Genomic DNA, 1,131,651 nt, shown 5'->3' with positions numbered 1-1,131,651 from the left:
ATATGCAGGGCCTCATCTGGCAACCCTCTGCCACCATTATCAGGGTCCATGTGGCGCCAGATTCTGCCATGACTACCTTAAAGTGTTGCAAGAAATAAAAGACCACAGTTGCAGGGTTTAAAATTAGCTTTGGTCATTTACTGAGCCTTGCATGCAGGGAAGAAGGAGGTTGAATCCTCACCAAGTGACAGCTCCATGACTGTCACATCTCAATTCTTTAACAATTGAAGCATAGGCTTTCTTTTATCCATGCATGTAAACTAAGACCCTCTCCCAGAATTGCTGTTTGGCCAGTAGAGATGGGGGGCTTCTTACAACCCAGGAAGGGGAAGAAAGAAGACCTCATGTTTCTCAGTTGGGAAAGGGAGGGTGAACATTATGGTTGTAAGGAAAATTCAAAAAGGCTATTTGAAGAAGTGACAAACTATACATCTGTAAAAAGGGAACAGGGTTTGCCCAGTAAAGTATTAGGGATGTATCTTTTTTTCTCAATTCAAATGCTTTGAGTGTAACAAGTATACAATGAAGTGCATATGGCGGTTTCCCGTTGTGCATATAAGGGGCTTAGTTGCTACTCCATCTTAACAAGTAAAAAGCTGAATGGACTGAAAAATCAGCAATGATTCTTGGATCTGTAAGAGAGGGAAGGACACAGGACAAATGGCCGCCCCCAACACTGGCAGGAGAGAGAGAGGCGAATAAAGTGGTAAGGATCATACTCCCTGATTTCAAAAGCTATTGTGAAACAGCAATAATCAAGACAGCGCTACGTAGTGCTGGCATAAGGATAGACATAAGATCAATTAAATAGAACTGAGAGCCCATTAAAAAAAGACAACCCAAGTGTTTATGGGCAACTGATTTTTGACCAAGATGCCAAGATGATTTAATGGGGAAAACAGTGTTTTCAGCAAATGGTGCCTGGACAACTGAATATCCACATGCAAAAGAATGAAACTGGAATTTTATCTTACGTCATATATAAAAATTAACTCAAAATGGATCAAAGACTTAAATGTAAGAGCTAAAGCTGTAAACCTCTTATAAATCTTCATGACCTTGGATTTGGCAATGAATTCATAGATATGACACAAAAAGCATAAGCAGCAGAAGGAAAAATAGATAAATTTGAGTTCATCAAAATTAAAAATAACTGTGCTTTGAAGGATACTCTCAAGAAAGTAAAATGACAACCCACAGAATGGGAGAAAATATTTGCTAAACATATATCTAACAAGGAATTTGTGTCTGAAATTTATAAATATATAAATATGACTCAGAAATAAAAAGACAAATAACTCAATTTAAAAATGGGCAAAAGATCTAAATAGACACTTCTTTGAAGAAGATGTACAAATGGCCAATAAACACATAAGAAGTTCAACATGATTAGTCATTAGGAAGATGCTAATCAAATTTCACTTCACACCTACTAGGATGGCCACAATCAAAAAGTCAGGTATAACAAGTGCTTGCAGAGACCTGGGGAATTGGAACCCTCATACACTGATGGTGGGAATGTAAAATGGTACAGCCACTTTGGAAAACAGTCTGTCAGTTTCTCAAAAAGTTAGAGTTACTATATAAGCCAGAAATTCCACTCCTAGGTATATACCTAAAAGAAATAAAAACATATGTCTATATAAAAACTTGTATGTGAATGCTTGTAGCGGCAGGATTCATAATAGCCAAAGGTGAAAACAATCCAAATATGATGTTTGGATAAACAAAATGTAGTATATTCATACAATAGAATAGCAACTATAGATAGGAATGAAATATTGACACATGCTACAACATGGATAAGGACTGTGAAATGTCTTATAATGAACTAAGAAAGTGCACAAAAATGTGTGTATATATCCAGAAGAATTGAAAGAAAGATCTTGAAGAAATATTTGCACACACGTATTCACTGCAGCCTTATTCACAATAGCCAAAGGATGGGCGCAACTCAAATATCCATTAACAGATGAATGGATAAACAAAATGGGGTATATGCACACAATGGAATACCATGCAGCTTTAAAAATGAAGGAACTCCCCTCACATGCTACAACCTGGATGAAGCTTGAGGACATCATGCTAAGTGAAATAAGCCAGTCACAAAAGGACAAATACTGTATGATTCCATTTATATGAGATACCTGATGTAGTCAAACTCATAGAAGTAGGAAGTAGAATGGTAGGTACCAGGGGTGGGGGAGTAGGGGAGCTGTTGAATGGAAATAGAGTTTCCATCCAGCAACATGAAAAAGTTCTAAAGATCTGTTTCACAACAATGTATACATACTTAATACCACTGAACTGTACACTTAAAAATAGTTAAGACGGTAAATTTTACAATATATGTCTTTTACCACAATAAAAAAAGAATTATAAAAATTGACCATTTACTAGACTACAAAGCAAGATTCGAAAAATTTCAAAGCATCACTATTGCACAGACCTCATTCTCTGCCCACATTGCAATTAACTTAGAAATAAAGTACAAATCAGTAAACCCATATGGTTGGAAACTGTTTTAAGCTGTTGAACAATTTATCCATTAAAAGGAAAAAACACAAGGTTAAGTTGTGATGTGTTTATACAAATATAAATGTTTAATACAAAATAAAAGTTGTGGCGTTTTTAGCTAAAGTGGCATTTAGGGTTAAACTTATGACCTTACCCTGCTTTTAAAACAAAACAAGATAAAGTCAATGAGTAAATAAATGGTTAAATATGGCAGATTAACAAGCCTATTTCTCTCTATTCCCTCTCAAATCCTCACTAACATGGCATTTAAAAAGAGGTCTTAAGCCACAAAGGAAAATGAGACGGGAAATAACATGACAGCATATAAAGGATATCAACAAAAATTGGGGCAGCAAGGGCAGCAGGCAGTAGTCATATGATATCCCAGAACCCAGAAGAAAATCCAGATTAGAGGCCCTAGGGATCTCCAAAAGCCACGGACTGGAAGCAGGAAGATTGGCTAAAATTCTCTATGAGGAGCTGTTAGACCCACAGATCCTCCCACTCCTACAAGCAACTGTCCCACTCCCTTCCACTGCCAAGGGGAGAGGATAAACTCAGGAGGAGTTAGTGTAGGACAGTCCTGAACAGTGAGATCAGCCTACCCCAGCCTCCTTTCCATGTCATCTACTATAACTAGTACAGCAGATTATATACCCGCAGACAAGAAATCTAAGAATTCCTCTGGGCCAGCTGATTGGCCAAGGAGAAAATATCCACATTCTGATATTTAGGGGGGTCCTGCAATAATTTGGTCAGTTCGTATCCTCTTCCCAGGGCAAGACACCCCAGCCAACATGCCCCACCAATGAGTTCAGATCTTCCAGAAATCTTGTTTATGCCTTACTCTTGAAGATGAGAAAACCTCCAAAAGAAAGACGGTCCCAAACAAACATAAGAACAAATTATCTCAGAGGAAACTGAGATGATTCAAGGAGTCAACGAAAACTTACAAGATAAAGAACTCTCCCAAAGAGTATAAACTTATTTTAAAAATCAGAAAAAAAAATCAGAGTGAAAGACAAGAATATTAGATGATCAATCTAAATGCAGTTTCAGAGGTAGGAGCACAGAAAAATCAAGGAAAAGGGATTTGTTTTAAAAAATAATCAAGAAAAATTCCAAATTGTCTGAAAGACATGAGTTTCCAGACTGAAGGGACATCATCATGACATTTCTAAATAATGGAAATAATACTTGAAGAACTAGCAAGAAAAAGGCACTAGCTACGTACAAAGAATTGGAAATTGAATACCACCTGATTTGTCAACAAAATACCAGAAGATGGAAAACTATGGAGTATGTTTTCTAAATGTTGAGGGAGATTAATTTCCAACCTAGAATTATATACTCAACCAATCTGTCCCAAACAAGGATCAATGAAAAGTCATTTTTCAGACATGCAAGATTTAAAAGTTTGACCTTCCTTGTACCCTTTCTTGGGAATCCATTTGAGGGTGTGTCCCAACATATTAAGCTATAATAAAAAATAGAAAGACATGGGGTAAAGGAGATGGGAGATTCAGCACAGGTAAGAGGATAAGGAATGGTGGTAGAGGGAATCCCCTGGAGGGCAGCAGTGCAGCAGCCTAGAGGGCAATTGGTCCAGAAGGGAGCAATCCTGAGAAAATCCTGACCAGGAGGCTAGAAAAGCTCTTTGGTCCAGTATTTACTCTTTTGTTTCAATGTGTTATAAATACTTAGCTGAAAGAGGTCTGATTGTTTCAGAACAACCAAAAAGTAATGCCCTACTCATTTTTTTTAAATTGAAGTACAGTCAGTTTCAGTATGTCAATTTCCAGTGTACAGCGCAATGTCCCACTCACACATATACATACATATATTCATTTTCATATTGTTTTTCATTAAAGATTATTACAAGATATTGAATATAGTTCCCTGTGCTATACAGAAGAGATTGGTTTTTTTTAATCTGTCTTTATATATAATGGCTAACATTTGCAAATCTCAAACTCCCACATTTATCCCTTCCCAACCTCTTTCCCCCAGTAACCATAAGACTGTTTACTATGTCCATGAGTCTATTGCCCTACTCTTGATGAAAGAGAACTGAAGAAGAAAAGGTGATTTGCAAGAATGAATTGTGGGTTATCTGAGTTTGGAGATTCCTTACACACATCTAATTTAATCTCCACAGAAGTTTCAACCACGCCCCTGACAGATCATCTGGCCCAGAACCCGGGACACTTAGTCCAGTGACAGAGAAGAGCCTGAACCAGGCATACTATCCCATTCTTACTGCCTTAATTGTAACTAAATTCTGTCTCTCTGCAACTTGTGCCCATTTGCCCTAGTTCTTCCCTCTGGAGGCACACAGAACAAAGAGCCGCCTCATTCATGTAAGGACTCTTCCCATATTGCACTTTACGGTAGGCTCCACCCTGCCCACCCCACTCATGTTCCCTCTAAGCAAGTAGCTCTCCAACTCCAGCATGACATCAGAATTACCTGGAAGGCTTATTTAAATGCAGCTCACTGGGCCCCACCCCCAGAACTTCTGACTCAGTAAATCCGGTGTGGAGCCTAAGAATTTGCATTTTTATTAAGTTCTCAGGTGTGCTGAGAAGTAAACTTTGAGAACCACTGCTCTAAGCAAATATGTTGCTCCCATTCTGTCAGCTATCAGTCCATGGCATTGTTTTTGTGCCACTCATCCTCATCTTGAAATGTGGCACCAAGCCTCCAGAATGGAGGTTGTGATGCTTCTCATAAGGCAGTGGCTTCCTGGAGACGGCAAGGAACAGCTAGAGAGGCAGAGGGCCCTGGGGAAGTGAAGCCCTAAGCAATGACCGTCTTTGGAAAGTAAGTGCCTTCAGCTCCCAGGCTGTCCAGCAGCCGCTATGCACTGACTATTCCAGAAAGGTCTATCTTCCCCTGCCCCTTTCCACTGCTAGGCTGGGGTCCTCTTCTACTCTGTCTCTGCCTTGTTTGGCCTTTCTCTGCTCCCCGAAGTCCTGAGTCCATGGGATGGCCACTGGCCACAGTACTACCTATAAAAGCCTCCAGGTGGCGCCTTAAGCTCATCAGTGTCTGCTTCTTTGGCTTAAGGTGCCAAGGCTGACTTAACCTAGGTGAACTGGTAAAGCCCAAGAAAGGCAGATCTATCCAGGTTACCATGGCCTCAATCCCAGCCTCCAGAGCAGCTCCAGATCAGCCCAAGCTTGAGTGTGAGTGAGGGGCCATGGTGGCCCTTCTGCTGCTAGGAGAATCCCTGGGGAAATTGTCCCTTTCAGGGCCAATCTCAAGGTTTAGGTTAAAATTGCCAGATTTAACAAATGAAAACACAGGATTCTCAGTTAAATCTGAATTACAGATGACAATTTTTTTGTTTTTAGTGTAGATATGTCTCAAATAGTGTCTGTTACATATTTATATGAAAAAATTATTTGTTGTTTGTCCGAAATTCAAATTCAGTTAAGTATCTTGTATGTATTTGGCAACTCTAGGTTTACTTACGTGAGTTTGCCACCTTCCCTTTAATATATGCTTATAGATTACCTGCCAGGCACATGTTAGATACTACAAAAATGAACAAGTGAAACTTCTGCATTTAGAGATTAGTTTGGGGGAAATACACATTAACAATTGTAGTAAAGAAAGCGCAGGAAGCATGGGATAATGGGAATCTGGATTTTGGTATTGGCTTTAGGTTCAAACTCTGCTTCTGATGCTCATTAGCTCTGTAATCTCAGGCAAGTTAGTTAACCTCTTTGAGCCTCTGTTGTTTATTGTGAAAACGTGAATGATACCAACCTCAGGAAGTGACCAAGGTTACAGGGAATGGTATGTATTTCATGCCTGGCTATTGTAGCAGGTGAATAAATGCTAGTTTCCCCTTTATAAATATGAAATACCATGAGAGAGAGTCAAATAAAAGTGCCAGGGTAGCAAAGAGCTTTACCTGCTTTGGGAAGGTCTCTACAGAGAATGTACCATTTCACTTTTTAAATAAAAATAACAGCTGATACTGTTTATTGAATGCCCGCAACATAGCAAGCCCTGTCCTTAGCATCCATCTAACCCTTATGTTCAGTCTCTGCTGTTTTTACTATTATTTTCCCTACTTTACAGATAAAAAAAACTAAGTTAAATAGCTTGCCATAGAGTTAGTGATGGATTTAGTATTTCAACTCAAGTCCCTGTAGCTCCCAAACCGTGCCCTAACCTCTGTCTAACACTGCATTTTCGTGAATCGGCCCCTGATGTATGAGGTGGCGATTGCTGCAGAGAGAAGAAATGTTTGTGCCCACGAAGAGCAGGAACAGCAGATGCAGGAGCAAAAGCTGGGGCAGGTGAAAGAGAAGCTTCCTGGGGCCCAAGGCCACCTCAGACTCATCCGAGTTAATCCAAGCCTTTATCAAGCACCTGATCATCGTAGGGGGTGGGGGGCGTTCTCCACAAAAAGCAAGGTAACATCCTGCAGTCTAAGCTGCTGGTCTAGAGTTGCTGTTCATTCCGGATACCGCAGGTCATTAATGTTCACAGGTGTAAGACCTTGGCAAATTCTAAAATTGCATGTCTGCTCCTGTAATGTGACAGGGTACAACTGAGAGGGAAATCAAATGACCTCTTGACTAATGAGAGTTTGGTTATTACTGATAGTTATCCTTTGTCGGGTATTTATTTTGTATCAGGCACTGCTAGGCATTTTTCATACTTTATCTCACTTAACCATCACAACAACAAATGAGAAAAACCAAGGCCAAAGTCATACAAAAAAAGAAGTATTGGACCCAAGGCTTGTGCAGCTCCAACTGGGGGAAGGGTTAGATCCACTCTTCGATTAGGTCATCTGCTTCAAGTCTTGTGATTAAAATTCATTCCTCAGTAAAATGACATATGGCTTCCTTGAGTCCCCTGTAAATTTTAAAACCAGGTCAAGGATTCCCTATACGTGGGAATCAGTCCTATTTGAGTGCCTCGATCTACTTTTAGCTAGTTTCGAATGAATAATGAACACTGTTGGTAACAGTTACCAGCACCGCAGTTCCTCCTTGCCTCCACCTCACAACCAGGATGGCCCTGCAATAGCCAACCTAAAATTTAGCCCCCATCAGTCAGAGTTAACCCACTCTCTTAGACTCCCTCCATCACTTAGCTTCCCCAGTCACCCTGGGCAATGCACCAAAGGTCAGGTTGTTTTTAACTTCCTTGGCTGTTTTTAGTCCCATGTAAGGTGCTAAGAACATGAAGGTAAATAAGAGATGGTCTGAGAGTGAGGACTTCTGGTGGGGAGAGATGTGGACAAGCATCATAACACAAGATGATGGGGAACCAGGACAAAGAACGTACCTGATACCAAAGAGAATATGTCAGCTGCCAAGGGGAGGTCCCTGACAGTGTCACAGAGGAGGTGACACTAAAGCTTGTCTTGAAGAGTGAATAGGAATTTCCCTAATAAAGGGAAGGTGGACTCCCAGCTGGGAGAACCCTGAAACACTGGCTCAGCTATGAAACAGAACTGCTTGCTTGGCCAACTGCAAGTGCTTGCTCTTTGTGGCTGACATATATATGGTGAGAGGTAATGAGACTAGGGGGCATAAAAGGGTTGAAAGAAGAAGTGGAAAGTCTGGTAGGGGCCAGACTATAACAGAGATTGTCCACCATGTGAAGGAGCCTGAACTTTAATCCTTCAAGCCAGTGTTTCTCTAACTTCCCCCTAAAGTACCCCCAAAACGCAATATGGATAGTTCAGGCATGGAGGTGTCTTGAGATCAAACCCTCTTAAACATCTTGTCTTTAAAATTATGTGAAGCTTGCATTCAGTTTCGTCATATGTCTGTTTTTTAAAAAAATATTTTTAGGTTTTCCTGAATCTCTAAATAAAATTTTAACTTGAGGAAGATATAACTATTATATACCCCCTCACTCTGTTCCTTTAAATGAATCCCCCATGCCCAGAAGTTGCTTCTGCCAGTTTGAGAAGGGCAATCATTGGAATTTAAGCAGAGGAGTTATGTTGATAGATTATCTTCTAGAAAGAGCCTTGTAGCAATGGTGTTGAGGATGGGTCAGAGGTAGGAGAGGCTGGAAGCAGAGAGACTACGTGTGGGCTCTGCAATAACCCAGGCAAAGGATGGTAAAGGTGATAGACATAAAGAAGGCAAACAGATCTGAGAGATACTTAAAGTGAAATTGATAGTGCTAATTGTTCTGCTAGAGAGAGTTGGGGAGAAGAGGTGGGTTAGGATCACTTTCAGGTTTTTCTTGGATAGTTATTTCATTAACAGCAATACGGGATATAGGAAGGTTAGGTTTTGAAGGAGAATGGTAAATAAGTTTAATTTAAGTCCATTGAGTTTGAGGTACCTGTAGGACATAGGGTGGAAATATCCAGAGGGCAATTACATACACAGGACTGACAGCTGGAAGAACTGATTAGGCCGGAGATACAGAGTCAGAAGTCACAGGAATAGCTGATTATACACATATAGAGAGTATGCATAGAGGGAGGAGAGAGGGAAATGAGATGGGAATCCTGGGGATGTTTAAGGGCAGACTTAGGGAGCAAGGGAGAATTTTTAAAAGGCATGTCACAAAGTCAGGAGGAGCCATGGCTCCTGGTGAATGGCCAATTTCAGGGCTGAGGCAGGGAACATACAAGATGAGCTTGGAACATCTTGTGCTCAAAGCAAGGAAATGTTTAAAGAATGACAAGGACAAATCCAAAGGACACAGGAGCCAATCTGAAGTTTCTTCCACTGGCCAAATCTGTGACAAATTGGGCATCCAAACAAATAATAAGAAGAAAGGATTATAACCCATCGGGGGAAAAAAATCCACGTCAACACGGTTGTAAATAAATGGGAGTGGCTCCAAGCCCTACACCAGGAACTGGCAATGTGTGCCCATTAGATTTCAGAATCGCTATGAACTAGTAACTTCTGTGTGAGCCTTCTGTTTTTCTTCTTTTTGAAATAATGTCCGTAGCAATTATCCCATGCCTGTGCCACTAGGGTATGCCGAGTATGTATATGGCAAAAGATGTGTCTTTTTACCTCACAGGTCTTCATAGCGAGAGGACTGGTACTCAAGGAATTACATCTAAGGAACTGGGGCTGAAGAGCCATACCCACGCTGGGACATGAGTTAAACGACGAGATCCTGGACTCCAAGGTGCTGCTGTCACAGAACGAAACTTGGGGGTTCTTGAGGGTGGGGATGAGTGTATTTTGCATTGAGTGGGATCTGAATTGTTGTCATTAGACAGTCAAGAGTGGCAGATTGCATTTTTCAAAGATGATTCAACAATATGTCCCATCCACATGCTCTTATTATGTGACTTGGACATTGCTCCCATTAAGAGGTGGGGTCTATTTTCCCTTCCTTTGATATTAGGTAGACTTTCGTGATTTTTTTTTTCAACCAATAGGATATGGCAGAAGTGATGTCTGAAGCTAGGTTATAAAAAGGGAAGCCGTTTTTCTCTTTACTCACTATTATACTTGTCCTTGAAACCTTCATATACCATATAAGTAGTCCATCTGCCCTGAAGCCATCATGTCATGAGAAAGCAAACTTTGAGATGACATGAGGAGAGAGGGCTGTCTAGGCTGCCCCTGTAACCACATAAGAAACCTGAGCCAGAACCACGCAGCTGAGCTCTTCCTGAATTCCCACCCCTCAGAAACGGAGATAATGAAATGGTTGTTTTTTAAACCACAAAGCTGGAGTAATTGGTTTTGCAGCAACACGTAACTGACACACAGTAAAATGTTACCAGGTGAGAACCTGAGTGAAGGTTATGCAGAAACTCTTTGTAGAATGGTCCTTTATCCCACATATGATGAATGTGTAGGGCTACAAGGATCATAGTCTCTTCTCAGGTTGACTCAGGGCCATCTACACCACCCAAGTCCACACCTACAATCATGGAGATAAACTGGAAATTCAGAATGGAAAAGCAAAATAAATTGAGTCTGAAAATTTCCCCTCATCTTTGTGACACCCAGACATGCTATAGATACATTTAGGAACAGCTTCAGTTCTCCAACTCTGTGGCTTAGGAAAAGGTATAGCCTGCACTTGGTTTGTTCTGGGAATTATCCTCTACAAGAAACCCTCTCCTTTCTGAGAATTGCCTTGAATGGGAGGAGACCGTCTTGACTCAGCATATGCTGTGCCCCTTTCTTTTCTTACTCACTATGTGTGTAATCAGCTGCCATCTCCTTCTCCCCTGAGAAAATGGGCTCAGTCAGAGTGCTTTGACACCCATAGTCCTGGGGTGGAATCTTTGGGTGCTCAAAGGGAGACTCGGAAAAGAATGCCAGCCTATGAATTCTTACTTCTGAGTCATTTGAAGAGAATGCAGCATCTCTGGCATGTCAACAAGCCCAGCAGAATCCAATGATGGTCACCAAGAGGGCTCTATCCGAGCTGCGTTAGGAGGTGGTAGGATGGGACGGCATGAAGAGCTTGCACTGATTAAGGAGGGTGACAGGAGTCATGGAGGAGGTCAGTACCTTGTGAGGAAGTTTATTTAGTGGAAACATTTGGGATAGTGTAGAAAGGAGACTAGCTAGAGACGAGGAGTCAGGAAACAGAATGCCAGAGTCTCAAAATTAATAGATGACTGGAGTTTGGGCATTAAGATCGAGAGCTAAGGGAGTGAGAGAGGTATAACAGTAGCAGTAGTACTTAAAGATATAATATGTGTAAAGATCATAAGGAAAATGTTAGTGGAGACTCTGAGGTATTAGGTCAGAGAACGTGAGGAAGAACAACAGTAAAAAAATGTTTTTAACCTTTTGATTCCTTTCACTCATTTCTTGGGGTCAAAGAAAATCTTTGGAGAATCTTTGAAGAAAATCTTTCAGTTGATCCAATTACATAAACACTTACTGGAACTCTGCCTACTATGTGTCATATCCAGTGCTAGATGCTGAGGGAGCAGATGAATAAGACGGTATTCCTGCCCACAAGGGGCATGTAGTCTGATTGAGGAGACACATGTGAATCAAGAACAATACCGTCAGATGTGTGTAATTAAAGAAGGTATGTACAAGATGGGTACAGAGGTAACCTTAAGCTATCCATGGTAGTCAGGGCTGAGGGAGGGAGACCCAGAAATAATTTGTACAAAGAGAACGAAGCTGATGGAATCACAGTGGGGTGAGCATAGTGGAACCCTGGGCAGAGCACTGGAGGACAGGGACAGTAGGTGTGGACAAGAAGAGGGATCTAGGAGAACTGGGGAGATCTGTGAAAGCAGACTTGGAATCAGGAATTCGCGAACATCAATAACCACATCAAGGAGGGAGCTAGTTATGAGGGGGGAGAATTTAAACTGGCTAAGTGGGCAAGATGAAGAAACAGGAATTGATTATAAATGCATTAGGAGGGAAAATAAGGTGGATAAAAACTTGTGATATGTGTATAGACGATTTTGTAGCTCGATTTAGGGGTAAAGGTATAGACTTTCTGGTAGGAGACAAAAAGGAATGTTTAACACAGGTAGAGAAAAATTGAATTTGGGGATTAGAGTAATAGGCTGCCATTGAAAGCCATAAACCAAGAGAGGAGAGAAAACCCAGCCTTAGCTCTCTCGTGCTGCTGAAAGGAAAGAAATACTCTCTTTCTCCTTTGCAGTAGCGGTGAGACAGATAAGAACCCGTCATCTGGCTACTATTGAATCAAGTGTAAATGGTTGTTCCTTATGTGATCAGTTAGGGAGGAGGAAATGTTACCCTGTTGCTAAGGGAAAAGGAAGGGGCTGTTCCCAGTTGCCATGGTGACAAGGTAAGAGCGTTCCCTCGGTACCGCCGTAAATTTATGAGGCTGTCTCGTCTCCTCGTTGCTATGGCAACTTAGAGGGACTGTTCTCGTCGCCTCCCACCTCCCGCCGCCGTTGCTAAGACAAGGTGGAGGTAGAGGCTGTCCTTCCCTCGCCGCCCAGTTGCCTTGGAGACGGCGGGTGCCCTGGCCCCGCCCCGCTCGGACTGACAGCGGTGGCCGCATCGCGCCTGCGCAGTGCTCTCTTCCCCCGCAGTCTCTGTGCGTTGAAGCCGGAGACCGCGGCGGCCTCTGCTAGGACCCTCCGCCCCGGAGCCGCCGGCCGGAGCCGCAGCCTCAGCCGCAGCGCCCCCGCCGCCTGTCCCCTCCCCTGCCGCCTCCGCCGGAGCCACCTCGCGCACTGTGAGTCCGGGCCGAGGCGACCGACGCCGTGGGGCTGAGTCAGCGGGAGGCCCGGGCCCGGGCTGGGGGAGGGGAACCGGGCTGCCCCCCTCGCCTCCCCACCCGCGCCCCCACCCCCCAACCGCGTCTCATTCCCGCCCGCCTCCCTCCCTCTATCCCGCTCTCACGGGCTCCCTGCGGCCTCAGCCGTCAGGCCTCCCCGAGCCACTCCCCCTCCCCTTCTCTCCCTCCAGACCCACCTTGGGGGTCCTTCCCCACTAGATGCGGCGCTACCGCACCTCCACCCTAGACAGATTTTCCCCTCGAAACTGCCTCCGTTCGCCCTTGTCCCTTCTCCTTACTCCTCTTGGGCCTGACATCTTCGGCCTCTCCAGTGATATGCCAGAAAAAGAGTGGCAAGGGAAGAGAGCGAGGGGAGACTTGGGGGAGGGGGGACGTTCTGCCTGCTCAGACCCTGGGGCCTCAGGTTTCCGACCCGCACGCTCCTGCCCTGGCTGGTGTAGGGAAGCAGGTCTGGACAGTTCTAACTGGCAGCTTAGAGCTTGTGGGGCTTTCCGAATAGATTCGCTGGGAAGCATTCAGCCTCATCATGATCAGCTACTGTTTAGTGAACACCCGCTAGTGCACGGTGGCCTTGTAGTGGGCTGAGCTCCTGCCGTGGAGGGTGCTGTGGAGAGGGACTAGAGGCAGTGGAGGGAAGAGGGGGAAGGTTGCGTGTGGGAGCCGAAGTTCCTGCGCTTCCGGTGTGTTGTTGTGAATAAGCATCTTGCAGTACTCTTTAAAATGCTCTCCCCACCCCCTTCGCAGTACAATCCTGGTATAATGTGAGGTTTGGAAACAGGCCTGATATCCATAGCAAGTGCTTACTGTTTGTATGTTGAGGGGTTGTGGCAGGACTTGACCTCTGATACCTGTAAATTCCATGTGGTAACCAATTGGGTAATAGTTTTAAGGTAGCATGTGCAGAGCAGAGAAAAACTGAGATTTCTCTATGATGTGGGTCTGAGGCTTGTACCCCTGCCTCCTGCAGCTGAGTCTTTGTGGGAACTGTCACCTGATAAGGGTTCTAGCATATTTGAACAACTTCCTAGATTACGTTTGCTACCCATCCACCTGCCCATCTTGCATTGCCTGGAATAGAGGAGGTCCCCAAACTATTGTCTTTTTCTAGAAGAAATGGAGCTGAAGTCAGAGTTGGTGCCCCCAGCCAGAAGCTGTCTCTTAAACATGCCTCAACTCGAGGGCTCCTAACTACTGTGTGTGTACCTCGTTGCCAACTTCCTTTGATACTTTTTTTTTTTGACTTCCAGATTTCAGTGTACAATTAGAAAATATGCATAAATATCAGCCAGTTAAACTGTAGAAGAGGCTTTGGCTTTTTTACTTCAGGCTGCAAAAGGAGTAGATGGTTTGGTTCTGGCTTGCAAACAGTGAGAAATAACGATTTTGCTCCTTGACTTTGCTCAATCATGGCCTATTGGCAGCCTCTTCAGAGCCACTCCCCACCCCCATGCCCATCAGATTAGTTTACAGTAGCAAAGACGGCTGTCGCCCTAGTTTTAAACATAGAGATGAAGTTCAGGAAAACTACAGCCCCCATGCAGCAGTGCAGTTTCTTCTGTTTCGAATGCCAGTCTGGGGTTTGGCGGGATGCACCTGCCTGTGGGGCGATGGGAACTGTGGGGCCTGGGAGTTACATTCCTTCTGTGTGGTCCTCTCTGTGTCGCATAGCTCACCGAAATACCCGAGCAGGGCAGGAGCAGACAGCTGTGCTGGAGAGCTGCTCCTCCTGGGTTGAGTGTATTTTGGGAATCAGCGATATTACTGGGGTGGAGGGTTGTGAATTAAGAAGCAAGAAAACGTGTCAAGGCTAGATAGATCAGGAGGGTGTGAGTAAAATGTTCCCTTTCCAGTTTGCTGTGGGATAGGACATTTTCAGAGCATCACAGTGGTTTTTATATGGATTAATTTGCCTTTGAAATCCATACCAGTATTTTATGAGATAATGATGGAATGCCTTTTAAACTGCTGCTATTGAGAAACAGGACTAATACCTGTGTTGTATACATTGCCTATCCAGTAGTTACTGAGTGTAATTGTTAAATCAGGGAGAGGGACATGATTTGAACCAAATTAAACCTAAATCTATGCAATCTATGTTGTAGTTTTGTAGCACTATAGTTCCTTGATTCTAAGACACACAAGCAACTTACCAGCAGCTTTTAGATAAAATCATTTAACACTACCAGATCAAAAAAAAAATATATATATATATGTTGACTCTGAAGTGCATCCTAATTTCAGGAACAGTGCATCCTAATAGCCAGGAAGTGGCAAGACTTGGAGGAGGGATTTGTGTGTCTTAGAACTGAGAATGGTATATTTTTTTTTGAAGTGTAGTTGATTTACAATGTTGTGTTAGTTTCTGGTGTATAGCATATTGATTCAGTTATACATATATATATATATATTCTTTTTCATATTCTTTATCATTATAGGTTATTACAAGATATTGAATATATTTCCCTGTTACACAGTAGGACCTTGCTGTTTATGAGAACGATATTTATAATGTTCCTGAGTATATGATGGTTCTGAGACCTTCACATATTGTGTGGATAGATTTCCTTAAGTCCTTTCCCTAAGCCAGCCTACTTTAGGGGTTATGTATGTAAGATGATTTCCTGGAGGTAGGCATAGCAGTTGGCTATTGAACAGAGGAGCAGTTGACTATGTGGGAATCCAACCCCAAGCCTTCATATGGTACTCTCCAGAAGCTGAGCCAACTAGCTGGCTGCAAACATCTTGTAAGCTATACCTGAATTTAGCCAAGTAACATCTTTCAGAAGCTGAACAGATAATATATTTTTTCTGAACCAGAATGCATCTGATTTGTTTACAGACACATTTGTAAAGATCCTAAGACACATGTCCTCCCCCCATAGGATGTTAGAAATGGACAGGACTTCAGAGGGTTCATTGTTCTCATTTCCAGATTTTAACATGAGACACCAAGAGACTTGTACTTTCAGTAAGTACAATTATGGAACCAGAGCAAAAACTAAGTGACTTGCCTGAGGTCACACAACTAATGTAGAAAGTATGTGAAAACATTCTGTAAACTGTGTACACCATGCAAATTAATGTTGGTAGTTATTAGTGGCTGAGTCAGGATTAGAACCCAGATTGCCAGTCTAGGGCTATTCTGCAATACCACGTTGCTTCATTCCTCGTGTTTAATATTCCAGAGGGTTTTAATAAAAATAATTTGGTAGTCTGTAATTAGCCCTGTAGACAAGGGCTGGTTTTATTGTCTATGATGTTGCAAAGCCAGGTGAAATTTAGTGTCACACTGTCTAATTAAATATTTATTCTTGCCACGTTAAAAATAATAGTTTTTCCTCACACATTACAACTTCAGGAAGTTTTTCCTTTCTTAAATTTGCATCATCTAACATAAGGCAAATGTGAAGGTGAGTGTTTGAAGTCTTCTCAACTTCTTATCCATGAGGCTACCACTGTATTCCAGGAAGCAAGGTGGAGGGGGCTGAAAGGAGGCCAAAGGAGGAGCAAACTAGATTATCTTCCAGCTCCCAGAATGTAACCTTCTGTAGTTCCAGGAAGGGAGAGAAAGGGAGGCGGTCTGGCCCCTGTGAGCAGACAAACCTGAGTTCAAATCCCAGTCCTGCCACTTCCTGGCCATGTTGTGGAACCTGAGTGACAGTTTTCTCACCTGCAAGCCTCAGCCAATAACCATCTGTTTTACAGGGTGGTTGTGAGGATTAAATGAAAGGAAGTGTGTAGAGTACCTGCTTAATAAGAGATAGCAATCATTAATCTGTATTACTAAAGTATAAAATAAAAAATAATGCTTTCAAAATTTCATGATGACCCAAGTCCGTCTTGGCCCCTCAATTCAGCAACCCCCGTCTCCCAGCAGCCCTCTCAGTGTGTTTGACACGCACAGAGAGATTTATCCTGTGAAGACCTGGCACTTGCAGTGTTATTTCAACTGCCAAAATAGGAGTATATGAACTGCCCCTTTGTCTGCATGTATTCAGCTGACCTGGTTATCTGAAAGGCTGGCAGGGCAGGAGCAGTTGACTAGGAGAGCACAGACTTGGTGTGTTTTTGTGTGTCATGGGGGCGGTTAGTCCTCTGTTGGGGAGGCTGGTCTGGGGAGTGATCTTAATTTGAAATGGAAAAGCTGCTGAGCTCTCCCTCCTGAGTAAAGCTCACAATGGCCTTCATTCACTGCCTCAACTATTAGAGGTGCAGCTTTAATCAGTGGCTGCTTGGATCAGGTCTACATCTTGGAGACCTGGAGGGCCCGGGAGAGGAGCTATCCGTCTTGGGAGGGAAACCTCCTCATTGGTAAGGAGAGGCAAAGGGAGGTCATTTGGGGTGGCAACAGTTCCAGATGGGGTCAAGGCAGAGACTACCAAGTAATTAGGGAGCCAGAGCAAGCCATTCAGGTGGAATACAAATGAACTTAAATTTCTATAAAAATTTCACTTGAGAATAAAATACTCATATATAATGAAAACGAATATTTGTACGTATATGTATGACTGAAACATTATGCTGTACACCAGAAATTGATATAACATTGTAAACTATCTATACTTCAATAAAACAAGAATGCAAATTTTAAAAAATGTATATTTAAATAATATAAAATTTAAAAGCAAACAATATAATTTCAAAAATACTCATATATAGGCATCTAAAGACAGAAAGGTAAACACAATAGTTCTTACCTCTGGGGAGTAGAATTTGAATGTGAAGGAGTGAAAAGGAGACTCAAAGGGGACTTCTCCTTTATATACTTCTCCATGTGAGTTGTTATAAGAAGCATGTAAGCTTTTGTAAGTTAACGAAGACCAGTAGAGTTGGTAGTGGTTGTTTTTCAGTAAGTACATTTTGATACACAAGAAGCAGTTGCCTTTAATTGGTGCCGCCAGTGCCTGGGACAGATAGGGTTAGACTACTTCCTTCGAACTGGCCAAGACAGTTTGCACCAAACCAGGCTCGTAGGTGAGAACAGGACCCTCCAAGGTGACTGCTTCCCTGGCAGCCCAGGATACTCCCTGACCTCCTACCTCACCACTTCTTCCTAGTCTTTTCATTCCCTTCTTGGGAATAATCCCTTCTCTTAAACAGTTGAAGTAATCATTGCTATTCTAATAAGCTAATTTAATTTTCAACTGTTGATAAAAATGGCATCTGATCTGATGACCTTTATGAAAAATCCATGCCCCTTACTTAACAACAAGAGGGCTTGAAGTATAAAGGAACCCCAGCTGAAATGCTGGCGCATTCTGTTATGGTAGCTGCATTTTTAGATCAGATCTGGCTGATAGAGTACATCTTTCACACAGTGATTTACTAACTGCTTCTCTAAGGAATTACTGATAAACTGACAAAATTATTAGGTATTATTGAGCTTTACTTTTTCTCATAAGCTGGTCAGTTGTGTTCCCTAGCCAGATGGCCTGTTTATTATAGAAAGATGACACACCTATCATTGGACACGTGCTTTGACTTGCTTAACCAAGAGTAGGATGGGTTATGCTGAGTAATCCACATTCCATCACCCAATCTTCCCTTTGGCCAAGGGTACAAATTTGTGTGACAGTTGGCCAGGGCTTGGGAGGTATCCTGTCGCCAAGGATGGTTTTTCCTCTGTGTAGAGCTGACTGGCCAATACTGGCCTAAGTCCAGTATCTTGTTCCCACTAGCGTTGTGCTCTACCAACTTTGCTAAACTGGCATAACATACCATCAGTGTTTTGAGCTCCGGACACATTATTTGCCTGAAGTAAATAAAGATTTGGCCTATCTAAAGTGTTTTGACTCCGTGTAAAATGGTTTTTTTCTCCGAAACTATTTCCTATATATAGGAGTTATATACCATTTTTAAGGTATGTTTAAAATAAATGAGCAAGAAGCATTGCTTCAAATCTGCCCAGTAATTTTAATGACATGTTATCAAAAGCCTTAAAAAGAACATATGTTTAGACTCGAAATTGCTGTTCTAGGAATATCTAGAAAATCAGAGATGTATATAAAAAAAAACCTGTATGATGACTTTTATTAGTACAACATTTTTAATAATACCAAACAGTTTAAAACAACCAAAAGTGACAACAGTTAGGCATTGGTCAGGTTCACTGTGATAAAATACTACACAGGCATTAAAAATCTTGTAGAAGAATATTTATTGATGTCAGAAACATTTGATACAATCAATGAAAAAAGGATGCAAAATAGTATGACAAGAATGATACCAATTTTATTTTAAAACATATGAAAAGATACTAGAAGGACTTATGCCAAAAACCATAAGTGATTATCTTTAAGTAATGGGATTGCCTTTTTTTTTCTAGTGCTTTTCAGTGTTTTCCACACTACTGCATTAAGCAGCTACAACTTTTATCACAAAAATTTTAAACCAGTGATGAATAGATTCCATTGTAGCACAGTCTCTAAGAAAATCACAAGGTATTTAATTTTTTAATTATTTTGTTTCACTACGATCATGATGAAAGATACCCACTTCTCATAGACATTTCTTTAGATACTACTTCATTTCTTCCTTGAGAGAGAGCACGGATGGAGTATTATTGGGTGGGTGTGTGACTTAAAAACATAGCCTAGAAACTCCCAAATCCATCCATCCAAATGAGGTAACTTCTCTTGACTCAAATGAGATGTAAAAACAAATTATGAAAAGAAAATGTCTTAAGATAGTCTTCTTTGCCTCTTAGCTTTTACTGCTTAAATTTGTCAGGTTTCAGTAAAACCCCATATACTGCAGAGCTCCATTTTGGGTGGACTCTCCCCATGTCTTTGCAGATTCTCTGGTGTCTTGAGAGCCTAATTTGAGGCTTTGTCTCATGTGTTGGTGGTATCTATCTGAACTATCTGTTTTGAAAGACTGTGCCCAGACCTGCTGCAGCCTCCTCCCTCCCTTTGTCCTTGGTCATTTTCTGTTCAGCCATCAGCTCAGGAGCCCTTTTTCTTCCAGGTGTGGAGAAGGTTGGGTGCCCACCGGTGGCCACCTGATGGTGGAAGCCCTCTGCAGGGATGGGCTGGAGCTGCAGGCTGTGAAGGGAGGGGCTAGCACAGCAGCTGTCCTCTCGCTTCATTTTCCCCATCCCCACACACGTTGTATGTGATCTCAATGGCCCAGTCCAGTGGACTGATACCTGCCCTAATACCAGTGGTGGCATCTGCCCAACTCTGAGCACTGGGGGTCCAGGCCGTAGAGTTGAGGAACTATGTGACCTGTCACATAGCTCAGCCTGCACTGTGATAAATATTTTCTGAGCAGGATCTGCCTCTTCTTCCAGGTGGTACTGACTACCCGAACACCTGTCCCAGATGAGGTGGAGGCCTTCCCTGCCGCCTGGGATTAGTGAACAGGTCTTTGGGTATGGCTCACTGGAGAGTCTCTACCACTTGGAAAGAGCAATTGTGGGAGAAGCATTCATCTTCTCTTGAGGGTGTTGTTGTCCTGGTCATCTTGTAATTTAAATGGTGTTCCCTGACTGGTAAGAAATGAAATCTTAGCTGCTCTGAGTCAGCAAGATCATAGTTGAACTAATGAGGGTTGTGCCATGTGAAAGGGATGGGCCTTGGACCACTGGATGAAATTAAATATCCCTTCCCGTATGAGGAGTGTTTCACTGAAGGCTTATCTTCAGTGGTATATGTACTGCGTAGCTAGACTTTTCTGCAATACGAAACTCTTGGCAGACAGCCCTCAACCCCTACTCTGGTCTCTGCAGATTGTTGCCACTTATCAGGGACTCTGATTTAGGCTCTGATCTGTTCTGATTTTAGATGGGTAGAGTTCACAGCTGAAAGCTCCCAATTTGGGCATCCTATTAACACCTTTAAGTGACAGGACCACTGCTAAGTACAGAGATGTGTTATACTGGCCCTGAAATAGCAAGGTACAGTGTTTTGAGACTTGATAAGACTTGTATTCCCCAGAAAGTATAGTTTCCAGGTTTATAGGTTATTCATATAAATTTGGATATTGTCTTCTCAAGGCTTTATTCTAAGTATACTCTCAACAAGTACTTTCCAAGTCCTTTCTATCTTATATTCATAGTCATTATAAAAGAAATGAGATTCAACCCCTGTCCATAGAGATTGAAGACTGGTTTGGAAGATAAGATGGATGTGTGGAATGATTAGTGTGTATGACAACATTGGATGTCAGTGATGCATCTGTTTACTTTGTTGTATAAGACATGGTCTTTGCCCTTAAAGAACTCAGCTAACATTCTGGTGAGAGAATTGGGCACAAAATAATGTAAGTTGCTGTAACACAAGAGGCTGGGAACTCCAGCAGTGATGGGAAGGGGTACTTTGGTAACCCAGGAGGAAGAATGACCCTGAGCCTGTAAGAGCTGGGGAAGGCTTCAGAGAGGGCGGCATATTGGAGCTGGGTGTGCAGGGTAATGTGGGGTCCTGCCCACCAGAGGACAGATGAGTAAGAGAGTTCAGGCAAAAGAACTGAAAAGAAGAGTGTATTGTGAGTCATTAGCGCTATAGAGCCTAAATTCAAAAAGGATTCTGAGAGGAGAATAATCATTGTGAACAGGAGTAATCAGAAAAGTCATCACAACGGAAGCAGAACCTGAGTGTGTCCTGAAGATGAGCAAGCTTCGAGTAGACAGGACACCAGAGAGGCCTTTCCGCGAGGCAAGGTGCAGCATCAGCAAAGGAATGACCGGCCAAGATCACGAGCAGGTCACCCTTACCAGATTGAGGCTGTGAGAGTTTGCACAACATTGGTGATATTAACCAGAAATTAGGAAGTTGAAAAGACAGTTTGGAGGTCAGTTTTGTTTTAGACATGGAGAGCTAAGGGTTACAGTTGGAGACATCCAAGTGTAGCGATCACAAAAGCCCAGAAGCTGAGGGTGAAGCTGGATGGAGCTATGGGTGTGAGAGTCAGCAGCACAGGAGCGATGGCTTCCCTGAAGGGAGGTCTCTACAGAGGTCTTGGGTACAGAGCACAAAGAACAGAGCTGTAAGAGATAAGCTTGGCGAATTGTCCATAGTTAGGAAAAATATGAAGCGATGCGGGAAAGTTGAGAGGCTTCAGTGGCAAGGGAAGAGAGCTTCAGTGCTGCTGGTTTAACTGGACTTAAGGATTCATCCAGAAAAAAGTCAGAACAAGAGTGTCAGTCCAGTAAAACACCAAAAAAGGAAGCCCAGTTGGGTGGGGTTAAGGGAGAAATTGGGTAGAGAGGAAATAGAGGCAGTGGTTGGTCCCCAGAGAAGGCAACAGGGAAGGGGAGAAAAGTAGTAACTAGAAGAAGCAGCAGGGTCAAAGTTTTTTTGTTATAATTAGATTCTTTATCAGCAAATGTATATTAAATGTTAGTGTGTATTTGTTTATGTAATTTTTGTGTGTTAAAGTGTGCTTCATCTACAAATTTCTCTATCAATATAATCTGTATATTTGTTACTTCAAATATCCCATTCTTTCTGTAGTATTCCATTATATTTATGCCAAAATGTGCTTAACTGTCTATCTATTATTGGACAACTGGGGTATTTCCAACATTTTGCGAGTACAAATGTCTCTGCTCTGCACATCAATGTACAAATTACTTTTTTTTCTTTTGTGGGTTATTTCTTTAGGGTATATGCTATAAAGTAGAATTACAGAGGCAAAGGGTACAAACCATGTTGAGTTTTTTTATTGAGATATAATTGGCATATAACAATATATTGGTTTCAGGTGTACAACATGATTCAACATTTGTATATACTGCAAAATGATCACCACAGTAAGTCTATATGCATCACCACACATAGTTACAAATTGTTTTTGTTGTGATGAGAACTTTTAAGATCTGCTCTTTTAGCAACTTTTAAATGTATAATACAGCATAATTAACTATAGTCACCATGCTATACATTATATTCCTCAGGACTTATTTATGTTATAACTGGAAGCTTGTACCTTTTGGCTACCTTCACCCAGTTCCCCTCTGCCCCCACTCCTGGCAACCACCGATCTGTTCTCTGTATCTATGAGTTCATTGTTTTTAGATTCCACATATAAGCAAGATAATACGGTATTTATCTTTCTCTGTCCAACTTATTTCACTTAGCATAATGCCCTCAAGTTCAATCCATGTTGTAAATGGCAGGATTCCCTTCTTTTTCATGGCTCAGTAATATTCCATTGTATGTATATACAGCACATTTTCTTTATCCAGTCATTCATTGCTAAACACTTAGATTACTTCCATGCTGTTGTTATTTTCTAATATGCTTATTATACATTGTTTTTCATGGTGATCCAACCAGCTTACCATCAAGGTAAGAGTTTGGTATTGACTTAGAATGATTTCTGACAATAAGAGGATCTGAGCATGTTTGATGGTGGAAAGGAAAAGGAATTATTTGAAGGAAATGATCCAGATACAAGAGAGAAGCAGAGCAAATAGGAATGATCTTGAGGACACCAGGGAAGGGGTAACTTTACAAAGGAAGGAAGGGAGCCCTTCCTCTGAGACTGGGAGGAGGAGATAGTATGGCTCTTTCTCCCCTGACTTGCAGGATGAAGTCCAGCGGAGATGACTGGGTTCCTACTCAGAAAAGACCTTTTCCTTAGTAAAAGAGAGCCAAGGCTACTTGCTGAGGTGGGGGGTGAGGTCTTGATGGTCTGAATTAACCACTGTAAGGAATGAGCTTGGGCGTCTGAGAGATGAATGAAAGTCTTGTTGTGCCGGAGTGAGAGCTGACTTAGACCCATGAATTCCCATGTAACGGGCTAAGTCTCTGAAGTCCTGTAGCCTGGAGAAGCAGCAGTTAGTGGGGGAGCACCAGGATGGGGGTGGCTTGGTACGCTCAGGGCAAGGTTTCCAAGGAGGCAGAATTTGAGATGGCAGTGAAGCAGCTTGCCCTAAGGTCAGAGGTGGAGGGAAGTGCTGCAAATCTAAGACAGGCACTCGTTGTCAGTGGAATGAGGGGGCAGAGTAATCGCAGTCCAATGAGAACAGAAAGCAGGTTTGGAAGATGAGGGATGAATAGTAAGGAGGTTATTGACAGGAAGATTTTAATTTTAAAATTTGGAAGAGGCTGTTTTTTAAGTTATTTACCTTTATGGATGTTGTTTGTTTTTTTAAAACATGCTTAAACTAAAAATTAAAATCTCTGGAGTAGAGAGAGCTGTGCCTCCAGGGTGTGGCTGGATTGCTCTAAGGTTGAGGAAGGAGAAATGAAGATGGAGGAGGGTCAGAGTCCAGCCTGATGAGGTGTGAGAACCGTGAGGTGTCTCTGCTTGTCAGCCACTGCTTCTGTGGTCATAGTTTGTCACTACAGGGTGGCACCCAGCCACCCTCCCTTATCTACCCACCCAAGTTTTAGTGTTTAAAACCTGAGGAGGCCAAGCTTCCCTAGGCCTGGTAGTCATATTTTCAATGTCTTGTGGGCCTGGCTGTTTCTGACTCTCTGCCCAGGTCCCCTCCTGAGCCATTCCTCTCTGGCCTCTGTCCTTGAAGTTTCTTCCTCCAGCCAGATATAGCCCCTTGCCAGGAATGCAGCTTTTGGGTGGACTGTAGGTTCCATTTCAGCCTCACTCATCCCTTCCCTGGAAGCTTTGTGCAGTGTACAAACTGTGCAACTGTATATAGCAGCCTTGTTTCTCTCTTGCCTGTTTTGAAATTTGGCCTAAGGCCTTTGCCTCCTCTGACCCCTCTCCTTCTCATGTCCTCCTGGATCATTCACTTTGACCCTGACCCTGACTGACACCCTTGGTTGTGGTCAGTATTTCACTTGCCAGATTTACATTACCTTCATACTGTACAACTGAAGCCACTTACACAGCTAACCGTGCACAGTAGTCACTGAGGCCGAGCAAGAAACAGAGCAAGGTATAAACACGTGGAAAATCAGGTATCATCAACACAGGGATGTGGAGAAGCCAGGACCAGTGCTCAGCATTATTTCCAGGGCCTTCAGCTGAGTCTAAATGTTGCCCAGACATTTTGTAAAATGGTGTTGCACTAAAGCCGGGACTAAGCAGGGGTATGGCTCCCAGCCAGTCCCTCCCAGGAAGGAACAAACAGCTTGCAGTGCGGGCCTCAAGCCAGGTAGGGTAGAAGCTAAGGTGCTTTGTTTTGCTTGCAGGATTAAATGGGCTCTTTGTCAACATGGCCTCCTGCCTTGTTCTTTTCTCTTTTCTCTTGTCAGCCTAGGTCTGAATAATTAGCCCTTGGCTCATAATTAGTAAAAAGAAGAGAAGAGTACAACTGATAGGCTGCAGTACACCTAAGAACCTTGAACTTGGAGTTAGGAGACATGGGTTTGGAGTTATTGTGACCTTGAACAAAACACATCTCTTCCTTTATCTGTAAATTGAGGGATCTTTGCATATGCTGTTCCCTCTGCCTGAAACATTCTTTCCTCGCCTTTTGAGGCTAACTCTCATGTCTTGGCCTGAATGTCATTCCTTCCGGAAAGGGTTCTGTGACCTCCACCCGAGCTCCACTCCAGGTTGGGGACCACATCAATTTGGTTATGGGATCAATTTATTGGGTTGTAACCAGCATTTTCTAAATGAAAAGACCAGAAAATATCAAAGTGCATCACTCATAGTGAGACTAAGAGTTATTTAATGAACTTTTGTTTTATTGTCTATGTCTGTGTGTGTGTTTGTATATATATTGGATTGTAAAGTAAAATATATCATTTACGAAGAGGTTGAAAGCCATTGCTTTCAAAACACTCTAGTCCTGTATGTTTCTTCTGCAGCACTTAATGTGAATATAATTACATAGTTGTTTGTATGATTTTATTGGTGCTTATCCATTCACTAGATAACAAGCTCCATGAGCCGAGGATCAAGACTGACCAACTCCTCCGTATAAGACCTAGAGACTGTTGAGGCTCAACACATGTTAGCTGAGCGAATGGATTTCTGAGGGGAACTTTGTTGCTGTCAGGCCTTACTTATAGGAGGCTGTTCCTAGGAGTGAGTAGAGGGTGACTGTGGTAGTAGACGAGGAAGCCCTCATATTCGTCCCTCCTGGACGAGAGTACCAGAAAGAGCAGTTCTTTGATCCCTCAGTCACCACCTTGGGAGTGGCACCAGAAACCAAGACGGCCAAGCCAGCTCCCCTGAGAAGGAGCTGGGAAGAAGAGGCTACTGCTACCACTACCCCATCCCCCAGGAAAGCCTCACTTGGGCATAGGTAACTTCTGTATTGAGAAAACAGGACATTCAGAGACGGTACCCACCACATAACCTGTGCTTACACAATGGCAAAGTCGGCTCGCCTAGCATAACCTCGCCCCAGGACCCGCTTCCCACTCTCCTGGGTATGGGTGACTAGACCTTGGCCTAGGAGCCCACCAGGTCCCCAGGGAAGACCCCAGAACTCCTTTTTCCCCTGTAGCACCCCCCACCCTGCCCACCAACGCTTCCGGAAAACTGCTCTGCTTCTTGAGATATCTTTCCGGACCGAGCCAGTCTGCCAAGAGGCAGAGTGAACACCATGTGCCCTCCCAGAGGTAACCAGCCTCTGATTGTAGCCCAGAGGACTTCCCACGGCCTGGAAGGCTCCAGTGGCGAGACCCAGCCAGGCACTGCTGCAGCCCAGAGCTGGCCTGGCATGTGCTAAAAGTCATAGCTCAAGAGGGCTTGTGCCTCTGAGGCCCTCTTGAGGGCGCTGGCAACCCAGTAATAACACAGGTTCTGTCACAAGTATTTAAGAAGGTCTGATTTGCCACTTTATCCTCAGAGCTCATCATTTGAATTCAGATGGTTCCGGCAGCATCTAGCTGTTCCGTGGAAATTATGTTGCTTCCTGCCTGGAGCAGATGACCTCTTTGGGAGGGATGGATGAGGGAATAATAACTAGTTGTTTTAGAGCTCCCAGAGCTGTTAGCTAAAACATCTTAATTTATACATTGCTTTCAGCTTGGTTTTCTGGAATTGACCATCCCTTCTAACAATGTCTCCAAAGAGACATTGGCTTCTTTAGGAAGCCCTCTCAGGTACCGCACGTGGGTTGTTGAGGACAGAAGGTGAGCAAAGAGAAGTAACTGAGAAGCCTGTGACAACAGGTTGGCCCTGGGCTACTGGTTTTGTCCCCAGTAATACTATTTCCAAGACACTGAAATAACATGTCAGGGAACTTTGTTTTGAATTCATCCCCAGGAGACGCTTTCACTGTGCTAGTTGAGAAGGTGGAACATAGGGCCAATGGCTTGTTTAAAATCAGGATAAAACTCCACCTTAGCTAGACTTACCAACAGGTGTCTAAATGCCCAAGATTCACTGGCTGAACTGCCTAAGCCACTTGGAAAGGAGTAGAAGGGACATCCCTGGGTCCTGAATTCTTCCTTCCCCAGCCTGGTTATCAGCTGCTCAGTACCATCTAGATAGAGATGCTTTGGCCCTGAGAGAGGTTAAGATATGTGCTATTAAAACCCTTTTTCCCCTTGGGGAAGAATGTTGGCTATTCCTCAAAGTCCGTCAGAAACCCACCTGGGCCATCCTCCCAGCTCATGAGATGTTTCTAGGTTCTCTTCTGTGCACCTCGTTTCTCCATGTCCTGACAGCGTGGATCTGAGTGGGTGAAGCCATCCTCATAGAAGTAACATGGCAGAAGTAGGCTCAACAGGCCCACTCCACCACCTCAGGTCTGGCCTAGACCAGTGCCAAGGTCACAGAACAACCAGTGTAACCCACAGCAGCCTCCACAGGGTGGAGGAACAAAGAGGGACTCTTCAGCTTAGAGTCCAAGTGAGAGGGAGATAGGTCAGTCTGCGTATTAGTGTCCTCCTGTGCTGTAACAAACTACTACGAACTTAATTGCTTAGAATAACATAAATCCATCATCTTACAGTTCTGGGGGTCTGAAGTGGGTGTAGTGGGCTGAATGGTGGCTCCCCAAAATTCCTGACCCTCAGAACTTGTGTATATTATTTTATATGATCAAAGGGGTGATTAGGAATCCCAAAAGGAGGTACTTACTCTGGATTTTGGGGGTGGGCCCTAAATGCAATCACTTGTATCCTTATAAATGGGAGGTGAGGGAGTTTTGAGAGGAGGAGACAGTGTGACCGCAGAGGCAGTGATTGGAGCGATGTGGTCACAAGCCAAAGAATGCCTGCAGCCATGAGAACTAGAAAAGGCAAAGAGCAGATTCCCCCTAGAACCTTCAGAGGGATTGCAGCCCTGCTGACACCTTGATTTTGGACTTCTGGCCTCCGGAACAGTGAGAGAATAAACTTCTGTTGTTAGCTATCCAGTTTGTGATAATTTGCTACAGCAGCCATGGGAAACTAATATAGTGGGCCAAAATTAAGGTATTGACAAGGCTGTGTTACTTCTGGAGGCTCTAGGAGAAAATCCTCTCCTTGTCTTTTCCAGCTTCTAGAGGCTGCCTGCTTTCCTTGACTTGTGGCCCTGCCATCACCATGTCTTCTAAAGACCCTTGTGATTATTTTAGGCCCACCTGGATAATCCAGACTAATCTTCCCATCACAAAATCCTTAATTACATCTGCAAAGCCCCCTTTGCCATTTAAGGTCACGTTCACAGGTTCCAGGGATTAGGACAAGGACATTGGGGTGGGGGTGCTACCACAGTCTGTATAACCCTAAAGGGTGTGGATAGGAATTTACCACGTCCCTGGGTATTCAGATTAGATGCTACTCCCTGAAGTGAGAAAGGCCATATCAAAAGAAACATTTCTTTTGCAGAAGTAGTAAATGAGGGGTGCATTACCCACACAGGTTCTTCTAGGCAGACAATGATTAAAAAAAAAAAAAAGGTGGGGCATGAATGTGAGCTAGGCGAGGTGAAGTTCTCCCTTTAAGCTTTTGAGGTGATGATGTGTGGTGGGGGAGCATCTTATCAGTACTCACCTTTGGTGCTTATCAAGCAGACTAGCTGAATGGGTCCATAAGGGCATTTCACACAACCATCAGTCACAAAGCTATTGCCCTGTGGAGACACAGCCTCCTGGAGGTGAGCCAAAGGGTGCATCACAGGAAGTATACGTGGTACTGCGATTAGAGGCAATGGGCAAGTTCATTGTAATGGCTTGGGGAGGTCAATGTACAGGGCATGTGGGGGATCTTATGGCTCCCATCGTAAAAGATGGAAGTAGTTTATGGGGGTCGTTGGTCAGAAGGCAGAGTGAGAAGCTGAAGAACTACCATTTGAAACATATATCCATCTAGAGGTCAGAACTCGAGAGAGCCATCCAGGAATAGTCACTCTTGAAGGCAGATGGGATTACTTGAGGCAGTTTGAATCCACATCAAGACCATCAAAAGCAGAGTTCCCATTCTGCTCCTGCCTGTCTCTCTGACTCTGGGAAATAATTGTTTCTTCCTCAGAAGTGAATAAAACTTCCTACTTGGAAAGGATGCGAAATCATTAATTATTAATGTTTATTTTCATATTTACAGATGAAAGGCATGCTGACTTCAAAGAAGTAGAGTTAGAATGGGGGAAGAGAATTAATTCTCAACACTAAAATTATCTGCTAGAAAACACTCATGCCTATTTTGAAAAAGTTTTTCATGGTTGAATATAAAGTTGGAGAATCTTAAAAGAGGATTTGACAACCAGTAAAGGGATCAGAGAAGAGTCTCTTAGGACAGAAATGTTTGTGTTCCTAACCACTCAAACTCATTTCTAGGACAAGGCATTAGACAAAGGTGTCCTGCATGCATGTGAAACACGATGAGAAGTTATGGTGAATGCTTTGGAACCTTGCCAAATAATTAGTGGTTTAATTCAGCTTCAGCTCATCTCTTCACAACACAAAGGCCTGAGACTCCAGTTAATGAATTTCACTTTGAAAAGAAGCAGTTTATTGGATACATGCTCTAGTTTAGAGCATAAGGCTCAAGGTAGAGGACAAAAAAGAATCCGTCATCCTAGGGCCACCTCTCTGTAGACAACACTACACTCACCTCCTAGGCAGGCAGGCCTGCTGGAAGCCAAAGTCTAACTGCCAGGGCCATCGTTACACAGTGTGTCCTGGCCCACTAGTCGAAGCAGCCACAGTAACGTGGCACTGGTGTCTTTCATGGGACCAGCATCCTTACTCAGTGGAATGGGAGGCTCCTCCTGGACCATTTTTAATACAGGGACATTTCACCATCTCAGCATTTAGTGAGAGTGTGAGGTAATATCTGTCTCAGTCTTCAGCTCTTTTTTTTTTCTTTCAGTTTGTGATCACATGATCATCAAGAAAGAACACCGCATACTTTCAGCTGCTTTTTAAATGTTGGCAGAAGAAACCAATTAGCTAAGTGGTCATTAATAGCTGACCCTTCATTGAATTTTTTTTGTCAGCATCCATATAAGAAGTCAGCATATTTCTTTATGTTTGTTCCTCAAATTGCTTTACCCCATCACAATATTCTGGAATCCAACCAGAAAGAAGACTGAAGCCTTTGGAGGTGAGGGAAAACTGCAGTGTAAAAAAACCATGCTTTCCCGTGACTTGGCTTAATGCTGGTCGGGCCACTGACTAACAGTGACAGGAGCTGTGCTGCCTCTGAGCTGGTAAACGGGAAGTTTTCACATGTGATTTCTGGAGCAGGGCGGCCTCAAGTGTGGTCCTGCTACTGACTCACCAGGAAAGCCTGTGAAGAATGCAGGCTCCTGAGCCCCAGCCCACATCTGACCACTCGGGGGACAGGCTCAGGAATCTGCATTAGAATAGACCAGTCAGGTGATTCCTGCACACCCTGCATTTTAAGAACCTCTGCTCTAGAAATTGTCCTTCTTGAGATACATGGGGTCAATCTTTGCTTGAAGGGCTTCATCCAAAGCCAGAGGTGACCTTTGCCACTCCTTAGCAGGAAAGTGATTCTCCTCCTCCCTTCATAGCACATTGGGCCTAGGGAAGAGTTATGCTCTGGCTCAGCACCACTCTGTGCGGTGAGGTCCCATGTTCATTCTTGCCAGGCACACAACTTCACCACCTCAGCTTTTCCATAACCAGCACCCTGGTCTCCCAAATTGATACAGAAACAGAGCCTTAAGATGCAACTGTCTTTGCCTCTACATGGTTTGATGGCCTGTTCAAGTTTTTCTTAACTCCCTAAGAAGAAAAGACTATGTGGGATTTCTGATGGCTCTTTTGAAGCACATGAGGAAACACCCACTAAGCTCCGAGCACCTGGGCAGCCCCTGCTTTTTGTTACCAGGAGAAAAATGACCTGTCTCTGTGTGACCGGGGCACTACGCAGGTTGCTTTCTGTACGCTGCCTCGATTAATAAGAAAACTGATCCAAGGTCTGTAATTCAGGGGAAAGGGCAATAATAACATGAACAGGAGGAAAGGCAGACTTGAATTATGTTCTCAGCTTCAGTGTTGACTCACTCTGGTAAGAAAGTGAGGCTGATGCCTCTATTTATCCTTCTATAAAATAAGGTTATTACCTGTTCCCATTGCCCAATCATGAGGTCAGCATTGGGAATACTTTGAACTGCTCAGATGAAAGATGATATAAAACTACAAAGCAAAAAGTTGGTATAGAAGAGGATGCTAGAAGACAGAGTGAAATGGCCAAGTGAGAGCAAGATCTAAGGATGCCCGGATTTTCCACAATGCAATTGTGGGGACTTTCTGGGCCTCCAGTTGCCTTGTTTGTCTTAGGAAGGATGGTATGAATACACACTATCATAGAAGGAGAGGCAGCCTAGTGTAGTGATTAAGAGCAGACGCTTTGGAGTCATCAACCTACTGAGTCAGAATCTCAACGTAGGAGACAACGCAGCTGCAGTTTTAAGAAATCCCAAGGTGATTCTGAGGCACACCCCAGTTTGAGAAACACCGTGTCCTCACCAGACTTTGATGGTCCCCAAAGAGGCTGTGTGTTTCCACATCTCTTACGCATGCTCAGACTGTACCCACTCCCTTCCTGCATCGCAAGTATTATCTCTTGATTTTTCTTGCTATGAAATGAACTCCAACTCTTCTTTCAAGGCCAGATCACCTATCACCTTTTGCCTGAAACTTTCCCTAACCTTTTCAGAGAAATTAATTATTTTGGATACAAAAGACTATGCTACCATCAGAGAATGAGGTGAATCCCTATACACTGTGTAGAAAAATAACCATGTTATTTTAAAGGGAAAGAAACAGTCACAGAATATTTATATTTTGATTCTGTTTTTCTTTAAACAATGAAACAAATATGTATGTATGTATGTAGTTTGAGTATCTATATTAAAAGATCTGAAGAATACACATACCTGAAACCAAGAAACTTTACTTTTTTATTTTATACGCATGTATATTATTTGATTTCAGTACCACTTTTCTAATTTTTCAAATTCAATAACAAAATGATTACCAAGAGATTAGTTGCTCAAATAATTGCTGGGGAAGAATGGACTGGTGTTATAGCCTTTGTATATATTATTGTTCTGTCTCTCAGCTGTGTCTCGGTTCAGCTGTGAGCTCCTTGATGGCAGGGGCCTCGTCCTGGTTATCTGCCTGTCACCAGTGCCCAGCACGGTCCCTGACACATTGTGATGCATGGTGTGTACTTACTGAATTTAAGGGATCTAAAACAGAGTCTGGGAAGGCTTGGTTGATCAGCCCCTGGACAGTCAGGTCTGCCACAAAGGCACAGCCTGTCCATCAGTCACATGTCTAGTCCTAGTAGGACAGTAGCAGGAAGGAAGTGATAGTGATGATTGAACCAATACTGCCTACAACCTTGATGACAGAGTAAAGAGCTTGATGGTCATGTTAAGGAGAAGAGGGACTTCGGGTATGGCAATTGACTACTAACGGTCTGTGGGTCACTGCCATTCACTTTATTAAAAGTCACTCCTCCACAGTTGTGATCCATGTATGCCTACTCCAAAGTAGCCCCTATTCTTTTTCAAAACTGAATAAAACTCTCCACTCACTTTGTAGAGCCCTAAAGAAATAAAAGAAATGGCTTCATTTTTCACACAGTTTCCCTAGTGTCTTCTTTCTATCTCTATCCCTCCAGAATTCTGCCGTCATAAGATTGTCTAAATCATCTCTCTGGAAGTCCCTGGCAACTTCTAGGCATCCACTCCCAGTCTTACTTTTCCAGATCTGATTCTCAAACTCTAAGTTAGGCCAGATGTAAACAGGTAACAACTGTCTATGTTCTCTGTTTCACTAAAATTAATGGGCATTCTTCCTCTCTTTCCCTTATTGAAATAACTCATTGCCATAAGTCATGCTAGACTTTTCGCCTTCACCTTCTTAGGCCACACATGTGAGAACTGATTTTCTGTTCTTCACTACCACCACAACCCATGCACATCCTTCATTTGTGCCAACTTCCTATGAGAAGCCGGATGTGTATAATTGTTTAATTTCATGATTTGGGGAAATCAGAAACTTACTACTTCCATAACTAAGAGAGAAAAATAAATGAAATATGTTCATATATTTTCATCTAAAAGCTACAGCATTACTTTTTGTGAAAAAAAGTGATTTTAAAGTCATATATTATGGGAAGCAGGACATTCATTCTCATGAGTAATGTTCTCAGATTTTTTTAAAAATTCTAACCTATTCTAGAAGTTGTGGATGGATTGTTTGAAGGGGAGAGAAAACAGGTCACTCAATAAATATTAAGCACCTACTTTGGGCCATGCTTTAGAATTAAGAATACAAATACAAAAAAATGTGACAATGAGTGTGTATATGTCCATGAATGACTGAAAAATTGTGCTGAACACTGGAATTTGACACAACATTGTAAAATGATTATAAATCAATAAAAAATGTTAAAAAAATTTATAAATGAAAAAAAAAAACTAGAATACAAATACAAGACACTGCCCCTGCCCCTGAATGCATGTTGCAGTTTTAATACACTCTGCTGCAGTCACTTGGTGTGTATGGGTGTGACTCCCTGCCCAGTGAAATGGCAGGTTGAGGGCCAGCTGCTGAGCACTTGGCCTCCTTCTCAGCCCTACCAACTCTGATGTTTGCTAGATTTAGGAAATAAGGCAGTTCTGGTCCTTTATCCTACTAGCATAGGCCCAGCTTGGACTTGGCCACTGATTGGGTCCAAAAGTTCATGCTTGGCAGGAAAGCCAGAACTAAATGGACATCTTGGGAATCATACTGTCCTGAGTAGGGGACAGGTTTCTCCTACAAGACAGAGACTTTTTGAGAATACTGACTTTAAGGAAGGCTTCCAGAATGTGGCTAGAGCCCTAATCTCTGTAGGTGGGAGCTGTCCAACATTTCAGCATCTGCCCGCTTTGAAGGAAGTGTTATGACGATCTGGCTGTTTTGACTGTTTTGTTGTGTGCCATATTCTAAGAGAACTGACACAGTTCAGGATCTAGCCTCTCAGGTCTTTAGGTCAGATACTTTAATAATCGGCTCTCCTTAAGTCACTGAGCCCTGAGAAAACTAACATATTTCTTTGTTCAGGTGCATTTGTGCCAGAAAGTAAATTTAATATAGCAAGGTATATAGTTCTTCCCTTTAACGTGGTGCCTTGAAAATCAGAAAGATAATCAGCACTTGCTCTGTGAGCACAAAATGAGAGCAAATAGACGTTAAGAAATGATGTATCATCTACACTGTGGTCAAGGTTGATTACTTCTCCCCTTTCCACCAGAAGACACACTGTACTAGTGACCAAAATATCAACATCAGCTAAACTGAGTGCCACTCCTTGGACAGTGTTAAAATTGCACTAACACAGTTTCACTTTCTAGGCATCTTTTTTCCTGGATTCCACAATAACCACCCACTCTGTTTATAATTACCTTTACAACCAGATTCTGCATAATGACATGTGACAGTTTTTCTAAATTTGTAGCTTATTTTGCTGCCTTGTGACCTCTGGGGAGATAGATTAGTCTTATTTATAATATTTCCAAGTCACACTATTCCTCATGATAGGTAATCCTGTCTATAACATATAGATACTTGTTTGCAGGGATCAGTAAACATTTTCTGTAAGGGCCAGAGAGTAAGTATTTCACACTTTACAAGCCATACAGTCTCAGTGAAAACTATTCAGTTCTGCTATTTTAATATGAAAGCAGCCATAGACAATATGTAAATGAGTGAGTGTGGTTGTCCTCCAATAAAATTTTATTTACAAAAGGTGGGGAGCTTTGGCTCATAATTGATGACCCCTGCCTCTTAGTCATAATCACAGAAGGGGCTCTTTCTTGTTCTTTTCCTGACTTTGCTTCAGTCTTCTTTTATCATAAATATTAATATGATGCTTAAGTCTTCAAAAGAGGTTTTTACTCTCTCTTAAGAGGACCAGGAATCCTTAGAGAAATGGCTTGTTCCAAGACAGAGGCAGGAAAAGTGTAAGTTGAGCCTGGAGCATCTTTTTACACCAGAAAGTAAGGAATTTCTCCAAGAATGATGGGAATGTGTCAAAAAGACTCAGGAGCCAGCTGAAAGGGGCTCCCAATGGCCAAAACAGGGACAATCTGAGCATCAGAATAAATGATAGTAATGTGTTACAGCCTATTGAATAAAGTAATCTATGAGTGTGTACTGATCTAAAGAGATAAATGAAAAAATACATGGAGGAATGATGGGGTTAGTGATAGTATTAGGAGAAAAAAGTGGTTCTCATACAAGTTAGAGGACAAATAAGAATCACCTGGGAAGCTTTTCCACATACCTGAGCCTCATTCTAGAGAGGACCCTGTGTGTGTGTGTGTGTGTGTGTGTGTGTGTGTGTGTGTGTGTGTGTTGGAAAAGCTCTCTCCAGGACACATTGCTGAGTCTTCCCTATTTGGGCCATAAAGACAATGGGAAGACAACAGATGGGAATATTGTATCTTAAGTCTGCTTGGCCTATTCATGCCTGTCCATCATGTCTGTTCCTTCTGTTATCAGAGTGTTTGGTCTTGGAAGCTGGTAGGTCCAAGAGGTGGAGCTCCTGTCTCTGGGGTCCTTGGGCAGCCGTAAGAAATAGATGAGACATTAGGAGACAGGAGTTCCCTTAACTAGCAGAGACCAGCCCTTACAATATTTCCTTTTTAAGCTCTTCACCTGAGAAACAGAAAAATACCTGGTTATTGACCCCACTGGGACATCCCCAAAGAGTGTCATCCAGCTTCGAAACTTGCTGTGATGGGACCCTACCCCTTCTGGGATAGATATGCTGCCTTTAGCTCTGCTAGAAATGTTTTTCTTCAGTTGGTCAATATCTATCTTTTTTATGTACTTCCAACACTTTGGTCACAATTATACCCCTTGTGGCCACAGAGGAGCCTAATGCTTACCCTCCCCTTGGTAGCCCTTCAAGTCATTAAAGATAATTCTTAGATCAGCCTTAATTTTTCTCCCATCTGTAAGCTCAACCTTGAGTTTCTCCATCAGATCCTCGTATGACCTGGGTTTGAGTGTATTTGCTACACTCACTGTCATAGTCACTCTTCTTCAGACATGCTCCTCTTCATGAATGTTATCCTGAAAGTTTGCTTCCCAGAACTGAATTCAGTATTCCAGGTGTGGTCTGACCAGCCCAGATGGGAGCAAGATTATCACCTTTTTCATCCTAGAAGAAGGACTTTATAATCAGATGTCTAGTTTCAAACCAGTTCTGTTCTTACTATCTATGTTATCTCAAGCAAGTTACTTAAGCTCTCTGAGCCTTAGTTTAGTTCTACTAATATCTGAGAACTTACCATGTACTGGGCACCATACTAGACAATAGGGGTGCAAAGACTTAATCTCAGCCCTTGAGAGGTTCATAGTGAAGTGGGAGAAAAAGATATGGTAAATACTGTCTGGGTTAGAAGTACACCCATGTATATTACAGAAACACCTAGAAGGCCAACCTAACTCAGCCCAGTGCAAGGAGATGAGAATCGGGGAGCTGACACTTGAGATGAATCTTGAGATTAGACTGGCATTTTCCAGGTGAAGATTGGTAACAAGGAATGGAAGGTATTTCCAACAGAAGAAAAGTATGAACAAAAAATGCCGAAGGCTGACTCAGCCTGGTACAGTATCTTAAAGCAGGAACGCAGAGTGGGAAGGGGGAGTGGTGACAGGAGGTGAGGCTGGAGAGGCAGGCAGGTGCCAGTCATGGGGAGTGTGCTGGAAGGCAATGGAAGACATAGAATCAGGGGTTGCTTTAATGGTAGTCTAGTGGTGAATGTGAAGCCCATAAAATGGAGCTAGTGGTACCCTCATCCCAGCCATACCTCACCATGTTGTGAGGAGTAAGTGAATAAATAAAATGCACAGTAAGGTCAAGACCATGACGGCTTCAGTCAGTGGGGTCCTCTTCCCCAGCCTCTGTCACTGTTCCCTTTGGTCAGTCCCATCACAGAAGCAACTAACCTCACAGTCCCATCAGTTCAAAATCCTTAGGAGTTTGCACATATCTGTTGCAAATCCTTACATCCTCTGCCGCATCTCTACCTTCCAGTTTGGTTTTTATGATCCAAATGCAGACCCTCAAATGTATTTCTTTTGAATAATTTAGCCTGGCACAGCAATTTAGGATCCTAATTCTATCAGCCACTGGTCGTGGAAGTGGTGTAACATGAGCCTCCCCTTAAAAGGAAGAAGGCATTTTCAGGTACAAGTGAGGGCTGGGAGGGATTCAATATTAGGAAGACTGGCGGGAGGAGGACAGTAATCTGAAGCTGAGGGTCCAAGGGATGGAGAAGCCAAAGAAAAGAATGATGGGGGGAGGAATGGAGTAAGATTGTGAACACCAGGCCAAGAAGTTTGGTTTCTATCTTATAGAATCTGTATGGGTAAAGGGCCACTGGAGATTTGGTGGGTAGAGGGAAGGATGAAAGCAGTGTTTTTGGAAAGTTTGTCTTGCAATGAGGGGTAAGAAACTTTAAAGGAAACTAGAAGCAGGAATGCCATCAAATCACAAAGTAACAGTTTGGACAAGGATGATATCAGTGAGAATGGAAGGGATGACGTGGATGAGAAAAACAATGATTTGACAACTTGGCCAAAATGAGAGAGGTAGGATTAGATTCCGAATACATGCGCTTCTAATATGGCATTTCATGGATACTTGCAGATTTAGTTTCTCCAACCTACTAATCTTTCTGCCAATTCTCAGTATTTGGTTCTTAAAAATAAAGATTCTATAAGACCTTAATTTTTAAAATGCAAGTAACACATTCCTACTTACATGGATGACTGATTTTACACATAAGTGTGAGTATTTGTGCTTTATCCAGATAACAAAACAATTTTTTTAAAGTACTTTAGTGATATAAAGCAGACATTTGCCAGGAGTATACTGTGAGACAAGTGTTAGAAGGTTTTTCAGGTTGAAAGATGTGGTCCCAGCTCAGGGAGCTCATTGCTGAGCAAGGGCGAGTAGTCCGTGAACAGATGAGTAGAATGCAGGGTGATGTGAAATATGATGGAAATGTGGATACAAGGCTGTGCGCCCATCATGTCCTTGCTGTACCATGGCCAGATGAGGCGGGAGGAGGGATTGGGAAAAGGGACAAGGGCAGAAGAGAAAGGACAAGAGTGAAAGACTTAAAAACAGATAGGGAGAAGAGTGAAGAAAGACAGAGATAAGGAAAATAACTTACACTTTATTACATTATATAATGCATAAAGCACTTCCAGATAGATCATCTCATTTGATTCTGCCAAGATGCTTAGGAGAGAGCAAGAAATGAGAGACGGGGTGGGGAAGGTGGGTCTTGCTTCCCATCCCCCTTTTCCCCCCAGTGAGGAGGAGAGAAAGATGAGCTAAGAATTGCTCAGAGTCCCTTGTGGCCTCCTGGGCCTGGGCCATCCCAGAGGAAAGCTCCCTGCTGGTGGAGGCAGACCTCAGCGGGCCTGGTTAGGATCTAGTGAGGATCTTTCAAAACAGAGGAACCAGCAAAGAAGGGCTGGAACCACCATTCCTGTGAAGTCTGAACCACCCAGACTATACGCAATAGAAGCCTTTAAGTGGTTATTTTGGCAACTATTGTCAAAGACTTTTGCTGCCTGACCACAAGCTTTCTTCCATTACTTTTCTACCCTGTTTTTTAAAAATACATTTCATTGAGTTTTTTGCTTGTCACAAAAGTTATACATTCATTGTAAAAAAAAAAAAAATTAGAAAATCCAGATAAACCCAAAGAAGAAAATCAAAACCTCCTATAATCCCCTACTATCAGACAGAACCACAGTTATTATTTTAAAATATACCCTCACGTTTTTCTTCTATGCCTATGGGTATATTCCTGCTCTGTAACACTTTCCCCCAATTTAATGTATTGTAAACATCCTTCCATGTCTTTCAGTTGGGACTATGTTTTGGTACAAGTAACAGCAAGCCCTAATGACAACTAGCGGTGTTAGTTACCAGCACACCCTAACCCAAACCAGCAGTGGCTTAAGCAAATAATAGGGGTATTTTCCTCACATGACAGGAGTCTGAAAGCAGGAGGTACAGGCTAGCAGAACAGCTCAAGGACATCATCAAGGACACTCCAGCTCCTTCACCTGTTGGCTTATTAGCTCATGACTCAAGGTGGCTCTTAGTTGTAAGAGAGGCTGGGAAGCAAGTATTTCATTTTTCTGACCCTGTCTAGTGGAGAAAGGCAAGGGAAAGTGGTGTTGGGAGTCGGTGCTGAGTCAGTCAGCCAATGGTGCCAAAGAGTCATTACATGTTCTTCTACAATATCATTTTCTTAAGCAGCTGCACAGTTTAGATGCACCATTATTTGTTTAACAATTATTGTTGACCGCTTCACTTGTTTCCAGGTTTTCACTATTATAAATTAGTTTATATATATTAAAGTTTTATATATACCCATAATTATTGCTTTAGTATTAAATTCCTTAATTCTATAAGTAGAAGAATTAAGGTCCAAAACTATATAAAAATGTAAAGCCTTTTTTTTTCCGCCAAATTGCCCTTCAAAAAATTGTACTAGATTACACTCTCACCAACTGTGTTTAAAAGAGTATTTTTCCCTGCACCCTCAATAACAGATTTTGTTTGTTTGTTTGTCATTAAGCTATTATCCTCTAACCATTACATGGATTTAACTTTGCATTAGCCTTGACCAGACTGAAGTGCCCAGCGGCCAGTGGGAGCCCAGAGCAGGGACCCTGAGAACCTCAGCCAGCCCCTACCCTTCTCCATCCCTGCCCAGAGGTGCGGGTCTGCAGGGTGTCCTGTGCTTCCGGGTAGGTGCTGTGGGGCCTCGTCCTGACAGACATTGCAGAGGACTCGTGATGTTTCTGGTGAGCAGGTACCTCACTCATCTACCTTTATTTTGAAAGTCCTTTCTGCCACTGTGGAGTCATCATCATTTGTTCCATCTTAGTCCTAAGTCAAGGCCATCCTGGCTTGTCTGGGGTTGAGGTGCTCCTGGGGTCTGGCCTCTTTTGTAGCAGCCCTCCCCACATCTTCACATCCTGATGCACTTCAGGTGAGGCAGCCTTACAGACCCACTTCACAGTCTGTAACAGAGAGAAGGCCGAGGAGACATCAGTATTGGCAGATTCTTGGAGGGTATTTTAATCATATTAAGCTGCTTTGGGGACATGCTGCAGTTTCCTGGGGAGGTGGCCAAAAAATAAATTATGCCTACACATCTCCTTAAAATAGTTATTAACTAGTCAGCAGTTAGCCACTATGTACAGCCTTTCTCCTCAAACAAGGTGTCATCCATGGGTGAGAGAAGGATTCCTCTGGCCAGATCATCTCTGCACACATGGTAGGTGCTTAAATGCTCATACATTTAGACATGTATTTGTGTGTGGATTAATGAGTGACTGATAAATCCAAGAGAGACTGTGCTCAGTGCAGGAGCAGAGGCCAGGTCCCAGCACCACATCACCACTCCTCTAAAATAAGAAAAAGAAAACTCCAGAGTTGTGGCTCCAGGAAGGAAATGATAAGGATTCTATTTCGGTGGTCCCTTCAGGACATTACCCTGACCTCCAGAGAGATGACACACAGTGTGAGAAGCACTATCTTAAGGAAACTGAGTTCTCTGTGATCTGTCCTTATAGGGCACGTTTTGAAGCTACTGTCAGTCATTACTGCCATGAGGGAAAAGAAAAGAAGAGAATATTTATGTACATGTGAGATCTGGAAAAACCTGTGGTGTTAGGAGAGAAGAAAGCAACCCTGATTCCCCTTGAGTGGCTAAGGATTTGGTTCTTAAATGAAGCCATTTTTCTCCTTCTCGAATTATCTAACAATCTCTTTTTCCTGGAGCAGAAACCAATAGACCAAAATGACCTCATTGAGAACAGGACATCTAAAAGTAGAGTAGCAGGACATGTCATTATGCATTTGTCAAAACCCACAGAATGTACAACATCAAGAGTAAACCCCAATGTAAACTATGGACTTTGGTTGATAACAATGTGCCCGTGTTGGTTCATCAATTGTACCAAATATGCCACACTGGTGAGGGGTGTTGAGGGTAGGGGAGTATATATGTGTGGGTGGGGAGGGCTATGTGGGAACTCTGTATTTTCTGCTCAATTCTGCTGTAAACTTGAAACTGCTCTAAAAAAAATTAAGTCTATTAAAAAATAAATAAATAAAAGGAAAAAATAAAAACAAAAATCAATCAATCAATCAATCAATAAATGTAGTTAGCAGGATTCCAAGTATTATTACAATGAATAGAAATATGTGGGAGAAAAAGTAATAGGATTTCACTGGGGGTAAGCCTATACCTACTGGGAAATGTGTATATTTAGTGAGCCACAAACATTGTACGGCATGGAGGACCATCAGATTTAAAGGAGATCCTAAAACCAAATGCACAAAAGCCTCCACTAGTCTAGCTGCTGGTGCCTTTAGGGGAGCTGAGTGGGCCTTGGCACAGGTCAAGAGAGACTGCAGTAGACTTGATGTCTGATGAGTCCCACGAAGTTGAGTCGTAACACCAAAGGCTTGTCCACATCTCACATACACGAATAGAAATGTTTATGATGATTAGATGGGCCAGGAGTGGCAGTTGCTGAAGGGCTAATTTAACTCACAAAAGGCCTCTTCATATTGGGATTCTCAAGGAAGGGATTTGCATACCAAGGACATGTTAAGTTATAAGTGTGATAATTTCAGAAAAGTTGGAAAGGTTTAAATGACCTCTGATCAGTCAGAAGTAAAGGATTTACCTCCTTGGGATAAATCATGCCTGGGTAATGAACTTTAACATTGACAAAATTGTAACTTCTCTCTCAAAACCTTATGCCCTTTCTAAAAGAAAGCAATAGATAGCTAGAATCAGTCTCAGAGCTTCCCTCATCTTTAGGATACGACAGAAGGTGGTCCCTGTAAAGAATCACAGGGAAATTTAAGGTCCTTGATTTTGTGGTTGAGGACTCGTAAAAAGTAGAAATAACCTCAATAAGTCTTTAGGGCGTAACAGCCCAGGTATGTTGTTGACTTTCCCAGAAGAAGGCAAACAAATATTGACTATTTTGATCTAAAGGGACACTAAAGAAAGCAGAACATGAACCTACAACTTTAAAATATGCAACCCCAGGAGGTACTAGAGATAAGAAGAGTATTTGGTTCTGGTCAGGAAATGACTATTCTATTTATGGCCCCAAGGTCTTGAGTAAATCTATATCCCCACCCATGGGGTAAGGGTATTATGAGAACATCTTCAAGAGATGATAAGTCCTGTCTCTATTATGCTTTTGACTATTTATTTTTGGCCTTCTTTAGCTTCTGATTTAAGGGAGTTTTGTGCAAGTTTGGGTAGAAATTTAGACAGGTCATTCTGAACCTTAATGAACTCAGCCCCAGTAATCCTGCAAACAACTGGATGTTTGAAACTTAGTTCCCTTTTTATTATAAAGCTCCTCTCAATTTTGTTCCAGCTGAAGTCTGCCTGGACTGGTCACTATAGTTCTAAAATATCCTTGATGAAATTATGCCGTCTAGAAAGATAAGTTCACAAACTCGGGTTACAGTATAAATGTATGTAAACAGAAGCCTGGCCCAGAGGGGCACAGCCTTAGGTTTAAATTTAGACATATCCATAATTTTTGAAATAGGCCAAAGAGTTGCCTGTACACCTGTGTCTTCTCAGCCCCCTCGCCAACCTAGAGCCTGTGTCTTCCGACTACAAACCCCAATAAGATTTGTAGTTCCAAAGGACAGAAAAGTATGGAGAGACCTCTACCAGAGCCAGACAGTCATGGACAAAGCAAGAGAAGACTGAGGAATGTTCTCATAGGCTTTTTTTTATAATCGCCTGAAACTGGAAACAACCCAGATGTCCTTCAATGGGTGAATGGATAAACTGTGGTATATCCACACTTGTACCATTGTTTGGACTATTACTCAGCAATAAAAAAGAATTGTTAAATCCATGCAACAACTTGGATGGTACTCAAAGATGTTATGCTGGAAGAAAAAAAAAAGCCAATCTCAAAAGGTTACTGCATAATTCCATTTCTATAACATTCTTAAAATTACAAAATTATACTGATGGAAAATATATCTGTGGTTGCCAAGTTAGAGTGTGGGGAGGGCATAGCTATAAAGGAGTAGCATGAGGTTATAGAACAGTCTGTATCCTAGTAGGGTGGTGATTACATGAATCTACATGTGTGATAAAACTTCATAGACTGTACAACAACAACAAGAGTGCATGTAAAAACTGACGAAATCCATACAAGATCTGTAGCTTAGTTAATAATGTACCAACATCAATTTCCTGGCCTTAAGAATTCTTATGTAAGATATTATTGGGGAAGCTGGATGAAGATACACAGGAATTCTTTGGCCTATTTTGCAACTGTGGGTCTAAAATTGTTTCAAAGTAAAGAGTTTACAAAAATTTGAAGGGGCACTGATTCCTGCAAGCAGCACTCGGGAATCTCCTCAGTTTTTACCAGAAAAGATAATATAAACTAAAGCTTCAAGAGTTATAAATTTAATGCATTTTCTGAGCACTGTAATTTCATCTGCTGTGATTTTTATTTGGAAATTATGCTCAGCTATTTTAACTGTAGTGTTGTTACAAATATATTATATACATGGGGAAAAAAAATCCCTTGGTGAGTTCTCCCCAGGATGGAGTAACTCCTAACCGCCTTACAGAGCTCTTGGTTGTAGCTTCCGTCTACCTTTAACCATATCTCCTTCTGCTCCCAGCATGCGTTCTGGGGTGAACTGTGTGCAATTCTCTCCATCCTCCTGGTCCATTCCTCTATCCTCTTGACTTTTATTTGCTTGATGAACTTCTTCAAGACCCACCTCCAACTCTGCTTCCTCCACAAGCCTTCCCTGACCCAGAAAGCAGAGTCTCTCCAGCAGCAGCCCTTCCTGCATCTGGGGGTTGTAGCGTGATGTGTCACCCTTTGGTTATTTTGTTCACCTGTCTAGCACCCACCCTAGTCGTGAGCTCCTCAAGGGCCCAGACTGTGTCCCATTCCTTCTATAGGCCCCATGCCTAGCTCAGTGCCTGGAACACACACTCCATAAATGGTGATAAGCAAGTAAGTGAATCTGAGGTTCTGAAAAGTCCTTAGTAACACATTTTGTTTGTTCTACCCTACCTTTAAAAAATTTTTCTCAAGTGGCCGTTTCTTTTGTATTTATTTATTTACAGGGGATAATTAGACTTACTTATTTACTTATTTTAAATTTATTTTTTAATGGAGTTACTAGGGATTGAACCCAGGACCTTGTGCATGCTAAGCACATACTCTACCACTGAGCTCTACTCACTCCACTGGTCCTGCCTTAATAGAGTAATTTTCAAAAGGGGTTCTGATTAACCACAGTTAAACACAACAGTAAATTAATATTTAAAACATTTTCCAAACATTCAACTTAGTTAATACCTTATTATATTAAATTTTTTTCCATTCTTTTTATTCATTACACAGTGCTGTAAAAAGCTTTAGAAAGACCATGAGGTTGCAGTCCTGAGCCTCCTTAGACAGATAAGATCTAGAACTTAAGGACAGGACACAGATTTTCCAAATTTTACTGAAAGAAGCAACATGTTCTTCACCTTGCAAGCAGTCACTCTAGTCCACCTACAATGCTACAGCCGACACAAATGGCCTTGGTGACAAACCCCTGATTTCCCTCCTCAGCATCCTTTTGGGCAAATGATCTGGGTCCATAATTGTCTGCAGGTCTAGCTTCTGTCCTCAGACTCCAACAAAATGACTCAGAGTTTCATCATTTCTTCTTGCACAATCTAATGGCCATTTCTCCATCCAAGGTCTGGTAACTTCATTAAGCAAGGCAGGTAACCTCCTCCTTGAAACTGATCCCTCCCTTGGCTCCTGGGACACCACCTACCTCTCCCATTTCCTCTCTTGATTGCATCCTCTATCATTCCTCTAAGATTGAATCATTGGTCTCATGCTCATTTTTCAAATAAAAATAATAATAAACATGTTTCCCATGTCCCAAATTTTCTGTTTCTCTTCACTGCTTTCTGACATCCTGTCATCTTTAAAGGCCTAAATTAGGTGCCATGTTCCCCAGAAACCGTCTAACTTCTGAGCCCTGCTTGTCCTTTGTACTCTCCTGGAGCACTTAAAAGCCAAATATACTTTCACTCTTTAGTACTTCATATATTCTGTCCTGTGGGATCTCTTGTTGTTTTATAAATTACTCTTGCTTCTTCAACCAAAGACTCCTTAAGGACAAAACTCATGACTTACAATGATCCCGGGTGGGCATGGTGCCTTGTGAAGCGCTTCACACATATGGCAGTGGTCAGTAAACGCTTGGTGAGTGAGATTAGAGCAATGTTGCACTCGCTTAGAAAGGGAAATATATGGAAGAAAACCTTTGAAATTTCTTTTCCCTTCTCCTAATGCTCGGGGGCCTAAATCCTGCATTCAAGCTGTGCAAAGTCAAATTGCTCTTCCTGCCACAGTGTGGTGGAATTGGAATGGAAAGAGCATAGGGTTTGGGTGCAGATGGCCTGGGTTCATGCTCTGGCCTTGCCAGTGGTTGATCTTGAGCCTGAGCTTGAGAGCAGGTCACTTGAACCCAGAGTCTTCATTTCCTCATACTCAAAATTGAGATAATAACTAAGGCTTTTTGGAGACAAATGCTATAATCCACAAGACTGGTGTTCATGGTGGGAATTTGAGGTAGACGAGGAGGGAAGCTATTTGAAGGTAAGCAGGCTTGCTGGTACCTGTCCTAGACATGGCCCCACTGCAGGGGAGCGACCGTCTCTGGCAGGGTGGGCAGGTGGGATAGAGTCTACGGGGTGTGAAGGATGGTAGTCTGCATGAGAGGACAGAGACTCAAGCGCCGAACCTGGGCAGATTTGTTCTAGACCTCATCGAGTAGACTTTCTGGTGGAAAGGTTAGAGGATTAAATGAGCAGTCTGTCAAAAAGAGAAGGAAATAAAACTGGTGGACTGGCTGTGGTGGGTGGAGGGAGGAGCTCTAAGAGCAGAGAAGGGCTGGGCTTGGGGTCAAGGGAAAATAGGCTGAACGATTCATAGAATCCAGTCTCAGAGGAGGGGAGAACGTGTCCCTTGGCCCGACAACAGCTGTCAGCCACACAGTCTGAAGAAACATCATTTGAAAGGAAGATAAAGTGATGTGGTTTGTATGTGCCCCTCAAGACCAGACCGACTTTTGAAGCATGAAAAATCAGCAAGGAAACAGCAGGCCCACTAGGGCTGCAGACAGCAGTGTTCTTGCCAACATGTCGCTGCAGCCCCCTTCCCTCTCTATCTTCAGGCTAGCTGCGGGTGGGCCAGCAACCCCCCCCCACGCCTCCAGGAGGCCAGGGGCAGAGGGGCTCCCCTTCCCAAGAGGTGTGCATGGAACTAGACAGAGAGCCAGTCCTGACTGAGGATCCTCCCATCAGGTAGAAAGTTCCATTCTCAGGACCATCCTAAAGCCCTGCCCTGAGGAACCCAGCAGCACCATGTTATGTATATGTTTCTCTTTCTTTGTATCAGAGGAAGAGGTCTTTTAAAATCTCTTGCTGAACATCCAGAGGCTTCCCACTGCATCTGGTTGTGTGTGGCCAGCAGGTGCAGCCAGCCTTCTACTCTCCTCCCTTCTCCTCCAGGTCAGCAGACAGGAAATGTGGCCAGAAAACCATCCTCTCTGAGCCCACCCGAAACCCCACATTGCAGTTCAGCCTCTCCCATTCATTCATTCATTCATTCAGCAACATTTATTGAGCAACTGTTCTCCAGGGCCCTGAGCCCATCCTAATTAAAGAGAGAAACAGACAACATAGCTCAACACAGGAGCCACAGCCAGAAGCCACACCTGTCCCTGCTCTCTCCCTCCTCAGGACCCTGATGGGAGGGCTGTGGGGAGCTGGTCCTAGGTGCTGGGAAGAACTGAATCAAATGTGACAATCATTCTCTGCCTGCCTTAAAAGTGGCTCAGCCCCCAAAGGCAGAGTGATGATAAGTCTCTGGTTCCCACAGACGGGATCCCTCATCAACCCCACAACCACCTCATGCTCAGTAGTATCATCATTCTGATTCTTCAGACATGATAACTGAGGCTTGAGTGTGTCAAACTACTTGCTCAGTCTCACAGGCAGTAAGTGGCAGAGCCTGCAGCCAAGCCGCATCTTCTACGGTGAAACCTCCCTGAACCACACTGCACAGCTTCCAGAATTCTGCTGCTGGTAGCCTGGGTTTGATGGGAGGCTCCCAGCATGAAAGTTTGTTGACTTAAAAAGTAGATGCTGGAGGAACTTAATGATCTCCAGTGAGAACCTTTTGAAAGAAGGGTTTACCCTTCTATGCCCACGGAGAAGGACCCTACTAAAAGTGTATTAATTTTAGCAAGTGAGGAGTTCCTTTTACTCCCATCCCAGGTTTCCATTAACCCTTTGAATTATGGTCACATAGAGCAATCTGGCCAGACCTTCCCAAAGGACTTTTTCCTCTGGAAAGTAGCTACAAGGGGCATGGCAGCACTGTCCACAGCTGGCTGGGGAAAGCCTCTTTAAGAGCTCAGATCATTGTTCAGCAGGACACGTTTAAGACTCCAGTGGCCAGGAGCTCAGCAGTGTTCAGAATCTTAGGGAAGAACATCATGACCTAAAAATGTGAGAGCAGAATCCTGGAGAAGCTCCAGTCTCTACCTGAATCTATACCTTCCAGACCCTGTCCTGGATCTGCTGGAACGGGCACCTGCTGGTTGCCCACCAGCCCCGGAACTACCCTACCTGCCCCATCTCTACATTTGGCTAATTCAGCTTTGGGAGGCTGAGCCTCCCTGTGAGTCAGGGCCTTGCTCAGCCATGAGAAGAAGGTGATTGGCTGGGTCTGCCAGGGCTTTGTGACCCGCCAGCAGAGCTCCTCCAGGCCCTCAGAACCCTTCATCCCAGCCTGCACACATTGCCTCCACGCAACCCTAGAATAACCTGGATGTGTGACCCAGGGGGCAAGAGGTAGCAATTTTGCAGATTTTCCAAACAGGTGACTTCAGCCCCCCTGGGCCAGGGCAGGAAGGGGTAGCCCAGTGACAATGGGCATAGCCCCACGTCAGGAGCAGAAAACGTTTCAGCAAGCTCCTCAGCGCTCTCTCTCTCCTGATCCCACGGCATCTGTTCCAGTTTCCTTGGCCGGTAAGATGGCATCTACAGAGCAGAACATATGGGAAATCTGGAGTTGAGAAGGGATCGTGGTCAGAGGCCCAGCTTCAGGAAGCTCAGATGGCTGTCCCCAGGCAGAAGGGGCAGAGAAAAACACAGTTCTATAGTCTGCCTCCCTCCTAGACTGGCGTTCATGGTCCCAGAGGCCTGAAGCTGGATGTGTGTTGGGTGCCTGCTTCTCAAACAGGTGCCTTGGATTCTCACTCTGTGCCCCAGTAACGCTGATAACACTTACTGAATACGTACCATGTGCCAGGCCATGCTCAACACTTTATATACATGACTCACTCAGTCCTCCTAACAAGCTCTATAAAGTGGGGACTGTTACTGTCCCCATTTTATGGATGAGGAAACTGAGGCCCAAAGTCAAACAGCTAGAAAACGTTATAGCCAGGATTTGAACCTAAGTTGTCTGACTGGAGATCTAGTATTCTTAAAGCAGCACCTTTTTGGAGCCTGCTGGAGGCACACCCACCACCCACTGCAGGACAGAAAGACCTGGGTGTCCCTCACAGCTGTGGAGGACAGAGGGTAGAGACCTGGGAACTGCAGGGGGTTCTTCTACGGACCAAAGAATTAGAGAAGACTGGGGGCCCCTGAATTATCTTCAAGATATATTTGTGGAAGATAAATTTCCACTGAAAAGTTAAAAACAAAAAGCCAAAATTAAGGGAGGGTGTAGCTCAGTGGTAGAGTGTGTGATTGGCATGCATGAAGTCCTGGGTTCAATCCCCAGTATCTCCATTAAAATAAATAAGCCTAATTACTCCCCCCACCCCCCAAAAAAAAACAAACAAAAAAGAACAGGATATCTTAGGGGGAAGGTATAGCTCAGTGGTAGAGCATGTGCTTAGCATGCACAAGGTTGTGGGTTCAGTTCCCAGTACCTCTATCAACTAAAGATTTTTTTAAACAAAATTAGATTTTAGATTTAGGCCAGTGATAAGGTTATTAAATATTAGAGAGTGAGCTTTCAGAGTTATGCAGACCTATTTATGATTTAGGATATAAATGCCTGTCTCTAAGGCAGTCCTAGGTATCTGGGAAGGAGCCGGATGGTCTCTAGAAACTCTTTGCAGCCATGGGATGTTGAGATTTGGTCTTGATGACCATATTCAAGGCCTCAGGCAACAGAATGACCAGCAGCTCCACCTCTCCTGATGAGAGCTGTAACTGCCTTTCCCATTACCAAGGATGCACCGTGAATCTTACGGTCCTCGCTTAGGAAATGATTTAGCAAAATCACCAGATTAAACCTCCTCAGCTTTTCTTTCCTTTGACTCCAGACCTGATAGCAGGAGTCAAGACCCTGCAGAGTAGGCTTTTCCCAAGGCCACGTCCTCAGTCTGATCCTCATTTGGAGTTTCCAGATGACCTGGAAGGTGACATGCCACCACCAATCAGGGGCTGTTTCTCCTGACAGTCACCATGTGCCAAAGGCCATGGCAGAAACACAGGGGTGGGTTTGGAAGACCCTGCTGTTGTAGCCCTTGGAACAGAGCCTGCCCACTCTGGGTGGTTGCCTACCATTCTCTCAGGGGAGGTGAAGCAGCCCTTGGTAACAGATGTGTTAACTTCAAGAGTTTTCTCAGATATTATTTCTGCTGTAATTGGAGGCAACTGGTCCACTTAGGGCCAGATGCTTGGGCAGATGCTTTGTATTCCTCCACCCCTGGAAGCTGGTCTGGTTTGAGTCTAGGCCTGAATCAACCACCAGTACACAAGATCATCAGAAGTTGGACCCATTGATGAGTTTCACTTATGGCTTTTGGGAATTGGGAAGCTGGTTGAGTCGAGTCCAGAATCTTAGAGCAGACCCAGTGTCCTGGCCACTCCAGCTGGTCCAGCTCTTAGAGGACATCCAGATCAGGACTAAGCACTCCACTCAAGTCCCTGCCCTGACACCATCATGTTTTGACCAAACCCGGCTTCCTCTTTGGAAGACCAGATCAAAGTTAAGGACTCTCCTTTTTCAAAATTGAGCTAGGGAGAGGGGGATTTGGGAATGGGAGGAACTTTTAAAGGAGTCTTTGCTCAGGACCTAGGTGCCACCTGCTGGCCATAATTTAGTTGTATTTCTGGGGCCAAATCCGAAGAAAAATTAATACAAGGGCATCCTGCCCTCCCCATCATGAGGGATAAGGGAACTAGGAGGCTTGTTTCTTCATGACCCTCTGGAAAGCGTGAGAATCCTTGCAGAGACCCCTGAGTGCCTTGGATGAGTCCTCCTGAGCCAAAATGGACCCCAGGGGGGCCAGAGAGTAGCATCACCTGAAAGAAACCAGAGCCGGTTCTGAGGGGAGACAAGACTCTGATCCTTGTATCAGCTGCCCACCCACACCCATCTCACCCTCCCACCCAACTCCATCTGACCCCCACCCACTTCCCCAAAAGCCACACAGGTTGTAAAAAGCATGATCGGTGGTTGGGCCCTGGAAGGAGCCATTTTTTCCAACTTCCTTCTTATAGGCATTGTTCTACTTTGGGGACCCTAGATTCAGACTGATCAAAGGTGTGGACAATGCCCTTCCATCATTAGGCATGGACAGAGCCAAGAATTTCTAGCCAAGCTGGGAAGACATAGGCCTTTTTAAGGACCTGTGTAGCTCTTAGTGACTCTTAGAGCCTGATAGCAAAGTCTTTAGTTGTGTTCTAGAAGGGAAGCTGGAGATTCTTCCTATGTACCATGGAGGAAGATGGCTAACACTGTCCTCCCAGGGAGGGGCAAAACATCCCAATATTCCCAGCCTGTACCATTGCAATGCAGGCCAGGCAATCCCAGCCAAGGACATGCATCAGACGACGACTGTGGTTCTAACACCTGGCTGTGCACCAGAATCACCTGGAGTGTCTTTTAAATTATGTAGATATAAAATATATATGTGTATAACTATATATGTAATACACTACATATATTATACAGTCAGCCCTCCATATTTGCAGGTTCCACGTTCACGGATTCAACCAAACACAGATGGAAAACATTTCAAAAAAAATTCCAGAAAGTTCCAAAAAGTAAAACTTGAATTTGCCATGAACCAGCAACTACTTACATAGCATTTACATTGTATTAGGTATTATAAGTAATCTAGAAATGATTTAAAGTATACTGGAGGATGTGCATAAGTTGTATATGCAAATACTACACCATTTTACATAAGGGCCTTGAACATCTGCAGATTTTGGTATCCACAAGGGGCCTGGAACCAAACCCCCATGGATATTGAGACCTAGCTATATTGTATATTATATATAAGTATATTGGTATATAATGTATAGTATGTTATATACATTTATATATACTGTATATGTATATGTACCATATTATATATAAACATATTAGTATATATTTATATAATGTATATATATAATTGTATATACACTATAATAATGTAGTTACTTATATAGAAATAGTCACACGCATGCACGCACACACACACACACACACACGTGCACTTCTGGAAAGTCTCTGCAGGAGAATCGGACTTATTCTCCCTGTGAAGAACCATGGTGGGGCGCATGGAGCAGGCCTGAACCCTCAGCCTGTGCAGTGCTGTGGAACCCCAGGAAGGCTGCCCTCAGGCTGGAACACCCTTGAAGCTCACAGGATTTCAGTCAAAGACTGGAGGACTAGTTTGGATTATGACCAGTGCTTCTGCTTTTCTTCAATAATCAACCCTTGAAACTCATACACAGTAAACAGGAATAAAATCCCTAAAGTGGCTCAGAAACTCCCAGGACCAACCTAAGACCACCCTATACCTCCCAGAACCACCCCTGACCAGCCCAGGCTCTGTGCCCCCGGGGCCTAGGGCCAGAACAGCCCCCAAGGCTTCCTGGAGAAATGAGCCCCTAAGCCTGTGGAAGGCCAGTATCCAGAATAGCTTATCCCCTCTGCACGCAGGTCCCAGCAGGCCTATGCAGGCCCCTGAAGGCCTGGCAGAGTCTGACCATTCATGCTGGGGCCAAATCCATTCCTTGCCTGCACGTGCCCTCTCCCTCCTGGCTTCCTGTAGCACTTGATGTTTTCACCACACTTTCGGGCATCTGGTTATACTGTTCTGTATGTTGGTCTCCACAGCAGGAGAGACTCCTTGAGGAGAGGGGCAGTTCTTTTCTAGTTCTCAGAGTCCCTAACTACTCATCCAAATACAATGCAATTTCCTTAACCCTACCCATCTGCCTCCTTAATCAAGTTTGGTGTCCATCCACTCCTGCCGTGCCTGCTCAGGTTACCTTAGGTGAGTTCCCAGGAAACTGGGAAGCACCCTCCTAACTCCAGTCTCTGTGATTGTTGCTCACTGACAATTGGTCTGAAACCCAAAAGTGAATGAAACAGCCTGGCCATTGAGGAGCTCCCAGTCAGGTGGAAGAGAGACACAAAAGTGATTTCAAGAGAACGTGATCAACGCCGTGGTTGAGTTTGCTCAGGGTGCTATAGAAACACAGAGGAGGGCCGTGTCTCCCTGCACAGGGGTTCAGAGAACATTTCATGGAGGAGATGGTGCCCAAGCTGAGTCCTAAAACTGAGGAGGGGAGGGGAGGTCCAGGCCAGAAGGTGATAAAAGACAATTCAGAAAGAGGAGAGAAAGTAAGGAGGTGTCACTCACTCATTCAACAAATTTGCTGAATACCTTGCCTGTCACCAGCCTGGAAACACCACTCCTGGCTTTGAGGTGCTTGTTGACGAAGGAGGCAGGCATTTAAACGGTCCAGTGGTTAGCGCAAGGGTCAGTTACAGGGCAGTGGCTCAGAAACATTGTGTAAGAGGATACTCAAGTGCAGTGAAAATTACTCTTGGAAATCTCTAGAACTGTCAGTTCCTGAGTCCTTAGAAACTCCCAAGACAATAATTTTTGTTTCTCTTGGCTTCTTGGCCCTGTCTGGCCTCCTTTTCCCTGGACAATAAAGGACAAGGTCTATTTTTAAAAGGAGGAAGACAAGGAAAAAACAAGATTTCTCGACTTTTCTTCAAAAACTGTTTGCAATTAACTGTGCATTTGGTGAGGTTCCATTATATACACTTGGGCTGGGGCCATGGGGGAAGCACAGCCTAGCAGGTGCCAGCTGAGCCTCTGAGCAGCTATTCGGATTTGTGCCTGCAGACCCTCTTGGTCAAGGGCAGTTTCTGACACAGTAGGTCTGGGGTGAGGCTCAAGAATTGGAATTTCTAGCAAGCTGATGCCTGTAGAGCATCAGTGCTGCTCCAGAGACCACAGTTTGAGAACCTCTGGAGCAGAGAATGCGTGGACTCTGCAAGCGGGGGCTGCATTCCTGGCAAAGGGTGAGTAGGGAGCTGCCCGTGGCTGCAGACTCGGGGACCAAAGTAGGAGACAGGACTGGAGACGGAAGGCCAGTTTAGGAGTTTGATCAGTGATGGGAGGGGGCCACATTATAAGGGCAGATGCCCACAGGGGACAGAGAAGTGAGCTGGGTGTATTCTTCCTTCACAGAGACACTTTGCACATGAAACCTAGAGAAATATTGTTCACTCTAGAAATATATACTTTCACAATTCTTGACATACACAGTCCTTTTGGTCTGGTTTTCCATTTCTGACTAAGACCTAGTTACAAGAAATAGTTCCCTCTTCTCTTAACAGTGCAAGTCAGTGATGAACAGCAACTGACCCTTGACCTCTGGGGGAGAGGGGGAAGGGTAAGGAGGCGCTCATGCCTACTGGCCAGAGGGGGGCGCCTCTGCTCAGCTCCAACTGTAGGTTGCTGTGCAGGAACATAGGCCCAGGGTTGCCAGAAGAAGGCAGAAATCCCAAATTGTTTGTGTCAAACTTCCCAACTTTAAAATAGGGCACTAATTCAAAAGTGTTTCCAACACTGTGAGTGCTAAACAGTTCAAGTCTGGAAGGCAAATCCAGCCAATAGGTGTCTTGTTTTTTGACTGCTGATGGAAAGGGCTTTAAGCTGGGGAGCGGTGTGGCCAGGGCTGCTTTCACATAGATTCTGACCACAGCAGTGTCAGGGATGGATTGGGGAAAGGAGAGACTGGAGGCTGAAAGGCCTTCCAGGCGGCTTCTGCTAGCCCTGGCCTGAGAGAGTGGATGCAGAAACCCCGAGGTGGCGGGAGAGGTGGCGAAGAGCAGGGCCTGCTGGGAAGGTAGAGCGGCTGGACTTGATGAATGGCTGACTGGGAAGACACCCCCTCCAGGTTTCCATCGCAGGCGACTGGGTGACTGGTGGGAACGTTCACTGCAGTAACAAACACAGGAGCAGAAGCACGTGTGAAGGGAAGTCTCTGGATAAGTGGAATTGAGGTGCCTGTGGGTTGGCCAGAAGGCCGCAGGGATATGGGGTCTGAAGTCAGAGAAAACTCTGTTCAGGTACTGTCTGATTAAAATCCTCTAATGGCTTCCCTTTTTTAAGCAGAAAGTCCAGGCTCCTTCTCATGGTAAACAAAGCCAGTCCATTCCAACTTCACTGCACCACACCCGACACAAACACCCGCTCCCAGGCCCGCTGAACGCCCAGAGTCCAGAATGAGCCATGCCTTTGTTCTTGCTCGTCCTGGGGCTTGCGCTGCCCTTACCCCACCCCCTTGTATGTTCAGGGAATTCCTACTCCTTTCCAGCTGCTCTGAAGCCTTCGCAGACCCTGTCAAGCAGGAGAGATCACTCCCTTCTTGGTGCCATCCCTGAACTCAGCCCCTGCTGCTTTTCCTGCCCCATCAGCCCTGCAGTGGAGATTTGTCCGTCCCTAAACTCCTCGGAGGCAAAGACACATCTGGCTTCACCAGTTCTTATCACATGCCTAGCATATAGTAGACGCTCACCAAATGTGTAAAGGGTGAATAAGTACCCCTTCTCCAGGAGGTAAACTGCTGGTTGGGAGAAAGATGCTTCTCACTCTCCAAGGGACCATACAACTCTTTCTCCCCTTGCAGCTAAAGAACAGCACAAGGGCTGACCTTGCCTTTCTTCTTTCTTGGCAGCTGGGGTATGGCCGTCAATGTGTACTCCACGTCTGTGACCAGTGAGAATCTGAGTCGCCATGATATGCTTGCTTGGGTCAATGACTCTCTGCACCTCAACTATACCAAGATAGAACAGCTCTGCTCAGGTAGGAGGCTGGGATGCGGGAAATGGGCCCTGCTGGAGGGCAAGAGAGGGAAGGCAGGAGGCAGAACAGCCACAGCAGAGAATGTAGCTGGTAATTAGCATTAAGGAGGAGAGCTGCAGAGCCCTCAACTAGTCAAAGTGTTTGCAGTTGAAGTAAGGAGATAAATAGGGGTCTCCGTAGAATGAAAAGATTCAGAAGTGAAAAGCAGGAGAGTCGCAGTGAAGGGCTGCGGGAGGGGTGGGGCAGTGGGGGCAGGCGGTGAAGCTAGAGGTTATCAGCACTTGAGGTCCAGTCTAGCTACTGGGGGTCCCAACTGCAGCTCTTCTTGTAGTGCAACCCTAGGCAAGTCACTCCACCTCTCTGGGTCTCAGTTTTCCCACCCATAAATAGAGATGACATCAGCTATCTAGCCAGGGTTGCAGTTGGGATTAAATTACATACATGCAGTGTTTGAGACGGTGCTGGTACATAACTGTGTCAATATATAGTAATCACTCTCATCCTGGGAATTCTGGCCATGTCTGTCCTGCAAGTAGGACTGGCCCTGGGCCTGGGAACAAGGAGAGACAAGAGGAGACTGGGGAGTTCAGAGGCGTAGGCACCCATGGGCCTAGGGAAATGAAAGTGAGCAGCCCGGGCTTCCCCGCAGGGGCAGCCTACTGCCAGTTCATGGACATGCTCTTCCCCGGCTGCGTGCACTTGAGGAAGGTGAAGTTCCAGGCCAAGCTAGAGCACGAATACATCCACAACTTCAAGGTGCTGCAAGCAGCTTTCAAGAAGATGGGTGTTGACAAAGTAGGTGCCTGTGCTCTGAGGGGCCCCAAGAAGCGGTGTGACCCCAGGGAAGAAGACGGCCCGCCAGCTGGGGCAGGAGGGGCTGCTGGGGTCATTCCAGCTCTCACCCCTCTCCACCCCCCGACTCTCCAGGGGGAATGTTCCCCCAGGTCAAACCCCACAACATTTGACATCCCATCCTGATGACCTTCCTGTCCCTTCCTCCTCTCTGGACCCTACACCCCAGCACTTGAGGCTCGGTATACTACTCCTATAAAGTTCCTCCTCTGTAGGGCCTGAGAAAACTCTCGGCTCACTCTACTGCCTCGATGGCCCAGGACCCTGGTTCCGGCAGCCCTCACTCCACATGCAGGCAGCAGCACCAAGGGATGTCTCCCCACACATTTCCTCCTGTGCCTGGAGGAAAGGGCTGTCTCTGGACCCCGGGCCAGCCCCGGCAGCCTACTCATCTGCTCTGGTGCCACGGGAGGGGGGCCAGGTGGAGAAGGTGGAGGATGCTGCAGCCCAGGGGCTGGCTTTCCTGAGAGCAGAGGCCCTCTCACAGAGGAAGGCAGCCCTCCAGCAGCAGGAGGTTAAAGTTCTCTGCTTATGTGGTCTATTTCAGATCATTCCTGTAGAGAAATTAGTGAAAGGAAAATTCCAAGATAATTTTGAGTTTATTCAGTGGTTTAAGAAATTCTTTGACGCAAACTATGATGGAAAGGATTACAACCCTCTGCTGGCGCGGCAGGGCCAGGACGTAGCACCACCTCCTAACCCAGGTGATCAGATCTTCAACAAATCCAAGAAACTCATTGGCACAGCAGGTAACGTGCCCGAGCTGGGGGAGGGAGTATGGGGGGCCGGGCCGGCTGGGCTCTACAGCCAGGAGTGCCCCCAGGGCCACCGGCCCGGCCCTGCCAGCCTAGAGGAGACTGTTATCACGGAGTTCAGATGACGCCGTCTGCTGCCCGCTTAGACGAGGGGGAGTCACAGTAGGGAGGACAGGCCTCCAAAGATTGCTACAGGAGAGCCACCGGCACCAGCCAAGGTGGCAGCTGGTGGTGGGAGGCTCCAGGGCACTTCCTTCTGTGGCCCCAGCTAACTTGTTTGCCTCGTGGATGATGAGGCATCATTCCTCCATCCTGGTCCATCCAGGCCAAGGGCCCGGTGCCAGCACTACAGACTCTTCCTGCCCTCTGCCCACTGGACGCCTGGGATGGGAGTTTACCAAGCTTGACTGTATCTTCCACCATTCCAAAAGCCCACTGCCCAAAGTCCTCAAGAGCTGAGTCTCTAGAAACCAGGCATTGTCTGGGTTCTGGAAGAGAAGGGGAAAAAGCAACAGGGCCTTTGGGGGATACGAGGGTCGGCGAGATGAAGAGAGAGGAGCAGCCCCAGCCCGCATCTGAACCCGTCATAGCAGAGCGGCTCCTCTGTTTGCGCTGCTGCCCTGCCTGGGCCTGCCCCCACTCACCTGCTTGCTTTGCATTAGAAGCTCTGTCTTGGGAGCTGCCATAGCTAAAAAACAAGTGGCCACAGCATGCTGAGTGTGCGGGGGAGGAGCTGGGGGCCGGAGTCAGCCCAGCGGAGGGTACAGAGCCTGTCCTGAGGCGGGGGGCCCACAGGGACAGGGCCAGGCTTCTGTTGTCTCTTCCAGTCTTGAGACTCTGAGGTCACCCACAGGGAGGGTGGCTATGGGCTGGGGCTTCTGTGAGGAAGGACCCAGTGAGAGCCAGACTTGAGACCCTGTGCCGGCTGCTTTTCCTCAGGCCCCAGCTATCAGTCTAAGAGGGTCCTCAACCCTCCAGCCCCACTCCCCAAATTCACCATCCCAGTTTCCCTCACCTCCCCCTCAGGCCAGCTCTCCTCCCTCCCCACACCTTCCATCTTCTTTAGTTCCCTAGTCCCTGCTCTCCCAGGCTTGCCAGAGGGCTGCCCAGCTGCTGTGGTGTCCCGTGTGGCTGTGGCTTGGGGCCTAGATGTAGATGCCCGTCCTGAGCGGGAGAGGGGGAGGGCGAGAGTGCCTGCTTTTCGCATGGGCCTGCCCAGCAGTCACACCAGGCTGTCTCATGCCATGTGAACTATGGGCTCGTGTGGCCCCATCTGACTTTTCTCCTCTGGGCAGTTCCACAGAGGACGTCCCCCACAGGCCCCAAAAATACGCAGACCTCTGGCCGGCTGAGCAACGTGGCTCCACCCTGCATCCTCCGGAAGAATCCTCCATCAGCCCGAAATGGTGGCCATGAGACTGATGCCCAGATTCTTGAACTCAACCAGCAGGTGAGTGGGGTGAACAAGGCCAGCTGACACAGCCCTGCCACAAAAGCCAGGCCCCTGGGGCGTCAGGTGGGAAGGGAGTCTGCAGGGGGGAGGGGGGGCTCTGGTTTGAATGCCAACTTCTCCCCGAGCAGCTATTGGACTTGAAGCTGACAGTGGACGGGCTGGAGAAGGAGCGTGACTTCTACTTCAGCAAACTTCGAGATATTGAGCTCATCTGCCAGGAACACGAAAGTGAGAACAGCCCTGTCATCTCGGGCATCATTGGCATTCTCTATGCCACCGAGGTAAGATCTGCCAGCACCTGCTGGGGCTTTCCCCATCCCGCCCAGCCCCAAGACCTGAAGGGGTGGGCCCGGAAGGAGCCTTGGAGAATGTGGGCTGAGGAGGGCAGCGAGCTGAAGTCACCAGTCCGAGGTCACGTAGAGCGTGAGCAGGGGGAGCAGGACTAGAACTCAGACCCTGGCCCCCAAGCTGCCTATAGGAGTCCATACCCTCAGCCTGCAGGCCGGCTCACCACTTCTCTCCCTTCCCACCCTCCAGGAAGGATTCGCACCCCCTGAGGACGATGAGATTGAGGAACACCAACAGGAAGACCAGGACGAGTACTGAGGGCAGCTCCAGCCCTGGCTGACTGCACGGCTTTCCGTGCCTCCCCACCCCGCTCCCACCCCCACATTATAATCCTTTCCTGACAGCCAGTCGGCCGGGTGCTTTCTGTCAGTGCCGCAGCTTTCGGGAGCCTGGTGAGCAGGGCTTAGGGGGACGGGGCAGGTGAGCAGGCAGAGGCCCCTCCTCCTGTGGCACAGGCCCAGTGGGCGGGACCCCTGCCCACTCCCCACCCCTATTTATTTCCGTTGTCTTTATGCTGTGTCGGCCAACACTTCCCAGGGTGCCACTGCCACCCACCCCAGCCAGCCGCCTGCTCCCCTGACAGCCAGCAGCTGTATATTTGACAAAGTCATTGGTATATTTTTACTTACAGGATTTTCCTTGCACTTTACCTGTTCTTTTCCCAGGGCTGACAGCACGGGCTCCAGGGCAGCGTGCCTGGCTTGGCTTCCCTTCCCCGTTGCCAGGGCCATGGCAGGACTCACCGATTCTTATTTATTTTGTCTTTTGACTTCCCAGTAGTTGAGGGGAAGGCCGATGATGTCAGGAGAGGGATGGGGGACTGAGGAGGGGGTACCTTAGGCCCCGGTGGTCAGGGAGAGGGAGGGGAGCGTGCGAGGGATGAAAACGACCTCCTGGCACCAGGCTCACCCACCCTTGGCCCCTGCCCCCAGCACCGAAGCCCAGCACTGCCCCGAGGCCCCCAGCCACTCCCCCTGCAGCTTGGTTCATACCACACAGACTCTGCCTGGACCTTCCTGTATGTCTGCCTCCTCTCTGCCCGCCTCCCCAACCCCTGCCCCTCGGGCCACCCAGCCTGCATATGTGTTCACTTTTATTTAAATAAACTTGTGTGGTAAAAGTCCATGCCATGTCTCCCTCAACTGAGCCACAGCCTGGTCTCAGTGCTTTCCTCCTGAGCAGCCGCCTCTTCAGAGGTGATGGCCGTGGAGCTCAGCACCACTGCCGTCCTCCCTCTGGCCCAGAAACCACCACTGGCTTCACCTCAGAGCCAAGCTCCGACCTGGTCCCCATCTCCCAACACTGCTGCCAGGCCTCTTAGAGAAGGCACAGGGACCCCGACCCCCAGTCCCTGAAGAGGAATGAAGTTCAAGGCCATGGCCGTGATGATGGGCAGCTCTGGGGTAATGGGGGACCTGACTGAAAGGTGCTGCATTTCAGTCTCCTTTGGGCTGGTAAGACTGCATATTGTCCCCCACCCTTGTCGAAGCTCACACACCCCACAACAGTGATCCAGATGGGGGCAAGGGCTCATGTGACAGAGCTGAGTGGGTTACAAAGAGCAAGCAGCTCTAAGCACCAAAGCCCAGAAGGACAGCAATGTCCAAGGGGTTCCTTCTACAGAACAGGCTCTAATGGGAACCAGCAGCGGGGAACTCTGTCACATTCACACAGGCCTGCGTTCCTGGTGGGCGCCCTGGCCAAGCACCATCATAACCAATGTCCTGGAGGCCCAACAGGGAACGAGGGCGCTGAAATCAATGTGGTACCAGGCCCATTCAAACAGAGCCTTGGTTGCCATATAGACCAGCTCCTCATTTACTGATGAGGGGACTGAGACCTGCATGCGACATGGCTCACTCGAGGTGGTAAAAACCAGGACTAGAATTCAGTCCTCCTGATTCATCGTTCAGGGCTCATCCCCTAATACCATAGAGGTGTGACCCCCAGAATGTTCCTCTAGCTTCAGGTAGATGTTTCCTTGCCGTCCTGAGTGTGACCAAGATACCATGGGAGTTGTGTTTCTTCCGTGGCCCTGCCCCATGACCCTCCTTCCAGACTGCCACCATTTCTCCAATGACTCCAGTTATAAGCCTGAAATAAGTAAACTATGCGTGTTCATTCCTCATTCACTTCACTTTCTCCGTTTGACTCTCACCCCCACATACAGAGACTTCTGGCCTTCTTCTATTTTTCTCCTCCAAGTTCCTTGCCTGCTTTTATTTATCTTTATGATTTTTAATTCCTGTGCCTAATTTTAAAAGGTTTTTCCTCCATTACTCCAGGTAAAGTCAAAGGATAAGGTAGTTGTTCTGCGTTGCCCAATGTTCATCTTCCAGCTGAGACCTCAGAGATGTCCACATCACAATCCCTGGAACCTCTGGCTATGTTAGGTTAGCTGGCAAAGGGAAATAAAGGAGCAGATGGAATTAAGTTGCTTATCAATTGACCTGAAAATAGGGAGAGTATCCTGGATTATCCAGGTGGGCCCAACTTAACTGCAAGGGTCCATAAAATGGGGGTGGGGGTGGGGCAGGAGGTCAGAGTGATGCAGTGTGAGGAGGACTTGACCCGCTGTTGCTGGTTTTGAAGACAGAAGGGAGCTATGAGCAAAGGAATTCGGTCAGCCTCTAGATGCTGGGAAAGACAGGGAAATATTCTCCCTGAGAGCCTCCACGAAGGACCACTGCCCTGCAGATATGGTATTTTAGCCCAGTGAGACCCTGACAGACTTCTGCCTTTCAGAACTGGAAGATAATAAGTGTGTGTTGTTTTAAACCACTAAGTTTGTGGCAATTTGTTACAGCAACAACAGGAAACTAATAGAGTGGGTCAAACTGCTTCAGTATGCTCACTCTTCTTCTTGCCCCCACACTAGACACGCAGCCATCCTCCTTGATCCAGTCTTTTGACTGTTCCCTCAAACCCTGTAAGTACCTGCCCAAGCCCACTTCCATGGCTAGGCTGCTCTTCGAACACCCAGAGCTCAGGGATGTAAAGCCGCTGCCTCCTCCCCAACCTCTGGAACACTTGGGATAGTGAACTGTAATTTTCTGTTTACACATTTGTCTCCCACACAGACTTTGAGTTCCTCTCAAGCAAGTGAGGTGTGTCTTCTAGCTCCACCTAGCACTGTGCTAGGCGCTTAAGTAGAGAAAGTGCTTAGGAAATGCTGCTGGATAAGTAAGTGAATGACTTCTAGCCCCTACATGCCAAGTTCCAACAGATGAGCTACCAGACCATTCTAAGGAACGATAGAAATAAAGCCCCTCCCCACCCTTCTATATATCTCCACCATGGAATACTCTCCTTTGCATCTATGGAAAGCCTGTTCTGTTTCTCTTCCAAAAACAGTGCCTTTTCTGTAGCCATTCATGTGACACAGAGGAGGTAGAACAAAGGGGATATTGTCAGAGTAGAGCTAAATCAATGATCTGAAAAAAATGAACTGATTAATGATCAGCTCAGGTATGGTCCTTGGCAAAAGCACTCCATCTCAGAGCTACCTGAAGCAAAATCAGCTATGATCAGGTCTGAAGGAGCTGGAGGGAAGGCAGGAAGAAGCAAGAGCTATTATCTCCCACCTCCTATCTTTTCCCCACCCCAACTCATCCTTCATATATCCCCATTTACCTTTCCAAAAGTGGATCATGCCAATTTCCTACTGGCTTCCCAGGGTCTAGAGGATAAAGTTTGAAATTGGCAAGCAAGGCCCATGACATATGGGGCTCAGATCCCTTTCCAACCTCATCACCTCCAAAGTCCATTAAGCACTGTCACATTGAACTACTTCCACTCTCCCAGCCTTGCCCTGCTGGGTCCCATCTCTAGGCCTTATCTTAAACCAATAAATCCATACAACTGGCTTGTTCTCTCCACTTGTCCTGATCCCCAACCAATGAAAATTCCTCAAGACCCATCTCAGATGCCATCTCCTTCAGGAAGCCTTCTCTAATCTCCTTCCTAAGGAATTCATTACTCTCTAAGCTATTCATCCTGGGGAAATTGGACTCCTAGTTCTTACTATAAGGACTTCTCTGTCTTGTCCCCAGTATGGCAGGTATGAATCTCATATTCAAATGTAGGCGTGTGCATGAAATAGCACATTTCCTTAACTGTGATAAATCACTTCCAGTTCACCTTCCCTCATCCTCTCCTACTGGGATGCTTCAAGTTTTGAGGACTCACATGATACTACAAGCCTGGTGGAAGGCCCTCCAGAGATAGTGAATGTGTAAGCAGTAACCTGTTTGAGTGGTTCCTCAGGTCTGGGGCTGAGGATTGATCATTCCCTGTCACAGCTGGGACTTGGGACTGTCTCTTGTGGTGGCAGTCAGAGCCCTTCTTTCACCTTGCCTGGAAGGGGAAACCCAGCCCTGACTGTCCCAGGCCCCCAGACTTTTCTCTGCCTCCTATCAGAAGAACTCTCCACTCCTAGCTTCCTACTCTCCACTCCTAGCTTCCTGCCCTCCACTCATTGCATATTCCCACAAGCTCCATCCTCTTCCTTGACCCTTCACAATAGATTTTTATAGCCCATTATACCCAAAGTTAATTCCTAGCAACAGAAACACTAGCATTTTCCTAGAAGGAAGGACGTATTTACTCTTCAGACTCTCCTGGGAGGTAAGGAGAACTATTTTCATTCCATCCTCCTTGCACAACTAGAACTGAAAGAAAAACAGAAACAGTTAAATTTCCACCGAGTCACCAATGTCTTCACACAGTAGGTGCTCAATAAAAGTATTCTGAACATAATAGCCTCCCATTTCAACATCTTTGCCAGGCTGTTTTTGGCTGCGAAGGAGCCCGAACGCCCATCAGACCCTTTGCTAGGCAGAACCCTGCAAACACGGAAAGACTACAAGTCCCAGGCTGCCTTGCGGGTGGCGTCACGCGCCGAGAGGCCCTGCGAGGAGACGTGGCAGAGCGTGGCGCGTCCGAACCGGACGGGAAAGCCCAGGGAGGTGGCCGTGGCGGGAGGGTCGGAGCCATGGCGGCCAGGACGGCGGGTGGGGGGCGCTGGGAGGTAGTGAAGAAGGGGCGGCGGCCTGGGGCCGGCGGCAGTGGTAAAGGCGGCGGAGGGGACCGCCGGGCGCTCGGGGAGGCGAATGGAGTGTGGAAGTACGACTTGACCCGTGAGTACCCACCCGGCCCGCCGCCGGCCCCGGGCCTGCACCCCCCAGGTTGTAGCGAGCAGCCACCGGAGCCCAGAGGGTCACAATACCCCTGGGCTTCTCGAGGCGCGAGCTCTTCAGCCGTTTGGTACCTCCCAGTTGAGCCGGCACTACGCCGGCGTTGTCTCTCTTGAGCCTCTCAAGAGGTAGACGCCGCGAGGTAGGTCGCTGTCCTTACCTCGCAGATGAGTAACTGAGGCTCCCCGAAGTTAGATGCCTTTCCCAGGATCATATATCGGAGGGATCCGGGATTCTGGTCTTCGGACGCTCAGCTGACTGTACACACGCCCTACCAGCTGTTCCCAGGTCCTAGCCTGGCCTCTCCTTGCAGGTGTCCGAAAGCTAGGGAGAGACATCCTGGTGCATCCTACATGTTGTCCCCTCCATAAGTAACCAGCAGGTCGGGGATGGGGATGAGGACTGGGACACACTAGGCCGTGCAGCGACAGAAATGACCCACCACACACTCTCCACATTCACCAAGTATTTTTCTAAGTGGTGCCTTTTTCCTCGAAGCATCCTGAAAGAGTGGAGAAATCTTGCCACTTGTTGATTATAGAGTTGTCACATCTGAACCAAGAGGAATTGGGATAGAACCAAGACGGGAAAATCCTGATCTCCCAGACTGGTAGCCATCCAACAAAGTAGCCAGCCCTCTGTGCCCAACTCCTCCAGTTCTCACATACTCTGATTTCCTAATGAAGAAATGCCTCATCTCTGTGAAAGCCCATGAACTCAAGAGCTGTGATGATTGAAAGAATCAACCAGGAGGGCTCCCTGCCCGGCTTCTTAAGCAGAACAGCAAGAAGGGGCTTTGAGGCAGGCTCCTCAGGGGAAGGGACCACTGCTCCTCTGAGGCCCTCGTGACTCAAGGCAGGCCCCCTTTCTCTGCCTGTCATCACTCCAGCTCCAATCCAGACGACAAGCACTCTGTACGAGCGGGGCTTTGAGAAAATCATGAAGCGGCAGAATAAGGAGCAGGTTCCACCCCCTGCTGTGGAGCCTAAAAAGCCGGGGAACAAGAAACAGACTAAGAAGGTAGCGACCCTCGCCAACCAGAACCAGAAGCAAGGCCGCTTTCGCAGCCTGGAGGAGGCACTGAAAGCTGTGAGTGTGCCCTAGACTTTAGGCAGGGAAAGAATGTTAACATGAGGTGTAGAGAAAGGGAAAGAAGCGGGAGGGGGACGGGCCTGGGGAATGTGGGACACTGCTGGTTGAGAGGAGGCATTCAGGAGAGGATGGAAACCCCAAGGGATACAGTGTTTGCACTCTGGATAGAAAAGAAATAAATTCATAGAGAAACAGATTAGTGAGAGGAGAGCCTTGAAAATCCAGGGATACCAAAGAGAGTTTAAATATACCCTTGTGGTTCCTCCTACCACGGAAGGAGTGATCTTTCATTTTCCACCTTACCTCCTATTTTTCCCCTTGAAAATGTGAAGGGTCCATCAATATTAGGCCTTGAGATCAGCAGGTACACCTGTCCTAGTCTCTAAAATCTGGCATTCTACATACTTACATTTAAAAATAGAAGTCATTTGTTCTTCCTACCACCACCTAGTTCAGCCATTTTCCCGCTTCTGCCCCTTTACTGTACACCCACAATTCACCATGAGGGGCCTGTGTTCCTGGCAGCTGGACATGGCAGCTCTGCAGAGGGAACTGGACAAGAGCCAGAGCGTGTTCTCTGGGAACCCATCCGTGTGGTTGAAGGACCTGGCCAGCTATCTCAACTACAAGCTCCAAGTACCTCCAAGTGAACCCACACTAAGCCAGCATACTCACGGTCAGTTCTCCCAACTCCCTCAAGCTCAGACAAGTTCAAGAAAATTGTGAAAGGGCTGTATGTAAGCACTTCACTTAGTGACTGAGTCCAGTGTCCCCTACTGCTTTGATTTACATGGATGATTTGCCTATTGTCAAATCATCATGGCTTGAAAGTTTCTGGGCCTCATTGAAATAAGGAGGATGCCAGCCACAGTGCAATGACCTGTGCCTCCACCTACAGTTCTCAGGGAGCAAACGAGAGCTCTCAGAGCTGGCAGAGGCTCCAGGTCATGGCACTCACGGGAGGCCTATCGGCCCCAGATTATCCCTACAGCTTGGTGAGCCGGGAGCTGCGTGGGATCATCCGAGGGCTACTGGCGAAGGCAGCAGGGTGCCTGGAGCTCTTTTTTGACCACTGTCTGTTCACCATGCTACAAGAACTGGATAAGACACCAGGTGAGAGGGGCCTGTGAGGAATAGCCCAGCCCCGTCTTGGGAGCCTACTCCCTTTTTCCTGCTTCCAGAGTAGCTAGATGGTTCTGTTTCCAGTAGAGAAACATGCTAATTCCAATACTCTGGGAAAGGGAGGAGGAAGTTAGGACTTCCTGGGCCTGAGTTCTGGGCTCTCAGCTGCCAAAAGGGAGACTACAGTTTGGGATGTAGGTCTGAGAACATACATCTCTCTAGGGGAGTCACTACATGGTTACCGCATCTGTATCCAGGCCATTCTGCAAGACAAACCCAAGATTGCCACCACGAACCTGGGCAAGGTGAGCTCAGGGTTGTGGGGACATTAGGAGGCTGGGACTGAGGAAGCTGGGAAGAATCTACACTGTTAGACCCAATTAAGGGGTAGTGGGAGACCTTCTGAGACCAGTAATAACAGCTAACGCCGTTAGCGCTTATTGTATCTACTTTGTATATATATGAGGCAGGTACTGCTGTTATTCCCGTTTTATAGATGAGAAGATTGAGCCACAGAGGGGTTCAGTAACTTTCCTAGAGTTGGTCAACTAGTAAGTGGAAAATATGGGTGAAGGCCACAGCGGTGCCAGAGCCTGTGCTCTGAGTCACTCCACCACACTCCCGTACTGCTCCACTGTCCTGCCTACCCCTTCTCTCCAAGCTGGCATCTCTCTTCCTCCCTGGCTTTCGGGATGCTCCTAGTGCTTTGCCCTTTCCCATCCTGCCTCCCTCACCGGTCTCCTCAGTTCCTGGAACTGCTGAGGTCCCACCAGAGCCGACCAGCGAAGTGTCTGACCATCATGTGGGCCCTGGGTCAAGCAGGTTTTGCGAACCTCACCGAGGGACTGAAAGGTAATGAGGAAGTGGGGAAGAAAGAAGGATGGTTTGGGAACCAGAAAGCTCCTCTTTAATGTCCCCAGTGGATTCAATCCTGAGGCTTCCTCCCTGACCTTTTCAGTGTGGCTGGGGATCATGCTGCCTGTGCTGGGCATCAAGTCTCTGTCTCCTTTCGCCATTGCCTACCTAGATCGGCTGCTCCTGTGAGTGATGGCAGGGCCAGGGGCAGGGAGAAGTGCGGATCAGCAAGGGGAAGGCCCAGGGTGTTGGCAGGTGGCTATTTCAGCAAAATGGGATGCTGTGATCCTGGTTTCCTTAGATAGGAGGAAAATCAAGACCAGCTCCTTCCAACTCAGGATGTGATGGTCAAGAAGGAAAGAGAGAGAGCCCTTAAGGGGTGGGGAATGGGGTAGAGTTTATGTCCTTTTTCCTAGATGATGTTCTCAGCTGGGACCGTGGTCTGGGTAGGTGGTCCCTAGTAAACCTGTTTCTTTCTTCCTCCATAGGATGCACCCCAACCTCACCAAGGGCTTTGGCATGATTGGCCCCAAGGACTTCTTCCCACTTCTGGACTTTGCCTATATGCCCAACAACTCCCTGACTCCCAGGTAGGACTGCCCTGGGGCACAACCTGCTGTGAAGGATCCCAGCAGAGGGTTAGTAGGAGACAGTATGGTCCTGTCCCTTCTCCTCCAGCCACCCTAGGTCTGAGATTATCAGCCTGCAAGTTCAAGGGGCCAGGGAACCCCTGCAATTATATGGCCCTTAAGTGTGATTGGCATATGGGCATTTTCCTGGGGAGAGGACTCGAAGCAAATTTTCCAAGGAGTCTGTGGGTCTAGAAAGATTCAGAACTATTGCAACGTCCTTAGTGACTCCCCACCTGTCAGGCAGGGTACAGACTCTGAGGCAGGCAGAAGGGATACAGGGCACAGGTCCATTCAGAGCCTGTGCCTGACTCTGCTCTCAACCCCCCACAGCCTGCAGGAGCAGCTGTGTCAGCTCTACCCACGGCTCAAGGTGCTGGCATTCGGAGCAAAGCCGGAATCCACCCTGCATACCTACTTCCCCTCCTTCCTGTCCAGAGCCACTCCCAGCTGCCCTCCAGAGATGAAAAAAGAGGTGAGGAAATGGTGGGAGCTCCTTTTTCCTTCCCAGGAGTCTGCTGCATCAGTCCCTGTATGCTGACAAAGGCCCTGCTTCAGGGAGCCCACTTCCAGGGCATCCCCTTAGCTCACTCCTGACAGCTGCCTGCCCTGCTACCTCACTCTCTGCCCTCAGTTAGATGGAGTTGAAACAGCACATTCAGGTCTGACCAGTCTCTGACGTCCTGCCCCTTGCAGACAAGTGAACTTTGAGCTCAGGAGCCCCAGCCTCCCCCTTTATAGCCTCTTGGAGGTTTCTGGGGCCTGGGCACAATTTCTTCATCCCTTAGGGTGGACTTGTTACCAGGGTGGCCTCACTTAGAAGAGGGGGATTGCCTCCCAGTACTCTCCCCGCCACCAGCTCCATGCCCAGCAGTCTCTCCCTTCTCCTGTCCCCTGTGCAGCTCCTGAGCAGCCTGACTGAGTGCCTGATGGTGGACCCCCTCAGCACCAGCGTCTGGAGGCAGCTGTACCCCAAACATCTGTCACAGTCCAGGCAGGTGGCAGTGAGGGGGGTCGCCTGCCTCTTAGCCACACAAAGAGGCCTTAATTCACACTTCCTGGTGTGTCCCTGTCCTAGAGGAGAAGAGGAACATTTGTCACTGTTGTTCAGGCTTATGCCTCTCAAGTTTAGTGGGAACGTTGCTGGGAGGCCTCTAGGGAGCAGCTCCTCTGTGGGTGGGATGTGGAGTCTTTCAGCCTGAAGGAGTGGGGAGTCTCGTGGAGGGCAGGAGGGTGGGAGGGGCCAAGCAGGCCCCCTGATTGGAAGGGGTTGTGCTTTTCCCACAGTCTGCTGCTGGAGCACTTGCTCAGGTCCTGGGAGCAGATTCCCAAGAAGGTGAGGAGCTGGGAGGACATGGCAGGCTGAGCCTCATCTGGGTTCTGGGTTCATACCCCTCAGCCACTGGCCCCCCCCCCCTTTCTGAGAAGGTGCTCTGTTAGCACATCTGGCATGGAAAGGAAGCAGACTGGAATCTCAGGGTTTCCTCCCGGGCCAAATCTTATGTTCTCAGCCCAGACTTTTCTTGTCCTATAGACGCAGAAGTCTTTGCAAGAAACCATTCAGTCCTTCAAGCTTACCAACCAGGAGCTGCTAAGGAAGGGCAGCTGCAGCAACCAGGAGGTCACCACCTGTGACATGGCCTGCAAGGTGCCAGCGCGCAGCCCTCCCTAACACACCGTTCTGCATCTGTCTCGGCACACCCTAGGCTGGGCCGGTATCACATTCCTGCCCTGCTTGTCCCTGGAGCTCCTACTACCTCTGGGGCAATGTGAGGGCCTGATCCTTTTCCTGGAAGGCCTAGCCTGAGGCCTGTCTTAGGAGGCAGGGACCAGCCCCTCTCCCTTCTGACCGCTGCTCCCTACCCTTTCTCCTTCTAGAGGCTGTTGCAGCAGGCACGGGGCTTCCGACTGCCCTGGACACGGCTACTCCTGTTGGTGCTGGTCTTTGCCATAGGTTTCCTGTGCCACGACTTCCGGTCACACAGCTCTTTCCAAGGTGAGCAGGGATTGGCAGGCGAGGGAGACACCACAGGGCTCTCCATGGGGCCTCTGTGGGGATACAGAGCTGGGTGTAGCACTCCCCACTCCCAGCATACACCACGAGACAAACACTTTTCAGACACGTTTTTCTGTCCACAACTATGACATTACCAGTTCAGGTCTGACTAGTGCTTTGCAGTATAGAAATGCTTGCATATTCACAGTCTCATTTGAGTAGATATTATCTCCTTTTTAACCTCTGAGGAAGTTGAGACTCAGAAAGATTCACCAGTTAGCATAAGATCACCTGGTGAGTAGAATGGCTGACCCTCAAACCCGAAGCTTCCTGACACCTCAGTCCAGGGCTCCACATGGCTGTACCCTTCCTGCTCCCCTGGCTTGCATCCCTCTCTCCAGGCGTGCTCCCGAGCAGACTGGAGCCAGCTCTGTGGCCCCGTAAGCACACTAAGTTCTGCCCTATCCCTTACTTGGCCTGCTCTGGTGCCTGTAGTGTCTGTCTCCCCAGTCCCTGTTCCCCTCACCTCCCAGCTCATCTGAGACTCCCTTTGTTCAGCCTCCCTTTCTGGCTGGTTGCTTCACTCATCTGGTTTTTTGCCTGCTGGCCAACAAGCGTGTATGAGGATCTACTCCTACAGCCTGCAAGGCTACAGGTGAGCACCTCCCAGGGAGAGGAGGGGCAGGTGGGAGAGAAGGCTTGCATATTCCTGTGGTGACAGCATTGACAATCAGTGGGAAGTGATTATGGTTTTCTTTCTCAAAGCCTCCCTTGCCCCAGCTATTCTTAGGGAGCCAGGCTGCATGGGGAAACTCAAGAGACCTCCTTTCTTCTGTCTTCTCCTACAGCTGGCTAGAGGAGACATTGCCGGCCTGGGGCTCCCATCTGCTGACCATGGTGAGGCCCAGCTTACGGCTGGCCTGGACCCACACCAATGCCACAGTCAGCTTCCTTTCTGCCCACTGTGCCTCCCACCTTGCCTGGTTTGGTGACAGCCTCACCAGCCTCTCCCAGAGGGTAAGCCAGAGACAGATCAGAGAAGGGCTGGTTTCGCCAGGGGTTGAGTTCTTGGGAAGGTGCAGCCCCACATGGACTGCATTTCCCGGGCCCTCTAACCCCTTCTGTTCTCCACGGTCCAGCTACAGATCCAGTTCCCCGATGCCCTGAACCAGCTGCTCCATTCTCTGAGGGAGCTGCTCCTGTTTCTTTACCAGAATGTCCTACTGCCCATGTGGCACATGCTGCTTGAGGCCTTGTCCCGGGTGCAAGAGCACTGCCACAAGGCATGCAGGTGAGACCCCCATCCAGGGCTCCAGCCCTGTGGCCCCATGCCCTTCTCCAGGGACAAGCCTTCCCTGTTCAGTCTCTTACTCTGTCCTGCCCCCTGCTCATCCCCTGGCCACTCTGGGAGCGGGTTGTGGGTCTGCACTGCAGCCCAGTCACTTAACACAGGTGAATACGTATCACCACTTCCCAACCCCGACACATGTTCTGCTTTCCTCCCAGAGGTGAGGTGACCTGGGACTGCCTGAAGACACAGCTCAGTGAGGCTGTCCACTGGACCTGGCTTTGCTTACAGGACATTACAGTGGCTTTCTTGGACTGGGCACTTACCATGATCTCCCAGCAGTAGGCCCTGCTCCCCGTCTGGAACAGACCATCTGAGACTGCTGCAGGGTAGCAGGTGGCAGTTCTGCATGGTAGTCTTTGTTACTTGGTGCCTATAAGTTCTCTCTCCTAGGCAAGTGGCTGGCTGCCTCTGCCTCAGTTCTTCCATCTCTGGCGGCAACTGAGCCCAAAAGTAGCTCAGCCTCCTACCCACGATTCCACTGACCACTTCTCTGCCTGATTGCACATAGCTCCCAGCCTCTGACCTTGGGCTGGTGGCCTCTCTCGTCTCCTCTCTTGTCTCCTGCTCACCACTTCCCTCTCTCTTATTCCTGAAGCCTCAAACAGCTTGTTTCCAAAAATGTGAGACTCCAACAAGTGGCTTCTGCTTTCTTCTGACAAATGAGTCCTACTCCCAGACCTTAGCCACAGCAGGAAAAAGAAAAGGACCTCCAGAAGAATACAGCACCACAGTGGGCAGTAGGAGCTTCACCTCTGCCCACAGCCTGGGTGTGGCTGTCAGTGGACATGGAGGCCTGGGTGGAAAATGCTCATCTTAGGTCCTTCAAGGCCCCTCAATGCCTCTTCCATCGTATCTCTTCCACTTCCTCACTCTCCATTCCCCTTCAGTGCCGGGAGTCTCTGCCTCAGTATTCAGCCTCTCTCCGCTGCCCACCACCACTGTCTTTATGGAGAGCAGAGCCCAGGTAGTCATGTGCCTTGGGCCCAGGAAATCTTGCAACAGCCTGTTGAGACAGGATGCAGCATGTGGCTCATGGGTATGTCTACTTGGTGGAATAAAGGACACATTTGATTTCTAGCTTTCCTCTGTGCATCTTCATACAGGAATTCTCATAGTTGTGGGCGAAACAACAAAATTTGGGCACCTGCATGTTCTTTGCCCCCTGCACTTCTGGAGGTCATAGCCACTGGCTGTAGTTGAGCCTCTGGCAAGGAAAGCCCCCATCCATCATTCTAAAGTTTGGCCTATTGAGGGCTCTAGACACACTCCTCTTGCTCACGTGTTGTCTCACTTGTCCTAGTGATTCCTGTCCCAAGGTTTGCTTTGGTAGCCTGAGTATTTTATGCTTTGAAAAGCAGGGGAGAGTTTCCTAGGGGAATTCTTGGCTAGTGATCAGGGAGTGTCTTCTTTGCCAGGACCTTAATTTATTAATTGGTTTATTTTATAGGCAGTGAGTGAAAGATTTAGAATTCCAAGAGACATACGAGTCAAGGGTTTATCACCAGTCCCTTTTAATTTTTAACTTGGGACTGTAATAAGTCAGCTAAGTGCATAGGTTTTCAGTTCTCAACTCAAGTTTCCTTGACTATTTCAAAATACAAGCAGTGCCCACTCCAACTCCAGGGGCTGATTTCTGCTTCCACCATAAACCCCTAAGAGATGTCCAGCAGGGATGAGGGCCAGCCACCACTTTCCTTCTCAGAAACTGCCCTGAGATGCTACTTCAGTAAGATTATAAAGTAGCAAGTATAGAAAAATCTTGGCACAAAGCAAAGTCATGAGGACTATAGCATCTCACATTTTTGTTCCCTTTCCTTGTTAGGACATAACCACATTGCCAAGTTGGGCAGAACCCTGCTCTTCTCGTGGTAGTCAGCCATGACTATTTTTCCCAGGAAAAAACCCTGCCTGGCAAAGGACCAAGGTTCAGGACTGCTAGGCAGGACTGCCCAAGGGTCCCGAAACATGTTCCATTGCCTCAGTACTTCCTTACCAATCAGAAACAGATGCACTCAATTCCTAAGAATAGTGAATCCTTGTAACTGGCCTGCATTCAAGGCAAGCTGAAGAAAGGGGACTGATGTGGGCCTAGATTGGCACCAGCACAGACAAATAAAATGATAACACTCTGTCCTACAGTGACATTGAGTCCAACCAAGGCTGCTGGACTGAATTCTTTTAATCCAGCAACTCAAGAGAATCTCACAAGTGCTTCACTGGTTTCTAATGTGTGTACTGTTTTTCCCTTTGGGGTTCATTTAATTTCTGACATACAATCTTAGTGTGCAACATTTTTCCTTTAACTCAGATTAACTCGAGTCTCCACAGCCTCTCACAGGGACACTGACCCCTTTAATTAGCTTTATTCGATAGAGTGGTTTGATCTGATACTGGAATTGTCCTAATTTTTATTCTGTCAGTAGTCCCAACACTGTACTGGCTGGCTGTTAATAGTCAAACCAGACATCCAGATGTTTCATTGTTGCATAACTGTCAACAAACAGAAATCCAAGCTGAGCCAGTGAGTTGAACCAGTGTGGACCGGTGGAGTACACTGACAGTTGGAGTTACTGTAAGAACAGAAATAAACTGACACCTCAAGGATCGTGTCTAGACATTTTAACTTTCCTTTTCACACACAGCTGGAGTTCTACAGATAACATATCATATGTAACTGAAGGGCAGTTTGAATATGGTTATCTCTCACAACTTAGTTATTACCAGTTCTTACATGGACTCACAAATTATACCACGACTCATTAGGAACACTTCTTTACATTTCTCTAAGTCTTAAAGCATGGTTTTGGTTTCTTCTGGCTACTTGTACCCAGCACACAGCTTCAGCTTTACAGCAGGGCAGCTTTCTGGGGAGCCCGACTTAGTATGGATAGATAATGTTGCTGGACTCACCTGCGGCATTGCCCGTCCATTCTCAATGCCACCGCTCTTAGAATGGAGTGTTTCACAGAGATGGGCATGCCTGCCCTGCCCTATTCCAGAATGACTCAGTTGTTCAATTACACAGAAATTTCCATGGTTGGATGACCTCTGAGTATTTTAATATACCTTATCTCTCCTAAAGGAGTTTGGATTTAAGTGAACACTTAAAAGTGATTTCATCCTTTTTCTACATAATCTTCATGGTTCTGCTCCCAAAAGGACCTGAAGGGACAAAGGACCTTGCATTTCCCTACGTGGCATTCCGTTTTTACTTTCATTGTCCAGACTTGAGGTGTAAGAAGGAATTTGGGGGCAGGCAGGGGGAGCTTTTACCTTTCAGGGTATGAGTGAGTATTAATTGAATAGTGAATATTCTCCCTATTAATAAAAACATTGAATTCAGACACATGTCTTGCTATAATTTTTCACTGTTAGCACAGAAGTTATTGATGTTTTAATAAATTTTATTTTTTACAGCAGTTTTAAGTTCACATCAAAACTGTGCAAGAAGTACACTCCCCTTGCTCTACACTTGTACAACTTCCCCCACTGCCAACATCAGTGACCCTATGCTGACACGTCACGATCACCTGAAGTCTATAGTTAACATTAATCAGATTTTGTATGACTTCAATCTTTTAATATTTATTAAGACTTGTTACCTAACATGTGCACTATTCTGGAGAATGTTCCATGTATACACTTGGGAAGAATGTGTATTCTGCTGTTAGGCGGAATGTTCTGTGTAGGTGTGTTTGGTCTAGTTGATACGTTGATCAAGGCTCCACTTCTTTACTGAGCTTACATAAATACATTCTTAATGTTAAAGAACTCTTACAAGTCAGTAAGAAAAGCACTAAACAACAATAAAAATATGGATAAAAGACAATTCATAAAGGAAATGCAAATGAACAATAGACTTGGAAAAAGAAAAGTTCATTTCATTGATGAAGTACAAACTTAAAATAAGATGCCACTTACTGTTGCCTATCATGTTAACAAAGTTTTTTTTTTTTAAGTGATACTATGCTCAGTGAATGCTATGATAGAAATTAGTATAATGTTTCTGGGAAGTAATTTGGTAATATTTATCAAAAGCCTTAAAAGTTTCATACTGTTTAACCAAGTAATTCCACTCCTATGATTGTATTCTAGAGATAGAGAAGTAAACAGAAATAGGACAAAGATTTATATACAAGAAGATTTATTGTAGCAGTATTAATAGTGAGAATTTGGATTTAAACTGTGTCCAACAATAAGATGAATATTTCAATAAATTTTGGTATAAAGTAAAAGATGGCAAATGGCTATTCAAATTGTGATTTCAAAGAATCTTTAATGTCATAGGAAAATGCTTATTAATTGAGTTCACTTTATTGAAACATCAGCTATAATAAAAAAATACAAAAAGTGTTGGCAAGAATCTGGAGAAACTGGAACCCTCCGACATTGGTGGTGGTAATGTAAATTTGTTCAACTGCTGTGGAAAAGTTTGGTGGTTCCTCAAAGAGTGAAACATATAATTAGCATAAAACTCAGCAATTCCATTTCTAGGAATACACCCAAGAGAAGTGAAAAAGTGTATCTACACACTTTAACACAAATGTTTATAGCAGTATTATTCATTGAAGTCAAAATGTGGAAATAGGCCAAACATCTATCAACAGAAGAATGGATAAACAAAGGAATGGAATATTATGTAGCAGTAAAAAGGGATGAAGTACTGATACATGCTACAATTTGGATGAACCCTGAAAACATTATGATAAATAAAAGAAATCAGATACAAAATGTCACATATTTTATGAGTTCCTTTATATGAAGTTTCCAGAATAGGCAAATCCGTAGAGACAGAAAGCAGATTAGTTGTTGCCAGGGGCTGGGGGATGTAGGGGTGGGAGTGATTACTTAAAGGGTACAGAGTGTTCTAGGGTGATTTTTTTTTTTTTTAAGTTTCGAAACTAGAGAGACGTAATCGTTTATACAACATTGTGAATGCACTAAATGCTACTGAATTGTTCATACTTTAGTTAACTGTGTTATGTGACTTTTACTCAAAACAAACAAACAAACAAAAACAATTAAATATGTTCTTCTACCCCTGACTCCCTCAAGAAAGAGGAGTGAGATAGCGCGCGCGCTAAACGCCGCTCCAAGAAAACTATACCAAGCTAACGCTCTCGCACACATGGTAGCATTTGCAGCAGCAGAAATGAAGTTAAATCAAGAAATACATGGGAAGATGTTAACCTCCTGCTTTGTGGATGGACGCAATTGTGAATGAACCCCGTTCTGTGACAACAGAAAACTTGGATTTAAAGCTCAGCCTGAAATAACAAACAAAGCTCAGGCTGAGAAAACCCATAAAACGTTGGAGCTTCAAGGGGCTTGAATCCCCTGCCCGATCTGGATTTGCCCAGGGCGACTGTGACTCCAGGTAGCACAGGAGGTTGCCGCAGAGCTGGCAATGGAGACTAGGCGTCCCCGCACACCCACTCCGCCACACTGTGAGGCAAAGCTCCATAGACGAGTTGGGTTTTAGGCTTTTTGTTGTTGTTGTTTTAAAATCCCGGGAGATTTCGTAGGCAAAGTATTGTCGACTGGCATGCCAGGCGCCTGGAAAGAGAGATGCAGGTGTGAGGCGGGCAGAGCGGAGGCCGAGTGGATGCCAGCTGCCGGGACTCTCCGCCCGGTCCAGGGCCCCGCCCGCAGTCGCTAATCCGGGGCAACCCGCGCCCTGCGCCGCCCGGCCCGCCTCCAGGAGCTCGGTGGTTTGTATCTTTCTTGTTCATAGGAGAAAGAGATCCTGACAAAGTGTGGGTTAATTGAAGAAATGAATGTCCTTCACATCAGGAGGGCAGTAGGATTTTATTGGCGCCCCTGGAGATGCCGGAGGGAAATGTGGAGCAGAGATAGAGAATACGCCGTCCGCCTTGCAAACCGGCATGCGCTTGGCGATTGTACAGCTCGTGTGCGTACCGGCCCCGCTGGAGAAACGCGGCCCAGAGTTAGCCTTGTGGGCCGTCTCTAAGCGTCCGCCTTTCCTGTAGCCACGGCGGGTGGAGGTTGTGGGTATCGTTTTGTAAAAAGCAAGGAAACGGAAGAGAAGTTTATTGCCCGTGTTTCCCTCCACCAGGGCTGGAAAGTGGGTCTTTTGGCAACATCATTTGCTCTCACTTCTGTCTCCGGCTTCATCTGTTCTTGGTAGACTGGAGGAACTCCGCTCAGGCGAGCTCCTTTTGAAGATGGAGACCAGGATTCCCCCAAATTATTGAGACCCTGGAATAGTACGGCCTCAGTAAGTATTAGAGGACAGTCTCCGGGCCGTTGGAGAGCCGGGGCCTTCGATAGCTCAGTTGGTAGAGCGGAGGACTGTAGTGTATCAAACCTTGGCAATCCTTAGGTCGCTGGTTCGATTCCGGCTCGAAGGACTTCGCGTGAAATTTTTAACATTCCTCCCTTTCATGGGAGGAAAGCTTTACAACGAAAGTCCATTGTTCATTTGCATGAGCACCGCCAATGTTCCGTGAAACATATAATGCAGTTAAGTAGTCAAGGCATAGGTAACCTGTTGTGGGTTACATCCAAAGGAATGTTAACCTGTGCTTTTAAATAGAGCTTTATTATTGCATATATATAGTTTAAAAAATCTTGCCGACGGTAAATGAATGTACTGTATTGTGGTGAGTCCAATGGTCAGCGTACACCCCAGAAAAACCTGTAAGGCAAAGGAAACGAAGTCGACACCAGCTGGGGGATTAGCTCAAATGGTAGAGCGCTCGCTTAGCATGCGAGAGGTAGCGGGATCGATGCCCGCATCCTCCACTTTGTTTTTTTCCCGCGCATTGTAGGATCCGCAAACCTGGGGAGAGCTACTGAACCGGATGGGTGTGCTGTAGTACACAGATAAGCTTGGTAGCCAATGATTAGCTTTACACACGGTCCTTTTATTTTGCAGGTGAGTCTTTTCCAATCAATGTCCTTGCTCACTTTGTCTTCTCCTCCTCTGGGTGGGCAGGCCGTTAACCGTCTTCCGAGAAGACGCGAGTGGAGCTCACGCCAGGCCTGGGGGCCGAGCCCCCAAGCTGCCCAGGCTCAGGTACCCGCTAAACGTGCGAGGGAACCCCGGCGTGCTGACCAATGGCAGCAAGCTTTACTGGGCGGGTAGCCAGCTGTCCCCGCGGCCAATAGGCGAGAGACTTCTTGTTTCCTGGCAGAGCGGGGTCCCGGCACCGCGGCGCTCGGGTTTTGTTTGGGTCCTGGGCGGAGGGCCCGGGTGCCGGGGCCCAGGTGGCGCCTCGCTAGCGGGAGAGGGAGCGGGATCACCGGCCCGGAGAGAGGTGAGGGGCTCTGCGTGGAGTGCGGGCCCCGCCGGCCCGGCCCCGCCCCCTTCTCAGCCCCTTTCTGCCCGGAACCCCTCTGGAATCCCACCCCGCCCCACCGCCCGGCTGCCCCACCCCGCCCCTCGGCCGGGCTGTCCCCGGCCCCACCCCCACTTCGGTTGGCCCCACCTCTGACCCCTGCTCCCCGCCTTCCTACCCTCCCTCGAGTGTAGGAGGGCTGCCCCGACCCACCCCATGCCTCCAAACCGGACCCTGCCCGGGGCAAGCTCGGTCCGTGTGTGAGGGTCCTTCAGAGTTGAGGGTCGAGAAGCCACACCCCTGCCCCCAAGTGGGTCTCTATTGGCCACTTTTTTGAGGGGTGCTTAGAACACCTATTATCCACTCAACAACTACCAAGGTAGCTTTTTCAGGGGCTTCAGTGCTTACATGACGGGAGGGGATGGAAATAGACCCAGTACCCTCACTGGAATTGAGCTACAGCCTCCAGGTGAACAAGTGGCTCTGCCCAGTTTCTTTGGCTTGGCTAAGGCCAGCCTGTCTAATTTTCTTCCATAGTAGGCGTTGGGTAGTAACAAAAAGTAAGTACTAGACCTTCCAGGTCTCAGGGAAGCAACAGAAGAATGGTCAGTACTTGTGAGGATAAAGGAGTGGAGAGAGGAAGCTGCCCATTTAAAGTTAGAAACTTGGTTCTCTCCGCTCTGCTCGGCTGGAGAGTGGGAAGCCCATCTAAGAACCAGAGATCGGAATGATCCATCATTCAAGCTGGCCATGTGCTGTGGTGGGTGTATCTTGGCTAGGTTTGGGCAATCTGACCTCTCTAATTGTATTCTGTAATCTTTGGGCTGCAAAGAAGCTTAGAGCTCAGTATTTTTCAACAAACTTAAGCGACTGAGTACTTCATTTTGGAATACACAAGCTGTAGTAAAATAGGGTCCTTTTAGGTCAGTTAAAACCCTTATTGTGGGGACAGAATACTGCTTATTCTTGGCCTTTGCTGGAAGGCTACTTCTACTTTTTCTAACGGGAAAGAGCTTCTTGCTTCTTAGGGCACTCCCTGAGAGTAGCTCTTATGTACCCAGAGGTACCCAAAGAACTTGTTTTCATGTTTCTTCCCTCTCCTCCCCACCCCACCCCAATTTTTCCCCAGCTCTCAGGGCCTGAGTGGGGCAGGAGGATGCTTTCCCAGCCCCACCATGGAGCTGCGCTGTGGGGGATTGCTGTTCAGTTCTCGCTTTGATTCAGGGAACCTAGCTCACGTGGAGAAGGTGGAATCTGTGTCTAGTGATGGGGAAGGAGTGGCAGGTGGGGCATCAGCCTCCACCAGCAGCATTGCCTCTTCCCCTGACTATGAGTTCAACGTGTGGACCCGACCAGACTGTGCTGAAACAGAATTTGAGAATGGGAACAGGTAAGAGTAAAGTGATGGAGAGGGGAAGAAGAGGGGCTGTCCCCGTATCCCTGCTTCCATTAGCCCTTTGACTTAGAGTTTGTGCCAGCACACTACCCTTCCGCCCCCACCCCTCCTCCCTCTCTCCTTCCTTCCCTCCTTTCTAAGCAGCCCTTTCCCAGTCTGGCTTGCTCCACTCTCCCACATAGCCCCTCTCCCGTAACTCCATGTGTAATGACCCGTCTCTCTTACTCTGGCACTCAGGTCATGGTTCTACTTCAGTATCCGGGGAGGAACTCCAGGGAAACTCATCAAGATCAACATTATGAACATGAACAAGCAAAGCAAGCTGTATTCCCAGGGCATGGCCCCCTTTGTGCGCACACTGCCCACCCGGCCACGCTGGGAACGCATTCGAGACCGGCCCACCTTTGAGGTAAGTCCTCCATGAGGAGGAAAGACAGACTTGGATGCTAAAGGCAGAGGAGAGAAAGGAAAGAGGAGTTCCCTTTGAAACAGAGTGCTGGGCAGATGGGACGCCAGGTTTTTGTTCCTCTGGTGCCAGCTGGAGTCCAGAATAAGCCCCTGCCTTAGGAAGCCTAGAACGAGCTGGTTGTCACGTGGAAAGTCTCAGAGGGAGGGCAGCTAATAAAGGTGATGAGGGTGTGAGGTCAGTTCTCAGTGACGCCGGTAGGATCTCAGTTCTGACACCGATGGCATGTTGCCTCTCCCTCTCCCTCCTCTGCTCCTCAGATGACAGAGACGCAGTTTGTGTTATCCTTTGTTCACCGTTTCGTGGAAGGCCGAGGGGCCACCACCTTCTTCGCCTTCTGCTACCCCTTCTCCTACAGTGACTGCCAGGATTTGCTAAACCAGCTAGACCAGCGCTTTCTGGAGAACCACCCTACCCATAGCAGGTGCCAACCCCATTCTTACTCTTGTCACACAGCCCTGGGCCAGACGGCACCTCTGCTACTCCTGGAACTTGCCCTAAGGGCCCTGAACCAAAACCTCATCTGTTCTTTTCTCTGTACAGAACGTGGGACTTTGGGTACCTTTGATAAATGTCTCTGTGTGACTTTGATCTCAGCATACCACCACTCCACTCCACTCATCCACCTGCCTAGTTTAAACCTCTTAGTATCCCAGCTCCAGAATTTAGCCAGCACTGCCATTGCTCAGCGTACCTTTTATTCCTGCCCCAACAGAGACCAGTTCTCTGTGTCTCTGCAAAGTCATCTATCTTAGAGTGCCATAATCTGGGGAAAAAAAACAGTAAGTCCATTCTGTCCTATATACTGCATTCTAGTCATATGGACCCACCCAAATCCTCAGCCTCATTTAACACTCTGAGGGACAGTAAGGCCCCAGAGGTTAGGGTGCAGGACCAGATGCTACAAATCCTGGGCTCATGACAAGGCCCACCTGTTGACAGGACTTTAGGGGCTTCTCCTGGCTTCATGATTTTTATCTCAACAGCCCCCTGGATACCATCTATTACCACCGGGAGATCCTCTGCTATTCTCTGGATGGGCTTCGTGTAGATCTGCTAACAATCAGTTCCTGCCATGGGCTTCGAGAAGATCGAGAGCCCCGTTTAGAGCAGCTATTTCCTGATGTAGCCACCCCCCGACCATTCTGTTTCACAGGCAAGAGGGTGAGTAGGAAGAGCATAAAGGTAGTCCCTTGGCCTGTGCCCAGCTCCAGGCGCGGTTGGTAGCTGAAGGCCATGTTATCGCTTGGCATTGTGGACACAGCCTCAGCCTGCATTCTGAGGCGAGTGTGATAGCTCCTACTCCGTTTACAGATTCAGCCAGCTGGAAATCCAGTGGCTATTTCCACCTCATCCCACCGCCGTCCCCTCTCTGTTACCCGTGGAACATAGAGCAACTGACCTAATGACTGCTCTCCTCTCCACCTCAGATATTCTTCTTAAGCAGTAGGGTACACCCCGGGGAGACTCCATCTAGCTTTGTCTTCAATGGCTTTCTGGACTTCATCCTTCGACCTGATGACCCCCGAGCTCAAACCCTACGTCGCCTCTTTGTCTTTAAGCTGATTCCCATGTTGAACCCCGATGGTGTAGTCCGGGGCCACTACCGGTAAGAAGCCTCCCCAGCCCGTCTGGATTGTTCCCAGTCCCCTCGTGCCCTGCATCTCAATGAAACGCTGTCAGCCTCTCCTCTAACTTCTGTACTCCCAGTCCTCCTGCACCCTAACAAGGCCAGATCCATCTGATCGCCCAGTGACCTGAGAAGGCGTGTGAGCCCATCTAGCAGCAGTCTGTAGAAGGAGCAGGGCCAGAATGACCGCAGGCCCGTCTGGTAGAGGGGCCCTTCTTTTAGGTCTCTGCGAGAGAGGCGATAGCTGAGCAGAGGGCCTGTCTGCAAGTCTTTCTTTCCTAATGCAACTTCAGCCTCTCATTTTATAAGTTAGCCTCCTTTTCATCTACCGTAGTGTCCCCTTCGCTGGCTCTGCCCTCTAGACCCTGCTTCAGCCCTTGTTTCCCTACAGCACAGACTCGCGTGGAGTGAATCTGAACCGTCAGTACCTGAAGCCTGATGCAGTCCTGCACCCGGCCATCTACGGGGCTAAAGCTGTGCTTCTCTACCACCATGTGCACTCCCGTCTGAACCCCCAGAGTCCCTCCGAGCACCAGCACAGCCCCCATCTCCCTCCTGATGCTCCCTTTTCTGACCTTGAGAAAGCCAGCAATCTCCAAAATGAAGCTCCCCTTGGGCATTCCTCTGACGGGGATAACCCCGACGCCTGGACACACACTGACCCAGCAGAAGAGAAGCCTGGCAGCGTGTGGATTATGCCACACCAGTCTGCTGAGGCTGAGCAACCGGCGCCTGACACCATCCCCCCTAGAGAGAGTGGTGTGGCTTACTATGTGGACCTGCACGGACATGCTTCCAAAAGGGGCTGCTTCATGTATGGAAACAGCTTTAGTGATGAGAACACCCAGGTAGGAATCTGCAGAATGTCATGTGAGTGTGGGAAGTGTTGCAGGTTAGGAGATAAAGGTTAGGCCGTGAACAGAGGGAAGGAGGCCTGGCAGGCTGCAAGAAGGAGACAACTTCTGAGTGAGCTTCACTGGGCCAAGAAGAGACAGCAGGGGGCCCTTATATCTCAGTCATTACATCAAGCCCTTTGAAAGAGGGTCAAGCTGTCAGTATTGTAGCCTCTTCTAGAGTTTGGGAAACCAGCGGAGAAGGAGAATTTTGCATTATTGGAGACAAGAAGAGCTTAAAGAAAGGTAGAATTATACCTTTCCAATACCTTGAAATAATGTCAAATGTCCAGTGAGAATTTAAGAAACACTGACTACTACTGATGGTCCTGAAGGTATCTGCTGTGTTAAGGCGTAGGGCCCCATGCTTGCTGTTGCTTCCTTGCCCTCATCCCTTCTTTCTCTCTGTCTCTCCTTCTGAGTTGCCTTTTTCCTCTCCTAAACAGGTGGAAAATATGCTGTATCCAAAGCTCATCTCCTTGAACTCAGCCCATTTTGACTTCCAGGGCTGCAATTTCTCAGAGAAGAACATGTATGCCCGAGACCGCAGAGATGGCCAGTCTAAAGAGGGAAGCGGCCGGGTTGCAATCTACAAAGCCTCAGGGATAATCCACAGGTTGGGTGGAAACTGGGATACAGTTGGTGAAATAGCTTCCCAAAGAAAACAATTCCCAGTCTAGGGTATTTGAGGGGCAGGGGATGGCCCAAGTCTTCTCAAAAGACAGACTCACAGTTAGTGTTACTGTCTTTAGTCTGGGATACTAGCTTTTGGGGATCTTCCTAGGAATATGGCAAAGTACCAAGGTCAGTTGCTAGTTGCTGGGGATTAGCACTTTCTACTTGTGTGCACGTTTTCCAAACAATTATCTCTAAGAACACCTAGTCTGTCCCCCATGGTTCTGTCTAGATTCTGTCCAGGCAGGACATTGATAAAGGTCTCTGTGTCTTAGCTACACACTTGAATGCAACTACAACACTGGACGCTCAGTAAACAGCATCCCTGCCGCCTGCCATGACAACGGGCGTGCCAGCCCCCCTCCCCCGCCGGCTTTCCCCTCCAGATACACTGTGGAACTGTTTGAGCAGGTATGAATGCAGGGCATGAGTCGGGAAAGGGGGAACCTCAAAGTCTGGAGAGGCCATCACTCCTGCTGCCTGACTTTAAGGCCCTTTGAGGAGAGGCTCACCACTATCGCCATCTCACTGCGTGTTTATTTTCCTCAGTTAACAGGCGCAGGCCTCTGACTGTAATGGTATTGAGACGATGAATAGGCATTACTTCTGCCCCCCCCGCCCCGCCACAGAGAATTCCCTAGCACACCTGAGTCACATTCTTGCTTCTGAAATTGACTTCCTCCTTCTGTTGGGTTTGTTCACTCTTGATGACCCCGGTGTAGGAGGCACACCAGGAGAAGGAAGAGCTGTGGGTTCTAAAAGGGATCCAGATGCCTTCACCTGCTGGGAGAACAACTTCCTGGTGCCAAAAGAAGGCCCGCCTGCCCCTGCTCACGATGGACGAGGGCCCCAGATGGGCGGGTGATGGTTTAGGCAATGGCTGTAAATTCAATTGTGATAAACAACATGGGCACAAGAGTTGGGATACTCATTGAGTAAATTTGAGGCCTGGCTTCCCCTTCCCTTACACTGTGCTGTGTACCCCAAGCCAACAAAGCACCCTGGGTTGGAAGACCAAGACGCTGAGCCAAACCAGACTCCTCCCACAGGTGGGACGAGCTATGGCCATTGCAGCTCTGGACATGGCAGAATGCAATCCATGGCCCCGAATTGTGCTGTCAGAGCACAGCAGCCTCACGAACCTCCGGGCCTGGATGCTAAAACACGTGCGCAGCAGCCGAGGCCTAAGCACCACTGTGAACACGGGTGTCAACAAGAAGAGAGGCTCTCGAACTCCACCCAAAAGTAACAAGTAAGACCTGCAGGGTAGAAGGGGGAAAGGGTATGAAAGGGGAACAGGGCTTTAGAGTGAGGAGTTCCAAGGAATTTGTGTTCCCAACTTCTAAAAGGATTGGAAAAAGGGATCTTCTCCCCTTTTACCTGGAACCACATACTTGCTAGATATCTGAAAAGCAGGCTAGGGGACTCCCTGTTCCAGAGCCCTGCATGAAATCAAATATTGGGGGGTGGGGGCAGGTCTCAGCTTCCAGTGGTGGTTAATGACTGAGGGGTCCAAGGGCAGCACCAAGGCAGTAAGGGGGGATTTACTGGGAGTTAAAGCTGCTCAGGTGGCCCTTATGGCTCTCAGTATCTTGTCTGGAGCAGCGGGTGTGTGTGAACAAGGGCTCCCAGCCATCCTAAGATACCGCAGGTTAGATACCTCATCATGGACACGATTTCCTCCCTGCTCCCTTGGAATGAGTCCCTGTGCTTTTGCATCCCAGAGGTGATGCTTTACTGAGCATGGGGAAGGACTTGAGACAGCCTCCCTGGCCCGGGGTTAACTAGCATCTGCTTCTTTGCAGTGGGCTGCCTGTTTCCTGCACTGAAAATACCTTGAGCCGCATGAGAAGTTTTAGCACTGGCACAAGTGCTGGTGGTAGCAGCAGCAGCCAGCAAAATTCTCCACAGATGAAGAACTCCCCCAGCTTTCCTTTTCATGGCAGTCGGCCTGCAGGGCTGCCAGGCCTGGGCTCCAGCACCCAAAAGGTCAGCCACCGGGTGCTGGGCCCCGTCAGAGGTAAGCTAGTCTGGGAGCCCCTGCAGCAGGTGTTCAGTTGTTTGGGGCATTGCTGGGGAAAGTGAGAGCTTGAAGATGCACACTTGGCCTGGGACCAAGGGGTGAATCAATAAAATTAGTTTATAGCAGAATCTGCAGCCTCTCCTGCGACCTTGGTGTTCCCTGCGGCATGAGCTCCAGATGGTACTGTATGTGGCATAGGCGGGAGTCCGGGCTCTCTGGGTTTCAGCACATGCTGGGAGGCAAGGGAGTTTCCAACGAAGGAACACTGGCTAGAGCGGGGCCACGCCGAGACAAGGAGCCTGCGCGTCAAGGACAGGGTTGCTCTGTCTCGTTGGGAACAGTGTAGGAAGTGCCTCACCATCCAAATTGCTGCACTGTAGACAGATCGAGAGTCCTATGCAGGGTCTCTATGGGCTGAAATTGTTCCTGGCTTCAGAGCCTGTTCAGAAAGCATTATCAGAAGGATTTCAGCTCTTCCCAAGAAAAATGGAACAACTACAGACAGCTTCTGTTCCAGGCTTACAAAGCGGCAGTCTAGCCCCTTCCAGCAGTGGTCATAGCTGCTAAACTGTGCCCCTAGGTTTGGCCAAGGAGAGCCTGCTTGATAAGACAAGAGATTCTGGGTCAAAATGTATCCCAGAAACAGATGGTTCTTTAGGGGAAAAGAAGAGGAAGGGACTACAGAGCCATTCCTGGAGAGTGGCCTGACCTGGAGCAGGGAGACTATTTTGTAGTGCCACTTCTGGAAGTAACACTAAATCACAAATCAACATTGTATACGGTTTCTGAGTGACAGAAATCTTGCCTGAATATGGAGGCTTACATGCTAGAACAAGCTCTGCCCGTCTCAAGCTGCACTCATCCTTGTTAGCACTTCCCTGCTACTCAGCTCGCATCAAAGCTTTTGATGCAGAGCAGAAACATGCCTTGAGGTCAGGGGTTGTGAAATCTGGCTGCACTAGTTAGAGCAGCCACAGGAGAGAGAGCAGTGCCCTTACTAGCTTTGACCAGTAAGATATGCTGTCCATGATGGGCACCATAGTTACCTCTGCTTATGTTCCAAGCCCCACTCTTTGACAGTCCATCTTCATTGGGAAAGGACACTTTGCATTGTTTTTGATTGGAGTAGAGTATCTAAGCAATAACACTGCCTTATATTTAAATAGCAGTAAACAGTAAACAAAACAGTATCACATATATATTTCATTTAATTCTCATAAGAACCCTGTGGGATAGACGGCATTTCCACTTTCCTGATGAGGAAACTGAGGGTGTTTAATGATAACTTGTCCAGGATTGCACAGCTGTTAAGTGGCAGTTATTCAAACTTACGTCTTTTCATGCTCCAGTATACTTGAGTTTCCAATCTGAAATCTGGATAGTTATTTCTTCTTTTAATTTCTTTCCCCCTTAACTCATAGTTCCCAGGAAGGAATATCAGCACCGTAAGTTCTCTTTCCCTGACTACAAAAGGGAAATAGTAAAGAGCCTTTTCTAGCCGTCATTGGAGGATTCTAGGCAGGCTTTAATTAATATTTTATTAACATCCCTGCCCACCCACTCCCAATGCAGAGTGCTGTATTAAGCTCCTTGAGTGAGAGACATGTCTTCTGTTTCTTTATAACTTCCCCCAAATAACTGATAGAAAATAGGCCTAGACCGTATAGAGGAATTCCTGGTTGACTGATCTGAAACTTGACAGGGGACACAGGGCGGTAAACACAGCATAAAAGCACACACTCAGTACAAACAGGGAACTTGGGGAGCCACTGCCGTAGATAAACACAAGAGTAATTACCCAAAGAATGAGCAGCTGAGAAACGGTTTTGAAGAATGGGTGGTGGTATATGGTTTGACAGAACATTCCAGACATGACAGTGATAGCCAGGACCAGAGCTGCTGCGTAGAGAGGACAGGAAGCATGCACACTAGCTAGCTTGAAGGTCCAAGCCCTTCACACAGAAACGAGGGGAAGAGAGGTGGAAGAAGTTCAAATGTCCTGAAAACAAAGATTATGAGTTAACAAGACATATGGCAACAACTGAGCTTCTGAGAACGATGGGAACACAGGATTGGCTTAGGAGAGCTGTCTGTGAGCTGTATACATCAGGCAGGGAGGAGGATGGGGGACTCTTGCAGTAGTTTATACATGAGATGACTGGTGCCTGTACCAGAGTCTGGAAAGGAGTGATGAATGTGTATATTAGAAGCAGAAGTGTCAGGATTCAGTGATGGTGGAAGAGAGACGAATTAAGAGAGCTTCAAGACTATGCTAAAGGAGAAAGTCATGATGACATTAAGACATTGATAGAAGAAAAGTGCTGAGTTTATCTAGTTTAGACATGCTTAGATGTCATGCGCTATCTACATGGATACCCCCCACAATCAGAAAAAGGGCCAAACTGTAAAAAGATGACATCAGGGTTGGATCTACCAGTCATCCACATACAGGTGCAGGTGAAACCAAGTGAGAAGCTGTGTTCCCCCAGAGGAATGAGCTTAAAAGCAGAAACAGAGTTTGAGTTCAGAGATACCCTAAGGACTTGCATAAATATTTGTAAGAACTAAGAAACTGTCTCTAAAGTCAAAGGATCAAGAAGGTTCCTAATAATACCAAACAGGAATACTTTAAGGAGTTGAAAGGTCAGAGCCAGGAATCTTGACTCCTATGTTCACCTGATCCTTTGCTGGTGCTAAAATTTTTGCTGCTTCATCTCTTAAAGTTCCTGATTGTGACTCCAGGATGGGAGACTGGCCCTGCTTGGGATAGGGACCTGTGATGCATACTGTGGTATTTGAACTTGGCATCTTCAACTAACCCTTGGAAAAACTTGTTTATTTTGTTTGGTGTGATTTGTCCTGTGCTGTAGCCATTTCCTTGGTTCCACACATCTGGGTCCTTTGCCCATGCCATGTCAAGGCATACTTTTGTCTTCCAATATAGAAAGAACACAACCCTCATATCTCTAAGATCTAACCATAAAATAACTATAAATATACTTTCCAAAACCAAAGATTAGGATTGTGTTAAAGTTTTTGTTTTTCACTTGTGAACTTACTTATAAGAAAATTTCCACTAATGTATATAAATTATATCACATTTAATTAATGACTCTCCTTTATTGGCTAGAACAAAACATGAGATTGGGCTATCCAGAAAATTTCAGAGTAGAAATTTCAGAAAAGATCTAGGTAGCCCAGCCAAAAGCTTAGGGCAGAGATTCAGGGAACTAGTCTGGGAGGTTCTGTCCTCAGAGGTTGGGGGATGGCATTTTAGAAAGTCAAAAAGTAGCTAACTTGGGGTGAACAGGAATGTTGCTGGGGAAGGAGGCTGGAAGCCTGAGTAAGCTTTGCCTCCCAGCACACCCCTGACATTAGTGCCAGGATCTTCTTTACCTCATTCTTCCCCTGCTCCAAAACAGGCCAAGAACCACCTTCCCAGACTCATGGTCAAGTTCTTGTCTGCAGGTCTCAGAAGTGCAGACAAGAGACCACTGGGGAATAGCTAACATAACAGCTGAAGTCTGCAAGATACTGGTGTAAAAGCAGATGCAGACAGCTCAAAGGAGGACCTGCTGGGGAGAGGGCAGGTAGTAAACCAGCTTCTCCTGTTAACTGTGTTGATAAAAACAGGGCAGGGATTAGAGTGAGGCCAGTGAGGGGCCCAGGACACACGATTTCACTAGCTCTCAGGGTCAGGCAATGGCATCCTTAATTGTATCCTAGGTGCCTCATTCACTTCATCCTAATCCTAGCCCTGGATTCAAGCAAGTCTTAATAACTGAAACTCATTCCCTGGCCCTCTACCCTACCCAGCGGGATACTGGTGTAAAAGACCAAGGGCGTAAGTGTACAGGCGGGAGCCTTCGGCTGTCAGCCTACCATTGCCACTCCCTCCCAGCCCCGGCACTTAAAGCTGAGGTTACTAGAATTCCTCCCTGGCCTCTGTGATGCCTGGTCTCAGCTGACGGGTAGCTTTTGGTAGAGTAGCTAAAGTCCAATGGTGAGTGGAGGTTCCTTTGAGAAGTGAGTCAGAGGACATAGGAGAAGGGCCTTCTGCACCATGACCACTTTTACTTTTTCCCCTGCAAGAAAGTTTCATATTAAATAATGGATTAAAACATATTTAACGGCAGGAAACATCTCCTAATATATCTGTTTATTCCCTTAGCACCTAGCACCATACTCGGGACTTATTAAATGATCAGCAAATATTTGTTGAACAAGTAAAAGGCAAGAAGTTGGGAGCAGAATGAAGGTCTCACCTGTCCACCTGTCAGAGGGCATAAATTGGGTCTGCGATCATCCTAGGGATCCAGTGGGATCTGGGTTGCTACCTGTAGGGACAGTTCTAAAGATGTTTCAGGGGGCTGATGCAGGACCTATGCACAAGTTACATAACTGCTCCTCTGAATTGTGAGCCCTTAGAATATCCATTCTGACTTATACAATGGTGAGGTCAGTCTGGCTCTACGTCTCAGACCTCCACCCCCGGACTGTCCTGCCACTCCCAAATGGAACCTATTGCTAGTTACCACAAAACACCATCTCACAACCTCTGGACGCAGAGCTGGTCATACCATCACTTGTGCTCAGCCTTAAGCTGCCGTTTCTATAGCTTAGAACCAAAAATGAAGAGAGTTAGGGCTCCTCTCTTTAATTCTTGTCTCAATGGGGACTGAGTAGGCCTGGATTATACCAGCGCCCAAAAGTCAAAACATGAGAAACTGGGCTGTGCTTACACTGCCAAATTTACAGGAAGGCCCAGCCAGATCTTAAGACAGTCTTTTAAGTGATGATTGAAATGCTATATTTTCATGCCTTATACTTTTCAGACCTGGCCTTTCTCTGAAACCAGACCTTATCTCCTATCCTGAAACTCTTAGAGGGCAGGATTCCTGAGTTGTATCCTGTTATCTTTCCCATGATCCCCACATTTCACACTGACATTTTTTACATTATTTGCTTTGCACCTTCTTGAGCGTTACTCAGTTTCTTACTAGAACATACAAATGTCCCAGAGGCCTTCATTCACTTTCTTGCTTGCTCTCCCTCACATTCTTTCTTGGGGGTGGAGTGAGGCTTCATCCCTTAACGTGGTTTCAGCATGCTTCTGTGTGTAGGTATTTCTCACATCATCTAGAAGCCTGTTATTTCCCCTTCTGACATAAAGTTCATTATTTCTGCCTGCTGTGCACAATCACTTGACATCATCTTGACATCCCTGTTTTAACCAAAGAATCAGCCAGGTCTGGGCTCTACAGTACCTCTAAGTCATTGGTAGTGGGTAATGTTTCAAGTTTTTTGAGTGTGGCCATGAATCTGACTTCTGTTATTACTAGCCCCCCTACCGGCCCCCTAAGAGCTGGTTGTTTTTGACTCCTGGCTATGGTCTTAGACTCTAACTGGTACCTAGCACCTCAGCAAACTCAAAGCTAGAGCAGCTTCCATCCTGAGATCTTTCCCTTTCTTCTAGTCTTTATTCATTCAAGTATCAATTTTTAAAAATTTGGTTTGGGATCCTCCAGAAGTCGCCTTGTCACTGCTAGTGTAGCCAGACAAGATGAAGTTACTGTCACCTACTTCCTAGGCTGGAGGCTTTTCACATGTAACACATGTTGCTTTTAGGCATTAACTGGCATCCTGGAACTGTTGTCAAATTCAGCTCCACAAAGGTTAATAGCTCATTTGGTCTGAGAGCATTTGGTACCTGCTGTCCCTCTGTGATAAGGACCTGCCAAGCCTCAAAGCCTTCCTCCCCCGTCTAGTCACCATCTACCCGACTGGGACCCCACCCTTTGGAACCTGTAGCAGTGAGGCTATAGCCACAAATAGACCAGGACAGCTACCCCATAGAGTATAACCATATGCCCTTAGTCAGCTCATGGTCTACACTGGGTGTCTGCTATCTGGACAAACAAAACGTTTACTAAAGTCTCTGGTTTTCCAGGCAGTACTTTATAGGCACTGGGATATACGGTATTGGAGAGGACAAGGTCTCTACCCTCAAGAGACTCAAGTTCCAATAAGAATATTAGTTAACATATATTGAGCACTTCCTGTGTGCCAGGACTATTATAAGTACTTTACATGTACCAACATTTAATTAAGAAGACAAACCATAAACAATTACTAGCCAACTGAACAAAGGACAATGAAAGAAGATGGAACAATTAGTTCTACTGTTAATGGTCAAGGACACTTCACAGAGGTAACATTTGAGATGGGACATATAAGAAGTCCAGGGTTTCACCAGAAGAGGAAGCAGACAATGTAGAGGAACCACACAGCTAGTAGCCACAGAGGCTAGAGCAGAGGATGTGAAGGATCAAGTCAGCATCCTACTAAGGATGTGCAGACTGGAACCAGAGTAGGCAGGGCTTTGAATGCCGTATTAAAAGGTTTAGACTTAATCACTTAAAACACCTTCAGTATCTCCCCCTTGCCTGAGCCAAAACGATTTTTGTTCAGGTCTGCATTTTAGAGTAATAATGTCTGGCATCTGTGTGAAGGATGGATTGTAAAAGGGAAGATATTCAAGCTAAGGAAACCAGTGGGGAATTTTTTTCAAAAGCCTGGATGAGAGATAAAGACCTGTATCTAGACATGGGCAAGGGAGAGTAAAGGAGGAATTCAAGTGAAGGCAGAGGTAGAATTGAAACAAAATTTCTAGAAGATTCTTCACCAAGACGGGGAGAACAAAAGAAAGGGAGGAGAAAACGAATTTTGTTTGGGTCATGAGAGACTGCCAGTAGAAACACCCAGTAGAGGTTAGAACTGCAGTTCAGGAACGAAGGGCTAGAGGGAGACTTGGGAGTTTTGAGCATGGAGAGCAAGAGAGGCCAAGGATAAATGGTGGGGACCACTGACAGTTAAGGAGCAGGGCAAGTAGTTGAAGAGGAGCAGTTAGAGGTAAGAGGAGAACCTAGGAAAGCCAAGCTCTAACTTATATGCCAGAAGAATGAACTGTTGGGTGAGTAGTTGGTCAGCTACAGAGAGGTGAAGTAGGATGAGGGCTGGAGGAAAACTGGATAGCTGGAATAAATTATTAGCTGTCATTCTATCCAACTTAGATTTACTTCAGAAGAGGAATGCTGGTGTGATGACAAGCTTGAAAACCAGCACCTTCTGACCAAAGAGAGCCAGTGGGACAGTGGAGTGACAATGCCTATTATTTGCCCTTTTATCTGCTTATGTCCCTTCCACTCAGAGCCCCGAAGCCAGGACAGGAGACGGCGGCAGCAGCCACTGACCCATCACCCTACTTCAAGCAGCCTGGCCCCATCCCCAGCTCCTGCTAGTTCTAACCCAGCCTCTTCACACAACGTGGGCTCCTGCCTACTGCCCAATTCACTCAGCATAGCAGGTCTGTACCCACTGCCGCTGAAATCTGGGTTGGCCAACCTCCTTCCTTCCTTACCTCCCAGGGCGTAGACCAGGCTCCTGACTAGGCTTGAAGAAATCTCTGCTGCCACGTGACCTGGACCTCCTTCTTGACTTGATGTAATGCAGGCCACTCCAGACCAGGGGCATCAGTTATCCTCCTGGATTATCCTAAACCCCTAACATTGATGCCCTTGTACAGGAAGCTGGGGTTTAATGAACATCTTTGTATAATAAAATAAGAGTTACCATTTATTGAGTGTTTGCTATTTGGCAGGCACTGCTCTAAGCACATTATCTTGTTTAATCTTTACTTTTACAGTTAAGGAACCTGAGGACTTTTCCTACCTGCTCTTATTCAAGCTCCCTGACTCCAAGAGCTGGGCAACATTAGACAAAACTGAAGAATGAAAAAAAGCATAGGCCTTTCACATGTCATCACTGCAAATGTTATATGACCATATCATCCATACAGAGCCTAGGTCATCTGCTCTCCTTTTAAGTTGTATGAAGGACTGGACAGGAATGATTTCTAAGACTCCAGTCTAACATCTTCTACCTCCCTCAGAGCCTACCACTCCCAACCTGTTAACCAGTCTTGGGTACCGTTCACTTGATCCTCACATGCTTACATATATGACTGGGATAACTCTAAGGTCTATAATTTCAGAGCAGCTCAGCTTGAGTGGGTTCTGATTTAAGCTCGAAGGTGCTGGTCCACCCCTTGGACCAGATTAGAGCATGTCGTGCTTCTCAGTCAGGGGAAATTCTGCTGACTAGAGGATATTTAGTAACGTCTGGAGAGATTTTGGTCATTACAGTGGGGAGAGGGGAGGGGAGGAAATGCTATATACTGGGTAAAGGCCAGGGATGCTGCTGAATATCCTAAAACACACAAGGCAGCCGCCCACAACAAAGAATTATCCATCCCCAAATGCCAGTATTGCCAATATTGAGAACACGTCATCTAAAGGAAGTTACCTCCCTTTCTCCATGGCCCCATCCTGATATCAGTTTCCTTTGTTCCCTAGGGAGCAGCTGCTCATTCCTGTCCTCAGGGGACAAGCCAGAAGCTGTCGTGGTGATTGGGAAAGGTCTGCTAGGAGCTGGGCCTCGGATCCCCTGTATCAGGACCCGACTGCAGGTAACATTTTGGGTCTTTCCCCAGTCCCCAGCATAACAACTCTGGCAGAGCCCAGCAAGGCGCTGTTTACCTGGGTAGCAGAAGGGAAAATCCCCAGCACTGCTTTACACCCACTTCCCACAACTATAGCAGAGAGCTGCTCTGATGCCTGAGTGTCTGTCTGTCCAGTGTCCCCCGTCTCCTTCAGCCGGGACTCTTGCTTGCTTCCAACCCCAGTATCCCTGCCAGATACACCCTAACCTCAGCCTGCTAGCTTTGGCTTTGCCTGCCCCTGCCCTTAGCTTCTCCTCTCTTTCTGCCCAGACCTGCCCGAGGAGAGTTCCCGCCAGGAGGGGTCCCGGATTCCCCAGGTAACACATCTGGATGCTGCTCCTAGGAACAGCTATGCCACCAACTCCAATTCAGTCCAGATCCCCAGGCTAGGTTGGCTAAAGTTGGGTACAGGCAGAAGCTGACTGGATGGTACTCTGGCAGGGGCTGAGACACAGAAGGCTCTGAGGGAGATTTACTAATCCTCCATTTTTCCGCACAGTGCTTTACTCAGCCAGATCTTGGCCGTGGTATAGCCGTGGTGCTTAAATGCTGGGTCCTTTTGCCTCCCTTAGTTCAGTAAGGCTTGGAGTATTCATAGACTGAACCCCACAGTTTTCTAGCTATTATCCTGCCTTACCCTGTCAGCTAGGAACAGTGCCCAGGAATTCAAGGTCCCAGTACCCATGTTGACCCCAATACTACACCCATACATGTGGAAACTCTAGAAGTAAACTTTGAAGCAAAAGAGTTCATGGAAGAATCCAGCCTCTTATCCCACGCCCTGTCCACACAGGCTAGGCCCAGGTTGGGCCGGGGCTCACCGCCGACTCGCAGAGGGATGAAAGGCTCTTCTGGCCCCACATCCCCTATCCCTCAGACCGGGGAGAGCAGTGAGCCAGAGGTGGGACCCCGCTCTGCACCACGGTGAGCACCGGGGTCCAGTCCCTCACCCCACCTCTCACTTCTGGCCCCTCAACTTCATTTCTACCATTCAGAATCATTTTCTTCCTTCCCTACTCCTTTTGACCATAAAAAGACTAAATGTGCTTTCATTAAGAATCTAGTCCCTGATTTTTTTCCCCTTGTTCCCTCAGTCTTCACTCCAGTGGACAAGAAAACAACCTCTAGTTAGGGCCTACGGCCTTGGAGCTGGCTGGTTCCAGGATCAGTCCACTGTGCAATACTCAACCTGCCTGTCCTCACCCATCCTGCGTCTCTCATCTCCCAGCCCCTGGTTAACAGATCAGAAGGGCAGAGTTTTCACAACCCTGATTCCTCTCTTTTCTCTATTGCAGGCTGCCCCAGGCCAGGCCCTCACGGCCCCGCTCCGCCCCTGCCTTTTCTCCGATTTCCTGTAGTCTGTCTAACTCCCAGTCCCGGATTTGTTACAGCAGGGGGCCCTTGAGCCAAACAGAGGTTTGTTTAGTCCCTAAATCTCCCCCACTCACTGTCTCTCCCCGGGTCTGATGTCTTGACCTTCATGCCCAGGATACAGTCCCAAGATGGGGAACACACTGAGAAATGTGCTAGTCTCGTTCCTCAGCTGCTGATTCCATGTGACAACCATAACTCCTTGGGACACCAGCCACAGTGTTCTGAGGCATTGCAGAGCATCACCCTGAGACAGACAAAGCAGGGACTTGCCACCCCTTCCCTCCCTCCACAGCACAAGATTCTGGGACCACAAAGAAAACTATATTTTTATATTGGGGGGAGGGAGTAGAAAAGAAAGCAGCCCCTATACTGGGCCCTAGTCAGTGGCAGCTTCTTGTTCCATAGGGTTAAGGAAGACTTTGAGGAAATAAAAGTTGTTTGGGAAAATCCAGGTGTGGTTGCTTTGTATGTTGTGATGGGCAGAAGGGATGAAGTGAAGTGTGAAGGCCCCTCACACCCTCCATCTTGCCTCAGACTATGTCCTGGAATCCTAGAAAAGAGGGGGAAAGACCTGAGGTAAGGAAAATGCTGCAGCTTTCTTCTGGGGTAATCCTTCAAGAATCAACTCCCATCCAGCCTGTTCCCCCCTACAGTTTTACAGTTCTGACCCACACTTACGGTTGGTTTCCAAGCCTTTCACACAACTCCTCCCCCTCACACACCCCCTTCTTCTTTGACTTTGGTCAGCAGTAGCCAATCCCTAAATCAGTGCCCCCTGTCACTGAGCATGGAAATTCTCTATCTTTACAATCCCTCACAAAAGAATTATGCCTAAATAAAAACCTAAACAACTTTGGAAAAATGAGGACTACTTAAGAACCCAAATCTTCATACTTGGATGGCATCTTCAGTGTCTTTATTTCTTCGCATGTCAGTGCCTCCTTGTACCTACACTCCCAACTTGGTTATCTGGGGACTATATGAAGATGAGGACTGAGGGCGTTTAGGGAACCCACCCCTGTTGTAGCAGGGAGCAGTTTAAGACGGGGGGGTGGGCACCGCAAGACACTCCCTACTCTGTGCGGACAAAGGGGCCCATTTCTGGGCTGTTAACATGCTTGGCCCAACACTTTTCTGATTTGAAGTTTCGAACCCTGCAGGCCCTGGCGCGGCCTCGCCACTCCACTCTCCACTCTTCGGGGGCTGGGCGCTACCGCCCCGGACCGTTACCTGGGGCGGAGAAAGCGCCACTTTCATTCCTGCTTCTTGGGATTGTTGACGGCCACGTAATGATAGAGAACGACAAGCAGGAAGAGCGACACGCCCAGCATGTTGGCGAAGATGGCGAGCTGCACGTCCGTGATCATGCTGCGGAGAAGAGAAGGGAATGTGCCTTGGGCCGGCGCATTCCTCGCCCAGACCCAGACCTGTCCTCGCCCCCCTGGTTCAACCACGGCCTACGGGCCGTGGCCTGCGCCTGCGTGCCTCTCACCTGATCAGCTGGGCTCTGCTCCGACGCGGTCTGCGCGCTAGCTCAAGGTAGGAGACCTGAACCGGAAGTTTGCAGCGCCAGCCCAGTCGCAAACCAGACACTTCCGGCCGTGCGGCTCGGCCAGTATGGGCTCTCTAGCCCGGCCGTCTCGACTGCTCCCACCCGAGGGGCGGGGTCTCGGGCGGGGCTGCGGAGGGACGGGCCGTCGTAGGGGGCCGACGGGCAGCGGAAGCGCGCCCTGAACGCAGCGCGGCGCAGCTGGCTGCAGCTGGCGCGGCGGAGAACGAATGCTAGTGGTGCTGTGGCCGCCTCCCGGGAGCCAAGGAGTGTGCTACAGCAAGGGTTCGGCGGCGGGTCCTGGCGGGAGGCTCGGCATGACCCTAGACTCCAGTCCCTCTTTTTGTCCCAGCGCCCCGCGCTGCTGCCCACCCTTCGCTTCCCCTCCCGGCCCAGCCAGGTGCTTCCTTTGCGCCCGCCCCCAGGGTCCCCTCCCTGGCCGGGACGGCGGGGAAAGGAATGAGAGGCGGCGCAGAATGGGGACAGGGCTGGGGCGGCCGGGTGCCTCTCCTCGGCGCCAGCCTTTCTGCCCCACATCTGCCAAGTAGAGCGATCCTGCCTGTGATCTGACCAGTGCCTCCTTTACTCGAACTCCCTCCCTCCATCCCACCCCTAGAGGTAGGCGTAGGAAATTGGGCGGACTCTCCCGGAATCAAAACCCAAAACGTGGGACTTTGGCCAAGTGGGAAATCACCCCCGGATATGAGGGAGGGGGAAGGGGAGGAAGGGCTGGGACTGGCAAGAGGGGTTGTGTGGGTTAGAAGCAGAGTGGGCCACCGAGGAGAAAAAAGAAAGATAACTGTGGGTAGATGTCCTAGAGTCTCTGGTGAGAGGAGAGGCACTCCGGCTCTACAACCCTCTGCCCAGCCAGAACCTACTCCCCCCTCACTCCTTGCTTTCCCTCAGCTTCACCATAAAAGGGAACGGCACTGAGCCAGGCTGGGGCCGGGGGCTGGGCTGTTGCTCTGGAGCTGTCAGTGGTAATGGAAGCCAGTTGCTTTGCGGTAGAGGGGGGCCAGGGCTCAGGGGACGCCTCTGCTTCTCTGAGCCAAAGAAAACTACAGGAGCTGCTATAGGGCTGGAACAGCTGGGTAAGGGGACTGACTTACTGTCTGTGTGCACTATGAGCTAAGGGTGCACTAGCCGGGAGGGGGCTTCCCCAGCCTAGGACCATCAGCAGTTTGTTCTCCATGCTCCAGCCCAGTGACTCCTAAACTCAGTCTTTGCCTTTAGCAGTCTGTAATTCCCCTGTAACTCCACTTACTCATCCTCCAGCCCCCACCCAGTTTTTCCCCAGAGGTTTCCTATTTAGAATTTCCCAAGCCTATGTCCCCTCCACATTAACTGTGAAACCCCAGCCATGTACTCCCTCATGTGTCCCTCGGTGAGCTGTCTGTTTCCAGCTCTGCTCCAGGAGAATGAAGGTCTAGGTCTAAAGGATCACACACATTATGCTTTGGATCCCCTGGAAATTTGAAGTAGATCTAAGTGCAACCAGACGTTTAGATCTACTGTTGAAACAGAACTGGACCCTGGAAAGTAGACTTTCTAGGCTACAAATGACGTGAGGGAAGGCCTTGGAAGGTGCTTCAGCTTTCCAAGGCTGTCCTGAAACCAACTGACCCAGGTGCAAAGTAAACTAGACTGTTAGAGCTGAAGGTCACTTTATAAAGAAGGAAACTGAGGCCCAGAAGGTAATTGATTTGACCAAGTTTCTACAGATAGTTAGAGACAGTGTCACCTGATCTTTCTTCTGTTTCACATTCCGTGTCAGACTGTCAACTCAATAGGTTGTCCTAGGGTCAGGGCCAAGAGGAAAAGGATTTGTTTTGGAACCATCCATAAGTGTCCTTCCCCTCCCAGAACTTCCTGTGCCTAGGTCAGGGAGTCTTTATCAGCCTTGAATGGGTTATTTTGCCAAGTGCCTGGAGAAACATTTTAACCCAGTAAAAAATGGTCTTCAGGACTAAACTAGACTCAGCTAAGAACTAGCAATCTTGAAAAAAGCTTGGGTGGAAAAACGTGGGAGAGGAGACAGACGAAGCCTCATCTTGGGGAGAGTTAAGGGAGAGAGAGGATGTGGGGGTGCAGGAGATACATGTGGAGCTTAATCTCTGATTAGTGTGACATTTTCAAGGAGGAGACATGTGGTCAGGATTAGGCTCAGGAGTGAAAAAGCAACAAGACCTGGAAAAAGGGGACTGGGCACGAGTCCAGGGAGGCTGGCTCCTAAAGTATCTGTGGGAAGGATTGGAAGGAAAAGGAAAATGTGTACATTTGTGGATGAGTGGACTTTTGGTCAAGAGTCCCCACAATCTTGAGTTTCCATCTGGGTTTGCGTGACCCAAGGCCCAATTCATATTAGTCCCCCTTTTTCCTTCCAGTATTCAGTCTTCTGACAGAGGGCTACAGACATAGAAATGCTCCTTACTGCTTGTGCCCCTGGCTGTCCTGGCCTCCTGCACATGACCTCATTGCTCAGTCAGTGATGGTTGACAGAAGGAGTTAGTTGCCTGGTATAACCAAGATTCCCCATTGGCACTAGACCCTTGGAAATCTCCTGTCTTAGAGAGGTTATAAACTAGATCTTGTCCTAGTGCCCCAGGGACTCAGCCTTTTTTGGTTTCAAGAATTCTCTTGCCAGTTGCTTTGGAAATCTATGGCTGCCTATCATCCCCCACCACCGCCACCATGACATTCTCTCTGACCTTAGTCTCCATTGTGCCTGTTCGCCCAGCACCTCAGGCCTCCCCAGTGAACCCAGGGTCACTGATTTCTTTGAGATCTCATAAACGTCATGTCAGTCCCTAAGTCTTGGCTCCTAATCACAGGACTAAATGAAATGCAACCTACTGCAATTATATGTCAAAGCCAACATATTTCAGTTGACACACTTAAAATACAACAGATTTTTCAACTTAAGGGTTCAGGCAAAGGAATGGGTGACAACTGGGCAGTGACAAGATGGCTAGGATGACTTTTCAGGTTGCCAGAGACCCTTGAAGGGAGAGACAAAGGGGACAAGCAGAGAAAGCAAACCCACAGCAGCAGCCAGGGCAACCTGGAGGGGAAGGGGGTTGGCTCGTTGCCAGAGCCAGGGCCAGGGCCGAGAACTGATGCGGAGACCAGAGACGAAGCTGCAGCCTTCCACTGCCAGCGACTTTCAATCAGGATCTTCCAGGACCATTACCTTCAAGTCTCCCTCCATGCTGATCCCCACACCTCTAAGGGACAGCCACAAAATTCCATTTCTGTTGGTTCCAGTGTTTACTTTCACCACCCTGTCTTTTCACCAACATTTCTCCCAGTCATCAGGATCATATTCTAGGCCATAGGACCTCTGAGGCAGATCACTCAGAGTCACATTGAAGATTTGGTGGCATCTATTCTCATGGCTGCCAACTATTGTCCTGCAAATGGTTCCCAGAATCAAAAACCACATTGCTAACCATCTCCTGGACGTTTATTTCCATCAAGATATGTTACTCTCATCTTAAACTCAAGATGCCCAAACTAAAGTCATCTTTCTTTCCTTCAAACCTGCTCCTCTTCTCAACTTATCCATCCTGGCTCAAATTCTGGAATCTTCTTCTCTGGTGTCTCCCTTCTTCTGGTCCCTCACTACCCAGGCAGTCACCAAGCAGTCACAGCCTTCTCTTCCAAGTCTACATCACTTCCCAGTGTAAGATTTAGAAGGAACCTGAGATGACAGACAGCAGACCCCGACTGGAGTCAGGAGATTTGCTCAAAGTAATAACACTACTTAGAGCAGAAGCTGGAACCAGCATCCTTGTGCCCTAACACCCTGCCCATTGCTCTTGCTGAGAATACCTTCTTTCTGCATTTGTATCAACCCCCTACTCAAAAACTTGTATCCAGTTATCTGAGCCTCTCCCTAATCTTTCTGCAATTGACTTCTCTGACTTTCTGTCCCACTTCTTCCTGACCCAAAGAAGAGCTAACATTTATGGAGCATTTACCACATGCCAAGCACTATTTTAAGTGCTTTACATGGAATAACTTAATCCTCACAAACCTAAGAAGGGGGGTACTATTATTATTCCCATGCTAAGATGAGGAAACTGAGACAGACCACTTCCCCAACCTGAAGTCTCTCCCCTCCCCTGGTCTCTGTTCTTTACTCTTCCCCCAACATTGATCAGGTTCTTTTTCTTCCGACAGCCCTGCTCTGACTTCCCGCAGCAGCCAACTGTCTCCCCTCCTCTTACCCAGAGCACGTCATCCGTCTGTCTGGCCCCCTGGCATTCTGTCTGTCCTGCCTTGTGTTTGTTCTCTGTTGGGCGCGTGTGTTCCAGTCCCCAGCAGGCCCGGCTGCTCCTTACTGTATCTTACACATGCCTTTGCCGCCTGGGCGCCTCCCTCCGCAGGGCCCGCGCAGTGCCCTTGCCTCCTTTCTGTCTAGTACTTCTGCTCCCCTCTCCCAGGCGGCCCTCCACACAGGGAGACCTGTACAGAACACAACTCTGGGGGCCAGACGGTGAGGGGGGCCGGCTAACACATTCAGACATCTCACCGGGAACCTACGGGCCACGCTGATGGTTGAGTTCACTTCCTTGCCTGCCTCAGAGGCTATCAGACTTGGTTCCACACTAGAGAGTGACTTAAATCGATCTAAGTAGTTAGGACCCAGCTTTCCTCCCTCCTTCCCCTCCCACGTGGCTGACCTTCACCAAGACAAGCCTGAGACCCATATTCACTTGGCCTTTTGAGAATGAGGGTCTTTCTCCTCTTTCCCATGTCCTCTCAGCGCTTGGCAGAAGGCTGCTCTCCATTTCCAGATTCCTTTTTTCTCCTTCTGGCTTCTCTGAATTTCCTGCCTGCCTCAGTGGAGTCCTTCTCCTTTCCCTCCCTGGCCCAGTAGCCCTCTGTCCTCTCCTCTTTTTTCCTCCCACGCCACTGGCTTAGGTACTATTTAGATTCTAACCAGAGCCCTGCTCTTGACTTGCTGTGTTACCTTGGACAAGTTACTTTCCCACTCTGGGCCTCAGTGTTCACATCTATAAAAGGAGGCAGCTAGACTAGATGATGAGTGACATCCTGCTGAGTCTTGCAAGTTGACTCTCCCTTTTCCAGCTCTCCCCTCCAGCTCTCCCCTCTGGGCTTGTCCCTCAGGTCTTCTCTCCCAGGGGAGGACTGCCCTGGCCCCAGGAGAGCTGTGGCTCCAGCTCCTGTTCCCTGCCTAAGTGACCAGCCCTAAGCCTCCTCCCCAGCTCTGGCCCCGGCTCCACTCCATGTGGCCCGTCTAAGAGGCTGGCCCCAGGCCCGGCGGCAACTCCACATTTCTCTGTTTTTCCTTTTTTTTTCTCTCTTTCCCGGAGTTAACAAGAAGCAGATGTGGCGCACGATGGTTGGAGAGGTGGGGGGAGGAAGGGGGAGGCTGGACCGCCAGCCAGACAGGGGGGAAGGGAGGGGAGTGAGGGAGAGAGAGAGGCGGGAGGCCAGGGCCCGCCCCACAGCCACTCTTGCGCCTCTGAGCAGCCACAGGGGCCAAGCCCTGTCACCCCCAGGATCTAGTCATTGGGGAAAACAGATAGGGAGACCAGAGGAGGGCCAGCTGGGGCGAGGGGGTGGAGGCCCAGGAAGCAGCATCTGAGAGGACCAGGCGCTGGAGGCTGGGGGGGCACAGAGAACAAACTCCCCTCACAAGTAGAGAAGAGGAGAGCGGAAGGAATCAAGGGAGGGACAGACAGGAGTCCGAGGAGGGAAGAGGAGGGGGAGAGGGGTCAGGCCAGGCGGCCAAGGAGGAGGTGTGTGGCTAGGGGCTGCTGGCAGGAAGCTGGGGACAGGACCCGACCGGCACTACCCCTCAGAGCAGCGGCACCCCCGCTCCGGGCAGAGGCGCCAGTAGTCAGGCCAGGATGTGCCTCTGAGGGCCACCACGGAGCACCCCCACCATGGCCCCCAGCACCCTCTGGAGCTGCTACCTCTGCTGCCTGCTGACCACAGCTGTGGGGGCAGCCAGCTACCCTCCTCGCGGTTACAGCCTCTACACTGGGAGTGGCGGGGCCCTCAGCCCTGGGGGAGCCCAGGCCCAGAGTGCCCCTCGGCCTGCCAGCCGCCACAGGTAAGTCTGGGTCCCAGCCCAAGGCTGGAAGTAGGTGGGAGGGTGGGGGGTAAGGTGGGTATCCTGGCCCCTCCCTTGGTACCCTCCCTAGGCTGTCCCCCCTAATGCAGGGAAGGGGGAAGAGGAAGCCCAGCCATCAGGTGGCTTCTTGTAGGCCAACCTCCCTGCAGGGCACTTCCAGGGCCCCCTGAATGGATAGGTACCCCCAGTCTAACCTCATAACCTCAGGGGCATCAGCTTCCACGTTAGGTGCCCAAGGTGGCCAGGGAAACTACTTCGAGGGGCGAGGGGCTGGCTTTCCTGCCAGCTGCCAGCTGCACACCAGCCTGGGATTCTCAGCCGACCTCTGATCCCTTTGGAGGGCTCCCTCAGCCCTGCCCGTAATCCACGATTCTGATACCACTCCTGCCCTGCTCCTTTCGGCTCTCCAGCCGGACACGGACCAGAGGTCAGCATGAATGGGGCCCAGAGTGCAGAACTGTGAGCCCCAAGGCGGGCAGGGCTTGTCAATGGCTTATTCTCTCCTTAACCCTGAACTGGACCCCTGCCTGCCCTGTCCTCTCCCCTGAGGGGTGGGTAGAAGCCAGCATCCAGGGGAACACCAGAGGGACTGGCCAGCCGGCTCACACCAGCCATGCCAAGCTGGGGATTGAGACAGAAAGGGACAGGAATGAATGCATGGATTCAGAGGCCCCCCAGGCGCCCCCAGCCATGAGGATCAACATCTTGTAGTTGTGGTTTTCCATTCTGTGCCTCCTTCCCCCATCTTGAAAAGTCTTTATCGACTCCTGCTGCACAGGAAGGCGTGGGGGGAGCTGCCCCTGCCAAATCCCTGGTTCCCACTGGTCCCCAAGGCCCTTCATCTTTTTACCCTCCCTTAGCTCCTCTGGTAGCCCCAGGGCCTTCCTCCGGGGAGTGTGTCTCTGGCCCTTGGGCCCAGGTGGGGTTGTGCCCGCAGGAACTGGTGTGCCTTTGTGGTGACCCGGACAGTGAGCTGTGTCCTTGAGGATGGAGTGGAGACCTTCGTCAAGCCCGACTACCAGCCCTGTGGCTGGGGCCAGCCCCAGTGTTCCCGCAGCATCATGTGAGCCCCACTGCTGGGGGATGGGTACTTGGTGAGGGCTGGGCTAGGGCAGCCAACCCAGGGAATTTGTACAAAGCAGGTAGCAAGGGGCAGGACCAGGGGCTTCCATCAGAACCACTCTGAGGAGTTGCTGAGGCAACAGTTTGGCTGGTGGGATACTGAGGACTAACTTACCTCCACCACCCTGCCAGCACCCCAGGGCCTTCTCTGGGTTGGGTCATGCTCAAGGAGAGGAGTTCAAAGTTCCAGCACAGGACAAGGGGAGGAAGAACAGAGATTTGGCCCTTGGCCAAAAAGCTGACAGCTGTCAACTGAGCAAGGCCACATGCTGGTCAGTAAGGCGGACCCAGCCTGAGGGACGGCCTAGCCCACCAGGAGCCGTCCATTTCTGAGGACAGGGGTCAGGATCACTGACAGTACAGGGAGGAGTAAAGAGGCCTCCCTCTGCCTCTCCCAGGTACCGCAGCTTCCTCCGCCCTCGCTACCGCGTGGCCTACAAGACAGTGACGGACATGGAGTGGAGGTGCTGCCAGGGGTACGGGGGCGATGACTGCGCCGAGGGCCCTGCCCCTGCGCTGGGTCCCGCACCTACCACACCGCGCCCCCGGCCCCAGCCGGCCCGCCCCAACCTCTCTGGCTCCAGTGCGGGCAGCCACCTGAGTGGACTGGGTGGGGAGGGTGAGTATGGGAGCCGCTTGGGGAGAGGATTGGGTGATAGCACTGGGGAGAAAGTGTGGGGCCGGGCTGCTGAGGGAGCAGAAGAAAGGGACAGAAGGGAGTTAATGAGATCCCTGAAATTCCCACATGCAACAGAGAGAGAGAGGGAGAGAAAATGTGTGTGTGTGTGTGTGTGTGTGTGTGTGTGTGTGTGTGTGTCTGTGTCTGTGTGTCTGTCTGTGTCTGTCTGTGTGTGTCTGTGTGTCTGTGTGAGTGACAGAGACAGAGAGATCTAGTGAAACCCAGAGGAAAGGCAGGCAGAGAGACTGTGCTCACACACGCCCACATGTGGCCAAGATCCTTCCTAGTTGGGAACAGCTGTGCGAGGAAGGGGGCATTCCTTCGAGAAGCTTGGCCCAAGGGGATAGACAGCTGAGACTACAAGTCCTAGCATGCACTGCAACTGACTACAGATCCCAGGCCCCTCGGTGGCCTCTGGAGACTGCAGAACCCAGAATGCTGCAGTCCCGGTTGCCAGGCACCGCGGATGTGCTGTGTTTGCCTGCCAGGGAGATAGCCGTGCTGTAATTATGGAAACAGGAACTTCTGGCTGACTCTCCCATCATCCAGCCAGAACCCCCACAGCTTGCCTCAGAGCTGCTTTTGTCCCTGTGGTGGTATGGAGAGGTGCCACCCAGCAATAGCCACTGTTGTGGGGTGCACAGTGCCTCCCCCACACTCCCATTTCACTCACCCTGAGGGAGCGATATAGTGTCATTCCCATTTTTTCAGATAGGGAAACAGTTTTCATAAAGTTAAGAGGCATTCTGGACGGTGGAAAGGACCTGGGCTCGGTGGTCAGATCTGGGTTTGAAACTTAGCTCAGCCACTTATTAAACTTGTAATCCGTGGCCCAGTTAACTAATCTTTCTGGTCCTGTTTCCCAGTCTATGAAGTGGGAAGAGCTAATGGTATCTACTCAATGGAGGAAAGTGCCATGGTACACATTTGGCTTACAGGCATTCAGTGAATGGAGTTTCTTCGATTTTTTTCTTGCCCAAGTCACCCAGCTAAGAAGTGGCCATATGAGCTGGGACCTCTGCCATCTTGTTGGGGCTGGGGAGAGCAGGACCTAGGAGGTAGGCACTGAGCTCTGAGATCTAGTCCCTCTGCCTAATGCGTCCCCTCTCTGCCAGGTCCTGGGGAATCAGAGAAGGTGCAGCAGCTGGAGGAGCAGGTACAGAGCCTGACAAAGGAGCTGCAGGGCCTTCGGGGTGTCCTGCAGGGACTGAGTGGGCGCCTGGCAGAAGATGTCCAGAGGGCTGTGGAGACGGCTTTTAATGGGAGGCAGCAGCCAGCAGATGCAGCTGCCCGTCCTGGCGTGCATGAAACCCTCAACGAGATCCAGCAGCAGCTGCAGCTCCTGGACAACCGCGTCTCCACTCACGACCAGGAGCTGGGCCATCTCAACAACCATCACAGTGGTGGTGGTAGCAGTGGCGGCAGGGCCGTGGACCCAACCCCGGCTCCTCCTGGCCATAGTGAGGAGTTGATGCGGGAGTTGGAGCAGCGGCTGCAGGAGTCCTGCTCTGTGTGCCTGGCAGGGCTGGATGGCTTCCGCCGGCAGCAGCAGGAGGACAGGGAGCGGCTGCGAGCACTGGAGAAGCTACTGGCCTCCGTGGAGGAGCGGCAGCGGCAGCTCGCTGGGCAGGCCCTGGGCCGCTGGCCCCCTCAGGAGTGCTGCCCTCCAGAGCTGGGCCGGCGACTGGCTGAGCTGGAGCGGAGGCTGGATGTAGTGGCTGGCTCAGTGACAGTGCTGAGCGGGCGGCGAGGCGCCAACCTGGGAGGAGCAGCTGGGCAGGGAGGCCACCCCCCAGGCTACACCAGCTTAGTGTCCCGCCTCTCTCGCCTAGAGGACAGATTCAATTCCACCCTAGGCCCCTCGGAAGAGCAGGAGGAGGGCTGGCCCGGGCGTCCTGGAGGGCTGGGCCACTGGCTGCCTGCTGCCCGGGGCCGACTAGAGAAGCTGGAAGGGTTGCTGGCCAATGTGAGCGGGGAGCTGGGTGGGCGGCTGGATCTGCTGGAAGAGCAGGTGGCAGGAGCTGTGCAGGCATGTGGGCAGCTCTGCTCTGGAGCCCCAGGGGAGCAGGACTCCCAGGTCAGTGAGATCCTCAGTGCCTTGGAGCGCAGGGTGCTGGACAGTGAGGGGCAGCTGCAGCTGGTAGGCTCAGGCCTGCACAAGGTGGAAGCAGCTGGGGAGGCCCAGCAGGCCGCGCTGGAGGGACTGCAAGGGGTCGTGGGCCATCTCCAGGGTCGTGTCGATGCACTGGATGAGACAGCTGCAGAGTTCACACTGCAGCTGAATCTCACAGCTGCACGGCTGGGCCAACTGGGGGGTCTGCTGCAGGCCCGTGGGGATGAGGGCTGTGGGGCCTGTGGTGGTGTCCAGGAGGAACTGGGCCGCCTTCGGGATGGTGTGGAGCGCTGCTCCTGCCCACTGTTACCCCCACGGGGCCCGGGGGCCGGCCCGGGTGTGGGGGGACCAAGCCGTGGGCCTCTGGATGGCTTCAGTGTCTTTGGGGGCAGCTCAGGCTCAGCCCTCCAGGCCCTGCAAGGAGAGCTCTCTGAGGTTATTCTCACCTTCAGCTCCCTCAATGACTCACTGCATGAGCTCCAGACCACCGTGGAGGGCCAGGGTGCTGATCTGGCTGACCTGGGAGCCACCAAGGACCGCATCATCTCTGAGATTAACAGGCTGCAGCAGGAGGCCACAGAGCATGCTACAGAGAGTGAGGAGCGCTTCCGAGGCCTGGAAGAAGGACAGGCACAGGCTGGCCAGTGCCCTAGCCTAGAGGGGCGATTGGGCCGCCTTGAGGGAGTCTGTGAGCGGTTAGACACAGTGGCCGGGGGACTGCAAGGCCTGCGTGAAGGCCTTTCCAGACACGTGGCTGGGCTCTGGGCCAGGCTACGGGAAACCAACAGCACCAGCCAGACCCAGGCAGCCCTGCTGGAGAAGCTGCTGGAGGGGCAGGCTGGCCTGGGCAAGCGGCTTGGTGCCCTTAACAGCTCCCTACTGCTCCTGGAAGACCGACTTCACCAGCTCAGTCTGAAGGACCTCACTGGTGAGAGGGGAAGAGGGGGTGCGGAGTGAGGGGCCCCTTTCAAGTCCTTTCTTTCTCCTCCCTTGACCCTAAGACAGCCCCGCCCTAACCTCATCTGCTTTCTCCTGGCCCTGTCCTGCATGAACTGCAGACCCACCACTGTCCCAGGGCTTGGTTTGTCCACAAGAGATGATCCAAGGTCCCAGCTCCCTGCCCTCCCCTGATGGCTCAGACAGGCCTTTGGGTGGAGGCGGGGTGCTGCACTGCCAGCTAGATACCCAGCATGGGCAGTGAAGGGCCTTGTCACCTGTCCATGGAGCCACCATTTTCCTTGTCCTTTGGAAATTCCTCTTATGGCTCTTCTTCAACCTAGCTTTGTCACTGCAGGGCCTGCAGGTGAGGCTGGGCCCCCAGGGCCTCCTGGGATGCAGGGACCCCCAGGCCCTGCTGGACCTCCAGGACCTCCAGGCAAGGATGGACAAGAGGGGCCAATTGGGCCACCAGGTATGTGTGCTGAGATCCTTGCTGTGGCCAGGGTTATCACCCACCTAGGCCGACCTGGGCTTGACAATCCACTCTGCCCTTGACAGAGAAGGAGGGAAGGAGGCGAGGAACTGGGGCTCCTACATGGCTGATAATGACAAGGAAAATGACTAGGAGCTAGGATAGTCATTGTGTTGGCCAACTGGCTACGGTGGCCTCACTGCTGTGTTGAAGGCTGAGCCTACAAAGGCTGTGTAGGTGTGAAAGGCTGGGGGCTAGGGCTCATAGCCCAACAGTTGAACAGAACGGACCTTCTCTATTCCTCCTTTTCTTGATACCCCCATTCCTGCTTTGGAGTCTGCATAGCACCTAGCACAGTGCAAAAGACTCAACAGATGTTTGCTGAGTGACTTAGCAAAAGTTCCCCTACTTCTCACTGCTCCCTTTCCTCTTCCCACAGGTCCCCAAGGTGAACAGGGTAAGTTCCTCTCATTCAATGCTGGAGGGAGGGGAACTGAACTAGGGTTTGGAGGATACCTCAGGCAGCTATGGGGTTAGAGAGGGAAAGAGGGATGGACAGCTCTGCACCAAGCATCCACTCTGACACCCTCTTCACCCCCACCCAGGAGTGGAGGGGGCACCAGCACCCTCTGTGCCCCGGGTGGCCTTTTCAGCTGCCCTGAGTTTGCCCCGGTCTGAACCAGGCACAGTGCCCTTCGACAGAGTCCTACTCAACGATGGGGGCTACTACGATCCAGAGACTGGTAAGCCCGGGCACTGGGGCGAGTCAGGGAGGCTGTGCAGTGATATGTCCCCATTCCTGACTTTTCAGACAAGGTGAATCTTCATTCTTTGGTTTGGGGAGACCCGTGTTCTTGCCTTCATTTATTCATTCTCACCACAGTTTGGGCTGAATGGTGGGGTTGGGAGGGGAGGCGCTCTGGGTCCAGAGCTCTCTTCTGGGGGCCTGCTCTTGCCCAGGCAGTTTGAAGTGCTGGGGATGCGGAAATGAACAAAACCGAATGCCCTGCCTTCGTGGAGCTTACATTACAAGAGAGGAGAAAAGACCCAGCAGGTCCCTCTCTGGTCCAGGAGTTCTGGATGACCTCCCAGAGGCCTTCCCACTCCCTGCCACCTGTTCCCTCCTGACCGCCACTCTTGCCCCCAGGCGTGTTCACGGCGCCACTGGCTGGACGCTACTTGCTGAGCGCAGTGCTGACTGGGCACCGGCACGAGAAAGTGGAGGCGGTGCTGTCTCGCTCCAACCTGGGCGTGGCTCGTATAGACTCTGGCGGGTACGAGCCTGAGGGCCTGGAGAATAAGCCGGTGGCCGAAAGCCAGCCCAGCCCAGGCGCCCTGGGCGTCTTCAGCCTCATCCTGCCGCTGCAGGCTGCGGACACCGTCTGCATCGACCTGGTCATGGGGCAGCTGGCGCACTCGGAGGAGCCGCTCACCATCTTCAGCGGAGCCCTGCTCTACGGGGACCTGGAGCTAGAACAGGCGTAGACCAGGGGCTGGGCCCGACCGGCCCAAAGTGTCTACGCCGGCCAAAGAGCCAGCTGGGGCGGCGGCTCCCCGGGGTCTTGCCAGGGACGGGGCGCCGACCCTGAGCGAGCCGCTGTCTCCGTACCCGCCGCGGCACAGGCGTCCAGAGTAACCTCCTCCTCACGGTCGGAGCGTACGGGTCGAGGACTCTGGGGGTCGCCTCATTGGGGCTTTTGGTCTGATCACCGTCCCCTGCAAGACCTAGACTGCGGAGGAGCCGATCCTTGCACCCTTTCCTCCCCCAGCTGGCTTTTTGGCCGATTCCCTGGGCTCCGGGGCTCTCCCGAGGGGGCTCCGGTCCCCATTGCCATACTAAACTATTCAGGAATAAAGACACTTGGTTTTTCTAAAAAACAAAACAAAACGAAAAAAGCTGTCTGCTCCAGTATGTGTTCAGGGGTAGACAGGAATTCACAGGGTATTGGGTGAGGGAGCCCTCGGTTCTGGACCCTGCTCGCGCCCTCCTCTCTGCCTTGGGTGGCTCTGCCCGCAGTCACTTGACGCGCGGGCGGGAAGTGCGCCGAGAATGGCCCTCCTCCAGGTCGCCCTTTCCGCCGACGTCCGCCAGAGGGCGTTGGGAGTTGAGACCACAGCGCCGGCGGGCGATGTCTCCGGTCACGTGACCACTGCCGCTCACCTTGCGGGCCCCGGCTGCTTAGCGGCGGACGCTAGGCCTCGGGCTGCGATTGGCCGGACTTCAGGGGCGGGGCGGGGCAGCGGCGGCGGCGCGAGCAGCTGCGCGGGATGCAGGGGGGCCAGGCCGCAGCTGCGAGGCCCGACTCAACTCTGCCTGTCTAGGGTCTGGAGTGGGAGCCGCCGGTGCAAGAGAGGGCAGGGTAAGAGGTGCCTTTCTACCGCACTTTCTGTTGGCATTCATGAGGTTGCCTAGCTGTCCCTTGGACAGCTTTGCATTAGCTCCGAATCCGTGTGACAAGTGAGGAAATTGAGGCCGAGAAGTGGGATGCGTGGCCATATCCTGTGCCACACAACCTGCTAAGGGGAGGCCGGAAATCAAAACCTCGGGGTCTGCGCCCCCAGGCCCGCCGGGGTAGGTGAGCGTGGAGAGCAAGAGCCCGGCTCCGTCCCCGGTACCCCACTGCACCCCTCGCCGCTGCGGGAAGCTCCCTGGAGGAGGAGCTCGGGACGCGGAGGAGGAGCCAGGGCAGCCCCTGGGAGCGGGGACACGATCCTCCGGGATAAGAGGCAGAGAGCGAAAGGAACCCCGTCAGCCGGGCGTGCAGAAAGCTCCGGGAGCAGCCTCATGGAAGAGAAGCAGATCCTGTGCGTGGGGCTAGTGGTGTTGGACGTCATCAATGTGGTGGACAAGTACCCGGAGGAGGACACAGACACCAGGTAGGGGCGTCCGGGCCCCTCGGAAACCCCAGGGGCCGCTACAGCCCCGCTTTGTGCCCGGCGGCCAAGACTACAGGGCTGCTGAGCCAGGGGCCCCGCAGCGAGGCTGTGAGAGCCTGCCTCTGGAGCCGGGAGCCGGGAGCCGGTGCCCCGTGCCCTTCTGCCAGGACCTGGAGAAAGAATTGAGGCCTTTAGTAATAAGACCCAGGCTTTGGATAGCACTGTGTTCGCCAATTCCCAGTTCAACCGTGAGACCGTGTCAGACATCATTATCCCCATTTTACTAAGTAGAGTAAGCAAGTAGAGACTCTGGGGGTCGCAGTGGCTTATCCAAGGGCACGTAGCTAGAAAGGTGCAGGATCAGTTTCTTCCTTTTTAACAAGACCTATGCACTTGCTTCCCACCAGCATTTACTTCTAATTTATTTACCCATATATATCCCATCTGTTTCTTAAAAAATTTTTTTTGATGTAGCTTACAATAAGAACATATGTGAAGTTAGACTATTCAAGAACATTTTAAACCATCGTGATTGAGTTTCAGTTAGCTCAAGGCTTGCTGGCGCTGTGGGCAAATTTGGAGATGCTGAGTTATTGGTAGAGCTGGTTCATGAGCCACAACAGACTTCTCTCTGGGGCAGAATTCCAGAAGGAGTTTACCAGGAGTCTTTTTTACAATAGTCAGTGAACAGCATAGTGGGAAACATCCTTTTCAGTTGTCTGGTAGAAGTTGAAGAGTCATTTGTTGGTTCTCATATTTACTCTTGGTAAGACCCACTCCATTACACTATAATCCCAAGACACTTATTTTTTTTCCCAGGACACTTCTGTGCCCCAGAATCCATAGCCTTCTCTCAGTGCAGTCTAGTGCTTAGAATCCTGAGAAGAATTGCTTCTTGGCTATCAATTTTCTCAGCCAAGAATTGGATAAAAAGCTAGTTTGGGATTGAGCTCCGGCAAGACACAACAGCATCGGTGGCTATGAGGCTAATTGAGGGGGCGTCCTTCAGGCGTGGGTCCTCACAGCGCTATCACCACGTTATCCCGTACTTTCTTCACAGTAGCCTATGGGAAGCATGTAGGGGTCAGTTACATCCTCTATTTATAGATGAGGAAGCTAAAGATTTGGAGAAATTAAATAATTTTTAAAGGCGTGTAGTTAATGAGAGGCAGAGCAGTAGTTACAGCTCAGGTGTCCTAACCCTGAGGCTGGTGCTCCAGCCCTCTACCGTCTTTTGTGTCCTCTGCTTCCTTTGCTGCTGCCCATCTCATGGAGTTGATTCTTTGCTTCCAGCTGCTTTGTTTGCTGAAGATTAGAGCTCCTTGCCAGGGGTGCAGAGACAGAGGGGGAGGGGCACAAGACTGCTGCTGTGTGGACCTAGCCCACCCACCAAGGTCAAGCCAGCCCTAGGACTTGGTGCACAGCAAGAAGTTTGGTTTACTCTCAGGAGAACAGCGCGAATTCTAAGGCCACTGGTTCTCCAAGAACTGTGGAGGGCCTGGAGAGGACCCAGAGTGCCTGTTCCACTAGAGCCATGGCCCATTCCCTTTATGTCAGGAGGCTAAGGAGATCGTGCTAGTCCCACGCTGATGGGGGCTAGTTCTGAAGGTGGGCACTAAGCAAGGCATCTCTCTAACGAGATCCTTCCCAAGTCCTCCATGCACCCTGCCCTTCAGGGGGTACCTCCCCCTGTCCCGGACGTGGCTCTGCTTCTCTGCAGAGCGGATTGGTTGTCCACAGGGCTTCTCTCCTGTGCTCCCATCCCACCCAGCCCAGCTCCTGGACTCTGTTGTGCCTCTCAGATGAGCAAACCTGAGTGGAGACCCGGCCCTGCGCAGGCATCTCAGCCTCACCTGTCCTGGGCTCACTCCATAGGCAGCTGCAGACTCTCAGGAGCTGCCACCTGGAACTCGACTCTGAGGAATGGCCCTGCCTCCCAGAGTCCAAGCTAAGAAGACACTTCCAATAGGCATCTTCATGCTCAGCAGAGCATTTCTGTACAGGAAGTTGGGCATCCGTGTGACTGAAGGGTTTTCAGGGTAAAATTGTATCTCCTTTCTCTGAAACCTCATCCAAGCTGAGGCCCAACTGCTCTCCATTCAGAAATGCAGAGTACTTGCAGGGGTTCTGAGGTCAGGAAGCCCAGGTTCTGGTATCAGCTTTGTCATTAATGGTTGATGTGATCTTGAGCAAGTCCAGTCCCTCCAGGCTTCTTCTCTTTTCTCTGCATGAAAATTTCTCTAAAGCTCATAGCTTGAGAAATGTTTGACCCTTCACTGATTAGGATCCTTCCTTCTCATGAGATCAGGGTCCTCTTTTCCCAAGGCTGAAAAGAACTTCAGGATTAAAGTTTGTATATAAATATGCCTTACCCTAAAAATTCTGCTTCATTTGTTTCTCTTAGTGGTTCTTTGATATTTGTTCCTCTTGCTGTAAGCTGCCACAGGTATTGTTGTTGTTGTTGTTGTTATTATTATTATTATTATTATTATTATTATTATTATAACAGAAGAATAGAAATAACAGCCTGCGCTGTTTGCCTCACAGTATTTTTGGAGCACAAATGAGAAATCATTGAAGTACTTTGACTATGTATGCGTAAGTTATAATTTTTGTTGTTGATAATGACAATGAAGCCCTTCAGGTATATCTTGAGCTAATTTCCTTTTTTTAGATTTTCAGTCAGGATGGAGAAAAACAAACGAAAAAAGAAGGTAATCATGTGATGTGATGGATATGTTAACCAACCATATTGTAGTACCCATTTCATGATATATACGTATATCAAATCATCATGTTATGTATCTTAAGTTTACAGAATGCTGTATGTCAATTGTATTTCAATAAAGCTGAAAAAAAGGTGGAGGGGGTCAAACAAAGATAGAGAAAACTGGTCTCCACCCAATAATCCTAACTTTTGATATGGTAAAAGTTAGCACCTCCTCCCTCTTCTTAAATGATCATGATGTCCAGGCTTGCTTCCTGTCTTACTCATTTTAACCCGAGTTATTACTAAAGTGGGCCCTGATATGACAGGAGCAGCAGTAGATTTGCCAGCTTTGGGAAGAGGCACTTGGAGTTATCCAGCTCCCACGGAAGAGGCTTGCTGGGGAAGAGCTGGGTCACTGTAACTGAGGAGGGGGGAACCCAGAGTCAGTGGAGCCCTCAGGTTGTGATGGGCCTGAGTGAGCACTTTCCTGATGTCATAAGAATAGGTGAAAGACAGAAATTCATCACTGTGAATTTGAATTTAGCCTGGGCTGGGGAACAGACTTGGTCCTCAGCCGAGCCCCTTCTCTTCACTGAGCCTTAGCTGCCCGCCTGGAAAACGAGAAGGCTAGGTCTGGACGCTTTCTGAGGGGATCTCCTGGCTTTTACATTCTGTGGGCTCTACCCAGGGCTCGGCTGGCTTATCCCGGCACCAGCCTTCTGGAGCTGCAGGGGCCTCCTTGTGTTTTGCAGGTGCTTGTCCCAGAGGTGGCAGCGTGGAGGCAACGCATCCAACTCCTGCACTGTCCTCTCCCTGCTTGGAGCCCCCTGTGCCTTCATGGGCTCTCTGGCCCCAGGCCACGTTGCCAAGTGAGTGGAGGGCGCAGGGGAGGCCAGCCTGCAGCGTTGGGGGAGGAGAAGGAAGCCTTGGCCCTGGGTGGGCAGCCTCTGAGAAGTGGTCTGCGGCCACCAGAAATGGGTGGAGGGGGAGGAGTGGAGTACCAGCATCCCAGACACTCCCTGGTGTGGCTTATCTGCTGCTCAGTTGTTAACACTGCTCCTGTTAAAGGTTTCACTTCAAGCCTGTTTCCTTGGCCACTCCCTGGAGCCCGCTTCAGCTTCCCACCTTCTTCCTTGCTTCCAACAGACTCTCTGCGGTGGATGTGACTTTGCCCTTCTCAAGTCCCTTATCCTGGCTGTGCTGGTTGCAGAGGGCAGTTAGGGACATGCTGTACCTGCCCTCCCTCAGGGATGTCCTGCATCCATGGTCCCAGAGTCCAGGCCCGCAGTCTCTTTCCCAGCTCAGGGGGCAGGGCCTGTGCTTTTGTCCCTGTTGTTCACTGAAGCAGTGAGAGCTCCCTGCCCAAGGGCACCCCGATGCCCTGTGCTAAAACTCGGCCCGGACCCACTCCTCCCAGCTCGTTGGCTGGGAGCCCGCAGCCCGTAGTGGCCCACACACTTTCTCCATGTTGGCTGCCGCAGAGACCCGAGAGCCCTTTGACCCCGGGCACTGCTGACTCAGCAAGCGCTTATCAGGAGGTGAGGCCCACACTCTGCCCATTGTGGGCACAGGGGCAGGCTGCCAGGCTGCTGGCCTGTAAAGCACAGCCCTTTGAACTCTAGTTGGAGAGGGGCTGCTGCCAGAGCCCAGCCCCAAACCGCAGCCAAATTCCCTTCCTGAAGAACTGGCATGAAGCAAATAAGGGGGTGAGAGCCTGCGCCATGAGGTGGGACAGAGGGACCCGGAGCCAACAGCGGCTCACCTATCAACCCTCTTCAGCAGCTGCCTCCCTCAGCGCTAGAGCAAGACTGTGGCTCTTGCTTTGGGGGGTGGACCCACCTTCATGTAGCAATCACGCCATAGGTAGGCCATTCGTGATTCTCCTCTCGTGTTCAGCAAACCATGTGCCCAGTGCTGTGGGTGCAAAAAGTATTTGGCAAACCAAACCATATTTTCCATGCTGTGGGAAAGCTACTATTTAAAGGATCCTTGAGATGTAAGACAAGGAACAATGCCCCAGCATGGTACCTTTACACAAATCTGTATTGTCCAGCCTTGATGTTGCTAAAGGTGGGGTCCTGCCATAGTGAGAAAGGCCAGGATGGTGGCTGGACTACTGGGCATAGTTACCAGCTCCTGGTTACAGGACACTGTGTTTCCAGAGAGCCGGGAGGGGTGGGGTACTTTCCTTGTTCCGCTGGTGCCGTCCTCCTGAGGGGCTGCCCTCTCCCCATTCACTCTGATTGGAGGGGATTCTGAGCAAGAGTCCTGGACCCTGTCAGTCCATACTGAGGGGCCTCAGGCACTGGGAGGGCTCATCACGCTGTGAAAGGAGAGGGTGGTGAGCAGGCCTCCGAGGGAGTACCACTTCCTGGCTGGGCATCATGGAGGCAGGTGCAGAATGAGAGGAATCACGTTAGGACTGGAAAGGACTTCAGAGAGAGGAGTACCATGGGGATGAGATGCAGAGGGCAACTAGGGGACAAAGTATCACCTCAGTAATTATTAATTCTGCCTGAACCTTGCATCGTACAGGCCACAGTGCCCTCACCTGCTTGGTTCAAATAGGGTATGTGTTCTAGGTTCTAAGTCTAACCCCTCTAGCTTTATGAACTTAAGTAGATTCTTTCCAGCTTGAGTCAGACTGAAGGACAGGGTCAAGGTTGGCTTCAATCAGGACCTTAAAGAATGTCCCTTAGTGTTTTCTCACTGAGTTCCAGTGCACCCCTGCCTCTCCTGCCCCCACACAGCCTGTGACGGTGAATCCCCTCCTAGCCCCTCTGCTTGCACCCCAGGGTCCCTAGTGGCCCTGCCACCTACCCTTCAGACCCCAAACCCTCCGCCGAACTGTGCCTCCCCCACGTTACTCCGCTCCGGCAGTTTTGTCCTGGACGACCTCCGCCGCTATGCCGTGGACCTACGCTACACGGTCTTTCAGACCACGGGCTCCGTCCCCATCTCCACAGTCATCGTCAACGAGGCCAGTGGTAGCCGCACCATCCTGCATGCCTACAGGTTTGTGCACCTGTCTGTGTGCGCCTTGCCAGCTGCCATCGCCATCACTGAGCTCCCAGAGCAGGACCCTTCTCTCCGAGGCCCAGCACTGCTCCTCGCCCCACGGGAGGTCCAGGCCACCTGTAGCCTCTAACGTGTGTCTCCTTGCCCTTCCCTTGGCTCGGGCTCCACCCCAAGCTTCCTGGTGGCTGACTTCAGGCAGCGGGGCGTGGACGTGTCTCAGGTGGCCTGGCAGAGCAGGGGGGAGACCCCGTGCTCTTGCTGCATCATCAACACCTCCAGTGGCTCCCGTACCATTGTGCTCTATGACACGTAAGGCCCCCTGGTCTCCCCTGCCACAGCCCACCAATCAGTTTCCTTACTCGCCACTGAGGGCATCCTATTGCCCACCTCTGTGGCCTCTCTCTTTGTACCAGAAATTGTCCCTGTGCCAAACTGTTCAGTGATTTCTGAATTGCTTCCAATTAGGGGAGGAGTGAGGTGGGAAGGGATGGGCTTTGCTCTGCCTGGTAACTTGCCCTTGGTCAACACCAAGGATGCGCAGGCAGGCCTGTGCAAAATATAATTTATGATGTGATTCCGCCATAATTAGCCAATCAGCAGCTTGGGTATGGGTATGGGGAAATTGTTCTGAGGACAGAGGGGTGGGAGATGTGATTCAAACCACCTTGAACCCTGAAGGGGGCCCACTGGAATTTCCAGGGTCAACCCCGGAGTTGCCAGCCTACAGCATGGTACCAGGGACTGGGTTTGGACGTTTGAAAAAGATAAGCCCCTCCAAAGTCCCAGCATAATGAAGTCAGACCAGATGCCACACGCTTAGCCAGGGAAATAGGAACATTGGGTCAGCAGCTCAGGGCCATCTGATGTATTGCTAACCTTGGGGGAGGGAGACCCTTCTCATCTCTCCCAGGTTCCCTCCTGAACAAGGTTTAGTTTACTAGTGTGGATTTAGTGTGTGCCAGGTGCTCTGTTGGGGCTGAGATGGCCCAAGCCCGTCTGCCCTGGGGTTCAGACTGTTCCTGCTGCCCAGCATGACCTCTGGACCTGGGGGAGGGGCAGTCATCCTAGGACAAGCTTTATAACCAGTAGCCTTGGGCTCTGTGTTTCCCAGTGAATGAGTAGATAGCCATACATGCTAGAGGTGATCTTCCCACTGGACAACCCTAGTCATCTGCCCAGCAAGTAACAATCTGTAGCAACTTTGATGGACACAACATAGGTATTCTTGGGAAGGGAGGGAGCTCTGAGGAGAAATGTTTATGGCCCACTGGCCTCGGTCCAAGCATATCCACACACATTATCTCCAGCTGCAGCAGGCCTGTGAGGCGGGGGGTTTCAGCCCCATTTACCAATTGGGGAGCACCTCAGAAAGGCCTCGGTCACCCAGCTAGTTAAATCGAGGGAGGATTCAGCCGCAGAACATGGAGGGGAGGACACTGCTGTGTGTAGGTCTCTGGCCAAGGAAGGTCAAGGCGGACCCTTCCCAGGTCTCCACACCTAAGCTGGCCAAAAATAAACTTGCCCTCAATCACCAACCGTGATCTCAGGGTAATAGCACGGAGCTAACCAACTCAGAACAGTGGTGCTGTCATCGCTGGGGCGCCAGAAGTGAGTAGGACCAGACCTGAGCTCTGGGCAGAACAGCCATGGCCTTTGTAGTTTCCCGGGCACGGCATACTGGGAGCTGCTGGCAAGGGGAGATTCTGGGAACTGTAGTCCCTGGTGCTTTTAGAGCATTTTGGGAGATGTGGTCTCCACCGCACGTGGAACTGGCCCCTTGCTTGACACATGCTATGGCTGAGTTTGCCCTTAGATAATATCACAGCCTCAAACACAGGAAGGGGCACCCTATCACCGCTTCCAGTCCCCTGTCTGGGTGGAGCTGACTCTGGTGAGGAGGAGTGGTCCTGAGTTTTGCCTGGATCAGAGTCTGTCCTGGAGCTGAGCCTCAAAAGCCTGTGCTGTGGGTAGATCCAGCTTCCTGCCATGCTGCAGGCTGCGCCAGGTAGAGATCCTGGCCCTGGCTGGCCTCACCATGCCCCTTCTCTGTCCTTTCTGTCCTGTGACTCAGGAACCTGCCAGATGTGTCTGCCAAAGACTTTGAGCAAGTTGATCTGACCCGGTTCAAGTGGATCCACATTGAGGCAAGCCCTGCCCTACCTGTGTTTTGAGGGTCTCAACCCGCCAGCTCCTCTACATGTTGTGCCTCCGTCTCGGTTTCTTCTAAAAAGTTTTTTTTTAATTTATTATTATTTTAACATTTACTGAATCCTACTCCATTTTTTTTGAAGGGGGAGGTAATTAGGTTTGTTTATTTAGTTATTATTATTTTTAATGGAAGTACTGGGGATTGAACCTAGGACCTCGTTCATGCTAAGCATGTGCTCTGCCATTTGAGCTATACCCTCCCCCCTTCTCAGTTTCTTTGAAGCATGGAGTACCTTAGAGATAAATGAACCCAACCCCCTCGTCCCCTCTCCATCCTTTTATGTTTTCAGGTAGGAAACTAAGGCCCAGAAAGATTGGGTGACTTACTCAAGGTCACACGGCAGGATGTGGGCACCAGAAGCAGGATGCTGGCTCCAGGCAAAGTCCTGTGCCTTCTGTGTTACAGGCTGCCCCACTTCCTCCTAACCAGACCTCTGGCAGGGGCCTGCCTGTGGGAGGCGTGGCCCATTACTTCTAGGGAGGCAGGAATGAAGGTCTTACTTAGCTCCCAAAAAGGGAACTAGAATCTTCATTCCAAGAGAAAGTTTCAGAGTCTGGGTGGGAGGAGACCCCAAGAAGCCCTCAGTTCTAATCCTAGCCCTGTCATTTGAATTACTGTAGGTCTTTAGGAAAGTCTCTCTTTTATTCTTTAGTCTTCTCATCTGTGAAATGGGAGGGTTGGTCAATAAGGTCTCAGTCCATCACAGTGCTAGAATTTTGAGACTTAGGATGGGATTTCAGCCTAGCCTCCCTGGCCCCTCTCCCCCTTACCCATACTTCTAGCAGGGACAGAAGAATGAGCCAGATGGGCTGGGTAGTGCCTAGGTGGTCCTGAGCTGCCCGCCCTGCCCTGCTCTGCCCCAGGGCCGGAACGCATCGGAGCAAGTGAAGATGCTGCAGCGGATAGAACAGCACAATGCAGGGCAGCCTCCAGAACAGAAGATCCGGGTGTCCGTGGAGGTGGAGAAGCCGCGAGAGGAACTGTACCAGCTGTTTGGCTACGGAGACGTGGTGAGCATTCCCCGCAGCCTCCCCTTGCCACATCCAGCTTAATTTGGTTCCTAAAGAGAGTCCGAGCATTCCCTTGTCCTGCCTACCACACTTGGGATGGCACCTTGTGGCTTGGTGATGTTGGCAGGTAGGGGCAAAGCAAAGAGGCAGACCTCACAGAGGCCAAGGAGTAGACTTTCTCCGCCCTAGTGGTGGCATAGGTATGAGGGCAGCCGGAGGGCTTGGACAGGACCAAGCCAGCCAGCCACAGGGCCAGCCCGCGTGGACGCACCTCCTCCCTGGGCTTCCTGCCTTTTCCTCTGTCAAATGTCGGAATAGGACTGTTCTCCCAGGTGTCCTCCAACTCTGGGGTGGGAGCCACCCAGGGTGAGGGCAGATGGGAAGGCGCCTTGCACATGGTAAATTTGGAATGTAAATGGGATCTGGGTGATAATTCTAGCATCACAGCAGAAGCTGGTGGGGCCTCCATCTCTGCTGCACTTAACAGATGTGGATGCCTGAGCCCCGCCCTCTTTTTTTATTTGGTTGGTAGGAGTGGAACCTGGGCTGAAGTATTTTTTAACAAAACTTTCTGGTGATTATAATATGTAGCTGGTGTGGAAGAAGCTCTAGAACCCCTACCCCTTTGTTTTAAAGATGAAGAAATCAGGCCTAGAGGGCATAACCGTATGAGAAAAGCAAAACAATAAAAACGGCCCTGAGAGCCATGGTTTAACTTGCTATTGGTAGATTTCATCACAAGATGGCGCTGAAGACTCACTTTGGGTTTTCAATTGTGAGGAAATTCATTGATCTTAGAATAAATAGGGCTTTTTTGTTACAATTTACATGGCTGTTCTCTAGCATATCTTGAGCAAATATGACACTGTGTTCCTGAGGGACAGCGAGATGCTGTTGGGGGACTTAAGTGGCTACTTTGGAGGAGTCGCGTTACATTATCAATGCCAGGCTGCTTGGTGAGTGACAGCTGGGGCTAGAGCCGCGGTGACTGTCAGCCTCTCTTCCACTGCTCACAGGTGTTTGTCAGCAAAGATGTGGCCAAGCACTTGGGGTTCCGGTCAGCAGTGGAGGCCCTGAGGGGCCTGTACGGTCGAGTGAGGACAGGGTGAGTTGGGGGAGCCAGGCAAAAGCCCTGGGTGTGGGGAGTGAGTGCGCCTGACCTCCGGGTCTGCCCCAGAGGTGGAGGAGGTGGGGGGGGGCAGGGCTGGGCTGACACCCAGCTGAGTGGAGGGTCTCTCAGGGCTTCGCTCATCTGTGCCTGGGCTGAGGAGGGCGCGGATGCCCTGGGCCCTGACGGCCGGCTGCTGCACTCTGACGCTTTCCCGCCGCCCCGGGTTGTGGACACTCTGGGGGCAGGAGACACCTTCAACGCCTCGGTCATCTTCAGCCTGTCCCAGGGTGAGTACTCCAACAGGAAGCACGGGGCTGCTGCCTGCTCCTGCCGGAACACCAGGCTGATCCGGCTGCCTGTCCCTCCCTCCAGGGAACAGCATGCAGGAGGCGCTGACGTTTGGCTGCCAGGTGGCCGGCAAGAAGTGCGGTCTGCAGGGCTTCGATGGCATCGTGTGAGTGCCCTGTAGTTGGGGCACGGGCTCACACCCCTGACCTGCCGCAAGTCTGGCAGCACTGGCTGCCGTTGGTTTCTTCTCTCTAGCTAGCCTTGCATCAGGCTGCCCTGCTCCCTGGGCATCTGCCAGCTGTGAGAGGGCCCCCCTGTGACCTGGTGTCGCATGTGGCAGAGCCGCAGAGCAAATAAATCCTTTTCCCAGAGCCATCTCCCTTCTGGCAGTCTGTTCATCCTTGATGTCCATGCTGCTCTGGCTGGGGATTCTGGAGGCTTTCATCATGTAGGCCTTCACCCTCTTTTTCTCTGTTCCCCAAATTCACCTCCTGCCCAGGCCCCAAGGAGGCACCCGCCCAGACCAGAGCAGCAGGAAGTGCCCCAGGCTTGCCACCAGCTGTGCCCTTACTGGGGCCCAGCCCTCCCTGGTGAAGAGCAGCCACTGGGCCTGGTAGAGGCCAGACTTCCTGGTGGGGGAGGAGACAACCCCTTGCTCCCCAGGGAAACTTCTGAAAAAACACAAGCCCTGAGAAATGCTCCTCTGGGCTGTCATGAGACTCAAATCCCATGGCTGCAGGAGTGTCCACATGGCTGAGCCAAACTGACAGGCTGGGTAGGGAGCCTAGTCTGTGGTTTGGTGGAGCCTTTGCAGTTTAAAAATATCTCCCTAGTCATTGCCGCCGAGTCTGACCGCCTCACCCTTGGAGCCACCTCATAGTTAAGGTGGTACCTCAGCCACAGATGTGACCCAGGATACAGAGTATAGCTGTCCCTGGGTCTGAGGGCATATTAGAATGGTGGATTTCCACATGGGAGTTGGGACAGGGGGAGTGAGGTCATAGAGTATGATAAAGGGTGAGACAGACCTGAATTCAAATGTGCCACTTCATTAGCTGTGTCACCTTGGGTACGTTACTGAACTCACCTCCAATTTCCTCATCTATCAAATGGGACTAATTTTGCTTAGTGATAGAATTATCATAAGGATAAAATCAGACGGTAGATAAAATGCCTGCCATGCTGCCCAGTGTGTACTAGGCTCTCAACAAATGGTAGTTATTGTTAATATTTTCAGAGGTTGGGGGCAGATACAGGATGATAAGGAAGATCTGCTCTGAACAGGCCGCTGGTGGTCCGACACCAGGTGAGAGGGGACCAGGAGTGGCTGGGCTGCAGGAAGAGGCTAAGCTCTCCTGCCTGGGTTGTCTGCAGCTGGCTATGGCCTAGTGCGGTACGCTGCTGTGTCTCAGCACCATCTGGGAACACTGGAAAAGCTGGATCCCTGCCCCTCCCAGAGGCCTGTCCAGTCCCCTACCCCTGCAGCCTGAGGTCAGAGCAGGAGGGATGAGTTCATTCAGTTCTTTATTGATTGTCCGGGCCCTAAAGCTGCCCTTCAACTTAGGGTCTCCCTGGCCGCCTACTGGGGCCAGGAACAGGGCACAGAAGGGGTCATCGTCCCAACATACACACCCCACCCACCCTTCACGGTTTACGTTCTAGCACTGAGACTTACAGGGTGCAAACCTGTATCCTCAAGGTTTATATCTCTTCATTCTCCAGCTGAATAGCATGGACCTCAAACTCATTTGGGGTGTTCTCAGACTCCAGTGTTTCCCCTGGGAGCTCCTCTGCTCCCTCTCCAGTGTCCCTGGCCTCTGCCTGTCTCCCAATCTCCCCTCCTGGGCCTGGGGCTTCTTTTTCAGCCTCTGCCTGTCCCTCAGCCTCCTGTACAGGCTCCGAGGACTCCCTTCTGACCTCCATCTGTCCCCCAGCTTCTTCTCCAGGACCCAGGGCTTCATGTATTTCTTGTCTTGATGGAGTTTTAGCCAGCAGAGGCTGCGTCTCAGCTTCTTGTGGCCCCAGGGGCTCTTTGGGCTCTGCAAGCCTGGGGGCCTCTCCGGGGAAGTTGATGAGCTCTGCAGGGGTCATGAGCCCATCCCCATTCAGGTCCTGGGTCTCCAGCACCTTATCCACTACCAGGATCACCTGTGGAAGGGTCTACAGTGACTGGAGATGCTCCCAGGAGCCTTGACCCACCCAACAACACCCTCTGCATCCCTGCCATGCAGGCTTTGAGCCCTCCTTTTACAAGGGATTCACCCAAAGAATCATGATGAAAAAAACCAAAGCCACAAGGAGCTGGGTCTTCTTCTTGGGAGAAGGGGCCTCCCATCCATCAGGGCTTACCGGGTTGGTGGTGGGAGAGTCAGCAGCTCCAGGGGCCAGAGCTGCTGTCAACATGGACAACAGCTCTAGGCCATCCAGCTGTCCACTCTGGTCATAGTCATGGAGGGCAAAGAGGTAGAGGAGAACTAAGAAGGAAAGGCTGGATCAGAAGAGGCATCAGGGGATAGGTGGAGGAGGCAGGAGTCCTGGGATGGCCCGAGGTCAGTCCAAGCTCAGGCTGCCCTGAACCTCCGGTCCACTGGCCCTAACAGCCCAGCCCAGGTCCTCACCCTGTTCCCGGCTCATGTGCTCCGGCTCCTCTTCCATCTTCTCTAGTCCCTTTAGGTAGCTCTGCAGAAGTCTGGCAGGAAAGCAGAAAATCAGCCCCCAAGAAGCCAGTCTGCAGGCCCAGGCCTGACCCTCAGGTCCCCAGCCCAGCCTACTCACCGAAGCTGCTCCTGGCCTGGCTGGAAGGGGTTGGGCAGAGGCAGATGCTGCTCTTCAGGGACCAGCCTGGAGGAAGGAGGGAAGGACCAGCCTTGCAAAGAGCCTCCCTGAGGGCCCAGCCTGGCAACAGCCTTCTATCCCCAAGCTCCTGGTACAGTTCCCTCCCCAGACCCAAAGCAAGCTGCTTCTCTGGATTCCCAAAACTTTGTGGGGATGAGGCCCTTCTGGCTTCCTCAGAAGCAGAACATTACTGCCCAGACTCTGCTCTTGCAGATTCCTAACTTAAATGTTAAGTGAAAATCTCAATAAAACATCCAGTTAGGAGGAGGTCACACCTCGAAGGTACAAGTTTAAGACCCAAGAAAACAGCACAGTGGGCAGCAGGACAACATGGATCGTGGCAACTTCTACTGGGATGCTGGGAGCTCAGGGACAGGTCTCTGGCTGAGCCTAGTGGTACTGCCCAGTGTTACACAGACCCGAGTTGCTCCATGACATGAAATGGACCCTTTTTTTTCCCCAAGTTGAGGGCACATATATTGGTTTTGGAGTTTCAGTCTGCTCTGTCAGTCTTTAAAGCTCAAGATTTGCTCCCACTTCTGAACAGGGATCCCTGTTTGCCCAAGTCTATCCAGATCTCTGACGCCAGAGAGCTGGCAGGAGCTGGTGCAGCACTTTTGTCACTGCTGCCAGCCCTGTTGCTGCTCTGTATCTGTCCCCCGGCCCCACCCAGCTTTCCCACCGCATTGCATTAATACACAAAACAACGAGAAAGTATTCAAATAAAATAGAAATGATATGCTAATTATCTCTATTTCTTTGGCGTTCCTACTACAGAGTCTTGATAAGGGGACTGCAGCCCCTTCCCTGACCCATAGCTTCACACCTCACTGGAAATGAACCCCTGGTTTCCAAGCAAGTCCAGAAAACATGTGTTGAATACCCACTTTGCACAGGCACTAGGCAGACGTTGAGGTGGGTTAGGATGATACAGAAGTCAGGGAGCGTGTGCCCCAGTCTCCTGCCTCCCAGAGGGGCCCACCACCCCTCCGATTCTCCAGAGACACTCACTACTCCAGGCCCACGGCCCTGCCCTCTGAATCCCATTACCTCATGGTTCCATCCTTGGGAGCAGCCTGACTTAGGGGCAGCGGCAGCAGCAGCAAAACTAGTATTTTCATTGTCAGTGGTAACATCCTTCCTGTAACTGGAAGTAGGAACAGAGTTAGGGGGTCAGAGGGAAGGGGTGTCTGCCACAGAGGCAGGGATCGGTGGGTTGGGCCTCTCTCCCTGCCTCCACCTGCAGCCCAGGTGACAGGACCCCTGCTCAGGGAGGAGTCAGACACAGGCATCAGTAACCACCCCCTCCATGGAACTTTACTCAAAATAAATCTTATTCCCTCTCCAGCTTGTAAAGTGCATAAAGCAGATCTGCTCTGGGAGAAGCCACACTGTGGGCAGGAGCCCCTCCACACACCCCACTCCCCTTGCCTTGCCAGCCCCCCAGGTGCTCAGAGAAGTGCAGTTTAAGTATATCTGATCTAGTTTAGTCCACTCATTTTACAGATGGAAACTAGCTCAGAGAGGTTAAGAAAAAGGCCAAATTAGAAATGCAGAGAGTTACAAGAAGACCAAGCCTTAAACAGAGAGGGAAACAGATTGTTGGTTTGTATTTATGAAAAACTCACTGAAGAACAAATCAAAAGGGGCTCAGATTGCTTGAAACAGGTCTACACTCAGGTAGGGATCAAGGTTGATCAAAGATCAGCAAATCAAGGTCAATCCAACAGTGGTCCCAGGAATTGCTATTTACTAAAGGCAGTTAGGAAAACCAGATCCCAGTATGAAGAAAAAAACAGTCAATTTCCTTTAGATCTACATTGTGTAGGCCCATTGGCAGCACAATCACTTGATTATAAGAAAGCAGTCAAGCAGAGGATCCATCAAAAGCACCGAGCATGAAGCGTTCTGATTAGTCCTGAGAGTGTACGTATCATGTGAGTTTCTGAGGAAGAAGAAGCCCTCTAAAGCCGAGGCCTGAGACCTCAAACTCATCTCAAGAAAGACAAATCATCAGGTGCAGAGGATCAGGAACCCTCTGAAATGTGCACTCTGGCTGGCATTGAATTTTCCTGGCGAAAGATCCATAGCTTTCAGCAGATTCTCAAAGAGTTCCATGACCCCTGACAGGGTTCAGAACCACTGCAAGGGGGGATGTCAGCTTCCTAAGAGATGTGGGGTAGAGCAGGTGAGCATCTGGCCAACTGGCAGGTACATGTGGGGACCCAGCTGTAGCTGTGCAAATAGAGCTGTTTTGAGGAAGAAGCAGCAAAACATGGAAGTCCACGAGAAAATGAGGCTACTGAGAGTCATAGAAACTGTCTCCACTTTTCTACACATACATTGGCCCCAACAGATACATAGTTTGTTGGTGTCCATAATCCCCTGTGGCCAAATATGTGCAGAAGCCACAGCTGCCTTAAAGGTGTTTGTGAACTTCCACTGGCAACATAGATCCTTGGACTTCAGTTGTTGTAGCCAAGAGAGAAGACAGGTCTTAGACCTGTCCAAGGGAGCAGATAGAACTGAGGTCTCCATACTCCTGGGGACTCTTAGAGGTCCCACCACAGTGGACACACCTCAGTGAAAGGATGGACCAGAACAATATCCAGACTTCCACATCTGGGAGTATGAGAGTAAATGTCCCAAAGAAAGTAACTACAAAGCCGGATAAAAACAGAAAGTATCTTTTTTAATGCATTGAGTTGGCAAGAAAGTAAGAAATACCCAGGGTACAAAAGCACAGTGAAAACAGTCATTCCTGGTGAAAAACTGTGCTTGAAATCAGCTTTTGCCTGAAAAGTATCTGCCAAACCAAACCAGCTTAACTTCAACTACCAGTTGAGTACTTTGTACAATAGAGGAAACCAGAGATAAAGCCTTTACATTGGGGCCCTCCCAATGTAAAGAGACTAATAGGATATTACCCACACAAATTTTGGATTCAAACAGCTTTTCTCTCAAAATACAATTTATACAAAGTTTTTAAAAACATAGATTTTTTAAAAAAAAATGCAATGAGTGAGTTAAATAGATTAGACACAGATGGTATGAGAATTAATGAACTGGGAAATAAATCTGAATAAATTATCCAGAATGCAGTTCATTGGGTCAAAGACATAGAAAATATAAAACAAAGGTTAAGCAGCATGGAGGATGGAGGCAATAATAGAGAAAATTAGACAGAAGCGGTATTTGAAGAAATAATATCAGAGATTTTTCCACTATGTTGCAAAACACTAATATTCCCATCCAGGAAGCCCAACAATCCCAGGCAGATTAAATAATCAGAAACACACGTCTAGAGCTATTATTCTAAAACAACAGAACACTGAGAAAAAGAAAAGATGTTAAGAGCAGTCAGAAAGAAAAAACACCCACAGACCTACAATCAATTAGTATTCGACAAAGGAGGCAAGAATATACAATGGAAAAATGACAGTCTCTTCAGCAAGTGGTGTTGGGGAACTGGACAGTCGCATGTAAATCAGTGAAGTTAGAACACACCCTCACACCATACACACAAATAAACTCAAAATGGCTTAAAGACATAAACATAAGACGAGACACTACAAACCTCCTAGAAGAAAACATAGGCAAAACATTTTCTGAATAAATCTTAGCAATGTTCTCCTAGGGTAGTCTCCCAAGGCAATGAAAATAAAAGCAAAAACAAACAAATGGGACCTAGTTAAATTTCCAAGATTTTGCACAGCAAAGGAAACCATAAGCAAAACAAAACGACAACCTACAGAATGGGAGAAAATATTTGCAAATGATGTGACTGACAAAGGTTTAATTTCCAGAATATACAAACAGCTCATACAACTTAATAACAAAACAACAAACAACCCAATCTAAAAATGGGCAGAAGACCTAAACAAGCAATTCTCCAATGAAGACACAGAAATGGCCCATAGGCACATGAAAAAATGCTCAATATTGCTAATTATCAGAGAAATGCAAATCTAAACTACAATGAGGTATCACCTCACACCAGTCAGAATGCCATCATTAAAAAGTCCACAAGCGATAAATGCTGGAGAGGGTGTGGAGAAAAGAGAACCCTCCTACACTTTGGTCATAATGTAGTTTGGTCCAGACATTATGGAAAATAGTATGGAAATGCCTCAAAAAACTAAAAATAGACTTACCATATGATCCAGCAATCCCACTCCTGGCCATATATCCAGGGGGAACTCTAATTAGAAAAGATACGTGCACCTCAATGTTCATAACAGCACTATACAATATACAATAGCCAAGACATGGAAGCAACCTAAATGTCCACTGACAGATGACTGGATAAAGAAGATGTGGTATATTTACACAATGGAATACCACTCAGCCATAAAAAAGAATAAAATAATGCCATTTGCAGCAACATGAATGGACCTGGAGATCGTCATTCTAAGTGAATTAAGTCAGAAAGAGAAAGAAAAATACCATAGGATACCACTCATATATGGAATCTAAAAAAAGAAAAAAGGAGAGATTGAATCAAGATGGTGGAGTAGTAGGGCCATGAACTCGCCTCTCCTTGCAGCTACAACAAAACCACAACTGACTTCTTGACAGCCATTGAGAAAAAAGACTGGAGTCTAACAAAAAGGATCTGCTTCAAGTGGAAACATTGAGACAGAACCATAACAGGAAGGTAGGAGGGGTGCACTCACAATATAGTTGGGTCCCATACCCTCTGGGTGGGCAATCCACAAACTGAAGAACAATTAAGTCACAGAGGCACTTTCACAGGAGCGAGAGTTCTGACTCCCACATCAGTCTCTCCAGACCAGGGTTCCAGCAGTGGGAGGAGGAGACCCCAGGGCATCTGGTTTTGAAGGCCAGTGAGGCTTAACTTCAGGAGCCCCACAGGACTGGGAGAGACAGATTTAACTCTCTTGGGAGGCGCACACAGGATCTTGAGTGCACCAGGTCCAGGGGCAGAGATGGTGATTGCATAGGAACCTGGGCCAGACCAGCCTGCTAGTTTTGGAAGTTCTCCTGGGGAGTTAGGGGACTGCTGCAGCTCACACAGGGGACATAGAAGCTGGTGGTGGACACTCTGGGAGTGTTCATCTTCATGAGCTTCCCTGGAGGCTGACATCTTGATTGGATTAATAACACCAAGACCCAGCCCCACCCAACAGCCAGTAGGCTTAAGGGCTAGGAACCCTCAGGCCAAACAACATACTGGGTGGAAACACAGCCTCATTCATCAGCACACTTTCTGAGCCACAAACACCTCTAGGCAGGGCCCTACCCACCAGAGGTCCAGGCCAAGCTTCACCCAGCAGTGGGCAAGCACCAACCCTCCTGTCAGGAAACCTACATAAGCCTCTAGCCCTGCCTCATCCACCAGGGGGCAGATACCAGAAATAAGAAAACAATAGCCCCAAGCCTGTGGAAGGAATCCACAAACACAGGCCAGACTTTACACTGGGACCAGCTCGACCCTGCCCCTTGGGGGACAAGAGAGGAGTGTACTGCTGGGATGCACAGGACATCTCCCACAAAGGGCCACTTCTCCAAGGTTGAGAATCTTAACTAGCCCATCTAAAAACACAAAGAGAAAGACAGACAAAATGAGGCAGCAGAGGAATATCCTCCAGGACAAGACACAAGATAAAATCATAGAAGAAGAAATAAGTGATGAGGAAACAGGCAATTTATCTGAGAAAGAGTTTAAAATGATGATGGTGAAGATGTTTAGAGAACTCAAGAGAAGTATAACTGCAGAGTGAGGGCAAACTGTAATAATTCTATATAATAAAACTGGAAAGAAATAAAATAAAATAAATTAAAAAAGAAAAGACACTAATGAACTCATCTACAAAACAGAAACAGACTCATAGACATAGTAAACAATCTTATGGTTACTGGGGGAAAAGGGGTGGGAAGGGATAAATTTGGGAGTTTAAGATTTGCAAATATTAACTACTATATATAAAAATAGATAAAAAACAAATTTCTTCTGTATAGCACAGGAAACTATATTCAATATCTTGTAGTAACCTTTAATGAAAGAGAATATGAAAATGAATATAAGTATGTATATGTATAACTGGGACATTATGCTGTACACCAGAAACTGACACAGTGCAACTGACTATACTTCAGTTAAAAAATAGTGACACAACATTGTAAACTGATTGTAACTCAATGAAAAAATAAAAACAAAAATGAACAAACAAATAAATAAATAAAAGAGAAAGAAAGAAAAATAAATCACCTAAAAGGAAGAGTAATTAGACTGACAGCAACAGTGTTACCAGAACACAGTAGTTTAGTATTTTAATATGTTGAGAAAGGGGTGGAAACTGCCATTCTAGAATTCTATTCTCAGCAAAATTATCTTTCAAGAATGAGGTCAAACAAAAAAATATTAGATAAAATTTAGATAAACCACAAGTTAGAGAATTTACTACCAACATTCCTCTTTTAAAGGAAATTTTAAGAGATATAATTCACAAAAAAGGAAAAATGATCCCAGAAGGAAGGTTTGAAATGCAAGGGAGTGTTTGAAATGCAACGGTGAACAAAGAAATCAGAAAGTATGTGGGAAAATCTAAACAGAGACTGTTAAATAGTGATAATTATGTTAATATATTGGGCAAAAAAGGTAGCCTGAACTACAATATTGGACAACATTATGATGTATGGTGATGATGGTTGCTTGGGAAGAAAATAGACATGTTGATCAACTTTGTTAAATGTGCATGTAAATTTTTTTTAAACCACTGAAAAAATAGAAATAGAATGCTTGACCTCAAACCAGCAGAGAAAAAAGGGGATGGAATTTTTAAAAAAATCAATTCAAAGGAAGTCAGGGAAAAAGGAAAAAAAAACCTAAAATTAAATAAATTAATTAAAATGGAAAAGAAATAGAAAGCATAAAATAAGATGGTAAAAATACATCCAAGTATACTATTAATCATAATAAACATGAATTGGATATATTTAAAAATAAAAGTGAATAGTTAAAAAAACATAAATTGCATAAGCTTATCAGTTAAGAATAGAGATTATCAAAAGGTATATAAACCAACATACAGTTACATGCAATTTTCAAGAGATTAGCCTAAAAGGCAAAGACACAGAAAGGTTGAAAGCAAAATTACAGAAGTATATACAAAGAAATACTAGACCAAAAAAAGCTGGCATAGCTTTATTGACATTAGACTAAATAGGCATTAAGGTGAAAAGTATTATTATAGATAAACATTACAAAAATGCTTAAAAGCTTAATCCCCTAGAAAGATAATTCTGAACTTGTAGGTAGCTAATAACACAGCCTCAAAACATCTAAAACAAAAACTGGCATAACACTATATACCTAATAGAACGGCCAAAATCCAGAACACTGACAACACAATTATGAATTATTCCCAACATAATTGGGAAGCAATCAAGATACCCTTGTATGGATAAACAAACTGTGGTATAGCCAGACAAAGAATATTATTCGGTGCTAAAAAGGAATGAATTATTCAGCCATGAAAAGACTTGGAGGAATCTTAAATGCATGTTACTAAGTGAAAGAAAACAATTTAAAAAGGCTACACACTATGGTTCCAACTATGCAACGTTCTGGAAAAAGCAAAACTGTGGAGACAATAAAAAGATCAACGGTTGCCAAGGACTGGGGGTGAAAGGGATGAACAGGCGAAGCACTGGGGATTCTCAGGGCAGTGAAAATACTCTGTATAATGTTATAATAATGGATACATGTCATTGTACATTTGTTCAAATCCATAGAATGTACAACACCAAGAGTGAACCCTAAGATAAACTATGGACTTTGGATGATTATTATTTGTCAGTATGGGTTCATCAGTTCATCATGTACCACTCTAGTGGGGCATGTTCGTAATGGATGATGCTGTGCACATGTAGGGCAGGAGGTACATGGGAAACCTCTGTACCTTCCTCTCAATTTTGCTGTGAACCTAAAACTGCTATAAAAAAAATAAAGTCTTAAAAAAAAAACTGGCATAACCTGAATTAGAAAAATGTAATCTGCCATTATGGTGGGAGAATTGAACATACTTCATACAGCAAAACTGATACCAAAAGAAACAGCATATTTTAATAGTCCTATAAGTACAATAAAGAAATTGAATTAGTATTAACTTATATTGTTTGAGGAACTGTAAACCTTAGCTATTTCTAGAGAGCAATCTGAAAAATTGTATTAATTGCCATAAAACAATATCATACTGGGGCTTACACAAGGAATAACACAAACGGAAAAAATTATAAAGATATTCATAGCTGTGCTATTAATACTAGTCAAAGAATTGTAAACCATCTGAATGTGTAACATTTAGGCAATGGCTAAGCAAATCATATTACATGACGAAGTCACTAAAAATGATACATATTTCAAATTCATAAGTTTTAAAGGAAAAAACAGACAGATTTGAGTATATCAAAAGTTTAAACTTCTGTATTATGAAAGACACTATGAATGAAGTTCAAGAAGATAAGTGATGGAGGACTGGAGGGAATGCAACTTGGATTCAAGGCTATTTGGGTTTTCAGTAGGATGGAGTTCACCACCAGCTGGGCCTCCACAGGGGGCTAGAGACAGAAACCTCCACAGAAACCCCATGCAGACTGAGTGGAAATCCAAGAACTGCAGAATTATGTGCCTAAATTTTGAGGATTAGAGAGAAGGCCCTGCGCACAGGGTGCCTGGGTGGTTAGGAAAAGTAGATTAGGGAGGGTCTAGGTGACTGGGCAGGAGGGCCGCCTCACCCAGTTCTTTGTATCCAGAGTGCTGCTGGTTTGAAGAGAGGGGGCTGAGGGTTCCAGACTGAGGGGCACAAAATGGCTGAGAGGGCCAGCTGGCCAGAAGAGGCCAAAAGGAGAATGCCAGAGGGTATGGACCCTGGGACCAGATGCCACAGAGGATACCAGGGAAGCATCAGAAGTCAAGACCTGTGGTGACAAAGACCAGGAAGGTGAGCATCAGTCGGGAAGGCAAGTGTAAACATGTCTGTAGAATAAGGACAAATGGTCTTTATTCCTTTAATATTTATTGAGTACCTACTATCAGTGAAGCACTCTTATAAGATCATAAAGGTAAAATTACTTATCCTTTTTCTTCCATAAAGCTACAAATATATAAGTAGGAAAAGATACGAATGCTAAAACAATGACTAAGAGAAAGAAAGAGAAACACAGAATTGCTAAGAAAGAGGTGGCACAGCCCAGAGTTTCAGGGTACGGGTCCTAACTTCATGCTACCTAAGTTTAAATGCAGGATCTGCAACTCACCAGATGTGTGACTTCGGAGTATCAGAATCTCTGTCTGTAACATGAGACTGATGAGAGCCCCTCTCATGGGGTGCACTGAGAGTTAAATGAGACAAGACGTGTACAGCGCAGCACCTGGTTAAGGCATTTTCCTTCCAGAAGTTTTTCTAGACTGCTCTGCGGTAGCTTCACATATCCTGACATCCTGGTCTCCCCACCTGGATACCATCAAATTGCTTTCTCCTCCCCATCTGTTTAGTACCAGGACCTAGCCCTACAGGAGGCACCAGAGTAATTTAAATACCTCAGAACTGTCAAAACCTATCATCCAAGCTTAATGTGTTACCATCCACTAGCAGTTGCCTTTTAAAAGAGGACGTTTGTAAACTACATAGAATGATGCTGGTGGTAGCGGTTCAGGCGTAAAGGGGAAGCACCTGCCAGATCCCACTAATATACTCACTCATCATTGGTCAACTGTGCTGGTGTGAGAAACATGTCTACAAATTCTTTTTTGTGGGAAATAGCTGGAGTCAAATTTGCCTTTCCTTGTGTATGATTCGGACTTAGAGACTCACATCTACTAAATAGCTGAAATGATACTACACGACTTCCACGTCTAGATCATAAAAGGCAACATGATTTACACCTTGTTCATCTCTCTCTTTTCTCTCTCTCTCTCCCTCTCTCCATGCAGATATGCAGCTCTGAAGCCCTGAACCTCCATGCAGGAAGTGTGCCATGCTGAAAAGACAATGTAGAGAAACCACATAGAGGTAAGGATGCTTGAGCCGTCCCACTTGTGCTAGGTTCCAGCTGCTCACTTCCCTGCCTGAGGGCCAGACAGGTAAGAGAGAAAAACTCCAGATGATTTCAAGCCCCAGCCTTCAGCTGCCCCAGCCAACACTGCTGGAGCAGAACTGAGCTTGTCTCTGCAGCCCTGCCCAGACTGTACACTCACAAGCAAAGTCAATGCTATTGTTTTCAGCCACTAAGTTTTGACGTGGTTTGTCAAATTGTCATAAGGATTAGAATTGGCTTCTTGGCAGTCACACAGGGCCCTGCTCTCAGAAGGGCTCTGGGCTTAGTTGTGCTCTGCTGTCTCTGTCTTGAAATTCTTAATCTTATTTTTGCCCTGGGCCCTGAGAAGTAGGACCTGGTCCTGAAGCCTGCCCACATGAATTACTCTCACTCTCCTCCTCTTGGTCCTATATAACTGTCACATGCATGCAACTATTCAGCATGTGCAGTGGACAGAGAATAGAGCTGTGGAACATAGCCAGGCCTAGGTTCAAATCCCAGCTCCACCACAGACTGTCTCTGCAACCTTGGGTAAGTTAATTATCCTGCATCATGGAGATAATAACAATATTTACCTCACAGAGTTACAGTGAATATTAAGTAGAAAACAAATTACTCAAAAAAAAAGAAAGAAAGAAAACGGATTACTCCTTGCACAAGCTAATACAGTAGTTTCTCATTCTTGTCCCTGCCTCTGCTATCTTCTCAATTTAAAGAATCCTCCATACCCACATCAGAGTAATCTTCCTTTGCTAGCATTCCACTGCTCCAAAAACTTCAATGGTTGCCTACTTCTGTTACAATGCAGAGTCCTCACCTGGACATTCAAAGCCTTCTACAATCAGATATCAAGTTACCATTTTAGACTCACCTTCCAGTGTTGCATTATACTAACACTGTCTCAAACAAGGGGTTACTGGAGTCCCCTGAAGTACTTTTCACTTTCAATTTTCAGTGCTTTTGCCCAAGCTGTTCTATGCTCTACCTGGAATATCCTGGGCCCTCCTGACAACCTTAACATCCTAGTTCATTATAACAAATAATTGCATGTAGACTTTTAGTGTCATCTAAGTAATATTCTCTTAAGTAATGCTTCCAACTGTGACATTTTTAGTATAGGTAACTCAGCTGTATTATTTAAAGGAAGTCAGGCTAAGGCACCTCAAGCAACATGTAATGAGTTTGGTGTGATGTGATTTGTTCACACGTACACATCTCTAACTATTTACAAAAGCTTTTATATGCAACAGGATTAAAGCAGTTATTGAACCACTGCCTGTCAAATAAAAATGTTCCTAATAATTTTCAATTACTATAATGTACGTAAACATAATGACCACCACATAAATCCACCACAACTGTTAGAGTTGTGACGTAATTCAATAGAGTTATTCATATCACACACACACACTCACTCACATTCACTATGACCTTCTGGCCTCTGATTTTTTTCAAGCCTTTGCACCAGTGCACAGGAGGAAAGCCTTGGCGTTAAAACTCCGATCAAATCTGGCCTCTCACTGTGCTAATGGTATGATCTAGGCAGGTGTCAATGTCTCTGAGCCCTGGGACCTTCACTGTAAAAAACATGGATAGCAGTATCTATCTCTTAGGGGCTTGGAGAGGATGCAACGGAATAATGTAGGTTGAGTGGCTGGCAGCAAGCCGATGCTCCTTGCGTATTTCAGAGACTCTGAGATGTCGCAGGGGCCTTTTCTTTCACTTAACTTCCCATCCAGTGCAAAAATTGCTTGCACAGTATCCTTGTCAATGGCCATCAGCCTCCGCTGGATTCTCCAGGACAGAAGCCTAGCACCTCACAGGTCATCCATTCCATTTTTGGCTAATGCTAACTGTCGGAAGTTATTTTGAACTGAATCCTCTCCTTTATCTCTCTGGTGCCCCCTGTAACTCTCAGCACCGCCCCCGCCCCCAAGAGAAGAGGCAGTGGTGATACAGCCAAAGGGGTCCCACACCTGAGAGCTCCACTTCCAGCTAGTAATAACCTCGGCCCCTCTGCAGTCCCCCTTTTCCTCATGTGTCAAGAGAGAATGAAACGCCTGCCAGCCTCCCCCACCCCCACGCCACTCCCACTCCACCCCCAGCCCCCAACCCAGGACCGTCAGAGCGACGAATGAGACACCGGAGGGAAAAGCGCCTGGGGGATTATGAACCCCCTTCATCACAGCGAGGGAGCTCAGACTCGATTTCTGAGACCTCCCTTTACCTGCTCTCAGGAATAACCTCCTCCAAGAGGCGCCCAGAGGAGAGAACCACCTCTCTGGCGGCATCCGAGCCGCAGGGGATGCAGTGGGACTGCGCCTTCAGCATCCGATCCAGAGGCCCAGAGGCCGCCTTGGCCCACGGTCCCGCCCCGCGGCGCCCGCGTCCCCGGCCGCCCGTGGTGGGGTCCCTGGCCCCCACCCCACCGGCCCCGGGCCGCCCTCCGGGGCGGGGCTCGCACCCACCTGCGGCGGCGCGGCGCGGCGCGAGCCGGGTCCGGCTTGGTCGTCGCTGGAGGCTGCGCGCCGCCGCGCCTCGGCTCCCGCCGCCGCCCGGCCCTCCCCCGGGCCGCTCCACGTGGCCGCTCCACGTCGCCCTCCTGGCCGCGGCCGCCGCCCTGACCCGGGCAGAGTCCGGACAGCCAGCGGCCGCGGGCAGGGCCCCCGCCCCGCGCGGACAGGCCCGCAGAGCCGGGCCCTCCAGACTGACACCCAGCGAGAATGCGTGTGTGTGAGTGTGTGTGTGTGTGTGTGTGTGTGAGTGTGAGAGAGAGAGAGAAAGACACGGACAACTGGAGAGACAGAGAGGCAAAGAGACAGATGAAGCTGGTGTGGAGAGAAGCTCGGTGATGCTGGGGGTGCCGCTGCCTGCGGGGACCCAGATGTGTGACAAGAGAGAATGCAACTTACTGTTAGGGTGTGTGATTGTGACTGGTGCATGCTGTGTGTCTGAGGGACTTGTGACACAGTAGGGGGTATTTTGGGTGGCTGTGTATCCAGTATGACAGTACCTGAGAAGGCATGGCCAATGGGTGACTGATTGTCCGGGTGTGACAATTCAGGATGTTAGTAGTGTGTGTGTTAGGGTATCTGGGTGAACTCTTCCTGAGTTGTTTGTGATGCTCAAGTGACACCTGTGGCTGACTGCTGGTTTCCTGTGAAGGTATCATTATGTGACTGTGACTGCACATCACTGAGAAGTGGCTCTGTATGAGACATGGCAGGTGGGGTGAGAGGGGGCCTGGGAAAAGTATCATCTTAAGGGTGACAGTGGCATTTGTTTGCCAGCATAGTGTAGCAGTGTGTGGCTATAGATTTGTGGTCAAATTGCAGTGTCACCTTCTTTTGTCATAGTGGCCAGTTCCCCCACCTACACTTCAGACTACATTCTCACCCACTGGCCCAAGGACTATTTCTCTGAGCGAATGACTTATCTCTCTGGAATCTTCAACTTCTCCATCACCTCCTTCCCATCAACATCGATTAGAACAACAAACTCACTTTCATCAAGGTCACCTTATCTTCTTGCCTGTGGTGGACATGTGGACGAGTGTTGGACACTACCTCCTTGGATCATGGTATCATTGCTTTTGGCAACACCATTCCTCTCTCTAGTCATTTCTTCTTAGTTTCTTTAAGCGTTGGTGTTCCTTTGGGCTGTCTCCTCACTCTCCATCTGTTCATGTGTTCATCTATCCATGTAGCTTCTGTTATCTCTTATGGGTTGAATTATGTCCTTCAAAAATTCATGTGTTGAAGTCCTAACCCCCAGTATCTCAGAATGTGACTTTATTTGGAAATAGGGTAATTGCAGATATAATTAGTGAAGATAAGGTCACACAGGAGTAAGATGGGCCCCTAATCCAATATGATTGATGTCCATATTAAAAGGGGAAATTTGGAGACACACACACACGGAGAACAGCATGTGAAGATGCAGGCAGAGATTGGAGTGAAGCTTGTACATGCCAAGGAATGTTAAAGATTCCCAGCAAACTGCCAGAAGCTAGAAGAGAGGCATGGAACAGATTCTTCCTCACTGCTCTCAGAAAGAACCAGTCCTGCAGACACCTTGAACTTCTAGTTTCCAGAACTGTGAGACTGTTAGGCAGTTAGATAGAAATGAGCACTGGGCAGGGAGAGAGGGAGGGGAAGGGAGCAACCCAGAAAATAGCAGTATGCCTGCACTCAGCATAAGGGGCTCCAAAAACTTTCTCTAAGTGAGGGCCAGCAAAGAAGCCAGGTAGGATCCACCACTGCAGCCGCGGCAGCCGCACAATAGAGAGAGGGACCTGGCTCAACCTGACCTAATGCTCATTGTAATGTAATTAGCATTACAGTTTGAGCCCCCTCTGGTGGGTTTCTCTGTGTGCTTCAAGGGTAAGAACCTGCCCAAAAGGGGATGGGCCTGTCTGAGCGCAAGGAACCTGAGCTGTCAGTCAGCCTGAGCATTCAAAGAATCTGAGCCACAAATCACAAAAACGCCCCTGAGCCAGGATATAAACAGGAAAAAAACAAAGGAATGGCGCCATTTTCCCTCTCTTAGATTGACCCTCTCCCAATTCTCGGGAGTGTACTATCTTTTACTACCTTTTTACTTTACTAATGAAATCTTGTTTATATCACACTTTCTGTTTCTTTTAAAAATTTTTTTTTCGGGTGACTAAGAACCGAGGTAATTCTTATTTCCTTCCTCTCAGTAACAAGACAATAAATTTCTGCTGTTTAAGACAACCAGTTTGCAACACTTTGTTATGGCAACCCTGCAAACTAATGTATCATCTAAATGCTGATAACGACCATATCTCAAATTACAATCTCTGAGCCCCAGACCACTTCAAGAACTGAACAGCCTACTGATTTATGCTTGGATCTTAATTTTTAGAGGTGACTGAGTGACAACACAGAGAAGTTAATGCCATTGAAAGAAAAGTTAATGTTGCAGTTCCCTTAGAAAGAAGAGGCATAGCTTACCACATAGGACCACAGAAGGAAGCAAGGTCAAAAGGCAGAAAGGAGCAAGGGGAAGGCATAGGCCACAGCACTTATTAAGCTAGAAAAGCAAGACAGGACAGTGTAAACAGTTTAGGATTGGCTAGTTTGAATAATTTCAGAGGGCTTTAAGGCATACGGGCTGTCCCTAGGTGTCTGGTCCCTAGCCCTGGGTTCATTTAGGACAAGGGAAATATTGGTTTGGTATATGAGATTTGGATAAAGGAAGTGGTTCAGAGTATGGACTCTGGATCTCAGGGGAGATGTGAACAACTTTGGCTGTTAGATTGTGATTAATGGATGCCAAACAGAAATTTGAAACCTAAGAAAACAATTAGAATACCAACCAGAACCCCACTGTCTATGTGTCTGAGTCAGAATGCATCATCTTCCTCCTTAAAACTTCCCTTCCCCTGGTTTTCCAATTTCAGGAACAAGCACCACCATGCATCCCTGAATCTATGCAGACCCCAGAAATCTGGGGGTCATCCATGATTCCTCCTTCTTCCCCCACTTCCAACCTACTACCAAGTCCTATTAATTCTACTTCCTATCTTAAAGATCTTCACTCGTCTCCCCAGCTTCCCCCAGTCCAGACAGCCACAGTCCATGCCAAAGTTCTGTTAACAGCCTAACTGACCACTCTACTTCCATTTTCATCCCCCTCCAATTCATTCTCCAAGTAGCCTGGATAATTCTTCTAAAACATAACTCTGATCATGTTGCCCATTTCTTAAGATTCTTTGATGGCTTTCCTCTACTCTTAGGATAAACTCTAACCTCCTTTATGCAGCTGCCCACAACCTGGTTCTTGACCATCTCAGATGATCCAGCAACACCAAATTTCTTTTGATTCCTTTAAGAAGTCTCTCATATCCAGGCTTTTGCTTGTCCTGTTTCCTCTCCTGGGACGACTACTCTCTCCCTTCCTTCACCTTGCCTTGGAAACTTGTGCTTATTTATTTATTTCACCTTAAATGTATTGTCATTTAACATCTGGGTATGCTTTCTCTGATCCACGGAATCTGGGCACCCACCCCAGGGCTCCCACCGCAGGAGTACTTCCCTTATCTAGCACCACGCTATACTGCAGGGGTTCAAACCTGACTACACATTTGCAGCTTCTAGAGAGCTTTGACTTTATATTGCTACCTAGGCTCCTCTCCAGACCAACTCTATAAGGGGGTGGGGCCGGGGCACTGGGGTTTTAAAAACTTCCAGATGAGTCCAATCTTCAGTCAAGGTTGATAGTCACTGCTCTAGGAGATTACTAATTTGTTTCCACATCCCAACGAAGATAGGAACAGAATCTGTTGGGGTATCCCACGTGTCTGGTACAGAGTGGGGTGATGAGTAAATATTTGTTGTACTTGTGATAGGGATGTATGAGACAGCGTAGAGTGACACTGTACGAGTGACTTTAACCTATATGTGTGACTCCATGTGGAATGCCACTCAGTAGCTGAAATGTGACTATGTAACACTGGGGTGTCACAGTGTGAACAACGTATCCAGTGTGTGACGATCACTGTGAATGGCTGAACACTGTGGGGCTGTAGGCTTGTCACCACGTGAGCCGCTGCGTCCTTTGTGTGACTGACTGAGTGGCTGGGGGACTCTGGCCAGGATGCCTGACTCGCCGCGCCAGGGCAGAGTTTGAGGAGGAAGGAGCTGGAGCTGCCCCTCACCAAGATGGCGGCTTTGGGGGAAGCCACTAGTCCTTACAAGGGGCTGCCACCGGCCTGCGAAACGGAAGCAGAGGCGGAGCCGCGGCTGGGGAAGCCTTTCGCTGGTCACTCGCGTCAGCTCCGGGAAGGGCGGCGGGCGCAGCCGGCCACCCCAGCAACGTCCTGGCACCGCCCCTCGCCGCGCCCGCCGCGGGGAGGCGGGACGGTGGGCGGGACCCGGAGCCCCAAACCGCCGAGCAGTGGAACCGGAACCTACACAGGCCGACCAATGGCGTGTAACGGGCGGGGTCCGGCGCGCACCTGCCAGGTGACTAGTGGAAGTTCAGGCACTGGAGCCAGTCAAGAACTTGGGAGACAAAATCCCCGACCACAATATGCTGAGCTACTACCTGAGCCCCCAGAATGACACCTGGACAGGGCCCTTCAGTCTGCTTTTGGGTCTTGGCGCTGCCCTCTACTTGGGCTACTACTGGACATGGGTGCCCCAGGTGGGTGCGGATCCAGAACTCTTGGCGGCGGGTTTGGGATATGCGGGTCTAGTGGGCATCTTCCAGCAGGGGCTCGAGCCCTTTGTGGGAGCTGGCTTGCTTGGGCTTCTTGCCTAGGGTGAAATTTGACGCGCCAACCCCACCACCACTCACGCCCAGCGCTCTGGCCAGGCCCCGCAGTGCTATTACCACCTAGTGGAGGTGGTAATAGCTCAGGATTTATGGAGAACCCTAACTGTCCTTGTTCTTTCCACCTTAAGTTCTAGCTTCTCCATGTTCAGTGCAATGGGAAAATCTGAAGAGATTGATTTTGATGAACTTTTTAAATTTTTTTATTAACTTTTTTGATGAGATTTTTATTCTCACTGAAATTTAGATTTAGATTTATTTTTTGATGAGGTTTTATTCTCACTAAAATTTAGATAAAATACATAATTCACACGTACAGAAAAATGTAAATCTTTTTAATCTTCACTAAACTTGGCTCTGTGTAGCTGAGTCTAAAAAACCCACTGATTCAAGCTCTTTAAAAAGGTCTATAGGGAAATTTAATGTTACCTAAGCTTTTCTGTATTTTCACAGCTATATACATTCATATGTATTATTGATAAAATACATCTGGCTTAATGAAACAATTTTTAAAAGCCAAATTTCACAATATCCTATAAATCTCACCTTACATGTCTAATTTGGAAAGTCAGTCGTTTCAGAACAGAGCTATACTTTTGCCTGCAACTGGCCACACAGAGGTCAGAGACCTATGCCACTTTATACTCCAAACTCTTCCTTGATTTCCAAATACTGGTTAAAATGCAAGGAAAGTGCCATTCTGGATGCAGTCTGGATTGTCCAGTTTGGTCATGGGTTGATACTGATTCTTCCACAGTGACTAACGACATATTACTAGTTAATTCTCAGAGATAAGTCAAGAAAAGACTTCACTAGAGTTAAAATGAAACTAACCCAGGTAAATCAAACCTGTCATTTGTTAGTTCCTTGTTTGACACTACTGAGTTATTTGATCAAAGATTTAATAAACTGCTAACTCAAAATCTTGGCAGTTAGGAGGTAATAGAGTAAAATAACTAAGAGCACAGGCTCTAGAGTCAGACAGACTCGGGTTTGGATCCCAGCTCTGACACTAACTAGATTTGACACACTTTGACAACTCACTCAATATTCAAACCTGTTCCCACAGGTGGGTCGTAGTACCTATCTCAAAGAGCTGTTGTGAGGATCACAGGATAGAATTATCTAAAATACTTAGCACAATGCCTGGCACATGAGTACTATTACGAATACTACTTACTAATACTCAACTTACTATTAGTAGTGGTAGTATCATAATTATTAATTCCACTTTGCCTCTTGCTTGCTGTGTGACTTTGGGCAAATAACCTCTGTCATAGTTTCTTCATTTATATCTCATTACATAAGGTTGGGTTTAGCCTAGTGTCAGCAAATAGCCTACAATGAATCACAGGTGTTTTTATTTCGGGGCTGTTGTGTTGTGCTGACACAACAGTCACACTACCAACCTGGCCTCCCTAGTTCATTTACTTGGCCCCTTTTGACTGCAAGAAGAGATAGGTCTTCAGGTTCCTTCAGGCCTGCGACAGAAATGCAATTTCTATTTCTTGAGCTTGAGGCCTTCTATCTTTGTACAGCATACTCCCCTTCATAAGCCTTCTGTGTGGCTAGGCCCTCTCATTCACTTGATGTGTATCCAGAAGAACTAAGCAGAGGGGTTGATGTCGGGGCTAAGCGCCCACTGACCTCATCTGCCCTGTCATCCTATCCCTGTTACCTTTCCTCTGGCTGGCATGAAGAAGAGAAAATCTGTTCATATTGGGACTATTCCTCCTTTAGAGTATGGTCTAACAGCAGGGGCTGTTAAATAAGAAAATGGAATATTGTGGTAAAAAGCAGCACTTCTAAAGTGAGTGCACGTAGTAGGGGATGGGAATATGCAACAGCAGAATGCTAAAGTCATACTAGTATGGCAAGAGCTGGCTTTGAGATGACGGAGTATGGATAATTCAACTGCAAGGCACAAGTTGCTGACTGAATGGTGCTGCATTTCTTCAGCCTCTGTCCAGGACCCCAACCTTTGCTGCAGAGGATTAGCTGGGCAACTTGTTTTATATTATCTGATCTCTCCAAAATGGGTTTGGGTTGGATAGGCTGAGTTGGGGAGTCAGCACCCAGTCAACTGCAGCAGCTCCCAGCCCTGGTTCTGAGTTGGCTCAGGGTCAGCTCTGACTCTAGGACTGGAATTCTTTGGGACTTTAGTGGGACTGTATTACCAGAGGTGACTTGGCCATTCCAGACTGAGGTATGCTAGATTTCTCACCCCCAGATGAAGCAGTGCTCTCCAGGCTGGCCTCTGGGAAGGGGTCACACTGGTGTCCGTACCTCACTGGCTTGGTGCAAAAATCAGGGGAATGAGGCAGATTGTGTTGTGTAATTACAGAGGCCTCAACTGGTGACGGGGTCCCAGTTCCTGGCCTTCCTGGAGCAGCACTGTCCAGTCACTACGGAGACATTCTACCCTACACTCTGGTGTTTTGAGGGTCGGCTACAAACCATCTTCCGGGTCTTACTGCAGTCTCGGCCTCTAGTTCTTTACTCGAGGTAAGATGGGACAGAAGGGGTTGAACACAAAGTTTCAAGTATAGGGGAGTCCCATTCGTCTACCAAGGTAACCTCTGAGAGTGGCTATATGGGAGGACAATTTAACTGCACAACCATAAGGTAATAGTCAATCTTTTATGTCCCCATTACACTTTCTTATGGTCTTACTATTTTGGACAATGCATGCCCTCAAATGATGCTGATGAGAAGTTGTGGGGGTTGTTTGACGAGGGAGAGGGGTGCAAAACCTTTTGAAGTACATGGAGTTCCCAACATCATCTTTGTGTGCCCTTTTCTCTAAAACCACAGTGAAGTTCTCCAAACCCCAGATGGAGGACAGATCTTCCTAGACTGGGCCACTCAGCATGACAGCAGTCAATACCCTGACCCTACCACCCAGCCCATTGTATTACTGCTTCCTGGTATCACAGGCAGTAGCCAGGAGACATATATCCTGCACCTAGTTAACCAAGCTTTGAAGGATGGCTATAGGTAAGGATGGGCACAGCCCAGAAGAATTGGGTGGTGTCTGAGAACTTGTAATGGGAGGGAGGGGTCATTTCAGACCCTGATAGCTGTGGGGAGAAGGTGCCATATGAAGGGCACCCTTTGACTTGAGGTCTTTCTGAAAAACTACCAAAAGGGGAGTGGGGCTTCTAGGGAGGGTCTGGCTAATATGTACCTGTGTGCACCACAGGGCTGTCGTATTTAACAACCGGGGCTGTCGTGGGGAAGAACTGCTGGTGAGTACCCTCCTTCCTTGTAATGGCTTCACCCCACTCCCTTCAGAGATCCTGGGCCCTGCGGCTCTACCCACCTGTCCTTCCATTTCCCTTCTATTTCTTGAGCCCTTTCATTTTTCTGCCTTCTGGTCAGGGCCTCCCTCCCTACCCAATGATCTGGTTTGCCTCAGACCTACAGGACTTTCTGTGCCAGCAATACTGAAGATCTGGAGACAGTCGTGAACCACATAAAGCACCGCTACTCCCAAGCTCCACTGCTGGCCGTGGGCGTCTCTCTCGGAGGGTAAAGACTGCCTACCAAAGGCCCAGCCTTCCTTTCTCTCTTTCCCCCTCCATGTCTTCTCCCCCTCTCCTGTCCCAGCTCCCCAGTGCAAACCTTTCTTTCATGGCCCCTGGTCCAATCCTGCAGGATATTAGTGCTGAACCACCTAGCACGAATGGGGCGGGCTGCAGGGTTGGTGGCAGCATTGACTTTCTCTGCATGCTGGGATTCCTCTGAGACCACCCGCTCCCTGGAGACCCCACTGAACTCACTGCTCTTCAATCAGTGCCTCACTGCTGGGCTCTGCCAAATGGTGAACAGGTAGGGTCTTGGCAAGTGGGAGGGGGCAACAGACAGGGTGGGACGGCAGACATACCAGGTTCTCCCAGTGCTCGGAGTCAGTTCTATGTCTGAGTTTTCTCATTCATGAGATAAGACAGAGGCTGGCTCTGGGTCAGGCCCAGGAGTAGAGCCAAACCACTATGTGTTCTTTTGCAGAAATAGAAAAGTGATGGAAAAGGTGGTGAATGTAGACTTTGTGCTACAGGTATAGTCTTTCAACCATCCCCTCTCTGCCCAAAATTGTCCTCCCAATATCTTATTCCCTATCCTCAGTCCTAGCCTATCCCACCCTCCACGACCTATAGGCCCGTACAATCCGCCAGTTTGATGAGCGCTACACAGCCGTGGCCTTTGGATTTCAAGACTGTGCCTCTTACTACCGAGCAGCGAGCCCAAGAACCAAGGTAGATGCCATCGAGATCCCTGTACTCTGCCTCACTGCAGCTGACGACCCCTTCTCCTCAGTCCATGGTGAGCACCCTGAATCGGATGCTTTGGGCCCCAGAGGAAGTGGGCCATAAGGTGCAAGTGGAAAGAGCCTGGGCTCTCAGCAGAGGCAGGGTTCCTGACCTCCTCTCCAACCCCTCCCCCAGCCCTTCCCCTAGAGGCTGCCCAACATTCTCCCCATGTCGCACTGCTCATCACAGCCCGGGGTGGCCACCTAGGCTTCCTGGAAGGGCTGCTCCCCTGGCAGCACTGCTACATGAACCGCGTCTTTCATCAGTACACCAGAGCCGTCTTCCAGCACCCACAGGAGCTGCTCTGCCTCAGAGCTCCCACAACTCCTGAGGGAGGCAAGAGCTGACAAGAGTACCATTTGGGGTCTCAGTTCAGTCTTCCCTTGTTTATTAAATAACAGCTTTTCCTGCCAAATAGACTGAGGTTCATTTTCCCTTTTCTCGAGGCTAGAGTAGACTATTCAGGAACTTGCTGCATATTTAGCCTGGCTGGCTTGGAGCTACCCAGCTGAACCCGAAGATTACTGCCTGGGTCTTCCTTTTGCCCTTTCCTTCCCTAATAGCAAGTCCCAGGCCAGTGCTTGTCCCAGCAAATGCCAGAGGCTCATGTGCAGAGCAATTGCCACAAGACTGTGAGGGGAAGAGAAGAAAAGGGCAGTTTCTGCAGGAAGGACAGCAGCCTCCAAGTTCCTGGGCATCTTCACACATCTCTGGAGAAAGGACAAGCTCAACTCCAGAGCCTCTGGTAGGCAGAGGGAAGGAGGCAGGTGGTGTGGGCTGGGCTTGACACCACGGTCCTGGGCGGATCCAAAGGCGATGAATGCAAGGTTCCCAGGACTCAGGGTCACCCACGGTCACAGCCAAGCTCTAACTGGGAATGGCAGGCATTGCCCACTAGTCTCATCAGAGGCAACCTCAGCTGTGGACCCAGGTGGAGTGAGCAGTGGAGTCCAGGCCTCCATTCTGGTCTAGAAGGTGGCAGTGTCTGGGCCCCTGGTTCCCTGGGAGCAGGGAGGCTAAAGAAAACCTGGGAAGGCACTCTGGAGCAGCAGGATGCTCATCACAATAAGCCCAACACACAGTAGCAGCAGCAGCCACACAGGAACAGTCCCTGCAGGAAGGGGAAGGGATGAAGTCAGTAAGCAAAGGGGAGTCACAGCCCAAAGAACAGAACCATTCGAGGAGGGGGCAGGTGACTACAAGCAAGCAACTCACTCTGCAGGGGGCAAGTTTTTGCTACAGCTAAAGGTAGGGTGGTACCCCCTCACCCCAATGACTCACGCCGTGAGGGCAGCAGGTGCAGCTGGCAGCGACTGTCCACAGCCACAGAGAACAGGGCAGTTTCATGGGACCCAAGGAGCTCTGGACCACGACCCTTCTCAGGTAGAAAAGCCACATCTGTCACCACAATGCCATGGGCCTCCCTCACATAGTAGAGGCGCTGCGAACAGGAAAACGAGTAAGAGAAGGCCCAGTTGGGATCATTCCTTCTGGAAAATATGCCCTCTTCCCCCAGAAGCCTTTCCCTCTATAGGCTGGGCCAGACCCCTTCCCACACACTCAGTGTAGAAGCAAGCCTAGAATCCCCACCCCAGAGTCCTCAGGGCTGTGCCCACCTCCACCCATTACCTGGAGAGAGAAAGCTATGTAGATGGCAACAGAGCCAGTGACCGTGCCCAGGCCTAGGAAGGTGCCCGATTCACTGCAACAAACAATAAAGTGCTCACTGTCCTGGAGTCCCATGCAGCAACATTCATTCAGTAGCAATAGTCCTCAGGCAGGCGGGCAGGCAGCACATCTTCCCCCCAGGTGCCCCCACACCCAGCCAAGTCACCACAGTCTCACACCTGACACTAAGGCAGGAGATGACTTCATGGCCACAGGACTTGGTCTGAAGAGGCAAGAAGGTGGAGCCATCCCAGGCTGTGAGGTAGCAAGGTTGGGGCTGGCGCAGACGCTTGTGGGGAATCTGCACCGTGAAGAGTCGCAGCCCGGCAGGCTGGTCTGGAACCTGCCCAAACCTGGAGGCCGGGTGAGAGGCTGTTCAGCTCCTGGGGCCTGCCCAACCTTCCTCAGAGGTTGGTGCCTTCCTGCACCCTGGTCAGGCCCTGGGGGTAATGCCTGAAAAGGCTCCGATCCTTCCCAGCTCACCGTCTCTTCCCACTCCCCATTACAACTAGGCTATGCCTCTTTCAGCCACCCTCTGGGGTCTTCACACCTGCAGGCCTGGTAGCGGTAAGGCGTGTTAGAAAAGGTGGGTCCGTTCTCCTGCCAGTGCAGCTGTGTCACCAGTTGATCCTTCTGCCACACGGAGGCCTTAAGGTCCCAGCCCACAGTTACCAACTAGTCAGGAATCAAGATTCCAAGTATGAACAGTTAGGGGATCCACTTATGGGACAAGCAGCATAATCACCTACTTTCTCCACCCTCTCACCTCCTCACCTTGCCATCAGGCCCCAAAGCCAGGTCCTCAATCTCCCCTTCATGGGCTTTGAACTCCAGAACTTTCTCCAAAGTCGGTACCTGCAGCCAAACCACCACTGTAGTTAGCCTAGTTACCGGGCCAGAGCACAATGATCCCCACCCCTCTCTGCTAACAGCCACTCAGTGCAGTCTACTCAAGTTTCCCAGAACCCATGTTCAGTTTCTCACAACTCTGGCCTTGCAGCTACTGACCCTCATCCTCTAACCTCCCAAAACCACACCTTCCAGACACGAACGTAGCCATCCGTCCCTCCAGTGGCAAGCAAGGTATTGTCATGGTTGAAGCATACAACTTTCTGCAGTGGATCAGCGCTGAAGTCTGTCTGCACCGCCTGCAAATTCTCCACACTAAGTTCTACCCCCTCCTGGTGGGTTTCAGCTCCAGACTTCTTCTCTGCAGTGGCAGCCCCTTTCCTTTGCCGAGGCCCCTGTTCCTTGGAACCTGCAATACAAACAGCCTGCCAGGTTCCAGGCTTCTAAAGTAGTCATAACCCCTTCTCCAGTGGTGAACGTCGAGCGAATTCTCGCCTGTTACGAGAACCTCACCTTCAGCCCTACATCTTCAGAGACCAAGATGAGAGAGCTCTTACTCGTTTAACCCTTTTCACAAAGCTAGAGCAGGGGCTCTCACCTGCCTTCTCTGCTTTGTTTTTGCCCTTCTGCTGATGGGTCTTGAAGCGCAGTAGCTGACACTGGGCATCCTGCCCTGCAGCCAGGATATTACCAGCCAGCGCTAAGTTCATGGTGGCCCGAGTCTCAGTATCATGGGAGTGCAGTAGGGAGGCGCTGAGGCGCCCATTAATCTGCTCCAGCTGCAGAAAGTGCTGTGGGAGAGGGAACCAGGATGAGCAAGGTTCAGAGGGCACCTCAAGAGCAAACTTACATCCTGTAGTCTGAGGGCTTATTGCACTTTGTAGTTCACAAGGCTTTTAAAGACCTTTTTTCTTTTGAGCCTCACAAATCTGTACAGCAAGCAACGCTGGGATTATCACCTGCAGTTTACAGAATATGGTAACTCTCAGAAGAGTGAAGAAACCAAGCTTATGCTGAACTCTCGCCTCTGTTGGAGGGCAGACAGACAAGTCTATGTGGCCTCCCCGGAAAAAGCCAGGATAAGACCCCGGGGGCTGTTCCTGAAGTCGAGTTGAAGCCTTCCTGCCTTGGCAGTGCTGTGTGCAGTTTCATTTTACCTTAGGATTCTCTCAATTGACCAGTGAGTTCTCGACTAAAGTTCGCGCCAGGACTCCCGGCATGCAGGGTAGTCGCACCGGGCAGGGGCAGAGTCCGCAGCAGAAGCGCGGCCCACACATGAGACCCTCCCAGAATCGCCCTCAGCCCTGGCGTGACCCGGCCCCAGTGGCCCTGTACTCTCACCACGCCATTCTTTATGCCGGTCTTGGCGGCGCCTCCTCCGCCCGCGGCTATGAGCAGCCCCGCGCTGGGATCGACCTGCAGCGCGTACAACGGGAACGGGGCCCGGTACAGCTCTGGCGCCCGGCGCCGACCCATCCCGCTCGCCGCGCGTTTCACTGTCTGCGCCGAAGCACCCGGGACATGCCGCGCCCGGCCTGCGACGACTTCTCTGGCCGCTGCTGACCTTGGTCCCCTCGCTGCCGGGAAAACTCCCGACCCCTCTCACACCTGCGGGGTTGGGGAAATTCTCTAATCATACACGAATCCCTATCTCGGCCCAGGGCCGGCTAACCCTGTCTCGCCGACTCGCAGTGCGCAAGCGCACCGAGCACGACTCTCCTCACGCAGGCGCGAAGCAGTCATTGCGCGTCAGCACTCGCCGGCCGCGGCCTGCTGGAATCCGGGCGCTAGGATGCCGGTCTTCGCCCCCTTGTGACGTCAGACTACGCCATCTTTTAGGGGGGCAGTGGAGGCTCGCGGCCGCTTCACGGAAGCGTCCTTGGGGTTTCTGGAGGAGCTGGGGGAATCAGTAAAGGTTAAGGGAGGTTAATAAACCTTTAATAAAGAAATCCTTGGGTTAGGACTATCCACACTTCAGGAGGGATAGGCAGACTCATGGAGCGCAGACTTTATGTTTTACCCCAGAGACGAAGTGATTTGTTCGAGGTCACGCTCCAGAAACGTCTCTTTTGCCTCTTAACGGAGGCAGCGTGGACTTTAAAACAAACCTGGCTTCAAATCCCGAATCTACCGCTTCCTAGTACTAGGGAAAAAAACACTTCTTACCTTAACAATTAACACCTGTCCTCTGTAGTGCGCACAGGTGGGAGTTAGTTGGCCATTGTCAAGGCTCCGCACCTAATCCTGCGCCTCAGGGTTTGTGGGTGGGGGCTGCTCCCCTCTGATACACTCAGGGAGGCAACTGGAACCCCAAGACAGGGCAGGTCTCTGCCTGACACCCCATCCTTTTGAGGGGGTCCTTAGATTTCTGGTGTCCTATAGGAGTGATGCAGGGAAAACGGATGTGGGGCGTGAGGAGGGCTGTGTCCCAGGCTTTGGTTGAGCCCCTGAGACGTGCCCTGTCAAGTGTGGGTCCTTGGCTTCAGGCAGGAAAGAATTCAGGAGCAAGCCACGGTTGGGTAAAGGTAGATTTATTTAGAGATACATCGAAAGGCAAGAGAAAGGCCATGAGGTGTGGGTGTTGGGTGCTCAGATTAGAGTAAAAGTAGGTACACACTCCATAGAGTGCAGGCCATCTCTAAAGTGGGAGAGAGAGGGTGGTGGCCGCAAGTTGTGTTGCCCGTTTTTATGGGCTCAGTGGCCTCGTATGCTAATAAGTGGAAGGATACGTCTTAACTAGCCTGGGGAAGGGGCTGGGATTCCCAGTAAGTTGGCCATTTCCCACTCTTTGACCTCTTGTGGCTAGCCCTGGGACTATCATGGCGCCTGCTGGCATGTTATTCACCATGCTAATATATTACAATGGGCATATAATGAAGCTCAAGTTCTACTAGAAGTCAAATCTCCCACCATCTTGAGCCTCAAGGCCTACTGGAGGGTTGAATCCTCCACCATTTTGATGTTAATTGCTGTATCATTCCTTGAATGGCTGTGCCCTGCCTGCTCCTGTCTCAGAAGGACCCCATGTTTCTTTGCAAGTGAACGCTAGTCATGCCCTTCCCTCCAAGGAGACACCTCCTGCTGCTCCCCTGGCATGCATCAGCAGGCATCCTTATTAATCTAAGGTGTGGCCAGAGGAAGGGGCCCTGTGGCTTCATCTCTGGGGATGCCATTATATGTCCCATCGAATTGAATTAAATGTGTGAAGGGCCTGGCAGAGCCCTCTGCACATCTCAGGTGCTCAGGCCTTCTGAGTCCTTTGCCCTCCTCAGATACATGGCCATTCTGTTTCCTTTGACTCTCTTTGTTGGGTTCCAGTCCTCCTGAAGGTACAACCACCCACTGTGTCTGCTCAGTAAGACACAAGCACAAGTTTCACAGGATCAGGCTTTATTGGATACACTGAAGGCTAAGTGGGGCCTCAGGCGCCCTTGGTCCTCTTCAGCCAGGAGAGAGCAGACTCCACAAGGGGCTCCCAGGGTTCAGGGCTGGAGAACACACCTGACCTCCAGCCAGCCAGCCCTTCAGAGTGTCTTGGGGGCTCCCCGAGATCTGGGGTCTGGCAGGGATGGTGGGGTTTGGAGGAGGTGCTCCAGGGAGCCTTAGTGGCTCTGAAACTAGGGTAGTGACTTTCAGGGAATGGGTTCTGGAGAGTCAGACTTCTTTGGAGCAGAGGAAGGCCTGGGCTTCAGGGAGACAGTAAACTGTTTTGGTGCCTGAGTTGGAGACCCTGAACAGCCTGTGGAGTTTGGTGATTGAAGACCTACAGACCTGAGGCTCCCAGTCTTTGAGGATGTGCCTTGGTCTTGATCTACCTGGGCCTGGGCTGCTGGGGCTCGAGGTGCTGGGGCCTGAGCTGCCTGGGTTTGACACCCACGGGCCTGAGAAGCCTCGTTCTGAGGCCCTACTTCCCCCAGCCTTCTTTCTGGCAACAGATGCAAGGCCCTGGCCTGGCCCCGAGACAGGCGGAGACCAAAGCCAATGCCCATGCGGAGTGGTCCGGATTCCTGGTTCTGTGCACAGGGCAGCAGCTGGGGGAAAGCAAGCAGTTTGGGTCCAGTCCTGTACTTGGGGATGGGGCAAGAGGGGCTGCGGGGCCGGAGACACACCAGGCATACAGGATACTCCACGACTGGGGCCTGGCCGGTTCTGCCTAGCCACAGGCGCTGCAAAAGCAGTAGCTGCAGGTCGCGGGCAATGCGGCGGTGCCCCAAATGGACCACCAGGACCTGGGCCAAGGCTCCTGGGTCCCTGAACTCTGCAGGGTCCCTCTCGCTTGCCACGCATCCCCCCTCCACCCCAAGGGACCCGAGGTCCCTGTACTGATGCGAGTGCCATGTCTGGCTGTTAGAGCTGACCTCGCCAGAAGGTAGGCTGGGGCTGGGGGAGGTGAGGGTAGAGCTAGGCAGGTCTTCAGGATGGGAAGGAGACTGGCAACCGGAGACCAGGAGAGAAGAGTTCTGCGGCTGAGAGGGAGAAGAGGAGTGAGTGAGAGTGGGAGAGGGATATAGCCGGTGGGAGGGTGAGGAAGACCGTGGCAGGGAGAGAGAGAGGTAATTCTGATGAAAGAAAGTGGGGGAACTTGGGAGAGAGGAGAAGGGATGTAGGAGAAAGTCAGAATTTGAGTCAGAAGAGTAGAAATGGGAGCCAGCAGAGTGGGACCGTGAGGGAGGGGAGAAAGGGGGGTGGGTGGGATGGAATGATTGTTGGGGAGACAGAGGTCGTAGGTTGTGAGGAAGGGAGTCCACAAGTTGTGAGGGGCCCTGAGGGGGCGGCCCAGGGGGTGCTGCGTTCTGTAGCAGCACCTGATCCTTGTTTTGAGGCAACATTGCCTTGAGTCCAGAAGAGACTGGAGTGTCAAGAGCAGAGATTAGAGACCTGGCAGAGGCAGGACCAATATCTCTGAGGCCAGAAGTGGGTGACAAATCAAGGCCCTCTGTGCACAGAATGTGGCTCCAGCCTGGTGTTGGTGTGGCTGTTGGTGTGAGGCCAAGGAGACATCCAGCCCTGTAGCCTCAGGCTCTCTGGGTGTTTAGGCAGGAGCTTGGCTCTAAATTTGGCCTCTCACTCCTTTGCAGTCGGCCATTGATGAGGGATGTAGAGGATGGAGAATCAGAACTGCCTCTTGGAAGCTGAGGGACAGCAGCAATTATCTGGGTAGGCCAGGGAGGATGACACAGCCCTTAGGATCTGTGGAGAAAAAAACAGCGCTCAAGATATTGAGAGAATGGATCTGTTTCTGGCTCTGCCTAATGTACCATGCAGGCTGTTTCACCAAGAACTTAAATATCACCTCTGGGGTCAGAAGAGCTGACAAAATGCTCCTGGGAAGGTGAAAGTTAGGAGGGGAGGTATAGGGAAGAAGGGAGGGTAGGATGGGTTGGATAGAGTTAGAGGAGGGGGCTTGGGGGATGGAGGCTGAGATGGGACTAGGAATAGCGGGTGTTCTGGCACTGTGAGCTCTTACCAATGAGGGTCCCTCTGAGCTGTATTTCTGAAGGCACTTCAGTGACACGGGGACCTGGGAGAGAGAGGAACAGAGCCAACAAATGATGGATACGCTCATCCCTGCCCCCAGCATCTGTCACCCTAAACTCACTCTGACCCAGATTTCTGTCTGAGTCTTGCCCTCTGTCCTCCTTCAGCCAGGAGGAGGTCTTCTGTTATAGACTTTTGTTCTCCTAAATCTGAAACAAAGATTCTGCAAGCATCCTGGTTTCCTGGCACTCTGGTTGCCCTAATCCCTGTGGTCCCTAATGCTGATGTCCCCTGGCTTAGCCTGGCCCCAGCCAAGATGGCTTATCACGATCAGCAGCAGCAGTGGGGCCAGCTGGTGAAAGCCTAGAAGTCAAGGACTTTGTCTAAGGGGCGGCAACGCCGCCCCACTTGGGAGCTGGGAGCCCCATTTCCTGGGGTCAGTACTCCCTGGAATCCAGTGCCTATGTCACAAAGGTCAGGTGCTGACATCACATACTCTTCTCCTCAAGGCTCTGGGACCTTCTTTCAGAGATCATCCTGAGGCTGGCCCTTGACAAAACTGAAGCAAGCAAAATTCTTTGGGGCACCCAAGTCTCCCCTTCAGGGCCTAGTCCCCACCTCTGCTCTCTGCCCATATACTTTAAACCTCCCACCACCTCCTCCAGCCAGGGGTCTACCCAGCCATACAGCCTGTTTGGGCTGGACACTCCCTTCAACTGTTGGTTTTCATTTCATTTCATTTTCTGAGCACTGACTTACGCTCCACACCTTACATGCTTATATGTTTTTAATAGCTATTTTCTTTCTTTTTTTTAATTATTGAAGTACAGTCAATTACAGTGTGTCAATCTCTGGTGTACAGCACAATGTCCCAGTCATGCATATATATATGTGTTCATATTTTAATAGCTATTTTATCAATAGCTCTATTGAGATGTAATTCATGTACCATGCAATCCACCCACTTAAAGTGTGCAGTATCCTCACAGGGTTGTACAACCATCACCGCAATCTAATTTTAGAACATAGTTATACCCAGGAAAAGAAATCTCATTCCCATAGTCACTCTTCATTCCCCCCACCCTCACCAGTCCCTGGAAACTACAAATCTACTTTGTTTCTATGGATTTGCCTATTTTACACATATCATGAGTGGAATCATACAATACATGACCTTTCGTGTCTGACTTCTTTCACTTAGCATAATATATTCAAGTTTCATTCATGTAGCATTTATTGTTACTTTATTTCTTTTTATTGCCAAATAAAATTCCTTTATATAGGTGTGCCATATTTTATTTTCCCGTTTATCAATTGGTGGACTTTTTTTTTTTTTTTACTTTTTTGGCAATTACGAACAATGCTGCTGTGAACATTCTTGTACAAGTTTTGTATGGACATACGTTTTCATTGATCTTGAGTAGATACCTAGGAGTAGAATTCCTGAATCACATGGTAAGTCTATATTTAACACTTTGAAGAACTGCCAAACTGTCTTCCAAATCATCTGTACCATTTTTCAATCCCACCAGCAAGGTATGAGGGGTCCAAGTTTTCCTATCCTCACCAACACATGTTATTGTCTGTCTTTTTGATTTTCGCAAAACTAGTAGATGTGAAATAGTATAATATTGTGATTTTGATTTACATTCTTTTAATGGCTAATGATGTTGAATGTCCTTTCATGTGCATGTTGGCTGTTTGTTTATCTTCTTTGGAGAAATATCTGTTCAAATCTTTAGCCTATCTTTTAGTTAGGTCACATAGATTTGCTCTGTTTTCTTCTGAGACTTTTGTAGTTTTTACCCGTTAAATTTACATCTGTGATCCACTTTGAGTTAAATTTTGAATGTGGTTGAAGGGGTCCAACTTCATTCTTTTGCATGTAAATATCCAGTTGTCCCAACACCATTTGTTGAAGAGACTGTTTTTTCCCCACTGAATTGTCATGATATCCTTGTCAAAAATCTGTTTACCATTGTTTAAGTTTCCTATTGCCCCTGTAACAAATTACCTCATACTTAGTGGCTTGACACAATACAAATATATTATCTTACAGTTCTGTAGATTAGAAGTCCAACATGGGTCTCACTGGGCTGAAATCAAGATGTTGGCAGGGCTGTGTTCCTTTCTGAAGGCTCTAAGGGAGAATTCATTATCTTGCCTCTTCCAGCTTCTGAAGGTTGTGCACATTCCTTGGTTTGTGGTCCCTCTCCTCAATCTTCAAAGCCAGCATCATTGTATCTCCATGATCATTCTTGTGGCTCTAAACAACTCTGCCTCCCTTTTCAATTTTTTTTTTTGAGTAAAGGTAGATTTATTTAGAGAGAGACACCGAAAGGCAAGAGAAAGGCCACAAGGTATGGGGGTTGGGTGCTCAGATTAGAGTAAAAGTAGGTACACACTCCATAGACAGAGTGCGGGCTGTCTCCAAAGAAGGAGAGAGAGAGGGCAGTGAACCCTTTCAATTTTTAACTACCCTTGTGATTACATTGGGCCCAATCCAGGACAATTTATCCTAAAGCCAGCTGATTAGCAACCTTAATTTACCCTTCCCAGGTAACCTAATATTTTCACAGGTTACAGGGACTAAAACATGGACATTTAGGAGAGGTATTACTTTGCTTACCAAAACCATAAATGTCCTTCCTTTCCAATCTGAATGCTGGTTTCTTTTTCTTGCCTACTTGCCTTGATAGAATCTCCAGAACAACATTGAATAAAAGATGAGAGTGGACATCCTTGTTGTGTTCCTGATCTTAGGGAGAAAGCATTCACCAGTAAATCTAGTGTTAGCTGTGGGTTTTTCATAGATACGCTTTATCAGGTTGAGGGAATTTACTGAACGGTTAGATCATAAAAGGATGTTGGATTCTGTCAAACACTTTTTATTCATCTGTTGGGTGATCATATGGTTGTTGTCCTTTATTTTATTAATGTAGTGTGTTAAACAGCAATTCATTTTCAAGTGTTAAGCAAACTCTCCATTTCCACTGGGACATGGTGTATAATTCTTTTTACATGTTGCTGGATTCTGTTTGTATTTTGTTGAGGAATTTTCTGTCTATATTTGTAAGGGATATTGGTCTGTAGTTTTCTTGTGACGTCTAGTTTTAGTATCTCCATAAAACTGGGCATCATAGAATGAGTTGGGTTGTGTTCCCTCCTGTTCCATTTGTTGGAACAATTTATGAAGGACTGATATTCATTTTTATCTCAATATTTGGTAGAATTCACCAGTGAAGCTGTCTGAGTCTGGGCTTTTCTTGTGGGAGGTTTTTATATTACTAATTCAATCTCTTACAGTATTTTTTCTCAGATTTTCTGTATCTTCTTAAGTCCATTTTGGTAGTTTGTGTTTTTCTAGGAAATTGTCTGTTCATCTAAGTTACCTATTTTTGTTGGCATATAGTTGTTTATAGTATTCCCCTTTAATCCTTTTTCTTTGTGTATGGTCAATAAGAATGTTCCCTTTTTCATTTATTTTAGTAATTTGAGTCCTCTTTTTCTCTTGGTCAGCCTAGATAAAGTTTTCCAATTTTGTTGATCTTAGAACCAACTTTTTTTTCACTTTCTCCAATGTTTTTCTATTCTCTATTTTATTTATTTTTGCTCTAATCTTCATTATTTCTTTCCTTCTGCTTGTTCTGAGTTTAGTTTATTCTTCCCTTTCTGGTTTCCTAAGGTAAGTAGGTTTGAGATTTTTATTGTTTTTTATATATAGACATTTATAGCTATAAATTCTCCCTCTTTCTTACTGCTTTAGCTGCATCCCATAAGTTTTGCTGCATTGTTTTTCTGTTTTCATTCATCTTAAAGTATTTTCTAATTTCCCTTGCAATTTCTTCTTTGACATACTGATTATTTGGAAGTATGTTGTTTAATTTCTATACCTTTGTGAATTTCCTAGATTTATTCTTTTGTTGATTTCTAACTTAATTCCATTGTGGTTGGAGAACATACTTTGCAGGAAATTTATCTTTTTAAATCTTCAGAGGCTTTTTTTTTATGCCCTAACATATGATCTATTTTGGAAAATGTTTCATGCACGCTTCAGAATAATGTATATTCTGTTGTTGTTGAGTGTTCTTTGATGTCTGTTCAATTTAGTCAGTTTATCGCATTGGTTGAATCTTCTGTATATTTTTTGGTTTTCTGCCTAATTGTTGAATACTGTAAATTTAAGAAAGATTGATAGACCAGACATAAGCCTTTCTATAAGCTTGTTTCTTAGATGAAAGGAGTCCCTGCAGTCTTCAGTGAGGCTCTCGGGACTCTCTCCCTTCAGAAGCATGGCTTCCTTAGACAGCTGCCAAGGTATGAAGAGTCCAGGTCATTAAATTAAAATTTCTAATACCACCTCTTCTCCATTCCACAGTAAATATGAATTCAGACTATCCCAGAGAGGGACAAAATACTTTGTTTCCAATGTCAGGATTTGCCCTTAACAGAAATATATATGTATTAGTCTGGGTTCTTCAGAGAAACAAACCAATGGGATATATCTGTCTGTGTCTGTGTCTGTGTCTAGATCTATCTAGATATAGATATATGCTATTGGTATCTTCCTAAGAAATTGTTTCATCTAAGTTATCTACTTTTGTTGGTGTATGGTTGAGTATATCTATATACCATATACATATATGGTATATGTGTGTATGTATGTGTGTGTATGTGTATGTATGTATATATATATATATATACACACACACACACACACACATATATATGTGAGAGAGAGAAATTTGTTATAAGGAATTGGCTCATGCAGTGAGGGAGGCTGCAAAGTCCCAAGGTTCACAGTCAGCAAGCTAGAGACCAGGAGAGCCAATGGTATAAGTTCCAGTCCAAGTCTGAGTCCAAAGGCAAAAGACAGATGTCCTAGCTTGAAGACAGGCAGAGAGGGTAAATTCTCCTTTACTCCACCATTTTGTTCTATTCAGGCCTTCCATGAATTGGACAAGGCCCACTCACATCAGAGAGAACAATTTGCTTATTAGTCTGCTGATTCAGATGTTAATCTCATCTGGAATCATCCTCACAGGCACACCTAGAATAATGTTTAACCAAATATCTGGGCACCTCTTGGCCCAGTCAGACTGATGTAAAAAATTAACCATCACAGTATATAAGTGAAAAGTGACGTGCTTTTTCAAGAGTCTGTGATGCTTAGATTAAAGGAGGCTTTGCCCATTTCAGCATTTCTAATTGTCTCCCTTTTTTGGTGCCCTGGAGGTTTTTTTCACCCCAGGGCAAGTCATCATAATAAAATTAGGACTGAGTAAGAAGTATGGCTACTATAAAGTGATAGAGGGTTCTCATGAAAAGGTGGGTGGTGGGAAAGCAGAACCAGGCAAAATCTCAGGCATATCAGTTTTAGGAAGGAGGTAATATGGAAGTTGAGATCCAGCCTTAGGGACTGAGGGCTCCCTGAGTTGTGGGACTTTCAGTGCTAAAACCAAAACTGTTTCAGATAAACTGGGATAATTGGTCACCCTAGAACTTGAATCCTCTTGGAAAATATTCTTTTTCCCCTAAGGGTATGAGGGCCCCAGTTTGAAGATTACTGTTCAAAAAAAATTTCTATAGTAATGTCAGTTTACACTAGCCACTTTCTCCCTTGCTTTGTGTTAATTACTATGTGATTAATAAAACTTTACTGACCAAGCAAATGGAAACACTCTAAGCATTTGGCATCCAAGTTGGGAACATGATATTGTAATGCAGTTGTTTTCTGTTCTGCTAGCTGTTTCCTGTTGTAGGTGTGATCTAACATACACTTTTTCCAAGAAGTAGTGGAGAAGAACACTGGACAAGAACACTGTGTTCTGTTTCTTTCAAATGCTCTATAGCAAGCTCTTTCCAGAAATCCACAAGTGTTTGTTGAGAGGATGAATGAACGAGTAAATTGATAGTTATCTAAAAAAACCTTTACATTTGCCCTTTTCTTTTTCTTTCTTTTCTGTTTAGGTTCTACATTATAATATGGCAGGAAGGGGCTGCTTACAGAACTACTTTGAGTGTTCTTGGAGAAATCCTGATTATAAGAGAGGTGTCAGACAACAGAAATAGGTAAATATTCAAAAAGGGAAAAAAGACAAATTCTAGAATCTCGAATCAGTCAAATTTCTAGTTGCCTGCCAGGAAAATTTTACTATTATTAAGAAGAATGTATGTGAGCTCTTAGAAAGGAGCTCTTAGGAAATGAATGGTCACAATGGCCAGAGTCGGTTCAAGTAAAACAACCTGTAGAGAACAGGCAACCGTCCAGAAGTGGCATATATGCTGTGTCATCAGGGAAGGCAGTTATATCTGACCTTTCACTTTCCAGGATAAGAAACGTGCTCTTGACCATGCCAACTAAAACACACAGCCTGTAGTCAGTGCCAGAATGCTGATTTATAAATTTACTCTAAAAAAGTATTTCACACAGACAGGCAATAATTAGCATATTCTAACCATCTACAGTGTATTTGGAAAGTCAAAATGTAATCAGAATCCACATAATTGATTTACCATGAGAAATCATAGTTGTAGGGATTGACTTATCACTTTCAAAATCATCAGTAGTCTCAAATCATGTAGACAGAACTGCCTAGGAGTCAGAAGGAGGCTAGAAACATGGTTTCAGAACAAGAAAAATTGGGCAAATTAATAAATTGATTGCCTGAGAGCACCAAGCGGAGAGAGTTGGTTTCACTCATCTCAATAGAAATACTCAAAGTCTGTTGGGCCAAGCTCTATCTTTTCTGAACGGTGCTGGGATGAGTATCATCGAATTTGTCTCTGTGACTCTTCTTACTTTTCCAAAGTTGATCAACACATTCCCTCAAACCAGCTACTATGGAGACTTGCTAGATGGGTATTAAAATTTGCACACCTACACTCGAACGTACAGTGAGTTGCTTTTGCAGTTCTACAGTGCATTTTACCTTATCCCCAAGTGCTTGTTTGTACCTAAGCATAGTCTTTAAGTACTTCTCACATAAAATTTCCCACATTACTCTTATTTCCTACTTTGTAAATGGGTTTTCTAGCCTGGGAATTAAAATAATCCCTATGGATATTGATTTCATCAAGGCTTTGACAGAGTATTGTGGGGGGAAACTGTGAGCCAGCCAGTTGAACCATTACTGCTTTTTTGCCTTTTAGCACTTACTGTTCTTTGAAGTATAAAAAAATACACAAATTCCATTATATAAAATCCAAACAATGCACACGTGTACAGAGTAAAATTTTAAAATTGGCCTTGACACTCTTCCTATTTTTACTCTCTCCAGGACTATCCACTGTTTATCCTCTACTTTGGAATATATTTAATATTTAAGTGTATTAATTAGAATCTAGGGGGAGGGTATAGCTTAAGTGGTAGAGCTCATGCTTAGCATGTATGAGGTCGTGGGTTGGATCCCCAGCAGCTCCTCTAAAAATAAAGAAATAAGCCTAATTACCTCCCCCACCAAAAACAAATAAACAAACAAACAAAAAGAATCTCTGCTTATGTATCTCCGCTTAATCTATCAATTTCTGAAAGGGGTATGTTAAAATCAGCTATAATTGTTGATTTATCTATTTCTTCCTGCATTTCTGTCAGTTGATGCTTGATGTATTTTTGAGGCTATATTATTAGGTACAAAAATATGTTTATTAAAAAAAAAGTTTATGATGATTATGTCTTCTTGTTCTGTTGTTCTTTTTATCATTTAGCAAATTACAATACACTTTAAAGACAAACCAACCCAGCTTTCTTCTCCAGAAGTTGAAAAATGAATAGTAGGGCAAAACTGAAGAAATAAGAAGGAAGAAAATTAAAATGATAAGGCTTAAAAATTAGTGAAATGGAGGAGGCTTTCAAAGAATATCGATTCACACTCGTTAGGATAGCAATTATGAAACAAAAACAAAACAGACAATAACAAGTGTTGCAGAGGATGTGGAGAAATTGGAACTCCTGTACACAGCCGACGGTATGTAAAATGCTGCAGCTACAATGAAAAATAGTATGGCAGTCCCTTGAAAAATTAAAAATAGAATTATAATCCAGCAATTTCATTTCTGGGCATATACTCAAAAGAATCAAAAGCAGGGTCTCAAAGAGATATTTGTACACTCATGTTCATGGCAGCATTATTCAAAATAGTGCAAAGGTAGAAACAACCCAATGTCCTTCAAAGATGAATGGATAAACAAAATGTGATAAATAATACAATGGAATATTATTCAGCCTTAAAAAGGAAGACAGTTCTGATGTGTGCTGCAACATGGATGAACCTTGTGGACATGCTAAGTGAAATAAATCACAGTCACAAAAGGACAAATATTGCATGATTCTACTCATATGGGATACTTAGAATAGTCAACTTTTTAGAGACAGAAAGCTCAGTGGTACTGGGGGTTGGGGGAAGGGGGAGTTATTGTTTGGTGAGTACAGAATTTCAGTTTTACAATATGAAAAATATTCCTTGAATGGATGGCAGTGATGTTTGCTCAACAGTGTGAATGCCACTGAACTCTATACTGTAAAATGGCTAAAATGGTACATTTTATCATAATTTTTTAATGAATAAATAATTTTTGAAGATATAGAATATTGAAATAAAGACAAAGGCTGGTCTTTGAAAAGGTTGATAATCTAGGTATTTTTCTGGCAACATTGAACAAGAACAAAAAAGAGTTGGGTGCAAATGAAATACAGGACAAAAAAAAGGGGAAGTATCTGGAGACATAATGGAGAGTGAAAAATAATAAAAGAGGACTCCCATTTGGGGCTGGAAGTAGTGAAACTTCCAGGGCATTTCTACAGCACCTGAAGCACTAGGAGAAGAATGAGTGACTGTTCCCAAAGGAGAGCGGGCAACTGTGGCGGGCTTTCTGTCCCTTCAGCTTGCCTCTTCCTAACTAGCTGTGTGGAGGGTCCAGTGGAGCTCAGCAAATATCCTGGTCCTTGCCTTCAAAGACCTCACATCTAGCACAGGGATAGATGTGTTAAGGAATCCACCCGAGACAGAACAGCATAGAGTGAAGGGCAGCCTTCCAAGTCCAACTGACTGCCTGGACTTTCATCCACCTCCATCACTTATTAGATGTTTGACACTGAGCAAGTTATTTCACCTCCTGATACCTCAGTTTTCCCATCTGTGAAATAATGATACGAGTCTTTTTTTCTCAAAAGGTTAATTTGAGAAATAAGATAATATATAATTTGAGAAATAAGATAATAAGATAATACATATTAATACTTAGCACAGTGCCTGGCGTGTAGTGATCTAAGAACACTGAGCTTTTAGGAAGCTAGCCAGGATGTGGTTGTGCATAAATTGGGGCACCAATCAAACTGGGAGATGTGGATCCTGGACTCTGTGGGGTTTGAAGAAATCCTCACAAATCCTTTAAGCATAACCCAAAGGATGGGCAGCCTTTCCCCTGGCAGGGCTGGAGGAAGGTCTTCCAGGGGGACAGAAAGGTAAAAGTAGAAGCACTGGGTTGGAAATAGGAGGCATGGTTGGGGGATGGGGAGTAGAGCCCTGTGGCTGGAGGTCGTGTTCACTGACAGGGGGAGGAAAGTTCTTTTCAGTGATGTGCACAGGCCAGCTTCTGACACAGAGAAGGAAGCTCAGGGCCCTTCCATGGACTGTAGCCCCAGTGCTGAAGTTGCAGGTCTACCCCAGGACTACGGTCAGGGTCAGGCAGGCTCCTGGAAGGGAGCTCCCTTCCCACCATCCTCCTGCCTTCTTCAGCAGGGGCCTCCTCCCAGGGCTTGGCCACTCCCAGCATCCAGCACCCCCACCCCTTGGCCAGTTGGGAGGCAGTCAGGAGGCTTTTCGTGGGGGCTGTGCCGGGTGGGCGGTTTTCCCAGAGCAAGGAGTGGAGCAGGACTGAGCTAGCGCCAGCTCCCTCAGATATAAACGTTGCTGGCAGGATGACCAGCCTGCCCCGGCTAGTGTGAGCCCAAGGGCTCCTCAGCCACTGTGTTCCTGTCCTGGGGCTGCAGCACCACAGCGCAGGGGTGTGGCATGTCACAGAGGGAGGCTGGAGGAGCACTGGCCATGCCAGCAGTGGGGCCGAGCCCAGCCAGGGCCACGCCACAGTTGCTAGCAGGCACTGACAGGAAGAGGAGCCGCCTGAACAGGACAGGGCAGGACCTGTGGGAAGAGACCGGCTGGAGCCACCAAAGATGGAACAGAGCTGCACCTAGCCCACGAGGGGCCAGGGCCAGGAGCCTGGCTCGTGGCCGGGTAAGGAAACACCGGACCTGAAGAGGGAGCTGGGGGAGGAAGGGGTTGGAGGGGATGCGATGTCACCTCTGATGGCCAAGCCTCACTCACTGTTACTGTCCTGCCCCAGAGAGGGGACACTGGCCGCTTCCACTCCAAGTCTCTATGCTTGGGTGGTTGGTTGGGATAAATCAGAGCTGGTCTTAACCAGAGTGTGGGTCAGAGAGCTGGCCCAACTCATTCCTCTCGAGGAAACTGAAGGAGGATGTGAGTTTCCTAAGGTTCCAGAGCAGTGGTCAGCGGCAGGGCCAGAGTGTTTTGGTGCTCTTCAGCACAGCTGCCTTCTCATCTCCAGAGCTGGCTGGGTCCAGGGTCAGACCTACAGAGCAGAGTGTAGCTACATGTGCCTTGTGTCCCCAGGGCATCCTGATAAGTAGGATTCAGACTCAGGTGTGGATGGAACAAGGGCTAGGGGGAGACACAGTGGAAGATGAGAAAGAGAATAGGACTGCCAGTTATGAGCCCAGGCAAGGCCTCCTCTCCATTTCCTCTGCTGTAAAGTGGGGCTGGGCTGAGAGCAAAGAGGGGACAAAGCTCTAAGGCTCTGGGGTCCCTGCTGTCCTGCGTGCTACTACTCTGGCAGGAGACCTCGCCCTCGGATGCTCTTAGCATCCAGGGACAATGGAGATGCATCAGACCCACTCACCTGGTGTCCTCTGTGCAGAGCGAGGCCAGTCCTGAGAATGCTGCGCGGGAGCGGAGTCGGGTGAGGACGCTGCGCCAGGCCTTCCTGGCCCTGCAGGCCACTCTGCCTGCCGTGCCGCCTGACACCAAGCTGTCCAAGTTGGATGTGCTGGTGCTGGCCACCAGCTACATAGCCCACCTCACCCGCACGCTTGGCCATGAGATGCCTGGCCCTGCCTGGCCACCCTTCCTGCGTGGACTCCGTTACTTACACCCTCTCAAGGTAGGTCATAGGCCAAGGGCCTTGGGAAAAGGAGTTTGGGATGGGGGATGCTGGACTCAGGCCCCCTGCCCTGGGCAGAGCTGATGTTGGGGCCGAGTGCTTCCTGCTGTTTCAGAAGGAGGAGCTGAGGCTGGCTCTTGGGACTGCACTGACTCTGTGTTTCTCATGGGGTGCGATGCGGGTGGCTACTGAAAATGACTTCATGAGTATGCGGTTCTTCAAGAGGAGGGAAATTCTTAAAGGCCCCAAGGCTCTGGGGCACTTAGTGGTAGAGGAGAAAAGGCGGCTGTTTCCAGGGCTGGGGCCTGGGAAAGGAAAGGAAACACCTAGGAGATTCCTAGATTCCAGGGAGCATCACCCCATCATACAATACCTTGGTGTCCTCTGGACTTCTGTCTTCTGGAAGAACAAAAGTCTAAGGAAGCATCTCTCTGGAAGCAACCAAGCTGGGTAGGAAAGGGGTTGGGGCTGGGGGAGGGGGGGCTTCCTGCACCCACCACTTACCTGCCTGCAGCCTACATTTCCTGAACCTGTTTTATTATACTTGAAAAGGAAGATAATGTGAGTTTTAACTTTGCTTCCAGTGTATAAAATGAGATCACAAAGGAAAAGTATGATTAACAATAATCATCATCACAATAACAGCTAACACTACTTGAGGGCTAAAATTATGCCAGGAGCTAGACTATGTGCTTTAGTGCATTTTTATCTTTTAATCCACATAAAGACTAAATGAGGATTACTTTACAGATAAGGAAAACAAAGTTTAGGGAGGTTAAGTGGCTGAATGCAGTTTGAATCTCAGAGTATGTGACTTCAGACCCTGGGCTCATAGCCACTAAGCAGGCCCTGGGAGGAGGTGGGGGGGGGGCAGCACTGTAAGTTGCTGATTACAGAGTGTAACTATTATAAAGGGCCATCTTTGCCTTGTGAGGACAATTTTATTTTTAAGGAGGCTACTTTTCACCATCTCTCTCCCTTAAACATCATGGTTTTAAAATGTCTTGAAATTTTTTTTCCTTTCATACAAATACAACTAAAATGCAAGAATTTGAGACTAAAAGGGGCAACTCTGAAATGCCAGTGGTGGCACCTGGTGCAGGGTCCTGGAGTAGCATAGTTGTTTCCTTAGCTGTAAGATGGTGGCCAAGGTAAGGCCCTTGCATGGAGTGGGTGATGGATAAAAATGTTGAAGAATGAATAAATGAGAGCCCAGCTTGATCTAGAACTCTGGCAGCTTGGTAGGGTGGGGCACCTAACCAAGACCAGTGGCCCAGGTGGAGGGCTGTCAAGAGGAGGGTAGACCTCAGGGCAGAGTAAACCTGGAGTTTTCTGGGACTGCCCACGCTCCTGCTGGAAGGAGGAACAATCCTGGGAGGTGCCCTGCTTAGAGGGAGCAGGCAGCACTAATGTCTGGGGCCAGAGGCACTTGGGCTGGGTGCTGGGCAAGAGAAGGGGTCAGTCCTATTCAGTGTCAGGAGGAGACTCTCCCTGCCCCATCTCTGCTGCCCTCTCCACTGCCTAGCCCCTGGCTGCTGCCAGCCCTGCTGGCCACCTCCCTCCCCACCATGGGGTGCCATTGCTCTCCTCAGACAGCTCCTCCTGCGCCTCTCAGACAGGTTCAAGTGGTCAGGAGAATGTGTGAGACCTTGAGTGGTGGTGAGCCTGAGACCACTGTCACTGGAGCGGCCCTGGCAGGAGAGGGTCCCAGGAAGGGAGGCTAGGGAAGGAGGAGTTTTGGACATCAAGGACTATGAGGAGCTGCCCTACTGCACATGTCTCACGTCCCCTCCCCGTGTCTTGCAGAAGTGGCCAATGCGATCTCGTCTCTATGCCGGAGGTCTGGGATGCTCTGGCCTGGACTCCACCACAGCCGCCACCTCGGGCCAAAGAGCAAAGGAGGCAGAGGCTGGGCCCCAAGTCTCTGGAGAGGCAGATGCTCTTCTTCCCACCAGGCCTGTCTCACCAGCATCTGCTGACAAGTGATCATCACAGTTGCCCTTTTCTCCTGGACTGTGACCCGAGCTTAGGGACCTGGATTCTCTGTCAGTTCATTTTGACTCTCACCCATCGGATCACTCGAGCTCGGCTCCCAGGTTCCAGCACACAGGCCAGGCGAAGCGGTGGGCACTTCAGGAGGACTAAGGAGCCGATCCTCATCTTGTCCCCAGGGGGGTTATTCCCCAGTGCCTCTTCTGTGGCAATTACAAGGGAAGTGGGAGAGGAAAGGGTTTGATTGGGTTGGAAGTTGAGTCAGGGCACCATTCCTTGCTTTTCTCCCCTCAGGCTCCCGCAGACCCCCTGGAGATTCCAAGAGGACAGACACTGCTGCCCAGGGACGGGGGTAGGAGCTTAGGCTGGCAGCAGCCGCGGGTGCTGATGGTAAAGCCAGGGGCCAGGCAAGCTCTTGGCAGCTGTGAATGTGAACAGACCTCAGTCGGGGTCACATAGGCAGAGGGGAAACTGAAGAAGGGAATATGCTTTGTTACTGCACTGCAAGATGCTTACCTGATGTCAGAGAAACAGGGAGGAATTTAGGAATCTTGTATCTGCATTACGGTCTCTCCAGCTGTCCCCTCATCATTACATTTTCTCCTTCTCTGGGCCCTGTGCCCTTCCATTCTTTTGGTATGAGTTCTATTTACAGGTCAAGCCATCAAGCTTACATTGCTTACATTCCAGGATCCCGAGAAACTTCCACATAGTCCAAGCTGCCCTGCATGATATCTTACCCCAGAGGCAGCTCTACCTTAACTGAACCAGGGAGCACCTTAAGGCCTAGCATAGGAAGGATTCTGATAGACTCAGTTACATCCTCGAAGGACCTTAGAAGGAGAACGTGTATCTTTTCCAGGGGATAATAGTTACACTCTTCACTCTGCATTATGTTAGAAACCTAACCTCCAGGACAAACAAGATAGGCCTGGGTTCACCAGGACCCTTGTATGATTTTGGCCTAAGGCCTCACTGGCTCAGGAGTTATTTCTACACTCTGTCTACAAATGAGCTGCCTATGGCCAGCTCCTCCCTGCCGACACTGTCCTCCCAGGCTCTCCCTAAGTCCTACCGCAGGGTGCCAGAAATCTGATAGTGCTTTAATGAAATTTATCTCTGATCTTGAAGAAATAGTTTGGGGAAAAATCAGAGTCTATACATATGGAAAGTAACTTTCCAGATCAGATGTGGCTTTAGATCAGGCACCTGAAGTGCAGGCGGAGGACTCACCTTGTCACCAAACTTCAGTGTGGAAGGGCATGGGCCAGGCCAACTAGTGTCCCGGTAGGAGCAGCCCTTGGAGCCACCATTGATATTATGAGAATAAACGAGGTTCTGGGTCAGCTGGGAGCGGCCTGGGGTCTGGGTTCTCCTGTGAGGAGCTGCTATTCCTCCACAGGCCTGGCCAGGGCAGCAGGGGAAAGGGGCCGAGGGGGTGACTCAGCAAGTTGGGGTGGAGGGTGAAAGGGAGACACAGAACGTCCCAGCCGCGGCTGCAGGGGATGTGGGAGAGCAGCCGGACTGTGGCTCAGAGCCATGGGGAGAAGGCCTCAGCCAAGGCCAAACACGTAAATCTACCAAGTTTCTGCTGAGGGGCCTGGAGAGCTTGTGCAGAGCTGCTTCTGGGCAGCTGGATGGGGCCAGGCAGGGCAGAGACCAGGTGTGGGTGGCCATGAGCACAGTGTTCTTCACAAGACCATAAAAGTCCAGCTCAAGTGTTCTATTTTTAAAGCCAAATAACAGTATCTTCCTTGTTGAGTGTGAGCATCTTTGAAAAAGGAGCAGATGAATTTCCTCCTAGGCTGAGACCAGGGATGGAACTGGGAAGGCTGGCTTTGGGTATGCACTGGGGTCACCCCACAGCATGGGGCTTCTCTTGATAACTCAGGAGTCTTGGATTTGGAGCTTGCTCTACCCACCCCACCAGACGCCAGCCTTTGCCTAGTGATATCAGATCCTTTGGTGGAGGGACCACATTACCCTGGTAGAGAAGACAAGGAGGGCCAAAGAAGGAGGCAGCTGGTGGAGGGCTGGGAAGGACAAGTGCCATCATTACAAGTCTAGAGGCAGACTTAGCCTCTAGATCTTTCCAGGCAAAGCTGCTTTCCTTAGTGCTCTGGCCAGTCCCCATGGAGTCCAGAGGCCATCTCTTCCAGCCAGACAGTGCCCAGCACAGTCAGGCCAGGGATCAAAAGGGATGCAAGGGTCAGGCAGAGCCAAAGGAAGGACTAGGGGATGACTGGGAATAACCAGAGGAAATGTCAGGTTGGAGACTTGGATTCATAAATGAGCCAGAATCAGGAGTAACCCCCTTTTCCTCTGCAGCAGAGGAAGAAAAACATCCTCTCACTGGGAGACCCTGGGAACAGGGCTATGACATTCCAAAAGGAAACAGGAGCCCAGATGACAAAAGACATCAGGTAGCTGGCTCGGGAGTGAGAAAGATGGCTGGTTGACTTGGGTATCTTGTACCACCCACCCCATCCCCAGGTGCCCGTGACTCAAGGCAGACTTGAGGTGAGGGTGGAGGCAGTGATGGCGAGGACAGCTCCCCGGGGGCTGGATGTGCGTGTGCTTTCTGAGGAGCAGCAGAATCACAGGGCAGAGGCTCAAATGCCCTATGGGAGAAGCAGAGCTGGCCAAGGGATATCTAAGTATTAAGGTGGAGATTGCAGATTTCACCAAATTGGGAACCAGATTATTAGAAATAAAAAACCTAGTCTTGTCCGAGAAATTCCTTTTCTCTTCCTCCAGAAGGAGCTGGACTGGGATGAGTCAGACGGCACTGTTCTCTCCCTTTTGTGGCACAAGCCTAAACCAAGGGCCCCTGTAAGCATGGTGTTCGAGATCAGGGGTTGGCAAACTGTGGCCACTGGACCAAATCCAGCCCCTGATTTTGTAAATTAGTTTTCATTGCAGAACAGTCACACCTATTTGTTTACATACAGTCTATGGCTACTTTCCTGATACAACGGCTGGGTTGAATAGCTGCAACAGACTGTAAGGCCTAAAATAATTAGAGTTCCTGTGAAGGAGTCCTGGCCCTTTACAGAAAAAGTTTGCTGACAGATCAGAGATATGCAAAGTGTGGTCTGGGAAACTGTGCTGTAAGTGGCCAAAACTATTTTCGTAATACAAGATGCTATTTGCCTTTTTCACTCTTACTCCCTCATGAGTGTAATGGAATTTTCCTTATGCCATGTGATATTGCAGCAACAGATTGAATACACAAGCAGATAGGAGAATCCAGCTGTCAGTTACAACAGACATGAAAGATATTTGCAAAAAGGTAAAACAATGCCACTCTGCTCACTAAATATTTTCCAATATGGAAAATAATTATTTTTCATTGAAATGTTATGTATATTCAAATATAGTGGGTTAATTAATGTTACTTTTAAGTGAACATTTTTAAAGTCCCTATTTAATTTCTAATATGGTAAATATCAGTAGAAATAACCCACATAAGCAAAAGCTTTTCAGAGCTCTACTTTTCTAAGAATGTAAAGGGCCCCTGGCGGGTGGGTATAGCTCAGTGGTTAAGTGCATGCTTAGCATGTGTGAGGTCCTGGGTTTAATCCCCCTGTACCTCCATTAAAAAAAAAAAAAAGAATGTAAAGGTGTCCTGAGACCAAAAATGTTTAGAATCTCTGCTCTGGAATAGATTAACAGTGGTCAGTAAAGCTCTAACTCCATCCCTACACCCCTGTGTGTGACAGCTTTACCCTCTGCCTGGGGCAGACACAGTGAATCTGTCCTGGCCTTTGAGAGACAACGGGCTCGGGGTGAAGGGGGTGTGCCTGGCAAAGTGTGGACAGAGGCCCAAGTCCTGAGGCCTGATCACAGTGAGGTCGCCTAGAGGGTGAAGGTGGGGCTGATGCCCTGGTGGGCTGAGCCTTCCTCAGCCACTGCCATGGCCTCCTTGTCCCTGCTGCCCCTCAGCACCCCGTTACTCATCTTCTCCAGAAACGCAGTGGTGTCCACACGCAGGTCCTGTCAGAGCAAAGGAAGCAGTGGGGTGAACATGAGACAAAGGGATGGTGCGGGAGTTCATGCAGGAAAGCCGACCCTGCTTTGTCCTGACAGAAAGGAGACCAGCAAGGGGCAGTGGGGAGGAAGTGAGAAGCAATCCTGCAAACCAGGAGGTGAGCACAGGGGCGGGCAGGGAGAGGAAAGGCCAGCAGCTCTGGCCGCCCCCCCCCCCCCCGCCTCTTGGGGCCAAGACCCTCCTGCCCACCAAGCCCCTGCTCCCCTGTGGGAAGGAGCCGGGGCAGCTGCTGCGGGATGGCCCAGGCTCAGGCCAGTCATCAGAGAAAGGGGGCTGGGGAGGAGACAGAAAAGGGAGGGGAGGGAATCCCTCCCCTCAAAAGGCCCAGCAGGAGTCTGAGAGGGAAGGGAGGGGCCATCTGGACGACAGAGGTCCTACCTGGCTGCGGGTTTTGCAGTGCAATCGCTTCTGACAGGACAGGGGCAGGAGGGCAAGGAGTCTTGGCAACACTGGGTAAATGGTCTGAGGGTTCAGGGTCCGGCCCCGCATTCCCCCTGAAGACAAAGCACCCCTGAGGCTCCAACTGTGCAACCAGTGCCCACCCTGCAGCCGTTTGGTCTCAGTGCTCTGAACCCCCACCCCCATCCACCTCCTAGAGCTCAGCCAAGAAGTCTGACTGTTCCAGACGCCCAGGAGCCCAGGATTCCCTGAGCTCCAGACTCCAGACTCTAGATGCCCTGAACTCTCTCCCTCATCTAGCTGGTCCTTGTTTCTCTGGGCACCCATCCCATACCACCTCATTGGTGAACAGTTGCCTGCGCCCACACCTATCCTGCTGGGTTCCATAGTTCTCTGTGCCCTGGCCAGCATGTGGCCTCCAAAAGAACCACCACGGCTCCTGCTTTGATGATGAGAACCCCCAGGAGTGGGTATCTATCTCCCCTTTGTTGAGCCTGGGGGTTTCCTACTCCCCTACCCCCGGACTGGCTGCTGGAGACACTGGGAAAAGGAGGACAGGAACTTTCCCTCTCTGGGGGCTCTGCCTCCCCAGCCTCAGGTTGGGAGAGGAGCTCCCCCGTCCCCAGCCCCAACACAGCTAGGGCCAGCTGCTGAGCAGTGACACAAAGCACAAGGGACCACCTCAACTGCCCAGGGCAGGAGTGGCAAGAGTGCGTGTAACCGACAGGAGGAGCTGGAAAGTCAGAGGAGCTGACCACCAGCCACTGGTGAGATCGTGGGGACAGGGCGGGAACTCAGGACCAGTTGAATTAGCTGAAAAGCTATAAAAGGGCAAAGATGATTGAGTGTTTTTTAACCTGGAAAAAATGACAAATTGTCAAATTATGGGAATAAGAACACTCCTCCACATTCAGGATGCTGGGAAGAGGAAAACACATTGGTAAAATTAGGCTCATCTAAATAACAGCAGTTCTGTCAAGGTTTCAATGGGTCAGAACCTCTGGGCTGGGTCCAAGTCAGATGAAAATAGATTCTGTGTTACACATCCCAGAAACCACAGCCAACTATACGGTGGCTGGCAGAGCCCTGGGACAGGTACACTCTCTCTACAGAGGCACACTTTGACTAGGGCTTGGGGAGGGAGCCAGGTGAATGTAAAACTGTCAAGATGTGATATGCTCTGAGAAGTGCAGTCGCATAAACCAGAAATTGAAGCAAAGCTCAGCTCAAACTGCTGACGTGTGGGCATGTGCCAAGCCTGCCAAGAAGGGCTATGCCTTATCACAAGAGGCCATTGGCCCTGACACTGGGAGGGCTGCCAGACATGGGAAGTGCTGGTCAGCAAAGCTCCTCTTCCTTCACAGGCCAGGGCTGGCTTAATGTGCCTCCAACACAGTGGTAATATTCCACCAACTGGCCGAGGAGGTGAGGGTCCTTTTGACCAGTCTTCCCAGGTGCCTATTGGCAACAACATGCTGACACTACCATTTCCCTGGACATAAGGGCAGACAAGGGAGACCGGTTTTGCTTTTGGAAGGTCGTCATAAAAATATGCCTTTGACTCAGACAGTCATTATTCTTGTACATTACTAGAAAATGAACACTTGCTTGTGCCTTTGAAAGGTGGAACTCTACGTGGGGGGAAAATGGTGCTACTAAAAAATTATGAAATTCTAGGCTGTGTTTTGATGACTACAGGACCTAGGGTAAACAGGTTTTCATGGGAATCCTGTCATACATGAGCCATGGAGGCAGGGCGCTGGGGGAGAAGCCTCAATAGCCTTTTTTTGAAAGGCAGCATCTCTTTGTAGAAGAGATTTTAATATTGCAAAAAGCAGCTGCTAGAAACACTATCTGTGAAGTGATGGAGTGTTTTTAATGCCATGCTTATTTAAGACCAAGAATGGAAAGGGGCTGGTCTCCTGCATACTAAAAGAAGTGAGAGCCACCAGTACCCTCCCAGGAACAGTAAAAATCCTAAGTTGCTCCTCCAAAAGCCCTTTGAGAAGGAGAAAAGTGTTCCTTCCAGCTTAAGAAGACACAGATTGGTGGGGTTTCTTCCCACCATCTTTACTGAAGGATTTTTTTTTTCTTTAAAGCCTTTCAAGGATGATCTCTGTACAAAGTCAGAATTGAAATTGTCTAGAAGTCACCCACAAAGACCTAAATTGACAAAGCATCTTTGTTGAAATTTCCCCACTGGCTTCTCTAACAGAATCTTCAAGTAAATTTACATCCTCAGCCAGGGAGATCATCTAGTTTGAAGCAACTCCTAGGTCTTCCTAAATTGCAAAACTGTGAAAGAAGATGGCTCTGATCTTGACAGAAGTGTATCATTTGAGGGGATCTGTTCTCCCAAAGTCATTATTTTTCTCCCAGCCTAATATGGTCCTGGATGGTCATCTCACAACCAGGTGCAATAATTGCTGTCCTTATGGAACTTTCATTCTATTTGTGCCCAAGCATGCAATTTACAGGAATGTCTCCTGAGACACCCTAAACAAACAAGAAGAAACAGCAGGAAAGAGAAAACTTGGGTTTGTAAAATTTTGCTGACTGCTAAAGTAGAAATCACCTGCTCTATGGGGCTCCTGCATGACTGACATATTTTCTAAGAAAAATTATTGGACTTCCGTATCTGACAACATAGTGGACTAAATGTACAAGGAAATCTTCCTAGTATGGAACAATCAAAATGATGGATGAATTTTCTAATGTTTTATTTTTCATAATTTTTTACTGAATTATAGTCAGTTTACAATAATTGTGTTAATTTCTGGGGTTTCAGCATAATGTTTCAGTTATACATATATACATATTCCTTTTCATATTATTTTTCATTACAGGTTATTACAAGACATTGAATATAGCTCCCTATGCTATTCAGTAGAACCTTGTTTATCTATTTTATATATAGGAGTTAGTATCTGCAAATCCCAAACTCTCAATTAATCCCTCCACCCTACCATACCCTGCTGGTAACCTTAAGTGTGTTTTATGTCTGTGAGTCTGTTTCTGTTTTGTAAATAAGTTCATTTGTGTCTTCTTTTTTAGATTCCACATATAAATGATACTGTATTTTTCTTTCTCTTTCTGGCTTACTTCAGTATGACAACCTCCAGGTCCATCCATGTTGCTGCATATGTCATTATTTTATTCTTTTTTATGGCTGAAGAGTATATATATATATACCACAACTTCTTTATCCAGTCATCTGTCTGTCCATGGACATTTAGGTTGCTTCCATGTCTTGGCTATTGTAAATAGTGCTGCTATGAACGTTGGAGTGCATGTATCTTTTCGAATTAGAGTTTCCTCCAGATATATGCCCAGGAGTGGATTACTGGATCATACGGTAAGTCTATTTTTAGTTTTTAAAGGAATCTCCATACTGTTTTCCATAATAACTGCACCATAAAATGTTTTAAAATGCATTGCTGGGCTTGCAGAGAAGTAACGGAAAGGAATAAGAGAAGGGATAAGAAAGTATAAAACCAAAATTGGTAAGCCAGCACTGAAGCCAGTATGGCCTTGGTGGCATCTGCAGATTTCTGGTGCCAAAGGCCAGAGTTTTAAAAAGCCAAATATGGGGACAAGAGACAAAGCACAGGAACCGTACAAAATGGGAAGTTGAATCAAAGACTCTGTCACCCTCTGTTGGGATCCCCAAACATCCTCAGTGTACAAAGGAAAGAAAACAGTACTTGTCCCAGTAGGTCTTGGCTTGGTGCAGGAGGTGAGGGAGGGAGTCTTCTACAGATATTTAAGCCCTTAAAATTTGGGGGACCCCAAAATTCCCCAATTTTATTTAAGTAACCTCCATTTAGTAGTGTTTCTATGCAGAAGCAAGTACAATTCTTCTCTTGAAGAACATACTTTAAACCAGGCTTTGAAGGATTCCCATGGATAAAATTCCAACAGGCTTAAGCTCGCAACAAATAATTCTAAAAGTCGGAAGGAAATGTGCCACCAAAATCAGTGATAGCAGAAACACTGAACTTGCAAGTGGTAGAATACACTTGCAATGACTGTGGATATTGTAATTTTTAGGTACAGGATATACATTAAATGTGTTTAATATGTTTAAAGAAATAGAGAGTACTTTGAAAAGGTAATACAGAAGAATAAACTGTCAAACATGATCAGGTAGAATGGGGGGAAATACAGAATTTCTAGAAATTAAAAATATAGTATTTCAATTAGAAACCCAGTGGATGATTAGCAACTGCTGAAAACAGAACAAGTCGGAAAATAGATCTGAAGAAATTACTAGAATTCAGTACCTATGGACAAACAGATGAAAAATAGAAAAAGAAGAATATAAGAGATCTTCATGGCCCCGGAATAAGGAGCTATTTCTTAAAGAAGACACAAACAGCACTAACCCTAGAGGAAAAAACTGATAAATTATACTACGTAAAATTAGAAACATCTATTTATCGCAAGATGCCATTGAGAGAGTGAAAAAAGCAAGTTCACAGACTGGGAGAGAATATACATATAATCAAAAGGGTTTGTATCAAGAATATACTTAATAAACCCCACAAAGGAAAAAGGAAGACTGACCGTCTGATTGAAAGAGACTTGATCTTTCTAAAGAAGATATCCAAGTGATCAAAGATAGTCAACTTCAATAGTAATTAGAAATATGCAAATTGAAATCAAAGATACCACTACACATTAACCAGATGGTTAATATCTGTATCTATTAAATCCAGCAAGTACACACCTAGATACATGCTCCCAAAATATGAGTGCACAGAGAACATCAATAGATATGTACACAAATGCTCAAAGCAGCATTATCCTGGATGGCCCCAAACCAGAAACTTGTATTCACGCCCCATGGCTGCTAGGACTGGACTTCTGCAAACCGTATTTCTTTGCCAGCTGGCACCATGTTAGGTTCCGCCAGTAGGGAGTGCTAGAAGTCTGCAAGTTGGGAGGAGAGAGAAGGGAGTAGTTTCTTGTGATTTGTTTTCTTAACCTGAGTGAGGTGGCAAAAGATTTTTTTTTTCCGGCAGTTGCACTTGGTTTGAGTTTCCAGCTTTTTCCCTTTCTCAGAACCAGCCTTTATTATGTCTCTAAATACGCCTTAACTGCACCAACTGTCCAGTACTACTTTCTCTGAGGTCTGAGTTCCACCTCCTCCCAGCTACTGGAATCCTGTAACTCCCACCTCCTACCTTTATTAACCACCACGTGTCCAGGGGCTTCCTTCTGGTGCCACCTCTATGTTTCCTGGGCCCTTCCCTTTGGCTTTTGCAGTCTCCATAATCCATTCTCTCTGTTAAAAATAACTGGTATGGTTTTTGTGTTCCCAACTGGACCTTAAACAACACTACAGCCAAATGTCAATTCTTTTGGCATCTGACCTGCCTCCTGAACAGGAATGCATTGAACATCTCTCCCCTTTTAAATAGGAAGCTGAGAGCTGTGACACAGTTCACAGATCCTCATGGCCTTGCTTGGTTGATTGTCGATGGTGTCTTGACATGGTCACAGCAATCACCCAGAGCCAAAGAGGACAACGAAGGTCACACCAACCCTTATGAACACTATCTGGCTGGATGTTTTTTTTGCTCCTGTGAATGTATATGGGAAAATGGCATCTTTCCTAAAGTGTTCACGGCTCTGCTCATAAAAGTTGCCGAGGAAACTGAATTTGAGAGCATCAAACTCCAGAGTTGCCCTGCTGTTACTATGGCCACCGTTGTGTATTGTGTGTGTTTAATAACATCTCTGTAAGGGCTGATTTTTTAACCAGGTTGTAAACATATGTGCACAGCTTGCTCAGCAAACGAACAAGAAGGCTGTATCATTTGTGAGCAAACAACATGAGCTGAAAACCTTAATGGGCCATGATCTTTCAGCGTTCTTCCCCTAGCAGGCTTTATGAATTATTATAAAACCATTCCACCCGCTCTCCACCCCAAAATAACCTCATGGTATATAATTTTCCTAACCCACTTAAATACACATCTCCATAGTTCCCACTATTTAAATCCGTGTCTAAATAAAACAGAATACAGGCGTTTAGTCAAAAATCTATTTTAACTTATACTTTAAGCCAGAATATTCTCATGAGATTTTCCTGATATATACATTCTAGATGCCAACCTTTGGTTCTGCCCAGAGGCATTATCCAACATCTTGGGATCTCAGCTCCTGATCTTCTCAATTTATGCAATTTACTATTCCCTCGCTGTGGCCACACACTCCTACATTCATACTTTTTATCTTATCATCACCGATAACTGCACTGTCTCCAAAATCTCTTTTTCAAGCATTCTGATTTGATATTTTGATCCCTATCTGCTCTCCTCCCATCTCACTCAGGCTAGTGCTTGCAGTCCAGCATTTCTTCCACCTTACTGAGACTTCTGATTTATCTACTACCTTCTGTCTTACTAACCATCTTCCCTCGGGTCCTTCTGCTTCCTCTTCACTCATCTCAGATTCCATGTTCATTATTACAGTTGCTCCCTTGCTAACACCTTCTCCCTTGCCCCCTCCCCCTCCATTGTTTTGGCTTGACAACATCCTGACTGCGTACTGTCACAGCTGGAGGTGAAACCACAACTGTGCTCCCGGCCTCTCTTGAAATGCTCACCGTAAATCTCAAATGGGCACTCAGCACTGTGGCAACCTTCCCTCACATGTTCCCTTTCCCACATTCTAACACATTTATTTCCCATCTCTTTTTTTCAACTAGAGACTTCTCAGCTGGCCTTTGCCAGATACTTCATGAGAAAACAAGAGCACTGAGGCTGGAAGCCCTCCATCCACCACACCTACCAATTTCCCAACTGTGCCCACGCTCACAATGGATGAAGCTTGTCCTCTATGTGGGCCTGGATCCTACCCACTCACCCTTCTAAAGGGCCCCCCTCCTAAAAGTATTCCACCAGCCTCCTTCTGCATCCGTACTTTTTTTCTCACCACTGGATCATTTCTCCCATTTATATCAGACTATAAATTCTCTCTAGTATAGCATCTTCCACTAAAAAAACCTCCCTTGACCCTGTATCCCCCATCCACTACATTTCTCTGCCACACCGCATAACAAAACTTTTAAAAAATACTCTCCATTGTTTTTCCTCATTTACTCGCTCCAGCCAGGTGTCCGTGTCCACCTCTGAAATAGCCCCCTTTTGCCAAATCCAATGTTCATTTCTATGGCCTCATCTTAGTGTGGCTTTTATTTTTTAGTATCATTTGACCCTTTAGACAACCCTGTCCTTCTTGGAACACTTTTCTTTTCTAGGTTCCCTAACCAACTATTCCTTCTCAGTTTCCTTCCTGGCTTCTCCTCCGCTGCTCTACTTCTAAATGTAAAAGTAGCATGGAGAAAATTAGCAAGGCAAAAGTCACCAGAAGCAAAATCAAAAGGCAAGCGACAAACTGGACAAGAGTATTTACAGTTCAAGTTGTGGACATGGTGATATCACTAACATCCAAAGAGCTCCTAGAAATTAATAAGAAAAAGATCAACAACCCAATAGAAAGACAGGGAAAGAATATGAACAGATAGGTCTCAGGAAAGGGAATCAGATGCCCTTTAACATATAAAGAGATAGCTGCACATTAATAATAAAGAGAAATAAAGACTAAAACTACAGTGAAATTTTCAACTATCATGTTGATAAAAAATCCAAGTCTCACAGCATGCTCATGGGAAAACAGGTATCATATATTGCTGTGACATTAATATGAAAAGATCTCTGAGATAGAGAGAAATGAGCAAACATACAAAACAGCATGTATTTTATGCTCCCAGAACATATATGATTTCTATTTGTATTTACATAAGGAAACACACAAATGTAAAACAATGAAAAGCAGTTACTTGATGGAGGGGGAACTGGAGTGGATGGGTGAGTCTTTTAAGGGTACGCTTCTTAAGATTATTTGGCTTTTGAACCATATGAATGTATTACTTATTTTTTAAAAGAGAAACAAAGAACAATGGTCCAGAGTGTCTTAAATAAAACTTTTCTATGCATTGGCTTAAGGAACTCAAATGTGTTTCATCTTCAGAGGGAGATAGGGCATTATTATAAGCATGTTGTATGGATCCTGAGTTACACTTGAGTCCTGTCCCCTTCAGAGATGATCATAATGTCCTGAAATGACATTTACAATGACAGGCAAGAGTATCACTAGGTATATGTTAATCTATTTGAATGCTCTACACTGATCCATGAATTGGCTATGTACAGACTCAAAGTTTTACTAGGGCACCAGCTAAACTATCATCTGTTTCAATCACCATCTTCACCAGAAGCACTGGCATCTGTTGAATGACTTAGTTGCTAGAAAGAAAATATTCAAACCAAATACCCAAACGATAATTAACATCATTAGTCTTTGGGGAAATGCAAGTCAGTACCACGTCATACCTACATAGGATGGCCATAATTAAAAAAAAAAAAAAACAGAAAATAACAAATGCTGGTGAAGAAGTGGAGATACGAACCCTCATACATTGCTGGTGGGAATGTAAAATGATGCAACCATTGTGAAAAAAACTTGGTGGTTCTTCAAAAAGTTAAACAGAATTAGGATATAATCCAACAATTCCACTCCTTGGTATGTATCCAAAAGAACTGGAAACTAGTGTTCAAATATAAACCTGTACATGAACATTCATAGCTGCCTCATTCATAATAGCCCAAAAGTGGAAACAACCCATATGTCCACCAACTGACGGATGGATAAATAAAATGTGGTATATCTACAAAATGAAATATTATTTGACAATGAAAAGGAATGAAGTACCCATACATGCTACAACACAAATGAACCTTGAACACATTATGCTAAGTGAAAGAAGGCAGACACAAAGGTCACATGTTGTATAACCCCGTTTATGTGCTCCCAGCAGGAATCACTGTGATCCTTACAGAAAATACAGACCACTTCATCACTCTAGAAGTTATGTTATATTGTTACGTTGGTTGTATATCCAACCAAGGTGAACTGTGTAGATTGCCATTCAGGAAAGAAATTCTGTTGTGAAATTTTTATCTCTTTACCTTTTCAATATCTTCTTTTCTTCTTGTTCTTTTTCTTTAAATCATAAAAATGTATTTCAATGTTATTCATAAGAACTTTCTTGTAGACATTGGGCCTCCAAAAATTTCATATTATCCCTGATACAGAGAAGCTATCGATCTCCAAGACTTGTTCAAAAATTATCTTGAAAGTAGCAGCCAGTCTTGGATCTGAACCTCAGCTACTTAATTTTCTGGATTTTGTTGTTTGCCAAAACGGTGTGCCATTCTCTTTTGCTGGCTCCGCCTTCCTTTTGCTAAAGAATTATTAATATAATCAGTAATAGAAAATAGTCATTGTCTTACAATGATGCATTCAGAAGTTTTTCTGTCAATTCTAAGTTAAAGAGATGCATAGGGAGAATCATCCCCTTTTCCTCTTCGCTGGATGAAGTTATGTCTTCATGCATTGTCTGGAATTGCAGCAGCCATCTTGAAACCCCAAGTAGAAGCATCACCAACATGCTAAGGATGGCAAGGCAGAAGGATGGACTTATTGGTCGATCAGGATCTGTAATGACCTTATCAAGGCTCTGAGCTGACCTTGGATCACCTAGCCCCCAGATATCTTAAGTGAGATAATGACTGTCTCTATGGCTGCTAAGTAGTTTTATTTTCTAGTGATGTATTTGTTTAAATGGGACTCACAAACTCTCAACAGAGGAACACTTTCATATTTGTTCCTGTTGCCCCAGGTCACAGAAGTATGAAATTACAGGTGGTAAGAATGTGATCAAGGTACAAGAATTCTTCTTTAAAAAAAAAAGACACAAATGAACTTATTTACAAAACAGAGCCAGACTCACAGACATAGAAAACAAATCTCTGGTTACCAGGGGTGAAAGGGGATGGCAAAAAGATAAATTGGGAGTTTGGGATTTGCAGATACTAATTACTAAATATAAAAATAGATAAACAACAAGGTCCTACTGTATGGCACTGGGAACTGTATTCAATACCTTGTAATGGCCTATAATGAAAAAGAATATGAAAAGGAATATATATACACATATAAATGAATCACTATGCTGTACCGCAGAAATTAACGCAACATTGTAAAATGACTGTACTTCAATAAAAATAAATAAATAAATAAAATACTCACCAGATAGCAAAACCTTAGTATAAAAAAATAAAATGCCTCATTATTAATTTTTATATTGAATACAGGTTGAAATGATAACAGTTTGGCTATGTTAAGTTGAAGAGAGTATATTATTAAAATTAATTTTACCTGGAAAAAAAGGCACAGGGATTCTTATTTGAATGTTGGATGTGTCACCAAAGGCCAGTTTTGACATCTTAAAAGACTCTGTGCTTAATCACTGCTCAGTTTGGGAAGCTGAACCAAGCAAAGATAGTTATGAAACAGAGAAGCATTAGATATGATAAAAGGCAAATTATTGTTCATGATAAAAGGCAAATTATTTTTCTTGATAAAGGTAGAATATTGCTTTTTTTAAAAAGTGTCCAAAAGTTTTGAAATGCACCCTTATGGCTACTGAGTCCTATATGTACAATTGCAAAAACATTTTGTGTGTCTGTATCCTGGCATTACCTCCTATTTTAGAAAAAAATTAATTGGCAGGAAATTTTTTAAACATCAAAAGGGTGATTACAGAGTATCTAAAGTGCCAGAAAAAATAATATGGTGCAGTGGCTGTTTGTCAGCCCTTGTACAGGACGTTAACAACACATTTCCCAAACATTTCATCAATGGGAATCCTCCTGGCAACAGAATGACAGTGTGTTTATTTCATGCAAATGTGTGAACACGATGGTTGTGGATAACCCAAGAGGCAGAGCAGGGGGGTGGAGATTAAAGTGAAATGCGTCATCAAATATTTGTAGCACCAGAATTTGGCATCCTTCTCATCATTCACAACAAGCTATGACAAGAAGCCACGCAATCAATTGATTTGTGATGTGGAAATCTCTCAGTAGAGAGAGCTAGAGAAGGGGCTCTCTAATTTGGTCTATGAATCAACACTAGTCTCAGGCTCACCCCTAGAAGCATACAAAGCTTTAGGAATGGAGCTACAACATAAATATAAATCAACATCCATGTCCTAGACCAATCCCCAAGTAGTACATGAAGGGGCAGACCCAAACAGCACAGCAAAATATTTGAAAACTGAGCTTCTCACAGAAGGTGAGACAATATTTGTGACCTGAATCTCACTGGATTGGTTGCTTGCTAAAACAGCAGCAAAATAATCACATTATTCAGAGGATTTCATAGGACCCAGAACCTCACTTCTAGGTATTTACTCAAGTGAAATGGAATCCTATATTGACAGAAAACCTGGAAAACCACTACACAAATGTTTATGGGAGCTTTGTTTGTAATGACCAAAACCTGGAACCAATCCAACACATTGTGGCACATTTATAAAATGGATTGCTAGCAATTAGAAGGAAAAAAGCACTGATCCTACAACAACACAGATGACATTTTTTAAAATTGACATATACTCAGTTTATAATATTGTGTCAGTTTCTGGTGTACAGCATAATAGTTCAGTCAGACATCTATTTGTTTTCATATTCTTTTTCATTATAGGTTACTACAAGACATTGAATATAGTTCCCTGTGCTCTGCAGTGGAAACTTGTTGTTTATCTACTTTATATGTAGTAGTTAGTATTTGCAGATCTCCCACTCCCAATTTATCCCTTCCCACCCACTTCCACCCGACCCCAACCATAAGTTTGCTTTCTATGTCTCTGAGTCTGTTTCAACATAGATGACTTTTAAATGTATTAAGCGAGGTTCAAAAGGCCACCTACTGCATGATTCTATTTAAGTAAAACTCTGGAAAAGGCAAAAATACAGAGTTATCAGTGGTTGAGCCTTTGACTCCTGACCCTTTCTTGTGTTCTGCTGGGCCAACTGACTTTCTCTTTATTGGTGCCCTCCTCTACCCCATCTGTCTGCGGCGCCCCTCCCACAAGCTCCCTTCCATTTAAGCCTCTCCATTCGCCTAAATCAGCTATCACTCATTCTTCTGCTTTCATTTTCCAAAATCGTGTTGACATCTCTTGACTCTTGTCCTCTTTTCTCCCTTCTTTTTACTCTGAGTTTATGATCTTTTCATTTCTTTACTGTTATTACAGTGGGGATTTGGGAGGGAATAGATAAACAGTTCAATCTTTCATGTTTACCTACCTACACAAGCTCTTCTTCAATCAAGACTACAACATAGATACAGTTTGGGAAAAGGATATTATTTTTTCTTAAATATGTGTGTGTGTGTGTACACACACAGATATATACACACACAGATATGTAGATAGATAGATAGATATAGATATAGATATAGATATAGATATAGATATAGATATAGATATAGATATCTGAAGTCTATCTCTGGCCAAACTCAGAAAACATAGATGTTTACCAGACATGATCCCAGTAAGTATCTCCTTGCAAGCCATTGGATTTTTGTCTCCCAGAGGAGACACTTTAAAAAGGTTGTCACACAATTTCCAGTCTGACAGCCAGAATTTCTCAGGCTGTGGCCCAGAGTTCATGACAATCTGACAAACCAGTGGTTTTATATAGGGCTGTGGGAGTCAGGGAAGCCTGCTAATAGTGTTAAGCTGGTGACTTGCAAAGGAGTTGTGGGTCTGTGTATGTCTATGAGTAGCCCCCTGGTAGTCACGCTTTTAATCAGGACCCAGAAATGCCTTTTCTTTACTGACATCTTAATCATCCCCTTACATAAAAGCATAAAAATAGTGCTAAATTGGCACTGAGTCCCATAGGAAACATTCCTATTCTCTCTCATCATTTCTATGGCACCTTTATCTTCAGTCCCACGTGGTATTTGAAATGGCAGTAGTACTCAAATCTTCCACACAGAGAAAACCCCAGGGTCTCAGGAAGCAGCTGGGCTGGTGTTTTCTCTTCTTTAGATGCCACGGCAAAGCTGAAGAACACTGGGTGGTGGCTTTTAAAACTTTGGCTTACACAAGTGTAAATTACAGGTTGTAACGTGCCCTATACACATCTTAATTTTAATAAGTCTGTCACTGTTCATCTTTGCCAGCTGACCCTGAAATTTGGGGGTTTATTCTGTGATATTATGCAACTATGATGTTAGATCTCCTCCTTCCCACCCGACTCCCCTCACCCTCCAACACACACACACACACACACACACACACACACACAGACACACAAAAGAAAATCCTGGGCCATGTAAACCAGGACTTTCTTTTTTTGGAGGGTGAATGCAGTGTACTTTATTGATGGTACATGACAAGATAGGGCTCCCTGAGCCCCTCACTGTCTTCAGGGGGTTTGGGATGGAAACTGTCTCAAACAGGAGATTCTCATTGTGTTGGGGGATAGATCTGGGGCAAGGACTCCCAGCAGCTGGAGTCCTCTCTCTCCCTCTTGCTCTCTCACTGGGGCTGATGGTCCAGGGAGCTCTTATTCCTTGGAGGCCATGTGGACCATAAGGACCACTCCTCTGCTGCTGTAGACAAATTCATTGTCATACCAGGAAATGAGCTTGACAATTTGGTTGCTGAGGGCTATGCCAACCCCACCGTTGAAAGTGATTGTCACCGTTAAACTCATAGGAGTAAACCTGGTCCTCAGCACAACACAGGATGCCCTTTAGGGGCCCTCCAGCACCTTCTTAATGTCATCATATTTGGCAGCTCTTCCCAGGTGGCCCCATCAGACCCGTGAATAACACACTGGGGTTGAGGACATTCCCATTCAGTTCAGGGATGACCTTGCCCACAGCCTTGGCAATACTAATAGAAGCAGGAATGATGTTCTGGGCAGCCCCATGGCCATTAGACCCACGGTCTTCTGAGTGGCAGCGATGGCATGGACTGTGGTCATGAGTCCCTCCACAATGCCAGTGTTGTTATAGGTGACCTGGGCCAGGGGTCCAAGCAGTTGGTGGTGCAGGAGGCATTGCTGACAATCTTGAAGAAGCGGCCATACTTCTCATGGTTCATGCCTATCGCAAACATGGGGTCATCAGCAGAAGGGCAAAGATAGTGACCCTTTTGTATCCACCCTTCAAGTGAGCTCCAGCCTTCTTCAAGGTAGCGAAGACCCCAGTCACTCCACAACATGTTCAGCACCAAGCATCACCCTGTTTGATGCTGGTGGGACTTTACTCCTGGAAGGTGGAGATGGGCTTTCCATTGATGACAAGCTTCCTGCTCTCAGCCTGGACTGTGTCATTGCACCTGCCATGGATGGACTCATATCGAAACATATACAGCATGTAGTTGAGGTCAGTGAAGGGTCATTGACGGCAACAATATCCAGTTCATCAGAGTTAAGAGAGCCCTGGTGACCAGGCTCAATATGGTCAATCCATTTACTCTGTCTGACCTCCACCATCATGTCTCAGGGCTGTGGCCGGCACTGTACAAGACGTGTACAAGACACGGCTGTTTGTTGAAGAGGGAGGAGCAGAGAGCCAAACCAGGACTTCCTTGACTGAAGCTACAGAAAATCTTGTGAAGCAATGAGGCAGATTGTTGGTTGCTACTAATGAAATAAAATTCGTATTTTATAGTAAAACCAGAAAAATTTAAACATAAAAATTTTCTCTCCCATTTGGGCCTCTTCCCTCCCCTATAGTATGTGTTGTACATCTGCATTAACCAGACCTCCTTAGAAGATAAGCTTTTTTCTTAATCTTGTAAGGGGTCACAATGACCCACTCTCACTTTATGTGTGCAGATCTGGACTGTGTAAATATGCCATTTGATGTACAACCTCTTGTCCCCATAATTGTGCTTAGACCTCTAATGGGTGGAGTGGTCCTCAAAGTTTCTGAAAGACTGTTTCCCAGGTTATAATCCTCACTTTGGCTCCAATAGAATTTTCCATTTCTTTCTGAAATAACTATTGATTAATTTTTTTGTCCACATGCATGGTGTAGCTGGCAGGATATCAGAGATACCCACCAGAGGACACCTGGAGTCTACCCTGAAGCGGTGCTCTGTACCGGCACGGGCCTATTGAGGCCCACAGTCTTCTCAGTGCTCCTCAGGTGTTCGGGTGAGTTCTCCTGATACCTGGATCTCATTGTTTTTAAGTAACAGTCCTAAAAATTTTATTCAAGCTGTCTCTACTTAAGGCTTGGAGTCTTAAGGGGGCGCCAGTGCATTTCCGAGGTAGGGGCCTAGAGGCACCTAGGGCAGTAAGTCGGCCTAGGGAAAACTTAGGTGGCTGAGTGTTTGTTAAATTTGGCTTAAGTTGAAAAAAAAGATTGATATATGGTCTGAATAGACCATTTACTAGTGAAATAAGAGACTGAATTATCCAGCTCCTTAAGAATAAGGAACATTTGCTCCTTCTGGCCGCAAGGTGTCCTCAGGTGACTGAGAACCTGACGGGAAGCATCTGAGAACCCTCCCGACTGCAGTGGCCCTTCAGGGGAATCCCACTACAGTCATTTAGTAAATACCTGTGCATCAGTCCTCTGATACCCTTTAGGTGGCCACGCAATTCTTTGAGGAATTAGAACCAGCTGTCCTTGTTTTACAGACCTAGTCTTTACAGGACAGGTGTGGCTCCAGAAACAATTCAAAACTCAACAGTCTTTTTACCACTCCCAAACCTCCCCTATTTATCTTAAGAGGCAAGTAAATAAAAAAAAATTCTGGCCTTAAGGGAACAAACATTCCTCTTAGGAGGAACTTGCTTTTCTCCTCTGCACCTGAGATGTTCTACCTGGTCTCTAAGAACTCTTATCTAGGCCATCTTTTTAAAATGCAAATTTCAGGACTGTAATTTATTAAAAGAAAAACCAAAAGGGGGATAGGTAATTTGGAACTTGACTTGTCAAGGACAAAGGCAAATCTTAAGTGTCTTCTCCATAAATATTAGTAGAAAGGATTTAGCCATCTAAACAGGTGGCTTTAATTTCTTCCACCTGCCAGAAACTCAATTTGAATCCAATCTCTTTTGTAACTGTTGGGTTTTATATTATTGTACCTGATTCATGGCTGAACTTTTGGATTGGAAATTATGGGGTCTTTCTTTGTGTCCGTTTGTATGTTTGTATGTATGTGTGTGTGTGTGTGTGTGTGTGTGTGTGTGTGTGTGTGTCGTAGATGTGTGGTATTGCCAAAATTAATTTGTAAAAGATCTCTATTTAATTGGCTTAAAGGAAATTAAGTGCTTATATAAACACTCAGAAATATAAAAGAAGCTTCCCCAAATGAATTTCTTGTGGTCTAGGATTAATTCTTACTGAATGAAAATGAATTTAAGTTTGCTAGTTTAAGACAGATATGTCTTTAGAGTCATCAACATTAAGTTTAATACTTTTATTGTACCTAAGTTTACTAGAAGTAAAATAAGATCCTATTGTTCCTGTTACAAAATTTATCTTCAAGAAAAACAATGATATGATAAAAAATTTAAGTAAATTAAATGTAAATGAGGTAAGAGGTTTTTTTAGATGAACTCTTTAGGAATAACTATATTTTATGGTGTGTCTATACAAAAATAGTTTCTGCTGCACTGGGTAAGAAATTAGAGAATTCTAATAGAAAACATGGTGGCTTCATAAAACTGTTAACAGAAGATTAAGATCAAGAATTACTTACATAGGACTGAGTGAACTAATGAATATGGTTATAATATGGGGGGCTTTTGTCTGAACTATGACTGGTTTTTGTTTTTTTCTTGCTTTTCTAAGTTTTTTTTAATGAAAGTATAGTTCATTTGCAATGTTGTGTTAGTTTCTGGCATACAGCAAAGTGATTCAAATATATATATATTCTTTTCCATTATGTTTTATTACAAGATATTGAATATAGTTCCCTGCGCTATACAGTAGGACCTTGTTGTACATCTATTTTATATATAGTACTTTGTATCTGCTAATCCCAAACTCCTAATTTATCCCTCCATCACCCTCTTTCCCCTCTGGTAATCCTAAATTTGTTTTTTATGTCTGTAAATCTTTCTGTTTTGTAAATAAGTTCATGAAATATTACTGGTTTTTAATCATTTTCCAGATATAAAGACACCCTTCCCCTCAAGCCAATTATGATTTACAGCAATTTGGTAAATTATTCCTTTGTAAGTAGAATTGAAACATTTATCCTTTCTCTCTACCTAATCCCTCCATAAACTGGAAACTCAAGTTCCCAGCAGCCTTATCAGGTGAATAAGGAAGAATGCCTCCTAACAGGTGCAGGAATCTCAAGTATTTTGGGGACCTTGAGAAGTGAGGAGTCCACCCAAATCTATAAATATCTCAGGCAGAATCTAAGAGCAAGCACTTGGTGTGGCTTTCCTTGCCTTGAGAGGCCTTTTGAAAGTTCAATTTGAGATTCCTTATAAAGAGTTTCAGCATAGCCAATTTAAAAGAGCCAGAAGAATCAATTACACTTAAGTAAATAATCAGGCCAACTTTATTGAAATTAGACTTATTTTTCAAACAAACTGGCCTTAATTTGGCTATATTTGGTAGAAATTAGGGTAATTTTACAGAGGAAAAAATTGTGTCAGTGGATATTAAGTTCAAGTGTTGTCTTTGAGGTTTTTTGTGTTTACTGCCTCACTTTCCAGATGGCTCCTTGTTGCTAAAAGTGACATTATTGTAAAGTTTAATTGGATCATTAAAAGCACATTCTAAGTTTGTTTCTGAACAGTTACCTTATGGCCCATAACCAGATTATGCATAATGAAGAGACATCAGACAAAGGATTCTTAGCCATATTGGAAGGGCAATATTAGTCCTCCTCTCCTGACTGAGCTGCAACTCCTGTTTCTGACACCTGACTTCAAGTAAGACCAGCACTACCAGACCAGGATGAGAAGACAATATCTAAGGTAGATAGCTGACCAAGATGCAGGACTAATCCTGTATGCTAATTACTTTGATAACTGCTCACACTTTTGCTAATGAACCAAATGTATTTCTTCCTTGGGCTCAGTTGTATGCAAGTTTCAAAAGTCAATCTGATTGCTGGGTTTGTGGCCAATTACCTATGTCTGGTACTGCTTGGTGACTTTGGTGGGTTTCTCCTCTCCAAGGCTCTAATTGTATGGCCATTAGAAATTTAATTTTAGAAGAAAGAAACTCTAGTACTGTGCAAGCTACTACCAATATCAGTAAGTGGGACTCTCTTACCTGCCAATTAATGACACCTGTTCTGAACTTGGCCATAAATGCCCCCTTTGACTAGATGTTAACTATTGGGTAGTTCCTAACAGGACCCAGTGGATTTATAGAACATGTTTATGGCCTTAGCTCTCCCCAGGTTGTTTAGAAAGATGCACAACTGATTTCCCTCGGGCTCAAGCTCACTTACCGGTAGCCTTGGAAACAGCCCTTGCCTATCTGCCTTTAATGTAAGCACGCTGGGTTCCATCAGTTTTCCAATGGTATGATCATTTGGCTGTGGTATTTGTTCCTTCACTGGAAATAGAAGATACCATTACTCAAATAGAGGCTTCAGCAAAACTCACTCAGTAAGCTTTGTGTGATAGTAGTCTAGCCGTTAGCGTGCTCAGTTCAGAAGTTTCCATGATGAGAAAAGTGATCCTGCAGAATCACATGGCCTTGATTGTCTAACTGCTTCCCAAGAGGGAATCTGGGCTATAATACATACTGAATGTTGGATTTTTGTAACCATTGTGTCTTCTGATGTAACTTGTCTTGTGACACCTATGAAGAATCAAATTTCTGCTCTGAATGACCCTCTTCTCAGTTTAGGGAAAGTATTAGGAAAGTGGTTTGCTTTAGAAGGATCTTGGCTTAAAACTTTACTAATGACATTGTTACTTTGGCAACTTTGATTATAATCTGTGTAATTTATAATGTGATTGTTTCTTGCCTTCTGCACTGTGTATCACCTACTCCTACTAGATAACCTAAGCAACTTGAAACTACTGATTACATCTGTAATTCTCTCTAAATTAATGGTCATGCATGAGGTACATGCAAGGTAAAATTGGCATAAGTTCTATTGAACAACTTGGAATTGGCTGTTAGTCCTTGCCAGACATCTTACTAGAACAACACTCTAAAATTAGGAAAGAAAAAGCTGGGCTATTTAAGAACCGACATTGAGGGACACGATGGACCCAGGTAGGTAAGCAACCATCATCAAGGGATCAAATATTTGATCACCTAACACTTTCTATCAAAAGACTAATAATTAAAAGGAAGGAAAAGACTGTCTCCATGGTTATAATCCTTAGATTGACTCAAATAAGATTTTCCATTTCTTTCTTAGGTCGACTGTTGATTAAGTTTTTTGTAGGCACCGCTTTTAGGCACTAGCCTTTTCTTGCTAATGGAACTCTGATTTTGTTAAGTATGGACTGGCAACAGACTCAGGAAAGATGGGGGTGTCACCCAGTCTGGTTGCCAGATTTAGCAAATAAAAAGATAGGACATTCAATTAAAGCTAAATTTCAGACAAACAACCAATAGGAAATCCTATCCCCCCAAGTTCTAAGGATGAACTCTGGTTAAGACCAACGAGGCAATCCCTTTCTCCTTGCTAGTGGTTGGTTTGGGGATGGGCATATAACAAAGTTGGACCAATTGCATCTGAGGAGAAATCTGGGGGCCTTTGGGAAAGATTTTCCTCCCTGATTAAAAATAGAGAGAGGGAGAAAGGAGAGAAGTGTGAGAAGTCCTTCATTCTTCCTGCCATCGGTAATCTCATGTGAAGATGTGGTGCTGGGAACAGCAGCAGTCATATTGTCACTGTGGAGTAAGAGTCATGAGAAAGTCAGAAAGACTGAGCCAGAGCTCTGACATTGCTGAACTTCCAAATTAGGCAGCTCTGGAATCTTTTCTCCAGATTTTTGTTTTATAAAATAATGAATGTTCTCACTGTTTACGCCTCTTTAGTTGGGCATTCTGTTCATGCTGCTGTAAGCATCCTAAATGATTCAGCTGAAAGTGTTTTGCATCTCACTCAGCGGGTGTCAGATGTCTGTGATTCTTAGCTAGACCTAGAACTCAGCTAAAGAATTTTACCCCATGCAGATAAAGTTGTTTTTATTATGAGATCTACTGGCCTAGTAGTATTGCATGGGTCTTTCTCAACTTCTCACACTTTCAAGAATCACAGAAACCTTCCCACAGACTTTGGAAGGTGGATGGGAGACAGCGATTCTGGCCTCCCGGGATGGAATAGTTATTAACAGTTCTCTATCTCCTCAGTGTCACTGACAGCTTCGGAGAGCTCTGCTGGCTGCATGAGGAAGTGCTAGCCAGGCAGGCCAATTTCATGGGACAAACAGACATTGTTTCACAGTTTTACTTGTGAAATGGACAACCTTTAACCCAGAAGAAGTTGGGATTGGTGATACTGAGGTAGTATTAGCATCTGTGGCATCTGTGCTGTCAGTTTTGATTACAATACCCACTGTTTGTTGGTTTTATTTCTAAACATTCTATATGAAGAAAATTTATCAGATGTTTAGTGGCCATATTTTTAATATATGGCAAACATTTTTATTTTCAAAAAGTGCACGTGGCAACTATAGAATTCAGACCAGTAAGTCTCCCATCCTAGTCTCCTTTTTTCATTTTCTAGAAACAACCATTGTTATGTTTCTTGTGTATCCTTCCAGACATTTATATACATAGACAATTATATAAATATGTGCGATTATTCAAATGCAGATGGTAGAACATAATACATATTAATTATATCATAGAGATCCTCCCATGTCATTACTTTAAAAATTGCCTTATTCTGTTCATGGGCTGCATAGTATTCTCATGCATGGTTACATTAATTACCTATTAGCCAATCTCCTGTTGATAAACACTACAATGGACCTTTGTCATGTTTTCTGGTTGGCCTGCTTCTTTGGAACACTTCTCATGTTGGAGAAAATACTCACTCTCCAGTTTTCTTAGAAGTTCCCCAACCAGTAGCACCCAGGCCAGTCTCCAGATCAGAAGTGGACCCCAGAGGGGGAAATGTGCTTTGGGCAGGACATCCATTTTGCTGGCAAGGGTGTAGAACAGCCTTGTGATTTTGAGAGTAATAGGTTTTACAAAGTGAATTCCTGGTGCAGAAGAGATATTGCTGGTACTACTGTGAGTCATAGTTGCAGTTACAGTCATGTTCTGGGTTGCGGTGCAAATTGTGGCCTCTAGTTCTTGGTCACAGCACAATGTTCTGGGCCTTTTATTCATCAGGCTATTTTTATATGTGATTTGTGGCTTTATTTCTTGAGGTTTAGTATCAAGCCTATTCTCTAGCCCTCCCAACAATTATCTTTACAATAAATGACTACCTGCTGATCAGAGTCACTTCTGCTTGCAACCAAGAGCCCTGTCTGAGATATGTTGTTTTCCTTCTAATTTGTTATTTTTTTAGGAAAAAAAAAACTTCAATGACAATCTTTCATATTCATCTTTGTGCTTGTGTGGGGGTAAATCTGTGGCATAACATTCTAAAAATGGGATTGTCTGAGAGAAAATATTGCAAAAGACACATTTGATGAAGGACTGCTATGCAAAATGTACAAAGAACTATTAAAACTCAACAATAAGAAAATAAACAACCTGATTGAAAAATGGGCCAAAGACCTTAACAAACACCTCACCAAAAATGGCAAATATGCATATGAAAAGATGCTTCACATCGTGTCATCAGGAAATGAAAATGAAAACATTACACACCCATTAGAACGACCAGAATCCCAAAACACTGATAACACCAAATTCTGCCGAAGATAGGGAGCAACAGGAACTCTCATTCATTGCTGGTGGGAATGTAAAGTGGTACAGCTACTCTGGAAGACAGTTTGGCAGTTTCTTACAAAATTAAACACTCATACCATACAATCCAGCAATTACATTCCTTGGTATTTAACCAAATAGGTTGAAAACGTGTATTCACACAAAAACCTGCACATGGATGTTTCTAGCAGCTTTATTCATAATTGCCAAAACCTGGAAGCAACCAAGATGGTGGATGGAGAGGTAAAGTATGGTACATCTAGACAATGGAATACTATTCAGCATTAAAAATAAATGAACCATCAAGTCACAAAAAGATATGAAGGAACCTTCAAAGCATACTGCTAAGTGAAAGAGGCCAATCTGAAAAGGCAGCATACTGTGTGATTCCAACTATATGACACTCTAGAAAAGATATAACTACAGAAACAGCAAAAAGATCAGTGATTGCCAGTGGTTCTGGGAGAGGAAGGGATAACTAGGTGGAGCACAGGGGAGCTTTAGGGCAGCAAAACTATTCTGTACAATACAGTAATGGTAACAACAGGTCATTATACATTTGCCAAAGCCCATAGAATGTACAGTACAAAGAGTGAACCGTATCGTAAACAATGGACTTTAGTTAATAATAATGTGCCAATTTTATTCATCACTTGTATTTACACCACTAATGCAAGATGTAACCAGTAGAGGAAATTTTGTGCTCAGGAAAACAGGATACGTGGGCAATCTCTAATTTCCAATCAATTTTTTGGTAAAACTGAAACTGCTCTGGAAAAAAAAGTAAAATATTAAAAAGACCTATAATGAAGACCACTTTATACTCTAGGATAAAAAAGATGAACAATAATAAGAATTGGCAAAGATATGGAGAAATAGGAACTCTCAGGAATGAAGTACTGATAGGTGTTACAACGTGGATAAATCTTGAAAACATTATGCTGGGTGAAAGAAGTTACAGTTACAAAGGGCCACATATTGTATGGTTCATTTATTTGAAGTGTTTAGAAGAGGCAAATCCTTAAAGTCAGAAAGTAGAGCCCCACCCCCACTCCCTGGAGACCGGATGGGAGCACCTCTCCCCCTCCCAGCCAGGGTGTGCCAGCAGAGGCCTAGTGAGGAGCCCGCCCTTCCCAGGGTGTCAACAGGGGCTCTGTGGAGAACCTGGACTTCTACTCCCATTTGACAACAAGGTGATTGTATGTAATTACAATGTCAAGTACAACCAGCAAATACAGGTTTGAGAAAAAAACAGCTGATTCTTGGCAAGCGTACAATACAACCAGTGGGAGCCATGTGCATGTGATTGCTTTAGAGAGTAGTCTATTGGCTCTGGCATTTTAATGGGTTTTGGCCACTGGCCTGTTTGCAGTAATAAGTGGAGAGTATTTCTCAGTTGCTGAGGTGGTCAAGTCGAGACTAGTTAGGGTTGTGACTGCAATTCTGCATGGAAATATTGCAAATTAAGTGAGCCTTTTGCATCTAACCCTGCTTACTACTTTGAAGTTACAGTGCCTATCCAAAGACAGAGCAGAGCACACTATAAGCACCATTCATACTTTGGATATTGAGGGCCCCTTGTGGACAATTCAGAGTGATGACTCCTTGGAATTACCTGTCAGAATCAAATACAAAAATTCACAAAGGAGGCTCTGCATCTGGTACTCACATCACCCAGGAAAAGCTGTTTCTATGCTATTATTATCCAGAACAATCAAATTAATCTATAAATTTAATGCGATCCCAACCAAATCTTAACGGGACTTTTAAATTGGAATTTAAGAATTCTGATTCTCTTCTAAAAGAAAATATTCAATAGCAGTCAAAAAAATCCGAATAAAAAATATTGCATGGGAATTTGCCCTACAATATCAAAAATGTAAATATAAAAATACATAAAGCTATGTTAAAATTTTACAAATAGATTTAGCAATGTAAAACTAAAGAGACAGAAATAGACAAATGGATCTGTGGAATAAAACACAGAAACAGATCCACATGAAGCTTATAATAGAGGTGACATTTAAAAATCTATGAAGGAAGGGTGGCTTTTTCAATAAATTATGTGAGATAATTGGCTATCCACTGAAGAAAAAATAATTTTAGTTTGACCCTCCTGGCCCATCACATTGAACACAGATGGTACAAAAAGGAAAACAGGGGAAAAAAGTTAAAATATTTTAAAGGATTTAAAACTATATTTTTAATAATATTGGGGTGGAGAAAGCCTTCCTAAATAAGGTACAAAACCCAGAAGCCATTAAAAAAACAGATTTGTGCTTATAAAATTTAAAACTTCTGTTAAAAGAAATACTATAATAAAAGTCGAAAGAAAAGACAGAGTGTAGGAGAAAAAAAAATTGTTGCATTGAATGAATATCCAGAATTCTGACAACAATTTAAATCGACAGAGGATATGACTAGGAAATTCATAGAAAAATGCAAATCAGAAAAAAAGAAAGAGGAGGAGGAAGGAAAGGAGAAGAGGGAGGAGGAGGAAGCAAAGAAAAGAAAGAGAAAAGAGGAAAGGTGCTCAAACTCAATAGTAGTTAATAAAAGCATATTAAATGAGATGGGTTTTGCCCATCAGATTGTTCAGCATTTAAAAGATTGCTTAAAGACACAGTTTTTGCTATGTAATGCTCGAGTTGCAGGAGGTTTCTAAATGGTTTATAATTTCTAATACAATTTGTCTTTAATTCAGGTGTTACTTAAAAGTATATTTTAAGCTTCCAGATGGACAGGGCTTTTAAAATATTTTAGTATTGGTAATTCATGAATTGTTCAATATGTATAAAATCAAGTCAAAAACACAGTGTATAAAAAGATGCAGAAAGATGAGAGAAAAGGCTCCCCTTTCAGCCCCATCTCCTTATCATCCCACCCCTACTCACAGGCATACATTTTTGTTTCTTCGATACCCTTCCACAGATAGTTTGTGCATATTCAAAGAACCATTAATGTAGGCTTTTCCTCATCATTTTCACTACAAAGGGTGGCATAGTAATATTACATGTTTCTTCTTACGAATATATTGGAAATGAAAGCTATGTCGATGACTATCATATATTGTTTTTAATTACTGAGAAATATACCTAGAGCATATGAGATACATTTGTAATGCTTAACGTGAATTTTTATGATATTCCTACCCAGTAAGGAGCTAGAACACTGTACCTTCAAAGCTCCACCGAAATCACATCATCCACCCTTTTCCCTTGAGGTAACCATGTTCCTTTTTGCTTTTCTTTATGGTTTTACTACCTTCATATGGGTCCATAAATACAGCTTAACTTTTTTTCTGCTATGAACTTTGACAAATGGAATCACAGTGTTCGATGACTTTTTTTTTAAATAATTGAATTTATTTATTTGTTTTATTTTATGGAGGTGCTGAGGATTGAACGCAGGACCACGTGCATGCTAAGCATGCGCTCTACTGCTGAGCTACATCCTCCCCTCCTCAATGACTTGCTTTTTTTAAAAATCAACACTAGCCTGTTTATGAGTATGGCTGTGGTTAATTTTTTTCATTACTGCGTTAACATTCCTTTAAGAATGTAACACTAGCTATTACAGACTTTTGGATTGTCTCCAGTTTAGGGTTATTAAGTTGCTATGAAAGTTCTTGTACCTTCTCCTGGTTTAGAGCAACAATCCTCAAAGTGTGGTCCATGAACCCCTAGAAGTCCCAGGGATCTTATCAAGGAGTCACTAAAGTTAAAACTATTTCTTTCATGATAGTACTAAGATGTAACATGTCCTTTACACTCTGTGGACATTTGCACTGATGGTACAAAAACAGTGATGAGTAAAACTGTAGCCACCTTAGCACAAGGTGAGCAATCCAGTTACCTTACACGTCAAAAATACAAATGATATAGGGTGTACTTCTCTCCCAAGGTATAAAATCAGGTAGTACATGAAAAGTGCTTTGAAAACTCCAATAATTATCATGACAATAATTGAATTTAAGGAATGTGTAAGTCCTTTATACACAATATAATTTTGAATCCTTAACCCTGTGAAATTCACACTTAATAGATGAAGAAACGGAAGCTTAAGGCTAGATAAATGAACCAGTATTTGAACCCAGGTCTGTCCACTAGAATCCACGCTCATAATCATTAAATGGCACTTTAAAAATGCTATGTGAAGATAAAATACTGCATTAGAAAAGAAGGAATATCTTTATTTAGTTAAGAGTTTCAATTCTTCATATGGAAATGAATCTTTTCACCATTCCCCTTAAATACCATAATTCTTGAAAGTTTTGAGTCCTATAGGGCTCCCCCTCTTTTCTTATGCAAAGATAGCTAAAGTGCAGGAATTTGAGACTAAATTTGGCAACTTTGAAATACCAATGGTGGCACAATCATTTCCTTACCTGTAAAATGGCAGCCAAGGTAAGGTCCTTGCATGAAATGGGTGATGGATAAATATATTAAAGAATGAACAAATGAGAGCCGTTAGGTTTAGAACTCTGGCAGATTGGTGGGTAGGACAGCTAGCCAGGACCAGTGGCCCTCAGCCCCTAGGTGGGGGGCTGTCAAGAGGAGGGCAGACCTCAGAGCAGAGTCAACCTGGCATTTTCCGGTACTAAGTCTGCTGAGGGGCCTGGAGAGCTCATGCAGAGCTGGTTCCGGGCAGCTGGATGGGGCCAGGCAGAGGTAGAGACCAGGTGTGGGTGGCCATGAGCACAGTGTTCTTCATAAGACCATAAAAGTCCACCTCGAATGTTCTATTTTTAAAGCCAAATAGTAGCATTGTTCCTCCTGCCTCCAAGGTGAAAAATCTCAGAGCAGCAGTGATTGTTCTGGTGGAGGACAAAGTGGGCGAGCCAGGGAATAGACTGAGCCACAGGGGAAGAGAAGTGGCAGAGGGAAACGGTGCATCTTCCGCCTTCAAATCATGATGCTACTCCCTGCAGACACCCTGGCCACAGACACTGGAAACCTCCCCAAGCCATCGCTGGTCCCCCGTGCCCCTCTCTCCTCAGCAGAGAAAGACCTGTGCACGGGAAGAGGGGCTCTTTATCCTTGCCAGGGATGGGGCTCAGGTGGACAAGAGCAGCTGCAAACAGTACAGGAGCCCAGATTCTAGCCCAATGACGGTTTTTATTCCCTAGGAACAAAGATGTGGGGAAGAAATTCAAAAGCAAACAGAAGCTTGAATGACGACACTTAGGGTGATGTGGCTCAGGAGTCAGACAGACAGCATACTCCACAGTGGACTTGGTCATGCCCTGGCTTCTTGGATCAATATCTGCCCCGTCCCCAAGTGCCTATTACAGAGGTGGAGGGCGAGGGCAGCGCCTATTCTACGCGAAGGAGATGAATGTAGCGGTCTATTCTGAGAGGCCTCTCAGGGACACTAAAACCTCCCTTTCAAGAATGGAGGTAGACAGATAAGATTGAGAGGGGCCTGGGTATCACAGACTACCTGAATGTAGTGTCACAGGGGCCCTTTGTGGCTGACAGCATCTGTGTTTCAATGAGACAGCAAGGGAAGCAACAGCTGGCCAAGGCAGCTCTGAATTTTATGGGGAGATGGTCAGTCTTGCCAGAGTGGGCCCAGCACTGCTGTTTCTATACACTTCAAAGGAGCTTGGTGATGCTGAATCAGAAGCCATTATCCTTTTCCCAGAGGATTTGCCACTAGCTTCTTTTCTGGCAAAATCTTGCTCCCTGCAAGCCTCGTTCTCTAGAAAGGAGAAACCCTGTCCTACTCAAGCCTCCTGTGACATGACAGCTTCTACTGCAGCACAGACCCCCTAAGAACAAGGTGCTTTGGTGTGGGCTAGGTCATCCAGTCCTCGTCAGGGAACTCATCCCTGTACCACAAGGTGGCCTCTGGGGCTGGATCCCGAGTTCCGATCACAGTGAGGTCTCCTGGAGGATGAAGGTGGGGCTGATACCCTGGTGGGCTGAGCCTTCCTCAGCCACTGCCATGGCCTCCTTGTCCCTGCTGCCCCTTAGCACCCCGTTACTCATCTTCTCCGGAAACGCAGTGGTGTCCACAGACAGGTCCTGGGGAACACAGAGCAAAGGGAGCAGTGGGGTGAACATGAGACAAAGGGATGGTGCGGGAGTTCATGCAGGAAAGGCGACCCTGCTTTGTCCTGACAGAAAGGAGACCAGCAAGGGGCAGTGGGGAGGAAGTGAGAAGCAATCCTGCAAACCAGGAGGTGAGCACAGGGGCGGGCAGGGAGAGGAAAGGCCAGCAGCTCTGGCCGCCCCCCCCCCCCCGCCTCTTGGGGCCAAGACCCTCCTGCCCACCAAGCCCCTGCTCCCCTGTGGGAAGGAGCCGGGGCAGCTGCTGCGGGATGGCCCAGGCTCAGGCCAGTCATCAGAGAAAGGGGGCTGGGGAGGAGACAGAAAAGGGAGGGGAGGGAATCCCTCCCCTCAAAAGGCCCAGCAGGAGTCTGAGAGGGAAGGGAGGGGCCATCTGGACGACAGAGGTCCTACCTGGCTGCGGGTTTTGCAGTGCAATCGCTTCTGACAGGACAGGGGCAGGAGGGCAAGGAGTCTTGGCAACACTGGGTAAATGGTCTGAGGGTTCAGGGTCCGGCCCCGCATTCCCCCTGAAGACAAAGCACCCCTGAGGCTCCAACTGTGCAACCAGTGCCCACCCTGCAGCCGTTTGGTCTCGGTGCTCTGAACCCCCACCCCCATCCACCTCCTAGAGCTCAGCCAAGAAGTCTGACTGTTCCAGACGCCCAGGAGCCCAGGATTCCCTGAGCGCCCTCCCTCAGCCAGTCCTTTTTCCTCTGTGTCCCTATCCCACACCCCCTCACCAGTGAGCAGACTGACAGCCAGGCCCACCACAATGACCGTGGTGGAGTTGTGAGCGCTGTACCATAAATACGACAGGGAGTAGAGCCGCTGCAGCCCTGTGGGCCTGGGGAGAGCAGAGGGTGAGGGCAATTAGCAATTCACTGACAGGGCGCTCCTCAGGCACCTGCCTCCCCCAACCCCACACTGTCCCAGGGTCTTGGGATCCAACACCCAACACTTCCCTGGGACTCTGGCGGCCCACCCCTTAGCAAGACCCTGGAAAACCTCTCAAAAATGAGCTATTATCCCCAAGGAGAAAAAGAGTGACTCACTTGGAGAGGGTGGTCGAGGGCATCACTGTGGCCAAGGTGACAGTGGTCAGGTTGCTAGGCAGGGAGAAGCTGGACCCATTAAGGGGAGATGGTGCTGTGCCAGAGTTCATGCTGGTCACTATGCTCCCAATGCCGATCCAGAAGGCCATGATGAGTCCAGCCAACAGGCCTATGATGGCACCCTGCCCAGAGACATGGCACACTCTCCTGTCCCGATGCCAGTCCCTCTACATCTTCACGCCAGTTCCCAGCATCCACTGTGAGAGCCCTGCCAAGCCATTCCCCAGGTCCACCTCTGCACCTGACCATGGAGCCAGATGACTCACTCACAGGAGGGTTGGCACAAGGAAAGAACATCCCAAGGCAGAAGAGTCCGAGCAGCGGGCCCCCAACCATGCCAAAGATGCTGAGTGCTGCCTGCAGAGGACAGGGTAGAGAAAAAGAAAAGAACAGACAGGCTCAGAGACCCCCAGCCTCACCACCGCCACTCTCTCAGAGCCCTCCTCGTCAGAGGGCAGAAATGGTTAAGGGACGGGGCTTTGGATTCTCCTGACACTCCTCCTTGGATGTCTCTAAGCCAACAATGACCCTGGTGCTTTTGGCTACTTGGGAGTCTGTTCACAGCTAAAGGCAGCCCATCAAAGGGGAATGTCTGACACCTGCTCCCTATGTCATTGCTTTCACAAATACTGTCTTCTTCAACTTCCAGTTTCAATCAGCTCCTGTTTGCCCTTAAAAATTGCTTCCTTCTTTCCATAGTCATTACCTGCAGCACAGGTCCCATCTGGGAGGAAATATAGGCCATTCCCAGACAAAGCAGCCCATAGCCAAAGGCTGGGGAAAAAGAAGGGAGGAAATAAGCAGATGTGAGTTAACATGATAAAGAGGGGGAAACAGAGCAAAGCTCTGTCCCCAGCCAAACTAGGACCTCTGTGTCCCTGCAAACAAGGCTATTCCTCAGGACCCACTCCAGGTCCCCCCACCCTGACCTCACTGCTGTGTGACTCAGAGACCTCCCCAGGAAGCTCCCTGACACGTGAACAGGGTCCGTGCTTCATGGGCAGGTGCCGAGCCCAGTAAAGCTGATGCTTCAAAGCAGATGGACGACAGTGCTTAGGGTGTGATGAGGAAGCATAATCCCACCGATGATTCTGGAAAGCACGGTGGCCCGGACTTCAGAGAAATGAGGGAACCAGGGTCGAATCAGGTCTTCCAGCGTAACAGTTGCCAATGAATTAAAAGCAGAGGATATGGTGCTGAAAGGAGGAAGAGAAAGACGAGGCTGGGAGCTGAGAAGGGCAAAACTAACAAGGGACCCCATTGAGGGAAGAGTGCCCTCAAGGCAGGAGAGGACACGTGCAGCCCAAATGCCATCCTGACAGCTGGCAGCCAAGGAAGAGGCCTGGGAGGCAGGGACAGCTGGCCTTTTCTGAGTCGGGTACAGGTATGGTTCAACTAGATCGATTCCTGGTATCATAAAAAAAGAATTCTTCACCAAAAAGGGGCATCGCCAGGGAAGGGATATACTCTGTCCCACACAGGTGAGCTGTCCCTTGTCATCCACACATGAACAGGCACAACAAGAAACTCAGAGGGATCCTCTCCTCCACCCATCACCTTGGACCAAGTAGGGTTTAGCACTGCCAATCTGACGGAAAAGGTCAGAGAGTATACCTGAGGGAGCCACTGAAGAGGCAGGCAACAAAGAGCCCAGGCAGGCCAGGCAGGCCTCGCAGGAGATCCATCACAAAGTACAAGACGAACTGCAGGCGGAGTAGAAGGGCACAGCTCTCGTCAGAGAGGAGCCCTTCGTCAGGGCGAGCCGCCCTTCCCTGCATGTGCCAGCCAGTCTACAGAGACTGGGGGTGTTAGGAAGGGGGCCAGGCGCTGAGGGTGACCCCACAGTAAGTAGAGAGAAAGCGAGCTCTGGAGAGAGAAGGATGCAACCCGCACCCCAGCTCTGCCCCAGCGAGTGGCATGACTTGAGCATGCCAGCTGCCATGTCCGGCCTCTCTTCTCCTCTGGAAAATGAGGCTGTTGGGAGAGTTAGACAAGACCAGCGTGACAGCTCCCCGCAGAGCACGTGGTGCAGGGCGGTGAGTCTAAAGGTAGATCCCCACCCCAGCAGGGTGGGCACTGTGATTAGGTGGGGGCTGGGATCCTCACATGTTGGGACTGTAGAATCCCAGAGCAGGAAGGACTTTACATCCATTTTTCCCCTAGGCTGGGAGTCCTTTCTGCAGTGACCCAGACACTCCTCTTCAGGGGTCCACGACAGGGAGAGGGAGGCCTTCTCACCTGGTCAGGGGCTGCTTGAGACTGCTGGGTGCTCATGGGATATTCCTGATAGTAGGCAAACATGACCAGGCCAATGAGGCAGCCCATGCAAAGGACCACCTGCTGGCAAGGGAAGACCACGTAGCAGGACCTGCAAGAGGCCAGGGCCAAGAGGGCACGTCCCTAAGCCCCAGAAAGCAGACCCACGTCCTGCCCAATGGGTGTGCATATGCTCTGGCATCCTGCCCCCACCCCAACTGCCCTCTGTGGAACCAGGGCCCACTCCTCTCCCCCAGCCCATGCGCCCCCATCTTCCCATCCCCGCACTCACAGCACAGCAGCCTTCTCCGTGCGGGAACTGAGGTAGCGCTGAACCTGAGCCTGGTTCACTCCATACAAGGAGAGCATCATGAAGACACCCCCGAAGGCCAACGTCCAGAAAGTGTGCCTCACAAAAGGGTCCGGATCCAGCCTGCCATAAATGCCAATGTGTCAGTGTTGTCCTAGAAACTCAGCCTTCCTCGCCCCCTACAACCAGAGGCAGGAGGCAGGGCAGAGCAGAGACACTGTGAGGGCTGAGGAGCTACTCAAGGCAAGAACTGAATGGACTGGAGACAGGGAAGCAAGTTAGAGGGGGGTTTCCATTTCTCTTCCATTCCAGGAACTAAAACCGACCTGACACTCAACCATCACCTCTGCAGTGCCAGCTTCCCACTGTTCTCAGTGCTGCACCCAGGCTTCCACAATGTACCCTCTGCTTACTACAGCCCTGGGCACAGGCTCTAGGATGGGCTCAGCTCCTAGCACTACAGACCCTGGCCAGGGGAAGGGGTGTACTTACTCGATTCCAGAGATGAGGCCGTGCTGGGAAGCCACATCCCACACATGCCCCAAGCCGCCCACCTTGGCCGACCCCACAATGATAACCACCAGCTGCCCTAGGAACATGACCAGTGTCTGGAACACATCTGTCCAGATGACTGCCTTCAGTCCACCCTGCAGGAAAGACAGCATGCCTGCCACAGATGTCTATGAAACCAGACCACCAACAAGGGCACTATACTGCCGCCAGCTGTGTATAGTTGGTGAGACCCTGCTGACATCATTCCCACCCCTTCCCTTCCCTTCCTTTCCTGTCCCATTATGGTGGGACATATGGGATACTCCTGACAGCAGGCAAACATGACCAGGCCAATGAGGCAGCCCGTGCAAAGGACCACCTGCTGGCTGCCCCACCATAATCCCATCCCATTTCCTACATCCCATTTCATTCTATCATAGAATTTCATGCCAGCTCCTCACCTATATTCTTATCTCATCTAGCACCCACCTACTTATCTCATCCCTCTCTTCCTTTTCCTCCCATCTCTCCTGATTTCATCTCTTCTCCTCCCTCCCCTAAGCCTACCTGCACTCACCAGAGCAGTGTAGATGGTACAGACAATGCCTAGGGTTAGCACCGATAACCAGAGATCAAAGCCGGTCACTGCAAAACAGATAAAAGTCACATTCCAGCCTCTGAAGGAGGGTTCCCCAGCAGAGAGGCCAGGAAAGCCGTGATAAGACATGAAGCATTTGGTCATTAAAGATGAAATGAATCATTTACCACAATGGAAAAAAATGTTTGCAAAGCCCCACCAAAAGGTGTTGATTAACCAATTCAGATGGAGCCTGGTAATGTTTGATTAGCTTTCAAGCAAGGTGAACCAAGCCTGCCTCCTCCTCTAGTGGTAACCAGCCAAGGGCCCAGGCTGAAGTAACTCCCTGGCCAAGGTTAGATTCTGTTCCTCTACTTGCCCTTCCAAAAGGCTTTTCCCCAGCCTGCTATGGCTAGGAGCGCGGGGCTGTGATTCCTTACCTGCATTGAGGGCCAGTGATGGTGCATAGAGGACGACACCCATGTAGATCACCTGTTGGGTACAGAAAAGAGAATGTGAGGGTGGGCAGAGTGGGAGGGACAATGGACCCAGTGGCCTCCCTTCACCTGGCCTCACTTCTCTTTCCCCTCTTCTAACTTTGGCTTGCTGCCACCATAGTAGCTGTGCTGGAAATGGAAGAAATGGGAAACAGGATGCCTCTGGGGGGCTTCAGTGACACTGAACCCCTGGCAGGGATTTCAGTCTTGCCAGTCTGAGAGCAGGGAAGGCTCCAACTGCCTCAGCTAGCCCAAGTTCAGTCCCCCTACTATGCCTCAGGCTCAATTTCTATCCTCATTCCACTTACCATCTGAAAGATGAAGGTCACGGTCCCACAAACCCGCACAGCTGTATTGAATCGGAGCTCCAGGTACTAGGTAGGAGTAGATATATACATTAAAAAAAAAAAGTATTCCTGCCCACTCCACCCCCGACAATTCACACACAACTTCCGTCGAGAGGCCCCGGAGCAGAGGGACTATCCAGCTCATATCCACTCTGGGCCCCACTCAGCACAGCACCCTTCTTCTCTCCCTACTCCCACCTCAGCCTGACCTTGATCAGAAACAACTTGTAAACACATGATGTGTTCCCTGTCACTGTCATTAGGCAGAGATCTGGGGGCCCAGACCTCTCATATGTCCCCTGTTCCTCCTCTCCATCTCTGACCCTGGGCATCCTATGTGCTCCTTCCTTCCTCCCTGCTCACCTCATAGGCACTGGTGAGATGCAGTCGGTAGAAGACAGGGATGAAGACGTGTGCAGGGATCAGCAGTCCCAGGAAATAGGAGCAGCCCAGGAACCAATACTGGGTCCCGAATCGGTAGATCTCGGATGGCACACCCAGGATGGCCACGGCTGACTGGAAGGTGGCCAGCAAGGACAGCGCCACAGGAAGGCAGCCCATCTTGCGGTCTGCCATTAGGAGCTGGCCGATGGAATGCCGGCCCCAGCCACGATAGGCATGATACAGCCCAATGGCAAGGGAGAGAACCAGCAGCAAGACAAAGACCACATAGTCCACCACGGAGAAGGTGGATGTGATCACGTTTGTGTCTGAGGTTGGGGAGAGGGGAGTGGAGGTGGTCACCCCCACACTCATATCCTCTCTGTGTCTGTGACCTGCAGTCACTTGCTGCTCCTGGGCTCTGGGCTGCCACTTGGCAGGGCGGTGGCAGGCAAGTGGCTACAACCTGACTCCCAGCCACAGTCTCACAATCCTCTTCTAACACCAAGTGACACTGTCCGGGGTCAGCTGCAAAGAAATTAGCTCTTAGTCAGGCCTATTCTGGCCGCTCACCCTTGGGCCTGTGCACCCCACACCCATTAGACTTAGACCAGCCAGGTTGGTGGCAGCCCTTGAAAATCTGGAGGTACTGATATGGGTTTGGTAAGGTAGAGAGGGGAGGGAGGAAGCAGAAGAGTGAGACAGCTAGGAGACAACTAACTGGCCAATACCTTTTTGGGTGTACACAGCTGTGAAACATAAGAACCTCCTTAGGTCTCCACCCTACTAGCGAAAGAAAAATCAACTCTAGTCCACATTTCTTCTCAGAATTCCCTGCCCCCACTTGCAGGCACAGACCCAGTCACTACAATGCATTCAGCCAGCAGAACCTAGCCTGGCGCCACAACCCAGCAGAGAAGAAGAAGCAGAGACTAACGACAGCCTGGCCTCAGCCCCCGCCTCCTATGATCCCCTGGGTCACCTTCCTAACAGCACCCATTCTCAGCACCAATTACCAGGGAGATCACTTCCACGGCAGCCCCAAATTCCATTCCAGGCATCCCCAGTCCAACCACTCTGTTCTCCCCAACATCACTAAATAAGCCCTGCTAACCTCCTCTCAGCTCCTCTACCTTCAACACCCCAGTCGACAGCAGATCCGGGAAGAGTGGTGGGATTCAAACATGAGAGGGCAACGTGCTGGAGCCAGGGGTTCAGAGTTACAATTGTAGGGGCACTCTGGAGAGAAGCAAACCAGGCAGGGAACTGGGGGCAAAAGAAACAGTCCGGGAAAGTGGTCTTATCCCACTGGGGCAGACACCTACCTTAAGAGGCAATCTCTGTTCGTAGGCAGAGCTGCCTGAAGAAGCTGTGTGTCTGGAGCCGGGCAGAGGCTGAGGGTCTGCTCTATAAGTGGCTGAGGTGAGATGAGGAGCTGGGGGTGGAGTGAAGCTCAGAAGCTATTTGTTCTGGCCCCTTCAGGGAACCAATCACTGTGGTCCAAATGGCCCTATCACCCTAGGGCCCCCAAACTCCAGCTCAGCCCCAGAGGCTCCAGAATGGGGAGCAGGGAGCTCACACTCAACAGCATTCCTGGGTGGATTAGGCTTTCACTGCAAGTTACACTTGGCACTGTGTGCTAGGGGGAATTGCAAAGGAGGAGCTGGGAGAAGATTGGGAAGTTGCCTTTCTGAGTACCAATCCTCAAAGAATATACTATTATCCTCAGAACAAGGACCAGAATCTCAAAACTGAAAGAAATCTTAAGAGATCACTATTACAACTCCCTCATTTATCGACAGACACTGAGGCCCATGTATTTAAATAGCCTAACATGATGAGTTAACATTTTTTGAACACCTGCTACCTAATCCAGCAGTGCACTACATGCTTTATAAGCACTAGTAATAATAAATATTGAAAAAATAACCATAGCTCTCACTTTCAAAACACTATGTCTCAGGTTGTGCACTTTACATGAACACTCTCTAGTTTTCAACTGTTACACAGCGCGATACAAAACAAGGGAGAAAAAACGGTGTGGTGATTCACATGGCCCCTTCCTCCCAGAACCAGTGCAGGAGCAGAGTGTTAACTGTGGTCAGTCATTCATGGAACAAAGTTTAGATTTCAACAAATCTAGAGACAGATTAACATAAACTACATTTTCTCTTCTTGCCTACTAGGAGAAAGATCAGCCTAGCTGTCTTCCAGCTCTCCTACACTGTGCTCTTGGACAAATGTTGCCTGGCTGGTAAGATATGGCCTCACACAGACCAAACCTGATTTCTGAACCTCTTGGGGCCAGTGAAGAGAGGAAATTAGAGTTGGCAGCTCTTGGATCACATGTTCTACTGAGTCACAAATGTTACTCTCCAGAACAACGTTTCTGGCAGGCTAGTCTAGTCTAAGTGAAAGATGCCCTGGGCCTTTGTACATTGCAACATCTGGAGTTTTCTCACTTCTCTTTAGCAAGTTTTTACTGTTAGGGCAGAGATGACGGGAATTACTGGAGATTAAGAGGTGAGAAGATGTCTGCCATGTACAAATAACAATGTGTAGAGGTCAAGGGCTAATGATATGGATAGGAAGGCAGTTAGAGAAAGGAGGAATGGTCCCAGTACAGAATGGAAAACACGTGTACAGAAATGGAGACCCTCTACTCCTAGGGTAAACTGGCAGGGCTTCCTGAGAATTCTATTTGCATGAAATGCAAAGAACCCCCCTGGATGGCTCAAGAAAGAAAGAGCCAGAAAAGACAGCAAAAACTTGACCCAGTAGCAAAGCCTTCATTAAACATGATTCTAAGACAGGATAGTGGCTTTCTAAAAACTCTACACTAATCTAAACCCCATGGACTTGCATCTCTCTGAGGGGGCCAAAAGTAAGAGCTGAGTTGTTTCACTATAACTGTAACACACAGGGCACAAATAGTGGGCTGTGGGACCCTTTTTAAAAAGTCTAACATATATACATTCAAGAAAGAAAATCACTCTTCACCACTCTAACCCTATCCTCACTTTGGTTACAACTGGATTGCTCTGACTCCTACAAAAGGCAAAAGCGCCACCGCAGGACCAACCTTCCCAAAAAGATTCCTTCAAAATCTGTCCTTGTGCCTAGAATTCCTCAGGGTCTTGAAAGGCTTTAGGAACCCTCATTAAAATACTAATAACTACTAATGCCTTAGAAAATGGGCCAGCCCTCTGAAAGTAAATCATTTGAGGAGATTCCAGACACCTGGGGGTAGGTGGAAGGGAAGCCAGGCTACTAAAAATGAGCTTTGGTTAGCTTTCATGAGCTTTTGCTGGCTCTAACCGAAGCCAACCTCAGCCCCTCCCGGCGTAGGTCTCACTTTGCGCCATTCCATCAGGGCCCTGGGTCACCCAGGGCAGCCCTGGTCTTCCCCTTACCGCTGTGGCTCAGCCAAGGCTAAGAAGGTCCCGTCTTCCCGAGATCAGCATCGCTCCCTTTTTCTAGGAAGGCAAGAAGATGAGGAGTTAGGGAAGCGTCTATCCCGTCCCTACCTCCACGTGGGCTAGGGCTCCGGACGCCGCGTGGTCTCAGGACTGGGGTAAAGGGGACAGGGTATCTGGGAGTCCCCAGGCTCGTCTCCTCCCGCCGGGGTTTGCCCTTGGTCCGTCGCTCCTCCATCACCCGGTATTACCCTCTTTGTTTCCTGGCTTCTCTCCTTCCCTCCACATGCGAGGTGGCGAGACCACTACTGCTTCGCCGCTGGCGCCTCAGACCTTCCCGGGTCCCCACGCTGGGGGCCGGCTCACCGAGCCCATCCCTTCTCAGCTCCTCCCCGTCCCTCCCTGACGCCACTCTTGGAGCCTGTGCCCTGGCCCACCCCCTCGAGGCCCGCCCCCGTCCGGCCCACCTGCCGGGTCTCCGCACGTGGGTCCGGCGGCCGCGGGACAGCCAGCCCCGCCACACCAAGCCGAATGACAGTGGGGCCCCGCCCCCTGCCCGCCCCCGCCGCCATGTTTACTGAGGGCGGATGGATTGTCCGCGAACTGTTGCGGGACGCGACCCCGACGTCCGTGCGAGAGGAACGCAGGGCCGAGAGAGCGGCAGCGGGGAGGCCTTCGCTTAAGGGGGAAAAGGAGAAGGGGTTGGTTAGTCTCCCCGAACGAGGACTGGGGCGCTCGGAGAAGAGCGCTGACCTCCGCAAGCCGCAAAGCCCCTCAGCCTGCTCCGGGAGCACTGGCCTTGCGGAGTAGCGGGGCTGGAGGACTAGGCCCCGCCCGGGCGAGGGCGCTACAGGGTAGGGGCGGGGCCACACGCGCAAGTCTCGCGATCTCCTGGGAAGGACGAAGGGAAAGGAAAATGGCCCCTGGCAGGGTCTGCAGTGACTTGAGCTTGGTGCCCTGGGCTGCAGCCCTGCTCCTGGTTCTTATCGTGGAAAGGGCTTTGGCGCTACCCGAGGTACTGAAGCAAATTAGAGGTTGGGTTGAAACAGAATTGCTCGCCTGCCCTCGACTCTCCCCTCTACCCTGCCTGCCCGCAGCCCCGATTTCATCCCTGGGGCCTTGCCCGCGGTATCCCAGCCGGCTCCCACTCCCGAGTACTCACGCTGCTGTCTCCCAGCACCTTCACCCAGCTGACGTCCACAGAACTTTGAAATCTGACCCTTTTACTCCTTAATCTTTGAATAACTTTAAGTTGTTCTTTCCACAAACGAGTCCTCTGGCCATTCTGACGAATGCCATATATCGTGTGGTGGCAGGACTACTTTCTGTAATGCTTAATGAGTTCTTTGTGTACTTGCAGTTCTTTTACACCCTGCCAAATCGGGGCTGGCAGATTGAGAAGTCATTGGAGAGGTCATAATAAATATGTTCGAATAGTAATTCTCATAGATGACGTCCTTATCTGAGTGAGGTCTGGTACAGTATTTCTCAGGTGCGCTGTTTTGGCGCCTGGCTCCAGGGGGAAGAAATGCGTCTTCTAATAAACCTGACATAAAGGTAGGAGGACACTTCTCTTGTGTTAGAGGAATTCTGGAGAGTGTACTGACAGGTAGCAGTTGATCCTCATTTGTTTTTTTCTTGGTTTTTCTTTCTGAAGTCCTAATAGTTTTCTCTTTTCTGCAGGTATGCACCCAGTGTCCAGGGAGTGTGCAAAATCTGTCAGAAGTGGCCCTTTATTGTAAGCGGACACCACAGCTAATGCTGCATGCCCGCTGCTGCCTGAATCAGAAGGGCATCATTTTGGGGTGAGGGAAGAGAAGACACCCTTGCATACTGGAAAAGAGCTCCCAAACCAGATTCTTCGATCCTTGCCTGACTGAGATAAATTTTGGTGCCTGTTTTGGAGGCATTTAAACCATGAGTCTCAGGCTTTACATCTGTTATAGCATTTTTAGCTAGTAAACAACCCTGTGATTCTTCCTGGTTGGAAATGCATAAAAGTCATAATTTTTGCCTATTTTTTTTTAAAGGCTTTTACGGTTTTGTTTTTGTTTTTTGTTTTCAAAGCTTGTTTCTTTTGTTTATTATCAACTCTTTGGATTATTTCCTGTGTGTCTCCATGAAATGACTCTTAGCTTCCAGGACACTATGTAATATGGTTTTCTTCCTTTTCTGATTAATTCATATTTGTCTTTGAGGCAATTCCCCTTCTTGTCCCCTTACGTAGGTTAGTCTCTGCTTTTTTTCCCCTTTATACTCTTGAGAAGCCACCTATTACTATGGCTTCAGCTGTAACCATTACAAAGGTGTCTCCCAAAACTAGATCTCTTTTAGTATCCTTTGACCTCTCTCCAAGCTCCAGGTACTTGTGGGTACCTCTTGATTCCTATTAGACATTTCCTCTTTCAGTGCGCCCTCACTTCAGACTCAAAATGTTGTATATCTTGCTTCCATTCTCCTCTTTTCTTAATCTACCTAAATACATCTTTATATTAAACTTTATGAAAACCAATTTTTTTTCCATTATTACTCTTTGGTTTTAAAGTTAGACTTACAACTGTCTGTTGCCTTAGGATAAAGTTCAAACCAGGAACTACCACAGACTGGCCCAAACCATCTTTCCAACATTACTTCAAAATATTTGTCCACCTCAATCCCTCAATGAGTGTCTGGCTTCAGCCAGACTCAACCTACTTCCAAAAGCATTCCACCTTTGTTTCTTAGGTTAGGCCTCTCACTACCTAAAATTGTCCTCCTCCACCAAGTTATGACATATCCATCCTTTAATCCCAACCTCTCCTGTGAATGCTCCCTAATACTAAATACCAAAAGAATATCTTTTTATTTTTTTACTTCCCTTAATCCTTAGTGTCTGTACCACTCAAATTTATTTATACACTGTCCTGTGATTTCTTTCATATTGTAATTTAATGTTTATATTATTTTTATTTTTGATGATGGTCTTGTTCCCCTACTACACCGTAAGCCACTTGAAAGCTAAGATACTGAATGTTATTTTTAATTCTCCCAATTTTTGCAGTTAGCAGGCACTAAGTATTTGTAGAATCAAGGAACAAATAGTATGGTCCTTAATATCCAGTAGTTTACATCCATCCAATCTGTGGTAGAAGATGCACTTGGGGAAAACTTTCATTTATGTGACTTGAATTTTCTTTCCATATGAAAGCATTTTGTGGATCTGAGAATCATATTACAATGTAAGATTTGCTAATTTGGACAAGAAACCAATTTCTTTCAAAAAATGCATAGGCATACGGGTAAGGACAGAACTGTCCAGTGGAACTTTCTGCCATGATGGAAATGTTCTGTATCTGTACTCTCCAGTTCAGTAGCCACTGGCCAATATTAGTGGTTACTGAAACTTGAAATGTGGCTAGTGAAAATGAGGGACTGAATTTATTTTCTAATTTAAATTAAGTTAAATAGCTACATGTAGCTAGTGGTGACTGAATTGGTCAATGCAGTATTAAAACATCTATCACAGTACCTAGTTTGTGGCCCTGACACAGTTGTGTTCAGTTGATATTAGCTGAAAAGGGAGTTATATTAACTTACTGTGGATGAAGGGGAGAGACATAGCTTAGTTTTGCTGATTACTTTATTTCCTCAGGCTGGATCTCCAGAACTGTTCTCTGAAGGACCCTGGTCCAAACTTTCCTCAGGCACATACTGCTGTCATCATGTAAGTCATTAGTTATTCTCCCTCTCAAAAGGTGACTATGTCAAAGAGTTGATGGGAAAGTCTTTGAGGACAGACTCCTAAAAAGATGTTTGAATATTGTCTACACTTGGATAGCTCAGAATGAGAACTGGATTACCAATCCAGAAAGATATATGAATGGAAGTAGGGTGTTTTTCTAGAGCATGGTGCTAACAGTGTGTGCTTTGCAGAGACCTGCAGGCAAACCCCCTCAAGGATGAGTTGGCCAATGCCTTCCATGGCTTTATTCAGCTCCAGACTCTGTGAGTGAGAGTATGGGGTGGGGAAGAGAATCAAAGAGGGGCAGTGCTGTGAGCTCAGCACCTTTAGGCTGCTTATTACATCTGTTTATGTTGTGTTCAGGATACTGCCACAAGATGTCAACTGTCCTGGAGGTATTAATGCCTGGAATAATGTCACTTTTTATATAAACAACCAAACCTGCCAAGGACAAAGGAACCTTTGCAACAGCACTGGGGACCCAGGTATGTTGTCTCACCTCCACTCTTCTGCAAACTGCCCTTCCTTCCTTGTATTTTGCACCTTACTTCAGAAAGACAGTAAAATTGCCTTTTGTTCAAGTTTCTGAAGCTTTAACCCCTTGGAAAGAAAGGTCTTAAAATATATTTTGTTATGATGATGATGTTCTGATTATTTGTAGTTTTCTTTTGTCTTTGACCTAGAAATAGTTGAGAGAATCAAAGTTGAAGTAGGTATTTGAGAAATATACCTAAATGAGATCCAGTGATGTTCTCTGTTTTTCTCTGGCTCCCAGAAATGTGTCCTGAGAATGGATCTTGTGCACCTGATGGTCCAGGTCTCATGCAATGTATTTGTGCTGATGGCTTCCATGGCTACAAGTGTATGCGCCAGGTGAGAAATGAGGCCTTCTATTTAGAGGTAAGAGGAATGCATAGAACAAGGACCTCTCTGAAAGAAGAGCCATAAGACCAGAAGCTGATGCAAATCACCTAGAGAAGGAAACTAGAATTGCCCTGGGTGTAGGGGTCAGGTATACTAGGAAAGAACTGCGTGGTAGGTTGTAAGCCCTTGGTGTGACCCTGTATGAATTTTTTTTGTATGTTATTCACAGGGCTCGTTCTCACTGCTTGTGTTCTTTGGTATTCTGGGATCCACCACATTATCCATCTCCATCCTGCTTTGGGGGACCCAACGACGAAAAGCCAAGGCTTCATGAACCACACAGGTCTTACTATTGACCTAAAGATCATCCCCATCTATCTTAGCCCAGACAGGGAGATTTGCTTTCTAGACATCGTTGGTCGGCGGGTCCTCACAAGGCAGAAGCCACCTTTGGAAGGAAGATGGAAACTCGCACAACTCGGGGGTGTTGTGGACACACCAGTCCTGGAGTGGACTAGTCAGTCACCAGGTCCCATTTGTGCTGTTGACCATAATAAACATTTTTTTTCTTCTTTTTTCTCCCCCAACACCTTTTTTCGGGAGGAAAGGCGCCCAGGCTTTGGCTTTGTGTGTTTCTTGGTTGGAGTGGGGAGAAGCTACCTTGGGACGGCCGGTTTTCTCAGGGTTCCCTTCGCTTTGCTCCGCGCAGAGGAGGTGACCCCACCCTGTGCTGCCCTGGCCCCGCCCCCTTACGTTCCCGGCCCCGCCCCTCACGCCGCCAGCTGCCCGCGCCGCCGCAGTCTGCCGCCGCCCAGAGCGCCTGGGCTACTGCGCCTTCCACGCCGCCCTTGCTGCAGGCACCGGCGCGGTTAGCCACGTGGACCGACTCCGGGCGCGCTGTCCTCACGTGGTTCTAGCATCGGCTGGGGCTTACTGCGCTTCCCGCATCTCTGTACTCACCCCGCCTCTGAGCTCCGTTTCTATGGCGGCCCTGGTGTTGGAGGACGGGTCGGTCCTGCGGGGCCAGCCCTTTGGGGCCGCTGTGTCGACTGCCGGGGAAGTGGGTAAGCAAGTCCAGGCTAGCCGCCGATCTCATCCCACTCTCTCTTGCCTCTCTCTGCCCAATCTGTCCTGCCCAGACCCCGCCATTTTCCCGCCTGCACACCTTCTCCCTGGCCATTCCCCAGCCCAGACCCTTTTATCCGTCACAGTCAAGGCAGCCTCCACTGGGACGTTCTCATCGCGCGGGGCAGTGCTCCGAAGAGTGCCGTGCCTGAGCCCCAGCCCTGCCTCTTTCTTGCAGTGTTTCAAACCGGTATGGTCGGCTACCCCGAGGCTCTCACTGACCCTTCCTACAAAGCACAGATCTTAGTGCTGACATATCCTCTGATCGGTAACTACGGCATCCCCCCAGATGAAGTGGATGAGTTCGGGCTCAGCAAGGTAGCCACACCCAATGTTTTCTCTACATTCCTTTTCAAATCAGTAATTATTAACTGTTAGTGAGGTGAAGACACTGATATTGGCTAGGCATCCTGGAGAAAATAGGTAACACACTGAAATGATAGACCAGCACTATGCAGGGCTGTTAGGTACCTTGAGAAGCAGGGTGCTGGAGGCCAAGCCAAAGAGTCTGGGTTCTGGTAAGGAACCAGTGAAGATCTTTTAGCAACAGAGTAGTGTGGTAGGAGCAATGCTTTAAGAGTACATGAATTAATGGGAAAGAGACTGGAAATGAGGGTCACTCCATTCTCAGTGATGGCGGGTCACAATTCATCTACCAAACTGGTGAAGTTTATTGTCATCCTCTAAATTTGCTTTCCTTACCACGCCCCATTTTTTACTACTTTTCAGTAGAGTTCTTAACATCTAGGTAGGAAAACTTGGTTTTCTCCTCAGTGAGGTTTCTCCTATTCCTCCTCCTCTGGAATTTGGAAACTAAGTTGCCCTCTGAGAGTTCAAGTAATAAAAAAAGGGTCAGCACAAGTTAATTGTAGTCACCATAGCCTAGGTACAGTAGTCCTCAAAACTCATTTTATCCTGATTCTAGGCTTACTGAGCCTATAATTCTTAATATGCCTTCCCAGTCACCCTGACACTTGAGAGAGGAAGCTCTAGGAAAGTGACCTACCTGTAATTCCTGGAGGGACCATTCCTCATCACAAACCTGTAAATTCACTGCATTCTAGTTGATAATGCACTATCTTAGTTAGCTTAAGGCAGTCTTCAGCTTAGTCAGCTCTAGATACAATGTCAAAATTGAGTTTATACACTTGCAAAATTGAGGCCCTGACAGAACCAAGGTGATTAAGGCCTCCTAAGCCCACCAGGAATGCTTTTGTAGCACATGTGCTATAAATGCACTTGTCCATACGCAGACTAGTCCACCTGACCATAGAGGGTTCTGCCAAACTAGTCTTCAGATTTCCTAAAGAACAGTCTCAACATTCATCTTTCTTTAAACCTTCCAATGCTAAGCAGTTGTAATTTAAATATGCCACTTCCTCCCACATAAGCAACCTGCTCTCTGTTTAGTTTATTATATGCTTATCTATTGGGTAACAAATTTGTGTTACCTTTTCTTGTTTTTAACTTTTGGGGAGGGGTAGGTAATTAGGTTTGTTTGTTTATTTACTTTTTTAACAGAGGTACTGGGGATTGAACCTAGGACCTCCTGTATGCCAAGCACGCACTCCACCACCGAGCTACACCCTCCCCCAACCATCCTCCCCCAACCCCCGAATTACCTGTTTTTAATGATAATCCCCTATTGGGGGGGTATAATCACGCCTAGTATTATACCTTGAGCCTTTATTTAGTAAGGTATTGTGCCCCTACCTATTTTACACTCTGTTTTTATCACGCTGTCATTATAATCTTGTTTATCCACTTTACCTTGTTAATTTTCAGGTTCCCTAAGTAGCAAATTAACATCATGAAGATAGGGACTTTTGTCTTTTTTTCCTGCTCAAACTCCTCCGCCAGCATCTGTTATAATGCCTGGCACCAAGTGGACACTCAGTAAATGTTAACTGCAGTCATGTGTGAGGCAGCTTGCTCTTGAGTTCACAGTTCTCTGATGAAGACATATGGACACATTTATAATACAATGTAAATAGCAAAAAAAGTGAAAATAAAGTGAGCTTAGGTATAAATGCACTCTAAAGAAGCACAAGCTGCAGTGGGTGAGAATGGGGGTGACTTCACGGAAAAGGGAATAAAAGGAAAGGAACATATCATTTATTAATCAGGCACCCCAGGCCCATGTGTTCAGGGTTTCACATAGGGGACAGCATCGCTGGTAAAAGGCAGAAGCATGAGGTGCTTGGTGACAGGAATGACAGGTCATTCAGTGTGCCTGAAGTACAGGGTCCATGGCCTTAGAGTGGGAAAAGATGACACCAGGAGGTATGTGCCCCTGAGCTCCTTACAGTCTCCTCCTTCCATCGACAGTGGTTTGAATCCTCGGGGATCCATGTGGCAGGACTGGTGGTGGGAGAGTGCTGCCCTACACCCAGCCACTGGAGTACCACCTGTACCCTGCACGAGTGGCTGCAACAGCATGGCATACCTGGCCTGCAAGGTATGGTGCAAGCACAGGTGTGTCTGGGTAAAGCACAGAAGCCCAGATGGAAAGAATCAAGAGGTCTTTGTTGACTATTGGGAGTCGAGTCAAAGATTGTGATAGAAAGTACCTGATTTGAAAGGTTTAGCCTGGGGTCTGGGCTCTCACTCAGATGGAAAATTTCCAACGTACAAAAGAAGAGAATAGGAAAATGAATCCCCAGGTTCTGTAATCATCAGCTCAGCTAAGCTTGTCTCATCACCACTGCTACAACCCCCAGATCATTTTGAAGCAAATCTCAGATGTAATGTCATTTCATCCACAAATGGTTAAATATATTTGAAAAAGGAATCCTTTTTAAAACATGATCATGATTACATTACCATACATTTTAAAAAATAACAATAATTCCTGAATATCAAATATCTAGGCAATGTTTAAAATGTGCTAAATTTCAATTTTTCTAATTTTTTAAAAACTTTATTTGAATCTGGGTCTACACAAGGTCTGTACATTGCATTTGGTTGATATGTCTCTTTAATCTGTGGGCCTTGTAACCTATTGGACACAGTTTTCCTTTAGAGTATCCCACAATTTGCATTTTATTGATTATATTCCTGTATTGTCATTTAGGGTGTTCTTTTGTCCCTTAGTATTATTTTCTGTAAACAAATAGGTCTAGAGTCATGGTTCAATTCAGATGGGATATTTTGGGGCAGGAATACTTCTTGGTAGTATACTTCCAGCAGGACAGCCTGGGATTTTGATGTCCGTAGAACACCTATGTGACTGGAGGCTCGAATAGAAGTGCTCCTGGAAGCCTAACCTCATACATGACTGCTTTGAGGGGGTGATCTCTCAGAGTGTGCTGTTTTGACAGGAGTGGACACTCGGGAGCTGACTAAGAAGTTGCGAGAGCAAGGGTCTCTGCTGGGAAAGCTTGTCCAGGATGGGACAGAGCCTTCAACCCTGCCATTCTTGGACCCCAATGCCCGTCCCCTGGTGCCAGAGGTCTCCATTAAGGTACAGAGGTAGAATGGGAAGAGTATTGCAGGCTATAGCACAGTAGTTATATTCTGTCCTTACCAGGGATGAACACCTGAGGGAGGATCAGAAGAGGCCTTGAAGGTAGGGGTTGGTATGTGTATATTATACCTACTAATCACAGCTGTCAATCATTGCCCTTTATTCCTCTATTTCTCAGGTTCCGCGGGTATTCAATGCAGGGGGTACCCCTCGGATACTTGCTTTGGACTGTGGCCTCAAGTATAATCAGATCCGATGCTTGTGCCAGCGTGGGGCAGAGGTCACTGTGGTACCCTGGGACCATGCATTAGATAGCCAGGGTGAGTAGCTGGGGTCTAAACAGGACCACGGACAAGCAGCATGGGTGGGAGGTCTGTCCCTTGGTCCAGTTACTAAGAGTCAGTGTGAGTTGCGGGGAGGAAGGTGGAGATGAGGGCTTTTGCTCCAATGGTGTGTCTCTCTAGCCGAACTGCTGCTTTTGACGTTATCTTTTCTGCCCACTCCAGAGTATGAGGGTCTCTTCCTGAGTAATGGCCCTGGTGACCCCACCTCCTATCCCAATGTGGTATCCACACTGAGCCGTGTCTTAGCTGAACCTAACCCCCGACCTGTCTTCGGGATCTGTCTGGGACACCAGCTGTTGGCCTTAGCCATTGGGGCCAAGACTTACAAAATGAGGTGGGATTTGTGGGGAGAGGAAGGGCCTGTACCTCTGATGTGAGGGACAGGGAATCTTGGGAATGGGAATAGAGTTGGTGTTTATTAGTGTTGAAACAGGAGTGGGGGCTGCTGAGAATCACAAGAGCAGCAGGAGCTGGGTTTGGTACAGTGGTGAAGGGAGGGTGAAAGGGGCGTATGATTCAGTGTGTTTCCATCTCCAGATACGGGAACCGAGGCCATAACCAGCCCTGCTTGCTGGTGGGCTCTGGGCGATGCTTTCTAACATCCCAGAACCATGGATTTGCTGTGGAAACAGATTCACTGCCAGCCAGCTGGCTTCCTCTCTTCACCAATGCCAATGACCGCTCCAATGAAGGCATTGTACATGACAGCCTGCCCTTCTTCAGGTGAGCCTGGGTGCTTCTGGCACGATGACTGGATCTGTACAGCTCTGAAGCCCACTGAGACTTGAAGATCAAAACGTAAAGCACAGGAGCGGGCCCCAGTCATCTGTCCCACTACCTCCCTGCCTCCCTCCGAGGCTGCCGATGATGATGGCAGTTTTCATGATCCAATCTATTCAACAGTGTCCAGTTTCACCCGGAGCACCAAGCTGGGCCTTCCGATATGGAAGTTCTTTTTGATATTTTTCTGGAAACGGTGAAAGAATCCACAGCTGGGAACCCTGGGGGCCAGACAGGTAAGCACCTGAGTCGAGTTAGGTTGTGGAACTAAGAACAGAGTTGGCTCCAGGATAGGCATAGGTGGACATGCTTCAGGAAACTGATAGATGTTTGGGAGGTTAAGGTGGTGGGGTAGAAGGGCAACCAAGCCAAGATGGTTCATTTATGCTTCTGCTATTCAAAGGAACTCCAGTCACAAGTCCTGGCTTCTGGTCCTGCCTCTGCTACTCATTAGAGGCATGACTTATTCTGGGTTCTTCTCTAAAGTGAGGAGTTAATCTAGATGATCTCTGAGGTCTCATTCAGCTCTAAGCTATGACTTTTCTTTGCCTCCATAGTTCGAGAGCGGCTGGCTAAGCGCCTCTGTCTTCCTGGGATTCCCACCCCAGGCTCTGGCCTTCCACCACCACGAAAGGTTCTGATTCTGGGCTCAGGGGGCCTCTCCATTGGCCAAGCTGGAGAATTTGACTACTCAGGCTCTCAGGTAAAGCATGTCCATCCCTACCTCTCTGGGTGTGTAACCCTCAGGGATGGATAGGGCTGAGGCATGGACATTGGTTGTAGGGAGGAAGTGACCCAGGAGGCCTGGGGAATGTGTGGAAAGGTGAGGTGGTGAGGAACAGAAGTGAGTTACTAGGGATTAGGAGTCCAGTGAGGGGAGAAGAAGAAAAGTGCTTCTCTAAAACTGAAAATCTCACTTCTGCAATCGAGGCTGATAACGCCATTTGTGTCCTCTAGGCAATCAAGGCCCTGAAAGAGGAAAACATCCAGACATTGCTGATCAACCCCAACATTGCCACAGTGCAGACCTCCCAGGGGCTGGCCGACAAGGTCTATTTCCTGCCCATAACACCTCACTATGTGACCCAGGTATGACTGGGGTGAGTCTGGACTGAGAAGGGGACTCACGTGGGCAGGGGGATCCTGTGGTCACTCTGGGTTTCTCAGCTTTGATTCACTCCCGAACCCCAGGGTCTTAATGCCTGTTATTCCTCTCTCCTTCCTCAGGTGATCCGTAATGAGCGCCCAGATGGTGTGTTACTGACTTTTGGGGGACAAACAGCTCTGAACTGTGGTGTGGAGCTGACCAAGGCTGGGGTGCTCGCTCGGTATGGGGTCCGGGTCCTGGGCACGCCTGTGGAGACCATTGAACTGACTGAGGATCGGCGTGCGTTTGCCTCCAGGATGGCAGAGATCGGAGAGCACGTGGCCCCCAGTGAGGCGGCGAATTCTCTTGAACAGGTTCGAGGTGTGGTTGGGGTTGACAGGATTGTTTTCTTTACATCATATTTTCTCTGGGTCCAGGAACCCTCTGCACAGCACACAGTCAAGGCCTGATCTGTTTGTTTATCTCTTCTCATCGCAGGCCCAGGCAGCTGCCGAGAGACTGGGGTACCCTGTGCTGGTGCGTGCAGCCTTCGCCCTGGGTGGCCTGGGCTCTGGCTTTGCCTCTAACAAAGAGGAGCTCTCTGCTCTAGTGTCCCCAGCCTTTGCCCATACCAGCCAAGTGTTGGTAGACAAGTCCCTGAAAGGATGGAAGGAGATTGAGTATGAGGTGGTGAGAGATGCCTACGGCAACTGTGTCACGGTGAGTGACGGAGGAGAGGTGGCAGTAGTGTCAGGCTGTGTGAGCCTTGTAGGAGCAGGCTCCAGGGCTGATATCTTTGAGAGTTCAGTGTCCCCCAGACCCAGGATGGGTGCATCCCCTGAGACAAAAGGACCCTGGGATGCAACCTCCTACCTCTCCTGACTTCCTTTGGCAGTGACCTCTATGGGACCCTCCTTTTCCAGGTGTGTAACATGGAGAACCTAGATCCACTGGGCATCCACACTGGTGAGTCCATAGTGGTGGCTCCAAGCCAGACGCTGAATGACAGAGAGTACCAGCTTCTGCGGCAGACGGCCATCAAGGTGACTCAACACCTTGGAATCGTTGGGGAGTGCAATGTGCAATATGCATTGAACCCTGAGTCTGAGCAGGTGAGACTCCAGGCCATGGAGCTGATACTCTAGCTGTTGGAACTCCTTCCATAATTTGGGGGCCTCTAGACCAAGAGGCCTTTTGACCCTACAGACCCTGGAGTAGAAGCCGGGATTATCTTTGGTAGGGTTGGGCCTTGGGTTGGGAGTGCAGCTTTTTTTTCTTGCCTTTCTGAGACCTTTCCTAGGTAGGCCTTTGAGGCCAGTTACCTGGTAACTCTTGCCCTGTTTTCTCTCTTTGCAGTACTACATCATAGAGGTGAATGCCAGGCTCTCTCGCAGCTCCGCTCTGGCCAGTAAGGCCACAGGCTATCCACTGGCCTATGTGGCAGCCAAGCTGGCTTTGGGCATCCCTCTGCCTGAGCTCAGGTAAAAGGATAGGGTGCAGATCAGGGAGGTAAGGGGTTGGGGAGCTAAAGAAAATATTTCTGGGACAGGGAAAATGAAAAGGACATTGGCTTGAATGTGTGGGATGGAGAGAGCTTTCTGGAAGCTCACCATTTACATCTCCTGCTCTGTCCTTCTGGCCCCCAACCTGATGGCTCCCAGGAACTCGGTGACAGGCGGAACAGCAGCCTTTGAACCCAGTCTAGATTACTGTGTGGTGAAGATTCCTCGCTGGGACCTCAGCAAGTTCCTCCGTGTCAGCACAAAGATTGGAAGCTGCATGAAGAGCGTTGGTGAGAGACACAAATCCCAAGAGACCCCTCCCCAGATGACCTCATGGGGCCCCACACATCCCAAGAAGCTAGAATGTCAGCGAGTCAGTTCCCTGGCATGGCCTTTCGGCTCCTATGTGAGAAGCTTCTTGTGAACACAGTTTCTCAGAACTAACAGGGACATTTCCAGCTAAGATAGGAATCCTCAGGGGTGGGAATCAAAGGCATCTGGAAATCTATGTCAGAATATACATGCCACCTCCGCTCCCCAGATGGCATGTCAGAATCTTGGGATGGGGTGACAGCCATCAGACTATCTCAGCTCTCATTTTACAAATGGTAAGCAGGTGCCACAAAAGAAAAGTGATGTGGCTGAGTAGAGGGCAGAGCCAGAAACTGAAAACTGGATCTGGTTGCTAGTTGCATGTTCCTCTGTTACACTACATTGCCTGTCATGGGTGAGACCAGTTCCATTAAACTCCACCCACAGCATTTCATGGCATTTCGCCCGTGGCCTCATCGCTAGGCTGTTAATGCCAGTGACAGTTTGTTCTCCATGCTGGTTCGAATACTGATGCTTCAGGGAAACAACAACTGCTATTTTCCTGTGGCCGCTTCTAAATCCAGGTCAGCACAGTGGCAGCCATGCTGAGTGTATCTCCTTCACTGGGCTCTTCCTGCCACCGTCACTAAATGAAATGTTTTATTAGCACAATGTTTAAGGTCAGAGCAGGACATCAGAGATCTTTTCATAAAAGCAAGAAAATTTAGTAGTGAATAATGAATGAGTGTGACGGTCAGCCTCCAGGCAGTGGTGGAGTATGCTGGCGTTGAGTAAATATGCTTCCTTATAATGTCCCTTTAATTGCCTTAGTTTGTCCTCTAAAACATTTTGACCAAAACAAGAATGTACATGTGCCGAAGTGCCACCAGCTAAGAATGATGGCATTTCATTGTGCTCCAGATTTCCATTAAGAGCAATAGTAGCCTTTGAACACAGTAAGTTTAAGCTCAGATATTATTTCAGAATTTTTAGAAATCTTTTAAGACTGCCAAGTTTTTCCTTCTGGAGATGAATTTCTGTTAAATGAAAATTATAATAAACATGGGAGTGAAGCCAAGAATTGTGGCTAAAAAAAGTGGATTGAAAATAGGACAAAGATTGATTTCTAGATGAGACATTTAAGTGCTTTACATCTACTTGAATATTCTCAGAATGTGATCTTCTTTGGTAACTTTGTAACTTTTATTGTACAAGAAAAATATATGAATCATTGGGAAATTAGAGAAGGTAGTTTAACCAGAGAAGAGTAATTACCTATAATCCTGTCACATAGCTGTTAATTTGGGGATATATATGATTCCAGGATTTTTCTAGGCTTGCACATATGAGTACATTGGGTTTCTCTTTAACCCAAGATAAAAGCTTTTATAATACAACCGCATTACAAAGGCATTGAGCAAAATCACTCTCATTGCACTTCCTTAACTACTGTTACCATCTGGGTGTTTTAAATTTTTTCTTAGCAATTGGTAAGAAGTACTCGAAGAGCCTAGGGTAAATTTTCACAGGACATGAACAAAACTTTATAGAAGAGGAACTCAGTATGCAAGCCTGGTGTGTGGGGGAAGTTCCCTATGACAAGTAAGTTAGAATGAGATATCATTTTTGCTTATTAGCAAAAGTTGTTTCAAATGACTATACACACTTCTTAGAAGGCTGATTAAACTTATATTTTGTATTATAAAGCACAGATTTCTATAAAGCAACTAATAGTTATCAAGATCCAGAAAATTTGTCTCCCCTATTGCCCATGCAGTCCTGGAAATGTATCCCGAGGAGATGATCTAAAGCACAGAAAACATCATGGCCTTGCTTAGAATGAGGAATACTTCCAAGCTAAATGTCCCTCAGCAAGTGAGCAGTTACCTTGTGGTAAACCATACAGGAATTAAATTGCTGGTCATAAAGTCACATAGCAATGTGGGAACATGCTTTTAATGAGGGAGAAAGCAGGATAGAAGTTAGATGTATACTATAATCATGTATAAAACATATACTTGAAAAAAGTCCAGAAAGAGGTACTCTAAAAATGGTAGTTGTAAAGGGACTAGCTCTGGATAGATTCAAAGAGTAATGGGATCATCTTCCTGTTACTCAGACTTTTTAAAATTTTTAAAGGATGAGACAGATCCCAGACGGTGTCATCACAATATGAATAAAGCAAACCAAATAACTGGATAACCATCAGTCATTGGGCCACTATGGTAAACTGTAACATGTTCCAGTATCCACATGCTCTTTTTAGGCATTTTAGTTGCATTTCACTAATAACCACAAGACATGAAAATGATAGGGAGAAGAGCTACAAGTGTCTGGTTTCTCAGTAATGAAACACCATAAACCGCACCACCGTGGCACCTGCCTCGAGAACCTCCCAGAGGCTTGCCCGGAAACCACAGACATTGTGGGCAGCATGCCCCCACCTCCCTCTACCCCCAGCCCACACCCTTATATCCTGCTCCTCCAGGTGAAGTCATGGGCATTGGGCGCTCTTTTGAAGAGGCCTTCCAGAAGGCTCTGCGCATGGTGGATGAGAACTGTGTGGGCTTTGATCACACAGTAAAGCCTGTCAGCGATATGGTAAGCGGCTTCCCTCCCCACCGCAACGCCCCTGAAATGGGCCCTGCTTCTCTGTCCCCAGACCATGAGCTTGTTACCGGTAACACAAGCACCAGTCGCTGTTGGACATTAGCCGTGTTTTCACTTTGCTGAGAATTCTATGATTTCATGTATCATTTGTCATTATGTGAGGAAGTATCATTAGACTTATCTTCATAGATGAGGAAACTGAGGTTCATCCGTCCTCTCCCTCTTAGGAGTTGGAGACGCCAACAGACAAGCGGATCTTCGTGGTGGCAGCGGCTCTGTGGGCTGGATACTCAGTGGATCGCCTGTATGAGCTCACACGCATCGACCGCTGGTTCCTGCACCGAATGAAGCGGATCATAGCACACACCCAGCTGCTGGAGCAACACCGGGGGCAGTCTTTGCCCCCAGCCCTGCTGCAGCAGGCCAAGCGCCTTGGCTTCTCAGACAAGCAGATTGCCCTTGCGGTTCTCAGGTCAGGGATGGCGAGGGCCTCAGGCTGAGAAATGTGGGGCAGAGACCTTTGTACCAGTGAGGGGCCCTCAGAAGGGAAGGGGGGGGGGAGGGGAGCTTTGGAGGCATCTGACCTTCATCCCTGGGAATTTTCCTCTGTGATCCCTGCCCTAGAATCTCCCCGCTGTACTCCGTCCATACTCCACTCCCAGGGCCTATGTTTCTGACCCTTCTCCTCTAGCACAGAGCTGGCTGTTCGCAAGCTGCGTCAGGAACTGGGGATCTGCCCAGCGGTGAAACAGATTGACACAGTTGCAGCTGAGTGGCCAGCCCAGACAAATTACTTGTACCTGACATACTGGGGCACCACCCATGACCTCAGCTTTCGAACGCCTCATGTCCTGGTCCTTGGCTCTGGCGTCTACCGTATCGGCTCCAGCGTCGAGTTTGACTGGTGTGCTGTGGGCTGCATCCAGCAGCTCCGAAAGGTCCAAGAGCTAGTCATTTGTAACGTTTTCTCTCTACCGTTCTAATCAGCTTCAGCAGCTACCTTCTACCCACACCTAATCCTGGCACTTCCTAGTAATTGCCACACCTTACATCTGTCACAGGGCTTTGGGTTGAGGGCTCCCCTTAGGTCATCTTGTGCCCCACACATGCTTCCTCTCCAAAACTTTGTATCTACTTCTCAGATACCTACAGTGCTGGCCCTACTTCCCTCCCAAGGCAGGTGTCCTGCACAGCGATTTCAGAGGCAGCTGAGACATTGCTCTCTGAAGTAGGGGCTTTGGCTTAGTTTCTTCATGCTCTTCCTCCCACGTAATTGCAAAATATCTTTCCCTTCCCTGTCGCAGATGGGGTATAAGACCATCATGGTGAACTACAACCCAGAGACAGTCAGTACTGACTATGACATGTGTGACCGACTCTACTTTGATGAGATCTCTTTTGAGGTGAGAGGGATGAAGGCTGCCTGTTAGCCTGGGTGGCCAGTCCAGTAGGAGTGGCTGGCTGACCTAGGATTCTTTGGACCTTGTGGGGTTTGAGAGGAAGTGGGTGGAGGACAAAGAACAGTGAGCAAGAAGTCTCAGACCCCTGACCCTGTTTGTTATGCCACCTGTTTCTCCTCCTGCACCGCAGGTGGTGATGGACATCTATGAGCTGGAAAACCCGGAAGGCGTGATCCTATCCATGGGTGGGCAGCTGCCCAACAACATGGCCATGGCTTTGCATCGGCAGCAGTGCCGAGTGCTGGGCACCTCCCCTGAAGCCATTGACTCAGCTGAGAACCGTTTTAAGTTCTCCCGGCTCCTGGACACCATTGGCATCAGCCAGCCTCAGTGGAGGGAGCTCAGTGACCTAGAGGTGGGCTGGCACCTGGTTGGGAGGCCAGAGGCTGGATGATGTCATGGGTGAGTGTGACCAGTTCAGCTAAGCTCCCTGTGCCCTTAGTCTGCTCGCCAGTTCTGCCAGACCGTGGGTTACCCCTGTGTGGTGCGCCCCTCCTATGTGCTGAGTGGTGCTGCTATGAATGTGGCCTACACTGATGGGGACCTGGAGCGTTTCCTGAGCAGTGCAGCAGCTGTCTCCAAGGAGCACCCCGTGGTCATCTCCAAGTTCATCCAGGAGGCCAAGGTGTGAGACTGCAGACAAAGAAGTCTCTGAGGGCAGGCTCCCAGTCATGGAGGCAACTCCCCTCTCTGGTCCTAGAGAAATTTGTATACACAGTGAGCTGGGGAGGGTGGGTTATGCCAGGGCTTGGGAGGGAAGTATCCTGCAAGGGCAAGTGGGAGAAGAGAATGGCCCTTGCTCTCCATCACATTGCCCTACACGTTCCCATACCCCGCTCCCCCAGGAGATTGATGTGGATGCTGTGGCCTGTGATGGTGTGGTGGCGGCCATCGCCATCTCCGAGCACGTGGAGAATGCAGGTGTGCATTCAGGTGATGCCACGCTGGTGACCCCGCCACAAGATATCACTGCCAAAACCTTGGAGCGGATCAAAGCCATTGTGCACGCCGTGGGCCAGGAGCTGCAGGTCACAGGACCCTTCAATCTGCAGCTCATTGCCAAGGTAATAAGAGGGGACTAGAGGAAGAGACTGAAGGGCCATAGTGCCTCCTTGTTCTATGTTGGCCAGAGTGCCAGGGAACCCTCGTCAGAGTAGGAAAGCTGGAGAGGAAGGGTTACAGCTTCCCACTGTTGTCAGGGTTTGTAACAATCAGTTGCCCTGACCCGTGTCCCAGGTTGATTACCTACAGAATGGTGAGTGAGGGGAAGAGTCAAGGTCACGGGGTTATTGTCCAAGCTCACCTGCAGAAGGCCTGACCAAACCCTCTCTGCCCCAGGACGACCAGCTGAAAGTCATTGAATGCAACGTGCGTGTCTCTCGATCCTTCCCATTCGTCTCCAAGACACTAGGTGTGGACTTAGTAGCCTTGGCCACACGGGTCATCATGGGTGAAGAAGTGGAGCCTGTGGGGCTCATGACTGGCTCTGGAGTCGTGGGAGTAAAGGTAAGGAGGTTTGAAGCCTGAGGTTAGCAGTCAGAAGCAGGGAGGCGAGTGGTGGGAGAGAATTTACCTCCCATGCAAACAGCTTGTCAGTTGACATACAAACCGAGCACCTCCTGTGGACAAGGGCTTCCTGGGCCATCAGGGCAAGAAGGTGGGCTTTGTCCCTTAGAAGCTTCTGTTCTAGTTATGGAAGGCAAGAGAAGTGGGGCCCCCACACAGCTTATTTCTAGAACAGTCTGTGATAAATGTGCATGGTAGAGATAGAAACCAAATTCTAAAGGAAGTGCCCCTTCCAAAGGGGGTGCCCTGGGAAGACTCGCATGCAGAGGTGGTATTGGGATTGAGCCTTGGAGGATGGTCAGGATATGAGATTTGCCGAACTCATTGAGAAGTATTCCAGGGCCCAGGAATGGCCTCATGGAAGCCAAGGGCAGCCCAAGCACGTTGCGGGAGCAGCTGACTGACTGGAGGGCACACATAGAGCAGGCACAGGGAAAGCTTGCCCTGCTGTTTGGAGGAAGCCAAGGAGAGGGGACCATGGCCGCCTCTCCTGGTGTGGGGAGCTGGGTGCCTCATGCCTGGACCTCCCACATCCTGCTCCCTCAGGTGCCCCAGTTCTCGTTCTCTCGCCTGGCGGGTGCTGACGTGGTGCTGGGTGTGGAAATGACCAGTACTGGGGAAGTGGCCGGCTTTGGGGAGAGCCGTTGCGAGGCCTACCTCAAGGCCATGCTAAGCACTGGCTTTAAGATCCCCAAGAAGAACATCTTGCTGACCATTGGCAGCTATAAGGTACAGAATCCGGGGGGGTGGGGGTGGGGCAAAGAGGTGGGGACAGAAGGCCTTGGCTCTCTGGGCCAGAGCTGACCTTGAAGTGGAGGATAAGAGAAACAACCTCATCCTCCTTCTGCTTGGTTCAGAACAAAAGTGAGCTTCTCCCAACTGTGCGGCTGCTGGAGAGCCTGGGCTACAGCCTCTATGCCAGTCTGGGCACCGCTGACTTCTACACTGAGCACGGCATCAAGGTATGGGATGCCCCTGCCCTCCCCCTACTCACCCTTCCTTCAAGGATGTGAGAGCACCCAAGAATTCTCTCCCTGTTCCCCTGCTTTTATTGTCATTGTTCAAATCATATATTCCATGTAGAGCAGTAGAATATGCAGAAAAAAAGAGAAAAAAATCCCTTAGAATCTCTCCACCACTGTTAAAATTCTGGCGTATTTCCTTCCAGAATTTTATCTCTGTGTGTATGTATAGGGGCTCATACTGCAGAGTCCTTGGTAACCGTAGTGTAGATCTTTCCTGTCAAGAAATATACTTTGCTGCCAGGCTCAGGCTGGCCCCAACGTTGTCTCTGGGACACAGGTAACAGCTGTGGACTGGCACTTTGAAGAGGCAGTGGATGGTGAGTGCCCGCCACAACGAAGCATCCTGGAGCAACTGGCAGAGAAAAACTTTGAGCTAGTGATTAACCTGTCCATGCGTGGGGCTGGGGGCCGGCGTCTCTCTTCCTTTGTCACCAAGGGCTACCGCACCCGGCGCCTGGCTGCTGATTTCTCTGTGCCCCTTATCATCGACATCAAGTGCACCAAACTGTTTGTGGAGGTGACTGAGACCTGGGTGCTGAGGGGGAGGCGGCCGGCATCAATGGGGGAAAGAGGAGGAAGTGAGAGTGTCCTGGGGTTGGGAAATCTCAGCATGAAGCAGCCGTGCTACTAATCAGGCTTTGTGGCTGCAGAGAGAGAAGGTGGGAATAGAGAAGCAGAAGCCTGGTTTATAGGAAAACCCAACCCCTACCTGCAATGCCCAGGCTTCCCTGAAATCAGAGCTGGCCATGATTTCCACCTGCAGGCCCTCGGACAGATCGGGCCAGCCCCTCCTTTGAAGGTGCATGTTGACTGCATGACCTCCCAAAAGCTCGTACGGCTGCCTGGTAAGTGCGTGTCTCGGGAGAACCTGGCTTCGGGACACTGGTAGCAGCTAGCACAGTGCGGTAAAAGGTGCCTGTGGCTGTGGGGCCTACTCTCTGCCCTGGACTACAGGGTGGGGAGGCCCCAGAAGCTTTCTCACCGTGAGCTCTTTCATTTCTCCATCCATGATGCCTTGACTGAGGGATCTTACCACCCTCACTTGTATCGGTCGTTGCTTATTTTCCTGCCACCCCAGTTCACGTTTCTGATGCCCTTTACGTCTCTGAGTCTTCCTCTAATCTTGCTGCCTCCATGTTCTCCCAGGATTGATTGACATCCATGTGCACCTGCGGGAACCAGGTGGGACACACAAGGAGGACTTTGCCTCAGGCACAGCCGCTGCCCTGGCTGGGGGTGTCACCATGGTGTGTGCCATGCCTAATACTCGGCCCCCCATCATCGATGCCCCTGCTCTGGCCCTGGCCCAGAAGGTGAGCCCTTGCACTCCTGCTTTGTGGTCACCCACATGCTCCCACCAACCTGCCCTGCTCCCTCTGCCCTCCCCAAGGGCCCAGGCCGTGGGTGCCAGGCTGGCACAGAGGCTGCTGGGCCTTATCTCCAATGCATCCCCTCCAGCTGGCAGAGGCTGGCGCCCGCTGTGACTATGCCTTATTCCTCGGAGCCTCGTCGGAAAATGCAGGGACCCTGGGCACTGTGGCTGCATCTGCTGCGGGGCTGAAGCTCTACCTCAATGAGACCTTCTCTGAGCTGCGGCTGGACAGTGTGGCCCAGTGGATGGAGGTAGGGGCTGGGCAGGCGGGAGGAGGCAGCCAATGAGGACCCCACAAAGTGGACTGACAGAAGTGGGAGTTAAGAAAGCTTGGTGAGCCCTCTTGGCTCTGATAAGTATGGAGAATCCAGGGCTCTGCACAATCCTTGAACTTTCTTTCTGCCCCCAGCACTTTGAGACATGGCCATCCCACCTCCCCATTGTGGCCCACGCAGAACGACAAAGCGTCGCTGCCATCCTCATGGTGGCCCAGCTGACCCAGCGCTCAGTGCACATCTGTCACGTGGCACGGAAGGAGGAGGTGAGAGTCCAGCAGAGGTCCCAGTGCCCCTGTTGCTTTCCCAGTAACTCCCAGAGGTCAGCGTAGTCCTTAGGGGCAGGAGAGGGCCGGGGGAGCCTGGAGCCAGCACCTCAGCATGTCTGCCCCGTAACTGTCTGAGATGGACTGTTGGCCGTGGGACTTTGTAGGACAGGGCCTAAAGGGAGGCCTCTGCGAGATCTCAGTCTCATTGATCTCCTCGCAGATCCTGCTGATTAAAGCTGCAAAGGCACGGGGGCTTCCAGTGACTTGTGAGGTGGCTCCCCACCATCTGTTCCTGAGCCGTGATGACCTCAAGCGTCTGGGACCCGGGAAGGGCGAGGTTCGGCCTGAGCTTGGCTCCCGGCAGGACGTGGAAGCCCTGTGGGAGAACATGGCTGTCATCGACTGCTTTGCCTCTGACCATGGTGAGAGGGCCCAGGATGTGCCACCCCTGCCCAGCCAGGCTCGTGCCCACCTCAAGGGATCCGGGTCAGGACCTGGGCTCCATGAGGACTGGGACTTGACCTGGGTGGGACTCCAGCCTCTAATACAGTGCCTAGTCTGTAGTAGGTGCTTGATAAATATTTATTGAAGGAACGAATGAGCAAATGAGTAAAGTTGTAAAAGAGAATGTGAATAGAAGGTGTGGGCCTTAGAGGGTGGCAGCAGTGCCAGTTTCCTATCTCCCAATTCCCAGAGAAATAAAAAATTAGCATCAGGGATAGTAGTGAGGCAGTGCCGTCCTGGGGGTATGTGTGCCTTCCCAAATGTGGAGGGTGATGCTCTCTCCCCCAGCCCCCCACACCTTGGAGGAGAAGTGTGGGCCCCAGCCTCCCCCTGGCTTCCCGGGGCTGGAGACCATGCTGCCGCTGCTGCTGACAGCGGTGAGCGAGGGCCGGCTCAGCCTGGACGACCTGCTGCAGCGATTGCACCACAATCCTCGGCGCATCTTCCACCTGCCCCCCCAGGAGGACACCTACGTGGAGGTGTGGAGATGGGAGCCAGGAGGGGGTGGGGGCGGGGGCTCTCCAGCCCTGGGAGCTGTTGTACGCTGCAGCCTCTGCCCAGCATAACCTGTGACTCTGGCAGGTGGATCTGGAGCACGAATGGACAGTCCCCAGCCATATGCCTTTCTCCAAGGCCCACTGGACGCCCTTTGAAGGGCAGAAGGTGAAGGGCACCGTCCGCCGTGTGGTCCTACGAGGAGAAGTTGCCTATATTGATGGGCAGGTATGTGTGTGGCCCGTGCCCAGGCCCAGTCGTGACCTGCTTGGTGCCCTTTTCCTCCCACCCCAGCACATATATGTGGTCCCACTACCGCTGCAGCTGCCCTGGATGTGGGTGGATACAGGTCCATAGGGCATTTTTTCCACTCACTGGCTCCCACTGCTTTAGTGGAAGGAGTTGGGCTCACTTGCCTGCCCCTCTCTTCTGTCTTCAGGTGCTGGTGCCACCAGGCTATGGACAGGATGTTCGCAAGTGGCCACAGGGGGCTGTTCCCCAGCTCACACCTTCAGCCCCTGCCGCCAGTGAGATAACCACGGTATCCGCACTGCTTTGGGGCTGGGGTTGTGGGCGTTGTGGGGTGTAGCAATGCTGCAAACATTGGTGGTTCAGGAGCAGTGGAAGGCTCGTCACTTAATGATTAAAACCCTTACCACCTACCCCTCTGTCTTCTGCAAAACACAGAATGAACTCTCGGTTTAGGGGGCGTCCTACGGGAAATGCAAGCCCATTACTAACCCAACCAGAGAGATGTCTGGGGTAGAGAGATGTCATGGGGCTGCACATACCTCTAAGAGGCCAGTTGGTCTGCCCCTGTTGAGGGCAGCACTGTGGAAGTGTGAGGCTGAGGGACATGATGGAGGATGGCATCCCAGTGGACAGGGAGTGGTGTGGCTTTTCTTGAGGGATTGAATCTGATGAAGGGTCAGGTCAGTACCCGGTGTTGTCTCTCCAGACCCCAGAAAGGCCCCGCCGGGGCCTCCCAGGGCTTCCTGACGGCCGTTTCCATCTGCCGCCCCGAATCCACCGAGCCTCTGACCCAGGTTTGCCAGGTAAGAGAAAGATTCTATGACACACGGATGGTGGGTCACTTGGACTTACAGATGTGTAGGGATGGGCTCCTCTTCCCCTCAGTGTCCCAGATGGGCTGGGGTTGGGGGCTGCATGGCCTAGGAACTCTCCCAGGTCCTCCCCTCCCAGCACCTCACCTTTGTCCACTTACCCCATCCTTTCTGCTGCTCCCCATCCTCATCTGACCAGCGGTGCTCTCCCTTGCCTAAGTCAGCCCGCCCAGCGTGAGGTAGGCATCCCACAGCTTCTTCTCACAGGCCCTTTTTTGTTGTGGGCAGCTGCGTTCCTCCGCCTGGGAGCTGGGATCCCATGGGGCAGCAGAGCATGGGGTAAATCCAGGTTGTCGGTTGGTGTGAGCCTGGCCGTTCCCCTTGCCTAGGATCCCTCTGCCGACTGGGAAGGCCTGGGAGGGCACCACTGATCACACATGACAGCCCCTGTGGAAAATCACGTGTCTGTCCCCAGAGCTGCTGGTCCTCCTGCCCTCCCCTAACCCGCTATAGCTACTGTGGTGTGATTTGATTTAACAGACACTGTGATTGGAGTCTGGGGGAAACAGGGGCTCTTCACACACCTCAGCCACAGGCTTACATCTGTCTTGTCATCCTGTTTGCAGCTGAGGAGCCAAAAGAGAAGTCCCGGAAGGCAGCTGAGCCAGGTGAGAGACTGCCCGGAGCATGCACTCACCTTGGGGACCTGTCTGATCTGGCCTGAGTGTGAGGAACCCTCTGACCAGCCTCTTCTGCCCCGTCCCGCACTCTGCAGAGCTGATGGGAACCCTTGATGCCACCTGCTACCCTCCACCACCAGTACCTAGACAGGCGTCACCCCAGAACCTGGGGACCCCTGGCCTGCTGCACCCCCAGACCTCACCCCTGCTGCACTCATTAGTGGGCCAACATATCCTGTCTGTCCAGCAGTTCACCAAGGATCAGGTGCCTGGGGGAGGGTGGCTGGGGACACCCAGAGCTTTGAGGACCTGGAAAGTTGGCACTGGGACCTCTGGGGGCCCCTGCCTTTCCAGCTGACTCAGGATCTTTCTTAGATGTCTCACCTGTTCAATGTGGCACACACGCTGCGCATGATGGTGCAGAAGGAGCGAAGCCTCGACATCCTCAAGGTCAGAGTCAGGGCTGGGGGTGCAGGTCCCTGTCAGGGGGGCTGCGCAGTGGTCAGAGGGGGCTCCCTCCCTCGCCATAGGTCCCTCTGTGAGTCCACACCCTCCGCTGTAGGTAAGCCCTACTCTGGGAGGTCCTGCTGCTCTAGGCCTCCCCCGTGTTTGCCCTCCTCCAATCAGTATGCAGCTGACTTGCGAGGCCCTGAGCACCAGCACACAGGCCCGCTAATCTGGCCACTTGGTCTGTGCTAATGTATTTGTGGGAGAGGACTAGGGTATTTCCTTCTTTCTTGAAGAATGAATGTCTCATTCAGACACTTAACAATGGCTTTTTGGAGGCAGACCTTTAGCTCAGAGTGACACCATGGTGGAAACGTCAAGGCTGCAACAGGTCAGGGGGAGGTTTGGGGAAAAAGGTTTTCTTGGCACCCCTCTTGCTGGGGAGGCAAGCAGCAGCCCGGGCACTCCCCAAGATGAACACATGTGCGCACATGTGATTCTTGCCTCCCCGCAGGGGAAGGTGATGGCCTCCATGTTCTATGAGGTGAGCACACGGACCAGCAGCTCTTTTGCAGCAGCAATGGCCCGGCTAGGGGGTGCCGTGCTCAGCTTCTCGGAAGCCACATCCTCCGTCCAGAAGGGCGAATCCCTGGCTGACTCGGTGCAGACAATGAGCTGCTACGCCGACGTCGTCGTGCTGCGGCACCCCCAGCCAGGAGCAGTGGAGGTGAGGCTGGCCCGTGCGCTGGGGCGGAGTTGACTAGGCTGGACCCAGGGGTACAAGGGCCCTTCTGCTCACATTTTCTGTGACTCAGATTGAGCCAGATGGGCAAAGGGACCCAGGAGGAGCGGGACTGCATCAGGGAGTGGGGGTTACTGAGACACAGAAGACAGGATTCTCCTTCCTTGTCCCCATGTTCACAGCTGGCAGCCAAGCACTGCCGGAGGCCAGTGATCAACGCCGGGGATGGGGTTGGGGAGCATCCCACCCAGGCCTTGCTGGATATCTTCACCATCCGGGAGGAGCTCGGGACGGTCAACGGCATGACGGTGAGGGTGGTGGCAGGGGTCGGAGGCCTGCCCCGGGGTGGTCTGGAGAGAGAGGCCGTTGGGAAGCAGTTCCTGCATTTCAGGGCCTGTTGCATCAAGGAGGCCTACATCCTGGTCCTGAGGCCGAAAGCTTTGAAATGAGGGTGGGGCTGTGCTCTGTCTGGGGGCCTTCTTGGTGACTGGCTTCCTCTCCCAGATCACAATGGTGGGGGACCTGAAGCATGGACGCACGGTACATTCGCTGGCCTGCCTGCTTACCCAGTACCGCGTCAGCCTGCGCTACGTGGCGCCCCCCAGCCTGTGCATGCCCCCCAACGTGCGGGCCTTCGTGGCCTCCCGCGGCACCAAGCAGGTCAGACCCTGGGAGGCCGTGGGGGCCCTGGGTTGGGCTGTTGGTGCCGGCGTTGCATTCACCCTGGCCTGGCTTCGCCCTCCAGGAGGAATTTGAGAGCATTGAGGAGGCGCTGCCTGACACGGACGTGCTTTACATGACTCGAATCCAGAAGGAGCGCTTTGGCTCCACCCAGGAGTATGAAGCTGTGAGTCCAGGGCTGAGAAGTCAGGGCTGGGGCTGCTGAGCACCCAGACTAGCAGCCAGGAAGACCCGGCCCCAGGAGCTTGGTCAGGGCCCCTCAGTGGTGATAACTGCGTATGGAGACAGGGGGAGCCCAGCTCACGGGCTCATTACCCACCAACCTCCACCCCCACCCTCCCTGAGGTGCTGACGGGGCCCTGTCTGCCTCTTTGCAGTGCTTTGGCCAGTTCATCCTCACTCCCCACATCATGACCCGGGCCAAGAAGAAGATGGTGGTGATGCACCCAATGCCTCGTGTCAATGAGATAAGGTGACACAGTATCAAAATTGAGGATAATGCTTGGGCGGGGAGTGCTGGCTACGGAGAGCACTCAGTCCTGTTCAGGCCTTCATGGGCAGCAGAGTAACTCTTTTCCTTCCGTTGCAGTGTGGAGGTGGACTCGGACCCCCGAGCAGCCTACTTCCGCCAGGCCGAGAACGGCATGTACATCCGCATGGCTCTGTTAGCCACTGTGCTGGGTCGCTTCTAGGGCCCAGCTCCTTAGCCTCTTCTCAGGCCCCGCTGCCGGGCATGGAATCCGGTGCCCTCCTCGGAGGCAGCACACTTAGTAGACGCTCTGGGGCCAGACAGGTCATGTGCTCCTATGCACACACACAGAGACCACCTCCAGGCACTGGGCTGGACTGGAGCGGCCTAGCCACGGGGCTGGGGCCTCAGGCACTGTAGCCCAGTCAGCCCCGCCTCCCTCACCACACCTCAGATCTGTAAAGATACTTTTCACTGACGTAATAAAACAGCTGAGCTGCCTCTGCTTCCTGCTTCCTTACATGTATTCCGGCTTCAGCAGAGAATGCTAAGTGTAACAGGCAGAGCTTTCTTCTAGAAAACCAGAACAGTTTCCTGAATACAAGGGCAGCCTTATGTTCTGGCCACAGGGAGAAGCCAGGCCCCGCATTTTCAGAGTCATGGCTCTGTGGGATTCCGGGTAGGAACACGCCAGTCTGTTGGTGCTCTCTGAGGCCTACACTACAGTGATACGTGTCCAGCCCTCCTTCCTCAGTTAATTTGCATGAGTCACGGTGAAGAGGGCTGAGCATCCGGGTCCTGACTGGTGAGGTTCATTATCCTGTAGGCCTTGACGCTTCTCTCCTGTCAGGTTAGTCCTCTCCTTCAGTGGCTGAGGCGGCCATTGCATCCTCAGAACCTCACTTAGATTTCTCCAGCTGCCGTCACTGGGAGGAGCCACTCCTACCTACTATCCCTGGGAGACTGCCAGACACTGGACTTTCCAGAAGGGACTAGGATCAGTGGGGCAGATGCCATGGAGGGCTGAGGAGCGCTTCGGCTTGGAAACCCTTGGGTAGAGGACTAGGGTGGAGCAGCCCAGGTATCTTAGGGCTTCTGTGGATCTTTCAAAGTGTGTGAGCTGTTCCTTTGCATGGACTACAGTAGCATTAGAGAAATTTCATGATCCAACAGACTTTAACTTAGCTACTCTCTGGGTACAAAGCCCCATGTGCAGTGGGAGTATAAGGATGAACAAGGTAATTCTCACCCTCAACTTGGAGGCCTCTGAGGAGGTCAGGCATCCAGTGACTTCTACAAATTGAACTGCCACAGGTTGGCACACGATGGTCCACACTGCCACAACATCATTCAGGAAGAACCTGCTTTGTGGCAAAGAGCTATTAGTGTGTTACAGGGATGGGGAAAGGAGGCAGAACTTGTGATATGAAAACAGTGTAAGCCGGACTTTCCACATACTCTCATTTAATCTTACACCAATCTCCCAACCATTTACAGATGCAGAAATGCTCAGAAGAGTTACTGGGTGGCTTAATCAAAGTCACATCACTATGATTCACATTTTCAGGACCATTTGATTTCAAACCCATCTTTCTATTAAAACAAAATGGAAAAATTCATTTCAGGCTTTCAGTTCGTCCAAAACTAGTCGGAGAGACAAGCCATGCAAATCTAAACAACCAGAGAACAAATCTAAGGTGTCTGGGGAGACCTAGTTTTCAGAAGAGAGACCAGCACAGATCTAGAGTCTGAAAGGCCTACAGAGTTGGGGTTTGGGCTGGTTTGGCAGGTGAGTGGGAGGAGGATGGAGACTCTTACTTTTCAGCTTGAACATGGGAGTGGTAGTCATGTGTCTGCAGCACAGTGAAGAGACACCCCCAAGACCCTGCAAAGCCTTCCTGCTCTATATTGTTAGGTTTGAGAGTCTGATGAGCCAGACCAAGAGGTTTGGATGTAGATTCCAAAAGAAATCTGCAGGGGTTTATGAGTTTATAACCACAGGCACTGTTTGAAGAAGGGTGGAATTAGGCATAACACAGTCAGCAATCTGGTCCTGTCTCGTCAATGTTAACCCTTTCCAGGCTTTTCAAACCCTGACCCTCATGAGTTCTCCCTCAGGTACCCAGAGGACACCATTGGTTGGAGAGTATCATTTCTAGAAACCTACTCCTTTCTAGAACTTCAGTTACCCATCTTAGCCTATTCGAACAAATCAGAGATTATTTTCCCAAGTACTCAGGGATCTGTCACCCACAGATTCCCACAGAAGTCAGCCTCACCCTCTAGTAGAAGCCGTGTTTGCTGCCAAGCAGCACACACATTCCACTGAGTTGCTAAGTGGTGGGAGGTGTTCCCTCCCTGACCCTTTCTTTGGCTCTCCTAATCATAACACAGCTCTAAGTTGAATAAACTTCTTTCCCCAACAACCAGAAATGAGATGACACTGGGAAATAAAAGGCTATCAGCAAGAAACGAAAACAGACCTTTGAACAAAACACCCATGTCTGAGCCTCTTCCACACCCATTAAGAAACAATTTCATGTGCTCCATGTGATCACCATTAACCATAAACAATTTTTTAAAAAATCAAGTTTCCTGGCCTCCTTTCCTCTTGAGATACTTAAGAGATTTAATCTATTTCTTTAAAATAAAAAAGAAAAAATTAACATGGCTCTAATTATGTGCCAAGCACTGTTCTAGCACTTTATAAACATTAACATTCTTTTTTACTTATTCTTGGATGAACTCTTTAAATACATCCCCCTTTTGAAAAGAGGTCTGATATTTGCTGATTATCCTTGCAAAATCATTTGCCCCAACTCTTGTCTATCCTAGTGAAGAAGAAAATCCCTGGAAAATAGGTATTCCACTTGGAGCTTTGCCACCTTCGTCCTATTCCTGCCACTTATCACTAACAACCTGCAACCACGGCAAGTTGGTGCTCCTTAGGGCTTTAAGTTGAAAGGGGAGAGTTGGAAGCTGCCAGCGTGGCATTAGTAGGTGTCTGTAATTCTGTAACTATATCTTGTAGACTACAGGGCAACATTACTGGTGGAGGCATGGGGCTGAGAATGAGGGCCAGGAGGAGATGCATGTATAGGGAAGGCCAGTCTGACAGCAGCATCTAGAGGAGACAGGGGTAGGAGCCATTCCACCACCAGGGAAGCCAACTAGGATGCTGCTGCACTAAACTCTGGTGATGGGTGAAAAGGGCCTGAACTAAGACACAAGAATGGATGTTACAAAATACTAAAGGTAGGAAAGTGGAAAATGGCTCTGCAGTATGGGATCTTGAGATTAGGAGAGTGAAGGTGGCTGTAGACCAGGGAGCCAGCTTGGGATGGGGAAGGATGGACTCAGGACGGTACTCTTCAGCTGCTGACTTATGTGAAGATGTCCTGTAGATAATGAAGCTGGGGAACTGGAGTAAGTGCAACAGAGATAAATGTGATATGTGTGTGTGATAACATAAGGGCCATGGGAACAGAGACGTTATTCACTAATATATCCCAAGCACCAAGGAAAGTATTATTGAGCACAAAGTAGGTGCTTCATAAACCATTTGTTGACTGAATCATCAACATAAAGGTAACGGAAGCTCTTTAAATACGTGCCTCTGTATTTGTTCACCAAGAGAATGGGAGCAAGAAGTAATGAGCAGAAGGCTAAAACCTGAATCTCAGAAAGAATGGAGGGGAACTCAGAAGAAAGCCCTCAAAGACGCCTAGAATTTCAGGCATGTGAGGTACAGGGAGAGGTGTTGGCAGGATCAGATCCCACAGTGGGCCGAAGAGAATGAAGTCTGAGGCATGGACTTGGTGATAAGACTTGTTACTCTGATGCTTGGTGGTGGGAAGGTGGATACCAAGTTTATGGGCTTAGTGAGGGGCTGGTTTAGAAGCTGAGGTCATTTGCCAAGGAAAAAGAGGTGTTGGGATTAGAACCTGAAAGTCTAGAAAAGGCTGGGAAAGCTGTGACAGATCCTCAGAAGATTAATAAAAGGGTCACCACATAAATCTTAGCAATGTTCTCCTAGGGCAGTCTACCCAGACAATAGAAGTAAAAGCAAAAATAAACAAATGGGACTTAATTAAACTTATAAGCTTCTGCACAGCAAAGGAAATCATAAATAAAACAAAAAGACAACCTACAGAATGAGAGAAAATATTTGCAAATGATATGACTGACAAAGGTTTAATTTCCAGAATATACAAACAGCTCATACAACTCAATAATAAAAAAACAAACAACTCAATCCAAAAATCGGCAGAAGGCCCACACAAGCAATTCTCCAAGGAAGACATACAAATGGCCCATAGGCACATGGAAAAATGTTCAATATCGCTAAGTATCAGAGAAATGCAAATCAAAACTACAATGAGGTACCACCTCACACCAGTCAGAATGGCCATCATTAAAAAATCCACAAATGATAAATGCTGGAGAGGGTGTCAAGGAAAGGGAACCCTCCTACACTGCTGGTGGGAATGTAGTCTGGTGCAGCCATTATGGAAAACACAGATGGAGATTCCTTAAAAATCTAAAAATAGACTTACCATATGATCCAGCAATCCCACTCCTGGGTATATATCTTTTCTTTTTGCGGAAAAGATACACCCCAGTGTTCTTAGTAGCACTATTTGCAACAGCCAAGACATGGAAACAACCTAAATATCCATTGATATGACTGGATAAAGAAGATGTGGTGTATTTATACAATGGAATACTACTCACCCATAAAAAAGAATAAAATAATGCCATTTGCAGCAACATGGATGCACCTGGAGATTGTCATTCTAAGTGAAGTAAGCCAGAAAGGGAAAGAAAAATACCATATGATATCACTTGTATGTAGAATCTAAAAAAAAAAAGACACAAATGAAATTTTTTACAAAACAGAAACAGACTCACAGACAGAAAACAAACTTATGGTTACCAAAAAGGAAAGGGGGTGAGAAGGGATAAATTGAGAGTCCAAGATTTGCAGATGCTAACTACTATATATAAACTAGATAAACAACAAGTTTATACTGTAGAGCACAGGGAACTATATTCAATATCTTGTAGTAACTTATAATTAAAAAGAATATGAAAAGGAATATATGTATGTATATGTATGACTGAAACATTATCCTGTACACTAGAAATTGATGCAATACTATAAACTGACTAGACTTCAATTTAAAAAAATAATAAATAAATAAAATAAGATAAAATAAAGTTGTCACCAAGCAGGACTCAAGGGGAAGCTAGAAATGGTGAGTTTGCGGTAGAGTTGGGGAGGCAACATCCAGGGCAGGGTCTCAGCACGTCACCCACCCTGGAGGGCCCTAGAAATATCAATTACTTCCTCCTTGACAGGTACCTAACTAGTCACCACCAAATGGTGCTGCAGATTTGCCCTGGGGAGTCAGCCTATAAAGCACTGGCTTGTTGGCCCATGGGTGGGAGCCTAGGGACTAAAGGACACTTTATGGGCTTTGTATTGACCCCACATCCATTCCTTCAATGTCTTTTCATTCTTTCCATTCCTTCGCCAGCAGTCATTACTGAGAGTCACCTAAGTGCCAGGCTGTGAGCTGGTCACCGGGGAGACAAACATGAGGGAAACGGTGCCTTCCCTCAAGGGCCATGTGATCTGCAGGGCAACCTCACCCCCTCGCTACGCCTCCCAGAAGTCCTGTGTGACCGGGTCTGGTGCAGCAGGTGGGCGGATGGCAGGGAGCCAGGAGGTGATGTCTGGGCAGACTCCATGGTCAGGGAAGAGCAAGTTTGCTATTACAACATCTGAAACCTGCTTATTTTGGTAAGCTTTAGCTGTCTTTTATTTCCTTGGTTTGGTTCCCTTTTGATTCTCCCTAGGCCTTTGGCAACAGTCCTTTTTAAATTTATAGCCTATCTCAGTTGAGCCAAAGGGAACAAGAGAATGAAATCAGATGTTCAGGCTGTTCGGGTCAGAAAGAAATTTAGGCAGTAAATCCTGGGACCAGGTGCCATGAGCACAGCACCAAACATAGATGAAAACTCAGAAGGGGGGCACCTGGAGACCCACCTACTCAAAGCTTTCCTGTTCTATTCCAGGAAGATTTTGTTTTCTTTTAAGAATGGAAACTGTTCTGTACAAGGAGGCTGCAGCCTTCCCTAGGAGATAGCTCTAGGCTAGGACAGGGGAGGCTGACCTTGGCTGCACTTTCTTCCTCTCCAATTGTGAGGCATCCACTTAGGAATTGACCATAAAGTCTTCCAGAGGTGTTATAGGGAAGAACAAATCTGACTCCATATTGGTTCTGTTTCTTTTACTTTAACCTTTATATTCTATTGCTTTTGCTACAAGTTAAGAATGTTGCCTATAGCCTGAAATATACAGGATAGCCCATTCTCAAGGCTCTAACCTTTAAAGAAATTAAGACTTTTCCATTCATATAGAGACAAAAAGGTACAGAACAGAGAATAACATTTGTCTTGTTGGAGGTTTACAGGAACATTGTGACCAGACCTGAAAGAACAAAGGACTGTGGCACCAGGAGGTTTGCAACAACCAACCACAACCCCCTCCCCTTTTAGTATAAAAGAAATCTGGATCTAACTCCAGTAAGATGGTTGTTTGGAACCCGAGTCCACCATCTTCTCGATCTGCCAGCTTTCTGAATAAAATTACTATTCCTTGCCCCAACAACTTGTCTCTCAACTTATTGTCTTGTTGTGTCTCAAACAGAGCAAGCTTGGACTCGGTAACAGAGAGGGTGGGAGTTCTGGTGCAGGAGAGGCAGAAATAGCTCATGACTGGGATGAGCTGTGCCCTTCCCATGGTGGCCACAACGGCCTCTAGACTGGTGGCCAGCACAGAGGGTCATCCTAGACACAAGGAGACCTGTCCTCTGAATGAGTTTCACCCAGGCCAGGTAGGGGTTACTTCCTGGGGCTTCAGGATGCTGTAGCCAGTGAGCAGATGAGGGAGGCTGGGTCAGAAGGAGGGTGGGGAGTGGGGCTGCAGCAGAGGGACATAGGCTCTGGCAACCCTGGGCTCGCTGCCTCACCATGCTCCCCACCCACTTTCTCTGGCCAGTCCTGGCAACAGGGCCCACTTTGTGGGACCATTTGTGATCACAGCTGCATGTACAGCCTCAGGTTCTGTCCCACAGATGCCTGTAAACTGCCCAGCGCCCTTGGGAAGGTGTTGACCAGGTGCTGCTGAGACGGCCCAGGGGCTCAGAGCGGGGCAGGGAGGCCCAGGGAGCTCCCAGAGCTGGGGAGAAGGAGTCCTTCAAGCATAAAGGAAACTCCCTAGATGCAGTTCTCCACAGAGTGGGGGAATCTGTCAAGAAGAGGGACAGAGGTCTTCCCAGCCTGACTTAGGTCCTGAGAGTCTCCCACAGCCTTTCTGGCTGTCTGGGCTGCAAGCACAGCGGCGGCCTCAGGAGGTCACTGCTCCACCTCTGACGGCGTGGCTCAAGGCAGTCAGGTTGGGCCTACAGCTCACAGAAGTCGCCGAAGGAGTGGTGGCAGCATCGCTGGAGGGGGGAGGACACTGCCTTATCATTCTGAACTTGCTCTTGACCCCAGACAGGCTGATCCCCTCATCCACTGGGTCCTCAGCCCTCACAGCCCTCACAGCCCTCACAGCCCTCACAGGAAGGTGCGGGCTCCGTCCCTGGCCAGCCGGCCAGGCAGGCCCCTAGGTGAGCAGCTCTGTGAGGGGGGCAGGGCCTGCCCAGCTGCCCTATTCCCTCCCCACTTCTCCCTTCCCCCACTCCCCGCCCTGTGTCTGCAGCACGAGGCCCCTCCAATCTACAGCCTCCTCTGCTGGCTTTTCCATCCGGCTCCTCAATTTCTCTCAAACACTCCTACAGCTGCACTCTGAGCCCTTCCTCCTGTCCACCTCATCCTCCTCTGGCTCTCCCTTTTCTCTGGGCGATCCCCTCCTGGTTAACCAGCTGTGTGAAGAGCTGCCAGGGCTGGGCTGATGGATGGGTCCTTCCCCTGCTCTGCTCTTCCTCAGGCCTCCCCTTTGTCACCCCTCTCCCCGCCCACTTCCCTGCCCTTTCTCCTCACCTCTCCCTCCACCACTTATTTTATCATCAAGGAAGGACACCAGGAGGAAAGGGGCTTCTGGATAAGCAAGGGGAGAGGTGGGCTGGGGAGATAACAGAGCTGTGCAGGCAGCTCATGCAGATAAGGATTTCCTGGACTCCCTCGGGAGTGCCCCGTGAATGGAGGAGAATGCTCCTGATTCTTCTGTCCTTCCCTGTCCCTGACAGAGCAAGGCCTGGAGTCGGGTGGAAAAGCGGGGTGGGGAGGCAAAGGGCTGGGGACTTAGTGCAGCCAGAACTGAGTTTGAATCTCAACTCTGACAGTTACTAGCTGCATGATCTTGGGCAGGTAAACCTCAGTTTCTCCATCTGTAAAGCGCAGACAATACTATCTGCCTCACAGCGCCGGGCACCAAGTATAAGCTCAATAAATGTCGGCTCCGGCCCTGCTGTCAGGGTGCTGGACAACCCTGTTTCCCTGAACTCTCTTCCCCCACATCCTAGATTCCACCCAAAATGTAACCCTTCCCTACGTGCCCTCTCTACACCAGGCACATTCACACCCACAATATCATGTAGCCCCACTTTCTATAATAGAAAAGCTGGGACGCAGAGAGAGTACCAAGGACCAGAGCATTAGTAGAAGAACCAACACAGAACCAAGGAGCCTGAGCACAGAGCCCCAGGATCAGGGAGCCACTGGCTGCAAGTTGCTGGGAAGGAGGTGAGACAAGGTTTGCTGAGAAACTCAACTGGGCAAGAGCTTCCGAGGGGCCTGAGTGGGAGTGAGAGCCCAGGCTCTGCACCTGCCCCTGTCATTTGCTGGGTGACCTTGGGGGAAGTCCTTTTCCCTCTCTGAGCCTCAGCATCCTCATCCTCATCTTTCAGGGAAGGGGGCAGAGAGGGACAGCATGCTTTGTGAGATCTCTTTTTGCCCTGAACATTCTGTTCCCTCCGATGCTGCAGAGGGAGCCAGCATACAGGGCAGGGCTGCAGCTTAAGGCCATTCATGGGGTGAAAATCTAGTCTTCACTTCCCGACTCTCCATTTCCTCACTCTTCCCCACCCCCATCCTGCCACTTGGGGCCTGTAATCAATGAGTCGTAAAATGAGAAAGTATCGGGAACTAGCAAAGCATGGAGAGCAGCTGGGGCAGCCTTGGCGCTGCGTGTGACGGACTGCTAGCCCTGCGCCTGGGCCAGCCTCTCACGCCCGACTCAGGCCAGCAGGCCAGCAGTGATGCACCCAGCCTGGGCCAGCTGGAGATCAGAATGGGGAGGCCTATTTTCAACGAGTCCAAAAGCCTCACCTTAAAACAAGTAATGAAATCTATGGGTATTGACCAGGAAGGATGCATCGGGATGTACGGCTGTACCATAAAAGCAGGTTACATGATCTCGGATATAAAGTGATCTCTTTGTTATTATGTAGAAGTGTTTGTGCACACAGGAAAATACGGGCTGAGAGACTCCAAACTGTGAATAGCAGTTATCTCTAGGAATAAAATCTTTTAGAGGGGAAACATTCACTTTCTATTTTATATACTTTCCTCTGATAGGCTCTTAAAGCAAGATTTTATAATTTAAAAAAACGAAGATAATTTAATAATAAAGATATTTCCCACTGTGGTGGGAGAAGCCTTGCAGAAACATGCATGGGCTAATAAAAACACTCCATGTCTTTGCTTCAGGCTGGAATTATATCAACCTAGGGTAGGAAGGCCAGTGGACTCCTGCTAATCCAGAGCACTAGATCCAAAATAAAGCACAAAGAGTTTGATTTTTTTTTCCAAAGAGCAGATGAGAAATCCCTTTATGAGACTGGTGTGTAAGGTCAAATCTGTCAAAAGATACAATTCTTAAGGCAAAGGGGGGAGTAACTGTAAAAAGAGGACCTTGGTGTCCACAGCCTAATCCTGGACTTGCAGTTGGATGTTGTGAGCCAGGGTTGGGGCAGTCAGGATTGAGGGCCACTCCCCCCGGTGCCTCACAAAGCTTGAGAACAAAGCCAAATAAGCACTGTGGTCCAATCACTCTCCCCCGAAGGGGGAGCTTCCGTCCAACCAGCCCACGGCCACTCTGGCCTGCAGGAGCCTTTTGGAATGACTCTCCAGGATCCCTTGGCTCCCTGCCATCCAGCTTTCTCTGGCAACCAAACCCAGAACACATGGGCATCTCCCTGAGCCAAGAACCCAAGTTCAAGCACACTGTGAAATAGTGGAAGGTAGTAAAGGGACTGGAGGTTTTCAACTACATCAGGATGGATATTTGAGGGAGGAGAGGATGGAGGGACTGGGAATGGGGTAGGAGAGTCATGGAAAGTCATTCTGGCTGAGGAATTCCAACACTTCGCAGATGACCAACTCTATTTCCCCCTCCTAAGCAGTCAGCACAGAGGCTGAAAGATGCATTTAGACACAAGTTTATTGGCAGAGCTACGGCGGAGTCCTCCCTTTCTCAGGGAGAGCTGAGGACACAGCACCAACAGAGGGATGGACAGACAGACCCTCAGACGGACACATGGATGGTGCAGACTCATAGAGACCACAGCACAGCCATAGAGGCACAGAGACACACAGGCCACAGCACCAAGAAATGCACACACACAGGCACAGACACAAAACCACAGGGCTAGAACACATGGACAAAGTGCGGGCTTTGGGGCTCCTGCATAGACAGAGCGAGGGCCACACGGGGAGGGGGCCCCTGCTGACCTCCCCCAGGCACAGGCACACCAACAGCACACAGACAGGCAGATGCCCCCAGCCAGCCAGCCACAGAGACAAATGAACTGCCTGGAAAGAAGGCTGGGGGCTCCCCAGACCGTGGGGAATGGGGACCACAGGACTTCTACACATCCCCACTGCACTGATTTCCCTGTTTGGCCTGACTCCGGCCCCACTCCCCACACACACTTTGGTCTTGCCCACTGGGGCTGAGGGGTTGACAGGTGGAAGCGAGGAGAGAGGAAGGGGCATGGGCCCAACTCCATTACTTGTCCATGAGCAGGGAGGCAGGTGCTGAGAGTCCAGGGCTGAGTCTGGGCCTGGCACTGGAGTGGGGATGGGGCTGGGCCTCAGGCTTGGGGAGGCTCCCGGCAGCGCAGGCACTGGGCCATCTCGGGCTGGTACTGCTCGACCTGCAGGGTACAGCTGGAGAATCCAAACCGGGAGTGGAGCCGGGATGTGGCTTCAGCCAGGACAGCTTCAGGGTCAGCCGTGGAGTCTGCGGGGGAGTGATAAGAAGAAGCAGGTTCCCAGGGGAGTCGGGAAGCAGGCGGGGTCCAGATAAGGACGAGTGAAGGGGGACCCAGGGGTTTGCAGGGCATGAAAGCCGGATTGAACGAAGAGCTTTATTTTCTTTCTGTATTATATGAACAGTATATAACGGTCCAAGAAAAGGTTGAAGAGACTCAGCCCTAATCAGGCTAACACACTAAACTGTTCTTATTTTTCTATTCTCTTCTGCTCTTTGAGTATCAATACACAGCTGTGTGTTTCAGCAGCCATACCCCTGATTTTCCAGGACAATCCAGATGTTAAATATTCTGTCCCATTGTCCCTCTAGAGTTATCATCAAATATTCTACAAAGCATAATATTTTTGGCATCCAAATTGCATGTCTCTGATTGCTTCTTGCATCTGGAAGAAACTCAAAAATCCTTTGTCAGCTTGTGAGTCACCATATATATTTTAAATAGTTGAATCATAATGTAGCTATAATTTTATATTCAGCTTTTTTCTCTTAGCATTATACCATAAACATTTTTCCTAGTTGCCATACAGTCTTCATAATCATCATTTTTAATAGTTACAAGATGCTGCACCAAGTGGAGGAGCCATAATTTGCCTAATTTTGCCCCATCACCAGACCTGTAGGTACTAGTGACGTTTTAGAGGGTTGCTGGTTCCCTGCGCCCCTTCAGAGAGGGTGAAACCTCTCCCAGAATACCCTGTCCAGGGCTCCTTGCCTCCAACATGCATGAGAGAGAGAGATACAAGAGACAGAGACAGAGATTAAGAAAGGTGGAGAGATGAAAACAATCCCAGTAATTCAGACCATGTTACTATGTTTGAAGGGGGGAAGGGGAAGGGAAAAATGTTCCTAGGAAATCACTGGCTGGGGCCAGTGCAGACTCACCAATGGCCAGGTGTGCGGAGGCAACGTGATAAGTAAGCGTAAGGGACCACAGGTGCAGCTCATGGGTTGCCCGGACTCCTGGCACTGACAACAGGGAATCCCGCACGGACTCAAACCCCACACTTCGGGGGGTACCTGCAAGCAGCACCGCCACGACTTACTGCAAGGGCCACTCCTGCCCGGAGGCCAGGACCCCACCTGCCCCATCCTATACCGCTCTCGCTATTGATGCCCCCATCCCTGAATCCTCCTTCCAGCAACAAGCCTTCTTCTCACACTCTCTTCAGAGAAAAGAGGGGTGCCTACTGCTGGAGTGAGGTCAGAGAGGGCCCCGGGGGTGGGGAGAAGTGGTATCTGATTCACCTTCCATGAGGACACGGAGAACATCTCGGAGGGTGGGAGCCGTGGATCCAAGGGCACAGATGGAGAAAAGGAAGGTGCTGATGGGGTCAGCTGCCTTGTATTGAGGCTGTAGAGAAAGAAAGCCCTAAGCCTGGGAATCGGGGACTTTCAGAGGAAGGTCTAGGGGCATCCTGGACAAACAGGCCCTGAGAGGCCCCTGAGGACCCTGCTTGGGAATGGTAAAGGGACCATAACCCTGGGCCAGGAGTCCTGGGGAGCAGGAAGCTGGAGTGGGAGGAGGAAGGCTGGGGATCCGGGAAAGGAGGGCCGGGGTGTAGAGTTGGGGGAGAAAGGCTGGGGTAGGCTTGCACAGACGGTACCTTGAAGTAGATGAGGACGGAGGCAGCCAGCACCCCAAGGCTCTGCAGGAGGTCCCCCAGCACATGCACAAAGGCTGCCCGGACGCTGGTGTTCCCCAGGGGCAGAGTCTCCCCGGGCCCTTCCTCCAGCGGCGCATACTCTGCCCCTCTAGACCCGTGGCTGTGGGGGGGGCCAGCCTGGTGCAGCACAAAGGCCATTCTGAGGGGGAAGCAGAGCAGCTCAGCCCAGGCCGCCTGCTCACAGCCTCCTCTGCCTGTTTCCACGCCTCCTCCTCTGCCTGTTTCCACGCCTCCTCCTCTCACCTACCCAGGAGCCCTTTCTCCACCTATTTTCTCCCTATTTTCCCAGCCCTAGGAAAAAGCTAATACTGCCCAAGAGAGACAAATAGTGCAACACGGGGGCATGAATACTGGACTTGGTGCCAGAGATGTGAGTTCAGATCCTGGCCCTGCTGCTGAAATAGCTGTCTGCCCTGGGGAAGTCACCTGGTCACCTCTCAGGATCTATGTCATTAACTACGTACTAGGAGTGATAGTACCTACCTCGTGGAGTGGTTGCGAGTTTTAAATGAGACAATACTGATGACAGCCCCAGCACCATGGCCTTCAATAAAGTTCTGCTGACTCTGAATTTTAGGCCTCTACCCCAGTCCCTTCTCAGGCACCCCTCAGGGCAGACAGATGAGAACTGTGTGTGCGTGCTGCAGGTGTGTCGGGAGGGGAGAGCCAGCTCTCCCACCCTGGAGGAGGACCCCTCGCCCTGAATCCCACATGGTGCCTGCTCCACACTGGAACGTACAGCAGATTGGCACAGACTGCGATGCTGGCGGTCAGCAGCATGGCACCCCCCTCGATGTGGTAGTCGCTGTGCAGCAGGCGGATGAAGGCCAGGTACAGAAGGATGCCAGTGACCATCCAAAGGGAGACCACAGAGGCCAAAGCCCCCAAAGTCTCTGTAGGGGGAGACAAGCCATCAGAGACCTGCCCAGGACCCTGAGAGGCACCAAGACTGGAGGGTCATCAGGCCACTGGAAGATTGGAAGGGCCTTACCTGAGCGGTGCCAGCCAAAGGTCATGGTGCGGGTGGCCGGACGGGTAGAGAGCCAGAGAGAGAAGAGGCTGCCCATCATGCTGCCCACGTCTGCCAACAGGTGGGCGGCATCAGTCATGATGGCCAGGCTGTGGGCCAAATACCCACCTGCAAGGGCAAAGAGAGGTACACTCTGGTCCATTCAGCAAATATGCAGCGTGTGTAGAGGCTCGGAAAAGAGGTCGAGGGGACATATGCCAAAATGTGAACTACAACTTTTCTCCGGTAATGGAATTACATGGAGTTTCCATTGTCTTCTTTTCACTTATTCACATTTTCTAGTGTTTTTATAACATATTTTCATAACAGGAAAGTAGGGTTGTTTAAAAGACCAGTTACTACTGAGAAGCCAGCCCTGGCCCCAGACCTTGCTCTGAATCCCACTGGTACTGTCCCCTCACCCTGAGTCCTGGGCACTCAGCTCCCCCATCCCAGCCACCCCCATCTTCTCTGCACCTCTACCCAGGAACATCCCTGGGACTCTGGGTGGAAAGTGGCCTAGGCAGGAGTCTGGAGGATGAGGTTGGAGGAGCTGCTGTCCAACTTACCCACCACCTCCCCGGCCATGAAGATGCAGCACACAGCACAGGCGGCACACAGCTGCCTCTGCGCCTGCAGCCTCTCAGGGGTGAGACCCGGCTGTGGCTGGGGGTCCCTGTGGCAGTGGTGGAAGGACATCTCCACAGGTTTGGGCTCTTCAGGGAGGGCCTCTGAGGGCTCTGTGAAGAGACTGAAGCAGGCAACACATTTGAACCTGGGGCCTGGTTCACAGGCAAACCTGCTCCTCACTCCCAGGTCCTGGGTCCCCCAGACTGGCTTCATCCTATGTCCCACCTCTTGCTCCCTCCCCAGGCCTGATCAAACCCAGGAGCTATGTTGACAGAGGGCCACATGAGAGAGAGGGGCTAAATGGACAGCTCAGATCCCAGCCCTCCTTTTCCTTTCATATACAGAGCCATAGAATTTCACAGAACCCGTGGAAATCACCTTAGTCTACCGCTTATTAAAGAATTAGAAGTATAAGGCTCAGAGAGGGAGAGGACCTATAGAGGCCACACAGCTAGTTAGTGGTCGAACTGAGGTTAGACTCCAGCCAAATGAATTCATGATAGGCATCACAGGAATACAAAATGAGCAGGATACCCTTTCTGATCTCTTGGAGCCTTTGGTGAATAAGACAAACGTGAACCTAAATACCATCGGATGTAGCAGAAGTTAGCTATTGCCTGAGAGCAGTTAAAACAAAGTGCTACCAGGGCTCAGATAGAAGAATAATGCTGCCTCTAATGAGGAAATCAAGAAAACAACTGAAGGAGGCACCTGAGAAGGGCCTGGAAGGATGGGAAGGATTTTGATAAAGGGGAGGTACACATGCCAGGCGAAGGCACTATGAAGGGGAGGTGGTGTGAAAGTGTGGGGTGGGGCTCAGCACGTGGTCCTAACCTCAGTGCCCCCTCCCAGACCTATCTCCAAGTGCCTTCATTCACAGGTCCTTCACATTCCCTCTCTAGACATGCAGCTGAATGTGGCCCTTTAAGAGAAGAGTAGAATGTTGAGACCCCAAAAGTCTGAATTTCCTGGCACAGAGAACTAGTGTCCAGATTCCAATGCTGGGTTGTCATGGGGAGGAGAGAATGCAGACTGCTGTGGCTGGGGATGGTAGCAATAGGAGCACCAGATTTGGAGTCTGCCATGTGTTAGCTGGACCTTAGTCTGACCATAAGCACCCAGCAGAAGCCACCTTAACTGCAATAACATAAAACTACCTTGACAAATGAACAGGGTTAGGGGCCTCACCTGGGGATGCTAGAGGCTAAGCTCAGGCTGGCTGAGTTTTAGGTCCATTATGGCCTAATTCTCACCCCTACTACTGCCCAACCTGAACCCCAGCAAGAACAGAATCTTCTACAGCATAAAGGACCTAAATAGAAAAGTACAGTCCTAGAAATACTCACAAGGGTGTGACAAGAATACCCTTTAGAGAAAATTAAGGCTCCATATAGAAATGTGATCACAGCAGTAAAGTGGGGAGGGGTGCCTGGGGCCTTCTGGCTGAGGAAAGCTCTGCCAAGTGAATGAATTCAGGTGAAAGGTGGGCAGGGGCACATTTGGGGCTTCTGGGGAAAATTCATGTGCTAGCAGGTAGGTAAATTTCTTGGAATTCCCTTTCAAGACTTAGAATCTGGATGTGTATGATTCCAGGTGTGTTTCCAGAAGAGATGGGACATGAGGGTGGCTTTGAAACCCATCCTTATTCTTCAATGAGCTGTATCAGGCAGTGTACACATACTGAAGCTTAGTCTAGTGGGAGAGACAGATGTGTCACAAATGACTTACTCTGCAAGGAGAAGCTGGGACGAGGAGGGCTATGAACAAAGGACTTTGGAGCACAAGGGAGGAGTGACCAACTCTAAAGGGGATGAGGAGAACTTCACAGAGGGAGCGATGTTTAAGATAAGACCTAGGTGGAGAAGGGGGCTCCAGACGCATGAATGCCAATGATAAGATAAGCAGCTTGGAGTTTAAGTGTGAGAAACCAGAAGAAGGTCTGAGGGCTGAAGAGGAAAGTGATGGGCTCACATGAACATAAAGGGAGATACAATGATTCATCTTTCTTGCGCCCTGGGACAGATGACCTTGCTAATGTACTAGTCTGGGAGGAAAAGAGGAGAGGAGATGGAAGTGTTGAGAACAGACCAGGCCATAGGCTCCCTCCACAGAATTTTAGAGGAGGGGCAGGTAGGTAGGGAAGAATCTGTTCCAGAAAATACTGCAGGATTTGGTGACTAATGGTCATATGAGAATGAAGATAAGCTGGGAGTCAGAGATGCCGGTCTGAAGAGCAAACAGATGTGGGTAGCTTTGGGGCAGTGGGCAAGATGCTTTTCCAGGCCCTGTAAGACACAGTGCAGCCAGGCATCAAGGTAGCCAGCCATCAACAGGCTGCTCCCTTTTGTTCTGCATTAACTGGGCACTAAAGAAGCCTCATTGTGGATGTGTGGGTGTGTTGTGTGAATGGTGGGGGGGGGACGACTACCTGCTGTTTAGAGAGAAGGAAAGACAGTTTTCTGGCCCTCTAAAACCCCTGACAAACAAACAACAAATAATACTGAGCAGGGAAGAAGGGAGATGCAGAATGGGGAGACTGGCCAGAAGCAGAGTTTAAAAGGTATGTGAAGAGATGCCAAGGCCAGGGCTGGAGCCCCCACAGCTGCTGGCGTCTGCAGTCCTCCGCAGGAAGGAGTGAGACGGGTAGTCTTCCCTCCCTTCTGCTCACCCACTCCCCACCCACCCAGGCTTACGGCCCCCACTCAGGGAAAGCGAGAAACACATAGGCACCACATCAGAAACAAAGGGAAAGGGGTTGGGACGAAAAAGGAAAACTGGGAGAGATGAGGAAAGAGAAAAAGCTGGAGACCCTGTCAAATTCCTGAGATAAACGGACAGTGGGCCAACAGACAAAATGGCTAGAGGAGGTGGCCAGGGAGGGCCTGGCGCGGCCGCTCAGAGGGACAAGGCGGACAGAGCCGGCGGGCGCCCGGCGCGGGAGGCCGGCGGGATGCGGAGGCGGTTCTCCGGCCGCCCCCGGCCCTCTGTCCCGACTGCTCTGCGCGCCTCATTTCACACCTCGCCGCCCCCGGCCCCGTCTGTGCAGAGCCGGGAATACCCCCACCGCCCAGACCGCACCTGCTCCTTCCTTGCCGCCCCCTCGCTTCCCCGCGGCCACCTGCCCCCTAGAAGCCCGGAAGACCCGCCGCGGAGCCTGGGCCCATCCTGGGCCCGGGTGCCCACAGCTGGCCTCTGGATAGGGCCGGGGGCCTGCAGTTGGGGCCCCGAAGCCTGGGCGGTGAGGTGCTCCCATCGTCAGGGCCTCAGGGCAATGCGTACATCGGGGCACCTGGCGCAGACTTCGGCCCGACGGAGGGACAGTAGCTCGCCTGGAAGTCTGATGCGGCGGGGACAGCGGAGGGGTCGGGAAGCTTGTGGAGCCGGCCGGGGAGCTGTTTCGCGGGACCGGGAGAAATAGGGTGGCCGGGAGGAGGCAGAGCAGACTGTTGAGCGGTGGGGGTCCGGGCTGGCTGAGCTGACCGGGGGCGTCTCTGTGGGCCGAAGGGGACAGAGCCCAGCGCCACAAAGCCGAGGGGGTCGCGGGGCGCTGGGGCCGCCTGCCGGGGCCGCGCCGAAAGAGACAACGAAATGGACGGAAGACAGGAGGGTGGCGCCCCCAGGCCAAGGGCCGGCCCAGGTCTGTCCTACCTCTTCAAACGCAGGCCGCCACCGGCGCCGCCGCGGTCCCGGGGGTTCACCAGGCGAGTGGTCTCCGATCCCCCAGTGGTGGCAGAGGGTTCCATTTCCCCCAGGCCCCGACCGTCTAGACCCCACAGATGGAGGGAGAGGAGGGGCCAGCCCCGCGCCAAGTCCGAGTGGCCAGTCGACCCCTGGAATCCCCGCAGGGCCGCGGGGCCACCAGAGTGGAGGGAACTGCGGCGACTGTGGCGCGGGTAGTACGAACTGCAGATCCCGCGGCCGCTGGAGCCCCGCCCCGAGTGGGGCGAGCTCCCCAAGCCCCGCCTCCACGCTCCTCGGCCTCACCCCCCCACGCCTAAGCCCCTTCCCCGGAGCCTCGCCTTCCTGGCCAAAGCCCCATTTCCTGGTGCCAGAGTCAAGATGGGGTGGCAGGAGCCCTTAGCGCCCCGGCTGGATTCTGGAGAACTCTAGATATCCACAGCCCCACCCCTAGGCGGTCTAGCCCCGCCCATAAAAGCCCCGCCTACCGGTTCCAAGCCGAGCTCCTCAAGCCTAGGAACCTCCTGACCAATCTTCGCCAAAGGGACACCGCCCCGTGCACGTCCACACCGGAGCGTCCCCCCGCCACCTGTCACTCGTGGCCCCAGCCCCTCACACGGAGACAGAAACAGGTGTGGAGGAGAGTACCACAAAGAATGTGGGCAAGCAGTGTGACACATCCAGGAGAACCACAGGGACTCCCGCCAGAAACCCCTCTGTGAAGGATGTGGGGTCGGAATTCGCGAGCAAAATCTGCTGCCGAGTACTTTACCACTCATTATTATTTATTTATATAGAGACATGGAGTGACAAAAGGTTCCTGCTCTCCTTCGATCCATCATTATCCCTATTTTTTGGATGAGTAAACTGAGTTCCAGAAGAAGAAGGGTCCAGGGTCGTGCGGCCAGTAAGTAAAGTGCTGGAACTGGAATTGTATCCTCTCTCTCCCTCCCCGGTTCAGGGCGCCGCACTGGAGAGAGTGCGCGCCTTAGTTTTGTCACTGAGAAGCTGGGGCAGCCTGAGGGAAGAGCGGCGCCACCTCTCTGGAGTCACAAGCCCCAAGTTCATGGAGGGAGGCTGCAGTCAGCTTGTCGGCAGGTGATTCCTTACCTCCAAACCTGTAGCACCTTCCCGGGTATTACCTGATTTTGCCTTGTTCTAAGAAAGCCCCCAGGGGCAGGAGTGACTTAGAGCAAAGTCGGTGGCTGAGCCTGGAATCGAAGCTTCAAATGCTCAATGTTCTCTGCCTCTCACACCTGCCGCCAGTGTAGGATGAAAAGAGGGTGGTGATTGGATTGTGCACTTCAAGCTGTGACACTCTGTGAAGAGGAGGGTCCGTAGGAGGAGGGGAAATAGTGAGCATGGATGGGAAAGCTTGGAGGGTGGGAGTGATTAGTGAGCCAAGGCAAGAAACCCAACAGCCCCACCCTTCAGAATACCCTGAGTTTCAGAATACCCTTCAGAATGAATTTAGGGTTCTGGTGATAGACATCTACCCCCAACATTGTTTTTCCAAACAGAGACTGAGTGTGCACTTCCAAAAACAAACAAAAAAACTGGAGAACGCGCCAATTAGAGTTGTTGGAAGTGATGGGGTTAACCCGGGAGAGCTTCGCGGAGGAGGTAAGGCTTGAACGGATTAGGCAAGCTGGGCGGCGGGCTGGCTGTTCTGGCGGGGGAGAGTGCGGCTGATGCCAAGGTTTGCGGGCGGCGTGTGCTAAGGGATCGTTCTGCGCGGGGTAGCGGTGCGGAACGGAAGAACGAAAGGGTCTGCGCGCGCCCTCGGCGCCGCGCCTCCACCCACGCCCTGCTCGGAGCCGACTCCAGCCTCTTCTCCGCACGCTCCCCACAACTCCCCGCCCAAGGCCTAGCCCCAAGTCCACGTGGGGCTAGAGAGAGAGGATGAGGGGGTGGCTTTCGTCCTCCAACCTCCTCTAGTGGCTTGGGGCCTCAGCTCTTTCCTTGGGTTTTAGGGTGACAAACTGAAGCGGCGAGAGGGGAAGCCACTAGCCGGGCTAAGGTCACCTTGTTGGTCCGTCTCAGAGCCGGGGTGGAATTCATGTCCCCGCTCGCCGATGCCAGGGCCTGGGTCACGTCCTGCCTGGTGCCGTCGGTTTTCGAAGCTCCGCACCGGGCCTGAGGCTTTGCCAGTTCTGAGAGCTTTGGAGCTGGGACTCGAGGGCCACCACTCAATCCAGGGCTCGATGCGGTAGCCTCGCCCGAAGCCGCCCGGGCGGGCGACCTCGAAAATGGGCAGAAACTGCGGGGCCCTATGCGGGAAAGGAGCTTCTAGGCACGCCTCAGCCGATGACGACAACAGGGGACGTGATAATAACAACAATGGCTTCCTCCGGGATTTCCCTTCCTTGGCAGCCGGTGGCGCACGGGCGGCAGCGCCGGGTGCCCGAGAGGGGGCGCAGACGCTGGCACGTGCTGCCCCGCCACCACCCCTGGGCAGAGAGTGAGAAAGCAGGGAAGGGAAACGGGCGTCGGAGCAGGTAGATAAAAAGGGCTGCCGTTTGCCTCGGTTCCCTGGCCTTGGAACGTGCTGAGAGCACTGGCGAGAATACCAACAGTTCCTTTTGCTTGGAAATTAATGCAAGAAAAGCCTGGCAGTGAAACAGACAGACTGCACCTGTTTCTCAAAGAACCATCAAGTGGCCCTAAGAAAATCTTTGCAAAGGGTCCTCTTGAATGCCAGGTCTGAGGAAGGCATTCTGCACCTGATAGGAGCCAGGAAAATTGTGCAGATGTTAAAAGGGCAGCTTAGGGCTGGTGCTCTATATGGAACTCTAGTCTTCTAAGAACAATTCATTCAACATTTACTGAGCTCTTATTTCCTGCCACGCACCTTGCTATCCTAGCTGGGGATTCCTGGTGCATAAGATAGATGTGTTCTCTCCCCTCCTGGCTTTAACTTCATTGCAAGAAATTTCTATTCTGCAGTTTTGGGTTAATGGTTTACCCACATGCTCCTTTCTCAGATACCAATTTTCCCTAAGGTGAGTCCCTGGGCCCCTCTTAGTCCCAAAGGTGTTATGGAGGCAGGAAGCCCTGGATGTTCCTGGGAGGACAGGTCAGTGCCAGCTTCCAGAGCAGAGGGTGACAGAGCAGGTTGGAAAGGGGCTTCAGAGGGACCCAGGCTCAACAAATACATATTTGGAGAGAAGGAAAGCAAAGCCCAGTGGTGATTTAGGCTGGGCTGGAGATCTCAGGCAAGATTTGGGATCCAAGCATGTGGGCAAGGGTTAACACTTAAAAGGTCCAAGCAAGGCTGAAGGGTACATGCAGAGGTGTTAACCACAGAAAACCTTTCCTGACTTCCCCCAGGCTGAGTTACGTGCTTCTCCTCGGTGCTCTCAAGACCCGCTGTGCTTAGGTGATGGTAGCACTCACCACTCTGTAACAAAATTGTTTGCTTGTCAGTCTCCTCACTAGAGTACAAGCTCCCTGAAGACATATGTTGTCTTTCTCACCACTGTGTCACCAGTACCCTGTGGTTCCTGATACAAAGTCCTTGATAATCCTCGATAAAGCCATCCCAGAAAGGAGGAGCTGATTGTCAGAGTGGAAGCAGGATGGAGGAAGTAGTATTTTAGTCAAAGTTAGAAAGGATGAGGGAGGGCTGCAGTTTAAATGTCACCTCCCCAGGGAAGCCTTCCCTGACCCCCTAAACCAGGCTAGTGCATGATATACATTCTCATTGCACACTTCTTTATCTTCCTCAGCACTTAACATACTGTAATTGAATTGCTATTTACAATAGCCAGGACATGGAAACAACCTAAATGTCCACGGACAGGTGAATGGAAAAAGAAAATGTGGTAAATATACACAATGGAATACTACTCAGCCATAAAAAAGAATAAAATAATGCCATTTGCAGCAACATGGATGGACCTGGAGATTGTCATTCTAAGTGAAGTAAGCCAGAAAAAGAAAGAAAAATGCCATATGATATTGCTTATATGTGGAATCTTAAAAAAAGGACACAATGAACTTCTCTACAAAACAGAAACAGACTCACAGACATAGAGAACAAATTTATGGTTACCAGGGGGTAAAGGGGATGGGAAGGGATAAATTGGGAGTTTGAGATTTGCAGATACTAACTACTATATATAAAACAGATAAACAAGTTTATACTGTATAGCACAGGGAACTATATTCACTATCTTGTGGTAACCTATAATGAAAAAGAATATGAAAAGGAATATATGTATGTATATATATAACTGAAACATTATGCTGTACACCAGAAATTGACACAACATTGTAGACTGACTAGACTTCAATTAAAAAAGAATGCAAAAAAAAGGATGCAAATTTTAAAAATTGCTACTTGGGGATTCTTTGTTTCTTCACTTGGCTTCCAGGATACCATAATCTGGTTTTCCTCCTATTTCACTGACTGCTTATTTTCAGTTTCCTTTTTTGGTTCCTCCTCATCTGCCCCATGTTTTAATGCTGGCATAGTCCAGGACTCAGGCACCCTCTTCTCTCACCTTTCTACACTCACTCCCATGGAGATATCATCCAGTCTCAAGGCTCTAAGTACTATCTGGAAACGGCAGAAAGCAATGATTGTTGAAGCTGGGTGATGAGTACGTGGGGGATCATTGGACTATTCAGTTTTTGTATGTGTATGAAATTTTCTATTAAAAGGAAACTAAAAAAATTAATGGCATCTTAGATGACAGTGATTCCCAGATCTCTCACTTGAACTCCAAATTTGTATACCCAAGTATCAGTTTGACCTCTCCTCTTTAATGTCTACTAGGCATCTCAAGCTTCATCTAAAACTAAGCTCCTGATTGTCACCTCCATCCCAAAACTCCTCTTCCAGCAGTCCTCCCACGTCAGAACATGGTAACTATATCCTTCCATTTGCTCAGACTAGAGACCTCAGCATCATCCTTGACTTCTCTATTTTTACCCCACATCCAGCCTGTCAGCAAATCCTGCTCCCACCTTTGTCCAGCCCCTGTCGTCTGCCTTCTTGATTATTGCAGTAGCCTCCTAGGTTGTCTTCCTTTTTCTACACTTGCTGCACTATAGTCTATCCTCAATCCAGGCTAGGCAACTAGGCCAGATCTCATCACTCCCCATCTCAGTATCAGCCAAAGTCCTTCCACGGGCCTGCAAAGTCTAATGCAACCCAGCCCCTTCTGATCTCACTTCACACTCCTCCCACCTCAGTCCCCAGCCACTCTGGCCTTTAGGTGTCCTGCAACACACCAGGTATGCTCCCACCCCAGGGCCTTTGCATTTACTCATTTCTTCACCTATAATACACTTTGCCAGATGTCTTCACGACTCACCTGAGGACCTGCTTCAGGTCTCAACTCAAATAGCACCTTCTCTGGTGGTGGGCCCTCTCTGCTTATCCTTTTAAAAATGGCAGTCTTCTCTTAAAAATTTTCCATCTCCATCTCCTGCTTTATGTTTCTCCATAGCAATTTTTATCACCTAATGTACTGTATATTTTACTTATTTTATTTACTATCTGTGTCCTCTCACAAAAAAGCTCCATGATAGCAGAAATTTTTGTCTATTTTTTATGCTGCTATATCCCCAGCACCTAGAACAGTGCCTGGCACATGCTAGCACCTGACGATATTAATGAATGTCTGTCTTCCACATTTAAGCTATCATCTATGAGAGTCAATTGTCATTGTATCCAAGATACCAGGCATATAGCAATGCTTAATAGATATCTGTTGAATAAGTGAATAGATTAAAAGGATAATTCATGAGGGAAAATGGTGCAAGGGCAATGGTATAGAGGTGAGAAAGAACAGGAAAACTTAGAAGGGAAAAAAAAGACTGATCATTATGGAAGATTTACTGGATGGCAATAGGAGACAATGTGTTTGGAGGTATGAAGTTGTAGAGTTCATTGCCAGATTTAAAGGGTTGTTTTGCATCCTGCAGGCTATGAGCAAAGAAGTGGGAATGATGGGAACATTGCTGTATGAATACTGATCTGGCAGCAGTATCCAGGATGAGACGGGCAGTTAAGCAAGCATCATGAAAATCTTTTTAACTGAGGTGCTTCAAGGCCATGGGAGCTGAAAAGAAGGGACAAGTGAAACAGTAATTTTGAGAAAAGAAATTAATAAGACTTTCTGGCCTGAATTTGGGGGAAATAACGAGTCCAAAGCCCACTGATGTTGGGCTTTTGAGCAGCACTACCTTGGAAACAGTCATAACATTAATGTACATAGAGAAAGCAAGGGATACAACCAGTTTGCGGGCAAGGTCATGAGCCTGGTTTTGAGGTACTGGGAGACTGGCATATGGATGACACTAAACTGAGCTAAAGCAGAGTTGTGCCAGCTGAAGCCTTGCCTATAGGCTGCGTCTCTGAAGTAGAGAGGAGACAGCAGAAGCTTAAAGACCAACTCATAGAAGAATATCCACAATCAGGAAGTGAAAGGGAGAGGAGCCAGCAAGGGGCACAGGAAACTTACCAGAGATGGAGGAGGAGAATCAGAACAATGCAGAGCCACAGACTTGAAAAGATGTAAAACTGGTGGAGCTGAACAGAAAGGAGAGAAGTGATTTAAGGCCCAAAGTCTCCTCCCAAAACATAGCCTGTTATTTTCACTTCATTTAGTCATACTGCCTAAAATTCTGCCAGTTATTCCTTTTGTGTAAGAATTAAAAGGGTGAGGTATTAATAGTCATTCTCACTATAAGCTGAATTACGGTGTTTTAATCAGACTGCTTTCCACCTAACCCTTAGGGATGAGATCATTTTATGGAGGTTAATCTTTTTTATTAGAAATGTTGAAAGGAGAGGACGTGAGGAAGGTAATTTTGGAGTTCTGCTGCTCAGAGAACACTGTGGGTGGTATTATGGGTAGCCAGAGGGCAGCATGAGGGCACTGGGTAGAGGAATGAGATAATGGGGTTCTAAGAGGCTCATGAAAGGATGTAGAAAGGGGATAGAAGGATTCCAATGACAATTTCCAAATCTTCTTAGAGGGAGGATCCTGATTTACCCCTTCTTTCCAGAGACAGGATGGAAAGCAATTTTTCTCTTCACTAAATTGGGAGGAGACAGGACAGAAAGAGTGATGACAATGGTGATTATGATGACATAGCACTTATCACGTACCAAGCACTGTTCAAATTAAACATTTCATCCTCCTAACAACCCTAAGAGGCAGAGCCTATTATCTCCATTTTACAGATAAGGCAGGTGTGCCCTGTTAGGTCTGCAGAGTCTGGGGTCGCAGGGCAGAGAGGCTAGGAGTATAGAGCCGCCTCTCTAGCTGGAAGCCCGCCACCTCCCACCACGAGACGTCTGCCCTGGGGAGGACGGGCCAACAAACTGGGCCGGAGGTGTTTTTAGTCACGTGTAGTATGTATGCCTTCAACTGAGGCAAGGGAAAGCAGGACATTACCTGACATCACCAAGAAAGGAGGTGAATATCAACTACAGCTTTGGTCTGTCTCTACACCTAGATTTTAAAATGGGAAGGGAGCTGGTGTGTATAAGGAGCAGTCAGGGTATAGACACTGAACCTGGAGTCAGAAGACTTAAGTCTAGACCCTACTGGCTGACCTTGGGCAGGTTAATCCTTCTCTCTGGGTCACACTTTTCCCAATTACAAAATGAAGACACTGGATAAGAGTGAAGTCTCTGAGGTCCCTTCCAGCTCAAAAACTGTACAATTCTAGAACCTGGTAGTTGGGTATGACAAATTATGATCCCTCTCTCCCACTGCATATGTTTGAGAGCATGATATTTTGGGTATAAATATGCCAATGTCTGCTGTCTGTATGTGTATATTCCAGTTATATGACTAAAACTTTAGTTGTTTGTGGGTAAATAAGGGATGCTTCTTGGTTTTCTCTAGGAGAGACCAAATGGCTCTGTGAGGTGGTAAACACTGAGATCACTGACTTAAGGTATGGCGGGAGGGCAAATGATTCCAGAAAAGATTTTAGTCTGTAATCATTCTTTAGCATGGTTATTTTCATTTTTTCCCATTATTTTCACAACCAAATTTAATTTAATCTTGACCTCAACCCTGTGAAATGACACAGGATTTTACAGAAGAGGGAAAAGAGACTCAGAGATTAAGTGACTTGTCTAAGATCACACAGCCTGTTAAAACCCAGAGCTGAAACTAAGAACTAGGGCTTCCACCTCCTGGCTTGTGTACTCTTCCCAGTTCTGTGCTAGGTGTCAGAAGAGAACTTGTGCATAGAAAATGGAGTCAAAAGGGGTCTGTTTCTAGGTGAAGGCCAAGTGGAGGGCCTCTGCCAGAGGAAGCCAGGCCGACCTGCCTGCTCTGTTCCCATCTCCGCAACCTGCTGGCTGCCCTGCCATTTGTTTCAGAGCAGAGGCTCAGAAGACTCAAAGATAATGGCTATTTCAAGAGCCACGAACTATGATTAGAATTAATTAGAATGTCAGAGGGCAGCGATAAGAAGTAATAGCATTCTGGAGCCTCTGGCAAGATGTGAAAGATGTTTACTAACTCTTCTCAGAAACTAATTTGCCCTCTCTTCGTTTTTGGCTCACTTCTATAAAGCAGGGATGTGATCACACCACCTTCCAGGGTTGTGGTGAGGATCGAAGGAGACATTTAGGTTAAAGTGCTTCTGAAACAGTACATACACAAAAGTGTGCTTGTTGATTAAACCAACCAACATTTATTGAGTACCTACACTATTGCAGGAACTGTGTTAGGAACTGGAGGAAAACTAAGACAAACAAGACACAAGGAGCTCAGAATTGCCATTACTATCTCCCCTAGCGCCTTCTGTCTTCTTGGCCCCTTGTGTCTCTTCTTGTCTAGGACCGCATGAGGAAAGAGGGGCTCTGTAGTCCTGTCCAATGCCCCAGCGAAGTGCTTCTGTCCCAGGGAATCGTTGTTACGGCGCAAACACTGGGCCTCCATTGGACCAGCAGAGGGCTCCCTCTGCTATAGCTCACACAGCAAATCATTAATTCACTTCCTGTGAGCCAGGCATGGTTCTCCATGCTGGAGGTACAATGGCAAACAAACATACAGGGTCCCTGCCCTCATGGAGTTGACTGTCTACTGGTGAAGGCAGACCTGAAACAAATCAACATGCATATATATATATATATATATATATATATATATATATATATGTATATATATATTCACAAATCATGGTGAGGGTGTTAGGAGATGGGGAGAGAGGAGTAGAACTCAATTTAGAAAGACATTCTGACACAAAACTGAGAGCCACATAGATGAGAAGTTGGCCACGCCAGTAGCCTGGGGAGGGGTCTTCCAGGCAGAGGAGTGATAGGGAACATGGTGTCTTCAGAGAACTGACAGAGAAGCAGTGCAGCAGAGACCAGAGCAAGCAAGACAGCAGTACTCAATAAAGCTGGAGTGAGAGGACCACGCTGGGCCTGCAGACTGAGCTAAGGAGCTCACTGTACGTGTGCTACACTTCCCATGCCTTCTGCTCTCTTCCCAGGGCTAGTGAAGAAATGACTCAGGGTGTTCTGCTAGTTCTGTCATTCCACAATGGTGACAAAAGGCTGGAGGTCAGTTAGAGAAATCTGGCCTAGTACAAACCATCAAAAAATTGTCAGCTTTAGCTCCTTTAGATGACAAACCTCACAACTCATCTAACCCAGAACCTATGAACTGGATGAGTGATGCCACCGATTTTCATCCCCAACCCTATACTGATCACAGATCTACGGACATAAACCAACACAGTGGTCACTGTACCTGTTGCACATGGACTCCTCAGTTAGTTTGCTCAGATGGTTCACATCTTTGGGGTGCAGTATTGATTTACAACCAAAAACCTAGAAGGGGAGGTAAATGTGCACAAGTAACTGTAATAAAGGGAAGAGATAATAAAAGCCACAAGAGGAGTAACAGAGTGAGGACGAAACAATAAAGCTCTTTCAATTGCATGTTATAGGAGACACTGAGTGCTTCTTTGTGAAGAAAACCAACATCATGAAGTGGTAAATTGTAAGTGGTGCAAACCTCCTGTAGGAGATCACAGGGGGTGAGGCCAAGTAGAGGTAGGTGCGCTCATTCCCTGTAGGTGGCATGTAAATTGGTTAGGGAGGCCAACTGGTACTTTTGCTAACTTTTCTTTCTAGAAAGTTAGCAATATGGATTAAAAGCCTCAAAAAAATTCGCTTTGACCCTGTAATTCCATTTCCAGGAATCTACCCTAAAGGAAAAAAAAAGATTTATTTAAAGATTAATATACAAGAATTTTCATAATAAGGTCGTTACACTATCAAATGATAGAAACAACTATCCAATCTGGATTATATAATTACATTATGGTACATCCTCACAATGAAATCATATTCAAAGGAAGCTTCTGAAGAACAGTAATGACGATTGGAAACGCTCAAGAGATTTTAAGGTAACATATAAAGAAACTAATAACTACAGTATGTAATTATTAGGATAAATGCTTTTACAGAGCAAGGTGGGAACAACTGAGGGAATGAAGGAAAGATTTCTAGGAATACTGACATATGATGCAGGTCTTAAAGCATGGTTAGGAGTTTGCAGGCGGAAGGGAAAAGAGGACCAAGTGGAGACACCTAAATGCTGAAAAAGAAGACTGGGGAGAGAATATACCTCTTGAGAAAGGTTTGCAGCAACCATACCTCTTACACAGCCACGGTCTGCAAGCGCTGTTATCTTTCCGTAAGTGAGTGGATGAACCCTGACCCTAATCAGGATGAGTCCTCTCCTACCGGAGAAGGGATATCCCCGGGAGGCTACACCCCAGGGTGTAGGAACCAACGCTTCGCAGCCCTTAGCGGCTGGAGTCAGGTAGATCCCTACGCTCATGCGTGCCCCGAGTGAAATAAGTCCCAGGGCCCATGTAGCCTCACCTCCCAAACCTTCCGGCAGCGCCAAAAAGCGACCTGGAGTGGCGACACAGTGCGCAAGCGCAGCCGGCCGCTGGACCACGGGCCGTGTGAAGTTTGGCACCTTGATGGAGGTTGTCTGAGGCTTCTGAGGCTGAAGAGAACGACTTCGAGGTAGACGCCAGGCTGGGTGGAGGCTCCACACAGAGCCAGAGGGACCTGGGGAACTAGAGCATTCCCTTCTGAGCTTGTTGGCTTGATTCTCCGAGGTCACAGCCTCTCAAGCTCTCCCCAACTCTCTGGGGTCCACTCGCAGTTCCCTCTTTGGTCTGCCCCACAGCTCCCGTTTTCCACTTCCTCCTTTATCCCTTGTCTCATCCCTCTGTTCTCCCCGAGGGGCTGGGGTGGGATGGTTTGAGGGGGGACTAGGAGGAAGAAAGTCTCTGGTCTAGTGCAGGCACTGCTTTCTGGCCTGGCTTTTGGACATCTGACTTCTTTAGACGGCTCAGGATTTGGTCTGACTTGTTTCTTCCTTGGAAATTGAGGACCTCCCGAATTCTTGACCCAGTCTATAAAGAGGCTGGGGCCCTGCTGGACTTTCAAACCCAGCAAGGAACCAGAACAAGCTCTGGGCTGTTTATTCAAGGTACTAATAGCTCTGGACAAGATCAGTCTTTTCCCAGGGTTTAGACCTCCCCTTGCTTCCCTTCTGTAGAATATGGGATGTCTGGAGGTCTGTGTATCTGAAGGACACTAGGACATGTGAGGAGAAGATGTTTCCTCTTTAAAATCTGAATTTGAATGTCTTTTCTGGTCACCAGCACTCTCCTGCTAGTCACAGGTCTCACTCACTGTTGTCTTATACTTGTCCACTGTAGTCACTTATCTGCCCAGCCCCTGAAGGTGGTGAGTTTCCAGTCAGTGGAAGTTCATTTCTCTGCGGCCCCACCTGTGGAAGTTCTCACAGATGCTTCTTCTGTTCTGACCCAGATCATGACTCATGTGGACGAAGCAGCCCGCCGATTGTCCAAATCTGGGTCAACTCTCTACGCAGTGCTGGAGCTTAAGAAGGGCGCCTCACCTGAAGACGTCAAAAAGGCCTACAGGTTCAGACCCAGCCCTTTATTAAACCCTGGAATTCTCCCCCTTAAGCCCTTTTCCTTTCTCTTGCTTTCTGACCCATTTTTAAATCCCCAGGCCTTCACTTTGGGGCCAGATGGGGTCAGCATCCTCTTCAGTGTGACATGGGAAGGAATTGAGGCTTGGGCTGCTTGCCTCCATCCTTGGTACCATATCTCATGCATTCTTTTTTCACTATCTAGAGACCTATCCCTGTCATTCATCCTAACCCTCCCTCCCCAGCCATTCCCCCCATGCTCTCCTCATTCTCCTTTTGCTTGGGTAGGAGACTGGCTTTGAAGTATCATCCAGACAAGAATCCAGGGGACCCTCAAGCAGCAGAAATATTCAAAGAGATCAACACAGCCCACTCCGTACTGAGTGACCCTAAGAAGCGGAAAATTTACGATCGGCATGGCTCATTGGGAATATATATCTATGACCACTTTGGCGAAGAAGGCGTCACGTACTATTTTACGATGAATAGTTGTTGGTTCAAGGTACACAATTCCTCCTAGTCTCTTAAGAATAGGGAAGGAGGGGTGAGCCTACTCTCCTGGGACAGCTAATCCTCCTCTCCTAGGATAAATGCTTCTGTGGTCTCATATACCAGGGGCTGGAAGATTGCGGGATGAGAGTTTGAATGGAAATACGGAACTGCTGGCCAGAAGCCGTTCTTTCCTACCTTTTAGACGCTTGTCATCCTGTGTGCTCTGCTCACCTGTTGCTGCTGCTGCTGCTGCTGCTGCTTTTGCTGTGGAGCACTTAAGCCACCACCCGAGGAAGCAGCTAAGAAAAAATATGAGCCGAACGTCCAGTATCAACCTCCAAGTTCAGGTGAGAACCATAAAAAGGGACGGGGGTAAGAGCTGGATTAGGGATGGAAGAAATGGTTGGGGGTGAAACTGTGACTTCCCAAATATGGGAGTCTCAAGTCAGTATTGGGGCAAAGTGAGGAGGGAGAAGGGGATACCCTTGGTTTCTGAGGGACTTATGCCACAAACTGGCAGCTTGAGTGTAGCGTTGGCTTCTCCTGACTGTTAAGCTGGTTGAATGGAGTGGGTGTTAAGGTAAGGAATGGGGTGGGAGACTATGCCTCGAAAAGGCAGTAGTTGAAGACAAATTCATTGCATTTACTCAAGAGAAAGATAATGTCTGAGATTATCCCCTAAAGTGTCGGTTGACTGAAGTTCACACCAATGCTACCTACTGACATGAATGCATAACTTCAAGTAACTGTTTTCTCACCCGCAGGCTAAAACATTCTTACTTAAATTGTTTATATATGTTTTTCAATTCCATCATAGGACACAGATTTAGAAGAGGGGAAGATACTTCTAGTGAAGATTAAAAAAAGATGAAGAAGAGTGAGGTAAGAAAACTGAAATACTGCAATAACTAAACGGTAAGATAAGAATAGACACTAATTTCAGGTGAGGCATTAGTGGAAAAGTTTATATCCTTTTAGTATGGGTTTCAGGTGTTTATATTTTTACCTATAGGGGATTTGCTTTAAATTCTGGGTGATCATTTATTCTGGTTTAATAAGATGCCAACTTCTTTTACTCTTAGGTGCTGACCTAGTGAGGGCGTCTTCTGCTGCCCAGTCCACTGGAGCCGCTGAAGAGAGGAGCACGTAGCCCTGACCTGACGTTGACCCTGATTTTCTCCTCTTCTTGTAAGAATCCCATCTTCAGAAACATTGATGGCATCCATCCCAGTGAGGATGACATCTTTGTTCTTGATGGTATCATTGACCCTGGCCACACAGGGTCACCCAGCTACTCTTCTTTTTAGCTCCAGTCCCAACTTTAATCTGTTAGAGAACAGCCCTCCTATCCCTACCCTTGTGAGGTTTTAGGCAGTAGTGACAGTCATTTCCTGAGCATTATTTTTCCTGTGCCTTCTTTGGGATTTGAGCCACTGTCACCTGGTAGGGCCGGCCCCTTACAGTATCTCCATCAAGATCCTGATAACCAAGCATGATAGATCCTATCCCAGATGTGCTGTACCAGCTAACCCTCCTCTGTTGCCACTCTGTGTACCGAGAACTCTTAGTGTCAGCCCCATTCCTAAGCACGCACACCTTTCTGGGGCTGGTCTCAGCTTCTCCTGGTGCCCGTGCACATTGCCAGCCTCATTCCATGCCACCATGAGACAACTCAGGAAAAGTATCAATGCATCTGAGGCTTTGGGGTACTTATCCCACCTTTGGATTCTTCCCAGACTGCAGCTACCAGCACAGCACCCATTAGCATGGGGCCTGCGGGTTGACCGAAGTCCACACATCAGAGCCTGCCCACCTCCATCCTTTTTACGCAGGCTGATCACTGTATGTTTTGTTCGTAAAGCAGGGGCATGCAACATGTGATAGGGTAAAGACTGAGCTTTTATAGACCCTTTCTCCACGTGTGCCTCTTCACACTGTCTGTTTGGTATCCTCATCACACTGTTTCCCGTCTACGCAGGGTCAGAGCCTAGTACCTCCTCAACTTACCTCTCCTGACTTGGAGAAGGGCTAAGCGATGCCAGTAAATAAAAGAACTTTTGTCCAGTCCCAGTGCATATGTTGGGTGCCCCCCAAAACAAATTGTGCTGGGGTAGAGAAGAAGTCCTGTAGGAGAAAAAGAGAGAGGACTGGTGCTCGCATCTGAGACCAGGCTGCCTTGGAGAGCGGGAGTCCAGGACAACTGTGGAGCTGGGGCAGAGGCTTCCCAGAGCCTTGTGATTATGACTTTGTCACTGCTCTAAAATTTCCCTGGAGACCCAATTCCCCTGGTGCCCAAAATAGGTCCCTTAGCATTCAGGTCCTTTCTGCCCAGCTCAGCTTCTCTTGATTTCCTAACAAATTTCATGTCCTTGGAGTGGCTCCAGTGACGTGTTCATGGACCAGAGTCCCACACTTCCTCAGGGGCATGCTCATGGGGTCCTTCCAGGCCCTGGCACACCTGCCGGCTGTAGCCTCCTGGGCTTCATTTCCTAGGAGGACAGAAGGAAGGTCTGAGCAAGAACAAATATGGACTGGAAGTGTTGGACCAGAGCCTCTCTCTGTCATCTCTGGTGCCCTTGTTCTGAATCATAGGGTTCAGAAGAAGAGGGCCAAGATTACTGGCTAAGCCTCAGAGTCAGAAACTCTCACTGACTGTAGTTCTGGCAAGATCCTTCCTCCACCCCATTCAGGCTGATTCAGATTGTGTGTCACCACCCTGGACAAAGGGCCCAGGCCCACAGGAGCCCTCTGAGTGAGAGCACCTTTGCTGTTCTGACTTCCACCACAAGCAGTGAAGCTCACCCCTGCTCTTGCTCAAGGGAGTCACCCGTTCCTGAGTGAGTCAGGGTCACTCACTCAGTGACAACTGTGGCTCGCCTTACATGAGCTAAATTGGGAATTGGAATGTCCCACAGATGCCCCTTGTTCCCCACCCCCACGTTAAAATTAATCTCCTCTCTGGGGAGTGCGAGACAAACAGTGCTGCCCAGAGAGTGACCAAGAGACGTTTGGGAAACAGAAGGAGAAACTTCCAGGGACCGAGCTATTCAGGGAGGGAAGGATAGGAGAAGCTCCATGTGCCTGGCCAGGGTGCAGGACAAAGAGTAACGAGAGACAGAGAAGTGTCTGAAAACAGCCATCTAAGGACGAGGCGAACTGTTAGAGGAAGGGACAGGAGAAATAGCAGAGCTATTTCAGGAGTGAGCAACAGAAGCGAACACAAGAACCCTCAGACTGTCCGAAGTAAACGAGGAAGGGTCCAGGGGCAGTGAGAGAAGGCCAGGACCAGGGCCAAGGCCAGGGTAGGCACAATCGCTGAGGGGATGAACTTCACAGTGGGTTTCAAGCCGCTGCTAGGGGATGCACACAGCATGGACAGCCTGGAGAAGCAGCTCATCTGCCCCATCTGCCTGGAGATGTTCTCCAAACCGGTGGTGATCCTACCCTGCCAGCACAACCTGTGCCGCAAGTGTGCCAATGACGTCTTCCAGGTAGGCCGGGGCCAGGGGATGTAGTGCAGACTTGTGGGAGGCTTCTCGTCAGGTCGGCGCTGAGCCCCCAGCAGGTGATGGGTGGAGCGCTCTACGACGTGGGTGGTGGCTGTCCTGTCTGAAGGGCAGACGAGCTGGGGGTCCTAGCAGATTCCAAAGTAAGCATGAGTCAGCAGCTGCTCTGCAGGCTGGCGAGTACAGCCTGTGCATGGACAGCAGCCAGAATGCTGGCATCTACAGAGGACAGAAGACCCCCATAGACACTGGGAGGGAAGTAATCATACCCCAGGCTGTGTGACAGGCCGTGCTAGACCCTGCATTCCAGTTTGGAGTTTTAAGATTTCGAGAATGATATGGAAAGTCTGGGGAAAATAGCAATGAGATAATGAAACATTAAAAAATAAACTCTGTTGAGAAAGGTCCATAATGACAGTGAAACTATTCGTATTTAAAGCAAGGCTGGAATGCATCCATCTTTAGGGGGCAGAGTTAGGACAGTGGGCAGGAGACTGGGAATTCTCCCCCAACTGAAGTTCACACTTGCACCCCACTCCAGATTGTTCAGTAAAGGAAGCTTGCTGGTTAAGGGGACTGAGGTCACTTAATCAGGGAGAAGGCAGAGAAGAAATTTTGCTTCCCAGAAATGTAACCAGTTTTGGGTTTTGTGTGGTTGTGGGGCAAACAAAGCATAGCTCATCGAATTCACAGATATCATTTTAGCTACTGGTTTCAAAAATGAAAGCAGCACATACCAGAAGGGTTTCTGTAAATGGGCTTTCTTTCTTGCCCTATGCCATTGGTGTAGGTTCTAGTAATCTATAAAAAAGATCAGGTCAAGTGAGGGGTAACAGCACACATGCATGTGTGCACGCACACACGCACACACAAAGTCCTTCCAAATGAAGTAAAAACTTAGAATAGAACAGAGCTGGCTGCCTTGGTAGGCATGGCAGCGATAAGGAACATCATGAACACATACTCTTTATCTATATCAGAAATTATGAGATGTGTTGAATCCAGTGATTTTTAAACTAAGAAAATGCTTCCCTTTTAAGTTCTTTGGAGACAGCACATTTGGGGGAAAATACTGGGCTGGCTAATTCAGGCCATCCCACAGCTGTGCCCCACATCCCACCCTCTGTCTGCTGTCTCCCGTCTTCACTGAGCGCTGAGCCCCATGGTCTCTCCTGCCATCTTCCCATCGAGGCCCATTCCCATCTCCTTTTCCTCAGAATGTCCAAACCTGCCATTATTTGGCTCCAGAGACCCTCAGAGCCAGTGATTTTTCCTCTCTGGGGGTCTGGACTGATGGCCATGTCTGCTCATCCTGGGCATCAGGTCATGTATAAGAAGTTACACCTTGCCCACCATCTTGGTGTTTCCCTTGGTCTGAATAACCCTGAACTTTTTCTTTCAGGCTGAGATGCCTAGGAGGGAATGACAAAAAGATTTTGCCATCCCTTCTTATGAATTTGTAGTGAAACATCCTTTCATTAGAGCTGGAAGTATGTGAAAAGAAAGAGAAGTCTTGAAAGTGAAGGTATCACGTTCTATTTTTTAAAAAGGGACAGTCAGAATATTAAAGTGCACAACACACAGTATCACTGGGCAGAGGGACCCAGGGACGGGTCCTATATATGGAGACTGGAGGATGTTTAAGTGACCTCCCTTGTTCAAGTCAGTCTTCTGTATCCAGGCACATTGCTTTGGTTCCTTGAAGCTCTAGAATACTGACCTGGGCCCAGAGAGACCTGGGAATTGTTTGGGTCAAACCCTGTGCAGAATATTGGGGAGATAATACGATTCCCAGGGCTTGGAGACGGTTCTGTGGATCTGTACTGATGTGTATCTTTTAAAGTGCATGGTACCCCTGGACCTTCCAAAGAGAGAGGAGTGAACAGCTCATTTCCTTGCTGCTTTATTTGGGACGGCCTGGTGGGAGGCTGACCCAGTTCTTCAGCTGCACTTATGTATATATACATCTCAGTAGATCTCCCTCTGAAAGATGAGCAGATTTAGTTTTTTCACACATTGCCTCCACATTTTGACAACTCTAGGCATAATCAGATTGTCTGTTTTCTAAGTATGGGGACAAGAATAGGACTTGCGGTTTCTCTATCTTAAAACTACTTAGGAAGAACACCCTTAGAACATTGCCTAGAAAGTTCACAGGACTTAGAAAAGTGATACCAGTATAACACACACTCACATACACATATTTAAACTAGACTCACCCTATACCTGCCTTTGTTCACTCTCTGTGCTGTTGTTCCATACCCACACATTCAGACCCGAATCTTCCTTTTTAATGGCTACATAGTGTCCCATTATTATGACTGGGCCACAGTCTATTTAATCAGTCCTGTGAAACATTTGGATGGTGTCCAGTGTCTTGCTGTCCTGAAACCCGCTATGAGGAACAACAAACAAGAATTTGAGGGAATTGTGGTTTTAAGACATCAGGTTAACTAGGGAGCCAGGAAGCAAATTGTGAAAAGTTAAAATATTTCATTGAAAATGTTGAACAGCACTGGGGGTTTGGTAGGAAATCATCCATACTCCGACCTCCCCCAACACAATTATTTTCATGTTTGCAGACTATTTTCAAGCCCTTGTCGCCACATATATTTTTACATAGTTGCCATCACAATTTAACTAGCTCTCTTTAGAGCTGTAATACACTGCGCTCTCTCTCCCTCTGAATTTAAACAGAACAAAACACCAAAACACCACGTTAACCCCCTCTCATTTCTCTCTCTCTTTCGCACACTTGCACCCACTCAGCTACCAGGCATTTTGACTAGAGGAAAGCTGTCGGTGTGGGAATTTGACACAAACATCTTCCCATGTGTTTCCGAATCTGTAAACTCTGTTCACTCCTAAACTCCTTTAAAACAGCCTTCAGTTTATTTTTAAACCTGCCCCCGCTTCCCTGTGGGCACTTGTTTTGAGCTGCAACCTGTTGTAACCGAACAGGCAAGCAGAAGGCCTTGTAAGGATGTTGCTCAGAAACAGCTCTTCTGGAGGGTGTCCATTGAGGGAGAGGTGTGCAGAGATGGAAGTAGCAAGAAAGGGGCCTCCTCCTCTAATAAAGGGCAGTCTGGGAAAGAGATGGCCCTTTTCACTTCATCCCAAATTCCAGTTCTTTCTGGGCTAACTGGTAGGATCTGCTGTCGTCACGTACAGGCCAGCCAGTGAAACCCTACACAGCCCGCCTCCCCGGCCGCTTCCGCCTGCTTCCAAAGGCACCGGGACGTCCCCTTCCCAACCCAGCCTTGAGCAGGTCTCCTCTAGGAGAAATTGGGTTGTTAAAATTTTGTGACTTGTGTTAACCTTGTAGCAGGGTTAGAGATCTTCCTTACTTTAGGGAAAAAGCTGGGTTTAGTGGGAAACAAGATCGTAGACGGAGGCTCGGCCTTCCTGGGCTCTAGTCCCACCTGTTTCTTCTTTAATTTGCCATATGATCTAAATCGGGCAGTTTTCACCTCTTCAAGCCTGTTGTTGACACACATACCGGTGAAAAGGATGTTTTAAAGTGCTCTTTAACGTCCTTGTAATTCTAACAATCTGATTTCATAAATTCGAGAAATATCATTATGGATTGCCTTTGTTGAAGGGCTTTGCATTCTGTATCTAGTCCAACCTTAGCTCATGCTTCTGCTCACCAGTCCTCTCAGCCAGCCTCCTTGCACAAACCCCTGTGTCACGCTCAGTGCCTGGCCTGTCAGGCAGAGCTAGCCCTCTGCCCAAAGTCCCTCTCCCACCCACAGCTCAGCTTTTGCTGCACCTAGATTCTTCTAAGGCTTTTATACTTTTCTCCAAATGTCTGGTCTTCCATCACACAGTTTCCCCAGTATATGCTGAGGATCTGGTTCAGAGGACCTGCATGGCCACTATTCATCCTTGGCCAGGCCATCAGTTGTGGGGAGATAGCCTCCAGAAACTTGCCCTTGCATCCTGGGCCAGTATCGCAAATCTGCATCACTGTGGGTAGCCAGGAAAGAGGGAAAACATTCTGAGATAAGTACAGATTTGATAGAGGAACTGCATTCACAGAGCATCTTTCTAGATGGAACATTTCTACTGGATGCTATGGACCATTATGAAGGAAATAGCACCATGTAGCCTTAAGAGAGACAGCTCATGGCATGTGTGCCAAAGAAAAGTCCTGAACGTGGCCTAGAATTAAATTCCATGTGTTTATTCCATTCCATTTTATCCTTCACAGTTAAGAAAGAACAGTTATTTATGTCCTGCGGCTCTGTGTGGTCATGTATTTGTAAGGTCTAGATTAGGGTTGTTAATAACCCCCTGCACAGTGCTTTATAATTTACAGAGTACCTCCTCGTGCATGATTCCATTTGAGTTAGAATCGATGTCATTTCCATTTTGCAGGGGAGAACACAGGAAACAGTTTACAGTCACCCAGAGGGACAGAGCAGGGACATAAGTCTAGGTGTTCTGTTTTTTGAGTGATGGGATTTTCTCCACACATCACATTACTGACCCATGAAATTTTACTTTATGGGGCTGGCTCCCTTGTGTAACTGCAAGATTTAAGGAAAGAACACAGACACTTATGTGTACAATAGAGCCAATCAGTTACTGCTTAGTCTTGAAATAGAAAGATAAACAGTAGCAGAAGATAGGTTTTGCTAACCGGATATTGTCAGCTAAGAGATCTTCAGCCCAAGGTCGGGACTCTCAGCTATGGAGATGTATTAAGGAAGTTGCCGTCTGCACCAGAGAGTATAAAATCCCTGTTTGTGATGAGACCATGTAGGGATTCACCATCAGGGCAGGAAGTAATCTCTTTTTGTGCCATAGACCTCCTTGTCAGTTTGTAAAGCCTATGGATCCTTGCTAGGGACAATGTGTGTGTGGTCTTTTTTAAGAACAGTGTTTTTAAATGCATAAAACATAATACATATGACTATAAAGAAAGCTGACTGCATTAGAACACAGTGTGCGTTTTTATGCGTTCTCAGTGGGGCTGATACTACCTCGAGTATATCAGTGGTATTTAAAATTTTTATTGTGATTTTACTTTTTAACTTTTACTTATGTTTCGTGTTCATGTAAAAAATGTCTCCCAGCTTTATTGAGGTATAATTGACAATAATATATATTTAAGTTATACAATATGATGATTTGATGTATGAGTACACTGTAAAATGATTACCACACATCAAGCTGGTTATCACATCCATCACCTCACATAGTTTCTCATGTGTATGTTGGGGGGGTGGGGTCTACAGCTCTCTTAGCAAGTGCCAAATATATACAACATAGTATTATTAACTATAGTCATCATGCTATATATATATCAGGTCCCCAGAACTTATTGATTTTATAAGTGAAAGTTTGTGTCCTGTAACCAACATCTCCCAGCCCCTGGCAACCACCTTTCTACTCTCTGCTTCTGTGAGTTGGACATTTTTAGATTTGTGGTATTAAAATTTATTTGGGGGTGGTTAGCCATATAGGGCAAAAGTGTCTAAAACACTCTTAAAAGGTGCAGGAGTGAAAAAAAGCTTGAGAAACACTGGAATATAATTACCAAAATAATTAGAACATGTTTGATAGGGTAATATATGTGTTTCTCGATGAACACATTAAATAATGAGATGAAACAGTGGGCCTGATTACTATAATTTAGAAGTAGTGATAAGTGTAAATTGTTTTTGGAGAATTTGATCAACAACTGTAATGTGATATGAAAATGGCTGTGATTTCTGTTGGTGACAAAGTCACAGGTACTACTAAACCTATGTGGTTTATTGCCTACCTTTGTACTTGGGGAAAGCGCTCAATTTCTGCTAGATGTTAGTGAAAATGAACATGTAGTTTCTTCCCCATCCAGATTCACAGAACCCTCTGAACTCTAGTCACAGGTCTTTTGGGGGCTGCGGTCCCCAAGTTAAGTTCTCCTGCATGACCAGCATCTTCCCAAGCATCCAGGCTTGAAATGCCAAAATTGCCTTTGGCTCCCTCCTCTCCCCACAGCCCACCCACATCCAAGTGATAGGGCACATTCCACCTCCGGCACCCCTAGTCTTTGCAGGATTGCTGCCACTGTCTGATGGCAGGCCTGTGACTTGCACTGACTGTGGCCCTTGCTTCTGATCTGTGCCTTTAGCCTGTCTTTCCCCTCTCATGTATCCAGGTCACTTCTGTTAGATTAATATTCACTCCAATTTTCTCTCGCAGTTTAGAAACCTTGCCTACAAAATTAAGTTTCGATCTTTACCCTTGGATTCAAAGCCCTCCATGATTTTACCACAAATGAAAAAAAAAGCCCTTCATGGTAAAAACCCACCTTTCTAGCTTCCCCTCATGACTCCTCTGACTGTAACCTAAACTCCTGTAGTCCCTGTGGCCTCCTGCTGTCTATTCTGTCTTCAAATGGTAACTTCTTCATCTTCCCCCTTGAACCAGCATAGTTCTTTACAGGCCTCCGAAGTACTGTTTTCTCTCATTAACGCTTCTGGCACTCTAGCGCCCCCTTTTCATTCATGGCAGGACTGAGCATTGCATTTTCAGAAAGTAAAGTTTCTTTTCCCCCTCAAACCCCAAAGTCCTTTTACAAAGTTTGGAAATTATATTAAAACAAAAAAAAAAAGGAAAAGATCACCCACAATTCTATCACTCAATGGAAATTATTACAAAAATATTTAATTTTATGCACTTTATAAAGTAATTCATGGGCTATACAGAGAAATTTGGGAAATGTAGATGACTAAAAGAAGAAAATCTTAAACCCTGTAAACTCCATCACCCATTGAAAATTGGGGATACCACTGTCTCTATAAACATATGTCCTGTTTTTTTCATAAATCTCTCCCCATGTTAAGAACTGTTAAGATAGTTGCATAATAATTCAACTGTAATAACTCATTTAATCTTTATGATTAAATGACTAGCATGTTAACTACCTGAAAAAACAATTTTATTGTTTATTCTGATTGCAAAAATAATACAGGTATATTATGTAAAATTTAAACCTCACAGATAATACAAATTGTAGAATGTATAAATCTACATTTAAGCCATCTAGAACCATCTAAAAGTACTAAAGCTATTTCAGAGGAGATGGGATTTCAGAAACTGCTGACATCAGTCAGGAAGAGGGCGCTCCAGGGACAGATCGGGGGAAGCACAAACTTGTGAGATACTGGACCACAGAAGTCAGAAAGTTAGAGAGAGGGAGATGGTGGCCTGCATGGTATGAGAGGAGAAGTTGGTCATAAAAACCACCAACTCCCTTTCCCCCATCCCACAGGCAAATAGACATTGGTCAGTATTCTTATCATAAATATATCAATTAAGGCTCATTGCGCACAGAACGTCAGCCTGAGTGCTAAGTACAAAGCCTCTTTTTAGATCTGAGGGAATCTGAGCCCTGAGAGAATTATTTTCCCAAGGTCATAAATGGCAAATCCCAAAAGAGATCTTCAAACCAGTGCTACTTTCCCTATATCATGCTGCCTTGAATGCCTTCTGTTAAGGGACGTTATCAAGAAGGGATAACAATTTTATCCACTGGTACAGATGACTTTTTCATGATAGCCATCCAGCAAAAGGTTTGGGACACAAGACACACATGTTTTGATACGGGGAGGGAGTCAGGAAAGACTTGGTGCGAACTTCCCAAACTTCATTCTCATTTCCCCTTCCTGATTTTTGCCATAGCTATGTACCACCTATACTATGATTGAATATTTTCATCTAAAAGAACTCACTTTTAGAGCTTAAATATTACCATTCTACATGACAAAATCCATGAAAAAATCACTTTTTATAGGCTGCTTATTTTTTCTAATATACATTAAAATTAACACATAAAAAGTTTAAATGTCCATCCTCATACCACTGAAAGTCTTCATGTTTGTCATCAGTATGTGTACCGTATTTTGGGAAATGGTGAGCACATGAGCAGCACAGTGAGGCCTCTAAGCAACATGAGTGTTGTACCATGAGTTAGAGGGCCCAGAAGATCCAAAAGGTAAACTTTACTATTTTATTACTAGCCAAATTTAACCCTAGTAACAAAGGTCATATATATTACATATATGTACATATGTGTATATAACACACACGTGTGTGTATATATACATACATACATGCCTGGGACTAGCAAAGGAAGTAGCATGTGGAGTTGGGTGGGAGAAACATCACTGAAGCAAACACAGAAAGGAAAGTGTATCCCAGAGGTTAGGAGGAAAGCCAGCCAGAGATAGAATACGACAGGAGGAGCTGAGCTTGGAAGAGGGAGGGGACTCTGGGACCCAAGGATGAATGACAAAGCTGTGCTCAGCCATGACAGCTGCTCCAGGGAGCAGCACCAGCCCTTGACCGAAGTGTGAAGAAGGCAGAGGTACAACCCTCTGCTCCCAGCCCTTACCACCTGATGTATAGCATAAGGATTGAGAGAATTTCAGGGAACCCAACTGTAGGAAATACACCTAAATGTACAAAGTCACAGGTGACTATGCTCTCCCATTACTCTCCAGGAGTGAATAGTCTTCCATCCACTTAGTATTAGGTTCAGCTGTAAGTGGCAAAAAACCAAAAATAACAATGGCTTCAAGAAGGTAAAACTTTGTTTTTTCTCACAAGTAAAAGTGTGGATAGGCAGTCCTGGACAACCTCATCAGAGACTCACTCTTTTTATCTCATTGCCATTCTCAACATGTGGCTACCTCATGGTTCAAGATGGCTGCTTCAACGTAAGCCATTCCATCTTCATTCTAGACAGCAGGAAGGAGAAAAGAGGAGAAATAGGGCATGCCCATCCCAAGATACTTCCTAGAAATTGCACAGCACATTTCTATGTATATCCCACTGGTCAGAACGCAGTCATTTGGTCACACCCACCGGGAAGGGAGGCTTGGACACATAGTCTTTATTCCCTGTGTCTTGCTAAAACTTCAGGGGCTCTATTGTTGAAGAAGGAAAAGGAGAAGGGGGGAATGTCAAGAAGCAACAAGCAGTCTCCACTGGTCTTTCATCTCTGTGGCTCTCCCCAAATTGACCCTTTCTCTTCCTGCTGACCAGCCTTCTCTGTTCACAGTGTCTGACCCCTCACACTTTCTCCTTCTGCTTACACAGACTGAATGGCCACAATGTCAGCTCTTAGCCCAACTCCACAAGGCATATTTCAGTTCTAAAGCCATACATGATCAGACTCAGCCTCTGGGTCTTGATTCCAAGTTGTCAGAGGGAACATTTGATTGGTCCTGTTGGATCAGGTGATCACCTCCTCAATTCTGAACCAGCTGTCTGTGGCCTGGGTCACAGTAGGGCTTTCCTTTTTAGGTTGGGGTGGAACAAGTTCTCTATGAGGTGTAAGTGGGAGGAAAGGTGAGCATCTCTGCTAAGTCTTCCTTCTGAGCTTCCTCCTGTTACAACACCCAGCCCACTGGATGTGGTTGTCAGTTTGCTCTTCCTTAGGGCAGGGAGGTACTTATTCATATCTTATCCCCAGAGCCTACCAATTACCTCACGCGCTCAATATTTGTGGTGGAATGAATAATCCAATCTGGTCCTTAATTTTACAGAGGTTGAATACTTGCCCAAATTCACATAATAGCGCAGCATCAGGGCAGCACAAGAACCCAAGACTCCTGATTCCCAGTCCCTGGAGTGATTTCCCTGAATTAATCAGCTTGATGTGCCTGCCCCATTATTCAGTACTTGTCTCTGTGCCCCTGTCCAGGGCTGCAGAGAATCTCCCCAAGACGTGGCGCAGGAGAGCCCCAGGCTGGAGGACATTGGCTGCACCACTGAGTCCATTTCCTACCTCAGCCTTCCTGCTGAGGTCAATGTCTCCCCAGAGCTCCAAGCTGGGCCCCTTTGAGGAGATTGTGCCCTGACTAGGCCTTGATCAAAGCTAGGGTCTAAATGCACACCAGACACTTAAGGAGGTGGGCCGAGTAATGAGGCAAAGCTGAAAAATGTCTCCATAGCCACTCACCCTGAGTTGCTCTCAGAGGAGCACCCAGCCACAGAAAAGAGCTGATGCCTCCCTTCCATCCATCTCCTGTTCCACAGCTCCCTTGACCTTCCCCCTATGTCGTCCCATTTCCCCCATGACTCACTGTGCCTGTTCTCTCACTCTCTGTGTACCACAGGCCTCAAACCCCCTGTGGCAATCCCGGGGCTCCACCACCGTGTCTTCGGGAGGTCGTTTCCGCTGCCCATCTTGCAGGCATGAGGTCGTCCTGGACCGACACGGCGTCTACGGCCTGCAGCGAAACCTGCTAGTGGAAAACATTATCGACATTTACAAGCAGGAGTCCTCCCGGTGAGCTGTTAGGGCCTCTTGTCTCTCTAAAGTGCAGGGCCTGGGACACAGCCAGGGAGCCCATCAGGGCCAGAAGGGAGGGGCTGAAATGACCAACCTGACTCTTCAGATTAGTGATGAGAGGACTGGACCCTGAAAGGAGGAGGGACTTGCCCCCAGCTTGGAACTCACCCAACTTAGGTGGCCTCTGATTCCTGGTCAGTGCTTCACCCTCTCCACATGGGGAGGGGCTGGCAGTCCATCAGCAAGGTCCTTGCCAACCCTCCATGACCTCCTGCCCTGTGGGCCTTCTCTGCCCCCTGGAATGGAAACTGCTCTTGGATCTAGGCCTTCTATACCCCATAGCTCTATTCCTCAAATGAAGAGCACTGTGGAAGTTGCTCTCCTGTCCAGCCACAGCACCAGCTGCGGGGGCAGAGAAGGTGGTGGTGGTTGGTGGAGGCTGAAGAGAAGGCATTCATGGGGCCTCATACTCTTGCCCCCACCAGCCTGGCCCCTGACCCTTCTGCCACCCTGCCTGCCCCCTTCCAGGCCACTGCACTCCAAGGCTGAGCAGCACCTCATGTGCGAGGAGCATGAAGACGAGAAGATCAATATCTACTGCCTGAACTGTGAAGTCCCCACCTGCTCCCTCTGCAAGGTCTTTGGTGCCCACAAGGACTGTGAGGTGGCCCCACTGCCCACCATTTACAAACGCCAGAAGGTATCAAGAAGCAGAGCTAGTAGGCATGTGGGTGTGGGGACATAGGACAGGGTCTCAAACTGCAGCCTCTTACTCCACTTGGTTTTAAAGGCAGGCAGATCAGGGCTGAAGTTCCAGCTCTATGCGTGACTCAGTGTGCCCTTGGGTGAGTCATTTGACCTCTCTGGCCCTCACTTTCCTCACTTGTAAAATGGGGATGAAAATGCTTCCTTCTGAGAGTTGTAAGGATAAAATGAGGAATGGATCGAATCAGAGACTTCAGTGTGGTGGACTAGGTACTATCAAGGCCATCTCACTGTCACAAGACTAAGTTCTACATAAAACATAATTTAAAAATTATATTGGTACACACATAGGAGTAAAGGAAATCTCCAAGTAGGGGAGGGGTGGGAAGAAGAGGAGGGGGGGTTAGCTGAGAACAGAACCCTGAGTGATAAGCACAGAAAAGGCAGGATTTTCCTGAGGGCAAATTATTACTGAACTTGAGAGATGAGACTGTGCCTCCAAAATCCTAAAAGGTGAGGGACCTGCAATGAAGACCCACCCAAGGATCCCAGGTTAAACTAGAATCCCAGGAATCCCTAAAGTGGTCAGTTGTGCCGCGTGGCTTTTGACTAAAGCAAATATAAATTCTGCCTGGAGGAAAAAACTTTCCATTTAGGCCTTGGGTTTTCCTTGGATTGAGAACAATGAAAGATTAGTCCATGATTGAAGATACACAAAGAAATATACCCATGAGTGAAGTCAGCAGAAACAAAAAGTATAGATTTAGACACCCAAAGATTTCAGATATTAGAATGATTAAAGAATTGAAAGTCACTGTGTATAAAATGCCTTAAAAATGGAATTTAAAAATGAGCATTAATAGACTATATCAAAAATGCAGATTTAATAAAGAACCAAATAGAACTTTTAGAAATGAACATATAATTGTTGAAATAAAACATTCAAAGGATGAATTAAATGACAGATTTCTCTCAGGAAGAGAAGGCTGAAAAAATAACCTAGAATACAGCATTGGGAGATGAGAAGGTTGCGGATGAGAAGGTCTAACATATATCTAATCAGAGTCACAGAATGAGAGAATAAAGAGAATGGAGAATAGGCAATATTATCCTAATGGATAATCACAAAGAATTTTTCAAAATTGATGGAAGACATGAATCAACAGATAAAGCATCTAGCCCAGTACTTGGCATTTGGTAGATATTTGGTGAATGTCTCTTCCTTTCTCGTTTGGTAGTGCAGTACTTCCTCTCTCTACCACCTTCCAGAATCCATAGAATGTGTTTTCATACTTCTTGGATGGTTTCAAACTCTCTAGATAGCTGTAAAACTGTCCTGAAGATGCTCTGATGGTGGAGCAGAGGGGGTAGTCATCTCTTAGCAGCCCTGGCTGGGGTGGTAGGGGTGCAAGCTCTAGACCAGGTCCTCCAGCCCTAATTGCTGGCCTGTGTATGTGGCAGAGTGAGCTCAGTGATGGCATCGCAATGCTGGTGGCAGGCAATGACCGTGTGCAAGCAGTGATCACACAGATGGAGGAGGTGTGCCAGACCATTGAGGTGAGCCTGGGATGGGAGGGAGGGAAAGTTTCTGGGCTCTTAGAGGTGCATCACAAGTAGTGGGATGGGCTTACCCAGGCTGCTGAATCGCAGGTCTGTCCCTCACTAGCTCTGTGACTTTTGTCCAGTTACTTAACTTCTCTGTATTTGGATTGGCTTGATTTTAAATACATAAAATAGTGATGGTGAGAATGATATGATGGCTACCTCATTGGATCTTTTTAAGAATTAAATAAGAGAACACAAGTAAAAACTAGGGCCAGAGATATAGACAGCACTCATGAAGTTTCTTTAAAATATCATTATTTGCTAAGAGAATAGATCTTAAAATTTCTCAATGCAGAAATAAAATTTTTTTAACTATGTGTGGTGATGGATGTTAACTAACCCTATTGTGATCATTTTGCAATATATACAAATATTGAATCATTATGTTGTACACTTGAAGCTAATACGTTATATGTCAATTAAACCTCAACAAAAATATATATCATTTTATTATTATTACTGAAAAAAAATCTGGGAATCAGCAGCCCTTGGCTAGAGTTCTAGCTCTGCCACTAATTTGAGATATAGTTGAGAAGTCACTTTTCTTTTTGGCTTTCTCATGAGGAGGGTGGGACAAATAGCCAGCTGCTCTCTCAGCTATGAGGTCTCATCTTTGCTCCTGGTCTTTCAGGACAACAGCCGGAGGCAGAAGCAGTTGCTAAACCAGAGGTTTGAGGCCCTGTGTGCGGTGCTGGAGGAGCGTAAGGGTGAGCTACTGCAGGCGCTGGCCCGGGAGCAGGAGGAGAAGCTGCAGCGCGTCAGGGGCCTCATCCGCCAGTACGGAGACCACCTGGAGGCCTCCTCTAAGCTGGTGGAGTCCGCCATCCAGTCCATGGAGGAGCCGCAGATGGCGCTCTACCTACAGGTGGGCCCTGGGGGAGGGTAGCAGGCTGCCTGGTGGCTGGAGTAGGGGCCTTGGCACCAGGAGACCAGGTTCAAGTCTTACCTCTGGCACCTACTTGACCCACAGACTTGGGCAAGGCACCCCCTCTGAGTCCGTTTTCTCCTTAACGAATTGGGATGCGCATCCCCACCTACCCGGCAGGACTGTGGTGGGGATCAGAAATGGGACTGCCAGAGGCTGACGTAGTGCTTACTCTCACCCTCCTTTCTTCCCTGCAGCAGGCCAAGGAGCTGATCAATAAGTGAGTAGATGGAGCGGGAAGGGAAAGAAGGGGCCGCGGGGGCTCCGCTGCCACGGGGAGGGGCTAAGGGGCTGGTAATTTCTAGCTGAGCCACCGCCGCTGCCGCCGCTTCAGGGTCGGGGCAATGTCGAAGGTGGAGTTGGCTGGACGGCCAGAGCCGGGCTATGAAAGCATGGAGCAATTCACCGTGAGCGTGGAGCACTTGGCCGAAATGCTGAGGACCATCGACTTCCAGCCGGGTGAGGGAGCGAGAAAGGTAGGGGGCGGCGGGCCGCCGGGACCAGGCGTCCAGACCCTCCGGGTCGGGGCAGGGAGGGGCATGAAGGCCAGAGAATCAGGGACTTCAACTTACCGGGCCTTCCTTCGACCCAGGCGCTTCTAGGGAGGAAGAGGAGGAGGAGGTAGCGCCGGACGGGGAAGAAGGCAGCGCAGGACCAGAGGAAGAGCGGCCAGGTGGGCCGGAGTGTGAGTGTGGCCATGGCGGGTCCTGGCTGATAAGCTCCAGCCCACTCCTCCGGCTATACCCCAGAGTGATGCATCAGGTTTGCTTGTAGTCCCTACTCCCAACCTCAACCGGGAGGGGCGCGCCCCCTAGCGCGCTTGCCGGAGTACAACTTCTTTTCCCACCAGTCCTCTGGAAGTTTGGGAGACCAGGTCCGGAGGGGAAGTGAAGGAGAAACCCTCGTGGCGGGGAAATGGGGGTGACTTGGGCTTCGGAGTTGCCTAGTTCCTTTGTAGCGCCTACCCACTGAGCTTTCTTTCCTAGGCACAGGCCTGCACTGACCCGCCCTTGTTGGGGAGCCCGGCACCCGGGCCGGGCGCTCTGGTCGTGAAAGATCTTAAGCAGAGACCACCGTGCCACACAGCTCGACGCCGCGCCTTGGGGGAGGGGCTCAATAAAGGGCTAATGCGTCCCAATCCGCAGCTCCTTTCACTGCTCGCTGTCAGCCTTCGCTTCGCAGACGATCGCATCACCATCCCGCCCTCTCCAAATCTGGGACCATTTTGGGGGCGGAAGTGGAATGAACCCCTGTTGGGCACCTCTGTCATATTGGGCACGGATTCCCCAGCCCAGTGCCAAGGGATGAGGGTCGGGGGGTCGTGCAGCGCCACCGGGGCTTGAGTTCCTGGGAGACACGGGGATGACGGAGACCCTAGGACCCTAGCAGAAAGCCTTTTTTGCGGAGCCTTCTGGCAGCATCTGGTTCCCTCCCGCTGGCCTGGGAGGCCCCACTTCCCCACGGGTTCCCACCCTGCTGTGGTTCCCCTCTTCCCCGCAACAGAGGCCAACGGCTCTTCAGCACTTTTATTAAAAACTAGTAATACGGAGAGTGCTCAGGGTATCCCTAGGCCGCGCTAGCACCGCTGGACTGGATCAGTTCCTGTCACACGCATGTCCCAGCTTGGGGATAGAGGATGGGGGTCGAGGTTTTCGGGGACCCAGACCCCTTGGATCACTTGCCCACCGAGTCGAATATGATGCGGTTCTGTTCGGCGCGCTCCCGCTGACTCTGCGTCCGCGCCAGTTCCAGCAGGGTCCGCAGCAGGTGGAAGGTGAGGTCAATGGAGAGTGGAGGGTCGTCCCGTCGCGGCCGCTCGCCTGCGATCCCGGGTCCCCATCCGCCTTGTCCGGCGCGGCGCGGGAAGCGCTCCGCCAGCAGCAAGAGGAGCGCGCGGGCCCCACCACCGTGGTTCCGCGTCCTGGGGCTCCAGCGCAGACTCGGGTCCTGGACCCCGGCCGCCGCCGTCCTCAGGTTCCACTGGCTGCTCCCCGGGCGCAGCTGCGCCAGGAGCAGCAGCGCAGCCAGCAGCGCCGCGCGTCCCGCCAGCCTCATGGTGCCACCAACCCTGGACACACAGGAGCAGCGCAGGGTGAGGTGCGTCTGGGGCAGTCGTAGGTGGTGCCACTCCCCTTCCCGCGCACTTCCAGCGCCCCTGCCGGGCCCCTGAGACTGCCGCCCGGTGCCCACAGCCTTCCCTCCAGCCCCGGCCGCTGCCCAGTTCTTTGCCACCCTTTTCTTCCTCCCTCCCTCTTAGTGGGTCGCGGTAGGTGAGCTGAGCGCAGTTCTGGTGCTGAGGCAATCTGGGCAGATGCTCAGAGCCACTCACAGGTTGCCGGAGAGCGTCTGCACGGTGCAGGACGGAGCTCCAGTCTCTGTCCCTCGGGGCGGGCTGAGGGCGCCTTGGGGAACACAGGGTCTGTCCCGGGACCGCCGCCAGCCTTATATAGCACCAGGACAGCTCCGACTGACGTCAGCGAGGAACATGCACTGGTTGTAGAGCAATAAACGGCCGCAGCTGCGAGTCCGATCCATTGCGGCTGCGAAGACCCGGAGGGGCGCGCCTCAGGACACTAGCCTTCGCGTCTCTGGAAGTGACACCGGACTCAAGAAAGCGAGAAACCGGCTAGGGCATAAAAATTGCTCTGGGAGCCACGAGTTTTTCACCCGCTTAGAACAGCCGGCAGTGACTAGGGGGCCCGTCCCCAGACCAGATTAGTCCAGATCTCCAGCCTTCTCTGGCACACGAAAGGGAGGCTGGACCGTGGGGCTGTCCGTGGTGCTGACCTTGTCTTTAGCCTCAGAATGGGCCAGAGGCACTGGGAAAACGCTGTGCTGCTCAGACCTAGTCCCTTGCCCTAGCAATCCGTTCTGTAAATGGAGGCATCAGGACAGCACCGCTGGCACTCAGCTACTACCATGGTACCCACCCAAGAGGCAGCTGAAGCAGCTTGAGCTGCCAGTATTCTTGATCTTATTCCAGCCCCAGGACCTGAATTCTAGGGCTGTCTGACTGAGGTACCATGAAAAAGAGGGTCTCTACACTCAGGGTACATTCAGACAACAAAAGGCTAATCCATCTGCTTTTGTGGGTTTGCCGCAAGGCAGGAGTTTGGCCAAGTTAAGTTTTCTCTTGGGAATCACAGCAGCAGCATTACTTTATCTTTGACTCTCCAGGTTAAGATCACTGGGGAGGAAGTAAGGAAACTTGATGTCAGTCTGTCTGAGCTGCTTTAACAAAAACACCATAAACTGGGTGGCTTATAAACAACAAACATTTATTTCTCACAGTTCAGGAGACTGGGAAGTCCAAGATAATGGTGCCAGTAGGTTTGCTGTCTGCTTTCTGATTCATAGATGGCATCTTCTTGCTGTGTCCTCACATGGACTCTTGCCTTGCCCTTATGATTTAATCACTTCCCAAAGGCCCCCACCTCCTAATACCATCACCTTGGGCATTAGGTTTTCACCATACTAATTTGGGGAGGATATGAACATTTAATCTATAGCACATGGGTTCAAGTTTCTACTCTGCCACAAACTCGTGGTGTCGACAGGTCACCTCACTTCTGTGGACCCCAGTGTCCTCATCTAAAACAGGAGATTGGGCTTGGTGTTCTCCAGGCTTCTTTCCAAGCTCTAGAAAATTCAACTCCCCAGTAGTTTTCTGCTGAGTCTTACTTATTGCCTCTGTAGGTTGTAGATGACCTACTTAGTAACATATTTATGGAGGCACCATATAAAGGGTTTGAGGGGGTCCTCCAAAATTGAGCTACACTAGGGCTGGGGAGGTTTAGAAAAACAAATGTGTGTCCATGAAGAATGGGGATGAGTGGCATTTGCAAGGATATGAGTATAAACTTAGGTTGACAAAATCATATAGTTCAACAAGTACTTATGGAGTGCCTACTATGTGGTGGCTATAAGACCATTATCAAGGTTTTGGTGATTTCAGTAGGAGTCAGGTTACACTTAGAGTGAAATTGCCTTTCAGAGTGCTAATCCCATCAAGTTCTGACCAGGCATCGAATCCCGTGAAAACTGATGTGCCCACTTTGAGGAGGTGGTCTGACCCTTCCAGGGTCAAGCTATATCACTGCAAGGTGGAAACAATGGAGTGAGGCAGGCTCAGAGCCGATGTGCCTTCCAGGACAGGTAGGAGTTCCAGATAACAGCAACACACTGGACAACAGCCAACCTAAGGAACAGGGATGGCATCATGAAGAAGAGGAAGAATAAGGAGCAAGCAAGCAGGGAGAGATGGCGAAGTGCAGTGCAAAAGGAGGGATTACCTCCAAGAACATCCAGATTTAGGTCTTCTTCCTTCAGCCCCCATGGAGGGATGTGTGGTTCAGACCAGAGGACCACCAGCTCAGGTTCTGGTGCTGGCCCAGAGCTCTGTCTCCCAGACAAGAGCCTCAGAGTTAACCCCCCTCAGCAGCCATCTTTCCATGCGTGGCTGTTATTCATACTACCGTCCAGGCTCTTTCTAGGTACACGTCCGTCCATCTTGTACAGATCTCATCTTCCAAAAATGGGCTGCCCACCATATAAAGTAGTACCTCTTCTTTATTTTAAATTTACCTTGCTCTAGTTTCAAAGAACACTGCAAGGACCCTAAAGCTTGGGATTAGGTTCATAAGTCTGTATTCCTTTTAGCTATGCTATTCATGTCAATTTTGATCCTGTCCCCTCTGAAGAGTTTCCTGTTTTTTCCTGTTCCCAAAGCCACTTCCAATAATTTAACCACTCATCTTGAGTTCCACTATATTTTTTATTGTGGTTTCAGCAACTTCCTGTATTACGTAGGGTAAAATAATACTTTGCTGTGCACTTGGCTCTTTAGTCTACCTTTCTGCCTAACCTAGGCTGAAGCACAGTAGGCATTGTCCCTGCAGATATGCCACAAAAGTTAGAGACAAGGGTTGTGGAGCAAGAGTCTTCCTAGGAAGATGAAAGGTCAGTGGGCAGACACTGGGACAGCTGTGTAACAGATGAGAGATTCTGAATAAAATGCTCAGGAGTCTGAGGACCTCTGACCAGGGCAGAGTGTTCTGGAGGGTCTAAGTAAGTTAAAATGAGAATCAATTTGTCTCTAATTGTTCGTAATGTACATCTTCCTTGAAGAGTGGGGCGGGGATCTGTCATACCTGTAATGAAGAGGGACCAGGTAGAAGTTGGCTAACTGCACGGCAGGCCAGAGCTATAAGAGAGAGAAGGTAAAGGTTGGGGGGCTGCCTCCATCACCTGACCCAGGCTCACTGCCCTGCCTGGCCTTACTCCAACTTCTGCAGACAAGAACACGCTGCACAACCAGGTGAGTGCTTCCCTGAGTACAGTGCCCACACCGGGAATGAGAGAGTAATCCCAACTGAGGGATTTCTGTGTCAGGAGGACCCCCAATCCCTGGGTACTTCTGGACTCAAGAAGGCAGGAGAACAGGCAGCGTAGGGGTCAGCTCTTACATAGTAGTTAGTGATGAGGGCATCAGGATAATCCTGAGGAGACAAGAGAAGGAACAAGTGAACACCTGCATTTCCAAGTGGCTCCCACCTCCCAGTCTGAGTATCTCATACAGACTTCTGTTCAAAGACACTCCTGCACCCCACCCCCTCAGGACTCCACCACCTCCTCCCCTCCCCTACTTGTGCCTCCACCCTTCCCATCCCCATGAAGCCTGCTTCATTCCCCGAGGCCTGCCAGTCTGCCAGCCAGAGATTGTCCCCACACCTGCCCAGCTCACCCGCTGGAGTTTGGCCCAATTGTCCTGGGTTGATAGTCCATTGAGGGTCCCTACCAGTGGGAGGAAACAGCCTAGAAAACATGGGGCAAAGCCCCCCTAGTGAAGAGAAATTAAAAGGCCTGTGAGCACCTAAACCCCTGCCCTCCCCCAACATGGCTTACCCTTCCCAACTCCCTTTCTTTCTGCTCACCTGATCCAACAGCATCTTCTTTAGTGCATCCACCTTGGTGGTCCCAGGGATGAGCCGGTCCAAAACCCTGTACCAGCCTCCTACTACAGGGCCCTGAAAGTAAACCCCAGAGAAGGGAACAGGGATGCAGAGGGGAGATCTAGGCTTTCATATAACAAAGCTCCTCCCCTGAGCATTAGAAACCAAACCCCCGGGGAAGCAGACCCTCAAGGTTGGCTAAGACGTGAGAGGGGCTAAGAAAAACTAAAGGATGACAGGGAACTAAGACCACTGTTCAATCCACCAGCAGCCCTTACCACAAAGCCACAGCCCAGAGAAACCATGGTCAGGGTCCGGCCAGTCTGGTGTTCCCGCAGACCTCGCCTCTCCACCAGCTGCTGTGAGATAACGTCACCCAGGCCCATCAGAGACCCTGTGCAGGGTACACAGGTGTCAGGATACTTCCCAGGGGCAGGATGCCATCTCAAGAAGGGAGGTAAGTCTGCTGACTGAATGAGGTTCTGGTACTCTGAGCCCAAGGGCTTAATTTTGGGGCAAATGGCCAGTCTCTTCCTGCTGCCTTAAGGTGTCTAACAGGACACCTCATATGCGTCCTGTTAGAAACTGGGAGCAGCAGCCTTGAGCAGGCCAGGGCCCAAGAACTCTGCACTGAGCAGTGAAGGGGAGTCGGAGTCAGAAGCCGCAGGTAGGAAGGAGAATCTAAGGTGCCAGGGGCTGAGAAGCACCAACTGTCAGGACTGGGAAAGCCTTCCAGATAATTCTGTGCAAACCCCTTATTTTAAAGGTATGGAAATGAAGGTCTGGGATCTCATATCCCAGCAGGTCAGTAAGTGGCTAAGCCAAGGCAAGAACCAGGTGGCTTGATTTCCTAGACGGTGTTCTTTCCAGGACACCGTACTATGAATAGATCACGCGTAGAATGGTAAGGAGTCCTCAGGGTTTTTTACGCCAGCTCAAGGCAAGACCCTGGCCAATGTCCTTCCCTTTGGTATTGGGGTCTCTCTTTGTGGAGAACAGCAAGAATAACTCTAAAACACGAGTGCTCAAATGGTCCCAGGCAGAAGGATGACTGGCTGAGTTAGAGTTCCTGTGTGGAAGAGTCCCGGTCACCTCCTGGCCTGATCAGGTAAACCCAGGCCCCCATTCAAGACCCAGACTGAGCTATCAGTAGGTATTATGGCCATTTCTCCCCAGGCCTTTGCCCCGCTTCCCCTCCCCTCACTTGCACAGATACCCGGCTCCAAGTGGCACAAGCTGGATACCCACACCTAGAAACTAAGACAAAGATTACCACTATTTACAGAGCCCCCAGTCAGTTATGCTGGTGTGATGGTTTCTAGCAAACACATACTTCGAGGGCCGCTTGGGAGTGACCGTGTGACCTCCAGCTTGCCTGTCCATCTCACTGAATAATGAGAGCCCCCTCCAGCCCCGCAGCCACCACTGTCCCTGTGCCCTCAATTAGCACTGGGCAAACATATCCTCATCCTTCAACCCCACTCCTTGGCCCAGAGCTGGCTCTGACGTCGGTGCTGGCTGCACACTCACTGCTCTTCCCCCGCATCCTCTGCACAGCCCTGCCCCTGGCCAGCCTCGTCACAGGCAGCTGAGTAAGGCTGAGAGCTGCAGCTGGGGCTGGAGCTGGGGCCAGGACACCCACAGGTGACCTAGGCTGCTGGCATGCCCAGCCATGGAACAGCTCTGGGACCCTCAGTACACCCATCAAGGGAGCCCTGGCTCTCCTCTCCCTGAAACTCCCAGAGTGGTGGAGGCTCTTTCCAGAACATAGCTAGACTCGGCTTCCCAGAGGGCAAGTACAGAATCCTGGACATCTTTGTTCTCTTATCCCCCACCACACCTAACCAAGCACCTGGCAGATGCTCAGAAATAAACTGAGGAGAAATGTCAAATGCATCATCCCAGAAAACAGGACTGCCCCGGGATGGGCACTGAGAATGCTAAGTCTAGCCCAAAGGACCGCACTCAGGCTCATGGTGTGGGAGCAGGGGAACTGATGGCTTGCTCCACGCAGTTAGCACTTAACTCCCTATCCCCCTGCCCTAACAACTTGGGGTCACCAGCTGCAAGCCCAGGGAGGGGAGTGAGCTGCTGTGGCATGCATAAAGGAAAGACTGACCCTGAGAAGGCCTGGGGAGAGTGGAACAGAAAGACAGTCACTGCTTAAGTGAAGGAACTAACAGTTTGCCCTTCTACTTTGGCAAGACATTTACAGTATACAAAGGGCTCTCACATACTTAATCCTCACAAAAGATCTGGAAGGTAGAGGTCACACCTCCCTTCAATGTCTTGGAGAGATGAGGTGACTTGGTAAGGAGTGAGCTGGGGCCTGAACCAGGCCTTCTCTCAAGGGGAAGCCAGCCGGAGGCCAGGGAATTCCCAGCACAGGCTGAAACTTGGGCTCAGGGGCCAGTGGCACCAAGAGGCTCCTGTGGCTGCTACTCGCAGGGGGTTCCTGCCCAAACAAGGTCCCAAAGGCCTGCATATCAAAGATACTTCCTGGACTAAGGTACTTCCTCTCTGATTCCCCAGAATGTGTTCCTTTGTTCCTTGTCACTTTGTGGAGGGCAAGCAGCAATATTCCTGGGAGGGAAACAGTCACAAAGAATGGTGTGTCTTCACTCTTCAAGGCTTACCATCAGTCACACACGAGCTAGAGGCAGAGCAGGAATGAAAACCAAAGGGCCTGACTTCAAGTCCCACAGCCCTGGAAGCCTGCAGTCTTTGAGAAAGATGGATCCCAGGTCCCCAAACCATGCCCATCAGGCCGGAGAGACTGCCAAGTGAACGGGCAGCAGCAGGAGTGAGTAGGTGGTGTGGAGCCTGCAGGCCTGCCAGTTCTGTCCCCTTCAGACAGAACACTGCCCAGGTCTTCCTCTGCCCACAGATCATCAGGGGCCTGCAGCAGCTCCAGGGTGGTCTAAGGCTTTGATCCAAGCATAGAGCAAGACCTGCATTTCTGGTCCAGGTGATTGTTTGAGCAGGAAGGACTGACATTCAGATTCCTCATCCCACCTTCCCCAACCCAGAGCCCAAACACGCCCAAACCACTCTAGGCTCTGGGAGTCCTCCTAGACAGATCTGGTTGGTCTGGACCCTCCAGTGTTCTGATTCTCCTTTCCTTGGACTTGTTTCCAGGGGGTTGGGGCTGGAGGCCAGCCGAGACATAGTGCCTGAGCCCTGATGGGGCAGGAAAAGGGGCTGCTGGGTAGTAATGCCCCAATGCCAGGCTGGGCGAGGAGCCCAGCGGGTAGATGCTGGCGCAGGTGTGACATCATGCCCCTGGGTAGGTGCCAGTTCTCATGCCGTCACTGCAACCAGATTCAGCACAGGGTTGGGGTGGGGGTGGGGAGAGCCTACCCCTGAGCACAGATCTATTTGGGATCACCCCATGCCCACTAGTGGAAAAGCCCCAACTTCCACATCCTCTCCCTAGGCACAGGTGGGAGCAAGTTCTCCACTTCTATTGTAGTCCTCTCCTGGCTTTTGTGTGTGGACTCTCAGATGCAAGAAACTAAAATGTCAATGGAAGATGAGAAGGCTAGGGGACAGGAAGTTGGAATGAAGAGCAGGAAGCGTGGCCTTGACTATAGGGGGCCTGGGTCTGCAGGTCCAGCTGCTGGCATGTGGCCAGGGTATTGCCTCATTTCTCTCCAGAAGTCTCCAACAATTAAACAGCTGCTTGGGACAGGGGCTTGGTCTGGCAGAGCCTGGAGGTCACTGAAGCCCAGCAGTGAGAGTGGAGTGCCTCCTCTGGGATTGGTCAGAATGCTCTCCCCACTCCTGCCCTGAACCCATCCTCCTGCTAGAAAATGAGACCAAACGAAGGCTTCTGCAGCTTGTCAGGTATCTTAAGCCTACACTAGCTGGGGCTACACTCAGCATTCTGAGGCCAAAGGTGTCTCAAGTGCAGAGCAGTGCACTGGGGAGAGTCTGGGTTCTAATGCCAACTCCACCACTGACCAGGCCTCATGCCTGTCACTCCCTCCTTGTGCCTCAGTTTCCTTCTCTGTAGTATCAGGGGCTGGACTGGATAGTCTCTAATGCCTGTTTAGCTCTCATATTCTGGCTTAATTCAGACTCCAGGGAAACCAGTGTGTGCAGAAGTTCAGCTGCTTCCACAGTAGGACCAGAGTGGCCTAAGAGGGATGGAGCTGGGCCTTCAAGAAAGGATGGGAGAAAGCTGACTCAGACTCTGAAGAACACACAGCAGACCTTTGCCCAAGATGCCCTGTTCCTGACTCTGGCGTGGCCAAAACTGGGTGTATCAGACACTTCTTTCAAACCATCTCAGATCTTTTTGATTCACTTATCTATTACTCCAGCCACAACTGCAGTTCACCTGATAGGTCCTTGTCTCAGGCCTATGGGGCTGAGCTGTTGATGCTTTGCCCGAAAACTATGCATGTGCAACCTGGTAGAGCATGGACGTTAACATCCCATGTGGCAAATCTTTGACCAATTTGGGATAAAGCTGGTGGGTAAAGGTTTCTCCTTTTCTCCAGAAAAGATTACTTACCCATAGAGTCTTCAGAGGCATTTCAAAGAGCTTCTCAGTCAGTTTTAAGGGATTGAGCAGCCATATGCCCTAAGCTGTACCCAATTTGATAATACAGCCTTATATTGGCTGTCCCTCCCCACCCCCCATGGGATTACTTCCTGCTCCCTCACAAAGTACCTGCAAAGAAGCTTCAGGCTCTGTTTTTTGGAGAACCAAGGTTAAGATAGTTATCCACATTCAAATTTATGGCAAGTGGAACAAACCCAACCCAAACACCACTTTAAAAAGAATAGCTTGTTGCATTTGGGTTGCCAATAGTTATAGAAAAAGCCAATTCCGGGAGCCTTTAAGTTGCTTAAGCGTGTTTTGATTTCTAAACCATTTTCACAGAGATAATCTCTACACTGACTCTGTGAGGTCACATAACTAAACTCAAACTCCTAAGTGAGGAAACTGAGGCTCAAAGAGGTTTATTGTCCTGTCCTGATTTACATAAGTGCTATGGCTGAGATTCAAATCTTGGTCTTCTAATTCCAAGTCTGAAATCTCTATTCTGTTTTCCAGTGTGATGAGCTATCCCATGGGATCTTAGGACCTACTGTGCTGGGATCTAAAGACAGCTCAGCGAGCTAAATTCACCTCCTCCCTTTATTTGTAGTTTTATCTGAATACACTGAGCAGCAGGAAAGGAAAACTCTGAAAGTTTTCGGAAAGTCTAGAGAAAAAAAAAGGGCTACCTAGAGAGGCTGAGAGGGTACAGCCTCAGGAAGATGGGTGGGGTGGATTGGGGGATGGAGTCACAGGGCTCTAGCACACACAGACCAGCACTTCCGTCCAATCACATACCTGCACTTGGGCCCCTTGGAGCTAAAGCTCCTACCTTTGTCAGCTGCAGATCCTTTGGGAAGGGAATCACAAGGATTATCCTTCCCTCCCTATTCTTGATGGCCACAAGGGGGAACCTTCCTTCCGGCAGTTAGGGTCCCTAAGGGAATCAGGCTGGGCAAAGGGCCCAGCGTGTCAGTTCCCATCACAGCCACACAATCCAGCATGAGTCACCACACACACAGCCAGGTGAGTCATGCAGGCTGACGGACACTCTAAGGACAGGACGTGGGAGAGGCTGGAGAGGGGCCAGGGAGGGGCAAAAGAGTCCATCCCCTGGCCAGTCACACACTGAAGTGTCTGGTGCTGATGTGTGGCTATTCCAGTAACAGGATTGCTGTTGCACCCTGGCTTTCATTAGCTCCCCCACCCCTTTCAACAGTCTTCTCAGAAGCCCATGGTACTCATTAGAATCCTGTTCCCTTCCTCTAAACATAGGCAAGATCCCTACCTGAACCTGATCACCCTTGCATTGTCCCAGTAGTTATAGATCTTCTAATCTTTTCCCCTGTAAAACTTATCTCTGTGCCATCCTCTCTCATATTAGCTAATCTGCAAAATGAAAATGGTAACAAATACAGGTAAATCACTGGGCTACCTTTGTGAGATTGCCTCTCAATTACTGGGTTTATAGTAAATATAAATCCTTGATTAGTATATTGTTTGGGGATCCAAACAATCCATAGGCAGTAAAACTACAAGAAAAACAAAATAATGATGTAAACAAAACTCAGGAAATTGGTTATCTCTTGGGGTGTATGAATTAAGGACAAGCACTCAAGGAGTCTCAAAGCTGGGTGCTGATACAGGAGTATTCACTTTAATGTTACTCATATGGTACTTACGTATCTTAACCATTCTTTTGTGTGTTAAGATATATTTCACAATAAAAACAATACTAAGAAAACTAAACTAGCGTCAGAGTCTGATTCCAGCACTTATTAGGTGTGTGATCTAATGTGGACTTAAGTAATCTTAGCCTACTGACTTTTGTGGAGACCCTATGAGATAACGTGTGTTGAAAGTGTTTTGCACACTGTAAAATGTTAAAGAAGCCTTTGTTTGTTGTCTAAGTTAAGGCCTCCTGGGGCAATGCCTTTATCCTAAAAGGATGACTCCTCAGCTTTTTAAGGACTTTTCAGATCCTACTTTACAGCTAGGCCACCTATGCATACCCCTTTCCTTAAGAACAGCCCCGGGGACCCTCCCTCCAAAACTGACTGGGTACAGCTTGGGATGAGAACTAATCCTTCAAGGGGGCTAAATAGAAGCAAAACATAAGGGAGGTGTTGTGGGGCAAGCTTCTGCCTCCCAAATCAGTCTGCTCCGGTACCACTCAGGTCTCACAGGGACACTCACCAGCTGTCAGGACCTGTACTTTCCATGGGTGAGCAGTCAGAGCCCGCTGATAAGCCCGCCAGAGAGCCATGCTTCCTGTCAAGGCGAGAGGAGATGGGGTCACCCTCACTGCCCCTCTCCACAATTAAAGAAACACTCTTCATTCCCGTGTGCCCACTTCCTCTCCCCTTTCCGTTTCCAATAAGCCCTAAGGGGCAGAGGCTTCCTGTACAGGTTCCTCTTACAGGGGTCGCCTTAGACAATCAGGGAAGAGAGGAAGGCTGTGGGCGGCTATGGAATCCCAGCGGCAGCCACCCGCCCACCCCACCCCCAGCCCCGAAGCAGGGTTTTCTCGGGGCCTCCGTCCTGACTGAGACACACGGGAGGAAAAGTTTACTCTGGCTTTCATCCAGAGCCTGGTCGGTCTCCAAATTCACTCTCTTAGTTGGAACCAGACTGCATCCTCCCTGACTCCAACTACACACCGGAAATAGAGCCTCTGACTCCCTGGAGCCTGGAACGGTCACCCGCGCTGCAGGAGCCCCGTGCGTAGGGCGCTTTAAGCCGGTCATTGCGGATCTCCCGCTACTCACCTGTGCGCGAGCTCAGCCCCTACCACGTGGCCTGAACGGGCAGGACTTCCGCCCCAGATCCCGCCCCTTCCGCTAGGCTGCTCGCGAGGCTTTCCCCTGCATCCAGAGCAGGAATGGGAGTGGACTGCGCCGCTAATACCTACGGAGGGCGGCTCTGATCGGTGTGCGCCGGGTCTTGGTGCGGGGCTCGCCTGCCATACTTCCCACTTGGGGCCGATTTCTGTCCCCTGCCCCTTCTCTCCCCGGTGCCAGGGCCTCAACCTAGAAAGACCCTCACTGTTGCCGCGTCCGGAACTGGCCAAGGTCCTGACATCCTCCTCGGTCTCGAGAATCATAGTTTGGAGACTATGATTAGCCATAGTTAATTGCGTGCGTGTGGGTGGGTTGTTGTTTTTTGTTTTGTTTTGTTTTTTAAGTGTCTCTATGTTCTTCACTAGCCTCAACTGTGAGCTCCGAATGGGTGGAACTGGGTCTTGTTCATATTTGTCGTCCTCATAGCAACTAGTTCAATGCTTTGTCCACAGTAGTCTTTAGAAATGCTGCGTAAAGATGACTCCTCCAATAAAAGCATTGGAATTACTGAACTTCAGCACATTTAGGTACTGGTTTCCTAACTAGTGGGCTGTGCAGCCTTCGTCATCACTAGCCTAGAACTTAACGTTCCTCACCTGTGAAATAAGAGGGTCGGACTACGCATTTTTTGAAACTGGACTCCTCAGTTTTAGAGGTTTATAGAGGTTTGGAGAGGAAGCATCACAGGTTCTTCTTTACCTCAACTTTTTTTTTTCTTTTAATGTGTATGCTTCTATAAAGAGCCACTTTTAAGCAAAGGGGCCCACAACTAAAAGTGTTTGGAAACCAATAGATTAGGTGATTTCCTAATCCCTTTCCAGCTCTAACATTTTAAAATTTTGTGAATACAGTGCAACATCCTTTCTAGGGTGGTGGAAACTCCTGGGAGTAGATTTGTCAGGCTGGCAGCCTTTGCCTAATTATCTCCAGGGAGCCCACATTTTAGGAAACAGCCATATCTGACTTTTTCAGGCTCTCTACCTGGCTAGCTCCAGCTCCAATGTACTCAATCCCTGTATGATTAAGGCAGGGAGAATCCCGTCACAGACATTGCAGAAATCTAGTAAGGAAGCAAGGGAATTCGATGCCACAGGTTTCTGTATGAAAAACACCGCGTTAGAGGAGTGAATTTACAGTAGTAAATGTAATAGGAGACCAAATATGCTAAGTTGGAAAGTTGTATTCTGAAGTCAGACTGTCTAGGTTCAAACCCCAACACCACCAATCAGTAGTTATATGACCTCATTCAAAGTGCTTAACCTCTCAGAATCTTATCTTTACAATGTAAAATGGAGCAATACCAACTTCATAGGATTAAATAACATGCTAAAGTATCTGAAGTAGATCAAGTGCTTAATAAACACTTGTTTATCCTCTTTTCCTTCCTTTCCTCTTGGGAACACATGGGAGGGAGACTAATTTTACCAGAGATATCTGGGAAGCTCCTTGATGAAGGTGGTATTTGAGCTGTGACCTTAAAGGATGAATAGGATTTAGGTGGAGATGGCAGAAAAGTACACTCCAAGAGAGACCATTGTGAGCAAAGGAACAAAGAAGTACAAGAACCCTTGGATAATATGAAGTGGATATACTGGGAGGGAAGATTGGATGGGGAGTGGCCTGGGGAGAAAAGGGTTTATGGGAGAGAAAAAGCACAAGGGCTGAAAGCATCTTCCTGATTTTCCTTTGGAGGTTGAGATTAGGGCAGAGACTCGGCAGCAGGAGTAGGGCTGCCTACACCAACCTTCCACCTCAACAGTGTGAAATGTTGAGGTCCCATCTTTTCTAGCTCTGAGAGTGGGATTTCATGATGCAGTGTCAAGGGGCCTCTACGTAGAATGAGCAAAGCTTCTCTGCAATGGGAAGCACTTCCCACTAGTCCTCTCAAAAACAAAACTGGCATAACCTGAGCTGGATCACAATAGGATGGTGCAATACTTGGCTCCTTTGCACTGATGTGGGTTGCAGTCACTCTGCTGCTAATAGACTGGGTTGCCTCCAGGTCTGTTTCCTCTTCCATACAGGGAAGAAATTTAACTACTTGATTCTTTTCCTCTTAAAGGGGATATTTTAACATATAAGTTCCCTACACTGGAGAGGCAGAAAGCTGTTCCCAGATACTTGGCCAATCAGTCTAGAGTGCCAGTTTTGTTCCCGGTAGGCACTGAACTAATCTCCATTCTCTTCAATAGGAACAGGCTGCATGTTTTTCTCTATTTCCTGAAGTCATCTGACTACTTCCCCCCAAAACCTCAGATTGTACTCATACATTCTAAGACTATGGTTTGCCTACTCCTTGCTGGTGTCTATCCTTGCTTAGGAGGCAATATTACAGTCACTGTGAATCTGCAACATCTCACAAGAGGACTCTAACAAGATGAGATATAATACACTACTTTACTTGGGCTCTCAACATCTCCTATATAGTTGAAATAAAGTAGCTAACCATGTTTAATAAGTCAACAATGCCATAGTATCATGAAGGATCAAAAATCATGACGTGTAAAGAATGGTTAAAGTAACTGAAGATATTTAATCTACAGAAGAAAAGACTTGGGAAACACATGATAGCTATTTTTAAATACTTAAAAGGGCAATCACAGAGAAGAATGACTATATTTCCTAACACCCACGGTAAAATTTATAGAGGTAAGCTCTTTGACTTGATATAAAGGAAGATTTTTTTAAAACATGACTGGGGGTGTTCAAGAAGGGTCAGATGACCAGTGATTGGGAATATTTCATAAACAGGAGCAAGTTAAGATCTGAACCACTGTTCTGTTGGCAGGGTGTTTGTGGTGTTCCTTAGTTAAGGAAGCACTATGAGCAGCTTCAGTCCAATAAATTACTATCACCCCCTTGTGGGCCTGTGTGTTGGGTACTCAAAAGAGTTGGGAAGGCAGTAATATTGGATCCTGGAATACAGTCAGACAGGAGCCTTCATGCAGATATCTTTTCCAGTTCTCCAAACACCCACTCACATGTGGTCTCAAAAACACCCAGTACCTTTACTTAGCTTTACCCACTTCACAATATGCTCAATATGAGCAATCTGACTCCCAAGCCTAGGTCAGGCCTGAGTGTTTCTTGTGAGTCATAGTTCTAGGCTGAGGAGCCTTGAGAGTTAGCAGAGGGAGAGCCCCCCTGCCTGCGGGGAGCTGTGATGACAGGAGAAGTCTGTGGAAGGAGAGGGATCTAAGGAGTCCTGGGGAGGCAGGTCTAAAGGTCCAGGCCTGGCAGCATCACTGTCCAGGAAGGCCCCAGTTCCTATGGCTGTGTGCTTGGGGCCAACTGTTCTTGGCAGACTTCATTCCAAGGGTCCTATGGGGACCACGACTAGGGACTGGGCAGAAGGCGATGGCTGGTTGGAGAAAAGCCAGGCCCTCTAGTAGGGGAGGCTGGCTGAAACATAGCATTGAAGTGGGCACGGCTTTCAAGCTGCATACGGTGGCCCAGTGGAGAAGTGAGTCCACGGACAAAATGAATCCGAACCAGCCCTGACTGCCCCCCAGAGACCAGCCATCCATAGGAATCCAGGTTTGGGCTGAAACGTACCTGGGAAAAGAATAGAAAAACAGGAGAGATGCTCACAGTTGTTGCTTTAGGGTGAGTCCTAGCTGTAAGAGCAAAAAAAAATGGGCCACAATCTGAAAGGACAGGACCACGATGGGGTAAGAGGTAGGAATGAGAAGACCATGAATGAGGTATGTCTATCATGCTCTGGAGGATGAGGCTGCTGGAGCTGTTTTCCCTCCTTTGCCATCTCGGTTACCTTTTCATCTCCCATTTCATTGATCACAGGCCCAGAGTTGGGAGAAAATGAGACGAAGGATGGCGAAGATGAGACAAGGTCCTCACCTTATGAATAGCTTCCAGCTGCAGCCTGTCCAGGCAGAGCTGCGAGTGCCCCTCTCCCTCCTGCATGCGCAGCATCGGTTCTCTGTGGAGCAGATCATGGAATGAACCCTGGGAAGGAGGGGTGTGATAGGAGACAGAAAGCAAGCAGCTTCTTAGTTTTGCATCTTTGAGCTGGAACTCCTACTATACAAGGACTCAAATTTTCTACTTTTTCTAATGCCACACCCATTCTCCTGGCCTCAACTTACCAAATCTGTATCTTGAAAGAGCAAGTAGTGATGGTTGACAGTTTCAGCATAAGTTCGAGCCTTGGGAGGGTTGGGGGCCCCAGATGATGCAGAAGAGTGGTCTTGACCTTCAGGACTGTCCTGATATGGCATCAGATCTGCTTTATATATAGGCTAGAAAGGAAACCGTGAGATTAGGTTATATAATACTGAAAACTGAATACAAGTTAAAGAGAGAAAATTGGTTTGGAGCAGGAGAGACTCAAAGGTGGAAGAAAGTAGTATGTTTAAACATATGTTCAGATGCACGAGGGTAGGAAAAATTATACATAACCCTGTGTTATGACCTCAGAAAGACTATAAGGGCTGGGAGCCCTAGTACTAATTTGTACTCTCCTGCTAATTGGTAGCACTAATTTGGGAGGTCATGTGGATTAGGACCCAACAGACGGTGCTGCTATTAAGTATTCATATACATACAAATCTCCGCTCTATCGGTCGCTTGACGTTTATTGGGTTCAGTGCCATATCAGGCAATATAGCTGCAATGAGCTCCCCAGATATATCTCCTGCGGCTATTGTCCCAAGCCAGTCGGATCCTGAAAGACTCTAATAAGAAGAGACAGATTTTTTTTTCCATTCATTCATTCATTCAGTCGTTCATTCATATACATTCAGTTCTGGGGAGGGAGACATTCACACAAACAAAAATGAGTTTATCATAACCCATATCCATGATACAGTTACCACACACTTATCTTCTCTTTCTATCCAAAACTACTGCCTCTTTATGACCACCACTAGGTGAGTAAAGGAACTGTTTTCCTGTGTAATGAAGGTCTCGAAGAGAGGGGCTCACCCAGACAGTTCCTTTTCGAGGAGCAGTGAAGTAGGCCTTGAAACCAAGGTAACCAGCATCAATATAATGAATTCCACAGAGTCCATAACTGTAAAAGAAAAAAAAAAAAACTTCCTTTTCCTAAGATTCATTTCTTTTCCCAGAATTCAAACTCCCTCAGTGAGACAACCCTCAACCCGTCTCTCCCCAAAATAATCTGCACTGCACCCCAGCCTGCAGGGCCTGTCCCCAGAGCCCCTCCTCTCTCCACCCTGCCGTACGAGGCATAGCAGTTGTCCTGAGCCACAGTGACACCATTGTAGGGGAGCAGCCAGGCCAGCTCTGTACTCAAGAAGCGCTTGATAGAGTTTATTGGTTCATAAGGTCGTCGAAGGTCCCAGAATTTGATTTTCCGGTCGCTTCCTGCAGAGACTAGGAAATGACTGTGGGAAGATGGGAGAAGATCAAATCTGAACAAGTCTGGAAGAGTCAGCCTGTCCCAGTCTTTACCTCCCACCTCCACAATTCTCTGATACCTGTTAGCTTTGCACCACTGAAGGGTGCGCACAGCCTGGTCATGGGCTAGGAAACACTGGAAGGGGTAGAGCTTCAAGGAGCCGTCAGAGAGCCGTATCCGCTGCAGGGGCGAGTTTGTGGGAAGGTTCCAGAAAACTACCATGCCTGAGATAGGGACAGAATGTGTAGGTATTAATGTCAGGTTCTCTCTTCCTTGCTCTAATTTCTTTCTCTGGCTTCTAGGATCTATGTCTTCTGCCCTCTGGGTCCCTTAGATCTGATCCCTTAGGAAAGGATATAGAGACCATGATTAGCTAGCCAACATTCCCTCCACGGTTTAAAGACTCAACCTGGTATTTTCAGTTCCAATTCTCATCAACAAAAAAGTAATAGCTCAGTCTGGGATCTGCAGTTGAAAGATAGGTTGAATACACCCAGTAGCCTCTACTCTCTACTAAATATAAGTAAAGGGATTTTTTTTTTAAAGCATAAACCCTCTAGGACAGGGTTGGCAAACTACAGCCCATGGGCCAAATACAGCATGCTGCCTGTTTTGGCAAACAAAGTTTAGAACACAACCACGCCCATTTGTTCACCTAATGTCTGTGGCCGCTTTCATTTTACAATGGCAGAGTTGGATAGTTGCAACAATGGCCAGACAGCCCGCAAAGCATAAAATATTCACCATCTGAACTTTTACAGAAATGTTTGCCAATTTCACTCCAAGGCAAAGAGAACAGGCAAGGAGCCAAAAGTAAGCCAAAAGGAGTGGAATGGAAAGGAAAACAAATGGACAAATAGAAACTAACTCAGTTGACCTAAAACAAGTTGACCCCTGACCAGACTGGCAGAGGATGAGGTAATCAAAAGTATAACTTTGATAAAAATAAAAGACAAATTACAGAACAGTAAGAATTTAATAAACAAAAGTTGGAGAAAACATGTGAAGCTAAAACTCCCTTCATACATAAACTCAGGAAATGTAGAACCTAAGAGCCTTTCTTGAAAAAACTTGACAGTAAATTACAGCTAAGCAATGTAGGTAATTCAGCAATGGAGGGGGAGACTGAGATGAAAGGACTGCTAGAGACGTGCAATCACTTCAATACAGAGTTAAGATAAGTAACTTTGGGAATTAAGAAGGAAAACAACATCGAGAATCACATCCCTTGACAATGTAAGAATACCACCAAAAGAAACACAATTAGAAGATGGAGAGGCAGTTGACAGGAAGCAGTGCTAATTTCCCTACCTCCCAAGCAGAAAGTCTGCTGATGTGCCTAGAAGTGAAATTGTCATTTAGAAACAACTACAACCTAATAAAGCCAATTGCTTATGTTATTTATAACCTTCTATTTTTTCCTTTTTAATCTTAAAAGTATCTTTATACAACTAACGTCTCTATGGTAAGGAACATTCATGGAGAGCTTAGCTAACCTTTCAGTTTCACTTGCCTTTTTCTTCTATAAAATTGAAGTATAATTAAATTTAATCCTTTTTTAAAAAAAAATTTTTTTAGGGGGAGTAGTAGTTAGGTTTTTATTTATTTATTTATTTATCCTTAGTGGCAGTACTAGGGGTTGAACCCAGGACCTTGTGCAGGCTAGGCACGCACTCTACCTCTGAGCTATACCCTTCCCTCTAAATTTAATACTTGTTAATCTAAAACAGTTTCTAGAGTATGATCCCATTTTTATAGAATTTGTTCTCTCTCCATCTAATTTTTTTATCTTTATACATGCATAGAGAATCACATGAAATCAACTCATAATTATTTTTTGAGCAGAAAAATTCTAGGGACTTCTTTTCTTTCTTCTTTGTGTTTTTTCACATTGCATGAATATATGACCATAATAATCATATAACTATATAATGTCTAACACTAAACCAAAACGGAAACAACAACCAAAAAACAAGCATATATAAAAGTTCAAAGAGCAATTGCTCCTTACGTTTTGTTTTGTTTTGTTTACCATTATAGTATCCAGCAGCCAGGTGGTGGTGGGGCCGGGTAGGCATCCAGGCCAGGCTAAGGCACTGGCCACATTCAGAGGGGTCCGAAGCTTGCATAGACCCCACCTGCAGGGTTGCCACACATTGGACCTGCAGGGACAGAAGAGACAGGACTAGGGTCAGGGATAACTATTGTTTGGAATGAAGGCTCAAATCAGTGACTAATCCAGCAGGATGGGGAGATTTTTCAGGGGTAGAAGAAGACTTACTGTGGAATCAGTAAGGGAGGCTCTAGAAGATGGAGCCTCAGCTAAGGTAGCAGGTTCCTCACTCACCTTATAAATGGCAGGCTTCATTGCATCTGTGAGGGAAGAAGAGCAGTAACTGAAGAAGAGCTCTGGGTCCAGAAGACCGAGGTCCTAATTAATCAAGCCTTGCTCTTAGATCAGCCCCCGCCCTTTCAATAATGCCTTTCCCTTACACTCTTATCTTGCCACCACCAAATGTATGAACCTGCCTCTATCTGCCCCCAAAATCTTCTTTCTTCCTGTTCTACCCTTCCTCCCATCAGAATGGCTAATCCTGTCACTCTGCTTTCTTCTCATCCTCCCCTCTTCCAGAGTGTGGTTCATAGGGTTATCCTCCCCTTCTCCTGCACTGTCCACTTTCTCTCTGCCTACTGGATCACTCTCATATGTTCATGTAAACATGCATTCTTGTCTTCCATTTAAATCAAATGAACAAATCAAAGCCTTCTTTAACCCTTATTCACCTCCATCCTCCACCCTCATTTATATGACCCGCTTCACAGCCAAACTTCCTGAAAGAATTGTCTTCACTTCCTCAACCTCCCACTCCTTCCTCAGCCCACTCTTCCACCTGACCACCAAACACGGGATTTCTCAGGGTTCAAATCTGGGTGCCCTCTTCTTTAAATCCTCAGTACTGTTGAAAAATAAATTCAACAAGTAAGGGCTGCCTTTCCCTGACCCCTGCCTATTCTTGCTCATCTTCAGCTCTATACTCTCTCCTTCTCTTCACAACAAAGAGTGTTTATGTGTGATGGGCGGGCAGAAGAGGCTGAGGACAGAATTAGGGGGAAGAAGGGTATGGCAGGGGAGTCGAGGCCCAGGCTCCAGCCTCAGCCTTCAGCAGCTCTTTACACAGCCAGTCAACTGTGGTGGCAAGAGGAGAAAGACCTGAGAGCACAGGAGAGCAGGGAAGAAGGGGAGATAAAAGGTAGTGTGCTGAAAGGGGGCAGTTAGAAGGCTGTAAAAGAGAGGAGCACAAGAGGGCTTCCCAAGAGAGGTCAAGAACAACGTGTGTGAAGTCAGAGTGGGAGAAGTGACTGGCTAAGGCCTTGTACTAGAGAGACTGGGCCCAGAGGAGTTCCAGGGGAGACAGACAGACCCCACTCAGCACTGGCCACAGTTAGAGCAGCCCCATTCTCCCTGCTGTGCTACTCACCTGGGGGCTGCTGAGCCAGCAAGGCCTCAGGATGGGGCAGACTGAACAACAGCACCTTCCCATCTGAGCAGGCAAGAGCCAAGAGACCCAAGCGGGGCAGGAGAGGGGCCTAGAAAGAGAAACCAGGTCTGTGCTGAGGCTTGCTGCCTTTAGGCATCTCTCAGAACACTCTGAAGTTCTGGTCTCTGAAAATATGGAGTTGCTGGGAAAACTCCACCCACCACTCTCCAACCTCCCTTCTCCAGCTCTGGGAATACCCAGGGCCTCTTTGTCCTGGCTCTGAGTCCTAGGGCCGTCTCACAATCAACTGGGAGGTACCTTCCGAGGGGTGCCTGGAAGCTCCCATGCTCCACTGGGGCAGAACTTGAGGTCCCAGATGCAGCCATGGTCACAAGCAATCCCATAGACAAAGTGGGCTCTGTTGCCAGGACTGAGAAGAGAAAGCATGTGGGGAGAATGGGTAGGAAGGAGGGGCCTGGAGCTGCCAAAGCCTGTGCTCCCCTTGCCTCAACCCAATCTGAGTCTTTCCCCTGTTCCCTGCCCAGCCCCATCCTTCTCTCCCCCTCAACCACCCTCCCATGGCAGTGTCCCAGCCCCACCTCACCAGCTTTCTTGCTGCAAGGTCCCAAGGCCCCAGAGCTGGAGAAGCCCAGGGCCCGAATGAAGCTGGCTCAGTGGGTGTGTCTCATTCATGTCAGGGCTGGAGAAAAGGGCCACATACTGCGAGGCTGCTGCCCCTTCTGGCACTGGGCACCAGTCCAGAGCCCAGAGCGGTCCCCCCGTGAAGAAGGACACATCCCAGCGCTCTGGGTGTGCTGTGATAGAGCTAAATCTAGAGAAAAGTCAAAGATGGGATGAATAAAGGAGTTAATAAAAGGTACTAAGGATCAGCAGATGACTGGATCAATAAACTGTGATACATCCAGACAATGGAATATTATTTGGCACTAAAAAGAAATGAGTTATCAAGCCATTAAAAGGCACAGAGGAAGCTTAAATGCATATTACTAAGTGGAAGAAGCCCACCTGAAATGGTTACATACTGTATGATTCCAACTATAAGGCATTCTGAAAAAGGCAAAACTATGGAGACAGTAAAAAGATCAGTGACAGAGTTAGGGCTGGGGAAGGTGGGGGGTGAATAGGTGGAACACAGTATTTTCACTGCCCTGAAAATACTCTGAATGATACCATAATGATAGATACATGTCATTATGCGTTTGCCCAAACCCACAGAATGTACAAGAATGAACCCAAAGGTAAGCTGTGGACTTTGATTATGATATGTCAATATAGGTTCATCAACTGTAACAAAGGTACCACTCTGGTGGGGGATGTTGATAATGGGGGAGGCTGTGCAGGTACGGGGCAGGGAGTATATAGGAAATCTCTGTACCTCCTCTCAAGCTTGTTGTGAACCTAAAATTGCTCTTTAAAAAAAAAAACAAAAAAAAACCTGTCTTTAAAATTTTGAAGGAAAAAAAAGGTAATGCGGACAGAAAGGGAGCTAGTGTAAACTAACTTAAGCAAGAGCCAGGATACCACAGTCCACAAGTGAGAGCAGTCCTAGCCACCGTCTGTATCTTCCTCCTTCCCTTCCCAAAGTCTGTCTAGCTCTAAGCTCATCTTCAAAGATGATAGGCTGTACATTCTGGTTTACTACAGTGTTCTCTCTAGGGCCAGTCTGTCCAGGTCTATCTGAGTAGATGTGACCTTGAACACTAGTTTAACCTTCAGTCTTCCTAGGCTCCCTCAGTCTGGCCAGCAGTGATGAGTGCTGCAAGTTAGAGGGGGTTGACCAGATTTAGCCAGCACTCCTACCCTTCGGACCAACTGGGCCAGCATTAAGGCAAGAAAAGGGCCAAACTATCATCCCCTTCAACATTCATTTTTCCTATTTCCGTCTCCCAGAGTGAGAAAAAGAGATGCAATCCTCACCTGTTTATTCGGTAGAGTGTCCCATCTTCAGGAAGTCCCTCACGTTGTACAGAAAACAGTGGAGACTTCTCTTCCTGGGGCAGGTAGGGAGCTGCCTCACTGGGGGTAGGCAAAAGGAACAGCCTGAATCTGGAAGAGTTTCACCCATCCCAAGATTCCCATTATAAATCTAGAGTCCTCTGTCACCATTCCATCTCCAGTGATGTCACCCACTCCTAGACTTCAGAGATGTCTCTTCAACTTACAGTTCAGATAACAAGTGCCACTTCCAGGCTAAAGGAATCCATTCTGCAAACTCCCAGTATGAATACTTCTGGTCTCGGCTGGAGGAACAGAAGAAGCATTAATGAAGGAGGAGTGAAATTCTAGAGCAGTGCTGCCCAGTAAAACTTTCTGTGATGACAGAGGCGATCTACTATCTGTGCCAAGACACTAGCCACCAGCCGCAAGTGGACACTTGAAATGTGGCTAATGCAACTGAGAAACTAAACTTTCAATTGTATTTAATTAATTGAAAATTAAATTTAAATGGCCTCATGCAGCTAGTGGCTACCATATTGGACAGCACAGCTCTAGAGCTCTTGCCTTTAGAGCAGTGTGTTTAGTTATGAATGTCTTTACAGTGTTCTACCCTGTGCCTTTCCGCCTTTCTGCAGCCCCACTCCTAGATCATCATTTGCACTCCACCACCACCCTTTCATCCCCAGCCCCCACCCCCCAAGTCTCACAGGTTCTTGGTGAGATGGAGGCACTTCCAAACAGGAGCCATGATGTGATTTGGTAAGCCATTGGGAGCCACTCCCCGGCAGTGTGGCTTCTGCTTCTGAGGATCAAATTGAAGAAAGTGTTAAGGAGAGAGAATTTCAAAGGCTGGAGAAAGTCCCCAGGAGCCAGCTTTCCCAGCTTTTACTTCTCTGCGCACTACTTCCTCTCTAACTTTTTCCCTATTTCCCTTAAAAGATTTATATCTCAACTATTACAATGACTTCTCCACCTTATGCTCATACTCCTCTATCCCAACTACAAAAACCTGTTAACCTGTTTTCTGTTCTTCTTCCTTGGTATGTCTCCATGGCACTTGATTCAGAGGGCTCCCATTTTCTTCTTGAAACTCCTGCCCCATGGGATAGTCTCTCCTTATTCCTAATATTATTACATTATAATATAATATTATTCCTCACTAATATTCCTTCACGGGCTCTCCCTCCTAATTGGTTTGGTAGGTGATGGTATTTCCCAGAGTTCTTCTGTCTTCTTCTCAACCCTCAATACATGTACTCCTGGTAATCTTATCCTATGTCTCATGGCTTTGACCACCAATTTTATGCCTGATTATCAAGTTTACATCTTAATAAATAAAAACTTTACTCAGTTTCAACTTTCCTACAAATTCTAGACCCATACACTGGGTACTGAGCCACACTAGAGCCTGAGGCAAAAGGAAGTATCAGTAATACAATTCCTGTCTTTATTTAAAATTTTGATATTTTCTTTATCACAGATTTGTTACAGTATTTTTGGTTTTTAAAATGCTGCATTGAGGTATTTACCTTGATTACTAAGGGGTTTGGTGTTCTCTGAAATGTTACACTTGGGAGAAGTAAGGCACAGGTCCCGTACATACGACTGGCAACCAGACATCTCCAGAAAGATAGCCCATGACCCACCAGTACCTCCAACTCAACATGTCAGAAAGTAAACTCATCACCTTCACCCGTCCTGTGTTCCCTACTCTTCCCATTTTCCCAAGTTCAGTGTTGGAGAGTACCATCTAAGCTAGAAATTCCTACTCCTTCCTTTCCTTCAGCTCCCAAGTGCTGTTAATTCTCTTATACATCCCGCTTCTGCCACCCACCTTCTCTTCCTTCATTGCTTAATTTAGGCTCTCATTACCTCTCACTTGGAGAACTGAAGCTATCTTCAACCGTCAGCTGCAAATTTACCTATTTTCCTAACTGATTATGTTACTTTTCTACCTGAAAACCTTTGTTGTATAGAGTTTCTGCTTGGCATGACAGAAGTTTTGGAAATGGATACTGGTGGTGATGGTTTCAGTACATTGTGAACACACTGAATACCACTGAGTTGTATATTTTAAAATGGTACATTTTATGTTACATCTATTTTACCATAACTAAACACACACATACACCCTTTGTTGGCTCCCACCAATTTCAGTCCTTTCATCCTCTCTAATTTAATCTTCCTCACCATTTTACCCCCCGCCCTATGCCGCAGCCATAACCGATTTCTGGGAAAACCATCCTCTCCAGGAAACTTCTATTCCTTTCAAGACCTAGCTCAACTATTGTTTCTTGGTGAAATCTAAGCAGTTAATCATCCTTCCTCTATATGCCCAAAGCATTCTGTTTGCTCCTGGTATAGCACTTATCACACTGGGAGCTTTGTGATGCAGGACTCTGTCTTATTCATGTTTCTGTTTCCTAGCACAGAGTAGATGCTCAATATCTGAACAAGTAATCTTAAATTACACCCTCAGCCCCCGCAATCTCGATTGTGTTTGAAGTTGCTCCTTTTTTAACCTTTTTTGGCCATCCTAGGTACTAAGCCAAAGCTTTCCTTCTGGGCACCTTGCTGACCACCTAATAATCCTACTAACTACTTCCCCATTCACTTTCATGTCTGTTCAGGTTACCCCTGAAGTGGATCCTCGTGCGGTGCTTCGGGGAACTGCAGGCTCAGGGTCAGATGAGCTCTCACTTGGGGCCTCACTTTCTTCTCCATCTTCAGCCTCAACCTGGAGAACGAAGTCTTCATCCCGAGTGGTGTCCTCCTCTACTTCCCTACCTTGACAGACTGCCTGCTGCCGGCTTTTCTTCGGTTTGGTGGGGCTGCCCACCTTGGGGCTCTCAGGACAGGACACTGGAGCAGGCAGGGCTGTTGAGAGCTCTTCAGCCAGTTCCTGAAGATACAGAAGTGCCCTGTGGGACAGGGCAGAGTTACAGCCATACTCACAGACACTTAACCGAGAGCCCACTTTGCCAGACATTTGGCCGATCCTTATCTCACTGGACCTTCCCAGTAACCCTGTGAAGCAGCTATTAATTTCCCCTTCCCCTTTGACAGATGAAGAAACAGAAACCCAGGAAAGTTACATGACATGGCCAAGATGATTCACATTACATCTGTGGAATATGAACCCAGGTCTTCTGACTCAACTCCAAAGCACTTTTCACCCTACTACAGTCAAAGATCATTGAGAGTAAAGGGAAAGAATGGAAAGGCACATACGTGCTGACATATACTAGGCAGTAAAACTGCAATGAAGACTCAGAGGAAACTGTGAAAAATGTGATAGTATACGAGGTACAGAAAGAAACCTCCTAGGTAGACAAATTTAGAAACAGATAAAAAAGTTGCTACAGTAAGAGCTAGAGGACTGCTCAAGTCCCCAGAACCCAGACACCACCTCTGCTAACCTGAGACCTCATTATAGTCCTCTCATCTCTTCAACATCTGCCCCACCCTGATCCCTTCACCCCAGCCCCCCTCCATCAAGCTGTGCCCCACAATCCTTACACTTGGGCAGCCCTTCGGCGGGGTCGTTCCCCAGGAGGAGTCTCAAAGTCCTCAGGGGGCCTCTTTGGAGGTGGAGACTCTGGCTGATCTAGGTCTTTTGACAACTTCAGCAGTAGCACATCTGCCTTGGACTTTCGACCTCGTTTCTTAGTCATGGGGTTGGATAGAGGGTTGGATTGGTCTAAGAGACCAGGAACCAGAGGGGATGATGGAGGATTAGGCTGCTGGGGCCTTGTGGGGCCTTTCCGTGTCCTACCACCTCTCTTCCGGCCAGGCTTTGAGGCCCTAGGCTTTGGGACCTTTGACATCTCTGAAGAAAGATCTGTAGAGAAGAATATGGATCTGTGAGATGCGACCAGAGCACAGACCTCTTTGGAACAGATTACACCACACCAGGTTTTTAAGATCCTATGAGCTTACCCTGCTCTCATTCATTTTAAGTTGAGCTTGGGGAGATAAAAAGTTGAAGGGTCAAAGTACATACCTTGCTGTTCCAGTCTGGAGAGGCTTTCCTGTTCCAGAGGGAGCCTCCTCTCATCAAGAGAATCTTCAAATCCAGGCAAAGGGGTAGGTAATGACATCTCTATGGAAGCCTCCACACTGGTTGTTTCTGAAGAGGCCTTGATATCAAGCTGGTTTAGCACCTCTTGTCTGGGAGAGTCTACCACAGTCATGTTCCCCACGGGGCCGGCCTCCCCCAGGGCAACACAGCCGACCCCGCAGGTATCCATCAGCACCCCCTAAAATGGCCACCCTGCATACAGAGACATACAAATGAGTAGAAGATAAAAGCTATTTGCACTAGTTCAGATTTTTCTACTTTCCTGTCTTTTCTCTTCTCACAACCATCCCCTACCCCCAACCTCCCTCCACCTTCCCTGCCAACCAGAAACCCAAGCTTCCTAGTCATTTACTCAACAATAATTATGAAACATCTTCTACATGTCAGGCACTATTCTAGAAACTGGTAACATGGCAATAAGCAAGACAGACAAGGACCCTGCCCTCAAGAAACTTACATGCTAGTGGAGCTGACAATAAACAAATAATAAAGCTACCACTTAGTAAATGCTTACTATGCACCAAGTATTGTACTAACTGCTTTATTTATATGGTTTAATTTAAATAAAGCTCATAAGGTTTCTTGTAAGGATATTAAAGTGAACGGACAATTATTTAATTCCTCTCCCTGAAACCCAATGAAATGAATCACCACTCCCACATTAAAAAAAAAAAAAACAGAAAGAAAAGAAAAAAAGAGAGAGAGAAAAAAAAAAAGATCACCTGTTATGAATCTAAGGAAGGGCCACAAGTTTCTAAAATAGACCATAAAGAATAGCTGCCAGATACTATAAAGTTTAGATCAAATTGAAGGAGGGTAGATGACTAGAGCAAACATCTATCTCTGTGAATCAATCAAGGTACAGATTTATTTAAGAATAAAATATGACTATACATATATAAAATAAACAATAAGATTTACTGTATGGCACAGGGAACTATATTCGATATCTTGTAACAACCTATAATGGAAAAGAATCTAAAATATAAATATATATATGGATAACTGAATCACTTCACTGTATACTTGAAACTAACACAATATGGTAAATCAGCTATACTTCAATAAAACAAACGAACAAAAAAATAATAAGTAAAAGAGTTCTTTAGTGTCCTGCCAGCAATCTTCCAGCAGGATGAGGTAGGTGGAAGCCTATGAGAGAGTTAAGGAATATCCTACTACATTAAGAGACCGTTTCCACATTGAAGAATGGACTAAAAAAATGGTCATGAATCTTCATTTTCTTCAAACCCAGGAAATCAGCTGTGCAACCACAATCCAAAGAAAACTGATAGATACACAAAGCACTGATTACCAAACCAAAAACCCAAGCAACGCAGAACTTTGCAAAGGCCCAGTTTGGGTCCACAACAGTCTACTTGTCAGTAATAAAAGGGGAGAAAGCTCATATTCTGAAAGGAACACCCCCACAGGTCTATAAAGGATAAAGAATTTATCAACTTCAGTGGGAAAACGTGCTAATACAAATACCACAAGAAATATACAAATTAAAGTTCCTAACTCTCTCTCTTGAATAAGCTACAGTCTAAGCAGATTATAAACTATAACAACAGCCAACCCTCTAATTCAGGTGCTAAAGGATATAATGAAACATCATGTGCTAAAGACAAAACATAACAATACCAAAGTAAACAGTGGTCAGTGAGAATCCACCTACATTGTTCTTCCATAAATAGCAAGCCCTGAGAGAACTACTCCATTCAAAATTAGTAATAAGCAAAAAGGATCCAAAGGGACCTATGGATAGTTACTATAGAAAGAATAAAAAGGACATAAACAAATGAAAGAAGATGAAAAATACTCTTTCAAAGAAATACTCCAGAAAACAAGAAATTTTCCAAGAAAAACTTCTGTATTTTCAAAAAAGCCAGAGACTATGGAAACCAAGAAATGAGAGATCAAAGAAGAGATAAAACAATGGCAAGGTAAAAAGTGAGCTGGCAAGTCATAAGGGAAAAAAACCAAATAAAGGAATAAAATCAAAGAAATGAAAACCAGAGGAGAGACAAGATGTTGAAACTATACTACTTAAAACAGTGATATGAAAGGTGTGTTTGAGAAAAACCACACAGATTGCAAAGAGAGAAAATAAGGTGATTAGTGAGAATATGATACAGATGGAAAAGAGAAAGTGGGGAGACAAAGAAGAGAGAAGAAAAATGGGAACAGGAAAAAAATGTTCAAAAACCTAACAAAAGAAAACTTCCTGAAATGAAAAACGGAATACATACTTTCCTGAAATAAAGGAAGACCTCAGACTATAGATCAAAAGGGCTTATGATGTAAAAGGAAACAAAAATCAATAAAGAATCATTAAGACCAAGAAATATCTGAGTGAAGATACTAAATTTCTCCCACAAAAGGGGAAAAAAAAATCAGTTCAGCCTCAGAGTTCTCAGAAACATTTGATGCCAAAAGATAAAGAAACACTGAGGATCAAGAGAATTCTTTACTTAACTGTCATTCATGTAAAGACACGATGACATTGTCAATATGCAAGTTGCTAGGAATTACAAGACTTAAGCCCACTTACTTAAATAAAAGTCCACTTGAAGACCTAATTTAGTCAATGAAAGATAAATCAATATAAAGAAGTTTCCAATGAAGAAACTGTAGTATTAAAAGACTTGCAGTAAGGATTTAACCAAGTGATACAACATTTGAGTTTAAATAACTGTGGGTACAACAGATATAAAACAGATTCTAACCAAAAAATTTCAATGCTCCACAATGTAAAAATGCCAATATTCTGACTGTAGTAGATTAGGGCAAAAGAAGTATTCTAATATCACTTCTAAGGTTGACAAATTGAAAAATATAGGCTTACTAATACCATTTAGGTGTTTAATAGAACTAAAAACAGTAATACTATATTGCTCCCAAAATATCCAGTAAAATAATAACCAGAAGGAATTTTTTTAAAGACCACATAACAAAAGATCGAAAATAAAGGAAATACACAGATAAAAGAACAAGGGGGGAAAAAACCCACAAGGTGACAGAAACAAGATAAAACATGCATTATAACAATAACCATATCAGATAAACTCATCCATTAACAGAAAGAATAAAGATTTGGATTGGTTTAAAAAGCCAAACAATTATGTGGTTTTTAAGAGATGTCTAAAACAAAGGAACTCAAAAAGCTGAAAGAAAAATGATGAATTAAAATATACAGGGTAAATGTAAACAAAAAGAAACGAGGAGTTTTTACAGTAATAGCAGAGTTGAATTCAGGGGAAAAGTATTAAATGGGACAAAAAGGGAGTACCTTACAATGAATAAAACTTCAAATCCTATAAAAGATATAAATATATGCCATGAACATTTAAACATTAAATAACATACCATCAAATATGCAAAGCAAAATATTCAGGAAATATGAGACCTAATCATTCTTTCAATCATTGAGAGATAAGTAGATAAGGACAGAGAAGATGTGAATGATTGTTGACCTCCATATTGGTCACAGTTCAGTTGCACAGAACAGAATCTTCTCTAGCCAGCTCAAGCCAAAAGGGATTTATTACAAGGTAGCAAATGGTTCACATCAGTGGTTCTCAAGTATGGTCCCAGAACTGGCAGCATCAGCATCACTTGGAAATTTGTTAAATGCAAACTTCTAGTCCTACCCCAGAACTACTGAATCAGAAACTCTGGGATAGGGCCAGTACTTCGTGTTAGAACAAGCCTTTCAGGTGATTCTGATGCACACTCAGGTTTGAGAACGACCTGCATAGAGGATCACTGGAAGGGTTGGGGGAAAAAGTTTAGGAACAAGTGCTCATCAAATTGAGAAGCTGTTTACAGCTGCTGGTTCAAGAACCACATAGCCTCTCCTATGCTATGATGGGGAGCCGCCAGCTGAATCAAGAAGCCTCTGTAGTAGATGATGGCTCCATAAACAAGCTGCCTCTGCAATAATCAGGTGACTAACTGAGACTCTTCTCTGGCTCCCAGACCCAGAGCCATACCACCGCCACAATCTGCACCAGGAAAATACATGTCTTCTGGCCTGCCTCCCCTCTAAACTCAGGTCCGAATATGAGTTCCTCAAGAGCATATTTGATTGGCAGGATCTAAATCATATTCAGAATCTTGGATAGAAAAATTCCAGGAATGAAATTTCTAGCTTTCTAGGCTCTCAAGTGGAGTTTGCTCATTCTCTCACACTCCACTTACCACAGGGTAGAAAGTGCGATCAGTGTCTTCTCAATTCCTCTCCAGTGACACTTCTTGACCAATTGTCCTCCCTATCTTGTAAAAACCTTTTTCCTTTGAAGCTCATAACATTCAGCTAATACTGCTATTCACTCCACTGTGACCCCTGTAGGGTGTCATCATATAAAACCTTTTAATCTCTAAATCACCAAGACATCCACTATCTGATCACAACCTCCCATCATTATAGCTAGATTGCTCAACTACTATCACTATATCTATTCCTCAACTGGATTAATACACTAACCATTGATCTCTTCAATCTCTCCCTATGTCAGTCACATCCCACTAGCTTAGACTCCTTTATTTTAATCAGACTCTTGTTCATATTATGACCTTCATTTCTTTTTGCCTTTTTGTTCCACGGGCATGGCAAAATTCAAGCCCTGAATGAACAAACTACCTGTCTTCTCCATGTGCGCATCTAAGCTGTCGAGTACCAGCAATTACACTTTGTCTCTAGTTAGCTCCCATACCCTCTTATCCTCCAATGTCTGATCACCTGGTTCTTAGCAGGTGACTCAGCCTGAGATTTCTGAAACAAAAACAAAAAAACATACTTCAATTTCTTGTCAAGTAACCTAACACTCCCTGCCTCTGAGCCCCTCATCCACTTTCTAAGGCCAAATCTTCCACTTGTGTTCTAGCCCCATGTCCCCTTCCAGCCCATCCAAGGAAACTGGGTAGTTTGTCCTTTTCCTTTCCATTGGCTCCTTCCAAATAGGATTTAAATACATTTTTAATTCTCATCTTAACACAAATACAATATCCTTCAACCCATATTTCTCCTCCAGCTAATATCCTCCTCCTCCTCACAAACTATAAGAATTGCCTTCTCTTGATGTTTTAATTACCCTGCTTCATCCTAACTAGGATATCGTTCCTAACTCATCAATAATTGTTGTCAATCAGTCCAATGGACATTCCTCACTCTCCTTTAACTTGACCTTTCAGCAGACCCAAGGCTACTTAGCACTCATTTTTTGAAACATTCTCCTTTCTTGAGAAGCAACTGAAATGCAGTAACCTCCCAGATTTTTACAAAATTTCCTCAATCTTTTAGTGTCTTACATCAATTTGGCAGCTTCTTTGCTTGTTTGCGAACTCACCACTTTTGTCTTTTCAAAGTATTCAATTTAGTTTGCTTTTCTTTTCTTTTTTAGACTTGTTTTTATAAAATTTTTAGTTGACACAAAATACTAATAAATATATGTAGAATATAAAGAATAACAATAAAATCTGTGGCGGTGGGTATAGCTCAATGATAGAGTGGGTGCTTAGCACGCACAAGGTCCTGGGTTCAATCCCCAGTACTTCCATTAAAAAAACAAAACCAAAAACAAAACACATTTCGTGTATCTGTCATGTTTCTACTTAGTTTTAATAGAAACAATAACTCTTACATACTCAAATTTCTTTAAAATTTTTCTAAAACAATCATTTGAAGTGAAATTACTATACTGGGTTAAAGGGTATACACGTTTCAAAATCTGATGTTGCCCAAGAGTTCACCAAAATGAAAATTAATTTATACTTCCACTAACTGTAAAAATGGGTTTTACCCATTTTAATTACCGCACACGTCAATCTTTAATTTTTGCCATTCTGATGGGTGAAAGAACTCTTCCCTGTTGTATTTATTTGCACTGTCCTGATAACAATTGAAGTTAGCAACTTCTTTTTATATGTTGGACATCTATGTCTCTTATGAATTGCCTGCACACATAATTTGCCCATATTTCTATAGGACAAATTGATCTCTTCCTCATTGATCTGTGGAGTTACGTTATGTTATTTACATTGCAAATACTTTCTCTCCATATCTACTTTTTAAAAAAACTTTGTTTATAATCTTTCTTGCTAAACTTAAGTTGAATTTTATAAGTTAAATTTCTCAATCTTCTCTTTTATGGCTTCTGTTTGTTTTGTGTCTTAAAAAGGCATTTCCTACCCCACTGATACAAACATATCCTTTTTTATTTTCCTCCAATAATTTTTCTAGTTTTGAATCTCACATGTAGCGCTTTAGTCCATCTGGAATTTCCTTCTGATAAGAGATATGAGTATTTACGTATTTCATATCTATCTTCCCTGAAAGTTTCATAAAATAGGGATCTTGCCTATCTGATTCACTACTGTTTCCAGCATCTGGTACATGGTAAGTGCAATAATTAACCTGTGTTGATTGAACAACTTCTCAAGGTACAAGAATCTCTATAAAGAATCACTTCTCACTGAAGGCAGCAGCAGGGTGTGGTGGTTAATTTTCATTTATGACTTTACAGCACATGTTCTGCACACAAGTAAAGGATGTTAAGTAAATGTGTACTAGAGTTTATAAAATTTTACATCTGCCCCCCAACTTGTCTGGTTCTCATGCTGCTCCAAGGCTGCCAGCCTGATCTTCCCAACCAAGGAAAATGACTAGGTAACACTGTTCCTCAAGTACAGAATTACTTTACTATACACACACTGTTTGGTCTAATATATCGTTTCCCAAAGTGTTCCTATGGTACAACTGGTGGTATGAATGATGATTTCTGTGATACAAAAATGAACAATTTTATTTGACTAATTGTGTTTTTAACTTGCATTAAAAACTATAACCAGCCCATGAAACCTATGGTTTCATCTGTTGCTTACTTAGATCGAGACTAAAGCACTTAAACCTTAAAATTAAATGAATTTAAAGAAAATTATTTTTTTTAAATACTGCAGTTGATAAGAAGTGATGGCAAAAAGGGACGAAGGCATAGGAATGACTTAAGTTTGTCTAACAATATGCCGCTGGGGCCGAGACGCTTGGCCATACGCTGCAACCCGTTAACAGAGCTACCACGGAGAGGCTGAAGTCACCACCTCTCACTTCACCAACAGAAAGCCAACTTGCCGCGGGATAAAAGGACTAGACAGGAAAACATAACTGGCCCTTGGCTGCGCCAATGGGGTTGCAGCGCGCGGGGCACAACCCCCAGGGTTAGAAGAGTCTCACGGAGGAAGACTGGAACATAGCAGAATGAGGAGACTGACCCGCTACCACTCTAGGGGTGACCGTCTGCCCTTCCTCAGTCCTGGGCTTAGGGGTAGCTTTTACCACCAGCCTGTGAGGGGGGCGAGCCCAGAGTTTTCTAAGGTTGAGGACTGCAGTAGGTTCGCAGAGTCCGAGGGACGCAATGTAGCAGCGCCGGGGCCGGGACACAGGATGCAGTGTTACCGACACCGCGTGGGGAAAGAAGGCAAGACCCGCGGATAGCAGAGATGGGGGATACACGGTTGCCACTGTGGGTTAGGAGGTGGGGAGTATGACGGTTTCCGTAGGCGCTCAGGGACTGGAGGTCGCGATGCTGTGCAGGGGGGGAAAGCGGAGTCGGGAGTTGGTTCCCAACATCTTAGTGCTACCAAAAAAGAAGGGGGAGGAGTAATCGTGGGGCCCCGCACACCCCACTGCGGTACACTCACCCTCACCAAAGTCCTTCCGGAAGTCCAAGTTCGAAGATGGCGCCGCCTGTCTGGTCGCCGTTTTATGACGAAATCTGGTAGCTACTCTTCGTTGACGTCCCCCACTCCCTCCCACCTCCCTGCCCCCCCGCCCTGTGCACTAGGTAAATATGTGGGCTCGGTGAGGAGTTTGTGCCCCAGGACGTGTTCTATTAGGCTGGGTGTTCCACAATGCACTGCGGCGAGCGTCCTCGAGCCCTTTTGGAGTGGGCGCAGCTCCCGGGCCTTAGTGGCGTCGGGGACGCTGCACGGCCTTATGGGAATTGCAGTGTCCTGAAGGGAAGATTGACGCCTGCGCGTTGACGGTCGTCGCGCCCCCCGGGTTCCCACGCGGTCCTTATACCAGCCTCGAGTGTAGGATCCCAGGCCTGGGTGTTGCTCCCGAGCGCTGACTCCTGACTTTCTGTCAAGACTACCAGGCCCGTGGCGGGCAGGGCCGGGCTGATGTGAGTCTTTACCGGCAACCCCAGCGCCGTCAGAGCCGAAGACAGACTGGGAGACAAAGGAATCCTTGCCTCGGGCCGTCAGAGGACGACTCTGGCTTCCGCCACGGAGCAGCCCCAAGCAGATCCAGCCACTAGTGAAGTCAAAGATGAATCCGAGACAGAAACACAATAAAGGGGGTTTGGAAAGAGGACGGAGAGGGGAGAGAGCAGGAGTAGAAAAGCCTGACATGGTGACGCCGTAGGAGAGTTCAGGGTGTATATATATCTGGACACGAAAGGGTTGGGGTAAACCAATCTTTCTCTTCCCAAATCTCACCTATGAAATCCCCCTGGTTCCATAAAACTTAAAAGCTTGGGAAGAGCTAGCTAAGATTTAAAAGCTGGAGCAAAAGGACTCCCATCCCATTCTCTTTAAGGGGCCTAAAGACAAGCCAAGGCTGTGTTGTGGCTTAGGACCGACTCCTTTGTGAGAGTGCAAAATTGGGCGCGTTTGAGGCTGCAGTTCCTCTAGTAAATCGTATCTTCAATATTTGTCCTATGGACAGCTGTCAGCTTCAAGCATTTACTTCTGTAATCAACAAATATGACTCCTCTCCACTCTGTTGCCTAAGATTAGACTAAATTTGACGTGAACTATTCCAAAACCTTTTTTGTATTAATACTTGGATTTATTTTTGGAATAAGATACTCACATGGCTCAAAATTCAAAAATACAGAGTATGAAGTGAAGATTCCCTTACATCTGTCTCCAGTATCCTAGATCACATCCACAAAGGCAATCAGTTTTTTGTTACAGGCCCAAGATATTTTCTGTATACAAATGCAAATACATGTATATCTTTTCCCCTTTTAATTCTAACAGCAGTTATACACAGTCCTGGACCTTTTAACTGAGCATACCTTGGAGGCTGTTCCTAAAAACCTTACTTTTTGTTAGGACTGCTTAGTATGTAATTGCATGGATGTAGCATAATTTAGTTAGTCCCTTGTTAATATGAATGGATATTTAGGTGGTTTCCAGTCTTTTCCAATTATAAACAAGGCTGCTATAAATAACCCTATATCTACCTTACTTCAAATGTGCAACTATATGGCTAGCATAAATTCCTATAAGAATTGCTACACCAAAGTTAGGTACATTTGTGGTTTTGATTGATAGACAATCTTTTTTTTTTTTTTTGATGTTTCTCTGCCTCTAATCTCTACCAGTTAAGTTTCTAAAGCACAGAGCTAACCCCATTGAACCTCTGCTTAACTTTGATGATTGAGTGGTAGACTCAATATTAAAAAAAAAAAACTATGAATTCATAATGATCTTTTTAAATAAAGACAGAGAAAGCCAAAAATTCAACTACTCATTGTATGCCACTGGAAGTAACCACTGATCGATTCTTGAAAACTGGCAATTAAAAGGAAAGAATTAAGCATTTATTCTGCCTTTCCAGTATGAATTGTAATTCAGAATAATAGCTGATAAGATGGAGTTCTTTATAGAAAATTATCAGCTAATAAATAAGGAATGATAGAATTAGGGAAAAAATTACCATTTTGCATCCTCTAATGAGATAATTCAGGCAAAAATCAACAGTGGATGAAACCACTAAATGAGTCTGTTGGGAAGCTTTAAAACACCTGGACCCACTCATCACTTAAAATGAACCAACCAACCTGATGTGAGGCAGTATGAAACGCAATCAACCTAGCTTCTGGAACAAGTCAATGTCATGAGAAAAGAAGGGGGCTGGGGAGGTTGCTTTTGATTAAGAAATGTAAGACATAATAACCAAATGTAATGTAAGGATTTGTTTGGATCGTGATTCAAACAAACCAATTGTAAAAAGCCATTTTTGAGACAATCAAGGAAATCTGATTACAGCTTGGACAACACTAAGGAAGAATTTAGTAAGTGTAATAATGATATGCTAAATTTCCATATTTTTTAAAGACACACTGAAGTTTATAGGAGTAAAATGATGTAACGACTGGGATTTGCTCTAAGGTAACTTCAGCAAGGAAAAAAAGGGAAACAAAAAGCATTTGTAGCAAATCTTGGTAATTACTGCATTTAGTGATGGGGATTCTTTGTATAGTTCACTGTACTTCTGTGCTGCTTAAAATTTTTTAATAAAACACACACAAAGCAGATGATTCTCCTTTTTCTAGGCTAAGCACATGGTTAGACTCTCCCAATTTAGACCCAATCCAACCTACCTTTGCAGCTTTATCACTCACTCTCCACATAAGCCTCAGTTCTAGCTTTACCACCCTACTTGATATTATGGAATTGGCCAATCATTTTAAGGCCTATTCTGTCTATTTCCTCTGTTGATCTGCCTTCCAGTTCTTTTCCAATTGGGAAATTTCTTATCCCTCAAGGACTAGGTCAGAGGTTACCTGTGAAGTCTTCTCCAACCTCACTAGATCTGGCATCATCCTTGGTTGCTTCCAAGGAACTCTATTCATACTATTAGTAGAATTTATCTCATTGTGTGGACATAATCTGTCTTCCTCCATCATGACTGCTACTTAATAGCAGGTAGCATAAAAATTAAGGGAAGTCTCTAGATCCAGAATGCCTGACATCACATGTCGGTTTAGCTAGTGTGTTACCTTAGGCAAGTAACTTAACCTCTCTGTGCCTTAGCTGTGTTGCCTTGGCAAATAACCACCTCTCTGTGCCTCAGTTTTCTCATTTGTAAAATCTCACTTCATAGAGTTGCATAAATCTTCCTATATGTATAAGAAAGGGACTAGAATACCTTCTCATATGCAGTAAGTACTCAATACTAAGGATACGAAGTACACGTAATTATTTAATATAAGTATCAATGTATTGGTTTAGTATAAATATTAATATAATAATAATATTAAGGACAGGATTCTTCTTTGTCCTTATCATACTCCTACTCATATCAAACTCAGCGGCTGGCACACAGATGCTCAATAAATGGTGTATGACTTGGACAGTTTTTGGTCTCCCTACTGACCTTCACTTTGGCCCCAAAGCACTGGCATGGAGCTAATCACTTGAGAGCATCTACATAAAGGTTTGTCTGACGTGGGGAGCACGTGCTAAGAAGGGCTCAGGAGTGTGGACTCCTAGCCTAAGTGGTGGTGATGGTAAAAGAGATAAAAGGCAGCAGAGATGCTGAGTGCAGGGAGTATATCATTTATTGACCCCTTTCCCTCCCCACTCACTGGTCACTGCTCTTGACTCGTAGGACAACAGGCACAGAACTGCAAGGGATCATCCCCAGCTCCGTGATCACCAGATCCACCAGTTCTGGGGGGGTCACATCATAGACCAGATTTAACAACCGTAGGGATGAGTGGTTCTGCCAGTTAGCCAGGGCCACACATTCTCCTCGCTCACACAGCAGATCATCAGGGTCATCTGCAATGGGAGGTGTACCCTTTTATGTCCTTTCATAAAACAATCTGTAGTTCAACCTCCCCTCTCCCTCCCAAATCTTCTCAAGTCCCTGGAACCCTCTCTTCTGCCTCCTGGGCCTCCTTACCTAGCTCATTAGAGACAAAGGCATCAGTCTGCACACGCTCACAGAACTTGTACGTTTCACAGCAGACCAGTACTGGCACATTATGGGCCCGTGCCACCAGGGCCAGCTGTGCTGTCCCTACCCGTGACATCACAGACCCATTGGCTAGGAGGGCATGAGCTCCCAATAGCACCTTAGAAACCTATTTTGGAGAGTAGAGAGGGGGAAAAAAATGTCATGTGTGATCAATACAGAATAAGGTTCCCACCTCCTACCCACGACAGCAATATTAACACAATGAGTAACAAATCTTAACTATGGCCCTTGGAAAACACTTGACATTGATCCATAGCACCACCCGCAGGAAAACTAAACTCTGAAGTTACTTTTGTCCTGTTCCCTTCTAAAGATTGCTAGTTTAATATAATGTTTTGTAATAGCTAGACATGTTGTATAACATGCCATAGATGTTTTTCCTATTAAATATCAACACGGCTATAAAACTCTAATATTTCTAAATAATCACAATGTTGGGAAACTGAGATAATGTCTATCATTATAACACCCTTTTGCTCCAACTTTGGAGTCCCTTTCCTCTGCCCTCACCTCTGGGAGCACATAGGAAGCTGCAGGAATCAGCAGGTAGGAGGCAGGGACCCCAGCACGGACCAGAGAACGTAGCGTGTGCTTTCCCTCCAGCCGTGGCCGGCTGTCCACCACTACCACCCGAAACCGCCGGCCCTCAGCCCAAGCCTCCTGAAGAATTCGTGATACCAGAGATGAGCTGGAGTGAATGGAGAGGAGGATTCAGTTATAAATGTCACTAACTGATGATCAGCTCATTCTTGAAGGGCAAAGGGGCAGTCCCTTCTTCAGATCACTTCACTCCCCAATTTTCTCAGCCATAGGGCCTGGCCCATACCATCCATATACCAGGATCACATCTCCATTACTGATCTTCTTATAAGCAAACCGTGAAATTGCCTGAGCTGCAAGCACAATCTTCTCTTGCACGTATCGATCGATGGCTGCTCGAAGTTCTGACTTAGCCTAAATGAAGTAAGATACTTAGGGGACAAGAAATGGACACATTTTTTTCCTCTGATTATTATGCCAGATTCTTGAATATATGTCTAATGATGGGCCTAAAGGGGGCCCAGGTCACATCGTCCAACCACCTCCTTAACCCTTGACAAGGCAGACCAGAGCATGGCCCCTTCCTGGAAGTCCTCAACATGTTTCTAGCTCTATCCCCCGGGTGCATGCCTTGCTGATTCCTCATACTCATCACCTCCTCTTCCCGCTTGGAGCTGCTCACACCCGTGATCTCTTTGTTAAGGAACTTGATGGCGTTGTACATGCTCGCTGACAAGGGACGGCACTGAGTCAGGAAGCTACAACAACAACACCTTACATTTGTGCAACTCTTCACAACTCACAAAGCTTTCACATTCAAAAACATTTCTTAAAAAAGAAGACAGAAAACAGGAAAGTGAAAATTGAGGTAGAAGAGGAAGAAAACAGGTCTAAGAAAAGGACTGAGCAAGGTGGGAGGTGGGAGTAGACATGCAGTGGGTCTCCTTACCTGAAGTAGGGCTTCAGTTTATTCACTAGGTCCCTTGAGAGTTCTTCACTGGGAGGTGTTGTGTAGTCCTGAATCACCTATAGGAGGACACAAACTGATCAGCAAAATGCCCTCTAAGAAGAGTCTCTGAAAGGGGGATAGGGTTAGCTTCACTGAGCAAAGTCTTCCAAGGGTGGAGTCATTCCCTCTTCCCCCCAGAAATTACTTTGGCTGAGAGAAGCCGGGGTAGTGGTGGGGAAAATGAGGCTGGGTCATAAGAGGGAACAGGGCGGGACATACCTGCTGCAAGGCACGAAGCAGGGCAATACACCGGGCATTGGAGCCACTGACCAGGCCCTGGGAGTACTGCAGGCCAAGCCGCACCATGGCTGGGTGGATCACAGAGGATGGGATGCTGATGGGATGGCGGTGTCACATACTTTGCAAGGGAACTTGAGCACCTATTGCCCACCCGCCCCCGATGAAAAGGAACTCCCTTCACTAGCACAGACACCCCCACTTCCTCTAGTTCTGCCTTGTGTTCATGTGTCTTCCCACAGATCCCATCTCAGGTTTCCAGTCACTTTCAAAACAGTTAATGAAACTTCTCAAACTTAAAAGCTATTAAAATTTCTTAAGATCCTACCTCATAAACTGGGTCAGAGAGTTTTGTCTGCTGTACTGGGGTAGGTGGGAGAAGAGACTGACTTTGGATCCATAATCCCTTCGTGTAGGAACCTTGACAAAACAGAGGAATAGGACCAACAGCCCAGAGTTTACAACTATGGGATGATGCTGGGAAGGAAGTAAACAATCAGTCCTCATTGACTCAATACCCATTTTTTCCAGGATCTCACTTTGCCCCAAGCAACTTTCCTCCCCCTATCCCATCTCCCTAGGCTCTTTCTGGCCACACATCAAAGCCACTTCCTACCTGTTGTCGCTCTGGTTTTTTAACAAGCCTTCTCAGAAGTGTGAGGTCATCAGCCTGAGCGTGTTCAGGTAGACGCTTCACTCCTAGAAGACAACAATCATGTTTTCAAGACACTGAAGGTGATAAGGAGAAGTTTACTTTCAGGGCATAAAGGACACCAAGAAAAATTTGATTCGGGATGGGAAGACAGGTGAGAAAGGAGTATTAGAAGAAACAGGGGTAGGATGAGGTTGAGGACAGAATTGTGAACTCTGGGGACCAAGGTGAAGAATAGGAGAGGAGAGCTGTTTTGCTGTGGGGAAGCCTGCGCTAACATAGGAATGAGGATCAACAAAGATCTTGAAATGAAGGGAAGATACCTGAGGGGGTTTCTCCAGCTGGGCTGGGGCAGGCCTGAGGAGGTGGCCCTCCTTGTTCCCCTCTTCTTGCCTGTTTCAGGGCCCGCTCAGCCTCCTGCTTCGCCCGACGTTCAGCTCGAAGTTCAGCTTTACTCCGACCTGCTGGAACTTTCTCCTTGACAGGGCCCAACTGACTGTCCAGTCTTGGCAGGTCTTTGGTCTGGCCTACTAAAGGTAGCAGGAAGAAGTGCTCCAGCCCCAGGTAGGTAATACCTATGCCCAGCCAAAGCTTCTCTTCCTGTTTATCTAAACTTCTTCTCTCTTCACTTGCTCAAACCAACTTTGTCCTGTCTCTCCCTCTTCTCTCCCACCATATTCCTTTATCAGCTCCACACCCAGCCCTTTAAAAGAGCCGCCGCACCTTGACACTGGGCTACAGATACAGCAGGGGCAGTTTCTGGTTCTGTCCCCTTTTCCTCCTTGCGTTTCTTCTTCTGCTGTTTCTTTTCTTTCCGAAGCTGCAGCTTCTCTTCTTGGGTCATCTCCCTCCCTCCTGCCTAAGACACAGACATAGAATAATGCTCTTCCCCAACAATTCCAAAAATGAATAAACAATACTGAATACTTACAAGATTCCCACAAGGTCCTTAATCCTCCCTAACTGTCACCGGCTACCTGTTAAAAGCTTACAACCCACAGAGATCAAAGCTTCTCTTCCAGGGTCAGAATCATACCGTTAGGGTTGAAAAACTCTGTAAAATCTCCCGACTTTACTGAGAAATAAAGTGAAGCGGGGATGAAGGCTGTGGAGGAATCAAGTACACAGCCTACTGCGTAGCGCTTAACAGGTGACTTAGGAGGGCACCCTCACTTACCCCAGGCCCAGGAGCAAGCTCCGCCTTCATCCCAGATCCCGAGTCTGCATTAGAAAACAGGGCACAAAGTGAGCCAGACAGACTCCGGGAGGGTTTAGGGGTACTCGTACTCCTCGCAGCTGGCCGCTGGGTCGGCATGACCACGGCTCCGCCACCAGGTGGGAGGCGAGCCAAGGATCCGCGTGGGGACGCAGTGCGCGACAGGATCAAAGGGGAGGGGGAGGGGGATAGAAGGGAGAACGCACCCTTCCCGCGGGAACAGGCCAGTGGGTGGTGCGGAGTGCGCCCGAGGCAGTACGGGCCAGAGTACGGCGTGGCGCGGGAACCGAACGACAGGGCCCAGAGGCTGAGAGCCCAGCAGTAGCCATCCGGAGCCCGTCAGCTCGCGTACCTGCTTATGTGCCCGGCCCTTCACTCACCCTCGCGAACAGCCACAGCCACGGCAGCCATCACCCTCCGTCCTAAGCTCCGCCCGCCGCGGTCCCAGGGACTACAGCGCCCCCTGGGCCGACACCCGCGGCGAGCAGCCCCAAGGACTACAAGCCCCGACATGCCCTGGGGCGCCGTCGAGGGCTACGGGTCGCGATAAGCGCCATCTCAGCTTTGGGCTTGCAGTCCCGACTGTCAACTCAAGCCGTTTGGACTACAGATCCCAGGATACCGGGGGCGCTACGCCTCAGAGCCGACGTCCCTTCTCACCCTTCCCACCTCCAATCCCAAGCCCCCCCAAAATGGCGAGCGAGGCTGCGGGGACGCGCTGAGTAGCGGAGGCGAGCGTGCAAAGCCGCTGCGGCCCTCACAGTCCGGAGCCCGGCCGGCCCCTGCCGCAGGGAACATGCACTTTTCCATTCCTGAAACCGAGTCCCGCAGCGGGGACAGCGGCGGCTCCGCCTACGTGGTGAGGAGCGGCCGGAGCCCGGCGGGGCAGGGGCGGGGATAACGGGCCGGAGCCCTGAGTGGCCTCCGAGGTCTGGCCACCACCTTTCGGGCCTGGGTCACAGGCCGCCGACCCCGACGGCCTCACCGGGAGCTTGTATTACATCTCATATTCGTCCAGAGATCGCCCCAGCTCCTGTAGGTCCTTTGTTTGGCCGCGTCGCCTACTCCGGCTGGGCCGCGGCGACTCTGGCGGGCCTCCTGGTGAGGAAGACTGCAGCTCGAGCGCCCGGGGTTCCCTCTCGACTGGTCCTTCCGCTTTTGGACCTGGATCCAGGGAAAACAGACTGGCAAACATTTGGAAGATCTCGGCACGTTACTCAGGCAGAGCTGTGCCAAGCAACTTCCGGCCAGGGTTCTCAAGGGGGTCGTCCAGACCGCGACCCTAAAATGCTTGCCTGCTTTTGTGTCCTCAGGCCTATAACATTCACGTGAATGGAGTTCTGCACTGTCGGGTGCGCTACAGCCAGCTCCTGGGGCTGCACGAGCAGGTGGGACTAGCACCCCTGCCTTGAGGCAGCTTCAAGCCTTTTCCTACACCTGGGCATCAGTGTTTCCATTTTCCCCCTCGTCGCTTTCCCGTAGGATGTAGTTCCCCTTTAATCACTGCCACAGGGGAGGATCTGGTGCTTTATCTTATCGTCTGACATTTCCGGGGAACTCCCTATGAAGCTTAATGTTTGCCACTCTAACTGCTCCTCCCTATACTCACGTCCTCCTTCCTGCTTCTCTGCTCCCATCTTACACAGCCTGTACACTGCCTTTGCCTGTGCATGGAGGAAACGACAACCTTCCTCCCTCCGCTGCCAAAACATCCTTCTGTCATCTGAGCTGCAACTTGAAACTCTTTTCCCTGCTCATACAAACCATTCACCAATTTCCTTCTGTGTTCCTTGACTCACCTGAGTGGGTGTAGGTGTTTCATTTATTCTTATGTGTCTGTGATGTAATGTTTCTCTGTTCTCACCAGATTGTGAGCTCTGTTTAACTTGATACAGAGTCCTGGTTCTACTGATAACTAGTTGTGCAACCCTGAGCAAGTTCCCTGATTTCTTTGGGCCTCAGTTTCCACAACTGAAAAATGGATTCCTTGATCTGCAAAGTCCCTCTAAGTCCTAAGATACTTTGTGAACATACTTAGCTATTACTTAACTGTTTGTACACATAAACTTCCCTTACAAAGCCTTTTGCTTGCTGTGAGGGTTCAATGAACAAAGCCTTGCTTGATAATCAAGGGGTTCCCTAGGCCCTGGCCTAAACAAACCCTCCCTATGCTGTGAAGGGGCTGATTTAAACACTGTAGACCAGAAAGAACAGCTCCCTTGGAATGCTGCCTCTGCCAAAGGAATCATTTCCTGGATGACCAGGGTAGGCAGGGGAGCAGGGACTGAGGAGAGGGAAGGGGAGCCCAAGAGAACATTTTGAGTGTGAAGTGCCTCTTCTCATTTGCTGTGTTGTGTGAAGAGTTGTATCTCTTTCTCCAAATAGCTTCGGAAGGAATATGGGGCCAATGTGCTTCCTGCATTTCCCCCAAAGAAGCTTTTCTCTCTGACACCTGCCGAGGTAGAACAGAGGAGAGAGCAGTTAGAGAAGTACATGCAAGCTGGTGAGTGGTTGGAGGGGACTTTAGGCTGACACTGTTCTATAGAAAGTTCTAAAGTAATTTCTAGATCTGGGAAGCCTCTTGTTTGGTCTATTATTTAATTAGCAAAAGTAAATAGCAGGCAAGGATGCTCTAGGTACTAGGAAAGCATTTTGGGCACTGACATCTATGAGAGATAGTAGTATAACACTAAATAGTCTTAAAGCAATTTCAATCAGTGGGGAGAACTTAATTTGTATGATGTACTTTAGGTGAACCTTATTCTCTAGTTTTGTAGACTGGACTCACCTACATGGTAGCCAAGGGCAGGGCAGGTGAAGAATTTATGCAAACAGTGAGTGAGGTGAGGCCAACTGGGAGATGTGGCAGGCCACCATCAGCCCAGGAAATGAGGTCTGGGGGACAAACCAAGAAGAGAGCTGGGGGAAGCCAAGAGAAAATCCTAAGTTACTAGAACATCATTCTCTTGTCCCCACAGTTCGGCAAGACCCATTGCTTGGGAGCAGTGAGACCTTCAATAGTTTCCTGCGTCGGGCACAGCAGGTAAGGGTTTGGGTAGGACCAAGATTTAAGGGAAAGACTTCTCTGTAGGGCCACATTTCAATGAGGTGGCTACAGGAGGGTCACCCTGACACCTTTTTTTTTAATGGAATGGGGCTTCTGCTGTACCAATTAAATCAAGGAAACCCAACCTGTAATTAAGCAGCTGAGAATAAAGGCACCAGGGGGACCTAGAAGTACAGAGTTGGGAAGGGGTCAGAGCTGGATGGCGGACATGTTGTTAACAAGGATGTGCCAACCATTTCTGTGTATGCTCACAACCAGGAGACACAGCAGGTCCCCACAGAAGAGGTCTCCTTGGAAGTGCTGCTCAGCAACGGGCAGAAAGTTCTGGTCAATGTGCTAACTTCTGATCAGACTGAGGACGTCCTGGAGGTGAGGTGCTTGTTTTGCACTGCCCCTCCTACCCCCTGCACCCCAGGGTCCCAGGCTTGGGGTGATTGGAACCACCCAGTATAATGAGCATACTTCCTTCCCTGTCCCCAGGCTGTGGCTGCAAAGCTGGATCTTCCAGATGATTTGATTGGATACTTTAGTCTCTTTCTAGTTCGAGAAAAAGAGGATGGAGCGTTTTCGTGTGAGTTTCCCTGGACTTTACAGCTTTGCTCTGTTCCCAGTAGTGAATTTGCCTCCCTGTCTCCGCTAGGAATGTGGCATTTCCTCAGGGCTTCTGTCTTGATTTCCCTCTCCTGAGTCTCATGACATTTTTTTTTTTTTTGTAAATCATAGTTGTACGGAAGTTGCAAGAGTTTGAGCTGCCTTATGTGTCTGTTACCAGTCTTCGGAGTCAAGAGTATAAGATTGTGCTAAGGAAGAGGTCAGGCTGGGCTTGGAGGAGGGAGGAGGTGCTGGATTGCATTATGGGGCCATGTACTGAGACAGAATAATCTGGACAAGTGGGTAGTGCTGGGTGTTTCTACCAGGCCTCTCAAGTTTCCTCCCACTGTATCACCATTCGCCTGATAGTTCGAGATTGCTCCTGTTTTGCCCCTTTTCCATTCTACCTTTTGCCTTCCCCCAGCTTAGCCCCATTACCCCTTTCCACCCCTTGGCCTCACAGTTATTGGGACTCTGCCTATGATGACGATGTCATGGAGAACCGGGTTGGCCTGAACCTGCTTTATGCTCAGGTGAGCTTGGAGCTGCCTCAGAACCCTTCCCCTGAGAATGACTCTGGTGTCCCACTCAACCAAAAAAATTCTTTCATGTCTTTACTCCCAGTTCATGGGGAAGTTCCTAGACTACTCTCAGGGCATTTGGCACAACCTCAACTCTCCCTACTTTGTAAGCTGATATGGTCAAGGACTCAATGCAAAGAGCTCACTCAGATGTGGGGTTAGGGGTCAGGCTGGCCAGAGGTAACTGGACACTTTCTTTGGACTTCTGACTGGGAGCCCTGAACCACCCTGCCCTTGTCTCCACTGTAGACGGTATCAGACATTGAGCGTGGGTGGATCCTGGTCACCAAGGAGCAGCACCGACAGCTCAAATCACTGCAAGAGAAGGTCTCCAAGAAAGAGGTGAGCCCTGCCTCCCTGTCTCTCTCCAAGGGGCTGCTTCCTCTGGTCTGCCCTACTTCCCCTCCTGACCCATCCTACATGGCGACTGGGTTTCAGTTCCTGCGGCTGGCCCAGACACTGCGGCACTACGGCTACTTGCGCTTTGATGCTTGTGTGGCTGACTTCCCGGAGAAGGACTGTCCAGTGGTGGTGAGCGCAGGCAACAGTGAACTCAGCCTCCAGCTCCGCCTGCCTGGCCAGCAACTCCGTGAAGGCTCCTTCCGGGTCACCCGTATGCGATGCTGGCGGGTCACCTCCTCTGTGAGTTGGGGTAGGAGGGGAAGGCCTTTGGGATGGAGGCCTGGCAAGGCTTGAGTTTCAGGGAGAGAGGCAGATTGCACTCAGCCAAATTTCCCTTCGTCTCCCAGGTGCCATTGCCCAGTGGAGGCACAAGCAGCCCAGGCCGGGGCCGAGGTGAAGTACGCCTGGAACTGGCTTTTGAATACCTCATGAGCAAGGACCGGCTCCAGTGGGTCACCATCACCAGCCCCCAGGTGTGAGCCCACCCTCAGGCCTCCTCTGGAGCCCATTGCACCGTCTCTCTTAGATACCCAAGTTTAGGGCTTCCAGGACTCCATGTGAGTGGGAGCCCTTGTGTTAGGGGTGCTGGGCTCAGGATGACACTCTAGTCAGGCTGAGCTCTCTCCTTGCCCCCAGGCTATCATGATGAGCATCTGCTTGCAGTCCATGGTAGATGAACTGATGGTGAAGAAATCTGGTGGCAGTATCAGGAAGGTAAGCGCAAGTGTGGACCAAGCACCTAGTGGTTGTGCTCTCCCTGCCTTTTGTCCTAGGTGTGATGCTTCTCCTGAGAGGGAGTGGGAGGGATTGGGATCCCAAAGAGAGTGAACCCACCCTTATCAGCACCTCATCTCCATCCTCAGATGCTGCGCCGGCGGGTGGGAGGCACTCTGAGACGCTCAGACAGCCAGCAAGCAGTGAAGTCCCCACCACTGCTTGTAAGTACTTCTCCCTGGTCAGTACCCCAGCCCCCAGCCCCCAGCCCGTGCCTTACCTCCCCCAGTGAATCCCTGACACTTCTGCTTCCTCTTCCTCAGGAGTCACCTGATGCCAGCCGGGAGTCCATGGTCAAACTCTCAGTGAGTTTCCCACGAGGATTGGGGAGGTTGGTGTTTGTAGGGGATTTCAGGGAGGCTTGAGCCCTCTGACCCCCCACCGTGCCTTTATTACAGAGCAAGCTGAGTGCCGTGAGCTTGCGGGGGATTGGCACTCCCAGTACAGATGCCAGTGCCAGTGACGTCCACGGCAATTTCGCCTTCGAGGGCATTGGAGATGAGGATCTGTGATCTCCAGTGCTTGGATGTCTGCCCTCTATCCCGGAGGAATGTTTAGAAACTTGCCCTGTGCCTGTATCCCCCAAGCCGGGGGTATCTTCCTTTCTATCTTCCTCTTTTCTCCTCTCGGCCAGGGGCCTCCCCCTCTTCCCCACCCTGAGGCTGGCTACACACAGGATCGTCCCCTCTCTTTTCAGAGCTGGCCCTCAATGCCAAATTAGCATTTAGTATTTTGCACAAAGTCCACGGGACCATGGCTACCTGCCTGGGGAGGAACTATAGCTCCCCCAAGGCTGCTTCTGGCTTCTTGGGGCCATGAGCCAAGGGGATGGGCAGAGGTCTGTGTATGGTCTGGCCCAGCTCCCCCTCATTAAACTCAGCCTGATTGCTGCCTACCTCCGGTTCCCTCTCACTGCCCCTGCTCCTCCCATCCCAGCATGGACTGCTATGCTAAGGGTGAGGCCGAGCTGTGCTTGCCATTGCCAACTCAGCATAGACATGGCTTTGTTAGTGTCTCCTTTATTATAAAGCACTGAAATAAGTTAAATAAACAGGTGTGAGGCTGGGCAGTCCCCCAGCCAGTTCCTCCACTGCCCCTGGGAGCAGTGGAGGTGAATGCAGGGCCCTTCCCACTGAGCTTATGATGTGCATCAGTCAAGGCAAGGCCCCCTGGTCCATATGGGCCCCCTGCCCATGGGGTTTGGGCTGGTCCATATAGTGCCTAGGTTAGTCTGTGAGGAGCCCCTGGCCAGCGGGGGAGGAAGAAGGTGGCTTCTGGTCCATCTGTATGAAACATACAGGAGGGTCAGGGCTAATCCACAGAGCCTGGGGGAGAAAGACCTAGTTCAGGGTGAGTCTGTATGGAGAGCACGGTTACCAGTGGCACCCAGGGCTGTTGGACCCCGAGAGCTCAAAACAGAGGGGGGACTGTGAGGTGGGGCCCAGCCCTCAGAGGCAGAGAGGCCAGGCCCTCCTGCCCCACCATGGCCATGCACCTTCTGGTGGCGTTTGTAGTTGTCCCAATGGCCTGTGGTGTAGGCGCAGGTGGCACAGCGGAAGGGCTTCTCGCCTGTGTGCCGCAGCATGTGGCGTTTGAGGTTCATGCTCTGGTTGCAGCTGTAGTTGCAAAGGCTACATCGAAAAGGTTTGTCCCCAGAGTGGATTCGACCGTGACGCTTGAGGTTGGCCAGGTTGCCACAGGCATAGGGGCAGAGGGGGCACTTGTAGGGCTTCTCTCCTGTGTGGACACGCTGGTGCCGCTTCAGGTTATCCAGGTGAGCAGAGGCATAGGGACAGCGGGCACAGCGGAAGGGCTTCTCACCACTGTGTGTCTTCATGTGCCGGGCCAAGTGGTTGGGATAGTGAGTGGCAAAGGGGCAGAGGCTACAGGCAAAGCCTTTGTCACTGGGGCCCTGTGGTCCCCCACTGGCACCCCCTCCAGCCTCTCCTTGCATGCAGCGCCCACACATGGCAGCTCCCAGCCGACTACCCTCCCCCTCCTCCAGCTCTTGTCCACAGTTCCGGCAGGTCCAAGGGAACAGCAGCTCTGGCAGTGGTTCTGATCCAGTCCCACACAGGCCCTCCCCTTCACCCCGCAGCTGCCCACAGTCCGGCAGGAAACTTGCACCACCTGGTGGCACATGGAGGCTCAAATCTGGAAGCAACAGAGCATCTGTGGGAACAACGAGACCTGCACTATGAATCCAAGTACCCCTAAGGCCACCCACCCATGTCCCAGGTTCTTTGGTCCCTGGCTTTTTACCTTCAGGTCGCCGGGGCACTGCCCCCTCCTGCTCTGTGGGACTGGGAGGCCGAGTTGGACGTGGAGCACAGCAGCGGAAGCCACAGGTCGGGCAGGGAGGAGTGGGGGGCCCTGCATGGGTGCGCTGATGCCGCCTCAGGTTGCCCAGGCTGCTGCAGGCAAAGGGGCAGTGGGGACAGCGGTAGGGCTTCTCGCCAGTGTGGGTACGGGTATGTCGCGTCAGGTTGACGAGCTGGGCTGAGGCGTAGGGGCAGCGACCACAGCGGAACGGCTTCTCCCCGCTGTGTGTCTGCATGTGCCGCTTCAGGTGGCTCGAGTAGTGGGACACGAAGGCGCAGAGGCGGCATGAGTATAGTAGCCGTGGGGGCAGCGGGGGCCCCCCACCCGGCCCTCCTGGCCCACAGCACGGCCCCTCACCTGTCAGCCCCCCACACAGCTGGCAGGCTGGGCCTGGCCTCTCACCCCTGGCCTCCCCTGGACCCCTGGCTGGCTCCTCAACTTCACTCTCCGTGCTTAGTGCCCGGCCGCCCCCAGACTCGTCGTCGCTCAGCCCGTAGGGAAGCCCAGGCCTGGCCCCCAGAGAGTCTCCTGGTGAGACAGACATGAGAAGAGACATCAACACAGGGTAGGACCAGGCTCCAAACTCCCTTTCTCGCTTGTGGTCTCCCTACTTGCTTGGATCCACCCTTCACTTCAGAGATCCTAAAAATTCAATGTGAATTATCTACCTCTGAGCCTGGACTGACCTACTGACGACAGTTATATATAAGTTCAGTGAAAGGAAAAAGATCATGGGTTCACAGTGGACCACAGATTGAAATGAATCAATAATTAAGTAATTAACTGATTCTTGGGATAAGAAAGTAAAAATACACAAGACAGACACCTGAGATTTTTTTCTAAGCTACATACAGCACGGTCTCTTGCAGCTGATTATAAAATAAAAACTATTTGGAGGGAAAAGGAAAGAGTAATGCATGTAATATCACTCTTAAGCCTAAAGGATGGATTCTCTTTTTCACGTGGATTCCCTCAGTGACTCAAAAACACCTTTGTAAGTGGCATAAGTGGTTAAGGAGTGCAGCAAATTAGGATGGGGTGATGCTAAGATCACAGGGAAGAGGAACGTGGAAGGCTACTTAAGGGTAAATGCTAAAACTTCAACAAAGAAGGGGCTTATGCTGCAGGTAAAAGAGTTAGATTAGACAGTACTAGATTACTAGCTTTAATGAGGTTGCTTCCTTGAACCTTTTAAAAGTAAACTCATATAAGGAATGAGCTAAGGAGTGGGGCAAGGTTATTAAAAAAGCATTTACTTTAAACCAGTTGCTCTATGTGATTCTGCCACTGTCCGCTTCATACCACCTTTGGACCAGGCCCCAGGACTACCTCTCAACAAAGTTATGGACCAATAGGCAAATGAAGAGATCTAGCTCAAATCTAAACTAAAGCAGCCCTAGGTTGTGGTAGGAAACGGTGTTTTGCTTACTGGCACTAACCCCTAAACCGCCACCTAAAGGCTGGGGTTAAAGCAGTCATTATTCCTTAACTAATTCCCCCAAACCCACCTTCAGAGTCTCTCTCGAAGCTCATGAGCTGGTCGCTGTTGCCGTCACCTTCCTCCTCTTCCTCTTCCTCTTCTTCCTCAAACTCCAGATCCTGGCCTAGTAGCAAATCACTTTCCAATACCAGGGCCCCAGGTCCTTCGTCGAGGGACTCTTCGGTATCCACTGAAGAGGGGAAGGGGCTTGAAGATTCTCCCGCAGGAACCGTGCCCATCATCCGCACCCAGCGAGCCCGCCCTCGCAGACCGTACTTCCCACACTCGTAGACCCTTTCGGGTTCCCTTAGTAGGAAACTAGGAGACCACATCGCCCACCTCATCCCTCAAGAGTCCCCCTCCACCCCGACCTGAACCCACGCCACTGACCCCACCCCCGCTCCTCCGCACCTCGAAGCCCCTGACCCCTGACCTTTGACCCCCTCGCATTTCACGGGCTGCGGGTGGCTCTGCTTCCTTCGGGGCATCGTGACCGGCTCCAGCCCGACGCGCCTCCGGCCTGCGGCCGCCCGGCCCCGCCCCTCCCAATTCGGCCGGCCCGCTGTTCCTTTCAGGGCCCACGAGCCGCCCCCATGCAGCGGCGCGGGCCCCGGGCAGCCCCCGGCGCCGACCCCGGCGCCCAGCTCAGGCCGCTCCCGCTGCCGCCGCCGCCACCGCCGCGTCCATTCATGGAGCCCCCTAGCCCCCCTACGGAGACCAGCTGGTACCTCCGTACTCCCTTCCGCTTCCGCTGCCGCAGAGCCACACGGGACACGTAGTCCGTGGGAAGCAGAAGCAGAGAAAGCGTCCACAGCGTGACCAGGAAGTGATTGTGACGAAAGCAAGCGGACGAACCAATCAGGGACCAGCTAGAACGAGGCTGGCAGGGAGGGCAGGAGAAACCCAGCCCTGGCTTCAGTCTTACAAGGGCGGCGATCCGATCCTAACCTTTCACTTCAGTAACGAGGAAATCATCCCTGATCTGTGTGAGGATGAGCCGTGAACGGCGTGAGCCTGGCAGCGTCTTGAGGAGTTACAATACCCGGGCCCCCTCTCACTTTTATACACACGCGCACATACACTAGGTAGATGGGGTGGGGGGTAGTATGGAGCCAGGGCACCCTGGGTGAGTGGCCTGGACAGAATGGCAGGAGAGAAAAAAGGACACCATGGGCACGATTAGGTTTTGGCCTTTAGTCTGAAAAAGTGTTGATTGAAAGTGTACAACAGATCAGGTGCAAGCGGCTGGGGGCCGTGGAGCCGCCAATAAAAAAGAATGTCCTTAAATAAAGTTCACAGAGTAAAAACCAGAACCACCAGTCCTTCCCTCCAACACAACAGAGCACAGGCACAGAACCGGTGATGAGCCCCAAAGAGCAAGGAGGAGGCTGGGGAGGACAGCAGAGGCTCCCAGGTTGCTGTGTGGAGGGAGAGCCCTCTTTGGAATGGGCTGAGCAAAGCCCCCCAGCTCCCCCTGCACACCTCATAACCACTGCTAAGGCTAAAGGAAAAAGACAAAACTCAGTCTCAGTCCGGAGGGCTCAGAAAACAGTCTAGGTGGGCAGGGGTCTGGACAACTGCTAGTCCCGCTTGGCCTTCTTCTTATTGTCACTGTTGCCATTTTCTTCAGCCCCCTCAGCAGAGAGCACCTCCTCCAGTTTCCGCTTGCCACTCTCTGGCTGAAGCTCTGCTGTGTTTCGGGGCTTGAAGCAAATGATGATGCAGGTCATGTTGTCACACCCTGTACCGTCCCCAGAAGTGTCTGGTGCCAGGCACTGATCCAGCAGCTACAAAAAGGACGGGGCAGCTCAGCTTCAGTGTTTGAATACCTTTCTGGGAACCTAAAGTCCCACAAGAAGGCTGGCCCTGCTGAAACAGGGTGGCAGAAGGAGGGGAATGGGCAACAGGTATCACAAAACAAGCCACTTGCTAGTCCATGAGGCGTAAGAATAAGTCAGGGAAAATGAGGGAAGGTGGAATTTTCTAGTCAGGGTTTAGTATTTGTCAGTAATTAGTGATTCTCGCAGGCTCTGGCCTTAACTCAGGTCAAAAGAGAAAAACTTGCATACGCAGACCAGATACCCTCTCTCCTCCACCCTAGGACTTACCTCTTCCACAATGGATGACAATAACCGAAGCTCCCCATTTTCATCACGCTGGCTTATCTTTGATTGAATAAAGTCTATAACTTCCTGGCTGCTCATCACATTCCTGGGGTCAAAAACAACAGTCAGAATCTTCTTTAGTCCCACCAAGGCAGAGTAGGGGAGTATGGATAGAGGTGACAGATGGCCAGGGCCAGGTAAACACCCACAGAGAATGTCCTCAGCTCTGCCTTAGGCTTGGGGGTCTTGACACCAAGCTGCCTATCTAGGATCTCATTATAGAGCAGCTTAAGAAAAGGGACTGAATGCAGCTACTAGAAGGATGATAGAGCAGCTAAGAGCCCTAAAAGAGAAGTAATGCTGTGGGGGAAAAAAGGGAATTTTAGGGTGTTCTGCTGGTGCTCACCAAATGCCATCACAGGCAATGACCATGAATTCATGATCATCAGTGAGAGTCAGCACCTTGATGTCAGGAAGGGCTGAAATCATTTGTTCCTCAGGTGGCAAGTTCTTGTTTCTCTTGTAGAAGTGGTCTCCTGAAATAAAGGAATGGTTGGTTGATGTATACTTTGAGTACTGATTTGTGTTTGAGGCCAGTCAAACCCTGACATTCCCTTCCCTTCTTAACAAAGTTCCATAATTTAATGGAATGGAGAACTGAGTTCTAGTTTTTCTGGTTTCAGTCCTGTCTTGGGTTACTGAGCCTTAAGTCACTAAACTTTTCATCATCCAGAAATGATACCTATCTTCCCTATTTCACAGATGTTTAAGGGGCAGAAGTAGTAGATACAAAGGTATCTGGAAAGACACAAGGGCTATGAAGATTACAATTTGCTATAGGTAGACTGGAACAGAAAACAAGACCTCGGAAGTCTTTCCCATAGTTTCCTGGCCCTTACCAATGGCTCTGGAGAGGTTGAGGCCACCGTTGACTCGCCCATCCATGGTGACCTTGCCACCAGCATTCTTGATGCGTGCTAGCTCCACTTCATCCTCCGGTTTGTGGTCATAGGACATGTCTAAAGCTTTGCCAGCCTCAGACACCACACAGCGGGAGTCTCCTGCATTGGCTACAATCAACTGCTTCCCTCTTATCAGAGCCACCACTGCTGTTGTACCACTGTCAGAGCCAGGCTTAAAAGGAAGAAAGGGAGCATGATGGGAGCTTCTGGACACCAGCTCCTTATCAGTGCTCCCCAAACCATTCCCCTATGCTTTCTCCTCTCACAAGGACCACCAAGAGAGCTTTAACAGACAAGAGGAGCATAGATTTAATCTCTTCTGAAACTACAGCCCATTTCCTCCCTTTTTGGAGATAATTCTATCTGAAATACCCGGTCCCCCTTGCAGGATAAATCCCCTCATGAGTATGACACCACTGATAAGATAGGAAGGGGACCCCTCTCCCAAAATCACAATCAGAGGATTCACACTTGGCCTCTCGGCTTTTCCAGACTCACTGCTCCTGTTCCCCACACACCTCTTCTTTGCCTTCCATCCCAGGCACCATCATCTCCTCCTCTTCTTCCTCATCCTCTTCAGCCTCCTCAGTGTCATCCTCATCTTCCTCATTCTCTGCCTCTTCACTGCTGTAGCCATCTTCTTCCTCGCTGCATTCCTGCCAGACGATCCCAGGCTACTGAGACCGGGATGACCCCCTTTCCCCTCCTCCCCCAACTCACAGTCAAAACCAAGAGGCCTTGACTGAACACAGATTCTCAAACCACGGAAAGATGCAAATATATGATAATAATGGGAAAATGTGGAGGAAGGAGAGGACTAGGATGGTACAACCTGAACTAGGTTCAGCAATTCACTAGCAGGAAACCCTAGGAAAAGTCAGAGCTGTCAGCTAAAAGCAGCTTCCAGACAACAGGACTCGAAAATAAACTGCCCACATAAAGAAACACCCAAATATCCAAAGTAACAACCATCATCTTCTTGCTTTCTATCTAGGATACAGACTCTGAAAGGCCAGAACTAGATCTATTTGTTATAATATGAACAAAGGAAGAGGTTAAGAGGGCTAATGGTACCTGTGTTGATGGAGATAATGACTTCAAGAAAAGCTTAGAATATAGTTGGGGGATGATGTCAAAATAAAAGACAGAAAAGAGTACAAAGCTATAGAGGGCAACCCAACAAGTCCTTCTCTACAACTACAACATCTGTCTGCCCGTAACAGGTCCTTACCTCGCTGTCTTCCTCTTCCTCCTCTGCCTCATCTGACTCATCCTCACTGTCCTCAAAGAACTTGGACTTAGCAACTCGAGGCAGCTTGTCAGAGGCTGAAGAGCAGGAAGGCCCGGCCTCACCAGTGGGAGTGCCAGGCTCACCACCTTGGCCTGCCTCAGTCCCACGTTCCGAGTTGGAGGAAAGGCCCATGTGAGCCTTGGCTGTGGGGCCATTTTCCTCTGAAGAAGTTTCCCTAGATGGGTCCTCAGGTCCTGCCTCTCCGTTGAGACCCTGAGAACCTGGTTCCTCGCCTGTCCCAGCTCCAGATTTGCTGTGGGGAGCACCCTTATGACAGTTCTGCCCGTAGCGTGTCAACAGCTCTTCAATAGTCATGGTAGCCTCTTCATGCAGCAGTGCAGCCTCCTCATTGTCCACTGCAGGGAAGAGGCTAAATCAGCGCCCCCATGCCAGACTCCTCATGGAATCAGTCCCTCACTACCTCCACAGCCCTTGAGACCTGAGTTCCAACTTCCCACCACCTCCCATTCCTAAGCCTCCTCTCATTTATCAAATCTCAGAAGAATACCCTTTTGCTTCCTTCTCAAGTCATATCAGCCTCCAGAGACTTCCTTGGGTCTTTGTCTTTCACCCCTCTTCTTAGTCAAAGGAACACTAGTTACTACATGTTCCCTATCACTTCTCATTTTTTTAATTGGTAAGGTGGAAATCCTACTCTGGCTGAGGACCCAGGAAGTCCACAGTACTAGTCCAGGCCTATGGCCCAGGCTTAACGACTGACTGCTATGGCTATTGGCACATCCAGTCTTGAAAAAAGATCACGTAAACATTAACAGGAACCAGAAAGATCAATCACAAAGACAAAAGATAATGTATACAGAAATGTTCACAACTACACTATGCACTCAACAAAGGTTAATTCTCTCTCTCTCCTTTTCATAACCACGTGTAGTACATGAGGACTTCCCAGGTCCCTAGGAAACCATCTTCTCTCAGTATTGGCACATAAACAATATATATTAAAGAATAGTTCTTTAACATTTGAAACGTGTAGTTTACTGTACAGAAACCATACCACAATAAAAGCTTAACTAAAAAAAAAAAAAAAGAATAGTTCTTTAGTATGCTGATTTCCTCTCAAACAAGGGACACCACACTCACCATCATCCTCATCAGCTACTTTTTCTTTTTCATCCTCATCCTCAGTAGGTCGTCCTGCAATCTGTGCCAGCTCCTTAATGACTTCCTCAGTCGTTAGTTTGGCATCGATAGCCAAGAAGGCATCTTCCAAAGCCTGAATATATGCAAAATAATATGAGGCAAGTGTAGGAAAAATTACATAGGAGTACAAAATCAATTGCTTAAATACAATCCTGAGCACAAGGATGGGATGCAAATTAGAGAATGATCTGCCACACTATGAAACACTCATAAAAAACAGCTCAGAGACTTGGGAATCAATAAGGCAGTTCTAAAAAGGCCCAGGTGGGAGTAACTCATTTTAGGCACAGAATTCTTTAAGAGGAAGTACAGTAAGGAGAAGCTAGGTGGCAATGAAAAAGGAAAAGCCAAGGACTGGAAAACAAGGGAAAGTCTAGAGAAGTGGAGAATGAACAGTGTGGGAAGACAGACCTTCTGTAGCTTGCCTTCTTTGTAGGCCTTCTGATCTTTGATGATATCAGGAAGATATTTGGCACAGTACAAGGCAACTTCCTCCCCTAGAAGAAAGGTAAGGTCACCCAGAGAGCACTGTTTCTCACACACAGAAAGTGATATAATATCAATATACCATATTAGTGTGAATTCCAAGGGTTGAGGAGATAAGTATCTTAGCACAACTGAAACCTATTTGAAAGACAATGTTTTGGGAAGTTCTGACTCAGAAAATGGATTTCACCATCACATCTCTCAGGGCCATGTTAATACATCCCTTGGCTCTTCTCACCTGTATACTTAGTTTTCAGCGAAAAAAAGTTAAATGCTAATGTAGGAAGAAGCTTCTTAGACTAAACCAAGGCCTACTAATACAATACCCTACTGGGAAGAAAGAATGGCAGAACAGAGAAAAACAGCACCAGGCAGGAAATGATATCTGAGGACCAGAACCCTAGAAAATAAAAGAACAAAGGACCTGGAATTTGGGGGGAGGGGGGTTCCTAAAATATTACCAATATGATCTGCTAAAATTACCTCCATGTCCATCATAGACAGAAAACATGGCTGTCTCACTGTCCAGCTCAGGAATACAGTTGTGAGCATCCTAGGAAAAAGAAGAGCATGATCAGCATTTCTGAGAGTCAAAGGATATTCTTCCTTGTGCATTCAGGTCATAAGGATCACCTTCATACCTTAATCTCACTAACCCTTCCCTGGCTGCCCCACATGGCCTAGAAATAAGAAAGGAAGATGGGATGATAAAATGAGAACAGTACATGGGAACAAGAAAGGAAGGGGGGCAAGGGAGGGAAGGGAGGGGAAAAAAGGAAAAGGAGGAAGGGAAGAAGGGAGAGAGAGAGAGATGAATCAGGTCACTACCTCTGCAGTCTAGCAGCCTCAGCCTAGGAGATCTCAGTCCAGATGGCAGAATGTTTGGATGTTGGAACTCTAGACCTGACCCTTTTGGATTTGTGGCAACTATGGGAAGAACCAGAATAAAGGATCTTTAAAGTCACTTCCAGACCCATTCTATGAATCAGTGAACTTCAAGGAAGAAAATGTTAGGGAAGATAGCAAAAAGTGACAGACGGCATCACCAACCTGAAAAGTTTCTAGAGTCCTAAGACAGCCTGAGTGAAAGCACTAGAAATTTGAAAAGATATACACTAATTACACCCCCTCTCCCCAACAAAAAGCACCATCTAAATAATTAATTCCCATTTTCTCTTAAAGTTTAACTCACTTAAGAAGTTACCCCTAGGCTAAGTGGAGAATACATTTACAGGAGAACAAGTATCCTTCCAACAAATAGTTATTAAACTACACTGTTTAGTACTTGTTAACTGGAATTTACAGTGCCCCATGTAATCAGCCTTCCCACCTTCTACCCCCACCTAGAACTGAGACTTCATTCAACTCTGAAGGCACAGCCCACCTGAGGAGAAATATGCAATGGTCCTGCCACATCAACATTTTGTTTGGAAGGCTGTGTTTGATCAAACTCTTCTAATAATAAAACTCTGCCACCCTAAACTAATGTTCCAGGCTAAACCAAAGTTCAGCCAAGACCATCAGACCTAGTTAAAAGGGTACCGCAGCTTACTCTGCCTCATCTTGGAAAACTACCCCACCTGCAAGTACTCTCTACAGACAAAAAAGATATAATTAGCTATTTACTTTGATTAAGTATCCTTATGTAAAGTTAATAGTTCTTCTTTGTCTTTCAGGTATTAGCATTTAAAATTTTCTAATTATATTGATAAGAGATTTGAGTGCAATAGTTCTGTTGTCCCTAAATAAGACTCTGCCATCATTATACAAGTCTAGAAAAGAACTTAGTTATTTTAAGGTATGGAAGGAGAGCATTTAAAAGAAGCTACCTTTGAGGGGTGGGAAGGGATAAGTTGGGAGTTGAAATCTGCAGATACTACTATATACAAAATAGATAAACAACAAGTTTCTACTATATAGCACAAGGAACAATAGTCAATATCTTGTAGCAACCTATAATAAAAATATGAAAACAAATATCTGTATATGTATGACTAAAACATTATGCTGTATACCAGAAATTGACACATTACTTCCTTGACTATACTTCAATAAAAGAATGCAAATAAATAGGCAAGCTCTAGCGCATGCGGAAAAAAAAAGTCCTAACCTCTAGTTAAAAAAAAAAAAGGTGGCTCCATAGCACAATGGATAGCACATTGGAATTCTTAAAAAAAAAAAAAAAAAGCTATCTTTGTATCTCCCTCTGTCTCAAGGAGAAAGTGCCCCCAGAAGCTAATAAGCTTCCACAGAAGGCCCTTGATGGCCTAAGACCGTCATCACCAACTACCTCTTAGCCTCATCCTCAGGATCTAGAGAGCACCACATACCAAAGGTCATCTCCCTTTCTCCTTTTTCCAACCACTCCACAACCAGCCATGCTGACATCCCTTCCCTCTTACTGTGCCTTCCTTTCCTCTCACCAACATCTTAGCACCTTCTTTTCTTTTATGATCATCCTTTGCCCCAGCATCCTCTACCAGTGGGTCTCAGACTTGAATGTGTCTAAGAATTCATCTGTTCATTTACTCATTCATCAAATATTTGAGAGTCCATTATATGCTGGTATTTGTTCTGGGTGCTCAGGATATATCAGTGAACAAAATAGAGACATGTGCTTCATAAAAAACATTCTAGTGAGGGATGTAGACAATAAACACAATAAATAGGTAAATCATACAGAATGATGGTATAATTCACATAGAAAAATGGTAGTGCTGTGGAATAAAGAAAAAGTAGAACGAAGTGAGGAGGACTGAGCTGGATGACAGAAAAGCAGTTGGGGAATCGGCATAGGACACAGCTCAGTACAGGCATGCCAAACCCGTAAGAAACTGTCTTAGCAGTCACTACCTAGGTCATGCTGTGAGTACCTAATTAGTTTCAGCAAAACAGTCGTGTCACATTAATGTTGATTTTAATTCTGTTGATTTTGCAGTTTGATTTGTTGGCATGGAATTTATGTTCAGTCCTATGTTTGCCTTCATTTAAGTAACATTAAATTAAAATCATTTTAGTGAATATTGGAGTTCCACAAATACTGCCTTCCTTAAAAAAAAAAAAAAGGAAGATTTCCAAGATATTTTGTTAAATAAAGCAAGCAAAGTACCCAATAATATATTTAGTAAGCTGCTTTTCGTGTAAGAGAGAGCACTGGAATAGATACAAGGATACACAGAAAAGTAATAAAAGCAGTAAACTGTGGGAGGGCATGAGGATACAGACAGACGGATCGGAGCTGGACACCCATGGGAATGCTTAGCTTTTTCAAATGTAACTTAAATATTTTTTAAAAGACTCAATATACACCAAAATTTGAGATGCTGGTCCAACTAATTCTACCTTTTTGGTAAAGGAGAGAGGAGGAGCCTTCCTGTTGACTACTTCCCAGTGGAACAAGAGAATCAACTGGTCTTTCTTTGCCCTGCAATGCCATTCTAAACCACAGCTGTACCATTTCTTTTGAACCTACACCTCTATTCAAAAAACTTTTTGACTTTCTCATCTATTCCTCACAAGACCATGTGATTTTGAAACAGAAGATCTAGCCTTAGTGAATATATGAAAAAATATTTAACCTCAATAGTAATCAAAGAAATGAACATAAAAAAACAAGGAATTATCCTTTTGTGTAAATTAGAATGATGAAAAAGATTAACAATACCCAGTAGTAATAAGAGTGAAAATAAAAACATTCTCACATTTTGATGAACAGGAATATAAATTAGTAGTTTCCCAGAGGACAACTTGGTAGTATGTATCAAAATTTCAAATGTGTATATCTTTTAATCTAGTAATTTGACTTCTAAAAAGTTTATTTAATGAGAGTAATAGCACAAGGATACAAAGATATGAAAGACTGTTCATTACAAAAAAAAAGAAAAAAGAATGTCCATTACAGCCTTATTTATAATAAAAAACAATTATAACCATCTAAATTTCCATGGATAGATTGGATTACAGACAGTACATCTCTCCAATGGAATACACAGCTGTTAGAAATGATGAATATGGGTTCATTTGGAAATGAATTCACATTAAGTGATAAAAAGCAAAAAATAAAAAAATCTGTATGTATATGTTAGAAGTCTAGAAAATCACATATCAAATTTAGTGGAGGGTGAGATTTGGGTAATAATTATTTCCTACTTTTCAAGATTTTTATGTTTGTACAGTTAGCTGTATTGTTCCATTTTGAATAATGACCACAACACAACAAACCTATGAATTATCCTTACATTGCCAAACTACCATACACTGTGTGATCTCTGGTCAGCTATCTCTTGGTTTGCCTCTGTTTTACCCTCTAATATACAGAATAAGAGTAGCTACATTACTAACATCATCACAGGACTGTTGAAAGGATGATGTAAAATGTAAAACTTCTTTGTAAACTGGAATGTTATATAAGTATATATATTCTGCTCTGAAATTAAGCACTGGTTCACATTTTCCTTCTCTCTCCTTTTTCTCAAAGAGGAATGCCCAGAATAAAGATTCACCTTATGCCTTGAAGTCTCAGTTCCCAGAACTACTCCACATTACATTTTTCCTCCACCTCTTGGTGAGGCTTTGGATCTGTATCACTGGAACTGCTCTACCTTTTCAAGTACTTCAATTTCCCTCTTATATCTTCGATCATAGCCTCCCTACCTTTACCCTTGTCTATCTTTCTGTCCCTTTCTGAGCCAGAGCTAAGTATTTTAACACTGTCTCTCAGCAATCTAGAAAAACTCATCCAACCTTGTATAACCTGACCAATTGCTTTCTTTACCCTTGAATCAGAGCTACTAAGTATTACTAGACATAAAATGTCATGAAATCATGTTGACTGTAGTCACTACTTCCATTTAGCATTTTTTTCTCTATTCTGCATTGACTCTTAAATATATTAGCCACAACCAGTCACAACTTTTCCCACACTATTCAAGTTCTCAAAGCTATTATTCTTTCACTCAGGTGAGCTAATCTAACCTCCTACTTTACTTAGATCAAGGTCATATTTTAAGATCTACCTCATCTTCCCTATTCTAACTCAAAATTTCTCCATAGCTTTATCTAACCTCTCCTTCACTTCTGCCTCAAAAGTAGTATTTCTCCTCTCTTCCCAGATTAACATTTCCTCTAAACTCCTAATCTCAAACACTTTTCCTCCAAGATCACACTTCACAGAGCAGGCAATAATCATAACAACAATCCAAACAGCCATTTTGCAGGCTTCACTCTCCCCAACCGTTGTATAAATTGGTACTAAACAGCACCAATCATGTCAGCTTTCTTGAAAGTTCTCTTGGGTTCTGTGAAGAACTGCAGTTTTATACCTCCAAATGCCTATTTCTACAGGATGTCCCTTCTCCACCTCAAACTTAACATATATAAACAGGAACTCAGCTGTCTCCAAAAAAATCAGAGCTTCCCCTACAGGTTTTATTTCTGTCGATGGAATCTTAACTCTCCCAGGCAACACCTAATACCAGTCCTCCTTGTTTCTGGGCTGTCTTCCATCACCCATCACTGAGTCCTGCTGAGTTTTCCCTCATAACTATGATCCTGGACTACTTTACTCTAAATAAGATTTTAACTCCTCTCCTGTCTCTACTCTTTGCCCTCTATAATCTAACCAACATACATCTACCTGTCAGATTAATCTCCCTAACATAGTATCTTATTGCTAGGCCCTTCAATGGATTCTACTGCTACTGTTAGATTAATTCCATACAACTTATTGGCAATTTAAGGCACTCAATCAACATTCCTACCCATCTCTATAACCTGATCTCTTTACCTGATACCACTCCCTGAAAGACACTACTCCACTGACACTGACCACCCTACCCCAGCAAAGTTGTAAGTGTGCCTGCCTCAATCTTACCCGCTTTTCTTCTAATATTTTTTTTCTTCTCCCACTCTCCTCCTCCCCATTTATTTATATTATTTCCTTAAGGTTTCACCACCTCCAAGAGATCTTTCTTAATCATACTAATACTGTGATCATTCCCCACTCTAAACTCTTTTAATATTTATTGCCTCTACCAATAACTTGGCCCTCAGCATATGCTATCTTGTATTGTAATCCAACATCCCATAGGGGAAAGGGGAGTCCCAAGTCTAAAACAGTATGAAGACAGACTGTCTCAAATTTCTTTACAGCTCTGGGGCCTAACACTATGTTCTGTAACATAGCAGGGCTTCCACATTTGCTTATGGTGGTGAGTTCCCAGCTGCCTCAGAACAAGTATCTTAGGGATAACTCCTCCTTCATTTACTATCCTAAACCTAGACATGTACCATAATACAACTATTGAGATGGTCTGGAAGAGATGATGCAGAGTACATAGGTCACCTGAATCAGGGTTCCTAGGTCTTGCCTTACTAAATTGTATATCACACAGTTTCTTCTGATCTTCTAGACAACCAATGGGTCCATATTAATAAAGGCTTGGTTATCCTTTCTGATGTCAGTCTCCTAAGGTTATAAATACATCCACAAAGGCTCCTATGTCACTGGTCAACCATTTAGACTTATGATACATAAATTTATCTAAGTCTTTACAATTCAAGACCAAAAACTTTGAAGGTGGTTGGCAAAGGAGCTACATTTTTAGTTTTAAAAAGTCAAGTAATACTAGCTGACTTTAAATTTATATGCATGTATTACCACTCTACTACAGACTGAATTATTTTGTGTCCACCTAAAACTCATGTTGAAACTTAATCCCCTATGTGAAGGTATTTGGAGGTGGGGCCTTTGGGAGGTAATTAGGTCATGAGGGAGGAGCCTTCATGAATGAGATTAGTGCCACTGTAAGAGACCCCAGATTACTCCTTTGCCTTGTGAGGACACAGCTAGATCAACACAGCCATCTATGCACCAGGAAGTGGGCCCCCTCCAGACTCCCTGATCTTCAACCTCCCAGCAGGGTTTCAAAGAGATATTTATACATCCACATTCATAACAGCTCTATTCACAATAGCCAAAAAGTAGAAACAACCCAAGTGTTCATCAACAGATGAATGGGTAAACAGGGTGGGAAGGGACAGATGGGATCTCAAAATTGTAGAATAGATAAACAAGATTATACTGTATAGCACAGGGAAATATACACAAGATCTCATGGTAGCTCACAGAGAAAAAAATGTGACAATGAATATATATATATTCATGTATAACTGAAAAATTGTGCTATACACTGGAATTTGACACAACATTGTAAAATGATTATAAATCAATAAAAAATGTTAAAAAAAAGATGAATGGGTAAACAAAATGTGGTATATACATACAATGAAATATTATTCAGCCTTAAAAAGAAAGGAAATTCTGACACACGCTACAACATGGATGAACCTTAAGGACGTTATGCTAAGTGAAAAAAGCCAATCACAAAGACAAATCTATCTTTATATGAGGTACCCACCGTAGTCAAATTCATAGAGACAGAAAGTAGAATGGTGGTTGCCAGGGGCTGGGGTGGGGAGGGGTGGAGGAGTTGTTTAATGGGTACAGAGTTTCAATTTTGCAAGATGAAAATAGTTCTGAAGACTGGTTGCACAACAATGTGAATGTACCTAACACTACTGAACTGTATGTTTTAAATGGTTAAGATGATAAATTTTGTTATCTGTATTTTACCACAAATAAACAAACTTCCTACAAAGAAAAGCCCAGTCTCAGATGGCATCACTGGTAAGTTCTACCAAATATTTAAAGAATTAGTATCAATTCTTCACAAACTCTTTCAAAATATAGATGAGGAGGCAACACTTCCCAGCTCATTCTATGAGGCCAGTATTACCATGATACCAGACATCACAAGAAAACTATAGACTTTGTAATACTCATCAATTCATCTACAAATTCAGTGCGATCCTTATCAAAATCCCAGGTGCCTTCTGTATGGAATTTGACAAGCTGATCCTAAAGTTCATATGGAAATACAAGGCACCCAAAAAAGGAGGAACAAGAAAAAGAACAAAGCTGAACAACTCATACTTCCCAACTTCAAGACTAACCACAAAGCTATAGTAACCAAGACAGTGTGGTACATAGATAAGTGGAAGAGAATTTAAGAGTCTAGAAATAAACTCTCATATTTATGGTCAATTGATCTTCAACGATGCCAAGATAATTCAGTGAGGGAAAGTAATAGGCTTTTTAACAAATGATGCTGGGACAACCAGATATCCAGATGCAAAAGAATGAAGTTGGATCCTTTCTTTATACCATACACAAAAATTAACTCAAAATGGACCACAGACCTAAATGTAAAAGCCAAAACTATAAAACTCTAAATAGATAAACTAGACTTCATCAAAATAAAAAATTTTGTGCTTCAAAGGACACCAACAAGAAAGCAAAAAGGCAGCCCCCAGAATGGGAGAAAATATTTGCAAAATCACATCTGATAAGGGACTTATGTCCAGAATATACTAAACAAACAAACAACAACACTTAGCACTTTGCAACCACTATGGAAAATAGGCAGTTCCTCAAAATGTTAAACATGGAGTCACTAAATGACCCAGCAATTCTACTCTCAGGTATATACTCAAGAGAAATAAAAACTTTCCACACAAAGACTTGAACATGAATATTCATAATATCATTATTCATAATAGCTAAAATATGGAAATCCAAACATCATCAGATGATGAATGAATAAACAAAATGTGCATACAATGGAATATGATTCAGCCATAAAAGGGTATGAAGTACTGGTTGATAATGAAATATTATTTAGCCATAAAAAGGAATGAGGTACTGATTGACTCAAGATACAACATGGATGACCCTTAAAAATATTATGCTTAGTAAAAGCAGTCAGATATAAAAGGTGACATATTTTAACGAAATGTTCAGAATAGACAAATCCATAGAGATATAACGTAAATGAGTGGTAGCCAGGGGTTAGAGGAGCGGGTATAGGGAATGACTGGTAATAGTTACAAGGTTTCTTTTGAGGGTGATGAAAATATTCTAAAATTGATAGTGGTGATGGCTGCACAACTCTGAATATGTTAAAGACTACAATGTACACTTTAAATGGATATGGTATGTGAATTATATCTCAATAAAGTTGTTTTCAAAGGGATATGTATATACATTTTTAATTACTATATACGATTAAAAGTTGGTAATAACCCATCTTGCAACTAGATCTAGAGGTAAACAGAAAACATCTCCACTGGAATTGGTATTCAGTTTATAGTGTGTCATTAAACATCAGTGATTCTCTAAGATCAGTTCTAAAGATTTGTGCCTCCAGACAGCACAATTTTGATGGCAGCTAACAATGGCAAGAACTACTGATAAATTAAAGTTAAACTTCTACACTCAGATTCAAGCCCTTACTTCCCAAAGTACAATTCCAAGATGATAACCCAACAGAGGGTCAGAGGTTGAGAAGTAGCATTAACAACTGCTAGGGGATTGAGCAATGGAAATAATTTAAGTAAAATATTCTTGAAATCTTGAGAAATAAGTTCTGATTGTAACTCCTTGAAAACTTATAAAGGAGTAGTACAGTAGAAAACAATTTCTCCATACTCATGGACATACATTTGATATCATTTCATACTACCTTTGAACTGTGAAAAATAGATACTGCATGCTAATCAAATGATATCCTTTTATGAAAGTTGCTTAACTACATCCTAGACAAAGGATTTCTGATCTGGTTCAGCAAGTAAAAAGTTCTTTAAGCTACAGAGATAAGACACTAACCTGAGGATCAGACAATACATGCTCTTCAGCCTCGGATGCCCTGTCTCAAGTGGAACCCCACAGCACGTTTGTGATACCTCATTTTCTATTTCCCCTATTAATATAATGATTGAAACTGTCATGCATATATCTTAAGAACTTTCTGCTCAGCATTATCCATACTTAATTCTAGATGACCCTCTGACCATTCATAAGCAAGCTTCTATATGGCAATAAACAGCTAGCCTACTCAAAATTACTCTAGGTATTGATGCTGCCTTTAAAAAGGGACAAATATACAAAAAAAAGAAACCTTTATAGAAAAAAATCCTAACTCCTCATAGGAAGCACTTCCATAGAACCTCATAATCAAAAACTAAAAGTACCCTAGTCCCTTTACTACATCAACTAAAACTGTTTTCAAATTGGACTTCTCATTAGCCACCAAAATCTTAGAGCCTTTCCATATGTATTTCTCAGGCACCCTCCCACAACCTACCTGTTAACCCCCAAAATATATACCTCAACCAGCTTGAGGGTCCCTCCAAATTATGGAGAAGGAAGAGAAGGGAACATCAACTGTGGAATTTTGATTACCCCTCCTCAAAACACCCTGAGGTTCCACAGCAAGAGGGGCTGGAGAGGCATAAAGTATAAAATGCCAGCTATTGATAGTTGTCACCCTTGCCTCAAGAGAAGGGATAAAACAGTGCTCTCTAAGGCTGAATATATGCATCAGTCAGGATTTTAGCAGCCTTTATAATGTGTACCAGCATGATAAACTTACCTCAACTGAATCATTAGTATCAAGCAAATAAGGTCAATAAAATTAATAAATTGGTGGAATTAAAGCCCTAAAGGTTAAGAGGAACAGGAGTACATTTTCTGAAAAGATAAGATTCACTCAAGAGCTAGAAGTCAGTTATTTTCTTGCCATAGGAAATAAACTGTTATACTTTAGGGAGAAAGGAAACAAAGCCAGAAGGAAAAGTATTTGCGCAGCAGAACAGGATCCCAAACAAGACTTCAAGAGGATTTGATTAGGTACATTTAACTATTCAAACAAAAGTAAATTCAGAGTCCACATAAGATTTTAAAACCCTAAGTGGTTATCTCTCAGGAGAAAGATAAGGATCTAAGAAATAGCCTAACAAGAGCTGTACAAACCAAACAGCCCTTGATGAAAACAATCATGTTCTAATTACCAGAGGAAAAACCAAAAATAAAGAGAAGTGTCCTGCAGACAAGAAGCAAACAGCACAGAATCACTGAGCAAACGACGACTTGAAAAACTGAATATCCAGGCAACTCAATTCATAAAGAAAACTAGAAAGATTACCAAAGAAATGGGGGAATAAAATAGAAAAACCACAGCAGAGGAAAGTGGAAAACATGGAATGAGAAACCTAAAGGAAAAGCCTTACTGTGAGATGAGACAGTCACCTCAAATCTTACAACATTAACAGAAAATGCCATAGAAATGGAATCTCTAAATTACCAAAAAAACCAAACCCCAGCCTTACATTATGGCATTCCTTAGGAAGCTATATCCAGATATTCCTCCCAGTCAGACATCACATTTACCAAGCACCCAGTAAGCTCTATACTGGACACCACAGTGAAATATGGATGCTTCACCTCAGGTTGACACAGATGAGAAGAGTGTCCAACATGTGTCTTGAACAATTTTCATCCTACAGATTCTTTCCAAGTCACAAGTATCCTAACCCCTCCAGGCCTCAATTTCTGAGATGTAAAACTTGGGAGCCAAACTTGGGTGAGATGAACTATAGGATCTTCTCCATTCTTGAAATTTTACATCTAATGATAAAAGTCTGCTGTGGGTATGAAATCTGAGTCTGAGGACAAACCATTTAAGTTTATACTGTCATTCCAGAGCTAACCACACGGAGGAGTGAGGGATTTGGAGAAATTCTCAAGGGAGATAGTATTTGGCTGTTACCTGAAGCCCACCTAGTAAGTGAATAAACCCTCAATCCCAGCCATAATTAGAGCATTTCCCTGGTTCCTCTGCCTAGATCTCACAATACTCTTCACAAAAACACGCCTTACATATGTCTTTCTCCCTTTCCTTCCCATCATAGTTTTCTCTGTTCTCCTTTGTAGTTTCACATCCGTTTGCCCAATACTATTCCTTTTCATCCAGAATTTTTCCATTTTCCCTTTATACATAGTGAATTTTACTATAAAAGAAAAATCAGTTCTCTGTACGTTAAGATCCCCCAAAAAAGTGGATAAATGACTGAAAATCAAGAAAACTATAAACTACAACAAGCACAGGCAAATGACAATTACTAAGTTTTAGAGAAATCCCGAGTGGGAAAAAAATCAAAATAAAGATGTAATTATAATAATTGACACAATTCGTATTTTCCAAAGGCCGTAAAAAGGCCCTGAGAGAATACAAACTAGTGACAATTCTTGGAGGTCATGTCAAACCTCTGAAATTAACATGCAGTGCCCACGGCCAGGCAACTAGGTATTAACAATCTGTATGTCCGGGCTTCCTTTCACTGTCAAACTCCTTGCCCAGAGACCTCGCACATCATATATTAAAAAAAAAAAGTACAGTCATTCACACCTATTCGTCTCTTTCTAGCCAAATAACTGGGTTAACAGTCCCTCTTTTCATACTCCCACACTAAACCTCACACCGTTTATGAGCCTGGAGGGCTGGGATGGTACAAGAGAATGGCGCGAAGGCACGGGGAGGTCGGTCAGTGGGCGGAAGGTGCCTCTCCCCACATGGCCCAGCCCTCCCCGCCAAGCTGGCCACTGGCACACGGTCCCCTAGCACCGGCAGCTCCCTCTCCCCCCGCCCCACGCCCCGCTCTCGCTGTCGTCTTTCAAACTGTCGTTGCGGCCGCAGGCTCTCGATTCGGACCCTTCCCCGGGGATGACCCCATCCCCCCGCTCCCTTTCTCCGTCGGGTTCCCGCCCTGCAGCGGCCACCCTAAGGGCCGCTCCCGCCTCACCTCCATGGAAACGCGCCAGCCTTGCATGGCGGAGAAGCCGTAGGGCAGCGGCAGGCGCGAGGCGCCGACCCCATCCCCGGAGCACTTCACCGTGTTGGGCTGGGAGAGGTAGGCACCCATGGCGGCGGCTGGCCGGTAGCCTCAGGGGCAGGTGAGCGAGGCGCGACCCGTGCCGGCGCCGGAGCCAGAGCCCCGGGGGCGCTCGTGGCAGGAGCGGGCCGGGCTGCGCGGCCGACGCAAGGTGCCGGTGCAAGGCGCGAGGCGGGCCAGGAGGCGGTAACGGGACGGGAGCAGAGCGAGCGGAAGCGGAAACGGCGCCGCTTCAGACCCCGCCCGGCCGGCGCGGCGCGGCGCCGCGCAGCGCTGTAGTCAGTCATTTCCTTAGCAACTCGCCCCGCCTGCGGGGACAACGGCCCGCCCAACCGTCGCTCCCGCGAGATTGGCGCGGTCACGCCCACCAACGGCCGCGGCCGGCTCCCGGCGGCCCAGCAAGTTTCTTGTACCTTGTACCTCTGTTCAGCTGTCCCTCGCCTCCGCTCCGCTACCCCGGCCTCTCGCGTTTTGTCTGAAGCTCTTTTGTGTGGGACCTGGCGCTTCCGGTCTATCCTCCAGCGTGTCAGCTCCCTCTCACCACCGCGCCTTCAGATACCGCAAACCCCGCCCGATACGGTTCAGTTAAAGTTGACTAATATTTGTTCTGAGCTGGTGAAGTACCTGGCCAGGCCTTGTGAGGCCTGTGCGAGTAGGATGTGAGAGTGTTTTTGACAGAAGTAAATGAAGACCTTGATCTGTGACCCACTCAGAGAAGAAATCAAAAGAGAGTAGGAGAGCTGTGGCTTGACGTCCTCAGGATCCCCCAGGCATGCGTTTTGCCAGGGGAAGAAGGAAATAATGTTAACAAGGTTGCAGTTGCGGGAATGAAAGCAAACTGCATTTGGGAGGGTTTTTGAGGAAGCTGCTGGCCTCGTTGGAAAGTGATAATATAAGTGGTAATGTTAGATAGGATAGAGATGGTCTTAAGAGCCAAAATGGGTAACTTGGACTTCACTGTTATCCTGGTGTAGCATTTTGGGTCTGTTGGTCTAGTCTTTGTGTGCAGTGTAGATTGGAGAGAAAAAAGTCTGGTTAAAGGGCTCTTCATCTAAGCATTAGATGATAAGGGCTGGGATTAAGGTAGTGGCACTGGGAATACAGATAAAGGAACAAATTAGGCAATAAGAAATTGACAGGATTTAGGAATAAATTGGAAAGGAAAGGGAAAATTCTCAAAGGTTAAGCAGATTGATTATTTTAAAATACAAAACTAATCATGGCTTTCTCTTGCTCTTCAGACAATACAAATTCCTTAACACAGTTTACTAGACCCTTCATGCCTGAACCAGTTCTTGTATGTCTCTCCCATTTTCTCTCCATTTCTACAACTCGGTGCTTCAGCAATATGTCTTTGGGTTCCTCCAAAGCCATGCTTTCTCTTCCTATGCTTTCACCCATGGAAAACACCTTCCCACCCAGCTACCTTCATCATTACGTCCTTGAGGAAGTCTTCTCTAATATCCCTACACTGGTTTCGGTCCCCATTTGTTTGTTTCCTGTTAGACTATAAGCCTTTAGGAAAGTGGAAACTCTGGCAGACTTACCATTGTATACTCCAGCATCCCTAGCACAGTGTTCAATAGCATTTAAATACTTGTTGAATAAATGTCACCAAAGTTTGACCCAGAATTACAAAAATTGGTGGAGTTGTTAACAGAAAATGGTGTATTGGAGGGGGTAGGGGCAAGGTACGTGCTACTTTTGGGAGGAAATGATAGGTTGGGTTAAGGTGACAACTAGGTATACAAACATTGAAAATATTGACCCTAAATTAGACTATAAGGGTAGAAGATGGTAATTAAGCCTGTTGGTCATCATGAACCTGGATCCCATCTCTGACCAAGACAGTGTAAAGAGAGCATGAAATTACTCAGCCCTCACCCCTTTATTCCTCTAAGAATGGAACGTGACATTGTTAAAAAAAAAAAAGCACGAGTTTTGATATATATTACCTATGTGGTTTTTTCACAAGTTACTTATTCTCTCTCAGACTCAATTTAACAGTTCCTCATCTATAAAGCAGACATACAGCATCTTCTTTTCCAGATTGCTGTAAGGCTAAGGGGAGCTGAGTATAAAATGCCAAGCTTGCATAAATGTTGTATTATTACTCAAACAAAAGTCTACTATTTATTAAATATACATATATACAAGGTCAATATGGAATGAAAATAACATTATATTATGTTCACAAAAAAAAAAAAGAGAGAGAGAGAGAGATGGCCTGAAACAAAGTGGGAGAAAACTTGAGGAAAAAAAGTGGGAAAGAAAATATGATTCAAGGAAAAAGTAAGGCACTGGGAGGGCAGTGGTGTCTCAGGAAAAATGAAGATATTAAGGGATCTTAAGAAAAGAGGTGGGAAAGAGGCAAAGAATATGAAGATTATCCTCTCCTTACTCCATTTCTATTTTCCCCAAAACCACTGTGTTACACTTATGAGTATGCTGTTTTCATGCTTTGATAGCAAAAAAAAAAATTAAGTAAAAATACTCTAAAACATTGTATTCACAGAATGACTTTCCTGAGTCTGTCTTGAGCTTCAGAAATCTGACCAATCAAACATGGTAGCAGAAGCAGCTTCTGAATATGTACTTTAGCTGGCCTAAATGAATAAAGGGTCTCTAGAATATATAGCAAGTTCCTCAACAACAAGGGATAAAGGCATGGAACTGGTTTGTTGTGCATAGAAAACAACTAATTCTCAGCATTTGGTAAGTCCTATACATATTCACAATTATATCCCAGTATTACTGTTGCCTTCTTTCAAAAAATAATAGATTTTTATAATTAAAGTTAGATTACTTACATTTTCTTGTCCCTCAAATTAATCAAACATTGAAAATAACAAATACTTGTCATTTTTTAAAACCCTTTTTGTCTGTTTCTATTAGCCCCTCTTGAATTTCTTTCCAGTTACCTCTCATAAGAGAAAGAAGAAAACAGGTGGTTTAAACTACTATTTTTCAAGCATGAGTAATTTTGTATCACTGAGACATACCTGCAGATCCCAAGGGATTTAAGGGACACCCCGCTCCCCCCACCCAGGCTGGGCAACATTGCTTTAAGTTAAATGCTAACTTCGTAATAGTATGTGACACCAGTTAAATTGTAAACTTAAACATAACCTCTAGATCAACCCAAAATGTAAAATGATAATCCAGATGATCCAGAAGATGCTGACATGCTTATATCATAAAACTTAAAGCACAAAGTTTCTCATAGAAGTCTCAGAGTGCCTTGAGAATTCAAAACTCCCAGAGGGTAACAGACCATAGATTGAGAAACCTAACCTACATGTGGAAGATGTTAAGTGAGGAGAGAATGAGAGAAGGGTAATAAGTTGAAACCTAAGTCCTTCCAGGCTTTTCCTAGGGTTCCTAAATCTGTTTTTTTCATATATTTCCTTTATATCCAATTTCTAATGACATTATACTATTCCTAAAAGATTGCCTTTGGAAGCTCAGTATTTTTATGCTTTATTCCCTTCCTGTGTGTGATTAAAGATGACAGATTGGCCCAGGGAGGGGGTAAAAAAGAGTGGAGGCAAAATTTAGGGCTAAGAAAGAAGGAATACAGATACTTTAAAGTTACTAGAAAAGAGAAGGAGTCTATTTCTGAGGTTCTGGTCCAGTCTATACTCCTTGTTATACTCATAACATAAAGTCAGAGAAGTGTTATATTTTACAGTTGCAGCTTTATATTTCTAGAAGGCAAGATGCAAATTCATTTTGAAGCAGTCTACCTTTACTTAGGGAAGTCACTAGAATGGGCCCCCAACATATACATAAAGCAAATACCCATGTTTATCCTAAAGAAAATCATGAAATGACCATTAACCAAAATTCAGACATTTCATATGGAGCTTCTGGGGTTAATGTATTTACTAGTATTATAAACTGTGTCTTTGACAGGATTGTGACCTTGCAGGGAGAGAGATCTGTTTTTCCCCCTAAATAAGAATATAGACTGGAATGTTTCTTCAAATATTTTGTTGTTGTTAGGAGACCTACGTATATCTTTATCCAAGTGTTTGCTCACAGGTGATCACAAAACTGGAGCCTCCCTGAGGAATGTGCCAATCTTATCTCCACACCTCACACAGGAGGACAGACTGATCTGAACAGCTGGTGTCTCACAAAGTGGTGTTACATAGAGCCAAATTATCTGAAGCCCAGAAAGTGCCCATGATTTCTGGGATTGCAGCAACCAGGCCAAGGTGGAGGTGTTTTTCCCTCTCAGGAAAATGATAGTCCTTCATTTAGTTGCTCTAGAATGAAAATAAGCAGGCTTTGAACTGGAAAAAGATTCTCTTTGGACTCATGCCTGTTGCTGGCATTAAGACTTCAAGATGTGGCACACGCTGGAGTTTCCTGTGGAGATAGTGGGTAGGCTGAGCTGGCTCTGCCTTACTGGGAATCTGAAGAATAGCCACTTCTAGTGGCAGTTATGGGCTACTCTCTGTAATGTGTCTGCCTCTGTTTTGTTAAATAGCCTGGACTGAGCTATGCTTTGGGGGATCAAGTGAGGAGAACTATGTCCCCTGGGACGGGCCATGTGGAGAGCCTAAACGAGGTGCAAGCAAAGTTCAAGAGCTGCAGCGGTTTGGAGCAGGGATAGCTGGCAAAAGCGATAGTAATTTCTAGGGAGGATCTGTGGCGCACTGACCCATTCTTAGGGATTCCTCAAAATACTTTAATAAGAGAACTCCTTTGCTCTCCTGGCTCCTGAGAATTGACATATTGGCCCAAGAAAACCAGAGTATTGCTTAGAAAAATCCTGCCGCTTCTTGTAGTCACCACAAGAGCAAAAGTTCTTAACTGAGGCTCACATTCGGAGTAATGAATGGCCTCACATTTGTAATCTCTTGGCTCTATGATTTCCCTAGGGACTAAAGAACTAACAGCAGTAATAGGAAACCTGCTAGCTGGGATCTTGCTACCCTGTCCACCAAAATGGCTCGCTCATTGGTTCTTTCCTCTCAAATGGTTCTTTCCTCAATCTTGATAGTTTTATGATGATTATGTTTAGCTTAGTACACAGCCAAGATCTTAAGAGGATCCTTCTGCAGAGCTTCATAGTTCTCTGTGTGTATCTCCATCCTTTCTGGCACTTTGCCCTGAAAATGTTGGCCACCTTGGCCTCCCTGAACTCCATCTTCTCAATGCAATGAGACTGTCAGGCTCTATTTGTATTTCCTCTCTCTACAAAGTGGCCTGAAAACTCTTTCTCAGCTATAAGCTGGGGTACTCATAGAATTCACTTCATTTGTTTTCCTTCTCTCAGGGATCACTATCCTGTGCTGCTTGTTGTCCAATATTTAATAACTATTGCTTCATACATTTTGTCCAGTTTTCTAGATGATTAAGGCAGGAGGGTGAAAGTGGTCCTTTTGCACCATCATGGCCAGAAGTGGAAGTTTTCCCAAGCAATTTTATAAATTGTTATTTATAAATATGTTTTTTCAGTGAGACTGTATGGGTAATTTTTTTTAAGTCCTTAATTGTTTCTGGTATATCAAAATGTATTTTGCCTTCACTCTTTAATGATATTCTGACTGGGGATAAAATTCTAGGTTTACAGGGAAGTCTTTTATTATTCTTACTGTTATTTTGTAGGTAATCTGTTTTTTCCTCTCATCACTGGTAGCTTTTACAATTTTCTCTTTAATGTGTAAATATCCCTATAATGCGCCTCAGCATGTGTTTATTTTATTAGCACTAAAAACTTATTTTTAAAATTTGAGGACTTATGTCTTTCAATAATATTTAAAAATTCTTATCTCATGTTTTCAAAGGCCGTTTCACCATCATTCTGTTTATTTCCTTCTAGAACTTTCATTATACGTGCTGGGTCTCTCCATCTATCCTGTCTCTTAACTATCTGCTTGTATCTTTGTGCTGCACTTTGGGTGAATTAATTTATTCTCTCTTCAATTATACCCAGTTTAGAGCTCTTACTTTTTCTTTAACTGCACATATTTTTAAAAATTTACATATATGTACTGTTCATTGTTTCTAAGAAGAGTTTAGAGCTCTAGCTTTTTAAACCTACATAGTTATCAAAGGAATAAAGCCAACCACAAAATAAGAATCAACAGAATGCAGTAATCCAATCATAAATGGTAGTCAAATGTGCTTACACATATTCAAGAAATCAGTCATCTAAGTTGTAAACAATAAATAGTTCATTTGTGTCCTTTTTTTTTTTTTAGATTCCAGATATAAGTGATATCATATGGCATTTTTCTTTCTCTTTCTGGCCCACTTCACTTAGAACGACGATCTCCAGGTCCATCTATGTTGCTGCAAATGGCATTATTTTATTCTTCTTTATGGCTAAGTAGTATTCCAGAGCTCTTACTAACTTTTAATTTTCACTGTTTTGTTTCTCTTAGTCACAAGCAAATCAGCCAAGGAGTTCTTTTTCTTGTTCTTGGAGAGGGTTTTGTCACTTTCTTCCCAAGCTTCCTCCAATAATAAACAAGTGTCCTTATCAGATTCTCTCTCTAATTTTGTCATTTACTCTCTTAAGAATATTTTTCCTAAAATAATATTAATAATTTTATTTACAAACCAGAAATAGGCTAATAGACTCACAGATATAGAAAACAAACTGTGGTTACCGAGGGGAGGGGGGAAGAGTGGGAGGAGGGATAGATTAGGAGTTTGGAGTTATTACATACACATGACTCTATATAAAATTAGTAAACAAACAAGACCTACTGTATAACACAGGGAACTATATTCAATTTCTTGTTGTGAGCTGTAATGGAAAAGAATATATATATATTGAATCACTTTGCTGTACACCTGAAACTAACATTGTAAATCAACTACACATCAATAAAAAATAAGAATTAAAAAAAAGAATATTTTTCCTAGGGAGTCTCTTCTCTCTTGATGTAGGAAACTTTGTGAAAACAAAGATTAAATTTGAAAATGAAAAGCCAGAGGTGAGGTGGAAATGTTGGAAATCTTCAACTCTTATTGCTTAAAAACTGAGGTGTAAGTCACAAAAGTTGGAGTGGAAAATCATAAATTTTATGGTCCAATTCCCTATCTTCTGAGACTGGGAAGTCAGTAAAAATGGACAGTTCAGTCTTCTCTGGACTGTTCTTCCATGCCTTAACATTTCTATTCATCCTTTAAAACCCAGATGGGGCAGACATCAATCTTGTTTTAATACTTTATGTATTAATTTCCTATCACTGCTAAAACAAATTACCACAAACTTTGTGGCTTAAAACCACACAGATTTATTCTCTTACAGTTCTGGAGGCCACATGTCTGAAATTGGTTTCACTGGTTTAAAGTTAAGGTATCAGCAGTCCAGGTTCCTTCTAGGGGCTCTAGGGAAGAATCCATTTCCTTGCCTTTTCTAGCTTCTAGAGGCTGCCTGCATTCCTTGGCATAACTACAACCTCTTGCTTCTATGGTTACATTTCTTTCTCTTCTGTAGTCAAATTTCCCTCTGCCTCACTCTTTTATGGGCACTTGTGATTACACTTAGGGCCTGTCCTGATAATCCAGGATAATCTCTCCATCTCAAAATGTTTAATCACATCTGTAAAATCTCTTTTGCCATATGAGATAACATTCACAGATTCCAGGGATCTGGATGTGGGTATCTTTGGAGGCTGTTTTTCAGCGTACCACAGCTTCCCCTGTATTTTTCCTTTATGAAGTCAGTCAGGTCCTTCTCTATTCAGCCTATGGAACTTTATACATACTTCTGTTGTATTTGTTAGATATTTTCACTTTTTTATTTACACAGATATCTTCTCAAGTAAGAGTTCTTTAAGGACAGGAACTTTATCTTATATATTTGTCTACCAGCATGGCACCCAGGACGTGCTCTTACAAGCCAATAAATATTTGTTTAATTAATTTTACTCTTTGATTCCAGCCTGGCTGTGAGCTATGAAATAATGAAGTGTTAGACTACTAGTCCTAAAAGGAATATTCAAAGGCTTTTCCTCAAATTCAGAATCTGTTTTTTTAGGAAATAATTTTAGATTTAGGAAAGTTGCCACAACAGAAATAAATTAAGTATATGAAAACAAGCAAAAGGTTTACATTAGGGGTTTCAACCCAGAAAAAGCTGTGGAATGACCTGATAGTTATTTTAAACTCACAACATCCCTATGAGATAAAACAGTATTACCTTTATGCCAAAAAAAAAACCACAGAGCAAAGTAAATATCAAATGAATTTGATTTGAACGTAGTGAATACAATTGTGGAAATCAAGTAATTTCAGATGAATTCTTTTGTTTGTTTGTGGTTTGGGTGGGGCAGGTAATTAGGTTTATTTATTTACTTATTTAATGGAGGGACTAGGGATTGAACCCAGGACCTTATGCATGCTAGGCATCCACTCTACCACTGAGCTATACCCTCCCCCTCAGATGAAGTCTTAATTTAGATGAGCTATATTTTTATTCCCCAATGCCCCTATTTATCTATTATGTTTATCTTAGAAGTTGACTCAATGTCTTATGACATAGAGGTATAGAGCTAAATCATGTTCCCATTTCATAACTTAAATAATGAAGCTCAGAGGTATAAGTTATGAGGCAATGCCCAGAGACAGGGATAAGTATGAGCTAGGATGATGGTTACCACCTTTCAGCCTAATGACAGGCCAGGCTACCTGCATCAGAATCACCTGGGAAGATTCTAAGTGTACAGATACTTAAGTCCTCCTGGTCTCTAAGGTTCATGTTCCATTAATCAGGTAGAGTCCTGGGAATGTGTCTGTTTTAAAGCACTTCAGACAATTTACAATTATCAAGAAATCTAGAGTTCTGTTAGTTAGAGGTCCTACAGAAAGGTAAATGCCAAGCTTGAAGCAAAGAAACATTTTTGTTCCTTTGATTATGTATTCATTCTGAAAGAGATTCTTTTTGAAGAATCCACATCACATTCCTAGAAGAATGATCAGATTGGAGGCGTGACTAGTGAGTCTCACACTGAGGAAGAAAAGTGTTTTGTCTTGTCTTTTTCTTTTTGAGGAAGAAAAGCTTTGAGCAGAAATCCAATAGAGTTTCTAATTGCCCTAGTCTATGGAAACCAAGATCTGAAAAGATTCTGGACAGCTTTACTGAGGTATGATTTTCACATCATAAGACTCACTCACTGTTAATTCAATGATTTTTAGTAAATTTATAGAGTTATGCAACCAGCATGTCACAATCCAAGCTATAGTCCACTTGGGAGATGAGGTCAGCCGGTCACTTGGGAAACTAAGAATTAGCCATATAGGTTTGGGGTGTCTCAAGGCATTGCCTTTCTTTTTTTTTTTTAACATTTGTATTGATTTATAATCATTTTACAATGTTGTGTCAAGTTCCAGTGTTCAGCACAATTTTTCAGTCATTCATGGACATACACACACTCATTGTCACATTTTTTTCTCTGTGATTTATCATAACATTTTGTGTATATTTCCCTGTGCTATACAGTGTAATCTTGTTTATCTATTCTACAATTTTGAAATCCCAGTCTATCCCTTCCCACCCTCTACCCCCCTGGTAACCACAAGTCTGTATTCTCTGTCCATGAGTCTATTCCTGTCCTGTATTTATGCTTTGTTTTTGTTTGTTTGTTTTTGTTTTTGTTTTTTAGATTCCACATATGAGCGATCTCATATGGTATTTTTCTTTCTCTTTCTGGCTTACTTCACTTAGAATGACTTTCTCTAGGAGCATCCATGTTGCTGCAAATGGCATTATGTTGTCATTGCCTTTCTTTATTCTGTATTATTTAATAAACTGTTTCTTTGTTAAATGTTGTTTCTTTTTTGAATAAAAAACATGTACACGTGGCACCAAGTTCAAAGGCATAAATGTGTATAAAATAATTCTCCCTTCCACCCTGTCACCCAGACATCTGGCTTCTATTTCCAATAAATTAGTTCTTAAGGTAGATTACTAATCTGAAATGGAAATCTTTAGGCAAATTAAGTTTGAAATGACAGCAGAGCATCCAATATTATCTTGGAGCTTGGGTAAGAAGTGCTAGAGATAATATAACTATCATTCTGGTGATATACTGGAAGCTCATCAATGGACGTATTTTCTAAAGGATGGTGTAGAGAGAACAAAGACTATAATTTTGGGCATATTGACAGGCACATTAATAGGAGGGAAGAACAAAAAGTAAAGATAAAGGAGAAAAAATAGGGTAAGAAGTTGAGAGAAAAAGGAAATAAACTTGTATTATGAAAAGTAAGAGTGAGGGAGGATATAGCTCAATGGTAGAGCACATGCTTAGCATGCACAAGGTCCTGGGTTCAATCCCCAGTATCTCCATTAAATAAAGAAATACACACACACACACACACAAACCTGCTTATCCTCTCCCCCCAAAAAGACTGATTTAAAAAAATAAATAAAAGTTTTAAAAAAAGTTAAGAGAGGAGTTTAAATAACATGCTGTTCAGTGGTTCCAAATTTTAAAGAGGTCATGCAGAATAGGGAATAAGAAAAGGCTTGCAGAATAGAGGATTACAATAAACTGAGAGTGAAGTTTTGGTAGAGATAGAGAAAAGATTGGATTCACATTGTAGGATATTGGGAAGACAATAGGATTTTCCTAATATACAAATAGCTCTTACAAGCCAATAAGAAAAAAATGATTATTCCAGTAAATAACATAAGTAAAGAACATGTACAGGCAAGAAACTGAAAAGGAAATGCAATTGGGTAATAAACATACGAAAACTGGTGCTGGAACAACTGGGCATCCACATATAAAAAAAAAAATCTCAACAAGAACCTTACACACTTCATGAAAATTAATTCATAATGGATCATAGACCTAAATGTGAAATGCAAAACTACAAAACTCCTAGAAGATAATATAGGAGAAAACCTAGATGACCTTGGGTAAGGTGTTGCCTTTTTAGATACACCAAAGACATGATCCATAAAAGAAATGATTAATAAGCTGGACTTCAGTAAAATTTAAAATTTCTGTTCTGTGAAAGACAATGTCAAGAAAATTAGAAGACAAGCCACAAACTGGGAGAAAATACTTGCAAAATAGACATATGATAAAGGACTGTTATCCAAAATACATAAAGAACCCTTGAAACTCAACAATAAGAAAACCCAAGCAAAAAATGGGCCAAAGACTTTAACAGACACCTTGCCAGAGAAGATATACAGATGGCAAATAAGCATATAAAAAGATGCTCCACATCATGAGTCATCAGGGAAATGACAAAACAATAAGATACCATTACACACCTATTAGAATAGCCTAAAACAGAACACAACACAAATGCTGGTGAAGAGTGTGGAGCAACAGGAACTCTCATATATTGCTAGTGGGAGTGAAAAATAGTATAAACACTTTGGATGGCTGTTTGGTGGTTTCTTATAAAACTAAACATACTCTTAATGTACGATCTAGAAATTGCACTCCTTGGTATTTCCTCAAGGGAGCTGAAAACCTGTGTCCACACAAAAACCCGCACACAGATGTTTATAGGAACTTTATTCACAATTGCCAAAATCTGGAAGCAACCTAGATGTTCTTCAACAGGTAAATGGATAAACTGTGGTATATCCAGACAATTGAATATTATTTAGCACTAAAAGGAAATAATCTATCAAGACTTAAAAAGATATGGAGGAAATTTAAAGGTATACTACTAAGTATAAGAAGCCAATGTGAGAAAGCTACATACTCTTTGATCCCAACTATATGCCATTCTGAAAAAGGCAAAACTATGGAGACAGTAACAAGATTAGTGGTTGCCAGGGATGGGTATGCAGAGCACAGAGGATTTTTAGGGTAGTAAAAACACTCTGTATGATATTATCATGATGGATATATGCCATTATATGTTTGTCCAGATGCACAGAATGTACAACACCAAGAATGAACCTTAAGGTAAACTATGGGCTTTGGGTGATTATGATGGGTCAATGTAGATTTATCCTTAGTAAAACATATACCATTCTGGTGATGTTGATGATGGAGGAGGCTGTGCAAAATGGGAGGAAGAGGGATATATGGGAAACCTCTGTACCTTCCTCTTAGTTTTGTTGTAAATGCATAACTGTTCCTAAAAAAAAGGATGTGTAACTTCACTACTAATTAAATATATGTGAATTAAAACATCTGGATATCTTTTTTTCTTGATATAGCACCAAAGTTGAAAAGATTGGTAATATCCAAAGTAGATAAGAATGTTGAGAAGTGGGAACACTAACATACTCTTTGTGGTAGTTATTTGATAACTTTTTGAAGAGCAACTTGGCAATATCTACTCGAAACATTTTTAGTCTTTGACTTAGCAATTCCACTTTTAAGAATGTATGAAAATCATTTTCAAGAGTAGGCAAAGATGTATCTAGCAGGATGTTCATTACAGCTTTATTTATATTAATAAATATTGGAAATAATTTCAATGTCCCCTGGTAGTTATTAATTAAACATTGGCACATTTGGGTAATGGAATACTCTACAGTGGTTAAAAAATTAAAGTAATGCTATATGTGCTACCCTGGAAAAAAGTGAAAAGAGTAAATTGAAGATTATGTGGCATAAGCTTGCTGTTATTTTAAATTATATACACATGTATTATACAGATAGAAAAAGAACTATGGAGAAATATACATCAAAGTCTCAATTATTTTGTGAAGTAATATTACAAGAGATTTTCACTTTCTACAGCAATTGTTAATCCACAATATTCATAGGATTGTGGTGAGGATTAAATGAGTTAATATGTCATAAGGCAATTAAAACAGTGGCATATAGCACATAGAAGCTACTGTACAAAATTGTTACACTATGTTAAATATTTTTGAAATTTTGATTTTTTACAGTAAGCATATCTATCTATATATTTGGCATATATTTTTTAAAGCAGGAAAAAAGATAGTAAAAAAATGATATGGTGAAAATGCAGGCAGTATTTGAACATTTTAAACACGAATGAAAATAAAATGGGAGCTTGAGGATGCCAGTGGGTCCTCTCTGCAGATTTGAAAGGAAGAACAAGTTGAAAGGAGTGAGTTGAAAGGGAATGGTTGATGAGAGTAAGGCTCAGACAGAAGAAAATGGCAAACTATAATAATAATATCAACTGATATTTGATGAATGTTTACCAGGGGCCAGGTGTTCCAATTGCTTTGGAGGCTACAGAGTGAAAAAGTTAATCTGGAGAGGAGGAACAGTCTTTGAGATTAGAACAAAGATTCTTAACCTTCACTCTCTGAAATGATATGCTACAGTTGGTTGGCAGATGTCTTTTTAAAATATCCAAAACAAGGTCCATAGCTTTCATCAGGTTTCTAGAAGTGTTTGAGCCCTCTCTTTCAAAGGTGAAAACAATCAGGGAAGGATGCAAGTTTGATTTTAAAAAATATTTTGAGAAGAGCCAAAAAGTGAGAGGGCTTCTGCCAGATATTATTCTTTCAGTTAAATAGGATTAGAGATTCCCCGTAAGGACAGTGAAATTTGATGATTACGACATTTACAAGTTCTAATGACTGATTCATCCTCCTCTCTCCATAATTCGAGTCTAGGGTCAAGGTTACTGTCTTTTCTTTGCGCTCCGGGTTTAATTTTCTAAGATCAATGGGCTCACCTAGAATCTTTGCACCTCCTCGCGGTCACTAATTCAAATTCTTTCCAAGTATCTTCAAGGAAGTCTTCAATGAATCTTACTATTTCGGATTCTAGATTTGGTTCTCAGCAATTTTCGGTTAATAGCTTAATGCCTCTAACTCAGTATTTTTGCATTTGTCAACTATTTTGAATGGTCATTTCAATTTTTCATGAGGATCAAATGAGAGAACATCTGTGAATACCTCGCAAAATTTTGGCAAATATCAGTACTATTCAATTACGAAGCATTAACTATTAAATGCTGTTTTTATTTTCAACTACTTCAACTATGAAAACCATCAAAAATTTCAGCATTAATGTGTTCAGTAATTTTTTAAAAGTTTCCTGAAGAACTGGTGTCCTGCGCAGTCTCACCCCCAAATAATGAAAGTGGGTGGGCACTCCTCTCGGATTGAGGTTACGTCTTTCGCTCCTTTTGTCTTTCAGTCAGACTAGAACTGTCATGGCGCCTTCAAGAGGAGGAGGAAGGCCTTCTTTCGCCCAGAACTATCGTGGGCACCTGGAGTGGACAGAGGGACAAGACCCAGTTGAGACGGAAAATACCGAATCCTCCAAGAGGTCTCAGCCGGACAGGCTCTAGGGGAGGAGATGGGGTTGAAAACCGTCCCTACAAGCGACCGTCTAGCTGGGGCACCGCCCACGCTGACCGCCTTGTCCAATGGAAGCCCAACGGCAGTGCGGCACCGCCCATCTGTTGGTCCGGACGCCGCGAGGGCGGGGCCCGCAGTTCGGTTGCGCCGCGGAGCGCAGCTGTGAGGGAGTCTTTCTGATCCGGGGCCCCGGAACCCGAGCTGAAGCTGAAGGGCAGGCTGCGGGGAGCGGAGTCGGGAGGTGAGCGCCGAGGGGACGAAGGGGAGGGAGGGTTTCGGCGAGAGGACGGAGTATCAGCCTCCGCGGCCCGGACAGTGGGATCCCGACAGGCGGGTGTCTGGAGGCCGCTCTGCTCACTGAGGGGCCAAGGCCTGGCCCGCCGGAGCCGAGGGGCCGCCTCGGCCCCACAGTCCCTGCCCGGCCCTCCCTGACCGCCCCAGAGCGGCGGCAGCGGCGGTGGCGCCCGCTCCCTGAATTCTGCCGGCGCTGGGCGCGAGGCCCGGCGTTCGTGTCGAACTCAGGCTGTTGAGAGGCGGGGCCGGCGGCGGGGGCGGGGGCGGCGGTCGCAGGGGCGGGGGCGGCGGTCGCGGGCCCGGCGGCCTGCGGAAGCGCAGCGTCGGGGCCGCGCCTGCTCGCTGGGCCGGCGCGCAGACTGCGCGGGGGCGTGGCCTGCGCCCCTGACGGCGCCGCCGGGCTGGCCTTTGATGAGGTGGCTGCTGCGCGCTCCCGGGCTGGCCCCACAGGCCGGCGTCCGCTCACAGACAGCCGGCAGGGCGACCTGTTGGAGTGAAATTCCTCCCCGAGCTTGCTTTATGTCTGACTGGACAGACCTGCAGGTCTCAGGCCCTCTTTGGTCCGCTCAAGGTGAGGGCAGCTGAGAGGCCTGTGGCCTGCGAGCTGTTGCTGAGGAGTTGAAATGCCGAGAGGCTGCAGTCCAACAAATGAAAAACTTCACAGGAAAAAACTTTGCAGCGGTCCACCTATATTGCTCGGAAGTGAACATTATGCATCTTAGAGTGGCTGGAGGCGTCGAGAAGATTCCCTTTTGGAGCATAAATGGCCTTTTTCATGTGTGATCTCATTTAAACCTATGAAGGACCCCGAGAGAAAAACTCCCAGAGTTGCAAAGGTTTCCTCTTCGGTAGCCTTCACTTTGCCTACTGGGGAGAGCTTGGAGAGGGAGAGGACAAGCATATTCAAAGGGCATCTTTCTGACTGATGAAGGTTTGGTGTCTCTTTTGCCCTACTGTGGATTGTCTCTACCCTGGGTCCAGAACTTTTTTTAGGGCCCATTGGCTACAGGCTTCCCGTATTAGAATTCCACTGGCATTTCTTCATATAATCTAACTGGGAATTTTATTTGGCTGTTCAAATTCAGGATAACATTCTATAAATAAAGTTGCTTTAGAAAGTAACCATATGAACTTTCTTACCATCTTGTTAGTTACATTTCAGGGGAAAATTATCTGTAACTGAAGTTTTATGATATACAGGTAGATAATAACTTTCCTGGCTGATTGAATGAAATCTGTGGTAGGCAAGGACCTAGAAAAAAAAACAGGTGAAATAATATCTTGCCAGACTTTCTCTGAAGTGCTTTGTTGTCCTCTGATATTTACTGGAATGTCACCTAATAAAAATCTCCTGACTTGGGTTAAGCATAGTGTTGGTTGGAGACACAGATGGGCAGAAGGGGGCATCCAAGAGTTCTAAAAAGAAAGAAGAGCTTTTCAAAAGATTAGCGTTGATCAGAAGCTTCTGTATATTGAACTGACTTAAAGGAGCAAATCTACTTTACAGTATCATTTCCATTCTGGAGAGTGCTTCCTTAAGCCCAACACACACAGATTCCAAAACCTTCACAGCCTTCGTTCTTAGAGATATGGAAGTGGTTGTCCTGTGACTGTCTGGACAAGTTAGTGACATTTAGCTTTTGAGAATTTTTTCTTCAAGTACTCATGTCCGTGTGTAATAATACACATTATAGGGTAAATTATACTTTATAGTACTCTTTCCTATAAGAGCCGTATCTCGAGTTATTTGTGCTTGAAAGAAATACCTGTGTCAGATCCAGCGCCTCAGAGAATGGAGCCTTTGAGCCATGTGAATGAAATGAAAACTGGAAACTTAAAGTCTTAGATCTGCCTTAAATTTGTGGCTTTGTGAGTGTAGGCACCTTACTTATTTTGTTCACTATTGTATTTCAAGCTCCTGACTTGGTGCTTGGCCCACAATAAGTGCTTAATAAACATTTGTTGGATGAGTGAATGAAAAAAAATGTTGCTAAACAATACCCACCCATTTGCCACACTCACATCACAGGGAAGGTGAGATCATCAAGGATGAAGTCACTAACCACTGCCAGTCACCTGGCCCAAGGGTAGCCTCATCATGGACTAGCAGGCTCATTCTGTGCATAGGAGGGATAGATAGTGAATGCCAGAATTAGTTCAAGTGGAATAAGTCAGCTGAGGATTTCAGCTGGTAAATTGGCTGAGAGTTCTACAAGTCCAGTCTTAGGGGTCTGGAGTCATCTATTCTGAATAGTGCCCACGTAGACCTTGGTTCTTGAATACATAACGAGAGGTAGGTGAGGATTCACATGGAAGGCTATTGAGTATTTGCTGAGAAGGGATGGGACCCCTGATTTTGCTGTTCATCTGGACCTTACTAAACACAGGGTTATACTACGATAAATCTTATGTTTGCCACTCCTGGGTGAGTCATCTTCAACCAAGGTAACTCCCCTTCTGTAGACTAGGAATATTTCAGTGTTCATTCAGGACTAATTCTGATTTTGGATTTAAAGGAAACAAGGGAGATGTATGTTTTATTTTTAACCCCAGCTAAGGTTATTAGGATGGAATCTTTATGGAATCTATCCTAACCCTTTCTGCCTTCTCCCTCCACCCTTTCTCCAACCAGTGCAGGCCTGAGTGTTTGTTCCAGCATGTCGGAGGGGGAGTCCCAGACAGTACTCAGCAGTGGCTCAGACCCAAAGGTAGAATCCTCGTCCTCAGCACCTGGCCTGACGTCAGTGTCACCTCCTGTGACTTCCACGACCTCAGCTGCTTCCCCAGAGGAAGAAGAAGAAAGTGAAGATGAATCTGAGATCTTGGAAGAGTCACCCTGTGGGCGCTGGCAGAAGAGGAGAGAAGAGGTAAGATAGTGGTAGTGTTACTCTTGAGAGAATGAATTCTAAGAGGTAAGAAGTGAGTTTCAAAGGAGCAGACTAAATTAACAGGTCAGAGCCTGGGAGAAGATGGTCATATAGAGTATTAAAATGGAGAGTTCATGTGATAACTTTAATTCTCTTTCATTTGAATTTTTTCTCAGGTGAATCAGCGGAATGTACCAGGTATTGACAGTGCATACCTGGCCATGGATACAGAGGAGGGTGTAGAGGTTGTGTGGAATGAAGTACAGTTCTCTGAGCGCAAGAACTACAAACTGCAGGAAGTAAGTAATGGTGAAAGGATGCAGCCTGAGGGATGTTAGTACACTGGTATTAAATTGGTTTGGGGAAGCTACCATGAGAAAAGTATGTTGGGGTTAGATCTTTCCTCGAGAGGAATAGAGAATGGCTTTTTAGGATTATAATGCTTTCTCAACCCTGTTAACCAAGTGTCTCCTCTGCTCTCAGGAAAAGGTCCGTGCTGTGTTTGATAATCTGATTCAGTTGGAACATCTCAACATTGTCAAGTTTCACAAGTATTGGGCTGACATTAAAGAAAACAAGGCCAGGGTAAGAACTTTCTCCTGAGCTTATTGCAAAGAGACTAGCTGTATTTATTGTTCTTTTTACATTCAGAGAATAAAATAAGGTAGTTTTGAAACAGCTGAAATCAGCTGCTGTGGAAATGAGAGTAGGGCTATGACTGCCACCTATGCCTTTTGTCCCGTTATAACTGGGGCACAAATGAGTACATATTTGTTTCCTCCTTCCCATAGCCCATATTGCTCAGTAGCTTTCATTGATCTATTAAATCTAAGGAAGTGATGCTAAGAACAGAGGGAGAGAATCTTTATTTAAAAAATACCTAAGCTTCCAAATTTTACATATATATAGTGTATATGCTACCAGATAAAGGATTGTTTCTACTGTAAGGCCTTATTTGTATGTTTTGCCTCTCCAGGTCATTTTTATCACAGAATACATGTCATCTGGGAGTCTTAAGCAATTTCTGAAGAAGACCAAAAAGAACCACAAGACTATGAATGAAAAGGTATAGAGGGAGAGTAGACAAAACTTTAGACTGGTTTGGGGGTTTAAAAAAGATTATGTTAATTATGAAGCTGATCAGGAAGGGGTGGAGGGTCAAACAAGGGGATTACTGCTGACCCTTGGATCAAACTCTGTTCCAGGCCTGGAAGCGTTGGTGCACACAAATCCTCTCTGCCCTAAGGTAAGTAGGATCTGGTTAGTGTCTTTCCCATATTTATTCCTGATTTAGTTCCTCCAAACAGATTTCAGGGCACTACTCTGCTGTTCTTTTCTGCCTCTCCCTACTCTCTTTGAGTCATATACTGTCAAGATTAGGCCCCTATGGGTCTTTTAAAGGGTTCATCCTAATGCCTTGACCACGATACTATCTCCCACCTCTTTCTCCTAGTGCTTATCCAGCTATTTAACTCCTCAGGCATAATGGAGATTCAGAGTGTGGGTATAATTTTTGTGGTACCAGCAGGAGACCAGGCCCTTGCTCCTCTTAACCCTTGGGTTCCCCCTGCCCTTAATTTCCCAGTGGCCCCTCTAACAGCCCAGTGCCCCCACAGCTACCTGCACTCCTGTGACCCCCCCATCATCCATGGGAACCTGACCTGTGACACCATCTTCATCCAGCACAACGGACTCATCAAGATTGGCTCTGGTGAGGGGAGGGAGAGGTTCTGGGCAGGGGAGCCTCGGGAATTTGGGAACCATGGGGGTAAGATGAAAGGAATGGGGGAGAACAGAGCAAAATTCTGAGGTGTGGGCTGGTGATAAGAGAAAGGACCTTGTTAGGAGTAGTTCATAGGGAGAGGCCCATCAATTAGTGGAGAATGGGTAGGGTCTAATCTTGTATCTTTTTGGAGGGAAACTTGGGTTAATACAGAGATCTTGATAGGAGGTTGGAAAAGGGCAAGAGATGGGTGTAAGGTCTGACCTGAGCCCCTGGGGCCAGACCCTGCCAAAGGAGGTTCCAGGCTGTGCCTGCTGTGAGTGCTTTCATTTGCTGTGTATATGTGTGCAGTGTTTAACATTTCTGTGTGCTGTGTCTGTATGTAGTTTGTGTGTCCATTTGTCTGGGGCTTGGCTGCTCCATCGCTCACAACTTTTCTCTGTTTTCCTCCCTCCCGCTTACGGGCTGCTCTGTTCCCAACAGTCTTTCATAGGATTTTTGCTAATGGTGAGAGCTCCCTCTGCCCCATTTGGGGCTGTGTTTGTGCTCCCCCTGCTCCTCTTTGCGGCTGCCCAGTGCATGCAGTCGTGGGAGCAAACCCTGTTCCCCTATCTCCCCTGTCTAATTGTGCCTGCTTGGCTTCTGCCCTACCAGCCCTCCACCTGCGTGCCCTTCCATAACTTGCTTGTTTCTTGTGGATTCTGCCTGGCTGGCTACTTACATCCTGAATTCTTATTCCCCACTCATCATCAGGCTGGTTCCCTAAGTCATACTGTGCTCCCAGACTCTCTGTGACTTGTAGCCATTGTTTATGATCTGAGTGAGTCCATATTGGGCCTGGCCCTGGTTCCTCGTTCAGTCCTGTGACAGGCAATGTTGAGGGATAAGAAGGTAGAGCAGGTGTCTAAAAATTTTGGTGCATTACAAGTGAAACTGCTTTGAGGGTATTGGTTCAATTTTGAGCTATTTTGAGTTTCAGTCAGCAAAGGTGGGTAAGAAGGAGGCTGTTGGCTTGGTTGTATGTTAATCCTTCTTTGTTTTCCAAGTTTCTGAGGTCTCTTAATTGTTCCAGATTAGGAAGGGATGCCAGTGTTTTGATGCTGTTTGCAGGGTGATGAAAGAACTAGATCAAACATTTTTATGTGATGAGGGATTAGATGTACCTGGGCTTTGGGGAAGGTAAGCAGGTCACAAGTGAAAGTTTTCCCTTAGACTGTGTCCCTTGCCTACCCCAAACTCCCATGTACCTGTTAGTTCAATGTGGGGCCTTTGCTTCTACTGAGTTAGGGACCTCAGATGAGATGGGGTAGACCTGAGAAAGGGGAGGTACGTGGTGTTCATGTTTAGTCTGGAGTTCATGATGGGAAAAGGATAGATTTGTGCCTGTTGAGGGTTAGAGACTTCAGGAGAGAATTGGTCTTTTGAGGGCCTCTCTCTGGAGTGAGACTGTACTTTGTTGATGGTGGTCAGATTATGGGTATTTCCCCTACTCCCAGTGGCTCCTGACACTATCAACAATCATGTGAAGACTTGTCGGGAAGAGCAGAAGAATCTCCACTTCTTTGCACCAGAGTATGGAGGTGAGGCATCCCAGTTTCTCTGCCCTGCGCCCATCCCTCAAGTTTTCTGCCTTATAACCTGAGAGACAGAGGTAACATAACTGAAACTTCTGTCCTTCTTTACTGGCATACAAAAAGTTTTAAGACATTTCTGCCATCCCCTGCCCCAATCTCTCTGATTTCACCAAAGCTTTTCTGTTTTTCCTAGAAGTCACTAACGTGACAACGGCAGTAGACATCTACTCCTTTGGCATGTGTGCACTGGAGGTGAGGAGACCAGAAGGGTGGGTGGTGGAAAGGGGTCAGATTAGATGATGAAAGGGGAAGTGCAGGGTTGACAAGAAGGGTACTGGTCTTGAGGGAGTGATTGAAGTTTTTAGGTCTAAATTTTTCCTTTTTATTCTGCCTTATTGCAGATGGCAGTGCTAGAGATTCAGGGCAATGGAGAGTCCTCATACGTGCCACAGGAAGCCATCAGCAGTGCCATCCAGCTTCTAGAAGACCCATTACAGAGGGTGAGAATTTTCAGGATAACTCCCTCCTTAACAGACTTTGAAATGTCTTCAGGTTTTTCTTCCTTCCACCTACTGGGAATATGCTGTCTTTTAAGAGCAAGAGAATATAAAGCAAAAAGGACAAGCAAAGCAGTGAACATTTCCCTAGGTGTTTTGTGTGTACACACACACACATACACACACAGGTTAGTGGTTTAAGAAGAGTAACATTGGGATTAAAGGTTGTGTGTTAATTTAGGTGTGTCTACATGAATGCAAACTACTTTGATGGTTACATCAGGTAGTAGGTATACACTCTCAGACAACCATGTTGACAGTTTTAAACAAACCAATCAGTTTGAACTAATCAAAGCAGTCATTTAGGGTTTTATATTTATATAGTGTTAGTTAGGGAGAGTGCCCTGAAATAAATGAGCTAAGATTTAAAAGATACAAGGGTTATGAATCAGGAAACAGACTTTAGTAAGTAGAGTCTGGACAGAAAGACCCAAACAAGGATAGTTTGTAACTCATTAGTTGTAAAAGGGAGCAGGAGAGAAAAGAAGGCAGACTAGTAGGAAGTCTTGTGGCTAGTTCAATGTCAGGGTGGGATGTTCAAGTGAAACATTAGGTGTATGGCCTTGTTGGCCTTCCAGATTGAAAGAGGAAACAGGTTAATTGTTATAGGACCTATGGGAGGTGGTAGAAAAGCGAGGGTTAGAAGAAGCATGGGGAAATCCAGTGAACTGAAGTGATGTAGCAGACAAAGGAAATTGTGGTAGTGGGCTTGGGAAATAAAAAGATGATGAATATTATTGACCACAGTGGGTGAGTTTTGGAAGAGAGAAGTGAATTTGGTCAGGGTTGGAAAAGAAGGTAAGCAGTGAGTGGGCTAATAAAGCAGAGAGAGAGATTGGTAAAGAAAAGAGCAAGCTGTGGTTGAGGAGTAGAAAAATAATTAAAACCAGAAAGACAGTGAATGATACCTTTCATATAATACCTTATAGTTTTCAAAGCCCTCTCAAATAGTCTTCCACTGGATACAGTGACAGATAAAGTTGAACACAGTGGGGTGCTTTCCAGATGCCTGCTCCACTTCCTTGTTCCTTTTTCTAGGAGTTCATTCAAAAGTGCCTGCAGTCTGAGCCTGCTCGCAGACCAACAGCCAGAGAACTTCTGTTCCACCCAGCACTGTTTGAAGTGCCCTCGCTCAAACTCCTTGCTGCCCACTGCATTGTGGGACACCAGCGTGAGTCCTCTTGACCCTCCTAGGAATTTTTTTCCACTCTGGAGCCTTGTAACTATCACTGGCATGTTCTCTTCCCTCTTCTGCTTCCAAATAGGCCCCAACCTAACTCCCCACTCCCCCCAGGACCCTTCTGCCTTCTGTGAGATTAGTCTGAGCTGTTCTTCTATAACTTCCCCTTCCATCATACCCTCCAGACATGATCCCAGAGAATGCTCTGGAGGAAATCACCAAAAACATGGATACCAGTGCCGTACTGGCTGAAATCCCTGGAGGACCAGGAAGAGAACCAGTTCAGACTTTGTGAGTAACTAACTGAGAGGTTTTGAGATTGGTTACCACTACCCTGAGGTTTCTGTCAACTGTCCATTCTTTGGGAGTGGTTGAGACTGCTCTTTTGCTTGTTTCCTTCCTTCCATCTTCTTTGTTTTCTTCTCCAGGTACTCTCAGTCACCAGCCCTGGAATTGGATAAATTCCTTGAAGATGTCAGGTGAGAGAAGAATAAGGAAAAAGAGCTTCCTTGAGGAAGCAGTGGTGGGTGTCCTAAAGGATTCACAGAGCCAGTCTGACCTGTCTCTCTGTAGGAATGGGATCTACCCCCTGACAGCCTTTGGGCTGCCGCGGCCCCAGCAGCCGCAGCAGGAGGAGGTGACATCACCTGTGGTACCTCCGTCTGTCAAGACGCCAACACCTGAACCCGCTGAGGTGGAGACCCGCAAGGTGGGGCTGTGGGTGTAGGTGTCTCTGTGGTCCTGGTGGAAGGGAGGGAGGGCATTTCAAATAAGGCTTTGTTCTTTAGAGAAAATGTGTTTCTGCTCCTTGGCATCCAGGTCCTGTGGGCTGAAAAGGCTTCCAGCTCTTGTGGGATTTTTACTCACTGGTCCTTACTCTACTGACCCTCTCGGTCCCCTCTACCTAGGTGGTGCTGATGCAGTGCAACATTGAGTCGGTGGAGGAGGGAGTCAAACACCACGTAAGACTCAGGGCCAGGGCTGCGTAGGGCTGGGTGGCCAGAGGGTGGGGAAGAGGGGCCTCACTTTCTGACTGTCCTATTCTCCAGCTGACGCTTCTGCTGAAGCTGGAGGACAAACTGAACCGGCACCTGAGCTGTGACCTGATGCCAAGTGAGTCTCTCCTTTCCCTTGGAGGATGGAGAGTCTGTGAGCCTTAAGTGTGAGGGACATATTCAGGGGTGGGGAAGGTGACAGTGCAGTAACACATTGACTGGTAGAATGAATATCTTAGCCCCTAAAATTGGAGGGTGAATCTCTTTTGCTTGTATCATTCTTTCCCAGCCAGGGTCACCTGACTGGGGCTATGCGAAGTGCTCTGTGCCCCTCTGCTCCGCACTGTGCTCACCCTCTCCTGTTTCTCTGTCAGATGAGAACATCCCCGAGTTGGCGGCTGAGCTGGTGCAGCTGGGCTTCATTAGTGAGGTGAGGTTTCTGCCTTCAGCTGCTCTGGCTGGCTGTCCCCTCCTCCCCGCCCCCATCTCACTGAGCTCTTCTCCTCTAGGCTGACCAGAGCCGGCTGACTTCTCTGCTAGAAGAGACCCTGAACAAATTCAATTTTGCCAGAAACAGCACCCTCAACTCAGCCGCTGTCACCGTCTCCTCTTAGAGCTCACTCGGGCCAGGCCCCTAATCTGAGCTGTGGCTGTCACTAGATGTGCTACAGCCTTCCTGCCCCTTCCCCCCAGTCAGTATTACCCTGTGAAGCCCCTCTCTCCTTTATTATTCAGGAGGGCTTTGGGGCTCCCTGGTTCTGAGCATCACCCTCTCTACCCCTTCCCCCTCTCTTTCATCCCTCTGCACTTTGTTTACTTGTTTTGCACAGACGTGGGCCTGGGCCTTCTCAGCAGCCGCCTTCTAGCTGGGGGCTAGTAGCTGACCTGCTGGTTCCCGCCCAGCCTGTGTGGGAAGGAAGCCCACGGGCACCGGGGGAGCTGAATTCTACAATCCCGCTGGGGCGGACGGGGCGGGAGAGAAGGGTGGTGCTGCAGTGGTGGCCCTGGGGGGGCCATTCGATTCGCCTCAGTTGCTGCTGTAATAAAAGTCTACTTTTTGCTACGAGCATCGTGTGTGTTTGTCTTCCCCGCTAGGGGGCGCGGGCGCGGAGCCACGCCCGGGCGCGGAGGTTGGGCCTGCAGGTGCGCTCGGGCGGGCGGAACTGGCCGCGAGGGCGAGGGCGGGGCCAGGGACCAGGTAGAGCTGCCCCGCGGCGAGGCGCTGAGGGACCGGATGAAGTGCCGCCGCCTCTGCAGTTTCGGTAATTTCCGGCCCTTTCGGTCGCGTTCTTCCCCGCGCCCACCCTCGACCCTTCCTATGGCCCCTGGCCAAGTCGAGACGGCCGCCAGGGGCCTCCCGGCTTCTGTCCCGGCTCAGGCCTGCCCCTCCCCCGTGCTTTGCAGACGCAGCCCGGGGCCCCGGGCGGCTTATGCGCGTGGGGCTTGCGCTGATCCTGGTGGGCCACGTGAACTTGCTGTTGGGGGCCGTGCTGCACGGTACTGTCCTGCGGCACGTGGCCAATCCCCGCGGCGCCGTCACCCCGGAGTACACCACCGCCAATGTCATCTCCGTGGGGTCCGGCCTGCTGGTGAGCACCGCGAGCCAGGGCGGGGCCTGGGCGGGCGGGCGGGGCGGGAGAGCTGTGGGGGGCTCAGGTTTTGTGTTTTCCAGAGTGTTTCCGTGGGACTTGTGAGCCTCTTGGCATCTAAGAACCTACTTCGCCCACGACTGGTAAGGGGACTTCTGGAGCTTTAATGAGGAAGCCTAGAGTCAGGGAAATGGGGGCTGACAGCTTCATCTCTTAAGTGGGAGGAGGAGCCGCAAACGGAGAAACCCAGGTGTCTCATCAGGCGGAGAATCAGCCACCCCAGGCACTCATCCTGATTTTCTGCCCCTACCAGCACTGGGTCCTGCTGGCACTAGCTCTGGTGAACCTTCTCTTGTCTGCTGCCTGCTCCCTGGGCCTCCTCCTCGCTGTGTCACTCACTGTGGCCAATGGTGGCCGCCGTCTTATTGCTGACTGCCATCCAGGACTGCTGAATCCTTTGCTACCACTGGACCAGGGGCCTGGACACACTGACTGCCCTTTTGATCCCACAAGAATCTATGTGAGTCCAGTCTATTCCCAGCCTTTCTGCAGTCCACAAGGTCCTGGTCCTGCTCTTTAACGGCCCCTGGTTGCCACTCCTACCCTGCTCCCTCTAGTCTCCCACATTTCCTCTTTGCCTTTTAGGATACAGCCTTGGCTCTCTGGATCCCTTCTTTGCTCATGTCTGCAGCAGAGGCTGCTCTGTCTGGTTATTGCTGTGTGGCTGCACTCACCCTACGTGGGGTTGGGCCCTGCAAGAAGGAAGGGCTACAGGGGCAGGTAAGGAAGATGAATACGAAGAGTTCATTCAACACAGACTGTGTTTGAAAAGATGCTGAATTATAATTCAGGGCCAGAGTACTAACTCCACATCCTCTTCTGTAGCTGGAGGAACTGACAGAGCTTGAACTTCCTAAATGTAAAAGGCAGGAAAATGAGCAGCTACTGGATCAAAATGAAGAAATCCAGACATCACAGAAAAGTTGGGCTTAAGGACAGGTAATAGGCCAGGAGGACTGTGGCCTGAGAAAGGGTGGCAGCAGGGACCACTCCTAGAACTGGGTGAAGTCCTTTGCTGTGCTGCTTGCCCTCTGACGCAGGCTCTCCCTTCTATAAAGCAGGTGCTGACCTGGAGGCTCAGTCCACAAGGGTTTTTCACTCACTTCTAGGATGATATAAACAGTTGTAATAAAAGAACTTTTTCCTCTACCTGATAATGATTCCTTTTGGGGGAAAGGGGTGCTGGGCTGGTGTTGGGGGGTGACTTGATGAAAAAAACAGTGGCCTCAGTTACTTACAAGACTTTAATGAGGGACAGAACCTATTAACTCTACCAGTTACTGGAAGGAGAAGCTGGTGCTGGGCAGCCCCCCGCACCACTGACTGATGAACTTCAGCACGTCCTGGCACACGGGGCTGTGGGAGGTCTGTGAGCAAACAGAACATGAGAGGAACTCAGCAGTGCTGAGAAAAACATTCCCGATATAAAGAAAAGCAGCTCCATCTCAGCGTGGGGAGCAGGGGTCAGGGCCTGCCCTGCCTTCTTCACAGCCCCACCCACTCTTCTAGTGGTTGGTGGTGGTTCCTCTAAAGTGCTGTTCTCGCTGTCCCCATCCCTCAAGCCTCCCTCTCTAACCTTAATGGCCATAAGGAACTTATTCCAGTTGTCCTTGTTAGCTGCCTTCCCTGGCCGCTTAAGTTCAATTTTGTTCCTCAGAATAGGGTATCCTGTGGGGAAAGACAAAAAGATGAATTGGAGTTTGAGAGGACTTGAGAAGGGGGAAGAAGAACAATTAGGGATAGAAAGTAGGATGCTCTTGTCTTCTGCATCCTTTACTGAATCACAGTAAAACTATTTCTTGATGCTGGTGTTCCCCCCCCCCCACCTTTCCGTCCACCAAAGAATACAGGGTGCTGTAGGATTCTGTACCTGTAATGAGGCAGGGCAGTGCCTGAACTCCAGTGCTGGCCGCCACCAGGGAAGCCTCGTAGGCACCACGCTCATCCTGAGGCAGAACCTGCTCCAGCCGCTGGTCCACTGAGACTGTGATCACCCAGTTACGAACCTCTTCTCTCTGAGCCTCCTGAGAAGGGCAGAGCAGCATAGGGCAAGTGGACGGTGGTGAGTAGGGGGTTTGCTAAGCCATCATCCTGTGTACCACCTTTCACCCACAAATGATCCTCCTTGGATTGGCAGTCACAATCCTAGCCTTGGCTTTTTCCTATGCTTGTACTTTCACTGTAGGAATAGTGAGGCCTGAAGCCCTTCCAAAGATATTGCTGACCGATGCCCATTACAGAGGGTTGGGAGGATCACCCTGAAGTGTCCTCCCTTCTCTGCACTCGTGCTGGTGAGGCTTCCTGTTCTCCAGTCCTGTGCCCTTACCGGGACGTGCTGCTTGGCTGGAAGTGGCACCTCAAAGGGAATGTCTGTATCCTGAAAGTCAGAGTGGTCAAGGGCATCCAGAGTCCCTTCTTCGATTGCCTGTGGCAGAATAGGCAGCCATGAGACAGGCTTGGTGTGACAGGCAAAACCTCCCAACCTCTGGGCACAACTGCCCCACTCACATCTGTCAGATCCAAAAAGCGGTTGAGGAAGATGAAGGCCATGTTCTCCCAGCCAACTGCCTGCAACAGAGATAATCTGTAAGTGGGAGTGAACAGCTCTTCTCCAGGACACACGGGGAACAGTCCAGGAGGATGCAGGAAAATGATATCCTCTGTATCACCAGCCCCACACTCAGCTTTGCTCTCCTTGCGCAGCTGGGCTAGTCTATCCTCCAGCTTTTGATTTTCTTCTCTCCTTGGCCCCACCCTTCTTGGCCACTGCTCACCTTGGCAGCAATGCCTGCTTCATAGAAGGCCTTGTCTGCAGGTAGTAGTTGGGTGTGACGTAAGAGTGAAATAGAAAGCCTGGCAGCCATAGTTTCCTATGGATTAAAGTCAAAGCATTAACATCCTGGCACTATAGTGACTGAGCTACCAGACCAATGGCCTTATAACTGAGGCAGCCATAGAGCCAGAAAACCAACAATCAATATTAAATTGCTCTGGATCTCAAGCAGTTCTGGGTCTTAATTTTTCACATCTGCACAAGAGAACTGGGCCTAGATTATTTCTAAACTTTCTCCCACCTCTAGAATTCTATTGTCCAACTCCATGAAAAAATATATACAATATACTATTATAAATAAGCCGAAGGCCTATATAAGTTATACAAGGTCCATGTAGAAATAATGGGGTTTGAATATCTGAACATTATGAGGCTGGAGCTGTGTGGGCACAGAGCCCTAAGAAGGTCATAGGAGTATAGAAAGAAAACCATCTCAGCAAGGGTTAGATTTATTTAAACAGAAAAGAAGCTAAGAGAGAAGTGGGCCAAGCTTGAGACTGTCCAGAACTTAAATTCATTCAGCTTTATTTGAATTTGAAGATGTGTATGTGAGACTGAGTGATCCTCCCTGCTCCATCTCACCAGCTGTTTGACACTCTGGGCCGCAGAGCGAGTGGCATAGTAATGAGCGATCAGCAGCATTGTTTCGAACTCCTCATGGGCTGGAGAGTTTGCCTCACTGGACTTCACCAGGTTTTCACACTAGAGTGGGAAGAGTCACAGCCTGAGTCAGGGGTCAGAGGAGTGCCAGGGCCAGAGTGGTCAACTGATGGCCACCTGGACAGAGGAAGGTACAGTCTCTCTGAGGGTAAAGGTTTGTGTGCATGAAAGAAGAGAAGAGGACAGGGACAGGTGGAGTCGCCTGTCCACTCTTGTCCAGCCCACTTCCTCACCAGGTTGAAGAGGACATCCCGGAGGTCAGCCCAGCTGTAATAGGCCTCAGCGCTGTTGGTCCCAGGTGAGCTCACCATGTCAGTGAAGATCCTTTTGTAGATGTTAAAGTTCTGGAGATGGAGGAAGAAGGAGAGCTGAGTGATAAGGGGACAGCTAGAGGAGAAGGTCGGGGAAGTGGGGCCAAAGAGAGGAAAACAGGCTGTAAATGTGTGTGCGTGGAGGAGCTTGGGGACAATGCTGGAGAAAGTGTTATTATTAGGGAAGAGAGAAGAGTAAGAAAACAATTGTTTCTTCCTAACTGGTGCTCTGTGAGTGTGGGCAAATGTGTGACAGTGAATGCGCAGTCACAGTGTTAATGGGATAATATTCCAGAGAGCTGTGATGCTCAGATAGAAGAGCGGTGTTCATTCTCTGGAGGCAGCTAATAAGGCCCTAGAGGTGTGTGCACGATTCATCTCTGAAAGACTGTTTCCTGTGTGTTAAGAACAGGGGGGTTGCAGGGTATTTCTTGAAAGGGTAAATCCTCTGGAGAGGCTGTACATTTCCAAAGAGGCTGAGTGGGGTCTCTGGGTATGATGCTGTTTTAATGAAAGAATCCTTTCAGAAGACAGTTTCTGAAGGGATGGGTGGTTCTTGAGGAGAAGGTAAGAATTCCCTTGAAACATTCACCTCAAGGAGCAGGCTGGTACCTGTGGGTTAGCAGGGGCTCCGTGTTGCACATACAAGGCCAGTGCCTGGGCATAGCCTCCCTCTCGGAGCAGGTGAGTCGCATACAAAGCCACGTACTTGTGTAGAATCTTGTAGTTCTGTTCCGGGGGTGGAGGAAAAGCAGGGGCAGGTTGGGGTCAGGAAGACCAGGCAGTGAGGGTGGGGTGCTGACTTGTGGCCGTGGATTTGTTTAGGAGGCAAAGGGCACAGGCGAGCCGGGCGCAGCTAGGCTTCTGACCCCAGTTTCAGGGTGTGGAAGACTGAGCTGTCTGATGTTGATTAGGGATCCTTGGGTTTGGGCTTTGGAGGAAGTGAGAGATAGACAGCTCTGGGACAGGTGGGGAATCGAGAGAAAATACACAAAAGAGCTGGGAGTGGGGGAAGAGAGCAGTACCTGCTTGGCAGCTGTTTCAATGCACTTGTCCCACTGGCCCTGCTCCACATACAGGTCCAAAGCGGCCACCACATCCACACCCACCAGCTATGGATCAGTTGAAAAGACAGGGTTACACAAGGGGGGAGATGACATGAGGGGGAGAAGAGGGAGAGAACCTCTCCGGTCTCCATGTGTCTGCCTCCTGCTGACTCTGCAAGTCTCACCGAGTCCACTTTGCCCTGGTTCTTGAGGACCTCTTTATAATGCTGGTCCACATAGTCTTCATACCTGTGAAGATGTCCAGAGATCTTACCCTTCCCCTGAGAACTTTCTCCCAGTCTTTACAAAAGGAAGTAAAGAGAATTTCTAGCGAGAAGGTTCATGAGCTTACCGGGGATCTAACTCCTTGGCCACACGCTTGGCCTTGTTCCATTCCTCACCCTCAATGAAAGCATCGATGGCTTCCTTGACCAGGTCCAGGTTCAGATAGAGCTCTGCAGCCTACGCAGTGGGAAATCAGAGACTGGAGATCACCTTTCCCCTTCCTCCCCAGTCTCCCTTCTGGGAACTCTGGGGAGACAGAAGTGCATGCCATGCCTTCCAAGAGACCCACCTCACACAGCTGCCTGAGTGTAGATGTCACCCTTCCACCCACCTCTGTGGAGTCTCTTTCTTCTCAGTCCCACCACCCTACATACCGCACTGTGCTTTCTGATTCCAATCAGTTGGGGTCCCACGGTCCGAACTACTTCCAGACTGCGTTGGGGAGGTAGAAACTTGATGGAGAGTTCGGCTGCCTGATTGGTTGAACAGAAGATAGAAATGGGTAGGAGAGACAAATATTGCTGGGGGAGGTCCTCGACCTGCTCTGTTTTTCCCCTCCCAGTTGCCAACTTTCTTGCACTCTCCCTCACCTTCCGCCCTCTTGGGCAAACTCTGCCTCACGGTCCATCAGCGCCTTTAAATGACCATCAGAGTAGCTATCTGTTCCTCTCAGCTCATCCCCTTTCAGACACTCTCTTTGCTGTCAGAGATCACTGCCTTTAGTGTCCTGCCATGTTTAACAAACTGGTTTCTTAAGTTCTTTGTCACAAACAGAATCTTGGTAGCATGGTATAGAGAAAGAACCCCTAAAAATAGAAGTCCAGGGCATTCTGCAACTATTTGTGTTGGACTTTTCTGAGCCTCAGTTTCTTCATCCATAAGAGTGATTGTCAGTCTAGATTTGTACTGTACAGAACAGCAGCCACTAGTCACACCGTGGCTCGTCCCACTGAGATGTGCTGTAAACTTAAATATTTCAAAGACTTAGTATGAAAAAAGGAATGTAAAAAACCTCAATAAATGTTTACATTGATTACATGTTGAAATAATAGTTTAGATATATTGGGTTAAATAAAATGTTACAATTATTTTCACTTGTTTCTTTATATTTATTTGAATGTGGCTACTAGAAAAATCTTAAATTACATGTGTGACTTCAACCTTTGTGCCATGCATTATATTTTATTGGACACTGCTGGTCTAGATGATCTTGGAGACACCTACAACCCTAAAACTGAGTAATTCTACAAACCCACGTGTTCCATATGCTCACTCTATTTCCACTGTGATGCTGACATCCTCACTAGATTTGAATTTCCACATGGTCCAGTTTAGCTACATTCTGTGCTAATCTTCCTGGTCTTTCCCCATCTATTCTTGCTTCTCTTTCTATACCTGCCAAACCTTTCAACATTTCAAGTGCCCTCATCCAGGAAGCCACCCTCTGACCAATCTGAGGAAGGTATAGTCATGCACAGACCCTAGTGAACAATGCCCCAGAGTAGGACACAGCAGATGCTTAATAAATCCTTGATTAAAATCTGCTCAGCTCTCATAACCAGTCATTAGTTTCTACTTCCTCGCCCTCTAACTTGTCGGGGCTATTTGGTTACAAGGCCTCAGAAAGTTAAGGGAAATTTTGCAGGGGCATCAGCACACCAACATTTTATTTAGGGAGCTGATCACTCTCGCCCTCTCATAACTACTAATACTGTATTTCCTTGAATTAAGGCACATCATTTAAACCATACATGTGCCTTCTTCTCAAAGACACAAAAAGACTCTGTCTTAGAATTGATGAAACATACTGGTTTGGCTTAATCTGCTAGAGGTTTCTTTTCAGGAGCTGCTCGGTGGAGGAAGAGCCTCTGCTTTCTTCACGGCCTCCATCTGGCCCAATTCCAGCTCTGGTCCCAGGGCTATCTCCTCCCTCACAGAACCTCCCTGACCCCTCCAGCCCACAGAGATCCCATTCTTCTCTGAATTCCACTGGAGTCACACACTTTAGTCTTCTCTCAGATGCAATATTAACTAACGGAGCCATGTGTTAGTCTGCCTTCCCCCAATTTCTGGCTGTGTGGGTTCTGTCTTATATCCTCTTTTAGAGCCTTCATAGGTTCTGGATCTAGCATCCAGCAAGCACTCAGTAGATACCTGCTCCCTGACTGAAAACAAAAAGACAGAGGAGGAACAAGATGGCCATCCGAGAAGGAAGGCTGGGTGTGAACGGAGGCCAGGGAAGCGTAGGGCCAGGCAGGGTGTGGCAGCCTCACCTTCATCCAGCACTTCTCCACCAAGCTGCTGCTCCCTGCGTCCCGCACTTTGAGGTAACAGTCGACTGCACGGCCATACTCTCCAGCCTGCTCCCACTGCCGCGCTTGTTCCACCAGTCCCTCCATGCCCCTGTGGGGCCGAGAGCTCGTGCCGAGGGATGGGGAGGGGCAGCACGGTCCACCCTGTGTGCACCATCTGACCCCCCGCCGTCCTGACAACATTGCCTGGTCCCCTGGCTTCATATACCTGGCCCCCTTCTTGGTAGCTTCCTGCTCATACTCTTCCTGCAGGGCCTCTAGCTGGCCAGGCACGTAGTCCTTGCAGATCCGCAGCGCGTCGCTCCATAATCCAGCCTCCTACCAGATTTCCAGGTATCAGGACGGTAGAGGCAGGCGTGGCAGCTTCCCACTGCCACACAGGTGCTAGGGCCCACTGATCCCTGGGTCCTTGGACCTCTCTTTTCCTTCCTCTCGTCTCCTCCTCGCACCCCAGTGTTAACCTCCCAGATCTTTCTCAGCACAGGGGTCAGTGTAGTGCTCTGAGGGTTCTCACATCCTCTCACCCTCCTCATAGCCCTGAATCTGGTGCCCTACCTTATAGTAATTGAGGGCCAGGCCGGGTCTCTGGGCTCGAAGCAGCAGCCCTTCCGCTTTCTGGAAGTCCTTCTCCTCCAAGGCACCCCGGGCCTGCCCCACAAGCACTTCGGCAACACTATCAGGGTCGTGGGCCTCAGCCACGCGCTGAGCTGCTTCCCAATCCTGGTTATGGACAAACCTGCTCCCAGATGCAGATACAGAGGAGGCTGAGTGCAGGACTGAGGCCTCAACAAGGAGAGGCAAACAGCCATGTCACAGAAGGGGTATAAGATTTATTATACTAGGTTTAGATTTAGGTGAAGATGAAAGATCCTGGGGCTGAGTCTGGGAGGACAGAATTAAGGAATTTATGGGGTAACTCACATAAGGACTGCCTCCTTGGGTTTACCAGCCCTGATGAATTCAGCTTCAGCCTCTTCAAATTTACCCTAGAGGGAGAGAGGCAGCCATGCATGACTAGAAGGAGACTGACATCAGAGGCAGCCATGAGACAAGAGGTCTGAATGCCTGGCAGCAGTGGGCTGGGGGCAGGATGGAGGACTCCGTGGTCAGAGTCAAAAGCGATGGAGAAGAATCACATCCATACCTCATCCTCTAGGTACATAGCGTATCTGAGATGAATCTCAGGGGTTTTGTGCTTGAGGGCCAGCCGGGAGAGTTCAAAAGCAAATTCAAAGGAGCTGAAATGGAAGGTGCAGATAAGGTTTGCCTACTCTACACTTCCTTTCATAAGAGGAAAAGAAACACAGAGGGCAAGGACTGAGGGGAGGGAAAGGGACAGATTAAGAAAGACAATCAACATGAAGTGACAGAGCAGCAAAGAGAGACGTAAAGAAGAGAGGCAGCCCCGTGATGGTCACACCACTGTCACCGCGGACCAGGAGACACTTGGGAAAGCCTGTGCTTCCTCTGAGAAGCAGGTTCCTTCCTCAGCAGGCTGTGAAGGAGGGGGATGGGCAGGAGGGAGGCGAGAGGAGTGAGCTGCATGGCATTACAGTGACTAGAAGGAAGGACTCCTGGTGCTCCCTCCCCCTGAGCCACATCTACACCAGCAGAAAAACAGTCTTTCAAAAACAAGTAAAAACTACCCTCAGCAATTTGACTCAATACAGGATTACTACTGGTGTTTGTAACATTTGCTTAAGAAAAGCTCATTTGGGGCTGAATAGAACTTTTTCCAAAGAAGATACACAGATGGCCAATAGGTACAAGAAAAGATGCTCAACATCACTACTCATCAGAGAAATGCAAGTCAAAGTCACGAGGTACCACTTCACATGTGTCAGAATTGCTATAATCAAAAAAAGTCTACAAATAACAAATGTTGTTGAGGATGTGGAGAACAGGGGACCCTTGTGCACTGTTGGTAGGAATGTAATTTGGTGCAGCCACTATGGAAAACAGTATGGAGGTTCCTCAAAAAACTAAAAATAGAATTACCATATGATCTAACAATTCTACTCATGGGTATATATCTGAAGAAAACAAAAATACTAATTTGAAAAGATACATGCACCCCAATGTTCATAGCAGCACTATTTACAATAGCCAAGATATGGAAGCAACCTGTATCCAGTAACCGATGAATGGATAAAGATGTGGTATATGACTACAATGGAATACTACTCGGCCATAAAAAAGAATGAAATTCTGCCATTTGCAACAACACAGATGGGACCTAGAGTATTATGGGTATTACACTTAGTCAAATAAGTCAGACAGAGAAAGACAAATACTGCATGTTATCACGTATATGTGAAATTTAAAAACAAAACAAACGAATATAAGAAAACAGAAATAAACTCACAGATACAGAGAACAAACTAATGGTTACCAGTGGGAAGAGGCAAGTGGGGGAGGGATAAAATGGGAGTAGGGGATTAGGACGTACAGACTATGATGTATAAAATAAATAAACTACAAGGATCTATTGTATAGCACAAGGGATATAGCCAATATTTTATAACAATCCTAGAGTATAATCTATAAAAATACTGAATCACTATGTTGTACACCTGAAGCTAATACTGTAAATCAACTATGCTTTGATAAGTTAATAATTAAATTAAAATAAATTAGAAAAAAAAGAAAAGCTCATTTTGCCTTTAACAGAATCACACTTCCATTACTCAGAAGTAAATTACTGGCTTAGTGTATTTTAGCTTTAAAAGCTGTTCTCTCTCCATCTTTCTCCTTAGAAAAGCCAAAGATTAAACACTGTTCTGAGTCCCCAGGGAAGAGTTACTAATTCATTCTTAACTCTTTATCAAGTTCTTTCAAGGATCTCTCCTCACATTTCTTCACTCTTGCCTTAGCTTTTAGAAATGCTTTTCAGTTATACAGCAATTTTCTCTCTATATAATAAAGAGGCTCTGTCTGGTAAGGGGCCAGCAGAGAGAAGGCTTGTGGCCTCACCAGTTGTCGGCAGCATGGTCAATAGCAGCTTCCAGGAGTCCCAGCTTACTGAGCAGTCTAACTGCAGCCTCTCCTCCCAGGCTCTTTGCCCACAGATAGGCCACGTGTTTGTGGGCATTTGCTCCGCCATGAGCCTTGGCCACCTGAAAAGCAAAGCCACCTGGCAATCCTCCAGTGCAGGGGTACATGGCTCCTCCCTTCTCATTTCTGACCTGACCTCAGCCTGGACAAGGATCAAGTGCCTCTCCTAGAGCAGTAGGAAGAGGGCTAAGTTTCAGGGTCTATTAACCTGAAGGATGGGTCCAAGGATGGATTTCAGGTGGTTCACAAACCATTAAAATTGGATGTGAAATTTTGCATGCAGGTGTGGACATTTTCCAAAGACACCCAAGAGCAGTTTAGAATTAGACAAGTAACTTGAGAGTGGGAAACAGGGATGGATGTAGCCTGTATATCCTTACTCAATGAGGGTAGGAACTCCTTACCCGGTAGGCCTCTTCCCAAAGCCCACTGGACCGGTACATATTCACTGTTGCCTTCCATTCCTGGGCCTCAAGGTAGTGATACTCAGCCTCCTGTAGTCGGCCTTCAGCCTCCAGCTCCTGGGGAAAGTTGAGTCAGGATGGAGAGGTGGGGAGATGGAGCCTGTCTGGGGAAGAGATGGCAAAGAAAGAAGGGCTCACCTTGCCCAGATGTAGGTGTGTGTCACTGAGGAGATCTGGGTGGTGCTTCCCTACTAGGCGAATCATATCATCATACAATTTGTGCTTTTTGAACATGGTGATGGCAAGATCAGGCTCTTCCACTGTCACATATAGCCTACGGATTGGAGATATACCTGGGGCCTCCTAGATCTGCTGTCAGCGTCATTCCTAAGAGGTCCTGTCACTGCCTTCTGGGCAGAGGGCACATATCTGCAGACCCCATCCCTCTCTCCAGCCCTGTAGCCTCATGGCCTGCGACACCTCCCCTAGGCCGTGGCTCACCTTTCAGCCTCACGGTACTTGCCCTGCTTCTCCATCTCCTGAGCCTGGGTGATGTACAGCACTGACACATCTTCTGGTCTCATGCACTTCATTGCCAGCTGTGTAGACATGCAGAGCCAGGGTAGTCTTAAGCACCAATTCCCAAGGGAAGCCGAGGGAAACAGAGCAGACAGGGAAGTGGGGCTTCAAAGGAATCTGTTTTCTCAGGAACTCTGAACTTTCCCAACAAGCACAGGAATTTGGTTATTGCCACTCTCCTAGTCAGTTTAGGGAATCCCAAGTCCATAAGGAGCAGAGTAAGAACTACACTCTACTAAGGCAGGAGGGTCAGAGATGCACTGTGCTGGGAACATATGTTCCCACTACCTTCCTCCTATTGGACCCACTGGGCTCTGGGAGCAGGAGCAAGAACAGTTACCAGTGTGCCTTGAGCTTCAGCAGTGGTATTTCAGATCCCCCAGTACCCAAGCCCATCTGCTCACTTCAGAATTGCAGGTTTGGGAACAAAAGCCTCTCTTCCCCTTGCCTCTCCCTGTGGCTAGGGATCAAAGTTACCCAGACTGTATTTTGGTACTCTTCCTCAGGTTTCTGGGAGCCTGATGAAGCGGGGAGATCAGAGACTAAGGAAAGTGGCAACACAACCACAGGGGTGGAACTCTCTTCTCATGATCTCCACCCACCTCCTACCTTGTGGGCTTGCTCCCAGCGGCCAGCCTGGGTGTACATGTCTATGGCATCTTTTGTCCGGTCTCCCTTAGTGTAGAGCTCCTCAGCAATCTGTGGTTGAGAAAGGGAGAAACAAAAGTCAGAGCAACAGAGTTAAAGCATCTTGCAGGAGGGAAGAACAAAACCCAGCTGGGATGGAGCAGAGCCTGGATACCCTTATTGTATAATCACAGAGAAGACAAGATGACTATAGGTGTTTCAGACTTTCTGCTGCTTTGGAAAAAGACCAGCCCAAACAGTATGGGGACAAGACAATGGGAGTTTAAGAGGGCCTCCGGTTTCTGCAATGCAAGGCAATTCTATACTATAACTGTGTTGGCATTATTCACGAAGCATCACACATGCTGGCATAGAAGAGAGCGAGAGACTCGCTTTATTATGTCTGGGAGAGTCCTCTATGTCATGTTAGGATGAAATGGGGGAAGTACACCTCTTTCTTCCCATTCAGGGTGGTGACGCTGTTGGGCCCCAGGAAGAAGGATTTGGTGAGATGGCCCCCACTTCCTGCTCTGGGCTCTCTCCTCATCACCTGGTACTATACTGCTTCAGCTGCAGAAAGGGGCTCTTCCTCACCTCGTACTCCTGCAGAGATGCAAAGTGTTGGGCCACACGAGGATAGTACTTGGACGCAGTGTTCCGGTCCTGTAGATCTAATATATAAATTGCCTTCTTCCACTGGCGGGCACCCAGGGCAGCCTCAATTGCCTTAATAGAGCACCTGGTGTAGTTGGGCAAAACATAAATATGTATGAGGAAAGAGGAAAATGGGTGGAGGTAGACACCTCAAGCATACTCCAACTGACCTTCTGAGATTTCTTGGTGCCCTTACTTGCCCCATCACCTCTCACCTCATGCCCAAATCTCCCTTGAACCCCCATACCACCACACCTGGCTTCAATGTAGTGATTAATGGCTGCATCAAGCTGCTTCTGCTGTACCAAGTGGTCTCCCCACGCCTCCTCAAGTTTCACCACCTCCACTGGGAATGCCAGTCGGGCCAGCTCCACCGCTGCCGAGATAGAGAGGGCACTTAGCTCAGATTTCCAGGGATGGGACTCAGGAAAAGTAAGACAGAGAAATGATGCGTGGAACATAGGGGAGAAGTACAGGGACGGAGGAGAACTGAAGTCAGTCAGCCTGAACGGATGCACAAAACAGGAGTTGGGGACTGTTTGGGCAAGAGTCCACAGTGAAGGACGGGTTGTAGGTGGCTAGTACCTTTCATGAATGCGTTGCCTTTACAGTAGCACTCCAGGGCCCGCTGTGGATTTCGGATCTTCTCAAAGAGATCACCTGCCTGTTAACATATCCCATATTACTACAAAGATACCCCTACTACAAAAGTCAAGTATCAGTCCCGAAAGGAGAATCAGCCACCAGTCAGGGAAGGCTGTGTGCTCCAAGACTCCTCTGGGTAGGAGGGGGTACTGAGCCCTGGGGATAGGGACAGGAATAGGAAGCCAGCCGTACCCTTTCATACAGTTCACTCTTGATAAGGGCTGCGGTGATGTGATCTACTAGCTCTGTGTTGGCTAGCAGTTCCTCTCGGGTCAGCACCAGCCGAGCAGCTTTGGCAGGGAGCCCAGCTTTGAGGTAGAGGCTGATGGCTGCTAGCCCATCCCCTTGGCTCTCCTGAAGTTCACCTGCTCGCTCCTCTTGCTGCGTGTCCATCAGCCACTGGTAGTAACCCCGCCGGAGCTTCTCAAGGGCTGGGTGCCCCTGGACATGCAACAGAGGACTAGGAGTCATATCCCTCCTTCCTGCCCTGCTGCTTCACATGCTTCTCCAGTCCCACTGCAGCGATGCAAATCCTCCCAGTCGTCAATGCCCTAGCTCACCATATTAGGTCCCAGCCCCAACCCCATTCCAGTTCCTATAGCCTCTTTGACAAGAGGAGGTTTCTGATATTGGTGGAACTGAGTCCTGAACAACTGTGGGGAAGACAGAACTGGTACCTTGGCTTCAGCCACTGCAATACACTCATCCCAACGGTGTAGCTCCTGGTACATGTCCATGGCCTCCTCAACAGCGTTCTAGGGGAACCAGGCAGAGGAAAGAGGGACACCAAAAAGATACAAGTATCAAAAATCAGCCAGCTCTTCTCAGACTGGCCAAGACGCCAGCCCAGGTGGACTAAAAGCCTTACCCTTTACTTATTATGCACAAGAAGAGGGGAATTTGTGTGAAACTAAAAGAAGGTTAAATTTAAGGGCACCTTATTTGCACAGGCCACTTCAAAATCTATTTTTCTTAAAGAGCACTCCCCAAATGGTATAAACTTTGGGCTTCACAAAATCTGGGTCTACCTCCATGCACAAGAATTTCAAAGACAGGCTCTGAAGTCTAGGGGTAGATAGCAGACTTTATATGAAAGAAAGAAGTAACTGTAAGGACTAATGTAGAGGAGGAAATTAAAGAGTGAAATTAACTAGATAAACCTTTCTAAAAGTTCTCCCCAAACCTCTGGAAGCCCAGCTGACCAGTGCTCGTCCCTCCCCTGAGTTTGCCTTGCTTCCTTTTCCTCTGGTCTCCTTTTCCATCTGGTCCCTCTTCTATTACCTGTTCCAAGAAGATCATTTCCGCCAGCTTGTAGTTCTTCTCCAGCATGGCTAGACGTGCTCGGACCTGATAAAAATCTGTTCCTTCTCCACCCTGCGGGAAAAAGGAGGTTCTGGTTATTCTGTCTGTGTAGGCTGAGACAGTAAGGCCAGAGAGGCATGGGAGATAAAAGACTTGGGAAACTGAAAAACTTCACAGGGCTTGGAGGCTCAAGGTTTGATAAGCACTTCCAAAATGCTCCAACTTAAGGGTGAAGGTGGGGTGGCAGGGTAGAAGAAATTAGCCATGGCTGGAAAGCTAAGAGTCGTAGGGCTGAGTGCTAAGAGAAATAGCTTGAAAGACAGAATGAATCAGGAGAATACTTGCATATTCCCGAGACACTTGATCTGCAATCTCATTGGTCTCATGTAGGAATCGAGCTTTCGCTACATGGCCCAAAGCAGAAAAGCACCTATAGTACGGAAGCAATAATGGTAATATTATTACAGGATCATCATTAACTTGTTGGCTCAGCAGATATGTAATGAGAATCTGTTACATGACAGGCACTGTTCTTGCCAATGGAGACACAAAGGGGTAAGACAGATGAGGGCCCTGCACAAAGGGGACTTACTTTATAGTGGAAATAAATAATTAGTAAATAAATAAACAAAGATAATTTGAGAGAATCAAAAATAAAACTAAGAGGATTATTTAAGTTAGCAGTCAGAGAGGGCCTGTTTGAGGAGCTAACATTTGAGCTGAGATCTGAATACACGAAAGAGTTAATCATGGCAAGGTAGGAAAAAATTATTCCAGGCAGAGAGAATAGCTAGTGTAAAGGCCCTAAGGCAGGAGTGAGCTTGGTGCTCACAGGGACAAAAGGATGCCAGTGCGGCTGGAGGCTAATGGCCAAGTACCTGATATGAGAAGGAAGCACAGGCCAAATACTGCAGGGCTTTAGGACATGGCAAGGAGTTTGGGTTTTATAGAAACTACAATAGTAAACTACTGGAAGGTTCTGAGCAAGAAAATGATGTAATCTTATTCATGTTTTTAAAAAATTACCTCCTGCTGCTATGAGATGAGTGGATTGTAGGGGTGTAAGAACAGTTATCAGTGAGACCAATTAAGAGGCTTTTGCAACACTGCAAGTAGGAGATGGGGGTGGTCTGTTCTAGGGTGGAGATGGCAGAGTTGGACAAATAAGAGATATGCTTTAAAGACCCTGGATTAGAGTCCTGAGGACTCACTGATAGTTGAGCTGTGTGGGGATGGGAAAAAAGGGATCAAGGATGACTCCTTGCCAAAATAGCAGCAGCTGACATTTAATGAGCACTTGCACCCCGTGCTCTCTGCACAGACTCTCTCATTTGCTCTGCTCTACCACTCTTCTTTACCACCCCACAAGGTAAATTCTATTACTATCCCCATTTTCCATAGAAAGAACTGAGAAACTAAGGCTTGGAAAGGTTAAGTAACCTCTCTAAATTTACACAGTTGGTAAGTGGGGCCAAGATTTGAAATCAGAGTCTGAAGCCCCATGTTGGTCCTATTAATTACACTCCTATCCCATACTTGGAATATATACATCAACGCATGGACTGTAGGGTACAGTTGTTGAAAACTTTGAAGGGGCACCTAGTTACAAGAAGCAGCAGCAAAAACAATAAAAGACACACTCTTATAATCTAGGATGAGAGGATGTTTGGGATAACTGTACCCTAAAGGGTTCTATGACAGATGCTGGCATGGGAAGGGAAGCAGTGCCTTAACACTGGGTAGGAGCGGCCCACAGGGAAAATACCCACATGGCCATCCCTCCCTCCTCGCCCCCTGCCACCTGGGTTCTACAGCCCACTTCACCTCTCAGCAATGTGTAGCTGCCTTGCCTCGAGTGACAGCTTACTCAAGGTTTTCCACATTGCCTCTGTTTCTGGGGTCATTTCCAGAGTCTCCAAGAAGGCTGTTGCCCTGGAGAGGGAAGGAAGCAAAGAACCAGGAATGAGTCCGGAGTCAGGAGGGCATGGAGGAATATCAGTGATGGGGCAACGGGAGGAGAGGCTCAGGCAATTACCTGCCCTTTTTGTCTAATCTCCTCCTGGGATTCTTTTCAGAATCACCAGTCTGACCACCCATCCCAGGTCCTCCTCTGTCAGAACCAGACCCTCCCACCACCTCGCTGGTTATCAGCCTGCCCCTCACCGAGTGTAGTTGCCGTCGTCAATGGCTGTTCCAAACTCGATAAGGCCCTCATCCAGTGTGTAGGCAACTGTAGTCACACCTTCTGTCACCATCACCTCGGTCTTTCCTCCGCCCCGCTCCAGACCTACAACATCACCCTGTAAAGTTCAATGCCCCCAACCCCATCAGAATTCCAGATTAGCGTTTCCAGTGACTCAGCTGCAGAAAAGACCCACCTTCACCCCACCTGAGTGTTCTCACATTGAGGGAATTCAGTTACCCTTATTCTTCTAACATTTAGTTTCTCTCATCATCTATGGTAATATCCTTGGGTTAAAGTACACTCATAGCTATGACAGCACAATGCCTGGGGGTGAGGTGACAAAGTGTGGTATCCACTTCCACAACTCAATATTTTTAAAGGCCCCTTTGTTAAAATTCAACTTGAACCTGTTGTTTTTAACGTATTGCTGAGGCCAAGGGAAGAAATCACTAGGAATGCTTCCTACTCCCTCCCCTTCCACAAAAAAAAAAAAAGAAGAAGAAGAAAAGAAAGAAAGAAAAGAAAAGTAGAAAAAAGAAAGAAAGGAAAGAAAAGAAAGAAAGGAAGGAAGGAAGGAAGGAAGGAAGGAAGGAAGGAAGAAAGAAAGAAAGAAAGAAAGAAAGAAAGAAAGAAAGAAAGAAAGAAAGAAAGAAAGAAAAGAAAAGAAAAGAAAAGAAAAGAAAAGAAAGAGGTCGGTAAGTTAAAACCTGAAAAGCCTGAGTAGGAAAAAAATGAAAGGTGAGCAAGGGGAAAGGGTACAGTTGCCCCAAAGGCAAACATAGTACTAGGAGAATAAACTTTGGGTCCTCCAACAGTGTAGGGGGCCAAATCCGAGGCTCCCTCATTAAACTTGGGATCTTCTCTTTCAGTAAAGAGAACCAAAGGGGTACAGGTCATTAATATGCCTGGTTCCTGCAGAAGCAAACACAAATCATCCCTGCAGGAAACGTCCATTTGAGACCCCAGGATTCCAAAAGATGACAACGTAATACGAGGGCACAATAAAAAATTACCAAAATACAAGCGAAGAAACCACAATAGAGGAGTAAATAATAACTATGAACAACAGTTTTAGACCTCCACGAATCTGATATTAAAAAAGACAGTTGTAGAATATAAAATAATTGTGTGAAGATCTAAAAGATGAAATGAAAGATTAAACAAGGAACAAGAGACTATCAAAAATGGTCAAGCAGACTGGAGAAAGAGCCAAGTAAAACCTTAAGAAAAATCTAATTTTCGAAGTAAAAAACTCAACAGATGGTTTAAATAGCAGATTAGATAATGATGAAAGTGAATTAATTAACTGGAAGATATATCTTAAGAAATTATCCAGAAAGTAACATGGGATGAGGAGAAAAGAAATATGAAAGAGAGGTTAAAAAGGCCCAGAAGACAGGACAAGAAATACAACATATGCCAGAGTTTTGACAAAGAGACTGGAGAATGCTAGAGAAGAAGCAATGTTTAAAGAGATTATGGTTGGGAAATTTCCAAGACTGCTGGAAATATGTGTACTCACAAACACAGGAAGCATAATATATAACAAGGAAAATAAATAAAAAGAAATTTATGTCTAGACACATTGTAGTGAAATTTCAACACACCTAAGATTTTAAAAGCAACCACAGAGAAAAGACAAATGACCTATACAGAAAGAGCTATTAATAACTTGTCAGAACAAAAGAATTCAATCAATGGGACAATGTGTGCAAAAGGCTAACAAAAATTAACTATCAATCTAGAATTGGGTACTGAGTGCCAGTACCTTAAGAGCAAAGTTCTAAATAAAAACATTTTCAGATAATCAAAAACTGAGCATCTATTATCAAAAGACTTTCACTAAAGAAACTTCTAAATGATATCCTTCAAGAAGAAGAAAAGTAACTCCAGAGGGAATATCAGCAATGCAAAAGAAAAGGTGAACAGAGAAACTGGCACTATTATGGTAAATTTAACAAATTCTGTCTGTATAAAATAATAATGTCTAACTTAGGGGATAACAGAAGAGAAATAAAATACTAGACAACAATGGCAAACAGGAGGTAATCAAAGTAAAGCCTTTCGTTGTCCTTGTACCATCTGCAGTGGAGTGTGGGCAGGGCAGGTTAGATGCTGATTACCTTACACTTTGTTACTTTACATACATGGTAAACTTCTAAGGGTAACTGTTATAGAAACAGGGTGTATGACCTTTAAATTAAAAAAGTGAAGAGAATTTTAAAAAGGACAAAACAAACCAAAAAATCCAATCTCAATTAGTTTAAAATGGAGGCAAAAAAGGAGGAAAAAAGAGATAGAAAAAGAACAAAAAAAGTAGCAAGTGCTCTACCCTTACCCCCACCAGTCACCCTAGCCCAGCACAGGGGCCTCTTTTCTTTGTTTGCATGGGCTCCTCCCAGAGTTTGGAATATTACCGTGTGTGTGATGTGGTGTGGGACAGGACAGAGGGTCTGATCGACGGTTTGAAAAACTGAACTCTGAACAGCTTGTAATAGAATCAGCACACAAGGAGATGGCAAGGAACTACCCCTCCTGTTGGAAATCTTCTAGCGTAAGGGAATTCCTTATGACTTGGTGAATTCCCAGGGCCACTGTAATAGAGACCCACACTCCAAGGATCTAATATAATGTTGGGGATCTGAACAAAGATGGTTCTGGGGCCCAGTCCACTGTGGGAAGGAGTCTAAGCTTCACTTGCTAACTCCATCAAAGAGATTATGGGTGGTGGGCAGAGAAAATCAAGCAGCCTTCAGATCTTCCTTGGGGTTCTAATTAATTAGCTTGACACTATGTCTGAGGTGTTTTGGTGTCAACATACCCTGATAGAGGACATGGTGACCCTCTCAGGTGCTTCAATGTTGTACCATACACACAAGCTGTTTCGGTTCTGAGCTACCAGCACATCACTTCCTGGGACCCACTGAACGTAGGAGCAGAAGTTGAGGATCATTGTCTTAGAGCAGCTTTCGATGTCGTAGAGATGCAACTGAAGGAGGAAGAAGCAGACAGCACAGTTAAGAGGAGATATGGGTGTCTTCTGATCTTGACCATTTTCCTAATGGTAAAATATGGTGAGCTAACCTACCAGTCAGGCACACGCTGAATTTCAAAGCTTACTGACCTGCAAGCATAAACCCTTGAAGTGTATGCTGCATTGATATATTCTGATTCTGGTCAAATAAGAGATAACCAAAAGAGCAAAGAGCTACAACCTAGGAATTTAAGTTAGGTAAAGGTCAGACTTTCATTTTTATAAAAACTCTGGGCTAGAGTTACCAGCCTGGATTAAAGAAGTAAGGCCACCAGCCAAATTAAATGGTCTGGAAATTTGGGATGTGGCTCTCACATCACAATGAAAAATCACCAGAGCTCCTTTTGCCCCTAAGGTTGAACTCTTTGGTGATTTCATATTGAGATCAGAATCAACAAGGGGCTGGGGGAGACTGTCCTCAAGTCGGCTTCAATGTTGCCAGATAAGCGTAGCTGAAGGGCACTGGAGTAGTAGGTGTGGATAAAGGTCAGCTAGGCATGAGAGCGAGGAATGTAAGGTAAGGATGTTTCAAGAAGGCACAGATTTGCGAATAGTAAGAGAGACATCAACTCCCAAATTCCTCTCTTGAGTTTGGTTGCCATCAAAATACAATCCCCTTAAGGGTAAAATGGGATAAGCTGTGATACCAGATATGAAGAATGTTGATTCTTCTGTGCCTTTTGCTATGCTAATGGCATAAACCCAAGAAACTATGACCCATTCTGCATCCCACAATCCCTGGTAGCACCTAGTATCAAATCCCTCATGAACTAGTCAATGGCTAAGTAAGGCCTTAGCAATCATCCTCACACGAAGTTTCCGGTCTCTGAAGAGCAGTTTGTGTCCAGTCTCATTAAGTTCCAGCCAATCCACACGGCTCTCATGGCTGATGGTACCAATGTTGTAGCCACCAATCAGATCCACTAAAGAATAAAGGAAACAGGGTTAAGGAGGGAGATTCCACATAATCACACAGAAGGTACAAGGCAGCCTCTGAACGTCTGGCTTTAGGAATGTTGCATAAGTCTAGAGCGTATTACACAGGAATTCAAATGGTCAGCACAACATAATTTTGCTAAGATGCTTAAGATATCAAGTTTCTTCTAAAATTATAGAGGTTTTGTTTAACTCTGTAGTTAACACAAAGCATCCAGACCCATCAAGAAATGTGAGTTCCCCTGGGACTCTTGGAATTGTCTCAGAGCAGGTCAGAAGTATAGAGCAACTGGCTCCTATTAATCACGATGAGCCCCAATCACAACTAGAGAAAACTGATGAATAAAATGACCTTGATTATCATATGGGCTCTGAGGAGTTCCCTGCCCATTTAAGCGCCGATAATATAAGAGCGCTGAGGGGCAAACAGTTGTGAAGGCACACAGACAAAATACAAGGAACCTGACTAAAGTTAGGCTGGTCAGTGCAGAGAATGAGTATTAGTTTGGTCTGAATTTTGTAGACATATAAGATACAATTTGTTTAGAATACACCACTCAGGGTTGGCTAGGATGCTTTCAGGGAGTCTCCTGAACACAGCCAATTCAAAACTCTTACTGATATCCATTATCAACAAGCAGTGTGCCTGCCTTTGTTAAATACACTTAAGCTAAAGATCAAATGCCAGCGATGTCCACAACTGGGAAGACCAACTTACTTAAAAATGAATCTTCCTTTAATTAAAAAACAAAATGATGAATCCATGCTTTAATGCCACAATTATAAGTACACTCATAGAATGCAAGAGCTGTGAGGACTCTATTTCTGTGAATACCCTGAAATTATACACAAAATTATGTGTGTATATATATTTTTTTCTGGAAAAGGATCTATGATTTTAATTGGATACTCAAAGGGGTCAGTGACTTCAAAAGGTTAAGAGAAGAACTCTGTCATTTTACACACACTGAAGATGAGACCTACAGAGCGAGGTGAATTGTCCAAAGTCTCACAGGTCATTACTGCTGTTAGAACTTAGGCCACTGGACTGTATTATTATTTCCTTTACAGATACTTACATTTCTGAGCTCAGCAACCTCATGTGAAATATAAAATTCATGAAATATAAAAATATCTTAAGAACAGATCCATATGTATACGGAAACTTGATTTATGAGAGATGACATTACAAATTAGTGGGTGAAGAGTGGGCTTTCAATGAATGGTTAAACATATGGAAAAAAATAAAATTAGAGTCCTACCCACGTTATGCACAAAAATAAATTCCAGGTAGAAAGCAAAATTTTTAAATGCTAAAATATAAGAGGGAGTCGGGAAGGATTTCTTAAGTAAGACCTCAAAAACCTCAAACTATTTATTAAGAAGTGATAAAATGGACTACATTAAAATTAAAAATGTCTGAACACTAAAAGACAGTGAAAAGGAGAGAAAAGACAAGCCACAGGCTGAGACAAAACACTTGCAATGCAAATAACCATCAAAGCCTATATATATACACACAGAACTCCTTCAAGTAAATAAGGAAAAGACAACCTAATTTCAAATAGAAGTAAGGGATGTGAACTGGCAATTCACAGAAGAAGAAATCCAAATGGCTAATAAACAAATGAACAACAAAAAAATTAATACAATAAAATATTATTTCACATATATCAGACTGAGCCAAATGATGAAGTCAGGCAATTTCAAGTATTGGAGAGGATGTGGAACTGTAACTGCTGGTGGGAATATAAATTGGTACAACCTCTTCAGAGAGCAATTTGGAAATATTTAGTGAAATTGAAGATGTACCTCCCTTATGATTCAGCAATTCCATGCTAGTTGTAAACCTTAGAGAACTGAAATGCTGTAACGGTAAAAAACCAACAACTTAAACGTCCATCAATAAGAGAAGACAGAAAAGATCTCAGGTAAGCATAATGAAATGTAAGGATCTGACAGAACCGGGTATGGGTACACAAGTAGCAGTAATGATATTATTATTATTAATAACTAACATTTATTAAGCACTTATTACATACCAGGCACTAGTCTAAGTGTTTTTCATATGAAGTAGGGACTATTTTTACCCTCATCTTGTCGATAAGGAAATTGAGATACAGGAAGGTTAAGTAATTTACCTAAGATCACATGAGTAGGAAGTAGAGAAATGGGGAGGTTTGACTCCAGAGCCCTGTTCTTAACAACTACACTATCTGGATATGTTATTCTCCAACCTTTTTAGAGAATACCATGCTATTCTCTATATTTTTTCCCCATGCTAGAAACATTTCATGATTAAAAAAAACTATTAATATATAAAATAAGATTTATAAATGTGAACATTTGTGAAATGCAAATAAAGTTGGTCATCACTACTTACTAACAAACTATACAGAAATAAGGGCCCTATCAGTTCTAAGAGTCTCTGATTTTATGAAGTCTAAACAGAAAAATTCTTACATTTGCTAATGGCTCTCCTCTACAATTCACAATCTTCTAGCCCTAAGATATATGCCTAGAGAACATGAATAATTATACATGCAGGCCTACATGTACCAACGCATCTATATCTAGACTTCTAGATTTGGACATGGACACACGGGTTTAAACATTTCATATATCCACTGTTAAAAATGAGGTCACACATTTATCCACTGCCTGGTGGATTCCTGGATTTTCCACTGCACACAATCCTGTGATATGGAAGTGATTTACAAACATCTATTATATTATTAAAATTATGAGAGTCTTACTCACCTATAGCAATAGTCTTAATATCAACAAGATAAGCCAGTTTCTTATTATCCTCCATTCCTCGCTGACGCCTCTCATTAATACGGACACTGAAACATGAAGGGTCAGGTGAGACAAAATGGGCTTAGGTGGTTGGGATATTTATCAAGAGCTCTGAAGTAACTCAAGGGAAGAAGTTTTTGGATTAATTTGAGGATATAGGAGGTAGAAGTCAAAAAGGAATTCTTCTGCGTTTCAAAAATTTAGAGAACCTTGTGTAGTTACCTGATGAGATGCGGGTTCATGAATTCAGTACGTACAGAACCTAGGGTATCATTACTGCCATATTCCACCAGGGTTAGCTCTCCAGCATTAAAGATCATGCATACCTAGGGATGAACGGAGCTGTTATATGGTGGAAAGACTGCATGAAGAAACAGAAAAACAGTAGAGGGACGTATACTATCAGTTTAAAGAGACTCCCACTTTTCTCTTTATTCTGTTCCCCTGCCTGTTTTACCCTCCGCCTTTATCTGCTCTTTCCTCAACCCTTCGCCACCTGCCATCCTTCTGACACAGAAGCTAGAAGTAGGTTTATCAAGACAGTGATGGTGAAACAAGCTCTACTCACATTTTCATTTTCAAAGAAATACTTCTCATTGCCACCAGAGCCCTGCCAAGCTACCTGTGAAGGGGGTAGAAGACATAAGGAATAATGTGGATAATTATCCAAGACAATGCTGCAAGAATGACAGGGTGGGAGGCAGAAAGATCGAATTTTGGGAGGCTCTGACTTTGCACAGAAGAGATGCTGTCAGATTTTCCCCACATCCCTATGTTTCTGGGAGATGGTATAAAAACAGTCCAATAATGGTGATTCACATTCCAGGATTCTAACCCTCCCAGGTCTCATTCCCTGAAACCAGGTCCTCAACACCAGTATGAGAGTTTCCCGTGGAGAGCCTCCCTCCCCCAAGGGACCATGGCTCGCCTGAGGAGCACCTCAGGATGCCGCATTCCCCACCTCCCCACCTCTGGTTCCTACCTCACTAAGGCGATTAGTGTTCAGGTCCCCCAGCAGCAGTGTGTCTGACGTGTGGGCCACCAGGTAACGTTCCTTTCCCAGGATTTTCACCTCTTCCACCTCATAGCCATAGTGTGACTTGAGTACCACCCTGGTCCCCGATGAGAGGTTCTTCACAATCACCTTGGTAGGAGACGAGTCTGAGCTCCCTAGGCTTCTCCCAATCCCAAACAGCGGTGAGCACACTGTGCCCTTCGCCCGCCTCCACTGTGCTAAACAGAGTAACATCTCGTTTCCTTGCCTAGGTTATTGTTGGTAAGAAGGACACCTCATATTTACATAATGCTTTACTATACATGAAATGCTTTCATATTTTATCTCTTTCGATGTTTATACTACATCTGATTCTGAAAATTCCACCAGGTAAAATCAATCACTCTCCCTATGTTCCCACAGCTCTTTGTACAAACCTTTATGATAACTTTACCACAATGTGCTATATTATTTTTTGATATGTCTGCCTCCTTTGCTGGAATGATCTTCTCTATTCAGGGACAACATATTACAGATAATTATCTTTGAATTCTCGATGCCTAACAGTGCTGACATATAAAGAATGCATAAATATTGCTGGAGAAAAATGAAAGAAAGATGGAATCAACGAATAATAAATGAAGGAAAGGAGGATGGAAGCAGAGAAAAAAGTCGGCTTGGGAACTAAGAAATTAGCTTGTAACATCATACACAGTGAGTTCAGAGGCCCTAGAACAGAAGAATTCAGAACTATAGTCCTATTTATCAACTTTCCCAGTTGACATCATATAGGCAATGAAGTTTTAAACCCGGAAGATGTAAACGGCAATCTCTGTAGACCTTAAGCCTGGTGTTTAAACCTTTTCCTACAATAAGCTAGAAGAACTATAGCAGGAAAGTTGCCAGAGTTGCCCTGACACATTCTGTTCCTCAGAATAGCTCTGCCAGAGGTTAAATTTGACACTGTGGCTGTGGCCAGATGGCAGGAAGTATTGCAAGATGGCAAGATCTCGGTGTGGCAGGTTATCAGCTGCTTACCTGGCTAGGTCCCACATATGTCAACTCAAACTTATTCTTGTAAATACTCCTTCGGAGACAGCAGTCAAACTGTTCCACTCCACCACAGAGTGTGCCCTGGAAGGGAAAGGGACAGCATACAGGGAAAGTAACACACACAGTATGGAGGCATGCGGAGGGTATTTAGAGACACTCTCAAAACCTAGGTTCTAGAATCTATAGAAGAGTTGGCAGTATGAGGGCTGGTTGTTTTTGGAAGTACCAGCAGGGAAAGAGGTGGCAATAGCAGGACTCAAGGGCATCACACAGTGACTAGATGTAAGGGAGAAATCAGCCCTGCCTATAAAACTCTTTTGGCCTCCAACAAGGTATGAATTTCTCTTTCCTGCCTGTAATGTTAGAGTTTTAGGTTGTGGTCGAAAGGGAAGAGGAGATTCTCTAGTGTCAGGAGAGAGTGCTTTAGGATAAGGCAGGAATTTTCCTAATTTGAAGAACATCACCATAGCAGAAAGGGGTTACAAGTAACACACCGCACAGAGTCGTGAGCCATCCCGCTTCCAGGCCAAGGCAGTGACGGTATATAAGTTGGCAATCTCCTTGGGCTTTGCCTCTTCCCAGATGCTTCTCCGAGGGCTCCAGTTTAGCACCCGAAGTCTGAAAATAAGTATGTGGCTTTTAGAAGAGATGGAGGCTGGGTAGAAGAGGAAAAATAGGCTGGTAACTGAGGGACATTAGTCTTGCTACATCAGAGAACAGATGAAATAAAAGAGAACAGACAAGTTAGGGAGTCTAGGATGAGAGAACAAAATGTTCAAAGGAAGTAAGTTGGGAATATCAAGTCAAAAATAAAAAGGAAGAAGAGTGATAGGAGTGGAGAAAACAAAAAGAGATTGTGGCTGGTTAGAAAATTGAGCTGTTAGCAGTAGAGAAATGTGGAAAAAGAAAAGAGAAATGGCAGGAGTCAGAGAAGAAAGGAAGAGACACATGAGACTGAAGGGGACAGAAAGACAGGACTGAGAAAGCTTGGGTTAAAAGTGCTCCAAGGAAGTGATGAGACCCTTACCCTAGCTGTTTATCCACTGTTCCATCATTTATTCATTCGTCCATCAAACATTTGCACAATATTATGTACTAAATACTAACTTAGGCCCTAGAGATTAAAAAAAAATGAATAGACCCTTTTCTCAGGGATTCTTCAATTAAGCCAGATAGATACAAATACCAGAGTATAATATAATGTGATAAACACTAAGTCAGTAGTCTGAAAAGGGGCAAGGGGAACACAAAGAAAGTGGAGATGAATTCTGCTGTGGAATCCTGGGGAGAGGCACAGAGACACAACAAGAGCACAGTGCATTCTGGAATTGCCTACATGCCAACGGAGAGTGGGAGCAGGAAGAGGAAAGTACACGAACTGAAACTTGAGAATCACTTGATTCTGATTCAGTCTCCCACTCTGGGTGAGAATAACTGGGCTACAGCAAAGAGTGTACAGGGGAAATAGGCAACTGAAAAGGGGACCCACCTGTCATAACTTCCCAGCACAACAGACTGGCCCCCAGGACTTGCTGCAGCTGTGGTGAACTCCCTCTCCTGAGGGTCACGGCTATAATCAAAAGTTTGTAGTACATGGCCTTCCTTCCCATATGCCACAATCCTCCGATCACAGCCTGCAGCCACAATGCTGTTAGCTGCCCAAGCCAAGGCATAGGGTGGACACGGATGGTTAACCAACTTCCCCTAAGACAAAAGTAGAGGGTTTCAATCACTCTGACTCTGACTCTGAGGACTCCACCTCAGAAATTTCTCATTCCTAGCATCCGACACACGCACCTGACTATCCTACTCTGCAGAAATCTTTCTCCCAACATTTTCCCACCCTAACAGATCCTAATCTGAAGACTTCACAAATTGTCTTTCTGTTTTACTCTCACACACACATATGTATAACATATACACACAGTTATTGATCCTGGGTTCAAGAGGAAACTTCTTGTGTTTGAAGACCTTTAATATGCTCCCCCAAAGGAAGCTGTCCTACACATTAACCAACACTGTGTAGGCCCACAGGGAGCATATGGTTCCTTTATTTTAGGAGGGATGCATTTAATTATTACAAAAGTAACTCTTTTTTTTTAGTGGAACTATATTTTATTTAGTATTTCTTAAAAGTAAAGAATTTAGAACAGGGGCTGACACACAGTAAAAAAATATAGGACGATGATGATGAAGATACACAAGTAATTCTTAATGTAAATAATTTTAACAATAGGAAATTATACAGACTAAAATCTTTAAGAGCTGATCAAAGAATTCAGCAAGATAGCAGGTTACAAGATTAACGTTCAAAAATCAGTTGCATTTCTTTACACTAATGATGAATCAACAGAAAAAGAAAGTAAAGAAACAATCCCCTTTAAAACAGCACCCAAAGTAATAAAATACCTAGGAGTAAATCTAACCAAGGAGATGAAAGAATTATATGCAGAAAACTATAAGCCACTGATGAAGGAAACTAAAGAAGACTTTAAAAAATGGAAAGATATCCCATGCTCCTAAATTGGAAGAATCAATATAGTTAAAATGGTCACACTGCCCAAGGTAATCTACAGGTTTAATGCAATCCCTATCAAATTACCCAGGACATATTTCACAGAACTAGAACAAATCATAATAAAATTTATACAGAACCACAAAAGACTAGAATTGCCAAAACATTACTGAAGAAAAAGAAAGAGGCTGGAGGAATAACTCTCCCAGACTTTAGACAATACTACAGAGCTACAGTAATCAAGACAGCATGGTATTGGTACAAAAACAGACATATGGACCAATGGAACAGAACAGAGAGCCCAGAAATCAACCCACAAACTTTTGGTCAACTAATATTCGACAAAGGAGGCAAGAATATACAATGGAATAAAAACAGTCTCTTCAGCAAATGGTATTGGGAAAACTGGACAGCAGCATGTAAATCAGTGAAGCTAGAACACTCCCTTACACCATACACAAAAATAAACTCAAAATGCATCAAAGACTTAAACATAAGACAAGATACAATAAACCTCCTAGAAGAAAATATAGGCAAAACATTACCTGACATACATCTCAAAAATGTTCTCCTAGGACAGTCTACCCAAGCAATAGAAATAAAAGCAGGAATAAACAAATGGGACCTAATTAAACTTACAAGCTTCTGCACAGCAAAGGAAACCATAAATAAAACAAAACGACAACTTACGGAATGGGAGAAAATTTTTGCGAGTGAAACCAACAAAGGCTTGATCTCCAGAATATATAAGCAGCTCAAAAGACTTAATAAGAAAAAAACAAACCCAATCCAAAAATGGACAAAAGTCCTAAATAAGCAATTCTCCAAGGAAGAAATACAAATGATCAATAAGCACATGAAAAAATGTTCAATATCACTAATTATCAGAGAAATGCAAATCAAAACTACAATGAGGTATCACCTCACACCAGTCAGAATGGCCATCATTCAAAAGTCCACAAATGACAAATGCTGGAGAGGCTGTGGAGAAAAGAGAACCCTCCTACACTGCTGTTGGGAATGCAGTTTGGTGCAGCCACTGTGGAAAACAGTATGGAGATTCCTCAAAAGACTAGGAATAGACTTACCATATGACCCAGGAATCCCACTCTTAGGCATATATCCAGGAGGAACCCTACTTCAAAATGACACCTGCACTCCAATGCTCACAGCAGCACTATTTACAATATCCAAGACATGGAAACAGCCTAAACATTCATTGACAGATGACTGGATAAAGAAGATGTGGTATATTTATACGATGGAATACTATTCAGCCATAAAAACCGACAGCATAACGCCATTTGCAACAACATGGATGTTCCTGGAGAATTTCATTCTAAGTGAAATAAGCCAGAAAGAGAAAGAAAAACACCATATGAGATCACGCATATGTGGAATCTAAATAGAAAAAACAACATAAATACAAAACAGAAACAGACTCATAGACATAGAATACAAACTTGTGGTTGCCAAGGGGGTGGGGGGTGGGAAGGGACAGACTGGGATTTCAAAATGTAGAATAGATAAACAAGATTATACTGTATAGCACAGGGAAATACAAGATCTTGTGGTAGCTCACAGCAAAAAAAAAAGTGACAATGAATATATGTATGTTCATGTATAACTGAAAAATTGTGCTCTATACTGGAATTTGACACAACATTGTAAAATGACTATTACTCGATTAAAAAAATGTTTAAAATAAAATAAAATCTTTAATCCCCCATCTTTTCTCTCTCAAGAATAAACCATTCTTTTTTCTATGAATATATATAAAATATATATTTTACATAAATGAAAAAAATTTTCACTTTTCATTATTCTCAGAGTCTTTGTTTCCCAGTGCCTCAAGGCCCCTTCCACTTGATTCATGCTTTCCCATAAATATTGGGCTCTGATCCTCTCTGTGGCCCCATTCGTCTCTCTCCCTGAGATCTCACTCCTCTAGCCTCCTCACCCAGCACTATAATCTAAAGTCCTTAGATGTCCAACCTCCTCTAGGAGAGCTGTTGGGATTTCCTTACCCTCTATCCCAGAGCATACTCTGTTCATACCTGTGACTCTCCAGAGCCTTCATCATCAAAGAAATACCTAACAATGGTGCCATCTGCATGACCAGAGAGAATTCCTTTCCCAGAGCAACTAAAAAAGGGGAAAAGGAGGAAAGGAGAGAAATACAGGAAGAGATTAGAGTGTTCTGCTTCACCAAGAAAGTCCCCTTTCTCTGTCAAACACTACCCTACTTGTGGTTCCTGCTACCAGTCCTCCCCATCTTTCATACTATGGTCTCCCAGCCCAGACTCCCTCATAGCTTTTCCTACCATTTCCAAGCTCTTGGGATACCACTCTTCCTTACTTACTTCGTTGTCAGTGACACCACATAAGAATCTGTCCCATAGATGGTAGATGATTTATTAGTTTTGGTGTTCGCTAAACGAACCTGAAAATGGGAGAATGGACACAAGTCTGGTTAGGCTACTTTCAATTTCACCCAGGTCCTAAGGAAAGACAAAGAAAAAACAAAGACTAGTCCCTATGAAGTCTCCCCTAGAACACAACTTGACCCTAAGAGAGATTTACCACATTGCTCTTTTTAGAACAATTATCCCCATCCATAAACAATCCTCTGTTTCTCCTCCCTCCTTTACCTTCCCTTCAGCCAGTCCAAAGACAATGATATATTCTGCTGGCCACTGCAAACAGGTAACAGCACTCTGTAAGAAAGAAAGAATGAAAAGGATAAATCTGTCTTTGCATGTTAGCACACTAATAACAACATGAACCTAAACAGCCTGCCACATGTTACCACCCCAACTGCCTGTAGGGAAGGACAGGACGGGACACGACAGGACTCTAAAGAGGAAAGCACAGAGGGATTAGCAGCCAGGCAGCACCATTCACAAAGCAGGAAAAGTCAGAGCCAGATGTTAACAAATGCAACTCCTGGTTGTATTTATAAGCAGATATATCGATACATGCTTGTTCTTCCTAATCTCCCATGGACTGGTTTGAGCTTTACCGTCTGGATGAACTTGTTACAGATGACTTTCTTGTCACCCCTGCCAAACAAAAGGAGGAAGCATATTAAAAACCATTTCCATAAGTCACAAATGATGCCACAAAAGATGCTGGAGTGCGGGGAAGGAACTGTAGATACTGTCCCTGGCCCATTAGTGTTTCCTACCACTCCACAGAAGCCCTTCAAGGAGGCATTAGAAGGAGCCTGATATTTGGAAGAATAACAAAGACACAACATCACTCCAGGCTCCAGAGGATCTCACAGGGTTTCCTTGTAGATCTAAGATTGATTCCTCCAGGGATGGGATTACAGATCATGCGGTGCAGGCAAAGGTAGGGAAGCAATGACAACAGACTCCAGAAGGCCTCTGCCTTCCACGCCCCTACCTGGGGCTCCTCATCCTCTCTGCTCCTCCTCCCCAGTGAGGCATTGCTTCCAGCCTTCTCTTTCTTCTCTAGGCCACCCCATCTCCCAGTCTCTATCCTCACCAGTCTTCTCCAATTTTGTAGACATAGATGATGTTGTCAGTCTGTCCTATGGCAATCTTAGTGGAATCAGGAGAAAAAGCCATGCCTTTCACCACATAGCTCTTCCTGCCATACTAAGAGTCAAAAAGAAAAAAAATTAGGAAAGGAAAGAAAAATAAGCAATGAGTATACTTACAAGGTAAGTAGCAATGAGTATGACTATAGTGGGCTTGAGGGATTTATACTGAGAAGAGGGCAGGCCATTTCCCATGCCTGTGGCTAGGAAGCTGGTTAGTTTTCCAGGTTTACAAGGCCCCATCAACAGGTTAAAGTACACATGAGTATTCTCTTCACCTTCATGTCAGCTGGTTTGGTGGAGAACTTATCTCTCCGCTCCCCATGTTCATCATACAGCAACACCACTCGGTCCACTGTGCAGACAGCAAATTTGGCATTGTTCTGGGACCATGCCATGCAGGTGACCTTTGCAGCTCCATCCTGCAGAGACAAAGAGGGCAAAAATAAACCCAGGTGCTGGTCTAGAATTCCAAAATCATTTCTAATTCCATTACTTCTAGTGTGACTTTTGTCAATTTTCCTATCAGAGACCTTAAAACAAAGAGATGCCCATGATCCATCCTGGTCTCCGAGGCCATAAAGCCCTGGACCGTGAGGGCAAAGTGCTTCTAGAAACCCATAATGCAAATGCACTAAGAAGTGACAAGATAAATCAACTGTAACAATGTGTCCCTGCAATGGCCTCCTCATCCCCTCATATCCCAGGTCTGCTATTGAAATAAATGCAATTGGTCCAAATTTTGGTCCTCAGCCATTCATTCAGTTAATGTTTTTTCAGTACCTTATAGAGCAAGGCATTTGGCCAAGGGATGAGAGACAAAGAGCAAAATATGGTCCCTGCCCACAGATCTAATAAGATGGCACAAAAATGGGAAAAGTCCCATAAGAGAGGCACATACAAAGCACTGTAGTAGTTTAGAAAAGCCTTAGATAATTTTCTGTTTAAATGATCAACATTAAGCTATTAAGAATGGATACAGTTGAGTGGAGAAATTATCTGTGGCAGAAAGAATGGCACAAACAATGGCAAGTCCTGGTCAATAAACAGTAATTTAATTTAGTTGAAACTGTTTTATAACTAGCAGAATAGACAAGGTAAGGCAAGAAAGAGACTGAGGCCAGTTCAGAAACAGTCTTAGAAGCTAGGCTAACAAGTTTAGGCTTATTTAGCAGGAAAGGAAGAGACAGTGAAAGTTCTGGAATGGAGAGTAAAATAACCAGAGTTGAGACTTAAGATAAACAATATCACTTTGTTTTTGTTTTTTTCCTTAACAATCCACTTCATAGAAGCCCAAGTGAGAGGTGATCAACTCTCAGTGAATTATTCTTGTCATATCTGTCCCTCCCACCACCAGCCCTAGTTGTCTACTGTGGTGCACTAAGGATTTCCCACCTTGAAATAAAGAATTTAGTTTCTGCTCCAGTTGTTTGATTAGTTATTTGGGCTCTAGAGCTCTGACTTAAAACATTGTTACTTTTCACTCCTAACCTACCTATCTCCAAAGTCAGAGGTAAAAAGGCTTTTTTTCACCAATATCCTCAAACCAGAGTCAGAAAATAGCCACACCACCGCCTTTAGACCCCTCCAACTCTTGATTAAATTAGGGTAGAATGGTTGGGGGCTTCTCACCAATTGTTGCTGATCATCTTCCTTCATCGTTTTGCCCAATCCTGGACATTCAGCCCTTTCTTACATCATGACATCATCTTATTTTGAGAGATTGAAGAAGGATTTCATTTCCAATTATTCCATTAGTAATAAAGGAATTTTAAAATCACAGATTCAGGGGATGGCTTACTGAGCAATGAGCACATCTCTTTTGTTCTAATTTCCTTCTATCCTCCTAATGCCATATTTTCTGTGAAGCCTTTCTGATTCCCATAATCTATCAATTCTCCTTTCTCCTTGCTAAGTACTTCATATGAATTATCTAATTTTATCTCATAACTGAGGTAGATGCTATTATTATGCATCTTTTACAGATGGGGAAACTGAGGCACGGAAAGGTTAAGTAATTTGCTCAAACTTACATACACAGTTCGTAAATGGCAGAACCAAGATTTAAACCCATGCATGTCTGACTCCATAATCCACAATTCTAATTTCTTTATTATACTGCCTTGGTACACCTTAAACATTCAGTTATGGCTGATACTCTTACTAGCTTTGTATTATTTTGTCCTTTGCATTTTGAATGTCCTTCTCTCTTGTCTATCAGCTTTCATGCTGCTTTTCAGTTTACAATGTTCTCTTGTGTATACTACCTCCTTTAACTCTTTCCCGCTTCGTCTATGGCTGCGATTATTATTACTCCCATTGTTCAAATGTAGAAGTTTGGATGCGTGCTCAGAGAGACTATGCGATAAGGGCTAAAGTCAGCGGTATCAGGTCATTTACTTAAAGCAATGGTGGCGCTAGGGCTTGAACTCTGCTCTCCTAACTCCAAAACCCAGCCATTCGTCATCATGTTCCAGGGTTCCTATCCTAGCGCCCATGCCTCTTCAGAATTTGAGATCTTCACCATCAGAACGAGAAGTGTGGTCGTCTGCACTACCTCTGTAGGGCTTGCACCCAAAAGCGCTTATTTAAGTCGGTGTAGACTTGTGCTCGTTGTTTACAAATGCGCCTCCCTCTCTAGTACGAGCCTCTTGAAGGGAGGGGCAATCACTAATTAGAGCCCCAAGACCCGACCTGGTACTGATTAAAGGCAACATAATGAAAGCTGCGGTGGTTAGTGGCTCATCTCGCCCACTCAACATTCTACCGACAGAGAGGAGTCCAAATCATCGCTACAACCTTCAGTCTTCTGCACACAGTAGGCGCTCAACGTTTTAAAACTTCAGTCCCCCACTTTTCTTGGAACATTAAGGCGAACGGGGGAGGAAAAAGGCGCGCGACTCCTCACCTGAGGGCTCAGCAGGGTCCTCAGATGCTTCAACTGCATGACGAACACCTGTCTCTCAGATGCCACCAGACAGCGACAACTCCCGTGGTTACCTGGACAACCCGCCACGCAGCTGCAGCGACAGCCGCTGACGCCAATGCTACCGGAGCTCAACAAGCGTCGCAAGGTCACCACGTAGCTTCGCGGCGAAGCAAACAGAACGTGCGCAGGCGCCGTGAGATCTAGGGCGGGACCCTGAGAGGGCGTGATGAATCCTCTCCTCTACCAATCCCGTCGCGGCATGCAAACCCAAACTCAAGCCACGCCCACAAGCCTCCCGCAAACTCCGGTCCTACGTAATCGAAGTCTCTCGCTCTTTGATGTACGTAAGTGTGGTGGAGTGCATACTTTTAATCCTCACAACCCTGGAAGAAAGCAGGGCAGTTGCTATTATAGGCCATTTCCATTTGATGGAATTGAACCCACATAGGTTATATAACTTGCAATGGGATCACAAGGCTGATAATGATAGCTAACAGGGAATACTGAGTATGTGTCTGCCAGGTACAGTACAAATTGTTGTACACGTATTATATCTCATTTAAATCTCAAAGCTACCTTTTGAAAGAGATAGCATTCTTAGTCCTATTTTACATAACAGGAGACTCAGGATTAGAGGGGTCTCTTGCCTAAACTAACACAAATGCGTAAAGGACAGAACCGCAACTCAACCTAGAGCTGGTATTTAAACAGCATTTATATTCCTTCTGAATTTTTAGCTCCCTATCTCTCTGCCATGCTACTATATATCCTGTGACACTCCCATCCCCAGAAATGATGATGTGTCCAGAGTCTGAGAGATGAGTGCTTTGGAACCAGTGGCCAGAGAGAGGTAAGTTACCTTACTTCTGAATTGGGTAACGGTGGGTTAAAGACTACTGCTTAGATCAGGATGCTTTTATGGTTCAGGGCAGAGGGCAAACCAGACCTTGGCTCACCTGATAGGTTAAGTCTTGTGATAATGGAGACTGGAGCTTGGTTAAGTAGAAAAGATACTGACTTCTTGATCTTCGTTTGGATTGGGGTCCCCTTCAGAATTATTGGTCTAATTTCTTACAACATAGCAGAGAGATCAAGATGCAGAAAAGGAGAGTTATTTATAAGCCTCCTCTGGAAGGATCATACATTGAGAAGACTGTAACCCTTCAGACAGTGTAGCATATGCTATCCAGACAGATTCTTGTTTCTGATGCCTTTCCTCCATAGTGGTTGCAAAAGTCAACAAGTATTTCTCTCACTGGCACCAACCCCCCTTGGAACTTAGGAAAAAGTAGAGGACAGTCCCTATCTTCACAGAAACAAGTAGGCTCCAGAGCCCAAATTATAATTCTTTTGACAGGAGAGTTCCAACCCCAGTTTTATTTCCAGAATCCTCCTCAGGATATAGTGGCAGATAGTGAATATAAACTCATTTATACTTTACAATTATTATTGACTTTGACTGAATGAACAGAGAGACAAACAGACAAAAGGGAAAGTAAGGGCAGGGAAGAAGAGGCACAGGAATGCACAGGAAAGGAGCACTTGGCACCCAGGGATCCATTAGTATAACTGCTCTTTCATTTGTCCCAAGACACTGTTCAGTCCTTTTCTGAAAATTAGCTCAGGGTTGATGAAGTCAGAGGGATAAATGGTGAGGAGCTGGGCTGCTGATGTGGGCAGTGAAGATAAAAAGGCTACTGACCCTCTCATGTGACATAATCTTAATTTCCACTGGTGCAGGAAGAATTTATATTCTCTTTTTTCCCTTCTCCCCTTTCTCACCCATCAAAACAAAAGGAACTAGGACTCTAGATTTCTATGCTCCTTTCTGGCCCGTCTCTACCCATTCCAGGCAAACACCTTAGAATAAGAGTTTGCTCTTGTACAGTTGGTGTTGGTGTGAGGGGCAGTTGTAGTCAAGGGAGAGACAGTGGAGAAATGTCTTCAGCATACTATACGTATACCATAGAGTCAGCTCCAGTTTGTCCAAGAAACTTTATTGGAAAAATGTCCAAGGGGTGAGATCACCAGCAGCTGGAAAGGCTGCCAGGTGAGAGGGGGAGCACCTGAGGCTCCATGGAAGACATTGGAGTAGTGCAGTGCAGCATCTGCCTCCAGGCCCAGACAATTCCTTTTATTTGCTGGGGGAGGGGGAGTACCCACAGAAACACTCCTCTCTGAGACCCAGAGGCAAGATGTAGGGGCAGCTGGGGATGCTGAGAGTCCTGATGCAGGTGAAATGAGGGCCCCATTTGGGACCTAATGGGATAAAGTTAAACAAGTGACTCTCCCCTGGACCTGGGGGATGGAAGGACATATCCCACCTGATGTCCACTCCCCAGGTCCAGGGGCACAGACCCTGACAGACCTACCTTCTGGCCCTGCTCACAGTGCAAAGAGGATGGATACCAGGCCTGAGATTGTGGGAGTGTCATTACCCTCTGGGAGATTGTGGGATCCTTCAGTCTTGGGTAGATCACCATCTTAGGCTCTCCCTGACCCCATTCCCATCCCCAGGTTGTTAGTGCATCTGTCTTCTGGTTCTGTTTCTTCACTCATACGTCGATGGTGTTAATAGATGGTGACTTTTTCTGCAAAAAAAAAAAAAAAAAAACAACAACAAAAGATGGCTTGAGTCTATAATTTCAGGAAGGTGATAGCCTCCTCCATCCAGAATTTCTGTTCTCCCTCTTTCCTGCCCTTCTGTGCCCTTCTCCCTTTCCCTTGCTGCTCCTAGAGGCCAAATCACCCCTCCCTCCCTCACTGGCCCCACATCACCTGTCTTGTCCCCACTGGCCTCCCCTGAGGACTGTGTTCCGGCCCCTTCCCCTTCTCCTTGGGGTTGTTGTTGGAGTCGTTGTCCTTGATGATGTCATACTGACGGCAGAATAGCCCAATCACAGCTGAAACACAACAGTACAATCCGAGCCTTGATCTTGACCTCCCCACTCACAGCCTCCAAAGGCAGTGAGATACCCATGCAGATTCTAGAAAATCTGCAAAGAAAATCTTTGAATTCCTGGTGCTCATGCACAAGCACCCCCTCTTCATCATCCTCTCTGGGCTCCCAACAGCCTCCTCTCCCTTTCTTCAAACCTTTCCTGCTCATCCCCCTCAACTAAACATCTCCCCAGGCCACTGCTCTCACCCCCTTTTCTTCTGACAACCTTCACCACCTCCCTCTCTCACAGAGCCCCACTCCCTCAATCCCTGGCCCCCCACCAGGTGCTTACTCACCAGCCCACATGAGCAACACGACCACAATGATGACCACTTCTCCTGTCTGCAGTGGTCGCTCTCCGTCCAGACCCTCAACTGTGATGTCACCTGAGAAGGAAGGAGACAGACCCCAGGTTATGGAGAGCAGCTAGAGAGCTATGTCTATGCAGACAGTTAAGGATGGAGATGCGGGGAATTAGAGTTACAGTTGACCCATCACAGTGTCGCCCTGGGGTAGCCCCTCTCTGGGAAGCTGTTGGTGGACAAGTGGTTAGAGACCAGAAAGCAGGAGGGCTGCAGGACAGGTACTCAATCATGCAGGCTGCAGCTGCTCTGAACTGAGGCTGTGTAAAAGGAAGCTTAAAAGCCCTTCCTCCAATTTGTTACCAGCCTGTCTATACCCAGTCCCTTGCCAACCTGCTTCCCTTCCTTTCCTGGCAGTACAATGAATTAAATCATCCTTCTATTCATCTAAGCTAGACTGCTTCTTGCTTTGGGGAAGTAAACAAGAGACTAAAGACCAGGTAAATAACCAGAGAATCCAAAGCTTTCAGGAGTGAGGAATAACTGAGACTCTCACCTGGGCTTGAGCTGTTTGAGGGTAGCCGGTCAGAACCCTTGAGAGTTCGGAAGTGCACCCGGGGCCCTGGGGGGCTTTCTCCTCGAAGGCCGATGCTTCTGACCTGCACTGTGTAGTCACTGTCTTCAGCCAGGCCCCAGAGGGCACAGGCCCGAGTGGTGGTGTTTACCTCCCGGATCACACGTTGCCCAGGGCCATTCTGTCGCTGCAGGGAGATGAGAGCAGAGGGCAGTCTCACTCTGGTCCCGGGCCACAAGGCTCAACCCAGGACTCTTGAATATCTAAGCCCTCCAAGGAAGTTGGGTGAAAAGGGCAGCTTGAGCCAGGGAACCCAACTCCCAGATTCTCCCTTGGCTGGGAGGGGAGCATGGAAGGGGTAGGGGAGGTAACCCGAGGAATGTTCTGAGATCCAAGGACACAAGTTGGGGGAGCAGAAGGGTGATTCATACTTGCTGGGAAATGGAGTAGCCAATGACGATGTTGCCTTCTGGGACGTCCCAGGACACAGTAGCCGAGTTGGCTCTGAGGTGAGTGACTGTCACATTCACAGGAGATGGAGGCCGGTCTGTGGGTGCCAGTGTGTTAACAAGTTAACAGGTTCCACCCACGGACTAGCTCTGGGACAACCCGCACCTCTCCCCGTTTACTCACCTGCTCGCACAAAGCCCAGGTCACAGCTGACCAGCAGGAGGACCGTGGGGCTTAGATATGGGGAGAGGGGCATCAGTGAAGCCATGGTCCCCACCGAGTCCGCTGGGAGGCACTGAGGCATCCGTTTGACATCCAGGCGGGGCTCCTGGAGGTGGCAGGAGTTGTGGGGGGTCAAGGACTAGCCAGAACGCACTGGTGGTAGGCAGCTCTCCCCCTTGGCCCACAGCAGCCCCAGAGCACCCCCACTTCCCCATGCCTTCCCCGCCCCCACAACACCCAGGCGCCCCCAGTGCACGGCTCTGCCCTGCCCACACCCACCTCCGCCGGTCCTCGCGGTCAGGCCTCGGGGGGCTGTTCGGTGCCCAGAGGGCGGCCCATCGCCCGACTCCGTGGCGCTGCCCCTACCCCATCCCGGCGCGGGCCCGGCGAGGCGGGCAGCGCTGGACCGAGCTGCGAGCAGAGGGCGGAGACGTAGCGAGCGCGGGCCGCGGGGCTGCGGAGCCCCCAGAGCTTCCACTGGCCGCACAGTCTGTCCGAGAGCGGGGGGCGGTGCCGGCGCGGCCTGGCGGCTGGCTTAGGTCCCCGGTGCGGGAGGCAGTGCGGCTGCCTCCGACGGCCCCTGCAGCGGGATGTGACCGTCCCGGCGAGTCAGCCGCCGCCTTCTGCAGAGCTGGCCCCACTCGCTTCGCCGCAGCCCGGCCAGGACGTGCCGGCCCGCCCCGCCCCGCTGGGGTTCTCGCCGCCGTCATCACCGCCCCCCCAACCCGGTTCTTTCGGGGCTCCTCCCACGACCCTCCCATTGGCGGCCTCCCGGGTCCCCATCCCTTCCGATCCGGCTCCACCAGCTGAGCCCGGGGGCGGGGTAGGGGCTGGGGTGGGGGTGGGGCGAGAGGGCATGGGAGAGGCGCAGGTGCGAGGGTCTCGGGCACCTGGGAGGCCCCTCCTACCCCGGATGGAATTAGCCAAGTTAGGAAGAGGAATTCCACCTCCGGTGAGGGAGGGGACAGAGTGATTGAGATAATAATTATTTTGAAAATTTCCTACTTGTAGACTGCGTCAGCTTTTAAGTGCCTTCCCCATTCATAATCTGATATTGATTCCCTTCATTCTCTTATTCATTCTTTCACTTATTAGGCAAATATTTATTGAGCGTCTTCTATGTGTCTGGCATGTTAACAGCTGGAGATAACGGCGATTATTAAGAGTGCTGGGTTTATAGGGGAAGTTAACAACCACCTTTGTCTTACTGTGCGCCTTACTGTGTGGCCTTGGAGGAAAAGGTTAATCTAAGTCTCAGGTTTCCCACCTGTAAATCAGAGCCCCCAAAACCTCACAGGGCTGTTGTGAGGATCAAATGAGACAATGTTGGGGAACGATTTTTATAAATCTTACAACACTGTGTGAATGAAAGATTATTATTAATTCACAGTAATTTGTTAGTTACTTCATTCACTCAATAAACACATAAATCCTTCAGTTTGGCTGAAACCTGGGTGTGAGTCCCAATTCTGTCAGCTGTATGATCTTCAGCAACTGACTTAACTTCTAGACTGAGCTTCAGTTTTATCATCTGAAAAATGAAGGTGTTGATATCATCTTAGTGTTAATGCATCTGATGAAATACTCTATGTGAAAAGTGCATTGCTCAGTGTAAATAAATGTTGGCTAAAGTTGTATTTAGGGCAGATGCTTTAGTTTCTAATTCTCATAGCGGTATGTCTATTTCTGTGGCACTTTCTCCTGTAACATCCAGTTCAGTATGTGCACCCCTGGGGCTCTAAAGCTTCTGTTGCTTTTCTTCTGAGAGGAGAGAGTGAAATGGGGTAACTGGGGCAGGGAGGACTGTGTGTGCTGAGCTTGTGATCAAGCCATGGTCCAGGTCTTCTGACCTCTGCTGACCCTGAAGCTCTTGATCTCTGGCCTCCTGATGCATCCTGGTTCCAGAGCACTCATGCCCAGGGATACTCTTTGCCCTGGGCCTGGGTTTTGTCCTTCCAGGTTCCAGGCTCTCTAGAGAAGAGGACATTGTACTAAGGACAAGAGTTAGGAACTTGGGTCTTGCTCTTCAGGGGGCAAAGCAGAGGCTGAAGAGTCTGCAAAGAGGGACCTCAGGAGCTCCCCTGGGGTGACCAGAGGGTTGGGGGGGGCTAGTGACCAGGAAAGGGTGCAGGCAGAGGCGCTGAGAGGGTGTGGTGCTTAGAGAGGCCAGAGTACTTGGGCCAATCATTACTGTGGCTCAGATAAGGCCCTGCCAGCTGCAAGCAGAGTCAGTGTGACAGAAGAGTTTGTGTGGCTGAAGAGGCAGGTACAGGGGTGTGTCCCTAGCATCGGACCATGCCAGGGACAAAACGGTTTCAACATGGGATTGAGACACCAGAACCTGGCAAGTGGGAGTTAAGACCCCTTCTCCATGTTGGCCTTCTGCACTGATTCCTAGAATCCTGTCCCATTTAGACTTCCCTCCACCCTGGGTTTCTGTTCTCTCCCTCCTCCTCCCCATCTTCCTTCCTCATCTTCTTTCCCTGATAGGCCCAGAGTACCAGGTGCAAGCTAAATGCTTTGTGTGTGTGTATCCCAGATTGTGCCTGCTGCCACTCCCACCTCCAGTTCAGCAGGCGTGAATGAGGTTTTGGCTCCCTGCCTGTAACCTTGTCCCCTCTTCCCTCTGGGTATGCTGTCTGGGTATGAGGCAGCCCTGCCAATCCAGAGAAGTCAAACCCACCGACCCAGGATCTGGACAAAGCAGATGCTGAGCAAATTGTTCAGCTGCTGGGGCAATGTGATGCTGAGATCTTCCAGAAGGAGGGACAAGTCATGCCCACCTACCAGGTGACCCAGGCCCATCCTCCTTTGTTTCACTCCACAAATACATAAGCCAACCCCAACCTCACCTCTACCTCTGCCCTCTCAGACCATGGTCCCTAATTTTTGAAATCCTGAGAGAACCTCCACTTCACCCATCACCCCCTAGTCCACTGTCCTTTTTTTTGGCTGCTGATGTCTGTCTGTTGCCTACAGAGACTCTACAGTGAGTCAACTCTGACCACCATGGTATAAGTGGCTGGAAAAGTTCAGGAAGCGTTGTAAGTACCAAGTCTCCATCTGCTACCTGCCAAAACTTGTCTTCCTCTCTACTTTTTTCTTTTCTTGGTCTCTATTTTTCACTTTCTTAGACCTCAGTTCTCCTTTCTCTCAGTCCTTTCTGTGGGGTCCTTATTATCATCTTATTAATCAGTAGTAATTGTAACTATTACTGCATCATACTTTATAGTTGACCATGCACTTTCACACCCATTACCTTCACAAAAAACTTGTGAAGTTGGTGTTATTGTCTCCACTTTTTTCAGATGGGAAAACAAAGACTTAAGATAATCACAGTAGTTTACTGAAATACACTAGCTAATAATTGCTGGATAATGCTGATTCTATTTGTCTGTCTGTCTGTCTGTCTATCTATCTGCCTACCTACCTATCTATCTTTCTATTTATCTATCTATGAATGACAAAGCTGCTTTCAGACCTTTTTGGAAAAAGCAATCATTTGAATAAGTAGCCATACTTGGAGTCAGACTGAAGTTTCTTTCTCAAATCGAAGGTTTCTTTCTGCTGCACCACGGTGGCTATGTTCTCTTCACTTTTGTAACAAGAGGGAGGTTTTGTTACTGACAAAGAAAAGAATGTGCTTCCCTCAACCTGAGGAGGGTTCTGGAGACTTAGGCATTTTTCCTTTCTCAGGAGCCTGGGGGGAGGCAGTGGGGCTGGTGGGGCTGAGTGGAGGGGGCACCTCTGGGAGGATGGCATTCTTCATGTCGGTGAGTACTTTGATCCCTGATTTTGCTCCTTCTGCCTTCTCAGGGTGACACTCAGGATCATAAAGCTCATCGTAACTCAGCTCCTAGGTGGAGCCCTCCAGCTCCAGCTTTCTGTCTTCTCCAAACCCTCGATCTCACTATGGAGTCCCATTTCTGCTGAGCCCATCTGAGCCCCTGGTCTACTGTCAATGTCTCTCCATCCCAGCACCCCAAGTCAGTCGTCTCCAAGGAGCATCTTTAAGTGCCAGATTCCAAGCAGTACTGACTTAAGCACTGGCCTGGAGAATCATTATACAGCTTCTCCCCTGTAGGTGTTGAAAATCCAAGATAATCGTTCCTTCACCGACATTACTATTTCATGTTCTCTCCCCCTTCGCAGGTCTCCTTTAACCAGCTGATGAAAGGTCTAGGACAGAAACCTCTTTACACCCCTCCTCATTGCCAGAGGTAACAGGTAAGCCAAGTTAGCCTATGAATATTGTGTTTGGCCTGAATAATGTTTTTAAAAAATTAAATCTGAATTATTTTAGATAGAGACTGTGTCCAGTTTGCTTTGGTCCCACCATTCCTTATTGCCTCACACTTGGCCCACATTACATACTTATGTTGCCTGAATAGCCCTTGTAGGTATTTGAGTTCTTCAACCCTAGAGAGCATTTATCATGGTGCCTGACAAATAGTAGGTACCCATTCAGTAATAATTTTCCCTTCATTCCCTTCTCTCAAAGCAGCCAGCCCTAATAAATTGTAGGCTTCTGCATCCCAACCAGTACCACTGACCTTGAGTCTGTCCTGTTAGGTCTATGGTGGCCTCTAGGGAGGGGACAGAAGATAGTGCCCTGGATGGGACTGAGAAATTGAAGAAGGTCTGTGTTTTCCACTGACAGTCAACCAGAGACCTCTGCCCTTTGCTTCTCATGGAGGCATAAAAGCCCCAATATCCCACTCCCTGCCCTGGCTCTTGCCCTGACATCCCTGCCCAATAGGTTTGTATCCTAGAGTCCTCTTGGTGGCACTACCTCACCTGTTCTCTCCTAGGTGGCTGCTGGGAAGAAGCTGGGTGACCATCATTGGCATTTCGGTGAGACTCTATGTAAGTGTGAAGACAGGCTGGGTGGGTCGATTTTACAGGAAGAAAGGGGGTGGGAGTGGAATAGCATGGAAGATACATTGACAAGATTTATCTAGATTTATCTAGAAAACAGAAAGGCTTTCTTAAGGAATTTTGATTTTGCTCTCACTAATTAGGATCCAGTGGTATGACTGTGGGACGAAGGGGAAGGAATCCTATCAGAATAACTATGTACCAATCCATTTGACAACCAGAATAGATGGACTAGTCCAGGGGTCAGCAAACTAAGCTGGCTGGTCAGTCCAGCTGCTGCCTGTTTTTATAAATTAAATTTTACTGAAACACAGCCATTTGTATTTACATATTGTCCACGGCCATGTTCATACTTCAACAGTAGAATTGAGTAGTTGGACAGAGATCAGAGGACCCCAAAAGCCTAAAATATTTACTTTCTGGCTCTTTACAGAAAAAGCTGACCTAGGACTAGTCCTCTGCTCCTTAAAGTGTGGTCCTTACACCAGCAACATCAGTATCACCTGGGATTTGTTAGAAATGCAGACTGTCAGCTCCCCCCACCCCCACCCTGGACCTACCGAGTCTGAATCTGCATTTTAGCAAGACTCCCAGGTAATTTGTTTGAGAAGCATTGAACTAGATGACCTCAAGTTTCCTCTCAACTCTGCAGCTTTGACTCTGACTCCAAAAATTCACTGAGCAGAAACTAGACCCCAGCAAGCACTAAATGTGGAATGAGGCACACGAGAAGACTAGGACACAGACCTTATGGAGCTTGCAGTTTGTTCAGTATTTTCAAACCTTAACATGCAGAAGATTTTCTTGGGGGAACTTGTTAAAAATGCACGGCCGTGGACCCTCCCATTTGAATTCCGATCCAGTGGATTTTAGCTAGGCTCAGGAATCTGCATTTAAACAAGTATGGGGGGGGGTCCTGATGCACTAGAGTAACCCCCCTCATCACACCCTCTTCTCTTTCCCTACCATCAGGCTCCCTTTGTGGCAGGCCAGATAGACGACTGCATGGATAACCCAGCTGTCTTTTTGCCAGTCCCGATTGGTTTCAACCCAGTGAGCATGGCCAGGTGAGCCTTCTGTAATGAAAGGTGGAAACTGGCCAGCCCCCTGGGGGAAGCTAGTAAGGAGGGGAATCTGAAAATCTATAGTACAATCACAAAAGAGAGGGCAGGGAAATAGGGTCTTTTTCACCAAATCTCAAATTATTAAAATAACTATAAAGTAAATATTCCTAAGCTTATGAGGTTTTTTGTTGGTTGTTTTTCTCATTTCAGAAAGGATTGAAGGTAGCTTACAAAGGATACCTAAAATAGCAGAAGGCATACGTTTAAAGCAGAGAGTGAAGAAGCAAGGAAAACAAGGGTCAGAGGATAGAATGGGGTCAGGAAAATGCACACCACAAAGATCTGTACTTTCATCTGTGGTAGAGCGCAAGCATCTTTCCAAAGAAGGAGTAGTGGGTGCTCACTGGCCTCCTAGTCTCCTTTGCCCAGATCCCTTATTTTAGGGCCCTTTCTTCTTCATTGCAGGCATCCTTTTGGTCCCCGCTGGCTACTCACATCCGCCACTCTGTTCCCCTTTCTGAGATCCCTGTGCCTCCAAACCACCTCCCGCTTGTTCTCTAAATGGCCACTTTCATCTCAAAGAATTAAACCAATAATTCTCAGGTGTGGTTCTGTGCATGCACTGCCTTGGGTCTGTTAAAAAAAATAAGAACTACCCTTGTGGGAGAGGTCTGATGTTGTAGGTTTGGGGTAAGGCCTTTAAATACCTATTTTTTGAAAGCATCCCTGGAGATTCAGATGCACAGCCAGTCCTGGGAAAGTCTGCTAAATAAACCACTGGAGTGGGCCGCACAATGAAGATGAGGGCTTCCTGTCTCTGGAGGTATTCCAGTGAAGGCTTGTGGATTACTCAAGAGCTTTGTGTATTTAGTGGTGGTCTTGGGGAGAAGGACAGCTGAATTCTTTCTGGGGTAACTTTTCAACTCCCAGATTCCAGGCTTGCAGTGTAATTAACATGAAGGTATTAACGAGCCAGATCTCTTTTAATGGAGGACTTTCCTTCACCAAAAATGTATCTGCTGCAGTGGATGCTAATTTCAGGCACTGTGACTAAGTGAAATGAAGGATTTCAAACAATGTAGGCGTGGAGATCTTCCAGTTTTTCCTTAAATCAGTGGCTCCCAAACTTGCCTGATCTTCAGAGTCGTCTGGGAAGCTTTTTAAAACTACAGATTCTTGGGCTCTACTCCAGAACTACTGAAGTGGACTCTCAGGGTGGGCGTGGAACCCCAAAATGGGTAGTTATTACAAAACAAACCTCCCCAGGTGATTTTGATGACCAGCCAACTCTGGGAGTCTCAGTTTTCAACTACACAATAAATAGTCTCCTCTCTCTGCTTAGGTCTCCTCTGTCTTAGGTCTCTAGGAAGTTTCACAAGTAGTTTGAGGACAAATTATTGGAAACACTTTACCCATTGGGTGTAACTTGTGATACTTGTTTGCCCTAGAAATGGTACAGATTTAAAAAATATAAAAGTATTTCAAGAAGGGATGGAATCTTTGTAGGAGTGCAATGATAAGAGGAAGTCAGGGAGGCCAGAGACAGAAGTAACTCTTTGAGGTCCTGCCACGATGAGGGATTCACAACTTATCCCCTTTCAAAGCCAGGAGAGCCAATACAGATGCTCCCCATTCTTTGAGATTCCATGGTTGCACCTAAGCAGAAAACAAGCTTGTTGCTCTCCTCATCCACACATTGCTTTGTTCCTGATTAATTTATTGAAGGGCTGTTTCCCAGCTGTTAGGTTCTATGCTTCAGACGGTGCGGCTTGGTTCTCTCAGTAGGAACTGTTATCCCTCTCTCAGGTAGTGAGGGGTTCCCTATTTGGAGAGATTTTCAGAATGTATTTCCAGGAATTGGAAAGGCTTCTGATAGACCCGAAGACTGAAAATAAGGTGGTGATTTTGATATTTGGATGATGGACGTTCCCCCAGGGGCCTGCAGAAGATGTGGCTGATGTGGTCATGGCAATAGGACCTGTGGGAGGACCAGGACACAAGAAAATTCTGTTCTCAGGCTGGAATTTTAAACCCGAGTGTTGACTTTGCTCTGGGCTTAAACTGCTGAATGTTTTATTAACCTTCAGCCTTGGAGTTTAGGGACACAGTGCCCCTATGAGCATCAAAGCACATCTTTCTAGGAAATTGTTGACCTCTGACCCCAATCCCAATGTGGTCTTTGATCTCGACTGCCATGTGAGGCCCTTCCTTTAGAGCCTCACAGAGATCCCCCCATCTCTCTGTGGACCCCAGAAGTGACCCCATTGAAGGTTGGAGTTCAACATTCCAACAAATAGCAGAGCAGATGCAGAAGGTGCAAGAGTAACAGGTAGCTTTTATGCTCAGTCCTGCGAATGGGGTAAGACCTCCCCTGACCCCTACCCCTTACCCCTACCTCAGGATGGTTTGCCACTTAGGGCCTCTGGTTTTAGGTTCTTGTTACATATTGTCTAAATTTTTGATGCTGTATGTCCACTAAAATGTTGTAAACCAAATGCTATTTTCTCATTTCATTTTTCACCTTAAGATGTTTTGTTTCCATTCTGACCCTGTCTCTTAAATCAGTAATCATTAAACACCTAAATGGTCTACAGTAGTTTTCTATTTAAAGAAGCTCTTTTGCATCTGTGTATAGAAAAGATTGAACAGACTGGCGAATTGCTTTATGTCTCTTTTATATGTTTAAATTTCAAATACGGGCTTTAGGAAGAATGGGATGCTGTGGGGGAGGGTATAGCTCAGTGACAAAGTGCATGCTTAACATGTACAAGGTCCTGGGTTCAGTTGCTAGTACCTCCACTAAAAAATAAAAAGGAAAAGCTTAGGATTGGGTAAACCACTCAGTCAAAGGGATCTGGGCAGGTCATCGGCAGTATACACTACTAAAAAAAAATGGAATATAGTTTCATTCTTCTGTAAAAGGGGACCAAAAGGGTGCCTGAAATGAAGGAGAAAGGGTCCTAAAATAACAGAAATAGCAGAAAACAAAATTGGTGTGGGCCTTCTAAGCCTCCAGCACTCCTGCTCCATTTTCCCCTCCACTGGATTGCAGCTGTATCTCACTAGTGCCGTCTGCCCTTCCTTTGACCTCACAAGAACTTTAGTCAAATCCCTGCCCCTGCCCCTCTCGGCCAGGGATGGGTACACCTGTGACACTCTCCTTGCTTTTCTTTTTTCAAGATAGGAAGTCAGGAACTCCGTATTACACACAAGTTCTCTATCTTTCATCTCCCAGGTGCTCATCTCTCCTCCTCTCTGCAGTTACTTATTTTTAATCTCCTTTTCTCAGACACTGCTTTTATCATTCTTTTTGCTGTTTGGTGTGTCATGTTCTATATCTGTACTTGTGTCTGTATCTTACAATCAATGACTACTTTGTTGGCCTGCCCAAAGAACAAGAAGTGTGATGTTTGGATTAACAAACTATTTTAAAAGTGGGGGATGGAAGGGGCAGAAATCTCTCAGGAAAAAAAAAAAATCTCTGAAAAACCCTTATCTCCAGCCAGCAGGAGGCCCAATTACTCTGGCTTTCTCTCCAAAGTCCTAAATATACCACAGAAATGACCAGAGGTGGCCCTTCCCCTCTCTCTTCTCTTCTCTCAGTTAAGCCCTCAACCCAGCATTCCTCCTCACAGCACACTGGGGGCCACAGGTCCTACAGATGCATGCCCGGTGGCCACTAACAGATCACGTGTCCAAGAGCCATAACCAGATTGCATGCACAGTGGTCACTAACTAGTAAACTCTAGGACCCTCCTTCCTCTCCCAATTTCTCCTGGGTGTCATCACCTCCTCAGCCTGAGGGTCTCAATGGCTCCTCCCAGATGAAAGGTGGAAGCGCCACAAAGATCCTGCTGAAAACCCTGTTACTGGCAGCTCACAAGACTGTGGACCGCGGCATCATAGCATCTCAGAGGTAGGGAGGATCTGGACCAGAGAGAGATCAGAGTCAGGCAGTGGGTAGGGTGGTGCAGGTGGGGGAATGGCAGATCCAGATTTTTCCCCTGGGAAAGGAGCTGGTAGAGGGATGCTGCCATCCCCATCACACAGTCACAGAGTCTGGGTTGGTTCCAATGGACCCTCAATTCCTCAGGTCCGGACCTAATCCCTATGCCCATCTGGGACATCTAAAGCTAACCTAGCTTCCAAGAGTCTTTGATTTGGGGATGGTCCAGGTCATGCAGGGTAGAGTTCATCCTGCTGTGGGCCTCCCTCCCTTCCCAGGGTCTCTAGCCTAGCTTCTGCATTGCTTACTTACGTCCTCATCAACTCTCTGATCCCCTTCTTCTCCCAGTGCTCTTGATATCCTGTCCCTCTTTCTGTTCTTTAGTTTTGTGCCTGCTGAAGCCCTCTCTGTACCTCTTGAATGCAATCTGGCTCAACTTACTGCACCTCCACCAGCAGAACTTAGTTTTAAGGGAATTGTGCCTTCCCCAGCCTGGGAGGTACATAGGCTTTCTGAGGGAGCCCTGCGCCTGCCCTGGGAGCTGGTGACCTTTCTCCAAGATGTCTTTTGGAAATCCTGCGGACATTTGAATGAGCTTATTAGGTTACCTATAGTCAAAGCCCCAAGATCGCTACCCTGATGAAGCAAGCCAGCACCAGGTGTGTGGATGTGTACTTGGAGAGGGGAAGTGGCCTGGGTGGGAAATGTCCTGAGAGCAGGGGAGACCCTACGAGACATGTTAACATGGGGAGGGTAGCGGGTCTGCATGTTTGAGGGTCATGGTAGGCTTTTTGTTTGTTTACTCCTGTGTTCTTCTATGGGTATCTTTCTCTGATCTCTGGACTTTTTTCAATGTGATCTCTCCTCTCATGTCCTGACCTCTGCCCCATTCTCAGCCTGGAGAAAAAAGGCCAAGGGTACCTGGCTGGCTGGCAGACCCTGGGCATCATTGCCATCATAGATGTAATCGAGTGCATCCACACCTTTGGTGCTGGTGGAACCCCAGTCTAGACTTTCTTCATGATTCTTTCTGATCCAACCAATTGGTCTGCTATCTAAACTCTTCCCTACCCTCAATTCATGGCAGCTTCTCATTCAATGGCCATCCTGCCCTACCTCAATACACATTTCAAACTCTCCTTCCTTTGAACCCCACTCAGTACTTGATCCCTCAATTCCAAGCCCCATGCTTAGCTATGGCCTCCTATGTGTGTTACTCCTCACCCCTATACCCAACTTGTCACTTTTCCTTTTTCTTTTGTTCCATATTTTCCCCAGTTTATTAGTTTTTGTATTCCTATGTTTTTGAGGTAGACATGTTTTATTTAAATTTTTTACATAGTCAAATCTATTAATCTTTTTTTGTGTGTGTGTGTATGTGTGGTTTTTGTCTTTTGCTTGATTCCGGTTTTTATCTTTTTAACTGTATTGAAATCGTTTAAAATAAGGAGGCTTCCTTTAGAGCTCATAAATCTTTACTTGTAGAAATATTTTTGATGTAAACTCCGCCTACACTTTTATTTTGAAAAATTTCAAATCTGCAGAAAAATGGCAAGAATAGTACAATGAACACCCATATGCTTTCCCCAGGATTCACCAATCATTAACATATGCCACATCTGCTCCATCTCTTTTTCCCCCTGAATCATCTGAAAGATATCTGGAGATGTCACGACACTTCACACAAATTCCTGTGTCCCCTAAGAACAAGGGCATTTGCCTACATAATTACAATGTAATTATCACACTTGAGAAAATGACAATTAATACAATACTACTATCTAATATACAGACCATATTCAAATTTCCTCAGTTATTCCTATATTGTTCTTATTTTCCAGATCCAGGATCCAATCAAGGATAATGCATTACTTTTAGTTATCACATCTCTTTAGTTTCCTTTAGCTGAGTTCCTCAGCCGTTCTTGATGTCTTTCATTACATTGCTATTTTAGAAGTCTGGATCAATTGTTTTCCAGAAGTGCCTCACTTTGTATTTGCCTGATTGTTTCGTCATTATATTCACATTGAATTTTGGGACAGGAGGCCTGCCTAGATGAGGGCTGTGCCTATGTCAGTGTTTCCCATGAGGAGGCTCCTGATATCAGTTTGTTCCTTTATTGCTGATGCTACGTTTGATCATTTGGTCAAGGTGGTGTCAGATTTCTCTGTATCTTATTCCTCAGCCATCTTTCACCCACGATTTTAGCATTCACTGATGATTCTTGATTGAATCAGTTATTACTCTGGTGATTTTTCTATTTCTATCCTTCTGTCTACATTTATTAATAGGCATTCTTCTGTAAAGAAAATCTCTCTTCTCTCCTGCAGCTTATCTATGCTTGTCAGTTTCATACTGATACAGACCCATGAATTTTTGTTGTTGCTGTGTTTTAATCCATGCTTGTCATTATTCATTTTAAAGCTCAAATGAGAGTTCATTCAAGTTGGCCCCTGTGTTCTAGTGACATATCTATCCACATTAGCATTTGAACACTCTGCTGTGTTTCTTTTAGCAAAAAAAGAAAACCTCCTTTTCTCTTTATGCAATATGTATATTCTTTTGTGCCTTGCATTTTTGCTTAGGATATGCTGAAAATCACTCCACTTCAGTTTATAAATCTCTTCTTCATTATTTACATTTGTCTGTGTGTGTATGTAAAATAGTTTACCCAGTCATCTTTTATGTAGGAGCACAAAAATGTTGGCACACATTCATTTTGTACACTCCCTCATTCCAGCCTTAGACTCAATCATTTTTCCAAGGAATCCTGGTTGTGGTTAGTGGAGATTGGTATTTAGAAAGCTAGGTGCTAGGTATGCTCACTGCTACTGGTGTGTCTTTGCCCCTAAGTCCTTTCAGTACAAAGAACAAGGAAATAAATAAATATTTTCACACATGTACAAATATATACACATATATGTATACACACACACAAACACACATATATTCTCCTTCTCGTCCCTATTTTCCTGTAGTGAGAATGTTGATTTCCAGCATCATCAATATATTTACCCATTTGTTCAGTCCTACAATAAATGACAGTTTTGAAATTGCTACCCTAATACCATTGTCATCAACAAACTTACCAATAAGTGGTCAAGATTTTTGCAGTTCTTTTTGTCCTTGGATCACATCCCACTCAAGATAGATAAAGTGTTCAAAAGTTACTTGTATTAAATATTTTCTTTTTCTCTGTGGTTATGTTACTAATGTGATATATGATTAGGTTCATTTTTGACTTTTAACTTATTTTCAATTTTAGAATTTTTTCAGTTTTTGACTATGTAAAACATAACATGATTTAAAAGTCAGAACTGTAGAAAAAGGAATTATCTCCTTTCCTTCTGTATTCCTTCCATCCCATTCCCATTCATCCCTGTAAGTAACCAATTTGTTAGTGATTGACTTCTCCTCCTGTGTTTCTTTTTACAAAAAAAGTGTGTGTGTGTATATATTTGCACTTCTTTCTTATACAGGAAACAGCATACATTGCTCAAGGGTCAGCTGTATATTGTAAATATTTGGGGGTGGTTAACCATGCAACATTCTTTGCTTTAATTTTTCTGGAGTTGAACTTATCAATCTGTCTTTTATTGAATATGGATCTTGAGGAACAGAAAGCTCCCCTCCCACCCGCATCCCCAGAATTTAAAGGAACTCCACCTGTGTTTTCTTCTACTAAAAATGGTCTCTCTCTCTTTTTTTTTTTTTTACATTTTGATCTTCAATTCATTAGGAGTTTATTCTTGTATATGGGGTGAGGTATGGATCCAATTTTGTTTTTCTAAATGATCATCCAGTTGTCCCAAAATATATTTTTAAAGTCCATCTTGTCCTGAGCAATTTGAGATGCTACTGGTATCAAACACTCAGTTCCCATGTGCCCTGGTTTATTTCTAGACTTTTTGTTCTGTTCTACTGGTCTGTCTATTGATGTGCTGGTGCCATACTGTTTTATTATAGAGGCTTTATAGTATGTTTAATGTCTGAGAAGGTTAGTCCTCCCTTCATTACTCTTCTGTAAACTGCTGTCTTTTTTCCATATGAACTTTAAAATGAATGTGTCTAGCTTCAAATTATGTAAAATTTTAAATATTTCTTGTTAATGGTAGTTAATGGTATAAATGGGTAGTGATATAGCCCAGATTTCATTGATCTTTTCCCCACAGGGCAGTCTGACATACAGCCTAGAGTCTGAGTACTGCATACTGGCCAGCTTCATTCTGAGTGGTTAGATTTTTGTTCTTAGACTCAGGGTCTTTGTCAATCATTTGTTAAATATTTTCCACCCTCTAAAAGGGTAGATTTTGGCCCAAATGTTTTAGTAATTACATTAAATGTAAGTGGAATAAATGCTCTAGTTAAAATCTACTTTAGATGGAAAATAACGTATATTTAGATTTCAGTTTATTTTGCATCCAATAATATGACAAAGGGATATAGAAAGGTTGAAAGTAAAAGAGTGGGAAGATATACTGTGCAAATGCCAACCAAATGAAAATTCTATAGCAATATTAATATCCGACATAATAACTTAAGTCAGAAAACATTATACTAGAGACAAAGAGGGTCTTCATAGTAATAAAATATTTAATTCACCAGGAATAAATTATGATTTTAAATAACAAAATATATAGAGCAAAACTCTGCAGTACTCAAAGGAGAAATAAATCCACAATCATAGTGAGAAATTTTACACATTGTGTAGTAACCTTTGGAAAAAAGCAGATGAAAGCTTAGGAGTAATATAGATTTGAACATTAAGATTAGCAGATTTGACCAAATGGACATAGACAATATTCTCCCCATCTTCCATTCCCCCACAGGCAGAAAGGGAAGCTCTGAAAAGACACTATTTTTCTATCTTGTTTTTTTAAATTGAAGAATAGTTGATTTACAATATTGTATTAGTTTAAGGTATACAGCAAAGTGATTCAGTTTTATGTATTTTTTCTAATTATTTTCCATAATAGATTATTATAAGATATTGAATATAGTTCCCTGTGCTATATGGTAAATCCTTGTTGCTTATCTATTTTATGTATAGTAGTTTGTATCTGTTAATCCCGTACTCCTAATTTATCCCTCCCCGACTCCCTTTCCCTTTTGGTAACCAAAAGTTTGTTTATGAAGACACACGATTTTTAACACTTGCAGAATACATCTTATCATTAAGCACATAGAATTTCTTAAATTAATCATAAACTGGGACTAAAGTCTTAAAACATTTCAAAGGGTTGAAATTAAAATGTATATTCTTATCACAATGCAACTTTGTTAGATAATTAGACAAGCCCTATATGTCTAGAAGTCTTTTAATGAACTACTAAATAACCCACGGATCAAAGAAGAAATCATTATGGAAACAAGAAAATAGCTGGAACAGGATGATAAAAATTTTACATATCATAACTGGTAGAATAAAGCTAAAGTAGTAATTAGGAGAAATTTGTATCTTCAAATGCACAATTTAGATGAAAAAGCTAAAAGTCAATGATCTAGGCAGTCATCTCAAGAAGTAAGTTAGAGAAAGAACAGCAAAATAAATCCAAAGAAAGTAGAAGTAGTTTTATGTCGCATCTCAATAAAGCTGGGGAGGTGGGGAGAAAGCCGAAGTAAGGAAATACTAAAGACAAAGGCATAACTTATTGAAACAGAAAACATACAGGAAGTTGGTTCTTTGAAAGGATTAATTAAAACTGACAAATCTCTAGCAGGTTAGATAAAGGAAAAGGAAAGAGAGAGAGAACACCCAATCAGAAAAACAAAGGAGACACTACTACGTTTGAATAACTTTGTCGATACAAATGAAAATGTAAATTAAATGGAAATATTGCTAGAAAATATAACTCTGCAAGGCTGATTCAAAAAACCACCCCAAATTCTCAATAGTATTATCACCTTCAAATAAATTGAATCTGTAGCCAAAACTCTTCATCAACAAGAACTATCGGCTTGTATGGCTTCACTGATAAGTTATACCAAATGCTGAAAAAGAGTTCCAAACTTATACAGACTCTTTCAGAATATAAAACCCAAAAAGGAAACATTCTCCAACTCATGAGTCTAACATAACCTCAATACCAAAAGCCTGACAAGAACAGAAGAGAGGAAAATTACAGGCCAGCCTCACACGTGAAAATAGATGACAATAATCCTAAACAAAATATTGGCAACTGGAATGTAGCAATACATTTGAAGAAAAAAATGTCCAATTAACTTATGAAGCTGTGTTCACAAGTTAGTAATTATTTGTAATCAGAGAAATTTAAGTTAAAATCACAATGAAGTATCATTACCATAAATACCAGATTGGCTAAAATTAAACCACCTGACAATACCACATGTTGGAATGATAAAAGAGCAAGAAGATCTGCCATACACCAATGGTGGAAATGTTAATTGATGTTACATCCACTTAGGAAAAACAGTTTGGTACTGCCTACTAAAATTTGAGTTACACAACCCAGCAATTCCACTCCTTAAAGCAGTGATTCAAAGTGTGGTTCCTGGGCCTACAGTATCAGCATTACCTGGAATCTCATTAGAAATGCCAAATTGCTAGGCTCCACTCTTACTTATTCAATTAGCAATTAGGGTCCAGCAGTTGTCTTCTCCTTCTCCTTCCCTTTCCCCTTCCCCACCTCCTCCTTCCTCCTCCTCCACTTCCTCCTCCTCTTCCTCCTTCTCCCCCCCCCTTTTTTTTTCTTATAGAGGCACTGGGGATTGAACCCAGGACCTCCTGCATGCTAAGTATGCACTCTACCACTTGAGCTGTACCCTCCCCCCATCAGCAATCTTTGTTTTAACAAGCCCTCCAAATGATTCTGATGCATGTTAAAGTTTGAGAACCCCTGCCATAGAGAAATAGAAACATATGTCCACCAAGACACATGGACCAGGATGTTTTTAATAGCACTGTTTATAATAGCCAAACACGGAAAACAAGTCAAATGTCCATCAACATCATAGTGGATAAATAAATTATGGAATACTTATATAATGCAATAAAATAAAAAAGTGAACGCATCTCAGCTATACAAAATAGCATGGATAATTCAAACATAATGGTGAGTAAATATTTAAGAACAAAAAATGCATTTTTGTATACATATAGAAAAAGGTTCTTGTTGAACTATATACATGTTTTAAGAACCCAAAACTGCCTCCAGCCCTAATCTTTTTTTAGAATTCCAGGCTGGCATATAACTAGTACTTGCCACATAATGTGTGCTCAGTATGACAGGCCTCATTCTTTACAACTGTGATTTTTAGTGACTGCAGAGTGTTTTGTAATATGTATATATCATATTTATTTAACCAGGTCCTTGCTGATGGCCTTTTCAAGAATATGAATTTGGCTGCCCTAACACACTGAAAATTCTATGAGGTGAGAGACCATGTATGTCTTTTTCTAAGAAGTACCTGCTATTCAATAATTTTTTAATTGAGTTTGCTTTTCCAAATTAATTTTTCTGTAAGAAAAAAATGCCCTGGCCAGTTTTACTTATCTTTGTTACAACATAAATTGATTCCTTATAAATTTTGTTTTCAGTGAACTAACTCTAGAGAATGTAGTCAATTCTGGGTGTAGTGACAAAATAAGTGTTCTAGACTTGGAAAAGGAGACCATCAATTCTGGACTACTGTGATCCTCTAAGGTCATTTAATTTCCCTATATGATAGTCTTCTCTGTCTCAATGCAACAGCATCTAGGAAATGAGTCAAGACTTGGAGTTAGAAATCCATCTCTCTCACATTTTCTGAAAGTATCTACTTAAAGTACCCCAGCTTTTAAAAATGTACTTCACCCTGTATTCTAATGTGTGATTTGGAACATATGACACCATACTTGGCCCTCTAAGGAGTGCTGGCTCCAGAGAAGATGCTTATAGGGCAGAACAGGCCACTTGCAAGGCCTGCTCCTTTGAAATCTTGCCTCCATACTTTCTGGTTTATCACAAGGGGTCCAGCCCAACCCTAGAAGAATCATAAAGTAGATTCCCTGAGCATTGGCCATCAGAGTAGAGCTCAAGGGCAGCTGCAGGAAGGGGCAGCAGGTGCATGGCTCAGAGAAGAGACTTAAGCAGCAAGCACACTGGCTGGACCCTTGGAATGCCCATTGTGATGTCATATGGAGTCACAGCTTTAAGGGAGAAAACTGTTTGGCTGAGAGGGAATGGGGTTGAGTAATGGCGCCGATTTGGGGGCTGATCATCCCACTGCCACCATATGTCAGCCTTCTAGTATTATCTGGTTTCCTTATCTGGGGGCTTTGGGTGCTGTTTTCTGGGAAGAAGAGTAGGGAGCATGTGGCAGCCAAGACAGACTCAGAGGTATGTGATGCAACACTCTCTTGAAATTCGCTGTTCCCTGCCCCTGGAGACATAGAAATTCCTAATCTTGGGTCATGGGAGGAATCAACGGCAGGAAAAGGGAAGTTGGAATAGTGCCTATGGATGTCTTCCTATAAGTCACTCTCAATTCTTTTCCTTTCAATTCTTTTCAACCTTGAGCACTTGTTATATATGGTAGTGTATTAGACATTGAAGAAGAATAAAATACCATCCCCAGCTTCTAGGAGCTCGAGGTATAGCAGGGGAGAAAGTCAGATAGATATACATATATATAATAACCCAACGAAAAAGAAAGAGATAAGTTAATAGAGGTCTAAATATTGCTAAAGAGATGAGAGGTGAAGAGTATTCTAGGATCTACAAAATGCCTTTTGGGGGAGCTTAGATTTGAGTTGTACTTCAGAGGAAGAGTAGGATTTTAAAGGTGGGTAGAATGGCAGAGGAGAGTAGTGGAAGACTTTCCAGACAGAAGGAATTGATTGGGGAAAGCGTGGGAAGCAGAAGAATATTGATTATGTTTGAGGAGAGGTGAAGGCACCTATCTGGATGGAGTGTAGAAGTGTAGGGAACTGGTTGGAGAAAAGTGAGAGAAAAGGTTGGAAAATAGATAGAGGTCACATTGTAGGTGGCTTCCAGTGCCAGGCTGTATACTTTGTATAAATATTATTCTGTCTGCAACTGAAAGACATCAAAGATTTTAAAGCCAGGTGAAAATGAGCTTAAATCTGTGCTTTAGAGTACATACTTTAAACTTTAAAAAAGTTTAAACTTTCTTTTCTCAAACTTATCACTTGGGGGTCTAATTAAAAAAGCAGATTCTGGTTCAGTAGGTGTTGGGTAGGGACTGAGATTCTGCAATTCTAATAAGCTCCCAGGTAATACTACTGCGGTTGAACTGAGCACCACACTTTGAGTGTGAGGCTTTAAATAACTCCAGTAAGTGCATATGGTAGTTCTCTGGTGTAGCTAAGCCAATAGGAGGCTATGTTAAAGACTTAGTGGGAAGGAGGGAAAAGGAAGTGAAAGAATCAAAACAGTAAGATGGAAGAGAGGACATTGATTAATTCCCCAAATGTTTATCACCCACCAACACCACCATGTATAAGCCACTCCTCCAGACACTATGGATACAGCAATACATGGAAGGGACAAAACTCTTTGCCCTCCAGGATGTGAAAGAGGAGGATGATCCTGAGGGAAAATGTAGATATGAGAAATGAGGCAGAAAGAGAGCAAAGGGCCTGAGTCTTTTTTTTTTTTTCCCTGACTGGACCTCAAATACAATGAGTTGACTATAAACATTATCATCATTTTCCTACAAGGACTATTCATCTTTACATCCCCTCTGCCTAGCATACTACCTGGTATATAGTAAGTGCTCCATATATATTTGTGAAGTGAATGACTTCTCAATTTTAACCCTGAATGATCGACAAGGTGATGGCATTTTAAACTATATAGGAAACATCTGACAGAAGTTGTAAATATGGTAGGAGGCAGAAAATGTATATGGAGATATTCATCAAGCAGCTACAATTAGTGGTCTAGACTTGTGCTATCCGATCTACTATCCACTGGCCACGCATGGCCATTTAAATTTAAATTAACCAAAATTAAATATAATTTAAAATTCAGTTCCTTAATTGCACTACCTACTTTTCAAGTGCTCACATGTGCTTAGAGGTTATCATAGCAGATATAGAATATTTCCATCATCATAGAAAATTCTATTGGACAACACCATCCTGGACACTAGATCCTGGAAACAGACATGGCTATAGATACATTTGGCCACAAAGTCCTTTCATTTTTTTTTTTCTGAGAAACATTTCTCAAATGTAGCAATCCAGATTCAGTATCATTGTCTTAACTGGGACTCCCCTTGAACTATTTTCTAACTCATCTCCTACAAACATTTTCCAGCATAGAGCATAGACCCTGGCTCTACAAAACAAAACTACAACATATACCTTATAAAACCTCCCGAAGCTGATCGTGTCACTCTGCTAAAAGTAACTAAAGAAACAAACAAAATCTCTCAGCATCCCACTGCCTGTAAACTTTTGGACTCTCAAATTTCTTTCATTGCCAGAATTTGTTAAGTACCTTAGGAATTTAAGAATCATTTTGTCCCTTTTTCATAATATCTAATAAGTGATTTTAGATAAATAGTATTTCATTTTACAGCGGCATGTTTTCTTAAAATTGCAAGGTTCATTTTAATATCATCTTTAACAGTAAGAGATAAATGTTCATTTTTTTCCCATATGACAAGTGATGCATGATATTTAATTGACTTTAATTGTAACAGGTATGAATTTTTCCAGAACACTTATGTATAAGAAATGGCAAATGTATTTCTTTGTCTACATCAAATATAATCCAGCCTAAACCTCCTATCACTTAGATTTGCAAAAAGTCCAGTATCAGTTTTTCTTCCCCAATCTTTGTGTTATATAAGAACACTAGAGTGGGTACAATTTATCCAGAATAGCAGGGGGCCAGGTCCTTAGCCATGGGAATAGCTGTAGCTTTTCTTCTTTGCTATCTGAAGGCAAAAATTGTGGCTGTGAGCCAAGCTTGATCACAGAGACCTTTGCTAAGGCCCCCAGTCCACTAGATCTGAGCTCTTAAGTAGGATCTGGAGGAATAAATTCCATTAGGCTCAGTGCCTCACTACCCTGCAGTGTACCTGCAGGGTCAATGTTGTTTCCTAGTTTCGTGCAGTCAGTTTACCTCTTAACTCCTGAGCACCAAACACTAAACCTCTGGCACAATTCAGCTTAAAATCCCCCACAGGCCTAGTCTTATATGAAGGTTATCTCATATATTGAGGCAAGTCATGTGTTGGAGGTTACTGCCAATTTTTGCAGCACCGAAAAACTAACTCCCTGCTGTGGATTAGGAGAAGCAAAATGGTAAGAACAAAGGCCTGGCTACCTTCTTTGGTGAGGGGAAACGTTAGTTTCTTTCCCAGAAGGATGCAGCAATAAAAACAAAATATACTGTAAACTACTCAATGTCACTCTTCTACATGAAATAATAACATTTCTTACTGCATATTTAAGAAAAAGCTTTGTCAACAAATATACTTTTTATTCAGGTATACAGGTTTCCCCTGCGAGTCGAAAGCAGAGAAAGCCTATGAATCTTTTTGTTAAGCCAAAATGGCGTAAAAAGAAAGCAGCAATTACCCTAGGTCACATGTTGCTAGCAGATGCACAAAATAAACTGAGATAAAGCACAGATGCTCACGGACAGTTCAAAGCCACCATGGCTTGATGCTGAGATGCTGAGTGCAGTTCCCAGGGAAGGAGAATGGTGGTGCCATTCTCGCTGCTGGGAAGTGCGCTGTCTCTACAGCAGTTCACTGCAAAACAAATGATGAATGCTTTTGCCTTTTCATCCCCCTCTTTTTTTTCATAAAAACAAAAATCCTCTTTGGATTTCTTTCAGTTAGCAAAAACAGGGACTAATGTAGGTCTTTCATAAAATGGAAGTGGCATAAAGCAAACTTTCAAAAATTGGAGGATACCTGTAATTATATGCAGTAAAATGCACAGACCTCAAGTGTACAGCTTGGTGAGTTATGATAAGTTTGTATACCCATTAACTAATGTCCCAATCAAGGAATAACATTGCCATAATCCTGGAAAGTTCCTGTATATACTTTTCTAGTCTGCTCTCTTCCCACTCAAAGGCCACATCCATTCTGATCTCTATTGTCCTAGAGTAGTTTGGCCTATTCTTGAGACTTGTAAAAACGGTATCATACAGGGTGTGTTCTTTTGCTTTTGGCTTCTTTTGTTGAGCATGATTTTAAGATCCACAAATTTAAAATTAACAAATTTTAAAGTGACATTAATGTCATACTTGTTACTTTGGGGACCTAATGTATATTGAAACATAGAATGTAATTTACCTGTTGTGACATAAAAAATAGACCAAAAGTTTGCTTTCTTGGCCCGGTGGCTGGAATTCTTGCATATTGCATTTCAAAAAAGCAGTAGTTTCTTTTTTTGACTTCAAAAATTTGGTTATCTTAAATGACAAGATAAAGTTTCAGGATTTTTCTCCTATTTAAAAAAATTTTTCTTGAAGTATAGTTGATTTACAATGTTGTGTTAATTTCTGGTGTGGTTTCAGGAATGTTGACTGCAAATAACACACTGTTGATGTGGAACCCTATTTCCAATAGGAGAGGAATTGCCTGGGCATGTGGTATACATGTTTAATTTTAGCAGATGATGCTAAACAGTTTTCTAGTGATTGTATCAATTGAAACTCCCATGAGTAGAGTATGACAGTTCTACTTTCTTCACATTCTTGCCAACACTTGGCATTGTATCTCTTAAATTTTAGTCAATCTAATGGGTATGTTTGGTATTACACTGTTGTTTTAATGCACATTTCCCTGATGACTAATGATACCGAACAACTTCTCATGGTTATTAGTCATTTGGAAATCCTTTTTTTATGAAATATCTGTTCAGTTCTCTTGCCTACTTTTAAAGATTGGATTGTCAGCCTTTTACTTATTGATTTATAGGAATTCTTTCAATATTATGAATATGGGTCTTGTCAGTTATAAATTCTCCCACTCTGTAGCTTACCTTTTCACTCATAATGGTGTGTTAATAAACAGAAGTTCTTAATTTTAATGAAATCCAATTGATCAGTTTTTGCTTTTATGGCTAGTGATATTTTTTGGTTTGATTCCAGTGTGAGGAATCTTTGCTGAGACTGTGATGATATTTCAGAACTTGATCGTTTTCCAGTGACTTCAAATAGATGTTTAAATTTTTGTTTTTGTCCAGTTTTTCTAGTAGTTTTTGTTCAGAGGATTCACATTATGAACAGAAATCTTAGATTGATTTTTTTCTCTCCATTTTCCCTCTTATACTACCTTGAAAGTTATGTACTGTTTCTGTTCTTTTAGTGGTTACTCCAGAAATTTCAGTGTGCATACTTAACCAAGTCTCTATTCAGAAGTATTTTATCAATGCTGTTAAGCTCATTCACTGAGGTTTTAATTTCAGTACTGCATTCTTAATATCTAGAAGTAACATTTGATAATTTTTCAAATCTGCTAGATCACTTTTTATCGTTTCCTGTTCCTTAGAAAAATATTTAAACTTGGGTTGGCTTTTATGTCTTTTAATGTAATATGCACTGTTGTTTTCTAATCTGGAACTGATAATTTTAATAACTGACATTTCTGTAGGTTTGTTTCTGCTTCCTGTTGCTTCTGCACACGTGCTTATTTTAAAATATTTAACATTTCTAAAGTTGGAATGTGGCTCACAATTAATAGTTCATAATTTAATTGGCAGGATTTAGAAAAATTCTCGGTGGCATGTAGAATGTAGTACATTTTACAATTGGTAGCATCTTAGATTTAATGAAATGCAATATTCATAGTAGTGTTTTGAAGCCTAGGATGAAAATCTTTCTCAGAGAGTATCTCATTTGCTTTTGACTATGGTACCATCAATCCAGGACCACTTTAAATTCATGGCTTGAGGGTTTTGGGGGACATGCAGATGATGTGAACTTGAGCTGCAAAGTACACAAAAATCAATCTGTAGTTACAACTTTTCAGGAGTTCCCTCCAGTTCTCTGAACTTCTCAGTGTCAAGGCAACTTTCCTTGCAGTTCCCTGGGATTAGGAGTGAGTGGCAGATTTGTAATTTTAAGGTTCCAGCTGGATGTGGTAGGGTCTTCACTGGATTTTTTTCCCCCTTATAGTTTGTATGTTTGAAGTTTTCTTTAAGATGTTATCCCATGCCCTAGGTGACAAAGATTTTCTCCTACTTTTATTTGATGTTCCAGTCCAACCTTACAGATTTTAGTTTTTAAAATATATTTAGAGTCCACTTCTATAAGTAGTATTAGGAAGTGATCCAATTTTATTTTTCTTTTTATAGTGAGCCAGTTTTCTCACAATTATTTTCTAAAGAATCTTTTCCCTATTGATTTATGGAACTCCCACTATCATATTAAGTTGCTGTATATATATACAGGAGCCCCTCTTTGAGTTCTCTGTTCTGTTCCATTGGCTTATTTGTCCCTGTTTTTATTACCATAGACTTGTAGTGTATCTTTGTTTTTGGTCCTTTCTTTGCTCTTCTTTTTAAGGTTGACTTAGCTGTTAGTGAACCTTTATTTTGCTGTATCAATTTTAGAGAGTTTAACAGTCATTGAAACATTCCAACTGAAATTTGAGTTGAGAATGCATTAAAGTATAATTTAATTTGGGAAGTACTGACATCCTTATAATTATAAATTATACCAACCAGAGCCTAGAATGTCTCTCCATTTATTCAGATCATCCTCTGTATCCTTTAATAAAGTACTATAGTCTTCTACATGATAGTCTTCTGTATTCTTGGTTAATACCTTGACACTTCATCATTTTTATTGCCACTGTGAAGAATATCTTTTATTACTAAAATATTTTTCTACTTTTTTTCTTTTTCTGCAGTAGAGAAATGCTACTGATATTGGTAATTTGTTCTGGTATTCAGAAACCCTGGGGAATTCTTTTATTAGCTCTGATGGAGAATGTCTTTGATTATCATTTCAATTGCTTTCATACTTATTGGTCTACTCAAATAATCTATTTCTTTTTGCCCAATTTTGGTATTTTATATTTTTTCAAGAATTTAACCATCTCATTACATATTTCACATGTATTAATGTCCAGTTATTCAAGCTGTTTTCCTTCTCCTTCCTCTTCTACTTCAGTTTTCAAGATTTATAGTTACTTTTACCTTTGGTCCTAGGGGCATTATCAGCCTAGGATCACTTTTATTTTCAGTTTGAGGGTTCCTGACTGCAAAGTGAGTAGAAATTAGAATTTTAAACTAGTATGAGAATAGATTCTTGGTTAAAAATCTCAGAGAAGGCTTCTTTTCCCAATCCAGAGCTCAAACTTCCTTATCTGGTGGGCAGATTTTTTTCTAACCACATTTTTACCAAATGTGTAGCAATTTGAGAATCCTGGCTTTTTTCTGGGGTCTCATCAAATACCCATTTCATATGGGCCTTGTCTTTTGTGCCTTGTCTTTTGCCTCTCTCTTGCTGTTAACCTAAGCCCCTCAGTGGCTGACAAAGCAAATGAGCTAAGCCATTGAAGTATCAACTTGAGTTTCCACTCTTGTTTTTCAGTGTTCTCCTTCTTTTTGGCCTGGAGATTTCCCTTAATTTCTTGTAAGGAGCTAATTTCTTTATTTAAAAAGATGTTTGTTGTATTTTATTCAGCACTGCCAAGTGTTTTGTAGTGGGAGATTATTTAGGTCTATGATATGTAAAGATCATTTTAAGGTAAATATATTGAAAGATCATTTGTACATTCATCAATCTGTATTTCAATGTCAGTTTCCCTTTTGCTTCTGTTTTTAATAAACAGTCCATTATGGACATAAATAATATATGGCTAAGCATAAGGTCAATTTAAAACTGTCTAGAAGTCAAAATTACCACTGTACCTAGGATTATTCAACTAAGTAATAAACTGGGTTACTGAATCATGAGCATATTTGTGAATTCCCTAAATTGTTGTGTAGACCCTTTTAATACACCCTCGGAGACTGATGTCCTGATTTAAATGGAAGACATTTTAAAAAATGTTTTATTTGAAATAATAACAAATGTCATATCTGCCTTTAAAATGACCTTGAACACCCTTGCAAAAATCCCAGGAGTTTACTAACTACTGGATAGGAAATTCTGACCTATAGGAAAAAATAAAAATCCCACATTATCTGGCATAATCTGGCTTCTACTTACGTTTTCAGCTGCATCTCTCACTACTTAACAAAAATGCACCTGACAATCGTGACTCTCTAATCTTCTTAGTGATGTTCCCACTTGCCTGGAATGCTCTTTCTTTACCTAAAAACCTTCTATTGATTCTTCAAACTCCAATACAAATGGCAACTTCTTGAGTAATTCTTCCCTTTTCTCCCAAGCAGTTAATCACTGTCTTCTTTATTCCCTCACACGTATATTTCTGTTACAGCATTTACCACATGGTATTGTAACTTATCTGTTTAGACATCTGTTTTCCCTACTAGTTTAAGTTCCTAGAATACAGGGATCATATTTATCTTTCAAGTCCTAGCACCCCACACAATACCTAGAACTAGTAAGTACTCAATAAATAATTCGTGAATAAATGGATGAGGTAACTGTTGCTGTGGTTATGGATACCAACTCTATCAGTATTTGTGTCTATAAGATGAAATGTGCTTTCAATAAACCTAGAACATTACCTGATTTTATTTTTTCTTTTTGTGCCTTTCTAGACTTCAAAACAGCATAAATTGAAAAACATCCAGAAATTCACAGGTCAGAAAGATCCTATCCTTTACTCTTCAGGTCAAGGCTAATGACAAATCAACTGTGGGTCTGCTTTAGGACTCAACCTTTGATAGCAGGTGGAATGGGGAAGGCTAAAAAAGATTATGTAAAGGAAAGAAACATGCCTATTCTTTCTAGCTTCTCTATTTCCAAAGAGATGTAAATAGCTCCATAATTCTTTCTCTGCTTCCTATCCTCACACTTCCTTTCCTAATCTCCTTTAAGTGCAAAACTCAAAGAATTAGAAAAGAAACTTGGTGAGACTGGAGAATGGAAAAAGTGTAACTACCAAGAGCTTGGTGTGGGAAGTTTCAGTACCTTTTTTTCCCCTACTATAGACACTGGATAATACACATCTTTTCCCCCAAAGATACGTGTTCTTCTGTTTCCCCCACTTCATCTCCCTTCTACCATGATTATTTCTGCTCTTTTCAATGGCTTACATCTACTACATGGTGAAGGCAGCATAGTATAGCTTTAAAAATCAAAAGGAAACCTAGGTTAAATCCGAGCTCTCCCACTAATTAGTTTTATGATCTTAGGCATGGCTTTGCTTTTAATACCTTATTTGCAAATCAGGGGGTTGGACTAAGGTGATGTCAACAGTCACAATACTAAGATTCTTCACCTCCACCCCCAGCTCCACAGTGGGAAGAAAATCTCAGGATGGATTGCACTGAAGCTAACCTGACATGGTGAGTAAGGTCAATCTTCACTGTGTTTATTTTTTCTCTCTTCAGCCTATTCTACTGATAAACTCTGTAAAAAAAAAAAAAAGTTATGAGTAAGATACCTGGGACTCTTACTTCCCTCAGTACGATAGCTGTCTCCTTTCTAAGTTAAGTCACTCTTCTCGTTGTTTTCCTTACCAGTACTTCAGTATAACTTCAGTTACATTGACATACTCTGTTGCATTCAGCTTTTCAGGACTCCCTGTGGGATGGGGCCAGGAATATTTACTCTGGTCAATGGACAGAAGTCTTCGACAGATCTTCCAACACCTGGAAAGTGCAAGGTTAGGTATTTCTGGGTGGGGATTAAAGGTGGTAGAATTTTCAAGAGGGAGGAAGGAGGGAGTAAAGGAGGGTGGGAGGAAGAGAAAGAGGGAGGAAGAGGGAGAAGAAAAATGGTTAATTTTGGCAGTGGGGGAAAGTTCTGGGTTCAAATGAATTTTAAGAACCACTGATCTGTGATCATTCTGATTGGAATAGGGACAAATGCCTCCCTTTGTCGTGGTGGAGGAATTCTTTCCATAAATAAGTAATTGCTGTTGAGGAAATTACTTTCTTTATTTTCGCTCTCCCTCAGGCCAAAACATTTTGTGTTTGAAATGGCCATTATCTTTCCCCTTTTCTGCTTTTTCTTTTCCTACTTTTTCCTGTTTCAAAACAAATGGAAACTTTTCTCTTTGTTTCTTAGATCAAATCTTATGGAATCATGTTTACCTGAACCACAGGATATGATTTCTTCTTCTACCTCCTCTGTTTTTATGGAACAGGAGCCTGTTCTACCCTGTTGTGACTGTAAGAAGGCAAAACATTCTACTGACCGTAGCATCTCCTCTGGATCATCCTGCAGCTCCAGCCTGTCACACCTTCCTGTCTTTTCTGAAGGAACAACCTGGCAATTCCGGAGCCATAGTTTACCTATTTTCCCCCAAAATCAACCTCCTGTGTTCAGGAACCAAGGCACATCCCTGCCTTCTTTCAGGCTCTCAGAGCTTGGGAAATCAAAACTTTTTCAGAATTTGGCAGCTCTTTCCCACTTACGACCTGAAAGCACTTTTATCAATTCTCTTTTTGAATCCCCAGATCTCTGCAAACAACAGGACAAAACAAAGGATGAGAGGAGGAGCAAGAGTCATGTGACATCAGATCATAGGCCAAATGCTATTTTCAAAGAGAGACCACTATTATCAGGATCAGCTCCAATCCAGCTCTCTCCTTTGGCTAGGTGGGAGTTAGAGGGACATATGGCTTGGAAGGTTTGTACTTTGCGGGAACAAACAGTGCCTCTGCCTGTGAGGGAATCGTGGGCGATGCTGAATTATTTAATTAAGGTACAGGGAGGAGTCCCTGAACCAGAGAAACCTATGCCCATTCATCGAAGCACTGAGCAAAATATCAACAGTGAATCCCCAGACCTTCCATCATTTCAGCTCCATGTAAACATTGGAGTGGAATCTGGATTAAATAGAACAGAAACAAAAATTTCACAGACTCTTATCCCAGGTAAACAGTCACAACCTGGGGATGGCCCTCAAATCCTTGGATCCAGGCCCTTAATGACATCAATGGGCAATCTACCTCCCAAAAGTTTAGGAGTTGACGTAATTCAAGAGGAAACCACTTTACTGCAGAAGGACCCAAAACATGTGCTAGAGCTCAGTATAGAGCAGAGGGTCATAGGTCTTCCAGAAAAGAGGACACAGCAGCATAAGACCCAAGTGACTAATGTGGAGTTGACCCCACGGCTACCATATCAAGTCACAGATAGCATAAAAGTAACTCCACTGGCATTACTTCAAGTCATGGATTCAATGGGGATGATTCCAGAGTCACATTCAGAAGTAATAGAATCTGTGGGCTTGTTCCCACAGCCACCAAATGAAGTTGTGAAACCAATGGAAGCGATGGAAACAGTGAGTATAAGCCGAAAACCATCATATCAAGTCACTGAATCAGTGGAGGTAACCCCAAGGCCTCAGCAGCAAGTTATGGAATCAAGGAAGATGACCTCAAGACCTCTACGTCAAGTCGTAGGTAATGTGAAGGTAACTCCTGTAGCATTGCTTCAAGTCATGGATTCTATGGGGATGATTAAAAAATCACATCCACATATCACAGAGTCAGTGGGAATGACCCCAAGGATGCAATATCAAGTCATGGAGTCAGTGAAAAGGACTACGTTGTTGGACCATCAAGTCATACAAGCAGGAAAGATGAGTCCAAGGCCACAACATGCAGTTATGGAAACTATGGAAATTACCCCTGGGCCACAGCATAAAGTTATGGAATCAGTGGATGTAGCATCAAGGCCACAAAGTCAAGTCATAGAACCACTGAAGACTACTCCAGGGCCAATATGTCAAAATACAAAATCACTGGAGATGATCTCTAGGCCATTGCATCAGGTGATGGATTATACGAAAGTAACTCCAGTGGCACTATTACAAACTATGGATTTCATGGGGATAATTCCACCAGCACAGGCACATGTTATAGAATCTGGGGGTTTGACCCCAGATTCACAGTCTCAAATTGCAAATATGACCCCAAGGACAATTCAGTCAGATGGTTTGACTTCTTCTAGCTCTCCTACTACTGTTGGTCCACCTGGAATGGTAGAAGCTGTGGACTTAACTCCAAAGTTACCACCTAAAGTTATGGAATCAGTAGGGGTGGTTCCAATGTCATCACATCAATCCATACATCCTCTAAAGGTAACTCCAGCAGCACTGGGGTCACCCATGGTTATGATCACAGCACCAGAGTCACAAGTTGCAGAAACCCAGGATTTGACCCCAAGGCCAATCTCTCAAGTAAAGGAGTCTCTTAAGTTGACTCCTGGTTCATGCCTTCAAGTGCTAAACTCTGTGGGAATGACTCCACAACCACAACATCAAGACACAGAATCTATGGCATTAACCCTAGGGCAACCTCATCAAGTCATGGAATCTTCGAGGTTGACTCCACGGCATCAAATCCTGGAGTATCCAGAGATGAGTCCAAAGCAAAGCCATCAAGTCATAGAAACTATGGGGTTGACCACTGACACAAGGCTACGAAAGAAGAAATCTGTAGAGTTGACACAGTCACATGATCAAATAATGGAATCTTTAGGGCCAATCCCAAGGTCACTGGGTCAAGTTACAGAATCTATGGGAATGAACCAAAAGCCACTTCCTCAAGTCACAGAATCTGCAGTAATGTCTACTACATCACTGCTTCAAGGTGTGAAATATATGGGGATGAAGCCAATGCCACAACTTAAGGTTACAGACTCTATGAAGTTATCCCCAGGATTGCAAAATTTGAAATCTGGAAAACTGATCTTTGGACCAGAGTTGCAAAGTACAAAATCTGTAGATGTAACCACAGATTCAATCCTGCAGATGGCAGAATATGGACAACTGATCCCAACTATGAACTCTATAGAACTGGCCCCAGAAATACAACTGCAGAGTATAAAACCTGATGAGTTGTCCCCCGTACCACAGCTGCAAAGTGGGAAATGTGTGCAGTCAGCCCCAGGGTCTCAGCTTCAAGGTGTGAAATCTATCCAATTGACCCTGGAACCACAACAACAAAGTGAAAATTTTGCTGAGTTAGCCAAAGTACCACAGTTGCAAAGTAGTTGCAAATCTATAGATTTGGCCCCTAGTTCACAGTTGCAAGGTATGGAATATGTTCATTTGGCTGTACCATCAGAGTTTTCAGGTATAAAAACTGTGGAGTTGACCCTAAGACCACTACAAGAAGATACGAAATCTGTGGAGTTGGCCCCAAAGCTGTGGTTACAAGCTACAACATCTGAGGAGATAGCCCCAGTACCATTGCTTGAAGATGTGAAAACTCCTCAAGTGGTAGAACGTAGAAGGTTGATTCCTGAGACACAGGTAGAAGGTATGAAATATGAGGAACTGATTCCAAAGGCACACATTCAAGCAGTAAAATCTGTACAGCTGCTCTTCAAACCAGATCATCAAGCCACAGAACCTGAAGGATTGACCCTGTGTCATCAAACTTCAGAATCTTTAGGGATAATCTCAGAGCCAGGATATCAAGAAACAGAAGCAAAATTGATCTCTGACACTTGTCACCATGCAGAAAAGTCTGTGGGTTTGATACAATCATCTTTAGGAACTACTCCAGGGCCACTGAGCCAAGCTTCAGAATCTATGCAGATGAATTCAGTGTCATTCCAAGGTAATTTTGAGCCAATGCTCCAAAGTGTAAAAGCCATGGGGGAGACTCCAGTGTCACAGCACATAATACAAGAATCTCTGGAGTTAGTACCAGGATCAGAGATGCAAGGTATGAAATCAAAGGTGTTGACCCCAGAGTCCCAAGGTATGAAGGTTGTTCATCTGAATCTAGGACCATATTTAGAAGTTATGAACTGTGAGGAGCTGATATCAGAACCACAGTTTCAAAATGTGAAATCTGTGCCATTGACCTCAGAACCACAGTCGGAAAGTATAAAACCTAAGGAATTGACTCTTGGGCCACTAATGAATGATAATAATTTTGTGGATTTACACGCACCACTAGAAGAATCTAGTAGGTTAATTCCTGAGGCACAATTACAACATGTTGAATCAAGAAAAATGATCATTGAACCACATTTACAAGGGTTGAAATCTGTGGGTCTAACTTCCAGACCAAGGCATCAAGACATAGCACCTGAAGAGTTAACTTCTGAGATTTGGCCACAGGAGGAGGAATCTGTGAAACTGATCCCACAACTAGTCTTAGAAACTGCTGGAGTGATGCCTAGGTCACATTTTCAAAGTTTTTCGAAGATGACTCTAGGTCAAGGCTATCAAGACACAGAAACTGTGAGGCTGACTTCTGAGGCTTTGCTCCAAGCAGCATTAACAGAAAAACCAACAGGTCAAGTTATAGAATCTGCAAGGATGACTCTAAGGCCACACCTTCAAGTTACAGAGTCATCAGAGATACCGCTAAGGTCAGAATATGAAAATACAGAAACTGTGGGGTTGGCAATGTTTCAAATTGAAAACATCCAGGAGCCAATGCCAGTACCACCATATTCAGAAAAAGGATCTCTGGAGTTGACTTTAGGACAAGGGATGCAACATGAGAAATCTGAGCCACTACTGCAAAATTTGAAATACGTGAAGTTAACCTCTGAGTCAGCCCCATTAATGGTAGGATCTAAACAGTTTATTACAGGACCAAAACCACATGTTACAGAGTTGACTCTAGAGCCACAGCTCCAGGGAGTAAAGTACAGGCAGTTGGATCCAGAGCCAAAATTACAAGATGTGAAACATGTTAATTTAATTCAACAGTCAACTACTACTGGAGTGGTAGAATCAGAGAAGCTGATACAAGAGCCCGTGCTACAAAGTATGATATCGGAGGAACTGACTAAAGGGGCACAGCTCCAAGGTGTGAAATTGACCCTAGGGCCACAGTTGCATAGTGTTAGATTTTCAAAGTTGTCTCCAGAGCCGCCACTTCAAGGAGAAAAATCTATAAATTTAATCTCAGGGTCTCCACATTGTGGTGTGAAATCTGATGAATTGACCCCTGGTCCCCCAATGCAGGAAATAAAATTGTCAGATTTTATCCCAGAGCCAGAGCATCAAAGTGTTGTATCTGTACAGTTGACTACAGAACCACAACCTCAAAATTTGAAATTTGTGGAACTAAACTCAGGACCATGCTTGCAAGATGTCAGATTTTCTGATTTGACTCCAGAACCAAAGCATCAAGGTTTCAAACATGTGCAGTTTATACCAAGAACACAGCTTCAAGATATAAAGTCTGTAGGATTTGTAACAGAGTCATCTTTACAGTTAAGTCAAGGGCTCCCAATTGAAAATATGAAATCTGTTCTGTCTATTGAAGGGTCACAGTTTCACAGCATGAAATCTGTGAAATTGATCTCAGAACTACAGTTTCAAGGTGTGGAATCTAAGGAAGTGAATGGAGGGCCAAGGCAGCAAGATGTTGAATTTTCTGAATTGACTTCAGGGCCAAAGCTTCAAGGTGTCAAATTTGGGAAGCAAACCCCAGGATCACTGTTTCATAGTGTGAATTCTGTGGAGACGACTCTAGAGTTAGGGCTTCAAGATTCTAAATTAACAAAGACGTCTCCAGGTCTTCAAGGTATGAAACAGATGGGGCCATGGCTACAAGATGTCAAATTTTGTGATCTGACATCAGGAACTCAACCTCATGGTGTGAACTTAACCTCAGAGTTAAACTCAGGGCCACAATTACAATATGTGAATTTTTTTGAGATGACCCCAGAGCCAAAGATGCAAAGAGCAGGATCAATGGAGTTGACCCCAGGACCTGAGGAGCAAGGGGTTAAGCCTGAGATGCTAGTATTGAAGCCACTGTTTGAAGGTGTAAAATGTGTAGCAGTAGACCAAATGTCAAGCTCTGAAGGTGACATTTCTTCTGAATTACCCTCAGAGCCACACATACCAGATGCAAAATCTATGGAGTTGACTCCTGGGCCACAGTTGCCAAGTGTAAACTATTCTGAGTTGACTACAAGACCACAGTTACAAGTTATGAAATCTTCTGAACTGATCCGTGGACCACAGTTGCAAGATGTAAAACCTATGGAATGGACCCCAGTCTCAAAGCTCCAAGGTTTACAATCTGAGATACTAATGCCAGAGCCACAGCTGGAAGATATGAAATCTGTGGAGTTCACCCCAGGGCCACATTTGAGAGGTATGAAATCTATGCAGCTAACATCAAAGCCACAACTGGGAAATGTCAAATCTATGGTGTTAACTCCTGGGCCACAGGTAGGGGATGTGAAACCAGTAGACGTGACCCCAAGTTCAAAACTTCATGGTTTAAAATCTGAGTTGTTTATCTCAGAGTCACAGTTGGAAGATGTGAACTCTGTGGCCTTAACTCCAGGACAATGTCAAAGAGGCATGCAATCTATGTTGCTAACTCCAAGCCCACAGCTGGAAGGTAAGAAATCTGTGGTGATAACATCAGGGTCACAGACAGAAGATGTGAAATCTGTGAAACTCACTCCAGATTCCAAGCCTCAAGGTATGAAATCTATTGAGTTGGCTCTGCATTCAAGAAATCAAGAATTAGAAACTGTGAAGTTGGCCCCAAGAACACAGCTGCAAGATGTGAAAACTGTGGAACTGAAACTTGGGCCAAAGAAGGAAGATGAGAATTCTGTGGTTTTTGCACCAGAGTCATTGCTCCAAGGGCCTCAAATGCAAGGCATGAAACCTTGGGAATTGACTGCAAAGCCACAAATGCAAGATATAAAAAATGTGGACATTACCTCACGTTTAAAGCTTCAGAATTTAAAACCTGTGGAAAAGACTCCAGATCCAGAGCTGCAAAATGTAAAGTCTGTGAAGCTGACCCCAAGGTTAAAGAAGCAGGTAGTAAAATCTGGGGATGCAACCAGAAGACAAAAGTTTCAAGGAGTGAAATCTGTGGATTTAGCCCCAAGGCAACAGTTTCAAAGAATGGCACTTGAGAATTTAACAACTGGGCCAAAACAGGTTGGTGAGATATCTGAAATTTCACTAGAGCAGCAATGTGTGAATTCAGAGCAACTGAAGAAAGGATCTAAGTCAGAAGATGGAAAGTTAGTAGACCTCAACTTTGAGTTACAGTCGAAACGCAAGAAATCATTTGAATTGACTGCAGAATCAAATATTCAAGGTGTAAAATATGAACGGTTCGAACTTGAACCAGAGTTGCAAAGAATAAAATCTCCCAAGTTGACCCCAGGGACACCATTGCACCAGGTAAAATCCTCAAAGTCAGCCTCAGAACCACAGCTTCAAGGTGCGAAAACTGCTGAGTTAAAACAAGAGCCACAGCATGAAAACATGAGATGTGTTCAGTGGATACCAGGGCCTGAGTTCCAAAGTGTGAAATCAATAGGATTAAATCTTGAGTCACAATCTCAAGGTGTCAAGTCTGTAGAGTTGAAATCTTCAATACAGTTAAGAGATGTGAAGACATCTGAATTGCCTCTAGGGCCAAAAATTCAAGGTGCAACATGTATGAAGTTCAACCCAGAGCAACAGTTGCAGAGTGTGAAAACTCCTACGTTGTCCCCAGGACCACAACTGCAAGAAGGGAAATGTTTGGCATCAACCTCAGAGCCACAGCTTCAAGGTGTGAAAACTGTGGAGCTAAACCAAAAGCCACAGCTTAGAAGTATGAGATCTATTCAATGGAAGCCTGCACCAGTGTTTAAAGGTGTGAAATCTCTGCTAAATCTTGGGTTACAATCCCAGTATGTCAAACCAGCAGAGCTGAAACCTGTGATACAGTTGAGAGATACAAGGTCATCTGCATTGACTCCAAGGCCAAAGCTCCAAGATATACAATCTTTGGCATCACTTGAAGAACCTCAGCCTCAAGGTGTCAATTTGAAACCTTGTCTACAGCTTAGAAATATGAAATCATGTGATCTGACTTCTAAGTCAAAGCTTTGTGATATAAAATCTATGATGTTCAAATCTAGGCTTCACTTGCATGATGGGAAATCTCCTAAGTTGACCCCAGGGCCACAGCTTCAAGAAGTGAAATCTTTACAGTCATCTCCAGGAACACAGCTTCAAGGTGTGAAGTCTCCAGTGCTTACACAAGAGCCACAGTTTCTTGAGGTGAAATCTGGGGTATTAAGCCAAAGGTCACAATTACAAAATGATAAAACTATAGAGTTGAACTTCCCACTACACTTGAAAAGTATGAAGTCATCTGAGCTGTCTCTTCAGACAAAATCTGAGTATTTTGACTCCAGGACACAGTGGCAGGGTCTAAAACCTTCTAAGTCACCACCTGAGACAAAGCCCCAAGATACAAAATTTACTGAGTTAAACCCTGACTCATGGTTGCAAGATACAACATTTTCTAAGTTGACTGCGGGGACAAAGATTCGAGATGTCACATCTACAGATTTCAACCCTGGGTCATTGTTACAAGATGTGAAATCTCCTGAAGGGACCTCAAGGACAAAGCTTCAAGATGTAAAACATAAAGAATTCAGCCCTAGTCCCCAGTTGCAAGTTCTGAAATCTTCTGAGCTGACCCTGGGATCAAAGCTTCAAAATGTGAAATTGGTGTTCAACCCTGAGCAACAGTTGCAAGGAGTGAAATCTTCTAAGTTAGTCTCAGACACAAAGTTTCAAGGTGTGGAATCTGTGAAGTTCAAACCTGGGCCACAGTTGCAAGATGTGAAATCTTCCAAATTGATCATGGGTGTAAAGCTTCAAGATGTAAAATCTATGAATTTCAGGTCTGGACCACACTTTCAGGGTGTGAAATCTTCTGAAGTGATCCCAAGCAAAAAGCTTCAAGGTGTGAAGTCTGTAGAACTGAAACCTAGTCCAAAGTTACAAGGTGAGAAATCTGATTTGACCCCTGGGAGGAAGTTTCCAGGTATGAAATCTGTAGAGTTGGACTCAGGCCCATGCTTACAAGATATAAAATGTTCTGAGCTGATCATGGGTATAAAGCTTCATGATGTAAAATCTAAGGGGTTAAATTCTAGACCACACTCTCAAGATATGAAATCTTCTGAAGTGATCCCAGGGACAAAGCAACAAATGAAATCAGGGTTCAATTCTGGACCACAGGTACAAAGTAAAAATTTTTCTGAGTTGATTCAAGGGATAAAGCTTCAAGATGTGAGATCCTTAGAGTTCAACTGTGGTCCCAAGTTACAAGGTGGGAAATCTTCTGATTTACCCCAGAGGAGGAAGCTTCAAGGTGTGAAATCAATGGAGTTTAACCCTGGACCACAGAGACAGGGTGACAAATCTGATTTGACGCTAGAGTGGAGTCTTCAGGATTTGAAATCTGCTGTTCCACAGCTGCAAGGTGTAACATCTTCAGAGTTGACACCAGAAACAAAGCATCATAGTGGAGAATCTGTGGAATTCATCACCAGGCCGGTGTGGCAAGATATGAAACCTTTTGAATTGACTCTAGGTACAAAGGTACAAGATGTGAAATCTTTGGAGTTCAACTCAATCCCACAGTTACAAGATAGGAAATTGTCTATGTTGATACCAGAGGCACACCTTCAAGGTATGAAATCTGTGGACTCTTCCAACACTGCGGCAAAGTCACAAGGCGCAAAATCTTCTGAGCCTATAAAGCTTCAATTAACGAAGTCTGCAGGGGTTGTCCCTGGCCTAGAATTTCAGGGTGCAAAACCCTGTGAGTTGGCCTTGGAATCAAAGATTCACAGTGGGGTATCTTCTGAGTTCAATGCTGGAAAGCAGTGGCAAGATGAGAAATGTTGTAAGTTGAATCCATGGCCAGAGCTTCAAAGTGTAAAAGTCACGATGTTCAATCCTGGGAAACATTCGCAACATATAAAATCTTCAAAATTATGCAAAGGGACAAAGCTTCAAGATGTGAAATTTGTGGAATTCAATTCTGATCAACAGTTGCAAGATGTGAAACCTTCTGAGTTGTGCCTGGGGACAAGGATTCAAGATATGCAATCTTTAGAGTTCAATCCTGGGTCACAGTTGCAAGAAGTAAAATCTGAGTTGAGCATGGAAATGAAGCTTCCAGATGATCAATTTCTGGAATTCAAGCATAAGCCTATATTGCAAGGTGGGAAATGCTCTGAACTGAATCCAGGGCCACAGCTTCCATGTATAAATTATATGGCATTTGACACTGGGCCACAGTTGCAAGTTATGAAATCTTCTGAATTGAATCCTGATCCAGAGCTTCAAGGCAGAAAATCTAAAGTGCCCTGTGTTGGGCCACATTTGCAAGGGGTGAACTCTTCTGCATTCATTTCAGAACCAAAACTTCAGTGTGTAAATTCTACTGGATGCAACCCTGGCCCACATTTGCAAGGTATGAACTCTTCTGAATTAACTTCAGGTTCAAAACTTCAACATATAATGTCTTCTAAGTTGAATTCAGGGACAGAGATTCAATGTGAGACATCTATGGTGTTCAACCCTGGACCACATTGGCAAGGTCTGAAATCTGAATGGATTCCAGAGTCAGAGTTTCTAAGTGTAGCACCTATGGAATGCAACCCTGGGCCACAGATGCAGTGTGCAACTTCTTCTGAGTTGAATATGGAGCCAAAATTACAATGTTTGAATTCTATGGGGTGCAAAAGTGAACCACCCTTGCAAGGAGCAAAATCTTTTGAATTGACTTCAGGGGGAAAATGTCAAGATATGGGGTCTGAAGTGAATCCAGGCACAGAGCATCAACGTGAGACAGCTATGGAGTTCAACCCTGGACCACATTGTCAAGGTATAAAATCTGAACTGATTCCAGAATCAGATTTTCTAAGTGTAGGACCTACAGAATGCAATCCTGGGCCACAGATGCAGTGTGAAAATTCTTCTGAGTTGAATCCAGAGCCAAAATTACAATGTTTAAACTCTATGGGGTGCAAACGTGGACCACCCTTGCAAGGAGCATCTTTTGAATTGACTTCAGGAAAAAAATGTCAAGATGGGGGATGTGAAGTGAATCCAGGCCCAGAGAATCAATGTGAGACATCTATGGTGTTCATCCCTGGACCACACTGTCAAGGTATGAAATCTGAATTGATTCCAGAATCAAATTTTCTAAGTGCAGCACCTACAGAATGCAACCCTGGGCCACAGATGCAGTGTGCAAATTCTCCTGAGTTGAATCTAAAGCCAAAATTACAATGTGTAGATTCTGTTAAGTGTAAACTTGGGCCACCCTTGCAAAGTGTAAAATCTCTTGAATTAACTTCAGGGACAAAATGTAAAGGTATGAGATCTTCTGATTTGAATCCAGGTCCAGAACTTCAAGGTATAAAATCTGTTATGTTCAGTCCTGTGCAGCATTTACATGATGTAAAATGTGAATTGACTACAGGGACAAAATCTCAAGGTATAGCATCAACGAAGTTCAACTCTGGCCCACAGCTACAAGGTGTCAATTCTTCTGAATTGAATTCAGGGTCAGAGCTTCATTGCACAAATTCAGAGTCTAATCCGGGGCCACAGATGCAAGGCGTGAAACCCTCCCAATTGAATCCTGTGTCAGAATATCACAGTACAAAATCTATGTTGTTCAACTCTGAACCACATTTGCAAGGTGTAAAGTCTTCCAAGTTAACTCCAGGGACAAAGTTTCCAGAAATCCAATTTGTGGTGAACCACCTTGGGTCACAGGAACAAGTTGTACAGTCTGTGTTCACTTTGGGCCCTCAGTTAAATGGTATGAAATCTCTGTTATTTTTACCAGAACAACTGCTTGAAGATATGAAGTCTGTGAAGATGAACAAAGAGCCATTGCTTTGTGATGCAAATTCTACGAAATTGATTTCAGACTCTGAGCTGAAGAACTTGAAATACAAAATGTTTGCACTAGAGCCATGTTTTCAAAAAGTGAAATCTGTGGACTTAAATCCAGGGCCACATCCTCAAGGTACAAATTCTGAGGAGTTTCCCTCACATCTTAGGCAGCATAGTGTAAGATCTGTGGTGTTTGCACCAGAGCCGTGTCTTCAAGATGTGAAATCTCTGGAGTCAAAACTAGAGCCACAATCTCAAGATGTGAATTCTAAGAAATTGATTTCTTGCCTCAGGCAGAAATCTGTATTGTCTATATCAGAACCATGTTCACAAGATGCAAAACCTATGAAATCAAACCTATTGCTGCAACCTCAAAGTGTGAATTCTTTAGGGTCGTCATCATGCCTCAGGTCACAATGTGTAGACTCTGAGATCTTCGCACCAGAGCCATGTTTTCAAGATGTGAAATCTGTAGAGTTGACACTAGGGTCCCAACAACAAGGTATGAATTGCCAAGAGGTGACTTTAGGATGGCAAGGTGTGAAATCAGTAGCATCGGCAACAGAGTCAATTAAGAAGTCTATAGCAGGACCAATGTTGACTAATGTCAAATTTTCAAATTTGTCTCCAGAATCACAGCAACAAGGTGTGAAATATCCAGAACCAAAGTTGCAAAGCATAAAACATGTAAATTCATCTACAGGGTCTCTGCAGCAAGTTATAAAATCTGCGGAGTTAACAGCAGAGTCACTGTTTCAAAGAGCGAAATCTGAGGTTCTAACTCCAAGAACAAACTCTGAAATCACAGATTCCTCTGAGATAAGCCCTAGGCCAGGGCATCAGTGTGTAGTACATGCAGAGATGATCCCAAAGCCAAGGCATCAAGTCCCTAAATCTGTGAATTTGATTTCAAAACCAATTTATCAAGTCAGAGATTCTTCAAAAATGGCACAAAAGTTGGCACATCAAGGCACAGAAACTGTAGAGAAATCTGTGAAGTTGACCCTGAAGCCAAAAGGTAAAGTCATGCAATCTTCAGGAATGCCTCTGAAGCTAGATCTTCAAGTACCAGAATCTGTTGATCTGACTCTAGTACTAAGGAATCAAGGTTCAAAATCCTTAGAATTAACCTCCAAGAAGGGCAACAGAATCCCAGAAACTCTGGACTTGGTCTCTCAGTCAGGGCCTCAAGTTAAGGATTTGGGGGAGTTACATACAAGGCCACTGCAGCAAGTTGTGGAATCTGACAGGATGACCCCAGAGCCCAAGCATCACATTTCAGAAACTATGGGGTTGACCTTTAAAGCAAAGCTTCAAGGGGAGGAACTTCTTGGAAAGACCCCAAAGCTAATAAATAAAGCCACTGATGCAGAGAGATCTTCAAGGCCCTATCCTCCATCCCTAGAATCTGTGGAGGTGATCTCTGAGAAAAGACTGCAAAGGGAAGAATCTGTAGTATTGATTACAAAGTTATCACATGATGTCCCAGAATCTTCAGAGGTGACAGAAGGGCTAAGATATCACATTCCTGAATCTGCAGAGTTGACTTCTAAGACAGGACTGCAAGTAAACAAATGTAAGGAGTTGACCCCAAAGTCATGGTCTCATGTAGGATCTTCAGAGATAACATTAGGTTTAGGACATCAAACCCCAGAATCTATGGGTTTGACCTCTAAGCGATCCCTAAGGGGGAAATCTTTAGAGTTGCCCCCAAAGCAAACAGGTCAAATTGTGGGACATGCAGAATCTATGGAGGTCACCACTGAGACATGGCAGCAAGGGGAGGGATCAATGAGGCTAACACAATCGCAGAATAAAAGTATGAAATATTCAGAGACAGCCCCAGCACCACTGGGTCAAATTACAGAATTTACAAGGATTAGTCCAAAGCCACTAGATCAAGTCACAAAATCTACAAAGACACAGCTTCAAGTTTCTCAAGCAACAGGGGTAAACCCAGTAGCTCCCCCCAGAGTTGTTGAGTCTGTGAAAGTGACTCCTGGGCCACCACTTCAAGCTGTGAAGTCTGTGACATTATCATCAGGGCCAACCTCTCAAATGGTAGACTATGTTCACTTGACTCCAGAACTACAAGATGTGAGACTGCCAGAGTTTACCTCAGGGCTACGGAGGCAAAATGCAAAATCTGAGAAATTAATCACAGAACCAAAGCACCAAACGTTGGAAATGGATTTTACAGGGTTTAAAATAGTCCAGACTGTGGGGCCACCATTTGAAATTGTGAAATCTGAGGAATTAGCACTAGGGCCAGTTCCTCAGATTGCAGAACCAATAGGAGTAGCTCTAGGATTAGGGCACAACGTAGCAGATTGTTTGCATTTACACCTGAGGCCACATCTTCAGGAACCAGTAGGACCTGTAGAATTAACTCCAAAGCCAAATACTGAAGTGAAATCTGTAGGATTAACCTCCCAGGCAACATCTCCATTCAAGGAACCTACAATGTTGACTCATGAACAAGGGCTTCAGGCTGTGAAATCTATAGGGATAAAATCGGGGCCTCAAGTCATTGAATCTGAGGATTTGAATCTAGGACAGGTGTATCAGAATAGGGAACTTGAGGACAGCTCATCAGGAGAAGAGTTACAAATACAGAATTTTTTCTCTAGGTTTCTACACAACTCTTCAAACTCACTCATCTCAAGTTCTGCCAGAACATCTGAATTAGGCCCTTGGGATTCTGAGATGTCAGAAGTGTCAAGATTGTTAGATATAAAAAACCTGGAGACAGATATTTTGCAGCCTGAGGAGTCTTTTATAGACCTTGCTATGATACAGTCTTCAACTCTTCCCTTGTCTCTTCATAACCAAACCTCTGATAAGATAGCTAACACCGTGAAAAGCCCAAATTCTGTGGTCCCAGGAGTAGATGTCATATCTAAGGAAAGGACTAAGAGGAAGCAGGTGGAGGAACCAGGGAGCTCACTCCAGAGTCTCTCTCAACATCCACCACCAAACTGGAGATCACCATCTAGGACCTTCCAGGCAGGATCAAGGGCTCAAAGAGGCCTTACCTGGTCTGCCCTGCGCAGGCAACGGAATGTCTTGGAGAGTCACTCCTGGAGGCAGCGGCTACCTAGAAAATATCTCTCCAGTATGCTAACACTGGGGAATGTCTTGGGGACCACTATGGAAAGGAAGCTTTCTTCTCAAAAATCTTCAAAAGAAAGAGCCACTACAGATACTTGTCAATCTATTCAGAATTTATTTGGGGTTCCAGCTGAACTGATGGAATTTTCCCAGAGCCTGCTTGAAAAGGGTCAAAGTACTATTTCTCAGCCTTCAGTGGTCAAAAACTACATTCAGAGACATACTTCATGCCATGGTCATGAGAAAAGAACAGCCTTAAGGATGTGGACACGTGGCTCCATGTCCTCCATGATACAGCATTACTGTGGGACTAGAAAGCGAATAAAGAAAACAAACTCAAAGCCCAGTGATATATCCCAGGAAGTCGTTCAGCACAAGCCTGTTTCATGTACAGGAAGTCAGCTTCCTGCCCCAGTAAAGTCAGAGTCTTCTTTCAATGTATTTTTTGCTAGGAGAGATCCTGTTCCAGTGGAAGAGATTAAGAACTCACAGAGTGGTTCACAGACAAGGACTTTTAAGTCCCAACACTCCCTCAAGCCAAGTAATCTCTCCCAGGCCAAGACTGACTTCTCAGAACAGTTCCAGCTGCTACAAGATCTGCAGCTAAAAATAGCAGCAAAACTGTTAAGGAGTCAAATACCCCCCAACGTGCCTCCACCTCTAGCTTCAGGTCTGGTCCTAAAATACCCTATCTGCCTACAGTGTGGTCGATGTTCAGGATTTAATTGCTGTCATAAATTACAGTCCACTTTTGGGCCTTACCTTCTTATCTACCCACAGCTTCACCTTGTAAGCACTCCTGAAGGCCATGGAGAGATTAGGTTGCATCTTGGCTTTAGGCTGCGAACTGGGAAAAGACCTCAAGTCCCGAAGTATCATAGAAGAGACAGACCCATCACACCAAGGAGCTCTATATCACTATCATTAAGGAAAGCTAAAGTCTATAATAGAGCTTCCAAGAGTCCTACCTCTACAGTAGATTTCCATTCTGGGTCTTCCCAGTCTCCTGCTCCTGTACAAGTCCACATCAGGCGAAGGCAGCGTGGCAGCTCTGGCCTAGTGGGAAAGACAGAAGTTAGAGGGCCTGGACACTATGAATTCACTCAAGTTCACTCTCTACCAGAGAGTGACTCTGAAAGCAACCAGGATGAAAAATGGGCTAAAATGAGAACCAAAAAGACCCATGATTCAAAATATCCAATGAAAAGAATCCCCAAGGGAGTTAGAACACAAAACACAAAGTTCTACACAAATGGTAGAGCCATAATACAGAGTACCTCCAGGGAATTTCCAGCCCAGTTAAGAAAGAAGAGGAGTGGAGCATCTCAGACAACTACCACCTCTTTAAGAAGACAACCTAAGAAATCCTCCCAACCAAAATTCATTCAATTGCTTTTTCAGGGCCTGAAGCAGACACTGCAAACAGCACACAAAATTATGGCTTTTGTTGGGCAGAAGCCTGAGGACAGGACAAGGCCAGACAATTTGTCAAGCAAAAATTACCTTCCGAAACAAAAAGCCAGAGACTATTGCTTATCAAGAGACACTAAAAGACACAGGATACCAACTGTCAAGCTAAGGCCAACAGACTCAATCACTAAGCAGGAGAGCACATTGTGGGGAGAAATAGACCAATTCAGATCAGCTCAACAACCAGAAAGAGAGAGCTCTTTCCAACCCAGACCTATCCAACTGCCCAAGCCCATAGGTTCACAAAGAAGTACCACTCTCAAAACCACCTCAACCAGACAGCCTTTGGGTCCTGTTCAAAATGACAGTAGTAGCAGAGCAAAGAAAAACTTTTACAGAAATGAAATCTCTAGCCAGGAATCCAAGAACTCCAAAACAGGAACCAGAGTTCATGCTGGAGGGAGAATCCTACTTGGTTCCCCTATGAAGAGAACCTCACACAGCCACCTTAAAGAGAAACCCACACACAAGGAACGACACCATCACAGCTTCCGTAGGGAAAGAACCTCATGTAATTCTTCTCAAAGGAGCCAATACAGTCCCTCTGAGAGGGGCCATCCCAGTCCCTCTGAGAGGGGCCATCCCAGTCCCTCTGAGAGGGGCCATCCCAGTTTCTCTGAGAGGAGCCATCACAGTGCCTCTGAGAAGGGACATCGCAGTGCCTCTGAGAGGAGCCATCACAGTCTCTCAGAGACGAGATGTCGCAGTCCTTCTGAGAGGAGGTGTCGCAGTCCCTCTGAGAGAAGGTGTCGCACTCCCTCCGAGAGGAGCAATCGCAGCCTCTTTGAGAAAATCCGTCGCAGTGCCGCTGAGAGGAGAGGACATAGCGCTTCTGAGAGAAGACAGCACAGGCCCTCTGAGACGAGCGGACACAGTCACTCTGAGAGGAGCCACCACAGGCCCCCTAAGGAGAGACTCAAGCACAGCTCCCTCAGGGAGAGGCCCAGACATAGTCTGGCTAAAGATTTCATGAGTAACTCAAATACGTCTCCTGGCGACCACACCAGAAAACTCCAAGGCAGGGCAGGTTTGCAGGCCTAACACTAGTAGAGGCGAAGGGACCTGCCCCCGTTATTCATTGCCTCACTGAAGTCTCCACCGAGCGGCCCTTTCCTGGCTTCTTTCCTGCCCAGCCTCGGCCTCCACTTCCCGCGCCCTCAGCGACAAAAGAGCTTCTACGTCTCTCTACCTGGGGGGAGGGAAGGCGGGAATGGGTCTGTTATTCCCTAAGATAAATAAAGGGGCAATAACTGACCTCCCCGTGCCTCTACAAAGACTACTCGTCGTGCTGGATGGGATTGGAGTGGCAAGAGGGGTGGTGCAAACCGAGGGAATGAGACGAGGCGCGGGGCTCGGGGGGGACGCTCTGAAGCCAAGTTGAGGCTCCAAATCCCACCCCCAGCTTCCCGGGTCCCACAGCGCAACCCCGGGGCGGGGTCTCAAAGGAAGCGGGCCGCCGCGCGGATGGGGGTGGGGGGCTCTCGTCACGTGACTCTCCCCGGTCGCAGCCCCCTCGGAAGCAGCTAGGCGGAAGTAGACGTACGAGACCGAACTCGCGGCGCCGACTCCACATCCGGGAGCGGAGAGGAGAGCGGAAGTGGCGTTGGTCTGGCCGGAGCCCTTGGGTGAATTTGTTAGGCGTGGAGAGGGAGTGATGTCTTCGAGACTGGGTGCAGTGCCCGCCGTGAGTTTCTCGGTTTGACCGTTATGCCTTAGGGGTAGCGCTGGCGAGCTCGCCACACGCCGTCCCTCCCTTTTGTTTCCTGCTCAGAGTTGGTTTTATCTGAGCCCATTGTAGGCCCCACCCTTCTAGGTCAGATCTACCTGTCCCCTCTTTTTTCCTCCACTTTCTGCTGCCTGTTCCTCATTCCCTTGGACTCTGTTCCTCGTCGGATTGTCGTTAGTCTCTATTGCCTTTACATCCCCATTGCTTCCCGTATCCGTTGCCTCCCTTTCCGCCTCCCTTTTAGAGCCTCTGTCTAGGACAAGGCTTTGAGAATGGGAGAAATGAAGGCTCTGGTGTTGTCACCTGCTTTGACCCTGTAGGAGGATGGGGAGGCACACTTTTCCTAAAAAGTCTTGCCGCCTTCCATTTGAGGTAGTAGCACCGGGAGAGCTTCGTTTCTCCTCATGGGAGGTTCTTTTTGTGGTCAAGGTTCCGAAGTCCCTAGCATTCACTCATGTGCTTGCAATTTGCTAGACCCCGGGACCCACATCCTTTAAGCAGCAGAGGAGCACGAGGATCGTGGGAGCTAAGAAGTAAGTGAGGTTTTCTGCGGTCTGTTTATAATTGTGTCGCCAGCACTGTCCAATAGCAGTTCCTCTGTTTATGAAAATGTTCTGTATCCACACTGTCCCAAACTGTAGCCACAAGCCACGTATGGCTTTTGAGCGCTTGAAATGTGGCTAGTGTGACTAAGGAAGGAGTTTTTAATTGTCCTTAATTTTAATTAATTTAAATTTAAATAGCCACCTGTAGCTGGTGGCCATCTGATTGGAAGTGCAGGTCTAATCTTAGTGTGGGGAGGAAAACTTAGATTGCAAAAAAAAAAAAAAAGTACGAATTATAATAGCATGAGACTCTGTAGCCCTGCATTTTTTTTCAGACATCAGATATGTACTCATGAATACATTGATGAACATGGGAAGGACTGGTTAAAATGACTGTAAGAAATCCTTGTATTTTCAAACTACTTGGCTTTAAGACTGGTTGGTTATATGGTGTACTGAATGTGCTAAGCTTTTCGGTATTTGTTAATACAGAAAAGATTCTTGTTAATGAGATACTCATTGGTAGAGATTAATTCATTCATATAACATTTACTAAATATCTGCTGTGCCAGCTGTGTAGTACGTTAGATATACAGAAATGAAAAACATAGAACTAGCAGTCTAACAAACCTAGGCAAGGAGATCAACACCATACAGTGTAATTAAATGTTTTTAAACAGGAATTTAACATAGCCATTGGGGAAAGGGATAGTTTGGAAGGAAGGGTTACCAGAGCAAATCACTCCTAAACAGACTTGAAAGTCAAAGAATTACGCAGTTAGCCAGAAGGAAAAGGCTTTTTTTCCTCTTAGAAGTAAGAACAGAATGTGAATGGGTAAAAGGATGTGACGGAATAGCAAGTGGGTAATTGTTAAGAAATGTAAAGATTAAGCAGGAGGGTATAGCTAAGTGGTAGACTGCTTGCTTAGCATGCACGAGGTCCCAGATTCAATCCCCAGTACCTCCGTGAAGTAATACATACATACATACCTAATTACCTAACTCCTCAAAAGAAATGTTAAGATTAATGGGCCCTCTTCTGTTAATCAGAATCAGAATCATGGGGGTCAGGGCATCAGAATCTTAATTTTTTATTTAATTTTTAAGTGGCCTAAGAGATTGTGAAGTTTGAGAGTCATTGGTGAGAAGTGAGACTAGAAGAGAGTAAAGGATGAAACCTTTATTTTTCAGAGAAAACATCAGTATTTAAGGATTGGGTAAAATAAAAGGAAGCTGCAAAGGATACTGAGATGAACTTAAAATATTTTTCCAATGAAATCTAAATATTTGCACCTAGAGAATGAACTAGCGGCTCTTAAAAATTCCTGGTAGATCAGAAAGGAGTTGAAAGTAGTTTAAACTCTTCATCTTTATGATAAGAAGCTGAGACAGGAAGGTACAAATGTGGAAGGTGCCACAAACAACAAATTATTTTAAAGTAACTACAGTTATGATAATTATTGTTTGAGCCAAAGGCTTCTTCTTGTCGTATTTATGGGAAGGGAAGTTTGAGATTAATCTGGTTTTTAACAAATAGTCAAATGCCCTGAGTTGATATGTAGTATAAAATACTTGAGAACTGTTTTTACTAAGTCCTTTAAAAATAAGAGATCTAGAGGGAGGGATTCCCTATCCACTTAGACTTAATTCCCAAGATGTTATTCATGCTGATCATATAAACTATTGATTTTTTTTTAAACTATGCTTGGGCTTATTCATGAGAGGGGAAGTGGGTATATCTGAGTCCTACACCAAGAGTAAGGAAATTCCTATGAGGAGAGTTTCCTAAAAGGAGTCACATGGGACTTGACTCTTAATGGCCTGTTGATTCTATCCAGTCTTTCTAGTAGAGATTGTTCCCATTTGTTTGGGATGGTGGGTTTTAGCCCTAGAGTACTGCCAATTCCCATTAAAATTTTTAAAAATATTTTTATGAGGTATAATTGAAGTACAGTAGACTGCATATATTTAAAGTAGGTAATATCATCAGCTTTGACATATGTAAGTACCCATGAAACCACCATCAAGATAACATTTCCATGTCTCCCAGAAGTTATTTTGTGTCTCTTCGCAATCCATTCCTCCCTCTACTCCTATCCCCAAACATCCACTGACCTGTTTTCTGTCACTGTACAGTGGTTAGCATGTTCTGGGATTTTATGTAAATGAAATCAGATAGTGTGTCCTCTTTTTGCATGATTTCTTTCACTCAGAGTAATGATTTTGAATAAAAATAGTTTTTATTGCTGAATAGGATTCCATTATGGATACCATAATTTGTTTAGCCATCTACCTTGAGAGACATTTGGGTTATTTTTAATGTGGGGATAATACAATAAAGCTGTTTATTCATGTGTAAGTCTCTGTGTGGAAAAATGTTTTTGTTTCTCTTTTTTTATTTGTTTTTTCATTTTTCAGTTTTATTAGGTAGAATTGTTACAGTTTGACTGCTATATAGTATATTTCATATGAACACATACACAGTATTTTGCACATATTTAAAAAAATTTACATATATGTACTGTTCATTGTTTCTAAGAATGTTTAGAGCTTTGGTTTTTTAAACTTACATAGTTACCAAAGGAATAAAGCCAACCACAAAATAAAAATTAATTCAAAAAGTTACATACACCCTTCTATTAACAGCAATTATTTATAATTATTATAAATTTATAATTGCCAAGATATAGAAGCATCCTAAGTGCACATCAATAGATGAATAGATAAAGAAGATGCAGCACATACATGTAATGGAATACAACTCACCCATAAGAAAGAAGGATATTTTACCATTTGTGGTCCTTCATTCTCTTTATTTTTTTTTTTCACTTCAAAATCCAGAATTTTAAAAGTGACATAAATATTTCCATTGCATCAAAGACAACAAAATACCTAGAAATAAACCTAACCAAGGAGGTTACCTATAACCTGAAAACTGTAAAACACTGATGAAGGAAATTGAAGATGATACAAAGAAATGGAAAGATATCTTGTGCCCTTGGATTGAAAGAATCAACATTATCAAAATGGCCATATTGCCCAAAGCAATCTACATATCCAATGCAACCCCTGTTGAAATATTCACAACATTTTTCACAGAACTAGAACAAACAATTCCAAAATTTATATGGAACCATAAAAGACTCCAAACTGCCAAAGCAATCTTTTGTAGGTCTTTTTTTTTTTTCCCTCCTCTCTTTCTTCTTTTTGTTCTCTTATGGTTTGATGACTAGAGAAGTTCCTTTAATATTTGTTGTAAAGCTGGTTTGGTAGTACTGAAATCTTTAGCTTTTATTTATCATTGAAGCTTTTGATTTCTCCATGAAATCTGAACAAAAGCCTTGCTGGATAGAGTATTCTTGGTTGTAAGTTTTTCCCTTTCACCACTTGAAATATATCATGCCACTCCCTTCTGACCTGTAGAGTTTCTGCTGAAAAATCAGCTGATAACCTTATGGGTGTCCCCTTGTATGTTATTTGCTGCTTTTCTCTTGCTAATTTTAATATTTTCTCCTTATCTTTAATTTTTGTCAGTTTGATTACTACGTACCTTTGTGTGTTCCTATTTCAGTTCATCCTGTGTGGAACTCTGTGTGCATCCTGGACCTGGGTGACTTTCCTTTCCCAAATTGGGGAAGTTTTCAGTTATTATCACTCCAAACATTTTCTTAGGTTCTTTCTCTCTTCTCTTTCTGGGACCCCTATAATGTGAATATTAGTGTGCTTCATGTTGTCCTACAGTTCTATCAAACTATCCTCATTTCTTTTCATTCTTTTTTCTTTTTTCTGTTCTGCAGGAGTGATTTCCACTAACCTGTCTTCTACCTCATTGATCCATTCTTCTGCCTCATTTAGTCTATTCTTGGTTCCTTCTAGTGTGTTATTCATTTCAGTGATTTTATTCTTCAACTCTGTTTAGATATTCTTTATATTTTCCAATTCTTTTCTGAAAACTTTGCTCTGTGCATTTATACTCCTCTTGAGTTCACTGAACATCTTCGCCATCATTACTTTAAACTCTTTCTCAGATAAATTGCCTATCTCCTCATCACTTATTTCTTCTGGGATTTTATCTTGTGCCTTTGCCTGGAAGGTATTCCTCTGCTGCCTCATTATCTGTCTTTCGATTTGTATTTTTAGGTAGGTTAGTTATGTTTCTCAACCTTTGAGAGGTGGCCCTCTTTGGGAGACATCCTATGTGTCCCAGCAGTACACTCCTCTCTTGTTACCCAAGGGCCAGGGTCCAGCCTGTCCCAGTCTGTCCTGTGTTTGTGGATTCTTTCCACAGGCTTTGGGATTGTTATTTTCTTATTTCTGGTATCTGCCCCTGGTGGATAAGGCTGGACTAGAGGATTATGCAGGTTTCCTGGCAGGAGGAGCCGGTGCCTGCCCACTGCTGGGTGAAGCTTGGTCCTGGACCTCTGGTGGATAGGGCCATGTCTAGAAGTTTGTGGCTCAGAAGGTCTGCTGATGGGTGGGGCTGTGTTCATAGCCAGTATGTTGTTTGGCCCAAGGCTTCTCTTAAGGCTGTTGGGTGGGGCTAGGTCTTGGTGCTAATGATCCAATCAAGATGTCAACCTCTAGGAAAGCTCATGTAGATTAACACTCCGGGAATGTCTGTCACCAGCTTTTATGTCCCCTGGGTGACCTTCCAAAACCAGCAGGCAGGCCTGGCCCAGGTTCCTATGAAATCACTGCCTCTGCCCTCGGACCTGGTGCATGCGAGTTTCTGTGTACGCTTCCTAAGAGAATGAAGTCTCTGTTGCCCCCAATCCCATGGGGCTTCTGGAGTTAAGCTCCACTGGTCTTCAAAACCAGATGTCCTGGGGGCTCCTCCTCCTCCCAAGGCTGGAACCCTGGGCTAGAGAGCCTGAAGAGGGGCTTAGAACTCTCACTTCTGTTGGAGGGCCTCTGCGACTTAACTATTCTTCAGCTTGTGAATTGCCCATCTCAGGGGTATGGAGCCTGATTATATCATGAGCACACCGCCTCCTACTGTCCTGCTGAGGTTCCCTCTTTATGTTTCCAGTTGAAGAAGATCTTTTTTGCCAGGTTCCAGTCTTTTTCTCAATGGTTGTTAATCAGTCAGTTGTGGTTTCATTGTCTGTTTTTCTCTTTATTAATACCTAACACAGTATTTATTTACTAGGATGGTGTTTACCATCTTAGGTTGCTTGCGTCATATGTCAGGAGTATGTTTAACTTTTAAAGAAATTGTCTGTTTTCCAAATTGCTGGTATTTTATGTTTCTAGTGTATGAGAGTAAGTCTCTAATTTTAGCTTAAATGGGTATATTGTGGTATTTCATTGTGGTTTTAATTTTCATTTTCCTGATGAGTAATGGTGTAGAACATCTGTTTGTGTGCTTATTAGCCATTCATATATCTTATTTTGTCAAGTGTCTATGTCTTTTGCCCACGTTAAAAAAAAATTGGGGGCTAGGGAGGGTATAGCTCAGTGGTAGAGTACGTGTCTAGCATGCGTGAGGTCCTGGGTTCAACTCCCAGTACCTTCATTAAAAAAAAAAAACATTATTACCCATCCCAAGTAGGGTTTTGTCTCATTATTGAATTGTATTATTTAATTAAAAAATTTTTTCTGAATACAATTCCTTTGTCTGATATATGTGTCTTGAATATTTCCACAAGTTCATGATTTGCATTTTACTTTCTTAATGGTGTTTTTAGAAGAGCAAAGATTTTAAATTTACCATTAAAAGTGATAAAATATAATTTTTTTTCATTTATGTTTCATGCTTTTTATATTTAAGAAAACTTTGCCATCCCTAATTGCAAATATTTTCTCCTATGTTTTCTTCTATAAGTTTTATGGGTTTTACATTCAGGTCTATGGCTCATTCAGAGTTATTTTTTGTGCATGGTATGTTACAAAGGTCAATTTAATTTCTTTCCATTTGTACATCCAGTTGTTGAAAAGACTATTCTTTCCCTATTCAGTTGCCTTGCTGCCTTTGTCAAAAATCAATTGAAGATGTGTGGGTCTGTTTCTTTTTCACTTTCCTTACTTTGTTTCATTGATGTATGCATCTACCTTTTTTTTTGCCAATACTGAGCTGTCTTGATACTGTAACATTAGAGTAAGTCTTAAAATCAGATAAAGTCATCTAATTTTGTTGTTTTTTCAAAATTATTTCAGCTATTCTATTTTCTTTGCCTCTATATAAATTCTACAATCAGTTTGTCAATTTCTATAAAAAGAAACATGCTAGAGTATTGATTGGTATTATATTGAATCTATAGATCAGTTTAAGGAGAATTGCCATTTTGACAGTATTGAGTTTTCTGATTTATATGCACATTATATTTTTCCACTTATCTAGGTCTTTACTTTCTCCCACTGATGTGTTGTAGTTTTCATTGTAAAAGTCTTGGATGTCTTTTGTTAGATTTGTTCGTAGATTCCTAGATTTGCTCCTAGATTCCTGTATTATTTGTTACTGTAAATGCTATTATTTTTATAAGTTCATTTTCTACTTGTTTGCTGTTAGTGTCTAAGAATACAGTTGATTTTTGTGTTTTAACTTTGTATCCTGCCACTTGCTAAATTCATTTTTAGTTCTAGTAATTATTTCACATATTTCCTGAGATTATCTTTGTAAACATACTACAAAAAATCTGTTAAAAAAAAAACTGCAAGTAGGGGCAGTTTTACTTTTTTCCTTCTGCTCTTTATGTCTCCAGTTTCTTCTTATGTCAATTTTGTAAGTTGTGTTTTTTAAGAAATTTGTTTACCTTAATTTGTCAATTTATTGGCATAAAGTTGTTCAAAATATTCTCTTAACTATTTTAATGTCTGTCTGCATAATGTGTAATGATAACCCCTCTTTCATTTCTTTTTTTTTTTCTTTTTTTAATGACTGATGTTGAATAGAAATCTTCTCTGTAGAAGAATTCCAAATAGTTGCTGTAGATACTCAACCATTCATTAAGGAGGTGGTGCTAACTCCCCTCTTCTGAAGTGTGGGTGCCACATAGTGACTTCGTCTGGTAGGGCTGTGTCCTGGGTCACTGTGTCTCAGGACTCAGACTTCAGTGAGTCTGTTTCATTTCATGGCTGAACATATTCATATGGCCTCAGACAGCGGGCGGGGAGCGTCCTCCTCCCGCGGACACACAGGCCACGTGGTCCAGGAGCCGCCATCGTGCCGCCTGCTCCTTCCTGAGGGAAACCCCCTCTTTCATTTCTTACATTGATTATTTGTAGTATCTTTGGTATCTTTTTTTCTTGATCAGTTTAGCTACGGGGTTGTCAATTTTGTGATCTTTTTGAAGAACCAGATCTTCTCTAATGTCTGTTTCCTAATTTATGAATTTTTCCTTTTTATTATGTTGTCTCTATTCTTTGGGCTTACTTTGCTCTTCTTTTTAAGGTATCTTAATATGAAATCTCAAGTCATTGATTTTAGCTCTCTTCTAACATAAGCATTTAGAGCGTAAAGTTTCCCTCTATGTACTGCTTTAGTTGCATTCCACAAATTTTGGTATGTGTATTTTGGTTGTTATTCACTTAAAATATTTTCCAGTTTCCCTTGGGAGTTCATTTTTGACCCATGAATTACTTAGAAATAGATTGTTTAATTTCCAGATTTATTTTTTATTTTAGATACCTTATTGTTTTTGATTTCTGATTTAATTCTGATGTGGTTAGAGAACACATTATGTATTTATGTATTTATTTATTTATGTTGGAGGGGATGTAACTTATTTATTTATTTTTAATTTTTTAATTTTTTTAGTGGCGGTACTGGAGATTGAACCCAGGACCTTGTGCATACTCTTTACCACGCACTCTACCACTTGAGCTATATCCTCCCCCCTAGAGAATACATTATGATTTTCATCTTTTTAAGAGTAAAGTTTATAGCCCAGTATATGATCTATCTTGTGAGTGCACAGCGTGCACTTAATGTGTATCTTCTGGTGTTGGATGCAGTGTTCTGTAAATGTCAACTAAAGCGAGGTGGCTAATAGTGCAATTCAGATCTTCTTTGTCTTCACTAAATTTTTGTCTAGTTTTATCAGTTCCAGAAAGGAGATCTTAAAATTTCTGCTAAGATTGTAGAATTGTCTGTTTTTCCCTTTCTAGCAATCTTGCTTTGTGTACTTTGAGCCTCTGTTGTTACACACATGCAATGAGTAATTGTCTTCCTGATGATTTGTTACTTTTACTATTATGAAGTGTCCCATTTTATCTCTGGTAATACTGTTTGTCTTGAAGTCTATTTTATCTGATATTAAAATAGCCACTCCAGCCTTCTTGTATTTGCTGATGGCATGGTATGACTTTTTTCATCCCTTTACTTCTAGTCTACGTATGTGTTTATATTTAAAGTGTGCCTCTTGTAAGCAGCATATACTAGGATTTTTTTTTATTCACGCTGTCAATCTCTGACTTTTAACTTTAGTATTTAGACCATAACATTTAAATTAATTATTGATATGGTTGGATTTAGGTCTACATTTTATTATTTGTTTTCTGTATTTTGTTCCTCTGTACCTTCTTTTGGATTATTTGAACGTTTAACATCCCATTTTAATTTATCCATTTGATTTTTGATGCTCTCTCCCTCTCTCTTCAGGGGTGAGGGGAATGTTTCATAGTGGTTGCTCTAGGAATTACAGTGTACATATCTATCCTTTCATAGTCTACTTAGAATTAATATCCTACAACTTTGCTTAAATATAGAAGCCTCACAACCACATAGATTACTTTAACCCCCTACCTGCTGACCATTAAGTTATAGCTGTCATATATTACATCTTATATATTGAAAATCTTACCAGATAATGTTAAATTTTTGCTTTAAAAAGTTTTTAATATTTACCCAGCTGTTTACCATTTTTCTTGCTCTTTCTTCATTCTTTTTTTTTCCAATTTTTTTTTTTTAATGGGGGAAGTAATTAGGTTTATTTATTTATTTATTTAAGTGGTGGTACTGGAGATTGAACCCAGGACCTCTTGTATGCTAAGCATGTGCTCTACCACTGAGCTATACCCTACCCCTCTTTCTTCATTCTTAAAAACCCAAATTTCACTCTGGTGTCATTTTCCCTTCAGCTGGAATTATTTCCCTTAGAATTTTTCATAGAGCAAATCTGACAACAAATTTTAGTTTTACTTCATCTGAAGTAAAGAATATTTTCACTGAATATGGAATTTTGAATTGGTGAATTTCTTCTCTCAGGATTTTAAAGATGTTATTATTCTGTCTTCTGTCTTGGCTTCTTTTGAGAAATTCATGATCATTTGAATCATTGTTCCATGTATGTAATATGTTATATTTTTTCTAGCTGCTTTTTGTTTTAATCTTCAGTTTTGAACAGTTTCATTAAGATTTATCTAGATCTGGTTTTCTTTGAGTTTATACTGTTGAGTGTTGAGCTCTTTCAGTGTGTAAAGGTAAATCTTTCATTAAATTTGGAAGATATTTGCACCATTTTTTTTTTTCAAAATTTTTTCCTGCTTTAGTCCCTCTTTCCTCTTTTTCTGCAGTTACAACTACATTTAAGTTAGGTCTTTTGATATTGACCCATAGGTTGTTGGGGCTGTGTTGACTGTTTTACAGTCTTTTTTGCTTTTTGTTCTTCAGATTGGTTAATTTCTATTGATCTGTCTTCAGATTCACTGATTCTTTCCTCTTTCATCTCTGTTCTGTTACTAGCCCATCCAGTGAATTTTTATTTCAGTCCTAAAGTTTAATTTGGTTCTTTTTTATGGTTTCTGTTTTTCTGCTGATAAGTCTTACATTTTCCTTCATTTCAAGTGTGTTTTTCTTTATATCATGAAGCATAGTTATAATAGTTGCTTTAAAGTCTTTGCTAGTTCCAACATCTGCATCATCTTGGGTTGACATTTGTTTATCATCTGTCCTGTGAGAGTTCCTCACATTTTCCTGGTTCTTTGTATACTACATAATTTTGGAATTTATTCTCAAGATTATGAATGTTATTTGTGTAGACTGTGGGTCTTTTCAGAATCTTCTGGGGGAATGTTGCTATTTTTATTTTAGCAGATAACCTGTTTAGGTTCAGACCATAAGTTCTGACTTGCTTTCTAAGGGCATTGGTTCAATCTCAGCCTTTATTTGAGTCTTTTTTAATGATGGTTTAGGTCTGCCTTGTACAAATCATAAGTCCCTGTTACCATTTTCATCCCTTCCTCCCAGAGACAACCATACTAACAAATTTGATATTTGTCCTTAAATATTTATGGTCCTTGTAAAATAGCTAGTGCCATTTACATTTATATTTGTTTTTAATTTACTGAATTGACATTGTACTATAAATCTTCTTCTGTTTCTTTTTTCATTCTAAATACGCTTTTTAGTAATGTTCATATCTCTAGATGTGTAGAAATAGTTTATGGCTTCTAACAACTAGTATTTCATAGTAGGTAGGCATCTATCATATTTTACTTTCATTTGTCCCTAAGAATGGTCACCTGTGTTACTTCCAAATCCCTGCTACCACAAACCTCCATATGTAATTCTTACCAGCTCTACCTTTAAAGTGTTGTCTTGAATCTGTCAATTTATCAGCTCTACTACGAAACCTTAGTTCAAGTTCAAGCTTTCATTATCTCTTATTCATACTGTTGCAACAAGCTGCTAACTCTTCTCCTTTCATTCACTCTTCCTCCATGGGTCATCTTTTATGCAGCATCCAGAGTGACCTTTCTAAACTGTAAATCTAAGGCAGCCCTCACTCACATGGTTAGTTAGCTGGAAAAGGGATGTCTCAGAGATCATTGGACTACACTTTGAGAACTGACACTCTACTGCATCTTGAACCACCTAGAAGATACTTTTTAGCTACTCAGCAATATTTGTCAACTACATATTGACTGGTCCTAGATTTGGGAATTTGGATCAGCTGTATAACAGACTTCTGGCCAGTTTAACTCAAACAAGGTGGCACCCTTCCTTTAGCTATGGGATCTAAGTAGCATTGTTGCCTAAGTAAGACAAGGTGCCCTGATATCAGGATTTAGGGAGGAGGCTCAGGAAAAGGAAGATGGATCAGACTAGAGCCTACAAACCATGCTCTTCCTTCTTTATTCTCAGAGATACTATTCAGTTACTATTCCTCTGCCAGAGATATAGAGAGGCCTGGAAATACCTGGTTACAGATCCAGGGGATCATCTGAAGGGTCACGGAACACCCTATTGCTTTGATGAATTTAGAAAGGAATGCCTACTTGGGCTACAGAGTGATCATTTATGTGGACTGCTTACTCTTTCTGATTACAATGGAGTATAATAATTATATATATTGTATTAGAGCAATTGTTTTAATTGTTAGAAAATTGCTATCTAAATTCTATTTTTATTATCAAGCTTCCTAGTTTTTTGCACAGGTTACCAACTTGGTTATCTTTTTGTAATACAATTAACAGGAACTTTACTCCAGACCCTCTTTTGCAGTATATATCTTTGTGTCATATTAATAGCAGGACCCAGTGCTCCATAAAGGATAATAGTTTCCAGTACACTATCCCTCACGATGATTCCTTAAGCGGTTCATCATCCGCCTCTTCGTGTGAACCAGTGAGTGATTTTCCAGCATCCTTCCGAAAATCTACCTACTGGATGAAGATGAGAAGGATCAAGCCAGCTGCTACTTCCCATGTTGAAGGTATCAGAATCTTATTCAAAAGACAGAAAACTCTCTAAAGTTATATTTTGAGGTAGCTGCTGTAAATGGCTTTTAAAGCATTAAGTACCACATACATGTTTCTTATTAATGATTGAAATTTTTTAAAGATGTTAAGCTATCATATACTGTTAACTTCATGAACGGTCCCTCTATTTTACTGAGTGAAATTCTGCTGATCTCACTCCTCTAGGTTATACTGGTATCAGCTTTACCTCTTCGTATGAATTGAACTTTCTTTTCTGTTGTTCTAGTTTGATCCTCTGTTGAGGGTCTATTAAGGGATATTCTGAGTAGAGTTATCTTAGTGGTCATAGTCTCAGGGGTTCTTAGTAGCCTATGTCTTTTTTTTTCCCCACATGACAGAGAGTCGTTACTTTTAAATGATTATCAGTACACCAAGTAATAACATGTAACAAATTCTTGAATTCTGTCATCTAGTAATTTTGATTAAGAGACATTAAAAGCAGCCCAAACAATTGTACTGGTACTCACTGTTCTAACCCTTAGCCAGAAAGGACTATTTTAAGGCTGGCTGCTGCTTCACATAGGTTACAAATGAGTATTTGCTACTTTTTCATAGATAAAGCCCCTGACCTTCAAGAAAGCTTTAGGGAAAAAAATTTTTTAATCCCTTTCTTTCATAGGAAAAAAATTTTTTTACACTGTATCTAAGAAAGAAAAAGTCAGCATTGATATATATGCTGCTTGAGCGAAAAGGCATAGGAAAACAACATATACCCCATTAAATTTCTAAGAAATATGAGGTAAAAAGAAATCTTTGGATAAGCTCTAAGTTTGTACAAGGAAGCTAGATTTGCTATTCTGCAAAAAGTGAAGGAACCTACTACATAATATACAGAAATAATTTAATGCCTTTCCACAAGAATATAACTCAAGTCTTGCTAAGGCTTCACATTCCATGAAGGCATCAAAAATGCCAACCATGGAATAGGTGCTTCTGTCTTCCTCCTCTACCTGCTTATGTGGTAGTTTTTACGGTTTTCAAGCCGGATGTCACAAAGTGGCCTTATATCTTGAACTGTTTTTCTGCTTCAGTGTTAGCCTCAAATCAGGATTAAACAAATCTCACTGCTTGAAGGATCTTATTATTCATAGGGAAGAACTGATCACTTGGGATGGAGAACAGCTCAAAAGGAAAAGGCAAGATTGAGTCAATTAATGAGAAGTTATACTAACTTCCCTAAAACTATTACCAACACTTCTGTGAGGCCTTGCTCGCTGATCATCTTTCCCTCTGATGGTCTTGTGATCGATGAGTTGAAGGCAGGCCCAGATGTTCACTTATAAACTGTACTAAGTTTTTGTTTTGGTTTTCTGTGTTATTTCAGGGTCAGGTGGAGTTTCAACCAAAGGAAAAAGGAAACCCAGGCAGGAAGAAGATGAGGACTATCGCGAATTTCCTCAGAAGAAGCATAAGCTTTATGGTAAGGGAGTAACTTTGCTAACTCTTTTTCCCTGGGTGCCTGGGCTTTATTTGAAGGTAAAAGGGAGAGGGATCTTAGGTTTTATCCCTTGAAGTACTTTGAGCCCTTTGAATTTTCTGGCAAGGAAAATAGCCTCCATCCTGCCTTACGTTACCCTTTTCTTCTGTTATGTGTCAGTTGGTTGAGGGAGTGGGGCATAGGGCATTTAGAAGAGGAGGGAAGAGGTTTTGGTACTAGAGACAGGTTAGCAAAGGTGATGTGTTGGGCTTCAAGTTTCTGTCTTGCATCAGGGAGGAAGCAACGACCTAAAACTCAGCCTAATCCCAAAGCCCAAGCTCGTCGTATTCGGAAGGAACCACCAGCTTATGCAGCAGGTATGCTTTCTTTTGGAAGCTTTGTGAGATCTGGTTCTCTCGTTGTGTCTTTTTTTGTTGTCATTGGTAAAGGAATGATGTACCAAAGCATTTCTTTAAGGAGGCACTTATGAGGGCATGGGTTTGGAAGACAGTCAGACCCTTGTTTAAGTTTTGGCTCTTTGTTAATTTTCTGACCTGCTTCTTAACTTCTGCAGGTTTCAGTTTCCATGTCTCTAAATAAGGATAATAAAGGGAGTCAGAATTGTTGTGAAAGTTAAATAGGATAAAAACATTTAACAGAGTCTCAGGCACATAGGAAATACTTAGCAAACCAGCTGTTACACATCTCAGTATCCTACTCTAATATGATGCTATGAAAAATTTTACACATTGTCAGTTATACCTCAAAAAAACTGTGAAAAAAGTTATTGCTCATTTTTTTAAGCCACTGGGCTTTGGCGTGGTTCTCGGATGGTTTTTGTCATGGGGAATTGAGTAGGAGTTTCAGAAATTCTTCACTGGCTTAAAAAGATTATTTGTAAAAGTTGTATACAGCTATAGTCTCTCCCCCAGGAAAGAGAAAAACCATTTTATGATACTTTTCCTAAATTCTGGGATTGTGCTTTTTGTTTCTGGAGGATACTACAGATTATAAGTGTTCCTTTCTTTCCTTTATAGGCAGTTTAGAGGAGCAGTGGTACTTAGAAATTGTGGATAAAGGCAGTGTTTCCTGTCCTACCTGCCAGGCAGTGGGGAGGAAGACCATAGAGGGCTTAAAGAAACACATGGAAAACTGCAAACAGGTTAGATATTTTGTGGCATTTCATAACTGTTGTGACTTTTTATTTTTAAACATCTGGCACTGTGTTGAATATGTTGGTTACTATGGAGAAGAGGCAGCCTTATGTCACAGAGAAAACATAGGCTTTGGAGTCTGACAGTCTTGGGTTTGAATCTTCATTCAGCCACTTAGTTGTGTCAGTTTTGTATGTGTGGACCTCAGTTTCCTCATTTATAAAATAGAGATAAAATAATTACTACTTGTGTAGTCCATCAGAGGATAAAAAATACATAATATATGCTAAGTGCCTACCCCTTTGCTTGGCAAATATTGACACTCAGTAAATGGTAGTAATTCTTATTACTTTAAAAATGAGTAGCTTTTACTTCTTTGCCCTTGAGGACTTGACAGTGAGCTTGTGGGATTTTGAGATCCATTGACTATTACAGAGTTTGGGAAATAAAGAAGATACAGATGAGAACATTTGAACAGGACTTTGTGACATTCTATTTCTCTGTTGAACAGCCTGGCACTGAGCAGTATTTTTCCCTTGGCAGGAAATGTTTACTTGTCATCATTGTGGGAAACAACTTCGTTCACTGGCAGGGATGAAGTATCACGTCATGGCAAATCATAATAGCTTGGTAAGAGTGTCTTCTGTACTATATGAGCCGATGTGGTATTTGGATGTCTTTACTTGGATGAGTGTAGATAACTCAGTGGAGATGGCTAAGGCTCTGGGACTTCATAGGGCTGTAAGTAAGAAGAGCCTTTTGATAGAAGAATTACATACAATGAAATCTTTGTGGTAGATACAAAGGGTATTTATGTGTTTAGGTTAGCCCAAAGGTTCATATCCTGGGAGGTAGAGGCTTTGAACTTTTACTTCTATTACATTCAGTTCAGTGTGTAGGAAAAGATGGAGAAAGTCAGGAGTCAGATAACTCAAACTTCATGGGCATCAGCTTCGGTGCTAGTCCAGTCCTTGATTCTCCTGTGATAGAATTTTTTTCTGTATCTGTCTTTTCCATGAATCATCTGCTTGTTTGCTTCTCTTGCTTTCTAGCCCATTTTGAAGGCTGGAGATGAAATAGATGAGCCAAGTGAGAGGGAACGTCTCCGAACAGTTCTCAAGAGGCTGGGAAAGCTCAGGTGCATGCGTGAGGTAAGAGCCCAACGACAGCAGCTCCTTCTGCCTGGAGTCTCAGCTCAGTGTCTTTCTGTAGTTCTTTGCCATGTCTCCTCCCTCTCCCTTATAGATCTGGTTTTGTGTCATAAGCCAGCATGAGAGTGGCTCCTGTATTTCAGTGTCTCCTCCCTCATTAATAGTTCTTTATTTTCTTTCTCATCTCCAAAAATTAGTTTTCTCCTCTTTCCCCTTGTTGAAGGAGTTTCTTTATCATCCTTTCTTTAGTGTGATGAAGAGATTGTAGTAACCTTGTATAAGGAACTTTGATATTCCTGGTATTTGATATTGGGGTGGAGTTGGATCATAGACCAAGGAGGAAGCTCTGGTGCAGAGGAGGTGCACAGTTCTAGTTTATTGAATGCTGACTAAATTGATTGAATATCATGCTTGGTGGTAGATAGGGGAGCAGTCAGGCCAGGGACAAGTAAGGGTTGTGCCAGTAGGAAATGCTAGAGATGGTCTAGTGATATTAGAGAGTCTGTTTGTATGATGTGGTTGAGTGCTTTGTGGCTGTTTGGAAATTTAGAGATCATATCAAAATATGTAAGATTATAGTATAGGCCTCTCTCCTGTGTTCAGAGTTGCTCTAGTAGCTTCACCAGCATCATGGGATATCTGTACCATGTCAGAAAATGTGGCAAAGGGGCTGCAGAGCTGGAGAAGATGACCCTGAAATGTCACCACTGTGGAAAGCCGTATAGATCGAAGGCTGGACTTGCGTATCATCTGAGGTCAGAACATGGGCCTGTGAGTACTGATTACTTTCCAGACCCTGTTTCGAGATCTATTCTGTGGTGACTGCTCACCCCTACATCTTTCCTACATCCTTGGTTCCTCATTTGTGTCCCCTTTTAATTTGAATGCTTGTGCTCTCTCTTCCTTGTTCTTTGTGCTCTTTCTTTCTGCCTTTTGATCATTCTTAGATTAGAGAAATCAAATTTCATTGTATAATCTGGGCAGAAGTAAACTCAATATTATATGTTTAAAACTTAAGGCATTCTCCCTTAGCTAGAAATTTTTTAGGAAGCTGTCCAGCTGGTTCCTCTGTTCCAATTTTTTTGTTTGGACTTTGTCTTTTCCTGATTACACTTCTAAGCTGTAGGGAAAAAAAAACCCTCATTTTTTTCTTTGCACTAAGTTTCAGTGTATAATTTGCATATGGTAATTAATATTCATCCTTTTTAGTGTACAGTTGTAAGAGTTTCGACAAGTACATACAGTCATGTAATTACCACCGTAATCAAAGTATAGAACAATTTGATCATCCCTCCAAATTCCTTTGTGTCTCTTTATAGTCAGTTCTTCCCACCCACATCCCCTGGCAACCACTGATACTATCCCTATAGTTTTACCTTTTTTGGAATGTCATATAAATTGAACCGTATAGCATAGCCTTTTGAGTCTAGCTTCTTTCACTTAGCATAATGCATTTAAGGTTCATCTATGTGTTGCATGTATCATTAGTTTATTCCCTTTTGTTTCTGTCTAGGATTCCATTGTATGATTGTTTCACAACTTGTTTATCCATTCACTAGTTGAAAAGCACTTGGGGTTGTTTCTGGTTTTTGGCAATTATGAATAATCTACTATAAACACTTACATAAAGGTTTTTCATGTGAAAATAAGTTTTAATTTCTCTTGGGTAAATACTTAGGAATGAGATTGCTAAGTCATATGATAAATGTATGTTTAACTTTATAAAAAAACTGCCATAGTATTCTCCAAAGCAGCTGTGTCCTTTTGCATTCTTACCAGCAAAGTATGAGAATTCTAGTTGCTTTGCATCTTTATCAGCACTTGCTATTGTCAGTTTCATTTTTTAAAATCCATTCTAGTAGGTATGTAGTGGTATTTTAATGCAGTCTAAATTTGCATTTCCCTAATGACTAATGATGACTAATGATATTGACCATCTTTTCATGTGCTTCTTGGGAATGTCAGTCTTTAGAGAAGTTTCTTCCTTGGTGAAGTGTCTGTTGAAATCCTTTATTCATTTTATTGTTGAAGTTTTTGTTGTCTTACTATTAACTTTTGAATATATTTTGAGTTTTTTATATACTCTCAACACAAATCTTTTATCAGATACATGTTTTGCAAATATTTTCTCTCAGTCTGTAGCTTGTCTTTTCATTTTTTTTTTTTTTAGTATTTTTTAAAGGGCAGAATTCTTAATTTTCATAAAATTCAATTTATCTTCTTTTTTCTTTTATGGATAATGCTTTTGTTGTTGTATCTAAGATATCTTTGCCCAACCCAATGTATAATTTTCTTTTACTGCATTAAAAAAATCACCATAAAGTTAGTATCCTTAATGCAGTTGTATTATTTCACAGTTTATTAGGCCAGAAGTCCAGGTTACATCCAGCACACTCAGCTGGTTCCCCTGTATAGAGCGTCACTAGAATGGAATCGAAGTTTCAGTAGAGCTATTCCTTTCTGGAGGCCCAAGGGGAGGATCTGTTTCTAGGCTTATTAAGATTGTTCAGGAATTCAGTTCCATGCAGTTATAGGACCTCATTTCCTTGTTTGCTACAGGTTGGGAGTTGTGCTCAGCTTCTAAAGGCCACCTGTATTTCTTGGCCTATGGTCCCGTACATCTTCATATCAGCAGCAGCATTGAGTCTCTCTCATGCTTGGAATCTCCCCTGCCTCTTTTTCTGTCATATCTCTCTTACTTAAAGTCAACTGATTATGGATATTAATTAGGTTTACAAGAATACCATGTTTGGCTGATGACTGTAGCCTAGCAAAGTTGACACAGGAAAAAAACCATCATATCCAGGGTCACAAAAATGTTCTTTCTTGATTTCTTCTAGAATTTTTATACTTTAATGGTTTACATTTAGGGCTATGATCTATTCGGGGTTTGGGGTTTTTAAAATTTTTTTTTAATTTACCATCCAGGTCTTTTATTTTCTTGATGCCTATCATGCCATGAATTTATAGGGAATGAGTTCCAACAATTCAGGCTTCTTTCCATTGGTTCTCACAAAGTGTGCTTCTCTGGGTGGAGCAGGCTGGCACTTCATTTGAACCCAAGTACCTTTCTCTTTGGCTTTCTTCTTTGATCATTTTCCTTCGCTTGTTTTGGGAAGCTATCTTAGCTCTTGGAGTGTTTAATATGCTCAGTATACACATTAATTCTCTTGGCAAGACTCTTGCCCTTAACTTGTTTGCTTACAACAATGCCAACAGCATGCTGGGTAACATTGTAGACTTCCAGTTTTGCCCTGGTAACATTTGTGGGGCATTCCTTTTTGAACAGTACCCATTCCCTTGATACCTACAATATCTACCTTTCTTGTAGATTTCCATATATGTGGCCAAAGGAACAACACCCTGTTTTCTAAAAGGCATAAGAGAACATATAGCGAAGTCTCCTCTTTCCTTTTGTGTTGGTCATTTTGGCAAATTACTGGAAGATGGCGGTTCCTAGAATTCATTTTGAATTAATTTTTGCACATGGGTCAAAGTTTATTTCTTTGGATGTGGATATATCTTGGCTTTCAACCACTTTAACTTATTACAACACAACAGATTTTATCCTGCTAAGAAACTGTTTTACCAGTGAAATATTCATTAAAATGGTGGAGCTTTATTCTAGTGGTTAGCAAGACAGTAAATAGCTCTTTTGATATTAAGAGCAGGAATAACAGCCATTAATCACTGACTCTGATGGAAGCCATTTCTCAGGCTTGTGTTTTACTATGTCTCATTCTTGTAGATCTCCTTCTTTCCAGAGTCGGGACAGCCAGAGTGCTTAAAGGAGATGAGCCTGGAGCCAAAGAGTGGGGGCAGAGTTCAGAGGCGTTCTGCCAAAATAGCTGTGTACCACCTGCAGGAACTGGCCTCTGCTGAACTGGCCAAGGAATGGCCTAAGAGAAAGGTGCTTCAAGATCTGGTACCTGATGATCGGAAGGTGAGGTAAAAACTGTAAATTTTGAATGATTATGTCTGATACTTTGTTTGCTCTTTTATCTTCAGAGATAGAGTACATCTGTTCCAGCCTCAATGTTTGGATTCATGTAGGTCCTAGAGTGACAGTCTTTTTCAGAAGTTCCTTAAGGAGACCTGTTAATGTTAGACTACTTCCAAGGGGAACCTGAATTCCCAGATTACTTTTTTGTTTGGTCTTTGCCCAGTGTTTCCACTTTGTTAGTTCATATGGAGTAGTTTAAGATTTAGTTTAGGTAAGTAGTTTCAATTTGTTTTAGTAGCAGTAGAACAACTCTCCCCACCTACTTTTTTTTTCTAAATAAAAGATTATGCAAAACATTATATATATAATAAATAAAAATGGAGTTGCCCTGAATAACTGGGGGTAGTGAATGCAAAGTCTTGTCTACTTAGCCTTCTCCTTGATACTTTTATCATTTCCCTCCAAGGCCCCTAGTGTATTCTGGGGGGTGCAGAACTCAGAATCAGAATATTCTACCCAACAAGGCTATCTTTCAGATTTGAAGGAGAGACAAAGGGTTCTACAGACAAGCAAAAGCTAAGTGTTCAGCACCACTAAACCAGCTTTACAAGAAATGTTAAGGGAATTTCTTTAACCAGAAAAGAAAAGACCACAACTAAATATGAACATTGTGAAAGAAAAAAAAAACCTCTTTGGTAAAGGCAAATATACAATAAGGTAGGAAATTAACCACTTTTAAAGCTAGTAGGAAGGTTAAAAGACAAAACTAGTAAAATCATCTATGTGTACAATACGGTTAAGGGATATGCGAAACAAAAAGATATAAAAATATGATGTCAAAAACATCATACTGGGGAGGGGAGTAAAAAACGCAGGATTGTTAGAATGCCTTTAAACTTAAGAGCTCATCAATTTAAAATATATATATTGGTTGCTATATGTAAACCTCATGGTAACCACAAACCAAAAATCTGCAATATATACACATACAAAAAAAGAGAAAGAAATCCAAACCTAACCTAAAGAGTATTAGCAGATCACAAGGGAAGAGAACAAAAGAAGAAAAAGGAACAACAAACAAAAAATGACAACCAACCAGAAAATAATTAACTAAATGGCAGTAAGTACATACCTATCAATAATTACTTTAGATATAAATGAACTAAATAATCCAATCAAGAGACATAGAGTGGCTGAATGGATATATAAATAAGACCTGTATATATGCTGTATAAAAGAGACTCACTTCAGATCTGACTGAAAATGAGGTGATGGAAAAAGATGTACCATGCAAGTGGAAACAAAAAGAAAGCTGGGGTAGCAACACTTGCATGAGACAAAATAGAACTTAAAACAAAGACTGTAACAGACAAAGGAGGCTGTTACATAATGATCAAGGGATCAATCCTACAAGAAGTTATAACAATTGTAAATATGTGTTCACTCAACATGGGCGCTCCTGAATACATAAGCAAATATTAAACATAAAGGGAGAAATTGACAGTAACACAATAGTAGTATGGGACTTTAACACCTCATTTACATCAATGGACAGATCATCCAGACAAAAAAATGAATAAGGAACCATTGGCCTTAAATAACACATTAGACCAGATAGGTTTAATAGACATTCCATGCAAAAACAACCGAATACACTTTCTTTTCAAGTACATGTGGAATATTCTCCAGGACAGATCACATGCTAGGCCACAAAACAAGTCTTAATAAATGTAAGAAGATAGAAGTCATATCAAGCATCTTTTCCAACCAAAGAGTATGACACTAGAAGTCAGTTACAAAAACAGAAAACTGCAAAAAGCACAAACACATGGAGGCTAAACAGTATGCTACTAAACAGCCAAAGGGTCACTAAAGACATCTGAGGAAATAAAAAAATATCTGGAGAAAAATAAAAATGGGAATACAACAATCCAAAAATCTATGGGAAGCTGCAAAAGCAGTTCTAAGAGGGAAGTTTTTAGTGATACAAGCCCACCTCAGGAAACACAAAAAATCTCATATAAACAACCTAACCTTATACCTAAAGGAACTAGAAAAAGAACAAGCGAAACCCAAAGTTAGAAAAAGGAAAGAAATAGTAAAGATTAGAGCAGAAATAATTGAAATAGACACTAAAAAAAAAAAAAAAAGAACAATGAAACTAAGAGCTAGTTCTATGAAAAGTTAAAAAAATTTTGATAAACCTTTAGCCACACTCATCAAGAAAAAAGAGAGGGGCCAAACAGATAAAATCAGAAATGAAAAAGAAGTTACTGCTGACAACACCAGAAATACAAAGGGTCATAAGAGATTACTACAGATAATTATATGCCAATAAAAAGGACACCCTAGAAGAAATGGAAACATCCAATCTCCCAAGACTGAATCAGGGAGAAATAGAAAATATGCAGACCAATTACTAGTAATGAAATTGAATCAGTAATTTAAAAACTCTACAAACAAAAGTTCAGGACCAGATGACTTCACAGGTGAATTCTACAGCACATTTAAAGAAGAGTTAACACTGATCGTTCTCAGACTATTCCAAAATATTGAAGAAGGAACACTTCTGGACTCATTCTATGAAGACAGAATCACCCCAATATCAAAAATCTGACAGACACTACAAAAAAAAGAAAATTACAGGTCAGTAGCACTGATGAACATAAATGCAAAAGGCCTCAATAAAATATTAGCAAATCAAATTAAACTATACATTAGAAGAATCATATACCATGATCAAGTGGGACTTATCCCAGGGATATAAGGCTGGTTCAATATCCGTAAATCAATCAATATGATATACCACATTCAAAAATTGAAGAAAGAAAAGCATTTGATTGTCCCAATAGATGCAGAAAAGCTTTTGACAAAGTGCAATCCTTTTATGATAAAAATTCTCAACAAGGAGGTTACCAAGGGAACATACCTCAATGTAATAAAGGCCATCTATTACAAGCTCACTGGTAACATCTTCAGTGATGAGAAGCTAAAAGCTTTTCTTCTAAGACCAGGAACAAGATAAGGATGCTCACTCTTGCCACTTTTATTCAACACAGTAATGGAATTCCTAGCCACAGCAGTCAGACAAGAAAATGAAATCAGTGGTGTCCAAATTGGAAAGGAAAAAGTAAAACTGTCACTATTTGCAGGTGACATGGTACTATATACAGAAAATCCAAAGGAACACACACACACACACACACACACACACACACACACACACACACACACACACACACACACACACACACACACACACACACACACACACACACACACACACACACACCAGAAACCAATTAGAACTGATAAATGAATTCAGTAAAGTTGCAGGATACAAAATTAATATACAGAAATCTGTTGTGTTTCTATATACCAAAAACAAACTATCAAAAAAAAAATCCCGTTTACAATGACATCAAAAAGAATAGAATAACTAGGAGTAAATATCGAAAAGGAGGTAAAAGACCTATACTTAGAAAACTCTTAAGACATTGATGAAAGAAATTGAAGATGACAGAAGCAAATGGAAAGATAACACCATGCTCATGGATTGGAAGAATTAATATTGTTAAAATGACCAGAAGAGAGGAAATGCTTAAAAATAAAGCCAGCTTTGTACTCTGATTTACCAGAGGTTCTTTAGTTTACCTTTCTTACTCCCCTCATTACCTCAGTGGGCTTTGGTTCTGTTTTTCTGTCTCAGAGAATCTGCTTCTTTTCAGATACTTCCATTTTTCAAGCAGAAGAGTTCTTTACTCACTGGAAATACAATTCTATGTTACCAATGGTGGGCTTTGTAAGAAGTGTCTCTCTAAGTGTTAATAACTGTTTTCTGGGAACTAGTTATAGTTGTAAAAAATAAAGACTGGTGTCAAAACGTGTGAAAAGAAGTGCTAGGAATAATTCTATTTTTGCAGTAGAAGCAAAGATTAAGTTTCTATTCCCCGAGTTTTCTCACATTCTTGTTTTAGGTTGAACCTTAATTTTTTGTGTGGTAGTATTTTTAAAATATTAAGAATTAACATGATGTCATTGAAGAAAAATGATAAATGCAGAAAAGCAGGAAAAATATTAAAATCACTCAAAATTTTAGTATCCAGAGAATACTACTGTTAACATTTTGATTTATAGCCTTTGACTCATATACATATATTTCTATTGAATATATTACTTTGTATGTATATATGTACCTTGAGTATAAAGCATACTTAGAATATATATGTTATATATATATAGAGAGAACGTATTTGTATCCCTCTCTCTTTTTTTGTTTTGTTTTATTTTGTTTTCCTTTCTCTCTTGTGACAAATATTTTAACTGTATAATGGTCTGTCACTAGTTTTTTTTTCAACTTTAGATGAAGTGTTATATCTGAAAATCTCCTGTCCTCTGTTAAAGATGTTTAAGATGTTTGTCTTAAATTGTTTTAAGATAAAACAATAGGAAGTTATGCTTGTGCATTTCAGGAACTTTAAAGAATCTTACATACTATAATTTTTTTATATATGAAAATGTACTTCTGCAGTTCGAGAATTACATAACCTGAAGGTAATTCTGTTACTTTGGGAATATTTTGGTTGAAAGTTGAATTCCTCCAACAAAATGTTTCTTGTCTTATAGTTAAAATATACTCGCCCTGGGTTACCTACCTTCAGCCAGGAAGTACTACACAAATGGAAGTCAGATATCAAGAAGTATCATCGCATTCAGTGTCCTAACCAGGTGGTTCTTTCTCATTCATTTATTCAATAAATGCTTATTAAGCATCTGCTATAGTTTAATTATTCATTCCTTTGTGACAAAGCACCTAAACCTCAGAGGCTTAAAACATCAGTTACTTCATTTGTTAACAGTTTTGCCAGGGCTCAGAGGGCAGTTCTCCTGCAGTACACGGCATCAACTGGGATCATTCATGGGTTGCATTCAGTTGGAAGCTCTGATGGGGCCTGAATGTCGGATGGCTTCTAAGCAGCCATTTCCCTGCTTCAGCTGGGAGATTGGCTTTCTACCTGGTGTCTCTTGCATGATAGTTTGATTACCAGTAGGGTACATGGTGACTGAATTCTCAGACAGAGTATTGCAAGAACATCCAAGTGAAAGCTGCAGATCTGTTAGGCCTAGCTTCAGAATTAGTTCAGCATCATTGCCATAGCCTTCTGTTGGTCAGAGGAATCACAGGAATAACTCAGTTTCAAAGGGAGGATAGATAGGCTCCACTTCTTGATGGGAAGAGTGGCAGAGAATTTCCAGCCGTATTTAATCTATTATAGCTGTTATGTGCATTACTTTGGGAGGAGTAGATAAACAAGAAATAAGAGACACAATTGCACTAAAGTTAAGCTGATTTTTGGAAAAATCTGACCATACAATTTTGTGTGTTTTTCTAAGTATCAGAAAAAATACCAGGGAAGAGAATGTTATAAGCTTTTCTAAACAACATATTCACCTCCTTTTCTTTTACTTTTCCTTGTTTTCTTCTTGCTCTTCAGCTTGCATGTGAATTCTTTTTCTTTGTGGTTTGTGGTGCAGTTTATTGGGCTTCTTCCTCCCAAAGGTAGAGTGGATTAGTGTAAATGGCCAGATTGCTAAGAAAAGGATGCTGTTTGGTATAATCTTCACATGATTTCTTCTTCTTTTTTTCAGGGTTGTGAGGCTGTCTACAGTAGTGTATCTGGCCTTAAAGCTCACCTGGGCTCTTGTACATTGGTTTGTAATGTTCTGAACTCTTTATCTTACTGTGACCTCTAAAATAATCTGACATGGAAGAGAATTCAGATTTGGTGAACAGCTAGTTGTCCTGTTTGCTGTTATCTTTAAAGGCTGGTTTAGTTTTTGTTTGTTTGTTTGTTTTTGTCCCAGAAATTCTTGGTCCTTTACTGGGTGGAGTGCCAGGGTATATTCAAGATGCAGAACAGGCCAACATAGCCATAAATCATAGCAATGAAAAAATTTGGATGAAAACATACAGTTCCGAGTCCTACCAGGGATTTAACTTCTTCCACCTGAGCCTCTACCACACTGGGCCTGCCCTGTCTTATTGGGCCTTCAACTTCTTAGAGTCACCTTACATGTGCTTATCTGGATTGGTGAAGATTCTCAAATCCATCTGAACTATACTGGCTTCTGGGGATGGGAGGTGTCCCTGGGTGTCAGGCTGACAGCCATTCACCTCACTGAATGTTTTCCATGTTGACCCAGGTGCCTACAACCCACCAGCTGTGGGGATTGCTGCCACTTTCCATTCCCATTCAGAAGTATCTCCACACAATATGAGCACCATGGAAATTAGAAGCTTCAGGAGGGGAGAGAAGTCTTAGTTCATGGCAACAAGGGAGTTGTAGGCATCCAAACCAGACCTGTCCAGGAATGCTTAGGAGTTTGTCATTTCAGTCTTAGTTTCTGAGTCCTTCAGCTAGGTCTTGTGGAGGTTACTCTTCTAATTCTGGATTCCCAGGGCACTCTTTGCAGCAGTGGGTTGATTGTAGTGGGTAGAATTGCACATTGGTCTCATTGAATTTCAGGAGTTTGGTCATTTGGTGGGAGGAACCAAGAACCTGAAAGTGAAGCCATAAGGGAAGATAGAAAAATGTGATGTGTTACATAATAAAAGTAGAGGAACTTCAGGGTGTGTTGGGATTAGGTGGGAGTGGTGAGTATTTGGTGTAGAATTGCATTAAGATTAGATGTATAATAGTGATAATACGCCCAAGCAGGTTTTCCTAAATATATTGTCATTTTGGATTTTATTCCTTCTTCATTTTGCTAAAGTAGTATCCTCTCTTTTCATCTCTAACAGCCCCTACCCATGGCCCGGGTTTGTGTTGCTGAATTTACTAACCATTCTCTTTCCTTCTCTCTTAAAAATAGGGAACCTTTGTGGCTGGAAAATACAAATGTCTTCTGTGTCAAAAAGAATTTGTGTCAGAGAGTGGTGTCAAGTATCACATCAACTCTGTCCATGCTGAGGTGAGGTTTCTGTTTTCCCCCAGTGTTTTTGTAAATATGTGGACCCCGTGAATATGCCATAAGAGAAGTGGATTTGTGCCTGTTTTTGTGGGCTAGGACTGTCAAGGAAACCAGGGTGTCTACTGGAGACTTTGGGGTTAAAATACTACCTAAAATTTGACATTTAATTGTATTTTTCTGTGAAAGCATTTGAAATCACTGTGAGTGTGAGAATCGCTGACTCTTCTGATTGTCTTAAATCCAATTAAATGATGCGTGTGGCAACTAGACTGCATTGACACCTTTGGAATGTTTATATAATGTTTACTACTGCTTTCTAGTATTCCCACGTCTTTGAGCAATCTGTTTTTAATATTATTGAAATACCGCATAGAAAGAATGTAAACAATGTTCTTGAAAAAATTAAGGCAGTTTGAATACTAACTGTACTACTAAGTTATAGTAATACATCAATGTTAATATTCCCAAATGTGATAATTGTAGTTATGCAGGGGAATGCCCTTGTTCTTAGGCAGATACATGATGATGTAGTTAGGGATGAAGTATCATGTCTGCAACTAACTTAGAAATGGTAGAGAGGAAGGAAGGGAGGGAAGAGAGAAATTAACAATGGTCAATCTAGGTGTTCATTGAACTATTGTAACTTTTCTTGAAAGTTGCAAATTTTAAAAATTAGAAAATCAGAAATTCTGTTGAAAATGCTGTTAAGTTCAGAAGGTCAAGAGTTTTCTCTTGGGGAAAGTTTTTAGGATTTCAGGTGAACAGAGAAATTGTTTACTATATAGTGAAATACCCTTACTGTGGAAGCTTAAGGAATAGAGGGTGCATTCTGTTGAATATCTTACTGCAGAAAGTCTTATTGCCTTGTGAGGGAAAATAGCACTGTTCTCTGCCCTCAGATATAATAGTTCTTAGCAATGTGGGCTTTTGTTAGTGTCATCCAGTGTTGTTCCTGTTGCTTCACTGGTTGAAGCTTTAGTAATCCCTTTCCATATCTGAGATTTCTTCAAGTAGGCAGTCTTATTTTTTTTACGATAAAAGTGTACCTTTTTAAGGGGCGTAGGGAGTAGCTCAGTGGTAGAGTATATGCTTAGCATGCGTGAGGTCCAGGGTTCAATCCCCAGTACCTCCACTGAAAAATGAATAAACCTAATTACCTCCCCCCCGCCATAAAGGTGTACTTTTTTATGCTCCAGAAAGTATTTGAAAGATAATTATCTCCTGACAAAATCTGGCCTTTGTATGTTCATCTGTTTCTCCAGTTTCAGTCTCCAGCAAATTTTACTTAGTTTGGGACTTGCTCCCCAAGCATTTGTTTAGTAATTTATGCCTGTATTTATGGACTCTATGTGGTGGTGTAAACATCTTTACCTGTTCCTCCCTTTCTGCCTCATTTTCTTACACTGCATTTTTTAAACAGAAATGTTGAAACACATGAAACTAAACAGAATAGTGTAATGAACAGCTTTCACAGTCCTCAGTGCGTGGCCCATCTTGTTTTATTTATAACCCTACCCACTTTTCTTGTCCCTTAAAAGCTTATTTTAAAGCAAATGCCATATCCTGTGTCAGCTCTCAGTACTTCTTTCAACCTGTGTGTCTAAAAATATAGGACTTTTAAAAATACTTAACTGCAATAAATATCACACTGAAAAAATTAACAGTGGTTCCTTAATCCATCATATATCCACTCATTATTTACATATCCCTGATTTATCTCATTTTTTTTTCAGATTTGGTTTATTCCAATCGAGATCTGAAGCAAAGGTCCATATACTGCATTTGTCTATTTTAATTAGAATAGCATTATCTAGTAGAGATGTAATGTGAGCCACGTATGTAATTCAAAATTTTCTACTAACCACATTTTTAAAAAGCATAAAGAAAACTGGGGAAATTAATACTGTATTTTACTTAACCCATATGTCTTAAATACTATCTTTTTTAAACATGTAGTCAATACAGAATTATTGAGATACTTTATATTTTTTTCATGTTAAGCCTTTGAAATTGAGTGTGTATTTTACATGGAAAGCATATCTCAGTTTGGATTAGGAACTTTTCAAGAGCTTATTAGCCACACAAGGCTAATGACTATCTCACTGGGCAATGCACATGTAGAAGTTTCCTTCATTTTTTTCTCCTGTTATTTAAGAAACCAGGACATTTGTCACCTATGTTTACCCATTTCTTGGATTTGGCTGATTGCATTCCTGTGGGCAGTAGTCCTCTATCCCGGCTATTTCCTATAAATTGGTAGTTAAAACTAGAAGACTGATCAGACCTCTTGTTTAGATTGACATTGTTATTTGTGTGTGTGTGTTTTGATTTGTTTTTCTTTTGCAAGAATACTTCTTCATTGGATTCTGTGTCCTCCAACCCTTTATTTTTTGAACTGAGATTTAGGTTAAGTAATTTTCTGATGGTTCATGGCTAGAAACAGAGCTGAGATTTGCACCCAGGTGGTCTAGCAGCAAAATTCATGCTCTTAATCACTACACTATCAAGCAATAAAAGTTACCTCGGGCCCAATGCTTTACATATGAGGAAATTTTTAAAAGGGGAGGAATGGTTGGGATGATGCTAAGTAGTCAGACTTTGTAGATCTCTTACTAAAGTTCCCCAAATTATGTCTCATACAAGAAATGCTTTTAATGACTCCTCTGTACTGAATTTCTCCAGGCTCTGGTTTCATATCTTTCTTCCTTCCTGTGTTCTGCCTTAATCATGCCTTTAAAAAAAAATCTTCCTACACCGCTTCCAGATGCTCTACACTATATTTTGACTGGATAATGTTTCTGTTTTGCCTCTGTAGGATTGGTTTGTTGTCAATCCAACAACGACCAAGAGCTTTGAGAAGCTGATGAAGATAAAGCAGCGGCAGCAAGAAGAAGAAAAACGGAGGCAGCAGCACAGGAGCCGAAGGTCTCTAAGAAGGCGGCAGCAGCCTGGCATTGAGCTTCCTGAGACAGAGCTGAGTCTTAGAGTAGGGAAGGATCAGAGGAGGAGTCATGAGGAACTGCTAGTGGCGACCTGTAAAGAACCAGAGCAGGAGCCAGTGCCAGCACAGTACCAGAAAGTCAAGCCCCCAAAGACGAATCATAAACGAGGAAAGAAGTAGGCAGTCAGTGTGAAAGCACTCCTGGGAGAGTGGATGGGATTCTGTGGTCTCAGAGACCTGTGCTGGGAGGCCTGAGTCATGGGGCTGAGTCAAGAGAAATTTACTCTTTTAGCTGTTTGTGTAAGACTGTAACCTTCTCAGCTCTTTCCTCCTGTGTAAATTTCACTGTTTTCCCTACTGATTCCCTTGGACCCTCTACGACCCCATCCTTTCTGGTAGGTTTTCCTGCTATTCCTGATTGGAGTCCTCTTGTTTTTCTCTTATCTTGCCCAAAGAGCTCCCTCATAAGGCCCATTATAGGCCCCTCTTGCCCCGTATAAGACTAAGAAATCTGTTTGGTTGTCCTTTCCATACTGGATGTAGAAAGTTCTTGGAAGTTCCATTGACTTCATAGTCACTCCACCATCTAGTTTATAAAACAATTCCAAACTAACTTTTAAAAACCATACTGACTTATCATTTTGTATTTGTGATGTAACAAGCCTAGAACCTAGAACTGTTGTCACTCCTATAATAAGGTTCCCCTGTCTGTTTGGGTGACAAAATTTATGGAGGCAGTTTGTCGTCTCAATATGGTTTCAGGATTGAAAGTGAGAAAACAGACTTAGAATAAAAAGGCTAGACCCTCCGGACACAGCTTTTCCTTGGGAAATGCTTTACTTGTCCCAGATGGCAGTGAATAACTAGACCTACAGGCATGAAATGCAGCTTTAGGAGGAAGGTGTCCCACACATAAAATGACAGGAAAGAATATAGTAGCAGCAGAAATAAATATTGCCTCAGATTTCCTAGCTGTGAGGCCTTACCTGTTGCTATGAACGGTGCCCTCCTGCAGCTTGTCTTGCTCTCTGTTTTAAGGATTGAGAAATACTGTGTTGCCCCTGATGTTTTGACACAGACCCCTAATATTGCTGGTACTGCCACAAAGGTCAGTAGCCAAGGTGCACATTCCTTCTTCCCTGGACTTGACATGACTTGTTAGTCTGCACTCTGTTAAGTACTCATTTCTCCCTTTAGCCAAAGTCTGTCTCTATGAATTTTCTGAGAATATCGTATAATATCGTCCTTGACTCTCTTTTTAAAATGTTGTGTTCTTGTCCTCTTTATATCCTGAGACTTTGACACCAGGTGTAGATATTAATCTGGAGTTGGAAAGAAAAGTTCTTTTTCTGAACCTCCTGCCTACCTGATAAGGTCTATCTGGCAATTTCTCTTTGAGGCTGGCTTTTCCTGGAACATTGGTTAGAGCAGCTCTGTTGTTGTGTTCCTGGATTCTCTTTCCTTTTTCCATAAATATTGGTCTCCTATATTCTTGCCAATTTTTTGTGGCATATGCCACATAAAAAGCCAGAGACCCTTAACACTAATATGGACCAGTAGTACCTTTTCAAATTCTGAACAGCTGTTACTACTTTTAACTCTGTTTTCTGTGCTCCTCCATATAGCCTTAAAATGTGGGCTTTTTGAAGACCACTTTCATACACGGGAGCATTGAAACCTGATTGGGATACTGCCAGAACAGTTTGTTTTGAAACAAGGGAAGGACATGGTCTATCCACTCAACATTGTCTTTGGCAGTTGCTCCCTTAAAGCCCTTTCCATACATGAGGATTGTCAGGGAGGAAAATGGAGAAGCTCTGTTAATTTCTGGTGAGTAAGACTTGGGGAATGTTTGGCAGTGACAAGAAAAATAAATGACTCTGTGTTAGAATGATGTTTCCAGTTGTTCACTGACTGCAACGTGCTGCCTGACTTCTTGCTGACACAGTGTATGGGGGGAGGAAGATGACAAGAGATGAGAATGAATTTGGAAGAAGTAGTGTAGTTGTCTCAGTAATTCTTCAGCTGTTGAAATCTGGTTCAAATTAATACATGCATACCTTGCTTTATTGCTCTTCCCTTTATAGGTATCAGTTTTAATTAAGGCATATATATTGGTTTTTGTTTGTTTGTTTTGCAGGGGGGAGGTACTGGGGATTGAACGCAGAACCTCAGGCATGCTAGGCATGTGCTCTAGCACTAAAGCTATACCCTCCCCTCCCAAGGCATGTATATTGTTGTTTTAGACATAATGGTATTACACACTTTAGACTACAGGGTAAACATACCTTTTACATGCACTAGGAAACCAGAAAATTCATGTGACTTGGTTCATTGTGAAATTCCCTTTATTGAGGTGGTCTAGACCCAAACCCTCAATAACTCAGACATGTGCCTGTAATTGGTTTGAAATTAAACATGCCCAATTTCATCCAGGACCCTGGTAGGCAATCCTTTTATTTAACTACCTGAGCCAGGGGTCAGCAGGACTCACTAGAGAGGATGTTAATCATACTATTGAATTTTTAAGTTTTTTAACCACATTCATTAGAATAATATTCACTGAAGTTGGACTGTATCAAGTGTAGCTAGACTTTGGAGCAATGTGAACTCCTTGCATGGTTTGGAATGGACATTAGTACAATCAATTTCAAAAGAATTGGTGGGATCTAGTAAAATATGCCCTGAGACTCAGCAATTTCATGCCTGAGTCTATACAGAGAAACTCCTCCTGTCCAGGTGTGCCAGTAGAGATCTTCAAGAATGATACTGCAGTCCAATTTCCAGTACACACTGGAAACATCCTACACCAGAGACTACTGACTGCCTACCAAAATCTGCTTCACCTTGCAGAGTTATAGTATTACAGAAGAAATGGTTGACTGCACTTCCAGCCCTCCACCCCAATCCCCTATAGTGCTGGGGTAACCAACTAACTTCTTTCTGGTGGGATGTGAATAGAAGAGATGTGTATCAATAATATGCCAGAACTTTTAACAGAGTGAGTGTACCTCAATGCTTTATTTCCTCCTCTTCTGGCTTATCATCTAGATGCAGATGATATGGCAGCTCTAGGGCATGGTAGAGCGTAACATGGAAGGTGTTGATTCCGTGAATCACCCCAAGAAGTACTATTTGACAATGAGGAAGATTTATCTATCTTAGACTATTATATGAGCAAAAAATGTCTGTTCTTTGAAACATGATACATTCTTGGGTCTCTGTGAGCCTTATCCCCTACGTTTGTCCATCATCAGGAGACTGGGTAAGTTGTGATAGTCATCTATCACAGCTATCAAATAAACCAGGTCTTGTATCATGGATACATCTCAAAAATAATGTCCGGGAAAAGCAAGTTATTAAAATATTTATATTTTAATAAAATATAGAAAAATATCATGAAAACATGCACAGGTGTGATACACACCAAATTTAAATAGTGCTTATGGGTTTCAGAGGGACTACAAATGGTAAGTTCTTGTATCTTCAGATAGATAGTGATTTTGTTATAGTTTTCTGTATTTTTTGGTATGTCTGAAATGCTTCATTTAAAAAACCAGTTCATACAAACAAGAAAAGATACATTGTGCTCATTTCCTTCATCAAAGGGAACACTTTAGGAATTTTACTTCTGCTTCATTTTCCCCTTTCATTTCCACCCCCACCATCACAGTTGGCTCTCCTCTATATTTTCTCTTCACATCCATGTCTGCCATCCCCATCCAAACCATCACCACCACCTCTGGTCTCAACGCCATAGCTTCCTCAGTGGATTCCTTCTTCTGCTTTTCTCTGGCTTGGTACACTCCTCATACAGCTGTGTGAATTTTTTATATTGTAAATCAGACTTCATTCACCTGCTCAAAGCCTAGTGATTTCTCAGTGCACCAAGAATAAAAGTCATTTCCTTTATCTTATCCTTTAAGGCCCTCTGTGATCCCACCATTAACCTTTTAGCCTCTTCTGCCTCACCTCCACCTTTGTTCTCTGGCCATTCCCCAACTACACTTAGCCACACTGACTCTTCCGTTCCTTGATCCTTCCAAGCTCCTTCCCATCTTAGGGCTTTTGCATTCACTGTTCCCTCTGCCTGGAATGATTCTTCCCCAGTTCTTGCACTGCAGGCTTCATTTTATCATTCAAGTCTTAAACCTAAATTTCAGCTCGGAGATTTTTTCCATCCAAATGCACTTTCTATAACATCACCCTCTTTCCTTTCCTGCATAGCAAAAAGTAGACTGAGATCCTAGTTGGCCAACTTACTGGTGGCTTGCAGATACGGATTTCCAAGGACCTTTGTCAGACGACTCACCCTTTAGTCTTCAACCCTCAGAATGATACTCAAAGCAAGAGTCAGACATAGTATACCAGATCAAATTTATCTGGGATGAGAGGAATTCAAAAGAAACTGAATTAGATCATCAGGATAACACTGGCAGGATGGGGAATTAATAGCAAAATAAAATTCTTTATCCTTCCTATTTTCAAACCCCTTATCTTTAGTTATTTTCCTATGGTTGGGTTTTTGTTTGTTTTTTGTGGGTTTTTTTGCATCCCCAGAGAGTAAGGGCTTCAATGTGTCTTGGATACCACGGTTTTGAAGTTCAGGCTTTCTGTGTTTTTAGCTCCACTGAATTGAACTATTCAGGTTAATGTACCTGTGTGCCACCTAATGTTCTGCAATCTTATTATGTACACACTAGTATGAAGAAGACATGCAGAGTTGGTAAAGAGAAGAGAGAGAAAGTATAAGAGCATCGAAACAATAGTGATCATTGGGTAAATAATAAGCCGAGGTTTTTATTTTCAAATAACAAAAATTTTGCCTAAGAACCAAGAAATAGCACATTTAACAGAAATTCAATGCTAGGAGTTAAAGGCACATTGAGGGAGATTCTTTTTCTGAATCCAATTTTAGAGGAATTCACTTTACATATAAAACTGAAAATCCAGGAAAATTATTGTGAAGTATTTCATCACTGACAGTCTCTTGAAAACAAAGTTGATTCTGTGTTCCCATTGGGGACAATGTAAAAATACGGAGTTATATTTCAGGGTCCACATAAATCCCTGGTCTACCTATCAGTATGTCGTAAGTGCCAAAGACTATAACTACCTTAAAAGTCTATACTAATTTAAAATACTATTCCTAGTTCTACTTAAGGGGCATAAACATAGGATAGACGTGAATAACAAAGGCATTTCAAGGACAAGTAAGTGCATATGTAGTAAGAAAATGTAGTAAGTGACTTAAAACTAAAGTACTCACTCTGCAGAACCTTCAGTCATTTTACTTGTCATCTTGGAATTTAGGATGTTGTTAGGGAAAGAAATGGCAAAAGACTCTTTAAAACGTTCTCCAAATATTTGAAAACCCTTTTGATACTTTTTCCTGAAACAGGTAGAGTCATTCAGTACCTCATTCAGGCTAGAGGTATTTCTCCACAAAGATTATTTTCAAAAGTCAGAGCTGACCTTGTGTACATCCCTTCTAATTCTCATCCCTTCTCACAATTTTATGGACTGAGTGTCAGACAGAAGGTCATTCTGCCTAGGGTTTATTATACTTGCAATTAGAGTATTTTTCAATCTTGAGAGAACTACTGAAGGAGCTTTCCGGTCACTGTCACAGACTTTACAAAGAGAGTAAAATCACTTTGTCTTTGTATGCTAATGTGGCCAAAAGAAGAGGATACACTGACATTGGTTGTTTATGGAACAAAGAGCACACATATACATCAATCTGAAATGGTATGCTTCGGGGGCGATTTTTTCTATAAAGAAGCCTAAATTAGCTAGGTGAAACACCACACAAGTGTTTTCCTCAAGGTGGTTTTCTTGAACTAGTTTCACCAGCAGATTTTTGGCAAATGGTATTGGGTTATCTGGAGGTATGAGAAACATCCCGTTTATTAACAAGAGCTAATTAAAGAAAAACCTAACTTTAAGAGAAGGCAGTCCCACAAATAATCTAGCAGTACTGCTGGATAAACACACCGAATCCTTCACACTAACACATTATGATGGTTATTTTACCATAGCAACCGGAGATCCCAAAGCCTTCCTAACCAGGTTTATGTTAGGTAGCACCTAAGAACCCTTGCTCCAGTCGGGACCTAGTCAGAGTTATTTTAGGAATTACTCTGGAAGCATCCTTGATTTGGTGCCTAGGGCAGGGTTCAGTGTGGTCTTTGGAGTACCCTGTCCATTTGGGCACAGATTACGCTTTTCTTGCAGCCGTTGCCTCCCGCGGCTTAAGCACTCCAGGTACCACTGCTCCTGCTGCAGCTGCTGCTTTTTCTTTTTTATATGGCTCTGAGTAGCCTCCAACTTCCGGTATTTCTGAATTAGCTGTGGAATTTCCTTCTGTAACCGCTGGTTCTGTCTGTTGACACTACTGTGGAAGTCCAAAGTGTACTGCTTTGCTGCCTTCTCCAAGGCCTGAATCCCATTTGTTGGTCTCTTTCCCACTCGCCTGGCGTCTAGCTCACTCAGTTGTGCCGCCAGTGATGCTTTTTCCTGGAGGAACTGGACCAGCATGGCCTCCTTCTTTGCAGCTGTCTCAGCTGGGGTTTTCTTTATCTCCTCCTGTAATGTCTGAATTTCTTTCTCCTGTTTCTCCTTTATTATGCAAGCGTCCCTCATTCGGTGCAATTGCTGATTCAGACTGGAGAGGATATCTGCCTTCTGTTGGAACTCTGTTTTAAGCGCTGAATTTTTTCCCGCATATTTGAAGGCTAAATTTTGTCTCGTTTGTTCAATCTCCCTACTTTGTTGTAAACAGTCGTTCCACAGCTTCTCGGCTCGCTGTTTAGCCTCCTCAGTGTGCTTGGTCATGTATTCCAGAAAGAACTGGTTTTCCTCCTGAACATGTGCCTTTTCGGTGAGTAACTGCCTGGTTTGCTCCACTAGGGGTTCTAGCCGGACTTGAAATTCTTTGATTTGCTTGTCCAGCTTCATCATTTCCACCATTGCCTTTCCTTTAAACCTCTTTTCTGCCTTCGTTAGCTTCTCTTGGTTGAGAAAATTATATACGAAACTAACATCCGGTTGAAGGGGATTGCTGGAGTCTTCCGCTAACCTGAAAGAACAAGAGCCATTCCATTAGTTTTTCACGAAAAATTTTTAAAATTTTAAATTTTTAAAACGCACACTTGAACTGTAATTCATACACGAAGATATTTAGGAGCACCTATGATATTCCTCACACAAGGCACGTAGGATAGAGTTACGGGTAAAGGCGAGGGAGTGTAGCTTACAATGTGTCTTCAACTGCAACCCTGCGAGGTATCTCAAATGTGAAGAGAAAACAGGTTCAGAGTACTGAAGTGACTTGGACACGACATACACAGCCAGCGAGTGGCAGAGCCGGGGTGTGAAACCCAGATCTCACAGCTTACTAATACTACAGCCGCTCCAAAGGGCCACTGGAGCCGCCTGGGCGGTTGCAGTACATGGCTGGACTCTTTCATCACCTTTCTGGGTGCCGAGGGCGCTTGGGTGGAGGGAAGCGCCCCTTCAGTACCTACTTGATAAGCTCGGCAGCCAAACGTTCCTCCCACAAATCACGGTACGATGGCTTTGGGGAGACCGCCCGGGAGCAAGCCCTAGAGCCGAAGGCTGGCGAGAAGCAGAAATAGCTTCCCCATGTGACGCGTTTTCCCAGTTTCTCCCGGCTGAGCTCCACAGGCCTCCGCGCGGCCCAGCGACTCCAGGGGTTGTACCCCGCCCAGGTCGAGGGCCGTCCTGCCGTGAGCTGCTTAACATCCTTGGCTGCTGGCCGAGCCCTAGGGGTCGGTTCTCCGGCTACTCTGTTTCCCGCTCCCTGGAGGCAGACAGGAAAACGCACTCTCTTCCCGTTTGTACTCTGGGGGCCCCAGGGTCCCCTCTCGTCCAGCCAGCCCGGAGTCTTTCGCAGCAGGCCCTGACCGACAACGATGAGCGGCTCATTGGGAGGCCCCCTGCAGTCACTCAGCCAGTGCCTCCACTTCCTAGACGCTGTTCCCAATTGGGCCCCCATCCGGGTCGTCACGGACATAAGCTAGGGCGCAGGCCTCGCCCCGTGGCCCTGCCCTTTCTGGCCCGTTGTGTTGGGTTCGGTCCGGTTCGGTTTGGTTCGGTTCAGTCGGGTTCTACGCTCGTTCAGAGCCGCGTACGTCGCGGGAGTCTCTCTAGCCTCCAGCGTCTCTATGGTCGAGTGGGCGGAGCCAGGAGCAAGATGGCCGCGCCCGCAGCTGCCATGGAGCCGCAAGCTTCTGGGGGTCCCCGGCTCCCAGTGTGTCTGTTGGTGTTGGGAATGGCGGGATCTGGGAAAACTACCTTTGTACAGGTGACCTGCACGGCGCTGGCGTAGCACAGGCGCGAGTGAAGCTGTCTGTGGGCGGGCGGAAGGCCAGGGAGAATGTGAGGGAGGTCTCTGGGAAGTTGGAGGGTACCGGCGTCTGGCTTTCACGGATTTGCCAGCAACTCCGGTTTCTTCTCCATGAAGCCCTCTCAGACCCCAACCTGAGTTCATTTAGCCTCTCTTCTGCGCACCTTCAGTGACTATTGGTACTACCGTACTTGGTATTGAAATTGTCATTGCCAAGTCCTCAAAGACAGAGGCTTAGAAGTAATTCTGGCGGTTAATAGAGGGCGAGCACACAGGCTTTTGGTGTGGATTCGTAAAGAATTCTTTCTGGGGCACCTACCATGTTTCAGACACTGGGCAATACAGCGGAAATGAGGTTGACAAGGTTCCCGCTTAAACAGAGCTGATATTTTGTGGGGGAGATGGAATCTCCCGGCCCTACTTCCCACGTCAAGGGGTTTTGGAGAGGACATTGTTGGCTCTGTGGTGAAGAAAGGTAGCTTTTCAACTGAGTAAATGTTGGAGGTGGAGATCAGAGGGGAATATTTAAGGTAGAGGGAAATGGAAGTGCAAAATTCTTCTGGTAAGTTGGATAAAGGGGTGGAAGTTCTCTCTTATTCCCTATCATGCCTCTTGGTCTCAGTCCATCCCTCTCCCCATACCTCACAGAGGCTCACGGGACATCTGCATAGTCAAGGCTCTCCACCATATGTGATCAACCTGGACCCAGCTGTGCATGAAGTTCCCTTTCCTGCCAATATTGGTGAGTGAAGTGTACCAGAACTTATGTGAAGTTTCTCGGAGAATGGAAAGCTGTCAGCCTATTCTACCAGTCTTCAAAGCTTTCATTTTTAATGTTTTCTAAACTTTCTAATTTCATTTCCCTTGAGTTTGCTAGCATCCTGAAACAGGCTTCTCTCAGATTCCCATTTTCTCTTTGTTTACTTCTTCTCCTTTCCTAAATTTGTTTTCTTTTCCCTTACCACTTACCTTTCTCTCTACCTCTTTTTGACCTAGGGTGTCAGCTACATAGTTACTTATGAAAATGAAGTGACAGAAAGTCAGTCCTTTGGCTTCTAAGCCATAAACCCTTCAGCAGGCTCTGATACAAAATCCTTATTTGTGTAGTTTCTTCTTTTCAAGTTTAGAGCATTAGGGTCTTGTGCAGTAGTTTGCTTACTGATCTGTAGGAATTTTGCAAAGTTACTTGGGAAAATTTGTGTCTTTGCCTGTGTGCATTCTTGTGGTGAGTGGTTCCCTCCCAGTTATCATCCCTGTACATTTCATCCCTATGACCCATTTATTTTGTAACTGAAAATTTGTACCTCTTAATTTCTAGTATCTACTTCTCTTCCCCCATCTACCCCCACAAACTAATGCGTTTGTAAAAATCTTGTCTGCATTACCTTTGTTACCAGTAAGCACGGAGTAAGAAATAGAACTTTTTCCTTGATTTAACTCTCTTTTTCTATGCATATGGTCACTGAGAAGGTATTTCAATTGTTTAAAACTTTTCTCCTTGTCTCAGACCATCCTTTCTGTAGCTTGTTAGCCCCTAGCCTAACATTCTTCTTGAGTTACCTGGCAGTTATCCTTGACCATAAGGAAGAAAACCAGTGTGAAGCTGGAGAAATTACTAGAAGAGAATGACGACGAAAGAAGCCTCAGAAGCTAGTTTCAGTTTCTTGTTGTAAGGGAAGGTACTTAGAGGGCACCTTTTGTACTCCTAGTCTTCTGATCTTACTTCTTTTGCTGTCACAATTCAATGATGTTAGCTTGAAAACTTAGAAAACAGATTTGAAAAGTAACTGAGATGCTGAGAGGAACTGATATGCTTCCTCAGAAGAAGCAGAGATGACTTGAGAGGCCTCTTTGCTTAGATATTATAGGTGGAGAATCTCAAACTATATTGTTTCTTATGTGTTAAATTCCAGTTCATTCCTTTTTCTCCCCAGATATTCGTGACACTGTGAAGTATAAAGAAGTCATGAAACAGTATCCTTTTCCACATCTACTTTGTTGTTTGCTCTTCCCTGTGTGGTTATTGCTGTATGTTATGTGGCTTTGAAATCGTATTTCCTTGGGAAATATACTAGCAAAAGTATCTGATTGCTTTCAAGTAATTTTATAAACGGCAGGGAAGATGAATGTGGGGAGAGGAATTGTGGGTGATTAGAAATCCTGTTTCAGCTTTGTTCTGTTTTGTGCCATCATCCCACACGGCGGGCTGTGGTAAGTAGCACAGAGAATGAGAGGCTAACTGTTGATGTCCCTCCGTCCCCCGTGGTAGTATTACGTTGGTTGATATATCTATTGGTTACCATCTCTTTAGACTGGAAAACTCAGAAACTAGTAGAAACAAGTCTTAGTATATTGCTGTGTGAAATGTGTACTTTCCATGTAGGTAAGTCTAGGTGGGAAGACTAATTCTGCAGGTGACTTGATGAATGAGGATCAGAGCAAGGAGTGATATATAGATGATCTTCATGGTAGTGTCATCAGGCTGTCACTGCCTGATACATCTGTTCATTCCATTTTGGTCCCATTTTGCTTGGCCATCTCTAAACTGATAAATAAGTGAGGAAGACATCAATAATGAATGTTTCCCTCAGGTTAAGATTGTGTGGTACATACTAGTCAATGGAACACTAATGTTATCATGCTGTTTTTGTGAGGGATTGTCTAGGTATAAACTTTATCATCTAACTTGATCTAAAAGCAGTTCAAATCCTTAACTTAGTGTCTAGGTATGGACTTGGGCCCAATGGTGGCATAGTAACCTCACTCAATCTCTTTGCTACCAGATTTGATCAGGTATGTCTGTCTTTACTTTCATATAATTGGCTGTGTCAAAACTTGTGACTCTTAAATGCCTTAGCTTGATCACATTGGGAAAGAAGGGCAGTCAACCTGGATGTAAATGTAGAACATAAGGAGGCACTTTGGTAGACAGAGAAGTAGGCTATGAGAGAATGATCAACATGGTGAGATGCTTCACACTGAATGTTTGTGGCAGCCAATAAAACAAACACCCAAGAGACCTGGGTTCTCTTCTTGATTCGTTATAGGCTTGCAGTGTTACCCTGAGGATGGAGTGGAGGGATGGGGAGTGGGATGGGCTATTAGGCATGGAATGGAACGATTATGGGGCTTTTTACTTGTGACAAACAGCTGTCATTTGTTAGGTTTCCTTTGTCACATTCTACTTCCTATAGAGTAATTTGTAGTCAGTAATTTTTTTACCCTGATTTCACTCAATGAAACAGGCTGTTGCCCTAAGAGATATGACTTGACAGTAGCAAATCAAGTCATCAGTTGCTCTGGTACTTGCCCTGTGCTCCGGGGTGTGATGTGGTGTGGCCGTGTTTCTTTGGTTTTCTGAGCATATTAGCTGGGGTCCTCAGATGAGAACATGGAGACTCAATTGTTGATGGTTCCTGTGAGGTGAGCCACTTTGGAGAGGGTCCTGAGATTTTTGTGTTGAATTTGAATCCTGTTGTAATTAGCATCTTTTTCTTTTAGGTAATGAAATTTATTGAGAAGGCCCAGAACATGTCTAAGTAAGTGATTTCAGTCTAATACCTATTTATTACTCTGTAGTTAACACATTTCTAGGCTTTTTGAAGGATTTGGGGATATTGTCAAGTTCTGAAAAGGTGTAGTTTGAGATGAATCCATAATAAATGAAAAATTGTGGGCAAGAAAACAATCATTAAGATGTTTTACAGTGTAGAGCTCAATTTAATAGTATCCCACCCCCAATCAATTTCATACATGCCCCTGGCTTCTTTGGAGGTATTTTGAGAATTTTGAGTCCACATTCATTTGCCCACCTGTCTTCTCTTGCTGGTTGGCATTTAAGTCTCTGAAATCCCTTTTTAATCCTTGTTTAAATAACTATAATTTACATGATCCAAAGAGAATATTTTTTAATTTAGGAAGTATCAAAATATAAAATAACATTAATCCTTATTATCATTAACCACAATTAACTGTTTTTAAATTTTTAATAAGTTTGCTTTTTTAAAAGACAGGAAGATAATTTATTATCTTTGTAAAAAGGATATAGGCTTATTACTATAAATAATTCATATATAGTATTTAAAAGGTGAAACTATCACCCTTGTCACTAGAAATAATTATCATTATCATTATTACTCCCAGTGACTATCGTTCCACTTGTTTCTATTCTTATGTACATAAATAGAAGAATGGATGAATAAGGTGCTTCTACAAAAATAGGATCATACTGGAGTAGTTTTTAAAAATAATAGCTTTATTGCAGTATGAATTCACAGAATAAAGTGCATTCTTTTAAAGTATGCAATTTAGTGTATTCACAAAGTTGTGCAGTGATCGTCTCCAAAAGAAACCCCATACTCTTTAGCAGTTGCTCTATTTACCCTTTCTCCAGGCTCCTGGTGGCTGCATGCTTCATTTTACATTCCCACAGCAATATATTGAGGATTCCAATTTCTGTACACCCTTGTCAGTACTTGTTATTGTTTTTTTGTGTTTGACTATAGCCATTTTAGTGGGTATGAAGTGGTAATGCATTATGATTTTGATATATATTTCCAAAACAATTAATGATGTTGAACATCTTTTAGTGTACTTTTTGGCAACTGGTATATATTTGGAGAAATGTCCATTCAGATTTTTAACTTTTTAAAAAAAGTTTCAGGTATAGAACATTATAATTTGGCATCTGTGTACACTGCAAAGCGATCACCCCCAGAAGTCCGATTACCATCTGTCACCATACAGTTGACCCCCTTCACCCATTTTGCCTGCCCCCAACCCCTTTTTCCTCTGGTAACATCAATTTGTTCTCTGTATCTGTGGGCTTGGGTTTTTTTTTTTTCCCCAGATTATTCTACATATGAGTGAAATCATATGATAGTTGTCTTTTACCTTCTGACTTATTTCACTTAGTATAAAAGCCTCATGGTTCATCCATGCTGTCACAGTTGGCAAGATTTCATTCTTTTTTGTGGCTGAGTAGTATTTCATTATATATATGTATACACACACACATACACACACATCTTCTTAATTCATTCATCCATTGGTGGACATTTAGATTGCTTCCTTATCTTGGCAATTGTACATAATGCTGCAGTGAACATAGGGGTGCATATATTTTTTCTACTTAGTATTTTTATATTCTTTGGTTAAACACCCAGAAGTGGAATCACTGGATTGTGTGGAAACTCTCTTCATTTTTTGAGGAATCTCCCTTCTGTTTTTCATAGTTATCGCACCAGTTTTTATTCCAACAGTGTATGAGAGTTCCCTTTTCTCTACATCCTCTCGAGCACTTGTTATTTGTTATCTATTTCATAAGAGCCATTCTAACAGATGTGAGGTGATATTCCATTGTGGTTTTGATTTGCATTTCCCTAATAATTAGTGATGTTGAACATCTTTTCATGTGCCTATTGGCCATCTGTATGTCTTCTGTGGAGAAATGTCTATGTATTCAGATCCTCTGCTCATTCTTGAATCAGGTTGTTTGTTAGTGTGTTATATGTGTTCTTTATGTATTTTGGATACTAATCCCTAACTGGAGATGTTATGTGCAAATATTTTCTGCTGTTCAGTAGGCTGCATTTTAGTTTTGATGATGGTTTCCTTTGCTGTGCAGGAGCCCTCTCATTTGATGTAGTCCCATTTGTTTATTTTTGCTTTTGATTTCCTTGCCTTTGGAGTCAGATCCACAGAAACACTAAAACAGATGTCAGTGAGGTTACCACCTAAGTTCTCTTTGAGTAATTTAATGTTTTTAGGTGTTACATTCAAGTCTTTCGTCCATTTTGAGTTCATTTTTGTGTATGGAGTAAGATAGTGATTTAGTTTCATTCTCTTGCGTGTGGCTGTGTATTTTTCCCTATACCATTTCTTAAAGAGACTTTCCTTTCTCCATTGTATGTTCTTGGCTCCTTTGTTGTCAATTTATTGTCCATATATGTGTAGATCTTTGCTCTTTTTAAAAACAGCTTTATTGAGATATAGTTCATATACCATACAATTTACCCATGTAAGTTGTACAATTCTGTATCTTTTAGTTTAATTACAGAATTGTGCAACCATCACCACAATCAATTTTAGAACATTTCATCCCCCTTCTTTAGTTGTCACTTCCCTATTCTTCTTGTCCTCTCTCCCCTCCATTTTCTTCCACCCCCACACCTAAGTACCGGATGATTTCCCAAGAGATTTGCAGTCTGTTTTTGCTTATATCTCATTTTTAATGCAGTATGTTTCTAAAACTATCAGTTTCCCTTGTGATCATTTGCAGCAGTGATATATTGCTGCTCCTACCAGTTAGCCTGAATATTGGACATTGAACAGAGCCTGGGGAATGTGGTAGGGACTTTAAGGACAATGGGAAGCAGTGGGACTTGGCATTGTGAAGAGTTTATTTCATTCTTGAATAACCGGATGTTAATGTTTTGTGGGATGAAATGTCTTTCAGAATGCATAAGTAAAAACTTCTTTAATGGATGGTCCTTTTTGACATAGGTATGTCTTGATTGACACACCTGGACAGATTGAAGTATTTACTTGGTCAGCTTCTGGGACAATCATCACCGAGGCCCTGGTGAGTATTCTAGACTTGTTACTGAGGGTAAGTAGAGAGCCAGACAGTAAAAGCGTCTTATGGCCTGGGGTCTTAAGTGGGCTAGAGTCACAGAGCTCTGTACACCTGCCTAAAGTGGTACACTGTCCTTGCGATGGAGGTGGAAAAGAGTTTGTGGACAGGTCAAGGACTCTCTGACTAACGCTTTGATTATTTTGTGGCTTTAGGCATCCTCATTCCCAACGATTGTCATTTATGTAATGGACACATCTCGAAGTACCAACCCAGTGACCTTCATGTCCAATATGCTCTATGCCTGCAGGTAATTCATTATTGTTGAGCATAGTATTACATCAAAGTATCATGCTTCAGTCTTCACTTCTTCTTTTCCTTCATTTTTGAGTCCTGAGTGCTTATGCCTAGATTTGTGCTCATTCACATTTGCCACTCACTTTACAGCTCCGGTCGGGGGAGGGACTCTGGGTTGAGAAGGGAAAAGAAGCACAGATGCCGTTGGCATTCTCTAACAGCGCCTTCTCCTCTTCCTTCCTTGCTGTTACAGAACAGGTGATAAATGAATATGAACCTTCTGGTAGTTGCCCCCAGTTGAATGAAATCCAGTTCTAAATAGAATAGAGCCTCCTGGTCTAAATGCTTTTTTCCCCTGTGTTGTGATAGGCAGAGTGAAATTATAACATGAGGAGAGACTGGAATAAAAAGACTTGTCTGTAATCCTAAATGCACATGTTTCCCCAAGTGTGGTGCCGTTAGGAGAGGAAGGACCTGCGTGACTAGGCTATGTGAGTGCATTAGACCTAGGAGCAGGGCAGACCATTACTAACGCTGAATGTTATTTTGGGGGTATGCAAAAGCAATCACTCCAATTTGTCTCTTCTAATATGACTAGGGATGTCCCTTCCTGTTAGATACAAGAAGTCCTAGTCCAAATAGAAATCTGATGTTTGCTAGCATAATTTTATTGTCATGTTAATTGTTTGAAAGACAATTATTTGGTAAAAACAAGCCCACACACACAAAACCAGGATCAATACCAAAGCATTACTACTCCAAGAAAGAGAGAGGGAGTCTATGTATATTGCTTGCTGGATGTTGGTGATGGTTTCCTGCTTGGGAGGGAAGAATGTGTGAGTGCTGTGTAAGAACGTATACTTGTATTTAGAGTCTGAACTCATCCCCCCTTTTATTACTCAGATCCATCAGACTGATAACAGTCAAGCAAGAGTTTAAGTGCTTCTACTAATAATGCCTTGATGTTTGATTTTCAGCATCTTGTACAAAACCAAGCTGCCTTTTATTGTGGTCATGAATAAAGTAAGTGGATTCTTCTTGTTGTGAGTGAATATTTCTTTTTCATCAGAACCTTGTATTATCAGAAATTTGGGTAAGTGAGAAGGATTATTTCAGATGCTGGAGAGCAGATTCAAACTAGCCTGAAGCAAAGTCATGAGCACTTCTGGGAAATGGATTCAATCAGATTGAATGAATATTTTTCACTGATTCTTTTCCAAAGTTATTTTAGGCTAGATAGAGTAGCCCCTCCATCACAGTGTGTGAGTTATCCCTCAGAATCGGAACTGTGTAAATGGGGGAGAGACTGCTAGTCTATTGGAAGTGGCAATTAAAACAAACAAAAACAAAACTCTGTTGTTGGTTGTCGGCTGGGATGCAAGAGACTATGTACTTGACTTTAGAGCCTGGAATGTGCTGGCCTCCACGGTGCCATAGTCACTTGGCAGTGGATAACGAAGGGTCTATTTTAACCTGGAATATACATATCTTCATTTAATTATTTATACCGCACAGCAGTCTTGGCTCTTTGTGGCTTGTTGCAGTGGAGGAAGAAATGGGGGAAGCAGAGAAAGAAAATATATGAATGATTGCTTTTTGCTGTCACCACTTAATTAAAAAAATTTTTTTTTGCTATTGGTTGATGTCTGACCTAATCTCTGATTGCTAATAGTTGACTTCTTTCTGGTACAGACTGACATCATTGATCACAGCTTTGCAGTGGAATGGATGCAGGATTTTGAGGCTTTCCAAGATGCCTTGAATCAAGAAACTACATATGTCAGTAACCTGACTCGCTCGATGAGCCTGGTGTTAGATGAGTTTTACAGCTCACTCAGGGTAAACTTTCTCCCCTGCCCATGCTGATGGTCTACCCAGATAAACTCTTAATCCACAGGGCTGACTTTGAACACATTTTAGTAAGGAAGTCCATTACCTTCTGGGAAGTAATTTTTTAAGGCATTGCTTATTAAAAACTGGAGGTTTAAAAAATAAGTAAGATAGGGATCCTGCCTCAGAGAGTTTATGGTCTAATTAGGAGAGAAAGCTAACACAGAGTTGAAACATGATATATTGTGGTAACTTATATTGTGGTATCTTAAGAAAGATTGGAAGTTGGACCTGATGGTACTGAGGAGGTAGATCATTTTTGAAATGAGAATTGTGGAGGATGTAGCATTTAGAGGTATGCTTTGAAGGAAGGGTAAGATTTGTGTAAGCAAAAGTGGCTGTGCATGGCAGGGAGTATGTTAATTGCCCAAGCAAAGACATTGAGGTACTAATTTTTATAGAGAAGAGACTGTGGTTTGATTTGACAGGGAATAGATGAAAAGAACTGATACTTGTTTGGTCCTAATTATCTTTTTCAGTTCTCTATTTTCCATAGACTTGTCTTATCTTTCCATAGACTTCCATAGCATGTCTTGCTTTAGCTTCATTCTTTGCCAGAGACTTCTTAAAGTATCTAAACCTCTTTTATGAAGATTTTATTAAATTTGAGCCAAATAATGTAAATCATTTAAAAATATATTGTTGTTTCCTTAGTGGCATTAATGATGCTTTTGGCAGGTGGTGGGTGTGTCTGCTGTTCTGGGTACAGGCTTAGATGAACTCTTTGTGCAAGTTGCCAGTGCTGCAGAAGAATATGAAAGGTGAGGATAAAGGAACATTCTATTGATGACATTCTTAGTTACCCACAATTCTGGTATGATAGCAGTTTTGCTAGCAAAACATTTTTTATGCGATGTACTGAATCTGACCACACTTACAGTTAACAAGTCCCTGTTAACTTTTTAAAAAGAACTGGAGTATAAAACCTTCACTGTATTAAATGACTAAAAGCAGGAGTCATCAGACATTTTTTGTTAAAAACCCACCAGATAGTAAATATTTTAGGCTTTGTGGGCCATACTATCTGTCACAACTACTCAACTGTGTCATGGTTGTGCAGTAGCAGCTATAGGCAGTTCCTAATCAAATGGGCATGCTGTGGTCCAATAAAACTTTATTTATAAAAATAGGCTGTGGACTGCATTTGGCCCCTTTGCCTCATTGGTTGATGCCCTGATAAAGAATATAGACTTTGGAATCAGATAGACGTGGGTTAGATTTCTTTTTCTTCCACTTAATAAATGAGTAACCTTAGCAGGTTTTCATCATTTGTAAATGAGGGATAATAGCACTTATTGCTAAGGTCAATGTGAGGATTATTTGAGGAAAAAAAAAAGCACCTAGCACAGTTGCTGACACAGAGTAAGCATTTTTCTTAATAAATGGTAGTTATAATTATTGTCATGGTTAATACTGGCATTCCATTTATTAAAGGAAGTTGGGGTCAGAGCACCTCTACACTATATGAAGCCTGACAATTAGCTGCTTTCTAGCAAGATCCTAAATAGCCCATTGTGCATTTCAGACACATTTTGATTTTATTCATCAGATGAGGTTTTTTTTTGTTGTTTTGTTTTGTTTTTTAATGTGTGTTATCAAAGCCTCAGGATAGACTATTTTGTATCCTTTCATTATTGCCCAGATAAAGGACATAATTCTATATTGGGCTTCCTGAGCCCAACAGGCCTAGCTTCTTTTACTCATCATTGAAACGTCTTTTACTCATGTTTATCCAAATGAATGATGAATTCATCAGTCATGGTCTCTCCAGAGTTGATCTTTCCAGCTCAGCAGTCAGTCTTTTGTCTCTTTGCTGGTTTCAGGGTAGTGGGCAGGCACCTTGGCTTTTAATTCCTTAGGGACAGAATCTCAGTGACTAAGATTTGTTACATCTGATGTTTGGTGACATAAGATCATTTGCTATTATCAAAGTACCCGGGAGGGTGCAGGATAGATTATTAATCAAAGATTTAGAAATTGTTTCTCTTTCCAGAGAGTATCGTCCTGAATATGAACGTCTGAAGAAATCACTGGTAAGAGAGGAGCTGTTTGTATATTTTAGGGCCACTAAAAAAACAACCTCAAACTATATACTAATACTTTTGCCATCAGTTCTTTTGGCTCTCACTGTATCTTTTAGGTACTTGTTAATTTAAATCTGTACATATGTATGTATGCTATTTGGATGAAGAAAGTCCCCTTAGTTTTCTTCTCTATATTTGAAGAAATAAAAATCAGATTTTTCCTGCTACATATATTGAGTCCTTCTTGTGCCACGCCTTCACCCCTACTCCGAAGTCCATTTAAAGGCTAGTCGTAGAGTTTTGTTAAAGAATAGAGAGGCAGTTCACAACTCCTATCCCAGATGATCAGGTGTCCTGCCCCCTTTGGCTACATTGGGCCCCTTATCACTGAGCCTTCCTGCTATGTCTACTTGAGGGTTCTTTTGTTGTTCTTGTGTCTAATTTCTGGCCCTCTAATGCCATCTGCAGAGCTCTCCCGAGTGAACTTTTGCTGTCTGCGCCCACACTGCTCAGTGTTTCTGTCCCCATATCAGCCATCCCTTATCTGCCACAATGTTTAAGTAGCCTCTAGTATGTGTATAATTTATCATCTCCAGTTAGAAGTTTAACATCTACCTTGGGCCTCCTTTTTTAACATGATGACATTTTTCTCTATGCATATAGGCCTGTGCACAGAGCCAGCAGCAGGAAGAACAGCTGGAACGCCTTCGGAAAGATATGGGCTCTGTAGCCTTGGACACAGGGACTGCTGCAGGTACTGCAGGGTCTCTTGGTGTTAGGAACCAAAGAGGGGTGCACTTACTTCCACCTAGTAGGTGGCTATTTATATTTAAGAGGAAGAGAATAGGATAAAGTAAATGTAGTATTTTATATCTGTCTATATTGATTGATCTAGGTAAATCCTAGATCTGCACTGAGTTGTCTCTTGAGTCTCCTTCAATTGTGAATGGATCCTTTGTATTTTGTGACATTGATATTTTTGAAGTGTGCAGGACTTATATACCTTTTATAGAATGTTCCTCAATTTGAGTTTGATATTTCCTCATGATTCAGTTCAGGTGGCTCATTTTTAGCAGAACTTAACAGATGTGAAATTGTGTTTTTTCCATGTATCATATGAGGCTCACGATCCTGATTTATCCTTGATGACTTAAATTGGTGTCTGCCAGGTTTTTTTTACCTTCATAGTAATTTTTTTGTGGGGTGATGCTTTGATTAGATAAATGTCTTTTTCATTTTCAAATGTTCACCTGCTAGTTTTACTATCCATTAATCTAGGCAGGGATAGTCTCCATCTTTCTGTGACACGTGTTGCAGGTATTTTCTCCTTGTTTGTCCATTGCCCTTTGACTTTGTTCATGGCGTTCCTTTGCCATGCAGAAGTTTTTATTCTGTTTTGTTTTAATGTAGTCAGATTTGTCTTTTATTGTACCTGGTTTTGAGTCAGACTTGGGACTCTTTTACCTACACCTGTGTAAAATAAAGAGGCATTCACTCATGTTTTATTGTAGTACTTAAATGGTTTTATTTTCTACATCTGGATTCCTTCCTGATCCATTTAGAGTTTATTCCTGGGTATGGTGTGAGGTATAGGTCTAAGTTACCTTTTTCATAAATAGTTGTACCCACACAATTTATTGAAAAGCCTACCTCTGTCCCATTGATGAGATGCTACCTGTATCATATACCAAAGTTTCATATGTACTTGGGTATATTTCTGAATTATGTCATTTTATTCTTCTAGACTGTGTGCCTGTACTGTGCTGCCTTAATTATACAGAGGCTTTATAGTATGTTTTAATATCTGCTAGGGGTAGTGCCCCTCAAAGTTACCATTTTTAGTGTTTCCTTGACTATTCTTGCACCTTTAGTATCAACTTATGTAGCTCTTTGGTATTTTTATTGGGATTGTGTTATATTAATTAATTAATTAATTATCTGACATCTCTGTGGTATTGACTCTTCCTGTTTAAGGACAAGGAATGTGTCTGTACTTACCAAGTCTACTTTTGTGTCTTTCAGGAGTGTTTTCCTCATGTAGGTTTGAGTTAAATGTGTTAAATTTATTCCAGTGATTTTGTCTTCTTTGTTATAAGTGTTGAAAATGGGATTTTTCTTCTAACTGGTTATGTTTGTGTATGTGAAGACTTTTCATTTCTGTATATTAGTCTTTCTATTCTGCTACTTTACTTTTTTTTTTTTTTTAACTATTTGAGTTAGTTTTGTCATTGATTCTCTAGGGGTTCCTAGGTTGGTGCTCAAATTTAAGTATATACATGCCCTCCTGCCCTCAGCCCATCATTGGTTGACTGGCTTTTAAAGAAGTGAAGTTCTATTCATGACCGCTGTTGCTATATGCCTAGTAGAGAATAGCAAAGCTGCTTGGAGGAGGAGGTGCTGGAACCTGGCTGGGTTTACTGGTTGAGTGGGTTGCCTGTGCCATCCTTGTTTTCCTCCTCAGCAACATAAATTTCTGTGTACTGTGGTCCTTTGGAATCATTCATGACTACATGAAATGGCAAATGTTAAATCTGCTGCAAAGGGTCCACTGTACTCAGATAACCTGGTAAAGGTTAGGGGAGTTTCCGTAAATCTTTTGTGGAAAATCACAAGTCCAGCTGTATAATTCTTATTTGGGCAGAGAATGAAGCATTGACTGTGAGCACATGACTGCATCATCCTTTTTCAAGACCACTGGCCCCTTGAGATTTGTGCCTCTTGATGTTGCTGCTGTTGGCCACCCTTGTTTCCCAGCTGAGCTCTCTTAACCTTTTAGGCTCCTGAAGAGGGAGTTGAGTGGTCATGACCTTCCATGATTTGGTTTTAGGTTCTCATAGAGACCAATCCCCGCAGGCTGAATCCCTAGCCTCAGAATTACTTGATTAGACTTCCTCCTCATAATTGGAGTTCAGCACTTATTCCTTTTCCCTGGATGGGGAACTCGACTCTATTAGTATATTCCATTTTTCGTTGATTCCTCTTTTTCTTGAATAATACCCTGGCTCCTTTACTGTCTATCATTTCACCCTGTTTTCTCTTCAGACCCTCTCTGAACTTCAGTTTCCACCAAGAAGCTTCCTTAACACTCAACACTTTTACCCTTGACTCATCGGCACACTGGATCTGCTCAAATGTCTTTAGCCATCATAGGAAAAACCATAGCCTCTTCCAAGCTGTGAGCTAGTAAAACCAATGACATTACTACTCAGACATGCTACTTGAGAATTATTTTCCTTAGCTTAAAAATGAGACCTCTTGGGCTTTTTGCATTACGAAGGCACTGTGTAAAATAAACTAGTGTAGAAATGTTAAGTGGTATTAACAGTACATTTAGACAAGATAAGATCCTGCATTATATCATGACCACTTTCATCCTGCCATTTTTTAATCATAGTTATTTATTGATTCAAAATCACTCTTTTGAGGAGGTCTGTGTTCATGACATGCTGCTGATACGTGTTTTCACTGTAGGCAGTTCATCTCCTGTGCTGGACCCTTCTGACTTGATCCTGACTCGGGGAACCTTGGATGAAGAGGATGAGGAAGCAGACAGTGATACTGATGATATTGACCACAGAGGTGAGAAGGGGCTGAGGTGGCCATGAAAACAGAACAGCTGTGGGGAGAGTATAGCTCAATTGATAGAATGCCTGCTTAGCATGCATGAGGTCCTGGGTTCAATCCCCAGTACCTCCAGTAAAAACAAAAAATATGTAAATAAACCTAATTACCTACCCCTCAAACAACAACAACCAAAAACCCAATAAACCTAAAGTTTAAAAAAAATTATTTAAAAAGAATCATAAAAAAAACAGAAAACAGAACAGCTGCTTATCCTCTCATTGTTTGCTCAGGAGCTTCCTGCTGTTGAGAGAAGACCTTAAGCATGCAGCCAATAATAGGGGAGAGAGGAAATGATAAAGGATGCAGCACCAGGAAAGAGTTCCTGGCCTTCCTGCTGAATGGTTAATACTGAGTTTGATTACAAGCCTTTTGTGAGTCCTGTGTCTTCCCATCTTTAGGTGCTAACTCAATCTGAGGAATCTAGGATTGTTTATTGTAATCATTGCTTTAAGAATACATAAAAAGGCCTCAGCAGATCTAAACCAGTTAGAAAGGACTGTGACGTTGTGGATAAAATGGCTCTGGAAACCCAAAAGGCTTCCACATGGCATAGTTTCATGGACTGTAGACAGAATCTATTTCTTGAAACAACCCTTTTAGGTCCTAGCTATGCCCAAAAGCAAAACTCCCTTCTAGGGTGCTGGGTGCTAAGATGTAAATTGTCTCATTGAATAAGATTTATTGAGTGGGGGGAGGGTGTGGCTTAGTGGCAGAGTACATACCTAGTATGCACAAGGTCCTTGGTTCAATCCTCAGTACCTCCATCAAATAAATAAACCTAATAACCCCCCTGCCCCTCCCCCCAAAAAAAAGAAAAAAAAGAGATTTATTGAGGTATAATTTACAAACAATAACTCCTACCCTTTTAAAGTGTATAGTTTGATTAATTTTAATATAGCTATATGGTCTTTAATCTCCATCATAATCAAGAAACAGAACACTTCTATTACCCTAAAACTTAGTTCATGCCTGTTTTTATTCAGTCCCTTCCCCCACAGTAATTCCTAACAACCACTAATCTGATTTTTGTTCCTATAATTTAATTGGAATCACAGTATTTAACTTGTATTTGGCTTTTTTCACTCAGTGTAATGTTCCTGTGATCCATCCATGTTATTGCATGTATCAGTAACATGTTTTTTTTATTGCTGAGTAATATTCTATTATGGAATACCTTTGTTTATCCATTCACCAACTGATTGACATTTGGGTTGTTTCCAAGTTTTAGCTATTGTAAATAAAGCTGCTATAAACATTTCATAGGCCTTTGCGTGGAATAGGTTTTCATTTCTCTTGGTTAAAAATATGTAGGAGTGGGATCTCATTTTAGTTACTTAACAAAGGAGGTATTCTCCCCACTTAAAGGTCAAAGAAATTGTACATTTTGGGCAACATGATAAATAGAGCATGCTTCTGGAAGATATTTCCTTATTGGGAGAAGTGAACATGTAGTGTCTTAGAGTACAGTTGACCCTTGAGCAGCCCAGGGTTTAGGGCTGCCCACCCTCTTCACAGTTGAAAATCTCTGTAAACGGACTTATAGTTGGCCCTCTGTGGTTCCGCACTGTGGAGTCCACCAACTGCGGATCGTGTCGTACTGTATTTACTATTAATATTTACTGTTGAAAAAAATCTGTCTATAAGTGGACCCATGTAGTTCAAACCTGAGTTGTTCAACTGTACTATTTCTGATGATTGGGTGATAGCTGCTCTAATCTGCCTAATAGGGAGAGTTTAAAAAGAATTGACCTTTTTTCCTTATAGTTACAGAGGAAAGCCGTGAAGAGCCAGCATTCCAGAACTTTATGCAAGAATCAATGGCACAGTACTGGAAGAGAAACAACAAATAGTTTCTAGCTGAAGTCCAAAATTTTGGAACTCTGTGTGAAGGAACTGTCCTTATTTCTGATTGGGGGCTACTGTAATGGACAATTTTGTTCAGAGTAGTAGTTTCTCTTATTAGTAAAATCTCCTGTCTCAGATGAAGCCAGGGATAGGATACCTTTGGACCTCATGGGTAGATGCTGATTCCCCTTGGCCTTTCCCTTGGATTTATGCAAGGAAGGATATTCTGTTTTTGGATGAGGATGTCCCTTCAAACCTAAAACTGCCAAGTTTTTTCATTTGAGCTCACATACTTTTGCTGCTGATAGTGGAGCAGACAGAGAACTTAGTTCACTTCAGATCTCTTCTATTAGGCTAGATCTGTAGCTTCCACTTCCTCAGCATCTTGCCCTTGAACCTACACCATGAGTTCCTGTCCTTTTAGCAGAAAGGGAGATGGAAACAGGAGCTTGTCCAGAGCAGCAGTGGAGTCTCCTTGGCAACCAATCAACATTGGTATGAAATGTACCTCACACTGGGTAGCTCATTATAGAACACCAGGTTCATTGAGGAAAGTACATAATTAATGAATAAGAATTTTACTTTTGATGGTGACTTGGATAAAGAGTTTTTAATTTTAACTTTGTTGTAAGCCTGTCTGTCATAATTTCAAATAAGAAAATTATCACAAATAATCACTTCTGTTCAAAAGAGAGGTTTAAAGCCTCTATAAAGATGTTTACTGAAGTTTTGTGTACACACACCTAGTAACCAGGTACAAAGCCAGGCCCTGTTTGTATTGTTCTTTGAACTTAATGCAGAGTATCCTTAGTGATTTATTCAAAGCCCATGATTTGGTCAGGTGCACATTCCATACCTAACAGCCATGGTAAGTGTTTGCTCTGCCTCCATGTTCTCAGTATCTTAAAACATAATACATTTCTCTTAAGGAATTTTATCCCTGCCTAATCTTTATTCCAATTTAGTGTTCCTCAAAATGTGGTCTCTGGACCAGAAGCATCAGCATCACCTGGGAAATTACTAGAAATGGGATACTCTAGACCTGAGTCACAAACTGTGGGGGTGGAGTCCAGTAGTCTGGTATAATAAGGCCTCCAGGGGATTCTGATGCATGCTATACTTGAGACCACTCTCTAACTCAAATAGCCTGTGACGTAATTCCAGGCCAGGTGAATCTCAGGTATGAAAGCTCACATGACCTGCTTTATCAGAGTACCCCAACCTTGACCATCTGGTGCCTATTCTTTAATTTAAACATTCTAAAAATAAACAAGTGTTTTACCATGAAGTATTAATTTCAATATTCTTTGAGTATTGGGAACCACTGGTCTAAAAACTTGAACCTGTTCTTTAAGAGGAAACCATTTGCATAGCAAAACTCTGAACATAGCTGTTTTTTCCCCTTAGTGCCTTTGAATACTTTTTCCTTAAAGAGTAACTTGTCCAGCCTGTTGTATAAGCTCCATAAGGGCAGTTACAAAGTCTTACTCATCTTTGTATTCCTTGTACAGGACCTAGTACATAATAGGTCCTCAATAAATGTTTGCTAACTGAATGGATTAAATACTAGGTGTCTCATGGTGGAAACTGATTGCCTGATGTCTACTCTCATAAATAAATAAGGGAAAATGAAGCTAAGCCTGGAATAGGAAGGATTTAGGTAAGGGTGCTAAGGATGTACAATTAGCAAGTTTATAAATGATCTGGTAACAGTTTAGAACCTCATTTTGTTGCTACTGCATTTATCTTTATTTTCAATGCCTGGAACATTTAAGGCATTCAACAATGTGGGCCTTGATGTGTGGTCTACTAAGGGAGTGTTCTAAGTTTCACAAGACTTGTATTCTGCACCCCCAAACCAAACTTCAGCAGTATTTATCATGCCCACATTTGCTAATTACTCCTAATTATTCCAGTAGCTGTATCATTTATTTAATAAATACTGATTGAGTCTATCAGATGCCAAGCAGGGCAGATACTGTGATAGGTGAGTAACAACAGTAAAGTTGTTCAGGACAAGATGTAAAATAGAAAGGTGCCTATTTTTATCCTTTTAGCGGCTGCTCATCCAGTAAGAGCACAATGTGCAGATACAGAATTGTAGCAAAGGTCCTCTGATGGCCAAGCAAATGCAACAAATGAAATAGGCACAAGCCCGTCCTTGGACAGGTCCTGTTAGCCTCGTTCACAGGTCCTGTTAGCCTCGTTCACAAGGGAGAAAATGAAAGCAACTGAAAAATGTGCATGGTGAAAATATAAAAAAAGTATGTGAGTGGAAATAATGCAAAGACAAAAGGATGGGGATACAAGGGATAAGTCTAGAGAAAGAAGAAGGAAATATGTGGCAGAGACAGGGTAGTACTATCTGAATAAGCAAAAAGGCTGTTTACCACAGACCACTCTGATTTTATGAGACTTCATGGGCAGCGAGGACAGTTTAAAAAAAGACTACTAATATTTAAGTTGTGCAGTGTTCAGCTATTTCCTATCAGGTATTAGCACTGGACTCCCAATGACTTGAACCAAAAATGAAGCACGTTAAAAGGAAAAACTGACATCTGGTATCATCATATATTGATTTGTGAGCCTGTTTAAGCACAGCTTTGAGACTTAATAACATCTCAGTCTTCATAACATCCCTGCAAGGGAGGTCAAAGCAGTATGATTCTTCTCAGTTGTGTGAGAGAAATGGCTCTGGAGAAGCTAAGTCACTTGTCTAGTCACACAGTAAAGACAAGAGTCAGGGACAGTGCTTTGGTCTCTGGATTACCACCCCCAGTGTCGTGATGTCTGTGAAAGGTGGCTTGGTTGTTGTGGAAAACTATAAAAACTGGATGCAAAAGGAAAATACAAACTTGTTTGCTTAAATCCAGTTCCACCGAAATCAGAAAAATCCACTGTGTTTAAGAGTAAGAGTCAAATCACTGTTCATGGAAACAGTTGAATACATTTTCTGCTAGGTCTTGTAGGTCTGGACAGAAAATCTCCCCCTTTGCCTTTTATATTTTCCTCATCCTCTTCTTGCAGCGCTGGTTGAAAACAGGGGAGGACCCCATGAGGCTGTCAGTGGAGTGGGAGCCATAGCTGCTGTCTGAGTCATCAGGGCTCTGGGGGATCCCAGCTTCACTCATGCCTGACATGGGCTCCTCGAACACATCACTGCCCAGCACGCCATGCCCGGACACGTTGCCTTCTTCATTCTCTTGAGGCTCCATTTTTACATGGGCCAAGTTCCAAAGGGGGGAAGCATTCACCTCCGTACCTAGGAATGGAAGAAGAACACAGAACTAACAAGCAGTAAGCCAAGTAAGCCAAGGCTGTAACAAAGTAGAAGGCATACACCACCCAGGGCCAACTGCTGGCCTTTGAACTCAGTTTTCACTCTGATTCCCTACCTGGCTGGATAAGTACTCTGCATCGAAAAGTTACCAACTCTGAATATCTTCCTTTTCACTTCCTCACCCTCTTCTACCCTTTACCTCCTTTACCCTCACCCTCCTTTACCTCACCCACCTCCATTTTCCCTAAAACAGTAAACAGTTTTCCTGTAGAATTATACAGGTGGGAACATTCCCTGTCTCCTGGCTCAAAGTTAGGCACAACCATGAGCTCTTGGTCAGGAGTTACATTTGCCTGTCCTTCCTTTTATGGGGCTGTCTGGTTTTACTGCCTTTTGTTTGGGTCCCTGGTCCTTTCTTACATTATGAAAAGTTAATGATCACTACAAAATGCTGGTAGCAGTTCCCAGACTGCTGAAAAGAGACATGGCCCCAATGTCTGCAATAATTTCTCTTTAACTCTGTGTGTTCTAGCAATACTGTTCTGTGGTTCTTAAGACTTCCATGGTGAAAGGCTTTCTGCCCAATACTGTAAAAAATGTGGCCTAATTCTGTTTAGGCCACACTGGGGGATTTGCTATATGCATCATTTGTGCATTGATGAAATGACAATTTATATTTGTAAAGAACTGATGTCTAGACTAAGCTGCAATTTAACTGACTTAGAAATGGAGTCATCCTGGTTCTGAAGGTAATCACAGGGTCTATCTGGAAGAGGAGGCCAGCTGCCTGTCATTGGGTAACCCTATTTCAATCCTTTTCAGTTCCAATTTGTTGGGGGTACTTTAGGAAGGAACCCCAACTATTCACATATGCTTAATCAATTAACATCACTCTATCTTTCTGGAAGTTGCCTTAATCAATTGAGCATAAGCATCAGGAAAGACCAGTACAGAATACAGAGAACAAGAGGCCATCTGCACCCCGCCACCCTAAGCTGGGTCAGCTGAATTAACCCTGGTCATCAACAGGATAACACCTAGTGAGTGCATCTACATCCTAACTAGGAATTATTTTAAAGAATGCCTGAGCTGTGCTTCTCATGTCTTCACTCATTACACAGAGAATGTTGGTATCTCTAGATCAGTGAAGCTATATTTGTCTTTAGATTTTCCATTCTCCTGCCCACCCTCACTTTTCTTCCATTTCCAGAGTTTGATTCCAAAACAAAAAGTACTGAGATTGGCAGATCTCCCAGAATCAAAATGAGTAAGTTGGTTTCTCTTACTTGAAGCCTGTGGTGAAGCCTCGACCTCCAGGTTGGATGGGAAGCGCTCGCTCTGAGCCCCGAGGACTCCCATGGGCAGTGACTGGTCTCCAGAAGCCAGGTCAACCTCCAGTTCCTCACTGACAGGGAACGTGATGTCGCTTACAGGTTCCTCCTTGATCTTTACAGGTTTAGTGTCCTCTGTGGCCTTCTCAGGATTGACAATCCTTTCATACTCTTCAGAGAGCTGTTTACTAATCTGTTGGCAAGCAAGAGTCAATTTTCCAAGGAAATGTTAAGAGCAAGCTGGATAATCAGATTGTAGCATCCCATGGAAAAGCCAACAGAACAGGACTATGAATAAAGCATCCACTGCCAATGGAAGGAACTTGTATTGAGTTTGCATTTGTAAATGACAGAGACATGTCAAGAAAATTTGTTTGGCAGAGAGTATGTATGTCATTAAAAGGTGCATAAAAGTGAAAAATAAACAGACTGTGTTACACTAAAAGATCACATTTTTGGCTACAAAAACGAAAGACAAAAGATCACATTTTTTGGCTATAAAAACTAACATTTGACATATGTACCACAGGTGGATAACAAACGTAGGAAATCTGGTTCACTTAGCAAAAATTGTTCAGTGTTAAGAATTCCTTACCGTATTTTAGATTTGGGGAAACCAAAACAGTGAACAAAATGCTTAAGGCCACAAAGGTTGAAGAGATTAGATATTTTTGGTTCTAACCAAAAATGGTGTCTCCCCGTAACCCCTACATCCCACCCTTGGGCAGTATCACCTCACTCTGTTTTGTTTTTCATGACACTCAACACTATTTGAAACGCCGATTATTTTGATCATTGTTTACTTGTTCTTGTTTCCCTCAGCAAGAATGCAAACTCGAGGGACTTGTTAACTGATGTTTCGCACAGTGCCTGACTCACAACATGCACTCAATAAATATTTGCTGAATAGAAGCAAACTAACCACATTCTCTCAAACTCTACCAGCTAAGGGAGGCCCCTGGGTCTGTCCAGGTCAGTGATGAGGCCAGTGGAATACAGCTAGGGCCCAGCACAGCTGGACACAGGGCACAGCTCTGTTCTAAGACCCTGCTCTCAGCGTTCCAGAGCAAGTGTTAACAGGGTCCTGCTGAACACCCCTCGATTACACACCTCTACCCACTTCTCCTTAGGCTCATCTCACCTGTAGCATGTAACTGTGATAGTCCTTGATGCGGTGCTGCCAGAACTTCTGGAGGGAGAGCACACTGCCAATGCCCACTTCATGGAACACCTGCTCCATAACGTCGGGGAAAGGAGTCTGCCCCAGCCGGGCCTCCTGATCCACAGCAAAGCGCAGCAACTTGGTGAACTTAAGGCAGTACTCATGTGCCACGTCAGTTAGGGTCTCCAGGACACTTTCATTAGCACACTCAAAGCCTGCGTGAGCCAGGATTGTGGCCACTGCCTGGTAGAGGAGCTGCCGGCAGGAGTGCCAGCTGAGTTCAGTCACGGGTTCCCCTTTCCCACTGAAAAGTGGAGACATGGTAGTAGTATTAATGCTCTTGCAAAGGGGTGACTTGTCCTGTCTCCCTAAAAGGCTTACAATTCCAGTCAAACCACTGGCTCAGCTTCCCAGGGGAATTCTAGGCAGGTTACATAGCCCAGTTTCATTCTGCTGCTGTCAGGGCATGTCTCAACCATAGTATTATCCCTGAGCTTCCTCAATTACACAAAGTTTAAATAGGCAATAATGTCTAGAACAAACAGTATAAAGAGTACCTAGTGGAAAGGAAATTTTGTTCTCCTTGTATCAACTGCTCAATTTTGATCACTTTTAGGATCTGATTAATTTTAAGAGTATAACTCAGATATGGCTCAATGGTGCTCTAATTATTTCATCAGAATGTAGGTTCCTCACATCCTGGGCAGTATATGGACTTTTAGAAATTCACAGTCCCATTAGGAGATTCTTATTTGACTACAACAGACCATTTGTAAAATTGGAAAGCAATTCAATTTTACAAAAGCTATTTAAAACATATAGAGCTTACAAAACATTTTTATCATATCCTATGTGACTCTAGATGCCATGTTCTTCATAATACACTGTTTTGCACCTAATCACTACTGCAAAATCCTAATCTTTCTAAAACAAGAAAACACACCTCAAAAAGCTGATCTCCTAAAATTAACTTTTAATAAGCTTCTTATAATTTTCCAGTTCTCCTGAAATTTCCTATCTATCTTCTGCCTCCCTCTGACAAAGGGAGCAAATAGATAAGAATATAACAGGGTACAGAAAATAACTCTTCCTTGGTTCACACCTGGCACAGGTCATCCCGTCCTTGCTGTACAAGAGCGTGTGAGGAGCTATTCGCCCACTTTACTGTTATCTGCTCAGTAGCAACGACTGCAATTCATATGATGATTGGAAAATAAGAAAACCAATTGTCAAATAACTTTTCATTTACTATTTACATCATCATTTCCTCTGGCCAGTCTCTCTAGGGTAAACGCCAAAGGCTTCAGAAGTGCCTAGTAACACCGCTAAATCAGTATTGCTTTACTTGAGTAATAGTAAGCAATCTGTTTCAAAGGAGAATAATTCTTTCAGCACCCCTATAGCTGGAGCAAATTATTTCTGTGACACAGTTTCTTACTTATGTATAAAACTAAGTATAGACTTCTGACGTTCACAGCTCTTCCTAATAATTAAAATTAGAAAACTGACACAAAACTACAAATTCTAAATAACAGGAATAATTTAAAATGATGGACAGTATTATTTTGTGGAAGCTAAATTGCCCTCAAAGTGTAAATATGGTACTGACTGCTACTTGAAGTTGGGGGCATATCTGTACTAACAGGTGCCAAGCATGTGATGGCACAGTTCTCCCTCCCTTTTCACTATTCCAATGTCTTCAGAACCTTCGATTGGTCTATGCACCAAGACACTTTCTGGCCTTCAACTGGCCCAACAGCAACTTTTAAATATTAAGCCTATTTCTCGTATGTTCTCATTAGTTTGGGACAGTTAAAATAGTAGCAACTATTATTAATAGGTAGGTGCAATAAATGATATGCAATTATTACTTATATACTACTTTTGCCGATCATATTTAATCTGAATCTAATTTTGTGGAGATAATCCAGTAAGTGGGCCATTCTACAAGACAACTGACCTGAACTCTTCAAAAAGATTAATATCATGTGTTTTAAAAAGGAGGCAGCTGCTGGCTCTTGGCTTCTTGGCTGCCTCTGCCTCCCGGCTCCCCACTCCTCTTTGTTTTGCTTCCTGCCCCCACCCTCGGCTCGTAACTCCTGCCTGCCTGCTGTGGAGACGGCTTTGGGCCTGAGGTCTGATCCTGGGCCCAGTGAGGGAGAAGGAGAGGGATGTGAAGGAGACGGGCACCATGAAAGAAGAAAGTGGTACTGATGTCCTTGTTAGCTCCAAGAAAAGGCAGGCAAATGTGGCCATTTTTCTGCAGAATCCAGATGAAGAAACTGCCAAAATTGACAGGACTGTGAGAAGCCAGTGTGCCAGTCAGCCTTGGGACAGTAATAAAGTCTGTGACAAGCCCTGATCCTTGATTCCCACACCTGATAAAAAGGATGAGCTCATATACCCAAATTCTGTGTATAAGCCTCAGAGTTGCACGCTGTCCAGAGCCTCAATACTGCCTGTACTGAACTGGGCAATTATAGATAGGAGGTTGGAAAATCATGTTAAATAAGGAAAAGATATGCTTGAGGGATAAACACTTTATGCAGCGGCACCTTCTTTTGCAGCCTAAATATGAGCAATTCTCCTAAACTTGTTAATGGAGGTGTATGAAGTCTCTAAACTTCACAGACAGACGTTCTACTTGGCACAGGATTTCTTTGATTGGTATATGGCAACACAACAAAATGTTGTAAAAACACTCTTATGGCTTATTGAGATTTCATCTTTATTTAGTGCTGCCAAACTTGAGGAAATCTATCCTCCAAAGCTGTACCAGTTTGCTGTTACAGATGGGACTTGTTCAGGAGATGAAATTGTTGCCATTAATCATTATGAAGGCACTTAAGTGGCATTAAGGTCCCCTAACCATTGTGTCCCGGCTGAATGTATACATGCAGATTGTGTATCTAAATGATTTTTATGAAGTGCTCCTGTCACAGTATCCTCAGCAAATTTCCAAACAGACTGCAGAGCTTTTAGATCTCCGTGTCCTGGATGTTGGCCACTTAGAATTTTCCTATGGTTTGCTTGCTGCTTCTGCCTTGTATCATTTCTCTTCATCAGAACTGATGCAAAATCTTTCAGGGTGTCAGTGGTGTGATACAGAGAAGTGTGTCAAGTGGATGGTTCCATTTGCCATGGTTATAAGGGAGCCAGGAAGTTAAAAACTTAAGCACTTCAAGGGGAATTCCTGAAGATGCACATAGCATCCAGACCCTATAAACAGCTTGGATTTGCTGGACAAAGCACAAGCAAAGAAAGCCATATTGTCTGAAGAAAATAGGATTTCTCCTCTCCCCACGGAGTCCTCACCTCCTCCCACCCCCAAACAGAGCAGTAAGAAGCAGAGCGGTGGGCAGGGAACAGCATGACCACACCAGCATCTTCTACCAAAGACAGCTGTGCAGAAGTACCTGTTTCAAGTTCTCTCCTGTCTACTGCAGTAGAGGCGTGCATTAACTTTTACAGATACTTAAATGGAAGAGCATGTGTCTTCTGCAACAGGTTTCTGTGGATGGCATTGGACGGGGAGAAGTGTTTTTTTATTGGATGCTTAGATTTTTCAGTAAGTGAGTCAAGTACACCAGCCACCTCCAGAACACCAACGAGTGCTCCAGATGCTGCTAAGGAGGGTGATACTTGACTGACTTCGTACAAATAGCAAAGGCTTGAAGTTGAGGAGTGCCACGTTGCTGCTGGTCTCCCCTTGTGTGTTCTGGGTTGTGTTACAGTTAGTGGAACAGGTGGTTGTAAGCGTTATGGTGTGGAGCCCACAACCAGCTGTGCTGGGGGCCTGCCCTTTCCATACTATCAGTCAACAGTGTACAATGCCTTTATGAACTATTATTTTCTAAGTGTTGTTATTTTTTTTTAATAAAGATAACACTATCTTTGAGGAAAAAATAAATAAAAAAAGAGGAAGCTATTCTGGCTTAAAAGACACTAAAGAGGCAGAAAAAGACAAATACTATATGAAATCACTTATATGTAGAATCTAAAAAGTAAAACAAACTAGTGAATATAACAAAAAAGAAAGAGACTCATGGATACACAGGACAAACTAGTGGTTATCAGTGGGGAGATGGAAGGAGAAAACAGGCAAAATAGGAATTAAGAGGTACAAACTACTATGTATAAAATAAATAAGCCACAAGGATATGTTGTACAGGTTAGGGAATATAGCCAATATTTTATAGTAACTATAAATGGAGTATAACCTTAAAAATTGTGCATCACTAAGTTGTATACCTGAAACCTATATAATGTTGTAAATCAACTATACATTAATTAAAAAAAAACAGACACTAAAGAGGCATAACAACCAAATACAATGTGTGAGTCTTTCTTAGGTCCTGGATTAGGGAAAAATATACCTATAAGAGGACAACTTTTGAGACAAATGGAGAAACTTGAATATCTTCTTATTAAATGACATTATTTAATGAGTGTTCATTTATTTTGGGGTGATAATGATATTGGGATTATGTAGAAAATTGTCCTTACTCCTAGGATGAGGCAAGGAATTCAGAGGTAAAAGAATCTGAAGAATTTAGGGGTGAACTATTGCAATGTCTGCAACTTTAAAATATGTGGCAAAAAAAAGTCTTGGGGTGTGTGTGTGTATGTTTGTATATTTGTGTGTATATGTGTGTACACACATACACGAGAGAGAGAAATGTAGCAAAATGTTAACAACTGGTGAATCCAGGTGAAGGGTATTTGGGTGTTTATACTATTATTTAAACTTTTGTATAGGTCTGACAAATTTCAAAACAATTAAGTAATTATTTGTCACCAAATGCAAACTTCCATACTGAAATCTAGTAGTACCAACAGGTAATAAGGCAGTCATTCAGAGGATCTGGAGGAGGGCTTCTCAAACTTAAACACACATATGAATCTGCCAGAGTTAGTTAAAATGCAGATTCTGATTCAGCAGGTCTGGGTGGGGTGTGAGACTGCATAAAAAGCACCCAGGTGATGTTGTTGCTGCTGATCTTGGACCAGATTTTGAGTACCAAGGATCAAGAACATTTTCATATTATTGTTTCTTAAACTACGTTACTGAATGAAACACGCATAGTTAAAAAATTCTTGTATAGAACTTGCCCAATAATATGAGAATAAGTCCATGAATCTAATTTTGAGGACACTGGGCTAACCCATAGTATACGTTTTAAGTGAAACAGAAAGACTAGACGCTGAGGACTATGAGGACAAACCATTGTAGTACCTCACTCCTAGTAAAGTGCTTGACACATAATTAGGCACTCAATAAATACTTGTTGCATCAGAAAATTTAAAAATACAGACTCTGGATTTGGAAGATCAGAGTTCAAGTCCTAGACTTCCCACTAATTATGTGAGCAACTTTGGCCAAGTCAATTACTCTTATCCTCAGTTTCCTCATGGAAATGTTGTTACATACTTAACAGGGTTGTTGGAAAGATTTTTTGAGAAAAGTAAGATATAGCAAAGTCTTGCCTTACCGATAAAAGTCACTCTCTGGGTCACTGTGCCGAATCTGGAATGGTGCGTTGGGATTCTTACAATCTAAAGGAAGGAGGTCATCGGGAAGAGGAGGTGACCCAGGACAGGATGGAAGAGGTTCACTCTCTTCAGTCTTTACACCTTCTGTCTGTTGCTGATTCTGGGCCTGAGCTGTGGCAATGAGGTTGCGCAGACGTCGGTTGTGCTGGATCAGCTGAATGGTATGGATGGTGAGGCTGCAAGGCTCTGAGGGAATGTCCAGCATGGTGGGGCGCTTGGGCTTGTTGGCTGAGGGTTGGTGCAAGGGTGGGTCATGGACTTCCACCAGTCGGAACTCCCGAGGGAGCAAGTCAAAGGAACTTCTGTTGGTCTGGCTTGATGAAATTGGTATCTCTCCCCAATATCTCAGCATTTTGGAATTAGAAAGGAGAGCTTTCAAGTTAAATGTAGATGATATCCTAAAAGTAGTGTTTTTAAATCTCTAACAACTGCAGGTTATAGGCTTCTATAGTGAAAAATATGTCTAGCCAGTTATTTGCATTAAAAGTAGGCAGTTCAAGACCACTTAGAAAAATATCAATGTCAGCAACACTGTAGGACCAAAGATGTTCTCCCTGAAGAAATTAAGAGACATATTGCTGTTAGATGCCAGCCAGCACAATCACACACAGTGACAGTTCCTCTGGGGCTGTACCACAAGGTAGAGTTTGGGTCATTAGTAGACTAATAGCTGTAATAGTATCTGGGGTTATAGTGTCCATGTTTTCCACCTCATCCCACTAACTCATTGCCAGAAAGACCATCATACCCAATTCTGAACAATTTGCAAGGCAAGATACTTAAATTTGAGACCTGGAATATTTCTCAGAGTATCTTGACACATCTGTTCCGGATCAGTAGGAAAAACGGAGTAGAGTTAAAGATAGGCAAAGGTGGTACTTATTCTGTGAATGCCAGGTATGGGAATCTTTAAGAGGTCCTGGTAGAAAAATTTATAAACCACTAATCTAAATGATCTTATGTGACATATAAAGGGAAGACTCTGAGATTTCTGCTGTCTCCTACCTAGTATCCTTTCCTTCAGTCTCTCCTTATATCTAATCTACTCTCTATAGTGATGCTAGAGTTAGTATTTTTAATTCAGATCTAATGCCTTTCCATTGCCTATTGGAAAAACTCAAAGTTTTTTGGTTTACCATTCAACAAAATTTACAATCTGGCTCTGACTCACCTTTCCAGATTAATTGCCCACATGCCTCTACAGATTCAATAAACATTCACCAAATGCCAGGTACCAGGTGAGGAGATAAAGACTAATTAACGCAAGATCCTTGCCCTGAGGTGAGGTAGAAAAACATAAAAAGAACATTTCAGTATTAACATTTCACCAGGCACAGACCTGGTGCAGTGAGGAAGCACAAAGGAGGAACTTCTTGGAGAAAATGACTACCTTAGTTCTAACAGTATCAGACTACTCAGACTGAGAACGCCATGCATCTCCATAGCAGACCTTTTAAGCTGTGATCTCTGCTAGAAATGCCCTGTGACCCCTATTCCTGGCAGACTTGTATTCACTCTTAAGTATGGCTTAAATCACCACCCTCTAACACCTCCCCAGCACATCTCCCTTCAATATATTATTACAGCACTTTGTACATTTCCATCACATTATTTATCCCTGGATTTAAACTAGTACTTATCTCTATTTTATTCTTCCATCTGTCGCTCACAACTGTGATCTCAGTATGGTGTCTGGCATTTATTGAGTGCCTACTATGTGCCAGGCTTTGCCTTTACTGTTTTATTCAATTTTCCCAACTACCTTACGAGGTAAATACTATGAGTATCCCATTTTCCAGATGTGTAAGCTGAGGCCCATTGTCTTGCCTACTGCCAGAAATGGCTGAGAGGGAAAATCAGGACGATCTCGGTTTCAGGGTCTGCACTCTTAACGACTACATTAATTGCCTCATTAATTGGTTTCAGAAAGAATAAAAAAAGAACGAATAAATGAATGAACCAAGTGACAACACAAATCGTCCTCTCCCCTAACTTCACCGAAAGGAGCATGAAGGATAGGTACCAAGTCTAAGCAATGCCCAAGTCCCTGCAGGGGCTCTTCGGTCACCGTCGGCAGGCGCAGGCGCCAATCACAGGGTCCTGGGGTCGCCTAATGCCGGGGCAGCCCGGAGACCGGGTGGTCTGGACCGGGACCGACGCAAGGAGGCTCCGCTAAGGACTGCCGAGTCGCGCAGAAGCTGGGCTGGGACGACTCCGAAAGGCCCGAGGGGAGGGTCGCTCCAGGGCCGGAAGGCTAGTGCGTTGATTAATAGTTCAAGACTGCCGGAAGCGCTTCTTTTCAATCAGGCTCTGCTGCAGGAAGTCACTACAATCCGGTTGCAACCTTTAAAGATGTCCCCATTCTGACAGCACCCTACCACCCTTTTCTGTTTTCCACTTATTAAGACCTTCCCAGGATAATACTCACTTCTTCACAATGCTCTGGCTCGTGAAGGAACAACTCCATCATCGCTGCCAGAGGAGCCGCTTGGAGGTGGGGAGAACGGGCCATGGAGAGGAACGTAGAGACCGAGTGGGAGAGGTTTCCGAGGAACAGATTTCGAGGCTGCAGCCGAGTAAGGATGGCTGATAGTTCTGCTCAGGCCGAGTCGCTGGCTCCTCAAGAACTCAATGGCGACTTCAAGAGACCAGCCCTGCCGGTGCCGCCGGCAGTGCGAGGCAAGGCTTCGGCCACCAATCCTTCAAACTCTGAGGAGGTGAAGAAAGAAATGCCCACGGCGCTGCTGGACTCCGATTCCGGAGACCCTGACGTCCCTCTGGCCCAGCGGGACAGCGGGGAGACTAGGAGTCTAGCGGAGGAACAGCCGTGGTCCCCTACAGCAGCTACTTCCCCTGGCGGCCCGGCCCGGGCTCCCCCTTACCGAGAGCCGCCGTGGGGCGGCCCGGCCATGGCCCCTTACAGCCTAGAAACACTGAAGGGCGGCACCATACTTGGCACCCGGAGCTTGAAGGGGGTGAGTTGCTGCCTTTTCGGGAGGCTGCCTAGCTGCGACGTGTGCCTGGAGCACCCTTCGGTGTCTCGCTATCACGCCGTGCTGCAGCACAGAGTGTCCGGCCCTGACGCAGAAGGCGACGGCCACGGGCCTGGCTTCTATCTCTACGATTTAGGAAGCACCCACGGCACTTTTCTTAACAAAACCCTCATCCCACCCCGCACCTATTGTCGGATCCACGTCGGGCACGTTCTTCGCTTTGGAGGCAGCACTCGGCTCTTTCTTCTTCAGGTAAGTGGAAAAACCTAGAATCGAAATCTCTGAGGCACCCCGGCTGCTTTCCTGAGTTCCTTACGCTTTCACGGAGGAAGAAGATTGTCCCAGTCAGTGTTTACAAAACTGGAGGAATCTGGCTCCTCATCTCCAGTACACATTGTCTTATTTCTGAAAGTGACTTCAACAGTCTTGAACTCTAATTTTTTTTTAACAATCCGGAACTCTAAAAGAATTCTTTCGCTTAATTCATCAGGGACCTGAGGAAGACCGAGAGGCAGAATCCGAGTTGACAGTAACGCAGTTGAAGGAATTACGCAAGCAGCAACAAATGATGTTGGAGAAGAAGATGCTGGGAGAAGACTCAGATGAAGAGGAAATGGATACTGCTGAAAGGCAGAGAAATACTAGTAGTCAAGATGATGAAATGGGCTGCACCTGGGGAATGGGTAAGACGTTAAAATTGCTGCCAGAGGTTAATATTTTAAATTCATTTCCACTGGTACCCTTAAATGTTTTTTTTTTATAAATCATATAACTTTCATGACTCTTTGAGATAGATAGGACAAAAACAATTTGCACCTGAGGTTACCAAAACCCAGAGAGATTCATTAATTTTTCTGATGACAAAAAATTGAATTATGGGCACAACTGGTTTCTTATAAAGTGTTTTACAATGCACTCACTTGTTCAAAACCCTTCCTCAGTGTATAGTTTGTTATTATTATTATTTTAATTAATTAATTAATCAATTAATTATTGTTGGGGGGAGGTAATTAGGTTTATTTAACTTTGGAGGAGTTACTGGGGATTGAACCCAGGACCTTGTGCGTGCTAAGCATGTGCTCTACCACTTGAGCTATACCCTCCCCTATAGTTTATTATTTTTAACCATTAAAATTTAATTAAGTACTGATCCTGATTATCACTGGAAGGGGTGGAACTGCATTCAATCAAATAAAATGGAATGTGATTCAATACATGAGTTCCCTTGAATTTTTTTGTACTTTGTATAAATACCCTGAAATGCGAAGTACCTAATCAGAGAAAAACCTTAGGCAAAGGAATAAAGTAAATTTTCCATAACACCATACGTTTTGGAGGATGGGTATTCAGGAGCTAGGAATATGAAAAGATAGAAGATGGCCTTAATAATATGTTGTTGGGTAGACAGGATAAATATGAAATTATTTGTGTTAAGTCAGACAAAGGCTAAAAACCATAAGTGTGCTAGTGTAAGTGTTCAGAGAAGGAAGCAATCTTTGAGGACTTAGACCTACACTGTCCATTATGGTAGTCACCAGCCACATGTGGTTACTGGGCACCTTCAGTGTGGCTAGTCCAAATTGACATGTGCCGTAAATGTAAAATACACACTGGATTTCAAAGATTTAGTGTGAAAAAAGATTGTAAGTATTGCATTCATAATATTTTTATATTGATTACATGATAACTTCACCTATTTCTCTTTTTTCATGGGACTATTAGAAAATGTAAGATTATATATATGACTTTCATTATATTTCTGTTGGGTAGCAGTGACTTCGATCTTTGGGGAAGTTTATAAGTTTATAAACAGAACGGTCTTGAAGGAAAGGAAAGGAACCCTTAGGAAGCTGAGGACTGGGAGTGGTATTCAGGGTAGAGATTGGTGATTTTAAGGGAGTACTGAGTAAACTAGTCTGTTTGGTAGATATGATAAGTATTAGGAAATTATACCCCTAATATATACTCCTATATATTAGGAGACAAAGTATTAGACCTGGTTATGAGAGAATTGAGATGCCAGACTGAGGAGCTTAGATTTTTTTTTTTTTAGGTAGAGAATGTGGTAGGTAATTTTGTTTTTAAAATACATATAGTGATGAATAAGGTGCCATGAAAAACGTTTTAACTTGTCACAATATAGAAAACCTGAAGATGTTCATACGGGTGGTTTTGTGATTGTCTTCCCCCAGCCTACCCCTACTTTCTTTCTTTCTTTCTTTTCATCACTGATAACTGTATATACACCCTGAAAGGACAGTGGGTGTCATTCAGACAGTCTCCTATGTCTGATAGTCTTATCCTTCTTTCCCATATCCTATAGGAGAAGATGCTGTAGAGGATGAGGCTGAAGAGAACCCCATTGTCTTAGAGTTTCAGCAGGAGAGGGAAGCCTTTTATATAAAGGATCCAAAAAAGGCTCTCCAAGGTTTTTTTGACCGAGAAGGTATGTAAACAGATTCTGACCCTGCCCGTAAAATGTATCCACAACAGTTTTGTTTTCTAGACCTTCAGGTACTTAGAAACATTCTATTTTTTCTGCTGTCCTCCTTGTTCAGTTCTTGCCTGTGTGGTCAGTTGTTTCAGGTTTATTTTGAAAATAGTGAAAATCTTGTTAGTCTTTTTTCGAGTCTTGGGAAAAAGGAAGTACTTTTTCCTGACTCATCTAATTCCTCTCAAAAGATCCTAGGCTTGGATTGTGGGAAGATCGACCCAACTTAAAATTTTTTTGTTTCTAATTCACCTGATCTTTTGTAATTCTTAACATGGATTTTCACTTTATATGATTTAAGGAGGATTGTTTTGATAGGGATGCTCTGAGGAAACATCTATGTGTATGTATGTGTGTTATATGCATGTTTATGTATGAATATAAATATATATATGAACATTGTATTCTGCACTTAATATTTATGCTCCTAAAAACTAGGTAGCTGTGGCAAATTAACAACTTAAGTCTACAACTTATAATCAATGTGAAAGCTACTATATATTGGACAAAACTCTGTATAGAGAGTTGATTGTTTTGATCTGAGTTTATGTTTCTCTGCCTCAAGCTCATCCTAACTTCATTATCAGATGATAATTTCTAGGAATGTGAAGTTAAGTGCTTTGCAATTTAGTATTCAGTGTGGTATGAGAACTTTATATTCATATTTAGCCTTTGCTCTCTTTCCCTTCATATCAACTAGTAATTTTCAGATGCTATTAAATTTGTTTTGTCTTTCTTCCTCCCACAGGAGAAGAATTAGAATATGAATTTGATGAACAGGGCCATAGCACTTGGCTCTGCAGAGTGAGGTATGTCCTTTACTCATTAATGTCAACTTCTGGAAAGTGGCCAATTTCAGGTTTAAATTATGGTTATAGACAACCCAAAGAGCAACTTTAGTCTTAATTTAAAATTAAGGCTTTTCCTGAATTTGGGCCTTGATTGTTTAGTAACGCATTGGGGGTGGGGTGGGATGGGTAAAAAGTGGACGGAAAGGATTTGAAGTCCAACCTTGGCAAGATAGAACAAAATGAACTGGGAGATTAAAAAGCCATTTCAAAAAACATGACTATTATCATAGCATAGTACTTTTTTCATGAAAATTGGAGCTTAATACTGTGCTGTAATTCCTTCCAAACCAATGCAGATTACCTGTGGATGATTCAACCGGAAAACAGCTGGTGGCTGAGGCCATTCACTCAGGAAAGAAAAAAGAAGCAATGATCCAGTGCTCACTGGAAGCTTGTCGAATCCTCGATACTTTGGGATTGCTTCGGCAGGAGGCAGGTGAGTATGTGGGAGCACTTTTTTTTCTTTAAGAAAAGAAAGAAAGAAGGAAAATTGAATACATAAGGTAATAAAACCTTTTTTTAGGCAGAAAATATAAATTGTGCAGAATCCTATGAGGTGTAAAGAATAAATTCCCTAACTCATACCCAGTACTGTTTATATTCTCTTAGACATTTTCCAAGCGTATAAATGGGATTCAGAACTAGATCCTTTACCAAAAACAAGCACTCATACACAAATACATTTATATTACTTATACTCTTTTGTGACTTTTTTAACATAAGAATGTATCCTGATATTTTTCCATAACATTGCATTAAATTTACCTTATTTAAAAAAAAAACCCTGTCTGGGTATTAATTATTTATTAATAAGGCTTATATTTTTATTTATCCTAAAATTAATTTTTATTATTGCAAAGTAACTTATGTATAATTTAAAACTATTAAGGCTTGTAAACAAGATATAAGTGTTCCTTGTTCTGCCCCTCCCCAGTCTTCATCCCTAGAAGGCTTTTAACTCTTTCAATTATTCCTTCTGGCATTTTAAAATATCCATATTTCTAAGCCAATATCCTGTAATAATCTATGATTGCATATAATCTGCAAACAAAAACAAAAACAGAATCACTATGCTATACACCTGAAATTAATATACTATTGTAAATTAACATACTTCAATTAAAAAAAGAGTAAATGTAGAAAAAAAATCTGTATCTCTAAAAAATGGGTATGCTTTTATATTTTGAGTCATTTATTTTGTATGTTATCTATTGACTTTGTTAAGTTAGTATTTTAGTATTTACATGATTATGTTTATGCAGATATTAGTCACAACTGAACAGTTTTTTTGTTGTTGTTTTCCCTGAAATTAATAATTGTGTTTGTTTTTCATGTGTTTGATTTTTTGATACCTCTTACTCATTCTTCCCACACCTTTCAGTATGTTTTCCCACATGGTCAGTCACATTAAGTAATTTATCACTTCTGATTTTTTGGGAGACATTTCTCCTGAAGAACACTGTTCTTATTCTTCTAGGGGTTACTGCCCTCTAGGCCTGCTGCAGAACAGTCTTCTGGGACTTCACCTTACTGTTTTCCATAAGATTTCCTTTCTTTTTCTCCAGGGTTGAATTTTCTGTTTTTCGTGACTCTCTGATTCTCATATTTCTTAGTTTATTCCCTTGTTTTAGTGGAGCACATCTTTCTGTAGTTTTAGCAGGTTAGAAAGCTGGTACAGCAATAGGGGGTACGGATGATGGTAGTCTTCAATGGATTTCACATCTTTCATTTTTCTTTGTCTACTATTGTTTTGGTGGACATCCTTTAGAGGATTCCTGAGAAAGAATGTATTGCAAGTAAACTTTATTAAACCCTCCACTCTGAAAATATAATTATTTTAGAAGAAGGTGAGTAGATAGGGAGGAGGATCTGTTTCTCAGCTTTTACCCAGTCCTCATTTTAGCACTACTATCCAGCCACAGTTTCAGATCCTTCTGAGGATTTTCTTGATTGATTCTCAGTTTTCCCCACTGTTGGTTTTTAGGATTCTTTTTTTTTTTTTTTTGGTTCTGCTAAGTTAGTTTCCATTCATCTGTCTACTTTCTAATTTCCAAAAATTTGGTGTTGCTGTCCCCACTCCTGTTCTCATTGTCTTTGTAGATTAATGTCTTTTAAAAAAGGTCTCTTTGCTGCAGTTTTAGTAGGGTATGAGGAGAGAATGAAATTAGATGTGTATTTCAGTGTACCAACTTAACCTGGAAATTATCAGGTTTATATTAATAGGACTGTTTTGGTTGCAAGTAATAGAAACCTAATTCAGATTAGTTTAAGGACCAGGTTAGTGGCTGCAGAAGCTGGGAAGAGTACCTCACAAGACTGAAGGAAGAGCTGCATGAACCAGGACCTCAAGTTCTGGAAGCAGAACTTAGTGCTACCAAATCAGAACTCAGTATCAGCAGGACACATAAAAGCTGTCTGTGTGAATCTGTGAGTGAGTCTGTCTCATGAGTGCAGGTTTTTGTTTGTTTGTTTGTTTTGCAGACAGATTCTCACCCCATGTTGAGAAACTGGTTGCTTGCGGCCCTGGACTTATATCTTCCCTTTTTAATAACCTCATTAGGAAAAGAGCCTCTTTTCCCCTATGTCTAAATATAAGTATGAAGGAAGGAGTCTTACTGATCTGGCTTTGGTCACTTGAAACCCCTAATCCAAATGGAATAGGGGAGGAATTTTCTAGAGGATGGGGGTACTTTTACCAGAACAAGACAGGTAAGATGACATGGGGTAGACAAAAAAAGTAATAGCTCCCATAGTCCCCTATTGATGGGCTTTCTAGATTCTCACTGTTACCATGTTGCATTGATATGTATAGGAAAAATTCCTATAAGTAGAATTGCTGGATTAATTGCATTTTTAATGTTGGCAAATGTGGCAAGATTGACCATCAAAAAGATTATGTCAGTGTACATTCCTACCAACTGTTTGAGAATCCATTTCCCCATACTCTTGCCAAATTGCCAAATTTTTTCTGTTTTTTCTAGTCTAATAGGTAAGAATTAGTTTCTCATAATTTTTTTTTAAGTCATTAAAAAAGTTTAACATCTTTTCATATGTTTGTTGGCCATTTGTCTTTTTTTGTGGACTGCTTTTATTATTTTAAGAATTTTCTTTTGGATTATTGATCTTTTCCTCATTTATCTTTTTCCTGTTTCACTCATTGATTTTTGAGAGCTTTTTGCTCATTAAATAAATTAGCCCTTTGTTTTAACTTTTTTATTGTGGTAAAATATATGTAACATAAAATTTACCATGTTAAGCGTTTTTAAGTATACAGTTCCTTGACATTAAATATACTCATGTTGAGTAACCATCACAACTATCTGTCTCAAAACTTTTTCATCATCCCGTACTAAAACTTGGAACCCATTAAACAGTAACTTCCCATTTTTCCTCCCTCCAGCCCCTGGTAACAAGCTTTCTACTTTTCTGCCTATAGGAATTTGACTATTTTAAGTGCTTCATGTATGTGAACTCATGCGATACATGTCTTTTTCTATTCGGCTTATTTCACTTAGAATAGTGGCTTCAAGGTTTAGCCCTTTGTTTTAATATGTAGTTTGGCAGCTTGTTGAATCATCTCTTTCAATAATTGATGGTGATATTTTAAGCTACTTGCTTACTTGCCTTCTTTTTCTTTTTCTCTTTTTAAAATTTATTGATTATCATTTATTTTATCTACCTCTAGTATCTCGGAAAAGGAAAGCCAAGAACTGGGAAGATGAAGACTTTTATGACAGTGACGATGACACATATCTTGATCGGACAGGCCTGGTTGAAAAGAAGCGTCTGAACCGAATGAAGAAGGCTGGGAAGATTGACGAGAAGCCAGAGACCTTTGAATCACTGGCAAGTATTACTTATAGAAGTAGCTGTGGTGGTTTAATTTTTTTAATGAAATAATGTATTGTTTAAATTTGTTTTATAATTACAATTTTTAAAGCAGTAGGACTGAAATCTTGTACTGAAGTATAAGTTTTGTGATCCATAAATTTGATGGTTACAAACAACTAGTCTTATCTAAGTTGGGGAAGAGTTTAGCTTGCTGCTAGAGACTCTGTCCACCTCCAGATGAGTATTGACCCATTATTTAGCATTCTTTGGATATGATCTTACCTCCCAAAAAAGAAAGGAAAAGTTCCAAATTGGGACAATCTGAGGTAAACTTGACCTTAGGCTTTCGGCAATCAAGAATCATGAGAGAAATTTTGAGTAGTTTGGTAATGCAGGCCCACCTCAGAGATTTTGCAGGTTTAATTCCGGCCCACTGCAGTAAAGCAAACATTGCAATAAAGTGAGTCACATATATTTTTTGGTTTCCCAGTACGTGTAAAAGGTATATTCACACTATACTGTAATCTATTAAGTGGGTTATAGCATTATCTCAAGAAAAAAAAAAAGGACCTACCCTAATTAAAAAAAATACTTTATTGTTAAAAAATGCTTACCATCATCTGACAATGCAGGGTTGTCACAAACTACAGTTTGTAAAAAATGCAATATCTTCAAAGTTCAGTAAAGTGAAGCTCAATAAAATGAGGTATGCCTGTAGCCTTAAACAGTGTATCCTTCATGAAATTATCATAAGATGGCCTGTGTTTCACTATATTAAGTAGTATCCAGAGCTTAAAACATTACCCAATAGCTATCCTTTGATTCATCAGTGAAAACAAATGCCTTGAGTTCTTTCTTTTGAGTAAAATAAAGTCTGTGTTCTGTGCATTTCTTCTGTTTAAGTCTTAGTTATTTAATTCAGAAGTTAATTCAGTTAGAATTAAACAAATGAAAAAAGTTAACTCTAGGAGGAGCAGATTTAATTGGACTTCTGAATTAATCCTCTTAAAACTTTTCACAATAATAAAAATAAGAAGAGGAAGATAAGCAAAGCTACCGTATTTTGAAAGAAGGAAAGCATTTGCTAATCCTGTTAATTTGCCCGTTCTAGGTTGCAAAGTTAAATGATGCTGAAAAGGAACTCTCTGAAATTTCTGAGAGACTAAAAGCCTCCAGCAAAGGTAAGGTAATGACTCATTAAACAAATATTTATTTAGCATCTACTGTATGTAGTGTACTCTGCTAGGCACTGAGGCTACATTGGTTAATAAGATATACAGGGTATGGATTCCTAAGGAGAAACATAGCATTTTAGAACTAGAAAGAACTTTATAAATTACTTGGTGTAACCTCTAATAGATGAATTAAATAAAGCCCATTGAGGCAAAGTGATGTCCTAAGACATAACCAGTTTCCTTATTCTTAATATCAATAATGCCCTCTCTCTAGCTTTATGTTAGTGACTTTTCTATGGAAACTTGGACTGAATTTTAAAATATTTGAGGCCACTTTTCTGAATATTTATTATCCCTTTCTTGGACAGCTCTCTCAGAGTCACCATCTCAGGACTCTTTAGATGCATTCATGTCAGAAATGAAATCAGGGAGTGCATTAGATGGTGTGTCCCGGAAGAAGCTTCACCTGAGAACTTTTGAACTGAGAAAGGAACAGCAGAGACTTAAAGGGTTGATAAAAATTGTAAAGCCAGCAGAGATTCCAGAACTAAAAAAGTAAGTCAGTCTTAGTTATACTTGGAATTTTAAATAAGTGTATTTGCATAGATAACTGAATTATATCTTTATTTTTTTTAGGTAATCATTATGGACTAGAATATAAGAAACTCTTTAAAGCACAGAAGGCAGTGGTTTCGTGGAGTAACTAAAAACCCATTTCATTTGTGATATATAGACTGCTACAGGATTTTTAGAGAAAACCGTATTGAATCCTCTTTCACTGGAGGGCTCTGAGCTTTTCACTTACTCTCTTAGTGCAAAGTAAGCTGCTTTAAAGAGTAACATGCACAGAAAGCTAATTGCCCTAATATTTAAAGATCCACCAACAAGACAAATGGGCAAAGTATATAAACTGACATGCCACTGAAAAAGAAATACACGTAGCTCTTAACTGTATGAAAAGATGCTCAACCTCACTCATAATAAGAGAAAAACAAATACTACAATGTAATACCATTTTTAATCTATGATTTTAAAGCCACAGATGAAAAGATGTGAGTGCAGATTTGCAGACATCTAGAAGATTTTTGAGTAATTTGTAAACAAGATTTTAAGAATAATTTTTCCCAGAGTTGGTTAGTACTTTTAAGTGAGTGAGTGTGAATGTGTGTGAGTGTGTGTGTGAGAGATGCAATCTTTCAACTTGACAATATTTCAAAATTGTGTTCTGTGTGGTCATAACAAATTTTTGAAAATGTTGTATAGGTGGTTATAGAAGTAAGCAACCCCCAATGAATACATTCCAGGTGGGCTTTTTAAAAAGTGGTACTACCTAGGTGTGTTCACTCACTTATGAAGGTAGTTAACTATAGAAAATTTGTGTTTTTTTAGATCTGTGCTGTTTAGTACAACACCTAGTAGTCACATGTGATATTTAAATTACATAAAGTTAAAAATTCAGTTCCTCAGTCACATTGGCCATATTTCAAGTGCTCAATAGCTGCATGTGGCTAGTGGCTACTGTATCAGGCAGCGCAGACATAGAACATTCCTAGTGATGGAATATCTGTTGGAACATCATTGGAAAATGATGGCTGTCTGTCTCCTGTGTTCTGTTGGACAGTGCTGCTTTAGATTGTCATTAAGCATTTACTATGTGTACAGAACCTGTAGCTTGATGCTGGGGGCACTGCATAGAAGAGTATTCATTGAGAGGCATCTCTCTTTACAGAGCTGTAGACATGAAATGTTTCTGGAGCTCTTGATCATCTGTACAGAAAATTTATCCCCAAATTACTAGCAGGCTTGTTCGAAGATTTATATGTGGTTTGGATATTTAATACAGTGATTCATAGTTCAGTCCACAGAAGTCTATTTACACAAATGATATCAGAGTTATCGATAGTGCGGAGGTAGATTAGCTTACCTGGGTTTAGACTTCCTGGGTTTCATTCTCAGCTCTGTCAATTACTTCTTGGGAATTTTGAGGCAGGTTATTTCACTTCATTGATTTTTGTTTTCCTCATCTGTAAATTGGAAGTAATGATAGTGAAAAGATTAAACGAATAGCATTTAAAGTGCTGGCATGTATGTATTATTGTTGTCATCATTGTCGTAATTTTTACTATTTCTGTTATACTTAGTAACTGTTTGTAATATTGTTTTTATGGAGAAAACATAAAAACTCAGGAGGCATAGTCGAGACTAAACAAATTAACAGTAAGTTTTAATTTCAACTCTGTAATCCTTTAATTTGGTAAGTCAGCCCTGAGAGGTGTTCTGAGCTAGAAGACAAATAGCTTCCTCCAGAGCCTCCCTTCCTGCTGTCTGTGTGTCTGCCTAGTGTCCCCTCCCTTTCCTACTTTAGATACTGGCCTTCAGATCTTGTCCCTCCTCTTCTTACTTGAGAGTGGAACTTCTAAACTTCCTCCCTAAGTCCACCCCTCGTCCATCCACAAGCAACCCTTGATTATGATTTCATCTTCCACTTTTTCATCTCCTTTGGTAGTCTTTGCATGTTCTCTGGCCAGCCAAGCTATTTAATGGAGCTGAGAAATATGTGTTGGTCTTTGCCTTTCTCTGCTTCCTGAGTCTTGTGGGGAGAGACTGTGAAGGGTGATTTGACAAAGTGTCTTTAAGGCCAGGCAGGCAGGATTCCTGTGGTGGCCTTAGCAAGGCAATGGGTCAGTCTCTGGTAGAAAGGGGGTGAGGCTCAGCTCAAGAGCACCACTGAAGTAAAAGAAGGCAGTCATGGCCCATGGGGCTTCAGGGTAGGTAGACAGGGTAGTCAGTTTCTTGTATGGGTCCTGTGGGTCAGGAGTGCCAATACTGTCTTTACATTCCAGGTTGCAGGGTTGTCCTGTAGTCAGTGTGAAGAAAGTGTAGGGCTTTCTTGCCTCTGTCTCCTCCTGCTACCTTGTCATTGTCACCTCTGCCTATTCTCTGAACATGTCAACTCAACTGCTGTCCTTTTCGTTTTTCGTCTGTTCTTCTTCTTCTTCTTTGCTCTTTTCTAATCTCTACAATCTTTTTGCCCTTCCTCTGCTTTACTCTTATGTGCTTAGCTTTATATCCAGCCAGTGAGAATGTTGATGAGCTCACTAGTTGTAGGGTTTCTTACTAGGTCTTTGTCATTACTCACTACACAGGCTATCCTGCCTCCTGCCCCCTACACACACACACACACACACACACACTTTTTTTTTTTAAACTTCTGTGCACTTTTGTTTATTAAACTTCTGTGCTCAGAACTGTTGTGTGTGGTTATAACAAGTGTGGGCTCCAGGTAAGTAAAGCACTGTGAGTCCTCTTCAGAGACTGGTGGGAAGTAGGGTTTTATACCATGGGTCCATCTCCTGCCACTTCTTGGGGATGGGATCATGCTTATATATTCTCCTTTGCCAGTGACCTGTGTACTGTAGGCATCATTCTATGAATGGGAAGTCACATAGCATGTTGCAAATTACTAGACTAAGGTAGCAGCCTCATCTTGTCCTTAATAGCTGTATGTCTGTGATAATCAGCAGTGTTGTCCATTCATACTCTGTTGTCCATTCATACTTCTTTCTTCTTGGCATATGTGTAAATGTTCACTTTGTGGAAATTTTTGTTTTGCCAAAACTTTCTTTGTCATGGCATTTTTAGATAAAACCTTGGCCTTGCTGGAAAAAATACATATATATAAAATTATTGTTTCTTCCTAGAACTGAAAATCAAGCTACAGATGGAGAAAGCAAAGCTAAAAAGCTTACATTGCCTCTCTTTGGTGCCATGAAAGGAGGAAGCAAATTCAAATTAAAAACTGGAACAGTAGGGGTAAGTTGTGAGTCAGGGTGTTAAACTTTTAGCTCTTGTGTTATCCTAAGCTAAGTTTTCTCTTTCCTTTAAAACTCAAATGACTCATCCCACAGTAATGTACAAAAGGGCCGTGGGTTTGGTATGATCCCGTCTTTCCCAGGACGTGGTTCTTGGATTTTTCTCTTCAGCCTAGGATTATCAAGAATTGATAAAATTGATTCATGCCAGTCAATTTGCATGTAACTGATTTGTGAATCAGAATACCAATTTTTTTTAATTCATTAATTTCTTCTTTTTTTTAAATTGAAGTCAAGTCAGTTTACAATGTTGCATCAATTTCTGGTGTACAGCATAATGTTTCAGTCATCCATATACATATATATGCACAGAGTACCAATTTATTAATTTATGATGAATGTTGCATTTAAGAAAAGATTTCTTGCATTTGATGCTTTTTTCCTGGTGGATGGATGTTGTAATATTCAGACTCAGCTAACATTTGTTAATAACGTAGTCTGTGCACCTGGCTCCTGGCTCTGCCATATGGTTTTTCTTATTTCATTTAATCCTTCCAACGCCTTATGACATGTGGGAATTATCACCTCTCACAACTGAGGAAACAGTGTCAGGGAGGTTAAATACAAGATCACACCGTCATCAAGTAACTAGATGCAGTCAAATCCAGGTCTTACGTCTCTTGAGTTTTGTGATCTTCCTACTATCCTCTGATACTTCACTGGTGTAAGTTTTGTTTTATATACATCCTTATTTATAGACTCAGCTTGTAAAGGGTTTTCATCACCCCAAAGAGCTGAACCTCGTATAATAATGTGCTAGGGCTGCCATGACAAAATACCACAGACTATGCGGCTTAAATATCAGAAATTTATTCTCTCTCAACTGTGGAGGCTAGGAGTCCATGATCAGTGTGCCAGCAGGGCTGGGTTTCCTCTGAGGCCTCTCTCCTTGGCTTGCAAGTGGCTGCCCTCTTGCTGCTTCTTAATGTGGTCGTCCCTCCGTGCACTTGCACTTCAGGCGGTTCTCTCCTGCTTTTAAGGATGCCAGTCGTATTGGATCAGGGCCACCTGAACAGTCTTATTTTAACTTAATCACCTCTTTCAAGATTTTATCTCCAAATATGTTGCATTCTGAGGTACTGGGGGTTGGGACTTCAACATGAATTTTGGGCGGGACACAGTTCAGCCCATAAAACTTTGAATTATGGTAAACTGTCCTTTGGTGACAGAGATCTGAAGTCCCAGCCATGTGTTCTCAGTGAGAACTATGTGGTTTACCTGTGATGGAGGCTCTTCTGTGAAGTTGGGGAGAGAGGTTACTTATGTTTTAGTTAGAAGAAAAATTCTTCACTAAAAGGCTTTCCTTAGGATTATGGAGCTAAATCCTGTATTTAAAAAGTGATATACCCAACTTATACTTTGGCCTTCTTTATATTCTTTAAGCTGTGATCAGCTTTTTCTAATACTTTTATTAAAAGGTCTTGATTAGAATATTTGGCCTTATTCAAGAAATTTCTTCTTTTTCTTCAGGATCTGTTTTATTGATTTACATATCTTGTTTCCTTGAAATTATGTTAAATCTAAAATGAAAAAGCTGCACAAATGATTTATTTTTTAGAAATGCGTGTCTCATTTACTCCCTAGAAGATTTTATAATGAATTAAGATCCTTTAACATCATGAGGGGTAATGGGACAGAATTCCTGCAGTTGGTACTCAATAAGTGGTCCTGGAATACATGTTTTTGTTCCCTACAAGCTGTTTCAAGTGTTTTGTGCTTACTATTCTTTTGACCCTAGAAACTAATAAAGATACTTCTAAAGGGTCCATAGATGGATACAGTTTCATGTGAAAGTCCTTCCAGCAGACTTGGGTGGGCTCTGTCAGCACAGAGCAGTTAGACATTGTGCTCGTTTAGCTTAACCCCCTTGAAGAGATTTGTCTCTGCTGTAATGTAGAACTACTTGTTCATAGTTTTGTTTCTGTTATAGAAGTTACCCTCAAAGCGTCCAGAACTACCCCCAGCTCTAATGAGAATGAAGGATGAGCCTGAAGTAGAAGAGGAGGAAGAGGAGGAGGAAGAGGAGAAGGAAGAGGAGGAGCATGAAAAGAAGAAAATGGAAGCTGGAGGCAGTAGGCTACTGCAGGAGACAGAGCCAGAAGGAGCAGTGCAGGACACGAGCCCCACCACAGACTCCTCAAGTTCTAAAGAAACAAAAAACCTTGGTAATGTCTTCCTTCTCCTTCCTGTTCATTTGTTGTACGTAGGTTTGAAAAAGCAAAGCCAATTCTTGCCTGTGCTTTTTGACCTTGTGATACTTTGTGATATGTGATATAGCTGACTCTGGGGAAACATACTTTCTTGGTCTTTCTTTGGTTGCAGGTCATCATTTATCCTTATTGCAGAATAAGGGCAAGTACTTCCAGTGTATTCCAGGATTATAGAAAATTGAAAGCTGTGGAATCTGAAACCATAGCTGCTGCAGAACAGTCCTGAGCTGTTGTCACTGTATGATTGGAGGGCAGTAGAATAGGGCGGGTGACGAGGCCTGATCAGGTGGTCTTAGGATAAGCCTCCCCTTACTCATTTCCCCCCATCTCTTAAACAGAGGCTAAAAATAATGGTACCCACTGGACATAATTCTCAGGAAGCATCATGCGTATTCATTTTTTTGCCCATAGTACCTAGCAGAGAACCTGGCATGTAGTATTACCCACCTTAGCAAAAGGTTGATGAAAAATGTGAAAGAGGAAATTGATTGTTTTTTTGAATGTATTTTCTTCTGATTATAAAAGGATTATATGTTCATTTTAGAAACTTTGAATCATACATAAAAGTCCAAGGAAGAAAAGAGGAATCTCCTACAATCTCGCCCCCAGAGATAACTGTTTTTATCTTTTTAGTACATTTTTAACCCTTGTTTACTGCAGGAGTTATTTTCCTGCAGGTTAGCCAAACTGCTTATTAAGTTTAAGACTGCACAGAAAATAGGGAGCTGGAGGAGAAACAAAAAAACACTGGCATTAAATCATGTGGGAATGTGTGCATGTGGGCTTCCAAAACAAAGCTGGCCTGTCCACGTAAAAACAGCAGGCCTTCTATGCAGACCTCTTGACTCACCTTCAGTTGTTTGAGAAATAGAAAAGTTACTGTTTCCTCATCTGTGAGAAGTAAATCTTTTGTTTTTGCATTTTCCTTTGTTTAGTTATTGGCACGATGCTTGGCTTTTTCAAAAAAAGGTGCTTATACATACTTCTTTCTGAGTGGTCTTTGATCCATACATTGTGAGGGGTATATATAAACAGTCAGCATGTTAGGGGAGCACTAAGTATTGTAGGGTTCTTTTGTTTGTTTGTTTAGGTGACCAAAGTAAATATGTGTGTGTAAAAACAGCAGATTTTAAAATTTGGTTTATCAGATACTTGAATTAGTATATCTGCAGCTGATTAAGGATTACTCCAGGCCTTTTTTTTTTTTAAACATTGGGATTGTATTGTACATGCTATTTTATAATCTATTTTTTTCTATGCCTTAAAATATTCTTTTAAAATGTGATTTTAATAAGAGGCAAAGTGTCCCATCAGATGCATGTGCCTTAATCAATTTAATCAACTCCATCTTATTGTGCATGTAAGTTATTTGTTAATTTTTGCTGTTATTAACATATTTGTATATAATAAATCTTGGTGCTCACCTCTGATTATTTTCTTTGACTATGTTCCTAGAAGTATAATTTTTAGGCCAAGGAATATGTACATTTTTAAAGCTTTTGGTAAGTATCACTGAAAAGTTTTACCTCAAGAGTTGGCCAGTTTTTAAGCTGGACAATTGGCGGTTCTCTGTTAGACATCTGGAGGCGTATTTATTGAAAACCTAGTTAAGGTTAGTTGAAGCTAATGATGGTAAAACTGGATGATTACGTATGTACTTAGCTTTTCTTGCTTTTGTTTTTGTTTTCTTGGTTCCCCACCACGAATTAAGTAATACAATATGCTTTGGTTCTGCATTTTATAGAAAACATGTCTCAACTCAGCCAAGTGAAACAAAATAAAGATTATCAAGAGATCAGTGAAACAGCTGCATCACGTGAGGAGCCCTCAGGCAAGTAGCACAGGGACCTGGATGCTGCTCCGCAAGCAGGCAGCCGGCTGGTGTCAGGGAGGAGGGGTGGCAGCGCCCTGAGGGGCACAGACACAGGGTGGATGCCGCTGCCAGGGCTGTGGGCAAAGATGGAATATTTGAGAGGTTCATGTGTGGTGCCAGCACGTGTGCCTTTCCTTTCCTCCTCAGCCTCTTCCCTGGGCTTCCCCACTCCCTTACCCACAAAGCACCTAATGCCTGCATGCTTCCCTCTGTCCGTGCAAAGCCCTCCACAGTTTTATGTCTCTTGGAGTTGAATATGTGCCTATCATGGGCGTGATTCCAGCACTATTGAAATAAATTGGCTGAAAGTTTGGCCTATTAAAAGGACTGTTTTTTTTTTCTCTGGTTTTCTATTGCTTTTAACTATAATGGTTAAATTGTAAAGTAGTAAAATCAGCCCCATTTTCCTTTACCTTTTCAAAAGGTGTGATTAAATTCAAGCATAGGATCTGAAAACTAAGGTTATTAATAAAGGGACAGTTCTCTTTATATAGTCTTCATAACAGTAGAAGGAATTTTTGAGAATTAGATTGTGGCATGTTTTCTTCAATAATTATAATGCTCTCAGGAATTTTTCTCTTCTGTTTTATTTTTCTGAAATAGCTATCACCTCTTTATTTTCTTTTTCATAAATTAGCATCAAAGAATGAAAATGAGAAAAGCAGAGATGAATTAAAGAAAAAGAAAGCTCCTGGCCCCGGCAAAGTAAGTACCTCATAATCTTCACTTCTCTGGAGGTAAAAATGAATCCCCTTGTCGTGGACCTCTTCTGAAAGAGGGATTGTCCTGGCAGAGTTCTCAGCTGCCTTCTACCCCCTCTGCTAGAAATCTCTTGTCAGAGTAATGGGAACCCTCCCAAAGTCCAGGTTTCGAGATGCCAGCTAAGGGCCAACCTTGCAAAGAGGCCTTTCAAAGGATAGCAGGCAGGCTTGCTACGTTAACTCTTTTCTGCACCTGGATCAGAAGGCAAATGTCACATTTTCCTCTGTGTGGGTTGTATCATTTAGAACTCATACCTGTGTTGACTGCCCTTTTAGAAAACGATCATTTCAGTCTTACTGGCTGAAAATCAGCTTGTTGAGACTTTTTGGAAAAAAATCAAAGTTCGAAGAATGAATGCTCCCCCATTTTTGGGTTACTTTATGTCAAAATCATTAATGGAAACTGTTCTCTCTTAATTTTTATTTGCTAATAGGGATAGGGACAATAATTCTTAAGAGTTAAAATTCTTTTGAATTAAATAACCTACTTTTCTTTGTAGTTTCTGCCAACACTTTCCTCAAAATATCCAGAAGATGACCCAGATTACTGTGTGTGGGTCCCACCTGAAGGTAGAATCTTTTTACTTTTCTTTTCCTCTAAGATTAGGTTTCTGAATAGGTAATATATTTAAGGTTTAAAATAAGAAATTTACAAGAGTATGTAGTGGAAAAGTCTCCCTTCTGGAGGACCAGGTAGATTAAAAGATACAAAGAGCCATATCAACCAAATATAATTTGTGGATTCTGTTTGGATCCTTATTCAACCAAACAAGTATTAAAAAAATTACAAGCCAGTCAGATAATTTTGAAGGCTGGCTGGTTATTTGATGATACTAAGAAACTATTGTTAATTTTTTAAAAATGTGAGTGATGTTGAGTTATGTTTTTTAGAAAAAGTTCTTATCTCTAGGAATATGTACAGACATGTTCACAGATGGAATGATGTCTGAGATTTGGCTTAAAATAATCCAGTGCTGGAGGATGAAGGAGGGGAGGGATAATAGATGAAGCAGGATTTGCCACACATTGATAAAGCTGGGTGCTGGGTACATGGAGGTTCGTTATGTTTTGCTCTTCACTTTTGCATGTATTTTAAATTTACAGTTAAGTGAAAAAGAAAAAACTTCTGACTGTTCTTTAGCTGCTCAGTTTTTTCTCGAAAGACAACCAAATATTAGTTCCTTATAATTTCTTATATGTATTATGTACAATGCCTATGAAAGCCATAAAATACATAATATTTCACCGCTCTTTTTACACAAATGGAAGCATATTCTATACCTTACTGTTTTGCACTTAATACTATATGGAAATCTTTCCATAGCTACTTATAGATTTCTTTTTTTTTTAATGGTAGCATAGTTCTTTTTTATAGTATAGGTATATCTATCTTACTTATTTAATCAGTTCCCTCAATAAATGTTTACTGTGTTTCCAGTCTTTTGCAAGTCTGCAGTAAGTATCCTCTAATATGTAATTTTGCAAGTGTAGAGGTAGGTGCACTTGTAGAAAAAAATTCATAAAAGTTAACAAACTGGATCAAAAGATACAAACTTTCTTAAGATACTATAAATTGCATTCTGTAGGGATTATACTAGTTTATGTTCCTACATACACCATTAAGGCAATGTATAAGATGCTTCTTTCTCCATATGCTCATCACAGGTTGCTTTTTCTATGGATTGGGTTACTAATATACTAATTGTCAATAGAAATTTAGTTACTAGAAATGTTTGCTTTTTATATGCTAATAAGTATTAGGGTAGAGGTAAAAAGAGGACTGTATTTTGAAGTTGTACACAGAAAGTCTTTTACCTTTTGGTCCACTGATGTCTGAATATCTCCTCCCTCCTGACTTGGAAATGTGAATGTCTGTCTGTCTTTTCACTCTGATCTAGGCCAAAGTGGAGATGGCAGGACCCATCTTAATGACAAATATGGGTATTGATTGCTTCCAAATCCCAAAGGAAGACCTGGTGGACCATGTGACATGGGATATTTGAATAATACATCAAGTTGAATGTCCAGAGAAGGAGTTCAGGTGATCATTTGTAAAATATGGTGACTGGCCTTTTCTTCTGTGATCTTGGCTTCCTAAATTTATCTGCCTATCTGATTCTCTTGAATTTGGTATTTATGTTTAAAAGTGTTTGTGTATGTATGTAAAAAGGAACCATATTTTTTGAGAGTTAGTAACATGAGAGACAAGGCTCTATTAAAATAAGAAGGTGAAGGTGTCTCATGTTTATTTAAGGCCACAATGTCTTTCTTAAGCTTTAGGGACTATACTTTTCCTGAGCAATAGGGTGCTTCTGGCAGTTAGACTCTTAAGATTCACTGATAGTTTTCTCCTCAAATAAGTGTTGAAAGATGAGGCCATGCCATGGATGTGACCCTGGGTGTCCCTGTCATTCTTGGAACTACAAATAGATACACAGTGGGGCCTCCTACTCCCTCCCACTGTAATCCTTTTGCCAGGTTTGAGAACAGACCCTGACTTATCAGGAGACAGGTCAGACCATAGCACATCTCATGCTGTCAGGTACCAATCCTGACAGAAAAAAGTCAGTCTTTTGAATATCCTGGACTCTGACCAATCAGGTTAGTCACTCCTCCAGTGGAAAGGTGCAAATAAGGTCATAGAGTGAAAAACTGAATGTGTTTTGCCCACTGTGGGGCTTCTCACCTCTGTAGAGAGGGAAATAAAAGTTCCTTCCTCTCTGGAAATATGGAGAAATGCAAGAATATGTCTTATTCCCAACCCGCACTCCCCTCTCCCCATCATTAGTGCCTCACTTTCACAGGAAAGGAAAGCCTAAGAGTGGAAGCAGGGTGGAGAGCCTGAGGACTGGGCTGGAGGCAGACAAAGTGAGCAGGGAGGAGGAAGGCTGTGGCCCAGCAAGAGAGACTGGATGAGGATGGTGCCTTCCCAGGATGGATTATGCTGGATGCATGAGGTGGGCAGGAAGCAGCAGTGAGGAGCTTCAGTTACCCTGACCGATGTCTGGTCTGTTAAAAATAAGTCTTTCATTTCTCAAAAAACAGTACCAGTATTGGTATTATGAGACTGTTAATTTGCACGTCACTTAGACCAACAGGAAGAACTTGTTGACGATGTAAAAAGTGACAGCAATTTGGCAGCAGAGTGACCGTGCTATCTTGGTTCAAAACAGTGGATAAAGGTCTGAGCCAGATCAGTGGTCTTCAAAGGTGAAACTCTTTATTCAAACAAAACTGTATACGGGATCCTAATATTAGAACAGGTTAAAAATATGCCTGCTCTGGTTGAAATGAGGGCACAGGGATTGGATCTGCACACACAAACCTTCATGCATACAATCCCTTCCTCCTCATTCCACACTCACAAGGACCCTGAGGAGTCCTAGAAGCTCCACAGAGCGTAGTCTGCTTTAGGGAGGTAGGTTTCTAAATGTTCTGAGAGCAGTGGGTTTGGTCCTGTGTCTAGAGACCCTGAAGGCAAAAAGGACTCCAGAGGCCAAAATAAAATATAAATGTGTAGCTTGTACAATTAACGTTAGTGGTCAGTGCACTTGATTCAAAAGACCTGCACATGAGTCTCAGCTTCCCTTTGCTAAATAGGACTTTGGGGACATGACTTAAATTCCCTGAGCCTCAGTTCTGTCATGTGTGAAGCAGGGACAGTAATGCTTCCTGCTCTTTGAACCTCAGATTTGTTCCAGGATCGAATGAGATCATGTTGATGGGTGTGCTTCACGGGGCTTTGTAGATATGGTAGTTGTTATTCATTACAAAAAGGAGACAAGTCCTGACATCTGGGCTGACTTCTTGTCTGTGAGAGAGGAGACTGGATTAGATCAGCGATTCTCCACTGTAGCTGCATATTAGAATCACTTAGGGAAATTTTTAAAGTTTTTAATTGTAATGCTTGGATCCACGTCAGATTAATTTAGTCAGAATCTCTGAGGTGATCCCTTTTAAAAGCACTCCAGGTGATTTTAACGTGCAGCCCATAGTGGAGAACCTGTAGAGCAGAGTCAGCCAAACTTTCCTAATAACGGCCAGGTATTTTAGGTTCTGCAAGCCACACAATCTGTCACAACTACTCAACTCTGCTAAGGTACAGACGGCAGAGACAATACACAAATGAATGAGTGTAACTGTGTTCCAGTAAATATCTACTGATAAAAACAGGTGGCAGGCCAGGTTTGGCCTAACCCCAGCTCTAGGCTAATTCATCTTCAGTGTCTCATCTGGCACAAGATATTCCTTACAACATCTTTAAGATATTTGAAAAGTTTCTATTCAAAGGGCTAATTATCCCCTTGTGAACTATATGGGTTGTAGTTTTGTGGTTACCAGAGATCAAAGTGATCCATTCTCCTTTTCACAGAAACAAAAGGAAAGTTATTAGTCATTACAGAAAACATTGTTACAGCAAGAACACAACTGGTTAATTGTAAGCAAGGTGTGCCCGGACAGCTCTCCTGGCCTCCCAGGAATTCTGTATCATATCTGCCTCCATATTTAAAGAGCAATGGGAAGCCACAGGGGTGTTAGTGATGGTGAAACGGTCAGATTTGCGTCTTTAAAGGAACACTCAAGCTACAGTGCGGAGGAAGGATGAAAGAGGGTGAGAGGATGCAGGAAGACCAGTCAGAAGTTTGCTGCAAAAGTCCAGGTGAAAGATGATGGCAGCTTGAACTAAGTGGAGATTGAGATGCAAAGACAGAAAGAGGTCCCTGCAATATTTTAACAAGTAGAATGGCTAAGGTCAAGTGATGGATTGTCTGGGAGTGATGGGGAAGGAAGGCTGAAGGGTGATTTCCCAGTTGGCTGGCTTATACATCTGAATAGGGGAATGGCATCATTTGCCGAGATGAGAGGATGCTGGAGGAGGAGAAATTGTCCATTTGGACAAGTTGAACTTGATGAACTCCAAGACATCTAAGTAAAGATGTCCAGAAAGCAGTTAGATACAGAGGTCTGGATCTCAGAAGAGGGCCCGAGAAAGGTTTCAGTCTTCTACTGGGTGAATCTGAGTCAGGTGAGCTTAAAGACCAAGTGGCAGGCAGGAATTTTGCAGGTAGACCTCTGTCTTAGACAGCTGGCCTTCATATCTTTGGTATTGGGAACAAAGTTTTTCTTGGCTATGGGTACTCATTTATTCGGGGAAAAGTAAAGTAAGTGCCACAGTGAGCAGCATTCTGGAAAGAAAAGGTCAGGAGTATGTATTTAACATTAAAACAAATCTCTTTGACTGCTTTAGGAAATTTCTAAGGATTTTTCACGGTGCCTGGTATATGTAGTAAGTGTTGAGTGCCTGCTATAAATATTTTTCCCGGAATTGTCCCGATCTAGGAGAGGAAGTATGAAGTCCCATTGTCTCCTTGTCGCCCAAGCCTTTACCCATCACTACTTCACTGGAACTGGATGGAGTTAGCTCTTTGGGAAATATGACACAATTCTCATCAAACTTTGAAGCTATTAGCCACAGCCTGGGGATGTGTTGCTTTACCATTGAAATACTGCCACCTCCCGGATAGGGTGTGACAAGTGACCAGCAGCTGTGGACGGCTTCCTGAGTGTAGGAGCCAGAAGGAAGCCTGCCAGCCCTGTGGCAGTCAAAAGCAGGAATCCAAACCCCTGGTGGGGCTGAGTTCCCATACAAGGTTTGGTTCAACCCTGTTTGACCAAACAGCCTAGACCAAACCAGGCTTGACGAATTGCTGGGAAATGACATATAAGTCTCCTTAACCTTTGAAGGGTGGGTCACAGCATCAAACTGGTATGATGTGTTCTTGTGACAGGCTGCTCTTTGATCCTGAGGTTCCTCACTTGTTGTGGGCAGAGAACCATTTTCAAGGTTTCTTCTCGGCAATCTGAGTAGGCTTTGCCTGGCTTTGATTTTAGAGGCTTAGCACAACCACAGCCTGGATAGGACTGAGACTTCTATTCCATGTGAGACCAGAAGTCTTTCTTCCCCAGGAGGACCTGGCATTGGTGACAGGTTTGAGGATTCAGCATGTGATGAGGGGACAGTGGTTTCCACGGAGGGTAGCTCCACCTTCTTCGTCCCCCAAGTCAGTCTTAACAGTTTCTCCATGTAGAGGTTTTAGGATTCATTCCTCTACATTGCCCACTGCCCTGACCCAAGCTCCCCTTGCCTCTTGACTCCTCACACACCTCCCACCCTCTTGTCCCTGCCTCATCAAGCTCTCCTCCACACATCTGGGTTATCCTGAAATGATCACTGAGCAGAACCCTTTGCTCTGAAATCTCAAAAGATTCTCCATTATCCAAATTCATTCGAGGCTTTAAAAATCCCTTATCATAGGGTTCCTGTACTTTTGGATCATCATAACTCATCCCCATCTGCCCTTGTGCCTTTCTGCCACTTGACCAAGTGTACCCGATATTCTGGTAATAGATTATTTGCCCCAAACACAACTTTTTCTTTTACTTCTTCCTATATGTTCCATCAAACCTTGCTGTACATGGCCTTGAGCCTCGGTTTCCTTGTCTATTTAACAGACAACATAATAGCTAACTCATAGTATCGTGGAGCTATCTATTAAAACCTTTAGCCATGCTTCACACATAATCCACTCCCCAAAATGTAGTTGTTATTAGTGTCATTGTGGTCTTCCTTGCCCATGTCTGTCTGCTGGGAAGATTCTACCCATTTTTTTAAAGTTCAGCTTGAGTCTCACTATCTTCAGGAAACCCTGATCCCCTGGATGTCACTAATCTCTCATTCCCCACCAGCTCTACAGCACTTTATTTCTACTTTTGTGGTAACCCTTGCTCAGATGGCCTGATACCTGTTAATTATATGTATGCTTGGTTTATTTATGTTTATGAACATTATGAGTTGGGGACAGACACTATCTTATTTTATACCCCACCTGCACCCCGTGGCACCTACTAGTTCACAAAATAGGTGCTCACCTAACTGTTGCTTTACATGAGTCAGGGTTAGAGGTCAGCTTCTAATCCTGGCCCTCCCTACCTTTGGGTTTTCTGGGCAGAGAAGGGACCTTAGAGCTGCTTTCATCTCCAGAACTTATTCCAGACGAGCTGGACAATCTAGGAACTAACCATTTTAGCAGGGTTAATGCAGATAGAAGCCTGGGTTCCTGTCCTATTTGGGGCAAAATCAGGCAGAACTACCTCTTCCCGTCAAGGAGCTCCAGACTTCAGCAGCTGGCTTTAATTTGGGCTTTAAGTCCTCTGCTGGCCCTGGAAAATCTTGATCTTGAGGGTTGGCTGTGGTTTCCTCAGACTGTCACGCACACCCCTTCAAGTCAATGCAGCTGTGACAGAGAATGGCCACAAGAGGGCAGTAAAGACCTATCACTATGCAGCAACTTGCAAGTGGGGCCTTTTAGATGACAAATGTTTCAAAGCAGAAGATAGTAAGAATCAGTGAAGAAAAGCAGGATTCTGAAGGAGTTCAGGGCAGCAGGCGATTCAGGTGACCAGTGTCTTTGCAGGCAAAGACCTGGAAGCAGCAAATTAGGTCTGGTAAGGCCCAGATGGTGCTCCCCAAATCTCTTCCCAGCCTGTTGTTTCTAGTGCTTAGTTTCACCTGGAGAAAGTCATTCTCCAGTCGTAATGCAAATATTCTATAGAGGAGTTTGGGCATTGCCTATTCATTACTTACAGTCTATTACAGAGGATTTTTTCACACCTATCCCTCCCCTCACTTCCCATCTTTATTGAGGAATAATTGACAAAATTGTATATAATAAAGGTGTACTTAATATTTTGATATATCACACTCATTTTGAAAATCCGAACTTCCAGTCAGTTTTAAAAGGTAAAAAGAAGAGATATTATCACCTTTGTTTAGGGAAACTGAGGCCCAGAAACATGAAGTGACTTGTCCAAAGGCATGCCAATGCCAAGATCATAGTGGAACCGCCTAAAGTTTCTCCGATTCCAGATCCTTTGCTTCTTCCTTCTAGTTTTCAGTTGTTTGTTGTAAGTTTTGTCAGTTTCAAGAGCAAACACTACACCTGCTTCCTCTTTTTGTCTCTGAGTGGTGCCCCCTTAATCTTTAGGACTGTGAGTGGGAGTGTTGTCTGAGGCTCTGCCCCTTAGGAGTTGGGTTCCATGATCTCTCTCTTACCCTCCCTGATTCAGTAATTCTGTGATTTGGAGGCACAGCCCTAACAACGACAGTGGTGGCCCTGAGTGATCCTACTGGCTGAGCATTTCAACAAGGGCAGCCACTTGGCTGCCAGCCTGTGAAGGTCCATGGTTAGTAATGCAGGGAGGGTGGAGGACAGTTGGACAGTTTCCCAAAGTGTGCTCTAGTATCCCTGGCGTTATGAGAGTTGACTTTAGGGGAGGAGGATGAAAATGCTTAATTTTAGCAGTTACACATAAATAGACATGTTATTATGTATACAAATACACACATACATATTGTTATGTAGTTATATATTAGAATGAGGTCAATTTTTAAAGTGAGTTTATTTAGGGAAAAACATTAAGTAAATAACAGTGTGGTGAGATGCAACAGGACCCAAAGTGTGAAGCAGGTATACAGTGAGTGAAGTTCAAGGAACTGTGGTGAGGTGGGAAGATGTTGTAACCAGAATCACAAAACTAATTTCAAGTCTGGCCCTGTGACCCTTAAGCCATGTAATCCTGATTAAGTCACTGACCTTCAGTAAGTCTCAGTTTTCTCATCTTCTAAGTCAGAAAATAATTCTTGCCCTCCTTAACTCAAATGAGGATAAATGAAAGCATGCTGCAGCCTGGAAAAGCTCTGTGCAAGGATCCGGTGGTGCTAATTTCATGATTCCAGGTTTTACCAAGGTCTATGCAGGACCTCTTTTTTACCACCCCAGAGGATACCTTCCAAGCTAGTGTCCATTTCCCAGATCCCAAGGACTGAGTCCAGTTCAGTTTATTGTCCACACCTGGGTCTGCCATTCTGAGGATGGGGAAGGTTTTTGGAGAAATCTTGGAATCAGTCTGGGAACAAGTCCCAACACGTCACTGTTTGCTTTGTCATCCTGAGTCGATGACCTCATACAAGGAAGGGAGGGAGCAGAAGGAGCTGTTCTCTTCCAGATACCTAAGGAGGCTTCTGACATCTACTGTTTTCCTTGTCATGAGAAGAGCAGGCGCCAGGCTGCGATTTTTAAGGTCTGAGCTAATCCTGGAAGTGAAGGAGAACAGCACCTCCCACAACTGGCCAGACTCTGCTTCTTGGCGAGCTTTCTGGAGCAAAGGCCAGAGGGGGCTGCAGTGGGCACTGGAATCCAGGCTGTTGCCCCTGCTCCCTGGAGGGGCTCCAGAATATACAACCTTGTTCCCGGTTCTGACCAGTCTTAGTGCTACTCGGGTGAATGCTAAGGATTGGCATGTCTCTCAGGGGAAAAGAGCCTGAGACTAAGACAGCTCCTGGATTGGTTCTTGGTCTGGTCCCCATGGGACAGCCAATTAGGGATGGGTTGACAGAGGCTTCAGTGGCCCCTGTGTCATCTTCATGTACTCCTACATCTTCACACATTCACAGTATTCAATGAATACTTTCTGAGCACCTAGTGTGTACCAAGCCTTTTGGGGTAATGAAGCAGCCATGTGTATCAAAAAGCTGCACAGGACCTTCAGGTCACCTTTTTTTTGTTTTAATTCAAAAGGATTTATTAAAAAACCAGTAAAACACTACTACATTATGACACTGTCACACTGGGCTTTTAGCACAAGACTTGCTCTACAGTATGGGGCGGGGCATAAAACACAAACTGATTTTGAAGCATAGCAATTAAGAAAACAATAAAAGCAAATTTCTTTTAATGAAAACTCAGAATTAAACTTCAGAGAGACCCAACATCATACTTCCATTCAGGTGCATGATAGAAAAAATTTGGTTTGAACTGCTGTTAGCAGGTGGCAGGAGCCACCTTCAAATGAATCTTCAATTTGGAAAATACTGCCTCACCACCTGTTGGGGATAAGTTGTAAATGAATAATTTAGTATGGTTTGCAGCTAGTTTGATGACCACCTCGCCTGGCTACTTTCCCGTAACCACGCTACTGGTCGCCATGATCACCGTATCCACAGTAGTTGTTGTAACCAGTGTAGTCATACAGAGTCACCTTTTTACCACTGGGATTCCTTCTGTCATTCTTACCCCACCCCTGCTACTACCCTGGACCTAATTAATGTTTAAATAAATTATTTTGTAAGCCAAACAAATTGCATTTTTAAGATAACCACTTCCAAGATTTTTGTAATCAAATATTTATGTAACTGCAAATAAGTGCTTCTGACCCGCACGAAATAATAACTAGCATGACTACACTGAGTTAGTGTTCCAGTCAGACAAAAGCAAAGAAATTCAGCAGTTGAGCTATCCTGTTTATCCTGGTCGGGCTTTTTAAAATTTAAAGAGTAGCTGGCAGACTACTGGAGGAGTCAGTTCAAGGTTTTAGAGGTAGTGACATAACAGCTGGGTTTTGAAGGATAAGCAAGAGTTCACAAGCAGAGAGAAAGAGGTCGCTGTAGGCAGAGGGGGGCAGAACCATCCAGGTGCGGGGCCCAGCACCTCCATCCCTGGGCTGATTAAGTGGATCAGGCTGTGGCTTGAACTCAGAAATTAATAGAAGCTGGGGGGTTGCAATGGAGCTAACGAGGGTGGAGACTAGAATTAGGGATCTTACAGTTGAGTGATTTAGTCTTATCACGTCATGGTCCTGGAGAAACTGAGGCAGGAAATCCTGTTGGAGTCCCTTTGGTTCCCAAGAGCAGGAGGGAAAAAGACAGCAAAGGACAAGCCAAAACTGTGTCCCAGTGCTGGCTAAACCCTGCTTCCCACCCTGGCAGCCCCTCCCCTAAGCTCCAAGAGCAGACCATTTTTCTGTGATTTTTTGGCTCATCTTTTAAATGTTCCAGAGTTAGGACAGGCTGTGCCATGGCTGAACAAACCTGTTGAACAAATAAACAGGCAGGCTGTGGGGCCGGCAAGTCTGTCCTGAGCCTGGACCTCGGCTTCTTCCTTTGACCACGAGAGGTGGGAGCATGGGACTCTTGGGGTCCCTTCCTGCGCTGTGATCTAAGCAAACTGCCCACGGAGAGGAAAACTCCAGAGCTGCCAGGTCAGAGGGAGCCTCCTTCCTTTTCACTACATGGTGCAGCTAAGGGCTGGGAAAAGGGGGATCTTTTCACGGCAAATGCTGAAACCGAAGGGACCCATTTGCTTATTCACTCATCAGATACCGAATGTCTGATCTGTGCTGGGTTTTATGCTGACCCTTCTCTTAAGGAACATACCAGGAGTTATAAAAGCTCTAGCTGAGGAGAGAAGGTCACAGTTCCTGCACACACCAAGTTCTCACCCACCTCAGGGCCTTTGCTCCTGCTGTTCCCACCATCTAGGCTGCCAAGCCCTCCCTCCTTCTTGTTCTTCAAGCCCAGCTTAAGTGGCATGTCCCCAGTAAGGCTTTCCCTGACCACCCTACAAGTGGTAGGCTTCCCCATCTCTCCCCGTCGCTCCTGCCACACTCCATCACCCTCATAGAATTTATGGCAGTTTGTAATTATATGTCTGCCCTTCATTTAGTCATTTATTTTCCTCCTTTTGACTTGAGTATAAGCTGCCCGAGAGCAAGAATTCTGTTTGTATTTTTCACTTCTGGACCCTTGGCAGCATATACTTGTAGAATATGTGAATAATACTTTGGCACGTGCCAGATTTTTTACATAGATTCCCTCATTTAGTTCTCTTGACGATCTTAAGGAAAAGGCATTATTTACACTTTGGAGTGAAGACAGATGTCCAGAGTGTCTTGCAGTTGGCAGGGATGGGTTTGAACCTCATCTCAAAGTTAGGGCTCTTTCTACTTCACTGCACTGCAGGCCAAATGACGTGAGGCCCTGTGCCTGGCACTAACGGCTTGCACTTCTTCTTCTTTTTCTTTTTCCTTTTTCTTTTGAAATAATTTCAGTTTACCAAAAAGCTGCAAGATTAGTACAAAGTACGAAGAACTTTATACTCCTCACTCAAGTTCACCAGAGGTGAACATTTTGCTACATTTGTTTTAATATTTCTCCTTGCATGTGTTTTTACATGCTTATGCACGCATTTTTACATGCTTATACTTTTCTGGACTATTTTAGAGTAAGTTGCAGACATTATGCCTCTTTAACGTTAAATATTTCAGTGTGAATTTCTCAAGAACAAGGACATTCTTTTACATAAAATTGAAATCAGGGAATTTAAAGTTGATATAATACTACTATTTAATGTACAATCCATATTAAAATTTGTCTGATTGTTCCAATAATGTTATGTTTGATGATTTTTCCCCAGTCCAGGAGCCAGTTCAGATCACACATTCTTTTTAATTTTAACTCCTTTTAATTGTTCTGTATCTTTAGTTTTTAATTTAAAACAGTTCCTTAGCTTTTGTTTTTCTTTTGTGACATCAGTGTTTTTCGAGAATCTAGGCTTGTCATTTTGTAGAATATCGCTCACCTTGGGTTAGTCTGATGTTCGCTCACAACCAAATTCAGGTTAGGCATTTGTTGGCAGGAATCTCACAGAAGTGATGCTGTGCATCTCAGTGCATTGTATCAGGAGCCAAAATGATGTCTGTCTCAGTATTGGTGACATTAACTTGCATCACTTAGTTAAGGAGGTATCTGCCAGGTTTCTCCACTGTAAAGTTATTGTTTTTTTCCCTTTGTAATTAATAAGTAATTTAAGAGGAGATCCTTTAAGCCTGTGAATACTCTGCCCTCATCAAACTTTTCCATCCATGGATGATTCTTGACTGAATCAATGATTAGTATAATGATTGCAAAATCAAGATCTTGGTTTTCTGATTTTAAAGCTAGTGTCTATATTTCAGAATAATAGCATAGGATGAAAGGGAGGCGGGAGAGCATGAGACATCTGATTCTATAAATAGTTTCTCAAAGGTCTGTTATGGAAGGTGGAAGGTGACTGATACTGACTTTTGTTAACCCTACTAAGAAAAAAAAACTGGAGAATCAGACTGGATTTTAAACAATAAAAGCTGTTACTTCCTAATGAAATAGTTATTTCCCCTTATCCAGCACTTACTAAATCCCAGACTCCTTACCAACTGGTTAGCAAACATGATTTCATTTGGCCCTCATAACCAGTCCATGAATGAGTATTGTTATCTCCAGTTTATAGTCGAGGAAACTGAAACTCAGAAAGGTTGAGGCATTTGCCTAAAGTCGTACAGCTAGGAAGTGGAAGAGTCTGGATTCCGACTAAGATCTGCTGGGTTCCAAATCTAACTCTTAGAGGGAAGGCACTCTGGATTGTGTCGTGACATTCAGTCTCAACACACATCCCTGCCAGTACTAGTACCAGTTTTCAACAAGTTCCCAGCTTATGTGTGAGATATGCTCCCAAAGTGAATGTTAAGCCCTAGGGCCCGAGTCCTGCAAAGAGGCTGGTGAGGTCTCAGTGCTGAGATCTTCTGGCCTCGACCAGCTGGTCCTTGACCCTTAGCAGCCCCCTGGCTGGTGGCCTGAGAGGACCTCCAGCGGTTCTGCTGCCGCCCCCTTCAGCCCAGGTGGCTGGGCCATCCAGACATTGACTCAACAGTTCCCCTTGCCTGCCCAGCATTGCTGCATCTCCTGTGCTTAGAAAGGCAGGAAACTGAACTCTGGTATTTTAGAAAGTCTTTCAACAATGAGCTTGATTAAAAGGGGATTTTCCAGTTAACCCTGGAGAATTTCAGTTAACCAATGACTTATTGTATTCTAGTTCTTTGAAATGTGGTTATCTATGTTCATTGTGTATTTAGGGTAAATCTCATTAACCAGGCAATTCAATTAAACAGGATTTCCCTAAACAGGGAAATCCTAAAACTACCATTTAGTATAAGCCATAGAACTAGAGAATAACCATATTGAAAAGGCTTTGGGGATCATTTAATAGGATTCTTCATTGTTCAGATAAGTAAACTGAGGCCCAGAGAGGGATGTAACTTACCCAGGGTCACACAGCTCATTACTGACATAACGGTAACTAGGAACTTCTGGTCCAAAGTGCTGTCTGCCACATCAAGAATAACTACAGAGCAGGAACTCTTTATGCCCAGGGTTACCTGCAGGCTGAATTTAGCCTGCAGCTGTGTTTTGGTCTGCACACTGTTTTAAAAGTTGGGAAGTTTCCCATAAAAACTCAAATTTGGTGTTTCTTTTGAAAAGCTGGAAAATCTGGCCACACTGGGCCTGATGGCAGTGAAGAGAGCTGAGTAGCAGCAACCCCTCTGGACTGGGGACATGGGGTTACATCCCACCACTCCCTGTCAGCATACACCTGGCTCACCTCACCCATTTCATGCCCTGCTGGTGCCTATAGGCACTGGAATCGGGATTCTCTGCTTTCTGGTGGAGGCCACTCCTTGGTTAATAAAAAAGAGGGCTGAAGTGGCCAGACTGAGAAACAGGTGAGACAATGAGGAATCAGAAGCAGTTGTGTTCAGTGCCAGGGTGCAGTGCCAGAGATGCTGGCTTGTCCGGGGAAAGCTCAGATCAGGGGCTAGAAAGAACTCCAGGAGCTTCTCATTTAGGTGAAAAATGTGAAAAGCTAAATAGCAATAGGAAAGAGAGCCCTTGGCAAGATAAGATGCACTGGCGAAGTCAATGGAACAAGCAGGATGTACTAAAGCAGTTCAGATGGTCAAGGAGTTATAGTGGAGGTGGGTCTTGACTCAGAAGTTAACTTATTCTAAAGGATGGAGAGACTATGGGCAGAAAAACCAGCCAGGAAGCTGCTGCAGCCATCAGAGCTGAGAGCTAGGGTTAGGTGGATGAGGTGGGAAAGGGGAGGAAGGGATAGATGCCAGAGAGACATCCCAAAGCAGGGATGGATGGGATTTGGTGCCTGCACGGAGGTGGGAGGAAAGGGAAAGAGTCATAGCTGATGGGGCCCTTGTGTCTGGGTGACCAGGAGAATATCATGCCCCATACAGAGAAGGGAAGCCAGGAAGGAAAGCTGGGTGGGGGAAGATGAACTTTAGATATGTTGAGTTTCAGATAACAACAGGTCTTACTATCATCCAGTGGGCAGTGTAAACTGGGATTGGAACTCAAGAGAGATCAGAGCTGGTAGCCTAGAGGAGAAAGCTGAAACCAGAATGGATGAGATCCCCTCCCAAAGGGTAGAGGACAGCTAACTGAAGGCAATGTGATGAACCCTGGGTAACTGCCACCCTTAAAAAGGCGCAGAGGAGGAAGAGGAGGCAACAACAGAAACAGAGCAGAGGCATGAAGAGGACTAAGATGGTGTATCACTGTAGGAGCTTAGGAGAAGCTTAAGAAGAGAGAGCCTCTACAGTGTCAGAAAGCGTGTCCCAGAAGTCAAAGGAGAGTGGACTGAGAAAAGGTCCCTGAACTGGACAATTAGGGCATCATGCTGAGAATGCATATTCAGGCCGGCACTCTAGAGACATCCCATAGGGCTGGGAGAAAGAAAGACATAACCAGAGGGCACCCTAGGGAACATGGAAGGCGGGAGGGAGACATCAATGATGGAGGGCCCCCTTGCAGCACCTGTGGAAAAGGGAGCTCTGAATCAAGATCAGCCAGATTTCAAAGGCTGATTTCCCATGTCAGCTGCTCTGTATTTGCCTGAGGATGGCCTCTTGACTTCTCACTCATCTTTCTGGAGATAGCTCTCAACTCTTTCTTATTTAGGGCTCATTTTACCTGTTATTTAAAAAAAAAAATTATTGGGTGCTGTCCACTCTTAGGGGAAACGACAAGGTCTGAGTGATTCAAAAGAAGTAAACTAGCCCATTCCCTTGACAGAGAAGGTGCCTCTGCTTACAGCACCTTGTTTGGCCCCACAAGGTAAGCTTTATTATCAGAGTTCCTTTCATGCAAGTGAAGCGGAGGCTCAGGAATGTCAAGGTACCAAAGCTACTGAGTGTTGTATTCAACCCAAGTCTCTCCAAATGCAAGTGCAGAGTCCTTTCCACTGCCAGGGTCAGGCAGGCCCAGGAAGCCAACCAGGATGGAGACCCAGGGGCACACCCCTACCCCCAGGAAGCACTTTATAATCTGCCCTCCCTTTGCCCACTTAGGGGTGAAATCTTGCAAATATAGTCACATTGAGTAAATATAATGAGGCCTATCCAGGGGAGGGAAAAAGAAGGGAGTAGTGAGTCTGACTGGGAGGAAACTGGCAAGAGGAGACGGATCTATGGATACTCAGGGCCTTTGAGTTGGAGCTTTTAACCTGGGGTTTGGGACACCTAAGTTCTCCCGCACAACCCTGACCTTAGAAGCAGAATTGAAGTGTGTGGGGGTGGGGGTTGCCTGCAGATATTTTCTGGACAGAGGGTGAATAACTTTCATCAGGCTCTCAAAGGGGCCCTGGTCTCCCCCAAAAGTTGAAAACCACTTACGCGGAAGCATCAGCAGTCCCCTTGGTGGATCTGAGACACACTGGTATAATTTATACCCATCCCTGTCATTTTTCTAAATCCTTGCCTAGAAATATATTCTAGCTGGACTCTTTCACCCAGCAGAGGGGGGATGTCCCTCCTAAAAGCCTCTTTTTGGGTAGGCGTGGCTGAGTGAGTCCCTGCAGAAGGGTCGAGTCCCAGCTTCCAGGGGGCGGGAGGGGGAGGCTGCGGGAGCCAGAGCGGATGTCACGGCTTACCTCAGAGCCCGAATTAGAAGGCTGAAAAAATCACAGCAGGAAATAATGTGGTGCCTAAAATAGAAGCATCAACTGGGAGAGAGGCCGGGGAGTAGGTGGCATTTCAGGCTCCCGCCGCGTCCTCCCCAGCGGCTGCCTGACAAGTGCGTCGGAGGCGTGTGGATCTGCAACGCGGCCAGAAAAGGCCAGAATAGGCCAGAAAGGCCGAGACTGCATTTCTCTTAGGGAAGGAAAGGTGCCCAGAAAACAATCACTCTCATTGGGGGAGAAGGGGTCCTGCTGCCCTTGTCACTTCCCCCGCTCCTCCACTGTCCCCCGCAACCTCCCCAACCCCCCTTCCTTCTACCCTCCCCCACTCCCCTCTCCTCCCCCAACGTCCCCTCTTGTCTTCCTCCTCCCTTACCCACCTTTGGTCTCTCACCTTCCCCACTGCCTCTGTGCCTCTTCCCAATACCCCTCCCCCACCTCTCCTTCCCCAAAGTCCCCTCCTGCATTGTCACCAACACCAGCGCCTCCATTTCTACCCCTCCCACCAGGCCCCGCCTCTCTGTTCCAAGCCTCCAGACTGCAAGGCCTTGGTCTCCAGAAAGGAAGCTGCCTGGAGGCCCTCACTGCCTTCCTAGACAATCGAATCCAAGGTTATTCTAGGAGCAACAGCCCTCAAGGTCAGCCTCCCTCTGCCTAACTGCAGTAACTCCTCCACTGGCCCTGACTCTGGCACGGACCCCACCTCTGTGTGACTGCCAGGGCCTGGTGCCTGAGGAAGGGCCAGCAGGCAGGGATTCCTTCACCTGGACCCTCGCCTCAGGAGGGATTGAGAGGAAGCAGAAGCTTTGCCTGCAGACCTGGGCTGGCCCTCCTTCCATGGCTGTGTCTGTAGGGAAGACCTTCAGAAAGTTCCCTGACTGGCTGTGAGGTTTGCCAAGCCACATGCCCACTGAAAGCAAACAGCCATAAAATAGCCCATTCTTATGGAGCATTTATGTGTTCATATCAGTTGACCTAATCCTCACAATCCCTAAAGTAGGTACTTTTATCATCCCATTTTACAGTTGACGGAGACAGAAAAAGGTAAATTGACTTGGCCATATTCACAGAGCTAGTGGGGGAAGGGCCAGAATTTGGGCCCAGGTGGTTCTGACTGCAGGTCCTACTGAATTTCACCCACCATTGCTCTCAGCTGAGTGCCCTTCGACTCAGCTTTTCTTTCTAAAAAGTGAGTTTTGTTTTCTCTTCACTGAAAATTAGCATAAGGTATCTGAGAGTCTAAGCATGATGAGTGCTTGGAGATTTCCATTTAAAAAAAATCAGATATTCTTATTTTTACTTTCCGGGGTGTTCTCCCCCCAGCTGTTGCTCTCCTGAAAGCAAGCTGTCCCATTTTTGCCAGTCTCAAGTGCTGCGCGTCCTCGTGGCTGTGCCGAGTGGAACGGGCGTTCATCCGTGTTCCGGCGCACGGCCCACGCGCGTGCCTGCGCCACTGACTCCTTCCCGAATCACGCCTGTGTCACTCTGGGGTTAATGGCTTATGATTTGCCAAACAGAATTCTCAGGAAAGGTATGTGGCTAATGTGGCTTCACACAGGCTTTGTTCCCTGAAGGCTGGGAGTTACAGGAATCATGGTAAGAAACAGTGGCTAAGGTTGTGGGTAGGGGGCTACCCACAAGTAATGTTGGAATGAAATAATAATATAGTTGACATTTATTAATCCTTACTACCTGCAAGGCTTTGTGCTACGCATTTTGCAGGAATGATCTCGTTTAAGTGATACAATAACCCTATGATATTAGTACTATTATCACTTGATAGAAAACTTGAGTTCATGTAAGGCGCAGGGGCTGGGGTTCTGATGCACTGAGCCAGAACCAACTGCAAATTAAAAGGGGGTGCTGGCTTTTCCAAAGTGACATTTTGGTCACTTGTTGAAATGGACAAGTTATTTTATTTTGAGCCAATGGAGGGTAAAAATGCAGTGAAAATAGGCCCTTATATTGCTGGCAACAGTTTAATTCAAATAGTCTTAAAGAAAGCCATTTGTTTACATGTATCAAGAGACTTAAAAATGTTCATACTTTTTACCTTAGAGCAGTTCCACTCATGGGAGTCTATCTAATCCAAGAAAACAAATAAATGAAAAAGTAATATTTGGCATTATGATAGGCAAAATTTGGGCATGACTTAAATATCCTTCAGTAAGGGTATGATTAAATAAGTCATGAAAAGAATTATGACTATCTCATGCTGGAATATTATAGTGTCATGAAAATGGTGGTTATGCTATCTATGGTTATGTTAGAATATTGGGATTAATGTGATTTTTCTTTTTCATTCTTTCTTTAATGTGGTTTATTTTTTGTAGTACAAGTTATATTTCTGTAAGAGCTGGGAAACGGTTGGAAATGATCAAAAGAATCTGTTTCCTTTCTCCTCTCTGGACTTGAGTTTCTACCTCTATAAATAAAACAGTTAAACTAGAAGTTGATGACTTCTAAGTCATCCCAGTTCTAATGTTGTGTATTCTCTGATACATGCAAATGGCTCTTTTTGTTATAGATGCAAAGCCAAAATTCAGTCTTCAAGCTAAAAATGGACAAATCAGACTAGAACCTATTTTGTGATCCTGAGCTCAGGTTATGCTTACATGTGTCAAAGCCTCCATATTTATCTGAAAAAGAAGAAAACAGAATGCTGTCTGAATCAGCATAGACATACCTTTAGGCTCAGTGTTCCCACTGGGAAGTCAAGGGCCCCAGACTTGGGGGTCCTGGCACTGGGTGTCTAAGCAGTGACTTCCCAGCTCATCCCAGTGTTGAGGGGTTATCTTAGACCAGCTCCCTCATTCCCCTGCTATGAGCTTGTTACATGGAGACCAAGTAGGAATTCTCTGACCCTGGGAAATAAGTGAGGCTAGCAATCAGGGGAAGCATGTTGTAAGTTCATTGACCTGGAGAAGCGTGTGTGTGTGTGAAGGGAAAGGCCTGGAAGAATGCCACTCTGCTGGCACAGCCTTCGTCAGAGCCCTGAAAAGGGCTGAGTGGGCTCTGACTCAGCTCTGTGACTCACTCCCCGTGCTGCCGTCTCCATGCTCTGGGTGCATCCTCTGGACCATTTCAGCTCAGCCTCCAGAGGAGGAAGGCAAGATTTGGGCCAACACCTCCGGATGACTCACCCTGCTGAGCTGGAAGAAGGGGGCCAAACCCCCCTCTCCTGCACCCCTCATCAAGCCCTGCCTCCCCGGCGGCTGCCATGCAGCCCCAGACCTCATGCTTAGGTTATGGCTGCTCTACGAGAGGCCCCCACCCAGGCGCTATACACCCCTACTCAAACTGCCATAATGTCCTTGGTCCCTTCACCTGTTGTCCCCTGTGCTTCTTGTGGGTGTCTGAGGTCAGCTTGTAAGGCTCTCCCAGATTGCTTGGAGAACTGGAGCAGGGCAAGCTGGGAGGCTGTTTCCCTAGTTCAGAGGAGAGCAGATGGTCTGCCTGTGCAGTGGCTCCTGGGATGGTGTCAACCCTGAGAAAATTGTATATATTTACTCCTGTCAAGGGGTCGGAGTGTTCTCTTTATGGTGACTGGAGCCAGGCAGTGGGTGAGATGGGTCAGGGAAGAGGGAGGGACACTGGGGACACCAGCCCTTAAGAACCAATGCAGGTTGGCCCTGCAACAATAATACCCTCACAAGATGGCAGGTCATAATGTTAAAGCACCAGCTGGCGTGACCTCCGTCCCTGCGGACAAGACCCTGTGAAGGAGACAGGTTACTCTTGCCTCACAGAGGCTCAAGGGTGACATGACCTAAGGAGACCCCTAGTCCTCCCTCCGTCATGGTTCCTCTCCTCCTTCCACCCAAGGCGGGGCTGCACGGGTCACCACCCAGGAACTGAGGACACAGCCTTGGCAGGCAGCCAGCAAGTGGCCTCTTGGGAGAGTTCCAGGAACCTCCAGTGGGCCCTGGCTGCGGGCTCTGGGAAGGGCTGGGCTCCCTCAGCCCTTTTAGCCTTGGAGGATGGTAGAGGGGTAGGGTTTCCAGATAAAATATGGGATGTCCAGTTAAATTTGGATTTCAGATCAACAACAAATACTTTTTAGTATAAGTATATCCCAAACATTCCATGAGACATACTTATATTTTTAAAGTATTTGATGCTTATCTGAAATTCAAGTCTAACCGGTTGTCTGTCCTGTATTTTTATTTGCTAAATACAGGACAGACACCCATAGGAGTACCTTACTGCCCCTGCATGCCAGGGCTTTGGGGATTTTCTTTCATCTGAGGCAATGGTAAGACCCAGCCTGTGCATCCCTCAGCCTGCCCTGGGGCTGTATGCGGGGCTCAGGGTCAGCTGGGGAGACATACCCCATCCCTGATGGCCTTCTAGCTTCTGGCTCAGCCCAGCAGGCATTTAACCCAGGCTACTGTGGCCTTCCACGTGCCAGTGGTTCCCTGCTTGGGTGGGCAGCCCTCTGCCTCTGATCGTGAGGCCTAACAAGGGAGGGGATCAGGGCTCTCTGCTCTGCTCTGGCCGGCAGCATCTTGCCAGGCCTGGTAGCAGCCCTCAGCCAGCTGGCAGCTTGCACTGTGGGACCCAGACTGAGGACTGGAGGAAAAGGGAAATTGTAAGCTCTGCTTTGGGCTTAGCGTGGTGGAGTGTGTGTTTGTTCAGAGGCCTATGTTAGCCCTGGCCTGGGCTTTACAGAGTTCAAGGTGTTTTTGCATGTCTGAACTCATTTGACCCTCACCGTCTCCTGTCAGGTGGACAAGGAGGGTATTTCAGCCGTCTCCTCTGTTACGGATGAATGAACCGGGGCTGAGAGAGGTTCAGTCTTTGCCCAGAGTGACATCCTATCACGTGTGAATGGCAACTTCACCCTTGCATGGAGCCAAGTGGTAATGGGAGTTGACACTCTGGGAGAAGTTTCTCTGTTCCCACGGTAGGGGGCAGACCTGAGGCCTTGCTTTGAGAACCTGGTGGACGAGTCTACTGCCCTGCCCAGGCCAAAGGCAAGACAGACAGCTGGCAGCTCTCACTGGCGGACCTTGGAGAGCTTCCTCAGGATGCATCTTATCTCTACCCTCCCCAGACCTGGAGTGGGTGGCAGAGATCGTGGTGAGGACCTTCCTGGGGCAGCAGGACAGGGTACTGTGTGCTGAGTGAGGATCTGGGTCAGTCACAGCAGAGTCTCGGTGACTGTTGAACCAGGCTTTGAAGGAGGAAGACACAGTGATGTGTGTGGCCAAAACTGCATATGTGAAGAGTTGTGTATGTTTATTCCACAGGTATTTTCTGAGCGTCCACTACATGCCAGTCACCATTCTAGACACTGGGGATACGGCAGGATAGAACAAATACGCTTACAGAGATGCCTCACAGATTTTCTTCTCTTGCTTGTGAGCTGACTGTCTTGACTCCACAAATGGAGTGTTAAATTCAGCCCCTTTATCAGCTTCTAGAAAAATATCCTTTCCCACCAAACATGGGGTGGGGGTAGGGCGTGTATGTGGGGGGAGGGTCATTTTACTGAAGATTTATGAGGCCACGATGAGAGGCCATCACTCCTCTCACAGACTCTCACTCTGTGCATCAATCCTCAGTGTACATGACCCTTCTCCCAAGTCTCCCTTTGGCTCTTCAGCCATTCTGGTTTGGGGATGCACATCCCTCCCTCCCCCCTGATTCCCACCCCTGCCTCCCAACCTAGCCAGCTTTTCTCTTGCGGCTTTCTCCCAAACATCCAATCTTGGGAGGGAAGGCTTTTGGGTCATTCTCCTGTCACTGTTTAGCCTTGAAGGACACAGTCTCTTTCTGTAAGGCCCCTACTTTCTGCCTTGGGGATGTTGTCCCTAATCCCACTTCTATTTCTCAGAATTATTCCTGGGTGAAATGGCCTCGTATCTGAAAAGAATTGTTCTCAGAACCCTCCAGCACCGTGGGTCAGGTCAACCAGAGACACACTTGACAGCGACTTGCTCTCAGTGTTAGATCAGCCAGTGGAAGACCAAGCCCAGTGTGTTTATGGGAGGAAAAGTTGAGCTGCTCCCCTATACTTTGAATTTGGAGTTAATTTAGAACCTTGTTCTCATTCTTTTGTTAATAAAATTAAACAATAAACACATACTACCATCAAAAGAACATTGACAGCCTGTGTTTATGTGTTTATGTTGTGTCTGTCTCTAGTGCAACTGCTATGCAGATTTTTAACAAAATGAGTTTTCACTCAGTGTTGGAGAGTATGATAATCAAAACAAAAAGGGAGGGTGGTTTTTCCCCCTGTGTCTTTCATTCTTGCTCTTTCTCTTCCTTTTCTTTCTTTTACTTTTTTTTTTTTACACTTTCTCCCTTAAAACAGATGTTGACCCTTCTGTCAACATTGACCTTGGCCATCTCTGACAAGGCCAAGGGAGAGAAACTGGGTTCTAAGAAGGTCTGTGTTCACTCTGCGAAGATCCCAACCAGGAGCCAGGCAAATAGTCTTTTCATCCACTGTTCTGAGGGGCTTTGCTGCTCTGCCCCCACCCTCCCTGGAAAGGACCTCCTGTGTGACTTGGACACTTGAAACTGGTGCCTGGGACAAGATAGGTGTGAATGAGGAAAGCAAGCAGAGGGAAGAGGAAAGCAAGCAGAGGGAAAAGAAAAGAAGGGAAAGGAAAGGAATAGAAAAGGGAAGGAAAGAAAAAAAGGAACAATGAGACTAGAGAATCAGTGTAAACTTTGTGAGCTCAGTGACAAGGATGACATACACTGATCACTTACACATTGTAATTAGGAGTTGGATCTTTTGGCTGAAAGTAATTGAATCACAGCTGTAATTAGCTTGGGCCCCAAAGGAGATGGAGTTGGCTCACGTAAGCTGACTGTGGAGACAACAGAGAGGGAACAACTGGGTTCGTGGACACCCTCAGGACTCACCCTCCCCTCATGGGTGTTGGTTCCTCTGCAGCTCTCAGGGCTGGGCCAGAGAGGAGAGGGCTCCTCCCACCAGCTCCAGTACTGACATAAATCCCTAAGACATCTCGGCCAACAGCAGCATTCCAGTTTTCAATCATCAGATTTGGAAAGTGTTAAACTCTGATACTCTCAGCTATCGGTGAAGGAACAGGAAAGTGAGGACATTAATGCTCTGCTACCCTGCTGGAGGGGGTGTGAATTGTCCTAGCCACTTTGGGCGGACAGCTGGCGCTATTTATTATGATTTTAAATGTGGATCCTATTGTTCCGGTGATGCCACTTCTCAAAATCCAGACCAGTAACTCTCACACATGTGCATAAGGAAATACCGGGAAGGATATTATTTGAAGTGTTATCTGTGGCCCCAAATTAGAAATAACTTAAATGTCCATCTTTAAACCATGGTATATTTTATATTCTGGAAATATGGAAACTGTTAAAAAGAATGTAATATGTATTGACATCAACTCCTGAGGTATTTTGGTGAATGACTGAAGTGATTTGCAGAATGATACATACACTATGGTATCACCCAAGCATAAACAAAAACAAAACTTTGAAGTAATAATAGATATATCTATGTATATGTTTATAACATATTTCTAAATGCATCCAAATGCATAGAAAAAGGTCTGGTGAGGGACTAAAATTAGGGATGGGGATTGTAGGAGACTGTCAGCTTTGACTATTTTCAATGATAACATACTCATGTATAATTTGTGTATTTATACTTAATTTTTAAAACTGAAAAAGCTAAAGCTATGGAGGCATTCTGATTGGTTAGAGTTGGGTCATTCCTAGGCTAATCACTGTGGCCAAGGGACTCCTAGGGTTCTCTGACTGGCCCCAGCCGGGTTACACACTCACCCCTGTGGACAGTGGAGCAGTACACTTGATTGGCAGCTCCTTGCATAGTTAGATGTTGGAGTGGTGAAAGAGCAGTTCCCCCAAAGAAGGGAGGTGCTGCTGTAGGCAGACAAAATAATAAACCTCCACAGTGTAAGCTTTGGAGCCAGCATTATCTTTGTGGGTTTGTGTAGGTGTCATTCAAGGCTGAAATACTTTGTTCAGTGTCTTTCTATTACAATATAGGACGAGGATTTGTTTTGCTCACTGCTATATCCCCAGAACCCATGAAAGTTCTGGGTATGTGGTAGCTGCTAGGTATAATAGATAGTGGTTGAATGGGGACACCACTATCATAGTCTGTGATTATTTTAATAGTAATCTACAGATGGACAGCTGCAAAGGCCACTCCTCCCAATGCTATCCACAAGCACAGAGGGAGAAAGGGAGAGGAAGACAAATCACCAGTGCGGGACTCCTCCCTAGGCCAGGAAGTCGCCATGACAGATCCTGGGACAGTGTTTGACAATGACCTGGACAGGTGTGGGGTTGGCCAGGGGGAGTATCTTCAACCCAGTCACTCATACCCTCTCATGATTTAGCGGTGCTTCCTTTGCAGGCTACTGAGAGTTTGCAAATGCTCCCTTAGCCAGTGTAATAGCCTCGCAGATCAGCTGTGGGAGATGGGGCCACAAGGGAAGAGAAGGTGGCAAAAAGGGCCAGGTCACCCAGGGTGAGTGACCCTTGGGGGAGTCACATAACTCACCTAACCCTTGGGGGAGAATCCTTCCATCCTCTGCAAAGTGAGGAGGATATCATAAGCAATCTCTCTGTGACCCAGTGAACATGCCCCTCTGCTATTTCCATTATGCTGTAAACATGGAGGCGTCAACCACAACCCTGAGAAGCCCGGTTTTCTGAGGGAGCCCCCCCCATGGAGAGAGAAAAGCAGAGTCCCAAGGACTGAACCTTAGGGGGTACCCTCAGCGGGGAAGGAGGGATTTGTGAAGGGCACAGTGGAAAAGGATTGGTCCAGGGGAAGAATGATTGGCAGCTGGAGGTCAGGAAAACCAAGAGTGCAGTGGATTCCGGGAAGGGGGCCCCTGGCAGTGTTAACATTCCACTTGTGCTATTGGAGCCATGATGCTCTGGAAACAGAATGGTTCCAGAAAACAAGTGCAGAGGAGAAAAAGGGAAGTGGTGTCCAGTTCTCCCTTGGGAACATTCCTAGCTGTATCTAGCCTGCGAGGTGAGCCCAGGGAAAACTGGGTAGACCTTTTCCTCCCTCCCACCCCTCTTCTAGGTGCTGGCTGGCCTCCGCTTGGGGGAACAGCATTCTGCCCCAGGTCTATGAGCACGGAAGTCTCAATCCCGAGCCCCAGGTCTGATCTCAGTCCCTGTCATCCCCTCTGCAAGAGAACTGGGTCCTACTGAGTCCTGTGCCCTTCTCCCTCCCACCTCTCTACTGTGGATGAGCTGAGGTCCTGCCTGGAAGGGCTCAGCCAGCTGGAACCTTTCTTCCCAGGCCTGGCCTCCTGAGGGCGTGATGGCAGGATGAGCTTCCTTTAGCCAGGTCCAGAGCGTGGCTGCCCAGAACCTCTGTGTCTCAGACCACACACTTATCCTCTCCATGGTCTCCCCTCACATGAAGACACCCCCAGTCTCTGTGCCTCCTCTGCTTTTGAGCTCCCAGAATGCCTCTCACTTGAGAATACTTGCTGAGTGGAGAACTAGGGGAGAAATAGTATGATTTTAAGACAGAGCATTAAAGTATTATAATGTTATACAAACATCAGTATAGAATACACAAATAGTATAATATTGTAATGTATATAACATACATATTTTTATATAGTTTATATTTGGGGGTTGAAGCTTTACTGTAAATACACAATTTTGTATCCCCCCCCTTTTTTTGTCACCTAGCACCAAATCCCAAGCATTTTTCCTGATCATAAAAAACTTGTGAAGGCATTTTAATTAAGGCCAGGGGAGGCCAGTGTAGAAACCAGTGTGTATTTGTAGGCAAAGGAGAAGGTGTGAGGGGAGAGAGGAAGTGGAAGGATGCTGTAGGGTGAAGGGAGCATCTTCCTTCCAAAAGTCCAGGTGGGGCCAGGGCCATGAGGGATGGTGCCAAGGTGGTCAGGGCTGGAGGTGTCCTGGATGAGGAGGTGGATTGGCCCCTGCTTTTATTCTCACTCCTGCACATGCTCTGTGACCCTGGAGACCAAGCAGTGAGTCTACACCCTTCAGGTGTGATGGATTTTCTGGTTGAAGAAACTTGATAATTTCAGCTTTTGCAACCAAATGGATTTAGTTGCTGAACGCTGGGCTGAATCTGGCTTGGCTGAGTCTTCTGTAAGGAACCCAGGGGAATTCAAGTTGTGCATTATTTAGTGGAGAAGAGAAACCAAGCCAGATAGCTCACGAACTGCGCAGACTCCAGGATGCGTTTTCAGACACCTTTCTTTCACTTCCCACCACCCTGTCCCCTCCCCAGCCCTCTGATCACTGGCCACCTTGACTCCCACAGCTGAGGTTCTGCACCAACGAACACCTCCATCCTCTGCTGTGACCATTATCCAGCATTTGATGAATGTCTTTCATTCATTCAAAGTACTTATCCTGTATGAGATCCTATATTAAGCTGTTGTTATAAGACACATCTTTGTCCTCAAGAAGCTTCCATCTACCCAGCAGTCAGTTTGAGGGACCATAGAGATCACTGAAATTTTTGTCTGGATGACAGACCCCTCTGTGAACTGATGACAGCTTTGCATGATTCCCCAGAAAAATATACATGTGTATAGAAATTTGCAGACAATTGAGGGCAGCACCAACCTCCTGAAGCCTATTTACAATTTAAAGGACTATGTTCCCTAAATTGCAAATGCTTGATCTAATTTAACTGTCTCATTTTATAGATCTGGAAACTGAGACCTAGAGAGGGGAATGACTTGTCTGAGGTCACAAAGAGGGTTAGAGACTGAGCCAGCCCTAGAAACCAGGATTACTGGCTCCTCAGACACTGCTCCACCAGGCCTGCTCTCTCTTCCCTGTTGGCTGGGAGAACCTAGCTGAAAAGGGGACCTAGGCCAGTTCCCTTTTCAGCTGCTAAGCCCAGTGGTGCCCAGCCTCCAGGTTGTCTTCCTCACCAGCCGTCTGGTCCTGGGGAATGTGGGCTGGTGGTGCTCCCTGAACAGTTGCTCTGACCCTGACCACCCCAACTGGTTCCCCCCAGACGTCAAGGGAAATGTTCTGGAGGGAACAGGATGTGTTTTTCTGCAAAATCATTTGTCTCACAAGATGATTTGCATACTGGTGGGGACACATATGTCATTCCCTGCCCATTTCCTCCCTAGAGAAAAGTGTTCCCATCACAGCTTTCCCTGCCAGGGAGGAGGCAGCTGTGTGGGCCAGTCCCAGCCCCAGGGGACGACTTTCTGATAGAGGGGAATCAAATGTTAGTGAGGGCTCCCAGAAGTAAGGAGGCTCCTTTGTTTGACCTCCCCTCACTCCCAGGGCTTAGCTGGAAGGGGCTCCAGCTCTGGCAGATGGCCCACTCCTGTGATCCCTCGGGCCCTAGGCATCTCACCTGATGTTTTTATTACATCTTTTGGAGTTCATTTACTGAAGATTCAGCTGCTAGAAGAGAGGAGTGAGGTGAAGATAGGTGAAAACTAGTAACAAATACTTAGTACTTACTCTGTGCCAGACATTGCTCTAAGCATGTTACAGGTACTGTAAATTTATTTAATCTTCACAACAATCCAGTGAACTTGGGTCTATAATTTTTTTCCGTTGTCTATGTGAGAAATCAAAGTTCAGAGGGGTTAAGTAACTTGCCCAAGGTCACACAGCTCTAAGCTACACAGCCAGGATTTGAACTCAGCCTACCTGCCTCAGAGGTAGGGACTCTAAATACTGATATTGTCGGAGCCAGCCGACAATCGATCAGGTCCAGAAACCTGTGCTGCAGGACTGAGAAAAGGAAAGACGTAGACAGCAAGACAAGAAAAGTTGGGGTTGAGAGGGTCTCACTCTAGCCCGCAAGACGCTAGGTCAAGAGTGGACGACGAGTTTATTTCAGGTGGTTCTTTTATATGATTTTAACCCATTAGCTCATACATTCCTGCACGTAGGCAATAAGGCCTAACCTCGTGACTCGTATACATTCAACTCAGGTGATACATTCAACTCAGGTGATTGTTCTCTAAAAGGATCACTGATTTGTGTGCCAATTGTATCTCTCCCTCCGAAGGTCTTTTGTGACTTAATAGCTCAAAGATGTTTCCTCAGGCATTAGCGCACCTGGTGCATTCTTTAGTAAAAGAGGTGGCGGGACAGAGACTGTTCTAACTCAATTGACCTTTGAGCCGGGCGCCCCGCACTGTGGGAGTTTAGGCCCAACCTTTGTGCTCGGCAGCCTCAATCTCAGAGCCTGGCGCCCTGCACTTTGGGGTTTTACGCCCAAGTTTTGTGCTCGGCAGCCCTCCGTCACGAGCGGCTCCCCGCAGATATGAGGGAGAATTAGAAGGTTAGAGGTCCCTTGACAGCTGTGCCATAGTCCAGAAATACTGGCATGACATTCAAGACCCCTTATGATCTGGCTCCAGCCACACTGCTATCCCTCCCTGCCTCCTACCATGGTCCATTACCAAAACTGTCCATGAATCTGCCCCAGCTGGTCTGCACATACTGTTTCCTCTGCCCAGACAGCACTTCCCCATTTCCCTGTCTGAAATGTCTATCCACTGAGAACCTCTGAAAACCCTTTCCAACATCTGCACCTTGAGTCAGACAGGCCCTTTTCTTTTTTTTTTTTTCCAATGTGGCTCTCATCAAATTGTCCTCTAATTATTGGCTAATAAGTCTCTCTCACTTCTAGATGTTGCCCCAAAGGGCTGATGTCTGTCTTACTCATTTCAGAATCCTCAACACCAAACCCAGTATTTGATATGTGGTAAATATTCAGCAGATGCCTGTTAGGTGCAGTGGACAAAGCATGATACAAAACACTATGTACAATATGCTCAATATTGTATTACGTGTGCTGTAAATACACCACAACCTGACTATATCCCAAAAATGTTAAGTGATTTTTCACAGAATTTGGACTTTACAGATGATTTTTATTTCTTTGTATGTGTACATTTTCCAAAACTTCCATAATTAACATGTATTACTTCTGTACTACCAAAGGAAAACTATGTTATTTTTAAATTATTTTGGAACGAGTAATAATGCTAATATTTTTTAGGACTTACCACGTAAAAAATTAAGAGCTTTTTGTGTACTATCTCTAATTCTCACAACAATTCTCCTTGGTTAGTAATAGTGGCATCATTACCATTTTACAGATGGGAAAACTGAGGTCCCAAGAGGTCAAGTAACTCACTCAAGGCAACACAGTAAATAGTGGGGTTGAGCTTGGAGTCCAGCTTTCAAACTCCAGAGCTTGAACTACAGCCTCTCTGCAACTACCCTCTAGGGGTAAGATAGGTAAACGGAAAATCTCTTTTAAAAAAAAATCAACCTTTTATTTTGAAATAATATCAAACTCAGAACAGCTGTGAGAATAGTACAATGACCTTCTAATATCCTTCTTCAGGATTTAAGTCATTAATGTTTTTCCACATTTGCTTTATGGCTCACTCTCTCTGTCTCTCTCCACATATACACATTATTGTTATAAGAGCTTTATTGAAGTATTATTCACATCCCATAAAATTCACCCATTTAAGGTGTACAATTCAATGACTTTTAGTGTATTCACAGATACATGCAACTATCACCACAGTCAATTTTAGAACATTTTCATCACCTCAGAAAAGAAACCACATACACTTATGATATCTCCCCCTAAATCCAACTCCCTCTAGCCCTAAGGAACCGTGAATCCACTCTCTGGCTCTGTAGCTCGACATCATTTATAAATGGAGTGATATAGGCCACTTTTGTGACTCGCTTCTTTAACTTAGCATAATGTTTTCAAGATTCACCCACATTGTAGCATATATCATACTTCAGTTCTCTTGATAGCTAAATAGCATTCCAGTATATAGATATATGCTACATTTTATTTATTCATTCAGCAGTTGATGGACTTCGGGTTTGCTTCTACATTTTGGCTATTATGACTAATGTTGCTATGACTATTCATGTACAAGGGTTTGTGTGGACTTAGGTTTTCATTTCTCTTGGGCATGTACCTCGGAGTGGATTCCTGAGTCATATGATATCCGTATGCTTAACTGTTTGAGGAATAATAATGTACATATTATTATTATTACTTCTGGACCATTTGAGAGTTAAGTTGCAGACATGCCCCTTTATCCCCAAATACTTCAGAGAAAACAAAGGACTTTCTTTTTCATAACTACATTTCAATGATCAAATTTATGAAATTTAACATGGATACAATAGTACTATTTATTACTTAGTCCATATTTAAATTTTGCCAATTATGCCCTTAAAAGCAGCGATTTCACACCCCCCCTCCCCCGGCCATCCCGCCATCTAAGATGCAATCCAGGATCAGGCATTGCATTTAGTTCTCATTGTCTGTAGTCTCTCCCAGTTCCTCAGTCCTCCTTTACCCTTCTGTGGCTTTGTAAGATACCCCTCAGTTTAGGTTTATTCCATCGTCCATTTGATGGGCGCTGAGGTCAAGTAGTGCAGCTGCAGACTGGAAGGCACACGCCAGGCCCCTTCCATCCCGGGAGGGGCTTAGGGGAAGCTGCAGGAACCAGGGAGGGGGAACCACTGTGGAAGGCTCCCCACCTGGAGGATTTCCTGGTAAGTGCCCCCAGAAAGACAGAGGCTCTGCGGAGGCCTCTTCCTCACCCTTTCCCAAGAACTACCAAGAGAGAACAGAGGTTGTGTCTGGGGGCCAAGTGCTTCCCGTTGTGGCTTTACTGAGGGCTCCTGAGGCCTCGAGCAGCCTGAGCCCCGCCTGGGAAAGGCTGCAGAAAGAGACTCGGGATGTCCGGGAAAGGGCGGTGGGGGAGACCGGCAGGCCCAGTGCTAGGAAGGAGCTGCCCCTTTCTGGGAAGGACTTTGCAGCAAGAGCCCACCCCCTTCACCCCGCCCTCCCCCGCGCCCGCGCTCCTGCTTCCGGCAGCCCCGGCGTTTCTCTGGCAGGCGCTGGGGGAGGAGACCGCGGCCCGATTCTAATCCGAGGCACGAGGTGGGGATCGGGAGCTGGAGGGCGCGTCTGGCTTCGCTTGGCCCTAAGCCTGTTTGTTTCTCTAGGACTCCCCGCCGAAGGCCCCAACAATCTTTGCAAGAGGCCTTCTAGAAACTGTCAACACGATTGATAGGAGCAGAATCTTCAGTCCTGCTCGCCTCCCCGCCAGCTGCCAAGCAAAGTTCTCCTTGAGGTAGCAGTGGCGCATTCCTTCATTCATTCATTCATTTTTGTGGCTGAAGATCCGGGTTCCTCACCTTTTCATCTCTCTCTTGGGGAAGAGGCTCATGGGGCTTCCAGGTGGCCGTCCTGTCCCCAGCCGGCTTCTGTGGAGAACATCTGTAATCAGAGCTCCGGAGGGCCTGCCCTCCCTCAGCTTCAGGGCCTTGGGTTCACGCCAGGCCAGGGCTGAGCCGGCCCCCACTCAGTTTACAATGTGGCGACAGCCATCACCTGGGAAAGGTGGAGCCTTAGGGAGCCAACCAGAGAGGAGTAAGCAGGGAGAGGAGGAAGCAAAATCACACCTGGCACACAGGTGAGCCCAGAGACCAGCAGAAACGTGGTTACAGGCGGAGTTCACGCTCTGAAGGCCTGCAGTGATGCTCTGTTCTGTCCTCACAGGCTGTTGCAAATGGGAAAAGTTCACATAAGAATCCAGACTTCTGATTTTTCTTGACTAATAAAAACATCTGGTGACCCTGAGCCTGTATTCCACTTGGCAGCCATGGTAAGTCAGGAAACCTTATTGTTGAAGCTCTCTTCCCTAGTTCTGTTTCCTACCTGTTCCCCAAGGGCACCTGTGATCTCACTCAGGCCTCACCACCACCCTATGAGACTGGGAACGTTAACTCCATTTTATACATGATGGAAGCAAGGGGAGAGATCAGTAGCCTCGCCCAAGGTCCTGGCCAGGGAGAGACGGCTGGGGTTCTCACCCAGGTAATCTGCTTCCTGGTCCATGCTTTCGGTGCTCCCCTCAACTTTTTCCTGCTCAAAGAGCTGGTACTCCCAGCAGCAGTTGGATGGACGGCAGATGCAGAGAGCAAATGAAAACCCTCTGGCTGTTCAGGTCTGGGGCCTCCTAGGCCACAGCAGAGTCCTGAGCTGGGCAAAACAGCTCTCCGCTGAGGTTCTGGAGAGGCGACTCTTTCCCCAAGCATGGGGCAGGAAGTGGCTGGTCAATGGTTCCCCCGCAGCTCAGGCCGGTGGGAGGACCAGTGCAGCTCGGTGTGGGGCACTGAGAGCAGGAGTGGCTGGTCAGTCTAGGTGGTGTCTCCCTTTCTGGCTTCTCTCCCTTTAGTGGAAGCAGGCTCCCAGGCAGCACCTTGCTCCACTTGGTCTTTCTGCCACACATAGTGCAAATCCATGGCGCAGCGGGGCCAGAACTGCCTTAATCTGCAAACCACAGCGCAGTCTAGACCAGTCAGGCTTCCTTGAGCAGAGTGCTCTTTCTGGTCAGTTGTACATTCTCCTCCTGGAGAGGCTCGCTGACTCTTCCCAGAAGGGCTTGCCCACTACTCCCTAGCAGTTCCTAGGAATGAATGGAGGAGCAGCACCTGAGAGTCACAGGGTGTCAGAGGAAACAGAGTAACTGCTTTATAAAAATAGCTCAGCTGTGTATATAGCACTCTACAGTTTATAAAACCCTTTCACATCCATGTGTATTATTTGGTTCTCACAACTTTATGAGCCAGACAGAGCAGCAGTTGGCAAATATGGATCATCTAGGAAAGTTCTATTCTCAGTCCTGCCACTTACTGTGAGCAAGTGCATATCCTCTTTGTAGCTTTTATTTCTTCATTGACTAAAAAAAATATATTTTTTTAATAATGGGTGAACTGTGGGGTTTTTTTGGGCTTATATAAATTTAATTAAAAAGAAGATAATGATCTCTCCCAGCAAGGTTGCTCTGCTGTATAGAACTCCAGGGAGTGCTATTCACACAGAATACCAGGTGATGGGTCCCCTAGAAATTGTGCAACAGGTAGAGCTCCTTATGTGCATGTCGTGAGGATTAAATGACATAATTTATGTCCTAGCACAAAACCTGTGAGATAGATGGTGATTAACAAATGTTTGTCAAGTGAGTGAACTGCTCACTCAGTCATGATGGATTTTGAGGGGAGCTCACAGGAAGAAGGAAGTAGTATTGGCTCCCTGTGCTGGTGTTGCATTTCCTGCCCATATTTCTGTGACTCTCGCCAAGTTGCCCTTTGTCCTAGGCTGCTGGGCTCCCAGTTGGCTGGAGGCACAGACTTATCAGTGGGGACTGGAGAGCTGGGCCTGGGCTGGGTAATGACCAGCCTTCCGCTCACTTGAAGTTTCCGTTGGGGGGCTGGAAGCCACAGCATCCAGATGGCTAATTGCTTTGTGCCTGTGTCTGCAAATCACAGTGATTCACTGTCCCTGCTGAAAACACGCTCTCTTTTCAAAGATTTAATGGTTTCCAAAATTAATTTAGCCTCATCTGTTATCCCCCTGCCCTTCTGCACTGTCCCCTCCCCCCAGTGTCCTCCCCCGTCCCAGGATGGAGCTGCTGCTGCAGAAAGCTGGCTTTCACTGTGCAGGGCATAGTGGAGAGGAGCACAGACCCCTTTCCAGAGTCACCTGAGCACATACTGAGTGTAGAGTTTGGGGAAAGAAGCCCAGGAGGGAAGGGCTGGTGTCAGGGACACATTTATCTCCCACCATTCTGCATGCTTTTGGCCATGAAGCCCAGATCTGACTGACACTCCCAGAAGATCTCCAAGAAGCTCGTGTTTGCACTGTTTTGTTTACAGAATTCCCAGAGATCATCTGTTTTTTACATGTGAGGGATGTGGTCAGTTTTGTTAGTTTTAGACACCTCATTATGGGCCCATGAGACCCTGGGGCCGAGCCCTGGCTAAAAGGCCAGAATTTAGGGAGTTTACCTCCATCTGATTTCTGAATTGTTTCTTTACCATCTTTGGGCTTCTGCTCTTCCCCAGTAACATAAAGAGGATATAATCCTTTCCTCTTAATGATATAATCCCTTCCTTTAATGATATAATTCCTTAATAATAAAATTGATTTATTTAATAAATATTTATTGAACCTCTCTATATATCAGGCATGTGCCAGGGATTGCGGGTACAGTGGCAAAAAAAACCCCTCCACAATCCTGGTCCTTCCAGAACTCAGCTCACAGTCTACAGTGGAGAAAGAACAGGCCCGAGGCCAGCAGGCTGTTGCATGCTCTGCAGGGAACGTCAGGGGGCTGGGGGCACCGAGTCTTGTGGAGTCAGGAAAGGCTCCTCGGGGGAGGTCATGCCTAAGCGGAGTCCTAAATAATTAGGAGGAGTTATCTTGAAGGAGAAGAAAGAGGAGGAGAAGAGGAAAGAGGAGCAATGTTCTAGGCAGAGGAAACAGATAAGCACAAAAGCCCAAGGAAGGAGAAGCCCTGGTTCATACTGAGGATCTGCAGACAGTGCAGTATGACTGGCCAGAGGACAGTGACAGTGGGAGTGGCTGGACACAAAAGTGGGGCCAGAGCAGCAAAGGCCTTTTGGCACCCGATTGAATCACCACGGGGTTTTAAGCATGATCCAATGTGTGTTCTAAAGAAATCACTCAGGTCACAGTGTGGAAAATTGATTGGATGGGGTAAGACTGGAAGTAGGAAGATCAGATATGCAATGGCTGTGTCTAAAAAGTATTCTGAGACCCTGGGTGAGATGTTGTTAACCATTTTTTATGGAACAAATCAACAAAATATCTTTATAGATTTGTAAAATTCTCTCTAACTCTTTTGGATTCTGCTTTACATGCTTCAAGGCTGAGTTGTTAAAAACATTCAAATTCCAGTTATTATATTTTCTTGGTGAATTTTTCTGTTTATCAGTATGAAAGAGCCCACTTTGACCGTTATAATCCTTTTTATCTTAAATTCTGTTTTATTTAGTCCATCACTAAGGGACTAGTTGACTCAGTCATGGTATACGTATACAATGGAGCACTATGATGTTGTGAGAAAGAATGAGGGACATCTCCCTATGTTCCTTTTGAGTTACACCTAGCATATCTTGTAAAGATGAAAAAGCAGGGTAGATAAAATATGTATAGTATAGTATTGTTTATTTAGGAAAAAATATTCATCTACATTTGTGTTTGCTTGTATTTTAAAAAGCGGAAGAATAAACTGTAACATTTAAAAAAAGCTCTCTAGGGGAGAGAGAGACCGCTCAGAGAGGTCATTGATAGAACCTAGACTCCTCTGAGTAAACGATTTACGCACTTGACTTTGGAGCCGTATAAATACTATACATAATCATAAAACAATTAAAACAGAAAAAAGGCAATTATTTTTTTAAAAAGAAATGACGCTATGTATCAAATTGGTGGCAAAACTCAGAAAATTATTTCAAGAGACTTTAAGACACAGTGATTTGAGGGTGTGACCATAGAGAAACATACCCTATGAGGTGATAACAAAAACTGTAAAATATTAAAATTCTTTTGGTAATCACATTGTTGGTAATATTATTAATATTATTCTGAAACTATTATGTATAGGCAGAATGAAGCAAATAAGAAATTATGTTAACATCATTAGGATCAAATGTTTTCAGTGTAAGAGAAAAGAAATACAAATATAAATATAAATATAAAGCAAAATCCTAAATTTGGGTTGAAAATATAAGTATGGACTTACAGTCAGTAAAATAACCTGCTTCCTGGTGAGGTCCCCTGAGAAGGCCTAGAGACCGTGACCAGCCCAGACTGTGATTTCTAAATACCAGGTCCCACTAAAAGGAACCAGGGCTCCTTAGGGAAAAGAGCTGATGACAGGATAGGATAATGTACAAGACGAGTGTGGAAAAATTTGTCAAATCAAAGAGAAAGAAACTGTCAAAGACTTACTAGGATCTTGCCAAAAGGACAGTAGCACCAACTTGAAGAGGCTCTAACTGGCCAGAGACGGGGTCGTCTAGGCATCAATAAGGACAATTACTGTAGTGGATTAAAACACATCAAAGATATTAAAACTCAAGCTAATACTACCTAAAAAAAAATAGTCACCTCTGGAGGATGCTGTGGAAATAGCTCATCATTCTAAAAACTGGTAAGGGGTTAAGCATTTAACCTCTTTCCTATATGAACTGTATCTCAGGGTGAGCAAAAGGCTGATGAAGTATTCCAGCTAACAAATGAAAAAGAAATAAGAGATTTAGAACAGCATCACTTTGCCAAGCCCTAGTAAAATGATGAATTTAGGCAGTGATTGTCTATGGCCAGTAAACTCACAGAGAGAGACATTCATATATAATGTGCCTCTTGTTGAAAGTATAAAACACAATCTATTATATATTCTGGCCAAAAGCTAAACCTGAATCAGATCAAAACTCTGTATCTAGTTACCAGTTCACAGGAAATACAGGGTACAAAGAAAGATGTAAAGAAAAGTACAAAGAGGCAACCAGCAATATCCAGAACATGGGAAATTCTACAAAAAAAAAGGACACAATTTCTTATACATATATGATATAGAAAATTATAGAAAATATAGAAATATAAAACATATTTCTATATTATATATAAAATATAATATAGAATATAGAAGTATAATTTTAAAATATATTTAACACATAATATAATATTTAATATACATAAGGTATATAAACATATATAAGGATAAAAAGGGAGGGACCCATCAAATTAAAAAAGACTTAAAAAACATATCAAACAAATGCAACTTGATATGATGAAGCTAATGTTAAAAATTTTTTTAATTGTTTTTTTAATGGAGGTACTGGAGCCCAGGACCTCGTGCATGTTAGGCATGAGCTCTACCACTGAGCTATTACCCACCCCCCCAATGTTAAAAATATTAAATGTGATACAATAGCCGAGAAGTAGAAACCATCCAAATGTCCACATATGGATGAATGGATATCTCTTTGATCTTTCTGGTCATGATCTAGGAGGCTTCCTCACTACTATTTTCCAAATCACTGAAGCTCCATAATTCAGAATAGAACTGCAGAATATAAAACTGCTTAGCTACAGTCTAGAATTGGCTTCTCAGTAACATGTATCCCACAACTCATGTTTCAGTCATCCAGCCCTTTTTGTTTCAATGTAGTTTTTGTTTGATTGTTTGTTTGTTTGTTGGTGTTTGGGACCAGGATCACAGGGAGCTGGCACCTTTGGCTTCTTCTTTTTGCTGTCTATGTGAGTAAAATATTGTCTAAGTCTAAAGTGGCTTATTGTATTTTTACTGGTTAAATCAGTCAGGCCTTGACGTTGCTTTGTCTTGTATGTATGAGCTTGACAGATGCTAATCTGTTGATTTCCTCCATGGTAATTGAGGTTTTGGTTTTCTTACATTTCTTGTCCCATGTTCCCATGTAAGTGTAGCATGGTTTAAAAAATTAAATCAATAGTCAATGTTTATTTTATTGTGATTCTGTAAATATTGTTTACTGCTGAACAATATTACATAATTACATTCCTTCTGACTGTGTTTCTTTTGCAGTTAACAGTTGCCATAGTTTTTCTTTTGCTTAGTTACTTTTTAATAACTATTGCTAATATTCAAAATGTTTTCTATGTATCTGTTAAATATCTAGCAATGTTTTTATTTCCCAAATAACCAAATATATCAAATAAGCTGTCACTATCTTCCCTTCCTGCCTTCTGTACCCTTAGTCTTCTTGCTTCAATTTGAATGGGCTGCTCTCTACACCTGGTGTTCAGGTGTTATTTTAGGACCTCCTTTTATCAGTCTTCTTTGAATTGCTCCTCTGTTTTCTAGAATCTTTTTGTTCCTTGTTCTTGGCTTAGTCTTCCATTTCACTGAATCATATCCTTCACTATCTTCCTAAGAAACTGTGTGGGAGGTAAACTTTTTGAGTTCTTACGTATTTGAAAATATCTTTATTCCACACTTATACTTATGCTTTATTTGGATAAGTATAGAAGTCTATGATAAAACTAAGTTTTATTCTGAACTTTGTGTACCCAACACTACTGTCCTCCAGCATCCTGTAATGATACTGAGATGTCTGATGCCATAGCTTCTTACTCCTTCACATATGACATGACTTTTCTCTCTAGAAGCTAAGATCTTATTTCTTTTATCCAGGGGCTCTGAAATTCAAAATCATTGCATTGGTACTTTCCCTCCATTCTACTGGACCCTTTGTGGGTACTTTCGATTTGGAGATTTATGTCCTTCTCTTCTGGAAAATTTTCTTACATTGTTATTATTTAAAAAATAATTTTCTATCCTTTGTTTTTTTCTGTTTTCTGAAACTCCTTGAATCATCCTCAAACATTCTTTTCTCTCCTAATTTTCATCTATCTTTCTGTTCTACTTTCTGGGGTATACCTTCAACTTTATTTTCCTACTCTTTTTTTGAATCTTTTATTTTAGCTCTCACATTTAAAATTTTTAATTGCTTTTGATCATTCTCTAACTATTCCATTTTCCCACCATATTATTCTTGTTCATGGATAGGCACCTTCTTTTAGCTCTCTGAGGCTATTAGTTAAATGTATAAATAAAATTTTTTAAAAATGTTTTTCTTCTCCTTCCATCATCTCTGTCTCTGAGTTTGTTTGTTTGTTTATTTGTTTGTTTGTTTATTTATTTATTTATTGCTTTGGTCTCCCTCTTTCACGTGGGATACTTTCTGCAAGTTCCTGGTGATCCTGGGCTACTTAGTCCTATGTAACAGTGAACATCAACCTGATTGGCAAATATGTGGGCAGGGATTTGGCTGGGGGGCCTTACTCTCAGGAGATTTTATTGGGAGACCATGAAAAGCCAATACTTGGAGGACTTCTCTTGGGAGCTAGTAATTTTTTCCAGTGAATCTTCTACCTAGGGGACATATGCCTGAAAGTTCCTTTCTGGGAGTGGGGTAAGGGAAGGAGACTGGCAGAGGGCCTTACTCTGAACATGTAGAGTTATACTTAATCACCCTGTTTTCAGCCAGGCAGCTGCCCTCTACTCTTGCTGAAATCCTTGAATTTGGAGATGTCGTGGTTCAATTTCTCTAGAGAAAAAACTTCCAGTTTCTAGCATGAACATGGTTGCCTGACTGTGTGGGATAAGGAGGGGATCTAGAGCTGTAATTTCTCCATAGATCTTTTTCAGCCAGTTCCCTAAAGTTTATCCCATGCTTCAAACTCACTTCTTGCAGAAGCTGCTGCCTCCAGGCCCCCTGCGTCTCTGGGCTCCATGGGGAGAATCTGCTCGCTCCTCACCATCAGCTCCCTCTCTAGGCCCTTCAAGTCTTAGTTTCCTCTACTTTACTAATTCACTTACCAGTCTTTGGCCACTTTCAGTCATCCAAAAATTATTGAACTCCCTTGTCCACTGATGGCCTCACTTCCATTCTCTGTATTTTCATGAGTCTATACCCTAAAAAGAGTCTGTGGAGCAAGAAGAGGAAGATAAAGATATACGATGAGTTTATTATCCCTAACTCGAGGTTCATACCTACTTAAAAAAGTGTTTCTGGTTTTATAAATATTACGTTCTAGAAATAATCAATATTAACATTCTGGTGTATGATATAATCACCTACTTTTTTAAAAATAAACTTTTTATTTTAGAATAGTTTCAGATTTACAGAAAAATCACAATGATGGTACAGAGTTCTCATATACTCCACACCCAATTCCTTCTATTACTAACATCTTACATTAGTGTGGCACATTTGACACAATTAATGAACCAATGCTGATACACCAGTATTAACTAAATCCAATCTTATATTAAGTTTTCCTTAGTTTTTCTCCAATGTTTTTTTTCTGTTGCAGGATCACATCCAGGATAATATATTACCTAGTTGTCAAGCCTCCTTAGGCTCCTCTTGACTGTGACAGTTCCTCAGATTTTCCTTGTTTTTGATGACTTTAACAGTTTGGGGGAGTACTGGTCAGTTGGGATTTGCCTGATGTTTTTCTCATGATCTGACCTGAGGTATGGATTTTTGAGGGAGGAAGACCATAGGGGTGAAGCACCAGTCTCATCACATCCTATCAAGAGTATGTCCTATCAACACTACTTATTACTGTGCATGTGGACCTGATCACCTGGCTAAGGTAGTTATTTGACAGATTTCTGCGCTGTAAATTTACTCCCCCTCTTTTCATACTGTTCTCTTTGGAAGGAAGTCATTACAGGCAGTCTACAACTTAAGGACTGAGGAGTTCTGCTCCACCTCCTTGAAGGCAGAGTATCTACACAAGTATTTGGGATTCTTCTGCATGGGAGATATATCTGTTCTTCCTCATTTGTCTAATTAGTCAATCATTTATTCATTTTACTATGGACTCCTAAATATTCATTTTATACTTTGGGTTATAATACAATAATACTTTATTTTCTTGCTCAAATTGTTACAGTTTTAGCCACTGGGAGCTCTCTCAATTGGCTCCTAGGTTCCTTTGTGTTCTTTTCCCCTCCCCCCATCATTGTGGAGCTTCGAGCACTTCCCTACTTTCTGGCACTATAAGATGCTCCTGGATCATCCTGTATATTTCCTGCCCCAGTTCTAAAATCAACCATTTCCCCAAGGTGACCTAGTTCTTTTGTTGGAGACTGGTATTAGAAACCAAGATCTGGACACTCGTTGCTACTGGGATGTCATTGCTTCTAGATCCTGTCTGCTTACATAGCAAGGAAATAGATGTGTGTATAGTAACCGATGTATATACACATATCTGTAAATATTTCCATATGTAACCATCTGTATCTATATTAAGCTTTTTTAAGTATAGACAATTTACAGTGTTATGCCAATTTTAGGTGTACAGCATAATGTTTCAGTCATATATATACATACATATATTCGTTTTCATATTCTTTTGCTCTCCAGGCTTTTGCTTCCTTGTATTTTTCTGGTCTCTCTCCAGCTGAAATGTCCCTCTGGAGGTTTACTGACAGGAATGCATCATCCCAGGTACTCCCTGAGTAACACACTCCTATTCTGCCAAAATCTATGCCTAAATGGTTAACTGGGTGTAAAAGGCAGGGCTTGCCTTTGCTGGGAGAGAGGAGTGCGTTCTCTACATTCTTCCTCACTGTAGACAAAGTTCTCAGAAGCCACTTTGGCTGCAGTGAGAGATAGAAGTATCCCTTAAATGGTGTGTTCTCATATCACCACACTCCACTGCCCGAGAAAACACTGCTATAAATAACACTTGGTCTCCTCATCAGTCCACCACAGCCTGGTTAGCCCAGACATGATAGAGACTTGGTGGGAAGAGGAAAAAGCAGAAAAAAAAGATAAAGCAGGAAAAGGAGAGGAAGAAGGATGATGGGGAAAGGGTAGTGATGATAATAATATATATAAATAATGATTTTAATAATTACTTACATTTGCAAAAAACTCTCACATGCATGGTCTCATTTATGAGGTATACCAACTCCAAAAAGTACGTATTTAGTTCATGTAAACTATCTCAGAAGTTGAATTGGCTTTTCTGGGTTCTAGACTCAGGAATAGGTACATGGCCCAAGGTGGGCCAATGAGAGTTGGTCCTGGGACTATTGGTAGACCTACTGGAAAAGGAGCATGTCCTTTTTCCATTGCAATTTTAAAATAAGTGTGGGTGGATGTTCAATATGTCTAGTTGTTTGTTTATTTATTTATATGCTTATTTATTTATATGCGTAGAGGCTGATCTGAAGGCAGTATTCCAAAAATGTTAACATCAATTAATTTTTGGTGATAGGATAACTGGTGATATTTATGGTTTTTACACATTTGTGTATTTATATTTTATATAAAGTAGTATATTACATTTATATTAACAGACTTCAGTTTTAAATGATTGTTTTTAATTTTCTTATAATATCCTTATGTTATAAAATAACATACATACATAGTAATATGTTTATAATATATTATTATCTAAATAATAGATTAGTGTAATTTTTACAGTAATATAAGACAGAAGTCCTTTAACCCCCTAGTGCCTATTTATTCTTTCCCTTGGTCACTGTCTCAAACCTAGTTATTTCACTATGCCTAGCAGGATGTGCATCCTTAATCCCAGGATGATCCAGTTTCCTAGAACAACTTTTTTGAAATAAAGTTTTTAACCTTTTCAAAGTAAAGTACTTAGAAAAAATTTTTTCAAAATAAAACATTTAGGAACTGAGAGGTTCTGTTGGTTTTGTCCATATCCCATCAGACGTTAGTCCTCATCAAAGAACAGAGTGCGGAGATGGGTGAGGCTCTGCTCTCTCGGAAGTGCTCTGGGCTGGCTATGGCAGGAGGGCTGGGGTGGATGTGCAAATTCTACTTGACTTTGTAGTCTTTTAGAAGGAGCTCAGTGGTTTTTTTCTGTAGCCCTGCCAGAGAGAGGAACAGATCACAACCCCCAAGGAAAGAGAAACAGCTCTTTCTGGGATTCTCTTTCTGGGATTCCCTCCTCCAGTGTTTATGAGAACTCTCCACAGACTGGGCTGCCCTTCCTGCCAGTCACCTGCTCAATCCGGCTCTCTCTCCCACTGGGGACACAGGCCCCTCCCTCAACTCCCCAAAGCACACCTAAGGCCAGGCTGCAGCATTAACAAAACTCCCCAACCCTGAAGAGTTGCCACTCATTCCAAAAGAAAACGGCCTTTTACAGTTACAACGGAGAGCCTGTTGCTTCACATTGTTCTGAATTGCATTGTCTTTTTTCCAGAATAGGTTTAAGTTTTATCCTTGCATAACCCAAAGTCTTATTAAAATATTTTCCTAAAAACAAAATGGATTATTCCCACAAGAGCAATTTGCTTCCACCTCCACAGGAGATAGAGGAACTGGATAAAAACCTCAACCCACGCAGTTTAGAATAGCAGTTTGTCCCTTTTTCTCACCATTGCAGTTTTCAAAATAGTAGGGACCACTTTCTACACATTTTAGTCACTACTTACTTAGAAACAAAAGCCTGAGTCTGACAGAAGGGCAGGGACTTGGCTGGCAGGGGACTGTGGGAGAGACTCAGGAAGAGGGAGGGAGGTCAGTGGACACAGAAACCACCAGTTTTCCCAAGACTGGGACTTTACATCTTGGAGTCAGATGTGGGAGAGAGGAACGGCGGCAGCCAGCAGTCACGGGCAGTTTGCCTAACCGCTGAGTGTTCTGAGTGTTCGTTATTTCATCGTTAAAGGAGGCACTTGGGATAGACGACCTCTCAGGCCTCTTCCAGCTCCCCAGACTCTCCTCCGCGAGGTCAGTGAGGCAGGGGGCTGGCTCCCCAGGTGTAGGTCTCTGCAGGCCTCTTCTCAGATTGCATCAGCGCTGCCTGCCTGCCTGCCTGCCTGCCTGCCCGCTCATTCTCCTACCTCCACAGGCGCCCACACCTCCCTCCTCCCCTCCCCTCCCCAAACTTCTTAGCCTGAGATAACACCCTTTTTGTTCTCTTGGTGACTCCACACCCATGGGGAGAGGGAATGAGGAAACCTTTGGGAAAGTGCCGCCTATCTGATGAAGGTAAGAGGTAAGAGGCTGCCCCTTGCTCCTTCCAGGTTCCCAAGGGCCCCCGCCCAGTTCAGGAGGCGTTTCTGGGCTTGGCTTCCTGGCAGGCGAGGCTGGCAGGCACTGGGGGGAGCTGAGGAGGGTGGTGGTGAAGGCCTTTGGCTCATAAATCTTCATCTGGGGATTCATTAGGGATTTTTTTCCAAGGACACCGCCAGGGAGGAGGTGGGTGTCACCCAGCGGCTTCTCATCAGACTCACGGTCAGGTCTAGACTGCTCAGCCTGGCATCTAGGATTCTGCAGAATCTTGCCTTGGCCTTCCTTGCCAACCCCCTCTCCTGCTATTCTTCCCAGACCCACTGAGCTCCAGCTCCACAGAACCACTGCTGTTCCCTGGGACATGTTATGCATGTTCACACCTCTGTGGCTACTTTGCTTATTCTGTTTTCTCTGTCTGGAGTGCCCGCTGCTATTTCTCTTCTCAAAGAACTCCTATTCATCCTTCAAGACCCTACTCAAAAGTCAGCTGCCACTTCAAAGCCTTACTTGACTCCCCAGACAGGGTTGGTTGCTCTGTGCTCCAAGGCATAGGGTTCCCTCCCTGGCTCATCACCCAGTAGGGTAATTACTAGGATTTGCATGTTTATCTTCCTCCTAGTTGCTCCTCTAGGGCAGGGACTGTGTTATTCACCTTTGTAAACCGGTGCCAGGCCCTAGTAAATCCTCAGGCAATGTTGGTATAGGAGCGAACATCATTTCTGTTGGATCTGTGGTATTTTTGAGGAACATTAAGAGAGTGCTGGTGTTACCATGGACATTTCCTGGCCCACAGTACGCTCTCTCTCTAGACAAGAGTCATTTATCTGTCAGTCTGTGTGTTCACACAGCATCAGTACGGCACTCCTCAGGTAATTTTACATCTGATTTATTTATTTCACACATTAACCTTCTGGGTGGTTATTGTAGTTACCATCATAAGATGAAGAGACCGAGATGCCAAGAGATGAAGCAGCATCATATTCAAGAGTATGAGACATGCATGGCAAAGCTGGGAGTTGAACTCGGGCATTCTTGCTGCAAGAGCCACAAGATCCCTGCCTACAACAGAGATTCTCAATAATTGGTCTTTGAATCAACAGATCAGTATCCTGGGATACTGGGAACTTGTTAGCCATGCAAATTATTGGGCCCCATCCCAGACCTACTGAATCAGAAACTTCTAGAGTGGGCCCAGTGATCCGTGTTTTAACCACCTGCAGGTGATTCCGTTGCTAGTTTTAAGAACCCAGACATACATCATAACTACTCCACTGGCTGCCCAGAGCCAGAGGAGGGAGCTCCAAGGCAAACTTTTACCCCTAAACAATCATGGCAGCGGGGATGGAAACCTAGCAGGTCCAGTAGAAGGGAAGAAAACGCAATGGCTGGGAGTTAGGAGTCAGAGTTCTAGTCCCACTAGTTCTGCAATTATTGATGGTGACTTTGAGCACCTCTCTGGGCCTCAGTTTTCTCACCTGTAAAATGAGGATGTTGACTAAATGATCTCACCTCTAATTTCCCTTTACATTCTATTATTCAACTCTCCTTTGGAATAAACTGTTGTCTACACCAGGAATGGAATGCAGACAGAGTACGAGTGCTCATTTTTAATGAATTTTTCCCATACTTGGAAACTGATCGGTTTCCAAATTCCAAATCCCTGGACCAGCTATCCTCTGTCTTCTTCCTTAGGAGCTGAAAGTGAGAGCAAACATTCAAGTTGACTCATGAAACTTTATTAGGCAAAAAATAGAAAATCATTTGATACTGATTTAGAACCCCTTCCTTTGCCTGAGGCTCCTCACACGGGCCTTTTCCCTGGTCTTTCTCCTGTCACCTGCTTCCCCGCTACAACTCTGCCAGACCCTCTTGTTCATGAGACCGTGTCCCAGTCCCTCTGTGAGCTCAGGTGCATTTCCTGCTTCTCTTTATGGGTTTGCCCAATTCACAGGCCCTTGCTTACTTACCGAGGAAGGGTGAGGGGCGATGTGTCAGGATGACTTCCTAGGTGCACCAGGGGCTTGGTGGCCTAATGGGGGAGCCCCCCTGGACACACTGAAGCCCTATCCTACCATTTTCATGTGGACTGAGCACTCTCCCTGGAGCACAACTAATAGTGGGTGGGGCTGTGCCATTGGGTACCCGGTGGGGCCCAGCATTTAACTGGCAGCTGGAAAACCTGTCTACAGCAGGCTGGGAAGAAGGAAGACTGCCTCTTGCCCCTTTGAGATGATGACGAAAATTCAAGGCAAATAATTGCGTTGTAAAAGTAGAGTCCTGCATCAAAAAGGTGTTTTGCAGAATTTTAACCACTCAGGACCTGGGTGTCAGCAAGAGAACACGTCTGAGCTCTCAAGTCCGGAGGGGCCGTGAGAACATGAACAGTGTTAGAAGTTGGTCAAAGTACACATCGCCTTCAGCAAAAACACACATGTCACGTAAATAGCCCAGTGTCTGTCAGATCAGCATCATGCTCAGAGACAGACTTTCAGCCTGAGGTTTCTAAGGTCCAGGAAAAAGTCTAAAAAATGCAGGACATCAAGTGTTGCTGGCAGCCCTTGGGTTAAAAGCCAAAGAAGGTGATTATGAAGCAAGGCCCCAGGAAGAGCAGGAGCCCGTGTTGAGTCTTCATCAGCTGAAGTTCAGTGAGGCTTGCATGTGACCCAGGAAGGTAGCTACCTCTTGGATTGAGCATCTATGGTCCTACCTGTTAATAAAGAGTGTGTGTGTGTGTTCCAAACTCATCAAATTGTTTGCATTAAATATCTTCAGTTTTTTTTATGTCAATCATACCTCAGAAGAATGGTTTTTTGAAAAAATATGTATGTGAATTTGTGTGTAGCTGCAGCTTCTAATATACCCTTTAAATCAGCATACATTGTCAGTGGTAATTGATCTCAGCCCAGTACCCTGGAGACCTGTGTTAACACCTTCTGCTGATGGCTGCTGTCTTTGCCCGTCCTGAACCCCCATGGTGGGCCTGGTAGTTGAGTTCAACTTGGAACCTGCGGACCTGCCTCAGTGGCCCTGAGACCTGCCAGGATCCAGAGGGCTTGAAGGCCTGGACAAGACCGAGGTGTAGGTTAGACTTTCTGGGACTGTTTCAGAATGCAGTCTGCTCCTGTCCCAGCTCAGCCTGAAACTGGGCTGCTCTCCTGCAAGACGTCGGTTAAGGGATTATTCTGCATCTGTTCAGTATGGATTTCAACCGCACTCCTTAGAATCTCCTAAGCATCTTACTCTCAAGCTTATATGACTTCACAGTTGACAGAGCACTCATTTCCAGTGTTGTTTTGCATTCAAACATTGGCCAAGCCCAAACACCTTGGTCTTTTGGTTGCTCCTGAGATTGTACAGAAAAGAGATGTGAGCTGTAGTCTGAATGAGCTGATGCAATCTAGCTGTGGGCAGTTTGGCAAGTCATTTTGTTTGCTGGGCCTCAATTTTATCACCTGTAAAATGGGGGTGTTGTTTCAGATGCCCTCTGAGTTCTCCTAGCCTTAACATTCAGAGATTCTGGAGCCCACCTTGGCCAAAACAGAAGGCTCAGAGGCCCTATCCATCACCACACAATGCCCAAGTGGAGGTAAAGAGGAGTGCATGCAGTCGGTGTCAGGACAGTGGGGAGGACTCTGGGCCAGATGAGTACTTTCTCTTTGTGGACTTAGATTTGAGGAGTGCCTGTTGGGTGGGGCCTGGCTGGAAGGAGTGAGACAGCCTCCCCCAGACTTTCCCCCTGAGTGGTTGCCTCACAGGCTGTTACGTAGCTCTCCTTACCACTTTCCAGGGTGGGGCAGGGAAGGGCAGATGGGTAGCAGCTGATGCAACAGACAGACACAAACCTGTGTTCTTCGAAGACTAAGCAAAGTTTGGTTAGCCGGGCCAACCAGGCTGCAGCAGCAAGGTCCTGCTCTTCGCAGAGTTTCAGCTTCCTTTTCTCTCCTTATAACTTAAATGGGGTCCACTCTCTGCTCATCAGAGCCAGTGATTGATAGTTTGTGTTAGGGTTTACCCACATCCATTTACTCGTGGTGCTCTTTAACCTGCAGCTGAAGACAATATCCTTGCTGGCTAGGAATGTGTACACGCACAAGTATATATACCACACCCACACCCACGCACACACTGTGGGGTCATCCAGAAGTAAAATAGTTGTTCTGAGAATCTGCTCCCACCAGACCATGCTTCCCACGAGCTCTTCCAGGAGGAAATGGATCCAGTCAGAAGGAGGAGAGAGCTTTAGAAGATCTGGACGTTTCCTCTGTATTGCCAAAGCCTCAAAATATGCCCTTGGGAAGGCCATTTCTACTGAAGTCCTCGTCTATCAAATATAAATGAGACTCAGGGCTACTTCCCATCTTCCAGGGATCTGGATGCCCCAGACACAATAACTCTTAATCTTTTAATTAAAAAAAAATTCTGTGAGAGGGAAAGAAGAGAAGGTGTGTCAAGTCCTTGACAAAAGGAAAATTGCAAAATATCACTCAAACTAGCTTGATAATGAGCACTTCCATTGTAAATTGCAAAGAATTTTGTCTTACTAAACCCATACTTCAAAACTGTACATATCTTGTGAACGGCACAAGAAGGAAAGACTAAGTACAGTTAGGCCCTATGTCCCTCGTAATCATAATTTACATTGCAGTTACTATGTGCCAGGCCCTGTGCTAAGTGATTTATATGAATTATCACATTTTATTCTCATGAAAACCCTATGACATAGTCTGTTATCATCCCCATTTTACAGATGCAGAAACTGAGGCACAGAAGTTTAAGTAACTTGCCCAAGGACACAAGGGCTAGCAAGTGGTAGAACCAAGGTATATTAACCTGGGTCCTCTGACTCTGGAGCCTAGGCTCATAAACATCTGAAAACCCCACATATACAAATAGAGAATTTAAGTTGGATAGAATCCTTTAAGTTACAAAAGATCCATCAGAATGTTCTCTAAACCCCTAATTGCTCTGTACCTTCAGTCAATAAAATCCATAATTTTATTTTCTGGAGTTCATTTTATGTCCAAATTTTAAGGAACATATTTTTTGAGTATAACATATAGCCTTTTGCTCTTTGAGAAGGGTCACTCCCAAACCTTTCATCATCAAATCAGTTCATTTTAATAGTGAACAACTGACTTATTTTCTTATTGGTATTGAATAAATTTAGAAAGCGACTTTGGGCAAGGTAGTTATAATGTAAGTATGAATTTTATAATTATCCATTTGTATATATTCATACATAATCAAATTTAATCAAAAGGACAGCCTGGAAGAGTGAAATTATAGTGTTTTCATGGTGGAGCAGGAGCTGGTGGTCTTTCTTCTTGAATCAGCCATCGGCTTGATTTATATATGTTTTATCTCATTAACCTTTATGTCATGGAGATAATTAGTAACTCTGGAAACTGCAAAACACACTTGGAGCTGTCCCGTAGCTCTTTAACTTTGTCGTGCACCAGATTAAACTGGACCCAATTATTCCAAACCATAGAAGACATCTTTTGAAAGGCTTTGCCTTCTTCATTTGGAATGGCTTACTGGAATGAAAATCAAATTTTAATGTGGATCCTGACTTTTCTCTTTTGGCCGTACATCATATCACATCAAAACCATTTGAATCCTTAAAGCTCTTGCTTCACAGAGAGACAAACATATGCAGATGGTTGTGATTACCCCTGTTTGGGTAAAGTTGTCCCAGGACCTTATGGAGGGTCCCAAGTTCTCGCTGCCTGCCTCCCGCCTGCTGGTGAGCATCAGGGCAGCCGTGCTGAACCCAGCCTGTTCAGGAGGCTACCGTCTTGAGGATGCAGAAAGTCTCTCGGATGCTAACAGTGCTGCAGGCATCCTTCTCCTTCCCTGTCCCTGTTCTCCCTTCTGGAATGAAGACTTTTGTGGCACAAGTTATTATAGCCTATCTTCCCTTCCAGTTTTCTATGGGAGGATTCCGAGCTGCCTGGCCCCCCATTTCTTATGGCTGGATTGGTGATGGCTTAGGATGGAAGGATGGTAGAAATCAAACAGGCTAAATTAATCTACATAAGAAAAAGCAGGAAGCTACTCTCTGGAGAAAGAATGGCCTGGGTAGGCTTTTAAGTGGGACTCCTAGTGAGAAAAATGGCCTCTTCATCAAGAAACTGCTCAAAGATTCACATGATTTTTAAGACATTAGGAGTTCAACTTATGTTTCTTTTGAATAGGACACCACATGAAGATGGAACTTCATAAGGGAGGAAGAAGGCTCAGGCTTTATTCAAGATATATTTCAAACAATTTTCTAAGAGAGGAAAGTGATTTGGGTAGAAAAATCCAAGATGATGACTTGCAGTGGGGGTTTCTGAATTTGCATGGTCTTGGAACAGTACTATGAAGTGTAGGGAGGGTAGAGAGGGGCTTGTGGGATGAATATTATCAGGTGGTGGTCCTTGGATTTGTGGGTGAAGTTGAGGTTTCTTTGGGGGTGATTTCACATGAAGGGAAAACTTCAATGCTGATACCAAACTTCAGTCTCTTTCCTTGGTTTAGTTTGAAGATGGACTAGATTGTTAACATATAGAAGAATTTTTGTGTGGGCCCTTGCTCCTTAAATGCCAAACTGATGTTCTAATGCCATTTGACATGTCTCCCGGCTGAATGACTCAGCCCTGGCCTCACAGACCCTCCACAGGCTCTCCCTCCCTCAGGGGTGCAGGTGTGTCTCCACCTCGGTCAGAGGCCAGGAAACTAACCACAATCTCCTGGCTAGAGACGTAGGCTTCTGCGTTGGAGGCAAAACAGGGTGAAACACAGGCAGGCAGGATCCCAAACCACAGGAGCTCAAGTTAGGTCATCATTGTGGACATGACAACTTGCCATCTCTCTCTCTCAGTCAACAAAAAGAAACATAGACCCATTCAAAAATGGCTCTAAAAGACTGGGAATTTGCATGACTGTGGCAACTCGCCATTGAATGCTATTCCAAAGCAACCGAGAAAGTTAATTAGCCATTCTTTTCCCAAGCCAAGAGAGGTGAAATGATACACTCACACCAGTTTATAGCAGGACAGTGGAGTACAGGAGTTTAAATCACTTGTCGGGCAGCCATTGAGTACAATGTCTGATTTCATTTCCCTCCTCCTGTGCACTTGGCAACTTGGGGGACTGCATGCTGGGCAAGAACCTTCTTTCCTGGAGACATTGCAGAGACATTCACAGGATTGTCCGTCTGTGGGACCAGCTTCTCTGGGGCAGTTAGAAATCAGGTTGAGGATAATGTTGAGGGGAAGAAGCCATGATGGAAAATGATTGTTTCTTTGAAAATAGTTATTCACGGAAACTGCCATGACTGGTATGACCACTCACTTGGTCATTTCATTTTACCTTAAAGGTGGACCCCAGCTGGGGCACACATGGATGAGCCCTTGGTAATGCACAATTACTATTTACTCAGTTGACTTGTGGGAATCAAGCAAATGAAATTGCCTGACAATAAAATGACACTGCTTTAGAAAGTATTCTGTCATGTTCACACATTATATTTAAAATAATCATTAGGAAAAAGGATCTGGAGTTTTAAAGAATCTGTGAGAAATCTGCAGGCCAGTTTGTTCCTAGGGCAGGATGAGAATGGATTTATTTGGGCTGAAATCCTAACTTCTGTTGTCAGAGTTATCCAGAAAGTTTGGATAATGCTATATGTAGGAAAAACAAAGAGAAATGTTTTCTCTTCTAGACTGGCACCCCAGAAGACAAGGAATAAAAATCATTTCAAATATGAATTATTGATCTGTTCCTCTAAGGCTAGTTAATAACAAACACGACTTGTCCATTGTAGGACTTAATATTTCCCCAGCCTGCGTATATCACATGGAATTTGTACTTAACCCACAAGAGCCATACTGGTTGCCTTTGACCCTGGGATAGTTCTTACTGACAACTGTTTTAAATGGAAGAGGGGAGTACTAGAATTGATGCTGACTGTATTAAATTCTACAGGTTATAAAATTATTTGAGGCAGCTTCGTGGAATCCTCCAGAACAGGTGAGCTGTTATTTCTGGAGCTGAGGCTCCTCTGGCCGCCCATACCCCAGTGGCTGGCTAAGCCCCAGGTTCTTGTGGCAGACCTACTGGGGAAGGCCAGTGTGTTTTCTTGGCTGCATTTCCATGTAGCCTTTTATTCGTCAGAGACGAGACAACGTAGTACATTCCTGCCTCACGAGGCCATGAGCTCTTCTCTGTGCCAGCATCAGAACTGATCTTGTCCTGGGCGGAGGGCTAGAAAGACCTTGACCCTAGTAGTAGGCATCAAGTCCTGGTGGTTCCTGACCCCAGAAACTGGACTCTTCACTTGACAAATATTTCTTTTGAGCCAGGCCCACAAATATGGTAGTAACTAAAACAGATGAAAATCCTTGCCCTGCTCTAACTTCGACTCTGTCTAAAGAGACTGAGTCTTGTCCTCACATTCCCAGGTTTCAACGTTGGTTCCCTAATCAGTAAGTCGCTTCTTCTAGAACAATCTTTCTCAAACTTCAGTGTGCACACAAATCACCTGGGGCTGCAGATCTTGATTCAGTGAGTCTCGGGTGGGGTCTGAGATTCTGAATTCCTAACAAGCTCCTAAACGATGCTGCTGCTGCTGCTAGGGATGTTGCCTGGATTACACTTTGAGTGGCAAGGATGTACAGCCAGCAGCGTCAGCACCATCGGTGAATTTGGTAGAAACCCAGGAGTTGAGAAACAGTGATCTAGAACAGTGATTCCCAAAGCATGTGCACCATAAGAAGCACCAGGTGAGAATTAGAGACTCCCCGTGGGCCCCCACCCCCAACCGAGTCATATAATTTGGCGGGGAGCACCCCAGGTGATTCTGATGGATACTAGGTTTGAAAACCTCAAGGAGCATTTTCAGAGGGCACTTTCCTAGGCTCAGGGGACTTTGTGGTGGAAAAAGCCTCAGAGGTGATCTGATGATAAAATCCGAGATTGTGGGCTCCTCTGGAGTTACTGTCCCACAAGTCCCAGGTAAGAAATAGGCCAAGTCCTTGCGCAGGGTCTCATGGCTAGGACCTGCTGGAGCCTTACTCCAGGTTCTTCCACTGAAGCTGCCTCTCCTGCTACTGGGATGCAGCCCAGCCTTTCCCTGCCCCCTTTCCTCACGATGACCTTGCCTTGGCCACACCCCAAATCTTCCTCTCCTCCAGCTGAGAGTTGCAGCCCATTACCTCCAAACCTCCACACCCTCACAGCTGCTTTACTTCAGCACCCACAGATGCCACCCTCTCCCCACTATGTCATACACCAACCAAACCACAGGTTTAATTGACTGACTTTCCCCCAAGACTGATTCTGTCAGCCCTTTGATAATGTTTGCGGCTCTTCTCTGGGCAGGTGAAGTGTGTGGGTGGGAGGGGTGTCTGCTGGACTTCCATCCATCTTTCAGAAAGGCAAGTACGCTTCCTGCTCTTTGTCTTCTGTTTCAGTGCCTCTTTTGCTAAGTGTTCTGCAGCCTCTGCAATGTATGTGAGCATCTCTTGTCTTCGCTTACAGTTTCAAGACTTCCTCATTCTTTTGAATTGGCTATGTTCTCCCCTCCCCGCCTACACAGGTAGGTGCTGCTCACCATCAAAGTGAAGTGGATACACCTGGAACTTATGGTCTATGATAGGGACCTTAACTCAGAGTCCACAAATCCCTAGCCCAATACTTTAAAATCTTGAGTGTACACTAGAGATTTTAGTGTAAACGAGGGAATTAAAAGAAAAAAAAAGCCTTGATGTCTAGACTGCAATCAGATCAAGTACATCAAAAATTCTGGGGGTGGGAGGCAGGCATTAGTAGTTTATGAAGCTTTGCAGGTGATTCCGATGTGCAGCCTAGATTGAGAACCACTGGAAAGTCCTGGTAAAATTGTTTCTGGATGGGCATATGTGCATTTCTTGGAAAAACTCAGTTATAGGTTTTAGCAGATTCTCATAAAAGTTTTTATGACAACTTTCTCCTTCCCTTTCTCTCCCTCAAGAAAGACTGATCTAAGATAATAAGCAGGAAGAACTTACCAACTATTAAGGAAACACGAAATATGTGCGTTAACTAAATAGACAGGCATTAACATGTAGAGCAGAGAAAGTGCCTCTTGTTGCTTCACAAGTGAAGGGGACTTGGAAATGTTGTGTTTGGTGGGGTGGGAGAGTCCTTGCCTCTCCCAATTAGTCAGGAAAATGGTGTGATTTCAGATGCTACCACAAGAGAGATCTGATCACACCACTTAACTTCCCCACTGCCCACAGAACCAAGGCCTCGCCCCCAACTATAACATCCTGGTTCCCTCCTTCCTGGTTACCTAGCCCCAGCCATCCTTCTGGTCACCACACTCATTTCTTCACACACTCAAGCTCCAGAAGGATAATGCTCACTGCTCATTTTTTAGGCATCTCTGTGCCTTTGCTTCTGTTCTTCTCCTGGTTCCTCCCACTCTACCTGTCTCAAGTGGGTCTGGGAGGGGAGGTAGGATTGAAGAGACAGAGAGAGGCTGGAGGTAGTGTTCCCTGGCACAAAAGGTTCTCAGCTCATGTTAGTCAAAGTGAGTGGGGTAACTGCCTTGTGTTAGGAGCGCCTGCTTGGGGTTGGGGGTAGGGGAGGTAGGGGAATAATACATAAAGAATAAGAAGCTGTGGCCTTCAAGGGACTTGGATGCCAGTGGGGAGGCAGCCAGTGAACCAAGGAGTGCAGGCAGCCTGATAGGTGCTCTGAGAGGAATCTGGGGAAAGGAGATGTGGGGTGGGGAGTGGAGGGTAGGAGAGACTTCACCCGGAAAGGAACTGATACTCTTCTGGGAAGAGCAGGCCCCAGTGAAGGGGTAAGGGAGCTCTCTGGGTTTTTGTTTTTGTTTTTTCATGCACACTAATCCCATTCATGAGGGCTCTGCCCTCATGACCTCCCAAAGACCCCACTTCCAAACACCATCACATTGGGGTTTCAACATATAAATTTTGGGGGTGACACAAATATTCAGTCTATGGCAGATACTCTGTAACTGTGGTCCTGAATTGTTTCTGAAGCGCTGTTTCCTGTCTCTGAGGCAGCACAGGTCACGAATGGGCTTCTGCTCCAGGCTGTCCTGCTGCTGCTAAGGTGCCTACAGGGCTCTCTTCTGCCTAGACCAGGTCTCTCCATGGTCAGATAGTGTGGGAAGACAAAAGGCTGCAAGGCCCTGCGGGTGGGGTTTGAGCCCTCAAACTGGAATCCAGAGCAATGAGCTGGAAGAGAATGTGTCCATCCCGTAGTCCAGAGCTTCTGTGACCCGTGGAGTCCGAGATTCTAAGGATATCTCTTGAGAGATGAAGCTTTACTTTACACTGTGAGCTCCTGAGATAGATTTCATCTGAACGAAGATTCCATGGTTTAAAATAAAGCTTGAAATCCACTAAAATCTAGTCCAGTGCTGTGGCTTAGACCATGGCTTCTACATATCACTCTACAAAAGGGAACCACAGTACTTTGGACAAATGGCTGATTCCAGGTCTCGGCCAGGGAAAGCACAAGGTTAACCTGAGACAGCTGTTGACAGCAAGGAAGGAGGTATGTCAAAAGAACACTGGACCAGCTTGAAGGGACTCCTAATGATGTACTCTGGGAAAATTCGAACATCAAAAAGAATAATAACCATGTTTAATTGTAAAACAATGAATAAAAAACCATTATAGTGATGCTAAAAAGTCGAAGAAAATTACAGAAAGGGGGAAAACCTCTTTGTCACCATTGGAAGTGACTCTGATGCTAATTTCTTACTCTGAATATTGATTAAGAGAAAACAACATTTAGTTAATTAGTAACAACTAAAGGTAATGTATGAACCTTGGCTGAATACTGTTTTTGAAGAAACCAGCTATAAAAGACAATTTGACTATGGCTTAGGTATTAGGAGACTATTAATTTTTTAAGGAATAAAAATAGTATTGTAGTTATAATGATCTTATTCTTCAGACATACATACTTAAATATTTAGGAGTGAAAGGTTGTGATGTCTGTAATTTGCTTTTACACAGCTTAGCCAAAAATCCTAATTTTATATACATATATATATATAAATAATACATGTATACACATACATATATATTTATGTATTCACACATATTTAAAAAAATTCAATATACATCAACATACATAGCAAAATCTTAACATTTGTTGAATTGGGTATATGGTTTGTTCATAATACTGTCCTTTCAACTTTTTGATATATTTGAAATGCTTCTTTATAGAAAATTGGGAGGGATACTGCACAGATTCTGAGGCTCACCCCTGGCATCTGGGTCTTAAAAAGGAGCACAGGTGACTGATACACCCTCAGGAATGAGAACCACTGATCCAATGCCCCCACTGAGTATGAAACTGAGGTCTGAAGAGTTGAAATGACTTTCCAAGGGACAGAACAAAGATTAGAATTCATGTTCCTTAGCTTCTGGTCCTGTGTTCTTTTAAAATAAATCCTCTAAAAGAATTTCTTAGATAAGAAACCTTACCCTCTTGAACACGAGAAGCTCTTGTTTGCCAGCAGCTGAATGGCACAAGGTGAGGAAGGAATTTTTTTTAATTGAAGTATAGTCAGTTGCAATTTGTCAATTTCTGGTATACAGCATAATGTCCCAGTCATGCATATAAATACATATATTCATTTCCATATTCTTTTTGATTAAAGGTTATTACAAGATATTGAATATAGTTCCCTGTGCTATACAGAAGAAATTTTTTTATCTATTTTTATATATAGTGGTTAACCTTTGCAAATCTTAAACTCCTAAATTTATCCCTTCCCACCCCCTTTCCCTTGGTAACCATAAAATTGTTTACTATGTCTGTTTCTGCTTTGTAGATGAGATCATTAGTGTCCTCTTTTATCTTTTTTTTCCTTAGGTTCCATGTATGAGTGATATCATATGGTATTTTTATTTCTCTTTCTGGCTTACTTCACTTAGAATGATGATCTCCAGGTCCATCCATGTTGCTGCAAATGGCATTATTTTATTCTTTTCTAAGGCTGAGTAGTATTCCATTGTATAAATATACCACAACTTCTTTATCCAGTCATCTGTTGATGGACATTTAGTTTGCTTCCATATCTTGGCTATTGTATATAGTGCTGCTATGAACATTGGGGTGCATGTATCTTTTCTAATTAGAGTTCCCTCCAGATATATGCCCAGGGGTAGGATTGCGGGATCATACAGTAAGTCTATTATTACTTTTTTGAGGAATCTCTATACTGTTTTCCATAACAGCTGCTTCATTTTCTCTTTTAAATAATTTTACTAGTTTTAGTGAGGATAATCCGTGAGAATTAATCTTCTTTCACGCGTTTGTAAAATTTAATATACAGATAAAAATCACACATTAGGAAAAAATCCAAAAGCCTCTATTATTAGTTGGGAAATGAGGTCTCCAATGAAGTCCCTGGCGTTGAAAGAGCCCAGGTTCCTTGCAGAGAGATGAAGATTGGAAGACAGCAAAGTGGTTAGGTCCCAGTATGTACTGGGAAAAGCATGAGTCTTTGCAGTCATACAAAATCTGGGTTCAGATTCTGACTCTGCCATTCGCTAGCTTTGTGACATTAAGCAAATTATGTGAGTGCTCCCAATCTCAGTTATCCGTCTCCTACTGCCAGGCACTGTGCGAGGTATTTTGAACAATTGTTAACAAGATGCACAGGGCCCTCCCAGAAATCCAACATATAATTAAGGAATGGGGATATTCAAGCGGAGTTCTTAATTCTGGAGGGACTGAGAGTAGATGTTAACCAGGTGGAGGTGAAGTTGGGACCAGGGAAGCAAAAGAAGGCAACGGTTTAAGGAAATAATGCGGGAGCCTGATAACCTGGAACAGCTGAATAACATACAGAATTACTGTGGCTTTACTGTAGGTGGTTGCGACAATTTAGTGAAACAAGTATGGAAAGCACCTAACTCCAACCCAGAAGTAGGAGTCAGGGCTAACCAAGTCACTCTTTAAAAGGCGGAGGGCACTCCAACCTCCTACACCACGAAATAAAGAGACCTAGCGAGTGAAAAACCCAGGAAAAAAGAGGGCTCCGGTCCGGAACTGAGGTTTATTCCGGGGGGCGTGGCTGCGGACAACTCCCAGACGTCCTCTTCCGGAACAGGCCTGTGCCCCGGAAGCAGTTGTCTGTCGAGGGGGCTTTGGGCCTGTTACGGAGTCCAGAGGTGTGTCATCGCCATGTTCTTGTCCGCGGTCACCTGTAAGTGGAGCTGGAGGCGGCGGCAGGGCTTGCAGCGCGGGCGGGAAACCGTGACAGGCGGGCCCCGGGACTTTGCGGGGCGGGGTGCGCGCGCCGGCCGGGAAGCTTCGCTACGGCTTTCCAGGCCTTCAGGACTACAGCGCCCAGCATGCCCCGCGGCGCGCTCTCTGCGGGGAGAGTGGGTTCTGGGGCTCTGCGGTGCTGGTTCTGGATCCGGTTGCGGTTCGTTCGCACTGTAGAGTCTCCAGCACCAGTGGGGTGCTTTCTCTCGTCCTCTGAGCTGTGTGTCAGCAGAATCACTGGCCGTCCTAACTGGAGAAAACCTCAGAATTTCTAGTTCACTCGGTTAGAACTCTAAAGGTGAGGAAACGGCTTTGAGAGGCGCAGTGATTGACCGTAGGTCCTACTGCTGGGCTGAGAAAGAAGCCCTCGGGCTCCCAAGACGGTGCTTTTCCACGCACCAGGCTGACTTCCCGGGTAGATTTACTTTCCCTTCTCCATCTGATGCGATGATTGTTCTAGCTTGCATAGGTTAACTTATCAGAAACAAGAGACTTGGTCCAGTGCAAGTACTTGCACCTTAGAAAAGGAATAAATGGAGCAGATCTTAACTTTAGAAAGATTTAAAAGGTAACCAGCCCAACTGGAAAGAGATTGTGCAAATCACTACATCCAGAATTGTGGTGGTCTGATCTTTTAAAAATCTATAAAATCTTAAGAGACCTATAATAGCTTAGGGGATGGTTACTTGAGTGATAACCATGGCATACTTTGGTACTTAAATATTTTTGATTATTACTGACATTTATATGAACTTTGCATAAGAAAGGTAATAATATTGATATTTTTTCTTTCCTCTTCCAACCTTTCCTTTCTACAAAACAGTTGCCAAGAGCAAGTCAAAGTAAGTAAAAGTTTTTCTTTTTTTAAACTTGTTTATGTTAGATTTATTAGGCCAGCTGCTGCCAATACATCCTTATGTAAAACTAAGCATTTGGCCTTGATTTTCTAAAGGTTGGTTTGAGGATTACTTACTTGATGAATTATTTCGGCCCTATGAACTCTTTCAAAAAATATTTTTCCTCTTGCCCAGCTGACCTACTTAAGTGAGCATTCAAATAATTTGCTTAAAGGAGCTTTTGCTCTCTTGTTCCTACACAAACCATCAGAGTTCCCATGCTCTCTTTGCACTACCACTATATTTCTGTTTCTTCAAATTGAGGACCAAGAGCCATTTGTCTGGAGCCCAATACAGGAATCTAGCAGAACAAACTGGGGTTTGATTAATCCACAGAGCCTGTTTTGAGTTTTGTAATCCTTTGCAATCATGGTAAAAATATTTCAAAAATAGCAAAGGCTAAAGATTCCATGCTGTAGCAAAGAGACTATAAATGCCAAACTGGTATCTCAAAATAAAGTTTGTAGACAGAAACTGAAGATTTTCTGTGTTAAAAATAGAAAAATTGTAAAGCAGCTTTTGCTTACAACAAGACATGTCACAGATCCGTAAAACAAGTTTTTTTTTTGGATTAAAGTTAATGAAAAACATGTATGTTAGTGTTTTTCCCCTCAGTATCTTTTATTGAGTCATACAGTTTCTCCCAGAGTCCAGTTATTTACGTTAGAATTTCCCACTTCCAGGTTCTATAGGAATCTCCCATGCCTTCAGTTTTTTTTAGAGATGCTCTGTGCCTCTCATGTTCTTTGTCTCTTTCTTGTGCCATTTGTCATGTATGTCCTGCCTTATAGATCTTGTGTATATGACTCACCTTCCATTCTCTTACTGTTCCCTGAAGGTGCACATGCAGCTTATAGGGCTTTGCACTTCCCACAGTGCTTTCCACAGAGTAAGCACTTAATAGATAATTTGTTGTATCCTTTTGAATGAATGCCTAATTATCGTCTATCTTAATCAACAGATATTGTATCCCTCTTATGTATGAGGCACTGTGCTGAACATTGAAAGGGATGCAAAGATAGGTGATATATCTTAGATGCTTCAGATTCTTCGGGGAATTAGACGAGAAATAAAACAGCATGGTCTACATAGGGAGGCAAGACATGTGAAAAAATAATAACCAGTACAAGGTAGTAAAAGGTCCAGTAAGGTAAAGCATGAACTTTATGCTTTGGATGACTATAACTTAAACAAAATATGAAGGGGAACAAGGTTTTCATGTTAGCAATGTAAAAGTCCCAATCCCTTTATTTTGTCCCTTCCTGATTTTACTCTTATCACTCATCCCTGGAAGGTAGGGCTCTTCTGAGATAGCCATCTTTACAATTTCCTGACTGGCCAGCTAGGGTTACTAGTACTTTTGTGTTTTCCCTGCTCCTGCCTTCAGCTCCTTTTGAGAGGCGGGTGTCTGCATTTTTTCTCACAAGGTGATTTTATTGTTCTTGTTGCTTTGGTTGGGTCATTACCAAGGCAGTCTGTGTAATGGAATAAACCTTGGGAATCAGAACCATTGAAATTGTGATTTATGGAAAACATAGGCTGTCTTAGAGCTGGACTTAAGGCTTAAGTATGTACCACAACTAGTACTACTATAGAGGGTTCTGAAAATGAGCCATGCCCCTATGATTGATTTTAGTCTATGTCCTCAGTGTGTAACAGCTTACTTTTAAATCTTAGGACCATTCTGGTGAAAATGTTGAGTCAAGCTGGGACAGGTTACACCTTCAACACTAAGAGGAGCCGACTACGGGAGAAACTGACTCTATTACATTATGATCCAGTTGGTAAGATTCAGAGAAGTTACTTTACAATAAATTCAGATGTTTTCAAGGCAGTTTTGTGGCCCCTTTGACACTATAACATTCATTCCAAGTATGTATTGAGAGTTACTGTGGTGCTAGTTACTGTCCCAGGTACTGGGATATGCCAGGAAACAAGGTAGACTCAGTCTCTGTGCTCTTGGCACTTATAGTTTGTTTTGGAAGGGAGAGAGGGAAAAATGACAAATTGTGCTAAGTGCTATGAGAGAGACAAGCAGGATGCTGAGATACAGGATAAAGTTGCGGAGAGGTGGATTCCACCTTTATCCCCCGCTTAGGTAGGATAGATCAGGGAAAGTCTCTCTTGTAGGAGATAGTTAACCAAAGATTTTAAGGTTGGAAACCAGCTCTGTAAATATAGGTAATGTTCTGGAAACAGAAAGAGAAGAATGTCTTGAGAAAGGGAGGGAATGCTCTCCTGGGGTCATCTGGCCAACAGTGGCAAGTAATTAGGTCCAGATTTGAATAAAAGGAGTATGTTGTCTATATATTAGGGCAGGAGGGTAGGAAATTTCATTTTCTATTTTGTATCATCTGCTATGATGCCATAATAAATGGTAACTTTAAGTGTTCTCAGTAGATAGAAGTATTTGTCTAAAAGAGTCAAGTGTTCCTAAGGCCAGATTGCCTGCTAACAAACAAGAGTTAGTACTTGATTGCTTTTGGTGGAAGCCTCTTCTGTTTTTTGATTTCATGGACAGATTTATGCAAAATAAACTAGTGAACAGATTATTTATTTTAAAACTCCAGGCCATTCATTTAATTTTTGTGCCCTTCTAAATAGCAGCTTTGTAATTACTTCTTAATAGTGGCTGTACTGGAGCTTTTGGGTTGGTGAACATGGCATGCTCAGAGAGGGCATGGAAGTTTTGCTCCCCTTCCCCATACCTTGCCCTGTGCGTCTCTTCCTTCTGGCTGTTCCCGAGTTACTGTCTCCAGGCATACAGAGTCAGAGTTGAGTTGAATTGTAAGGTACCCAGCTGGTGATCAGAATCGGAATTGGTGCTAGAACCTTATTTTCCAGAATTAATCCACTATGTAATGAAAGACAGGCACTTAACCTCATAAGAAACCTTTTCATTAACTAAAAAGAAGGACTCATAGACTTTTGGCCAAGATGGAGCAATGGGACTGAATTTACCTTCCCACTTGAAACAACAACAACAGAAGGACGATAGAAGCAACAAAAGACAGTGATCCCTGAGAGAAAGGAAACAAACTAGTAATCGTGACCCACCAGACAAAATGGAAAGTTCTGTCTTCTTTGCTTACCTACACAAGTCTTCATGTCTTCAGATACCACGAATGCATAATAACACGAGCATCTGTACTCTCCAGGCAATCTGAATCCCATTTTATAGATGAGGAATCTGGTGCCAGGGATCGTAATCAAGGACACACAACTAAAATATGTGACAAAAGAAAGATTTGAACTCAGGACTGTCTGACTCCAAAGCTCTGAATCACTCTACGAGGGGACTTGTTGTTAAGAGATTTCATGGGAGACCAAAACCCACTTACTGGTCAGTGACCTCAAATTGGGCATTAGTGCAAATCTGGATGACAACTACATTAATAGCTGTTTTCAGAGTTTGTACAGGAGGTCTCACAATCGCTGTTCATTATGCTGCATTCGTCAATGTCTAAGAAAAAGAGAAAAAAAAATTGCCTTAAAGAAAAAGGGTCTGTAGCAATGTAAGGAGGCATTTAAAAAAGGCTCTGAGAAACCCAGTTGTCAATTTAAAATTGGCATGAGTTCCATTCTTTAACAGAAGTAAAATTCCCTGCTGTTTTTATGTTGTTAAAATTTTGGGTCATTTTTTATTGTAATAAGAAGGGAATTCTGGGTTTGAAACCAGGTGATTAGGGCGTCTGAATTTCAGGATGGTATCTAATATCGTGGAAAAATTATTAGAATGATAAGGTGTATGTCCTAGTCTGGGTTGATATAACAACGTACCACATTCTGGATGACTTATAAACAACAAGAGTTATATTTCTCAGAGTTTTGGGGCCTGGGAAGTCCAAGATCAAGATGCCATCATGGTCGCTTTCTGGTGAGGGCCCTCTTCCTGGTTCATAGGAAGAGGTTTTTGCTGTGTTCTCACACAGTGGAAGGGCAAGCCAGCTCTGTGGGGTCTCTTATAAGAGCATGAATCCCATTCATGAAGGCTCAACCCTCATGACCAAAGCATCTCTCCAAGGCCCTACCTCTGAGTATCATCATCTTTGGGGGTTAGGATTTTGACATAAATTTCAGGGAACACAAACATTCAGACCATAGCACTATGATAGTGGATTGGTGTGATGTTTTTCTCCCTCTGATTTCTTTGTATCACCTAGTGAAATCTCAAAGTGATGAACTTTACAATAAAGTAATTGTTTTTCTAGCATTTTAGCTCCTCTAGAGGTTTTTTTTTTTAGCAACTTGTACAACATTAATAAATATTGACCAAATAACCTTCTGTGATATTTTAAGTGTGAAAATGTATTGGAATTTTCACTCAGTAGGGAGGTATTAGGAACTTATTGTTAGATTGATTTTAAGTTTTGAGATTGGGAAAGGGTACAACCATACAGTTCTCACTGTAAGGTGAAAGTGGAAGAAAAGATTCATATATAAATTTCTAACAGATGATGAGAACTTTTCTGTTAAGGAATGGTCTGAGCCTTGACAGCACAACTTTGCCTCTTCTGAAGGAGAGAATGTTCTAGGAGAGCAGAACCTGCCTGGCTGTCTGCCCACCTGCTCAGTGTCCTGCAGCCTTGTGTGATGATGTTTGCCTTGCTGCCTGCCCCATTGCCCATGGTACTAAATAGCTTGGCAGTTCTTTCAGCATATCTTACTCCAATGAGTGAGTGGTTAGTTTAAGGGTAATGTTTTCTTTGTCTGCTTTATGAAGGAAATCAGGCAAGGAAACATGGAAAAATTCCCCAGTATTTGAGCACTTCATGGTATGGCTAGAACCAGCTCTGTCCTTTTAACCTCCTTCTTTCTCATATGAAACTAGATGCGAATTTCCAAGGAGGAAGGATTAAAGGCTGAGGCATAAGCTTATTAAACTTTGTTAAATATATATGAATAAGTTTATTATAAGGAAAATGAAAACTTGTCAGTTTTAATTCCTTGGCTGACTAAACAAGACAATAAAGACTTTAATTGAAGCAGAATAGATTTAGGTTAGATGTAGGGAAAGAACTTGACAGATTCATTCTTCTTTGAATTAAGAAGCAAATATTTTGACAGAAAATTAATTTATGTTTATGATTGTGGATAGCAGTGTGTCATTTCAGCTCAACACATATTGAGTGTTCACTGTGTGTCTGGCAACCCTGTGAGGGAGATGGAGTTAGCCCTCGCACAGGAAAGGAAACTGACAGAGGAGTATTCTGAGAAATTTGCCCCAGGGACTCCCAGTGCATAAATGGTGGAGCCAAGGCTTGAACTCAGTCTTTCTGACTCCAGGCCCCCTATTCTTTCTATTACATGGAGTCAAATCAATCTCCCTTTAAAAAAAAAAAATCAGGACTTTCCCCTGTGATCAGCACTGTCATTCTTACCTGCTGCCGCCATTTCTCTGCACCTGATGCCCTTTCTTGTTTTAGTTCATCCAGACACTGCTGCTGCTTCACAGGCTAAACTTCACCCTCTCCGTGAGGCGCTTCCCTCACCATTTCAGTCCCCTTTGATCTTTAGGGTCCTGGGGTTTACTGGACGTTCATACAGGCACCTCACAATATACTGATGTTAACTCAGGGACTCCTCTTAGCACAGTTCTGTGAACTTAAGTATTTATTCTTTGAATTAGGGGTATGAATGCAGTGAGCCAATCAAAATTTTTCATGAATAAAGCTTTGCTTTACTGATCTTCATCAGTTGCTCCTGTCCAGGGTCATTTAAATAATCCAATTGGTTGTCAATGAGACAAGTTCCTTTTTTAATCCTTTTTTTAGTTCCACATAGAAAAACATGGGGAAAATATTTCTTGCAATGAATAACATTGTCTGATGGGAAACTATTTTGGTTCTTCACTATCATCTTACAATGGCTCTGTAGTCCTCCTTGGACTTTGAGGGAACATCAGTCCTACTTATTAGATGATTTGAAGTATGTTTTTAATATATGTACAAAATAATAAAATATATTTATTTTTATTCATTTTATAGATATAATTCTGTTGACTGGTTAATAGTTACTAGGTTTAGCTGCCCATCAGAATTATCTGAGGGTTTTAAAAAATAATAGACCTCCAGCCTCACTCTAGATCTAAGAATCAGAATTAGGGTAGAGGTGGAGGTAAGAAGTAGAAATGTATTTAAATAAGCTCCCTAGCTAATTCTTAATCATAGGCAGTTTGAGAATCTCGTATTCAGAGTATCCATCATTGATGATAGAAGAATAACAAAAAACATTGCTAAAATCTCTTTGTATGGTAGGGACAAGTGAGTTGCTGTTGTGTCATAACATAGTCTTTTGATTCCTGGATCTTCCAAGGCGCACTGTTTTTGGTTTTTTGGCAAAGAATTCAGGTAGGGTGGGTTTATGGGTATGTGTGTGTGTTTGTGTGTGTGAGTGAGAGAGGGAGAGAGATGTGTGATGTTAATGAAGTGCTTTACAGCAGGAACTATGAAAACTTTATTGCTTAGTGTCTAGTCTAATTTTTCATGCAGGCAGTTAGCATTTTGGTTTTGGGTGTTTCAGAGAACTGTACTCCGTTATGATACAATAATGAGATTTTGGTTATGATACTAAATCTCTTCTTACCAAACTAGAAAATCCATATTTGGGTATATGAAACCATTTGTGAAAAGTACAAGGTTTACTGTGTATTTACTCTTTCAGCTAGGCTTCCTTTCCTTCCGTGGTCTACTCAGTTTTTACTGTGCTTTTTCTGGAGTCTCGCTCCCAGCCTGTGCTTGCTTTACCTCCTGTAAGAGTGGACATTAACTGGGTAAAGATGTTGTTTTTCATTTCTTGCCTGTAATTTTCTTTTTTCAATTTGAATATTTCACTTTGGTTGAAATGTGACCTTGTGGGGTACCAAGGGTGCTATGGATTGGCTGGTGGACTTTCCCCTTGTTTTCCTTACCATTTTCTGCAGTCTTCTCTGGCCTCTGGGATTGAAGAACTGAGTTTGCAAGTCAGCTCCATCCTCATGACAAAGGAAAGTAAAAGAAGAGAAGGGAGAGGGCTCATGGTCTGATATGTATTTTTATTAAAAAGTGATGACGATATTTTTCAGTTTTCTGCTACAACCCTTTTTTCTTCTCCTACAGTGAAAAAAAAAGTCCTCTTTGTGGAACAGAAAAAAATACGCTCTCTCTAAACAATGGATTGAAAATGAATTTGACTTATAAATGAGAAGACTGAGGGCGGGATACTGATTCAAAAATTCTGCAGCGTGTAATAAAAGAAGAGGAAATGGCACGGAATCACTGCCTCCTGTGATTTGAAGGCCATTGTGAAGGAAAACAATGCAGTGAAAGAAAGTTCTTCATATTAGGACATATATCATTGCATCACATTTATTTATCCTTCTGGATATTTTTATAGCCCTTAATAAAAAATATTAAAATAGCCTGTGCTATTGTCTCTTAGTGATATTTTCCCCTACCAGTTGAAATGAGAAAAACCACGTTACTAAAAAATAACCATTGTTTCATATAGTAAAAGAAAATTTTCCATAATGAAATTTGTCCAAGAGTTTCCAGTCGGCTCCTCCTTATTCTTCATAGAAAAGGCAAAGTCACAGTCCAGAGTGATCTTGAAAAAACTCCCATTCAATAACAGAGGTGGCAAAGGTGAGCGGGAATGATAAGAAAGGAGCCAGCCTCGTAACACAAAAGAAACCAAGAGAACGTCTATTTTTGTTGTGTGCTTATAATTAGAGAACATGCCATTGGTCCATATTCTCAAACTTGGTTCACCGAAGACAGTATGTAGGGTTTTGTGGGACATCTTTGGACTCCTTTAACTCCTACGTTGGTTTGTTTGAATAAGAGGCATTATAGTGTATTTTCATAAAACTAGTGGCTAAGGGCTTCTGGGGCATGGCAGCACCACACAGCTGACCAGCTTGGCAATTCCAGTGATAATCCCTCATGTTCAGGTAAGGACTCCTGCTCTATCCAGGTCTATACACTTTCTCACTCAAGCTGTTGTTTCCCACAAATTTTCAAAATTGCCCATTTTTCTCCTTCACTTGTCAGATTTCTGGCTGGAGGTAAGAAGGATCAGCTCCTATGGTGAGCTCTGCTGGTTCATATCCTACCACATTTAAAGCATTTATGAGGAGAAGGATAGAGTGTCTATCATGACCACGAGCATTAAGAAACCAACGCTGTTCCAAAATAACAGGTGTTCCTTCCCCATGGCCCCGATCTGTGTCCCGGGAAGAAATGTGAGGGCAGCTCTCTGGAAATGGAATTAGACGCCCGTTGAATCTTAGAGGCTTGTGGCATTATAGTCAGTCAGCTATTTTCTGGCGTCTTTTGTTAAAGCTCTGGTTCAAAGCAATAGTAGGTGAGATCTTGGCTATTTTTAGATTTAAACTATACATTAAGGTCTTGGTTTACAAGAAAAATCCTTCATCTAATCTATCTAAGCCCAATATAAAGGTTCTGTGATGTGCATGAATCCCCTTTTTCTTTTTTAAACCTTAAAATCTGGCTTAGCAAATGACTTGTCTGTTCAGCATGTGGGCTGAAAGTAGCCCACAGGTGGTGTTTACAATTAAAAAAAAAATCAGTTGTTGATACTTAAAACATTGAAAAATGTCAATAAACATCCAAACTTCTGGCTTCTCCTGCAAAACCAGAAGCTTTGACAACACTAAAGGCAAAGCTGAGTATCAGTTGCCCCTCTTAGAAACTGCTCGAGTGGACCAATTCATATGCTCCCTTCCCTTATTTAACATTCTCTGCTCTGGCTCTAGGCACTGTTCGCAACCTCTGCTGTATGGTGTACATATTGTATTCATGATGTGTTGGCAATGGAGTGTGCTGGTTCCTGAATAGCGGTAGTGTTTGTATAGGTCTTCATCGTGGAATCCTTAATTCTGTCTCGTTGACTTTTAGATGAAAAGCAAAGAAGTCATCTATAAAGAAAGAAATGAAAGCTTGAGGATGACTTAATAAGTGAACATACTATTTGCAAAGAAAGAGGCTGACATTTTATAGTAAGCTGCTAGTTAAGAGTGGCCATCCTCAAGTACATTTTATTTCCAGGTATATTTATTTTGGAGTTAATAGCAATCAAAACAGATCAAGGGGCAGGTCTTTTTTGTATGGATAAGATGACTGTGTTCCTGTGGCCTGGACACTGACTGCTGCGATGAAATTGGATCTCTTGAGCATTTCTTCCAAGGACAGATTTGGGTAGTAAGCCAGGTAGAAGGCCAAAGCTCCCACAAAACTGTCACCAGCACCCTGTAATTAAAAGCACAGTTGTAGAGATAAGCATGTAGTCATCTGTTGCCCAAACTGTATTTTCAGAATATTTCAGTACACTTTTTATTTTAGAATAGTTTTAAATTTACAGAAAAGATACGAGGATAGTAGAGTTTCATATACCCACCCCAGTTCTGTAAACATCTTACATTACTGTGGTACATTTGTCACAACTAAGTAATAGCATTAATTGAACTCCATACTCTATTCATGTTTCACTAGTTTGCTTGGTGTCTTTTTTTCTGTTCCAAGATCTCATCCAGGGTACCTGGATTACAATTAGTTGTCATATTTCTTTAGCTCCTGTAGGCTGCACAGTTTCTTAGACATGCTTTGTTTTTGATGATCTTGATAATTTTGAGGACTAGTCAAAGTATTTTGTAGAATGTATCTCAATTGGGGTTTGTCTGTTTTTCTCGTGATTAGACTGTGGTTAATGGTTTTTGGGAGGAAAACCACAGAGGTGAAGTGTCATTCTCATCATATCAAGGGTAGACTGTCCACACATCACTGATGTTAATCTTGATCACTTGGCTAAGGTGGTCTTTGCCAGGTTTCTCCACTGGAAAGTTACTTTCATCCCTCTTCATTCTGTACTCTTTGGAAGCAAATCACTAAGTGTTGTCCACACTTAAGGGGTGGGGAGTTATACTTTACCTCCCTGTGGGTGGAGTAGTTCCATAAATTATTTGGAATTCTCTATGGGAGATTTGTTTCTTCTCTCATTTATTTATTCAATTGCTTATTTATATCAGTATGAACTGAGGGATATTTATTTTATTCCTTGGGCTATAATCCAGTACTACATTATTTTGTTGCTCAAGTTGTTCCAGCTTTGGCCATTGGGAGTTCTTTTAGTTGGCTCTGGTGTCCTTTGACATACTCCCATCATTTTGTTTTTTGAGTGCTTTCTTATTTTCTGACATAAGATGCTCCAGGCTCATACTGTATATTCTTTGCCCTAGCCCTAGGATTAGCTGTTTCTCCATTAAAAAGTCATGCAGAAAGTGTTGAGAGCCATTCAGATTTTATTTTCAAACTCAATGTAGGGTCATATAAGGCTCACTTCCATTTTCCCTGAATCTCCAAAGGTCTCAATTGGTGAAGGCCATATAGGGACCCATGGAAATAGAAACCAACCAAAGAAAGTCTGTTGCCCTCTGCCTTCAGGTAGAGCAGCGCCTGGTCATGTGCTCATCTAACAAATGAACTTTTAAAATAAATTTTTTATTGAAGTGTAAATGATTTACAATGTTAGTTTCAAGTGTACAGCAAAGTGATTCAGTTTATATATATACATAAATATATATATATACATTTTTTCTTTTCATATTCTTTTGCATCATATGTTGTTACAAGAAATTGAATATAGTTCCCTGTGCTGTACAGTAGGTCCTTGTTAAACAAATGTATTTAAAATAAATGTGATGACACAGTTTCACTTGAAAAATCTTTCTGGCATTTAACAGCTTTCAGGGTCATTTTTCAGTTTTTTTCCAGTTTGTTGCTTCCTTAGTCCCAAGAGCTTTCAGAACAAATCTTGAGGCTATATTTCGGCCATTATAAAGAGCCTGGGTGTGCAAGATTGTGTCAGTTGCTGTTTAAGTATTTAATGAGCTATGTGCCCAGCACAGTGATGGGCACTAGAAAAGCAGTAAAATCCATTGTGGATTAAATGCTAAATAGTGTGGCAGAATTCATAAATACTGTTGAATTTTAAGGAAGTGTTTGAAGAAAGCCTCCCTAAGGGGAGTTGTTGTGAAATGACAGATTTATAGAGAGAAGGAAGGCCTCAAAGAACAAAGATACAGGAGGAGGAAGGAACAGAGTGAGTTCATGAGACAGTGAATGGCTTTAAGGAGAATGACATTTCCCCTTGTTTACACAGATAGGCAGTCAGTATTAAACTTGCCAAGAAGTCATAGTAACAGAGGTGTGAATTCAGCACTTTCCTTCCTCCCATAAATCCTTTCTGAATACCTAAAATGTCTCAGGCACTATGCAAGATGCCTTGCTGTTGTTTATCAGTCTTTCCTGATGGAAACAATGGAGAGAGAGACAGACATGCCCTCCCTCAGTTTGCAGCATAGCAATGTGACAAGAGAAAGATCGAAGCTGGAGAAATTATGAGCTGGATGGAGGGTGTCTTATGAAAACATGGAAAATACTACAAGATATGAAGAGTTACGGGAAACTCTAAGATTCCAAATCTTGATTCTTCCTTACATCATATGTAAAATTAAATTCCAGGTAGATTCAAGGCTTGAATGTAATAAATGAAACAGTGACATAGTATGAAAATTTAGATGAATATCTGAACATTCCCAGGTAAGGAAGCCAGTAAACCCAAAAGACATAATGAAAGTAAACAGATTTTAATTTTTAAAAATTAAAAAAATGTATCTCCAAAGACACTGTAAATAAAGTCAAATGAAAAAGCACAAATTTGGTGAAAATTCTTGTAATACATATGGTACATTTCTAATCTCAAATAACACCTCCAAATTGCTGGGAAAAAGACAAATCCAGGATAAAAATGGACAGAAGATATAGGTCTGTAATTTCAGAAAGGGAAATGTAAATTGCCAGTAAACATGAAAAGAAGCTAAATTATTAGCAAAGAAAATGCAAATTAAAATAATCTTTTTTACCTATCAGATTGATAAAATTTGTTTTACATACTCCTATTGACTAGTGGGATATTTGACTACAGACAAGATTTTTTAAGAAAGTTTAAAATTATTGTACCTGTATCTGAAAAGATTATTGAAACGACTTAAATCGTTTCCCACTATAGCTAAAGCCAGGGGAACAGTTCTTGATAGAACTATGTGGCTAGGAGCTTTATTTTGGCAATAGTGATTTTCACAACTTAATTTACATTCATTCTCAGTGCTACACATTGTGTTGATAGAGACAGCAAAGGCAAGTCCTTCCTGTATTAAAAATAAGGGGTTTTTCCATAAAGAAAACTCCAGGCTATATGACTTCACTGGAGAATTCTAGCAAATGTTTAAGTAAGAAATAAAACTAATTCTACACAAATTCTTTCAGAAAATAGAAGAGTCAAGGGAACACTTCCCAAATCATTTTATAAGGTCAGCATTTATTTCTGTGATACCAAAACTAGACAATGACATTAGAAGGAGAAAAAAATTAGGATCTCTCATGAATATAAATGCCAAAACCTTAAAAAATTTTAGCAAATTATATATATATCATGACCAAGTAGGGTCTATTCCAGGAATGCAAGATTGGTCGTTTGCTTATATGTGGAATCTAAAAAAAAAAGATACAAATGAACTTATTTGCAAAACAGAAATAGATTCACAGACATAAAAAACAAACTTATTACCAGAGGGGAAGGGGGGAGAGATAAAGTAGGAGTTTGGAATTAACATATACACACTAATATATATAAAATAGATAACCAACAAGGACCTACTGCATAGCACAAGGAACTATATTCAATATCTTGTAGTAACCTATAATGGAAAATAATATGAAAAAGGATATATATATACACACACACACCCCTATAGGTATAACTAAATCACTTTGCTGTACACTTGAAACTAACACATTGTAAATCAACTATAATTCAATTAAAAAACCCTAAATATAACTGAAAAAATGTTGTTCAATACATCAAAAACCTCATGATAATTCCAATAGAAGCAGAAACAGCATCTGACAAAATTCTATATCCATTCATAATAAAAATTCAGTCAATTTGGAACAGAGGTATAACTTGATCTTCTTGACAAAGAATATGAAAAATCTACAGTTAACATCATACTTAATGAGAAAGACTGAATGCTTTCCCCCTCATATTGGAAATAAATCAAGGATTTAGTCTCAATACTTCTATTCAACATCATACTGGATTGTCTTGCCAGTGTGATAAGACAGGAAAAAGAAAGAAAAGGTATACAGATTTGAAAGGAAGAAGTAAAACTCCTTCTTTGTAGATGGCTTGATCATCTTTGTAGAAAATCCTAAGAAATCTAGCTAAACTACTAGGAATAGTAGGTTTAGCAAGGTAATAGGATACAAGGCCAGTATTAAAAATCAATTTTATTCCTATATACCAGCAATGAACAGTAAGAAATTAAAATTATCAAAGCAATACTATAGAAAATATGATGCCAATTCTCCCTAACCTGACCTATAGAGTCAATGCAATTCCAGTAAGAATCCTAGATGGAAATTTTTAGAAATTGGCAAGCTGAGTGTAAAATTTATGTGGAAGTACAAAGGACCTAGAATAGACAACAATCTGAAAAGAAGAACGAAGTTGGAGGATGTAAACTATCTGATATCAAGACTTATCACAAGTTATAGTAATCAGACAGATATTGATACAAAGGTAAACATGTAGATCATTTGAACAGAAAAGAGGGTATAGAAATAGACCCACAGATATGTGGGCAGTCTATTTTTAACAAGGTAATTTCAACAGATGAAAGGATAGTCTTCAACAAATGGTGCTAGAACAAATGGGTATCCATATGCAAAAGCATGAACCCTTACCTCACACCATACTCAAAAACTAACTTCAAATGGCTCAGAGACCTAAATGTAAGAGTTAAAACAACAAAACATCTTGAAGAAAATATAGGAGGAAATCCAAAACCTTGTGTTAGGCAGATTTCTTAGGACACCAAAAACATGAATGAAATATTTTAAAAACTGGTAAATTGGACTTTAACAAAATTAAAACTTTTGCCCTTCAAAGGAGTATCAAGAGACAAGCCACAGACTGGGAGAAAATATTTGAAGAACATATATCTGATAATGGACTCTTATGACTCAATAATAAAAACCCAATAAGACAAACAATCTAATAAAAATGGGGAAAAATTTGAACAGAGACATCAAAGAAGATACATAGACATCAAATAAGTATATAAGAAGAATCTCAACATTATTAGACACTAGGGAAATGCAAATTTAAAACAATGAGTATACTACAGACCCAATAGAAAGGCTAAGATGAAAAAGACTGAAAATACTGACTTCTGGAGTAAGTGTGGAACAACTGGAACTCATACATCATTTGTGGGAATGCAAAATGGTACAGACACGTTGGAAAATAGTTTGGCAGTTTCTTATAACATTCAACATACATTTATAACCTAGCAGTTCTACTCTTAGGTATTTATCCAAGAGAAATGAAAACATATATCCACGTAAAGACTTACATGTGCATATTTATACCAGCATTATTTATAATTGCTCCAAATTGGAAACAATCCAAATGTCCTTGAACTGATGAAAGGGCAAAGAAACTGTGGTATAGCCATATAATAGAATACTAATTAGCAATAAAAAGAAATCAACTGCTGATAAAACAACACGGATGAATCTCAAAAGTATTATGCTAGGTGAAAGTAGCCAGACAAAAGGCCACATTACATATTGTATGATTTCATTTATATGAAATTCTAGAAAAGGCAAAAGGATTGAGATGGAAAGCAGGCCAGGGGCTGGCGAATATCAACAGTAAAGAAACTGCATAGAGAACTTCCTGGGATGATAAAGTTCTATATTATGATTGTGGTGGTGGTTAAATGACTGTATACATTTGTCAAAACTCATTGAAGCATACACTTAAAATGGATGAAATCTTATTATATATGAAAATTATGTCTCAATAAAGCTGACTTTTAAAGAAGGCCAGGGTGGGGCCGGGGCATTGAGACATGCAGGAGCATAAAGTATAAAACTTTGGCAATATTTCCTAAGCACGTTGGGCTTACTACTGATTTCCCCTAAAGAGCATGGTTGGGCTAATCACGGAGACACTCTGGGCCAGGCTCAATTGAGTGTTAAGATTGGCCTATAGGAGCCTATTTGTCTTTATATTGAGAGCCCTAATTCTACCTCTGTTCGTCCACTGTAAATGGTTCTCTTTCCTTTGACAGTGTGGGCTTTGAAGTCAGAAGAATTTGTATTTGCATCTTGGCTTTGCTACTTAGTAGCTTTGGGACATAGGAAGATTAACCTGAATTTCTTATAAGTAAAATGAAACTATTAACATCTTCCTCATAGGGACTTTGTGAATCTGTCATTCCCTGTTCCTCAGTGTCCTTCCCCAAAATCAGTGACTAGAACTCTTATCATATGTTGCTGCTTCACTGACCTTCCCACCTTACTCCCTTGCCCTCCCTTGCTTTTCTGCACACCTGCTGCACAGACTGGGCACACTTATTCCATCGTGGGTTCTACCCCCGCCCTTCCCTCATCCTTACCATGTTCTGCCAAGTCCCCCTTTCTCTGTGTCTAGTCTGAAAGACATTGTTGGTGCCAGTCTTCTTTGCCTTCTCTCTCACTTGTCTGCAAAACCCCTTTCTTTCCTTTAAGATGCCCTGTACCTCTGTGACTTCCCAGAGTACCCTATTTTGCCACAGCTACTCAAAACACTTCAATCACCTATGTGTTCAAGCTAACAATGCCCATAAAAAGATCAGTTTTCCATTTCCTCTTCACCTTTGTAGATACTGAGGTATAGATTTAATGTTCAAGTTCACATAAGAAAGAGATCTGCTTGCAATTAGGTTGACCACAAAATGGAGAACTGACTTATCTAAGGGATGGATTCCAAAGATATGTTGTTAACAGTTACATTAAAATTTATTAAGAATCCATAAGTCTATACTGATATTAAATAAATAAATGAAAAAATAAACAAAAGTCATCCTTACAGTAGAATGCCAACTAGTAAACACAGAAGTTTGAAAAATCACCATTTTGAAACCATCATAGTAATAACTAATTCAGGCAAGAATTACCAATGGATGCATTAAAACTGCTGGATAAGTGTTTGATGAGGGCAAAATATTTACAAGTTTCAAAGTATCTCTCCATGGATTACCTATTAATTACAAATGAAAAAAGTAACTTTCAGTGGAGCAGTCTGGTGGACACCACCTTGACCAAGTGATCAGCGTACCAGTAATGAGAGAAACTGATGTCACATGCTCTCTGATGTAGGTCCTTGACAAGGACATAAGGTCACTTGTGTACTATTCCTGCCCCCAAAGCATAACCTAATTTGGATCATGGGGAAGCATCAGACATACCTACACAGAAAAATTGTTTAAAACAATGAGCTTGTGCTTTTCCAAAAATACCAATATCAAGGAAGACAAAAAGACTGAGGACCTGTTTTATAGTAGAGACTAAAGCAACATGACTTAATTCAATGTGATACATAATCTTGGATTGGCTCCTGGACCAAAAAAATTATAAAGAACATTATTGAGCTGTTCATGTAAGATAAGATTATCACAGTGTTAAGTTTCCTGATTTTGGTAATTGTAGTTTTGTTATGTCCTTGTTCTTAGGAGATATATCCTGAAGTGTTAAGAGGTTACCCTGTCTGCAGCTTACTTTCAAACTGTCATGCAAAAAAAAAAAGTGTATTTATGTATTTTGAGAGACAGCAATAAAACAAAGTGGCAAATTTGTTAGCATTGGCAAAATGCTAGTAGCTGGTGAAAAACTATGTGAAGTGTAAATGGGAGTACTGCAACTTTACTAGGTTTTATCTTTTTAAAACTAAAAATTATATTAAGAGAAGTTTTTAATAAAAGAAATTTTACTAAAGAAGTTAAAAAAAATCAGTATCAGTCACTCTTTGTGAATTTGCAAATGGGCCAATTTCAGCCTTTCAATGATTTCCATCTTTTTCTTAATTCAGTTACGTGGATATCTACTATACTTTGGGGTAAACTGAATTGAGAGAACCTCTTGCCTGCGTTTGGAAATACCCTGTGTCATTGAGGCAATTTCCTTTGCAACTAAGGAGTAGGCAGTGATACCCTCTTGAAAGTCCAGGGGGCTGGGAGGAACCTTTTCTGGCTGTGACAGTGATTGCAGGAAAACTGAATTCTGGGATGTTAGTGGCAGTGTTGGCAGTGCTGTGATGGCATCCAGTGCCGGTAACACAACTGGTCGATTTTATTTTCAGCCAAGAACCTTGACTGAGGCAATCCCATGTGTTAAACTTTTCTGAGAGGCCAGCAGTCTTGCCTAGTTCTTTCCTATCTGCTGACTCCCCAGTTATACAGTCCTTCTAAGTGGTATATGCTCAGTTAATGACTGCTGATGGACCGACTCTCAGCGGCCCGGGCCTCCACCTTCTCACTAGAAGTGAGATGGTCGGGTTGGGGGTGGTGTTCCATATACTTCCTCACAGAGAGGACAGCAGTCTGGCCTCATTCCCAAAATACAAGGAAGTAGGGAGGCCCCTGGCTGACAGGGGCCATCAGCTCCAAGACCAGTTAATATTATCTTAAAAGTCACATTACATGCAACAATGGAAAAGCTCTTTGAAATTTAGCATGAAAGGGTGGCAAAGTACTACTTAACTGTCACAGAAAAGTGTAAGGGCATGAACTTCTATTGTTTGCTCTGCATCAGGAAGCAGCAGAGCTAGGCACTTTAATACACTCACAAGACTGGCCTCATTTCACCTTTATAATGACCCCCCTGACACTTGAGAGAACTGAGGCTAAGACATTAAATGATTTGTTCAGGGTCACCCAGCTAGTAAACGGCAGAGTTGCAATTTGCATCCAGACCCAGTTGATTCCACACCCTGTTCATGTTACACCTCACAGTAAATGACTGTGGGAGGCAGGCAGGCAGGCAGTGGGGGAGGAAAGGAGGAAGGAAATCACCAGGCAAAAAGAGTCTCCCTCCCTTCGGATATCTCATACTTGTTTGTTCTTCTCTTAGGACACACAGACATTGTACTGACTATTCTGTGTACAGCCTGCAGTCTGGGACAACCTGGAAACTCTTTGAGGGCAGAGACCACATCTCTGTCCCCTATGTCTCTTCCACTGCCTCACCCAGGGCTTTGAGTTGACCTGACCCCTGGTCCTAGTTCCATTGTGTTTCTCTCTTCCAGTGATCTCTCCCAAGGGGGCCAGATGACCCTCGCTAAACCACCTCGGGACCTTCTTTAGTGTCAGTGAAAATGGAGGTTAGGTTGCCACAGCCTAGAGTTACTTGATAGTCTTATTGTTGAATCTATTTATACCACAAGGCTTTCAAGTGCCAATAAATTACTCGGCTGTTGATTCACATCTTCAGTATAACTATTTTTATACATTGGTATAATTTTTTTTTAATGGAAAGTGCTTTAAAAGTGGAAGCTGTATTGTATCACTGTGATTTTCCTGTAAGTAAAGCACTTTCCAATCAATCATTCTTGGAATAATGGAATAGTTCTCATTGATACAACATGACGGTTTTAACCTTTTACTGAAAATTATTTTTGTGCCAAAAGGGGTGATGGCATAATTCATCTTTCTTCAATAAAAAATATCCACGTGGCTACTATTCATTGTCTTCTCACAATAATTTCCTCTTAAGGAAGAGCTGCTCTTAGAGAATGGATGTGGCATTCTGAAATTCCGGCTCTCCTGAGGGCCTTCACACTCCTGGGCTCTGAGAAGTCCTGGTTTGTGGACCTGTGGGGGCAGCTGGAGTGACAGTGAAGTGAAAGGGCAGCAACACTGATGGAGAAGCTGAACTCTCTAGGCGGGGTTTAGGGGGTGGCACTGCAGGGCTGGGGGTGGGGATGACACTTATGAGTTGCTGATGAGGGGACCCCAAGGGGAGAATCTGAGCAGTGGGCACTCCTCTGGACAGCACCCAGAGCTGGGGTGTGGGGTCGGGGGGCAGCCTCTGCCACCTCACCCTCAACTATGACCTAGGTCTGCTCCCTCACCGAAGGTACCAGTCCATGGGAGGCAGGAGCACGTGATAAACCTCATGGAGCTGGCAGGAAATGCTTGAAAATAGCTGCAGGGGGCCCCCTAGCAGATCTCACCCACGCGTTGAGCCAGGTTCAAGTGGTCCGCGTGAGTTCTTTTATCTGAGGTTCTGCTCATCGTCAGGTGCTCTCTGCTGGGTGCTGTGCAGGTTGTCGCCTTTAGTTCACAAGAACCCTGTTGGGGGTGGGTGTAGCTGGGGCTGCAGTGTCTGGTTCTGCAAGGTGGCTCTGCACGAGGCCGCCCAGGTGAGGGGGTGACTGTGGGTCTGCGGGCCAGGCTCAGCTCCCTAAGCCGGGGGCCTGTTCGGAGAGGCGCCTTCTAACTTGCACAATGCGCCATAGAAGCTGGCAGCAAGCCTAGGGGGATCCTTATTTTAAAACTGAGCAAACTAGGATTGGAGGAGGTTAAATAACTTGCCCAAGGTAAGAATAAAGGTGGTAAATAGCAGTCAAGATTATACCAAGGACATCTGTGTAGAAATCTAGCAACAGAGCAGGTGGAGAAGCTATTTTGGGAGACAAACTGGTCTTCTGGCTACTGCTCAAATCTTTGTATTTCCTCATGGGGAGGGCTTATGTTTTCTCTAGCAGTGAAGAATGACAGGGGTGAGAGTGGAGACCATGGATGGCCCTCTGCATGGGGTCCCGTTTCCCTCTGCGTGCTTGGGGCAGGAGCAGAGCATGTGAACCAGAGTCGCCCTGGGCAGGTGTAGGGGAAGAGGGAGGCTACAAAGGGAGCAGAGGCTTCAGGAAAGCAAAACCAGACAGAGAACCAAAGAGTCTGACCTGGGTAGGGAGGGCAGAGAGGTCAGGAGGGGGTCAACAGTTCAGAGGAAAATGGAGGGAACTAAGGAAAGTGAGAACAAGTGAGTGTAGGAGAGGAGGTGAGAGAGCTGGTTGTGGTCAAAGAGGAGGATGTGAGATTTAGTCCCACAGAACTGAAGTCATGCCAGGTATTAACCATTTCCTGGAAGTTGTCATGGGAGTGGGAGGCTGGGGTGGAGGTGAAGAGTCACTGGAGGTGAGGGCATGAGAACTATAGAACTGTGAGACCTGGTGATGGTTCATCCTCGTGGTCCCGAAGTCATCCTGCATGGTGGTAGCCCTGGCAGGGGCACGGGAGAGAAAAATGGTGAAGTGGATGTCAAAGTCTTAAATAAACAGAGAATGATCAGGAAAGGAGGTTGAGGCTTTATAACTGATTTGCGTGTGCCCCAGAGATGCAGGAATCTCTCCAGGAGGGCAGAGGAAGGATGGCTGGACGCTACAATGAATGTGCCTTCGGATCAGGAGCAGCTTTCACCTTCAAGGGCTGTATAGGGAGCTAAGCTGTAAAAGAGCTTGCTTATAAGGAACAGGACAGCCAGAAGGTTAATGGGGGAGAGAAGTACAGAGCAGTAAGGGACTGTCCTGGGTCCCCGTGTCTCTCTGACCTTCCTTCTTTGTCTCTGCCATGGGTCTCTCTCTTCCTCCTCCCGCATCATCGATGTTGGTATTCCAGGTTCTGTCCTTCGCTCACTGCCCTCCTTATTCCCCATAATTTCCTGGGTGTCTCAAATAGTATGCTGTTATAGTTTCAACTGCTGTGAATATGCTGAGTCCTAGGTCATTATCTTTAGCCCAGGCTCTCCTCTATCTTCGGGTTCATGTATCTTAACTACCTGTGTGTCAGCTTGACCAGCTCATGTCTCTTGCAGGCAACTCTAACTCAGTATGCCCGAATTGAACTCAGCTCTGACTGAACACGGGCCTTTTCTTATCTTTTCAGTTTGTGGCACATCCACACTGAAAATCTGGGGGCGGGGGTCTTCTGGATAATCACCAGTTGGCAAGTTTAAATTCTAAACACTTCTCTAATCTGTTCTCTCATCGCATCCCTACTCCCATTGCCCTCCTTCGTGCTCCATCACCTCTGGAAGACCACATTAACTTCCTAACTAGTCTCCCTGTCTCTAGTCTGGCCCCATCCACTCCATCCTCTATACTGCTGTAAATCTGGCCACCTCACTTCCCTGCCTAAAGCCGTCTGTACATTTCTCATCTTTCTTAGGATAGAACTATAGCTCCTTAGCATGGCACACGAGGGCCCCTAGCCCACCTCTCTAGTTTCATCTCTTCTTCCTTTTCACTTATGGAACCTTGGGTTTTCATGGAGATATCTCAGCTTGAATTCATTCCTAGACTAACTCCTACTCCTCTTCTAAGATTCAACTCAGGTATTAACTTAGTCATCACACATTTGCTGACTGGCACTATATTCAAAGCACTGTGTTTCCCCTGATTCCACGAGTCTGGGTTAGGTACCCTCCTAGACACTCCTGTCCTCTGGCATGGTCTCCGTCACTTCTGCACCCTCAGGATACTGCAAGGCTAGGCTCGCCGCTAAAATACGTGCTGACTGAATCCAGGACTGTCAGGAGGATGGGTGTGGAGTGATTAGGTGAGGAGCACACACCGTCCCAAGAATGCCCTGTAGGAGGGATGACAGTGAGACAGACTTGTGCAAGTCCTAGTTTGCCAGATTCCAGCTGATGGAAAAATGGGAGACTTGTAAGGCACGATGGGAATTAAGCGTGGCTGGGGAAAAAAAGAAAACCCAGTGTGGTGAAAATCCGCAAGGTAAGAACTTGTCAGGCGCCTACAACAGAGCCCAGACTTATCGTGCAAGACTGATGTCATTGCGGAGCTTCATTTGTTAGGAATCTGTACCCACGCCACCGGGTGATTCATCACCCAAACTGCCGAGGGACCATAACAGTTAAAGTCCTTGCGTTCCTCCCTGATGTGTTAACACATTCCATCTGACAAGTAGATACCACTTTCCTTTCTTTGCAAAACCTCTCCCCACACAAAGCTCTTCAAAGCTTCCACTGTGGACCTGAATTCCTCAGCCAGGCTCGTGGTTTCAGAGGCCAGGGAAAAGGCAAATGGGAAGAAACATGACTAAATCCCAAGTCAATGGGCTATTTCTTCTTCATAAAAAAGAATACTACAAGGGGCTCAGGAAAGGGACAGAGAACAGTGTAAACCCACTAAGGTCCCTGCTACCTTCCAGCCCTGTGCAGGCAGAGCTGCTGAGGTGGCTTCCCCTCAGGCCAGTTTGGTGGCAAGTCCTGCTTTGCTCTTGCTTCCCAGGTCCAAGAATGGGGCTTCTGCCTTGTTCCTGTTGGGAGGAGGCTGAGGCATGAACATCTGGTTGGGCCTGGGAGAGTGTACAAGCCATTCTTTGTCTTTAAAAGGGCTAATCATGGATGGGCAGGAGACATGGTGTCAGGAACCTTGGGGAAGGAGCACAGAAGGACACACACCTGGTGTCAAATCCTGCCTGCTGCCCTTTTTGTTATCTGTGTCAGCTTTTAAGGATGGTAAACCAACCGTGAAGCCCCTCTGTACTCAGCTGGGAAAAATGTTTTTCTCAAGTAGGGACATGTCTTCTCCACTGGGACGATGTAGTAAATGATGTGGAAGCCGATGGCCCTGACTTTAAGTCCTGATTTCCCCACTCTGGCAAGTGACTCAGCGTCTCGTGTGACTATTTATCTATAACATGGGCACCTACCTCATAGGGCTATTGTAAATAGTGAATTGGATAATGTATGTGAAAAGGCCTAGCACAGTGTCTGGAGCAGAGCAGGTGTTCAACAAAGGTGGGGGAGACCAGATGGCATCATCTCAGAGACCCCTTAAATTTGCTAACGTTTTTGGAAACAAAAGCCCATGATCTAAGGCAGAAGGGTTCTAAGGAACAAAGAGAGTCATGATCCTAGGGCATGTGACCGGCTATCTGTTCCCGGCTCAGAGTAGAAGGATGAGGGTATGCAGGGACGCTCTCACAGGCAGGAAGGGACAGAGGGGCAGAAGCCTGTCCTGTGGCTCTTGATTACCAGAGAGGCCAGGCTCCAGGGAGTTCCAGCAGTGGCCATCTGTTTGTGCTGGAATCTCTGAAGTCCATTTCTCTGTCAGGGCAGGGGTTCTGAGGCCTTTAAAGAGTGTGTGAGCAGGAGCTTAGAGAAATGTAAAGTGAAGAGTAGAAAGGGCCGGGCAAGACTGGGGAAACCTGGTAAATCTCATGCTTTCATTTGGGTGAAGGAACAGAGGGAGGACGTTGAGTGAGGCCACGGGGAGAGGCCCGGAGCTGGGGAGGGCTGGAGGACAGCACGGGAAGGAAGGGACCTGCTGGCTGGGAAGTCTCTGCACCTCCATCTGCGCTGCTGCTTTGATGGAGGACCCTGTTTCCCATCACTGGGCAGAGGGCTCTCCGCAGGGAGGGGAGGTGGTGGCAGAGCCTGTGGGATGGCAGGCAGGCTGAACAGATGGTGCAGGACAGTGTGATTTTGGAGGACATTCCTCTAGCCATGCTGGAACCTGAAGCCAGGGTCTCTCTCGGTGAGTGATGGACATTGGGCCCCTGGTCTGCCTTCTCTGTGTGACTGACCTCACCACTCACTCAAGTGTGAGCAGAAGGAGAAAGGCCCTGCCGAGACCCTTCATTCCATCCAGGGCACACGTTCTCAACTGGGACCGTATCTTCGCATTGGGGTGAAGATTCGTTCTTGCATTGGTAGGGGTGTGGGTTGTGGTGAAAAACAGTCATAGATATTACAGTGATTTGTGGCTCTCCCAAGGACCACAGTATGTAAACAGACAAAGAGACAGGGACTATGAATGGGTATCTGTGGTATTAAAATTTCATGGGAGAAGAAGACAATTGGGAAAAAAAAATCTCTTAAAAGTTTCCTCGGGGTGGATGGGTGGGTGCGTGGTAATTTTAAAAAAAGGTGTGTGAGAAACCCCAGAGTAGGGCCTCTTGCTGCAAAGAACGGTCAGGGTCTTTCAGTGCATTAAGAAGCCCTAACCAGCAACCGCCAAATTGCAAGGCTTGCTAGGCAGGTGTTGGTAGCTGCCTGTTTTCTTTCCACTGAGCCAGAAATGCCTACATTTCCCAGCCAGTTCCCTTCCTGTTTACCTCAATCTACACTCTCCATGGCCACCAGCAAGCCGCTGGCAAGCCCCAAGCCCTGGAGCGAGGACTTTAACAGGGAGATTAGAGCTAGTGTGGCCTGGCCTATCTTCCAAGGCAGGAAAGGGCAAAGGTTCTCTCCTGGGCAGACAAAACTGAGCCATCAGTCTGTAAACATACCACGAGATAGGATGCTGCTTTCACAAGAGCTCCGTTTCACAGCGCAAATCTGAATATTTCTCTCTTTTCTTATCAGCGCATATTCACATCATAAGGATGACATCATGTCCTTTCCATCCTCAACCTTCCGGCCTTCCCTGTAACCAGATGAGTTTAGGAGCATCACCATGGACACTGAGAATCCACTTTTCTTATCATTATTGTGTAAGTGCAGCTGATTCTTCTAAATAAATCTGTAGAGGGAACATGGACTGATCATTATGTCATAAATGTACATGACTGGCTTCCACTATTAGCTGCCTTAATTTATTACATTTAAATTTCAATTATTTGGCTGAGATAGATTGCTTTTAAAATACTCTGACTGAAAGAAAGCAAATATTTTCTGCCTTAATATATTTCAAATGATCACTGTTTCATATTGATCAAGTATGAAACCACGCGCAGCAAAGTTTTGATGTGATTTTAATTTCTGTCTTTTAAACAGACACAGTATTTTCCCCGGATCTAGAATTCATTAGGAGTTAGATTTTTTCAGTTTGATTGAGATATAATTCAATCTGCCCATTTAAGTATACGATTTTCACAGGGTTGAGCGACCGTCACCACAATCTAATTTTAGGAAATTTTGTCTCCTGTAAAAGAAACCTCAGACCCATTAACAGTCTCTCCTCACTCCTCCCTACTCGCCGCTGGCCCAGGAACCACTAATCTGCTTTCTGTCTCTACAGATTTGTTAAATAGGCACACATTTTGAGCAAAATCACTTCCTGTTCTAATTCCATAATTAACCAACAGCTTATCTTCCCATAATTAACCAATAATTTAATCATAATTAACCAATTACATTCATACAGAAGCTCTTGATTTTAGCTGCCACTTTGTATGAAAAGTGAGGTTGATGTTGGCCTAGTGGGAACTGTTCTTTGTTACTAAAACTGCACTCCCAACAAGCACAAGGCAACAGGTTTAGCTTCCTTCCTGCCCAGATATGTTCACTCAACAGTCTGTAGAGTTTCAAAGGTAAATTACGAACGTACCGGGAACTTAAGTGTTAAAGAATTCCTACGGTGAAGTTGTTTGTAAAGGCTAACCTCTAAGGGAAGAGCCACCCACATTCATCTCAAGCACAGACACATTAACTGGTCTGTTTCTAAATCTTGGTTTCTATAGATTTGGTTTGCTGGGGGGATTTTCTGTTTGGTCCTCTCTGCAATGACTAGTATGTGGCAATAGACACTTAGCTTCCTTCTTAAAGGTCATGACTCTCTAGCAAAGGGCTGAAATGGGTGGTTTTAGTACAGACCCTTGCATTGCTAGTGTGTGACAGGTCCTGGGCACGAGAGTGCAGTGCCCACAGTCCATCTTTACTGAGCTTTCCCTAGAAAATAGCATGTCTGAAATGGATATATTTTTCTAGCCCCTTGCAGCCAGTAGTCAGGCAATGGTTTTCCTCTCTTAACACCACATAAGTTGGTGAGTGAGATGGTAGAATCTTAGGCACATCCACCAAGCAGATGAATCAGTCATTATTTGGACAAAAAGGTGGATCTGGCCAAGGGAATGGTAAATACAGGCCTTTCTCCAGCCCTTTGCTCTGACATAATGCTCAGACTACCAGAGTCCTGTCTGCAGAATGACATGACTTTCACTTTTCCATAGTACTTTCTGATTTACGGAGCATATTTGTAGATGTGATTCACTCTGAATCTCATTACAATCCGGTGAGGTAGCTAGGGCGGGCCTTTCATTTTCCAGATGAGAAACCAACTGTAAGAACTTGCTTATGGTCTAACAACTAGGTGGCAGAACTGTGGCGTCTCAGTGAAAGGCCAGTCTCTATTAAAGCAGTCCCCTGGGGGAGGCCATACATGTACTCCAACTGTGCTCAAAAAGATTTTGAAGCTTGTTCTTTGGAATACCTTAAAAATCAGTAGCACCATCTTTGAATATCCTCAGTGATGGTAATATTTCATCTTCTAAGTCAGTGGTTCTCAAACTAGAGTGTGCATCAGAATTGCTTGGGGCTTGTTAAAAAGCAGATTGCTGGGCTCCACCCCCAAAGTTTCTGATCCATTAAATCTGGGGTGGGATCCAGGATTTGTGTTTCTAATCAGCTCCCTGGTGTTGCTGGTATTACTGGTCCAGGGCTGTACCTTTAAGAACCACTATCCTAAGGAATTAATTTCTGGAAAGAGTGAATCATTTACAACCAAGTCCAGTGATTAAGATGGGAGATCAAGTTAGGGAATTCCACCACTGGCCAAACACAATGGGTGACTATAAGGAACATCACTGGCTCTGAGGGAAATTTTAATAAAGCGCTCCAAAAAGGTTCTGAATAATGGCAGTTTGATGGGACTACTCCTTTTGGATGCTTGCTAAAGAATTCTTCTCATGTTCAGTAGCACGGTCATACATGTCTGAGATGTTCATTATCAACCTTTTATCTTCCAGCTTTAGAAAAACAAAAGAATCCATGGAGGCGACACCCACATTAGAGAGAATCAATATTAAGGAAGAATTAATAGTTATTTACGGCAGTTGAACTAGTCAGGCTGGTAGAGTGGGGTCCTTTCTATGCTGCAAACATGATGGGTTAGAAGACGAAGGGAAAACTTTGACTCTTCCTATGCTACCTTTTCTGTTGCGATTAGAATGGAAAAAGTGAAAAGGTCTAATTTTGGATGCCAAAGGTAAACATGCAGCATTTTATAGGGGAAAAATCGTAGCAGAAAAGAAAAATGAACTACATTAGGTACTTAAGCTGGGAGTCAATCCTTCATGTCACAGTGGGGAAAAAAGGAGTGGAGGACTGCCTAAATATTGGTTCTAATTTTATTTCCAACTCTACATTATATTAAATTCTCCTTGTACTCCTCTTTAATTTATAACAACTGCTGACACAAATTGGTGTGCCTTCTCTTCTTTGACATCAGTATTTTTCTTGAATTATGCATTTCCTTCTGGAATGAGGTTTATGGGGCAAAAGCCTTCTTTCATTTAGATGGATGAAAACAGACAGGGATCAATGGGAGGTTGAGTGCAAAATCAAAGTCAGGTGAGGTAATATACGTGCAAGGCAGCATTTCACTGCCCCAAAAGATTGTAGGTGGTATTAAAAAATGAGTCTGGTCTTTCAATTTTCAACATATTGATTAAAATTCAACTACTAGAGAACAAGAAAAACTCTACCAACCTTCAGCCCACAACTGCCAGATTCTGCATTGATTGGTACCCTACTAGTATTTAGTGACAGTTTGTAAGAGTACGATGATCATAATAACTGCATCAACTTGGATTTGATCTAAAGTTGAGTCAAAGGCGAAAGAACTTGCCAGCCTGTTGCCACGTGTTTCGCCTGTCCCAGCCTTCCCCCTTGGATGTACATGGTTGTGGTGTTCTACCTCTGAGGTCAGCGCCATGAACTGATCTGGCTTCGTTATTGGTGACATGTTCCTGGTCCAAGAAAGCTAATGGTCTGTATTGACAGGTCGTCTGCTGGCTCCATATGGGGCCCAACTCAGTGTCTCAGAGTCCACTCTCAGCTTCTGGTTGTTGATGGGTTCTGGGCTGGCCAGTCACACCAGTACTGAAATGAGCACTCTGATGAAGCTGTTTTGAGCTAGCGCTATCCTGTAAGCAATCCTTAGCCATCTCTGAAACCCCTCCATTTTTAATCTTTTCCCATCACCCACTCCACCCCAGGAATGGAAACTGGGGATAGGGTGAAACTCTATGCTTTGTACTTTGCTTGTTAGTTTAGAAAAGTGGAGAATTGTGTTGAGGTAATAATAATTTCAAGTGAAAATGTTCCTGAATCAACATGGCCACATGAAAGTAGCTGGATCATAATGCTCTTTGGCTGAATATGGCAATGCCCAGCAGCCACGTCATGATGTCACTTCCTCTCCAGTGGCTGGGGTCTGAAAAACCTGTGAGGGTCTGTTGTCAACCTGGGAGTGGGTGGGCCATGAGCCCAGGAGCCCGGGGCTGCCCCGGTGCCTCTGCAGGGGCAGGGCTGGCGCGTGCTCGGCAGGGCCACTCTCTGGCACAGCCCTCACTGCTCTTCTGTCTGGCCAGCCACACACAATGGCCTGTGGAGACTCAAAACTGGTTAAAAAAACCCCATTCTGGCCAAAATGTCTGTGGGGTATTAATTTATTCTATAATTTAAAGAATTCCATTATTAATGAAAGAGAAGTAGAATCTTGAGTATGAACTGCAATTGGAATAAAAAAGGCCCATTCTTCAGGCACTATTAATGGAAGCTTTGTATATAAATAACTTGATATATTGGTGAATAAATGGCACTTAAAACTAAAATGTCTGTTAGTGATTCACTGGATTCTAAAGACTGGCCTTGCCTTCTGTGGTCAGTGATCTTTTTAATTTTTGACTCCACTATTCTAGACAGAAAACAGTTAATCCAATATGATTTAGTATCACACAGAAGATTCCGCTAAAACATTTTCTGCCAAATGTTCGTCTTCTAACAGCTGCTTTTTTTTTCAGTGAGAGGTACTTGAAATAAAATCATTGTTCTCCACGAAAACTGCATGCTAAATAATACAGAGCTACAGGATTATTAAACAGCCAAGGCATTTGATAATATTAGCACCAACCACAGGTTCCACTTCTGCTGATGCACAACATTTTGAGTAATTAGTCATTGCACAATACTGTATTTATATCCTTTCTTGCTTGAGCTGTTAGGCCACAAAGTCAGCAGGCAGTTGCTGTTATAAAAGGGTTCTCTGAGTTATTTAAGTTTCTGTTTCCTTACAGTTGCTGCTTCACTCTTGGGTCTTGGGCCAGGTCTACACTGTGAAAACGAAGGAAGGAACTGAGCAATTGTTCTGCAAATCTAACTGCTGAAAGCTGGTGTGGATGATTCACAGCAAACTCTGAGCGCCTTGGCTGGAATACCTGGTATTTTTGTCTACACAACCCAAATTCAGCACATACTGGCTGCTTTGTCACTTTGTCAGGGGGAGAGTGTGTAGTCTCCTGAAGGCTGTGTTTCTATCAGGAGTAAGCGAGTGTCTAGGGCACAGGTGGTAGGGCGAGCTATCTGAACTAGCATTATGTTGCAAAAGAGTTTTCTTCAAATGTTATTTACTTAAATGAAGGATAAGTTTCTGCTCCAAATGTTTCTCTGTTGCATAGACCAGTGATCCCCACCAAATAGGGGTGTCAGGCAGCCAGGCACGCCCAATAGAAGGTACACAGGGATCACCAGAGCATTTCATCTCATTTTATTTTTTGCAAAGACACAGGCAGAGACTCACTGATGATATGAACTGTTTCTAATGGGAGTAGGTCTAAGCTCTTTGGTGAGTCAGGGCTCAAAAAAAAAATAAAATGCTGAGGAACCACTGAGACTGGTAGAATGATTTATTTATTTTGACTGAGAAATAATAAGCATCTTACTTAGTGCCCCTCCCCCATTTTTTAAAAAAGGAAATGAACTACCGTTACGTCCTCTGAATTCTTAAGAATCACTAAAAGGAATGGAAGTAAGAGGAGGAAAGTGAGAGTGACTAGTTACCCCTTTAAACTCTGTCCCACTGTAGTACAGTTTTACTCACCCGCCCATGCACAAACAGAGATTATTCACCTGAAGCACACATCATCAACACTGAAAATACACAAAGTCTGCACACTGCTAACCAGACACACACAAACTTTCACACAAAAGGCAGACAGATGTTCAGCAAGCTATGAATCACCCAGCTGTTTTCTCATTTCCATGTCTACCTCTTATCAACAGTAATGGGCACTGAGGGCAACGGGCATGGCTCCAACTCACTGGGCTCTACAGTTTGGCTCCAAATGGTTTTTTTCGCCTCCTTATAATTCCAGGCCTACCCAAGAAACACCTTCACACAATGGAAACCACTTAGGAGACCTACAGCACAGTCCTGGCAGCTTCGCTGCTGAGAACATTATTGCAGCATCCTAGGAAGATGAGCAAGAAGCAGACTACTCGCTCACTGCCCTGCTATCACACTGATGTCTGGGACACTTAAGGAGCAGGGGAAAGTAGAGCTTAGGCGTCAGAAGCTAAAAAGTCTTTTTTTTGTTTGCTTGTTTTGGGAGGGGAGGTAATGAGGTTTAATTAATTAATTAATTTCTTAGTGGAGGTACTGGGAATCAAACCCAGGACCTAGTGCATGCTAAGCAGGCACTGTACCGCTGAGCTATACCCTCCTCACAAGAAGTCTTAATTGTCGATGGGTAATTAATCTCCCACAACCCCATACCATCCCTTCTTGCTGGGAGAGGGACTATTTCCTGTCCATTCAATTAGGTACCTTCTAGGCCCACAGAGCACTCTAAATCTAGATTTAGATTCTGCTCTCTTGACTTTTGCTAAGGTTTTAACAGTTTTTCTTTTTTAACCCTCTACATCCTACCTCCACCTCCAAGCCCCTCTTCTCCACTACCACTGCTCTTCTTTTAGTCTCTGGCCATTATGAGTTCTGAAGCAGAGGCAGGGTTCCCAGGTCCCCTGGGGAACCCCTCAGATGTCAGGCACCAGGGATGTGTACATGAAAGTCCTGTCCTGGCTGTGGGACAGTACTTTAGGAAAAGGGAAAAAACAGCCTTGTATCTGGCCCTGGTTCAATTCCTCAAAGTGAAGATGACATTTCTGGTAAGCAGTTACAATTAGATTTTTAGAGCCCTGGGTTTTCAACTGATCACATGCAGGATTAGGAAAGATAATTTAAAATATTTAATTCTGCCTGATTAGCTAGTAAATGAGGTGATCTGCTAATGTGGAAGTAATGTGATAGAGTTAATATGGCCCCCTGGCATGACAGATGTCTTGTGCCTGTCGATCAGTCTCTTTAGCAATTACTTTGTCCTCTGTCCCCTTTTTTTTTTTTTAAATAGTCAGTGAACTTCTTTTTGTCATCTTCACCTTTTCTGGCAGTCAGAGTCAGCAGAGTTTGCACAGACATCATGCCCAGTTACTGGTATCATTCCTAAGGTTAAGATGGCTGTTTCAGAGCCTCCTTTGGATATGAGTTTTCTTTATTCTAGGATGCCAATTTCAGAGATGTCATTTACCCTCTGTAACTTTTTTGGGGGGACCTGGCCTTTCTATGACTGCAGGTAAAACAACCTAAGGATATATTTTAAAATATGGAACTGGGTAATTATTTTGTTTACAAATCATTAAAAAATAGCATTTGTATATGAGATTTATTCTTTCCCTTGGCATATTCAATATAGAATTGAAGGAATATAAGGAATCTTATAGATCTTCTAGTGCCCTGAGAACCCTGGGGCTTAGGGAGGCTAAGTGACTCTTACACACACTGGTTACTTTCCCAGAAGGAACTAGAACTCTTGTTATTTCAGGAGGGCCTTTTATTATATGCCAAGCACTGTATTAAACCTTGGGGTTGCCCCCAAATAACTCTGTGCTGGACCTTGAGGATGGGTAGGAGTTTGCTAGGTAGGGAAGGAGGAGTGTTTTTTCATTCCTGAAACTGGAGAAATAGTTTGGGAAAATTGAAAAAGAAGAATTACATTTCCCATAGCCTCTCTAGTTAGCAATTCAGGCCCTTATATAAAGAAGTTTAATGAAAAGATGTTTTGGTTACAGTCTCTAGGAGTGGTGTATCTCTCTTCCAGGTTTGATCATTCAGTCACAAGAATGAATGAATGTGATCTGTGACTGAACCTTTGATATCTGGAATGGCACCATCCTGCCACACCACCTACCATCCAGCTCCTTGCCCTGTATAGGAAGATGCTGGAGTTGAATGACAGTGGGACTTGGTTTTCTGTCCAGTAATGTACAGAGTGAAGGTCATACCCACCCTGTGTAATGGTGAGTGATGCAAGCTCCTCGTCTGTGCTACCTGGTACCCCAAAAGATCCAGGTAAAGTGAACATCTAGACACAGAGGGACCTACTAGTGAGTGCCAAGATGTAGTGAGTGCTTTCATGTGCCAGGTGCTGTTCTAAGGGCTATACATGGGTTATTGCATTTAGGTGAGGCAGCACTGTACTGCACAAAGCAGGCAGTGGTTTTGGAAGATCTGGAAGCTTCTGAAGATCTAGAGAAATGGAACAATTTACAGAAGTCTATATCATAAGAAGTGACAAGGAGAGTCAGTGCTAGAATGCCAAACAGGAGAGGCTGGACACTAGGCAGACTGCCACCAGACCAAGAGGGTGCAGTAGAGAGAACATGGATGTTAGAGTCAAGCAGACAGAAAGACAGACCTAGAACCAATTTCTTGGCTCTTCCAACTTACCAGTTGTAAGACTCTGGGCAGGTTGTTTACCTTTGGGAGTATAATTTCCTCCTCTCTAAAGTGGGCATTAACTCATCTAGCAGGGTTGTTCTAAGCACGTGAGAAAATTGCATAGAGTCCAGCACAATGCCTGGCTTAGAGCAGTGTCCTGCTTTTCTTTATTAGCCAAAGGATTCTCACGTCCCCAAGAATCTGTAAGAATCAGGGAATCTCATAGGTCAAAGATGCCTCAGAGATCCCCCATTCCAGACATGTCATGTTTGGATGTACAACCTGAGCCCCAAACATAAGGAGTCATTTGTGCAAAGCTGCCTGCTAGTTACTGCTCAGTCAGGATTAGGACCCAGGACAGCTCTGCTCTCACATCGGCCCTTAGCCACTGGGATTGATGGTTACAGCTGAACCATATGCAAAACCTTTGAGAATTTTCACCAGAAAAGGTGATTCAGGCTGATCCTGTTAGTTTGCTTCAGCTTATTTTCTCCTCACAGAACAGCTGACTTGTCAGCATTCACTTTAGGTCGCTTCTGCAGCACGCTCTTTTGCTTTCTTGTGTGTGGTGGTCTACTTGGTCTTCCATAACAAAACACCACAGACTAGGTGGCTTAAACAACAGAATGTATTCCTCTAGTTCTGGAGGATAGATGTCCAAGATTAAGGTGCTGGTGAGATAGGTTTCATTCTGATGCCTCTTCTCCTGGCTCGCAGGAGGCCACCACCTTGCTGTGTGCTTACGTGGCCTCCTCTTTGAATGTGCAGAGAGAGAGAGAGCTGTCTGGTGTCTCTTCTTATAAGAACACTAATCCTGTAGGAGCAGAGCCCCACCCTTACAATGTCATTTAATCTTGATTACTTCCATATAGGGCCTATCTTCAAATACAGTCACCTTGAGGGTTAGGGCTCCAACATATAAATTTGAAGGGAGCACAATTCAGTCCAAAAGATTGTGTTGCATATGCTCCATCTGTCACGAGCCCTTCCATTCAGGAAGCTTCAAATAGGAGGCAGGTGAACAATGAAGTACATGAACTATTCATGTGCTCAACAAGAGGCATCACCTATGGCCTGCCCCCTTTTACAATTCCTCCAGGTCATCCATTAACCAAAGATCAAGAAACATGGGAAAGCCAAAGTCTGATCATTCATTCTATTATTAACTGTGAGAATGATGACTAAAGAGTTAAGCTGAGATATATAAGCAGATTCATTCAGAAAGGAAACTTGAACATGAGTGAAGTATCTCTGAAGATCTGCCGTGCATTTGAGTGACAAACAGAAACAGTGCAGCTTTGACATTTATTCTGATATTTCCAAAGGAAACTGTATAAAATAACATGTTTTTGAGGGAAATTGTTTCTTTAGAAAGATTAAGGAAAAAAGTGTCATATGTGTAGAGAAATATCCAGATTTAAGGAGGCTCAAGTGCTGTGGATCTGAAGGTCATGTGGATCAGTTTCTTTGGCATTGGGACTCTATCCATTTAGAGGTCATCCTAAGTCAAAGGGCTCCTCAGCCTCCTTATATAGAGATTTGGGAATACTTGAGAGGTTCTTTATGAGACCAAGAGTGATTTGTGGCCTATCTGGCTCCTTTGTGAGAATAATGCCCTGTTTGCCCTTTGAGAAATGGTATCATCTATCTTATTTGCTAGATGTGGCTCCAAATAGTTTTTTGCTATGTCCCAAAGTCATATTTACTCCAAATTTCAAAGTAATACTTGAAAAATACAGGCTTATGGAGAAACGCAAACAATACTATCCCCCAGCCTAGTCCCCTTCCCGTGAGTGATGGGAAACAGTTTGGTGGGGTTTTTTTTCTTTTCATATTTTAAATTATGCTTTTACTTACAGATAGCTAGAGTTAGTTTTAAATCACTGGCACCATACTATTATCATTTGGCTTTCTCCTACTGATGATTATGTAGACCTGTTAGATCAGGTTTTTTTGGTTATTACAAACAGCTGAAATAAACATTCTTGTACAAATATTTATATATGTGAATACTTCCGTAGGATAGAATCTTAGAAGGAGATATACTAGCTCAAAGGGAAAACCTATTTTAAAAATTGGTACTGTCAAACTGCCCTCCAAAAACATTCTATGAATTTGTATTCCCACCAGGATTGTATGACAGTATGTGTTTTCTAATTTATGTAGCCTGTGACATTACCAATCTTCATTTTTCACTGACCTGATGGGCAGTGAAAGAGATCTCACTGTTATTTTGAGTTGCATATTCCTGATTTCTTATGAGGTTGAACATTGTCTCATTTCTTTATTTTTTTAAATTTTTTCTTCAGTGAATTGCCTATTTACATTATTCTAAAGAAATGTTTGATTTTTTTGAGTTGCAGAGCCTTCCCACAATTAGACATATTAATCCTCTGCTGTTGCAAAATTCAAGTGTGCTGTTAACAGATATTCAAAAGTGCAGATATTCAAAATATGCATAGAAAAATCTGGAAGGGTTTATACTAAAATGTTAACAATGGTTACATCTAAATGGTAGGATCATGGATATCTGACTTTCTTTTTTATACTTTTTTATGTTCTCTGATCTTTTCTCCTCTTGAAGACTAAACATGTATTAATTTCAGGAGTAGAAAGAGAAAAAAACCAATAGAGTTGATTAGGTGTGGGTAAAGGTGATGAAGGCTCTCAAAGCAATTCTAAAAGAGGATTTCCCAAGGTGCTTTGAGTATTATCAGTATCAAAATTACTTAATTCTCCTAAGGTCAAAAATCTGAAGGAAATATAGTCATTTCTTGGGTAATAAATTGGTATGACAGTTAAAGTCAGCCTTATTATTTTATAGTTGTCTCTTCAGCACCCAAGATACTCTCATTCTTTACCCAAGTATTTCATGGCCCAACCCTTTCTCAAGTATAGGCAATGAACAGTGAGGGGCATTCAAACATCTTGGCTATAACAGAAGTTTCTGGACAGAAATGTGCAAAGTCTCTATTCAAGGACTAAATGGCTTCTGAGCTCTAAAACCCCCTCAGAAATGCTACCAATTCTTAACAAATGCAAAGAATGTATGTGCTGATTAGAAAGAAGGAGGTAGGAGAAAGAAAGAGTGGTTTGCCTGAGAAATACAGTTTAAGGTGTGTCACAGAGACTACCATTGGCAGAGCCACGTGAGAGCTGGTGAGTACTTGATCCTGTTGGCAAGATGAGGGCTAAGCAGGAAACAGGACCTCAGTTTGCTGGACTTGAGAAACAACTTCTTGAGAGCACCTAAAGTCAATGATTCTAATTACATCTGACAAAAGTAGTTTGGCTTTCCACTGGCCAGGGGACTGAGGAGGAGAAGATGGCGTGGGGTTGGGTGGGGGGCGGTCACACCAAGATAGAAACAATGGACCTTCAGATGTTGGATTTTCAAAGACTGAACTGTCATTCTGGATGGTACCTCAGAATTGGATTAATGGGAGCCTCTCCTTGAGAGCAGCCTGGATGGCTGAAGGCCAGACCCCAGGGAGGGGGGCATATACCACGGAGAGTTTACCTTGGAAAACTGTGGGCAACCCACCGGCCCCAGCAATCGCCCCGCCCTCATGAGTGCTTCTATGCAAACTCTAACAGAAGCAATTCCACTTCCTACTGGTGCAATCTCTAGTTTGGAGCTGATTCTCAAGCCCTGGGTTGTCCCTTGGGGGCACCCATGCAGCTGGGCTGATGCTGCTTGGTGCCTCACCAACAACTGGGAATACTGCAGGACTGGAGTGTAATGGACAGGGAGAAAGAGGAATAAACAACAGGGCAGATGAATGACCCATACCTCTGGCTTTTGACTACTCTCAGCTTACTGATATACCCTGAATTATGATGATTTATTACAAAGCAAGTGATTCTTGAGACAGCAGATTGAGTCTATGGGCGAAATTCTTGAAATTAAGAGTATCAGTGCAGATTCTGGGACTTAACCATTTCTATGTAGAAAAGCAACTAATAAATCAAGAATTTTAGAGCTTACAGACCACGGATCATTAATGTTACAGTATTTTATGTTACTATCACAATAATCCTAAAATATCACCATGGTTATATGTGTGTAACTCTGACTATGGAGTGAATATTCAGTGCCATCATGAACACAAGAAGCCTCTAACCTTCAGGTTGGAAGGACTTGGGTGAGGACTTGAGCGCCACATCATTCTGAGGCTGAGATTCAGATAACATATAGAGATGGGAAAAGAGACACAACTGTCATGTCTTCCAAACTGAGCTGGGGACATCTGCAGCTACTGCCACCATCTCAGTCTCGTGCAATGGGAAAAACGGATGTAAAAATAGAAGCAATACATCCAGCTATTAACACTGAGGCAAAGCCGGGTATGGCAGTCTGCAGAGGCACGGGTGCAGAGTGGGCGACGGCTCCCTCTAGGGCACACTGTCCCCGGTGGATGGCGTGCCAACTAACTCAAGAGTTCTCTACCAACCACGCCATCCCTGATTTACTCATTTCCCCCCAAGCTCTAATGAAGTATGATTGACAGATGAAAATTGGATATATTTAGGTTGCACAGCATGATTTTTTGTTAAGGTGTACATCGTAGGGGATGACAAGGAGGAGAAAAGCGAGAAGGTTACACACTGCCTGAGAGCAAGTTATACCTCCTGGCAGGAAAGTGAAGGAGCCTATTTGTTCAGAAGAAAATGTCTCCCTGGGAGTTCCTCACCTCACCGAGTGGGTTAGCTCCTCTCTATTAGACTTATGAAGAGGCCAAACAGCTGTGTGCAGAACAGGCAAGAATTTTAATAATGAGAGTGCTGGATGAGAGGATAAAGACAGCATACAAGAGCTGCGGGAGATTCTACACCCAGAAAGTAACTACCCTTGTTTTCTGTGTCACGGCTGTTCCACGGGGCAGGGGGTGGATTCTGAGTGCCCATTCAGTAGATTCAGTATGGATCTTTCTGTTGTTTTTGGTTGTTCTTTGTTTTCTAAATTGAGATATAATACATCTACTATAAAATTCACCCTTAAAAAACTGCACAATTGAGTGGTTTTTAGTATATCCACAAGGTTGTGCAACCATCGCCGCTATCTAATTCTAGGACATTTTCATCACCCCAAAGAGGAACCCTGTACCCATTAGCAGTCACTGCCCCTTCTCCCCAGCCTCTAGCAACTGTCAGTCCACTTTCTGCTGCGATAGATTTACCTACTCTGAATATTTCATATAAATGGAAGCATACAGTATGTGGCATTTTATGTCCGACTTCTTTCACTTAGTAATGTTTTGGATGTTTGTCCATGCCATAGCATGTATCAGGATTCCTTTTTATGGCTGAATAATATTCTATTGTGTAAATACCATGATTTGTTTATCCATTCATCTGATGATGAAAATTTGGGTTGTTTCCAATTCGGGGCTATTACGAATAACACTCTGTGAACATTTGTGTGTAAGTTTTTGTGCAACATGTTTTTACTTCTCTTGGCTGTATACCTGGAAGTAGAATTGCTGAGTCATATTGTTAACTCTAAATTGAACTTTTTGAAGCACTTCCAGAGTGTCTGCCAAAGTGGCTACACCACCTTATGTTCTTATCAGCAATGTTTGAGGGTTCCAGTTTCTCCATATCCTAGTCAATAGTTGCTATCATCTGTTTTTGATTATAACCATCCTAGTAGGTATGAAATGTATCTCATTGTGTTTTGTCATTTAAAAAAAAAAACACCCAAGCTGCTCATAAGAACTTAGTTTAAAAAGACAAGGCTTAAGTGTAAATGCCTCCTTCCTCTCTACTCCCATTTCTGTGGGGCAAATACTTTAAATTCTTTTACCGGTTTTGTCTGATATTTATCTTCTATTTCTGGTAGTATGCTTATACCACTGTTTTATTAAAAAATCTGTTTGAGATATTCTCTTTTGAATTCCAACTATGGAAGCTGAGCATTTAATTCTCTTATCTTCCCCAGTGTGCACACAAATACACATTCACTTTATCCTTCCATTTTCACAATATGATTATAATCTCCATTTTTGGTTAAATCAATAATTGGCACTTACATTGTTATGACTATGCATTCAGAGCCATGTAGTGTACAAAATTTATATTTACTTAATTATACCTTTTCCCCTCAGACTCCAGATGAGATAGAGGAACACATTTTCTTTTTTAGTACCCCCCTCTCAGTTTTCTACATATTAATTACTACCTCATCCTCCAATTCTGCAAGGGAGCTAAAAATCTCTGGGCATATATCAAACACAATGGATATTCCACTGTGTCTTTCTCTTTCCTTTTTTTTTTTTTTTCTTTCTGAAAGACATTCCTTCCAGAGGCCACCACTCTCCTGCTCCAATCTGGACTGCCTGGCATGGGCTTCCTGCGTAGTTCTTGTCCTGGAACTTTCCTTCACCATCACGGACTTCTCTCTTCCTTTGCATTGCCTGTTTCCTGGATCCCATATCTTCCTCTGTCTTAGTTTTGTCCCAGGTTACAATAGCATATCTTCCACTAACTTCTTTATTCCTCTCTTGCTCCATTACTGTCTTCTTTTGTGTTAAATAGGTATTTTCCAGTGTACCATTTTAATCCTCCTGTTTCTTTCAGGTTTCTTTGTTGTTGTTGTTCTTGTCTTAGTGGTTGCACTGGTAATTCCAATTAACACCTTAACTCAATCTAGTTTAGACGAATACCAACTCAGTTTCAATAGCACTCACAGTGGTTTATGGATGCATTCATGCTATCATGGTAGAGTTGATTGGCTGAGACAGAGCATGTGTGCATATGGCCTGTAAAGCCTAAAACTTTACCATCTGGTCCTTTACAGAAAAAACTTGCCGATCCTGATCCAGTGTCCTGATCTTCCTGATCCTATTTTTTCTCTCCTGCCTCCCAGGATTAAGCAATCTGTTCTCTGAACTCTCACTGTGTTTCACCTCTCCTGAAACTTACAAATTAACTGCAAGTGCTAAGAAACCAAATGAAAAGGCACAAAACAGTATCAACAAAGTGTGAAAAGCTTCTTGGTGCCCACAGTTGTATGTCAGATGCTCAAAGTTGTAATCATTATGATCTATCAAATCCAGTCCTTCAACATTAAATTACTCTGAGGATTATTACTACTGATTTGAATTTGAGAGTTTCTAAGGCTGGTTTCTCCATCACTTAGTCCCATGCCCAAGCAGTGCATTTCCACACGAGTGTTCTGTGGTGGGCATGGGTTGTTTTTGTCGGACCACCATTCACTTCCCATCTTCTGATAAGAGTTCTTCGATTTTTATTTGACACCAAGGATGGCGACATAATGTGGGGCACAGAGTGGGGAGGGAGCTGCCAGGGACCACCACCTGGAGGGGGCCTGTCTGAGCTCAAAGCCCACCACAAGGCAAGCAGAGCTGACAGGGAGAGAGTGAGTGAGTCCTGATGACGTGGTTCAGCCTCTGCCTTCTGCTGTACCTTCGAACTTTCCAGTTATGTGCACCAAATAAATCCCTTTTTCTGTGTAAGCCTTTTGAGTTGTGCTCCTGGTGCTTATGAGCAAAAGGAATCATGACTGACATAGACTTTGAAAGCAGAGGCTGAGCTACTTCTGGGTAGCCATGTAGGTCCACCTTCTTCACGAGGACCCTTCATTTTATTTTTAGCAAGAGACAAACAAACATTTCTACTATAGTTCAGGACCTGGAATAGTTTTAGTCTAATGCAGGATTGATTTCAGAACTAAGGATCCTCTCAAATTCAGGTTACTGTCCTTGACAAAACAGAAAAACTAATGGTTTCAGAAATAACTAAATATGACAAGAATAACATTCTACCAAGTAGTTTATCAAGTTCCTGATAAAGCACATTTGAAAGGCAATCAGGACATAATTTCATGGAATAGAAACATTCCTTGCACTTATCTATTTTCAAAGCATATTTGCATCCAAAACTTCATCAAATGCCCTCAGACTTCCTTTTTGATAAAGGACCCACATTTTAAAGTCTTTTCTAAGCAAACAAACATATTTTATTAATAATAATAGGTCAGTTTCTTATAAATAAATACCCTAAAATTTTTATTCTTCCTCAACTCTAGTTTCCTGTCCCCAACATTTACTTACTTTTCTACTTTAGGCCATGAACAAATAATTTTTATTTCGCCAGCTTTAGGGGAATACTGAGCCTTTTTCTAATTTGTTTCCTTTTCATCCCAGCTCTGTAGCTGTGACTCATTCACTTAACCCACTTGTCCTTAACACGGCCCCACACACAAGAGTGTCGGTGGAATCCACAGGCTTAGTTTTGAACCTCCAGCTCTGTTACTTCCTTGCATGACGATCCTGAGCAAGTTTCTAAATCTGTAAAATGAGGATAATAACAGTACCTTCCTCATATAACTGTTGTAAAGATTAAATGAGATGTATGCAGGAGAGACACAGGAAGTGTGCAGGAAATGCTATTATTATCCTCTGGCTACCAGAACGGGTTCTGCTAACCAGTGCTCCTTGCTGTTTCATTCCACACCAGAGGCTTGTAAGCCCGGGTGATTTGTTTATCATTTCAAATCTAGGCCCTCCCCAGGGCAGAGACAATAAATACTGATTTATTGAATGAATGAATGAATATGGGTAATATGGGTATAATTTTATTGATATTCTGATTTTATGGATGAAGAAACTGACTCAGAGAGGTAAAGTGACTTGAATAAAGCCCCACAGTGGGTTAGAGAGGGTTAAGACACACTTCCCCTGCCTGGTTGTTCTTCTCGTCCACCATATTTCCTCTTAGGGCCTCTACCTCAGGATCTAAAAATTCAGGTGCAGCATCTTGGTTACTAAACGACGATTTTCAAGAGCCAAAAGAGATTGTGAAATTGAAAACCTACCGTGGTATCCACAGCCTTGACTTTCTCTGTAGGGATGTGCTTTGGGACAGGTTCTGTCTGTGACAGCATCACACATCCTTCAGCACCTAAGGTGACGATTACGACCCGGCAGCCCCTTTCCATGAGCACCAGCGCTGCTTTCCCAGCATCCTCTGGGCTGCTGACCTCCAGGCCGGTCAGAATCTCAGCCTGCAACACACAAAAGGGAAAAGAAACAGTTGTGGGAAGAAGTAGCTTGGGTCCACTTGTAAATTAGATTCTTCTGTTTTTCCAGAAAATGTCTCCCTTCTTTATCATATAACAAATGCAGTGGAGCACTTTGGTGGACACTGGCTCAGGAAAATAAATAAAATAAAACAATAACAATAATCACAAAAACTAGCTATAAAACACATTCTTGAGACAACTGGGGAAATTTGAAAGTGGCCTGAATATCAGATGGTAGTAGAGAATCACTGATAATTTTCCTAATGGTATTGTGGTTCCTCTTAGGAGATGCGCGCTGAAGTATTTAGGAGGTGAGGGATCATGTCTGCAAATTACTCTCAAGTAATTCAACCAAAACCAAAATAAGTACACATGGAGCAAGGGGAAGGCAATGCAGCAGAATGTTAATAACTGTTTAGGTGGAGAGAGTTAGGGAGAGCAAAGAGAATTCTATAAAAGAAGGAAGGGAAGAGGGGAGGGAAGAAAGAAGAAAGGAAGAGGTTACTGCCAATGATTTTGATATGAATCATACCCATAAATTTCACGCCTAAACTGTTTTAGGCCTCTCTTGGACCATGATGCATTTTTCATATTACTAGTTTGCAGACCACTCATTTCTTCTGTTTGTTTGTTTGTTTGTTTGTTTTGCTTGAGAGGATGGAAGCGGAGTAGGAGAGGCTCTGATATGTAGCAGAAAAAGCACTGCACTGACATTCCGAGACATCCACTACTCACCAACCCTGGAACCTTCCCCAGGTCACATGCAAGCTGTAAAATGAGGGACTTGGAGAGGATCAGTAGTTTTCTCTCAGAATATTAAAATGTCTCTGGCTGAAGTAAGGGCGAGGGGCGGCAGCCCTGTTTCCTCATCCCCTTGGCTCCTGTCCAGCATCTCCCGGGAACCTTTATGGTCCTGGGGTAGGCAGTTGCAAATTCACTGGACTAGATGAATTATATGCTACTTTTTGACTTAAAAAGTTTAAAACTAAATTCGGTCTTTTCTTTATTACAGTTTAATCACATACTATCTCTTCTTAAGAACGGGTCTATCCCTGTCTCTGCTTGCTCTGAACATGCCCAGATGAATCCTTTATGTTGCCTCTAGATCATTCCACAGTGTCTACGCATTGTTGGCATCAGTTTTCCCAGTAGCACGGGTTTCATTAACTTGACCACACATCCCCCCTCGCCATCCTTTCCCCAGGCCCTTTCAGTCTGTTGGCTGATTATCCTGTGAGGCCACTTTCTTTTTTCTTTTTACAAGGTTTGCATTGATCTTCATTATTGGGATCACTTCTGTGTGTTGAGTTGGATGGTTTACTTTCAGAAACACTGATTTCTTGTGGTTTTTGAAAACCTTTTAAACAAATATTCTTTAATGAAAAATCTTGAACATGAAAAATAATGCACACACACCCATGTACCTCCCACTCAACTTAATGAATTTATTTTATTAAATTTTACTTTATTTGCTTTTGATATTTTTCTTTGAAGAAGTTAAATGATATCTTCCATATGTATTGTTTAGCAATGTGCTTTTCCTCTAAACATTGTAAAATTTGTGTTGACATACGTAGCTTTAAAAAAAAAAACCCATACCGTGTTCCATACTGCAAATATGCTACGGTTTAAAAATCCATTCTCTTTTTCATGGACACTTTGGCTTTTCCCATTTTCCCCTTTCACAAGCAATGAAGTATAGGATATTCTTGACATTTATAAGTAATCTTTTTTCCTCTGGTTGTTTAAAAATATTTTTATCTTTATTAAACCTTGATCTTATGTGGTTCCACTAAAATGTACGTTAGTAGAGAGTTAATGTTTATCTTATGTGGTACTTTTAATACACTTTTGATCTGAGGGCTCATGCCTTTTCTCAATTCTAGAAAACACCTTGCAGTTTTTCCTCTAATACAGCTTCTCTTCAGTTCCCTCCAATCTCTTCTTCCTTCACTTCAGTTTGACATATATTGAAGCCCCTCAAGCTGTCCTTCATTTCTCTAACTTCTAAGGAAGTTAAAGTTAATCATACTTATTTTAAAGTCTTTTTGGAATTATTTTATTATTTGAATTTCACCTTGGGCCAATCCATCTTCAGATGGTTGATTTTGCTGGATCTATTGCCGCATTATGTTTCTTCATTTGCAGGCTTACTCTGCTAATAGTGAGTTGGAGATTAGGCACATTTCACCCCCTACCAGGCTTATCTCTGCCTTTCTAGTGGTTTCACAGCTGCACCCACCAGGTCCCTGAGGGTCTCTAAACCACAGCCAGGTGATATGTTGGCAACAGGGAGTTCTTGTTCTGGGGTTATTAACAATATTGCCAATCCAGTCACTAAGTTACCAGTGGGTTGGTTTCCTTCCTGATTAGAGGCAGTCTCTCTGCCCTCCTATCTCTGCAGGTTGGGAGCTTTATATATATTGTAGCCTCAGGCAGCAGGCATAGCAGCTTCCTCCACCCTTTTTCCTTAGCAGGGAAGCTTTAGCCCAGCATCTCTGCTTTCCAGCCATGGGCACCGCTCCCGTCTGCCATGAGCGGCATGCTTTCAGTGCCCAATACCCAAAGGAGGCAAACCTGCAGCCATCTATGTCTGCTTCTGGGACTGGAGTACAGCACATCTAGGGCTGAATGCTCAGTGATTCTGTTCCATTTCTGATCTGTGGAGCTATTTATCTTGTTTTTGAGCTTGTGAGTAGATTTTCATTGTCTCTTTTTACTTATTTATACATCAGTGGTTTGAGTGCGGCACAGAGGGAGTATCTTAAAGCATGAACTTACATTGTTGTCATGATTAGAAGTCATCCATCAGAATGTTAAGCTTTTAAACTTTTTCTTTTTCCCATGAAGTATTTGAGGTTAATTTCCTTAAAGACCAGAGTTCATTTGTTTATTTATTCAATGAGCACTTACTAATGCTTACTAGGTGCAAGCTATGTGCCAAGTACAATATAACAGGTGATCGTTTCTGAAGATAACTATCCATATATATCACATCATACACGCTCTTTTCGCACTGTGACAATGACAATCTTCTGTTGAGAGGCTGGGTACCGGGGTGGAATTTCCTCAGTCAGTAGAATGGGGTGGTGGGGAGAGATGCTATGTGACTTCCAAAGCTAAGTCATAAAGGCCAACGTATCTTCTGTTGGGCTGTCGTGCTCTCTCTCACTCTCCCTCTCTCAGGAGACTGGATCTCGATAGAACCCAGTTACCATATTGTGAGGACGCCCAGGCCATAAAGAGAAGCTGTGTGTAAATATTCTGGCCAATAGGCAGCGTCAACTAACTAGCAAGCATGTGATTGAAGGAAGGTTCAAATGATTCTAGCTCTCAGTTGTTGAGTCCTTCAGCTGAGACCCCAGATATGGTAGAGGAGAACAAGCCATGCTGTGCCCTGTCTTAATTCCTGATGCAGAGAATCCATGAGGGACAATAAATAATTACTGCTGTTGTAAGCCACTAAATTTTGGGGTAATTTATTATGTAGCAATAGATAGCCATTGGGGATATAAGAGTGAATAGGAGATGTCCATACCCTCATAGGAGAAGACAGAGTTATTGAATAAGCAATTTGAGCTGTGACGAGTGTTTGAAGAATAAATAGAGATGCTCTGTAACAGTCTAGCAGGGAAATCTAAGCCAGTTTGGCAGTTGAAGGTAATCTAACTTCTTATTGTGAAATGGTCCCTATCTCCCACAATTCCTTTTTCCTAGCACAATGCCTGGCCATGGTGGTTGCTCAAAAATATTGCATAATCTATTGTGGCTTCTTAAAATTAGTTTCCTTGTGGCAGTCTTTTTTCTTGTTTCCTTTATTTTCTGGGGTGAAATTAACAAAAAGGCAGGTCAGGAAATCCTAGAAACCTTCATTCAGTCTTTGCACCAAATGGAAAACTATTATTATAGTTCATTAATTATAAACTTTCTTTCTCTGTATGTTGCATTGTATATGTCTTGCCTCCTAGTGTTGGGGGAGAGTGCTAGTCTAATAAAAGGAAGAAATATTGAAATTTTCTTCCTGAAATGCTTCAGACTGAGTGGCACAATATGAATATACTGATAAGAGATTTTATGTGGAGATGCGTATTATGACCCTCAGATGGACTGAGAGGGTACCAAAGGCTCTCATGGCATCAATGGAGAACCTATGTCTGTCCACCAGTGCAATCACAGGGTCTTCACAACAGAATGTAGCAAATGTTCCAAGGGCTGCACGTTAATTAGGTCTGCACGTTAATTAGGTCTGCTTGATAAAACGTAGAATTCTCAGTTAAATCTGAATGTCAGATAAATAACAAGTAATTTTATAGTATAAGTACGTTTAGTATATTTTCCTTGCTTATCAGAAATTCAGGTTTAACTGGGCATCCCATTTTTGTTAGCTAACTCTGGCAACTCTAATACTATACTAATTAGTCCATAGAATATGTAATGCTTAAAAAAGAGAACAGATCGTATGAGGGCAGGGGCAGGGACTAAACTTGGCTGAGGTTTGATAAGTACCCAATTATGGGTATGATTCAGGGAATCCTTTTTCTTCTAGGACTCACTAGTTTCCTTTTCTCTACCTCCCAGTCAACCAAAAAATCTGCTTTCAACTATGCCCAAGAATTCACATGCAGTCTAATTGATAAGGTTAGTCTTGATTCTTTGCTTTATTCATTTACATGAAGGTCTTTTGTTTCTCAAGGCATGAGCAAAACCTTCCATCCTTACCTCACTTTCATTGCAGCAGAACACATCTGAGAGGGTGTAGAACCTGGGGTCCAGGTCAGCCATGGCAGGAGCTGGGTTGAATAATGTTTTCACTACAAAGGAATGAAAAAGGGGTTCAGTGGTTATCATTTTTCACATGGTGCATTTGTAGACATTCAGTAAGGGAAATACCCAAGTGCAACCAGTTTCCCTATTAAATTACAAGTCAACTTGGGGGAAAGGGTATAGCTCTGTGATAAAGCACATGCTTGTAGCATGCACGAGGTCCTGGGTTCATTCCCCAGTACCTCCATTATTCAAAAACAAACAAAAAAACCTAATTACCTCATCCTCCCCCCAAAATCAGCTTGGTTACAGATATAGAAAAGTCTGAAATCTCAACCTCCACGTTAGCCTAGTATCAATTTCTTCTTATGTCCATTTGCTCTACTTTTTACTTTACAACATTTCAGTTTCAAAGGTGAGCATCAATATTTACCACTAAGGTGATTACAAAGTTATGACAAAGGGCAACAAGAACATTAAAGGAAAATTTAAATGTTGTGGCATGAAAAGACATGTATAAATGTGAACATTTAGGCTGGTGAATATTTTTGTAGGTTACTTTAAACACTTAGTTGCCAGGTTAGTTCATAAATCCATTTTCCAGAAAAGATGAAGAAAGATGATAGAAGGGAAACAATGAAGAGCTCAAAAGTTTCCTGGTATGGAGAGTAAGCAGGAAGTTCATGTACATACATATGCATGCTTTGTACACCTATGCATGTCTTCCAAATATATTACAATTACTCATGCAAACATACCCACTCACACAAAAGCTTACATTCTTGGCTTCTGTAGGCAATCTGGAAACATAAAGGAGAGATTGATAAAGGAGGAGAGATTCAATCAAAGGTTGAGAGCTAGCTCAGACTAGAAGACCACAAGAGGAGGATGGATGGGGACAGCAGAAAGAGGAAAAAATGAGAATGTCAAAGCCATCGCAGTGTCCGAAGAAGTGCATTTTTCAGAGGAGGAAAGTGAACCTCAGAGAGATGAGGTCACAATCTAAGGTCATACACTGGGAGATGCTGGGAGATGCTTAAGCTGGGTTCCTACCGGGGTCCTCTAACTTGAAGTCCAGGGTTTGGCCATTTCTAAAATGGTTGCCTCTCTAGGCCAGGACTCTGTCCATAGCAACACAAGCCCCCCAGGCCAATTCACATTTTAAAACAGCCTTTATTGTGGAACTTTGTAAAAACTAAAAAACAGTATTTAAAAATAACATTCACAGGACGCTCCCCCTTTGTCAAAACACTTACTTATCCAACTAGACTGGCTGGTCTTCTTTTCCTTTACCCAGGTCCACCATGCTATAGACCCAGAGTAAAATTCTCTAGCTGCAGTCTTAGAGACTCTTCCAGAACAGTGATTCACAGACTTGGCTGCTCAGCAGCGTCATTAGGAGAGCTTAATAAAATGACTTATTTCTGGGCTCCACCTCAAACCCACTGAATCCAGATCTCTTGGGGAAAGATCAGGGAATGTGCACACAGGCAAGTTCCCCAAGTGGCTCTCCCACAGCTAGTGTGATCCATTCCACGCTCTTGGGGTGATGCATATCAGCATGTGGCTAGTCGAAGCTTCCACTACTTCTGATGGGGCTGGGGGGCGGGGGCAGTGGCTGTCAACTGCTGCACCTTCCTTAGTCTTACTTAACATTTTGGTTTGGTCAGTGGATTTTGTCCAGTGGTTTATGGGCTAACACTATTCCCACATTTTCACTATTTTAGAATCCAGAATGTCCACCCACAGAAATTCTATGGTATATTTTTGGCTGCTCATATGTTTGCACAGGGTTATTGTGTAGCTTAAATTAGAAAAGCCCCGTGTGAACTGTAAAGTGCTGTACAAATGTAAAGAATTGTTACTGTTATCATATTGTCCTTTACCTACAGCCCAGCAGCCCCGCCTGTCCACCCATCTCTTCTGCCTTCTGTTGAAGTTTGTAGCCTGGCAACAATCTCTTTCATTGGTTTTCCCACTTCTGCAAGGTCTTAGAGATGTCAATTATGCATAAAGGCCCTCATTGCCCAGCATTCTGACACACCCACTTACTTTTTAGGTTTTCAAAACAAATATGCTGTTCCCAACTTTCCTCAAACTTTAAGTGCAAATGCCACCTAGTCTGATCCTCAAATCTGCACTCAGGAGCTCTGAGCACAGGTTAGAGCAAACTATCAGTACGAAACAACAGGGCAGAGCCATTCTTCTCACAAATGTTCCATTTTATCTCAGAAGATCCTTGATCCAGCAATTCCTTTTCTAAACCTATCCTACAGAAATACACAGGCATGCAAAGATGAGGTACAATGATGTTCATTCAGCTCTGCTTGTAACAGAAAAAACTAAAAGACACCTAAGTATCTATCAGAGTGGATAGGTTAGAAAAAATATGACATACATATCTAATGGAATCCACTGCTGCTGTTAAAAAGAATGCAGCAGATCTCTGCTTTGTCACAGAAAGATTTCTATAATTTATTTATAAGTGAAAAAGGCAGTTTTATAATAAAGTCTTTAGTATGATCCCCCTCTTAAACAAACAAAAAAAACCTGTCTGTGTATTTATATTTATACACTTACATAGAAGAGAAAGAAGTCTGAATGGTTACTCACTAAACTAATAAGTGATTAGTTACAAAATGCTGAGAATAAATCTGACCACAGATTAACTGCTGTGCACCATGCAAAGGCATAATTCTTAAAATATATATAATATCTTACATCAAAAAATGAGTACATTGTTAGTGAAATAATGTAATTTCTGGGTTTTGCTTCAAAATAATCCAAGGTTGCAGTGGGGGATGGGGAGTAAGCCATAGATTTTACAAGATGGGCCAAGTGTTGATAATTGTTGAAGCTAAATGACAGTGTCTATGGGTTTACCATCCTATTCTCTATATGTTCATGTAGATTTGAAAATTTCCACAATAAAAACAAATTTTAAGGAAACAATTATATTAAATTTTAAGCAACAATTGCTGGAATGAGAAATTCTACAATTTAATTTGACTGTAAATACTGTGTAAAAATCAATGAAAACTTATTTGCCTGTATTTTATCAAGGGAAAGCACTCTTACCAAAAGTAAGTGGATACACTGGCTTAGCGTCTGACTAATAACTAAATTTAGAGGAAAAGTGAAAATGCCATAAAGGACTCCTTTTGGCTTGTGCTACCATAAATCAGCATGAATACTTTACCATGATGAAAAAAAGTGAAGAATTAGTAGATGTAGCTAACCAAAGAAGAATGCAAGTCTGTAATAGACAAGATGGAAAAAAATGATGTCACCCTGGAACCATGTAAAACTAGAGAACACAGGATGTTCCAAGTAGTGACTGGGAGCTGCAGAGGTGATTGATAGCATCCAACAGTAATTATTATTCATTACAACGTAAGATGGACTAAACTCCTGGTTGTCTTAACAGCATGTCAGGGGCTGGCACAATAATGTTGATGAGGAACTGGTGATGCCTAGCAGGGTGGCTGTATAGGTATAAAGACAGGAAAATGGGGCAGAAGCTCTTACTGGTGTCACATGGAGGGCGGGGGCTGGACAGTCAAGAAGGCCCTAATGACAAGCTCAGAGAAACAGGAAGAAAATCACCATAAGTAAAGAGAGCATGGAAAGGCGGGGCTACCCAAAATGCTGGCTTGGCAGTCTCTCACTCTAGGGGTTCCTTTCTGTGACTTGAGCAAAAACACTCAAAGCTTGGGCCACATGCTAGACCATGTTATTGTGAAAGTCATGGTGGCCAGCCAAGAAGTTTTGTTTGCCAAATGGAAAAGGACTAAAGTGGCATTAAAACATATTTTGTATCCTACCTAGAATTTAATCTTGGCAATCTTACAATCTCAATTATTTGTAATTGTTCCTGTAATGTTCCATTTGCTTTGAAATGGATATAAAGACCAGAACCAACCTGCATAATTTCATCACAAGCAGCTGCAGCACCAGCCCTGCCACGGGCCCACCTCACAACACTGTGACCTAGAGAGGAGGGTGGCTGAGAGGGCTCCCAAGTCATTTTTTGATGTTGCCGGTGCTGTTTAAAACCAATGCTTTCATTTTGGTAAAGACAGAGATTTCTGAGACAGTCTATTGAAAGATGGAAGAGGGTCTTTTCCTCTGTATTTTAACAACTGATAAGTAATCCAGTTATACATTGTGTTTAATTCAAACTTCACTATTTGTAAGTATGCAGATAAGGGAGTTGTGATAATAAATCCACAGATGATGATGACAACGATGATTTTACCATCTTTCTCATAGATGGAGTACTGCTGATTGGCACATATGCAACCTTGTGAGGCAATGGACAGGACACTCAGCACTCAGCAGACCTTTAAGGTCTGCTCGTTCTGCTCTGTGATCAGTCCATTCACACACTGTGACATTACAGAACTGTGAGAGCTCTCAGTCCCATTCCCTTGTTCCACAGAAGAAACTGAGGTCCAGTGCAAGGAACTGACTTACTTGCCTGAGGTCCCCGATTTGCTGAGTGATTGATTCTGAATTCCAAGTCATACTTCTTGACTCCCAAACCCTCTTCTCTCAGGTGAGAACGAAGATACATTAAATTCAAACACACACACCATTCATAGTATAGAATCTAGGCTGTATCTGACTGGTAATTACCAAATAGGGACCAGCTGAGCTCTAGACAGAGGCGCGTGTGTGTATGTGTGCTTGTGTGTGTGTGTGTGTTTTATGGGGGAGAGTAGGGGACACATTACTGAAAACAATCTAGGGTCTTGTCTCTGTGACTTAAGCAGTAGTAACACTCAGGGCTTAGGCTACATATTGGACAGTGTTACAGTTCATGTGTTTTACTTTTCTAGAGATACTCTTTACAAAGGCTGGGTTCCTTGAAATCAATGGGCTGTGGCAGTTTCTTTATTTAAAGTGTGCTCTAGGACACAGAACTTGGGTCTTGGAGTCTGGAATCCTGGTTTCTACACTGACCTTGGTTGAGCTAATTCCTTAACCTCTCCAAGTGTGTCTTCTCCCCTTCAATCTGGGAGAATAATGCCCGCCATATCTTTGTCATAAGGTTTTTCTGAGGATCAAATAGATATGAACGTGCTTTATAAGCTATAAAGTACAGATAAGTGCAGGTATACTATATACAGCAATATGACTATGTAAGAAAGATCACACAGAATTAATACTTAGGCGTGCTGGCTCTCAGGAAAAATGTGACGTAGGCTAGGTGGTCTTTGGCTCACCGTCACCTACCCTCACCCATTCCTGATGCCTCAGGTCCTCCAGCTCCTCAACTGGAAGATGCCTGACAGGTGATGGAGGAAGCATTGCTGGACCCCACCCAAAGGACAGCCTGAGTCGGGCTGTCTGCCCATCCGGGCAATTCTAGCCTCACCTGTGAAAGGTCAGATCCTCAACTGTGGTTGCTGTACCTTTCCTCCACAAGCTGGGTAGGTAGCAGGCTATTAGACTAGGACAGGGGAAACAGCATCTCTGAGAAGCAAAGGGTAGTAGGAAAAAAAAGTTAAGTGAGACTATACTTTGACCTATATAAGGAAAGACAGGAGCATGAATGGAGTGGCACATTGTATTCACATCACCCGATGAAGATGAGTGCAGGGCAGAGAATGCCTACCATAAGCCTGAGACTGTGACACCCTGAGAAAATGTAACCAAGTAGGTTTTGGCTTAGAATTCTTTCTGACAGCTTCGAGTCCATTAAAAATACATTAAGTATCAGTGAGAATTTGCCACGGCATGTTGTTTTGCCAAGAGGAAATTTGTTAAATCAGGACATACATTTAAAAAATTCTCCATCAAATCATTTTAGTAACTTATTTTCCATTTATTTCTATGGAGAACACTATTCGCTTTGGAAAAAATCACATAAACACACAGACACACACACATACATTTACTGTTATTTTTCTTCTTTTTTTTTAGTTTTGTATCTTGATGAGAAGTTTTATCTAGAAAAGTTGATGTGGTTCTCTCTCTGTTTTCTTCTTAATATAAATCACAGAACAATGGCCACAATATCAAAAAGAAGCGCTTGTCTTAGAGTGGCTACTTTTTATTTTGACCAGAGGGTGCTGATATCAGGGTACTATCCTAATTTTAATTTAAAGAGAGAAGTGAAAGAGAGAAGAAAATTGGTGTTTACTGAGAAATATGGCATCATATTTTATTTTATTTCATTCTTAGAACAATTTTGCAGGGGAGTATTGTTATATGCATGTAACAGACAGGACTCAGAAAAATCAGATAATTTTGTTAGGACCACAAAGCTAACAAGGAACAGAAATGGGATTCTAACTCAGAAGATGCTTTCCTCACTAGTCAGTGATGAAAAAGAAGCAAACAGAAAGAAACTCTCTAGATTTATAAAAGTTTTCTATTTGCTGGGGATGAGAGAAGGGGAGTGGGTGGGAGAACAGATGAATCAAGATTAGCCATGAGCTGATGATTGCTGAATCTGGGTGATGAGTTTCCTTACACAATTCTGCCTACTTTGGTGTGTTTGAAAATTTCCAAAGTCCAAGATTAATAAACAAGACAAAAAAGGTGCTTAAAGGACATTGACAATACAGAAAATGCTACATATAAGTAATCTTTTGTTTTTATAGAAAAGACAATAAAGTTTTACAAAAAGGAGAAAGAACTAATCTTCAATTCCTTGAAAGGTTTACCAAAATGTACTTGGGCAGTGATTATATGTGACCTGCAGCTTAACCTCTGTTTCTCAGAATGGAAATCATTCTACTACTTAGAGTGTATCTTGGACAATGGGCTCCTTCAAGATTCTAGTTACTACTTAAATTACTTCTGCTAACTAGATTGGAGATTTATATTTTGGATTATCAGAAATGCTATTCATATTCTTTTTATCTTATTTGTAAGGTTTTCTAACATTATTGAGAACTACAAGAAGACAATGAATCTCACAGATGGGAGATAGAGTATTTTAAGGCAGAAAAAGTATGGCTTTGCTTAATTTGAAAGGTTAACTTTCACTGAGACAGTGATAGAAAGAATGACAAATGTGTAAAATTACCTCCATTGCTATGGGCTATTGTCAGGGCTTCCAAAGAAGTTGCCGGAGCTACTTCTAGCTGGCAGATCATTACTTTGGCTCTGCTAATGGCACTGGCTGCTTCCCTCAGGTCTTCAGTATTCAAAAGTAAATTTGCTCCAGCCACTATGACGATGATATTCTGGCCTATAAAGAATTTATACATATTTATATTAAAAATCAAGCAAAACCAAGGAACAGTATCCTGCAATGTTACAATCACCCTTAGAAAGTCTTTATACAAGATGTGTTATAAGTATTATTTTAACATTTCTAAGCCATTCAGTTTAAATTTTGTATTCCTAATATATCTTCTTTTACATCTCTGTAAGATTCATATTATTCTGATCATCTTGAGCAAAATCTAAAAAAGATTTGCCATATCAATAGTCTTATATACAAAGAATATTAGCTGATAAATTCTATATAACATACTTTAAAATTTTCTTTTATGGAAATGGCTGGTACAATGTATGTGGTAAAGATTCTGAATCCTAAGTGACAGGTATCATAATGATGAGTATAAATAGGACTAGGCTTGCTTAATGCTAAAAACTAACGCTCTGTAGTTTGTGTCATATGTGTACCCCAAGGTATTCTGAAAAGTGATTTTGTAAATCAAAGCACATTTTATAACATCTAATAGATGAAGAACTGTACTAAACAACTTAAGGTAGAGAGAGTGATATTTGGCTTATATTGTTCCAGATCAAACAGAAGAAGGACTAAGGAACCTTACATACTCATCACTTGGACCCAACTCTCTACAATCCAAGTGGGGACGGGGTGGTGGTTGGTGCCTTTTCTCTGTCAGGTGGTCTCTCAAGAGCTGTGCTGTCCAATATGTTAGCCATGAGCACAAGCCCCATGTGGCTACTGAGCCCTCGAAATGTGGCTCATCCAAATTGAGATGTGCTTCAATCGTACAATACATAGCAGATTTCAAAGACTGAGTACTAAGAAAAGAAGGTAAAATATCTCATTAATTTTAAAGAACATTTTTGATTACATGCTGACAGGAAAATATTTTGGCCATATTGAGTTCAGTGAATCTATTAAGATTAATTTTACTTGTTTCTTTTTAGTTTTTAAAATGTGGCTAATGGAACATGTAAACTTACGCACGTGGCTGGCATTATATTCTATTGGACAGCCTGACCTAGAGGGATGAGTGGCAGCAGTCTTTTCTGTGCTCCAAGCTGCTCGTGTTGATCTTGTATAGACGTGACCTAAAATTACCTCTGAATGCAGAACACATGCTAGTCTCTCATCTGACCACAGATGTGTTTGTTGGCCACAAGGAGGACTTAATAAAGTGGGGATGGTTCAGCATAAACCCAGTCTCTGCACTGGAAAAATTCAAAGAACCCACACACTGAAAGACAGCATACCTCCTTGCCTTTCTCCTTCAGTGACCTCATTCTCTCTGCTAGAGTCAACTGCTGCCCGTCCTGCTGACTCCCCAGGCAACATTTCTGGTCTGGCCTTGGCTGATGAGTGACAAAGCCCAAGACTAAAGCTGTCTGGTGGACACTGCCATATGGCTAGCTCATTCTTGCCTCAAATTTAACTTGTCAGAATTGCCACTCACCCCTTCATTTCAAGGAGCTCATTGTTACCTCTCAGGGTATTTGTGTTAGCTCTTCTGCTACAATCTATACTCTCGAGGGCATTACCATGTACGATAAACCAGACAAAGTCTACCATAATAGGCACTCAATACACAATATTAAATTATATCTTTGCACAGAAAACACAGTATTTTGTTAAACAGATAAGGAAGAAACAGAATGTGAAGATATCCCTAGAACACAAAAAAAGAGGTTAAGACAGGGAATGAGCTGCTGTTGGCAGCAATAATTACTTAAGATGTAGCTTAAAGTAATGGACACAGACTGTCTATTCTTAGAACGAAAACTTTTATCTGCTGCCTTAAAGTGGAATACCCTTTTTGGTTGTTTTTATTGCAACTTTGAGATCACTAAAGTAGAGCTAAAAAACCCCGTAACTTCTGTGAGAAATGATGTTGTGAAACTGCAGTATAAATAAAAGATAGATAGATCATGACAAATCCTAATTTGACACAATGCACCCTGACTGCCCACGATGCACTAGGTTCTTCTGTCCTAGGAGTTCCATGAAATGCTTGGTCGTTTTGAATATTAGTTCTGATTTTAAAAATCTATGTAGGTTTTTTTTATACTTAAAATAGTTGGAAGAAATTATGAAAACTTTACTTGAGGGTAAAGGGAAGTTACTGTTTTTAAAGACAAATGTTTCAACTCTCGCAAGGCCTTGTGACAGGCATAGTTGTATATATAGACTTTTGAGATTTGATTGCTGTTTAAAGAGCAGACAAAATTGAACACTAATGATAAGTTAGAAGTAATTGGTTGCTGCCATTTGCTCAGTAAATATTCTATAAATATGATTCATCAACTTTCTTATGCACCTATCTATTTACATTTATTTACCTAGTGCAACTGAAATGACAGGTGAATACTTAACTGCTTTTAGAGACAAATATCAATCCTGGGTTCACATGAAGGGTAAGAGGATGTTACAGAATATAAGTATTATTCTGAGGCAACTATACCACTTCATATGTATTGGGTGGACAATTTCGTATTTGAATGCTCAACTAGGGAAGTGTAAATAAAGAGAAACACATATATGTAGGTAGGAAAGACCACACATTAGGCCTTGGAGTGGTGGGTATGGCCAGAGATCCTCAGGAATAGGGTGAAAATGGATGCTTCTGCTTTAGTTCTGGAAATGCTGCTTCAATATGCGAAACACATACCTTCATTATTGACAATTATAGAAGCAGTTCCTGTCGCAGCATCTTTAGTCTGATATGTAAATTCTAAAAGAAAAACGAAATTACAATCACGTATGTACAGCCTGGCAAGGATAATCTATTTTAACAATTTTCAATGCACCACTAATCCTTGGAAAAACTTTTTAACCTTTAACCATCTGGAATGATAAAAAAGAGATAAGTAATTAGTGCTAATTTATACCCATCACCTATATAAGGAGGAAAATACAAGCCTTCTCACTTAGTTGTGCCTTTTCTCCACATTAGTAGCAACTCAGCAAACCACCCCCATCTTCAACTCCTTCTAAGTATTCATAGTCGCATACATATGCATTTTTCTAGACCACCATATTTCTTTTCTTCGGTGAAAGAAATGACAGACTTGAAATGAAAGATTAAAGGTCAAACTCATAAAATGCACTTGTTTGATTTTCCTCATTTTCATAAGCTTTGCATCTCATCAAGAATTATGGTCTGGCGTGTAAATGGAAATGTTGATCAGGCAGCCTTTGGCAGCAGCAAAGAGCCTTGAACTGGAGCCAAAGACCTGCATTCTAGTCCTGGCTCCAGCTCCAGCTAGCTGTGTGCTCTGGGACAAATTCAGAACCAATCTGGCCTTCAGTTTTCTCTTTTGTGAAATGATGATATCAGCCTCAGTGGTTTTGAAGATCACTTCCAGCCATGACATTCAATGACTTTTCTTAAAATAGCTTTTGTGAATGCAGCACCTGTTTTCTCTTGTCACCTGCTTTTGAAACATTTCTACAAGATGAAGGTTTATAAGCTCCTATCATTTTATTCCCATCTGGAGCAATATACATGCAAGAATTAACCAAAGGACACTTAAGCAAGACTAGACAAAGCTGTGCATAAAAATTCTCTGGCCACCAGGGGAGGATCTAATAATTCTTTTCTATATTCAACTTTTCTTGTAACCAGATTCTGGAAGAAAGTTATAAAAACTAATTTTAAGAAAGATGAAATTTTACCTGTAGAAATACCATTCTGTTTTAAATTTTCTATATAGTTATTGCCAAAGGAGTCTTTGCCAACCTGTACCAAAGAAATGATGAACGTTAGACCTTTTACATTTAGTAAAATGCTACAATGTGGTTTTTAGAATACTTAGCACTTTAAAAGGGCATATCTGCACAGTACTTTACAAACATTAACTAATTAGCCTTCTTAATGTTAAGATGCTAGACTTGGTTTCAACCCAAAGAATTGTTATATATTCATGTTCCATTTCTATCCTACCTCAAATATGAAGGGTTTAACGACTGTCACAAGTTCTACAGCTTCACTCTCATTTTGATCTGTTCATGCGGAAATTCCCACTGAGACAGAGCTGTCCGCTATCAACAATCCTTAGTGTTTATAAAGAATCTCAGTAGTTCATACTTCACTATAAATGAAGGCATCTTTGTAATGACCTGCCTGGTAGTTTAGAATCTTCTTATCGTCTTCTCTGACCCTGACAGGGGGGCCAAAGAGGAGAAAGTTGAGAGAGCCCTAACTTGGGTAACTTGGTATAGTGGAATTCTGTAGTTTATGCATCCTAGCAGCCACTCTGATAATGATACTTCAATTTTTCCTCTTCCATCCATAGACAACATGATTAGGGGTGGCATATTTGGTACAATCAGTGAATTTACATTGACACATCACTATCACCCAAGCTCCATAGCTTACACTCGGGTCCAGTCTGGTGTTGTACATTCTGTGGGCTTTGACAAATGTATAGACATGTATCCACCATTATAGTCTCATACAGAATAGTTTCACTGCCTTAAAAATCCTCTTTGTGCTGTCTGTTCATCCCACCCTCCCCTCAGCCCCTGGGAACTGCTGATCTTTTTGATGTCTCCATGGGTCTGTCTTTTTTGGGATGAATGTCATATAGTTGAATCATACAGTATGTAGCTTTTTCAAACTGGCTTCTTTGACTTAGTAATACTCTCCTAAGGTTCCTCTCTGTCTTTTTGTGGCTTGGTCACTCATTGCTTTTTAGTGCTGAATGATACTCCATGGCATGGATGTATCTCAGTTTATCTCTCTATTTACCCACTGAAGGACATTTGGGTTGCTTCCAAGTTTTGGCAATTATAAATCAAGCTGCTACGAACATCCATGTGCAGGCTTTTGTGTGGATGCCCTCCTATTTTAATTTTTAATTTTAACCAACTACCACCATTTAAATATTAGGAGATTCCACAAAAACGAACACATTTCCGGGAGGTCCTGGAAATTCAGAGGTTCTGGTAACATAGGGCTCACATTCCTGCAAGACAACCCAGCTGGACCTGCCCCAAAGGTGGGCACATGCTGTCTAGTTCACCACAGCCCCCACCTGGCCTATGGAAATTTATGCTACCTGCTTGACCCCTGCAGGCTTGTAATTCCTGAACTTTACTTCTATTTTTCTGTCCTGCAGGGGAGCATGAGGTAAGTGCATGATGTCTCTATCCGGGTCACAGCCACTCCTTGTATGTTTGCTCTTCCACAGAAAATCGTTCCTTTCTGGACATATCAGTAGAAAGAAACCTAGAGGTTTACTTGATCAAGATGCTCAATGAGTGATGATAACATTTCCTGGTAAGCTTTTGGACTGTCTAGGTTAAGGGTTGGAAAATTTTTTTTTCTGTAAAGGGCCAGACAGGTAATTAGTTTACACATTATGGGTCAGATGGTCTCTTTTGCAACTATTCAACTCTGCTCCTGTAGTGTGAGAGCGGCCAAGGACAGTCTGTAAATAGAATGATGTGGCTGTGTTCCAATAAACTTTATTTACAAAAATACACTGTGGGGAGGGTCAAGATTTGCCCCATGGGCCATAGTGTGCTGACCCTTGGTTTAAATGCAACATCCGATTCCTTCTTCCTCAAAGAACATTTCCTCTGTGCTCCTTTTCTGGTGGAAATGCTCATTAGGCAATAATCTCAAACAGTATGTAATAATTTGTTAATAGCAAAATTTCTATCTCAGCAATGAAGAGCATCCACACAAAGGGCTGCTGTGGGGAGAGTTCCCTAGTGGAAGAAGGTCATCTACTAAAGGTTTTCTTCATGGAATGCTGGCCACTTATCTACCAGGGAAGTGCCCAGGCATCCTGTTTCTTAGGTCAAAGAGTCATACCAAAAAACAAAATTTTTTATTATAATAATAATAATAATATATGATGATGATGATGATGATGATAATAATAATAATAATAATATTATTATTATTATTATTATTATTATTATTATTATTTAACTGTCTCCCATGGGCAATCAAGGTGTTACCTAGTTGGGAAAGGATCATTTTAAGAATGTCCCTAGGCATGTGGGGCCTGATACAAGTTAGAGCAAAGAAACTCCCCTCCCCTTTCCTATCAATTTTTTTTTTTTTACAGGCAAAATCTAAGGTGAATACCAAGGGCAGGCTTGGTAAATGGTGGTGCTATTATAAACATGAGGAAGTGCTGGGATTAGGAAGAATTGTCAGAGGGGAGGAAGAAACCAAAAAACATGCAGCTTTTGCCCTCAAGAAATGGATAACATTGGAGGGAAAATAAGACATAGAGAGGCAATTATAATACCAGCTGGAATATCATGCACATCAGAGGCCTAATTAAGAAGGGGTTTCATGCTCAGGGTCACCGCTTTTGCAGGCTTGCTGTGGTTGTACTTTAGAGGTTGCAGTAGCCTTCTTTCTGCCCAGAGAATTCTGATTGATTATATTGCTTGGAGATGGTTATGGTTCCAGATTTATTCTAGTATTGATTCTCTGGCAAATCTTTTGGCTGGCCCTGTAAACTCTGTGTGAGGAGGGGAACAAAATACTTTGCTTTTGCCTTCTCCGATATTTCCTTGTCAAAAATAGATGGAAAAGTAACACCACTGCTGAGGATTAGAAGTTGACTTCAGCTCCATTAACTTCACATGTAGGTTGTAGTGATAATTACAAGGTAAAAGAAGCAAAAAAAAACCTAATAGGAAGACAGTATTTTCATTCATGTCATGAAAGTTATAAGTCCCTACACATTAGCTGTGTGATTTGGGGCAAGCCATTTTGACCATCTCTAGGCCTCAGTTTCGTTATCTGGAAAGTCACAGCCAGTTTGCTGGGAGGATAAAAAAATATATGCATGAAGGGACACTGAAAACTTTAAAGGATTAAGTAACAGTTTGGTGCTATCACCATTACCACCACCACCACCACCACCACCACCATCATCATCACTGCAGTACTGCTGCTTCTATCTCTTGGGGGAAGGGGCAGGGCTGTTGCTGCTAGGATTCATCTTATAAACTCATTACTGCTCATCTGGTTCTCCCTGACAGTTTTAATTCTTCCTGTTACTGCCTATCTTCAACAGAAAAGCACTTGATCATGGAAACAAGCAGGTGGGTGCATTAAAATATTTTTAAAATGAGACTGTATTACTATCATTCTAATAAAACCATAACAGCTCCATTAATACTTTGGTGTAACTAATGCTGTTTAATGTAACCATGTATCTTATTCCTTTCATGAGAACAATGTAGCCAACTGGGAGCATATCTATGCCTAGGGTTACAATATTTTTTGTATCAAAATGTGGACAAGGAGATCCGAGTCCTATTTAAAACTGTCCTCTGTGTATTAAGAATTGCACAGATGACTAGTACAATGTTATATTAAAAGAATGCCACCTTCCCTACTTCCCCACCCTCAAACCTCTTACACATTCATTTATTCTTCTGGATTTACTTTAAAAAAGGTTGAGAGGAGTGACCACCTTCCAATCTCCTTTGCTTGCTTCTGATTTAAACAAAAGCCTCTTCCCCAGTAACTGGCAGTTGATAACCAGAAATCAGAGGGGTAGAAGCCAAGCTGAGTCATTCATTGCCCGCCACTGAGAGGTGAGTGAAAGCATCTTGAAAGTGAGCGATACAAATGGAAAGCCAGTGAAATAATAAGCACTGTCATAAAGGAATCTTCATGGGTCTCTTCTGATGCTTTCCCATTTTCCCAGTCACACTTTGGCTATCAAATTGATGTGAAAACTTTAAATGTTTAAATATCTTGGCCATGAGGCAAAATGGCGCCTAGGGGAGTCAGGACACCTGGAACTGAATTTCCAGTGAATTTCCACTGTCATTATCCTAATTAAAATTCTTTACAGTTTGCTGTAAATTGTTCCGCCTGAGCCAAGCTATAGTGTGGGACTGGTATGAGTTATCTTGGGCAGGTAGAAAACCAGGAGTTCTCAGCCTGAGCATATTAGCATCCCCCGAGGATGCCCCGGTTACACCCAAGACCAATTAAATAAGACCCTTTGCAGACAGGACTGTGGCAAGCTCCCCAGGTGATTACAATGCATGGCCTCCAGTTGAGGGGCTGGGTTAAAACTGGGAGAGTGTTTGTAAAGGTTTGTGTGGAAGAAATGACGCGGGAGAGCACAGTCCTGCTTGGTACCATGTTGGTAAGTCCACTAAATAGGAACACGGACAAGTGTGACCCATGGAATCTGGTGGGGGCAAGGGGCCCATCAGTGTCCAACACAGGCATCAAGGTATTGTAAACCCTCAGGATTTCCTTGGCTTGTGTTTGCGGACTGCAGTCTCATTTTGACGTGGCTCAGGCTTGCTTCCCCTTGCTTCTATCTTTCTGAAACTCATATTTGGCAAAAAGGTTGGATTTCTCTGTTTTCCAGAGTGGTCAGTAGAGGCCCTCTTAACTTGGTATTATCATTTGACTGGACCCTATGTGATTACAATATCTTCATGTCTATTTCCGTGCCTTCACTTATGAGAACTTTGAAGTCCTCTCCTCGCTCCTCCACCTAATCAAACCTCACCTGTTTTTCAAGCATCACCCTAAGGCCTACCTTCCCCATTCTAGCCCTTGTTAATCTTTGCATTTCCGGAACTCCAATAGCATTCCTGCTAGATACCATATAATTAAACATTTAATTGAATGCCATCTTACATTGTTTGCCTAAACAATCTTCCTTAAAGTCTAGTCTTCCTAAAAGCTTATTGGAGACTCTACCTTAGCATATACTTATCCCTCCCGAAGCCCTGCGCATTAAAGAGGTTCTGTAGGTATTTGATCATCTTAGTTGCATGTCTGTTCATTTTCCTCGGGCCTAGCTTATCATTCTTAAAGGGACATGACTTATAGGCAGACAGACTATTCTAGTTATGGCTCCAGAAAGTTTCTACCCAAGATTTTGCTTCTAACAGCCCTCTTGAAGGCACTCTCACATTCTTTCGGCTGCAGCAGTGAAATACTTTTGGGCAGAAAGATTCTGGGAAAATGACTTAGTCTGAGGTAGCCTGTTCGTGTCAGCCTGTTCTGGGTGAAAGAAGCCAGGTCACCAGCAGCTATCAACAACTTGCACGTAAGCTGAGGCAACTTACAGAACCTCACATGCTCTTTGGGAAATTCTGGGCTCAGCTCTACCCTGAATATTGTAGAGCAGCACTGTTGAATGGAATTTTCTGCAATAATGAAATGGTCTATATCTGTGCTGCCCAATACAGACACTTGTAATGCAGCAAGTATGATTGAGGAACTCAATTTTTTATTTTACTTTAGCTAAATCTAAATAGTCACATGTGGCTAATGGCTAGTGTATTGGACAGTGCAGCTGTGGAGGGATGTGAATTAGGATCAGGGAAAACAAACGGGCCGAGTTTATCAGGAGCAAGAGGATTTCCTCCAGCCAAGGGGACTGAGGTGCTTCCTTCACTCTGACCATGGGGAAGGATCTCTCTGCATTGAGGGAGAGGCAGTCAGTGGCTTCCACAGTCTGGAATTATGACCAGTGCTGAGGAGAGTAACTTTCGTTAGCACTGTGTGATAAACGTGATATTTCAAACTGGTTGAGGAAGGGGTTGCTTGGAATCCTCGAATGGCAGAAAACATCTAGTAGTTCCACCCATCAACATATATTTGAGGTAAATGAAATCGAGGACCAAGGTACCATACCCAAGGTCACATGAAATTGAACATTCTGCTAAAAAAAAAAAGAATTAACACATATATTAAAACAGGTTACTGATTTTCAAAGTTAGGACACATAAAGATATAATTAACACCAAAACTAAGCTGAACATAATTTAATCTTTGTGACTCAAGGCATTTTGTGACTTTCCCGTGCCTGAGGGTCAGCATGAAAAAAACTCAGGAGACTAAGCTGCATTTGTTGCCATATAACAAAACCCAGCAGTTGCTTTTTTGAAGAAATTCTCATAGTGACTTCATAACTTGTCATTTGTGGCATTATCATAAAAGATGAGAGAAGAATACATAAAATTCCAGTTGTTTATGCTGGCTGGTTGTTTAAATCCTAGATAAATGGGTGTTTACTTTAATGATGGCCTTTACTATACAAAGTTAATATTTCAGTCACCATTATCAGGCCTGTTTATCTGAGAATAATGGTGGGTTTGTGGTAATCCAATTATTTCTTCCATTCTTCCTATATGAGGCATATTTATTTATTTGGTTAGGGTCACAGGATCCCTGTATTTGGAACCTTAAGTGACCAAGCATTCCTATCAATATAGCCAACTAGTTTTAGCCAGTCATCTGTCAACAGAGTTCAGGAAAAGACAGATTTCACTTCATTATATATTGCCTGGTGACTAATTTTTGATCTGTGAAAATTAGCATCTCAAGGCACGATCAGTGGATGTTGACAGTAATCTAACACAGAAGGTTAACATGATGGTTATGGTTAACATGATGGGTGCTTGAATACACTGCTTTTCAAGCTATTTATGATAAAGGCTCAGGGTTTTGTTTCTCAGTTTCTATACTGTCCTGACCAGTGGCAGCCTGGCCTGAGGACCGGATTGTGAGTAGCACTGCTCTATCATACTGCCTCTGTCACAGAACTTTACACCCGACCATTCTGAACAGGAAGCAGATGATGCTACACTTCACCTTAAAAAAAAAAAAAAAAGAAACCAGATGATAGATTACATTAGAGAGTTTAGACTATCTCATTTTTGAAGGAGGCAAGACCAGGTAATTTCTTGAAGGTCCTCCCAGTTTGCTGATTTCCGGTGTGGGTCATTAGGGTCCATGCCTACTTGTGGCTTCCTTCCACCCGCACAGGAAGCAAGGGCTCTGCGCTCATGCTGGGCCACTGCATCTTGAGCTCTTTATTCTGTCACCGTCCTCCTGAGCTGCCAGTTTTTGATGTTTAGAAATAAGTTCCTTCTCTCTAACATTTGGTCTCAGTGGAATGGAGGAGGAGGTCCTATGAAAGGTGTCCTAACAGGCTTTTTGCCTGGCCAAGAAGATTCTCCTTTTCTATGTCTGCTTGAATTTTTAATCTCAAAATATCATCTCCAATGATCCCTGGACCGTGGCCTTGGCCTCTAACTCAGTTGAGTACTGGCCTACACAACTCGTAACTACTTGAAGTGTTTCATTATACATGTTTCACTGTATGCATCTTGAATGGACTCTTGCTTAATAGTCTTTGTCACACTATCCTGACAAATATTTCTCCTTAAGCTCAATATCAGAAGTTGTGCATGTGCCATCAGTGTTCCTTCATAGGAGGTTGAATTTTAGCTGGTTGCAGAGCAGTAGTAGGTAAGTTAATGTTGCTAAGAAAACCACATGAGATTTTCTACCTATTTTTCTTTTGCTCCATCTGTTTATTTTTTATCTTTAGTTAATTTCATGATTTTGGTTTCTACTTGTAATTTGTCATCTTAAAAAAAAACTGCTATAAGGCAGTTTGGCCAACTTGCTTAATAAAAATATACCTCACAATTGAATGAAATATTATAATAGATAACAATAACTTCTTTTATAAAAGATATCTTATTTTTCTTTTTAAGAAGTGTTAAGAATATTATGCAATTTGTTTAAGCTTAAAAAAATCCACGTCTAAAGGCCCCAGGTATCTAAACAAAGTAACCCTGTATAGGTTTTAGCTGAAGCCATGTTTCCATATCCTCTCTGTACACCCAGGCTAAATTCCACTGTGGGGCTGAACAGCAGACGACTAGATCAGGCCCAGTAGAAATAAAGAACTTTCAAAATTGTACAGGTGCTCACGTAAACCATCATACACAGACCAGAATAAAACAAACAGCACCTTTGTTTAATAAACCTCCTACTGAAATATTCCCCAAATACAGCCTTCTGCCTTCTATTCCTCTCACATCCACTCCTCTGGTTTCGTGATTCATTTCCCAAGTTAGTTCCACAATTCAAATATTTCTATTTGGTGTTTCTCTCTTTGCCACAAATTCAACAGACCTAAAATAAAACCAATCTCAAACTCTTCGCATTGGATGAGATCCCAGGGGACATTCATTTTTTACTTTAATGGCTACAGGAATAGCTTTCATAAAGCTTCCAAGAGGGGGCTATCTCACCTCTCCTTTCTCATCTCCAGCTCTAGGGAACTCCTCTCTCTCCAAGGCACCCATTTTTGGTACCTTGCTTCCAATACCACTTCTCTGTCCAGGTTTTCCAGCTCGGAAATGATACCATCTTCTTTCCGGTTCCCAAGCCCCCTGCACCATCTGATTGTTCCCAAACCCTCATTTTGTATCAAGTATAAGATGGGTCAGGCCTAACACTTTTAATCAGCTCCCTCTCCCAGCTCCATAATTCCTTGCACATAATAAATCATCAATAATTAATTGGTAATTAATTGAAATTTTAAATCTATTAAGAGCTCAACCTTAGCAAATGAAGGTTTCTTAATTTGAATCTTGTGCTTCATGTGATGTTTTTGACCAAATAGCCAGATGAGAATTATATCATCAATCACAAAGATACAGTTCTTAGCAGATGAAGTGATAATTGTATAGTTTATACATCATTTAAAGACTCCTGTGGAGAGAAAAGTGCTGTATGCAAGGGGAAGTGACATTTCAGAGAAATTCTGGTGAAATTACCCAGCTCACAGGAGAGAGATCAGTCTTCTAAATTTCTCATATTTTTCTTCTCCTCTACTGTACAGACCCTGGCTAGCTTTCCAAAAACAAATTATCTTTCCTGTTATACTAGTAATGCTAGCATCTTAAAATTTCATTAAAGATGCCAAAGTTGAACCTTGGCAGCCAGTTTATTTTCAAATAATTTCAGTAGAGTGGATAGAAATAGGATTAGTGTATTTTACATGTCCTTTCTTTATAAACCTGGAAACAGAACTATGCCTAAAGATCAGTTATATGTGGCTCATTAAGGCCCAGATTCTTTTCTGATCCAAGATACAGCAGTAGAAGAAAATAACTTAGAGCTGTGTAAATCATCAGTTGTTAGAGCAAGTATTCAAAAGCTGTGTTGTTGGAGTGAAACCTGCTTAAAAAAAAAAACAAAAACAAACCAGGGTGGTTCATGCTATTGTTTAGAAGCTGGACTACAGAAACCCACTGGAGTAGGCGAATTCCCCTCGGTTCTCACACTCCAGTTATAAACTCATTACATTCAGGGAATGCAGCATTAAGTTATTTGAGGACTGCTACTTCCCAGAGGACTCAGCGAGGTAGAAACTATTGTAAAGGACAAGGAAGATTACTCTCTCCTATTTAAATCTTTAAAAACAATGAACCTCCCAAAGACTCAAACAGGTACTTAAACATGCATGTACTTGTACTTGTTTATAGCAGCACTGTTCACAATAGCCAGAAGGCGAAAACAGCCCATCCACAGATAAATGGATAGACAAATTGTGGGGTATACAATGGAATATTATTCAGCCACAACAGGAATGAAGTACTGATACATAAGGTAGATGAACCTTGAAAAATTATGCTAAGTGAAAGAAGGCAGACACAAAATGTCACATATCATATGATTCCATTTATAGGAAATATCCAGAATAGATACATCCATAGAGACAGGAGGCAGATTGGTGGTTGCCAGGGGCTGAGGGGAGGGGAGATAGAGAGAAACTGCTTAGTGGGTAAGGAGTTTTAGTTTGGAATGACGGAAGTGTTCTGGAACTAGACAGAAAGGGAGGTTGTACAACATTGTGACTGTACTAATGCCACTGAATTGTTCACTTTAAAATAGTTTAAAAAAGAACTTACATCTCAAAACTAGGTTTTGCCTCTAGAACCCTCTCCACTGTACTGTATACTTACCTTGCACACCATGGACGTTTTTGCTCCAAGCCGAGCAGCCTGGACACACTGGTTGGCACCTTTCCCTCCAAAGCCAATAAAAAACTTATGTCCATGGACGGTTTCTCCAGTTTTTGGCAAACGAGAAGTCAGGCTATCGTAATTTAAAAAGAGAAGGTGGGAAAAAAGCACACTGGTAACTGCAGTCAATTTAAGTTCTTCAGAAGACAGAGAGAAGGTTATCTGGTGGAGCTCTAGTCTCAGCAGCCAGAACGGCAAGCAGAAGCAGAGATGACCTCTTCCTTGAAGAGAACATACAGTGGTTTGCATCACTATGGAGATGCATCTGCTTGACAAAATTCCTCTCTCCCCCACTGCCCTACAGCCATCCTACTGGAGCTCTCCTCCCGACGACATTTCTTAGTGTCTGTGCTGCACCAGGGTTGTTTGTGGGTGCCTCTGTTTTCCATCTTGGAGGGAAGTAACTTCATATTTCCCTTTGTAATGCCCAGCCCAGAACTTTATTTACAGCTGGGACTTACTAAACGGGACCAAGTTAATGTGTGTTTCTGTACAGGTCTGTCTGGTCACTGAAGAAGAAGCAGGAAGTGTGCCAGAATTCGGGGAATCAGGTTCAGGACCTAAGGAGAAGAGGGAAGTTGCAACTCCAGGCACTAACGAATCTTATTTATTTCCTTGGGTGGAGTGGGAGTGGGGTATTTAGACGGCAGGATTAGGTTTTAGTCCTAATCTATCCTGTACACCACCCATTTCATGCACTGACTCAAAAAGGCATCTATTTAAAAAAACGGATTCTAAAAATCTAAGTTTAGTCTAACGTTTTTGCTAGAGAAAATACCAAACATATAAAACTAGAGAAAATGGTATACTGACTTCCCCTACCACCATGTACCCATCACCCAGATTCATCTACTGTCAACTCATGGCCAATCTTGTTTCAGTCTATACTATACCTTCACTGACTTCTCCAAGAGCTAAGGATTTTTACTGACATGACTGAAAAGGAGTTCTGGGTATAGGGGCAAGTGAAGAAGATAGGCTCAAGTGGCATGAGGACTGGTTGACTAGCCAGAAAGGAGTGGGCAAGGGCCAAATGGAGCCAATGGAGGGATGGCAGGTGTCACCAAAAAGGTCAGTTAGCTTTAGACAGGAAAGAAAGGCCAAGAGAGAAGTTCACAATAAGTCAATGAAAACCTACTGTTTTAGCAGATTAGAAATTTATATTCCTTTCCCAAATAGGCTATGATCTATTTGAAACCAGTATCATCTTATATTAGAGTAATAGAACAGTGCCAGTTCCTACAGGTCCCTAACAGCCTGTTTGCAATGGGAATGCCATGTGATTGATGCCAAGAACATAGGATCATGTCAATAAAAACCAAGTTTGACCTGTAAACCACCTTTCTGTAGTTCTAAAAGTCTCAGTAAACTGGGCTAAATCTCCTCAATTGCCTAGCAGTGCACTGTCAAATATGGTTATTTGAGATTCAAGAGATTCATCAATAATTTGAAAACATCCCACTCCACTCCTCCCCTTTTCAATTCTATTTTTATCTCAGATTCTAAATGCATTTATAGTACTGATGAAAAAAATATATATCTACAAGGTTCACTTCTGAAAAAGGTACTCAATCAAGAGAAAAATGGTTTTAATGTAATGTTATTATCCTGTCATTTAATTTAGCAATGACAAGTGATGATGAGATTTTGATTTGCATCAGAAATCTTAAAACATTTTAGGATTCTGTTATGAACAGGCAATGATGAGTAATCTGTGTGATTGAGTAACTATGTGAATTCTTGGCTTATTGATGCTGCTACAAACAACATTCACAACAACCTTAAAAAGAAAAAATACCCAGTGTGGCTAAAAACAGGCCAAAATAACTTAATTAGTAAGACTGTCACTAAAGAAACTTATGACTTCCACTATATTTATACTTAGATCTGGGTCACAATTCATTGGTTTGAATTAGGTAAATTTTCATTATCAACTGGGAAATCATGAAACTATATCATCAGATTATTATTGGGATGTGCGTGTATGTGGGGGAGGAGTGAAATCAAGGGTACAGTGTGTATGTGTTTGACGTGGGAGCAGATGGCTGGGATTTAAACTCATTTCTAAATAACTTATATTAACACAAGCACTGTACTAATTTAGCCATCACTGAAATTCCTCACTCCTTTCAAATGGAATTCTACTATTTTCTTTTCTTTGGTATCTTTGTCCTACTTTTACCTCTGTCTTCCCTCAATGGTGGCCTTTCCCTGCATGAGGACAGGGACCACAGTCTGCAGCATCTTAACGCCATTTGCTGGCTGAATGAAACTTTGTGAGTCTCCTTTTGCCTCTGGAGGGTGGCAGGATATGCCACCCCAAAATATGACCATGGGAGTGCAGGACATGCCACTGCAAAATATGCTGCTGTGGTGTATTGATTGAGTTGTAGGCATTTGAAAAAGAGCAAATGCAGGGATAGCCTTTCTCTAACTCCCTTTATCTGCCTAAACACAGATCCTCCAAAAGGAACTCAATTGCCATAAATCCCTTCCCTGGGAGTTTCACCAACTGGAGAGGACTAACTTTTGTGACAGGAGAGGAGACTAGAAGTCAATACCACAGCTAGACAGATGTTGTCACAGACTATCATACCTCCCATCTATTCTTCTCTGGAGACATTCATCTTTCCTAAAAATCCCCTAAGAGGCCTGCCACTCCCCTCCCCTTTCCACCTTAAGATGATATTTAATCGCAAATTCCAGGTCCCTTGGGGATTCATTTTTTTCCCCTAGGCATCTCCCATGTATACCTGAGGGATACATGTTAGTAAATCTATTTGTTTTTCTCTTGTTAATCTGCCTTTTATTATGGGGGTCTCAGCCAAGAACTCAGAAGGGTAGAGGGAAAATGACTTTTCTTCCCCTGCATCTCTTTTCCATGTCTCTCCCAAACAGCATCCATCCCTTCTTCTGAACTGAAGATGTGGAGGTGTTGACAAATGGGAAGGAGGAGTCAGGGGTGACTGTTCAGTAGCCTGGCAATAACAATTCCATGTTTTACAAGACCTTGCCCACTGCATTGCCAATACTGGCAGCATTCCTTTTCTATAAGCAAGAACTGTGACTAGAACTCATGTTATCATCCCTTCATTCCTGCATTAACTCAACATGCATTCATGCAGTAAATCAGCATTTGCCAACATACCTCCTACTGGGCAAAATCAGCTTGTTGACAGTGAAGTAAAACTTAAAAACCACAGATAGTATGATCTGATTCATGTTTCTTAAAAGGTAAAAGGTACATGTACGTGTTCTATGATATGTAAATATCTAGAAAAGGAAATGTTAGTGACAGATATCTATGAGAAGGCTGGGAGTGGGGAGCAGAAGTTCATGCTTTACTTTATATACTTATGCACAGAAGTATATGCAACCAGAATGTCTTTGTGTTTTATGAGAAGCCACTTGTTACTCCTTCAGATTTATCTGGCCTCCCTGCATCTTTTCCCAGCCACCAGTTGCCTCCAGCTGGCTTCTTCCAGGTGCAACCTAACAGAGCCTTGCCCAGGCCACTCTCTCCCCGCTTCAAGGTTTCTGTTTCGTTCCTGGCTGTCTTGTGGGATGGAGCAACCTGTTAAACATGTCAGGTATTTTGGTATCGGCTCTTCCTGCTTCCCGGCTTCACCTTCCCTGTCCCTTGGTCTTGCTCCCTGGATTACAGTCCTGCGTAGAGGATGCACACTTAAGCCTTTGTTTTACTAATCTGCATTCTGTTGAACCCAGATTAAGACAGTTTATTGCTGATTTTTTAAAAAAGTGAATGAATTAAAGAGTGGAAAGTAGAGAGCAACTAGAATATTAGTTACAAATGAGCAGAAGCATTTCTGAATTAGATTCTAGTTTCACTTTGAATTAGGCTTTTCTATCTTTTTTCTTTATTAAAATCACAAAATTATGGTCAGGTTCAGGAAAGGACCTGCACAAAACACCATCCTCTGTATGAAAGCATCAAAAAAAAAAAAAGGCATCACCATAACTCTTTCCAGTTCAAACATGAGCTTTAGGAAGGTGCCAAAAACAGACCAATTAAGTGTTCAAAGGAAAAAAAAAAGCAGCACTGGTAGAAATATACTGTTGCTACCATTAAAAAATTTAAAAGTGTAAATTTCTGAATGAAGGAGAAAACCAGTTAGAAGAAATATATATGAATTTAAAACAAATTCATAGCTTAAAAATGTCATATTTTAAAGTTGGACAGAAGGAAACCCGATAAATGGTCATAAATGGTCCCCTCAGTCTTCCGGGCCATAAGAGGCCATGTGGTTGGGCGTATTTGTGTGAGGGAGGAGGCCTGAGCCACTGACTGACTGTATTACCTTTGACAGCTTTTCCCTCTTTGAACCAGCTTCTTCTCTTGCAAAACAGGTTTAATAATACTTGTCAACTCCTTAAATGCCTGGGTTTTGTGCTCTGAGTTATTTCACTGACAGGTGTTATCAGAACAACTTATCAATTGCTTTTAACTTCTTGACAATGATGTGCCTGTTACGGATTCTTAGAGATGATTCATACCAGCGAAAGGAATGACCTGGTGAAACAGGGATGAGAAGTCTTTTGACCAAAAAGGTCACACTGATACTGGCTCCAGCCAAAAGCCAAGGAATATGTTGCTTTTTGGCTTTTGAATTTCATTATTTCTTCTCTGGGCTGCAAGCTTCTGCTACACTGTACACCCCTAGAACAGGGGATTGTACCAGTAGTTATTTCCTGATTAAAATTCATTATTCCTACTGCCTGTATTCTTCAACCGTATCTGTTCTTCTCCGCATTTGTGTATGTCACATTTACAAGGATGAGGGTAATTTCTAAACCAAGCCAGTGATACCTGTTTCTACCTCTGTGAAAAGAACTGAGCCTTGAAACTAAAATGTCATTCTGTGGCTCCTCACCCAAAATGTGCATACACATGATTTACTTAAGGAAGTGAAACATGAATTATGCTTTAAATGCTTCTTAACTGATTTTGACTTCTAACTCTTATCTTTTCCCAGCTAACAAGCCTGTGGCTTAAAAGTCATTTTTTTTTCTTAAGATGTAGCTACTCGTGACTTTATAGCATAGATAAACAATACTCTAGCTAGAAGTGGCCAGCCTTTCAGTGTCATATACTTGACCCTTATTTAAATTTTGCTTATATATGAAAAAGTGTGCCAGGCCCTGGGAGAACCAGTAAAGCTAAACATGTTACTTCTTCTCCCACACATTTCAGTCTTACATGGCCTTGCATCATTCACATCTCTGCTTAAATGCTACCTCCTCTGAGAGGCTTTCCCAGACCACTCTACAGGTGAGATGCCACCTTCCTAATTTAATGTTTGTTAAGTATTGACACTAGGTTTTTGGATCAGATCCAGCCTTTTAATTACTCGTAATTATGTTAGTTCTCCACGTCCCAATCCCCTGTGGGGTGACATAGTGAGAGAAACTTTTTAAATAATGATTTTTTTGAGATTTATATAGGACAGCTAATACAGCTGCTGCTTCTCCTCCCCTCTGCGGTGGGATGGGGGAGAGAGGATGGAGAGGGAAAAGGAGGGAGGGAGAGAAGAAAATGACCTGTTGACCTTTGCTTTTTAATGTAAACAAATCCTCTTAGGGGAAAAGAGGGGGAGGTGTTTAGGTTTACAACCCCTAGGATGTAAATAAATGCATCCAAAGAAGTCTCTAAATCTCTCCTGAGGTCTCTGACTTCTACGGTTTTGTCATTCAAACATTCTTTAATCCAGGTGCCAGCAACCTTTCTCAGACAGCCCTGATCATGCAGAAACATGAAAACATTCACGGAGCATTGCTTCCCGACAATTTTTTCACAGCAATATCACTACCCAACGTTACAATACGCATTTGTTTCTTTCCTCTTGCCCTAACTTCTTTTGGATTAATTGCATTCCACTTCTTCACTATTGATGTGTTATTAATTCTACCTCTTTTTTCTTTTTTAAAAGTGATTGATCTAGAGTTCATAATAAGCACTTTAACTTAGTTTATTTCCCAACATTACAAAACCACTTTACTTACAAATGTAATTTATTTTACAGTAGTATTCTTCAATTTCCCCTTCCTAACCTTTGTGCTATTAGTGTCACACATTTTACTTCTACATGATATAAACCTTATAAAGCTGTGTTATTATTTTTATTTAAACTGTCAATTGTCTTTTAAAGAAATGAAGGAATGAAGAAAATAAGTCTGTATTTACTCACATATTTACCATTTCTAGGACTTTTCATGCCTTTGGATGGATATGCATATCATCTAGTATCATTCTGGTTCCACCTAAAGAACTTCCTCCAACATTTATTGTAGTGCAAGTTTCTGGTGATAATTTCTCTTGGCTATTGTTTTTATCTTTATTTCCCCATCATTTTGAAGGATACAGAATTTTGTGTTGACAGTTTATTTTTCCAGTGCTTTGTAGATTTCATTCATTTTTTTTCTAGCTTGCATTGTTTCCGGCAAGAAGTCTGCAATCAATCCTTCTTCCCCTATATGTAATGTGTATTTTTGACACTAGATGTTTTTAAGAATTTCTGTTTATAATTGGTTTGCAGGAATTTGATTACAGTGGACTTTGATATGGTTTACATTATGCTTATTTTCCTTGGGGTTCATTGAAATTCTTTGATCTATGTGTTTATATTTTTCTTAAAATTTGAAAAAATTTCAGTCATTATTACTTCAAATATTTTTGTGCCTCTCTCACTCCTTTTTCCTTAGATGTCATTTACACACATGACAAACTGATTGTCTCACATCACAGAGGCTCTGTGCAATTTGTTCAGTCATTTTTTCCTCTATGTTTCAATTTAGATAATCTCTATTTACTGTCTTCAAGTACATGGATCCTTTCTTCTGTAATGTCTACTCTGTTGTTAAACTCATCAAGTGAATTTTTCATTTCAGATATTGCATTTTTCACTTCTTAAACTTCTATTTGGTTCTTTCATACATCTTCTACTTTCCTCCACACCATGTTCATGTTCTTTAAACCACTGAGCATATTTATAAGGGCTCTTTTAAAATCCCTTTCTGCTAATTCCATCATCCTTGTCATTTCTGTGTTGATTTTGATTTACTTCTTTTTCTTGGTTATGGATAAGATTTTTTTTGGATTCTTTGCATGTCTAATGCATCTTCAGCATTTGATTAAATGCTGAATATTGCAAATGTTACATCATTGAGTGTCTTAATTTTGCTGTATTTTTCCAAAAGGTTAAACTTTGTTTTTTCAGATAATTTGTGAATCTGTTTAATCCTTTGAAGATTGCTTTTGAAGTCTGTTAGAGTGAGTTTAGAGTGACCTTTACTTTAGGGCAAGTTTACCCTTTCTACTAAACTGTGTTCCTTCTTGGATTGCTACTGAATGCTCCAGGGGTTCAACAATGTCTCTGGCTGGATAGAACTCAACACCTCCCATTCCTGTATAATTTCTGGGTCATGTTCAGCTTAGAGCTCTCCAGCAGTTACCCAGCTTTGTGGAGTTTCTCTCTATGTATGTCCCTTTAGCATTTAGCAACAGATAAAGGAGACTCCTATGCAGATTTCTTGACCTTTCCTTGATTAACTCTTTCCTCTCCAGTACATGTTCCCATAAATTTTAGCCACATTAAGCTATGAACTCAGATTTCTCAACTCACTGATGTTGCCAAGTTTTCCCGGAGTTCCTCCTCTCTGTGCCGTGGTCAGTAATGGGCCTTCAGGACTCACCTTCTCTGTTTCCTTTCTCTTCTGGGAAACACTCCTGCTGTCCAATATCAGAAACAGTTGCTTCATATGTTTTGTCCCATTTTCTAGTTGTTTATGGTGGGAAGGTATGTCTTGTACTAGTTATTTTAATATGGTCAGAAGTAAATATTTTTGAATGAATGGTCTGTACCTTAAAAGACACTTAGATAGGTGGGATGACAGATGCCCATGTACACGACAAATTATACCATGAAGTGAGAGCAGGGAAAAGTGCTGTGTATGACTGTAGCCCAAGTAGAATGGTTATTAAACCAATATGGTCAGGGGGAGGGTATAGCTCAGTGGTAGAGTGCATGCTTAGCATGCATGAGGTCCTGGGTTCAATCCCCAGTACCTCCATTAAAAAATCAAAAAAAAAAAAAAGAACCCTAATTCCCTCCCCTCCCAAATATGGTCAGAATAATAGGGACAAGAAGGGTTCACATCCTTCTTCATTCTTCCAGTGTGGGATGTAGGACTGAGTACAGAAGGCACCAGGAGAGGTATATAGGTCAAAATATTAAAAATACATTTAAGAATTAAAATACCAGCTAACATCCACTAATCTTTTTGAATAATTATATATACCTCCTTACTCCTAGCTAAGAAAAGTCCTGGAGAAAGAATAGGAGCTTGGATAGGGAAGTGTAGAGTGAGCTAATTTTGGATTACAAGTTGCAAGAGAAGACGGGGGAAATACAAATATATGTGTATGGAGGTTAGTGAGTGGGGATTGACAGCTATAGGATGGCATAAAGGTATGTGGGAAAATCAGGATGCAGAAAAAAGGAGCAGAAATAGTTGTATGGACTAAAGCATTTATTGAAGTTCCTGGTGAAAAACATTTTAATTCATCAAAGAAGACAAGCAAAGTATGAATAGTGACAAATAACTATAAAACCAATATTTTATTTTCTGTTTTGCCAATTAATTATAGTAAATTTTAAATTTCAGAATGGCTCTGTCATCACATTGTAATTATCTCTAAGCCTTTGCTTCCTGCCATCTGCTGGTGTAGGTAAAAGAAATATAAATGGAATTATTTTTATCCTAAGCAAAATATAATTAGAAGGCTAAATCAGCATACAAAAAATAATGTATTCTGGAATCAATTATTAAATTTTAAAATTTATCTGCTAGGTTTGGGTTTTGGTGCTCATGCCTCTTTCACATCCCATCATCCTGAATAATCAAGAACTGATTATATTGTATTTGACCTTCACAATAGATTTGTAAGATGGGTTAGGGTAGGAATATCATCATCTCTGTTTTAGGAAGAAAGTGAGAATTCAAAAAAGTAATGGCTTATCAATATGTACCTAGCTGTTAGGTGGATGAGCCTAAACTTTCATTCTGGTCTTATCCATTGCTATGGTCTTTAAACCATACTGTGCTACTTTGCTTGATAATCAGCTTTCTCTCAGTTCCTTCTTTTCAAGAAAACTTTCAAGATCTATTAGCAATATAGTATCATTAACTATGGTCACCCTGCTGTACGTTACATCCCCGTGACTTATTTTGTAGCTAGAAGTTTGTTCCTTTTGACCCCCTTTACCCATTTTGCCCATCCCTGAATTCCCCTCTGGCAACCACCAATCTGTTCTCTGTATCTATTAGCTTAGCTTTTAAATTAAAAAAATTTTTTAAAAAAAGATTACACATATAAGTGAAATCAAATGGTATTTGTCTTTATCTGTCTGACATATTTCACATAGCGTAATGCCCTCAAGATCCATCTATGTTGTCGCAAATGGCAAGCTTGTCTTCTTTTCTTATGATGGAATAATATCCTTTGTATATATACACACCTTATTTTCTTTATCCATTCATGCATCAATGGACACTTAGGTTGTTCTATATTTAACTTTTTGAGGAGTCTCCATTCTGTTTTTCATAGTGGATATACCGATTTACAATCCCACCAACAGTGCACAATGGTTCCCTTTTCTCTCTTACTATTTCTTGTCTTTTTGATAACAGTCATTCTAACAGGTGTGAAGTGATATCTCATTGTGGTTTTGATTTACATTCCCCTGATGATTAGTGATGCTGAGCATCTTTTCATGAATCTATTGGGCATCTATATGTATTCTTTGGAAAAATGTCCATTCAGAACTTCTGCCCATCTTTAAATTGGATTTTTTCCTATTGTATAAGTTCTTTATATATTTTACATATATTTTCTCTCAAATTTGACTTTAATATTGGGCAGTCGGTAGCTATGAAAGACAAATATTTGTTTAATATTATTCACATGAGCATAAAAATACATTCTCTACTAAAAACGACTTAGTTCATTCCATTCCTCCACTTCTTTTGACTGTGGCACTAAGTGATGTTACAGGAAAGAATGTCCATTCTTAAAATCTTATTTGTATTTCAACTCTCTTTGCATATCCTATTCCCTATGCCTGGAAAATTTCCCCCCTACTTTTTTCCTGAGCAACTCTATATGCATCCTTTAAAAATTCAATTCAGATATTACTTCCTCCAAGAGTCCAAATGTAACAGTGTGGGTTAGTTGCCCTACCTCTACTCCCTAGCAATCCATGCATGTTTCTCTCACAGTCTGTATCACGTTGGCTTCTATATCACTATGGCCTATGACTGTGCCTACACACACCATGTGTCCGATAAACATTTGTTAAAATATAAAATACATTAATAGTGCCAGATACCATTTCTGAGTGCTTATCACAAGATAAATACTGCACTAAGCACCTTATGACCACTAAATCACTTAATCCTTACAATAACCCCATGAAAAGGTTATTATTCTCATCTCCATTTCACAGATAAGGAGAATGAGAATTAGATTAAAAAACATACCCAAGTTCACCCAGTAAAAGACTGCAGAGCCAGGATTCAAACCAAGGTTGGTCTGAGTCCAAAACCCATTATATTACACATAAATGTACTTTATGTCCCTTGTACCTATTTATATTTCATGTTTTTATAACTTCTTGTGTAATTTCTGGTAGCTGTGCTTTTGAATAACACTGGAGTTTTGTAAGCTGAACTAAGACATTAAGATGGAAAGACCAAATAATGGTGCTCCTCTCCCTAGACTCTAGAAGGAATTATGTTGATGGACAGAATATTCTCAAATTAAAGTTTTTCTTCTTAAACCTTTGGGTACACTACTCTTTGTGTAAACTATAATCTAAAAGAAGAGAGAAGGTAATTCCATGTGAAATATGAATATAGTTAACTTAAGCATAATATCCTATGGTACTCCACAAAAAGTCTCCTGACTTACTTGTGTTCTACGGCCTTAATTGTTTGAGAAATAGTATTCTAAAGGGTAGTTTATTATAAGACAGCATGTTTGAAATTAATCCAAATACATCAGAACTCACATTAAATGTGGATGGATTATATTCTCCAGATAAAAAACCAAAAAATATCAGTCATAAAAAATAAATAAAACCAACAAAAGACTAAAATCCAGCTATGTGCTATTGATAAGAGACACACCTCATTCATACAAGTTTTATCATGAGACTGCAGCAATTCAGTCACATTTTCAGGCTCCACTTCTAATTCTAGTTCTCCTGCTGTTTCTATCACATCTGCAGTTACTTCCTCCACTGAATTTTGAACCCAAGTCATCCATGAGGGTTGGAATCAACTTCATCTAAACTTCTGTTAATGCTGATATTTTGACTTCTTCCCATGAATCACAAATGTTCTTAATAACATCTAGAATGGTGAATCCTCTCCAGAAGGTTTTCAATTAACTTTGCCCAGATTCATCAAAGGAACCACTCTCTATGGCAGGTATAGCCTATGAGAGTGCCTTTAGTAAATAGTAAGATGTAAAAGTTGAAATTACTCCTTGATCCATGGGCTGCAGAATGGCTATTGTGTTAGATGGCATGCAAACAACATTAACCCCCATTGTACATCTCCATCAGACCTCTTGGATGACCAGGTGCATGTCGATAAGCAGTAATATTCTGAAAGGGATTTTTTTTTTCTGAACAGTAGGTCTCAATAGTGAGCTTAAAATATTCAGTTAAACCATGTTGTAAACAGATGTGTTGTCACCCAGGCTTTGTTGTTCCATTTAACGAGTACAGCCAGAGTAGATTTAGCATAAATCTTAAGGACCCTAGAATGGTAAATGAGCACTGGCTTCAAGTTTAAGTTGCCAGCTGCATTAACCCCTAACAAGAGAGTCAGCCTGTCCTTTGAAGCCAGGCATTGACTTCTTTTCTCTGGCAATACAAGTCTTAGATGGCATCTTCTAATATAAGGCTGTTTCATCTACATTGAAAATCTGTTGTTAGTGTGGCCACCTTCACTAATGATCTTAGATCTTCTGGATCACTTGCTGCAGCTTCTACATCAGCACCTGCTGCTTCACCTTGCACTTTGATGTTATGGAGATGGCTTCTTTCCTTAAACCTCAGGAACCAGCTTCTGCTAGCTTCAGACATTTCTTCTGCAGCTTCCTCTCCTCTCTCAGCCTACACAGAATTGAAGAGAGTTGGGACCTTGCTCTGGATTAGGCTTTAGCTTAAGGGAAGGTTGTGGCTGGTTTGATCTTCTGTCCAGACCACTGAAACTTTCTCTGTATCAGCAATAGGCTGTTTTGCTTTCTTATCATTCCTGTGTTCACTGGAGGAGGAATATTAATTTCCTTCAAGAACTTTTCCTTTGCATTCACAACTTGGTTAACTCTTTGGCGCAAGAAGCCTAGCTTTCAACTTATCTCTGCTTTCCACATGCCTTCCTCACTAAGCCTAAACATTTCTAGCTTTTGATTTAAACCGAGAGATGTGTGACTCTTTCCTTCACTTGAACACTTGGAGGCCACTGTAGGGTTATTAATTAGCCTAATTTCAGTATTGTTGTGTCTCAGGGAATAGGGAGGCCCGAGGATAGGGAGAGAGATGGGGGGAACAGCCAGTCAGTGGAACAGTCAGAACACATACGACATTTAGTAAGTTCAAAGTCCTAGATGGGTGTGCTCAAAACAATTATAATAGTAACATCAAAGATCGCTGATCACAGGTCACCATAACAAATACAATATTAAAGAAAAAGTTTGAAATATTGCATGAATTACCAAAATATGACAGAGAGACACAAAGTGAGCAAATGCTGTTGGAAAATTAGTGCTGATAGACTTTTTCAATGCAGGGTTGACACAAACCTTCCATTTATGAAAAAAATACTATCTGTGAAGCTTAATAAAATGAGGTATGCCTTACCAAAGATCTGCTTATAATTTTTATCAGGCTAGCTTAAAGAACTTTTGAACAACTGGTTTGAACTGTGTGGGTCCACTTATACCCAGATATTTTCACTAAATATGTACTACAGGGCTACATGATCTGTGGTTGGTGGAATCCACGGATGTGGAACTGTGGATGTGGAGGATGACTGTTAAGTTATTTGTGAATTTTTGATCGTACGGGGTTGGTACCCCAACCCCTGCATTGTTCAAGGGTCAACTGTACTTGTTTGAAAATTTAGATAACTGAAAATTTAGATATGTATTTCTCTCTTGAAAATGAAGACTTGTAATTTAGGAAAAAATCAATATTATTGCTACCACAGTCTATAGATTATAACATTTTAAACCAGTGGTAAAAATCCAGATATAAAATATAATATGTAAAGAACATTTAAAAACTGTTGCACAAATTACTTTCTGCAATATATGGAAGAATTGCGTTAGAAAATACTGTTGATCACAGAGGAAAAGCTGGTATCTAATATGTGATATATTTGGGAAACAAATCAAGATCAAAACACTCCCAAACAAAACAAAACAAAACAAAAAATCCCAAACAAAAGAAACAAAACCTCCAAGTTTAATTTAGAAAACAAGTTAACCATATACAAAGATAATTTACAACTGTCTTCTGCAGAAATATGAGAAATGCCCCCAAGTCAAGCTGGTACTATAAAAACTGTGAAGAAAGTAAAGTAAGATAGATGGAGATATTTAAAATGTTCATATGAAGAATTTAAGATCATAAGGAAGAAGAAATCTTGTCGTTAAAGATCATACAACAAAAGGGTAACTCATCACTATGTGGAAAATACTAATGTAATTAAAATTGTATCCAATGAGGTGGATTTTGACTCAGTGTAACTATGGAAGAAATACACTGGAATCATCTCAGACCAGTTTTGGGATACTCAGTCCACTGTCAGCACACATTTGTCATGCTTACTATATTCTAGGCTTTGTGCTGAGGTTCTGGGGACATCAGGACCCGGTCCTCCTGAGCTTACAGTCAGGTGTTAACACTGTATGCTCACTGTCAAAATGGAGGAAGATCCAGCTACTTAACAAGGAGGTAACTGTCCTGAGCGGAACTCACATAATTCAAGAACTGATAGCCATTGGATGGTGTCACGTGACACAGCATGTCAGGTGTTAATGCTTTGTATTATCAGAGCTGAGAGACTGTATAACCAGGTATGGTGCTACTTATAAACTGATGTGCTCATTTGTGACAAATATGGCTCCTCAGAGTCAGGAATAACCCTATCATTCTCTCAAAGGGTGATTTCTCCCGATTACTATAGTGTTGCCACATTCACACTACTTCATAGCCCCTGCTTTTACTGATAAATCACTTGTTCTCCACCCTGGCGGCACATCAGAATCTATGAAGGGAATTTATTTAAAAAATACTGATGCCTGGGCCCCAATGCCAGAAGTCTGGTTTAACGATTCTAATTGGCAGCCAGTGTTGAAACCTTTCTCTTCCTCACGTCCACAGTGTTTTATGCTGGCTGGAGTTTTAAGACTCAATTTTATGGTTCTGCCTTATAGAACTCTCTTTTATACTAGACTCTGTTAGTTTTTCTCTGAATACTCTCATTTAAAAATCTTAAGGGGCAGCCAACAGAAAAATGGACAAAGGACACATGGATGGGCAATCATGAAAGAAGAAATACAAACAACCAACAAACACCTGAGTAAAAACTCAATCTCTCTAGTATCAAAACAGGAGATAACACTGTTCACCTTTCCAACTGGCAATGTGTTAGTTTTCTAGGAAATAGGTGTTTCTCACATTGCTAGTGGGAGTGTGTTTCACAGCACTTTTTATGAAGGCAAATTGGCAATACATTACAAACATTTAAAAAATGTTATTTCCGTTGATCTAGTAATTCTACCTCTAGGAATTTCCCTAAGGAAAGACACAAGTCCAAAAGATAAGTGTTCAAAGAAGTTCATCATAGCAAAGGGAATCAACTTAAAGGTATAAATTTAGGACAGTGAATCAATAAATTTGGTGTCTCCAAGTAACAGAGTGGTGACAGCAATGTTGTGTTGAGTTTGGGGCAGTGGAGAAGGTGTAAGGTTTACTGAGCTCCTCTTCTGCAAAGACATCCACCCCTCCGCCAAACATACACTTAGACACAACACGTATGCGTGCACATGGGGACACATAATTGCCTAAGAGGACATAAAAGAGGGATTACTAGCAGGAGCTAAAAATAGGAGACAAAAAACTCACAAAATAAACTGGAATAGGAAAAGGAGGCTTAAATGGCTAAGATAAAGGGTGGGCAGTTTAAAAAAATGCAAGATACAAAATGGAAAAGTGGTACTACTGCTATGCAGACTAATATGGTGGCTCCTCAAAAAATGAAAGAAAATTACCATATGATCCAGCAACTTGACTTCTGGATATATATCCAATAGAATTGAAAACAAGGACTTGAACAGATATTTGTATACTCATGTTTTACAGCAGTATTATTCACAATAGCCAAAAGGTGGAAGCAACCCAATGTCCATTGATGGATGAATGGATAAGCAAAATGTGGTCTATACACACAGTGGAATATTATTCAGCCTTTAAAAGGAAGGACATTCTGACACATACTGCAACACTGGTAAACCTTGAAGATATTATGCTAAGTGAAATAAGCTAGTCACAAAATGACAAATACTACATGATTCCACTTACAAGTAGCAGCTAGAGATGTCAAATTCATAGAGGAAAAAGTAGAATGGTGGTTGAAGGGCCTGGGGGGAGGGAGGACAGGGAGTTCGTGTTTAAATGGGTAGAGAGTTTCTGTTTGGGAAGATGAAAAAAGTTCTGGAGATGGATGGTGGTGATGGTTGTATAATACTGTGAACACACTTAATGCCACTGACCCGAACACTTGAAATGGTTAAAACAATAAATTTTATGTTGAGTATATTTTACTATGATAAAAAAATCTAAAAAAAAATTCTGCATGACAATATTAAGTCCACTAATGCAGACAGCTGCATTTGCTCCCCTCTACCCCAAGGAAACTGCTCCCTAGTAGCACTTTTAAACATCTTCTTATCTCTTGCAAATATATGTCAAACTTCTGATATGCTACTCTAATCTTCACAATAATGTGTTAGTATTTGAGAATCAAGAGATACAAGTTTTAATCCTGGCTCCAACAATAACAGGTATTTGCTGGGGCAAATCACTTAACTCTTCCCAGCCCTGTTTCCAATAATTAAAATGAACAGGGCACAAAACAGAAATGAACCCAGGTTCTTTCCTACTCTAGTTTCGCGGTATTTAAGTTCTCCCACAACACCTTGGCTACATTATAAATATCTTTGTTACATGGGTGGTTGAGTTTGCGTAGTTTCTGTTTTTTAAAGTGTATTCGTATGTTTAACATCTTCCGTCTTGCTTTCACTATCTTCAAGAAATAGTTGTGAATTTCCTGAGTTAAATTTGTCATTAACTTCTCTATTACAGTTATAAAAGCATATCAATATTTTTCTTCAGTCTCAAAACCAAATTTAGCATCCCCCCCCATCCACCGAGAGGATTTGATTGCCTTTTAATTATTTGATAACATTTATTTTGATTTTTAAGGAATATAATCTTTTCCTCTTGCTAAAAAGCATGAAGCATAGAATTCTTTTGTTCCATAAAATGGTTCTTTCCAAGAACTTTGCTTTCCAGGTCTTGTCAATTTGAGAAAGCTGTCAGTGGCAGAGTTTTGCTCATTAAGGCCCAGAGAGCAGATGTTGATTAATGCCCTTTTTAATTAACAGATGTTTTCTGCTCTTTTACTCTCTAAATATTTCTTTGACATTTTCCCTCTTTTTTTAAAAAAAAGTTTTTAAAATTGTAATTTCTTTTCCGTTTTCTAATGGAGGTACTGGAGATTGAACCCAGGACCTCATGCATGCTAAGCACATGCTCTACCACTGAGCTCTACCCTCCCCCTTCCCTCTTCTTTGTCCCCATCACTACTGTCCTGGTTCAGGCCCTCATGAACTCTTGTGAAGAGTTTTACCTTTCAACTGGGTCTCCTTGTCTTCAAGGAGAATGCTTCTGATACATTCAAAACATTGCCTTCTTTTAAATCTGCCTTTGTGAAATACAAATCTGACCATGTCATTCCTGTACTTTGAACCCTCCACTGGCTCCCAGGGCCTATGGAATAAAACCTAAGCACCTTAGCATGGCTGATGAGGCTTTTCATCAGCACCTCACATCTGATGCTCAGTGTACAGTATGCAGACCGAGCGGCTGCTGGCCCCAGGACACCCATGCACATCCATGACTTTGCTCCTGCATATTATCCCAACTGGCCAGTAAGAACTCCTTCCCCTTTTTTGCTGGGTTAGCACCTGCTAATTTTCAAGACTTGGCTCAGGAGGCATCTTATTCAGAAACTTTCCCTTGTGCTCCCACAGAACCTGCAGGTACTTACCACACTGTACTACAGTGATCTGTCTTCGTGTCTGCCTTCTTCCTTGGACTATAAGTTCCTCAAGTGCAATGACCATGTTATATTATTTGCAGTACCCTAGGCAGTTAGCACAGTCTCAGTATTTCAATATTATATACAAGTTATCAAAATAGTGGAGCAACATTCATCACAAAGCCCACCTCACCTTGCTCTCCCTAGAATGCAGGCAGCAGGGCGTGAAGAGCTAGCAAAGGAACAGACCGCTAACAGCACTGCTTAGTAATACCAAATAACAGGTGCTCTTTCTTTGTCATATGTAATTTACTTACTAACATATATTTTCTTTGAAGGGACCCAAATCAGAAAATTTCCCGCAAATGATTTCTTTTGAATTGAGGGAATTCAGTTGACAGAAACATGTTTAATGAAATACTAATTTAAAAATTGATTGGTAACCGATAAGCAAGTTTCAAGGCCCATTTAAGGAGTAGAAAGAATAATGAAGGATGCTATTATATTCCTCTAATTTTGGGAATGCATGATACTTCTTAGATACTCCTTTGGCTTTTACTTTCCTGAAAATGTGACTGCCAAAGAGATGTTTCTGTTCTAAATATGATAGGTCAAGAGGCTTCTGGTGGAAGGCAGGTTAGAGGGTACTGCAATATGTCAAACACATATAATCTTTTCTAGATACAGTATAAAATTTTGGACTTTTTTTCAAGAAGTAATCCAGGTCCAATGTTTCATCCACTTTGGATCCAAAAGCTTCTAAATTTACTTATGCCACCATCCAATTAAAATCTTTTGAGAATTAAGCAATCATTTCCTGACTTGCCAAGGATTAAATTTAGATGCTTGGTTGAACATGAGCCTTATCTCTCCAGCCATCACTTTTAATTGGAGCATGTAAAAGGATAACATAGGGCTTTAGTTGACATCATAGTCTATTGCCATGGAAATGTAAACATGGGTTTGTATCAAGCTTGTCTCAAAGCAAATTTTAGGGGTACAGAGAGACTGGGAGACAAGAGATAAATTATGTAAAACGTATCCTCTCAATGTGGAGTGCCCTAAGAGCCCAGACCTCAGTGATCTCATCCTGCCTCATGGCTTTAAATACCATCTATACACTGATGACTCTCAAATTTATATCTCCAGCTAGATCTCTCTTCTGAACTCTGAACTCATATATCTGTCTTCTTGACTGTGTCAGCTGGACGTCTAACAGGCACCTCAAATCTCACATGTCCACTGTGAACTCCTGATACTGCCCTCTCCCTACCCAACTTGCTCTGTCACAATCTTCTCCATCTCAGCAAACGCCAATTTCCCCTTCCGCTTGCAGAGGTCATAGAACTTGGGGTAATCCTTGACCTAGCTCGTACTCCTCAGTAAATCCTGTCTGCTTTACCTTCAAAATACAATCAGAAGATGCTCACTTCTCCCTACTTGCACTGTTTTCAAGCTATCATCATTTCTTGCCTGGATTATTCTAATGAACTCTGAACTTGCCTCACTTCCGCCCTTATGGGTCATACCATGTCACTTATATGCTCAAACCCTCCAATGGCTTTTCATCTCATCCAAGGTATGACCCAATGTCCTTTAAATAATCAGTTGCTCTCCCTCCACCCTTATTTTCTTCTTCAGCCATATTGGACTCATTGTTCATGTCATAAGAGGTCCACTTCTGCCTCAGGGCCTTTGCACATGCTCTTCCTCTGGTTATCTGCATGGCTTGCTTCCTTTTTTCCTTTAGGTCTTTACTCAAATCATTTTCTCAGTGAGGCTTTCTGTGGCCAATGATTTAAAAGTACTACTTCCATCTCCCTTTCATGCTTTATTTTCCTCCTTAGCATTTATTGAACAGACTGTGTATTTTACTTATTTCTAGTGATACTGCCTGTCTCTTCCACTAGAATGTGGGCTCCATAAGGCAGGGATTTTGGGCTATTTTTCATTGCTGTGTCCTCTGTACCTAGGGAAGTGCCTGGTATGTAGTATAAAATCAGTAAATATACATTGAATGAATAATTTAAAAACTAGTGATACATGTCATAAGAAATTAAGATTAGTGAAAGCATGATTAACCAAGGTCTATAAGCCTAATGTCTAAAAAAAAATTATCTGTTATTGGATTTTCATGAGAATTTGTCTTTGGAGGAAATCTGACTTAATTTTCCACAAGAACAGGCTTGATTTATCTTTGCAGCATGAAACTTCAGAGATGATTGCTCAAGAAGGAAGAGAATAGTGGTAAATACAAGTGGGTATTAAATAATTGTTCATTGTTTGCCATGTTGGATGAGCTAATGATTATTAAAAAATTATTAGTACATAGAGCTTACTATTCATACTGGATTGAAATTAGAAATGGTAAAAAAAAGGCTGCTCATTGATTGAATTAGCAGTGTCTGGCACACAGTAAGGTAATATATAAAGTGAGATGGACTTGGATGCCATCCAAGAGGGCTTAGCTACTGAAGTAGTTTTATTTCTAAAGTGATTCTACAGTGTAGGTATGGGTGTCCAGGCTGGTTACAATTAAACTTAGTATCTTCATTACTGTTCCTTACTTTATATCCATCTTTCGACCTGAAAAATTTAAACCCTTAGTTGTTGTTCCTTATCAGCTTACAAAGCTTACATTTAATGAATGCAGATGACAAACACTTAAATGAACTGTAGATGAAAAAGGCAATATATATGAGCCAGAGTTAGAGGTACAATGACATAATGGAAAGATAAAGGTTGGGAAACCTGGGTTCCCACTAACTGGCTGTGTGATTTGCGGTGAGTCATTTGACCTCTCTTAATTATCTCATCTACAAAGTGTGGAGGATGGATGGATAGGCTTCAGTGATCCCCCAAACTAAGTATTATAAGATTTTTTGACTTTAAGCTTAATCACTGTGGTAGGCAGAATTATGCACCCACCCCCTGCCCCAACCCGGCCTCAAGGATGTCCACTTCCTAATCCCCAGAACCTGTGACTATGTTATGTTATATGGCGATAGGGAATTAAAGTGGCTAATAAGCTACCTTAAAATAAGATTATTTTGAATTTTCCATTTGGGGGGCCAAAAATAACAAGGGTTCTTAGAACATGGAAGAGGGAGGCAGAAGAGTGAGCGTCAGAGTGATGCCATATAAGAAAGACTTCACCGACCATTGCCGACCTTGAACATGGAGGAAGGGGCTATGAGCCAGAATGTGGGCAGCCTGTAGAAGCTAGAAAAGGCAAGAAAACAGATTTTCCCTAGAGCCTCCAGAAAAGAGTGCATTCCTACACACACCTTGACCTTAGTCCAGTGAGACCTGTGTCAGACTTCTGACCTCCAGAATTGTAAATTAAATTAAATTTGTATTGTTTAAGCCATTAAGTTTGTGGTAATTTGTTACAGGAGCCCCAGGAAACTACTGTAATCGTGGTATGTACCACAACTCGCAAAGCTGGACCCAAGTTTTTCAGGGATGCAGGATTTTAAATAAAAATCCTATACTCAGGTATTTAATAAAGATCTTCAGAGGCAGAAGTAATCAGAAACCATGAAAAGTTTGTAGGAAAGTCATGAGAAAGAGTCTATAAGGGAATAAAATTTTTACTAGCGATTCATGTGAAGACTAGAAACTTGGATATCTTATAAAGGAAAGAAAACGGCAAAATTAGAGAAATAAAAAAGGTTATTCATAATGTAAGAGTTTCTTCTCTGGACTTCACCATACTCATCTATAAACTGAAGGGCTGGGAAAAAAATCTCAATTCCTCTAGCTCTGATATAAAATTCTAAATCCTGACAGATACTTTGGGACCCTGCCCTCCCCCAAATTTCAAGAGTATTCATTTTAGAAAGTAGTATCGTTATTTTTAACGTGTGATGGTCAAACCTCACAGAAAGTTCTTAGTTTAATAAGAAGGTGGCTCTGAATTCTAACCCTGACATTCTTATTTAGGTAGGGTGCATGGGAAAATTGTTTTGTTTTCTTTCTCTTCTGCCACTTCACCTATAAAAGTATGGTAAAATTTTAGCTGGATGGATTTTCTAAGGAATGAATTATTTTAGATGTCTGAACTTATGTAACTAAACTTTAAATATATTTGATGGAACTATTTCTAAAGTGAAACACATGCCCTATTTTTATATAAAATTTAATGATTACCATATTCCCTTTTCTTGAAGAGTCATCACTAGTAACATCTACTGAGTTACTCTAGTGAGCTGTCAAACAGTGATGCTTTAGACAGCAGTCAGCAAACTATGGCCTGCAGGCTGTTTTTGTAAGGCATATAAGATCAAAATAGTTTTTTATGTTTTATACTTTTTACATGTTAAGAGAAAATAATATGTTAACAAGTTTCTTCTCTATAGCACTGTGAACTACATTCAGTATCTTGTAGTAACCTATAATGAAAAAGAATATGAAGACAAATATATGAATATAGCTATGTATATGTATGACTGAAACATTGTGCTGTACACCAGAAATTGACACATTGTAAACTAATACTTCAAAAATAAAAAACAAAAAAAAAAAACAAAAACAAGAATATGTGACCTAGAACATATGTGGCTTAAAGTAATTACTATCTGGCCCTTTGCGAAAAGGTTTGCTGACTCTGGCTCTAGAGAAAGGTGTGGAGCCCTCTTTACCAAATGGGCAAAACTAGACTGAACTTTATGCTCTTTCACTAAAGGAAGTACATCTGTCTTGGCACAAGGTAGCTCAAATATTTGTGGAAAAATAAAGGCTCTTGGAATTTAAAATTCTTTTGTTGCTACACTGTCCTCACTTTCAGGGTTTTAGTAGTCACTATACCTCCCTCTAGCAGCTTCTCCACCTTTCTAATCTCAGTCTGGATATTTGATAACCTAGCTTATAAACATTTTAAGCAATGTAAGATTAAGTTGGCTATGTGAAGGCCCTAAAATTATTTTCTAAGTAAAACACAGGTGGTTTAGTGCATGGACTTGGTGACTTATTTTGCTTGTCCCAAGGACTTTTTATTTATTTCTAGGTTCTTGGTTATCCTTCGGAAAAGCAAGGTTGAGGACAGATGAGGTCTTATTGTAGTAGTTCTGATCATTTTTAATTTTTATAATGTAAAAATAGCATTATATCTAAAAAGCCACTCACCAAAACATTGAACTGAAGCAACCTGAATGGTAGGATTTTCTTTTACAAGAAATAAATATTACTTTTGCAATAAAAAAAAGCCATTTTCATTAAAAAAAAAGATAAATTGGAAAGATTTCTCCAACCAGTTTCACTAACCTAACTCTATTTTCAGCTAGCATATTTTGTTTCATTACTTGATTACTTTTTTATGGTTGTAAATATTGTGTTTAAAAGTTTTTATTTTGACTCATACTTGGTTTGCCATTGGCAACCTATGGTTACTCTAATACTGAAAAATAAGCTTTAAATATAAAATGCAGAAATGCCAACAATCAGTATGGTGAAAGGTGACTGATCGCATTTTTGACCTCTGTTCCACTCCTTTTATACACGTTCAGACAAATAATACCCAACCTGGAAAATGTTATGGCTCAAAACACTTTACTTCATTTAGTCTTCTCATTCTCGGAGGTAAAATGACTTGGCCAAAGTCACTAGGCTAGTTAGGGGAGAGTCTCAGTAGCCTGGTACAGAAATCAGGAACAGTTCTTTGGAAGCTCTTCTAGTGACACTAGGGCTTTCACTACACCCTGGCCTTTATGTTTCCTCACCTGACACTTACCTTTACAAACTCAAATCCTGCCTCTTATACCCCATCAAGGCACATTAGGGCTGAGGAAACCTGTGGCTCACACGGAAAGCAAACACTCTTCATCCCCAAAGCCCCGTGCATGGCAGTGAGAGGAGAGAACACCATCCGTCCCTCCCGAGAGCCGCTGACTGCGTCCTGGCCCCGGACTAACCTGACCAGGTCGGTCATGCAGGAGCCCACCACCACAACTGCCGCCACGTCCTCCTGCTTCTGCTTCCCGGGTTCCCCAGACGCGGCCATTGCTCAAAGTCCGCGCTCTCCAACTCGGAGGCTGCCCTTTAACCTTTGCCCGACCCCGTAACCAGAGACGCCGCTCCCACGCTCCCTAACGACGCGGGCCTTCGGACGCCTATGCGGGGCGCCCACCTGAATGCCCGAATAACCCCGCCCCACAACTGCCCCCCGTTCTTCCAGGAATTGTCTCCCTGCACAGCCTTCCGTTACAGAGCCCTCCTGAACGTTCCAGACTCCGCGCTGCGCGGCGCGCATGAGGCAGACGCCAAGGTAGGAACTTTCAGGCGCTGCCCGGACGCCTTTCCGAGCGCCCGGCCTGGCGCGGCCGGGGACGCGCACGCCGCCCGGCTCCCGAGCCGCAGAAGGGGCGGGGCGGGGCGGGACGTCCGGGGGCGCGCACGCAGCCGCCCGCGGTGCGCGCGCAGGTTGGTGCGTCGGTCGGGGGCGCGCTCGGGTAACCTGTCCCCCACGTAGTCGCCGGTTACCGATCGGACTAAGTTCCAGGTACCTGGACTGGGGCTGGTGCGGGGAGGTTGGATCCCCAGTCGCACAGGTGGCGCTGAGGACTGGTTTAAATATGCCCAGGGCTCGCCTCCTCTTCCTATAGAGAAGGCCCCTGTTCCAGAGATGCCCTGCTCATCCCCATCACGAGCCACCTCAGGAACGAGCCATCAAGGCCAGAGGCCGCTCCCTCCAAGCCTAGCCCGCCCCCTGGTTCCTGATTAAGCTCAGACTCCTTCCTCCTTCCCGCGTGATGAGGGGATGATACAATTTGGGAGAAGGAAGCGTGTTCCCTCTTAGATACCCCCTTTTAGAGCGGGGTGGTCATTCTTTGGGTTTGAGCTGATTTGTTTTTCACGAATGTTGCCCCTTGGAGAAATTGCTTCCCCAGTGTAACTTCCCTCGTGCGCTGTATGACGTCGACGTGACGCAGCAGGACGCCACCCCTTTCCGTTCCATGACGTAAGCGGGGCACATGTTTCCGTGTTTGTCATCTCATCTTAATTACAAGAAACTAGATGATGCTTTAGACCTCTTTGTATTCCCAGGCCGCCCGTCAGAGGACCTCATGTGACCCTGTTTTGAGGCAGCAGACCCTTGAAAAAATTGTATTTCTACATTTTCCTTCTGTCATACGCCAAAATCAGGAAATAGAAATTGCACAAGTAGCATTCAAGGGAGTCTGGCCACCACAGATTTTTATCTGTCAGGGATCTATCATTGTGCTTCGATGTGTAAACGCTACTACTAGGGTTGATCCATGTCCTTGGCTCAAGAGGACCCCACGAAAGAACCATCATTTTTGGCTATTCGGTGACTTCTGATTTGGGAGTCAGGTTTTTTTTTTTTTTTTTTTTTACTCTTAGAGAAGTCACAACAGCTACGGTTGAAACATTTTAATACTGCATGAAATCTTGCACTGTCAAAAGATAGTATTATGGCACTTCTGGAAACAAAGACAAATTCATTACTTCAGGTGTCATTCTAAGGTCACGACAGTTGCTGAATTGGATGGGGTATTGTCACCTTAAGTATAGTTTGATTTCTGGAGCAGCTTTGTTCCCTTTAGCGTTTGCCTAGTAAGTCATTCAGGCCAGCTTCAGCAGTCGGCCAGCAATAGTCTAATTTGATTCTAGTTTTTAAGCAATCAATAATTTAAATTCATGACTTTTTGTCTGTTCAAATTTTACTAGATGTATGCTTTAAAACAAATTCACTTTGCTGGTTTTCTCTTTGGCGAATGAAGTTATAAATGTTTATTTGAGAGGATGATGTGTATAGTGGACTCTAAGGTAGATCTGGATTTGAATTCTGATCCTTCTGCTTGCTAGATTTGTGACTTTGAACAAGTTACCTAGTCTTGCTAAGCTTTAGTTTTATCTCTGAACTGGGAACAGTAATATTAACCAGAGAACAGGGTAGCTATGGGGAAGTAAATGAAATTACAGATAGAGATGGGTAACATGGTGCCTGATAATCAGTAGATTTTTCAGAATGTGTTGGTTCTGTTCCTCTTTTTCATAGAAATGTGAGGTAAAACAGTAATAGGTATTGTGGGAAAATACATGGAAGAATAACTTTGTAATGTAGATCAGGTCCTTTTGCTTTTTTCCAGCATGAGTATTTCTGTTTTGCATATGATCTAGATAAGCATCCTTTCAAGAGCTGTGACATCAATGGGTAGAAATAAAAATGGAAATGTTGCAGAGTAGGAAAAAAGTAGGCTTCAAAATGCTAACATGGGCTAGTATACTATTCAAAGACAAATTATAAATTCCCCACATCATCTGTAAGGTGGGAATTCTAATACATGCCTTATCATCCAGGGTTGTGAAGATCAACTGAACTAGTGTGTATGGAAACTTTTTATAAATGATAAAGTGTTATAAAATGTACATGATTTTTATGACTGATAACACAGTGCATGAGATGTTTATTCTTATTTTGTGATAGCAGATGATCTCCCTCCACCATTCCAGTATGTTAAGTGGTTGGAAGAGGAGCTTGTTTTATATTTGCAGAAAGGATGATTTGAGTACTAAAATATAAAGCTTATACTGCTTCAGTGGTACTTCTGGGTGTCATCACTATATAGAGTCATGATGTTGTTATTTTTTGAAAGATCACTGCAGCCCTTCCCTTTATTACTATTCTGAAATGATTAAACCACGTACTAGTTTTCAACATTTAGCAGGAGCTGTAAATCCTCAAATGGCATAATATATGAAAACTAGAATGAGAACATCATTGACTTCTAATTGTAACTTGAAGGAAATTAATTTGCTTTTGATGTGGGATTATCCTTCAGAATGAAGAAGAAAATGATCATTTAAATTGACTTATTCACCTCTGAAAGTGGAGGCTTTCATTTAGAAATCTATTAAGAGGAATTCATGTACTCCCTCCTCCAGCTCCGTGGGTTTCCAAGTAATTTAGATATCATTTATTGGTTTTACTTTTATGTTTTCAAGTCTCAGAACTTCTTAGTGCCTTAAAGTCAAAAACTGTTAGATCCGTGTTGGTTTGTGTTGCTTAATAGCTGAATAGGTATGTGTTTTCATGATTTAATTATTAAGTAGATTTTTGCTACATCTATTCCTCAGATATAGTGTCTTCTCTTTTTTTTTTTGGAGGGCATAATATCTTCTCTCCATAAGTAAGTATTTCTTTAGCTTTGTGTCTCCTCATTCATTTATTTATTAAAAGATGTTTATTGGGTGCTTAGTCTATGCCAGGTACTTTTATTGAAAACTAGGGATTCAAGACAGTCCTGCAGGGGAGAGATCACTAAGCAGGTAGTTATAATACACTGTGGAGGGACAGTAATTAAGAGAGGTGTATCAGGAGTAAATAATTTTTAGTAAGTAACAATTGCAGGTAGGTTATTCCTGTTCCAGAATTTTACATAGTTTTATCAAACAAGTTTTTACTCCTTGTGGGAACACAGAGGGAGGAATTCATAACCTAGTGGTGTGTGTATTTTGTGTATTAGGGGGATAAGATTGTCAGTGAAAGTTTCTTGAGGCTTCAACTAAAGTAGAACCTGCCAGTTGTAAGACAGAGTGGGATAGCTTTTAAGTAGAATATGGTAGTGTAGGAACTGGCTTTGGAAAGGGGGAAGAGATTGGATTTCAGGGGTTGCTGCTCTTCCTGAAAAGTCTATGTCCTGAGTAGGTGAGCAGGAGGGAGATAAGTTCTTCTGGATGGCCATTAGAAGATGCTGCTACAAGACAGGAAATGAGTTATCACACAAGAGACACTTCTATGTGCTGTGCTGGTTTCCAGGAAGCTTGTTATATCTTGTTCCTTTGGATATTCTGATCACCATTCTTTCCTTCTCCTTTCAGCAGTGATTTACAAGTCAAGCTAAAATGTCCCCAGAAGTGGCCTTGAACCGAATTTCTCCAATGCTCTCCCCGTTCATATCTAGCGTGGTCCGCAATGGAAAAGTGGGGCTGGATGCTACAAACTGCTTGAGGATAACTGACTTGAAATCTGGGTATGTACCAGAACCCATCCAACCTTTACCTGATGATAAACCTTTCTCACCAGACTCTTAAAAATTGAATACCACAGAAATTCAAGTCATGATCTTATCACTTGATTCAGTTGGTTTTGTCCAGTTCTTGACATTTATGTTTCTAGTTGTTTTATTTGTGCTTTATGATCAGAATGTTAATTTTTTTTAAGCATATCTCTTTGTTAATAGAATGCTGTCTGGCTTTTAGCAAGTGTATTTTTCATCATTGACTTGTTTTCTTGCTGTTTCTTCTGTAATCCAGTATGCACTGTAAAAGTTGGGATTTGGGATTCTGAATCTGATGTCATTTGATAATCCTTCCTAATAGGAAAAGTACAATAGCTACCCCAAGTGAGTCATTTTTCACAATAGGGTTGAAATAGTAAGATCTCAGGCCTTGAAATGTTGCATTAAAAAACCCAACTTTTCAGTAAGCCAGAAAGAGAAAGAAAAATACTATATGATGATATCACTCATGTGGAATCTAAAAAAAAAGACACTAATGAACGTATCTACAAAGGAGAAACAGACTCACAGACATAGTTATGGTTACCAGCGGAAAAGGGGGTTGGAAGGGATAAATTGGGAGTTCAAGATTTGCAAATACTAACTACTATATATAAGACAGATAAAAAACAAACTTCTTCTGTACGGCACAGGAACCTATATTCAATATCTTGTAGTAACCTATAATGAAAAAGAATATGAAGACAAATATATATATATGACTGAAACATTATGCTGTACACCAGAAATTGACACATTATAACTGACTATTCTTCAATTAAAAAAATAAAAAGAAAAACCCAACTTTTAATTTTGAAATACATTTACTTACAGAAAAGTTACAAAACTACTACCGAAAATAAACACTGTTACATATTGATAATTATTCTGTAAGTCTTATTTAAATTTTGCCGGTTTTCCCGTTAACGTCCTTTTTTCCATTCAAGATCCAATCTAAGGTACAATTTGCATTTGGTTGTTGTGTCTTAGTTTTCCTAACCTCTGAGAGTTCCTGTCTCTGTCTCTAATAATTCTGACATTTTTAAAGATAGCAATGGTTAGTTATTTTGTAAAATGTGGCTCAATATGGGTTTGTCTAGTGTTTTCCCTTTATTAGAGTGAGAAACACTTTTTTTTTTTTGCCAAGAATACTACAGAAGTGATGTTGTACTACTTTCAGTGCATCAGATCAGGGAGTAATGATGTTCCTATGTCTAGTCATTGGTATATTAACTTTGACCACTTGGTTAAGATTGTGTCTACCAGGTTTCTCTACTGTAAAGCTAACTGATTTTCCCTTTGTAATTAGTAAGTATCTTGTGGAATGATGCTTTGAGACTGCAAATATTCTGTTTCTCATCATACTGTTGTCCATTAATTTCAGCATCCATTGATGGTTCTTGCCTATAGTTATTATTAATGTGGTGCTTATCTAAGAGTGATTTTTTTATTTTTGTATTCCTCCTACATTTAGTAATTTGAATTCTTCTGTAAAGATGGGGTATCCCTTCTCCCTAAATTATTTATTCAGTTATCTGCTTATGTCAGTATGAATTTTTAGGTATTTACTTCATTCTGTGGATTATAATCCATATAGTGTCTTCATTTATTTTGCTGCTAAGTTTTTCTAGCCTTTGTCATTGGGAGCTCTGTCATGTTAGCTTTTGAGTATATCCCCATCATTTTTTGAGCATTTTCTTACTAGGAGTGTTGCATTCTTGATTCTCTTTTAGTCTTTCTTTTTTAGGCCCTTTTGCCCTTTGTCTTCTACAAATCTTGCAAATCTTCTCTGACTAAGCCGAAGGCCTGGATATAAGGTAGTAAGACAGGGAAGACTAAGTTAGTTGGACCCTTCATTGGAACAGTAGGATGCTTTTTAAAACATCTGGTACTACCTTCAGTTTAATTGATCAGTGGCTATGAGGTTTCTTTTTGGGGTGATGAAAGTGTTATAAAATTGATTAGTGGTGATGTTATACAACTCTGTAAATATGCCAAAAATGACTGAATTATGTACCTGTAAGGGTGAATTTTATGATTTGTGTATTTTATCTCATTAAAAAAACCCAAACCTGTGTGCCAGGGATGTTTCCTGGCCTGAGTGTATAGGACATAGAAAAAGGTCTTTCTTCTTTAGTTTATCACAAACATTCTTGTCAGAGATATTGAAGACATGACAGGGGACTGATGGCCAGAGGACTGGGGACTGGTTTATGTAAGATGATAAAAACCTGAACTTCCTACTATTTTGTCAGTATCCTCAGAGAACAGTTTGGTTCAGCAACATAAAGTCACCTCACTTCTTTTCTGTAGACTGCCTCTTTGGTGCTTCCAAATTCCTGAATGTTTAGTTGAGTGTTTAAATGCAAATAGTGGATCTGATGATCAGTTTGAAATGAATCCACTAGACCTGGCCCTGTTTGAACTAGCTCTGTGAAAAATATTTGAAATGGCATATAATGATATGCAGTATTTCTGGAATTTGCTTTCTTTAGATTTAAAAAAAGGAATAAAAATACCTCTACCTACAGTAACAAAGTTGCTACACATAAAATGATGTGAAAATCGTTATTAACCTAGAACATTATTGATGCCTCTTATGTAGTACTTGTCTGAAAGATTCATGGAAGTTCTTTAGGGGCTCATTAACAGTTCTTTCTTCCATCAGCCAAAGTGTGAATTCCTCGAGTTTCTATAGCAAAACAGTGGCAGAGTTAGGGAAGAGAATTTGTGTGTATATGTGTGTGTGACTTTTGGCATTCTCCTTCTTTTAGATCAGCAGCACTTAGTTATGAGGATTGGGATCCACGTCTGGGATTTCTGTTAACTCAGATGGGGCATTACCTGTAGGGCACAGTATACCTGGAAGGAATAAAATGACGAGACTGGTATTTAGAGGTCACAAGAACCAGTCTCGTTACTCTATATAGCTACTTGTCCTTGAAGAGATGAGGTACCAGAGTATCTGTATTCTAGGTCTGGTTCACAGGAGGAATAGAAGATAGGCAAGAATCTATGCAATGTTTAAGTTTTTTTTTTTTCATAGCAATTCATCTTTATTTCTCTTATGGCAACTGAATCATTCTACCTGATCTGAGACCATGTGTGTTTCTAAACTCCATTGCTAGGCTGTTAAGGACAGGGTTCTTGTTTAATTTATTTTTGTGCCTCCTTCAGATCTACCATGATATCTTTTGCATGTAGTGTAGTAAGTAAGGGTTGAATGAATGAATGAATTAGGTGTTTTCCCAGAGAAGGTGCTTGGTTTGGGAATTAACATGGTTTGGTCTTATGGCTTGGAACATGTTTATTGGTCTGATAGTTTATTACTGAAATTCTGTTATACGTGATTCTTTTAAATGACATTCCCTGACAAATGAATTGACATTTTTGAAATTACAGTCAAGTGTGTTAATAGTGCAGGGTTTACTTTTCTAGGTGGAATATTGAGACCTGGAGGGGCCAAAGTTTTAATTTTAGGGAATTAGTCCATGAGCCTGCTGAATGCTTATTAGCTCTCTGCTGTATGTTAACTTGGTCACAAGCAGGTGCCATTTGTAAGATGCCATCTTTTGTCTTTTTCAGTGATTTACTAATCTTGAAGGTATCTCAGTGTTCAGCATTCCGAAGCGATGCCTGAGAGGAAAGCAGAGAGGGCTCACTGCGACCTGTGGCATCTCAGCCTTAGTGTCTCTTTTCAGCACATCACAGTGACTCAGCCTTACTGGCACATGGCTGTGCTTGGGGCATCTGCTGTGACATCTCATCCACCCACAACTACCTGTTGCGTTTTTTGGTCCATGTTCTGAATTTCAATACTTAGTTAAAAATAGATACTCAGTGTACTTGATTACCAAATAGAACAGTTTTAAAAAATAAGCTTTGCAGACTGATCTCAGTTTGGCTGCGTTGGTCTCTAGCTGGCAGGCTGAACCTTTCTTTTATTGGCCTTATGCCTGGAAGGAAGCTGCTGTCCTGGGAGGCAATAGTTTAATTTTGAAGATGGGCGACTTTTAACTTTGTAGTATCTAGTTGTTCAATTGGTTTTTCCATTTCACTTGCTTTTCCATGTTCTTCTGTGATCTTTTTCCTTTTTTCCTGTGCATATCTTTTTCCTTTATTCATCATATAATAAATGTATCTCCAAACAATGTATAGCATTATTTTGTATGTTTAAAAAGTGTATATAGGTTTATGCTATATATATTCTTCTGCAACTTGCTTGTTTTGCTTAGTATTAAGTTCCTGAAATCTATTTATAATAACACTTAACAGTTCTAGTTCTTTCATTTGCTTTGCTGTAGCATATTCCATTGTCTGAATATGCCTGTGGTTTTTAATTCACTCTCATGCTGACTGACTGTTACGTTGTTTTAAATTTCTTTTGACAAAGAATGCCATACTGAATATTCTTCTACCTTCACTCTATATGTAAGAATATTTTCTGGGGCAGTTTTTTGAATTGGTTGTGTTTACCTATTTTTGGTTGTAAAATCAATTGAATGAGTCACCTCAAGATTTAAAAAATGAATGAGAAGAGAATGGAACTATCAGAATGTGTCACACAGAGGAAGACTAAGCACTGCTTTGTGAATTTTCCTTTCAATTGAATAAGTAAGTGTGTGTGCACCAGGTCACAATGTAAAATAGGTGTGTGATGATCAAAAAGTTTGAAAGCTACTCCTTTAGAGTATATTCCTAGAATGGAATTGCTAGCTCTTAGGGTGTATGGTGTTCCATTTTATTAGATATTGCCAGGTTGTATCAGTATCTTTCCACCAGAAATGGATGGGAGTTCTCATTATTCTGTAGCCTCAACAATACTCTGTGTTGTCAGACAAATTTTTGCGAAGCTGATGGGTGTGAAATGATATCTCATTATGGTTTTAATTTGTATTTGCCTGATTACTAGCGTAGTGAAGAATTTTTTCATATCCCTATTGTGAATTCAGATTTCTTCTTTTGGGAATGACCTTTGCCCATGTTTGAAGCGGATTGTTTGTATGTTTTAAATCGATGTTAAAATATTCTTTACATATTTTTGATACTAGTCTTTTGGCAGTTACTTATATTACAAATACCTGCATTTAGTCTGTTGCTTATATTTTTAATTTGATGCTACTGATGTCCAGAAGTTTTAATTTAATTAAGTCAAATTCATCAATATTTTCCTTTTTAGATTTGTACCTCTGTGTGTGTGTGTGTGTATTTTTAAGAGAGAAGAGGAAGCATTTCAAGAAATTCTGTCCTATCCAAAAGTCATACATCTTTCTCTAAGAATTTTTAAGTTTCCTTTTTCAGTCTTTAAATAGAAATTTACTTTTTTCTATAAAATATGTTGTGAGATAGGAATTTAGCTTTTTTTCCCAATGGATACTTGGTTGTCTCAGCATCATTTATTCGAAAGGTCATCCTTGGGCCTGTGGCTCTGCAATGCTACCTCTTTTATTATGACAAGTTTCCATCACACATGAATCTGTTTCTAGGCTTTTTGTCCTCATCCGTTCGGCCTCATTGTCCTTGTGCCAGTGCCCACTGTATTAACCATTACAACTTTATAGTGTGTCCTGGTAGCTGAAGGAAAAATTCTCCTCATCCATCTTGTTCTAATTCTTAAAACTTGTCTTGCTTAACCATATATCCTTAATATTTTTTGATAACCTCATTTAAAAAGTTGCATACTGTTCTATTAGGATATACCATAATTCAGTCAACAAAACCCTCTCATTTTAACTCATTGAGAAACAGAAATGAAGGGAAACTGACCTGTTAAGGGCTAATTGAGAATTGATGGTCAGGAAAGCTCTCTCTGAGTCATGAAAGATGAGAATAATTCAATGTGAAGAGCTGGGGAATTTGATGTAAAGAGACTATCATGTGCAGAGGCAGGAGAAAATTCACATGCTTGAGGATCTGCAAGGCCACTTTGGTTGGAATATAGTCAGAGAGTATGAGAGGAAAATAAGATAAGATTCTAAAGCTAGTCAGGAGCCAGATTATACAGAGCCTGGTGGGCCATATTTGGAAACCTGGGTTTCATTCTGGATGGAATGAGAAGTTATTGAAGGATTTTAAGCAGAGTAACATGATCTTATTTGTATTTTAAAAAATCACCAGTTGATATTTGGAAAATGACTTGTGCAGAAAAAGGTAGACTAGTTAGCTGTCTGTTCCAGTAGACCAGGTGAGAGATGATGGAGTCATCTGGTGGTGGTAATGGAGATGGAAAGAAGTGAATAGATTATGAGCTTATTTAGAAGGTAAAATCATGAGTGTGTTTACTTTGGGGTTTGAGAGAGAATCAAGAATGACTTTCTCTTTCTTAGCTTGAGTGAGTGGGTAGATAGGCGGTCAAGCCATCTGCTGAGACAGGGAAGACTGGTGGAAGACCTGCTTTAATCTGGATTGATTGTTGTCTAGATCTGCCGGGCAGCTACCATTGTATCATTGTATCTTTCCCTTTGCCTCTTTCCTGTGTGGAATCTCGTATCTTACTTCTTGTTTTATCCTCTAGCTTTGTTGGAGCTTGCACTCCAATAACAATTGTAAGAATGGGAGAAGAGGAGGACCATTTTTGAGTTCCTGAAAGTCTGAAAATGCTGTTATTCTGCTTTTAAACTTAATTGATAATTTGGGCTGGTACAGAAGTATAGGTTGCACATATCTTCCTTTTGAATTTTGGAGGCCTTGATCTGTAATCTTGGGGACCCTCAACACATACTGTTGTGGTTTCATGGATGCAGTATCTTCTCTTCTCTCTAGGGATGTTAACTATAGTTTTTTTTTTTTTTAAGTTGAGGTAAAATTGGCTAAATGTTTAAAAACCATTTCTTCTATACCTTGTGCTATCTCTGTTTTGCTCTCAATCTTTCATGTTGGTGGCTTTTCTCAACTTGACGATTCTTGGCTCTCCATGTCTATTAAAGAGTGAGGCTCTAAAATGTGAATTTGAAACTTTTTGCATTGGTGGGCTTGTCAACTACTGAGCCTCACATAGTGTGATTGTGATTTAAATTTATCTCATATATATTTGATCTTCATCTGCCATTCCAGACTCACAGCTCGAAAAATGCTTGGAATTTCCTGAGTGATAAGAGCATTGAGGTAATGTTTGTTTTTTTGTCCTCAGTTCCTGAAAATGCTTCAGGGAAGGTAAATTCTGGATTCCACCCAAGGATGGGAGCTGATTGCCAGGAGAACAAACCATATGTTTAGAGGGTTAGAACTTTCAGTCCCATCCCTTGACCTCCAGGAAGGGAAGAGGTGCTGAAGGTTGAATCAATCACTAAAATGGGCCAGTGATTTAATCAACCATGCCTATCTAATGAAGCTTCCATTAAAACCCAAAATGTCTGGCTGTTGATTCATATCCTTTAATGTCCTTTTATAATGAATCATTGGTCTAGTGAGTAAATGTGTTTTCCTGAGTTCTATGAGCCATCCTTGCAAATTAATCGAACCTGAAGAGAGGGTTGGGGGAACCTCTGATTTATAGCCAGTGGTTAGGAGTATAGGTAACAACCTGGGCTAGGGACTGGCGTCTGACATGGAGGGTGGTCTTGTGGGACTGATCTCTTTACCCTTGGAATCTGATTCTGTCTCTGGGTAGATAGTGTCAGAACTGAGCTGAATTGTCAGAGACCCTACTGGTGTCTGAGAATTGCATGTTGGTGTGGGGAAGCCTCCACACACACATATTGGAATTGGGTCCAGGAACCCTTTTGCAGGCAGGGAAAAAAACCTGGCCTTTTTATTAGGTGATTGTCAGATTCATTAGTTGGATATCTTCTTTCTGGGACTGTAAAAAGTAAAAGTGCCTGTTTGGATGCAATTATTCCTGTGTGTCAGCAAAATTCCAATTATTGGGCCAAAGAGTATGTAGATTTTAAGACTTTTGATGTATTTAATATGTTGATTTATGCTATTTATATGTAAGGATATATAAATATATACATACTTCTTCCAGAAATGTATTATCAATTTATACTCCCACTAGTAGTATGTGAGGATGCTAGTTTCTCTAGTTTTGATAATATCAATATTATACATTTTGTAAGATTACTTGCTAATTCATTAGATGGAGGCGATATTTAATTGCTTTTTTATTTTGCTGTATTTATTGACGTGTGTGTGTGTGTGTGTGTGTGTGTGTGTGTATGTGTGTGAAAATTACCAATTCATGACATTTGTCTATTTTTCTGGTGGGTTATTTGTCTTTTTCTTATTGATTTGTAAACTTTTTATATGTTCTGAAGATTAACCTTTTGTCATAGATATTACAGATTTTTCCCCCACATTTTTAATACCATTCAGTTAAATTAATTAATTTATTCAATATACAGAATATCTTCAATATTACTCATTTTTGAGGCAGTAATAAATGTACAGTGTATAAAAAAAGAAAAGATACAAAAAGGGTATAAACAGAAAAATGTCTTCTTCCTATTCCTTTCCCCTAATTTTCTTCTCTGGAGGAAACAGAGGCAGAGAGTTGAGGAAGCCTGCCTTCCAGGGCCGGCTAAGATGGTGCGCAGGCTAGATTAGGGAGCTCTGTTGGCAGGTGGCGAGCTAGTGTGGGCAGTGGATGAGTGGGGTTGTGCATATTATGGGGCAGAATTTTGGCTAGGGTTCAGGGTTCTTACCTAGGTACCAAATCATCTAGAAACCCACTAAACAGTGCATGGTATTGATATCTTGAGTGCTGTTACCATGTTCAGGTCATCTTCCAGGAATTACTCCTTGAGCTTTTTTAACCATTAGAAACACAAGTTCTTCACACTCCTCATGCCCCAGCCCATACTCTTTTCTTCTCTTAGATCTTTGTCTTGGGTAGCTGTCTGTCCAGCCTTTTTTTGATTATAATAGCATAACACAGTAATGTAAATAATGTTAATTAAACACTTAATATGTCTTTTAATGTTTCAAAAGACTGTTACTTGTTTTATATTTTGTACTTAGGATTTTGAGGGAAAAAGTTGAAGTGGTGATATTGGCTTTGACCCAGTGTACTCTGAAATCACTGGCCTTGGGAACTTTTGCTAGGATTTCAGTCTTCCCACAGCGTCTGGGATGGCACGTGCTAGGATAGATCTGAAATTGGAGTTTTAGATGATTGTCAGTCTTGGGCTTTTCCTGCCCTGCAATGACTTCATTTCAGGGTGGCTTCATTTGGTCTGGAAGTTGGGGTAGGAGAAGTGAAGGGAAGTAGCCAGTCTAGTGTGTAAAGGAAAGAGGGTAGAAGATTGATTTAGTTTATTCCTAGCTCCACTTTGCATTGTTTAAGAGAACCAAAAAGATCACTCCTACTATTATCTTTTGTCCTCTCTATTCTGTGCAATTTAAGGGTAGTATTATTTGACTAGCTTTTGTTTAATTAGAATGACAATTTTGCAAAATTCTTTAAGATTGAAGTGAGGGTTTTGTAATACAGTTAATAGGGACATAAATTTGTTTTAGGTCCAAATTCACTATTCCTATGCCATCACTTACATGTTAAAGGACTCCTTATGCCCATGTAGAGCAGCCACCTTGTTAGTTTCCATGTTGCTTGAGTAATCTTGCTCTTTGGTGCCATGGTCTTGAAAAATAATTTCGTAATTTCCCTTTTCAGGGCCACATTTCCTAAGTAATTTGATTATCTTTCTCATGGCATGTTATGAAAGTTGTTTTTCCCATTGACCTTGCTTCTCTTGACTTTTTGAAGAATGTATCCTTTTTGTTTTCTGAAAAAGTTTTTATCTCAACCTTTGTTCTTGTCAACTTATTGATAAGAGATCTTGAATCTTATCAATGGGGAAATAATGGGGAAAATGGGAGTTTTGGGAAACATTTTCATGTTCCACTGTTAAGTAGGTATAATGCCCTCAGAATAATTGTTGTTTTTTTATTTTTTATTTTTTATCTATAGACTCCTAGGACTTTTTCAGTTAAAAAACAATGAAAATTTTTGTGATTCAATAAAGTATTAACATGTAGGTTCAATTTGGGGCTTAGCACATACATTTTTTTTAAATGTGGTAAAATACACACAACATAAATTTACCATTTTCACTGTTTTTAAGTGCACAATTGGGTGGCATTAAGTGTAACCCCAGTGTTTTGTAGCCATCAGCACCATCCATCTCCAGAACATGGTTAAACTTGCAAAACTGACACTCTGTGCCCATTAAACAATACCTTTCCATTGCTCCCTTCCCCTAGCCCTTGGCAATCACCATTTTTTTGTCTATGAATTTGACAAATTTAGGTACCTCATATAGGTGGAATTATGTAGAATTTGTCCTTCTGTAACTGCCTGTTTTTTACAGAGCATAATGTCTTCAAGGTTTGTCCATGTTGTAGCATGTGTCAAATGTTTTTTCCTTTTTAAGGCTGAGTAATATTCAATTGCATGTATATGCCACATTTTGTTTATTCATTCATCCATCAATGGACGCTTAGGTTGCTTCCACCTTTTGGCCATTGTGAATAATGCTGCTATAAACACGGGTATGCAAACATCTGTTTGAGTCCCTGTTTTCAATTCTTTTAGGAATATACCCTAAAGTGGAATTACTGGATGATACGGTAATTTTGTGTTTAACTTTTTGAGGTATCGCCATACTGTTTTCCATGGTGGCTGTCCCATTTTACATTGTCACCAGCCATGCACAAGGGATCTAATTTTTCCACATCCTCATCAACACTTGTTGGTTTCTATTTTTTTTTTTAAATAGTCATCCTAATGAGTACGAAGTGGTATCTCATTGTGGTTTTGATTTGCATTTCTCTAAAGATGTGGAGCATCTTTTCATGTGCTTTTTGGCTTTTTGTGTAACTTATTTGGAGAAATGTCTCTTCAAGTCCTTTGCCTATTTAAAATTTGTTGTTGATGTTGTTGAGTTATAGAGGTTCTTTGTATATTCTGGGTATCAAATCCCTTATCAGATACATGGTTTACAAATATCTTCTCCCATTCCATGGGTTTTTTTACTCTGTTGGCAGTATCTTTTGATGTACAAAATTTTTACTTTTGATGAAGTCCAGCTCATCTATTTTTTCTTTTGTTCCCTGTCCTTTTGGTGTCATTTCTAAGAATATTATTGCCAAATCCAATAAAGCTTTCCCTTATATTTTCTTCTAAGAACTTTATCCTTTTAGCCCTTGTGGTTAGGTCTTTGATCCATTCTGAATTTGTAATTAAAATTTTTTGTGTATAGTGTAAGATAAAGGTCCAATTTCTTTCTTTTCTTTTCTTTCTTTCTTCCTTCCTTCCTTCCTTCCTTCCTTCCTCCCTCCCTTCCTTCCTCCCTCCCTCCCTTCCTTCCTTTCTTTTCTTTCTTTCTTTCTTTCTTTCTTTCTTTCTTTCTTTCTTTCTTTCTTTCTTTCTTTTCTTTCTTCCTTTCTTTCTTTTCTTTCTTTTCTTTCTTCTTTTTGCATATGGGTATTCAGTTTTCTTAATACTATTTGTTGAAAAGATAGTCTTTTCCCATTAAATGGTTTTGATACCCTTGTTGAAAATCGTTTGACCGGATATATGAGGGCTTATTTCTGGGCTCTCTATTCCATTCACTTGGTCTGTATGTCTGTCTTTATGCCAGTACCACCACACTCTTGAATACCGTAGCTTTGTTTAAGTTTTGAAATCAGAAAGTGTTACACCTCCAACTTTGTTCTTCTTTTTCAAGATTGTACTGGGTACTAGGGATTCTTTGAGCTTCTATTTGAATTTTAGGATGGCTTTTTCTATTTCTGCAAAAAAAATGTCATTGAGATTCTGATAGAGATTGCATTGACTCTGTAGATTACTTTGGATAGTATCGACATTTTAACAATTTTAAGTTTTCAGTGACCACAGAATATCTTTTCATTTAATTATGTCTTCTTTAATCTCTTTCAGCAATGTTTTGTAGTTTTGGGTGTCCAAGTCTTTTGCCTCCTTGTTTAAGTTTATTCCTAAGTATTTTATTCTTTTTGATGCTATTGTAAATGGGATTGTTTTTATAATTTCCTTTCCGGAATGTTTATTGTTAGTATATGGAAATGCAACTGAATTTTGTGGGTTAATTTTGTATTCTGCAACTTTGATTAATTTGTTTATTAGTCTTAACAGTTTTTTTTTCTGGTGAAATTGAAATCTTTAGGGTTTTCCACATGTAAGATCATGTCATCTGCAAAGAGAGAATTTTACTTCTGCTTTTTCCATGTGGATGCCTTTTATCTCTCTTTCTTGCCTAACTGCTCTAGTTGGGACTTCTAGTACTATTTTGAGTGGAAGTGGTGAAAGCAGGCATCCTTGTATTGTTCCTCACCTTAGAGAAAAGGCTATCAGCCTTTCACCATTGGTTTTTATTTTCCCTTCAATTTATTTTTCAGTAAATCTAATACGTTTATTTTAAGTTAAAAATAAGACATAGATCATGTGACTCATTCAGGATTGTTGAATGGCTTCCCTTTGCTCTTACAATAAAACCCATGCGTGTGCTTTGCATGCATGAGGTCCTGTTTCAATCCCCAGTACCTCCATTAAATCAATCAACCAATCAGTCAGTCCACCCCCCCATCCAAAAAAGAATAAAATCCCCAAATGTATACTGACTTACTGTGTGATTGGGCGCCTCTCCCCATTCAGCCTCATCTTGTGTTGTTTTCCCCGTGGACTGACTTTCTCTCTGATCCCAGAAGGCCCCAAGGCCTTTTCCATCTTGGGGTTGTTGCTCACTGTCTTCCTTTCCTGGATCATTCTTTCCTCTCCTGTTTTGAATTGTCTGATTTTTACAATGCTTCAGATTTGGCTTGAATGTAGCTTTTTCAGCAATTCAGAGGGCTCTCCTAGTCCCCATCAAAATTAGTTCTCCTGGTTGTGTTCTCTTGTATCATCTTCTTTTAGCACTCACTCCCATTTGAAATTATGTTCACAGCTGATTATTTATTTAATGCTGTGTCTTACACCAGATTTTTAGCTCTGTGAGGGCAGACACTGTGCCTATTTTGTTTAGCATCTTTGTATGTGGCACAGAGTAGGCACTCAGTAAATACTTGCTGAAGCTCTAAGAAACCATGCTCTGAATGGAGTGATCACATGGCCCAGCACTGGGAAGGGCATGTCACTTAGAAGTATTGTCTATACTGCCAAAGTGCCAAGCTGGAGGGGTATGATCAGGACTAAATGGCAATCTGCAGAATAACAGGTATTGCATGATTGTGTTTATGTGCAGAAGTCTTCTATATGTACAAACCTATGTATATCTAAATGTACAGGGAAAGATTTGGAAGAATATTTAGCAAACTCAATTCAGTGATTGACTTGGAAGAGGGAAGGAGTATGAACATTGAAGGGATACTTGGTACTTTCATTTCCATATTATTAGAATTTATTTTTACAGTGAGAGATTTTTATTTGTATAATTTATTATACAAAAAAGGTGAATTTGGCTTAAAAGCAGTTTCTGCTGTAGGAGTCCAGTGGGATGTGACAGCAGCAGGGGACATTTGTATTAGTATTAGCAGAAAAGACAAACGCTGGGATAGAAGTCATAAGAAATGGACTTGAGGAAGAATGAAATTCAAAGGAAAGCATCTTTGTCACTTCTTTGTGCTCTTCCCGGTATAGGTTTATCATCAGGACTTCGTGTGAGTATATCATTTATATTGTAGGAATGACAGAACTTTCAGTAGCATTCCTGGAAAGAATATAAAGTTGATTTTACTGTGAATCAGATAGTGGATACTGACCATGGCTAACAGTGAATTCTGAGCTCTAAACAGACAGTATCTTTCTATCCTCCTGCCTATCTATTTATCTGTCTGCCTATTTCTCCTACAAACAAATAAGCAGTAAATGAATTTAGCATTTTTGAATAGTATAAAGCTCTTTTTTTTTCATTGGCTGTCTTGGCCATCAGTAAATCTGTGAGGAATGTTTTTCTAATCATCCCTTAAAAAATTATTTTTTAGATGTTATATGAGGACGTCTTGGAGAGGTTAAGCAGCTCATCCAAGGTTACTTAGCTGGTAAGTGGTGGAGGACAGGAGTGGAGCCCAGGTCATCTCTATCAGCTGCTATTCATTTATTGATTTTTCAGGAAAGCATTGGCCAGAAAAAGAAAGGAATCACTTGTCAATATAGTATACTGTGGAACAGGTGTTTCGACCATCTACACTTGTGAAATATCTTTAGATAAGAATGCTAAGAATACCCATCTACTGTATAGAATTCAGATAGAAATCTGCTAGTCAATTGAGACTAAAACTTAAACATTAGGAAGAGGTCAGAGTTAGAAGTCATTCAGAAAAGGTAACTGTTTAAAATAGCAATATTTTCCAGGCAATAAGTTACTACAAGTAGGCTAGCTCTCAGAGTAGCGGATAATTTGACAAGAGTTTGTAGGTGTCCACAAATTAAAGAATATGGGGAGGGAATACAATTTCCTAGTTGGAATTGTGGCAGAAATCAAACATATGCAGTTATTTTAGTAAGTCTGTCACTGATTCATTCCTTGACCTAAATTCTCAGACTCTTTTCATGTCTTTTTGCTTTTTTCCATTATTCAAGTTACTGAACAGTTAGAAGTTTAATTGATATTGCAAATCTTAATTAAAAGTATATAATTATTGGCATTGCAGAATAATTTCTTATAGCCCTGTGTATTTTTTTCCTAAGAATAGTATTGATCATATTTTTGTGTAATAAAAATATCTTTAGGAGCTATGTGTTATTGTCAGGTTTTTATAAATGTAGGCATTCCCCCTTATCCATGGGGGATATGTTCCAAGACCCCAGTGATGCCTGAAACCACACATAGTACCGAACTCTATGTATACTATGCTTTTTTCTCTACATACATACTTATGATAAAATTTAATTTATAAATTAGGCACAGTAAGAGATGAACAACAACAATAATAAAATAGAGCAATTATAACAGTAAGCTGTAGTTAAAGTTATCTGACTGTGGTCTCTCTCTCTCAAAATATCTTGTACTGTGAAGACCTTTGTTCTTCTTAAGATGATGCAAAGTGATAAAATGCTTATATGAGTAGATGAAATGAGGTGAATGACGTAGGACTTGTGACTTAGCGTTAGGCTACCAATGACCTGACTGTCTGTTGGAAGGAGGACCATCTGCTTCAGGTGATCCTGGGTCATTGAGCTGTGACGATGTCAATGGTTGGATGTCAGGAGCAGACTATGTCAGTGGTTCGGGATTCCTGATGGAATGACCCGAGATTTCATACTGCTACTCAGAAAGGGCAGTATTTATTTTATTTTATTTCTGGAGTTTTCCATTTAATCTTTTTGGACTTCATTTGACTATTGGTAACTGAAATCTTGGAAAACAAATTGCATTTAAGGGGGCCTAGTATATATTTATTATATCCATCTTTGTACATGTATATGTGAGAAATAAAAGAATCTGCAAGTCAGAAAAGTGATCTGGGGACCAAAATAGTTCAAATGGAGAATTGAGAGTCCAGGTAGAATTGGCAGAATTTCGAGATATCAAGTCTTTAATCATGATTTCAGGATGCAGCTGGCCACTGCTTTAGGTGTGCCTAGGGTTTAAAACTGAGCTATACTATCTTTAGACTTTCTAGAAGATTATGACTCACTGCCACAGATTATGGCAGCAATCATATTGTAAGATTGAGTGACCCCTCCAAATTGGATCATCAAATTAGTATCTTCTTAAAAGGAATGAATCCAAGAATATGTTGGAGCTACAGCTGGATGCAAATGAAGTCGTGTTATAAATTCTAAGCAGTCAGATAGATAATCTGATGATAAATTTTAAGCAGTGAGCTATATTGATATTACTGTCAACTTAGCAGGGATATCAAAAGAACACTTGGAAAGGGATAAATTAATAATGCTTGTTACTGTAGTGAGGAAACCAAGGTGAATAGGGAGTTTGGGAGACATCAAAGAAAAGCAGTTCATCTTCATAGCCAAAGACCTTCAGTATCTAAAAGGTCTTTAGAGAAGTGTTTTCTCAAACTGTTTGGTGAAGGACTAGAATTTTTAAAAACTTTCAATCTGTCTCCAACTGATACTTTAATAAAATATAATAAAAAAGAATTACTAGAAAAATGAAACTAAAAAGATATGAAATACAAGGCCTGGCTTTTTTATATTAGATTTATCAGATTTGAAACTACTTATAAATTGCTATGAAAGTTTCTAAATTCTTAGTCTCAATATCCGCGCTTGTCTCATCATGGATAAATAACAGTTTATAGTCTGGTACTGGTCCAGGGGCCCCATTTTGAGTTATCACTATTCAGAGGGTTTCTGCATTCTAATAGTCCAGGGGTTGGCCTTTTTAGAATTCTCTATCAGGGGTATGACAGTACAGTAGTACATTAGTGGTGAGTAATTCCTAGCTACACCTTGGATAATCTCAGGGTTTTTTTTGTTTTTTTGTTTTTTTAACCAAATACTGTAGAACAAATGTGGTAGAGGGTTATAGGAATGAACACTTCTCAAAATTACCAAAGTTTTCAGTTAGTTGGGTTAGCAAAAACTCAGAGAGCATCGTTACTTTGTTTATGTGTTCTGCATAGTTAACAAAAGAAACATGACTTTTGATTAAGGAGAGAATATTTACAATATAGTCTTTTTTGGGGGGAATTTTTCCCCTTTATTTCTGCACTTTTAAGTGCTATTTGCTTTTAAAGCTATATATGGATTTATATTTTCTAAGTTGATAAATATCTTAACACTGTAACCATGACTTGGGTGGCATTTCAGTTTCTCTTTAGTTGTAGTTGATGAAGATTTTCATTGAGTAGGCTAGGCACATTAAGTCGATTTTTACTACATTGTTTTTGTTAAAATATTGACATTTGCCATTTCAAGTTTGTTTTATGTAGTTCATGGTAGAATCCATTTCTTTTTAAAAGCAATAAAGAAGTGGTGTTGGCTTTTGAAGTCAGATGATAGTATAATATTGTCTTAATCTAGTCTAGAGTTGTAGAATTTCAGGACTGGAAGGCGTTAAACTCTAACAACCGCTGGGTGATGTATTTGCCCTCCTAATGCTTCCCTGCTAAGTGCCTGTCCAGGCTGTGCCTCAGTGTCTGCAGTCACAGGGAGACTCCATGAGTCCCAAGGCCACTCACTGGGCAGCTGGGACTGTTAGAAAGTGCTTTTACATCTTGACACACTGTGGAACAAACTTAATGAAGCCTCCATGTGACAACACTTCAACTAAACGAAGATGGCTGTCATGTTCTGTATTTTCTCTTTGGCAGGGTAACACTGAGCCTTTGCTTATACCATGTGATTTGTGTCCTTTCACCATTCTCGTTGGCTTTTTCTGAATGTGCTCCAGTTAGTCTCTCTGCTTCTTAGAGGGTAACGCCTAGAGCTAAATGATGTGTTTGAGGGATGGTTTTGAGCAATGTGGAGTACAGTACTGGTATCTTCATTTTTCTGGAAGCTTCATTCTCTGAGATTGTATTGGACAGAGCTTTGTGTTGAAACCATTGGTAGGTTGTAACCCATTGGTGTGCTATGAAATCATTTTAGTGGGTCTTGATTCAGATTTAAAAAATATGAAATAGGATAGAATTGGGTAAAAGTATCAGCCGTATCATGTAATAAAACTAATAAGTATATTAAAATTTTGTTTCAATTTATATATAATAGACATATACACATATATGTCCATGTATGCTCAGTGCATATATGTGTACTGAGTGGTGGGATTAAGCGGTGACATGTAAATTTCCTACTGTGTGTCAGGAAGGTGTGAAAGCCTCTAGACTAGACTAGAGGCGTCCCCTCCTTACTTTTCTCTGAAGCGCCTTCTAGTCTCTCCTGGCTTTGTCTCCTACTCAGATACTCCAGTCCATCCTCTTCTTTGTTCCCTCGTGGGTCTCCTGTTGTGCAACATGAAGGGCATTCTGGGCTCCATTAGATTTGATTTGGGACCTGGGAAAATCCTTTTTCTGCTCTGATTCAATCTCTTCATGATGCGACCCCCTCTGATAATTTTTGTCTGTGGAATAAAAAAGGCATAGTAGTGAGGTGAGTAGGTCAGTTGAGGTTTTTGTTTGTTTTAAATTCTGAAAATTATTATGCAAGTGGAATTAAAGCTTTGATGAAAATAGTGTTTGAGATGGACTTTCCTTCTCCATATTTTTGGTTTTGCAGTTTGTGCTTTTGACTTTTCATAACAGCAAGTACTTACACTGTGTCAGGCATTGTTCTAAGTCCTTTATATGTATCAGGTCAGTGGATCTTCATGACAACATCATGGAGAGTGACTATCATCCCCATTTTACAGATAAGGAAACCGAGGAAGAGACAGATTATTTAATTTGCACAGAGCTTTAAAGTTCATAGTGTATAACAGTTGTATCTCAAGCAGCAATCTAAGGAAAAATCCTCCAAAACCACCTAACAACCTAAAATACATCGATGGCACATTTATCCCATTATCCGGCAGTTCCAGATATGCTCATCTAGCAGATGCTACATCTTTGCGTCATCTCTTAAATAGAAGAATTTGAGAATGAAAAAACCTTTCTTCCATCTTTAGAAAGCACCTTTCACCAAAGGGAAAGGGCATCCTTTAATGACACTTGAGAATCTGTTAATTCTCCCCCCACCCTTCTCCACTCTTCCATTCCATCTTCCATTCTCCATTTTTACCTCTACTTCATTATCTGTTTCCACTACAGTTCACTCTTTTACTTGTTTTTTCTCTTCTCCCTGTCCTCCCCTGTTCCCTACCAGTTTTCCACTTATTCTTTTTTGTACCCTGCCCTTTGTTCTGTTCATATTCACTCAAATTTTTTTTTATAAGAAAAGCATATATTGAGCACCTAGTAAGTGTGAGGCTCTGTGGAGGCACAAATATAAATAAAACCAATATTATGAAAACCAGTAAGAGAAAGATAAAAACTGCTAGTTCATTGCCTTGAGAATCTGAGCCACTGGAGCATGCCAAGATAAATACTCTTCAGTCCTTTCCTGTAAGGAGCAGAAATTGAGATTGGGATTTAGATACATAGGCTATAAATGATATAAAATATAAAACAGAGTGCAGAGAATAGGGAGTGCATCCACGTAGAACTCATTTTGGGTCAAGGAATGAAAATGGTGGCCTAGAAAGCTACAGGAAAATTTTTTTGAACAAATTAAAAGTGTTTATTATAAAAGTTGCCTTTTCTAAAATTATTTTGTACATTAAATGCATAGAAATAGTATGTAAGTGGGCCTTGCTGCTGGGGGTTTCTTATAACATTTTTTAATGTAAAAATTACCGGTATTCCCATAGTTGGAATAGGAATCCGTCCAGGACATTTATGTAGTTTGTTTTGACTTTGACATGTCCTTAGAGTGCACTTGTCTTCTCCAGCTCCACTTGCTCACATGTACTACATATGCAGTAGTTATCAGGTGCCTCCTGTGTGCTGGTGGGTATGCTGCTGAAAGCTAAAGGATTCAAGGTTTAATGTTCTCTAGTTCATTAAAGCACTTTTGTTCTAGCAGAGTATCTGTCTCTTTGGTTTTGACCCTATTTGAGGACACTTGCAGGTACATATTTTTCCTTCCTCTCTCTTGATCAGATCCAACTCATTCTTTTGAGGCCAGTTGTATTGCAGTGAACCTTCCGTGGTTACTCCTGCTAAAAGTGGTTTCTCTGCTCTCTCAACTTCTATTGTGCTCATTTTCTTTAACCACTAATTTGGCAATTAATCATGTTAATTGCTTTGTGACTTGTATCTATTGTTGTCTTGAATTCTTATTTAAATTGTGCCTTGTTTGACTTTCACAGGTTTGATTTTTGTCTTCTGATTACAGTTCAAGGTTCTTGAGAATAGACACTCCGTTCTGTGCCTTTTATAGCAGTGATGTTTTTTGATTATGTACCTTAAGATAATTTGATTAGGAACCCCCAATACATGGTATTTATTTACTTATAAAAACATACTTGTATATTGTAAAATATACATAAAATGTATTAAAAAGAATGATATAAAAAGAAATAAACATTACTCTAAACATAACTTATATTGCTTATAATATGATATTTTCACTAGTCATACCTGAAAAAAGAAATCTGAAACAATATATAGATACTAATGGAAGAAACACAATGTTGGCTACATATACTATACCCTGAGACTAGTTTTCAATCCCATGCACCAGTTACGTGAAAGATTTTGTTGAAAATTTGCTTGTGCCTGTATTATTGGTATTATTTTCTGGCCATAGATTCTTTGCAAGATTCTTTTTAAACTGCTTGTTCATTTCTAAAGGGCTTTAGTGTAGTTAAGATAAGACAGTGGATTCCTTTCATCCATGAAACATCACAGTATCACAGTATGCTGAAGGCAACTGAATAATTGCAAGTACTACCATCAGCGCCTTGGGGTTGTGGAACTCGCATTCTTCCCTCAGGACACTTGAACAACTGCTGGAACTGAAAGAGGTGCTGGGGTCAATCTGTATATTGTATATCGTAAGGATTAATTTCTCTCTCTCTCTCTCCACATGCACGAACACACACATGTACACACACATACTCTTTTCCCATAAGATTTTCTTCCTGCACCCCAGTCCATTGTCTTATATACTCACTCGAAGACAAGACCATTGCCCTGTTAGGTAAAACACTTTATATACCCATCACAGTAATGTTCAACAAATACTTAAAAATTGATTTGAAACTCTGTACCTGCTAAACACTGTCTATGTCCTGTCTTCCCTCAGCCCCTGGCCACCATCGTCCTATTTTCTGTCTCTTTGAACTGGACTGCTTTATGTACCTCATATAGATGGACTCATATGGTATTTGCCCTTTTGTGATTGGCTTATTTCATTTAGCATAATGTCTTCACGGTTTATCCATGTTATAGCATGTGTCAAAATTTCCTTCCTTTTTTAAGGCTATTGAATAATATTCCACTATATGTATTTACTACATTTTGTTCCTCCGCCATCAGTCAGTGGACACTTGGGTTACTTCTACCCTTTGGCTATTGTCAATAATCCTATTAAATTTTTCTTCTTCAAGAGAATCTGGTCGATTCTTGGTTCTTGACATTGCATTTACATTTTTGAATCTGCCTTTCAGGTTTCAGATCAACTTAAGGAGAACTGCCATCTTTTCATTATGTTTCTTTTAATCTATGAGCATAATATCTGTGCTCATTTTTTGTTTACTTTTTTCTCAATGATAGCTTTCTACATAGAGCTCTTGTGCATCTTTTGTGACATTTATCTTTATGTATTTGATCGTTTGATGTTATTTTCAATGATATCTTTCTAAAAGTTTTTTTTTAACTGATTGTTGGTGGTATATAGATATATGTATACAGTATACAGTTGATTTTTGTGTATGTTCTTTGTCTAGCAACTTTACTAAACCCAGATTTTTTTCCAAGGATGCATATGAACATTTTAAAAGCTTTCTACATGCAGTCATATTATTTGCAAATAAGGATAGTTTTATTTCTTCCTTTCCAATATGAATACCTTTATTTCCCTATGCTACATACTCTGTAATAGCTAAGACCTCCAGTACAATGTTGAGTAAAATTGAGGATATCCTTGTCTTACTCTTTATGTCAAAGGGGAAAATTTAACATTTTGCTACTAAGTGCGATGTTCCTGTAGGTTTTTTGTAGATGACTTTTATCATATTAAGGAAGTTTCTCTTTTATCCTCATTTGCAAAGAGTTTTTGAAACATGAATCGTTATTTAATTTTATCAAACACTCATCCTACACTTATAGAGATAATGCTATTAATTTTTTCTTTTATTCTATTAACTGAGTGCATTACATGCACATATTAGAAAAGAAGAAAGGTTGAACGTTAATGATCTAAGCATCTGTCTCAAAAAATTAAAGGATTCCCCCCTCCTAGTTAACTGTTAAAAATAGTATTTGAGCCCGTCATTCCTACTGAAATCATATCGTAATTTAAGCCACATTTTTGTTATAGGAACACCTACTAACATTTAAAAATACTCCTTACGCTAAAGTAGAGTTGAAAATCTCTCATTTATAAATGGAGATATAGCATAGAAACTGAGAATAACAGTTGATGCCACATGAACTGGCAAACACATTTTTTTGAATATTTTAATTTTATAAATTTTAAAGCATTCTGGGCTGAGTCACTTATTTTGGTAATGGCATTTTGGATTCCTATGCCAAGAATTAAACCTACCACTTTCTAGTAGGGCCCAGAAATAGATTTTAGGCTTTAGAGATGTAGAGGATGTACTTGGTATATCAGGAACATCATATGTCATCAGGTAGGTAGTTCCATTCTCCTGGATAACGGTCTAAAAAATCAACCTCAGTGCAGTTTTTCTGCCTTCTCTTACCAATTCTAATTCATGAGCCTTCTTGTAGAAAGGCCTCAGACTTGACCTAGTGGGTTTTGATGTAGTCAACTAGATGGAACATTAATTCCCTTCCAAGACTGAGGGGTGAGTCTGTGAATCGAAAGGTCAAATGCCTTCACAGATAAAATGCCCATTTTATAGATTATTTAGATAGCTGTTAAGATATCCTACTTTAGTCTTCTAGCTTCTTTATTGCTGAATTTCAGTCTAGAAACCATGATAATTTTGAAACTGATTTAGTCTGAGTGGAATTGTTGATGTTGAATTTTATTCAGAGAAAATAAATTCCACAAAATGAAAATGTGATCAATGTCAGCTAACAATAATTCACTCTAATTTATGACCTAATAGTTATTTAAGAGGCAGTTATTAGTCTTTAGCCTGTTTTTTTCATCGTGACCTGTTATTTTAGGTTGCCAAAACTGAAGACTTCCTTCTCAGCTGATGTTAAATATTGTTGGTTAAGCACAAACGTCATTATCAAGAAAACAGGAAGCTATTGTAGGAGAACATGCCAAATGGTGAATTAACAGTCAGAGTAAAGGAAACTGACGTAGACTCAGGGAAGGAACCCTAGACTCATCTACTTTGTTCTTTTTAGATGGCTTGAAGAACAGAAGAAATCATTATCTTTCCCAGAAAGTGTGTCAAATAATAGGTTTAGCATTAAACTAGAAACCATATATCCTGCATTGTCTTAAAAATGCTGATGTCTAAAAGGTTGTCGAATATCTTCTTATAACTTTGTTAATGAAGATTAATTCTTGGCTGTCACGCAAATCATACAAAGTGTTGTGAAATTGCCTAACTTCCTCTTTATATTTTAATAATTTGAGTTTGATCTCAGTAATTAGGAAGAAGTCATAATTTAGAGGATTCAAATCCAAATTTATTTTTTACTACTTGTTTAAAGAGTTTGCTGAATAAATCAAGAGTGTCAACATTGTAGAGTCTGTTTAATCAAGTTATAAGGGCCTTGTTCCCTCTTCTGTATCATTGATTTATTTACATGTATACAGTTCTTATTACTAAGAAATCATTTTCTTTTATTTAAAGTATGTGTGGTAAAACACTTTTTGGCAACTTATTGTCAGCTTGTACTTTCCATTATTATAGGTACTTAATAAAAACACATTTGTTGAAAAGAGTTGTAATGCACATTTTTTTAAACTAATTCTGGTTGTTTCCCCTTTAATTATTGAGAGATGATTTAGTGTGGTGGTTAAGAAAATGGGCTCTGGAGCCAGACATCCTGGGTTTGGATCCCAGCTTTATCACTTACTAGCGAGTTACATAGCTTCTATTTGCCTTAGTTTCCTCATCTGTAAAATGGAGGTAATGGCACCTGTCTCTGAAGGTTGCTGTGGGCTTAAATGATTTAATCTCATTAAAGAACTTAGACTAGTGCCTGCCACATAGTAAATGCTCAACAAATGTTGGCTGTTGTTGTTCTTACTATTATTTATTGTGAAAATAGAGGGATTTTAGGTGATGGTTCTAAGTTTAAATTCTGGGTTGCATGTACAAATCTTCAAAAGGAGGACTTTCCACAAATAGTCACACTTTTACCTTTCTCAGAGTTGAGGATGAGAACATCTTTCCAATTCCAGTTGAACTGTCAATTTTTGTCAAGAAAAGAGCACAAGACTGAGTCAAGATTTATGCAAACCTTCCATTTAGCAGACCTTTGTCTCCATACGTAGTTGGTGGAGTACCCACGTCCTGGTTGCAGTGTTGGGTGCTAGAGATGTAAAGATGATTTAAAGATGTTTAGGCCAGGGAGACTAAGACGTGGCCAGAATGCCCTGGACGTCATTTCCAATCCTGGCATGCTCACTGAGTGTGCCTGTGAGACCCTCTGGCCTTCACTGTCGCCATATCTAAAATGACAGTTTTTGAGTTTAATGATTTACAAGCATATGCTAAAATTTCATGAGTGCTGGGTGCTTAGCACTGTGCTAGATGCTGTACGAAGACATTTTTAAAAGTATAAGACAGTTCTGGGTACCAGGAATCTTATGATCTGGTAGGGAAAGGAAACCACAATTAGAAAATAGATCAATAATAATATTGAGAGTCATGTAGTGAGATGTAAAATAAGAGATCGTAGGGATGAGATTATGAGAAGGTTATGTGCTTAGCATTTTATTGTATCAATGGTTAGCTGCAATTTCTGTAATAAAGAACCAGAGTAAACTGCCTAATTTGATGCTAACCTGAATTCCCACTTGATAATTCCGACTTGCATAATCTGTAGAAAGGGAGTTCAGCCTGCTTTGTTCTCCCACGTGTTAAACTTTAAAAGAATGCATTCTCAGTGTACTGAGGTAATTAGAATTTAGTGTGAAAGATACATTTTTAGGGCATAGTTCTGCATCCCAGAACCCTTTTTACATTGTAATACTTTATATGATTTTGTTCTTGTCAGCTGCTGTATTCCCAGCACCTAGTACACTGCCTGACATATAGTAAGCACGCAGGAAATATAGCTGAGAGACAAATTGGAAATTACATTTGAATTGTCAGCAGTTTTTAAGTAATTTGAAATTTATTTTACTATTAAAAGATACTCAGTTTCGAATATTGTTTTTTTTAAACCTTAGATCTATTTATGTGGTAGGACAAGTTACCATTTTACAAATGTAATTTTAATGAAGTTGGTAGCTTTTTATTTAGTAGCTTTTTCATACTTGTGTAAGGAAATGTTCCTCTAGGTGAATGAGCTTTCGCACTGTGTTAGTTCTCTGTTACTGCATTTGACTGCACCTTCACGGGAGGCCTTAAACACCAGAACTGCCCCACCAAGCCATTCCCAAATTCTAACCCATAAGAAACAGTGAGAAATGATAAATGTTAGAAACGTGAAGTTTTGTGATATCACAATATAAAGTCTTTCATATACTTTATCTGAAGGCTGTTCATCAGTAAATCACCCTGCCTTCTCCTTCTGAAAAGGAGTGAAGCACTTTAGAAGAAAAAGATAAATTAACCCATTAGAGTCTAGTTTCCTGAGTCAAATATAAAAAGAGTATATTTACTCTTAAAATATTTATATATTATAGAATAGTTCATGTTAATTATAAAAATCAAAACAGTGCAGAAGGGTAATCAAAGGAAGTTCTAAAAAATCATCCCAAATCCTGCCGTATTTTGGTGGCTCTTCATCTGAAATGCTTATGTACATGGATGCACACACCCAGATCTCTCTCTTCCGTAAGTGGAATCATGCAATTCATATGTGTTTTTAAGTCTTTTTTAGCCCACACCCTTTTTTTTAAACACTTGTCCTCCTTGATTAACAGAAACACTAATGCCCTCCTTGAGTGTGATTTGAAATTTCATAGTAAAATTAAGTAGCATGACCAAAACCAGTTTTAGACAGAGGTAATTTAAAAGGGGAAACATTTCAGTTTAATCTTAAAAGGACCTTTACATAACATGACTTTGGCTTGTTTCCCATAAAACTATTAACCCTAGATAATATGGAAGACAGAGCATAACACATCTTTTAAATAATTTGCTCATTGGAGGAGGAGCTGAGAGCTATTTAGGAGAGTTCTGTTGATAGCATCTTAGCCTTTCTTCTGTTCCCTTGAACAGTTTAGTTCTTGGCCCCAAATGTGTGTATTCCTCTCAGCTAAACAGTAGACCTGCAGTTAATGGGAGGTGAGCCCTTTTAACCTGGGTATTCTCCTGTTTGGGAGTATTACCCCTGCCACAATTCCCACTTCAAGTAAGTGATCTTTCTAACAGCATACAAGACTGTCTCTAAGGTGAGTTTTTCTTCCATCTTTTCTTCTTTTTTGTGATGTTTCAGTGGCCCTTTTAGATAGGCTGGCCCACCCATTAACCTATCTGTTTCCATATAAAATTTGGCTATCATCTCATACTTTATACTCTTGACTTCTCTTCTTCCTAAACTGGACCCTGTTGAGTAAATCCCTCTGGACGGAGATCGCCACTGCTGTTTCCCTGGTCCAGGGGCCCAACATCTTTCTTGCCTGAAATGGACTCCTTTCTGGTCTCTTCGTTTCCATTTTACCTTTTTACCCCTTTCCATACAGTATACAGGGTGATCTTTTAAAAGCATTGGATATTACCGTTCTTAAAACCTGCTTTGTGCTTCAAATAAAACCTGAATTAATTGCTGCCGCTTCCGAGGCTCTGCGTGGTCCACCTTTGCTTCCCCCTTGTCCTGATCTTTTGCTGTTCTCTTCCTCAGTCACTCTATTCTAGCTGCGTTGCCCGGGCATATCAAGATTTCTTCCCCCAGAAATATCAGACTTGTTCCTGCCTTCACGCCTCTGCACCAGCTGTTTCCTCTGCCTGGAATGCTCTTCCCCAGAACTGTGCATGGTTGGCCTCTTCGCGTTATTCAGGCTTCAGATTTCACCTCCTCCAGAGGTCTTCCCAGTCTTCCACTCTAACGTGGCTCCTGTTTTCTTGCAGCTTCCTGTTTCATTTTCTGCATCACATTTAGCAATCTTTAGCCATCTTTATATGTTTGTCTTATATTTATCGTTTCTTCTTCCCTTGCCGGAATTTAAGTATCATGAGACTGTAGATCTTGTCTATCTCATCCACCCTGTATTCCTAACACATAGAACGATGCTCAGTAAATCTTATCTAAGTGAAAAGAATCAGTGAGGGAATCACTCAGATGGAGAAATGTATTTTTTTACCCTCTGGGGTGGCTGGAACCAGCCGTTCAAGTAGTGAGGGAGGAAGGGCCAAGCACAAAAACACTTTCCTAGTCCTGGGTAAGGCATAAAGTGAATAACAGAAAGTGTGGCCCAACAGTGAATGTAACAATCTAGAAGCTCATTTCACATTGAAGAGGGACAAGCTATTCAAACAAATTAAAATCAGATTAATCCTGAGATTTCCTGTACTATTAATAACTTCAGTCATTAAGCTATGTAGGTAATTGGATCTTCAAGCCCCCCAAAAGACACTTGATTGAATGTTTTTTATCTTAAATCATTTAAAAACATTGTTGTTTGGATATGATGTAAGAGAAAAAATTCTTAGCATTGCTTGTAGAGTCATTTTGGCCATTAGAGACTGCTTTATATTTTGTAATGCTAAAATGGATGTGTTTTCCATAAATGATTTCAAAGAACTGCTATGTTGTGGGCTCGAAAAGGTTACAGTATAAGGTAAGTATTTTAATACCTTTAATAAAATGCCCTGAAGAATTTTTTATATTGAAAGGTAAAGAATGTGTTCTTAAAAACCTGTGAGAAATTAAATTAGGTTACTCTGCCACAGTAGTGCAACTTTGTTGTTTACTTCATAAACAGATGTTTTTATTAACTCCTAAAGATAAAGAATAATCATCAGCCTAGTGATTTGTATTGAATACTTCAGAGTTAAAGTTTCTGTCTGTCTCTTTTCTTTTTCACATTCAAATAGTTTTGGGAAAAAGTAATAGTAAATCTAATGCGAGGTCTGAGTTAGCTGTTTTTGAGCCAGCACCTCTCCAGTTTAGTGTCAGATGAGTGTTACCCTTCAAAGTGGCCAACTAGGGAAACTGCACATCTGTTCCAACAATGCTTCTGTTCCTTCAACTACTTTTGTAGGTTCTTTCTCAGAAATATTTCATAGCCAGTTTTGGAATTATGAAAGAAAATTAGCCTTCCTGCTCTATTTGGCAAATTAGAAACTTTACTTTTTTTTGTCTAAAAAGACGTACAACTTCCTCAACTGACTTCATATTAACTTTTTATTAATTTATGAAGCCGTGAGTGCTCTTATGACTCATAAGATCACGGGAGATATCTTATAAAGTAAATCTGTGTAAAGAGCACAGAACATTGTATAACTCTATGAAGTAATAGATTAAAAAAAAAACAACAAAAAGCAGGCTGTTGAGACCTGGGTGACTAACTCACCCCCCTTATAAATTTGCATTTTATCTGAAACTGAGTGTAGCGCATTGTGCTCTCCTACAGATGTAAGTTATGGGGTGCCAACTCTAGAGGAAGCGCTTTATTTTTGGGGAAAGAGAGAAAACCATCTGGTACCAGAAAAAGGCCAAAAGTGGGCTCTTTTTAGTACTAACTGAGTGAAAACTTAGAGTCTATATTTAAAATATGACCGTAAAACTACTCTTCTTTTACAATTCTTGGCACCAAAGACTACAGACCTGTTTTGGATCATATACCTGTTTTCAAAGTTGCGATACGCTTCTTTGAGAGAAGTAGTTGAAGCAGTGTTGGTATTTGTTGTTAGAAGGCAGATAGGTTTTACTGTTATTTAAATGAGTTTCTTTAGAGCAAGTCTTACTTTTGTTTTGTCTTGGCCTCCATGACTATTAAGAGCTTTTATTTTTTCCTATAAGCCAGGGTTTTAATCGTTTATCTGTAAGGATCACCTTTTATTTACTTTATTAAATATCATAAATATGTGGGGTTTTACAAAACTCTTTTCATCTCTTTCTTTCTTTCTTTTTTCCCTCAAAGCTGCACGTCATTGACTCCTGGACCCAACTGTGACCGATTTAAATTGCACATACCATATGCTGGAGAGACATTAAAATGTAAGTAAATGATGACTGTTTTACTGAAAATGTAGATTACAGTGCTAGCTTTTGGACGTTGTGCTTTAGTTGTATTTCTGGCTTTTAGGTATTATTTCTTAAGGTATTTTCATGAGGATTTACCACTTTTTGAAAATTTGTGCTTCAATCTTAATTCTAGTGAAACTAAGGTAATCGGCCAGGAATAAGTTGTGATCAAGTGTGCACGCACATGGTATGTTTTATAGCAAAGGTCAGAAATACAGATGGCTACAAGGCCAGACTGGTAGGTAACATGAATGAGGGAAGGGGGCTGGGTGTGGCAAATTGGGGCATTCCTGTTTCAGCTTGAAGGATTGCCCCTGCTGATTTATTGAGAGAAGATAAGCATCTGAATTTTTATATGAATTCTGTCAGTGTTAGATGTTGGCCACTCTTTCAGAATTACAAGCATTGTGGGCCAGCATTATGCAGGCCAAACCAAATGTGTGTGTGGGCTGCCCTGAGCTCTTGGATCACTGGTTTGTGACTTTAGTGAATGTTTGCAATAGTTGTTGGATTTAGTCCACCATCTACACTGTTGGTCTCGGTCGCATCAGCCCTTCTCTGCCATTATTACCAGTGCTGAAGCTCTAGCCTAGAATGGAAATGATGATAGCTTTGGTTGGCTAGTATCTATAATCTCATCAGGAATTTTCTGTCTTAAACCTGTACTTGTGGTGTACGGGGTATGAAAGTCTCTCTATTCTTACAGAGAGAAATAAAGAACAAAGATGGTGAAGATAGGACAGATGAATGAACAGTGCCTTCGAGACCATGGACTGTGTGTTTTACCATCACAGGCCAGGAGAGGCCACACCTTCATTTGCTGTAGAATCACTTTTTATTAATTTACCAAATGCAACATGAACTAAAAATGTGTGACATGCTGACTTATTAACTTTGCATTATTAGATCATTCTTTGGCAACCATTAAAACACAAAAGAATTTCACCTGGCTGAGGTAGTAGGACAGATTAGATTGCTACTATTTAAAAAAATTATTAACTAAATTTAAATGAAATGATCAAAAGTAAGTCATTCACATAGTTAGAAATAGAAATAATTCAGTTTTTTATGCATGAAAGCAGTAGTCCTCTGTCCCATTGCTCCTCAGTCCTAGTCCTGTTTCTCAAGGCAACCGCTTAAAAATTGTTAAAATTGTTTAAGTGTTTAGTTCTTCTTGGGATGATCTCCATATGTCTAAGTAATCTGCTTATGCCTCTTGTTTCTTGACTTATCAGTTTTAGATGTTATCATTTGACTTCCTGCTCTGATACATATGGCATCAGCCTATTTTCACTTCACCCTTTATCTCTCTCTTCTCCTTTTCTTTAATGCAATTATATAGCCACTGTTAGTTCCTGTTCCTGGTCAGCTTGTAGCTTTAAATTTTTTCTTTTCTTTTCTTTCTTTCTTTTTTTTTTTTTTTGAAGGGTTATTTTAAGTGTGGTAAATATGCTTAAAATATTTCTATAGTTAAGTGAACAACCCCTAAAAATTCTTAGTAAGTGCTTGGCACACGGTTACCACTTAGTCAAAATCTCTATGCAATAGTGATGAGTACTTAGTATGCTTTTGTTTAGTTTCCCAGTAACCATGGATAGTGTCTTTTGGCTTCCTACTCTGTAAGATGAAGGTATTAGCCCCCGCCCTTCCTTCCATTCCTCTTTCTTTGCCTCCCAGCTTTGGTTTTCTGTTACTTTCCTTTTGCATTGTCAAGATCAATAACTTGTTGCCTGTTCTAAATCTATAATTGCTGTCCATGCTTTGTCTATAAATTGCTTGAATGATTATCCTGCGTACCTGCTCCTGTAGTTATCACTGTGGGCTTTACTTTTTACTATCCTCTTGGATTTGGCCTTGTAGTGTAGAAACTATGTCTTGAAGAGCCTGTGTTTTTAGAATTCTTTCTTGGTAAACAGGTTATCCTGTTATCTTGCTGGAAAAACAGTCTCAAACAGCCTGCTGGGATGCCACTCTCCTCTCCATCCTTCTACCTTTCCTGTAGCCTTGCTGAAGCTTGTATTACCACGGTCATAATTAGGTATCTTAATTTCTAAGAACTCTTTCTCTAGAGCTCTGTTCCTCTTTCATAACATCTTGTTCTTACTTTATGAATACAGTATATAAAAAAGCTTTAAAAGACTATAGAGTTTTGTTGTTTTTTAAAGTTTTTTTTTCTGTTTTCTGAATTATTTTGATTTTTCCCTAGGGATTATATTTTTGTTTATCATCTTTTTTTAACCACTGTGATTCTATAGCCTTTCCTCAAATAAAAAGTGGCTATTGGTTGTCCATTTATATTTGAAACACATGATAAAACTCTGATTGGGACTTCTGTATAGGCAAGGCTAATTGAGTATGTGGGTTTTAATGGTGGGCAAGCTGAGTGACCCCTATGTATTATGTTTTGGAGTTCAGCTGATCTAGCTCTCCCCCAAATAGTGTATTCTATTTTTTAAGAAAAGCCCCTGTATTTTTTTCCTGGGATACACATCTGACCACCATGCCATTGTAGAGGGATGGATATATAGATTATAGCACATGGAGATTTTAGTTGATCTCCCTGTTCGTAGCCCCATGTCTCATTCTTGCCTCCTCACACCGGATGACTACAAGTTTTTATGGGTTTCCAGAACAGATGGCTTCGTCCTCATCAGTAGCCTCTTCCTCACTTTACTGCAACCAAAGCTTTCTCTGCCCTATCTCATCAAGTACTACTCCCCCATCTGCATTCTGTCTTCTAGGAATTTGTGGAAATGTCTCATCTACTGATTTGCCACTGTTTTCCCTTCCTCTTTATTCTCCTGTTTTGGATTTTTATCTTTCTATTCTTTCACTATTATTGAATGGGAGGTGGGTCTTAGAAGAGAGAAGAAATAAAAGTTTGTGGTCAGTTCAGTCTTGAGCCAGAAATAATGTGACTTCACACGGATCCTTCTAACCGTATGAGTTTATGTTAGGAAGCATTTACTGATATCCTGTACCCTCTCAATACTGTAAGATTTTCATGGGAAGCCTCTTAATAACATTGGTGATTAGGGTATTTGAACTGGGATTTACCATACAAGTTAGTTATGTCCTATAAAATTATCGCTTGATATCATCATTATGTGTTAGGGACTTAATTTAGTCTGAAGAATGCTCTATAATAATTGACTAATAAATAAACTTTGTATGCTGAGATTCTTGCACATTAAGGTGAGTCAAGATTATAGCCTTAAGCAGCCCATAGCCAAATAGAAGGAAAAGGCAATTGATTATGGAAACTATATTTACCAAAGTTCATTGAATTGGAAGAATGAGATTTTTGGTTTTTTTTTTCCTCTTCTGAAATTCCTGACATTATCCTTTCTTAAGGCTGTTGGCCATATGATTAACTTTAGTTTTGGAACCAAGTTATAGCAGGGGGTGCCGAGCCATGGAAAGATTTGATTAATGGACTAGAGGAAAGTCGTATGTACAAATTCCTTCTAGGCTTTGGAAAGAGATAGTGTTTAGGGTGCCATTTCACCCTTTGCTTTAAAAAATTATCTGAAAAACTGTCAAATTCTTACCTTTGAAGTACCCCAGTGCTTCAATATTGGAGGCCAAACGATAAACTTCTTTAGATTTCCAGGTAGAAATTGCTTTAAAATATCTATTGAAATGTGATAGAATCATCAAAAATAAATGAAATTGACTACAGAAATTACAAAACATGAGTCATTCTTCTCTGACTATAAAAATTGAAGAATTTACATAAGGAAATCAAAACAAAAACCTTTTGAACACATAGTTAACACTCAAGTGAAGATCAGTTGAACCATCTTTACTGGACTATTGTTCTATGCACCTGCCCACCTAAATTTGTTCTTGTCAGTAATTATATAGCGAGGTTGTTTTGCTTTTCTTAATTTGTATGATATTTAGGCCATGGCTATTTGAAGTTTCTTTCTTTGTAATTGTACTTATTTATTTCAAAATTAAATCTGTTTACAGTATTTATACAGTTATCCATTGGTATCCATGGGGGTTTGTTCCAGGAGCCCCTGCAGATACCAAAATCTAATCCAGATACTCAAGACCCTTAAATAAAATGGCGTAATACCATCGGTCCTCTGTCCCCAAGGGTTTCACATCTATGGATATGGAAGGCCGACTATAAATGTTTCTAAGAGGAGTTTGTTGAGTTATGATGCATCGACAGTAGTAGTAATGTAAACAACCTCTTTTTCTAAAGTTTCCCATTCAAAATTTATGGTGTGTGGTTTTAAACTATAATTTTAACCAAGGCTGAATCAGTATATTCAGAGCTTATAGTAATTTTACTACATAACTTTAAGCTCAGCAGAGTTAGAGATGGAGATTTTTTTTTTAAATTAAATTGTATCAGCAGTCCCTAGCACAGTGAAGATATTCGACTAAATATTTGTTGAAGGAATGGGATAAATGCATGCATGTATCAGTGAATCTTAGTGTTCAGATTTTTGTTGGTTGAAGTAGAGTGTTGTAACATTCTGTTACTCGTATCAGTTTTTGCCAACAGAAATTCAGTCTTTAGAAGTTATTTATTATACAAGGAATTTGTAATTGGAACATTGCTCTTACCAATTCAGAAAACAGGAAGGACATACTGTACTTTGCAGATTTGGAGTCTGTTTCCATTTTGTCTTTATATATTCTACTCTGCCTTCTCAAAGCGGATTAATGAAAATGGTATGTAACTAAATTTTATATTTTGGAATATTTTATATATTATAAAACAGTTCTTCTATAAATAAGTGTTTTATCTATGGATAAAGGAAACTTTGCAGTTAATGATAGTGAGAATGAAAGGCAGAAGAGAGGGCATATTTCTACCCATGAATTCATGAATTGATTCCTACAGAATTACCCACATTCAAAATGAAATAATTGAAATCAAAAAGCCCAGAAGATCACAGTAAATTAGGAATGATGTTATTCTTTTCTCAGCTCTTTTATTGTGAAGAGACAACTGTTGGGCAGTAAAAGAGTTGCCAATTTGTGTAAGATTCTCTTGGAAAATGTCAAAGGATATCTGAATTAAAGAGAAGCCCTTGAATTTCATGATTGTAGAAGAGCCAACTGGTAGTTACTTAAAGAGGATCGGAAAAGTGAATCTTCAGTGATCAAATTGATTTAAATAAAACATGTATTGCGGTCTAGAATGGTGCCACTAGAACTAGAGTGAAAATATACCAGGTATGTCGAAGTTCACAGAGGAAGATAATGAACTTCATATAAATGCATATTTGTGAAAATAGTCAGACTCTGTAGCATTTAATTCTTGAAGAAATTAATGTGTTTGTGTTTTTGTGTATCCTCCTTAAATAGGGCAGGGAGTGAGGCTGTTTTGCTCATGTTTTATTTCTAATCTGCTTTACTGCCTGGCATTTAGAGGGGGTAAGTAACTGTGTGGAATGAATGGACCATGTTCATTGTTTGGATCTGACAATGATGAGGTTTGATGAGGAAGTGACAGAACTTTGAAATATCCTCAATTTTCCAAGTTTTTTGAATAACACTGTTAGGTAACTCTAAAGAGAGATAATTGAAATATTTCAAGTTATATCAAGCAAGTCTGCAGCCGGTAAATCAAATGGTTTCCTAACATTGGTTTCAAATTTGAAATTATCGTTTGTTTAAAATTTGTATTTTTCATACTAACAATTTATTTTAATCAAGGACTGTTTGGTTATAAGAAACCCACTGGAACAAACATAGAAAGTTTGTTTGTCTTTATAAGGAATTAAGTGAATTCCATGGTGCCCAAGGGCAGGAAGTATAGCCAGGCCTCATAGGGACTTGAAGGATGGTAGACATGATGGCAGCCAGTCAGCAGCATCTGTGCCCTTGTGAGTGTTTTTCTCCTGCAACATATTTTATTGTCACTTTATTCTTTCTCCCCTCCCCCAGATTTCTCTGTTTGTCCTCATGTAGAGTAGAAATGGCTTCATGAGCACCCTACGTTATGACTAAGTTCAAGACCACCAGAGAGAGCCTGTGTTCTTTGAGTCTAAATTCCTGAGAGAGGGGATCTGATTGACAGCTTGGGCTGGGTGTCCATTTGTGATCCATTCATATGGCCAAGAGTTCTGGTTCAGGTATTATCATGGTTCCTAGAGGCCAGTTTCAGCACAAAGTAAGCATGGGCTGGGCAGGTACCCAGAGAGTTATCTACTGCACTGTTTCAGGAGTTCTTTCTAAAGAGCTTCCAAATGAAACTAGAGACATTTTCCCTTTGTCTTTAACAATAGAAGCAATGCCATTGTTTATTGTCTGAGAAGAATGATGAATATTTCAAAGCCATTTGTGACAGAGTCAATAAGTCATGTCAAAAAACTATCTCTAAAGGTTTTGAAGTTGAAAGACTTTCCCAGAGGAAAAGCCTTTTTTCCCCCAGAGGAAAAAGTGAAAAAAAAAAGAGATTATGATTTGGATAATATAATTTCTCCCTCATGTCTTCAGAGGAGCAGTATAAAATTACAGTTCATTTCCAAGACTTCAGTACTGCATCACTAAATTTAAATTTGTATTTTTTGGAGAATGATTACAACAAAATGAAACCAATCTTAGAACTGCTACTTAAATAGGATGCATCATTTAATTAAAAGTGGTTAAATATACACAAATATTTTTATAGACACATTGCAAATAGTGTTCCAGACCTTTGGCTTTACTGAATCTTGAAATTCAACTTCATTTTTGATCCTGTCTCAAGTGGTTTGGTGGTGTGTGTGTGTGTGCGCGTCTGTGTGTGCGCACATGCATGTGTGCACACATTAATACAGTGCTTCTTGCATCTCAGGTGTATTACATATTACTTTGTTTTAGCCCAGTCAGCATAGTAAACTCAGAATGCTCTTTTTTCCCCTGCTCTTTGTCCTCTAAAGACTTACTTATGTAGCACTGAGTAAAGACACTCGGGGCTTGGCAGTGATGTCTGTCAAACGGAAACTAAGCACCAAACTGGTAGCACCAGAAGGTCCTAGTGGTGGTGTGGGGTTTGTTGCGTCAGCTGAAAGAGATATTAAGGTTCTGTTGATTTAATCTTATCTATGAGAATTTTGCACTTTTCTTGGTTTGTTATTCTACCTTTTATTTTGAACTTTGGCCAGTTAGTTGAAAAGCTGGCTGCTATGGCTATAGCTGTTGGCAGTTTTGTTGGGATGACAGTATTATTTTATGAAAAATTTCTTGTATTGTTTAAAATAGATAATTTATTCAGAAAACACTAATTAAGTAGTTTTTCTGCTTTAATCCTTTCCCTCTTCCCTTCAGGATTTTACTGACTGAATCCCTCAGCCTAGCATTCAGGCTGTCACAGTCTGCCCTTCCAGCCTCTCCGTCACCCCCTCATTGGAGCTCAGGGGACAACAAACTGAGTCAAAAGCCCGTACAAGCGATTTGCTCATTATACTTTCCAAATATTCTGCCTTTCCTCTTTCTACTTCTGTTTACACTGTTTGGGCTTCACTAGGATGGACCAAAGCAATAGTAAGATGGCCTATTTCCTGACATAATTGGTTCTTCATTTGCCCTCAGCAACCTGCCGCTCTGATGGTTGTGCTGTCTGGGAGGCTTCTTGGCCAGTGCTCTTCTGGTCTCCGAGAGTACCTGCAAGGAGAGTAGGAGTGAACCATTTTTACTATGACTTGTGAGAGTTGAGCTAAGTAAACAGCTGGACACGAAGTCCAGGGATTTTGTATTTTGCGTCATGCTAAGAGGCATGATCACTTCCCTTGGTCGCATAGTTCATTTTACTTTATTTTTGTCTTTTAAAAAGATTCATTTACTTAAAGATTATTATTATCTAGCGCTCAAGGTATTTTTAGAGGCTAATTAGGGAAGCAGGTCACCTTTAATTTAGTGAATGTTCTAAAAAATGCTCATTGAAAGGCAAGTAAGAAGTGCTAATTTTGTGGATTAGACATTAACTCTCCCTCAGATTTTGAGGATTCCTTTGTCTTGGCATTTCAGAATGTTTTTTTCTTGGAATTCATGGAATGTTAGAAAATGTTTTAAGAACAGCAACTAATTTTATTAAAAATTTGCGAAGTCAGCTTAGTTATAGCTAACTATATATGTATACATTCTGACTTGATGGTGATTATAGTTTTTTACAAAATGATATGACTGCTAAAACTAACTTACTGAGCATATATTTTATAGTTCTACTTATTTATATACGCGTTTTCATTTAATCACACAGTCACTTTGAAATAGAAATTCATATCCCATGTTTTTATATTAAATTTATGGAAGTATAATTTATATAAAATAAAATGTATCCATTTTAAAACAGTTTCATACATTTTGGCAGTTATAAAAAGCTCTTTAACTACACTACAGTCAAGATATAGAACATTTTCATCCCCCAAAGATAATAGAACATTTTTTCCCTTCACAAATCAGTCCCTTCCACCACCATCCCCAACTCCTGATCCTTATCCTCTCTCTCAAATTATAAAACAGTTCTGTTTTTGAATTTCATGTAAGTGGAATCATATACTGTGTAGTTTTTGGTATATGGCTTCTTTCATTAGTATAATATTTTTGAGATTCATACATATTATTCCTTATATCAGTACTTTGTTCCTTTTATTGCCAAATAGTAAAACATTGTATAGATATACTACAGTTTTTTTTTTAATTCACTCATCTATTGAAGAATGGTTGTGTTATTTCCAGTTTTTGGCTAGTATGAATAAAGCTGCTATTAAGTTTTTGTACCTGTCTTTTTGTGGAGATATGTTTTAATTTTCTTGGGTAAATAGCTAGGGGTGCTATCATTGTGTTGTAAGCTAAGTGTGTGTTTAACTTTGTAAGTAATCGCTAAAGTGTTCTCCAGAGTGGTTGTACTGTTTTACATTCCTGCTAGCAACTTATGAGCTACCTAGTTATTCTCTGTTCTCACCAACATTTGGTATTGTTGGTCTTTTAAATTACATCTAGTCTAGTGGATGTGTAGAGCTATCTTATTGTTTTAATTTGCATTCTCATGTGCTTGTTGGCTATTTATGCATCTTTTGTTAAGTGTCTGTTCAAATGTTTTGCTTAATGTTTTAATTAGATTATTGGTCTTTTCATTGAGTTGTAAATATTCTTTATATAGTCTAGAAAGAAGTTGTTTGTCAGTTTGTCAATGTTCACTTTCTTAATGGTGTCTTTCCAAGAGCACAAGTTTTTAACATTGACGAAGTCCAATTTAACTGTTTTTTTTATTATTATTATTATTATTGTTAATGCTTTTGGCTTCTTGTCCAAGAAATCTTTGCTTGAAGGTCTCAGAGATTTTCTCCTGGAGGTTTTATATTTTTACCTTTGATATTTTAGTCTGTGATCCATTTTGAGTTAACTTTGACCATATGTATGTTAGTTAATCATTTAGGTGTAGGTCCATTTCTGAACTTTACACTTTATTCCATTGATTTGTCTTTTCTTATGTGAATATAACACTGCCTTGATTATTACAGCCTTATAGTAAGTCTTTAAATCAGTTACGGTAAGTCCTACTACTTCTTTTTCAAAGTTATTTTGGCTATTCTAGGTCCTTTATATTTCCATAGAAATTTTAGAATCGGCTTGTCAAATGTCTACAAAAATTCTGCTGAGGCTGCAGTGATCTGGAGGTCAGTTTGTGGATAATAACATTGAGTCTTCCAGTGGATGAAAATGATAACCTCTCCATTGAGGTCTTCCTTAATGTCTTTCAGTATTTTGTAGTTTTTACTGAACAGGTTTTTGTACAAATTTTGTTAAATTTACCTCTGAATATTTTTGATGCTAATCGGTAGTATATATATTTCTCTTTGTTGCTAATCTATTGATATAATTCCCCTACATTTCTTTTTCTTGCCTTAGTGACCTGACTAGAATCTCCTACAGATTGCTGGATTCAAGTGAAGAGAACAGACATTCTTGCTTTGCCCAGATTTTAGGGGAAAAGCAGATAGTCTTTTACCATTAAGTATAATGTTGGCTGTATATTTTTCACAGGCTCTGTTTACCAGTTTGAGGAAGTTCCTCTCTATTCGTGGTTACTTGAGAGTTTTTCATTCTGTTTTGTTTTAAAATCAAGAATGGATGTTGTATTTTGGTAAATACTTTATTCATCAATTCACACTTTATTCATGTGGTTTTTAAAAATTTTTATTAATATGGTGGATCTCATTGACTGACTTTTGAATATTCAACTTACCTTATATCTCTGATAAAAACTCCACTAGATCATGATGCCTTTTTATATGTTATTGGATTCAACCTGATAAAACTGTTTAGAATTTTGCATTTGTGTTCATGAATAATATTGGTTTGTAGTTTTCTTTTCATGCTTTTTATTGGTTTTAGCATCATAGCAAAACTGACTTCAGAATAGAATGAGTTGTGAAGTGACCCCTTTTCCTCAGTTTTTGGGAATGGTTTGTGAAGAATTCATATTATTTCTTCCTTAAATGTTTGGTGGAATTCTCCAGTGAAACCACTTTAGAGTATAGGTTACATTTTCTTAATAGATACAGAATGTAGTTCATCTACTTCATCTCGAGTGTTGGTAGTTTGTATTTTTAAAGGAATTTGTCCATTTCATCCAAGTTGCTGAATTTATTGGCATAACCTTTTTCATAATAGTGTTTCTTTTTTTAACATGTAAAATTTGTAATATTGTCACATCTGTTTTTCCTGATATTGGTAATTTGTTTCTTATCCCTTTTTTCTTTTTATCAGTCTGGCTAACTTTTCAATTTTATCTTTTCAAAGAACCAGCATTTGTCTTCATCTATCTTTTCTGTTGTATTTATATTTTCTATTTCATTGATTTCCATTCTGATCTTTAATATTCCTTTTTTCTCTTTGAATTTTCTTGCTCTTCTTGTTCTAGTTTACTAAGTGGAGACTGAGGTCACTGATTTGAGATCTTTCTTCTCTAATATAATGCTATAAATTTCTATCTAAGCACTGCTTTAGCTGTATCTCACAAGACTAGATCTGTTGTACTTTCATTTTAATTCATCACATTTTCTTGTTTCCCTTTTAATTTCTTTTTTTTTTGACCCAGGTTGTTTAGAAGTGTGTCATCACATTTTCTTATTTTGCTTTTGATTTCTTTTTTTTTTTTTGACTCATGGACTATTCAGAAGTGTGTCATTTAGTGTCCAGAATTTTCTAGATTTTCAAATATCTTTCTTTTATTGATTTTGAATTTGGTTCCAGTATGGTCAGAGAACATACTTTGAATGACTTACACCCTTTAAAAATTTATTATGACTTGTTTTATAGGTTCCGATATGGGTTGTCTTACTAGTAAATGTATAGCATCTTGTAAGGGTACGAAGTTGCTGTCAATATATGCCTTCAGTTTATTAATTATCTTTGTATCTTAGGGTGATTCTCTTTTTTTTTTTTGCAAGATTATGGTACTGGCAATAATGCCTTCATATCAGAAAAGAGGGGCTTATAGCTTTTCAGAGCAGGTGAAGCAGAAATTTAAAAATTCTGATCTGACCTAAGAATGAAAGCTACTTAGAAAAGCAGGTTCTTAGTGGAAGTGTATGGACCACCCAGATATGCTTCTGTTTCTTTTGAACTAGTCCTTTTTCTTTATTATTTTGACCCTTAAGGACATTGAGCTGCCCTCATCTCTAGCATATTTCAACAAAATTTAGCGTAAGACCTTTTGGGACATTTGATGGCCATTCCAGATGGTGCAAGCACTGCAGGTCATGTCATGTTGCACAGCAGGCTTGCTTTATTATCTGATTGCTGTTCTCCACTGATTTTCACTGGATCATTAGTCTGCTCTAGGGGAAATAATTGAGATTTCATATTTCCCTTCTCCCAAAAGATATGCATGTCAAAATTTCGTAGTATGTGACATCATTCATATTATTAACTTGTATATATCGATTCTTAATAAATCAATCTCTCTTTTTATATTTATATGTGTGGCAGATATGGCTCTTCTATTTCTACTGAAATTAAAAAGTGAGACTTCTGTCTGATATGACCAGCCTAATTCTTCATAGAACAGTTCCTTTAATACTCTTCCCAGGATGCTGTCAGACCTGCAGTTTATTGAAATCTTTCTTCACATTTCCAGAGACAGACAAGATCTTCTGATTCTTCAGTTGGTTTTATATCAGCATATAAAAAAGAAAAGCAGCAGTGGTTTTACCCCTCACATCTCCCTTCTGATGCCATTCACATTAATACCATTAGTAACAACCCCACCAAATAAATAAATACCTAAATAAATAAATAAAATTTTGTTTTTCTTCTGCCTTTGGCTACTGGGCTAGGTTGTAAAAGGAAGAGAACAAAATGTATTAGCAGGATCCCGTCTTTAGTGATAGGGAGTGAGAGCATTAAAAAAAAATAAACCAGTTAACAAAAAATATGGCAAAATAGGAAGGTGGATGCTAAGAGGATTTAGGAAGTTCCAGGGAGTTTTACAGATATGAGATTTTATGTGAAGACCAAATACATCTAACCTGTGGGAGAGATGAAAGGGCAAGGGAAGCGAGAGTTAGCTTGAGGAGCAAGAGAAAGGAATTAAAACATTTTTTTTCATGTACTCTGAATGAAATTTATATTTTCCCTCTTCTTGGGCCTGAGAAATCAGACTTTTCCTATTATTATCATTCTCTCTGGGAAATCCTGTTTGATAGTGGTGCTGTAAACCTAAATCGATGTGGTTGCATTCAGCGTATAGAAAAGTTCCAGCTCATCTCTAGTTAGTTCTCCCTTTGTACTTATGCCTAAACCGCTCCATCTGGAGAAGTGCCAATTTGCCACTAAATTTAAATAAATAAGAACATTTCTCATCAATAGGGGTGGCAAATTTAGCCCCTCTTTAGAGCACTGAGCAATTTATGACCATATGTTAAATACCATAAAACAGCTTTAAAGACTTGGTCCCCGGCCATTGCCAGATTGCACCGTAGGAGTACGCAGCACTGCGAGGGCTGGGAATGCTTCCTTCGGCCCTTGGAGGCCTCAGTAACTCACTGATGTCACAGCCAGAGAGGCCTGTTTTCAAACATTCCCTTCATAAAGGTGAAATACAAAAAGATTCCCTTTTGGCATTTGGGTGCAAAGAAGGCAAGACTTCTTTTTGATTCTGAAGGGTCAAAATTAGTATGGAAAGAGTTGTGTGGGAGAATGAGTAACTTGGCAGCAGTGAGCCCAGAAGGCAGGTCTAGGAATAGGTAAGAGATATCCTACTCATTCTTTTTCTTGGAGCATGAACTGGACTTTTATAAGGCATAAGTAAACCAAATACCGCATGTTTCTCCATCGTTTTCTTTTGGCCAACTCTCATGGAATTAATATTAATGTTAAAAACAATTTTTAAAATTTCGCCCTATAGTGCTGCCAATTATAAGGATGTCTTTTCTTCCAGGAGTGTGACTCATTATTTGGTGAACTCCAAATATTAGTTTTTCTTCTTACCATCATCACAGCTTGTGAATCATTTATGGCATTCCGTGGGCTCATGGCTGAGAAAATGAAGGTGTGTGCCAGCAAACATGTGATTGTTGGTCAAGTAAGTGCAGTAGGACCTTAGATGGACTTTTAATACATGTGAGGAAACCACTGGTTCAGGCAGGGGGCAGTGTTATTAAATAGGAATAGGAATAGTTATCCTCTTTGAAAGATAACTCTTCCTATAAGGGAAGAGATGAAATTTGGCTGTCAAAGGCCCAGGATTCCTAGCCTTCTTAAATGTATACGTGCCAGCCTGAGGGCTGATTTCCTGTCGGTTCCTGTGTGGTTTGCACTACATCCTCTTTGCAACAGATCAGTATTTTAGGTCATCTATCATAGCCGCTATCCTGTAAATTCTTGGTGGTTTGATCTCAATTTGCAGAAGGCAGATGGCATGCTTCTCTAGGAAGTACAGCGGGAGAGCTCCAGTCTCCCTCTTCCTAAGGCCAGGAAGTAAACTATTGTTATTGATCATTGCTTTTTCCTTTGCAAGAACAAAAATCTTTAAACTTTGGCAGATTCTAAAAGTGCTTGGTAACAGTTTGAAATTACCCTTTCCATTTTGTTGGTCTAGGGCAAAACTTGAGTGATCTTTGACATCATTTATTAACCTTGTCTGGTTTTTCCTTAACACAGGTATGTATGCATTAGTAGAAGTTTTCCCCCTATTGCGAATGAAGTCATGCTTAATCTTCAGAGTCACATCAGGGTGCCTTGTTTTATTTTGGCTTTGATTTTGAAGGATAATCTAATAACTTAGGCCATGCTGTTGTCCAGTTATTTCTTCTGTTTTTCTTTACTTTAACAGTGGGAATTTTTAACTCCTGTTACCAGCATCCATTAAGACTGCTCACTTTGGATATGACTTCAGTATTTGCATTAGATTTTCACACTCTGGTGGGGAGGGATAGCTCAAGTGGTAGAGCACTTGCTTAGCATGCATGAGGACCTGGGTTCAATCCCCAGTACCTCCTCTAAAAGTAAATAAACCTAGTTACCTCCCCCACCAAAATAAAATAATTAAATAATACTATAGTAAATAAAACATAAGGTTATTAAAGATTTTCACTCTCTGGAACGCAGAGATAATTTAAAGCACATTTCTTCACTAGTTAGTGTAAAGATAAATATCATTTTTGTTGTTCTAATTTGTCATGCTGTAGTGGATGAACTATATTGTGGAGTTTAGAAAAGAGCAATTTTCTTCCTTTCTTATGACTCAGAGGTCAAATTTTGGCAACTTGGTTTTATTCATGTAGAATAGGAATTACCTTTAGCCCAGTTCATCTAAGAGAAGAACCTGTTTATAAAGAGAATACAGACTCATGCATGAGTTATTTTAAATGGAATTCGTAACAGCCTGTCCTGGCACACATCATTTCTACTTCTGACTCGTCTTCTTTTCATCTTTATAAAAAAACCCCATCTTCTGTAAGGTTCAACACCAATAGTGTAGCTCTTGGGTTTTATGTGTGCGTGTGTGTGTTCTTAAGATGAATGAAGGGAAAGGAAAGATAAGTTGTGCTGCTTTACAGAAAAAGAGTGAACTTTCTGAAAGTGGATTTTTTTGTCAGTTCGTGGACATCAGGCAGTATCATCATAAAAACAGCTCAAATCCTTAGGTAATGCACTAAGGATAGCATGAAGGAGGAAATTTGGATTTCAAGACATAGGAAAACTTGTTATCCAGATTATTTATATCCAATCAAATCTGTAGTTCCTGAAATAACATACTGTTAAACTCTACCAGCAGAATCCCTGTGATCTCTAAGGTCTGTATGACCCGCATGGAAGCTGATCAGGAAATGTTTGTTTATTAAAGTGAGTGAAACCAGAGAACTAAAAGATTACGTCTTATGTGGGAAGTCTTAATTGGAAAAATATTATCAATGGGACTTTCAGTAGGACAAGGGGTATCTGAAAATTTGAGGAAGAGTGCCATGGTTTCTGCATCAGAGACAGGGAAAGAGAACTCTGAAGGTTATATAAATCTACAGGTTGACATGCTTATTTAGAAAGAACCAGGAAAAAGACTCACAAAACTGGTTTTGCCAGCACTTGGGCTGCAATAGGATGAAAGGACTTTACTTTGTAAAGAACAATTCTGAATGGATTAATCCCTCATTATAGAATGATGAGTATAGAACATTAGGAAGAAAGGAATAAATTGAGTTTATCCCGAGAGTAGCAGAGCTTTGATTCTGTCATCAGGATGGATCTCATAGGCATATCATGAAATGATTAATTAGACATGAAATATGTTGCTTGACAGTATGCCTGAAGTCTGTCATGACTAAAGAATGAATGCTACTTAATGTTGAAATCAGACAATTTGGTCATCTTAATGTAGAGCAAATTGCAAAATTGTTTCATCTCCAGTTAATTTTTTTTTTATTGTTCTTATTTTCCTGTTTCTCCTCTTTCTGTTTTTCTAAGTGTAATTTCACTACTCTTGGGTAAGACAAGTTACCCGCAGTTGTACTCAAACATCAGAGTTTTTGCCTGCTTTAGCAGGGTTAGCCATCTCCTGCAGAAAGGAAAGAGAAGAATCCATGAATCTCAAAGCACTTTCACATATTCAGTTGTCCAGTCATTACGGAGTACCTCCTCAGTCCAGATTCTGAAGCCCGGTATTGGAGGGACACCGTTGTTTGGCACCATCATAACCTTTTCAGCATTCTCTCCTCTCTCTATCCCCTTCTTTGCTATAAACCAGGTTACTTGGACAATCTGTCCCTAACCTTCATTTTCAGCTCTCTCCTCTACTCTCCCTTCTGAATATCTTGTTCCATCGTAGTTTGCTCATCATTCCTTGGGCACATAATTTGCTTTCTACCCCCTAAACTTTGCAAATTCCTTTACTCTTGCTTATAATTACCTTCTCAGATTTCTTTGTTTATCTCAGGCTACTATGGACAGCACTAAGAGTAGACGTTTTAAGAAAGAACTGATTAGACTGAGCATGATTTTAAACTGAAGCAAAGCAGTCAGTGAAGTAGGAGACTGTGGTGTATTGTCCAGAGATGACCCCAATGGTATCTGCTGTCCTACCTGCTCTTCTGTGCTGTGTGTGACCTTGCCACTCCTCACTCAAGAGTTGGAATATAACTTTCCTCCCCTTGAATCTGTGTGGCTGTGTGGGCTTGTGACTATTTTGACCAATAGAATGAGATGCAAATACTGCTGTAAGACCTCTGAGGCTGGATCATAAAAGGCAGTTCAGCTACCATCTTAGCAGGAAGACTTGTGCTCAGAGCCTTTGGCATAAGAAGTCGAAATGACTACTTCAAGGTTGCCATGCTGTCAGGTAGCTGAGCCACATGGCTAGTTTGCATGTAGGCACTGCAGTTGGCAGTTCTTGCCTTCAGTTATCTCAGCCCAGGCACCAGACATGTGAGTGGAGCCATACTGGACCCTTCAAACTAGCCGTCCACCAGCTGAATCCCACTGAGTGATCTCAGTCAATGCTGTGAAGAGCAAAAGAATCATTCTGCCCATAATTCTAACCCACAGAATCTGGGAGCATAATAAAATGGGGGTAGTTTAAAGCCTCTGAGATCTGGGGTTGTTGTTTAAGTAGCATTAGTGATTAGAGTACAGACCCTGAAGAATACGAGTAGAACAAGAGCCTGGAGGAGGTGGAAGAGGTGGGACAAGAGCAGAGATACAGAGGTTGTCTCTGGAGGGAGAAGGAAAAGACAAAAGGAGTGAGAAAGAAATGGGTAAATTTTGAGGAGAAAGGGTGGTAAATTCACATTGATGGTCTATTATTGTTCATTATGTAGGTAAATATATGAATATATATTTGAATATCCATGATTTATTTTCATATCTGGGTGAAGTTGGAGTTTCAGGTCACCTACCAAGAGGCGGAAGGTCTGGAGAGGGCCTGGCTGCCGGGTGGAGAGTGTTGAAGACTGTACAGCTGACTGTTAGGTCCTTGCCCTTGACAAATACTTTTATGAGGAAGACAGAGGCTTGGCATTTAGTCATCGTGGTGTGCCTTCCTGAAGCGAGCTTTGTGCATAGTGTACGCTGTCAGTGTTAAGTACTTTGCACCCTACAAAGAAGTAGGGGACTCTCCCCAGAGGGGTGCCTTGGACTGCTGGGGCTTTGTTTATGAGTTCTGAACCTCAGTGTGGCTCTTCAGGATTTCAGATTACCCAAAGCTACTTGTGGTTTTGGGGAATGGAAGGGATCCTACCTTTGGAGTGGGGACACTGGTTTTAAGTAGCAGCTTTCTTGAGAGAAGAGGGGAACAAATCTACAGTTATGCTTTTTGTCCACGTTGAAGACTCAGCAAGTGTTGTTAATTGAGTAGTGGAATTGCTTGTATAAAAGAATTTTCTGTAGCCATCCAGCAGCCTGGCCCGCAGCCACATGCAAGTCAGTTTGTTTCTCTGAAGGAGTACATGCTCCATGTCTAAATGTACTCTTAAGAGTCTGGGAATCCTGCAAGTTTCAGGTAGTTTTCTATTTAGTAAAATATTTAATTTGTTGTTGAAATCTTTTAATTAATGTTGTAAGAAGAGAGATGCTGTAACCTCACTGAAATACTACTGGATGCTGAAACACTTACTGGATAAAAGCACTACTTTCATGACAGGGTAACCATGGTGTATCAACCCTTTACTTCATGTATATGGTCAAGACAGAATTTGCCCCAGTGTTAGAAGGGATTCTACTATATTTCAGTTGATCTCTGTTAGATGCTTTTATTTCACAATTTCTTAATGTTTTATTTATTTATTTTTCTACTGTGTTGGGAGTGACCTTGGCACTTCTGAAATGTGACTTGTGTTTTGCTTATTTCTCCACCGCTTCCCTGAAAATTGCCGTACACGTAGATAACTTGCTCTTACAGACCCTGTTTGATTTGTTTCTTTCTGACTTGCATAACTTTCCTGGCCGGAGCGTGACTGTCTCTGTCCTTTGTTATCATCAACTTAAGTTTAAATTATCAAACAGAAATCTGTTACTGTGATACCATTGCTTTTGATGAACTGCTCCTTTTCTGTTGCTTTGTTTTTCACTTTTTTCTTTTAATTTTTTGTATTTTTGTTGAATGATGACTAAAGCTTTAACTATTTTTACTTTGGTAGTAGTTTTATTATTTTATCATTTTATCCTTGTTTCTGTAAAGCATTTTTTTAATCTACTTCTGAAGAATTTTAAATTATTCATCCTTATTTTTCACCATCCTAAATTTTTACTCATTTTAATCCCCCTCCCCCTTTAGTTTCTTTGGATTATGGGACTTGCTTTTGTTTATTGTTAAACTTGTTGTTTGACTCTGTCGTGTGTGAACTCAAAGGATCCTTCATGCTACTTTTTTTTTTTTTAACATCTTTTTTGGTCCAGCTGCTGGGCTTTTCAGAGTTTTTTGACAGTAGAAAGTATTATTCAGTTTTTTTGTTCATGAATTCCACAGGCTAGTGCTTGGTTTTCACAAAGTTTCTGAAAGTTTATGAGTGGGCTTTTGCACGATCTTTCAAGCCCTGTTTTGTGGGCGCCAAAGCACAAGGCTCAGTCTGAGATTGTTCTTTGTGTGCTAGTTTGATTCTGCTGCGGGTGCTCTGGTTTGTGCCAGTGGTTGCAGTCAGCAAAAGACACATTGTTAAACAATGAACTCAGAACTGAAAGAAAGATTGGTGTGGTTCCCCTCCTCCCATCTAGCATTCTGTGGTTATTTCTCCTGATTTTTTGGCAAGTGTTGCTCATCTGTATCAAGCTGTAGCCACATTAGCTTTAAATTTTTGCTTTGTGTAATTCAGCTAGGAATTAGAAAGATGCATTTGCAGTCAGATAGCATTCCATATTTTCTAAAGTATTTTTACTTGAATGATCTCACTCTAATCTCCCAACAGCTTTCAGAGGGCCAGTTTCCCTGCTTTACATACAAGTGAGGACTCACAGAGTCTAAGTGACTAGGTCACATAACTGGGAAGTCAGGGACCCAAATCCAAGACTTCTGAGTACGAACAAGCCCGATGCTTTTTCCACTGTAACATGCTGGAAAAGAATTACTGTCTTTATTACCATACAGTAACAATTGACTTCTCAGTAGAAGCAAGTAAGAGCAAATCAACGTGGTGAGTAAGTTATGCAGGAAATAAGAGCGAGCAGTGGTGTTGTTGACCAGGAAGTAAACCAACATCAAATGCTATTGCCTTCTGTCACACATCAGCCGGGAAAGGTGGTGGATAGTTTGACTAATACCTGATTGGGAAATTACCTGACAAACTTCCACTTTTGTGTGGCTCTCTCTTGGACACTTGAAGAGTAACAACTCATGGCTGGTTATTTTTGTTTTGTTTGTTTCTGAGGGCAGAAATTGCAAGGAGAAATTGCTGAAAATAGGGTGAGAAGTTAATCAGGTTTATGAGAGGTAAAGGCTTAGTTTCAAGTCAGCTGTAGAGAATAGTCTTAAATGCTGATTTTACTTTGTGTGTCTTTAAGACTAGTTAGCCTGTGGTCTTCAGTTATCTTATAGACCCTGACCTAGCAACATAGCTTTATGATTCAGCTCTGTTATCTGGCCTAATACATCTTTAATTATCTTAATTATGTCTTTTTGAAATAATAAAATCTGTTGTTTAATTTACAACCAGATCATAAATTAAACAACAGTTTTGAACCATTTTCTAAAATCACTTGGATGGTTTTTCTTTAATGTGGGAAAGAAGAGGGAAGAAAACTTAAAGGTCAAGATAACTTAAAGGTCAAGATAATAAGATGGACTAACTATGTATAGCTAAACTCTTTGGGCATTTTTGAGTAAAAAAAAAAGGCTTTTCATTTTAAAATGTACTTAACATTTATTTAGAAATGAAATTATCAAAAGATTTTGACCTTAGCATATGCTTTAAATATCAAATACGAAGTTTTATTTTATGAAACAGAAGGAATCTGAAAGAAATGAGATATGATCAAAAGCAAATTTAATTAGAATAGAATACTCTCCCCTCAGCCTATTAGTCTTGCTACAATTCCTCTTAAGAGACATGGATTTGTCAGAACTTATGTCATCCTAACAATTAACTGAAGTGAAAGAATTTATTTTTAGAGCCAGAGACCCTTTGATGTCATCTAATCCACTGCTAATTGTAGTAATTTCTTTAGTAGTGTCCTTGGTAAGTGGATATATAGCTACTATCATTAATAGGAATCTTATCATGAGACAACATCACAATGCTCTGCAAAAAATATTTTTCTCCTAGGGACAGAACAACTGTATTTCCTCATCTGCATGACCATTTCATGGTACTGAAAGGAACGCTTGGCAGAATTCTTGTTTGAATTAATTAGACATACCAAAATTCCTTTTATGGTGATGATCTTTTTGAAAAACGGAATTACTGGAATTACTAGAATTACCAAATAATTAGGGTTGAGAAATTGTGGATAATGTTAGCAGACTACAGATGAGGAAAAACATGGTGCTGATATTTAAAGAAAATGAAGGAGAGATATATTCTTAAAATGACAGCTTAATTTTTATATTGATGCTGGGGAAGATTCAAGATCTGATTATTAAATGGTTTGAGAGCATTTAAAACATTTTATATCTTTAGTAGCCAACATAGGTTTACTTAGAAGCAAGTTATGCCAGACTAACCGTATTTCTTTTTGATGGTAGATTGGGATATAGCAAATCATTTTAGCAGAAAATTTGACCATTTCCCTGTGATGTCTTTCTGGATATATAAGTTATTAAACCAAAAAAAAAAGGGTCTAAGTAGATTTGCAGTAAATTGAACAGTCATTGGCAAATCTCTGAATGAAAAACTCCAGGGTCATATTTTTGACATGTTTTGTTCAAGATTTTTGTGAATTATGTGGACTTACTTTTTCAACTTGGGAAGGGCACAGGTTCAAAGAGACTGATACTGTAATAGTGTGACAAACAAACCTCAGTAGGCTGGTATTTTGGATTAGAAACAATGGGGTGAAATTGAACAGTGTCAAGTCCCTCATTTAGGTTTCAAAAATTAGTTGTATAGGTAGAGAAAAGCAGTTACGTGAAAAATGACCTGGGATCTATAGTTGAACCAGTAACATGATGTGACTACTGAAAAAGCTAACACAACCTTGTGCTGTATCAACAGAAACACTGAGTCCCCAGCTTGGAGTGAGCTTCTTCTGCTGTGCTGTGACATAGTAGACCATACCTGAGTGTGGTGTTGATATTTGAGTACCACAGTGCAGGAGAAACATTATCAAACCAGTGCGTGCTTGACAGAAATTGTGACACATAGACAATGCTCAAAGAAACTAGGAGTGCTAGTTTTTAAAGACAGAAAGGGCCTGGACTGGAGGCTGAGAGAGGTTAGGTAAATTGTCCAAGAGGGTACCATTAGTTAATGGCAGAGCCTGTTCTCTATTCTTAGTTCAGAGTTCTTTCTACTCATCACATTTTGTTCTTCCAGGAAGTAAAACCAATACGACCAGGGAGAAGTCACTAGATTTTGACTCTGCACAGGAGCTTTATTAAACAATTTTTTTTATTGTAGTTGATTTATAATGCTAGTTTCAGGTGTACAGGAAAGCGATTCAGTTACACATATACATACATATATATGCACGTATATTTTTATATTCTTTTCCATTATAGCTTATTACAAGAAATTGAATATAGTTCCTTGTGCTATATAGTAGGTCCTTGTTTATCTATTTTATATATAGTTGTATGTATCTGTTAGTCCCAAACTCCTAATCTATCCCTCCCCTTTTTGCACAGGAGCTTTTAATAATCGGTGTTGTCCTCCAATATAAGAAACTACTTTGGGAAATAGTGAGTTTTACATTACTGGAAGAATTGAAACAGATACCATATAACTTCTTTATTAGAGACATTATATATTTTAAGGGATAATTCTGAGCTGTCGGAAACTAAGGTGGATATCATATGTGGAAGGCAATCACCCTTATTCCTCTTTACATCTCTTGTCCTGGTTAATAATTAATAATGCCCTCTTTCCCACTCTAGGTGTCCCAGTTTGAGTGATAAATTACGTGATTGCCTTCATTATAAGGTCTCTTCCAACTCTATGTCTGCTGAATGAAAATTATTTCAACACAAATTATATTGTTTGCCATCAGAGTTCAAGTCTGGTGTCAATAAGTGGAGTCTTTGAGAAAGGCACTTAATTTTTTTTTTTGAAAATTTCAAATGCAGCAAAATAAGAAAGGAAAATGGAGAAATTACAACAAACAAAATAGAAATACAGACTATCATATGAGAATATTATGAAAAACTATATGGAACCAAACTGGATAACCTAGAGGAGATGGATAAGTTTCTGGAAACATACTGTCCACCAAAACTGAATCAAGAAGAAACTGAACACTTGAACAATCCGATCACTAGAAAGGAAATAGAAATAGCAATTAAAAACCTCCCTACAAATAAAAGTCCAGGACCGGATGGCTTCACCGGGGAATTCTACCAAACATACAAAGAAGAACTCATACCAGTCCTTCTCAAACTCTTCCAGACGATTGAAAAGCAGGGAATACTCCCAAACTCATTCTATGAAGCCACCATCACCCTGATACCAAAACCAGGCAAAGACACTACAAAAAAAGAGAATTATAGGCCAATATCACTGATGAACATAGACGCCAAAATCCTCACCAAAATTTTAGCAAATAGAATCCAACAACACATAAAAAAGATTATACATCATGACCAAGTGGGGTTCATCCCAGGGACACAAGGCTGGTTCAACATACGCAAATCAATCAATGTAATACATCACATCAACAAGAGAAAGGACAAAAACCACATGATCATCTCAATCGATGCAGAAAAAGCATTTGATAAAATTCAACACCCATTTATGATAAAAACTCTCGCCAAAGTGAGTATAGAGGGAACATATCTCAACATAATAAAAGCTATATATGACAAACCTACAGCCAGCATAGTTCTCAACGGTGAAAAACTCAAAAGCTTCCCACTAAATACTGGGACAAGACAAGGATGCCCACTATCATCACTCCTATTCAACATAGTCCTGGAAGTCCTAGCCACAGCAATCAGGCAAGAGAAAGAAATAAAAGGGATCCAAATTGGAAAAGAAGAGGTAAAAGTGTCATTATATGCTGACGACATGTTACTATATATAGAAAACCCTAAAAGGTCCACACAAAAACTACTAGAGCTGATTGAAGAATTCAGCAAGGTAGCAGGTTACAAAATTAATGTTCAAAAATCAGTTGCATTTCTTTACACTAACGATAAATCAACAGAAAAAGAAAGTAAAGAAACAATCCCCTTTAAAATAGCACCCAAAGTAATAAAATATCTGGGAATAAATCTAACCAAGGAGGTGAAAGAATTATACACAGAAAACTATAAACCATTGATGAAGGAAATTAAAGAAGACTTTAAAAAATGGAAAGATATTCCATGCTCTTGGATTGGAAGAATCAATATTGTTAAAATGGTCACACTGCCCAAGGCAATCTACACATTTTAATGCAATCCCTATCCAATTACCCAGGACATATTTCACAGAACTAGAACAAATCATAATAAAATTTATAAGGAACCATCAAAGACCTAGAACTGCTAAAGCATTACTGAAGAGAAAGAAAGAGGCTGGAGGAATAACTCTCCCAGACTTCAGACAATACTATAGAGCTACAGTCATCAAGACAGCATGGTATTGGTACCAAAACAGACATATGGACCAATGGAACAGAATAGAGAGCCCAGAAATGAACCCACAAACCTTTGGTCAACTCATCTTCGACAAAGGAGGCAAGAAGATACAATGGAATAAAGACAGTCTCTTCAGCAAATGGTGTTGGGAAAACTGGACAGCAGCATGTAAAACAATGAAGCTAGAACACACCCTTACACCATATACAAAAATCAACTCAAAATGGGTTAAAGACTTAAACATAAGACAAGATACAATAAACCTCCTAGAGGAAAACATAGGCAAAACATTATCAGACATACATTTCAAAAATTTTCTCCTGGAAGAAATAAAAGCAAGAATAAACAAATGGGACCTAATGAAACTTACAAGCTTCTGCAGAGCAAAGGAAACCAGAAATAAAACAAGAAGAAAACCTACAGAATGGGAGAAAATTTTTGCAAGTGAAACCGACAAACGCTTGATCTCCAAAATATGTAAGCAGCTCATACGACTCAATAAGACAAAAATAAACAACCCGATCCAAAAATGGGCAGAAGACCTAAACAAGCAATTCTCCAAGGAAGACATACAAATGATCAAAAAGCACATGAAAAAATGTTCAATATCACTAATTATCAGAGAAATGCAAATCAAAACTACAATGAGGTATCACCTCACACCAGTCAGAATGGCCGTCATTCAAAAATCCAAAAATGACAAATGCTGGAGAGGCTGTGGAGAAAGGGGAACCCTCCTACACTGCTGGTGGGAATGCAGTTTGGTGCAGCCACTATGGAAAACAGTGTGGAGATTCTTCAAAAGACTAGGAATAGGCTTACCGTATGACCCAGGAATCCCACTCCTGGGCTTGTATCCAGAAGGAAATCTACTTCAGGATGACACCTGCACCCCAATGTTCATAGCAGCACTATTTACAATAGCCAAAACATGGAAACAGCCTAAATGTCCATCAACAGGTGACTGGATAAAGAAGAAGTGGTATATTTATACAATGGAATACTACTCAGCCATAAAAACCGACAACATAACGCCATTTGCAGCAACATGGATGTTCCTGGAGAATGTCATTCTAAGTGAAGTAAGCCAGAAAGAGAAAGAAAAATACCATATGAGATCGCTCATATGTGGAATCTAAAAAACAAAAACAAAAACAAACAAACAAACAAAAACAAAGCATAAATACAGGACAGAAATAGACTCATGGACAGAGAATACAGACTTGTGGTTACCAGAGGGGTAGAGGGTGGGAAGAGATAGACTGGGATTTCAAAATTGTAGAATAGATAAACAAGATTACACTGTATAGTACAGGGAAATATACACAAAATGTTATGATAAATCACAGAGAAAAAAATGTGACAATGAGAGTGTATATGTCCATGAATGACTGAAAAATTGTGCTGAACACTGGAATTTGACACAACATTGTAAAATGATTATAAATCAATGAAAAATGTTAAAAAAAAAGAAAATTTCAAATGCAAAAGTAGGGTGAAAGGTGTAATGAATTCCTAGGTACCTAACACCTAGCTTCACAATTCTCAATCCATGGTCAGTTATGTTTTATGAGTCCGCCATCAATTTTTCCCCAGATTATTCTGAAACAAATCCAAAGTGTCATACCACATCATCCGTAAATATTCCATTTATTTTGCTAGGGGATAATGACTTCTTTTTAGAAACGTAACTTTACTGTCATCGTAACTCTTTAAAAAGTCAATACTAAGTCTAAAATCTTTCATTACCAGGCAGTATTCAAATTTCCCTGGGTTGATATATGCACACAGATACATATATACATACATACTCCACATATATATGTAAACAAAATGTGTGTGTGTGTGTGTGTGTGTTACAGTTTGTTTGGATACTTCTAGTGTATACATTGCAGTAGGTTGATATGTTATTTACAGTGATTTCATCCCTGTTCCTCCTTCTTTCTCATTTTTCCTCCTCTTTTTCCTCCTCATGGTCTTTTACCTCCCGTTCTCTTTTCTCCTCTTCCTCCTTCTTCAGTCTTTCTTTCCCTCTTCTTTTTCTTCTTTATTTTAAAATTATTTGTGAAGAAATTAGGCCACTTGTCCTACAGAGTTTCCCCTGTGTGAATTTTGTTGATTTCAGCCATGTCGTTTAGTATGTTTCTTTGCTCCTCTATATCCTGTATGAATCCACAGTTTGGTCGAGAAGCTTAATCAGATTCATGTTTATTTATTTATTTATTTTTGCCAAGAATATTTCACGGTATAACATAGTCTCCCATTAGGAGGCCTGTAACATCTGGCTGTCTTTTGAGGTAGCATCCTTTAATGGTCTTTGCTTATTTAGATCCATTCATTTGTTAAGAGTTACAAATGGTGATATTCTGTCATCTCTTCTTCTTTTATTGGCTGAAGTACTTCTGTAAAGAGAAGTTTTTTCTGATCAACTGTTGATCCTGAGTACAGTCTCTTTAGAAGAATAGACTAAATGCTTGATTCTTCTCTTTTCTGGTTTTCAAAATAATGAGTTGTTTCCTTTGCATCTTCCAAAGATAACTTGATTTTTTTAGCATATCATTATTAACTCATGGTTAATTGGTTATTGATGCATTTTAAGCTCATTACATTTGAAGGGACCGATCTTTGGCCAGTGAGAGCCTCTTCTTGGTGTTTCTGAATCTTGTTGATATGACCCCAGAAGCCTTTGATAGCTTTCTTGCTTCCTGGCATGACTAGATGTTCCAGGCTCATCTTGTACTTTTTTCACTCTGGGCCTCAGGCCAGCCTTTTCACTCTTCTTCTCTCTCCGGGGAACAACTGGGGAAGCAATATTTTGTAAAAAATTGTTGTTCTTTGCAAAATTGTGTGTTTGTCTCTAGTGAGTTGCTGAGCCAGATTCTCTCAGATCTCAAGCTACAATCAATCTGGGTTTGATTAGGTTGGTACATCAGATAGCTTTAGTAGCTTGAACCCTTCTCCTCTATTTGAAATAACCTTGTTTTTTAGTCTTTCCTTCCTTTTTTGCCTTTTGGATGCAGGCATGCTGTGTTCCTTTTCTGGTTGTGGGGTAGAAGTGGAAGGACCGAAGCCCTGTCTCAGGGCACAGGACTTGAGTGGGTCAGACTGAATGCTGAGCAGAACAGAACTTGCAGAGTTGTGATTTTGGAACATCTCACCCAGTCATGGTTAGATACTAAACATTTCATTTCTCCAGGAGGAATGTGCATTTCTTCATTGAACAGCCAAATTTTCTGCCTTACTTTGGTTACCTAAAATTGCAGAGCCTGAGATAAGGATTTGGGTACATATAGTTTATTTGGAAGGTGACCCCTGGAAGCACAGTGAGGAGGTAAGGAAGAATGACAAGGGGGATGGGGGAGAAAAGCCAAAAAAGGGTGTATAAATGAGTGGGTTATTGCCTTGGGCAGATGAGGTTAAATCTGACTTTTAACCTCCCAGCTGTGTAGAACTCCTCAATATTGTCCCAAGAAAGGGCAAAGAAATTAGGAAGTTGTTTATATATATCTGTTCTCATCCTTTATTCTTAATGTCATTCACTTTCAGGCACCATAGCCTGTCTTGTTTGTTTTGTTTGTTTTTTTGGTGCTGGCCAAGCTCCCTTTTAGGCCAGAGAATGCCCTTTGGCAGACAGATGAAGTTACTTGAGCTGGTTAGCCACTGGTTTCTAGGACAGGGGGGTGAGTGGGGCTGGATGAGGTAGGGGGTCGTGAGATGAGGAGGGGAAGTAAGAGAATGGGAGTGGGGTTTGGGGTGGAGAGGTTGTCTTGCTCCCTGAGACCACTTGGCAATATCTGGGGATGTTTGCGGTTGTCACTACTGAGGAAGGAAGAGAGTGTTACTGGCTGGGCTCTACTGGGTCGAGGCCAGGGATACTGCTAAACATCCTGTAACTCATCGAGTGGTCTGTACAACAAAGAATTATCTGGCCCAAAGTGTCAGTGGGCCTGAGGTTGAGAACCTCTGGTGTACGGGAGCTCAGAGGTACAGGTGAGCTCTGGGGTGGGCTGTGGGTGGGGCACGATGCAGCTGGATGTGCTTTGGGTTTCCTGCGACTCTGCTTCTGCTCATGCTGTTCCCTTCATAGCCTCATTTCTAAATCCTTTCCTTCTTTAATTTTTTGTATATATTCTACACTGTTTCATTTTTTATGGAAGAATGTGTTAATGTATTTTGTAAAATTTTTTCTTTCAAAATTGTTTTTGTTATCTAACATCCAGCTTAAGGGCCACTTCTTTGGTGAAGCTGTCTCTTATATTCCTTACCAGTTCTGACATTTTCACAATTTCCAGGGCATGTTGTCTGTTTATTGTGACACTAATCAGTTTTTACCTGGAACTGTTTTTTTTCTGTCAAGTTGTTATTTTTAAACATAACATCTATCCTCTAAAATTTTTAAAAGAATCGTACAATAAACATCTGTAAGCCCTTTATCTGATTTGTCAGTTGTTAACATTTTGCCGTATTTATTTCTCACTCTCTCTATTCACACGCATATGTGCATATGTATGCAGATGTAGATGTGTATTTATATCTATATGTCTAAATCTTTTTGCAGAACCATTTCGAAGTAAGTTGCAAACATTCTGATGTTTTACCTCTAGTACTTCAATGTATATCTCTCATGAAAAGGACATGTCTCTTCTACAGAATCTCAATGCCTTTATTGCACTCAAGAAATTTAACGTTGATACAATAATATTATCTAATATATGTGGTCCGTATTTATATTGCTACAGTTGCCCGTTAATGTCCTTTTAGCTTTTATCCCCTGATTTGTAATCCAGGGATAGATCATGCACTGTATTTACTGCTCATATCTCTTTTATTTTATTTAATCTAGAACAGTTCTCTTACCTATTTTTTTAAGTCATTCATGATATCTATGGTTTTAAAGACTCCATGCCTGTTGTTTTGTAGCATGAGAATGTTCTACAGTTTGGTTTGTCTGATTATCTCTTCATGATTGTTTTTAGGTTAAACATGTTTGTCAAGCTTTCTAAACAGGTGATGTTATGTCCTTCTCAGTGTAGTCATCACACTGTCCATGATGTCCACTTGTTATGTTGTTGGTGCTGCCAAGTTTTACTATGTGGTTAAATTAAAGTGGTATCTTCCAGATTTCTCTGTTATAAAGATACTTTTTTTCTATTGCAGTGTGTTATCTGTGGGGTGATATTTGAGACTGTCCTGTTCCTGAAAAACCTTTTGTCTAACGGTTTTAGTATCCATTGATTGATCCAATCCTGAATCAATAATTTATTAGCATTTATAGTTATTTTTATAAATGTCTTAACCTCTAAGAGCATATTTCCAGATTGCAAACTTTATTGGAGCAGAATCTCTTAATTCTTTTTCTGTTACTGACGTGACTTAGAGTATTGCATATGCTTAATATTTTTGAGGTATTAAGTGAATTAATAAGTGAAAATTATCTCTTTAGAAAATGTGAAAAAAAGTCTCTTTTATTCTGCCAGTTCAACCTAAATCTTTACAGTTACATTCTCTTTTCTTAAGCTTCTTCAAGTATAGAATAGTCAGTTACCATTTCTTTGGTATTGCTTCACATTTCAAGATTTTTTCCATAGTATCCTCCAAATGACAGTATCTCTTACTCTTCTCTGTAAATGCTAAGCTCCTTAATCTGTACATTAAACCAGTCTTTTAATCTCTCTCACTATGATATTTAGTTTATAGAAAATGAAATGTAAATACATAGTAGTTTAGAGAGTCCTGGCCTGGGCCTCTGTATAAACCATATATAAACCAGACACCTCATGTAATTAACCAAAATTAATTAACATTAGGTTTCACTATTTCATGACAGTCATCATTACTGATTTGTTTAAAAATTATATTTAATTCCTAACTACTTTTTAAAACTATAAAAAAAGTCAGAGAAAAGTTGAAAAAGCAGACTTTCTTTTTGTGGTGTCAGATGCATTGTAGTTATTAAAAAAGAATTGGTAATAAATTATATTAATGAAACATTTTGTGAATATGCATTAGAAAATCATTAAGACTACAATTTTGTGCAGTAGAATATTTATTGCTCAATAAAGTAATGCTAATTCATAGCATTTGACTTAAGATATTGTTATTTTATGCGCTGAAATAAGAATACAAAAATTCAAGGTTAAAGGTTCATTGAAAACATATTAGAGCATCTGAAGATGGGACATTATACTCCTTTTTTAATTAGTCTGAGTTTCTTAGAATAAGCAGCACAGCAAATTCCTTCTGATATACCTACGACTCATGTAGCTTAATTTCCTGAGAATAGTCTCACCCTTTTTACTCTTTTCATGTGGCTACTATAAGTTTAAAGCTATGCATATGGCTTGTATTATATTTCTGTTGCACAGCACAGCTTTGGATACTAGAAATATGAAGCAGGAGTAGATGTGGCCTCAGGCTGAAGGATCTGATACAAGGAAGTATTATAAGGAAAGGGGGGAAATTTGAATGATCTCATTTTAATCTCCCCTCCACTTCCATCCTTTCTTCTACAGATATTTTTTGAGGGCCTGTTTCATGCAAATTATATCAACTTTCAGATTTAATTCTTTATAGTCTCTTCCTTAATATAGGAAAAGAAATTTTACCTCTCAAGACAAAAAAGTGTGCTGTACTATGGAATTACTGATGGTATCTCTGAATTTGTAGGGAAAACGGAGTGTATCTTTGAGGCACTTGGTAAGTTTCTTTATGATATCCTTGTGATTAATGTTTAGGTTCATAGTATTTTGGGGTAAATAACTATTGTTTAAATGACTGCACCCAAGAGGTACTGATAATTGAACTGTGGCTGCCAGAGAGAGAGTTTTCTAGAAGCATGCTTAGCCAATCTCTTTATAACTTGAAACTGGGGGTGCCTACCCCAAATTGGAATGGAACCTAACAATATTATGATGGGCTGTAAATAGAGAGGTAGATCTAACCAGATTGGAATGTAATAGAGATAAATCTAAAATTCTGAAATGGCTTCTGAAATCCAGCTGTCCAAATTCAGAATGAGGGATATATGGCTTAGCATTAGTGTATATGTAAAAGCTTTGGGGCTTTTAGTTGATAGGAAGCATAAGTTAACGTTGATATGGCTGCCAGAAAAGCCATTCCAATCTGCAGTGATATTTATTAATAGAAGTTTAGTATCTGAAATGAAGGCAGGGATTTTTTTTTTTTTTACTTGATTCTGTGTTCTTCAGAGCACACCTGGAATCTTATGTTTAGTTCTGGGTATTACTCTCTGAGAGGACTGAGGACAAACTGGTATACATGCAGAGAAGAGAGAGGAGAGGATGATAAAGGAAATGGAGACCAAGTCATAAGAGGACTAGTGAGAGAACCTGGGGTATTTAGCCTGGTCAAGGGGTGACTCATGGTGGGGTTGAGAGAGAGGTCAAGAGAGCTGCTTGCAAATGGTTGAAGAGCTATGATATTAAAATGAAATTAGACTCGTTCCACAAATTCCTAAGAACTAGTGGATGAAATTTTCAGAGAAAGAGAGAGTTTATTTCAGTGTAAGGAGACGCTATCAAGAGTTAGAACTAACTCTTGGAAATGTGTTACCTCTCCAGAATCTTTGTAAAACTGTTTCTTAAACCTACTTTTCCATTGAAAATCTCCTTCAGCCTGGCACTTCCACAAGATTCTTTTTTGGCCCTTACTTCTTATAGTTGGAGTTTCAGTAAATAATCATTCTTTATGTAGCAACTGATAGGAATAATTCTTCCATCATTGGCAAAACTCTAGTTATTTACCATTTGAATTGTTTCTTTGATATTGTGTTTTCCTAGCAGTTATTTAAGCTTTAAGAGAGACAAAATATGAGGATACTATTCGCTGGTAAGAATAAGGAAAGGAGCTTGTGGACAAGCTATATTTCTTCCGTAGCAAGACATGTGGTTCACTCTGCAGGTCTGGTGATTGGTCCTTTCTGAGCTGATGCTGATATGTTCTAAAGAGGGCCAGCTGCCAAGGCATGAGCATGTAAATAGAAACTTCCTTACACCTCTTCTGGTTTCTTTGAGGAACTGTAGATGTGTGTTTTCAAGGAGAAGAACTCCTGCCCCGCTGGTCCGAAAGTTGTAACCCAGCGATTTTCAGGGAGTCGTGAAAAATAGGACTTGAAACTGCCATTTTGCTGTTAGATATTTATACACTTCTAGCCATTCTAGGTATTTTCTTTCTTTTTTTTTTCTTTCATTCTTTTCTTTCTTTCTTTCTTTCTTTCTTCCTTTCTTTCTTTCTTTCTTTCTTTCTTTCTTTCTTTCTTTCTTTCTAACCTCATCTTATATCACCTCTGATATTATTTTTATTTCTTTGTTCTCTTGCCTACTCTTCCTTTTAATGAAAAGTTGAAGTAAGCGGTATCCCTGTAGTCTGTACTCTGTGTTTGTATCATCCTCTCCAGGGTGAAATAAAGGAAATGCGATATTATTGCTCTTCTCCATGATTTGTGTTGGTCTTTTCTCCACATCTCTGTCTTGAGGTCTGGGACTATGTTTTCTACTTCCTATATAACTCCCCAGGTGTCTAGAATGTGCATCTGTGCATGGTAGGTTTTTAATAAATGTTCTTGACTGATTTACTGACCCTTCTCCCAAGCAAGGAAATAATGCCACATTTTATTCCAAAGAGGCTATAGAGTATTAAGGTAAAGTGTTTTAGGATTTCTTTGAGGTTGAAGGTGAGAATTTGAGAAAGTCTGAAATTTAAGAGTGAGATTCTGAAAGATATTTAAATTTGTTTGTTTTGAAAAATACCTGTATAGTATTTTTACTATGTATAATACAGTTACTCTCTTTCCCTCTAATAGGATCCTTTCCGTTGAGGATATAATAATTGCTATACATTGTTTCCCTTAAAAATTCATCACATATTCAAATACTTTTGACTACTTAATTTTTCAGTCAATTAAAAAGTTTAAAAAGTAACACTCCCCAGTACTCTCCTTTAAAAGGACCCATTTGGGAAACTTCTTGAAAAAATAAAGGTCTTTGTAAGTATTCATCTTATAAAAGCATTCTTTACTTTTAAAAAGAACTCACTGCAGTTTTTTTTTTAAATGGAGAATTCTCCAGTTGCGTTTTTGAGATGATTTTATTTATAAAAAATAAATTTACTTGTAGCCATTGAGTAAACACTTCCTAATTTATTTGTGTTTAAGTTTGGATTAAAGTGGGATGAATTTTTGCATCAGATTGAAAAAACAAGAGCTTTATTGAGATATAATTCACATACCATGCAGTCCACCCTTTGAAGTGTACAATTTAGTGGTTTTTAATACATTCACAGAGTGATGCAACCATCAACACTAATTCCAGAACATTTTCATCTCCACAAAAGGGAACTTTGTACTCGTTAGCAGTCACTCCCCATTCCTCCCTTTCCCGGCCCCTGGCAACCAGTAATCTACTTTTTGTCTCTGTGGATTTATGTATTCTGGACATTTCGTATAAGTGGTATTACCCAATAATCATACAATATGTGGCCTTTTGTGTCTGGCTGTTTTCACTTAGCATGAAGTTTTCAAACTTTATCCACATTATATCATGTGTCAGTACTTTTTTATAGTTGAATAATGTTCTATTGTATGTATATACCACATTTTATTTATCTATTTATCAGCTGATGATCATTGGATTGTTTCTACTTTTTGGCTATTGTGAATAATGTTTGTACATCCATGTGCAAGTTTTTGTGTGGACATATGTTTTTGTTTTTCTTGGATATATACCGAGAAGTAGAATTGGTGGGTTGAGGTAACTGTATGTTTAGCATTTTCAGAAACTACCAAACTATTTTCCTAAGTGATGGCACCACTTTGTATTCCCACTGGCAGTATTTGAGGGTTCCAGTTTCTCCACAGCCTCACCAATACTTGTCATTATTTGTCTTTTTGATTGTAGCCATCATAGTGGGTGTGAAGTGGTATCTCATTGTGGTTTTGATTTTGATTTTCATTTCCTTAGTGACTAATGATGTTGAGCATCTTTTCATGTGCTTATTGACCATTTCTTTATCTTCTTTAAAGAAATGTCTATTCAAATCCTTTGCCCATTTTTAAATTGGATTATTTGCCTTTTTATTGTTACGGTATAAGAGTTCCTTATATTCTAGGTACAAGTGCCTTATCAGATGTGGGATTTGCCAAATTCTATATTTTCTCCCATTCTGTGGGTTGTCTTTTCACTTTCAAGATAGTGTCCTTTGAAGGACAAAAGTTTTAAATTTTTATGAAGTCCAGTTTACCTACTTTTATTGCTTCTGCCTTTGATTTCACATCTAAGAGAACATTGCCTAGTTGTAACAATTTATTCTTATGTTTCCCTTGAAGATTTTTATACTTTTGTTCTTATACTTAGGTCTTTGATCCATTTTGAGTTAATTTTTGTATATGGTATGAGTTGGGACTCAAGTTCGTTCTTTTGCATGTGGCTCTCTGATTGTCCTAGCACTATTTGTTGGAAAGACTCTTAGTCTCTTCAGGCTGCTGTAACAAATTACCATACACTGGGTGGCTAAAACAACAAATATTTATTTCTCACAGTTTTGGAGGCTGGGAACTCTGAATCAAAGTGCTGGCAGGTTCAGTGGGTAGGGTCTTCTTCCTGATTCATAGACAGTCTGCCTTTTCATTGTAACCTCACATGGCAGAAGCGGGCAAAGGGGTTCTCTTGGGTTTCTTTTATGAGGGCACTAATCCCATTCATGAGGGCTCTGCCCTTACGACTTAATCACCTACCAAAAGCCCACCTCAAAATACCATCACACTGGGGATTAGTTATCAACATGAATTTTAAAGGAACACAAACATTCAGTCTATAGCAGACTCTTTTACTTGAAGTTTTTTAAATTGTGTAAAATAACACAAAATTTACTGTCTTAATAGTTTTTAAGTATACACATTTCAGTAATGTTAACTACATTTATATTGTGCAATCTCCATAGCTCTTTTCATCTTGTGAAACTGAAATTCTGTACCCATTAAACAACAACTCCCCATTACTCCCTTCCCCCAGCTCCTGCCAACCACCAATCTCCTTTCTGCCTCGATGAATTTGACTACTCTGCATACCTCATATAAGTGAACTTGTACAGTATTTGTCTTCTTATGTCTGGCTTATATTACCATAATGTCCTCAAGGTTCATCCCTATTATACCATGTGTCAGAATGTCCTTTTTTAAAGCTGATTATTATTCCATTGTATATGTATACTACATTTTGTTTATCCATTCATCTGTCAGCAGACACTTGGTTAGTTTCCATTAGTCCATTGTGAATAATACTGCTGTGAATCTGGGTATAAAAATATTTCTTTGAGACGCTAACACTGATTTCACTTCTTTTGAGTATATACCGAGAGTGTAATTGCTGGATCATAAGGTAATTCTATTTTTAAATGTTTGAGGTACTGCCACATTGCTTTCCATAGCAGCTGCATTTTTTTATATTCCCACCAGTGGTGCACGGGGGTTCCAATTTCTCCACAGCCTCGCCAACACTTGTTTTGGTCTCTTTCTGTCTTTTTTAGTAGTCTTCCTAATGGATGTGTAATAATGAAAAACTCTTCTTTGCTGCTTTGAATTATCTTGGCACCCTTGCCAAAAATCAGTTGACTATAAATATGAAAGTTTATTTCCAGACTCTGAATTCTATTCCATTGATCTGTATGTCTGTCCTTGTTTCAGTACCACACTGTCTCAATGACTGTGGCTTTGTGATAAGTTTTGAAATTGGGAAGTTTGAGTCTTTCAGCTTTGCTCTTTGTCAGGATTACTTTTTGGCCATGCTGGACCCCTTGCATTTCCATGTAACTTTTAGGATTGGTTTGTCAGTTTCTGCCAAAAAAGCCAGCAGGGATTGCATGAAATCTGTAGATTAATTTCAGTAGTATTGCCATTTTAACAATATTAAGTCTACTGATCTATGAACGTGAGATGTCTTCCCATATATGTAGGCCTTCTTTAATGTCTTTCAATAATGTTTTGTAGTTTTCACCGTGCAAGTCTTAAAACTTCTCTTACTAAGTTTATTTCTAAGTATTTTATTCTTTTGGTGTTGTAAATTAAATTGTTTTCTTAACTTCATGTTTGAATTGTTCATTGGTAGTGTATAGAAAAGCAGTTGATTTTGTACATCTCTCTTGTGTCTTGCAACCTTGTGAAACTTGTTTATTAATTCTCATAGAATTTTTGTGTGTGTGTGAATTCCTTAGGGTTTTCTATATGCAAGATCATGTCATCTGTGAATAGAGATAAGTTTACTTTTTCTTTCCAATCTAGATGCCATTCATTTCTTTTTCTTGCCTAATTGCCCTGGCTAGAACCTCCTGTACAATGTTGAATAGAATTGGCAAGAGTGGATATCCTTGGATCAGATTTCTAATGTTTAGTGGTTTGGAAATATGTATTACTGACAATGCTCCTTTGAGAAATTGAAAATCCAGCTTTGTGTCCTCCTTTAGTAGTAACAAAGTAATAAAATTTCTTCTATTGGAATTTAGCATGCTATTAATTTTTGATCAAGGCACAATAGTTTCTATCTTGGCTTTTTCCAAAACTTGAATGCCTCTGTTCTGTTAACTTAGGAATTTTTTTTCTAAAACTCACTAAAGTAAGTCAACTGTAAGACTTTAAAAAACACATCTTTAATGTAAATATTCTCCTGAGGAATTGTGCGTGCTGGGTATAGTTGAGTAAGAATGAGTAATCAGGACATTCATATTGTCTTTGCTAGCACCTCTTAGTCTTGGCTTGGGTTAATGGTTTATAGTTAGTACATTTGAAAAAAGTTAGTAAACTGTAGCAGACATAGTTGAAAACCAGAGATGATGATAGTGAGTAGGGTGAAGGAGAGGTAGTGATTATACTGTTTTGGTAATTTAATTCCACACCCAACTTCTGAAGGGTATATTTTATTGCTCATATTTTTTCCCTACAGAAAGTGATGGAAGTAACTCTTCATACTTTATTCTTTACCATAGATTTTACCAGTAGTTCGATATCCAGTTCAGAGAATTTCTTTCATATGTTGAGCATTTCTTGAATATATTCTATATGTATTGTACTTTGCCCTGTCAGAGACATGAAATAGCTAAGAGAGCACGCTTATTCTCTGAATGTTTACAAGGTATTTGGGAAGCTCAGGAATATGTACTTACTTTGTACTGCTGTGTGTTAGTGGTTCTGTGTATAAATTCTGTCTCCCTCACTAAATGTAAGCTCCTTGAGGATAACTGCCTTTGTATTGACATGGTGTGTATCACAGTGCCTCTCTTGTACCATGAGTTTATTAGGAATTTTAAAAATTAATGGAAAAACAAAACCAATATAAGACTACAGTTAAATGCTCAGTGAATGGCATAAACAATCAGTATTGTTAAATTTCAAAAGTAACAATGATCAGTGTGTACTGGATTTATTAGGCAAGGCTTCATGCAAGAGAAATAAGTAAGTAAGAGGGCTCATAAAGGATAGGTAAGAATTGAGCAAGGGGAAAGAGCATTTCAGCTAGGTGTCATAGTTTGGAGGTCAGCGAGCTGATTGTATTGACTGGAATAGAAAATTGGTATCGGCTTGTAGATAGAAAGAAGGGTGGGTCAATGAGCAGCAACACTGTATTTTGGAGGCCTTACATACCAATTTGAAAAGTTTACTTTTACTCCATTTGACATTAGAGAACCATTTAAACTTTTTGAGCTAGGATGTTTTGGGGCAAAGCAGTACTTTAGAAGATTTACTTCATGATAGTTTGTATTATGGGCTAGAGGGAGACTGGTATTGGGAGACCAGTTAAGAGGGTATGGTAATAATTCTTCTAGTCTGTTGTACTCTTTAAGAACAGAGTTCTTTGTTTGATTTTTCATGCCTAACAGTGCCTAGAGCAGAGTTCAAATATTTGTTCTTTGTAGGGAGGGAAATAGCTTGGTGGTAGAGTGCAAGCTTAGCATGCATGAGGTCCTGGGTTCAATCCCCAGCACCTCCATTAAAATTTTTTTTTTCTTCTTTGGATGCATCAGTGTATGGTCTAAGCGGGGCCTGAGTTGAGCTGATCACAGCAGGAAGTATTCATGTGAGAAACACTTTGGAGGAAAAATTGAGATGACTTGTTTCATGAGTGTAAAGAGTACGGGTAAGGTCAAAGATGACATTAAAGTTTCAGCATGGGTGACTAAGGGATAGCAGTGCCTTCCCTAGATAAAGGGAGGTCAGTCAGGGGAAGAGAGGAGTGAGAAAAGGGACAATCATGAGAATGTTTTTAGACTTGCTGTGTTTGAAACTGAAATACATAGTACATAGTGATAGAAAGGCTCAAATGAGAACTGCAGTCTGAATGTTTAAATTTGGATGTCACTATGAAGATATTATTTGAGCAGTAGAAATGATTGGACTGATATAACACTATGGTGTGTGTATGGGTGCAGACGTGTGCGTGTGTACAAGTTTACACACTCATACGCCAGAGCCCCATATGTGTGTTAGACTGTGGATATACTAGTCTGCCTATTGGTATTAGCAGAATGATGAAGACCGAGTCTTGGGGTGAGCAGAGGACGTAAAAGGGAGCTAAAGAGGGAGAAAGGAGGAGAACAGAGAGGTAGAAGAATTTATAGCACAAATGTGCTAAGGAGCTTTTGTAATTTGTCTTATGCTTCAGTATAATGCCAGTAATAACAACAGCAGTACTCTGTATGACCTCCTGAGTGCTTACAATTCGCCAGACACCTTTCTGGCATGCTGCCTCTTTTTATCCTCACAACAAAGCTGTGATGTCAGTACTGTTATATCTCCTTTTTCCTGATGAAGAAACTGAACTCTAAGGAAGTTAAAACTTGCCCAATGTGACTTGAGCTAATAAATAAATAGGGGATCTCTTGGATATAAACCTGACTTTTTGGACCCCCAGCCAAACATTCTTTTCATTATACCGAAGGTCGGTCTGTTTAATTTCTTCGAGACAAGGGCTGTATCTTTAGAGACCTAGTCCTTGATAAAGGCTTATTAATTAGCAGGCAGTGAGTGGACAGTAATGCTTCCTATTGTAAAAAGCTGCGTGTACTTTGGATTTTGTTGTGTCTACTTTTCTACTTGGATACTTATATTTATCGTGTATTCGAAGATAACACTTTTTGATTGCATGTTGTGGATGTTAATTTAAAAGAAGATATCAGTTCTTTTGTTTGAAGAATTAATCATTCAGAAAGTGCTTTTTGAACTTTTTGTTAAACTAACATAAACTTCTTTTAGAAGTTTTTCTGATGTACTCCTCAGATTATTCATATATTAGCAAGGAAATAAGAAGGGCCTGACATTTTCTTTTATTTCAGGGGATATCATTTTCAATGCCCAGTACCCAGAACTGCCTCCTGATTTTATCTTTGGAGAAGATGCTGAGTTCCTGCCAGACCCCTCGGCTCTGCATGTGAGTACTGCAGGCGCGTTTGGACGATCTTCATTTGTTGAAAGGAAAATAAAGTTAGCTTTTGACAGTTGCTTAACAGATAAGTTTGCCAAGCATATGGATTTTTTTTCCACCCCTTTTTTCTCTGCCCTGTGAAATAAGTACAACTCTTTGTGTGCCAAAATAGTTTATAGAGTTTTTTTTCCCTTGCAGTTTTACTTTCAGGCTATTTTGAATTAATGAAAGTCTCTAGCATATTGGTTAAAATATTTTTACTTCAGTTTAAAGAGACATGTTGAAAACATTCTCTTTGTTTTAACTTGATATTTCATGCCTGCAATCAATTTTCTAATGTTTACTAACACTTCATCACAGGACTTTTTAGGGGAATGTTTTCTTGGCTCTTCAAGAGGCCTTTTTTTGTATAGAAGTGAAAGTGGCAAATTTGGACTTGTATCTGCATTATCTCAGTATTATTATCAGAAGGGTAAAGACCAGATTAAGTGTCCTTTATTGAGTAAGACCCAAAAGTTCGTAGTTGAAGTAGAATGTTTCTGGATTTAAAGCCGAGAGAAGGGTGATGGTACTTGTCAGAGCACATGCGGTTTATATAAAAATTGTGTTTGAATGGCTGGTAGAGAAAAACATGTGCTGTTCTGTTTAAAAGGTCTGACCAGACGAAATGTCTCTTTCTTTCCCTTCTCATGTTCGATTTTGCTGTGAAGTCTATGCTATAAGAGATTTTAATATTGTTCAAAAACTATGTTCTTAGTTTTGTTTGTTTGGGCATTTTTTTTGTCTCATCAAAGTTTTCTAATTAGAAGTTTGAGGACTTGCTTTGAAATGTTGCCTCCCCTCCCTTTTTTAAAAGGGAAGTATTAGACAGGAAGTATTAACCCAAATCTAAAGAATTATCTTAAATTTGGGAACACAGCTGTAAAAATATGGTTAGAAAGAGTAGGATGGTTTTGTTGCAAAACTTTTAATAATTACACGTAAACTGTTACTTTGGTTGATTGTTTTTTTTAAATGTTGTTTAAAGATGGTCCCTTTAGATGCTTTATGTTACAAATTCACCCCATATTGAAGCTGAAAGTCTTACCTGGAGAAAACAAGGCAGAAATACCCCTATAGACCTGTCCTGTGTTAAATCTGCCCAGTGCAGGATAGCACATGCTAAATGCCAAAGAAATGTTAGAGGCTGAGTGCTCCAGAAGTTTCAAGAAGATTGTCAGAAGTGACTTTGTAGTGTATTCATACACAAAGAGTGGAACAGAAGTGGGGAGTATGGCTGCGAGTATTTCAACAAGGGGACTGACATAAACAAATATGTATAATATATTGTAGAAGGAGGTACTGACAGGTTTCCTGAAGAGTAAATTACTATGAAGAAGAGCTAGAAAAGGTTAGAAAGATAAATTGGGGTAAGATTGTGGAGTACATTGAATGCTAGGTTAAGAGCCATTGAAGGAAATGATACTTTGAGAGTCATCTAACAGCAGTGTATGTAGTCAGTATAATAGGTTAAGAAGAAATTGGGGACCAGAACTGAGGATTGCTGTAAAAATCTAGATGGGAAAGAAGGAACTTTGAGCTAAGATGATGCAAGAGGGAACACACACAACACTGTGATGGAAGGGATAAGAAATATATGTTTATAATTTCTTTTTTGGAATTGCCCTTAAAATTTGCAAGACACATCTTCAATATTGACAGGTATTATGAGAGTATATTTATTTATTTATCTATTGATTTATGTGAGAGCATAGACTTTTTTCTTATTGTATAATCAGTTGCAATGTGTCAATTTCTGGCATACAGCACAATGACCCAGTCATGCATATACATACATATATTCATTTTCATATTCTTTTTCATTAAAGATTACTACAAGATATTGAATATAGTTCCCTGTGCTATAAAGAAGAAACTTTTTTTTTTTTATGAGAGCATACACTTTAAAAGCTAGAAAAGACCTTATGGTTCATCTGATTCTACTTTTCTGTTTTAGTATTGAGGAAATTGACCTAGATTTATATAATTGTGTTAGAGTTGATATTATAACTCTTCTGATATTTAGTCCCTGAGTGAAGTTATCACAAATGTTTCTGAGAAATTAGCTGAAAAAGAGCAGCCAAAATACCAAAGCACCATATCTAAAAGAGAGATTATAAATATAGAGGAACACCTTCCCTTTAGCTATAGTTGATCTAAGACCTCAGGCAGGCTACCCAGTGCTTCTTCATGGACCAGTGGGCTGAGCAAGCCTAGATAAGCAACCAGGGTACAGCCTCCACTAGCTGGATGAGGTCTGCATAGCCTGGAGGGAACCCTCGATGTTCGTTGTCATCTGGCTAAAACACTAGGACAGGGTGAACTGCAAGACCTGATCGTCATCAGACATTTCTCTGAGCACAGTTTGCCTCTGAAGGACTCTATTCAACTGTTAACAGGTTATGATTTAGTTCATAGATTTAGTTCAGATTTTTCCCTTCCTTCTTGAAGTACACACAGCATAGTCACTAATAACCTGATTAGTCTATATACTGTTCTGAATGAAGGGGATTACATATTTTATCACCCATGGAGTGGAAAACAGAATGCCTAGACTTCTTGGATTTTTCCACTGAAGTACTAGCTGGGGAAGGGAATGAATATGTACCCTTAGAATCTACAAGTGTAGTCCAAAGTAGTTCCTGTGGCAAGTATGGAATTTCCTTGAAGTTTCTGGTTTTATCTTAAAAATTCATGAAAGTTTTGTATTTGATTATACAGTATATCTATGTTTTCTATAAAAGCCTATTAAACTATAAATATTTGAAGAAAAAGATGGGCTTTCCATTGTATCTTAGTTTGAGAAATAATAGTTTTAGATACTATATGTGATCTTTTAGTTGTTTAATTTATTTTAAAAAATTAATTGATTAATTAATTATTGAGTTATAATTGTTTAATTTATTTAAATTTATTTTGTTCCAAGAAATGATTTGGAGTAGCTTAAATAAAGGATACACATAAGGTTAATAAAAATATATGAGGTGTTCTGATCCATCAGATGAAGCTCCTTCTTTCTAAACTCAAACTCTTCATTCAGGAAGGTGAATTCCATTAAGAATTTTGAGATTCTCAGATGAATGGACAATGCTAGATAGATACCAGATCTAGATCTCATAGATACTAGAGAATCATAAAATTATTGAGTTAGGATCTTAGTGGGTCAGTTGTTCCCACTTCTGGCTATACATTGGAATAATTTAGGAAGCCTATTAAAAATACAGATGTTTGGACCCCACTGGACATACTGAATTAGATGCTTTAGGGAGCCAAAAAGTCATGAAACTCCCTGGATGATTTTTATGTATTAGTCCATAAACTGCTATTGGGAACCACTGATTGAATCCATCTTTTACAGTATTATCTCCAATAGAAGGCTATTTGCCTTTGCTTAACATTATTTCCAGTGAGGTATCATTTTCCATTTTGGGGCCAGCTCTGATTTTTTAAAAAAAAACAGCTTTATTGAGACATAATTTATATGTCATACAATTCACCCATTTAAAATAGTGTATAATTCAGTGGTATTTAGTATATTCAGAGTTGTGCAACTATCATCACAGTAAAAAATTTACCCTAAAAGAAACTGCAAACCCATTAGCAGTCAATTTCTTATCCTCCCCACCCCCACCCTTGTTCACTCTAGGCAATAACTAACTAATCTACGTTCTCTCTATAGATTTACCTCTTCCGGATATTTCACATAAATGGAATCATACACTATATGGCCCTTTGTGACTGTCTTCTTTCACTTAGCATACTGTTTTCAGTGTAACATGTATCGCTACCTCATTTTTTATTACCAAATAATATTCCGTTATGTACATTTATCACATTTTATTTATACATTGTCAGTTGATGGACATTTGGGTTATTTCCACATTTTGGATATTATAAATACTACTGTTGTATGGAAGTATTTCTATTTCTCTTGGATATATCCCTAAGAGTGGAATTACAGGGTCAAATGGTAATACTATGTTTAACTCTTTGAGGAACTCCCAGACTGTTTTTTCTTAGGGGATGTTCTCTTTTACATCCCCATCAGTGGTGTAAAGTGTTCCAGTTTCTTCACATTCTCACCAACACTTCTTGTTATCTGTCTTTATGATTATATCCAACCTAGTTGTTATGAAGTGATTATCTCATTGTGGTTTTTGGTTGGCATTTCCCTGAGGGCTAATGATGTTTTGCATCTTTTTGTGTTAATTGGCCATTTATTTATCTTCTTTAGAGAAATATCTGTCCAAATCCTTTGCCCATTTTAAAATTAGGTTATTTGTCTTTTTTATCATTGAGGTATAAGAGTTCTTTATATATTCTGGATACAAGTCCTTATCAGATATATGACTTATGAAATTTTCTCCCATTCTGTGGATTATCTTTTCACCTTCTAGATAATATTGTTTGAAGGACAAAAATTTAAAATTCTTATGAAGTCCCACTTGTCTGTTTTTTCTTTTGCTGCTGGTGCTTCTGGTTTCATATCTAAGAAACCATTGCCTAGGCCAAGTTGACGAGGATTTACTCATGTTTTCCTTGGAGAGTTTTATAATTTTTGCTCTTACATATAGGTCTTGGATCCATTTTGAATTATTTTTTGTATATGGTGTGAGATAGGGGCCTTCCTTTATTATTTCATAAGTAGAGGTTTAGATGGCCCAGCACAGTGTATTGGAAAGACTATTTTTTTCTTATGAATTGTTTTGGCATTCTTGGCATTCTGAAACTCATTTGACTATAAATGTGTGGGTATATTTCTGGATTCTTATTCTATTATGTTCATCTATATTTTAAACTTATACCAGTACCACACTGTCTTGTTTGTTGTGACCTTGTAATAAGTTTTGAAATTGGGAAGTGTGAGTTTTCAGACTTTGTTTTTCTTCTCCAAGATTGCTTTAACTATTGAGTCTCTCGCTTCCATATTAATTTTAGAATCAGCTTGTCAATTCTGTAAAGAATCCAGCTGGGATTTTGATAGAGATTGCATTTAATCTGTATATCCAGCTAGAGATTACTGCCATCTTAACAATATTAAGTCTTCTAATCCAGGGACATGAAGTGCCTTTCCATTTTTAAGTCTTTAATATCTTTCAACGATGTGTTATAATTTTCAGAGTACAAGTTTTACACTTATTTTGTTAAATGTATTCCTAAGTACTTTATTCTTTCTGTAAATAGACTTGTTTTTAATTTCATTTTTGGTTTCATGTTGTTGCTGTACAGAAACAGTTGATTTTTGTGTGTTGATCTTGTATCCTGCAACCTTACAGCTCTAACTTTTAATATAAAGTTTTTCTACTGAGCAAAAATCTCTCTACAGACTTATATTCTTTATCTCTTTCTGCTTTCTTGAGGTAAATCCGTTCATTGTGGAAGCTGGATGATTACATATTTTGATATTGAGATGTGATTATAAAATAGTGACATTGCTTGCTTCTTCTTTGATCTCATAAACTGAACCTAAAGTGTTTCTTAAAGTAGAAATGGAAGCAGTATTGCAAAAAGATTATAGTTTTTCCAGAAGCTATTTTTAAGATCAAGACTCATAAATTGTAGATTTGTTAAAAATTTGCTTCATTGTTCTACTTTATATATGCTGATAATGTATTCACCAAACCATGAAGTCAAAGGAACTGAAAGTTACGCCCTAAGTTCTAAGCAATGGATGTAAAGCCTGAACTCTACTCCAGATGTGTTCCCTGTTTAGTATGGGAGACACCACTTTATTTAATAGACAATGTGAGAAGATCATGTGAATTCAACATAGTACATGGCAGAGGGAGCAATTAATGGTTTGGGGCTGGTGATGAAAAGTTTTATATACGACAGTAATGTGATAATTTTCTAGTTAATCTGTACATAGAAGTATTTTTCAGGGACACTTAAGAAGAGTTGATTCTTGATTCGAGTGGTCATTTGTAGAGCTTTTTCCTGTTTGCACTTTCATCCTGAACCTCAAGTCCTAAGCATTTGCTGATTAAAGAGCTGTCCCTGCAGCATAAGTTAATTTGTTGGTGGGTTTGCTTTTATTGTATTCTGTCTTATGTGTTTGCCATACTGTTTCATGTGTCATGTTATAACTAAGATGCTGACTTATTGATGCCCTCTTTTACTAATGAAAAAGCATAAAAATCAACAAAAGACGAATTGAGGAAAATCCTGTCAGTATTGACTGATTACATACTGTGTGTCCAACACTGTGTTATATGGGACTTGAACTCAAGGAGGCTAACTTTTAGGGAGATGTAGATACATGAAAACAGTGGCCACAGGTGGTATATAATTCAGTGTTGGAATAATTGATACAAAGAAGTGCTGTGGGATAATTGCATAGTGTTTTCACATACAGTATGTAACGTAAGAAGAGAGGATGATCAATTAGTTAAGACAGAGGCTCCATTAAAATGAGAAAGGAAAATTATGATGAGTTGGAATTGTGGGATTAAAATCATCAGAAAGAAGTTGGAGCTTGTGCTGAACTCTAAGTGATGGGGCTGCTATAGCTGCTGTAATTGCTTCTCTGATCTTGTCTCCTTCCATCCTACACCTTGCTCATTCTTCTCCAGCCACACAGGCCTCCTTGCTATTCTTCAAAAATTCTAAGGACCTCCTTAGAACTGCTTTATTTGCTATTCACCATTTTCATTTCTCTGATCTTGTCTCCTTCCATCCTACACCTTGCTCATTCTTCTCCAGCCACACAGGCCTCCTTGCTATTCTTCAAAAATTCTAAGGACCTCCTTAGAACTGCTTTATTTGCTATTCACCATTTTCATTCCCTTCTGCATGGAACTTTCTTTCCTCAGTTATCTGAGTGGCTTGCTCTCCTACCTTCTAATGTCGTTACGTTAGGAAAGCCGTTACTGCTTTCCATGTGCAAAATAGTAGTAATACCCTTCTTCTCTCATCTTTATCCTGCTTTATTTTCTTCATTGCACTTTATCAGCATTTGTTAAAACTTGAGCTCCTTATTAGGTATCTGTTTCTGCTAAGGTTACCAACTGCCCTTGTTTGCCCAGGGGGTGAAGGTTTTCTGGGATTTAGTATGTTCACTACTAAGATGGGACAGTCCCAGGCAAACTGGGATACATGGTCACCTTTGTTTATTCACTGGACTGGAAGCTTCTGGAGAGAGTGGGATTTGTTTTGTTCACTACTGTATCCTAGTATCTAGAAGAGTGCCTGGTGCATGGGGGTGTGCCGTGTGTATCTGTTAGGTGAATAGTTTGCCTTTAAGGTTCTGCATTCCTTAAGAGACTTGCTGGTTTCCAAGATTAGAAAATGTTTTAAATAAAAATTTCATAACAGAAGAAAAGATTCAGTTTTAGAGAAATCTGGGGTAAAAAATCAGTTAACAGAAACTCTGAAGCAGTGATTTTTTTCAGCCTTGGGTTTGCAACACCCTGTGGTCTGTTCAGCTACCTCAAAGGTTATTGTGAAATTCTTTCCCCTCAAAGTAATAGTGATAATTCCCTTTAATTTAAAATAAAATTGCATAAAGGAGGAAGGGTGGATCACACGTTTAAATGAGAACATGTTGCAATTATAGCAGGGTTGGAAACCACTGATATCTGACTTCCTAGTTTGAAGAAGGTGACGACGATGTTGTGCTCGGGACCAGCATCTTCAGAATAGGGAACATAATGCTGCTGCTGGTACCACCCACCAGTTGTATAATTCCTTCACTGCCCATTCTGCCCACCTGGAATGTAAGTGTGGAAAGAAATGTTGTATTACCTCCTTGTCCCTTCTCCTCTCCTGTTCTTCTCTGTTCTCCCCAAAGAAAGACATCTTTGAAATGCGTCTGTGCAAAATAGTGTCCATCCCCTGTGTACATAAAATATATTCAAAATATATGTAAAGAAACCACTAAGCTAAGACGGACTGCATGACCCACTGCTGAAAAATGCTGCCCTGATGTTGGTGTTCCTGCTCCTAGACACCTCCCTTGCCCCAGCCCATAACGTATTCTACAAGAGAGCGCTCTGCATTTTTCAGATAGCTATTGAATGCCTCATTTGAGACCTATAAAACTCATCTTTTACCCTCAAGCTGGACATAATGCTCGGGACAGATAAGTGAAGAGAATCGCAGCCTCGGGTGATATGAGCAGGCATAGAGGTGTGTGCACAGGGTGCTGCGGGGACATATAGGAGGAGCACTTTACCAGACACAGGGACACTAAGTATCAGGGACTTAGAAGCATATTATTTGGTTGTTTATAAATAATAATACATTTTTATGTAACTTGAAGAATAACACTCCTACTGAAGAGTACAAATCATAAGTATATAGCGTGGCAAATTGCCAAAAAGTAAACACATCATGTAACTGGCACCTTGATCAAGAAACAGAACACATCAGCTTCCAGAAGCCCCACTCATGCCCCCTCCCATCACTGTGACCACCTTGCGCAAGAGTAAACACTATGCTGACTAAAATCATCATCATTAATTTTGCCTCTTTTTGATCTTTCTACAATTGGAATCAAACAGCATGTACTTGTGAGTCTGATTTGTTTGGGAACTTCACCCATGCAGTTGTTGTTGTTGTATGCCCATTGCTCATGGTGTTCCACTGTGTGAGCATACCTCATTTCCTTTATCAGTTCTATTACTGATTAGTGTTCGGATTATTTTTATTTTTTTGCTGTTGTGAATAGTGCTACTATGAATATTCTACATGTCTTGGTAAATATATGTGTGCGTTTCTGATGGGTATGTACCGAAGGGTGGACACGCTGGCTCACATGGTATAGAGAATTAAGGAGAGGACTGTTAATATACACACATACACATACACACATATAATTTTGAAGACATGTTATAAACAAGTCTTTAAAAACACAGTTGTATAAAAACAGAACATCTTGAAAGCACAAATACAAACCAGGTGCACTTAAAGTGAACCAGTGTATTAGTCGGAGTTCAGTCAGGAGACAGAAACCATATCAATAACTTGAGTAAAGTGGAGGGAGAATACCCAAAAAGGAACAAACTGGGTAGACCCGTTCTCTCATGTCTCCCCTGGGGCCGAGACTCTGACCTCCTTATTGCAGAGGGTGTGGTGCAGCCCCCTGGATGATGGAGGCCTTCACTTGGGGGTGCTGCAGGCCAGAACTGGTACATAGCCTACTGGGTGCTGGTCGTCCAGGACTGGTGAGGAGAAATGGGCTGGGTGCCAGTTGAACAGGCTGGAGGGTGAGCGCTGCTGGGTCCCCTGGATGCCTCCGGCAGCTGCACCGTAGGAGCAGCTATGAAACGTACACTAGAACCAGGATAAGATGCTCCTCTTTATGTTTTGCCTTACCTTGTCCCTCCATCACTTTCTATTGACAAGCTAAATCTTGTACCAGCTGCCAAAGGAAAAATGTTTACAGGGCCCAGCTCCAGTCTCATAAACAGGACAAAGAAGAGTAGATTTGGGAGATGAGAGGCAATGAATGATAACCAGCACTACTAAGTAACGCTTAGTGTATCTTCCAGTTTATTGTTTTCTGCTGTGACTAACTTGTTATTAAATCCATCTAATGAGTTCTTAATTTTAGGTAATATATTCTTCAATTCTATAATTCTTTTTGGTTCTTTTCTGTAGGTTCTTTGGTGAATTTATCTTTTCATCTATAGTTTTCTCCATTTTCTTGTACACACTAATTGTATTTATTTTCAAGTCCTTATGAACCAATTTCAATATCTGGAATATTTTAGGGTCTATTTGTTTTGCCTGCTTTTTTTTTTCTTTGCTTCTCAGTCATGTGGTCCTGAATGTTTCTAGTTGTTTTGAGTGAATTTTTAAATATTCTGGTTAAAAGACTATAGAGGCTCCAGATGATACTCTCATCTTCTGGAGAGAGTCTTTGTCCCCTCTCACAGGCAGACACGTGTTGACTGATCACCTGACTCCAGACAGACTGTGCTGGGTTGAGGCTTGTTGATGGCTTAGGTAAGGGTCTGTCTACCTCTGATTTACTACTGTTTCTGAGGTAGAGCTCTTCAGGGTTTTCAACTGGGAGTCTGGAGTGGTCAGTGTTCCTTGACCCTTCTAAGTGCCTTGACCAATAAAATATTTTAAAATAGGCTGCCGTGTTATTTATCAAATTATTCAAACATCCAAACAGCATGGATCTTTGCCCAGACAGATCCCATACTCTAAATTTTCTCTTGTAAGACTGCTGCTCTGCTTTTCAGAAGTGGTTGCTTAATTTTTAGCTTCTTGCCCTTGGGCTGCCCCGGAATTTATCACATGTCTTGAGCTGCATGTTTGAAGTCTCTCAGGACTCTGTTCTTATGATTCTTCTGAGTCCAACAGCAGCTTTGTGCTGTGCAAAGCCTGGATTCTCAGCCTTCCTCCTGTGCCCAGAATTTTCAGATGTCCCAGGGGTACCTCTCCCTCATGTTCTCTCCTTTCTGAATTCTCAGCCTCTCCAGTTCTCATTGCTCTAGCAGACATCAAATACCTTCCGATATCTGGCTTTCCAGTTGTTCTTTTTGAGATTGCTGGTTTGTACAAAGCTACTCCATCCTGTCTGGATGCCTCAATCAGTTGTCCTACATGTAATTTTACCCTTTACTTTGAAAGCAAAAGTATAAACTTTTAGTGGGCCATAAATACCACTTACTTTGTTGGCAAGAATACAGAATTAAGAAAAAAAATCATTAAGAGTAAAAATATTTGATTTAATAAAAATACTCAATAACATTAACTAATACAAGTTAATAAAATATAAAAGATGATATACCTCCTTTTTTATGAAAACCTAGATTTTAAGTTCCTGAAGATTTTCCTAAGATAGAAGGAAACAAGGTTAACATTATTTAGAGATGGCATCTCTGGTTCTCTTGAGCTAAATGCAGCTTGGATTCAAAGTATGTATCAAGCATGATCCAAGTGAATATGAGAAAATTACCAGAAATTTCAATGCAAAATTGGTTTATGTGCTGATGAGTTAAAACCTCTGTATTTTCACTATTACCTATTTTTACTTATCAGCTATGGAAACATTTTATGAAGTAGGAAGAATGCTGATATTGTTATTTGTAAAATGTACCTCCTAAGGGGAGATAGTGGAAGACCTTTGGTTTAAAGATGATAATTTATCAATTCATTTATTTTTTCCAAAGGTGTTGCTACTATAACCAATTGTGGGTTAAGGAGAGGAGTATTAATATATACACATATGCATACACACATAATTTTGAAGGCATGTGTTATAAACAAGACTTGAAAAGCACAGTTGTAGAAAAACAGAACATCTTGAAAGTACAAACAAGGTACATTTAAAATGTTTACTCTCATAAGACAAATGAAAAAAAGGCAAATCAAGTTATTTTTTGAAATCCAATGGCAAATATAACATTTAGCAGATGTTACCAGTTTTGGTTTACTCAACTGAATTTGTAAAAATGCTTTTGGGCAAATGAGGTACTGAATTGCATGTGAAGTATTCAGTTCAAAAATGTGCTTATTTGGAAGAGTTACTTAATGATCAGTTTCGAAGATCATCATTGTCTTTGGCCGGTCATCTCTCTTTGTCATCCTCTCTTTATCACCTTTTTTCCCCTCCAGCACTCTCCCCAAAGAGTTGGATGTTTAAATTATAATAATGTATTTTTATTATTAACAGCATATAAAACACAGATTAAGTACTAAGAAAAGCACATCCTTAATCCCATACAATTTAGAAATGAATATTATTAATATTTTAGTGTATTTACTCCAGTATTTTTCTGTCATGTGCATACTTGTCCTCTACAGTTGTCAGTAATTTTTTCTTAACTTTACCTACTATTGTAAGTGTTTTTCCTTACAAATTCATCTAAAGCATCTTTTAAAATTGGCTTCTATTCTTTTGACCTGTCCCTGATGGTTAGTGCCTCCTCAAGAAAATAGATGTGTCTCAAATCAGTCCTTTTTCTTTATTTTTAAGTTTGTTTTTCATTGAAAACAATGAGCTTCACTTAGGGCTATTAACTAAGTGAAATGGGAATAATTTGTGAATTCTTAATACCTAGTAGATGATGGTGATAACTTACTAAAAAAGTTTATAATTTATAAGTCTAATTTCTGTGAATAGGGATTCTACGCACATTTCTCTTAAGAAAGTAAGGGTGAAATTAAGGTTTTAATGAAACAACATGCAAACTATTTTCGGCTAACACATACACAGCATTGAGTGGAGATGAAAAACTCTTCCTTTCAAGAGGACTTTGGTTTAATTGGAGAAACAGAACCTAAACATAAAAAGAAAAATATTGTAGCATACAGCAGTGTATTATCATAACTCATCCTACATACCTCTGTAGCTCTACTGTTTTGTCCAGTAGTTGTTTGTTTCCATTTTAATCTTCTCTGCCATTCCTAGAGCACCTTGAAGGCAGAGACCATATCTTATTCACCTTTAATTTCCCTAACACTTATTTGTGGTAAGGCACTTAGCAAGTTACACATTATTTTTTAAAAAATAAATTAATGAATATGCTAAGTACCACATTAATGGTACAGGAGTTCTGATGAAGTGATTATTGCACCTTTATGATTATCTGAGGCTTTGTGGGGGGAGGAAGGATTTTAGCTGGGTCTTTAAGCAGGATTAGGATTTAGAAGGTGAACTGAAGGGATGGCACTGTAGTCAGGAAGACAAAGATACAGAGAAGCATCATAAACCAAGAATGGCATGTTGGAAGCATTGAGCAAACCAGTTTTCTTGGAGTAGAGCTTGCATAGGTAGAGTAGAAAATACAGTTACAGAAGCAGATTGAAGCAAAATTGTGAGGGGTTTAGAATACAAAGCTAAAGATCATTCATTATAGGTTTAGGCTGTGATTTTAAGGAACTGCTGCAGGTTTTGTTTTATTTTGTTTTCCTTTTTAAAAAAATTATGGTTTATCTAGACGTGCTTTTGTGAGATGTTCATGGTCTGAAGATATTTTTTTTCCCTAAAGTATTGAGGATTCTAGAAATTTTTTTTTAACATTTTTTATTGATTTATAATCATTTTACAATGTTGTGTCAAATTCCAGTGTTCAGCACAATTTTTCAGTCATTCATGGACATATACACACTCATTGTCACATTTTTTTCTCTGTGATTTATCATAACATTTTGTGTATATTTCCCTGTGCTATACAGTGTAATCTTGTTTATCTATTCTACAATTTTGAAATCCCAGTCTATCCCTTCCCACCCTCTACTCCCCTGGTAACCACAAGTCTGTATTCTCTGTCCATGAGTCTATTTCTGTCCTGTATTTATGCTTTGTTTTTGTTTGTTTGTTTGTTTTTGTTTTTGTTTTTTAGATTCCACATATGAGCGATCTCATATGGTATTTTTCTTTCTCTTTCTGGCTTACTTCACTTAGAATGACATTCTCCAGGAACATCCATGTTGCTGCAAATGGCGTTGTGTTGTCGGTTTTTATGGCTGAGTAGTATTCCATTGTATAAATATACCACTTCTTCTTTATCCAGTCACCTGTTGATGGACATTTAGGCTGTTTCCATGTTTTGGCTATTGTAAATAGTGCTGCTATGAACATTGGGGTGCAGGTGTCATCCTGAAGTAGATTTCCTTCTGGATACAAGCCCAGGAGTGGGATTCCTGGGTCATACGGTAAGCCTATTCCTAGTCTTTTGAGGAATCTCCACACTGTTTTCCATAGTGGCTGCACCAAACTGCATTCCCACCAGCAGTGTAGGAGGGTTCCCCTTTCTCCACAGCCTCTCCAGCATTTGTCATTTTTGGATTTTTGAATGACGGCCATTCTGACTGGTGTGAGGTGATACCTCATTGTAGTTTTGATTTGCATTTCTCTGATAATTAGTGATATTGAACATTTTTTCATGTGCTTTTTGATCATTTGTATGTCTTCCTTGGAGAATTGCTTGTTTAGGTCTTCTGCCCATTTTTGGATCGGGTTGTTTATTTTTGTCTTATTGAGTCGTATGAGCTGCTTACATATTTTGGAGATCAAGCGTTTGTCGGTTTCACTTGCAAAAATTTTCTCCCATTCCGTAGGTTTTCTTCTTGTTTTATTTCTGGTTTCCTTTGCTCTGCAGAAGCTTGTAAGTTTCATTAGGTCCCATTTGTTTATTCTTGCTTTTATTTCTTCCAGGAGAAAATTTTTGAAATGTATGTCTGATAATGTTTTGCCTATGTTTTCCTCTAGGAGGTTTATTGTATCTTGTCTTATGTTTAAGTCTTTAACCCATTTTGAGTTGATTTTTGTATATGGTGTAAGGGTGTGTTCTAGCTTCATTGTTTTACATGCTGCTGTCCAGTTTTCCCAACACCATTTGCTGAAGAGACTGTCTTTATTCCATTGTATCTTCTTGCCTCCTTTGTCGAAGATGAGTTGACCAAAGGTTTGTGGGTTCATTTCTGGGCTCTCTATTCTGTTCCATTGGTCCATATGTCTGTTTTGGTACCAATACCATGCTGTCTTGATGACTGTAGCTCTATAGTATTGTCTGAAGTCTGGGAGAGTTATTCCTCCAGCCTCTTTCTTTCTCTTCAGTAATGCTTTAGCAGTTCTAGGTCTTTGATGGTTCCTTATAAATTTTATTATGATTTGTTCTAGTTCTGTGAAATATGTCCTGGGTAATTGGATAGGGATTGCATTAAAATGTGTAGATTGCCTTGGGCAGTGTGACCATTTTAACAATATTGATTCTTCCAATCCAAGAGCATGGAATATCTTTCCATTTTTTAAAGTCTTCTTTAATTTCCTTCATCAATGGTTTATAGTTTTCTGTGTATAATTCTTTCACCTCCTTGGTTAGATTTATTCCCAGATATTTTATTACTTTGGGTGCTATTTTAGAAATTATCTCAAGCATCTTTACTGACCACAATGCCATGAAACTGGAAATCAACAACAGAGAAACAAAGGAGAAAAAAAAAAAAGCAAAGCATGGATTCTAGAAATTTTTGATGCCTTTATTTTTTAGCCACTTGTTGTTAGGTACACTTCTGGAAATAGTTGTGAACTTCGTATCTGTCCATTACTTTTTCAGAGGAGTCAAATTTTATTCTACATTTTTAAAGAAAAACATGCTCTTGATTGTTGATTATGTTCCCTCAGAACCTCTAAGTTGATTATTTCACATTCTCTGCTTGTTTCAAAGGATGGTCTTACAACTAGCTTACCTTGTGTGCTTTTAGTATACAGGGCCTTTTGAGTGAAGAGCAATGTATTTTTTAAATAAAGTTTTTAGAACTTTTAGTTTCAGAACGTTTAGCTTTAGATTTACAGAATTATTGTAAAGATAGTGCAGAGAGTTTCTGTGTACCGTGCATTGTTTGGCTATTGCTAACACCTTACATTACTGTGATACATTTGTGGCAATTAATGAACCAATGTTGATTCGTCATTATTAACTAAAGTCTCCACTTTATTCAGATTGCCTTCATTTTCCCCTAATGTCCTTTTTCTGTCTAGGATCCCATCGAAGATACTACTTTGCATTTAGTTCTCTTGTCTGTTTAGTTTCCTGTAGTTGTGACAGTTTCTCAGACTTTCCTTGTTTTTGATGACCTTGACAGTTTTGAGGAGTATTTGTCAGGTATTTTATAGTTTGTCTCTTTACTGAGATTTGTCTAATATTTTTGTCATGGATAGACTGTGGTTGTGGGCTTTTGGTAGGAAGGCCTCAGAGGTCAAATGCCATTCTCATCACATCACATCTAGGGTACACACTATCAGTGACTTATCACTGTTGATATTAACGTTGATCACTTGGCTTGGGAAAGTGTTTGTCAGGTTTCTCAACTGTAAAGTTACTCTTTTCTCCTCCTTTCCATACTATCTTCTTTAGAAGGAAGTTACTGTGTGCATCCCACACTTAAGGAGTGGGAGTTATGCTCTACCTCTTTAAGGACAGAATACTTAAATTATTTGGAATTCTTCTGCATAGAAGATTTGTGTGTTCTTCCACATCTCTTATTTACATCAGTGTGGACTTGTAGATATTTATTTTATACTTTGGGTTATGATCTGATACTACTTTGTTTATTTTGTTACTGAAATTGTTCCAGCTTTGGCCGTTGGAAGCTATTCAGTTGGCTCCTATATCCCTTTGACATACCCCCATTATTATAAGCTTGTTTTTTGGGGCACTTTCTTAATTTATACCACCACAGGATGCTTAGGCCCATCTTATATATTTCCTGCTCTAGTCTCAGAATCAGCCATTTCTCCAAGAAGCCCTAGTTCTTTTTATTTATTGGAGAAGTGTATTAGAAACCAAGATCTGAGTGCTAAGTGTGCTTGTTACTACTGGGGTGTCATTTTTTTGAGTCCTCTCAGCTAACAGAGGAAAGAAATACACATATCCATAAATATTTTACATATTAACCCTTTGTATCTACATTAAATGAAACATGGTTTTATACTGATATCTCCAACTCTAATCCACTACCACTTGGATCATTCTAGCCTCTGGAAAGGGTTATTTTAAGATAGCATTTGTGTGTATCCTGATCTCTGCTCTTTTGTGGTATTATTTCCACCTGATTATTTGGTAGTTAATTCTTTCTGCAAGCATGTATTGAGTCTTTACTATATTTAAGCTTTTGTACTAGGTGTTAGGAATACAAAGATGAATGATTCATTGATATCACAGTTTCTTCAGTACATGTTTATTGAATACCTCTCATGTCAGCCACTGTGCTCCATGCTCACAGTTCAGTAGCAGAGAAAATCTGGCTATAGATAATTATGATATAAAGTAGAAAAGAAAAATAAAAACAAAATTTAGATGGAGAATGCTTCAAGACGGGAAATCACGTGATGAATTGTATCAGTTAGAACCTGGTAGCACTCACATAACAGAAAATGTAACCAAACTGGCTTAAGTAGAAAGAGGATTTATTGGTTCACATAACAGAAAAGACCAGGGGTAAAGCTAGATTGGGGCATGACTGGTTTGGGGATCAAACAGTGTCCTCAGGACTTTGCTCTTACTTCTGCTTTGCTGGTATTGTTCTCAGGCCCTTTGTACATCGCCTATTGGTCAACATCACAACACCAGAGGAAGAGGAAGTCTGACATCGTGAACAAAGGTCTTAGAATTGAGACTTGTCAGTCTTGATTAGCCTCATTTGGGTCATCATATCCATGAACATTGTTGCTATGGGCAATGGAGAGTGCTGGTCAGCTTAGCTTTGTACATATGCTCCATTCCTTTCACAGGTGTCAATTTTATGATTATTAGTTGTTACACATTTTTGTTTTGTGACCTTGTCTATATACTTGTTATATTTCACAATAAAACACTTTAAAAAGGAATTGGATATATTTAGCATACAAAAATTAATCAATGTAATTCCTTAGATTCAGGAAGTCCACTTAATCCTAAGCAGATATATGTAAAGAAAAGCACTTCTAGATACATCATGGCAAAACTACAGCAAACCAGACAATAAGAAGAATCTAAGAACAACCAGAGAAAATAGAAGAGCCACTGTTTGACTGTTAGCTGACTTCTTATAGCAACATGGAAAATAGAAGACAGTTGAATGATATCTTTAATGTGGTGAAAGGAAACCATGACCATTTAAAATTCTGTATCTAGCAAAAATATCCTTCAGGAATTAAGTGAAATTATTACATTTTTCAGGTAACAAAAACAGAGAGTTCATTATCGGCAAACCTTTACTAACTTTTCAGGGAGAAGACAAGATTTCAGTTGGAAGATGAGAGATGCAGAAAGGAATGAGGAGCAATAAAATATAGTGAAGGGAGATAGCAGTAAGGAGGGTATAAAATTATGACTCATCCAGAGGGTATTTTAACTAGAATTCCCTTACACATTTTGGTGGACATTAGGACTTATGTCCCCAATATACTTCATGTAGGCAAATATTAAAATTAAGTGACTTTTTCTTGATGTTTACTGATTTGGGAGTGGGGACGTGGGTGTCTATAGGGTGAGAAAAGAAAATGGCATTAAAGCTTGGCTTTGAAAGTGGTTGACTTAATATTGACCATGTCTGCCATCCTTCTTTCTGCTCTTCTGTTCTTGTATTGCTTTGTGTAATACTGTTATTTTTTCGTGAGAACCACTGGAAATATACCGAGCCTCCTGTCTCCTAGAGATTCTGATTTACTTATTTAGTCTAGTTTAGACCCTGAGCATCAGTGGTTTTAGAAAGCCAGTTCTAGTGTACAACCAGGGCTGCGAACTGAGGGTGCTACAAACGAATATGGTTAATATGACAGATCTGAATTCTAGTTTCAGCTCTGGTGATTACTATGTGGACTATGCTGGCCGAAGTACTTAGGATCTATCGGTTTATTAATAAAACTGCTAATTTTAATACCTATCTCACAAGGCTGTTGTCAAGAATAAAGAATGCAACATTTGAATGGAAAAATGGAAATAAAACTGTGTGGAAGCCAAAATGACCAAGGGCAACATATAATCTTTACTATAGGAGGTTTAGCATATGTTTGTATTTTCAGAGAAATCCTTTAGTTTCCCTTTATACCGGGAAGCAATTTATTCTGATTTTTGAATGTACATTTAAACTCATATAGAAGTGAGGTTTTGTACTTATTGAAAGTCTTTAGGTTTGGGATTATTTTGCTATACTTGGGTTATCTACAGGGATGGGAACATTAAAAAGGGAAAGAGTATTCTAAATTTTGAAACTGATTCTAATGTATGCTTTCTCCAGCATTTTTAAAGAGCAAAAAAACCTTAGTCGTTTAAAAACATTTTTTTCAGAGAAATTATCTGTATCCGGCTGAGAATTTTATGCCAAACTGCAGCCCCCACACAAGCTTTGGAGAGCCAAGATGTTTAAACCTGCAAAGTAAAGTGCCAGCTCAACCCTTCCACTGGTCTGATGTAATCATTCAACCACAGAGTGATTTGTAGCCTTGAACTAACAGTGACTCAGTAGACCTTGTATATATTTAAAAAATGTTTTTAAGTTGTTGGGATATGAAAATACCGTAGAAGCACAATATTATTGTAAGCAAAACATTTAGCACAGTTAATGCGGTTTCTTGAATATGTTTCAAGAACACTTATGAAGAAGCCAGATTAAAAAGTAAAAAATCTGTATTTTTATAGATTTTTCAGAAGAAAGGTAGCTAATTACTTATAGTAGCTAAAATATAGGATATCAGAAATGATCAGTCACATTTTAAAATCAAAGGAGTCCTTTAGAAGATTTGAAAAAATTAATTGGTGAGAATAGTGATTAATATAATAATTTTATATAATTTGTATGTTTAAAGGCACATTTTATAAGGATTTATTTATTTTATTAATTTGGAGATGTTTGCAATGTTAACATGAACTTTTAGCATAGATTCTGTGGGAATTATTTTAAAAATGTAAAATTTTCCCAGTGAAGGTTGATTTAATTTGAAAACTAATTTATTGTATTAAAAGCATAAGTTAACTATTTGTTTTACTTTCAACCCCTACCCAGGTAATACTACTCCTAAACCCAAATTCACTAAATTCACCCACATTAAATTTAAAAGCATTTTAGTATCAGGAAAAGATGAAATATGCTTGTCTTGATATATGAATATAACTGACAAGAAATAATTTTGGGATTAGTTACAGATTTATGTTTTAAATGTCTAGTTCATAGTGAATAAATCATAGGCAGCCTTAATAATATTTTACTGAATCAGAAAATCTGTAATAGTAATTTTCAACGAATTTAAGACTAAAAATAAACAATTGAAATACTATCCATTAACCTAATGACTTTGACTTCCTGAAGAGAGCCTAGGAGCCATTTCTTAGTTTTTGTTAGTACTTTTTTGTACCTTTTAACTTATAAGCATTAACACTGTGATCTAAATTTTTGTGCTGTTTTACAACATACCCTGTGAGAATTTTTGTCTTCTAAGAAAATAATTCAGGGTAAGATGTTAATAACGTTTAAGATAAAAGATTAATGAAGATTTTGAAAACTGAGAAATTCTTTTAGCTGAATTTTAAAGAGTAAGGTTAGTTTAATGATATAGCTTCTTTAACTTTTAGCATAAATTTATAGCTAGCCGTTTTTAGAAATCAAAGCATTATTCTTAGATATAATTTTTAGAAATCAAAGCAAAACAAGCTTCTTTCTAACTATAGAATTGCCTCATTAAAAAAAACTTTTTATTATGGAAAATTTCAAACACATGCAAAAGTAGAAAGTATTATGTAATGAATCCTTGTGGGTCTGTCACCCAGCTGCCTTAATCGTCAACTCATTATCGGTCTTGCTTTATCTGTACCTTCATCCACTTAACCCCTAGCATATTATTTTGAAGCAAATCCCATACATTTTGTCATTTCATCTGTGAATATTTTGGTATGTTACTAAAAAAGATGAGGAATCTTTTAAATAGCATAACCAAAATATCATTATCTTGTCTAAAAAAATTAACAGTAATTCCATAGCATCATGAGATAACCAGTGTTCAAATTTCAAGTTTTCTGAATCAGAATCTACACATTGTGATTAATTGTTACACCTTTTAAATGTCTTCTAACTTGTAGTTTTCTCCATGTTTTCCCCCTCTATTTGCAAATTATGATGGAAGAAGCAGAGCCATTTGTCTTATAAAATTCCCGCAGACTAGATTCTGTTGAGTGTATTCCTGTGGTATGGTTTAACACGTTCCTTTGTTCTTCTGCATTTCCTATGAATTGGTAGGTGGATCTGTGTCCCAGATTTTGTGCACCTTCAACCACCTGGTACATAGTCACAAATCAAAAATAACCCCCACCCCCCAAAAAAAAGAGGTTCTGAATTTTGTGATAAGGACTATTTGCTTTATTTCATACATGAGCTATAGAGGCATTTTAGCTTTTATTCGTATAATTGTGTAGAACACATGACTGAAGATTAAAATTTACAATGACACTGGTTATAGCAAAATGAGACAAATGTGTGTATAGTAGATAGAAAAAAACTATCAAAAGCAACAGAGGGATTATAAAGGTACAGTTATCCTGAAGTCATTCATTTTAAGGAGAGATGGCCCTATTCACTTAAAAACCTCTAATGATATTATTGTTTTTAAAAAGTAGCAGTACAATATGCTCTCATAATAAAGACCTTGATTCACCAGGAAAGGTAAATTATATTTAACATGGCTTATTTTAAAGAATAACGACAACAACTAGAGAGTCAACAGTTTGGCACTTAAAGGACTAAAGAATTGTGTATCATAGTTGTAAAATATGGTGTTGTGGTTAATCTGCAATTCCTGTTAATAATATATGTAAATATGTACATTTTAAAGATGAGTCATATATAAAAATTACAGAAATTCTACTTTATCAAGAATAACTATGAAATAAGTTTCACTGGTTAATCGAATATTCAGACTCATAAAAATTTACTGTAGAATTTGTATATAGGTCACCAATTCTTTTAAAATAATTGATTTTTGATAAAATACCATTTCCACTAAAAGTAGAACATAATTTGATCTTTCTGTGATGATTCAGAAGCTTTTAAGGGACTGTTTACCCCATCAGAATTATTGTTAACCTCGATTGCATTATATTGTAGCTGTGTAGTAGAGTTCATTAATGTAGATTTCCAAAGTAATGTTAATTACCAGAGAGAGTTATCACTGGCTTAAGAAAGCCCAAATGAGGCAGAGTGTAAGTAAAGAGACTTACAGGAACCAGCATGCATGGATATATATGTGTGGCTGCATATATAGATACACATATATATAGTGCACATGTGTATAGGCTACTGTTAAATTGATCATGTATATTGTTAAATATGAAACACATATATACAGACTTGTGACAAGTGTAGTGATTACCAGTACTGAGGAAGTTGCAAATTGAAAGAATTTGATCAAAATTTACCAGGAGGAAATTGGCTCCAAGGCATAATGATTTTGGCTGGAGAAGATAGTGATCCTGGCACAGTGCACTCCCTATTTCCTTGTGAGGCCTCCAAGATTAAAAGAATTAGCTACATAGAGGCAGATGCTTGGTAGTTTTCTGGAAGCACAATTATAAGGTTTATGAAAAACAGGAAGATCAACATCTCTTGCAGGTTTTTTGAACTGGGAACTGATTTAATGTGCAATTTTATATCCCTTAGACCTTGTCTGTTGAGCCATGATAATTTGATTTTGTTTTAATAATTTTTTAATTCTTATTTTAAGTGTGCTCACTTTTGGAAAGAAATTATACCTTAAAATGCTTTTAAGGTAGTATTTTTTCAGACTGTTCAAACTTTTAATGATTGATGACTCTAATTAGTCATATTGCAATATTGTATTTTCAGAATTGCTGTCCTGTTTTCTTTTGTCTACTTCTGCTCATAACCACAGATTAGCATGGCTCCCAATAGCCAGTATCTTTATTGACCCTGGAAAAATTTCAGATACTTTAATATATTTAACTTGGCTTATAATGTATTGAATCGTGGTGATCATTCATTTGACAAATAATTTGAGTAGCCCATGGTGTCTAACACATCCTTTGTGCAAAGATGAATAAGATACTGTCTCTGTTCTCAGATAGTTATGTAGTCTAATAGAGGGGAGATAATATGAAATAACTCTATCACCCAGACAATCGGTCATTCTTCATGAACATTAGTGGGTGCATGGAATAGAAGAACTTTCTTTTTATCTTTAATTTTCAATGCCTGAGGAACTTTAGCCGTTCGTTTTGCATTTTGCTTATGTGACATCAGTAAACACCTTATGTGGTACCATAAGTAAAGGAACCAAGGAAGGAAAAATATCTTAGTAAATTCTCTAAAATCGTAATTCAGGTGTTGCAAACTCAGATGCCTAAAGGAGCCAGCCAAGTAATACAAATGAGTGAAAAAGATCAGCATAAAGCAGTTGTAATTGGTGGGGATTGTGACCTACTGAAGTGTGTATACTTTGTCTAAAGATTTTCAAATAAAAATTTTGTGTGGGTCAAAGAAAGCATGTCTGCAGGCTGAGGCTGCCAATTTGCAACCCCTCTGTAATTTCTTGATATAAATGGAGCCGTCATAAAAACATTTGGGAGAAAAGATGGTGATTTAAAATTAAACACAAACAAATACGTACAATTTAAGAATAATCACACCGTTTAGTAAGCTACTTGATGTTTTTTTCCTGAGACATAGATGATATTAAATTAGAGATGATGGGATCCCAGGAGGAGCCAGAAAGATATTGCAGATCTAGGCAGATGGGGGATCAAGTTTAGTAGAATCTACTACTGTAGGAGAAATAGGAATTTGCAAGAATGATGTTGACTCTCCATCATTGGAGACTTTTTTTTTTCTGGATATGGATAGCCCTGAGTTCCAGGTGTCAGTTATTGTTAGAAGTTGGTCATAGGTCTGGAGACACATTCTGTTGCATCCTGGGGATGTGTAGGGCAGTTCGAATGGAAAGCTCTAGAGGATGGAGCCTTTAGTCATCATTTAGACAGTGGATCTTATGTGAAGGCCTAATGAGTTTATGTGAAATTATTTGGGTCTTTGATCACAATAAGGAAATTTGTCAGAAACATGATCAAATTTTCTGGGTTTCTGCCTTGCTATCAGAGTGTCTGAACATGACTCCAAAAATCACAAAACAGATACTCTAGGGCCAAGAAGTGAGTATCACTCCAGGCCTACTGAATCAGTGTCTCAGAGGGTAGGATCTGAGAATCTGTCTTTTTAGAAGATGTTTTCACAGTTATTCTGATGGTAGCCAGGATGGGAACTATAGCTGTAGGGGGAAAAGTTTTCTGTACTTGCTGAGAGATATCAAGCTTCTTTGGTCAATGAAGATTACATATTGACAGTCTCTGTTAAGAGTTTTTTTTTTTTTAAAGTGGTTTTTATTGACAGAAAGAACCCCGTTCTATTTGATGAAAATTAGTTAATAGGAATAGATACTGGTGGCTCAGGATATAAGGGCCTTGTTAGGGTTCTTGAGGCATTTCATTGGAGGGTATGTATTCATGATGATTTACTCTAACCGAGACCCAGGGAAGATTGTTTGGGTGGTACAATTTGAAACAGACACTTTTCTTTAGTTGACTTTGAGGATTACCACAGTGTTGAAAGAACTAGTGAAGAATGGCTTTGGGGACTGGAGAGAGATGGTAAGTTTAAGGAAGTGAAAATTGATGCAGCTGAGTAATCACTATGTATTGCTAAGTTGACAAATTATTGGAGACAGTCACTGTGGCTGCTTTGTGGGGGCCCATTTTCAGTCTCTCTGGAGGGAGAATTTGTGCAGAGATGTAAAGGTTTACTGGTCAAAGGTACACATTTGAAGTTTGGCGTGGAGCCAGCATTCATAAGACACTGTAGTTCAGTTTGTCCGTGCTGATTATGTTTCACTCAAGTGGAGGAAAGGTAAAAATATCTCCTGTTTACAGGACCGTGAAGGCAGTAAAGACCTCCTGTCTAAGCTCAGTGCACATGAAGAGCTGGGTGCTGCTTGTTGTATGCATACCCAAGACATGTGTCAGTAATCAAAGTGTTCTTATAAGGTCTGGCCCGATTGTTCACTTTTCTCCTTTATATCCATCAACAGGACTACTGGCTTTTTCTAAAGTCTCACTTTGTTACCCACTGAATCAAATACTTGAATAATGTTTGAAAAGCTCTGGAATGGGGAATATCTCAGATACCTATTTCAGATCCATTTTAGGTGCATTGAATGAGTTGTAATATATAAGGGTAGATTCTTCCATCTTTTTCCTTTTTATTTATTTTTTTCTTTAAGAGAAATGACTATAATCATTGTTGGGTCATTAATTAAATAGAGTAATTCTCTATGTAGATTTTTCTGCTGCAACTGTAAGAAGGTGCTTAACTATTGTCTCTGGCAGAAAACATAAGGACCAAATCAAATCTATAACTTGGATTAAAGGATTTTTAAATAGTTATGAATTTATGCACCTCTCCCTCTATTCTTTGTCTTAGAGGAAGTAAAATAGTGATATGGTGTATCAGTGCTCTTTCTTTTGTTTTCTTTTTTCTTTTTTTCTTTTTTTTTTTTTTAGTGATAGAAAACCTAATTCATTACTGGCTTAAACAATAGAGGGAATTCATTGGCTTACAGAACTTGAAAGACCGCAGGTGGGCTTCAGATAAGGTTTGGTCCAGTGGCTACAATAATGCCGTTTGAGGACCTAGTTTCTATTTCATTTCTTCTCTACCCTGCCTTCCACTGTGTTGACTTTATTCTTAGTCTCCATGCCCATCCAGCAGCTCAAGTCTCTTCCTTTGTGAATATAAAATTGTTACTCTAGCTCAGACTTTATATTCTTCTACCATGGGAAGAAAGAACGCTTTTATTTCTCAGAAGTCTCAGCTGCTGTCTTCATTTATCTTGTTGGGTTTGATTGGATATGTGCCTGTAGCTGAATTTCCTAGGTGCCTAGGAAATGTTGATGGGGTTCGGCAGTCAGGACCTTTGGAGCTTGAGGTGGAAGTTCTTACTCAAAACCTATTCCTGAGAATGGGGAGGGGTGGTTTCCCAAAGGAAATTTGGGTTTTTGTTACCAGAAGAAGGGAAAGGGATGTTGAAAATCAAACAATAGATATCTACTGAATGTGGCTTTTGGCCATGGACGTTATCTGGACGTGAAGTGAGGTAGAGTTTTTAGGGGGAAGGATAAAGATACTGAAAGCTCTTCCTGCTTTGTGTATTGTATTTTGTGGATATCATTTCCTTTAGTTGATGGTTTACTTTGCATTGCTTTTTCTTCCTTGCTCAGTTTCCCCTAATCATTTACACACAAACTGTGTTACTAGGACATTGGTTGCTCCAAAGACTGCTGGCCAGGAAGGCCCAAGACTGGGATTTTGGCTAAGAGGAGGAGAGTCTGGCGAATACTGTGGGTCTGAAGTTAAGTCCAGTAAGCTCAGCTCAGGAGAGGAGAAGCAGTTGTATAGGATAAATCACTGTAGCCCAGGGGCCAAGTCTAGCTAGGGAAATCATTTAGGGCAGAGGTCAGAAACCAGGTGTCAGATCCTGCAGGTGCTTCTCTAATAAAAATAACAACTTGATTGAAGCTGTTTGTTCTCTGTCTTGTTCAATTCTGCTCATTCTTATGGATCTCTTTGTGATTATCATAGTTGAAAAGAATTGAGAATCTACCCTGAGGTCTGGTCCCGACTGAGGCAGGAAAAAAGTTGTCTTGATCCGGGAGACTGAACTCCTGTGATGTTGTGACTCCCCATTGGCTATGAAACACTCAGTGCCAGCAGAGGATCACTAAGCTTGAATCATTTTTCACCATGATTTAAATAATTTTCTCCAAGCTTTAAATTTATGTGCAGAAATTGGGATTAGGATCTTCTGAGTTTAAAAGACTCCTCTCCAGAATACATCAAGTACTCCTAACACTCAATAAAAAAAAAAAAAAAAAAAACCCCAGCCCTATTAAAAAAAAAGACTCCTCAAGACATTTTCTAATGAAAAGTGAAACCCTCACAAAGTGTTTGCTTTAACTAAATGATTGCAGTTAATTTCTTGTAAAGAAACACAGAAGCACACTTTAACTTAAAATAAGCTCACACTGTTGTTTCTTGTAGTACAGCCAGGAAAACCAGTAACAAGCTGTTTCCTTCAAAATCACATCCCTGGATGATATTCGAGCAACCTGGACAATTTAAATACATCCCCAGGAAAAACAATTTGAATTAAGTTAGAAATCATATTTGCTAATTTCATTTCTGCCATTGCATTGTTGCCTTTCATTCTCAGAGTCTGAGTAGCCTTGATTGAGAAAGCGTGTGGCACCGGTGACTTAGGTCAATAGTAGCATTCATTTCAGAGCCACAGCCAATCTGGGGTCACAAAATGATTTTTTTTTTTTTGTAATTTTTGCCGTCTTGGTGAACTGGATGCATGCTTAACTTAAAGGAATTTAAATTTATTTAAAACACTTTGTTGGCCAGACAGATTTTTAGTGCTTAGGGTTCATTAATCAAATTTTAGTCTACACTGGCATTTTATCCAAAATTGAACTTAATAATATTATTTATTCATCCTTTTTTGAGAAATAGTAGATGTAAAACTTAAGCATTTCAACTTCAAGTAGATTTGATTTTTTTAAAATGAGGGTACTGGGGCTTGTACCCAGGACTTTATGCATTCTAAGCATGTTCTCTACCACTGAGCTATACCCATCTCTCCCAAATAGGTTTGATTTTGTGTTTATAAGATATCACCTTAAAGTTGTGTATATAAAAATAATATCTTAGTCATTTAGTCACCATTAAATTCAGCACTCTCTAAAGTGTTTCTATTTAGTGATTTTAGTGTTTCCAGTCTTAATTCTCTTATACATATTGTGGAAAAGATACCATCCCTGTTCTCTAAGTGGTTATATTGTTAAGAGACGAAAGGCTAGTGAAGGTTCTGGGGAGAGTACTCTGTTCTTTCTTTTCAACTTTGTTCCACTTTGGGGGAGGGTTCCAAGATAGAAAGGAATCTGCTTTTTACTTTCTTTTTCTTAGTAAACAAGGAAGGCTGAATCAAGAGATGTGATTTGAGATTCCTTCCTTCCCCTGCTCCCTCCCACCCTAGTTTGCTTCCATCTCTCCACCCCTAATTCCAGAGAACGAAGCAGAACTTAGAAATGTGCTGGGTGATTCCAGAAACCTATTTGAAGTGGTAGTTCAACATGGTGTGGGGCTGCGTGCTGGTCACTTTTTTTACGAGGAGCTGAAAGATCATCTGTACAGCAACTTCTGATGGGCAAAAAAAGGGATATTACAATTTTTCGAGTTCTCTAAATGGAGCTAAAGCTATCATTTTGAGATACTTTTTGTATATTTTAGATTAAAAGCATGCTTGCCTGTGGAAGAAAATTAATAAGTATGCCAGTTCCAATGATTCTGTTACCCTAGCACAAAACTAGGGTGGTAGAGAAATTCTGGTGTCATGCACTGGGTAGGTCATCTCTTGGTAGATATTTGAAGATGCCCCAGAACTCCTCTGTTAATTGAAACTTTTGCTTACCTAGCAACTGTTGGTGAGACTGCCTACTGAATGGCATTTTTAAAAGTTCAGATTTAGGATTCCTTATTTTGCTTTTTCTCTATTATGAGCCTGTTGGTTCTATCACAAAATCATGTGGGAAAGTGATTTCTTGGCAACTAAGTTATTCGTGTATTTTGCCCAACACATTACTTATTTCTTCTCAAGGGTATACAATTGTCATGTTCTGACATAGACTTAGTATCACATTACCACTAGTAACCAGAAGATTTTATTGATTGTAAACCAAGAATGGACTGCTGTATTTTTTCTGCAAAGACCTTTTAGAAAATCCTAGGTCACAAAAAAGTTTAAAAAAAAATCTAGGGAACTTGGTTGTTGATTGACAGGCAGGTCAGAACCTTGGAGAGCTCTAGAGAAGGCAGGGACAGGACCACAGCCAGAAGCTGCCATGGCTGTCCCCAGACTAGATTTTTTTGGGGGAAGATGGCAGTTCCACTTTGCTTATTGTCAAGATCTGGATGATATAAGGAGATAAATCCCTTATACTCCACGCACGAGCTATATACATAGCCTAATTTGGTGACTTGGGGCTAAAGTCCTAAAAACTAGAGAAAGTGTTTTTCGTTAGCACGTTTCAGGGTTCTCCAGGCCATTTTATAATTCTGGATTCCTCCCAGGAGGGCTTCCAATATTAAGATGAAGATGGTCACAAATAGGAAGGATAAAAGAAGCATAAGATTTCACTGAAGTATTCACCACTTACTAGACTAGATCCATTTTTCTAAAAAATAAAAAGTTTTTTCAAATGACAACTTGGCTAAAACTTCAACAAAACCCAAACCTAACCCAAACTAAACAAAAACAGAATGACAAGTGTTCTGGTTAAAGCAGGTTAAGAGGTTGGAGTGCCTCCTACTCAGATTACTCCTTGCTCCAGCAGTAGCCACTGAACACAGGCTGCAAATTGGTACATTTTATCAGAATACATTCTATTTACTTGTCAGACATAGTTCTTAAGTAGGTGTGAGGATTTAACTTAACTGTACTTCTAAGAATACTTTTACTAGCCCATCCATATTAGTCCCAAAAGTGGCCTTATATTGGTTATCTTCTTAGCTACTCATTTGGATGTCACATATTTGCTTCTCTTTCTAATTAGCTTCTGTGCTTTCAAGAACCTACTGAGTTTTCAAGACTATAATTAACAACAACTTCAAAGAACGTGGCAACATTCTCAAATCTCTGCTTACAAGAATGAAGAGAATTATTAGAATATTTGAAAATAAAGCCACTGAGGATTATAGAACTACCTTAATTAAATTTTTGCCTTATCAATATTTATTTCTGTGAGTACTCTGCAAATTGTACTAGAGCAGAATACAACTATGATATTCTCTCTCCTTTCACATACCCTATTTTGTTCTTAATAGTTGACGCTTCTCAAATATAAAATCCAAAAGCATTAACTGCAATTTAACTATAACTATAAGAGATATGATTAGGAGTTCTGTGTTGTCTTTTTTGTTAACCACATGACTGTAAATAGATGAAGGGTAGTTTTATGGAAAAGGGAATAGACTTGCCCTGAGGAGTTGTAAAGTTAATTTCTTTTAATTCAGTTTTCCTCTCATCCACTCCCAAATTTATATTAACTCTACTTGAAGAAGCTAACAAGTTGGTATATTTTAAGAAAGTATGAATAAATGTTTAAAAAATTTCATTTAAATTGTTTCAGATGATATATTAGAATAGCTATAAATACTTAACCCTGTCCTAATGTATAGTGTAGACATTCATTTCCAATAATACTTGGTCTTCTTAAAAACAGGTCAAATAGAAGATTTATTTTTGTTATCTTTTGTATTTTCCTGATAAAGTGACATATAAAAATTTCATGCTGTCCAGTTATAGTTCTGGTAGAAATGTAAGATGCCATTGGTCAGTTCCTACAACTTTCTATTCAAGGAGTGTAATATAAAAGAGTTTTGTTTGAGAGACGTGTAATAAATTCCTGCAGCCATAGCCATTACATTATAGCATATTGCATTAGCTTTCTGGAAATGTTCAGTGAGGCTTGGAACTTAAAAAACAGTAAGTTCAAGGTTACTTGAAGCATATTTATTTAGGGTTAAATGATGCAAGATTTATCCTCCAGAAGGCTATGAAGCTGGCTCACTTTTAGTTGATCAGAAGAGATGATTGAAGGCTGACCTCCTAAAATATATAGATGGCAAGTGGAATTTCTTAAACTTTGAAGTTTGGAATGAAATATCTGAAGTCTGCTATTTTATTTTAAAAGATTTATCTTTTTCCATTATGAAAGTATGTGCATGTGTTATACATGTGCACATACATGCATATACATACATATGTATAGACATATACTCAGAAAATTTGGAAAATGTAGAAAATTAGAAAGAAGGGAAAAGAAAAACTCTTCTAAACAGCTCCCAACTATAGACATTAGTTGTTAACATTTCTTCTAGTAGTTTTTCTGTACATAGATGGTTTTTGCTGTGGAGGGTTGAAGGGGATGACATAATCTCATAGGGGTAATCAAAAGTTGTGATCATTATATATATACTTTATTTTGTCTTTATTTAATATTTTAACAGAAGTATTTTCTATGCTGTAGCAGACTATTTGTGAATGTATTGGCTGCATATTATTCCTTTGAATGACTATAACAGCTTTTCAACTGTTTCTCATTATCAGGCTTCTTGTAGGTTATTTATAGTTTCATGACATTGTAAATGAATATGTGTATTTTTGCCTATGAAGATTTTTCCCCTTATTTTTGTTGTTTTCTTAGATAGATTTCTGGAAATAGGATTTCTGGATTCCTAAGGGTATTGAGGTATTGAGATGAACATTTTTAAGACTTTTGATAAATGTGTATATATGTATACACACACTGCTAGTACCAAGCTCTCATCTGTAAAAGTGTCTGTTAAACTATGTCCTCACTAGATTAGCAACATGCTACTAAAAAAAAAAAATCAATGGATCAATGATGAAATCAAAGAGGAAATTTAAAAATATCTTGAGACAAATGACAATGAAAAGAGAACCACACAAAATCTATGGGATGCAGCAAATGTTCATAGAGATTGGCTAATTTAAGATGTAAACTTTGTTTCTCAGAATTATTGCTTGATTTTCTTCTCTTGTGGGGAATGCGTGGTGAGAGGCAGGCCAAATCAGTGTGTCTGTGGGAACAAGAAACAATTTGTGGGACTGAGGCCCTGTCTTGGAGTGAAAATCAGGCTAATAAGTTCAAACTAAGACCTGATCCAAGGGGGCTAGTTGAACCATGGGAAGAAAGCAAGGTACAGAGCTTCAAAGAGTAGAGGAGGAAGCACAGAGTGAGCAAAGCCAGTGGTCATCTGTGGGAATACCTAAGAAGGGCCAAACATTGGTGCCCTACAGGGTCCCAGCATGGCTCCTTGGGGGATATGAGTAGTCTTCTTGGAGAGTAGTGGGGACCTGATAGTGCGGGTTGGAAGGGAGACTTACTTTATTCTTTATACTCTTTTATGCTATTGGAAAAATGTTACTTCTTTTACCATTTGTATAGTATTATTTCAGTGAGACTTTATGAAAAAGAAGAAATCAGGAAAATCACTTTTTTTTTGCTTACTAATAAGGTAACATACTTTTCATTTATTGTTTTCTAACTTTTTATTGAGATATAATGCTGATATAGCATTGTATTAGTTTTAGGCAAACAGCATTTTGATTTGATATGTGTATGTCTTGTGAAATTAATACCACAATAAAGTTAACTTCCATCACCATGCATAGTTACAGATTTCTTTTTCTTGTGATGAGAACTTTTAAGATTTACTCTCTTAGCAACTTTAAATTTATAGTACAGTATTGTATGTTATATACAATGTTAGAGTAGTGCAAAACTTTGTCGTAAGAAGTTTTAGATTTTTTAAAGAAATATTTCTAATTTATTCCTGTACTTCATCCTTTTATTAATTGACAATTTTTATTATAAGCTTTATTTTTTAAAAGAAAAAATTTTTCCCTTACAAGATATTTTTCCCTTCATTATTAGACAGTGATAGTCCCATTGGCTTATTTCTGTTCTTCATCTGCCAAAAGATCTGAACCTAGTACATTGTCTCCCAACTTTCTTCTTTCATTGGTGTCCTTGTGAATGAATTTGCTTCAGTATGGCTGAGAAGCCTTGCTTTGAATGAGTGAGACATAAATTGGGGGTGAAGTGAGCTCGTCATCTGAAAAAGTTAGCCTTCACTGTTTCTCGAATAAAGAAGCTCACATTAGGAGCTGCAGAAAGGTTGGACTTTTTCAAGTCTGCAGGGCCAGTGATTTGGGAGTTTAACATGTGTGGTGGAGTGTATTTGAGAGAAATGTGGGAAGGTTGAGGGCCACATGAGCAGGAGCGTCCCTCAGGTCAGGGAGCCTGGCCAGAGAGCCCAAGTGGGGGATCTGGACGTGGGACAGGTTGTGACTACCATGAGGCAGAGGCCCGCTCTTTGGTTAGAAACTGATTTCAGTGACCTGAATGGGGGAGAATTGGTAAGTTTACAGTCTACACTGTCAGTTGTTGACGCTTGAGTATCTTTAGGGTTATTCAACCTCTCTGGTTAACCAGTCTTTAAAAAACACTGGAGTAATACCTTCCCTGGAGTGCTTCATAGGTTTTTAGTGAGAATGAATAAAGTTTCATAATAGTAGTTAATTCTTTTGCTTTTGTCTATTTTCTTTTATTGCATTTTATCACATTTTCCTAGTGCATTTTTCATGACTCTTTTCTGTGTTAATATATTATGTGTCCTATGCCTACTCTCTTGACCATCCTCATTTCAGACCTCTTCTTCCATGCATTAGCAAAAATAAGTAGAATAAGAACTTTGTGCATAGAGAGAGAAACTTATTTTTCTCTTTTTCGTAAAGAGCCCTGTTAATTTATGCTGCCTCACTCTTTCCTTGAAGAAGCTACGGGCATTTTTTTCTATCTTCTACTTGAGAGAGGAAAGCCCCAATGTCCTGCATTGTTAGATCTGTTTTTAAAATATGCTTTAGTCTTAGGAAGTGACCAAAATCTTGTACATTTTCTGTGTTCTCCCCTTCCAGGCAAAGTAGTTCAAAGCACGAATTACTTAATATGTAAAAGTGGTCATGCAGCAGCAGTAGAGGAATTTTTTCATATCGAGCATGTCTCTGCTTCCCTTGATGGGAATGTTTTTCAGCTAAGTCATTTCCCAGTGAAGTGTGCATTGACTGGGAAGAGGTCAAATGCATTTCCATGTTTTGGGAAGTTGTGTTTAATGGAAAAGGACTGTTTGGCATGTCTTTACTATACATTTAACAATTAGGTTGAATCATTTGAAATGAATTCAAGTTGGTAAGATATTTGCCAGCTTAAATGCTTTCATAATTAAAAAAAAATTATGTGGATATAGGCTTGTAACTTGCCAATGGCTAAAGAGAAATAATGGAATTTAAAAAGTTTAAATTGAGGCCTTTTCTTTTTGTACTGGAATGAGGACTTGAATACATGGCCAGGAAATGGGAGATTGTGTATTTTTCCTCTTTATCAGTGTTTAATGATGATCTCGGAAGGAAATGCATAGCAAGCTACATAATGATCATTTTAAGTTCTATATTGTGTTGTTACATCCTATTGGTACTTTAAATGTGATCTTGAGTAGCTCAAAAGGAATTTTCAGGCTCTTGAGGTCCAGAGGTTTGTCAGTAAGGATTTTGTACTCTTCTTATCAAATCACTTTGTAGCAAGGGCCCTCTTTCATTTACTATATGATGCTGGAGCTCTTATTTTTAACTCTGTTTATTAAGTCTTTATTTGGATATCCCTTAAGACCTATCTTTCCTGGAAATAAAAGAGCATTTAGTGATATCCCCATTGTCATTGACTCCCTAAGTCATCCCATGCAGTGGAGCAAAGTAATTACCATCCTTTTGAAGGATGCCTTTCTTTACCTTTTGCTTATTTTCTTTTGATAGAAGACTTTTCTGGTGAGATTGGTCATAATATTAATGAATGTGATTTTCTGATATTATATAAATGAAATGTGTCAACATTTGGAAGATCTGCATAACTCAGTGAATCAGTATCTTCTATGACCAGTGCATGATGATACAGTCATAGATGAGTCAAAGATCCATTTAGAGTGCAGGATAGACAAATGGAATTTAGAGTAAGAGTGTAAAATATTTACTGATATAGTTTCAGATTCCACATTGCAACTAACCTTTAAGAAACTGCCACTTGTGGAGTTTTGGTGGAGTATCAAAGAAGAATATCCAGAATTATTTGAAAAGGCTATTAAAATAGTCCTCTCTCTTCAAAGAACATATTTGAATGAGGCTGGATTTTCTTCATATACTTCAGCCAAAACATGTTATAACATTGACTGTAAAAGCACATATGAGAATCCAGCTCTTTAATTAAACCAGACATTAAAGAGACTTCACAAGAATATGATGCAGTGCCATGCTTCTCATGATTTTGGGGGAAAATACAATTATTTCATTAAAAATCTTTTTATTTTAACATGTAGTAGTGCTGTTATTTTAAAATTAAATATTTTAAAAATTTCTGTTTTGATTTTTAATATAGTAAATTTAACCCATATAATTCATGTATATAGAAGTTCTTTGGGTCTTTAATACTTTTTAAGATAGTGTAAAAGGTTCCTAAGACCAAATGTGTAAGAACTTCTGCTGTGGTGCTTAATCAGAGACTTGGAGCCACATTACGTAAGTTTGAAACCCAGCTTTATTGTTTAACATTTGTGAGCTTGGACAAGATACAGAACTACTTTTTGACCTCTGTTTCTTCATCTATAAAATGGTATAATAATAAAACTTATAAGGTTGTCATAAGGATTAAGCTGAATATATGAAAAGTTCTTAGAACTTATATAGGACTCAGCAAGCTGTGTAATTCTCAGCTGTTGAACATTTGTAATGTGGTGTTTTCCTTATGGATGCTAAGTTTGTAGATTTCTAGAGATTGGGTGTTTTTAAGTATTAACATGGGCTATTATTAGTGAAGTTCCTTTACTTTTTCTCTACCCTTTTTTTCTCAAAGACAGTGGTTCTCAACCTTTGGTGCGTGTTAGAATCACCTGGGGAGCTTTAATGAAAAAACAAAACAACACACCTCAATACCCAAGACACACCCCAGATTAACCCAGTTAAATGAGAATCTGGAGGTGGGGGGCAGGTAGAGCCCAAGCATTAGTATTTCTAGGTGATTCCATTATGAAGATTGATGACCACTACTCTGACGACTGAATATTCAGACCCTCTGCCCTTGGATTCTGTCTTTCCCTCCATGTTCTCAAATAAATTGGAACTAATCTCTCTCCCCTACCTCTCACATCACTGTACTTGGAGGTGTGGTTGGTGTTCCTGCTCTTCAGTGCTCCTGTCAAGGAGATTGTCTTTCCCTGTTCCCTAACCCCCATCCCCAGCTTTAGAACTGAGGCCAGCAGACAGTAAGCCCCACCACTCCCTCCTTGTCATCCAGAGACATTCTTTGAAGATTTTAGCACATGGCTTATTGTTACTTTCTCAGTAGTATTGCTCTTGTCATGATTCCAGGTGATTTCATATTCATATAAATGCGCCTTCCAACACGCTGGCCTCCCAGTCCCAGACTTACTTTCCTCCAGTGACCTCGTTTTCCCCCTTCCTCAACTGGACACACTGTCAGCCAGACCTTGTCAGACCAGTTACCCATCACCTCCATCATCTCAGCTGCAAACATCCCATTCTCTGAGGATCGCTTTTGTCTTTCTGATTTGTTCTTTTTAGTATCTAAACTCTAACAATTCTTCCAGCTCACCAGGACCATTAGCCCTACCACCTTTTCACTAATTCTCACTTCCCTTATGAACTTACTTTGCTTTTTCCTGGCTGAGAGTCCATGGTCCATAATTATAATCATTCTTTTGCAAACTCTCTGAGATCACTTGCCCCTCTTCCTTTTGTATTTACCTGGCAAAATCCCTACCTTTGTTAAATCCATATTCTTCCCATTCCCACATTGCATCGCACCCAGGCAAGGGAATTTATGCAAACTGGTCTCAAAGATCCAAGTTCAGTGGGGCTTTTAGTGATATGTGGAATCCCTCCTCCATTTTCCCAGTCCATTTATTGTTTATTGCTCTAAATGACTATTTCACATTTTCTTCTCCAACTTCCAATATCTGTCCCCCCGCCCCCGCCTTCCTTACTCTCAGCTGATGACCTATTTCAAGGAGAAAATACAAGCTCTCAGGAGAGAATGACCACAAGCTCCTGCCACCACATGGGACTGCGTGCCTGCATTCCTACTCCTCGGATGGCCTTTTCTCTTGTTTCTGTGGATGGACTCTCTGTGCTTATTTCCAAGGCCAACCCTCTTGGAGATCCCATTCCTACCTACCTATTCATTATTCTCTCCCATGGTATTCCCTTCTCCCCCTTTTATGTCAGCATGTCTTCCCCTCTCTATGGGATCTTCCGCCAGGCTGTAGACATCTGAGCAAAACTCTCTTGACCCCACTTTCCCCCTAGTTACCAGTTTGAATTGTCTGCACTAGCTGTCAGCAATTTCCTTCTAACTGTTCTCTCTTAAAACCTCCATAGTCAAGCTTTTACTTCAACGAGATAGCGCTTGCTGAGGACACTGCTGACCTGCGTGTTAACAGACCCTGCAGTCCATTCCGAGGTCTCATCTTAACTCATCAACACCATTTGACACAACTGATCACTTCTTTCTCTTGAAGCCCTTCCTTCACCAGGTTTCAGGGATGCACGCTGTATTTTTCTCAGTATTTATTACTATTTATTATTTATTTTGGCACACTGAAATGTAAGCTCCTTGAGCAAGGACTTGGCTTGTTCTTGTCACTGCCTCCAACAGTGGTTGATACATAATAAGTACTTGATATGTATTTGTTGAATGAACGTGAGCTTGAAAATCTCTTTGTACTTACCAGATCTTCCCCCGTTCCCAGCTCCTTTCCTGGTCATAAGCTATCACATATTTCCTTCCTCTTTTTCTCTGAACTTTGCATTTTCTTAATGGTATTTTCCCTCATCTCTAATCTATTTGTATCTTTTTCAGGCTGAACCACCACCATTATGCATATATTTCTGTGGGGCTCTGATGTTTACAGAGCATTTATTTATATCTGATATTACGGATGCCGATGGTCTGTGGATCTCATTTGAATGATATTAGCATTTAATGCTGATTTTAGGTGCAGATGGAAAAAAATTAAAATTATAAAAGGATAAGAAACAAATTAAATCTTCCAGGACTAACATTACGGTCTTCTAAGTTTCTTGTTTTATTACTACCCTCCTTTACACTTCACTGTTTCTGCCTACTCACAACGGAATTCCTCCTTGATTTTCTGCACGAATTTTCAGAAGGCAGGAGAAATCACCAAGCTCAAAAGACCCTTCTAACTTCAGCTCTGAGTTTATTGTTAGTTAAGAGTAGTCTGTTTCTCCTAGATTTTCATCTCTTTTTTCCCTCTGTGCTGGTGTGCTAATGTGATACTGGACTTGGACGAAAATTCATTTGTTACTGGTCTTTTATTTTTGGCTTCTACAGAACCTTGCCTCCTGGAACCCATCAAATCCTGAATGTCTCTTACTTGTGGTGAAGGAGCTTGTGCAACAATATCACCAGTTTCAATGCAGCCGCCTCCGTGAGAGCTCCCGCCTCATGTTTGAATACCAGACATTACTGGAAGAGCCGCAGTATGGAGAGAACATGGAAATTTATGCTGGGAAAAAAAACAACTGGGTAAGGTTTTTCGAGAATGGGGAAAAAGAGTCACTTTATCTGTAATAGTATAAAATAATCAATTGAGATGTTTATTTATAATTAACCCTGGCCATTTCCTTAGATAAACATGATTCAGATTGTCTCTGTACTTTGTCAGTTGCACATCCCCAGCCCCTGACTTCTGAACATCTGGGGCTAGGGATGTGAGACTCCAAATTTTATAAGCTTCCCAGGTGATACCTTTCATGAGGGTCTCTTCAAACTCTAAATTATGGGCAAATATATAGTATCCCAGTCAGATGAGAGGTCAGTAACTCTGGACGTAGCTAGTTATATGGAGCCTTTTATAGTTTCTTTACATCGTGTGGTCCTTTAAAAATGCAAGCCAGAGCCTGTCACTCCTCTGCCCAAAACTTTCATATACCTTTCTTTTTCTCTCTTAGTAAAAGCCGCAGTCCTTCCTGTGATGTAAAAAAGCTCTATGTGATCCCCATCTTCACCTTCCTCCGTCTGACCTTCCTTCTTTCTCCATCTCCTACTTTCCTGTCTAAAAATAATCAGCTCCAGCCACCCTAGCACTCTTGCTGCACTGCAGATGCAGCAGATGTGCTCCTGCCCCAGGGTCTTTGCATGGCTTTCCCGTTGTCTGGCCTGTTTCCCCTGATATTCACAAGGCTGACACCCTGCCTGCTCAGAGTTTTCAGTCGTGCTCTGTTCTTAAGCAATGCCTGCATTAACACCCCAAATTTTTAAAAACAACTTTCTAGGTATAATTTTGATACCATAAATTCACTCGTTTTAAGTGTAAAATTTAATGATTTTTAAAAATAAAGTTGCCAACTTGAGCAACCACCATCAGTCCAGTTTTAGAATGGTTCCATCACCCCAGTAAGATCCCCCAATTAGAATTAATCCTGTTCCCACCTCCAACCCCAGGCAACCACTAAACTCATTTCTGTCTGTGTAGATTTCCTTTTCTGAACATTTCATGTACAGGCAATACCTGGGAAATATTGTGGGTTCAGTTCCCAACCATTGCCAAAAAACACCCAAATAACGTAGTAAAGCGAGTTACATGAATTTTTCAGTTTCCCAGTTCATATAAAAGTTATGTTTACATTATACTGTAGTCTGTTAAGTGTGCAATAACATTATATCTAAAAAACAATGTACATACCTTAATTAAAAATACTTTATTGCCAAAAAATACTACCCATCATCTAACAATGCAGGATTGCCACAGACCTTCAATTTGTAAAGAATACAGTATCTGCAAAGGGCAATAAAGTGAAGCCCAGGAAAACAAGGTCTGCCTGTGGTGGAATCACACAACATGTTGTCTTTTATGATTGGATCCTTTCACTTTTCACACTGTCAGTGGTTTGAGGTTCATCCACGTTTAGCATGTATCAGTACTTCATTTCTTTTTATGACTGAGTAATATTCCACTGGATGGGCATATCACAATTTGTTTATCCATTCACCAATTGATGGACATGTGGGTTGTTTTTACTTTTTGATTGTTACGAACAATGCTGCTATAAATAAACATTCACATGCAGGTCTTTGTAACATTCCCTTTTAAAATTGTAACTTGCAATTCCCCCTGTCTTTACCCTGTTCTACTTTTTTTTTTTTTTGGAATCTATTTATAACAAACCATATAATTAACAAATTGTATTAGTTATATGTTGCTGCATAAAATAATCATTCCAAAATTTAGGGACTTAAATCAATAATGTTTATTATCATAGTTTTGGTTTGTTGGGGATCTGGGTAGACCCTCTGTTTCAGGGTCTCTCGTAGACTGCAGTCAAGGTACTGGCCAGGGCTGCAGTCATCTTAAGACTCAACTGGAGATGGACCCATTTTAAGTTCATTCCTGTGATTGTTGGCACTGTTGTGGGCTGTTGACCTAGGGGTCTCATTTCAGTTCTGGCTGTTGGCTGGAGGCTGCCCTCAGTTCCTTGCCTCTTCTAGGGCCGCTCCACAGGGCAGCTTATAAGATGGCAGCTGGCTTCACCAGAGCAAGCAGGCAGGAGTGAGTAAGATGTGTGAGCGAGACAGAAATCACAGATTTATTACCTAATCTCTGAAATGACATCTCATCACTTTTGCTGTATTCTGTTTCTTAAATCTAGTCTACACACTGAGGGGGAATTATATAAGAGTGTGAATACCAGGGATCATTGCAAGCCAGTTGGAAGCAACCTACCACGCTTACTTGTTATGCTTATTGTTTGTTTGTCTCTCCCCACAGGAATGTAAAATTCCATGAAGGCAGGGATCTTTTTTTCTGTTCACTAGTATATTATAAACATCTACAACAGTGCCTGCCATATTGTTTATAGTCCGTAAACATTTGTTGAATGAATGAATGAACAAACTCTAGTTTATTTCAGCACAGAAAAAGTTTAGGTTCCCTTCTCTGTATTAGTTCTTTTAAATTTTACTTAGTATTTATTTTCTTAGGTTAAATATGCCTCTCGCTTTTTGTTCTTCAGCTCTTTCTTAGAGTACATTTTTCCCAAGGTCTTATACATGATTTATTGCTTTGAATCAGTAGGATTAAAATTTATTCTTGTTACAAATCGTCTTGTTTGTTCAGTTCAAGGTTTTTTTTTTTTGGTTATTTTGTAAATTTATTTTGTTTATTTTATTGTGGTAAAAGATACATAAAATTAAATTTACCATCTTAACCATTCTAAGCATACAGTTTAGTAGTGTTGAGTACATCCACATTGTTGTGCAGTAGTAGATCTCTAGAACTTTCCCATCGTGTAAAACTGAAACTCTGTGTCAATTTAAATACTAATTCCTCTTCCCTCCAGCCCTTGGCAACTACCTTTTCACTTTCTGATTCTATGATTTTGGGTCTTTTAGATACCTCATGTAAATAGAATCCTACAGCATTTGTCCTTTTGTGACTGGTTTATTTTGCTTAGCATAATGTCTTTGAAGTTGATCCATGTTGTTGCATGTTACTGGATTTCTTCCCGTTTTAAGGCTGCCTAGTATCTATTGTACATTTATATCATGTTTTGTTTATCCATTCATCCAAAGGGTGGACATTTGCATTGCTTACACCTCTTGGCTATTGTGACTAATGCTGACTGCACATGGGTATATACAAAAATCCTGCTTTGAATGCTTTTGAACGTACCCCTAAAGTAGGATTGCTGGATCATATTGCTGATTCTATTTTTAATTTTTTGAAGAATCTCTATGCTGTTTTCCATAATGGCTTACCATTTTATAGCAGCAGTTCCAGGTTTGAAACTATTATTTTGAAACTTTAATCTGTTCACATGGATAGTGAGTTGGACAAGTTGGACTTGTTGGACTTAGTTTATCCTCTAGCTCCAGTATTTCTCTTATTAAATAATCAACTTAGTTGTCCTCAAAAAAGGTGTTTGGTTAATTTGGCATGATTTCTTCTTGGTCAACCTGTGTTATCTTTAGTGCTGATAGACTCATTTAAAGACAAGAATCACTGTCAAACTAATTGATCTTTAGTTTTAAGGCTTTTCATTCCCATTCAATTCCCCCTTTTAATAGTAAGGCTGAATTTAAATGTATCCAGTTTTATGGCACTGTTTCTGAACTAAGAATTTTTGAAATTATGTTTATTGGCCTAGTTGATACTTGACTTACAGTTATTCTGGGTGTAGAAGTTTAAATGTATTTAAAGTAGCTAGATAGTTTGAATTTAGAGTATATTTAAAACTTCCCATTTAATGTTATTGATTCTCCATTCTTTACTTATAAAGTCTACTACTGCTATATTTACCCCAGTTTATTTTGATTTACCATTGAGTAATATGTAAACATTAGGGCAGTGGTTATGGACTTAGGGAAGTAAATAAACTGAGAATCCCCATAACAAGGTAAGGTGAACAATTAGAGGGTAAGCTGACAGCAGATCAGCCCCCGGGAGGACCCAGTAGAAGTGGGAGCTGAGATTCTAGAAGTAAAATATAGGCATATGAGTTAGTTCCTGGTCCAGAAGCAGGGTATAAAGATGAGTCATGAAGAGTGAAGCACATTTGAGCTTGGCGTGCTGGTTCAGGAATGTGTTAAAGGATGGCTTGCTAATGGAATACAAATCCATACCAAGAATCTGGTTGAGAAACACAGGACCCTAACAGAAAGAAAGGAGTTTGATTTTGAGCCAAGATTTTTTGAGTCAGGTATTGTATTAGTTTCCTATTGCTGCTGTAAAAAATTACAACAGACTTGGAGGCTTAAAACAACACAAATGTATTATAGTTCTGGTGGTCAGAAGTCTGAAATGGGTCCCCTTGGGCTAAAATCAAAGTGTTGGCGAGGCTGCGTTCCTTCTGAAAGCTCTAGGGGAGACTCTTTGAGGACATTTTAAAAACTGGCAGATATGCTGCAGAGATATTATCTCTGAGAAGTTATGGAGGAGCAAAAAGATCCTAGAGGACTGTAGAAAGTAAAAACATTCTGGAGATTTTTAGAAGAAATTACACGCAGGTCTTTTAAGTGGATGATTTGCAGACATTTAAATAAGAATGCAGTAGTCAGTTAAAGTAACAGTTGGGTAACTAACAAACAGTCATGGCAAATATATTTTACCCTTTTAAGGGAAGTGAATATCATTGACTTAGATGATCTCACTTTCAATAAAGCATTCAGTCCTTCCTTAGTAGTCTGCTAACTATATGCTCCTTTCTTAGTTGTTTGAATGTATGGAAGAGCTATGCCGAAAAGATATACCTCTTGTCGGCCCTTAGGTGTCTTGTGGACTGTCACAGCTTATCCTTTGACCCTATTTTGTTCATTGTTCTATTAGGTTATTGAAAATTGTGCTTTTCAGTTTACTACAGAATCAATATTTAAAATTATTTTTATATTTATATGCACTGGGGTGCTGTGCCAGACCCATAAGATAGGCCAGGGTAGGACTGATACACATTTATGGAAAGTCCATGATGCTAGATTTTGCTAGATAAAAAAAGCAGTCAGCTTTTGCTTTTGAAGGTGTTAAAATCCAGTTGAGAAAACTCAAACATATTTGTAAGAAATGATATAGCAGTGCTGGATAGATTAAATCTCATGTGCAATGTACAGCCTGTATATAAATTCAGAAGAAGACTCAATCACTGAGGAATGGAGTGACTGAAGAAAGCCTTCACTAATGAACCAGAACTGACATAGGCCCTAAAGAAAGGTGGACATATATAGCATTATAGGTAGAGGAGGTCAGTAGGTTATATGGTTGGAGAAAAACTTAGAGACATAGCATACATGGGGAACAAGAATTATAAGCATACATATGACTGGTTTACCAATCAAAAAATCACATCCATTATGTTATATTGGAGTATTCTAGCAAAAGGACATTTTTATGTGAAATAAATTGATATATGAAATAAATTGAAATGTGGAAATTAATATACTCTCCAAATAAAACATTGTAAGACTCAATATGTTCTTCCTGGGTTAAATGTTAATCCATGTGTTTTGATTCTCCTGATCGTACTAGTCCATCTGATAAATATTTTCTGTAATAAATCCAAGAGAGCATAACCATTGAATATCCTTAGATTACAAAATCCTGTATTCATTTGAGAGAATGGTGACTTTTTTGTTGCATCAGATTTCTTTTTTTTAATTGAAGTATAGTTGATATACAATTTGATATAGGTGTATAATACAGTGATTCACAATTTTTAAAGGTTATGTTCCATTTATAGTTATAAAATATTTACTATATTCCCCGTGTTGTACAGTATATTTGAGCTTATTTTATACCTAATAGTTTATACCTCTTAGTCCCTTACCCCTAGATTGCCCCCCTTCCCTCTCCCCACTGGGAACCACTAGTTTGTTCTCTGTAGGATGGTGACTTCTTGTTTTCACCTTTGTCATCACTGAAGTTTTCTTTCTGCCACGTGTGTTCACATTCTTAATCTTCCATTTCTGCTCTAAAAGTATGAGGCTCTTAAAAACCTGAGATGCCTCTTCCATTTTACTGTCAGCTGGCAAATGGAAAAAATTTAAAAACATAATAAAAGAGGGAGAGGTCTCTGAACTCCTGTCAGCTTCTGACAAGCATGCTAATTTGAAATACAGTTCTTCCTCCAACCCACCGCAGGCACTCTTCTTTTTTCTCCTCGACTTCCAGTTAGAGTTTCAGCAAGTAAACACTTGAAAGCAAACATTAACCCCCACTACCCCACTGCCAAACTCTACTAATTCTTTGCCTTTGTCTCCTGAAATTGATTCTCTTACTGCTTTGCCCATCTCCTTTAATGAGTAGGTAGGAGTTTTGAACATTGTATTCCTAGTCTGTGCTGGTTTTACAATTTTTAAGAAACACCCATTTTTTTTTTTTTTTAATGAGGAGAAAACAGATGATACGTTGGGATGCAAGCTTACCTGTTCAGAATGAACAATACTTGGGTGCATGTTATTTTTAAGGGTATATTAAATCATTATAGATTCATAAGAAGTTGCAAAACAGTATGGAGAGGTCTTACATACCCTTCACCCAGTTTCCCCCACTGGTTATATTTTACATAACCAAGAAACTGACATGGGTACAACGTATGTACATGCCATCTTATCACATGAGTAACTTCCTGTAATCACAACAGCAGTCAAGATCACCACAAAGATCTCTCTCCTGCTACCTCTTTGAGCAGAGTTATTTTTAAGATTGGAACTTTAATTTTGATGAATGCCACAATGTAAGCTTACAGGTATTAAAATTATATATACTGTTCTGATAACAGTGTATCAAATAAAGGTACATGGTAAGTTTTCTCAGTGGGTAAAGCCTAAGGTCCCTATTGTACGTATCACCTGTCTTGTCAGTGTTTCCTGCATTTATCTGTTGTATCTGAAGAACCAGTGTTTGTTTAATAGCAACAAAGCCCAGTAAGCAAATTTGTGAATTTTTCTTTGGCTTTTGTTTTCATTCCCAGAACTCAAAGTTAGCTCATCATACCTAATGTTTTGATCAAAGGCATTTTTTCTTTTCTGCTATGAAATGAATGTTTTGAGATGTTTAAAACCACATCTTTTCCCATATTTTACATATTAAAGATCACCAGTAGGTGATCTGTGAGATAAAACATTTTTTTAGCAACCAATTTTTCCCCTTTGTGGGTATTTTTAAACTAGTGGTATATAATGAAGAATGTGAAGCAGTTACCCTTTTTTTGTTGTTGTATTTGACCCCAAATCCCAGTAAGATTTTAAGAATTTATGACTTATAAATTAAACTCTGGCAACATCTGAAATTCCTGTGCAGAAAAGAAAGGAACCATTTCATGGTAGCTCCTCGCTTAAGTTAATGCCTAATGCCCCTGTCATCGCATCTCGCTGTGCCATTACATCTGAAGGGAAAGTGGATAAGCAGTGTTAAAAGATAAACTGAGACATATTAGAATTTCTAAGAGTTTATTCGAGCGAACGTTGATGCAGGGTGGTTAGGTGCTTTCTACTGATCAGAGTTAGGGCCAAGGTTTTTAGAAGACTTGGAAGCAAACAGGAAAATTATGTGATTGGCTATAGCTTAAGTGGCTGCATTATTTGGGAAAGACTAGCTCGCTATTTGTGATTGGTTGTTTTTCTTAAACTTGAGGCATTTACAAGGATTGATTCTGGCTAACGGTTTGGTTTGCTTAAGTCTGCTACCAAGGCATTAGGTCTACCTCGGTATGTAGTGGCCTCCCTGCTTGATTATTTTATAGCTGTGTTAAAGTGTGAGCTCTTCTAGGGCTAAGGCCATCTAGAAATGTGTTGTAGAGAGAGGGATCTGGGAGGCAGGAGCTTTGGGTTCTAATTCTGTCATTAAGTTTTGTGTGTATGTGACTAAAGCTTTTCCATGTGTCACTTTCCTGGAGATAACGACTCTGTCACCCCAACCTTGACATGGAGATTAAATTAGGTTCCATGTGGGTGGGAAGCAAACAGAATGAAGCAAATGTGAAGTTGTGCGATACAAAGCACTATTATTATATTAGCCTTCTTTTCTATATATTTGAAGTAACATTATAGAAGGTGCTCAATAAATTCTAGTTCCGTGCTTGTTTCTGTATTACGTCTGAGAATGCTGTTGATCATAAAGTACCCTGTGTAGGCCAGCAGAAGTTGCTATTACCAAGCTGCAGATAAAGTATGGAAAGCAAGGGGGAAAGGAAAAGGTACTTTTTAAAGAAGGAAAGCATTGCTTATCTTTCCAGGAGTAGTTTTGATGGAGCCTGGAGGATGGGGGAAAAGATTTCAGGGTATCAGGAAGGGAAGTGGTGAAGACAAAGTAAAGACAGTAGGTTTAGACAGTGTTTGGAGGAAGAGGGGAAAAGCATATTAGCTGCAAGAGGCAATGGGGTCCCTTGATCCTTCCCACTAACCAGGTGTCATTTCCCAGCCATCCTGTCAGGAGTGTCCTAGGTTCATGGCCTTTGGCAGCTGAGGTAGGTCTTCAGGTGTTTGTGACGGAAAGTATCTAACTTAACGTAGGAATTAATGATAATGGAAAAATATCTTCAACTGTGCTGCCCAACACAGGAGCCCCTGGTCTTAAATATGTGGCTCTTGATCACTTGAAATGTGGGTAGCCTGAACCGAGATGTATGCAAATGTAAAATACACGGCAGAGCTCAAAGAACTGGTACAAAAAATGATCTCATTAATAATTTTTTATGTTGATTATATGTGGAAATGATAATATTTTGGACATATTAGGATATATTATTAAAATTAATTTCACCCGTTTTTCTTTACCTTTTGAAATGTGGCCATTAGAAAATGTTAAATAATCTCAAATCGCATATGTATACACGGCTCACCCTTGTGTGTTGCGTTATCTTTCTCTTGGACACCACTGTACTAGAAGGGCGGGAGAGGAGGGCCAGAGTGCTCTCAGAAGAGGGGCCAGGATATCTGGAGGGTCTGGAAGTGGATGGCTTTCTTACCACTGGCTACGAGGATGGAGTAGTGTTCTGATGAAGCCAGTCCCCTGTATGTAGCAGGGATACAGGGGCCTCTCATGCTCCCCGTTTGATTTATGCTACTTGGGAGTCATACCCCAGTGGCATTTGAGCTGTAACTTGTAGTTGCTCCTCTGGAAAGAGTGTATGTAGCATGATAGTCAAATCTGTTACAGTCACTTCTTGGAACTGCACAAATTTATTTGTTTTTGCTTTTAACCACATAGAACTGTTAGAAGTTGAACATTATTTAAAATAACTGAATCCATGACAAGGGCTCTCACATTTTTATTGTGTGTGTACTGAAATTTGTTATATTGAATTTTGACCTGTATGTCAGTAGGAGTACTTAGGATCTTGCTCGCTGTAGTTTACATCTTAAGTTTTTACTTTATTCACTAAAAGTAGTGTGTGTGTGTGTGTGTGTGTGTGTATGAATGAGTGTACCCAGATTACTTCATACCTCAAGACATTTAAAGTGGATATGATAGCTGTCTCAATCTTACTGACATTTAAAAGGACCTTTATTATTATTTTTTAAATAATACAAGTATCAGTAGAAAATTTGGTTTCTTGAGTAGCAGGACACATCAAGTGGAAAAGATGTGGTTTTACAGAAGCCTGTAAAACACAAAGGAACCCTTTCTGTTTCCTCTGCCTGCACCTTGCAGGGCAGCGTATGAGGAAGGGCTGGAATTGAGTCACCAAATTGTATTTGGGAAGCCACTTGTTTGTTCTGAAGTCTTGGGTGCTTTGCCCCATTTTTGATGGCATTTAGATGTTGGGAAGACCCCTTGCAATTTCCTCCACATGAAGAGAATCTACAAGTATCTTTAAAGGACCAGCCGAGTCCAGTTTTTAAAGCTTTCTCTTCATATAGTAAAAGGATAAAGATGAAGAATCTTGCATTGGAAGTGTTTGGTAAGAAAGCCCCTCGGACTTTTTTATGGCCTTTGGGAAATACACAAATAACTCAACCCCGCCTCCCCCAAAGAGTTTCCTAGTTTTTCAGTTATTTTCAATGAATTTATGGTGACACTAACTTTTTCACCATAAAAACTGCGGGAACCATGTTGATTCAATCAGGAGGCACCTCAGCCAAACAGAATTCTTGCCTGGGAGTTTGGAGTTAGTTCTGAAAGAGTAAGATTGGTCCTGTTATGAGTAGCTGGTCTGTAACATGTAAATCTGGAAGCTTTTTTTCCCTCATAGCATCTAGTCAAAACAATCAAAAAGTGGTAAATAGAGAGAAGGTGACTGTAACAGGAACCACAGAGATAGCAGAGATAAGAAACCGAGAAAAAATTCTGGGGGCAGTAGAGGACTTTGAACTGAGGCTGGGCTGCTTTTTTAATCTTAGATTCCCTAAGATACCTCATTTCTTTTTAATAAATTGTCTTTTATTTGCTCAAGTGAGTTTGAATTAGAATTCTGTCACCTGATGCTGAGTCCTAACTCAGTAACCTCCAAAGCATCCTGTAAATCTCTTTCTCAAAGCGTTGTAATTGTAATACTTTGTCTAGTCAAGACAGACTTTAAGCTCCATGAAGACAGATTGTATTTTGTTGGTCTTAAGATTTCCATTACCCAGCCTGGGTCTTGGCACCGCAGGTGCTCAGTAGTGTTTGTCGAATACATGAATTACAAATATCTCATTATACACACTTTTAATTTTCAAATCCCTTAAACTTTTTTTGAGTGGGCAATATGTTCATATTATTCAAAAATCAAAATGTATTAAAATATATTTAGTGAGAAGTCTCCCTCCATCATTGTCTTGTCCCTCCCACCCAAATCAAACCACCTTCCTTTCCTTCTCTCACACCAAGGAAGCACTGGTATAACTTTTTCTAGTGTAGCTTTTCAGTTTCTTTATGTACATATAATCAAATACAAATATATATATATTCTCTTTTTTATGCAAATGATAACATATATACTGTTTTATACCTTACTTTTGACTTAATGTAGCACAGAGATTTTTTTCCATATAAACATTCCTTTTTAAAATAATTGTATATTATTACATTGTATAATTGAACCATAGTTTATTTAATCTGAATTCTATTGCTGGGTATTAAAGTTGCTTTAAATCTTTCTCTGTTACAAACAATACTGTAATAAATAGTCTTGTATATGTCACGTTGCATGTGTTCAAGTATGTCTGTAATATAAGTAACTAGAAGTGGAATTGCTGGATCAAAGCTTATATGTGCTTATAATTTTTTTAAAATTAGCTATCTAGGTTAGTAGTCACATAGGTTTTATTTTTTAATTTTTTTGGTAGGGGGAGATAATTAGGTTTACTTATTTATTTATTTATTTTATGGAGGTATTGGAGATTGAACCCAGGACCTCGTGCATGGTAAACACATGCTCTACCACTGAACTATACCCTCCCCCCACCATGTATTTATAATTTTATCACCAGAATGCTCTCATAAAGTTTATACCAATTTATTAACCCAGCAACGATAGATGAGAGTGATTGTTTCTCTATAGCATTACCAATCGTATATTAATATATTTGCAAATTTCTGTTCATTTCCACTTTGCATAATGGCCAAGTTGCTCCTGTTGGACCAACCCATCCACAGATATAAAGCCATGTGCCTCAGGGCTCTGGAGAGTAATCAAAAGCAGGCAGATACTGGATGGGGGTTGATACTTAGGGGGGAAAACAAAGCTTATGTATGGGACAAGGTCAAAATATCTAATATGCGAAGGTGAAGCCCTAGAAGGAGACGAGGGGAGAAAAAGAAAGCAGGAAAATATTAGATTAAATAATGCCCAGATATTTCCAAATATGATGAAAGAACTATATTTACAGATTCAAGAATCTCAACAATCTCAATTCAAGAATCCCAACTAAGACAAATGCAAGGAAAAAACAAGGCACGTCATAGTGAAAATACTAAAAACCAAACATAAAGAGAAAATCTTAAGTGACCACGAAGGTAACACTTTATATGTAGCTGAAAATTGTGTCACTGGTAACTTTTCATCAAAAACAATGGAGGTGAGAAGACAGTGCAGTGATATCTTTAAAGTGCTGATAGATTTCTGTCAATCTGGTGAAAAATGATGTTCAATTTAGTTTTAATTTGTATTTCTTTTGATATGAATGTGATTAAGCATTTTTTCATGTTTAAGAGTCATTTGTATTTCTTTTCTGTATATCGTTTCCTGTTATTTTCTTGGGTTTTTAATCTCTTTTTGATTAAGAGCATTAACTCCTTATGATGGAGTTGCAAATAAACTTTCCTTAGTTTGCCAGTTGTCTTTTGACTTTGCCAGTGGTATTTTTTCGCCATCCAGAAAATTTTTATGTTCAGGTAGTTTAGTTTATCTGTCTTTCCCTTTGTGGCTTCTGAATTTGGAGTCGTATTAGAGTCATTCTTTGCTGCAAGGTTGTAAAGACATTTGTCAGTGTTTTCTTCTTTATGGTTTTAGTTTAGGTTTTACACTGAAATCTTTAATCTACTTTGTCTTTCTCCTCGTATATGATGTGAAATATAGATCTAAGTTTTATTTATTCCTAGAGGGCTTCCCAGTTGTCCCACACCATCAGTCATGCCCTAAATCTTTTTGGGCTTTTTTTCTGGACTTGCTTCCTGTTCCATTCATCTGTTGATTTTACATCAGCACTACACTGCTGTAATTATTGTGTCTTCAGGTGATGCTTTGCTGTCTGGTGTAGCTAGCCACCTCTCATTGCTTTTCTTCTTTAAGTTTTTCCTAGCTAGTATTGATTGTTTATTTTTCTACATGGTCTTTTGACTCAGCTTTTTAAAGTTTCCCTCAAGTAATGAACCCCAAGGCCTAGACAGGTTAGGCCTTCCTGAAACATGCTCTCAGAGCTCTCTGCCCTTTCGTGGATGGTATTTTTCACAGGTTGTAATTTATAGGGATATTATTTTGATTAATGTCTGATTCACTCACTAGACTATAAGCTCCAGGAGGGCAGGGATCATGTCTCTGTTACTCACATTTGCAGTGCCTGGTATGGGGCCTGGCACATTTGAGGCTCATAATCCACAGTAGTGAATGGATGAGTAAATCTTGAGTCTTGAGTTTGAGCTCTGATTCTTCATTACTCTCTCAATGACTATAGGCAAGTTTCTTGACTGTTCTAAGCCTCAGTTTTCTCATTTCTAAAATAGGTATAATGGAACCGTATAGCTCAATGGTAGAGCACGTGCTTAACATGCACAAGGTACTGGGTTCAATCCCCAGTACTTCCATTAAAATAGGTATAAATGAATTATATCTACTGAAGAGGGTTTGGGAATAATTAAATAATATATCTTAGAAAACGTTTTTGTGAAGTATGAGATGCTCTAATTAGACTAACTTTGGCTTTCCTTTTCACATACAGTAGTGCATTTAACAAGGAATAATCTCCAGGTTTAGGCTATTTGTTGTCAGAGACCATTGGAAGAATCATCTTTACCAGGCTGGGCTGTCACCCGGCTCTAAAGTTACAGACACTCTTGAGTATATCTTAGCTTTTAGGTATTAAGAGCAGTCAATTTCAGGTGACAGTTTGTTTGTTGACAGCGAACAGTCTCCAAGAAAGGACGTAAAATTTCTCTTTGCAGGGCAACCCGGGTTTGGAATCTATTCTGCACAAGATATCTGTCTCTTCTAAAAGGAGAAGAGAACTCTGTCATAGCTGCTCTTACCAGAAGAAGAGCTTAAGCCTAGTTGATTGCCAAAACTCAGTCTTATTAGTTTGTTACTTGCCAATGTACTACAACTTGAAAAAAGGAAGGCTGCATGTATTTACTGCTAATGCTGGGAAATTGCCACTAAGGCAGTTGGCAGAACAGTTGACATTTTAACAGTTCTAGGTCAGATAATCTCCGTCTATCCAGGAGAAGGTTTGACCAAGGATTGACAAAAAAAAAAAAAAAGATCAAATGATTCTGTTCACTTGGCTGCATCTAAATGTCTCATTTTCAGCTTACAGGAAAGATTACTATGGAAGCAATCTTTGACGTTTCAGCCGTTACAACAGAGTGGCCGTAAATGGCTTGAGTAACTGTTGGAGCTTCAAATGCAAATGCACAGGAAGAGTCGCTGTCTGAAGTAGAATGCAAGAAGGATTTTTTTCACGTGTGTTTTGCTCCTCATATGACATTTATGGTTCAAATTTTACATTAAGACATGTTTTAAATCGTCATTTACTCAGTTTCACACACAAGAAAGATCAGCTCACAGTGGCAGAACTGAAAGCTGGGTTCTTGAGTCTTAGTTCCAACGAGTATGAAGTTTTCCTTATTTTCTCAATGGCAAAATAAAGAATGTATAATAGGGTTTGAAAGTTGGAGATCATAAAGCACTTTTATAGTTTCCAGGAGACCAAATTCTTTTCAGTCTTGAGTTTTTTTTTTTTTGTTATGAATTTAGTTGTAAATCAGCCTGTTGCTGATAAACACAAATTTATATTACTCCTGAGATCAACATTTCTTTTATTATGAATTTACTTGTATAAAACAATTTGCTGCCAACAAACATAAATTTATATTAGTTCTAGGATCAACATTTTAAGAAGGGATAAAGTAGGGATCGTCTGAGCATTTTTGAAAGAATGTTGGTCTAAAATAGCCAGTAGAATAAAAATACATTGTACAAACTAAAATAGGGCAAAAGAGCTAGAATGCAGTGCATGGACTAAAATAACTAGCAGTTCAAATGAGTACAAGTGCTAAATATGTCATTATTTTTTGATTACCTTATATGTACAAGAGTTCTTTTAATTTTTTTAAATCCCACATTTTACTCCCTTTGTTATTGTTTTCAAAAGTATATTTAAGAACCCTGAGTCTAACAAACTAAAAGTTTTGAGACTGCCATTTTAACCTACAGATTGACATTTTCAGACTAATAGGTAGAAATGGCTGTGTATTGATTGGTACAGGGTTTACCTCTATAAATTGAAAATGAAGAAATGAACTGAATTTGATTTATTATCTGTCCAGCCACCTCCCTTTCTCAGCCTCTTCCAATCCTATGTTACTTTTTAAAAACCTGCCTTAACATCCCCAGGACTGACTTAGCAAATATCCCACCAAGATGCAGTAGCCATTTGAGGGTTCACCCGTTTTATGAATGATTGTTGCGCATCCCTCAGGAGTTTAGAAATGGCTCACACTATGGAGAAGAGAGTTCCTGGGTGACCTCAGATCAGTATTAGTGTCTGTTTGTGCCAGTGACCTTCTTGCTTGTTCTTGGACATCTAGGTGTGCTCCTGCATCAAGCCTCTTTACACTTGCCGTTCTCTTTGCCTGGAAAGTTTTCCCGTACATTTCACATGTTTGCTCCCTCACCTCTTTCAAAACGTCAATTGCTGCCTTGCAGACTACTCTGTGAAGGAGCTACATCCTTACCATTTGAGAGTTTTGAGCAAAGGAGGAACATAATCTGACTAGTGGGTTGAAAGGATCGCTCTGCCTGCAGTGATGGCAGTAAACTGCAAGTGAGCAAGGACTGAAGCAGGGAGGGTGGTGGCTGTTATCCAGGCCAGAGATAATAATGGCTCAGATCAGGTGGTTGTGGAGGTGGTGAGAAGTGGTTGGACTGAGGATGTAAATTGACAGCAAAGTCAGCAGGATTTGCTGCTGCTTTGATTGTGGAAGCTAGAGAAAAATAGGAGTCAGGGATGATTCTGAGGTTTTTTGGCCTGAGAGAATGGAGTAGAGTTGCCATTTATTGAAATGAATAAATATCCAAGGAAGGGCACAAAATCAGGATTTTGATTATAGTCATGGCAGTTGGATAAATGAAACTTGTACTTAGGTCCATAGAATCACACTTCACAGGGTATGTTAGTCCTCTTAGAGTTTAAAATAACCCTAAAACCACACCTTTCTAATAATCTGGGACTGTAACAGAAGTAAGAATTTAAGTAGGATCTTTCACAAACCTCCTCCCGTTCACCATGTGGAGCTGTTTATAGATCCTTACTTAGGTGGCTCTTAAATATTCTATCAAGTACTGAGTTGAGAATAGTCTGCATGTATTGATGTTCTATGCTGTGTCAAGGATGATTCTGAGGTTTCTTGCCTGAGACTAAAGAATGGAATTACCATTTACTACAATGAGGAATAAATATCAAAGGAAGAACGCAGCTGCTCAGCTCTAAGGACTAGCGCTGTTTGTCACCATTGTCATTTCTTTGGTGGTGGAATGTATTCTGTGACCTCAGCTTTGATTTTTTCCATTCACTTCTCTCTCTTCTGGCTTTTCTGTCATGGGGTCAGGCTTGTGGTGATAAAGAAGTGCTCTGTCCTTAGCCAGACGTTGATGTAAGTTAAAAGATGTTGTAAGCAGTAAAACAAACAACACCCAGCTATGCAGATAGAGTTATCATTTTTATCTTTTGAGCTCAAGGTTTATATTTCTGTTTTCATTTTCAAGGTTTTAGGTCAGAGTTTTAAAATTAGGGCCAGGACCTTGAAGCTAGTTGCTTGGGTGTTTGTAGAAAGGAGTGGTGACTGTTGTGGAATCTTCTGTAAGAGGTGGGCACGCGTCCTTACGTGTGTTCATCAACTCATCCGTAAAAAATATTTGTAAATGCCTGCTGTGTTTAAAGATGTGTTTTAGGGAATTTGAGGTGCTGTTTTTTTAAGGAGGGAAGGCAGTGGAGATTTAGGGAGCTTTTTAGTGGTAACAACATGATAAACATAGGGATCTACTCTTTAGAGTAGTTCTAACTCATCCCCAGAGTTCTTTATTCAAACAACATGTCATAGTGAAACCCACTATGTCAAAATCCCAAGCTGCACTCCAGGCTTGCAGTCAGAGAGGCTAGAAGCCCCAGGACCCCACCAGCTCAGCACACTTTATTGCATGGCAGAATTCCTTAGAACCCCTAGGTGTCTGCAGAGGCCACTTGGAAAAACTGCAATTCCTTAGCCTTTCCCATCATAAAAAGAAAAAAAAATTATGATGATTTCCCATCATCATAAATGGAGAGGGAAACTTCTTTTATATGAGCTTTCTCTTTTAGAAAAAAATAGAAGCTATTACTTAAGCGTAGTTAAATGTTTTAAATCACCAAACCTCTGTACATCTTTCCTATAGAGACTAGTTCATAGAAAGAGTTACTGAAAAATACTAGTTGGTGATAATGATAGTAACAGATTGTCAGGAGATTAGACTCTTACTTGGGGTACCCACTGATGTAACTGGTTTATATGGGTAGGTACAAGTTTGACCTTTGTTTTTACTTCCAGACGTACTGTAAAGGATGGTGATATATGTCATTAGCTTATGGGTTGTTAAGTATTAGTGAAGTGGTCTGAATGCTTTAGTAAAATCAAATGAATTGAATGGGCAGGTCTGTGCCTATTGTTTGAATTAAAACAATCATACATTCATGTATTCTTTTCATACTTTTAAAAAACAAAAAGGTAGTACTACTGCATTATAATTCTACTGCACATTTAAAATGCAGATTTAAAAAATCCTAATTGTGCTTTTTAGTAACTAATAATTTAATAGTGCTTTTTGATCCTCCCCTACTTTTTCAACCTTCTTTTCTTGCTTGATGTGAGAAAACCCAAATTGAAGATGCCTGCAGTTTGAACAGGTTGAACTTGTGGCCTTGGCTGTAATTGTCACTTCACAATCGATTCTGGATTTTAATCTTATTATTATATCTTTTTTTCCCCACAGACTGGTGAATTTTCAGCTCGTTTCCTTTTGAAGTTGCCGGTCGATTTCAGCAATATTCCCACATACCTGCTCAAGGTAAAAGTCTATGATTATCAGTATGAGAATATAAATGAGCTTTTAAAGTAATTATTTAACTCTGAATATTTGTATGGTGTGCCAGCATTTTGTCCAGGTGATGAATTCTATTAAAAATGTTGTTGCATGAAGATCCACTGAGTCACTATTACCTAGAAGCTAAAATAGTAGCCCTAAAAATAATTTTAAAATGGATTTTCCTTGTAAGATAAAATTACTATAAGTAAATTAAACATTAGAAAAAATTGCCTTTAGTTAATAATCTTTTGGGGATGAAAGACTCTCTTAGAAATTATCTTAATATGTATTCCGTCTTTAAGTAGTATTGCATATTAACTGTGCTGTGCCGACTGGCATTTCATTTTCTTTATTTATGTTAGCAGTTGATCTCAGGACCTTCAAAGTCGGACTGTCATGAAGAAACCCAGAATTGAGTTAGGCCAATGAGTATGGCATTCTTTAAAATGTGGTGCAGGCAAGATGAGGCTCGGGAATAGCTGCTTTGGGGAGGGCTCTGCAAATGCTTTGTGAAGAAGAGGTGAAATCCAAATCTTCACTAGGCTGTGGTTAGTGTGAAAGAAACTGAATGGACCGGGGAACCAGCCAGTACTGAACAGAAAGCCTTAAGATGAAGGCCCAGGTTTATCATAGATGAGGACTTGAGTTGCAGTTTAAGATAGGACCTCAGTGCCAAGTTGAGCCTGTGGCGGTGTAGCTCTGGCTTAATGTAAGAAGAATTTCTGCCTTCCTCATTTGATGTTCAAAGAGTTAATGATATTTATAACAGTCTACTGAGAAGATAGGATCCTTGTACAAGTTTTTCTGTGTATTATAATAGTCATAAATAATATTAATCTTGATAATGATTAGAATTATGGTCTGGAAGAATATAAACTATAGACATTGAAAAGATTAGGGAATACTTTTTTTTTTTTACATTCCATCCAAGGGATTTATTAGTTTCTTTTCCCCTAAGTAAAACGTGGGATCTTTGTGCCTTATTAAATTTTCATTTTTGATTTCTAGTTGACTATTTTCCTGCTCTGTATCCAAGAGTTGTAAAGTCCAAGTGAGAATGGAAGTCAGCAATTTATATTAGTTTCTCAATACTCCTGGTGTGGAAAATATACATATTAGATCTGTGATAACCAGGCATAATTGATTTGGTTTCAGCAATTACTGTGTCCTATTAGAACAGCCAACAGTCTCCTTGGAAACTCTTAGATCACAGACTCATTGATTGCCATGTATTCCAGTTAAAACCCTATTTCACCTCACTTAAAACTAAATTCAGTAGTATATGAGAGTACATTGTTCATATAATCACTTTAATCCATAATTTACAGTTATAGTGCCTTCGTTTGATGTGTTGCGCCTTATCAGTTTGAATGGTATTGAAACTTAGTGTTGTCTCTGCTCATGTTATTGGGGGTCAAAGGAAAAAAAATACTTCTTAGATCATAATCTATGTGAATTTTTTTCTCTTCAAAATCAAATTTCCATATTTTATGTTCAAGGATTTTGACTTTATATTATCATGCCCTTGCTTTCCTTGCCAGTCAGGTAGGGAAACATTGAATTCTATTTGGCACAATGGGAACCCATTTTTTCCCTTCCAAAAGTACAATGAAGTGACTTTTCTGCCATAGATGGAAATGCCTCCCTTGCAGCACTAATGTCTTTCTGGATCTTTAGTTCCTACAAAGAGAGTAAAACAGCAAGGACAGAAAAAGAGAAACCCTGTACAACACAAAACTAATGCAAAAAAAAAAAATCTACCTGCAGACCAGAAGTAATCCAGAATACATACTGAAGGTTTTAAGATCAAAGTTCCTAAAGCTGTGTCATAATCTTGGAACATTTGGTTATACTCTTAAAACTAAGTTTGTGTTAGGAATGGCTTTACATATTATTTGCATTTGGATTCTCCTAATCTAATGAAGTGAAAGGTAAAGTAGAATTTTTAACTATTAAGATATCATGGAGTTTGGCTACATATCCTACCAATTTGCTACAGTGAAATGAAATTTCATTACCCTATTATGAAGCTATCATTCACTCATATTTTCAAATGTACCTGTTTTATCTACAAATAGAATTTTTTATGTTAGAGTGAAAAAGCCGTTAAATACTCAGTGATATGATTTTGCTTTATATTATACTATAAGCATATATCGTTCTTTCATGGGATAGAATGAATTAACTCTGTAAATGAGTCATGACTTCAGCATCTGAATTTTATTCTGAGGTAAGTCAAAGGGTTAGATAAATGACTTACAAAAAACTCAGTCAGTTAAAAAAAACTTCTGTGTTAGTTAGGATTCCTTATTTATGGGTGGTAGAACTCCAGCACAAACTAGTATAAATTAAACAGGAAATGTAGTACAAATCCTCTGCTTCCGTAGTCCACATAGCAGAAAACAGATTACAGTTAGACATAAACCAACTTTCCCATGTCTGTCCTACTTGGGCCCAGGTGTGCATCTCGGAATTTCTCAACTGAAGAGAATGTGGTCCATCCATGTTGCTGCAAATGGCATTATTTTATTCTTTTTTATGGCTGAGTAGTATTCCATTGTGTATAAATACCACATTTATCCATTCATCTGTTGATAGAAACTGACTTATTTTAGTAAAATACTTCCATAACTTAGCTGTTGTATGTAATACACCATGAACATTGGGGTGCATGTATCTTTTCAAATTAGTGTTTTTGTTTTCTTTGGATAAATACCCAGGACTGGAATTGCTGGATCATGTGGTAGTTTTATTTTTAGTTTTTGAGGAACCTCCATACTGTTCTCCATAGTGACTGCACCAATTTACATTCCCACCAACAGTTTACAAGGATTCCCTTTCCTCCACAGCTTCACCAGCATTTATTTGTGATCTTTTTGATGATAGCCATTCTGACAGGTGTGAGGTGATACCTCATTGGGGGTTTGATTTATATTTCTCTGATGATTAGTGATATTCAGCTTATTTTCATGTGCCTGTTGACCATGTGTATGTCTTTTTTTGGAAAAATGTCTATTTCAGTTCTTGTGCCCATTTTAAAAAATTGTTATGTTTATTTATTTATTTATTTTGATATTGAGTTGTATGAGCTGTTTGTATATTTTGGATATTAACCCCTTATTGGTCATGTCATTTTGCAAATATTTTCTCACATTCAGTAGATTGTCTTTTTGTATTGTCAGTGGTTTCCTTTGCTGTGTGAAAAATTTTAAATTTAATTGGGTACCATTTGTTTATTTTTACTTTTGCTTTCTTTGCCCTAGGAGATAGATGCAAAAAATGTTGCTATGATTTATGTCATGTTTTCTACTGGGAATTTCATGGTTTCATAGCTTACATTGAGATCTTTAATCTATTTTAATTTATTTTTGTATATGATGTGACAAAATGTTCTAATTTCATTCTTTTACATGTATATGTCCAGTTTTGCCAGCACCACTTATTGAGGATGTCTTTTCTTCATTGTATATTCTTAGTCATAGATTAATTGACCACAGATGTGTAGGTTTATTTCTGGGCTTCCTATTCTGTTCCATTGATCCATGTGTCTGTTGTGCCAGTACTACTGTTTTGATTACTGTAGCTTTGTAGTATAGTCTAAAATTAAGGTGTGTGATGCCTCCAGCTTTGTTTTCCTTTCTCAAGATTGTTTTGGCTATTTGAGGTCTTTTGTGTTTCCATACAAATTTTAGAATGATTTGTTCTAGTTCTGTTAAAAAAAATGCCATTGGTATTTTGATAAGGATTGCATTGAATCTGTAGGCTACCTTTGGTAGTATGGTCATTTTAACAATATTAATTTTTCCAATCCATGAACACAGTATAGCTTTCCATCTGTTTGTGTTCTCTTCAATTTCTTTTTTCAGGATCTTACAGTTTTCTGAGTACAGCTCTTTTACCTACTTAGATAAGTTTATTCCTAGTTTTTCTTTTTCCCACTATTATATTTGCTTTTTTAAAAAAATTGAAGTATAGTTGATTTACAATGTTGTATTAGTTTCTGGTGTACAAAAATGTGATTCAATTATACATATATAGGTACTCTTTTTCATATTCTTTTGTATTATGTTTTATTATAGGATATTGAATATAGTTCTCTGTACTGTACAGTAGGACCTTGCTCATCTGTTTTATATATAGTAGTTTGTATCTGCTAACCCCAAACTCCTAATTTGTCCCTCCCCCACACCTTTCCCCTTGGTGACCGTGAGTTTGTTTTCTATGTCTATGAGTCTCTTTCTGTTTTGTAAATAAGTTTATTTGTGTCATATTTTAGATTCTACTTATAAGAGATATCATATGGTAATTGTTTTTCTCTTTCTGACTTACTTCGCTTAGTATGATAATCTCTAGGTCTATCCATGTTGCTGCAAGTGGCACTATTTCATTCTTATTTATGGCTGAATAGTATTCCATTGTGTGTATATATGTCACATCTTTATCCAGTCATCTGTTGATGGACATTTAGGTTGTTTCCATGTCTTGACTACTGTAAGTAGTGCTGCTATGAACACTGGGGTGCATGTATCTTTTCAAATTATAGTTTTCTCCAAGTACATGCCCAGGAGTGGATTTGCTGGGTCATACAGCAACTCTGTTTTTAGTTTTTTAAGGAAACTTCACACTGTTTTCCATAGTGGCTGCACCAATTTACATTCCCACCAACAGTGTAGGAGGGTTCCCTTTTTTCAATACCCTCTCCAGCATTTGTTATCTGTAGACTTTTTAATGATGGCCATTCTGACCTTCATTGTAGTTTTGATTTCCTTTTCTCTAATAGTTAGCGATGTTGAGCATCTTTTCACGTGCCTATTGGCCATCTTCTAAATTATAATTTTAGAATGGAGCTGTATCTCAGATGTCTATCAGTTGACCTGCTTTGCTACTCTATCCCCATGTATACTGAAAGTTCTTCAAGTACAGTGTATTTGCTACATAGCATAATCTGCAACATGAATTAGTTCATAAATGATTGATAAATAGTAGGAGCACGTCAGTATAATGCAAAAGTTGCCATGGTTTAGAGTTTATATTTCATAGCATATTAATAGTTTGACCACTAAATAACAGCAGCTGAATGAAAGGACACTAAGGCAGAGGAGCTTAGCAAGCTGTGGAGGGTATTGTATGGCACACAATGTGCATTCACTCCATATCCTTCCACTTGGCTCAATTTTTCAGTACACTCTGTATTTAAGTATTTATTGCATGGCTTCTCCCCATCTTTGTGGAAAAGAAAACACAAGACAATAATCCAGAGCTCTCCCTCTCTGGCATCATTACACTTTGTCCAAAACCTGCTTCTCCACTGTAACTTCTAATGATGATGACCCTCTGCTCTTTCCTGTTAACTCAGCAGTTTCCATCTTTCCTGTAGGCCCTTTCATTAAGTAGCCTGTAGCTTTTTAAAAGTCCTATATTTAGTATAACAGTTCTTTGTTTATTAGGAGTATTGCATGCCATTTTAAGTATAATAGTTACTGGAATTACTTTGGTTTTTGTTAATGCTGTGGTTACATAGTTGTATAGGCAACTGTAAGGTAAGGTCTAGCCTTACCATATTTTTCTCATAAACCTTTTATTCTTAATGTGTAATTTACTAGAATGCAGTTTTTTTTAAAGGAATGCATATATCACATTACAGCAGAAACACTTATATTCAAACAACCAGAGATTCTCTTCTTTTATAGGCTAGACGTCTTTAGTCCTTTACACTTTTATGTCATAAGTTTTTAAATCCTTCACTATGCTCATACTTCTCTTCAGGAATATATTCCAGTTTGCCAGCATCTGTCTTAAACTGTGGTGCCCAGAAATACATCAGACAGGATTGATCAGGTCAATGCTGATTAGTATTTACTGAGCTTGTGAAAAAAATCATACTTCCTTGTTTTATGAATCCTGTTTTATGCAGTTGGTTTTTTTAAGGCAAGTATAGATGAATCCCTTCATATTGTCTTTTTGAATTTGCTCTATTTTTTTAGCCTGTTTATGGGGGAGGTGTTGCCACCTATAATTCAGAAAGGGAAGTATGGATTGGAACCAGGTAGCGCAGTGACGGTGACAGGAATTATGGGATGTGCTCATTACAGGTTGACCATTTTTTATTTGGAGCTGTTTTCTCTTCGGTGACATTTTCTCTACCCACATCGTAAGGTTACCACCTGGCACCTGACAGGGGTGATGTCAGTTTATCACCCTCATCTATTGTCATTAATCCATTTTTTCAATCGGCAGACCTACAGTTCAAATAAAAGTAATATCTGATTTGGGGCATAAGATGATTGCGTACACAATAGTAATGCAAGTCATAATGATTTTAAATCCCGTAAGAGAAGTACAGAGTTCTTCAGTGCGTTGGTGAGAGATTACATCTGGTTAGAAAAGACTTTTATAAAGGAGGTGACACAGGATGGGCCTGAAAGACTCATACTGGTAGAGAGAAGCTAGACAAAGAATGAGCATGGTTTCAGGTGGCAATGAAAACACATTTGGAGAATACGAGAATGATCTAGTTTGGCTAAATCATAGAACATGTACACTGATTAGTGGGAGAGAAGAAAGGAAAAGCTTTTTAAAGGTGTAATGACTTAGGTAAAGCCTTAAATACTCAACTAAGGAGTTGAGTAATTTTTTTGAGTAGTACTTTGATTGGGATTGTATTTACAAAGAGAAATCTGCCAGGAAACAATATATAATAAAATGATTGGGGAGAAGGAGGAGGGAAATGAGGCTAATAGTCAGGGTTCAAAGGATGTAAAAGTGAATATTAAGGCTCCTGGTGACCCATGTTTCAGACTTGCTGAAGTTTTCATACCTGCAGCTGCCATGTTTACTCACCTAACTCAATGATCAACCTGTGAAGATGAGGAAGAGGAAAGGATGCAGTCAAAACCTTTTAAGTCAGTGCTACCCCAAATGTATGTTTTGGTTCATGACAAGATAAGTACAGAATTGATAGTCTTTAGAAACATTTAAAGCAGTTTGACAGAATAATCATATGTCTGTTGGCTGTAATGATAAAAATATTGGGTTTGCATTTTGATGTTTTAAAATTTTTTTCTTTTTATATTAACTCATTTTTTATGTATTTTATGAAGCCTTCAATCTGTGGAGGATTAGGAAAAACAACACAAAATAAATAGTAACTGTTTCTTCACTGTGGATAGTTTGAGACGTACTGTTCTAGCCCACACCTTGCCTTCTATGGCCCCTGGCCACCATTGCCTCCCTTATGCGGAGACACAACAGGCTGTTAAGTATCCTTGGGGGTTTTCAGTCTTATTCTTTTTTGTTGAGCTGGGATTTGTATTCACTGTTACCCAATGTTCCACTCCCCCAACCTTTTTAAATAAGTGCACCCCCCAGGGTTTGGAGTAAGAGAAGGAACCTGTAACCCTTGATTAGAATGTCATATGTTAGAAGAAAAAAAGAGAGAGAGAGATTAACAGGACACTTAGATTTTGATCTTGTTTTATGACAAAATAATGTCACAGTGATACGTGCTCTCTTTCTACCATGTTCTGAAGATCCCTTTGCTTTCTTGAACACATTTGCTGCAGCTTTGTTCTTACATTATGACTATATTGTTGGAATGAATGATACCCAGAAACCTGGTTAGTGTTGCTGGATCATATGGTAATTCTATTTTTAACTTTTTGTGGAACCTCCATACTGTTTTCCACAGTGACTGTACCAATTTACATTCCTGTCAACAGTGCATGAGGGTTCTGTTTTCTACACATCCTCACATTCTATCTAATAGATCTGAGGTGATATCTCATTGTAGTTTTGATTCGCATTTCTCTGATGATTACTGATGTCAAGCATGTTTTCATGTCTCTGTGGGCCATCTGTATGTCGTCTTTGGAAAAATATCTGTTCAGATCTTCTGCCCATTTTTTAATCAGGTTGTTTCTTTTCTTTTCTTTTTTTGATGTTGTGTGACTGTTTGTGGTATGGCTTCTTTTGTCTTTTTTGGTTATTAACACCTTATCAGATATATCACTTGCAAATATCTTCTCCCATGCAGTAGGCTGCCTTTTAGTTTAGTTTTGTTGATAGTTTCCTTTGTTGTGCAAAAGCTTTTAGTTTGATGTAGTCCCATTTGTTTTCATTCGCTTTTGTTTTCCTTGCCTGAGAAGACCTTTCTAAAAAAAAACATTGCTAAGACTGATGTCAAAGAGCATACTGTCCATGTTTTCTTCTAGTTTTATGATTTCAGGGCTTACATTTAAGTCTTTAATCCATTATAAGTTCACTTTTTGCATATGATGTGAGCAAGTAGTCTAGTTTTATTTTTTTGCATCTGGCTGTCCTATTTTCCCAAGACCATTTATTGAAGAGGCTGTCTTTTCCTACTGTATGTTCTCACCTCTTTTGTCGTAGATTAATTGACCATACAAGTAAACATGGGCTTATTTCTGGGCTCTCTATTCTGTTTCATTTATCTATGTGTGTTTTTGTGCCAGTACCATACTGTTTTGATTATTGTAGCTTTGTAGTACTATTTGAAATCAGGGCATGTGATACCTCCAAGTTTGTTCTTTTTTCTCGAGATTGTTTTGGCTATTTGAAGTCTTTTGTGTTTCCATAGAAATTTTAGAATTATTTGTAGTAGTTCTGTGAAAAATATCATTAGTATATTGAAAGGGATTGCATTGAATCTATAGATTGTGTTGGGTAGTATGGTGATTTTAACAGTAATAATTCTTCCAATCCATGATTGTGGCATATCTTTCCATTTGTTCCTTTTGTCTTTAATTTCTTTCATCAGTATCTTACTGTTTTCCAAATAAAAGGTCTTTTTTTTTTTAACCTCCTTGGTTAGATTTATTTCCAGATATTTTATTCTTTTTGATGTAGTTGTAAATGGAATTGTTTCCTTAAGTTCTCTTTCTGATAGTTTTTTGTTAGTATATAGTAATACAACAGATTTCTCTATGAGTTTTGTATCCTGCAACTTTACTGAATTCATTTATTAGCTCTAATAGGTTTTGGTAGCATCTTTAGAATTTTCTGTAATAGTGTTATGTTATCTGCAAACAGTTTAAAGTCCTTTACTATTACTGTATTACTGTCAATTTCTCCCTTTATGTTTGTTAATATTTACTTTATGTGTTTAGGTGCTCCTAAGTTGAGTGTGTATAGATTTACAATTGTTATACCTTTTTGTTGGATTGATCCCTTGATCATTATGTAATGTTCTTTTTTGTCTCATGTGACAGTCTTTGTTTTAAAGTCTATTTTGTCAGATGTAAGTATTGCTACTCCAACTTTCTTTTTGTTTCCATTTGCATGGAATACCTTTTTCCATTCCCTCACTTTCAGTTTGTGTATGTTGTAAGCACTAAAGTAAGTCTTTTGTATGCAGCGAACATATGGGTCTTGGTTTTTTTTTGTTTTTTTAACCCATTCAGTCATTTGATTGGAGCATTTAGTTAACATTTAATGTAATTATTGATAGGTATGTACTTATTGCCATTTTGTTAATGGCTTTCTGGTTGTTTTTGTAGGTTTTTTTTTTTTTTTTGGTTGTTCCCTTTTTTCTCCTTTTGCTCTCTTCCCTTGTGATTTGATGACTATCTTTAGTGTTATGTTTCAATTCCTTTCTCTTGTTTGTATATGTATCTATTATAGATTTTTGATTTGTGTTTACTATGAGGTTCATGTATTGTGTATATATATACACACACACACACACGTATGTAAAGTTATTATTTTAAGTTGATGATGTCTTAAATTTGAACACATTCTAACAACTGCATTTTTACTCTTCCCCTGCTGCCACATTGAATGTTTTCAACATTATATTTTATATCTTTTTGTTTTTGTATCCCTTAATTACTTATTGTGAATATAGATGATTTTACTGCTTTTGTTTTTTAACCTTCCTACTAGCTTTAAAAGTGGTTTATCTTTAGTGTATGTTTGCCTTTACCAATGACTTTTCTTTTGTACTTTTAATGTTTCTAGTTGTAGTCTTTTCTTTTCCGCTTACAGAAGTCCCTTTAATACTTCTTGTAAAGTTAGTTTAGCGGTGCTAAACTGTTTCAGCTTTTCTTGTCTGTAAAACTCTTTATCTCTCCTTCAAATCTGAATGATGGCCTTGCCAGGTAAAATATACTTATTGTAGGTTTTTATCTTTTCATCACTTTGAATATATTATGCCACTCCTTTCCGGCCTGCAATGTTTTTGCTAAAAAGTCAGCTCATAGTCTTATGGGGGTTCCCTTATATGTAACTAGTTGCTTTTCTCTTGCTGCTTTTAATATTCTCTCTTTATTTTATTTTTTGCATTTTAATCATAATGTGTCTTGGTGTGGACCTCTTTGGGTTCATCTTGTTTGGGACTCTGTACTTCCTGGACCTGAATGTTTTTTTTCCCTCAGGTTAGGGAAGTTTTTAACTATTTCTTCTTCTAAAAATTTTTATGCCCCTTTCTCTCTCTTTTCTCCTTCTGGGATTCCTATAACATGAATGCTGGCACACTTGATGTTGTACCAGAGGTCTCTTAAACTATCTTCATTTTTAAAAATTCTTTTTTCTGTTCAAACCTGCTGGTAGATGTTGCCAGGTCCAGGTGCATCTGGCAGTGAGGTCTAGAGTGGGGTCCCAGGGCTGGTGTTGGTCTTTTGGTCGGCCAGTAAGTCACTGGTGCTAATAGGCTAGAGGGAGAACTCAGTGGCACTTGTGAGCACCAGTGTCTTTGTGATATTGTGAGCTCCCCAAAATGGCTGCCACCAGGATCTCTGTTCCCATGGGCAATCCCAGTTGCCTCCTGCTTCTCTGGGAGGCTCTCCAAGATGAGCAGGTGGGTCTGACGCAGGCTTTTTTCAAATTATTGCCTCTGTACTGGTACTCAGAATGTATGAAATTTTGTGCATGCCCTTTAAGAGTGGATTCTCTGTTACCTACAGCCCTTTGGCTCTCTTATATGCAAGCTCTATTGGCCTTCAAAGCCCTGTGTTCTGGGGGCTCATCTTCCTCGTGACGACCCCTAGACTAGGGAGCCCAATTTCAAGCTCAGACCCTTTATTCCTTGGGGAAATCCTCTGTAATTGTGATTTTCCTCCTATTTGCAGGTTACTTGCCCCAGGGTATGTGTCTTGTCTGTACTGCGTGTGTGCTCCTCCTACTCATCTCGTTGTGGTTCCTTCTTTATATCTTTAGTTGTGAAAAATATTCTACTAGTCTTCATGCCATTCTCATAGATAGTTGCTCTATAAACAGTAGTAATTTTGATGTGCCTGTGGGAGGAAGTGAGTTCAAGGTCTTCCTTCTCCACCATATTGGCCATGCCACAAATTACTTTTTAAAATCATTCCTAGTCATAAGCTGCCAGCATCTAGGGTTTAGCATAGATATAATCGGTTCAGGTACATTTGATGAATCCTCAAGTGGAGCAATCCAACGTGCTTTGTCCCCTTGGGTTTCTATGTCTGCCATCTGTGTAATGACTTTTTATTCAAAGAGTACATGGTTTAATGTAACAGCTAGCATTTAGGGGGGGATTTTTGTCAGAATTTTGCCATTGATAGAGATGGCAGTGCTACACACGTGTGTATTTGATCCTGATAGCTACCCTCTAAGGTGGCACAGTGGATGTCTATTGTTTTGTCTATGTAGCATCTCTCCTCCTCCATCTTGTAGCAGTATCCCATGTCCACCTTCTCTTCCCTACAACATCCCTGTATTTCTGGTAGGGCTGTACATTTCAGCTCCTCTTCTGCCTGGAAGGGATTAGTCCTAGGGCTGGGTATATCATCCAAGCTGACCTAGTCAGTCTTTCCTAGAACATTTGAAAAATAAAGTAAAAAGACAAAAACTTTTTCTTTGCTGTAATATTGATAAGCTGGAATGAAATGAGTTTAGGACTACAGTCAGTCATGTTTCTCACTATGTAGGAAAAGTCTCTAGGTCAGCACTGCCCAGTAGAAGTAAAATGCAAGTCACATATATGAGCCACATATGTAACTTCTAGTTGCCGCGTTAGAGGAACTAAGAAAGAGGTGGAAGTAGTTTTAATAATATGTTTTATTTAATCCATTATTTTCAAAACATTACTTCAATATGTAAAAAAATTAAAATTATTAATGAGATTTATATATATGTATATATTATATTACGTCTTTGAAATCTTGTGTGTATTTTACTCTTTACCACCTCTCAATTCAAACTAGTCATATTCCAAATACTCAATGGCTACATTTGGTTAATGGCTACCATGTTGGACTATACACCTCTACACAGTGTGAATGAAGAAAGCCACTGTGGAAAAAGAAGTAAAGATGAGGACTAGAGACTTAGAGAGAACCCATTCTGTCAATGCTGAGGTTTTTGGTTTCAGTCCTTGAAGTTTGAGGCTCTGTCTTGGCTGTAATTCCTATGAGCAGCTGTCCTTTGGAGTCTTTGAGCCTCTCCCATAGTTTTCCAATAAACAATCTTTTTTGCTTAAGTGAGTGTGATTTGGGTTTTGTCATTTATAATCAGAAAAATCTTGACTCGTACATGAAGGCGTTATTACCTCCATTTTTTTTTTTTTTTTTAGATGAGGAAACTAAAGCTGAGAGAAGTTCATGGGTTAGGCTGGGCTATCACATCTGTACGTGACGGGGCGCAGGCTTTCAGTTCTGGTTCTCCTCACGCAAAGGCCCATGCTCTCTCCAGCATGAGAGATGACTGTGGAAGCTAGTGGTGGAGCGGGCCCTTTTCTTTACATAAAGGGATGGAACTTTATTCTTACACATTCAAAGGTCAGCATAGTTTTTTCTAGCCTCTGATATAATGGAATTATGAAAATATTTCTTTCCTTGACAGAAACTTTTTGGTGGGAATGCATAGTAGTCCTGTCAACACATTCCACCCCCACCCCTCTCTAAAAGTTACTCTAGCAAGTCACTTGGCAGTGAAGGGAACCTGCTTCAGATATGCATATTCTTGCATAATCTGTGGTCACATGTGTAGACTGGTGGCATCATCCAACCTTGTTTCATTTGAAATATATCACAGCCTGTCCAGGAAACTTTATTAGCAATTCTAAACAATTACGTCATTAAAGAGTAAGACTTTTGAGTTCTGTTAAGGCTGTGTAAGATCTGTTTTCCACCCTGAGTACAAGTTAAGCAAGTTCTTACAATAATTTTAGAATGATTCAGTCTTTTCTGGCTGCCATCACTGATGTTGCAAAAAACTGGAAATCAACATGAGGCTATTCTTTTCTGTTTTTCAATCCTTTTGAATGATTACAGTACTCTAATGTTCAGTTGATCCATTTTAGGAAATTGTCACAAACTCATATGCTGAGAATCATCACGCATAAAGCTGAAGTTTTATGCTAGAACACTCAGGCAATCTATAATCGCAGTAGAAAAAATTATAGTTGATAGCACGTAGCTAAAAGTTCAACTTAATTTATTTACCCCATTTATTTACACACTATCAGATGTTTCGTTATTAGACGATAAAAGGACAGTTCCAGGCAATTTAACTTTAGTGGGTAGTGTGACATAAAAGTACCCAGAATTAAAATCTACAAAGCAAGAGTGCTGTCTCATTTGTAAGTGTGAGATCTGAACCTGCCACCACCATCACATCTCTCATTCAAAAATCCCATTTGTGTCTCTATTGTGCCATGTATTAAAAATTTGAGAAGAAGGATAATGGGTTCACATTGAGGGTCTTATCATTGTGATCCTGCTGTACAGCTCTTGTTTCTTACCCACAGTTCCTACAACTGGCAGCCAATTCTTAGTGCTGTAGGAACTCTGATTATGAGATCCTGGCCATGACAGGAGCCACCCCTTGGATCTAGTTCTCCTTTAATCTTCTCTCTCTTTTCTAAGCCTTACTACCCTAGTTCTTCCCTTAGATGTAGGATGTAGGAAAGGAAACTACATCTGTGCACACACTAGTTTGGAGAGACTCCTTGGGTGGCTGGCGAAGTTCTGTTTCTTGATCTAGGTGGTTCTTTCAAGGGTGTTTATCTTTTAGTAATTCACTAAACTGTAGATATTTTTTTGTGTGGGTTTCTGTATTTGTAGTTGGATTTTTCAATAAGAAGGTGATTATATTTTACCTCCATTTGCCCTGCCTAGTCTTGTCTTCTGCTAAGAAACTCGGGGCTATGAAATCTATTGTGTGTAAGAAAATCTCCTTCAGAGTCATCCTTGGAAAAGGGTCCATCCATCCTTCTAGTCAACAGATATTATTGGATTGTTACTGTGTTCGACACTGCACTTGATGCTGAGGATATATATGCTGGAAAACATGATAAATGTGATGTGTCCTCACTGTGCTTTCTAATCATATCAGTGATACCGCAGGTTAAAAGGCTATTTATTTTTTAGTGTACTGTTGGGGAATATTGTCTTAAAGATTTATATTTATATCTGAAGTCATACGTCTTGGTAGACATTTGTCTATAGGTAGTATTGTAGTTATTTACTATTGCATAATAAATTATTCCAAAACTTAGTGCCTTAAAACAATAAACATTCATTTTGTCACGGTTTCTCTGGGTTAGGAATTTGGGAGTGACTTAGCTGTGGGTTTCCAGCTTGAAGTTTTTCATGTAGTTGCTGTCAAGATGTTGGCAGTGATGTCGTCATCTAAAGGTTCAGCTGGGCCTGGAGCATCAGCTTCCAAGATGGCTCATTCCCGTGGCCATTGGCAGGAGGGCTTCAGTCCTCATCACATGGGCCTTTCTGTAGGCTGAGTGAGTGTCCTCACAACATGGCGCCTGAATTCCTCCAGGGCCAGCAGTCTGAGAGAGTAAGGTGGAAGCTGAAGTGCCCTTTATGACCTAGTGTCTGAAGTCACACACTGTCCTTTCCCTTCATTGACTTCATTAGTATAAGTCCAGCTCACACTTAAGGGAAAGACAGTTAGGCTCCAATTCTTGAAGGTAAGAGTATCAAGGAATTTGTGGACATATTTTAAAACCACTACAGGAAGTAAGTAGGTCAATAGACAAACACTAGGCTCTGAAAGCTCATGAGTGTTACGTTATCCCTGTATCCCTCTCCTTACCTGCATCAGCCTCACGTGCCACCCACACCAAACAGGTAGCCTGAACATTGCTTACGTTTCCTTGGTTTTGTGTCATCTTTGGCCTGGAATACTCTATGTTACAATTTCTGCCTGTTGAAGTCTTACCCATGAGATGTGGCCTTATACCACTGTCACTTCCAGGAAGAGTAAGTTTGGGGAAAGGCCTTGAGGTAGACAAGTTTGAATTCTGTTCAGGGAAAAACAAGATTGTTGAGTGTGGAATGCCAGGTTAAAGGATTTGAACTTCATTTAGTACATGCTAAAAAGTCAGAGGCAAGAGATAGGCAATGTGGTGCCCTCAGATTCTCTGGGGATGACATATGGCGGCAAGAAGCCAGGTCAGAGGAGACGGCAGCCGTCCGGAAGTGAAGTCATACTCTGGAAGCAGTACGATAGGAAGGAAGGGATGATGCTTGTGAGTTTAAGCTCCTTATGGCAGAATTAGTCTAGTTTGTCTTTGTATTTCCCTGCATTCTAGCATTCTGTCCTGAACCCAGTGTATACTCAGGAAGAATCTGCTTGCTAAAGAAAAAAAATGTGTATATAGTATATGTAAAATGATTTCTTGATAATGTAGATGAGTTCTTATATTATTCAAGTGAACTCTACATTTTCTACTGATTTTTTAAAAAGAAACATTATGATCCACATCATAGCAATTAAAATCTTAAATCTGAAGATAACAGATAAAAGGAAATATACTTTTAGAACTCAGTCTGTTTTTATTCAGTTTATATATTTTACTTGGTATGATGAGACAAGCCTAATAAAAGGTAGAAACAGACCTCTGATTATGTAATAGCCTGCAATTATTTTTATGGCTATTGCATTCCAGTCTTCTTATACAATATTTACAATGTACATGCGTCACAAGGGCACAAAATACAAGTTCTAACAATCTTAGCCATAAATCAGAATCAGTCATGCAATGTGGCATTTGTGAACTTGCTTGGCTGATGCAGATGACCTTTGCTAAGAATACATAAAATTCTAAGTTTACAGCTCTGTGGTAGATTTGGGGTTTTAAGTTCTAAAATTTAATTACCCTTCCCACCCTATAATGAATTCTGCCAAGACATTTCGATATTGGTTTAATTGTGAAGATGGAGGAAAACTCATATATTACATTTTGAAAGAAAACAAAATGTTTTAAATATTGTATGAATGTGATGAGAATTTCAGCAGATTATGGCTACAAAAGATTATGATTCAGCCTGAAAACATAACCTATGGAAAATCATCAACTGTGCAGAATGAGCTCTTCCAGATGACAGATCTTACTAGGAAAACCTGCCAATAAAAGAGAGAACGCTTGGAGAAAAAGAATCCCGTTGACTTTCAACATATGGCCTCGACACTGACATTCTTATAGCTTTTAGTGAATAGCAACCCAAAATAACTGGGTTGATAAAAACCAAAAAAAAAAAAAAAGAGAGTGGATTTAAAAAACTCTGCTCTGATTTTTTTCTCCTTTACTTTTATTTCAGAGGATGTTTTTCATGGAGCATGATGAAGGGTACATCTTCATTATATTTTCATCTTTGAGGATGATAGAGACTCCTTGCAAACTGAAAATAAAGACATTATATCCATGTAAACTTACATATTAGTGAGAAAATTTCCATCTTCCTCCATTACCCTCTTTGTTGGTTTTCTCAACCTCATACGCCCTGCATTGGTCCTTTTCTTCCTTGCTCTTCTTTCCAGGGATCCTGTATTTATCCCTTTCTTTGATTCTGTCTTTCAACTACTACTGCTACTTAAGAAGAAAGAGGCCACGACAGATTATCTCGTTTACTTCCTAGGTATTATGCAGATTGTACAATGTGTCTGAAAGTTTCGGATTGTTAGCTCATGTATTCATTCTCACTTTCATTCAAGTATTGAGTACCTACTGTGTGCCAACTAGAGAAATGTATAGTTTATAGGCTGAAACCTAATATATTTCCAGCTGTCTTTAGAATATGGTGGGTCAAAGAGTTAGTTACAAGTTAAATGTATAGGTCAAGTATACTTCTAATATTTCCTTCCTGAAACGGAACTGATCCAGATAGTCATTCCCTCTAGAGAGCTCTTAGTATCTCCTAAATTCCATTAAGGTTGGGTTGCCCCCCAACCATGGGAATTTAGAGTGGGATTGACCCAGCAGGAAGATTAACTGCCAAATAACTGCAAAGCAGTGGATAAATGCAAACACACGGAAGTGTCAGTGTTCCAGCTCGGCTGCTTGCTAGTTGAGCCCCTTTGTATGTACACAGTTACACCTACTTCAGAGAGTAGCTGTGAAGATTAAATGAGTTGGTATCTATGAATGTTATCTGTTATCATTCCTGGCACTATGATTGTGATAAAAATAATTCTTAAAATAACAGGACAAATATTTACTAATTGCTGTGGTTGGTACAACAAATCCAAGCCTAGATGCTATAATGAATAAACCTTAAAAAGTTAAACCTACTTTAAGGCAGGTTTCAAATAGCTTCATTAAACCTAACTGTTATCAAATTACTTTTTCACTCTAGTTTTTCTTTATAGTTTTAAGAAAAGCTTTCATTCTTACAAAGCTTTCTAGTGTCTTTATCTCCCTGCTCCAGGGCACTATGAAAGCGTTTCCCCTTGTTAGCTAACCTGAAAGTTTGTATCTATGGCAACTCCTATTCTAATGCCCCTTGTGTGTCTCTTTTTTTCCTATGGAGAGAAAATACTTTGTCATCTCTTACCTCCAATGCCCATGCTCTCTTCAAAAATCCCCAGGGGGGTATTAATTTTGACCAGTAAAAAAAAGAAAACTAAAACATTAGATCACTCTGTTTATTAGCTGGAATAATTTAATAAGGAGATGCTTTCTCTCATCTACTATTTGGTTAGCCAAATAGTAGTTCATTTGGGAAATTCAGGTTCAAAACCACTGAATTTCACTCCCGTATTTTTTTTTTCTATCATGCAAATCTATCTGTTAAATTTAATTTTTAGTCTCTTGATGTCAATTTACATAATGATTAAATTCCTGAAAAGTAGTTAAGAAGTATTTTCTCATATATGTTATAGTAGTTTGACAGGAAAACAGTTTGGGTTTAGTTCCTTTGGTAAAACTGTAGGTGGTCTTCCCTTATTCCTTTAACAATGAAGACAATTTATGAGAAACAGACTGTATTGAAAACCTGTTTATGAAACACAGTAAGTTCCAGTGTTCGATTTTGCTCACTTTCAACCTAGCGTGTTCTTTAAGCTCGGCCATGTTGTCTGGCTGTGTTGGTGCCCGCGCTTTCTCTCTGTGGAGCCAGCGATCAGTGCCACTGATCTTCCTTCGTCTTCAGTGCCTCCGAGGACCCCCCAGTTTTCCTCAGTGGTGATGGCCCTTTGCTGCTTCTTATCTGGCTGTGATTTTACTTAGGAGTTTAACACTCCCCCCCTCACCCCCAATCACAAATGAATTCAAAGAGCATAATCTTGGAATTTTATTTCAGCTAGAAAATTGCATATGTGGTATTTCCATTGGAGCTGAAATTGGTGAAGCTGATAGAGACCAGATCTTGAATGTTGCAGAGAGCAGACTGCATTTTGTCAGTTTTACTTTTCAAAAATGTTTGAAGCGGTATGTAAAGAGATAAGAATCGTTTGTTACCACAGCTTTCCTTCTGTGACAGGAGCCATGACAACAAAGTCCTTCTCTGACCCTGAATTCAGTTCTTACCTAAGATTTAAGATTGCAAGAGCATTTTTTAATAAGTAGTCAATTACAACCTTAGGAAAATGCTTGAAGCAGGTTAAGTGTTGTTCTTTGAATAGGATGGTATTTCCAAATGTTCAACCACTTGACCTTCAGGCTCTTCCTTGCACTTATTTAGGAAAACTTGATAGTCTGCAGTGCTTTGAAGTCTCCCTTTGTCTCTATTTATGCGTAAGCTTAAATTCAGAACTTTTTTGGTTGTTCAGGTTAACATCTCTTAGGGCCAGAGTTCTCTGTAATCTCTAGTCTAATATCGCATGCCACTGATACCATTTATATTTCTTAATGCAACAGATATGGAGTGCTTTAATTCTGAGAGAAGAGGCTAGGACCATCACTCATGGAACAAAATCCAGATTTAGCCCTTTGTAGATTTGTGTGGGTTATAAATAGGATTTTTTTTTTTTTACTTCCCTAACCCTTCCTAAGAGAGTTATACTATTGGTAAATCTTCAGTAGACTGATTCTCCCTTTCTGTGGACTTTTGCATTTTCTCTTCTTTATTGCCCTCCATGGCATTAGTAGGGGTGAATGAAGATGAAAAGTGTAGAGTATTTATTGGAGGGAATGGTCACCCAAGCAGAGAAGGACCAGCGGATGGTACTTGTTCACCATGCAGAGGCACTCCATTGATTTGGATAAATTCAGATTTTCAAGCTGTTGTTTGAAATATAAAATTTCCTTGAGAACAGTGAACTTTATACTTTTAGTGTACATTTAACTAAGTAGATATTTGAAATATGCTTTTGCCAAGAATTCTGGGGAATGGGTGACTTGATACAGACCAGGAAAAGATAGTTTTTTTAAGAAGTTCACATAGGGCATTGCATAAGGCAGTCACAGATTTTCCTGGTTCATAGACCCTCGGAACCATATCTGCATTGAACCCTGAAGATTTTCCATACTACTTAGTCAAGAAGTCTGCTGTTGTCTTTGGCTGCTTCCAGTTTAAATACAAAGTACACCCAGTGTAGATAATACAAGTTCCGACAAATAGGCTTTTTTCTTGATTGCACTGGAAACTGGATCGTTTTTTAAGGACAACTGTCTTTGGTTTTGCAGAACATGTATTCTTCAGCATGGATTGTTGTGAACACCCGAGGGCCCCCAGGACCTAATTTGATCATATCACTTCAATTCTTTTCCTAACCTCCCTCCCCTCGCTCAATCGCACCCCAGAGAAAATGCTCAGGAAATACAACAAAGGCACCAGATCATGTTATCAGACTTCCTTAGTTCACTAGAGTGCCAGTATCTTAGGAAGGTTAGGACAATGTTAAATGTAGTTTTTATGAAATCCATGATTTTATCAAGAAGCAGAAATAGTAGTGGAGAGGAAGCAGGGATGGCCACTAGGTTTCTGGCTTGAGTGACTGTGTAGCTAGTGGTACCATTTACTTAGATGGGGAGGATAGGGATGGGAGAGGGGTACAAGCTGGTACAGTTTGGTAGGGGTTAGGGGGGTGAGAGGTTAGTAGGTTGAAGGGTTGATTAAGAATTCCAGTTTCCACATGTTAATTTGGAGCTGCCTAGGAGATGTCTAGGTGAAGATGTCCAGTAGATCGGGTCAGCAAGTCTGGAGTTCAGAGAGAGATGGAGGTGAAGATATCAACCTGGAAGCGTCTAGCATGAAGGCATTGCTTAGATGTGCTAGAATGCCTGGAGTCACCTGAAGAGCCCCAAGTCCTGAGGAATATATGGAGGTCATGTAGAGGAGAAGCAGTCAATAAAGGGACCAACCAGGGGGTTACTGAAATGTAGAAAAACCAGGAGAGAGTGGTATTGCAGAAACCAAGAGGGGAGATGTTCCAAAAGAAAGCATGGTCAACTGTATCTAATGCTGCTGAGCAGTGACTGAGAGGGAAATAGTGTTAAAATATGGTGGCTCGATTGCTTGTTCTGCATTTATTCATTCATTCATTTGTTCACTTGTTATTCATTAAACAACTGGTTCTTCACTAGATCTTAAAATTATTCATATTTGCAAATTGAACCAGTTTTTTGTCTCTTGATTTTTTGTCGAGCAAACATACAAATTAACGTATACTCTTAAATAAATTGAGGAAATATTAATCTCAACTTCTCTAGCAAGTTACTTTCTAAGTAAGAGAAATTTGATGAGAGAAAAATGACAATAAAAACCATTTCTCAAAAAGCCCTTGGTTTGCAGTGCCCTGTAGACCACATTGTTCAGAGCATGGTTCAAATAGAAGAAAATTGCTTTCAAAACCACGTAAAATTACCTCGGCAGTCTCATTTTTAGTAGCCCTCTACAAGCAGATTAATTTCATTGTTTCATTGAACTCCCTATTTGATTAACTAGTGACTTGATTTAGTAAACATTTGTCAGGTGATGTCTTCCCTGGAGATGTATTAAGCTTGGAGTATGTAAGGCATCTTTTCCTCTTCAAACAGTGTTAAGTTAGGAAAGTGTTGTGGTAATACTATGAGTACAATTGTCTGAGAACATTAAGAACCTTAGTCTGGATCTTTTGTAACCATAAAAGGCAATGTGTCATGCTTTCCTGTTTTGCATGGATGAGAAGGGAGTCAAAAACACCAAAAGAATTTTTATTACATAGAAATATTTCCTTCCTAGCAAGCAGTGTGTGGAGCAATAATGAGCCTAAAAACAATCTTACATGGTGGCGGGAGAGGAAGGCAGGGAAATGCGGTGTGGTTGTACAGACTTGGGGCTGGTCCCGAAGCAGCTAGGTCCAGCCAGGGTCCCTTCTACACACCAGCCTGGCACTTTACCTTCCTGTGCATCTGGTCACAGCTCTCTGAGAGGCCAGACAAGTTTCCGTTTCCTCTCTCTAGAAGAGAAACTTGTCAAAGACCGTGGTGCAGATCATTGGTGAAGACAGGCTAGAACCATACTTCCCTAACTGCCAGCGCGTGGCTAAGACCGGAGAGGTATCCGTGGTGTTGAGAAATTGTTTCCCGTGAGGCCAATTACTCAGTCCAGAAAATGTTGCTTTTAGAGTACCCAGTGGTAGCTTAAGCATAGTAGAGCCTCACCACTAAATACTGTCAGTGTACCTCAACTGTGGATTTGAGAACAGCTTAAAATGGTTATCACATTACAACACACGTGAGGAACCTGCATTTTCTAGCAGCCAAATTGACATTTGGCCCCTCTCATTTGTGATGCCATGCTACCCTCATTTCTTTACTATCATTTCCTTCATTCAGAAATTTGGTCATTTTTAAGCCAAATTAGAAGAGACCTGCAGTTTCTTTAGTTTGTTTCAGACCCATTACCTTTTGGTAGACGGAACCTGCTTCCTCCTCTGGGTGTGGAAATGATACAGCTACCGAAAAGCCACAGGGACGTTTGTGTCAGATGTTCTTAAGATGTGCTTACTGTAGTTTATTTGTTAAACAATTCTGTACTATGCATAAGAATTAAGGTAATAGTACAGAATACGTTTTGTAATTTTTTAGTAATGAGTTAGTAGTAACAAAGTAAAGACAGCCTCAAGTTGTTTATGTTCTTTGGAGGTGAGGAAACAAATACTGAGACTCAACAATGAGCGTTCCCTAAGATCTTGTGGTGTAATCGTGGTGTGACCGTGGCACATGGTTGTGGGGGAGAAAAAAAGAAAAGCCCAAGCCCTTCACTCTGATGGAAGTGATTTGCAAGTGAGGAGCAGCTGTACTCCAGCACAATGCATCCGTCAGTTCTAGGTTAGAAGAGTCGCGTTCCTGGGGCGACACCACAGTGCATTCTCAGTATTGTGCCAACACGTGCTGGTAGTTCTCTGATGTGGCTGAGAACTGGTATTGCATAGCTTTAGGAGAAATGTTTTAAAGATAAAAGACTGAGGAGCAGAAGTAGGGAAGAGGGAGTACTTCTACCATCTGAATTCTGTTAGTGGTTCTGAGCAGCAGAGGCTGTTACCCCCAGGTCCCTGTCCTGGCTTTCTCACTACGCTGACCTGGGGTGGGTTATTGAACTCATTTATGCCTTTGTATCTTCTCTAAAGTGAGTATAATACCCACCTCATAGTCTAGTTGTCAGGATGAAATTAAATCATCCATGTCCACTTCATATAATCTCTTTCATGTAAGTCTGCAGACAATGATAGTAGTTTTGAGGTGGTGTTATTTTTGTGGTACCTTAGTTCAAAGGCTTTCAGGTTTTTTTTTTTTACTAATAGACTCTAAGCTTGATTAATCCAGTCAACATTACAGGGACTAAAAATGTTCTTTCACCTGGAAACATTCCCCTCATTCTTATCATTTCTCTATTCCTTTATACAGCTTCCCTCCTGTTCTAAGTGAAACTTGATTCTTCCCTCCTCTGTGGATGCCTCATTTCCCGCCCCCTACCCCACTTATCCTGATTTAAGAAAATATTAAAATGTCACCTTTTGTCCCCCTGCACCATTTTCCTCAAGTGGTCATGCTGACTCTGTCCTCTGAGGACTCATTCCCACCTCTGCAGACAACCCCAGTACCTGGGTCATACCATTTCTCCCGCCTCTGCCATCCTCCCTGCCAGTGTTGGTATGTGAGATGACAGTCCACTCATGACTCTTCAGCTGGCCAGACTCCTCCCACCCCCCTCTCTGCCACCCACCTCCCCTGTTTGCTGTACCTTGTGCTCCATCATCTCTGCTCTGCTTCTTGGATCTCAGTTCTCCCCTTGGTTTGCAGAGTCTCTTCCATCCAGATCGGTGGCCATGGACCTTTGCCTTGAGCCATTCACTCTGGACACTGCTGATTCCCTGCGCTGCCTTGTCTTGCCAACCTGCTGCTTCAGTAGCACCTTCATAGCCCTCCTGACCGCATGCTTGGTCCCCTGCGTTCCTTGCTGCATGCTCTTCCCCTTTTTGCAATCTGCTGGTAGAACATTATAGAAGAAATTCCCAGAACTATACTGATTTGGTCCACTGCAAATTTGTGATTGTAATTTCATTTTGGGCCCTTATGGCTCAGTGGTAATTTCCTATCGAGTCTTTAGCATATTCTTTTCAATGGCTAAAAACTGTTTTTCTGTTCTCCGTGTGCTTCCAGTTCTAACTAGCCCACCCTTCCTCTTGGGAGGTGATCTTGCCACTTACTTGACTGAGGTTATTGATGGCCTCTTGCTACTGTGCATGTCGTCTCATTGTCCCCGGGAGACTGATGGCAAAACGTTCCCTGGCAGCATTGCGTCTCTGAGGTCTGGTTGAGCCTTTGAGTAACCAGGTGTCTAACTCTTGCCTTTGTCCAGCTTTAGAAAATGGCCATCTTTGAAATAGATGATGTTTCGTGGATGTATATATTCAGTTATTTGGCGATCTGTATTTACTGAGTATGGTGTACAGATAAAGACAATTAGAAAATTGTAAGGAAAATTAGACAGTAAAACACATAGCCCACTCTCCCTTTCTCTAAATTGATAATGAGGTAGAATGCATACCTAACTGAAGTAAAGTTTCATTATTATGCACTTGGTTCTAACCATAAACTTGGTTACCTTAAAGGCATCCTGCTCTTTCTTATGGTGCAAGGTGGAACAAGGTGCCACTTGATGGGTAGCATGGCTGTCTTTTCTTTCTGACTCAGGGGTGTAGTAGCTGCTATTATACACATGAGTGGCAGAAACACAACAATAGCCATACAGAATTTTTCCACTTGTGCTAAACACTTGGAGAGGGTCTAAAGGCAGAAGAGAAGTAGGAACTACCAAATTGATTAGAATAATGGGTCTGAAAAGGCCTCTCTCTATAGGGTGTATTAAGAGGGAAATCAGAGCTGGGCTTGGAAGGGAGATGTGTCATTTGATGAGGTAGTGTGCAGAGGACGTCTCAGGGATGTGAGTGGCCATCTTGGCTGGTACAGCCTGAGAGGATGTCTCAACTCTGTGGAGAGATGACCACAGACAGGGCATTTCTCTAGAGGAAAATGTAAATGTAAACCGTTGTCAAAGCTTATACACAGATTTGCCCATCAGTTTTTGTGTGTGTTGAATTGTATTTGAAAGTAGAATTTGAGTGGTATCTATAGCCCAGGCAATTCCTTTCCTCCTTTCTAGAGTTATAGGTCTTGCGGGAGCCAAGGGGATGTGGGAGGAAAGATACTTCTCATCATTTTGGGTGATTTCCTGAAGAGATAATGATGATGCCTTTTCATGTGCTATTGGCGTTCAGTCTCTTGCTGGAAAGAGTCATCCTAGAGATTTGATCCGTTAGAGGAATCCAGGGAGCCTAAAGTGTGGACTCTGACAGGTCTGGGACAGTAGTTTAGGGGTCCTTGTCCATGGTTCATGAAAATGAGCCCTGAGAAGTCCTTCTTCCTTCTCATAGTTTGTTAGGAAACCATGATAAAGAAAGGAACCCAACGTAATCTTAAGTGTCTCCATTTTTGACGCTTTCCCTGTCCTGCATAATTTATTTTAAAAGACAGAATGAGTATTCCGGCACTCCTGGTGTCATTTTACTTACTGTAGTGTTAAAAGCAAACCAAACTACTCTCTCTTTAAAAAGTAAAGAGAAGATTGCTCTCACAGAATGAAGAGCAATAAATAGTACTAGAACCAATAAAAGGAAAGCATTACCAACGCATTTTTACAAGAAATAACACTTTTCAGCCTCTCTCCTTGGTGCATTTGCTAACTTGAGTACTGCTTTTAAATGTCATTTATAATCAGATATAACATAGGGAATGTTTTATATACCACATTTCAGTTTGGAATGAATAGAACATTACTTGTATTGTGTTAACAAATACATAAATATACATTTTTTTCAAGGTGGATATTAAGGTTTATTGGGCAAAGAGATACTTTGTCTCTTTACTGTTTAACTCAAGTAACAGTAAATCTTTTAAGTCTACCAAAACATGAAGTCGTTGCACAATGCACGGTACATTATAAACGTATTCTTCAGAAGTGATTTATGCATCTGACTTTTATGGCACTGAATTTCAAAACCTCATAAAGAAGTCGTCTTAGAGAAATGTCATGCTGACCTGTGTTGAGGGAGAGGTGATCAACTTCATACCAACTTGACTTTCTGAGTTGCAGATGTAGTTGAAAAATCACATACTGCAGGTATTCAATAGATGTTTGTTAAGTGAATGAACATTTAGCATATTACTTGGGTTGTATATTAATGATCCTTCTAAAATTCGAGATTTTTAGCCCCAATGACCAAAAGTTTATTTCTTATGTATCATATTCTGGCTCCTTCCTTTGGGTCAGGCAACCCAAAGAGAATCCTAGTGTTTCTGGGATGTTGCTTCAGGATCATCACGAACTACTTGTGTGTACTTTAAAAATTCATATCACAGCATCTTTAATATATGGCGGTTTTAATATTTTGGCATCTCCTACACATTGACTTATCAGGGAAAATTATGTCTTTATTTTACTTTAAATGAAGTACTGTTTTCAGAGATGATTTCCTTAAATCCATCTGCACTGAAAAAATGTAATTAATCTGACATTTTGTAAAGGTTTCATTGAATTATATTCTTGTCTTATGCTGCACAAGGATAAGTACGTATACATTTTCAGCTAAGATTGGCTTTAGGATGTGTTAAGGAAAAAAGATAACAGTACATATTTTATGATCAATATATTTTAATTAGTCAGTTTCCAAATGAGCCTGTCCATCTGTAAATTGTAGATAGGATATGCCCAAGTGTAGAAAAAATATGATTTAGAGCTTAGACAAATAGAAGAAAAATTTTGAGTATGTCTGTGTAAAACTCGTATCCGAGAATAGGCTGGTTTGTATGTGACCCGATGTCCTAACACACTGACACAGGCCTCAGTACAGGGGAAAACTTGACTCAGGCTTTATAACACAAATACCCTTGAGTTCATAGACAGTTTTTTTTTCCTTCCTAACTAAATTAATTTAATTTTGTTACTTATTAACCACAGTGAGTTAATTTAGACCCCAAAGTAAACATACCTTCACCTTGGAGGAGCTTAAATTTTCACTCTATAGATGGACAAGTTTATCTATGAATACTTGTTTAATGCATGTTGACAGCTGTTTCAGGGTGAACTTTTTTTTTTTGAAGTTTAGCATGGCCTATAGTTCCCTTTGTGGTTGATTGAGGTATTCTTTTGCTTGAAGGAAGGCAAATGTTGAAATATGCTTTCAAGGGCCTTATTGATGGTCCTAATTTTGTAATTTTACTACTCTAAAACTTCACTTAGAAAGAAATGGCAATACAAGAACTTATTTAAGGTTTACTTTTCCCCTCTTCAAATTAATAATTTCAAAAAAAGTTCTTCTGATAAGCCCCAAAATGCTCCCGTAAGTCTCCCACAAATGCATCTTTCTTGATTCCAGCATAGTTTCTTGAATTGTTTCTAATGGCTTCATGTATCTTTAGAACGTCTGCATTGTCAGCCTACTCTCTAAATTAGAGGAAAATGAATCTTTACCTTGACTTGGTTTTCAGCTGCCTCTTGATATATTTTTGTTTTGAGGATGCAAAATCAGTTTTAGTATCAGTTTAAGCAAATCTTAATTAGCGGAGAAGCAACTCTGCTGTTGAAACAAAACAAATAAAATCTACCCATGATATTTCTTATAATATATCTGCCTGTTCATTTTCTTCTTCTTTTTTTATTGAGGTATAGTTGATTTATAATGTTGGGTTAGTTTCTAGTGTACAGCATATTGATTCATATATAGATAGATAGATAGATATAGATACAGATATGTTCTTTTTCATATTCTTTTTCATTATAGTTTATTACAAAATGCTGAACATAGTTCCCTGTGCTATATGTTAGGACCTTCTTGTTAGATGTGGTATATTATATAATGGAATATTACTCAGCCATAAAAAGAATTAAATAATGCCATTTACATCAACATGGATGGACCTAGAGATGATCATATTAAGTAAGCCAGACAATGACAAATGTCATACAGTATCAGTTATATGTGGAATCTAAAAAAAAAGTGATACAAATGAATTTATTTATAACACAGAAAGAGACTCACAGACATTGGAATCAAACTTATACCATTTTTTCTTCTTTAGTATGGATAAACCAAAGGTGACTGTGCAGGTGGTTTGGACCCTTTCAATGTGGAGACTCTTACCTTTCAGCTCTAGGAAGTTGTCTTATATTTTTCCTTTGAAATTTACTCCATTCCATTTTCTCTGTTCTTTTTCTCTAGAACTCCAGTTTGTTGGATACTGGACGTCTGTGTTTGATTTTTTTTCCTTTTATTTTATTATGCCTCCCTTGGGTCTTTTTGCTTTTTTCATTCTGCTTTCTGGGAGTTTTTTGTGTGTGTGTGCACTTTATCTTCATTTTTTTCCATTGAATTTTTAAATTTTGCTATCATATTTTTAGGATATTAATTTTTTTTTAATTTGTTTTTCTGTTTTCTCTGAGTTTCTTCTTTCTTTTGTTAGATGCTTTCCTCAAAAGCCTGGTGGTTCTTTGTATTTAAGAGTGAGATACTAAGTCTGAATAGAAACTGTGTGCATGTGTATGTGTGTGTGTGTGTGTGAGTGAGTGTGCGTGGGGGGGTGGAGAAGGAGAGAGATCTTTTGTGTATTTGTAGGTGTGTAGTGTTTGTTAATTAAGGGCTTAACTATCAGGCAGTGATCTATCTTTTTCATTGGGAGATCCTCAAATGCCAGTATCAGTAGGTCTTTTCTGGGGGGATTTTTTATTTCTCCAGAGAATGTGTTTGGTCTGGTGCCTGGAGATGGAGGTGGGTGTAAGATCATAGAGGCCTGGTTGCTGATATTCTAGGAGTGAATTTCTGGCTTCAGCACTGTGGTGTAAAGAGCTAGAACAACATGAATCCCATCATACCACAAGATAAAAGCTGGACAGATTTTCGTGAACCCATCAAAGAGCTCAGGTCACAGAACAAATGACCATCCCCAAAATCTGGAAAGAGACTGGGGTCTTCAGGAGACCCAGGACGTAAGCATTCACTTACCCGAGGTAGAAGTTTCTGGTTGCTTGTAGGACGATGAAACTACAAATTTTGATGGGTTGCTAGAAGCCAAGGCTGTTGAGAACCTGAAGTTCCGGGGCCTGCAGTCATAGAACAGGCCCTCTTACTCTTTTGCAATCTTATATAAATTTTGAATCAATACCCCTCATTTCATCCCTTCCTCTGATCTCAACTTCCACAGAACCCAGTACCTCTACCTTGCCCTTTGGGACTTTCTCAGTGTGAAGAAACAAATGGGAATTGCCTTCTCATCAACATGGCCTTCTGCAGCTTAATCTGTCATCTTAACTGGAAGTCTTCTCTGCAATATATTTTTAACTGAAAATAGCCTGTTACAAAAAAGAGGGTAGAGTATCAATCTCTTTTTTTAAAAAAAAGTATGACTTACACATGTGGAAGTCATAGATTGTGGGTGATATTTTTCTTCTATTTATATTTTCTGATTTTTCTGTAATGTCATAAATAAAAAGTGTTTAACAGAATTTTCAGAAAACAGACATATACCTGTAATTATTCACTACTACTACTTAGAAGATTCTCTTTTTTTCTTTGTTTTTTTTTCAGCTTGTTCTCATCTAACTGTTTAGGATAATAAATGACTGGTATTCTACTGAAACTTGACATTTGGGTGCATAAGGTAGTGACACACAGTTCTTTATAGCAGAATCCAGTTGCCTTAAAGCTCACTGTTAGGATCCCCTCCCTAACCCCAGGGCTTTAAGTTGAACTGCTCTGGAGCTGCAGGTGTGGGAGAAGATGGCCCATGGACTACAATTATCCTCTTCTCCCAGGTACAGGTGGGGCAGGGTGGCTATTTAATTCCCAGGAAGTTCTGAGCTACTCGATGCCAGTGGTGCTCAACCTTGGCTACCCCTGGAGAGCTTTAAAAACTCCCAATGCATAGGTTGGGAGTTAAATCAGAAGACCAATTAACTCAGAATCTCTGGGGAGGGGACCCAGGCATTCATAGTTTTTACAACTCTCCAGATGATCTCAGTGCACAGCTGACATCGCGAGTCGCTGCTCTAAAGGACAAATTAAGTGCTTTCATTTCTAAGTAGCCCTCTGGGTCTTCAGGGCTAACCTGGAAAAACAGTCTACTTACTGCATCTCAATATGCACTTGGTGGGATTCTGTAGCCACTTTGTACCCTTTGACTAACAAGCCATGCTCATTGTGTGTGTGTATGTGTGTGTGTGTGTATCTGCTTTGATGTGACAGATCTTAAGCAGTAAGAGGAAAGGCAGTCTCTTCTGTTTTATTATTATATCCCAGGTGTCTAGAACAGTTCCCATCCTAATAGGTTATCAAGAATATTTGTAAAATTAATGAATTCAAATTCTTTTACCTGAAAGGGGACAAAGGATGTTAAATGGTCAAAGCATCATTCCACATTCCTTGATTTTTGAGAGCTCTTCCAGCCCCAAGTGTGTGGGATTCAGTAAGGAAAGGTGTCTCTGTCATTCCCGTGATGTGAGTGTTTCATGCCCATGCTGTGCACAGGGCTGTGATGGTTATGATCAAACACACACCTCAGGCTTTGTGCCTGGGAAGAACTAAAGCTCGGAGGCCAGACCTCTGGTGAAATAACAGACATTTCAATACAAAGGTGAAAATCCCTGTGAGCCAGACTCACTTTTCCATCTGACCTATGTGTCTCAGCCGTCTCTATCTTCTAGTCATTGTTCTGAATGCAGTAGGCCCTGAGATGAGTTGAACAAATTCCCTGGTGTTGGTACGTCATTTTAAAATACAACCCTAGGGCCTGATTTTCATTCTTTTCAGATTTTTGATCTTTTCAGTCAGATTTTGGGCCAGAGCCCAAATGATAGATTTCTGGGTATTATAGTAGATGATGAAGTCCATAAGTACATTTGAGGTTTACAGTAAACAACCTGATGAGGAAAAAAAATGGATAGTTATTTTATTACCCTTATTTTACAGATGAGGAAACACTTTTAAGGCACTTTGAGTAACTTGCCCAGGTTTGTAGCCAATAGTAGCTCAGCTGGGACTTCAGTCTGGGTCCTCTGACTTTAAATCTTGAGTAAGAGGCTTAATATTATACTTGTTACACTGTGGCAGATTGGGTTGATTTTGTACTTAGTGCAGTGAAGTTAAATACTGTTAAAAGAATTAGTCACAATAAATTAGTTTCAATACCATTAATATCTGTTTTGAAATTACCTGGTAGTTTTCATTAATATTTGTTTTGAAATTACCTAGTAATGAAGCTCTGTGGTATTGTTTTGGGGGGTGTGTGCATGTGTGAGTGGATGTCTGTGTGTGTGTGTTTAATGACTTAGCATTATTTTATAGAAAGATGGGGCATTTGAAGGTGCCCTCCAATGAGTTGGTAGAGCCACTCATTACACATCAGGCAGGATTTTTCATTCTCTAGTGTTCAGATAATCTTGGAATAATTTTTACCTATCTTTGTTAATAGGAATTATACTTATAACTTCTTAACTCCTAATACATGAGTAAAAGGTAGTAATCAAGAGATGGCCAAATGACAGAGTGCTTATATCTGGCACAAAGAACTTAGGTCACTAAGAAAAGTAAATTACCTCTTGTAGTTTCTATTCTCACTGTTGTTTTTATGTCCTCATTGTCTTTCCTGGAGGTATCACCTATTAGAATATTTGGTTTTGAACTTGAAATAGATAGGTATGCTTCTAGCTCAGGGTCACTCCAAGGGGGTTATACTTATTTAAGATCTCTATTCTTTAAGATAGATTTATCTTCTGGTTTACCTCTGGAAGACATCCACGTGTAAATTATATGTTTACCCCATATGCTTGTAATGAGACTAAATACAGAATATTAATTTCCTTGTAGTTTGGTTCCTTTTCAGTTTTTCACTTAGCCTTAATTTAGTTTAGTTGTGATTTAATCATTCCTTTGTTCACTGGTTCATTCTTTTATCCATCCAGCAAAGGTTTATTGACCAGCTACTATGTATTTCAGGCATTGAATAATACTGGGGCTGAGCCTTCAAAGTGCTAACAGTTAGTGGGAAAACAGATAAGAAATCAATTATAATAATTGAGAAGTACAGACTACCTGTGAAATATTTGAACCCAATATGAAAATCAAAGATTAATATTGCTGTGAGAGATTGGTAGCATGAATCTACGGGAAACCAGGGGGCTGGAGGAGGGTGGCTAATTTATGAAATGATAAATAAATTTTTATCTGTCCTGAGCCAGCTTAAGGAACACACTGAAATAGCCAGGAGTATTTTCTAGCCCGTTCAAGGCAGGCCCGAGTTGGATTATCAGAACAATGAGCTGGTTCCCGCTCAAATTTAATTCAAAAGTTTGAAATCAGATTTGACGAAGTTTTCTATAAAAAAAAGAGTAAAAACAATACAAATATCTATATGTAGGGAAAGAGGTGATAAAATTATTTTTAAATTTAGTATTAACGTCTGTAATGAGGAGGATTTATGGTCACTACAGTAAGTGCTTTATTAATTCAGAGACCTTTTCAGTCTTGTTTGTGGCTGTGCCTGGCCCAGGGTAGGTACTCAATAAATCTTTATTAAATCTCAGTAAATTTAGAGGCATTTTAAAAAATCTAAATATAGATAGAAGGAGAAGATTGTGTTAGTCACAGAATACATTGCTTTAAGATACTCATGTTGGTCTGACCAAAGTATTCAATTTTTTTAAATTGTAAACTTAAGCATCCTTACAAATAAAGAACTTGATGACTATTTGGCTATATTATTACAAGTTAAATGTAGGTTAAATCATATAATTATAGAATGTTAAGAGTAAAAGAGCTTTGGAAATCATCTAGCCCAATCTTAAAATTAATGTAAACAAGTAGGTTTTGAGTCATTTATAGGACTCAAAAATTGAAATATATGAACAGGTATACATTGAAAAAACTCATCCCCACCCCATTTTCATGTTCCCCCATTACCCTTCTGGTCCCCTATAGGGAATCACTTTTTATTACTTATTCATATATATCTTTCCAGGATTTCTTTATGCAAGTACATGTATGTATGTATGTATGTATGTATGTATGTATGTGTGTGTGTGTGTGTGTGTGTGTGTGTGTATTCTTATTTATTCTCTTCCTTATACAGAGGGTAGCATACTACATACACTATTCTGCATCTGGGGTTTTTTTACTTGAACGTATCTTGGCAATCTTTTCATGCCACTATATAGCTCTCTCTTTGGTTTCTTTTTTTTTTTTTTTCCACGAATGCCTAGTAGTCTATTATGTGGTTGTATCTTGGCTTCTTTAATCATCTTCTATAGACACCTGGGTAGTTTCCAAAGTTGGGCTATTATAAATCATGCTGCAGTGAATAACCTGTATATACATCATTTCCTGTGTTTGCTAGTATACTTGTAGGACAAAGTCTTAGAAGTGGGATTGCCAGGTCAAAGGATAAACGCATTTGTAATTTTGATGGACATTGCCAAGTTTCCTCCATAGCAGTCCTCTCATTTTAAAGGTGAGGAAACTGAGGCTTTGGGAGTTGTCACCCATTAGAAGTGGCAAAGTGAGGACATACCTCCAGGAGGCCTTTCCAGACTAGGTTTGGGTCAGGTACATTTCCTCCACGTACCCATAATACTCTTCATCCCCCTAACAAAGCTTTTATCACATGTGTTACAATTGTTGATTTATTTTCCTGTCTACACGTTCATCACTGTAGTTCTAATACCTAGCACAGCACGGGACCTGATGTAGAGTGAGTGCTGAACAAATATTTAATGAATGGATGAACGGAAGCAAGTTAAGTCTTCTCACTGATTCATAGTCCAGTAATCATTCTATTCCACTTGAGACTCTAAAACTCAACCTAAAAAAAAAAAGTCAGCTATACATCTAAGTGCAGGATATAGGGATATCCTGTGATATCCTGTGAAAAAGATTTAGGGCATTTCGGATTCATATGAAGAGAATTTGGGAATCAGCTGTCAAAAATCTCATGTAATATAAGACTTCGTTAATGGAAGTGCTGTTTTCGGAACAAAGGAGGTGATAGTTCCAAAAGCTGTCTGGGCTTTTAAGTAGTAGTATTCTGGGTGCTGCATCCCAAGAGGCATGTAGGTGAAGGAAGGGACTAACAGTCGAAGGTGATTAGGTTAGTGAGGGACCTGTCTTTCTCCCAAGTATGTTTAAAGGACAAGGGCTATTTATGTAGGAAAAAAGACAATTTAAGGAAGAGGTTCTGCTTTTAAATAATTGAGAGGCTTTATATAGAGTGGAAAATTTTTCTCCGTAGTTTCAGAGGGAATAACTGAAACTATTAAGTCAAACTTACACATCTGCAGATTTTAACTCAAAGTAATTAAGTCTGGAAGTGAATGCACTGACTGCTCTGTGAAATGGCAGAAACAATTTGGCCTTTTGGGTTCTCGTCATGGCGAAGACAAAGCAAGCCGAGACTTGTGCAGAATGGGAAAGAGCCCAGCTAACACAAGGACTGACCCCCCCCATCCCTACATCCCCCCTGCCCCCCGAAAGAGAGACCTTTTTTCCAGGGAGAGCCCACTAGAAGCATGCTAGTGTTGCTTTCCGTGGAGTCCATTCCAAGCGGTTTCAATGTCAGGAAGGAGTTTCTGAGGGAACGTGAGACACGTGTGAAATAGAGTCAGGTCCTGGGACTGAGGACGGCAGCACCCTTGTCAAGTGACCTGAGGGTCAGAACTAGGCTGTAGTTTCAGTAGGTCACTAGCATGAGAACCAGTCAGGCTCTGGGCCACACATGCTAAAGGTTCCATAGAGTGAGTGCAGCCTGATGCCCGTGTGGCTAGTTTAAGGGCTTAATCTATACTAAGCACTGGTTTGAACCTAGTAGTAGTCCTCACAGCTGGGTGAGCAGGGTAAATGGGGCCTAACAAGAAAATATTTAGGCAAAACAAAGGTTAAATGGCTGACATCTGTCAGAAATGCCATTGTTCTCAAAATTGTACTGCATGTAGGTTGTACAAAGGTTGGAAACCTGTTGACATATGTTGAGACACTCATTTAGAAGCAGAGAGGTTACAACAATTTGAGAGCATTATTGATCTGAAAAAAAATTAACTTATGGTAGAAAAAATAAAGGAAAACTTTTTTTCCTTGATGGGGGTCGGGGAAGGTATGGAAAGCATCCTAGATAGTCTAGGCTTTGGAGTGAGCAGGGGGATTCAGGCCAATGATTCCCCCATCCTGTCATTTCTAATGCCACTGAGCCATCCCCAGCTATTTCCATGTATATATGGTTTACATAGTTGCCATTTTTCAGTAATTACAGAGCATTCCATTATGTTCATATTTTAGTATTACCAGCCATTCTCCTCATTCCATTAGATATTTAAATTCTCTTTCCTTTCCTCCTTTTCCCTTCCTTCCTTCCTTCATCTCTTCTTATTTCTAATAGCACTGCCATGAACATGTTGTACTAATTCCTGCTGCTTTCTTTTGGATTATTTCCTTGGAATAATTCCCCCATTATTGGGTCAAAGGATAAGCACAGTTTGTTACACATTCCCAGGTTGCGTTCAGGAAAGATTAGATCAGTTTATTCCCAACAATGTGAAAATTATCTCCATGGTTAATTAAAGCTGTTTTCTGTGGTGCATCAGACCCAGAACCTTACCTTGGAAACTAAACCCATTTATTGGACAGGATGGTCGCTCTAGGAAGGTAAGAGTGCTGGGTAAAGGCAAGGCAGTCAAGCTGGCAGAGAGAGAAAATGGTTACAGTAATTGATATTTCATTTCGGTCTCTAAGAGCATGAGCAAGAGCAAGGTGGGGACGTAGTTGTAGATCTGTGATGCCTGACAGCGAAGCACCTAGGGACAGAAAAATAAAACTCAGATTCTTTCACTGGGATGCATAGAAAGTAAGTTCTTGACCATATGTAACCAGGCAAGACCCACAGAACATAACCAGAAAATCTGAGACTAGCTGGAGAGGTGGCTGGGGATCTGGGAACAGGAGGCAAAGTTTTGTGTACCGCAACCCTGGCCTAACTGGATTTTTGTCATTTTTATTTGTTTTTGCTAAGTTAATAGCTTTACGATGATATGTTAAAATGGTCTTTCATTGCCTTATTAAGCTGTACATTTTTCGAGGGTTCATGTTTCTTGTTCATGTTTCGAGGGTTCATGTTTCAGTTAAAACCTGGTTATTGGCTTTTTTTTATATGCCATGTATAGTAACCATGTATCACATTTGTCACATTTCACTATTCTGCTCTGTCCTTTAGATCTCTAATGTTATATTACATTAATATATTTGATATTTAATATATTTGGAGGGATAGAAATTTTGTTATAATGGAAAATATCTTGTCTGTGATAATATTTTACTTTTGGGGGCAGTTATAAATTTCACTCTCTTCCATGGTTGGAATAAATATGCTGTTCTGGTTTCTTCTACATATGTTTTCACTCTTCAGCCTGCACATATGGTATGAACTTGAGGCTCAAACTTAGCTCTTTGTATTTCTGTTCACGTTTTAGTTGCTCACTGGTACTTTTGCCTCCAATAGGTTTGCTTCTGGCTTATCATAAACAAATCCTTTGTATTTATTTATGAATTCTATTTTGAGTGTTTTCTGTTTCAACTAATACCATATCTTTCTTTAAAAATAATTTTTCTTTTATAACAATTTAAAATTTGGTGGTTTGAAATCACGGTCATAAATTCAGTGTTTCTCCTTGGTATTTTTTCTGCTTTTCAAGCACATGTATTTTAGTACCAATATCAAGTTCTGTAAAATCAGTATTTTATTTAATCAACATAATAATTTAGGGGATGTTGTCATCTTTACTATATTTAGTTTTCCCAGCATGGAGCAAATTATATTTCTCCATGTATCCATCTTTCTTTAATTCTGCCATCAGACTTTATGTCATCTTTGAATAAGATGTCTCTAATTTTCTGATTTAAATTAATACTCACTTATTGAATTTTTTGTCAACATTATAAAAAGGACATCTTCCACTGCATTTTCTTGCTGTGGCCCATGGTACATAGGCCTGTAGTAGTTTCAAATGGATTTTTATCCTGCAACTTTGCTGAAGTCATTATTGTAAATAAATGACTTAGTTATTTTAAATGACTAGTTATTTTGAATTGATTTTATTGAGTTATATAATCATATAACTTTATAACTGGATGATACAGATCTGTGTCATATAGAAAACATATTTTTTCTTACCTTTCTATGTTTATGCTTTTAAATCCTTTTCCTCTCTAATACCTACCTGCCCATTCAGTGAAGTAACTACCTTTGCTTCCCTAAGATGTAGGAAATAGGGGAATTAAATTACCCTGTGACAGTTGCAGCCAGCACATAAATGAATAAAGACATTAACATGCGATACTCTCTTTGGGAGATGAAATGGATCCCAGGTGAGCAATATTAGACCTGTTTGAATGTGAATCATGTATCTGAAGAAAGAATGTATCAAACCAAAACTAGGGAAAGAATAGGAAAAAAAGAATATTTTAGAGTCAATTTGGCAGTAACTATTCCAGGATTATCCAAAATAAAAGGTGGATTAGCCAGTGAGTTTTGAATAATCTGAAAGCAGAGATGAATGCAGGAGGATGCAGCTCAGACTAAGCACTCTTAATATCCCACTGGTCCCACTGACAGAATTGTTCCTAGGGTGAGATTGGTGTATCAGGCTTTATTAAAATGTAGTTCCTCTAACTCACCTTCTTCTGACCCTTGGCTCATCTGCCAACCCATATGGGTCTTCCTAATAGGGGACTGGGGTATCCATTCCCTGTGACTGTGATTTCTCGTCACAGGGTAATGGACTGACATTATGGGAAAGGAATGCACTAGCCATATGAACTCCGGATATTTTAGTACTCAATTTCCCATGGTAAAGTAGTGATTTAGCATTCTGGTTGTATGTCACCTACCCTTGGACACTGGCTCTGCAGATGATGTGCAAACAGAATCAAGTTTCTGAGCCTAGAAGGCTCATCAAGAATATAAATGTGATCCTGAGGCCTCTTGGAGACAACCTGACAACCTGGTTGTGGTGTTTGCATTGGCAAAATGCTCAGAACGGGTATTTTCGTTTTCTACGAGCACTTACTACAGTGATGATGTGATTCTTGCTTCTTCCCCTCTTCATGTGATGAATTATATTATTTTCCTTGTGTTCAGTCATGCAGTCCAAGTATAAACTTCGCTTGTTTGTGGTGGAAAATTGTTTTAATGTGGCCTTGTGTTTTATTTATTAAATTTTTATTTAGTTATTAGAGCCATACTCATAAAAAGAATTATGAATATCTTGTCTGTTTATGGAAAATAAAACTATATTTGCCTTCATCCTACAGAAATGTTGAATCATAATGTTGTGAAACTAATGTATGTTGATTATACTTCAATTAAAAAACTGTATTTGCCTTCTGAAGTAGATTGAAAAACATAACATTCTTCTCTATTTTTGGAAAATTTAGAAACATTCTACACCAAACTCATTGGCTATAGGAATTTTTTAAAACAGTAATTCCTAATAATACTTCTTTTTGTTGTAAATTGTCCATTCGAGTTTGCTATTTCCTGGTATCTCTCCTTTGTTCTCTTGTTATTTTGAATTTTTATCCATTTCCAGTTAATTACTAATTTATTAGCAGATGACTAAAATTTATATTGTCCTAATTAAAGAAATATTTTCTAGCTAGTAGTCTAGATTTAATATGATTTTTTCTCTGCCTTGATTGCAGGTACTTAGCTGTTTATTAGGTTTTATCTGCTCTTGGTTTTATTTTTGCTTTTTCTAATTTTAGTTTGCTATCACTTCTTTTCTCTTTGCCTAAATTCTTTTAGATAGTTAATAGTTTTTCTTTCCATAGTAATCAAGACAGTTGGAAAGAGGTCTGCTTGTCCTTAAGATGGCTGCCTCACTTTTAAAAGTCCTATTAGTTGAAATACTCTCTTTATGACTAAATGTGTGTGGTCATTCCTGCAGCCAGTGTATCATTTGAGTATTGCTCTCTGATCTTCACAGTCAAATGATGTTGTTACATTTTATCTGAATAGGGATAGGAAGCACAAACAAGAAGACACTGGAGAGGAGACTATGACTAGAAGAGAGAAGCTGTTACCTGTTGAGATTTTGTGGTAGCAGAGAGAGGACAGCCAGGAAGTGAGCTACCAAATAAAAGGGCAGATGAAGGCTGCTGGCCCACAAGGTGTAACCCTGACTGCAAAGTCAAGGGGCTGTGTGTAGGCCAGGCCGAGCAGGAAGTGGCTTCTAACACCCTCAGTTGTAGTGCCACTCATTTGCCATGGTCAGGAGGGACCAGGCAAGAAACTGGTTCTGCACAGACAGGCCAGGATTTGCCAGCAAAGAGTTTACATACACAGAAGGCAACAGACAGGTATCATTTCCAGGGAAATGGGCCAGGCTCAGTGTGCATGGATAGCAGGAAACAGGTGGGTCAGATGTTCCAAGGTGATGGGGGATAACAGTGACAACGATGGTGGCCGTCGTGGTGGCTACCCTCTACATGTGTTGTTACTAATACAGTAGTTTTATAACTCCTCCATTTTACAGTTGAAGAAACAGAGGCTCATCCAGGTTTTAAATAACTTACCAAGCCATGTTGACATATGGCAGGTAAGCAGTGGAGCCATGACTCCCAGTGGCCCGTCCGACTCCAAAGCCCATGCCCTTCCTACTGTATCACATTGCCTGAGATCCAACATGCACGTTCACCATGATTCAAATGGCTGACACAACAGGGCTACAGCTGCTGAACCCAGGATGGAGATTATGTGCTTTTCAAGTCTGGTTTTTCCAAACCTACGTGTATGTCAACAAGAAGTGGCAGGTGTGTGTTGGCAGGTAGAGTGAGGCGAGGTCTTCTAAATTCCTGCCGCTGACACTATAATCCTAATGCTTCTCTGCCTACTTCTCTCACCTGTGCTAGAAGTGATATTTGTGTAAGTTTATGGAGCAGAGCGAGGGCTGAGACAGAGTCTGTGTTCCCAGGCTGTGACGTAACTTCCGGGTGGCCCGCTCCTGGTCTGTGTGAGGAACCCACCAGCCTCCCGGTGTGTCCCACATAGTCAGCTATAGCCTGTGCAGGCAGCTACCCAGGCTGGGGGAAAATATTTGTTTACTTTTATTTTTGTCTCACCTTCCTATAATTTCTACTGTTTGTGCATGTTTTATGATGTTCATTATGTGTTAGCACAGCAGTTCATTGTGTGTAGCTTATAAGTAAATACATACAAGATATATTGATGTGGACCCCAGTCATTTCTTACTGATAGCTTATGATTTTAAATATTTGGAGGTCAGCACTCTAGAGCAATAGACCCCCACACCTGGATGGACAGTTCAATCTCTTGGTAAGTTGGGGGGAAAAATAGTCCAGACAAGGACCAGAATTTGAACCACTGCTCTAGGGTATGGTCCCTCAAAACTATCTGACCCTTCCAGTTGCTGGAAAAAAATCAATTAGGGCTGATTGTAACAGATGGACTATTGGAAACCTATAGTGCTCTGAAGACTCTTTATGAGTCAGCTTACTAGTTTGTTGTTTGTTATCCTCTGTTGAAAGGCCATCTCCAGGAGTTATCTAGCTGCTTCCCCACTTATTCCTAGAATACTGCCTGACACACAGAAGTGTTCAGTAAATATTTCTGAATGAATGAATGAGTGAATAATGAAAGTCTTTTCCCACTGTGTTTAGGTAGTCCATGTCCCTTCTTTCTTTACATACCAAAGAAAGAATTAGTTGTAGCTGTGCTGCTGTAAATTTGAATGATCTGATAAAGTCCTTGGTTATTCCGCTGAGCTGATTGCAATTTTTAATGTTAAAAAACTATATGAATTTTCACATTTTATTGTATTTTTAATACCATCAAAGAAAACAGTGGAAGTTGGAAGGTGACTTAGTGGTCTGCTTGTATTTCATTTCTCTCTTCAAGTCCCTGTGTCTTTAAGGAAAGGGCTGAACTCCAACTTGGTCATTCTCCAGATCCAAGAGGAAATGGATTGTAGCAGTTGTGCCTTTGTAGAGCAGATGTTTTGGTTGGAAAGGCTATCAACCATCTGACTCATAATAAATCCTCAATTCCAGTAAATTCCCAGTTTTCAGTTACAGTAGGTAGGATGCAAGAAAACAATATCTTCCATTCTGGGATCTTTGAACTTCTTTCACATGTTACCACCGCTCCCTGTGCATCACTGTGTGAGAAAGGATGAAGTACTATGGGAGGTTAGAGCAATTCCAGGAATAGACTCAGTCATTTGGTGTTTTTAAGGGAGACCATTGGAGGTAAACCAAAGCCACGGACTTGCCTGACAGAGTACTAATGATGAGAAACATAACAATGTTGAGTGTTCTTATGAGTTCCTCTATTAATATCATTTCTAAATTATGTTAATTTGAATAATCTCTAAACAAGCCTATAGTTTTCTTTTGTTTTATGGGGAGGGTTTCTTTTTTTCTTTTCCTTAAAACTTTGAAAGTAATTATATGGTTTCTTACAAGATATTCTGAGTTTCAGAATACTTGTTTTATGGGGAAATCTACTCAATGCATATAAGCTTCTCAAAATTCTACCAGGACCTTATGTCCAGTATTCCAGATGGATAAATCAGGATTACAGAAATGATATTAAACACGTCAGATTTTGTATTGTGTGCTTGGCAGAGGGAGTTCATTATTGCCTTAGTGAAGTGCCAGCTTACTGTCCTCCCTCTGCTTCTATCTAGCAGTCAATTCCTTTCTAACCATCACTGAAGTGAGAAGAAGACCATAATCTTCACAGAAATAACCGAGGAATTCAAGGTCCCTTTGCTCTAGTTAGGGGCCTGGCTCTGATTGCTGTGTGCTTCTTAGGTGACCTTTCCTACCAAGTGAAGCATTGAAGGTTTGGGAGGAACAGTCCACTTCTCCAGGCTCCTAACATTTCCTGCTGTGGTTTTTGGCTCTCTTATCAAACATCAAATTGTCCAGAAGTAACACTATTTTGTTTATACTCCTACATCATTTCATTCTTTCCATTTTTAGCTGATTAAAGGATCATTATATACTCAATAAAGTCATTTAACACAGTACATTAAGAGAACATTTCTTTGGCCTTCATATTCTAAGGAATCTTTGCCCATCTTGAGAATTGCTGTCACATCTCTTCAATGATGGAAAAGTAGAATAAATAGTGTCCCTGAATTCACCCACTGATAAAAGCTGGGATGTGGGAGAGTCATGGCATGAGGTAAGAGGCAGAAGATTCTGACTGCGGCGTAACAGGGAGAGGGCAGAAGTGGTTAGTTCCGTGAGAACACGTCTTCCGCATCTTGTCTCTCCCACGGCGGACGACAGCGTGGTGCCTTGCACGTAGTGAGCTGCTGGATTATAGTGGGAAAAGCTTGGGCTGTGATTTAGAGAAGACAGTTGTTTCCTGATGCTCTACTTACTAGGATAAGATTTTGGACATTTTGCTTAATCTCTTTGAGGCACTTTTAAATCTGAAAATTAGAGATAATAGGGTTGGTGGTGATATAAGTTTAGGTGTGATGTGTGGCTCCCAGATAGAAATCACCCTTATTAAGCAGTTTTCTATAAGAAGCTCTGCTAACCTAGGATTGAGTACTTTTGGTGTCAGATCTTGACTCAGGATCAGGTGGTAGCCAGCCATTCCAGATGGATAGCTATAACCAAGCCTGGCAAGATTCCTTAATTTGGGGAAAATGACAATATTTGGGGAAATTACTAAATCCATATTATGATTTGAAAATTATACATGTTTTATTATGCAATTAAGTATAAATATGTACCATAAAACAGCATGTGTAATGGGTTTCTGATTTAAAATTTCAGCTTCTCTCTTCCTTTTTATTCCTGACTAAAAGAACAATGTCTTTGTATGATCTGGTCTGGATTTTATCATCTTTTAATTCTTTTATTTTTTAAAAATTTTGAAACAATCTCAAATTTATAATAGAAATGTAAGCACAGTACAGAGTACTTGCTTTTTAACCATTTGAGAGTAAGTTGTGACATAATGCACTTTACCTTCATATACTTCAGTATATTTCTAATAAATAAACACATTCTCTTACATAATTACAGTATGGTCATAAAAAGCTGGACATTAATCATGATATAGTACTACCTTCCAATTCTAAGACCCCATTCAAATTTTACCAATTGTCCCAGTGATTTCCTAACAGCAGGAGAATTCTATTTAGACTCATGGATTGTATTCACTTGTCTTGTGTCTTTAACCTATAATAATAGTTCCCCAATTTTTCCTTGACATTCATAACCTTTTTCAAGATTAGAGGCCAGTTTCTTAAAATATCTCTCAATTTGGGTTTGTCTAATGTTCCATCATGATTGGAGTCTGTTTATGTGTCTGTGATGCTGTATTCAAGTGATGCTGTATTCTCACTGCCCTCTCTCAGGTGGCACACCCTGTCTGTCTGGCTCATTACTTGATCAGTTGTTTAAAGTGGTGTCTGTAAGGCTTTCCACTGCAAAGTTCCTCTTTTTCTTTTGTAGTTGGTATTTTGTGGGGAGGTCCTTTGAAACTATATAAATACTCTTTTTTTCATCAAACTCATATTTATTTATATCAGTATGGACTCATGATTTCCCCTTTGAATTAATGGATTATAGTCAATTACAACCATTGTTTATTTTGATGCTCAATATTATTTCTATACCTATCTGTGTGTATTAAATAACTATGTTCATACTGTTACCTCTGATTCCAATTCAATACGCTGGATTTGTTCTATTTTTCTCTTGGTACATATTTGTAACTTTCTTCTTTGAAAGTGCTAAATCCAGTTTCCATTATCCATAATACATTATAATACATTATATATGTGTAATAACCACCCCCATGTATGTAACCAGCCTCCCATTGCTGCTACTGTCCCTCCCTAACGTGGGCACCTTCCTTACTCTGCTCGGGCTCTGACACCCTGCACCAAGCTGCCTTTCTATGGGGACATCCTCATTCTGCTCTGAACTGCTGTAGACACCCCCCAACCTAATTCAGCCTTGCCCTCCAATCTATCTTTCCCAGACTATTAGAACATTCTAAAGCAGCCTGATCATGTCATTACCCTGTTTGTAATTTCTTTATTGCTTTTGCCCATAAAAGAAAACAAACTCCATAGCTCAGACGCATGGAGGTTGTTTATGGTTGGGCCCTCAAAGTCATCTAGCGTCATCTCTCTCCCCACCTCACTGTGTCCAGTGTTTCAGCCTTCCTGAACAGTGCCCCACATGTTCCCCATGCCTCTGTGCTTCCATGTCTTTCCATGTGCTGTTCTCTCTTCCTTTCACTCCCAGGTACTTTTTAATGCCTTTAGAACCAACCTTTGGATTCCTTGCAACTAAAAATATTATCTCCCCCTTGAAAACCTGTGTGTGACAACCAGTTTTGTGCTTTCCTTAACACCCCTTCTTTTTCCTGCCATGGTTTTCCAGCTCTCTCATAACACATCTGTATTCTAACAGTTTTACCAAAGGGTCAGTTATTATTTACTTATTTTTCCTACTTGTCTATGAAGGTGTTGAGGGCATATGTCCCTAGCACCTTCTAGGTAGTGCCTGATACGTAGATGGGCATTCATACATGTTTGTAGAATGAACGAATGAGGCCAGCCCCAAAGGTATACTCAGTATAGAAGCAGAATGGAAATAACTGAAGATAGAAGAAAATAAAAGAAATCTGCACTGTATGTTGTCCAGGCTGCATTGGTCCATAGTGGTCCAGCTATGGTTTATCTAGGGGGAAGGCCTGGTTTAGTTTGTTGACACACTGGGAAGGTTTTCTGCTCTTATATTTTTTTAAACATAGTTCGCTTTTTTTTTTTTTAACGTAGTTTATGAAACCTGTTTTGGATTGTTGTACAGGTTTTCTTGTACACTTAAAACATTTGATTCAGTAGGTAGCAAACCCAAGAAACCTAAGAAAGTAAAGGGTTCAGCCTAGTCTGCTATCTTAATTGCATTCTTTCATGCTTATTTGGTATAAACTTTTTTCAGTAAGTTGAATCCACATTCCAATGCGAACTAGAAATGCTAAGCTGTTAATAGCTTCCTTGGAGAGTTGTAACTTGCAAGGATGCTTCAATACATTCATCATCATTTATGCATCGTGAAATGTCACAATTTCTGTTCATAAGAACAAAACTGCAAATGTTCATCATTTGGTCTATCTTAAACCTGTTATTAGCTTAGAAATTAAAGAAATATTCTTCACTAACCTAAGCCAGTGATAAAGTCTAACTCAATTTATAGTTCTTCTAAATCTGGTCATCAGCACTTCTATAATTAGTAAAGTTCTAAATAACAAAGCCACCTACTCAATAGTTATGCTAAGTCCAACATTTATAGTGTTTCATTTTGGAAACTTTGCAGTATATTACGTTCTTCTTCATGTGAAAATTTCTACTCTTCATCCTTTTGGGAGGTCTTCTGTTTCCTTTTTTATCCACATAGATCTCATCTAGTAAGTGACACACAGAGTTTTCAAAGCAGATTTAGATGCAGCAGAATGATGTAGTGAAAGAAAGTGTTGATACAGGAGTCAGCAGCCATGGGTTTGGTTTCAGCCCTGTGACTATTCAGCTCTTCACATTAGACAGATCACTTCCCTTATCTCAGTGTCTCCATCAGTAAATCTATGAAGTGTAGGTGTGGACGTCAACGGCTACTAACTTTTTTTTTAATATAATAGAAACCCTTTTTTTACAAGTGAAATCTTTTTCCCAGTGCCCAGCATGCAAAACACAATAGTAGCTGCTCTTAAAAACACATGCTCTTGGTCCCGAGTTGTCCTCCTGACACAGGGTAGCAACCCCTGGCCCAGATCTCGAAGGGGTCCTTTTAACATTCTCTGATTTTATTTACCCCTTGCTCCTGTCATTTCAGCTATGGCACATCTTTACCCATATCATGGGCGCAAAGGGGAAAGTCTCCTCAATGCCTACTGTCTTGACGTGGTGCTTTGTTTGATTCCTCCATAGCTTATGGATATGGTTGGTTAGAAGAATGTTCGGGAAGTACCTTATTGTACTTTTCAGCTTCTACCACGATTCTTTCCTCCATTTAACTCTCAGTTTTGGGAATGTGCCACAGATAGTTATTTTTAAATCCTAGACTTTGTCTCAGATACCTCTCATACTCTTCCTCAGTCCCACTCAACATCACAGTTCCTCTGTGTCCCCCTGTTCAGTCACGGGGTGAATGTCTCAGTCCAGTGCTTTTCAGTTCTCTATCTTTGGACCAATTTTCTCTTCCTTAAATGTCAGTTCTTTGAGCCAGTGCTTCTCACACTTTCCTGTCCTATAGATCATCTCGGAATGTGTTAAGTATCCCCCAGGTGAAGCTGATGCTGTTAGCCTGAGTAGCAAGGCTCCATCTCACAGGCTCCAACTGCCAGCTATTCGCACATGGGCCACAGCTGCATTTGGGGCCTGGCCTGGTCCTCTGTCTCCACGCATTTTGAATTAGGTAGTCTGGAGTACGGAAGAGGTAGAACTTTCTTCACTGGAAAACATCCAAAGCTTGCTGTTTCACATCACATATACTGTGAAAGTCAGCGCCTCTTTCTCTGCCTTTTAACTCTTTTAGAAGTTTTGTGTTTTTCCTCTCAGGATACCCATTTCTCCTCTTCTTTGTCTCCTCTCTTGTAAAAGCCTGCTGCCAGGAAAGAGGCTGATGAATTCATGTGCAATACATAGAAACAACTGATGACATTTCAGCCTTTTCTGTATAGAGCTTTTGACCATGAATCATGTACTATCTTATAGAATCTCTTATTGAAGAAGAAAAAAAAGAACTTTTCTCATCTGCATGTGTTTACATCTGCCTCTTTGAGTCGGGAGATGGATTCTTGCAATTCTTCTTTTCCATATTGTTTCTATCAAAATGTCTTGCACATGATAGGCAAATCATAAATGAGTATTGACTTAGTGATAGCACATGGTGTGATGTTTGGAAGTTTATTAAGAACGGCAGATTGCTTTTGTCTTTCTGTAGTTTAGGGTTTGATCTCTCAGTCAAGTGTTCAAACTTGAATTTTCCCCTTACTCTAGGGGATGGACCAAGAAGATAATGGCTCATTCTGCCCAAACTTACACCTACTTATTCATATTGGAAAGGCAAGTTCATAAGGTACATAGATCTCTGCTGTTTCTGCTAGGGAAGCATATGTAGTCATTCTTTCATATACCTATTCATACATTGGTTCATAAAATATTTATTGGGTGCCTGTTTTTGTGGTAGGGATGTGTGGTAGGCACTGGGAATATAAAAATGAATGAAACATTGTCCTTAAGGAACTCAGCTGAATATGTGATAAGGGCACATATGTAAGTAACTTGAAAACACAGAGGAGACAATGAAATGTTACCATATAAAGGGTGTAGCTAAAGACCTGTAGGATTTCAGAGGAGAAACCATTATATCAAAGGGCGGGATCAGGAAGTCTTGTGAGAGGACATGGCATCTGAAAGGGACTTTAAATAACAGAATTGGGAGATTTGGAGTGGGGGGCTGCAGGGCTGGAAAAAGGCATCAGGATTGAGTGGGTGGCAGAGTAGAGGCATGATGGATGGATGGCAGGATGGAGTGTGGGCACCAGCTGCAGTTAGGGTGTGTCAACAGGGGTAGTGGGAAAATGGGGTTGGAAAGATACCTTGGAGGGGCTGGAATGCCAGGCCACTGTAGGAGCAGGGGGAACTTTTGAGTCTGAGAGAATGATGCAGTCTTCATTCTGCTTCCCAGAGCTCATTTTCTACTCTGGAATCATTCCTCCAGCCAGTTCCAGGGAGATAAGGCTCCAAGCCTCTAGTTTTCTTCAAAGCTCCTAGCTGCCCTTTAAGTTCTGCAGATAACATCAATATGCGAATCAAAAGATCTCTGATTACTTCAAGGAAAGAGTGTCTAATAGGCGCCATTCTCTGTTTTAACACCTGTGGTTTGTGATTGTCGCCAGTTAATGAGGGTGCGGTGCCAGGTGGCTGAAATATATTGGAAGTAACCAATTGCCTGGTTGCCATGGGCACCAGACAGTTTGAGCCAAATAACTCACTGGGTGGGTGGGTGCAAAGGTGTTATGCGCTTCTAGGGTGCTTTTCCCTTCTGTCCTCACGCACACAGAACCACCCGGGAAGATAATCTCAACCCTGTAGCTCAAAGCTGCCTGGAGAGGAAAGGAAAGGGTGTAGCTTTAATAGTAGGAAGTAGAGCGTGGTAATGGAAATAATGTCAGACCAAGAGTTGGAAGGAAGGAGTAAGAGAAATGAAACTGACATTTAATGAGCACCTTCATGCCTGGTTCTGTGCTCAGCACTTTCACACACATTTGCCAAAACCATGTGAACCTGTTGCTTCCTACAATGCCCACGTTTAGCATGTCGCATGGAAAAAATACAAAAACATGTGAACTCTTTGCAAAATTATTTTTATTTCTGTAGCTAAAAGATCACCATTTTAGTACAGTTCTTAAGTTGCATGATGAACTTGCCAAACATGTTATGTATTCAAAGAGTGTGCTGTTGTGGGTTGTCTGCCTTTAGCGCTGGCACTCCTGATACCTTTTCATTCACTGAGTGAGGTTTAGGGAGTCTGTAGAGCAGGGAGTGCAAGCTGTTCCATCCAGGGCCCAGGATGGGTTACTGTGCTGTTTCAGGTCCACCGGGATGAGAAGCAGTAAGTCCAGGGAAAGAACCTTGCTGCGGCCAGAGCCTGGTGCTGCGACAGATTGCTCTAGCGAAGCTTTCTCCCTAGCATTGCGGAGGCATGCAGCTCATCTTTGTCCTAAGTGCCCTTTCCAGGCTCTGATTAGGGCCTGGCATTCCACAGTATGTAACAAGTATTCAGATAGCTCAGTGATGAAAGTCTCTTTTTAGCACTTAATTCTGTAAATTTTGATTCACCATGGTTATTGTCTGTATTAGCTGGTTTAATAATTTACAAGAGAAAATACTGGTTATAAGTGAAGGAAAACCACTTCAAACCAGCTTTAAGCATGTAGGGCCATTTATTGACTTTCCAAAGCCAGGGGAAGGTTGAATAACCAAACCACAGTAGGAAGAGAACATAGCTGGAACCATGGGAGCTGTGTCTAGAGCCACGGGAATGAAGTGGGTGAGTGCAGCCCAGGACTCCTCTCTCTCCCATCTCTACTTCCCTCAGTATGTTGGCTTTGTGCTCTCACATCACAGCCTGGCCTCTTCCATGGCTGGGAAATGTGGCTACTGACAGTTTCTTTTGCCTCTGCAAATGGACTGGCCTCTCTCTCTGGACCCATCTCAGCTGTTCCCAGCGGGTAGGAACAGGCAGCTCTGCCAGGAGCTATAACGGGTAGGGACCAGAAGAAAGAGGGACTTCCCAGAAGAGAGGGTATCAGGCAAGCAGTGTATCGGGTACCACTTTAAGTCTGTTTTTTAATCCTTTATAAAGAGCTATATGTACTATTTATATAAAATCTTTATCTACTTTTCCTTAAGTTATGGACACATACTGGTCATGTGTTAAATCGTGCTCACATTCGTTCCATATGTGCTTAAATAAAACTCACTATTGTTTTAACTTGTTTTGTCGGGCCCTTGGGTAAAAGTCTGGCACAAGGTTTGTATCGATAGGGGTGCATAAAATCACAACTCAGATGTTTGAGGATGTGGTTAAATATGATTTGTAGAACAGTTGCAAAAATTGATGTTTATTTAAATAAGCTTAGCTTCTCATCGGACTCATTAAGAACACATTGTTAGGGTGTTAGGGGAAACCCCACACTTCAGATTCTTTCTCTAGAAACACTGGTGAGTAGAGAAGGTGGTGGAAGCAAGGAAACACCCTGTGCTTCCAAAGAGGACCCTGGCTGGACTGCAAAGGCTCCATTTCACACACCTTTTAGTCAGTCCTGTGGCTGCTCAGAGAGAGTTGGTGGTTCTCAAGGCTATGTCTGTTAGGTATCATAACTGCTGGGGCAGTAGTTGACCAATGACTCTTGATCATCATTATTTTAAAAGAGCCAGGAATTGTTTTCCCTCAAAGTTATTTGTACAACATGTGTTTCAATTTAGTTTTATAAACAGAAGCTATAACCAACATATTAAGGGTAAGTACAGCTTCACTGGCAGATTCCTGTGTAAATGAGAGTAATAAAATGGTCTTTGTTTATGAAAATAATAAGCAAGCTATATATTAAAAAAAAAAACTAAAACCCTAACCCCATACTGCACCATAACATCTAGTAGTAATGAATTCAAGATGTCACTCTTGGAAAACAGGGGTAGGTGACAACAGCTCTCTCCTGGTGTCCTGGATGCCCCCTCTAAGAACGTTGCGGTTATTCCTTTCCTGTTTCAAGAACGTTGCGGTTATTCCTTTCCTGACCTGACAGTCAGCCCTTTTTATTTCCACTAAGCATAGTCAGTTCGTCATAGAAGGTGCCTAACCATACATAATTGAAGGAAGGTTGATATTCTAGCTTAGAACTCCTCAGTCCTCATCAGTGTTCTTGGAGAAGCCATCCTTCCTTCGCTGAATCTGTGTAGAGATGTCAAGCAAATACATTTTATCTGGCAAGGTGACCTTTATAGCTTTTAGTCTTGATATGCTTAAAATTTTTAATTTCTTGCTCCATAGTTTCTTAAAGTAAACATTGAAACACACTAAGCATATATTTCTCGATTTGTTTTGATTACCTGTTATGTCTTGGTGCAGGCAGAATAGTCTATTTTGGGTAAAAAGGGAACAAGAAATGGTTCCTTAAATTGCTTATATTCTTTTAGAGCATATAGGATTTAGACACTAAATGGAGAACAAGAAAATGCACAGAAAGTCTCTGTTATCTTTTCTACATACAGGTTTCCAGGTTTTTGATGTCTCTAAGTACTGAGACTGAATCTTTTCTTTGTGTTCAGCAGCATGTCAGTGGGGAGAGCATTGTGGTTAAGAGTCCAGGTTCTGAGTCAACACACATGGGTTCAAAACTCATTTTCATCATTTAATCTCTTTCAGCCTCAGCTTCTTCTTCTGCAGATGTGTAATAGTACCTACCTTACAAGGTTCTTATGGCGATTGTATGAAAGAATGCATATAAAGCACTAAGCAAAGAGACTGTTGAGTCACTGGATATATGTCAGCTGTTACTATTAGACATAATAGGAAGTAAGAGAGCTCTACCCTGCCCTGAAGAAATTCACAATCCATTTGGAATATAAAATATACACTTGCCTAAACAGCATGGGGAGTTCATAAGGCAACATGTAAAAACTACCAAGGGTGGATGTAGACAACACTGCAGTTGAAAGAAAGCTAAACAGAGCAAGTGCATTTACAGAGTTAAATTAACGTCATGCCAATTCAGAAAAAGGAGAGAAAGAGCATTTTTAAATCATTTCAGTTTGTTTGTTTGTTTGTTTAGTGGTTTGTTTTTTGGGGGGGCGGGGAGGTAATTAGGTTTATTTATTTACTTAATGAAGATACTGGGGATTGACCCGAGGACCTTTTGCATGCTAAGCATTTGCTCTACCATTGAGCTGTACCCACCCCTCACCCCCCAAGAAAGAGCATTTTTAAATTATTTTTTAATTGAAATATAGTTAACGTACAATATTATGTTGGTTTCAAGTGTGCTACATAGTGATTTGACATTTGCATACATAGTGAAATGGGCACCACAATAAGTCTGGTAACCATCTGTCCCCAGGCAAAGTTATTACGGTGTTACTGACCATATTTCTTATTCTGTATTATATCCCTGTGGCTTATTTGTTTTATAACTGGAGGTTTGTACCTCTTAACCCCTTCACCTATTCTGCCGCTCCCAACCCCCTCAAGAGAAAGAACTATTTGATTTGGGGATGGCAAGTGTAAAGGTGCTAGTTAAGATCTAGTCAGGTATATAGGGAGTGGCTCAATTTGTCTGGACTAAGCAGGGAGAATTTTTTTTACTCTCATTTCCATTTGGAGAAACCATATCAGAAGTAACTCTTTTAAATGCTACCTTTCACAAGAGATATCAATATATCTCTTGTGAAATAATTTTTAGCCAATAACTCAGTATGTGGTGAGATAGGCTGTAACTAGGCCTTCAGAACCCCAGCTTCTACAGCGTGGGAAGGAGGAGGCTGGGGGCCGGGTGCCACACCAGCAGGCATAAGGACCAGACATGGCAATTCCTCTTCCTCATGGGTTTGGTCTAGCTTCCTTACTCTTAGATCCATTTTGCTCTCTGACTCTTCTGCTTTTCTGGGCACTTGTATATTTCCCAGCACTTTGATGAAAAGGAAATTACCTGATTTCCAAAATGACCAGTGTCATTATTGGTCAGAGACCCCTGATCAGGGAGACCAAGGTCTTCCCTTACATACATTGTTTTTCTTGTTCTTCCATATTTCTTTTGCTTAGATTTAATTCCACCCCCAGCATATTCATTGTCATGTCTTAATGCCAATAGAATCCAAATTCAGGTTTTGATTTAATTGGGGCTGCTTATGTGATACATAACACAGTGACTCAAGAGGACTTTTTATCCCAAATCTCCTGTCTTAAGTAATGAGAGGCCACTGCCGAGTATCTCTAAGCCATCTTTGATCACTCTCTTGAAACTTTCATTCCCTCCTCACTCCTTGTCCCCTTTCTCTGCTTTAATTTTTCTCCATATTTAATTTTATTTAATTTTTATTTAATTTTTCTCCATCTATATATTTTACTTACTTGTTAAATGCTTGTTAGATGAATGGTAACATCATGAGAGTCTTATTCTCTTACATGAAAACACTCGACTTTGAATAATCTAAATATATATAATTTGATGACGAATCTGTAATATCAAAACACTGGAGCCTCCAAAGCATAAACCTCACTTAGTATATTTTAAGATAAGTTTCTGTTTTGGAAGTTTTTAATTTGCTTACATCTTTTCAAAAACTCATAGCTTTTGTATAATGCGGTGCTTACTCAGACCTAGTTTTTAGTCACCCTAGGAATCATGATTAATCCTGGGTCTAGTTTAATGTCATTTTAAATGTAACTCAGAACAGTTGTTAATTGATTTTGGCAGAACGTGTAGTAGCGTCTTTACAGTCCTTGTGTCCACAAACTGGTTTTGCTAGCAATGGTTGTAGCTTTGTTGGAAGCCTTTTGAATTGAGAAATACAGTGGCTTTTTTACAGTCTTCCTATGTGACCTGTGATTTGTAATAAACACTGTTCAGCTAACATCTATCAGCAGTTAGTTAATTGATAGTTTGTACCTATATTGACATGCAGCACGGGGGCTTGTTTAATGACTGCTATCCTCACTTGGAAAATTAGAATGTCAAAGAGGTACAGCAAATGATCAGTTGTACTTGTGTTTATTTTCACTTTCAAGGTTAATTGTTGTCTCTTTTCTACACCCTTTTAATATTTGCAGAGTCCCAATTGAGAATAGTTGTATAAATAAACCATTATGACCTAAGCAGAATGTTAACTTTTATTAGAGGTATAATATGGTCCAGATTGGAGTTTTCTTTAATAAAATCTTAAATGGTCCTAGATATAAGGAACTACGAAGATGAATATGGAGAATCTTTCTAACTGAAAGCATTTTCTGTTTATCTACATCATTTACTCATTCTTACAGTCATTCCTGCATAAATTCAGTTTTTTTCCAACCAATTTGCTATATATGTACTGTGTTCCAGACACTGGGGATGCAAAAATGAACAAGAAAAACTCCTAGCCTGCAAGGAACTCATCATTTAGTGAATATTCACTGTAAGCCATAGGAACCCCTTTCTGCTACAGCCAAGTGCTGAGCCAGATCCATTGCTAAATCTCAGCCAAATCTCATGGCCATTATTGCCTCACCATATGTATATCAGTGCCCAACATCCTTTTAGAAAGGTAGGAGGCAGTATTTTTTTTTTTTTTCAGTTTCAGCAGATTCGGCATCTTCCTCCCACCCCCTCCCCGACCACTTGCCTGCTGCAGTTTCAAATAGCACAGATAGAAAGCCCTAAAAATGTATACTTGTACATTTTTAAATGTCCCCTACTACACCGTAACCACCCCCTGTTTTCCAAATGCTGCCATTAGTGGTTACAATAATCATCTGTAATGTTAGCTTCTAAGAACCATGGTACAAGAGCTTCTTTTATAATTTCCCAGATGGGAAGGAACACATGTACAAGCCTGTTAGAGTTGCAGAAACTGGAAACAGCACTATGTGGATTTGTATTTTTGGAACTCTTTGGGCTTATTTAAGCTCTCAAAGTCAAACTTACATATCTATTAGGAATCAAATACCAACTCAGGGAAAACTCATGTGCCACAGCAAGGGGAATAAATCATATTAAAGTAGTTCATAAAAGGAACTCCTGGAAACAACTCTTTTCATATTCACACTGATGGTTCATGTACTCTTTGCAGGATGCCAGATAATAAATGATGGTTATATAAACCAGGGTCATTCCGTTTGTTTGGAGGACTGGCTCTGAGCATTTCTGTTCTTTGCTTAAATTGTGGTGTAATGGGAAGTTAAGAAGTAGGAAAGGGAGATAATTATAAATTATCCATAGGCATATGAAATGAAGCTCTTAATAAAAAAGGTTTTCAGTGGTCCCTAGTTTTTTGCAGTGTTGTTTTTTTTTTAAACAAGATTTTGTGACTTATAGTCAGAGCTTTGACCTTTCATAAGGAAACAGTCATTGGGGAAAGGTATCTGATAATCAATTCAATGTTAGATCTTTTTTTTATTGTCTCTCTTAAGGTGACGAACCTAACTCGAAAGAGGATTCCTTCTACACTTAGATCGTGAAATGAATTTGTCCCTCTGAGTGTGAATTTTTTCAAGCTCAGCTTCAACCTTAGTTTTAGATATTTTGTGAATTTTAGAGTCATATTATATAAGTACATTGTTTCTATTTGTTGAGACTGTAAGCATTTTTAAATTTTCCATCCTTATTTCACAGAAAGGAATATTCAAGATTGGATACTTTATCATCTGTAAAAGAGCAAGAAGTGATAGATAAACTCATTCTCCCAATCTTGGCTTTCCTTTTAAAACCACTGGTTCTGGGAGCCTTGGTGTATCATGAGGGACAGGAGGAAGGAGTCAGTACTGAGTTTCCAGACATCATTGGTGACAACGGCTTTTTTTTTGTTTTAGTTTTCTTCAAAGCAACTTTTTTTTTGTATATATATATATGTATTTCTTTTAAAGTATAGTTAGTTTATAATGTGTCAATTTCTGGTGTATAGAATAATGCTTCAGTCATACATGAACATACGTATATTCATTTTCATACTCTTTTTTACCAGAAGTTACTACGAGATATTGAATATAGTTCCCTGTGCTATAACAGTATGAACTTGTTGTTTATCTATTTTATATATATTACCTAGTATCTGCAAATCTTGAACTCCCAGTTTATCCCTTCCCACCCCTTTTCCCCCCAGTAATCGTAAGTTTGTTTTTCTATGTCTGTGAGTCTGTTTCTGTTTTGTAAATAAGTTCATCTTTTTTTTTTTTTAGATTCCACATATAAGTGATATCATATGGTATTTTTCTTTCTCTTTCTGGCTTACTTCACTTAGAATGACAATCTCCAAGTCCATCCATGTTGCTGCAAATGGCATTATTTTATTATTTTTTATGGCTGAGTAGTATTCCATTGTATAAATATACCACAGCTTCTTTATCCAGTCATTTGTGGATGGACATTTAGGTTGTTTCCATGTCTTGGCTATTGTAAATAGTGGTGACAGCAACTTTTGTAATGCAGGTTCTTGAAAATTGCCATATGTGGAGAATAAAGGTTAGGAATTAATGTTAATTTGCTCATTGATTTATTCTTTCTTCAATCATTGAGCGGTTTCTGTGTTCCCGGCACTGTACTAAGGTCTTCATTGTACATATTCCTCCATCATATCACCTAAAAATATATTCCAGATATACACGTATTACAAATCTATATGTAAAAATAAAATTGTAACAATGTTAGATGAAAAACTAGGAAAATAGTTAAATAACCTCTGAGTTATAAATCAGATTTAACTCTATAGAAATCTAAATTTTCTGTGATTGGAGAAGAGCCCCCTGACAAAATCAAAAGTCAGAAAGAGAAAATATTTATAACACATGTAATAGACATGGGTTAGTAAATCTAATAAACAACAATAACTAAAAAACTCCAAGAACCTTTAAGCAAAATGGGCAGAGGATTTGAAGAGAAAATTTACAGGAGAAATATAAATGACCCGTGAATAAGTAAAAAAATTGCCCAGCTTCATTCATTGGATCTAAATAGACTCAACATTTTTCCAGCTATCAGATTGCCAGCATTAAATTAAAAGGTGACAACAGCCAGTGTTACCCAGTTACTCGGGATGAACGGAAACAGACTCTGTCTCATACTGATGCAAATTCACAAGTCCAAATCTGAAATGCTGCAAAATTGTTAGAAAAACAATCTATTAAGTGCAGTTAAAATATAAAATGTTTATAACCTTTGACCCCACAAGCTGAGTTTTAGTTACCTAATAAGAAATATGTCTCATCAACAAAGGATATATACTGATATAACTGAGAAGTTAAAAAAGAGAGAATGAAAAGGGAGGGGGATGTGGCCAAAGAGGCAGGAGGGTGTAGTTTCTTAGAAGCAAGAAAGAGTATTTCCAGAGGAGAGAGATCGTCCATCTCAAATACTGTTTAGAGATCAGGAGATAAGGACCGAGATGCATTTGCTGTGTTTGGTGGATGCTGCAGTCCTGGTGGTAGAAGCAGTCTTGATAAACTGGTGGGGTTGGAAGGCTGTTATAGTGGGAGCAGAGGGAATGAGGCCGGGAGTGTAGACGGCTCTTTCAGCAGTCCGTGAAGGGGAGGAGACATGCGAGAGAGAGAACCCAGGGAACTAGGTAGAGACTAGCATGATTCTTTTCATTCTTTTTGAAATTTTTATTTTTTAAGATGGGAGAGGCTTCTGGTCCTTTTCCATCCCTGTATGTACTTGCTACACTTGTGCATCCTATAGGCACAGTAGAAGGCAGAGCAAGGACATTGAAGCTGTTAGAGGTGAGCAGCTTGAGTGTGAGCACCAGCTCCCCAAGATGCAGGAGAAGCAGGGCTGGGGTTAGTTTTAAATAGAAGGAAGGACATCACATCTGAGATTCCCAGTGCTGACAGGCAGTGATTCTTAAAGTTTAGGTTGGGACCCTCCTAGGATGGCGGCTGAGCCCTCCTGAGGACCTGAGAACTGATTCAAAAATGTGGCTCAGTTCCTACTAGTCCCTCTAGGTGAGAGATGGACAATTCTACTAAGTTTTGAAAGAACTTATATTAAGTGTTATTAAAATTTGTTATTCATAAATTAATATCAACATGCTACAAGAATTTACTCTAATTTTGTATTTTATTCAGAAGTCTGACAAATACTCAGCATTTGGCAGTAATCATAAAGCACATGTATATACTTGTGAGTGCCACAATTTTAATTCAGGCACTTCATCAGTGTGTCATCAGTGTTGACTTGAGTTGGTTATGACATTTGATTGTGGCTATTCTTGCTTTTTATTATAAATTACAGTAAGTTTAGCTTTATCATTATCAGTTTAGTTTTTTGTGGGTTGTTTGGTTATCCTTTCAATGTTTCTTGATACATATTTGGATCAATAATGTTTTTGTCTTACAATATTCTTATAACTAGACTTTTAAGATACGTGTGTATTGTGGTTCCCATACGAACCATCCATAATCATGTTACTAAACAGATGTGTACGTAACACCCTGACACTTGCTTGCACAGTGACACACTTCATAGTGATGTGTTTCTTGGTAATATTTGCTACTTAAATAACTTATGACTTACCATCAAGGTAAATAAAATAAAATTACTGCGTATTTTAAGGTTTTATTGTCATCTAGTGATATAAATCAAGCTTATAATGCATTTTCTTCTTATGAAAAGTCAATTTTAAGCCATTTGTATATCTCATATAAATTATAAGCCATTATATATTCTTGCTAGCAACATGTGTACTGTAATTTATTAACTTTGTTTTTGTCTAATTCTTTATCGCCAGATTCACTTTTCCCTTCTTGGAACATGGGAACAAGTGAGATCAGTGAGGGTCTTTTCCTCACTGTGGTGGGCCTTGGTCAGAAAGTTTGAAGTGGGGAGGGTATAGCTCAAGTGGTAGAGCACGTGCTTAGCATGCAGGAGGTCCTGGGTTCAATCCCCTGTACTCCTTCCAAACAAAAGTAAATAAATAAACCTGATTACCTCCCCACTTAAAATAATAAAAATAAATAAATAAAATTAAAAAAAAAGAAAGTTTGAAAGCTCTCACTCTAGGAGAGTGACTAGGTATGTGGCAAAGGATGTGTGGAGTTGCAAAATTCGAATCTGGGGAACTCACACCCCCGGCCTCTTTTTGCTAGTGGACTGTGAGCTGGTCACCAGAACAGTGTTCCAAGACTGATGACATTGTGGTTTTCACTACCTGTTTAAGGATGTGAATGAAGACCCAGGAGAAGATGTGGCTCTCCTTTCTGTCAGTTTTGAAGACACTGAAGCCACTCAGGTGTATCCTAAGCTGTACCTGTCTCCCAGAATTGAACAGTAAGTATCAGTGTTGTTGATTTTTTGTAGCCGGATGCTTCTCCTTGTTAATCAGACATGCTTGCTGTTTCTTTTGCCCCTCTTGAACTCTTGAAATGATTTTTCTTTATCAACTTGTTTTTTTAAAAATGAATTGTATTCAGAGTTTAGATTGCAGAGTAAATGCAGTGAGTATTTGCCACTGAGGTCTTTGCATGAGTCTTAGTTGTGCAATTTGCAGTGTGAATACTGTGCCTGACAGACAGTCCACAATTGTGACTCCTTCCAAATGCTCCCTGAGTGTGTGCGGTTATCCTGAACAACATCCTACCCAATTTCTTGTGTATTTTTAGGTATTCTAGTTGTTTGTAAAAATGTAACTAGTCTCCTTAACATACTAAAGTATTCAGAAGTTGGTAAAGGGAATATTAAAAGCAGGTAGTTTAAAAAGACGACACGTTTGAATTATTTTTCTGTGTTGAAATAGTTCTATGTAACTTTTCACAACATTCAGGCTACATGGTACAAGTAGTTTGATATCACATTTGTGGTTTAACCCAATAACGTTATTCATCGGTAATGAATCTTATAGGGACTAGCCTCACAATGTGCTTATTGTTGGCTGAAATGCTTTACTAGCTTATTCTACTTCAAAGGAAGCTGAGGTTCATTGAAAATGGATTGTAAGCAGATTTGGTTGGGAACTTCTGACAGGACAGATTTTTCATCAGCAGAGAGAGTTTTTACAGACTCTGACTGAAATGTATTATTAAAATTCTCTGTAAGTCATTTAGTCAGGGTTGGCTGATCTCTGTCTGAGATGTGGTCACCATCCACATTCACATACTAAGCTGTTTTTACCCCCTCTGACCTTAGTTGCTCAAATTCATGAATCATGGACATACCATCTGACACACTGATATAAGACATAGCTGTTTATACTCAAATACGGATGATTATGAGCATTAATAATCCCCGGCATTCTCTCATCTATTTATGGACCTCTGATAGCAGCTAGAACAGGATTTTACAGTAGCAGGCACTCAATGAACGTTTTAATTTTTAATTGAAAATACCGGCCCATAACAGTAAGACGGCAAAGAGTTTTGGAGGCAGTACAGTGATGTGGTAACAGGTAAGGGCTCGGGGTCAGGCATACCTGGTTTAAACCTGGGTTCTGCCACTTGCCAGCTGGCAAAATATTTGACATCTTTGAACTTGTTTCCTCATCCATAAAATAAGGGTAATAATACCTATTTCGTGGTGCTGTTTTGAGGATTCTACTGAATACTGTTCATAAAGCATGAATTGCAGTGCCTGGCACTTTAGCACGTAACAGCTATTCACGTTGTTATTACTGATACAGTTTACACGAGGAGAACGAGTGAGTAAGTGGTTAGCAGGACAAGTATGGGCAGAAAAGGAGAGGATGAGTAAATAAGTAAACAAATACTAGCTCTGGGGTAGCTACTCAGTTGGTACATAATGAATTAAACTAAGAAGGTATTTTGGTGATGAGAAAAGAGAAAATGATCACAAGATGTGGGTAATAAGAATTTATTAGTTCAGCTGCAGCCAAGAATTTGTCAGCACAGAGAAACATTGTTTCCAGACCTACATTGTTTTTCATTGAAGTTACTGCACCTAGTTTGCAAGTAAACTTGCTAATAAAATGTTTCTCAGTCTCAAAGTTGAAGATGTGATGGGAGAAATTACTAGTGAAGGGTTTATTTTAAAAGATATTTTATTTCCTATTTCTAAAATATAGCTTTCTACGTTTTCCTCCTCTTTTTAATGTAAAGAACTGGCCACACTTATTCTCCAGATCAGTTGCCTATCATTTCCCCTCCTCTAGCTTGTCTTTTAGCCAGACTCCATCACTTAAGTTTTCTTAATTCACCTGTACTCTTCCTGCATCTGTGCCTCTGCTGAAGCTGTTAGCGCCATGTAAAATGCCCTCTAATGCCCTCTTCGTGTTGAAATATTACATATTTTCTAAGACATTATTCAGATGCCCTCTACCACCCATTTTCCCCGAGCACAATTCACCTAACCTCCCCCTGAATTCTTAGTACTGAATTTATATCACTCTTATAATCTGCCCACCATAGATTTAGTTAGTGGTGTGCATTTTATTTTCATCTTTTAACTATATTGCAAGTGGCTCAAGGGCAAGGAACAAGTCTTTCCATTCCTTTAAAACTTTAACAAATGCAGTGCACAGTAAATAATAGCAAATAATAGTAAATAATTGACAGTGTTCTAGGTCAGTAAGTAATTCTCACAAGAAAATGTGAAAATGCTGCACTGAGAGGTTGTACATTTTTCTGTCTGATACAAGTTCACTTACTAGAACTGGCTGCATTTGTAATACCAAAGAAACGACCAGAAGTTTTAATGTCCTTAAGTAGAAGCTGTAAAAATGAGGTTTTAGAGAAAGGTTAAAATGGAAAGTGGTCAAATTGTGGTATGACCTTCTAAGGGCTTACATAGTTGCTAAAGTTATTAATATCTTTGGTTAACTCTTGCAGGGTTCAGAGCATAGAAAAGAAGTAACATCATTGCAGTTAGGCCAAGGTCATAGGATGGATTTTAGGAACTGAGTAAGGAGAGGTTGGTACCATCCTTGGCATTGTGTTAAGCTCTCTTCTGTTTTCTGTGTTTCATACTATCCTGTCAACTTTTAACTATCTAGGCATTGATAATAGGCTTAGACTTGGAGAGTTCTTTCAGGAGTCATGGAAAAAGCATCCCATGTGGACCCGCCCAAAGGCAATGCCAGACGCTTGCCCTAGCTGAGGCTTGTACTCTTTTTGGCTTCTACTGTGCCTCTTTCTAGGAAGTCCCAAGCCTCATGCAGTGCATTTGACAGGCAGAGGCCCAGGAGACCAATAGCCTGATCCACATTAGGTAAAAATTGGCAAGAAAATGCTTGTATCCTCACCATCTGCTCTCCATGGACATGGAGAGATATCCTGAGCCTGGGAGATTCCCCATGTCAGCCTGGCTAATGTATGTCTGCCCCAGCTTGTCCGTGCAGGAGGCAAGGGTATGCTCACATTAACTACTTTCAGAAATAGGAGAAGGCTACTTTGGGATCTTGTCATCACATGCAGGGAAAGGCATCCATTTGTTGTACCCTAAAGATTTCTAGGGACATGAATACCAAATGCCCCCAATTAGACACTCCCACAAAAGGGAACATCTGCAGGCATATTGGGTAGGAGACTCCCACGTGTGTTATAATTTATGAAGCTCTGAAATGCGATCCCACTTCAGAAGTCTGTCCTGGAAAAGCCGTCTGGTGTTTCTAGCAGCGCTGAAACACGACTGACTGCATGCCTTTGTGGTGTTCAGATACATGTTGTTTCCGGGTCTCCCACCGTGTTTGTATGTGGCTTGCAAAGTAAACACTTCTGAAGACTTTGTGTTCTTCTCGCACAAGGGACGTTTATGAAATACACACATTTCAGGGTCCATACGTTTGTTTTGCAAGGAACCAAAACCGGTCAGTTGAATTAGACACTAAGTACTGTTGATTTAAAAAAAAGTTAGTGGTCAGGTATGCAACAAAAGCTAGTCATGCAAATTAGATTTTGGTTGAGTATTAAGTGTGTGTATGGGGGAGGGGGGACTAGATTCTAAACCAGTTGCCTTTTTTTTTTCCTGGCAGAAAAGCTGGAATTTAGGGTTACATCATCAGAGCTGGCACTAAAGCTGCTCCACCTTTCCCTCCTCCCCAGACTGTTGGCAGTTTCCACGGTGACACCAGAGGTTAAATGGGCAGCAGAGGCTGCACAGCTCTCTTCCCCGAAAGGTGTGGGCCCTTGTCTTGGCTTGAGCTGGTTTGTGGGAGTGGTTTGGAGAAAACCAGCTCATCACTGCCTGTGCTGTTCCCACTCTGTGCATAAAAAGAGAACTTCAGCCCCTGAGGCAGGCCAGGTGGCATCTTTCACAAGTACAGAATTTGTTTTTAGAACTTTGTGTTGTTAAGTTACAGTCCGCCTTGGAAATAAGTACTCAAAGCTGCCCAGCCCACAATCGCTCACCGTCAGTGAGGCCTGTGTGCCTGCGGGTATCCATGCATGTGTTCTTTCAGGCAACAAAAACGCAGTGAAAAGTGACCAAGTGTAAGGCCATTTGCTAGATACTTCAGAGGGTGCTGAGGAAATTGAGATGTGGCTTATGCCCTTAATTTGCTCATAGCTCAATAAGAGAGATAAGAACAAACATGGCAAGTTCCAGCTTGAAATGGAAAAAAGCACCGTAAGACTTGCCATCAGATGCCCTCTGTTCCTCCTCTTACTACCTGGCAGTCTTGCCCAAGATACTTAACCTTTTTGAGCCTCATTTCATCTTCCATAAAGGGGGATTTATCTTAAATTTCAGTTTCCTCTACTCCAAAGGCGGGTATGTATGAAAGTGCCTATTGTAGTGTTTGACACATGGTCGCCATTCAGTTGGTGCTTCTTGAGTTGTATAAACACTTAAGAAAAGATTTATTAATGACTGAAAGACTTTGAGGGAGATGGAGATCCAATTGACTTGGTGAGGAAGGGACACTGGAAAATTTGGGGAAGTGTGGCTCTTGCAACGTTATGTGGCTTTTCTAGAGATTAAACATGTAATACTGTAACAATTATAAAAATGTATTTGTTTAGTGCTTTAAAATATTCACACTGCTTTGCAGTTTACCTTCCTGTCTGGTCTTCGTGATAGCATTCCTAGCAGGAGTTTTATCCCTTTAGTCCTTTTCCTTCTATAAGCTGCAATTCATAGACTCTTCCTTGTATCCTTTATTGCCTTCACTTCCTTTTGTTGCAGAAGAATAGGTTCTTGCTTTGTACAGGAAAGAATTCAAGAGCAAGGCATGGTAAAGGGGAAGGAAGTTTATTTAGAGAGGTACACATTCCATAGACAGAATGCCGGCCATCTCAGAAGGCAAGAGAGAGAGAACGACCACAAGATGCAGAGTTGTTAGTTTTTATGAGTTTGGTAATTTCATATGCTAATGAGTAGGAGCATTATTCTAACTACTTTGGAGAAGGGGCAGGGATTTCCAGGAATTGGGCCCCCCACCCACATTTTGAGCTTTCATGATCAGCCTAAGAACTGTCATAGCACCAGGGGGTGCGCCATGAGGCTCAGGGTCTACTGGAAGTTGAATCTTCCGCCATCTTGGTTCTAACCAGTTTGTCCTGTCCTCAATTGCTGTGTCATTCCTTCAGTGGTTATGCCCTGCCACTTTCCCTCCTGTCTCACTTTTCGCACCCATTAAATTATGCTACATTATATTTCCCATGACTCCGCTTCCATTCTTGATGAATGACCCCAGATCCTCATTTCTAATCCCAACATTCCCCGCTGTTTACAGATCTGCTTTTCTAGCCACTTGATAGATGAGTCTATCTGTGTGTCCAGTTGACACCCCGAATTCCAAGTGCTTGAAACCAAACTCATCATTCCTCTGATGAACGACTGTTTGTGCTTCACAACCTTCTTCCTTGTCTTTGGTGCCCACGTGCTGCATCTCAAGGGCATTAGCCAGCCTGTTGTTTTGTACTAGAAACCCTCTCTCCCCAGTATCTCTGTTCTTATCATTCCTCCTTCATTTCAGTTCCGTCCTTCCATGGCCATGTCTCCTGAAGACCTTCTAACTTTTCTTCCTATTTTAGTTTATCCAGCACAAAACTGCCACTATCTTCTTGAACTAAGTTCCGGTCATGTAATGTCCCTTCCTTGCTCCACACCGTCAGTGCCTCCCTGTTAACTAAATTAAGTACAGATCTCTCATCATCCAGAGAATTCCATTTTAATCCCAGTTGACCTTTCTAGCCTAGTCTGGGTCCTGTATATTTCCTGTTGTTCAGCCAAACTGTTTTGTGTGTGTTTGTGATTTCCTGTGAATACACTTTGTATTTTTTTCATTTTCATAACTTTGCTTGGGCTGCTTCTTACAGTAAAACATTGAATTTCATTCCCTCTCCCATAGGTTCTGACCTCTTAGATCTTCTCAGTCACCACCTCCTCTTTGGAACTTTTCTGACTACCGCTACCTGCCTCCCCAGCATGGCAGCACTCTCCTCTCCTATGTTTGTGGCCCTTTTGTCATATTATGTCCCTGGACTATAAACTCCTTAAGGGTGGGCTTCTTTTTCCATCATTGAGGGTTGGGAAGCCACTAGCCCATCTCCTGCCAGCCTGGCCCTGCCCGTGGGCCCTGTGTGAGGTTCAGTCGCAGTTGCCACAGATTGGACTCCCTAGTAGGGCAAAAAGCTTTGAACCTGTTGGGTCCCGGTGCCTGCAAAGGCAGGTGCTCTCCCTCCCTGTTTCCTGTTGCTATGCCTTGGGACTAGCCAGCAGGCTCATTTCCCTGTGGACCCTCATCTTGTTCCTGAGAGGTAGGGCTTTATTTTGTAGGCGTGGCTTATAAGCTGAATCCTGGAGGTGGTAATGTGCTTTTGATCCCATGTGACCTGACATCTACTGCTGTTGTGGCCTGTCCAGCTTCCCTTTCCCTGCCTTTACCCCACAGTGTGCTGGCCACAGACAGACATGGTCATTTGGAACATTTAGATAGCCTGTAATCCACAGAGGCTGGGATAAACTGAACTTCGACTAGAGGACCTAGAGAAAGGGTGGGGGGAACCACAAATTAAAGTAATACTTAGAGTTAAAAATGAGATTTAATAAAATTATGGGTTTTAAATTCAGATAAATCAGATAAAATCAGTTTTTTTAAAGTATAAGCAAATTCAGTATTTTGTGATTTTATTTAAATTTAATACTGAAATCAACATCTTAACAGGATGGGAAATTTCAGTTTTAGACGCTCAAAAGATTTTTTTTAGAATAATTAAAGAAATTGTGTAACTAAACAAAGATAGATTTAAAAGAAAAGTAAATCTTGTCTCTTTTCTTCAAAAAAAAAAAAAAAGCAAGCCCAAGCAAAGGTATGCGTCAGTTGTCTCAAAAGATGAGACCCCAAATCTCTTGGGGTGATTTTGTGTCAGGATTTAAGTAATAGTTCATCATAGTAAACATGGTTTAATTTAGCCTTACTTATGTTTACTTGAATCACTGAGATAATCCTATAATAAATATTGTGCTCCTGGAGGTTTTTTTTTCCTTTGATAAATATATAGTTCTAAGTATGCTAAGACAACCAGCTGTCAGGAGACCATGTGTATTTGGTTTCAGTGGAGCGAACTATCTTCGCCTCTAGGGACTTGAGATGTTCGTTTTACTAGTCTGGGAGCAGGGCCAAAAGGGTTCTTCGTGACTTAGAATGGAATTCTAAAGAGTAAGTTCAGCAAGTTTTCATTAGTGAGTTTGGCCTTTTGTCTTGCCTGTGCCTCCCAAAAGATCAAGAGCTCAGCCTGCACTTTGAAACATTACACAAAAGAACCAGAATGGAATTTAGTTAGGGGAGAAAATCAATCAGCCCCCAAATGCCATATTTTTGGAAACATTCTGGTGCAGAACTCCTGCCTCCCCAGCTGCCTAAGTTAGGGATAGATTAATGTTTTTATCTAGCTTTCCTTTAAGGCAGAAAATAGACATTTGGAAGAAAGATGTGTTTAAGTCTGTGATAACTTAAATCTCACTGGTACGTGTTTCTTAAACTTGTTTGACCTTAAACTCTGTCTTAGATTGATTTTGTGTCTTTGGGCAGTTCTGTGCTTTGTTTCTTTTAAATGCTAGTCTCCTCTCTACAGCATAATGATTAGCTTAAAAAACTATGAGATATAATGTGTCCTCATTTAAAAAATCAGGCCTACCACCAGAGTTTTTTTTTTTCTGTAGTGAAGACAAGAAGTTCATGATTTTCAATTTAACACTAAATCTCAACAGCAAAGCTCTAAGCGCTGATTACTGTTTAATGCAGTCAGTGTTCATTTATATTTATTCATCAGTAGGACAGTATTCCTCAGTGGAAGGTCTGAGATGAAAAGTGGTAGTTCATGAAAACATTAGGCTATGTGCTAGGCAGGAACAGAGAAATTAGAAAATGGAAGAGAAAATGGTCGAGAATGTTCCAGAACTGATGGAAGGCACCAAATAGAATAAGTACAGTGAATCTCAAACAGACTAAATAAAAAGAAATTGACACTTAGACACATTATCTAAACAGCAAAGATGAAAGAAGACAAAGTCGACACATTATGTTTAAGGGAACAGCAGATTAACACAAACTTCTGAAAATCTTGGAGAGCCACGGGCTTTACCCAAGAAGAATGTGCAGACACAAAAAGTTTAAATACAGTTCTGAGAGTAACACACCTGCCCCTGAAGGCAATTCACAAACCTCATTTAAGGATCCTTGTTCTAGATTTCATTTTTACATTGTTAATGCCTTCTATACTGGCTTATGCTAGAACAATTACTGAAACTTGAAATTTAATATCTAATGTGTAAATAAATGATCATCTAACGCTGCCCGTCTCACCTTCTTCAAAATCTGCTCTTCTTATATGTTCTTATTTTCATTAATGATTTTGCTGTCCTTCTAGTGACCCATGCATGCAGCCTGGGCATCCTATTTTTGATCTTCCTCTCGCTATTGTTTTCTATATAGAAACAGCTGCCAGTTGATGTTGCCTTGATGGTGTTTCTCACATTCATTTCCTCACCCTTCTCCTGGCCCAGTTTCAAGCCTCTCTGGTCCTTACTCTTTGCCAGAACAGTCTTTCAAAAGCAGAGCACCATCCATGTCACTGCCTTTCTTAAACACTCCTAGTGTCTTTTTACTGAACAGGCAAGAAGACTGCCTGCTACATTGTCTGTCCAAGAAGCTCAGTGCCCACCACACTCCCGGCCCCTTGTGTACCACATCTCCCAGACACTTGGACCACAGGTGATGGAACCAGGGGTGGGTACTCCTGGGAATTCTCCTTAATTTTTTTTGTAAGTATAGCTATATTTGTTTATAACAATTTATCCAGCATGTTTAGGGGTCTTGTAGCAGGAGGACTCCTCAGATTATCTAGTTGGCCATATTGCTAAGATGTTCTTCTGAATTGTGCCCTGTTTGTTCTGGTTTCCACGAGGATGACTGTGATTATGGATGTGCTTTGAATGATATTCCAGTGATATTCTGCTCTGCAGCTGTTGAAACTCCTTCCTGTTCTTCTTTACTTCATATGGTTTTTAGTAAACCTCTACCCTTTGAGATAACTTAGCTGAGCCATTGTCATCTCTCAACCAGACTACTGAAATACTCTTGTAACTGGTTTCCATGTCCACTCTTTCCCCGCTTCTATCTAGTTGCCATGCTGTAGGCAGGGTGGACTTCCTAAAACAAATCTGCCCTCATCATTCTCTTGCTTAAAAAGCGAGTTCATCACCTTTCCTCTTAAGTGATCACTCATCAGCTTTGTCCAACTCAGTGCTTTTCCCTGTATCTCCGAGGCATATTTCTCTCTCTCTCTTTCTCCTTTTTTTTTTTTTTTACAACCTAATCTAGTTTATCATCAAGTTCTAGCATTTTTTCCATTACTGTGTTGAAGTCTGAGCTCCTCCAAGTGTATCTCTTCCTAACCTGCTGTTTCAGTTACCTTTCCCTTTAATCTTTTTTGTTGAGAACTGGGTGGAAGTAGAAACCAATGTGTAATTGAAATTTCATGAAATTATGAGAAAGATGATCATTGGGGCTATAAGGCAGTCATTCCCATCCCTTTCAAGTGTAAGGACCTGTTTTTACGTCAAAACCTTTTACACAAGGGTGTAAGGAAGGCTTGACTACAAAGAGGCAGCACAGGGAATTTTTTAGGATGATGGAATTGTTCTGTATCACGATTGTGGTGATGGATACACAACTCTATACGTTTGTTAAAATTTATAGAGCTGGGCATGACAAAGAGTGACTCTCACTGTGAGTAATAAACAGACTTAACTGTTTCACAGACCTATGCAGATAGAAGTAATAGTTTTTAACATTATATTTTAATACATGATGAATTATGTGCCTTTTGAATGAACTTATATTTTATTAATCACAACAGGTTGTATATTCATATTTGAAAAAGAGATATATAATACCTTTGTATCTGCTGTATGTATGTGATATATACATATGCATGTAGATGTGTGTGTATATGTACACACACATCATAGACATATTTTATGTATGCAATATCACACACACAGAGCATTAATTTGGTCTTCAGATGCTTGGTGTCCAATAAATTAATCAACCTGTAAATCTAAGGCCCCATAGTGTCATGAAGCCAACTAGTTGGGGACACTTGTTTTAAGGGGTTTATAATGAATGACCATTTTTCTAAGAATTCTTTTGTTCATTTTATTGATAATTGCTTCAATAAGAGCACATTTTAACTTCTTTCTTGCTCTCAAAGTAGCCAACATAATTACTGTGTTAGGAAGCAGTTTTTAACCTCATTGCTTCTGTCTCACAGTGGAGTGACAGATTCAGGAAGAACCCTGCCGCTCGCACTCCTCTCTGCCCAACACAGACACCGAGGTTTCTTAATTTAGCTCATGGTGAGAGCAGAGGAACTCCACAAGGAGCAGGGATCCAGGGCACTGCGACCTAACAGTTTCCTATTGTGTTTGGGCCTTGACCTCCAGGAAGCTCATGTGGTTCACAGCACACCTTTGCCCAGGGCTTCTAGACTCTCAGATGTTCCACTGTTTTCTCATGTTTCTCAGTATGTTTCTAGCTACACAATGATCTGTGAACTGGTCTATTACATGAATATAACCTCTTTTACTTAGTTTTCAGAGCAGGGTGTGGATATGGATAGGGGCATAAGTCAGTTGGGCTTCAAAAGTAGTCAGTCTACCTCATCTTCTCCCTAAAAATGTGCGTGGTTTGTTATGTCCACAACCTGGTTTCAAAGGGTAATTATTTAGTACTAAAAAGTAATGGCATAGTTCTTGATTACAAGTGTTTGGTGTAAGTAGGTAATGACTAAGGCTCTCAATGTGTAAAATTCATACTTAAAGTGGAACCCCTTACACTCTTGTTAGAGGAAAGCTCTAACACCAATGTTGTCGGATTTTACTGTGTGAACTTTTCTTAAAGAGCATGTAATTTGATCCTGGTATGTCTGATTTTGATTCCCATAATACGGGGCTAATAATTACATTGGACTTTTCTGTACTTGTTAAAATTCAGACGCCCTGTCTTTCACTAGCAGCACTAATGACTTTAATGAATGGAGAAGCCTTTTGTTTAAAACTCTTCATTGCCAAATGAAGAGTTAACATAATATTGTAAATAAGACCGTAACAGGGAATGGCTGTCCTGCCTGTGAACATTATCTTTTACAGACAGCTTCAACAAAATAGAGGTCATTCTTGAAAAAGACTAAAATCTGCTACCTTGCCAAATTTCAACTAAACCAAACCATTAATTTGAAGAAGTTATACATTCATGGAAAATTAATTTTACTAACAACCCTCTTTTTTTCCCTACATGCAAAGAGCTTTCCCCTCCCACTTTTTAATCCCTCCCCTCCCTACTCCACCCCAGTCTTTTAAGAGTATGATGTAAGATTGGGTTGTTCTGTGCCAAGTTTTCATCCTGGAACACATTTTTATAACCATGTTTCTCTGAGAAAAGTTTATGACCAAATGGTGATAACACCTCCATGTTTCCATTTCCTCCTCTGAGCTAGTACTTTTTTCCTAACTTCAATTTTGTTAGGGTTTGACATGGCCAATGTAATATTTGTACACCAAAGCCAAAGAAAATTATTTTGAAAGCTTTTGAGGATTTATTAACTATTCTATCATATATGCTTCCTTGAAAGAAAACAGATTATAGAGTATATTATTATTTTTTAATTTTAGACTTTTCTGTTCAAACCCTTCAAAATATTTGTTTGTAGGTATTGTTTTGGTGATTGGTGTTTATTATTTCTACTCTGTTAGCAACTGTTCATTCAGTTTTGGTGCACTCTTTCTTAAGGGTACAGATAAACTTGGCCCTGTTTGTTCTCAGTCAGTGGAGAATTTAATGTTAAGGATCCAAATGGTAGAAACAACTGAAAGGTCATCAGTAGAGAAATGACTTAAAGTACTTTGGTATAGAATGAAATAGTAAGGAAGAACTAGGTAGATTTCTGTGTACTCACACAGAGAGATTTCTGAGTTGAAGAAAAAGAGCAAATATCAGAAAGATGAGCAGAATCATACATTTATACATTTTTATGTTAAAAAAAAAGCTAAACATCAAAACCATGTATATATTCCCTCAAGTGAGTGTCTGTGTATATGGTTGTGCATGTGTATACTGAATACTAATCATAGCTGGCACTTAATGAGTACTGACATCACGTGTTCTTGGTACGCTGTACCCATTAACTCATTCAGTCCTCACAGCAACCCTGGAGAGTTGGTTACTACTATTGTCCCCATTTTACAGATAACAAAACTGAAATTCAGAGAGGCTCAGAACCTTGCCTGAGTCACATGTCAAGCAAGTTGGTGGTACTGCGGTTTGAATCTAGGCCCTCTGACTCTTAATAGGGTAGAGATCAAAGGGAACTGTAGACTGTCGGTAATGCTTTCATTTTTCTTCAGGATGAATTTAGGCACCTCAATTATGAAATTAAAATTAATTTGTAAAAAAGTTGAGAAGAATCAGATTGGAAGAGCTTTACCGGGTATTTGATGATTTACGTACTTTTTTGGTGGAGCCTGTGCTCTGCGTATAATAAATGCTATTTTTGTGGGGCTTCTGAACAATTGGTAATTGTCTGAAGTCCTTTGCTTAATCTCTCTCACCTACTACAGAGGTTCTCAGCCTTAGCACTATTGACATTTGGGGCTGGATAGTTTTTTCTGTGAGGGGCTTTCCTGTTCAGTGAAAGATGTTTTGCAGCACCCTTGACCTCTACACAGTAACACCCAACTACTTTTTTTTAATTGAAGTATAGTTGATTTACAATGTTGTGTTAGTTCCTGGTGTACAGCAAAGTGATTCAGTTATACATAGATACATTCTTTTGCATATTCTTGCTCATTATAGGTTATTACAAGATATTCAGTATGGTTCTCTGTGCTCTACAGTAGGACCTTGTTGTTTATCTGTTTTATATATAATAGTTTGTATCTGCTAATCCCAAACTTCTAATATATCCGTCCTTATCTTTCCCCTTTGGTAACCATAAGTTTGTTTTCTATGTCCGTGAGTCTCTTTCTGTTTTGTAAATAAGTTCATTTGTGTTTTTTTTTTTTTAGATTCCACAAGTAAGTGATATCATATGGTATTTGTCTTTCTCTTGTCTGACTTACTTAGTTTGATACTCTCTAGGTCTATCCATGTTGCTGCAAATGACATTACTTCATTCTTTTCTATGGCTGAGCAAAAAAAAATCTATCTATCTACCTATCTATCTATCTATCTATCTATCTCATAGCTTCTTTATCCAATCACCTATTAATGGACATTTAGGTTGCTTCCATGTCTTGGCTGTTGTAAATAGTGCTGCTATGAACATTGGGATGCGAGTATCTTTTCAAATTAGAGTTTTCTTCAGATAGATGCCCAGGAGTGGGATTGCTACATCATATGGTAACTCTATTTTTAGTTTTCTAAAGAATCTTCATACTGTTTTCCATAATGGCTGCACCAAATTACATTCCCACCAACAGTGTAGGAGGGTTCCCTTTTCTCTATACCCTCTCCAGCATTTGTCATTTGTGGACTTTCTAATGATGGTCATTCTGTAGTTTTGATTTGCATTTCTCTGATAATTAGTGATATTGAGCATCTTTTCATGTGCCTGTTGGCCATCTGTATATCTTCATTGGAGAAATGTCTGTTTAGGTCTTCTGCCCATTTTCTGATTGAGTTGTTTGTTTTCTTGTTATTGAGTTATGTGAGCTGTTTGTATATTCTGGAAATTAAGCCCTTGTCAATCACATCCTTTGCAAATATTTTCTCCTAGTCCATAGGTTGTCTTTTTGTTTTGTTTATGGTTTCCTTTGCTGTGCAAAAGCTTATAAGTTTAATTAGGTCCCATTTGTTTATTTTTGCTTGTATTTCTATTGGCCATGCTAGAACTATTGAATGACTCTGGATGCATCTCAGCCTCTAAGATCATAAGGCTAAATCGGGCTTTGATCGAAACTAGAAGGCCTAGGAAGTCTTTAACCCTTAGTGAATCCATTCTGATCCTGTCTCGGATCTTAATCTGAAAAACTCTTATAAAGACCAAATTCCCAGCATTTCTAGGAATTTTAAGAGAAGTCAGTATATGGGCTTTTCAGTTCAGTCCAGATGTAAAGGTGCTCAGGATTCCCAGAGGGAGTCCTAGAACTGAGGAAGTCTTCTGATTTCAGCAGATTGTCTTGGGCTGGAAATTGGACACATTGCAGAGCAAAGTAGGATCTGGAGGATCTGCCCATGATCTGGAGCCTTTCTGAAGATCTGAAAGGAGGAATTTGCACTTAATCACTGTTCCTCTACATAATCACTAGTGCTTGCATACAGGACAACTAGCAAGTTTCAGCTAGTTGCAGAGTGAAGAGAGGGTCTATATAGACCCTGACCTTGGGCCCAACGGCTCTGAACTCAAAGATACGGCAGGCAGGCCCCAGAGCAGCTTTGCCCTGCCACGCCCGGCATGGAGCCTCTCCTCCTGCCAGCTCTTTGGAGCCCTGTCTTTTCTTAGAAATTAAAGTCACTTCCTTCTTCATTTTAACAAATCACTTTTTAACTTTCTTTTATGTCATTTTCTTAAGTTCACATCTTTGTGATACATAAAACCCTCCTGAAACAGATCAAGAACTTTAAAAATATTATTTAGATTTTTTTGCCACCTCCCTTTTTAGCTTTTGTTTTTAAAGAAAAAAAGACAAGTGGCAAGAGAGACATTAAAAATGGATCATTTTTCCCATTAGGAAATTCTTTCGGTAATATGACACATTTTCTAACCTGGATGTTACACTCGTTTAGTTGTGTGGTCCTGCCCTGCTCAGTGCGGGACTTTAGCATCCTTAGCCCTGCCTGCTGCAGGAATAACCCATCAGTAATTAAGACCACTTAATATGTCCCCATACATTTTCATATGCCCCCTTGGGAGGTGCTGTCACTCCAATTGAGAAGGAAAGTAATAACTTTTTTCCTTTGAGTTCCAGATTGTAAACTGAATACCTTGTTTGGTTGTTTATTTGAGAATCTTATTTGTATTTTTAGCAGAGATTTCTAGGAATCCCAGAAGTACTTTACTCTTATTCTGGGGTTGTCTGGCCTGTTACCTTCAGATCAGGATCTCATCTCTTGGGACGTGGCATCTGCAGGGACAGTGTCACATAGCTCAGGCTGGTACGTTTTAGGTTTGGCTTTCCCCTTTCCTGAATCGGGCTGCACAGAGGCATCTATGTTGTTGCCACAGTAAGGTTACCAGGACTGGTTTTTAAGCTTACTTATTTTTCAAGTATGGGCAGCACCCACTAATAAGTTACATTTCAAATTGTATGTGTCTGTCGATTATTTGGACTCTGGGACATGTTTTGCCATGGAAACCATTCAGTACATAGTCAGGTTACCAAGGAAACTGGATGTACTCAAGCCATAGTGCCTGCCATGTATATCACCACATTTTGAGGGGGTGGGACCAAGTCCTTTTTCTTTCTCTTCAGTGGCTGTCAGTTGTACAGCTGGTCTTGTTGAGGGGATGGCGGGGAGCCAGCAGTGATGGAGTCACAGCAGATTGTTTAGGCTCGGTTCATCCAGTAGAAGTCCACAAGCAAGAGGCCCCCAAACAAAGCTCAGGCATGTCTTCTCTCTGCAAAGTATAAATGCAGAGCAAATAGCAGCTGAGCTGTCACTCAGTTCTGGGTTGTTATCTGGAAGAGTGGTGAGCAACTTTCCTTTTTGCTTATAAAACCCATTCCACATCCCTGAGCCAGGAGAACTGGAGCCAGAGTGAACACAGAGCGGATGGAGAACTTTCCTTTCTTCTTTATGTTTCTGAGTATCCTTGCGATAAATGGTTGTCTCCGTATATTGCCTATGGGGACCCTTTGTCCCCCAGAGAAAGCCAGCCGGCTCAAACCAGACATGCGGCCTGTCCACAAAAGCTTATTACCCCATGATCCAGATTCTTGAGTGTTCATCGCAAGGCATTTCCCTGTTGTTTGTCACTTATTACAGTGAAGATAGGAATTGAAAGACCCCCTAGACCTGGTGTACTGTTCTAAGGACAGGAATGGTAAGAGTGGTATGGTTGTCGTGTTTTCATTGTCTTTTTTGAAACCAAGCTGAATATAACTTAAGTGTTTATGGTGCCTATTTATCACCTGCCAGTCCCCTGGTGGCTTAGACTTCAAGTTCTGGGTACACAGCTCCCAGCCCTTTGGTGTTACTTCCTTGGCATCTTCACTTGGTGTCCTCTAGTCAGGGTGATGGCTTCCATCTGCCTGTCTTGTCATCACCCTTCGGGGCTTCCTTATTTTAGTCTTTTATTTCCCATCCTTGCGTGCTGGCTGAGTAGCAGTATTTTCGCTCTCCGTATATATTGCACTTCCTACTTTGGAAGTATGTTCTCCGCTATCATCTCTGCAGGCTAGATAGGACAGGTGTTGCCGTCCACGTTTTCCAGGGTTCAGGTCAATACACAGATACCTTGAAGGGCTTGCCCATCTCTCTCGCCCCCTCTTCCGGCAGGTCTGGAGCTAGAACTTGGAGCTTCCCGGGCCCAGGCGTCTCGTGCCCTGCCCACTGCAGTGCTGCAGGCCTGTGCTGTCGCTGCTTCCTTTAGCTCGGCTTATTCCTTGCGGTTAGCCCTCTTCAGATTTTCACTTCGGTGCTAAACATCTCTTGTAGAAAACTAAGCTTCCTTCTCTGGCTGCCCTAGTCAGTGTTCTCGGCACTTTGGCCCTGGCATACCTCTTACTTCAGCAAATTGGCACCCTCGGACAAGCTCCTGCCGAAGCACATTTCTTAGTGAATTGGTACCTTTGCATATTTTATAAAGTGAATTAATGCCTCCAGGTATTCATCTTGATGGTTAATAATAATATTTCGTTTTATATAGCCTCTTTTCATCAGAAGCATATATTATCTTCCATTATGTAGGGGAGGCTAACTTGTTAAATTACTTGTCTAAAATCTTAACAATAATAGCAGAAGAGGGGAGAAGGGAACTCATTTCTTTGAGGAGCTAATGTGAACCAGACACCGAACTAGGTGCTTTAAACATGTAACCTCATTTTGTCCTGGTAAAAGCCCTATGATGCTTTATATTTTACAGGTGAAGGAACTGTAGTTCAGACAAGCTGAGTAACTCACATTGCGAGTAAAAAGTAGGGGGAAGGTTAAAATCAGCCTTCTCTGATTCCGAGGATCATAGTCTATCTACTACGCCACATCCCTTCCACTTGGGCAAAGGGCGCCGTTTGCAGGGCTTATAGTAACAGACAAAGCGTGCCCTGGACGCGGGGTGACCCGGTGTGGAAGGAGGAAAGCTCGAGGACTGCTGTTTCTTTTTCCTAAAACCACCAGAGAGGAGTGAACTCACTGCTTTCTCTTTCCTCTAAAGATTGTGGCTCTGTTGACAGATGCTCCGATGTAGGTTTGGGCTTATAACTTTGTTGAACTATATATAAGGTAAACTAACGGAGAGCACTCTATAAGTGGCTTAGTGACTGTTAAAGGAGGGCCCGTTCGAGGTCATCACTCATGCTAAGCAGTTAGAAAGCGGCTTGGAAAGAGTGGTGCTTCTCTCTTGGAAAGACAGTGAGACCTGGGGAGAGAGGACCAGCCTGGAAGGCAGGAGTACTGTGTTGTTGCCCTGGTTTCTGCCTCTCACTGGAGCCATGGGACCTAGGTTAGTAAGTCACCTTGCCTGTCAGAGTTCCACTTCCCTTCCCTTTAAAACATGGGAACTGAGCTGGATGGCCCTCCCAGCAGCTGCAGTTCTTTGTTTTTTCGATCATCCATAGAAATTTCTTTATCATATTAGTGGGAGAAGAATCATTAGAAAACAAGGCTGTAAGAATGATGAAAAACCTCTTACTATTCAACATCCTTGCCAATTATGGTTCTTGATAGGGAACTTGGCATGAGTAGCTTCCAGGGGCCTGACTCAAAGAAAACAGGGGGCCACGGTAACGCACCTATCAGATTTGTGGGTGAGATAGCTATGGATTAGTGAGTGCCTGGTGAATAGTGGTTAGGGTCCTTAAAGATCCCTGTGATTTAGGGTTTTGCTTTGTAAGTTCTAAAGTAGGCATATCTGAGGTTTTGCAGTCTCTCCTGGACGCCGTGTTTGCAGGTCTTACTGTTGACTGCAGAGGACTTGGGATCTTTATGCCTGTGTGCTCCAGGCAGATCGGCTGCCCCTGAGGAGTGAAATAACTAAGAAAGAAAGATAAAGGCATACTTTTCCACTTGACGGTCAGATTTTTCTACAATAATTCTTAAATAGTGAAGTAAAACTAATAACTACTTACTAATACTTTAATGACAGATATGAGAAAAACTATGATTTAGGGCAAGATAGTTAAAAATAGTTGGTACAAGTTGGTCTCTTCCTTATTAATAAATGAAAATTTTTAACATTTGCTGTTTAAACTACCTCCAGCTTTACCTAAACAGAAAATTCAATTCAAATCCTTTGTTGGAGAGGAGAGCTTCCGAGTTTTCTTGGAACCTCGGGCCCCTTTTGGTCTCAGCGGCCTTCCTCCCTTCTCGTGGTCGTAAACACTTGCATGGCTCACGACCAGATGACTTACACAGCTCTGTGAGTGAGTGATAACCTAATCCTCCCAGGTGCTGCTTTTAAAAGCGTAATCCAAATGAATCGATCATGCTGGACTCTGTAAGAGTAAACTCGCTGAGTAGGCATGTTTTCCTGAGGCGTTTTGGCTACAGCAGACCTCCCCCAGCATTACTCCTCTGCGTGCTCAAAAGAGCCACATTTCTGTTTAGCAACACACCTCTTAAAGGTTTCAAACTCTTGCTTAAAATTTTAGAATGAAGATCCACAGACCCCTCAGGGCTTGCCCTCTGCACTCTTCCCTGGCATCATGGCATTGTCACATCAATGCAGTGGGGGGCTGTGGAGCTTTCTTGCCGCGATTCAAATGCTTTCCTGTCTCAGGGTTTCAGGACTCTTGCTGTGCACTAGGCAACTTCTCACCTCTGGCCAGTGGCCTTGATACCAGCTTCGATTTCTTTCTAGGCCAACCCTTCCCCAGGGAAGAGGTCCCTGATCTTCAGAGGGTCTTCCCACTCCTGCAAGTGTTTGGTTTTAGCTAGGAGAGGGGACGTTGCTGGAGCTGAGTACAAGGAGGAGCTGGGAGGCTTCCCTGCTTTACAGGGAAGGTGACTGTGGTGAGTGGTTGGGGAGGCAGGACCAGGGACAGGGAAGAAATTGGAGAGAATCAACAGTTGGAGAGACCCCGGGATGAATGAAGCTGCTCACTCATTCTGAATTCACGCTGTAACACCAACAGAAATATCAGTATTTTGGTTTGTAAAAATAGTATAATACCAGAATACCAAAAACCAGCATTGTAATCACGAATAATTGTAATCTCTTGCCGGGTAAGGAAGGGAAGGCTTCACAGAAGAGGTGTGATTTGAGCTGAGTCTTAAAGGACTCACCAGCTACTAGCATTGAGCCCTAATTACAGATCAGTTGATTTGGCTGGTGACTACACCGAGAGTTTCACATAAGTTACATGCTTTTCCTTGTCAGTAGTTCAATCTGTAATTTATTTGGGGGGTGAGTGTGTGTAGACAGTTCTTCTTTTCTTCAAAGCCATCCTCTGCTTCATTCAGCTACATCTCTTCTATCCCTACTTGTCTTTGTGATAAAAGCTTCCAGTAATCACTTGAGCAGTTTTGTGTGTTATTCTTAGTGGGTAACACTTTGATACATTAACACCTCATAACATTTCACATCGAGTTGTTTTTTTCTCCCCCATGGCTTTAGCATTTAAGAATGTAAAGACACATTAGGATTTTGGATCCCGTTTCTTGGATGCTCCTCTTTTCAGAGGCTTATTCACAAATGCCTTTTTGCTCACTTTTTTAACTTTACTTTTTCTTTGATGGGCATTAAATTGGTCCATTGTCACACCTGTTCTAGGAGGTGCTAGGAGGTGTATTTGAGAATGCAAAGCATGTAAATCACTTTTTCTGTCTATAAGGCTAGTCATCTGCAGTATTCTCTTCATATACACGTGGATTTCTTGATGTGGCGTTTCTGGAATGGTTACTCATTTCAGCTTCTTTCTGGTCAAGACTTCAGAAATACTAGTCTAAATCTCAGCCACTTGAATTACTGTTTAATTGAAACTGTGTTAAAAAGTAATAATACTTTCCAGTTATTGTTGCTGTCATTGAGACCTCTTAAATCTCTGTTGAACGTGTTGAATCAGAATTTTACTGTTTTATGAAATGGAACCCCAAAGCAATACTTCTCAAAAATGTGGTCAGGAGACCACTTGTTTATAGTATACATTTCTTGAACCCGTCCCAGACTTACTGAATCAGAATTTTGAGGGCTCAGAAATCTGCATTTTTAAAAGCTTTGTAGGTGGTGGTGTGCACACAGAGTTTGAGAACTTCTGCCTTGAAGTTGGATCAGCATTTATTTGGGATTTATTACCTAATTTTCTCCAGGACATGCATGATTGAGTTCTGGACTTTTTTTCTCTATAGACTCTCTTTGATTTGAATTCTTTGAAGCACACTCCTCTGAAGGAGTAGGGTCATACTTTCCCTGGTATTCAATAGCATTACAGAGAAAGTTAGGCTCCGACAGTAATATCTAAACCCAAGTCACTGGACCCATCCTCTGAGGCCTCTTGTATATGGAGCTGCAGAAATAGATGAGCCAGCGGACCTACGCACATGGGATGCTTGGAAATCACCTTCCTGGGTCACACAGGACTAAGTAGTATATTAGACATCAAAATATAGCTGGTCTAAGCTCTGGAGCCTTATAATAATAGTAATTAACATAATGATACTTTGTATTTCTCAAGTGTCTTTAAACTGAAGGCCTTTAAATGACATATTAAATGTGGTATGCAACACCTTGGCAAGAGAGGTCAGTGTTAAGTTTCTCATTTTATAGATTCAAAATGTGAAACTGAGTAAGAAAGTTAAGCTTTGACACCTCTCTTGGATAATGACACATCCAACTTGGAGAAACAGGAATATTTCAAAGGAAACATTTGTGATTTCGGGGGGGAGTTGGGAGAATGGTGGTGGCAGAGTGGTAGCTATTTTGGTGTTCCAGGGTATATCCTGAATAAAAACAACCGTTTTTGGTTACTTTAATCAATCCCTTTAATAATTAGAGGTGCTTACCTGGAAAATACCATCATTTTATTAGAATTTCTGTGCATTTTGTAAATCTCACATTCCTTCAGGCTTCTTCATCTGCCTTTCCTCTACTGGGCCTTCTTTATTTTTTAATTGTTTATAGAGTCAGAGGATGTTAAAAAAAAAACAAATAAACCCTTCTAGAAGGGGCCTTAAGGATCGTATCATCAGGCCTCTTTGTTTTATAGGACAACATACCTGACACTAGAAAGGTTAAAGAAAAAACTGAGCCAGAATGGCCCCAAAAATTTGAGTATGGGAGATACGAACATCTCAGTTCTACTCTCTTAGCAAATCCCAGTTGTGCAATCCAGTGTTTATCAGCTGCAGTCACCATGTTTACATAGACCCTCAGACCTCACTCATCTTCTAGCTGAGACTTTGTACCCTTTTACCAGCCTCTCCCTAACCTCCCACCCCCACCTCTAGCCCCCGGCAATCACTTTCCTACTTTGTTTCCAGAGTTCGTACATTTCTGTGTTTTATTACATATATTTTCTCAAATGAGCTGGAATGTGTATTAAACGAATACAGTTTAGAGTTGAGAATCAGTTCAGGTCCTTCAGAGACCCCGTGTAGTTGTCACCATTTTTTCTTCCAGGTTTTCTTTCTTTTATATTCTTTTTATAACTTTGACTTTTGAGCCTGTAGTACTTCCTTGCTGTACTGCCTTTTAAATTTTCTCTCATTTGCTTTTCCTGTGTTCTTCCTATCATCTCCCTTCTCTCTCTTCTGCTTTTTGAATGGTTGCATCCTAAGTAATTAAATATCCCAGAAAAATAAAATTGAAAAAGTTTAGGAATTAGAAAAAGCAGTCTTAATTAAAGAAAAATGAAAAAGTACTGGGAGACTTCTGGAATATTTGAGTTTTTTCTTTTTTAAGCACTTCAACAGCTTAAATAGTGAAGTAAAACTAATAACTACTTACTAATAAATCATTAGTAGATTTAAATCATTCTTTTTAATTCTTAACAAACAGAAACTCCTGAAATAAATCATTCTTTATTATCTCAGTCTTCAGCCTCCATTAGCCCAGCTGCAATTGTGTACATAACTAGCACTGCTCTTGGGTGATTTCTTGTGACTTTTGCCTTACAAATAAAATGAAGAACAGTTCCCAAGATAACAGATTAAGAATTTGAAGAGAAGATAGGAACTGTATTCATCAAGTAATTGACCAATGGACCGACATCATCTCTGTGTACTGTGCTTAATACAGGCTGCTGAGAATCCTGGTGATTTATGCAGCCATGTTCTTCATCTTCACACCAGGATGACTGAGCTAAAGCTACACAGAAAATATATAAGTACTTGGGGAAAATGGAAAGGGCCATACAGAAGTCTTGTATTAGTGATTTCTCATTTGTAACAATTCGGTTCTATAAATATTGAGAATCTAAAAAATAAATATTAGTGTACTGAAGGCCAAGTGCTGGGGATCCTGAGCTATAGGGAGAAAGTGGAAACAGTGAGGAAACAATATTTATTCTTCCCTCTGGGGAAGAAAAGTAGAGGGACAGAAATCCTAACCACATAGCTCCCCATCCCAACCACCAGATGGGGCTGTCAGCCGCAGGCAGCTCAGTTGCATTCTGCCAGGCTTCCAATGTGGACGGCAAGGGGAGGAAGAAGTGTGGAACTGGCCGTCGTATGTATGGATAATTCATACCACGAGATATCTGTATGTTAGGCAGAGCATTTACCTGAATCCTCTAGATAACTTTACTGTTTTTACCTCTTCCATCCCAGAAGAAAATTAGAGTGATCTGATGTGATTTGTTTATGAAATAATGCTAGTTATTATTAACACTTCCTTTTCTGATGGTTACAGATTTATTTTGGGCACAAGTACAGATAGATTTTTCTAAGTATATGTACCTACATTTAAGAGACAGCATGAGAAAACTTATTTCCTACATTTTCCCCCTGTAATCTTGCTTTCCTAGTCAGTTTTTACCCTTCCTTCCAGATCCAGATCCAATGCCACCTCTTCTCCAGAACCTTTCTTGGTACTGTTCTACCAGACAGAGTTAAGAATACTTTCTTTCATACTCCTACATGGCTCTTTAAGCTCTGTAATAGTTCTTATCTTATAGAATTAAAGTGTTTTTCAACTTATCTGTCTCTGCCACTAGTTGGAAAATTCTAGAGACCATATATTATTTATATTTCTATACCCACTGCTGATACAAAACCAAATACAAAGCCTGGGAGGTATCAGTCACAGAATAAGTAAGTTTTACATATTTGTGAATTGTAGTTCTTCATAGACTGTTTGAAGTATATTACATTATTAGTAGTTACAGAGCAGTCTTTCCCAGGATTGTAAATAAGCTATCAGGAGTCATCTTACAGAGCAATTAATTTTAGAAGACTTTTAGAAAGAAGTATTTACCTTAACGGGGAAGGGGTTATAGGATTAGTTCCAAGGACCACACTATGCCTACGGCTTATCTTTTCACACTAGAGGTCCACTCCCAGTGCAGCAGATTTATGGAATTTTAAGACTTTACTTGGAATTTTAGTTTTGTGACTTATTTGGGATGCATTTTTTATTACTTTGATTGAAAAAAATATTTTCTTTAACTGAGTTTAAGTAGTCTAGGGACATCTTTGAGTAAGTAGGCCAAATTTGACTCAATATTATAAATTTTTTAATGGAACTTAATGGGAAAATGTGATTCACTCCATTCAATTCAATTGATAGAATTATTTTTCATAGCTGACTTCTTTAAAATGAATTATGTATTTCTCTTTAGAAAACAAATGCATTGGTCTGTAATGTTTAGATTTCCATGAGAATGAAAATAGTAAGCTTTTAACTTAAAGAAAATTTTAGGTCTTTTTTTTCTTATAAAAATGACGTTCCAATTATTTCCCTGTGTATGGAAAATTTCCATTTTTCTAATCTTGACTGGAAAAGTTTCTCTTGGATAATTTAGAAAACTAAAAAAATGTATTTCTTCATCTTCATTGAACATTTATCAGGTGCCTGTTATGGAAAGGTCATATTACAATCCCTTGGAAAAACCCCACTTACCCAAAGGTGAGACTCTTGGCAACCCCCTGGAAAAGAACTTTGATCCCTGGACTCGGGAAAAAAGGGAGCCTCAGTGTTACAGGACCTATGTTAAAGACTCACTCTGGTTTTGTTTTATACTGACCTGGCAAACTTGGCTAGTCAATTTTTATACCCACAGCATATGTGAAGCAACATATAAGAAAATAGGTAGGCTGCTATGGGCATACTTTGGTAGCAGCAAAAAATATAGCTTTAAAAAGCAGAAAAAAACCCAAATTACAATGTACTAATTGACAGCCCCAGTGTTGGTTCTGCATCATTAATAGAGTTTGTACCAAAATCGATGAATTCTGTTTAGCAAATTATTTAAGGACGTGAGCTGGGGGATCAGACAGGCCTGGGTTCTAATCTCAGCTACAGTATCTACTAATGACATAATCAGGAGTGATTTACCCAACCATTCAATCTGTACCCTTCTTCTGTGTCAAAAATATCATGAAAACAATCTAAAAACAAACTGAAAAGTTATCTGTCACAAATATAACGAAAGTTAACATCATTTCTGTATAAATTGATCAGAAGAACACTTAAGATCTCTTTGTAAAAGAATAAAGAATAATATCCTTCAATTTACAAAAGAAGAAATAAGACAGGTAACAGATACAGAACAATGTTCACCCTCGCGTAATAATCCAAGAATTCAAAATAAAATCAGCACAATACTTGAGTCAGGTTTGAGTCAACAGGACAGTAAAACTATACAAATAAATTCAAAATGAAGAAGCTCACGTAGGGAGGAAAGACAGATCCAAAGGAAAACCAATCATGACTGCTTATATAACGTTTATCATGACGGGAAAGTTAAAAAGTGCTGATACACTGTTCTTAAGAAAGTAGCTGCCACTTAATGCCTCACTGTGTGGCCCTGAAACTCTCAGCGGCAAAGGTGGTTTCTGGAAAGGGATTCCTTGTCGCCATTCTGGAGCCCTGTGCTACTGCTGTTTGACCCCCGAAACAGTTTTCAGGAGTGTTCACCTCTTAGGACTGGCAATATTCACACTTACATTTGTACCCTCCATTTCTTGGACCTTTCTACTCTCCGTCTCCTTCATTATTTGGAAGCCAAATTCTTAAGCTTTCAACATTATAAAAAGGCAGCAGCGTAACACAGCTTGAGACGTCTGCCCTCCTTCTTGATCCTACTTGCCTGATGCAGCTTTGCCTGCATTATGATTATTTATTATTGCATGACTGACACTTTGACTTTTTAAATAGGGATTGTGGGAGGTTTTTTAAATAGAAAAGAAGTTGGCAGAGTTGGGGAATTTTTGTTTATTCTCATTAATGCCTTTGTCCTTTCTCTGTTTCAAGTGATCACCTGTGGTTTAAGCTGTCTGGCAGCCTCAATCCTGCTTTAGTTCATGCCTGGAAATTTTACTGGTATGGAAAGCATACTTTGGAGCTTCAGTACCATGAACAGAATTCTCTTTTCAGTTGAATGGCTGAGGGAGAAAGCATTTGATCTAAAATTCCTATATTCTGAGTGAATTGATTTATGTCAAAGCATTTCAGGAGTTTCTGTTTGTTAAGAATTAAAAAAAAAAGTATAGTCCTTTATTCATTTACCAGTTTTTTGAGTGCCTGTCACACGCCAGGCACTCTACCGACACTATTTGGGTGTACTTAGGGAGTTGTGGAGTAAGGATGCAGATGCCAGACCCTCAAGAATACAGTTACTGGTAGAGACGAGCACAGAAGTAACTAGCTGAACAGTGTGACGGATCCTGTGCTGGAGGTGTGCACACGAGCCACGGGAGCCCAGCCGAGAGAGCGGTGAGCTTTGTCTGCTCCAGGGCCCCAGGACTCACAGAAGAGGTGGCTCCTGATTAGGACACTGAAGGAAGAGTAACACTCTTCGACGAGGTGAAGGAGAGGAGGGGCATTCCAGACAGAAGGGACATGTGAAGGAGGCCCCGGGGCAAGAGTGTGCCTGCATTTTTGGGCACTGTGACGGGACCAGTATGGATGTTCAGTCACAGGTGATCCTGGCTGTAGCTCAGTCAGGTGCCAGAGTTCAGTTGGGTAAAAGGTAACGATCCAGAAGGGTTTCACATCCTCTCAAAAACTCAGAAGATGCCAGGTGTTTAGTATGTTCTCTTTTGCTGGGCCCCAGGCACAGAGCCTGCCGTGTGTTTGGGCAGTAGCCAAGGCCCTCCAGGCCCCTCCGCCACCTGGCCAGCCGTGTCAGTGTCTCTCTTCACACATGGTGCTGACAGCCTGTCCCCCATGCATTCAGCCGCAGTGCTGGGCTGCAGAAGCTACAATTTAAAGGAGCCCACACACGTGCACCTACACACAGTCACCACCCACACAGCCACACAAATGTGCTTTTTTGTTTTCCCTTCCATTATTCCTAATTAAAAGTTGAACTCCTGGGAGGTACTTTCTAAATATTTCATGGCTTTTTGGGGGGTTGGGGGGAGGCACAAGCGCTAGCATCTGGCACATGCCGATATTACATGCACGTTTATCCAGACAACTGAATTAAGGGAGCATGGGAAGGGACATAATAAATTGTTTTTTTTAAAAAACCCCAGTAGGTAGGTGAGACTTCGTAATGAAATAGTGAGTGTGGGCAGAGGAGTGAAGGATGTGATTTGGTGGGTGTTGGTGACAGTGGTGAATAGGAAAGTTTGGAAAGTACAGAAACTTGTGGTCCAAGGGTTGTCAGAATCTGGTAGGTGAAAGATTTCTACTATCCATGCTATTTTCTTTTAATTTAATGTTATTTAGTCAAATGTCTGGAGACTACTACAAAGTTAAACCTTTAGGTGTGGTTCTCTGTGGATTTATTAGTGGTGGCTTACAATTGTGGCGATCCCATTTTTCAATTACGAAGAGCCAGCTTTCCAACAGATCCCCATTAGAGGAAAGGCTCATAACTGAGAAATTGTTTAAACCAGCCAGACATCTTCAGGGAATTATGGGTACACAGTTTTCTTTTTAAGTGGCTTATAAAGCATTTGAGAAATGGCATTGTGGGGCAGAGAGCACATGTCTAACCAATGCCCTTTTGGGAGGAGGGACACTAGTTGGTAATTCTTGTTTTGAGTTGTCTGAGCCCCAGGGCTGCTCTGTGACCCCTAGGGTTCTTGGGGTGGCTCCATGAGCTTGGGGATGGTGCTGGAGGAAGCTGATGATCAGCTTTCAGCAGTGCAGTGGGGACGGGGACAAGAGCTGGGGCGGAAGTAGCTGGAAAGCAGAAACTAGGCGTGGATTAGATGAGGGGATGCCGGTTATTTTCCCCAGTTTTGAAGAGCGTCTGGTTTGGTCCAACCTCCCAGTGTCTCAGAGCTCCTTCTTCCTTTTATTCTGGAACCGCTTAGAACCCAAACTCTCCTTCCACTTTTCAAGTACAGGTTAGCCAGAGCTCTGTGGCTGACCTGTCCCGGATATTATCCTGAAACCCCTTGAGCAATGCTGAGCCCTGTGTTCATAATATAAAAGGGAACACGAGTGGGTGTGTCCTTCTTGGCACTCGTCCCCCTCCAGTTTGTTCTTTTGCGGTCAAAACATCTTGCACAGCAGTTACTCAATGCCAGGCTGGCACGGCTGCAGCTAATTTAACCACTCATCTGTTGAGTGAGGTGCTGTTTCCATTTTACAATTGGGGTAAACTGAGGAATGTCTTCTTTGCTTAACTTACAGCCAGTGATAGACCCTGATAAATCTAGGACCAAGCATTTGGACATCCTTTTCTTTGCTTTCAATTTCAAACATAATTCACTAGATTATACTGTTTCCTGTACCTTAATTAGCATAAGTTTACATCTTAGTGATTGTAACCATCTCTTCAATCAATTACCGATTCCCAAAAAGAATACCAGTGTTTTCAAATGAAGCAGTTTGAATTTATGCTCAGGTGGCCAGGGATTGGCAATTGTTTAAACAGAAAATTAAGAAATTTGAAATGTCCTTTCAGTGTTTTCATGCTCCCCCAGTCAGTGTTTAGGCCAAGATGAAGAAAGGACCATCTTTGAACTCTTAGTTCAGGATCACACCTGAACTCTTAAAGTAAAGATAAAAGGCACTTGAAATGTAAATCACTTTTCTGCAGAAGAACACTTGTGAGACACTAGAGCTTGTGGAATGGTTAAAGTACAGACTCCAGAATCAGACCTGGGTTTGAATCCCACTTAACAATACTTAACGAGCTGGGTAATACCAGACTAGCTACTTAACCTCTCTCTGAGTCAGTTTTGTCACCTGTGAAACGGGCATAAGGATGGTGGTGGGGATTGAGTTAAAATCTGTAGCGCTGAGGGTAGTGCCTGCCATTCACAACCACACACAGGGAGCAGCAGGGCATGAGAGCTCTCACTGGTGTGGCCTCCTCCAGCCAGGCTCCCTACTAAGTGCTGTTACACACATGAACTCATTTCATCCTCCCTCCCCCACCGGACACACACACACACACACACACCAGCCAGGTATTCCTCTCCCTTCCATGGGCTAGAACAGTGTTAGTTGAACATTTGAATTTTTAAGCATCTTGACTGAATATGACACTGCATCAGTGACATTTTGATAGCTGTCATTGCATGGTTTAGTTCCAGCATCTTTCAGCACATTCGGAAGCATCAACCTTTACATGTTGGGGCTTCTCCAGCAGCAATTATAGCCACAAATGAAGAAAAGCTATACATGTTCCCACAAAATATCGAGATTTGTGTCACAGGCCCCTGGTGACAAAGACTTGTTTAACTGCGAGATGTCAGCTCTTTTTTTCCCTTTAGATAAAATTAAACTGTGGGGTAGCCATCCAGTCCATAAGAATAAATTATTTTTTCAATCACAGTTCTATAGAAAATCAAAACTGGTACCCAATACCTTTATTTACAAGGAGTTTTTAATTGTATATGGACAGATAGAATAGGGTGTCCCAAAGAAAGGATGTTGGGATTGTGTCTTTAGGTCAGTTTCTGGCATTTTCCCCCTGGTGAAACCAATACTCTTGTCCACACACCTTCCCAGCCTGCAGCTTCTCTGGTTTCTCTGTGACCTTCTTCTGAATGTGAAGCTCTGAGCGGTGGTAGTTGTTCCAGCCAGCTCAGTAGGTGGACTGGAGTAAGCTTTATAATTAGTTGTCTTAACAGCCCCACCTAGCCACTTTCAAAATAATTCTGTTAAATGTGGCCTCTTGTGCTGTACGGGGTAAGGCAGTAGCCGGCTCTCCTGGGCGATGCAGAGAGCTGTATGTCTATGGGAAAGAGCATTTTTTCAGGACTTGAGGCAGGTCACAGAAAATGGATATCTGAAAAAAATCCCATGTGACTCAGATGATCAGGGCACAACTTAAGTCATCACGACTTAAACTCCTTGTGTAGATACACGGAGCCAGGAACAGAGGCCTAGGAGAGAAGCATAAGGCAGTCGCCCCTGCCTGGTATTTAATAAAGTGCCAGATTTAGATATTAAGGCCGTAGTGAAAGAGAATAATGAAAAAACTGAGCTCACTGGACCTTCAAAAGGGAAAAGGGAAGTTAAGCGGATGGCTCAGCAAGAGAAGTTTTGACCATGGCCAAAAGAAAGATGAAGGATGAGGCAGAGTCTTTCCCCATCTTGATACCATGTACTCCCAAGAGTGAGGCTTGTGTAGGATGGGCTAGGCTGGTGAACTGGGTCAGAGGGCATATAAGTGGACCCAGGTGGCCCAGGACTCCAGGGTGAGGTGATCCAGCGTCAGGAGAATGGGAAGAAGGCCACCCACCGCTTGGGGGCATTTCCCTCAGGGCGCTGCCTGCTGAAAATGGCTAGAGTGTTGCCATCAGCTTCATCTCTAGGCCCACAGCTGCTCACCCCTGCTCAGCGGGGGAGGCAGAAACTTCCAGATGATCCCAGAGTTGGAGAAGAATTTTCCCATGGTCCTCTCTTCTTAACAGGAACTCCTAGACTCAGTGACTGCAGGGGCACATCTGGCACAAGGAAACAGACTCTTTCAACTTATTGTACTTAATGTCTTGATACCAGGGACCATAGGGATGGAAAACAAATGCTGATCCCTCTAAATGTGACACGTCTGCTCACTTTAATGCAAGCAGTAAAAATACAGTGTTGATGGAAACCTGTGCACATGGAGCAAGGCAGTTCTGCACGTATACACGATTGGGATTTGTTCCTCCCTTCTATGTGGTTTTTGTTGTGTCAAACACAACTGAGTGAGAGCCGGCCCGCACAGCCCTAACTGGGGTTAGTGGAGTGCGTCTGGCCTGGAAGAGGCCTCTTTCTGGACCACTTTCTGGGCTGTCTGAGCAGAGGAAGCACAAATATAAACCTCGGGCACATAAGGACACACACAGGCCACAGAGCCTGTCAGGGGCTCCCTTGTGTTCTGAGTGAACAGATGTTTATCCCACAACATTCTTCTTGGGATTTGTCCAGTGCATTAAAAACACACACACACACAAAACTGTTTACACTAATTATTCCCTTTTGCTGCCTTTGCTTGTTTTGTTTTGCTCTTTCCTTTTTCCCATACATTAAGAACTATTTGTGTGAGGAACTTCTGCCCAGCTGCTTTCTGGAACAGACCCTTCCATAGCTTAAACCAGGAACCCTTTGTTCTTGGATCGGAGTGGAGCTCAGATTGCCTTGTCACATGTAGCTTGGCGCTTCTTCCCTGAAGTTTATAGTCTTTTAAAAATCCATTTCCTTTTTACCCCAAAGACAATCAGCTTTCATAACTTTTCTTAGAGTAAATTAATCCAGATCTTTTCATTGTTCCGGGATTTCTCTATGATTAAGTCAGTATTTTACTTAGCAATCGTGTATTAAGCACATCCTAAGTTTGGTGAATACCACACCACGATACTAGGTATTAAAAGAAAAATTAAACCCTTTTCTCATTCTTGGTTTGTTCACATTCCTCATTTATTTATTCATTTCCTTCATTCAAGAAATACTTTTTTAGCTCCTGCTGTGCACCAGGTCTGCACTGGGTGCAGAGAAATCAGTAATGAGCAAAACCAGGCATGGTCCTTGCCTTCAAGGAATTTCCAGTATAGTGGTAGAAAAAAGACATGTAAAGAATTAATTGCAATTCAAGGTGATACATGCTATAATAGCAGGGTGTTCAAGGTACTTGGAGGAGTGGGTAGAATGTAATTGGCTCTGCCTCCGGCATCAAAAATAACTCCACAGAGTACTTGACATGGGAGAGTATTCCAGACAGAGACAACAGTATATCCAGAGAAAGGCAGTATGAAAGAGTGTGTTAGAAAAATGATAATTGGTTCAGTGGGGTCAGTATCTAGGGTGGAAAACCAGGAGTTACAGGAGATGAAGCTGGAAAAGTAAGGTAGGCAGCCAGGTTGTTAAGGTCGTTTTGCATGCCACGTTTAAAGATCTAGAGTATGTCCTATAGAAAATGGGACAGAGGAGCAGTAAAGGCTCTTAAGCAGAGAAACTATGTACTCAAGTGTTATGAGCTGAATCGTGTTCCCCCAAAATTCATATGTTGAAGTCCTAATCACTCCCCTCCCAGTATGTCAGAATGTGACTGTATTTGGAAATAGGGTTTTTAAAGAGGAAAAATTAAGTTAAAATGAGGTCATTAGTGTGGGCCCTAATCCATATGACTGGTGTCCTTGTAAAAAGAGGAAATTAGGGCACAGACACATACAGAGAGAAGACCGTGTGAAAACACGGGGAGGAAAGAGCCATGTACAAGCCAGGGAAAGAGGCCTGAGAAACAATCCAACCTTGCCAACACCTTGATCATGGTCTTCTAGCCTCTAAATTGTTGTTTAAGCCAATGACTAGTGAAACAGTTTCATAAGAATATTTAAGTAGCTTAATAGAGGAAAACATTTTTGAATACTTAAGGATTTCAGAAATGTATTTATTTTGTAAATACAATTGGCCCTTTATATCCGCAGGTTCTACCTCTGTGGATTCAACCAACCAGGGTTTGAAATATTCAGGGGAATAAATTCCAGAAAGTTCCAAAAAACAAAAATTGAATCTGCCCCATGCAGGTGACTATTTATATAGAATTTACAATATATTGGGTATTATAAGTAATCTAGAGATTAAAATATATAGGTAGGAGTGCATAGGTTATATACAAATACTATGCCATTTTATGTAAGGGACTTGAGCATCCATGGATTTTGGTATCTGCTGGGGTCCTAGATGACTATAATCTGTGTATTTAATAACAGACCATTCAAATCTACTTGTTAAAGCAGTGTGTTAAGTCTCTTTGGTAGACAACACTTTGTGGCTGAGATTTAGTTGTTCTGTATATTCCAAAGTAGTTAACCTGTAGTACCTATAAAATCGAGAAAATAATAATGTTCAGATGGTAAGTGTTTTTCCTGTGCTGTCTTATTTAATCTGCATTTCTACCCCGTGAAGTGGGTACCATTAGTATCTTTCTTATTACTAGTGATGAAGCAAAGTCTTAGAAAAGTTAATAATTTTCCCAAGACCACACAGCTGGTAACTGTTAGAGACAAATTCTCCTATTTTTCTTAATAAATGAGGATTTTCATTAATACCTGGAAAGACTTTCTTGGACCCTATCCAAGGGCTTTTTGTTACAGAAAAACTCAAGGAACTCAATGTAACACACTTTCACCAAGAAGATTTCCTATGATCTAGACTTGGAAGATAATTTTAAAGAAGTTCCAGCACAGAGGTGAACGATTTTAATATAAAGCATCAGAACTGCCTGTGTTGAATGGATAAAATATATCTTTTCTATCTTTGGCTGTTTTAAAAGTTGTATCCTTTAAAGCAAATTTAAATAATTTATCCAGAATCTGATTTTCTTGGAAGGCCGTCACTCATAGGCTCACAGTCTGTAATCAGAGTATGTTTGGTGCTTTTTTAAGCCATGGCCTGCTACTTCTACAAGTCTGCACGTGGCCTGGTGTGGTATCGTGGGAGTTTGCCAGTCTGCTTTGTACAGGCAATGATCACTCCTAGTGGCTATTAGTTTTCTCCTTTCATTTATTTCAAATTCTCCCCCAATTGGAGGTTTTGAAAGGTGGGGGTGTGCAAAAAAATGAAATTGGTTGGGTTTATGACCCAATGTCTTTATTACCTTTTTTGTCCAATGCATTGTTGAAAGTTATCAGTGTTTAAAATTCTCAGAGGACAAGAAGATTAGATCTGAGCAAGTTTATAATCTCTGAAACTTGTGTCTTAAATGGATTTGAAGGACCTGCCTAGAAGTTGAATGGTGCTGCAGACAAGAAGATATTAGTATCTTCACATTTTTCCCCTCTGTGTCCTATCTCGGCACAGATCTAGTAATTTCCCCTATGGTCCAAGATAGTTAGTCTCATTTCTCCCCAAATCAGTTAATTCAACCAAAGTTTCAGAAAGGCAGCAACATTATGAGTAAGGGTTCAGTCTTACTACTCAGTCACTTACTGGTTTGACACTAATGCCTCTGTTTTTCTTCATGGTATGGTGGGGCTTCTGAGCAAAGTGATGAAGGACGTAGCTCTGCCTCCACGTGCGGCTTCTGATTATCTTCCTGCTCACATCGAGGACCTGATAACTGAATTTTATTATGGGTTTGTTGAAAACGTTGCTTCTTTTTAAACCCCAGTAAGGACTGTGGGTCAGTTTTTAAGAGCCCTTTTGAGCCATATATTGGAATTTTATTTCAAGCTGTGGTAACAAAGTCAGCCTGAAACATATTACTTTAATAATTGTTGTAGGTGTCTGGTTAAGAGGGAAAAATCACTTACATTTTCAGAGACATTTTAATTTTACTCTAAGTATGTCCAATATTGATGACTTGTTGCTTATTACTCATGAAAGATAACGTGATAATAAGTGTTAAAAAACTTTATAAAGGTTCACATCAATTGTTCCAGGATTTCAGTATATTAATATGATTCTAACCTGGGTCTAACCTAATCTAACCTGAGGCCTTTTTAACTGACATCTTTATATTCTTTGTGACCTCTTCAGATAAACAATTAACTATCCAGCAGTAAAGGGTTGGATAATTATATTGTGGCATATCAATACAATAGAGTTCTATCAGCCATTTAAAAAAATAATTAATGAAAATACATTTATAACACAGGACATTCCAAAAGTCTGAAGTGCATTGTAAGCTTTAATACCTTCAGAAGTATAAATGTTTCAGAGTTCCAAAAATCATTCTTTGAAAGTTTATTTAAATTTCTTTTATACTTATTTCACTTTGTAAATTTTGAATCATATAAAAATGTTTGTTTCAGTTATCATTTGTCAGAGAGACTAAAACAAAAATTAAAATTAAAAATTTATATTTGAAATTTTACAAGTAATGAGCATTTTATCATCATAAGCACAAAAATTATAAAACAAAAGATAAGTAAGGATGATAATTTATTAAAACAGACTTATTAAACAGCATGTGCAGCTTGATTCCAATTATGTAAAAATACATACTTGCATGTATTGGAAATTAAAAAAAAGGCTATACATCAAAATTAATTGTGGTTTTCTCTGGGTTGGAAGCTAATGAATTGTTTTAATTTTCCTCTGTGTTTTTCTCTATTTTTCAAGTTTTCTACAATGAACACGCACTACTTTTTTTATTCAGAAAAATGTTATTTAAATACCTTAAAGAATAGAACCAATATTTTGACTTCTCTGATACCCAGAGATCTTAATTCTTGTATATAAAAAGCTAATTCTTGTATGTTTATTCCATTCACTAATTGCCACTGAAGTAATTAACTTAGCTACTAATGCTTGAAAATAAAGAACAATTAAAATATAAGAAAGATTCCTCCCTAAAATAGCTAAAAGCTATGTTCTATATATTTATGTTTGATTGGTATATCACATTTTTAAAAGTTATTTTTAGATGTTTGTAAACTGTAACAGAATCATACAACTATAATAGGGAGATTAACAGGCTTTTTGGTTATTGTGTAATTTATGATTCTAAGAGATTATACAAAGATTAATGAGTAGAAGCTATAAAGGAAAAGAATTTAACTGCAAGAAATTCACTTCTCTCTCACATTTTAAAACATTTTTAGAGAAAAATCTAAAAAAAAAAGAACATAAATACAAAACAGAAACAGACTCAAACATAGAATACAAACTTGTGGTTGCCAAGGGGGAGGGGGAGTGGGAAGGGACAGATTGGGAGTTCGATATTTGTAGATACTGACAGGTATATGTAGAATAGATATATGAGATTATACTGTATAGCACAGGGAAATATATACAAGATCTTGTGGTAGTTCACAGCGAAAAAGAATGTGACAATGAATATATGTACGTTCATGTATAACTGAAAAATTGTGCTCTACATTGGAAATTGACACAAAATTGTAAACTGACTATAACTCAATAAAAAATGTTAAAAAAAAAAGAAAAAGAAAAATCAAATAGTTTATCCAAGGATATACAAATTTTAAAAATTTAAGTAGAGTGCTATATAAAAAAGGATATACAATGCAAAGTATATTGCCTCCATCCCCAGACCCCCTAGATTTCCTGTTCCTCTCCCAGAAGAGAGCCAGTTACAAATCTGTGTTCTTCATAAATATAGAAGTGTCTATGAATATATCTTTTCTGTCACTTGTATGATATCATACTGTACAAAGTATGCTGCAGCCTTCTTTTTTTTAAACTTGAAAGTACATCATGGAGATGGTTCCCTGTTAAGCCAGGGGTGTCCATTGAATGTTTATAACATAGTTTATTTAACTAGATCCTTGTTGATGGGCATATGAGTTGTTTTCATTTTTCAGTCTTTTGCTACTGTCACTAACAATGAATATCTCTGTACATACCCTGTGGAATACAATTACAGCAGTCGTGTCCATCAGATGGTGAGAGATGGGGTAGGATGCTCATATTCCTATAGTGCTTGATAGTTTGCAAGGCTTTTCCCAGATGCTTCCTTATTTACCTCACTTGCTTGCCTTCAGAAATGGTTAGTTCTCCACTGCTGGAAGTGGGCAACCATCAGGTGCATTTACAGAGTTGCTCTGGAGAGAGGATCACTTATTTATTGGTTGGGGTGCCTCTGGTTAGGGAGTCGAGAGATGAAGCAGTCCACTCTTGTTTTTCTGTCCAGTAAGTCTTACCAAAATACTAATTTTTATTTTTTTAATAGCAGTTGCTATTTTCTTACTAATATCACTTAAAGGCAGGGGAAAGAGAGAGATCTCATTCTGCTTTAATTGCTTTTCATGTTTAGTGCCCTGTGCTCACTTTTAATTGGACTCCTGTGGCTGAGAATTTCATTTACCCCTTGCTAGAGGCACCTCCTGATTCCATATTAATTAATAAATTATGTCGATACTAGGGCTGGCTCTTCAGGGTATGTGTATCACCTGAAAATGTTTAATGACTTTTAAGAGACTCGTCAAAGAAGATTATAGATTGAGACCTTATTTTCTTCAGATTTAAAAATGCATGTCATTTTCTTCTCTTCAGCTAACTTAGAACCAAGGGCTGCTTGATGTCTTTGTGCGAATGATTTCAGAGCAAAGGACTTTCTTAGCATGTTATATATTCTTCAGAATTTAGTTCAGGGTGTGATCAAAAGGGAGCAAAAAAGTCAGAGGAACTCAGGAAATGTAACCGTGCTAAAGATTACCTGGCTCTGCTGCGCTTTCTTTCATTTTGTTTTCTGTGGAGGGGTTGGAGGGATGCGTGTGGGTTTACACTGTCCAGCATCCTATCCTTGAGAGAATCGAGTGGTCCTTTTTTCCTGGCATCTGATGGCATGATCAGAGGAGTGCGTGTGTTCAGGCCTTTGAAGAACAGCATCTACAATGATGTACATGGGCTTGTTGTCCCTATTTCTAATTGTTTGACCTTCACTGTGTTCATTTTTCTTATCAAAAATACAAGTTCTTGTCAGAGTTTGGAGGGTTTCCTCTGAATGGTCACAGAGCAGGGAAGATGCAACTGTGTTTCATGCCCCCACATTTAGCCCCAAGGTCCTGACCCTGCGTGCAGCTGCTTCCCGGTCCGCTGCTGGCTGCTTTGGACAAGAGCGCTGGAAGGGGAGGGGCCCGAAGTCCAGGGCTGCGGGCCTTTGCCTTGACATGTCTTTTTCCTCAGGATATTCTGGAAATGTTCTTTCTATCAGTTTATAGTTCCCCCGGCAAAGAAAACTTGTCTCAGCAAGATGTGGCTGCTCTGAGGGGGTGTCTGTGTGTGTGTGTAATGGAGATGGACAAAAGTATTCCTGTAGTCTCTTGTTGAGTAGAAGAAGAAATCAAGTTTAGAGTATCCTCAACAGAGCGTTCCAAATCTGCTTTCTGGACTTGACAATTTAAAGCAACTTCTAAAATCTAAAACCTCATGTATTAGCCAAGGCTTCCATGACAACATACCGTAGACTGGGTGACTTAAACAACAGAATTTTATTTCTCACAGTTCTAGAGGCTGGAAGTCCAAGTTCAATGTGCCAGTCTGGCCAGTTCCTGGTGAGGGCTCTGCTCCTGGCTGGCAGGCAACTGCCTTCTCACTGTCTTTCTCACGTGGCAGAGAGCAAGCTTTCTGGGTCTCCTCTTAAAAGGGCACTAATCCTGTTGGACCAGCGCCTTCCCCTCATGAATTCATCTCACCTGATTACCTCCCAAAGGCCCCATCTCCAAATCCCATCACACTGAGAGTTAGAACTTCAACATGTGAATTTGAGGAGGGCACAAACATTCAGTCCTTGCTTGAGTTAGCCTTGTGTGGGGACAGGTTACCATATACTTTTGACAAGACCCTAACTGAGCAAAAACTGACTAATGATAAATAAGTGACCCTATTTACTTTCCCCGTTTTGATGTGAACACCCTGGGCCTCGTAAGACTTTAGGTAAGGACCAGGTAGGCTCCCAGATCTCTCAGATCCACACAGACCCCAGGAAGGGATGAGGAGGGGATGTCCTAGGGTTCAGAATACCAGGAGGGTGTACTTGAAGTCATTAAAAACAGCTACAGGGACCCAACACAGCTCCGGTGGTGTGGCTCTCAGGCAGTGGAGTGCAGCGCTGGCGGAGAGAGCCAGGGTGGGGGACGGACGAGGCTTTGGATCACACGATCACACAGAGTATGGCTTTAATGCGTGCCTGCTGCCTTCATGCCGGGATCACAGCGTCCCTGATCTTTCCTTGCTGTTTTTAGATTTTTAACTCAGTCGAGTCTAGTTGTTGGATTAACGTGATGTTGTCGTTTCTGTTTGATTTATCACTGCATCATTTGACAGTGTACTGCCAAGAAATCAACGACAGCTCTGTATTGCCAGTGAAAATTTCTGGCAGCTTAAAGCATTCTGTGGTACAGGTTGATACATGACCTTTGGGTTTGCAAGCCTTGGATATAGTCCAGAAGAAAATGAAAAATGAAGACAAGATTGAGAAATAGGATTTACCAAGTTTAGGAGAATTAGGGAGATGAAGAGAAAAATAAATGTTAACCCTAAAGTCCTTTAGTATACAGGTATTTGAGTGAAAAACAAACAAGTTATTAAGGGACAGGACCCCTTGCTTTAGAGTAGAATGGTACTTTCCAGCCAGTTGGAGAAGCGCCTTTCACTCAGGAGTTTGCATTTTCCCAATAATCTTCCTAATAAGATCAGAAATGTGGTCTTCCACAGGACTCTGCTGTAAACCCTTGGGATGGCCTATCCACCCATTCATTCACTCGTTAAACAAATATTTATTAGGCGCTTACTGTGTACCAGGCCCCGTTCCAGGCACCTGGGGATACAGCACTGAGCAGAACAGATAGCAGTTCCTGTCCTCATGGAAATTACGCTGTAACTACTGGAGACAGACAATAAAATACTTGACAATTATGCCAAAAAAGCAGGGACAAGGGACAGGGTGTGTGGGTAGAGGTAGGGGCGAGAGATGGAGTTGCTCTTTTGGATAGGGTGGTCGAGGAAAAGCCTACCTGAGAGAGTGACATTTGGGCAGAAAGAAATACAAGAGTAAGCCATGCGTAGCCCTGGAGGAGGAGTGCTGTGGGGAGGAGAATCGGCAAGCACAAATCCTGAGGTGGGAGTTACTGAGAGTGATCGAGGATCAGCAAGGATCCCAGTGGGGCTGGAGCACAGGGTAGGGCTTAGCAGGTGGGGAGCCGGCAGTGGGGAAAATGAATGATGTGATCTGGCTATCCCTTTATAAAGATCACTCTGACTGCTGTCACGCAAACAGATGAAAGGGACAAGAGTAGAAGCCAGGAGACCAATTAAGAGGCTCCTGCAAGAATCCAGGTGAACAGAGTAGTAGCAGCAGAAGTGATGATGAGTGGCAGGTTTCTGAATACATTGAGGCAGCTGAGGATTTGCTGATGGACTGCATGGGAAGTGAGAGTGGAATTATGGTAATCCCAGAGTCTTTGATTGGTTGGTTTTTGTTGGTTCAACTAGAAGAATGGGATTGCCCTTTACTGAAATCAAAAACACTGTGGGTAAAGCTGGTTTGTGAGGGAAGATTGGAGTTATGTTTTGGATGCATTAAGCTTGAGATGGCTATTACATCTCATGTGTCAATTCGACAGTTGGACATGTGAATCTGAAGCTCAGGGGAGAGGTCTGGTCTGGAGATATGTATTTGAGAGTTCTGGTATAGAGGTGGCATTTGAAGTCTTGAGGCTCGATGAGCTCATATAACCAGCAAGTGTAAGGTGGAGGAGGGAAGACTGAATCTGAGCCCTGGCGCTCCAGGTCAACCAGCCCAAGGCAAAGGTGAAGGTCTAAGTCAGGGATCAGCAAACTTTTTCTGGAAAAGACCATAGAGTAAAGAGTTTATGGTTTGTGGGCCAACAGTTCAACTCTGCCAATGTAGCACAAAAGCAACCATAGACAATATATAAAATAAGTAACAAGACTGTGTCCAATGAAACTTTACAAAAACAGGCTGAATTTGGCCTATAGACCATAATTTGTACCCTTGGTACATCCTAGCGCTTGTCTCTATGCCAAGAGTTTTCCTTATTCTTTCTTTCTTAGACTGTGGGACTTTCTTTTATTCCAGGAGTCCCTTTTGATTACATAGCCACACTGTGTGACAGAGCCAGTATCTAACATTACACTTTACTATTAAATTGGGCTGGCCTGATTCAACCAAGAGAAATCCTAAATTCAAGACTTTATTTTAAGTTCTGTGCCTTATATTTAGTTCACTTATATGAGGAGAATTACATAAAAAATTACGGATGATTGAGAATCAACAGAGATCAGTTACAGAAAAGGAGGCAGATTTGCAGCAGGAGAGATTTAAGTTGTGTATAAGTAATAACTTTTTGATGATAAATATCGTTAAATGTTTTACTCAAGATAGTTCATGGGATGATTGTCTTAGAAGATGTTAGTTTTCTTTTGATTTTACTTTTTAAGGGTATTTGTATGATTTGGAGTAAGCTCTGTGTGTTTTATAGTCTGAGGACAAAGGCATAATGCATGGCATTGGGTTCTCTTTCTGACCATTGATAGTAATTATCTGTTCAATTAGTAACATGCATTTAAGGTTGCTGCATGTCTTTTTATGGCATGGTAGATCATTTCTTCTTAGCACTGAATAATATTGCAATAATAATAATATTCCAGCACTGTCTGGATGTACTACAGTTTATTTTCCACTCACCTACTGAAGGACATCTTGGTTGCTTCCAAGTTTTAGCAATTATAAATAAAGCAGCTGTAAACACCCATGTGCAGGTTTTTGTGTGGACATAAATCTTTAACTCTTTACAGTAAATACTAAGAAACACAGTTGCTGGATTGTATGGTAATAGTATGTTTAGTTTTGTAAGAAACTGCCAAACTCTCTCCCAAGGTGGCTGTACCATTTTGCATTCCTACCCATTGCTCCACATCCTCACCAGCATTTGATGTTGTTGGTATTCTAGATTTGGGGTGTTCTAGTAGATGTGTAATGGTGTCTCTTTCCCTGGTGGCATGTGATGTGGAGCATCTTTTCATATGCTTATTTTCCATCTGCATAGCTTCTGTGATGACGGGTCTCTTAAGGTTTTTGGCCCATTTTTTTTTATTTGGGCTATTTGTGTAATTATCTGTTCATGGGTCTTGGTCGGTCAGTTGGTTGGTTGGTTGACTGGTTGAGTGGGCAGAATTAGGTGTGTACGTCCAAAGAATTGTCACCAATATGTGAGATCCTTATTACCACCTAAAGAAACTAAAATTGCGGAAGGTCAGTGTCAGAAAGGATTTTGGAGCATCTGTATTGTAGTTCAGGGTCCCCAGCCTTTAAACAGAAGACCGAGTTGGGGTCGGAAGATCTGTTATGGAGTTAATTGCAAAGACTGTGCAAATTCATATGTACACCAACTGTTGTTTGCAGACTAAATAAATAATGTCTAACATCTGTATACCATTCCTTTAAAAATGAATGCAGCCTCTATGATTAATAAATTGGAATTTTATTTTCAGCATCACTGCATCGAAAGTATCTTTTTATCATTATTTATTTTCTAATTGCATAGATTCTTGAAGTATAACTGTTGCCATTTGATTAGTCTGAAAGAGGTCTTGATGTGTTAGAATGTCCCTTATGCCCAAAAAGTTTGGGAAATGCATATCTAGTCCAACTGCACAATTTACTTTGCGGGTTGGAACACCGAAAGCCAGAGGCATTACCTGACTGCCTTGGGGTTGTGGAGATGGTCAGTAATAAATTAAGGACTAGACCCTGATTCTTTTGGATCCAAAGTGAGTTTTTTTTTTTTTAACATTTATCATTTATGGGTCCCTTTAATCCAAAACGTTTCCCTTTGAATCAGGAAAATTTACAAAAATCTACTTCTCCCCTCAATGTAAGTGAAGGTCATATAATAATGAGGCATGAAGTAAGCAAGCAGTAGGGACACAGTGTGACAAATTATGGTGCCTGGGTCAACTTTAGAAAAGACTGGGAATTTCCAGCCCAGCAGCCACCTTCTCATGGAGCCAATCACAGGTTCAGACAGCATCTAAACAATCCTGATGGGTGTTCACTCCATTATAATTCTTACACCAATAATGCAGACACACTGTCAAACCAGCCACACAGCTTTCCATGTTACTTTTGGATAGAAGATGCTACACGAAAGTGAAGTGCACTGATTTGTTTATGAGAGCTGAGGGCAGACGCCAGCATCTGTTAACCAAATGTTGGTGGTGTATAAAATGCATCTCCTGTTGTTTATGTTTGTGTGTGTGTTTTTCTTTTTCATAGTTTTTTTTAAAGAAAGGATTTATTTTCCTGGGAAATCTTAATATCAGGGAGCCACAATGTAGTTCTTTGCTCATGAAGATACACACACATAACTCTTTCCTTTGTGCTTTTATTGACACAAAACTTAACTCCTAGTCTGTTGAGCAATAAAGTTTGCATTTGGGCACAGGAGATAAGTGTACACTTGCTCAGTTGGGTCAGCAACTCCTTTACTATTATTAGCTTTCTTTTGTAAATGAAATAAATCTCAGGCTTACTGTGGACCTTAACCGAAGATCCAGGGCTGTGACTTGAGAAGATTATCTGCACTGCCTTCTACTCGGTTTTCTCTCGCTGTCTCTCTCTCTCCCAGTAGTTTTACATTTCATGAAACAATATATATAGGAGTTTTACACTTCATGAAACAATACGTATAGGAGATACTTAATATTAGGGACATCACTGGATGAAGTGCGTACACTACTTTCTGAGATGGCTTTAATTAAGTCACGTATTTTCTTAAGCCTTTATCTAGATAATTATCTTCCATGGTTCATAATGAAATGGAAAAGATTTACGCCTCTACTGTCCTGAAACTTCTGTGCTTCTCTATCACATTATATGAGGCTGAAAAGAATAAATAAGTTATTTAAATCATCAGTGACTGTAACCCATTTATGTTGAGAAATGGGTCTTTGAATATGTTAAAAAGAACATAAAGGCAGGTGTAGAAGATGCCTTTCAGCTGAAAAGACCCACCCAGCTTAGAGTAATATTAATGTATCAAAACCTCATTCCTTCTCAGAACATAATTATATTAGGACAGAACTCCAGAGGTAAATTCATCTGCCTGCAGACAGAGCCATACACCTGAAGCCCAGGTGGGTGTTTGTGTTTGGGTCTGTTTCCAGGTACAGTGATCTCATGTTCTGCCTTTACTGAAGAATTGTGCAACACTGATACACACCTGTGTTTTGATCTTTAAAATCTGTCGTGGTTACATGTCAAGCAATTTAAAATAGCTTCACAGATGATCCAGAATGCACACCTGCCAGGAACATCACTGGGCACAGTTTGGGAACTGGCGTGGACTCTGGTAATATTAAACTGTAGTTATATTGAAAATATATTAGGTCTCAAGTTCCAGTCTTCTGCCTGAGACTCTTGTCTGAGCGCATCTTGGCACACAAGCCTTCCGCAGGGCAGGGGTCAGTGCGTGAGGTCTTTCCAGTTACTCCTGAAGAAGAGGGAGACAAACTGCCTAGAAAGTAAAGCCGATTACCTGGATCACCACCTTTCCTTTATTTTCAATATTTATCTTAAATAATGAAGTATTTTTTTGGTTCTTTTAAATACAACTTTTTTATATAAGTTAGTTTAAAGTACTTTCTGAAAGAATTGGTCTTATGTGGAATATCATTGGTTTCTTTCTTTAGAAGCTGATGCATACCCCAAAGTGGGATTTAGTGTGGGAAATGGTAAAGAAAAGTGAAAGAAAGAGCTGAAGGCTGGGCTTCCTTATTTTATGAAAGGGTGACTCATGAATGCAAATAAATGCATTTCTGTCAGGTCTGCAAATCCATAGTTAATTCCCACCTTAGCCTGCCACCACGTTTCAGGGCAAAATGTTGATGTGGTAAGTTTTTTTTTTTTCTTTTTTAAACATTTTTATGGGCAATTTCAAAAATACACTGAAGTTGAGTACTACAGCGAACCTCAGGTACCCATCTCCCCCTTCTTTTACCCACGTTCAGTCTTGTGCTCTACTCTCTTCCCTGTCCCAGCCCCTCTCCCCACACTGGGTTGTTTCTGAAACAAATTCAGAAATGTGTGGTAAGAATTCTTATCTTTGAGGGGACATTTTAGAGGACATTACCATCAAAAGAGAGGTAAGAAGTGGATTCTGGGGTTTTAAAAATTTTTTTTTAATTGAAGTATAGTGGGTTTACAATGTTGTGTTCGTTGCTGGTTTACAACACACTGATTCAGTTGTACATGTGAGATGGACTCCTTTTCATATTCTTTCGCATTATAGGCTATTACAAGGTATTGCCTATAGTTCTCTGGAGAAGTGGATTCTAGAAGAAAAGACAGGAGGAGAAAAGAGGAGAGGCAAGTCAAATTGAACAGTTGTGAGGAAGGGGTGTAGCCTAGCCCATTAATCTGTACTATTTATTGTAACATTGTGGATCACACGGAATTCAACATTTTTACTAATGGAAAAATAGGTCTTGATGGTGTGTGTCTCTGGCTCTATGGTACATGAACGCTGGTAGTGGGATTTTTCCGGTCAGGTGCACTTACTTCTCTCTCCTGGGTGCCTCTGCGACTCAGCCCAGGTCTTGCCTAGGCAAGTGGCAGGAGCAAGATACTGGGCTCCTAGAGACCTGAAGAGAATGGCCATTGACTGAGTGTCTTGCAGGTAGGAGGCATGTGTGTTTTGTGTAGCACTGCTGTGGCTTCCCCAGGGCCTGGCAGATATTTGTTGAATGAGTCAATTCTTCACCTGTAAGCTCTCACTTGAATAAGCAGAGGAGGAATTACAGGCGCCTTTTGAATAAGCAGAGGAGGAATTACAGGCGCCTTTTCACCTACAGTTCTGTTCCACAGTGCTTTAAAGACAAAGCAGAGTGATAGGAACAGTTCATGGGATTCTTTGCACTTGGAGTCTTTTAGTGTAAAGTTTTATCTATCCTATCTATCTGTCTATCTGAAATCTAAAAAAAGTTCTTGATAATGGCCTCTGGCTTTTACCAACAGAAATGGAACATATATACACACAAGATAGTTATTACTGTTCTTCTATAACAGGACCATTGAGATGACTTTTTAAAGATGCCTCATTACTACTTTTGTCATTTGAAAGGACGTACATCCCCCTACCTATCCCACCTGCAGCCTAGGCAGTAGATACAAATGAATTCTTTGGGTTTGAACCTGAGGGTTGCTTGGTATCAGAAATAAAGTGCAAATCCACTATTGATCGTTCATGTCATATGGTCCGTAAATATCAGCACATTTTATAATGAAACCCAGTGGATTTTGAACCAATATTTCTTAATTAATTGTGCTATAATGACATTGATTCTTTTTCCCCAAATACATCTGTCTCTTACTGATTATTCCTGGTTTTGTTTTTAAGAGAATACTGGCTGGGATACCCCAGCGCTCTCTGTAGTGAGTCTGGGTTAAGCAGCCATCTGTTAAATGCATTGTTGCATATGACTGTCGCAGACATTCACCCACACGGTCCCTGTTATCTCCAGCCTGTAATGTGGATTGAGATGGTTGACATGGAGAAACTCAGAAAAGTTGAGACTTGCATAAGATGATAGTTTGCAATCATAGGCTAGATCCTCAGTATTTTATTTGCAAGTTCGATGTTTTACTCTCTGGACTAGGTAAATCCTGAGACGTTTGCCACTGTATGACCTGCAACACAGTGCCTGCCTCACATATTTGCTCCTGATGCCTCTCATGCTATCATTTCTGGGCATATATCACTTTCTTCATTCCACCTACACATTCACCTATGGGACAGTGGCATAATGCCCCAACTATCTGGCTTGTCACTTAAAAAAACACTGTTGATGACTTCCTTAAACTATCTTGTATTCTTTGTGGTGAATAAGCTTGAAACTAATTTATCATGTGGGTGGAAGGGACCCTACAGTTCAAGGGCTTGAAAACAAGTTGGTTACGATCTTAAACTATACTGAAAAATAGCAGGGCCAGAATCCAGAATCCAATAATGGACCTGAAATCACTGAAAATAATTCTTGGCTATTGAAGGGTAGAATTTGGCCTGTATCTTATAAACAATTGCCTGTATCTTGTAAACAGACTTGATCAGATGCTAATTTATCAGAACTGCACACACCAGAGACTGAAATGGAAAGTGGAAAGAAGCCATCATGGAACTAAGCTTCCCCCAGCAACAGGCCCCGGGGCCCTTTTAGAACTGGCATCTAAATATGTCGTGGGATGGTCTCTGTAGTGCTTTCCTTCCTTGTGAGCTCCCTGAGGAAGGAAATCCACAGTTCCTTGAACCTCTTAGTCTCTAGGCTACAGCTGAACACAACAAACACATATTTATATTTGGTTTTTATCTGCTTAGTTATAAGTTAGTATTGAATACAGATAGACTGGAGTTTTAGACACGTTTTGTTTGCTGAATTTATGAGTCCCTTCATTAAAAAAGGGGTTTATTTCCTGCTTGCTTATCAGTATTCCAAGCATTGCAGATCTATCATTAAGTACAAATTATGGTTTTTACTCCCAAGGGGCTTGCGATTTAGTCGGGCAGATAAGACGTGTACAGGAAACAACTAAAGAACACAGCAGCATATAGAACAGTGCTGTCGGATGCAGTTAGAGTAAATGTGCTGATTGGGTATTATAGGCAATGAGAGCAGAAGGGAGAGGCCAGCGTGGGCCAGAGTCTTCAGATCCTGGCACATGGTGGTCACACAGAAAACGTTGATTGAACAGAAGGACAGGAGATGAGAGACAGGCAGAAGAGAATTAAAAGTTTACATCTTAACTTTGAAAAAGGGTTGTTTTTGTTAAATACCATTTATGATAGTATCAAAAATAGGAAGTACTCAAGGATAAATTTGACAAAAGAGGTTGAAAACCTCTATGCTGAAAATTGTAAAAGAAAAATTAAGGAAGACCTGAATAAGTGGAGAATACATTGTCCATGGACCATTAGGCTCAATGTTAAGATGTCAGTTCTTCAGGGGGAGGGTATAGCTCAGTGGTAGAGTGGGTGCTTAGCATGCATGAGGTCCTAGGTTCAGTCGCCAGTACCTCCATTTAAAAAATAAACCTAATTACACCCCCGCCCCCATTAAACAAACAAACAAAAAAAGATATCAGTTCTTACCCAAATTATCTATAAATTCAAGGCAATCGCAACCAAAAATCTCAGTAGACTTTTTGGTAAGAATTGACAAGCTGGCTCTAAAATATATATACATAAATGCAAAGGGCCAAGAATAGCTGTAACAATTTTTTAACATAGAATAGTTGGAGGAAGGACTTATACTGCCTGACTTCAAGACTGACTATAATGTTACACCAATCAAGGCAGTGTGGTATTGATATAAATAGATAAAAATAGATAAATGCAACAGAATATTGAGTCCAGAAATAGGTCCACACATATATGGACAATTAATTTTTGACAAAGGTGCTAAGGTAATTCAATAGAGAAATGATAATCATTTCAACAAATGATGCTGGAACAATTGGACAGCCATCAGCAAAAAGATGAACCTCAATCCTTTCCCCATATCATATACGGAATTAACTTACAATGGGCTATAGACCTAAATGTAAGAGCTAAAATTATAGAACATTTGGAAGAAGACATAGGGAAAAAAGTCTTAATGGTTTTAGCTTTAGCGAAGTTTTTTTTTAAGTATAATACACAAAGAACATGAAATATAAAAGAAAAAAATTAGTAAATTGGACTTCATCAAAATAAAAATATTTGCTCTTTAAAGGCTATTATAAGAACAAAATGCCAAGCCCATAGACTGAAAAGAAAAAAATTTTCAGAACATATACCTGACAAAGAACTTTCATCTAGAGTATTCAAAGAATTCTTGGAATTTAAGAATAAGAAGACAAACAGCTCAATAAAACACAGGCAAAAAAGATTAGAACACATACACAGTAATTCGAGAAATGCAAATTAAAACCACAAGGAGATAACACTATACACCCACTATAATGGCTAAGATTAAAAACACCAACCAAACCAAGTGTTGGCAAGGATATACAGGAACTGGAACTTCCATGGGAATATAAAATAGTATATCTACTTTGAAAAGCAGTTTGGCAGTTCCTTACAAAGTTAAGCATACACCTGCCGAATGACCCACTCATTCTACTCCCAGGTACTTTGCAAAAGAAATGAAAGCATATGTTCACACAAATATTTGCAGATGAACTTTCCTAGCAGCCTTGTTTAGAATAGCCAAAAGGTGGAAACATCCCAAATGTCCATCAGTAGTTGATTAAATAAACACATGGTGTTATATCTATACAGTGGAATATTATCCAGCAATACAAATGAATGTACTATTGAAATATACAACAATGGATGAATATTAAAATGATCATGCTGAGTTAAAGAAAAACTAGACAAAGAAGAGTACATACTGTATGACTTCATTTATATAAAATTCTAGAGAATGCAAACTAATTTAGAGTGACAGAAAGCAGATCAGTGGTTGCCTTGAGGGTAGGAGTGATGTGGTTGCAGGAAGAAGAGATTATAAAGTATAAGAGGAAACTTTGGGGGATGATGGATATGTTTGTTACCTTGGTTGTAGTGATGGTTTCTCCGGTGTAGTCTACACATATGTCGAAAGTCATTAACATTGTACACTTTGAAAATGTGCAGTTTATTGTGTGTCATTTATTCCTCAAGCTGTAGGGAAAAAAAGTGTTGATTGCTTAATATGACCATTTTCCTTTAACTGATGACATCAATCAAAGAGATATTTCCAGCAGGAACTCAGTGTCCCACTGATGTTGGCAGGAGACTATACACAAAGCCAGGTAGAAAAGCTCACATAATCACAATTTGTGTGTCTTTGTTGACTGGGTTTCTAGCTTCTGTTTTTTGTTGTATTGGCATTTGTTTTCAAGAAACTGTTCTTGAGCAATAGTTCTGTTTAGGGTCCCTATGGAGAATAAATTAGGCACATTATAAAGCTACATTTTGATTAGATTTTAATTTGTTTGAGATAGAGGCTAATAATTCTGCACTCTTGAGCCCCTATTCCTCAGGTGTCAATCAAGGCACTAGACTTCTGCACCGTGGTGAGTGGACCCCAGTCACCCCTGAACAAGAGGTCAAGTCTGAAGGCCAGGTCTCTGGCTCTGTCTTTGCCACACATAAAGACTTGACACTGACAAATAGTGTCATACAGTCCCAGTTTCCTCATGTGTCAAACGAGAGTAATAATAATAGAACCTGTCCTGCCTGCCTGCCAGAATTGATATGAGAGTCATATATCCACTTTTTAAAAACTGTAAAGTTGCATAAAAATGCAAGGTGTTTTTGCTGCTTCTGTTGTTATCTTACCTCATCATCTGCTTATTTGTTGCTCAAGAAAATGTGATCTTTGCAATTTACAAGGAGGAGAAGGCGATGTCATGATAACTTCTATGGAGAAGCAGAATACGTCACTAAAACTTATGACACTATCACCATGGACACTCTGCTCTGAGCCTTCAAAGCAGTTCTCTCTCTCTTCCCCCTTTTCTCTTCCCTCCTCTGCTTCCTCATTTTGCTTCATTCACTTAGTCAACAGATATTCGCTAAGCACCTGCCAGGTGTCAGGTCCTGTAGGCAATAGAAAAAAAACCCAGGAAGAAAACAGATGAGTCACTGCCTTTGAGAAGCTGCCCTTCCAGTGGGGGTTGTGGTGCAGTTTGATAAGCATTATGGGGGGATAGGAGGGGATGCTCTGGAGCACCTTGGAGGACCCCTAACCCAGATTTGGAGAGTCAGGGGAAGGAGACATCTAAATTGAGACCCAGGAATAAGTAAGGATTAACCACGCAAAGAATGGGAGAGAATGTTCCACTTAAAAGGAACAGCATGTGCAAAGGCACCAAAGAGAGCTTACTGTGACTGGGGAGTTGAGTGGAAGGCAGGTAGGCAAGAGGTGGAATGAGGATATTTTCTGGGGACAGATCATGTTGGAACCTTGTGGTGAGAGCAGGGGGAGCTGTGTCAGGGTGTGAGTAGCGTCACTTTGCCAGCTCCCTGTCTCTGCAGTAGCCACCTGGTCACAGCTCCCAGAGTTCCCCGTGAAGTCCCGTTGGTGGTCCTCAAGATTAAGAAGGTTGCTGACCTCTGTCCAGGCAAGACTTTCTTGGATAGGACTTAGCTTACGGGGACCAAACTGACTTTGTTTACATTACTCTTCTGCCAAGAAAACACAAACCTCTCCAAATAAACAGTGACTGTCACTGATGCTGGTCAGTAAAACCATACTTTTCAGTGTTTCCCTCACAACTTGTTGTATGGTTGCAACATGGACATTTGAAATGGGAATCACATACCAGAGAGAAAATTGTGCTCTAGCACGGAAGACCAGAAAGATTTGAGGACAGGGGAAGCTGTCTGAGGTCAAAAGCAATGACATTTTTTTTTAACAGTAGGATAATTAATTTATTTCCCCTTTCTCCAAATCATTGGCATTTTTAAAAACACCTTAGGGAAGGTATGTCAACTTTTAAAATCTGCAGGAATACAGTTAAGAATGCATCTGCATGGGGCAGGGTGTATGGCTCAGTGGTAGAGCGCATGCTTAACATGCACGAGGTCCTAGGTTCAAACCCCAGTACCTCCATTAAAAATAAATAAATACGTAAATATATAACTACATAGATAAATAAATCTAATTCCCCCACACCTAGTTTTTGAGTTTTTGTACTTGTGTTGATCTTCCCTTTATCTTTCTATTTTATAATTTTAGGTTTCTTTGGACAAGGTTTCTTACTGTACTTTTCAGATTCCTTGGTCCCTTATAGATAGTAATCTGACATAACCCTTACAGAATTTCCCCCAGGTGTCGGGCTAGTTTGTTGTTTATTTGTTTTTACATCCAGATTCCTGTCTGGGGGAAAAAACATTTCTATGACATGAGAATTCCAAAGGGCAGAGGGCATGGACCCTATGGAGCAAGTTCCTGGATTCATACTTCAGCAACCAAGGGAGCACAGTTTCCATCCTTTTAGGTGGAGGGGCATCTATCAAGAAGGCCAGCACCTTTTGGGTGCACTAGTGAACCATTATTGAACAAAATATTGTTGTCTGTTCACATTACATATGTGTGTGTCCATGTGTGTGAACAGACTATGTGTGTAAAAGTGGCTGTCATTGGACATGAGGTCTCAGTAAGTGTATGTAACACAGGCTATTAGTCAACTTAGCAGCAGAAATGAGTGTGCCAGGTTGAACACAGTGCATTTTTTCACACAAAGTAGTTGAAAATTCAAGTCTGCATAATACAGAAATAGCTTTGTACAAGTCTAACACACACGTAAAGTATTGGTTTGAGCAAGCAAAGACAGTCTCCCATCCCAGCGACACTGGGGCTGTGACTAGTGCCAGCGAGTTGGAAGGCGGGGTGCCGTGAGCTGCCATACTTCATAAGTAAGGCCAGCTTCCACCATGGTGAGTGCCATTCTTCTCAGAATAGTGCATAATTAAGCCAAAGGTGAAAACTTTTTCACAAATTAAAAGCATGGCATTTGGAACCAGGGTCCCTGCTTACCATTGCCCACTGTGCCATTAACTTCATCTGTGCCTGTGAACTTGTCACTGACCTTTTTTCTAACCTCAGTTTCTTCACCTCTGAATTGGCACACCCGTCTACCAGAGAAAGTATACGCTCCAGGAAGATGTGAGACTTTATTTTATCCTTCTGAGGATACCATTATGGGTAGAGGATAAAACGTTCTTTTGAGTCACACAGACTCTGGGTTCAAAGCTTCAGTGTACATATCTCCTTGACCACAGTTTAGCCCCTCTGAGCTTATTCCTTTATCTGTAAAAATGCAGCTCATAACACTTAACTTACTAGGTTGAAAGAAGTATAAGAAGTAGTGTATGCAAGATCACAAGACAGAGGACTTTCATGCTTCACAAGGGCTCAGAATGAGCTTTTCTTCCTTTTGCAAGTCCTACAAATACTCGCTATGGAAAATGGACATGGTGTATTTGGTTGGAATGTTTCCTCTTTATGATTATCTACATGTCCTACCCTTAAACCTAGATGGGAGATGAAGATGGTAAAAAGATGAACTAGATAATTGCTATTTTTGTCAGAAGGAATGAGGAAATTATGTCTGTTGCAGCCATAGTTTAGAGCATTTGTAACCTGATTCCACAGTTGAATCATTCAACTTTCTGACAAAAGAAATACATCTCAACTTCTGTTTCTCCTAGTATGTAAGATTAAGTACCTGAACAACTCTCTGGCTAAAAACTCTAGAAATTAAATCAGGTAAAATAAAAACCAAAAGGAAGTAACATCCTCCAAGGCCAGAAGTAATGTTTAAGCAGGAATCCAGTGGAGTGAGTTAGCATTCAAGTCAGCTTTCAGCCCAGAGCCATCTACCTATACATGATGTCCTTGGATTTGGGTTCTGAAAACTTGCTGAACGGAAAGTCCAAGGTTTTGCCCAAGGTGAGGGGTCGAATAAGAGGTATCCATAAAAACCTGGGACCCCCAAAGTGCCATCCCCTCCATGTAAGGATAAATGAGAAAGGAATCTGTAATACAGAAGGGGACAGCAAGGAAACATGCCTGCCATCCCCTTGGTGTTGGGTAGAAGGGAGCAAAAACTCTTTCCTGAGAATTCACCACCACAGGCAGGCTTCAAGCAAGTTTGCAACCAGCGTTTACACCGTCAGACAGGCTAAAAACCTTTAACCAAAGAATTTCCTTTAACATGGTTTTGGACGGTTGGTACCCAGGCTGCCTTCCTGGTCCACATCCAAAGCACCTGCCCCCTCCTTACTTTCCTTGCATTTAGCCCAAGTGACTAGATACCAGGAAAGCCTGAGACTGGGTCTTCTCTTGCCCTTCAGGTATTAGAGTTGATAGTTGGTTACAATATTCTTCATTAATATCAGTCTTACCTCAGGCCTTTAGGTAAGCAGAGACTCACTGTGACATCTATAATCTTTGGTCTTGACCTGCAGAATACAAAGGAAAGAGAGACAAAAAGAGAGAAAAGGAGACTTTTTTTATGCCCTAACTATATTAGAAATCAATTCTGATGGTAATAACCCCCTAAAATGAACAAACACAAAGCAGGCCCTTCGTGGGCTTTAGGGATGGAGGCCAGGGGAGTGTGGATTAAGAGTGTGGTCATTTTGCCAGCAGGACAGAGAGGGGAGCATTCTGACCAGAGCAAAACCCCTGGGAAGGCAGGCTCAGGAGTGCCCACTGTTTAGGCCTGACTTTTTAATAATCAGATAGAATTCGGGGCTTGCTGGCTCCAATTTGTGTCCGTGTTCCCATGGTTCTGTTCCAGCATGGTTTCTGCCTTGTCTTTGCGACTCTTGGATTCGTTTTTATAATGCAGTGCTAATCCCTTTGCTGGGTCAGCACTGAGGGCAAACAATTGATTTTGGAAGCACTGTGCCAACTGGTGTAATCCCAGAAGCAAGGTGGCGTGTGTTACATTACATGCTGAATTGACTTCTTGGCTGACACACAGCCTCTGCTCTTTCATTACGTGCTTGTAGCAAGTTGCATGTTTTACATGCGTATTCTTGGCTAGGCTGGCACAGGTTACTGCCACCCAGCTCTTCCCGTTCCCAGCCTGTATTTGCTGTTTGGGCAGTGGTGGGTTTTTCTAGCAGAATACAGTCTTTATTTCTAAATGTAAAAGTTTCATGAATAACTTCGTCTACTACTGTACACCCCACTCCTGGAATTGTGCTTGGCAGATAGTGAGCACTCAATACATTTTCTGAACGAATTATTATTTTTATAGACTATAGTTGAAGTCCAGAGGATAGAACTGAGACTAGGTATTTGTTATGGAGATCAGGAATCAGTGTCTTAAGTTGACTGGGGAAGAGCTCGGAGGGGTTGTGTTGTCCCTTTAGTTGGCAGGAAAGCAAGTGAGGAGCAGAGAACCAGCTAGTGTGCTGGGTCAAGGTCAGCAGATTGGGTTCTAGGAAGGTAGCTGCATGCAGCCATTGAGTTTCATGAGCCTGTAACTGATGAGTTTCTGGCCAAAACTTGGAAGCCATTGTCAGTAGACGTCGAACAAAATGCCCTGGACAATAAGACAGACGTACGTGCTCTTTCCCTAGACTGACACTAAAGCAGGGCATTGGGAGGGCTGGCTGGTTCCACACACCCTGTTAATTTGTAAAGTCAATATTAAGAAACCCCTGTTCATTCCGTACGTGTTAAGAAAAATGAACTGCTAATCACAGTTCGCACTGCTGTCTTCTCTACTAAAGTGTGAAATGTGCCTTTTAGGGAAATATGTGTTTTACGCTTGTTTACCTTCTTCGTGGTTGATTGAGAATGTACTTTCCGAACAGGCCTTTCTATCTCCTAGGCTATTGACAGTGCACGATGCTAAAAGGAGAAGGCAGGACAAAAGGTTGGATCTTTTCACTACATTCCTTTCCCTCATCAGTCATTGCTGAGTCCTCTGTGTGCACTTTTCACAGATCATCATTCACCATTTGCCTCTCACTAAGCCCAAGTGTCTCTCTGCTGAATGTTTTTGTGTCTTATTACCCTCTACTAATGCAAGGCTAAAAAGGCTAATTTGTTAGAGAAATGAATGAAATATAATGTTATCTATAGATATTAACCCTCTTTTTCACTCTCTGTTAATAAAAGCAGTGCGTTCATTTCAGATGGAAGAAGGGAACACGAAATCTCCATTTCTAACCATACTGTACACTTACTCAGTTAGCCAGAGGGGTCAAGTGCACATTAGTAGGCAGCTGGGAGTTTGCCGAAGCCATTAATTGGCCTCGCCATCTATAAATAATAGTTTAAATAATTTCCTCTTCTCCCCATCCCTACCTCCTCCCCAACCCCACCTGTCCCCTGCGTCCTTTGTCCCCCCTCCTTCCTTCCCTTCCCTTCTTGTGTCTCCTCTCTCCCTACCCCCATCCCCTCTCCCTTCTCCTCTGCTTTAAGAAGTAACTTTTCTCTTACTCTTCTTACTGAAACAGCCAATCAAATTCAAACAATAGGTAGTAGCATCATTGACCTTTCCAAAAATAGACTAGAAGTACAAGGTTTGGCTTTTGTTATTAAAAAATCTAGGCTGTTTACAAGTTTACCAAATTTTCTGGGTTTTTTTCATTTGGGGTGGGGGGTAGGTGGTAAATTTCACTAATAACCAAGGAGTTATGTCCTGTGCACCTTTTTAAAAAAAGCAGTAAGCTATTCAGTATTAAAATGTCTTTTTTGTTGTTGTTTTTAAGGATTTAACTATAAGAAAAGGAATCCTAGTATTATACAATGAGGATGGCAAAAATAAACAAGATGCCAGATTTTAGAAATGAATCTGAATTTCGTATTCTTTGGTCCTAATATCACATAATGATTGTTTTTACCCAAAAATACCATATGGCTAATGTGGACCCAATCTCCTCAACATTTGTTTGCTGCCTTACGCACACATTTTCATTTATATTTCTTTTTTTATATATGGGAGCTTCGAGTAGGATGCCAAGAGAGATGATATTTTTGAGGAAGCCAGTGCCCACTCGAAGAGGAAATGATGGATGGTAGCCTATGTGTTACACGGTGCTCTAAATCTCGGTGTGCGTAAGGAGCAGCCTTTGGTTTATGTCTTCAGTTGTCACCAAGAGACCACTGTTAATTTTGCTTAAAAGTGCTTCTGTTGTGTTCCGGTGGATTTTTAATACAAAGGGGAAGCAAGAAAAAAAAAATCAAGAACAAGTATGGCCAAACTCTTAAGATCTGGCTCTGTCAGGAGTTTCATCTCCATTTTGTAGCCTCATCTAATCCACAATAGTTTCTTGCCAGGGATTTCTTAAGTTTTGAGACTTACAAAGACGCTGGCAACAAACTGCAGTGCATCAGCAGGAACAGGTTGCAAAATGAAGACAAAGCCTCTGGCAGGACACAGAGGACCAGTAGAGGCCTGGGTGCAATACAGAGCTGGAGCCCTGACTGGTGAAAGATCACCGTGGTCACCGTTCAGATACAGAGACGGGATGTTCCTCCGCTGGGGGAATCATGTGGGTTGAGCCGCCAGGCCGGTTGGCCAGGGAAATAATCAAGAACAGCAGGCCAGGGGCATCCTTTGCCAGAGGAACTTAAGAGCTTTAGAACTGAGAGTGCCCAGCGGTCTCAGAACAATCCCTGGATGCAGTTCACCCCTCCACTCTGATAAGGAGCCTGAGATCAGCTTGAAAAGCACTACTGGGTCAGAGAAGGGAAATAAATCCGAGGGAAGATACCAGAAACATAGTTTAAATACTCCTTTATGGAGTACAGTCCATGTCCAGGGTGCTTACTGTGTTCCTAATGTCGGATTCCTTTAGCCTTGCTCTACCAGCAGTTCTCAACTTTGACCCTTCTCTCCCCATCCCTTCCTCCTCCCCAACCCCACCTGTCCCCTGCGTCCTTTGTCCCCCCTCCTTCCTTCCCTTCCCTTCTTGTGTCTCCTCTCTCCCTACCCCCCCATCCCCTCTCCCTTCTCCTCTGCTTTAAGAAGTAACTTTTCTCTAAATAGCTTTATCAAGGGCTGCTTATATTGTTACAGTGTTAAGTAACAAGTTCCTCAAAGGATAGAAAATTCTACTTTAATTTCAGCATCTAGTTGCTTCAGAAACAGCAGGGTGAATTGGATTTGCCAAAGTTGGACTTAGTATTATTGCTTTAGTTTATGTGTTAGGGACATTTTAGTTGGGGCTTTTGTCAATTTAGTATGTACAGCTGGAGGAAGAGTAGGACGTGGCATGATTTAACTTGTCCATAATATTATTTTTAAATATCCAAAAGAAAAAAGTGAATCCACAAGTACAAATAATCAAAACTCTTATCCTTTCTTTAGACGTAATGGAAAAAAAAAAGAGAAAATAAAAGCAAAAAGAAAGAAAAAGAGACAAGTATAATAAAAATCTTTAACAGGTAATACAAATCAAAACCTGTAAAACACGATACAAATATGTGCCTTTAGCACTTCCAACATGGGGGGACATTCTCCCATTTTTTTACTGCTGCTGATTATGACAGAGAATTGGCATATATTTTATACCTTAACCTCACCTGTGTCCTCACACCCCGACATAAATAATAACCTTCTTGCTGATAAATCATTGTGGGACACCTCCTGTCTCATGCATGGGGTAATGATGTGCCAAAATTAACACATTCCAGAATTAGGAAAGTCAAAATGAAGTGTCAGAGTGAGAGAAGGTGTCTGGTTGTACTTTGACCTTTATAATGAATTCACTTAGTTTACTTTTAAGTCTCTGTAAATATGTTCCTATAGGGCTGCCTTATATTTTAGGATCTAGGTTTCTCATTTCAAAACATCTATCAATTCATTCCATAAGAAAAGGGCTTATCTGTGGAGCATTCTTACAGCTCGGCCAGACTGCTCTTCTGGGAAGGCCATGCCATTTAGAGTCTCATCGGGCAGCCCTGGAGGATGCTCGCTGCTGCACATCCTTGCCAACACTTTCTATTATATGACTTTATAACTTTTGCCAATTTTTATGACATCTTGCTTTAGTTTTTATTTCTCTGATTACTAGTAGGTAGATCATCACTTTGTTTGCTTTTACCCATGTAAGTTTTCCCTTCTGTGAATTGCCTGTTCATATTTTGGGCCTATTTTTACATTATTTCTTATCTTGTTAATTTGCTGGAGTTCCTTACATATTTTAGTTTTTAATCCCATGTTTTAGTCTTTGCCATTCTGTTCTCCCTGCATGTTACCTCTGTGTTCATTTTGTCTGTTATGTCCATCTTTGAACACAAATCCTTATTTATTCTATTTATATTTTTGTAGCTGTCTGGGAAAAATGTAATTTTGTGTTTGCATCGAGCTAGAGATTGGCAACAGATGGTATGGAAATTATCTTGGCGAGGTCATGACCTTAGAGAATTCAAGAACCAGCCTGATGTCTGAGACAGAAGCAGTGTGCAAGATGCATTACCTAGGAACTTTTAGGAACACTAAGCACGAGGGCCCACCAGTGCTTGAGTCATCTGTGGGGCTCGTACTGGCTCTTGGGAATATCTTTTCAACAGTGCCACTTCCAGATTAGGTTGGTAAAAACCCTCTTTTTACCAGCTTCTCTAGTCACTCTCTTCTTCAGCCAACGTGACTCACCAAGTCACTGAATTGAAGACAGCTGCCCAGGACAGTCAATCAAGCATGCACCCAATTCTTCATGAGAGCTTTTGGTGTGATAAGACACTGGGGTCGGGTGGTGTTACTGCAGCATTTCCTAACCTATCCTAACTAATAAAGTAAGTACTCTTATCATCCCTCATTTTTACAGATTAAGAAGGCACAGAGATTAACTTTCTCACATTTGTGTAAGTCTGACTCCAGAGCCCACCATTCTAGCTTCAATGCAGTTTTTCCTGTGAAATTAATGAGATCTTAAAATTCAACTGGCTGAGGTCCCAACTTGTTTGTAGAGTATGGAGTGAAGTTAAGTAACTTTGCTTGTTTTAATTAAATAGACATTACCAATCTGTGGCATTTATATGTACCTGGCTTACAGCTACAATGGATGAATATAAATTTATTCCTCCTAAAAAACACTAGAATAATTTGGCTATTTCTAGAGGAGTATATATTTTGTCAACACTTCACCTTTCTAAAATGATAAAAATTATATTCTGACTTTCTTTTCAAATTGGGTAGTTTGTTTAGATTATTCCATGGAAAATATATTAGGACTCAGGAAAGCTTTCATGTAGGGCAGACGTGGAAAGATAAAATTTTGAAGGCTGGTGGGGTTTCCAAGTGAAAGAGTCTGAAATGAGCAAATGCATTCATTTTCCAATATTTGTTGAGCACCTGCTCTGTCTCAGCTGCTCTTCTGGGTCCTCAGGACAGATATTTGAGCAATCCAGACAAAAGTCTGTGTCCTCGTGGTGCTTATATTCTAGCAAAGGTAGGAAAGAATAAGGCAGGTATTTGCAAAACCACCAAGTTACAGCAGAGGAAGTAAAGCTCAGAGGTAGATGGGTAGCCTAGGGAACCTTGAATGCCAGCCTGAGGAATTTGTATGTAATTCAGCCAGAAGAAGAGAGAGCCAGGAGTCTCCTCTCAGGATGACCTGATCAGAGCTGTAGAACAAGACGCCATTCCACAGGTGGAATTCAGGAATATTAATTAGAAAGATGAGGAGAGTAACTAGAATTGTTGACATCTTCCCTGAATCTACATTTTTCTTCTGGGTTCTTGATGGTGACAGTGCTGATTATGGCACAACGATGGTGATGACGATGGTGATACTGTTACTGCTCCATGAGATGGCACTGGGGCCTAAGGCACCTCCCCCCAACACACACACCCCGTGCTCCACTTGTCCATCTGCTCTTGTTGCCAAGCCAGTGCTCTTTAGCACATTCCTCAAGCCGGAAGAAGGGGCATCTTTTTGTCATTCATCTTCAGGGGAGGGACATGTGTCTTTTGATAATTTTCATAAAGATTCCTGATCTGCCTGCAGCAGCCCTAATTAAGTGGCAGTGCTAGGATTTGACTCCAGCCCTATCGACAAACCCTGTGTGATTTTGCCACTATTTACTACTATTACAGCAACTGCCTCTATTATTACTACTACAAGGGGGAAGAGAGGGAAGGAATAGCATCTGACATTCCTTGAATGCTTGCCGTGTGCCAAGCACAGCCATCAGCGATGCACATGTGTTGTTTCATTGGATCTTCAGGGTCTCCCTGTGAGAGAGGTACTGAAACTAGCTCATTAAGTGGCAGAACGGGCATTGAAGACAATCTTTCTGACTCCAAATCTGAGAGCTTACCCGCTATGGTAGTGTCTCTCCTGACTGCTTAAGGGTGAAGTACCTCTGAAAACACGATTGCTGCACTATTAGAAGTCAAAGAAAACAACGACAACACATTTTTAAAGCAACAGACTTGACCAGGGTGTAGCAGTAGTCCAGTACTCTGTCAATAAATGTTTCACTTGATTTGTGCCCACAACCATCTTGAATGCTGGCACTTGAGGGAAACAAAAATAAGGTTGAATTCGAGGACACTATAAAAATAAAGGTTGTTGTGAAGACTCTGATGGTTCTTTCTGGACACTTCTAAGAGAGTTCAGTTCGGTGCTATTGGCTGACTGTTAATCAGGTCTGATTTCACTTCCTTTCCCATAACGTGAGTATAGGTCTAGTTCACTGCTCAATCCTGGTAGCTTCTCCTCTGTGATTTAGGTCCCTGGTTCCTGCTGTTATTGTTTTCATCTTGCTTTGCTTGTTTTCTTCATGGAACAGAGAGAAAAATACATTTTTCTTGAGGCAGTTCATTAAGAGTTGTGAGTGAGAGGGAGAGGTGTTAAAGACCCATGTGTGTGTGTGTGTGTACACGTACACCTGTGAGAGGGGGATTGCTCACCTGCAGCAGATTTCACTGAACTGTGATGGATTCTTCTGGCAGGTAGGCAGCTCCGAGCACTTTTCTTCAGAGTTCATGCTGGTCCAGAACAGCCTGGCCGTGATCAGAACACTCAGAATGAAACAGGGAGCCCAGCTCACGACTCTGTGTCCACAGCAGGCCGTTTATGTTTATGGAACATTTCTTAACTGGGTGTTGCTATTTAGGAAAAAAAAAAAAAAGCTAAATTGTTGAGTTCGTTTTTTTCAAGTACGGTAGGACAGTGGTTTTAAAACCTTAATTTTTTTTTTAAGTTAGCAGAAATACCTGCCTTTTCCAACCCCAATCTGTACAGTTTAGAATCAGGACCCAGTCTGGTTGGGCCTTTGCTTATTACTCAGTCTTTCTGATGTCCAAAAAGGGTCCCTGATCACTGCTTTTGAGACAGATTCTTCTTTTATTGTACCTTTCCCACAATTTCAGTTTTCTTTTTTTTTTCCTTGCATAGCTCCTTGAGTGTTCACCCTCTTCTCCTCTTCTTCAGACCATTATGTAAGTTCCTAAGCAGCTATAGCCAGCTAACAGTTTTATACTCCTCCTGTTTACATGGGATCTGGCAAACGTAGCAGGTGAGCCTAGGGCTCTGGAGTTGACAACTGGGATAATGGGGTAGCAGCCTCTAACAAAGTGTTTGATGAAACTGATTGATGATCAGTTTCACTTCTCTTTCTTTTTTGACCCTTGGCCCCTTTCTCCAATGGGAAACAGGAAGCATGGGCAGGTGGTTCTAGTCACAACTCTGCCTTCACTGGCTTTGTGTTATCGGGCAAATCTTTTCACGTGTTTGGGTCTCAGTTTCCTGAAATGTACAGTGAGGCTAAATTAGGTCTGAGGGTCCCTAACTAAGTTATTTGCACGATTCACTGCTGAGTTGGTCACAGTTATTGTGACACCCCATTCCCACAGCTCAGAGAGGCTTTACTTGCTAAATGTGGACTCCCTGGCTGTGGGTATCCATAGCAGGAAGTCATCATCACTCTCTCCCGATTCTTCCTCAGAGTGGAGTTGGAGTTGGGGTGATGGTTACTTTGTTTATCTCTCAGGCAGGGTTGTTTTCGATCCTGGCTGCACTGGGTGGGGAAGGTTCTGATTACCTATTAGCGATCTGCCAGGATTGACATCCCATAGATTGAGGGTGGAGACTTGGTCAATAAGAGACATTTTGGACTTTAGCCTGATCTTCAGATTCCCTATAGAAGGTGTGGCCTTGGGGGAAAGGGTTACCTTGATAAGGAACAGAAAAAAATTTTAAGTTTCTAGACACTGACTTACAAGCATTGCTAACTGGGAGAGAGGAGGGAAGTTCTGCCAGATTAGTAGAAGGTGATGTACATACCGTAATCGTGCCGGTATTGTTGTCACATTCATTCATTCAGCATACATTCACTGAACAGCTGTGTGTCCATACTTGGCAGCCATCAAGGGTTCTGTATTCCTCAGGGCCAATACTGGGGACTGTTTGTTTTTACTTAGACATATGGCCTGCAGTTAGGGTTTCCTGCCATTAGGAGGTAGTGAGTTTTTGATTGTGCTGTATAATCCAATCCAAGGGGTTGGAATATATACATGGTTTACTTGAGACAGAGATTCTAGTGTGATTTTCCTTTTTAAAAATACAATTATTTCATAAAATAAGTAGCCTTAAACTCTCAGGCTAGATATCTGTATTTTAAAGTAATTGATGCTAAAGGGAAGCAGAAGTCTAGGTATAATTATGTACCTCGTTCACATACTTCTAACCTTTCTGATTGTTAACCCAGTGGTTCCATGTCCACAGTGTCTAAAGAGGGACATTCTTCTCTTGCACTTCCTTCTGTAAATGTAGAAATCCTTGGGCTTATACATGGCTCATTGGCTCTGTGGTGTTGCCTAATATCATCCCATCTCTTCAATGTGTTAGCCTCTTGAAAAAGAAAAGCCTGCAGAGGGAGCTGGGTTAAGGGAGAGCCTCTCTTCCCTGGCTCTCCTCACCTGCTTTCCTGCCTTCTATTAATTTAAAAGGTATTTGGTACTGCTTACGTGCCTGGGATGGAGCCAGGTCTTACAGCTACGAAGATAAATAAGAAAGATGTGCTTTCCCCCCTGAGCTGCTCACAGCCTACGAGGAAGAACAGCATAGAAAATAGTGAATTATGCTGCACGTACACATGTGTATGCTGCACGTGGAAAATGGTGTGTTTGCATCATGGATGAAGTGAACTAGAAGAACAGAAGAGACTGCCTGTACCTTGGGAAAGACGAGGGAGTGGGAGTGGGCATTACAGGAGGCCCTGGAGTTCGCCCAGTGGCAAAGGTGGCAGCAGGAGATAGTATTTCACCTTCAAGGCTCAAGAAATGAGGAGGATGTCAAAAACATGTGCTCCTCTGCTTTTTTTTTTTTAATGAAAAGGGATTTTCTCTTTTTTCCCCTTAAGAGAGAATTATAAAATGCAACGGAAAGGAAAAGCAAAGGCAGACAAAGCTCCCGCCTCCTAATAGTGCCAATGGAAACTCCTGGCTTAGGTGTTCCATGGAACTGAAGTACAGTAGCGAAGCTTAGTCATTAACTACTTTTGGCCAGTCCCTTAGGAATGAATCTCCAAAAGGGTAGAAAAAAGTACTTCCTCAGAGCAGATTCCTTGAAGTGATTATATATTTTTTAAACAAAACATTTAAAACATTTAAGCAGAACACTTAACAAAGATTTTGGAACAGAGATATAAAGTGATTTCATCTCAATGTTAGCTCTTAATTCCTTATGCAAATGGACAGTGGTAAAGACTGTCCTTTGAAATAATTAAAATATTTTCAATCTCTTTTCAGAATGTGACCTATATGATTTGGTTCTCCAAGTTTACCATGCTGCTTTCCTTGGCTCAATAATAAAGTGAGTTTGCATTCCCTGAGCGTATAATACCTTCAGAGGGTACCAGAGAATTTCATTCTAATATTGTCTGAATTTCCTGTTAGTTACCAAAAAAGAGAGTAGTCAGGTTGGTTTTGAAAACTTAAAGACATCAACTGCTGTCTTTATATTGACTTAGATTGGGACTTATAAAAATATTTTTTAAGAAAGTTTTCAAGCATATACAAAACCAGAGAACATAGTATAATGGACTCCAGATCGTCATCCTCCATTTTAACGCTCTGTTATACTCTATACTCTATCGATCCTCTCTTTATCCCTTTTTAAACCCACATGTGTGTGTAGCTCTGTGAAATTTTATCTGATGTAGTTTCATGTAACCATCACTACAAACATCCAGAACTGTTACATCACCGCAAAAGAACTCCTTTGTGCTGTTTCGTATTTGTGTTATACTTAGAGATATATTTATCTATATGATTATTTATTTATTTATTTTTGGAGCACAATTATAAATGGTATTGTGCTTTTAACATGTTCGTTGCTAGTGTATAGTAGGATGTTTAATTTTTGTATGGTAATCTTGTGTTCTACAACCTTCCTGATTTTGTGTGTTAGTTCTATGAGCTTTTTATAGATTCCTTGGGATTCTCTGCATAGATGATCATGTCATCTGCAAACAAGGACAATTTTATTTTTCCTTTCTGATCTATATATATACCTTTTATTTCATTGTCTTGCCTTATTATGTTGCTTAGGACTTCCAGTACTATGTTGAATAAGAGTGGTGAGAGCAGACATTTTTGCCTTGTTCCTGATCCTAGGTGGGAAGCATATTCAGTCTTTTACCATTAAATATGATGATTGCTGTAGGGTTTTTATAGATGTTCTTGATCAAATTGAGGAAGTTCTCCTTTATCCTTAGTTTGCTGAGAGTTTTTATCATGAACGTCTGTTGGATTTTATCATTTTTTTTTCTGAATCTATTGATATACTTATATGATTTGGCAAGTGTAGTCTATCCTGTAAGTGCTTGCTACCTTCCCCAAGTACTCATTGTAGGCCTCATATTGCCAGTGGTAAAATATGTTAATCTAAAGAAGAGGAAGATTCCAGAGAAAGCAGTTTGGCATATGAATTCACACTATTGTTAATTCTATACCTGTGAATGTTAAAAAGAATTGATCAGACACATGCTGAAGGTCTGGCCTTTGAGGTTCTTTCCTTTCTTAGCATTGTTGTGATATTTATTGAGGCAGGTGTACAGCAGAGAAGTTAAGAGAATGTACTTTGGAATCAGAGTTTGTGGAGGAGGGTATAGCTCAGTGGTAGAGTGCGTGTTTAGCGTGCATGAGGTCCTGGGTTCAATCCCCAGTATCTCTGTTAAAATAAATAAATAAATAAAACTAATGACCTCCCCTCATCAAAAATTAAGAAAAAAAATAATAATGGAATCAGACTTTGTTCTGATGTAGCCTTCGTCATTTACTAGCTTGTGTGACCTTGAGCAAACTACTTGTCTCAGTTTATTCATCTGTAAAATGGGGCTAGTAACTATCTCATATTGTTGTGAGGATTAAATGAGATTATATATATAATGAACACATAACAGACATTAAATAAGTCCTAGCTGTTGTTGTTGTTGTTGCAGCATTCACAGGTTTAACAATAATTTATTAAACTCTGACATACAGAGCACTGTGCTGGGCATTTAGGATGCAACAGAGTTGTATTAAGTGCAGATCCAGTCTTAGAAGAATGTGCCATTTAATCAGACATCCCATATATTTGACTACAAGAATGAAAACTTCCTTGTCTTCCATCCATCCAAGACTAGTCAGGGTTTGGTCCTTATCTTCCCACTCCTTTCCTTCATACCTGTCCTCTTTCTCCCTTTCTCCTTCCTCTTTCCTTCGTTGGTTTTTGTAACAATTAAGCTGTCCAAGGTGAGCCAGTTTCTTCCCCACCCTATCCCACCTCCCCTGCGCACACACACTCTTGCCTACTCTCATGGGAATTTCCTCTTTCCCTTTGTCCCTCATTTTACTTTTTCAGTTTTTCATAGTGCCCATACTTGTGTTTTAGGCTATCTTTCTCTTTAATCTCTTCCGTTTCCTTAGAGAACCTCAAGATGGCCCAGCAGCCTCAGGACAGCCCCTCCTCATGGTTTACTCTTCTGTTTCTGAGCCAAAAATGACCGTGATTATGACTAAGCTGAGAGACGCCTGAATCCAAAGTAATAATAATTTAAAAAATTAGTGACATTAATGTCTAAAAGCCTTGATAGTGCCCAGAATTCCTTAATAGAATCTCTACTAAATTTATTACTTCTCTCCTTATTTTCTTCTCATTAAACCTTATTTTTCTCAAATGACAGTATCAAGAAAAATTAAAAGCTTCAACTTAATTTTTGTTTAACTGCTGCATTTCAAAAGAATTCACTTCTATAATTTTTCTCAATGCAAATTTATAGTATTTTCTGCCACTTTATGAATTTAAAAAAGCTTTAATGGATTGGCCCGAGTCTAACATCCTTTACAACATTATTTTCAAGGAAAATGCATTCCCCAAACTCCTCACAAACAAGCCAACTTTGGGAACCCAGTTTATTGGTAAATTGGGCACTCCCTGTACTAAATGTTCCAACTTGCAGAGGACTGCAATTCTTTCAGGTATTTTCAAGAACCAAACCAGCCTGTAAGTGCAGTACTTGGTTCATCCTCCTTAGAAAGAAAACCATCTAATTAGAGTTGTCATGACAACTCTGTTTTCATGTGCTGTAACCGACTCACGGGCCTGAAGTTAAGGTGAATGGAACACGGGTACGTGTTGGTGACAGAAACCATCATCCACGATCTTAGAGTATTGGCTCCATTTCCCTCCTAGCTTTTTTTCTGATGTATGTCCCTAGCAAGCATTTATTAAGCACTTCTTGTGTGGAGAGCTTATAGAAGCCCATGAAATATCTACCAGAAGGAGGAAGAAATGATATAAAACCCTCTCCTGGACATAGAATAAAATCCATATACCTTCCCATCGCGTTCATAATGCGGCCCCTGCCAGCGCACTTGACCTTCTCTCCCCCTCCCCTGTGCCATCCACTTTGGCCACACTCATCGGCCTCTTTCTGTGCTTCCAGCACTCCCACCTTTGAGCTTTTGCACTCACTGCTCCCTCTGCCAGGAAGACTCTTTTCCTCCAGACATTTACTTGCTCGGCTCCACTTTATCATTTGGGTAGCAGTTTAAATTTATTTCCTTGGAGAAACTCTCCTTGATTGCACTGAAGTTGCCTCCCATATAAATAGTCATGCTCTGTAACATCATGATATTTTATTTCCTTCTTTGTGTTTTCTGTTCTCTTCAATTATTTTATCATCATCTTATTATTGCATTTGATCCCTTATTAGAACGTAAACTTTGTAAGAGCAATAACCATATTATTGTATTCCCTGCCATGTCTATTAATATTTGTCAAATGAATCTGTGAATGAGTGAGTGAGTGAAGAGGAGAGTGATTGTCAAGAAAGGCTCCATGGATTGGCACTTATTTAAGTATTTTGGAAAAGGTGATGGATATAGTTGGGCAGAAATAAAAGGCATTTTATGTGTGAGGAATGATCTGTGTGAATAAGTGCTGTGTGGCAGTCAAAATCATTTGTTCAATGAGAGCATTTTTGAGTGTCAGGAGGAACCGCAGTGAAGGGACCACTTGGAGGGGAGTGTAAAGGAAGCTGGATGGTTGGAACTCAGAGTGTTGAGGATGTGGTTCAAGTTCAGCCTGAGAGATACAGGGACCGGTTCCAGATTCAAGAAAGTAAACAATGGGCCTAAAGTAGAAAAAGCAGAAAGCCTAACGTGCTTAGGCAATTCTCTATTTGAAGAAACATGTCTAAAGTTGCAGAGTCTCAGGGGAGAGGGGAGAAGGCGGGGCCAGTTAGACCAGTGACCTAGAAAGTTTAAAAAGAACTTTTAACTGCAGTTTCCTCCAGGGTAAGCTGGTTTTCGAAGTTCGTTAGAAAGTGTGACTTTTCAAACATTTGACAGTAGATACCCACTAAATGAAATTATCTTTTATTTGGGTTTGAATGTTGATTCTCTTTCTTGTAAAAGAAGCAGACAAGTATGGGAAGTATTTGAACTCAATGATGATAATAATAAATAACATTTAAAAGTATATGTGAGGCACAGGAGTCTTTAATTTACTTTTCACAATAATCCTGTGAGCTTTACTATTACCCCCATTTTACAGATGAGCAAAACTGAGGTTTAGGAAAGTTTTAAACACCTAGCCCTAAGATCAATATACTAAGTGGCCAAATTGGATTTCAAATCCTTGAGCCCATCAACTTCAGACCAAGGGCTCTTAACCTCCTCATTTTTTAAAAAAGTTTTTATTTCACATCATGTTATATATCTCCATGCTTTTATTTGGGATGCTGACTTTCCTACTAAAAATAAATTACTTATGTTCAGCCCACAGATACTATTATTGTTCAGATTATTCAAGGTACTAAATAGCATATTAACATTAACTGAAAAATCACCTAGCCAGTTATATTTTGTATTACCTTAGAGAAAATTAAACTCACTGAACTCAGATTTTCTTTCCCTAGAATTCTCTTTGTGTGTCATATAACAGTGGATCTAATATAAACATAAGAATTGAAAGGATAATTTACATGGCTTGGGAAAAAGTTTTTTATGTTGGTATTTAAAAAGAGAAAACAAGTTACAAGAATAGAATGAGGAACTGCCTTATATCTTTTACCCAGTTTCCCCAATTGTTTACATTTTCCCTGTTTGTCTTATTATACTCGGTATTTTTATTTATATGCTATGATTAGTTTTTAACTCAGCCCTTTGAAAGTAAGTTGGGGACATGGACTTTACCCTCTACATGCTTCAGAATGTATTTCCTAAGATCACGGGCATTGTCTTATGTAGACACAGTGCAGTCATCAAATCAGGAAATGTATCATTGACACAGTGCTATTATCTAATCCACAGTCCATATTCTAACTTTGTCAGTTGTTCCAATAATATCCCTCTTAGCTATTTTTCACCCTGGTCCTGGATCCAATCCAGGATCACATGTTGCCTTTAGTTATCATGTCTCTTTATTTTCCTTAGTCTGGAATGGTTTCTCAGACTGTCTTTATCTTTCTTGACCTTAACAGTTTTGAAGAGTAAAGGCCAGTTATTTTGTTCCTCAGTTTGGGTTCATTTGCTACTTCCTCATGGTTAGATTCAGATAATGAATTTTGGCAGCAGTGTGCAGACACAATGTGTATTCTGAGTGCATCATACCAGATGCATGTGAAGTCATTTTGTCCCAAGATTGGTGATGTTAACTTCAGTTGTTTGGTTAAGGTGATGTCCACAAGATTTCTTCACTGTAATGTTACTAATTTTCTCTTTGTGATTAGTAAGAAATTGATGTGGACGTATATTGAGACTGTAAACATCCTCATCAGACTTTAACCCGCTAGTTTTAACATCCATTGATGATTTTCTAACATCACCTTTCCTTCTACATTTATTAGTTGTCTTTCTACTGTACGGAAGAGCTTTCCTCATTTATTTATCCATTTATCTATCAATAAAGGACGTAATGATTCCATTTTATTCAGTGTGACATATGCCATTACTATCATTATTTATCTTATTACATACAGAAAGATAACTTCGTCTCATCATATTTACTTTAAAGAACAGTTGTATTTTGAGTGCTGTATTAGATTTCTATTGCTGCTGTAATGAATTGCCACAAATTTAGTAGCTTAAAACAATACAAATGTATTGTCTTACAGCTCTGTGGATCACAAGTCCAGTACAGTTCTTACTGGGCAAAAATCAACATGCTAGCAGGCTGCATTGCTTTTTGGAGACCCTAGTGGAGAATCGATTCCCTTGCTCACTTGGGTTGTCGGAAGAATCCAGTTCCTTGCAGTCACAGAGCTAACATCCATGTCCCTGCTGGAGATCAGCAGGTGACCTTCCCCAGCTTTCAGGGGCCACCTGCATCCGTTTGTTCACAGCCTCTTCCTCCTTCTTCAAAACAACAACAGCAGATCCAGTCCCTCTCTCATTTCAGATCTTTTCTGTCTCTTCTTCTGTTGTCACATCTCTCTTACCTTCTCTTCTGTTACCTGTTCTACTTTTAAGGACTCCTGTGATTAGACTGAGCCCGCTTAGATAATCCAGGATAATTGTGTCGATGTCCTTTAACCTTCATCACATTACGAGTCTCTTTTGCCCCATGAGGTAACATGTTCACAGGTGCTGGTGCTTAGGGCTTGGGCATTGTTGGGGAGCCCTTATTCTGCCTACCGCATATGGCCATCCTTGTTCAAGCTTTGTGCTGGGAGCTTACTTCTATTTAATCAGACAAAGCATCAGGCAGAGGTTTAGAAGCAAAGAAACTGTCCAGTGAGAGATTGTTTCATGTTTAGTTAAAAGGACGACACTTGTAGTCAGGAGTGGAGCTAAGAAGAATACACAGTAATAATAGGGCCTTGACAACAGTGCTCGAAGGGTTGGACAATCCATTGAGGAGCCAAGCAGGCAGGTAGGACTTCGTGTCCAAGTATCCCTGTTGCAAAATAAAACTGTGATACTCCCGGCTGTGGGGGCTTCAGTGCACCCAGGGCTGCTGAGAGAAAATCATACTGGACAGTCATGGCTCAGTGTTCCTGCTTCCTGAATTTAGTACCTGCCCTTTTTACAAAACCTAGATCTCCTGCTTCTGAATAACATGCTTTCACCAGCTAGTCACTCTTTCTTAATTTTGTGCCAGCAAAGTTTATACAGTAAGAGTGCATCTTTCAGGTGTTATGGGATTTCTTGTGAAGCTTTCTTTAATAAGAAATACTCCTAGTTTTCTGGATCCAGATATCTACCTGTCTGTCTACACTACTGTGTGAGACCAGAGTAGAATGACAGAACTGAAAGATTTGCGAGTTAGTTGGTCCCATCCTCCTTGGGCGTATAAGGAAACTGGACAACAGAAAAGCTAAGTGATTGCTAAGGCTCCACAGCCAGATGGTCTGTGGTAGGAGGCAGGGCAGTGGTGAAATGTGGAATTAAATGGCCTGGCTCAGTCCGGTGCCTGTGATTTACTGGATGCAGTAATTGAGTCACTTACTTAACCTACCAAGCCTTACTGTTTATCTGTGAAATATCTCAACCTTACAGGGCTTTTGTAAGGATTAAGTAAACATTGTAAATGAAAGCTCTCAATACAAGGCCTGGCTCACGGAAAGTGTTCAATATGTGTTAGCTGTTATTACTGCTCTTATAAATAGTAGTAGAATTCCGATCAATAATACGGAGTCCCAAAGACCTTGGGAATTTTAGGTTCCCATGCCCAGAACCAAACTGAAATGCTCTGCGCGCCACTCAGATGCTCCCTCTCCATTCATTCATTGGGTCCTTGCCTTTCCCACCCATTCCACCCTCACTTGCCAAGTTCAGTACCTTCTGTTTTTTGCATTTACTTCTTTTTATACCTGGTTCCTCCCCACCTCCCCTACAAAGGTAATACGTGCCAACTGTAACCTTCAGTACCAGCAAAGAACCAAGTGTACAGGGTAAAATTCCTACTTGTGTCCCACTGTAGCTCCCCCGTAGTCTGGGGGTTGCTCTGCAACATGATCTCCTCATCCTCAAGTGGAAAGTGGAATAAAAACCCCTCTCCACTTGGAGTTTCCTCAGTTAATCTAGAACTTCTGTCCTTTCACCACCACTGCCTCTCTCTCTCCCTCTCCCTCTCTCTCTCTTACTCTCTTTCTCTCTCTCCCCGTCTCTCTCTCTTTCTCTCTCTCCCCGTCTCTCTCTCTTTCTCTCTCTCCCCACACACAGTGAGGCCCAAGGAAGATCTCTGAGCCACCGGGCAGACCCTGTCTTCTCTGGTTCTCTCCCCTTTCTGCCTCTGTTTCCTTCCATTCCCATCCAGGGGATATGCTGTCTCCATCCTCTTCCCTATGCTGGGGCTTCCCTGACCCTGGTGGTACCCTCCTCTTCCTTACGACAGTGAGCGCCAAGTCTTCACCTCAGTGAAAAGAGGGGAAATGCGATTTACTGGGAACTGCAAAGTAGGGAGACGTACTATTTTCACGGTGTTGTCCCCGTAGGCTCAGCTGGGGTTTTGTTGTGTTGCCGCTGCTTTGCCACAGGCAGAGAATGATCTGTTACCTACTGTTCTGTGACTTGCTTTTCCCTTTAACAACCTCTCGTGGCCAGTTCGCTAACTCGGGTCCTTTGGGTCACTGTCTTTCTAGTTGCTACGTGGTACTGCAGTGGAAGATTCCACTCTAATGTGTTCAGCTCCACAGCTGACAGATCCTTCAGTTGTTTGAAATGTGTTGTTTATGTTTATGATTTGGTCCTACCCATATGAACTTGTTATTTATTCTCTAGGATTTGGCTTCAGTTCTCCCCCTTCTGAGGAGGCTTTAGTCTCTCCAAATATGCCCAATCCGTCTGTTGAGTCTAGAGGACAGTTGGTGTGTTTGCTGCTCAGGGAATTTGCACGGCTGCGGCTTAATACTCTGAGGATAGGATGCGAGTGAACGTAAGGGCTTCCTTTGCTCGGAAGAGACCCTGAGCCCATGTTAGTTCCTAGTAAAATGAGAAAGTACTCAGCGAGTTGTCTTGAGTTTGCCATAGCCTATATGAGAAGTGGTCTCCATCTGTCTGGGAAAAAGAGGTGCTGATGTGAGCCCAGCCCATTCCTGATGGGCTGGAAGCTCTGTGATGGACCACTGGGTCCTGCATGCTTTGATGCTCAGGGTTTGCCAGGTGGCCTCAGAGTTGTGGGTCCCTCTGTCCCTTTCTCCCCAAAGACTATAAATATATGGGGTTATTATTTATGGAGAGTATTCAGGACTTCTAAAAGTTAAAGAGTGTCTTAAACTGAATCCTTACATCAAGAGGTCCATTCAGCATGTTCCTCTGTGTGAATCTGGGTGAAATTGACACCACTGATGCAATATGGACCCAATCACATCCCACAGGGTCCAGATTCAGTAGCTTTGGTTCAGCCATACCACTTTGTAAATAAGTTGTGTTGCTGTTCCCCTCTGGGCTATTAATATTGCTTTGTTAGTAAATCTTAAGTGTTTGGGTTTTTAAAAGCTTACAAAAATAGTAGTAATCAAAATTCTGAAGCAACCAAGAAAGTGAGTTGCAAAGAAATTATTAGACCAACCTCAGTTCTCTTTGACTAGCTAAATTGGCATTGTCCTGTCTACATTCACCAAAACTTGTTTCCTTCCTGATTAAACCTCTCTCCTTCTATTGCATCTTGTGCCACTGGGTCAAAGGAAGCAAACACATATGCCTTCTGGGGTTATCGCGTTCCCTGCAAACACAGATTTCCCTGAGCTGCCTGGACCGGTTCACTCCTCCCTGGCCTCCTGCTGCTGCTTCTCAGGCCTGCCCTGCAGTCTTTGTCTGGGAGTGTGTAGACCTGTGCTTACTGTTGTGGCTGTTTGAATCATCTATTTTAAAGAAGTTGATAAATTGATAAAAATAGTATTTAAACCGATGAAAGTTTTTTTTAAGCAAAACATACAGGTTAATCAATTATGATACTCAGAAAGAGGCTTCATTTTGCACAGATGGATATTAACAGAACTGAACTCCTGCTTCCTTCATTAGTAAGTAAACAATTTAGTTAGTAAGATAAAATGTTTTTGAAATGACAGGAATCTGCCGAATACATGTTATTTTGGTTAAAGCTGTGACTATGCTTATAACGTCCTTGATCCCTCACCTCTTCAAATCCCCTGGTGTCCTTTTTCATTGTCTTTTCCCTCAATCCCCTCTCCCCAGTGTCTCCAGAAAGCGGCTCCTCCTGCTTTCCAGGAGCACGCTGGTGGGTTCTGGAGCACGCTGCGTGGAGGGGTGGAGGTTCTACGGAGGGGAGCAGCGCCCCGATCCAGCATCGTGCCATTTCAGTAGAAGGATGACAGCTTGTACTCAGGTTTGTGGACATTTCCCAGGGCAGAAGCTGGCACCAGGGCCAAGCACCTCAGCTGCAGGGGCAGAATGTGAGCAGAGGCGGTGCTTGTAATCAAGCACCTGCCTGCCGTCCCCACTTCCCTTCATTACATACTGCCTTGAGCTGGTCGTACTCTGTCCTGATGGGCAGCCGAGGTGGTGTGGTGGGGAGGAGGGGCTGGAAGATCAGTGGGCAGCTGGAATGGCATGGGTGATTTGGCTCCTTAAAGTAGAGATGGGGCCAGACTGAATGTTGCCAAAATTGGAAGACCAACAGTTTCGCCTATTAGCTGAGAAGGTCTTTAACTCCTAAGGATAAAAGACTCTGCCTTCTGAATGTTTGATATGGCGATTCTTAAGCTGCTGCGGGGCGGTTGAAAACCTATGCTATTGGTCCATATCAGAACCAGCTACAGGATTTTTTTTTTCAATTATACGTTTTCCCTAGAACAGGGATGGGAGAAGAGAGAACCTCTGAGGGTATCACATTACTCGGGTGCGCCAGGACAGATGAAGGTGGTCAGTCACTGCCTGGTGGCGTGCCTGGTGACCACTCATATATGCTACAGGTGATGTTCAAGAACAGGCTAATTGCCAACATTAACCAAAATCGCATGTGACTGCTCCCTATGAACCAAACCAAAACAACAACAAAATCACTTACCTTCATGCCATGAGCAGTTTAGTTTACCAAGTTAGTCACAAAAGATAAAATCACCACATCAAAAGTGCTCAGCCTCTAGCTGATGTTTTCATTAAGGATGAGTGTTAGCCAGCTGTTAACATTAACAGTAAGATACATATCCTAAGGACATGGAGTAGCGACTTCCAAATATTTTGGAATCGTTGACACCTCAGTGTTGTCTCTGAATGGCTTGCATGGTGGACACATGTTTTTCATTTTTTTAAGAACCACTTTAACTTTACATAAGCCCTTTTGTGATAAGTATGGACATCAGGAGCGTTCCCAAGCCAGACCCAGGAATTGCTGCCCATGAGCTGCGTGTGTCTTTTAAATGTCTGCACGCAGATGCAGTCTGAACTTTCTTCAGCGTGCTCAGATTCAGGGTGCTGTGTGCTTCAGGCAGTGGGCCTGGGTGTGATTTCCCCTCTGGTAACAGCAGAAGCACGCCTAAATAATGCTTTCGGCCTCTGCTGACCACCCTGAGCTCTCACAAAACTTTGAAGGTTTGGCCCGCGTACCATCAAGAAGCCGACATCCCATCCTAAGTACAGGCCTAGCCTAAGGTTAACAGTAAGACCAACATTTTGTTGCTTCATTTTCCTATTAAGCTCTGGGTTGCTGATTGAAGCAGAATTCCAATGTATTGACACACCACCACATTGTTAACACGATAGGGAGGATTTGATTATGGGAGAACAAGTCCAAAAACGGTAAATGGGCAAAAAAAAAAAAAAAAGAAGAAGAATCTGGGGCCTTGTTTCTCAAGGCAGCTTTTGTGGTTGCATTCCTTTATTTGATGTGGTTCCCTCCTTCTCCTGTGCCAAACGGTGCAATGTGGAAAAATGATGAAGTTGCAAAAAAGGGCAGGGGAGGGGGGAGATAGGGAGTGAACAAGAGAAAGAAAACAGAGCTTATGGATCAAAGACAGAAATACCTGCCTCTCCAAGCAGGAAGAAGAAAGAAGCACGGGGAGTCCTTTCCCTACCCCTGGGTAAAGACTGAGCCGCTGTCAGCTGGCGCCTTTCAGGGACGACCCAGGCCAAGTGCAGGAGGCAGGGAGGCAGGGAGGCAGGGAGGCAGGGAGGCAATGAGCTGCCCTTAGAGGCACCTTCAGAAAGTCAAGGCTGGGCACTGCAGGTTACCAGGAACAGAGGTTTAACCTGGGAGGGCCCCGGGGGAGAGGCCTGGAGAACAAAGGCGGCCTCCATCATCAGATCCTGGGAACCAGCACATTTTAACACCTGCCAACCTGGAGCTGAGTCAGAGGACAGCATTGGAATCTAAATGAGGAAAAAGTTTTCTTATGCAGGAGCAGGATTTTATTTATTTACAATTTTCAGGCTGGGCAGCTCTTCTGTTGTGTGGTTTGTGACTACCCAAGTGACATTTTCTGAGTTTTAAAATTATCTCTTTTTGCACCGTGAAAAGAGCATATATGATTCATCTTAATATTTCTGAGGATCAGTCACCAGTGAACAGCTAGTATTTTGGGTGGGAGGAAGGCTTTTGTAGGCAGCTTTTTCACCTAGCATAGAAGTAAAAGCACCAGAATATGCCTCAAGCGTCATTCGAAATCATATAAATAGCTCTCTCTTGCACAGTTCTAATCCAATATCATTATGAGAACTCCCACAGTCCACGAGTTGCCTAATGTTCACCTCACCGTTGCCTGAAAAAGGCTAATGCTTGTGGTTTACCTGTTGATTGAATATAGTTTCTAAGAGATTTGACCAAAGAGCTTGTTTTTCGTGTTGACTAATCTAATTTAGATCTTTTACCCATATTCCTTCCTAAATATTCTTTCTACCTTCAGCATCCATAGACTTGTCAAGGGATCCAATAATCCTAGATCAAGAGTCAGCAAACTGCTGCCCACTGGCTAGATCTGGCCTGCAGCCTGCTTTGTATGGCCCGAGAGCTAAGAATGCTGCCAACATGTTTTAAATGGTTAGAAAAATATTTAAAGAATAATATTTTGTGACTTGTAAAAGTTCTCAGAAATTCACATTCCAGGGTCCATAAATAAAATGTTATTGGAGCAGAGCAGTGCACACTCGTTTACATACTGTCTGTGTCTGCTCTCCTGCTGCTGCGTTAGAGTCAAGTTGTTGCGACAGAAACTTTACGGCTGCAAAGTGAGCAATATTTACTACCTGGCCCATTACTGTAAAAGTTTGTCAACCCCTGTCCTGGACCAATGAAACCTTCCTTTTCACAATGACTGTTTCAGAAAAGAAACATACCTTTACTGACTTTTAATGTCCATTTTGGAAATTTGACTCCCATATCTTTCTTTATTCATTCACCTTTAATACCACACATATTTATTGAGTGTCTCTGATGAACTTGGCCTTATTCTTATTGCTGGTGTTACAGCAGTGAACAGAACAGACAAAGATCCCCGTTTTGGGGGAGTTTGCATTCTAGTGATGGGTGATGCGAGAGACAATAAACAAGTGCAGTATGTAGGTGGTTTTACGGAGATACATGTCATAAAAAGTCAAACAAAGAATAGGGAGGTACTGGAAAGGAGGGTGGGTTATTTTAAATAGGTTGTGGAGGAAGCCTTACTGAGAACGTGATCTTTGAGTAAAACTAGAAGCAGGTGAGAAAGCAAGGCCTGCAGGTGGCTGGGAAGAGAGTTGCAGGCAGAGGCAACAGCAGAAGAACTGAGCCAGTGCCCTGAGGTGGAGCGGCCCCGGCTTATCCACGGAGGCAAGAATCCGGACGAGAAGTTATGCCAGATTGGCCTGGTCTAGGGAACCAACAGGTTGGAGCTGCCTTGGGCTGAAAAAGGATGAGAGCAGGAGCAGTAGGTTTTACAGGCAGAGTTTGCTTGTGAGCAGGTTAACTTTGAGGTAAACTTTAGACATCCACGTGGAGGCGTTGAGTAGGCAGTTGGTTATATGAGTCCTGAGTTCAGGAAAGGTCTGAGCTAGAGGATAAATTTGGAAGTTGTTGATGTAGAAGAGATATGTTAAGCAGTAAAACTGGCTGAGATTCAGTCTCGGACTCCACACTTCTCCTTCTCTCCAGGACATCTCTCACTCTGTGACTAAACAGAACTTTTTTAACCTCAAGTTTTCTTTCCTGCCCAGGTCCCCATTGGCATGCATCAGGATGGACCATCATATCTTCTTATTCCCTCTACAGGCACATGCCCTTTTATCATTAATGTCCTGGGCAGCCTCAAGTAGGAAATAGGTTTTTCTCACTGGGGCAAAAAGCTGCTCATTGTGGCCCAGGACCCATGCCCTGCTGTCCACAGAGTTCCCGGCCTTTGATCCCGTGCCTTGCCGTGTTGCGTGGTATCTGTCTTCCTTCGTTCCAGCCCCACTCTTGATGGGATGACTCCTTTGCCTTGCCTTCTGGTTACCTGTATGCCGCTGTACTTCATTTTGCCCACAGACACCCTTCGCAGTAATCTTTTTCCTAGTTGTTTCCATAAATGTCTTATCTCCCCTACTAGGCCTTGAGCTTCTTAAGAGCATATCTATGTTTTCTTCATCTTCCATGTTGTCCACAGTGCCTCTCAAATAGTCAGTGACCTAATGCCTTGTGGAAGCGAGACAAATTTGGTTTTACCACACGCCTCCCCATTCCCAGTCCCTGCTGTATGTCCTCAGGGTGAGGTACAGGGTGTACAGAGTACAGGTGTACAGGTGTACAGGGTGGAGCGAGGTGCAAGGTGAGGTACAGAGTCGGGTGTGAGGCTCACCTGCACCTGCAATCGCTGGGGGACAGGGTCCCACCTCAGACCTGCTGAACCTAATAGATCAGCTTCTGTGGGGAAGGGCCTGGGTGTCTGAGTTTTTAAAAGGCTCCCTAGATTACTCTTATGCAATCATGAAAACAGCACAAAGGAAAGATTCCAATCCCACTTATACGGGGATAAGTTTAAGTTGCCAGCCTTAAACCTTGGACAAGTCATCCCTCTCAAGCCTGGATCTCTACAGTGGGAATATTAACACTTGTTACCTACTTTCTAAGGATGTTGTGAAAAAAAAAAATGAGGAGCACTTTGGAAACAAATTGTAAAGTGCTAAGTACCAGCAGCCTGGTCAGTCTCATCTTCTGGAATTTTTAATTTGTTTGTGTGTGCGTGTGTGCACGTGTACGCATTCACAAGCCAAGCTCCAGCTACCTACAAATTAGTTCTTTGAGCACAGAGATCAGTGATGTGTGCATGAAGTTGCCTTCTACTGTTTATGTGCCTGAGCCTTTAGTAAATACCAGTAAACAGGAAACAGGTGGATATACTTCTCTACCTTGGTCAGGGAGAGGGATTTTTTTCTCTGCATCTTCTTTTGACCATCATTAAAACCTGTGTGCAGTGAGAAAGAGGGAGCTATATAAATGCTTGTGGATTGAGTCTAGGATAACTATTGTATGCACTGATTTTTTCCCCAACTTTATTGAAGTGTAATTGACAAAAGTGTAAGCTGTTTAAAGTGTACAATGTAATGATGTGATATATGCATATATTGATTTTTTTTTTTTTAGTAAATATATTTCAAAAGTAGCTCATGGGAAAAGTTATCTCCTGCTTTGTAATAGCAGAGTAGTAAAGCCATTCATTGGAGCTTCAGGGTTGTAAATTTATAACAAATTCACAAATTCACTTATTCCTGATGACTGGAATTTGTAAGTAGATCCTCTTCTTAAAGAAGTGGAGATGGAGTCAACTCAGGTAACAGGCCCAGAATCAAGATGAAACAGGAGGGAAAAAGCTTTTCCTTCCCTTAGTCTGTCCATGTCTTGCGTGGCCGGGCATCATTATAAGTAGTTCATACCAAATCTTAATAGAACATCTGCTAAGTTCATTGTTGTTTTTTGGGGCTTACTTTAAATGCTTTTCCACATGCTAACAAAATCCTGATGGTGGACATCTGTTAAGATTGTCCCTTAAAGGCTTTTTTGAGATTTTAACAAACTTAAACACGTTTCTGAACAAAAGCTTAGTTAGTGTTCATGTCATTAGACAGACTCTGTTTGAAATTACAATATTTTCCAAAAAAAAAAAAAGAAATTACAATATTGTCTTTTTTTTTTTTTTTTTTTGTATTTAAGTTTAAAGTTTCTTTGCTTCCATTTCACCTTCTCTCACCTGGAAAGTGTCCATCAAGTCCTCTGGCCCTCAGAGTTTCCAGGGGTTCAATGACCTATAATGAAAAAGGCCCTAATCACTTCAGTTCAGGCACCCAAATAAGCTTAATAAATGTTCCTGGAAAGGGCCTCAGGGGTTCCGTCAGCCCTGGCGTCTGCCTGAACACCCAAGCCAGAAGGAGCCTGATGGATCTGACACACCTGGAACCAGATGTCAGTCTGCAGATAAGGATGCAGAAGTCACAAAAGTGATCATTGAAGACCTGAGAGTAGGGTAGATTTAGGTCAGAGAGACCAGGATTTAGATGCCTCTCTGCCATTTTACTGCCTACGTGACTTCAGAGAGGGTTATGTAGCTTCTCTAAGCTCCAGCCTTCTCATCTGTAAAATGAGATAACACCTCTCTCATAGACTGATGTAAAGAAGAGATGGTATCGTGTAGGAGAAGCACTCAGTACAGTGCCTAGTACATAGTACTTCATAAATGGTACTGTAGTTCACTACTCCATTCTGGGGAGAATTCATTTTACCACCTAAATCTCTCATGTTGCCTTTTAAACTTTCTTCATTTATACCATGACTAAGCAAAGAATAACTGATTCAGATTGTCTATATGATCTGCCTTCACATTTCTAAATTACTCTATTTAATAATTCCATAACCTTCTAAGTAATTTAACTTAGCAGTTTCAGCTTCCTTAGACTTTGCTCCAAAGAGGAACATTTTCTGAGTGTTTAATCATATTTATCATTGTCTCTGAACACTTCCATTTTTATATGTCCATCTAAAAATGGGAAGCAAGAAATGGAATACAGCACTCTAGTAAGACCCGATTATATTTGTAAAGAATGTTTAGTGGAAATATTAGGTCAGCCACAGATGTCATACAGCCAGGCCCACTTTGATGCTTCAATGAACCCCTCGTCCCAGTGTGACTCCCCGAATTTTCTCCTACATGTAAACTTGTCATTCTGAGCTTTTATTTTCTTCTCCTCTTATGCGCATTGAGATTTTCCCATTTTGAATTACACCCTGGTTTTGTTTAACTGAGGGGTGGAGAGACTCTTGAGACAGCTCAAAGTTGAATCTATAAATGAGACAAAGGCTAACAGCAGCTCTAGAAAATGCTTTAATCGGAAAGAGAAAATCCAGTTAGGAAACAACAAAAGCAGAAAAACAGAGCCTCTTCTTAGTGTAGTATTTATGTACTTCTGGGTTTTCAGAACCTATATATGATTTTTTGTTTTATCCTACCAAGCTTGTTGTGACATACGACATCTTAAGAAAAACTGAGATGACGAGGTGGAGGAAGCTTTTTGAGAATAACTTTAGCCACTTATACTACTGTTTCAGTATATAGGTAGGGATTAGAGTTCTAGAAATCCCATACCATCTTTCTATGAAAGAATTTCTAAAGAAGAATGATGCTGGCTTTGGAACCAGAAAGACTGGGATTCAAGCCCATCTCTGCAGCATACTTGCTGGCTAACCTTGGACAAGATACTTAGACTCTTAGAACCTCAGTTTCCTCATCTGGAAGTTGAGCTAATTAGGTCTACTTGGCAGGGTTGTTGAGAGGTTTAAAGATAATGAAATGCCTAGTAGAGTGCCTGGCAAAGGTGGATACTCAATAAATAACAATGACTTTTGTTTGATTGTAATGGTTTTCCTGGCAGGCCACCAGGAAACGTACTCTGTCATTATAGCGTGCCCTAAATTCTTGAGGTCACTGGCGTTTCTCTACCTTGAAAGGAATTAACAGCAGTGCCTCATCACGTATTCAGAATGGAAAGCTCAAATCCTTAAACGGATTTAGGCATACAGTTCATGTTTGTTGGATTGAATTGGAGACTCACCTTTCCTTTGGATTTTTCTTAGCTTGGGAACTTGGGGCAGCTGGTGTCCACCTGTCATCCTTGAAATTCCCCATTTCCATGCTTTACCGTCCAGCACTCCCCTAAATCCTACTGTGGGGGAGGCAACCATGTCAACTTCCTCTCCCTTAAAACCCGATTCAAAGGCAAAACAGGACACTAAGGCTGATCCAAGCATCTCTGGCAGCACCTGGACATAACCCTGGATGTAGAACATTCACACAAGATGGATTCTAGAATAACGTCTCTCTTGGAGTGCTTGGTGCTATTTTAAAATTAGTGTAACTCTAATTGTTATTTAACCCTTTAACCCTTGAGAGAGATGGGTCTTTTTAAAAGTAGTGTTGTCTCTACTGTACTGATGGGAAGGTTGAGTAGGGCCAGAGAGAGCAAACTTGGCAGAAGCAAGGACTACAGTTGTAAATCATCGACCCTTCTGGTTTTCTCCAGTGCCGAATCATGTTCTCCTCATTTTATTTGGCCAGTAAGGTAAAATCCCACATGGGGAGGAGGGATTGCTGCTCCATAAAGGGTTAAAACCTCATTGTCTCAAGTCAAGCTTGCAGACAGGCTGACTCCCTGCATTTTTCCATGTCAGAATGCTCAGAAATATTTCCTTTATGCTGATGAACTGTGGCCAAGTCAGATCTTCAGTACCAGAAATGTGCTGAATATTTGCAGATAGAGCAAGGTCCACAAAGGCTCAGTTAGCTGTATTCGCATGGAAACAGTAGTATTAGTACATAGACAGCTCTTACATTTGACTGTTAGAGCCAGTGAGGCAGACCTGGAAATGCTTGTTTCTGGCTACCTTTCGGTCTCTTCAGCTTCACTATTGGAAGGTTTTCTCAAACTCTGGCCTTGTCCTTCTAGTTTATATATAAAGATTCAGTTTCAGTTCTTAGAATTATCAGGTAATTTCATGTTTCACTACAGTCCATAAAGAGATAGAAGCTACTTTCTTATCAAAGCAGCCCTTTTCACCCTTTTCTTCTCCCAAGTTCAGCCCAAGACCCTGCTGCACCAATTTAGTTCCCCCACCTTCTAGCCCTGCTTTCTCCTGGCATCGCTCTAGAGATCAGAGGAGTCAAGAGCAAGTGGTCCCTTTCATCTACTCCTCAGCCCTTCCCCAGCCCCAACTCAGCCACTTTGTGGGTTAGTGAGGCCCTGCCTTCTCGCCAGCCAGCCCTGCATTCCTGGGAATAGTTGAGTGAGGCCTGGAATCTCTGTTGTACATGCTCAGCCTCGTGTTTTTTGATTCATGAATATTAAAGAATGAGAGATCACAAGGCCATACCTCCTCCATCTTGCACCCTTTGAAAACATAATAGCTCTTTTATTTCATGGCACTTGACTCTGTTTATCTAGCATGATCAGGGCAGCATTCAGGCTATAGCAAGCCTGTTAAATATTTACCCAGGGGGCGGATATTTATACATGAATCAGCAGCACTTATCAGTGTGTGACGCTGGAAGTCAGGTTCAGTCCCCTCGCCAGCAAAGAAAGTACCGAGTTAAATAAAGGGTGCAGTAGGTGTCCTTTAAAAAAAAAAAAAACTCTCAGGTAAAACTACCCTTCAGAGTATCTGAAGTGCTTCACACATTGAGGCTTACCCTGCACGACTAAGTCATTCACAGTCAGACATGACAGAGTGATTGGTCCCTCATAACCAAGAGCCAGTGAGTCCGGTTGTTTGATGGCTGAGGTGGGAGAGTCCTGAGGTGTGGACAAAATTGAGAGGAATGCTTGCCTGGCTGCTGCATGGAAAGTCACAGGGGAGATGAGCTGTCCATCAGGGTGCCTGCTGCTGTGGTCGTCTGAGAGCTTCTAGAAGCCTTTCAGCCTCCTTGGATCCTGACCCTGCTCACTGGTAGCCAGACCTGCTGTTTGTTTCCATCCCTGTAGCTTTTTCAGGATGAGAATCCCCCTGCTCTCAGGCAGGCATGCAACTTAGCGGTAACAAAAGTGTGGACTCTGGCGACAGGCTCACTACCCGAGTTTGGATCTGACTTTACCATTTCCCAGTTGTGTGAACCCAAGGAAAGTTTTTCTGCTCTCTGAGCCTCGATTTCTTCACTTGTAAATTATAGTGGTAATTCCCAGCTCATTGAATTGTGGAGAGGATTAGATTAGATACTGAGAAAGCACCTAGCAACTAGTGTTAGTCCTCAATAATCATGGAAGCTGAGAGCAGGGAGGTGGGCCTGGCACAAAGCAGCTGGTCTCTGGATTTCTCCATCCCTCTGCTTCTTCCCGTTATTATAGGTAGTTTTTGTTTAGTGGCTATATTTCAGAAGCAGAGAGAGAGTTTCAAGTTTAGAGGATTACCCACACACTATTTTCACTCCTTGTATTCAATTTAGTGAATGATTAAGAACTAACCTGGTAATATTATATACAAAGCCCATTACTATCAGTAAAACTGTCCAAATTATTTTTTTTTAGAGTTTTATTATTCCAAGGATTGCTCCTCTAGGTAACCTATGGGAAGCCTGGATCTTGTATTCTCTCTTATACAGACATTTCACCAATAACCACAGGCTATAAACACTGGATTTATTTTTCTTGTACTATAGAATTTTCTTCTTTTATCAGTTTTGCATCCTAATGGAACCATTAGAACCTTCCAGTGAGAGGTGTGCCCTTTGTGTACTTTTGCATACAGAAGAGGGGACAGAAAGCCTTCCCCTAGTTCACAGAAAGTCACAGGAATTTTCCTAGTCGTCTTCAGAGTCGAGGCTACATCTAATCCAGTGTCTGCTCTGAGAGCAGCAAATGGAAGTGGCTGGTGTTCATGCTGAGTCTGTGAGGTTGCAGGGTGCACATGATTCATTAATGTCATACTTAGTCAAACGCTGTCTCCAAATTTTCTCAGTTGTCAGATTTGTTGTGCTTTTAACTTATCACCTGAGCAGAGTAAGTCAATGGTGAATATTTCCACTCCATACTGAGTTCTTCACATCACCTGGAATTTTGTTTCTTGGGATTTTTCATTCCCATAAATGAGTAAACATAATATTCATCTTTACCCTGAAAAATTAGTTTCATAAATCTATAATCAATAGGGAGATGGGCTGGGTCTGAAGTCCTTTCAGTAGTCACATATATTGTTCTTTGTATAACAAAATCTAGACTGAATCTATCTACGTGGAACTATGTAAGAATGATTTTCTAGACTGTTATTATGAAACATTTTGCTACCATTAACAACCTTATAACTGCAGGGACTTGGATAATGAATAATTACAGCATTAAGGGATTTCAGGGGTCTTTGTATATTCCATCGTATTACAGAGGGTTTAAGGGGCTTACAGAAATATATACATTAAAATAAAATTCAAATAAGAAAAGTTAGGACCAAAGGGAAGTGAGAGTAGGAAAAAAGATGCTATCAAGATTAAGGATGATACATAAAATGCATGCTGTAAGGTTCTGAATTTCTTTTAATAATCATAGGCTGGTTAATTTAAATCACCAGGAAATTTCTGGTAACTAATTCTGGATCAACATTATGCCTTCATGCTTGGGTTGATGATTTTTGACCGCACCTTCTTGTTTAGATGAACTGATTATCCGTGTTTACTGGTACTAGTTGCACACTTCCTGCCCATATTGGGCCACAGACACAAGACCAGGTAGCATCATATTTCAGAAAATATTGAATTAGTTGCCACCATTTTAAAATTGAGAGAGTAAATCATCTGGATTTCTGGCTTCACTTGAAAAATAAGGATCCGGTTAAGACCAGGCTTGTGTTCCTATATGTCAGAGCTCAACTGGGGCTGAGCAGTGAGAGTCCTTCCCACTGTGTGCAAATCTCCAGTTGCTTTGAGTCCCTACCCTGTTCTCTCCACTCATTTACAAAATCTGCCTGGACTGGGCAGACCCCAGAGTTTGCAACCCCTGCCCTCGACCACCTGTGTCACATTAAGAATGAAGAAACTAAAGCCCATGGAGGCTGCCCAAGGCAGCAAAGCTGGGGCGCTGCAGAACAAGTCCCTTTGGTACCCCATTGCACTGTGGCATCAATTCAGTTGTGCTCATTTAAGGTGTTTACTGAAGGACTTTACCCAGAGCTGAATTGGGCATAATCAAGAGAATAAAAGTCTGTGTTTCAGTAACAGGCACAACCCATGAATGCTGATAAAACATTTACCCATGCCAGTCAGAATTTGCTGCGTGTGATAGGATCATGAGTCGTCATCAGTCATCAGTCGTGTGTACCATGAAATGGATTAAAATATAAAAACGTGATCATAAAGTGAAGCCCCTGTTCCCACCCATCATCCTTAATTCAGGCAGTTGATGGGCAGTTTCCTCTGATAAGAGAAGCCAGGTCTGTTTGGGGGGGTGTCACTTCTTAAATTGTTTGAGCCTTAAGAGAAGTGTCCATTGTACTCTTGTCCTTTCAGTGCACTTGGAGGTTCCTCAGCTCTTCATATCCCAGCTTTTCCAGGAGGAGGATGTCTCATTGATTATGTTCCTCAAGTGTGCCACCTACTCACCAACAAGGTAAAAGCAAGTCCCCTAACTCTCCCACCTTGTGAGGCTCCTTCCGTCAGTGCAGCACCTACCCCGCCTCATGGAGCAGGCACCATCCTCTCCACCCCATCTCTCATTTGCATCCTCCATCTGACATCTGCCTTTCCCACTTCGAATTACATTTCATCGGGTTCTCTCCCTATTTCTTTGCCTCCCTTCCTTTTCTGAGGATTCTGACCTCCTCTTCCAGTCTTAGCTTTATCTTTTAAATTTATATCTCCTCTCTCTTGAATGTCCTTTATGCCCTAAGTTTTTGCTGGCCCTTACACCTTCTTGTGGTTGAAAAATTTTGAACTCTCATTTCCCAGTTATCTGCTGCATGCCTCTGGGTGTGTGTGTGTGTGTACACTCACACACATGCGTGCACACCACTGGTTAATATCAGGGTAATTTTGTGGAGCTGCCCTCATCTCTTTCCTCTTTTCTATGCTGTGCTTTTTAATAGTTGGTTCTTGATTCCCCTGTCATTGCTAGGAGCAGTTTACCAGAGTCCTGCTTCTAGGGGCAGGATTTCCAGGCCAGCTGGTCTTGTAGCCAGGTACATCAGACTATCTAAAGCTTTCTTGTAGCTGCGTTAATGAGCCCTTACATTGGCAAGTAGCTGAGTTTGCATTAATAATTATTGCCAGGTATTTCTAAAAAGTGCAAGAATATACTTGTTAATGTCCAGCCAGTATATTTAGCTGAAAGCTGGAGATATTAATCCACAAGCAACACTGACTTTCTTTCCTCTCCCACGTGGACTGATTCAGTTTGCTGAAGTCCCAAAGTGCTGTATTCTTTGCTCCTATTGACTTATTCACATTGGCTTGGAAAATAAATCTTTTGTTTGTCTCTTTCATTCAAAAAATAGCTCATCTCTATATAGCAAATATTTTAGAAGTATAATAATATTTCAGAGGCTTCAGTATTATTTTTTAAATGTCAGAGAAACTAAGATCTGGCAACTATGCAGTCTGTGGTCTTGGCACAGGCTCCCGGGCATTTAACTCTTACGGAATACTGGCTGTTCATTGGGACCAAATTCCCCCAGCCTCTGCGCTCCTACCAAACTGATCGGAGGACAGAAGTCTTATTTACACTGTGGGACTTTGCACTGCCTTCAAATCTGGGTCCCAGTATGATAGAGGAAAATGCAAATTTGGTCTTCCAGAACCGAGAAGAAAAGCTTTTATAAAGCTCTCCAATTGAGATTAATTTCTAGTCATACATTTTCCTCAAAAAGATTATAATACTATTTTCCCAGAAATACAAGAATCAGTCAGTTTTTCTTATCTGGTTCCCTTTCATTAATTTTACTTGTCTTTTAAAACTGATGTTCTTCTGCTTGCTACAAACGAGGACAGTATGGGCTGCTTTTAGAAACAGTCTCTTCAAATGAATTTCCATAATTACGTTGGAATCTATCTTTATAGCCAGTTTTGTTGTGGGTTTCTGTTAAAATGGTTTTCTGTTTTTAAAATCAAGTATACAGAACTGTTTTCATCCCCTTTTTAAACAAAGCCACTTAAGCAAACTTATCATCTGTTTTTCTTTTCCCAAAATAACATTTCTGATCCTGCATTAAGCCTGCAAAGCAAGCACTGTTTTTATAAATTGACATAAAACCCCTATTATATAAATAGAATTGTTTTACTTTTAAAGGGTACAAAATGGCTATCAGTACCAATTGTGTCAAGGTTATTTCAAGCACTTTATCTCAAGCTTTTGTTATTCATGGAAACTCAGTGTGGCTGCAGCCAATATAAACAATTTGGGGGGTCTCTTTCTCCCACTGTTTCAGCCGTTTTGAAGACGTTTTATAAGGAATGTATTTTTGGGTTAGAAGCTGATGGGTTAGTGACTAACTTTCAGATGCCTAGCTTAATGAGTTCACAGTTTTTTTTGTAGAAACTGTCGTTGATAACAAGGAAATATAGAAAGGCAAAATAAAATATCCTGTTGTAACACTCCTTATTCTGAATATTACAAATTCAAAAAGAAAGAATTAAGCATTATCATGCCTTTTCAGTAGGCGATATAGTTCAGAATCACCAAATAGACCCATTTAATGAGAGAAAGCTCTTCTTTACAGAGAATTGCAGCTGATAAAAAGGGAGACCTTTTTTTAAATGCAGAAAGAATGATAGAGTTTAAAAAAAATCACCATTTTTCAGGCCCTAATGAAGTCATTCAGACAAGGATCTCACCAGATCCTAAAAGCATTAGGTGACAGGTTGGTGGGAGCTAGATCTTCACATGCTTCGAGAGGTACAGCCCTGAATTACTCACTATGGCAAAGGGAAAACAGCCCTTCAAAGTGGAGCAGTATGCCTGTCATCGCTTTAACTGATGATCAAACTCAGTATCACCTATGGAGTTTTCTTGCCCAAAATATTTAACTTGAATCTAATCACATCTTTAGCTCTAATTTCCAATTTATAGGAAATGTGGAAGGTAGAGGAAAAAGGAAGAAAACAATCAGATCTAGAATGCAGGACATTCTACAATACAACTAGCCCGGTCTCTTCAAACAGTCAGTATCATGTGCATGTGTGCAGGCACACACACAGACACAGACACACACACACACACACACACACACACACACACACCCCACAGGAGGCACTGTTATTCTAGAGTAAAAGACTTTCTAGATTAAATTCTAGATTGGCCCTGTTTATACCCTGCTTTTAAAAAAAAATGTTTTGGGGACAATTGGAAAGTTTTGAGAATGGGCAGGATACCAAACGAGTTCAGAGAATGATTACTAAGTTTTGTTGAGTATGATAACAGTATTGTGGTTATGTAGGAAAGTGTCTTGTTTTTCGGAGCTGCATGCTGAAGTGTTTAGGGGCAAACTGTCATGATGTCTCTAATTTCCTTTGAAACGTTTCAGCAAGATTGATTGATAGGTTGATTGGTAGGTAGATGGCTGGATAAAGCAACTTGGTAAAATATTCAGAGTTGTTGAATATAGGTGTGGGAATATGAGTGTTCCTTTTACTATTCTTTCTACTTCTCTGAATCTTTGCAATTTTACATAATAAAGCATTTAATAATTTCCTACTCCACTTCTCAGTTTTGGGGTTCCTATTCCAGGTGCAGTATGTGATTCAAGGATACCACAAAAGAAGAGAGTATATTGCTGCTTTCCTCAGTCACTTTGGCACGTAAGTTCTTTGTTGAGGTCGTGTATTGATGCCCTCCCTCGTGGTGACCCTGAGGTAGGGCTTGATTAAGAAAATAGCACTTAGTTCCTCTACGTGCTACCTTTCACTGCCCTTTTGTTTCTTTTGGGTATGTTGCTTACACTCAAGCTCCCAGGAAGACTTTTTTTGTTTGTTTGTTTTTAACGTTGTTTAGCAACTAAGAGAGTCAGATCTCTTCCCTGGAGCAGCAACATGACTCGCCCCAATGCAACAGTAACAGCAACAGTGGTCATAACACCTAGAGCTCTTTACAGTTTGCACAGTACTTTCATCTCCATCACCTCGCAGTAGTCATGAGGTGACCCAGGCGGGCTTTCCTGACACATTGGACTGAAGACTCTGAAACCCTGACACGTTCAGCCACCCAGTGCAGGTCACACCCCATGAAGAGAGAGCACCGGGCTGGGAACCCTGTTTCTTAGGACTCAGGTCTCCTGACAGGACTCCCACTCCCAACAGTGCCACATCGATTTGGGGAGGAAATCTGGCATTAGACACACATTTGGGATTAGGGCTTGGAAGAAGTCACTGCAAGGGAGAAGGGAGGTGCGTGGCTGTGGTCCTGGGGTGGGGGGGTGGAGAACATCTCTTTGGCTGCCCTCCCTGTGCCCTTGCCCTTTCCTGTGGGCCCTGCAGCTCCACAGCTCTGTCCTCTTGTTGATGGCAGGGCCTTAGCACCCGCCCACTCACCTGCCCACTCACCCGCCTACCCTTCCTCTGGGAGAGGGCATGTGCTCTCCTCCCAGTCTGCTGTAAAGGGTGGGGCCTTCTACTCACTGCGGGTACTAAACACTGAGGGTTTCTGTGGTCTGGTTATAGTCCACCTTATTCCAGAGAAGGGGAGAGAGAGGGAGAGAGAGAGAGAGTGTGTGCGCGTGTGTGTGCACGTGTGTGTAAATAAATAAATTAGAACAAAAGGAAAGTGGGAATAGGAAAGAGAAGATGAAATTAAGAATCAAGTTGGGATATAATTTTATAAATATGGCAGAACTATAAGCAAAATTTCTGACTCCTCAAAGCAATTTCTGGAAATTTTCTCATTATCTCAAGTGCAATTTTTCGTGTCTCCAAAATAGAAGAATCAACATCTCAACATTATGACTGCCTCTCGCAGGAGTCTCTAATACTTAAGAATTTTTCAGCTTTGTTTATGAACATTTTGAGAAAGTACTTATGGTACAAATAGTGGTTAATAAATGACACCATTAGTCTTCTCATTTTTTGAATAAGATTATCTTTAGTGTACATATAATTGAAAATGGAGAAGCTACACAGTGACTTACAAAGCATACCCCGAGGGTGTATGTGCCACCTCACTACTGGTATTCAAGAAAAGTATGAAAATTGCATTGACGTGTGTCTTTAAATCTCATTTTTTGTGTACACTTTGGTGTTTTACTGATCATATGCTATAGTAATATAGCAGCACTTGTATACAGCTCCTAACCCATATACCAGCACGACCATCCACTGTACTGTATGTATAATGAAGAGGATTCTGTGCTTGGTTTTGCTCATGGGATGCAGGATCTAAAAAGTTGGGATATCAGTGTTGTAAATTAATATTGAGTAAATTATACATTCATGAAAAGAAATATAAACTGGTGAACAGGTTTATTGACTTAAGTCAGAAGGTCCTAGTGATATATCAGCAGTCTTTGGGCAAATCACTTAGCCTTCGGGGCCGTAGTTCCTTAACCTTCACAATGGGTGCAACTGTTCCTTCCTACTTAAACCTGAAGGACATCAGTATTCAAGGTCTGATTGGCCTGACTCAGCCAGAGAGAAGGCGTCTCCATGGGCAGCAAAGGCCTCCTCATGTGGATGAGGGAGAACATTATTCTTGTCCTCGCTGTGTGGTTAGTGTTGTCACATTATGGTCACATCCCGCAAGCTCTCCGCTCCTGAGGGAGATGAGGGAGGTGAGCCCGCTGGAATTCTGCCCTGGCCCTTCTGCGGTCAGGAGTTGCTCTCCTTTGATGCACGAGGTGTGCATCTCCCGCCTGAACCCAGCATCTGCCCAGCCAACATTGCTACTTTGTCTTGAGCCCAGTGGGGAGGATAGGGGGACACAAGAGAAAGGATGCCAGGTACTTTGGAAGAAAGTAATCTGTAATCCTGAGCTTGGTGATATTGTCATTGCTCATTTCTGTGCAGTGCCTGAGTGACAGTGAGACAGCACAGGCACTGTTCAGACAATAGAGATGTTGCCACTCAGATTTCTTTTTTTGTCCTTTGGCTCATAACCAGTAACTAACATTTGCATAGGATTTTATGGTTTACCTCACTTGGTTTTCACCACTCCATGATGAAGTTTGCAAATATTATTATTTTTGTTTTACAGATGAGGAAACTGAGGCTTCAAAGGTTAAGTGATTTGCCTGAGGTCACAATAGATAGTTAATGGTAAAGCTGTGGCTTCAACCTGGACACTTTCATTCCAAATCCCACATCCTTCCTGTGGTAACACTCACTTGTTTTAAATCCATCTCGGATTTAATAACCCCGACTTAATGAAGACATTCTTTACTTGGTTCCATCTCTGTTATACCTTGTTTTTATAAGGGTTTTTTGTTGTGTGTGTATGTTTTTATTACTTAGGGGTGTCGTGGAATATGATGCAGAAGGCTTTACAAAACTCACTCTGTTGCTGATGTGGAAAGATTTTTGTTTTCTTGTACACAGTGAGTATACTTTTGCTATTAGCATGTCAGCATACATTTAAAAATGCACTAAACTGCATGTATTAATGACTGTGACAAGCTTCAGTGTCCTGACTTGGCATATTTACTGCACGGTCTTAAAGAGAAAATATCTCTAGACCAGTAGTTTTCAGTGTATAATTTTCCATTCAGGGAATGTTTGGTAATGTGTAGAGACATTTTTGTTTGTCACAATGGGTGGGGGACCAGGGGTGGTGGTTGTCATTACTGGCATTAAGTAGGTAGAGGTCAGGGATGCTGCTAAACATCCTATAATGCATAGGACAAGCTCCTAAAACGGAAAAAATTAGTGAGTACGAAATGTCAGGAGTGCAGAATTTAAGAAACCCTACCCTAGACAGATTTCCATTTTCAGAATACCTTTCCAGGATCAGGCCTCAGAACTTTCAGGATTACTCAGAACATACTGTTTTGATCATTTGGTTGTCATCCTTAGTAAGTGAAAAAATCTACAACTTTGATAATATAATATATATGTTAAAGATGGGACACTGTTTTAATGAATTCCTAACATGAATACTCCGTGTTTTCCACATAGTAGACATACTTAAATGCTTGTGGTATTATAGTAATCAGTCAGTCAGTAACATTGGTCCAGCTTTTGCTTAATTTGCTTAAATTTAGAGTCTCTTTTGTTTGTTTCTTTGTTCTTTAAGAGCCAGTGACCTCTGGTGCCAGGTTTAAGTTACAAGTCAACTATGCACTTTATTCTTTAGTAATTTGGTCTGCAAAATACCCAATCTTCCAGCCAAAGGCAGAGAAGTTCCAGTTCTCCCAAATCCAGGGAAGATTCTTTTCTTTTACAGAAAAGCAGTGGGTTCGGGTTGACTTCACTCAGTGTATGGAACTACCCTAGACCTTAACAGACCGTTTCAGGAAGCAGAGCTTTGGCCAAACCATCAGGCGGTGTAAAGATAATGGCTTGGGGGATTTTTTTTTCCCTCAGCAGATTTGCCGTCTTCGTTGGGATTGACTTAGGCTAAAATAGTTCTTAAATTAATTTGTCTTACATGACTTTGCACCAACAGATAGTAGGAGAAGAAACTTGAAAGTGTCCATAGTGGTTGAAGGAAGAAAGCCTCTAATGGAAACCTTACTAGGGTATAACCCACATGGAGGTAATTGAGAGTTGGCTGTACATACTTTAAAGAAGTTCTCCCTTTCTTTCAAGGTGTTTCCCAGTGATAACCACCTTGTCATGCGCGCTTCATATGAAGCTTCTACTCAATAGCTTGTTTCCCATTGGGACCATCTTTTCCAGTGCATCTGAAAAGCGCAAGCATGTTGCTCTGTGTTAACTATGTGCACAGATAAACAGAGAATTGGAGAGGGAGAGATTTTAATCTTGGGTGTGCCTTCAACTAATTATATGATCTTGTTCAAATCTCTAAGACAAGCCTCCCTCTGCTTTAGTTTCCTCCTATGTCACGGGTTGTTAAGTCCCGTGGAGACATCAGTAGATGAGCTTGACCTCCAGCTCAGGGCCAGGAGGAGGAGGAAGCCCCACAGTCAAGGCCTCCTGGCAGTCCCGTTTGCTCACCATTATCTGTGGCCCTATGTGCTGAGCTGCATCCTGGTGCTTCCAGCTGTCACTTTTGGTCCTGGCCCATATGTCTCATGGCTTTGGTTTTCTGTTCTGAGTGTTAATTCCTTGCTGGGCTCTCACTTCCCATTTGCCACCTCCACTTGGCCCCATCTTGATCCCAGTGATTCTGTGTCTAGCCTGGTAGCTGGACCCCAGATCCCGATTGTATGCTTGATTTGTCTCTCATGACCCTGGACAGCTGCCTGAGTGATCAGTCTGGTGTGTTTCTTCTAGCCCAGCTTAGCAAGAGGGACCTGTACCCTGTTGCAAATGGTAGTGGCTACGGTCAGGGTCCCCCAGAGTGGCTATGAGAGAAGGATACAGAAGGAAGGACACACAGAAGGACAGTCACAAACAATAAGTTAGATGACTGTTTCATCCAGTATTTTTCATTCCAAAGTGGCATGAAATCTCAACTCTTTTTCCTGAAACTGATTTTGATCTCCTAGCCATGATTCCACTTTCAAAAAAGTTGAAGTCAGATCATATCTGATTTAAGGAGGAAAAATTATACTTGGCACTGATCTTCCTAACCTGTGTTTATGCATCCAGCTCAAGGATGGTTGTTCTGGTGGTGCTGGCACGGGGGATGTTCGGGAACAGGAGAGCACGCGCCGCCCAGCCCCTGCCAGCCCTCTTCTCAGTGCGTGCAGTGTTACAGCGCTTCTTGTCCTTTGGAAGGCCTGTTCCCCAAAGAATATTTTGTCCACGGTACCATGTGTCCAGTATTTCTTACCGCTCCCTCTCTTCCTCACTCTCTCAGTTTTCCTGTCAGACTTGTAAAAATAAGTCTCAAAGTCATATTTTCACTGAGTTTTGATCACCTTCTTCAGAAACATAGAACCCCCAGGGACTCATTAGAACACCTCTGAGGCCTTGCGGTTTGTTTAATTTATTTTTTGCAAAGTGTTTCCTCAGGCTATTAGTCCTTTCCTCCCCAGGCGATTTGTTCCTTGTCTCTTAGCATCAGGGCCCAATTGGCTCTTTGGCAGATAAGACCTTGTCTGTGCATCAAGGGGCTTTGGTGCTGTTTCCTGCTCCATCTTATCTCACAGCCTGTCTTTAAATAAATTATTTCCACCCCTTTGCTTCTTTCTTGTATCTGAAATGGAGGACTTGCTCCGTCAGAGCGAAGCTTGGCAAATAATACATTTTACTCAGTTATACAGTGAAACGTCTGATACTTACCTTCTTTTGGAAGCATCTTCTTGTGTGGTCACAACCCCCAAGGGACCACTTGTTCCCTTTTTTCTTTCCATGAAGATGGGAAGGTGAATATGGAGTGGCAGAGACTTAGTGATAGAACGTTGCAGTGAGTTACTCTGAGATCCCAAGAACATGGAAAGAAAGGAGGAAATGCCTAGAGATGGAGCCAGTCTTGTGTGGCTGGCTCACTACTCCACGGAGATTGAAGACGTGGCAAGACACCAAGTAACGTCTCTGCTCTCCCCACCCTCTGCTCTGCCCAGGCCCGGGAAGACGACTCAGGAGGGCAGGTGCTGGCAATAATTCTGAGCATCTTGGATGCTAGAGGAAAGAGGCACTCCTCTCTTAAGGCAGATGGCTCTGACCTCAGGCTTTGCCAGAGTGTGCGGAAGCAAGAACGCCCTGCAGGGAACCATTGTGCATATTCTAGGACCTCTCAGGAGACACCACAACTTCCTGGCATTCTGGCAGTTCCAGGAGTGGGCTGTGGCCGTAATTGTGGCCACGGAGCATTTCCCTCCATTTATTCCTTCTTTCCTTCCTTTGTTCATGATCAGCATCTCACGTGATTTGGAACCACAGCAGGGTTATTCAGAAACTGTTTTCAGGAAGGTTTCCTGGTCATCATCTAAGAATTACTTGTAGTGGTTATGTAGGTAATTCTGTATTTACCAGGCTGTTTTTACCTCCAGAGGTAGATGCTGTGTAAGCCAGCAGCTTTTCAGAATGCTGGGTGACAAGAGAACCAGCTAGCAAGACACAGTAACACAGAACAAATGCAAGCTCTGGGGAAAACTGGCTCTTTTTCATGGGCCCCAGTCAGCTGCACAGGAAGGAGTGCAGCTGCCTAAGGTCGCAGGGTTGCTGCTTGGAAGGGGAGGGTACTGAGGTTGTGACTTCCAAGGCAGGTGAGAGTCTGTGACTGCATGAGAAGCTGTCTTTTCCCACTACCTGTAACTTCTTGGTAAATGACCCTTTGAGTCATCCAGCCTGGACCCTAGGCCTTACCCCTGGCAAAATACCTATTAGATCAAATCTGACCATTTTAGCTGTTCCGTTTCATTTTTTTCTCTTTTCTACCCCTATCCCAATCAATTTGACTAATTCAGCTGAGTTCTAAGTTTACTGAGAACCTGCTGTGTGCTCAGTACTGTGCTAGGGCCCCACGGGATATAAGTAAATAACTCAGGCCTGACCTTAAGACACTTAGAGTCTAGCACTCGGGTTGGCTGGCTACAGCCTATAGCCAAACTCCACCCTCAGCCTGTTTTATACGGCCCTTGAGCTAAGAATGGTTTTTATGTTTTTAAAGGGTTGTTAGGGAAAAAGAAGAAGAACTTACAACAAAAATGGTAAAGCTTACAATTTTTACTCTTTGACTCTTTACAAAAGAAGTTTGCCAACCCCTGGTCTAATTAATGAGAAAAGAGATCAGATAAAGGTGGAGTACAATAATGCGCATTTTTTAAAGAGACATTTTGTGAGCTTGCCTATTGTATGCAAGGTACAAAGTAATCTATGACACAGAGAGAATTTCATATGTTATATACATAAGCGAGAAATAGAAAAAGACAGAGACTCCCTCCCTAATAGGGTCTAATGAGAGAGACAAACAATAAAAAAGTAAGCTGGCAAATATGTAAATTACAAATTATGGTGACAGATACCATAATGGAACAAAACATGGGGCTATGAAAGAGGCTAAGAGGGCAGCTGTTGTTAAGATGGTCAGGGAAGCCATCTCATAGGAGGTGACATTTCAGCTGAGACCTTAGTGAGCAGCCATTGAGATTCAGGGAGGAGATTTCCGGGAAAGAAGTCAGCTTGTGCATAGAGCTACAAAAGTAGCAAAGAGCTTTGCATGAGCTAGTATGGCTGGAGCACAGTGAGCAAGGAGAGGATCATATAAGAGAAGTTAGAAAGAGTATCAGGGCCAGATCAGATGGTGCTTCACAGGCTGTAGGTATCAGGATTAAGGAGTAATAGACACTTGAAAGACTATAGTTTAAGCAAGACAGAAGTTTATTTATTTTTTGCATATAAATAGGCAATCCAGGGCTGGAATGACAGATCAAAAGGTCACATAGGACCCAGGTTTCTTCTTTAAACTCTGTCATCTCTTGGGTGTGGCTTTCTTGCTTACAAAACAAGAAAGCTGTTGGAGCTCCAGCCATCACATCCATAATCCAAGTAGCAGAACAGAAAAAAGATAGAAGAAGGATATAAATTTCTCATTTATTGAGACTTTCAAGAAGTCTCATGTGCCACTTACAATTACATGTCATTGTTTCAGAACTTAGTTCGTATAGCTTCAACATGTGAGCTAGGGCCGACTGGGAAATTTGTTCTTTAGCTGGGAAATTTGTTCTTTAGTAAGTAACTAACTACAAGTCTCTTTCAAATAAAGACAGGGAGTTTAGATTTTATCTAGGTCAAGTTTCCATCATAAAGCAGATGGCACATCACATGGGTCACTAGGGAGAAGTCAGTGAGAAGACTGTGTTCAAATGTGTGGATAGAGTTAAAGAAAACCGAAAGGGATGATTAGCAGCAGCAAGGAGTCATGACCTTCCCTAGGACTGCGTAGGCAAGAGGAGAGTGGTTACAGAAGCTGGAAAGAGCCATAATAGCTGGAGCTGTAGGAAGCGGTTCCCTGGCAGGAGCTGGGAAGGGCCTTTGGTTGAGGAATGTAGCTACTACTCATCTATAGCCGTGCAGGAAGGGGTATTTCTCCTTTCAGTTCCATCAGTTTTGTTGTTAGGTACATGTACATTTATAATTGTTACATTTTCTTGTTGTATTGGCCCTTTTATCATTATGGAATTATCCTCTTTGTCTATAGTGACATTTCTTTCCTGAAAGTTTATTTCATCCATTATTAATAACCCATCCCAGCTCTATTATGCTTATTATTTGCTTGATATACCTTTTCCATCCCATTGCTTTCAACCTTTTTTTTTTTTTTGCCTTTAAATCTGAAGTTGTCTCTTGTAGATAACGTATGGTTGGGTTTTGCCTTTGTATAATTTAAGCAGTCTCTGCTGTTTTATTGAAAAGTTTAATCCATTGGCATTTAATATAATTATTGGTATGGTTGGATTTGGGCCTGCCATTTTGGTGTTTGTTTTCTGTTTGTCTCATTCCTTTTTTGTTCCTGTTTTACTGCCTTACTTTATGACAAACAAATGTTTTTAGTGTACCACCTTAAGTTCTCTGTTGATATTTTTAGCTACCTTTTTTGGAATTATTTTCTTAATGGTTTATTCTAGAGATTACAGTATGCATCTTTAACTTGACACAGTCTACTTTACATTAATAGTGACTTAATTCTGGTAAAATATAACAACTTTCCTCCTTTCCCTCCTCCTTGTCTGTGCTATTATTGTCATATATATCACATCTGCATTTGTCATAATATAAACACAACGATACAGCTTTTTCTGTTATTGCTATAAACAGTTTTACATTTTCAAAAGAAATTAGAAGGAAATAATTTTCTTTGTATTTTGCTCTGTCCATGATTTCCAGTAGGTCTTAGTAGGACTTCAATTGCTCTGTTACTCCATGTTCATAGTTGTTATAGTGGCTGCAGGAGGAAGTGGCAGGGTTCATTCGGTCTAGCCAATGATGAGTTTCTTGCTCTGATTTTTTTTCTTTATTTTAAATAATTAAACTTCACACAGATTTCTTAATATACTTCTTTTGGCATTTGTTTTTATCTGTCTCTCTTTCCACTTATCCATTCATTCATTAGCTTTAAGTTTATATTAAGTCCAGGAAACAGTTGTTTTGCTTTACAGAGAGCTCCCTTTCTGGTAAGACTTTTTTTTTTGAAGCTAGAGGAAATTGACAACTGTAGACTAATTCTGCTAGTCATTTAAATAATTCTTTCCTCATAGGCCTGTAATCAAGGCCAATAAGCTGGAAATCAGGACAGCTTTTGAAACTAAGTAAAAATCAGAGGCTTCTGTTTATTGTTGCAAATGCCCCTTCCAAGATCTGACTGTGTCAGGCTGTGTGATTGCTGGCATAACCAAGGAAATTATTTGCATTGATGTATCACTGTCATTTCACCACTCAAAGGCAAAGCTATTAAAGCAGCAGCCACTCAGTTGCTGAACAAAGTGGTGTGGACTCATCTCTTTGCCAGAGAAACAATGTCTTATAGAATATTTAGCAGCAGCAAGCAAGATGGCTGCTAGATAATTCAGCAGAACCAAAACTGTGGCTTCTCAAATCTGCTTACTTTTTGCATACAGATCCCATTTTTATATGAGTAAATAGGTTTGAAGAGTAAATCAGAATCAACAAAGTGATTAAAATTTGGAACCACAATGATATGTATTAGAATTCATTCCAAACCAAATTTATAACAGGTGTAATACTATTTTAGAATTAATATGTTTAGCTCAGATCAGGTGTGTAGAAAGCTTTGTGATTTAATTTTTATCCTTTGTAGTAGTAATAATAACTACCAAAGCAGCAGGAACTAAAATTGGTTATGAACAAAAAGTGAAACCCAATCAGTTCTCTGCACTGTTCAAAATGATAAATATATATATATATGAAGAGAAAAGAAAATCTACTTTCTAAATGCCTTTTTGCTTTGATTATGAGAACTTCAGTGTCTTTTAGATACTTTAAACATTTTGGTTAATTTTTATCCTGGACTTCCTTGAAAGTGGTTAGCTCTGCTAGGCAAAGTGGTTTTCATCTTTTGATTACACACACAAACACTCCCTGTTCATGGTTTACAACTCAAATAGTGCCAGTCCTTTAGCAACCACTGTCACTATTTTGATTCAGATTGAAACTTCTGTTTCGTGTTTAGAGTCTACTTCCAGAAAGTCTTTTTTTTTTCTTTTTTTTTTTTTTTTGTAAGTTCTGACGTTGGTTGAGAATTCATTATTTCCACTGGGAATATTCTCTTTATTCTAATACCTTGTGAGACCTTTTCAGTGACCTTAAGGACTTCTTATAAGGAAAAAGATTGTAGATTAGATACACAGTACCATACAGTGATTTTTTTCCCTGTATACCCTCTTATATATGTTGTATGATTCTTTTCAACTGTAATTATGGAATTAAAGTAATTGCTAAAGTGAGTTTATCTGATTAAAGAAAGGTCATGAAAACTCGGTAATTTTGACTTAAAAACGTATGCAGCTGCTTTGAAGTTAACAAATTGTCACCCAAGAAGGTACCAAACTCAATGAAAGAAAGGAAGTTTTTTACAAAGAGTAACTTTTGTGGTGTCACTCTCTTTCCGTGTAACCTTCTCTTAGAGTTAGTTTTAAAGTATTATTGAAACATGAGCATTATTTTGGAGTAAAACGTTTGCTGTTGTTGAAGATAATAGTTATGGTAATAATAGTGAACGGATAGTAAGTGCATACCATGCTTCAGATACTGTTGTCGGTAATTTGCATATGTATATAGTTTTTAATCCTCACAGCATCCTTCTGAGGATAGTTACTAGTAATGCCCCATTTTACAAATGACAAAACTGTGGCACAAAAAGAGTAAATCTATTATTCACTGTGAGCAGAGTTAAGATTTAAGTCCAGGAACTGATTCCAGAGCCCATGTGCTGAACTGCATTACTATAATGCTTCAGATCACTGGTTGGCAATATCCCCAAGTATGTGATGAATGTTGAAAGCCTTTGGAGTTTGACAGAGAACCTGGAAGCCCCAGGAGCAAAAGTAGGGGGGTCGGTGTCCATCCGCGCCCTTGGAGATATGAGTGCCCTGTCTCCTCCTTCGGGAGCCTGAGTGGACATCTCACCAAAGACATGACTGATCTGAAGGCTGCGAGGCCTGAAGCTGGCGTCACTCTTCAGTGGTGGTGACAGGTTGTCCAGCTGTGATTTCCTGTCTAGTGGCACAAACATATTGACTCAAGTAGGGTTTCATTCTGTAGCCACAGAAGAAGCAAAACTAACTGGCTTAATGAAAGAACTACCAGCTCCTGCTGATCAAAAACTAGTTTTAACCTGTTTAGACATAGTGAATGTGGTCAGTTGTAATGGTTCATTATACGAAGTCCACGCAAGCTTACAAAGTCAAATGCTGTGTGAGCCAAATAGACAGCATAATTGTGGGAGTAGCCCGGGATCCCAGACAAGAAGGAGTGGTAAGTACTGTGACCAGCTACGTGCTCCTTTACGTGATTTTGATTTTTTTTTCTTAAAGAGTACAATCCAAACATTTTTGTTGGCTGGATCTATCCTGATAGCCTATGAATCTTTTTTAAAAAACACTTTTTAATAAAAATTTCAAACGAACACAACAATAGAGAGAAGAATATAATGAGCTCCTCAGCCCCTGTAACCCATATTGCAGTTTTGTCTACCTTGTTCCTTTTTTCTTTTTAATTTTCTGGAATATTTTGAAGCAAATGTGAAATATTATTTCACCTCAAAGTAATTCAGTGTGCAACTCTAACAGATAAGAATTTTTTTAAAAGGTGTATCGAAAATAACATTACTACACCTAATTCTTTAATAGCATCTAATTCCCAGTCTATGTTCAGATTTCCCTGTTTGCTTCAAACATACTTTTTTTTCACAATTGGCTGTTCAAAGCAGGATCCAAACAAGTCAGGACCTGTAAATCTTGACAATATTTCTTTAGAATAGAAGAGATGTGGACCCAAATAATGGATATCACCACCCGTTTTTCTTCCCCATAATTTAGATAAGAAAGTAAGGAGTGAAATCATTGAAAGCGTCACTTCACCCATGGGCCTATAGAAATCAACTTCTCAAATTAGTAGACCACCTTACAGTTTCAAAGCACTTTTAATGATCTCATTTACAATATGAGCAATCCACCTCTATGCCAATTTTGAATAAAATTCTTAGCACTTCAATGAATGGTTAGAGGTCAGGGGTTTTTAATACTTTTTGTGCCAAAGACTCCTTTGGTGAACCCTATGGATCCATTCTTCACACAGTGTTTTAAAGTGCATAAAATAAAATATATAGTACTACAAGGAAGCCAATTATGTTAAAATACTATTATCACATTTTTAAAAAGTAATCATGTAGAGATATAAGAGCTTCTTTATAATATCTTAAATAGCAATATTCATGGCAAATCTAATAACCACTGCAACTTTGAAATAGTGGTGAGCATAAAGAACATTTGGAGATATGAGCAACAACTGCAATGTGATATAAAAATGTTTGAGATTTCTATTGATAACAAAGTCAAGGTACTGCTAACATGGCTACAGGTGGGTGCCTGCATTCATAATTAGAGGAAATGCTAAATTTTCAGCTAAAGTTAGGGAATATAAAGATATACATTTTTCCACGCAAATTCCCAGATGCCCTGAATTTCATCCAAGAACCCTTGTGGAGGTGGAGGAGGTAAAAGGAGATTCATGGACCTCAGATTAAGAATCTCTGAAAACTCCCTGTAGTACAGAGGTAGGATGTGGCTGAGTGCCTGGCTCAAGGCCATGCATAATGTTAGGGGAAGAAGAGGACTAGAAACCGGGTTTCTTAAGTCCAATTATTCTTCCTATGTTTGAATGGTTCACTTTGAAGATACTAAGACAGGTAAGTATTTTTACAAACTGTGTATGTTCAGTATTATACTGCTGACATCTTAACACTACCCTGAAGAACTGAGTAATGTTCAGCATGAGGGAAAATGCTAGAAAGTAATGCTCAGATTTAAGATTGAAAGACTTTTCCATTTGCATATTGTATGCTTCGTAATTGTATAAATTCAACTTTCATACACGGGACATATTTTTCCATCTTTTTTTTAGATATAATTTACATATAGTAAAATTCACCCATTTTAAGTGAACGCTTAAGTGAATTTTGGCAACCTCAAATAGTCATAGCACCACCATCAAGACATGGAACATTTTCGTCACCCTGAGAGTTTCTCATGTGCCTTTGCCTTTGATCCCATCCCTTGACTTCCAGCCCCATGTGTCCATGGACCATTTTCTGTTATATAGTTTATTCTATTATAGCATTTCATAAAAATGAAATCATAGAGAATACAGCCTTTTATATCTTATTTCTTTTACAATTCTTTGTGTGGACATATGTTTTTATATCTCTTGGGTAAAAACCCCAAAGTGGGAATGCTGGATTATATGGTAAATATATGTTTAACTCAGTAGCATACAGCCCTTTTGTTTTCCAGGTGGCTGTAACTTGTTACATTCTCACTAAAAATGTATGAGACTTCAGTTCTTCCACATCCTCTCCAACACTCGCTGTTATCAGTCTTCATAATTTCAGTCATTATCGGGTGTGTGGTAGTATCCCATCATGGTTTTAATTTACCATTCCCTAATGGCTAGTGATGTTAAGCATCTTTTCATGTGCTTATTTGCCAAGTAAGTTATGTTGTGAAGTGTCTGTTCAAATTTTTTTTCTATTTTTTTAATTGGATTGTCTTATTTTTAAGTTATGAATTCTTTATATATTTTGGATACAAGTCCTTTGTCAGTTATATGTTCTGCAAATGTTTTTTCCCAATCGGTGGCTTGGCTTTTCACTTTCTTAACTGTGTCTTTCAAAGAGTGAAAAATTTAAATTTTGATTAAGTCCGTTTTATTACTTGTTAATTTTAGGGGCCATGCTTTCTGTGTTTTTCTTAAGAAATTCTTGCCTAATCTAGTTCAATAAGAATTTCTGCATTGTTTTCTTCTAAAAAGATTATAGTTTTAGCTCTTAAATGTATGTCTGTGATCCACTTCAAGTTAATTTTTGTGTATAGGATGAGGTAAGGGACATGGTTCTTTTTCTTTTTCTGTATACTACTACCCATTTGTTCAGCACTCTTTGTTGAAAAGACTGTCCTTTCCTCATTGAATTACCTTGGCACTTTTGTCAAAAATCAATTGACCATATAAGCGTGGATCTATTTCTGTACTCTGTATTATGTTCCATTGATCAATGTGTATGTACTTTCATTATATAGTAAGTCTTGAAATCAAGTAGTGTAAGTTCTTTAACCTTGCATTTCTTTTTTCAAACTGTTTAGGCTGTTTAGATCTTTTACTTTTCTATATAAGTTTCATTTTAGATTGAGCTTGTCACTTTTTTCACAAAGAAAGAACGATTGGGATTGCACTGAATCTGTAGCTCAGTTTGGGGAGAATTACCACCTTAGAAATACGGAATCTGAATCTTTCAATTCATGAACATGGTATATGTTTCCATTTATTTAGATCTTCTTTAATTTTTGTTAGCAGTGTTTTATAGTTTTCAGTATTCAGGTCTTGTACATCTTTTGTTAAATTAATTCCTAAGTCTATTTTAAGCTATTGTTAATGGAGTTATTTAAATTTTGATATTCTAGTTGCACGTTGTTAACATCTAGACATAGAATTGATTTTTGTATGTTGAAAATTATATACAAATTTAGTATGTAAATTTGTAGATTTCTTAGAATTTTATGTACGGAATACAGATTATCTTCAAATACAGTTTTACTTCTTTATTTCCAATGTATATTTCCTTCCTTCCTTCCCTCCCTCCCTCCTTTTTTCCTTTCTTCCTTCCTTTCTTCCTTCTAGTGGCCTCCAGACCTGACCTATGCAATAATTATACTCATTTGTTTGTGGATTTAGTCCTTTATTCATCAAGTATTGAACACCCTCTTTGGTTCAGGCACTCTGAAGACTCTAGGGGTACCAGGATGAATACTGCCTATTCTGGAATGGCTCAGTGTAGTGAGGAAGATAAAGATGTAAAAACAACAATGAAACATTTAAACTGCAATGCTAGGCGTACTCCAGATGTTATGAGAACACAGAGAAGGGGCATCCAGCCCAGTAGGACAGGAGGGCTGTAAGAACATTTCAGACAGAGAGGCTAGCATAAACAGAAGCCCTGAGGGAAGACATAGCAGTACATAGAGGAACTGTAAGTGGTTTAGAATCTCTCTAATGTATAATGGTTCCTGGGGACTGTCAGAGATTGCGCTTGAGAGTCCGCCAGAGCCCAGAAGTCAGAGAGTGTGGTATTCCTGGCCGATGAGTATGGACTTTATCCTGAGGATAGCAAGAAGTTACTGATGAGTACTCACTAGAGAAGGGGCATTTATTTGCTTTTTTTTTTCAAGGATTATTCTGGTATTATGTAGAAGGTGATTTGGAATGTGAACCAGGAAACCTAAAAAGATAGTTTAGGCAAAAGTTGATTAGACCTAAGCTAGAGCAGTCATCATAGGGATGAAGAGGAAGAAAAGATTTCAAGAAATATTTCAGAAGTAAAACAGGCAAAACTTAGTAACTGATCCCAGGCATGTGAAGGACTGAAAAGTAGGGTGCTGCCCAGTTTCTTCCATAGGCATCTAGGTAACCAGCAATGCCATCATTTGGAGCAGGGATTATGTTAGGAGGAACCGATTTGGAAATGTTGAACCCAGTCTGGGATGTGTTGAGTTTTATGAGCCCCTGAATATCCAGGTGAAGAATCAGTGAGTGAACGTTTACATGGGACAGATGTGCGGGGGAGGTTCTCACCAGCTTACCCTGGAATCCATCCCAACCTAAAAAGTCCTGGTTGTCCCCAGTTTGGATGATTCAGAACAAATTGGCCTGAGTGAACCTTTATCAAAAGGGTGCAGTCATACTTCACACTGGACAGGGAGCTGGTCTGGAGCTTGAAACTGCTGCTAACTTTTTCCTTCCCTAAAGGTGGTCCAAATTCTTGACACAACCTGACCTAGAATGAACCGACAGAGGCTTTGGGGAGTGACTTCTGGGTTGAGAATGACCCTTAGCTAAATTTAAGCCCTTGCCTTTAGATAGGTGAGGGTGAAGGGAGTGTCAAAATACAATTAAAAGGGCAAATACTGTATGATTCTACTTATGTGAGGTACCTAGAGTAGTCAACGTCATAGAGACAGAAAGCAGAATAGAGGCTACCAGGGAGTGGGAAGATGGGGGATGGGGGAGTTACTGTTTAGAAAGTTTGGGAAGATGAGAAAAGTTCGGGAGATGGTTGTTGGTGATGCTTGCACAACGTGAGTGTCCTTAATGCCACTGACCCATATGCTTAAAAATGGTTAAAATGGTAAGTTTTATGTTCTGTATGTTTTACCACAATTTTAAAAATGAACAAATAAAAAAAAATTAATTAGAAGGTAAGCATCTTATTGACAGCATTTTTTCAGTCTCAGTTAACCTAGTATTTTTTTCTTTATTCTCACTTAGAGGTTATTAGGATGATAAGAAGTGACCTCTAGTGATAGGTGATGATGATAATAATAACATTAACAATAATAATGCCATTGTTGTAAATAATATCACTTACTGAATGCTCATTATGTGAAAAGTGCTGTGCTAAGTGCTTTACATTCCTAATTCCATAGGATTCCCTCAACAGCCCTACCAGATGGCTACTTATCCCACTTTCTATAGTAGAGGGAACAAGGTCACCTCGAAATGAACTTGCCAGAAGTCCCGCAGCTAGTAGTTGAACTAAGACCTTTCCAGAACTCTTGTTCTCAGCAACTCACTAAAGCTTTCCATTCCACGTGCCGGGACACACTGCTGGATTGGGAATAGGCTAGATACTGACCAATTCAATCCTTGGAGAAGCTGGACCCCATGGTCAGCGACCTCTGCCAGCCTCACACATTATCCCCACCTATCATAAAATCATAGCACTTTCTAGTCCATGCTATGATTTGAACAAGGTTGAGGGGCACAGTACGATACTATATTGCCTCTTCTGAAACAAGTTAATAGACTCTAGGTATGTGTATGGTTAGGAGAATTCCAACCCCACTGTACATGATGGGCACGAATCCTAAGTCTTAGTTCTTATCTGTAAATGAGTTGCTCCTCCCAGTGTTACTTCTGATGCTCCCAACTCTGTCTCTGAATCTGTCTCTTTGTACTGTGAGTCTTTTGAACTTTCCTGAGTGTTGAAAAGGTGGATTAAGGGTTCCCTGTCTCCAGGGAAACCATAGTACCTGCCGGTGATCCAGTAAACTTTGCATACAGGTGAGCTTAGCAAAGATAATTACCAAACGAATCTATCCATGTGATTGAGGCCAGAGAACTAGCAACTGTAGGCACATTTTAAATGCCAACCATCCAGCAAACTCTCTCCTAAACTGTTGTTTCCACTAAGCTTGTTTTCCAATAAAGATACAAATTTAGTTCCATGCATTTTTCCAGCTAGTCTTTCAGGTTAGACATAGAGTCTTATTTAGCTTTATAGGTCTTAGCATTTGTAGAAAAGAGGTTTGTCTTTTTAGTTCCCCCAGGTGACAGCTGCATTTAACTCCATGAACATTTAAGCATATTCTTTGTGCCAGGCACCATACTGAATACTGAAGATAAAGGGCTGAGTGGGACATGTTCATTTTCTAAAGGGACTCACAGCCTACTGTACTAGGATTCCCTGAGGCTTTTCCCAATGAACAATTTTTTTTTAAATCTCTTTGGCTATGCTAATAATTCTTATTTTTCATTTGGCTGTAGCTTGGAAACCTCATGTGTATTGTAAACTGTCTCCTGTGTTAGACAAGTTAAAAGAATTTGCAAAGTTTATCCTTACACTCTTGTTTGATGGAGACCTCAGAAATGAATTGTGGTCTCAGCAAAGCATCTCCAAATGGCATAGCCTTTGTTTTAGGCTGGAAGAATGGAGTGGGCCAAACCCTCAGTTCAAACTGTTCCACCACAGTCAGTCAATGAGAAGGTAGAACCCGTTTCGATGGGACAGCACTTGAACGGTGTATTTACAAGAAGATGAAAACATGCTCAGTTGGCCTCCAACCAAGAGGACGGAATACTTCAAAAGACCCGTCCTCCTGGGAGGTGAGCAGCCTCAGATTGCAGGCTTAGTGGTCTCCACAGAGAGCAAACAAAGAGAGGCTATGCACTCTGATGTTCAAAGATGGTTTACTCCAGCATCACTCATTGTTGCCATTATTCCAGAGATCATGGGGGACTGTGGAAAACCAACCCAGTCACAAAGAATTGCTTTTTGATTTCAGCTTTTCAAATTCAATTCTTATAACAACTAGAAAGTCCTTTGATACAACCCAAGTTTTACTTTAGTACCCTGGGAGCATCCGTGTTTTAAGCCGCGTAGGACCCAAAGAGGTACCCACTAGTGGTCAGAGTGCAGAAGTGAGAGTAAAGACCTCAGCTTCTGCTTCTCATCTCATTTTATCTGGTGAAGTGAGTTAGGTCAGCCTCAGTTTCCCCATGTAAAGTGATACTGTAATTAAATCGATTGGTGTTCTTAAACAGAGTAAGCTAAGGGGCAGCAAATTGAAAAGCAGGGATAACTGCCCCAGTGAGTCCCCCTCCATGACTCCTGGGACAGAGGAAGAGAGGGAGAGAGGAAGGACAAAGGATCTTGTGCATGGTTCTCTGGCATATGCAGACTTGTACTAACACACACGCGCAGATACACACCTCGGTGTCAACACTCAGCAAACTCATACTCCTGGAACTAAGGCTTTGAGAAAAACAAAAGTAACTGTCACACACACAAAATATAGAAACCCTCCTTAAGAATATTGCTTCAATTTTTTTTAATTTTATTGTTTGAATAGGCAGTATATTCACCTAGTTAAACATACACCCACCCCTCCACCACACACACACACTGCAAAAAGTCTCACCTTGACCCCTGCTCAGTCCATCCTTTTCCTCTTCTTGTCACTTTTGTTAGTTTTTCAGTTCAGGCTTGCAGAGTTTCTTTATGTGAATAAAATAAATACAAGTATATAATCTTGATTTTTTTTCTTTTTTACACATGAAGTATCATATTTCACATTCTCTACCTGGAACAAATACTTTTGATGTCTTGTGACCACAGGTGCACAGTTCCTAATGTCCCCTCAGTCTTGGTTACTGAGTTAACACAGACGCTCAGAGTCTGCAGCTTTCCAGCTCTTAATAAACTTAGGTGCAATTTGTATGATGCTTCATCCTTCTAGTTGTTATTAGAAATGTCTCTTCAATATCCTGTATCAGAATTTTCAATATTTCAGAGTACATCTCATGTAATTTGACCCCCCCAACCCCATGAAGTTTTAGGCAGGTATTGCCCTTGTTTCTAAGGTGAAGAAATGAAGGGCAAAGGGTGTGCATTAGGTCACATATCTGGGTCTAAGGTCCGTCCTCTGTACTTAATGCCACTTTACTCTTCTGTTTTCCAAAAACAAGGGAGACACTGCCTCCTCTTTTGTTAATACTTCTCCATATTTACTGTATAGTCTTTTAGAGTTCTTTTAACAACTTTTACTTTTGAGATAATTGTATGTTTATATGTGAGTGTAACAGATACCACAGAAGGATCCTGTGTACCCTTTACCCAGTTTCCTCCGGTGGTGGCCACATCTTGAACAACTGTAGTACAGTGTCAACAACCAAGACGTTGAAACTGACACAACCAAGATGCAGAACGTCTCCATCACCACAAGGATCCCTGGCACCGTTCTATAGCCACACCTCTCCCCTTCCCTCCTCACCCCCTGCCCTGCCCTGACCCCTTCTTACCCACGTGCAGACTTACCCTAATGTATTTTAGTGGAGGTTGTGTTAGTCAGGAAAGCCTAACAGATGTAACAAGCAACCTTTGATCTCTGTAGCTAACAGTCACATTTTCTTTTTGTGTGATATCACTTCGCTGATGGTCATTCAAGAGTTGGGGGGAGAGCTCTGCATCATGCAGGCATCCTGGGCCCTGGCTTCTTCTGTTCAGTGGCTTCACCATTCACTGTGGCCTCAGCATCTTGCACTGCATGGTCTGCCTCAGGCCAGCACATCAGGGCTTGTAGGGGCCGGTCTAGCAGTAGCGTTTATCCCTCCCACCTGTAGTCCATGGTTCAGAATTCAGTCATTTGACTCCACCTCAGTGCAGGAATGCTGGGAAATTTATCTGGCTGTACCGAGGGGAAATGCGTTTGAGGAGCACATATAAAGGAATTGTCCTGGTGGCTTGTTAGTTGTGGTAAAAACTAATGGGGGAGTGGATAGAGAGTGTTAAACTCACCCAGTGGAGTAGTATACAGCTGTGGAAATGACAAAATGATATCTGCACACACTAAAGGTGAACTCTTACAGACCTAATGTTTCCTGAAAAAAGCAAGTCATGGGAGACCTACTATGTGATAGAATTTGTATAGAAAAACCTCAAAAGCAAGGAGAACCAGACAATATATTATTCAGGGACACAGAAATAGACAGTAAAACCATGTTTTTCAAAAGCAAAAGAATGACAAAGAGATATTTGAGGAGAATGGTTCTCTCTGGGGAGCGAGGCAGGAAGACTGAATGGAGAGGAGCCAACAGGTGGCTTTGGCCTGTAGGTTGTGTCTGTTCCGAGAGGGAGTGTGGATTCATGCATGTTCTGTTTTGTTTTTTTTTCCCACTGTGTGAAATATGTGTTACAGGTATTCTTTGACGTGTATCAAATATTGCATAGTAATTTAAAAATGAATTGGAACACTATAATTGGTCGTAATACAAATAAATCTTTATTAGTTATAAGAATGTGACAAGGAACAGACCCATCACTTGAAAAGATGACTCGTGTTGATTGGTGTTCCTAACAATGTGAAAGTGACTCACTGTGGGGCTGGGTCCACTGAAGATCACAGACATTGCCGCCCCTATGGTTTTGATCAGCCCCAGTGCCCTGGTCAGAATCCTGTCTGGTTCTTCTGTATGCATCAATCGCTCATGCTTTTAGTGTGTAGGGGTGACTTGACGGCGATTATTCCCTGCAAAGAAATCCTGCAGGGCTATATTGTGATCCTTTCCAATGAAAGGCAAGCTCCGTCTATCTAAATTTCCTAAAAACTGTCTCTTTAAAAATATCTTGTACCTACAAAGATGCAACTAAATCCAACATTTCATCAAACAAAATCTGAGGCTTATAACAAACAGGAATAATTGCTATACAGTTATCAGCACAGGTACCGACCCAGCTTCCAGGGCAACCAAATGACTTAATAACGATGTCAAATCTTCTTTATTGTGAAGTGAAAGACCTAAAAGAAGCAGCGCAGGAACAGTCGCCAGCCAGGATCCATCTCTTATCTGGCTGCCGGCAAACTGTCTTGTAAATAATCAATCCGGCTCCCTGCGTTGTTGTTTTCTCCATCCCACTCCCTTCCCCCTTCTCCTCCCCCTCCCAAGTTTTAGCCTCTGTAGTCTCCACCCCCTGTCAGGGATGCTGTGCTCTCTGCACCCGGAATGAGTCAGCATATGGATACGTACCCACGTTTTCAGGGAAATGAACTGAGGTTATCAAAAAACCCAATCTGTCTCGCCACAGATAAAAATCAAGGCATTTTCCAGCAGCCTAGAGAGACCAGCAGCCGCACGCATTCTGGAACAGGCAGTACACCTCCTTTGGGAAATACCTCTCTGGGGAGTGACTTTTGGTCTCCTGGGTAAAATGTTCACTTCTCAGACAGCAAACCCTTTGTAAAAAGGGAAACAGACTCCGTCAAAACTGGGTGGTGACGAGATAAAGGCAGGCCACTCCTGTTTGAATGTTTGTCATTTTGGTGGGGATTTTGTTTAACAAGGTGCCTACCTTATCTGTCTTCTCTAAGATTTATAGCTTCAGAGACCATAAAAGGGAGGCCACAGATGTGAACATGGGCTGTAGAAAGATTAAAAACAAACCTAGGCTATTCAATAAAAATAATTTCGAGATATTTTGGATTTGTCATTTTTTTTTCACACTGAAGACCACATCTGAGGCTCTAACAGTACTTGACTAATTGTACGTAGCAGTCCTTGGCTAATTACGCACAATATGAAAATGCAGGAAAGAATATTACCTCAGCGTTTTTATGTAGCATGTGCTATTTTCCTTTACTCTGCCCTGGAAAACAGGGTTAAATCTACTATTTCAATTCAATTAAAAATTACTTTTTTGAACCCCTGTCTTGGACCAGGCACTGTTTCAGGTACACAAATAAAATATGGTCCTTCCCTTGAAGAACATAAAATTAGAATATCATCAACATATGCCACTGTCCTAGAAAATTATATTACAATTATCTCTTAAGAAAGGACTGGATCTAGGAACAAACTTTCTTAGTGGCGATGTCTGGCACCTGTGTCCCCTCTTTGTGTGCTTTGTGCCTTGGAGAGGGTTTTGGCCACTGCTGCTATTGGTCATGGACTTGATCGTACCAACACTGGATCTCACCTTTGTCTTGTCATTCCTAAACCTGCTGTTCACCCAGGTGGCAAGATTATTACTTCAATCTATGATCCCTTCTGCTGCTTCTGTGGAAGAGAAAGTATCTGGACCCTCATCCAGTCACACTGTTGCAGAAAAGGGTGTTACAGCTCAGTTGTGACAGCAACCTGGATCTGGGCGAGAGACCAAGCAGCACTCAGAGAGTTGGAGAACTCAGGTTTATTATGCCAGCGGGCCCAGAAGAGTTAATACTCCAAGCTCTGGACCCTGTTTGTAGGTTTACACAGGCTTTTATAGGCTGCCAGTTTACACTTTGCAACATCATATGCAAATAAGGTATAACAAAAGTTGACTAATTAGGAACAAGCTTTGTAGAAATGGACCAATCAGGAGGGAGAGAAATAACCAATCAGGAGTGAGCTCCATGCAAATTAAGTACTACAAATGGACCAATCAGTAGTTAGCTTAGGAAACCAATAGAATTTTAGGGGTAAGTTCCACTTTCCTAGAAGTAAGCCGTTTCAGAGGCAAAAAGTGAGCTGGAGCCACTGAGCCAGGGAACCGGATGGTGCTGGCAGGAGAGTAGTGGCCCTGCCTGGGGGTCCTGCCGGTCTTTTTTTATGGGGCTTCCCACCTCAACACTAACAGCTGTGCTGCAGGGAACACTCCCTGTGAGACAGTCATTGTGCTAGATACCTTAAGTGCCTCGTCTCGTATAATCCTTACAACAGCCCTGCCTGCCCTGCCAGATAAAAATCACTATCTCCAAATGGACAGGTAGAAAGCAGGGAGGTGTAGTAATGTGCCTGAGAGCCCGCAGGTGGTAAAGGCAGGACAAATTAAACAATGTCCCAAATGTTTAAATTCAAACCCTGAGCCCTTTCTTCTCTTCCTTGCCTTATCTTGCTCACACAGTGATGTAAAGCTAGTATTTCTTGATTCCTAGAATGATGTGAGCTTGCCCCGTTTCCCTGGGATGCGGGTGTCAGTTATGCAGGGGGTGCGTGAACACCAACTTGACATATACAGATTATGCTCTAGAACCTTGAAGACAAAAAAGTTTGGGGAGCATCTTATTTGGTTTTCCCGATTTAAAAGATAGCCGTCCATGAACACACAGCTAAATCTCAGTGGAATGCTTTACTTGTCTGGCAGTGTTTGAGATAAAAGGAGGCAGCTGCTTCACGTGTATGGAATTCTACAGAATACAGACCCAGAGTCTTAGCATTTTGCCCTGTCATCCAAATAGAAGAGGTTTTTGTAAATGCAAGGTGATTGGGTGTGTTTGATTTGGTTGGGCCTCGAGCTGGACCAGAGCCACCACCTGCCACCAGGGCCGCTTCCTGCTGCATTGGGGAAATTATTCCTTCAAGGTCTCGCCCACCCAGGATGTGAACCAAAGTAACCTCCTCTCCTTGTAACAGGCACGACTATGCTTCCAACTGCAGTGACGTGACTCAGTCCCAGTCTTCAAATAGTTCCTGGTGTTCTTGTTCAAGGAAAAAAGTCTTGAGCGATTAACCTGCCAACATACTGTACAGGGAACAAGGTTCTTATATATCCATGCCACCCCTTTTTTTCAGCTTTATTGAGTGTATAATTGAAAAATAAAAATTGTAGATATTTAAAGTGTACAACTTGATGTTTTGATATACATAGACACTGTGAAATGATCACTACACTCAAGCTAATTAACATATCCATCACCTCACATGGTCATCTTATTTTTTCCTTTTCTTTTCTTATTTTTGTGTGTGGGGACAACATTTAAGATCTACCCTCTTAGCAAATTTTAAGTATACAATACAGTGTTGTTAACTGTAGCCACTATGCTGTGCATTAGCTCTCCAGAACTTATTCATCTTGCATAACTGAAACTTTGTACCCTTTGACTGACGTCTCCCCATTTCCTCCTCCCCCACAACCTCTGGCAACCACTATTCTACTCTCTGTTTCTATGAGTTTGACTATTTTAGATTCCACATATGAGTGAGAACATGCAACATCTGTCCTGTGTCTAGCTTATTTCACTAAGCACCATGTCCTCTGGTTTATCCATTAGGTCACAAATGGTAGGATTTCCTTCCTTCTTTAAGGCTGAATAATATTCTATCATATATGTAAACCACATTTTCTTGATCCCTTCCATCAATGGGCACTTAGATTGTTTTCGTATCTTGGCTGTTGCGAATAATGCTACAGTCAATGTGGAACTATAGCTATCTCTTCAGGGTACTGATTTCATTTCCTTGGATATATACCCAGGAGTGAGATTGCTGGATCATTAGGTAATTCTATTTTTAATTTTTTGAGGAATCTCTATACTGTTTTTCATGATTGCTGAACCACTTTACATTCCCACCAATAGTTTCCTTGCTTGCGTTTGTTGTCTTTTGTCTTATTGCTATAAGAGCCATTCTGACAATGAGGTGATATCTCACTGTGGTTCTAATGATTAGTGATGTTGAGCACCTGTTGGCCATTTGTATGTCTACTTTTGAGAAATGTCTATTCAGGTCCTTTGCTTGGTTTTTAATTAGGTTATTTGTGGGGGGTTTTGGTTTTTTGTTTTTTGCTATTGAGCATGAGTTTCATAAATATTTTGGCTATTAACCCATTATTGATACATGTTTTTCACATTTTTTCTTCCATTCCGTAGGTTGCCTCTCACTCTGTTGATTGTTTCCTTTGCTGTGCAGTAGCTTTTTAGTTTGTTGCAATCCCACTTGTCTATTTTTGTTTTTGGTATTATATCCAAAAAATCTTTGCCCAGACCAAGAAGCTTCTTCTGTTTTCTTCTAGTAGTTTTATAGTTTGGGTTCTTATGTTCAAGTCTTTAATCCATTTCGAGTTTTTTAATATGGTGTGAGGTAAGCATCCAGTTTCATTTTTCTGCATGTGGATGTCCAGTTTTCTGAGCAACATTTAGTGAAGAGACTGTCTTTTCTCCATTGTATGTTCTTGGTAATCTTGTCAAAGATCTTGGTAATCTTGTCAAAGACTATAAGTATGTAGGTTTATTTCTGGGCACTCTATTCTGTTCCATTGGTCTATGTGTCTATTTTAATGCCAGTGCCATACTCTTTTGATTACTGTAGCTTTGTGATATATTTTGCAGCCAGGAAGTATGATGCCTCCAGCTCTGTTCTTCTTGCTTAAGATGGTCTTGACTATTTGGGGTCTTTTGCAGTTTTATGTGAATTTTAGGAATTTTTAAAATTTCTGTTAAGAATACCATTGGGATTTTGATGGAATTGCACTGAGTCTGTAGATCACTTTAGGTAGTGTGATAAATGTCCATTTTCTTTACAGCAAGGGTTCCATTAACATGTAGAAACTGAAGCAATCCCATAATATTGGAAAAGATTTTAGATACGTACAGAAAGTGTGTATCACCCCCACATCCATCCTTTATGGAACCAATACTTAAAAGGGAAAAGGCCAATCATGAATGTTAACTATACAATATAATATTGGAATACTCTGTTTCATCAGTTTGAAAATGGCATGTTTAAAATGTATTTTCAATCTGCATAGATAAGTGCGCAAGCTTGGTGATTACCCCCAGCTTATGACATTTATGCTAATTAGTAACATTTAATAATTTCAAATGATTACTCATCTAGTTCTAGGCACAAGGTAGATTTTAGAGGTGGCTTCTACTGTCAAGGGTATTCACTTTCGGTTGGCATGTTTGTAGAAAGTACAGATACAATGGGTACAAATACCTTTTAAGGGGAGGAGAAGGGAGAGAGTTATGTTAACTGGTGGGGAATTGGGAGGATTCTTTTGGGAGAGCATCCATGAGATTTTAAGATTCTACTTGGAAGGCGGGGCATAGTGTGATAAACAGGAGGTAAGGGATTCTAGTATTTAGACCAGTTTAACTGTTCACAAAAGCAGCAATGAAGGTCTGTGACCAAACTGCGTTCAGAGCTGTGATTCAAAAAGCCTCATAGAAGTCAGAGACTTATCCATGATAAAGTTGTATGAGCTAAATGAAATAGCAAGATTTTTTTGCTTTGGTTTAGAATTGTGTCACTTTGGTTTAGTAATGTGGGTATTTCATAGGGACATGGTTGTTAAGGCAAATTCTCTTAAAATTTGGAGCTTCAGGGAGGGAAATAGTGAGGGATGAACCCCATATAATAAAAAAAAGGCAACCTATTGCTGGGACAGACTCAAAGATAAGGGGAAGGCCAACTTGGCCCAACTCCAGGAGTCAGGCCTCACCAGAAGTCAGAACAGTCCAATGAAGGTGTGGCTTGATAGACATTCATGTTTGCTCCAAAGAGTGATGAGGGTGTAGCAGAAAGCTGAGATCAGACAGAAGTGTATTCAGGGTGGTTCAAATTCATTGGTCACCACACAAAGTAAACAAATGGTTACTGAGCCCCTCCCGTGTCAGGAATACAGGATGGTGCGAGATGGTGCCTGCCATCAAGTTGTTCATTGTCTAGTGGGGAAGTGTGTGAGACCAAGAAAGCCCACAGTGGGATAGGGACTTCCAGAGTTGTCTGGAACTGAAGAGGGTTCTGAGGAAGCTGGTGAAAGCTTCACAAAGACCCCATTTGAGCTGGGAGGTGACAAGGCTGAAGTAGTCTGTGGAGTGATGAGAGAGATGGAGATGGGGAGGCCGGGGGAGCCCAGCAGACCGGTGCCACTCAGAGCTGGAGGAGCTTAAAGCCCTCCCAGCACCAGAGGTCGTCTTCCGGCCACTGCCCTCAGCCAGTCTTCTGGAATTCCACAACACTTTTTTTACTCTGGCTGATGAAGATAAAAGACAGGAGCTGAGACAGGCCCGTGGAGCTGAGACAGCCTCTCTGGCTGGGAGACAGTTTTTACCAGATGCCCTGGAGCCAACAGCTTCTGCTCCACCCAGCCTTTAATAGCAGAACCAGACTCCCAGGAACTGAGGCTCCGAACATTGGCGCGAAGGGTAATTTCTCCTCCTCGTTTACACTCTTTATCCACTCGGGCCCTGCAGGGTTCCAGGTCCAACCGTCCATTAGAACCCTTCAAAGCCTTGAGAAAGTCTGACACCTGAACACCTCCCTGCCTTTCTCCTCTCCCCACCCTCGTCTGTTATGGAATCAGAGTCCTGAATGGGGGGAAGGGCGGGGGTGGGGGTGTGGAGTGTTGCTGGTTTTTATTTTAAAACAGTTGTGTATTTTAAAAACAGCTTCCTAGGTAAGTCTGGTGCACAGCTAGTCCTGAGAACCACACAGATAGAACACACACCTCTGTCAGAAACCCGGCTTGAGTTCCCAGCCTCACGGTATCCTGGCCCTGAGACCGTTTCCTCATCTGTAAAATGGTATTGTTGTTTATCCTGCCTACTTTACAGGGGGTTTTATGAAGATTAAATCACATGAAAGCAGACTGGAAACCATCCTGTGTAAGGTGTTATTTATCCCTGTGTGGCCACTCCTCTGCCTCCACCCTAGTTTATAGCCAATCACGGCTCCAGGATTGTTTCACTGGCCAGCTGGTTTGTTTGTCGCTCTGAGCCCTGCCACCAAATTGACTGTATTGAAACACCACTTTCATTGTGTTTCTCTTCTGCTCGGAAGTGCCTGGCGGCCTCCCTCAGGACACAGGCTCCCCTCACCCACCGGGCTTTCTCTCTCACTCACCTTTGGCCTCTTTGCTGTCTCCCCTTGACCTAGATATATTTCATGCACCATTTCTTAAAACCAATCTCCAGTTTTCTCTCTAACCTGATCACCTCCATCTCAATCTGAATATAAGTATGAGACTTTAACATATATTGACTTGAATGGTTCTTTAATTGTTGTGCGTATTTGCTTTATTATTCTGGTTAATTTCCTCGCAGAGGTCCACGACTACTATGTCTAAAGGATGTTTTAAATTATGTCGTTATGATGTAGAGGGCCCCGTATGGTGTTAGGCACTTGGCAGGGGGCCAGCAACCACGTGCTGAGATGGGAGGCTGGGTGGTTGGAGCAGACTTATAGTCTGTAGGTGTCTTTTCATAATCAGAACCCTGAGGACTAGATGGTTATTCTCCCCATTTTTCAAGTGAGAAGAGAGAGGCTGAGGGAGATTGAGTAACATCAAACTTGCGAGAATGACAGGGAAACAAGGGACACTGTCCTGTGGGAGCCTGAGTGCAGCAGAGCCCACAGGTGGGTGTAGACGTGGAGGGCAGCTCCTGCAGGTGGGGCCAGGCCATGGCTGGGGCCTGGGGCTGGGTCTGAATTAGTGAAGACCTAGCAGAAGGGACCAGACCCAATACACTGAGGTAGGCACCACTGCGGGGGGCAGCTGCTCCCCAGAGTGAAAGACAGAGTCCAGGTGACTCCAGCTGGCCTCCTTGGGACAAGTCAAGTGAACAGGAGGCTGGAGAGAGTTAATGTGACTCAGCGTCTGCCCGGGTAAGAGCCAGGCAGTGGGCTTTGCAGGCCATTTCCTGGGGAATTTTCAGATGGACCAGTGATTTCATATTTCTATTCTAAAGCACCCCCTGCCCTGGGGAAGATTGATCATGATCATGTGGCCATCCAGTTGAGGCCAAGTGATCTGATCTCTTAAAGGAGAAGCTGAAACCGCAGTGGAAACTTGCTAGGCCTGAAGGTATCAGTAATTCCATTCCTGATCAACACTGATGAGAAACCCTTCCAGTCTTTTCTGGCTCCAGCCAGAGTGCAGATTAACAGTGCTTTGATGTTTCAGTATCACTGCCTGATTTATGAAGGTATAAACTTCTTGCAGGTAACCTGCTGCTGCCTCGGGTTGAATTCATTGTACTTATTGTCTAACTGGGACAGGCCTGGGGTGGGGCTGGTGAGAGCTGGCAGCGCCAGACCCAGAAAGGCAAGCGAGCTAAAGACCAGCAGGCAGGCCTGGGGCTTGGACAGCTACCCAGCAAACGGGTGGAGTAACAAGCTCAGTTGTGTGCGAAGAATCCAGGGCGTGGCGAGGGAGTCAGCTACTGGGACAGTAAAGGTGAGTGTTTAATACATACGCATTTATTAGCGTGGCTGGGTCTTTTGTCAAAAATGTTGTAAATTCCCAGTTCAGGATTTTAGAGTAAGTTAAATTACTGCTAGTTCTCCTTCAACAGCCAGGAAGCACCCCCTTAATAAAAGAAAAGTTCAGAGTCTTTGATTCATCTTCAACCTGAAATATTAAAGTTCTAGTTTTCATAAACTGTTAGAGATAACTTTCAAAGGATTCCTTCCCCATTCCCACCCCATACCCCTGCCCATGACAAAGGTAGGAGTATTTTCCTAACATTTGATGAAACCCTCCTCCCTTCCCAAAGTCTACCAAATTTTGATCTAAAAAAAGGGGGGGGGGGCTAATAGGACAGTAAGATTTGTACCTTCACAAGTAAATATTACAGTTTATCTGGGTAGCTTGTGGAAGCTTGTCAGGTCGAAGTGACTCACTTGCACAGAAGAAGTTATTTTTAGAGATGTAATTTGTACTGTTTAGAAAAGAATAAAGAGATGGTAAAAAGCTAGATCGCTCATTATAGTTTACAGAGCTCATGAACCCAGCATCCATGCAAAAGATGACTAAGCAACGGGTCGGTTGGTACTTTCTCTCAGAATTTTACAGACGTGAGTCACCCACTTGGGATTGCAGACGCAGCACCGAGGTACCTGTGACTCAGCTCCCATTTAGAAAGTGCGCTAGAATTCAATTCTGATACCCTTTGGTAGTTAAGTACTGAGGAAATTACATACCAAAGCAAAAAATGCCTTTCTACCACGCAGCCATCAGATGTTTTTATCAGGGGTTGATTTGTCTTCACCTCTGGCTTTTGATAGACTCTGTGAGCGGTGCCGGCTGATATGCCGTTCATTCTGCTGCTGTCCACTACAGGGCCACCTGCTTCACGTCTGGGGCCCTGACCCTGGTGTACACCTGTACCCGGTAGAAATCTCAGCACCACCCTTCTGGCACTGAGCTGTCTGGCATCCAGGCCCACTTCCTTTAACCAAATGTGTGTGTGTATGAAAATCTTCAGCCTAACGTGAAAATCCTAGTTTTCATAAGCTGGGAGAAATAGCTTACAAAGGCTTGCTCCCCTCCGCACCGCGCCCATGTCAGGGAGTAGGAGAAATAAAATCGTATTTTCTTAAAGTACTTTGATACTTAAAAAAAAAAAAACTATACATACAAACATATGTACCGACGTGTGTGAACACACGTTGAGAAAAACGATCTGGGTACATAAGCAGACGTGTTGAAGCAAAGACTTGATTCTCTCTGCAGGGAGGGCTGCTGCTTTGTTCTCGGGCGCAGGGCTCTGCTGGCCAGGTGACCCTTGAGCAGCAGCCCCGCACATGGATGGCGCCCTGGTCATTGGGATACGCTCATTATGCCGTCTGTTCAGAGTTAAGCCCTCAGACATGACCCATCCTTTCAAACAAACAGGAAATGGCCCTTTGCTATTTGTAGACCATAGATCATTATCAATAGATGATTCATAACCAACAAAGAATTTGTATATTTATTATTTTTATCAAAGAAACCTGAACATGGTTACAAAAGCAAATATTCCAGAAAGAGATTCAATGAAAAGTGAAAGTCCTCTGCCCCACACCGCTCATGGAGGTCACCTTTAACCACTTCTGTCACCTGGCAGTTACCTCTGAAACTGTTTCATTCCTCACCTGCGGTGCCTGAAGCACTCTTACTAAGAAATGTCAGGGCATGAGGACGTTAAAAACATGGTCCTGTTGTCAGAGAAAAGCCTCGTGTCCGTTCGAGTCAGCTCAGCAGACCTTTGAAGATCTCCTATGGCCCAAACTCTCTGTTGGGAGCGGTGGTCACAAATGTGTAGGTGCAATGAATTTACAGTCAAGTAGGGGAGGCAGATATGCAAATACATTAATACCAGCTGCTCTAATACAGGTGTGAAAGATGCTATAATACAGGTGTAAAGTACAGGTGTATAAAACCCCTTCTGTGGGGTTTTACAGAAATGCCCTAGGGCTGGGTCTCTAAGTGCTGATAGAAATATGCTACGGAGATAACAAGGGAAGAATGTCCCAGGGAGAACACTGTGCTTGTGGACTAATGTGGTGCATTCAGACGATCGGGGATAATTCATAATATTGCATTTTTAGAGTATGTGAGTTAAGGGAGTAATGGGAATGAGGCAGGGAAAAAAATGTGCCTAATGATGGAGAGCCTTGTATGTGAGGAGTTCAAAGTATATCCCATTACTGACGGAGAGCCTTGGAAGGATTTTAAACAGAGATGTGCCATTATCTCACTTACGCTATAGGTCTGATGGCCGAGTGGAGGGTGAATTCAAGTGAGAAGAAGCCGGGGCTAGGAAAACCACTTGGGATAACTAGTCCAGGCCAGATCATCTAAGGCACTGAAAGGAAGTAGGGAGGGAGGGGAAAGGACAGGTGCTAGAACTGCTCCAGAGGGAGAATCAGCACTTCTTAGTGAACATTCAGATTTAAGAAATAAGGGAGAGTTGCAAATTGCTGGGTAAATCCCAGCTAACATGCTGAGTAGAGAGTGGAAAGTTAAAAAGGGACCAGCACTGGGGGGAAAGACAATGAGTTGACTATACTGAGTTGGGGTGTTTATGTGACAAGCAGGCGGAGATAGTCGGTAAGCAGCCAAAAATGGGGGACTGAAGCTCAGACAGAGCCATCTTGGTTGGTGCAGATTTGTGATCTGAGTAGCACGGAAGGGGCGCCCGCCGCAGGATCAGTCTGTAACGTGAGAGGGTGAACACAGCTCACGGGAGGCAATAGCTGGTGGTGGTAAGGAGACTGGGATGGAGACGAAGGAGCAGTGGAGAGGTAAGGTGAGAACAAGGAGAGAGGAGCACCAGGAAGGCTGGAGTGGCAGGTGAGGTGAGAGTGAACGCACTTGCGCTGGTAAACAGTGGTCATCGTGCCCAGGGTTGGAGTGGGAAAGGCAGGGGAGGAAACACGCATAACTGAGAGCAGGCAGAGGCCGGGTGTAGACGGTTGCGGCATGAGCTGACAGTGAAGCCGATGAGCCGATCCTCTTAAAGGAGTTCAGAAAATTAAAAGAAGAATGAATGAGAAGTAGCCAGTAGGAGTGGTGGTCAGGAGGGGCCCTTATGGGGATAAGAGATTCTTTAGCATGATGAGAAGGAACCTGCGACAGAGAGGTTCCAATTTAGAGGGAAAAGAGAGAAAGAGAATTAAAAGAGCAAAATCCTAGCAGTGGCAGAAGAGTATGGAACCTAGAGGGGTTGAGTATAGCTCGGGGGTAGAGCGCATGCTTAGCATGCGTGAGGTCCTGGGTTCAATCCCCAGTACCTCCATTTAAATAAATAAATAAATAAATAAACCTAGTTACCTCCCCCCACCAAAAAAAAATTTTTTTTTAAGTATGGAACCTGGATCACAGGTCAAGGAAAGAGTTTTGGACATGAAGGAACTTCACCTCCTCTGAGACAGAAGGAAAGACAGGTATTGATGAGTAAGAGAGGCAGGGAGGGAGGAAGGGCCAGGAAATGGAGATAATTTGCCCTTGAGTGTCCATTTTTCTCTTAATAAGTTGGTTGGAAGCAGGATTGTCTCCTGAGTGCAAATATCAGGGATGGGATTAGGATTTTTAAAGAGGCGAAGTTTTGGACTAGTCATTAGAGCCGGCACAGCAAACTAAAAGTTGTTTCATTCATCTCTGCATGACCAGCACCTCACAGTGCCAGGAGGGTAGTCAGCACTTAAAAATGTCTCTGAATCAGTGAATTTTCAAATTGTGGTCAGAGAGTAGTAGTTTAGAAGTTAATGATTTTGCAGCTGAGCACAAGTAGATGTTGAGAAGGTTGGAGGTGTGGCCATGGGGAGGTGGGTGCTGGATAGGTTGCCCTTGTAAATGCTGAAGTTACCCTGGATGATGACAGGAATCAGAATGCAGAGGACTTGAAGCAAGTGTAGACATTCTCAAGAATGCTGATTATGTAACCAGGAGACTGAGTAGATGACAGCAAAGAGGATCCACAGAAGTGATCCAGTCAAATGGTAGAAACTTCAGATGGGGATGCTTTTCTTGGGGGCAAGGCTGGGTGTGTAGGTGAATCTGGGAAAACAGGTGGCTTCTACTCAAGGGAGTGGCCAAGGGAGCAAGCCAGGTTTCACCTGAGACAAGGAGGTCGCAGAAGGTTCTGAGAACTAAGTGAGAAGGCTCCCCTTGGAGTAGAAGCAGAGGTAACCAGGGTGTGGTAGAGACTGGGTGTTTGTCCTGAGAGGATCCAGAATGACCCCCCAAAAATGGATTTTTTTTTTATTTTCCAAAAGATGAGCCTCACTGAAAGTGAGAGGCTGGTTAGTGGGGGAGGAAGTGGGTGAGACATGAGGTGTCTGCGGGTCTGCACAGGGGCAGTGAGTGAGCAGGCAGCCCCAGCAGCATGGAAAGCCCTGGTGGAGAAGTTGACACTGTGGTTCCATCAGACCCTCAGAGAGCCACAGTTAGCTGGCGGCCAGATGGTCTGGGAGGCCACCTCCACCAGCAAGTGTTTTCCAGGAGAGCTGCTCTGGGACCTACACTATCTCAGCTTCAGAAACGCCATTAGGCACGTCTCGAGGCTTCTCTGACCAGGGACTACGAGGAGCCACGTGGACTTGGAGAGTAAACGCTTAGAAACTTTTCTAGCAATTTGACATTGAGGTGGCATCTGAGCATGGTTGTTGTCTCGGCCATTCAGTTTTATTTTTCTTTATCAGTCTGTGACAGATAGGAAATTAAAACAAAACAGAACAGAACTGGCTGTTCACCTCGGAGACTGGACAGAGCACAGCTCGAGTGCACGTCCCCCTTGGCCTGAGGCTCTGACGCAGGAACACCCTGCTGCTCAGACGAGGCCCGGTGGCCTGCCACCCTGCTCTTGTCCTGTGGTCCCAGGAGCAGCACAGCCTGTGCCGCTCAGTAGTTCTTGGTCATAGAGTTCAGTCCCTTGTGAGCAAAACATGGAGAGTGAAACAGCTGGTGCCGCTACCTGGGCTGGCTGCGCGACCCTCGGAGCCACGTGGAGTCCGCACTTGACTTTCTCTGCCACACTGGGGTGGACAGGCAGCTTGGGGGCAAAGTAGCGTTGTCCCTGGACGTGAGGGTTAGTTGGCCAGAAACCTCGGGACAATTCGGCAGTGAGGCAAAGCAAGGCCGTTGATCTCACCTTCTACTTCTTATCCAAAGAAAAACGACGCGTTATGAAACAAAGGGGAAGAAAACAGCCTGAGTAGTAGCTAGTCGGTCTCTCTTCCTCTGAGCCCCAGTATGTTTAATGCATCCTCCCACTTCAGGACTTCAATACTGTATGTGATTCTCGTGTTTGCTGACTTGCCCAGTGATGAGCCCTGGAGGGCAGAGTTCATCTTTGCTTCATCTTGAAGTCCCCTGCCCTTAGCACAGGGTCAGAGCAGATAGAGCAACTCAGAAACTTTATAGATGAATATGCAAACTCACATCCTCTTTTCTTATTTGACTTAAAATAACACATTTGGTCCTACTCTCATACCAAATCATCACTGATTTTTAAATAGTTTAAAACTCCGTAGGTCATTCTTTGCGATGCTGAAGGATGCCTAACTCTCACCAGTCAAGAGTCCCATGGTCAGGAATGCTCACGGTCACATTTCTGAGTTTCAGACAAGCAGCTCTCTCTTCTCTTTTTGTACAAGTCTTAAACTGCCCTGCTCCTTAAACCAAATACATACATACATACATACGTGTATATTTACGTAGAGGGGTGTGTGTATGTACACATGTGAAAAATGGCACCTCTTAGTGAAGCATTCCTCTAGATCTGGAGTTCTCACACCTCTCCTCCAGATCCATATTGGTGTCTGTTCAGGCACCTCTTGGCAGATTCCAGTTTAATTTTTCCGTGAGCTAAGGGTGAGTGATGACTTAGCAAGTTGAACATTTAAAGAATCAAACCTGTTTTTCTGTGAAACCAATTAATAATATACCTAAAGTGAACCACTTGGCTTATAGAAACAAAGAGCATTCCATCACAGAGAGTACTGGTAAGGGGTCAAGAGTAAGGCGGGGCAGGTGAGACTAGCTGCTTTGTTGTAAGAGCAGCAGGCAGGCTGAATGAGAAGGGGTGAGCCGTTGAGTCCAGTCAGGCTCTGCTGAGGTGTGACCAGGTTTAAGGGACTTTATTTTAAAGTCCTTTGGATCTTCTCTCTCTTTTTTATTCCTAATCTGATTCTTTCCATCTGTCCTTAAATGCTCTTGTGTATATGGACTTCAACTTGTGTATTGAAACCTTAGTCTTAACTGGAGCCTGATGGGCTGTACCACACCTTCTTTAGAAGAAAAATATACGTAGGCCTTCCCTGAGCTGCCCCCACCAGCATTTAAGAATTATATTTTTACCCAGGAGACCTTGGTTCATCCCTATGGGCTAGAACAAGGGGTAGAGTTAAGACGATTAAGCTGGCACCACCGTGTAGGACAGAGAGAAAAGCGATTCCTGGAGGCAGAGGAAGCTTACAGAATTACTTCAGGTGTGAATTGATTAGTGTTTGGAGCCGACCTGAATAAAATGGTTGCCGGGGGAGGCCTAATGTGGTCGTTCTTAGGTTTAACCAAAAGTATATTCAGCTGTGTAAAAGTGGGCCGATATTTTTAAAAATATACATTCCCGCTTCTGTTAATCCACGATGGAAGTAGATGTGCCCCCAGCCCCACCAGTCCCCCAGCCCCTGGTAGGACAGTGCCTTGTGGACCATCCTCTCCAGGATGTGATGTCAACAGCGAGCCTTTCCAGAGATGGAAACAGCAGGACAAAGAGTCAAAGGTGACTCAAAGGTTTTGTTTTTGGCGGAACGGGTGAGAGAGGAGCAAGCTTATGGCTCTGATTTCAGATGTGTGATTTAGTTCAAAATTGTCCCTTCCCCAGTCGATAGCAGAATATCCTAACGATGTTAGGGCCACTGGATTTGAAATCTGAAGACCTGAATTTAAGGTCCGGCTTTCACATAACTATAATTCTAAATAAGCTACTTTCTCTTCTTGAGTTTCCGCGCTCTTACCTGTAAATGAGATGTATGCCATCTCCATCGAGAAGACTGCAGCTGAGACGATACATGTGACAACATACCTGAGCCAGAAGGCTTATGTTAAGACATTTGAAGACACTCACCAGGCCTCTGGAATTATCCAACTGAAGCAGAGATGAGCAGTCAGGGAAGGATAGGGAGATTTTTGAGGAAATTGAGAGATGGGACTTTCTGGGACTTTCTAAAGGAGGAAAGCTGAGGCCAAGGCTTCAGGATTAACCTCACCTGAGTTCTGTGAGGGGCTGTTAAACAGATGGAGAAGAGAAGACAGTAAACATTTTAAAAGGAAGGGAAGTACAGATCAACACGATGTTATGGAAACAGTAGTTGAAGAACAGAAGTGAGCCACAGTGTCAAATGCCATTAAAACTCCATAAATAAGACCATCAAGTATTTTCCCAAGCTAAAGGAAGAAAACCAGGAAATTGAAACATCAAAAATAAAAATTCTGAAAAGTCTGAACTCATTGTACCCAGGGGAATAACTCGTAAGGTCTGAAAGACAAACACATCCTGTCCTGCTCTCGGTCTGTCATGACTGTGCGAGTCAGTCTCAGACTTCTGTGCACTTTCCTGATTGATGGCCAGGAACATGCTTGCCTGTAGCCACCCCTGGCTAAGGTGGCAGATGAGCCAAAACGCCCCTGAGTAGAAACGCCTTCCAGAATGTCAGAAACAAGCAGTGAATCTAATTTGTAGCCCTTGTGGTAGAAAGAACATGGGCTGCAGGTCCGGATGGACCAGGCTACTGCTGGCCCATCTCTGCTTCATGGCTGCAAGTAAGTTCCTGGGTTGGCCATGGAGACAGGCTTCCTCTCTAGTAAAAAGGAGCAAGAGAGAACCATGCGGCAGGAAGCACCCAGCACATGGTAGATATTCAGTTAATGTGGATTTCCTTCTTCTTAGCATTAAAAAAAAAAAACTTATTTATTAGAATGGAACACAAAACAAGAACCCCCATGCCTAACTTTGCTGTAGTAAGAGATTTTTTCAGATTTGGGTTAAGGAAGAACACAAAGTCATTCTGTACAAGCAGCTATAGTAGCTGTGGTTCCCTTGCTCCTGCAGGGAGATGCACTGAGTCACAAGTGGCATCGTACAGTGGGGCTCACGGGATAGGGGGGTCAGGACCCTGGGGTTCTCTGTGCAGCTGCCCAAGCAGCTTCCACTCTACTGCAGGCCCTCAGTTACCAAATGGATAGATGATTTCCAAGGCTTCTTTCTGAACTGTGGTGTAACGAGTATGTCCACTTTGTGACAAGACATGAAGATTTTTAAGAAGTATCTCACCTGCCTGTTGCTCAGCTCTGCCCTGAAAGCACACATGTCCAAAACACAGACAAGAAGAAGGGAATAGACTGAAGAGGTGTCACAGAGTCCATGTGTTCCATTCACAGGGACCTCCAGGCCTGACTCTTACACCTGCTCATGAGCTCAGTGCGCTAGTTCCCAAGTCCCTAGCAGCTTAGCTGCCCAGAGAAGGTCTGTGGGATGTAGGTGTAGCCTAACCTACGGCCTGAGCTGGGCGGCAGGGATGGAGTGAACCAAGAAACTACAGACAGCAGACACGAGACACTTAGTATAGGGCTGGCGTGCCTCATTTGGCCTGCTGTCATGACTATATGGCCCACTCTAAGAGTTAATATTCGTAATTTTAACTTTGAGTCATTTAAAGGGGGATATGGCAGAAGTAAATGTGAAGGCTACCTTAGAAGGATTTCAATCAAAAACAGTTAAAGGGGGAAAAAAAAGAGTTTGGAGCTTCCAAGAATAAATCTCAGTTATTAGGTACAAATATGCTTCTCTTAGGGTAACCGTGGTCTAGGACCTTTGCTTAAAAATGACCTATTCCTTTAAATTTGGATGTACAAGTCAAGCAACTCATTTAAATCAAAGGCTTGCCTCAACAGGATCTCCTTGTGTTTATACAATGTATTCTCTTTCATTCAAGTTAGTTAGACAGGAGGATATGACAATTTAAAAACATCATTTAAGACAGCAACCATACTTTGATCCGAAGTGAAATTTCTATTTGGAATTGACATCAAGGAGGAATATGAATGAATGTCCGTTCTCCTACTGTAGCCCCCACCTGTTCTCACAGAAGAAATAATGACCAAGGAGCTGGTCCCCAAAACAACTTAACAAAAACCTGGATAATTCTCAGACCAAATCGTAATCTTTAAATATATGAAGACTGATTACATTTCTGGTCTTTTTTATCCAAGCGCAAAGGAAAGCTGTCTGACCAAGTTTTCATCAGGTTGCCTCTCTGTTCAGATGGTTTCTGGCCTCTGGTCAACTTTTGCTGCAAAACCCCATTTGACCTTACATTCTCCAGAGCTGTGATTTTTTTAATTTGAAGGAAGAAAATTACAGAATTAAAAGTGAAGAGTTCCTGAGGGCTCCTGAATTTTCCCCCAAATAAAAAGTTGGACAAAACTAAGTTAGAAGCTTAACTGAAGGAACATGCCTACCTTTAGTGTGTGGGTTGTATTTTCTTAGCTGGAGGTCGGGTTAGAAAATGAAATTATGTAGACTTAGGTTTGTTTGTTTGTTTCTTTGCTTCTAAGAGAAGAGTGAGTAATAGTAGCAATCCTTTATGGATGTCTGCTACATGTCAAGTATTCTCCATATATTCATTATGTCATGTATACTGCCCACCAGCCTTGTAAAGTAGATATTCCCATTTTAAAGATAAGAAAACCTAGACTTGGAGAGTTTAGTAAATGGCAAATGGCCTGAGGTCACCCCGGTCATAACTGGTAGAGTAGGAATCAAACCCAGATCTGTCAAATTCCAGAGATAATATTCTTTCCACTGTACCATCCTGTTCCCATTCCTTTTAGGCACCAACCTTTATTTATTGAGCACTTTCTATGTACCAGATATTGTACCACATGGTTTTTTTTGCAACCTGGAGGTTAAAGCCTTTCTAGTTTTATAGATGAGGAAACAAAGCCTAGAGGTGTGTTCATCCAACCAAAGTGATACAAGGCTAAGTGGAGCCCAGGTTGCCACCTCCAGAGCACGTGTGTTCTTCACATGACCACTGAGCCTCACCTAGATAAGCCCTTTTCTGTCCATCCCACCAGACAGACCTGAACCTAAAGAAACCAGAGGACAGAGTGGCTTACCTTTGCACATTTCCATAACCACCTGATCTAGTGGGTCAGACATTTTCCTTTGATTTGGATATCTCAGCACAGTATAGATCTGGAGTGGAGAATCCTTGGAAAGTATAATACACAAATAAAAAATAAGTTCATGAAGGTTTCTGCATAGGGGAATGACACTGTGACCGGAGCTTCTCACCTCATCTTAAGAGGAAGCACACAATCACCCTTTAGCGGCATGGTTCCTCCCAGTGGGGAGGGTATAGCTCAGCAGTAGAGCCCATGATTAGCATGCACAAGGTGCTGGGTTCAGTCCTCAGTACCTCCATTAAAATAAATAAACTTAATTACCTCCCCCCCATAACAAAAACAAACAAGGACTGCCCCATATTTGACCTAATTCTGTCCCGGCCCTGTCCTATACCCAACCCCTGATCTCAGGCCTTACCCAACGGATTGTCTGCTGAGAAAGTTAAAGTTGTTTGAGAGAAAATGGAAGACTCCTGTAAACGGATGACAGCCCGTGATCAGGCTTTCCACTCAGATTCCACTCAGCCTCCGTTTGACCATAAGTGATACACTAGTAAGTCTTCAGAGATGTTTTATGAAGAGGAATCAATCCCTAAGCTGGGAAGTGAATGACTGTGCTCCTCTAATAATAAATAATAACTTATTTTTGATTTGTGTGTTATACTTTCCAAAACATTCTCCATTCTGTGAGATTTATACCACGCTGGGGGTACTTCAATTAAGAAAAATGCCTGACTCACCAGAGCTGGGGGTAGGGATATCGCCCCTAGCAATATTGAAGGTGGCACTCTGCTCATGGAAGAAAATCCACATTCCTTGGCTTTGTGCTCACAGCTTTCCACAGTTGGGCATCTTTAATCCAGAGCCCCTTTGCACCAATCCTGTCAGCCTGGATTCCCTCCTCCCCAATCACTGGCATTCCCTTGCTTTTCTCTGCTCTGACTGCTCACTACTGTTCCCTCAGCCTGGAATTCCCACACCTTTCTCCCTCCCTTGCCTGTCACAGTCCTCCCACTGCAGTGGCCTGTCAGCATCCCAGTCATCTTTCAAGACCCTGCTTATCGAACAAGCCTACTTGAAGCCCTTAGATGGGTTGTCTTTCCACCCCAGGCCCCTCGGTGGTTCCTGCCTCTTTATCACCCTCTCCATCACCTCCCTTCCTGAGAACAGTGGTGGCGGAGTGCAGCTGGCACTGTCAGGGGAGGACCGAGCTTTGCTCAGCTTGGCCTCCCTAGGGTTGCTCACAGTAGGTGCTATGGGAATGCTTGTCAACTTGGATTCTTGTTGCTGTTTTCTCTAGAATAAAGCTCATAACCAGATCCTTTCAAAAATTAAAATGAGAAAACTAGATTAGTTCCAGAATTTTTTTTTCCCCATAAAGCCACGTTAGTCCTCTTTCACTTTGGAGTTGTCACAATAGTTGCAAATTTGTGCCTGGCAGGATAGTCTCAATTTTTAAGACTGGAATTTAAACTGACCAGTGTCATTCCCCCTACTTTAATTATTTTAAGTTTGTCCTCTTTCTTCTAATCATCTACATTTGGTATATCATCCATGAATTTTTGAAATTAAAAGCTATGAGTCTTTAAAGATTTTGCCCAGCTTATAAGTACCAAGAATTTTACATCTGAATATATTTTTACTTAAGGATTATTTTTAATCAAATTCTTCCTTAATTTAGCCAGATTTCTGTTTTAATCCTCCCAGGCCAGGAGTTTATTTATTGTGACTACATTCTTTTAAAGACAGAAGTTTAAACAGCATTAAATGCTATTTCTGGTGTTCTCTCTTGCTAAATTTTTTCTGTATCTCATAAAAATAAAAACACGTTTCCTTTTTTTATATGTCTAGTGTAGTCAACATTTCCTCATTTATATGATCCATGCCAGTCACTCACTAGATACATATCAACTGCCTAGTGTGTATCTAGCCCAGTATTCACATGTGGAGGATATAAAATCATGGCAAGAACACTTAATTGTTAGCGATGCAGCTGAGACTGGATTCTGGGGACATTGGAGGATGGAGAAATCACTGAGTGACAGGGCAGGCAAGAGAGGCTTCCTGGAAGCAAGTCTGGCTTGGACTGGGTCACAGAAACAAGAGTGGGTTGAAGGGACTGAACAAGAAGCCAGGCCTGAGAAGATGTGGGGGTCCAAAAGGGAAGCATCCTCAGGGGACATAGAAACCAGGTGCACCGCAGGAAGCCGGAAAGCATCCCCAGGGGACACAGAAACCAGGCGCACCGCTGGAAGCCGGAAAGCAAGGAGCACAGAGTCACTCACCATCCGTCTCCAGGAATCGTGGGTCCTCAGTTCCAGCACAAGGCCTGCAACGTGCAGTGTGCTTATTCAGCGTGTGACGGAGGAGGGATTTTTGTTATCACAAACAACGCTACAGCAAACCTCCCACCTGCCTTCTTATGCACGTGTGGCAGTGTTTTAGGAGTGGGAATGCTGAGTATGAAGTATTTACAGCTTCACCTTTATTGTGCAAGAGGTTCTAGAAATCTACATTTTCCTCATCAGTGATAAGAAACCCCAGGGTTCCACAGCCTTGACAACACTTGAGGATTGTTGGGTTTTAAAATGTTTGCCAGCCTAGTGGATGTGAAATGGAATCTCCTTGAGGTTTTAATTTGTGTTTCCCTCAAATGCCCCTTTTCTTTAGTTCCACAAGCATGTATTGTCTCTCCTGTGTTGTGCCATACACTGCGCTAAGTGCTTGGGGTACTAAAATAAGCAGCTCATGGCCCCTGCCCGTAGGGGCCCTCAGTCTTTGCCATGGTTCCTACCTAGGGAGACGTATGACCTAAGGTGCATTTTCAGAAACCAGAGGTCTGAGGGGAGGCCCAGGCGTCTGCCGTGTTGATTCCACGGTGATGCCCAATGCTCGCTTCCAGCTAAGAGTGTGTGAGATCATGGGAGGAGAAGCCTGGCTGGCTCAGTCGGGGTTTGTTTATGTGGGCAGGGCGAGAGACCCTGGCTCCTCCCTGGCCAGCTATGACGTCCCTTTCATCTGGAGATTCTTCTGAGAATTTTATGTGAATGGCTCATTGGGTGTTGGAATGATTCATTTGGATCTGTAAAGTACCTCAAAAGCAAATGCTAAACAAAATATATGAGCAGAGGCCAGATTTTCTATAACTTCAACTCTGATACAGTTGTCAACCTGGAAGGAAGGAAGGAAACAACAAAAAAGGGAGGAGAAGGAGGAGGAGGAGACGGTCTCTGAACTCAAACTGTGCCTGAGGACAGCGACCCAGAGCTTACACGGCCTCACTTCACGTCGCGCAGCACCTGCTCCACACAGGTCCTCCTTGCAGGACCAGGTCCTGGTCAGGGAGGGACACACACGGGATGAAGTAGACAGAAGCAGAGAGAAGAGGCAAGAAAGATGACATTGAAACAGTTGGCCTTGGTGAGAAGTGGCAAAGGAAAAGGAGCTGGCTAGGAAAAGGCAACAGAAAAAAGAGAGAAAGTTTGTGGTCAGGGGGCAAATTGCATGTCACACTCGTTAGCCCTGGGGACCTCAGGGTACCACACTAAAGGTCCATCAGCTCTTTACCAGAGGATGGCTTGGAGGATCTGGCTCGTGGTAGGAGGCATTTGTAGAAGAGCCAGCTATGTCTCCTTAACACTTGAGACCAGTGTGTATGATGATTTTTTCATGTGCTCTCTGTCATCAAGAAAGGCTAAATTATTTTCAGTATATTATATTTACTGAGTTGTGAAGGCATGTACAAAATTTAGAAAAAAATCCATCAAAATAGTTAAAATTAAGCATTGTGAACATTTATGCTATAGTTAGAAATTTCACATATATCAAAGTGTATAAAGCCAGATTTTAAAAAAATAACAAACTAAGAAAAAGGGGAAGTTGAGTGAAGGAATGACTATTTATTTTGTACCTTGCTCTGTTTTTGTTCAGTCCTTTCAACCACACTATGAAATAAGAATTATTATCCTCATTTTGCAGATGAGAAAAATCAAGATTCAAAGAGATGAGGTATTTTGCCTGTGGTCTCACCACTAATAAATGGTGGGTCTAAGAATTGAACCCATTCTTATCTGACTCCAAAGGCTGTATGTGCCTTTTTTCCACTATACCGTGCTGTCACCTCCCATATTCAGATTTTTAGATTTAACAACAAAGTTCAAGACACTTCAGGCTTTAGTTTGGTAATACTACTAAATCCCCAAAGGTAACCTGTTTACATGATCAAATCAAACAAGATAGTGGAAATCTGAAACCTGCTTAACAAAATCTCATAAATGTTTAGTCTCCCCTGTCACTTAAAAATAAGGCAGTGATAGTAAAAGGAAACACTATCTAATTTTTAATACCTTGAGTAGATATTCTTCTGAATGGGAAAACTTGACATTCATATTTCTCGTAGGCGAGTATTTTGGATGTGTGATATTTAACTTCCTAGTGGTTAGAATCTGTGTCTCAAAGGTTTAGTGTGTAGTTAGTAGGATTGGGGGTGGGCAGTAAATAAATGGCAACTTCCCTAATTAGTTGTGTGCCCCCTGTGGGGGCAGCCAGGGAAAGAGAAGTGTCCACACTTCTTGGGAAGAGTTGACCTCAGATGGAATCGTCGTCCAAAGGGGAGCTTCCAGCAAGTCAATATGGGGTTAAAACTATCTCCTAATGAGGCTTCAAGGAACTGGAGGGGCCTGAGAGAAATGGAAATGGGAGCATAACCAGAACCACCACAAAGCGAGTCCACGAGCACCTTCCCTCCTGACCCAGAAACTCAAGAGTATAGAGTTTGGAAGGGTAGGAGAAATGAAATAATGGCTGACTTGTGAATAATGATGAAAATATTTGATGATGTGACTCCCAGGGAAGCAATTATGGTTAACCCCTCATTTGTTTGGCATTTTCAAGGATTGAACTGTCCCACATAACTGAATTTTCCAGACAACTAAAACTTTCCTATTTATGTGCCTTGAATGTTTTTAACCATGCTTGGTGGAAATAGTTCTCAAATAGATTATACAATCTATTCCCTTGAACAGAAGCTGTAAGAAACAATGTTTTCTTAGTTGCCTTTGACTCCAAGTCTGAGAAGACGTGATTAAAAGAAGTTTAAATAGTCAAGACTCATAACTGTCTCATGTAACATGACATCCAGATCTGGGCAGTAGCAGAGATGATGGATTTGACAGCGGAGTGATGTCAGGCTGACTTTCCCCACGTGGTCACAAGATGAGGGCACAGATTTGCCTTAAGATCTCATGTGATAAGATGTAGGCAGGAATGAAATGGGGGTCTTTAACCAGAGATGAAAATTTTTCTCAGAAGACCCCTCGCTGACTTCCTCTCAGGTTCCATGGGCAAGACTGAGTCATTCCTATGCCTGGGCTTTATGAAAGACTGAGGGAGTGAATACTCAGCACTTTTGGACTGTGGGGTGGGAGGAGGGTGCTGTCCATAGAAAAGAAGGCTGGAGAATGGCTGTTGGATAGGCAACCAAGAGTGTCAGCCCTGGTACCAAGAATGGGAGCGAACATCACTATGTATGGTAATCGCTTGAGGGATGGTTGAGCGCTTTGTTCCTACAGTGAATGGCCCAGACTGGGATGCTTTTTGATGAACTAAGTCTGCTTTTATTTACTATTCTCTCACCTTTCTTTGGGCCAGACTGCTGGTTATCACTACTTGTTGTTCATGTACCTTGTCCTAATCTTGCCATAATTAGATTTTTTTTCTGGAAAAAAAACCTCATTAGAACTGTGCCTGAAATGTACTGAGTATCTGACAGCTTTCCTATGGATCAGATGCATAGCGCAGCATTTCCTTTGGCTGTTCAGTGTCATTTTTCCCATTGTTGAGATTTGGGGGAAGTGAGGAGTTTCTAGAGTCTTGTGAACTTAGATACAACTCTCATGAAGTCTTCCTATGGGGAAAGGATGAGCGTTTAGGGACAGTGAAGCTTATTTACTAGAGAAGGGAAAACCATCAGAACCTCAGCATGATTTAAAGAGAGAGGCAGCAAACTGATCAGTGCATTCAGCTCCCTCTCAAAGCTGTATGGCTGGTGGTTGCTTGAACAGCACCACCACCAGCTCTGGGACTGTGACCCGTGGAACCAGTCACCGCAGCGACCGTCCAGCATGAGACAAGCTGGTGCAGAACTTAATTATTCCTGCCTGCTGCCAGGGCGTCAGAGCCCTGTGAGGGACACCTGTGAAATGCCCAGGTTGAGCAGAATTAGAAGTGTTTGGGTGTGACTTGTTTCAACAAGTTCTTGAAGACAGTCATGCTTTGAAAATGGTTATTGAAATTATACCGAACAAGGGAGGACCATCCCTTCTGTGGGTAGAGAGCTGACCAAAATTCAGTCTCTGCCTACAGGAGGAAGGAAATAGGAAGCAGTTGTCAAAATAGTACTGACAGTGAGTAACTGAGCCACATGGGATGTTTCTACTCTGAGAATCGAACCCGAGCTCATAGACAGGTTGGGTTCTAAGGAAGCAAATGTGAAAATGTTCAGATTTGATGTGGCTGAGACTCTGAGCCCAGACAGCTTAGAACCTTGGGAGTTCCCTAAAGCAGATTAGCTATTTGAAGCCCTGCAGTCATTATTTTGCTATGCATCAGAAAATCTTGAGCTGGCCTATAGGCAAAATGTAGTGACAGAAACATTTGAGGATAAGGAAAACAGGTCTTGTTTATTTGTTTTTTTAAACACTCCTCTTTTAAAAAAATTAATTGATTTATTAATTTTTTTTAATTTGGGGGGAGGTATTTAGGTTTTTATTATTTATCTTTAATGGAGGTACTGGGGATTAAACCCAGGACACTGTGCGTGCTAGGCACACTACCGCTGAGCTATACCTTCCCCCCTTTTGTTTTTGTTTTTAATTCTGACTAATTTGTCCCATTCAAGTCATTCTTATAAGAAAAATGCAAAGTTATTTGTCATAAGTATTTTAGGCATTAACCCCTTCTTATGCTTAGAACACTTTGAAAGAAGGCAACCTTTTATTGACTGCTGACTGATCCAGACAGAGTACATCTTAGTTAAGCTGAGCGAGATATTTATATTTTTCTAATTTTATTTTCTCACATGTGAATTCATACGTATTACCGGTTTTATCTCTGAATTGCTCTGACCATTCCTGCCCCCCTAATAATCCAGCCACTGGGTTCAAATGTTAATATTGGCTTCAACTACACTTTTTAAGAAAACTCTCCATGGAGAAACAGTCATGTTATCAGTGCTTTTGAGGGGATCATGGTACAGATCAACATACAGCTGGCTAGCAATTTTTTTTTTAATCAGAACAACTCACTTGCCCAGGTAAATAAATTTACATTCACATTTTGAATTGTTTCTGGTCTTAATTGGGCATTTGTAGAAGGTCAGAGTGAATGGTTCAGAGCTAGGTGGGAAAATCATTTTTCAGCATATCAGAATACTGGCAACTCATTTTCTACAACAAAAAAGGAGCCCCTCAAAAAAAATTTCGTCCCAAAGCCTCAAAAAGCTGATAGTTTGAGAATCATGAAGTTTGTGGTATTGTCTGTGTTACTTGAATACTGAATGGTGACTGTACTTACTTTAAATTTAGAAATTATTCCCACTGAATTTTATTATTTAAAATTATTGCTGTTTTGAGGGGAAGCTTGCATGTTAAATACTTTTCACCAGTGCTATTGCTATTTCTCTGGGGGTTAATCTGAATATCATTTTATATTTGGAAACTTGTATATAAAATAAACATAGTTGAAGTCAAATTAAAGTATATGTGAATAGGCATTTTTATAAAATTAATCAGAGGAAATAAAATGAATCAAAAGAGGGAAACAATTTCAGAAAACAATATTTGTTGAAAATGACTGAAGATGTTACAGATCAAGCTCTGTAAGATGAAGGGGTTTATAAGGGTTTTCTGAATCCATTTGAGTGAGTCTGTTTTTCAGGTTTTGTATTGTTCCTATATGTTACCAGATCTCTGCTTTGGCACAAATAGACATGTATTGAAACTGCATTGAGGCACTTGGAAAATGTGACTAAAAAGTGGACATTGAAAATTTTGCCACTCTTCTTTGGTTATGCAGTGATTCATTTGTAGAAACCCCCTGTGGCACTGACTCAGAGTCAAATATACCCAGAGGTCTAAGAGGCCCTACCAACTGGACATTTTTTTTTTTAAGTTTGCTACAAACCTAACTTCCTTCAAGAAATCATTTTGGGTACTTAGAGGGCCCAGTCCAAGTCAAATGTCACCCTAAAATGACACAGTGATAGATATATAACTATCTAGTATGTATTTTAATTTCATATATTTGTCTCATGTAGCCAAAAAGATGAACCTTGTACATCCTTCACAGTAGAGACTTCAGCTGCCTAAATTGTCATTATGACATGGCGAGTGTGTTGTGAGCAGGTTATACCAGTATTCTCAAGAGTAGGAGGCAACGTGGCCCAGTTGAAGGAGCTTAGGATTTAGATCATGGGGCTAGAGTTGAGTCCTGCCTCTGCGTAGCTACGGCGTGAGCAAGTTAAGAAACCTCTTGGCATCTCAGGTTTGTTCATCTGTTAAATGCAGATGGTAAAAATAATGTCTGCTTCAAATAGTTATAAGCATCATATTGGATAAAGAATATAAAATTACTCTGTAAAGCTAGAAAAGTCTGTGCACATTTTTCTTGTTATTATTTTTTATAAATTAATATGCCTATCCCTTGTCCTAGAAGTGAGGAACAGTCACATATTATATACACATTATATACCTTGAGGAATGTGCTATTGAAATTGTGTTTTTAATGAGTTTGCCTTAACTAAAACAATTGATTTAAAGGATCCCCAAGTGAACAGATAAGGCACCTAATACTTGTTAACAGGAAATATTAGAATCAGTCTAAACTGTAACAGTAGATACATGTAGTGCTCAGATTCGGCCCTGTTGAATTCCATGGAGGAGCTCCCGCTGATTTAAGAGATGTGTATGATAACACATAAGGAAAAATATAAAACTGCTGAGTATCAAAATTTACTGCTTGATTGGAAGTAAAGTGACAACTTTATTTTTTTCTGGTGGTCCAGTTACATATCCTATAAAGAAGGAAGATTATCACTTGCCCTCTTGAGCCCCTTTCCACATTCATTCTTTAAGGAGTCTGCATCCCACATCCTCCATCAATTTCTAGATGAGGAAGACACTGCCCAACCTTTGAGGAATTTATGATATAATAGAAACTTAAAACAGATATACAACTAACTGCCCCGTGGAATACTAGACAAGGTAAGTGTCATAGCAGGTCAGGTGGCCAGGGTGCCCAGCTTCTATAACCATTTCATAGCATTCCTTCAGCACCTATGCATCATGCCTAGTATTGGTTAAACTTTTATTTATGTGTGATCTGCCTCTCTACCTAGACTGTAAACTCCTTGAAAGCAGGGAAGGTACACTGTGTTTCTTGGTCCCACTCTCCATACTTTTCACCTAAGCCTCAACCAGGATTTGTGGTTCACATAGTGTCTTGTACCTAACATTAAAATTTAGCTTAAAAAGTGTATTAATGTACATTTAAACCCTAACCACCTTTTCCTTGTTTTCTGTCTTTGCAGTTGACCTGCCCCTGTTTTTTCCTCGAGACCAGCCGACTCTCACGTTCCAGTCCGTCTATCACTTTACCAACAGTGGACAGCTTTATTCCCAGGCCCAGAAAAATTATCCATACAGCCCCAGATGGGATGGAAACGAAATGGCCAAGAGAGCAAAGTAAGTGAATCAATCGTTATTTCTTGCAAATGGGAAACATTTTTTAAAAAATCCAGTCCAGGGATTGGCAAGTTGCTGCCTGCAGGGTAAATCCTGCCCTCTGCCTGTTTCTGTAAATAAAGTTTTATTGAAACATAGCCATACCCATTTTTAAACTGATTTTCTACAGCTGCCTTCATGCAACAATGGCAGAGTGAGTAGTTCCAGCAGACCACATATGGTCTGCAAAGCCAAAAATATTTAGTTTTTGGCCCATACAGAAAAAATTAGCCAACCCCTTATCTAGCCTGATGAGGTAGATTGCCTTTTTTATTTTAATGGGTTTCAGGATTTATCTGAAATCTATCTCTCTATTTGCATTAGAGAATAAGTACTAGGTAGGAATTGGAGTTATGGATAAATGGTGTCAATGATGAAAATGTTGGCAGCTACTTTCATATTTTTTTAATTAATGGAAAATTTCAGCTAATGGTAAGTGAATAGAATTTTGCCTAGTAGTCAATACATGGGTCCAGTACCTAGTTTTTCATATGGAACTAGAATGTCTCTGAAGGAACAGAGTGAATTATATACCTCGTTGCATCTCTTGCCCCTCCCCAAAGTAGGGCCTGTATCTTCTTTTGTTAAATAAATTGCCACACAAATAGCTTAGAACTTTTAAAATCCTTATGAAAATAAGTTGGGAGTTTGATAGAGGTTGGAGTTGGCTGGAGTTTGGAATTTAGAAATACAACTATTGCACACGAACCTCTCTGTGGAAAGTTTTCACCCGTCATGTGGACTAGGTCAGCGTAGAAATATGCAGAGTATTTTTTATAGGTAAGACTTCAGTACCCAGAACACCAGTCTTCATGAACCGTGGCCTCCTAGATTGAAGCAACAGTCGATCAACATCATAGTTTCCAAAAATACATCACAGTTAGAGTGGCAGGTGGTTATTACTTTATCACTCTGAACCGCCAAATGCTCACACCTGTGATCCCAGCTGAAAGATGATCAGATCCAAAGAATCACAGAAATGGAGAATGTCTATGAAGCATCTTCTTCATTTGCTCATCCAGTATTTACTGAGCATCTACCATGTTCCAGGCAGTGTGCCCATGCTGGGATGCAGTGGTAAACAAACGAGAAGTTGTCCATGTCTTCATGGAATTTATACCCCAACAGCAGAGATCAAAGCCTTTATCATATCAAACTTGTGACAGTTTGAAGTACTGACTAATAAAACCTGGCCTTCCAGACCTAGAATGCTCTTGATAGGTAAGACTTCTTTCTCTTGCCTCCCCCTCCCTCAGACCTCTTTCCCTCCCCAGGTTCCTCCTGCCTATACTTTCTGTAGTACAAGGCCTTCACTCATAGCAGGACTGGGGCTCTTAAATAATGACAGAGTGGCTTTCTCTAGAAATCCAGACCGCCTCTGATTCACGAGTGCAGTCCAGGGCTGTTGTTATCCAGACCTTCAGTGGCTCCCTTTCCTGAGTGTTTTCCTCTTTTGTGATACCCAAGTCTGAGATACTATTTAAGGAAAAAAACAAACGTATGCAAATGTAACTGATAACAATGAGTAAGACTTACTTATCTTGAAGGATACTTGAAGAAAATGGATTATAAAGTAGGTTTTATGTTTGAGGCCCTGCAGTTGTTTAATTTTCTGGGCTTTCCCTGTGTGTACATAGGATCTGCCCTTAGAAGATGGGCTGTTATTTGTGGTATGTACTGTGGAGTCTGAACCAGACATGTTTTTGTGGTTTCCATGGCAAAGCTATCTTGGGTGTGTGTGTGCGTGCGTGTGCGTGTGTGCGCGCGTGTGTGCGTGTGTGCGTGCGTGCGTGCGCACGTGAACATGCTCCTTAAGTAGACATTTTAGCGTGTATGAATTGAGTCTTTAAGAAGCTGCAGACCACAAGCCTATGATTTCAGTATAGGAATATTGTTAAGTGAAGCCTGTTTATCTTCACAGATTGATTCAGAGTTGCAAGAGACATTTGCTTTACATTACCACTAGCCTAAAGGAAACATCTGAAGTAAATTTTTAAAAATCTGCTTTCTACTGTAATGAAGACAGATCCATTTTAAATGTAATAAAAGAGAAAGACAGCTTCTCATGCTCGAAAGAAGAAATACTTTAAAAGGTCCTTTCTTAAACTGACCTAAGTAACTTCCCTGGGCTGTGTTAGAAGGCCAGGTCATGGATAAACACAACCAAAGGACTGTCCTGCAGTACAGGCTAGAGATCGGTGGAGAAGGTGGAGAGAAAGGACAGAAAGAGAGAAAGGTCAGCTGCAGCATTCCTTACACGCCCTGCTTCTTTGTCCTGTGAAAATATTGTATGTACACAGTGCATGAAAGGCTGTAATTCACTTGGAGAGCTCGGCCCAGGACATAAACACTCTCACGGTTTATGGACAACATTAGAGCCCGTGAGTGGAGTCAGCTGTGTATTCTCTCCTGTAGAGCAAAATTCTGAACGTGGGAACTCAGAAAGGACACTTTCTGGCACTGACCAGGGCTTTTCCTATGACATGTACTTCTTGCTCATGGCTGTCCGGCAAATCCTGTGCTCACAAGTGAAACACCCTCTGCTGGGTGAGCACAGGCTTCGGGGTCACGTGTGCCCCAGTTCCTATCACAAGTTCTCATCTCTAAGCTCTGTGGCCTTGGGAAGGGCTATTAACTTTTCTGAACTTAATCCTATAAAACCAGACTCGACTCCTCCCAACGGATGGGCTTGATATGAAGGGTCAGTCAGTGGGTGGGTGGACGTATGAGGTACCCTGGGGTTTAGTTTCCGCTTTGTCCCCATGGTGCCTTTACCCACCGCTTTCCTCCTGCTCTCTTCCTGCTCCTTCAAATCTGTTCATCCTTCCACATTCTTCCTTATGGTTCTTCCCTCCACGCTAACTTGCAGGCAGCTCTTTCCCCCTTTCCAGGTTCGGTTGACTGTTGGTTTATACTGCTTTGAAGTCTCTTTTGTATTATTCTTTGATTTTTCCCATCTTCGTATTTCCTTAATCAAATTGTGAGTTCTTTGAAATCAAAGATTTTGCATATGTATCTTTTAAAAGATATTTATTACAGTGTAATTTATAGTATGTAAATTATATACGTACAGTGAAGTGGACAGAATTAATGTATCTTTCGATGGAGTTTTGACAAACTTACCTTCTGCCCCTTTTCAGTTAGTCTCCTCACCCCCAAGACAGTGCTGTCTGATTTCTATCATTGTGTCTTGGTGTCTCCTCTTCTAGATACTTCTTACAAATGGAATAATATAGATTGTACTCTTTCCTGTCTTTTGGGTCAACAAAATTGTTTTAGATTTATCTGTTATGGCATTCTTTTTTTTACTGCTGAGTAACATTATATGAATGTACTATAATTTACTAATCCATTCATCTGCATATGTATGTTTGGGTTGCTTCCAGTTTGGGGATTTTTATAAATAGAGCTGCTATGAACACTCTTTTTAGTAGATATATGTTTTCAGTTCTGTGGGTAAATACCTAGGAGTGGGAATTTGTGTATGATTAACTGTAAGAATCTGACAACCTTTTTCTGAAGTTGTTTTATCTGTTTACACTCCCACCAGCAGTATGCCAGGTTCCAGCTGTTCCATATCCTCTCCAACACTTAGTATTGTCAGTCTCTCTAATTTTAGCTATTCTAGAGGGGATGGAGTGATATCTTACTGTGTTTTTAATTTTGATTTCCTGATGATTAGTGATGTTGAGCATCTTTTCATGTGGTAGATCTTCTTTTGTGAAATATCTGTTCAAATTTTGCCTATTTTTAATCAGGTTGTTGGTCTGTCTATTACTGATTTTTAAGAATTCTTTATATATTTGTCAGAAATGTGTTTTGCAGATATTTTCTCCCAATCTATGGCTTGCCTTTTCATTTTCTAAACAGTGTCTTTTGATGAGCAGAAAGTTTTTATTTTTAATGAAATCTATTTTATTGGTTTTTTTATGTTAATATTTTTTGTATGCTCATAATTATTTGCCTGCCACATGAAGAGATTCTCCTATGTCTTTCTCTAGAAGATTTGATTTTGGTTTGACATTTAGGTCTATGATCCATCTCAAATTAATTTTGTGTATGATATGAGGTAGAGGCTTAAATTAATTTTTTGTTTATATATCTCCAGGTATTTCAGCAGCATTTCTTGAAAAATCTTTCCCCATTGAATTACCTTCATGCCTTTGTCAAAATAAATGGACCATATATGAGTGGGTCTATTTCCAGATACCTATTCCAGCTCTCTGTTTTTCAGTTTGTATACCAATACAGGAAATGTAAATTCTCCAACTTTAGCCTTTTTAAAGATAGTTTTGGCTGTTCTAGGTCCTTTGTATTTCTAGAAAAATTTTAGAATCAGTTTGTCTATTCCATCCTCAACTCCCCTCAAAAAAAGCCTGCTTAGATTTTGATTATAATGACATTGAACCTGTAGATCAACAAAGGACATTTTGACAATACTGAATCTTTCAGTCAATAAACATGGTTGTATTTAGGTCTTCTTTAATTTATCTCAGAAATGTCTTAAGATTTTAGCATAGAAGTCTTGAATATTTTTAATGTTTTTGCTTTTATTGTAAATGATAGATTGTTTAGATTTTATTTTCCAGTTGTTACTAGTATGTAGGAATACAAATGATTTTTCTATATTGACTTCATGTCCTGTGACATTGCTAAGTTTACAGTTCTACTGAGTTCTAGTAGCTTTTTTTATATTTCTTAGAATTTTTTACATAACCAGTCATATCACCTGTTACCAGCTTTACTGCTTTCTTTCCGGTGTTTATGATCTTTATGTTTTTTAGTTTCTTTCTCTTTTTTACCTACTTGCACTGACTAGGACCTTCAGTCTAGTGTTGTACACAGTAGTGTGAGCAGACATCTGGCCTTATGTTTCCACATTAAGGTTGATGTTAACAGTAGGTTTTACATAGATGTCTTACCATATTGAAGAAATTTCCTTCTATTCCTACTTTTCTAAGAGTTTTTACCATGTGTGAATGTTGAATTCTGTAGAGTGATTTTTCTGCATCTATTGACATGATCCTGTGGTTTAGCTTTATTCTATTAAAGTGGCGAATTAAAATAATTGGTTTTTGAATGTTAGACCAACCTTGCATTCCAGGAATAAATAAATCATTCTGAGCAATCATATTTTAGTTTTTTTTATATTATTAGATTTGATTTGCTAAAATTGTGTTGAGTTTTACATCAGTGTTCATGAGTGATAGTAGCCTGAAATTTCTTGTGTCATCCTTGTTAGATTTTGATAATAGCATTATTACTTGCTTTATAAATGAATTGGCAAGTTTCCTTCCTTCTGTTTTCTGAAAGAGTTTGTATAGGTTTGGCATTATTTTTTTTTCTAAATGCTTGATAGAGTTTTATTTGTGGGAAGAAAGTCAATGTCTATACTAAAAATAGGGATATTCAGATTTTTAAATTTCTTCTTGTGTTAGTTTTAGCAAGTTGGCTTTTTTTTTTTTAAAGAGACGTATCCATTATGTCTAAGTTGTTGAATTTATTGGCATAAGATTGTTTATAGTACTTTGCTTTTAATATTTGTAAGAGCTGTAGTGTTATAACTTCTTTCATTCCTTACAGTGAAGATTTGTATTTTTTTCTCTCCTTTTTTAAAAAAGTCTAGGTAAGAGGTTATCCATTTTTCTAATCTTTTCAAAGAAGCAACTTTTGACTTTGCTGATTTTATCCATGGTTGGTTTTCTATTTTCTAAATTTATGCTTTTATCTTTATTTCTTTCTACTTATTTTCAGTTTAATTTCTTCTCTTTTTTCAATTTTCTCAAAATGGAATCTTAGACCATTGATTTTAATCTTTTTTTTAATACAATCCTTTAGAGCTATAAATTCCTAAGATTTATTTTAGCTGTATCCTGCAAATTTTGATATTTTTTCATTATCTTTTTTTTTTTGGACATATTTTCTAATTTCCTTTGTGATTTCTCTTTGAACAATAGGTTACTTATAATTGTGCTGCTTGAATTTCAAGTGTTTGGGGGTTTTTCTAGATACTTTGTTACTGATGTCTAATTTCTGTTTTGGTCAGATATAATCCGTATGATTTTAATCCTTTGAAATCTGTTAAGATTTGTTTTATGGCCCAACGTATAGTCTATACTGGTAATAAAGAGGCCATGTAAACTTGAAAAGAATGTGTGTCCTGCAGTTTTGAGGTATAGTATTCTATATGCATACTAAGCCAACTTACTTATTAGTGTTATTCAAATCTTCTGTATCCTTACTATTATTGTTTGCACTTATTATTATATCAGTTACTGAAAGGAGATGTTAAAATTTCCACCTATGATTTTCGATTTGTCTATTCTCCTTTTAGTTCTGTCATTTTTTTGCTTTCTATATTTTGAAGTTTTGTTATTTAAGTACCTATATATTTAGAATTGTTATGTCCTCTTGATAAACTGGCCCTTCTGTCATTATGAAATGACTCTCACTATTTCTGGTGATACTCCACTTGAATTCTGCTTTGTCTGATATTACTGTAGTTACAGCAGCTTTCTTGTGCTTATTTTTTGCATAGTATGACTTTTTTCATCTTTTTTCTTTCATCTTATATGTGCCTTTATATGTCAAGGAAACCTTTGTAGGTTTTTTAAATCTTGTCTGATAGTCTCTGCCTTTTAATTGGAGTTTTTCATTCTTTTACATTTCATATAATTAATGAGCTGGTTGGATATAAGTCTATCTTCTTACCATTAGTTGTTTAATTTCCCTTGTTCTTCATTTCTTTGTTCTTCTCTTCCAAATCTTCCATTTGATTTATTTGAGAACTTTTTAATATACCATTCTCTCTTCTGTTGGCCTTTTAGTTATAGCTCTGTGTCAAATTTTAGTTATTAACACACTAAAATACATTCTTAATTTATCTCTACCGTGAATTAATATTATAACACTTTAAGTGTAATATAAAAGCCTAAAACCCTGTAATTCTCTTTATACTTTCTACTGTCATTTGCACTATTATACTCATATGTCTCACTTCTTCGTATATTATGAATCCCACAATATGTTGTTTTTACTTTGGCTTTTAACAGGCAGTTGACTTTTAAAGAATTTAAGAAAATAAAGAAAAATTAGGCTCCATTTTATTCTGTAATCTCCAAATAAAGGTAATGGAGAATCATTTCCTCTCAAAAAAAAAAAAACCTCAAAAAATAATAAACTTATTTTTAAATGTCTTCCTTGGAACAAGCTATCAGAGAGCCATATCCAACCTATGTGCAGAGGACATTGAGACTCTCAATCACCAAGAAAAGAAAGCTGCACTTGCATGACATCCAGGCACCTCTGCCTGCCCTGTGGACTTCACCATTTACAGTTCACCCTCATACACTTTCTTGGGATCATCACTGCAGCAGAAGGTACAGAAATCCTCACCACCTTTCATGCAGATAAAAAAACTAGGGTTTGGAATGACTTAGTGAGTTTCTTAAGGGCACACTACTAGCTTTTAGTGGAGTCAGGGCTCAACGTAGGGCCTCTGACCTTCTGCACATCCAGACCCAGGCAAATAAAGTTTCCTGTTCTTTTTACTGCTAGTCTGAGCCTCCCTCCTCAGAGGCCTGGCATTGAGTAACATAAATACAGAGAAGAAATGCATGTGGCAAGTAAGAGCACTGCCCCTAAAGTCAAGAGAGAGTTCGGTTTAAACTTATCTCTGCTACTCACTAGCTGTGTGACTTTGGGCAAATTCATGACCTCCCTGAGTCTGTCTCCTTATCTATAAAATGGGGAAGCTAGTTTAGAGAATCACATGAGCTGTGTGATTTTCTATTGTTGGTTAACAGATTACCACAAACTTAACAGCTTAAAGCAGCACGATTTATTATCCCACACTTTCTGTGGATCAGGAATCCAGCACAACCTTTCTGGCTTCTCTGTTCAGGGTCTCAAACAACTAAAATCAAGGTGTTGGCTGGGACTGCTACCACATCTGAGGCTCAGGGCCTTTTCCAAGCTCAGATTGTTTGCAGTGTTGGATTCCTTGTGCTTGTAGGACTGAGGTCCCTGTTTCCTTGCTGGCTGTCAACTGGAGGCTATTCTCTGCCATTGTCAAGCTTGCAGTGTACATCAGATGCTCATGTTTCCAATTTCTGACTTCTGTGTCATTGACATCTAGACTCAGATTTAAAGGGTTTGTTTGATTAGATCAGGCCTACCAGTTAATTTCCCTTTCTTAAAGTCATCTGTTTCATCTAACATAACTTGCTTACAGGAATGAAATTCATAATTTTCACAGTCCTGGAGATTATACAGGGAGTGCACACCACCAGGGAGTGAGGAATCTTAGGGGCAATGTTAGAATTCTGCCTACCACACAGGGTAATGCAGATGAATTGTCCAACATAAGATCTGGCATGTTTTGAGTATTCAGTAAATGCTAACTATCAGTGTCATCATCCTTGGAAGAAAAACAGAGATTTTTAATTAAAAGATAATAGAGTCAGCATTGCTATCTACTCATGCACCCAGTAAACAGTCCCTTAACCTCAGTCACCTGGCCAGAGTTTCTTAAATTCTAGGCTGCCCCATCCATGGCTGCTATCCCCTATGTTTGTGTCTTCTTGGTGGCAGTACAGCCAATTTGAAAAGTGGAAAAAATTCATCCTTCAAGTGTTTAATCTACACAAAACCAACTATCACTAAAAGACAACCACTAAACTAAACAACCACTAAACAACAACTAAAAAACAACAAAAAAATTTACCTACCTTGGTATCTTGTACATAGCTTTAACTCTATCTAGATGAATGACTCAGATGATTTTTTATAATCCTTTCTAGTCTGATAAATCCATGAAGAAATGGAGTGAGTTTTCCCTGAATTTCACTGTGTAAAGTATTAGGCTGACTTCAGAGGCCTGAGTAGGTTCTTAGCATAGAATTTAACCCCCAAACCACCTACTGAAATGACTTGTCACACATTAAGTCCATTATATAAATGGAATTACTTAAAAAAATTTCAAAAAATATCTTCTCAGTTAACACGTGGGAGTAATTCATCATTAACCTTCCAAAACATTTTGTTGTTTCCCTTCTTGCCTCCAGGTCAGAAAGAGAAGTTATTTTCTTCCTTGGAAATGTATGCAGATAGTCCCGAAACAGTCCACAATTTCCTCTATGTCGCTCCTCGCTGAGCGTACTGCTCTTATTTGTCATTCATATGTCTTTGCAGAATAGCTTCCTCTTTCAAGAATTTTCTTCTTAATTGTATATGCTGGCTGACTTCAATTATTTTTCATTGTTAATAGCTTAGTATTCTCAAAGACACTGCTTTCTTCAAACTTCTCATTAGCTGCCAAATGCTTCAATCCAGTCTTAAGCATTAGTCTTCTAAATATGTCAGATTAAAAATAGATCTTCTTTCCTCAAGAGAAGGGGGTTAGATGTCCCCACCTGATTTGCTCGCCACTCCCACCCCTTAATGTGACCTCCAGGGCCCCTCCGGGATGCCACGGAGCACAGTGTGGAAATCCCAATTCTAAGACAGTATTTCACACAGTGGTAGCAGGAGTCTTGAGGCCAGAAAATTCTTTGGAGACAAGGGTAGGGCTCGTGTGGGGAGGGGGTGATTATGAAGCATAAGTGGTTACCATGTGAGCCTATTTAGATGTTTGTCTCTCCAGAAATTACTCACTCACATCTTCTGGTCAGATTGAGTTAGGCACCAGGCTCTCTGCAGTCCCTGCGCTTGGTCAGCTGGCCAGAGGGAGCCCTGGCTGGGCCAGCTTTGGGGCTCAGGTATCCAGATATTGCTCAGTGTCAGGGCAAACCCAGGTGGGGGACTTTGCAACCCCCTCCCTCTCCCTGGACCACTCCATCCCCCCACCCTGCCCTTCCCCTCATCCCTCCTCTTTATATCTGTATTTCTGGAACTCCCATCTGGCACCCAAGGGTAGGGCTTGGCTGGGAAGGTAAGAATTGTGGCCACTGAGATTGCTCACCCCACAGCGCTTCTGCAGGGGGAGCAGCCGCAGAACTGAGCTACCCTGGGCAGAATCACTGGGAAGAAGGGAGAGTACTGAGCGAGGCCAAGCGACCAGGGTTTGGCTTCGGGGGGCGCATCAGGGCTCAAACCTTAGTGACAGAGCCTGCAAGCCCAACTACTGCTATGATTCATGGGTTTTCTTTTTTCTTTTGTTTTGCCGTGAGTTTCCCAGGAATGGTTCCCTTTAAAAACCCCCAACCTCATCTCAGCTGAACTCCCCTCGAGAGAGAGAAGAGGGAATTTTCCAGGCCCAGTCCAGCGTAGCTGGGGTGATCAGAGCACCCTTAGAGGACAGGAGAGGAGCTGATGATGTGCCTCCTGAGAAATGGGGGAAGGTTGAGGGCGCCAAAGCCTTCCACTCCCCCACATGCCCGGGGTTCCTGTGTGCAAGAGCTCCCCGTCCCTCCTAGGCTTGAGAAATAGAGGAGCTGTGAACAGAAAAATAAAGCAAACAAATCACGTGAAATTATTGGATCCTTGAACTCTCTCGGAGAGTCATTTTGAAAAGCATCTTCAAGGGATGCGGTTTGTTTTTCTTTTCGGAAGAGACAGCAACAGAGATGGGGAGGAATCCAGATCTGCCTGCCGTCCAGGCATCCTCTCCAAATTGCGTAGGTCAGAGAGAACATGTTATTTATTAGAACCTGACATCTGTTGCTGTGAAATGATAAGCTCCATTAAAAAGCCTGGCCATCAATTACCGCTAATACCACCCGCATCCTGGAGCGGGCTGCTCACCGTCCTTCCAGCCCGCGCAGACCAGGCTGCACCAGGCACGGCGTCCGCAGCCCCACGCAGCCTCCCCACGCCCCTTCCATGGGGCCCCTTATGCCGTCTCTTCTCTGTTCCTTTGATTCTACTGTTTGGCCTCTCTGAGGTTTCTTTTAAGGACTGAAGCTCCTGGCCATGCTGCTTTCTCAGTGGAAAACAGGGTGATGGTTTGCTTTCTGGTCTTGGTCACACAAGCCAGAAGACGCTGCGCACGGAAGAGTGGCTGGGAGAGCAACACATCTGGGTCCGGGGGATTCACTCAGGTGTGCTGCTGTGAGAGCTGCTGATCAGCTCGGGTTTGGGTTCCAATGGTCCCTCCCAGCCACTGGGAAAGTGCCCGTGATGACCACATACAGCTGCTTCCTTGTTTGTGAGTTACGCTCATTGTATTTTCTTCCTTGGAAGAATATTCAGGTGACTTAGAGTCAGAAAGGAAAGAGTAGAGGAGTTGGTTTGGGATTTTTATAGTACACCAAAGTAGAAACACACTTACTAATGGAATCTGAGTTGCCTTTGAACTGTTGGAAGAAAAAAGTACAGTAAGTTAAGAAGTACAAAGAATCATGGCCTGGGAGTTACAAGACCTGGGTCTCATCTGGGCGTAATTTTCTGTGTGAACTTGGAAAAGACTCTTCACCTTTCTGGGCTTCTGTACCCTTATCTGAAAGTACTGGGCCAGTAGCTGATGGTCACTAAGCTCTAATATATTTCTGGGATTTTAAGTGAGAATTATGTTTAAGGTATCTTAACGTACTTTTTTATTCATGTTGAAAAAATTCCATCTCTGTTGCCAGAGGTCAGACACAAATTGAAAACATTACTAAATGGAATTAAGTGCACTATGTACGTGCTGCTTTTTTGTACAATCCATATCTGATATTTATAGAACACTTCAGTTGTGGAACGTGCACACATCTGCCCCAAATACACACCCAGTAAAATAATTCTGGATGTAATACTTTTTCAGATGTCAAGTTAAAACAGCTTCTCAGGAATTAGGCTTGACTGTTGAGACGTGCGTGTTGGTTTCTGACAGGTGCCGCCAGGGCTGCTCAGGGCTGTCACATGTGATGTGGAGTCCAGCCAAGGCAGGAGGGCCAAACCGTGTGTTTCTATCACTCCTCGTTAAGGCATGAGTTCTAGAAAAAAGGGAAGCAGCAAAGAACCACTATCCAGTCTGTGCACATCATGAATGACAAGCAGAGGTCTTATTTCTGCAGAAATGGGATTCTGTCTTGTCTATTGTCAGATCCTTCAGCACAGGGGCCACCTGTGAGAATGAACTAGACTCATGACCTGTTAAAATAGCAGCTTTATAGAAGTGATCAAAAACAGGGAGCAGGTACTGGGGTGGTTATCACTACTTCGGTGACCAGCTCCCCCTGCCAAATCCACAGCTATAGAGCAGACCTAAGTTGGGGGACTGAGCAGGGATGCATCTAGGAAGGTAAGTGTGACAGTGGGGGCCAGTCTCAGGACATGGAACATGGAAGGGACCTTAGAGATCATCTAGTACAGCCAAGACTGAGTATTGTAAGTATTAACCGTCATGGTGGAAATTAAATAAAGCGATTGGTATAAAACCTTTAGCACAGTGATTGGCATAGACTTGATATTCAATTCATCATGTTAATTTCCTGAAAGAACTTGTTGAAGGCCATGCAGTATGAAGGTTAGAACTGTGTGCCCCTGATCACTGGTCCAGGGCCTGGCCCAAGCCCCTCTGACCTCCTATGTTTAGTCTGCCTGTTTTCTGCTCCCTTGCTCATGGAAACAGCACAGCAGAGTCAAGGGCTGGAGGGTAGCATGCCTGCATGCATGTACCCATCCACCTTCTACAGGGCAGCCTGGCACGGGAACCTTCTTCCTAGTGGGTCACCCAGGAGGCAGAGGGCTGCTGTGGCCATGGGGAAAGCCCAAGGTATTCTGGAGCAGAAATAACTCTTCTGAGAGTATGAAAACCTGGCACTGAGAACTTTTGAGGGAAGGTAAACATCCCTGTGGCCAAACTTATTACTAGAATCAATGGGCAAAAGAAGAAAGCAGTATTATAATGGAGCAGGCCAAAGGAAAGAATACTGCTTCACAGCTGCCTCCATCAAGAAGAGGATGAAAAATTCCTGTGACTCCTCTCTTCCCAGACAGAACCCCTGGCACTTAGTCATGCCTAATGGAAAATGGAAGCCAAGAAAGCAGAAGTGAGGCTGCAGTGATCTAAGGAAGTCCTTAATCCAGAATCACTTCTGAGGAGAAAAAGTGGCTTGCCTTCTAGGGTGCCCTGGATGGTCAGGGCTGAGTCTCCGGGTAGAGATGCCGTGGTAATCAGGAGAACAGGCTTTAGAGCAGCCCTGATCATAAGAATCAAACAAAACAATGGTTTCTGTAGTTAAGTTGTTGCTAGTCATTCGTTCAGCCAACATTTAAGAGCCGTATACACTCCAGTAGCTCCTCGAACAACATGGGGTTAATCCACGTATAATAGAGTCAACTCTCCGTAACAAGGGTTTCTCTGCATCTGCGGATTCAACCGACCACACACTGTGCAATACTGTAGTATTTACAATTGAAAAATGTCTGCATTTAGGAGGAACTGCACAGTTCAAACCTGCACCGTTCAGGGGTCAACTGTATATAAAGAGCATGTGCAAAGCACCGGGAACCACACACACACACACACACACACACACAAGGTCACTACGCTACAGGTGCTAAAATGTATCCAGCTGTGTTGAAGAGCCCCAACTCCAGAGCCTGCTGATTGATTTTTGGGACAGCCCGTCACTGGTTGAGATTCTTTTCCGAAGCTGGGGCCATCCATGGCGTTAAGTCCCCAGGACATTGAGTACAAGTCAGAATTGCAAGGCGGGAAGCTCTGGAGCTCTTCTGAAACTCAAATTCAGAAAACCAGAGTTTTCCATTATTGCTCATTTCAGTAGGCAAGAAGGTTTTCCTTAAATTAACAAATTACATATTGATACAAAGATCTGCCTTAGCTTAGAGATATAAATCATAACAGATCCATCTTCGCCTTGAACATATTAAGGAAGGCAGTAAAAACTTAAGGTGGGTCACACTGTACAGCACTGTAAAGGAATGTTTGTCTTGGGCCCTTTCACTCCTTCTTTGCTGCCTCAATGCCCAGGAGACCCACTCTTCTTCTCCAGAGTTAGGGCTGCCAGTTTTAGCAATTAAAAATACAAGATACCCAGTTAAATTTGAATTCCAGATTAATACCAAAGAATTTAAAATAAGTATATTCCATGCAATACTTAGGACATCCTTATACTAAACATTATTCGAAGCTTATTTGAAATTTGAATTTATATGGCCATCCCAGGTGGAGGGACAACTCAAGAACCAGTCAGAGCCATCCATCTGCCTACTTGGGTAGGGGGACCCACGCATCTTCTCCCCCAGGTAAGAAAGGCCACGCTCAGCAGAGTTCAGCAGTGCCTTCTGGTCACTTCCTGGGTAGAGACATTAAATGCCGTGGGTCCCCCTTTGTGTGTTTGGAGGTGGGAGCTGAGGTCAAGTGGGGCAGGATGTCTTGTTCTCACCTTCACATCTTCCCAGCCTGCTTTCTTCAGAACATTCTCGCAGACACTTGGCAGAATGAAGATGGCCTTTGTGGTCTAATAACTTGTCTCATGGAATAAGAGCAAGACCTCTTTCACAGTGTTTCTTCCAGGAACGTTGCTAAAAGGGTGGGCGTTAGCTGTCCTTGCAGTGTGTGTAACTTGTGACAGCCAGAGCAGGCATGGTGGTAACTGACCAGGTGTGCCTGCTCCGGGCAGTCTGGGCACCACAGTCCTGGAGCTGGAAGGACAGTCCAGCTGCCTCACTGTGCCACGGAAACAGAAGACCCAGAGAAGGAGAGTGCTTTGCCCAATATCACACATCTCTCCAGAACTGGGCCTGAACTAAAGTCCGAGTCTACTACTGTGGGTTCTTCTGTAATAATTCAGGGGAGCTGAGAATTCCCGACACATGTTTGGTGACTTGTGACCATCTTCTCTGGATTAACTTGAATGACAGCTAGTCTCCAGATCTCCACTCAGCTGCGTGTCCTCTGGTGCTGCCACTCTCAGCTGTGTGCCTGCCTCCTCCTCTCCTTCAGGCTGAGTCTGTTAAGCCTCTGAGAGCAGGATCACTGCTGGCGGGTGGTTCATGGCACTTTCTAGACCATCCAGGCCTTGGCCCTCCCCCAGGGTGCCTCCTTGCTGATCCCATTGCCCCACCCTGCCCCAGCCTTCTGTGGTTGAGACGGAAAAATCCACCTCAAAGCAGGTGGCTTTTACCCTCTGTTTCAGAAGAGTCATTTGTCCACGTAGCAGGAGGTGAAAATTATAACAAAGCAAGGCGGAGGTTTGAGCAGAATAGCACCCTTGGGCTTAAGAGCGCCTTTGTCCTATTCCTCCCAGACTAGAATGATTATCTGGCTGCCAGACGGTTCTGAGAGGAATCAGTTCACTTGGTGGTGTCACTGGCGAGGCGGTGTTAGCCCTAAGACCAGCTGGACTTGTGCCCTCGGAGAGCAAGCCTGACGGTGCAGGCAGAGCCAGCCCTCGTGGAAGCCCGGAGCGGTGATCATGGGATCTTCCACTCTTCTTATTTTCTTGTTCTTGCCACAACCTGTCATGAGACCGAGAAAACTTGTTTTGAAAGTGCTTGACAGCCAAAACAACCTGTTCTCAGCCCCGGACGACAGGGTTTGTCCTCTCTGACCATTTCTGTGCTGTTTGATGTTTGACTAGCTGCTGACTGGAAAAAATGAATTTGCTGTTTTCTTCTCATATTGTTCACAGACAAGTGCCAGTCGCTTTCCAAGTCCTTGCTTCCCATTTTTTCCAGCCCTCCGCCAGAGGCGTTTTAAGACTGTGCCTGAGTCTAACTGATGAATGAACGCTGGCAACATGTACTTACAAGGATATAACTGATGGTTGCATCTCTGCAGACTGAGCTTGATATGGGGTTGTCTTTCCCAATCCCATCAGATTTTTTTTTTAAGAAAAATTTTTTCATTGAAGTATAGTTGATTTATAGTGTTGTGTTAGCTTCTGGTGTACAGCATAGTGATTCCATTATATATATTTGTGTGTGTGAATATATATATATACACACACACACACATATATACATATATTCTTTTTCATTATAGACATTGAATGTAGTTCCCTGTGCTATACAGTAGGACCTTGTTGCTTATCTGTTCTATATATAGTAGTTTATATCTGCTAATCCCAAACTCCCAGTTTATCCCTCCCACCTTCCCCTTTGGTAACCATAACTTCGTTTTCTGTCTGTGAACCTCTTGCTGTTTTGTAAATAAGTTCATTTGTGTCATATTTTAGAGTCTACATCTAAGCGATATCATATATTTGTCTCTCTGTCTGATTTACTTCACTTAGTATGATCACCTCTAAGTCCATCCATGTTGCTGCAGATGGCATTATTTCATTCTTTAATCTCATTAGATTTTAACCTGTGATTTTCCATTTGCATTTTGGGGTCTTTCTGGTGAAGTTGAACATGTGCATCACAATCTCTAGTTATCCCAGTGGCTAGCTTGGCTTCCACACTGGTGGCTCTGAGGCCTGCAGCAGTGTCTCTGTTCCTCCCCACAAGCCATTCCACTCTTGGATTTAGATGGTCTCAGTGGATCCTGTGGCAGGAAGGAGCCACTTCACTCTCCCTTGGCAGATAGAAGGGTTGGACTGGTTGAACAACTGACAAACAATAGGCGAGGGCAAATTTAGCCAGCTGCTTGTTTTTATAAATAAAGTTTTATTGGAACACTGCCACATCCGTTCATTTACGTTTTGCCCGTGGCTGCTGTCACTCCCAAGGACTGAATTGGTGGGGGTTTATTTTGCTGTATTTTTCCAGTTTATTTTGCTGTATGTCTGTATTTGTTTATTGGTCCCAAAGTCTCTGGCATCCTTGGTGTCCATCCATTTTGGTGAAAAGACACCCAGCTATGTAGGTCTGACTTTATTCAGTGGCATGGTTCAAGGTGGGACACCCGTTTGTACCCACATGGAAGAGAACGCTGATTCATCTGCTTGATAGCTACACAGGAAAGGGAGCCAAATGCTGCCTTGAGAACCTGCGTGGCTGCCCAGACCCACCCACCTGCTGTCTGTGTTTGCCTTCGTCTCTGAGTCCGAGCAGTGAGATGGGGCAGGAGTAGCTCAAAGTGGCTGGGTAAGTTGGTGACTGTGGTGAGAAAAAAATAGGAAGATGCTTTGAAAAATGCAGAGACTAGAAAAGAACTAATCTTTTTCATCTTATTCCCCAATGACAGTACAAACAAGATTCTAACATAAAATTTGCATCCCAGTGCAATCCCGTACCCATGTTCCCAGTGCATAATAGGGGATCCAAAGCACAGAACTGCATGATCCTCTGGTCAGGGCCACCCTAGCCTATAAAGAACCTTTATAAAGAGAAAGGTGCCCCTTTGGGTTGGTGCAGACTTGGCTAATAGCTTTGGGTGAGGAAAACCTGCCCCTTTCGTGAGGCATCTAGCTCTAGATAAGCACACAGCTTAGCAAGTGAGCAGGGGCTGGATTGTGGCCCCCAATTGCTCCCTTGGCCAGACACCATTGTGCAGGGCAGATGCCACATTCCCTGGTGTAGCAGCTGCTCCTGCTACCTGGCAGCTTAGAAGTCCAGGGAGGTCCTCTCACAAGGCCTTGCTGGCCAACAGCAGGTTAATTCTCCTTGGCCTTGGTTTTGGAGGCTACATTAGCCCGGGCTGGCCCCCCACACACCCATTAAGACCTGTCCCCTCTGCACTGCTGGAGAGCAGGGTGGTTCAGAGCCTTAATGCTGGGAGCTGGGTGCCCCCCGTGGCTGGGGGCACAGAGACATGGCCCTCCCCCAGCTGCACCAGGAGCCTGGATCCAATGGAGGTGCCTGTTTCGGAGAGCCCAGGTCCTCCTGGTTCTTCTTTGCCAACTCCTGACCTAAAACTGGCTCAGCTTACGGAACACACATGATTTTCCACACAGTTGTGTCTCAGAGGTAATATGCTAGCAGCACAAAGAAGTGTGTTAAGAGTCCAGAGCAGACGGGCTCACGGTGGTGGAGACTGACCTCACTCCGCAGGCACTGGGTTATGCGTCGCCCAGTGGTGCAGTGACGACATTCCGCCAGGACCACCCTCCTCTGCAGGGTGTGTTGTCAGAGCAGTTTTGAGAAGGCTATTATGAACTCTCTCCACGGGTGCGACAGCTTTGTGGTCAGATCTGATTTCTACCTCTCCACTCACACTGGAAATTGTACTGGGGCCAGCCATGTGGGCGAATTTTGCAAGATTCCGAACCTACCCTTTCATTCTGCATCTACTAGCGGTTCCCAGCAGCTCAGGGGCTAGAGGACTGAGAAGAGAGAGAGGCTGGGAGCCCAGAGTATCAAGGACTCAGTGTCTACTTCCTGTCCACTTTCTTTGTTCTAAAAGGCCGCTGGGAACAAAGAGGAAGGTATTTTGTTGCTGTTCTGAGCCCCTAAATTGTGCAGAGTGCTATGCTAAGGAACAGTTAGGGTCCTGTGGACAAGAGCACTTCTCTCGGTGCCGTAAAAAGATGTGATTGGGGAAGAAAGGGCAGAGTGTGGGCATCAGCGCCACTGCACCCTGCGGGGAGGGTGGTGGAGGCTCCAATAAAACTGACCTTGAGGAATAGCCCTGCACACTAGCTTGGGACCAGAGCTCCCCAGTTAGCAAATGTTTCCAATTTAAAATTTTTGCACTGCCGATCACCAGACTCATGATGAGGTCCCTCACTTTTAGCTGCAGATACTCTAGCCAGATGTGAGATGGGGAGCAGTGCTCAATAGGGCCCCTCTAGCGGAACATGGGTGCCCCAGAACCATGCTCTTCCTGCTCCAAGTCTGCTACAAAGCCGCACAAGGCACCAAAGGTCCTCCAGGGCTGGCAGCGTGCCATCGCAGGGCACTGGCTCAGATCTGATCCCACTCTGCCTTCACCATGCACCTGACCTTGGGTGGGTTACTTGCTCTCTCCAAGCCTGTTTCTTTACATGTATGGTGGGAATAGAGTAATGTTTCTTACACATGACTGTTGCTTGGATTAAAATGAGATTATTTTAAAAGCATATTGTAAACTGTAAAATACCAAGTACCAAGTAAGTTCATTTACTCATTCAGCAACTACTGAAGCCTACTAAGTGCTGGTGCTTTTAGGCCATGTCCCGGGTATTCTAGACCTTCTTGTAACCAGGAGCTATTCAGCGAATGTGTATTAAATTAAAGTGACACGGGGGTTCCTCAGTGTGTGCGCGTAGCCATGTGATGCGGGGTGGGGGGCGGGGTGGAGGGGAGCTACTCTGGTTCGAATTCTTACCGTGTGCCTGGCACCTTTGTCACATAACCACCACACAAGTCATGTAGAACCATCAGAGAGAAATACGCAGAGACTCAGGGAGGTTAAATAGAATTTCCCTGAGACACACAGGCACTAAGTGACAGATCCATGTCTGAATTCAGTTCTGATTCCAAACGTTCTCCTCGCCTCAGCATGACACCAGCAGATTCCCTCTCTAGCCCTCTTTTCTTCTTCCAGGCATCCTCCAGATCAATGAGCCAGGGCAAGTCCAAGCCAAAGATGATCACCCCTAACTCTAGCTCAGGAAGTGGGAATCGTGTGAAATCAGAGTAAAATGAGGCTCTGTCACCACAAACCAATGGTCATGTTCACCAGGGTGCAGGTTTTAGGAAAACAAGAGCTTTTGAGGGATGCTCGAAATTCCTTCCATGCTAAGCCACTGTGAGAAAAATCTCACTCAAAAAATGTACTCTTGGCAGAGGAGGGTGGATGTCTTTTCAGGCATAAAGCTACCAGCAAGGACCCAGAAATCACTCAGGGGAGTTGCTGCTTTCCCCAGAAGATCTAGCTTTTTGAAATAAACTTAGAAAAGGATTCTATTCGCCCGTCTGCCTGACCCAGTGCTGAGGTCTCCCGTCCCTCTAACTCCTGGGAGAGGAGGAGGATCGTGGAGCTCTCTCCCTCGCGCTGGTTTCTAGCTCAGCAGTCAGTGCATCCTTTCCTCAAGTTTAGCACCAAGTATGTAGTCTGATAAAGAAGGGTTAAAAAAAATTTTTTTTAATCTTGCTTTCTTTTTTTTTTAACATTTTTTATTGATTTATAATTTTTTTTAAGAAAAAAAAGAACTAAAGAGTTTATTGTCTCTTGGTCTCCAAAAACCAGGCCTTGCAATTGACAGTTATTGCCTAGACTTAAGAATGGATTTAGGAAAGAAGGGTTTTCATTCATTGACATTCATTCAACAGAAAGTGAGGATATTTCTGGGTCACTGGGGTGCAGCCCCCAGAAATGAACAGAGGAAGCCTCTGATGTCTCCACCAGTGGGGGGAGATATCTAAAGAGCTGCACTTAAAGATGGGCTGACCCAGGGCTCCAGAGCCAGCAACATCCGGGAACTCCTGCCCAGGAAGGCAGCCTGGCGGGGGCTGGGGGGAGCTCAGAGCATGTGGCAGAGGCCTCAGCTCCCCCCACCATCCCAGTTCCCCGGGCCTCACTGAACCTTGGTGAGTGTGAGCCAGCAAGCTCTGCCCAAGGATAACCACAGAAGTAGACAACATGTCCACCAAAGACATCATGCAGCAGCCCCAGACAGTTAAGGTGGGATCGTTTTGTCCCGGAAGGCAAAAGTAGGCCCCACGGTGGGGGTTCCCAGGGGACAAATTCCAGTTCAGGAGAAGGAAGAACATTATGGTTGGACGTGCTGCAGGCTCTGTGGAGGGCCTGATGCTTGTGCCAAGCCTTGAGGGTAGCTAGATTTGGGGTAGACAGGGAGGCCCCCAAAATGTTACATGGTTCAGGAAAGTACCCTTTATCTGCAAAGCAGAGACTCCTACTTAGCTGGCTCCCAGAATTGCCACGGGGAATTAATTATTGTTTGTGAAACTCTTGAAGATTCCCCGAGGAAAGACCTTATATAAATGCAAATTATTATTATTGTTATTAAAAGTGCTAGACGTCTGGCCTGCTGGATGATGCCCTGGCATAGCTCTGAGCAGAAACAAAAAGCCAACTCCAGGCTGAAAGTTTGCTCTGGGTGTTCGAGAGCAAAAGCAGGAAGAAGGAGCCGGGGGAGGAGGGCTTGGCGCCTGCCGGTAAAAGAGAAGCCACCCAGCTCCCACCAGGCATAGCACGCAGCAGTGCTGTGTGTCCCCTGGGGCCAGGCCTTGTTCAGATGCATGCATTGACTCCTGCAGGGAGCAGCCCTGGACTAGCGCAGAGCTCTCCATGAGTGAGTGAATGTTCGGTTCTCTGCTGATCTGAAGGATGGATGCTGGCCTCTACGTTCGTGGGGTCCTAAGTCGGATCTGGAGACAAAAGGGAGATGTGTAGCAACCTCAGACCGGCAGTGCCTCTGATGATGCCAATTAAGGCTCTTGAGGGAACCCCTTTAGCAAAGTGCTGGGAGAGGTCATTTATTAAATTACTGCTTCCACTTAGGAAACTGTCTGGCCAAAGTGGTTGGATTGATACCAAAGCAGTAATAATAACCATGGATAATAGTACAGTCAGCCCTCCATGTCTGTGAGTTCCACATCCAGAAATTATTCCAAAAATATTCGAAGAAAAATAGTTCCAGAAAGTTCCAAAAAGCGAAGTTTGAATTTGCCAAACACCAGCAAATGTTGTCTGAGAGAAGGAGGATCCCCAAATCAATTAGAAATCACCTCTCTGTCACACTCGCATTGTCTGGATGAGGAAGCAGAGGAGTGACTCAGTGTCATGCAGCAGAGCCAGAGGTGAGGGCCAGTCTCCACACTCGGTCGCCTGCACTTTTTCCACTGGACATCATGGCGGTATGGAAAGAATGTGCACTTTGGAGTCAAGCAGCTCTGGTATCATAAATAGCTGTGTGATCTTAGAAAAGCCACTTTGCACCTCTGAAATCTCATAAATTTCTCATTGGCAAAAATAAAGATAGCGGTGTCCCCCACTTTTTGAAAGTTCGCTTTATGCCACTTTGCTTTTACAAAAGACCTACCTTAGTGCCTGTTTTCACTAACCGAAAGAAATCCAAAGAGGATTTTCACTTTTATTTTTTTAAAAAAGGCAAAAAGCAAAAATATGGTTCAGCATTTGTTTTGCAGCGAGCCCTCATAAGGGCAGTGCACATCCCGCGCAACCAGAGTGGCACCACCAGGCCCCTTCCCCGGGAACCACACTCAGCATCTCAGCATCCATCACCACAGCTTTGAACTGTGTGGGTGAACGTCTTTGCTTTGTCTTGATTTATTTTGTGCATCCGTTAGCAAGATACGGCCTAGGGTAACTGCATCTTTGCCTTATTCTGTTTCAGCTTCCAAAAGGTCTCACAGGGATGCTTTACTTTCAGGTGGTGGGGATCCTGTAATGATACCTGCCTGGTGGCAGGCCCCTCAGGAGGAGTGAACGTAAGAGTAGAGATGAAAGCAAATAGCAGACGGCTAGCATGTAGCAGGCACCTCCCTTCCTGTATACTCCTGGCTTCCAGACTTTTTTTTAAACCACAATCCTCAGAAAGACATTCATTTTACATCCACAAAAGTTTCGCGAAAAAAATATTTCTCCTTGCCACATGTGATGTACTCTGATTGTATTTCATTTTATTTTAATGCTGATTGGGCCCCACTAGGTGGATTTCACAACCCGCTAATGGATTACACCTATCATTTGAACAAGCCTGTTTCATACCACGGGTGGATACCATTTATCCTCATCGTATGTATGTCCCTCCTTTCCCTCCAGGCCTTCCTTCCCTCCCTCCCTCTCTGTCTGTAACTGGCACATGGGGTCACAGAGCTACCTGTTGCCAGCGTGTGCAGGGCCCCAGGCTTGTGCAGAGTGAAGCGGGCCCCGCAGCCCAGCAGGGCAGGGGAGCAGTCCTTCTGCTCCTCTCCATCCTCCCTGGGGTGTTTGAGGCCCTCCACCTGCCAGAAGTTCTGCCTCCTGCCAGGCTGCTATGGAACTCGCCCCCACGCCCAGCCCAGCAGAGCCCACCTTCAGGCCTTTACAGCCATGGCCCCTTCAGCACAGCAGGCAGGGTGGGCCTCGGGCATCCTCACCCATTCCGTAGTTTCTTCTTTTGGGATTGCTGCTTTGCCATCTGTAAGCCCAGAGAGCAGGCATCTGTGAGTATCATTTCAGCTGCCGGGCAGGGGGATTTGACTTGAAAAGCAGAGGGACCGTGACCATCCTTGCTGCCCCTCCCCCAGACCTTCGAGGGGAATCTGTGAGCATCCAGCTAGGAGGGCAAACACCCAGAGAGCTGGTGTAACCAGACGGTGTGCTCAAAAGGCAACAGGCAGGGGCCTAAGCAGCTGTGGGAGACATCGGTGCTGGGAGTCTCGTGGGAGAAACCAGATTCACAACCAGGCAGGCAACAGTTAAAAGCCCCAGAGAGACTCTCTGCGGAGGAGAAGATTGGTTTATGCTGCAAAGAGTTGAGCTCCTAATTGTTCTGTCAGTCCTTTGGGGGTCTGGTGCTTTCCTGGGGAGGCCGATGTCTGGCGATGTGGAATGGAAGGCTGGAAGCACGATCTCCCCTGGGGTGTGACCTGGACTCCGCGTGGTCAACTCGGCTAGGACCCCGAGCACTTCCTCTTTGAGGATCATCCTTTGGTTTTTCCCCTTTTGCTGACTAAGCAGGGGAGGGTAATCTGTGATCTTGGCAGTGACTCACCGCCATCAGACAGGCGGCCGGCTTCTCCCCAGCAGTCCAGCGCAGGTGAGCTGCACGTGTAGCCCTCTTCCCGACTGAGCCTGCAGAGAGATCCCTGCACCCTCCACGGGCATCCTCACGGCTGCAGGCAAAGCCAGTGCTGAGCTCCTGCCCTAGCAGCCCTGGGCAGAGCTAGCAGAGAACTTGAGATGCCCATTGCCAAGGCACCTGCCGTCTAGACATGCCAGCAGGCGCAGAGCGGGAGACGAGGAAGACGTGGGGTGATAGCTCTGCTCCAGGGTCCCAGGTTTCAGGCAGCACCACATTCCTCAGCCCCCAACACATCTGTCTTCCCCATAGCCCAGCCAAGTGCACCGCATCATCTCAGCTGACCTTCCCAAGGTCGGGGTGGGGGCAGCCTTGCCTTTCTCAGTGGCCATACTGCCACCTCATCCTCCCAGCCTCTTATCAGGCAGGTTATGATGGAAAGAGCATCAGGGCAAGGAGAGTGAGGACTTGTCAGATTCTGCCTTCTAGCTCTGGGGCCTCAGGGCTGCCCCTTGGGTCAGCCATTCATTCATCCACTCATTCATTCATTCATTCATGCACCAAAGAGACATTCACCTGCTGTGAGGCCCTAAGGGAGGTGAGCACCATACGGCACTAAGGATAAACCATCTCCAGTCCTGCCCTCAAGGGCCTTACAGAGAAGGCCTGTGCCATATGAGAGGGACCATCAATTTCTGCGGCCCTTAGTTTTCCCTTCCCTGTAATGATGGGACAGTATGACCTATGAGGTTTCTTGCTATTATAAAATGTTATCATTCTAAAGTACATCTTTAAATAAGCCAGGTGTTTATATTCGTTTGAGAAATATGTTTTGAGCTGCTGTGTGCTGGGCACTAGACTCAGACCTGGGATCCAAAGATGGATAAGTATGACAGGTCTTGTGATCTAGTGGGGTGTGGGAGAGTTGCTGGACTGTGACAGATGCATGAAACAGGCAGGAGCCCAGGGCAGGAAGGCAGCTCTGTGGCCGCGAGAGGCTCAGGCCCATGCAGGCTGCCCCGTCCCTCCCCTTCATTTGACCAGCTGGCCCTCTCCCGGCCTCCTCCCCTTCTCAGACACCGCACCAAGGGATGCCAGGGGAGCAGAGGCCTGCAGCCCACCCCTACCCCCACCCCCACGCTCTTGGCCCTGCAGTTGCAGAAGCTGGCTGCAAGCTGCTCTAGCCCCAGAGGAACTGGCCAGGCTCCAGAAGGCCTCATTGGAGAGTCTCAGAAGGAGAGAGAACCGCTAGGTAATTTTTTTCGTTCTAGTACGCATTGGAAAGTACCCTGTGATTTAGAAGGAGCCAGATTTCATCCCAATACTTTGATGTCTCGAAATGGATCCCAGTCAGTTGTTTGTTGAAGTCTTCCTAAAACAGCATTTTATTTAATTCGACACATACTGAGACTGCAGTCCCGGCCTTCTCACGGGCAAGGAGCCCGAGCTACATAAGACAGAGTCTAGACACCAATCTAAACATCTCCAACTCCAGGCAGACCGCGACCAGGCCTGAGGCTGGAGGCCCGATGCGCCCCGGAACCGGCAGAGGGGAGACCGGTTCCAGCTGAGGGCGAGGACGTCTGCCTGAGGCTGTGAGCATGGGATACCATGTTCTCAGGATGATATCAAGCCTTTGCATCTCAAGTGTTAGTTTCCTTGTTTTATGAGCTTGGAACCCCTAAAAACGAAGCAGGCCTACTGGAGGGTTGGCCCATTTAGGGAGACTGTGTGTGCGAACTGGTTACAACCACTTGTTTGTTCCTAAAGCCCACAGCAGTGAGCCAGGCTGGCATTGCCCAGGGCACAGCGACAAAACAGGCTCCCATCATGCCAGGCACTTGCTCACCAGGGCCCCCGGAGGCGGATGGGCAGTCTTCACGGGGGCCTTGGGTGGGTGTGGGGTGAAGGGCCCTGAAGCAGAATCTCTCTTTGTAGAGGATTCTATTACAAGGATGACCCCTTAGACACGAGGAGAGTAACCCCAAATGAGTCAGTGTGTACAGTGGCCGTTCAGGACAATGAGGACAAGGCAAGACCACAAGGATGATTAGTGGGACTTGTCTTACACTATTTACAGGACTGCTTTGATTTTCAGACCATAGTTGGTTTGCATATGACTGATTAAAAACATGTGCCAGTTGAAGTCACAGCTGCAGAAGATGACTGGAAAAAGAAACGAGCCTTAGATGTTTGGGAACTTGCCTCTATGTGCCAAAATGAATTCTGACTTGATTTGTATGTCCCTGATTTCCTGACAATGAGGGTCATGTCCCTGAACCACTTCTGCCACCCTGCCTCACCCTCCTCACCACACTAGCCCGACTCAAGCAAATATCAGAAGGCTTATCTGATGCTTGCCCAAAGAAAAGCATTTTGGAATTCCAGAGAGGGCTACAGAGTCCTGTAATGGAAGAGGACAATTGTTTAGGCTCTTGAAGAATAAAAGGTCCCAAGTAAATGAGGCTAAGGCAGCAAGACCACAGGGTCCCCAACGTGAGGTCCTGCTCTAGCAGGAGGATGTGCTCCAGAGGCACGGGGGACAGGGTGACCCTGGGCAGGTGTCTCAACTAAACTCGCCAAGCTTCTGTCTTCTCACCTGCAAAACAGGACCGTGACTCCTGCCACCTCGATGGGGTTGTGAACACCCCCTGCGCAATGTTTCTTCTGCTCTATGTGTTTCCTTCCTTTTCCGGTCTCCAACCTCTTTGGGCTTTTTATTCTCTGTTTTTGTTTTCATTTTCTTAAAGCTGTACTGATTCAGAGGTTGGGATGCTGATTTCATGGATTTTTGTCCTTTTGAGAAGGTCTGTTGGATGAATAAAGACCTATAATTCCAGGAGGAGAAAACCCTTTTGATGAGACTTGTTGAACAAAGGCTCCTCACTGCCTTCATCTCGAGGCCTCTGAGGGTTTCCCTGACGGTGCCCTGCCACAGCTCTCTTTAGTGCTCCCGGAGTCCCTTCCTCAGAACACATTGATGATTGAACTTTCCAGGCATTATGTCCCCTGACAACGTAGTATGAGCTCCCTGACTCTGGACCTCCTCTCGGTGGGAGGACAGGGCCCTGGGTGGGAGGAACAGGCCTTCCTTCTCTCTCACGAACTGCTCGAGGTGCCTCTGAACACCTGCTCAGAGCTCTGCCATGTTTGTGAGAAAGCATCCAGGTGACGCCAACCACCGCCTCACCGCACTGCCGCCTACGGCGTGTTGGGGTCTGGGTTTGGCCGGTGCCTTCATTTAACAGATGAAGAGTCAGGACACAGAGAGGTTAAGTGGCTTGCACAAGGTCACAGGGGTATCTCAGAACCATAACTGGGTGGCACTAGAGATCAGCAGGAATACATCTTCCTGTTACAGGGGAGGAAGCCGAGGGCCCCCCCCCCGGACAAGCCAAGCCGGGGCCTGGGCTAGAACCCGTGTCTCCCGCCTCACTGCCTAGTGCTCTTTTTATTTGCCCCACGGCCTCCCCTTTATGATACATGTTGCCCTGGACAGAAAAATGTCTGTTGGAGGACTGGGCCAACTTGGGTGCCCCCATCCAGGGTAGCCGGAGCCACGTGATTCTTAAGCATGCCTCTAGTCCACAGCTGCGACCTCCCCACAACCAAGCCCACACAGGACCCCACCCAGCAGCTGGGGCAGGAGCCAACCGGGGGTGCAGGTGCCTCCCACCGCAGGGCTCACCCTTAGATAGCACGAGTATGCCTCCAGCAGCTCTGAGCTGCATTTCAAGAGGTGCACAGTGTCCTGACGACTTGGCCTGGGTGTCTGGTCCTGAGACTGACCATCTCTGTGCCTCCAATGGCCAGCTCGATAGGATAAGTGAGCAGTGATCCAGGAAGGCCCAGGGGAAGGGATGAACTGAGAGCAAGGACCTTAGGGCCTCTCTCCCTACACAGGGGTTTTCTCTGCTACAGCCGCTCATGCCCTGGCTGTTCCCATGGCCTCTCCCCCTGAGACCCCGCTGGGTCCCCATGGTAACAGATCACATCTATTGATCATCTGGTTTGCCAGGCACACAGCCATGTGCTTAGTTGGACCATCTCATTTCATCCTCATGAGGACCACCCTTTGGTGGAGGCATTATGGTTCCCCTTTTATAGCTGAAGAAATCCAAGCTGAAGAGGTGAGTCCCTTGCCTCGATGATACAGCCCATGAGGAGCGGGCCAGGCCTTGAGCCCAGGTGTGGCTGACTCCGAGCCCCGTGCTCCACAGCCTCCAGCCTGCAGGGCCTCGGAGGTCATCTGGCACAGCTCTTGCTTTGTAGACAAGGGATCTGTGCCCAGAGAGGGGAAGAGATTTACCCCTGGACCCAAGGCCCGCAGTGCCCTCCAGCACCCTGATTCCTGATCCGAGGGGTCTGTCTCATCCACCCACGGCCGTGCCTGTGCGCTGAGGCCAGGAGCCGGTCCTGCTGAGAATTCACAGAAAACCTACCCAGCCTTGGCCTGGGGTCAGTTCTTTAAGTTTTATTCTCCTAACCTGAGACTCTGGGATTGGACTGAGTGGTGATTATATAAAACCCTGAGCAGAGGGACGGAGAGCAGTGAAGAGGGTCAGAACCTAATGTTGTCCTAAGGCATATTTAGCTCTAATTTGGTCTAAAAATAATTCCCCTTCCAGTGTGAGTAGAATGAGAAGCTTGACTGACTCAAGGCCTCTCTCCCCATGGGCCCTTTGGCCAGTTATCGGGGACATGAGAAGACTGCCTCCTTCTCCCCCACATACCCCCGTAACACACTTACAATTTTAAAGCTTACCATACACTTTGTCTTTGGGTCAAAGAGTGTTTTTTAAAGGTGACAGACAACTAATGCCATTGGCACGGGAGATACTCTGGGCAGCTCTCCATTTCTCTGAAAACTGAAATAAATGAAAACAGCACTTAAAAAAAAAATCTATAAATGGATGGGAGCCAGTTGTCATTTTCCCCTGCTTCCTCCCTTCTCTGAACTGACTTCGTGAGGATCCGCGTTGAGAAGCGCTCACTGACAACAGCTGGGAGCATCGTGCCTTTAAATAGCCCTTCTCTGCGCTGCTTCCCCTTGGCGTCATGCACTTGGCCCTGGCGGGGGAAGCCCAGGACAGAGCAGGAAACTTCAGAACTTTCTGAAGCGGGAAAGAGCTTGCTCTAAAGCTTGCTCCCTCCTGCTAAGACCTTTCGGTCTAAGGAGCTTGTACTGATGCAGCCTCTCCCCCAAGAAGTTTCCAAGCTAAAACTGAGCTGATGAGATTTGCCTCATGAGATGTGCCCAGCGTGACTCTGGGTCTGAGGAGAGAGGTGGGGGGAGCTCTCCCTGCCCCGATGCCAGGGCCGTTTCCAGCAGCAGCAGCAGCCCTGCTCAGTCATCGGGCGCATGTTGGGGAGCCAACAGCCTCTCCCCTTAGTGTCCTCACCTGTGACTTGGGACAGGGGTGCCACCCCACCCAGTGGTGCTGGGGTGGGTCACGCTCCACAGTGCGCTTCAGGCAGGAAAGCAAATGCAGCAGAGGTTGGCAGCAGCCTGTCAATATCTGACCCTCTGAAGAGGGGCCACCAGGCTCCCCTCTAGCAAACGCCTGTATTGCTGGGGACACAGCAGCAGGTGAAACGTAGGGAAAGGATGAACGGTTTTCACATCTGGGTGGCAGCAGCCATTGACGAAGGTCCTTCCCACACGTCTGGCGCGAGTGTCACATCAGGGTGGGCTTGCCGCCCCTACTCGCTGCGGGGAGACAAAGCTCAGGCTTCTCCAGCCCCGCCAGCCTCCCTCTAGGTCCTGGGCTCCTTCTGCCTCATCCCAAGCGCCCCCCTTCCCATAAGGACGATTGTGGCAAGGACTTTGAGGTCCCAAGGCTCAGAGGAGGTGGCAAGACCATGTGATCAGGATGAGGGTGGAGGAGGGTGCTTTACCCTTCTCAGTAACAGTTGGCCCAGGTTGAAGTTTGAGGACAGATGAATGTTTTACACTTTCCTTCTTTAGAGCCTAAACACTGCATTTGCCAGCTTTCTGGGGTTGCACTCTCACCATCTTGAACAGCGTGTAAGCGACATGCTTTAACTGCTCTTGCAAAGCGGCAACCGTCAGTAGTTACCTTAATTACAGCCACAAAGTCCTCGCTGAGTGCTCTATGTGGGCAGGCCTGTGGGGTCACCAAGAAGAGGACATGCTCCCTGCTTTCCAGGGCTGGCAGTGCAGCCCCACCTTTTAACAATGTACACACATGCCCTGTGCCCTGTGCCCTGGAAGCAGCACAGAGCACATCTGCATGCAGGGAGGGAACCTTCTGGTGACCAGGGAAGACTTGATGGGGGCAAGGGCATCTGGCCTGAGCATGACGCGAGCCCAGAGATGGAAATGGCATGTGTGGGGAAGAGCAGGTAGCCTGACCAGAGGGAGTGGGTGTGGAGCTGGCTCCTTGGACCCTGTGTGGGCTGCGGCAGGGGAAGGGGGTGGCTTACAACATCCCCTGAGAACATGTGACATCACAGTGAGGAGACTTACCTGCAGTTTTTCTGGGAGAGGAGTCTTAGCTTCTTAAAGGAGGGGGTGCACGATCCCAAAAATGGTAACTGAGGGAAAAAGTAAAGAGTACAAGCCATGGCATGCCAGGCTTCGGGTGCAGGCAGATGAAGGGTCTTGGTTCGGGGAGTGACGGAGACCCATGTTCAAAGAGAATGGACCTTGCTGACACAGAAGGGTGAAGTCAGCCTTGGGTCCTGGGGAGAAACAGCGGTTTTGTTGGAAGATAACAAGACGGGGAGCCAGGGGTGTCAGGACATTGGGGAGGAAGAGGAAGAAGCTTCAGGGTGAATTCACCACAGGAGTTTAGGGAGAAGTGGAAACTCAGGGGTCTGTTACAGGAGTACCATCAGGCCAGAGCACTTTCAAATATGTCAGATTTATGACAACTCGCATTTGAAACACACTGGTTTGAATTTGAGAGAGACATCCAGGTCATGAGGTCCTGCAGCTGGTTGGAAATGGGGGACTGAAAGTTTGGGAGAGAAATAAGGGCTGGAGACCCAGACTGGAGGGGTCTCTGCTGGGGGGAGGGCACGAGCCTGAGAGGAACCATGCTGTGCACGAGGGGAGCTGAGAAGGACGGAAGAGACCAAAGAGAGGTTTCTTTCAGGAGTGGGGAAGGAGGCAGGAGGGGAGAAGGGAGGAGGCCTAGGAGGTGTCATGTGGCAGGGAAGAGAGCTTCCAGACAGAGGAGCCAACAGTTACATGCTGCGGAGAGGCTGCGGACAGAGCTAGGACTGAGACAGCCGGAGCAAAGCGGTGAAATTTGAAAGACTTTCCGGTGACTTGGCGTTGGGGCGGGGAGGCCATCAGTGTCATCCGTGACTGCACTGGGCGGTGATCTAGTGATGAGGCCGGAGCCTGCGGAGCTGTGTGGGGCTCTTCGCCCTACTCTGAACGGTCCCGTTTGAGATGACGGCTCCGCTGTCTTCTCCCCGGTGGGTTTCGCATTGTTGCCTCTCCCTGCTTCAGCAAGTCTGCCTTTGGCCTTTATGTCAGCTCCTCGACTGCGAATTTGGTCCTCTGATCTTCTGGGAGCCTGGAGCATCAGGCTTCTTAGAACCATATCCTAGATAGAATGGACTTGGGTAAGGCAGGCGAGGCCTTTGTGGGACTGTTGGTGATAGGTCTTGGTGGCCCTTCCCAGCTCATGTCACAGGGCTGGGTGAACCACTTCTGGATAAGTCAGCTGTGACTGCTCTGACCTCATGGAAGTCGGGGCTGAGGGAGGAAGGACTGGGAGGCAAACTTGGGTGACCAGGGCGTGGGGTGCCCACCCCACCCTCTCCAGCCCCTACCCTCTCCAGCTTCCTCTCCCTCCCCTCCCTACCTCACCCTTTCTCTCCTGTCAGAGCCTTTTGTTCCCAGCTCATAAGCCGCCCATGCCCCCAGGCCTCCACTCCTGCCGTGTCTTTCGCCAGGAACACCTGTAAAATGCCAGGTCCACCTTCACCGATTGCCCCAGGCTGATGCCTCCTGTCACCTCAGTAAATGCCCTCTCCACAGCAGCTGGCATTTCTGATGGGTCTGCTGCTCCTCTGAACTGAGACCTCATCTGGGTCATCTCACAGCCCTGGCACCTCAGACAGTGCCTGGCACAGAGTCGGCCCCACACAGGCCCCTCTCCTGCTGTTGAATGGCAGGCCCGCGTCTACAGATTTGAATCTGGGTGCTGGAAAGGCCAAATGGTCTGCCCCAGATCCTATCACTACTCTGTGACTGATGGGGGAAGGTTCTCCTGTTACCCAGCCTGGCTTTCTTCTCAGTAGACCAAATTTCATATATGTTTGCAAATAACTGGAGACCATGGATTACTTAGAAATCCCTTTTATGAGACCCTCTTTGTATGAAGTCAGAGACCTAGGCGAGTGAGAAGTACAATCCTGTTGATAGTTCAGATCATGAAAATGACTGGCGGTTGGCCTGGTCACTCTCTGGCCTGTCGCTCGGACCCCTGGCTTTGACCTGGGGAAGAGCCGCGGGAACCTGGGTACTGATGTCTGATAGGAATTGGCAGCCAGGAAGGTCTGCGTACCGGCCCTTTAAATATCCCTGAAAGATAGCACAGGCGTGAACTGCATAGACCTCCCCTGGAAAACTCTAGAGGGCTTTACATCAGCAGGGAAGGAAAATCCAACCCAAGATGCATGAACAATAAATAACAACTGTTCCGAGTTAGGTTGAAAGCTCTGAGTTGCACTTTTTTTCAAGTTGTTTGTGCTAACCACAATTTTTTTTCTCCCCCTTTCCTACCAGGGCTTATTTCAAAACCTTTGTCCCTCAGTTTCAGGAGGCTGCGTTTGCCAATGGAAAGCTCTAGGAAACACCAGTCTTGAGAGGTGGCCAGCCAGACTCCTCTGTCCACATGTGTGTCAGCACATATGGCTGCTTCCTGGAAGCCATTGGAATGTCTTCATGGCAGCGTTTCGCTCACACAGCAGCTTTGCACCCCGTCTGGAACCCAAACTTGAGCTGGCTGGCGGTCACCTGGATCCCAGAGCGCCCCCCACCTCTGGTGGCTCCCTCTTCGTCCCCGTCAGTATATTTCTTAGTTGGAAGAAATAAAGTCACAAATCATTATGCAATATTTTTCCAGGGAAAGTAAGACACATAAATGCGCACACCCTTATTCCAAAGCCTTTGTCTCTGAGACCTCTTTCAAGTTTTAAGATTAAACACCCCTTTGCTTCCCCCCCCCGAAACTCATGCCGTGTGTGTGTGTGTGTGTGTGTGTGTGTGTGTGTGTGTTTTACACCCCAACATTTCCTGTTTTGGACAGTCCTCCATTGGAAAAGGTGCTGCCTGGATGAACCTGACCAGCTGTCAAGGTTTCAGCCACCCACCCAGCTGGGCCTAAGGCTGGCACTCAGAAACAACTGGTTCCAGCACCAACCCCCTCCTCCATCGCCCCACTCCAGGCCCCTGTGTGTGCACTGTGTACAAAGCCCATCCTGACCCAGGAGGCAGGCAGTAAAGCTTGCTGAATACGTCAGTGAATCCATCCCTCTCTCTGTCACTCCTCCCGAAGCTGATGGGGGAGTCGTTTGGGCTTCTGCAGCACTGTGCCAAACATACCTGAAAGACACGGGTTGGGCCTTGTGGGTGAGCACTGGGCTCAGGGTCTGCCAGCTCTGCAGCCATCCAGGAACAGAGCTGGGGAAGGTACCCTGAGTAAGCTCCATCTTTCCTAAATTCAGAGATTATCAGAGCTGGACGGGGTCTCAGAAGGTGTCTTGTTTCTAACCCCAACCCCTCTCCCCTGCTACTCCCTGCAGTGTCAGAGGTAAGAACTAACGCTCAGGAGCTAAAGAAGCTCTCCCAGGAAATCAGGGCAAACCTGGGAATTGGGAACCACCATGTGACTTCCCTGGACTTACACACAGGCTGACCACGGCTAGCTTGCCCGCTCAATGAGGCGTACGGTTCAGTTTAGCGGGGAGGTCGGCCCTCTGCCTAGAGGCAAGAATCAGGCAGCTGGCCTGTGTTGCCTGGGCTCTTAAACACACCTGCCTTCAATCGAAGGTGAGGTGCCCGGCCCCACCCGCCACAGGGCCTGCACGGGTGGACCCCGGCCTCTCACCCTCCCTCAGTTCCTCCTGTGGCTCTTAGAGCCGCGTTTTGCCATGTGAGCCTGAAAGGGAAGCAGCTCGAGGCCCTCATGGGGGCCAGTGAGGGACGCCTGTCCTTCCTGTATTGGCCAGCGCCCGGGAATGTTCTCAGGAGGCAGGAGAACAGCTCGAACAGACCTCCCCGCTTGGCTTCCAGCTGGCGGGCTGCCCAAGTCTGGGATCTCTCACAGTGTGAGTACTTTGCCCTGAAACCTTGGGAATTCCCATGACAAAGAACAGTCCAGTGTCCTGTGTCTGCACCCTAGCTCTACCACTAGCCAGCTGTGTGACCCTGAGTAAGTCCCTTCTCTGTGTAGTCAGAACCACCCGGGGGGCTTTTTGAAAAACCACTACTTGGGCCCCACTGCAGGCCTGCTGAATCACAGCTCACCAGCTGGGCCTTGGGCATCTGGATTTTAATACAACTCCCCAGATGATTCTTTTGAGCAAACCACGCTGGGGTCTCTTCTGACCCTGGCCAGCTACCTGCCTTCTCGGCCTCGGGCAGCTATGTGCCAGGTTCCACCCTCTTGCTCCGTGACACACTCACGTAAGATTGCCTGGCCACCCCCTACCCTTGGAGTGGCATAGATGGGGCTTGCTGCCCACAGAGCTGAGAGTTGACTGAGTCAGGGTTTGCTTCAGACCCAGGAGGGGTCTCCAGCTCTGGTTCTAGCGTAGGGTGGTTGGCAGTTGCAGGACAGGGTGTGGTCACATGGCCTGGACCCTGGGCATTTCAAATCACCAGTCAGTCATAACAGCAGCCGGTGCTGGGGCAGTGTGATCTAGGAGCGGCCCTCCTGCCCCTGCCAACGTCTCGGGATCCACGTGGATCAGGCTCGTTGAAGATATGCCCGCACGTCTGTGAAGCAGGCCCAATCTCACCAGAAGTGCTGGCCGCTTTCCCCCGACACTTCCCTACAGCAAACCTGTGAAGTCAACAAGTGAGGAGGGTGGCCCCTGTTCCACAGATGAGAAGACAAAATCAGAGCGGTTAATTGAGTAACCCATGATCAACAGCCAGTCAGTGCCAGTCAGTGCCAGTCAGGACTCAGCCTGGGCTCCTGGCTCCAGATCCAGTGCCACTTCTCACGTTTCTCCATGACTCCAGTAAACAGATTTTTTTTTTCTTCCCCAGTGAAGGATGATGTACTACATACAGGGTTGTGAGCATGGAGATTATATGATTTTTAAAAAGACTTTCAGCCCCCTTAGCACAGGAGGAAGGTTTGGGCTGATTTTCTTAGGGGAGCCAAACAACAGAAAGTGGCAATAGCCACTTCATATATCAAATGCCGGGGACTCAGAACCAGTGTTTGCAAGATTTTATCTCTACCCCCAACAGTAACAGAAGTGGTGCTTGTAAATGGGCGACAGTCGCCTGTGTCTGTTTTAAACGCTTCTTGCTAGTTCAGCCCATCACTGAGCACTGTACCTGCACACAGAGTGCAGCCCAGGACTAATTAGTAAATGGCTATAAAATGCTTTGAAGATGAAAAGTGCCGAATACAAGAGCATGTTATTATTACCTCGTAAATCCTGTCTCCAGCTTACTCAGCCCTTGTAATTTTCAGTTGAATCTTTAGCTCAGCACAGACAAGGAGAAGGACCCAGATGTTATTAGAGTTTTCTAATAATAGCTGGAACATGGCATCTCCTGGGGGCCGGGGAAGAGGCACATGAGACCTGGGCAGCGGATGTTCAGCCTTCTCCCAGGCACTCGGCTTCCTGAGCACCTGGCGCCAACAGGGAGACGTGCTGCGTTACAGAGCCCATTTTCTCCTGAGGATGAGCTGGAAAGAGTGTGAGCTTGAGGAGGAGAGACACTTATATCTGAATCCTGCTTCTGCCCATTTAGTGGCTGGTAAATATTTAACAAGCAGTCCTTCAGCAGTTTAAAAAAGAAGAGAAAAAACAGGAGGGGCCCTGGTTTGTATTGTTTGCCAGTTTCCATGTGTCAATACTCCCACTGTGACCGATTCCGAACTCCCCAGGGGGAGGTCCCTGGACACAGCTTGGGAAGAGCAGGGAGGATCGAGGGGTGGGGGCCTCCACTGGGTGAGAGGGCTCCAGTGTGCATCCTTAGTTAACCTCACCAAGTTTTGTTTTCCTCATCTGTAAAATGGGAATAAATACCATCTGCTTCACCGGGTTGTGAGCGTTAAATAAGAAAAGCACATAAAGCACAAAGTACGATGCTTGGCACACAGAAACGTTTGATAAATTGTGACTGTTATTAACGCAGACCAGAAAAAGGCTTTTCTGATGTTGACTTTGGCCTTCCTCTAAAAAGTCAGAACACCCCTGTTAAAAAGTCCTGCCAATAGAATATGGCCTTTGGAAGAGTAACCCTGCCCATATTACTAGGCGGACGAAACGAGGTCATCCTGATTTTAACGAATGGAGAGGATTAGACGTGTCCGTGAGAGTTCCCTCCACCTCTGCCTCCATACCAGGTCTGGCTTTGACTCCGGGCAGGTGCTCCGGCTCTCACGGTGACCTGCTTCTTTGCCCAGCCCCCATCTCCCTACAGGCAGGAAAATCAGAGCAACACAAACCACTTTTGATTCTGACTTAGTTTCGGTTCCTGACAGCTACAGACCCTTGTTTTGGAGTCACAACCAAGCCAGAGAAATGACCACATTCGGTTTGCCTCTTGCTTGGACCTATAAATAGAATGAACCCAGAACCTGCTCCAGTTCATGGGGACCGGCCTGTCCCACAGTTAAGAACAGCGTCTAATGGTCAGATGACCTCGAATTCACTGGTGCGTTTAAAAATGAAAATAAGAAGAGAAACATGACCTTTTTGTTTATGCATCTATAGGGCCCACACGTAGCACCAGGAGAGTGAAAGTCAGGACCAGACAAGTAATAGATAAGGTGCTGAGCAGGGTGATGGCCAGCACTCCACTACCGCCCTTACTGAGCTGTGAATGACATTGCAGACTAGCTACTTTTCTAATCCTCACAACTAAGTCAGTGTTACTACCCTCATCTTACAGATAAAGATAGAAAGTAAACCCCGAAGAGGCAAAATATTGTACCTACAGACAGGAAACAGGTCTGTTTCCTTACTCTTCCATTCACTGTACTTTCCCATCCTTCCTCCATCTCCCTCTTTCCATACCCTTACTTTTTACACAGAGGAAGTGAACTCAGGTCTCTGTTTCCTCCTACGTCCTCTTTCCATCTTCCCCAAATGAAGAGGTGTTTATTGAGCATCTACAGTATACAAAGCCCCGAATAAGACATTCATAGACTTATTTTTGCCATTTTCCCCAGGAGGAGAGGTGCTTGGCATGATTGGGACTGGCCAAGATCAGATGGGAGCAGGAGTGGCACCCAGGGCTGCTGGTGCCAAGGCTGGACTTCCCACAGGGGGTTCTGTGTGTCTGTGCACCCAGCTAAGACATGGAGAAGCAGTCTTCGTCTATGCAGATAGGACTAGCTATGTGGCTACCTAAATATATATAAATACCAGCGGACTTTTCAGATGGTTGAGCTGGGGCCAGCCCACAATTTGAAAAAATCTGACTTCAAAGCTTGTGCCATATTCTCAGGTTAAAATTCAACACATACTCAGTTGAAATATGGCCTAGTATCTGGGGAAAACAAGATGAAAATAGTTATTGTAATCATGAAGGAAAATTACCAAGGTGTTACCAAAGACGGCAGGATTCATGACTGACTCCAGGTTAAATATGAAATCATTCCAAGGGCTGTTTCCTAACATAACTCATGTTTTCCTCCTCCAGGGTTCCCACATTGGCTCCTTCAGTCTTCCTGTTCCCCTTGGTCTTGCTTTTGTTTGTTTTTGGAGGGGTGGGTGGGGCATTATTTAGGTTTATTTATTATCTTTTTGGGATTGAACTGGGGATTGAACCCAGGAACTTGTGCATGTTAAGCACATGCTCTACCACTGAGCTATACCCTCCCCGACTCTGATCCCCTTGGAAGAGCCACACTTTACAAGCCTGTGGGGTTATGCTTGAGGTCATGATAAATTATGACTAATGGTGGCAATAAAAGTAGCCCCACGAGCAACCCAGGAATGACCAGGAGGGCCCTCACTGCTCTGGGCCAGCTGCCTAGGCACCAGCTTGGGATGAGATAAATGGCAGGGGACAGACCCACCACCCCCTTCTCCAAAGCCCCAGGGAGCAGGGTCCCTCTACAGAAGGGCCCTCATCCCACAGACGCTGGAGCACGCCCTTTGAGCCAGTGTGGGACCTGCCCAAGAAAACCCATCCCTTTGGATGCCACCCTCATACTCCTGCCACAGCTCCCAGAGCCCAGTGGCTGTCTGGGCAGATGCCAATGGAGTAGAAGCTAGGAGGGTACCAGGCGCCCCCTAGAAGCAAGGTGGTGGGTGGGTGTTCATAATTGCCCCCTCGAGCACCGTGCGTGATATTCTAGGCCGTGTTTCGGGTCCTTCGCATCCATCACCTTCTTGGTCCCCTGACCCTTCAGAGAACTAGGACAGGCCACCACGGCACAGAGAGCCCAAGGGAGGCATGAGGGCTCCGGTGGCAATTCCTAAGAAGACCAAAAAGCATTTGAGGAAGCCAATGTCTGCAGAATAACAGTACCACCTCCCTAGGGGAAATTTTGAAGGGATCACGAGTCATTTGGGTGCATAAGTTCAAGGAGGTTCATGGAGGGATTTTACCTTGGGCTCACTTTATAGCCCAGCTGAGGCTGGTGTCATGCCTGGGGACATGCGGTCTGGGGCAGGGGTCAGCTGAGTGGCCAGACTGCCCTGAGGGGAGACTCCTTGGTGGGTGCCTCATTCATCTTGAATCACTTGTGCACCCCCCGCCACACACACACACAGCCGGGCTTGAGATGGCCCTGGTACTGCTGATCCTGCCTCAGTGCCTATCCCCAGGACTCAACACAGGCCCAGGTCTGGGAGGACTGCTCACCCCGACTCCACCCCCAGCTCTCGGCTTGTGTGGGCTGGCGGGTTGCACAACCTGGCTGTCTCTCCTGACTTTCCACCAGCACCAACACCCCAGGCTGCCCTCTGGGGTGCCCTCTTCCTTCACCTGCTGTGGCCCCAGCCACCCAGAACTGGTGGCCCCTGGAACCTCGCCCACTCCAGCTGCTGGTCAGTCAGCAGCCGGTAGCCACCAGGGAGCAACTCCTTCACAGAAGTCACTGCAGACTGGAGCCTCGCGTGGGTGAGACCAAGCCCTGGACTAATTGGCTTGTTGTCGGAGTTGAGGCCTGTGGGCTCTGGAGCCAGCCTGCCTGAGTCAAATCCTGCCTCCCCCACTTACTAGAGGCATGAACTTGAGCAAGCCACTTAACCTAAGTTGCCTACCCTGTGAAATGGGCAACTACCTACCTCCTGGGCCTGGAGGAGGACTCAGTGAATTCAGATGCATGAGATGCTTAGAGCAGCATGGGCACAGAGGAAGTGCTCAGGAAAGGCTCTCTATAGTGTTATTGTCTTTTAGGTCGCTCGTTGCCTTTTTATTCCTTCCTTTCCTTCCCTATCCCTGCCCTTATGCTTCAAGTGACCAAAGAAAAAGTCCTGTTCTACCCCTGCCCTAAAGTCACATAGATGCCACTCCCTCCATCAGCCCCCCCAGGCCAGCTGCCCCTGGGGCTGTTCACGTGCCCAACCCCCTCCCCTCAGCGGCCCTCATTGAGCCTTGCTGAGTGACGAATTTGACCTGGGGTCCCCAATTCTTCACTTCCGTCAAGCTGCTTGGACCCCTTGTTTCAAAAAGTTTTGCTTATTAAACTGCATTTATTTCATAATCATTTATTTCCCCTTTGAAACCAATGACTTACATACTTGCTAGAGATTCCAGTGAGCACTGGAGACTGGAACTTATATCACTGAGTGGGCATGTTTCCAGTCCAAACCAGAACACTTTACTAGCCAGGGGTTCCTTCTCACTGGTAGACAGAGCATAAACATTAGCCACCCTTAAAATCTTGACTGTCAATGACGGACCCCTTTACTGCTTTCCAGACCCCAGGTTGTAAAGCCTGGTGTGCCTGGGGCCAGGCCCACAGTCTGACTGGAGAGGCGGGAGGAGCTCCCAGTGTAACCATCACAGCTGTGGGCTCCCCCTCCAGCAGCCCCTCCCCATGTGCCCACATGTGAGCTGCCCTGGTCTTGACAGGCCTCCCAGAGAGTGAGACACAGGTCTGGAGAAGACAGCATCATCCAGAAACCTTGAGGAGGGTCCCAAACCTGTGGAAGGGTGGCCAGGCCTGTAGAGGCTGTAGGAAGAAGGGCCAGGGCCATCCTGGAGCCCAAAGGCCTGCACTGAGATGGGCCGAGTTCAAGGAGGATGCAGGTGAGCCCAGGCTCAGACAGGTCAGGATAAACAGACGTGAAGTAGAACAGAAACCAGTGCCCGGCCAGGCAGCCCTCCATCTGTTCCCCACATGTTTATCGGGCTCTTTCTACGTGCCCAGGAGTGGGAGCTGCTTCCAGGGAGAAGTAGGAATTGAATCCCATTGATGCATTAGACAGACATCTGTCAGCACCCTGACTGATCCTGGTACTGATGCTGTGCTGATGATAAGACCAGCCCTGTCCCCAAAGAGCCTGGAAGATAAGACGAGTCCACACCACCCACTGCTGATGGGGGGAGGCAGTGATAAGTTATGTGGGAGAACAGCAGATCCACAATCTTTACTGCCAGGCCATGCAAATCAGGGAGGGCTTCCTGGAGGAGGGGCCAGCTAAACAGAGATGCAGCCTCTTGGCCCTACCAATATTTCATCCCTTTACCTTGCTGTGGTGTTTCAGCCTCTGGTCCGGCTCTGCAGCTGGGCCGAGGAACATATGATACCTAGTTTGGAGGCTTTCAATGATTTCTGGAGCATCTACCTGGTGCCTGGCACTGTTCTAGACACTGGAGATAACAGCAGTAAATAGGGTACAACCATCCCTGCCCTCGTGGAGCTTCCATTCCCACTGGGGAGAGACAACCTGAACTGGGTATGTAGGAGATTGTGCGTATGGTAGGAGATAAAGGAGGAGCAGAAATAAAGCGGGGGTGGGGTGGAAGCGTGCTTTTAATCAGGGTGGTCAGGGAAGGCCTCGCTCAGGTGACATCTGAACCAAGACCTAAGGGGGAAAACTGAAAGGGGTGGGGCACAGCCCTCCCTCTCCCCCTCCCAGAAGCTGCCCCATTCCCAGGCCTGGATATCAGCTTGCCCTGGGCCCCCCAGGGACCCAGAGAGTTAGTCCCAGCATGGAGCATCCAGAGGTGGCGGCAAAGAGTGGCAAAGCAAGAAGCCTGGGCTGAGTCCTGGCCACCACTCTGGGGCCATGAGGGGTGTTAACTTCTCTGAGCCTCAGGTCCCTCATCTGTAAAATGATGAGTCCTCCTATAAGGCAGACTGGGCTTGGAGAAGCTTCAGGAACCGTGATATGTCACAGCAAGCAGTTTGCCTCGGCCAACACTTAACACAGAGTACCCCCTGCTGCGGGGCTGGGACGAGATGAGAGTGCCACGTGCTGAGAGTGCCAAAGATGCTGATGCCCATCCCGCCTGCGCTCTCTAGCTGGCCCGGCAGAGGGTGGAGGGAGGGCAGGGAGCAGGTGGGCCACATTCTCCCACCTCGCAGCTCTGGAGAACCCGACATAGGCAAATAGGGTCCCCTGGGGTGCCTGAGAACAGTCCACAGTGAGTCCTGCCGGGTAGATCTGCTTCTCAGGTCTTGGATCAGCCCGAGGAGGCGTGACCTGGAAGGTGCCCACCTGAACAGATGTCAGCCAGTAACAAGCTTCCAACCCTCCATGTCACTCCTGTGAAAACTGTTAGTATCTCAGTCTTTTTCCCATTGAAGGGAGCAGAGGACAGACATCACCCATGACCCATCCTCCTAACATGGCCACGTTGGGTGGGTAGGTATTTAACAGTGAGCAGCAAATTCTTTGTACCTGTTCCGTGGCAGGAAATGGTAGCCCAGCGAGGTCTGAGGAACAAAGGCATTTCCTTCCAGTCTTTCTGTTCACTTTCAACATGTTTAAAACCAATGTAAAACAATTAAGTGTTATGTTTTGCTTTCTACTTAACATTATTTCATGCGTGTTCGCCATCTTGCTACAGTCTGCACAGCTGCCTTCAGAAGATCTACCTCATATTTCTCCATAGTTTCTACACCACTTTTATTTTGGGCCATTTGAATTGTTTCTTGATTTTCCCTATTATAAATATGTTCCATACATTATTAGTTAAACCAAAGACTAACGGAGGGTGACCAATTAGTGAGCAATAGGGACATGAGTGTGGTGGTGGTGGGCCAGTTCATGCCTGGAAGACTCCAGAACAGGGGGACATAGGGGAATGTGCTGCAATATTCTGGCCGGTGGTGGAGGAAGCACTGAGGTGGGTGGGACAGCGAGGAGAGTGTCACGTCTCCAGGCTGAGCTTGGGATGGGAGGGCGAGAAGGGAGGCAGTCTCTGAAATGGTTGGCTTCTAAAGGCCTTCCCAGAAAGGCTATGGTGTCCAGCTGCTGCAGGCTTGTGAGCAGGGGAGCCCCTGAAGGCTTGTGAGCAGGGGAGCCCCTGAAGGCTTGTGAGCAGGGGAGGGACAGGATCAAAGTGATATTTAAGGAAGGTTTGTCCATGCAGTGGTTGGAGGTCAGCCAGTAAAGGGCAGAGGGAGCCTAGGCCAGCAGCTTCTGAAAGAATCACACCTTGCAGTGGGGCCAGAGAATGTGGAAGTAAAAAGGGGCTCTTGAGATAGAATCCAGCTAGGGAATCAGAAACTGTGGCTTGGGAGAGGTGACACTTGTTTTGCCCCATGGGCTTTGACAGGTGGGAGCCGGGCAAAAACATCCCAAATGGAGGCAGCTGCAGGGTCACTGGCTGCACCAAAGGAAAGGCTCTCGGCCCAGAGACGGGATGGTGACGAGTCCGCTCTGTTGAGTGTCCTGCTCTGCGCCAGCCCCGGGTTCAGCCCTTCCCCACACCATCTCTCACCCTCACAATGACCCTAAGAGGTAAAAGTTTGTATCCCCATTTTATAGACAAGAAAATTGAGTCCCCACAGAATGGCCCCCTGGCTCATACAAGGCATCGCTAGGAGTAGAGTTCAGGTCTCCGGGCGCCCTCTTCCACCTGGGGGCTGGGCGCACGTGGTGGGCTCGGGGCTGAGGAGAAGGGGAGGTGAGCTAAGCGGGGAGATCTGCGGCCACGCCCACACGGCCCGGGTGCTGCCGGCTCTGGGAAGGGCTACGGGGCCCCCCCGCACCAGCCTCCTCAGAGGCAGCTCCCTGGGCAGTGAGGAGCAACCTGGGGTCCAGTCCTCACTCTCCCAGCACCCTCAGCCCCACTCTCTGCCCCTACTCCTGCCACTCTGTGCGAAAGGCAGACAGCAGGGAGCCTCGCCCAGGCAATGGATGACCTTTACTCTGGCACTTATGAATGGGCCACTAATGTCCAGGCTTCTAAGGGCCATCAAGCCCCGTCTGGGCCAATGCTAACACAGGTGGGCAAACTGAGGCCCAGAGATGGGCAGGGACCCAGCATGAGGCTACAACCTAATCTGACTCCCAGTGCTTTTTCATCTGCCTCTTTGACTTAGCTGAGGCAGGGACCAAACCGACTGGTTTCCAGCACTGCGGGGGCCAGTGTGAGGATAAGGGGGTTAGGAAGACCTCAGGGGCCCCGTGGAAGGTAAGAGGGGCCAGTTTGTACAGGGAGGGGAGGGGAGGGGGTGAAAGTGCAGCCCCAGCCTCCCAGCTACTCAGCAGACCTGTGCCCTGGGCTGCAGCCGCCCAGAGGGCGCACCTTCTTCCAATTTGCCAATAAGCCCTGTAGAGACCACTTGCAGCCCTGATTCAGGCCACCTGCCCCATTCTAGAAAGGATCCCTGACCGGCAGGGTAGTGGCTTCAGCTGGCTGTTGGAGAGACCCTCAGCCTGAGGGAGGACAGGAGGGCGCAGAGGCACCCGGAGCGCTGGCCCGGCCCTGGGCTGGCTGCCTCTTTCCTCCTGCCTGGCCTGGGCACCAAGATCTGCTTCTGTTTCCAGGTACTGTTTCCTCACATTGTGCTCATTCCTGTGAGGGCTACGGGCACCTGCTTTGGGCTCCTGCCTCTTCCCACCTGGCCCCTGGCCCACTCAGAGCCCCATGAGGCCTGCCCTTACCTTGCATGTGGGGCTGCCACACCTGCCTGGCTGCAGTTGGCCAGGCCTCAGCTCTCAGGGCCCCTTGCCTGGCTCTGAGCCCCCAGGGACCTGGCAGCTCCCCACCTGTGCTGATTGGGCATCCTGTCCCCGGGGCCGGTGAGGCGCCACACACGTGCCAGAGCTGACCTCCCTTTGCCTTGTGTGTTGTGTGATCTCGGCAAGACTGTCCCCTTGAGTCCCGGTGTGGGTTCTACCCCCATCCTCACAGTGTGTCCTGAGCTGTGGACCCTCCCCTGGGCCCCCTACGCCTTCCCTCTCCATGAGGAGGCTCAGAGCCTCCCGATAGTGACCAAGGCTGGGGAAGGAAGATTTGTGTTTGTTGTCTCCTTTCTTCCAGGGGCTCAAAGCACTTTTATAAGCACTAATCACCTTTATCCACCCCGCTGTTGTCTTGTTTGCTCTTTGTATTTTATTGTTAGCTGAGGTGTTGTGTTTATCCCTCGGGCACCCAGCAAGGGGAATCCCCCACCCAGAGGTGGCGCGGGCACAGGACGCCTCGGCCAGGTCCCGCCCTGCCTGCTGCCTGACTCCTTCTCCCATACCTGCCTTTGACCCCCGCACCCGCCCAGCCAGCAGGGAAGGTGTCCCTGGGAGACCACTGACGGTTGAGCGGTGAGGCGGTGGCCCTAGAGGCCACGAGGTGCAGGGAGGAAAGGCGTGGGGCAGGAAGCCTAGGCTCCTGTGCACTGTTCCTGTGCGACCTTGGGCCAGTCCCTTCGCCTCTGAACCTGGTTTTATGGATATATACAAAGGAGGTAATAAGACTCTTGTGACTGTCAAATCGGATTCCATGACAGTAATCTGTAAGTGCCACAGCTCTGGGCAAACATCCAGGGCATTGCACTCCCCTCCAGGACAAGGGTCGGTTGAGATGACTCCGTGGGGATGTCAGCCCAGAATCCCACTTGGATTCTAAGATGAAAGGAGATTGCTCCCTTCTCCCTGCATGGCCCTGAGCCCAAGTGGCTGGAGGATTGGGCAGGGGAGGGAGATGGGTCAGAAATCAGCCTCCGGGGCCCCCAGTAGATGGCCTGACCTGAAGGGGCTCCTTCCCGTGCTCCACACCACGGGCAGCTTATGTTGTTGGTGACCCTCAGACGCAGGGGGTCTTCACAGTGCCTTCAAGTGGGGCGAGTGTGATGCCCGCCCCGCTAGTGCCTGTCGGTGCAGGGCCACCTGTTGGGCAGCAGGATTTGCTAGTGTGGTGCTGGCCTGCCCGGACGAAGGGATGCCTTCTCTGCCTCCGAGGTTGCTGTCTGCTGATTGAGCCTTGCCCCCCGCGGGGGCTGAGCCTGCAAGGATACGTGCTTCATTCTAATCCACACAAAGGTGCCCGGTGTCTGGTGGAGCCCCTGCCCGACTGGGACGCTGTCTGGGACAGGCCACAGTGGGCAGCCCAGCCCCGCCACCTTGCTCCACAGTGGGCTCACCTTGCCCAGGCCCCTGGTGCCGCCCCAGAGCAGTGGAAAGCATCCCAGCATTTCCTCCTAAATTCACCAGTATAATAACAATACACATCCCCTAGTCCCTTGTCTGCAATTCCAAACTCCCCAAACCTCTGAAAACCCAAAGTGTTTTTCATAACTTATTTCACAACAAAACCTCGCCTGATCAAATGTGAGGCTATCTATCTATAATTTTTCCCACTTAGGGTTAATATTCATGGGTGTTAATGAGGAAATACTGATGTTTCTTCTTGGGGTGCTGCCCAGGCCTGACCGGATTATATGAGGTATGGGAATAGGCACTATATTACCTTTCTAAAAATGCAAACTTGTGTATAACTCTGAAACACAAATGACCAAAGAAACCAGAAGAAATTACAGATCTGTAAAAGCAGCACTTAATGTAAGCCTTGTCATATCCCAGACACTGTGCTGAGTATTTCCCTCAGGTAATCCCAACAACTCAACTTATTTCCATTTTATCAATGAGGAAACTGAAGCCCGGGATGTTCAATCACTTTGCCAGTCACAGAGTTAACTAAAGGTGGTGCCAAGATTTGAACCCCAGCAGTCCGGCTCCCTGCTGTTAACCCTATACTGTAAAGATGAGGAGCTTGTGGTCCAGAAGGAAGAAGGACTTGCTTGAGGCCATCCAGGGCCATCCAGCAGGGAGCTGGGTCTGGGTCCTGGAGCATCCGCCCGCCCTCTGTCCACAGGGGCCAGAGGGAGGTGGTAAGCCCCCCAGTTGTTCAGGGGCTCACAGCCTACTCAGCCTGAGTTTGTCCAGCCCACCAGGGAGAGTTTAAAATAGAAGTTCCCGCAGAAAGTCTTAAGATCTTACTGGATTGAAACCAGATGACCCTGTGCAAACAGACCCACCAACAGGCACGTGGTCTGGGCATGTGCAGAGCCCCACGCCTGTTCCCAGCCTGCCCCCGGGAGGGAAGCTCCCCTGGGGGTTCAGAGAGGCTGGCGAGACACAGGACACTGGACGGGACAGGCCTTGGCTGATGGGCAGGGGCACTTTCGCTGGCTCCATCTGTTTTCCCGTTTCTGAAGCTGGATGGAAAATGTGGGAGAGCGTTTCCCCATTGCCACATGCTCCTGGTAGTTTCTCTCCTCCACTGACTTGTGCTTCCGAAAATTTGCTCCTTGATTTGCACACCCTCATTCATGCAGCAAACATCCAGAACATTCCCGGCTTGGAGACCTGGCTGTGTGGGAAACACTCGGGACACAGTCCTGCCCTTCAGAAAGCTCCAGACACACTCAGTCATTGCAGCAAGGCTGGAAGTTTAGACTGGGGGTGCAAGAGTGATGATCCCCGGTTGGTCAGGGGGTGCTTCTCGGAGGCAGTGATAAGCAGGAACCTGGAGGCAGGGAGAAGGGGTGTTCTAGGCCAGGGGACAGGCCTGGTCAGTCCAGCACAGGGTGCATAGAGGTGGCGGAGGGTGGGGCAGGGGCAGGAGGGAGGTAGGTCTGGGCACCGTTAAGGGACCTCCCCGCCCCACTGAGCTGATCCTGAGGCAGCTGGGGAGGCAGGAGAGGATTTCTTGTCTTCCCTGATCCAGGCTAGTCTAGCAAGACACAGCTCCCGGCAGTGGCCACGTGGAAGTGGCCTGAGCAGTTTCCATACCAGTCTCCTCTGGGACAGGGCCTGTCCCTGTCACCTCAGTAGCCCAGCTCCTGATACAGGGCTGAGCTCTTTAGGGACAGATCACTCAGCCGAGGTGACTCAAGGGCCAAGATGTGACCTGTGTGCTATATGACAATCTTGAGGTCTAATTTCTGTGACTAGAAATCAGTCTGCTGCCTAGAAGGATGAGACCCTCAGGGAACTCTGCACCTGAACTGAGTTTTATCTGAGGTTAAGAAATCATTGTTAACTTTATCAACAACTTCTGAGACTCGGCATTGTGATGACATAAACAAACAAATGAACAAACTCAATCTGTTGGAGATAAAAATGGAAGTATTTATGGGTAATAATATGATGTCTAGGATTGTTTTAAAATATTTTTAAAAAGTAGGATGGGAAGTGAAAGAGATTAGAAAATGTGGACGAGGGCTGAAGCTGAGTGGTGGGTTCACGGGGGTCGTGATACGCCTTTATCCTCTTCTGTATGTTTGGACTTTTGCATGATTTGAGTTACAAGTAGAGAGAGGATTGTGTGCATTTCTGAAGGCTCATCGACCCCACAGAGTGACTGGAGCTGGGCAGACATGACCTCACTCACTCCGCCTTGGAAGTGGATGGGATGGGGGATCCTCTGGAGTTAGGTGAGAGCACAGGCCCACATGGGCCTTGGGCCTCTGGCTCAGACAATGGTACCCTAAGTTGGCCAAGAGACACCCCCCCTCCAATCTCCTTATCCAATCAGTCAATCAGTCACTGGTCCTACCTCCAAAATTGAAGCAGAGAGCCGTGCCCAGGGATGGGGTCCACCTAAGCATCCTGCTCTTTGAGAACAGAGCTTGAGCAGCAGGGCTGCCAGGATGCAGGGGGCTGGGCCGATGGCTTCCAGAGAAGTCCAGGGGCTAGTTATTGGTGGCTGATTCTCACCATCCTGGTTACCTGCAAAGGTCATCGTGGCCACAGCAGCCACTAGTGCACACAAGGTTGCCCAAGGGCCTGTGGTGGCCACATCTCTGGTCCCTGTGTCACCCCAGCTTGGCCTTTCAGTGGGCCTTACTGGGCCCACTATGGGGACGGCAACTACATCTCTTGCTTCACCCTGGTTCCAGAGCCTGGGGCTACAGCTGGGCAGCTGGATGGCATGGTGGTGTGGAAAAGTGCTACCCACCCCATCCCACCCCTGGAGACCACGATTAATTACCATGGCAGGAGGGAGAGGGGGAATCTTCTAAGGACTGAAGGAGGCAAACCTGCTTCCCCGGGCCCCGACTGCCAACCCAAGTCTGGATAATTGGAAAAGCCTTCCTGCTGATTCCTTCAGTCTCCACCCAGATGCTTAATGAAGAAAAGGGCTTTTCTGTGCTTCTCCAGCTGCCACACACAGCCTGGGCAGGCCCCACAGGGCTGCAAAGGCCCAAAGACTTGACTTTCCCAGGCCCCTCCCACCCAGAGCAGGGCCCAGGAGGCAGATTCTCAGTCACGAATCAGCCTGTGAGGCCGGCTCTGAGCCTGGGCCTCCTGCCAGGAGCGTGAGCTGGGGGAGCTGGGCTCAGACACCATCCCAGCGCCTTGGCTCAGGGCTTGCTGCCCTTGGCCCTCCCCTTCCCCACCTCCCAGCCACCCTTGGGCCTGGCAGACCAGCTCAGTGTCCTGCCCGCTCTGGGGCCCCTGATGATGGAGGAGCAGAGGATGAGCTGACTAGAGAAGAGGGTGGCTGAGAACAAGGGATGGAGAGAAGCTGCCCCAGGCTCTGGCTGTGGAAAATAAACCCCCAGAGTACAGGAAAGATCTCCCCACCCCACCAGGAGCGGCAGGCGGAAGGAGCAGGCAGGAAGATGCGGTGAGTTAGGAGTGACTCGTGATGACCACCAGTGACTTTGGGGACAGTGTCCGAGGGGCCTAGGCACCCTGCAGCCAGCACAGCCTCCATGGGCTCGCCTGCTCCAGCTGAGCTCTGGGCACCCAGGCCAAGGACAGAGGTGCCCTGCCTGGTTTCCTCCCAGACTCTCCCAGAGACCACCCACGTGGGCTCTATCAGCTCAGATTATTGTGCAGATCTCCAGCTCAGCCCACAAACCCCACAATCTCTGAGCTGCTCAGGCCTTCCTCTCTGGCACTGCTTAGACCCAACAGCTGACCCGGGAAGGCATCTCGGCCACAGGAAGCGATGCAGGAGGTGGACCTCGAGCAGAGGAGGGTGGCCTCGCCCTGGAGAAGCTCTCGCCTGGACTGGCCATTGACACAACCTTCTGAGAGGCGCCCAGGCCTGTACCAGGGTGAGGACAGTCACCCAGCACCTGCTTTGTCCTGTTCAGTCCTTGATCCCTCTTTCCAAAAGCAACCCCTTCCCAGGCCCGGGGCTCTGTCCTAATGGAACTTTTTGCTATTCCTCACACATGCACCATGAACCTCGGCTTTGGCTGGTCCCCTCTTGAGAGTGGCCTTTGCCTCCTCATCTGTGACCTTCATGGGGCCCTGGTTCCCCTGTGTCCCTTCCTCTGCACACTCAGTACATCTTGCTGGAACCTGGGTTCTTCTGCCTCCGGTCAGAGTTACTGGAGTAAGGACCACAGTCCTACAGTCTGACAGTTCCAGATTCAAATCCCAGCCCTGCCACTCCCTACCTGGGTGACCTTGGACGAGGGGCAGAAGCTCAGCTGCCTCATCTATAAAGCAGGTTGTTTTATAACAGGGATTGAATGACTTCCACACACTTAGTATGGGGCTAGGCACCTAGTAATACTGGGTAAATACAGTGATTATGAACATGGTAGTGGTGGCCCTTGTCCCTGTCATTATCCCTGAAAAGAGTGTAGTTTCCCTGAGGACGGGAACCACATCTTTTTGTCTCTGTATTCTCTCCCCTCCCTGCTGTCCCTGCAGAGTGAGCGTGACTGACACAGTGTGGGGAGGCTCAATTAGAATTTGGATCAAGTAGAAGGAAATGGGGCCCCCGGGGAGACAGAAGGGCCGCCCCGCTCCCCAGCAGTGGACAGGTCTGAACTGAGATACTCTGGGTGGCTCTGGCCTCCCTCAGCTCCAGCCTGCAGTCCAAGCTCCTTCCGAGGAGGCCCCGCTCAGCCACGACCCCTTCGGTCGTGGGTACATGTGCCCTCGGAAGGGAAATGGTCTTGTCCCAGGAGCATAGGACACCTCGGCTTCTCTGAGGAAAGGTAGCATCTGGGCTCCTTTCTGTGCAGCAAACACTCCTGACGGTGGACCAGGCCCACTGTGAACTGGGGCCTCGGGCAAGTCCCAAACCTCTCGGAGTTTTGGGTCTGTCATCTGTCACCAAACACTCTATACATTACCTACTTCAGAGGGTGGTTAGAACATTAAATGAGATAATAAAGCACAGAGCCCGGGATAAGGTGAGTATTCAACAGATGGAAGCTGTCCCTTCCCCATCCCCTGGCCCTGGCATACCCCATCCTTCGTCTGGTAGGCAGGGGGCAGGGAGGGGGTGCCCAGGTCTGAGGAAGGGGAGGGCTGCTGTCCGCCTGCCCTCTCTGGATGGCACCTCAGGGCCTGGTGCTCTGTCACCTGGGGCCCAGGAGGTCTCAGCTCTTCCTCCCCAGCCTCAGGAGCCTCAGCTCCTGCCCCAGTTCCTACGTTTAAAGACCCCTGTCCAGGCCTCCACAAACCCTCTGTGCTAGAAACCCCCTTCCGCCCTCCCAGGTAAGCCCGACCCTCAGCCAAGCCTCGGGACGCCTTCAGCTGCCCTCTCTGAACCTTCAAAGGACGAGTCAGAGCAGGCCCCATTTCCCAGGACCAGCGGACTCTCTGCGCAGTAACGTCGCTTCTGGTTTATCTGGAGGAAGGAAGATGACGTCATGAGGTAAACCGCACAGCCTGAAACCACGAGGCTGGCGGCCCCAGTGTGTTTGCTTTTCAGCAAGTCACTCATGTGCGCAGAGGGACAAAGCGCCCGGGCCGTTCTGGTCAGAGGGGAGCCGGGAAAACAGGGAGATTTTCAAACGTGGAACCACAAGAAAGGAGAGGGCTCCCAGACGGGACGGACGTCAGAGGCCAGGCCGGGCGGCTTCCTGGGGCGCTGCGGGAAGGGGGCCCACGGGGCGGGGCGGCTCCTTGGCACCTGAGGTACTGGGGATCGTGTTTACCGCGGTGGGCGTAATGAGTAACAATAACAACAACAACAATAATAATAAACGTGCCATTTGTGTGGGTCCATGACCCTGTTACCTCCTCAACAGTGCCCCATGAGATTGGGCCCGGCCCCGTGTGGTGGGCGTGATCCCCACGTAGAGATGAGGGAGACGAGGCTGGTGGGCCTCTGTTCTGTGCTTTCAACCTCGAAACAACAAAGCTTGTTTGCCATCAGGCTGAGTGACCTTCTGCCCAGAGGCCTGTGTGGAGGGCTCCCAGGTTCAAGCCTCAACCCTACTGGGCTCGTCTCTGCGAGCCTCAGTTTCTTCATGTGGCCAATGTCCTGCCTCATATGCTGAGAGAATTTCTAAAACAACACAACTACAAGATAAGCTGTTGGCAGCACAGAACCCAGGTTCTCCCCGCCCCTGACCCTCAGGCGCTCATTCCCTGTCATAGCTGTTAACCATTCTGATAAGAATTACCCATTAGATTCTTTCCAAGAGACCTCCAGCTGCGAGCCGGGGGTGAGGAGCACAGGTGTGAAGGTATGGGGCTGGTGGGGAGGGCCCCAGGGGGCCAGGGCGGCTGCCAGGAGGAGCCTCTCTTGCCACTTTCCCAGGGCCAGCTCAGCACCTTATGTGTGAGGATTAGTCATAAGCCACTGTTTGACCCCAAAAGTCATAGTTCACTGGGTTGGTGCCACAGCGATGCTTCCCTGACTCACGGCCCAGGATGACACGGAGGCCTGGGGGACAGCTGGAGATCCCGCCGGCCCAGCCAGAGGTTCCAGGGTTTCCTGCTCGCAGCCCTCTTGCCTGGTGGCTGTGGCTTTAGGGAAAGAGGGCTGTGGGCAGTGGGAGGTGGGCAACTGGGAAAAGTTAGATTATACAGTCTCTGGGTTTCTTCTCAGCTCTGAGAACGGGGCTCTGCCTCGGCTGCTCTCAGGGAGGACGGGGTAGTTTGGCTTGAGGCCTGTGCCCCAGGAACTGCCAGCGCTGCTAGCCGCCCCGCCCTACTCCCGGGCCCTCCGGGTCTCCCTGGGGCCAGGCTGCTGGATGCTCAGAGCTCACCCCCTGCTCTGGCTCCAGACGTGGGAAGAGCTGCAGAATGTCTCGTTTTAAAGGCCTCCGGACCCCTGAATCCCACTGTCTCCCAAATGGGCAGAGTGAGGCCAAGGAAGGGTAAGGAATGTATCCAAGGCCACAAGCAAGCCAGGGAGCAGCTTCCACTGCATCAGTTGCCTTGTGTTTGCACCTGAAGGACCCCTCTCACCTGAGAGCTGGAAGCAGCCAGGTGGGAAGGATTCTTCAGCAGCCCTGCCTCCATCGCCTCTGCCACGGTCAATACAGGCATTGGCTCCGACCCTCCGGCTCCAGCACCATCATTTGCCCTCCCTCCTCCGCCACACCCCCCCACCCCCCATCTCGTGCTTATGGGCTTTTATTTACTCATCCTCAGGGGCAGAACAGTGCCAGTAGGAGGCAGGAGGCAGAATCAGGCAGCCTTGACCTGGGGTAAGCTTTTATTCTCACTGTGCTTTAGTCCCTTGGCTGTGAAATGGGAATCCTAGAGAGATCTTCTCATTGGGTTTTTGGGAGGCTTAAATAAGTTGATATTGTAAAGCACTTTAGAATAGGGCCTGGCACATAATGAGTACCCAGTAGATGCTACCATGCATTCATTCATCCATTCTATCCTGCCTGTTTCCAAGTAGGTCTGAGATGACTCACAATGGAAGACACAGATGTAATAGGCCTTTAAAGTCAGGTTAAAAGAACACAAGGCTGGGATAGAGAAGGAAAGAGGTGTCCCAGAACCATGGGCTGTTGCATCTGAACATGGCTTCCTGGCAGGCTGGTCCTCAAGGCAATGCTGGTGGCACTGAGCTCTCCTTTTCTGGTAAAAAATGAAATAGACCAGCTCTTCAGGAGGACAGAAAGTTCTCCTGGTGCAACTTTAGAAATGACAGTAAATAACGCATTGGGCAGAGCCTCCCCTCGCCTCCCCTCTCCACCCTAAGAAGCTCAGGGACTCCTCTTTATGCTACCTCGCTCTCCGTCTCTAGAAGCCTGGGCAAATGAGGAGCCAGGCCTGCTGACCTAAAGCAAAGTCCGCAGCTGTCCCAGGACAAGGTGCTCAGGGCCCCAGGGTGGGAGCGGGAGTTCTGGGAAAAAGCCAAGCCTCTGAGACGTGAAGGGCCTTCCCTCAGATGCGGAGTTCGCCCTCTCCCAGGGGCTGCTTCCCAGCAGCCGGAGCCGTAAGTGCCCCAGGGAGGAGGCCAGGGAATGGTCACGGAGAAATCCCGGAGCTGCCCACACACTTCCCCTTCTCTCAAATGCCAGGAGGCCAGGGGAAGGTGAACAAGGCACCCTATTGCTGAGTCACTGGAAAGACTGGGGGACCTGGAGGGAAAGGGTCTCATGCTATCTCCCCAGGAGCCCTGAAGGGGAGTGTGGCCCTCGGTGTGGCCTGAGACCATCTTCACAGACTTGGGGAGCACCTTTTCGAAGCCTCTCTCTCCCTGTCCCCCCACCCCCGACCCCACGCCTGCACATGAGCGCGCGCGCGCACACACACACACACACACTGGGGACAGTGGGAACTCTCTCCTGTCTTGTGAGGCTCTGCCTCATTTACAAAAGACTCGTGGAGCCTTCAGCGCTCACCCACCTCTTAGCTCAAGGAGTCCACCTAAGCTACCCCCCAGTTCCCCTTCCTAAGCCAGGCCCTGGGGGTGTTTACCCAGCAGCCTGTGGGCTTCCATCCTCAGCTGCAGGCCTTTGTGCAGCAGAAGGAGTCCCCCTGCTCATGTTCCTCACTGCAGAGAGCCTGCAGAGGGGCCCGTTGCAAGGTGTACCCACTCCTGGGGCCACTGTCCACCGGGGCCCTTGGGTGCAGCTGACCCCCACTCCCCCATCCCTGTTCCCCTGAGTCAGCTGGAGGAAGCAGAGAAGGTGGCCTGGCAGCTGGCCTCGTTAGTCTCCGTCTTGGTTGGGGAAATGCCTTTGGTGCCAGCACGTAACCATCCAAGACGTAATGATTCGCCCACATCAAGGTCTGCGCATGTATTGGTCAGGAGAACAGTTTGCCCAGAGGGGTTTTTGAGGCCCAACACTAGACACGAGTGTGAGGGAAGTCCCAGCCCGTCCTGGTCCCCTCCTATAATTTCTAGCTGGCATCAAGAGGCAGAGCAGTAATAGAGGGGGTGGGAGGCTGGCCTGGGACAGGGTTGGATTTGGGCTTGGGTCTAGTTAGGCGTGTGGGTGGAAGTGCCTCCTCTGCAGCCCCCTGCCCTGGTCCTTTTCACCTCTCACCTGGACTGTGGCAATACCCTCCCCCTGGTCCTCCCAGCCCAAGCCTCACCCCTATAATTGATCTCCCCATGAGATGATCAAGGGCCTAGTCTCTCCCTGGCTCATAAATTGTCAATGGTTCCCAATGCCCATGGAGAACAGAAGACTCTCAGGGCCTTGCAGTCTGCCTCAGCCACATTTCCAACCCTATCCCCCTGCTCCTAAGAGAACCTTCTGCCCCAAACAAAGGCCTTGGCTCTTTGGCTCCAGGCCTCTGCTTCTCCTGGATGGTCCTCCTCTCCCTCCCCCTCAAGGCACAGCCTGAGTTCTCCCTCCTCCAAGACGCTTTGCCTGACTGTCCCAGGGGGAGCACTGTGTGAACTCTTGGCATTCATTTGATGGGGAAAGAGCGCAGTTTTGGAGCCAGATAGGCCTGGGTTATTCTCAGCTCAGGTCTAATCCCGTTCACTAGTTGCAAGGCACTTAACTTTTCTGAGCTCCCATTTCCCACTCAGGAAATGGGAATGAGGCCCACCCTGCAGGGTACCTGGGCTGAGAAGCACCTGTTGTTTTTGCCTTTCCAGTGTCCATTCCTCTTCCTTTTGGTGATATCATCTGGATTTGCAGTTGGATATGTGGTCCAGGTAGGTCTGACCTTACTGCCTGGTTCCAGCATGAGCATATGATCCAGAATATTCCATTGCCCTGGCCACAGAGATAGGTTCCAGGGATGGGCATGTAACTCACACCAGACCAATGGGACCTGTGCTTGAGACTTTAGCTGGAGTCACTGAGACTTCATTTCCACTGAAATTACCAGACTGACAGAAGGAACGCTGGGGCCTTTGGCCACTGTCGTGGGTTCAGTTGTGTTCCCCCAAAAGATATGTTCAAGTCCTAACCCCCTTTGAAGGTGATTTTATTCAGACATAGGGTCTTTGCAGGTGTAAGCAAGTGAAGATAAAGCCTTACTGGATGAGGGTGGACCCTCATTCAATAAGTGGTATCTTTATAAGAGGGACATTTAGACACAGAGGCAGGGACAGGGAAAAGGCCATATGACAATAGAGGCAGAGGTGGCAGTGAGGCACCTACAAGCCGAGGAGCACCAAGAATGGCCAGTCAGCACCAGAAGCTGGGAGAGGGGCACGGGACTGCTTTCCCCTTGGCAGCTCCGGCGGGAACTGGCCTTGCCAACACCATGATTTCAGGCTTCGGGCCTCCACCACGGTGAGGGAACAACGTTCTGTGCGCTAAGCCACCTACGTTTGTGGCGATTTGTTACAGCAGCCGCAGGGCACTAATACAGCCGCCAGCTGGGGAGACGGAGCCTGAGCCTGATGTCCGCACTGGAAACGGGGCCGCGGACGCGCACTCTGGGCACTGCAACAGCATGTGGGTCCAGCAGGGGCCAAAGCAGGAGGTTTACCGGCTGTTTCAGTCACTTGAGTCTATTTAGTCCTGATTTTACTTAAGTTTCTTCAGCTGAGTTTCTGTCTCTTTCAACTGAGGTCTAATATAGAAGGAGCAGGTGTGAAATGCATAGCATAGCATAGCGCCCAGCTGATAGGGAGCACTCAGTTACTATTATTGCTGCTGCTGTTGCTGTTCCCAACTAGAATGACCGCTCTCCAGAGCAAGGGCCATAGCACTTGTCTGTGTCGCTGACTGGGTTCCCTGGAAGCAGGCTCTGAGACTGAGTCAGTGTGCTGGATGTTTCTTAGGGAGTGGTCTTGGGATCAAACCCTGGGCTCAAGGGAACAAGGAAGCAAGACTGAGCAGAGGGAAGCTGAGCAGGGATGCCCCATGACAGCCTCAGCTGGCCCCATCGGAGTTCTGGAACTGGCACTGCTCTCCAGAGTCATTTCACGTCAGATCTGTGTACTCTGGAATCTACCTGTCCTGAATCTGCGCTGCCCTGGGAAAAGGCGAGCTCTTGAGAGTGGTCTTCCCAGCTTTCCCGGTAGCTGAGGCCATCCCTGAGGGGCAGGTGTCTGGCCAGCCCTCCCAGCAACTGGGACAAGTCCTCACCGAAGGGGAACAGGGCGGGCCATTATGGTGCCCACCACACTCGGGGCATGCCCCAGAGCCTGGCACCCAGTAACTTTTCATTGTTAAAAACATTCATTCATTCATTCACTCAAACCTAAGTTTGATGGGGCAAAATCAGGTTCTTGGTGGTCTGAGCTGGAGTCCTTCAGGAGAGGGGTCCTGGTGGATGTTGGGCATGTCGAGAAAAAAACATGGTGGGGATGGGTTCAGTCTGGATGTGATCAGAATTGGTAGTGTAGCCTCGCTTGGCATTGCGTAGGTCTAGTGAGTGCCAAAGGATCAGCGCGCTGGGGCAACCTTTCAATGGCTTCTTTTTAGAACTGCAGGCTCCAGGGACTATAAAATCTCTCTTCCTTTCTTATGTTGATTTCTTTCTGTTGGGGAGGCTGGCTCAGTCTTTCAAGTTTCCTCTCCTGTGTCTCCTCCCTCCCCAGGCCGCTCTTCCTAGAGCTGGGGTGTCCCCCAAGTCCCAGCCCCAGTAGTGGCCTTGTGCCCAGGCTGTACAGTGAGCGGTGCTGGCCAGCACCCTGGCCGGGCCGGGCCCTCCCGGGAAGCCGGGTGCTCCCTCTTACCAGATGAGAAACCAAGACTCCGAAAGAGAGGAAGCTAGTTGTTCAAAGTAACAGTCAGTGGTTGAGCCAGGAAGCGGGTCCCACTTCTTCCTCCTCAGCCTCCCTCGTGCGCAGCGCAGACCGCAACTCAGGCCACACGCAGCCCCCTGTCTAAGGAGCATCCAGCCCCTCTGCCCACAGCTGCTTCGTACACATGTCTGCCTCCTCAGCACAGCGTGCCTGGGACGGGGCTGCCAGTGCCACAGGGATCGGCCCAGCGCCTTGGCTGGGGTTTCAGCAGGTGTCGCACCTCCCAGGGCTCCACCAGAAAGCAAGGAACAGCCAGAAGGGCCTCCGAGGCCACCTTGTCCTGTCCCATCCCCTTCTCCTGTCACAGGTGCATGGAAAGTTCCGAGGCCTGACTTTCCTGAGGCCACACAGTGAGTTGTCAATGGGGTTAGAACCCAGGGATTGTCCTGTTTTCCCTAAAGTTACTCCCCTCCCCGAGTTTACATACAGCCATTAACTCTGGTTTTTTCTTATTTCCAAATGGTCTTAACAGGGAACAACACAAGAATCAGTTTCATTGCACTGGCTAGACCGTACACCTCTTACGGGTAGTTGGCCAGCAGGGAAGGGTGCTGGGGATGGCGGGAAAGCAAACCGCTTCACCTGTGCGCGCCCCCCCCCCCCCTTTAAAGAAACCTAGTCTGCTGTCTAAGAAGGTGGCTCCCTTAGATGAAGGTCCTTTTGCCCTGTGAGCCCCTGGCTGACTTGGATGTGCAGAGAAGGGTCTAGAGTCAGGCAGGAGGGGATGTGGAGTAGGCTGCCTGCAGATAGAAGACTGGAGAGGGCACATAGGGTGGGAGAGGGGAGAGGAAAGAGCGGGGTCCTGGAGCCCAGGAGAGCTGAGGCCTGGGACTTTGGGGCCATGCAGGCGGAGAGCAGATGGAAATCTCATGACTGAAGGGCGTCTGAAGAACCCAAGTGTGCTGTGTTCACGCGGAAGTTCTTTGCTTCTCTGCCCTCCCCATCTGCTTGGCAGTAAAGACCACCTCCAGGAGAAGGGGAGGGCTTCTGATGGAGAGAGAAGAAGGCACAGTTGCTGGGCCTGGGTTCTCCCAGGGTGGCACCAGAGGAGAAACGCAGAGGTGGGGCCCAGAGGCTGAGGGGCCTTGACCCTAAGCCCCCCACCTCACCCCCACTCCGAGTGATCTGCAGAAATCCTGGGGAGGGTCCTGGATTTCTCGGAGCCTAACGTGGGGTTTTGCACTGATCACGTGTAGACCTCAGGCGGCTGGGAGACCCCAGCTGCCTCGGTTACACCTCCATTTTCTGCTTTGCTCTTTCCCACACCTCTCTTTGGGAGCTGGCATCATGCCTGCTTTCCACCAGAGGCACCTGGGGCCCAGAGTAGGTTAAGTAACTCACAGGAGTCCCCAGACCGTTCTTGGTCAAACTGTGCTACCCGCTGCCTGACCGCAGCCCTGGCAGAGCACGGCGCTCGCCCCAGCTCTCTAAAGACTCGTGCACTGCAGATGGGGGAACCGAAACACAGGCCCTGCCTCCTCCATGGATTTGGGTTCGAATCCTGCTCTGACACTGACCACCTCTGTTACTTTAGGTGAATCAAACTCTGAGCTTCAGTATCCTCTCCTGTAAGGTGTGGGTTCTGATTTAGGCATGTGCTCGATGCTGAATGAGTGTTAATATCGTCATCATTGTGACTCAGCACCCAGAGCCCCGGATGGAAGCCCTCTCCTGGGAGGGGCTCATCCTGCTGAGCGAGTCCCATCCTTGCCGGCCTTTCCACTCCCTCCCTAGCTCTGTGATAAGGTGCTTTTGTAGAGCAAGCCCCCAAGCTCACCCTGGCTTTTCCTGTGTGCCCTGTCCCTTGAGGAATGAGGGTCCTACCCCTGGGGAGAGGCAACCCTGGCAGCAACCCTACGAAGGGCCCGTGACCACACGAGGCTCCAGCAGGGGCCTTTGGGATGAGGACCATGGCCGGAAATGGGCGGGATGGAGGCATGTGGTAGAGGCTGGGTGCTTGGTTCCCAGCTCAGATGGGGAACTGCAGAGACCACCCATCAAACCACAGGCCAAGGACCTGCACCTTTCTCTGCCTCTCCACGCTCTCCTGTCACGGAGGTCCCAGTGGCTGGATCATGCTCCTGGATCTGAGGCTTGACAGATTAGCACCTGTCTGGACTGGAAAATCTACTCTCGACACCCTCCTGCCCTGCCTGTCTTTTATGTCTGAGCTGCAGAAATCCAGGTCCTGGCCAGGGGCCCCCCTTTCTCTTCCCCTTTCTGCTCCGGGATTTGCTCAGCCTCTGAGCAGCCACCAAACCTGCAGCACTAGGCAGTCCTGGGCTCAGGGTGCTGCAGGACTCAGGTGGCCTGGGGTCCTAGCACTGATGCCCCTTTCCCACCTTCAGGAGGCATCGTTACCCATTTTTCAGATGAGGCCCAGGTTTGCCCAAGTCCATGCAGCTTGCCAGTGGCATGTGGGATTTGAGTCTGGGGACTGACTGGTGCCAAAGTCTTCTGGAAGGATCTGGAAATGAGAAAGGGAAGGGAGGATGGGTTTTGCCTGTAGGCAGAATGGGTCAAACACGTATCTTGGGCAGTGTCTGCAAAGGCCTTTTAGCATGACTTGAAGAACATTTAATTACTTAGTACAAATAATAATAATAGTTTCTGCTGGGCTTACTTCGTGCCAGGTACACCCATTAACTCATTGAATTGAACTGGTCCTAGAGTTGAGATTAGAAAAGCCATCCCTCCCTCAGCAGCAGTTCTGACATCTGACCTTTGCGTGCCCGGATACCTGGCCTCCCAGAGCACGGTCCAGCTCCGCCTCTCACCTCCTCAGCTGGGCCCAGGAGAGGACAGGGCAGCACTACCTCAGCTCCAAACTGTTGCTCCTATGTCGAGCTTTCACCTCTATTAAAAAAAAGAAGTTGCCTCCCACGTGGGGTCTTTTCAGCCGGTCAGGCCACCTCTCCCCATCCCCCGTGGCATCCTCACCAGCCGGCAGGTCATGACCCCACTGGCCTTGGCACTGACTCTGCCAGCCTCTTGGCTTCCATCTGGGGAGATTTCAACAGCCAGGTGGGCTGTCCATCCAGATCCTTGCCTCATAGTTTCTTGACTTTTCCAAGACCTGTGACTTTCAGCTTTTCTTCAGCAAGCCACTGCCTGGCCACTTGACCTCACCTAGAAAGGCTCTAGTCTTTCAAATTCCCCTCAAGGCTACAACTTGCTCTTACAGGACCCCCCCCCCCATCTCCTTTTCTCCCCTTCCCCTCCTTCCTTCCCTCCGTGGCTCCAGGAGCCCTCTCTTCTTTTGCACATTTTTTGCATCCTGTTTCCACCCCACCTACATGGCCAGCATCTGACCAAGACAATAAAAAAAGGAATGTCAGTCTCTTCTCACTTATAAACACTGATACACAATTCCTAAGTAAAATATTAGCACATTGAATCAATCATTATATTCTGAAAAGTACATCCTGACCAAATAGAGTTTATTCAGGGAAAGGGACATGGTTTAATACTGTTAAATTTTCTACTATAACATATCAATATATCAAAAGAAGAAAAACAGCTTGGCCATTTAGATGGAGGCCAAAAAAGTGTATTTTACAAAATTCAATATCCATACCTGCTTAAAAAATAAACTCCTAATTAAACTAAAATAGAAGAAGCCTTCTTTAATGTGGTTTTATAATGTCTATGTCAAACCAATAGACAGAACCAAGTGTGATGCCAAAACACCAGGGATATTGCTATTAAAGTCAGGCACAAGAAGAGGGTGCCAGGATTTGCCAGTGTTCTTTAACATTATTCTGGAACAATCAATGTTCTTGCTTAGAGGCAATTGCCTAGAAGCAACGATACCCTGGTAGCAATAAGCCATCAAGAGCCCAGATCTTAGTTTTAAAATATTATTATCCACTAAAAGGAACTGGAGCTAATGGCTGATTCCAGGGCTAGAACAGCAAAAATACAACATGAGTTTAAAACATCTTTTTTTTGCCAGAAAACTAAGGAAACAGTCAAGGAATAATGGAGACGTGTCAAAATGACACAGAAATCTGCCTGAAGGCTAAATCTGGGACAGTTTGAGCATCAAAATAAACAGTCATGGTAACAGATTACAACATTTTGATTAAAATACAAATCCATGAGACCATATTGATATAAATGAATGAATGAATAAAAGATGGAAAAAGAAAACTCTTCCTTACAGTAGGATACCAACTAATAAATGTAGAATGAGCGATGGAAATAGATATTCACCATTTGGCAACCTTCATAGTTGTGGGTGAACAAGGCTGGAGTCCTCAATGGGTGCTAATGCTGGTAGGCAGAGATTTGATGAGGAACAGGATATTGGCGTAGCCTTGGAGGAGCTCCCCAACACGTACTTATCCAAGACAAAAGGAAAGATGTGAGTTCACGGTAGAGAAACCTGGAGGGCACCAATCTGACCTGGTGATCAAGGTTAACATCACTACTGGTGGGACAGGTCAGTAATGCATGGCCAGATGTGATGCCCTAAGATGAGCCCAGCATCATTTCTGTGGTACTCTTGCCAAGAATGCTCACCCTGAGAGTGGACACGAGGAAACGTTGGATAGATTCATGTTGGGGGACATCCTACAGAATGAATGGCCGGTACTCTTTAAGATTGTCAAGGTCGTGAAAGACAGGGAAAGACTGACCGGCTCCAGACTGAAGGAAACTAATAAAGCATGACAACTAAATGCCACTCAGAATCCTGACTTGGATCCTGGACCAGAAAGGCAAATGAGGCATTGCTGGGACAGTTGGAGAAATTAGAATGGGGTCTATGTATTAAAGAATGGCATTAAACTCGTTTTGATTTCCTAATTTGGAGGGTTGAATGACAGTAATGAGGAGAGGGTGTTGTTTGGGGGAAGTACAAACTGGAATATTTAGGGGTCATGGGGCCCCCTGTCTACAACTTGTCATCCAGTGGTTCATGGGGGGAAAAGCCATATCCATATATACATATGGAGAGAGATGGAGAGACAGAGACATGAGTAGAGAGAGAAGACACAAATGCGGTAAAATTTATCAGAGAATCTGGGTGAAGGGGCTGTAGAAGTTCTTTGTACTGTTCTTAAACTATTTCTATAGGTTTGAAGTTATTTCAAAATAAGTGAACAGTGAATAAACTTCACACCCAGTTGAGGTGCAGATGGCCCCCAACAGGCTCTCCCCATAGCCACCGCGGCAAACATGTGGTACTCAAGGCTCAGGAGCAATTTTGCTCCAGGTTAAAGGCCCCCTTTGTTCCTGAGACAGAATCTCCAAACTTTCACCACTGGCTCAGGCCCCCATCTGTCTCTCTCCCCCACCCCAATTTTTCAGAGAAATTGTAGGACATCACGAAGAGTCTCTCCTAATTCCCCTAGCTTACTCTACATCCATCCTTAGCTTTTATTCTCAACACCCTGCGATGTGGTTCATCTAGCCTTGAGACAGAGTGTAAAACTCCCCTCACTATGGCGCCCTGGGTCTGGATAGGTTGCTCTTCGTGACTGCGACACTGCTGTCATCTGAGACGTCTCTTCACCACAGTTTCTACTCCTGGTTTCCCAGCTTTTCTGCCTTCTCCCCTTATTTGGGGGGAAGTACATCCAGTAGTAACAGCTTCCAGTGAAAGGATTCATAGGAGTTAAACTTTTTTGAGATTTTGCATGTCTGAAGATTTTGTGAATCTGAGTTTTTGTATATATTTTTCTACCCTCACACTTAGTTTTCAGTTAAATAAATATAGGCTGAAGATTGTGTTCCTTCATAATTAAAAAAACATAGCTCTTCTTGTCATACTTATCTGCTTTCTTTCAGCATTGCTGTTGAGAAGTCTGATTTCATTCTAACTCCTGACCCTCTGCATGTGACCTGCTTTCTTTCTGCTCTGAAGCTTTTAGGTTTTTTACTTTACCTCCACTCTGAAATTTAACAGTTATGGTCCTTGGTGTAGGTATTTTTTCAATTATTGTTTTAGGCACTTGGTATGTCCTTTCATGTTGGCCACCCACATCCTTAGTCCTGGGAAATTTTTCTTGTATTATTTATTACTTCTTTGATTGTTTCTCCTCTCCAATTTATCCATTGTCTTTCTCTGGACTTATTTACAAGCAAATGTTGGAACTCTTGGATCCATTCTCTAACTCCCCTGTCTTTTCATTTTCCCTCTTTTCTAAATGTCTGCCTTTTTACTTAATTTTCTGGGAAATTTTCTCAAGTTTATCTTCCAACCCTTCTATTAGATTTTTTTTTTTAGCTTCTCTATAATACTGATTTCAAAGAGCTCTTCTTTATTTTCCAATGGCATCTTTTAAAATATCATCTTGTTCTCATTTCATGGATACAGTAGCTTCTCTCATTTCTCTGAAGAGTACAGGTCATTTTAAAAAGGTTTCTTGTGCTCCCTTATTGGTCTGTTTTGCTCTTGTTAGTTGGAGGCAGGGAGGCTCAGGGTAACATGCTTCAGGCTCCTAGCCAGAGCCTCCATCTTGAGGCCACTCGCTTTGACAATTACTTGTCCCCCTTATAATCCCCTCCCTTCATCAAAACCTATGCACCCATCTTATGCCTGTTTCCTTAGCAACCTGCTGCCTCTTCTCTAGGACACATTGAGGGAAGGAGCCCTACAATTCCAACCCTGGGAGCAAACATCTCAGCCTTTCTCCCCTTCACCTGTGTCAGAGCTCTGTTGGAAACAAAGGTTTCAGAGGAATTTCTGGTGACAGGAAAACCAGTGAAGGAACTACTTTGGGTGAGAAGCAGTTCCCTCCCTATGGTACTAGTAAGCTCCCTCTCTCTTGGGGAAGTGGTCTCAGGGGATGGCAGTGTGCAGGAGCTAGCTTGAACCCACTTAAGAGAGTCAACTGTCAGAGTTTCAGGAACTGGGTGAGCTGGTCGATGTCACATCAGCAGCTTGAAGGCAGCCGTGATACTTATACCAGGGAAATTGGTAAACACACTTGTCAGATTTGGGGGTTTTGTTTTGGTTTTTGAAAGTTTGTTATTAAACATTTACCAGCACACCCTTGAATATCACTGCTCTTCCTTCAGTGCTCTGGTTCCTAGGCAGTGGGGTTGAGTTGCAGATCAAGGACCTGGAGTTGTGCAACATGGCAGCCCTGGTGGGGAATACGTCTGCAGCTTGCTACATTAAAGCACTGATTTTACGTACTCGGATCACGGCTTAGCACACAAACTAGCGCAACCTGTCTTCAAACTACAAGCTCTGGGACATTTCTATTTTTTTAATCACCGTGTTCACATAGCAGGGCACCAGAGGGCCAGCCATAGGCACCAGGGGCTCCCAACTGTCTCCAGGGAGCAATTGGATCTCCTCCAGAAAAGGCAGATGGGGGACTCTCTAGTCCAACGAGTCTCGACGGGCAGACAGCCCAGCATCTCCCACCTCATCAGTCTTAGTGCCTCATGCTTCTTCCCCTTCTTGAATGCCCATGGAAAGGTCACTTGGAAGGCTGGTCTGGTGTTGGTTCACCAGAACCTAATGTGATCCCATCCTCAAGGCAACAGGTGGAGTTTGGGGAGCTAAGAGAAAGGGAGAGCCTGTGCCCAGCACCCCAGAGCAGCAGGCTGCTCTGCATCTCTGCTCTCCTTGTCCCGTCTGCTTTCATCTCCCGCCACTGCCCTCCTTGCAGTCCCCTCACTGCCAGCTTCTGCTGCTCAGCCAGGCTAGAGATGGGCTGCCCCAAGGGAAGAATCCAGGAAACAGGTGATGAGGTACTTCACCAGCCCCTTGTGGACCCTGGCTGTCTGGCCCAAAGGAAGATGCTCAACGGTACCCTGGGGGCTGAGGGTACAAGGACTAAGGTGGTCATAGGTTCTAGGAATCCTGGGCCAGCTCTTTCCTTTTCTGCCCTGCTCTGACTTAACTTCTCTCTGTGCTTTGGTTTTCCCAAATGTGAAGTGGGACTAATCATCCTCAAAACACCCCTGCAAGGTACTAATTACCGTCTGTAAGAGACTTTGAGATCTTTGGATGGAATATAACAGTACTAATAATGGATAATAACACTCTGTCCTTCTCCAGGGCCTTTCATCCATGGATCTCAAAGCCTTTTACAAACCTTAATTAATTCTCACTATATTCCAGCACAGGAGGCTGATGGTCATTAGACTGATTTTACGGGTGGGGAAACTGAGAGAAGCCAGGAGGTTGGCTTGAGGCCACACAATAAGTCGGCAGCCGCGTGAGGGTTAGAACTCACAGCCCCCGGCCCCTGGGAGAGGCCCAGATGACATGGGCTTTTGGCCCAGCCTGGCAAGGAGGCTGATGGGGTTCTGGTAGAGCCTTCCACCTGCCAGGGCCCTGGAGGGACTGCCAAGGGGAGTCTGGGCCGCTGAGCTCCGGGGAGACTTGGGAAAATAGGAGGAGGCCCATAGGCATGGGTTTTGCTTTGTCTAGTGATTTGGGAAAAGGAGTAGCCTTGGCTGGGCATCCAGTGTGTGCCAAGATCCTGTACAAGACACTGTGTCATTTGGTCACATCTCACCTGTGAGGTAGGCATACTGTTCCCATTTCCCAGGTAAGGAAACTGGCTTGTGGAAGAAGCCAGCATTTCTGCTCACCTACCACGGACCAAGCAACAGGCTTTTGCCTTCATTGTCACTACCACAGGCCACAAGTCATCCAGGTAGCAGGAGACACTATTAGCCATCATTTTAGAGATGGGGAAACTGAGGTACCCAGAGGAAAACTGACTTTCTCAAGGGTGTGACCTTAAACAAGTCATATTATTCAACAGACTCTCCCTTCCCCAACCCACCCCCAGGTCCTCAGAGTCCCCCAGCCCTAACACCTTCCCAACCCCAGCAGGCAGGCCAGGTTGGTGGGATCATGTCAGGAAGAGCTTTGAAGTTCTCCGAGGCAGCAGCCCAGGTCCTCCCAGGGAAAGATGAAAAGTCTCCTGTCCTGGGCTCTTTGTCGTCTCACAGGGAAGCTCTCAGAAGATGGAAAGAGCAAGGTCACCTGGGTTGACCGTGAATCACCTGGGGACAGTGGCCCGTGGGCTTCCCTGTAGGTCACTAGGGTGGCCTCTCATGTCCTGCCTGGGGGACTCTCTGGGGAGGATCGGGCCTCCTGGGACAGAGACTTTGGCAGCTTCCACAAGGCGATGTTCCTTCTCTCACCCAGCAGATCTTCTCCACCTGGGAGCCTGCTCAGACCTGCCTTCCCCCTTGTACCTCTCACTGGAACAGGGCAGAAAGAGTGCTAAAAGAGTGATATAATGATATTTGTCTTTCTCTGTCTGACTTACTTCACTTAGTATGATGATCTCTAGATCCATCCATGTTGCTCCACATGGCATTATTTCATTCTTTTTTATGGCTGAGTAGAATTCCATTATATATATATATATATATATATATATATATATATATATATATATATATACACACACACACACCACATCATCTTTATCCATTTATCTGTTGATGAACAGTTAAGTTCTTTCCATGTCTTGGCTATTGTAAATAGTGCGGCTATGAACATTAGGGTGCATGTATCTTTTTGAATTAGAGTTTTCTCTGTATATAAGCCCAGGACTGGTTTGTTGGATCATAGGGTAAGTCTATTTTTAGTTTTTCAAGGAATCTCCAAACTGTTTTCCATAGTGGCTACACCACACTACATTCCCACCAAGAGTGTAGGAGGGTTCCTGAGGGGGCTCTTGAAACCTGAGGAAAGAAATGGAGGAGATGACAAGATAAGTTTCTGTCTCTGGGGTGGGTTGTGGGGAAGACTGTGCAGAGGACACAGTGCTCACAGAATAGGACAGGTCGGGGGCAAGGCTTGGGGTGGGGAGAGGACCGTGGAGTGATGTTCAGGGCCAAGGTGGGGGGTGATGGAAATGCTAAAAGTTCCAGCAGTGATTTTGTTCACTGCCTGCTTAATCTTGATAGAAATACTATCTAATATTTGTACAGCCTTTTACCCAAGTTAGCAAAATGCTTTCCCTCCTGTGTTGTCTCTTTCGATCGCCCTCCCCACCTGAGGGAGAGGTATAGTAGGACTCCCAATCTGCAGATAAGGAAACCGAGGCTCAGAAAGATAAAGTCATCTCAGGGACACATAGGTAGTAAGGGGCAAACCCAGGCCTCTAACCCAGGTCTCTCCCTGAGACACGCTTTTCTAGAAAGTTCCATACCACAGAGTCTCTCCTGGAACCAATGCAAGGCAGGCCTGACCTGAGTTGAGGGCCTGGATTCCAGCACCCACTTGCTGGGCTCTTTTCCTCCTCCTGAGGCCCCTTGGGGTGGGGGCCTGGCCCTGAAGGAGGAATCTCGGCTCGGAAGGTGAGTCTAGGGTGTGGCCCGCAGTGGGCGGGAGGTGCTGGAGGCTGCTGCTGGCTGGGCAGGGTGGGGCCAGGCGGGCACCGGGAACAGTGTGACCTGGACAGTGTGACCTGCAATAATTGGGTGCTGCCTGCAGTGGCTGCAACAGAGGCAGTGAGGCCCCTCTGTGCCTAGGGGTGGCCTCATTGCCAAGGCTGGGGCCTCTGTGCCTCCCACCCCAGTGGTTCCCCGTTGGCCATGGCTTGGCAGCTTCCAGGAGGCAATGTTCTTTCTCCCACCCAGCAGATCTTCTCCACCTGGGAGCCTGCTCAGACCTGCCTTCCTCACAAAACTCGGTAGCAACTCCCTGGGGCAGAAAATGTCTCTTCTGAAAGCAAGACAAGAGTTTAATTAAGCCCTGAACGCGCACAGTTGAGCCTGAAATTAGGGTGGTGACGGGAAGGGGAGAAGGCAACTGAGGACAGGGGGGCTTCAGCCCAACCCCGGCCCAGCTGAGCAAAACAAGCCTGCAAGCAAACATTTACCGAGCCCGCGGGCCTGGGTACAAAACGTTTCTGCCCCGGAGAGGGAAGAATGCCGTGTTCCCTCTCACGTTTTGGGTAAGTCTGCAGAGGATTTGGAAAGTAGAAAGAGGGAACCAGGAAGTAAAGTGAGGCCACCTCTGAGACCAGATTCCGGGGCTCTGGGGTGGGGCTGGGGGGCACCTGGGAGTCCTGCTGTGACTGCAGCTGGGCAGGGGGAGCCCTCCCCACCCGCATGGCCAGCTGGGCTCTGGGTGAGCCAGGCCAACCGCATGTACGGGTGTGCCCGGGTTGGGGCTCCTGCCCGGCACCCAGCTTGGCTCGCCCAGATGGGCAAAGCTCACTCTGCTCCCCAGGGAGGCAGGCAGCAGCCAGCCCTGAGGTGCCCGACTGGCTGGGCTCCTGGCTGTAGGGACAAAGCCGCTGACACTGGCTTTGCAGATGGCTGCAGGCCTTGGGGCAGCCAGGAGCTTGGAGGTTGCCACTGGCTTCAGCCCCTCTTTCTCCCGTCCTCAGGTCTCCCCAGATTGTTGCTGAGACAGTCAAACCGCAGCCTCCTCTTTTACCTGGCAATTAATCGTGCTGTGCCCTGCAACCTGGGTTGGGTCTTACTCTGCCAGGGACTGAAGGCAAGAAGGGACGGGCGTGTTATCGCTTGTCTCGGGGCAGAGAGGCGGTTGCGACAGAGCCCCTGAGTGCGTGTAAAAGTGCATGCGTGCAGCAGTGAGGGAACGGGCTGTCCTCGGGGTGCCTGCCTGGCCCTCCTTCCCCGTGCGTGGTGGGGGGAGGGGGGCCTTGGGCTGATTTCTGTCATTGGGGCAAGGGACCCAAGGACAGACCCAGCTTGGTTGACAAAGAAGCTGCTCTCCAGGGCTCTGCCTGACCGGTCATCTGATCATTTCGTGGAGATGGCTGTAGGTTCTATGACTTTAAGGGATTCTTTGCCGAAGACACCAAAGTGGGGGCCTTTGCTGGGGCCATGGGGAGCACCAGCCAGTCGTCATCCACTATTTGCTTTTCCTGACCAGGGCCTTATACTCTGATGGCTTCCCCTTCCTGGGACAGGTGGGAAATCCTGGCACAGCTTTCCAGTCACTAAACCACAGGTATCCTGGAGGGGTGACAACTGGTGGCCAGAGGGTCCGGAGAGGCCTCAAGTTTCCTTCTGTGAAGCATCTCTTACCCATCTGTGCTTATTTCCCCTTGACAGCATCCCCAACCCTTATCCTGTGGCCGCTATAACAAATGACCACGAACTTTCTGGTCTAAAACAACAGAAATTGATTCTCTCACAGTTCTGGAGACCTGAAGCCCAAAATCAAGGTATTGGCAGGGCCTCTTTCAGCCCCTGGGGCGGCTATAGGATTCCGTACCCTTGGGACACCTGTCTCTGCTCTGTCTTCACATCAGAGGCTTCTCCTCTGTGTGTGTGTGTGTGTGTGTGTGTGTGTGTGAGATCTCCCTTGGCCTCACTCTTAGAAGGACACTTATCACTGGATTTAGGGTCCACTGAGATGATCTAGGATGACCTCCTAGTGTTGAGATCCTTAACTTCGTTACATCTGCAAAGACTCTTTTTTCAAACAAGATCTCATTCATAGGTTCTGGGGATTCGGGCGTGGATTTATCTTTTGGAGTCCACCTGTTACCCCAGCCAGTGGTCAGTCAGCCACAGGTTGGACACCTTCAGTGGTGGGAAGCTCGCTGCCTCGTGGGTTGGCTCAGTTTGCGTCCAGACAGGTCTAATTATTTTAAAATTCTTACTTGGGTGGAGTTGAAATTCCACTCAGCAGGAACCTCTATCCTCTGGCCCTAATTCTGTCCTTCAGTGCACATAAAGTACCTGCTCTTCCCTCCATCTCCTGCCCCCGATTACAGTGCAAAACAAAATCAGAAAAAAGATGAGCATGCTCAACCTTGGGGTCATGAGACCTTGACTCACTGGTGGCTCTGTCCCTAGGAGCTTGTGCCTAGGTTACCTCACCATAAAGCCAAAAGGCTGGCTGAGTCACTCTTTTCATGGGATGCTTTTGGGAAAGGCATCCTGGATATCTATAATTGGCACTGGCATATGAAAGGCTCTGAGAAGTCCTGAGTAGAGAAACCCATTTAAGTCAGTCTTTTCCACATGTATTTGAAAATTGAGTCCTTTTATGGCCTAGCATCTTTAATCACCCCACAAAACTTCCATGCTGCTTTGGAAGGAGAACTGGTCTCTGTGATGCCTGGGGGTCCTTTCCAGCTTTCCCAGTCTGTTGGGGTCAAACCAAACAGCTGAGTTCGAGTTGTCCTTGGTTCCCATCATTGTCATTGGTTGCCATCCACAGAGTTGTTGCTAGACATTTTGCTGGAGGTAACAAACGATTCAATACAGGGTAAGAGTGAAGAATCTGGAAAATGAGAAGCCCCTCCCCCCGCAGACAGCAGGGTGAGGTTGTGGGTGATGGCCTCCTCCCAGGGGCCATGGGCCTGCCTAGGGCGCTGTGGGAGGAAGCCGGGGAGGAAGGAGCATTTCCGATGCTCTGCCCCACAGGACCTGCTCATCCCAGGGATCCAGACTTCACTTCCACCTGCTCAGCCCTCCCTCGTTAGGTAAAGCTACCTCTGAACCTGGCTATTCCCAGAGTTTTGCTAACGGTCCCAACCAAATCCCTCCTACATTTGCTAGAGGAGAAAAGTCTCAAAGAAGAAGTCAAAAATCTGAAATGGGAACAGGAAGAAACCTGGATCTCCCAAGGGAAAGACAGTGCTGGTGGGGGAAGGGAAGGGCCTGAAGGTGTGTTTCAAGGGGAAAAGGGAGAGAGCCTGAGGCTGGGATGGGCAGGGTGGGGGCTCCAACTCTGGGCCCAAGAGAAAGACAGAGACATTGAAATGAAAGCTAAATAAGGAGACTGGAGTGGACTGAAAAGGCCACGAGGTTTATTCCCCTGCCCCCAGGTGAGATCTGGCTAGGCTACTATCCTCCCTGAGAAGGGGCAATCCAGTGCAGATCCACATGTTCTGTTTATTGAGTGGAGCCCCTGTTACCTGACAGGTTCATCTGAAGAGTCTCCTTGCTCGCAGATACAGCTCGGGGACTGTTTATTGAGTGCGCACGTAGCAGGCACTATGCTAGCTGCTTTCACGTGTATATTTAACCTTTACATCCTCTAGAATTTCACAGGTGAGGACACCAAGCCTAGGGAGGTTTAGTATCTCACCGAAAGTCAAGAGGCAAAGTGAGAAATAGGACCAGCTCTGGGTCCCAATTCCACCCCACAGCTTTTGATGTTATTTAATGATGCAGTTTCTGGATCCTGATGGTGTGGGCAGTTCTACCTTACATCTGACCTGAGTCTCTCCTCCCCTTGCTTGGGTTGGATGGAAGGACCATGTAGGTAGGTTGGTTCTGCTCCCAGCCCAGCCTCAAGAGACATCACCCATCCTCTGGTACAGGTAGTAGCCTTCCAGTTACCGGGGTGGGGAATGTTTGCCTTCTGTTAATGAAAAGAAATAGATGTGATAATAAATAAATGCCCAACCCAGTGCAGTAATCGATGTCTCTAACAATAAGGCTCTGTGTTTGCTCTCGGCTGTGGGTTATACTCACAGCTCAGGAGCCCCTGGGCACGTCATCCAGGGTGGGGCCCCAGGCACACTTACCAGGGAGGGAGCTGACCTTCCTGCCGTGAGCTACCAGAATTCAACCCAGGCAGTGAGGCTCCTGCAGACTTGCTTCTCGCTGCCCCAGACCAGAGTGAGGGAAACACACCAAGCTCCGGGGTTTGTGGGGCAGTGGAAAGGGTGCCCTACACTTTGCCTTAGGAAATGAGTCTGGTCCCAGCTCTGCCTCTGCTGTCTTGGGTGACCTGAAGCAAACTTGTTTCCCTTTCAGAGCCTCAGTGTCCACATCTGTATAATGGAGTGGGGCAAGGTTTGCATCAAATGATCTCTCTTGTTTTTTCCAGCTGTGACATTACGGGACCCTGTAGCCACTGCTCCTCCCAGAGTTGCTCTATGCATGGCTGGGGGTTGGGCTCCTGCAGCTCTAAGAACCCGAGTTCTTCCTCTGTGGACATCCATTTCTGTCCAGCTTCCCTGAACCCCTCCTTTCTTTCCCACTTTTTCTAGCTTTCATGTATATGGAATTCCCGTTTGTGACACACTTCCAGAAACTTTATCACATTTGAGCCTCACCACAACCCAGTACTCACCATGTGTCAGGCCCTTCCCATGTTGTTTCATAGAATCTTTCTCATAGCTATAGAAATCCTTTGGGGAATAAGCAGAGGATAAATAAATAGGTGGTAGATGGATATTTAGATTAATGCCTCCATGTATTATCCTCGCCATGGCCCTGGGGCTCTGGTGATATAATCATCATCACATCACAAGGGAGGAAAGAGACTCAGAAGGATTCAGTAACAGCCCAAGGTCGCTTGACCCTCAGGCAGCGGAGCCAGGCCTGGAACCCAGGCCTCTGTGATCTAAGCCCATGGTCCTTTCTGTGCACTGAGCTGTGCACAAATTGGCACACCCACCCCCCTCACTTGGCAGATGAGAGAACTAGGTGTTTAGAGATGAAGTGACTTTGTCAAGGTTTGCAGCTCTGAGTAGCAGAGCCAGGACTCAAACCTTGTCTTTTGCCTACAAACTCAGGGCTGTTTCTGGAAACATCACAGCTGCCTCAAGAGAAAAACCAGTGGAGTCCCTGCCTCCCTCCCCCCTTCCTTTTTTCCCTCCCTCCCTTGCTTCCCTCCTTCTAGGAACATCCCCTACCTCTTGGATGCTTCCTCGTCTGAGGCAGAAAATCACATGATGTGTTCACTGTGCAGGTAACAGAGCCACAGCTCCCTGGGCTCTGTGTGTCTCTAGAGGCATGGGTCCCCATGGCAGCACATGCCCTCAGTGACCCACAGCAGCTGATCCACAGGGGTGTGCTGAACCCCAGGGGGTGCTCAGTAGGGGGCCCCTCTTGGTCTGTCATACTTGAGGTGTCTGTGAGTCTGTGCAGGTCCACCCTCTCCATGTAAGCACGCCCCCAATGGTTGGAGTGCTGGGGACGGCCCAGGTGGGAGCATTGAACGTGGACTCTGCCCTCCCAGGCTCTGGGCACTCCCACCTGTCTCCTCTCAGTCTCCACTCTGGGCTCTACCTGCTCCCTTCCACCCTCTACTCTACCCTGCCATTCAGAGTGAGCAGCTTAAGGGCAGCTTTTTTATATTCAGCCCATGATATGTGTTTCTCAAGTAATGAAAAACAAAAAAACTCCCCTTGAGGATAGTATTCAAAATTGTTTGGAAAACTCAGGCTTAAGGCCATAGCTCATACTGTATCTTCTCCTTCTAAGAAATTATCGATGAGGAGCCATATATGCTTCTGATTGCTCTCCCTCTCATGTAACTATCACAATATAGATCTCTCTCCGCTCATACGTGTGTGTGTGTGTAGGAGTGGTATTTTGGGGTAAATTTATTGACATATAAAACATACATCCAGCCAAGTACACAAATTGTATGTACCACTCACTCTGAGTTTTCACAAAGTGAGCACACCTGTAAGCCTGACCAGCCAAGAAACAGACCTCTGCCCTCATGCGCCTCCAGTCGGCCTGACCTGCAATGACTTCTAATATCATAGATTCATTTTGCCTTTTAAAATGTATATATAATGAAACAACACAATAAGTGCCACTTTGTGTCTAGCATCTTTTTTTTCTTTTAAATTGAAGTATAGTTGATTTAGAATGTTGTGTTATTGTCAGGTATACAGCAAAGTGACTCAAAGATTCTTTTTCAGATTCTTGTCCATTATAGGTTATTATAAGATATTGAATATAGTTTCCTGTGCTATACAGTAGGACCTTGTTGTTTATCTATTTTAGATATAGCAGTGTGTATATGTTAATCCCAAACTCCTAATTTATCCCTCCAGCCCCTACATTCCTCTTTGGTAGCCATAGTTTGTTTTCTATGTCTATGAGTCTATTTCTGGTTTGTAAATAAGTTCATTTTTGTTTAGACTCCACATATAAGTGATACACGTGGAATATATTTGTCTTTCTCTGTGGCATCTTTTGTTCAACAATATATTTGCTAACTTTGCATTTGTGTCTAGTATACATACACACATACACACATATACATATATGTATATACATATTCTAGTGCATATATCCACATACACATACATGAGTGTGAAAAATATAAAATTCCTCCCTTTTCTTGCTTAAATATTCTAAATCAAATCTTATGTCACTTCATCCCTATGTCCTTCAGCGTGCATCTAAAAACTATGACTAGTATCTTACACGAGCACAGGGAATGCCATTCTCCCACCTAACAAAACAAAAAAAAATTCTTGCCATCATTTACTATCCCATTCATATTAAAAATTCCCAAATTGTGTATTTATAAGAGAGATTCACAGATACAGGTGTAGCTCTGACCCTGTCGCTGCTCCTGCCTCCTATCGTGCCTCCTCCAGTTGGTGTGTATTAGCATTGCCTTTGGAATGAAATCCAAACCCCTCCCACATCAGCCACGAATCTCCAAGTCTGGCTCAGAACTCACACTATGGTCAGGGTCAGCCGATTCAGACTCCTGTCTGGTTTCTGAATCCCCTTTATAACACCCACCAGGTCCTGGCCTCTTTTTGAACATCTCCCCCAAACTTCCCATGATATTTACAGGTAGGACTCGCTTCCTTTGGCTGAGGTCATCTCTGCCTGCCCCGCTCCCAGCATCCATCCTTAGCCCTAGGGGGCATACCAAATAGGCCTAGCTCTTTTTCTACAGGGAATAGCTTCAGATTTTGGAAATAGCTCAGGACCATTCTCTCCTCATTCCCCATCCACTTAGACTATGAATTTTAGAGCATTCCCCTGGCCTCAGTCAACCCCCTCTCTTTATTCTTGCTCCACACACACGTACATCCCCAATTCTGGGCCCTTCCTAATGCTGTCTGCTCTGCAGCCTCCCCACCTTCACCTGTCAACAACCCATCAGACTCCCGAGGCCAGTGTCACTGCCACCACCTTCAGGAGGCCTTTTCTGAGGTATTCCACCTGAAATGTTCTCTACATTAGCCAGAGAACCTTCATGGCTGCCTTGTGGTGTTTATTGTGTTCTGACTTGTTCTAAACTTAAGCATCTTTCGCATCCCTCACCAGATTCCAGATTCTTTGAACACAACCTCTTCCTTACCTGGGTTTGTTTTTCTTGGAATTTCTAGCAAACAGAAGTGCTAACAGTAGGTACTCTCGGTGTGTTCACTGGTGGAATCTATTACTTGCCATAAACAGATACTCAACTCATATTGGCTTAAATGGAAAAGGGAATTTCTTGCCGCAGGATGGAAAGTCCAGAAGCACAACCAATTTAGGCGCGCCTGGGTTCGGGAGATCCAACAAAGTCAGCAGAAACCTGTTGTTCTCCAGTGCTCGGCCCTGCTTCTCTCTCGGTTGGCTTTATTCCTCGTAGCCTCTCCCCAGGTGGTAGTAAAGAGTATTATCTCCCAGTTGGAAACAGAGTACGCCTTTCCCAAGGGTTTCAGCCAAAGCCTCAGGTCTGACTCTCAAAGGCCAGTCTTGGGTCCTTTGCACAACCTTGAACAGTCAATAACTGCTGCCAGGGAAGTGGGGGTTCTGTTTGGCAGGACTGGATCATGGGTCCTTGTGTCCATCCCTAAGGCTAAAGGATTAAGGTCAATGGGAAGTGGAGGCTCCCCCAAAGGAAATCAGGAGGCTCTTACCAGAAGAAAGGGGAGTGGGTGCTAGGCCAGCCAAACAATCGAGATTCGGCAGCCCTGGAAGGAGGCCTGAAACAAGCGATGAGGCCTCCTGCTCTCACTCCTTCTCTGAGAGCCTCTTATAACCCCTGTGGGCCCAGAGTGTGGAGGAGAAAAACAAAGGCCCGGCACATGGGAGTCAGGAGACCTGGGTACACCCTGCTCTACATGCAAGGTAGGTGTGACCTTGAGCCCATGACTTACTTTTCTTTATCTGGAAAATAGGGCCAATAATGTAGGACCTGGCTACCACATACACTGTTGAGGGGATCAGATGAAACAGTGGTGGGTGACATGTCTGAGTCTGTAGAGACAGTCTGAAATGATTCAGTGCCATGCTAATGGGAAGATTCATTAACCCCTTTCGTACCAAGAGCCTGGGGCCTGACTACATGTGTTCAAATCCCAGCTCTGTTTCTCTTTTGCTATGAAAACTTGGGTGAGTTTACCTCTCTGACTTCAGTTGTCCTCACCTGTTGAATGGGGATAATAATTATAGAGTTGTTGTGAATATTAACTGAGTTAATATATATGACTCAATTAAAACACTGTCTGGTACAAGGGAAGCCCCATAAAAGGTTTTAATAGGTGCCACCATTGTTATTGCTTCATGCCCCCACTATTGTGTGTGTTACTCTTTATTTTTCTCAGCTAGGTTGTAAACTGCCCAAGGGCAGGGTCCACCCAGGCCACAGGCTTCTCTTCTGCTCCCTGCCTCCATTCATGCTGGGCAGATCCTGGGGCCAGGCAGATGGATGGTTGTGAGAGCCTGGTAGGGTCCAGGACTCTGACCAGATTAGAAGTGGAGGGAGCCTGCCTGGAGCCTCTGGCCTGGGGTAGGGTGGGACGGGGAATACTTGTGCTGGGGTCGGAGTAGACCCCTGGACTTCTGGGTCTTCAGAATAGGAGGGTAGGAGAGATGTGTTTCTGTGCGGGACTTGACGCCTGGCAGGACACTCATCCCAGATGGTGGAGCAGTGGGGAAAGAGTTCCCCCTTTAGGACTTCTGTGCTTCCCTTGCCCTATGACAGGGCCTACATTCAGTCTAGGCTCTTGGTGGCAGATGAGGAAGCAGAAGCTTGGAGATATCAAGGGACTTGGCCCAGGTCACACAGCTGGCTACAGCAGGGCCATCTTGGACCTCTATTTCCCAACTCAAAGCCCAACCCTGAGCCACCTCTCCTTGTGCAGATCTTAGACCCTGAAGAGGAAGTGAGGGAAGTTGTTCTGTTCCTTCTCTCTGGACCCAACAAACATTCCTAACCAGGGGTAACTTTGTTCTGACTCATAGGGACACTTCTGAATAACAGCACTGGCCACTTTATCTCTGGAATGTTTCCGGCTTACATACACACACACACACACACACACACACACAACTGGGGAAGTACCCTTTTTTCTTTTGCCTGAGTCTTACTAGGGCAGTGACTATTCAATCTCTCCTAGGGGGCCATAAGCAGGTGACCAGAAAGGCCTCATTTGCATCTGCTTTCTGGGAAGTGTTGTATAAACTTTAGTATAATGCTAAATGTGGTCTAAGGCAACAAAGAGGTTTTGCTGTTGTTCACTTTTTTTTTTAAATTAAAGGTAACATATAGTAGAGTGCCCTAATCTGAGGATAGAGCTAGATGAATTTTTTTTACATACATATAGATGTAACTACCACCCAGATGCGGAACATTCCGTTTTAATACTATTAGGACTGCCTCTAGAGCGATAGTTTCTTGACTTCCTTGTTTTCCTATCTTCTCCTTGGTGTGTATCCCATACATGAAATGGGAATCATGGTGGGTGAGGACATGTCTCATGTCTCAGAGTACTTAAGCTGGGATGGTCTCCCTTGGAATGTAAAGGAGGTTGTGTAAGGCCACTGGGGAGGAGTCAGCATTGCTTATTCATCCAGCTCTTTCCTCCAGATGCTGATCTCTTTTGATCCGTGGTTCCCAGCTTTTTTTTCTGCCCCCACACCTGAGGGATACAACACATTCCCTCTGGATTAGTGGCTGAGTGTATCAGTGAAGTTTAAAGGGAGGGGAGGCACAACTTGAAACGCTGTGCGGGTTATTCTGATGTTTATCTCGACTCCAGGGTGATGCATGAGACTCCCTGATTGTATTTCCCCCATCCTGAAATGCCACTCATGAGAACATACATCTGGGTTGAGGAGCATCTGTGCTGGTTATTCCCCATTTGCTGAGTGTGCCTTCCCCACTCCTACCAGATCCACTGCTCACCCTTCCTTGTCCATCTCTGTGCCCTGGGAGGCTGACTAGGGGATGGGAGAGATGGTCTGCTATCCCTTCCCTCATCCCCTTCAGCGTAATTTCTGGCAGGGGCTGCTTCTCTGTATCCTGCTGGATGGCCTTCTTCCATGGTCCCAGTGTGCTAATGATTTTCTCCCCTCTTCAACCCTGGGGGTGGTCACAGTTTCCAGCTGTTACTAGGCTCTGGGTGCAGCAGGATTCCTTGTTGCTCCCTTAGCCCCGTCCATGGAAGATGCTCTCTAAGGAGATGCTCCATGGAAGCCTCTTCCATTGAACCATTTGGGCTGAAGTCTGTTTCCTGATGGACTCCTGACTGATCCAGAGATCTGTGGACAAACAGAAACGCTTCCATATTAAATAGTCACTGATTATAGCATGCATCCTGGTTTTCAGAAATGTTAAAACATCAGCAAAATGTGTGGCTTCCAATAGAGAAATGATGGCAGATTTGCTCAGTCATGATGGATAGAGGACCATTTATCATTAAGCCATGGAGTTTGACCTGTCAAGGCTGGGAGCATGGGTAACAGGCAGAGCACGGGGCGTAAAGTCAGGTGAGATGGGTTTGAATTCTGGCACCGACAGGTTGGGAAATCTGGAGTAGGCTGCCTTGCCACTCTGTTCCTCGGCCTCCTCTTTGGCAATCCAGAGTCACCCTGACTGTTGTCACACCCCCAGGAGGGATGTTGTGTGAGGAAAAACGAGGCCATGTATGTGGAAGAGCTTCATGAACTGCCTAGCACTCTGAGCAGGCAGCCATTCTGGGATTCAAGTCAGGGGCCAGTGTTGGACAGGAGGGACAGAGGAGGAAACTCCTAACTTCAGTGCAGGGAGGCCCAAGACCAAAAGAGGCAGTAAGAAGACAGCCCAAGCTGCCCTTTTCCCCTCATCCCAGCTTACCACCTCCTCTTCTCTTACTTGACATGACCTTTCTCTGTCCTGGGTAGTGCTAGGCAGAGAATTAAGGAGCACCTATAAGTGTAGGACAAAGTCATGCACCAGATGAAGTCCGTGCTTTCTGGAGACCAGGAAGAGAAAAACAAAGACATTCCAGGAGGAGGCAGGTCATACATGTCCTGGGTAAGAGGAAGAGTCTGGTGTCATAGAGGCCCACCTGCACTTCCAACTGGGTCACTAATCCTCTAATTCTCCTGGGCAAGTTACTGAATGTCGCTTTCTTGACCTGCAACCAGAGAATAATACCCACCTCCAATGTTTGTTGGGAGGACTGCATGAGGCAATCCCTTATTCAGCCTGGTGCCTCACTATTGGCAAATTCTCAATAAAGGCTGGCCCCTATTCTTAGCATGTTATGCCAGGGAGCCAGAGGATCCTTTCTAACTGGGTGATCCTGGGATGACTGATTCCCCACGGAGGGGGCAATGAACGGGGCTTGGAGGCTAAATACTCTCAGTTTGGCATTCACAGGCCGAGGCACGAGCCGGACCCGGGGTACCAGGGCACCAGCTTCGCGGGCCTGGCGCTCGCTCAGGGACTGAAAGGTGAAGGCGGGGTGAGGAACGCAGGCCTCCCGGCGGGCAGAGGGAGCCAGCACGAGTTCTGGAGCAGGGGAAGGCCGGGATCAAAGCGCTCCGAAGCAAGCCGGGGCGCACCAAAGAGAGGCTAGCGACTTGCATCAGCACAGATTCCGTGATGCTCTGCAGACGTCTCAGGGCTGCTGGGCTTTACGGGAACCCACAAGAAAGGAAAAGGCTGGGGAAGAGGCAGGGCGGGGGCGTGCGAGGGCGCAAGGGTGCGCTCGCCCGCCCGCGCGCTCCCGGCGGCGCCTGCCCCGGCTTGGGCGCGCCCGGGACAGCGGAGGCCACGGAGGAAGCTCCGGCTCTCTTTCCCCCTCCTTCTTTCCCCCCAAATTACTGGAAGGACTGTGTGGGAGAGACCCAGAAGCACCCGGATTTTCAAGCGCGGGGTGGGGGAGGGGAGGGCCGGGCAGCCGCTGCTGCTCAAAGATAAACTGAAAGTGCGTCTGTTCGCTCAGCTTCTACACACGGCTGTTCCCGGGAAGGCCCTGGACGCTGCGGCCGCGCCTCCCTTTGCAGCCTCCCAAGATCTCGCTAAGGGCCCGTGTGGCCCGGGAGGGGACGCAGAGGCGAGTGAGAAAGTGTCACGATTTCTTCTCCTCTGTTTCCCCCCCAACCGTCCCCACCCTCAGTTTTCTGGGTTTTGCCGCTGCTGCTGGGGAAAGGGCTGATCGGTTTTGCGTCAAAGGACTGCATTTACTCAGTCCTGCTGGGAGAGGCGCGTAAACACACCCAGGCAGGCAGGACGCAGGGATTAAAAAAAAAAAAAAAAAGACAACAAAACCCCAGGCCCCTGCGCCGGGTGCACGCACCCACCTGCCCTACACCTCTCGACCCAGCCGGGGAGTTGGGGACTCTGCCGGCAGGCGGCGGCGGAGGTTTCGAAGAGTCTGGCTAGCCTTGCCTCTCCGCGCGCGTCCTTGGGGATGGAGCTCAGGACAGAATGTGTTTTATAGCTGTAAACAATGACCCCGAGTATTGTTTGGGATTACCGTATCTTGGGGCCATTGGGGCGGCCAGATGCCGCCAGCCGTCCCGGAAACGCCAGCGCTTTATATAGAGCCCCGGGAAAGCTTCGAGTTCCCGGCTGTATTTTTCTTTCCTAGCAACACCCCCACTTTACAGATAAGGAAACTGAGGATCGAAACTGTGATGTGCTACAGTGCACAGCACTTCAGTCTTCACACATCTTCCCATTGGGTCCTCACTAGGACCCTGTGGGGATACATACGGTGCCACTCAAGAGTTGGGTAAACCGAGAGTAAGGCAGAGCCTGGACCAGAACCCAGTTTCCTTGACTCCTGGTACAACGCTCCTGTGGATCACCGCTGCAGAAGGTTCCAGAGATGATTAGGGCCCAAGAAGGTCCTGTCACAATCCCTTCGTTTTATAGGAAGAAGCTGAAGCCCAGAGAGGTTAAGGGACTCGCCCAAAGTCTCACAGCTCGTAAACAGCACAGCCCGCGTTTGTACTCCAAGGCCTGTGCTCTTTACCCCGCGCCTCGCCCCGCCCTGCCCACGAGGCGGGAGAACCTAAGAGTCCGGACTACCTGTTCCCTGAACTTCGCTCCAAAACAGCTGAAGACAATGTTGGGGGCACACCCTCTCCCGGGTCTCCCTCTCCCCCCACCCCCTTTTTTTGGTTTGTTTCCAAATTCGTAACAGTCCAGTTTGCTTTTAAAGCTCGATTATTCCTATTAGATGCGTCCTAATTGCCTGGCTTAGAAGGTGGCCGGAATGTCTTGACTGGTTAATTTCGTCTTCAAGTCTACTCTAACAAATTAATTGCAGGGCCGAAAAAAGGGGGGTGGGGCGGGAAGCAGTGGGCACCCAGCCACCGAGGGGAAAATAGGCAGGCCCGCCCCGCCTGGCGGCGCCGCGCCCCGCCAAGGCTCGGCCGCAGGGAGGCGCGGGTACCCTGCGCGCCCAGGGCGCCCGCTGCTCCCGGCGGCGCCGCGGAGGGCGCCGACGACCGCGCGCGGCCGCTCCCTCCCTGCGAGCAGCTCTGCGCGCCCGGCTCCCGGCCTCGCGGTGGCGCCGCACTGAACCGCTGGTCTCGCTCTTTAGGACTTTGATTATTTTCTAAAACACGGCTCCGAGGCCAGCGCAGCCGCTCTCGGGGCCCCGCCCCGCGCCCCTTCCCAGGGCGGTAGAGAAGGGGGGAGGCCGTGGAGCGCTCGGGAGCCGGCGAGGGAATCCCTCTCCCTCCACGTCACCCGAAAGCGAGGGAACCCGCACTCGCGTCTTCTAACGCAAATGACCATCTTTGGCAACATGTGCCAGTGGAACAGACCAAGGGCGCAGGGCCCGGAGGGGGTGGGTGGGCGAGCGTGGGGAAGGGCCAGGGTGCCTCAGCTCCCCCAAACTATGCCCGCGGTCCGCTCCCACCCCCGCCACCGCCTTCCTTCCTCGCGCCGGGTGTGTGGCTGGCGTCAGCGCGGCCGGGAGCCGGGGCAGGGAGGGGAACGCTGCGCCGCGCCCGCCTCCTCCCGCGCCTCTTCCTCCTCCCCCTCCTCCTCCTCGGCCTTCTCCTCCCGCCTCCCCGCGCGCTCCTCCCTGCAAGGTGGAGTCTGGGGTTGACGTGAGGTACAGGGGCTGGAGAATAAAGAGTGTGGAGTTGAACTCGTGCCATTGTAGTGACTCATCTCGGGCAGAGCGCTGGGTCTCCGAGCGAACCAGCGAGCAAGCAAGCGGCGCTCGGCGGGGACTGAGAGAGGGAGAGAGAGAGGCGCGGACGGGCGAGGCGGGCCCGTCCGGGAGCGGGCGCTGGGGAAGGGGTGCAGGTCTGGGCGCCGGAGCCGCGGCACGCGGAGAGGGTCCGCGTCCCTCTCCGCGCCGGCTCGGCTGAAACCACACGGGACGCGAGCCAGGCGCAGGCTGCCTTCTTCTCCTAGTCAACTGTCCGAGCCGCTCGAAACTCCGGCGACGAGTCGGCCACAGGAAGTTTATTCTCAGCTCCTTTTCTAAAAGGAGGAAATAGAAGTTTCTCCAAGCGGGCAGCCTTTCTTTTCGCCCCCACTCTTTTTTTTTGCCCTGTCTGAAATCGGGGCCCCCTAGACCTGCAGGCTTGACTCGCCGGGCAACTATTCTTTTTCAATTTCCATTTTTTGATTGAGCCGGCGGTCCCGCTGGGCTCCGATTGCGCGCGGGGGCAGGAGGGCGCGCTCGGGGGAGGGACCGAGGGACGTGCGGACTTTTTAGAGGGAGGGACCGGGTGGACAACTGGTCCCGCGGCGCTTATAGAGCAGGAAAGAAGTTCAGCGCTCGGCGCTCGGGGGTCACTGTTCCCGGGGTGTCGCCGCCGAGGGAGAGAAGCCCGGGAGCGAAGACTAGAGCCCGAGGCGCGGCCGGCAGGGAGCGAGAGCGCAGCAGCCGGTGCGCGGCCGCGGCGAGGGCGGGGGAAGAAAAACACCCTGTTTCCTCTCGGGCCCCCACCGCGGATCATGTACCAGGATTATCCCGGGAACTTTGACACCTCGTCCCGGGGCAGCAGCGGCTCTCCTGCGCACGCCGAGTCCTACTCCAGCGGCGGCGGCGGCCAGCAGGTAGGTGCGGGTCCCGGGTGCACCTGGCGGCGCGGGCGGACCCCTGCCTTCCTCTAGCGCCACTGCTTCTTTTGCTTTCTTTTCCCTTTCTTGGCTTGGCGAGAAAATTCCTACGGGCCACCACTGTAAGTTCTGGATTTTCGTCTTGTTCTACCCACCCCTCCTTTCGCTCCCCCCTTGACCCCAGCCAACACTTTTTTTTTTTTTTAAACTGGAGCGGCGAGTGGGCGGAAGAGCCGGCAAACCCTATACTTCACACTACGTCTTATCCAACCAAGCTCCGGGAATTGCAGGCCCCCTTCCCAGGAACCTGTACCTCCTTTCCCAGGAATTCGCATCCATTCTCTCTCAGTGGTGTACCAAAAAAAAAAAAAAATCTTTGCACCCACGGGCCTATCCCGACGTCCAGGGACCTTATTCCTGCGAAAAAGCCCTCTCCTCTTCCTCCGTTCTCCATAGGGCTTAGTTAATTTCTAAAAGAGGTTGGAGACTCGGAAACATGGTTGGGCTCCTTCATGTAATCCGGAGGGAGGGCGAGGGTTGTCGCTCTGGGAATCAGGTGCGAAGGTCAGGAAGGAGGAGGTCAGCCTTGATTGGCTCGGGCTGCGTCTATGTGCCCGGCGCCCATCCATCTCCTGTTAGGGTCGGAGAAGGAGCCTGCACTGCCACCAGAAGGGGCGCCTCGGGGGTCTGGGAGTACCTCGGGCAAAGACGCCTGCAGAGAGAAGGGGGTGGTGGAGAGACCTCGCTTAGGCTCCTGGGTGGTTCTGGAAGCCGAAAAACAACTTGTTTCTAAAGCAGGCGGACTGGTTTGCACTGGAGGGATTGTGCGTTCGATCTATGCGTCTATAAATACCAGAATAAATACCAGAACGGTGCTGCTGGGTTGGTGCTGCTCATGAGTTGGTTGGTGGGCCTACCCTCTGCAGCAGCAGCACCCCTCTCCCCCAACCCCAGGCGCCTGTGGGAGCTGGCTTAACAAACGAGGAGGCTAGAACCTGAAGCCCGCCTGGATCAGGCTCTGCGCAGTCTCTAGCCAAGTTAGCCACAGCAAGAGTTGCTCTGGTAAGGCCGTGGCCTTGGCCTCTAGAAACCTGCCAACCAGGAGGGGCTGGGGTGGGCTTATGGGGAGGGGGACCCTGATGGAAAATAAAATGGAAACACGGCTCTCTTTGATATCTGAAGAGGGGTATCTTGTTCTAAAGTGGCTCCCCATACCTGGTGAGTCCTCAGAATGGCTTTTCTGTCTTCCCTCTACCTGCCCTGGTGTCGCCATAAGCACCTACCGTAGAGAACCTAGGCTGTGCATTGAGTATGCAGTCAGGGCACCCTTCATAATGAGCACCAAGGTGATGAGTTTCAAATCTTGTCCCAAAGTGTTTGACTTCGTTTGCTTTCCAGCCCCACTGGTGGTTTGTATTGAATCCAAGTATCATTAGGCAACGGGTTGAAGTCATTTATGCGCATTCCCTCACTCTCCAATTCACCAGCCCCCTAAATGTCCCTCTCCTCCTCTCTGAATCAGGAAGGGATCTTTTGATTTCTCATCTGCTCCTTTGGCTGCGGTTTCTGTGGCAGTCATCATTGAAACGTTAACAACCTCGCCGCCTGGCTTTGCTCAGACCCTGGGGCCTGGATGGGAAGTCAGACCGGACATCAGTGCCCCGATTGAATAATCTGTGTCACTAGGGCTTTGAGCCCAGGATGTGAGCAGAGGCAATTCCCTGTTTTGGAAGAAAATCAGACAGGAAACCAGCGCTAGGAAGAAGGAAGAGAACTCAGTCCAGCAGAGTGTAATGGGGCCTCATTACCGAAGCAAAAAGCAGCTGTTGGCTAATTCCTAGCATGCTGTAACACATGAGGATTTTGCAATTAGTAATAACTGGTGCAACGGGGTTCTTGTATATACGCCTGCCTATTCGTCCCAGCAGCTTGAGTGAGGCGCCTTTCAAACCGGAGGGATTGGCAAGGTAATGCCGCTCTGGACAAGTTTTTCAGCCTGTCCACTCCTGAGGGAGGGGGTAGTGGGAGAAGGAAGGGGTGGTGGAGGAGGAGGGGAGGGTTTTTCCATCAGCTCTCTGACTTTGAGCAGAGCTGTCCTGTGGTCCTAAGGACTGATGTGAGAAGCTTTTGTTACTTCACAAGTCTGTGCTAGGACCCCACCCGGGGTTCAAGGTAACTTTATTACATGCCAGATAAAACCTGTAATCACTTTACTTCTCTTAGCTTCCTTTATGGGGAGACTTTCCTGGAAATTAGTGATGGGCTGTCCTCCTTTTTTGGCATCTCAGGGGACCAGTCAGTTTAAGAGGGTTCTCTGGTTTTACCTTGGGTGAGTGAATATTGTTTTTTCCTGCTCTCTTTGTTTGTGGGGTCTAATATTCCTAGGAGTTCGCTGCTGTTTACTCAACCTAGAACTTTCTTCTCTCTCTCTCTTCATGAAGCTTGATCTTAACACACGGCCATAAGTTCCAGTGACTTGGGGGTCGGGGAGAGGGGGCAGGTAACTCTTTGTTAAAACCTCTGTTCTTGTATATGGCAGGAACTTGAAGCATGAAAAATATTTCCTGTTCCAGTTGTAGTGTTAATCTCAAAGGTTGGCCATTGGTGATTCTGATTTGTCACAAATAGTTACACACACCTCCCCCTCCTGGCTGCTGCTTTTTGTTGTTGTTGTTTTCTGTCTCTCCTAACTTTCCTAGGAAAACACCTCCCAGATATATGCCCTGCCTGGCTGCTCCGCTCTTACGGTTTCAGGCCCTGAGCATTACGCAATCCAGCCAGTTACACAAACATAGGTCATTTCATAACTTGTTTTCATCAGCTGGGCCCCCTTTTAATGAAAAAAAACAAAACAAAAACAAGACCCAGAACCTCTCCAAGGCTGCCATTTTGTCTGTTCCTCAGATAACTAGTGAAAATAAATCAAGGAGGATAGTTCCTTTTTGGGACCAAGGAATACCAGATTAGGTCTCTTCTTTGGCAGCCATCGTTTTCCAACACACACAGACACACACACACACACACACACAAAATTCCCCAGAGTGAACTTTTGCCAACTATACCAGGCTGGGACATTCCTCACATCAAAGAACTTTTACCAGAAATGACTGTGATTCCCAAGTCAGCCCCAATCATACCTCTCTAGTGCCCCCTACAGGACATCCTTAGAAGGACTGTCTGGGGAATGTATTTTTCCAGCCCCAGAGAGTGTTAACTTGGTGAGTTTTCGGAATTCTTAGGATTTTTTTCCTTTTAATACAGAACAAATAAATGTCATATATTTAACAGTGGTTAACTAGGAGCTGCTTGACTTCACAATGCAGTTTCTTTTCTAATTTTGTTTTGTTCTAAATAAAATCTGGTTGAAAAAGGAGTGCTTTTTTTCTTTCCCTGTTTCAATATCTGTCTGTTCATTGCCAGCACAATGTCTTCAGATTCACAAGGCTTATTTTCTTGATGTTGTTTGTATTAGGACACTGGGAATTGTTCGGGGAGGTGGTCTTCAGAGCTGGTGGGAAGGTGGGAGGTGTATATTAAGGGTCTCGGTTTTTTTTTTTCTCCCTTGATTTTACAGATGTAGATTAGGATCAAACAAAATGTTATCCCAGGAATTTGTCTGTTCCGCTGATTCTTGATGGTGGAAGTCAGTGTCACTTTTTCATCAAAGTGGATGGGGTGAAACAGCAGTCATGCATTGTCTGAGTGGCAGCTGAATTTTCCTATCCAAACCCCTGAGTGCATTTCCATTATTTTATTTCCGCCTGCCTTATTATTCAAGGTGAGTGCAAAGTTAGGAGCCTCAATTTTTTTTCTTTTCTCTCTCAATACAAACACACCAGCTCTTCTACATCCAAATCACTGTTGTCCCCTTCGTAATTGTTCCTTGAGGAAACTAAATGCTTATTTGAATGCTGTGGCTATTAGTCAGACTCAGAAAGGTTTTACAACGCCCCTCTTTGGAATTGCCTTCAGCAAATTTTTTTGAAAACCCTCCTTCCTAACACATCTTTGTCCTTTGAGGATGAATTTGATGTTTGGGAGTTATCCAAAGATCTGACATATAAGGAACCCAGTCTGGTGTGTGAGGTCTGGGTGATCTGACTGGGTGCAAAGCAGTGCAACCCCAAGTCCTGTTGGTTTCAAGACAAGGCGCACCAAAGCAGACACCTTGGCCAGCTATACCTTAGATTTTTTTCCCGTCTGTTAAACAGGAATAAAGACACTGACTTTGAGAATTCAGGAGGCTATATTTCAAGTCTATTTGTTGAAAGGAAGAAAAAAAAATCGCGTCATTACTTTGTGGAGTTGTCTCATCTGTGCTGTAGGTGGTATCTTTTGACGGTCACAACATTTCAAAATGATGGCAGCTGCCCTGATAGAGGCAAATATATCTGTTCCAAACCCCACTTGGTAACTTTACCCTTCTTCGAATCACTGGGCTGGAGAAGGAAGTTGTAAGAGCCCTCTTGTCCAGGACTATCTCTCACCCTGTCCCGTGGCAGTGACTGGGCCATGCTCACCTGCTGTGGTCGTGGAGAAGATGACATGGTATGCCCTTCCCATGGAGTGCAAAGCTATCCAAGGATTGGTGGGGTACAAAAGGGGTCCACAGAAGAGTGGAGCAAATTCCCCTGTGTTTTGGAGTGGAGTTCCTGGCCGAAAGAAAGCTGGGAGAAAAGAGACTGGGGAACCTGGCAGATAACTCCTTATCAGTCACCTTCTTTTCCTTGCTTTTTTCTTTTCTTCCTTCTTGTTCTTCATCCTGGCCATTAGGCGAAGGAGGATAACGTGGTTCTTTCAAGTGAAACTGAAAGGAGGCACACTACCTGAGATACTGGTTGGATACTGTAAAATTGGGGGAAATCATGCGTTATTCGTGACCATTTCCACTATGATGTAAGTAGCTTTCCTCAGATAGGAATGAAAGGTCAAAGTGATGTCCAGGGCAGAATCTGTGGGGATTGGTTGAATTCCCTATGGAAGGCTTTGGAGAACATCCCAAGTTTGGTAAAAAATATAGAGCATTTGAATCAAACTGGACTGCAACAGGAGGCTTCTGGGGCATTTGAGGCAGCATTTGCCCTTAAGCTCCCTCTCCTCTTGCCCTGAGCCAGTCTCCTGGGATGTTGGAATTTTTCTTTTTCCTGTGCTGAGAACTTAAAAAAGGGGGTTCTTAAGAGAAAGAACCCAGTCTCTTCCCAGACATGCATAATCATTCCTGCCTGCCTGCTGAGACAGGTCACAGGTATTCATGGAGTTCATGGCTCGAGTGCTTGCTGCCCTGGTCAAGAATCAATCTGATGGAGAAATGCATGGCTGGGGGGATGGGCCCAGAACACCAACCCTGACTTCCACCATTTCTGCCCAGCCCTGGAGTTTCTGGGATAAGCCCTGCCCTGTCCATACCTGTAGGAAATGGGAACCCATACCCTACTTCCTAGACCTTTCTGTAAAAGGATGTGGTTGTGACCCTTATTTCTGAATCCAAGGCCCTATAGAATTCAGAAAGGTCATTCTCCCAAATTAGCGGCTGCTGGGCTGCAGGGACCTCTCTGACCTGATGAAATGGGGTGGCCCTCGGGGCCCTGTGTTCTGAGCTGTCTGTCTCATAGGTGGTGGGAGGATACACATACTTACTGAGCGGCCCCACAGCTCCCTTAAACTCAGGGTGCTTCAGGATAAGGATGTTCTGCTGCCCAAAGGCCCACAACAAGTCTTATAAAGCATCAAACTTCAGTTTCAGGGTCCGGAGATCCAAGCTGACTGGTGAGAGTCCATCCTTGAGTCCCTGGGTTAGAGGGACCATTCTGATTTTTGGCTTTCTCATTTCCTCTTTATTCTATTCTCCCCAACCTGAGCATAAGAGATGAGAACGATCCTCCAGGACAGGGGGGTCACCAAACTATGGCCCAAGTGTTTTTGTAAACAAGGCTTAAGAGAGTGCAGGCACGCCTGTTTGTTTACACATCGTCTGTGGCCACACTCACGCTACAATGGCTGAGCTGAGTAGTTGCAACAGAGACCTTATGGCCTGCAAAGTCTAAAATATTTACTATCTGGCCTTTTACAGTAAAAGTTTGCCAAAATCTGCTCTAGGAGGTCGGGGCCAATTTGTCCTTTTATAGGCATTCTTGCCCACCCAGAAGTCAACAGGATGACACAGTTAAACAAAGCATTTGTGGAGGCTCTGCCAGGCTGGATACCACACAGCCATCCAACATAGCATCTTCGATCCTGTCCCTGGAGGAGGAGCTTCCAAGGGGGCTGGAGAGCCCCTGGGGAGTCAAGTAGGCCCCCAATTACCTCCTCTAGCCCCCGACACCCAGTACACACCTGGTGCCACAGCAGGGGTCAAATTGCCCAATGCCTGCAGCTGGGAAACCCTATGTTGGTTTCTGTTTAGTGTCAACCCGTTCGTAGAGAACCATTTGTCCTCAACACGACATTTGACTGATTCTTGGGTCTGTTGACAGAGAAGAATGCCAGCCTCACTCCTGGGACCACAAACTCCTAGGCTCACCTTTTCTGTCCCACCCCAGTGTCACTTTCTGAAAAATACCTTTGGAGTTGAGACAAGACCCATCTGTCAGATTTCAAACTTTTGTCTGTGTCTCCAAGAGGCTCCTCTTGGAGACAAAAGCCTTCTTTATCAGAGCCCCCATTCCCTGTGGGGACAGGACATTGTTTTCCTTGCAGTTTAGAGCCAGTGTGTTATCCAGATGGCTTTACCTCCCTCTGAAACACGTTGTACACGCATTTAGAGGCAGTCATTACCTACTGCCTTGTTTTTATTGCTGTCTTGTTTTGTCTAGACCAAGCCATTGCTGCAAGGAATCTGGCTGATGGCCGGGCAAGCAGCACATTCTGTAGACCTGCCATCACAGAGCAAGGGACCTGGAGGGCCCCAGGGAGGGGCTGAGAGTCAGCTACTTAGTCCTAAGAGATCTTAGTCTCTAAGCTTTGCCTCAGGTTTTTTGCTGCTTACCTCCTCTAGCCTGAGACCAGAGCTCTCGCTCTCTCTCTCTCTTTTTTTTAGTGGAATGAGGAGTGAATTTCTTGGGTGCTTTCCTAAAAGGAAAGCTGACAATTCCCCAACAGAAGTAGAGGGTGACATTAAACCATTGCACTGGATGCCTTGGTGTCCTTCAAACCCAGAACCTGACCTGGGGAGAGAAACAGGATAAAAATGTTGGGTGCTTCCCAGGAATGGGAAGCTGGTGATTCTCCCTGGAGCCATCCCATGCAGAGTACACAGATACTTACCTGTGGTGGTGGTGGTGGTGGTGGTGGTGATGGTGGTGATGACGATGCCACCTTCCACTCACTTACAGCACTTCTCAACCCTGGCTGCATGTTCAAATCTCCCCAGGTGTTTTTAAAATTTACCTCGGAACCCCACCCCAAAGCAGTGATTTTGGAACTCTAATAGCAAGGCTGGCTTTGGTATCGGCAATTTTAAAATGCTCCTCAGAATATTCTGCTGTGCAGCCAGGGTTGAGAACGACTGGTATGATTTTATAGCCTGTGATTATAAGCAGCTTTTTATTTAATCCTCATGATTATGCAGTGAGTTTGGTGTTAGTATCCCCCTTTCCAGACAAGGAAACTGAGTCCTCAGGGATTCACTGAGGCTTGAGATCCAGGTCCCCTGACTCAGACTAGCTCCCGCCCTCCTTCCTGATCCAGCAGCTCAAGGGAAACACAGCTGCCTGGGCCTTTACGCTTCTGCACACACTCAGCTGCTCACGTGTTCTCAGTCCCCCGCCTCCTCACAGCCAGCCCTGGTTGTCCGTTTTCTTCCCCTTGAAGATCTTTTCCCACTTGAATCCGTCTGTGTTCACTGCACCCGGCCCTCCTTCACATGCACACACTCATATACACCTGCTGCTCTTCAGTCAGCTCCTGATAAAAAGCCCAGTTAGTTGTCTGCCTTGGGAGGTGACTTGGAATCCATTATTGCACTGGGCATTGCTACTCATGGACTCCCAGAACCCCTTGCGCTGGTAGAATCCCAGAATCCATTGCACTGGTAACTTCCCAGAATCCCAGAATCCATTGCACGGAGTAGTTCTCTTCCCCGAATACCCTTGGCCTGTTGCCCCAGGGCACTGGGAGGCAGGGCAGCCACATTCCACCACCCAGACTGGGTCAGGCAGCTGGCAAGTGAGTGAGCAAGGAAGGGTCCCCAGCTCCCTCAGCCACAGTGAGGTACTCTAAGCTTCACTTTATTTGCACAAAAGAACCCAGATGTCATCACCAGGGGCAAAGACGTGGTGGTGGCAGCTGCCGTCGCTGCTGATGCTTCGAGTCCTGGTTCATCTGATTGGGCCAGAATAGGGGGGATGCTGTCACAGCCATGCTGATGTCAATAGGATTTCATTTGGGGTCACACGGACCTGGGGGACCTCCTGGGTGAGAGACCCCTTGGCTGGGATGACACTGACGCTCCTTCTGAGAGCAGTAGGGGTGGATGTCAGCACTTGGGGCTGGACTTAGAGGCGGGAAGCTGCAGCGCTACAGAAGCTTGCGTAACGCTGTGTTCGAGAGATCTGGCCTCTTTGTCAGGCTGAACTGGGTTTGAATCTTGCCCCCACTGCTAACTAGGACGTGGCCTTGGAAAAGTTACTTAATCTCTCTAAGCCTAAATTTCTGCCTCTAAAATGGAGGTAATGGTAGTTCTTACCTCAGAGGGAGAATTAATGGGCTAATCTAGGATAAACACTACGTGGCACCGGTCATTTAGTGAGTGCTCAGGAGGTGCTGGCTATTATTGCTGTCATTGTTCCCCACCTCCGGGTCAGGGCAGAAGGGATTTGCAGAACCTTTCTGTGGACACAGGAACCGCCCGAGGCTGAGGGTCCTGTAAGGGGAGCGCTCCCCCTGAAGCTGGAGGTGGGGGAGGCTTCCTCGCCTCCCTCTTCCTCACTTTCCAGGAGCTGCCTGCAGGGAGGGCAAGCCCACTGCTGACGGCCGTGGCCCGTTTTAGCTTTTGTACTCTGTCATCAACTTATATGTTAAATAGCATGTTCCAGAGAGCTCTGCAACGTGGTCTGGGCAGAAATTAAGCAACAGGGAGAAAACTCTGAGCTAGCAGCACCACAGTTTCCCACAGACATGCCTGGGAGCCGAGATCGGTGTGTAAATAGGTAGAGAGACACACAGTGCGTCTGTCCCAGGTGTGATGCGGGTGGAGGTCCAGAATGGACAGCGAGGGGACGTCTGGCAGCAGACGCCACCACTTTTGGGTCTCATGGATTAGAGGACATCTTTTCACGGACCTGGTCTCCCCCTGATAGTGTCACAGCCCCATCCGGAACCTGTTTGAAAAAAAGTAACAAAAGCAGGCATAAGCTTCCTGGTCTTTTTTGTCACTCTGAAGCAGCTGGTGTGCAAGTCTCCTTAAGGGATCCTAAGCTGGTACCTTGGGGGATAATTGCCAGGTGACCCAGAGGCTTGGGAGGTCCAGGTGAGAGGCCTACCCTCCTACAGAGGTGGGCATAGCTGGCTTGGAGGGCTGCAGAGAGGGCCTACTGAGTGTGAGCTGCTGGGACCCACATCTGGCCTAGAAGTCATTGGGGATGTGACCACATCCTTGCTGAGCCAGTTGAGTATGGAGTTCCTAGGACCTCAGTCAGGGGTGGATCTGACGTGAGGGTCCCAGGAATAGTTAAGATCCCCTTGATTCTTGGCTGTGCAGGAAGCCCGCCCAGAATCCTGATCTTGGTCCCCCAGGTACTGACCCTACTTTCTGCTTGTCTTGTTCTGTTGTATTTATTGGGCTCAAACCTATTTTTTTTCTCATTTCAGAAATTCCGGGTAGATATGCCTGGCTCAGGCAGCGCCTTCATCCCCACCATCAACGCCATCACGACCAGCCAGGACCTGCAGTGGATGGTGCAGCCCACGGTGATCACCTCCATGTCCAACCCGTACCCCCGCTCGCACCCCTACAGCCCCATTCCGGGCCTGGCCTCTGTCCCCGGACACATGGCCCTCCCAAGACCCGGCGTGATCAAGACCATTGGCACCACCGTGGGCCGTAGGAGGAGAGATGAGCAGGTACTGTTCAGAGCAGGAGCCACGTCGGTGGCTTTCAGGGCCTTATAACGTAGAGTGTTTTTCTGAAGACTGGAGGGGAGCAGGGGTCGATGTTCTGGGAACACTGGGGAGAAGAGAGAGCTGGGGACCAGGAACACATGGCCTTCATCACTGGAGGCAGAGCTGGAGACCTGTGAGTCAGGCCTGGCTCTGTCATCTCCCCCATGTCCCTTAGAATCTCTGAGTCTCAGTTTCCTCAGCTGCAATATGGAGATGGTGTCCTGCCGGCCAGGACTTGCTGTCGCTCTAAGAGATCATGGTGGGAAAGCACGTAGTGAATGGTGAGGCGTCAGCTTGTGGGCAGGACTTTTAGGACCTGTCTACAGTGGTGTCCTCTGATCCTTGGCAGAGGGGCCACAGGACGAGCAGCCAAGGAACCTTGGCCGGGAACTTTTTTGGGTTAGCCCTTAACTGTCTCCCAGTATTTGGTGCAGACAAGACACCCAGTGATCCTAAAGAGGACTGCTCTAGGTCAGCACTGCCCAAAGTATTTCCATACAACCCCCACCCCCACCCCTGCAACACCGATGTCCCAGGCCTCCAACTCAAGACAGGAACCCATTTCAAGTGCCTAGAAATTCTAGAATTGCAGGGACTCTGGGTCTTTGGAGTCTGGGTTGGTGGAGAGGGGAGGTCAGATATCATCAGCCTTTTTTTTCCTCAAGGAGTTCAGCTTTGAGTGGGAGTCAGCCTGGCTGGGAAGGATGCTGGGAAGGGGCGGGGCCTCTGCTCTCTGGGCAGCATCTACTCAACACTCAAAAGGCCCGTCGTCTGTATTAACAGTGAGCCAGGGCAGCAATGGCCCCCTGATTCCCAAAAGAGAAATCAGAATCATGCATAATTCTAGAAAGGAGGGAATGAGCCCTTAAAGAGCCCCATCTGCCCCCCTTCACAGATGACATAGCCAAGGCCTGGGCACAGCTATCTGGGGCCACTTGGCAAGGGAGTGGGGAAGTGTGGCCTAGAACCAGTCCCCGGGACCCCCCATGCCATGCTCCATCTACCACATCATGTCACTGAGAGTCTGGGAAGGGACAAACTTTAGCAGTAGAATCTCTTTTTCAAATGAAATGTTAGCCTGGAGAATTATTTCAGTTACAGCCGTAGAACCCCTCCTCATCCCAGCTACTGACCACCTCCACTCTGGGATCCCCAGGCCCACAGTATTCCAATCCAAGGACCTGCCAAACATGATACCCAGTGGATAATCGTGGATCCAGTCCCCAGGATAGTTAGAATTACAAGGACTGCTTTCTGAGAAACTGGAAGCTTTCACAGGAGGAGCCCTGTTCCTCCGAGGACAAAGCTGGGCCTTGTGTTTGCTACATGTTGATTTCTTCTCTTAGGGGCGGGACCTGTGCAGGGGCAGCATGGGGAGGTGTGTGTAATAGATGTTACCAGACTCAGTTCTCAGTTGCTATTGGGCTTCTGCTGCCGGGGCAAGTGGCCAGTATCCCCCTCACTGTTGCTTTTGGTACTTGTGGTTGTAAATATTGCAGTAGCCATGATCCTAATGTCCTTTGTAATTGTACTTCCTTTAGGGGGCCCAGGGAGCCAAGCTTGATAGTCACTGATGAGCTAGCTGGCTTCTCCCTGTATGCAAGGGACCCATGAGTGAGAGCCAGGCTTGTGAGAGACTCTTGGGTTAGCAGGTCAACAAAGCAAGATGTGCTCTTCATTCTTTTCTGGACCTAGCTCACACCAAATTTAGAAGTTTATATCTGGGAAAGACTTTGGAGACCAGCTCTTCTAATTTTCCCTCTGCACCCATTTTACAGATGAGGAAGCTAAGCCCACAAAGGAGAAGGGCCCTGTCCAGGGTCACGCAGTGAGTTAGTAGCAGAGCCAGGACTGGAATCCACCTCCTTTGACCTTCAGCCCTGTGGCTTTCCCACCACACCACCAAGGCGTGCCCTAAAACAATCTGTCTGGAGAATTTCCTTCCTTTTTTGAGAGGGAAGGAGAGAACCAGAAGCATTTGATCCCATGTCGATTAGTTCACACAATCATCCGGCAGCTTGGAGGAAGCCTTGGGGGCAGCATCCTAGAACTTCGGCCCTTTGGGTTCCTGGCCCTGGAGTCTATTCTATGAAACTTACTTCCGCCTTCCCAGCCTCCCCCAGGGGGAGGAGCCTGTTACCAGGAGCTGCCTGGTGCCTCACTGTCCTCCTCCTGAGCCTGCCCCGGAGGCTCCCTCTGAGGCCAGCGGTGGTGACTTGGTGGGGGCAGGGGAGGGTGTGTGTGGCTTGTGGGTGGGTATAGGTGGTGCTGACACACTTAAGCTGTAATCCTGTTGTCACTGTCTCTGAACACTTCCTATGGCAAGAGCTCCCGCAGGTTGCCCTACACCTCAACAGATAGGGGGAGACTTTCTAGGGCAAGTGGGAGCCCAAACATGTCCAGAAGCAGCAAGAGGGAAGGGAAGCTGAAATGAACCAGGGCCAGGTCTCTGTCTTTTCTGCCCCTCATCAGTGAGGGACCAGGGTGGCTGGCTGGGCCTCAAGGGAAAGCTGATACCTTTCCGTGGTGAGCCCTGAACCCGGGACTGCGGTGGGGCTGTGAGGCTCTCCTGAGAATGCTCTTGGGCTCAGGGTGAGATGGGTTCAGGAGCAGGAAGTGTTCAGGGCCTTGGCCAAGTGACCTTGTGATCTCAGCCCACAGCCGATCCCTGCAGAGAACAGGGCACCTGCGTCTGTGGACTCTGAGTCTCCAGTTAATTTGGATTCTTTCAGGACTCAGAAAAAACATCAGAGAGAAGAACTGTGAATCGCATCTTCTTTCTAGCACTTTCTAGCTGAGAGAGGACTCAAACTGTGTCTCATCTGATCATTGCAGAAACCTTGTGGAAGCCAGGGCAGGTCCTAGTAATCCCATTTTAGAAAAGGGGAATCTGAGGCCCAGAAGGTTCAGTGATTTTTCCACATTCACCCAGAAGTACCACATCTGTGTTTGGTTCCCAGGCTGCCTGACACCTCTCAGAGGAGAGACTGTTGAGTCGTTGGCTTTTCTGGGGAGGCGGAGGACAGGGCTTGAAGAGGAGAGTGGAGCCAGGACTCCCGTGCGAAATTCTAAGACCAGGTCTTTGGAAGGGGCCTGAAGACTAACAGGAATGTTACCAGATGGATGGGTTCAGGCTCAGCGCTCCCTCCTGGAGGCTGCTGTGGAGGGCAGGTGGGGGTGAGGGGTACAGCGATGCTATGCTCTGCTTTGCTGTTGGGACATCACAGCGATACACCTGAAGGGCTGCTGCCGGGAGCGTCCTGGGGACTCTGGCCTGGGCCCAGTCAGGGGAGCGGCTCCCTCCCTCACAGGGTGGCTGGCGATCAAGGCAGCATCTCTCGGTGGGGCAGCTTCTCTCTTGCCCCTCCCAAAAGTGGCTTCAGCCTTTTCCCTATGTGTCTGTTGAGGACACAGGTCTTATTCTCTCAGAATCTTCTAAGTCCCTGGTACTGCCCTTGGCACATAGGAGGTGTGCGGTAGTGTCTGTTAACTGAATGGGGTGCTCTTTCCTTTTGAACTGCTCCCTGTCTTGGCCCACAGCCATCTCCTCACATCACCTCTGCCTGTGTGGGGCTGAGTAGCCGTTCCCTGGAAGGGCTCTGTGCAAATGGCATCAGCCCTGCTTAGAGGAGCAGAGGAGCTCTTGCCCTCTGGCCTGAGCCACAGCCCCCTACTCAGCCTCACTGTAAGGAGCTGGATTGTAAACTCTGTAGGGGGAGTTTTGTTCATTTGGTCTGCTGACCAATCTTTAATCCTTCAAGCCGTGCCTGGCATGTGCTTGTTGGTTGAATGAGTGGGTGTGGTGGGCACCTGCTGAACCTGCGGGCTCCCGTCTTTCTGTGGGTCCTGTCCAGCCCAGCACTGTGCCAGGCACCCTGGTGAGTCCTTGGGCTTGAACAATGAGCAGCCGGCACGCTGGGGCTGGCAGAAGAAGTTGGGAGTGGAGTGGCATCCCCAGCACTCCCTCTGGCAACAGAACATTCCCCCCTGGGTTGTTCTCACTCTGGGCCCAGCTACTTAATCAAATGGGGATAATGAGGCTTGCAGCGCAGGCAGGGTGATGGGGAGGAGTAATTAGCCAGAGTTTGGAGGAAGCTGCTTAAGTGGGCAGGGCCTGGCCCAGCTGGCACGAGGGGACTCTCTGGGGGAAGCAGCCAGCTCATCCTCTTGGGCCTTGGCACCGAATCAGGGCTGACATGACACATGCTACCGTCATGCCTGGGCTGGCGAGCCCCTGACCACGGCTGCCCTGTTTTCTCCTCAAACCTGCGACATCACCTTCTGGGGATTTGGCTCCAGGTGTCCTCCCTGGCATCCAGACAGCAGTGAGCTGCATGTTCTGGGACCTCTGAGCCCAGCCACACTCCTCTGCCTTCCTCCCTCCCCTCCTCAGTCCCAGAGGGCTTCTTCCCCTACTTAAAATGCAGTTAAAAACCAAAAAGCTGGTGAACCATGTACTGGAGCCTAACCGCCTAACCGTGATCCTCGACCTTGGCTCTAGCTGTCTCCTGAAGAGGAAGAGAAGCGTCGAATCCGGAGGGAGAGGAACAAGCTGGCGGCAGCCAAGTGCAGGAACCGTCGCCGGGAGCTGACAGAGAAGCTGCAGGCGGTGAGGAGCTCCGACGGGTGGGAGCACTTGTGGGGCGCCCAAGCAGGAACCCCAGGGCCCCCGGCCCCCCCCACTCCTTGCCCCTAGGGGCTTATGTATGAGTCAGTGGAGACAAACATTCCTTCCTTTCAGCCCTGAGTTAGCACTGCCCTGATTAACAAGGGACTTAGGGGAGGGGGCTGGCCTTCAGCAACAGCCCGGGCCCAGAGGGAGAGACCTGGAAGGGCTTCTTGGGCCTGAGTGGTCCCTGCACTAAGGCCAGCTGGGCCTCCCGGGTGAGGGATGGCAGAGGGTGTCCGCATTGCCAGGCCTGGGCAGGGCAGGCCCAGACCTGCCCCCTCCAGGGCTACTTCCCAAAGTTCCAGCCACCCCCATGCCTGCCGCCAGCATGAGCGGCCCAGCCTCGCTTCAGAGATTTAGTTTGGGCAGCAAGGAGACCTGCTGTCTGAGCCCCTTCACCTCTGCAGGGTCTTCTGCTCTCTGGGTCTCTTGGGGATGGCTTACATGCAGCTGAGTTGTACTATCTTGGGGTTTTCTCGTAACCTCCACGCACAGGAGCATTCCCCGCCTCTGCTATGAGCCTGAAGCTGTCACCTTGGTACCTCACGCTGCCCTCGTGAGTCATTCTCCCCTGCTGCCTAATTGCCCACACCTGGGGGCCCATGGCTCTGCCCTTTCCTCTCGAAAGCTTGACCTGACCAACGTCACGTAAGTCCCTCCAGAGCCCAGCCCTACAGGGTGGCCGTCTGCCATGCGGAGGAAGCCCAAAGCCAGGAGTAGCTCTCCTGGGTGGAATGTTTTCAAAGTGAGGAGGTGAAGGAGACCCTGTCGGTGGTCCTCACAATGATTGGCCAGGATGGTGCTTTGGAAATCATAATTACCTGGCACATCCCATTACTTTATTTAATCCTCCCAGTTACCATCCACCTGCTTCTGTTTCCCTTTGTCCATCTGGAGCCCTCACTCTTGGGTCTTGAGTGTGCACTGTGTGAATTCTGTGGTGCTGGTAGTAATGTCCCGTGGAGGTGACAGAGTTGGGAAAGATGAGTGGGGGTTCTCGGACGCCAGGGGAGGTGGATCTGTTAGTGATCAGCACTCCATGGGAGATTCCCCCAGGACAGCCCTCCCCACTGCGAACTCTTTGAGGAGCCACGCCCCCGGGTCTACCCAGGGTACTCCTCCCACCAGCCCAGAATAGCCTGCCCTCCGAGGCCCCTCTGCTTCCCTCGCTCAGAAGCCTCACACCCTACTCCCCCGCCTCCCCACGACCCAGCCACGCAGGCCCCTGAGCCACATCCTCCACAGGAAACCTCTCAGAAGCTCATGACGTTCATCAGACCCTTGAGACAGATGGAAACTTTTTTTCACTCCGGAATATGCTGTACTCTGCTTACCAGAGCTCTGGCCCGTGTCAGCTCATTCTTGAACAGGAATCTGTGTTAGGGAAAAGTGGGAACGAGGGCGGTGATACACTCCTTTTTGTCTTCCGTAACAACGCCCTCCATGTGGCTTTGCTGCCTCTCCGGCTGACGTGAAAGGAGGGGTGAGGTTCTTCCAGTGGGTCCCTGCCGTCCTCACGTGCCTGCCCAGGCCATCAGGGGTCTCATCTGTTAAAGCACAGGGGCTGAACTGAATGTTCTCCCGGGTTCTGCGAGTCCTGAAACATGCTTTTTACTTAGAACAAAAAAGGGAAGAGGGGCAGTGATGATCCAGCTGGGATGGACTGAGCATTTCCTACAAGCTACACACCGTCCTAGGCGTGTGTGTGCAGACAGAAATCTCCACTGTTATGCAGCTTAGAGTTGAGAGTGTGTCCACGGGCGAGCTGGATGGGGTGAGGAGGTCTGAGGAGAGAGGCGTGAGGCGCGTGCTGGGCTCCCTTCCCCCGCCAGATCTCACTGTTACTCACCCTGCAGGGGTACCGGGGGCCATCCTGGCCCCAAGACAGAAGAGCATACTAGTGTATGGTTTCTGGTGTCAGATACATTGGGGTCAAACCTGGGCTACCCTATCTGCTTGCTCTGTGACATGGGGCAAATTATTAAACGTCTTGGAAACTCAGTTTTCTTATCTGCCAAATGGGTTGCTGAAATACCCGCTTAAAAAACTGCTAGATTGAATGAGATAATGCCTGTGAAATGCTTAACACGGTGCCTGGCACAAAGGAAGTGCTCAACCATGGAAGCCACAGTGGTTAATTCACCTTTCCTCCAAGCCAACTTCCCTCTTTTCTCAATCTGAAGCTTTGGGAATAAAAGGAATCTTGAACCTCCAGGTGGCTCAGAGGCAGTGGGGTATGAGCTGGCTGCCTTCATGGTCAGTCCTCTGAGGACATGGCTGGCTTTCCCTTTCCCACCGGGATTGGATGCCCCTTCCCTACCCCTGCCACTGCCCCTCACATGCCCCTCTTCCCGCTGCAGGAAACGGAGGAGCTGGAGGAGGAGAAGTCAGGCCTGCAGAAGGAGATTGCCGAGCTGCAGAAGGAGAAGGAGAAGCTGGAGTTCATGCTGGTGGCCCATGGGCCTGTGTGCAAGATCAGCCCCGAGGAGCGCCGATCTCCCCCAGCCTCCGGGCTGCAGCCCCTGCACAGCGGGAGCAGCGGAGGAGTGGGTGCCGTGGTGGTGAAGCAGGAGCCCCCGGAAGAGGATAGCCCCTCGTCCTCATCGGCGGGGCTGGACAAGGCCCAGCGCTCCGTGATCAAGCCCATCAGCATTGCTGGGGGCTTCTACGGGGAGGAGCCCTTGCACACCCCTATTGTGGTGACCTCCACTCCTGCCATCACTCCAGGCACCTCGAACCTCGTCTTCACCTACCCCAGCGTCCTGGAGCAGGAGTCGCCCGCTTCACCCTCCGAGTCCTGCTCCAAGGCCCACCGCAGAAGCAGTAGCAGTGGGGACCAGTCGTCAGACTCCTTGAACTCCCCAACTCTGCTGGCTCTGTAACCCAGCTCCCAGAGGGGTCCTCGTCACTGCCTCCTTCCCAGGGACCAGCACCTTCTAGCACTCCAGGGCCGTGAGGGCAAGAGGGGGAACCTGCTGGAGAGCTTCCTGGCTCTGGGAGACCCAAGGGGATTTGGTGGTGAGGCATTGGAGGACTTGGATGATCACCTGAAAGTCATGGGACCTCCTCCCTTGTTCATCTGGCAAAGCAAATCCTGTTTCTTGAAAAGCCTTGGAGAACTTCATTTGGTGGACTCCGGCATCTCTCTGGCTTCTGAAGAGCTTGAAGCTGGTGTGGACCGTTCCTGTCCCTTTGTTACGACATGTCTCTGGAGTGATGGTGTCTTTCCCCGCCCCACCAAGCATGCTCAGTGCCTTTTGGTTTCACCTCCCCTCTATTTGCCCCTTCCTTCCCCCAGTGTCAATTTTACTTCCTCTTGGTTTTTATCAAATTCACCATGACATTTCATCTGGGTGGTCTGAATATTAAAGCTCTTCATTTCTGGAGATGGGGCAGCAAGTGACTCTTCTGCTGGGGCTGGCTCGTCCAGAAGGGGACAGTCAATGTGCAATACAGAACCTTCCCTCCCCTGAAACTCCCCAGCCCACCACCATCTCCAGAACCAGCAGCAGGGCTCCATGAGCTCTCACGGAGATGCTGCCATCACGGAGGCTTGGAGGACCCTCCCTCCCCATCCTCAGACATGGCCTTTGGAGGAGCGGCTTGGCCAGAAGACAGGGTATGAGTGAGACAGCCTGGGCACAGATTGGGTTTGCCAAACGCCTAATTACGAGGCGAGGAATAGTGCCAACAAGCCACAAGAGTATCCTAGCCAGCTTCCCTTCACCCAGCGTCTTGAGTAGGACGTCTCCTGTAATTACTGCCCCACCATTCTGCCCCTGGACCCTTCTCTCCAGACCAAGGAGGCACCCCTAGGAACCTCACATCACTCCCAAGTCCCTGCAGGCTCCGCCCTCCCCCACCCTGCCTCTCAGGGTGACGCCACCCATGGAGGTTTAATGAGCGTTGGCCTGGCCCCTCCCCAGATTGCTGCTGTGTGGCCCCTCCCCAGGCCTCAGAGGCGCCTCTGCTATGGATGGAAAGGCGGGGAGGAAGGAGGGAGGCAGCTGGAGTGGGGATCGCCTCACAGCAGCCCCAGTACCTGCTTCTCGCCTCTCAGTGAGGTGCCAGGCCTCTTCTACCCTCTGTGGTCACCTGCTGCCTGATGGATCTAGTGCTTGCTCTCTTACACTCCCCTGCCCCCTTGCCCCCCTGTGCTCCTCAGGTCCGTCAGCCAGCTGTGGCTTGCAGCTTATGCGCCATTCCTGGGGGCTGCTGAAATCAGAGATGAGATGTGTTGCTTCCCACTGCCAGCAAGCTGTCCCCTTCCTATGGCTTGGGGGGTGAGGAAGGGGGTCCTCCTGCCTCCCCAAGAGCACAGCTTGGCAGAGTTCAGCGTGGTCCCTGCCCCTCACCTCTCTGAGCCCTTTTCTCCCCAGGGCATAGCTCCCACCCATCTTCCAGGATTGGCCTCTGCTGGGCTAGTGCTCTGAGGGAGACCTCGCTGTTGTGATTCATCTCTAGAGATCATCGTGTGATAACTTAAAACTATATGGATATTCTTTAAATCAACCTAGTGGGGATTAAATCTCAAAGTTGGACTCAGGAGCGAGGGAGAAAGAGTGACACAGTTGCTCACCTGTTCCTTCAACAGCCAGGCCTCTCACGCTGGCCGTTGTTTAATGTCCATCATCCACTTACTGAGCACTAGCCACAGAATGGAACAGCTGTATGCCTGAAATACACAGCCCGCTATGACTGGAAGTGACGTGTGGAGGGACAGGGCACACAGAGAGAGGAGGCTGAAAGATAAAGGAAGGATCTGTTCCCAGATGCTCTAACGATGTTATTTCCCACATTCCTTGGCTGTGATGCTGCCCTCCCAGTTTCCCAGAGGTTCTGGGAGCAGCGCTCCTGATAAGATTGGGCAGTTGGGTTTCTGGCTTCACATTAATCAAAGAAGCCAGGAGACAGGCGAAGAGAACAGGGGTGCGCTCAGCTCTGAAAGGCTTAATCATCTCAAGTGGCATTTGTGGCCAACTGGGAGCTATATATATATATATTTCTTAAATGAAGCTGCTTTCTGGTGTTTTATTTCTCAAAATCCCTTTGTGCCCCTCTTTGCACTGATCCCAAGGCAGCTCCTGATCTGTGACTTGGGGCCAGGCTGTAATGTTCTTGAGATGGAGTTTGGCTTTCGTTCAGATTTCAGTTCTGTGTTGGCTTTGGGACCAGCAGAAAGCAAAAAATCTGGCTGCCTTGCAGGACTTTCGAGGCCTCCAAGCTGTGTTTCTATTCAGGACCCTCTGGCTTTGTTCTGGGAGGTAGTTTGGTCTCTCCAAAGCCAGAGGTTATCGGGGAAGGCTGAATATTCACACCTGACTCACAGTTACACGTCCTCAGTTACCTCTGGCTGGTTCTGCAAGTTCACGCCGGACACCAGGCCTGCCACCTCCTCCCCCGTGGAGCTGGCTCAGGGAGCAGCTGCAGCGGGCCTTTGTGCCTGGGCTGGGAACCGCTGTGTTTTCCCCGTGTCCCCAGCCGTGAGGCAGCTGGTGCGCACTCCAGCTGGGCTGCAGGCAGCTCTGGGATGGCACAGGGCAGGCACTCCTTGACAGGCTGCTGTGAAACACACGGTCCCCTTGGCGCCCTGGCCGGCCTCTCTGGGACTAGTCCTCTTCCTGACCAGGTGGGTGGGGATAGCTGCTGACACAGGAAAGAGAGGAGATCCCAGGTGAAGCTTAGGAAATCACCAGAGCCAACTCAGATTCACTGGGGAAGTTTTCGGAAAGAAATCGTTGTTCTGCTTGTGAGAAAGGCCTGGTGTGTCCACCATGGGCAGTCCCACAGCATCTCAAAGCCAAGGGCCGTCAGCGGCTGTTGCTTCCCTTTCTCAGGCTTTGGGGAAGGGAGTCTCCTCTGCTCCCGCTTGGCTCCATTTTAAAGAGGAGCTCAACATGGAGGCACTGGGTCTTTTCTCCCCTTTCCTTGATGGACCAGTAGTGCTCCTTGCAATCTCACCTTTTAAATTCCAGGTTGATCTCCTTCCCTGATCAGACATCCACGTGGCCTCTTTAAGAAGCAAAGAATAGCACCTACCATGTGCCGGGCCCTGCGTTAGGCACTTTTATACATATACCCTCTTTAGGATGAGACTAAGAGATGAGGACTTCCCTCATTAAAGGCCCCCATGTAAGGGATACACAAAAGCACTTGGAGGTGAGAAGGTCTTTCTCCAAAGATCCAAGGCAAGATTGCCTTTGATCCGAGGTTTGTTCTCAAAGACCCACCCCTTACAATATCCTCCCATCTCTCAACTTCTTTGCCCTGGGATTTGCTCCTTTGCATTCTTCAGATGGTTGGAAGGGTAACCTGAGTCCTTATAGAATTTGTGGACCAATAGGATATGTGGTGTGTGTACCTTTCTTTCGAAAACTGAAGTAAAGGGGTCTTGCTATTTTCTGCTTGTTGAGTCTTCTTGGCATTCATCTTAAAAGCCAGCATCTCACTATTTATTGACAAGTTCTGTGTGTGTGTGTGTGTGTGTGTGTGTGTGTATACATTTCTAGGTGTTTCTAGGCCCATGTCCTCCTGCAGCTTTTAAAAAAGAAACCCAGTCATCCCACTACTAAATTGACACCTTCTCATGCTTCTAGTATTTTGGCCATACATCAACAGAGGGTTTTAATTTTCCAATGCTGACATGTTCAGGAGGAGCTGGGTCAAATTTTGAGCGGGGTATGGGAACAGGAGGCGGAGAAGAAATTGACATTTATTTTATTATTTATTTTAAATGTTTACATCTTTGTGTTGTACCACGCCCAAATAGAAAAAGATAGCATTAAAATGCTCAGTTCCTCTCTCCCTCTCTTTCTTCTTTACAATTTAAAAAAAAATTTAGGCTAATGATGCTTTTTGTTTGTTTCTAAAATGATTTGTGACTTGTGCTGTATAAACTGTATAAAAAGGTTCTGTTTTTAAAGATGGACTGTCATTCCTTTGGGGACAGTAGTCACCAAGAAGTCTACATTGTAAGAGAACATAAGGAAAGATCCTGCCCTGTTCCTCAAAAATTGTTTTCTCTGTATGATTAAAAGTTTATTCCATTTATTTTAGTTTGTGGTTACTTGATGTCAAGGAAGAAAATTTTCACCTTTGTATAAAGAATAGGTATCAGGGTGTTTTTTCCTGCAGTGAGAGATGTATATATAGTATTTTGGTATATAGTGGACAATCATAAGCTTTGTGCATCTGTATTTGAGGTATGTCGATGATGTGGAGTAAAGACTGCTATAAAATCCTGAGGCAAAAAAAAAAAAGTTGTACAAGATTCCTATAACTTGATGGGGAATTTAATTATCTTTCTGAGCACCTTTTTTTTCCTTTTTTTTAAAGTATTGGTGAAATGGTCCCATTGGAAAGACTTCTAAATAGGCCTCTCCAGGCAGGACCATGAGCTCAAAAATCTTTGTATAGTTTTGAAAATTGAGGAGTAGCTTTGCTCTGAAGCATCTCTGGTGGTGTTCTGTTGTTTTGTTTTGTTATTTTACTGTAATACAAGCCTACAGTATTTGCACTAAAGAAAGCTTGTTAGAAAAAGCTTGCTGCTATGGAAGAAAGAACATACTAGAACTTTTTTTTCCTTTTTCCTTTTTTTTTTTTTGGTTAGCTTTTCCACTTTCAATTGAGTAGCATTTTGTAGAATAAAATGAATTAAGATTGAAGAGCCTCTGATGGTTGGTTTATTCTATCATTTCTTCCCATCTCTCCTGTCACTTCTCTTTGTCTTCTAGATTTTTCTACTTTTGGCCCGTGGGCAGAGTTGGTCTCTGGTGGGAATGGGGAAGCAGGGAATGGCTCCCCTGGAAC

At 43.4% G+C, this 1,131,651-nt stretch overlaps 39 protein-coding genes, 4 long non-coding RNA genes, 1 other non-coding gene and 3 pseudogenes across 131 annotated transcripts; 26 read left to right on the top strand and 21 right to left on the bottom strand.

Moving 5' to 3' along the window:
* Positions 1–12,505: 12,505 nt before the first annotated feature.
* Positions 12,506–59,073, top strand: MAPRE3 (microtubule associated protein RP/EB family member 3). 3 transcript variants are annotated; one of them, XM_072938070.1, is made up of 7 exons: positions 12,506–12,672; positions 55,195–55,322; positions 55,972–56,117; positions 56,722–56,878; positions 58,225–58,379; positions 58,511–58,663; positions 58,920–59,073. In XM_072938070.1, the coding sequence occupies exons 2-7, from the start codon at positions 55,202–55,204 to the stop codon at positions 58,986–58,988; spliced, it is 801 nt and encodes a 266-aa protein (XP_072794171.1). In that variant the 5' UTR covers positions 12,506–12,672; positions 55,195–55,201; the 3' UTR covers positions 58,989–59,073. The 3 variants fall into 3 exon arrangements, with proteins under 3 accessions (XP_072794171.1, XP_072794168.1, XP_072794170.1); XM_072938067.1 differs by having other exon boundaries at positions 56,722–56,923; XM_072938069.1 differs by lacking the exon at positions 12,506–12,672 and adding an exon at positions 47,967–48,222 and having other exon boundaries at positions 56,722–56,923.
* Positions 59,074–63,672: 4,599 nt separating this feature from the next.
* Positions 63,673–72,047, top strand: TMEM214 (transmembrane protein 214). Of its 2 annotated transcripts, none has more exons than XM_006197189.4 (17): positions 63,673–63,868; positions 64,815–65,014; positions 65,543–65,693; positions 65,996–66,130; positions 66,362–66,444; positions 66,886–66,991; positions 67,098–67,179; positions 67,483–67,584; positions 67,957–68,098; positions 68,526–68,617; positions 68,911–68,959; positions 69,158–69,271; positions 69,502–69,619; positions 70,178–70,274; positions 70,468–70,636; positions 70,759–70,910; positions 71,126–72,047. In XM_006197189.4, the coding sequence occupies exons 1-17, from the start codon at positions 63,724–63,726 to the stop codon at positions 71,250–71,252; spliced, it is 2,064 nt and encodes a 687-aa protein (XP_006197251.1). In that variant the 5' UTR covers positions 63,673–63,723; the 3' UTR covers positions 71,253–72,047. The 2 variants fall into 2 exon arrangements, with proteins under 2 accessions (XP_006197251.1, XP_072794167.1); XM_072938066.1 differs by lacking the exon at positions 63,673–63,868 and adding an exon at positions 63,955–64,067 and having other exon boundaries at positions 71,126–71,470.
* Positions 72,048–77,251: 5,204 nt separating this feature from the next.
* Positions 77,252–77,341, top strand: TRNAY-GUA (transfer RNA tyrosine (anticodon GUA)). Its single transcript is given in 2 exon segments — positions 77,252–77,288; positions 77,306–77,341. It is a non-coding gene; the product is annotated as a tRNA-Tyr (tRNA).
* A 761-nt stretch (positions 77,342–78,102) lies between these two features.
* Positions 78,103–95,735, top strand: AGBL5 (AGBL carboxypeptidase 5). Of its 7 annotated transcripts, XR_001459399.3 has the most exons (16): positions 78,104–78,250; positions 79,401–79,661; positions 79,905–80,076; positions 80,394–80,557; positions 81,120–81,297; positions 81,564–81,742; positions 82,155–82,611; positions 83,103–83,272; positions 83,607–83,742; positions 84,381–84,583; positions 85,137–85,351; positions 92,565–92,720; positions 93,769–93,881; positions 94,185–94,231; positions 94,708–94,838; positions 95,210–95,735. XR_001459399.3 is itself a non-coding variant. In XM_072938064.1 (15 exons), exons 2-15 carry the CDS (start codon positions 79,447–79,449, stop codon positions 95,379–95,381), a joined length of 2,601 nt encoding a protein of 866 aa, XP_072794165.1. In that variant the 5' UTR covers positions 78,103–78,250; positions 79,401–79,446; the 3' UTR covers positions 95,382–95,735. The 7 variants fall into 7 exon arrangements, 5 of the variants coding, with proteins under 5 accessions (XP_072794165.1, XP_006197253.2, XP_015097771.2 ...); XM_072938064.1 differs by lacking the exon at positions 94,185–94,231 and having other exon boundaries at positions 78,103–78,250; positions 83,163–83,272; XM_006197191.3 differs by lacking the exon at positions 94,185–94,231 and having other exon boundaries at positions 78,103–78,250.
* Positions 95,604–96,938, bottom strand: OST4 (oligosaccharyltransferase complex subunit 4, non-catalytic). The gene is made up of 3 exons (XM_006197190.4): positions 96,781–96,938; positions 96,519–96,656; positions 95,604–95,838 (listed from the first exon to the last, which is right to left on the bottom strand). The coding sequence occupies exon 2, from the start codon at positions 96,653–96,655 to the stop codon at positions 96,542–96,544; it is 114 nt and encodes a 37-aa protein (XP_006197252.1). The 5' UTR covers position 96,656; positions 96,781–96,938; the 3' UTR covers positions 95,604–95,838; positions 96,519–96,541.
* A 5,334-nt stretch (positions 96,939–102,272) lies between these two features.
* On the top strand, positions 102,273–110,164 carry EMILIN1 (elastin microfibril interfacer 1). Of its 2 annotated transcripts, none has more exons than XM_031684877.2 (8): positions 102,273–102,922; positions 103,863–104,006; positions 104,464–104,684; positions 105,860–107,785; positions 108,152–108,268; positions 108,708–108,725; positions 108,874–109,011; positions 109,416–110,158. In XM_031684877.2, the coding sequence occupies exons 1-8, from the start codon at positions 102,753–102,755 to the stop codon at positions 109,751–109,753; spliced, it is 3,072 nt and encodes a 1,023-aa protein (XP_031540737.2). In that variant the 5' UTR covers positions 102,273–102,752; the 3' UTR covers positions 109,754–110,158. The 2 variants fall into 2 exon arrangements, with proteins under 2 accessions (XP_031540737.2, XP_006197254.2); XM_006197192.4 differs by having other exon boundaries at positions 102,274–102,922; positions 103,881–104,006; positions 109,416–110,164.
* Positions 110,165–110,461: 297 nt separating this feature from the next.
* Positions 110,462–121,862, top strand: KHK (ketohexokinase). 3 transcript variants are annotated; one of them, XM_072938053.1, is made up of 10 exons: positions 110,462–110,628; positions 110,831–111,145; positions 114,608–114,724; positions 116,736–116,870; positions 117,048–117,182; positions 118,945–119,017; positions 119,946–120,092; positions 121,109–121,197; positions 121,333–121,490; positions 121,576–121,862. In XM_072938053.1, exons 2-10 carry the CDS (start codon positions 111,054–111,056, stop codon positions 121,659–121,661), a joined length of 1,032 nt encoding a protein of 343 aa, XP_072794154.1. In that variant the 5' UTR covers positions 110,462–110,628; positions 110,831–111,053; the 3' UTR covers positions 121,662–121,862. The 3 variants fall into 3 exon arrangements, with proteins under 3 accessions (XP_072794154.1, XP_006197257.3, XP_072794153.1); XM_006197195.4 differs by lacking the exon at positions 117,048–117,182 and having other exon boundaries at positions 110,469–110,628; XM_072938052.1 differs by lacking the exons at positions 110,462–110,628; positions 117,048–117,182 and having other exon boundaries at positions 110,795–111,145.
* A 1,316-nt stretch (positions 121,863–123,178) lies between these two features.
* CGREF1 (cell growth regulator with EF-hand domain 1) lies at positions 123,179–142,888 on the bottom strand. 8 transcript variants are annotated; one of them, XM_072938060.1, is made up of 6 exons: positions 142,883–142,888; positions 125,377–125,473; positions 124,267–124,332; positions 124,110–124,180; positions 123,841–123,965; positions 123,179–123,639 (listed from the first exon to the last, which is right to left on the bottom strand). In XM_072938060.1, the coding sequence occupies exons 2-6, from the start codon at positions 125,460–125,462 to the stop codon at positions 123,193–123,195; spliced, it is 795 nt and encodes a 264-aa protein (XP_072794161.1). In that variant the 5' UTR covers positions 125,463–125,473; positions 142,883–142,888; the 3' UTR covers positions 123,179–123,192. The 8 variants fall into 8 exon arrangements, with proteins under 8 accessions (XP_072794161.1, XP_072794159.1, XP_072794158.1 ...); XM_072938058.1 differs by lacking the exon at positions 142,883–142,888 and adding an exon at positions 141,108–141,203; XM_072938057.1 differs by lacking the exon at positions 142,883–142,888 and adding an exon at positions 141,071–141,196.
* Positions 141,385–147,733, top strand: ABHD1 (abhydrolase domain containing 1). 2 transcript variants are annotated; one of them, XM_072938050.1, is made up of 9 exons: positions 141,385–141,558; positions 144,032–144,192; positions 144,502–144,684; positions 144,890–144,935; positions 145,106–145,218; positions 145,345–145,518; positions 145,696–145,744; positions 145,845–146,010; positions 146,561–147,733. In XM_072938050.1, exons 1-9 carry the CDS (start codon positions 141,445–141,447, stop codon positions 146,782–146,784), a joined length of 1,230 nt encoding a protein of 409 aa, XP_072794151.1. In that variant the 5' UTR covers positions 141,385–141,444; the 3' UTR covers positions 146,785–147,733. The 2 variants fall into 2 exon arrangements, with proteins under 2 accessions (XP_072794151.1, XP_006197260.1); XM_006197198.4 differs by lacking the exon at positions 146,561–147,733 and adding an exon at positions 146,133–146,412.
* PREB (prolactin regulatory element binding) lies at positions 146,369–150,332 on the bottom strand. Its single transcript, XM_072938049.1, has 9 exons — positions 149,856–150,332; positions 149,113–149,305; positions 148,703–148,923; positions 148,440–148,520; positions 148,216–148,340; positions 147,845–148,018; positions 147,627–147,699; positions 147,279–147,438; positions 146,369–147,108 (listed from the first exon to the last, which is right to left on the bottom strand). The coding sequence occupies exons 1-9, from the start codon at positions 149,988–149,990 to the stop codon at positions 147,014–147,016; spliced, it is 1,257 nt and encodes a 418-aa protein (XP_072794150.1). The 5' UTR covers positions 149,991–150,332; the 3' UTR covers positions 146,369–147,013.
* A 1,555-nt stretch (positions 150,333–151,887) lies between these two features.
* On the bottom strand, positions 151,888–153,563 carry PRR30 (proline rich 30). The gene has a single exon (XM_006220441.3). It carries the CDS (start codon positions 153,341–153,343, stop codon positions 152,147–152,149), a length of 1,197 nt encoding a protein of 398 aa, XP_006220503.2. The 5' UTR covers positions 153,344–153,563; the 3' UTR covers positions 151,888–152,146.
* Positions 153,564–163,960: 10,397 nt separating this feature from the next.
* TCF23 (transcription factor 23) lies at positions 163,961–167,378 on the top strand. Its single transcript, XM_006197200.4, has 3 exons — positions 163,961–164,227; positions 164,931–165,173; positions 166,980–167,378. Exons 1-3 carry the CDS (start codon positions 164,006–164,008, stop codon positions 167,157–167,159), a joined length of 645 nt encoding a protein of 214 aa, XP_006197262.1. The 5' UTR covers positions 163,961–164,005; the 3' UTR covers positions 167,160–167,378.
* Positions 167,379–185,108: 17,730 nt separating this feature from the next.
* Positions 185,109–185,975, bottom strand: LOC102545151 (glyceraldehyde-3-phosphate dehydrogenase-like; annotated as a pseudogene).
* Positions 185,976–198,483: 12,508 nt separating this feature from the next.
* Positions 198,484–210,193, bottom strand: SLC5A6 (solute carrier family 5 member 6). Of its 12 annotated transcripts, none has more exons than XM_072938042.1 (19): positions 209,409–209,588; positions 208,828–208,890; positions 206,529–206,680; positions 206,146–206,200; positions 205,397–205,942; positions 204,995–205,060; positions 204,630–204,681; positions 204,190–204,257; positions 203,613–203,767; positions 203,103–203,243; positions 202,793–202,922; positions 202,169–202,257; positions 201,638–201,750; positions 201,261–201,328; positions 200,825–200,911; positions 200,495–200,676; positions 200,183–200,286; positions 199,854–199,969; positions 198,484–199,415 (listed from the first exon to the last, which is right to left on the bottom strand). In XM_072938042.1, the coding sequence occupies exons 5-19, from the start codon at positions 205,787–205,789 to the stop codon at positions 199,263–199,265; spliced, it is 1,917 nt and encodes a 638-aa protein (XP_072794143.1). In that variant the 5' UTR covers positions 205,790–205,942; positions 206,146–206,200; positions 206,529–206,680; positions 208,828–208,890; positions 209,409–209,588; the 3' UTR covers positions 198,484–199,262. The 12 variants fall into 12 exon arrangements, with proteins under 12 accessions (XP_072794143.1, XP_072794144.1, XP_072794137.1 ...); XM_072938043.1 differs by lacking the exon at positions 209,409–209,588 and adding an exon at positions 209,298–209,312; XM_072938036.1 differs by lacking the exon at positions 209,409–209,588 and adding an exon at positions 209,082–209,237.
* On the top strand, positions 209,650–214,031 carry ATRAID (all-trans retinoic acid induced differentiation factor). 3 transcript variants are annotated; one of them, XM_072938048.1, is made up of 8 exons: positions 209,732–209,845; positions 210,191–210,387; positions 210,514–210,635; positions 212,462–212,533; positions 212,743–212,814; positions 212,915–213,036; positions 213,327–213,424; positions 213,645–214,031. In XM_072938048.1, exons 3-8 carry the CDS (start codon positions 210,589–210,591, stop codon positions 213,747–213,749), a joined length of 516 nt encoding a protein of 171 aa, XP_072794149.1. In that variant the 5' UTR covers positions 209,732–209,845; positions 210,191–210,387; positions 210,514–210,588; the 3' UTR covers positions 213,750–214,031. The 3 variants fall into 3 exon arrangements, with proteins under 3 accessions (XP_072794148.1, XP_072794147.1, XP_072794149.1); XM_072938046.1 differs by lacking the exon at positions 210,191–210,387 and having other exon boundaries at positions 209,658–209,845; XM_072938047.1 differs by lacking the exons at positions 210,191–210,387; positions 212,743–212,814 and having other exon boundaries at positions 209,650–209,845; positions 213,645–213,987.
* Positions 214,032–214,216: 185 nt separating this feature from the next.
* Positions 214,217–236,195, top strand: CAD (carbamoyl-phosphate synthetase 2, aspartate transcarbamylase, and dihydroorotase). Of its 4 annotated transcripts, XM_031684885.2 has the most exons (44): positions 214,217–214,479; positions 214,719–214,858; positions 216,869–216,998; positions 217,861–218,003; positions 218,185–218,326; positions 218,513–218,684; positions 218,888–219,073; positions 219,254–219,366; positions 219,688–219,833; positions 220,088–220,219; positions 220,358–220,591; positions 220,716–220,937; positions 221,141–221,329; positions 221,574–221,698; positions 221,879–222,009; positions 224,520–224,632; positions 224,869–225,113; positions 225,333–225,579; positions 225,946–226,044; positions 226,232–226,456; positions 226,544–226,726; positions 226,947–227,165; positions 227,440–227,607; positions 228,214–228,396; positions 228,525–228,629; positions 228,970–229,209; positions 229,456–229,537; positions 229,839–230,005; positions 230,151–230,315; positions 230,474–230,605; positions 230,829–231,030; positions 231,401–231,591; positions 231,695–231,835; positions 232,047–232,148; positions 232,566–232,662; positions 233,298–233,339; positions 233,447–233,616; positions 233,727–233,801; positions 234,313–234,525; positions 234,723–234,848; positions 235,045–235,200; positions 235,286–235,387; positions 235,599–235,693; positions 235,811–236,195. In XM_031684885.2, exons 1-44 carry the CDS (start codon positions 214,398–214,400, stop codon positions 235,911–235,913), a joined length of 6,675 nt encoding a protein of 2,224 aa, XP_031540745.1. In that variant the 5' UTR covers positions 214,217–214,397; the 3' UTR covers positions 235,914–236,195. The 4 variants fall into 4 exon arrangements, 3 of the variants coding, with proteins under 3 accessions (XP_031540745.1, XP_072794132.1, XP_072794134.1); XR_012059157.1 differs by lacking the exons at positions 233,727–233,801; positions 234,313–234,525; positions 234,723–234,848; ... (2 more) ...; positions 235,599–235,693; positions 235,811–236,195 and adding an exon at positions 232,871–232,910 and having other exon boundaries at positions 214,248–214,479; positions 233,447–233,516; XM_072938031.1 differs by lacking the exons at positions 233,447–233,616; positions 234,723–234,848; positions 235,045–235,200; ... (1 more) ...; positions 235,599–235,693; positions 235,811–236,195 and having other exon boundaries at positions 214,248–214,479; positions 234,313–234,488.
* Positions 236,196–246,125: 9,930 nt separating this feature from the next.
* SLC30A3 (solute carrier family 30 member 3) lies at positions 246,126–264,775 on the bottom strand. 11 transcript variants are annotated; one of them, XM_072938025.1, is made up of 10 exons: positions 264,604–264,775; positions 263,693–263,772; positions 260,432–260,499; positions 250,220–250,401; positions 249,633–249,779; positions 249,381–249,534; positions 248,582–248,780; positions 248,223–248,328; positions 247,860–247,994; positions 246,126–246,944 (listed from the first exon to the last, which is right to left on the bottom strand). In XM_072938025.1, the coding sequence occupies exons 4-10, from the start codon at positions 250,347–250,349 to the stop codon at positions 246,796–246,798; spliced, it is 1,020 nt and encodes a 339-aa protein (XP_072794126.1). In that variant the 5' UTR covers positions 250,350–250,401; positions 260,432–260,499; positions 263,693–263,772; positions 264,604–264,775; the 3' UTR covers positions 246,126–246,795. The 11 variants fall into 11 exon arrangements, with proteins under 11 accessions (XP_072794126.1, XP_072794121.1, XP_072794123.1 ...); XM_072938020.1 differs by lacking the exon at positions 260,432–260,499 and having other exon boundaries at positions 264,575–264,775; XM_072938022.1 differs by lacking the exon at positions 260,432–260,499.
* Positions 254,500–260,226, top strand: LOC140685759 (uncharacterized). Its single transcript, XR_012059156.1, has 4 exons — positions 254,500–254,590; positions 254,756–254,865; positions 255,479–255,581; positions 259,893–260,226. It is a non-coding gene; the product is annotated as an uncharacterized lncRNA (long non-coding RNA).
* DNAJC5G (DnaJ heat shock protein family (Hsp40) member C5 gamma) lies at positions 264,437–268,483 on the top strand. Its single transcript, XM_072938030.1, has 7 exons — positions 264,437–264,643; positions 264,854–264,984; positions 265,801–265,916; positions 266,216–266,429; positions 266,622–266,766; positions 267,237–267,301; positions 267,502–268,483. Exons 3-6 carry the CDS (start codon positions 265,804–265,806, stop codon positions 267,278–267,280), a joined length of 516 nt encoding a protein of 171 aa, XP_072794131.1. The 5' UTR covers positions 264,437–264,643; positions 264,854–264,984; positions 265,801–265,803; the 3' UTR covers positions 267,281–267,301; positions 267,502–268,483.
* A 768-nt stretch (positions 268,484–269,251) lies between these two features.
* On the top strand, positions 269,252–284,598 carry TRIM54 (tripartite motif containing 54). 2 transcript variants are annotated; one of them, XR_012059350.1, is made up of 9 exons: positions 269,252–269,910; positions 280,044–280,216; positions 280,748–280,919; positions 282,386–282,481; positions 283,161–283,394; positions 283,652–283,674; positions 283,789–283,930; positions 284,047–284,139; positions 284,441–284,598. XR_012059350.1 is itself a non-coding variant. In XM_006197205.4 (9 exons), exons 1-9 carry the CDS (start codon positions 269,743–269,745, stop codon positions 284,455–284,457), a joined length of 1,101 nt encoding a protein of 366 aa, XP_006197267.2. In that variant the 5' UTR covers positions 269,252–269,742; the 3' UTR covers positions 284,458–284,598. The 2 variants fall into 2 exon arrangements, 1 of the variants encoding a protein (XP_006197267.2); XM_006197205.4 differs by having other exon boundaries at positions 283,789–283,913.
* Positions 284,599–284,972: 374 nt separating this feature from the next.
* Positions 284,973–285,864, bottom strand: UCN (urocortin). The gene is made up of 2 exons (XM_072938335.1): positions 285,784–285,864; positions 284,973–285,522 (listed from the first exon to the last, which is right to left on the bottom strand). The coding sequence occupies exon 2, from the start codon at positions 285,507–285,509 to the stop codon at positions 285,129–285,131; it is 381 nt and encodes a 126-aa protein (XP_072794436.1). The 5' UTR covers positions 285,510–285,522; positions 285,784–285,864; the 3' UTR covers positions 284,973–285,128.
* An 847-nt stretch (positions 285,865–286,711) lies between these two features.
* Positions 286,712–296,784, bottom strand: MPV17 (mitochondrial inner membrane protein MPV17). 2 transcript variants are annotated; one of them, XM_015242408.3, is made up of 8 exons: positions 296,723–296,784; positions 296,151–296,225; positions 289,684–289,799; positions 289,388–289,480; positions 289,198–289,293; positions 288,920–288,952; positions 288,605–288,657; positions 286,712–287,652 (listed from the first exon to the last, which is right to left on the bottom strand). In XM_015242408.3, the coding sequence occupies exons 2-8, from the start codon at positions 296,218–296,220 to the stop codon at positions 287,583–287,585; spliced, it is 531 nt and encodes a 176-aa protein (XP_015097894.2). In that variant the 5' UTR covers positions 296,221–296,225; positions 296,723–296,784; the 3' UTR covers positions 286,712–287,582. The 2 variants fall into 2 exon arrangements, with proteins under 2 accessions (XP_015097894.2, XP_015097890.2); XM_015242404.3 differs by lacking the exon at positions 296,723–296,784 and adding an exon at positions 296,615–296,672.
* On the bottom strand, positions 296,150–319,488 carry GTF3C2 (general transcription factor IIIC subunit 2). Of its 3 annotated transcripts, none has more exons than XM_072938019.1 (19): positions 319,395–319,488; positions 311,616–311,885; positions 311,132–311,453; positions 310,248–310,533; positions 308,320–308,414; positions 307,837–307,914; positions 307,592–307,690; positions 306,258–306,485; positions 305,972–306,083; positions 305,654–305,762; positions 304,522–304,547; positions 304,207–304,336; positions 302,254–302,398; positions 301,999–302,187; positions 301,739–301,826; positions 301,360–301,488; positions 300,901–301,053; positions 300,653–300,760; positions 296,150–296,225 (listed from the first exon to the last, which is right to left on the bottom strand). In XM_072938019.1, the coding sequence occupies exons 2-19, from the start codon at positions 311,860–311,862 to the stop codon at positions 296,187–296,189; spliced, it is 2,583 nt and encodes an 860-aa protein (XP_072794120.1). In that variant the 5' UTR covers positions 311,863–311,885; positions 319,395–319,488; the 3' UTR covers positions 296,150–296,186. The 3 variants fall into 3 exon arrangements, with proteins under 3 accessions (XP_072794120.1, XP_072794119.1, XP_072794118.1); XM_072938018.1 differs by lacking the exon at positions 296,150–296,225 and adding an exon at positions 299,303–300,349 and having other exon boundaries at positions 301,999–302,160; XM_072938017.1 differs by lacking the exon at positions 296,150–296,225 and adding an exon at positions 299,303–300,349 and having other exon boundaries at positions 311,616–311,886; positions 319,395–319,486.
* Positions 319,489–323,032: 3,544 nt separating this feature from the next.
* EIF2B4 (eukaryotic translation initiation factor 2B subunit delta) lies at positions 323,033–327,618 on the bottom strand. 6 transcript variants are annotated; one of them, XM_006197211.4, is made up of 13 exons: positions 327,507–327,618; positions 327,088–327,131; positions 326,634–326,769; positions 326,234–326,440; positions 325,875–325,957; positions 325,587–325,678; positions 325,241–325,355; positions 324,962–325,038; positions 324,668–324,770; positions 324,299–324,426; positions 323,983–324,160; positions 323,398–323,578; positions 323,033–323,273 (listed from the first exon to the last, which is right to left on the bottom strand). In XM_006197211.4, exons 1-13 carry the CDS (start codon positions 327,535–327,537, stop codon positions 323,074–323,076), a joined length of 1,575 nt encoding a protein of 524 aa, XP_006197273.2. In that variant the 5' UTR covers positions 327,538–327,618; the 3' UTR covers positions 323,033–323,073. The 6 variants fall into 6 exon arrangements, with proteins under 6 accessions (XP_006197273.2, XP_006197274.2, XP_031540752.2 ...); XM_006197212.4 differs by having other exon boundaries at positions 326,234–326,437; XM_031684892.2 differs by having other exon boundaries at positions 327,333–327,561.
* Positions 325,940–333,436, top strand: SNX17 (sorting nexin 17). Of its 3 annotated transcripts, XM_072938015.1 has the most exons (16): positions 325,940–326,064; positions 326,313–326,474; positions 328,440–328,514; positions 329,512–329,629; positions 330,105–330,169; positions 330,452–330,562; positions 330,674–330,764; positions 330,917–331,004; positions 331,248–331,317; positions 331,615–331,707; positions 331,804–332,007; positions 332,115–332,240; positions 332,404–332,481; positions 332,631–332,705; positions 332,805–332,846; positions 332,940–333,436. In XM_072938015.1, the coding sequence occupies exons 4-16, from the start codon at positions 329,620–329,622 to the stop codon at positions 333,051–333,053; spliced, it is 1,167 nt and encodes a 388-aa protein (XP_072794116.1). In that variant the 5' UTR covers positions 325,940–326,064; positions 326,313–326,474; positions 328,440–328,514; positions 329,512–329,619; the 3' UTR covers positions 333,054–333,436. The 3 variants fall into 3 exon arrangements, with proteins under 3 accessions (XP_072794116.1, XP_072794117.1, XP_006197276.1); XM_072938016.1 differs by lacking the exon at positions 328,440–328,514; XM_006197214.4 differs by lacking the exons at positions 325,940–326,064; positions 326,313–326,474 and adding an exon at positions 327,552–327,985.
* Positions 333,437–333,540: 104 nt separating this feature from the next.
* Positions 333,541–337,142, bottom strand: ZNF513 (zinc finger protein 513). 6 transcript variants are annotated; one of them, XM_072938011.1, is made up of 5 exons: positions 336,777–337,060; positions 336,372–336,533; positions 334,804–335,391; positions 334,037–334,713; positions 333,541–333,866 (listed from the first exon to the last, which is right to left on the bottom strand). In XM_072938011.1, the coding sequence occupies exons 1-5, from the start codon at positions 336,829–336,831 to the stop codon at positions 333,768–333,770; spliced, it is 1,581 nt and encodes a 526-aa protein (XP_072794112.1). In that variant the 5' UTR covers positions 336,832–337,060; the 3' UTR covers positions 333,541–333,767. The 6 variants fall into 6 exon arrangements, with proteins under 6 accessions (XP_072794112.1, XP_072794113.1, XP_072794115.1 ...); XM_072938012.1 differs by having other exon boundaries at positions 333,541–333,824; XM_072938014.1 differs by lacking the exon at positions 336,777–337,060 and adding an exon at positions 337,072–337,142 and having other exon boundaries at positions 333,541–334,713.
* Positions 337,143–337,522: 380 nt separating this feature from the next.
* On the bottom strand, positions 337,523–355,426 carry PPM1G (protein phosphatase, Mg2+/Mn2+ dependent 1G). 2 transcript variants are annotated; one of them, XM_006197217.2, is made up of 10 exons: positions 355,048–355,426; positions 342,832–342,901; positions 342,274–342,359; positions 341,803–341,935; positions 340,642–341,057; positions 339,929–340,066; positions 339,348–339,582; positions 338,855–338,984; positions 338,452–338,554; positions 337,523–338,130 (listed from the first exon to the last, which is right to left on the bottom strand). In XM_006197217.2, exons 1-10 carry the CDS (start codon positions 355,165–355,167, stop codon positions 337,924–337,926), a joined length of 1,638 nt encoding a protein of 545 aa, XP_006197279.2. In that variant the 5' UTR covers positions 355,168–355,426; the 3' UTR covers positions 337,523–337,923. The 2 variants fall into 2 exon arrangements, with proteins under 2 accessions (XP_006197279.2, XP_072794110.1); XM_072938009.1 differs by lacking the exon at positions 355,048–355,426 and adding an exon at positions 343,177–343,270.
* Positions 355,427–369,013: 13,587 nt separating this feature from the next.
* LOC140685756 (uncharacterized) lies at positions 369,014–369,910 on the bottom strand. Of its 2 annotated transcripts, none has more exons than XR_012059152.1 (2): positions 369,398–369,910; positions 369,014–369,285 (listed from the first exon to the last, which is right to left on the bottom strand). It is a non-coding gene; the product is annotated as an uncharacterized lncRNA (long non-coding RNA). The 2 variants fall into 2 exon arrangements; XR_012059151.1 differs by having other exon boundaries at positions 369,434–369,910.
* On the top strand, positions 369,216–379,632 carry NRBP1 (nuclear receptor binding protein 1). Of its 3 annotated transcripts, none has more exons than XM_072938004.1 (18): positions 369,216–369,617; positions 372,303–372,537; positions 372,714–372,836; positions 373,021–373,122; positions 373,514–373,603; positions 373,743–373,783; positions 374,154–374,248; positions 375,757–375,840; positions 376,028–376,086; positions 376,236–376,334; positions 377,430–377,562; positions 377,757–377,862; positions 378,000–378,050; positions 378,145–378,280; positions 378,480–378,533; positions 378,621–378,684; positions 378,941–378,996; positions 379,076–379,632. In XM_072938004.1, exons 1-18 carry the CDS (start codon positions 369,445–369,447, stop codon positions 379,178–379,180), a joined length of 1,806 nt encoding a protein of 601 aa, XP_072794105.1. In that variant the 5' UTR covers positions 369,216–369,444; the 3' UTR covers positions 379,181–379,632. The 3 variants fall into 3 exon arrangements, with proteins under 3 accessions (XP_072794105.1, XP_072794106.1, XP_006197281.1); XM_006197219.3 differs by having other exon boundaries at positions 369,477–369,617; positions 372,308–372,537; XM_072938005.1 differs by lacking the exon at positions 378,621–378,684 and having other exon boundaries at positions 369,467–369,617.
* Positions 379,633–379,666: 34 nt separating this feature from the next.
* Positions 379,667–383,216, top strand: KRTCAP3 (keratinocyte associated protein 3). 6 transcript variants are annotated; one of them, XR_012059150.1, is made up of 8 exons: positions 379,667–379,828; positions 379,971–380,155; positions 380,239–380,298; positions 380,469–380,675; positions 380,801–380,935; positions 381,041–381,154; positions 382,059–382,277; positions 382,401–383,216. XR_012059150.1 is itself a non-coding variant. In XM_072938007.1 (7 exons), exons 1-6 carry the CDS (start codon positions 379,801–379,803, stop codon positions 381,146–381,148), a joined length of 723 nt encoding a protein of 240 aa, XP_072794108.1. In that variant the 5' UTR covers positions 379,667–379,800; the 3' UTR covers positions 381,149–381,154; positions 382,059–383,216. The 6 variants fall into 6 exon arrangements, 5 of the variants coding, with proteins under 5 accessions (XP_072794108.1, XP_031540758.1, XP_031540759.1 ...); XM_072938007.1 differs by having other exon boundaries at positions 382,059–383,216; XM_031684898.2 differs by lacking the exons at positions 382,059–382,277; positions 382,401–383,216 and adding an exon at positions 381,277–381,364.
* IFT172 (intraflagellar transport 172) lies at positions 381,446–415,115 on the bottom strand. Its single transcript, XM_006197220.4, has 48 exons — positions 414,917–415,115; positions 412,287–412,430; positions 411,954–412,066; positions 411,466–411,505; positions 411,095–411,160; positions 410,807–410,886; positions 410,501–410,588; positions 407,418–407,632; positions 406,423–406,546; positions 405,914–406,009; positions 404,864–405,025; positions 404,450–404,503; positions 404,104–404,207; positions 403,843–403,928; positions 400,957–401,069; positions 399,934–400,101; positions 397,091–397,227; positions 396,752–396,859; positions 395,273–395,357; positions 394,907–394,999; positions 394,303–394,380; positions 393,818–394,066; positions 393,566–393,644; positions 393,236–393,356; positions 392,921–393,065; positions 392,309–392,398; positions 391,622–391,719; positions 391,319–391,454; positions 391,121–391,237; positions 390,636–390,778; positions 388,807–388,900; positions 388,584–388,648; positions 388,218–388,398; positions 387,871–387,980; positions 387,624–387,753; positions 385,725–385,823; positions 385,418–385,527; positions 385,251–385,314; positions 385,045–385,131; positions 384,632–384,748; positions 383,942–384,052; positions 383,631–383,750; positions 382,990–383,085; positions 382,724–382,783; positions 382,542–382,640; positions 382,086–382,239; positions 381,792–381,883; positions 381,446–381,582 (listed from the first exon to the last, which is right to left on the bottom strand). Exons 1-48 carry the CDS (start codon positions 414,953–414,955, stop codon positions 381,493–381,495), a joined length of 5,250 nt encoding a protein of 1,749 aa, XP_006197282.2. The 5' UTR covers positions 414,956–415,115; the 3' UTR covers positions 381,446–381,492.
* Positions 415,116–416,913: 1,798 nt separating this feature from the next.
* On the bottom strand, positions 416,914–420,072 carry FNDC4 (fibronectin type III domain containing 4). The gene is made up of 7 exons (XM_072938003.1): positions 419,706–420,072; positions 419,388–419,532; positions 419,186–419,301; positions 418,737–418,941; positions 418,175–418,264; positions 417,716–417,840; positions 416,914–417,528 (listed from the first exon to the last, which is right to left on the bottom strand). Exons 2-7 carry the CDS (start codon positions 419,506–419,508, stop codon positions 417,493–417,495), a joined length of 693 nt encoding a protein of 230 aa, XP_072794104.1. The 5' UTR covers positions 419,509–419,532; positions 419,706–420,072; the 3' UTR covers positions 416,914–417,492.
* Positions 420,073–421,721: 1,649 nt separating this feature from the next.
* On the top strand, positions 421,722–430,325 carry GCKR (glucokinase regulator). The gene is given in 15 exon segments (XM_072938290.1): positions 421,722–421,780; positions 422,061–422,089; positions 422,092–422,216; positions 422,406–422,481; positions 423,141–423,199; positions 423,579–423,629; positions 423,631–423,653; positions 423,999–424,065; positions 424,238–424,258; positions 424,260–424,292; positions 425,277–425,371; positions 427,622–427,727; positions 429,166–429,284; positions 429,875–429,973; positions 430,211–430,325. Coding segments are annotated over 15 exon segments (1,077 nt in total).
* A 7,184-nt stretch (positions 430,326–437,509) lies between these two features.
* Positions 437,510–464,891, top strand: SPATA31H1 (SPATA31 subfamily H member 1). The gene is made up of 7 exons (XM_072938002.1): positions 437,510–437,653; positions 445,984–446,026; positions 446,679–446,733; positions 446,958–447,053; positions 447,458–449,271; positions 450,409–451,161; positions 451,702–464,891. Exons 1-7 carry the CDS (start codon positions 437,510–437,512, stop codon positions 464,676–464,678), a joined length of 15,882 nt encoding a protein of 5,293 aa, XP_072794103.1. The 3' UTR covers positions 464,679–464,891.
* LOC140685755 (uncharacterized) lies at positions 446,591–465,145 on the bottom strand. The gene is made up of 3 exons (XR_012059147.1): positions 464,893–465,145; positions 463,136–463,223; positions 446,591–447,039 (listed from the first exon to the last, which is right to left on the bottom strand). It is a non-coding gene; the product is annotated as an uncharacterized lncRNA (long non-coding RNA).
* A 53-nt stretch (positions 465,146–465,198) lies between these two features.
* On the top strand, positions 465,199–497,077 carry ZNF512 (zinc finger protein 512). 4 transcript variants are annotated; one of them, XM_015242519.3, is made up of 14 exons: positions 465,199–465,321; positions 465,838–465,896; positions 477,381–477,562; positions 478,933–479,028; positions 479,319–479,402; positions 480,063–480,187; positions 480,723–480,809; positions 481,232–481,330; positions 481,934–482,101; positions 485,079–485,273; positions 489,900–490,001; positions 490,923–490,985; positions 492,147–492,245; positions 495,061–497,077. In XM_015242519.3, exons 1-14 carry the CDS (start codon positions 465,292–465,294, stop codon positions 495,364–495,366), a joined length of 1,695 nt encoding a protein of 564 aa, XP_015098005.1. In that variant the 5' UTR covers positions 465,199–465,291; the 3' UTR covers positions 495,367–497,077. The 4 variants fall into 4 exon arrangements, with proteins under 4 accessions (XP_015098005.1, XP_015098001.1, XP_072794100.1 ...); XM_015242515.3 differs by having other exon boundaries at positions 477,378–477,562; XM_072937999.1 differs by lacking the exon at positions 490,923–490,985 and having other exon boundaries at positions 477,378–477,562.
* On the bottom strand, positions 483,958–485,085 carry LOC102528914 (large ribosomal subunit protein eL21-like; annotated as a pseudogene).
* A 2,889-nt stretch (positions 497,078–499,966) lies between the features above and the next one.
* CCDC121 (coiled-coil domain containing 121) lies at positions 499,967–503,224 on the bottom strand. The gene is made up of 2 exons (XM_006197226.4): positions 502,716–503,224; positions 499,967–502,267 (listed from the first exon to the last, which is right to left on the bottom strand). Exons 1-2 carry the CDS (start codon positions 503,222–503,224, stop codon positions 501,325–501,327), a joined length of 1,452 nt encoding a protein of 483 aa, XP_006197288.3. The 3' UTR covers positions 499,967–501,324.
* Positions 503,225–503,291: 67 nt separating this feature from the next.
* On the top strand, positions 503,292–521,366 carry GPN1 (GPN-loop GTPase 1). Its single transcript, XM_006197227.3, has 14 exons — positions 503,292–503,515; positions 504,206–504,299; positions 505,492–505,531; positions 506,284–506,350; positions 507,059–507,096; positions 510,062–510,140; positions 510,347–510,441; positions 511,406–511,451; positions 512,121–512,267; positions 512,997–513,079; positions 514,312–514,351; positions 515,006–515,096; positions 517,814–517,921; positions 519,731–521,366. The coding sequence occupies exons 1-14, from the start codon at positions 503,405–503,407 to the stop codon at positions 519,814–519,816; spliced, it is 1,125 nt and encodes a 374-aa protein (XP_006197289.2). The 5' UTR covers positions 503,292–503,404; the 3' UTR covers positions 519,817–521,366.
* Positions 521,367–522,368: 1,002 nt separating this feature from the next.
* On the bottom strand, positions 522,369–533,809 carry SUPT7L (SPT7 like, STAGA complex subunit gamma). The gene is made up of 7 exons (XM_072938000.1): positions 533,566–533,809; positions 533,161–533,450; positions 532,309–532,413; positions 531,077–531,691; positions 525,564–525,888; positions 524,378–524,615; positions 522,369–523,073 (listed from the first exon to the last, which is right to left on the bottom strand). The coding sequence occupies exons 4-7, from the start codon at positions 531,487–531,489 to the stop codon at positions 522,811–522,813; spliced, it is 1,239 nt and encodes a 412-aa protein (XP_072794101.1). The 5' UTR covers positions 531,490–531,691; positions 532,309–532,413; positions 533,161–533,450; positions 533,566–533,809; the 3' UTR covers positions 522,369–522,810.
* LOC116283490 (G1/S-specific cyclin-E1 pseudogene) lies at positions 527,752–529,246 on the top strand (annotated as a pseudogene).
* On the top strand, positions 533,521–583,531 carry SLC4A1AP (solute carrier family 4 member 1 adaptor protein). Of its 5 annotated transcripts, none has more exons than XR_012059144.1 (16): positions 533,521–534,382; positions 534,621–534,813; positions 536,454–536,576; positions 537,370–537,430; positions 537,769–537,908; positions 541,158–541,318; positions 542,415–542,484; positions 542,847–543,033; positions 546,180–546,291; positions 548,281–548,515; positions 550,305–550,391; positions 551,071–551,138; positions 551,695–551,764; positions 553,093–553,235; positions 582,895–583,022; positions 583,451–583,531. XR_012059144.1 is itself a non-coding variant. In XM_015242562.3 (14 exons), the coding sequence occupies exons 1-14, from the start codon at positions 533,648–533,650 to the stop codon at positions 553,140–553,142; spliced, it is 2,292 nt and encodes a 763-aa protein (XP_015098048.3). In that variant the 5' UTR covers positions 533,521–533,647; the 3' UTR covers positions 553,143–553,427. The 5 variants fall into 5 exon arrangements, 1 of the variants encoding a protein (XP_015098048.3); XR_012059143.1 differs by having other exon boundaries at positions 582,895–583,364; XR_012059146.1 differs by lacking the exon at positions 582,895–583,022.
* Positions 583,532–609,444: 25,913 nt separating this feature from the next.
* On the top strand, positions 609,445–617,897 carry MRPL33 (mitochondrial ribosomal protein L33). Its single transcript, XM_031684906.2, has 4 exons — positions 609,445–609,541; positions 610,427–610,445; positions 612,177–612,283; positions 617,597–617,897. Exons 1-4 carry the CDS (start codon positions 609,520–609,522, stop codon positions 617,644–617,646), a joined length of 198 nt encoding a protein of 65 aa, XP_031540766.1. The 5' UTR covers positions 609,445–609,519; the 3' UTR covers positions 617,647–617,897.
* A 1,556-nt stretch (positions 617,898–619,453) lies between these two features.
* Positions 619,454–701,426, bottom strand: RBKS (ribokinase). Of its 4 annotated transcripts, XR_012059141.1 has the most exons (9): positions 701,134–701,426; positions 677,747–677,879; positions 667,643–667,706; positions 666,636–666,698; positions 663,815–663,979; positions 656,731–656,822; positions 651,805–651,993; positions 634,699–634,931; positions 619,521–619,747 (listed from the first exon to the last, which is right to left on the bottom strand). XR_012059141.1 is itself a non-coding variant. In XM_006197231.4 (8 exons), the coding sequence occupies exons 1-8, from the start codon at positions 701,220–701,222 to the stop codon at positions 619,574–619,576; spliced, it is 969 nt and encodes a 322-aa protein (XP_006197293.2). In that variant the 5' UTR covers positions 701,223–701,426; the 3' UTR covers positions 619,454–619,573. The 4 variants fall into 4 exon arrangements, 3 of the variants coding, with proteins under 3 accessions (XP_006197293.2, XP_072794098.1, XP_072794099.1); XM_006197231.4 differs by lacking the exon at positions 634,699–634,931 and having other exon boundaries at positions 619,454–619,747; XM_072937997.1 differs by lacking the exons at positions 619,521–619,747; positions 634,699–634,931 and adding an exon at positions 638,771–639,523.
* LOC140685753 (uncharacterized) lies at positions 634,780–640,080 on the top strand. The gene is made up of 2 exons (XR_012059142.1): positions 634,780–634,902; positions 639,487–640,080. It is a non-coding gene; the product is annotated as an uncharacterized lncRNA (long non-coding RNA).
* A 150-nt stretch (positions 701,427–701,576) lies between the features above and the next one.
* On the top strand, positions 701,577–1,058,829 carry BABAM2 (BRISC and BRCA1 A complex member 2). Of its 5 annotated transcripts, none has more exons than XM_072937993.1 (13): positions 701,577–701,720; positions 705,065–705,216; positions 734,057–734,133; positions 773,648–773,742; positions 811,335–811,529; positions 829,157–829,231; positions 887,446–887,555; positions 973,184–973,283; positions 976,395–976,465; positions 979,106–979,188; positions 1,025,965–1,026,118; positions 1,043,003–1,043,137; positions 1,058,478–1,058,829. In XM_072937993.1, exons 2-12 carry the CDS (start codon positions 705,089–705,091, stop codon positions 1,043,121–1,043,123), a joined length of 1,209 nt encoding a protein of 402 aa, XP_072794094.1. In that variant the 5' UTR covers positions 701,577–701,720; positions 705,065–705,088; the 3' UTR covers positions 1,043,124–1,043,137; positions 1,058,478–1,058,829. The 5 variants fall into 5 exon arrangements, with proteins under 5 accessions (XP_072794094.1, XP_072794097.1, XP_006197295.1 ...); XM_072937994.1 differs by having other exon boundaries at positions 701,606–701,720; positions 705,068–705,216; XM_072937995.1 differs by lacking the exon at positions 701,577–701,720 and adding an exon at positions 701,746–702,179.
* Positions 1,058,830–1,093,877: 35,048 nt separating this feature from the next.
* FOSL2 (FOS like 2, AP-1 transcription factor subunit) lies at positions 1,093,878–1,131,147 on the top strand. Of its 3 annotated transcripts, none has more exons than XM_072937992.1 (4): positions 1,093,878–1,094,037; positions 1,118,883–1,119,134; positions 1,123,675–1,123,782; positions 1,126,203–1,131,147. In XM_072937992.1, the coding sequence occupies exons 2-4, from the start codon at positions 1,118,898–1,118,900 to the stop codon at positions 1,126,722–1,126,724; spliced, it is 867 nt and encodes a 288-aa protein (XP_072794093.1). In that variant the 5' UTR covers positions 1,093,878–1,094,037; positions 1,118,883–1,118,897; the 3' UTR covers positions 1,126,725–1,131,147. The 3 variants fall into 3 exon arrangements, with proteins under 3 accessions (XP_072794093.1, XP_006197297.1, XP_072794092.1); XM_006197235.3 differs by lacking the exon at positions 1,093,878–1,094,037 and adding an exon at positions 1,108,147–1,109,072; XM_072937991.1 differs by lacking the exon at positions 1,093,878–1,094,037 and adding an exon at positions 1,113,852–1,113,971.
* Positions 1,131,148–1,131,651: the final 504 nt, after the last annotated feature.

The sequence above is a fragment of the Vicugna pacos genome, chromosome 15 (assembly GCF_048564905.1).
Source record: "Vicugna pacos chromosome 15, VicPac4, whole genome shotgun sequence".
Classification (NCBI taxonomy): Eukaryota; Metazoa; Chordata; class Mammalia; order Artiodactyla; family Camelidae; genus Vicugna; species Vicugna pacos.
Note: the sequence above shows the minus strand (reverse complement) of the source record. Positions and strands in the feature narration are given on the sequence as shown.

Bases quoted from the DNA above. Each gene is read 5' to 3' on its own strand.
- ATRAID (XM_072938046.1), top strand. From the start codon at position 209,747: ATGGCCCCTGGCAGGGTCTGCAGTGACTTGAGCTTGGTGCCCTGGGCT. The intron at 212,815-212,914 runs GTGAGTGAGAGT...TGTTGTGTTCAG, and splicing joins TTTATTCAGCTCCAGACTCT to GATACTGCCACAAGATGTCA. The intron at 213,037-213,326 runs GTATGTTGTCTC...TCTGGCTCCCAG, and splicing joins CAACAGCACTGGGGACCCAG to AAATGTGTCCTGAGAATGGA.
- TRIM54 (XM_006197205.4), top strand. From the start codon at position 269,743: ATGAACTTCACAGTGGGTTTCAAGCCGCTGCTAGGGGATGCACACAGC. The intron at 282,482-283,160 runs GTGAGCCTGGGA...CTGGTCTTTCAG, and splicing joins AGGTGTGCCAGACCATTGAG to GACAACAGCCGGAGGCAGAA. The intron at 283,675-283,788 runs GTGAGTAGATGG...CCGCCGCTTCAG, and splicing joins GCCAAGGAGCTGATCAATAA to GGTCGGGGCAATGTCGAAGG.
- MRPL33 (XM_031684906.2), top strand. From the start codon at position 609,520: ATGTTCTTGTCCGCGGTCACCT. The intron at 612,284-617,596 runs GTAAGATTCAGA...CTTCTCCTACAG, and splicing joins ATTACATTATGATCCAGTTG to TGAAAAAAAAAGTCCTCTTT.
- PRR30 (XM_006220441.3), bottom strand. From the start codon at position 153,343: ATGTTGCCTCAAAACAAGGATCAGGTGCTGCTACAGAACGCAGCACCC.
- CCDC121 (XM_006197226.4), bottom strand. From the start codon at position 503,224: ATGTCCGTGACGACCCGGATGGGGGCCCAATTGGGAACAGCGTCTAGG. The intron at 502,268-502,715 runs GTAGGTACTGAA...TTGTTCTTTCAG, and splicing joins TTGGCTGCCGAGCTTATCAA to GTTAGCGGAAGACTCCAGCA.
- SNX17 (XM_006197214.4), top strand. From the start codon at position 327,923: ATGCACTTTTCCATTCCTGAAACCGAGTCCCGCAGCGGGGACAGCGGC. The intron at 327,986-328,439 runs GTGAGGAGCGGC...TTGTGTCCTCAG, and splicing joins GCGGCGGCTCCGCCTACGTG to GCCTATAACATTCACGTGAA. The intron at 330,563-330,673 runs GTGAGGTGCTTG...CCCTGTCCCCAG, and splicing joins AGACTGAGGACGTCCTGGAG to GCTGTGGCTGCAAAGCTGGA.
- SUPT7L (XM_072938000.1), bottom strand. From the start codon at position 531,489: ATGCTGAGATATTGGGGAGAGATACCAATTTCATCAAGCCAGACCAAC. The intron at 525,889-531,076 runs GTAAGGCAAGAC...TCCACTTTTCAG, and splicing joins CCAGAGAGTGACTTTTATCG to TGGGAAAGGGGAACCCGTGA. The intron at 524,616-525,563 runs GTGAGATGAGCC...GCTTGCCAACAG, and splicing joins ATCACAGTTACATGCTACAG to ATTAGTAAACAGCTCTCTGA.
- KHK (XM_072938053.1), top strand. From the start codon at position 111,054: ATGGAAGAGAAGCAGATCCTGTGCGTGGGGCTAGTGGTGTTGGACGTC. The intron at 117,183-118,944 runs GTAAGGCCCCCT...CCTGTGACTCAG, and splicing joins ACCATTGTGCTCTATGACAC to GAACCTGCCAGATGTGTCTG. The intron at 120,093-121,108 runs GTGAGCATTCCC...CACTGCTCACAG, and splicing joins TGTTTGGCTACGGAGACGTG to GTGTTTGTCAGCAAAGATGT.
- BABAM2 (XM_072937993.1), top strand. From the start codon at position 705,089: ATGTCCCCAGAAGTGGCCTTGAACCGAATTTCTCCAATGCTCTCCCCG. The intron at 734,134-773,647 runs GTAAGTAAATGA...CTTTTATTTCAG, and splicing joins TGCTGGAGAGACATTAAAAT to GGGATATCATTTTCAATGCC. The intron at 773,743-811,334 runs GTGAGTACTGCA...TGGCTTCTACAG, and splicing joins CAGACCCCTCGGCTCTGCAT to AACCTTGCCTCCTGGAACCC.
- GPN1 (XM_006197227.3), top strand. From the start codon at position 503,405: ATGGCCGCGCCCGCAGCTGCCATGGAGCCGCAAGCTTCTGGGGGTCCC. The intron at 511,452-512,120 runs GTAAGTGGATTC...TTTCTGGTACAG, and splicing joins TTATTGTGGTCATGAATAAA to ACTGACATCATTGATCACAG. The intron at 514,352-515,005 runs GTAAGAGAGGAG...CTATGCATATAG, and splicing joins AACGTCTGAAGAAATCACTG to GCCTGTGCACAGAGCCAGCA.
- SLC4A1AP (XM_015242562.3), top strand. From the start codon at position 533,648: ATGGAGAGGAACGTAGAGACCGAGTGGGAGAGGTTTCCGAGGAACAGA. The intron at 537,909-541,157 runs GTGAGTATGTGG...ATCTACCTCTAG, and splicing joins ATTGCTTCGGCAGGAGGCAG to TATCTCGGAAAAGGAAAGCC. The intron at 551,765-553,092 runs GTAGAATCTTTT...ACTCTGATCTAG, and splicing joins TGTGTGGGTCCCACCTGAAG to GCCAAAGTGGAGATGGCAGG.
- SLC30A3 (XM_072938020.1), bottom strand. From the start codon at position 264,601: ATGGTTGCTGCAAACCTTTCTCAAGAG. The intron at 263,773-264,574 runs GTATATTCTCTC...CTCCCCTTCTAG, and splicing joins CTGCAAACCTTTCTCAAGAG to GTTTTTGGTTGTAAATCAAT. The intron at 246,945-247,859 runs GTGAGTCTGCAC...ACTCCCCCGCAG, and splicing joins CTCCGCACACCTGGCCATTG to ACTCCACGGCTGACCCTGAA.
- DNAJC5G (XM_072938030.1), top strand. From the start codon at position 265,804: ATGACTCATGTGGACGAAGCAGCCCGCCGATTGTCCAAATCTGGGTCA. The intron at 266,430-266,621 runs GTACACAATTCC...CCTACCTTTTAG, and splicing joins TGAATAGTTGTTGGTTCAAG to ACGCTTGTCATCCTGTGTGC. The intron at 266,767-267,236 runs GTGAGAACCATA...ATTCCATCATAG, and splicing joins GTATCAACCTCCAAGTTCAG to GACACAGATTTAGAAGAGGG.
- CGREF1 (XM_072938054.1), bottom strand. From the start codon at position 136,679: ATGCCGCCAGAGAGGTGGTTCTCTCCTCTGGGCGCCTCTTGGAGGAGG. The intron at 125,474-136,615 runs GTAAAGGGAGGT...TCCTACTTCCAG, and splicing joins GAGGTTATTCCTGAGAGCAG to TTACAGGAAGGATGTTACCA. The intron at 123,640-123,840 runs GTAAGCCCTGAT...ACCCTTCCACAG, and splicing joins ACTCTCCCACCACCAACCCG to GTGATCCTGGTAGTGGATAA.
- FNDC4 (XM_072938003.1), bottom strand. From the start codon at position 419,508: ATGCCTCAGTGCCTCCCAGCGGACTCGGTGGGGACCATGGCTTCACTG. The intron at 419,302-419,387 runs GTGAGTAAACGG...TGGCACCCACAG, and splicing joins CCTGGGCTTTGTGCGAGCAG to ACCGGCCTCCATCTCCTGTG. The intron at 417,529-417,715 runs GTGATGTGGGGC...TTTTTTTTGCAG, and splicing joins GGCCAGTGGGGACAAGACAG to AAAAAGTCACCATCTATTAA.
- MPV17 (XM_015242408.3), bottom strand. From the start codon at position 296,220: ATGGCTCTCTGGCGGGCTTATCAGCGGGCTCTGACTGCTCACCCATGG. The intron at 289,481-289,683 runs GTAAGGGCTGCT...GTTTACTTTCAG, and splicing joins CTCTGGGCTGTGGCTTTGTG to GGCCCTGTAGTAGGAGGCTG. The intron at 288,658-288,919 runs GTAAGAGCTGAC...TCTCTCTTATAG, and splicing joins CCCTCATCACTAACTACTAT to CTCTGGCCTGCCGTGCAGTT.
- EMILIN1 (XM_031684877.2), top strand. From the start codon at position 102,753: ATGGCCCCCAGCACCCTCTGGAGCTGCTACCTCTGCTGCCTGCTGACC. The intron at 104,685-105,859 runs GTGAGTATGGGA...CCTCTCTGCCAG, and splicing joins GAGTGGACTGGGTGGGGAGG to GTCCTGGGGAATCAGAGAAG. The intron at 107,786-108,151 runs GTGAGAGGGGAA...TTGTCACTGCAG, and splicing joins CAGTCTGAAGGACCTCACTG to GGCCTGCAGGTGAGGCTGGG.
- ZNF513 (XM_072938010.1), bottom strand. From the start codon at position 336,687: ATGAGGTGGGCGATGTGGTCTCCTAGTTTCCTACTAAGGGAACCCGAA. The intron at 335,392-336,371 runs GTGGGTTTGGGG...CTGTCTCACCAG, and splicing joins CTTCGAGAGAGACTCTGAAG to GAGACTCTCTGGGGGCCAGG. The intron at 334,714-334,803 runs GTAAAAAGCCAG...TTGTTCCCACAG, and splicing joins AGTGCCCCGGCGACCTGAAG to ATGCTCTGTTGCTTCCAGAT.
- UCN (XM_072938335.1), bottom strand. From the start codon at position 285,509: ATGAGGCTGGCGGGACGCGCGGCGCTGCTGGCTGCGCTGCTGCTCCTG.
- SLC5A6 (XM_072938039.1), bottom strand. From the start codon at position 205,789: ATGAGTGTGGGGGTGACCACCTCCACTCCCCTCTCCCCAACCTCAGAC. The intron at 204,258-204,629 runs GTAAGGAATCAC...TCTGTTTTGCAG, and splicing joins ATCACTGGCCCTCAATGCAG to TGACCGGCTTTGATCTCTGG. The intron at 202,258-202,792 runs GTGAGAAGGCCT...CTCCGCCTGCAG, and splicing joins CTCAAGCAGCCCCTGACCAG to TTCGTCTTGTACTTTGTGAT.
- RBKS (XM_006197231.4), bottom strand. From the start codon at position 701,222: ATGGCCGCGTCTGGGGAACCCGGGAAGCAGAAGCAGGAGGACGTGGCG. The intron at 677,880-701,133 runs GTTAGTCCGGGG...AAATTACGATAG, and splicing joins TGCATGACCGACCTGGTCAG to CCTGACTTCTCGTTTGCCAA. The intron at 619,748-651,804 runs GTAGGTTTTCAA...TTTTAATTACAG, and splicing joins TCAAGGCTGTGGATACCACG to GGTGCTGGTGACAGTTTTGT.
- AGBL5 (XM_006197191.3), top strand. From the start codon at position 79,447: ATGGAGCTGCGCTGTGGGGGATTGCTGTTCAGTTCTCGCTTTGATTCA. The intron at 81,743-82,154 runs GTAAGAAGCCTC...GTTTCCCTACAG, and splicing joins GTAGTCCGGGGCCACTACCG to CACAGACTCGCGTGGAGTGA. The intron at 85,352-92,564 runs GTAAGCTAGTCT...CCTTCCACTCAG, and splicing joins GGTGCTGGGCCCCGTCAGAG to AGCCCCGAAGCCAGGACAGG.
- MAPRE3 (XM_072938067.1), top strand. From the start codon at position 55,202: ATGGCCGTCAATGTGTACTCCACGTCTGTGACCAGTGAGAATCTGAGT. The intron at 55,323-55,971 runs GTAGGAGGCTGG...GCTTCCCCGCAG, and splicing joins GATAGAACAGCTCTGCTCAG to GGGCAGCCTACTGCCAGTTC. The intron at 58,664-58,919 runs GTAAGATCTGCC...CCCACCCTCCAG, and splicing joins GCATTCTCTATGCCACCGAG to GAAGGATTCGCACCCCCTGA.
- IFT172 (XM_006197220.4), bottom strand. From the start codon at position 414,955: ATGCAGTTGAAGCATCTGAGGACCCTGCTGAGCCCTCAG. The intron at 384,749-385,044 runs GTACTGCTCTCT...CCCCCGGAACAG, and splicing joins TTGAAACAGCTGCCAAGCAG to AACTACAAGATTCTACACAA. The intron at 382,641-382,723 runs GTGAGTGGGGCA...ATTCTGCCACAG, and splicing joins GCTTTTTGGATCTGACAGAT to GCAATCGAAGAAGGGACTCT.
- CAD (XM_031684885.2), top strand. From the start codon at position 214,398: ATGGCGGCCCTGGTGTTGGAGGACGGGTCGGTCCTGCGGGGCCAGCCC. The intron at 214,480-214,718 runs GTAAGCAAGTCC...TCTTTCTTGCAG, and splicing joins GTCGACTGCCGGGGAAGTGG to TGTTTCAAACCGGTATGGTC. The intron at 230,316-230,473 runs GTAGGGGCTGGG...TTCTGCCCCCAG, and splicing joins GTGTGGCCCAGTGGATGGAG to CACTTTGAGACATGGCCATC.
- ZNF512 (XM_015242515.3), top strand. From the start codon at position 465,292: ATGTCTTCGAGACTGGGTGCAGTGCCCGCC. The intron at 465,897-477,377 runs GTAAGTGAGGTT...TCATATTAATAG, and splicing joins AGGATCGTGGGAGCTAAGAA to CAGGACCCAGTGCTCCATAA. The intron at 492,246-495,060 runs GTGAGGTTTCTG...TTGCCTCTGTAG, and splicing joins TCAACTCTGTCCATGCTGAG to GATTGGTTTGTTGTCAATCC.
- KRTCAP3 (XM_072938007.1), top strand. From the start codon at position 379,801: ATGAAGTGCCGCCGCCTCTGCAGTTTCG. The intron at 380,299-380,468 runs GTAAGGGGACTT...TGCCCCTACCAG, and splicing joins ACCTACTTCGCCCACGACTG to CACTGGGTCCTGCTGGCACT. The intron at 380,676-380,800 runs GTGAGTCCAGTC...TTTGCCTTTTAG, and splicing joins TTGATCCCACAAGAATCTAT to GATACAGCCTTGGCTCTCTG.
- EIF2B4 (XM_015242476.3), bottom strand. From the start codon at position 327,225: ATGCCGACCCAGCGGCCAGCTGCGAGGAGTACGAGTACCCCTAAACCC. The intron at 325,679-325,874 runs GTAGGAAGTGGC...TGTTTTGTCAAG, and splicing joins AAAAACCAGAGCGACAACAG to GTTCCTACACGAAGGGATTA. The intron at 323,274-323,397 runs GTAAGGAGGCCC...CTCCCATTGCAG, and splicing joins CTTTGTCTCTAATGAGCTAG to ATGACCCTGATGATCTGCTG.
- OST4 (XM_006197190.4), bottom strand. From the start codon at position 96,655: ATGATCACGGACGTGCAGCTCGCCATCTTCGCCAACATGCTGGGCGTG.
- ABHD1 (XM_072938050.1), top strand. From the start codon at position 141,445: ATGCTGAGCTACTACCTGAGCCCCCAGAATGACACCTGGACAGGGCCC. The intron at 144,193-144,501 runs GTAAGATGGGAC...CTAAAACCACAG, and splicing joins CCTCTAGTTCTTTACTCGAG to TGAAGTTCTCCAAACCCCAG. The intron at 145,519-145,695 runs GTAGGGTCTTGG...GTTCTTTTGCAG, and splicing joins CTCTGCCAAATGGTGAACAG to AAATAGAAAAGTGATGGAAA.
- PREB (XM_072938049.1), bottom strand. From the start codon at position 149,990: ATGGGTCGGCGCCGGGCGCCAGAGCTGTACCGGGCCCCGTTCCCGTTG. The intron at 148,521-148,702 runs GTGTGGTTTTGG...GTTTGGCTGCAG, and splicing joins GCTACGTTCGTGTCTGGAAG to GTACCGACTTTGGAGAAAGT. The intron at 147,109-147,278 runs GTGAGTCATTGG...CCCTTCCTGCAG, and splicing joins GCACCTGCTGCCCTCACGGC to GGACTGTTCCTGTGTGGCTG.
- TMEM214 (XM_006197189.4), top strand. From the start codon at position 63,724: ATGGCGGCCAGGACGGCGGGTGGGGGGCGCTGGGAGGTAGTGAAGAAG. The intron at 65,694-65,995 runs GTCAGTTCTCCC...TATCGGCCCCAG, and splicing joins ACTAAGCCAGCATACTCACG to ATTATCCCTACAGCTTGGTG. The intron at 69,272-69,501 runs GTGCCAGCGCGC...TTCTCCTTCTAG, and splicing joins CCTGTGACATGGCCTGCAAG to AGGCTGTTGCAGCAGGCACG.
- SPATA31H1 (XM_072938002.1), top strand. From the start codon at position 437,510: ATGGCGCCGATTTGGGGGCTGATCATCCCACTGCCACCATATGTCAGC. The intron at 446,734-446,957 runs GTGAGTAAGGTC...TGTTGCATTCAG, and splicing joins ACTGAAGCTAACCTGACATG to CTTTTCAGGACTCCCTGTGG. The intron at 449,272-450,408 runs GTTTGACCCCAG...GCAAATCTATAG, and splicing joins ACATGTTATAGAATCTGGGG to ATTTGGCCCCTAGTTCACAG.
- TCF23 (XM_006197200.4), top strand. From the start codon at position 164,006: ATGTCACAGAGGGAGGCTGGAGGAGCACTGGCCATGCCAGCAGTGGGG. The intron at 164,228-164,930 runs GTAAGGAAACAC...TCCTCTGTGCAG, and splicing joins GGAGCCTGGCTCGTGGCCGG to AGCGAGGCCAGTCCTGAGAA. The intron at 165,174-166,979 runs GTAGGTCATAGG...CGTGTCTTGCAG, and splicing joins GTTACTTACACCCTCTCAAG to AAGTGGCCAATGCGATCTCG.
- FOSL2 (XM_006197235.3), top strand. From the start codon at position 1,108,971: ATGTACCAGGATTATCCCGGGAACTTTGACACCTCGTCCCGGGGCAGC. The intron at 1,119,135-1,123,674 runs GTACTGTTCAGA...CCTTGGCTCTAG, and splicing joins GTAGGAGGAGAGATGAGCAG to CTGTCTCCTGAAGAGGAAGA. The intron at 1,123,783-1,126,202 runs GTGAGGAGCTCC...TTCCCGCTGCAG, and splicing joins TGACAGAGAAGCTGCAGGCG to GAAACGGAGGAGCTGGAGGA.
- NRBP1 (XM_072938004.1), top strand. From the start codon at position 369,445: ATGGAAGCCCAACGGCAGTGCGGCACCGCCCATCTGTTGGTCCGGACG. The intron at 377,563-377,756 runs GTGAGTCCTCTT...CATACCCTCCAG, and splicing joins CTGCATTGTGGGACACCAGC to ACATGATCCCAGAGAATGCT. The intron at 378,051-378,144 runs GTGAGAGAAGAA...GTCTCTCTGTAG, and splicing joins AAATTCCTTGAAGATGTCAG to GAATGGGATCTACCCCCTGA.
- PPM1G (XM_006197217.2), bottom strand. From the start codon at position 355,167: ATGGGTGCCTACCTCTCCCAGCCCAACACGGTGAAGTGCTCCGGGGAT. The intron at 342,360-342,831 runs GTAATTTTAGCA...CCTTTCTTCTAG, and splicing joins TGTCTATGATGGACATGGAG to GGGAGGAAGTTGCCTTGTAC. The intron at 338,555-338,854 runs GTGAGCACCAGC...TTTTGACCCCAG, and splicing joins ATTGCCTGTGATGGCATTTG to GAATGTGATGAGCAGCCAGG.
- GTF3C2 (XM_072938017.1), bottom strand. From the start codon at position 311,862: ATGGATACCTGCGGGGTCGGCTGTGTTGCCCTGGGGGAGGCCGGCCCC. The intron at 307,915-308,319 runs GTGAGACTTGGG...CTGTTCCTCCAG, and splicing joins CTCCATCTCACCAAGAACCT to CCGAGACCAGAAGTATTCAT. The intron at 305,763-305,971 runs GTACCTCCCAGT...TTCTCTTTCTAG, and splicing joins TTCCAGGCACCCCTCGGAAG to GCCCCTCTCCTGCCCCGCTT.